The 1133387-nt window shown below is 29.9% G+C and overlaps 456 protein-coding genes, 16 non-coding genes and 1 pseudogene across 472 annotated transcripts in view, besides 1 other annotated feature; 233 read left to right on the forward strand and 240 right to left on the reverse strand.

Annotated features, from left to right (window-relative positions):
- Positions 1-585: 585 nt before the first annotated feature.
- Positions 586-4125, reverse strand: PWA37_000003 (uncharacterized protein; the record flags this gene model as incomplete). The annotated part of the gene is made up of 1 exon (XM_064856696.1): positions 586-4125. The coding sequence occupies one exon, from the start codon at positions 4123-4125 to the stop codon at positions 586-588; it is 3540 nt and encodes a 1179-aa protein (XP_064715829.1).
- Positions 4126-8284: 4159 nt separating this feature from the next.
- GEA2 (Arf family guanine nucleotide exchange factor GEA2) lies at positions 8285-12946 on the forward strand (the record flags this gene model as incomplete). Its single annotated transcript, XM_064856697.1, has 1 exon — positions 8285-12946. The coding sequence occupies one exon, from the start codon at positions 8285-8287 to the stop codon at positions 12944-12946; it is 4662 nt and encodes a 1553-aa protein (XP_064715830.1).
- A 716-nt stretch (positions 12947-13662) lies between these two features.
- Positions 13663-14463, forward strand: URA3 (orotidine-5'-phosphate decarboxylase; the record flags this gene model as incomplete). The annotated part of the gene is made up of 1 exon (XM_064856698.1): positions 13663-14463. The coding sequence occupies one exon, from the start codon at positions 13663-13665 to the stop codon at positions 14461-14463; it is 801 nt and encodes a 266-aa protein (XP_064715831.1).
- Positions 14464-15053: 590 nt separating this feature from the next.
- On the forward strand, positions 15054-15317 carry TIM9 (protein transporter TIM9; the record flags this gene model as incomplete). The annotated part of the gene is made up of 1 exon (XM_064856699.1): positions 15054-15317. One exon carries the CDS (start codon positions 15054-15056, stop codon positions 15315-15317), a length of 264 nt encoding a protein of 87 aa, XP_064715832.1.
- Positions 15318-16763: 1446 nt separating this feature from the next.
- On the reverse strand, positions 16764-18488 carry PXP1 (putative indolepyruvate decarboxylase family protein; the record flags this gene model as incomplete). Its single annotated transcript, XM_064856700.1, has 1 exon — positions 16764-18488. The coding sequence occupies one exon, from the start codon at positions 18486-18488 to the stop codon at positions 16764-16766; it is 1725 nt and encodes a 574-aa protein (XP_064715833.1).
- A 438-nt stretch (positions 18489-18926) lies between these two features.
- On the reverse strand, positions 18927-19772 carry MMS21 (SUMO ligase MMS21; the record flags this gene model as incomplete). Its single annotated transcript, XM_064856701.1, has 1 exon — positions 18927-19772. One exon carries the CDS (start codon positions 19770-19772, stop codon positions 18927-18929), a length of 846 nt encoding a protein of 281 aa, XP_064715834.1.
- A 506-nt stretch (positions 19773-20278) lies between these two features.
- EAF5 (Eaf5p) lies at positions 20279-21634 on the forward strand (the record flags this gene model as incomplete). The annotated part of the gene is made up of 1 exon (XM_064856702.1): positions 20279-21634. One exon carries the CDS (start codon positions 20279-20281, stop codon positions 21632-21634), a length of 1356 nt encoding a protein of 451 aa, XP_064715835.1.
- Positions 21635-22259: 625 nt separating this feature from the next.
- Positions 22260-23405, forward strand: GTT3 (Gtt3p; the record flags this gene model as incomplete). Its single annotated transcript, XM_064856703.1, has 1 exon — positions 22260-23405. One exon carries the CDS (start codon positions 22260-22262, stop codon positions 23403-23405), a length of 1146 nt encoding a protein of 381 aa, XP_064715836.1.
- Positions 23406-25512: 2107 nt separating this feature from the next.
- UBC8 (E2 ubiquitin-conjugating protein UBC8) lies at positions 25513-26157 on the forward strand (the record flags this gene model as incomplete). The annotated part of the gene is made up of 1 exon (XM_064856704.1): positions 25513-26157. The coding sequence occupies one exon, from the start codon at positions 25513-25515 to the stop codon at positions 26155-26157; it is 645 nt and encodes a 214-aa protein (XP_064715837.1).
- Positions 26158-27884: 1727 nt separating this feature from the next.
- GLC3 (1,4-alpha-glucan branching enzyme) lies at positions 27885-29999 on the forward strand (the record flags this gene model as incomplete). Its single annotated transcript, XM_064856705.1, has 1 exon — positions 27885-29999. One exon carries the CDS (start codon positions 27885-27887, stop codon positions 29997-29999), a length of 2115 nt encoding a protein of 704 aa, XP_064715838.1.
- Positions 30000-30367: 368 nt separating this feature from the next.
- On the reverse strand, positions 30368-31255 carry PWA37_000013 (acetate uptake transporter family protein; the record flags this gene model as incomplete). Its single annotated transcript, XM_064856706.1, has 1 exon — positions 30368-31255. One exon carries the CDS (start codon positions 31253-31255, stop codon positions 30368-30370), a length of 888 nt encoding a protein of 295 aa, XP_064715839.1.
- Positions 31256-33277: 2022 nt separating this feature from the next.
- KSH1 (Ksh1p) lies at positions 33278-33496 on the forward strand (the record flags this gene model as incomplete). Its single annotated transcript, XM_064856707.1, has 1 exon — positions 33278-33496. One exon carries the CDS (start codon positions 33278-33280, stop codon positions 33494-33496), a length of 219 nt encoding a protein of 72 aa, XP_064715840.1.
- A 1830-nt stretch (positions 33497-35326) lies between these two features.
- On the forward strand, positions 35327-36661 carry SSN8 (cyclin-dependent protein serine/threonine kinase regulator SSN8; the record flags this gene model as incomplete). The annotated part of the gene is made up of 1 exon (XM_064856708.1): positions 35327-36661. One exon carries the CDS (start codon positions 35327-35329, stop codon positions 36659-36661), a length of 1335 nt encoding a protein of 444 aa, XP_064715841.1.
- Positions 36662-36992: 331 nt separating this feature from the next.
- Positions 36993-38096, forward strand: CAB2 (phosphopantothenate--cysteine ligase CAB2; the record flags this gene model as incomplete). Its single annotated transcript, XM_064856709.1, has 1 exon — positions 36993-38096. The coding sequence occupies one exon, from the start codon at positions 36993-36995 to the stop codon at positions 38094-38096; it is 1104 nt and encodes a 367-aa protein (XP_064715842.1).
- Positions 38097-38283: 187 nt separating this feature from the next.
- SAM50 (SAM complex subunit SAM50) lies at positions 38284-39750 on the reverse strand (the record flags this gene model as incomplete). Its single annotated transcript, XM_064856710.1, has 1 exon — positions 38284-39750. The coding sequence occupies one exon, from the start codon at positions 39748-39750 to the stop codon at positions 38284-38286; it is 1467 nt and encodes a 488-aa protein (XP_064715843.1).
- A 668-nt stretch (positions 39751-40418) lies between these two features.
- CRZ1 (DNA-binding transcription factor CRZ1) lies at positions 40419-42614 on the reverse strand (the record flags this gene model as incomplete). The annotated part of the gene is made up of 1 exon (XM_064856711.1): positions 40419-42614. The coding sequence occupies one exon, from the start codon at positions 42612-42614 to the stop codon at positions 40419-40421; it is 2196 nt and encodes a 731-aa protein (XP_064715844.1).
- A 1581-nt stretch (positions 42615-44195) lies between these two features.
- On the reverse strand, positions 44196-45527 carry TRM12 (tRNA(Phe) (4-demethylwyosine(37)-C(7)) aminocarboxypropyltransferase; the record flags this gene model as incomplete). The annotated part of the gene is made up of 1 exon (XM_064856712.1): positions 44196-45527. One exon carries the CDS (start codon positions 45525-45527, stop codon positions 44196-44198), a length of 1332 nt encoding a protein of 443 aa, XP_064715845.1.
- Positions 45528-46155: 628 nt separating this feature from the next.
- KTR5 (putative mannosyltransferase) lies at positions 46156-47781 on the forward strand (the record flags this gene model as incomplete). Its single annotated transcript, XM_064856713.1, has 1 exon — positions 46156-47781. The coding sequence occupies one exon, from the start codon at positions 46156-46158 to the stop codon at positions 47779-47781; it is 1626 nt and encodes a 541-aa protein (XP_064715846.1).
- A 280-nt stretch (positions 47782-48061) lies between these two features.
- Positions 48062-48373, reverse strand: HHF2 (histone H4; the record flags this gene model as incomplete). The annotated part of the gene is made up of 1 exon (XM_064856714.1): positions 48062-48373. The coding sequence occupies one exon, from the start codon at positions 48371-48373 to the stop codon at positions 48062-48064; it is 312 nt and encodes a 103-aa protein (XP_064715847.1).
- Positions 48374-49550: 1177 nt separating this feature from the next.
- HHT2 (histone H3) lies at positions 49551-49961 on the forward strand (the record flags this gene model as incomplete). Its single annotated transcript, XM_064856715.1, has 1 exon — positions 49551-49961. The coding sequence occupies one exon, from the start codon at positions 49551-49553 to the stop codon at positions 49959-49961; it is 411 nt and encodes a 136-aa protein (XP_064715848.1).
- A 344-nt stretch (positions 49962-50305) lies between these two features.
- On the reverse strand, positions 50306-51034 carry SIW14 (putative tyrosine protein phosphatase SIW14; the record flags this gene model as incomplete). Its single annotated transcript, XM_064856716.1, has 1 exon — positions 50306-51034. The coding sequence occupies one exon, from the start codon at positions 51032-51034 to the stop codon at positions 50306-50308; it is 729 nt and encodes a 242-aa protein (XP_064715849.1).
- Positions 51035-53848: 2814 nt separating this feature from the next.
- Positions 53849-53921, forward strand: PWA37_000024. The gene has a single exon. It is a non-coding gene; the product is annotated as a tRNA-Ala (tRNA).
- A 906-nt stretch (positions 53922-54827) lies between these two features.
- PWA37_000025 lies at positions 54828-54903 on the reverse strand. Its single transcript has one exon. It is a non-coding gene; the product is annotated as a tRNA-Val (tRNA).
- Positions 54904-57377: 2474 nt separating this feature from the next.
- Positions 57378-58247, forward strand: UBS1 (Ubs1p; the record flags this gene model as incomplete). The annotated part of the gene is made up of 1 exon (XM_064856717.1): positions 57378-58247. The coding sequence occupies one exon, from the start codon at positions 57378-57380 to the stop codon at positions 58245-58247; it is 870 nt and encodes a 289-aa protein (XP_064715850.1).
- Positions 58248-58778: 531 nt separating this feature from the next.
- TYR1 (prephenate dehydrogenase (NADP(+))) lies at positions 58779-60137 on the reverse strand (the record flags this gene model as incomplete). Its single annotated transcript, XM_064856718.1, has 1 exon — positions 58779-60137. The coding sequence occupies one exon, from the start codon at positions 60135-60137 to the stop codon at positions 58779-58781; it is 1359 nt and encodes a 452-aa protein (XP_064715851.1).
- A 505-nt stretch (positions 60138-60642) lies between these two features.
- Positions 60643-61065, reverse strand: POP7 (ribonuclease P/MRP protein subunit POP7; the record flags this gene model as incomplete). The annotated part of the gene is made up of 1 exon (XM_064856719.1): positions 60643-61065. One exon carries the CDS (start codon positions 61063-61065, stop codon positions 60643-60645), a length of 423 nt encoding a protein of 140 aa, XP_064715852.1.
- Positions 61066-61601: 536 nt separating this feature from the next.
- On the forward strand, positions 61602-62867 carry PEX32 (Pex32p; the record flags this gene model as incomplete). Its single annotated transcript, XM_064856720.1, has 1 exon — positions 61602-62867. The coding sequence occupies one exon, from the start codon at positions 61602-61604 to the stop codon at positions 62865-62867; it is 1266 nt and encodes a 421-aa protein (XP_064715853.1).
- Positions 62868-63213: 346 nt separating this feature from the next.
- Positions 63214-65292, reverse strand: SSE2 (adenyl-nucleotide exchange factor SSE2; the record flags this gene model as incomplete). Its single annotated transcript, XM_064856721.1, has 1 exon — positions 63214-65292. The coding sequence occupies one exon, from the start codon at positions 65290-65292 to the stop codon at positions 63214-63216; it is 2079 nt and encodes a 692-aa protein (XP_064715854.1).
- A 647-nt stretch (positions 65293-65939) lies between these two features.
- NPL4 (nuclear protein localization protein 4) lies at positions 65940-67700 on the reverse strand (the record flags this gene model as incomplete). Its single annotated transcript, XM_064856722.1, has 1 exon — positions 65940-67700. The coding sequence occupies one exon, from the start codon at positions 67698-67700 to the stop codon at positions 65940-65942; it is 1761 nt and encodes a 586-aa protein (XP_064715855.1).
- A 620-nt stretch (positions 67701-68320) lies between these two features.
- SEC66 (Sec63 complex subunit SEC66) lies at positions 68321-69106 on the forward strand (the record flags this gene model as incomplete). The annotated part of the gene is made up of 1 exon (XM_064856723.1): positions 68321-69106. The coding sequence occupies one exon, from the start codon at positions 68321-68323 to the stop codon at positions 69104-69106; it is 786 nt and encodes a 261-aa protein (XP_064715856.1).
- A 380-nt stretch (positions 69107-69486) lies between these two features.
- SMY2 (Smy2p) lies at positions 69487-72405 on the reverse strand (the record flags this gene model as incomplete). Its single annotated transcript, XM_064856724.1, has 1 exon — positions 69487-72405. The coding sequence occupies one exon, from the start codon at positions 72403-72405 to the stop codon at positions 69487-69489; it is 2919 nt and encodes a 972-aa protein (XP_064715857.1).
- Positions 72406-74612: 2207 nt separating this feature from the next.
- On the reverse strand, positions 74613-75071 carry UMP1 (Ump1p; the record flags this gene model as incomplete). The annotated part of the gene is made up of 1 exon (XM_064856725.1): positions 74613-75071. One exon carries the CDS (start codon positions 75069-75071, stop codon positions 74613-74615), a length of 459 nt encoding a protein of 152 aa, XP_064715858.1.
- A 509-nt stretch (positions 75072-75580) lies between these two features.
- Positions 75581-76669, forward strand: SWD3 (Swd3p; the record flags this gene model as incomplete). The annotated part of the gene is made up of 1 exon (XM_064856726.1): positions 75581-76669. One exon carries the CDS (start codon positions 75581-75583, stop codon positions 76667-76669), a length of 1089 nt encoding a protein of 362 aa, XP_064715859.1.
- A 355-nt stretch (positions 76670-77024) lies between these two features.
- On the forward strand, positions 77025-78029 carry ECM31 (3-methyl-2-oxobutanoate hydroxymethyltransferase; the record flags this gene model as incomplete). The annotated part of the gene is made up of 1 exon (XM_064856727.1): positions 77025-78029. The coding sequence occupies one exon, from the start codon at positions 77025-77027 to the stop codon at positions 78027-78029; it is 1005 nt and encodes a 334-aa protein (XP_064715860.1).
- Positions 78030-79444: 1415 nt separating this feature from the next.
- On the reverse strand, positions 79445-81142 carry PWA37_000037 (amino acid permease; the record flags this gene model as incomplete). The annotated part of the gene is made up of 1 exon (XM_064856728.1): positions 79445-81142. One exon carries the CDS (start codon positions 81140-81142, stop codon positions 79445-79447), a length of 1698 nt encoding a protein of 565 aa, XP_064715861.1.
- Positions 81143-82287: 1145 nt separating this feature from the next.
- On the reverse strand, positions 82288-83637 carry PWA37_000038 (uncharacterized protein; the record flags this gene model as incomplete). The annotated part of the gene is made up of 1 exon (XM_064856729.1): positions 82288-83637. One exon carries the CDS (start codon positions 83635-83637, stop codon positions 82288-82290), a length of 1350 nt encoding a protein of 449 aa, XP_064715862.1.
- A 737-nt stretch (positions 83638-84374) lies between these two features.
- On the reverse strand, positions 84375-85460 carry SIC1 (cyclin-dependent protein serine/threonine kinase inhibiting protein SIC1; the record flags this gene model as incomplete). Its single annotated transcript, XM_064856730.1, has 1 exon — positions 84375-85460. One exon carries the CDS (start codon positions 85458-85460, stop codon positions 84375-84377), a length of 1086 nt encoding a protein of 361 aa, XP_064715863.1.
- A 1600-nt stretch (positions 85461-87060) lies between these two features.
- Positions 87061-87885, forward strand: BOS1 (Bos1p; the record flags this gene model as incomplete). Its single annotated transcript, XM_064856731.1, has 1 exon — positions 87061-87885. The coding sequence occupies one exon, from the start codon at positions 87061-87063 to the stop codon at positions 87883-87885; it is 825 nt and encodes a 274-aa protein (XP_064715864.1).
- A 19-nt stretch (positions 87886-87904) lies between these two features.
- Positions 87905-89560, reverse strand: FMP25 (Fmp25p; the record flags this gene model as incomplete). The annotated part of the gene is made up of 1 exon (XM_064856732.1): positions 87905-89560. One exon carries the CDS (start codon positions 89558-89560, stop codon positions 87905-87907), a length of 1656 nt encoding a protein of 551 aa, XP_064715865.1.
- A 370-nt stretch (positions 89561-89930) lies between these two features.
- Positions 89931-90596, reverse strand: RPL10 (60S ribosomal protein uL16 RPL10; the record flags this gene model as incomplete). The annotated part of the gene is made up of 1 exon (XM_064856733.1): positions 89931-90596. The coding sequence occupies one exon, from the start codon at positions 90594-90596 to the stop codon at positions 89931-89933; it is 666 nt and encodes a 221-aa protein (XP_064715866.1).
- Positions 90597-91398: 802 nt separating this feature from the next.
- Positions 91399-91878, forward strand: BUD20 (Bud20p; the record flags this gene model as incomplete). The annotated part of the gene is made up of 1 exon (XM_064856734.1): positions 91399-91878. One exon carries the CDS (start codon positions 91399-91401, stop codon positions 91876-91878), a length of 480 nt encoding a protein of 159 aa, XP_064715867.1.
- Positions 91879-92180: 302 nt separating this feature from the next.
- OTU1 (ubiquitin-specific protease OTU1) lies at positions 92181-93107 on the reverse strand (the record flags this gene model as incomplete). The annotated part of the gene is made up of 1 exon (XM_064856735.1): positions 92181-93107. One exon carries the CDS (start codon positions 93105-93107, stop codon positions 92181-92183), a length of 927 nt encoding a protein of 308 aa, XP_064715868.1.
- A 107-nt stretch (positions 93108-93214) lies between these two features.
- Positions 93215-95239, reverse strand: LAM6 (Lam6p; the record flags this gene model as incomplete). The annotated part of the gene is made up of 1 exon (XM_064856736.1): positions 93215-95239. One exon carries the CDS (start codon positions 95237-95239, stop codon positions 93215-93217), a length of 2025 nt encoding a protein of 674 aa, XP_064715869.1.
- A 995-nt stretch (positions 95240-96234) lies between these two features.
- RGR1 (Rgr1p) lies at positions 96235-99681 on the forward strand (the record flags this gene model as incomplete). Its single annotated transcript, XM_064856737.1, has 1 exon — positions 96235-99681. The coding sequence occupies one exon, from the start codon at positions 96235-96237 to the stop codon at positions 99679-99681; it is 3447 nt and encodes a 1148-aa protein (XP_064715870.1).
- Positions 99682-100278: 597 nt separating this feature from the next.
- On the forward strand, positions 100279-102582 carry MEF1 (Mef1p; the record flags this gene model as incomplete). Its single annotated transcript, XM_064856738.1, has 1 exon — positions 100279-102582. One exon carries the CDS (start codon positions 100279-100281, stop codon positions 102580-102582), a length of 2304 nt encoding a protein of 767 aa, XP_064715871.1.
- A 262-nt stretch (positions 102583-102844) lies between these two features.
- FYV7 (Fyv7p) lies at positions 102845-103372 on the reverse strand (the record flags this gene model as incomplete). Its single annotated transcript, XM_064856739.1, has 1 exon — positions 102845-103372. One exon carries the CDS (start codon positions 103370-103372, stop codon positions 102845-102847), a length of 528 nt encoding a protein of 175 aa, XP_064715872.1.
- A 672-nt stretch (positions 103373-104044) lies between these two features.
- On the forward strand, positions 104045-106984 carry PET309 (Pet309p; the record flags this gene model as incomplete). The annotated part of the gene is made up of 1 exon (XM_064856740.1): positions 104045-106984. One exon carries the CDS (start codon positions 104045-104047, stop codon positions 106982-106984), a length of 2940 nt encoding a protein of 979 aa, XP_064715873.1.
- A 577-nt stretch (positions 106985-107561) lies between these two features.
- On the reverse strand, positions 107562-109774 carry ACT1 (actin; the record flags this gene model as incomplete). The annotated part of the gene is made up of 2 exons (XM_064856741.1): positions 107562-108679; positions 109765-109774. 2 exons carry the CDS (start codon positions 109772-109774, stop codon positions 107562-107564), a joined length of 1128 nt encoding a protein of 375 aa, XP_064715874.1.
- Positions 109775-110041: 267 nt separating this feature from the next.
- Positions 110042-110494, reverse strand: PWA37_000051 (uncharacterized protein; the record flags this gene model as incomplete). Its single annotated transcript, XM_064856742.1, has 1 exon — positions 110042-110494. The coding sequence occupies one exon, from the start codon at positions 110492-110494 to the stop codon at positions 110042-110044; it is 453 nt and encodes a 150-aa protein (XP_064715875.1).
- Positions 110495-111190: 696 nt separating this feature from the next.
- Positions 111191-111775, forward strand: SND2 (Snd2p; the record flags this gene model as incomplete). Its single annotated transcript, XM_064856743.1, has 1 exon — positions 111191-111775. One exon carries the CDS (start codon positions 111191-111193, stop codon positions 111773-111775), a length of 585 nt encoding a protein of 194 aa, XP_064715876.1.
- Positions 111776-111918: 143 nt separating this feature from the next.
- Positions 111919-112788, reverse strand: PER33 (Per33p; the record flags this gene model as incomplete). Its single annotated transcript, XM_064856744.1, has 1 exon — positions 111919-112788. The coding sequence occupies one exon, from the start codon at positions 112786-112788 to the stop codon at positions 111919-111921; it is 870 nt and encodes a 289-aa protein (XP_064715877.1).
- A 767-nt stretch (positions 112789-113555) lies between these two features.
- Positions 113556-114533, reverse strand: BMT6 (25S rRNA (uracil2843-N3)-methyltransferase; the record flags this gene model as incomplete). Its single annotated transcript, XM_064856745.1, has 1 exon — positions 113556-114533. One exon carries the CDS (start codon positions 114531-114533, stop codon positions 113556-113558), a length of 978 nt encoding a protein of 325 aa, XP_064715878.1.
- A 554-nt stretch (positions 114534-115087) lies between these two features.
- On the reverse strand, positions 115088-115468 carry RPL22A (60S ribosomal protein eL22 RPL22A; the record flags this gene model as incomplete). Its single annotated transcript, XM_064856746.1, has 1 exon — positions 115088-115468. A coding segment is annotated over one exon (381 nt), but the record flags the coding sequence as incomplete, so codon positions are not given.
- Positions 115469-116393: 925 nt separating this feature from the next.
- REX2 (Rex2p) lies at positions 116394-117269 on the forward strand (the record flags this gene model as incomplete). The annotated part of the gene is made up of 1 exon (XM_064856747.1): positions 116394-117269. One exon carries the CDS (start codon positions 116394-116396, stop codon positions 117267-117269), a length of 876 nt encoding a protein of 291 aa, XP_064715880.1.
- Positions 117270-119565: 2296 nt separating this feature from the next.
- Positions 119566-122079, reverse strand: MNL2 (putative mannosidase MNL2; the record flags this gene model as incomplete). Its single annotated transcript, XM_064856748.1, has 1 exon — positions 119566-122079. The coding sequence occupies one exon, from the start codon at positions 122077-122079 to the stop codon at positions 119566-119568; it is 2514 nt and encodes an 837-aa protein (XP_064715881.1).
- Positions 122080-122493: 414 nt separating this feature from the next.
- On the forward strand, positions 122494-122781 carry PWA37_000058 (uncharacterized protein; the record flags this gene model as incomplete). The annotated part of the gene is made up of 1 exon (XM_064856749.1): positions 122494-122781. One exon carries the CDS (start codon positions 122494-122496, stop codon positions 122779-122781), a length of 288 nt encoding a protein of 95 aa, XP_064715882.1.
- A 282-nt stretch (positions 122782-123063) lies between these two features.
- Positions 123064-124170, reverse strand: ERG3 (C-5 sterol desaturase; the record flags this gene model as incomplete). The annotated part of the gene is made up of 1 exon (XM_064856750.1): positions 123064-124170. One exon carries the CDS (start codon positions 124168-124170, stop codon positions 123064-123066), a length of 1107 nt encoding a protein of 368 aa, XP_064715883.1.
- Positions 124171-125548: 1378 nt separating this feature from the next.
- On the reverse strand, positions 125549-127306 carry SPT8 (SAGA complex subunit SPT8; the record flags this gene model as incomplete). The annotated part of the gene is made up of 1 exon (XM_064856751.1): positions 125549-127306. One exon carries the CDS (start codon positions 127304-127306, stop codon positions 125549-125551), a length of 1758 nt encoding a protein of 585 aa, XP_064715884.1.
- A 1061-nt stretch (positions 127307-128367) lies between these two features.
- Positions 128368-129177, forward strand: OSW2 (Osw2p; the record flags this gene model as incomplete). Its single annotated transcript, XM_064856752.1, has 1 exon — positions 128368-129177. The coding sequence occupies one exon, from the start codon at positions 128368-128370 to the stop codon at positions 129175-129177; it is 810 nt and encodes a 269-aa protein (XP_064715885.1).
- A 924-nt stretch (positions 129178-130101) lies between these two features.
- On the forward strand, positions 130102-130773 carry FCF2 (Fcf2p; the record flags this gene model as incomplete). Its single annotated transcript, XM_064856753.1, has 1 exon — positions 130102-130773. One exon carries the CDS (start codon positions 130102-130104, stop codon positions 130771-130773), a length of 672 nt encoding a protein of 223 aa, XP_064715886.1.
- A 220-nt stretch (positions 130774-130993) lies between these two features.
- On the reverse strand, positions 130994-132472 carry LPD1 (dihydrolipoyl dehydrogenase; the record flags this gene model as incomplete). The annotated part of the gene is made up of 1 exon (XM_064856754.1): positions 130994-132472. One exon carries the CDS (start codon positions 132470-132472, stop codon positions 130994-130996), a length of 1479 nt encoding a protein of 492 aa, XP_064715887.1.
- Positions 132473-133298: 826 nt separating this feature from the next.
- On the reverse strand, positions 133299-133763 carry EMA19 (Ema19p; the record flags this gene model as incomplete). Its single annotated transcript, XM_064856755.1, has 1 exon — positions 133299-133763. One exon carries the CDS (start codon positions 133761-133763, stop codon positions 133299-133301), a length of 465 nt encoding a protein of 154 aa, XP_064715888.1.
- Positions 133764-134621: 858 nt separating this feature from the next.
- Positions 134622-135164, forward strand: WWM1 (Wwm1p; the record flags this gene model as incomplete). Its single annotated transcript, XM_064856756.1, has 1 exon — positions 134622-135164. One exon carries the CDS (start codon positions 134622-134624, stop codon positions 135162-135164), a length of 543 nt encoding a protein of 180 aa, XP_064715889.1.
- Positions 135165-135343: 179 nt separating this feature from the next.
- On the reverse strand, positions 135344-136615 carry CTF19 (Ctf19p; the record flags this gene model as incomplete). Its single annotated transcript, XM_064856757.1, has 1 exon — positions 135344-136615. One exon carries the CDS (start codon positions 136613-136615, stop codon positions 135344-135346), a length of 1272 nt encoding a protein of 423 aa, XP_064715890.1.
- Positions 136616-136885: 270 nt separating this feature from the next.
- ULA1 (Ula1p) lies at positions 136886-138286 on the forward strand (the record flags this gene model as incomplete). Its single annotated transcript, XM_064856758.1, has 1 exon — positions 136886-138286. One exon carries the CDS (start codon positions 136886-136888, stop codon positions 138284-138286), a length of 1401 nt encoding a protein of 466 aa, XP_064715891.1.
- Positions 138287-138416: 130 nt separating this feature from the next.
- On the reverse strand, positions 138417-140300 carry SPB4 (ATP-dependent RNA helicase SPB4; the record flags this gene model as incomplete). Its single annotated transcript, XM_064856759.1, has 1 exon — positions 138417-140300. One exon carries the CDS (start codon positions 140298-140300, stop codon positions 138417-138419), a length of 1884 nt encoding a protein of 627 aa, XP_064715892.1.
- A 1413-nt stretch (positions 140301-141713) lies between these two features.
- Positions 141714-142055, forward strand: SNC2 (SNAP receptor SNC2; the record flags this gene model as incomplete). Its single annotated transcript, XM_064856760.1, has 1 exon — positions 141714-142055. One exon carries the CDS (start codon positions 141714-141716, stop codon positions 142053-142055), a length of 342 nt encoding a protein of 113 aa, XP_064715893.1.
- A 448-nt stretch (positions 142056-142503) lies between these two features.
- On the reverse strand, positions 142504-147186 carry MYO2 (myosin 2; the record flags this gene model as incomplete). The annotated part of the gene is made up of 1 exon (XM_064856761.1): positions 142504-147186. One exon carries the CDS (start codon positions 147184-147186, stop codon positions 142504-142506), a length of 4683 nt encoding a protein of 1560 aa, XP_064715894.1.
- Positions 147187-149203: 2017 nt separating this feature from the next.
- On the forward strand, positions 149204-150574 carry PRO2 (glutamate-5-semialdehyde dehydrogenase; the record flags this gene model as incomplete). The annotated part of the gene is made up of 1 exon (XM_064856762.1): positions 149204-150574. One exon carries the CDS (start codon positions 149204-149206, stop codon positions 150572-150574), a length of 1371 nt encoding a protein of 456 aa, XP_064715895.1.
- Positions 150575-150996: 422 nt separating this feature from the next.
- On the reverse strand, positions 150997-151932 carry MAK16 (ribosome biosynthesis protein MAK16; the record flags this gene model as incomplete). Its single annotated transcript, XM_064856763.1, has 1 exon — positions 150997-151932. The coding sequence occupies one exon, from the start codon at positions 151930-151932 to the stop codon at positions 150997-150999; it is 936 nt and encodes a 311-aa protein (XP_064715896.1).
- A 735-nt stretch (positions 151933-152667) lies between these two features.
- On the forward strand, positions 152668-155190 carry LDB19 (Ldb19p; the record flags this gene model as incomplete). Its single annotated transcript, XM_064856764.1, has 1 exon — positions 152668-155190. One exon carries the CDS (start codon positions 152668-152670, stop codon positions 155188-155190), a length of 2523 nt encoding a protein of 840 aa, XP_064715897.1.
- Positions 155191-155491: 301 nt separating this feature from the next.
- PWA37_000074 (uncharacterized protein) lies at positions 155492-157765 on the reverse strand (the record flags this gene model as incomplete). The annotated part of the gene is made up of 1 exon (XM_064856765.1): positions 155492-157765. One exon carries the CDS (start codon positions 157763-157765, stop codon positions 155492-155494), a length of 2274 nt encoding a protein of 757 aa, XP_064715898.1.
- Positions 157766-159500: 1735 nt separating this feature from the next.
- Positions 159501-160991, forward strand: GSH2 (glutathione synthase; the record flags this gene model as incomplete). The annotated part of the gene is made up of 1 exon (XM_064856766.1): positions 159501-160991. The coding sequence occupies one exon, from the start codon at positions 159501-159503 to the stop codon at positions 160989-160991; it is 1491 nt and encodes a 496-aa protein (XP_064715899.1).
- Positions 160992-161247: 256 nt separating this feature from the next.
- On the reverse strand, positions 161248-161769 carry RRT8 (Rrt8p; the record flags this gene model as incomplete). Its single annotated transcript, XM_064856767.1, has 1 exon — positions 161248-161769. One exon carries the CDS (start codon positions 161767-161769, stop codon positions 161248-161250), a length of 522 nt encoding a protein of 173 aa, XP_064715900.1.
- A 2631-nt stretch (positions 161770-164400) lies between these two features.
- Positions 164401-165450, forward strand: PEX15 (Pex15p; the record flags this gene model as incomplete). The annotated part of the gene is made up of 1 exon (XM_064856768.1): positions 164401-165450. The coding sequence occupies one exon, from the start codon at positions 164401-164403 to the stop codon at positions 165448-165450; it is 1050 nt and encodes a 349-aa protein (XP_064715901.1).
- Positions 165451-166173: 723 nt separating this feature from the next.
- TPD3 (protein phosphatase 2A structural subunit TPD3) lies at positions 166174-168069 on the forward strand (the record flags this gene model as incomplete). The annotated part of the gene is made up of 1 exon (XM_064856769.1): positions 166174-168069. One exon carries the CDS (start codon positions 166174-166176, stop codon positions 168067-168069), a length of 1896 nt encoding a protein of 631 aa, XP_064715902.1.
- An 805-nt stretch (positions 168070-168874) lies between these two features.
- On the forward strand, positions 168875-169990 carry NGL1 (RNA exonuclease; the record flags this gene model as incomplete). Its single annotated transcript, XM_064856770.1, has 1 exon — positions 168875-169990. One exon carries the CDS (start codon positions 168875-168877, stop codon positions 169988-169990), a length of 1116 nt encoding a protein of 371 aa, XP_064715903.1.
- An 820-nt stretch (positions 169991-170810) lies between these two features.
- Positions 170811-172100, reverse strand: NOP12 (rRNA-processing protein NOP12; the record flags this gene model as incomplete). The annotated part of the gene is made up of 1 exon (XM_064856771.1): positions 170811-172100. The coding sequence occupies one exon, from the start codon at positions 172098-172100 to the stop codon at positions 170811-170813; it is 1290 nt and encodes a 429-aa protein (XP_064715904.1).
- A 909-nt stretch (positions 172101-173009) lies between these two features.
- On the reverse strand, positions 173010-173438 carry RPS15 (40S ribosomal protein uS19 RPS15; the record flags this gene model as incomplete). Its single annotated transcript, XM_064856772.1, has 1 exon — positions 173010-173438. One exon carries the CDS (start codon positions 173436-173438, stop codon positions 173010-173012), a length of 429 nt encoding a protein of 142 aa, XP_064715905.1.
- A 1636-nt stretch (positions 173439-175074) lies between these two features.
- Positions 175075-175395, forward strand: RPP2A (ribosomal protein P2 RPP2A; the record flags this gene model as incomplete). Its single annotated transcript, XM_064856773.1, has 1 exon — positions 175075-175395. The coding sequence occupies one exon, from the start codon at positions 175075-175077 to the stop codon at positions 175393-175395; it is 321 nt and encodes a 106-aa protein (XP_064715906.1).
- Positions 175396-176427: 1032 nt separating this feature from the next.
- Positions 176428-177303, forward strand: SIL1 (Sil1p; the record flags this gene model as incomplete). Its single annotated transcript, XM_064856774.1, has 1 exon — positions 176428-177303. The coding sequence occupies one exon, from the start codon at positions 176428-176430 to the stop codon at positions 177301-177303; it is 876 nt and encodes a 291-aa protein (XP_064715907.1).
- A 239-nt stretch (positions 177304-177542) lies between these two features.
- OPI10 (Opi10p) lies at positions 177543-178292 on the reverse strand (the record flags this gene model as incomplete). Its single annotated transcript, XM_064856775.1, has 1 exon — positions 177543-178292. The coding sequence occupies one exon, from the start codon at positions 178290-178292 to the stop codon at positions 177543-177545; it is 750 nt and encodes a 249-aa protein (XP_064715908.1).
- Positions 178293-178917: 625 nt separating this feature from the next.
- MSE1 (glutamate--tRNA ligase MSE1) lies at positions 178918-180498 on the reverse strand (the record flags this gene model as incomplete). Its single annotated transcript, XM_064856776.1, has 1 exon — positions 178918-180498. The coding sequence occupies one exon, from the start codon at positions 180496-180498 to the stop codon at positions 178918-178920; it is 1581 nt and encodes a 526-aa protein (XP_064715909.1).
- Positions 180499-180912: 414 nt separating this feature from the next.
- SMC5 (DNA repair ATPase SMC5) lies at positions 180913-184152 on the reverse strand (the record flags this gene model as incomplete). The annotated part of the gene is made up of 1 exon (XM_064856777.1): positions 180913-184152. The coding sequence occupies one exon, from the start codon at positions 184150-184152 to the stop codon at positions 180913-180915; it is 3240 nt and encodes a 1079-aa protein (XP_064715910.1).
- Positions 184153-185989: 1837 nt separating this feature from the next.
- Positions 185990-186940, forward strand: PWA37_000087 (uncharacterized protein; the record flags this gene model as incomplete). The annotated part of the gene is made up of 1 exon (XM_064856778.1): positions 185990-186940. One exon carries the CDS (start codon positions 185990-185992, stop codon positions 186938-186940), a length of 951 nt encoding a protein of 316 aa, XP_064715911.1.
- A 1095-nt stretch (positions 186941-188035) lies between these two features.
- RTS1 (protein phosphatase 2A regulatory subunit RTS1) lies at positions 188036-190513 on the forward strand (the record flags this gene model as incomplete). The annotated part of the gene is made up of 1 exon (XM_064856779.1): positions 188036-190513. The coding sequence occupies one exon, from the start codon at positions 188036-188038 to the stop codon at positions 190511-190513; it is 2478 nt and encodes an 825-aa protein (XP_064715912.1).
- Positions 190514-191150: 637 nt separating this feature from the next.
- PET127 (Pet127p) lies at positions 191151-193340 on the forward strand (the record flags this gene model as incomplete). Its single annotated transcript, XM_064856780.1, has 1 exon — positions 191151-193340. The coding sequence occupies one exon, from the start codon at positions 191151-191153 to the stop codon at positions 193338-193340; it is 2190 nt and encodes a 729-aa protein (XP_064715913.1).
- A 3434-nt stretch (positions 193341-196774) lies between these two features.
- On the forward strand, positions 196775-196847 carry PWA37_000090. Its single transcript has one exon. It is a non-coding gene; the product is annotated as a tRNA-Thr (tRNA).
- Positions 196848-197292: 445 nt separating this feature from the next.
- On the reverse strand, positions 197293-198108 carry YAP7 (Yap7p; the record flags this gene model as incomplete). Its single annotated transcript, XM_064856781.1, has 1 exon — positions 197293-198108. The coding sequence occupies one exon, from the start codon at positions 198106-198108 to the stop codon at positions 197293-197295; it is 816 nt and encodes a 271-aa protein (XP_064715914.1).
- A 1176-nt stretch (positions 198109-199284) lies between these two features.
- On the reverse strand, positions 199285-200703 carry MDM38 (ribosome-binding protein MDM38; the record flags this gene model as incomplete). Its single annotated transcript, XM_064856782.1, has 1 exon — positions 199285-200703. The coding sequence occupies one exon, from the start codon at positions 200701-200703 to the stop codon at positions 199285-199287; it is 1419 nt and encodes a 472-aa protein (XP_064715915.1).
- Positions 200704-201289: 586 nt separating this feature from the next.
- Positions 201290-201490, reverse strand: MIM1 (Mim1p; the record flags this gene model as incomplete). The annotated part of the gene is made up of 1 exon (XM_064856783.1): positions 201290-201490. One exon carries the CDS (start codon positions 201488-201490, stop codon positions 201290-201292), a length of 201 nt encoding a protein of 66 aa, XP_064715916.1.
- A 917-nt stretch (positions 201491-202407) lies between these two features.
- Positions 202408-203145, forward strand: PRE6 (proteasome core particle subunit alpha 4; the record flags this gene model as incomplete). Its single annotated transcript, XM_064856784.1, has 1 exon — positions 202408-203145. The coding sequence occupies one exon, from the start codon at positions 202408-202410 to the stop codon at positions 203143-203145; it is 738 nt and encodes a 245-aa protein (XP_064715917.1).
- Positions 203146-203731: 586 nt separating this feature from the next.
- Positions 203732-205699, forward strand: PWA37_000095 (uncharacterized protein; the record flags this gene model as incomplete). The annotated part of the gene is made up of 1 exon (XM_064856785.1): positions 203732-205699. The coding sequence occupies one exon, from the start codon at positions 203732-203734 to the stop codon at positions 205697-205699; it is 1968 nt and encodes a 655-aa protein (XP_064715918.1).
- Positions 205700-205833: 134 nt separating this feature from the next.
- FAA2 (medium-chain fatty acid-CoA ligase FAA2) lies at positions 205834-208095 on the reverse strand (the record flags this gene model as incomplete). The annotated part of the gene is made up of 1 exon (XM_064856786.1): positions 205834-208095. One exon carries the CDS (start codon positions 208093-208095, stop codon positions 205834-205836), a length of 2262 nt encoding a protein of 753 aa, XP_064715919.1.
- Positions 208096-210004: 1909 nt separating this feature from the next.
- On the forward strand, positions 210005-212422 carry PWA37_000097 (uncharacterized protein; the record flags this gene model as incomplete). Its single annotated transcript, XM_064856787.1, has 1 exon — positions 210005-212422. One exon carries the CDS (start codon positions 210005-210007, stop codon positions 212420-212422), a length of 2418 nt encoding a protein of 805 aa, XP_064715920.1.
- A 526-nt stretch (positions 212423-212948) lies between these two features.
- IST3 (U2 snRNP complex subunit IST3) lies at positions 212949-213497 on the reverse strand (the record flags this gene model as incomplete). The annotated part of the gene is made up of 1 exon (XM_064856788.1): positions 212949-213497. The coding sequence occupies one exon, from the start codon at positions 213495-213497 to the stop codon at positions 212949-212951; it is 549 nt and encodes a 182-aa protein (XP_064715921.1).
- Positions 213498-213799: 302 nt separating this feature from the next.
- AIM21 (Aim21p) lies at positions 213800-216361 on the reverse strand (the record flags this gene model as incomplete). Its single annotated transcript, XM_064856789.1, has 1 exon — positions 213800-216361. One exon carries the CDS (start codon positions 216359-216361, stop codon positions 213800-213802), a length of 2562 nt encoding a protein of 853 aa, XP_064715922.1.
- A 678-nt stretch (positions 216362-217039) lies between these two features.
- MPH1 (3'-5' DNA helicase) lies at positions 217040-220162 on the forward strand (the record flags this gene model as incomplete). The annotated part of the gene is made up of 1 exon (XM_064856790.1): positions 217040-220162. The coding sequence occupies one exon, from the start codon at positions 217040-217042 to the stop codon at positions 220160-220162; it is 3123 nt and encodes a 1040-aa protein (XP_064715923.1).
- A 4855-nt stretch (positions 220163-225017) lies between these two features.
- PWA37_000101 lies at positions 225018-225090 on the forward strand. The gene has a single exon. It is a non-coding gene; the product is annotated as a tRNA-Arg (tRNA).
- Positions 225091-225106: 16 nt separating this feature from the next.
- Positions 225107-225180, forward strand: PWA37_000102. The gene has a single exon. It is a non-coding gene; the product is annotated as a tRNA-Asp (tRNA).
- Positions 225181-227042: 1862 nt separating this feature from the next.
- EXO5 (Exo5p) lies at positions 227043-228722 on the reverse strand (the record flags this gene model as incomplete). Its single annotated transcript, XM_064856791.1, has 1 exon — positions 227043-228722. The coding sequence occupies one exon, from the start codon at positions 228720-228722 to the stop codon at positions 227043-227045; it is 1680 nt and encodes a 559-aa protein (XP_064715924.1).
- Positions 228723-229362: 640 nt separating this feature from the next.
- On the reverse strand, positions 229363-229563 carry YSY6 (Ysy6p; the record flags this gene model as incomplete). Its single annotated transcript, XM_064856792.1, has 1 exon — positions 229363-229563. The coding sequence occupies one exon, from the start codon at positions 229561-229563 to the stop codon at positions 229363-229365; it is 201 nt and encodes a 66-aa protein (XP_064715925.1).
- Positions 229564-231933: 2370 nt separating this feature from the next.
- On the forward strand, positions 231934-233271 carry TOS1 (Tos1p; the record flags this gene model as incomplete). Its single annotated transcript, XM_064856793.1, has 1 exon — positions 231934-233271. One exon carries the CDS (start codon positions 231934-231936, stop codon positions 233269-233271), a length of 1338 nt encoding a protein of 445 aa, XP_064715926.1.
- A 926-nt stretch (positions 233272-234197) lies between these two features.
- Positions 234198-234968, reverse strand: CSH1 (mannosylinositol phosphorylceramide synthase catalytic subunit CSH1; the record flags this gene model as incomplete). Its single annotated transcript, XM_064856794.1, has 1 exon — positions 234198-234968. One exon carries the CDS (start codon positions 234966-234968, stop codon positions 234198-234200), a length of 771 nt encoding a protein of 256 aa, XP_064715927.1.
- A 1646-nt stretch (positions 234969-236614) lies between these two features.
- On the reverse strand, positions 236615-237502 carry CDC28 (cyclin-dependent serine/threonine-protein kinase CDC28; the record flags this gene model as incomplete). The annotated part of the gene is made up of 1 exon (XM_064856795.1): positions 236615-237502. One exon carries the CDS (start codon positions 237500-237502, stop codon positions 236615-236617), a length of 888 nt encoding a protein of 295 aa, XP_064715928.1.
- A 453-nt stretch (positions 237503-237955) lies between these two features.
- On the reverse strand, positions 237956-238990 carry IFA38 (ketoreductase; the record flags this gene model as incomplete). The annotated part of the gene is made up of 1 exon (XM_064856796.1): positions 237956-238990. The coding sequence occupies one exon, from the start codon at positions 238988-238990 to the stop codon at positions 237956-237958; it is 1035 nt and encodes a 344-aa protein (XP_064715929.1).
- A 595-nt stretch (positions 238991-239585) lies between these two features.
- On the reverse strand, positions 239586-241325 carry AMN1 (Amn1p; the record flags this gene model as incomplete). The annotated part of the gene is made up of 1 exon (XM_064856797.1): positions 239586-241325. The coding sequence occupies one exon, from the start codon at positions 241323-241325 to the stop codon at positions 239586-239588; it is 1740 nt and encodes a 579-aa protein (XP_064715930.1).
- Positions 241326-243830: 2505 nt separating this feature from the next.
- Positions 243831-244847, forward strand: ICS2 (Ics2p; the record flags this gene model as incomplete). Its single annotated transcript, XM_064856798.1, has 1 exon — positions 243831-244847. The coding sequence occupies one exon, from the start codon at positions 243831-243833 to the stop codon at positions 244845-244847; it is 1017 nt and encodes a 338-aa protein (XP_064715931.1).
- Positions 244848-245336: 489 nt separating this feature from the next.
- Positions 245337-248243, forward strand: SLI15 (Sli15p; the record flags this gene model as incomplete). Its single annotated transcript, XM_064856799.1, has 1 exon — positions 245337-248243. One exon carries the CDS (start codon positions 245337-245339, stop codon positions 248241-248243), a length of 2907 nt encoding a protein of 968 aa, XP_064715932.1.
- Positions 248244-248741: 498 nt separating this feature from the next.
- CNS1 (HSP70/90 family co-chaperone CNS1) lies at positions 248742-249782 on the reverse strand (the record flags this gene model as incomplete). Its single annotated transcript, XM_064856800.1, has 1 exon — positions 248742-249782. The coding sequence occupies one exon, from the start codon at positions 249780-249782 to the stop codon at positions 248742-248744; it is 1041 nt and encodes a 346-aa protein (XP_064715933.1).
- Positions 249783-250404: 622 nt separating this feature from the next.
- KRE2 (alpha-1,2-mannosyltransferase KRE2) lies at positions 250405-251775 on the reverse strand (the record flags this gene model as incomplete). Its single annotated transcript, XM_064856801.1, has 1 exon — positions 250405-251775. The coding sequence occupies one exon, from the start codon at positions 251773-251775 to the stop codon at positions 250405-250407; it is 1371 nt and encodes a 456-aa protein (XP_064715934.1).
- Positions 251776-252676: 901 nt separating this feature from the next.
- On the forward strand, positions 252677-253159 carry CWC21 (U2-type spliceosomal complex subunit CWC21; the record flags this gene model as incomplete). The annotated part of the gene is made up of 1 exon (XM_064856802.1): positions 252677-253159. One exon carries the CDS (start codon positions 252677-252679, stop codon positions 253157-253159), a length of 483 nt encoding a protein of 160 aa, XP_064715935.1.
- Positions 253160-253897: 738 nt separating this feature from the next.
- On the forward strand, positions 253898-255640 carry PHO8 (alkaline phosphatase PHO8; the record flags this gene model as incomplete). The annotated part of the gene is made up of 1 exon (XM_064856803.1): positions 253898-255640. The coding sequence occupies one exon, from the start codon at positions 253898-253900 to the stop codon at positions 255638-255640; it is 1743 nt and encodes a 580-aa protein (XP_064715936.1).
- Positions 255641-256458: 818 nt separating this feature from the next.
- DIG2 (Dig2p) lies at positions 256459-257661 on the reverse strand (the record flags this gene model as incomplete). Its single annotated transcript, XM_064856804.1, has 1 exon — positions 256459-257661. The coding sequence occupies one exon, from the start codon at positions 257659-257661 to the stop codon at positions 256459-256461; it is 1203 nt and encodes a 400-aa protein (XP_064715937.1).
- A 1688-nt stretch (positions 257662-259349) lies between these two features.
- On the forward strand, positions 259350-260891 carry CTA1 (catalase A; the record flags this gene model as incomplete). Its single annotated transcript, XM_064856805.1, has 1 exon — positions 259350-260891. The coding sequence occupies one exon, from the start codon at positions 259350-259352 to the stop codon at positions 260889-260891; it is 1542 nt and encodes a 513-aa protein (XP_064715938.1).
- Positions 260892-261643: 752 nt separating this feature from the next.
- Positions 261644-262975, forward strand: RMD5 (ubiquitin-protein ligase RMD5; the record flags this gene model as incomplete). Its single annotated transcript, XM_064856806.1, has 1 exon — positions 261644-262975. The coding sequence occupies one exon, from the start codon at positions 261644-261646 to the stop codon at positions 262973-262975; it is 1332 nt and encodes a 443-aa protein (XP_064715939.1).
- A 182-nt stretch (positions 262976-263157) lies between these two features.
- Positions 263158-264303, reverse strand: CHL4 (Chl4p; the record flags this gene model as incomplete). Its single annotated transcript, XM_064856807.1, has 1 exon — positions 263158-264303. One exon carries the CDS (start codon positions 264301-264303, stop codon positions 263158-263160), a length of 1146 nt encoding a protein of 381 aa, XP_064715940.1.
- Positions 264304-266557: 2254 nt separating this feature from the next.
- On the reverse strand, positions 266558-267043 carry BTT1 (CCR4-NOT core subunit BTT1; the record flags this gene model as incomplete). The annotated part of the gene is made up of 1 exon (XM_064856808.1): positions 266558-267043. The coding sequence occupies one exon, from the start codon at positions 267041-267043 to the stop codon at positions 266558-266560; it is 486 nt and encodes a 161-aa protein (XP_064715941.1).
- Positions 267044-267838: 795 nt separating this feature from the next.
- On the reverse strand, positions 267839-270481 carry PAM1 (Pam1p; the record flags this gene model as incomplete). The annotated part of the gene is made up of 1 exon (XM_064856809.1): positions 267839-270481. The coding sequence occupies one exon, from the start codon at positions 270479-270481 to the stop codon at positions 267839-267841; it is 2643 nt and encodes an 880-aa protein (XP_064715942.1).
- Positions 270482-271160: 679 nt separating this feature from the next.
- On the forward strand, positions 271161-272918 carry PWA37_000122 (uncharacterized protein; the record flags this gene model as incomplete). The annotated part of the gene is made up of 1 exon (XM_064856810.1): positions 271161-272918. The coding sequence occupies one exon, from the start codon at positions 271161-271163 to the stop codon at positions 272916-272918; it is 1758 nt and encodes a 585-aa protein (XP_064715943.1).
- Positions 272919-273343: 425 nt separating this feature from the next.
- On the forward strand, positions 273344-273925 carry PWA37_000123 (gluconokinase; the record flags this gene model as incomplete). The annotated part of the gene is made up of 1 exon (XM_064856811.1): positions 273344-273925. One exon carries the CDS (start codon positions 273344-273346, stop codon positions 273923-273925), a length of 582 nt encoding a protein of 193 aa, XP_064715944.1.
- A 922-nt stretch (positions 273926-274847) lies between these two features.
- On the reverse strand, positions 274848-275414 carry VHS1 (putative serine/threonine protein kinase VHS1; the record flags this gene model as incomplete). Its single annotated transcript, XM_064856812.1, has 1 exon — positions 274848-275414. One exon carries the CDS (start codon positions 275412-275414, stop codon positions 274848-274850), a length of 567 nt encoding a protein of 188 aa, XP_064715945.1.
- Positions 275415-276702: 1288 nt separating this feature from the next.
- On the reverse strand, positions 276703-277395 carry TRS23 (TRAPP subunit TRS23; the record flags this gene model as incomplete). The annotated part of the gene is made up of 1 exon (XM_064856813.1): positions 276703-277395. The coding sequence occupies one exon, from the start codon at positions 277393-277395 to the stop codon at positions 276703-276705; it is 693 nt and encodes a 230-aa protein (XP_064715946.1).
- A 660-nt stretch (positions 277396-278055) lies between these two features.
- Positions 278056-279183, reverse strand: MNN10 (alpha-1,6-mannosyltransferase; the record flags this gene model as incomplete). Its single annotated transcript, XM_064856814.1, has 1 exon — positions 278056-279183. The coding sequence occupies one exon, from the start codon at positions 279181-279183 to the stop codon at positions 278056-278058; it is 1128 nt and encodes a 375-aa protein (XP_064715947.1).
- A 540-nt stretch (positions 279184-279723) lies between these two features.
- PEX5 (Pex5p) lies at positions 279724-281634 on the reverse strand (the record flags this gene model as incomplete). Its single annotated transcript, XM_064856815.1, has 1 exon — positions 279724-281634. The coding sequence occupies one exon, from the start codon at positions 281632-281634 to the stop codon at positions 279724-279726; it is 1911 nt and encodes a 636-aa protein (XP_064715948.1).
- Positions 281635-282538: 904 nt separating this feature from the next.
- On the forward strand, positions 282539-284440 carry PRP28 (mRNA splicing protein PRP28; the record flags this gene model as incomplete). The annotated part of the gene is made up of 1 exon (XM_064856816.1): positions 282539-284440. The coding sequence occupies one exon, from the start codon at positions 282539-282541 to the stop codon at positions 284438-284440; it is 1902 nt and encodes a 633-aa protein (XP_064715949.1).
- A 1307-nt stretch (positions 284441-285747) lies between these two features.
- Positions 285748-286989, forward strand: PWA37_000129 (glycosyltransferase family 15 protein; the record flags this gene model as incomplete). The annotated part of the gene is made up of 1 exon (XM_064856817.1): positions 285748-286989. The coding sequence occupies one exon, from the start codon at positions 285748-285750 to the stop codon at positions 286987-286989; it is 1242 nt and encodes a 413-aa protein (XP_064715950.1).
- An 806-nt stretch (positions 286990-287795) lies between these two features.
- On the reverse strand, positions 287796-287881 carry PWA37_000130. The gene has a single exon. It is a non-coding gene; the product is annotated as a tRNA-Tyr (tRNA).
- A 2965-nt stretch (positions 287882-290846) lies between these two features.
- On the forward strand, positions 290847-291299 carry NHP2 (snoRNA-binding protein NHP2; the record flags this gene model as incomplete). Its single annotated transcript, XM_064856818.1, has 1 exon — positions 290847-291299. One exon carries the CDS (start codon positions 290847-290849, stop codon positions 291297-291299), a length of 453 nt encoding a protein of 150 aa, XP_064715951.1.
- Positions 291300-291726: 427 nt separating this feature from the next.
- On the forward strand, positions 291727-293175 carry SNU56 (Snu56p; the record flags this gene model as incomplete). Its single annotated transcript, XM_064856819.1, has 1 exon — positions 291727-293175. One exon carries the CDS (start codon positions 291727-291729, stop codon positions 293173-293175), a length of 1449 nt encoding a protein of 482 aa, XP_064715952.1.
- A 587-nt stretch (positions 293176-293762) lies between these two features.
- Positions 293763-296204, forward strand: PWA37_000133 (uncharacterized protein; the record flags this gene model as incomplete). The annotated part of the gene is made up of 1 exon (XM_064856820.1): positions 293763-296204. One exon carries the CDS (start codon positions 293763-293765, stop codon positions 296202-296204), a length of 2442 nt encoding a protein of 813 aa, XP_064715953.1.
- A 608-nt stretch (positions 296205-296812) lies between these two features.
- On the forward strand, positions 296813-299746 carry SEC26 (coatomer subunit beta; the record flags this gene model as incomplete). The annotated part of the gene is made up of 1 exon (XM_064856821.1): positions 296813-299746. The coding sequence occupies one exon, from the start codon at positions 296813-296815 to the stop codon at positions 299744-299746; it is 2934 nt and encodes a 977-aa protein (XP_064715954.1).
- Positions 299747-300049: 303 nt separating this feature from the next.
- MRPL7 (mitochondrial 54S ribosomal protein uL5m MRPL7) lies at positions 300050-300961 on the reverse strand (the record flags this gene model as incomplete). The annotated part of the gene is made up of 1 exon (XM_064856822.1): positions 300050-300961. One exon carries the CDS (start codon positions 300959-300961, stop codon positions 300050-300052), a length of 912 nt encoding a protein of 303 aa, XP_064715955.1.
- Positions 300962-301719: 758 nt separating this feature from the next.
- On the forward strand, positions 301720-302289 carry FMN1 (riboflavin kinase; the record flags this gene model as incomplete). The annotated part of the gene is made up of 1 exon (XM_064856823.1): positions 301720-302289. One exon carries the CDS (start codon positions 301720-301722, stop codon positions 302287-302289), a length of 570 nt encoding a protein of 189 aa, XP_064715956.1.
- A 109-nt stretch (positions 302290-302398) lies between these two features.
- On the reverse strand, positions 302399-304135 carry PRP42 (mRNA splicing protein PRP42; the record flags this gene model as incomplete). The annotated part of the gene is made up of 1 exon (XM_064856824.1): positions 302399-304135. One exon carries the CDS (start codon positions 304133-304135, stop codon positions 302399-302401), a length of 1737 nt encoding a protein of 578 aa, XP_064715957.1.
- A 2114-nt stretch (positions 304136-306249) lies between these two features.
- LYS4 (homoaconitate hydratase LYS4) lies at positions 306250-306435 on the reverse strand (the record flags this gene model as incomplete). The annotated part of the gene is made up of 1 exon (XM_064856825.1): positions 306250-306435. One exon carries the CDS (start codon positions 306433-306435, stop codon positions 306250-306252), a length of 186 nt encoding a protein of 61 aa, XP_064715958.1.
- Positions 306436-308241: 1806 nt separating this feature from the next.
- RTN1 (Rtn1p) lies at positions 308242-309057 on the forward strand (the record flags this gene model as incomplete). Its single annotated transcript, XM_064856826.1, has 1 exon — positions 308242-309057. One exon carries the CDS (start codon positions 308242-308244, stop codon positions 309055-309057), a length of 816 nt encoding a protein of 271 aa, XP_064715959.1.
- Positions 309058-309769: 712 nt separating this feature from the next.
- Positions 309770-311359, reverse strand: HEM1 (5-aminolevulinate synthase; the record flags this gene model as incomplete). Its single annotated transcript, XM_064856827.1, has 1 exon — positions 309770-311359. The coding sequence occupies one exon, from the start codon at positions 311357-311359 to the stop codon at positions 309770-309772; it is 1590 nt and encodes a 529-aa protein (XP_064715960.1).
- A 1635-nt stretch (positions 311360-312994) lies between these two features.
- COX20 (Cox20p) lies at positions 312995-313699 on the forward strand (the record flags this gene model as incomplete). The annotated part of the gene is made up of 1 exon (XM_064856828.1): positions 312995-313699. One exon carries the CDS (start codon positions 312995-312997, stop codon positions 313697-313699), a length of 705 nt encoding a protein of 234 aa, XP_064715961.1.
- A 312-nt stretch (positions 313700-314011) lies between these two features.
- Positions 314012-315496, reverse strand: IVY1 (Ivy1p; the record flags this gene model as incomplete). The annotated part of the gene is made up of 1 exon (XM_064856829.1): positions 314012-315496. The coding sequence occupies one exon, from the start codon at positions 315494-315496 to the stop codon at positions 314012-314014; it is 1485 nt and encodes a 494-aa protein (XP_064715962.1).
- Positions 315497-315951: 455 nt separating this feature from the next.
- Positions 315952-316830, forward strand: TRM8 (tRNA (guanine46-N7)-methyltransferase; the record flags this gene model as incomplete). The annotated part of the gene is made up of 1 exon (XM_064856830.1): positions 315952-316830. The coding sequence occupies one exon, from the start codon at positions 315952-315954 to the stop codon at positions 316828-316830; it is 879 nt and encodes a 292-aa protein (XP_064715963.1).
- A 572-nt stretch (positions 316831-317402) lies between these two features.
- Positions 317403-319439, forward strand: PCF11 (Pcf11p; the record flags this gene model as incomplete). Its single annotated transcript, XM_064856831.1, has 1 exon — positions 317403-319439. One exon carries the CDS (start codon positions 317403-317405, stop codon positions 319437-319439), a length of 2037 nt encoding a protein of 678 aa, XP_064715964.1.
- A 389-nt stretch (positions 319440-319828) lies between these two features.
- SIR4 (chromatin-silencing protein SIR4) lies at positions 319829-324445 on the reverse strand (the record flags this gene model as incomplete). Its single annotated transcript, XM_064856832.1, has 1 exon — positions 319829-324445. The coding sequence occupies one exon, from the start codon at positions 324443-324445 to the stop codon at positions 319829-319831; it is 4617 nt and encodes a 1538-aa protein (XP_064715965.1).
- A 1030-nt stretch (positions 324446-325475) lies between these two features.
- On the reverse strand, positions 325476-326144 carry ADK1 (adenylate kinase ADK1; the record flags this gene model as incomplete). Its single annotated transcript, XM_064856833.1, has 1 exon — positions 325476-326144. One exon carries the CDS (start codon positions 326142-326144, stop codon positions 325476-325478), a length of 669 nt encoding a protein of 222 aa, XP_064715966.1.
- Positions 326145-327589: 1445 nt separating this feature from the next.
- HTA1 (histone H2A) lies at positions 327590-327988 on the reverse strand (the record flags this gene model as incomplete). Its single annotated transcript, XM_064856834.1, has 1 exon — positions 327590-327988. One exon carries the CDS (start codon positions 327986-327988, stop codon positions 327590-327592), a length of 399 nt encoding a protein of 132 aa, XP_064715967.1.
- Positions 327989-329058: 1070 nt separating this feature from the next.
- HTB1 (histone H2B) lies at positions 329059-329445 on the forward strand (the record flags this gene model as incomplete). The annotated part of the gene is made up of 1 exon (XM_064856835.1): positions 329059-329445. One exon carries the CDS (start codon positions 329059-329061, stop codon positions 329443-329445), a length of 387 nt encoding a protein of 128 aa, XP_064715968.1.
- A 2661-nt stretch (positions 329446-332106) lies between these two features.
- Positions 332107-333051, forward strand: CCC1 (Ccc1p; the record flags this gene model as incomplete). The annotated part of the gene is made up of 1 exon (XM_064856836.1): positions 332107-333051. The coding sequence occupies one exon, from the start codon at positions 332107-332109 to the stop codon at positions 333049-333051; it is 945 nt and encodes a 314-aa protein (XP_064715969.1).
- A 509-nt stretch (positions 333052-333560) lies between these two features.
- On the reverse strand, positions 333561-334844 carry PWA37_000150 (uncharacterized protein; the record flags this gene model as incomplete). Its single annotated transcript, XM_064856837.1, has 1 exon — positions 333561-334844. The coding sequence occupies one exon, from the start codon at positions 334842-334844 to the stop codon at positions 333561-333563; it is 1284 nt and encodes a 427-aa protein (XP_064715970.1).
- A 2202-nt stretch (positions 334845-337046) lies between these two features.
- Positions 337047-339131, reverse strand: GTB1 (Gtb1p; the record flags this gene model as incomplete). Its single annotated transcript, XM_064856838.1, has 1 exon — positions 337047-339131. The coding sequence occupies one exon, from the start codon at positions 339129-339131 to the stop codon at positions 337047-337049; it is 2085 nt and encodes a 694-aa protein (XP_064715971.1).
- Positions 339132-339723: 592 nt separating this feature from the next.
- On the reverse strand, positions 339724-340683 carry PWA37_000152 (uncharacterized protein; the record flags this gene model as incomplete). The annotated part of the gene is made up of 1 exon (XM_064856839.1): positions 339724-340683. The coding sequence occupies one exon, from the start codon at positions 340681-340683 to the stop codon at positions 339724-339726; it is 960 nt and encodes a 319-aa protein (XP_064715972.1).
- A 2576-nt stretch (positions 340684-343259) lies between these two features.
- On the forward strand, positions 343260-344459 carry SPR28 (septin SPR28; the record flags this gene model as incomplete). Its single annotated transcript, XM_064856840.1, has 1 exon — positions 343260-344459. The coding sequence occupies one exon, from the start codon at positions 343260-343262 to the stop codon at positions 344457-344459; it is 1200 nt and encodes a 399-aa protein (XP_064715973.1).
- Positions 344460-344903: 444 nt separating this feature from the next.
- RAD9 (chromatin-binding protein RAD9) lies at positions 344904-348467 on the forward strand (the record flags this gene model as incomplete). Its single annotated transcript, XM_064856841.1, has 1 exon — positions 344904-348467. One exon carries the CDS (start codon positions 344904-344906, stop codon positions 348465-348467), a length of 3564 nt encoding a protein of 1187 aa, XP_064715974.1.
- A 213-nt stretch (positions 348468-348680) lies between these two features.
- ADR1 (DNA-binding transcription factor ADR1) lies at positions 348681-352793 on the reverse strand (the record flags this gene model as incomplete). Its single annotated transcript, XM_064856842.1, has 1 exon — positions 348681-352793. The coding sequence occupies one exon, from the start codon at positions 352791-352793 to the stop codon at positions 348681-348683; it is 4113 nt and encodes a 1370-aa protein (XP_064715975.1).
- Positions 352794-354169: 1376 nt separating this feature from the next.
- Positions 354170-355252, reverse strand: AHA1 (Aha1p; the record flags this gene model as incomplete). The annotated part of the gene is made up of 1 exon (XM_064856843.1): positions 354170-355252. The coding sequence occupies one exon, from the start codon at positions 355250-355252 to the stop codon at positions 354170-354172; it is 1083 nt and encodes a 360-aa protein (XP_064715976.1).
- Positions 355253-355761: 509 nt separating this feature from the next.
- Positions 355762-359223, reverse strand: UPC2 (Upc2p; the record flags this gene model as incomplete). The annotated part of the gene is made up of 1 exon (XM_064856844.1): positions 355762-359223. One exon carries the CDS (start codon positions 359221-359223, stop codon positions 355762-355764), a length of 3462 nt encoding a protein of 1153 aa, XP_064715977.1.
- Positions 359224-360661: 1438 nt separating this feature from the next.
- Positions 360662-362341, reverse strand: TCP1 (chaperonin-containing T-complex alpha subunit TCP1; the record flags this gene model as incomplete). The annotated part of the gene is made up of 1 exon (XM_064856845.1): positions 360662-362341. One exon carries the CDS (start codon positions 362339-362341, stop codon positions 360662-360664), a length of 1680 nt encoding a protein of 559 aa, XP_064715978.1.
- An 838-nt stretch (positions 362342-363179) lies between these two features.
- Positions 363180-363755, reverse strand: CDC42 (Rho family GTPase CDC42; the record flags this gene model as incomplete). Its single annotated transcript, XM_064856846.1, has 1 exon — positions 363180-363755. The coding sequence occupies one exon, from the start codon at positions 363753-363755 to the stop codon at positions 363180-363182; it is 576 nt and encodes a 191-aa protein (XP_064715979.1).
- Positions 363756-365318: 1563 nt separating this feature from the next.
- GCD6 (translation initiation factor eIF2B catalytic subunit epsilon) lies at positions 365319-367511 on the reverse strand (the record flags this gene model as incomplete). Its single annotated transcript, XM_064856847.1, has 1 exon — positions 365319-367511. One exon carries the CDS (start codon positions 367509-367511, stop codon positions 365319-365321), a length of 2193 nt encoding a protein of 730 aa, XP_064715980.1.
- A 231-nt stretch (positions 367512-367742) lies between these two features.
- Positions 367743-367876, reverse strand: PWA37_000161. The gene has a single exon. It is a non-coding gene; the product is annotated as a tRNA-Ile (tRNA).
- A 5821-nt stretch (positions 367877-373697) lies between these two features.
- On the reverse strand, positions 373698-375833 carry MSS4 (1-phosphatidylinositol-4-phosphate 5-kinase; the record flags this gene model as incomplete). The annotated part of the gene is made up of 1 exon (XM_064856848.1): positions 373698-375833. The coding sequence occupies one exon, from the start codon at positions 375831-375833 to the stop codon at positions 373698-373700; it is 2136 nt and encodes a 711-aa protein (XP_064715981.1).
- A 1874-nt stretch (positions 375834-377707) lies between these two features.
- Positions 377708-380515, forward strand: UME6 (DNA-binding transcriptional regulator UME6; the record flags this gene model as incomplete). The annotated part of the gene is made up of 1 exon (XM_064856849.1): positions 377708-380515. The coding sequence occupies one exon, from the start codon at positions 377708-377710 to the stop codon at positions 380513-380515; it is 2808 nt and encodes a 935-aa protein (XP_064715982.1).
- A 447-nt stretch (positions 380516-380962) lies between these two features.
- Positions 380963-383761, reverse strand: EBS1 (Ebs1p; the record flags this gene model as incomplete). The annotated part of the gene is made up of 1 exon (XM_064856850.1): positions 380963-383761. The coding sequence occupies one exon, from the start codon at positions 383759-383761 to the stop codon at positions 380963-380965; it is 2799 nt and encodes a 932-aa protein (XP_064715983.1).
- Positions 383762-384717: 956 nt separating this feature from the next.
- Positions 384718-387096, reverse strand: MSC2 (metal cation transporter MSC2; the record flags this gene model as incomplete). Its single annotated transcript, XM_064856851.1, has 1 exon — positions 384718-387096. One exon carries the CDS (start codon positions 387094-387096, stop codon positions 384718-384720), a length of 2379 nt encoding a protein of 792 aa, XP_064715984.1.
- A 2439-nt stretch (positions 387097-389535) lies between these two features.
- PWA37_000166 (nucleobase cation symporter-1 family protein) lies at positions 389536-391356 on the forward strand (the record flags this gene model as incomplete). Its single annotated transcript, XM_064856852.1, has 1 exon — positions 389536-391356. One exon carries the CDS (start codon positions 389536-389538, stop codon positions 391354-391356), a length of 1821 nt encoding a protein of 606 aa, XP_064715985.1.
- Positions 391357-391754: 398 nt separating this feature from the next.
- On the reverse strand, positions 391755-392786 carry COQ4 (ubiquinone biosynthesis protein COQ4; the record flags this gene model as incomplete). The annotated part of the gene is made up of 1 exon (XM_064856853.1): positions 391755-392786. The coding sequence occupies one exon, from the start codon at positions 392784-392786 to the stop codon at positions 391755-391757; it is 1032 nt and encodes a 343-aa protein (XP_064715986.1).
- Positions 392787-393398: 612 nt separating this feature from the next.
- SPC19 (Spc19p) lies at positions 393399-393968 on the reverse strand (the record flags this gene model as incomplete). Its single annotated transcript, XM_064856854.1, has 1 exon — positions 393399-393968. One exon carries the CDS (start codon positions 393966-393968, stop codon positions 393399-393401), a length of 570 nt encoding a protein of 189 aa, XP_064715987.1.
- A 331-nt stretch (positions 393969-394299) lies between these two features.
- Positions 394300-396648, forward strand: VPS64 (Vps64p; the record flags this gene model as incomplete). The annotated part of the gene is made up of 1 exon (XM_064856855.1): positions 394300-396648. One exon carries the CDS (start codon positions 394300-394302, stop codon positions 396646-396648), a length of 2349 nt encoding a protein of 782 aa, XP_064715988.1.
- Positions 396649-397163: 515 nt separating this feature from the next.
- RKM2 (protein-lysine N-methyltransferase) lies at positions 397164-398630 on the forward strand (the record flags this gene model as incomplete). The annotated part of the gene is made up of 1 exon (XM_064856856.1): positions 397164-398630. One exon carries the CDS (start codon positions 397164-397166, stop codon positions 398628-398630), a length of 1467 nt encoding a protein of 488 aa, XP_064715989.1.
- A 170-nt stretch (positions 398631-398800) lies between these two features.
- Positions 398801-399985, reverse strand: CBS2 (Cbs2p; the record flags this gene model as incomplete). Its single annotated transcript, XM_064856857.1, has 1 exon — positions 398801-399985. The coding sequence occupies one exon, from the start codon at positions 399983-399985 to the stop codon at positions 398801-398803; it is 1185 nt and encodes a 394-aa protein (XP_064715990.1).
- A 508-nt stretch (positions 399986-400493) lies between these two features.
- On the forward strand, positions 400494-401213 carry CAB5 (putative dephospho-CoA kinase; the record flags this gene model as incomplete). Its single annotated transcript, XM_064856858.1, has 1 exon — positions 400494-401213. The coding sequence occupies one exon, from the start codon at positions 400494-400496 to the stop codon at positions 401211-401213; it is 720 nt and encodes a 239-aa protein (XP_064715991.1).
- A 161-nt stretch (positions 401214-401374) lies between these two features.
- On the reverse strand, positions 401375-403294 carry REF2 (RNA-processing protein REF2; the record flags this gene model as incomplete). The annotated part of the gene is made up of 1 exon (XM_064856859.1): positions 401375-403294. One exon carries the CDS (start codon positions 403292-403294, stop codon positions 401375-401377), a length of 1920 nt encoding a protein of 639 aa, XP_064715992.1.
- Positions 403295-404519: 1225 nt separating this feature from the next.
- Positions 404520-406658, forward strand: MSS116 (ATP-dependent RNA helicase; the record flags this gene model as incomplete). The annotated part of the gene is made up of 1 exon (XM_064856860.1): positions 404520-406658. The coding sequence occupies one exon, from the start codon at positions 404520-404522 to the stop codon at positions 406656-406658; it is 2139 nt and encodes a 712-aa protein (XP_064715993.1).
- Positions 406659-407300: 642 nt separating this feature from the next.
- CDC8 (bifunctional thymidylate/uridylate kinase) lies at positions 407301-407936 on the forward strand (the record flags this gene model as incomplete). The annotated part of the gene is made up of 1 exon (XM_064856861.1): positions 407301-407936. The coding sequence occupies one exon, from the start codon at positions 407301-407303 to the stop codon at positions 407934-407936; it is 636 nt and encodes a 211-aa protein (XP_064715994.1).
- A 356-nt stretch (positions 407937-408292) lies between these two features.
- Positions 408293-409801, forward strand: NUP42 (FG-nucleoporin NUP42; the record flags this gene model as incomplete). Its single annotated transcript, XM_064856862.1, has 1 exon — positions 408293-409801. The coding sequence occupies one exon, from the start codon at positions 408293-408295 to the stop codon at positions 409799-409801; it is 1509 nt and encodes a 502-aa protein (XP_064715995.1).
- A 74-nt stretch (positions 409802-409875) lies between these two features.
- On the reverse strand, positions 409876-411096 carry HST4 (NAD-dependent histone deacetylase HST4; the record flags this gene model as incomplete). Its single annotated transcript, XM_064856863.1, has 1 exon — positions 409876-411096. The coding sequence occupies one exon, from the start codon at positions 411094-411096 to the stop codon at positions 409876-409878; it is 1221 nt and encodes a 406-aa protein (XP_064715996.1).
- Positions 411097-412281: 1185 nt separating this feature from the next.
- SND1 (Snd1p) lies at positions 412282-415053 on the forward strand (the record flags this gene model as incomplete). The annotated part of the gene is made up of 1 exon (XM_064856864.1): positions 412282-415053. The coding sequence occupies one exon, from the start codon at positions 412282-412284 to the stop codon at positions 415051-415053; it is 2772 nt and encodes a 923-aa protein (XP_064715997.1).
- A 691-nt stretch (positions 415054-415744) lies between these two features.
- On the forward strand, positions 415745-417055 carry ATC1 (Atc1p; the record flags this gene model as incomplete). Its single annotated transcript, XM_064856865.1, has 1 exon — positions 415745-417055. The coding sequence occupies one exon, from the start codon at positions 415745-415747 to the stop codon at positions 417053-417055; it is 1311 nt and encodes a 436-aa protein (XP_064715998.1).
- A 298-nt stretch (positions 417056-417353) lies between these two features.
- PLP1 (Plp1p) lies at positions 417354-418052 on the reverse strand (the record flags this gene model as incomplete). Its single annotated transcript, XM_064856866.1, has 1 exon — positions 417354-418052. One exon carries the CDS (start codon positions 418050-418052, stop codon positions 417354-417356), a length of 699 nt encoding a protein of 232 aa, XP_064715999.1.
- A 386-nt stretch (positions 418053-418438) lies between these two features.
- CDC1 (putative lipid phosphatase CDC1) lies at positions 418439-419899 on the reverse strand (the record flags this gene model as incomplete). The annotated part of the gene is made up of 1 exon (XM_064856867.1): positions 418439-419899. One exon carries the CDS (start codon positions 419897-419899, stop codon positions 418439-418441), a length of 1461 nt encoding a protein of 486 aa, XP_064716000.1.
- Positions 419900-420526: 627 nt separating this feature from the next.
- SAS4 (Sas4p) lies at positions 420527-422398 on the forward strand (the record flags this gene model as incomplete). Its single annotated transcript, XM_064856868.1, has 1 exon — positions 420527-422398. One exon carries the CDS (start codon positions 420527-420529, stop codon positions 422396-422398), a length of 1872 nt encoding a protein of 623 aa, XP_064716001.1.
- Positions 422399-423804: 1406 nt separating this feature from the next.
- On the reverse strand, positions 423805-425922 carry APL1 (Apl1p; the record flags this gene model as incomplete). The annotated part of the gene is made up of 1 exon (XM_064856869.1): positions 423805-425922. The coding sequence occupies one exon, from the start codon at positions 425920-425922 to the stop codon at positions 423805-423807; it is 2118 nt and encodes a 705-aa protein (XP_064716002.1).
- Positions 425923-427655: 1733 nt separating this feature from the next.
- On the forward strand, positions 427656-430196 carry SAG1 (Sag1p; the record flags this gene model as incomplete). The annotated part of the gene is made up of 1 exon (XM_064856870.1): positions 427656-430196. The coding sequence occupies one exon, from the start codon at positions 427656-427658 to the stop codon at positions 430194-430196; it is 2541 nt and encodes an 846-aa protein (XP_064716003.1).
- A 457-nt stretch (positions 430197-430653) lies between these two features.
- PWA37_000185 (uncharacterized protein) lies at positions 430654-431736 on the reverse strand (the record flags this gene model as incomplete). Its single annotated transcript, XM_064856871.1, has 1 exon — positions 430654-431736. The coding sequence occupies one exon, from the start codon at positions 431734-431736 to the stop codon at positions 430654-430656; it is 1083 nt and encodes a 360-aa protein (XP_064716004.1).
- Positions 431737-432500: 764 nt separating this feature from the next.
- MPP10 (rRNA-processing protein MPP10) lies at positions 432501-434330 on the reverse strand (the record flags this gene model as incomplete). Its single annotated transcript, XM_064856872.1, has 1 exon — positions 432501-434330. The coding sequence occupies one exon, from the start codon at positions 434328-434330 to the stop codon at positions 432501-432503; it is 1830 nt and encodes a 609-aa protein (XP_064716005.1).
- Positions 434331-434807: 477 nt separating this feature from the next.
- On the forward strand, positions 434808-435617 carry MRP8 (Mrp8p; the record flags this gene model as incomplete). The annotated part of the gene is made up of 1 exon (XM_064856873.1): positions 434808-435617. The coding sequence occupies one exon, from the start codon at positions 434808-434810 to the stop codon at positions 435615-435617; it is 810 nt and encodes a 269-aa protein (XP_064716006.1).
- Positions 435618-436212: 595 nt separating this feature from the next.
- On the forward strand, positions 436213-438717 carry PWA37_000188 (uncharacterized protein; the record flags this gene model as incomplete). Its single annotated transcript, XM_064856874.1, has 1 exon — positions 436213-438717. The coding sequence occupies one exon, from the start codon at positions 436213-436215 to the stop codon at positions 438715-438717; it is 2505 nt and encodes an 834-aa protein (XP_064716007.1).
- A 770-nt stretch (positions 438718-439487) lies between these two features.
- DAP1 (Dap1p) lies at positions 439488-439934 on the forward strand (the record flags this gene model as incomplete). The annotated part of the gene is made up of 1 exon (XM_064856875.1): positions 439488-439934. The coding sequence occupies one exon, from the start codon at positions 439488-439490 to the stop codon at positions 439932-439934; it is 447 nt and encodes a 148-aa protein (XP_064716008.1).
- Positions 439935-440250: 316 nt separating this feature from the next.
- On the reverse strand, positions 440251-441096 carry OSW1 (Osw1p; the record flags this gene model as incomplete). The annotated part of the gene is made up of 1 exon (XM_064856876.1): positions 440251-441096. The coding sequence occupies one exon, from the start codon at positions 441094-441096 to the stop codon at positions 440251-440253; it is 846 nt and encodes a 281-aa protein (XP_064716009.1).
- A 966-nt stretch (positions 441097-442062) lies between these two features.
- Positions 442063-443817, reverse strand: MEX67 (Mex67p; the record flags this gene model as incomplete). The annotated part of the gene is made up of 1 exon (XM_064856877.1): positions 442063-443817. The coding sequence occupies one exon, from the start codon at positions 443815-443817 to the stop codon at positions 442063-442065; it is 1755 nt and encodes a 584-aa protein (XP_064716010.1).
- Positions 443818-444713: 896 nt separating this feature from the next.
- On the forward strand, positions 444714-446699 carry SEC63 (protein-transporting protein SEC63; the record flags this gene model as incomplete). The annotated part of the gene is made up of 1 exon (XM_064856878.1): positions 444714-446699. One exon carries the CDS (start codon positions 444714-444716, stop codon positions 446697-446699), a length of 1986 nt encoding a protein of 661 aa, XP_064716011.1.
- Positions 446700-446969: 270 nt separating this feature from the next.
- Positions 446970-447479, reverse strand: PWA37_000193 (GNAT family N-acetyltransferase; the record flags this gene model as incomplete). Its single annotated transcript, XM_064856879.1, has 1 exon — positions 446970-447479. One exon carries the CDS (start codon positions 447477-447479, stop codon positions 446970-446972), a length of 510 nt encoding a protein of 169 aa, XP_064716012.1.
- A 493-nt stretch (positions 447480-447972) lies between these two features.
- Positions 447973-449406, forward strand: MRX4 (Mrx4p; the record flags this gene model as incomplete). Its single annotated transcript, XM_064856880.1, has 1 exon — positions 447973-449406. The coding sequence occupies one exon, from the start codon at positions 447973-447975 to the stop codon at positions 449404-449406; it is 1434 nt and encodes a 477-aa protein (XP_064716013.1).
- Positions 449407-449556: 150 nt separating this feature from the next.
- REV3 (DNA-directed DNA polymerase) lies at positions 449557-454137 on the reverse strand (the record flags this gene model as incomplete). The annotated part of the gene is made up of 1 exon (XM_064856881.1): positions 449557-454137. The coding sequence occupies one exon, from the start codon at positions 454135-454137 to the stop codon at positions 449557-449559; it is 4581 nt and encodes a 1526-aa protein (XP_064716014.1).
- A 740-nt stretch (positions 454138-454877) lies between these two features.
- ATG29 (Atg29p) lies at positions 454878-455531 on the forward strand (the record flags this gene model as incomplete). Its single annotated transcript, XM_064856882.1, has 1 exon — positions 454878-455531. The coding sequence occupies one exon, from the start codon at positions 454878-454880 to the stop codon at positions 455529-455531; it is 654 nt and encodes a 217-aa protein (XP_064716015.1).
- A 155-nt stretch (positions 455532-455686) lies between these two features.
- Positions 455687-457945, reverse strand: MLH3 (mismatch repair protein MLH3; the record flags this gene model as incomplete). Its single annotated transcript, XM_064856883.1, has 1 exon — positions 455687-457945. The coding sequence occupies one exon, from the start codon at positions 457943-457945 to the stop codon at positions 455687-455689; it is 2259 nt and encodes a 752-aa protein (XP_064716016.1).
- Positions 457946-458361: 416 nt separating this feature from the next.
- Positions 458362-459045, reverse strand: SVS1 (Svs1p; the record flags this gene model as incomplete). Its single annotated transcript, XM_064856884.1, has 1 exon — positions 458362-459045. The coding sequence occupies one exon, from the start codon at positions 459043-459045 to the stop codon at positions 458362-458364; it is 684 nt and encodes a 227-aa protein (XP_064716017.1).
- Positions 459046-460076: 1031 nt separating this feature from the next.
- On the reverse strand, positions 460077-461081 carry PWA37_000199 (uncharacterized protein; the record flags this gene model as incomplete). The annotated part of the gene is made up of 1 exon (XM_064856885.1): positions 460077-461081. The coding sequence occupies one exon, from the start codon at positions 461079-461081 to the stop codon at positions 460077-460079; it is 1005 nt and encodes a 334-aa protein (XP_064716018.1).
- Positions 461082-461671: 590 nt separating this feature from the next.
- Positions 461672-462478, reverse strand: PET20 (Pet20p; the record flags this gene model as incomplete). Its single annotated transcript, XM_064856886.1, has 1 exon — positions 461672-462478. The coding sequence occupies one exon, from the start codon at positions 462476-462478 to the stop codon at positions 461672-461674; it is 807 nt and encodes a 268-aa protein (XP_064716019.1).
- An 820-nt stretch (positions 462479-463298) lies between these two features.
- AIM44 (Aim44p) lies at positions 463299-466037 on the reverse strand (the record flags this gene model as incomplete). The annotated part of the gene is made up of 1 exon (XM_064856887.1): positions 463299-466037. The coding sequence occupies one exon, from the start codon at positions 466035-466037 to the stop codon at positions 463299-463301; it is 2739 nt and encodes a 912-aa protein (XP_064716020.1).
- Positions 466038-467014: 977 nt separating this feature from the next.
- Positions 467015-467965, forward strand: TGS1 (RNA methyltransferase; the record flags this gene model as incomplete). The annotated part of the gene is made up of 1 exon (XM_064856888.1): positions 467015-467965. One exon carries the CDS (start codon positions 467015-467017, stop codon positions 467963-467965), a length of 951 nt encoding a protein of 316 aa, XP_064716021.1.
- Positions 467966-468110: 145 nt separating this feature from the next.
- On the reverse strand, positions 468111-468830 carry PRM4 (pheromone-regulated protein PRM4; the record flags this gene model as incomplete). Its single annotated transcript, XM_064856889.1, has 1 exon — positions 468111-468830. One exon carries the CDS (start codon positions 468828-468830, stop codon positions 468111-468113), a length of 720 nt encoding a protein of 239 aa, XP_064716022.1.
- A 515-nt stretch (positions 468831-469345) lies between these two features.
- On the reverse strand, positions 469346-471373 carry KIP2 (Kip2p; the record flags this gene model as incomplete). Its single annotated transcript, XM_064856890.1, has 1 exon — positions 469346-471373. The coding sequence occupies one exon, from the start codon at positions 471371-471373 to the stop codon at positions 469346-469348; it is 2028 nt and encodes a 675-aa protein (XP_064716023.1).
- Positions 471374-472056: 683 nt separating this feature from the next.
- ERG12 (mevalonate kinase) lies at positions 472057-473268 on the reverse strand (the record flags this gene model as incomplete). Its single annotated transcript, XM_064856891.1, has 1 exon — positions 472057-473268. The coding sequence occupies one exon, from the start codon at positions 473266-473268 to the stop codon at positions 472057-472059; it is 1212 nt and encodes a 403-aa protein (XP_064716024.1).
- A 1088-nt stretch (positions 473269-474356) lies between these two features.
- RPC40 (DNA-directed RNA polymerase core subunit RPC40) lies at positions 474357-475361 on the forward strand (the record flags this gene model as incomplete). Its single annotated transcript, XM_064856892.1, has 1 exon — positions 474357-475361. One exon carries the CDS (start codon positions 474357-474359, stop codon positions 475359-475361), a length of 1005 nt encoding a protein of 334 aa, XP_064716025.1.
- Positions 475362-475584: 223 nt separating this feature from the next.
- On the reverse strand, positions 475585-476454 carry GLD1 (Gld1p; the record flags this gene model as incomplete). Its single annotated transcript, XM_064856893.1, has 1 exon — positions 475585-476454. The coding sequence occupies one exon, from the start codon at positions 476452-476454 to the stop codon at positions 475585-475587; it is 870 nt and encodes a 289-aa protein (XP_064716026.1).
- Positions 476455-477663: 1209 nt separating this feature from the next.
- PWA37_000208 lies at positions 477664-477737 on the reverse strand. Its single transcript has one exon. It is a non-coding gene; the product is annotated as a tRNA-Thr (tRNA).
- A 2185-nt stretch (positions 477738-479922) lies between these two features.
- Positions 479923-481182, reverse strand: RPN7 (proteasome regulatory particle lid subunit RPN7; the record flags this gene model as incomplete). The annotated part of the gene is made up of 1 exon (XM_064856894.1): positions 479923-481182. The coding sequence occupies one exon, from the start codon at positions 481180-481182 to the stop codon at positions 479923-479925; it is 1260 nt and encodes a 419-aa protein (XP_064716027.1).
- Positions 481183-481686: 504 nt separating this feature from the next.
- Positions 481687-482328, forward strand: YTH1 (cleavage polyadenylation factor RNA-binding subunit YTH1; the record flags this gene model as incomplete). Its single annotated transcript, XM_064856895.1, has 1 exon — positions 481687-482328. One exon carries the CDS (start codon positions 481687-481689, stop codon positions 482326-482328), a length of 642 nt encoding a protein of 213 aa, XP_064716028.1.
- A 1024-nt stretch (positions 482329-483352) lies between these two features.
- Positions 483353-484396, forward strand: PWA37_000211 (Eisosome component PIL1/LSP1 family protein; the record flags this gene model as incomplete). Its single annotated transcript, XM_064856896.1, has 1 exon — positions 483353-484396. One exon carries the CDS (start codon positions 483353-483355, stop codon positions 484394-484396), a length of 1044 nt encoding a protein of 347 aa, XP_064716029.1.
- A 666-nt stretch (positions 484397-485062) lies between these two features.
- COG4 (Golgi transport complex subunit COG4) lies at positions 485063-487753 on the forward strand (the record flags this gene model as incomplete). The annotated part of the gene is made up of 1 exon (XM_064856897.1): positions 485063-487753. One exon carries the CDS (start codon positions 485063-485065, stop codon positions 487751-487753), a length of 2691 nt encoding a protein of 896 aa, XP_064716030.1.
- A 744-nt stretch (positions 487754-488497) lies between these two features.
- FHL1 (Fhl1p) lies at positions 488498-492610 on the forward strand (the record flags this gene model as incomplete). Its single annotated transcript, XM_064856898.1, has 1 exon — positions 488498-492610. One exon carries the CDS (start codon positions 488498-488500, stop codon positions 492608-492610), a length of 4113 nt encoding a protein of 1370 aa, XP_064716031.1.
- Positions 492611-493086: 476 nt separating this feature from the next.
- Positions 493087-493950, reverse strand: PRE2 (proteasome core particle subunit beta 5; the record flags this gene model as incomplete). The annotated part of the gene is made up of 1 exon (XM_064856899.1): positions 493087-493950. The coding sequence occupies one exon, from the start codon at positions 493948-493950 to the stop codon at positions 493087-493089; it is 864 nt and encodes a 287-aa protein (XP_064716032.1).
- A 2190-nt stretch (positions 493951-496140) lies between these two features.
- On the forward strand, positions 496141-496665 carry RPL11A (60S ribosomal protein uL5 RPL11A; the record flags this gene model as incomplete). Its single annotated transcript, XM_064856900.1, has 1 exon — positions 496141-496665. One exon carries the CDS (start codon positions 496141-496143, stop codon positions 496663-496665), a length of 525 nt encoding a protein of 174 aa, XP_064716033.1.
- A 243-nt stretch (positions 496666-496908) lies between these two features.
- On the reverse strand, positions 496909-497403 carry SNT309 (Snt309p; the record flags this gene model as incomplete). Its single annotated transcript, XM_064856901.1, has 1 exon — positions 496909-497403. The coding sequence occupies one exon, from the start codon at positions 497401-497403 to the stop codon at positions 496909-496911; it is 495 nt and encodes a 164-aa protein (XP_064716034.1).
- Positions 497404-497808: 405 nt separating this feature from the next.
- On the reverse strand, positions 497809-498237 carry MRPL51 (mitochondrial 54S ribosomal protein mL43 MRPL51; the record flags this gene model as incomplete). The annotated part of the gene is made up of 1 exon (XM_064856902.1): positions 497809-498237. One exon carries the CDS (start codon positions 498235-498237, stop codon positions 497809-497811), a length of 429 nt encoding a protein of 142 aa, XP_064716035.1.
- A 488-nt stretch (positions 498238-498725) lies between these two features.
- Positions 498726-499223, forward strand: TMH18 (Tmh18p; the record flags this gene model as incomplete). Its single annotated transcript, XM_064856903.1, has 1 exon — positions 498726-499223. One exon carries the CDS (start codon positions 498726-498728, stop codon positions 499221-499223), a length of 498 nt encoding a protein of 165 aa, XP_064716036.1.
- A 1169-nt stretch (positions 499224-500392) lies between these two features.
- PWA37_000219 (Tom20 family protein) lies at positions 500393-501112 on the reverse strand (the record flags this gene model as incomplete). The annotated part of the gene is made up of 1 exon (XM_064856904.1): positions 500393-501112. The coding sequence occupies one exon, from the start codon at positions 501110-501112 to the stop codon at positions 500393-500395; it is 720 nt and encodes a 239-aa protein (XP_064716037.1).
- Positions 501113-501451: 339 nt separating this feature from the next.
- Positions 501452-504772, reverse strand: LEC1 (Lec1p; the record flags this gene model as incomplete). Its single annotated transcript, XM_064856905.1, has 1 exon — positions 501452-504772. One exon carries the CDS (start codon positions 504770-504772, stop codon positions 501452-501454), a length of 3321 nt encoding a protein of 1106 aa, XP_064716038.1.
- A 470-nt stretch (positions 504773-505242) lies between these two features.
- SYT1 (Arf family guanine nucleotide exchange factor SYT1) lies at positions 505243-509169 on the forward strand (the record flags this gene model as incomplete). Its single annotated transcript, XM_064856906.1, has 1 exon — positions 505243-509169. The coding sequence occupies one exon, from the start codon at positions 505243-505245 to the stop codon at positions 509167-509169; it is 3927 nt and encodes a 1308-aa protein (XP_064716039.1).
- Positions 509170-509279: 110 nt separating this feature from the next.
- RDS3 (U2 snRNP complex subunit RDS3) lies at positions 509280-509672 on the reverse strand (the record flags this gene model as incomplete). Its single annotated transcript, XM_064856907.1, has 1 exon — positions 509280-509672. One exon carries the CDS (start codon positions 509670-509672, stop codon positions 509280-509282), a length of 393 nt encoding a protein of 130 aa, XP_064716040.1.
- Positions 509673-510095: 423 nt separating this feature from the next.
- Positions 510096-510452, forward strand: ASR1 (ubiquitin-protein ligase ASR1; the record flags this gene model as incomplete). Its single annotated transcript, XM_064856908.1, has 1 exon — positions 510096-510452. One exon carries the CDS (start codon positions 510096-510098, stop codon positions 510450-510452), a length of 357 nt encoding a protein of 118 aa, XP_064716041.1.
- Positions 510453-512528: 2076 nt separating this feature from the next.
- NVJ2 (Nvj2p) lies at positions 512529-514958 on the forward strand (the record flags this gene model as incomplete). The annotated part of the gene is made up of 1 exon (XM_064856909.1): positions 512529-514958. One exon carries the CDS (start codon positions 512529-512531, stop codon positions 514956-514958), a length of 2430 nt encoding a protein of 809 aa, XP_064716042.1.
- Positions 514959-515276: 318 nt separating this feature from the next.
- PWA37_000225 (uncharacterized protein) lies at positions 515277-517703 on the reverse strand (the record flags this gene model as incomplete). Its single annotated transcript, XM_064856910.1, has 1 exon — positions 515277-517703. The coding sequence occupies one exon, from the start codon at positions 517701-517703 to the stop codon at positions 515277-515279; it is 2427 nt and encodes an 808-aa protein (XP_064716043.1).
- Positions 517704-518293: 590 nt separating this feature from the next.
- On the forward strand, positions 518294-519463 carry PWA37_000226 (uncharacterized protein; the record flags this gene model as incomplete). The annotated part of the gene is made up of 1 exon (XM_064856911.1): positions 518294-519463. The coding sequence occupies one exon, from the start codon at positions 518294-518296 to the stop codon at positions 519461-519463; it is 1170 nt and encodes a 389-aa protein (XP_064716044.1).
- Positions 519464-519788: 325 nt separating this feature from the next.
- On the forward strand, positions 519789-521126 carry ASA1 (Asa1p; the record flags this gene model as incomplete). Its single annotated transcript, XM_064856912.1, has 1 exon — positions 519789-521126. One exon carries the CDS (start codon positions 519789-519791, stop codon positions 521124-521126), a length of 1338 nt encoding a protein of 445 aa, XP_064716045.1.
- A 552-nt stretch (positions 521127-521678) lies between these two features.
- On the reverse strand, positions 521679-523121 carry PWA37_000228 (uncharacterized protein; the record flags this gene model as incomplete). Its single annotated transcript, XM_064856913.1, has 1 exon — positions 521679-523121. The coding sequence occupies one exon, from the start codon at positions 523119-523121 to the stop codon at positions 521679-521681; it is 1443 nt and encodes a 480-aa protein (XP_064716046.1).
- A 691-nt stretch (positions 523122-523812) lies between these two features.
- MDM36 (Mdm36p) lies at positions 523813-525639 on the reverse strand (the record flags this gene model as incomplete). Its single annotated transcript, XM_064856914.1, has 1 exon — positions 523813-525639. One exon carries the CDS (start codon positions 525637-525639, stop codon positions 523813-523815), a length of 1827 nt encoding a protein of 608 aa, XP_064716047.1.
- Positions 525640-528513: 2874 nt separating this feature from the next.
- DIB1 (U4/U6-U5 snRNP complex subunit DIB1) lies at positions 528514-528945 on the forward strand (the record flags this gene model as incomplete). The annotated part of the gene is made up of 1 exon (XM_064856915.1): positions 528514-528945. The coding sequence occupies one exon, from the start codon at positions 528514-528516 to the stop codon at positions 528943-528945; it is 432 nt and encodes a 143-aa protein (XP_064716048.1).
- Positions 528946-529338: 393 nt separating this feature from the next.
- Positions 529339-530712, reverse strand: TEF1 (translation elongation factor EF-1 alpha; the record flags this gene model as incomplete). The annotated part of the gene is made up of 1 exon (XM_064856916.1): positions 529339-530712. One exon carries the CDS (start codon positions 530710-530712, stop codon positions 529339-529341), a length of 1374 nt encoding a protein of 457 aa, XP_064716049.1.
- An 876-nt stretch (positions 530713-531588) lies between these two features.
- MRL1 (Mrl1p) lies at positions 531589-532719 on the reverse strand (the record flags this gene model as incomplete). The annotated part of the gene is made up of 1 exon (XM_064856917.1): positions 531589-532719. The coding sequence occupies one exon, from the start codon at positions 532717-532719 to the stop codon at positions 531589-531591; it is 1131 nt and encodes a 376-aa protein (XP_064716050.1).
- Positions 532720-533232: 513 nt separating this feature from the next.
- PWA37_000233 (uncharacterized protein) lies at positions 533233-534354 on the forward strand (the record flags this gene model as incomplete). The annotated part of the gene is made up of 1 exon (XM_064856918.1): positions 533233-534354. The coding sequence occupies one exon, from the start codon at positions 533233-533235 to the stop codon at positions 534352-534354; it is 1122 nt and encodes a 373-aa protein (XP_064716051.1).
- A 627-nt stretch (positions 534355-534981) lies between these two features.
- Positions 534982-536547, forward strand: OPY2 (Opy2p; the record flags this gene model as incomplete). The annotated part of the gene is made up of 1 exon (XM_064856919.1): positions 534982-536547. One exon carries the CDS (start codon positions 534982-534984, stop codon positions 536545-536547), a length of 1566 nt encoding a protein of 521 aa, XP_064716052.1.
- A 1469-nt stretch (positions 536548-538016) lies between these two features.
- Positions 538017-540056, forward strand: TKL1 (transketolase TKL1; the record flags this gene model as incomplete). Its single annotated transcript, XM_064856920.1, has 1 exon — positions 538017-540056. The coding sequence occupies one exon, from the start codon at positions 538017-538019 to the stop codon at positions 540054-540056; it is 2040 nt and encodes a 679-aa protein (XP_064716053.1).
- A 484-nt stretch (positions 540057-540540) lies between these two features.
- LTP1 (tyrosine protein phosphatase LTP1) lies at positions 540541-541032 on the forward strand (the record flags this gene model as incomplete). The annotated part of the gene is made up of 1 exon (XM_064856921.1): positions 540541-541032. One exon carries the CDS (start codon positions 540541-540543, stop codon positions 541030-541032), a length of 492 nt encoding a protein of 163 aa, XP_064716054.1.
- A 322-nt stretch (positions 541033-541354) lies between these two features.
- On the reverse strand, positions 541355-543292 carry NOT5 (CCR4-NOT core subunit NOT5; the record flags this gene model as incomplete). The annotated part of the gene is made up of 1 exon (XM_064856922.1): positions 541355-543292. One exon carries the CDS (start codon positions 543290-543292, stop codon positions 541355-541357), a length of 1938 nt encoding a protein of 645 aa, XP_064716055.1.
- A 650-nt stretch (positions 543293-543942) lies between these two features.
- On the forward strand, positions 543943-544677 carry ASK1 (Ask1p; the record flags this gene model as incomplete). The annotated part of the gene is made up of 1 exon (XM_064856923.1): positions 543943-544677. The coding sequence occupies one exon, from the start codon at positions 543943-543945 to the stop codon at positions 544675-544677; it is 735 nt and encodes a 244-aa protein (XP_064716056.1).
- A 530-nt stretch (positions 544678-545207) lies between these two features.
- On the forward strand, positions 545208-545486 carry MDM35 (Mdm35p; the record flags this gene model as incomplete). The annotated part of the gene is made up of 1 exon (XM_064856924.1): positions 545208-545486. The coding sequence occupies one exon, from the start codon at positions 545208-545210 to the stop codon at positions 545484-545486; it is 279 nt and encodes a 92-aa protein (XP_064716057.1).
- A 214-nt stretch (positions 545487-545700) lies between these two features.
- On the forward strand, positions 545701-546603 carry OAR1 (3-oxoacyl-[acyl-carrier-protein] reductase (NADPH); the record flags this gene model as incomplete). Its single annotated transcript, XM_064856925.1, has 1 exon — positions 545701-546603. One exon carries the CDS (start codon positions 545701-545703, stop codon positions 546601-546603), a length of 903 nt encoding a protein of 300 aa, XP_064716058.1.
- A 1449-nt stretch (positions 546604-548052) lies between these two features.
- Positions 548053-548556, forward strand: TMA19 (Tma19p; the record flags this gene model as incomplete). The annotated part of the gene is made up of 1 exon (XM_064856926.1): positions 548053-548556. The coding sequence occupies one exon, from the start codon at positions 548053-548055 to the stop codon at positions 548554-548556; it is 504 nt and encodes a 167-aa protein (XP_064716059.1).
- A 279-nt stretch (positions 548557-548835) lies between these two features.
- Positions 548836-549357, reverse strand: TOA2 (transcription initiation factor IIA subunit gamma; the record flags this gene model as incomplete). The annotated part of the gene is made up of 1 exon (XM_064856927.1): positions 548836-549357. One exon carries the CDS (start codon positions 549355-549357, stop codon positions 548836-548838), a length of 522 nt encoding a protein of 173 aa, XP_064716060.1.
- A 478-nt stretch (positions 549358-549835) lies between these two features.
- Positions 549836-551560, forward strand: MPE1 (cleavage polyadenylation factor subunit MPE1; the record flags this gene model as incomplete). Its single annotated transcript, XM_064856928.1, has 1 exon — positions 549836-551560. One exon carries the CDS (start codon positions 549836-549838, stop codon positions 551558-551560), a length of 1725 nt encoding a protein of 574 aa, XP_064716061.1.
- Positions 551561-553539: 1979 nt separating this feature from the next.
- FBA1 (fructose-bisphosphate aldolase FBA1) lies at positions 553540-554622 on the forward strand (the record flags this gene model as incomplete). The annotated part of the gene is made up of 1 exon (XM_064856929.1): positions 553540-554622. One exon carries the CDS (start codon positions 553540-553542, stop codon positions 554620-554622), a length of 1083 nt encoding a protein of 360 aa, XP_064716062.1.
- Positions 554623-555103: 481 nt separating this feature from the next.
- TGL2 (triglyceride lipase) lies at positions 555104-556312 on the forward strand (the record flags this gene model as incomplete). Its single annotated transcript, XM_064856930.1, has 1 exon — positions 555104-556312. The coding sequence occupies one exon, from the start codon at positions 555104-555106 to the stop codon at positions 556310-556312; it is 1209 nt and encodes a 402-aa protein (XP_064716063.1).
- A 126-nt stretch (positions 556313-556438) lies between these two features.
- Positions 556439-556744, reverse strand: BLI1 (Bli1p; the record flags this gene model as incomplete). The annotated part of the gene is made up of 1 exon (XM_064856931.1): positions 556439-556744. One exon carries the CDS (start codon positions 556742-556744, stop codon positions 556439-556441), a length of 306 nt encoding a protein of 101 aa, XP_064716064.1.
- Positions 556745-557177: 433 nt separating this feature from the next.
- ANR2 (Anr2p) lies at positions 557178-558695 on the forward strand (the record flags this gene model as incomplete). Its single annotated transcript, XM_064856932.1, has 1 exon — positions 557178-558695. The coding sequence occupies one exon, from the start codon at positions 557178-557180 to the stop codon at positions 558693-558695; it is 1518 nt and encodes a 505-aa protein (XP_064716065.1).
- A 279-nt stretch (positions 558696-558974) lies between these two features.
- Positions 558975-560342, reverse strand: DCW1 (putative mannan endo-1,6-alpha-mannosidase; the record flags this gene model as incomplete). The annotated part of the gene is made up of 1 exon (XM_064856933.1): positions 558975-560342. The coding sequence occupies one exon, from the start codon at positions 560340-560342 to the stop codon at positions 558975-558977; it is 1368 nt and encodes a 455-aa protein (XP_064716066.1).
- A 928-nt stretch (positions 560343-561270) lies between these two features.
- PRI2 (DNA primase subunit PRI2) lies at positions 561271-562824 on the forward strand (the record flags this gene model as incomplete). The annotated part of the gene is made up of 1 exon (XM_064856934.1): positions 561271-562824. One exon carries the CDS (start codon positions 561271-561273, stop codon positions 562822-562824), a length of 1554 nt encoding a protein of 517 aa, XP_064716067.1.
- A 256-nt stretch (positions 562825-563080) lies between these two features.
- HSP60 (chaperone ATPase HSP60) lies at positions 563081-564796 on the reverse strand (the record flags this gene model as incomplete). The annotated part of the gene is made up of 1 exon (XM_064856935.1): positions 563081-564796. One exon carries the CDS (start codon positions 564794-564796, stop codon positions 563081-563083), a length of 1716 nt encoding a protein of 571 aa, XP_064716068.1.
- Positions 564797-567282: 2486 nt separating this feature from the next.
- SPC42 (Spc42p) lies at positions 567283-568419 on the forward strand (the record flags this gene model as incomplete). The annotated part of the gene is made up of 1 exon (XM_064856936.1): positions 567283-568419. One exon carries the CDS (start codon positions 567283-567285, stop codon positions 568417-568419), a length of 1137 nt encoding a protein of 378 aa, XP_064716069.1.
- A 1649-nt stretch (positions 568420-570068) lies between these two features.
- On the forward strand, positions 570069-570689 carry PWA37_000252 (retropepsin-like aspartic protease; the record flags this gene model as incomplete). The annotated part of the gene is made up of 1 exon (XM_064856937.1): positions 570069-570689. The coding sequence occupies one exon, from the start codon at positions 570069-570071 to the stop codon at positions 570687-570689; it is 621 nt and encodes a 206-aa protein (XP_064716070.1).
- A 1242-nt stretch (positions 570690-571931) lies between these two features.
- Positions 571932-572005, reverse strand: PWA37_000253. Its single transcript has one exon. It is a non-coding gene; the product is annotated as a tRNA-Glu (tRNA).
- Positions 572006-573831: 1826 nt separating this feature from the next.
- VPS24 (ESCRT-III subunit protein VPS24) lies at positions 573832-574536 on the forward strand (the record flags this gene model as incomplete). The annotated part of the gene is made up of 1 exon (XM_064856938.1): positions 573832-574536. The coding sequence occupies one exon, from the start codon at positions 573832-573834 to the stop codon at positions 574534-574536; it is 705 nt and encodes a 234-aa protein (XP_064716071.1).
- A 604-nt stretch (positions 574537-575140) lies between these two features.
- On the forward strand, positions 575141-576745 carry PTM1 (Ptm1p; the record flags this gene model as incomplete). Its single annotated transcript, XM_064856939.1, has 1 exon — positions 575141-576745. The coding sequence occupies one exon, from the start codon at positions 575141-575143 to the stop codon at positions 576743-576745; it is 1605 nt and encodes a 534-aa protein (XP_064716072.1).
- Positions 576746-577370: 625 nt separating this feature from the next.
- On the forward strand, positions 577371-581063 carry RGT1 (Rgt1p; the record flags this gene model as incomplete). The annotated part of the gene is made up of 1 exon (XM_064856940.1): positions 577371-581063. One exon carries the CDS (start codon positions 577371-577373, stop codon positions 581061-581063), a length of 3693 nt encoding a protein of 1230 aa, XP_064716073.1.
- Positions 581064-581526: 463 nt separating this feature from the next.
- PWA37_000257 (hypothetical protein) lies at positions 581527-583829 on the forward strand (annotated as a pseudogene).
- Positions 583830-584242: 413 nt separating this feature from the next.
- PWA37_000258 (haloacid dehalogenase superfamily protein) lies at positions 584243-584950 on the forward strand (the record flags this gene model as incomplete). The annotated part of the gene is made up of 1 exon (XM_064856941.1): positions 584243-584950. The coding sequence occupies one exon, from the start codon at positions 584243-584245 to the stop codon at positions 584948-584950; it is 708 nt and encodes a 235-aa protein (XP_064716074.1).
- A 500-nt stretch (positions 584951-585450) lies between these two features.
- PWA37_000259 (ribose-phosphate diphosphokinase) lies at positions 585451-586413 on the reverse strand (the record flags this gene model as incomplete). Its single annotated transcript, XM_064856942.1, has 1 exon — positions 585451-586413. One exon carries the CDS (start codon positions 586411-586413, stop codon positions 585451-585453), a length of 963 nt encoding a protein of 320 aa, XP_064716075.1.
- Positions 586414-587247: 834 nt separating this feature from the next.
- On the reverse strand, positions 587248-589239 carry MAE1 (malate dehydrogenase (oxaloacetate-decarboxylating); the record flags this gene model as incomplete). The annotated part of the gene is made up of 1 exon (XM_064856943.1): positions 587248-589239. The coding sequence occupies one exon, from the start codon at positions 589237-589239 to the stop codon at positions 587248-587250; it is 1992 nt and encodes a 663-aa protein (XP_064716076.1).
- A 1742-nt stretch (positions 589240-590981) lies between these two features.
- TFA1 (transcription factor TFIIE subunit TFA1) lies at positions 590982-592511 on the forward strand (the record flags this gene model as incomplete). Its single annotated transcript, XM_064856944.1, has 1 exon — positions 590982-592511. The coding sequence occupies one exon, from the start codon at positions 590982-590984 to the stop codon at positions 592509-592511; it is 1530 nt and encodes a 509-aa protein (XP_064716077.1).
- Positions 592512-592936: 425 nt separating this feature from the next.
- On the forward strand, positions 592937-594259 carry TCD2 (tRNA threonylcarbamoyladenosine dehydratase; the record flags this gene model as incomplete). The annotated part of the gene is made up of 1 exon (XM_064856945.1): positions 592937-594259. One exon carries the CDS (start codon positions 592937-592939, stop codon positions 594257-594259), a length of 1323 nt encoding a protein of 440 aa, XP_064716078.1.
- Positions 594260-595339: 1080 nt separating this feature from the next.
- Positions 595340-596239, forward strand: CTP1 (Ctp1p; the record flags this gene model as incomplete). The annotated part of the gene is made up of 1 exon (XM_064856946.1): positions 595340-596239. One exon carries the CDS (start codon positions 595340-595342, stop codon positions 596237-596239), a length of 900 nt encoding a protein of 299 aa, XP_064716079.1.
- Positions 596240-596753: 514 nt separating this feature from the next.
- On the reverse strand, positions 596754-597776 carry BSD2 (Bsd2p; the record flags this gene model as incomplete). The annotated part of the gene is made up of 1 exon (XM_064856947.1): positions 596754-597776. The coding sequence occupies one exon, from the start codon at positions 597774-597776 to the stop codon at positions 596754-596756; it is 1023 nt and encodes a 340-aa protein (XP_064716080.1).
- A 550-nt stretch (positions 597777-598326) lies between these two features.
- Positions 598327-601113, reverse strand: SNF5 (Snf5p; the record flags this gene model as incomplete). Its single annotated transcript, XM_064856948.1, has 1 exon — positions 598327-601113. One exon carries the CDS (start codon positions 601111-601113, stop codon positions 598327-598329), a length of 2787 nt encoding a protein of 928 aa, XP_064716081.1.
- A 565-nt stretch (positions 601114-601678) lies between these two features.
- APM3 (Apm3p) lies at positions 601679-603478 on the forward strand (the record flags this gene model as incomplete). Its single annotated transcript, XM_064856949.1, has 1 exon — positions 601679-603478. The coding sequence occupies one exon, from the start codon at positions 601679-601681 to the stop codon at positions 603476-603478; it is 1800 nt and encodes a 599-aa protein (XP_064716082.1).
- Positions 603479-604420: 942 nt separating this feature from the next.
- Positions 604421-607237, forward strand: FOX2 (bifunctional hydroxyacyl-CoA dehydrogenase/enoyl-CoA hydratase FOX2; the record flags this gene model as incomplete). Its single annotated transcript, XM_064856950.1, has 1 exon — positions 604421-607237. The coding sequence occupies one exon, from the start codon at positions 604421-604423 to the stop codon at positions 607235-607237; it is 2817 nt and encodes a 938-aa protein (XP_064716083.1).
- A 369-nt stretch (positions 607238-607606) lies between these two features.
- On the reverse strand, positions 607607-607741 carry QCR10 (ubiquinol--cytochrome-c reductase subunit 10; the record flags this gene model as incomplete). Its single annotated transcript, XM_064856951.1, has 1 exon — positions 607607-607741. One exon carries the CDS (start codon positions 607739-607741, stop codon positions 607607-607609), a length of 135 nt encoding a protein of 44 aa, XP_064716084.1.
- Positions 607742-608846: 1105 nt separating this feature from the next.
- On the reverse strand, positions 608847-609836 carry DRE2 (electron carrier DRE2; the record flags this gene model as incomplete). The annotated part of the gene is made up of 1 exon (XM_064856952.1): positions 608847-609836. The coding sequence occupies one exon, from the start codon at positions 609834-609836 to the stop codon at positions 608847-608849; it is 990 nt and encodes a 329-aa protein (XP_064716085.1).
- A 2840-nt stretch (positions 609837-612676) lies between these two features.
- Positions 612677-612745: a sequence feature (Short protein (PWA37_000270, KAK5962232.1) was converted to a misc_feature.).
- A 603-nt stretch (positions 612746-613348) lies between these two features.
- Positions 613349-613732, forward strand: PWA37_000271 (uncharacterized protein; the record flags this gene model as incomplete). The annotated part of the gene is made up of 1 exon (XM_064856953.1): positions 613349-613732. A coding segment is annotated over one exon (384 nt), but the record flags the coding sequence as incomplete, so codon positions are not given.
- A 57-nt stretch (positions 613733-613789) lies between these two features.
- Positions 613790-614176, forward strand: PWA37_000272 (uncharacterized protein; the record flags this gene model as incomplete). Its single annotated transcript, XM_064856954.1, has 1 exon — positions 613790-614176. One exon carries the CDS (start codon positions 613790-613792, stop codon positions 614174-614176), a length of 387 nt encoding a protein of 128 aa, XP_064716087.1.
- A 1000-nt stretch (positions 614177-615176) lies between these two features.
- On the forward strand, positions 615177-615299 carry PWA37_000273 (uncharacterized protein; the record flags this gene model as incomplete). The annotated part of the gene is made up of 1 exon (XM_064856955.1): positions 615177-615299. A coding segment is annotated over one exon (123 nt), but the record flags the coding sequence as incomplete, so codon positions are not given.
- Positions 615300-618074: 2775 nt separating this feature from the next.
- NOB1 (rRNA-binding endoribonuclease) lies at positions 618075-619580 on the reverse strand (the record flags this gene model as incomplete). The annotated part of the gene is made up of 1 exon (XM_064856956.1): positions 618075-619580. The coding sequence occupies one exon, from the start codon at positions 619578-619580 to the stop codon at positions 618075-618077; it is 1506 nt and encodes a 501-aa protein (XP_064716089.1).
- Positions 619581-620123: 543 nt separating this feature from the next.
- Positions 620124-621341, forward strand: SGT1 (co-chaperone SGT1; the record flags this gene model as incomplete). Its single annotated transcript, XM_064856957.1, has 1 exon — positions 620124-621341. The coding sequence occupies one exon, from the start codon at positions 620124-620126 to the stop codon at positions 621339-621341; it is 1218 nt and encodes a 405-aa protein (XP_064716090.1).
- A 4150-nt stretch (positions 621342-625491) lies between these two features.
- PWA37_000276 lies at positions 625492-625563 on the forward strand. Its single transcript has one exon. It is a non-coding gene; the product is annotated as a tRNA-Glu (tRNA).
- Positions 625564-629477: 3914 nt separating this feature from the next.
- Positions 629478-632282, reverse strand: CCC2 (Cu(2+)-transporting P-type ATPase CCC2; the record flags this gene model as incomplete). The annotated part of the gene is made up of 1 exon (XM_064856958.1): positions 629478-632282. The coding sequence occupies one exon, from the start codon at positions 632280-632282 to the stop codon at positions 629478-629480; it is 2805 nt and encodes a 934-aa protein (XP_064716091.1).
- A 1299-nt stretch (positions 632283-633581) lies between these two features.
- On the reverse strand, positions 633582-634664 carry MSW1 (tryptophan--tRNA ligase MSW1; the record flags this gene model as incomplete). Its single annotated transcript, XM_064856959.1, has 1 exon — positions 633582-634664. One exon carries the CDS (start codon positions 634662-634664, stop codon positions 633582-633584), a length of 1083 nt encoding a protein of 360 aa, XP_064716092.1.
- A 571-nt stretch (positions 634665-635235) lies between these two features.
- Positions 635236-636282, forward strand: CIA1 (iron-sulfur cluster assembly protein CIA1; the record flags this gene model as incomplete). The annotated part of the gene is made up of 1 exon (XM_064856960.1): positions 635236-636282. One exon carries the CDS (start codon positions 635236-635238, stop codon positions 636280-636282), a length of 1047 nt encoding a protein of 348 aa, XP_064716093.1.
- Positions 636283-636511: 229 nt separating this feature from the next.
- On the reverse strand, positions 636512-637474 carry PEX10 (ubiquitin-protein ligase peroxin 10; the record flags this gene model as incomplete). Its single annotated transcript, XM_064856961.1, has 1 exon — positions 636512-637474. The coding sequence occupies one exon, from the start codon at positions 637472-637474 to the stop codon at positions 636512-636514; it is 963 nt and encodes a 320-aa protein (XP_064716094.1).
- A 528-nt stretch (positions 637475-638002) lies between these two features.
- On the forward strand, positions 638003-640306 carry AKR1 (palmitoyltransferase AKR1; the record flags this gene model as incomplete). Its single annotated transcript, XM_064856962.1, has 1 exon — positions 638003-640306. The coding sequence occupies one exon, from the start codon at positions 638003-638005 to the stop codon at positions 640304-640306; it is 2304 nt and encodes a 767-aa protein (XP_064716095.1).
- Positions 640307-641706: 1400 nt separating this feature from the next.
- Positions 641707-642327, forward strand: SWM1 (Swm1p; the record flags this gene model as incomplete). The annotated part of the gene is made up of 1 exon (XM_064856963.1): positions 641707-642327. The coding sequence occupies one exon, from the start codon at positions 641707-641709 to the stop codon at positions 642325-642327; it is 621 nt and encodes a 206-aa protein (XP_064716096.1).
- Positions 642328-646290: 3963 nt separating this feature from the next.
- PWA37_000283 (bZIP transcription factor) lies at positions 646291-647907 on the forward strand (the record flags this gene model as incomplete). The annotated part of the gene is made up of 1 exon (XM_064856964.1): positions 646291-647907. One exon carries the CDS (start codon positions 646291-646293, stop codon positions 647905-647907), a length of 1617 nt encoding a protein of 538 aa, XP_064716097.1.
- An 874-nt stretch (positions 647908-648781) lies between these two features.
- On the forward strand, positions 648782-651079 carry HSP78 (chaperone ATPase HSP78; the record flags this gene model as incomplete). Its single annotated transcript, XM_064856965.1, has 1 exon — positions 648782-651079. The coding sequence occupies one exon, from the start codon at positions 648782-648784 to the stop codon at positions 651077-651079; it is 2298 nt and encodes a 765-aa protein (XP_064716098.1).
- A 566-nt stretch (positions 651080-651645) lies between these two features.
- RKM4 (ribosomal lysine N-methyltransferase) lies at positions 651646-653184 on the forward strand (the record flags this gene model as incomplete). Its single annotated transcript, XM_064856966.1, has 1 exon — positions 651646-653184. The coding sequence occupies one exon, from the start codon at positions 651646-651648 to the stop codon at positions 653182-653184; it is 1539 nt and encodes a 512-aa protein (XP_064716099.1).
- Positions 653185-653713: 529 nt separating this feature from the next.
- Positions 653714-655657, forward strand: PEX29 (Pex29p; the record flags this gene model as incomplete). Its single annotated transcript, XM_064856967.1, has 1 exon — positions 653714-655657. The coding sequence occupies one exon, from the start codon at positions 653714-653716 to the stop codon at positions 655655-655657; it is 1944 nt and encodes a 647-aa protein (XP_064716100.1).
- An 84-nt stretch (positions 655658-655741) lies between these two features.
- Positions 655742-656335, reverse strand: SNM1 (Snm1p; the record flags this gene model as incomplete). Its single annotated transcript, XM_064856968.1, has 1 exon — positions 655742-656335. One exon carries the CDS (start codon positions 656333-656335, stop codon positions 655742-655744), a length of 594 nt encoding a protein of 197 aa, XP_064716101.1.
- A 719-nt stretch (positions 656336-657054) lies between these two features.
- PWA37_000288 (uncharacterized protein) lies at positions 657055-657819 on the forward strand (the record flags this gene model as incomplete). Its single annotated transcript, XM_064856969.1, has 1 exon — positions 657055-657819. One exon carries the CDS (start codon positions 657055-657057, stop codon positions 657817-657819), a length of 765 nt encoding a protein of 254 aa, XP_064716102.1.
- Positions 657820-658477: 658 nt separating this feature from the next.
- PWA37_000289 (uncharacterized protein) lies at positions 658478-660838 on the forward strand (the record flags this gene model as incomplete). The annotated part of the gene is made up of 1 exon (XM_064856970.1): positions 658478-660838. One exon carries the CDS (start codon positions 658478-658480, stop codon positions 660836-660838), a length of 2361 nt encoding a protein of 786 aa, XP_064716103.1.
- Positions 660839-661308: 470 nt separating this feature from the next.
- Positions 661309-662574, forward strand: PRP3 (U4/U6-U5 snRNP complex subunit PRP3; the record flags this gene model as incomplete). The annotated part of the gene is made up of 1 exon (XM_064856971.1): positions 661309-662574. The coding sequence occupies one exon, from the start codon at positions 661309-661311 to the stop codon at positions 662572-662574; it is 1266 nt and encodes a 421-aa protein (XP_064716104.1).
- A 295-nt stretch (positions 662575-662869) lies between these two features.
- HSP10 (Hsp10p) lies at positions 662870-663193 on the reverse strand (the record flags this gene model as incomplete). Its single annotated transcript, XM_064856972.1, has 1 exon — positions 662870-663193. One exon carries the CDS (start codon positions 663191-663193, stop codon positions 662870-662872), a length of 324 nt encoding a protein of 107 aa, XP_064716105.1.
- Positions 663194-663818: 625 nt separating this feature from the next.
- Positions 663819-664466, reverse strand: SFM1 (protein-arginine N-methyltransferase SFM1; the record flags this gene model as incomplete). Its single annotated transcript, XM_064856973.1, has 1 exon — positions 663819-664466. One exon carries the CDS (start codon positions 664464-664466, stop codon positions 663819-663821), a length of 648 nt encoding a protein of 215 aa, XP_064716106.1.
- A 432-nt stretch (positions 664467-664898) lies between these two features.
- TRS31 (TRAPP subunit TRS31) lies at positions 664899-665756 on the reverse strand (the record flags this gene model as incomplete). Its single annotated transcript, XM_064856974.1, has 1 exon — positions 664899-665756. The coding sequence occupies one exon, from the start codon at positions 665754-665756 to the stop codon at positions 664899-664901; it is 858 nt and encodes a 285-aa protein (XP_064716107.1).
- Positions 665757-666180: 424 nt separating this feature from the next.
- Positions 666181-667605, forward strand: UGO1 (mitofusin complex protein UGO1; the record flags this gene model as incomplete). Its single annotated transcript, XM_064856975.1, has 1 exon — positions 666181-667605. One exon carries the CDS (start codon positions 666181-666183, stop codon positions 667603-667605), a length of 1425 nt encoding a protein of 474 aa, XP_064716108.1.
- A 174-nt stretch (positions 667606-667779) lies between these two features.
- On the reverse strand, positions 667780-668169 carry SDC1 (Sdc1p; the record flags this gene model as incomplete). The annotated part of the gene is made up of 1 exon (XM_064856976.1): positions 667780-668169. One exon carries the CDS (start codon positions 668167-668169, stop codon positions 667780-667782), a length of 390 nt encoding a protein of 129 aa, XP_064716109.1.
- Positions 668170-668588: 419 nt separating this feature from the next.
- TLG1 (Tlg1p) lies at positions 668589-669236 on the forward strand (the record flags this gene model as incomplete). Its single annotated transcript, XM_064856977.1, has 1 exon — positions 668589-669236. The coding sequence occupies one exon, from the start codon at positions 668589-668591 to the stop codon at positions 669234-669236; it is 648 nt and encodes a 215-aa protein (XP_064716110.1).
- A 54-nt stretch (positions 669237-669290) lies between these two features.
- Positions 669291-672242, reverse strand: PKH3 (protein kinase PKH3; the record flags this gene model as incomplete). Its single annotated transcript, XM_064856978.1, has 1 exon — positions 669291-672242. The coding sequence occupies one exon, from the start codon at positions 672240-672242 to the stop codon at positions 669291-669293; it is 2952 nt and encodes a 983-aa protein (XP_064716111.1).
- Positions 672243-674746: 2504 nt separating this feature from the next.
- CCH1 (calcium channel protein CCH1) lies at positions 674747-680977 on the reverse strand (the record flags this gene model as incomplete). Its single annotated transcript, XM_064856979.1, has 1 exon — positions 674747-680977. One exon carries the CDS (start codon positions 680975-680977, stop codon positions 674747-674749), a length of 6231 nt encoding a protein of 2076 aa, XP_064716112.1.
- Positions 680978-681542: 565 nt separating this feature from the next.
- On the forward strand, positions 681543-683363 carry GPI1 (phosphatidylinositol N-acetylglucosaminyltransferase; the record flags this gene model as incomplete). The annotated part of the gene is made up of 1 exon (XM_064856980.1): positions 681543-683363. One exon carries the CDS (start codon positions 681543-681545, stop codon positions 683361-683363), a length of 1821 nt encoding a protein of 606 aa, XP_064716113.1.
- A 240-nt stretch (positions 683364-683603) lies between these two features.
- RSM27 (mitochondrial 37S ribosomal protein mS33 RSM27) lies at positions 683604-683930 on the reverse strand (the record flags this gene model as incomplete). The annotated part of the gene is made up of 1 exon (XM_064856981.1): positions 683604-683930. One exon carries the CDS (start codon positions 683928-683930, stop codon positions 683604-683606), a length of 327 nt encoding a protein of 108 aa, XP_064716114.1.
- A 615-nt stretch (positions 683931-684545) lies between these two features.
- Positions 684546-685690, reverse strand: RPS0A (40S ribosomal protein uS2 RPS0A; the record flags this gene model as incomplete). The annotated part of the gene is made up of 2 exons (XM_064856982.1): positions 684546-685214; positions 685601-685690. The coding sequence occupies 2 exons, from the start codon at positions 685688-685690 to the stop codon at positions 684546-684548; spliced, it is 759 nt and encodes a 252-aa protein (XP_064716115.1).
- A 2874-nt stretch (positions 685691-688564) lies between these two features.
- Positions 688565-689524, forward strand: RTA1 (Rta1p; the record flags this gene model as incomplete). Its single annotated transcript, XM_064856983.1, has 1 exon — positions 688565-689524. One exon carries the CDS (start codon positions 688565-688567, stop codon positions 689522-689524), a length of 960 nt encoding a protein of 319 aa, XP_064716116.1.
- Positions 689525-689742: 218 nt separating this feature from the next.
- Positions 689743-691152, reverse strand: SLI1 (N-acetyltransferase; the record flags this gene model as incomplete). Its single annotated transcript, XM_064856984.1, has 1 exon — positions 689743-691152. One exon carries the CDS (start codon positions 691150-691152, stop codon positions 689743-689745), a length of 1410 nt encoding a protein of 469 aa, XP_064716117.1.
- Positions 691153-691697: 545 nt separating this feature from the next.
- Positions 691698-693209, reverse strand: ZPR1 (zinc finger-containing protein ZPR1; the record flags this gene model as incomplete). The annotated part of the gene is made up of 1 exon (XM_064856985.1): positions 691698-693209. The coding sequence occupies one exon, from the start codon at positions 693207-693209 to the stop codon at positions 691698-691700; it is 1512 nt and encodes a 503-aa protein (XP_064716118.1).
- A 907-nt stretch (positions 693210-694116) lies between these two features.
- PWA37_000305 (uncharacterized protein) lies at positions 694117-695358 on the forward strand (the record flags this gene model as incomplete). The annotated part of the gene is made up of 1 exon (XM_064856986.1): positions 694117-695358. The coding sequence occupies one exon, from the start codon at positions 694117-694119 to the stop codon at positions 695356-695358; it is 1242 nt and encodes a 413-aa protein (XP_064716119.1).
- An 843-nt stretch (positions 695359-696201) lies between these two features.
- TRX2 (thioredoxin TRX2) lies at positions 696202-696519 on the forward strand (the record flags this gene model as incomplete). The annotated part of the gene is made up of 1 exon (XM_064856987.1): positions 696202-696519. One exon carries the CDS (start codon positions 696202-696204, stop codon positions 696517-696519), a length of 318 nt encoding a protein of 105 aa, XP_064716120.1.
- Positions 696520-696873: 354 nt separating this feature from the next.
- On the reverse strand, positions 696874-697803 carry SER2 (phosphoserine phosphatase; the record flags this gene model as incomplete). Its single annotated transcript, XM_064856988.1, has 1 exon — positions 696874-697803. One exon carries the CDS (start codon positions 697801-697803, stop codon positions 696874-696876), a length of 930 nt encoding a protein of 309 aa, XP_064716121.1.
- Positions 697804-698499: 696 nt separating this feature from the next.
- On the forward strand, positions 698500-699276 carry CIR1 (Cir1p; the record flags this gene model as incomplete). Its single annotated transcript, XM_064856989.1, has 1 exon — positions 698500-699276. One exon carries the CDS (start codon positions 698500-698502, stop codon positions 699274-699276), a length of 777 nt encoding a protein of 258 aa, XP_064716122.1.
- A 186-nt stretch (positions 699277-699462) lies between these two features.
- On the reverse strand, positions 699463-699804 carry MVB12 (ubiquitin-binding ESCRT-I subunit protein MVB12; the record flags this gene model as incomplete). Its single annotated transcript, XM_064856990.1, has 1 exon — positions 699463-699804. One exon carries the CDS (start codon positions 699802-699804, stop codon positions 699463-699465), a length of 342 nt encoding a protein of 113 aa, XP_064716123.1.
- A 364-nt stretch (positions 699805-700168) lies between these two features.
- Positions 700169-701038, reverse strand: TDA10 (putative ATP-dependent kinase; the record flags this gene model as incomplete). The annotated part of the gene is made up of 1 exon (XM_064856991.1): positions 700169-701038. The coding sequence occupies one exon, from the start codon at positions 701036-701038 to the stop codon at positions 700169-700171; it is 870 nt and encodes a 289-aa protein (XP_064716124.1).
- A 446-nt stretch (positions 701039-701484) lies between these two features.
- Positions 701485-704361, reverse strand: ADE3 (trifunctional formate-tetrahydrofolate ligase/methenyltetrahydrofolate cyclohydrolase/methylenetetrahydrofolate dehydrogenase ADE3; the record flags this gene model as incomplete). Its single annotated transcript, XM_064856992.1, has 1 exon — positions 701485-704361. One exon carries the CDS (start codon positions 704359-704361, stop codon positions 701485-701487), a length of 2877 nt encoding a protein of 958 aa, XP_064716125.1.
- Positions 704362-705416: 1055 nt separating this feature from the next.
- On the reverse strand, positions 705417-705860 carry YCH1 (phosphatase YCH1; the record flags this gene model as incomplete). Its single annotated transcript, XM_064856993.1, has 1 exon — positions 705417-705860. The coding sequence occupies one exon, from the start codon at positions 705858-705860 to the stop codon at positions 705417-705419; it is 444 nt and encodes a 147-aa protein (XP_064716126.1).
- A 792-nt stretch (positions 705861-706652) lies between these two features.
- ILV3 (dihydroxy-acid dehydratase ILV3) lies at positions 706653-708419 on the forward strand (the record flags this gene model as incomplete). Its single annotated transcript, XM_064856994.1, has 1 exon — positions 706653-708419. The coding sequence occupies one exon, from the start codon at positions 706653-706655 to the stop codon at positions 708417-708419; it is 1767 nt and encodes a 588-aa protein (XP_064716127.1).
- Positions 708420-709412: 993 nt separating this feature from the next.
- PWA37_000314 lies at positions 709413-709483 on the reverse strand. Its single transcript has one exon. It is a non-coding gene; the product is annotated as a tRNA-Gly (tRNA).
- A 1889-nt stretch (positions 709484-711372) lies between these two features.
- On the forward strand, positions 711373-713754 carry ELP2 (Elongator subunit ELP2; the record flags this gene model as incomplete). Its single annotated transcript, XM_064856995.1, has 1 exon — positions 711373-713754. The coding sequence occupies one exon, from the start codon at positions 711373-711375 to the stop codon at positions 713752-713754; it is 2382 nt and encodes a 793-aa protein (XP_064716128.1).
- Positions 713755-713938: 184 nt separating this feature from the next.
- On the reverse strand, positions 713939-716239 carry PMT6 (dolichyl-phosphate-mannose-protein mannosyltransferase PMT6; the record flags this gene model as incomplete). The annotated part of the gene is made up of 1 exon (XM_064856996.1): positions 713939-716239. One exon carries the CDS (start codon positions 716237-716239, stop codon positions 713939-713941), a length of 2301 nt encoding a protein of 766 aa, XP_064716129.1.
- Positions 716240-716612: 373 nt separating this feature from the next.
- On the reverse strand, positions 716613-719177 carry YPP1 (Ypp1p; the record flags this gene model as incomplete). The annotated part of the gene is made up of 1 exon (XM_064856997.1): positions 716613-719177. The coding sequence occupies one exon, from the start codon at positions 719175-719177 to the stop codon at positions 716613-716615; it is 2565 nt and encodes an 854-aa protein (XP_064716130.1).
- Positions 719178-719692: 515 nt separating this feature from the next.
- Positions 719693-722200, forward strand: FYV8 (Fyv8p; the record flags this gene model as incomplete). The annotated part of the gene is made up of 1 exon (XM_064856998.1): positions 719693-722200. The coding sequence occupies one exon, from the start codon at positions 719693-719695 to the stop codon at positions 722198-722200; it is 2508 nt and encodes an 835-aa protein (XP_064716131.1).
- Positions 722201-723564: 1364 nt separating this feature from the next.
- XKS1 (xylulokinase) lies at positions 723565-725367 on the forward strand (the record flags this gene model as incomplete). The annotated part of the gene is made up of 1 exon (XM_064856999.1): positions 723565-725367. One exon carries the CDS (start codon positions 723565-723567, stop codon positions 725365-725367), a length of 1803 nt encoding a protein of 600 aa, XP_064716132.1.
- A 427-nt stretch (positions 725368-725794) lies between these two features.
- PDX1 (Pdx1p) lies at positions 725795-727024 on the forward strand (the record flags this gene model as incomplete). The annotated part of the gene is made up of 1 exon (XM_064857000.1): positions 725795-727024. The coding sequence occupies one exon, from the start codon at positions 725795-725797 to the stop codon at positions 727022-727024; it is 1230 nt and encodes a 409-aa protein (XP_064716133.1).
- Positions 727025-727254: 230 nt separating this feature from the next.
- Positions 727255-728769, reverse strand: MET3 (sulfate adenylyltransferase; the record flags this gene model as incomplete). The annotated part of the gene is made up of 1 exon (XM_064857001.1): positions 727255-728769. The coding sequence occupies one exon, from the start codon at positions 728767-728769 to the stop codon at positions 727255-727257; it is 1515 nt and encodes a 504-aa protein (XP_064716134.1).
- Positions 728770-729811: 1042 nt separating this feature from the next.
- Positions 729812-730723, reverse strand: SUI2 (translation initiation factor eIF2 subunit alpha; the record flags this gene model as incomplete). The annotated part of the gene is made up of 1 exon (XM_064857002.1): positions 729812-730723. The coding sequence occupies one exon, from the start codon at positions 730721-730723 to the stop codon at positions 729812-729814; it is 912 nt and encodes a 303-aa protein (XP_064716135.1).
- A 562-nt stretch (positions 730724-731285) lies between these two features.
- On the reverse strand, positions 731286-733220 carry HIP1 (histidine permease; the record flags this gene model as incomplete). The annotated part of the gene is made up of 1 exon (XM_064857003.1): positions 731286-733220. The coding sequence occupies one exon, from the start codon at positions 733218-733220 to the stop codon at positions 731286-731288; it is 1935 nt and encodes a 644-aa protein (XP_064716136.1).
- A 1554-nt stretch (positions 733221-734774) lies between these two features.
- Positions 734775-735671, forward strand: SMC1 (cohesin subunit SMC1; the record flags this gene model as incomplete). The annotated part of the gene is made up of 1 exon (XM_064857004.1): positions 734775-735671. The coding sequence occupies one exon, from the start codon at positions 734775-734777 to the stop codon at positions 735669-735671; it is 897 nt and encodes a 298-aa protein (XP_064716137.1).
- Positions 735672-739092: 3421 nt separating this feature from the next.
- Positions 739093-745452, forward strand: BLM10 (proteasome activator BLM10; the record flags this gene model as incomplete). The annotated part of the gene is made up of 1 exon (XM_064857005.1): positions 739093-745452. The coding sequence occupies one exon, from the start codon at positions 739093-739095 to the stop codon at positions 745450-745452; it is 6360 nt and encodes a 2119-aa protein (XP_064716138.1).
- A 474-nt stretch (positions 745453-745926) lies between these two features.
- SEC4 (Rab family GTPase SEC4) lies at positions 745927-746589 on the forward strand (the record flags this gene model as incomplete). Its single annotated transcript, XM_064857006.1, has 1 exon — positions 745927-746589. One exon carries the CDS (start codon positions 745927-745929, stop codon positions 746587-746589), a length of 663 nt encoding a protein of 220 aa, XP_064716139.1.
- Positions 746590-747434: 845 nt separating this feature from the next.
- VTC2 (vacuolar transporter chaperone) lies at positions 747435-749969 on the forward strand (the record flags this gene model as incomplete). The annotated part of the gene is made up of 1 exon (XM_064857007.1): positions 747435-749969. One exon carries the CDS (start codon positions 747435-747437, stop codon positions 749967-749969), a length of 2535 nt encoding a protein of 844 aa, XP_064716140.1.
- Positions 749970-750116: 147 nt separating this feature from the next.
- Positions 750117-752729, reverse strand: MSH4 (MutS family protein MSH4; the record flags this gene model as incomplete). The annotated part of the gene is made up of 1 exon (XM_064857008.1): positions 750117-752729. The coding sequence occupies one exon, from the start codon at positions 752727-752729 to the stop codon at positions 750117-750119; it is 2613 nt and encodes an 870-aa protein (XP_064716141.1).
- A 120-nt stretch (positions 752730-752849) lies between these two features.
- On the reverse strand, positions 752850-752924 carry PWA37_000329. Its single transcript has one exon. It is a non-coding gene; the product is annotated as a tRNA-Asn (tRNA).
- A 6307-nt stretch (positions 752925-759231) lies between these two features.
- Positions 759232-759381, reverse strand: PWA37_000330 (uncharacterized protein; the record flags this gene model as incomplete). The annotated part of the gene is made up of 1 exon (XM_064857009.1): positions 759232-759381. The coding sequence occupies one exon, from the start codon at positions 759379-759381 to the stop codon at positions 759232-759234; it is 150 nt and encodes a 49-aa protein (XP_064716142.1).
- Positions 759382-768897: 9516 nt separating this feature from the next.
- PWA37_000331 (uncharacterized protein) lies at positions 768898-769779 on the reverse strand (the record flags this gene model as incomplete). Its single annotated transcript, XM_064857010.1, has 1 exon — positions 768898-769779. One exon carries the CDS (start codon positions 769777-769779, stop codon positions 768898-768900), a length of 882 nt encoding a protein of 293 aa, XP_064716143.1.
- Positions 769780-772031: 2252 nt separating this feature from the next.
- Positions 772032-775004, forward strand: RQC2 (Rqc2p; the record flags this gene model as incomplete). The annotated part of the gene is made up of 1 exon (XM_064857011.1): positions 772032-775004. One exon carries the CDS (start codon positions 772032-772034, stop codon positions 775002-775004), a length of 2973 nt encoding a protein of 990 aa, XP_064716144.1.
- Positions 775005-776476: 1472 nt separating this feature from the next.
- On the reverse strand, positions 776477-777442 carry PWA37_000333 (uncharacterized protein; the record flags this gene model as incomplete). Its single annotated transcript, XM_064857012.1, has 1 exon — positions 776477-777442. One exon carries the CDS (start codon positions 777440-777442, stop codon positions 776477-776479), a length of 966 nt encoding a protein of 321 aa, XP_064716145.1.
- Positions 777443-778218: 776 nt separating this feature from the next.
- SGN1 (Sgn1p) lies at positions 778219-778644 on the reverse strand (the record flags this gene model as incomplete). Its single annotated transcript, XM_064857013.1, has 1 exon — positions 778219-778644. One exon carries the CDS (start codon positions 778642-778644, stop codon positions 778219-778221), a length of 426 nt encoding a protein of 141 aa, XP_064716146.1.
- A 761-nt stretch (positions 778645-779405) lies between these two features.
- NOP16 (Nop16p) lies at positions 779406-780116 on the forward strand (the record flags this gene model as incomplete). The annotated part of the gene is made up of 1 exon (XM_064857014.1): positions 779406-780116. One exon carries the CDS (start codon positions 779406-779408, stop codon positions 780114-780116), a length of 711 nt encoding a protein of 236 aa, XP_064716147.1.
- Positions 780117-780483: 367 nt separating this feature from the next.
- On the reverse strand, positions 780484-781770 carry PMI40 (mannose-6-phosphate isomerase PMI40; the record flags this gene model as incomplete). Its single annotated transcript, XM_064857015.1, has 1 exon — positions 780484-781770. One exon carries the CDS (start codon positions 781768-781770, stop codon positions 780484-780486), a length of 1287 nt encoding a protein of 428 aa, XP_064716148.1.
- A 2216-nt stretch (positions 781771-783986) lies between these two features.
- PWA37_000337 (amino acid permease) lies at positions 783987-785651 on the reverse strand (the record flags this gene model as incomplete). The annotated part of the gene is made up of 1 exon (XM_064857016.1): positions 783987-785651. The coding sequence occupies one exon, from the start codon at positions 785649-785651 to the stop codon at positions 783987-783989; it is 1665 nt and encodes a 554-aa protein (XP_064716149.1).
- Positions 785652-786159: 508 nt separating this feature from the next.
- Positions 786160-786810, reverse strand: DOT5 (thioredoxin peroxidase DOT5; the record flags this gene model as incomplete). Its single annotated transcript, XM_064857017.1, has 1 exon — positions 786160-786810. One exon carries the CDS (start codon positions 786808-786810, stop codon positions 786160-786162), a length of 651 nt encoding a protein of 216 aa, XP_064716150.1.
- A 589-nt stretch (positions 786811-787399) lies between these two features.
- TIR3 (Tir3p) lies at positions 787400-788080 on the reverse strand (the record flags this gene model as incomplete). Its single annotated transcript, XM_064857018.1, has 1 exon — positions 787400-788080. The coding sequence occupies one exon, from the start codon at positions 788078-788080 to the stop codon at positions 787400-787402; it is 681 nt and encodes a 226-aa protein (XP_064716151.1).
- Positions 788081-791331: 3251 nt separating this feature from the next.
- On the forward strand, positions 791332-795528 carry PDR11 (ATP-binding cassette multidrug transporter PDR11; the record flags this gene model as incomplete). The annotated part of the gene is made up of 1 exon (XM_064857019.1): positions 791332-795528. One exon carries the CDS (start codon positions 791332-791334, stop codon positions 795526-795528), a length of 4197 nt encoding a protein of 1398 aa, XP_064716152.1.
- A 428-nt stretch (positions 795529-795956) lies between these two features.
- On the reverse strand, positions 795957-797981 carry PWA37_000341 (alpha-mannosyltransferase; the record flags this gene model as incomplete). Its single annotated transcript, XM_064857020.1, has 1 exon — positions 795957-797981. The coding sequence occupies one exon, from the start codon at positions 797979-797981 to the stop codon at positions 795957-795959; it is 2025 nt and encodes a 674-aa protein (XP_064716153.1).
- A 699-nt stretch (positions 797982-798680) lies between these two features.
- On the reverse strand, positions 798681-800513 carry PWA37_000342 (alpha-mannosyltransferase; the record flags this gene model as incomplete). The annotated part of the gene is made up of 1 exon (XM_064857021.1): positions 798681-800513. One exon carries the CDS (start codon positions 800511-800513, stop codon positions 798681-798683), a length of 1833 nt encoding a protein of 610 aa, XP_064716154.1.
- Positions 800514-802760: 2247 nt separating this feature from the next.
- On the forward strand, positions 802761-804140 carry PWA37_000343 (uncharacterized protein; the record flags this gene model as incomplete). The annotated part of the gene is made up of 1 exon (XM_064857022.1): positions 802761-804140. The coding sequence occupies one exon, from the start codon at positions 802761-802763 to the stop codon at positions 804138-804140; it is 1380 nt and encodes a 459-aa protein (XP_064716155.1).
- A 1444-nt stretch (positions 804141-805584) lies between these two features.
- MDJ1 (Mdj1p) lies at positions 805585-807069 on the reverse strand (the record flags this gene model as incomplete). The annotated part of the gene is made up of 1 exon (XM_064857023.1): positions 805585-807069. One exon carries the CDS (start codon positions 807067-807069, stop codon positions 805585-805587), a length of 1485 nt encoding a protein of 494 aa, XP_064716156.1.
- Positions 807070-808352: 1283 nt separating this feature from the next.
- HSP12 (lipid-binding protein HSP12) lies at positions 808353-808688 on the forward strand (the record flags this gene model as incomplete). Its single annotated transcript, XM_064857024.1, has 1 exon — positions 808353-808688. The coding sequence occupies one exon, from the start codon at positions 808353-808355 to the stop codon at positions 808686-808688; it is 336 nt and encodes a 111-aa protein (XP_064716157.1).
- Positions 808689-808949: 261 nt separating this feature from the next.
- IES1 (Ies1p) lies at positions 808950-811478 on the reverse strand (the record flags this gene model as incomplete). The annotated part of the gene is made up of 1 exon (XM_064857025.1): positions 808950-811478. The coding sequence occupies one exon, from the start codon at positions 811476-811478 to the stop codon at positions 808950-808952; it is 2529 nt and encodes an 842-aa protein (XP_064716158.1).
- Positions 811479-812005: 527 nt separating this feature from the next.
- CDC4 (SCF ubiquitin ligase complex subunit CDC4) lies at positions 812006-814201 on the reverse strand (the record flags this gene model as incomplete). Its single annotated transcript, XM_064857026.1, has 1 exon — positions 812006-814201. The coding sequence occupies one exon, from the start codon at positions 814199-814201 to the stop codon at positions 812006-812008; it is 2196 nt and encodes a 731-aa protein (XP_064716159.1).
- A 3375-nt stretch (positions 814202-817576) lies between these two features.
- PWA37_000348 lies at positions 817577-817651 on the forward strand. The gene has a single exon. It is a non-coding gene; the product is annotated as a tRNA-Val (tRNA).
- A 2301-nt stretch (positions 817652-819952) lies between these two features.
- Positions 819953-821374, reverse strand: PWA37_000349 (C2H2-type zinc finger protein; the record flags this gene model as incomplete). Its single annotated transcript, XM_064857027.1, has 1 exon — positions 819953-821374. The coding sequence occupies one exon, from the start codon at positions 821372-821374 to the stop codon at positions 819953-819955; it is 1422 nt and encodes a 473-aa protein (XP_064716160.1).
- Positions 821375-826454: 5080 nt separating this feature from the next.
- RLF2 (Rlf2p) lies at positions 826455-828413 on the forward strand (the record flags this gene model as incomplete). The annotated part of the gene is made up of 1 exon (XM_064857028.1): positions 826455-828413. The coding sequence occupies one exon, from the start codon at positions 826455-826457 to the stop codon at positions 828411-828413; it is 1959 nt and encodes a 652-aa protein (XP_064716161.1).
- A 373-nt stretch (positions 828414-828786) lies between these two features.
- On the forward strand, positions 828787-831567 carry MCM4 (MCM DNA helicase complex subunit MCM4; the record flags this gene model as incomplete). The annotated part of the gene is made up of 1 exon (XM_064857029.1): positions 828787-831567. The coding sequence occupies one exon, from the start codon at positions 828787-828789 to the stop codon at positions 831565-831567; it is 2781 nt and encodes a 926-aa protein (XP_064716162.1).
- Positions 831568-832056: 489 nt separating this feature from the next.
- ATP20 (F1F0 ATP synthase subunit g) lies at positions 832057-832443 on the forward strand (the record flags this gene model as incomplete). Its single annotated transcript, XM_064857030.1, has 1 exon — positions 832057-832443. The coding sequence occupies one exon, from the start codon at positions 832057-832059 to the stop codon at positions 832441-832443; it is 387 nt and encodes a 128-aa protein (XP_064716163.1).
- Positions 832444-832851: 408 nt separating this feature from the next.
- On the reverse strand, positions 832852-834441 carry NUP49 (FG-nucleoporin NUP49; the record flags this gene model as incomplete). The annotated part of the gene is made up of 1 exon (XM_064857031.1): positions 832852-834441. One exon carries the CDS (start codon positions 834439-834441, stop codon positions 832852-832854), a length of 1590 nt encoding a protein of 529 aa, XP_064716164.1.
- A 1865-nt stretch (positions 834442-836306) lies between these two features.
- XRN1 (chromatin-binding exonuclease XRN1) lies at positions 836307-841016 on the forward strand (the record flags this gene model as incomplete). The annotated part of the gene is made up of 1 exon (XM_064857032.1): positions 836307-841016. One exon carries the CDS (start codon positions 836307-836309, stop codon positions 841014-841016), a length of 4710 nt encoding a protein of 1569 aa, XP_064716165.1.
- Positions 841017-841327: 311 nt separating this feature from the next.
- Positions 841328-842227, reverse strand: BUD13 (Bud13p; the record flags this gene model as incomplete). Its single annotated transcript, XM_064857033.1, has 1 exon — positions 841328-842227. The coding sequence occupies one exon, from the start codon at positions 842225-842227 to the stop codon at positions 841328-841330; it is 900 nt and encodes a 299-aa protein (XP_064716166.1).
- Positions 842228-842692: 465 nt separating this feature from the next.
- SAE2 (ssDNA endodeoxyribonuclease SAE2) lies at positions 842693-843814 on the forward strand (the record flags this gene model as incomplete). The annotated part of the gene is made up of 1 exon (XM_064857034.1): positions 842693-843814. The coding sequence occupies one exon, from the start codon at positions 842693-842695 to the stop codon at positions 843812-843814; it is 1122 nt and encodes a 373-aa protein (XP_064716167.1).
- A 461-nt stretch (positions 843815-844275) lies between these two features.
- On the forward strand, positions 844276-845895 carry PWA37_000357 (uncharacterized protein; the record flags this gene model as incomplete). Its single annotated transcript, XM_064857035.1, has 1 exon — positions 844276-845895. One exon carries the CDS (start codon positions 844276-844278, stop codon positions 845893-845895), a length of 1620 nt encoding a protein of 539 aa, XP_064716168.1.
- Positions 845896-846727: 832 nt separating this feature from the next.
- MPT5 (Mpt5p) lies at positions 846728-849247 on the reverse strand (the record flags this gene model as incomplete). The annotated part of the gene is made up of 1 exon (XM_064857036.1): positions 846728-849247. The coding sequence occupies one exon, from the start codon at positions 849245-849247 to the stop codon at positions 846728-846730; it is 2520 nt and encodes an 839-aa protein (XP_064716169.1).
- Positions 849248-852437: 3190 nt separating this feature from the next.
- On the forward strand, positions 852438-855443 carry TOS3 (serine/threonine protein kinase TOS3; the record flags this gene model as incomplete). Its single annotated transcript, XM_064857037.1, has 1 exon — positions 852438-855443. The coding sequence occupies one exon, from the start codon at positions 852438-852440 to the stop codon at positions 855441-855443; it is 3006 nt and encodes a 1001-aa protein (XP_064716170.1).
- Positions 855444-855819: 376 nt separating this feature from the next.
- ATG1 (serine/threonine protein kinase ATG1) lies at positions 855820-858387 on the reverse strand (the record flags this gene model as incomplete). The annotated part of the gene is made up of 1 exon (XM_064857038.1): positions 855820-858387. The coding sequence occupies one exon, from the start codon at positions 858385-858387 to the stop codon at positions 855820-855822; it is 2568 nt and encodes an 855-aa protein (XP_064716171.1).
- A 1048-nt stretch (positions 858388-859435) lies between these two features.
- On the forward strand, positions 859436-860092 carry MND1 (Mnd1p; the record flags this gene model as incomplete). The annotated part of the gene is made up of 1 exon (XM_064857039.1): positions 859436-860092. One exon carries the CDS (start codon positions 859436-859438, stop codon positions 860090-860092), a length of 657 nt encoding a protein of 218 aa, XP_064716172.1.
- A 426-nt stretch (positions 860093-860518) lies between these two features.
- On the forward strand, positions 860519-861670 carry PWA37_000362 (putative hydroxyacid dehydrogenase; the record flags this gene model as incomplete). Its single annotated transcript, XM_064857040.1, has 1 exon — positions 860519-861670. One exon carries the CDS (start codon positions 860519-860521, stop codon positions 861668-861670), a length of 1152 nt encoding a protein of 383 aa, XP_064716173.1.
- A 1163-nt stretch (positions 861671-862833) lies between these two features.
- Positions 862834-864624, forward strand: TPN1 (Tpn1p; the record flags this gene model as incomplete). Its single annotated transcript, XM_064857041.1, has 1 exon — positions 862834-864624. One exon carries the CDS (start codon positions 862834-862836, stop codon positions 864622-864624), a length of 1791 nt encoding a protein of 596 aa, XP_064716174.1.
- A 1081-nt stretch (positions 864625-865705) lies between these two features.
- Positions 865706-866248, forward strand: COX4 (cytochrome c oxidase subunit IV; the record flags this gene model as incomplete). Its single annotated transcript, XM_064857042.1, has 1 exon — positions 865706-866248. The coding sequence occupies one exon, from the start codon at positions 865706-865708 to the stop codon at positions 866246-866248; it is 543 nt and encodes a 180-aa protein (XP_064716175.1).
- Positions 866249-867175: 927 nt separating this feature from the next.
- CDC55 (protein phosphatase 2A regulatory subunit CDC55) lies at positions 867176-868828 on the forward strand (the record flags this gene model as incomplete). Its single annotated transcript, XM_064857043.1, has 1 exon — positions 867176-868828. The coding sequence occupies one exon, from the start codon at positions 867176-867178 to the stop codon at positions 868826-868828; it is 1653 nt and encodes a 550-aa protein (XP_064716176.1).
- A 416-nt stretch (positions 868829-869244) lies between these two features.
- On the reverse strand, positions 869245-869679 carry COX13 (cytochrome c oxidase subunit VIa; the record flags this gene model as incomplete). Its single annotated transcript, XM_064857044.1, has 1 exon — positions 869245-869679. The coding sequence occupies one exon, from the start codon at positions 869677-869679 to the stop codon at positions 869245-869247; it is 435 nt and encodes a 144-aa protein (XP_064716177.1).
- Positions 869680-871694: 2015 nt separating this feature from the next.
- IME4 (mRNA (N6-adenosine)-methyltransferase) lies at positions 871695-873356 on the reverse strand (the record flags this gene model as incomplete). Its single annotated transcript, XM_064857045.1, has 1 exon — positions 871695-873356. The coding sequence occupies one exon, from the start codon at positions 873354-873356 to the stop codon at positions 871695-871697; it is 1662 nt and encodes a 553-aa protein (XP_064716178.1).
- A 1605-nt stretch (positions 873357-874961) lies between these two features.
- Positions 874962-876347, forward strand: HOS2 (histone deacetylase HOS2; the record flags this gene model as incomplete). Its single annotated transcript, XM_064857046.1, has 1 exon — positions 874962-876347. The coding sequence occupies one exon, from the start codon at positions 874962-874964 to the stop codon at positions 876345-876347; it is 1386 nt and encodes a 461-aa protein (XP_064716179.1).
- Positions 876348-876843: 496 nt separating this feature from the next.
- On the forward strand, positions 876844-877089 carry PWA37_000369 (uncharacterized protein; the record flags this gene model as incomplete). Its single annotated transcript, XM_064857047.1, has 1 exon — positions 876844-877089. The coding sequence occupies one exon, from the start codon at positions 876844-876846 to the stop codon at positions 877087-877089; it is 246 nt and encodes an 81-aa protein (XP_064716180.1).
- Positions 877090-877402: 313 nt separating this feature from the next.
- GCN1 (Gcn1p) lies at positions 877403-885406 on the reverse strand (the record flags this gene model as incomplete). The annotated part of the gene is made up of 1 exon (XM_064857048.1): positions 877403-885406. The coding sequence occupies one exon, from the start codon at positions 885404-885406 to the stop codon at positions 877403-877405; it is 8004 nt and encodes a 2667-aa protein (XP_064716181.1).
- A 2876-nt stretch (positions 885407-888282) lies between these two features.
- PWA37_000371 (alkene reductase) lies at positions 888283-889485 on the forward strand (the record flags this gene model as incomplete). The annotated part of the gene is made up of 1 exon (XM_064857049.1): positions 888283-889485. The coding sequence occupies one exon, from the start codon at positions 888283-888285 to the stop codon at positions 889483-889485; it is 1203 nt and encodes a 400-aa protein (XP_064716182.1).
- Positions 889486-891425: 1940 nt separating this feature from the next.
- Positions 891426-893006, reverse strand: ACH1 (acetyl-CoA hydrolase; the record flags this gene model as incomplete). The annotated part of the gene is made up of 1 exon (XM_064857050.1): positions 891426-893006. One exon carries the CDS (start codon positions 893004-893006, stop codon positions 891426-891428), a length of 1581 nt encoding a protein of 526 aa, XP_064716183.1.
- Positions 893007-894428: 1422 nt separating this feature from the next.
- Positions 894429-895544, reverse strand: FUS3 (mitogen-activated serine/threonine-protein kinase FUS3; the record flags this gene model as incomplete). The annotated part of the gene is made up of 1 exon (XM_064857051.1): positions 894429-895544. One exon carries the CDS (start codon positions 895542-895544, stop codon positions 894429-894431), a length of 1116 nt encoding a protein of 371 aa, XP_064716184.1.
- Positions 895545-896615: 1071 nt separating this feature from the next.
- Positions 896616-901529, forward strand: PEP1 (type I sorting receptor; the record flags this gene model as incomplete). Its single annotated transcript, XM_064857052.1, has 1 exon — positions 896616-901529. The coding sequence occupies one exon, from the start codon at positions 896616-896618 to the stop codon at positions 901527-901529; it is 4914 nt and encodes a 1637-aa protein (XP_064716185.1).
- A 518-nt stretch (positions 901530-902047) lies between these two features.
- On the forward strand, positions 902048-902353 carry POP8 (ribonuclease P; the record flags this gene model as incomplete). The annotated part of the gene is made up of 1 exon (XM_064857053.1): positions 902048-902353. The coding sequence occupies one exon, from the start codon at positions 902048-902050 to the stop codon at positions 902351-902353; it is 306 nt and encodes a 101-aa protein (XP_064716186.1).
- A 129-nt stretch (positions 902354-902482) lies between these two features.
- On the reverse strand, positions 902483-904156 carry APN2 (DNA-(apurinic or apyrimidinic site) lyase APN2; the record flags this gene model as incomplete). The annotated part of the gene is made up of 1 exon (XM_064857054.1): positions 902483-904156. The coding sequence occupies one exon, from the start codon at positions 904154-904156 to the stop codon at positions 902483-902485; it is 1674 nt and encodes a 557-aa protein (XP_064716187.1).
- Positions 904157-904523: 367 nt separating this feature from the next.
- RFT1 (glycolipid translocation protein) lies at positions 904524-906299 on the reverse strand (the record flags this gene model as incomplete). Its single annotated transcript, XM_064857055.1, has 1 exon — positions 904524-906299. One exon carries the CDS (start codon positions 906297-906299, stop codon positions 904524-904526), a length of 1776 nt encoding a protein of 591 aa, XP_064716188.1.
- A 2298-nt stretch (positions 906300-908597) lies between these two features.
- PWA37_000378 lies at positions 908598-908671 on the forward strand. Its single transcript has one exon. It is a non-coding gene; the product is annotated as a tRNA-His (tRNA).
- A 1565-nt stretch (positions 908672-910236) lies between these two features.
- Positions 910237-913986, forward strand: UTP22 (rRNA-processing protein UTP22; the record flags this gene model as incomplete). The annotated part of the gene is made up of 1 exon (XM_064857056.1): positions 910237-913986. One exon carries the CDS (start codon positions 910237-910239, stop codon positions 913984-913986), a length of 3750 nt encoding a protein of 1249 aa, XP_064716189.1.
- A 451-nt stretch (positions 913987-914437) lies between these two features.
- On the forward strand, positions 914438-916018 carry PRP31 (U4/U6-U5 snRNP complex subunit PRP31; the record flags this gene model as incomplete). The annotated part of the gene is made up of 1 exon (XM_064857057.1): positions 914438-916018. The coding sequence occupies one exon, from the start codon at positions 914438-914440 to the stop codon at positions 916016-916018; it is 1581 nt and encodes a 526-aa protein (XP_064716190.1).
- A 769-nt stretch (positions 916019-916787) lies between these two features.
- DBF2 (serine/threonine-protein kinase DBF2) lies at positions 916788-918548 on the forward strand (the record flags this gene model as incomplete). The annotated part of the gene is made up of 1 exon (XM_064857058.1): positions 916788-918548. The coding sequence occupies one exon, from the start codon at positions 916788-916790 to the stop codon at positions 918546-918548; it is 1761 nt and encodes a 586-aa protein (XP_064716191.1).
- A 482-nt stretch (positions 918549-919030) lies between these two features.
- DRN1 (Drn1p) lies at positions 919031-920533 on the forward strand (the record flags this gene model as incomplete). The annotated part of the gene is made up of 1 exon (XM_064857059.1): positions 919031-920533. One exon carries the CDS (start codon positions 919031-919033, stop codon positions 920531-920533), a length of 1503 nt encoding a protein of 500 aa, XP_064716192.1.
- A 449-nt stretch (positions 920534-920982) lies between these two features.
- Positions 920983-924081, forward strand: VAS1 (valine--tRNA ligase; the record flags this gene model as incomplete). The annotated part of the gene is made up of 1 exon (XM_064857060.1): positions 920983-924081. One exon carries the CDS (start codon positions 920983-920985, stop codon positions 924079-924081), a length of 3099 nt encoding a protein of 1032 aa, XP_064716193.1.
- Positions 924082-924277: 196 nt separating this feature from the next.
- RRP46 (exosome non-catalytic core subunit RRP46) lies at positions 924278-925009 on the reverse strand (the record flags this gene model as incomplete). The annotated part of the gene is made up of 1 exon (XM_064857061.1): positions 924278-925009. The coding sequence occupies one exon, from the start codon at positions 925007-925009 to the stop codon at positions 924278-924280; it is 732 nt and encodes a 243-aa protein (XP_064716194.1).
- A 551-nt stretch (positions 925010-925560) lies between these two features.
- On the forward strand, positions 925561-926616 carry TPC1 (thiamine transporter TPC1; the record flags this gene model as incomplete). Its single annotated transcript, XM_064857062.1, has 1 exon — positions 925561-926616. One exon carries the CDS (start codon positions 925561-925563, stop codon positions 926614-926616), a length of 1056 nt encoding a protein of 351 aa, XP_064716195.1.
- A 1146-nt stretch (positions 926617-927762) lies between these two features.
- ASK10 (Ask10p) lies at positions 927763-931269 on the forward strand (the record flags this gene model as incomplete). Its single annotated transcript, XM_064857063.1, has 1 exon — positions 927763-931269. The coding sequence occupies one exon, from the start codon at positions 927763-927765 to the stop codon at positions 931267-931269; it is 3507 nt and encodes a 1168-aa protein (XP_064716196.1).
- Positions 931270-931684: 415 nt separating this feature from the next.
- PWA37_000387 (flavin reductase family protein) lies at positions 931685-932272 on the reverse strand (the record flags this gene model as incomplete). The annotated part of the gene is made up of 1 exon (XM_064857064.1): positions 931685-932272. One exon carries the CDS (start codon positions 932270-932272, stop codon positions 931685-931687), a length of 588 nt encoding a protein of 195 aa, XP_064716197.1.
- A 473-nt stretch (positions 932273-932745) lies between these two features.
- On the reverse strand, positions 932746-937653 carry ESP1 (separase; the record flags this gene model as incomplete). The annotated part of the gene is made up of 1 exon (XM_064857065.1): positions 932746-937653. One exon carries the CDS (start codon positions 937651-937653, stop codon positions 932746-932748), a length of 4908 nt encoding a protein of 1635 aa, XP_064716198.1.
- A 614-nt stretch (positions 937654-938267) lies between these two features.
- TEL2 (Tel2p) lies at positions 938268-940442 on the forward strand (the record flags this gene model as incomplete). Its single annotated transcript, XM_064857066.1, has 1 exon — positions 938268-940442. The coding sequence occupies one exon, from the start codon at positions 938268-938270 to the stop codon at positions 940440-940442; it is 2175 nt and encodes a 724-aa protein (XP_064716199.1).
- A 543-nt stretch (positions 940443-940985) lies between these two features.
- Positions 940986-943913, forward strand: MDR1 (GTPase-activating protein MDR1; the record flags this gene model as incomplete). The annotated part of the gene is made up of 1 exon (XM_064857067.1): positions 940986-943913. One exon carries the CDS (start codon positions 940986-940988, stop codon positions 943911-943913), a length of 2928 nt encoding a protein of 975 aa, XP_064716200.1.
- Positions 943914-944520: 607 nt separating this feature from the next.
- Positions 944521-945609, forward strand: PCP1 (rhomboid protease PCP1; the record flags this gene model as incomplete). Its single annotated transcript, XM_064857068.1, has 1 exon — positions 944521-945609. One exon carries the CDS (start codon positions 944521-944523, stop codon positions 945607-945609), a length of 1089 nt encoding a protein of 362 aa, XP_064716201.1.
- A 194-nt stretch (positions 945610-945803) lies between these two features.
- On the reverse strand, positions 945804-946379 carry GTF1 (glutamyl-tRNA(Gln) amidotransferase subunit F; the record flags this gene model as incomplete). Its single annotated transcript, XM_064857069.1, has 1 exon — positions 945804-946379. One exon carries the CDS (start codon positions 946377-946379, stop codon positions 945804-945806), a length of 576 nt encoding a protein of 191 aa, XP_064716202.1.
- Positions 946380-946884: 505 nt separating this feature from the next.
- On the forward strand, positions 946885-948732 carry NOP7 (mRNA-binding ribosome synthesis protein NOP7; the record flags this gene model as incomplete). The annotated part of the gene is made up of 1 exon (XM_064857070.1): positions 946885-948732. One exon carries the CDS (start codon positions 946885-946887, stop codon positions 948730-948732), a length of 1848 nt encoding a protein of 615 aa, XP_064716203.1.
- Positions 948733-948986: 254 nt separating this feature from the next.
- On the reverse strand, positions 948987-949793 carry SRB5 (Srb5p; the record flags this gene model as incomplete). The annotated part of the gene is made up of 1 exon (XM_064857071.1): positions 948987-949793. The coding sequence occupies one exon, from the start codon at positions 949791-949793 to the stop codon at positions 948987-948989; it is 807 nt and encodes a 268-aa protein (XP_064716204.1).
- A 502-nt stretch (positions 949794-950295) lies between these two features.
- VMA21 (Vma21p) lies at positions 950296-950523 on the forward strand (the record flags this gene model as incomplete). The annotated part of the gene is made up of 1 exon (XM_064857072.1): positions 950296-950523. The coding sequence occupies one exon, from the start codon at positions 950296-950298 to the stop codon at positions 950521-950523; it is 228 nt and encodes a 75-aa protein (XP_064716205.1).
- Positions 950524-950786: 263 nt separating this feature from the next.
- Positions 950787-951638, reverse strand: VOA1 (Voa1p; the record flags this gene model as incomplete). The annotated part of the gene is made up of 1 exon (XM_064857073.1): positions 950787-951638. One exon carries the CDS (start codon positions 951636-951638, stop codon positions 950787-950789), a length of 852 nt encoding a protein of 283 aa, XP_064716206.1.
- Positions 951639-952516: 878 nt separating this feature from the next.
- PWA37_000397 (uncharacterized protein) lies at positions 952517-953638 on the forward strand (the record flags this gene model as incomplete). Its single annotated transcript, XM_064857074.1, has 1 exon — positions 952517-953638. One exon carries the CDS (start codon positions 952517-952519, stop codon positions 953636-953638), a length of 1122 nt encoding a protein of 373 aa, XP_064716207.1.
- A 336-nt stretch (positions 953639-953974) lies between these two features.
- PWA37_000398 (uncharacterized protein) lies at positions 953975-955105 on the reverse strand (the record flags this gene model as incomplete). The annotated part of the gene is made up of 1 exon (XM_064857075.1): positions 953975-955105. The coding sequence occupies one exon, from the start codon at positions 955103-955105 to the stop codon at positions 953975-953977; it is 1131 nt and encodes a 376-aa protein (XP_064716208.1).
- Positions 955106-957910: 2805 nt separating this feature from the next.
- Positions 957911-959452, reverse strand: POL31 (DNA-directed DNA polymerase delta subunit POL31; the record flags this gene model as incomplete). Its single annotated transcript, XM_064857076.1, has 1 exon — positions 957911-959452. One exon carries the CDS (start codon positions 959450-959452, stop codon positions 957911-957913), a length of 1542 nt encoding a protein of 513 aa, XP_064716209.1.
- An 827-nt stretch (positions 959453-960279) lies between these two features.
- LSO1 (Lso1p) lies at positions 960280-960552 on the forward strand (the record flags this gene model as incomplete). The annotated part of the gene is made up of 1 exon (XM_064857077.1): positions 960280-960552. The coding sequence occupies one exon, from the start codon at positions 960280-960282 to the stop codon at positions 960550-960552; it is 273 nt and encodes a 90-aa protein (XP_064716210.1).
- Positions 960553-961049: 497 nt separating this feature from the next.
- Positions 961050-961847, reverse strand: PET130 (Pet130p; the record flags this gene model as incomplete). The annotated part of the gene is made up of 1 exon (XM_064857078.1): positions 961050-961847. One exon carries the CDS (start codon positions 961845-961847, stop codon positions 961050-961052), a length of 798 nt encoding a protein of 265 aa, XP_064716211.1.
- A 426-nt stretch (positions 961848-962273) lies between these two features.
- On the reverse strand, positions 962274-965048 carry BBC1 (Bbc1p; the record flags this gene model as incomplete). Its single annotated transcript, XM_064857079.1, has 1 exon — positions 962274-965048. The coding sequence occupies one exon, from the start codon at positions 965046-965048 to the stop codon at positions 962274-962276; it is 2775 nt and encodes a 924-aa protein (XP_064716212.1).
- A 1086-nt stretch (positions 965049-966134) lies between these two features.
- On the forward strand, positions 966135-968372 carry MPS3 (Mps3p; the record flags this gene model as incomplete). Its single annotated transcript, XM_064857080.1, has 1 exon — positions 966135-968372. The coding sequence occupies one exon, from the start codon at positions 966135-966137 to the stop codon at positions 968370-968372; it is 2238 nt and encodes a 745-aa protein (XP_064716213.1).
- Positions 968373-969635: 1263 nt separating this feature from the next.
- TPH3 (Tph3p) lies at positions 969636-971105 on the forward strand (the record flags this gene model as incomplete). Its single annotated transcript, XM_064857081.1, has 1 exon — positions 969636-971105. The coding sequence occupies one exon, from the start codon at positions 969636-969638 to the stop codon at positions 971103-971105; it is 1470 nt and encodes a 489-aa protein (XP_064716214.1).
- A 367-nt stretch (positions 971106-971472) lies between these two features.
- Positions 971473-972795, reverse strand: MAD3 (Mad3p; the record flags this gene model as incomplete). The annotated part of the gene is made up of 1 exon (XM_064857082.1): positions 971473-972795. The coding sequence occupies one exon, from the start codon at positions 972793-972795 to the stop codon at positions 971473-971475; it is 1323 nt and encodes a 440-aa protein (XP_064716215.1).
- Positions 972796-973666: 871 nt separating this feature from the next.
- On the forward strand, positions 973667-974014 carry PWA37_000406 (uncharacterized protein; the record flags this gene model as incomplete). The annotated part of the gene is made up of 1 exon (XM_064857083.1): positions 973667-974014. One exon carries the CDS (start codon positions 973667-973669, stop codon positions 974012-974014), a length of 348 nt encoding a protein of 115 aa, XP_064716216.1.
- Positions 974015-976018: 2004 nt separating this feature from the next.
- Positions 976019-977098, reverse strand: CIC1 (Cic1p; the record flags this gene model as incomplete). The annotated part of the gene is made up of 1 exon (XM_064857084.1): positions 976019-977098. One exon carries the CDS (start codon positions 977096-977098, stop codon positions 976019-976021), a length of 1080 nt encoding a protein of 359 aa, XP_064716217.1.
- Positions 977099-978008: 910 nt separating this feature from the next.
- On the forward strand, positions 978009-978479 carry ELF1 (Elf1p; the record flags this gene model as incomplete). The annotated part of the gene is made up of 1 exon (XM_064857085.1): positions 978009-978479. The coding sequence occupies one exon, from the start codon at positions 978009-978011 to the stop codon at positions 978477-978479; it is 471 nt and encodes a 156-aa protein (XP_064716218.1).
- A 552-nt stretch (positions 978480-979031) lies between these two features.
- Positions 979032-979532, reverse strand: COX6 (cytochrome c oxidase subunit VI; the record flags this gene model as incomplete). Its single annotated transcript, XM_064857086.1, has 1 exon — positions 979032-979532. One exon carries the CDS (start codon positions 979530-979532, stop codon positions 979032-979034), a length of 501 nt encoding a protein of 166 aa, XP_064716219.1.
- Positions 979533-980575: 1043 nt separating this feature from the next.
- SMF2 (divalent metal ion transporter SMF2) lies at positions 980576-982393 on the reverse strand (the record flags this gene model as incomplete). The annotated part of the gene is made up of 1 exon (XM_064857087.1): positions 980576-982393. The coding sequence occupies one exon, from the start codon at positions 982391-982393 to the stop codon at positions 980576-980578; it is 1818 nt and encodes a 605-aa protein (XP_064716220.1).
- Positions 982394-983079: 686 nt separating this feature from the next.
- FSH1 (putative serine hydrolase) lies at positions 983080-983805 on the reverse strand (the record flags this gene model as incomplete). Its single annotated transcript, XM_064857088.1, has 1 exon — positions 983080-983805. The coding sequence occupies one exon, from the start codon at positions 983803-983805 to the stop codon at positions 983080-983082; it is 726 nt and encodes a 241-aa protein (XP_064716221.1).
- A 1146-nt stretch (positions 983806-984951) lies between these two features.
- YHK8 (Yhk8p) lies at positions 984952-986562 on the reverse strand (the record flags this gene model as incomplete). Its single annotated transcript, XM_064857089.1, has 1 exon — positions 984952-986562. One exon carries the CDS (start codon positions 986560-986562, stop codon positions 984952-984954), a length of 1611 nt encoding a protein of 536 aa, XP_064716222.1.
- Positions 986563-989879: 3317 nt separating this feature from the next.
- Positions 989880-992501, forward strand: AAP1 (arginine/alanine aminopeptidase; the record flags this gene model as incomplete). Its single annotated transcript, XM_064857090.1, has 1 exon — positions 989880-992501. One exon carries the CDS (start codon positions 989880-989882, stop codon positions 992499-992501), a length of 2622 nt encoding a protein of 873 aa, XP_064716223.1.
- Positions 992502-993504: 1003 nt separating this feature from the next.
- On the forward strand, positions 993505-995253 carry PWA37_000414 (pepsin-like aspartic protease; the record flags this gene model as incomplete). Its single annotated transcript, XM_064857091.1, has 1 exon — positions 993505-995253. The coding sequence occupies one exon, from the start codon at positions 993505-993507 to the stop codon at positions 995251-995253; it is 1749 nt and encodes a 582-aa protein (XP_064716224.1).
- A 559-nt stretch (positions 995254-995812) lies between these two features.
- Positions 995813-998872, forward strand: CYM1 (pitrilysin family metalloprotease; the record flags this gene model as incomplete). Its single annotated transcript, XM_064857092.1, has 1 exon — positions 995813-998872. One exon carries the CDS (start codon positions 995813-995815, stop codon positions 998870-998872), a length of 3060 nt encoding a protein of 1019 aa, XP_064716225.1.
- A 1681-nt stretch (positions 998873-1000553) lies between these two features.
- On the reverse strand, positions 1000554-1001555 carry THI4 (thiamine thiazole synthase; the record flags this gene model as incomplete). The annotated part of the gene is made up of 1 exon (XM_064857093.1): positions 1000554-1001555. The coding sequence occupies one exon, from the start codon at positions 1001553-1001555 to the stop codon at positions 1000554-1000556; it is 1002 nt and encodes a 333-aa protein (XP_064716226.1).
- A 1440-nt stretch (positions 1001556-1002995) lies between these two features.
- INP51 (phosphoinositide 5-phosphatase INP51) lies at positions 1002996-1005968 on the forward strand (the record flags this gene model as incomplete). The annotated part of the gene is made up of 1 exon (XM_064857094.1): positions 1002996-1005968. The coding sequence occupies one exon, from the start codon at positions 1002996-1002998 to the stop codon at positions 1005966-1005968; it is 2973 nt and encodes a 990-aa protein (XP_064716227.1).
- Positions 1005969-1006148: 180 nt separating this feature from the next.
- CMI7 (Cmi7p) lies at positions 1006149-1006379 on the reverse strand (the record flags this gene model as incomplete). Its single annotated transcript, XM_064857095.1, has 1 exon — positions 1006149-1006379. The coding sequence occupies one exon, from the start codon at positions 1006377-1006379 to the stop codon at positions 1006149-1006151; it is 231 nt and encodes a 76-aa protein (XP_064716228.1).
- A 752-nt stretch (positions 1006380-1007131) lies between these two features.
- BET1 (Bet1p) lies at positions 1007132-1007377 on the forward strand (the record flags this gene model as incomplete). Its single annotated transcript, XM_064857096.1, has 1 exon — positions 1007132-1007377. One exon carries the CDS (start codon positions 1007132-1007134, stop codon positions 1007375-1007377), a length of 246 nt encoding a protein of 81 aa, XP_064716229.1.
- A 277-nt stretch (positions 1007378-1007654) lies between these two features.
- Positions 1007655-1009796, reverse strand: EPS1 (protein disulfide isomerase EPS1; the record flags this gene model as incomplete). The annotated part of the gene is made up of 1 exon (XM_064857097.1): positions 1007655-1009796. The coding sequence occupies one exon, from the start codon at positions 1009794-1009796 to the stop codon at positions 1007655-1007657; it is 2142 nt and encodes a 713-aa protein (XP_064716230.1).
- A 515-nt stretch (positions 1009797-1010311) lies between these two features.
- YIA6 (NAD+ transporter) lies at positions 1010312-1011700 on the reverse strand (the record flags this gene model as incomplete). The annotated part of the gene is made up of 1 exon (XM_064857098.1): positions 1010312-1011700. The coding sequence occupies one exon, from the start codon at positions 1011698-1011700 to the stop codon at positions 1010312-1010314; it is 1389 nt and encodes a 462-aa protein (XP_064716231.1).
- Positions 1011701-1012785: 1085 nt separating this feature from the next.
- NAS2 (Nas2p) lies at positions 1012786-1013511 on the forward strand (the record flags this gene model as incomplete). The annotated part of the gene is made up of 1 exon (XM_064857099.1): positions 1012786-1013511. One exon carries the CDS (start codon positions 1012786-1012788, stop codon positions 1013509-1013511), a length of 726 nt encoding a protein of 241 aa, XP_064716232.1.
- Positions 1013512-1016464: 2953 nt separating this feature from the next.
- On the reverse strand, positions 1016465-1016536 carry PWA37_000423. Its single transcript has one exon. It is a non-coding gene; the product is annotated as a tRNA-Thr (tRNA).
- A 943-nt stretch (positions 1016537-1017479) lies between these two features.
- Positions 1017480-1017574, forward strand: PWA37_000424. The gene has a single exon. It is a non-coding gene; the product is annotated as a tRNA-Phe (tRNA).
- Positions 1017575-1019195: 1621 nt separating this feature from the next.
- PPQ1 (protein-serine/threonine phosphatase) lies at positions 1019196-1020890 on the reverse strand (the record flags this gene model as incomplete). The annotated part of the gene is made up of 1 exon (XM_064857100.1): positions 1019196-1020890. The coding sequence occupies one exon, from the start codon at positions 1020888-1020890 to the stop codon at positions 1019196-1019198; it is 1695 nt and encodes a 564-aa protein (XP_064716233.1).
- Positions 1020891-1022246: 1356 nt separating this feature from the next.
- On the forward strand, positions 1022247-1024274 carry CTI6 (Cti6p; the record flags this gene model as incomplete). Its single annotated transcript, XM_064857101.1, has 1 exon — positions 1022247-1024274. One exon carries the CDS (start codon positions 1022247-1022249, stop codon positions 1024272-1024274), a length of 2028 nt encoding a protein of 675 aa, XP_064716234.1.
- Positions 1024275-1025283: 1009 nt separating this feature from the next.
- On the reverse strand, positions 1025284-1026204 carry VPS45 (Vps45p; the record flags this gene model as incomplete). Its single annotated transcript, XM_064857102.1, has 1 exon — positions 1025284-1026204. One exon carries the CDS (start codon positions 1026202-1026204, stop codon positions 1025284-1025286), a length of 921 nt encoding a protein of 306 aa, XP_064716235.1.
- Positions 1026205-1026728: 524 nt separating this feature from the next.
- TCO89 (Tco89p) lies at positions 1026729-1029455 on the forward strand (the record flags this gene model as incomplete). The annotated part of the gene is made up of 1 exon (XM_064857103.1): positions 1026729-1029455. One exon carries the CDS (start codon positions 1026729-1026731, stop codon positions 1029453-1029455), a length of 2727 nt encoding a protein of 908 aa, XP_064716236.1.
- A 742-nt stretch (positions 1029456-1030197) lies between these two features.
- On the forward strand, positions 1030198-1033224 carry RTT10 (tRNA (34-2'-O)-methyltransferase regulator RTT10; the record flags this gene model as incomplete). Its single annotated transcript, XM_064857104.1, has 1 exon — positions 1030198-1033224. One exon carries the CDS (start codon positions 1030198-1030200, stop codon positions 1033222-1033224), a length of 3027 nt encoding a protein of 1008 aa, XP_064716237.1.
- A 188-nt stretch (positions 1033225-1033412) lies between these two features.
- Positions 1033413-1033778, reverse strand: RTC6 (mitochondrial 54S ribosomal protein bL36m RTC6; the record flags this gene model as incomplete). The annotated part of the gene is made up of 1 exon (XM_064857105.1): positions 1033413-1033778. The coding sequence occupies one exon, from the start codon at positions 1033776-1033778 to the stop codon at positions 1033413-1033415; it is 366 nt and encodes a 121-aa protein (XP_064716238.1).
- A 500-nt stretch (positions 1033779-1034278) lies between these two features.
- On the forward strand, positions 1034279-1035763 carry MRN1 (Mrn1p; the record flags this gene model as incomplete). The annotated part of the gene is made up of 1 exon (XM_064857106.1): positions 1034279-1035763. One exon carries the CDS (start codon positions 1034279-1034281, stop codon positions 1035761-1035763), a length of 1485 nt encoding a protein of 494 aa, XP_064716239.1.
- A 671-nt stretch (positions 1035764-1036434) lies between these two features.
- On the forward strand, positions 1036435-1037646 carry UIP4 (Uip4p; the record flags this gene model as incomplete). The annotated part of the gene is made up of 1 exon (XM_064857107.1): positions 1036435-1037646. The coding sequence occupies one exon, from the start codon at positions 1036435-1036437 to the stop codon at positions 1037644-1037646; it is 1212 nt and encodes a 403-aa protein (XP_064716240.1).
- A 1134-nt stretch (positions 1037647-1038780) lies between these two features.
- POS5 (NADH kinase) lies at positions 1038781-1040109 on the reverse strand (the record flags this gene model as incomplete). The annotated part of the gene is made up of 1 exon (XM_064857108.1): positions 1038781-1040109. The coding sequence occupies one exon, from the start codon at positions 1040107-1040109 to the stop codon at positions 1038781-1038783; it is 1329 nt and encodes a 442-aa protein (XP_064716241.1).
- A 639-nt stretch (positions 1040110-1040748) lies between these two features.
- Positions 1040749-1042758, reverse strand: GUP2 (putative O-acyltransferase; the record flags this gene model as incomplete). The annotated part of the gene is made up of 1 exon (XM_064857109.1): positions 1040749-1042758. The coding sequence occupies one exon, from the start codon at positions 1042756-1042758 to the stop codon at positions 1040749-1040751; it is 2010 nt and encodes a 669-aa protein (XP_064716242.1).
- Positions 1042759-1044049: 1291 nt separating this feature from the next.
- On the forward strand, positions 1044050-1044247 carry COA2 (Coa2p; the record flags this gene model as incomplete). The annotated part of the gene is made up of 1 exon (XM_064857110.1): positions 1044050-1044247. One exon carries the CDS (start codon positions 1044050-1044052, stop codon positions 1044245-1044247), a length of 198 nt encoding a protein of 65 aa, XP_064716243.1.
- Positions 1044248-1044558: 311 nt separating this feature from the next.
- On the reverse strand, positions 1044559-1045911 carry ENT3 (Ent3p; the record flags this gene model as incomplete). The annotated part of the gene is made up of 1 exon (XM_064857111.1): positions 1044559-1045911. One exon carries the CDS (start codon positions 1045909-1045911, stop codon positions 1044559-1044561), a length of 1353 nt encoding a protein of 450 aa, XP_064716244.1.
- Positions 1045912-1047094: 1183 nt separating this feature from the next.
- Positions 1047095-1047646, reverse strand: CPR3 (peptidylprolyl isomerase CPR3; the record flags this gene model as incomplete). Its single annotated transcript, XM_064857112.1, has 1 exon — positions 1047095-1047646. The coding sequence occupies one exon, from the start codon at positions 1047644-1047646 to the stop codon at positions 1047095-1047097; it is 552 nt and encodes a 183-aa protein (XP_064716245.1).
- Positions 1047647-1048123: 477 nt separating this feature from the next.
- CFF1 (Cff1p) lies at positions 1048124-1048738 on the reverse strand (the record flags this gene model as incomplete). The annotated part of the gene is made up of 1 exon (XM_064857113.1): positions 1048124-1048738. The coding sequence occupies one exon, from the start codon at positions 1048736-1048738 to the stop codon at positions 1048124-1048126; it is 615 nt and encodes a 204-aa protein (XP_064716246.1).
- A 245-nt stretch (positions 1048739-1048983) lies between these two features.
- On the reverse strand, positions 1048984-1050231 carry DUS1 (tRNA dihydrouridine synthase; the record flags this gene model as incomplete). The annotated part of the gene is made up of 1 exon (XM_064857114.1): positions 1048984-1050231. One exon carries the CDS (start codon positions 1050229-1050231, stop codon positions 1048984-1048986), a length of 1248 nt encoding a protein of 415 aa, XP_064716247.1.
- A 456-nt stretch (positions 1050232-1050687) lies between these two features.
- TDA9 (Tda9p) lies at positions 1050688-1055019 on the reverse strand (the record flags this gene model as incomplete). The annotated part of the gene is made up of 1 exon (XM_064857115.1): positions 1050688-1055019. The coding sequence occupies one exon, from the start codon at positions 1055017-1055019 to the stop codon at positions 1050688-1050690; it is 4332 nt and encodes a 1443-aa protein (XP_064716248.1).
- Positions 1055020-1057362: 2343 nt separating this feature from the next.
- On the forward strand, positions 1057363-1057548 carry ATP18 (F1F0 ATP synthase subunit i; the record flags this gene model as incomplete). Its single annotated transcript, XM_064857116.1, has 1 exon — positions 1057363-1057548. The coding sequence occupies one exon, from the start codon at positions 1057363-1057365 to the stop codon at positions 1057546-1057548; it is 186 nt and encodes a 61-aa protein (XP_064716249.1).
- A 527-nt stretch (positions 1057549-1058075) lies between these two features.
- PWA37_000442 (putative cystathionine gamma-synthase) lies at positions 1058076-1060292 on the reverse strand (the record flags this gene model as incomplete). Its single annotated transcript, XM_064857117.1, has 1 exon — positions 1058076-1060292. One exon carries the CDS (start codon positions 1060290-1060292, stop codon positions 1058076-1058078), a length of 2217 nt encoding a protein of 738 aa, XP_064716250.1.
- A 565-nt stretch (positions 1060293-1060857) lies between these two features.
- On the reverse strand, positions 1060858-1061274 carry CTF8 (Ctf8p; the record flags this gene model as incomplete). The annotated part of the gene is made up of 1 exon (XM_064857118.1): positions 1060858-1061274. One exon carries the CDS (start codon positions 1061272-1061274, stop codon positions 1060858-1060860), a length of 417 nt encoding a protein of 138 aa, XP_064716251.1.
- Positions 1061275-1061701: 427 nt separating this feature from the next.
- Positions 1061702-1062523, forward strand: LNP1 (Lnp1p; the record flags this gene model as incomplete). The annotated part of the gene is made up of 1 exon (XM_064857119.1): positions 1061702-1062523. The coding sequence occupies one exon, from the start codon at positions 1061702-1061704 to the stop codon at positions 1062521-1062523; it is 822 nt and encodes a 273-aa protein (XP_064716252.1).
- A 200-nt stretch (positions 1062524-1062723) lies between these two features.
- On the reverse strand, positions 1062724-1063251 carry EGD2 (Egd2p; the record flags this gene model as incomplete). Its single annotated transcript, XM_064857120.1, has 1 exon — positions 1062724-1063251. One exon carries the CDS (start codon positions 1063249-1063251, stop codon positions 1062724-1062726), a length of 528 nt encoding a protein of 175 aa, XP_064716253.1.
- Positions 1063252-1064085: 834 nt separating this feature from the next.
- MDM31 (Mdm31p) lies at positions 1064086-1065714 on the forward strand (the record flags this gene model as incomplete). Its single annotated transcript, XM_064857121.1, has 1 exon — positions 1064086-1065714. One exon carries the CDS (start codon positions 1064086-1064088, stop codon positions 1065712-1065714), a length of 1629 nt encoding a protein of 542 aa, XP_064716254.1.
- Positions 1065715-1066207: 493 nt separating this feature from the next.
- Positions 1066208-1067149, forward strand: NVJ1 (Nvj1p; the record flags this gene model as incomplete). Its single annotated transcript, XM_064857122.1, has 1 exon — positions 1066208-1067149. One exon carries the CDS (start codon positions 1066208-1066210, stop codon positions 1067147-1067149), a length of 942 nt encoding a protein of 313 aa, XP_064716255.1.
- A 381-nt stretch (positions 1067150-1067530) lies between these two features.
- Positions 1067531-1069942, forward strand: RIX1 (Rix1p; the record flags this gene model as incomplete). The annotated part of the gene is made up of 1 exon (XM_064857123.1): positions 1067531-1069942. The coding sequence occupies one exon, from the start codon at positions 1067531-1067533 to the stop codon at positions 1069940-1069942; it is 2412 nt and encodes an 803-aa protein (XP_064716256.1).
- A 150-nt stretch (positions 1069943-1070092) lies between these two features.
- Positions 1070093-1071100, reverse strand: PWA37_000449 (chalcone isomerase domain-containing protein; the record flags this gene model as incomplete). The annotated part of the gene is made up of 1 exon (XM_064857124.1): positions 1070093-1071100. The coding sequence occupies one exon, from the start codon at positions 1071098-1071100 to the stop codon at positions 1070093-1070095; it is 1008 nt and encodes a 335-aa protein (XP_064716257.1).
- A 1877-nt stretch (positions 1071101-1072977) lies between these two features.
- PWA37_000450 (uncharacterized protein) lies at positions 1072978-1073286 on the reverse strand (the record flags this gene model as incomplete). The annotated part of the gene is made up of 1 exon (XM_064857125.1): positions 1072978-1073286. The coding sequence occupies one exon, from the start codon at positions 1073284-1073286 to the stop codon at positions 1072978-1072980; it is 309 nt and encodes a 102-aa protein (XP_064716258.1).
- A 405-nt stretch (positions 1073287-1073691) lies between these two features.
- Positions 1073692-1074606, forward strand: RPN10 (proteasome regulatory particle base subunit RPN10; the record flags this gene model as incomplete). The annotated part of the gene is made up of 1 exon (XM_064857126.1): positions 1073692-1074606. The coding sequence occupies one exon, from the start codon at positions 1073692-1073694 to the stop codon at positions 1074604-1074606; it is 915 nt and encodes a 304-aa protein (XP_064716259.1).
- A 201-nt stretch (positions 1074607-1074807) lies between these two features.
- HOM6 (homoserine dehydrogenase) lies at positions 1074808-1075887 on the reverse strand (the record flags this gene model as incomplete). The annotated part of the gene is made up of 1 exon (XM_064857127.1): positions 1074808-1075887. One exon carries the CDS (start codon positions 1075885-1075887, stop codon positions 1074808-1074810), a length of 1080 nt encoding a protein of 359 aa, XP_064716260.1.
- Positions 1075888-1076572: 685 nt separating this feature from the next.
- PPX1 (exopolyphosphatase) lies at positions 1076573-1077877 on the reverse strand (the record flags this gene model as incomplete). Its single annotated transcript, XM_064857128.1, has 1 exon — positions 1076573-1077877. The coding sequence occupies one exon, from the start codon at positions 1077875-1077877 to the stop codon at positions 1076573-1076575; it is 1305 nt and encodes a 434-aa protein (XP_064716261.1).
- A 1127-nt stretch (positions 1077878-1079004) lies between these two features.
- Positions 1079005-1079826, forward strand: MGM101 (Mgm101p; the record flags this gene model as incomplete). Its single annotated transcript, XM_064857129.1, has 1 exon — positions 1079005-1079826. The coding sequence occupies one exon, from the start codon at positions 1079005-1079007 to the stop codon at positions 1079824-1079826; it is 822 nt and encodes a 273-aa protein (XP_064716262.1).
- A 490-nt stretch (positions 1079827-1080316) lies between these two features.
- On the forward strand, positions 1080317-1082185 carry SMN1 (Smn1p; the record flags this gene model as incomplete). The annotated part of the gene is made up of 1 exon (XM_064857130.1): positions 1080317-1082185. One exon carries the CDS (start codon positions 1080317-1080319, stop codon positions 1082183-1082185), a length of 1869 nt encoding a protein of 622 aa, XP_064716263.1.
- A 333-nt stretch (positions 1082186-1082518) lies between these two features.
- Positions 1082519-1083722, reverse strand: RPS4B (40S ribosomal protein eS4 RPS4B; the record flags this gene model as incomplete). The annotated part of the gene is made up of 2 exons (XM_064857131.1): positions 1082519-1083290; positions 1083709-1083722. The coding sequence occupies 2 exons, from the start codon at positions 1083720-1083722 to the stop codon at positions 1082519-1082521; spliced, it is 786 nt and encodes a 261-aa protein (XP_064716264.1).
- Positions 1083723-1084907: 1185 nt separating this feature from the next.
- On the forward strand, positions 1084908-1087388 carry MNL1 (alpha-1,2-mannosidase MNL1; the record flags this gene model as incomplete). Its single annotated transcript, XM_064857132.1, has 1 exon — positions 1084908-1087388. The coding sequence occupies one exon, from the start codon at positions 1084908-1084910 to the stop codon at positions 1087386-1087388; it is 2481 nt and encodes an 826-aa protein (XP_064716265.1).
- Positions 1087389-1088573: 1185 nt separating this feature from the next.
- Positions 1088574-1090859, forward strand: SCH9 (serine/threonine protein kinase SCH9; the record flags this gene model as incomplete). Its single annotated transcript, XM_064857133.1, has 1 exon — positions 1088574-1090859. One exon carries the CDS (start codon positions 1088574-1088576, stop codon positions 1090857-1090859), a length of 2286 nt encoding a protein of 761 aa, XP_064716266.1.
- A 1502-nt stretch (positions 1090860-1092361) lies between these two features.
- Positions 1092362-1093747, reverse strand: PCL8 (Pcl8p; the record flags this gene model as incomplete). The annotated part of the gene is made up of 1 exon (XM_064857134.1): positions 1092362-1093747. The coding sequence occupies one exon, from the start codon at positions 1093745-1093747 to the stop codon at positions 1092362-1092364; it is 1386 nt and encodes a 461-aa protein (XP_064716267.1).
- Positions 1093748-1094697: 950 nt separating this feature from the next.
- RPL1A (60S ribosomal protein uL1 RPL1A) lies at positions 1094698-1095351 on the reverse strand (the record flags this gene model as incomplete). The annotated part of the gene is made up of 1 exon (XM_064857135.1): positions 1094698-1095351. One exon carries the CDS (start codon positions 1095349-1095351, stop codon positions 1094698-1094700), a length of 654 nt encoding a protein of 217 aa, XP_064716268.1.
- Positions 1095352-1096238: 887 nt separating this feature from the next.
- FLC1 (flavin adenine dinucleotide transporter) lies at positions 1096239-1098677 on the reverse strand (the record flags this gene model as incomplete). Its single annotated transcript, XM_064857136.1, has 1 exon — positions 1096239-1098677. The coding sequence occupies one exon, from the start codon at positions 1098675-1098677 to the stop codon at positions 1096239-1096241; it is 2439 nt and encodes an 812-aa protein (XP_064716269.1).
- Positions 1098678-1099627: 950 nt separating this feature from the next.
- Positions 1099628-1102828, reverse strand: PWA37_000462 (uncharacterized protein; the record flags this gene model as incomplete). The annotated part of the gene is made up of 1 exon (XM_064857137.1): positions 1099628-1102828. The coding sequence occupies one exon, from the start codon at positions 1102826-1102828 to the stop codon at positions 1099628-1099630; it is 3201 nt and encodes a 1066-aa protein (XP_064716270.1).
- Positions 1102829-1105118: 2290 nt separating this feature from the next.
- GRE1 (Gre1p) lies at positions 1105119-1105622 on the forward strand (the record flags this gene model as incomplete). The annotated part of the gene is made up of 1 exon (XM_064857138.1): positions 1105119-1105622. The coding sequence occupies one exon, from the start codon at positions 1105119-1105121 to the stop codon at positions 1105620-1105622; it is 504 nt and encodes a 167-aa protein (XP_064716271.1).
- Positions 1105623-1106476: 854 nt separating this feature from the next.
- On the forward strand, positions 1106477-1108114 carry MMT2 (Mmt2p; the record flags this gene model as incomplete). Its single annotated transcript, XM_064857139.1, has 1 exon — positions 1106477-1108114. The coding sequence occupies one exon, from the start codon at positions 1106477-1106479 to the stop codon at positions 1108112-1108114; it is 1638 nt and encodes a 545-aa protein (XP_064716272.1).
- Positions 1108115-1108741: 627 nt separating this feature from the next.
- On the forward strand, positions 1108742-1109737 carry ALG5 (dolichyl-phosphate beta-glucosyltransferase; the record flags this gene model as incomplete). The annotated part of the gene is made up of 1 exon (XM_064857140.1): positions 1108742-1109737. One exon carries the CDS (start codon positions 1108742-1108744, stop codon positions 1109735-1109737), a length of 996 nt encoding a protein of 331 aa, XP_064716273.1.
- Positions 1109738-1109973: 236 nt separating this feature from the next.
- CET1 (polynucleotide 5'-phosphatase) lies at positions 1109974-1111800 on the reverse strand (the record flags this gene model as incomplete). The annotated part of the gene is made up of 1 exon (XM_064857141.1): positions 1109974-1111800. One exon carries the CDS (start codon positions 1111798-1111800, stop codon positions 1109974-1109976), a length of 1827 nt encoding a protein of 608 aa, XP_064716274.1.
- A 1346-nt stretch (positions 1111801-1113146) lies between these two features.
- On the reverse strand, positions 1113147-1118807 carry FAS2 (trifunctional fatty acid synthase subunit FAS2; the record flags this gene model as incomplete). The annotated part of the gene is made up of 1 exon (XM_064857142.1): positions 1113147-1118807. One exon carries the CDS (start codon positions 1118805-1118807, stop codon positions 1113147-1113149), a length of 5661 nt encoding a protein of 1886 aa, XP_064716275.1.
- Positions 1118808-1120466: 1659 nt separating this feature from the next.
- On the reverse strand, positions 1120467-1121420 carry SSO1 (syntaxin; the record flags this gene model as incomplete). Its single annotated transcript, XM_064857143.1, has 1 exon — positions 1120467-1121420. The coding sequence occupies one exon, from the start codon at positions 1121418-1121420 to the stop codon at positions 1120467-1120469; it is 954 nt and encodes a 317-aa protein (XP_064716276.1).
- A 1083-nt stretch (positions 1121421-1122503) lies between these two features.
- NSL1 (MIND complex subunit NSL1) lies at positions 1122504-1123208 on the reverse strand (the record flags this gene model as incomplete). Its single annotated transcript, XM_064857144.1, has 1 exon — positions 1122504-1123208. The coding sequence occupies one exon, from the start codon at positions 1123206-1123208 to the stop codon at positions 1122504-1122506; it is 705 nt and encodes a 234-aa protein (XP_064716277.1).
- A 595-nt stretch (positions 1123209-1123803) lies between these two features.
- On the forward strand, positions 1123804-1124304 carry VMA11 (H(+)-transporting V0 sector ATPase subunit c'; the record flags this gene model as incomplete). Its single annotated transcript, XM_064857145.1, has 1 exon — positions 1123804-1124304. One exon carries the CDS (start codon positions 1123804-1123806, stop codon positions 1124302-1124304), a length of 501 nt encoding a protein of 166 aa, XP_064716278.1.
- Positions 1124305-1124564: 260 nt separating this feature from the next.
- Positions 1124565-1125995, reverse strand: RVB2 (RuvB family ATP-dependent DNA helicase reptin; the record flags this gene model as incomplete). Its single annotated transcript, XM_064857146.1, has 1 exon — positions 1124565-1125995. One exon carries the CDS (start codon positions 1125993-1125995, stop codon positions 1124565-1124567), a length of 1431 nt encoding a protein of 476 aa, XP_064716279.1.
- Positions 1125996-1127107: 1112 nt separating this feature from the next.
- On the forward strand, positions 1127108-1128217 carry ENV7 (putative serine/threonine protein kinase ENV7; the record flags this gene model as incomplete). Its single annotated transcript, XM_064857147.1, has 1 exon — positions 1127108-1128217. One exon carries the CDS (start codon positions 1127108-1127110, stop codon positions 1128215-1128217), a length of 1110 nt encoding a protein of 369 aa, XP_064716280.1.
- A 699-nt stretch (positions 1128218-1128916) lies between these two features.
- On the reverse strand, positions 1128917-1129771 carry SUI3 (translation initiation factor eIF2 subunit beta; the record flags this gene model as incomplete). Its single annotated transcript, XM_064857148.1, has 1 exon — positions 1128917-1129771. One exon carries the CDS (start codon positions 1129769-1129771, stop codon positions 1128917-1128919), a length of 855 nt encoding a protein of 284 aa, XP_064716281.1.
- Positions 1129772-1130635: 864 nt separating this feature from the next.
- Positions 1130636-1131214, reverse strand: YAR1 (Yar1p; the record flags this gene model as incomplete). The annotated part of the gene is made up of 1 exon (XM_064857149.1): positions 1130636-1131214. One exon carries the CDS (start codon positions 1131212-1131214, stop codon positions 1130636-1130638), a length of 579 nt encoding a protein of 192 aa, XP_064716282.1.
- Positions 1131215-1131642: 428 nt separating this feature from the next.
- On the forward strand, positions 1131643-1132494 carry CIN2 (GTPase-activating protein CIN2; the record flags this gene model as incomplete). Its single annotated transcript, XM_064857150.1, has 1 exon — positions 1131643-1132494. The coding sequence occupies one exon, from the start codon at positions 1131643-1131645 to the stop codon at positions 1132492-1132494; it is 852 nt and encodes a 283-aa protein (XP_064716283.1).
- A 509-nt stretch (positions 1132495-1133003) lies between these two features.
- Positions 1133004-1133387, forward strand: part of IQG1 (Iqg1p) — a gene marked incomplete at both ends in the record, with an annotated part of 4575 nt that continues 4191 nt past the window's right edge. The window contains one exon of the mRNA XM_064857151.1: positions 1133004-1133387. This exon is cut by the window's right edge and continues 4191 nt beyond it. Within this exon, the coding sequence (XP_064716284.1) occupies positions 1133004-1133387 (384 nt within the window).

Raw genomic sequence — 1133387 nt, forward strand, 5'->3', positions numbered from 1 at the left:
GTGTGGTGAAGTTCTTTGTGTATTCCAGGGAAGCGCAAATAATATTAATAGTAATTCAAATAATCGAGACAGTAATCAACTATAGTCGATAGTATAATTACTAAAACGGTCTTATATATTAAGCGGCTTATATCGAGCTAATGTACTTATTCGAAGTTACTTGACTTGTTACTTGCTTGTTCTATTTTGTTTATACATAATATATAAATTATTTACAAGAAACGATTATGGAAGATGATCTTTTATCTCCTGAAAACGTTGTCCTTTTATATGTTTTCTGGAGCTCGATCGATTATTCAGATTACTACATTAATGACTTGACTGATTCAAACCCTAAAATTTATTATATTAATTTAGGTGCACTACTGGATTAGAACTGCATCCCAATTCTCTAATCATGGTGATTAGTAATACACGTGGGACTTAATAAAACAATAGGTAAATTCTAGATTTGCCAAGATCTTATGTAATCCAATCTTTTTATTATGCAGCATCTAATGTTGTAGCACATGTATGGCTTATTAATACACTAATTGGTTCTAGATTCATTCAGGATCTTATGTAATCTTGATGGTTATAACTATTCTATTCCACAACATCTTCCTCTCTCTCTTGGGAACCTTGTTTCCATAATTGTACGAAATTGTCAATTAAAGATTGACCAATATTTGTTGGGAGTAAGTTAAATTCTTCTACTGGATATTCTACTGTAATAGTCGGATCAACATCTTCCATATGACAATAAAACACTTTGTTATCTTTATCGTAACCGACTACATTAATAATTTCATGTACTCTTAATTTCCTTTCGGCAGCAGTATTAGGCGGATCTTTTGGATAGCGGTCTTTTCTACGTTTTAACGGTTTTAATTTCTCAACATTAATAACTCTGTGAGTCTTTTTCGTCGAAGGTAAATCTAATTCGTAAGCATTGTCATTTATTTTCTTAACTACCTTAAATGGGCCAACGTATATGGGTTGTAGCTTTAGATATTGACCTCTCTTAAAATAAGCATCACGATGTAGCAGTACAAAATCACCAATTTCAAAGGTAACTTCCTTCCTCCCTTTGTTATGTGTAACTTCCATGTTGATCTGATTCTCAGTTAAGAAATCTTTTGTGCGTAAAGTAAGTGCTTTCAACTTTGTGGCTAGTTCTTGTGTTGAATCATGACGGGAAGAAACAGCATCTCCTGTAACTATGATTGGTTCATTAGGGATGTATCCAATATCTACTTCAAAAGGAGCTGTCTTGGTTACGCGATTGGGAGTAGAGTTATAGACGAATTCGATGTGAGGAAGTAAACGATCCCATTGTCTATGATTGTTACCAGTATAAGTCTTTAATAACCTATTAAGGATCTGTATTGTACGTTCAGTTTGACCATCTGTTTGTGGGTGATTTGCTGTGGACATTTTCAATTTTATATTCAACCTTTTTGCCATTTCTTGGTATTCTGTAGAGGTAAAACGAGGGTCTCTATCTGAAGTAATGGAATATGGAAATCCATGGTAAGCGAAAATATAACGGAATAAAGCATTAATAACGGAAGTAGTATCAAATGGGTAACTACCAGCAATTAAGTGAGTTCTTTTTGAAAACATGTCGACTACAACCATAATCATGTCGTTACCTTGTTCTGATTTAGGTAAACCAGATACAAAATCTATGCTAATATTTAACCATCGACCTTCGGGAACTTCAGAAGGCATCAATAAGCCCTGTCTATTAGGGCGATGAGATTTAATCAACTGGCATTGTATACAGGAAGAGACATATTCATTAACAGAGTGGTGTAATTTTGGCCAATAATAACGACTTGCAATTTTATTGTATGTAACGGTTGAACCGAAATGACCACCATAAAGGCCATGGTCGTGATATATTCGAAGGACTTCATTTCGTTTAGCGTCGGGAACAACATAGCGTTCTTTAAAGTAAATAATATTGTCATTAATTGTAAAACAATGGCGAAAGGTTCTTGATAAGTTCAATTTCTTCATATATTTCTTGAACAATGATGAGTTGCAAATGGGTAAGTCTTTTGTATCAAGTTTGGTAATATAAACAAAACAGGCAGCACATAATGGGTCAGCTAGGTATTCTTCGTACCAATTTTTCGGATCTAATGTGACGGCAGCATCTTCAATAGCAGCAATATTGTAATCTGCTCTGGAAATAGCATCAGCTACTACATTCTTTGGACCTGCTAAGTATTCTAGTTTAAAATCATATTCGGCTAATTCATTTAACCATTTAATTACTCTACGAGAGGGTTCTTTGTTCTTTTGTGCCGTTAGTAAACTAATATGGTCTGTTCTCAATATAAAATGCATGCCATGAAGCATATATTTAAAATGTGATAAGGCTTCGACAATGGCTAGGAGTTCAAGATCTCCAGCAGAGTAATTTTTTTGAGCGCCTTGTAAAGTTTTTGAAAAATAACCCACGACCCCGAGAATTTTTCCTTGCTCATTCACTTCTTCGAGTACAGCACCTAATCCATTCTTTGAAGCGTCGGTTGTTAATCTGTAATGACCATCGTGTTTAAAGGAGACTAATATTGGGTTTGAGATTAGGTGTGACTTTAATGTGTTAAAGCTCTCATCTTGATCCGTCGACCACTTACTTTTACCATGTATGTAATCCTGAATCGGTTGTTGGATGTGAGAGCAGCGGGGTATAAAGCGTCTATAATAGTTTATCATACCCAAAAATCTTTGAGCTTCTTTAATTGTTCTGGGAGTGGGAAATTGTTCTATAGCTGCACATTTCGAGATCAACGGTTGGATTTTATTAGCAGAGATAGTGTATCCCAAAAATTCAACAGATTTAGCGGCAAAGTTACATTTTTTCTTTTTTACAATTAATCCTTCTTGAGTTAACCTTTGCAATACGATGTCTATATGTTTCCAATGTTCATCAACGGAACGGGAGTGAATTAAAATATCGTCGAGGTAAACACAGACATATGGTAAGTCCCTAAATAAATCAGCCATATAACGAGCAAACGTGCTTGGAGCATTAACGAGACCAAACGGCATGACGGTATATTCATACTTTCCATTAGGAGTAACAAAAGCGGTTTTGAAACGATCGTCCATTTTCATAGGTATTTGGTGATACCCTGAGTGGAGGTCCAAAGTTGAAAAAATGGTTGAAGAGCCAATCTTGGCCAATAGGTTGTCGATTCTAGGTAATGGAAACGGGTCTTTGATTGTCACAGTATTTAGAGCTCTGTAGTCCACACATAAACGATATGTACCATCTTTCTTTTTAACTAGAACCACTGGTGAACTACAGGGTGACTTGGAGGGTACAATGAATTTCTTTTCGAGAAGGTCGGCAACGATCAGGTTTATCTCTTGTTCTATTTTTGGTGTCGTCTGATATGGCTGTCTTCTAGGCAGGCGTGCACCCGGCTTAATTTCGATCTCGTGTTCAACCTTTGGAGGTTCAGCGAATTTCTTAGGTGGTAAATCATCGCGGACCGTAGCAGAATATTTCTCTTTTAACCAGCGAGGTAGTTTATCAAATCGATCATCTGTATCTGTTTCAGAAATCTTTATAGCAAACACAGCAGCAGCATTTTCAACATCTAATTCTTCGGTATCATTCTCGGTAAGTACGGATACAATGTATTCAGGGACCGGTTTCTTGTTATTTAATATCTTGTGGAGCAGCGGGTGAGATGATATAATCGGGTGTCCTATTATGATTTCAAAAGTAATAGCATCAGTTATGTATACGGGTGTTTTAATTTTTATGTCATCGAGTTCAAGTAAAATTTCGGTGGATTCGTTAGTGTATGACGATTCGGATGATACAACACCTCTAAAACGGAATGGCGGAGCGGTAGAACGTGTTAACTTGAGGTTGTCAGCAATATCGGCTCTAATAAATGATGTGGGGGAACCAGTATCCACTAAAACATTGACAGGTTTTTCTTTAATAAACATTTTAATTTGGCAACTGTTGCCTACGAGTGGATGGGGAGCGGACACGATGGGAGCTAGTGTGACGGTGTTGTTGTGGAATTGTTTTTCATTTGGGACTGCTCGCCTTACGGTTAGGGCAGTCACTGTAGCGGTGTAATGGCTTGTAACAATAGAAACATAAACCATGATCAATACAATATTGACGAGAGGGACGCTTAATTGGTTGTTTGTTTGCTTGGGAAGATTTGTGATTTCCCTTTCTGCCCCCTCTTCCGTGTGAACGATAAACAGCAGCAACTTGAGGATGATGATCAGTAGTAGAGTCCATAGGGACTGGGTTAAGAGCAGCGGTCATATGGATGTCTCCATCCATATCATAGGTGGTGAAGGTAGGAAATGAACGGTTGGTGATGGAAACTGTTTCACTGGCAGCTTCCATAGCAGCATCAACAGTGGTAGGGCGAGCTAGAGCTACCATACGGGCAGTATCAGGAGTAAGACCGCGATAATAAAAAAGTAATTCTCCCTTGGGAGTCCAAATGTTTGGAGGCATCAAAGCTAATAGTTGTGAAAACTTTTGATTATAAGCGTCAATGCCAACGGTAGCTTCCTTCAAGCGTTGGAACGCATTGAGGATGGCATGAGGGTCGATCATACCAATAAACTTATTTTTAAAATCCACAAGGAATTGTTCATAGGAATGTTGGTCATGATTACGGATCCATTGGACATACCATTGAGCAGCGGGTCCAGTTAAGTTTCGGCCAAAAAAGCTATACGATCCACATCTGTTTGGAGGTTTCGAGCATAAAGTTGTGCTTCGACAGTAACAAGGAAATCTGGTAGTTTAAATAAATCATAGCGACCAGAGAAGCGCATTGGAGCAGTACTGTAGTATTTGGAATCGGATGGGACTGGAGCAGGAGCAGAAGTAGGGTCAGCGGTTAGGTTAGTAGTTGGAGCAGGAGTAGTGGTTGGTGCGGCGGTATGATGTTCTGTAGCCGTAGATGCATCAATAGCGTCTAAAAATTCGTTCATATTTAAATTATTCGAGGACATGATGAAATAAACGCTACCAGTTGTTGTAGTATGGTGTGGTGAAGTTCTTTGTGTATTCCAGGGAAGCGCAAATAATATTAATAGTAATTCAAATAATCGAGACAGTAATCAACTATAGTCGATAGTATAATTACTAAAACGGTCTTATATATTAAGCGGCTTATATCGAGCTAATGTACTTATTCGAAGTTACTTGACTTGTTACTTGCTTGTTCTATTTTGTTTATACATAATATATAAATTATTTACAAGAAACGATTATGGAAGATGATCTTTTATCTCCTGAAAACGTTGTCCTTTTATATGTTTTCTGGAGCTCGATCGATTATTCAGATTACTACATTAATGACTTGACTGATTCAAACCCTAAAATTTATTATATTAATTTAGGTGCACTACTGGATTAGAACTGCATCCCAATTCTCTAATCATGGTGATTAGTAATACACGTGGGACTTAATAAAACAATAGGTAAATTCTAGATTTGCCAAGATCTTATGTAATCCAATCTTTTTATTATGCAGCATCTAATGTTGTAGCACATGTATGGCTTATTAATACACTAATTGGTTCTAGATTCATTCAGGATCTTATGTAATCTTGATGGTTATAACTATTCTATTCCACAACATTGCCTGTTGTAGTATGGTATGGTGAAATTCTTTATGTATTCCAGGGAAGCGCAAATAATATTAATAGTCATTCAAGTAATCGAGACAGTAATCAATTATAGGCGATAATATAATTACTAAAACGGTCTTATATATTGAGCGGCTTATATCGAGCTAATATATTTATTCAAAGTTACTTAACTTGTTATTCTCTTTTTGTTCATATATAATATATATATTATTTACAAGAAACGGTTATGGAAGATGTTCTTTTATCTCCTGAAAACGTTGTCCTTTTATATGTTTTCTGGAGCTCGATCGATTATTCAGATTAGTACATTAATGACTTGACTGATTCACCCTAAAATTTATTACATTAATTTAGGTGCACTACTGGATTAGAACTGCACTCCAATTCTCTAATCATGGTGATTAGTAATACACGTGGGACTTATTAAAACAATAGGTAAATTCTAGATTTGCCAAAATCTTATGTAATCTAATCTCTTTATTATGCAGCATCTAATGTTGTAGCACGTGTATGACTTATTAAGACAATAAATAGTTCTAGATTCATTCAGGATCTTATGTAATCTTGATGGTTATAACTATTCTATTCCACAACATTGTTAAAATATGAGCATGTTATTGGTATTTTGTTAAAAAGTCTTACTACAGAGTTATTTCTGAATGTTAGTATTATGGTACAGTTGAAAAAAGAACGCTTTTAAGATGGATTATATTTTAAGAGAGTAGAATTAAGAAAGATCTAATTATTCCTATTTATAAGCATATATTGTAATTCCTTTAGATGAATAATATTAGTACATGTCTTTAGCGTCAGTGATCATATTATATGTTATTATTATGTATTATTATTATGTTAATATGTAGAGTAATTTTCCCTCGATCTCTTAATCGGGAATTAATAATTATATAAATATAAAAGAAACATATGATAAAATGTATATATATTATTCATCCAGATTGGAAAATTAATAAGTAAAGTCGTCTACTTATATATGTTTACCTTTTGGCAATTTTTCATAATATATTAATTTATTTTGATTCTGTTTGATCTTATCTCCGTAATATTGAATGTGTAAAACAAACATTTTTCCTCTTTGATATATTTACATGTTACCCAAACTGGTAATATATCATTCCAGCAGTAATTATATATGTTGGAATTTGGAGCCCTTAGCATCCATAGTAATGGTAGACATCATTAAGTTATAGATGCTTGTTTAGTTTTGTATTAAATACATGTATATACTTATTATATAGCGTATACATTATACATTCTTTTATTTTCTTCAAGTTTTCTTTTAAGTTTTTCATTCCTTTTCAAATCTCTGAAAAATACTGTTGATGAAAAATAAAATGTCTTCCTGATATTATGGTACATCCGTACACCACATAACATACAGAAAAACTAATTAAAAATAATTCTTATGGAAATCACAGTAATAAACTCTCATTTTCCAACAATTTAGTATAAAATACAACAAGCATCTATAACTTAATGATGTCAACCATTATCATGAACGCTAAGGGCTCCAAATTCCATCAATAATAATTTGTTAAATTGAAATAAATATAAATTTTATAGTTTCTTTTTATATTTTATATATATGATCTAATAATATTTAAAGGAATGCTTTTCTGTATCTTATTTATTTATTTTTTTATTTATGCTTTTTTGTTTTTAGTGTAAAATACTGTTACTGGCAAGAGATAAATTTACTACCAAAGGATAGTTCTACCATGATAAATATCGTGGAAATAAACTAATTTATTGAAATGGGCAAACCAGTAGTTATCTTATTGTTAATTGAAGGGACCCCTGGTATTAAGTTCACTCATTTAAACGTATTTAAAAATACATAAGCGATTCATCTTTTCATACTATTAAATTTTGTAAATAGTATTTTGGGTTGAGGGGTTTCAATTGTATAGTTTAGTTGAATTTTTTTATGTTTAACGTTATTTATTTATGATAAAAAGGAGTACATTGTTTTATAGTTGTTTTGTTTAACAATTTAAAAGACGTTATATTTAATCTAATGTATAGACTCCTTTGTGAATAAATTTTCCTGAAAAAATTATTGAAATATAAAATAATGGGTTTTGACATTAAAGAATAAGTTCCTTTATAATATCTTTGACTGTCAGGTGTTAATTAGGTATAAAACCATAAATGTTTGTGATAAAATCTCAGTTACAACCCTAGTTTTGACCTTAAAGTTAACCCTAATGTCTCGATACAAAAAATCTTGATGCAAATTTGAAAAATAAAAAATACGAAAAAAATTATGTGTGAGAAAAATAAATACAGTAAGTATTGAAGGTAGAAATAAACCATAATAGGTGGTGGTTAGGTGGGATAACGGTTGGAGTAAAGTAAGGTTGCAAGCATTGTTCTTGTTATTGGATTCTGTTTTCGGAGCAAAAATCTTGAAAATATCTCATAAATAAGTGCTATATTCATACAGCACGTCATAAACTAAAAGATCTCTTTTTTACAATAAAGAACAATAAAATAATATATTTACATTTAAGATAGAAATTAAGAGTCAATTATTTACCAAAACAGATACAGTAAGAATAAAATTTAATATAATTGTCGAATTCAGATAAATTTTTTGTAAGTTTTTACCTTTTTTTTTGGAAAAATGATAGGGCGACAAGTGGAAAGTAGTTCGGTTGATCCGGTAACTATTATTATTAGAGAATGTATCAACATGTCATCTGCTATGAGAAAATATAGTAAATTATCTTCTCAAACTGGAATAACTGCATTATTAGCTGGAGGTGGAGATATCATTCATAATCAGGACGAATTATCAACGAATAAATTTAATTCTCTCTCTACTCATAAAAATAATGATCCATTTCTCTTAGGTTTTATCCAATTAAGGTTAATGTTAAATAAATTAGACACTTTAAACGATGTTGATTCTTTGACAGTACTGCAACCTTTCCTCTTAGTGGTTAGTACAAACACCATATCTGGTTATATTACATCATTGGCTTTGGATTCTTTACAAAAATTTATAAATTTAAACATTATAGACCAACATTCTAAAAATTATGTTAATGCTTACAGGGGCCTTATTAATGCATTGACTCATTGTAGATTTCAATCATCAGATCAAATTTCTGATGATTCAGTCTTATTAAAAGTTGTAATGTTACTAAATTCAATAATAAACTTACCTTCTCAAATATGTGATTGTCTTTCTGATTCCATAATGTATGATGTTATTCAGACTACTCTTTCCTTAGCATGTAATAAGAGAAGGGCTGATGTTTTGAAAAAGGCTGCAGAATCTACAATGATATCAATTACTTTAAAAGTATTTGGAAAATTAAGGACAGCTGAACCGGCTAACTTATTGCAACAATATATTAATGATGAAAGCTATTCAAAGGATAATTTGAAGGATGATGTCATTGGTACAGGTATAGCCAATGAATTGCAGTCAATAGAGTCACTTACTCTTCAACAACAGGAAAGTATTAATAATTCCGTGGGCGATGCAGAGGACCCTATGTCAGATATTAAAGAAAATAATAACCAGTTTTCAGATTCTGAATCTCATGTAGTTAACATAGAAAATTTATCTAATACTGAAAGTGATCAGGTTGTCTTAGATAGGAGTACAAAACAGGACAATACAAATATAGAGGGAAATCATACTTTTGAATCAAATTATGGTGTAACAGTGGCAAGACAATACTTGACTTTATTGTTGTCACTTATTTTACCAGAAAACCAGACAAAACATACCAATTCGACAAAAATATTTAGCTTGCAACTTTTAACAACTATAATTGAATTTGCAGGTGATAAACTTCCTTTGTATCCCCGTTTATTTTCATTAGTAGCAGATCCAATATTTAAGAGTATTTTATTCATTATTCAAACGAACTCGAAACTATCCTTATTACAGGCGACTTTACAACTATTCACTACATTGGTGGCTGTTTTAGGGAATTATTTGCCAATGCAAATCGAATTGACCTTATCTCGCATTTTTGCAATTATGTTGGGGGGAAATCATGATATTACAGAAGATAACACCAGTGGAAGTAGCAGCAGCAACAAAAATAATAATAATGGTAGCGGTAATAGTAATAGTAATATCAAGACTACTAAGAGTATGAGTATCTTTACTAATCAAATACCAGATTCAAGTGAGGCAGCCAAGAAGGAATTATTAATTGAACAAATCTCTATTCTTTGGCTTAGATCATCATCATTTTTCATTTCAATGTTTGTCAGTTTTGATTGTGATCTGAACAGGGCAGACCTTGCTCTCGGATTCTTGAAAATGTTGACTAAATTATCTTTGCCAGAAGCTGCAATAACTTCCACTGAAATTGTACCACCTATATGTCTTGAAGGTGTGATGTCACTGATTGATGATATGTTTGCTAGAATTCGATCGGTTCCCGAATCAGTATCTACCAATGATCTTAAGCAAAATGAAGTTTTGAGACAGAGAGAAAGAAAAAATGAATTTATTAATTGTGCAAACGAATTTAATATAAAGCCAAAAAAAGGTATTCCACTTTTGATTGAAAAAAAATTTATTGAAAACAACACAGATAATGCTATAGCCAAGTTTTTATTTGAGAATAATGGTCGTTTGAATAAAAAAACAATTGGGTTATTATTATGTGATCCAAAGAAGACTTTATTGTTAAAAGAATTTATTAATTTGTTTAATTTTAGAGGGTTAAGAGTAGATGAAGCGATAAGGGTTTTACTAACAAAGTTTAGGCTTCCTGGTGAATCACAACAAATTGAGAGAATTATTGAAGCTTTTTCTATTGCATACGCAAAAAGCCAAGATAATAAAGGAGGAAATGAGATTATAGATAACAGAGCAGAGGAAACCAACTTAGATACTACTAATACCGAAGCAAACATTAAAGAAGAAAATAACGAAGAATATGATCCTGTTATACCTGACTCAGATTCTGTATTTGTATTAAGCTACTCCATTATTATGTTAAACACTGACCTTCATAATCCACAAGTTAAAGAGCATATGTCTTTTGATGAATATTCAAGTAATTTAAGGGGTTGCTATAATTCCAAAGATTTCCCTCATTGGTATTTAGATAAGATATATTGCTCCATTAGAGATAAAGAAATAGTGATGCCAGAAGAACATCATGGCAATGATAAATGGTTTGAAGATGCTTGGAACAATTTGATTGCATCTACAACTGTTATGACAAAAATTCAGAAGGATAATGTCGATGTCATTGATAAATTTTCACCAATTGATTTACTAGGATTTGATAGAACAATATTTAAACATGTGGGACCATCTATCGTTAATACACTCCTTAAGATTTTTGTTGTAGCATCAGATGATCATGTTGCTGGTAGGGTGTTAACTTGTTTAGACAAATGTGCATTTGTTGCAGAATTTTTCAAAAACAAAAAATTGTATAATAATATTTTAGATACAATTGCCAAATTCACTACAGTTCTTGGACCAAATTCATACATTAAAGAAGCACATGATAATTCCTACTTTAATTATGAAGATAATATCCCATTAGTTGAAATAACTGTAGATGAAAAAACAAAGATTCCAGTTAGTAATTTATCTGTAAGGTTAGGTAAATCTTTAAAAAGTCGATTATGTTGTTTGATGTTCTTTAGAATTTTGCAGAGAACACGTAATGGCAGTATAATAAGCTCTGAATTATGGGATAATATCATTAGCATCTTGAAACAATTATTTGAGAATTTACTATTAAGCCCAGACATTTTTACAGATTTACAAGAAAAATTAAAGTTAGGCCATTTACCAAAACCACAACCAGATATATCTATTAATAAAAGTATAGAGAATAGAGGTTTGTTATCTACCTTTGCATCGTATTTGAAAGGTGATGAGGAACCTACTGAAGAAGAAGTCGATTATTCAAAGAGGGCCTTAGAATATATAAATAAAAGTAATGTGGCTGCATCAATCGTTGGAAATGAAAATATTATTACGCCTGGGTTTATAAAATCTTTATTGGAATCCTTAAATGAAAAGAAGGATGAGAATAATTTGAAATATTTTGAAGCGGAGTTATTATTCATAACTGAATTAATAGTGGCTCTAACATTATTCTGTAAGGATGAAAAGGAATTAAGTAATATAATATTAGATAAGCTAAGGATAATGATTAAGATGAGTGGTGTAACAAAGCGAACTATTCGTCGTTTACTCATGTATGAAATTTTATTGATTTCAGTTATTAATGGTCAAGAAAATAGGATTTCAACATTAATTAAAGATCAGTTGTTAGGTATGCCTGAGATATTTAATGAAAAATATTTTAGCACAAAACAAGGTGAAGAATTAATAAGAAGAGTGTTATCTTTGACTGATATTGCAAATTACAGGCAACATATTCTTAAAGATGAATATTTTTGGAGATTTTTAAGATGGTTAGCTTCGATGCCAATACATACTAAAACAACTTATAATTATGTCAAGGATCTTTTTGAAGCTAACAAGAATTCTATTATCTCTCAAAATGATGTATTTATGTTTGTTTTAGGTTTACTTGACGAAATATCCTCGATAGGAGCAGTTGGAAGTAGATGGGAATTAGAATATAATAAATCAGTGGAGAGTGGACATAAAGTGAGTAGCAATAATCCATATCAGAACATAGTTGAAATATCTTTAAAATCTATTAATATGACTGCCACATTAATCGAGAATAGGAATTTATCTAAAAATGAGATGGTGGCAATTATTCAAGCATTAGTACATCAGTGTATGAATCCCTGCGAACAAATTAGATCGTATGCAGTATCTAGTTTGGAGAGTTCATTAACGGAAAGAATTCAATTGAGTAAGCCAAAATTAAATTCTGATTCAAATATAGGCGGGGAATTGATTAAATTTGAAGACATCATTAACATTGGTATTGTAAGTATTATTAATATGAAAACAAATGATCAAAAAAAGGAAACTGATGTAATTAATAATATTGGTGATGATGGAGCCCTTGAAGTGCCAATTACTACTCTATTATCTGTAATTAGTAAGGCATACTTATATCATTTGGAAAAGGGTACAGTTACGAACGAAACATTTGTATACATATTAAATGTATTTAACGGATATGTGGACAATCCAAAGATTGAAACTCAACTACAAGAATTAATCCTAAAAAAGAAAAGAATAGAAAAGAATGGTGCTACAACTATGAAACAATTAAATTCGATCTCGATGTTGAAAGAAGAGGATGATGAAAACGAAAAGGCAAAGGAACAAGCAGATGAGGCTAGAAATATGAACCAAGAATAAAGCTTTTTTTTTTCTTTTTAATTTTGTTAACCAATTATATTTATCTATATATATGTATATATATATATAATCAAGTCTTCATAGATAATCATCAATTAAAATATTAAGTAATAACTAATAAGTATGCTATAGCGTAAAGAGTAGGGTTAGGAGAAGAAGATGGAGCTGTCCCTTGGAGTATTCCTTTTTTTTAATTTTTTTCTGAACATTGAAACCTTTTATATTTACAATTAATATAGTTGTATTGAATAAAATAAAACTTTCGGAGAGTTCCGAATTTTTTTTTCTAATAATTATTTTTGTGTTTATGAAAACAATGAGAGAGACAATATAAATCGAAGAATTGGAAAAAAAAAAAATTGAAACTTTGAAATATTTTCTAGGAAGAAAGAGAAGATCATTCGAGCAAAGAGGGACAAAAGAGGACGAAAAAATCGAAAATATAAGAGTAGATGAAATTAGAAGGGAGCCAACCAAAAAGGGGGAATCCTTGAAATCTGTGTACTATTTGTTTTATTCATAATCTCTTGAAACGAATTATTACTATTAAAGAAGGCACTCGATAAAAAAAATCAAACTTGTTCTAGTTTGTTTTCTTTTGCTTGTTCGTTTACCTATTGAGATAGTACATATCGCCAATTATCGTGCAATAATATCATATTACGATAACATCAAATAAGACAATATAAAATAAAAAAAAGAGGGAGACAAAAAAGATGTCTAGTTTAACATATGAAGAGAGAGCAGCCAAACATCCAAGTCCAGTTGCCAAAAGGTTGTTAGAAATCATGGCTATAAAGAAGACCAATCTGTGTGCATCCTTAGATGTCCGTACCACTTCAGAACTATTATCTATTGTAGAACAAGTTGGTCCAGATATTTGTCTTTTGAAGACACATGTGGATATCTTAGATGATTTCAGTATGGAAGGCACAATTAAGCCATTGAAGCAATTAGCTGATAAGTATAATTTCTTGATTTTTGAAGATAGAAAGTTTGCTGATATTGGTAACACAGTGAAATTACAATATTCTTCAGGTGTCTACAAAATTGTTCAATGGGCCGATATTACCAATGCACACGGTGTCACAGGTGAAGGTATTGTTAAAGGTTTGAAGGAGGCGGCAAAGGAAAACACAGATGAACCTCGTGGTTTATTGATGCTTGCTGAACTATCTTCGAAGGGATCTTTAGCACATGGGGAATATACAAAAGGCACTGTGGAGATTGCCAAGAGTGAGAAAGAATTTGTTTTTGGATTTATTGCACAAAGAGATATGGGTGGTAGAGAGGAAGGTTTTGATTGGTTAATTATGACACCGGGTGTTGGTTTGGATGACACTGGCGATGCTTTAGGACAACAGTATAGAACAGTGGACGATGTTGTGTCCACTGGTTCGGATATTATTATTGTCGGTAGAGGTTTATTTGGTAAGGGTAGAAATCCAACAGTTGAAAGCCAACGTTATAGAAAGGCAGGATGGAAAGCATACTTGAAGAGATGTGATAAGAATTAGATTAGTAAAATATGAGTATATAGTAATGATTATTTTGAAGGTATAAGAAGGAAAGTCATAGTTATTTTTTTTATAATTGTTTCTCGTTGTATATGTGGATTTGTGTAGGATGTATATAATAGAGAGGATTGAAATGGGAGTAGAATAGTAATAAGTTGTAGGTGTTTTGAAGAGATGTTAAAGGGTATATTTAGTGATGGCTTGCGTACCAAATTTACATGAAAGGTAATAGATATTGGTAATTTGTGTGAATTGGATAAATATCATTTTAGAATGTTTTTTACATTTAGTAGAAAGTGATATTTTAGTGTTCTATTTTACTTAGAAAAGAAAAGAAAAGAAAAAAGAAGGATCGATATTTAGAAGACCAAGAGGGAAATTTAAAGAATAAAGAGAAGTTAAGAGAAATGGAGAGAAGGGTAGTGTGTACACTGTTGTTATTATTATCGATTACAACTAATAAAATTCCAATTTCATCAAGTTAAAGGTGGAAGGAATTGCATGTTGATACTGTTGTTGTATTAAACAGAAACAAAGAAGACTCAATTATAAATACAAGTATAAATATAAATATAAATATTATTATTATCATGGATGCCTTAAATGCAAAAGAACAACAAGAATTCCAAAAATTAGTAGAACAAAAACAAATGAAAGATTTCATGCGTCTTTATTCTAATTTGGTAGAAAGATGTTTTATGGATTGTGTCAATGACTTCACTTCATCTAAGTTGACTAATAAAGAGCAAACTTGTATTATGAGATGTTCTGAAAAGTTTTTGAAGCATAGCGAACGTGTGGGGCAAAGGTTTCAAGAACAGAATGCAGCATTAGGCCAAGGTTTGGGTCGTTAAGGTTGAGAGAGGGTGTGTTACAAATATATATCATTTGACATCATATTCTACATGTGCATACGTATATATATATATATGTATGTATATGTATGTATATGTATGTACATGTATATATTTATAAATATACATAAGTGTGCGTGTAAGAAAATGAATGGATCTGTATACCTCTATATATAGTTAGCAATAATACATGTAAATAATAACTTCCTAATTTTTTGGATAAAGAAAACAATGATAGAAACTTTCCAAGTACAGATGTATATATGTATATATGTGTATTGTTATGTATATACAAGGCCAGGGATAGTATTAATATAAAGAGAAGAAGGAAAAGGAGCAAGAGAAAAAAAGGCATGTATGTGAAGGACAGAGAAGAGAACCTCACATAAAAAGGAAGAGGAAACAACGGCAGTAATCGGTATCGGGTTCAAATTGAATCATTTGCTCTACGATTGCACTCAACAGACCTTCAACCATTGACGGATAGCAACAACCGTAGATGGCAAGTCAAATGGACCGACCGTTGTCATTCCCATCAGAATCCAGAACGTAGAGAGAAGGAAAAGAAGGACACCTGCGCGGTTTCCTGTCCTTCCCTCCCCCCCCCGATTCCAAACCCTGGAGCCCAACAAAAGGGTTGATTTCTTATAACAACGCTAGACTCGGTTCCCCGAGTCCCCCTCACAGGGTAACCTTGCCGTAGACGCAGGCGTAAACGCAAACATCGTCACGGCGGGGTGTTGCGTGAAACTCAGGGGGAGAAGAACGGAAGGGAGCAAAACTCGCGAACAAATTTCACACCCTATTTCCTCCTCCCACCCAGGTTCCAGGTCCTCTGCGTTTCACCGAATTTCCCACCTGCTGCGAGGAAAGAGAAGGGGACACGTGAGACTGGGTTTTTTCAGCCCCCCTGTTCCACTTCATCCTTTCATCTCGTTGAATCACATTCCGTTTCCCAAAAACCAGTCTGCATCTCTAGCACATACACACGCACATGTACAAGCAGTCGTAGCCCTACGAACAGCAATGCGCAGGCCCATGGAAGCTGCTGGTCTTCAGCAAGACCTGAAAGCGGAAAACGAGGATTCTAATTCTGCAAACAGGTCTCTAAATCGTAGACGCTGCCATTGTTTCCTGAAATAACAACGACTGCACGTTTTTCCTTTCTTGTCATCGCCTGCCGTTCGAACCCTTGACGCGTTCTCTCAGACATCCAATAACACCGTGCGTCATTATAAAGATACTCGCAGGGGTGATGTTTGTTTTGCTTAAATTTATAGAATAGAAAGGGAGAAGAAAATTGTTTTTTGGTTTACTGTATATTTCATATATATAAGATGTATAAATAGAATTTACATAATATTAGTATATAGTATGTCGCTTACTTTCTTTTTTTTTTTTTTCTTGACTTTCCTAACTTTTTTATTTTTTGTTACTTCTTCTTCATCACAATTTAGCATTAGGTTTGTTTTGCCATGCAAATCTAACAGTCTTATTATTACCATGGGAAATTATCACATTTAATAATGTAGTAACCCTTTTGGTTCGTGAGTCCACCAAAGCTTTTCTAAAACCAACCTTCAATTCATCTAGGGTGGTTATCAAATAACCCTTTGAACCTAATCCCTTTGCTACAAGATCATATCTACAATGTTCAGATAGTTTGGTAGCACTTTCAGAACCACAACCATGGTATATCCCTGAATTATTCATTATCACTATCACAATACCCAATTTTGATCTAGTTATAGTCTCTAATTCCATTCCGGAAAACCCAAATGCTGAATCACCTTGTATTAATACCACATCCTTCTCTTTGGAATACAGCTTGGCTGCAATCGAATATCCAAGTCCCACACCCATTGTGGCGTTGGTTCCTGCATCAAGTCGCGATTTGGGTTTTAGGCATGGGAATGAGATTCTAGCTTTATCCATTGTATTAGCTCCCTCGGTGACCAAAAAAGTGTTGGTCAAGTCCATTAACTCTCTAATTGTCCTATAAACTGAATGATAATTCATTTCCATTTTTCCCTCAGCATTATATAATGCTCTACACGCGCTGACCTCCAAATCTGTCAATCTTTGTTCATTTGACTTGATTTTGTCTTTAATCTCTTTTTTTATCCCATGGTACTTGAAATTTAATCTTGTAAGTTCAAAGATCAATTCTTTCAAAGTTAAATTAATATCACCGCACAATGAATACTGCAATCCTGCTATATTGTTATGGCCTAGAGTCTCCGGTGTATGATCACATTGGACAAAAATTGCATCAGAATTCCATCTAGGTGATTCTCCGTAGTGTAATATCCAATTCAATCTTGCTCCAAACACAAGCACTAATGTTGCTCTTTTCATCACTAACGACCTTGCACTAGATACATTTAACGGGTTCAGATCAGATACCACACCTTTCCCCATCGGTGTAGGTAAGAAGGGTAACTGGAATATATTAATGAATTGGTTCATTTCCTTAAACGCAGGTTGACTACCTTTCCCTACGACCACCAATATCTCTTTGTCTCTATGTTCTAATAATAATTTACATACATTCTTAACAATATGCGGATCAGGACAATATTTAATTCTCTTGGGAATAGGTGGTAAATTTGTCTGTAACCGTTGATTGCTTCTAAGATCATTGGATCCTATTGATAGATCTTCAATCAAGTTACCAGGAAAATCAAGGTATGTGACACCCAAAGTACCTTGGATAGACAAATTATAACACTGGAATAGAAGTTGTTGGATATTCTCTGGATTTAACCTTCCACAGAATTTAACATATTTATTTAATAACGAGATTTGGTCCAATTCTTGAAATGCACCCTTGTACTGATCATTGGAATTACCGTTGCTCCCTGATATTACGATCATGGGCCACCTATTATTAATTGAATTATATATACCAGACATTGCATGTATTAATCCTGGTCCACCCACTGTTAGTAATATCCCTGGTTTTCCAGTCAAATATCCATAAGCAGAGGCTGCATATGAAGCAGCTTGTTCGTTTCTAAAGGATACAAATTTGATACCATTTTTTATCATATCATTGGCTAACGTTACTATTGGGATCCCAACAATCCCAAATACAGTATCAATTTCTAGGTATTTTAATGTATTAATAAACTGAGTCACAATCTGATTGGTTTCTACTGGTGTATTCATTTTTTTAAAAATAAGTATAAGATTGAGGAAGGGGCACAGAGGGGCGGGACGTTAATTTAAAATCAAAAATGTAGCAGTAAAATCCTTTATTGAAGTTTGGATATTAATTGTATCATATGCAGTACTTGGTTGCTATGAGTGTTTTCACTGAGGAAAATATATTTCATTCAGTAGGAAAAACCCAATTTTTTGTTAAAACTGTATATTCTTATATACAAATTTCTCTTTTTTATATTTCTTTTCTTGTTCTTTTTTTTTTTTTCCCTAAATTTTTAATTAATATATATTCACAAGAGATTGTACGTATCTAAAGATGCTTCTACATTAAAAGATATATGGTCGTCCCTGTGTATATATGTATATATATGTGTGTGTGCGTGCGTGTGTGTCCGAACATATGTCTGTATCGATATATATATATGTATATATCTTATGAAATCAAATTATATCAATTGAATTAGAATCGGAATTAGTCTTTTGTTTTCTCTTTAATGACATAGCAATTTGACATCTTAATTTCATAACTTCATCTATTTCAAAATCACTAATTGAGACAGATTTACTACAACCAGTTTGCGGACAATCTTTACTTGCTCTACTATGTGGACCACCAAGATAAGTTATAATCCCCTGTTTATCAAAAGTATGTCCACATTTCTTAGATATCATCGGTATCTCAAAGGGTTTACAAGTGATTGGACATATTAATTCAATAGAACCACCTTCGATTTTTATATCGTCCTCTTCCTCATTAGTTGATTTATCATCTCTGATCACTGCAGTTGGATCTTTCCATACTTGTGGTAATATTTTAAGCAAAGTTGCGGTCTTATCCTTTTCATCCAACTTTGTTGTTGATAGTGTTGTGGATGACTGATTCTTATCTAAAGTTTCCTTATAATAATCCAGTAAACTTTTTGGACCCTTTAATGTGTTTTTGGGATTAACATAATTTTGCCAATCAGCTAACTCTGTTATTCTCTCGTATTTATCTGAATCATTTCTATATTGGTTTTTCGCTTCTTGTAACGTGTTTTGACTAATTTTCCATTGACAATATTGATCTTGTAAATTGTTGTTTGCATCCTCTAAACTTTGTAATAAAGCACTCGGTAAATCATCATCAAGGAATAAAGTTGTGTCGATAATCTGATTCAAAGTCGAATTTAATTCTGTTTGACATTGTTTAAGATACTTACTGTAGTCATTCAATGTTACATCATGTAAATATCTTGCTGCTTTAGGATGAATAGGTAAGTTTTTAGGTAATGTATCTAGACTCATTATAGATTGAATAACGTATCTTTTGTAATGCAGATCTGTATGTTTATGTAGTAGTAGTAATCTGGATAAATATTTATATGTTTATGTTTGTATGTAAAGCTTTATAAATCCCTTTGTTGTATCTTTTATTGGTTGGGAGAAGAGAGAAATAAACAGTGTTAACTTTAAAATTTATCTTCACAGTTATAATCAAAAAAAGAAAACTTAGTCAATGTTATTAGGTAGTGTTAATATTTTTAGTGTTAAGAATGAATTTGAGGAAGAATTCTTATTAACTGTAAGAATAGAAGCTCAGAAAGGTTAATATATTTCAACTTTTAGTATTTAGTAAAATAAAAAAAAATATTTGAATCTTTGAATATTAATATCTACATTGGTCAAGTTGAAAATAGAGATACAAAGAAAGATATATAAAGAGACAGAGTTTTATGAAATAGAGTGAAGAATTATCTAGTGGTGTGCAAGGTTACAATAATAGAACAAATGATAACAAATAGTTCAATGAAATGATGAATCCGATAGTGAAGGAACTAATTGTATTACAAGTAATTTACGCTTTGATTATACCACAAATTCAAGATATAGATATAAAAGATAGTAACAGTATTAGTACTAATGGTGATGGACCACATACTACCAAGGATAATACCATAAATGGTTATAACAATGATAATAGTAATAATGATAATAATTCCATAATTAATAATAATCAAAATAATAGTAAAATTAATAACGGTAATAATAGTAAAATTAATAACGGTAATAATAGTAAAATTAATAACGGTAATAATAGTACTGACAATAATCCCAGACGAAGTCCTACAAATCCTGATATGACAGATAATTTATATTTTTATAATAGTATGATTGAAAATAAGGTTATCAGCAGTAACATTAAATTATCTTTAGTAAAGATCACTAATGAAATTCAAAATAGTTTACTAGTTAATAAATTAATGGATATGAACAATGAAGCAAAGTTAACAATTAAGGATATATTGAGTATAATTAGAGATCTATTTCCATTACAGAGAACCATTTTGATCGACGGCCAATTAAGTTTTCATAATTTAAAGATTAAAGAACTAAAGAATTTAATAATAGTTAAATATAATACGTTTAAGGAGGACCAAATACGGTTGATTAATGAATATGAGAATCAGCTATTAGGTATGATTCCTTCTAATACACAAAATAGTAACGGTATTGATGACAATAATGGTAATGTAGTTATAACAGGAGGTGAAAATATGTTACAAGGTACTCAAACAACAAAAACCACAAAAACTACAACAGCAACACCATTATCATCAAAAATGACATCTGTTGTATCTAATAGAATCAATGCACCAAATGGGTCTACAAGTACAGTGGTTAATGAATCACCAGTAAAGTCTACACCATCATTTCTCACTCCAACACCAATGGTATCATCCACTACTAAGTCTAATATAAACGTAAGAAATACAACTCCTACACCACCATCTGCTACTACTACTACTACTGCCTCCACCACAACGAATGGCACGGTAACAAATAAGGATCCAAAGAGAGAAAAACTGTTACAATTATATAGAGACACCGTATTGAATAAATTACAATCAAAAACAAAGATTTTGGATAAATTGTACCAGAATTTAGATCCACAACTATCAAATAAGATAGTGTATAATTTGTTGGAATTGGAAAAGATTAAGAGTACAACACCAGCAAGTGTGCATCATTTACAATTGATACTACAAAAGAGCGTCTGTGATGGAATGATGAGTAGCCGTACAGGTAGTCTTACATGGCAGATGGCTCGTCAAGTTCAAACTGAACTGGAGGATACTGTTCAATTCATGAGACGAGCACTAGAATGAATTGTGTATGCATATGTGTGTGTATGTTTCAAAGATATATTATTGAAATTGGAGTCCCCCAATTTCCAGTCTTACTCTTAGGAGAGGCTTATTTCATACATAGTGTACGTATTATCTTAAGTATTTTAGAATATTAGAATACAGCTCCATAAAAATCCCAAAGATGCTCAGTACTGTTATTAAATGATAAATGGTTTATCTAATGAATAAATTACATTCTATTTCTTTTCAACCCTAAATCCAATTTTCCCTGATGTTTGTTATTTTTCATCACACGCCTGTTTTTTTTTTTTGTTGGTTTTCTTAGGCACACTCCTTTCTATCATGGAATACGACAAGCTGTTCTTTGAAATAATATGTTCCTTTCTTGGTGACATTTATATAAGAAAAAGATAAACAGTTAAAATGATCAAACCAAAAAGAGATTTACTTTATTTTATTTTCGGTCAGCAACGTCTCCAATGGTTGCTTATTTGTAGTTAAGTAGGTGGGTAATAAGCAGATTATCCTAATTTTACATAATATTATTGCATATATAGCTATTCATTTTATTAGGTTTAATATTTTTTATTGAGAATATTTAAAGAAAAATTTGAAAAAAATAAAAAAAAGAGGTGAGGGGGAAATGGCTGCATCTAAAAAGAAATATTCATTTGAACGTTGGAGAAAGATCGATTTATTAGATTTAGCAGATAAATTAAATATATATATTGCTACCAGTGCTAAAAAAGACGATGTTATAAAAATTTTAGAAACATATTTGGACTCTCTCGATTCTCCATTAGATACGTTAGAGTATCCAGAATTATCGCAATATTATAGTTCCTTTCGAGATGATGATTATGATTCAGATTCTGAAAGAAGTAGGTTACGACTAAGACCTAAAGTAGAAAATACAAGTGGTCAGGAGAGTGATGAATATGAAAATGAAAACCAAAATGAAAATGAAAATGAAAATGTTGAGTTTTTATCATCTTTAAAAAATATACATGATAATAAATCTTTTGAAAAGTCAGAATTGAAGGATATTTTGGATAATGAGAACAAGGAAATTAAACACGAACAAAATTTAAATAAACCTCCCTACGTTCAAAAAAATTATATTAACAATTTGTTCTTTGGTGATGAAAAATCAGATGAGACTGTAAGAAGTTTCAAATTTAATCTCCATGAATATTTTACAGATATTGTTCAAAAGACTTCAGAATATAATGAAAATATTCAATTATATTTGTCCAATCTAGAAACAGTATATAGAATCTTTGCTCTTGTGGAATTCATGTCTCTCCTTTATGGTATACAAAAGGTGGTTAAAAGAGATTGTCAAAATGGACATGAACTGAATGTAAAAGAACATTTGACAATGGATTTTACCCCACAATTGGAATATACGGAGATTTTGATTATTTGTTTAATGTGGTTAATTAGTTACGTTGGGATTCCAATTCTGATTGGTTATTATTTCAATTTTGCTCGTGAAGTCTTTGATTTATCTGTTGATCAAATGGTTTATAATTTAGCGAAATTATTAGTGATATATTTCATCCACTCAAGTTCATTTTTTACCAATAGTTGCAATGCTGACTATAATAATAGTGCCAATGATTTTGTGAATTTTGTCAACAATCTTATTGGTAGACAACAGACATACTTGAATAGATTTGGGTATTATGTGAAAATAATTACAGTGTCATTAGGTAATGCACCATTTGTTTTCACAACTATTTCATCTATACTAACAATTTATGTTTATATATTGTATGTGTTGTAATTTTAAACTTATTAGAGTTGAATACAAAGAATGTAAGGAGGTCATAGAAATTGAATTGATTAGAGATAGTTATTGTCTAATTAGTTGTTTTTTTTTGTAGTAACTTTTTGTGATTACGCTTTGTCTTCTTTTTTTCATTTTGTCTTACCTTATTTTACATTCTTTGAGTTGTATTATTTTTTTGTTTGTTATTAATATTTATATTGGCAAGTCTTTATATATATCAACTATATTTTGGTGGATTAAGAACTATGAAACTGGCAGCACTGTATGTATAGTAAATATAAGTGAAGTTAAGATATGATATACATTTTTAATGATCATTGTAGATGGTTATGTATGGTTCTCATTAGTTTTAGTAAAGAATTTTTGATTAAAAAGAAAAAGGGAAGGAAAAAGCTGATGCCATTCTCTTTTTCTCCACGGGTTCAATAATATACTATACTAGTAAATTACAAAGATATAAAGAGAAGACTGTTGGGTGTTTGTAAGCATATTCTGAGAGCTAAAGACTTTCTATTTTATGTAGTATAGGTATTATGTGAATAAATAAATAAAAAAGGCTGATGATCTAAGAAGTCATAATCGGAAAATTTCAACTATATGGTCTTTGACTAATGTTGAATGCTAAGGAACAGGACTTAAAATAGTTAAAAATCTGGGTCTAGATTATGAATATATTCAATTGGTTGTCAGATTAACGTTGTTAATAAATTATTAGAGGAATTTATTTAATAAATTTTTTATTATTGTCGAAGAGTGCCAAAAATAATTATTAGCATTAACACACCTATTAGTATTTCTCAAGTAAAATCTAATAATAATAATAATAATAATAATAATAATAATAATAATAATAATGTAGTTGATTTACTAGTTTAGGATTAATGAAATTTTATAGTTTTAATATATTGTTTAAAATAACTCTTTATAGAGTATAAAAAAAAGGATATTAAAATTGTTAAAAGTACTTATTTTTTAACAGATGGTAAATACCTTTATGAAAACTTGATATGTTTAAAAAATAAACAAAATAAAAAAACTACTCTCATAAGAATGAAGCCACTTTAAAAAAATTCAATATATAAGGAAATTAATCTTAATTAATGACAAGACACACAACAATTTAATAAATAAATAAATAAATAAATAAATATTTGAATAATCTATTATATTTTTTATACTTTTTATATGTGGGCATTAAAATTAGTATTGGTAACTGACACAGAAAGAAAAAAAAACATTAAAATATGAATAAAGAGATATTTGATACACTAAATTCATTGCTCTAGAAGACTAAAAAAATCACAAAAAATATATATATCAAAGAAGACCTCAAGTATAAAATGATTTGCACTGTATATTATAACTTCTATATATTATATAAGATAGAAAAAAAAAGTCAGGTGATGTTAATTAAAGTTATAATACCACTAAAATTACTTTATAAATAAACCAAACTCTTTTAATATAATCTTAATGCATTCATAAGTTTACTATCGCTTCATAGCGTTAATTTGATAATAAAATTTCATAACGTTAATGTTACTAAGGTCTCACGTCAACATGATAAAAATAAAAAAGATAGTTTTACCGAAGAAACACAAACAGTATTTAGTACGATAACAACAACAATACACATTCATCTAAAGGTGTAATGCATATAGATAGCTCTGGAGATTGGTCTTTGACGTTTGGGATTCGGATGCATAGAATGCAATATTCTGCTCACAGTGTTGCATTCTTTTTTTCTTTTTTTTTTTCTTTTTGTTCTCTCTGTTTTCCATTAATGAAGGTACGATAGAATGAAGCTGCAAAAAAAAAAAAAAGAAAAAAAGAAAAATAAGGGGGGGGAGAGGGAAAAAAAGAAAAGGACAGTGGGGACGGCAGAAAAAAAGAGAAAAAAGGCTTACTTTTTGCACCGAGAATATTGATTCATAAAAGGATAAAAAGAATTTCCAGTATTAGGCATTGAAGTAGTAATGAAGAAAAATAATTATACCTATTTACTTAAACTTAAACGTTGCTCTCTTGTATAATAATTATAAGGATTTTTCACACAAAATACACACCCACGTAAACAAAGAAAGTTAGTTATAAAAAAAAAATGAGTAATAATTCAAAAAGACGTATTGAAACTGATGTGATGAAATTATTAATGAGTGACCATGAAGTTGAATTGGTTAATGACAACATGCAAGAGTTTCACATAAAGTTCTGTGGACCAAAGGACACACCATATGAAAATGGTGTGTGGAGATTACATGTGGAGTTGCCTGACAATTATCCGTACAAATCACCAAGTATTGGGTTTGTGAATAAAATATTCCATCCAAATATAGACATTGCATCTGGGTCCATCTGCTTAGATGTTATAAATAGTACCTGGTCTCCATTGTATGATCTGATTAATATTGTTGAATGGATGATACCTGGTTTATTGAAAGAACCAAATAGTAGTGATCCATTAAATAATGAAGCTGCCACTTTACAACTAAGAGATAAAAAGTTATACGAAGAGAAAATAAAAGAGTATATATCCAAATATGCCACAGAAGAAAAATATGACGCACAATTTGGAGATAATAGCAGCAATGATAATGAAAATCAAGAAGATGAGTTACGAACTGGTAGTAATGGAGAATTGAGTGAAGAGTTGAGTGATATTGAAAGTCTTTCTGATGAAGAAGATGACGATGGATCATTAAGTGATTTAAGTGACTTATCATCAGATGAGGAAGAAACTATTTAATGGAAAATAATATGAAAATAAATATATTTTCAAACGAAAAAAAAAAGAAGAAGATAAGACACATAAGAATAAAAGAAGAAGGAAAAAAAACATGTGAACTTTAAAAATAAAATGAATACACTTTTCTTTTTCTTTTCTTTTCTTTTTTTCCTTTTTGTTTTACAGATTCAATTATCCCTCCCATATAGATATACATTTCTGTATTCCCCTTGTATACTTATATTCTTATGTGACTATAAGATTCGATTGAGCTGTCAATAATCCAACAATCATATACAAATATTATTCTAATAACCACCATATACAAAATGAAAAAAACTCCGACCTCACCCCTTTCACTCTCTTCCTTCATATATTACCCACGTAACCCACAAATATTAACATAAATATACATGTATGTATGCATTAACGTAGCGAAATATTTGTACATTCACGAATAAATTGAGGTTTAAATCTAAAATTGAGTAATATATATATATATATTTTGTATATATCATGTACGGAGTGATGCCCCTTTTTTTAGGTCACAGAGAGAAAAAAACAATTAGCCCTGTCCAACAAAAAATTATCACGAAAATAATGTCAATTAACCATCATTTTTCCAGTCAACAAAGTTTATTATAATAGCAACAATAACCATTCTCCTTCCAAAACTACAAAAATAAAAAAAAAAAGAAAAAAGAGAAAAAGAATGAAACAACAGAGTGTGTCAAAATTCAAAGATAGTTTTAATTACCAAATTCAAACACTCATAAACATTATAACGCAAAGATAACCGAGAACCGTATGTGTGTATTCCTGTAAACAAACAAACAAACAAAAGAAAAAAGGAGAGGTGGAGAATATAAGGAGAAAGGAAAAGAAGGGAGGGGAGGAGAGAGGAAAATAGGAAGGAGAAAAAAGAAGATGAAGTAATGTAGGGTTAGCAAGGAGTGACGTTTCTTTTCCACTTTCACATGCTGGAAGTCTCAACATATTTTTCAAGGGTTTAGTTGTTTGTGGTAACTTTGAGAAGAAAAAAAACCCAAACAAAAAAATGAAAACCTTTAAGATACACTTTAAAACTCGGTAGATATGTTAGGGTTATAAAACATTCTTATTACTGGTGCAAATTTTGAAATGTCTTTCTTATTCATTTTTTCTAGGGTTGGCAGAAGAATACCCGAGCCAAAGGCAGATAAACTCAATAAAAAAATCCCACAACAACAATAACAACAATAACAATTACAACGGCACAATCAAACAAAAAAAAAAACAAAAGAATAAAAAAATTAAGGGGGGCAGAAAAACACAAGAAAAAATAAGACAACATTATATTTATAACATTATATGTACTATTGTAATATCTCTTATTATATTATGTAGTATATTCCCCTCCTTCTATTTTCATTTTATCTTATTTTGTTTTAATCGAAAAACAATTGACGTTTATCGAAAACTTTTGTAGTCTCGAGGAATCCGAATTGTATAAATGCATAAATATATAAATATATATATATATATATATATATATTAACTTATTAATCGATATGTCAAACATATTTTTGTACATATATATATAAGTACTAATATATTGTTAGAATATCTCCCTATACATTGTTTGTTCACTAATCCATCATTTCTTCCAATCCTCCCTTAATAGCACCAACAATCTGAAAAGCTAACCGAATAATATCTTACCTGATCCTCAACTTTTTTTTTTCTCTAACTACAGCAAAACATTCAAAATGTATACGATTCCTGAAAATGTCAAAGAATGTGTCGAATTCGATCCATGGTTGAAACCATACGCTCAGGTATTGTCTGAGAGAAGATATCTTGCCGATAAATATTTATATGACATTAAACATGCCACTCCAAACGGCAAAGAACAGTCCTTATCTAAATTTGCCCGTGATTCATATAAATCATATGGTTTACATGCTAATCCAACCACAAAGGAAATTACTTACAAAGAATGGGCTCCCAACGCAGAGAAAGCATTCTTAGTAGGTGATTTCAATAACTGGAATCAGACTTCTCACGAATTGAAAGATAAAGATCAATTCGGTAACTTCTCTATCCTTTTACCTCCAAACGAAGATGGTTCTTTTGCTATCCCACATGATTCAAGAATTAAAGTTATGTTCCAACTAAAAGACGGTTCTAAGATTTTCAGATTGCCCGCTTGGATCACCAGAGCCACTCAACCCTCCAAAGAGGATTCAAAGAAATATGGCCCAGCATACGAAGCAAGGTTTTGGAACCCTGAAAACGCCTACCAATTCAAGAATGAAAGACCTGTTTTCAAAGAAAATAAAGACTCCCTGCGTATTTATGAAGCTCATATTGGTATCTCTTCTCCAGAACCTAAAATTGCTACATATAAAGAATTTACTCAAAATGTTTTACCAAGGATCAAATATTTGGGTTATGACGCCATTCAGTTAATGGCAATTATGGAACATGCCTATTATGCGTCCTTCGGTTATCAAGTTACCAATTTCTTCGCGGTCTCTTCCAGATATGGTACGCCAGAAGATTTAAAAGAATTAGTTGACACTGCTCATGGTATGGGCTTATTAGTATTATTAGACGTAGTCCATTCCCATGCCTCTAAAAACGTTGAGGATGGTTTAAATATGTTCGATGGTTCTGACCACCAATATTTCCATTCTCTATCCTCTGGTCGTGGTGAACATCCATTATGGGATTCACGTCTTTTCAACTACGGACATTTTGAAGTCCAACGCTTCTTACTTGCCAATTTAGCCTTCTATATCGACATATACCAATTTGATGGTTTCAGATTTGATGGTGTCACATCCATGCTTTATTTACACCATGGTGTTGGTGCTGGTGGTGCTTTCAGCGGTGATTATGATGAATATTTATCCAAGGAAAGATCTGCCGTAGATCACGAAGCATTGGCATATTTAATGTTAGCCAATGACTTAGTTCATGAGTTGCTACCTGAATCAGCTGTCACTATCGCAGAAGATGTTTCGGGATATCCAACTTTGTGTTTACCACGTCACATGGGTGGTGCCGGATTTGATTATAGATTAGCCATGGCATTACCAGATATGTGGATCAAATTGTTGAAAGAAAAATCAGATGATGAGTGGGATATGGGTAATATTGTATTCACTCTAACTAATAGAAGATATGGTGAAAAAGTAGTGGCGTATGCTGAATCTCATGATCAAGCGTTAGTCGGTGATAAAACATTAGCATTCTGGTTAATGGACGCAGCCATGTATACAGACATGACCGTTTTGAAACCAGCTTCCATTATCATTGATCGTGGTATCGCATTACATAAAATGATCAGATTAATCACACACGCTCTTGGTGGTGAAGCCTATTTGAATTTCGAAGGTAATGAATTTGGCCATCCTGAATGGTTGGATTTCCCAAATGTTAATAATGGTGAATCTTACCATTATGCTCGTAGACAATTTAATCTGGTTGATGATCATTTATTACGTTACAAATATTTGAATGAATTTGACAAGGAAATGCAATTGTGTGAAAAGAAACATCAATGGTTGAATACTCCACAAGCTTATGTATCATTGAAACATGAAGTTGATAAAATCATTGCATTTGAAAGAAATGGTTTATTATTTGTCTTTAACTTCCATCCAACTCAAAGTTTCACAAATTACAGAATCGGTGTTGATCAAGCTGGTATTTATCAAGTCGTTTTGAATTCTGATCGTGAAAACGTTGGTGGTCATAATAGAATCGATGAAACTACTGAATATTTCACTACTGATTTAGAATGGAATAATAGAAGAAACTTTATTGAAATTTATATTCCAAGTAGAGTAGCTCTTATCTTTGCCCTAAAGAAATAATTGTAACTGTTATAATAATATTTAAATAGTCAAAAGGGCTAGTTTCCCCATCTTTTGTTATTATCAGATAATATATATATATATGTGTGTGTATGTATGTGTGTATGTATTTGTGTAATTATTGTAACTATTATATTCCTAACCAATATTTTTCATTGATTAGTAAGTATAATATTTTTTATATGTTGTATTATTTTTTTCATTGTGTGGATATCTCGAGTCATCATCATCAACAACACTAACTCTTCTTCTTTTGTTTTTCCCTTATCCTTTTGTTTGAAAAAAAAAATAAGAAGAATCTAAAGATATACACATATAGAGAAATGAAAGAATATTTAAACTTTTTATATAACCAATTTTTATTTAAATTATTTTAAATCTAAAATAGTCTTTTGGTTTGTAGGTAATGGTATTGTATGCACGGTCAAATAGGAGTTATATTTTGTAGCCAAACCAGCATATGCCAAATACCATGCAATAAATGCAACAATTACCCCGACTATACCACCAGCCTTGTTAACATTAGCATTTTGTGTAAATTGTGCAATAGAAAGTAATAGGAAAGTCAACCCTAAGAAAAAATATAACGAAAAAAACATTAGAGTCGATTTCATAGTACACAAACAAAGACCATATGTGAAGATACACCAGCCTAAAAGATAAAATCCTAGAGCATTTGCTAATTCATCTGATTTACCCTCGTATGCATCAAGGATACCAAACCATGGAATATATATGGATCCAAACGATAACCAAAATCCACCAAAAGAGCATAATGCTGTACCACCAAATGTATTTTCTAAAGCTATCTCCCAGATACCAGCAATAAGTTGCACCAATCCGCCATAAAATATAGCCAGACCCACTACGACGTTGGGTATTTCTACACCTTGAGCATGTGCATTGAACATAGATAGAACAAAAGTTGTTAAACCAAATCCGGAAAGGCCTAATGGTGCAGGATTAGCAAAACTATGCGAAGAAGGAGCGGCTAAACCTGGATTCAATGTACCACCAAAGGCATCCAAAAGATCTGATCTTAAAAACTTTTGTCTACCAATATATAAATATTCATTATTTGTACCTGATGTATAAATTCTTTGTAATGATTTATTGGAATCTGTAGTTTCCAGTGGAATAGAATAATGTGTCTTATGTTCACTTGTATTATCCAAATCTATGTCATGAATCGTAGTTGGGACATCATATTCCATTAAAGAATCAATACTTTCTTCATCAGATTTTTTATGTGCCATTTTTTTTTTATTATTAATTATATTAGATATGTAGCGATTTAATAATAATATTCTTGTTATTTTTTTGTTAAATGGAGAACAAAGAAAAGTTAGATATTTTCTTCTATTTGACTCAGCTAAAACTTCAGCTTGTATTAAATGTTAATAGTATTCCCCTTTTTTATTTTTTTAAGCAGTTTCACTAACTATACTAAATGATAAAAAGTTTTAATAAAGATTTTTAATGAAACTAACCTCGAGACAACAAAAAATACTCCAAACCTCATCACATCCATAAATACATACACATTCACATACATATATATATAACATGTGTGACTCAAATATCAAGACATGATTAAGATGCACGGGTATAAAATACAGCCGGTAATAACTGTATGAAACAATAGAAAGGCTGAACGGATAATCAAAAAAAATAAGTATTCTGATAATTGGTTGAGCAGAAAATACTTTATACCCTTTTCTATTTTTATATACAGATATGTCTTTTTTGTTTTGACATCAAAAAATAAGATCACACGTTTCACTAATCAGCATAAGCAACAAGATCTTGTGCTGTTTAGTCTTACTAATATTGTTTGTAGTCAAAAAAAAAAGTAGAAATTTGGTCAAGCATCATCATCACCGTCATAATAACAATGATCATAAGAATAGAAGTAGTAGTAATAATAATAGTAATAGTAATAGTAACAATATCACTATCAGATTATTGTTTGACAGCTCGGTCAACGGGATAAAAAAAACCGCTTGTTCCGTCTTTTATTTTTTTTTTCCTTCCTCCCCTTTTTTACCCTTTTCTTCTTCTTTTTCTCGTTTCTTCCACAATAGAGAAAAGCATTAAAGTATGTATTTAAGTTTTCTCTGTAAATCTAGAAGAACATCTCACTTTTCTTCCAACCCTGCCGCAATTCCAGGTTAACCTTCAATCGAGGTGGAAAAAAGAGAAAGAAACAAAACAAATCGAAACAGAAATAGACTAAAATCTCCAATAGGGTTTTGCTGGATATGGCTATTCAAAACTATCTGTAATTAACGACACACAAAGCTTGTCCTGATATACATACATACCTTTTTAAATACATGATCTTCTTGTTGTTTTATTTTTTTGTGTTTTCTGTGTGTGTGTGTGTGTGTGTGTTTATTTAGTTAGACTAATTTTTTAGTGATACAGGGTTTGACCAAGTTATCAGCTGAATTAGGTATTTATAACACTAATTTAAGAGTCAGAGGAAAAATTTCATTTAAAACAAGAGATAAAATCAATACTTAAGAAAAAAAAAGGAAAAAGGTTCAATGATGATCTTCTATGTAATTTTTATATCATTCGAGGATTTTACTGCTAATTTTCAACATATTCTAGTATAGAACTAACTAAAAACTATATAGAAAAACCACAAAAAAAGGATCCATATGAGTTTTAATATTATAGAAATAATTTTATAGTTGTTATTTTCCTCAGTAATCTATATCTTCAAGATATAAAAAAATAAAAAAAAAATCATTTTATTTAAATAGTTTTCAGTTTCCTGATATACTTTTTAAATATATGAACATAAATAAAATCTTGCTAATCAGTTCCCCACCATAAACAAGATTATCACCATGAAGTTGGTAAGACGCACTAACTGTACACTAAGCTGTTAACATTTCAAACCTGGTTAATTAATATTACAACCTTGTAATTATGCAATTTTAATTATCAAAAACTATCTATATTTTTTTTTATCCAAACCACTTTCTCCTTTGTCAAAGTGTATTTTCTTTTTTTGCCTTTTTGCAAGATTGACAGGAACAAAAAAAAAAAAGAAAGAACAAAACTGAAAAAAAAAAAAGTTTAATGAAGGAAAAAAAGAGAAAGAAAGACGTCTACTCTACATATAAGAAACAGAAATAACTCACATTAGTATTAGGAGCTATTATTTTGAAGTATTCTGATCTAGTGACTATTTGCATCACAATCTTTTTTTTTTTTATTAAAGTTAGTGAAAAAAGCATTTATGCTAGAATAACAAACAACAAACAATGTCAGCCTTATTTAATTTCACTTCATTATTACAAGTTGTATTATTATTAATATGTTGTTGCACATATATCCATGGTCAATGGCCATCACTATTGGATCGTTATAAGGATCATGAAGCCCTTGGTGGATTTTGGAAATTGGCTCGTATTGGTGAAAGAGCTAGTCCATATGTTAGTTTAGCATGTATATTAATGGCTATTAATCAATTCAATAGTTAAGAAAAAAAACAAAAACAAAAACAAAAATTAAAATAAAAACAACTATACTTCACCATCTAATACAATACAATATAATACAACCCAACCTTTCAAGATAACATCAAATGACGTTGAACTGCACCATCACCCCTCTCTAAAATCCAATTGCACCTTACCACAAACATAAAATAACATAAAATACCAAGTAACCATAACCTCGCATATATATGCCTATATATTTATCTACGTAAGATAGCCCATAATAAGCTACTAAGAATAATATAACCAATATACAATTTTTTTTTTAACAAAACAAGAAACTCTAATCCCTGCATAGAGAAAAAAAAATGTTCCAGTACAATAAAGACAATTGTCCCAAATATACTATAACATATAATATAATATAATTAATACAAAAATTAAACATTTCCGCTTGAATCAATGGAGATTCAAAAGGAAAAGTAAGTAATTAATTAAGTCAGAAATATTAATAAGCAAGTCTCTTCCGTGTCACATTCTACTATTTGTGTAACTCAGAGCTTGACTCTATGTTGCATTGATGTTTCATCATTTCTTAACAAGGAAAAAAAAATCACAAAAATGTGCTTTTTTTTCTTTGAAAATTAATTACATTAACTAGGACAATTATACTTAATTGGTTCAGGAAATAATCTTAGTATTTTCAGTTTGGTATATTTGACTATACAAAAAAGCTCACTTCCAATAGTGACTTTCAAACTGTGTAAAAAATAAAATTGAAAAAAATAAAATGAAATCCGTGAGCCAAGAATAGTAAGCTCCATTGGGTTACTCAATAATTAGGATACCCATATAAACGTGTATCGCGTTGTTAAAGAGCAATCGTCATAACTATGGTTTAGAGTTCATACATACGTACAGAGTATAGAAACCCCAATACCGAAAAAACACCACCTATCCTATCCAAAAGGGAGGAGATGGGACAACAATCATTCACGAGAATGAATGATTAATGAGTCTATTTAAACAATTTAATAAATTTTTAAATCTCATTACGTTTTCCGCATACGATCAGGTCGGAGACTTTCCCCAAAGCTTAGCGTGAGTCATCAATTATTAGACTCCAATTGTGCAGACTTCGATCAGTGACGATTCTTTGGATCACGGATTGGTTATTTTCTCCTCCCAAAACACAAAAGAAGCATATTTAAAAAAAGAAATTAGCGAAACAAGCGAGGATGGCGAAAGAAGAGGCGATTTGTTAGATTTTTTCGTCTGTTTTATTTCTCTTTATATATCTCTTTGAAGAAGACTATTCCTTTTCTACAAAAAAAAAAAATTGAAAAAAAGAAACTCTGTATTGTTTCTAAATCACTTCTTACGGCAATAGAGTATTTTTAACTTGAAGCCCTTAATCTTTCTTTTTTCTCAAAAAAATAAAGTTAGGGTTTTGCTTCTTTTTGATTTTTTTTAAATTATCTTTTCTCTGTTGCAAATTTCCCCTTTGGGACCGTGACTGATTTGATCTACTTTTCAATATTTAGAGATGAGAGAACGTTTCCATTTTCTAGATTTTGCCAATATTTGTGAATATGGATATGATTCAAGAAGTATTAATACACCACTGTTGGGCGGTTAAGTTATTCGAATCTACACATGTTAATAACAGTGTCTTGAAACAAAATAACCACACGGTAAAATTTATAATATTTTTAGATGGCTAATTGCTATCTAAAGTAAAAAAAAGAACAACTTTGATATAGATTTCATCTCATTTCCCAACCCTTATTCACTATAAACTCATCTCTTTTACCAGACTATTAAATTTTAGCCCAAACAGGGGAAGAAAGAATAAAGAAAGTTACATATATAATGCCTGGCAGTTATTGGACCTCAACTCAACGACTGTGTTGGCAATATTCCAAAGCAGCCTTAGCAAGACAAAGACAAGAACTTTGGCTTCTTCAATGCCAATTGTTCCCGCAAGGTCTAAATATTGTCGTGAATACAAGACAAAATAAAGAACAAACAAGTAATAAAGATACTAATGGCACGCCTCAACAACTCCAATCTACTATTAGTGTGAAAAATATCCCAATAACACATAGAGATCTACATTATGATAAGGATTTTAATTTACGTATTTATTGTTATTTTTTAATAATGAAGCTAGGTAGAAGATTAAACATTAGACAATATGCTTTAGCCACAGCACATGTTTATCTTTCTCGTTTTCTCTTAAAAGCCTCTGTGAGGGAGGTGAACTTATATCTATTGGTTACTACATGTGTATATCTAGCATGCAAAGTTGAAGAATGTCCACAGTATATAAGAACTTTAGTCTCTGAAGCCAGATCTCTTTGGCCTGAATTTATCCCACCAGATCCAACCAAAGTGACCGAGTTTGAATTTTATCTATTGGAAGAGCTACAATGTTATTTGATTGTGCATCATCCATATGAAGCTATGGAACAAATTATTGAAGTACTCAAAACATCAGACTATAATTTGATTTTATCTAATGAGGATATCCAAAATTGTTGGTCTTTAATTAATGATTCTTATATCAACGATGTACACCTCATTTATCCACCACATATTATAGCTATGGCATGCATGTTTATCACGATATCACTACAAAATACCAGTGATGACAACAATAACAGTAATAGCAATAATAGTTTTATAAAAAACAGTACTAATTTAGCTAATATTCTATCGGCAGATAACTTAACTCCTGCACAAGAGAAATTTAATAAGTTTATGGCAGAGTCCCAAGTAGATCTACTAGAAGTCTCAGATACAATTCAACAACAGATTACACTATATGATCATTGGGACAAATATCATGAACCGTGGATCAAATTTTTATTGCATACACTATATTTAAGACCAGTAATAAATCAACCACCAAAAAGTAATAGTAGCAACATCAGTAATAATAGTGATCATTATATTCCAAATAGTTACAATAATCTTAATTCCAGTTCAATCTCCAATAATAATAACAATACTACTACTACTAATAATAATAACAGTAACAGCAACAATAACAAGAAAAATGGACAATTTACTAAAAACAATCAAAGAGCTGATGATGGCATCAGTACATCTTATACAAACAATACTACAAACAATCTACATACTACTACTAATAAGGGATCTGCCAGTAGTACTATCGATAGTGTTAACAATAATATATTATGAAATGATCTTACGTCTGACATATTTTTCCTACTCTCACACATTCTATTGTGACTCTTTTTTTTCTTTATTCTTCAAAGCCAAAAAGCGAATGAAAAAACAAAAAAATAAAAACGAGAAAGAAGAAACGAAATTTGTTCGAGGCTAGACAGAGCATTAAAGTTTTAGCATAAATATGCTTTCTCTTCTTTTCCTTTAGTATATTTATCCCAATACTATTAGATACCTTTTGAGAAAATATTATACTACTAACGGATAATTTGATATGCTTACAATTGCACCATAATCGTTGGTAACTTAGCCTAATACAACATTCCCAAAGAATTCATGTAATATGCCATTCAATATTACTACTAAGCAGATCCATACATCCACCACAGATATTGAACATGCCATTGATCGTTCTTTAAAAGACGAATATTTTCCCGTAGCTCAGAATTTGTCTGAAGAAGATAAATATTTTAAGGGTAATCCCAAACCGGCATATTTGGATGATTTGATCAAAGAAACAAAAGATTTTATCGATTACCAATATTCGTTGGGGAGAAATAGAATTGTGTTAGTAACATCCGGAGGTACTACAGTTCCATTAGAAAATAATACTGTTAGATTTATTGACAATTTTTCTGCGGGAACTCGTGGTGCTGCAAGTGCTGAAGAATTCTTACAAAATGGTTACAGTGTCATATTTTTGCACAGAGAATTTTCATTAACACCCTTTAATAGATCATTTCAAAAAAAATCAGGGCTAGAATTCTTGGATTATCTAGATGAATCAGGTAAGATCAACCCTGAATTCATGACCCAATTCATACAACAAAAATCTCTTTATGAAAAATATCTAAATAAAGAAAAATCGTTATTATTGTTACCATTCACAACTGTTAATCAATATTTATGGTCCTTAAAGGCTATTGGTAAATTATTAAACAATAAGGGTTGCCTATTTTATTTAGCAGCAGCTGTAAGTGATTTCTTTGTCCCTTATTCCAAATTACCGGTGCATAAAATTCAAAGTAGGGATTATGGCTTGGATAAGAATATCGAGAGTGTTGCTGACACTAAAAATAATACAGCTTCTACCACAGCCGATGGAAAATTAATTGTAAATTTAGATCCTGTTCCAAAGTTTCTAAGACGTCTTGTTAACTCGTGGGCAACACGAGCAATGATAGTTTCATTTAAATTAGAAACTGATCCATCTATTTTGATTGATAAAGCTCAATATGCATTAACAAGATATCAGCATCAGTTAGTAATTGGTAATTTATTACAAACGAGAAACAAAGAAGTTGTTTTTGTTACACCACAAAACATTAAAGGTGAGTGGTTAAAGTTACCAGAACAAGAAATATCATCTAATCATAAAATGACAATAGAACAACTTATTATACCTGCAATTATTCAATTACATGATAAACAGATACAGGAACAATAATACCTATAACCTTTTTTCATTTATAAAGAGTTACATAGATATATAAATATATACATTTTGTCTTTATTCTTATTTTTAAAGTTTGTATTAACAAAAATTCAAAGAATAAAGAGAATATATAAACAAGAAATCGTCTTATTATTGGATATCAAAATTATATACACATAAATACAAATTATTACAGTTCCTACAAGAATTCAAATCCAAGACCAAATTGGAAACCTCTTCTTTGTAAGTCATCCGAATGGCATGTAAATGGGACAGCAAAGTTCAATTCAAATCTAGCCATAGGATGTCTTAACGTGACACCAGTTCCAATTGATGTTGAATGTTCACTACTTAATTTACTAATAGTTGATATCCAATCATTGTTATTGTGGTTAACTAATTTACCACCATTAAAGAAAAAATGTAACCTGAAATTAGAGTCTAATAATTTTTTAATTGGCAATTTAGAAAAAACACTTACACCATACGCCATAAAGGTATCCCCACCCAAATTACATCCAAGGTGTCTTGGACCAATACCCATATTTTGAAATGATCTAATATCATTTGCACCACCATTTTGAAACTTGTCAGTATAATGAATATATTTATTTTGTAAGAAAGTTAAGTTTGTAATATACCCACATCTAAATGTGGTGCTCATAGTAATAAAATCATTTTGTAACCAACTCTGAACTTTATTACATTCAAACATATTTTTCCAAAACTTAGAACCACTTTCAACATGTGTTAATTCTGAATTAACCTTGAAGAAATGTCCTCGTGTTGGAGCGAATGAATTATCTCTACAATCCCAAATCAAATTCCCCTTCAAGGATTGTCTAATAGAAGTCCCATCTTGAATTAATAAGTATTCTGATATATTCTTTTTAGATGGGCTAATTGATAAACTTGGCACCGAAGAAGTATGAATTTTTAAAGATGAAAAATTTCTTTTAATTAATTCATAATTTATACCTAGATTCCACAGACGTGTGGAATTGTACCAACTTCTTATTCCCATGGTACAACCAACATCTTTTACACCAACATTTTTCCAAATATCAAATAAATCAAAAGTCCATGACCAAAAGGGAGTTCTTTTTAAGAAGGGTGAACTAATAGAAAACCTAGTACCTGAATTAGTGCCGGTATCACGTCTATAATCTAATGTTACAATATCGTCAGTAGGTAATCTTGATTGAAAGGATACATAACCATCACCTTGTCCAGAATTTGTTATATTTGTACCTGTTTTAGCAGCAAATTTAGATTTAGGTTGATAGTACAACGTGGCGACAATTGGTAAAGGATTAGAAAAATTGATATCATCGCTATTAGAATTAAAAGTTGACGAATTTATAGTGTGGAATATTGGATGTAATCCATTGATCAAATTTGCCTGCAATAATCTTGAATTCAAAATATCTAATTGAGTTGGTATATCTGACAATTTTTCACATTGAGACAAGGTTGAATTGATATAAACTTCCCATGTTTCAGAACTTAAAGTATTACCCTTTGCTTTTGTTATTGAAATAGGTTGAACATTGACAATCTTAATCGGGACATTAGCGTTGTTATCTAAGAGACTATCAATATACTGTTGAGGTATTGGTTTTAAAGAATTTGGAATAGATTTATTCAAAGGATCATCATAACCCATGACTAAAAGCTATCTAAAATAATACTTTTTCAAGGTTCAACTGTTCTATTTAAGTATTTAGACGGGAAATAAATAGTATTTAGCTCAGAATTCAATTCAGAATTTTCCCGATGCCTTCTTCTTTGCACAATCCTTTTTGCTATGTGTTACAATTGTTTTGAATACTAAGATGTTAATTAAACATGGGGATATAATAAAATAGCATCTTCATACAAATTCAAAACATTAAAATTTATTTCTAAAATGTTAGCTGTATGCCTATGACTATAATGTTGTGAAATTTTCTTAACTTCATTTTTAATTTTGATATTTTTTTTCCTTTAAAGTACCCCAAATTATATAGAATTAAAAAGTTTTAATCTTATAGTGCACATACTTAATCAAATGTGCACCTACTACACTAGACAAATCATGTCTTTCTATAAAACAGTTGTAAAGAATCCTACTTTAATATTAATAAGATGTGAGAGAAAAAAAGATATTCATAATAATTATGTGGATAATATATTGCTATTTTCTCCCTCTATGCATCCAAATAGATTTGCACCGATAAACACACACATATATACAAACATACATATACATATACATATATATATAGATTGAATTGTCTAATTTCGTTGTTATTATTATTGTCATCATTACTATTACTATTACTACTACTATTATTATTGTTGTTGTTGCTGTTGTTGTTGTTGTTGTTGTTGTTGTTGTAGGATAGTTATAGCTCTCTCAATAGCGGCTTCTTGATACAATGGAGCAATACATTGTTTACCTGATTCTGTTTTAAAATGTCTACCAAGAGCATCACTACGTGCAAATTTTTTACCACAACCCCAAGGTTGCCCATTCTTTAGTTTTCCACCACAAACATATCTTTTTTTACCAGAATGTAAATCTTCGTGTCTCTTTCTATCATGTTGTCTAGCAAAAGCTTTACCACACACTGTACAAACAAATGGCCTTTCATTGGTATGTGTTCGTAAATGTGATTTTAAGTTATATGGTCTTGTAAATGTTTTATCACATAATGAACAAGCATAAATTAATGAACTTTTTTTAGTTGTATTCTCTTCTTGTTTTTTAGATGAAGTTTGATTTGAGCTGGTTTTATTTTCATTCTTTGGTACAGATCCATTATCAGTAAGGTCTAAATTACTTGGGGATGGGCTTGTAACATGATCAAAATTCTTGTTTGGACCCTTATTATCTTTGTTCGAGTTAAGATTAATATTAATATCAGTTTCGTCCAGTTGTAAATCTGCTAATTTCAACAATTTTTCTCGATTAGCACTTAAAGATCTTGCCCTTTCATCTAAGGACATTGATGGTTTTCTACTTCTACTTCTACTACGTGGTCTCAGACTTTTTGAGTTGTTGTTCTTATTATTTGAGATACTTTTTCTTCTTATTTTTCCATCTGCAATTATTTCCTCATGTATTATATTGAGTTGTGTTACATCATCTGCCTCTTCTTTTTTCACTTCATTTTCTTTATCACCCTCATTACCAATCGACATGTCGTTATTATTGTTGCTATTAGTTGTGGATAAATAGGAATTTGGATTTAACATATTGCTTTTACTATTCAATGGAGTTTCCCAATTAATTTGATTATTTTGTTGTATAGTAGGAGATCCTAATTCAAAGAGATTATTATTATTACTATTATTGTTATTATTATTAGTTGGATTGAACTCTTCAATAGATATTATTGGTGCAGAATACTGATTATTATTTAAGTTCAAAGTGTCGTTAGTAGTCGTGGTCGTGGTAGTAGTGTTAGGAAGATGAATATCGATATCATAATACTCATCATTTAAAGGATATGGATCAATTTCAATATTTTCTAATAAGTAATCCAAATCTGTTAAATCATTTACATGTCGCAAACCATATGAATTGATAGGTAATAATACATTACTTGTTGAACTGTTGGTACTATAATATGAATTGTTTGAATAAACACTTAATAAATCATCATTATCTGTATCATTGGCAGAAAGATATGAAGATGGAGAGTGCAATGGTGATGTAGACAAAGAAGAACCATTTTGGAAAATATTTAAATTAGTATTGGAAAGAACGTTATCATTATTATTAATATTATTACTGTTACTATTATTAGTATTAGTATTGCTATTGTGAAGATTTAAATTCTGGCTTGCAATTAAATTATTATTAAAAGTACTAGTAAAAACATTAGTAGTTGGTGTTGTTGGGGACAAAAACCTAGGGGTACTTAAATTATTGCTGTTACTATTGTTATTTCTATCATGATAATTGACATTTGGTGATTGAATAATATCATTTGAATTTAATAAAATATGTTGTTCAAATGTATCAGAATTTTCTATTTTCAAAGTTGGAGTATGAATAATCTGTGGAGACAATGACGATCCTTTATCAAGATAAGAATTAACATCGTCGAAATTGTTTTGAATTATACTAGAGGTAGCAGCAGTGGTAGCTATTGATGTGTTAATAGCAGGTATGTTGGTGCTAGACAGAGCTGAACCTTTATTAATGTTATTGATAGAATTAGTTGGTGTAGGACTATTAACAAGATCATCATTATCAATATTTAATAAATTAAAAGGATCATAAGATCCTATTGATGCAGCATTAATATTGTCTGACAGTCCATTTCTATTATTATTATTATTATTATTATTATTATTATTATTATTATTATTATTATTATTATTATTATTATTATTATTATTATTATTATTATTATTATTATTATTAGCAACAGTAGGAGTAATATTAGTATTATTAATCTTGCTAGAGTGTAAAAACTGACTTATATTATTATCATTATTAATAAAATTATTGTTGTAAACAGTTTCTTTCTGATCCATCTGTACACGTATATATGTATATGTATATGTGTAGGTTATGTATCTATATGTAGTTAATCTCTTTTAAACAAATTATTGTTCTTCTACTATGTGCTCTTCAATTCTTCCTGAATCCTGCAAATCGACTATACGCAAAATAAGATCTATAGTGGTTATATTCTTACTGGAATATTTCTCGTTTTAATGACTTTCTACAATTGCGTCTCTTCTATCTGATATTATATATTTTATTTTGTTTATATTCCATTGATATTTTTCGCCTTTAAAAGAATAGAATGAGAAGATTGAGAAACAAAGAGATTTCTTTCTTTTTTATTTTTTTTATTTTCTTTTTTTTTTTTCCCTCGGCGAAATCTTCATTTCACTGCATCCACACACCCACAAAATCCTATTTTTTTGTGAAGTTCTCCTTTTAATTTTTTTCCCCAGAAAAATTAGAAGAAAACATTAGGGTTTTATTTACAGAAAAAAAATTTCTTGTTTTTCCTTTTTTTTTTGTGTTTATCTTAAACGTGCATGCTAGTCACATGTATTTTCCATTTTTTTCCCTTGTTGGTCTTCCAATAAAATTAGGGTAGAAAAGAAATAAATAGGTGATGATTTATCAGCCTAGTTATGACAAGTGAGGACTTAAAGGGCTGTATAGAGAAATTTTTCTTTTTCTTTTTCTTTGTTTTGATCTTTTTCTGAGACAATGGGTTACCGAAAGCGGAAACATTCGTATTTTATTCATAGCTATTTTGTCGCCCTTTATTTTTTATTCAACTGTTCTCTCTCTCTCTTTCTATATGTTACCAAAAAGGGATAACAACAAGTAGTCACGGTACAATAGCACCACAGCATTGTAGAAAAGATCCATAAAGCATAGAACATAAAAACCATAGACCATACTGTAAAATCATTGTTTACAAAAACAACACAGGTATTCAATGGACAATAACATGTAAAAAAAAACCATAGGATGTGAGATTACTATTCTTTTTTTTACATTTGATACTGTCCTGAATTTTGTTACTACTATTGTTATTACTATTATTAGTTGATGTTCTGTCTCAACCCCGCCCCCTGAAATCTTTCTTTTTTTCTTTAAGATGGAGGCTACAAGATCTTTAATTCTATCATTTGTATTTCTTTGGTGCCTTTCTTGTAATCTCATGGACACACTTAATAACGACGGCTAAGCCATAATGATGGCACAGTATATGATATATATCGAATCATTTTTTTTCCAAAAAAAATTAAAAATAACTAATCCAAAACAAACAAATATTCAACTATATGCCACCATTATTATTATCAACAATAATAATAATACTAATGAAGAACTATAATGAGGAGATATCGTTGATTCCTTTTTTTTCTTCTCTTCTATTAATAAGTGTCTTTTCATGTAAATAATTTATAATTCATATGACTAAGCCCTGTTTGTGAACAAAATTTCCCAAATAAGTAAATCATATAGAATCAACATATTTAATATTAAAAAAGACACAAAAATAAAATAAAAAGAAAAGAAAAAAGAAAAAAAATGGGCAAATATACATTTTCTTTGTACCATAATATATATATATATATATCACCTTATAGTTTAATTATATCAATGTCAAGACATACATGCCAGATATCAGGTGCATACGTTTTGATTTTCTCCAAATGTATTAATTCAAATTGATACTTCATATCAGGTATCTTTGTGTCACTGAAGAATTTCAATTCGTTCAATACCTTTTCTTGGATGTAACCTTGAGATATTTCTTTTGAATTGGCATTTTCATGGACATGTAACGTGATTTTTGGACATTCTTCCCAATTGTTATGATTTGCTATCAGCTTTAGGGCAACTGGATACCCTTGCCGACTAGACGGCAATAATCCCATATTAATATGTCTTATTCTTAGAACATTACTATTGTTTTGTTGGTGTTTCAATTTAAATTCTGTTAACCGTTGATCACTCATTTCATTAGTTTCATTATATATATGAATACCTTCTGGTCTCATGTCATTTTTCTTGTCTAATGATTTACCAAAATTTTTATTTTTTTTCAATCCTCTATTGAAACCTTCAACAGACCATGGATTCAATTCAAATCCAAATAGGTTTCTACAGTTTCTTGAAAGATAGGAAAAACTAAAATACCCTATACCACAATAAAGATCAATCACATCATTGTTCTCAATGTCAACAAATGTGTCTATTATTCTTTTCTTTTCCTTGATATTACCTCTCGAAAACATCGTATGAAATGGATTCCATGTCTGCCATATCCCATTTTGCTTGACCTCACACCACAATGTTTCCTTCGGTAGTAGACTTGGATCTGTTGGATGGTCCATAGAATAAAGTAGGTCTATATTATATGGTCTACGCAAAATATTGCAATGTTCTATTATAGGCCTATTAATTGCAATCACGCGAAGAGTCTCAGTAGTGGTAGTGTTAGCTTTCCCACTGTTCGAAGATAAAAATTTTAACAATTTATTGTAATAATCTTCTGTTAATAATCCAGACCACGTTTCATGATTAAAGGATCTTTTATTAGAATTATTTAATAACAAAACCGGTGAGTATATGGAATATTTTAATGGTACATGTTCTAAAATTTCATTTAATCTTTCAGCATGGATTCTATCTTGAAAATATATTTTGGTAAAACTCAATATATCACGAGCTGTGTCATTTTGTTTATTTGTCACAGCATTTTCATTTTTAATATCATCTTTATATTTTCTTATTATTTCATTAGGAAATAAATTTTGCATGAAATCAAGCTCACTGGAATTTAAGTTGGTTCTAATGATAGTATACCCTAATTCTTTATATATGGGTTTTACAAAATTGCCTGTTTCCTCCAATTGAGTCTTAAACTTTTTAATTTTGGTATTATCTTTAACTAGTATCTCTAAAGGCATATTTACACTCAGAAATATATATATGTGTGTGTGTATGTATATGTATATGTATAATGTTCTTCTTTGTGTAAGAAAACTTGAAAGCACCAAAATGGTCAGTTATTATTCTAAACCGGTCACTATTATCTATACTTATTTAGTATATTAATTCCTTGGGTACTTAATATTACATTATACTGCAAATTTATTTCCTTCAATATTACAGCAGATCATATTGTCCTATTTTCTCTATTGCAATGGATCTTGATACATCTGTAGAAACTGTCTATAAAATGAAAAAATAAAAAAAAAAAAAAATAAAAAAAACACTTTTTCACTTCTTTTTTTCCTTCTTAAATAATTCTGGAGTTTGAAAGCTCGAAACTTTTTTTCTCTTCCATAAGTCATCGGATCTCAAAAAGTCATCTAATGTAATCAAAAATCCTTGATGATTAGAATACAAAGAACACTGACAACGTAGAGATACTTGTTATAATGTAGATTAATGAATACAACATATTTGTGCCAATAAACAAATTGTACATACACAAAGGAATTTTCCATAGCGTTAATGGGTCTTTCTTCAGTTTGTGCTAACGACTAGATATAATCAATCTTAAAATAGTACCAAAGATAAACTAATCATCATATGTTAAGAAAATTCTTTCAATGGTCGCGAAATTTAAATTCCATATCAATTGTATTGATAATATCATTTTTTATATCTGTTCCGATACTAATATATAGTTCAAACCCGGACTTTATTATCCCTGGATTATTGAATTCATACCAAGATACAGATACGCATCGTGATTCTGTCTTTAATCGAGATTCTGGTTGTAACAATATTGATCAGTATTTGAAACAAGAAAATTATAAAAAACAGAATGCTACCATTTTGATTTTGACTAAAAATGATGAATTAAATCAAGTGATTGCATCTATAGACAGTATAGAAACTCATTTTAACCAGTGGTTTCATTATCCCTATGTTTTTTTAAACAATGTTCCATTTGATAATGATTTCAAAGAAATTATTCAAAGGCATACTGATTCGGTTGTGGAATTTGGGGTATTAAAGCCAGAGGAATGGGAATTTCCAGAATCTATGAGGCATAGTAATATTACTGATAATATTGATAGCAAATACTCGATCCTTGATGATACTATAAAATTGCAAGGAGACTATGGCATACTCTATGGTGATATTAAAACATATCATCAAATGTGTCGATTTTATTCAGGTAAATTTTATAAAAATAAACTAGTTGCAAAATACGATTGGTACTGGAGATTAGAGCCTGATGTTGAATTCTTCTGTGATATTACATACGATCCATTTTGGGAAATGGCAATTAGAAAGAAACTTTACGGCTTCACCATTATGATACCCGAGTTGTATAAGACTATTCCAAATTTGTTTAGAATAACGATGAGTTATATCCGTGAGAATAATATCCAATTAGGTACACTCTGGAATGTATTCACTACCGATTATCATATAGTCAACAATGATATAGATGATCTAAACGATAATCTGTATTACGAAGTAAATTCTGATACAGCTTATTTAGATAAATTTATCAATGAGGAATATAATGCCAAACGAATAGTCAAAGATAAATTATTAATTGATCGTTTTCTTAGAGAGGGCTATGGTGATACGAATGATGATTTTGGCGACAATCTTGAAGGTTTAGTGAAATTGATTAAAAGAGCACAAGTGAAAACACCTTTAATTATTGATAAATTTGATAATTTAGAATATAATCTTTGTCATTTTTGGTCTAACTTTGAAATCGCGCATATGTCAATATATAAAGATCCAATATATGATGAATACTTTAATTACCTTGAGAGTCATGATGGATTCTGGAAGGAAAGGTGGGGAGATGCACCTGTGCACTCGCTAGGGTTAAGTTTAATGTTGGACGTTGAACAGGTGCATTATTTCCGTGATATTGGCTATCGTCATGACACACTGTATCATTGTCCAAAAAATAACAAACATCATCTAAATGTACCTTATAGTTCAGAGAAATATATAAGAAAAAAACAAAAATACGACGATCCGTATGAATATGGAGTTGGATGTAGATGTAAATGTCCAGCTAATAAAAACAATGAAGTAGAGGACTACTATCCCTTTTGCATAAATAATTGGTTCGATATGACTCATAAGAACAATGTTAAGAGAGAGCCTATTTTCAATTTAACAAAGTTGAAGAAAGACATGCTAAGAGAGCTTGAACTTGATATACTAACAACAATATGACAGTTATAAAAAGAGCATTATGATATTACAAACAAAATTTTCATGAGTGTCCAGATTAAATAACTATTAAATAAGTAAATCAATATATATATATATACGTAAACTAAGACTTCAAAAAAAAAATTACATATATGAAAAATATGGATATGCAAAGGAATATCAAATGAAATGAAAAACCAACCGAATTATACGGCAATATGTATATATCTATTATTATAACCTTTTTTTCTTTCTTTCTTCTGTCATTTATTTTTTAATAATATGCTAAAAGTTAATAAGATTAACCACCGAAACCGTATAAGGTTCTACCTTGTCTCTTCAAGGCATAAACAACATCCAAAGAAGTAACAGTCTTTCTCTTAGCGTGTTCAGTGTAAGTAACAGCGTCTCTGATAACAGATTCTAAGAAAGATTTTAAGACAGCTCTAACTTCTTCATAAATTAAACCAGAAATACGCTTGACACCACCTCTTCTAGCTAATCTTCTAATAGCTGGTTTGGTAATACCTTGAATATTATCTCTAAGAATCTTTCTGTGTCTCTTAGCACCACCTTTACCTAAACCTTTACCACCTTTACCTCTACCAGACATGCTTATCTATTTTTGTTACGTGTATATACGTATATATTAGTATAATGATCTTTGTTTGTTTGATCTTGTTGATTTCTTGAGCCTTCAAGATACAAGAAAAGGCCAACGCTAAGAGGATAGGGTCCCATGTTTGTGTTTTAATTTCTTCTCCTTATATATTATAGATTAAGTAGCATAGGTCATGCGTAAATTCTCGTAGCACATAAACACAGAGAACGGTTACAAACTTGCTATTGCTTTGGATAATAGCTGTGTGTTTTTTGGTGAGGAATAAATAGCAAACTGGCACTGAATTTACAAATTTACAATTACAAAAACCAAAATACAATCCCATCGATTTAGGGAACGAAACTACAATAACAGACGCGAAACTATCGGACTAAACAAACCGCCATCTGACCATAGTTAATTGTCCCCAACAATTACGTCGATTAAACATTGGTGCATGCTCCAATTTCCCAATAATCTATTTCTTCAAGGGAAAGGCGGGAAAAGAATCAAAAACTGAAAACGAAATTGTCAGAACATTTAACCAGTGCGACATCCCTACACCACACACTTTTTTTCACCAATCTTTATTTTTTCTTTTCCATCGTGAACCTTTCGTGGGTGTCTATTATCCATTCCAAAAATTTCGCACCTTTGCGTTCACTGTTCATAATAAAGTTGTGCTGGACAGTTCGCCCCAAATACATTCGAAATTCAATTGAAGTTAGGAAGCCGATATTTATTACTAAGGGGATTGTTGTTAAAAAAGACCTGTACTAAGAGTTTCGTATCAAACATTGTTGAAATGACAAAAAAAAAAAGAAGAAAAAAAAAAACAAAACAAAATTAACTGGCGTTGCAGAATAACTGATAATAGTATTGTAAATGAATTGTTAGTAAAGCATGTTTTCCTGTCATTAACCCCTCTTCCCTTTGTCTTTGTACGCCTGAAAGATAACTATTTTTTTTTTATTCCTTATTGCTTTCCAGATGATTTAATCACATATATAAGTGATATACTTATCAGAATGATAACATTCTTTTTCCTTCTGGATTTTTACTCTTCCGGCTGGGTCAAATTATTTCCTCCTTTTTTCCTTGTCCCAGGAGGCCATTGATAAAAGATCATTCTCTCTTTTATACACATATACAAACATACAGACATATAAGTATTAGCATATAAATAAAAATGGCCAGAACTAAGCAAACAGCCAGAAAATCCACCGGTGGTAAGGCCCCAAGAAAGCAATTAGCCTCCAAAGCTGCCAGAAAGTCTGCCCCATCCACCGGTGGTGTCAAGAAGCCGCACAGATATAAGCCAGGTACTGTCGCTTTAAGAGAAATCAGAAGATTTCAAAAATCTACTGAATTATTGATCAGAAAGTTACCTTTCCAAAGATTGGTCAGAGAAATTGCTCAAGATTTCAAAACCGATTTGAGATTCCAATCTTCTGCTATCGGTGCTTTACAAGAATCTGTTGAAGCTTACTTAGTTTCCTTATTCGAAGACACAAACTTAGCTGCTATCCATGCCAAGAGAGTCACCATTCAAAAGAAGGATATTAAATTGGCTAGAAGGTTGAGAGGTGAAAGATCATGAATTACTGGGTAAGAAGAAACTTTTAAACGTTTTATTTTTGATCTTTTCATCTATTTTCGCGTCTATTGTTGCACTTTATTATACCTCGTAAAGTTAACTTAATATTTTTTGTATCATTAGATATATATATATAGGTATTTATTTGTTTCCCTGCCTATCATCGGTTTACACATACATATTCATTTTACATAGTTTAGAATTTTAAAGCATATTTTAGTTTATCTTCGTATACTTTTGATTTCCTTTGTTTGATTATATCTGATATGATTTTATATAATCTATAAGTCTGTCTGCATAAAAAAAATTATAATTTCATTTCTATTTGAAAGAGAGTAACAATAAACCTACCACTCAAGAGGTAACCATCCTTTTTCATAAGCTATAGTTTTGATTTCCTCATCTTCATACATCTCAATAAATTGTTGGTCAAGTGCTCTAGCTTTAGGGAAGGCAAATCTTCTGTACTCATCAAAGATCATGGTTAATGACCAGTTTTGCAATTTTCTAATACAACCGACAAGACATCCGGTTCTATGTTTTCCTCTATTACAATGAATCAAAATTGGTTGGTTCTTCGGATCCAAAACAATTTCTAAAGCTCTAGTCAATAAGTCACTAGGTAAATTGACGAATGGCTCTTTATTACCACTCATACCAATTTGAAATAATTGTATCCCCGAATTATTCAAGAACTCAACATTTTCTGGAGGATACTCTTCAGGAATCAACACTAATATAGATTTCAATTTTAATCTATCTCTCAAAAATTTAAAATTTTCTATCCTAGGGAAACTACTTCTATAGATTTCCCCAATTACTGGGCTAAAATTTTCTGGTGGGATTACTTCTGTTAAATCACTAAAGAAGGATGCTATATCTGTAATCGTATTATTATTATTAGTGGTGTTATTTTTATCAGATTCTTGCTGTGTTTTATCATTAGTTTCTAAATCACTATGTACTTTCAAAGTAGTTAGATTATGAGACTGTATGAAATGTGACAACTTGTCCTTATATTCATCTATGTTGAATTTGTCGTCTAAATCTTCTTCATCCATACGATCTTCCGCCATTTCCTCATCGTTATATTTCGCCTATCCAGGTATCAAATGTTTTTAACGTGTTAATATGTGTTGGTTTTTACAACTTTTGGATATTTGCAACTCATATTATTTATCTTAGGAATATATACATATATATATACATAGTTGTATTAGAAACATCTTTTATTACATTTCTTTATTCCCTCTCATCACCATCATCTTTACATTTTTATGCACTTGTAGATGTTTCCATAAAAAAAAGAAAATTTATGTTTCTCAGGAATTCTTTAGCGGCTTTAAAATCCCGACATTACCGCAATATATCCGTCGTTGCAATTATATTTTGCAGATAGACAGTTTTATTAGAAGACTACATTACGATATAATTCAAAAATGCTAAACCCAAATCTGAGAAAGGTGGAAATTCAAATGTTAGAATAATGAAATAAATACTTTCTAGATTTTACTGACATTAACAAAGATACTTTCCACTGCTTTTTTCAAGAACCTGAGCAAATCAATCAGCTCAGCAGATTTTACATGTTTTTTAAGGGTCAAGATAAGACTACTACTGGAAGGCATTAATTTATTTTTATTTATTAGAGTATAACTTATTTGTTCTCAATACCATTTGAAATGAATCAAAAAATACTAATATCTGACCTCTTTCCATTACTTTAATATTTATTAAAAAGTATGGATACAAAAATATTGTTTTCATATAATAAAATTATTTTTTTTTTTGTGTGTTAGCAGTGTCTCTGACAGGTTGTATATACAAAATGGTCTATTTAGAAGACATAGTCAACAATATTTTTCAACAGAATGTAACAAAGAGTCATTGTATTGAAAAATCTAATGTTATATATTTTCAAAATGTTACCAAATATATCCAATTATTTAAAAAACTGTTAAAAAACAAATATTAATTCAGAAAAAAAACTTTTTTGTTGTAAATATATTTTATAATGACATGTTATTGTGTATATTACCATTTCATATCAAATAATTAATTGAATAATTCTCTAGCAATCTGGAGAATTTTTTTTTCTAATTAAGTAGTTTTTTCACTTTATTCTTTAGCCACTATTGTTGTAGTGGAAACTTTAAAAAGTATGTTAGCTAAGGGATATACATGTAGTAATAAATGTAACGATGTTTTATTATGGTATAATTATTATTTGCATATTTCTTTTTCTTATGTATTATATATATAATAAATAAGAGAAAAATTGTGAAATATAAATAATCTTCTTAAATATGTTGTGCAGGAAGCCGTAATTAGAAATCTTGAAATATGTGGTCCACGGGTAATATCGAATATTGAAGCAAAATACTTGGAACAGTTGAAACTCTGGGTTCAAGGTTCTGAGTATATTCGAACGAGCGAATGCTTGTTAGATGAACATTGGTGGCAAATTGATGAGAAATTTATTTAAGAGACTTTTGATTATTGAGAGATGGTGCTAGAGGGAATTATCAACATTAACATTCATATCCCATTCAATAGGTTTCACCTAGAGGAAGAATAGCCTGCATAAGAAGTAGAATATCAGTAATAACCAAGATTAATCTTTTTATCAGTTACAATCAACCAATTATATAATTTATAAGTGTTTATATATATAATTAACGTTCATACTTTAGTATACTACTTGAGATAACCCTCACATGTTGTTGTTTTATATGTTTCTGAGATTCGATTAATTATTCAATTCATTAAGTTACCAAATTAAACTGCTAAAATTAACGATTGGGATGTGGATTACTAATCCAGTAAGATGATATGTCGGAAAATAAGAATTTATTACTGTTATTTCTGTTGAGAATGAGCGCCTGTAGTCATTGGATATATAGTAAACACTCTTAATATTATATTAAACAGATTTAGTATACAAAATTATAATAAAGTCCTTCACTTTCTTTCTCTATATACAACATAGAAATAATAATATACAAAGATTGTAAATAAGATAAACATAATGTATGATGAAATCCTTGGCTTTATATATGTTAACATTAAGCCATTTTCCTCTACGAACAGTAAGATATTTAATAAACAAACTCAACAACTTTTGGTGACCTCTCAACAATTATTACTCAACAATTTATCATTTAGTATCTGCTAAAATCTTATTGTTCTATCTATTTCATTATAGAACATTCTATTTCAACAATTTCCAACAGTCTTATTTTTGCACTAAATACATATATATACTTATTATATAGTGTATACAGTATAAATTCTTTTATTTACTTTGACTCTTCTTTCAAGTTTTTAATTCCTTTTCAAATCTCTGAAAAACATATTTGGTGAAAAATAAAATAGTTTTCGATATACTATGGTACATCTGTGTACCACATAATATACAGAAAAACTAATTAAAAATAATTTTTATGGAAATGACAGTAATAAACTCGCATTTTCCAACATATATTATTTACAAGAAACGGTTATGGAAGACGATCTTTTATCTCCAGAAAACGTTGTCCTTTTATATGTTTTCTGGAGCTCGATCGATTATTCAGATTAGTACATTAATGATCTGACTGATTCAAACCCTAAAATTTATAACATTAATTTAGATGCACTAGTGGATTAGAACTGCACCCCAATTCTCTAATCATGGTAATTAGTAATACACGTGAAATTTATTAAAACAATAGGTAAATTCTAGATTTGCCAAAATCTTATGTAATGTAATCTTTTTATTATGCAACATCTAATGTTGTAGCACGTGTATGGCTTATTAAAACAATAAACAGTTCTAGATTCATTCAGAATCTTACGTAATCTTGATGGTAATAACTATTCTATTCTTTAGCGAGTTTTGGATGTTCTCCGGGCGTGTGGCGTAGTTGGTAGCGCGCTCCCTTAGCATGGGAGAGGTCTTCGGTTCGATTCCGGACTCGTCCATTCTATTTTTGCAACATATGATATCATTATATGTAACAACCCTGAGGTGTCTGATAACGGTAATTCTTGTTGAAATCTCAATAATATTTCACTTGGATAGATATAAGATATAGACTCTTTCTATATCTCTAGATGTAATATTCCTATATATCTATATATCCTTAATCTAAGTTAACCTAATAGTATACACTTATATACTATATACCTAAACCTATGTAACCCTTGGTTCCTTGTTCGTCGTTCTTCTTAGTTGCTCTCTTTTACCTATATTGGTTACTTCTGCTTTTATGCATATTTGTAAGATTTTGCAAAAAGGAAAGTTGTGACAAATGAAAACCAGATGTCACTACAAACGATCTTGTGGACTCCTTAGTCGACCATGACGCTCTTGTCTTTCTTGTTTATATAACTATGTTTATCTGTATATCTGTATATATTAGTTTACTCTTTACGTAGAGTATAGTTTATATGTCATGTAAAGACCAAAAATCAAGCTATATCTATCTAGTTTAGCGTCTAGAAGAGTATATCTCTTGTAATCGGGTTTTCATCTATTACATCATTTTTCTAAACTTTCCTTTTTGCAAGATTTTACAAACATAGCTAAAAGCAGGAGTAACCAACATAAGTACAAGAGAGCAACCAAGAAGCAAGCAAGGAAGAAGGAACTAAGGATTACATAGGTTTAGATATATAGTATATAAGTGTATACTATTAGGTTAACTTAGATTAAGGATATATAGATATATAGGAATATTACATCTAGAGATATAGAAAGAGTCTATATCTTATATTTATCCGAGTGAAATATTATTGAGATTTCAACAAGATTAACTGTTATCAGAAACACATAACCTCAGGGTTATTACAAAAACAGTAATATCAAAGATATTACTGTAGCAAAAAATGATTTCGCCCAGGATCGAACTGGGGACGTTCTGCGTGTTAAGCAGATGCCATAACCAACTAGACCACGAAACCAACCAGAGCTGTCACCTGCTGTATAATAAAGAGATAACACCACCGAGATTATGTATGATTCTAGCTGAATCTAAAAGTTATCTATTGTGTTTTAAGTATAATGTGACCATTTGCCACCTAGGGTACAAGTATGACTTATTAAAACTGTTGGAAAATGCGAGTTTATTACTGTCATTTCCATAAAAATTATTTTTAATTAGTTTTTCTGTATATTATGTGGTACACAGATGTACCATAGTATATCGAAAACTATTTTATTTTTCACCAAATATGTTTTTCAGAGATTTGAAAAGGAATTAAAAACTTGAAAGAAGAGTCAAAGTAAATAAAAGAATTTATACTGTATACACTATATAATAAATATGTACAGGTATTTAGTGCAAAATAGAAGATGTATCTGCTGGAATGATATATTACCGGTTTGAGTAACATGTAAATATATCAAAGAGGAAAAATGTTTGTTTTGCACATTCAACATTATGGAGATAAAATCAAACAGAATCAAAATAAATTAATATATTATGAAAAATTGCCAAAAGGTAAATATATATAAATAGACGACTTTACTTATTAATTTTCCAATCTGGATGAATAAGTTATATACACTTTATCATATGTTTCTTTTGTATTTATATAATTATTAATTCCGAATCAAAAGATGGAGGGAAAATTACACTACATATCAACATAATAATAATACACAATAATAACAAATAGTATGATCACCGACGCTAAGAACATGTATACTAATATTATTCATCCAGAGGAGTATCTATAACTTAATGATATTTGCCATTTTTATTGACACTGACAGGTTTAAATTCCATCAAAAATACTTTCAACAAAATTTCTTGATTTTATTTTTATATATAATATTTAAAAAAATAAATAGAATGAAATATATATATTCCAAGTATAAAACGTAATTATTTACTATATTTAAAGAAAACTTGTAAAATTGCACTTTTCCCTTCTTTTCAAGGTTTTAATATATTATTTCGACATTAAAACAAGTAATTTATTTTGATATATTTATTAACCTCAATTTTATTTATTGGTCTTTAACGATATTGTGTTTGACAATATCTTATAGTTCCTTTCCAGTCATTATCTGGATTATACCTATAGATAGTCTCTAGATGTTACTCACAAAAAAATAAGAAGAAAAATTATATATTTCGTTTATTAATTGGATTCAGGGATTTTATAATTTGTGTGTGCTTATATATAATTATCGACATTTCAGTATGTTATTGTTTGATCAGAGCTTATAGAAGAGACAGCCCTATTAATCACGTTGAAAAAATAAACAATATTAACCAATATTATTAGAAAATACAATATATTATTAAAAGTGACACATTAATAGACTAGTACTCTTATAATATGAAAATTTACTAGAGAATTGCGAAAAATATTAAGAAAATCTATATCTGCTTATTGAGAATTACTACAAGCACTAATTCTCAACAATCTACATAATCTGAACTGTGCTTATTAATGAACCAATAAGCATTATCAATCATTATACTGCTAAAACTGGTAAAAGAGATTATGTCTGAGAAATATGTGAAAGTAAATAATTTGTCTCCAGGTTGAAATTGTACACAAGAGTCAAAATAAGGAACACAAAAAAATAAGTTCAGCCATTTCTTTCTAAACACTTTACATGATTGTATTATATATATATAAACTTTATAAACTGAAGCAATTCTAATTATAATAAGTCTATCAACGATTTTAAAAAATAATTATGACCACCGATTTCAGTAAGACCTTTGGTGCATCTTCTTATAAAGAACACTTTTCCATAAAACAATTATTGTACTCCTTTACAACTTATCTATTAGTGCTATATAACTGTTTTTTTATACGTTAATAGTATTTTACAGAAAAAATAAAATAATTAAATATTATTTCCCTTTGCCTATAACTATTTTTTCATTTATTCACAATATCTTCAAATTTTGGTAATATTTTAGATATATCTCAGCATGATTTAACATATCTATTTGAATTAATGACAAAGAGTATATTTTGTATTCTATACTACAATAGTAACACCTACAAATAAACTATTACTGATGACACAGATTTTACTCTAATATTTTCTTGCATTTACACTTGTTTCAAATGACTATTAAAAAAAAAAAAGTGAAAAAGCAAGAAAAGCTACTTCAGTGGGGAAAAAAGAAGAAATAAATAGAGTAAGAAAAATAATGAATAAAAAAATAGCTCGTACTTTTCACAGTAACATACATAATATTTAACAAGTAAACATATTATGTGAGATCAGAAAAGAGACAGGAGGTGTAAGTTTGGTTCAAGAACAAGCTACTCATGTTTATTTAATACAGACCGGGAAGTAGCTATTCTGATTAGTATAATAATAATAATTTAGTTATTTATACAGTAGATCGAAACAGAAGATAAAATAAAGGACTCTCACTGTTAATAATATATACGTGCATTCTAATGACATCCTCAATAACAAGAAGATTATTAAGAGATTGGAAATATATTAATCGTTCTTTATTATATAAAAATCCGGAAAATCAGGACAACTTATTTTATTTAAAGCCTCAGGATTCTAATCTTCATATATGGCATTTGATCTTACTAGAACCTTTAAGTTCAATAGAATTATATTTTATTCTTTACATTAATGAAAAATTTGACAGTGAAGTTCTTATTGTAAGATGTTTAACACCATATGATAATATACCATTTAACAGAAATATTAATTTATCATACTTATTCCCAATCTTCAAAGAACATGGATTGCATCAATTAATATTAAAAATATGGAATATTTGTTTTAACCAACAGAACAATTGTAAAAATTTGATATCTAACACAAAAAATGAAAATATTAATATTAGTAGTAGTACTCAATGTGTGGCCAGAATTTTACGAGCCTGGAATAGAATCATGTACAAAGATTTTAAAATATATTTCCCAGAACTAGTTGGATTTTTGCAAACTGGTGATTATGAATCTGTTAAAGCACTCTCCAACAGATTAAAAGAATATAAGTATTGTGGATCATTTCAAAACCAACTTAAATGTAATAAGAACAATTCTGCAGAATACTCTTTGGAAGAAAGAGATCCAAATATTACAGCAATTAACATACATAATTATCATAATAATCCAGATATTTTTAGTCCAAATAATCTATATACTTGTGATAATATTATCTCATTAAAAAGAAAAAAACTACAGCTAGAAGATATTGAGTATAGTTTTCATAATAGTATTGATAGAAGTAACGACGGTGACACTATGAATGATAACAATAATACTCTTAGGACTAGTTCCCAAAGTAAAAAAAGAAAATTATAATAACTATAACCACTATATAAAACAATACCCAAAAACAATTCATTAAATATTCAAAACAAAATCAAATACGAAAAAAGTTTCACTCAAAAATTTTTTCTTTGAAAAGCACAGAAAACCCAGTATATTGGTTGTGTTTCTTGATGCAGGCTCTTTTCCACTTTCTTTATTTTTTTTTAACATCCCATAGAGAAATTCAACCCTCTTAGCATTATTATTCTTCTATTTCCTTTTTACAAAGACTCTCTTAACATTTTAAATAATCACATCATTATATAAATCGTATATAGACATTCTTATATTTTTCATATTTTATATAAACTTATAATATAAAAGTCGATTTTCTATAGGTAATTAAAATAAAACATTGAAACACTGCTTCATGTATAATAAGTAATCATTCATATTCATTATATATATAGTGGAATGATAAATAAAAAACCGAGAATTTGGTTTGTATATATATTTATATCCATATTAAGAATCAAAAGAAGGAAATAACTTCGGTATTTTCCTATATAAGAATAATATAATTTAATTTTTCTTTGAATGATTTAAAATAGTTTTGATCATTTCATTTCCTATAACATTGGCTTCTTGGAATCTTAATTTAAAAAACTCTTGAACAGTCTCAAATTTTTTTTGATACAATGGGAAATTTTCAGCAGATATAATTGAACTCCATTCTCTAGCTGCTATGACAAATTCTAAATCATCTTTTCTAAAAAGATTATCTGTTAATGCTGCTTCAATAGTTTGTTCTAATAGATTAGGCGACAAGAAAAGAAATTCAGATACACCTAAAAATATACTAAATAATGGAGTAGAACATATCATATGATCATAAGGATCAATCCCTAACTGATACCATGAATCAACTATGGCTAATAACGATAAATGAGAATTTGGTGGTGGCAGGTGTACTTCAGAACTTCTATTATTATTTATATTAGTATTATTTGATAACGAATATTTCTCTAGATGCAAATCTTCTAACAATAACTTACCAGTATGATTGCCAAATACAAATTCTTTAGCCTTCATTATCCTTTCAGTGAATTCTTTTCTTTTATTGCTCAAACACAAGGAAAATAATTCTGTTGCACTTGTTGCATATTGTAAAACCTGTTGATGTGCATGTGGATTTGTAATTGCCAATCCAGCATAGACATGCCATTTATTGGAATAAATTCTTAAAGAAATATTGATTTTAACATTTTCTAACCCACCGACCCACTTGTTATCCACAACGTCCCATGGATAAACTTTGCATTTCTCCCAAGCACAACCCATAGATAAGAATGCAGCATGAGTGACAGCTTGAGTGTCTGCAGTGATTCTATCATGCTCTTCAAAAGTTAAATAGACAAATTTACTCTTTAAACAAGACATAACAGTTTCTACAAATTGTAAAGACGTAGGTTTGTAACTTCTATGATCAATGATAACTAAAGGTTGCCCCTCAGGGTTAACTTTTGGTCCATGTAAAGAGTGTATAGTGATGATTTCAATATCCTGTGGTAAATATTTTTCGAAGGCAGAAATTTCAGGGCTCTTGCAACTTGTCTGACCACCCACAATTGCACCAACTTTACTAGAAGGGCCATACATGGATACAATTCTATCGATATTTGCTGCCTCCACACTGTAAATAATATAATCTGAGATACGAGAAACATAGTGTCCATTTAATACGACTTCAAAATTACAATTGGCATACTTCTGTTTAATTATTTCATATTGATCTTCTTTATCACATCCAACTACTTTCCAACCCGCATTAGAGAATCTTTGGGCGTACAATAAACCCATATCACCTAACCCGATAATTCCAATAGTCTTAGTAGCTTTCCATTGTAAAATTTGTTGTTCTGATACTGATTCCATGGTCATATTCCATGTAATGATCTAAAGGCTTTTTGTCTCTTTATCCACTTATCCAATAACACTTTTATTTGTTTTGTCAAAAAGAAAATTTCTTCCTACCTCTACCCCAATTGATTATGTTGATATAAATAATTGTAACAGTTGTCATAGCATTTTGCCTAAAGTTTAAAGCCATAAAACCAAGAGTAAATTTGATTCTATTTTATAATCTTGATCAATGAAATGTATGACACACTGAATGGAAAAAAAAAGTGGAAAAAGTTACTAGGGTCATATAAATAAAGTACGATCTGCAACCCCAGCTATGAGATTAATAAGAAATAGAAAGTTTCAACTAAATATGTCCAACTATCAGTTGATTCGATAAAATTTGTGTTAATAGTAATAAATAAAATAAGATGATTTTTACACTGTTACATCATTATGTATACATACATACACACATATATAATTGGATATATATGTCGAAAGCGATCTTCAATAGATATTTTATTCCAATCTTTTGGTGCTACTAAAGAGGAAATATTCTTACTTCCACACCACTCAATGTTCTTCTTTTTAAAAATGTCTCTTCATCGTTTTCATCGGTTTCTTCTTCCTCGTTCACAGATTCTTGGGTTTCGGAAATGTCCTTTAATTCATCAATAACTTTTATTGTCCTTGTCATAACTTGCACTTTTTGACCCTTTTCTTGACTGAAATAAGAACCTAATGCAAGTGTTTTCTCCACAGCCTTACCCATACCAAGAAGTGTCACATATTTAGCACCGTGTTTTTGCAATTCAGATAAAAATTTCTTTATTCGTTTCAGTGCACTAATATATGGCGTGGTACTCTTAATATATATGGTGGTCTTAATTTTTTTATGTGATAATGTTTTAAGGGTGGGACGCTTTCGTATCAATTTTGTATCCATTAAATACTTCTTGCTCATCTTATAAATCTATAATCTTTCCTCTTTGTATATAAACATATATCTATTAGTTCCAATATAGTTTTCAAAGTGTTTCCAATTCTTTAATATATGAAGCTTTACCTCCCTTGTATATTAACTCTTTGATAAATAGGCGTCATAAGCAATGCTCTATATGTATGTACATATATGTATATGAATTCTGATTGCAAGTACCATGTTTGTTTTTATATACTTGAGTTACACTTTCTTTGATATTGACTTGTCTTTTTTTTTCAATATTGTTAACTCTGTGGTTTTTATAATAATACCTTAAAAGATGTAAACATACTTACATACATCTACATATAGAAATAAAAAGATACAAATAGCTAAAGAACAAGCAATTTATACTCTAATTATTACTTCAGAAAAAGTTTAGAATAACTTTAAATCTCCTTAGGTTATATTGAGACTAACCGTAACATATTATTGTTAGAGAACATAAGTGTACTATCAGCATTTCCATTATTTGGCAGATAGACACATAGTTAGATTAAACATACAAATACTTATATATGTTAGGAAATTCAGACAATGTTTATAGAGTAAAATTTGCCAATAATAAAACAAAAGTTCAGAAGGTGGCGTTGATTGTTAATACTCCATTCTCTGTTACTGCAGCATTATATAAATTATATCCTCTATTAATTATCTGGGATAATGTATTAAATCATTTACTATGGATTACAAATGATACTCCATTACATATCTTATATCTAATAATTTGTTGTTTATCAATCAATTATTTATTATCTGAAAAATTAGATTGTGTTAATTTTGAAGCTTTTCTGGCATCATTGATTGGGTTCATAACCACTTCTTTCAATTGGTATTCTTTCACATATTACATTAATTCTGTACTAATACAAATTAATGATAGTGAAGAAGCCCCTACTTTAGAAGATATATATTTTGTATTAAATAGGATTACTGATAAGAATCTGATAATAAAAAACAATTTACTAAAAATTATTGGAACTACAAATACAATAACAGATAATTCCATCAATTATAAATACTTTTGCATAAAGAAATTTATTATTTGTATTTTACTATTAACCCCTTTCCAGTTCTTTACTTTTTACTTTAGATTTATTGATAGTAAGAAATATATAGTCTGGCTATTCGTTGCTGTATATCTTTATAATTCTTCATGGCTGGAGGTTACAGGATATTTATTATGGAGAATAGTTTGGGTGAGAAAACTTTATTGTGGATTTTGGAATACAAATAGTAAATTACAGTGTATTACTATGAAAGATTTCATACTTTTGCTATCTGCGTATTTGAAAGATGTAATAAATATTGATTTAAATGAATTACAAAACAATTATAATCAAGAAGGTGCAATATTTGATTTGGCAAAAGAAATAAGAAGAAGCATTGATGAAAATAGTGTGGATAACCAATATAATATGACACAATATAAAATAATACTAAGTGAAAATTATTTGAATAATAAATATGAAATTATAGAAATTATCATTCAACAAAATGAAAGGAAATGGTATCCAGATAACTGGAACAATAATTTATTATCATATGAAAAACCTTCATTACTATATTATATATCTCAAAATATTTTAAAAGTTTCTGAATTAAAGAATTTGGAAGACATAGAAACATCTTTACCTCTTCATTGGGATTGGCTTGAAAATGATTGGAAATATGGCAGATGGATATATAGTGATACTAATTGGAATATTTTGGGTACTGAAGATTCATTGAACGCATATACAAGGACAAGAATAATTAAACGATTAGTATTTTGCCAGATCTAATAACATAACTGCTTCTCTATAAACATATACAATCCTACTTTCATTGGCGCATAACTTCAATATATAAATTATTTTCCTCCTCATTAATCTTAAAAAATATCATCATGCCACATATTAAAATATAGTCAGCATTCGAATTATAATTGTATAAAAAATAAAGTATATATTTTATATAAAATAACATCTTAAAATATAATAAAAAAAGCGTATAAGTAAGACTACGTCTAATATAATAAATATTTTAGAACTACACTTAATAGCCAAAAGGAACCTATCAATTTAATTTAATTTACAATTAGCCTCCTTTGTATTTGTTTTTTATGTTTCTTTTGTTTTGTGAAGATAATCAATCTAATTCAACATCACCGTCGGCATCTTTCTTTTCTTTAGAAGCAGCCTCAGCCTTTCTTTGTTCAGCCAATTTAGCAGCTAATTCAGCCATTTGGGAAGCTTCTTGTTTAGCTCTTAAAGCCTGCTTCTTTTCTTCTTCCTTAGCTAAATATCTACCTCTGATAATGTTGCCCAATGATGCTAGCTCTTCATATTTAGCAATATATTTAGCCTTGATAGAATCGAAACCTTCGTCATATAACCAATCTTCAGCCTTAGTTAACATATCCTTTAATTTAGTCTTTTCAGCATCAGAAGCAAAATCAGCGTATTCTTCATCTAACTTACCACGTAAGGTGTAAATGTATTCTTCCAAAGCGTTCTTACGATCTTCAGTTTCAGCAACCAACTTATCTTGAGCAGTCATTTCATTTTCGGTTTCAATTAATGTGTTTAAGGTTTTGTCATCAAGAGCAAAAGTATGAGCAACAATGCTTAAGTTATCCTTCTTAACAGTCTTAGTAACTTCTTTGTATTCTGGTTCAGCATCTTCTGGTGCATCTTCTGGTAATGGGACTTCTTCCTTAACAACAATGTCTTCTAAAGTGTAAGCTTCTTCAATAGTGTGTAAACCAGATGGATCACATCTTAATTTTAACTTGACTGGTACAGAGTCTTGACCTTCTGGAACATTCACCCCAGTGATATCCCAAGAAGCAATTTCTTCAGAAACACCTTCTGGTACTTCTTCCTTGTTTGTGTATTTAGCAGACATAGTAAAGTCACCAGTTCTGTGTAAAGTGATCATCTTGGTAGATGGGAAAGAAGAGTTTGCTGGGAAGACTTCTAAATGATCTTCATCTTCAACTTGTTTGTCCCAGGAATAAGAGACAGAGTATGGGTGGATATCTTCAAACTTAAATGGCCTAACTCTTAAAGTTGGGGAGTGAATAGCACAGATAAAAGCAGCACCTTTAGAAATAGCTTCATCTTGATTCAAAGTGGTAGATAATGGTTTACCAAAAGCTTCAGAGATAGACTTCTTTAAAGTTGGAATACGGGTGGTACCACCAATAATTTCAACGTAATCAACTTCTTCAGCAGTAATACCAGCTTGTTTCAAAGCCTTAGTGACTGGTTCAGTAACACGCTCTAATAATGGTTTAACCAATTCTTCTAATTCTTCACGAGATAATTGGGAAGAGACATCAACATCGTTCATAACGGATTCAACAGAGAATGGAGCAGCAGTGTTAGCAGATAAAACCTTCTTTAACTTTTCGGCTGCGGTTAAAATTCTGTTATAGGCTTTTGGATTTTCTCTGATATCAATCTTATATTTGGTCTTGAATTCATCAGCAAAATGTTCAGTGATAGCACGATCGAAGTCTCTACCACCAAAGTGTTTGTCATAGGCAGTACCTAAGACCTTTAACTCACCTTTCTTGAAAGCCATTATGGAACAAGTATAATTGGAATGACCAATATCAACAAAAGCAACAATTCTTGGCTTTTCTTCACCCTCTGGCAAATCAGTCTTGAACACACCATAAGAAACAGCAGCAGCAGTAACGTCGTTAACAATTCTGACTGGGTTTAAACCGGCAATTCTAGCAGCATCGGCTATGGCGTAACGTTGTTCTTCAGTGTACCAGACAGGAACAGCAATACAGACATCGGTAATGTTAGATTTAGTTTCGTCGATAACAGTTTGCTTAACTTTGTCGATAAACATGGCGGTTAATTGAGTAGCAGAAAAAGTCTTTTGCTCACCAGCCAATCTGACCTTAGCACCAATCTTGCCATCATCTAATTTGACTAAGTTAGCAGAGAAAAACTTAGATTCAACTTCGAAATCTTTGTGGTCATAATCTAAACCAATAATTCTTTTAAAGTTTTCAACAGTATTCTTAATATTAGATGTTTGCTTGTTCTTACCAGTTTCACCTAAGTATCTGTTTTTTGGACCAAAACCAACAACTGATGGGGTAGAACGGTTCGAAACTTCATTAACAATAATATCAATACCCCTGTTTCTAGCAACGGCCAAAACAGAGTTATTGTTACCTAGATCTAAACCAAATGGAGTACTCATGTTGTTATAGTTTTCCTGTGTAATATAGTTCCCTCCTCGATTGGGTTTTTAACAGATAGTAGAAAAGTCCAACAATAGAGATAAAATGTTAATAAAAAAAACCTCGAGAAAGGAAAAGCTTAAATAAAACAAAAGTATGCCTTCAAAGACAAGATTCAAATGTTAAACTAGCATATGCCTTTCAAAAGACCTTGAGATAACCCGTAGTAACCAACAGTGTATGTTAATTACAATAACTATTACTTACTACTACTAAAACCCACACTAACATCGCTGCAAGACTTTATCAAAAAAAAAAAAAATTTCATAAAAAATTTCACAAAAAAAACTACCTATCATTCTACACGATGACAACTCGAGAATTTTCTAGAAGAAAAAAAAAAAAAGAATTTTTCCGCATATAAGATTCAAAGTTTGGTAGTGCCATCATACTTACATTATAGTTATAATAATTATGTTAATAACAGTGATATATAAAAATATTTGTTAGGAAAATATCAACTACAAACGATTATTAGTGCAAGATGAGTTGATAAACCTATGAAAATATTCCATTATATAAATGAGTTGCAAATAAAAAGTAAATAAAAAAAAGAAACAGAAAAAAGAAAGAGGGTAAGGAAACAAATAGCAACTATTTTGTTATTTTATGCAGTTTCCTGTAGTATCATTACCATGGTTTGCCATCCAGGAGACTCTAATAATTGCAATAAAGATTCTATTCTTTCTTCATTGGAAACTCCTGTTATCACAAGTGCAGCTTTTAATAAATATGACCATTCATTAGATGACAAAATATCTAGTGTTTTGATATATAATAATGCATGGAAATTGGATAGTTTTTCTTGTAATACAATGAGATCACCTTCATTTATTGAAGTCCCCAACCATTTTTTCAATTCTTGATAATCTTGTGATTGACCCATTGATTGACGATTAGCCCATGAAAATCCCTTAATAGTTAAAAACCTAGATCTTTTTGTAGTCACATTTGCTTCATTCTTCGGGAACCCATGAGTCAGAGATACTAATAAATAATCTACTGGGAATGCAGGTTTAGCATTTTGTTTCACTGTTACCCCATATTCATTTTGTTTCATATAAAATAACTCTGGTACATATCTTTCATTAGTAGTTTCATTGATCCATGCCATTGATGGATGTGTAGAACCACTGATCATATTTGCATCTACAAGAGCCTCTGCTTCTCTAGATACTTGATAACTAGATATGTCGATTTCACCATCTTGATTTCCAGAAACAACACAGGTAACAAATTTAGACGAAAAGATGCCTTGCTTGCTATATTTACATACATTTGGATTAGCAATTTGATGTTGTGCAGCTAGAATGACTTCGAATGGAGTCAAGAAAAAAGAGTCCTTGTGTCTTTTACAAAACACACTACCGTCGCCGTTCCCTGCATCGGTTAAATCAGTAAATATCAAACCAACACGCATAAGTCCCATATCAGTAGCTACCGCATCTACCTGTCTCATCTCTTCAACAATACTAGGAATATCCACAGTTAACCCATCTTGTTCATCATGTTGCATAGGTTCATATATGGCTTCCACTACTGCCTTTATCCCCAATGGTGTAGAATCGTATCTAGCATAAGTACCATATAAATACCCAATTCTTTGTATCCCAGTACATCTCCATGATTCAATGAATTCATTGATTAACTGCGAATCTTGAAATTCAACATGATCAACCATTCTAAACTCTTGTTGTTGTAATGTTATTGCTGAAGGTTGGCATTTGGAGCATATACCCCGTGGCCATGGTTCGTGTCCATTACGGCAATGAAGATCGATTTTGTAGTCCAATTGACTTAGGGGACTCATATATGAAGATCCATTACTTTTATTTGTTTGAACATTTAGTTTTTGTAGATATGAATGAAATGAAATATGTTTAATCTTATTATTTTCATGATATTCCTTATCCCAAGGTGGTAACGGAGAACAATATTCACACATCCCTTTATCACCATGTTTACAAAAAGATGATTTCTTTCTTGGAATCAAACCCTGTTCTTTATTCAACTCTATATCTATTGGTAATTCGCTTACTTTTAAAGGGTTGGGCACCTTCAAAATCTTACTATTAATTGGAACAGATAAACTGTTCGAACTAGCACCTTCAACTTTATTACTAGCCAAGGAGTAAGTTACAAACATAATATCACCATGTTTTAATCCTAAATCAGAGATTGTATTCAGTGCAATAGTGGAAGCTAGTTTCGAACCAACGTTTCCAGGTTTGTCGTTAAGTACAAGAGTATTTAAATCTGCATTTGGATCCAATACTGGAATCAATTTTTCTAATACTGAACCCATAGTATCGTTTGGTTCACAGGAAACTCTATGCATCCCATCTTTAGATCTAAATCTTAAAAGCATCTTTGTTTATTTCTTTAAATTTTATAGCTTCTTAGTTTTTTTTTCTTACCTTTATTTATATATGTACTAATATAACACTATTAAGTAACAGTTATATTAAATATCAATATATATTAGTTGTAATGATAATAATTATCTTCCTCTATAAAATATATATCTAGAAAGAATAAATCTGTTTGGATCCAGATAGTAGTACAAATACTATTCTAAATAATTTTAGGATCTACAAATCTCACAATAAAAGTTAATAGTTTAATTTCTATCAGATACACCTTCTTGTTGGATTTCTTTTCCCTAGGTATACATATCTGAAGAAAGATATATTCAACGAAATCCCAAAGTCCTCCAACCTTAACACTTTAAAAGATTGAATCTTTTAATTAACCAACTATTTAAATTTTCTTTCCTTTTTTTTTTTACTAGGTGTTTCAAAAATTTCAGAAAGAAAAAAGTAAAAACGTCTAGAAATTCATTAATAATCTTATAAGAAACAGAAATTGTTTAGAGATTGTTTATTTACAAATATTGTCCTGCGTTACATTCAAAGTTACAAGAAAACTGTACTTCATCATTCTTTAACAGGTAGGCTTAAAGTATTGAACACATCAAAAAGTACAAGTATGAGTAACTTCACCAATAATAGTTTTGATGCAGGACAGCAACCAGAGTGGTTCGAATTTGAATCATCTAATAATACTAGTGGATTTTACCATGTAAATGACACACATGCAAACACAGAAAATTTTAACAACACATATTATTATAACAATGGTACCAATAACAATGAAAGTTATAGTGGGGCATTCACTGAAGATCAAACTGAAACAGTTAAGATTATTTCTACATCTTTCTATACACCATTTATATACGGTGCTATCTTATTAATTTCATTGTTTTACTTCTCTAAATATTATAAGCAGAATAAAATTAAGAAATTAACTCAATTGAAGTCAATTTTTGATGAACAAGATGCAAGAGATTTATATTTTGAGATTAAACAAATGAAGGAGGATGGCAAGGTTAAAGTCCATGATAAGGTACTTAAGGCTGCCTTACTTAACCGTGGTGCAGAAAACATTAGAAGATCTTTTAAATTAAAAGAGTTGACTCCTCAAGTGGAAATATTATATAAAAACGGTTCCATTGGTGAAGATTACTGGAAACGTTTTCAAACTGAAATTAAAATTATAGAAGCTGAATTGAAAGAATGTATTATGGAGGCCGAAAGCTTACAACCTGGTTGGTCACAACTATATATAGCACTTTGTCAAGAAATTTGCTTCAACCAAGCTTTACAAAGGCGTTACAATTCTATCCTTGAACGTAAAAATACATGTATTAAAGAATGGAATTTAGACATTGACAAAGATGGCCATCTAATCGGTAAGGCAGAACAAAAGAGTTAAAGTCTTCTATACCTTCTTTTATAAGCATATACATCGCTAAGTATATAATCTTTATCTTTTTTTGCCCCTCCTGTTGTTATATATTTATATAGATAGATAATGTTAAAAAGAATGTACAATGGAAAGTTAAATGGATTATTACTATACAAACTAGTATTTTATACATTATTATCAACTAAATACCATAATAACAATGAATATGGTTATTTGATTATTTATTATCTGTACAATTTAATAGAACATAAAAGATCTGTAAACAGATTATATTTACTATTGAATACGTTTAGCTCTTGGATCTTTTTTTTTTGCAAATCTTATTTCTAAAATAGGTGATTTAACTGCATTCTGTCCTTTAGCTAATAAATATAATATATTATAATTCAATGTCTTTTACCTTTCTTCTTTTTACTGACTACTTGGAATTCCCAGTCGTCATCATTACCTTCAGGTAAAGCTAAAGCCTCACTCCATGATAATGGATCGGTAACCTGTTTTTCACATTCAATACGTTTCTTATTAAATTCAACAGCGAATCTACGCCCGTCCATGACAGCACTATTAGAATATATAGTATCAGCGATAATTTCATTAGATTCGGCACCAGCTGGTAAACTTAAAAGGACCTCTAAAACGCTGTTACTTGAAATACCTGGATTTAATTTCAACTGAGACCTACACCACTTCAAAAATTCTTGTCTCTTAGATATGGATGAATTTCCTGGATACATTGGAGTAGCAGTTCTAGTAGTAACTGTAGCAGGAGAAATGGTACCGATATTGGAAACAAACTTGTTTTTTAATGCAGGAATACTTGTAGACGATCCAATTTGTTTAGTTGGCTTATTTACAGGTTGTGGTTTAACAGAGACATTAGATGCAGGTACGGTTGTCTTTTTAGTCTTAGAAGTAACCTTTGTCCATGCATTTGTATTAGAAACAGCAGTGGTAGGTGTTGTAATTGTTTGATTTATGGAAGAATTGTTTGCTTTTTGAGTCTTTGAAGCTTTTCGTAGTTGCTCCCAAATTCTCTGTTGTTCCTCAATAAATGCTGGATCATTAGGGATATTACCAAATGACTTTAATTGATTTTGCTGTAATGATTCTTTCTTGGCTTTTTTCTTTTGTTCTTGGTCCTTCAACAACTCTCCCTTAATATCTACTGTAGCGATAATATTGGTACTAGTATTAGTATTCGCCCATGTTAACATAGCCTTATTTCTCTCTTTTTCTTGTTCCTCTTTCAAGATCTGTGCACTTAATCTCATAGCTTCTAACTTCTTTTGTTCTTCGATCTTTTGTTGTTTAATTTCTTCGTTTCTTTGTAATTCAAAAAACGACGTTAAAGATATACCTTTATTCTTACTTCTTCCCTTATTAGCCCAAGGTGCTGGCTTAGAGATAGGTTGTTGAGAAGAACTTGCTTCATCCGGAATTAATTGATTAGCTTCTTCAGCTGTCTTATTGGATTCTTCCTTCTGGCCAACATGACTTGCAGATTCAGATCCATTTTTTTTAGTCTTTGATTTTTTCTCTTTTTGTTTCTTAGATTTTTTACTTGACTTTATTTCTTGTTGTTTGACTCTTGCTTCTTCTTCCTCAATTAATTGTTTTGCCATTAACTCAGCCTTAATTTTACGTTTTTCTTCTAAAGTCAGATCTTTCTTATCAACATTAATCTTTTGCTCGTCTTGTGAAACAGAAACACCCTTTTCATTTTTGTCACTTCTTTCACATTTTTTGGTTTTCTTAGTTTTATTTGTTACTTTATGATCTTCTTGAGATTCTATAGTATTTGAAATGGATAAGCCAGTAAACTTATCTTCTATTTCTCCTGAATGTGGAATGGTTGTTGTGATAACTTTTGTTTCTAATGTGGATGTTTCATCAACAACCGGCTCGTTCTTCAAATCTTTTTCCACTTTGTTGGAATCATTCAAAAGTTTGGGATATCCAACAACGATTTCTTTAATAGCCCAAATATCTGTGAATCTAGGATCATCACTTGGTTTAATGACGATTTGTGGGTCTATTTTTTTCTTTAGTTGACGCTGCATTGGGACTGGAACCAGCACTTGATGATAATATGCATTATCCGGTAATGGTAAATTCATTATTTCATCAAACGTATAGTCTCCACTATGAATATTGGCAACAATACCGTCTTCCTTCATAGTAGTTCCCGGATCAAAGTTATTAACGTGTGTATTTTTTTCATTTTTATTATCAACGTTACTCCAATCACCAACGTTAATTGGGTTATTGTTGTTCGGAACATGTCTATTTAGTACCTTGTCAGTTGAAAAAGCATTAATGTCGTCAACTGTTGTTGGATTTATATAGGAGGACGCAGTAAATAATTGATTGGAAGATGTATTAGAATTAGTAGGAGCTATTTTTGTAGCAGAGATTGAAGGTAATGATTGTTGTTGTAGTTGCTGCTGCTGTGGAGGAGGAAATAGAGAATTAATGTTGATACTATTTCCATTCACATTTCTTAATAAAGAATTTATGATGGAATCGTATGTAGCAAAGGGATCAATTGCATTACCTACTTTTAAAATCAACTCATTCAAGGTAATAAATTTATTGTGAATTTGTAATGGATCAATAGTTAAAGTTTTGGAAGTATCCTGATTATTTGTGTTAGAATTAGTGTTGTTGTTGTTATTATTTGGGTCAACAATCAACAATTGTAAATTCAACTGGAAATAGTTGTTATGGTACCATTGGGACATCATAGTAGAGGGAAATGGGCCTTGTTGTTCATCTTGATAATCTACATATTTCCATTGAGATACATAAAGATTAATAAGACCAGGTGGGGCCATTGGAACACCATTTGGCGTGAACGTTGAAACATTCGACGTAGCCATATTTTGGATAGTGGAAGATATAGGAGCTATAGTAGAAACAGCATTAGAAGTGCTTGGACTCAGAGGATTAAGAAAGTCATTTAAATCAGTATTGGTAGTAGTGGGTGTGATAGTACTTGTATCGTTAAATATAGAGGTGGTTCGTTGTAAAGGAGGGTTTAACGTTAGATCAGGTTGGAATGGAGAATCCATTCTTTGAATGCCCCCAACATTCATTAGTCTACTTGTTGTGGTAGCAGTTAATGGATCAGTTACAACTGTAAAGTTATTCATTGCTAAGTTTGTGCTACTGTTATTATTAGTTTTATTACCAATACCAATAACATCCATCAACGAAGAGTTATGTCTATTCAATGGGGCTCTGGGAATAAAATCATTATTCCTACTACCTGCGGAAGCCATATCTGATTGGGAGGCGAGGTTCATATTCAAAGGTTGTTGTTTTTATTTATTTTTTTTTTCTTTTTTTTTTTTTTGTTAATATATTGTTTATGATAGATGAAGAGGTCTTGCTAATGTCGCAACCCAGTGGCGTAGTAAGTTATAATTTAAGTTCACCGATATGAGTGAACAATTTTAAATAAAACTGACTTAAATGAAACTCTTCTCTGATTTTCTTTTTTTTTTTTTTTTTTTTCCTTCTCCCTCTCTTCCCTCCCGTAAATTTTTTTTATTCTTTTGCAAAGAAAGAAAGAAGTAAAAAAAAAAAATAAAAAAAGAAAAATAACCAAAAAAATTTTCAAAGGAGAATTTTCTGATCTGAAATTTTTTTCTTTCTGCGAAATGTGTGGTTTTCGTTTGAATCTTGCCATGGGATGCTGACATAACCATTACTCATAACAAATTAAGATGTTAATCACTTGAACACATCCTGCAATAATAATAATAATAATAATATATCCCCAATATCTTATTGAGAGGTACCTAATTTCGTATAAGTTTCCCTTATAGTCTAGAATAAACAAAAATTTACATTCCTCCAGCAACTACTATGTTAGTTGAATTCCACTTTAGATGGTGTTTTTTTAAAACATGGATAACTCAAACTATCAATATACATGAAACTTGATGACGTTTGTTTTTTTTTTAGCACATGGCAAATGAGAATTATGTTAAATTTTATGCGTTTAGATTTTACCGTTGAGTATTTCCTATTAACACTTTTAGAGGTCAGAATAGTAATAAACTCACTTGGACCATTATGGTGTTAAAAAATATGAAAACAGAAAAAAATAAAAAAAGATTCATAAATGAGTTAAAAGTAGATTCTTTAGAGGAGTAAGATGAAGTAGGTATTGATTTCGCTTTGTAGTTGTATTCTATTAAGAAACAAAAAATTTTGTCCGTATTTCCCCTGATGCAAGAATCTGGTCCAGTATCATCTTACTCCACTTGGTTCAAATAACTATCACTACTATATTACCTTATGATATACTGGGGGAAAAAACATCTATTCTACAAGCTATCAATAAAACAGTTGATTACGGGAATATTACTAGTATAAACACTCGATCATTCTAGAATGATGAATCTATTAATACTTTTAATATTGTTTGATGATACAAATCATGAAAAATGATCTTATAGATGGAAATGAATAGATGAATTTATTTCTTCAATGAAGATGATGTAAATAAGGTTTTTTTTCGGTTCTAAAGACGAAACAAACAATGGAGTTAGTGATGAAGAATTCGTAAACGAGAATGAAAATGAATATTAAGATTAAGAAGTTTATGGAGCTAATATGTATAAATATGCATCTTTTAGCATCCAATAAAGAAAATAGGTACGAAAGAGTATTTTAAAAGTCTAATACAGAAAAAAAAGAAAATATGAAGAGATTAAAATAACATTGAATAGGGATATACAAACAGCCAACCAACTTAATCAAAAACAAGATTTTTAGAGTTTTTAACAAGCTGATACTTCACAATTCTTGATTTAAGAAATAGCAGATCCCGGTGATTTGAAAGAACAAAAAAAAATACTTGGGGAAATGACCACATAGACATTGAATTTGTACCGAAATAAATAGAAATTCTACTTGCATCATTATTATTGTAGCTATTATTATTGACTGTCTTTTAGTCTTATATAGTTTATTAATATTTATTTTAATCTGTTTATTTCTTTAATTTAATTATTTTGGTTTTGATTTAATAAAAATGAATCTCCGAAAATTACCATTTTGGGAAAAACCTTAACAGTCCTGCACTTTTTAAAATCAAAAAAAAAAGAAAGAAAAAATCTGGAATGGGGTCCTGTCATTTTCCACGAAGCTGGGTAGGAAAATAAATTAGAGTCTTGGATTCATTATTTAATTAAAAATAAGATACTGGTAGTCTTAACCATGGTGGTATTATTAACAGTGGTAGATAAAGTGTACTGAAGGGTAAAAGAGTATCAGTTTTGTTCCCTTCGCCTAGTTTATAAAAAAAAAAACAAAGAAAAGAAAAAGAAAAAGAAAAAGAAAATACTATGATATTTTTACTATCAGTATACATGTAGATATAGGAAAGATATTGATATAAATATTATTATACGATGACCAATGACATACGCTCAGCACTCTGATAATGATACTATTAACATTATTCTTATTTTTAGTCATATTCTTGATTTTCGCCTTATTTTTAAAGTCCTAAGGATTTTTCAATAGCACCATGTGTCAAATCACCTAACATAATATTATTATGAATATTCTTGCCCATGGTATCTGGATATATATCTTCCCAGTCTATTGTACAATCCTTGTTTCTTAAAATATCACTATGCAAATGATTTTCATTGATTGGGTTGAAATCTGTCCTTTCCACAATACTTAATTCCATAGTACGTTTCATTGGTTCTGCAATACCAAAGATTTCTCTATACTGTTCCATGGTTCTGGCATGCTCATTATCTTGATAGTTCTCTAAATGTTGTTGCAAAGGATGTTGTTCATTTAATTGGGTAGAAATTGGTAAACAACCGCCATTTTGTTCTCTTAACGTATCTGGTAATGTATTTATAGAATTAGATTTATGTGTAGCGTTTTCAACAGAATTAATTTGTGATTTGAAATTAGATGGTGGAACAATATTAAGTGGCATATTTTTTTTGTATGTGCGTATGTGTTTATATGTTTATATGTTCTTCTGGTAATTGATAAATAAACTAATTGATAAAAGATTTACGTACAGGATACTGGCTCCGAAAATACTTAGCTATTAGTTTGATTACATATGTAAAATAAACGTCTGTGTATGTGTGTGTTAAAGATGGTTTTTCAAAAAATAAACGGTCCTTTTCCTATTTTTTTTTTGTTTCTTGCTTTTTTTCCGTAGTCTAACTTTTGATTTTGGCCAGATTCCATTTCGAAACAGAGAAGACTTCGAGGGAAGCAAATAGTTGAAGATTCACATATTGCTATCTATCTATGCATAATAGGAAGTTGTCGTTGCAAACATTCTTAGGTTGGATTTGGGTAGTTGTTTCAAGTTGGTGCAAACAGGATTGAATATCAAGGTAACTCAATTTATGTATTTATGCCAGCTAGTAAGTGATTTTAATGAGATAATAAAAATCATCTGAAATACACACATACACACGCATACAGGATATGTTTACCTTTGTTAAGGAATGGAAGTTGAATACTAAAAATCCTGTAGCTACATCCAATTTTTCGCCCGATGGTACCCGTTTAGCAATAGTACAAGATTTAAATATTTTGATCTATGCAATTACTACTAGAAAAAATGATACTGGAGATCAAATCGATATTATTCCGTTGACCCAGCTTACTACATCTCATACATGCCCAATTTCAGATCTGTTATGGTCCCCTGATAGCCAATGTATTGCCACTGCATCAGATGATTATACTATAGAGATTACTCACTATCATTATGGTCATTTGCATAGACTAATTGGTCACACAGCTCCAGTAACAAACTTAACGTATAACCCTTATGGTAATTTATTATATTCTTCATCAATGGATGAGAGTATTAAAGTCTGGGATGTTCTAAACGGGACCTTATTGAAAACAATATCTGCACATTCAGAACCTGTCGTTTCAATCAATATATCTGAAGGAGATCCAAGTATACTGTGTTCAGGCTCCTATGATGGTTTGATCCGTCTATTTGATTCTCAAACTGGTCACTGTTTAAAGACTTTAACTTACGATAAAGATTGGAAAAGAGAAAATGAAGGTGTTATACCTATAATTAAAGTGGAAGTTTCGTTTAACGGTAAGTATATCCTTGTTAAATCACTGGATGGTATCATCAAAATTTGGGATTGTGTTTGTGGTGACGTTATCCGTGTGTTTCATTCTAAAAATATTAATAGTAATGAAGATGGAAGCGCATCTGAAAGAGAAAATCAAGATGGAAATAGTACGTTTTTGAAGTATTCCACAGATTGTAGATTATTTTATCCAAAGAATCCAAACACAGATCCATTGGTAATTAGTGGAGATGAAACAGGGATGGTTTATTGTTGGAAATGTAATAAACCCAACGAAAATTTACAAATATTACAAGATCCTGAAAAATGGCATAAAGATAATCCTATATTGAGTATTGATACAAATCATAAATTGGATCTCATATGTGTATTATCTATGAATGGTGTTTGTTCAATTTGGAAATGGGACGATAAGGATAGTGATGATGACAATGATGAGACAGGGAAAGAAAAATAAGAGAATTGGAAGTTTTTATGAAATAATTGCATATTTATTTCCACATGCATACATACATACATACATATATATATATATATATTAAAAATTTTTTTCTAAATCTCAATTGATTATTTCCTTGAGTTTACTTTGAAATATCATCTTCCTTATATTAATTTCTTTAATAATACTAGATATTTCTAAAGAAATGAAAAATAAACTTAAAAAATTGAAATCTACAAATAAACAGAAATTCTAAATAGAATCTACATCTGACTCCCGAGAATTAGTATTCAAACAAAGTTCATTTCAAAGAAGACACTCATATTAAGGACAAAATAAATTTTCAAGTGTATATACATGTGTGATCTATAAAATGAGGGTCTTTGGATCTATCAAAAGGAGTTCTTCCATTCTAAAGAATATATCTCGTATAACTAACTCTATTATTACAACCACAACTAGACCATACTCATCATATGGTTCAAATAATTTACCATTGCAATACACAATCCATGATATTAGAAATAAGTATTTAAAAGGAATCCCGATTTCAATGGGTACTGCTTACGACTATATTACTGCTTCTTGGGTCAATAAAGCACAGTACGATATGTTATTAATTGGTGACTCCTTGGCAATGACCTCTCTAGGTTATGATTCAACAACAGAAGTCCCATTTGATGAGTTCAAATATCATATTAAATCTGTTTGCCGAAATAGAGAGGGTCCTGCTCTAGTTGTCAGTGATATGCCTTTTGGATCCTTTGAATCCAGCATAGAAAGTGGAATCTCAAATGCAATAGAATTATTAAAGTTAAGTCCTCGTCTTAATACATTGAAGGTAGAAGTAGGTTTACTTTCTACTGATAAATATACAGTAGAATTTGTCAAACAGTTATGTTCAAGAGGAATTCCAGTTATGGGTCATATTGGTTTGACGCCTCAGCGAGCAAATTCATTGGGTGGATTTAAAGTTCAAGGAAACAAAGATCCTATGGAAATTGTGGAGATATACAAAACAGCAAAGAAGTTACAAGAAATTGGTTGTTGGTCTATTTTATTGGAGGCTGTTCCATATAGAGTTGCAACTCTTATTACCAATTGTCTTTCAGTACCTACCATTGGGATCGGAGCGGGAAATGGTACATCGGGACAGGTTTTAGTCATTGCAGATATGTTAGGAATGCAACCTAATGCTCATACGCCCAAATTTGTTAATAAATATAATAACTTGTTTGAAACTGCATATGCATCTTTAACCCAATACAAAAAAGATGTTGAAACCCGTAAATTCCCTGAGACGGGTGTCCATACCTTCAAAATTAAAGATGAGATATATGACGAGTCTTTACGTATTATAGAGAAAAACGGTTTATAAACATATAAATATATAACAAAGTCTTTATAGAAGGTGAAGTTTGTTTATTTATAACAATAAAGATTTGTAGTGAACTTTATGACAAAAAATTCTATAGGTCAGTTATAAAATATGAAAACTGTTGGGATATTTCAAGGGGTATAATTATTATCAATTAGAAAATATTTAATAAACATATTTACAATACATATGGCAAGGAGTATCTATTATTTTTTTGTTTCGTTTTGAAAATTGTAACTTATATATGAAAAGGTCGTAGTTGAACTACTAAAGAAATACATCCATGAAGAATTTACCTTTTTCAATTATTAAATTCTGAAAGATACTCTATTTTTGAAACAGTTCACGGGATAACAATTATAAGTTACAGTAGGATTAGCGGAATTGCAAGGTGAAGAGTGATGAATATATTAGGTGATAATGATAATGACAATCTAATAGATTTTATTAAAAGTTGAGGGGCTTGAAAACTATTATAATTTTTTAAACAAATCTTAATTTATTCCTGTGCGTTATATTATTAAGAATTGGAAAATGTTTATTCAGATTTGATATATATATAATAATAATAATAATAATAATAATAATAATAATAATAATAATAATAATAATAATAATGTAAGAAACCGTAATTGGAAATCCTACGGTTAGCGCCGAATATTGAAGTAAAAGACTTGGAACAACAGAAAGTCTGAGTCTAAAGTTGTGAATGTATTTAAACAAACGATTGTTGGATTAAAATTAGTGGAAAATTGATGAGAAGCTTATTTAAGAGACCTTTGGTTGTTGAGAGATGGTGCTACGAGTAATTATCAGTATTAACATTCATATCCTATCTGATAGATTTTAACCTGGAAGAAGAACAATTTGAGTAAGAACTAGAATATCAATAATAACTGAGATTAATCTAATTATCAGTTGGAATCAACTAATTATACAATTTATAGGTGTTTATCATATACGATTAATATCCATATTTTAGTACAGTACTTGTAATAGCCCTTACAAGTTTCTTTATAAATAGATTAATATTTTTTACTATAATTGTGATGTTCTATATATATATGGACAAATTTAAAAAAAAATTTCAAAGAAAATAAATACTGACAGAATAATTTTTTGTATCTCGACAAATTTGAGAAGTGTATCTGATTTTACAAACAAAACAATTCACAATTAAGCACAGTATTAGTAAATATTCTATGAATATTAAATTATTACAAAGTTTTTAATATCAAATATGTATAGATAATAATATCTATACACTATGCAGGCTCACTATATACACATATTTTTATATATTATTTACTCTATAGATATAAATATAGAGTAAAAACAATGCAGACTATCATAGTAAAGGTCAAAAAATCAAAATTTGAAATAATATAAAGAAAGAAGAATGCAAGGAAAGTTAGTCAGACAAAATAATCACTAATGATTTGTCTTGTCTTTTTCCAACCTTTCAAATTATCCAGAGCTTCATTTAATTCAATGACCTCTTGTGTTTCAATATATTTATCTGTTTCAAAATCCATATCTTCATATTTAATAAACCAATCTCTTTTAAAAGCCCACCAGATTAAATAAATCGCAGGAAACACGAATAATTCTAAGTAGACAGAGAAGAAATTAGAAACGCTCCAAGGATCGAAGGCAGACCAACCCTGAATTAAGATAATGAATGTGACAAATACAACAAGGAAATATGGTCCGTACGGATAAGTCCAATTTTTGAATCTTAATTCATGGGTCTTTCCTTGCTTCTCGAGGCCTCTTCTAAACCTGATGGATGTAATGGCGATACACAACCAGGCAATTTGATTAGAGACACCAACAATATTCTGTAACCATGTCCACAATGTACCAGCACCTACAAAACTTGCACCGAAACATAACCCACCAATAGCCCAGGTTATCAACACAGCAACATATGGTGCTTTATATCTGTTTGTCCTAGAAACAATATTTTTAGGCAAATATCCATCCAGTCCCATATTATATAAAATACGACTACCAGCAAATAAAGCATGATTACAAGCACTAATGACACTAGTCATAATGACCGCATTCATGAAGGAACCTGCACCCTTAGCACCGGCCATTTGAAAAACTAGAGTAAATGGGGAAGTCATAACCGATTTGGTAGCTAAACCTGGATAATCGTAGGGAATGCACATGGCGATGAAAAAAGTGGACAAGACATAAAAAATAAGAATTCTCCAAAAGACTGTTTTAATAATTTTTGGTGTATTTCTTACTGGATTAAAAGCTTCGCCATTAGTCAAAGTAACAGATTCGGTACCACCATAAGCAAAACTTGCACTGACAAATAAAGTAGCGAACCCTTTAAACCCATCAACAAAAGGAGCATCACCATGGGTCCAGTATTTGAAACCAATATATTCATGCTGTGGATTATGGCCTACATTAACTACAATACCTAAAATAAAGAAAATTATAATGGCGATAACCTTTAGCAAAGCCAACCAATATTCGGCTTCACCGTAAAGTTTAACAGTAATAATATTCAATACCAAAACGAAAAACCAAAACAATAGAGATGCAGCCCAGTAAGGGAAATGGTTTTCTGAGGTATGCCAATAATTCATGACCAATTGTAAAGCAGTCAAGTCACTAGCCACACTGACTGCATCATTAAACCAATAATTCCACATTAAAGCACATGCAAAGGATTCTGATACAAATTTTTTTGCATAAGAACAAAAAGAACCACTAATTGGCATATATGTGGACATTTCACCTAAACACAACATAGTTAAATAGACAACACCACCTAATATAGTGTAGTTCATGAATAAAGAAGCAGGACCACCTTTATGTAAAGCACTTGAAGTTGACAGATATAGACCTGTACCTATGATACCTGCTATAGATATCATATTAATATGACGAGGCTGCAATGCCCTCGTTAAATCTTCACGGATATTAGCTTCTGGATCAAACTTACCATAAGTCTGCTGTGAATTAATGGTGTTAGACCCATCTGGATATAACTCTTCATTATAGAGTATATTATCTTTCTTCAAATGAGTAAGAGACGTACTCGACTGATCACTTGATATTGACTTTGAATCACTTTTAGATGTAGACATTATCAACTGGGTATATATATATATATATATTCAAATAATCGTATTATTTTATTTTATTATATTTTTATTTATTGATATATCCTAAATTCACTAAGAGTTGACAGTTTTACTAAGCCGTACGAATTAAGTATACATGAACGAAGTTCATGTAGCGGTGGGTTACAACAAGGAATGAACAGTAAATATTAAAAGTCATCGCAAACATATATATATATATATATATATTATGATTCTTCTTCTATGAGATGGAAATGATGCTTAAAGTACCCCAACTGAAAAAGAGAAAAGACATATTGAACAGGGCCGCCAATCCAAACAATTAATTTTGCTGCCGTAAGGTACACTTTAATTCTATTTGAAATCATTATATCATTTGTAAGCTTCACAGATTACCTAAAGTTAATCTGAAAAGAAATATTTTTTTTTTTGGCTTTCTTGCCAATAATAGTAGTAACAGTAGTATTGTATAATAGTAGCATTAATAGAGCAAACTGCAGCTGAATGTTCTCGCTTAGTAATATTTTACCCGTGTCTCAATTGTGACACTCCCCCTTTTTCTTCTTGAACCAACACACACATACACACTATTTCTCTCTCTTTCTCTCTTTTCCCCTGTTGTCAAGGCAATCTCCACATACACAGTTTTCCAAAGTGAAGTTAAAGGAATCTGTCACTAATACTGTAAAACACTGAAAAAGAGCATTGTCCGACTTTGAAAGACAATATAGACAACAATACACCGTTTATATTTCCGGAACGGCAACTTAGACCCTTTCCACAGTTTGTTTTTTTTCAAAAATCACTATTTTGCCTTGTTTTGAGTTTCCGACCGCTGCCATGTCTTTAACAAAAAAAGAAAAAAAACAAAGAAAAAAAAAAAATTAGATATTGCCGAGGATGAAAATAACTACTGTGGGAAAACACATAAGTCTTTCCTTACGTCAGCCTACTTACTAAGGGATTTCAATCTTATGTGATTGTGGACAATGTGTGTATGTCTCGATATGTATAATACATTCGTATACGTAAATTATTATATATATTGTATAGATAGATAGATAGATATACATATAGTTATTATCTCCATACATATGACTAAAAAAGAAATAAACAAATATTTTGGTCTTTCAAAATTATATTTTTGCTCATAGTAATTTAGTATTTGCAATATCCTGCTTAATCTTGAAAGTATAGTACCCCATAATTAACATGATAACAATTAATGGAATTAACCAAAGTTGCAATAGTCGTGTAACAATATAATCTGCATGATTAGAATTTATACCCATTGATGTGTGGTGTTTTAAAGTCAACTCTCTGATCTTTTGCTGCTCATCTAGCAACTGTTGTAATTTGTCATCCATTAATATTAAATTTTCAAAATTGTTATAATTATGTTCACCGAGAGTGGACATTTCATCACTGTAATTGAAATATTTCTTCATTAAATATAATAAGTATTCAATTATTGAATTCTGAATTCTAATAATATCATCCAATTTATCAATTAGATCCGAGATATCATTAGCAATTATTTTACCCTCGATATGATCTAATTTTTTAAATAATCTATAATTATTAACGTCTGAATACAATGATTTCATTGGATCCTTGACTGTAATTTCATTAGTTTTGATATTCTTTTGCAATATTTGAGGTTGAGGCATCTGCTTCACATTTGGTATAAAAGTTTCACTTGTAAGACCGTTGTATAACTTCATTTGTAAAATTTCAAAGGATTCGTTATTAAATCTTCCATCAACCCCATAATTATTAGCTGTAACACCAATTCGAAGTCTATTATTATTATTATTATTATTATTATAATCTTTATTATCATCCCATAATTTTATCTTTTGGGTTTGGAAACAAATCTTATTATTAATTTGTAATTTAAGCAACTTATTTTCATTATTATAACTTAATCTTAAAGTAGTTGGAACAGATACATCTTGATACCCAACAAGGCATTGAGCAAAAAAATGTTGATCTACAACAGCAAGATCGATCGACTTTGTCATATCGCTTAATAAAGCTCTTATGGATTCACCATAAGGACCAGTATTATCAATCAAAATTTGTAATCCATTAAATCTTTTAGGCCATGAATCTGTCTCCACACCCTTAACTTTCTCATTTCCAGGATTCATTAATATCCAAAAAGATATCCCACCATTTGTAGGACCTATATAATTTATACTTCTGAAAGTCCATTGTAAAGTAAATGATTCAACGTCATTAATGGGTACTGTTTTCAACCAAAGAGATCCATGGCTGTTTTCATTTGGTGTTAAAACGATTCTTCCATCTTTTAATTGTGTGTATCCATCAATAACCCAATTCCCCTCTGGAATTTCCTTCAAAGATAAAATATCTGCTAACGAGTATTGATCTAACAAATGAGAATTTTCTTTATCTAATGATTGAGTAGAATGTGCTGATATTTGATTCAAAGCTATGTACAAAATTACCAAAATTTCCCAAAATAATTTCATTATATAAAATTACAATTACATCTATTTTATTCTTAAAAAAAATACTTGTTATGTGCAGACCTTCTATTCTCTTCTTTAAACAAAGCATGTATGTGTAATACTATTAACATGAAACACATTTATCACCTCCCTTTTTTATTTTTATTGTTTTTTTTTTACTCTTTTCTTTATTATGTCTAAAAAGAAATCTCGAAGAAGTAATAGTATAATCATTTATACACACACACAATATATATATATATATTTGTTTTTACAGGAAATACTCAATAGAAAGAGACATTATATATAGTATGATGAAATACATACACCAACACATAAATACAATATATATATATATATACTCTATTGAAAACCAGAAGAAAGGGACAATATCATTGAATAAATAGTTAACTCCACAAAATAGATCGATACACCATTATTAGTAATAATAACGTATCTTATATCAAGTATTTATAATTGCTCCACTGTTCTCAGATCAACCTATGAATATGCTTTATATTTATATGTAGATATGTATGTATGTATATAAGTTATGTATCATTAAAGGTGTAGGAAAGGGATTAAAGTTTAGATAATTTTATTATAATGTAATGCTCTATTATGAATATGTGATTGTGAATAAAACGAGGAAATGCAGAGTAAGAAAAAACAAACAAACCAATGGTAACAATAAATAAGTAAACAATAACAATAACAATAACAATAATAATAAAAAGAAGAAATGCACGTAAAATATTTTATTCATTACCACTGTCTTCATCATCCTTAAATATCAATGCTCTTGGTTTAAATCTCTTTTTCTCCTTTGATGTCAATACCCTTCTTTTAGATATTTCACCACGCTTATTAACATAGGTGATAACATTTTCAATATCTGGATTCTCTTTAATCAATTGTCGATGTCTTTCTAATCTTTCTTTCTTACTTAATGACCTTGAGTTAACAGGAGACTGAGAAGAAGAAAAGGATGTTATAAATGGATTTTCTAACTTTGCCTCACATATAAAGTCACTATCATCATCATCATCACTATCATAACCATATTCACTATTTTTACCTCCTTCTTTCCCGTATGTTTTATTGTATAAAGGATATGATTCATTATTCCACTCTTTGGCTTGCTTCAAAGTTATTATTTGATGTGATGGCGTACCCGGACAATTCTTAGCCATTTTACTTGGTGGGGTAGAAGGTGCAAATAATTCATCATCGGTATCACCATCTCCATTATCACTACTATTATCGTCATCAGAACTCAAACTTATTGGAAATAACACTCTATTAACATTATTTTTATTAATTTTAACATCTTCATCTTCTGTAATACTGTCATTATTGCTTGTATCATTATCACTGGGTACTATTGATAATCTTCTCATTGGAGAGAATTCTGGTGACCTTAAACCATTAAATTTGGGTAAAGGGGGTGCCAATAACACATTATTATTATTACTACTACTACTACTACCACCGCTAATAATAGGATTATTATTCCTATTATTATAACTTATGCTACTTTTATCATATTTGGATAATAGTTTACTAGTACCATTAGTATTATTATATGAACGATGTAAAATAGTGGATGGGGTCATTGGAATATCTAGACCAGTATTCTTTTTGGGTGTTTCAGGAGGAGCCTGAGGTTTTCTTGGAAAATTGGATAGAAAGAAACCATCGTCATCATAAATATTGTCATTAAGGGCAGAATCAGAATGGATATTATTATTATTACTATTACTTTCATCTAACTTTTGTCTTGGTTGTAATTGATGACTGAAAAAGACAGTTGACCTAGATCTTGGTGGAGTAGATGGAGTCATTATTTATCTTGAAGAATAGGAAAGAAAAATATTATATATATATATATATCGTATTTTAATTGGATATAAACACAAAAACTAGCAAACAACAGATAATAGTAATAGTAACAACCACGACAATATATATATATATATGTATATGTATATGTATATGTATGTGAATGCGAATGTGAATGTATCTGTGCTTATTACTTTTCTATTGTCTAAGATATAAAGCAGCAGAAATAAAATGAAATAAATTAAAACAGGAGTAGAGTGATATACGAAAGAAAAAGGAGAGGGATGTGTATGTGCACTCCTAAAACAAAAAAAAAATTTTTGTAAGTAATAAAAAAGTCAAAATGATGTGAACTCAATAATGTATATATATATATATATACGCTTTTAACTTTCGAAACAAGTAAAGATACGGACATAATATTACAAAAAACCATGAATACACATTAGTCATGACAGCAGCTCCGCCATATACCCTTTATAACAAGTAGATAAGTATCTGTATATATATCTACATATATACATATGTGAAGAAACAAGATGGAATAAAATATGGTATAATCCAATTGCTTGTTTGATTGTAACAAGCTGCGACAATAAGAGACAAGAAACACAAAGAGACAAGCACAATCTTGTCAGTTATGTCAGCCACCCATCCATCCATCTGTCAACGCAGGTGTGCATGCACATACGTATGTAAATAAGTAAATAAGTGAACCAAGCAATTGCTGGGTTTACTCTCTTTGCTGTTTCCGGTTCTTTTCCTCCTGAACGAGTCGCGTTTTTATTTTCATTTTTATTTTTATTTTTGTCACTTTTTAATTCTTGCTTTGTTATTGACGTGTATGGGTGTATGGATGTATCCCTTTTTTTTATTTATTTTTCTTCCCTCTTCCACCTCATCGGCTGGGTCATTCAGACAAAGAAAAGCACGCTGGTGAAGTAAGTGAGTATGAGAAGAGAAAAGACGATGAAGAAGAAAAAGAAAAAGAAGAAAAAGAGAGATAGAGAAGGGGGGAACCCCATTTTACGGTCTACACAAGTTTAGAAATACCAACCACCTGGCGTTTCTCTTACATTTTCCATTTCTTCCAGTTCTTCCATTGATTTGTGAGGGCTAAGAAGTTAGGGCTGAAAGAAAAAGACCAAACCTTAAACACACGCACAACCCTAAAACATATCCAAATAAATAATAATGCCCTAATTTTCTTTCTCTCTCTTCAATTTTAGTTTTAAATTTATTTTGATTTTAATTTTTTTTTGACAGAACCGATGCATGCAACAAACAAAAGAAGAAAAAAAAATAAAATAAAATAAAATAAAATAAAAATTTATCACACACAATTGAATTTTTCATACATTGTTCTTTTTTTCTTGCTTTTCTTTGTCTCTTTCATAACGCCCAAAATATAGAAATTCCTCTAAATCATATTCCAAAGTAAGCTCAGCAATATACTAATAATCAGTACTCTTTGTCAATTTAAACAATTTCAAAAAAAAAAAACACCTAAATTGAGATTTAAACTTAAGATAAGAAATCCTTTATTATCAAAAAAAAAAAAGAAAGAAAGAGAAAGGAAAAGGACAATTAAGGTGTATAGAAATGAATGCTTTATATAATCATGCCGTTAAACAAAGAAATCAACTACTGAATGACTTAAACAAATTTGAATCTGATCTATTAAGCTCTTCTGTGTCTCTACAAGGTTCAATATCTGCTACTTTAGTATCCTTTGATAGAACTCTCAAACAATTAGATGATTATATATCTAAAAATAGTAATATTAATACTAATACTAATACTAATAATAATCATGATGATAAAATTTCAAAATTTAAAATTAAATTAGATGATTTAAAAATTGAAAATAAAAAATATCAAAATAAATTCAAAGAATTAAAAACACAATATAACAAATCTCAGTTATTTGGTTCAGTAAATAATAATAATAATAACAACAACAACAACAATAATAATACAAGTAGTACTAATACAAGCAGCAGTAGTAGTGAAAATCCATTTAATGATGATAATTATTTAAATAAAAGAAATGTTTTGAACAATAATAATAAAAATAGTAGTAATAACAATACTAGTAATAACATAGGAACTAACTATGATAAAAAAAACCTATTACCATCTTTTTATGAAAATATACAAAAAGAACATTCGATATTTTCTCGTGGTAATGCCCAACTAGATTTAATACTTGAAATGGGTAATAATTCTTTACAAGATTTAATGGATCAGAATGCTATCTTAAATAATATTCAAGATAAAATGAATAAAACTTTAAAAACCTTAAATGTAAGTCAATCGACTATAGATCAAATTAACAAAAGATTATTTAAAGATAAATTGATCTTTTGGATTGGCTTATTATTGCTATTTATTGGAATGTATTATGTATTAAAACTCTTTAAATAAATAAACAATATTAGTCTATTTACTTATTAATAATTAAACATGATCTATTCTTCGATGTTGTCAACATTATTTTGTCACAATTTACACTATTTGGTACGACATTACACTCATTCTTGTCAATTTGTATGGGCTTGTCTTGATTATAATGGTTTCCTATCAATAATTGTCCATTGCTATTGTTACCAAATGTCCAAATTTGATTTTGTTCATCAACAATAAATGCATGGTCACTATAACTATTAGTTATCACATTTTTTATACATCCGTCGAATTTCACTCTTGTTGGATCACACTGGAACGTTTTATAACTATTATTACCTAATTGACCTGACTGACCATCTCCAATAGATAACAGAATATTGGTCCTGTCACTATCCCCGTTATCCAAAAGTACAAACGATGTATTTGACATGGAAAATATATCAATCGGTTTGCCTTCTACCGAATATGGTTTGAATTTGATCGATGGTATTTCTTTTGGGAATGGAATAACAACATTATTATAATTCACTATAGAATGGCCTAATTGTCCATATTTATTATTACCAAATGTGAAAATTTTACCATCGTCTGTTAATGCCATCGAATGGTTCTTCCCACACACAACTTTATTTATCTTACGTGGTACAATCTTTTTTATTTCACGGTTTACCAATTCGTTGTTTAAAAGTATCAAATCAATAGATTTATTCTTTACTAAGTCTATATTGGAATCCAATCCATTTACGATTCCTAATTCTTTCAGCAGATCACCATTTTTCATTTTCCTTTCTTTCTCCTTATTCTTATTCTTCTTACTATCATCGTCATCACCATCAAGATCACATGTTGGAACAATATATGCCTTCTTCTTATCAGTTATATACAATAAATGATTTTCGCCTGTATCAAATTGAATAATCTTATCTCCTGAACGCAATTTTTCAATCTTATACGCATATCGATCACCCCAGAACGGTATCTTCGACTTAATCAAATTTTTATTAATCAATTCATCATCATTGAGTGGGAAGATGTATATGTTCCCATCTTTAGACAAAGAATAAATTTGATTGTTTGAATACTTGATTGTTTGAAGCTTGTAATTTGATAATATTTTAGTCTTATTATTATTAATCAAATCCCATCTAAAAAAATCACCCTTTTCATCAATATAATAACTGATCCTTCTACTGTTCGAATTTTCTTCTGGTAAGATACAAATATCCTTAATAGTAATATTAATATTGTTATTATTATCATCATCTTCATTGAACGACGCTACCTTTTCTAATAACCCAAAATATTTTGAATGTTTATCACTGTTAGATAGAAATATGGAACAAGGAGTGAATTGATTAATATAATTTGGATCATTAACTAGTTTTAAAATTCTTTTTGTGTTATTACTGCCACCATCATCATTATTATCATTATTATCATTATCTTGTTGTCTTCTACTAACACTCACTATATCTAGCCGAGTATTTGAATTAAAGACGCTTTTAAACACATTACTACCAGTATTCTGTGGTTTATAATAATAATAATAATACAAAAGTGAACATGAGGTTACTGATGTTATAGAAATCAAACTGAGTCTTTTTAGTTTATTCAATCTTTTCCATTGCTGTTGTCGTAATTGAACTTCAATTGAGTTACTTATAAACCTTTTGCCCAATTTCGAAAACATCATTTGCCTTTGATTCTCTATCTATATACATATTTCTTTCACAGTACTCATGGGTGATACTCTGAAATAAGTCGTCTGCTTAAACAATCTCCTACCTTTTCCCCTATTCACGTTATCTATACATTATTGAAAAAAAAAAAACGCTTTGAAGATAAAACCTTAAAATACAACAACCAATGAAAATCGAATTTTACCTCTACATATAATTATAGTACACAAGTAACTACCTACTAACAGAAAAAGAAAGAATACAAAAGTAAAATAAAAAAAAAGAAGAGAATTATAACTAAACAGAGTAACTTAAATAATGAAAACAAAAAAAAGAAAAAGTTATATATATTATATAAATACTTTTACTATTGTTGAATTATATTTAAGCTTGGTTAGCAAAGTAAGCTGGGAATTCTCTGAAGTTGTCTTCTAATGGACCCTTCTTAGATAAGAACTTAACAAAAGCACCATCATCTTTAACTTCACCAGCATCTCTTCTCTTGACGTATTCAGCACGATCTAAGTTAGTGAAACCCCACTTCTTGGATAAGATGATCTTTTGTTGACCTGGGAACTTGTATCTAGCTCTTCTTAAACCTTCAATAACAACGTCCTTGTTAGAGTCCTTAGTTCTAACAGAGAAGATAATTTGACCAATGGCAACTCTGGCAGCTAAGCCGTGTGGCTTACCCCAGGCACCTCTCATACCTTGTTGTAATCTATCCGCACCAGCACAAGACAACATCTTGTTGATTCTTAAGACGTGGAATGGGTGGACTCTGACTCTTAAGTGGAAAGAATCTCTACCAGAAACCTTAGTAATGTACTTGTTAGCACAGATACGAGCAGCTTCTAAAGCTTCGGAGGATAATTGTTCTAATTCATTAGAGACTAAGTGAACACATAATGGGAATTCATCAACGGTAGCCTTCTTCTTACCTAAATCGTAAATTCTGATCTTGGAGTCTGGAACAGCTCTGTTGTATCTAGACTTTGGGTAAGGCTTGTTCTTTTGGTATCTGTAACATCTAGCTGGTCTTCTAGCCATTTTGAATTAATTTATTGATTGGTGACTTCCAGGGACTATCTAATGAACCTAAAATAGAGAAACAGGTTTAGGAAAGGTCAGCAGAAAGACACCGCGAAGAAAGAGATCCTTTTTAAATACTGCACAACACCTGTTTACTAAGCTTAACACACAGATTGACTGAACACCTACAAGTTCTCTTTATATAGAAAGATAGAGAGGAAGAAGAAGAAGAGGAGGAGCGTGAATCGAAATGAAGTTCCACCAGTTCGTTCCAAAAATTTTTTTCTTCTCTGACTAAGCAAAAAAAAAAAGAAAGAAAACAAAAAAAATTACACGTGACCTTCTACATCTCATCAAATATGTCCATAATAGGAAATTTGGTAATTGCTAGCTAAACAAAAAACAATCAAAACTTTGGCTCATAACCAAATTTGCCTCTTCTTTCTTTTTTCTTATCCTTTTTTAGTTTTGTCTTTCTTTATCAAAACGTATTTTTGATAAAAAAATAAAACAGAAAAAAATCAAATAAATTTTTCTTTTTACTGAGTGTACTGATGTTACAATAATTGTGACAGTCTTTGATTAGTCATTGTTGCTTTTCGATTGCAATTTTATTGAATTTCTTTTCTTTTTTTTATTTATTTCTTTTTTTTTGCACCTAAAAGAAAAAACAAATTCATAAACCTCATCGCCCTATAACTTGCCATTCAATTGCTATATATGTGTATTGGCACTATTCTCTATTACAAAAGGTGCAACGAAATATAATAATAATCTAAGAACAACAACAACAGTATAATATATATATTTAAAATAGAACATGGGTCGTTATAGTGTTAAAAGATACAAAACTAAACGTAGAACCAAAGATTTAGACTTAATCTATGATGATTTATCGTCAAAGGAAAAAATCAGTGCATTATTAAATCAACCATTAGATGAAACTAAACCTGGGTTAGGCCAGCACTATTGTATACATTGTGCCAAATACTTTGAGACGGGATTCGCTTTAAAGACTCATTTGAGATCAAAAGTACACAAAAGAAGAATTAAAGATCTAAAAGAAATGCCATATACTCAAGAAGTGGCTGATGCCGCTGCAGGTTATAACTTAGATAAATTTATAAAAAGGGTTGAACAAATTAAAAATGTTATTGATCCAAATAAACAATCTAATGAAACAGAATTGAAAAATCATTTGGACTCAAAATTAGAAAATATTAGCACAACTGAACCAACTTTACCGCAAGATTTCTTAGATCAACAAGTTAATTCTGTACAGAACCCACAACAACAATAATAACACCACATTTTACCATGATTTCTACTGCTACAAACACCACTACTCATGTAACATTACTATATTATATCCTTAGTTAGTTAATTAAGTAAAATAAACAAACCAAATGTACCATATTTTTCTTTCACAGTAGTACAAAAGCAACTTTCTCCTTCTTCTTTTTTGATCTTCTTCGTAGATCATACATACATACATACATACATACGTACATGGGTATATATTTATTCCTATTTTGACTCTTTTTCTTTTTCTGTCTCTCTCTCTTTCTTTCTTTTTTTAATCTTGTTTCAACCCTTTTTCTCTTATAGTTGAGCAAAATCGTAATGCAAAGTTTTCATTGCATGTTCACTGACATTCTTTTCTCCAACTAGAATTACTCCACATTGTTTGCATTTAATCTCAACTCTTTTAGAATCAAATGTTCTATTTTTATATTTTTCCATAATTTCGTAACACTGCTTATTTAACCATTCATTATCATCAAATCTAAAATTATATTGTCCATCTACCGGCCCTACTATCAAATCATAATGTATTCCGTTATACAGTAATACAATAATTTGATTCTGATAAAATATTGATCCACTGTTAATATCATTTTCATATTTTTCTGTAGTAGTTGGCGTTGTTATCTTATCAATATAATTATTAATAATGTCACATATCCAAATTGTAACGTTTTCATATATTCTCGGAATTATTGATAGTTCGATATACCCACCCCATGAATTATAATCTTCAATCCATTGACAGTACTGTTCAATTGTCTTGCCATCTAATATAGCAGGATCATTATATTCTAGTGGGTGATTCTTTATATATTCACTTATCTGTCTTCGAATCTGAGTACTGTAGTTCATATTACCATATATTGAATATGATAAACAATGAAATAAACACGAATTATCGTCCGGAACCTTTTTAACACTAACTGTCTTTTCTTTAAAGCTTATTAACTCAGATATTGGATCTTGCTTAACTTTTTTATTTTCAGTATCCCTTAAGAATATCTTATCCCCATTTGTAATATTTAAAGTTGATAAAAGAGAGTTTATATTATCGTCCCCTACAACTATCGTCTTTAAGGGATACCCATAACTTAACTTGTATCCATAGGTTTCTACAGCATCCTTACCTACCTCATTTAACAAATCTTGGAGAGTACAATTATCATTATCTAATTTTATTATTCTATCTTTTTCATTGACCTCACTGATCTTCAACTTCATTTCTAATATACTTTAGGTTTCCGTGATTAAGTAGAATATAAAATTTAAACGTCGATTATAAATACATACACATATCTATATATATTGTATCTCCTTCTTTAAATTCCCTATACACTGTGCACCAACATTTCAACTAATTTGCTATTGTTACCACCGTATAATGTATTCTCGCTTTTGCCACTATTATTATTTTTGACAATTTTCAAAATTACTAACATCACTATTAAATTGACCGTAAGTAGCACTGTAAGGAAAATATCAAAAAACCTAATCTTACCCAATTGTACCAAGGCTTTTTTACCATTACTATTAGCTAAACTATTATACTCTACTTCTGACAATTCTATAGGTTTCGTTGCCGTCTCATTAGTGGCTATATCCTTTTCGATTTTCTGATTTAGTTTTGTTTGTTCAGAAGAATCATCTGAAAGTCTAATTGTAATAGTATCTAAAGTTAAATATTGTTCCATATATTCCTTCAAGAATTGATCAAATCTCTGAAAATTTTCAGTTATACCCTGCCTACAGGACTTTTCAATCACAGATTTGAGCCAACTTTTCCCACTCCATTCAATCCAATAACTTATCTTCAAGAGACAACCAACACTAACATCAATTTCTGGATCTGGTTTATTCCACCAAATTAAAAACCTAGTCTTAATTTGGAATATATTACCGTTCGGTACATTTAAAGTTTTTGTTGTAGATATCCATTCGATACACTCTTCGTCGTACCGCACAATAGTTTCTTCCACTTCACATTTTGTAGATTTTGGTCCAATAGAATAATTTAGTTTCTTGACATATGAATAATAACGATGCCCATCCACGTATGGACCGTATGGTGTCACATCAGTGGATTCATCTGCCTCTAAGAGTTTCTTTTGAAAAGCCAATTCATTTCCACTGAAAAGCAATTCAAATAACATCCCAGGACTCAGTTGCTTAAATTCTTGCTCTTTTAGTAAATATTCATTTTCCTTTAATGGTGGTGGTGCAAATTCTATATTAGGATTTTTCTTGAAATATGGACCATTAAATTTATAATTTAATGATATATCTTTCTTAAATTTATAAACAGGTACTGTTTCTTTTAGTCCTTTTACGTGCTCTTTCGCTTCCTCCTCCTCCTTCTCTTCTTCTTCACTGGTTCCATATTTCTCACTTGTTTCTTCTTCCTCTAAGATTAAATTATCTTCTTCAATATCGATTGAATTTATCAAATTTTCTATTCGTATATCATTAGCCATAATCTCTACATCATCATGAATCTTATTACTTTCTATAATTAAATTGTATAACGAAGGTATCATAACTACATTGCTATCATTATTTTGTTTCACATTTTTCCAAAGTGTAAAAATCAATTTAAATACATGATTGATAGAATCAAACCCATTTAATTGAATCTTACCTAAATGCGTTTCAATAATAATGAATTTTTCATCATTATCATCGTTATCATCTATATTTTCTATAATATTAGGATCACTTGTGTTAGTTTTATTATTACCACTAGTAATGCTAATATTGCTATTACTACTGCTATTGTTATTAGCTCCTACATTAGTTGAATAAAGAATAGATGATTCACATAATATAACATTGACTATCTGTTGAAAGGATATTTGTAATCTGGTACATAGCCACCCATGTTGGTGATTTTTTGTATTAAAACATAAATGATCCTTAGATATATATAACGTTCCAATATATAAACAAATAGTGTTTGGCATAATCCCATCACTATTGATTATTGACTTTTGATTTAAAGCTCCTGAAGAAATAACTTTAGTATCTTCGGTAGGAGTAAATTCATGATTTTGCTTACTACCAACAATATTCAAGGAGTCCCCACGGTGCAACACACAATCAAATTCAGCAATTAGTAATTCGTCCAAAGGAATCATATTGAAAAGTTGATGAAATTTTTTATTTTTAGCATTCGTATTTATATTGTTATAAAATATGGACATTAATACATTGGCATATGTCTTTCCACCACTTTGTCTTGAATTATTCCAGCAGTCCTTTCTATAAAACCCTGTTGCTTCAATTTTAACAGGAGAAATAACTGGCTGACTTTTTCGTGACAACAAAGGCCACAGCATCGAAGATGTATCTTTATTCATTAATTAGACTATATTTTTGTATATTTAATCTATCTATATTCAAGCTTATTTATCTTCTTCTGTACCTATGTATAACAATTTACTCAGATGACTAGTTGGATTCCTTTTTAACAAGAAAAAAATGTTTGTTTTATCAATGTGTAGTAGATATCTATTGGTAATGATATATTATTTTATGCATTACTTTAATCAAAATAGTCACCTCGTTTAATTCCTTTAAAGTCGTTTACCCTTTTGTAAATAAATTCCTCATCATTTTTATTATTTTTGTTTTTCATTTACATTAAGGTTACCGGGGTTACGTTATAATTTCTATGTTGTCTAGGTTACCCAAAACACCATGTAGGGTTATTTTATAACTACACATATTTTAGTTGTATTGGTTAAATATATATCAGGGTTGTTAGGGTTACGGTACTTTTTTAAAGAAATATTTTTTCTTAGTTCAGAAATTAAATCCTCATACAATTTCTAACCAGATATACACACACTTGGAAAATAGAAAAAAAGAGAAGGAAGACTGTGAAATATGATGCATAAAGAAGAAGAAAAAAATATATACAGGAAATATAACTATTCACTCGAAAAAAACAGAGGGTACTTTTGATTTCCGATTAAAAGCAACAACAACTGAACGTTAAGAGCAAAAGAGAAACTGTGTTAGAATTTGACGAGGTCTGTAGATTCTAAAGATATCGTCTTTCGAAGATCATTGTTGACAGGTAAATTAGAACTTACAGGATCATACTTTAGATCGTATTTGATATATAGATATATATACTGTTACTTTAGCCAAATTTCGCTATTGTTATAGAGATATTTCAACACTAAAAGAAATCCATCAATAAAGTTATAGGAAACAAAGTGATTTCTCCATTGTATTAATACTTAACGATATATTAATTAAGGCTATTGAAGAACACCATTCTTCCAATATATGTTTTTTTAGTTTTTCTTCTCTTTAGTTTCCTCCAATTTAATATATTCAATAAGTTATGACTACAAATATAACTGAGCCACATTTAATCAATGAAGTAAGTTCTTCAGCTATTAATCATACCAATAACATAACGAAAGAATATACTCATCAAACTACAGAACTCAACAATAAAGCTCAAAACAATGGTACGAGCGACTACAAGAACAGTCTTGATACCAATACTGTCACCAATGTAGTTGAACCTACTGTATCAGAAATAAAATTCGATGATAATGTACGCTCTTCAGCAAACTTAAATAAGAACAATACAGCAAATATGGCAACACCAACTAATTCTATTCCAACCTCTTCTTCTTCTCTCATCCCTCCACCCCCAATTCCGCATGTCGAAATCAACCAAGTTCCATTATCTCTTATTATAAGAAATATTACAGTTTATACAATTAAAGAAATATCTCAATTTTTAAAAACCAACTTACACCAATCATTTGAAAACAATCCTTCAATAAAGAAAGTGAATTTTGTCAAATTAATCATCTTTCTTAGAAATCAGTTTTTGAAACTGTATGTATTGATAAAATGGACAAAGACTATAAAAAACAATAACTTCCATGTATTGATCGATTTACTGAATTGGTTTAGAATCACTAATATGACAGTGAATAATTGTATTTGGACTTTCAAAAATAGTTTAATCTCAATGACTAATGCTAAGTTACCTGATGTAGATTTAGTAACAGCTCTAGAAGTTTTAAGCCTTGGTAGGCCAAACCTACCAACTTATAACTTAAAATTATCAGGTGATATAAATTCTAATTCAGAAGCTATCCCAACAGATTTAATATTGAAAAGATTAAAAGATTTAAATTTAGTAGTATCCATTAAAATTGCATTAATGGATATACCACCACAATTTAATAATTATTATATTAAGAACGGGAGAATATATATCACTGTAGAAAATGAATTTGAAATTCAATTATCTACTATTGATCGTCATTCCCCATTATTTTTTGTTGACTTAAATCTAATTTTTAATCATTCAAAAGATTCAAATGACTTTAACAATGATGTTGACAGTAACAGTGGTACTCTCAATAATAGTGAGGTTTCTAATTATAATAATCAAGTGACTAGCAGGGATCGCTCTCATAACATTATTTCCAATACAAATGTTATGAATGACTGTACAAATTGTGTTTCAAATAAAAGAATGGGCAATGCGATTGAATATGATTTGTCATTGAACAAGAGAAGATTAGAAAAAATTATTAATGAATTATTATTGAAGAGTAGCAAACCGCTATATTCACTATATCAATTTCTTCACAAATATGTATTGACATTACAACTTTACATGATACATGCTGAATTGACCAATTTGGAGACTTTTGGTAAATTTTCTGGTGGTGGTAATTTAGCACATTCCTATGACTCTAAAAAAGGTAAAATTATTGGGAGATATTGGTTAAACGGGAAATTGGGTAATAAAGGTAAATTTACTATAGGTGTTGACAGACAAAGTGAATCATTGGTGTTAAGATGGGATAATAAAATTGCTGTTAAGGAAGGTAAAGATAATAAGAGAATTCCTATCATATATACTAATATATTACAAAACATGGAAAATATTCTTGATGAAATTATGTTTAATCATGCCAATTTAATTAGATCGGATTTACTGTCTCGTGGTATATTCCAAGAAGATGAAGACGATCCAACTATTTTATTATTACATATTCCTGTAACTTGTGTCTCAGTAGCACCAGCCCAATTAAAGATAGACCCTATTACAGGCCAATTGTATTTTAAAAATCCAAGTCCCCTTTTAATTGCGTACACAAAAAAAATAAATAGAACAGAAACCTCTAATGAGTTAATAATAGTTTTACAGCAACTAAAATTAGATAAAATAACAACTATCCTTAAAAATATGTTTCAAAAGACAGGATGGATTTGCTCTAGAGCAGTAACTTTAGAAAAGCCAATTGACACTAAGTTAATTTCAAATAAATACGTGGATGAAAAAGAAAATCCCAGTCAAAATAATGATGAATTAGTCCTATTACAAAGAGATTTATTCATATGTTTACCTAATTGGCCAAGCAATTGGTACTTGATTTTGACAATTATTTCATCGAATTCTTCATGTATAGTAGAAAAGAGAATGGGTAAAATTGTATCACAGAAAGGTAAATGGAAGTTGACATACGTGGATCAGACAAGTGCAACTTCATCAAAGCTAGAAAATATTACTTATCAAAAAATCATGTCTCTGCAAAAAACAATACTACACAGAATTGTTAATCATATGCTTATTGATTCTTTGAATCATTTGAAAATAAAAAATAGAATATGCTCACCAACTATAATTCAAGATATTTTACCTTCATATTTGACAAGTATTCAAGCTCCTGATCCAAAAAATAAACTCACTGAGACTGATGATGTTAATGTAAATAGATTATCTACATCATTTAATGAAGATTATACACCTATTCTAAGGCTGGAATTAGACTCCTTTTTAGATTGTTATAATACATTAGGAGGGATTCTAGAAAACTCCATGTTTATGAGAATTGACTATGTCAAGTCAGATATTAGATTATATGCTAGATTTAAAAGAGGTATAATGTTGGAACAAGTCAAATGCGAAGAAATGTTAATTTATTTTGTCCGAGAAGATCCACTAACATTTTACATGACAGAAAAATTTTCGTCATTGTCTCATATTGTAACATATTTAAATCTATTTAAAGAAAAATTAATGCAATTAGTGATTATCACTGATGTTGTGGAACGTCTACATAAAAATTTTGAATCTGATCATTTCAAAATTATGGCTTTAAAACCAAACGAAATATCCTTTAAATATTTAAAATCAAATATTGATATGCCAGACTGCAGTATCAATATAATTACTGAAGAAAGTAAAATTAAAAATCTATCTGTGAAGTTATCGGAGACGAATCCGCAGAGCATAATTCAGCCATATCTTAATCAAGAGAATATGCCTTATCATTCTATATTTAATTATTTGCAATTCACATCATTATTTTTTACGACATTACAAAAAATATTAAAAGAACATGCACCACAGAAAGAAAATCAATTAACAACAGTACATTTAGGTATTCATAGCCTAACTGAATATCAATTAATATACTGTAACATAGAATCTGGTACAAAGATTACTGTTATGATCAATATAAAGTCTGTCTGTCATAATTCCAAGCGAAAAGTACAATATTATGTTCATTTTGCAGATGATGAACATATAACAACCAAATCTTTAGCATACCCACAGGTGCATCAAGTGAAAAATCAAATATTCATGTTTGATTCTAAGAAACAAGCATTCTCCTCAAGTTCGGATCCAGTAACGGAAAGGAAGTATCCTCGTGCTATCAGATTAATTGACGGTATATCATGTGATGCACAAGACATTGAACCTATATTGTTGGATGTTCATGATATATTAAAAGTTGACAGTAACTGTTAATCAAAACTTGTATTTATATCCAGTAAGTTAGATCCATATACCATATAAGTACCATAGTATATATATTTATGTGTAACTCTAAACAACCCCATATAATGAATAATTTAGTATGAGATAAACTGTTAGAAATCAACAAATTGTTATCGCTTATCTTTAAGTATGTATATAACCATTACAGATCCCACTGTCACATGGCTTCAAATTTATTCATTGTTATGTATCCATGAAAACTAGTCTCCTCATTGGTATATTATATTATAGTAACATATATGAAATTATATTATTTATAAAAAAGAAAGCGGATCTTTAAATTGATGTATGGATGCGCCTTCGAGAATCTGAAAAATGCGATAAATGAAAAAATTTGGTAAAGAGAGCGAAGGGGAGCAGGGAAGACTATTAAATAAACTAGGTAGCAAGATCTCTCGAGTACTTTGTATTGTTTAGTAAATAACTAAATAAGTGGATTTTACTTTGGTTTTGATTATCACATAATAAAGGTCTCAATCTGGTGTTAGCGTTCTATTCATTTATATAGTGTTGTCGATTATAGCTGAATAAAACTGGTGACAATATTAAGAACTAACTTTAGGTAAGATGGTGATGGCTGTACGATGTCCAACTTTGCTACTTGCTCAAGTAGGTGCTTCTTTTAATAAAATTTTAGTAAATTCTAGACCTATATTTTCTCATAGTTTAATTAGAGGATTTCACTGCCATAATCCATTGAAAATGGACTATGAAAAAGAAAAGCAAATATTAGATAATATTAGAGACACTAAATTAACTCCCACTGATAAAGAAGCCCTTCAAAAATTAAGGAATATTGGTATTTCTGCACATATTGATTCTGGCAAAACAACTTTCACTGAGCGTGTTCTTTATTATACAGGAAGAATTAAGGCTATTCATGAAGTGAGAGGACGCGACAAAGTTGGTGCTAAAATGGATTCCATGGAATTAGAAAGAGAAAAAGGTATTACTATTCAAAGTGCTGCTACTTATTGTTCTTGGGATAAAGGTGACAAAAGTTATCAATTTAATTTAATCGATACTCCAGGCCATATTGATTTCACTATCGAAGTGGAAAGGGCTTTAAGAGTGTTAGATGGTGCTGTCTTAGTCGTCTGTGCAGTTTCTGGTGTTCAGTCCCAGACTGTTACTGTAGATAATCAAATGAGAAGATACAATGTTCCAAGAGTCACTTTTATTAACAAAATGGATCGTATGGGTGCTAATCCGTTTAAAGCTATCGAACAATTAAACAGTAAATTGAGGATTCCAGCTGCTGCTGTACAAATTCCTATTGGTTTGGAATCTGATTTGAAAGGCGTTGTTGATATTATTAAAATGGAGGCAATTTACAATAAGGGCAACAATGGTGAAATTATTGAGAAGAGTCTTGTTCCAGAAGATCTTTTGGAATTGGCTGAAAAAAAAAGACAATTACTAATTGAAACATTAGCTGATTGTGATGACCAAATGGCAGAAATTTTCTTAGAAGAAAAAGAGCCAACTATTCAAGATATTCAAGATGCTATTCGTAGAGCGACTATTGCTAGAAAATTTAGTCCAGTTTTAATGGGGTCTGCTTTAGCTAACACTGGTATTCAGCCTGTTCTTGATGCAATTGTGGATTATCTTCCTAATCCATCCGAAGTCTTGAACACCGCATTAGATATTACAAAAGATGAAGCCAAAGTAGATTTGATTCCGTCAGTTCAAGAACCATTTGTTGGGTTAGCTTTCAAATTGGAAGAAGGTAAGTATGGTCAATTAACTTACATTAGAGTCTACCAAGGTCGTTTACGAAAGGGTTCCTTTATTACAAATGTCCAAACTGGTAAGAAAGTTAAGGTATCTAGATTAGTTAGAATGCATTCTGAAGAAATGGAAGATGTCGATGAAGTTGGCTCTGGTGAAATATGTGCTACTTTTGGTATTGACTGTGCTTCTGGTAACACATTTACTGATGGATCAGTTAAATATTCTATGTCATCAATGTTTGTCCCCGATGCGGTTGTTTCACTTTCTATCACTCCAAAGAGTAAAGATTCCACAACTAATTTTTCAAAAGCATTAAATCGTTTCCAAAAAGAAGATCCAACATTTAGAGTTAAATATGATTCTGAATCCAAACAAACTGTTATTTCCGGCATGGGTGAATTACATTTGGAAATTTACGTTGAACGTATGAAGCGTGAATATAATGTTGACTGTACCACTGGTAAACCGCAAGTTGCGTATCGTGAATCTATTACTATTCCATCCAACTTTGATTACACCCATAAAAAACAATCTGGTGGTGCTGGTCAATTTGGTAGAGTTGCCGGAACTTTAAGTCCCGTAGAAGGTAAGGAAACAAAAGAAAACAGTTTTAAAACAGCTATTATTGGTGGTGTGATCCCAGAAAAATTCTTAGCCGCATGTAATAAAGGTTTTGAAGAAGCATGTGAAAACGGTCCACTAATTGGTCATAAAGTTATTAACGTGCATATGTTGATCAACGATGGTGCCGTTCATGCTGTTGATTCTAATGAACTGGCTTTTAAAACTGCTACTATAGCAGCATTCCGTCAAGCTTTCAAAAATGCACGACCGGTTATCCTAGAACCAATTATGAATGTCACGGTGACATCACCAAATGAATTCCAAGGTAATGTCATAAGTCTTTTGAATAAATTGCAAGCAGTGATTCAAGACACTGAAGATAATGGAGATGATTTCATTCTAAAGGCAGAAACACCATTGAGTTCCATGTTTGGCTTTGTAACATCTTTAAGAGCTTCTACACAAGGTAAAGGTGAATTTACTTTAGAATTTAGCCATTATGCACCTGTATTACCAAATGTACAAAAGGAATTGATTCAAGAATATGAAAAGAAACATAATAAAAACTAATAGAGTCTCTTAACACTAATAATTAGTATTGGTTAACCATCACATATATTCAAATAATACTGTAATTAGAATAACCTGTAAGTAGAATAAATAGATAATATGGTAAAATATAAAAAATAAAAAAAAGGAAAGTATCTATATAAAAATCGCAAAAATAATATATGCACACTAAAGTGCTCCATTAGCTCTATTTTTTTAACCCAATAATACTTAAGAAACAAAAAAAACGCTATATTACAGGTGTATATAAAACAGAATTTTGCTACTTTGTATATACGTCATCCTTTTTGATTCTTTCCAATAAATCAGATATTTTTGGTCCCATCAAAGGTTGCCCAGTTCTGGTTTTTTGTGTCAATCTTTTACTTCTCTTTTCTCTTTGCAAATGTTTTTCTTTGGATAATTTTATTCTTTCTAATTCTTTCTGTCGACGCATCTCTCTTTCTTCTCTTTGTTTTTTGAGTCTTTCCTTCTTTAAACGTTTCTTTTCATCGATTTTGGCTTTACCAGCTAATCTTTTCTCTTCTTTTAAATCTTTTACACTTTTCTTTCTGATAGGAATAGATACTGTATCATTATTGGGATTCAAAATATCATCATTGTCATTGAGATCACTTTTTTTGCTGTTACTTAATTGCTCTTTGGATGGAATAGAATAACCTTCTTCTTTTAAAGCTTTTAAATATTGTTTTTTCAATCTAGTTCTCTTTGTAATATTTTTTTGGATTTGTTTTACCTTATACTCTTTGGTGAATTTCTTTCTGTTAAACTGTTGCTTAGATGTAGCCATACTATATTGTGTATTATATGATGTGTTATCTACAGTACAGTGCTACAAACAATAGGTATATTATCAAATATGCTAATAAAAACAAGTAACGCCTGTATTTATATTGCTTTCTTTTGCTTTTTGTTTCTCTTCTAACTTGCTCTAGTTGTCAAGAAGTCTAGAAGGATAGTCTTTAATCGCTTTTAAAGAAATAACAAGTCAGTTTTGGAGATGCGATGCTACATTTTTTTTTTCTTTTTGTTTCTTCTTTTTTTTTTTTGTGAGATCGAGATTTTGTCACTTATAACCTTTAATCCCCTTCTAATGATGGAAAGTCACAACAAAAAAATAGAGACAATCACTGATATTTGTATTAGTGAATCTTTTTGCAAGAAACAAACCTTAAGGGCAATTAGCGTTTCTTTAATTCGTCTGGAAGTAAGTTCAATAAATAAAGTCGTGTAAATAATACATTTATCTATACATATAAATAAATAAGGACTGTATTTAAATCATCCCTTTATTTTTATCCTCATTAAGAAAATAGTTTATTTGGTGGGGTACCTGCATGAAATTTCCTATATATGTGTATCTGTTTGTAAATAATAAAGCACACTCCTACTTTATTGGATATATCTATTCTTTTTCTGGTATTTATCATTTATCATCATTACCATTATTAATGTTATTATCATGGAAAAATATGGGTTTTCTTTGGTTCAAACCTGCAATAAGCGTTTAATTTCAATATTATTTAATAAGAGATGTTTAACTTCTCGACTGCATAGACAGTTTTTTGCCAATATTCAATCAAACAATAACAAAAATGGACAAACTGCTATTGAATCACCAATATTTATTCCTTCTTCCCCAACATCTCCCATTTCTACCACAGTCACGAAAAGTTCTCCAATATTGCGATATCAATTAATGAAAAATTTAATAAAGGATAAAAGATTTCATGAGATTGTAGCTAAAGGTGATAAATTACTATTTGAAATAGATACTATTAATGATAATATTAAAATACGATGGAAAAATGATGTCAGTTTAAAAGAATTTATATTATATTTTAATTCGCTAATTGTACTGAGAAGATGGGATCAAATTGATAAAATGATGAATAAATGTATTTCACAATTTTCGATATCGGATAAAAAGAAAATTATCAAATTGCTTGCTAATACCTTTAAACAAATGTTGCAGGTGTCAATCAATAAATCTGATAAAGACTTGTTACTGAAAACTTTTGTAATTTGGAGTGTGTGGATTAAAAGGTTAAATGGAACTTGTGAATTATTAGACTATATGAGAGATAAGAATTTATTATACCATATTTTACAGTTTGTTAGATCCGTGACTTTTATCCATAAACAAGGTCCAATCACAATTTTTTTGGAAGAAGTTTTATTAAAAGTTAAAGACAACATTGGAGCATCAGCTGCTTCACAGTTAGCATCTACTTTTATTAATCTTTTGAGTAAAGATGAAAATTTTGTAGGACTGACCCATATCTGGCAATTTAAAGTTAAATATGGGCTTCCAATAACAACTAATGATTTAACACAAATTATGAAAGCTCATGTTTATACACATAATTATAAGAAGTTGCTGAAACTTTATGATATGTATCCTAATGCACATGGCGATACCATACAATTTGACTATTTATTATTATCATATACAAGGTTAAAGAATTGGTCTGCCTTACAAAAACAGTTTGATGCACTTTTTAGTATTGGTAAATTACCAAATGTGAATCATTATGAAATTGTAATCTTTGCAATGGCATATGAACTGGAATTGGATAAAGTAGAAATGTTGTATGACCAATTTTTAAGACGCGGAATGACTCCGACTTATTCAATAATCCAATCTTTATTGTATGTCCATTATAAATGCAACAAATTTTTATCATGTTTTCAACAATTTCAATTATTTGAAAAATATAATATTCAACCAAGTAGGAATACTTATTTGATTATGTTTAAAGTATTTAAAGAATTGAATAATATGGAAGGTTCACTGAAATTATTAAAAGATATCACACAAAAGTCACCATCTATAGTAAATGAGAAGATTTGTTCTATAATGATACAACAATGTTCAAAAGTAACAAATTACACAATTGCACAAGAGATTTTTAATGTCATGATTGATTATTATAATATTCAACCTACTCCTTTGTCTGTCGCATCATTAATGATGGTTTACAATTCTTGTCAGAAATATAATTCAGCTTTACAACTTTTCAATAAATATACGAAGAAATTCAATTCAAAATATTATAATTTGGGTTGGTTATACGAGAAGGCGATGGAGTCATATATTGGACTAAGACAATATGAAAATTGTTCAAATCTTATCAGAGAATTGGAAAAGATACATATCCAAGATAAAAGATCCTATTATAATACACTTTTAACCTATGAAATTGAAGTTAAAAATGATATAGATAAAGCTATGGAGTTATTGAAAGAAATGATAGCAAATAATCGGGTGGAACCTTTACATATTGAAAAACTGATGATGAAGTTCAACAATCCAAGAGGTTATACTTCAATATTGAAATTATACAATATGATGATTAAAACTAGGATACCCTTGAATTCAAAGATATTGTATTACATTATTAAAGCAACTTTTCAATTACAAATGTCAATAAAAAATGATTTGAGTAGGACAATCCAATTGTTAGAAGATATAATGGATAGCGTTGCCAATGGTAAGATTAAACTCGTATCAGGGAGCCAATTACACCCCTCTGTTTTTGGTTGGCCAATTAGAACTATTGCAAGAGATTACAACCCAAAAATCGCCACAAACTTATTAAATAAGTATAATAAATTATTCTATGATAAAGATGACAAGAGTTTCAGATTAAATAATAAACTGATTAATTTGAGAACGATGATTATACTGTACGGTGAATTAAATCAATGGGATGAGGTTAATTATTATTTCCAGCAGCTACTATTGCAACTAAAGAATTTCTCTGAATCAAGTTCTGCAACAATGAAGAATATCAAATTAAATACAATCTTTAATGGGATCATTGAATATAAGTTGAAACAATTAGATAATAGTGGAAAAATAGCTGATGAATTGCCTAATCTTTTGGAAAAAATATTAAAACAAGGATATATACTGAACAACCATTCATGGAATGAGGTAGTATCTATCTTATTAAAAGATCCTAGAACGTTGGAAGTTGCCATGGAATACATTAATGAGAAGTTAATATATGGATTTAATACAATTCATAAGAACAGGTTACTGAGAAGTATTAAAAATAATCTTGTGAATAGGCATAAAGATAGTGAAAAATCGTGGTCATTAACAGTGAAAAAAATACCTTTAGAACAAAAAACACCTAGTTTATATTTGAAGAGTGACAGATACAGTCAATTGATTCATTATATGAGGATGAAGTTAAATGAATTAAGTTTTCATGATTATAATAAATTGATTATGGAAAGTTGGTGTGTCAAATACCCTCATGTTATGAAGGATTTTTTGTTATTAAATCATTCTTCTCTGATTCATGATTGGGATAAGTTTGAAAAGTCAAACGAGAATTTTTTAAAAAGGTTGAGAACTGTTAAAAGGGCCAGTGTGATAATTAATAGATGATAATGTGTATGTATACATATATTCGATTAGGATAGATCTTCAGCTGCTTATACGTTTATTAGCTTATATCTATGTCATTTGTATAAACAGTTAAATAATACATGTAAATAATGGAGCATTAATACAGCATCTAGTGAGTATATCCCTGAAGAATGTTATCTAGGAAAGATTATCTTTATATATATTTCAAGACTAATAAAATTTAAGAAATTCCTTAGACCCGAAATATATACCTATAAAAACTTTATTAATAATATTATATATATAATAAATAGACATATTCAAATTCACCATCAAAAAGAAAAGTACAATAGGAGAACTCATAATAAGACAGAACTAAAATAACAATTAATAAATACATTGTTATTATTATTTTAAAATTATTCTTATATAGTTCTTTTGTCATTATCATATAACCTGCAATTGGTTAAATCAAAGCAACAAAAAAGTAAGAGAAAAAAAAATGAAAAAAGGCAATGCCGACTATAAAGGGATAAAACAAATAAGTTTTTTTTTTATAATTTTATATATATATAAAAAGAAAGAAAGAAAAAAAAATTAAAAAAAAAAAAAAAACTTAGAAACATTTGTGGTGAACAATGGATGGACCACTTTCATCATATTCTTGCTTTGAGATCCACATTTGTTGGAAAGTGGTTAAGGAAGCTAAAATAGAACCACCGATCCAGACAGAGTATTTTCTTTCTGGTGGAGCAATGATCTTTACCTTCATAGAAGATGGGGCCAAAGCAGTAATTTCCTTTTGCATTCTTTCAGCAATACCTGGGAACATAGTAGTACCACCAGACATAACAATGTTACCGTATAATTCCTTTCTAACATCAACATCACACTTTTGAATGGAGTTGTAGGTAGTTTGGTCAATACCAGCAGCTTCAAGACCCAAGACAGATGGATGGAATAAAGCTTCTGGAGTTCTGAATCTTTCGTTACCGATAGTAATGACTTGACCATCTGGTAATTCATAAGACTTTTCGATAGAAGAAGATTGAGCAGCGGTTTGCATTTCTTGTTCGAAATCTAAAGCGACGTAACATAATTTTTCTTTAATGTCACGAACAATTTCTCTTTCAGCAGTAGTAGAGAAAGAGTAACCACGTTCACAAAGAATCTTCATCAAGTAGTCAGTTAAATCTCTACCGGCCAAATCAATTCTTAAGATAGCATGTGGTAAAGAGAAACCAGCGTAAATTGGGACGACGTGAGTAACACCATCACCGGAATCTAAAACAATACCAGTAGTTCTACCAGAAGAATATAAGGATAAAACGGCTTGAATGGAGACGTAGAAAGCTGGAACATTGAAAGTTTCGAACATAATTTGGGTCATCTTTTCTCTGTTAGATTTTGGGTTCATTGGGGCTTCAGTTAAAAGAACTGGGTGTTCTTCTGGAGCAACTCTTAATTCATTGTAGAAGGTGTGATGCCAGATCTTTTCCATATCATCCCAGTTGGTGACGATACCGTGTTCAATTGGATAACGTAAAGTTAAAATACCTCTCTTAGATTGAGCTTCGTCACCGACATAAGAGTCCTTTTGACCCATACCGACCATGATACCTTGGTGTCTTGGTCTACCAACGATAGATGGGAAAACGGCTCTTGGAGCATCATCACCGGCGAAACCGGCTTTACACATACCGGAACCGTTATCAATAACTAAAGCAGCAACTTCTGTTTAAAAGAAAGAAAGAAGGGGAAAAAAAAAAATAAAGTAAAAATCATACATATTTTCCATGATAAAATTATCAATCCAATTGAATAATTTAATAAATACATTTTTGTTAGTAAAAGTTGGTAGTCAAAGAGAAAGGGAAAAAAAAGCTAATGGATATAAAACTCTATATATCTGCAAATCTGCATGTGTTTCTTGTTCATCCATTCACTCATTAATTCAACCACTTTCATGCTTCATTTTTTTTCTTTTTTCTTTTCGATGTTGCAGTAATATTCGAAGATTGCTGAGTAAAAATTGTCTTGTTTCTTCTTGTAGACTTATGTGTCAATTATGCTGCTCAATGCATATTACATTGATCTATTCCATACTGCATATCATTGTGCACGAACAATATGACAAAACCTATTTTATCACTATATAATAAATATCATAGCTTCATATCCGACCAATTAACAAAAAAATTTTTCTTCCTTTTTCTTTTTGCTAAATTTCTGCTCTCCCCCCTCTTTTTCTCTCGAAATTTTTGGGGAAAAAAGAAAAACAAGCAAAAAAAAACAGACGAAAAAAAAGAAAAAACCAAAAGATCTTTTTTTTTCTTCTTCATCGAGAAGATAAAAAAGGAATGTGGTAAATAATAGTAATAATAATGATAATAGTAATATGGTTCTAACTGCAGGAATAGATATTAGTTCGAATAGTTGAAGTATAGCATAAAGGTCACTAATAACCAATATATGTAGCTCAGAAACGGATCAAGCTAAAAACAAAAAGAAAAAATATTTATTTACCTTGACAACTCCTTCAATTATGGTTTTTGTTTTGCAATTTATTTCTTTTTATTTAATCATCCTCTTGGTAAGCATGAAAATAAAATAAATACAATATTTGCTATTGAATCTTCATCCCACTATTTTTCTAATACAGTTTTTTTTTTCTCTTTCTCTCTCTTCTTGATTTGATTATTCATTTAATCATCCCGGAAAATGAAACTTTCTAATTTATAGTACTAGCTAAACATCGATAGAAGAAACATAGAAAACACACAGATCATTCAAAGATACAAAAAAGAAAACTAACATACCAGAATCCATTGTTGTTATGTTTGTCTTTTGGATTTATATATATATATAAGAATATCTATACAGATATGATTTGGTGAATTATCTAATAAAATAAGAAGGGGGACTAATAGGAAAGTTCAAGGGGCTTAAGATAGAAATATATATATGCTATATAATAAGTTGAATGTTAATAAAAAGAACAGATCAAGAGGTGTGAAAACGGCAAGCAGGTAATAGCCAAGAAAACAACATGAGGTTGAAACAAACAAACTAAGAGAGCAAACAAATGTATGTGTGTCAGAAAGAAGAAAGGAAAAATGAGAAAAGAGAATCACCTTTTATAAACAAATCTATATATATAATTGCTGTAATGGGTGGGTAAAGCGTACGCCACGGGATTAACTGCGGAAAATCAAACATTACTGTCCTATTTAACAACTTATCTATTTTGTAATAATGGGGGGCGGGAAGAGGAGGGGATAAAATAAAAAAAAAAAATAAAAAATAAAATACCACTCTTTTTGTCAAAACGACCAACAAATAATAATAATAATAATAATAATAATGATAATGGCATACACTTTTTCGTGGCAAATGACATACACGAAATGAAAGAATCAAAAAACTTATGATTGCTATTTTTCTTTTTACATATTTTTTCCCTCGCCTCTCTTCCAAAAAAAAAAAAAGAAAAAATGTAGAGGAGACTGCCGTGTCATATGACATAATCTTTCTTTTCCTCTTTCTCATTGTAGTTTTATAAAACTATCATCCTTCTCCTATCTGTTACAATATGTGGCACACTAGTGATACACAAATTGAAACAAATTTATATATACACCAAGAGTTGCCATGATTAAATTAATATACTGAATGCCAGTATCTTGTCAATAACTGCGATTGTGGTTGAATTTGGTTGCGAAGTTAAGATCGATGGTAAAACTCGTTCTTTATTAACTTCCAATTTTTTTTTTTTTGCTATTCGATATATGTAAATTGATCAATTTATTTCCCGCTGAGTAGTTTATTCTTCTTGTCTAATCCCTTTTTTTTTGGTGTCTCTTTTTCATTTCTTGTTATAGCTTTTTTGTCCACGCATCAATATAATAAAGATTAAAAAAAACAAAAACAAAAAAAAATAAATGAATAAATAAAAGGATTAGACAAGAAAAATATGTGGAGAACGCAGTAGTTTTGCTACAGTTATTCATGAGGTTTTAGAGCTTTTTTTTTTGGTTTTTTTTTTGTCGTATGTCGGCTTGTTAAATGATATTCAGTAACATGATAGTTGGTATCATATATATAACTTCAGCTTATTATCCTTGGGTAGCAGAAAGAAAAAAACATAAATATGTATGACATATTCCTTGTTGTTTATTTAATTAAAATAAGTTAAATCGAATAAGCTTGAAATTGAATAAAAAAAGACATACTCATATAGTCATCATGGCTGGGAAATCTGCTAAAAAACATGCTATTAACAACACAAGAATTTTAAATCAATCGATCTACATATCTAGTGGTTTGATTACTCTATCTTTATCAAGACTCTTTCTAAGTAATGATAAATCTGTAACTCTATCGTTTTTCTTCAATCTTAAATTGATTTTATCTCAATTACCACTTTTGGTATGTCTCTACATCCTAAATAAAACAGGTAGACCAATCTGGTCTAATGGTGAATTGAAAAATGAAGGCTCAATGATCAATTTATCAAACCCTCAGGGATTGGTCGAATATATGCTGGATATAATTTATTTATCATGGGTCGGTGACATTTTTTTGACCATTTTTAATTCATTTAAATTGATTTGGTTAATTTGGATCATCGTAATCCCAAGTTATATAATTTATAAGCTATTCCAATTGAGAAATCAGTTTGGTGGTTCAAAATCCTTCAATATTCCACAACAAAATAATAAAAATGCCAGAAGTAGAAGAAGTATAAATGCAAAAGAAACTGAAAAATCTAAAAGACAATTGAAAAGAGAAAATAGGTCTAATGAAAAGGTTAAATATAGGTATAAATAGATAGGTAAGTAGGTATATAGATAGATAGATAGATAAATAAATAAATAGATAAATAGATAAACGTAACAGATAGATATTGATCTAATAGATCTTATCCTTTCTTTTTTTTTTGGTTTTTTTTTCCATTTATTCTGTTTGTTTACTTATATATATGTAACTATCATTTCTTTAATGCGGCTCCAAAGAGGTAATATGAATACGAATTGATCATTTGCATAACGATTTAATAATAATTCTATTCTCTTAACCATTTCATTGAATATCGATGAGAATTGTTTGTTTGCAATGCATCTCCATTTAATGAATTTAACATAGACCAGAATCATTAACAATTGACCAAATAACAATCCACTGAATCTTTGAAACACTATTAAATTTGTCAAAATTTTTAAAAGTATTATAGGTACACTCATTACCACATAACGAAACATCAGTATTATTTCCCATGACTGTGCAAGTATTAAGCATTTTTCATTATAATTACTAATGAACATTGTAATTAACGAGCTTATCATTGATTTTTGTGGTATTATAGTTAAATATGGTAATAAGTTCTCCTTGAAATAATTCAATATATGGAAAAGTGAAAATATTGTTGGTGATATAATTCCACCATTCAAGATAATTTTTTGACCACTTAGGTTATTTAATAGATATAATGTCGAATATAATGTAAAATATTGTAAATTATCCAATTTATACAAATTAACAAAAAAATTTGACGCATTCAATTGTTTACTTCTGATAAACTGATATAAAACTATCCCGAACGATATAATAATGTATAATAATGACCTGTTATAATGGTATCTTTGATTATTTACACTAAACAAAGATAAATGCAGTTTTAAAAAATGATACAACGTCATAACGTGACCAAGAAACCAATAAAATTGTGGTTGTCTTATTCTTGACTTCATAATAGTCATAAAGGGCACCGGCTGTCTTTGTGAGCGTCCAGTATTGTGTCCACCAGATGGATGGCTATTTCTATAATTGGATTGTTGAGCCATCGATGTTGTAAATAAATTTACTTTATGGTTTCTCTTTCCGTTTCCGTTTCCCTATCCCGTCCTTTCACTTCACCTTTATTTTATCTATAAATTTATTTTATAGTTTTTTTATTTTTTTTTTTGTTGTATTAATATTATTTAATTTATATAAAAGAGGTTTTTTAACAGAAAGGACGAATAAATAACGTATATATATATATATGTATATACGTGTGTGTGTATAAGTTTCTCGTTCCAACAGAATTTGACACTTGGCAAATTTTATATATTACATAAGTGAAGTTGAATTAAAAAAGAAAAAAAATAAAAAAACTAATGATCTCATTTTTTGATATCGGTTTTTTTTCCTTCCTATCTTGTCGTTTTTTCTGTCCATTTATTCTTTGTTAGCCGGTTTGTAAATTTTTGATGTCGTTGTTTCTTTTCTTCCTGTTTTGTTATCGCTAAAAGATAAAAAAAAAAGTAAAAAAAAAAAAAACAGAAAAATAATGAATTAACCAAAACAAGGAGATTAGATTAGATGTCAAACATTACATTTTTATAAGAGAAAATATTATTTGGGGGAAGAACCTCTGGGAAAAAGAGGTGACTAATGGGGTCTGAACCAGGATTGCACTTCACAATTAAGAAAAAAACTTTTCTTTTTCACAAAGCAGAAGGATATAGTAGGTGATCGTATGAAAGATTATTATCAGAATAAAGAATGAGCCTTGTGCATACTCAGTTAGTCGTTTTGTATTCTAGTCTATTCCTCAAACATAAAGCTTTTATTTCTTTCTATATAATCTATAAAAGAATCTCATATTTTCTAATCGTATCGGATAATCTAAGGTGTTGTCACATCTATACCAAATACTATCATTTTGTGAAATTAGTTCCCAACATCCTTCTATACCTTTTCCCCGAGCCCCAATTAATATAGTATCTATTAAAAATTGTATCGGGAATTTCTTACTCCCAACAGTAATATGAGAATAACTGCCTGCACTCTCTAAAATAAGTAAATAACATCCTTGTTGACATTGTTGATTTAGTCTTTGTAAAAAACGTATGCTTCTCGCACGATCTTCTTTGAATAACTCGTTGGTAGTAAATAGCATTGTGATTAGATTTAATTTTTTCAAAGAAGTAGCATTTTTCACATCTTCATCGTCGATTGATCTTAAGATATCATGATTTAAAAAATTCACTTTATATGTTTTCCAAATATTATTATACAACCATTTTTCCTTCACTTGATCCATAATCCTTTTAATTACATGGTCCCAATTGGCAATATCTATCAATGTGACTTCTAATAATGTATTCTTGCTATCATTGTCAATATTTTTTTTCTTTTTTGTGTGAATGAATGGAGTAAAAATACTAGTAATTGCAATTAACTCTGCACCTGCACCTCCACCAACACATAAGATCTTAGATCCATTATTATTGTTGTTGTTATTACTTTCATTACTCTTGGTGATGATATCAACTATTTCTGGGAAATGACTCAATAGTGATGCATAACTAATAGCTCTAGATGGTGTCCATCTGCAACAATATGCAACTCTTTTCCAATCCTCATTAAATGCTTCGATATATTCCCTATTGTATAGCTCTGTTTTAACCTTTTGTATTTGTTCAAGTAATTGGTTAAAATCAGTTACATATAGTTCATTACTAAATGTTACTTTAAATAAATCAATAATTTCCTGCGGTGGTAAAGTTATCTTGTTATGTGATGGTAGTTGTTTCTCTGACATCTTTATTATTGTTGTGGCGAAGATCAAGTTAATTTGTGGTTATCTAATTGGCTCAGTATTCCAAGGAGAACTAAAAGTAACATAGTATACATAAGCATTATCTCTGATCACGTAACTTACTTGCATAATAAAACTTATTCATTAACACTTTTAAGACAGAAAAAACAGCTGTATATAATCGTTAGAAACTAATTTTAAACAGTGGCAACGCCTATTGATAAATATCAGAAGCAGAGTTGCTAACCTCCTCTAATGCATGTTTTCAATCTTTGAAAAGATAACAAGAGCAGGAGATAATATAACGTTACCAACTAACTCTCTTCATATGCAATTCTCTACAATTCAAGACTGGCTAGGCATACGAAAGAATATCTATTTCATATTATTAACGTTATACTATTGAGATGCAGGAATATAAATTACAAAATAAAAACAAATAGTGACAACAGTGCTAAAGTAGAAAGATTTGTTAAATTATATAACTAAATGAAGAAAATAAAAAATACGATAGTATAGGGACTAACCAGATAATGTACCTATAAAGCATTATTAACTTATTCTTCATCAGCTTCTTCTTCGTCATCTTCTGGAGTGACTTGGTAGAAGGATAATTTGTATTGGTTGGTCTTGTAAGAAACGAATCTAATCCAGTCTCTTAATTGGTTCTTCTTTAAGTACTTCTTGGTTAAATATTTTAAATACTTACCAGAGAACTTGGTGGTAGAAACAACAGTAACAACGGAACCATCTTCTTCGACAGTAATAGCGTTACCTAAATTACCAGTAGCGTTGTCAACCTTGATGTGGTCGATTAAGTACTTGGCATAAGCAGCTGGGTCGAAAACACCATTTTCAGTTGGGGCAGAGACATCAACAGTGAAGGTCTTAGCAATCTTTTGTTTTCTAGAAGTCTGCAACAAAAAAATAAAAACGTTTCAATTGAACAAGTACAACATATAATGACATACAACTCCTTGGTAGTTATAAGATCAATTATACTTGACAGTTTACATGTTAGTAATAAAGTTCAGGTTTTTGCCTACTGCTATTAACAATCACATGAAAAACAAAAAGAGAATTAACTAAAATCTCTGTGAATTTTTAAAATACAGCATAGCAAAAAGAAAAGGGAAAGGATACTTTAGATCACTGATTTTATTAATCTTAATAACCCCTCCGGCATGCCATAGTCGCTTATATCTTTGGAAACTGTCCATGTACCAGAATGGAAGGTGCGCAATAACTTGCACTTATTGAAATGCTTCCTTCTTTTTCAGTTATTTGTTAATAGATTACACATTCTTTTAGAGGCACTCACATACGTTTGGAGCCATTGTTATTTTATTCGTTGTACACCGCTCTTAGTTTGGACCTAATAGATGAAGGCCCGGTTGACGTTACGATAATCATACTCTAAACCTAACTTTAAATATGTTTTAAGTTGATAATTTAGAAAGCTGGTTGTCTCTAAGGTGATGTTTTGATTTTGTTTTTCAAAATGAAAAAAAAAAAATTTGCGTCGTTTTTTTAAAAGAAAAAATATATTAATAGGCAAAAACAAGATAAACACATATTTCTATTTTAGGTAATATTAAATAATTCTTTAGGATTTTTAAAAAATATAACAGAAATATCGATTTTTCTATTTTTTACCAATCGGGTAAAAACAGTCCTGATTTTTCTATAATACGTTGATTTTGCCAAATAGAACAAATAGGTAAATAAATCAAAATAGTTGATGAAAAATAATAATGACTATGATTAAAGAGCAGGACCATGTATAGTTAGTACTATTCGTAATTTTGTAAAGTCGGTCGTATTCAAATTTGGTTAAGAGATATAGCAGTAACAATCTTAGATATGTTTTTAAGAGGTTTGGTAAACTCAGGAAGAAATTCTCTAAGAAGATACTGGGGCAAACCTAGTTCTAGACAATTACAGAACTTTGATAAGTTAAACGATATTACAGAAGTTAAGTCGGTTAAGAATGATACTAATACTCAATGCTCATCCATATCAAGCTCTTCTTCGAGAGTAGATCGTATTTCAAAACCCATTGTTTGGATTGATTGTGAAATGACTGGGTTAGACCACACAAAGGACCAGATCATAGAAGTATGTTGTATAATTACTGATGGTAATTTGAATATTCTGGATAAAGATCCAGTTGGAAATAAATGTTACGAAAGTGTTATTCATTGTGATAAGGCTGTTATGGATATGATGGATGAATGGTGTATTGAACATCACGGTGCTAGTGGATTAACTAAAAAGGTCATCGATAGCACAAAGACAAAAGAACAAGTTGAAAAGGAATTATTAGATTATATTAAAAGGTTTATCCCAGAAAAGAATGTAGGTATATTAGCAGGTAATTCTATTCATATGGATAGATTGTTTATGTTAAAGGATTTTCCAAAAGTCATCGATCATCTTTTTTATAGATTAATTGACGTTAGCACAATTATGGAGGTCTCCAAAAGGCATAATCCTGAACTAGCAAGTGTTATTCCAAGAAAAGAGGCTGCACATACTGCAAAAAAAGATATTTTAGAAAGTATTAGACAGTTAAAATGGTACATGGATCATTATTTGAAAGCACCAATAGAAACATCACAATTTGTTGAAAAAAGGAGAAAAGAGTTAGATTTGGGTGAAGCTACTTTTAATAAGCGTAAATTGGATCAAACTGACAGCGTTAATGAAGAACCTGAATCAAAAAAGAGCAAGAATTAATGGAAATAATAGTTATTTATGAAATTACAGTACATTTTTGATACCAATTGCTAGTTTTGTAGAATTCTCTTGAGCTAACAGATCCATATGTTTTTTCATTTTTCATATTGTGACTTCTAGAGAATAGTATGTACCGTTATATATATTATGCATAGACTCTTTTTAATCCTGTAAAATTAGAAATCTTTCGAAATTATTATGTGCACAAAGCAGCTAAAAATATCAAAAGCTAGCACATGTTTGACATTTTGTTTAATTTGCTGTTTTAAACAATGTTTAATATTTCAAGCAATAAGATCATGAAATAATTAGGGAGGGGAAGAGATTATTTAGTATTTAATATAAGACATATTGTATAGAAAGTTTATGTATTTAAAGAAATAGTATATTATTATATTGAGTTCCTTAAAGAAAATAGAAGTTTAAGTTTTGTATCATTAAGGTTTGAATATTTGAAGCTCAAATATTTAGTGAGATTAATTATTAAATTGTTACAGGTATCCCTCATCAGGATAGTTTTTAGAATGAAATAAAAGTAGGGTGTTCGGTATTGGAAATAATAACTATGAAAATGAAAGGAATAATATTTTTTATAACTGTTATTTGCTGGAGAATGAGTTGGCATCTTTTTTCAGAAAATGCCCTTGTTTAACTTTGATTACTTACTTAAATTATGCATTATAAACTCCATTTTATTTATATTTTTGTCATATTTTTTCATAAACATCCCGTTCCTGACCTAAAAAAATGAAAAAGAAGACAGTAAATCAGTATATTCAAAAATGTACTAAGTAAAAATTAGCTGTACAATGCCCTTATTTGAAATCGCAATTCTCAAAAAGAGAGACTTGAAAGGAATGTGTTGAGAATGAGTGCCTTTATTCATTGGATATATAGTAAACATTCTCAAGATTATATTAAACAGATTTAGTATACAAAATTATAATAAAGTTCTTCGCTTTTTTTTTTCTCTATATACAACATAGAAGTAATAATACACAAAGATTGTAAATAAGATAAAAATAATGTATGATGAAATCCTTGGCTTTATATATGTTAACATTCAGCCATTTTCCTCTACGAACAGTAAGATATTTATTAAACAAACTCAACAACCTTTGGTGACCTCTCAACAATTATTACTCAACAATTTATCGTTTAGTGTCTGCTAAAATCTTCTTGTTCTATCTATTTCATTATAGAACATTTTATTTCAACAAAATGACACTTTGGATCCTGACTCTAAGTGAATAGATAATTGCTGGATTAATGTTGGAAACCAATTACTAAAAAATTTGTTTGGAAAAAATCTGTCTTTTGGAGGGGAATGCCAGCCGTAATTATCAATATAGACAATCATATTATATTTATTAAATTCTATTTAAAAAATACCAATCAACATAACATCAACTATAAAAAAGTAAAAATATTAAAGTTAATTTATTAATTAGAATAGACAATTATATAATTGGTAAATATATGCATAATTAATATCCATTTTTAGTATATTTCTTAAAATTACCCCTTTCATTTACATTATCTTCATAACAAATAGAGTTTTATTTATTTAAAAGAAGCAAGTAAAAATGCAAAAACCACAAAGCTTACAGCATATTCAAAAACAAACCTAATAATAATATAATAACAAAGCTTTTTGATCCTAATGTAAATAAATTAGAAACCAGGTCAACTCCTGCATCAATATAATGAGAAGCAACTAAGTTTTAAGTAACACGATTATATGCTGATATTTTTAACAGAGCTACTATTTAATTTATGACTACATAGGACAAAAAAATAAGTACTAACTTTTCTAAAAAATTCCAAAATTCATACAACTATATAAACAAAGACATTTACAACAATGAATATTATTTATTTCTAGGGCCCAATATTATTTAATATATAAAATACATAATACACAGATTACAAATGTATTCAAGTTAGATTAGAACAAAAGTTTTTGTCTTATTATAATCACATATCAATATAGCCTTTGTTTTATTGTATTAAAACACAATAAGGCCGAATATTATATTCATTAATATATGATTTTCATCTAACTTATCTTCAAACACTAATTTTCAAAAATAAATATTATTTGAAATATAATACCTTGATTTATTTGTTAAAATCGGAAGAATCTAGATGTTATGTAAATATTTTTTTTTACATGCCATATGTCTTCTTCTGAGGAGGTCACTCTAATCAGTAAAAAACACATATACCAATACTGTATATATGATTAAATCTTCTAACTAATCGAAATATATTCAAATCAACAATTCCACATGCACTATCTTAACGTTTCCTTTAGGGGGGATTTATTTTTCTTGAATCTTTTTTTGTTCCTAGCCATTATATGTCCACCATCAGTATAGACATAATCATCAAATGAAAACTTAGATGGATCTTCAAAAAGCAAATAGTAATATTTTAATGTCTGTGAAAACCAATAACTCGGAATATTTTCTTTAGATATTTCATTAACTTTCCATACTCCTTTCGGTCCCAAATTCAAGTCTCTAATCTTATTAACGGTTATTTCAAATAATTCTTTCCCTATTTGTCTCCATTTCTGATTACCTGTCATTCTATATAAATATAGCAAGGATTTAATCAAAAAAGGTGATAAAACACTTTCCTTGGAGTCATCAATATTATTGATCCATAATGGCATATCTGCATGTTTATGATAATTCTTATTCCAAACTTTCTTCTCTATATCAATATCCTGATTTGTCAACTTGATATTTAAGAATGCTTCATTTTTAATAAAACTATAACTTCGCTTCCATTCTTCACTATTCAAGTTGGATTGTTTCACTTTTGAAGCAAATACTTCATTATGAATATCAAAACCATTCTCAAAACCAATATGTCTACCTTTCAAAATATTCTCTATCTTGACATTTTCATCGTAATCAAAATTATTAGAACTCATAGTATCTATCTCCTCATCTTCCATAATCGATGCTAATCTATGCATAGTTGAATATTCAGATCCCCAATCTAAAGAAAGTGGCCTCATTACTCCATGATACTCCTTAAATAAAGTAAAACAGGAATCCACCAAGTCGGATGCTACTTGTAAATATAAATTATCCTTCTCATTATCAACTAAAAATAGTTTGTTTCCATAAAGCAAAGTGGAGGGAAATTGACATGCCTCAGGTTGAAACGTAAAATCTCTTCTTAATTGTACTTCTAAATCGTTGGTGGTAAGTGAATATAATGCATTGGTATACAGGTTTGTTAAAACTGTTAAATTTGTTGGTGCTGATGGTTTAAATAACATAAGATTAATAATATTTTCCATAGCCTCATGGAATATTATGTTTGAGTCTATGATCTTTTGCTTATTTTCAGATGATAATGATTCTTTTGTTAAGTCATTATCATTAGAACCTTTATGTTTATCTATTGTATTTAATGCTTGAGTACGTTCTGCGACCGACTTCATAGAATGTAGAATATCAACATTAAGTAATGAATATAATTTAGCTAATGAATCATATATGGAAAAATAATCTTTATCATCCACTGATATTGTCGATGAATAATTGTTGAAGTGCTTGAACTGATGACAAAAGACAAAATTCAAATTTTCATTAATACTTTTCATTATCTGATCCTTTTGGTGGGTACCCATAGATAATTCCTTACTTGACAATACTTTACAACCAGACGCATCCACAATATTAGGAAATAAAGATTTAATAGGTAGTTCCATCGAAGTTTCCCACACATATTGTAATATACTATAAACAGCATTGAAGTACTTGTTATCATATGATAGTTGTGAAAGTTTTGTTAATTCTAAAGTCAATTTCATCATAGAGCCTAACTTTGTTTCTTTATATGGAAACCTGTTATTATATGGTGATCTCCAAGGATACGAAATTACTGGTAATCTGTTTGGGGTGTCAAAAGATCTCAAAATAAAATCTCCCAGTTGCTTGGCTTTAACTAAAAGAATATCTTCTCCTGAGAGTTCATATAAAGAAAGTAAACCACCTAGACCTCGAGTTGTTAAATCTGGAATATCAATTAGCTCACTTACAGTGTAAGGTATTTTGAAATCGATTTTTGTTAACAGATTTAATGCTCTTTGAAAGTCTGTTGTATCTCCCATAATATAAAGTGTACTCAATGAATCAATAAGACATATAGGCCATGGATCACTCATCCATTGTGAAACTTGTTGTTCCCACGATTTAATAAATATGTCATGTATTTTTTTAAGCATAGTATTATCACGATCTGTCAAAATAGCAGGAAATGACAAAGTGTCTTTATCAGTCATATCTATTGGAAATGACTTTTCGTACATTACAGGATACTTTTCTTTAAAAGATGAAGGGTTGATTGGTTGCAATGGTGGTATTGTATCGCCTAATTGGTATTGCTCGTAATGTAAAGATGGATCATGGTCAGGAGACGAAACCAACAATGGAAAATACTTATTCTTTTCGTTTAGATTAACTTTTTGAGATGGTAGCTCATTTAATTTGTTTGGTGGCCCTTTATTTTGATCATTTCGGTCACTAGGAATATTATTTTGCCTAATAATGTTTGTATCTTCTACAATATTAGTAATAGACGGTAATTCATTACCAAATAATATATCACTTCCTTTTGCTTTCCCATGTGTATCGATGGTAGGTAAGGACTCGTTCTCTGCATATGAATTCAAAATGTCAATTTCATTTTGGAAAGTGTAATAAAACAGTAAAGAAACTGTAACACTAAGGACCAAAAATGATTTCAATTTCTTCAAAAGACGTAAAAAAATTAATTTAACTTTCATTTCGGAGTGACTAAAAAAAAAAAAAAGAATGCCTCCCCGCTTCTCACCTTAATATTTCTGAACTTCAACAAAATGTAATTGTTATTATAATTCTTACTTCCTTTATTAATATATATCTCCATTATATAAAGTAGAAAATGATTTCTCAAGCGTTAAATTTTTTTGTTTTATACTTTTTTTTTTAACAAACTTTTTACGTTAAAGATTTAAATTTTTCGCAGATTTGAAAAATAGAAATGAAATAAAGGATGATCTCAACTCGTGAGAAGTATTTGTAGAAAGTCCACAACCAGTTAGGTAAACTTAAGAATATTTTTGCTTTTAAAATCCCTGGCACCTTTCACATAGAGTGTCCTTCTTATTTTCAAAGAAGTTATTTTGAAGTAACAAGTCTATAATCAATTTGGATCAATTATGGACATAAATCTTATTAACAATACGGAAACAATAGAACCCCTAGCCAAAGAGTATAATGGATCAACATCGATACCACATCCAGAAGATACGAAGAATACTAACAATATTGTTACGAGTAACAATAAGAATGCTACCACCACCACTAATACTACCATAAATAATACTGGGGACGACCCAACGACATTGATAGATTGGCAACGAAAATGCATAATTCAAAATAAGGAAATTGAGAGGTTGAACAAACTTAACCAATTCCTTGAATTAGAAAGAAAATTAGGACAATAGAAACACACACACACTCTTCTTCGTAGTCAAATAACATAATTGAACAGATGTTTCAAAAAATTCCAATATAATAAATTGTATAAGCATAATATGTAATATATATCATTTATATAAAGTATAGATTCATTAACACGTATAATATAATAAAACTAGATGAATTATATGAATTGACATAATCGATCAAAGGGAAACAACATTAGAAATATAACATGAATAAAAAGGTCTATCAATTTAAGTATGCCAACCCATAACCGAAAAAAAGAAGTACACATATATATTAACTTAAATATTCTTCTTAGTGGCATAGACTCTTTCATCATTATCACCTTCAACTAACTTCATTTCAATTTCTAATTGCTTCAATTGTTCTTCTAAAACTTTCTTATCTTGATTAGCATTCTTGTCAAATAGAGAATCTTCAGGACGTCTATAAGAACCAGCCAATCTGTCCCATAAAGTGGTGAATTGCCCATAGTTGTATGAGAAGTATAGATGGTGGACAGTGTGACAAGCAGTACCATTAATGATCTTGCTATTGTACATATGGTTACCATCATGAATCATAATAGTCCAAAAGTTGACGAAAGTGAATAACCCTAAGTAAATATACTTTTGTAAAGGCATAATCATTGGGTAGATATGGTAAGAGATACTTTGACCATAACCATCAAGTGGATGGAAAGAATGAGAAGCGAATGGAGTACAGACTAACCATTTATGGTGTGGCTTATGTAAAGCACGGTAGACCTTTGGCCAGTGTAACCATCTGTGAGCCCAGTACACACCGCAGTCAGTAAAGAAAATAAATGCAGCAATTTCCTTTACAATAGTTAACCAATTCATGTTTGGTTTAGTGTAGTATAACTTAGAATGACCATTACATTCTAACATGAACCATGGAACAGTTAAAAGAGACATCAATGGGATAGCAGAAAGAGCCAATTTTATTTCTTGTCTCATTTGGTTTTGTAAGTAACGTGGATGATTGAAGATGGATCTATCAAAAACAAAAAGGTAGGAGAAAGTGGCCATTGACAAATATAGAAGCCAACCAAAAACCATTGTAATTATCCATAGAGAAAGCATTTCTCTGAATAAATTATAACGAGGTAACATGGATTGGAAAGTGGCTTCTGTAACATTCCATAAGAAAGGTCTGTGACCATAAACATCTGGACAAGTCCTATTGACTACAGAATTTTGTAATAATACAGTCTGTTTAACAGCATCTATTATAGCACTGGAATTACCACTTAGACTTGGTGGGGGTGATAAATCTAACCATTCAATCCATGGCTGTGGTACTGTAGAGGCAAGCTCAACAGGAAAAAGGTATGAATATACTTTATCGAAGAAAAAAGTATCACAAGTTTCCAACACAATATCCATTTCTTGCTTCTTTAATGACTTCTCAGTATTGTACGTTGTAATGCTTCCCTTTTATCAAGAGGGAGAGAAAGGTACACAACAATGATCCGACTCAAATAGAACTATTCTTCAGAAGCCAATAAATCAAAACAGTGTGGGAACAACTTAAGTTTGTTTCGGATTAAAGTAACCTTCATTCCGAATCAATGAACTGTTCTAGTTGTTATATATATTTATACAAAGATTCAATTGCCTTTAATGTCGTTCTTCTGCAAATTTAAACGGGTCTTTTCTCGCTCGAATCCTATCGTTTGGCTCTCCTTCGTATGTTGCCCAAACGGAGAAAATACTTGAACAAAACTTTGCAAAACAATAGGAAACAAAGAGAATCATTACAAAAAACACAAAAAAACAATAGATCGAATTATTTCCTTCTGTTATTTTTGCTCAAAACTGCTTTTTTGTTTCTTTCTTATTTGTTTTTTCTCTCTCTCCAGATAAATAAGGACAGACATATTTCGGTTTTATTTTTTTTTTTTTTCTTATTTGATATAGTTTCCTATTATTTTAAGATAAGGTAAGTGTTAAGTGACTTTCTTTCACCTAAAAATCAAATGAAGGAGTAAGTGAGATAGAAAATAAAGGTCTTGAAATACCATCGAATACTCACTGTATTTGCCAACAATTTAATTAACAGCAGTGATTAGCTCGGAATAATAGATACACTATCAAGACGTAACAAAGAAAATTGTAGTAATTTTAATTATACTTTGCATTTTTCGAATAATAAGCTTTCAACTCACACGCCAACTAAGGATCCTAAGAACATAGAGAAGTATACTCATATTCATAAACAATCTCTTATCCAAAATTTTCTCAAGACGAATAGTTACTATATCTAATGCATTGCTGCGTTGGAACTGTTGTTCATTCTACATAGTTCTGTAGTGTTTCATTTATTTACCCGTATAGGGTTTTGAACTCCGAAAAATCACATCACATATTCTCCAACATAATATTTTGGAATCTTAAAACTTGCTGTACTTCTGGGAAGTAACTTAGGGTTTAATAGAAAATGTGATATTTTCCTGAGTCTTTTTTATTTTTCTATTTTTCTATTTTTCTATTTTTCCTTTTATATTTAATTCTGTTTTTTTTTGTTTATATTTTTTTTTGCGGATTATTTCGTTTAACTCTCCAAGAGATATGTCTCGTTTAATTGAAGTATATTATAAGTAAATAATATTATTATTATTGTTATTGTTGTTAATCGTTTGATATGATTAGCCATCACATCTGCTCAACCAAACTTGATTAAGAAAGACATAGATACAAAAAAAAAAGTAATTAAAAAATAATTTTGTTAACTATCTACCTAGTCATCTAAATATTATTACGGTCATTGTAAATCCACATCATATATCAATACAACATCTGTAGATTGTCCCTGCCATCCGCGATCACCTGAAGTAGACACTACGTACCTACAAGTTGGATCCACATACAACTGCGATATCATCCCGCCGTGATGTCCTGGGACGATTAAGAATGGGCTATTACTTTTGCCACTATTTATATTACTACCACTTTGCACTGTAGTATCGAACAGACGTATATTATCTCTAGAAGCAGTAAGAATATGCTTTCCGTTGGGAAGAGACTTCACGCATGATACAGGTCCGGAAATTGATGGTAATTTCATAATATTTGAAGGTAGAGATGTTATCATCTTTAAATCGTATTCCTCAACACAGGCGTTACGTCTCCCTACATATATTTTATCTCCAGTATATGAATCCCATGTTGCTGACATACACCATGGCGGAGTACCAGGCCCTCTTTGTAAAGATGCTACAGGTTTTAATGTTGCTCTTGAATCCCATATATTTACAGTACCATTTAAATTGGCTGTCATTAAAACTGATTCATCATATACTATCTTTAAAGAAGTGGATGATATCTCTTCTATCAACTTCTTGTTGTTATTGTCACTATTTTTGTCTTGTTCTTTCTTTTTTTTGTCTTGTCTCTGTCCATCATCAAGATCAACTTCTTCTTCACGGTCTTCATCTTCATCTTCACCAAATAATGATCCCATTTCATCGTCCATATCGTCATTGGCAGGCTCAAAATTTTTAACAATATCATCTATTTTGACATTAGAAAAAAGCGGGCGATACTCTATCGATGAGACCTCACTGCTATTACCCTGAAATTCATTGCTAACCACACCTCCGGCATTTAAATCCCATTCTAAGATACGCTTATCCCATGAACCGCTCAAAAACTTATCTTGATTATTATTCAATTTTAATATATTAACCACCTGTGTATGCTCTTTAAAATAGTGTACTATTGACCCCTCCATGTAACGAACACCTTGCATTGTAATACCACCATTTTTTAACCCACTTAGCATATACATACATTCATCCTCCACGGCCAACGAATAAACAGGACTCACTAGTGGTTCATAGTCAGTCTTGTTTTTTATCTTTATATTCTTTTTGTATTGTGGGATTTCATTTTCCCAATATCCAGTCAAAATTCCCGCATTATTAATAGATTCTGCTAGTGAATGTTTTTGTATAATCGTTAAAGATAATTTCCCCTGTACTGTGTTCAGAAAATCATATTTCCTGATATATCCATCCGACCCACCAACAAACATGTATTTAAGACCTTTAGACATTGTTAGAGCGTTTACATGGCTTTGTATTGGAATAGCTGCCGTAGGATATATGTTGTAACCTGACGCAATTTTAGCAGATTGTAACATTGTCAAATAATAATGATGAAGTTTATCCATTGGTTTGGATGTTTTGTCTTCTTCTCCACCTGTTATTACTTTGTTCTCATTCAGAAGTGGTTCTATATCTTTATTTTCATCGGTAATGTTTTGATTATTATCATTATCCTTGTCTTTTACTTTGTTATCATTACCTTCATCATCATTATTATCATTATCATCATCTTTTTTAGCATCTTTTTCTTCCTCATTTTCTTCCTCATCTTCATTCATATTCTCATCATCATCACTTCCTTCTTGATTTTCCTTTTTCCCTTCATCTATGTCCATTTGATCCTCCTCTTCTTCTTCCTCATCATCATCTCCAATAATTGGATCTTGCTCCAAAATATCATTTTCTGGATCCATTCTGTTATATATTATGATTTTTGTTTAGTCAAAATAATAACAAATGAATTATTCATATACATACATGTATATATAGTTTCTGTTAGGTTATATTTCAATAATGTACACTCGCTCACCTTTATTATTACAGGCACCACAAAACATCCTCGAACAAGGTATTATTTACTAATATTTTTACCTTTTTATTTTATTATTTACCTATCTTTTTTTCTTTTTTTATTTTTCAATTGTAGATTGATAAAAACACGAAAAAAAGTCTCCATTTCTTCGAGGGTTGACTATATCAATTGACCTCTTTTTAGTCTTAATGATCAAGCTTTCTTACGGATAGGTTCCTAATGCAGTAATATAACTGTATGATGTTGAAAATCATATGAATACGTGGCACAGCTATGAAACTACTTTTTTTTATTTGATAACTTTTTTTTTTTAACCTTTTTCATCTAAACATTCTCCCTTTGATTTAATCCTCTTACCCTTCATATAATTTAGCAATACCGAAATCACAGTATCTTAAATTATTAGAACAAAACAAGAATGAGAAAATATTCAGAAAAAAAGAGTGATATAATGAGGTGTGTTGAGTGTCTTCTGTAGCTATTCTGATGGTTTCAATTCCAATCCGTTGACAACAATCTATATTTTCTATTGGTAGACGAAGAAAATATTTCCAGGACATTGAATATTATTCTTTCTTTTATCCCCTTATAGGTAATATATTTTTTATAGGACAGTTGAAGAAACCTTTCCTTGCTCCATTTCCTCAGTAGTTAGAATTATTATTTTCGTTTTATTACTTTATTTTCACTTTCTCTCCTTTGACTATTACTAAAAGCTAAATTTGATTTGTAAAAGGAAATTCTCATTCTATTTTTATAGATGCCATTATACAAACATCTTCTACTTATAATAACATTTAAATAAATATAAGACGTTTTACTTATTCAATTTTACTATTTCTTTAAAAGTTATTCCGCCCAACAAAAAGAGAAAATTTAAAAAGAAGGTTAAAACGAAAGAAGACAATTATTAATAAAATAATTATTTAACACAACACCAGAATGGAGGAAATTGAGTCCACGGTGGATTATAATTATATCAGGTCACCACGACTGGGCAGAATAATATCTAAGATAAACTCAATAGAGATGGAGGTTGATCTTGGTGGAACCACGACAAATACTACACCTGTATCCACTGTAACACCCTCCAGAGAGTCATCTCAACAAACAAAAAAAATGAAAGAGAAGAAAAAAAAGAGAAGAAAGAAGAAGAAAGAATCCAATGGAAGAATAACAACAGAGGGACAATCAACCAGAGAAAGCCATTTAGTATGGAAAAGTTATATTCCGCCAACAAGAAATCCCTTTGTAATAACTGAGGAGGAATATTATCCAAATGATGTTAATATCAAGAAAGACAGAAAACATGATATTAACGATTCAACATTATTAATTCCTTCCATGTCTAATTTAAGAAAAGCGTTAACAAAAGCCGATAATTTCGATCAAGGTAATGTATATACTTTAGAAGAGAGAGCTGGTGATATTTGGAGATTAAACAGACATTTTAATATTTCTCGAGGGACGATTCCTCGTGGAAATTCTATTAATAATAATAGCTATGTTAATGGCAGTAGCAATAGTAATGTTAGTATTAACAGTGCATTTAATCATAATGAGAGAATAGGTTCCTTTAATCATTGTGCTGATTGTACTCAGGACAGTCATACTCCTGAATTGACTCGTCACTTAGAGATATTACATCGTGGAAACATTGGTAATATTTTACAATTTACCTCAAAGAAATATGGAGAAATGGATACATTTCTTAATATTTCGAAACCAAACAATTCTGACAAACCTTGTTGATAAAAAACTATACAAATTAATGAGTCACTAAGAGCACCTTTTAAAAAAATATCAACAATACAACTTTATACAGGACATACAAAGATAAAAATAACAAAAAGGAAAATAATTACATATCAATCAATTATACGTCATTTTGCGCTAAATCTTTAATATATCTCCATTTAATTTTTCCTTTTTCTACCACTTATTGTTGATGCATCATTTAAAATAGATATTTAGATATTCTTCAATATAGGTATACTATATTAATATAACAAAAGTAGCTTTAATATTTAAGTATTTCATATTCTTTCCTGCCTCTTTTTTTTTGTTCTTTTCAAGTTTCTTTTTACTAAAGTTTACAAGAAGGCAAAGATATTAACGAGCTATAGATTAGAATTAGTGATAAAAAGTGGCAACAAATATTTACAGAACATTTCATTTTTTGTATATACCTTAATCCCATATATTTTGAATTACTCTCTACTAGCCGAGGACATCTTCCAAAATCAAGAAAGGATACACAATTAGCGATCATATAATTAACCATTACTATCACACTATTAAACTACTTAACCTTCAAAAAAATATGGATGTTATTAAAACCCCATTAGAACATAAGTATACCTACTTGTTCCCTGTATGGGTTTTAATAGAAAGTTATCATATGTATTAATCCATGCATCCATACACCCTATTTACCTTTAGTTGTTTATTTTTTCTATTTCCATTCTTGAAAAATTTTCTGCTAACTCTTTTTGAAAGTAACTGATAATACAAAGCGATGGCCATCGACCTTATATTTGATCAGTTGCATGAATGTTTTGGTTCAAAAGATTATTAGCACCTGTTGTAAATTTAAGGAGACATAATTTATGAACCCATACTTGTGAGTACACTCATATATTCATATATACATAAGCCGATCAAATTTAAAATATTATGAGCATAGAGGAAGAGCAAACTTTAGATGCTCTTTTTGCCAGTTTGAAAGAGGTATCGAACAAAAAATTAACACCAGCAAATGAACTAGAAAAAAATCATGATTCTGATGTTTTACGTTTAGATGATAGTAAAGATACTGAAAAGATATTTAGAAATATCGAACTAGATTTGAAAAAATTACCAAAATTAAACAATGATTTTGATCAATTGGGCTCCAAAAAAGCTAATTCCAATGATAAAAAACCTCTTCCGACACTGTCTACAACTTTATTAGATGAAACAAAAACGACACAAAAACAAAACTTTAAATCTGAGGCAAAAGACTGGTTCCTTCTACCTAAACCAAGTGATCATATGAAAAAACAGTTACAAAGAGACTTACTATTAATCAAACATCGTGCTGCACTAGATCCTAAGAGACATTATAAAAAAGACAAATGGCAAGTACCTGATAGATTCTCAATAGGTACAATTATGGAAGATAAGACTGAATTTTTCTCGAGTAGATTGACCAAGAAACAAAGAAAATCCACTATTTTGGAATCTCTTATGGCGGATAAAGACACAGATAAATATTTCAAAAGAAAATATTCTGAAATTCAAGTACAAAAGACTAGTGGGAAGAAGAGTCATTATAAAAAGACCAAAGATATGAGAAGAAAATTTTAAATAGGTATTATAATCATTTATTTAATGAATGCATATATAGTACAAATCAAAAAATACAATAATTTAATATATTTGAATATGTTAAAGAATATAATAATGTATATTTAACACGAGTTATGTAATAAGAATAATAAGATAAATGAAAAATGGTAAGATAAATATATAGAAAGAGAAATCAAAAAGAAAACTTACTTAAATGTTTTAAAAAACTATTCACATATTAGAAGTTAATTGGTTTAGAGTATGCGTCCATGTTGGCTTCTTTAAAGGCTTCTGATAATGTTGGGTGGGCATGACAAACTCTAGCAACATCCTCTGCAGATGCACCATATTCCAAAGCCAATCCAGCTTCAGCAATCATCTCACCGGCATTTGGACCAATGATATGGGCACCTAGAATACGTTCAGTCTCAACATCAATTAAAATTTTGACAAAACCATCCGTGTCCATATTAGTCTTAGCTCTCGAATTAGCAATGAATGGGAATTTACCAACTTTATAAGAGATACCATCCTGTTTTAATTGTTCTTCAGTCTTACCTACCCATGCAACTTCTGGATGAGTGTACATCACAGATGGGATGTTATTGTAGTTAACATGGCCATGACCGGTCTTAAAAATTTCCACAGCAGCAATACCTTCTTCTTCAGCTTTATGTGCTAACATTGGACCAAAAGTGACATCTCCAACAACTTTAATATGTGGATGTTTAGTGCTGAATTGTTCATCAATGACAAGACGACCTTTTTTGTCTACTTCTAGCCCAGCAGCTTCAGCATTTAAACCTTTAATGTAAGGTCTTCTACCAACGGCAACTAAGAGAATATCGGCCTGTAATGTAGATTTTTTACCAGTGATAGCGTCTTCCATTTCAATATCTACCACATCACCGTTTCTTGTAGCACCAAGAACTTTTGTGGAGACTTTAAAATTCATACCTTGTTTTTTTAACAATTTGGCAGTAACAGTGGCAACTTCTCCATCCATAGACGCACCAATAGCTGGTTGATATTCCAAAACGGTAACTTTAGAACCTAATCTGTTATAAACTGAACCCATCTCTAAACCAATAATACCACCACCAATAATAGCAAGACGCTTTGGAATCTCCTTCAAAGAAAGAACACCCGTGGAAGAGACAATTCTTTCCTCATCAATAGTTATACCTGGGAATGGAGTTACTTCAGAGCCTGTAGCGATCAAAATCTTCTCTGCATTTAATTCTATCTCTTCGAAGACGGAACCAGCAAGACCTTCCACGGGTTTTACAACAAGAGACTTCTCATCTTTGAATGAGCCTTCACCCTTGTAGTATGTAATTTTATTTTTCTTAAATAGCATTTCTACACCGCCAGTTAATTGATTAACGACTTTTTCCTTAGCTGCCATAAATTTATCGAAATTTAATTTAACAGCACTCTTATCGACGTCGATACCTCTTGTTTTTGTATCAGATAAAATTTGATGATATAGTAGGGAATTATTTAATAGAGCTTTGGACGGGATACAACCAACGTTTAAACAGGTACCACCAAGTTTACCACGTTTTTCGATACAGGCGGTATCAAAACCTAATTGGGCAGCCTTAATAGCAGCAACATAACCTGCTGGACCACCACCAATGACGACCAAATCATGGGCTTTCTTCGTAGCATAGGATCTTGTCCATGTATTTCTAAAGACGCCAGCTCTTAACATTTTTTTTTTTCTACCTTTAATTATTATTATTATTATTATTTTATTGTATTTATATAGATTTGAATATTGATATATAAGCAAAAAATAAAGGTAATGAATAAATTAGAATATATTATCGGATGTATGTGTGTGTATGTGTGTATAGAAGTAGCAGCTAATTTATTATTAAAGTGTGAAAACAATTGTAACTAAATAACAATTTATCTACTTATTAATTAAAAATTCAAAAATAAAAAAAGAAAGAAAGAAGAGAAAACCCTTTTATCCCGATGTTGGTATAAAGTGATAAAAAAATAATTTGATTTAACAACGGTAAGACTTATGAACTTTAATATAAATCTGTTACTTGTAACAACTTTTGTAATGTACATTTGACCAATACACGTTTCTTTACTCATTTCAACTCCAATTGCTTGTCCTTCCCCCCCTCCTTACTTCTGCCATCGCGCTTCTCGTTTTGTCTATTTCAATCTGCGTAATCGTTTTCTGTTCGAATGTTCGAGGGAAGGAATTGTTTTCCCCACAGCGGGGTTCTATGAAGAAAAAAGAATAATTTCCAAGAAAGAAGCACAAACACTTTTGATTGGTTTGCCGTAGTAAAAGAAAAAACAGAAGAATGGTTATTTAAGAAGAAAGAAAAAAAGAAAGAGGAGAGAAGAAGCCGATGGTAGCGGTGGTATGATATATATATGCATATGTATATATGTAATCTATACATGCCTATGCAAGGTAAACGCCAAAAAAAAAAAAAGCAATTGTATATGCCAGTTGTTTTAGCTTTCCGCCTATATATGTAAGAATCTACTGGGGCACTTTTTGTACTACTTTAAAAGAAGCATAATCTGCCTGGAATGATAACAGTTAGAAGATACACGAAAGTCAACTGTAGTTGATTTTCCAAAGTAATATTACCTCTTTGCCAAATGGCCCAAATACATACAGCGGTTGTTAAAGCAGCTTCTAACCCGTAGAAACGTAATAAAGTAAGCAATCTATAAGTTTTCTTTCCAACTGAAGGTGAATTTAAACACGACCAATTGAAGACAAAATAGAAAAAGAGCGGCAATTGAAATATCAATTCAATTAACACAAACCACCATAACCACACAGGTCTTTCTAATAACAAGAAATCGTTATTGTTCTGACAATGCCACATGACTAATGATGACCAAACAGGTGGTCTATCACCCAATACAACACTTGAATCTATAAATATAGTGATCGGGATGTGAACAACGAAATACCAGTAGTAAAAAGCACGTTCTTTGGAATTAGTCAATAATCTGTGCATTTTGTTATTGCTATTATTCTTGTTGATTTCTATAATTTACACTTGTTTGGTTTCTTCCTCTGTGTCTTTTGCACGATATTCAATAAACTCAGTCTTTATCCTATGCTATGTAGATCCACTAACATTAGTTACATGTATATAGACACGACTCAAGGCATGAGTTACACCCTTCTTTCATTCTTTTTTTTCTTTTCCCGCTTCTTCCCATCGTTCTCTGCTGTTTGAAAGCAATAGGCAAATTTTGTGTGATCTGTAAGACTTCTCCTCTTCCTCCTTCAACAGCAAACTGGTATTGCTCGTTTCTTTTTTCTTGGTTTCTCCCCTTTTTGTCATGCAGTGCAGACTTGAGTAAACAAAGAAACAAAAAAAAGACCTCGATTGGTCTTCGAGCAGCAGATATAGTTTTGTCGAGAGAAAAAGTGTAAAAGCAGGGGGGGAGTCACTCGAGAACACATACGGGTAAACATCACGTTAAGTTTGACAGATTTGATTTGATGTTGCTAGTTTTTAATAGACGTTACCACTCTACGACCTTACCACATGCACACATTATTTCTTTATCTTGAAGACTTATCCTCTTACTGCTTCCATTTTGAGTTTTTTTTCGTATTTTTTCTTTTTTTATTCATGATTTGTTCTTTTTTTTTTTAGTTTTTTGTTTTTTGATCTTACTTCTTCTTTTTTCCTTTACGATATAGTTTATACACACTGATTAGTCAGTATACAAATATGTTTGCAGGTTATTTGCCTTCTAAATACAAACAAGAATAAAGATAAAACGCGTCTGATACATACTATATATACAACATAATTTGATATTAAAAAAAAAGACAAGCAAAAGCGAATATAATTCTACAAATGTCACAATCAAGAGACAATGTTCCTAATGTTCCAGATGGATGGAAAGCTATTTTTGATGAAGAGTATAAGACTTGGTATTATGTAGATTTGAAAACTAAGCAATCTCAATGGGAACCACCAAAGGGGACTGGGTTCTCAAGACCTGCAGCTCCTCCACCATATGAACAGACTGCACCACATAGATACCAACCTCAACCCCCACAACAGCAACAACCTCAACAACAACCAAGATACCAAGGATACACACAACAGCCTACATATCCACAGCAACCAGTATATTATCAACAGCCTGCATACCCACAGCAACCAGTATATCATCAACAGCCACAACCAGTCTACTATCAACAACAACCTACAAAAAAGAGCAATAGTGGCATGATGAATGGTCTTATGGGAGCTGGTGTTGGTTTGTTAGGTGGTGCCATGCTAGCCAATGCATTAGACAGTCATGAACAACCTACGATCGTTGAAAATAATTATTACTATGGAGACGATGGTGACAACTTTGGTGGCGATGACTTTGGTGGAGGTGATTGGTAACCCATATAGATACTGTTATAAATGCATTTCCTCATATAATAATCAATATAATAGACTTTTTTTTTAAAAAAAAACAAATGAAAAAGAAAAAGAAAAAAGTTATATACGTATATAGATAGACACATATCCTTTATCCTTTCTCCTTGTTTCATATAATTCTACTCAATAAATTTAATCGCTCAAATAAACATTAAACTTGATATTAATTCTATTAATGCTATATTTATATCATAATCAGGCAACAGCTGTTCAAATATATTGTTAATATCTGGATCCTTAATCTCTTTTTCCTCATGCAGTAGTGTTAGTATGATTTTTAACTGGGGATATAATAACATTAAACTTCTTTTACCCTTAAAATCTGTCGCTAGTCTTTGAGTATGAATTTCCAACTTGATTATAAACTCTTTCTCACTTGGTTCTTTTAATTCCTTTAATTTAATTACTTTCAATTCAGGATCTCCTACATCTTGACTGTATCGGAGTCTGTTTTGAAATTTGTTTCTTATTTGTGTTATGAGCGAATCACACTGATATGTGAGTCTATCAAATTCCAAACAAAAAAATATTAGTGTTACTGGATTTTCTACTAAGAGTTGCCCATTTAGGTAAAGTATTCTTTCAAAAAATAGCCTAACTCTCTTTGAGATTTCTAAGATTTGGAACCTCTTTAATTGACCATTAGATCCATCTTTGGGATCATAGTTTATATGGAATTTTATTTGGAATGGTGATTTAGGATTTCTTTTGAATTTAATAGTCACCTCATAGTTATGTTCACCATTACCATTATCATCATTATATCTATTGTTATTGTTGCCATTATCTTCTTCTGTCAAATTATTTATGTGAATCTCTACATAAGGATACAAATATTTTTGTAGATATTTTAATCTTAATTCCATATTTAAAAGAGGTAAAGTATCATATTTAACGTTGATTTCATCTTGTAGAGTAGAAGTACCATCAATATGGATCGGTTTGGGTCTAGGTTCCACAGCTTGTTGTTTCTTGGATGATAACAACATTAAATCTAAAAATATTCGAGCAGCATTAGGATCAATGTTACTATTATTATTATTATTATTATCAGTTGTTGTAATATTAGTAGAAATGTTACTTGCAATCTTTATTCCATTTTTGTCTTTTAATTGTGCTGGTTTTGTTTCATTGTCACTATTCGATTCGAAATCTGAGGATTCAGAAGATGTAAACCCTTGCATAAATTTCTCTCTTTCTAATTTATCTAGTTCTCTTCTTAAATAGACTTCTTCATCCCATAGTGAATCTCTTTCTTTTAATAAACTTTCTTTCAATTCTTGTAATTCTAATCGTCTCTTCTCAGTTTCTGTTAATATTACACTACTTCCACTATTATTATCGTGACTCAAATCACTAGAATGAGACTGTCTTCTAATGGGCGAAGCTATCAGATCTGATGTGAAATCCATTAGAAGTGGCTGCTAAACTATGTTGTTTGTATTATGTTATTATCAAATGTAATCCTAGAGGTCTTTGTTCTTATGATACGCTTTTTTTTCTTTTCACTTTTTGATATCCACTCTAAAATAACTCCAAGAAATCTTTAATGTTTCTTTTAACTGTATGATAACTAGACAAAAAGTGTTATTTCAAAATACAGTGAGAAAATATTCAAGAAGGTATAAATCATTAAAGGGGAGTAATATTTACTATAGCTTATTTAGGTTTGAGAGCAACATATGCAAGGTATTAATCAATTGAGTCTATATGATAGACAACTAAGGATTTGGGGAACATGGGGACAAGTTTTATTGGAAAAAGCTCATATATGTCTTATTGGTCCTGAAACAGCTTTGTTACAGGAGACTGTAAAGCACCTAGTCCTACTTGGTATTTCCAATTTTACTTGGTTATATCTAAATAGGGATTACATAAAATCCAAATCGTCGTCCTCGGAGTTGCTTTTCAAAGATCTGGTGGATGAGATGTCGCAACTACGTTCAGAGGAAATTCGTATTCGTAGAGTATCATCTCGACAAGATATTAAAGATTACTCCAACTTTAGTGCTATAATAGTATTAAATAATAATGATAAAGTTGATACAATATTCCATCATAGTCAAACAAAGTTACCACCAATCCTTACCGTACAAACAGCAGGTTTTTACGGATTTTTGAAATTAACATTATCTGAACCTCACTTTGTCCTTGATCCGCATAATGAATATCAACAAGTAGATCTTAGATTAGATCAACCTTGGCGAGCTTTAAAAGACTATATGGATGATATCAAAATGAAGGGGATGGATATTGATGATGTTGCGAAGTATCCTTATCCAGTAATCTTAGCTAAAATGTTACAGGAACTAATAAGAAGGAATACATCCTCAATAAACACCACTGTGATCAAAGATTCGTTGGAAAAAATTTATTGTAGTGAATGGGTTCATAGGGGCTATGAAAGCATGAATTATTTAGAGGCACAAAGGTTTGCTTTTCGAACAATTACTAAACCTGAACATGATCAATTTATCAAAACTTTAAATGAACAGGTCTATCCCTATCTAATTACCCAGATGGGAGTTTTAAAAGATAAATGGTGTGACCCGATGAATAGGAAAATATGGTACCTTATTACTACATTAATTAAATTTATTGAAGAAACAGAGATGGGGCTGCCGTTACAAGGAGATTTGCCAGATATGGAATGTGATAACAGCGAATATCAAAAGTTTAAAGCAATTTATGATATTCAAAGATCGCATTATTTAGATTTGCTGGAACATAAACTACATCAGAATTCAACAAATGAATTAATTGATCGGCAGGTGCTAGAAATATTCAGTAAAAATATTCTAGATCTAACTATTATCAAACCGTTAGAAAATGGAGAGACTGCTGGGTCATCAGAATTATACAAAGTATTAACACAGAATCATGATTGTAGGTACGATATACAAGCACAAAAACACAAGTTTCATAAGATATCGGAACCATCATTATTTTGTGTTGATGTCTTCCTTGCAGGTTTGGTAGCACAAGAAACCATAAAATTGATTACACATCAATTTGTTCCGATCAATAATACATTTGTATATGATGGTTATGATGGGACATTCACAGAAATTATAAAGGTTTAAAAAGGCGATTTATTAGAACAAGCATCTATCTCCTTATTGCTTATCCCCATATACACTTTTCAATTCCTTTGGAAGTAATTATTTTATTCTATAAGCTCTAGTAAGTATATAACGTTTTATAAATTTCTGACTACAAATCATCAAAGCTCCCTTGTATATTACTATTATTCTGTTTCTGTTTCTTCTTCTTTGATGCAATAATTTCCTCTTTCCAATCTGCAACAGCCTCTTCGTCGTCATTAAAATCAGTATCATTAATATCATTTTTTGCTAATTCTGCTTCGATAGCCTTCCTTTTCAATGACATCTTCTCTCTTCTCTTTGCTCTTATTTCTTTACTATCAGTCTTATTAGACCATGCCATATTCTTCTTTTTTAATTCAAACTTTAAACATTTCTTTTCATTTATTTTACTGATATTTGCCAAATCTTCCAATCTCTTTTTCTCCTTCTTTTTATCTAAATATTTATAATTCTCCATATTGATACTGTTAGGATCAACAAGCCAACCTTCACCAAAGGTTACTTCATCTTTATCTTGCAAATACTTGGTAATCTCAGGCATTCTAGGTAATCTAAACAGTCCATACATCTTTGCTGTACCAATATAATCAAATGATTGTAATCTGAAAATTGAGCTGGCCGAATGATTCGAATAATATCTAATAAAAGCTACATATGATTTTATTGCATGGTCAAATCTAGATCTATCTTGAAGAATCCACTTCTTGAATAATTCATAAAACTTATCTTCTACTACATCCCTCTCACTACTTTCATGGTTAGTAAGCTCGTTATTCAACATGGATGAATCTTCTTCTAAGTAGATTTTCTTTACTTCCATAAAGGGTATGAAATCTTCTTCTCTACCTTTGTTAATGAAGGTTAAGGCTTTACCAATTCTATTTGCTCGACCAGTTCTACCACATCTATGTAAAAATAAATCAGTATCGTTTGGAGGGTCTAATTGTATAACAAGATCTACGTTAGGAATATCTATACCTCTAGCTGCTACATCAGTAGTGAATAAAACAGCATCACTTAATGCATCTGTAAAAGATTGCAATGTTTTCATTCTAGAAGTGGTTTGTAATTTCCCATGCAATGAAAATATCAGTAAATCTTCATTTATAATATTATTAACTTCAAATTTAGATTTTTGTAAATATTGAATAAATGAATAAAAATATGTCACTGAAATGCATGTTGGAAAATAAACAATGCATTTTTTAAATTTGAACTTATTCAAAATATGTAATAATTGTTGTAATTTATATTGAGGTTCTATTACACAATAGTTCAATTTCAAAGATGATGGTGCGGCTTGACTATTTGTAGAATTAACTTTAATTTTAACAGGATTTCTTAGCCCAGTCTTAAAGATATTAGAACCTGCACTATCGATAGTGGCAGAGAATAAACCTGTTCTTCTTTGTTTTGGCAGTAGATTTAATATTTTTTCAACATCTTTTACAAAACTTATATCTAATAATCTATCGGCTTCGTCCAATACAAGTGTACTACATGACTGTGTTTTAACATAGGGAGATTGAATAAATTCCAAAATTCTTCCAGGGGTACCCACCAATATCAAGGGTTTTTCTTCTAAAAACATGTTAACATCTTCTCTAATAGTATGTTCATTTGTACCTACTAGTACCTGAGCTTTAATTTTATTGGAATCATAGTGTTCAAGGAATGAATTTATCACAGATTGAATTTGCTTGGCCAATTCTCTTGTTGGCGCTATAATTAGAGAATGGAAATGACCTTTTTTACAATCTTGCAAAACATTTTCTTTAATAATTTTTTCTAAAATAGGAATTACAAATGCTAAGGTTTTTCCTGATCCAGTGACTGAGTCTACAACAACATCTTTATTTCCTGCAAACATAGGAATAGTGGATGCTTGGACAGGTGTCATATAGTCAAAGCCCATAATTTCTATAGCTGTTCTAATCCATGGTTGTAAATCATAATTTAATGAATCCCAGCTCAGTGATGATTTGGACATACTGTAATGTTTTAATTAATAAATAGTATTATCGCTATGTAAGGATCAACTGCGGTAGTATGAATTAATGTTCCTTATGAATTGCTTATAATTGCTAATTCTATATTATATAAAAATTTTATATCATTGCAAAAAAAAAAAAAAAAAGAATCTTACCAACATGTTTATCCATATACATGTATGAAAAAGAAAGGTGTTAAACTCATGTTTTTTTATATTTCCATTTTATGGCAAGTAGATTATTTTATCATATAAAAAACATTTTTGAAATTTTTTCTCTTTTTTGCAATATTCAATGCCCCGTTTTAAATGATAATTGTGGATATTTTGTGTATGCAAGGGACTCTTCTTCTTTTTTTTTTCATTCCGGTTTTTTTTTTCTTTATTTAGTTTTGATGATATCACTTCTAAAATAGCCAGAAGAACAGGCCACTAAATTCCTATAAGTAAGTTAAATGATGTAACACGAATAGAAATATTCAAAAGCAGGAATTTATTGGGTATTATTGAAAATTTCTCTGATATATATCCAATATTTACACTTCATCTACTATCTGTACAACCTGAACTATAATGTTAATTTATAATTTTTTTTTCGTCTTATGTCTTTTGCTATTTTCGATTACTTACTTATTTATTTCATCTAATAAGTTAAAAACTGTTAATAAAAGAAGGTAAGTCTAGTCTTTCAATACAACACTTCACTATTTTTCTACTTATCGACGTTCCCAGATACTTAATATATTTAGCTATAGACTAGGCGGTCAGGACAACTTACAGTAAAATTATTCAAGTCAATCATTGATGTATACGCAAATTATAAACATTTTGTTGTGTGTATTTGTATTGACTCATAATGTAATATATATGTTACAAATATACATCCATTAAAATTACAACTTGTCGTGTCCAGAGTCTCACTACATATATATATATATATGTTGAATGGAGGAAGCAACTCTCAATGTTTCTAGAAATAGCCGCCCAACTATATATAACCCAAATCCGCGGATCCCAAAAAGAAGGAAGAAGGAGGCTAAAAATTTCTTCTTCCTTTTTTTTTCCTTTTTTTTCTTTTCCAGTTTGCAATAATTAAATTAGAAAAACGATAAAAAAAAAACAAAAAAAAGAAAAATAGAAAATACGGGAGCAAAGAAAAGAAAGGCAGGACGAAGAGACAGGTTGACAAATATGTAACAAAGTCTAGTTACTCCCGTGAATTCCTCTTGGAACAATCGCTCTCATAACGTAGTTGTCTTGAGGTTATTGCAAAATAAAATAACAAGTTATTTATATAGTGAGATCAGTAATACCAACAACTAATTAAATAATATCAAAAGTAACGATTATTTTATTATTATAAGTGTAAACCACATAAAAGCACATATACATTGATACATACTGTTAAAAAAAATGTCTTCCTCAGTACCATATGATCCATACGTTCCAGCTGAAGAGACCTTTGGTCAAAATAATTCACAATCTAGAACAGCTGCTTTACAAGCAGAAATAGATGACACTGTGGGAATTATGAGAGATAATATTAATAAAGTGGCAGAACGTGGTGAAAGATTGACATCTATTGAAGATAAAGCAGATAATTTAGCTATCTCTGCTCAAGGTTTCAAAAGAGGTGCTAATAGAGTAAGAAAACAAATGTGGTGGAAAGATTTAAAGATGCGTATGTGTCTTGTTTTAGTGATCATTATTCTACTGGTAGTTATCATTGTTCCAATTGTGGTTCACTTTAGTTAGAAGACAGAAAAAATAATAAGAAAATACCATTAGAATAATAATAAAAAAATTATGTTATCTCATCATATTTTGTCATCAAACAATCAAATTGTAGTATGAATAACTACAGATAAGAAATTACCTCATCTATGTTACCACATCATTTTAGTTTCTTTACATCCTGTATAATAAATAATTCAGAAATTATATTATAATATTTTTGATAAAAATATACGTATGTTTAATATATCAAACTGTCTTTTCTATTCTTTTTCTTTATATTGTTTTTTTCTTTTTATTTTAAATTATGAATATCTAAGATAGATGTATAAGCATAGATCTACTTAAAGTGTTTATTTACTAGTTATGATTATGTGCATGTATATTTTTTTCTGATTGAAAATATCCTTTACTCTATATATATATTCATATATATATATTTATATTTATATTTATGCAATAACATTAATTATTCTACAACATTAACATTTTGTGCAATCAAATCCACTATTCTTTTTGTAGTAGGTAAGTTTAACCAAATGGGAATGTATGCCTCGACTTGATCGAATTTCTTTGTAGGAATATCCATAAACGGATCGTTAAATGGGCCTGTCTCAGCGTGTAGAAATATGTCGTTATTATTATGTTTACCATTTTCATTGGAGATAGCACTTTCTTGTTTGACAATATCTGCAACATATCGTAAGACTTCTTGCGGAATTGGTGATTCGTAATCTGCTACATGTGATTGTGTTATTAATTTTTGTAATTGAGTTGGTGTTAAGTCACTACAGATCGCTCTTAATATATTTATATCTTCAATTGTATATTTTTTCAATTGTAATAATTTAGCAGTCTGTATTAAATGTTGTAAACAATCGGCACCATCAAGTAAACCATGGGATTTGCACCATTCTTCCAATCTTGTGATATTGTAATTCAGTTGTAAACCACGTTTCCATGAAAGGAAATTGCGTCTCATAATCAAATCATTGAAACATATAGCATCAACATAATTTAATAAAGTTGTCACTACACGACGAAATACTTCATGCTCAATATGGAATGACTTCATGCACCAGTATATACTGTTAAAGAATGTTAAAATATCATCCATACTGTAAGAATCATTTGAATTAAATAATTTGTTTAGGAACCCATTATTTTCACTTGCACTAAAACCAGGTAAGGATTCAGACATAACAATAGCGGCTACAGCCTTCTTTTGTAATTCTTTTTGTAGCTTCTTCAACCAAATATTGTAAATGTTGTAACTTAATGATTCAAAATCCTCTTTCAACTCAGTCACAAGAGAGACATATTCATTATATTCGTTATCATTCATATCTTGTTTGAAAGTTTCCTCTGTCAAAATAGAATGGTGAGCAAACAGAACAAAAAGATATAATTCTCTAACATTAGCTAACCAAAATGCACCACTAGGAATCAAGTCATTTCCTTTTAGAGTTGTCACTACTTTTTGGATGGTCGTTAAAACTTGAGCTAAGAAACTTTCGCTTTGTTTAGTTAGGCCAAATCTCCACATTTCACTTAAAACAATAATCAAAATTCTTGCAGGATAAACAACATCTCTTTTACTTAATTGTGTAGCAACACCAGCATCTGGAACTTTGAAACCTTTTAATAAGCCTTCAGTAATTTCGACGTTCAGGGTATCGGTATTTTCCAGTAATCTGTATAATTCTTCATTAATCTCAGCTGCACTGATAGATGTAACTGGTTCTACAGCATTGGTAGATTCGTCATATCCACCTTCACCTTCAAAGGTATTATCTTCTATAAATTCCCTACTTAACACTCTGGTTGCTTTACTCATACCTGGAGTTTGTGGAATAACACTGGTTGTGACAGTGCCAAGAGCAATGGTGTTTTGTAAACGAACTAATTCCTCTTTTAATGACTTTACTTCATTCTGCAAATCAGCGTTTTGGGTTTGATAGTCAAGTAACTTCTGTTTCGTGGTTTCTAATTCTTCTAGAGTAGCTAAAGATTCTTCTTTTAACAACTCATGTCTCGAACTCATTTCAGCCAATTCAGCCCTACATTCTTCTAGAATCTTTTTATTCAATTCTAGTTCCTCGTCGAATTGTTTACGTTGATGAGCTAATTGTACACTTTGTTCTTCCACTAATCTCGCACGCTCTTGTTTTTGTGTTTCTATTGTAGTTCTTAACTCCTCGGTAGCTTCTAAAGTCTTTTGTAATTCTAGTAATCTAGATTGGATTTCTTTGTTTTCTTTAACTTTACTTGCAAGATTTTCTGTTAACTCAATGACCTTGTTTTCCAATTTATAACTAGCTTCTTGTAAACGAACAACACTTTTAGCTTCAGCTCTTAGAGCCTTTAATTTAGCTTGTGCAATATGTTTTCTAATGAAGGATTGAATAATCACGGCATGCTTTCTGCGATATATAAAGAATTGCCTTGGCTTGAAAGTCCTTATTCTACTTTGAATTGTGATAGCAGCTTCTAATTCATGTTTAGCTCTCATCTTTCTCAGGGTCAGTTGCTTTCTAATCTTGGATTGAATTGTTATAATACTATTGTATGCATGTTCAGTATTCTTACGTACCAAGATACCACGATATTTGGTTTGAACTAACAGAGCAGCATTATTCTTTATTTCAGAAGTTATCTTATCACGAATTATCTTACCTTTAGTAAAGACGTGTACTTTTCCGATAGATTTTTGAATTGCCAAATATTGTTTTCTTTGGTATTTGGACCTTATACGTTTTTGAATCAAAGTTATAGCATGATTCATTTTATTACTTCTTAATTTTTCCAAATAAGCTAGCATACCAGCTTTAAAGAAAATTTTTGTGTTACCAATTTGGTATAATTTCTTATCCTTCACAGTAACATCAAGAATTTTTTTGCACATGTTAATGATATCTGCTTCATTTGTATCTTTCTTTTGGAAAATCCGTGACCATTCATCTGTAGCTATCAAAATATAATATCTTAGAATAAATTCATTAAATGTCCATCTAGATGGGAAACCTGCACATGATATTCTAATAGTTTCTAAAACACCACAGGCTCTTAATTGAGACAAGACCATCAAATTGTCAAATTTCCATGGCTCTTTTTCATTATTGGGTTTAATACAACGAATGTAATGAACATTGGTGGAATTAATAGTGTTCATTAACTCAATCAACGATTGTTTAAACATGGACCCTAACGTTGGTTTTTTGGTTATTGTTCTCATTGGACCTGGTCTTTTTTTAATAGTTGGATCAAATTTTTCTTTTTCTTGACGTTTGGCTTCTTCTAGCCTTTCTGCAGCTTTATCCAAAGTGTCTAAGATATGTTTTAAAGTTTCATTAGTGGTTGCTTTTAACACTTCTAAATGCCCATCTGATACTGTATCTCTGTTCTTTTCGATGAACCCCTCGGTATCATAAGTAACATTGTGCGCATAATGACTGACAATGAATTTAGTTTGACCAAATCTTGGTTTGGAGAAAACTTTGTTGGTTGGGGGTTTATCTAAAGTTTGATATAATTTTTGAGTCCAAGATTCATCAGAGCCAGCAGGTAATCTACTTTCTTCATCCAATAGAGATAAGATACCTAACTTATTTTCAATTAGATCGATACAAGGTTGGTTATCATTAAATTCGATAAAAGACCATTCAATTTCTTCTTTCACATACTCCTCTTGCTCTAATTTAAAAACGTGTTGATTAAATTCCTGTTGTAGTTTTTCATTAGCATAATTGATGCAGAATTGTTCAAATGAGTTTTTTTCAAAGTGTTCAAAACCATAAATATCCAATACACCAATGAAAGAGTTAACTTGATCCACCACTTCAGGGTTACATAGTACAGTATTGATGTTTTCCACTAACCAATCGAATAAAGCAGAATAAATGAATTTAGCCACAGAATCTCTCGCTACCAGTGCTTGATTATAATTCAGATTTGATACAATTTTTTCAGCTCTAGTAGTGAGTTGTTTCTTTGTAATCCATTTTGCAAAATTGAAGGAATCAACACCTAATAATTCACAAGCAATTTTTAAACTTGGATCATCTGAAGATACAGATGCATCATTTCTTGTTTTTTTTACCTCAATGTTACCAATATGTAATAGTGCAGCTAAGATCTTGAAAATACCGTTACGCACCGAATCGTTAATACCGACCAATGTTAAAGCATCCACTGTAACTTGATATTCTTTGGCATCGTCTACCCCTTTAATTTGATGGTCACCACCTTGGTTCATGTAAAAGAAATCTGTAGGGTTGGTTAAATGTAATTCATTTTTGGTCTCCTCTGGTAAACCAGCCAATAACTGATAAAAAATATGATAGTTTCTTTCTGTTGCAGGTTGATACACTAATCTGGATCTTTCTAAAAGGTAAGTTCTAATCTTAGCACCGATGATGGAGGTGTTCTTATCGAATAAAATTTCTAAATATTTCCCGAATCTAGATGAATTATCATTTCTAGTAGTCTTGGCATTACCAAATGCTTCCATAATTGGGTTGGTAGCCAGTATTTTTTCTTCAGTTTCCGACATTTCCACTTGATGTTGTAAATTTCCCATATTAGAAGACATTTCTTCTTCTACTGAAGCAAAATAACGCATAATGTATTTAGCAGAGACGGTTTTACCAGCACCAGATTCACCACTGACAACAATAGTTTGGTTCTGTTTATCATTTTTCATCAAACTGTAAGCTTCTTCAGCAATAGCGAACAAATGCGGTTCCATTTCACCTCTTCTTTTGCCAGCATAAGCTTGAATCATATCTGGAGAATACAATTGATCTACTCTATCAAACGGATTGGTCGCAATCAAGACAATACCTGAATAAGTATATATATTTAATTGGGCATATCTTTGTTTAATTGCATGTAACACAGCTGGTTCGTTCAAATAAGATAAAGAAGTTAAATCTTCTGTGGTTTCCAGAACAGGTGGGTTTCGTAATAACGGTAATTCTTTATTCGATTCATCATCTAGTTTTTCTGCTTCAATAGATACGGTTTGATCATCTTCTAAGAGTAATTCCAGGTGATATTTACCATCTATTAGATCGTTTTTAGTCACTTCAGCGCCGATCCAGCCAAATTCTTTGCTGGGGTACCAACAACGAGTCCCTACTTCGAATGACATTTGTTATTTAAGGCTAAGGTATGGTGAAAAAGGTAAACCAAAGTAGAGAGAGTGGTAAAAAATCTTGTATGTGCAAATCCTTATTTGTTTCTGTTTTTTTAAAAGGGTATCTATTCAGTTGTAGCTGTGATTTTTGAAGTTGAAAAAAAAAAATAAAATAAAATAAAGATTAGATTGTAATACTAGCACTTTGTATGTTTGTGTATATTTTTCTTGGGCTTGGGGTATGTTTTTGTGTGTAGTTGTTTTTTTTGTTTTTTTATGATTGTTTATGCTTTTTTACTTTTTTTTTTCTGTTTTTACTTTCCCATTTATTTTTTTGTTAGATATGTTCCTCGTTAATTTTTCTTTTAGATTACGTTTTATTTACCTATTTCTTTTTTTTTCTTGTAGAACGCCGTGTCTCGAAAAACAAAATTTGGTCTTGAATTTTGATAGTGAAACAGTTTGTGTTTGAGTTTTGTATCTGCTTTGTGGAGAGAGTTAAAAAAACAGAGTGAAGAATAGTTGAAAAAACATGATATCCTTGCAATTGGGTGTGTGACTAGGGGAGGGTTGTTCTTCTTATACTATTTTATGTCATCATGGTTATTCACACTTATTCTGGAAATACAGAGGGGGTGTAAATTGAACCATTGGAGTAATACAGTAGCATGATGATAAAGATTAAGCTTGATATGTAGTTTCTATGATGCTTGTGTAAAGTCATATTGTCATGTTGTTTTGCAAGAAATTTACTAGTGTTATTTCTAACTCTTAATGGTCTAGAAGTTGGAATTAAAGATTGATTCTTTCTATCTACATTTAGTAATAATAAGAAATAAGATCATATTTTTTAGGTATAGCACATTCTTTAATAAAAATTTGCATTGGTTATTCCTAATTCTTGATGATTTTTTAACGTGTTTGAATATATAGGTTATTTTGATAGCAGTATATGCTGCAGGCATACATATATATATATAAGGTATACTTTCTTTTTCGATTTTTTGTTTATCTAGAGTTTTGTATTAAAAAGAATGGAAAATATTTTTCATATTCATATATTTGTACTGCTAGATAGAAGCTTGATTGGTGGTCGAAACAATTTGTATCACAAAGTTTAGCTATACTTTTTATGTTGTTTTTAAATTGTTAAATTTTTCTTTTTTTTTTTGACAATTTATAATAATAAAATATACCTCATGATGAGTCTTTTTACTAAGGATATGGAAAGATCTAGTAAAAGGAGTACAGTAAATCCCTCTCCAAATCCTATAACTCCGTAATTAAACTCGGTATCAAAGTGAAGGAGTACTAGAAGCTTAAATTCTTCCCTTCTCAATGGTAACAGGATCGTTACAAAAGAAACACTAGGTTTTGAAATGACAGAAATAAAGTACAAACAAAGAGGTTGGTAGACCAGTTTCTAAATTGTTCAAAAAAGTCAACATTCTCAAGTTCAACACCATTTCCAGTAGATATGTATTTAGTGAAATTGAATATTTTGAAGTGTTCTACTTGTTTAACAGATTATTCGAATATGGGTTTCCGAAATTTGTTGTATCAAGTTTTTAAATCAACTATTTGCCAAAATATATTCAATAATACACGAATCCGTAGAAGCAATTATATAAGTTTATATACATATTTTTAGATTATAATATTCTAGAAAGAGTTACAGAAACCCATATCGGTAAAACGTTTACAAATTGTCTTACTCTTTTCTTTCGTTTTTCCTTATTTTTCCCTTTGTATGTTTATCTGAAGATCATTAGTTTTCCATGACTAATTTTTATTTTAACCACTTGCCATTACAAAAAAAAAAAAAATTCCTGATTTGATGATTGAATTGCTCGAGAAAAGGGAAAAAAAAACTTAGAAACATATAAAAATTAAAGAAAGGGTGAAAAGAACGACTTTTCACTAATTTGTATAATGCAATAGTGTTTATGAAAAGAAAGATATCTGAATCGTTTTGTTTACATAATAATACGTTAGGATTTGGTTTTGTTCCATTCATAGTGAAAGAGTAATCATGTCTACAGCTGAAGAAATTGCAAAGAAGGCTAGGGTTGCTGGTAATGTTTTAAAGACTCTATCTAACGAGAGTCGTTCTTCAATATTATACAAAATTCATGATGCTTTAAAGGCAAATGCAGAAAAAATTGAGGCAGCTAATAAGATAGATTTGGATGTAGCTAATACCTCAGGTCTTTCTCCATCATTAATAAAGAGGTTGGACCTTTTCAAAGGTGATAAGTTTGATACTATGCTGCAAGGCATTAAGGATGTAGCAGATTTGGAAGATCCAGTAGGTAAAGTCAAACTGGCTAGAAAACTAGATGAAGATTTAGTTTTATATCAAGTTACTGCACCAATTGGAGTGCTTTTGGTTATTTTTGAATCACGTCCAGAAGTTATTGCTAACATTACAGCCTTATGTATTAAAAGTGGTAATGCAGGTATTTTAAAAGGTGGTAAAGAATCCGTCAATACTTTTAGGGAAATGGCACACATTATCAATGATACAATTGCAGCTAATGTCGACAACACAGGTGTCCCAGTAGGTGCTGTGCAGCTTATCGAAACCAGGCAGGATGTCAGTGATTTATTAAGTCAAGACGAATATATTGATCTGGTTGTCCCAAGAGGATCTAATGCATTAGTTAGAAATATTAAAAACAGTACAAAGATTCCTGTTTTGGGTCATGCTGATGGAATTTGTTCTGTTTATGTAGATGAGTATGCAGATATTGAAAAGGCTAAAAAAATTACACTTGATGCTAAGACTAATTATCCAGCAGGCTGTAATGCTATGGAAACACTTTTAATTCATCCAAAATGTAATCAGTGGTGGGAGGTTTTAGAAAATTTGTCATGTAATGGAAATGTTATGTTGCATGTCACTAAAGATGTTAAAGAAGCATATACTGCTAAATTAGAAGAATTGAATAGATTTGATGATGCTGTTAGTTCCAAACTAGTAGATGTAAATGAAAATGAGGATTTTGACAAGGAATTTCTAGCTTTAGAATGTGCTGTCAAATTTGTGAATTCAACACAAGAAGCTATTCAACATATTAATTTACATTCCTCTAGACACACAGATTCTATCGTTACAGAAAATAAAGATAATGCAGAAGCTTTCTTGAGAGGTGTTGATTCATCTGGTGTTTATTGGAATGCTTCCACTAGATTTGCAGATGGGTTCAGATATGGTTTTGGTACAGAAGTTGGTATTTCTACTTCAAAGATTCATGCTCGTGGGCCAGTTGGGCTGGACGGTCTGGTTATTTACCAGTATCAAATTAGAGGTAATGGTCAAGTTGCATCTGATTATTTAGGGGCAGGTGGTAACAAAGCCTTCATTCACAAGGATCTTGATATAAAAAACATTAGATTATAAAAACATCACAAATCATAGGAGTTGAAATGTATATATTTATATATATATGATATACAAAATGAATTGAGTGTTTTGGATATTTTTAGGTGTTATTATTAATAGATTGTTGGGTAAGATCATTCATGGCCCAAAATAATGTCGCTGCTCTTGTAACTTTATAACGAAAATATAGGTTGTAATATGATATTATCAGACTTTTTTGTTTATTAAAAATAGTTTACACATGCGTATGTAATAAAAAATAACTATTATTTTGAAACATGATTATTTAAGACTATCTATAGTATGAATGTAAAATAATATTTTAAGGTTTTCTATAGAAATTTGTAGGTATTTTTTTTTTCAGAATATGATGATATAATTTACAAAAAAAATGACAATATATATTATTTTGAGAAATTATTTTATTTTCCTTGAAAAATCTAATGAGCCAATCCTTCTTCTGCAGGTTGTAATTCTCTTTCTTCTTCAAATTCAATTTCAACCTTTGGACGTTTGTTCTTTTTTGTAGTAGATTTTTTACGTTTCTTAGATGAGGAATTGTCATTACCTTCCCCTTCATCTTCTTCACTGCTACTACTTTCATCTTCACTAGTACTTTCATCCTCATCAGAAGAGTATTCTCTATCAGAATCAGCTAACCATTTCTCTAATTCTTCAGGATCCACATATTCATTTTCTTCATCAGCTGCTACATATTCAACTTCACCGTCATCAGATTCTTCTTCCCAATCTTCTTCTTCCTCATCTTCCTCCATTTCATTCTCTTCATCCAATTTACCAAGAATTTTCTTCCATACTTTTTCATCTACATTCAATGGTTTATCACCATATGCTCCACTCTTCAATCTATCCAGCAATTCCTTTTCAATAGCCTTTTCGATCTTGGCTGCAGCAAGTGCTTTTCTTTCTCTATTAGCTTCTCTTCTCTTTATTTTTGGTGCAACACCAACATAATGTCTTTCTTCTTCTCTCATAACAAGACGTCTTTCTGTGATGGCCACTTGAGTCAATTTAGTGAATCTCTGTTTACATTTATGACGAAAGAATTTGTTCCAGTGTAAAAGATGTTCGTCTATTTGCTTCAATGCTTTAATATAGTTTTTGGAAAGTTTAATCTTCTCCCATAATTTAGCCGGCGTATGTGCTCTTTCTGGCGTTTTGATGTAAAGATAAATTCTTCCATTATGCGATCTAACAGTTGCATATTTGGAGTTTGCTAATGGACATGATTGTCTGGTGCATAAACCGGTCACATTATATGGATCTCTACAGAAGATTTGACCACTTGGAGTTTTGATTCTGTGAGAACAGAAACTTTGGTTGATTACTTCCCAAACTATATCATCAGTAGACATTTTTCTATTATTGAAATGTTACTTATTTAGATCACTTAAACTTAGATTGAAATAATTGTTAGATTCAATATATTAACGGTAAAAGGAAGCCAACAAAGAACTCTTTAACTTTGTAACTTCGTGTCCCTAAGTAATTCACCACGACTCGTATTTCCTACAATATATTCACAACTAATAACCAAGTATTAAAAACTACTTTATCATGTTACTAACAAACGAAAATTGTAAAAAAAAAATTGCATAAAGCTCATCGCAGAAAAGAAATGAAAATTTTAAAGAAATTTAATGTCACTTTGCACGTCTCATCGCTTTGATAAAGCCCTAAGTTTAATTTATCAACCCTAATCTGGAATTTTAACCCTAAATTTATTGTGGTAGGGTTTTCATTGGTTTTTCTGTTTTTTGGTTTTATTTTTTCGTTCTTCATTTCCTTTCACTGTTTTTGGTGGTTCCGTTTTTGCTTCAGTGCAAAGATTGTGAAATGTTATGTTGAATGTAAAGATGCAAAAGAGGTAAAGGCTTGATAATATCTAGTTGACCTATTAAAAGGACTTTTAAATAACTAATCTATATCATATTTAAAGACAGAGCAACTAAGAAACCCTCATAATCAGCAATATTATAAATTTATCCCTTAATAGTTCGAGAAAAAAGAATACTCTTTAACTTTGTATCTGTTGGCCCCTCCCTTTGTATTTTGTTTCGTGTTCTATTTCTCTTGAAGCACTACTAAAGATGGTTTTTTCTATGTTGCATTCTGTGTCTTCAAAGTCTGACCATGTATCAAATGAAGATGAAAGACCTGCAACACCTGGATCACATCCTATCGAACTATCAATTAATATCGAATCACCGCCGTGTGTCATGTATGGAAACGCTACAGAATCATCTGGTGCTCTATTGTCTGGGTTATTGAATTTAAAAGTTAAAGATCCTTATAAGAATAATGGTTCTATAGGAAGATCAAATTTAGGAAACAATAATATATTAAATGTCAATACGTCGGCTTCACTGAACTCAAGCTCTTCACAGTCTGGTTCTATTAATATTTCCAGCACAAAGAGGAAAAGTGGACTTTTTACAACCTTTTCAAGTTTGTCAGCATCTACTTCTAATAACCAGTCAATTAATACTATAAATTCAACAACATCAAATTTTTACAAATCTAATTCATCACAAATATCAAATCAAAAAATTTTAGAAGGTTATACTAAGGTCCCAATAGTTAATGTAACACTTAGTTTTGTACAAACTGTTTATTACAATAAACCATTTCTACCAGATTCACAACAGATTCAAACATGTAATAACTGTAGGAAAAAAATTACAAATATGAAGACATGGAATATCCAAACAGAGATAATAAATAAATCTGTTGGAACACATTCATATCCGTTTTCTTATTTAATTCCAGGCTCTGTATCTGCCACATGCAGGTTAGGTGAACATTCAGAGACACAAGTTAAGTATGAATTAATTGCATCTGCCTCATATGTAGATCCTAAAAATAAGAATTTCAATGTGAGTCGTCCAAATAAGAAAGATTTGAAATTATTGAAATTAATTATGCCTATCCCAATTACTAGAAGTATTCCCAGAGGACCGGATAAGAATTCATTAAGAGTTTTTCCACCTACTGAATTAACTGCTGCTGCAGTTTTACCAAATGTTATATACCCAAAATCTACATTTCCCTTAGAGTTAAAACTTGATGGCGTCTCTTCAGGAGATAGAAGATGGAGAATGAGGAAATTGGCGTGGAGAATTGAGGAAACTACAAAAGTACGAGGTTATTCATGTTCGAAACATAAACCAAATTTAACGCAACTTGAAGAAGATGTGAGAAAAAGAGAATTAGAGAGAAGCAAGAAACCAGTACAAGCTATTAAGAGATATGGTGATATCGGTCCACAGATTAAAGTTACTGTTGCTTCTCCAGACAATTTACCTATGAATATTAATAATATCCCATTGTCTAATAATGGTTATCCAATTAGGAACACTAGCAGTAATAATGTTAATGAAAATCGTGATTTGGCAGCTACTGAAACAACGACAACAATTTCCAGGTCTGATGTTACAAATAATCCAAGTTCATCTCGGCCATTCAGAAGGCGAAATGCTAGGGGTATGCAGGATACTGATGATGATGATGATGGAACTAATCAAGGTGAAAATCTCTTTATTCATCCTAGTGATGATGCATTAAGACAAGAGATATTGCAACAGCAAAGAAGGATAAGAGAGGAGCAATTAAAGAAGGAGTTAGCTAAAAATAACAGCATGTTGTTCACTGAGGAGGTTAGAGTAATTTCAAAGGGGGAAGTGAAAAATGGTTGGAAAACAGATTTTGATAATAATGGGAAAATTGAATTGGTAACTGATATAGACTGTATGTCATTAAATTCAGGGGTTGGTAATCCTATAATTTTTTCTTCGACCTCAAGGCCATACATTGATTCACATAAGAATATTATTAATGTTGCATGTGACGTTCAGGATCCCAATTTAGGAATGTATGTGTCACATATTCTTGCAGTAGAAATTGTGGTAGCAGAAGAAACTTTACAGTATGCTAACGGTCAACCAATAAATAAATCTAAAAATAGATCACAATCAACATCTAAGACATCTGCGCCTGAAAATGATGCTGATCAAAGATTAGCAGAATTGTCTCCTTTGTTTGCTAATATGAATGCCCCAAAGGCAAGACCTGTTACAGAAGAAAGTCATTCAACTTTAAGTTTAAAGAGAAGTATATCAGGTGATGGCTCAGGTTCAAAGCATCCAAATGGTCAAGTGATACCTAAGATTGTAAGTGTACCTACGGGAGCGGCTCGTGTTTTAAGAATGCAGTTCCGTTTAAATATAACAGAAAGATCAGGGCTTGGTATATCTTGGGATGAAGAGGTCCCACCTATTTATCAAGATGTAAAACAGGCAGCTCCGCCAACCTATGAAACTACTGTGGCAGTTCTACCATCGTATACTGTGGATGGAAACGAAGAAGCAAGAAACGTGAGTGAGCAACAAGTTAGTGGTTTGATTGCTATAACACCTCCACCGATGGCACATCACTCATCATCAAATCAAGGTAGTACCTTATCTGCAGTACAATCCCCACAATTAGAAAATATTATTAGTGTTCAGGGTCGCATTCCTTATAGAAACAGTATATTGACACCATCTACTACCACACAAGATTTAGGGGTAAGAAATATTTCTAGTATATTAAATACAGATAGAATTACTCAATAATAAACACAAAAGAGATTTATCAATTTTATATAACAAAAAAGAATGAAAGGATGGTGTTAAAATGTAGATAAGTAAATAAATGGTTAGTGAATTAATTAAATATATGTACGTGTATATGTATGTATGTAATATGTAGTATTAATCCATATATAATAGTGGTTGATTGTAATAGTAGGAAAAAGGATAGTAATCGACTTAAATTAAAAATAAAGTAAATTGTACCAGAAGTTGACGGTTTTATTTTATTTTTGGTTTAATTTGATTTACTTAACAGTTTTTTTTAAAAAATTTTCAGTCTTTCTTATGGTTTATCAGTGATGGTCCAAGAACCTAACCAGTTCAAGTATTGGAAATCACGGTTTGGACCCTCCATACCAAATGCTATTGGAGAAAAGTAATAGAATCCACTAAGTAGCATAATAAAATAAGTGACGAATATACCATATCTCAATCTTTTTGATAATTTCTGCAAGAATATAGTTGGAGCCTTCAAAAGAACATCGAAATAATAAGCTAAAATTATCAAAGCAAAGTATAACGCTGGTAAATAATGATGGACGTAAGTAACTCTTGACATGATAACAAATGGCATGAAATGTAAACCCCAACCCAGTAATGGGTAGAACCCACCCATTTCAAAGACATTAGCATCGTCTGATGTTTTGAAAACAGGTAGTTGTCTAATCCATCTTAGGAATAAAGCGACCACAGTGAACATCATAGCAAAAACAGATACAGTAGAAGGCCAAGTGGAGAATGGTAAACCTAAAAGATAATACTTTAGTACATCATCACTCCAACCGTTCAATCTTAGACCAATATGTAAAGTTGGCCATTCCCATGCGGAAGAAGCTAAATAATCGAGTTTCTCATGATCTGGAATTAATGCATTATTGGTTGCCATCATAGCTAAGTTCAAATGGATGAAATCTTTAATAAAACTAGTTTTTGGATATCTGAAGTTTTCGTCAGGTAATGGTAATTTGTCATTGGTATGAGTTTCAATGTTCCACCAAGTTCTCTTATTTCTCTTAAATGGATTTTTAACACAAGCAACTTCGAACTGTCTGTACCCCCATTCAGGTAGATGGTTACCAGTTTGAGCCAAATAGCAACCAAGTCGTTCACTTTTAATACGGAATGATGTAGTCAATGGATGTAATTGGGTTTTGTCTTCAGAACCTCTTTGATCGACAATCTCAATAATCCAATTATCGAATGGATCACCATTTTCAACAGAACCATAACCAGAGACCTCGAATTCGTTCTTACTTATTGGAGCAGCAATTGGGTGAGTATGTAGATTCTTCTCAGTTAGTCTGTGGAGTAATCTATAGGAGCCACCTCCATTAACATATTCAATTTCAGTTTCATTTTCTGACCAAACTGGTAAACTTCTTGCTCTTTGGAAAATCCAATCATTATTTGCATCGTTGTGTGCATACGTTGTAATCTGTTGTTGATTGGAACCATCAGGGTAAGTTTGGATATGAGAATGTAACAAGGCACCACCTAAAGCTTGATTTTTGATGGAGACTATAGAAGAACCAATGGCAACGTTACGTGGACCAATACCTACTTCAGATCCTACTAAATTAGCTTGAAATAAAGATGACATATTGGCATCACCCGTACCAGAATGAGATAAAAGAATGAAATGGATCTTAAAACATAGCAAAAAGACTAAGATTGGAAAAATAATTAATCCAACGATTCTAGCCATCCAATGGCTAACGTATTGTTTCCATGAAACAGATTTATCACCTAATAATTTCCAAAGATCGATGACGGTGTAGATACCAATTAAAGTGATAACAAAAAGACCAACCATCTTAACGGAGATAGCACAACCCATTGTAATACCTGTTAAACCTAACCATTTGTACCATTTTCTAGAGAAAGGCTTTGATCTTTGGTTATGGAACATGACAAAACAATAGAAGGCAGCGACAGTAAAGAAAAGTAACATAGAATCTAAAAGAATGAATCTACCCAAAGTACAATAAGTAGTTTCAAAACAAACTAAAGAGGTGAATAACCAAACTACAGGCAAAGAGAAACCAATGGCCTTTGCAGTGTAATAGGCTATGGGGACACAAAGGGATGAAAATGCGGCGTTAAATATTCTCATTTTAACGTAGTCAATATAGTCTGGATAAACTTCACCAGATGGGAAATCCCAAGACCCGTTATAACCTGCAATAAAACCAGATAAACCGACTAACATTTTACCTAAAGGTGGGTGAACATCATGATAAAATTCATGCCTTAAATAGTAAGAACCGAATTTACCAAAATGAGCCTCATCCCAAACAACATGGTTATTAGCTCCAATTTTATACATTCTGACAAAGATGCCGAAAAGAGTAAAAACAAATGGCATAATTATTGGTTCCCATTTGTTGGTAAAACAAAAAGAGCCTGACTTTGAAGTATCTTTAATAGTTTCGTCATTATCTGCGTTTTTTGTATAGGATTCTCTTCCATTATTGTGTTTATTCTCTAAAATATTCTTAGATCTTGAATGGAGCCCATCTTTTTCAGCATTGGGCTCGAAGGAGGTAGATGTAGCCATTATTCTACTTAAAAACAAAAAATCAATTTATTTAAAAGAAGGAGATAGATAACAAATATATATAGATGGATATATATCTGTATGCAGATAGGTATGTAGAAGGATAGATGGATAGGTGAGTGAGTGAGTAGATAGGTGGATAAGTAGACAGGTAAATGGATGTTTGTTTATAGAATATCAAAATTTTTAATTGACCTATGCAAAGTAGTAATTGATAAAAATAAGCCAAACCTAAAAAATAGCATAAGCAACCGCGAGTAAAATGAATAATAATTATAATAATAATAATAATAATAATAATAATAATAGGGAGAAGGAGAACAAGAAAGAGAGTGGTAGTTGGTTATGTTGGTATTTCTTTTCTCCATTAATTTTTCAATGTTTCAATATTTTTTTTTTATTTACTTATTTTTTTTCTCGAGAAAAGAAAAATTCGCAGAAAAGTCAAAAAAAAAAAAAAAACTGCCGTGTGAAACGAGAGAAACTGCGGCTCGAGAAAATTCCAATACTATCGTATGAAATGACACACAGAAGGAATGAAAGAAAGAAAAAAACGGAAGAAATTATTTTTTAGTGTTGTTTTTATTGGTTTCTTACTATTGCTGTTATTGGCTCTTCTGGGTTGTTCACCGTTATATAAACATAAATACACGTGTATTGAACAAGTGCCTGGTATCGTTTCCACCTTATTCCGCTGGTTAACTGGGGGGTTATCCTTGCGTGGATCCTGCAGTAACAATAAAGATGCGATCGTTTGAATAAACTCAAACTAGCAATGTCCAGATGGTTACATGTATCAGTATCAACGGGAAGGTTCCCCTTCATACTGTTATATGGCAATAGCAATGTTCTAATATATATATATATATATATATATATATGTTGCTCTGAATTACCCCCTTACTAGAGTCTGTCTATTTCTTTTTTTTTGTTCGTCAATTGGCACGGGATTCTAAGAAGCGGGAACACTATTGGTTTTCATATTAATAAAAATGAAACCTTCAACCAAGTGTTGTCGTGATACTACACACATTATATCTGTTTACATCTAAATGATTGTCATTATCATGAGATATGAATGGATTAATTTTCCCAAGAATAATAATCAAGAAGTTTATACATATTTCCCATACGAGATGGCAACAAAGTCTCCTCTTTCATTTTTATTATATTTTTTTCTAATAAAATCAAAATTGTGAATCCCTTTGTTGTTGTATGTGTTATGTACCTAACATTATGAATATGGGAAAGGTACTTTCTTAACATTCTATAACTTTTGATTTTTCTTTTTTCCTTTCTATCTTGTTGTATACATATTCTCAGATCGTTTCTGATAATTACTGTACAGTGACACACCTTGTTTCTTCGTTCATTATTTCGTTCATTGCGGTTTATGTTGAGAATTAATCCCATAACTTTGTCTTTTGCAAAAAATTTATTAGCAGGAAAAAAAAAGAAAAGAAAAGAAAAGAAAAAATTATTGTATTGTGTCATATTCTATTCTATTTTATTTTTTTTTTTATTCTTGTTTATTCCTTATGAAACTTCTTCGATGCTTATCTGTTGACTAAGCACATATGTGTCTGACACCACAGATATATACATGTATATATCCGCAGATATTGCAGATACCCTTGCACTTATCAAGTTTTATATATTTTTACTCTTACAATTTCAATCGTAGTATAGTGAAAAATAAAAAAATAAAAATAAAAAAAGATAATTGAGTATTAAAATGAATATTACTGGTGCTGCTACAAATAAAGTGCAACACGGTGAATTTCCTAGTGTTAGCAAGTCTTTTATCGAATCAGAGATCATTCCAGAATTACAGCAATGGTCTCTGTGTAATGGGTTAGTCTTAACCTCGAATGATGGCAACGGTAATGTCGCTAAAGTTGCTCCAACAACTGTCTTCCCAACTCCAATCCCACGTAAAGCTTTCGAACAAGCCAAGCTTTTACAAAAGTCATTTAATCAATTATATGCACAGATCTCGAATTCAGAATGGTTGGTTGAAGAATTAGAACAATTAGCTGCTGTGGATCCAGAGTTCACCGGCAAATTGTTTAAACTTTTTAAAGAATACACCTTAAAATCTAAACAAACAACTAAATTCGGTATCTTTAGATCAGATTACTTGGTTGACCGAAAATCTCAGTCTATCAAACAAGTCGAATTTAACACTGTATCTGTTTCATTCCCAGGTTTATCTAGTAAAGTTGGAGAATTGCATTCATTCTTAAATGCTATGGGTAAATACGATAACAAGGGGGATCCATTTTATCAAGCAGGAGAATTGCATGTCTCAGAATCAATCGTCTTTGTGGTTAGAGGTATTGCAAGTGCTATGAATCTTTATCAAGTGGATACTTCGAATAAAGTTAGAGAACAAGATGATAAAATTGTTTTGTTTGTTGTTGAAGAAAATGAATCTAATTTATATGATCAAAAATTGATTGAATATAATTTATTGAAAATTTATGGTATTAATTCTGTTAGATGTCCATTTAAAGATATCAAAACTCACTTTGAATATAGTACCGAGAATAAAAGGTTGATTCATAAAACAACTAACCGCGAAGTTGGTGTTGTTTACTACAGAACAGGATATGATCTCGCTGATTATATTGATACTTCGGCATGGGAAACTCGTGGTTTCTTGGAAGAATCATATGCTATTAAAGCACCAGATTTATCCATTCAATTAGCTGGGGCAAAGAAGATTCAACAATCTTTGACTAGGGAATCCATCATATCTAAATATGTCGATGATTCTATTGTCAAGAAGCAATTGATGGAGACATTTGTTAAGATTTACCCATTGGATGATTCTTCAGAAGGTTTGAAAGGTCAAAAATTGGTAATGGAAACTCCAGAAAACTATGTTTTGAAACCACAAAGAGAAGGTGGCGGTCATAATGTTTATAAAAAAGATATTCCTGAATTCTTAAACAAATTACCAAAGGAACAATGGAAGGCATACATTTTAATGGAAATTATTGATACTGCTTCTAGAAAGGAAAACTACATTGTTCGTGATGGTAAATTATCTAGTGAACCAATTATTAGTGAATTGGGTATCTATGGTACCATTGTCTTCGATAAAAATCATATTTCTAAGAATGATTATAGTGGTTCTTTATTAAGATCCAAATTAATGACTTCTAACGAAGGTGGTGTTGTTGCAGGTTATGGTTGTATTGACAGTATGTATTTGTTCTAATACAAAAACAAAAAAGTTGAGAAGGATATTAAGTAAACTGGATCTGGTATTTAACAATATTATGTGTAACTGATTAAAAGTCTAAAAAACAAGATAAGAGAAATGAACAAATTAATTTTGTAGATAATATTAATGTAGATAGATAAATATAATAGGCATATTTAAAAACTATAAGCTAATAGAATAAAACAAGTAGAGAAGCATAGGTTAGTTTATATATTATATATGTTCAACATTTATTATCATCTCTTGTTTTTTAATTTTCTTTTTTACTTTTTGTTTTATTTGCTATATTATCAGATTCTAGAATATTAGAAGCCCAAAGAGCTCCTGCTACAACATTGCTGATCATTGTAATAACAGAGAATAATGGAATGGAGTCAAGTATACTGATTATTATACCAAATATAATAAAATCACATTTATTCATTAGTTCAAATTGTTTAATTTGGTTCTTTGACCAATTTTGTTCTTTAAAGAAGGGCTGTAAATATTTTCTTGTTCTGTCATTAATCCCAAAGATATCGACAATAAAGGGACCTAGTAAAGGTATAAAAGAAAGAAACATCAGAACCATTTTAAATGAATATTTTCTAATCCATTTTAAGAACTGAATTATCCACCACCAATCATTGAATTGTTTATTTAAATTTGGATTTTCATAATTTTGGATCAAAATTTGATGTTGTGCGGACTTACACTCAGAGATGGTTAATTTATAAATTTGCCAATTTAAATTTGGGAGTAATAATTTCTTACAAAGGTGATTACTTATCATATTAGAGATTAAAATCCATTGTATATGTAATAAAAGGGCACCTAAGGGGCCTAAAAGAATAACACTTAGTCCTAGCCCCCATGGTATTATGGCGATATAAAGTAACGTTGCTACAAGAGCAAAAGTTATGCTATAAAATATTAAAAAAAACAGTAAAAATTTCCAATAAACACTTTTTGTTAAAGTTAACCATAGACCCTGGAGAATAATAAGTAGAAATACACAAATTTAATGAATTATGGAGATGTTAGTAAAAAGAAAAAAAGTTGGAGTAGAAAAGGCTATATCTTACTACTATCGGAATTTGAAAACTTATTTATCTTTGGGTATTTAAAACATACATGAATTGTATACCAAAGAATTTTTGAATGGGTTAAATCATTCAATAAATCATTCTTTATATAATAATATTTTATTTTTAATTTATACAAAATGGCATTTATAGACCAATAGGAGTTATGAATCTGTTTCATGTGGCAGCAGTGTAAACTTAGGGTTTTTCGATAACTTCCAACAAGAGTAACTTTAGAAAGAGAATAACAGGTGTATATTTATAAAAAAAAGTTAATAACTCAATAATATGAGTTTGAATTTTTTTAGCCTTTTATCTTCTTTTACAATGTGATTTTCCTTTCAGTAAATTTTTTTTAGATTATACATATTTATATATACATATATTTATATACGTGAAACATGAAAATGAAAAACTTTTGCACAGTTAAACAGATATATTTATGCGTATGTATTTAAAAAAGTATTTTTGAGAAACGTCTGGTATAAATAAGGGTATTAATTAATTTACATGTAAGTTAGTTGGTTTGATTTTGCTTTGTCTTGTTTTATCATTTGTGGATATCTAGTATTTATGTATGTGATTTCTTGGTAAATAGAGAGTTTGTTGTCTTTGTAAACCACTTTTTAGCACTTGTCTTTAACTTATGATTTTTCAATGATCCTACTTGTTCATTTTGTTCAAGTGACTTTTCTTGTTGTAGTAGAGATTCTCTTTCTTTTAAAAAGGTTTCCATAGACCATGTCAAATATTCTTCCTTCACGCCAACAGGCAATTTATCGTATTGATTAAAAGTCAATGTTTTAGCAAAATATGTAAATACTGCATCTTTATTACCTTTATGTATAAAAATCTTTCTTTTAACCATTTTTATTTTTAAAAATAATGACGTAGAGATGCTGTAAGTAAAACTATATCATAAGTACAAAAGAAAAATGACAGGGAAATATAATTGTAAAATTCTATATTTTTTCTTTCTTGATTATGGTTACCAGTGAGATATATGTTTTGATATAATATGTTATACAGAAGTTATAAGCTACTTGAACAAAATATATGACATATCTTTTTATTTTTCAATATCGATATAATATATATAGATGTAGTTTTCTGTGGTATACATAAGTTTTAAGTTAATTACTCAAACAAAGGATAGAAAGAGAGAAAGAAAGAAAAAAAAAAGAGTTTTAAAAATTTAAGGACCTTCAATATTAGCAAAGGTTAAATTAATAATATACAGTAGGATGTGCATTTGTGTTCCGGAATATGTTTGTTTGTTGATCTCTTCTTCTTCCTTTGTTCTTTTTAATGTATTGTTTAAATTTTGTTATTTTCAAATTACGTGATTGGCACCCTTGTACGGAATCAGGATCAGTATGTACCGGTAAATATCAGTTGTTTTCAATAAATATTCTCAAGAAACTCGAAACCAAACATAATAAAAAAAAGGTTTTTACTAAACTAACATTGCATATATCTAACATATCCAATATTATTTAGTAATGTTATAATTACAAAAGATGTTTTTGCCTTTTGCTTTTTTCTTTACTTTTATTTACTACATTGATTAAATAAATAACATACAAAAAAAGAGAAAATAACAATAAAACCTAAACATTAAAAAAGAAGTCAGGAATGTATTATTGTCGTACTATCAATATGAAAATTTGCTCGACTTGTCTTTTCCCTATACATTTATAGTTAATGATTGAAAATACTTCTATTCTTCTTCTGGAACTTTTTTTTTTGTTTCTCCACATCCTTTTTGAATAAGTATATCCCCAATGTAAAATTGGAATAGTTTTATAATAGGTTGTCTAATTGTTATAGTATATTATTTTTTTCTCATAATAATAGATCAAAAAAATTTAGTATTAAATATGAAAAACACATTATATGTTACAATTATTTTCCACACATCAAGGTTTTTCTACACTTTATGACTCTTTTATCCTTACTCATGGCTCATTTTCACTACATCCTTAATAATATTCTGTTACAGTGGCATATCACTTTGAAGTAAAAAACCCTTTAACTTATCTATGAAACATTTTACGTCTTTCTCTAAAGGAGTAAAACCGGGATTTAAAATAGAAAAAGAAAGGAAAAAAGAAATAATGAGAACAAGAAAAGGTAAAAAAAAAAATCAGCAACATCTTATGTAGACTTTACAAAAGTTGAAGTGCAATTTTGTCTTAGTGTACACTATTTACCGAAATATAGAAGTTTTATAAGTTTATTTTGAATTATTAATAAACAATACTGACTTTTTTTATGGCAGCTTCCACGAATTCTAAGCTTGAAGACATTTTTAAAAAAAATTATGATATGAAGAAGAAATGACCACTGTTTCCAAATTACTATCCAATGACATGTTTAATGAAATATATGATACATCTAAAGATCAATATGATGAATGTATGCAGTATTACATAAGGAGGCAATACAAACAATGTTTAGAAACACTATTAGAATATGATTTGATCAAAACAGAACGGGGAAACCGGTTATTTATTAATTGTTGCTATAAGATACCAAGCTTCGATATATTGGGCAGATCATTTAAGTCTATATTGGATACTTCCTTTGGTGTTCATAAATGGGAAGAATATATCATTCAATTGAATATGAATGAGTTAAAGGACATAGCTATAGTAAATCGGATTTTACTGTGTTCTTATAAATGGCTGCTATGGACACAAAGTGATAAGGATCCTACAATAGTAGAAACATACTTACAATTTGTAGAGACTGTGTTATCTAGATCTTTAAAAGATGGTAGTAAACAAGTGGATGCCCTTTATGAATTGATTTTATTTTATATTAATGAAGTTAAAATTAAATTATTAAATGGATCTAGATCTATCACTCTATATACAAATATATGTGAAAGATATCCATTGATATCTAATATTTTATCTGAGAAAAGTGTCTTAGGACCCACTTATGAAGAATGTATCAAGAGTAAATTAAAACCAAAAATATTATTATCAAAGACAAAGAGAACGGATATGAGTCATGATATTAACAATGAACAACACAGCAACATAAAGAGAGAAGAAAATATCGATATTAGAGAGCCAGAGCCTATTATTAATCACATCATAGAAGAGAGTCATAACAATGATACTGATAATTATAAAAATAAAGTATTTATCACTACTACTAGCACTAGTAGTACTAACCTAAAAGATATGATATATCAGTACAAAAAACTTACTTATCACTATCTACAAGTTCTGAAAAATTCACCGTACAAAAAATTTCTCATCATAGGACTACTATTTATACTTTTGACTATTTACAAGAGTAGAAAACATATCAAAAGGATAAGTAACCTGATAAGAAAATTAATTTCTGCATCTTTATCTGTTTTGGATCAATATTAATGATACCATTGTATAATATGTTATTGTATATATATAAATGAATTCTCAACATAATTTGCATGTACGATGCCCTTCTATCCAAAGTATATACATACATATATACATGCAAGTAGCACCCATCTACCAACGATGCATCACTCAATTACTGCTGTACCATCACCCCACACTAGGTCTTTGTAATAGAACTAGCTAAACTCTTCAACCTTATGGTGCCGTGCTCAGTGATTCTAGTTTTAATTAGGGTTTTATAGGGTTGAGGGGAAATTCGAGAATTTCCTTTTGGATTTTTTCAATTTTTTTCTTTTTCTTCCTTCCCCCTTCTCCTCCTCCCCTTTTGAATTATTCATGTTTTTTTATTTTCTATCTTTCTTGTGAAGCATTTTTCCATAATAAGCAACATGAATAAGTAATGGGAGTTAATCAATTTGTCGGTTGACAGAAACAAGTTATCCATGATTTTAACAGAATAAAAATAAGAAGGTTCTTGCACAGGTTTAATCATATGCTGTTAATTAATTACTAACATTTTTATCATTTTCATTTGTAAGCATCCATAAAAGTTAAATAATAGCAAGTAAGTAGAAGATAGAAGCTTTTGACAGGCTTTATACATTACAAAAATATTTATCTTCTTTACACAATAAAATAACTTGTATTCACTTAATATTTGAAGTCATTCTAATTTTTTTTTTATTCACAGATATAATATATTTGATTACAAAGATGAATGCAGAGACGGAACACGGTAATAATAGTAATAACAAAGATAACAACACAGTTGAACAAGGGAATGGCGTTTCTCGCCAGGAAGATTTATATCCCCTAGCATTATTAATGGATGAATTAAAACATGATGATGTTGCAAATAGAGTAGAAGCAATGAAGAAATTGGACATTATTGCTATTGCACTTGGTCCTGAAAGAACAAGAGACGAATTGATCCCATTTTTAACCGAGGTAGCACAAGACGATGAAGATGAAGTATTTGCTGTATTAGCTGATGAACTAGGAAAATTTGTTCCTTATGTTGGTGGTTCCAAATTTGCTACTATTTTGTTACCTGCTTTGGAGATCTTGGCTTCCACTGAAGAAACTTTAGTTAGAGATAAAGCTGTTGACTCATTAAATGTTGTAGCCCAAGATTTGTCAGATGACCAAATTTTGAATGAATTTATTCCTTTGGTAGAGCATTTAGCTACTGCTGATTGGTTCTCCTCAAAAGTCTCCTCTTGTGGACTTTTCAAAGCTGTTATTGTTAGAGTAAAAGATAACACTTTAAGAAATAATTTATTAGCTTTATATCTGCAATTAGTACAAGATGATACCCCAATGGTTAGAAGAGCTGCAGCTAAACACTTATCGGGATTAATAGATTTATTTACTGAAAACACAAATTTAGCTACTGTGGAAGATTGGGAATATATATCTACTATGTTTCAAAAGATAAGTACCGATAATCAAGATTCTGTGAAATTTTTAGCTATTGATTGCTTAATTTCTATCTTGAAATACTTCAACATTAAGAAAGATACTACGCATTTTAAGGATTTATTAGAATCTGCTATTAAATTAATCACTGATGAAGCTTGGAGAGTTCGTTATATGGCAGCTGATAAATATTCCGCATTAGCTACTCAGTTTGTGGTAGATCAATCGTATATTAATGAATTATTGCCACCATTTTTATCCCTATGTGAAGATAATGAATGTGATGTTAGAAAGGCAATTGCAGAACAGGTTCCAGCCTTTGCAACATTATTAAAGGATTCTCCAAATATTATATCAACAAAGATTATTCCTGCTGTACAGAATTTGAGTATAGACGAAAATGAAACAGTTAGAGCGTCATTAGCATTGAAAATTACTAACTTAGTCTCAATTATGACAAAGGAACAAGCCATTGAACACCTTTTACCAATTTTATTAAATATGTTAAAGGACGAATTCCCTGAAGTAAGATTAAATATAATTGCCAATTTGAAAGCAGTTAATGAAGTAATTGGTATAGAAATGCTATCCGATTCACTGTTGCCTGCAATCACTGAATTGGCTAACGACGTCAATTGGAGAGTAAGACTGGCTATCATTGAATATATTCCAGTATTGGCAGAACATCTTGGTGTACAATTTTTTAATCAACAATTAAGTGACTTCTGTCTTTCATGGTTATGGGACACAGTATTTTCAATTAGACAAGCTGCAGTCAACAACCTAACAAAATTGACCAAGATTTTTGGCCCAGAGTGGTGTCGTGATGAAATCATATCAAGATTATTAAAATTTGACTCCCAGTTATTGGAGAATTTTATTTATAGATTTACTTTATTATCTGCATTAACAGCCTTAGTTCCAGTTATATCATTAGATGCAGTGACTGATCAAGTACTTCCATTTGTTAAACACTTAGCTGATGATGCAGTTCCTAATATAAGATTTAATGCAGCCAAATCATATACTGTTATTGTGGAGGCGCTAGTGACAAAAGATAAACAAACGTATTTATCATTGATTCAAGATACAATCTTACCATCTCTTCAGAAGCTTATAAAAGATGATGATATTGATGTCAAATATTTTGCTCAACAAAGTTTAAACAAATGCAATGAACTTCTCAAGTAAGGATAATGGGAGGAATAATAGATATCAAATTTTTTTTTCCTCTTTTTCAATTTCATAAAGCTTCACCCCATTTTTAATCATTATTCTCATTACTTAATGAATTATTGAATTGGTACATACTACTACTATATATATTATTACTAACATAAAGTACCTTGAAAAAATAAATAAGAAATGAATTTCAACAAAAAAATGCGCATGCAGTACATTCTAGAGCCCAAAAATGAACTCAAAACAGCTAAGTTTTAGACTATTTTAAAAACAACTTAGCTATATACAAGTTCCAAATCTAATCTTTATATGTATCTTCCTCAGTGAAATACAAATAACATTCAAACATATCTTAATAGTTAAACTTTATTGCATAAACAAATATAATGATGAACATGAGCACTATGTCTGGCTCTTGTACTGTTCTATCATGATTATCTGTCGAGAATTGCTTTTTAGTTCAACAAAAAATAGGAAAGATTTTGATCACAGACAGTTACAAATACTGGAACAATTTTTAAAGGAATGGAATTTTCCAAAGATCAAAAATAATGAAAAAAATAAATTCCGAAAAAGCAAGGATCCGCCTAAAAAAATAAAGATGTTAGGAAATGAAACAAGCCATAATATATTATACAATCACCAGCTGTTCAAAGGCTCCTTTAAAACAAGATCCTCAACTTCCCATTGAGAACTATTTAACTGTATCTTAAACTACACCTGACTATACTCTCATGTAATATAAATACTATAAATACATTTATCTAAATATTTTTCCAAATAAAAATAAAAAAATAGAAAAAAAGCCAAAAAAATGTTTAAAAGACCATTTGTTCCTGTTAATACGAAAGGCGTAAACAATTTAGCTAAAAAGTTTACTCCAGTATCAAGAAACCTTAAATTTACTCTATTGACATATAATATTTTATCACCTTCATATATGTGGCCAAAAGTTTACACATATGTGCCAGAAAAATATAAAGATTGGAATTTCAGACATAAATTGCTGGAACATGAAATAATGCATTTATATAAAGCTGATATTATGTGTTTTCAAGAAATGACACATAAAGATTATAATGAGTTTTGGGCTCCTATGGCTTTACAGAAACTTCAGATGAAATCTAAGTTTATTTCTAAGACAGCCCCTAAATATTGGACATCCTCTGACGAACAGTTAGACGGATGCAGTATATTTTACAATCAAAATATGTTCGAATTCATCTCTTCCAAAGGAATCTATTTAAATCAATTATTAAGTGCTTTCAATGAACAGGAATTATTATATCTATCCACTAGAGAATTACAATTGACTGACGGTGGCGGCAATCCAATGGGTACGACTAGTCTTTTACAATTTTTAAGAGATAGAAATCAAGTCTGTCTCTTTGTTACTTTAAGACATAAACCTTCAGATCTGATTTTTGTTATTATAAATACTCATCTTTATTGGAAATATGATGATGTAAAGTTGTCACAATGTTTAGTCATAATGAGAGAATTAAATAGCATTGTAAATGGTCTACTAAAAGCAGCAAAAGAGGATTTGGATGTAACTAGTGATAAAGTTAGAATACTTTTTACTGGTGATTTGAATTCTACTAAAAAGGAAACGGTCATTAATTTCCTTAGAGGCCAAATTATTAATACAATGGACTTGAATCTTGTTAACCCAATGAGAACATATTTAAATCATTGTGTGTATGATGATATTCCAAGGGAATGTTTTGAATATACATGTTATTCTGGGAAATTGAAAGGTATATTCGACTATATTTGGTACCATGATACACATTTTGAATTATCAAAAATTCTTAATGGTAAAGAAGTATCTAAAGAATTGAAATTTAAGAATCAATTTGGTTTACCAAATGACGACCATCCAAGTGATCATATACCTTTATTAGCAGAGTTTAAAATTTTACTTTGAACTTGAATAATAATGATCATATTGCACAATTTCCCTCAATTATCCTTTTTACATGTATCATCTAAAAATCTTTCTTTCAGAGGAAAATAAAGAGTATGTTTAATTAAGTGGAATTCTTTTCACAAATGCTCTTAATTTATATTATGAAAGGTGATCTGTTTCAAATATTTATTCCTATATTTATATTCAAACTAATGTTATCAGTACAAATGGAGATATTATTCTATCTATAAAAAAAAAAATATAAAAAAAATAATAAACTAATGATTATATCATTTTATCCACATGTTATACGTGATAATATCAACAGAAATATATTATTTTCCCATCATATCCTTTTAATAACCTTTCTTTGCTTTAGTAAACATGATCATTTAACAAAATAATGCTTGTAATTATCGATAAGTATTCATAACCTTTCAACTAATCCTGAAACATATATAGATAACATCCTTAATATTATATAAAATGAAATAAACAATACTTAGCAATTCTAATATAATCTCTATCTTCAATTTCGTAAAATTTTGATTTCGAACCTAGAATAGCATTGTTTTTCTTTTTTCTTTTAATTTAAACAAATCTCCTCTTTGAAAACTACTATACATGGGATCTTTAGTACAAATATGTAGATATATATGCTTATGGATATTCCTAGTGGATTGGCTTATTTATATGCACATTTATATATATAGCGTGGCAACCAATATAACAGCGTCATGTACGATATTCACTAAAATAAAGACAAAACAGAAGTAACGTTAACGAATTGTTCTCTATTAATGATACCATTAATATGGATTAATTATCATTTTCATTATCATTTCTTATCATTAGCTTGTGCCTTTTTGTAAGCTATCGATCTTTTAGTGACCCTACCATCTTTAGATCTTGGTTTGCGTTTTCTCAATAAAGAACCAATCTTACCTTTACTATTCTTTTCGGCTCTCATACCTTCAATTGTCAACTCCTTTCCTAAAGTGGCCCTATCCGCTTTATTTAAGATTTTCTTAGCCCTACCTAGTTTAGTTTTTTGTTGCTCATTCAATATTTTATTACTATTGTCAATTCCGTTATTTTTATCATTATTAAATTTTGATTTAATATTCTTACATCTAGTTATTCTTAATTTCCTACTCTTACCAGAATGAATTGATTTCATTGGTTTATCATTTAATAAAAGTGCTTTGTTAACAGATTCTAATTCCTTAAATTGAACATAAGCAAAACCTTTACCTACATTAGTTTTAGAGTCACGGACAATACGCACATAATCAATTTCACCAATTGGACTAAAATGGCTCCAAAGAGATTCTTCATCTTCTTCAAAATCTAAATTACCAACAAAGATCGACTTCTGTTTGTAATGTGGAGCTGGATGTGCAACAGAATCTACTCTTAAATGACGTGAATCAAAAACATAACCGTTAAATTGCTCACAAAATTTGGAAAGTCCATCACTCTTAGAATAAACTATATATGCGTTGATTGAATGACGATCTTTATGGAAAGATTGTCTTGCAAACGCAATCTTTCTTGGTAATGGCTCATCAAAAGAAATTGATCTAAATCTAATACTCTGAATAGTAATATCTTTATTCTCTGGTGAAAACAGTTTTTTGAATCGTTTGTAAGTGTCTCTCGATGTAATTACTTCAGTTGGAACATTACCAACAAAGATTGTTCTTTGAGCTTTTTCAATTTCATCTTGCTTGAAATCAATTTGTTTGGCTGGTTTAGCAACTTCTTTATTCTCTGAGTCTGACGTAAGTTCACTTTGAGCCTCCTTCTTATCATCATTTTTATTTTCTTGATCGTCTTCTTTAATCAACTTTTCAAAATACTTACTTTCTAAATCATCATTTTCGTCCTTACTAGAATTCTTTTTTTTTTTTTTAATTTGTTTTTGATCATTTTCTTCAGTGATATTTTCAAAATTTGTTGTAGTTGAAATTTCATCTATTTCTGTGGTATCATAATTATCTTGTCCAATTTTATTTTGTCTTACAGGGATAATCTTTTCAATACTATTTGAGTTTTGAAATAGACTGGCAATTGAAGAATTCTTTGGTGCGTCCTTCCCGAATAATTGATCAATGGAAGATGACATGCTAGTTATAAATATTAAAATGGTTTTTCTCTTTCTATCTTTTCAGGTATATAAATATATTATCTTTTCTTTACAGGTATATATATTTGCTTCAAAAAAAAAAAACAACAACAATTACTAAAAGAGCCCCACTTATTTGAATTGTTGTAGGTCCTTTAATTGAAAATCAAAACAGTGTTTTAGCTAGTAATACTATATCAATAGTATCATATTTTGGGCCCATCAGTCCAACGAAGATAAAAAATGTATCCATTTTGCAAGCTCATCTCTTCGTCTACACAGAAATATACCAAAAAAAAATAAAAAAAGTTAGCAGCATTAAAGAAAATTTTTAGTAAAGCAAGAAATTTCTTTTCTTTCAAGGTTTTCCTATTTAAGATATGTTCAGATTTCTCTTACCAAAGAGGGAAATAATGTACTTTAATAGGATTATTTTTCATTTGATATAGGTAACAGTAATGACACCAAACACTAATGGAATCAATCTAGTGTTATAGCGACGTATTATATGTAGCTGAAATTTGTAAATTAGTTAATTCAGATACACGGATAGAGGAGTTGAAATAAATCCAAAGATCGAACCTAATGATTAGAGTCTATTTACATGCGCCATCTACATAATGACTATATCACTTTAGGTATTGATAGCTGCAAATCAAATGATCCTTATTTCTTTCTAACATTCAATAATTTACACACACACATATATATATATATCTTATTCCTTTTTTTTGTTAGTTGACATCTTCTTATTAGAGAAGAATCTTATATTCTTGTTTATATATAGTTAATTACTTATATATATATATATATTATAGATAGATAGTAGTTAAAGGATAAGAAATGTATGAGATATAAGATTAAAATAAAGTAAAAGAAATAAAGTAAAAAGAAACCCTATAAATTGCTTTATTTTAATGGAATAAAACGAGAAGTGGTGGCACCAGCTCTACCATGTCTAACTGGGGTGTAAGTGATGGAGAATTCACCCAAGTAGTGACCCAACATTTCTGGTCTGATTTCGACTTGGTTGAAAACCTTACCGTTGTAGATACCAACAATAGAACCAATCATTTCTGGAACAACAATCATATTTCTTAAATGGGTTCTAACAACAGCTGGCTTTTCGTTTTCTGGAGCAGCTAATTTAGCAGCTCTTAATTTCTTTAAGAAACCAGCTGGCTTAGTAGATAAACCTCTAGCAAATCTTCTTCTGACTCTAGCTGGGGTTAACTTAATGAAGTCTTCAGTAGACATTTCCATTAATTTATCTAATTCGACACCTCTGTAAGAATGGGTCTTGAAAGTTCTCTTCTTAGTAGCAGTGGTAGCAGACATCTTGGATCTTCGGTAAGTGTATGTGCTTCTGTCTTAGAGTCTTGGTGTGGGGTTCTTCTTTCCAGAAAGACAAGGTAACGTTAAAACAAGGGCAACTATTAATAACAGAGGGGCCTAATTAAAACAAGGTGAACTAAATAATATGGACAAAGCATCAAATATTACAAGGAAGACAAAGAAGAGCATTACCTTGAAATAATACATGATACAGACCGCAAAACAAAAGTTACTAATAGGAGAGAAAATGCCGTACACAACCCAGAATCAAGATAATCTTGAGTAAGAAGGACCACGAAAAAGTGGAATAATATTAATCTCAAAACGGAACTAAAGAGAATTTGGAAAATCGTCTATAACATTCAATTCAGGAAAGAGAAAACGTTTAATGTCTCTGAATAAGATTGACGAAAGTGTGAGACGGATGGACAATTAGGATGATGTAAATATTACATTCACAAAAGAGTTTAATGGTGTGTCCCCATGAAAGGAAGAAGTGTTTCTAGATAGAGAGAAAGGATTTTGTTACTACGCATTAGTCAGACGGACAGACAGACAAACAGACAGACAGAGGGAAAAGAAAGTTATTCGAGCCTACAGAAACGATTTCTTCTGGAAGCGGGAGGCAAAAGTCTATTACAAAAATTGAGACTTCACCAACCATAGTCACCCATCACAACGGATAGATGAGTGATTACGATTATTAAACATTAATATCTGAGAACAGAAGGACGCGCAAAAGAAAAAAAAAGAAAATTGCATAAGAATATGCAAGTAACAGATATACAGGACTGTTATAAATCCTTACATCACAGTATAAGCCTTGCTTTTTTTTAGCATTACATTATAGAGCATGGTGAGAAAAGCAATCAATTTTTTCCTTCTTTGTTCAGCATAGAGTCTTTTTTCTCCGCTTAATATACCTTTCCTAGATAAATAAATAAGAAAAAAATGAAAAAAAAACAAAACAAAACAAAACAACAGAGATTAAGGTAAAAACGGATTTGGAGAGGAGAAGGCATTCTTGCCTCCCTGTGTGAATTAATTGCTTCTACCATTACTAGCAGTGGCTTTCTTTCCCTTCTCCTCCCCAATTCCTCTGGTTTCCTCGTCATATTCCAATGTTTTGGCAGGAAAACTTAGAAACGGTTTCTGTTTAAACTTTGTCAAGAGGTAACAAGGAGTCCACAACACATCGACACAGAACAACGAAAGTACAGGACACCAGGTAACCCAACCCGCCTAGCCAAATTGTCTGGCTATGCCTGTGTTAATTATTATTTTCACATCCTAACAGAGACCCTGGAGACAGAAGGATGGAGAACATAATATTGCAATAATTCTGTTTACCACCACCATCTCTTGGAAACTTAATACTGAAAGCTTTAGTAGTGTATGATGATTATCATTTTGATTACTATTACTATCATCTACTGCTATTACGATTAGACGATACACTATTATTTCTAATATTTGGGCACTAAGCTGGTTCAACGCTATCAGTGATGTTTGCATATGTGCTTTTGCTGCCTAGGTGGGGTTTTCCTATTATGAGCTAATACATCTTTTATCCTGATCTTTTTTTCTTCATCTTGTCGATTCTTAAAAGAAGGAGTGCAATAAACCAAGGACCCTAAAGATGAAGTACTTAGCTGCCTACCTTTTATTAAACGCCGCCGGTAACACTCCAAACGCTGAAAACGTTAAATCTGTTCTTTCTGCTGTTGGTATTGAAATCGATGAAGAAAGAGTCTCTGCTTTAGTTTCTTCTTTAGAAGGTAAGTCCATTGAAGAATTAATCGAAGAAGGTAACACCAAATTATCTTCTGTTCCAGCTGCTGCCCCAGCTGCCGGTGCTGCCGGTACTGCTGGTGCTGCTTCTGGTGAAGCTGCTGAAGAAGCTGCTGCTGAAGAAGAAGAAGAATCCGATGAAGACATGGGTTTCGGTTTATTCGATTAGATTAAGAGAAAAGAAGAGATAACGTTTTTTATTTTTTTTTAAATTTTTAAAGGAAAAAATACACAAGAATAATAATAATAATAATGATGAATATTACGAATGTGTATTATTACTATTATTATTATCAATAAACATTATGTAAGAACAGCATAAAACATCCTGTTTTCTTTCTAATTGCATTTGTTTATTATTCTTTTATTTTTGTATATTACTATCTTTTTTTTTTCTACTTACTTATATCTATTCGTCTTATCAAATAACATTTAATAATTGTATGCAATATATATATACATTTCCCTTATACATATATATTCATATAACAAACTTCAAATAAAATATCTAAAAAATAATACTTATAAAATTCCTAATACACGTCTACTGCTGACTTTGCAAGAAATGTTTTTTTTATATTAGAATGAATATGTAAAGCCAGAATGCTGTTATAGATGTGTCTATGTTCGATACATTTTCATATTTATTCATGAAAATTAATGACACGTATATCAAATTGAAAAATTTATTTTCTACAGACACCGGCAAATACTTAAGCAAGTAAGAAGCCAGTTAAGAACAAAGTGATTTACTAGTAGTGATAACCATAATATGTAAACTTGCGTTCTTCTAACCGTTCTGAAAAAAAAAAAAAAGAACAAAAAGAACAAGATAATTTTCCATATAACTGTATTATACTGACCTTAGAAGCAAAAATTAGATATATACTAAATGCTATTATGAAATCTCTGTATATATTGCTATTTGGGATAATATGCTTTACTAAAGCTATTAATCAAATTACATTATCTCCTTCTAATAAAGATGAGCATAATCGTAATGAAATAGATAACCAACTTATTGTTCCATCAGTTACAACCCAAACTCTTCAAGGATCAAAATTGGATGGTCCTAGATTATTACAACCTACAACAGACTCTGAATTGAATAAAAAAAAATTTATTCAAACCTGAAAAGGAATGGAAGGTGATTGGAGAAAATGATATTTTACCAAGAGATGGTTTAGATATTAGAATCAATATGGAGACCGGGTTAAAAGAAGCTAAACTATCAGATAATAAAGTATCCGACATTACAACAGATAGTGTCTATTCATTCTCTACACAATTCAAAGAAGTTTATGAACTGATCTCTAATAATGATTATAATAATGCATTACTAAAATTGGATGATTTATTAGAGTTTGTACACGATTATAAATACGGACAAGAAATTATTACACACGAGTGGACTTCCTTATCCAAATTGATGATGGATGAACAATTACCTGCTAACTTAAATGAAATCATAACAAGAATAGTTATAAGTGCAATGAGAAATAATCCACCAGTTATTGATTATATTAGAAACCATTCAGCTGATAGCTTAGTGACTAAATTATTTAGTAAGGTTGAGTTGTGTGATGATTTTATTTTATTGAAAAGATATGTCACATTTTTAGAGCAATTCTTGGATCCAAAACAAGTTACGTCACAGAATTTAAATATCTTATATTCAATTTTTAACAGATCATCCGATAAACAATTGAAATGGAAAATATTACATATCGTTTCATATTTCTATACTCATGGACAATTCATGGATTTAGAACATGATTCATTGTGGTTTAAGCACTATTTGGCTATGATAGAAGATTCAGCTGCTGATGAATACCATATAAGATTGTTTTTTGATACATTATATGATATAAAATTACATTATGGCAATAATATTCAAGTTCCATCCAGCTTTCTTAATTGGTTAAATAATCAAATACAAATTAGAGAAAACATTAATGATTTAAGTGAAAGAGACCCTGAACAAATTGAATTTAATGATAGATTGAAAGAAAGTAGACATAATGTTTTTGGTAACCCTATGGCAGGTCGTATTAAACATTTTAATGATGAACTGTAAATGTAATCATTTCCCGAAACATAAAGCAAATGTGTAAAACAATGAATGCTATTAAGTTATTTATAAAATCGTTAAGAACTCTCCAAACTGATAAGATCGATCTTTATTCCTAAAAGTCGGTTAATTAACATAGGATAAAAAAAAATATGAATAAGATTAGGGAAAAAATGCATTATTTATGTGTTGTTGTACTCCAGATATATACCTTTCTCTCTCTATATATATATCTATGTATTTATTTATTCACTTGTGACTTCATCTAAAAATGTCCCATCATTAGCTAATCTCTTTTTAAACTTATCCCACCAAGTATCAAATCTTTTTATAGAAACATTTCCGTTCATATCAAGGAACCCTGAGAGATAATTATACGCGTGTTGCACAATCTTTGCCGCCAGATCTTGGGTTAATTTAGGATACATCTTAGCTAATTGCCCTGGTGTATTAATTCCTTTGTTATTTACTGTAACTAAAGCCATAGAATTGACATTTGTATTATTCATAGGATTATTCTGGGTTCCTGTTCGAAGTTGCTTCCATTGATTTACTTTTTCCATGCCTTCTGTCCTAGGTTCGATAGATATTCCAATTATTAATTGTGATAAATTAGATGTGTTCATATTATTAGATATATTCTCATTGATATTATCATCCTCCATATCAATTTCTCCTAAACCTTCATTTTGTTCACTTTCATCGATATTATTAGACATACCATTATTATTATTTAATTTTACTTTAAAAATGGCACTTGGTTTTTCTTGTGATAAATATCCAAATATTTTAAAATCTTCATTGGGTCCTAATTTGAAAAATACAATTGCAACAAAATCTGATGGGAAAGTTACATTAGGTAAAATAAATAAAGTGATATGAGAATAATTTCTAGGTTTTGTTGAAGAAAGAACTAAAGTATGTTGCAATCCGTTGGAATTGGGTACTTCTTCTGATAACTGTAATGGATTCCCTGATGCAATAGCAGCAAACATTATCGATAAATTCCAGTAATTAATAATGACCTATTTGTTTTATGTTACAAAGAATAGACAATCGGCTAAAATATCTATTCAAACCTTCTGCTCCTCTATATAATTTAATTAGATTATAGAGAAAAAACGAGTGTATATGACTCTATCCAAAAGAACTAAAAAAAAAAATCTGAGGATGAAATGAATAGTTATTAACTGCATCTATTTACAAGCAAATAAATATTGATATACACATAACCCCGTGCTACATGAAAGAGAGGTTGAATCTAATCTTTGTTATCTTCATATATAGTCAATTGTCTTATTTGTTTTATTACTAAATTTCTTTTTTTCTCATCTTTCAAAAAAGGAGGGAGAAAATGAAAAATTAAAAAAAAACAAAGTATTGGAATTTTCTCGAAAATTCTCACAGCTTAAAGTCAAAAAAAGCTAAAGCTAATGTGAGCTAACTATCCAAATTTGAATATGATAGATAACAGAGCCATCTGTCTATAACATCTATTATGTCACACTTAGTAAATGAATCATAAAGATTTTATGCTATGCCATTTACCTTCAAAAGCAAAAAAAAAACACAAAAACAAAATTATCTTATCTTCTATTTCTTTTTCCTGTTAAGAATCAATTATAATTTCAATTTATTTTGAAGATAATATTCAAAGTCCTGCAACCTCTGTTGTGTGCTTTTTAAACCTAAAATATCTACTATCACGGGCAGTTTTACCCCTGATCCTAATCCAGTTAATGCATACCTAATACTCTTGTAAACTGTTTGTTTATTTAGATCTTGCCGCTCATGCCGATCTGTAATCACATTTTCCAGAATTTGATGGATGTCCTTTTTTGAATTTAATTGTTCCCTTACATATGCAACTAATTTTATAATATTTTCCCTATTATTTGCATTGATAAATGATCCATATTCTTCGAGATATATTGGTCTTTGAAAGAAGTATTCAAAGGTACTTGTAAATTCAGTGATGCTATTCAAAGAACTGCCACATTTTATTAGAATTTCTCTGATCAACTTCTCTGATATTATTTTAGGGTCAAATTTTGTTTTACATTCAGGTATTAAAGTCTTTATTAAACTGTTAATTTCTTTTGAATGAATTTTTTTTTGCAAGAAATGTTTATTGAAAAATTTCAATTTCTTATTATCCACTTTCACATTCCCCTTTGTCAAATGGTTTAGATTAAATATTTCTACTAGTTGATCTAAAGTAAAACATTCATGAGTCTTCTGACTAAAATCTCTTGGCGGAGACCAACCTAATAAAGCCACGAAATTAACTAATGCTTCAGGTAGAATCCCTGCATTTTTTAGTCCTAACACAGATGAATCACCATGTCTCTTACTCAGCTTTTTGTCATTTGATAAATTGGTTAACAATGGAATATGTATATATTTCGGTGGAGTCCATCCAAATGCTTCATATAGTGCCAAATGCTTGGGTGTTGATGATAACCATTCTTCCCCTCTAACAACATGTGTTATACCCATTAAATGGTCATCAATCACATTAGCCAAATGGTATGTAGGGTATCCATCTGATTTTAGTAATACTGGATCATCAAATCCACGACGTTCTTTCCTTTCTACAATCAACACCTTTCCGTGTAATAAATCATTTACATAAATTGCCCCCTTATCCATTTTCAATCTTACAGTATATGGTCTTTTTTGTTCATGCTCTAATTTATTACATTCTTCTTCAGTCAATCTTTCACAATGTCTATCGTATCCTTCATGTCTCAGTGAAACAAGTCTTTCTTTCGAACAAAAGCATTTATATGCTACTCTTTTCTTTAATAAAGTATCTACATATTTTGCATATAAACCTTCTGTAGTTCTTAAACTTTGTTTAAACATAGGTCTGTCCCAATGAATTCCACACCATTCTAGTGTATCCACGATATTGGATTCTGCTTGTTCATGATATCTTTTCCTATCAGTGTCTTCTAACCGTAGGATAAATTTACCACCAGTGTTACGAGCTAGTAAATAATTGTATAAAGCTGTTCTAAGAGATCCCAAATGTAATAATCCTGTTGGCGAAGGAGCAAATCTGGTGATGGCTGGTTCCTTAGGATGAACATCTTTTTTTTTTTGTTTATAGATTGGGTTTCTTGAATGGAAATATTTCCTTCCTATACTCCATCTCGACAATGATCTGTGTGATAGAAGTAACAGATTGAATCTCATTTTCTTGTGTTGTCTGTTTACCCTTTCTTGCCTGAAAGGTTGACTGATTGGCAAAGTTATACAATGTAATCATCTATTCGTCAATTTTTTCCTTATGAATCGCTCTCTTTTCTTTTTTTTACTTTATATATTCTCGATCCTATTCATAATGAAAAAAAAAAAATAAAAAAATAAATATAAAAACTTTAATATCGACCTTAACAGATTATATAATAGAGATATCTTTATATTTGGTGCATAGGCATTATTATTAATTGATAATTTCATTGCAAAGGTCATGTTTTAGCCTATATATATATATTTCCTAGGTAAGTACTAAAGAGTAATAGCCTGCTATATATTTATATATATATGCATTAACTTTAAAATTGTCTATCATTAACTTATAAATTTAGCAACATACTAATATAAATCTCAGAAAACATAATTACTAGTCTCACCGAAATGAAGCATATCTGGATTTTCATTTGGGTTGGGTATCCAAGGACCTGCCATCACACAATGAATCCTCATTTTTGGATGGTAATGAAGATTTGTTAAAAGCTTGGGTGTAATCAAGAAATATTGTGATGTATTTTCAGCACATGCATTCTCTACCATTGCTTTATGCACAATCCTTTCATTTCTTTGATCCATACCTTGATTAATTTCATCAACAACCCTAAATGGTGCCATAGTAAATTCTTGTAATGCTATCATATACAATATCGTTGATACTGCACGCTCACCACCAGATTGGGTATGTGAATCTAATCTTTTTAATGGAGCAGTATCTCTAAATTTTACCAAAATTTCAACGTTCCATTCATTGTATAATGTAAGTTTTTCTAATCTTACCTCACCAGCACTACCAACATTAACAAATAACCTACCAAACTTTGCTGATATCTGGGAAATAATTGACTCTAATTGTGGAACTAATATTTCATGCTTTTTCTCAATTTCTGTTTTAGTCTCTTTCAAACCACTCACCAATTTTGGTAATTCACTTTCCAATTCCTCAATTTCTTTTTCTACATTTTGTAAAATAGTAATTGAAGAAGCGTCATGATTTATCATAGACACTTCAGATTCTAATTTATCAATCATATCCTTAATGAAAGAAACATTAAAGTTATCATTCTTTTCATATTCTTCAGCATATTTATTTAATGTGATCTTTAAAGTATTATCATACTGTTTAATTTGTTCCATCCAGCTTTTATAATCATCTGTATCCCTCATATCTTTGACAATTTCCTTTTTACTCTGGTATTCTTTCCTTAAGTCTTCTTCTCTTTCTAATAAATTGCTTAATACATCAGTTAATGTAATTTGAAAGTTCTGGTTTTCAAACAGTTTAATATCATTCTCAATTAGTTTATCTTGAAAACTTTTCATCTTATTTGTACAATCAATCATCTGTTTGACAAGATTAGTTTGTTTTTTTAAATTTTGAAATATTGCCTGTTTAACATTTTGAATGTTGTTACTTACATCTTTATTTGCTTCATGTTTTAAACTTTTGATTACTTCTTTTAGAGTTTCAATATCTTGAATTAAACTGCTGTGCTTATTGTGGAGGTTGTTCCATTTGTGCAACTTAATACTTAATTCATCTAGGTTTTTATTGATTTCAGAATTCTCTGCACTTAAGTGACCTTTTTCAGAAGACAAATTCTCAATTTCTTGTTTTCTTTCATCAATCTTTAATTGCCTCTCCTCAATCTCGCGATTGATTCTAGCTTTATCATCATCTGTCATAACATTTGTTTGATATAAATTGGTATTTTTAATTTCACTTTCACGAGTAAAAATATGCTTTGATCTGGATTTTTGAACTGTTATAAGTGAAGTACCATGAATAAATTTTTTGAAAATGATTTGACCATCTTTGGGGTTGCACAGTCTTTCTACCTGCGTGATGGATAACTCTTTGGTAGAAATGGGAATTAAATGTATATTACTTGTTTGACAGAGCATATCAATGACCTTTGAATTTCCTTTAACAAAATCAGATAAATATCCATCAAATCCAAAAGATTTTACTTCATCCGGAGACAATCTATGTTGATTAAAATTGAAAGCAGGATCTAATTCTCTTAAGTTGACCTTATATTGTAATAACTCCTTATTGAATTTTTCATATGTTGAGGAGTCTTTTAGTGTTATCGCTTTACTTGTATTAGAATCTACACATACATTTAAATATGCAGCCAATTTTGGACTTTCCATGGAAACTGTCATAGTTGGCGGCTCCCAGATACAATCTTTCATTTCATCATGTTTTTGTCTAATATAATGGATAGCTCTTTGTAAATCACTAGTGTTTGGTATCTTGTTTAATATTGATATCTTATCATCAGATGTTAATTGTCTTTTAATACTTGAAATTTGCTGGTTCAATTGATTAATGTCATTGTTATGCTGACGTGCTTTATTATTCAACTCCGAAATTTTAAATTCAATTAATTGCTGCTTATCGAGTAATTGACTTTTTTCTTTATCGATATTAGTCAAGTCATCATTGTTTGGTAAAACTTCAGTTAATTTGGTCAGTTCTCTCTCTTTGGATGTTAGTTCTGTCTGTTTTTCCCTAATATTAGTCCTCACTCTCTCTGTTCTATTTTCATAATATTCAATTTGGTTTTTTTTCTTGTTAATATCATCTTTTAATTGAGACATTGTGGATTGTATATCTTTGATTTTCAATTCGAAACCTCTTATGGAATTAGTTATCTCTATACGTTTTCTTTTGGATTTTTCTAAATTAGTGGTTATTTTTTCTTGAATTTGTATAAAGGGTCTTTTTTCATTCATTAAATCTTTCAGTTGATTTTTAGCAATTTTATAATCATTTTTATACGTCTTTAGTTTCAGCTTATGATCTTTAATATAGACATATGGTAGTAGATCCTTATGGTATTCGATTTCCTTCATCTTTTCCTCATATTCTTTTAACAAAGATACTTTTTCATTCAATACCTGTCTTTTTTGAAGCAGATTTTCTAAATTTGTCTTCTTTAAATCAATTTCTCTTTGTGTAGTTATTTCGTTGTCTTGTAAACTTTTCAATTCTTCAAATATTATTAATAATTTAGAATCAATTGATCTTATTGTTTCGATCAATAGTTTATCGGATTTTAATCTGGCGAATTCTTCTACTCTTTCCTGAGATAAAAATTGACACAAATTATCTAATTGTATATTAAATTTATTAATAATCAAGTTTCTCACTTGTTGTTCAGTACTATCCTGATCATTTATTTGATATGAAGATTTTTTTCTGTTTCTATAAATAAATCTTGTCACTTTAACTGTTCCGGTTTGTAAATTACTTGAATCTCTTAAATAAGTATCGATTCTTGCTAAATCTTCACCATTTTTGATGAAATCCTCCACCTTTTTCATTCTACCGATATACTCTGTTTTGCCAGATAAACCTAAACAAATGGCACAAACAAAAGTGGATTTACCTGACCCATTAGGACCAATGATCATATTTAAAGATGGTGATAGAGTGAATTCTGTCAATTTATAAGTGACAAAATTATGTAATATCAATTTAATTAATGATCCATCCTTATACTCATTTAGATCTATATGTTCATTAATTTTTAATCTTTTGTTGTTGTTATTATTGGAGGTAGTATAATTAGCTAAATCTATTCTCATTGGTATAAGGCATGAACTTAAAAAACTATAAATAAGAAATTTTAACTTGAATTTGTAGCTTTAGATGGGAAAAGAAATACATAGGTGAATCAATTATTGATTACAGGTTTAAGTGTCTTTGTTTTTTCTTAATTATGCATTATCTTTGTCTTTTTACCTTCTTGCTACTGATATTGATAATTATGGTGTACATGCAATCATGTTTTCATGAGATTTGCTAGGTCAAAAAAAAAAGTAAAAATAAAAAGTCAAAAAAAAATAGAAGAAAACGTATTTGTTATTAATAGAAAGAAAAAACAGAATGAGCTTGCTATAAAATTATATTAAAAAAGGATGGGCATCGATCGCTCTGATACACTATAGTGTAAACGGTGATCTTTGTTATTACCTATTTTAATAACTGACAAAAGCTAATTTATTTTTTTTTCTAATTCAAAACTAAATAGAATCTAAACAAGAGGAATTGGGTAAACCTATATTTTAAAGGAAAGGGATAAATAAGAAGTTCATTTGTTAAAAAAAAAAAAAAAGAAAACAAGAATGATAAGGATTATCATGGTTTTTACTATTGCTTACTCAATATTAACACCGAAAATGTTGAATGTATACAATATATAGTCAAAAATTCCCTTTAATCTTTCTACTTTATTAATACAAAGAAAGCAATGAATAAGTAAACAAGTAAAAATAAAAAAGAATATCAGTGTAGCGGTTCTGTTAGAGTATTTCTATTTCAATCATTTGGTATAAAACAATACACCAATCTTGAAATAATTGATAAAAGCTCCGTTTTCATCATATTTCTTTTTAATTTGGTCTTTCCTGACTGTCTTATTTAAGGATTTAAAAGGAAATAATAGTAACAATAATAATAGCACAAGCTATTGTCCTTGCTATTACTGTTCTTGATGTAAAGACGTAGTCTATACAAATTCGAAAAATAAACTTTTCTCAATTGTGCCCTGCTGCAATTCGAAACACAAAAGGCAGAGACAAGAGGACACCAGCAAATAAACAACAAATCTCTCGAACAGATCTATATCGAGGTGCTTAAATACTTCGAGGATGAAAAAGAAAAAGAAAAAAAATTCAAAAATATAATTTTTATTTTTCTCGAAGATAAAAAACAAAGAAGAAGAAGAAAAAAATACAGCAAGTGTCACAAAAATCATTCTATCACCGTGTTGTTTACGGTTAGTTAACTATTCTCTCTCTCTCTCTTCTCTTCGTTTCTATGAACTAAAGATATATACACAAACGGTATCTAATTATATATCAAAAAAAAAAAAAGTTTGACAATTTAGATGAGATATTACAATATTTTAAATGTAGAGACCAAGGAAATAATTTATTAATTACTTTTATTGCATTATACTAATTGAATTGCTGCTAACTTCCTATTTTGTTTAGTAAATTAATATATCACTATGCTTATTATTATAGTTATAAGCTGTAGCTCAGTCTTGATATTATCTATATTATATCATGTTGTATATATATGTGTGTGTTTGGGTGTGTGTGTATGTGTCTGCGTTTCTGTTTATTCTTATTATGACAGTATTTTCTTTTCAGTTTTGTTTTGTTTTTCTATTCACTTCGAGGAAAAAAAAAGCAAAAAAAAAGAAACGATGATGAGAAGGCATCAATCAAGGAAAAAAAATATAGCATAGAATTTATCATATATCAACCTGTTAGTACATATAAACACAAAATAAACAAGAAGTGATCAGAACATTTTCTTTTTTTTCCATATTATATACACCCATTCACTTGGTTGATCTTGTTCACTTTCCCTCTCCCATATAGTTTCTCTTTTTTTTTTTATTTTTAATTAATCATGGCGCGTAATAATAAAAACAAGAAGAACCAAAAAAATAATAATACTAATACTCTGACTAGCACCATGAATAATGCAACAACTAGTGGTAATGGATCTGTTGTGATTGACTCCAAGATGATAGCCAATCTGAATGCAATGGCATCTCAAGATCCAAAGTTGTATTCTTTGATGCAAAAAGTGGTTAAGGGAACTGCAACACCAGAAGAAGTTGAACAATTTAAAGCTTATATTTCCATGGCACAAGATATGGTCTCAGATGATACACCAAAGAATACATCCAATTTGACTAAGATATCTAACGTTACCTTAACATTTACTTATGATGTGGATAGAGTGTCTAGATGTATGTATAAGGCTTTTGAATCTGTACCAGCAAACGATTTTTTGATGAAGAAATTTTTCAATGTTTCAATTGATGAGTATTGTTCACAGTATAGAATTCATGCTTACATGCATTTGATTAATGCACATTTTTATGATAACGGTGCAGAATTCATTCAAGCCAATAATTTCCATGCTGTTGCCATATGGACCGCACCAGAAATTCTGGTTAAAGTACCACGTACAAATGATGAAACTTTTAATAAAGTGTTCTTTGATGATTTAGAAGAGGTTAAGCAAAAAGTCCTACCAAATGGAATGAAGTATTATTATTTATTTTGCATCGGTAGAGATCCCGATGACGTGACTACAAAGGGGTCGGTTAGATCAATATTTGAATATTATAAAGAAAGAGCAGACAGGGAAAATGTGGCTATATGTCTTGAAGCTATCAGTGATAAAGCACGTTCGGTTTATGAATATTTTGGCTTTAAAAATTATAAAACATTTAAATATGGTGTTGGAGAAGTCGATTCTAAAGGGCACGTGGATAAAAATGGAGAGGGTTTTACAGGTTATTTAATGATTTATCATAAGGATGCTGAAAAATTATTTAATAAATTATGAAATGATCAATCAAACTGTATGACTATATATCTATATTGCGGTACACCATATATGTATAAAAAGCTGGATAAGAAATGATTTACACTGGACATTCAGTCTGACCAAATCCGTATGCAGTGACATATAGTACCATAAAAATATATATTTTTGTAAAGTCACCCGAAACGGAGAGTATTATGGTGTCGTCGTAAAAGATACTACTGAAAGAGTGAGCACTTATTTCATTTTTGATTTAAAGTTGATTTAAATTATGGGATTTACCCTCTTTATTGAAATTGTTTCTTTTTTTTTTTATTTTTTTATTTTTTCAAGGCTTCTATTTATTGAAATCATGATTATAGTGATTATTTCCTGTCTGTTTTCAATCTTGTTTCATATTATTCGTCCTCCCTGTTTCTCTACTTTTACAGCATTCTCCATCTAAAAGACGTTACGTTAGTTGAGTAAGCTACCGTTCCAATATAATAGCAGATAACTATATGCATATAGGAGATATAAATAAAAAGTAATTGTGTTAAAAGGACAGAATAATAATTATTGTAGAAAAAAAAATTGAATAGTTATTGATATTTTTTCATTTATTTTATAGTTATTTGAATACTTTTTCGAAGTATTTAGCATAATTAAGTTCCTTTTTTTTCTATAATTGTTATTTGTTTTCAAAAGCATTTGTTTTTTAATCCTTCGCCTCCCCCCTATATACAATTGACAAAGTAAAAATAAGATAAAACAGTTAGATTTTCGATCGGTTATCTCTTTGATATATTTTGATAGATTTACATAAAAAACTACTTTGTCTCTCTTTTTCAGGTTAATTTTTTTGTTTATTTCACTTTTTTTTTGTTTTGATTTAATCCGACTTCAACTAAAATCATTTTCCTGAATACATTCTTTTATTAAGTGTAACTTTTTCTGGTTCAACAATATTATAATATTGCCTGTTTAATTATTGGTTAATACCTACATTCATACATATATAATAGAAAGGATTTTTATTAAACCGGATAATATTATTCTCCTAAATTACAGTTGCTCCTTAGTGTTCAAGACATTTAAACATATTCATATCCTTTTTCATTTTATAGTTGATTCAAGATGATGCGTGGTTTCAAACAAAAATTGATAAAAAAGACAACAGGTTCCTCCTCGTCGTCTTCTTCTTCATCTACTTCTTCATCTTCCAATAGTAATAGTAAGAAAAAGGATAAATCAAATCCTTTAACTTCTTCTATTACATCGCAGAAAAAAGCTAGCTCAACTATAAAATCTTCCAAGAGTTCCTCTTCTTCAAGTTCATCAATTTCATCTTCTTCAAGTTCTTCTAAACACCAATCTCGTCATCATAGTTCTGGTTCAAATGGCGTATCTACAAATTCTACATCGAAATCAACTTCAAAAACAAAACATTTATCTAATACCGCCACTGCATCTACATCTATATCTGTATCTGCTAATGTTACTGGACCTGCAAGAACAAACTCTCCTGCGAAGCAACAAAAAAAATCTGGTTCCGATCAAAATAAAGTGGGTACATCGACAGAAAGTTTGACTATGAATATATCCTCCACTCCAGTAGCACCAACTGTCACAATAACAAATGATACAATAGCTGATTCTACAAATGACACTATCGCAAACAATAATGCCACTGGTACTAATGATCTCATAAACACACCTTCAAATGTACAACTAAAATCAATGGCACAAACTACACCACATCCATCTCTATTAGGTGCTACTGCACAAGTGTCGCCAAATTCACCACAATCACCGAATTCTTCTTCTGGTTTCTTATCACCACAACAGCAACAACAACAACATTCTCCTAATTCTCCTGGAGTAGATATTCCAAGGGTACCACATCCATTCGAAAGATTTCCAACACCAACAAAGCTAAATGCAGATGTTGATATCGATGGAATATTAAGGACTCCACAACGCCATTCTTCATCTAGATTTGAACCTTCTAGGTACACTCAGATTACAAAATTACCAAGCTTTGATGAAGTTTCTCCTGAAGAAAAAATACCATTATTTATTGCAAAGGTAGATCAATGTAATATCATGTTTGATTTTAATGATCCAAGTTTTGATATCCAAGGAAAAGAAATTAAAAGATATACTTTACAAGAGTTAATTGAATTTATTGTTACAAATAGACTCACATACACAAGTGAAATGTATTTACATATGATTAATATGTTTAAGATTAATTTATTTAGACCCATTCCACCCCCAGTAAATCCTGTTGGAGATATTTATGATCCGGATGAAGATGAACCTGTTAATGAATTGGCATGGCCTCATATGCAACTGGTTTATGAAGTATTTTTAAGATTTGTAGAGTCCCCAGATTTCAATCATCAAATTGCTAAACAATATATTGATCAAAATTTTATTTTGAAATTATTGGAATTGTTTGATAGTGAAGATATTCGTGAAAGAGATTGCTTAAAGACTACATTACATAGAATCTATGGTAAGTTTTTAAGTTTGAGAAGTTTTATCCGTCGTTCAATTAATAACATTTTTTTACAATTCATATATGAAACCGAAAGATTTAATGGTGTTGCAGAATTATTAGAAATTCTAGGTTCTATTATTAATGGATTTGCCTTACCATTAAAAGAAGAACATAAAATTTTCCTTGTAAGGGTTCTTATCCCATTGCATAAGGTTAGATGTTTATCTCTTTATCATCCACAATTAGCATACTGTATAGTACAGTTTTTAGAAAAAGAACCATTGCTAACTGAGGAGGTAGTTATGGGTTTGTTGCGTTATTGGCCTAAAATAAATTCAACAAAAGAAATTATGTTTTTAAATGAAATTGAAGATATTTTTGAGGTGATTGAGCCTTTAGAATTTATAAAAGTAGAAGTCCCATTATTTGTTCAATTAGCCAAATGTATATCTTCATCACATTTTCAGGTTTCTGAAAAAGTTTTAAGTTATTGGAATAATGAATACTTCTTAAATCTCTGTATTGAAAATGCCGAAGTCATATTACCAATTATTTTCCCTCCATTGTATGAACTAACATCACAGTTGGAATTAGATTCATCAAACTCTTTCTTGAATAGTAATGGTGATCCAATTGTATTGTCAGATCCATATATGTTAGTTGAGCAAGCTATAAATTCCGGTTCATGGAATAAGGCCATCCATGCAATGGCATTTAAAGCTTTAAAAATATTTTTAGAGACTAATCCTGCCTTATATGAGAATTGTAATGCCTTATATTTATCTAGTAGGAAGGAGACGGAACAAAGAAGAATACAAAGGAATGAAAATTGGAAAAACTTAGAAAATTATGTGAAAGCTTTAAAAATAACTGAATCGACAAAGAATGATAAAATTGCTACAAACAATCTACAGTATAATAGTAATTGTGATGGTTTAGATGAAGTAGGTGTAAATAAAGACTCTGATAGAATGGACTATCCAATAAGCTCGAATAAGGAAGATTTAATGAATGGTAATGATCGTGAGCATCTACCGAATTCAGTTAATGATGATAATGATATAAACTCACATTCTGAGAAGGCTATCTCAATAGAAGAAACTAATTAGACGTATGAATTCAATTGTGGAAACACGAGGCTTTACGTATGTGTTTACAGATAATGGTAAAACATTTGATGACTGCATAGCCAATGTTTGCTTTTTTTTGTTAGTTTTCTTCATTTCATGTTGATTTTTAGTTTACTGCATATATGTTTATGATGATGATATAATAAACTCTATTCGTCTAGAAATATGAGATAAGTAGAAATGTTTATATCCAAGATTTTTATATTACAATTCTTTTTAACAATTATATTTATATACATTCAGTTACTTTTTTTTGCTTTATACTTAATTTGGGTTTTCTTTTACATCTTGTTTATTTAGAGTACCATAGATCGTGCTTATTTGTATGTAATCAGCGATAGAGAAATTACTATGTTTCATAAGTTTTTCTTATAGTATTCTTTTAAAAGGTATTAATATATTGGTATTCTATTAATAATTTTTTGTATGTATTTATTTTGGTTTTTTTTTTGATTCTTGAGTTTAGTAGTTAATGAAAAAGTGTTTAACGAGCTACTTTAAAAAAGAATGATTAAAAGGGAAATATTACTTTTTGCTAATGTGCTGCCTGTTCGATTTACTTACTATAAGCCAAGATTTTGGAAAATACCTAAGTGGTTTTGTCTAGTAACTCCTCATGATTAGAAAGTGTGAGTTTTATAAGTTGAATAAATTTTCATATATAAAACTGTTCAAATATGCAGTTGTTGTGACAGGACCTATTTTCAGAAGTTTAAGAACTTCACCAAAAGTAGCGTCTAAGAGGAAAATCCCTCTGTCAAGTATTAATGATAACAACAATAACAGGTATAAATCTATTACAAGAGGTGCGGATATATCTTTTGATTTATATAAGGTTATTAACCCCTCACCAGACTCTATTACAATCAATATTAACGTTAAAAATACAAAGCAGGAATTGTTAAATGTAGATAAATTAGGTATTACATGTTTTTCTAAACCTCCCGAATTAGCGTTTGGTTTGGATCGTGTTCTTTATTCTCCAGTCATATTACATCAACTATACGATAATCGATCAGGTGTATATAATTTTGATCCAAAAGTTGAAACAATCTCTCCTAACTTCTTAGAAAGAAAAGTTGAAAATATTATTGACTTTGGCAAAGAAAACAAAATAAGCGGAGGGATATCTTTTATTACACCACATAAAGATAAAAATTTGCTTAAAATAGCCAAATTCTATTCTAAAAAATATATATCTTCTACAAGTTCTATGACAGCTGTATTATCACATTTACATTTCTTATTATCTAATTTTAGGAAATTAAACATTAAAAACTCCAGTGTATCCAATACTTTCCCTCATAAATACTATAATTTCACCAGGGGTGCCCAACTTTCTGCTACAGTTCTACTTCGACGAAAAACTAACGTTATAACATCTATTGATTCAGATAGAAGTCTAGATAGGGAGATTATATTGTCAGTATTAGGACATTCGCTTGAAGATTTTTTGACTACTCGGGATTCAGATGATAAAGAAGAACACTATCATTATTCAAAAATAGATGATTTTATTATTAGATCCCAGTTAGATGCTTATGGGAATCGTTTACCTGGTTCGGGGATATTCGATTTGAAAACAAGAGCAGTGGTGAGTGTTCGGCATGACTTATCGTATGTACAAAAATATGGTAATTTCACTGGTTACGAAATTGATAAAGTTTATGGTGAATTTGAATCTTTGGAAAGAGAATTTTTTGAAGTAATAAGATCTGCTTTATTAAAATATTCTTTGCAAGCAAGGATGGGATTCATGGATGGGATATTTTTAGCATATCATAATATAGCTAAGATATTTGGCTTTCAATATTTACCCCTAGAAGAAATTGACTATATCATACATTCTGGATATAATACCGCTTTTAAAAAAATATTAGATCAACGACAATATATTTTTGAGAAAATATTTGGTCAAGAAGACTTTATAATAAACCATCAAAGAAATGAAAAAGAAATTGCCAATAAAGTAGCGGATTCAGAATTCAAAATGTCAATTGTGTTATTGAGGAATGTATTAAGATTTGTGGAGCTCAAATTAAAAGAGAGGGATTTAAATTGGAAAGTTGCGAAGGTAATTTTTAAGACCGAGAAATTAAAAGTGAAATTAAAAAATGGGTATACAATTTCATATCCAGTTTTAAATATCTTGGCTTTCCCATTAACTGATGAATATGAAGATATACCATTACCACCAATAAGTAATTTTGAAGATATTGATTCCTTAAAAACACAACTGGATATAATAAAAAACCAGTATGAAACATTAATTAAAAATGTTAAAAAGAATAAAAGTATAATTGGATTTAAAGTTCATGTGCTGCATAAACAAAGACATCATAAGAATTCAGTAAATCTACCTGATTATATTAATGAAAAGTTTTTATCAAAGGAAGAACGCAAATTTGTTATCAAAGAGATTAAAAAAAATTATTACCAAAAAGTCTTATTTGATACTCCTAATTTTTTTCACCCATTTGATGTAGATCAATGGCAGATTGAAGCAACTATTACCCCCATCCATGATACTTCAAAGATGGTATCAACTTACCGTAAATATTTAAATGAAAAAATAGAAGCATTAAAATTTCAAAGTTTTGTTAAGGAAACAGATCAATCTTTGAAAAGTTCTAGGATATCTAAAAATATTAAACAATTATTGGAAAACACGGTACCTCCTAAAAGAAAGAAGAATGTAGACTTTAATTCAGTTTTGGATACTGAACCTACTGAGTTTCAAAATGTTTTAAGAGCATACTCTCTTAGATGTTTAAAGAAGAAAAAACATAGAAATATAAAACTATAGTTAGATGTTAAATGACTTTTTAATTTTATATTCATAGATATTAATTGTAAATAAATGTTATTATAGATGTTAATTTTATAAATATAAAGTTATTTTCAGTCTTTGATATATATATATCAGTGTATTTCGTTTTATTAGTATTTTTATTTTTCTAGAACAATCTCAATAAAAATATTACTTCAAATGAGGTGGGATTTGAATTTTCTTTTCATTTCATTGATGCATTTCTCTAAATAAATATAATGTTTCAAAAACTTGAAAAATAAATTCTAAGAAAGCTTATTTATTATGTTTAAAATGAAATTTAATATATGCATAGTCCTTAATAATAATTGGCCATTTGTTTTATTAGTTAATATGAACAAATCACTCTTGAAATTTAACCCCTCCGTTTGTATCGAAAAGATATTCATTTTATTGTAGGTTTCACAGATAGATATTATATAAAGAATGGCTATTATTGTACCATGAAAGTTTTGATGTAATAATTTATCATAATTGATGATCATCTGCGTTTTTAACACTACTCTATCCTCAATGATTGCTCTAATGGTAGAGAATAGTTTATTTTTGTATTTTTTGATAATGTCTGTACACCAACTGAAAACGGAACAATAGATTTTTACAATATAAAGTAGGATAGTGGAAACAAAGGCTTTTAAAGTTGGATAAACTTTTAAAAAAAAGAACTTCCTGAAAAGTTGAATAATATTTATATCCCCAATATAAAGTTGTGGTGACTAAGACTGCTGAGTTTCTCTTACAATATTCTGATGTATATATATCAAAAATGTTATATAGACATTTAGTACTTAGTCTAAATATCAAAGTGATACATATATGTAAAATTGTCCCAGCTAAAGTATTAATAAAACGTTGGTAAAAATACTGTGGTAGTACTATTGTAATGAAAAAAAAAGACGTTAAAACTTTGAGAAATTTGCATATTAACTAGTAGTGTATCTATTTATCTGTTGTAGAAGTACAGTACTTTGAATAATATTTTTGGTGCTACTATAACTATCAATGTTCTTTTAAGGATAATTAATTTACAGTACCATAAAATGATTTAAGAGCCTCTTGTGTATGTTTATATACATATATACTACATATAAATTATTTGCCCGAATTAATCATAGCAATAGAGTTTTGTATTATTGATTATTTATTTTTTTATTGTTTGCAATAGTAAATTTTGTAAAAACAAATTTGGAAACAAAATATAAAAACAAAAAAAATATGTAAGGGTTATCTCAAGTAATATACTAAAATATGAATATTATATATATATATAAACACTTACAAATTATATAACTGGTTGATTCTAGCTATTAAATAAATTGGTCCTGGTCGTTCGTGTTATTCTTTCTTAGATTAAACCTATCTGATAGAATACGAATGTTAATACGGACAATTACCTCTGATACTATGTTTCAATAATTAAAGGTCTCTTAAATAAGCTTCTCAGTAATTTGTCACCAATATCCATCCGAAGCTCATTCGTTTGTTCGAATACACTCACAACCTGGACTCAAAGTTTCGGCTCTTCCAAGTCCTTCACTTCAACATTCAGTGATATTTGCAGACTACGTATTTCAAAATTTCCAATCAAGACTTCTTACATACTCATCATTTAAAGCAAATTTGGTTTTTCATAGATACTCTCTTTTACTTATTTGCGTTCTAACTGTCGAATGGATATCAAAAAAAAAAGAATACAAGAAAATATGTCTGTGACGCTATTAAAACTACAATTATTATTAACAATAATAAGCATATATAATATAGGCAAGTTTCTTTATTCTTTTTTATGCAATATTTACTAATAAAGGACTATAAATATCATATATTTACAATATATTTAAAAAGAATTCTCAAAATTACTTATTTGCCTTCTTTTCTTGTCCCATTATACAATTTCAACTTGGAGATAGATGATTTATTTGCATATATTTATTAATAGCTCTTTCTATAATCAATATTCAAGATATTATTGTAAGTAGTACTGGCTACTCATGAATTTTGAAATTTCAGCCAAAAGTTTCACATATATTGATCTTATACTTCCAATAAATAAATAATAAATGTAAATATATTGTTGGAAAACGAGAGTTTATTACAGTCATTTCCATAAGAATTATTTTTAATTAGTTTTTTTATATATTAAGTGGTGTACAGATCTACCTTGATATGTGGAAAATATTTAATGATTTATTAAATGGGTTTACTAAGATTTGCAGAAATAAAAAATTTTAAAAAAAGAATTGGAACAAATAAAAGAGTTTATACTATATAGACAATATAATAAATGTACACGAATAATCAAAACAATAGATAACAAGCATCTATACCTCAGTGACATCTACCATTACCATGAGCACTAAGTGCTCCAAATTCCAACAGAGCCATATAATATACTTGATTATATCATAATTGTTTACTGATTGCAATCAATACTATCTTTAAATTAAATATTCTAAATAAAATATCCATAAAATATTAATTATATCTCCCAATTAAATTAGTAGATAAAATATTACTTCACATTTTTGACAAATTGTTGTGGTATGAAGTGGTCTAGAGTTTAATAATTAGTCGAGAAACGCAGATGATATCGAACAGATACTATAATAATCGAAGATAATAATTAATACAATTGGTAAGACAGCTACTAATAAGGTCTTTTTATATTAGATGGCTATCGCGCTTATATATTAATTTTTATCGTTGTTGTTATTCTTGTTCTCCTTCTTAGTTTATGTATATAATATATAAGCTATGTATAAGAGAGTGTTGGAATTTGGAGCCTTCAGCGTCCATGGTAATGGTAGACATCATTAAGTTATAGATGCTTATTTTGTTTTGTACCAAATACATGCATATACTTATTATATAGTGTACACAGTATAAATTCTTTTATTTACTTTGACTTTTCTTTTAAGTGTTTGATTTCTCTTCAAATCTCTGAAAGACATATTTGGTGAAAAATAAAATGTCTTCCTGATATTATGATACATCTGTACACCACATAATAAACAGAAAAACTAATTAAAAATTATTCTTATGGAAATGACAGTAATAAACTCTCATTTTCCAATAGAGAGGAATGACAGAAGCTAGTTTTCATCTCCAGAAAATGTTGTCTTTTTATATATGTTCTGTAACTTGATCAACTATTCAACTTGATATATTAATAGATTAGTAATCCATATCTTTATTATTAGTTATAACAATGTAATTGAAGATCATAGAACATTTAGGACAATATGTTATGGTGGCGCAGTAATAGAGAAAAATGAACACGCTGTACAAAAAAGGTGACAAATGGACACGTTGTACTTAAAACAAAATAGATAACTTTGGATTCAGATAAAATCGTATGTAATCTCGATAGTGTTACTTTTTTATTATAGAGCTCATGCAGCAAGTTCACAGCTTCTATGGCCAAGTTGGTAAGGCGCCACACTAGTAATGTGGAGATCATCGGTTCGAATCCGATTGGGAGCATAAATTTTTTCAATGTGAAACCGAAAGATGTAATGTCCCTGGTAGAAAAGGATAAACTGGATTCTAAGATTCAAAATGTACAAATGATAATAACTAGAATGAATTACCTACTTTTATCTTTATTTTTAATTTTATTGCTAGTTTTTTCTTGTAAGGCAACATAATAATCTTTTATTCAATGAAAAGCTATTCTTGCAGTTTCTTTCCAAGATATCCAACAAATAAAAACAAGGGATAGACAAAGAATTAAGAAAATCATTTTTTACTCCCTTATAAATTTGACTAGAATCATTATTAAATATTTTGTGTCTTCAACTTCTGTAGAGAATAATAGTTTATCAATAGTTATTGATGCTAATTCTTCCATATTTTGTGATAAATAAATAAATATATATATATATAGATATATTCTACAAAGATATAGATTAGGCAATATGTAATAATATCATTGTAACGTGGCTGATGATAAAGGTGATTCAGGCTTATCTATTATCTCATTATTTTTGCCTTGGTTCAATGGAGGCAACACAGTAGTCCTTTTCGATATACTGTCCAACATGTACAGAAGACTATTGTAATTATTATTTCCTTTAATTGCGACAAAATTATTGGAATTGTTTTTGGTGTGTCCTCGTAAATGCAATGGTTTTGATACGCCAGGGGAAGGCAATACAGATCCTTGATATGATTCTCTATTTAAGCTCGGGGATGTGCTTACTGATGAAGACTTGTCTCCTATCATGTATTTTTTAATCCTTTCAAAAGTGTTAGCTGAATACGGTTCTTCTGTAGCCGTTAATGGCATCGCGGACGTAGCTGGTGGTGGGGGGATAGTTGTGATGAGACTAGTCAATGAATTGGTAGATCTATTCAAAAATTGTCCAGATCCCTTCTCCATATCTTTATTTGTGGAATCAGAAACAGCGGGGACTCTATCACCGATTTGTAGTCTCAACTTGAGGGTATTTAGTTCAACAGTTTGTTCATCATATTGCAATTTTAAATCATTATATTTTTTTTCCCATGACGTAACCATATCTTGTAAGATACCCATTGATCGCTCTAACACTTGTATTCTATTTGCTTTTCTTTCACGATAAGCTCTTTGTGCTTCTCTATTTTGTCTTCTTCTCTTTGCAATCACATCTAAATTTTTTATTGAAGAATTATCTTGATTTTCATTTTCATTTTCATTTTCATTTTCAGGTAGATGTTGATCCTTTTCTTTTAGTTCTTTCGCTGATCCCTCTATGGCACTCATGATTTTCAATCAAATAAGAATTTTTGTTTTTTTACTGTATTTTTAATTTAGTTTCTTATATTATTTTTTCTTTTCTAGATATAACTTTGCTTTAGCAGATCTATTTCAAGAAAATTCCCAGTAGTCTTGACAAAAATGAGCATATGGACTCGAACAGAACCAAACAGACTGCAAAAAATAAAAAAAAAAAAAATAAAAACTTGTTGGATTAGATTAACCTCAATAGAGCAATAATATAACTAGCATACAATACTTTTTCAAACGAAAGAAGACCAAATAAGAAGAAAAAGAGGAATAAATACATGAGTTCGACATACTAAAGCTTACAAAGAAACAGAAAAAAGAAGAAGATTATCTGTGTATCTAATGTATATATAAAATATTGTCCTATCACATAATCAATGAATTATGACCATGTCTATTAGTAATCGTTAAAATTTTTTAGACAAACATCAACCGATCATATTACTAATACATGACGGAGACCACAGTTCACATAAAGATATTTTTCTGAAATGTTCTCCAACATAGAGAGGAAAGGGGAGGGGAGACGCTGTGTCACGTAACAAATTATCCATTAACCATTTTCCGTTTTACGTACATCTCTGGACAGCCCAAAAACTATTCCGCTAACACTCATCGGAATTGGCTCGGAAAATTCTGTTTCGGTATAAATTCCTCTCCACCCTACGAATATATAGATATTTTTAATATCACAAAAATCAAGGATATACAAAAAAGCCGTGACTTCCGAAGTGTTTTTTTAGCGGACCCGTTCAGACTCATGTTCGTTCGTGATTAGTATTACCTCTCTCTTCTATAACGGCAATAAGATTAATAAAACAAAGCCAAGATTAAAATGAACAGGGAACAAGGGATTGATATGTTAAAACCCAGTACAAGGGTAAATAAATAAACAGACAACACAATAAGCAAATGGATAATATAGGTAATCTATCATATGGGACTAATATATGTTGTCTTCAATAAGTGTCAACGCACATTGAATGAATAAAATAAATATTGCAAATATTATCAAAGGAAAAAAAAATGAAATGAAAATTAATAAAAAATGAATAAATAAATAAATAAATAAATAAATAAATAAATAAATATATATATATATATATATGTATAATCAGAGCAATGCTTGCCAATTCTACAACAAATCTATCATCACTGTTTTCCAACAGAAGTACGTTGATTGTCATCATCATCTAAAGATGTTTCAGAATCAGCACGTTGATCTGTATGCAAACTGACATCTTTTCTTACTTGTGCATCTTGCTGTTCTTTTTTAATCAGCTCTTCTTGTTCCTTTAAAGCCTTTAATTTGAATTGGTCTTCTTGTGATCTTGTGGCTTTATCTCCCTTTGGTGTTATAATTTCATGAATATCTAATTTGGCCATATTATATACAGGATCAGGAATTGATGCCAACACTTGTAGAAGTGCGTTATAATAAAATAGTACTCTTGAATTCGATGCATTCTCAGACAATTGAACGGTCATATTATCGTACGGCCATGGTGTTTTACTGCCTGCATTAAAGGTGAATGTGGAGGACAGAATTAGTAATACACTAGGGATACGGTCTTTCAATCTTAATTGTAACCAAGCGTCTAAATCGCGGCGCAAAGAATCTTGTGTTACCTGTGTACCGAAAGTTTTGATACCACGAGATATACAAGCCGTGTGTAACTCTTCAGGCGTCAAAGAGGCCACTGTTTCATAATCCAATCTTTTATCATCATCAATTAAATTTTTCAACTTCAGTCTAATCTGCATACGCAACATGTTATCACTACCCCATGGTGTAATCGATATAAATTTAGCCATAGCGATTAATTGATCTCTCGATAGATTATCCAATATGGTATCATTCTTGAACCATAGTGCCACATTTTTCACTTCATGTGTGGTGAAAGATATATCCATTGAGGGAATTCTTTTCCCCATGTATAATTTATTGAAGAATGCATCAAACAAAGCCTTGTTTTGTGCAGTTACAGTATCAGGTAGGATAGATTTATTTTTCTCAACTTGGTTCAGTTTCCATGTATCCTTAATATATTTGGCACTCAACTGTTTCATTTCGACCAATTTCAATTGTTTTCTCTTTCTCTGTTGTGATGATTCGTATGTTGAAGGCAATAGATTAGGGAAAAACTTAAGTGCTATGGGTAGAAATAATTCAGCAAATGGGATAATAACGAAGGCGGAGAAAGGTATTAAACGAAACAGATCGGACATAGTACGTTTCAATTGATTAGATTCTCTACGGGTCAATTCGTATCCACTCATAAGTTTCCCTAGAAGAACAGTAGATACTTTAATCTCGTAACCTAGTAATTTGGTCCCATCAACATAGTGCTTTGCACCTTCCTTAATTTTAGACAAAAGGTTTTTTCTTTCTGGTGGCTGTTGTGAAGGCTGTTGATTTGCTGATGTGGTAGTACCGATAGATTTGTTAAATAATACATTTTGCGAACTATAAAATCTTCCATTTAAGATAGAAGTTCTAAACAATGAAATATCCAGGGATTTAACCACTATATGTCTTATGTTAGAATTTCCAACTCTATAATAATTCATGACGATGGTAAGACTTGATGATCACAGCAATTAACAGAAGTGGTGGAAAAAGAGCTGGACTACTAATATAAGCAAAACCTTAAATGCGCATATAATAATATCGACTAATAATCTACTACTACTACTACTAATAAAATAACACGCATAGAGACCAACGACAATGATATTAATACTAGAAATAGTTATATATTTTATATGTGTGTATAATATGCATATGGATATTGATAACAAATATTGTATCTGGGAGAAATAAAATAGTCATGTTATATTTTTCAACCATTAAAAAGATTCAATTTTGGAAAAGTTTAATATCTGCGCAGAAAGATCGGGTGAAGATGAAGGAGAGGAGAGGCGGAAAAAAATTAGGAAAAGAATCCGGGAAAACCAAAATTAAAAATATATATATATATATATACATATAATCTATAAGATAACCATAGTAATACATATATACACATGTATGCATGTATGTATGTATGAGGGGTTGCAAGAAAAAAAACCATAGATTAGAAGAATAAAATGAAAAAGAAGTTATAATGATAATATATAATAATAAGTGTCTGTTCGATTGTACATACCACAAACCCTATAGTACGGTGGATACCTTTCTTACTCTGGATTCTGGAAAGATTTTTGTAGTCACAGAATGTTTGAACCAGCTGAATCTAAATCCTAATTCATGTGCAGTCAACTCACCTAAACCCAACATGAAACCTTGTAAAAATGGGAGCAACAAATTAACCCAACTGCTCCCAATATATTGTACAGCATCTTGATAACTTGTCATATTATGAACTGGGGGAATCAACAGGATAAAGACGTAAAAAAGAAAACAAAAAAATAAGATAATGCGAAAAACAAAATAGAATATCGATTCTTTGATGGTGTCTGTTTATATGAAAATCTATTAACTATTATGAACCCAATGAATATATACACCACCCACTAAATAATTAAACCTAAAACATATGCCTTTTTTTCTTTTTTTTGCTTTTTGTATTATTCTCTATTTGAGGAGACCCACTTAATCTGAGTGAAATTAAGCAATTCGTTTGGAGAATTTCTTTTTTCTTTTCTTTTCCTTTTTTTTTTTATTCTATTCTAATCTGCAGTTCTTCGCCAAAATCAAACAAAGAAGGGGAGGTTCGAATTCTGGAGGTTGCATTATTTTTTATTTTTTATTTTTTATTTTTTATTTTTTATTTTTTATTTTTTATTTTTTATTTTTTATTTTTTATTTTTTATTTTTTATTTTTTATTTTTTATTTTTTATTTTTTATTTTTTATTTTTTATTTTTTATTTTTTATTTTTTATTTGTAATTTTCTTATGTTGTTTCTCTTCGATAATAAAACGCACACACAAAGGAAGGAAAAGAAAAAGAAAAAAAAAGAAAGAGAGAGAGAGAATGTGTGTGTGTGTGTTTTATTTTAGATATTAATTTCAGTATTACGATAATGCGTCACTGAGTGTTACAATTGTTTGTTTATAAAAAGTGGAATACTTTCGTAGACCTCGAAGAGATTCAAAATAAATATAAAAATAACCATTAGCCTATACATTATTTCTGGTTCTCCAAATTTGGACTTTCTTCTTTCCCGTTTTATTACACCAAACACCATAAGTTATTATACAGTTACAATTAAAAAATACAACAATCAAAAAAAAAAAACAGATAAAGAGCATTACCTATAAATAAAAAAAGATGAGTGGTTACGATAGAGCATTATCAATTTTTTCACCCGATGGACATATCTTTCAGGTGGAGTATGCAATGGAAGCAGTTAAGAGGGGTACATGCACTGTAGGTGTTAAAGGTTCAAATTGCGTGGTACTTGGCTGTGAACGTAGATCTACCCTTAAACTGCAAGACCCTAGAATCACACCATCAAAGATAGCTAAGATTGATGACCATGTTGTATTGTCCTTTGCCGGATTAAATGCAGATTCACGTATTTTGATTGAAAAGGCCCGTGTGGAGGCACAATCACACAGATTGACTTTAGAAGATCCAGTTTCTATTGAATATATGACCCGTTATATCGCAGGTATACAGCAAAAATATACACAATCTGGTGGTGTGAGGCCTTTCGGTGTATCCACCCTAATTGCTGGGTTTGATGGTCCAAAAGACCAGGTACCACGTCTATATATGACTGAACCAAGTGGGATTTACTCATCTTGGTCTGCTCAAACCATCGGTAGAAATTCAAAGACTGTTAGAGAATTCTTAGAAAAAAATTATGATCCAAAAAGCCCACCCTCTACTGTAGACGACACAATTAAATTAACAATAAAGGCCTTGCTAGAAGTAGTTCAAACAGGTGCCAAAAATATTGAAATAACTGTTGTGAAGCCTGGTAATCAAATAGAAAATTTGACCTCAGATCAAATCAATACAATTGTTCAAGATATTGAAGCGGAAAAGACAAATGCGAAATGAAAGAAACCAAAGAGAAAATAATTTTTTTTACTTCTTCGTTAGTGTTTTCTTTCCCCCCTATCTAACAAAACAAAAGTATATATTTTATACGTATATGTGTATATCTACCTATCCATTATATGTGATCTTCTTTTCCTTTTCTCATGAATAGGTAAATATCATATCTATATTTCCCCACTTATTTCTTTACTTATTTCTAATGTAATCAACATATCCACTTTTGCAACACCCAAAATTCTACCTCTTTATTTCTTTCCCTTTCTTATTCTTTAATTATTTTTTCTTTTTCTTTTTCTTTTTCTTTTTCTTTTTTTTTTTTACTAACATAGTATATAGAGAATCTCATCGCAAAGTATGTACTATATATCCTAATATGTATACAATATACTAAGAAGGGATAACTTTAAATTGTTTACAACCAAAGTATGCACATATAAGCAAATATTATAACCTCCCCACTAATTTTACTATAACATAATTTTGAATATTCAAATACATTAAGTAAAAATTATTTTATTTTATTTTATTTTATTTTATTTTATTTTTATATATCTATAACCCCCATTAACTACCAAATTGAATTATCATGGATAACGCCAACATTCTGTTACCTGATATTAAAGAGGAATCTTTAACAAATACAGTTAATATACCCAACGATATAGACTATGATATGATAGTAGATTCCGACCAATTATCTAATCCTTCAGATGCAAATAATCACGGAACTATAAATACTACGGCTCAGTTGACCAATCCACTCAATTCAACGCTTTTAACTTCATCCACTAGTGTGACCCCGGCTGCTACCATCATCCAAAATGATACTAATACCACCACAGATGTTATTATATCTGATAGTACCGCTATTTTACTTTCTTCTTCACCATCCTTATCTTCAAAAGTACCTGTATTGAATGATGATTTAGAGTTGTTACCACCTTTACCGAATAAAGATGATTTAAATGTGAATATGGATCATTCAACTCAACATTCACATCCAAACCATTTAAATTCTAATGTATTGGACAGTACATCAATATCACCGATTCCTATTGCACAACGATCATTAGTAATATCACCACAACAGTTACTTCAACAGACGGAGCCAGCGATGAAAAATGATCCAATTTCAAATGTTGATATCGTTGAAAGCATTAAAAATGAAGAATTAAATTTGAGCAGTGCATTGAATATGGATTTGAATGATACCACTCGTTTATCTCATTCTTCCTCATTGAAATCAGTTTTAAAAAACTCCACCTTAACAAGCCAAGACACTTTTATACAAAACGATGACCCACAACAACAACCATATAGACCAATAATAAATTCTATCACACCAATTCATTTAACTAATACCCATATTCAAATACCCAAATCTGTATCTAGATCAAATAGTTATAGACGTATTAGAGATTCGTCATTGTCTTCCACTTCCACTACTTCAGCTACTTCCTCACCTCTTTCACCAATACCTACATCTAATGCTTCCTCTGTAATTGCCGCTAAAACTAATTCTCCAAAATTTCCATTATTGAGAAAGGCTTCATCCACACTTTTGAGAAGAGTTTCTACCAAGACTTCAAATAATAATACAAGTACTATTAATATTGATAGTAATAATAGTAGTAATGTACTCTCGTCAAACAAACCAACTGGTCATAATACTGCTACAAATCCTTTGTTCCAATCTAATACCTTTGAACATGACAGTTCGAATACTAAGAATAATATTATTCTCCCTGTTTCTTCAACGCCCTCTCTTTCTTCATCCTCTTCTTCTCTACAATCTAATAATGATAAAGCAACTTCCAATCCTTCTATACAGAAAAACAGACCATCGTTTCGATCAAGGATTTCTTCAACTACACTTTCACTTACAACATCACATTCAAATACACTACAATCACAACAATCTCCACTGCAAAGAAATGGCTCTATATTATCAAGAAAATCTTCTTTGGGTTCTAAAATGAAATTAAATATCATTAGAATAATAAGTGATAGTAATAATAATAGTAATAACACGACTGCTCATCATAAAATTTCTTCAAAAAATCATTCTTCAGATATTACATTGCCTACTCATCATAAACAAACCAAAATTATAAATGGAAATACAATAATAACTTCAAGGAGGTCGTCATCTACAGATCCATCACCTTCTACAATTTCATCATTCCCATCCTCCTATAAGAAGAGTTCAAATAATTTGTCTAATACTGTATCGGTGGACTTACAGACTTTTGACAGCAACCAACCTATCATTATTACTCTAGACGATAATCTACCTGATATAACCACAATTTCAAAAGAATCAAACGTCTCAAAAGATATACTTTCTAAAAATGGTAAAGACCAGATATCTTTAAAGGATTATTATTCACTATTAAAGGATATGTCACAGCGAGAAGAATCACATCTCAAATTTGTTGAAGAAAAATTCAACCAATCTGGCTGGTTTTCAAATAATGAATTAAATCAATTGAAAAAAAAAAGGGTGATAATAAATAGGTTATGGAAAGAGAGATTACAGGAAAGTGTGATTTAAATTAGTTCTCTGTACAAAGAAGGCAACTAGAAAAGAAAAAGACTTAACTAAGGAGAAGTAGATAAATACAAAGTAATAGAGAATATATATATTGTTATAGATAGAATTATAAAGACTTTTTTTTATCATTTTAATTACAACTTACTGTTTTTGAAGAGAGATCCTTCATTATATAGTAAATCTAACTCATTTTTAAAAAATTTTGTTGTCTGTAACCTTTTAATTTTCAATGTTGGTGTCACACAATCATTACTAACAGTCATTAAATCAATACCAAGATAAATATTGTGTAATTTTTCAAAACCTTGCAAACTATCATGACAAAAATTGTTGATCTCCACTAATATACATTTTTTCAAATTAGTATTTTTATTAATATTAACAATTAAAGTATCAATATCCCAATGGATGAAATTTTTTTCTTTGGTACCATCATCATATCTGATATTGTTCAATAGCTTTAATATACCATCGACATCAATACTTGCAACACCAATCAAAAATGATTTCAAAGAATCCCCATATACAAATATCTGTGTAATAAATGGACATGAGGATAAATAAATATTTTCAATTCTTTCTGGAGCAATATATTCCCCATGAGATAACTTGAAAAAATTCTTAACACGATCAATTATGTATAAACGTCCCTTTTTGTCGATCATAGCAATATCACCAGTAGAAAACCACCCATCTTCATCGAATGCATCTTTTGTATCTTTTTCATTTTTAAAATACTGAGAAAATACCTGAGGGCCACGTAATTGTAATTCACCCTTTAACTCCCTCTGTGTAAAATAATTCATTTCGGGTACATCTCTTAATCTACATTCCGCTGTAATCCCAATAGCACCACAAGATCCTGGGTCCTTTTCATATGGCTCACTGAGACAAATTCCAGCAAAGGATTCAGTGGACCCATAGCCCTGTCTCATACCGATATCAAGACATGATCTTAAAAATAACAAAGTGCCCTTTGAGATTGGTGCCGATCCTGTGATTACGTAACTTGTGTTATTTAATCCTAAACCATCTCTGACTCTATCAATCAGGACTCTGTGGTAAACCAAAAAATTCATTATAGACTTATCAGTGCCGGATTCACTAGTGAATCTCTCACTTTTTGCATCAATTATTCCGGTAGCTAAACTCCTTTGAAGGGCAGTCCTTGATAAATTAGTCTTAATACCTGCCTCAAAACGAGTCAAGATACGCGGGACTAGTGCTAATGAATCAGGTTTTAAAATCCGTAAATCTTCTACTAGCACAGTTGGATCAGGTTTATGGATGAAACCTATTCCTGTGCCTCTTGTTAAGCCATATGCTAAGATTTGTCTTTCAAAAATATGTGCTAATGGTAAAAAACATAAATCATATAATTGTTTTGATTTCTTATGCGTAGGGATCTTGAAAGTGGATAAGGCAAAAGCGATTCCAGAGGCAATAATTTGTTGAGTTATCTTAACACCTTTAGGCAAACCAGTAGTCCCACTTGTGAAAGAGATTGTATATACAGATTTTGGAGTAGGTAAAATAAGGGGGACCTTTGTCATTGATCCGATAGTCTCTACATGCTTCATTGAGTGTAAAGTCACTTTTTCTCCCAGGGAGTTTTTAATACTATTATTCAATAATGTTTCATTGATAGAATTCAATTTATGTTCGTCCTGTTCATCCAAACATATTAAAGTGTTTATATATTTTAATTTAGGCAAAATAGTCAAAATTTTATAGAGATTAACAACACTGAAACAAAGAACTGGACTCTCTGTTAAATTCAGGATATATTCTGAGGTATCACTTCCCAGGGTCTCATACAATGAGGAGTTAGTCAAATCGTAACACTGGCATGCCAAATCTGTGATCACCCATTGTGGATTATTATGTGAGAGGATAGTCACGATGAAATTGTTATCCTTTAAATTCGATCTGTTTTTGACATTCACCAAGGATAAAATACCAGAGCCAAGGTTTTGAGCTCTGTCAAATATCTGTTGGTAAGTTTCCCAAACGTATTTATTTTGCCACTGTTTTGTACTTGGATCAAAGGGTCTGATACCAAGACAATGATTATTCGGCCACATTCTTACTGCGAATTGAAAATGGTCGAAATATGTTTTTAAATGATGATCAGTACAAGTAATTAAATGATTGTGTGAAAGAGTACTTCTGTATACCAGGCTTGTATTTGGTTGAGAAGTGCCATTTATTGGCGAGGCTTGGCATTGTAAGAAAAACTTATAGTCAGGCCAACTATTCAATGGCAATTCTTCCATAAGGGCTAACAGATATTCATCTGAACCCTTTCTAAACCCATCTAATCTATCTTTTAATGTTTTATATCTTGGATCTGAATGAATCAAATCTGTTATAGAAAATTTGGTTGTATACGCCATAATATCGAATTAATCTTTATGTATATATTATTTCTATTATTAAACACACACACACACACACAATCTCTCTCTCTCTTTCCCTTTTAAAATAGCTGAAATATAGATAATTTACTAAATGTTTGAATCTTTTCAAATAGTGTACAAGAAGAAATACTATTATATATATATATATGCTTGTGTAAAAGAGATAATAGGAAAAAACTATAACCTTAATAATATCGAGCTTTTACAAATATTTATTTCATTCTCCAACCCAAAACAATTGTTATGTAATGTAAATTTATCAAGTTTGTCTCTTGAATTTCCCCCAATAGATCGTAGTTTTAATAATAACTACATGACAGACCATCAGAATTAAAACACCTTTTTCCCTTTCATTTTCCCTCCAATATTTTCATAAACATTATAAAATGTTTTGGAGAACAGACGACCAATGGTACTGGATTGAGTAAAGGGGAGGGGGAACATAAAAAAGAAGTGTAGACCTATTAAAAAAGGATTTGATGATTCTTGAAAGAAACAACAAACTAACAAGCAAAAGGACATCAATCATTCAATCAAAACACTTATCTGTCTCATTTGTTCATCTGTCTATCCATATATTACATTATATACTTTATCTACATTTACCCATATATAGTGTGCCAAAGATTAAATTTTTTTTTGGAGGGAAAGGGGAGGAACTATTTTGTACTGATACTGATACTATTATATAATAACCATCCTACTTTCTTCTCTATTTGCTACTGTTATTATTATTTACAGAAATACACTGCATAACGGATGTTTTATGACAAAATGGAAAAAAGAAGAAAAAAAAACAAAATAAACTTTTAAAACATTATTGTTATTGTTATTGTTGTTGTTGTTGTTGATAAAAATAATAAACAAAATTATTAAGGAAATGATTGTATTTTATTATGTAGTTTGCAGAACAATGAACTCCCGTATATTTTGAGACAATAAGGACCCCTTTTCTCTACCTCCACACACACACACATCTTTTCTTTTTTATTCTCTTTTGTGTTTCCTAGAAATTCCTGTTAGTGCCATCGGTTTTCCCTTATTCCTTTGTTTCTCTCTTCTATTTTATTTTATTCTATTTTGTTCAATTTGGCCATTCCCTTATCTCTTCCCTCCCTCTTTTGTTTTCTTTTACTCTTTTTTTCCGTTTCCCCGTTTCCCCGTTTTCTTTTTCTTCGCTTGTCACTCTTTCTTTCAGGAAAAAAAAAAAATACAACACACAGAAGAAAGTAGCAAGAAAGAAAAGAGCCGGGAATTGGCGCAGAAAGACGGTTTGGAAGAAAACGTGTAATATTGGACTGGACTCCGTTATTAAGAAGAGATAGATACAACTGGGTAAAACAACAAGTAAAATGGGAATAGATACAGCAGAACTAACAAATACCAATAAATATGCAATAGTAAACCAAACATAACTGTTTGTTTATTGGTGCTACCAGTTGTAGGGTTCTAATTTTCGATTTTTACTGGTAAAAATATCTATGAGTTTACCTAAATGATTCATGCCTACAATAACTCAAATATAATATCTTTACAACATCTTATCAACGTATTTGATTTGTCTATTTGACATGATTAGGAATTTGGTCTTTTCGATTCCTTCTTTCTTTCTTTCTTTCTTTTTTTTTTGTTGTTATTTTTCAATTTTCTATAAATATATCTTGTGTAATACCCATCTGTATATCTATCAACCACTGTAGATACATATATACATACATACACAACATATGTATATACAAAAATCACCCTTTCTATCTTTTTGCTGTTGTAATTGTAATACGTCACAGTTAAAAGTCCGAAAAAAGTTTAAATTATCACAAAAACAGAAAAAAGAAAAGAATTAAACAGGAAAAGAAGACATAACAATATATACATAATCGATAGTATGCTTACACTTCCAGATGAAATTCTAGAATTAATCGTCCAACAAAATAGCAATAGTATACGAACATTGATCTCATGGTCTCTGATCTCTTCTCATATACGGGATTTGGTGTCTAAGAAAATTGGTATCATTACCATACAAGATGGTTTAATATCCCAATTCCAAAATATTTTAGGTTTCCAATGTTTAATATCTAAAAATTTTAATGATAATCATAATAATAATAATCATAATGTTAATGTTAATATTAATACCAATATCAATAGTGATAATTATTTTTCAAACCATATCCACATTATATCTGATGATATAAATGATGAATATATTGTAAATGAGGAAATATCACTTAGTCATTTTATATCTAATTTTAATAATCTTTTGATCGTGATTGAAACAATAAGACCATATAGTGAAAATTTGTCCAATACATTGACAAGGATAGTAAATTCATGCCATGAAGGTGTCAACATTTGTGTCTTTTATAAGACTCATACTAATTTCTTAAGTAAATTATATTTTAAACCATTTAGAAATATTTCACTTCGTAGTTCTTTGGCTGAACTATATATTTTTGGTGAGAAAAAATTCCAATATCCATCTCAAGAAAACTTGATCGATATTGAAACATTATTTACATCTACCTACGTCGAAGAGTTAACCGCTATATATTCTTTAGATATTATAGATAATACAATTCGGTTCTATGCTCCTAATTTGGTGACTATTAAAAGAATTAATTATAACGATTCATGCAATATGGAACATTTCTTAAGATATTGCACTAATATTCAAAATATCGAATACTTAAAGTTTCCTGTCCCAAATAAATTAAATGAGAAATCAACATTTGTATTACCTCCTTGTGCAAGAATCACTTTAAATGAATTTTCCAATAATGTGTCTTATCCAAGCATTAATGGTTCTAAAATCACTAAATGTTTGACAATAAAACCAACCTTACGATCATCGGATCCAATCTTTAAAAATCTAAGGTTCCCTCAAATTAATTCTTTACATTTATCAATATTGGATTTCAAAATTGTTGAACTCATCAATTGTGATTTCAATCAGGTTAGAAATTTGGATGTAGGGGGTTGTTTGATTCCATGGGATGATTTAAACTTAAATGATAATACAAGAGAAGATTCCATTAGATTGAATATTAAGATAAGATTAAATGACTTACAACAACTGTCCTGGTTAAATTCATGTCCCTATCGTATCCAAAATTTGGATATCATCAGCAATACTATCTATACTTTCCCAATAAATTTGTTTTCCAACAGTTTATTATGTGACCTTTTTATAAACCAAGATATGGACATAGCCAAAAATTCTAACAAAATCAAAAACATTAACTTTAATATAGATTCCTTAGAACAGTGTTATTTATTACAAGAATTGATGTCTGCCACAAAAACATCTAGATCAAATAACAATTTTTCAGGTCCGTCCTTTAAGATTACTATAGAAGCAAGTAAATTACAACGATCCATTATCATGAATAAAAATAATAAATTTATTCAACCATTCGATCTTCCTGTTTCCATGTTAAAACATTTAACTCTATTATTATTACAAAATGATAAAGTCTCAGAGACTGATCCATTCCAAAGAAATGAAGTTGCAACCAATTACAATATGTGTTATTTCAATTTTAACTCTTTTGATAATCATCGTGACTCATTGCCTATACCTGATGAAAAGCTCCATTCAAATATTTTTAATAATGAAAAGATAACACCTGTAGATACAATATCGCCATCCCAATTTAGAAAGAATAGTCTGATTGGACTTTCCAATAATGAGGCAAGAAAACAAAGTATTATAGCATTTGATTCCATTTCCTCGAGGATATCAGATGTCGCTTCAAATAGAAGAAGATCTTCTTTAGATAATTGTTCATTATTCTCCAATTGGCATTATTTATACAATAATGAATATGCACTTGATGATGCTAGTGATCATCACGAATTTATAAATTTTAATTTACAAGGATCCCAATACGTTAGTATAATTACTTTAGATATAGATATTTTAGAATCCTCAGTGTTACAATTCGATGATTTCCCCAAAGATAAAAAGGCTCCATTATTGCAAATATGGTTTACTTTAAATCTTCCAATATCCACATACAAGGAACTCATTATTAGTTTAACTAATAGAATCATTGATTTAATGCATTATCCATATAGTCAAATTACTCATTCATTACTATTCCAAAAGCTACAATTATTTATTGATTTCAGTGAATCTAAGGAAGACATGATGTCCCCATTAACTTTTAACGCATTAACTAGTGATCTAACCCAACTTTTGTCTATGAAGGGACATTCTGTAAAATTTGTTCAATATACCTCCTCTGTGGAAGACTTAGTGGTAAATTCTCCATCATTTTCTGTTTGTATTAAACTTTAACACTTTATTATTTTTTTCGTTGCAAGAATATGAATTATAAGTAATATTTTACAAAACTTTACTTTAATTTATATACATACATATCTTTATGCATATATTTAATATTTATTCACAATATTCCCCCAAGAACTAACTGTTTAAGTGGTAAACTCATGGAATGCAATAACTAATACAAAAAAAAAAATAAAATCTGATAGATAAAACTATTTCTGAAACATTATCTTTTATAAATTAGCATAAAATAAAAATATCAATAGCCCACGTAATATTATAAACCATAATGAAAGAAGAGTAGTATAAATCCTGATTTAGAACATTAACATAACCGTTATCATCTATCCTGAGATGTATTGTTTTTGTTTATAAATTAAAGTCTCATATGTGACTGAGTGTAGATTTCCAATTCAAAAGCATCTATTATAACATTTTAAAGCTCTCGAACGAAATATATTTCGAATTTTGAAGTAGCATCCATAAAATAAAAGACGCCTTGCAAGATAAATTCTGTAAATATTCAGTATTTTTTTTACAACTCTGCCATTGGATCATTAAGATCATCATTAACTCTAATTTCAGAATCTTTATTTTCATGCTTAAAAGCCTTGTCTTTCCAAGGATCCAAGGATCCCATCTTCGTTTTCTCACTTGTGTTAACAGAAGATTGTGTATTAACATAATCTTTGCGTAATTCTTTTTTGACTGCTTCACTATATTCTCTGTTATCCTCACGAGGTTCGTAAAAGACATGATCTACATGTATCTTTCTTCCAGCTATATTAACACCATTTAAATTGTCTATTGCAAGGATAGTAGATCTTTGATCTTCATATTTTAAATATGCAAAACCCTTTGACTCACCAGTATTTTTGTCTCGTACTAAAAGTATATCAACTGGAACACCATATTGGGAAAATACTGTTAATATATCACCCTCGGTTAGTTCTCTATTCAAACCCCCAATAAATATGTAAGCTTGATCCTTATAATCATTATGCCATGATAACTCAGGCTTCAGTATTCCAGCCTCTAATTCAGCATTATTAATTTTTTGAATATTCCTAGATTGAGCAGACATGTCATATATACTTATGTACCAATGATATTTTTTTGTTTAACTGTCTCTGTATCGGTTTGCTTTAAAATGAAATATTTCTATTTTGAGGTGGTATTCATATGCTTTTAAATATTTTTTTTGCGGTTTATTTGATTTTTCTTTATATTTTCACCAAACCCAATAAAATAATTTTAATTTCGTTATACACATAAGAAGAAAAACAAATAAAAGAATGTGATTCTACATATATATACACATAAATTGATATGAAGTAATTAGTTATTTATAAATTTATCAGAAAATTTAGTGATAAATTCTTAAATTCAATTTGAATTAATATTGCCTTCTTCAGTAATACTCGTGACAATTGGTTTCAGACTGCCTACTGTTGATGTCTTTGAGTCAGTCGCAAATGAATCATTAATACAATCGGCAATCGCACTGTCACTCTCTATGAAGTGTCCTTGCATTTGTTTTTCAGTAGTCGTCTCAAAGTCTTTTTCTTTTCTCAAGATGGCTTCATCATTATAATCGTTTCGAGATAGGATGCTATCAGTTAAAGATATTGTCGAGTTTGAAAGTTTTCTGGACTCTGCATGAATTGTTGAACCCATAACCAAATCATCTTCAGGTAAATGCTCTTTTGTAGCTTTTGAAGAATCTGCATCCATAACATCACTCTGTTGATCGTTCAACCTTCCATCTTCTGTCACAACTAAACTACCATTTTCTAGAGTCTGTGCAGTAAAATTATTTATTTTACATTTCAAGGACCACAGATGTCTAACTTTAACCACATAATTTTCATTCTTAACAACAATTTTAGTCATGTTGTTTACATTAGATGGAAGTTTTCTCCCCCTAGGCCCTTTACTTCTCCGCTGACGCAAATCATGAAGTTCTTTCTTAGTGGTTGATTTATCTGATTCAAATTTGCCATTTGTTGCAACAGTATCATTATCTTGCATCTTCTCATTATTACCAACCTTAGAAATAGAATTTGGGTTTGGTGGTACCATACCTGGGAGGGCAACTAACTTGTTTAAGTTATCGATAAAGTTTATATTTATTGGCGGTTGCTTACCAGTTTCTTCATTCTTTATTAGTTTTATATCTTGTGTTTCAAAGTCCTTCATTTGCTGCTTCTGTAGCATTTCATGGAATGCAGCAATTTTTGATGATGGCTTTTTAGGGACTGGTGGTGGTCCCCTCTTTTGTGGTCTTGAGAGAGGAACTTGTGGTATCACTTTTGACACAGATATATTAGTTGGCAACACCTCTGAAGAATTTTCTTTATTAGCATCGGAAAAGAAATTCATATTATCTTCATTTATTTTCAAATTACCGTCAGTAATTACGTTCTCTTCCTTCTCAAGTAGTGGTTCTGGATTATCTTTTGGAATAATACCACCTTCTAAGTTATTTTCCAAGTCTGATTCAACAACTATATTTTGTTCTGTACTCTTCGAATTACGGTCCTTGTTACTTTCCTTAGCAGTAGATATTGAAGATGATATTTTTTCTAAATTTGATGATGTAGGATTTATCAATGGTTCAACTCCAGATTTTTCATTCTCCTCATCTTCAAATGCTCTTTTTTCTTCTTCTACATTGGAAGATTCAATATCAGCATTGCCTGATGGTATATTTTGTGAAAGTAAGTCTCTATCTTCCACATCACTTAAAGGTTCTGTCCGATCATTAGTATTCTCAATGTTCCCAACAATTTCATTGTTTTGGATATTATTATTATTCTTCTCATAACAATCAGATTCATCCCCAGTTTCTTCTATTTCAACGGTTTCATTTTTAGCAACACAATTATCATTAATATCGATTGTTCTTTCTATCTCTTTATCGTCATAATTTTTGCTAATTTCTCGTTCTGTATTAAGGTTGGGCTCTGTTTTGATAACTAAACTATTGATTCCATCATTTGTCTGTTCATTCTTTTGGCAAAAAGATTGAATGTCCTGCTTGACGTTATCGGCATTATTTAATTCTTTTGTATTTGAAAAATTATTGAAATCCAAGCTGGTTTCAGTATCTGCTGATTCCATTATATTCTTTTCCTTTATCAAATCAGTATCTTCTTTATTAAATTGTATGGGTTTTGTTATTTCTGTTGGTCCTTCTTTTAGTTTCACAGGAATATTTACTGATTCTATTGCACAGTAATTCTTCTTACTGTCAAAAAAAGGATTTGTCATAGATGGTTCATTTGGTTCTAAAGAACTTTGCCTTTTAATAGGTCTTTTTAATGGAACTTGTGGCAATTTATAGTCTTCCTTATCGAAATCAAAATTATTTGATTCTTTATCTATTGCAGAAAATTCTAATTGCAATAGACTAGTGGTCTCTGTGCCTTTCATAGCCTTTGTTCTATCTACATCTGTAGATTGTGAATTGTTTTCTACATTAGATAACAATGACGATTTATTGGAATGTGGCCTTTGAGGAACCACTGGTGGTTCCGATTTTTTATTAAAATCATTTAGTAAATCAGAAGATGCTCTGGGAGAAAAAGAATTTGTACTAGTATCTTGTGTTTTAGATATGTCTGATGGACGTGCATGTGTATGTTTAGTGACTAATTTCTCCATTTGTTGCAGTTCTTCATTTGTGTCTCTTATCAAATTGTTGATTTCATCAGTAGTAGTTCTCCTGACAGGTCTATGCAATGGTACAGTTGGAATTTTAACACCATTATCAAATGCTTCTTCCAAAACATTTGTTGTTCTTTTTTGTGGCTTTGATGAAGTTATTTTAAGAGTAGCATCTACTGTGTATGCCTTCCTGATAGGCCTGTGTTTTGGAATAGACGGGATTGATAAACCCTCAGTGTTAGAATTTATATCTGTAGATTTGTTGTTTGAAAAATTCATAGTTTCAAATTGGATATTAATCTTGTGATTTTAATTCACGTTTATTCTATTCAAGGAATATAATATAACTGTTATTTTTATTCAAATCCTCCCTGTTCCTTCTTGAGTGTATTCTTTGTTCATTCAATAAAGTCAAAGGCTTTATTCTCTATAGGAATTGCTTCTTGTCCTCCAGTCTTATATATCTACAGAATAGTGTTTGTTCTTGAATCAAGATACGCACACCTCCCTATCTTTTCATGTATATTTAACAAGAAGTATTCTGACTTTATTGGCAAAAATTTGTACGGAAAATTACAGAAATAATCGCCAAGAAATAATCTATATTCTTTTAAAAAGAATCTTATATACAGTGAAAGGTTTTACAAAAAAAAAATGACTGAGAGTTATTTCTCCATAAAGTTATGCTTTGTGAAACACGATAACCATTAGTAGATTAGATTATTGCTACCAATATTTCCCTTATTAAACATTTGTATTTGAAAATAGTTATTTGTTTTGTAAAATATCAACGGGAAAGAGATTTATTAGTAGTATTTCACATATAACGATACGCAGTTAATTGATAGTTCTACATACTTACTAATATTTGTATCTGTGTGATACCTCATCATATTTTGTCCTTCGTTTTTTATATCTCTTTCTCAGTTTTAATGAATGTTGTGAAATGAGTAAATAATGGATGGGACGAGTATAAGTGATTTGGAAGATGATGCAGATTTTGATGCCCTTTATGAAAAAAATATAAATAAAGCTGTTAAAAAAACAATTTTCCAAAAACGATTACCTGTTCAAAGAGATCTATTTAATCATGTACTACCTGGACAAAAAGTTTATTATCAAGAAATTATTCACGACGTGTCATATGGCCCAACACATCACAAATTTAATCAACATGATGATGCCAAAGACTATGGTATTCTATTAGAAGATAATGATAGTAACACACCAGAAAATTTGACAGTTCTATCCTATTACATATATCCCACAAACTATCAAGTAAGAGAATATCAATATAATATTGTTAAAAGAGCATTATTAACTAATGTTTTATGTGCAATTCCAACTGGTATGGGTAAGACATTTATTGCTTCTACTGTAATGTTAAATTTCTTTAGATGGACTCAAGATGCAAAAGTGATATTCATGGCACCGACTAGACCTTTGGTAGCACAGCAGATTAAAGCGTGTTTGGGGATTACTGGAATTCCCAATGATAAAACGGCAATTCTATTAGACAAAACTAGAAAGAATAGAGAAACGATATGGAAAGAAAAAAGAGTATTTTTTACCACACCACAGGTAGTGGAAAATGACTTAAAAAGAGGTGTGTTGGATCCAAAAGATATCATATGTTTGGTTATCGATGAAGCTCATAGGGCAACAGGGTCATACGCATATTCAAATGTAGTTCAATTTATTGACAGATTTAATACATCATATAGAATTCTTGCTTTAACTGCAACACCAGGGACAACATTAGAAAATGTTCAGGAAGTGGTTAATAATCTGAATATATCTAAGATTGAATTGAGAACTGAAGAAAGTTTGGATATTATTCCATATATGAAACACAAGGAGATAACGAAAGTCTCAACTCAACTCACCTGTGAGATTGAGGACATCATTGAACAACTAGGTATTGCCATTACACCGACTTTGAAACAAGCTGTAGAATTAGGAATTTATGAAGAATGTCCACCTTCTAATATCAATGCATTCAAAGCCATGCAACAAAGTCAAAAGATTGTTGCTAATCCCAGTATACCTGAAGGTATTAAATGGAGGAATTTCTTTATTTTACAGTTATTAAATCATGTCGGACACATGCTGAAGAGAATTAAAATATATGGCATTAGAACATTTTACAATTATTTTAAAAATAAATATAAAGAATTTACAACCAAGTATAACCTGGGAAAATCAACTAATAAGATTGCTGCAGATTTTTATTTTAATCCTATCCTAAAATTATTAATGAAAAAATGTGACAACTTATTAGCAAATGAATCATTTTTGGGGCATGAGAAGTTACAATATATTCGAAATGAGTTAGAGAATTATTTTAAGGAAGACATCAACCTAGCCGAGTCTCGTGTGATCATTTTCACTGAATTGAGAGAGAGTGCTTTAGAAATTGTCAAATGTATTGATTCTATGAATGATCATCATATTCGTCCTCATATTTTCATTGGTCAAGCAAGAGGTAAAGAGGAATTTGATGATGTTGGTTTTACAATGAAAAACAAACCAAAAGGAAGAAAGAAAGTCGACAGACTGAAAAGGAAGGAAGAGGAGGAACAATTGCAATTGAAAAAACAAAAAGAAAAGGAACAGGAAAGTATAGAAAGAAGTGCTAGAAGAACAGCTAGCTCAGAAGAGGCTCAGATTAATGGTATGAATCAGAAACAACAAAAGGAAGTGATCAAGAAATTTAAAGATGGTGAATATAATGTCCTTGTTTGTACTTCTATTGGTGAGGAAGGGTTAGATATTGGGGAGGTTGATTTAATAATCTGTTATGACACTACAAGTAGCCCTATTAAAAACATTCAAAGAATGGGTAGAACAGGCAGAAAAAGAGATGGTCACGTCATACTATTATTTAGTAGTAATGAGGCCTATAAGTTTGAACAGGCCATGAACGATTACTCAAATTTACAAAAATTGATTAGTCAGGATTGTATTGAATATCAACATTCCGATAGAATAATCCCTAAGAGTTTCACTCCACGTTGTGAAGAAGTTTTCATAAATATAAATAAAGAAGATGAAGCACTTAATAGCATTGAGAATACAGATGAAGTTATTCGTTATGCTACACAGTGTATGTTGGGTAAGAACACCAAAAATAAGAATAAAAACGATAAATTGTCAAAGTCAAAAAATACAAAGTTAAAAGATATTAGTGGGAAAAAGGTAAAAGGCCCCACGATTATTGATCAATTAAAGAGCGTAAAAGGGAAAGATAAATCAAAAAGTTCAAAAAGATTTTTCATTCCAGATAATGTGGAAACTGGAATATTAAAAGCAAGTGATCTTGTTGATAAATATATAATTACATCAGATGGCGAAAAAAGGATTTTAGATGAGGATACAAAGTCTGGTAATAGTGTTAAAAAACCTAAGTTAACAATTCTGGATAAATATGAGGATAATTCATTGTCTTCAAGCAATGATTTTGAAGATCATTTAAGTGATGATGAACACTTTGAAGTAACGAAAGAAGATTCAAGTAATGAAATTCTATCAATGACTAAGAATATAGATTGTTTTCCAAATCAAGTAGATGAATTGACAGTGAATAGTACTGATTTGTCTAATGATCCACGAATAAAACAAGAAATTTCATATACCATTGATTTAAAAAATGATGATATAGAATATTTTAAAAAATATTATAATCCTAAAGCAATTCCAAAAATAGACGTAATACCAACAATGAATAAATTTACTTCTGTAGGCAAAATATCACATTCTAATAAGATTAAAATTCTATTGGACTTATTCCAAAATATGAAAGAAAAAGATAGAATGACAATTATAGAAATGAATAGGACTAAATGCATGGTAAAGAGATTGGAGAGAGATAATTATAATATGTTAAAAGTTCCTATCACAAATGATGTACAATTAAATGCAATTGAAAATTGCGATGAGAAGAATATAAATACGCACTTAAGCAATGGGAAGATATTAGATCAAAAACATAATCATAATAATTTTGATGAGGATGACCGTGACGACGAAGATAATGCCTTAGATGCACTTTTAAACTCTGACTCTGACTTAGAAATTTAATTTTGTTGTCTCTGTATATACATAAGCTAAGACAAATAGAAAGAATTGTTATAATTCCTCTCCTAATCAATACAAAATTATGGATTAGATAAATATACAATTTAAATCATCTATTCTATAGATATCTGTTTTTAATTTTTCAACAGTAGCGCCCATAACAAATCAAGAGACATTTTGTACAATATATATTTCAATATCGTAGTGTTGTAATATTACTATTATTTTTGTTATTTTTACTTTCATGTTTATCATAAATAAGAATGTCTTTTCTATAAGTTTTCGAAAAATAAAACGAGCGAAAAAGAGTAGTGTATATTTTCTACTGTGGGTGTATGGATTAAATTTTCCTTTATTATTATTATTATTATTATTTCTTGGAAATAAAAAATGAATATATCAAATACATTAGTAAGCAAATTCTATTCAAATAGTTAATTTTTATTCTTTAAAGACTAACTTTTTGTTTTGTTATGTGTTGTTGACATTATTCTCCTTCAAAAAAGTCTTCAAATTTGTACACCATTAGCCAAAGGACTCTAACCGTGTTTAATTTTGGTTTGTTCCGTTACGTGTTATTTTTTTTCAGAAATTTTTCTTTCCGCGGAAAAAATAATATCATGAAGAAAGAGACTTTTTTTTATTTTTTTTTTTTTTTTTTTCGTGAACAGAATTTTTTCTTTTTAGATTTTCCATAACCTATAAAAGGAATGAAAATGATGAAATAAGTGGCTCTCATGTTCAGGCCCACTTTAACGAACCAATTGTTTAACCTCCACTGTTCTATTTATTTTATTATGATATCCTAGTCTCTTTTACTTGTTCTTACGCTAAAAAAACCATCCTTATGCACGGGAAATACGCATATCAGTGAGGATTCGTCCGAGATTGTGTTTTTGCTGGTTGAAATATAATTAAACCAGACCGTCTCCTCATGATCACCTTTGATGATTCGCTTTTTAGAATCATTTTAGATTATGTAGGGAATTTTTGGAATTATCTTTTACTTTCGCCATATCTTTATTGAGATAGATTTTATTTTATTATTTTCCAATTCTAGATATGTTGTGAGGCCACAGTATCAAGTGATTGGTTTAATAATAAATTCACGTTCTAATTGTATTGTTAGTCATGACCTATGTGGAAAAGTAAATATGACAAATAAAAAATAATAATAATAGCAATTCACAAATTTTTACAAAAATTTTGTTTATTAGTATGGAATATGTTATACTCTTATTGTTTCCTTTGATGATAAAGGAAACTTTTTGTGATTTTTATGGAGAATTGAATATTTTTGTACAATATTACAGTTCATTAGTATATAGATAGTGTAATGATTTTGTGAATGATTATTCACTTTTTTTTTCTTTAAAGTATAGTGTTCTGGATATATACTGAGTAATAATTAATCCTGTAGATGAATCATAATTATAATATATTTAAGGAAAGTATGAATATATATATGTATATACCATCTGCACGAAGTTATATTGAGTAATATATAAAAAATTCATCTAGATCACTTTTAAAAAAGGTAGCAAAGGTGTGAGTTACCGGATCACATACCTTAAAAGTTGAAGGTTAGCTTACATTTTCAATATCTGATATATATGAGGAAACATGGTATGGGGTTATGGTAAAATCTAAAGAGATGTAAGGGCAGAATTTTTTTTTAATTGAGGTTATGTGCTATGACGATTTTACACAATCGTTAATGATGTTGAACATAGATCTTATTGTTTGAAGTTATCTTCTAACTGTATATACTCTAGTGTTATTTTACCCAATTTATTCTTCTAAGACCTCTTTATAAATCTTCTGGACAGCTTTTACATATAATACTCGATATAGAATTATTTTTGTTATATTGGATGTGTCTGTAAGAAAATCTAATTGGAAATCCTGAAATACGTAGTCTGCGGGTAACGCTTAATGTCAAGGCGAAAGGCTTGGAACAAACTTACTTAAGAGACCCTCAATTATTGAGAGACAGTGCAAGATGTAATTATTAACGTTAACATCTGTATTCTATCTGATAGGTCTAACCTAGAGGGATATCATGAGCAATAATAATAATCCTAATAAGAATATTGATAATAGTTAGGACTAATCTATTTAATAGTTAGGCTCAACCAATTATATAATTCGTAAATGTTCATACATAATAAAAATTCATATTTTAGTATGTTATTTGAGGTGATATGTTATAGTGTAACTGTTCTAACTTTTTTAAAATCAGTTTTAACAAGAAATGAGCAGTATTATATCTTGTGAAATAAAAAATTAAAAACATATAGAGAGCATTTTTTATCTGGCAAATATCCATTGTAGGCAATAAACAGATAATTATTGGAGTTAATGGATTTTTTGAGAAAAAAACTTTTGTGCCAAACATTTTATTAAAATTCCTTATAAAATTAATACAATGAAAAAATATAAACTTATAATGTAATATTGGTGGTATTATAAGCTCTCAGTTTATTTATGGTTGGATATCAATAGTACCATAATTCTAATTTATATTGTTTGATTTTTTTAATTTTTTATCACTAGCACACAATACATAAGAATACATCGTGCAATCCATTTTATTTTTGACTAGTCTTCAATAGAAACCTCTATAACGTTTTAGTTATTTAGTTTGTCAAATTTAGAATACCAAAAAGTCTTTAATTATATTTCAACAGATATACAAGGTATGTTGTGAATTATTCATTGAAAATGCAACATATGTATTAGAATATGAAGCGATACTCTCAGTATTTAGGATGTTGTGTGTCATTATTATACTGTAAATTTTTGGCATTATTGTTTGTAGAATTCACGGGTTTTAATGTTTGTGGAAATGATTGACATCACTAGGTTATTGAAGCTTTTTAATTCTTATATTAAATACAGTTGGAAAATGAGAGTTTATTACTGTCATTTCCATAAGAATAATTTTTAATTAGTTTTTCTGTTTATTATGTGGTGTACAGATGTATCATAATATCAGGAAGACATTTTATTTTTCACCAAGTATGTTTTTCGAAGATTTGAAGAGAAATGAAAAACTTAAAAGAAGAGTCAAAGTAAATAAAAGAATTTATACTGTGTACACTATATAATAAGTATATGCATGTATTTGGTACAAAACAAAATAAGCATCTATAACTTAATGATGTCTACCATTACCATGGACGCTGAAGGCTCCAAATTCCAACTAATTTATATATTATATATAAATATAAATAGAACAACAAGCAAGTAACAAGAAGTAACTTCGAATAAATATATTAGCTCAATAAAAAGCCGTTCAATATATAAGACCGTTTTAGTAATTATATTATCGACTATAGTTGATTACTGTCTCGATTACCTGAATAACTATTAGTATTATTTGCACTTTCCCGAAATATACAAAAGAATCTCATCATCTCATATTACAATCAACCATGTTGTAGGTCAACCTTGATATTATGATTTGTTGGAATTTGGAGCCTTCAGCGTCCATGGTAATGGTAGACATCATTAAGTTATAGATGCTTATTTTGTTTTGTACCAAATACATGCATATACTTATTATATAGTGTACACAGTATAAATTCTTTTATTTACTTTAAGTTTTCTTTTAAAGTTTTTCATTTCTTTTCAAATCTTCGAACGACATATTTGGTGACAATTAAAATGTTTTCCTGATATTATGTACATTCGTACACCACATAATATATAGAAAAACTAATTAAAAATAATTCTTATGAAAATGACAGTAATAAACTCTCATTTTCCAACATGATTATATAGAAAAAAACGATTAGGGTTGAAAAATATTGTTAGGGTTTTGTGATGGTGGTCAAGAAAAAGTTCTAGTTTGGATTTATAGGACTTAGGGTTTATTGATAAATCCCATATGATTGTTGAATACTATGTAACAAAATGAAACATTCATGAAACATTAAATAGCTAATTAAGGAGAAATGTATCTACGGTGACAGTCGTTACAGAACCTCAAATAAGAAACTATCAACCCATAGTTCATATATAAAGGACCAGTATCTTGGTATCTAAATTTATATGTTTGGTTGATTTATAATTATATGTAGCACATTGTATAATACAAAAAAAACAAGCAATAAACCCTTAACTCTCCTAGTTATATATAACGTTCTTATATATTTGTTATTACCCTTACTATTCGTTCAATAGTACTGTTAAAAAATTGGTCATAAGTCTGAACTATAACAGCGTTTGTTGTGGAATAGAATAGTTATAACCATCAAGATTACATAAGATCCTGAATGAATCTAGAACCAATTAGTGTATTAGTAAGCCATACATGTGCTACAACATTAGATGCTGCATAATAAAAAGATTGGATTACATAAGACCTTGGCAAATCTAGAATTTACCTATTGTTTTAGTAAGTCCCACGTGTATTACTAATCACCATGATTAGAGAATTGGGATGCAGTTCTAATCCAGTAGTGCACCTAAATTAATATAATAAATTTTAGGGTTGAATCAGTCAAGTCATTAATGTAGTAACCTGAATAATCGATCGAGCTCCAGAAAACATATAAAAGGACAACGTTTTCTGGAGATAAAAGATCATCTTCCATAACCGTTTCTTGTAAATAATTTATATATTATATATGAAAAAAAGAGAACAACAAGCAAGTAACAAGTCAAGTAACTTCGAATAAGTACATTAGCTCGATATAAGTCGCTTAATATATAAGACCGTTTAGTAATTATACTATCGACTATAGTTGATTACTGTCTCGATTATTTGAATTACTATTAATATTATTTGCGCTTCCCTGGAATACACAAAGAACTTCACCACACCATACTACAACAGCGTTCAGGAATTTGAGCTCGCGTGGCGTAATGGCAACGCGTCTGACTTCTAATCAGAAGATTCTGGGTTCGACCCCCAGCGTGAGTGCTTTCTTTCTTATGTTGTTCCGTGATAGTTTAATGGTCAGAATGGACGCTTGTCGCGTGTCAGATCGGGGTTCAATTCCCCGTCGCGGAGTTTTTTTGATATTTTTCTCATCTGTAGATCGTTTGTGACGAAAAAGTACATCTGTAAGGAAGTAGTATATTCCTGATACAATAAGGTGATTAATGCAATAGACAAGCAGATATTACGAAAGTTTTATACTTCTCGAACATTAAATTAGGTAAATGATTCTTGACTATTTTCTGTGTATAATACACAATTTGGAGAAAATTAACATACACAGATATATATACGTTTATAAGCTTCTCTTTAATACAGGGGCTTGTAAAGTATAATAGCATCTTAAGAGATACTATAAGAATTATTATATAAGGTTAGAGATAAGAAGCAAGAAGTAGTAGAATATGTAACTTTTTGTATGTTAACTAACTACTCTAGCTCCTATTATTTGTACATTGTAAGAAACTGTAAGAGTTGTTGTATGTAAAAGGATGAATCATATCAATTGGTATAAGTATAAACACTCTTACGTAAGCTCTCTATATCACTAATTAATAACCCTGATGTAGTAGTATTACTTCTTCTTCCTCTTGTTTTTCTTTTTCTTATATGATATTAAAAGTTACTTCTTAATATCATTACTAAGATGTATTTAAATAAGATGATTACCCCTAGCATATCTCTCAATAATCAAAGGCCTCTTGACAAGATCTGATATAATTATCGCTCCTTGGAAATCCTCCAATCAGATTCAATACCTTATACAAGCCACTGCACACATGGCTGTACCAATCCTCCACCCAGACACTCAGGTGTTACCCTCGGAATTGCGTACCTGCTGGATTTCCAGTTAGGTTCCTTACAGAAACATAACTAGATTTAAATTTTTTATTTTATAATATTCAGATTTACATCTGTATTTAAAATTAGTATTATTACGATCTATAATATTTCAATTATTAATATAATAAAGTTGTAATTTTTAATCTAGAAAAATAAAAGTTGTGAACTTTAATAGTGGTAATAGTTAAAAATCGTGAAGTATAAATATAAACATATAGAGCAAGAGTAAGCAGACCGAAATCAAACGTTCTAGAATAAATAGGTAGACCAGTTAGATTTTAGTAAGCATCACTTGAAAACAAAATGTGGAGAGTGTATTGTTTGCTTATCGGTAGATGTAAACAAACCCTATTAACAATTTTATGCCGTATGTGGACGAGATGTACCAGATATGAAAATATATAAAGCCAATACTTTTGTCATATCATACTTCTTCTCTTGCTCATCTTTTATAAATCACCCCTATAAATTATATATAAATATGTTGAAATATAATTATTAGAGTTATGTTTAATAATCTAAATTCATCGTACTAAGTGATTAAAAGTTATGAAAATTTATAGTAAAGAAGATTCAAAGATAAAATGAGTATAGTGTATAATATTGTATCTTGTATATTACTTATATAGAAAGGAAAGGACCAAGGAATAACTTATAATACCACCAATATCCTATTGTAAGTTACCTTATCTTATTATATTAGTCTTAAATGAACTCTACTAGAATGTTTGATTCCGAAGCCTTGCGTCAACAAAATAAAAAAAACCAAAGAACTTAATCATAACTTTGTATATTATATATATATATTAATATAACCTGGAGAATGTATACTATTTATTTCAATAACTAAAGGTGCTAATTCTTAACAGACCAATAGAAGTAAAAAGGAAATTATATTACTTATATTAGCGTAATTAAGAATTTTATATTTTGTTCGTGATTGTTTATAATTAATATTCATACTTCGTACCAAGAAGATATGTGACGAAATATGCAATAGTCATATAAAAATTCATCAAACAAAACAAGTGTGTTAAAACAATTATTATTATATGTAAATTATATATTCAACAATATAAAACACTCAATCGATTAAACATCACCATTTAAAGAGGAAAGCGTGTTACCTAGTTCCTTACACAATTCTTTTCCCCTTTTCTTCCAAGAACAAACATTATAATAATCACAGCTTTTACAAAAAGTAGAAAAATTATAGATATTAGGTTGAAATGTTTCAATATCACGTTTCCCAAACCAAAATCTTAGGGAGTTTATATGATGTATCATTAAGATTGCTTCATCATATTCAAAGAGAAGGTTTTCAAAATTAACGCCTCTGCAATAATATTCTATTAATAAGTTTTTTGAAATAATCTGACCTAAAAAATAATATAGCTGGGATAGTCTTACAGCTAAATACCGTATGGTTAATGGAAATTCCCAGACATCACATAACGAATCCAGTTCATTTAATAATGACCTGTCAAATTTATCTTTATACATGGACAAATCCATCTTAGTAGTATTATTTTGTTTTATATAATTATCGAACTGTGGAAATCCAATATTCTCACCTTGTTTTAATTTGTTCACATCAGAAATCAGAAATGGATTTTGCAATATCAAACTAAATATTTTTAATGGATGTATAGGTTCATCAATATTATAACCCCTTTCAAAAGCATTTAATAACAAACCTTGATAAGTAGTAGATGCATCCTTACTCATACTTAGCAGAAACTTCATGTAATACATTACCTGAATTTTTGATGAATTTATAACAGAGTTTTGTTTTGGCATACTGAATGTTTGTCTAGTTTTAACATCACATACTTCAATACTCAATTTTTTCATAGATATTATTTGTTTAATATCATTAAATAACAGTTGCACATCATAATGTGGATTTTGCAACACTGACAAAGCATGTAAAGATCGACCTTCTTTTTGATTATTTACAGTTGATTTTAATTTTAAATGATCAATTATACCGCTCAAAAGAATATATTGACTCTTTTTGTTTTTATTATAGTAGTCTTCAAAATCAATTGAATTGATTCTCTCAAAATATTCTTTGTATTTAGAAGATTGTGAATCACCAATAAATGAAAATTTATCATCTTTCGAATCAATATATGCAAAACAGGGAATTTCTCTAGCTTCTCCATAAATAAATAAAGATACCAATCTATATATGGTTTGAATCCACTGATCAATCAATTTCTCCTCAGGTACACTCCATTGACTCTCAAATTGCAATAGACTTTTATTAGGCGGATGTGTTATCAACTCTAAATGAGAATGTTGTTTTAAGCCCAGCGACAACTCTGGTGTGATAAATCTTGGGATTTGTGAATAGATATCGTAAGCAAATTTAATTTCACACCACGATTTGGTTAACAAAGATGTAACTGACAGTCTTTTGGCCCGTTGAGGTGATTTGATTGGAGGCAAACCATTATGGAATAAAGAAGAACCGTTTTGAGGTAAATTGTAAGACAAATAGTCCGGATATTTATTGTCATCTCCAAAAATTTCACGGACTTTAGCTATTTTGTTAGATATATAATTTTCTTTTTGTTGAGATTTCGACAGATTCTTAATCAATCTTGCTTTATTGCCATTAATGATTTGAGAACTATTAAGAATTGGTAATTTATCTCTTTCAATATTAGTATTTTTAAAGTCACTATTATTAAATTTTTTATTAGTTGAATAGAATGCCTTTACCCTAGATTTGGTTACTGTAAATAAAGAACATTTAGTAATCATAGGTATGCATTATTCAAATTTCTTCATGGAACCAAGATTGTATAAGAAAACTACATAACAGCTCGATGATTAAAATGCAACGCACGACCTGAGATAACTGTTATTTCTTTGAAAATTAATACCTTAAAACTTCTATATCAGTATAATTGAATTTTCAAGTCAAAGCAAAAAAAAATGGAAAAGAAACCCATAAACAATGAGTGCAAAAAATCATAATTGAGTACATATTAATTAATTCCTTCACCATATATATATTGAACAAACAGGCAAAAATCTCACTTGAAAGCTTCTTATCAGGTCATAGAAAGGACCCATAGAAGAGTAATGTACAAAAAAGATAATAAAGGGCAAAGAAGAAACGAAAGACATTTTTGAAACAAGGATAATACAATAATGTTAAATTTAAATTTACATACACATAAATACATACCTACATACATACATATATGCTATCCTTGTTTTGTTCATACGGTATGTAATATTATATATAATATTTTTATTCATGATGAATAATTAAATACAAGAAGCAACGCACTTATATATGTTAGATATATGTCACATCACTAATGGCTTAGAATAATTGTTTCAAGTGTTAGGTTCAAAAAGGATAAAAGAATTCACATTCAATGATTCTTTATTTTTAGAATATAAGACTAATTAACTCCAAAACACCACCACCTACTAATAAAAATAACAATGCAAAAACCCAATATTTAGAAATTGGTAATGCATTTTTTTGATTTTTTTTATCTGGCTTCTTTTTACCATATTTTCTTGTTTTTTCAATATTCTTATTAAATCTCTCATTTGCAATCCTTTGTTTTGGTGTTTGAACAGCCATGATGATGTTAGAATCTTTCTTCTTGTTTTGTAAATATTATGCTAATGGTAAATAAAGGATAGTTCACTGGAGTAACTCTAAAGAATTGTTGGAATTTATTGCAGAAAAAGTAACTATAATTGGAAGATGGTAGAAAAAATAATAACAAAAATTTTTGTTAGGAATCTGTGGAAAATATTTGTAACGGTAAAACGGATAGTAATATCAAAGTATAAGAACTTGCAATAAACATTGCTGTATTATCTATTCTAATTTTTTATACCAACACGCAGAGTTTTGAAATTTTTAAATAGAGAGTAGATACTTCTCATTGTGTACGAATCATTCTTGGCCAGATTTTTAAATTGTGGAACATAGGACTTTTAAAAGTAAAAATAAATACACAGAAAATCTAAAAATTTCTGATATAAAGAACTTTTCTGCGTAGTAAACATCTTCCAAGAAACCTGACGAAGAAGAATTTTTTAAATTATTTTGTTTAAAAGATAGTAAACATTATAATAATGCCAAAATTTATCTGATGATTAAAAGCTTTTACTTTCTTTTTTAACTACTTGCCTATCTATAAATTTTATTTTAGAGATTAGATACTTCATCGTACAACTCAAAAGAAAGAAGGACACAGTTTACGCATACAACGTTGCACAAACTATTTATAATAGAAAATATAAAAACAAATAGAATCCTTGTTTTTTTACTCTTATTGAAATAAAAATAAAAGAAAGATGGAATTGTATAGCACTCCAGATATTTCCATTTAAAGCCATTATCAAATCCCCAAGAAAAATAAAAAAAAATACCTTATCAAAAGTACCCCTAAAAACATCAGAAAGAAACATTACGTCGTCTAGAATGCTCAAATCTATATTAGTATGGTATATAAATAAATAAGCATAATACTAATAATACTGCAGAAGAGCAACCAGCATAAATGACAAGCAAGGAAACTCTTACTTCTCAAAATGATTAGATGTTAACGCATCAAGAAAAGAACAATAATAACACTGGAATAAGACTTCAGAGAGTACTTAAAATCCAAAGGGAGATATCTTTTAATTCAATTCAGATTCGTTCTTAATGTTTTCTTATCGTTTATTTATCTTGAGTCTCAGATAAAATGCCACAACCTTGGAAACTGTAGGATCGTTACATATATGCAAAAAAACTTTTCTAATAAGGTTTTGATTCCGAGGGCGAAAAAGATAGAATTGTACTTTATCAAGTAGATATTTATAAAAGAACACAATGATTACATACAGATGAAATTTATATCACATGTTATAGGGAACAAAAACTCCACGAAGTACCATCCGCCAAGATCAATTTTTATCTTAGAATTTATCTAAAAGTATACAAGTAAATGATCAGATTAGGTATCCCAACAATAAAAGGAACCTTCTTTTTTGAGAATATCTGCCTCTTCAATAGTTGTTTTATAAAAACATTATAGATATTTTAGGATTCAGCCGAAGTTTTTTGCGGTTTACTAGAACATAAAGTAATCAAACATATTAATACCTTATTTTCATAAAATTGACTAGAGTTTTGAAGAATTAATTAATTCCGTTAAAAACGGCCAATCTTTTGTCTGCACCACTAAATTTAAAAACAGTTTCTTTAATGTTATTATTTCAAAATTTCTAAGGTCAAAAAAAAAAATAATTTTTTTAAACTCCCATTCGTCAATAATGATTTCGTATAGTCATTTAATACGAAAGCCAAACCTTTTTTTTTTCTGCTGGGTCGAATTTCTAAATTTGTAAACATTCTTTTCTAATCAGGAAAAAATAATCTATATAAATTACCTAATTAGTCTTATTTTATTTTTCATCTGTTGTTGTTGGACGATTTTTCGCGTCGAGCCCCAATTTTGTTTCATGTCGTGAGCATTTATATTTAGGTTTATTTACTTTCTTGTTTTCTTCATCTCCCAGGAAGATAAACATTGAGTAGAGTTGAAAGTATTTAAAATGAACTAGTATTCTTCGACAGTACTTCTTCCATTTTCATCGAGTACACGTAGTCGTTTTGATATACACCTTCCACGTCTTGGCATTCTTCGTGGAGCTTCTTAGTGTAGTTTAGATTTCTTTTATTACTTCGTAGTTGTTGTTCTGATAGCCAGCAAACACTAAATGTATATCTAGTCTTTATTTCATATTTTTTTTGTTTGAATCCTCCAAAGTTTATTACCAAATCACCGTTATTCCAACTATTAGTCCTTCCTTTTTTTTTAAAATTTCCTTCAAATTAGCTAAAATAAATAAATAGCCTACATTTTTGTATTTTTAGCGAAACAAAAAAATAGAGACATTTATAGATTATATTCTATTTATATATTCCATATTTGATCAGTAGCTCATTATCAATATGAAATTTAATACTGTTAAGAGTTCAATCATCTTGACAACTTTGGCTAACCTAATTAATGCCAACTGTCAATTATCTAGTGATGGAAACTATTACTGTTCTCCTACTGATGCTATTATTTATTCCAATGTTGGTACATCCGGTTCCTATAACGATATTACATCTATGGATGAATCAACTTGTGTCTGTACCTCTGAACCTTTCAAATATTCTGGCAGCTTAGCTCCATTTAATGAAGAATTATCTGTCCATTTTAGAGGTCCATTGAATTTGAAACAATTTGGTGTTTATTATCCAACTACTGGGACTTCATTAAAGAAAAGAGATAATGTAGAGCTGGATAATGAAAACTGTATTGAAACTGTATCAAAAAATAAACATCGTCACAAGAGAGATGTAGCTGTTGAATATGTTGAAGTTACCTCCACTGTATACGTAAATGAAGATGGAGAAATCGTTACTAATCCTTCTTCTGCAACTGCTACTACTCCTCCAGCAATTGTCAGTGATGTTAACGTTGACGAAACTTCTTCTTCTTCTACTACCACCAATGCCAACACTAACAATGCTGCATCTTCTACTTCTAATCCAGAAACCACCCCTTCCGCAACATCTATCGTCACTTCTCCTGGGGGCTGGAATAGATTAGCTTACTACACTCCAGGTTCCACTACAAATTGTACTTTTATGAACCACATGGGTGGTACCGCTGGAAGTGGTGTTTGGTCTAGCTGCTTCGGTAACTCTATTTCTTTTGCTGCTGCTAACGGTGTGGACGGTGCTTCTTCTCCTTGTGCTTTAGATGATGTTACCGTGAAATCTGGTCAAGAATATATAATCTTCTCTGGTGTTGAGTGCAGTGGTGAAAATGGTGACTGTGGTTACTACCGTGAAGGTATCCCAGCTTACCATGGTTTTGGTGGTTCTTCTAGAATCTTTGTCTTTGAGTTTGAAATGCCATCTGATACTGTGGGTACTGCCTATAATCAGGATATGCCAGCTATTTGGTTATTGAATGCTAAGATTCCAAGAACTTTACAATATGGTAAGGCTGACTGTTCCTGTTGGGAAAGCGGTTGTGGTGAAATGGATTTATTTGAAATTTTAAGTCCTGGTTCTGATAAGTTAATTTCTCATATTCATGATACTCAAGGTGGTGGTACTCAAGATTACTTTGTCAGACCAGTAGGTAATACCATGAAAGCTGCTGTTATCTTCGACGCCGATGATAAAACTGTACATATTGTTGAGGTTGAAGACACCTTCGAAGCTACTTTATCTGAATCTACTGTTAACAGTTGGTTAAATAAGGCTGGCTCTGCTGCTATTTTACCATAGGATAAATTATCCAAAAATAACCTCCTACATTCTTTTTTAATACTATATCATGTCTTCTGTTTTTAGTTATTAGGAGACTAGACAAATTTCATAATGATACTCTTTTTTAAGATGTATTATTGATATAAAGTTGTATTTCTAACTGTTTTGTGTTTTTTTTGTTTTAGTTAGATTGCATAATGTTCTATTTATTTCTATATATAATTACATAGTTGTATCAATATTATTTTAGATCTTTATTATACTCCGAGTAATATAAATTGCGTTTAAAAAAATCACAATGTAACAAAGAAGAAAGTTTAGAGGAACAATAAAGGTAAACTTAGATTGTTAAGTATCAACGAAGTATTCAAAATCTTTATAAAGAAGAGTTGACTTGCTTAAATTTACCAAAAGAGCTTATTCAATTTTTTCATAAATGCATACAAAAGGATCAAATCTATCTATATTACAAAATAACTATATATTAATATTATTGAAAAGGGTTTAAGGAAAATTAAGTGCGATTGCATATTATTTTTTGTATTCTCTATCTCAGTATTGTTCTATATTCTAAAAAATTTAACCTAATTCTGTGTATATAGGACAATTTTCTTCTAGATCTATCATTAAAATACCACGGTTTGAATCCTTCCTTGACCTCTTCTGTTTATGCTGATTATATTCAAGCCCTTTATCAAAAAGGGCCATTGGATCCTGTGAGGCAAATGATGAAACACTGTTGAATCCACTACCATATTTTCTGTAAAATGATAGCAAGATGTTTGCAAATTTTAAAACAGATTTTTTAATTTTAGAAAGATTTGTCGAACAAAGCCAACAATAGAAACAATACTCTGAATATAGCAACCAAAACCCAAAGACAAACCCAACAACAACACACGACAAAACATGGTTCTCTAATGATTTCATAAAATGGGCATCCTCTAAATGCCATGATGACCCCTTTGCAATTGAAAAAAAAAGGAATGTGTAGATTTTTTATAATCATTTGGTTGTAATATTCGAATAATATTATATGGAGTCCTTTTAGTCCATCTTTTATATTGTTTCCATATTACACTGACAAATATTGGACCAGTGGACCCCATTATTGTCATATAGGGTACCCACCAATCCTTTTTATAATGCTTTAGTGACTTGATTAGTTTTAAGAAAAATGGATGACCAGGTATAGAACCCATCACATCATTTGAAATGCCGGTTGGTGATGTTTTTCTGGCAAACGCAGGGAATTTTAAAAGAGGGTCTAATCTTCTTTCACATCCATCATCTAAATCAATATAGACTCCACCATATGTATAAAGAATAAAATATCTGATTGCATCGGCTCTTTCAATTGGATATTCATAACTCTCAAAAGTAGATAAAAACCATGGATATTGTTGTTCAATAAATTTGTGTGCCATTTCATCTGTCCACAATATATATTCATAGTCTGGATGTAAATTAATACATTTTTGTTGGGATTCAATCCATTGCTCCGGAATATCTTCAGTTTTGTAAGTTTGGTGAATAATTTTTGGAATCATCATCACAGATTCATCTACAATTGGTGATTCATTTATATCACTATCAGATAAAGCATCCTTTGTTGTATCATCAATACATAAGGTAAGAAGATCGAATGTATAGTATAACAAAAAAAGAACTAATAATACATTAGCCAATATTAAAAACTTCAGCTCTCTCTTCATTTTAACATTATAGTATGATTTGTAATAATATGTCCAATATACTTAAATGTGTCAATAAGCTAGAGTTCAGGTATCGTTTTATGTAAAGCTAGTTGTGAAAACAAATAAAAGCAATAATATATCGCACAGTAAGAATTGTTATTTATTCTTGCAGAATATGATTACCGGTGAAATATATCTGGTAACAAAAGGCAAAATACTTAAAAGCTGGAAGAAGATATGATATATTGCTTAGTTTGGAGGAGCAGTGACAGTCTTTTGGTACAATAAATAGTAAATAAATAATGACACACGAAAAATCTCCAATGGTTATATACAAGGGGAACTAAAATGGAAAAATAGTGTCAAATTAAGCAAAATATAATAACTTTGATCTTTGCAAAACAAAGCTGGTTCCTGTATTTATTTATTTTTTTTTTCATTGTTTTAAGTTATTGCATACGATCAAAATAGACAGAAAGACAATACAACTAATATCCCTTACGGGAAAAAAAAGAGAGTTCCTCGAGAAAAAAAACAAACAAAAAAATGAAAATTGGGTTTTTCTACATAAACTTTATCTCCAGGTTATCTTTATCACTACAAAAATCCCAACCTGAGGGGTTTTTCACAGATCACATGATAAAGAAAAGGAAGATTTTAAAACTTTCTGAAGCTGTTTTTATTTTTATTTTTTTTGCAATAAGATTTCTTTGTTTCTCCACAATCTTCAAAGGCAAATCGAAAGAATAATTTTTAAAATATACTGTTGATGTGCAAAACTAAACGTTCCCAAATATGCTATTTGTTATGATCCTATTACTACATAAATTATCTAATTATTGAAGTTTAAATAACAAGAAAAAAGCCCTTTAAGAAAAGTTGAAGATATTTCGTCAGAATGATGTTTTCTAACCTTTTGGAGTCTAATTTTTCTAATCTTTTATAAATGTTTTATAAAAGCAAGGTGCATTGTCATATACATAAAAAGTGGCATCATCTTTAAGCATATTGTAGAGTTGATTAAATGACAATTTTTTTTATGTATATATCTCACATATTTTTAAATTTTCACTATTCAAGGATCAAAAATCCTTGGGTTAATGTTTATTAGAACTTTCACTTCGTTAAACGCATTTCTTTTAAACGTATTTCAATTTTTTACGTCATTTAATGTATGGGAAAATCCTTTCAAATTTGAAAAAAAAATCGTACTTAAGTACCGAATATTCCTTTAGGGATATGACAAAATAATATTATATAAGGTATATATACTAAATATATGGTTGTTTATAGGAAAATCTTGCAAGGCAATTTCTTGGATATTTACTAAAATAAGATTATTTTAATAATTGAAAAAAGAACACATACCATTCTTTTTCCCGAATTTTAATTTAAAAAAGAAATCTTGAGTAAATAGTAACTATATTTCAATATACTTAGTCTTACCTTCTTCCTTTTATTCCTAATCAAGTATGTTATTATTATTTTTTAACTAAATAATCACCAATTTATTAATATACTTGCTATATATATATATGAATATAATATACAAAATATATACACTATATATAGCTAATGTAATGAAGATTTCAAAATAAATAACAAAAATCAAATAATAATAATAATATTTATTGATATTTTTTTTCACTATTTTCTTTTTCATATTATTCTTGGAAATACGGATGCATTGTAGCACGTCTGGCGCTAATTCTATTAATTGGATCATATGCTAATAATTTGTCTAATAAATCAATACCTTGTGCATTCAAACTTGGTACAACTTGCGATAAATCCTTTCTTCTCCATTGGGGAAAAGTAGGTTTAAAATCAGGTAAATACACAATATCTGGCCAAACTGATTCGTTTGGTGTTCCCAAAATTCTAAAAATCTTGAAAATTTGATCAATTTCACTATCACCACTAAATATAGGTTTACGGTTACACATTTCAGCAAATATACAACCAATAGACCATGTGTCAACACCTGTACTATATTGTTTACCCCCTAGTAACACCTCCGGTGCTCTATACCACAATGTAACAATTTCGTGAGTATATGCTCTTAATGGAACACCAAATGCACGAGCTAGCCCAAAATCACCAAGTTTTAAATTTCCTTCTTTATTAATTAATAAATTCTGTGGTTTTAAATCTCGATGAAGAATTCTATGTGCATGACAATATGCAATACCTTTACAAAGCTGCATCATAAATTTCTTGATCACACTATCTCCTAATGATTGATCCTTTGGAATGCTTTCCATATATCTTTTTAAATCAAGATCTAAATATTCAAACACTAAATACAACTTGTGGGCATCAGAATGAACAATATCATATAATCTGACAATGTTATCATCCTTTAATTCTTTTAATAATGAAATCTCCCTAATGGCTGTACTTGGTACACCTTCATCTTCACTTTCTAATCGAATCTTCTTCAAAGCTACAATTCTTTGGCCTTGACGTAAATCTAAAGCCTTATAAACAACACCATATGTACCTTCACCAACTTTTTCTAATCTTTTATAGTTTGCCAGTTCACCACTCATATTTAGATTACAATATTAAACGATATATTCTTAATATGAATATTAATATTGTTATTGTTATTATTGTCTTCGATTTCTGTCTTAATTAGTTCTTTTTACTAAAACTTCCTAAAGTAAAACAATATATATGCCTTCTTACAAAATCAAAGAAACTGACTTCTTTTAGAACTACTTGATGTATTTTTATCACAGTTGCAACATTTTTTTTTCTTGTATACCCTTGAAGTCTTTTAAAAACCGTAATTTTTTTTTCTCTTATTTTCGCTTGAACATAAAAGCCAAGTATAAAGAGTTCAAAAGATCGATTTATTGTCAATCTAAGAGATATATAAACAAAACAAAACAATACATACATATATATAAGAATGTTTTGAAGATAAAAAACTTAATTAGCAGACTAATATAAACTTGTTCCTAAAATATTGGGTTAGCTGCCTCATTATAATATCTCTTTTATTGTTGTTTGGCCAATCTTGCAGCCTTCTTAAGAGCTCTAATTCTGATAGATTTGTGGAAAGAATAATTAATAGAATTAACAATCTTAGAGTAAACACCAAATATTTCTTCAATAATAAATTCATATATAGCATGGGACCAATATGGTGTAGTGGTGGCAAAACGTTCCTGCGCACCACAACGTCTCCCAACATTCTTTAATGTAGCTTTGACAAACTGTTTTGGATTTGGAATCAATACAGATGTCTTTCTAACCTTAGACATGGCAGTAGTGACTAAATATGATAACACTAATTCTACATCTACTTTGTCTGCTGCTAATTCACCAGCCAGAGAATTGGACCATTGTTGTAAAAAGGCTTTAGAACCACTATATGTTGCTAATAATGGGGTTGGGATTAAACCGCCAAATGAACCCATAGTTAAAATCAACCCACGCGATGAGTTCTTTTCTTTGACAGATTTCACAATAATTGGTGCAATTATTTGTGTGATTAATAGTGTAGCAGTGTTATTTATAGTAATAATATTTCTTAATTCAGCTTCCTCAGTTTCTAAGAATGGAACAGGAATAGAATGTGACTGACCAACATTATTGATTAACACAGTAATTGGCAAATCCTTACATAATTCCCTTATTTTTTCATAATTTGAAGATGCATCAGTAGCAATATCAATAGCCAAAATTTCAACTTTCACGTGATATTCAGTTTCAACTTCTGTTTTCAATGCCTCTAATTTACTTAAAGTTCTTGAAATTAAAACTAAATTAAATCCACGAGCAGCCATTTGTTTAACATATTCTTTACCAATACCATCACTTGCACCGGTTACAACACAATAAGCCCCCTTTTTGGCACCATATTTCTTGTAACTGACCGGAGGTAAAACAAACAAATCAAAGAATAAAGAACCTAGTCTAAGAAAGAAGGTAGTGGATTTCAACACTCCATAGGCGAAAATAACCCAACAAAACCAATTAAAAGTTTTACAATTAGTACTGATAGCTTGTAGCTCGTCAACAAAAGTCATAGTCCCTTATTTTCTACTTGAGATTGCTCTAGCAGAGAAAAGACAGAAATGTACAACAAGGATAGTTAAATATGAATGAAGCTGGGATTGAACATAATTCTCACAATTAGGTTAAAGTTCATGATATATACAAACTATACTTGATTTCCAATTTTGTCTTCTTAACTCTCTTCGTCTGTTTTATTTTTCTCACAAGTAGTGGAACCACACACCAAAAAAAATATGAAGATTTCTTTTTTTCTTTTTTTTGAAATACAGTGAAAGAAAGAGAAGGTTGAATATAAGAGACATTTTCACAAATTATTCGACTTTCTATATCTTACATCGATAGATCTCACTTTTAGGAAAACATAGTTGTCAATGGCTCAATATGCTTCTTCCTTCTTTTCGAATAAAAGGGATTTCTCAGTTACATTGAAGAATATATCCTTTCATGGAAAGAGTCGATATTATTACAATAAGGTACATAAGATTTTATAGATTTTTCATTAGTTATTACAGAAGTACTTAATATTTTGGGTTTATGAAATTATTATTAATGTAATTATCCTTATTTTTATTACTATTCAGTTGCTTTTTTAAAAAAACTTCTTGTTTAATTACAATTTATCCTGCTATAATCATTGTCTTCATCCTCCTCATTAACCCATGTTGTCATTTCGATTAATGATAGTTTTGCATTATATTTCATTAAGTGTTTTTCTTCTTTGTTAATCAACTCACTAATTCTTTCACAACTCTCAATCAGCAGGGGTAATTTCTTGAATTTTCTCCACAGCTTAAATTTTGCAATGAATCGAACATCTTTTAAATTGTCTAGAAATCTTATCTCTAAGACACATAAATCAGGAAAATAATTAAAGCCTAATAAATATGATATAGAATAGTCGGTCAAAGATTTACAATTGTTTAAAGACAAACGTTTAACATTGTCTCCATTCCATTTGGCAAATTCCCACAAGCCATTATCTGTAATGGAACAACCTGCTAAACCAATGGTTTCCACATTCGTGTATTTGCCCAGTGCTACTAAAGCCACGTCCGTTATCCTATTCCCATTATGATGTCTACCTAGATTTACTAATTTTAATTTTTGACAATTTAATGCGATTGCCACTACACCAATATCAGTAACATTTTCACATGCCCTTAAATCAAAAGATAATAATTTCTTTAAAAATGGTGAAATTTTAATAATGTATGTATCGTTAATAACCTTATTTCCTGTTATGGATAACGTTTGTAAATTATTGAAATTATGAAAACAATTTGATGGTAAAATAAATTCTGGAGATATATGAATTTTCAATTCTACTATCGAGTTTAAACATGCCATACTATTAATAATAGTTCCATGCATATATTTTGATTTTGAAACTCTATTTAATATTAGCCTCTGGATATTTAGTTGACTATTATCACCAAACAAATTAATGAATTTGTGAAATCTAGCAAAATCTTTAAAAATTAAATTTTTTAGTAGATAAGGGAAAGTTATTTCAAACCATAATTTATTTACCATCAAACAATTAAAAAGACTTCCATTTGACTGATATTTTTTAGAAGAATTCCATTGTTGGTCCATTTTTTTGGTACGTTCCCATATTTGCTTAGCTTTTTCAGTATCTTTATATATCAATAAAGCATGTTTGAAAGATTGAGGTGGTCTCTGCTTATAAGGTTTCTCTAATTCCAAACCATCTTCATTTATTGCTAGGAAGTTAATTATTTTGTCCAAAATTTCGGGTATACTAAAAAATCGATGACTTGTTAATGGTTGTCTTTTGATTTTCAGAGATTGGAAATCTGTAATTATGACATTATGGTGATAAGAAGAAGAAGAAGATGGGAAACAACTTTCATTATTAAAAAGAAAATGATTACATTTGAGTGCACTTGAGGGGGGCGTAATAAATGGATTATTATCTATTTCTTCTCTTTCACTTGTATCAATTACAAGATGTTTAGGTTTTTTAGTCGGTGTACAAAAATTATCAGCACATTGTTTCAAATCTGTATCTGAATCATTTTTTAAGATAGTTTTTAATTCATTAGAGAATTGAAAATAACTATTTTTTGACCTATTCCTAGCTGGAAACAAAATTTTTCTTTCATTTTGATAAGAAGATTTTTGTTGACAGTATTCTTTTTCCAAAATTAGATCATTATTATATTGAAAATCAGTGTTATTATCCTTATAACAATTATTCTTATTCTTATTGTCACTGGCAGCGGTTGAAATGTTATTATTTGTTTTTAAATCAAAATCAAAAGATCTTTTGATTTTATTATAATTATTGTTATAAAGGCCTGAAATAGTTTGTTTAAAAGACATTTAATTAAAACAAAAAGACACAAAAAAAAGAAAAATAAAAGAAGTTGAAGTGGAAATAAGTGAATGCAAATAAAATAATAATAGAAAAAAAAAATGAATAAATGAATAAATGAATAAATGAATAAATGAATAAATGAATAAATGAATGAAGAGAATTATAACCAAGTTAATTCAACATATATCTTTTTTACTAGAACAGCAAAAGGTATATTAAAAGAGAATAAGGAATGGATGATACTAATATTATTACTGTATCAAAAAAATAGCAAACTAATTAAAAATGAAATAAAAAAAACTGGGAACAGGACACCTTGAATTAGTGATGGTATATCTGGTATTATGGTTATTATAATTTACTTTTAAAAAGAAGAAGAAAATCAAAAAAAATTCTCCAAAAGATATTAATTAAACTCAAAAAAATAACAAACAAAATCTACTTCTACTTAGGTTGTATTAATAATGATCTCTTGTTTGATTATCAATCATCGGAACATTTATTACCAGACAGTTGCAAGGACATCTTCACCAAACAGATATATCTATATATATATATCTCAAAAGATGAAAAAAGAAAAAATACAAAAAAGATAATATTGAAGTTTTTGCCTATAACCTGTCAACTTGAAAAGAATAACAGTAATAGTAAGTAATAATAGAGATATTATCTGTTAATTTGTAATTTAAAACATTTATTTACATATTTACCAACTATTGATAATGCAACAGCAAATAACAACAAAGGACAATTCATCTCCCTTTTCTGTTTATTTTTTTAAGTAAATATAAACTTGCCCATTCTCCTTGAAAGAGTGATAATCCTTTTTAATGATAAACAAACCTACTCATAAAAAATCTATCGACGTAGATAATAAAGTAATGGGACTTCCATCTTGTTTGTTGTGCTTGAAGTTTTATTATTGCTGTATTTGTTTACATAAAAACAAAAAATAACTTAGCAACAAAATTATTGTAGTCTTTTTCTTTCTCTTCTTCTTCATATCAGCTTTTCCAGCTTAGATTATTTGCTTTTCTTTATTTTGTTTTTTACCCTTTGAAGAGAAAAAGTTCAGCGCAGAGGTTTTCTTTTTCTTTCTTTCTTTCTTTCTTTTTTTTTTTTTGGTCTTTTTGTTGTTCAAAGGACAGTTACTTACCTAAAAGGGAAAGCTAAGTGCATTTCTCACCCTCCCATTCAAAATAAACGTCAAACAGGTTAAAAAATACACAAAGAAAAAGAAAAAAAAATAGAAGATTTTTTATATAAACTACTCTTTTTTTTGTTTTTTAGGTTCTGGACTTTCTAACATTTAACCCATTGGCAGACCTATTATTTGTAAAACTGACTACTTTTAAATAGAGTAAGTAGGACAGATTGCCCTTTTCTTTTCTTTTTGTTTTTTTTTTTGTTTCTCTTCTTCTTATTTTCATAAGAAATGAAGAAATATATTGATTTATTATTTTTTAAATGTTCTTATCTCTTCTTATTATATAGTGACGGTGTTTTTATGATATCTCTTTTAATACAAATATAAGTGCAGCACAAAGAATTACATACAAAATTTTGAAATGAACGGTTTAGTTTAATTGTTAGTAATGCTAATCTTTTGCTAATAAGCCCCTACTCTTTTCATAATACAAAAATTAAGCTATTGTCGATATTGTAGTTGGCATCTACAACGGTATTGTAAGTACAGACTACGAAAATGGCATATCATGTAGAAACAATCCAGTATAAATATTATCATAGTTTTCTATTGACGTTACGATGATATGATATGTGATAACTATAATTATGAGAAATGTAATGATTGATATTCAAATGCAATTTAGCAAATTTCCAGACGTGAATAATCTTATTGAAAATCTTGTTTGAATAATGTTATAGAACTAGGTTCATAGATACTAAAACATTGCAAGTACACAACATAATATAGGATCATCCAAGAATTATTGTTCGGATTATTTTTTTCACTTTATGAAACAATAGTAACAGTTCTTACTCTCTAATATATATATGCATATACATATATATATATATAAACATAATATAGTATTTATTTCAGGGTGCTGTTCCTACAAAGAGCATTTGTTTTGCTTTTATTGTTTTTCTTGCCTTCTTTTCTATTATCTACCATAACCAAAGCCCTTTGCATTTTTGTCTGACAGAGTTTAACACGTGGAACGAACAATTGTTAATTTCTAACAAGAAAACAAAAGACGAAAAAAAAAAGAAAAGAAAGTCCGAAATCGGGTTCATCAATTCATTCATTCATTCAATCTGATTAACATCTACTGATACTTTCAAGTATATAACGCATACACACACATTTATATATATATATATATGTATCTATATACGTATATATATACTTACAGTAACCTGCTATCTTCTTAGTAATATATATTCCTCACAGTCATAAAAGTTAAAAAGAGTTCACCTATTTTGTTTGAACAAAAAAAAAAAGAAATTTCCATTATTTAAAATAGATAAAACATTCATTCCAAATAATGGACCATTTTGTTGATATAAAATTATTAAAGACTCAACAAAAAAATAACCAAGACAAAAGTACAAAGAGCTTGAAAAAGTTTTGTTTCCCTGACAATTTTAGTACTAGTTCAGGTCCTTCTGTACGTTCTTATCTACGAAATATATATGATGATAGTTTAACACCATCTTCATTTTCATCTTCATATTCTAATAATATTAATACTAATACTAATAATAATAAAGAAACAGAAATCACAACAAATAATTATAATATATCTTTAAGTACTATGGATCCAGAAGAAAGAAAAAATTTAGTAGATCATCTCAATAAATTCTCTTTTGAACCATTTCAAAATAATCCCAATAATAGTAACATTATTACTAGTCGTTGTAGTAGTAGCTATAAATTAGAACCAAAAGAAATCTATCATGCCGATAAAGTTAATGATCAATGGGAAAGCTCGTCTTCAAGATTATCTGATTCAGATTGGAAAGCAAACAAAAATCAATTTAATGAATATTCCTTTTTTCTCAATACTTATAGTATTAATCCTCCTTTAAGAAGAAATTCTGTCTTACCTTCATCAAAACCTATAAAATCAAATAGAAGATTTTCGCATAAAAAGACAGATGCTATTTCACTATCACAAGAATTCAACATAAATTCCTATCAAACAGAACCTTCAAATATTAATAATGTTGATATAAATCTCAAAGGAAACCAATCAAATAAAATTAAATCTCCAAGGGCTCAATTTGAAAGATTTAATGATATTTATATAGGTGACGATGATACATATACTAATGTTACTCTTCTTCCATCCACAACAGATCCCTCACTATATACACATCATTTGTCACCAATAAAAACAATAAATAATACTAGAGAACAAATAGAAAGAAATCAAAATGGAAATTTTGAGTCTTTAGATGATTTTGCAGATTTTAATAATATCGACCTTGAAGGTAGAGATTTTGTTAGTAGACCTTGCACACCAAAAATTAATTTAGAAGGAAACACTTTATCACAATAGCATTAAGAAAGATATCCTTAGTTTACTATTTAAATAATTTTATATACAATTTATACACGTTTTTAATATACTAACACATACATATATATATGTTTTTCCTTTTCTTATTAAACTAAAAGTAATTCAACTAGACCATCATAAAAATTGTTGATAATAATAAAGCTAAACTTTATATATGTATTACGAATCTGATATTTTTTTTTTTTCATTTTGCTCATCTTCTATCTTATATACATTGTGTATATATCCATAACTAATGAACCTATTTTATTTTTTTTTTTTTTTTCATAAAATATTTAATGTATATTTATAGAAACCTCAAAAGTTAAATGGCTCTATATAAAGAAAGAGCATAAACATCAATACGCTAACAATAACAAGACGATAACATAAACAAAATAGTCTCAGGACCACATTCAAAGTCGTTTCCTTCTCCCCCAAGAATAAACAGAGTTATATCCATTACTTATTTAAGTAGGAGTTTTAACAATGGGGGATCAATCAATTGAATCGATACAGAAACCAACAGCTAACAAAAGCATATCGCACACAATTCTGCAATCGTTACAGTTATTCAACAGAGTTGCAAAAGATGATACAAAATCAATTAATTCAAAGTTTTTAAGTATGAATCAATGGTTTAGAGACTTTAATAACACAATAACAAACACACAGAATAAAAATTACATGATATCTCCAGATAAATTAAAAGTAGTTATTGAAAACTTAAAAGAGGATAGTATTATAGAGGATGAAAATGAGCAACTATCATTATCATCACCCCATCGCTTTGAAACAACTTTGCCTGGTTCAAATCAAAATTCAGTCATACTTGATTCAGAAACTACTGGCAAACAAGAGCTATTTATCACAGCCAATCCATCCCCTGTTATCCAAAAAACCCCTAAGAATATTCAAAAAATTACTAATAATATACATAATAGTGGTCATGGTAGCATATCTAAAATTAAAGAGAATGAAATTGTCGTCAAATCTAATTTTGAAACGGCAATATCATCTTGGTCTCCAGTGAAAGTAGAACATACACTGAAAAATGTCCAAACATTGGATGAAGAAGAGCAAGAAAAAGAGATAATTCCTAATCACCAACAAGCTATACAACCAAATGATTCAAATGAAGAGGTACCAGATACTTCTAACAACACTATAATACCCAAGGTTAATAAAGATAAATCAAATGATTATCAACCCTCATTTACTAATAAAGGTGAGAATAACACAAAACAGGAAAATGGTTTCCCACAGGAAAACGTTATATCTGATAATACCATCAAGGAAAATACAAAAGTAGAAAATTCAGATATCAAAAATATTGAAATAGATAATCTATCAAAGAATAACGCAGATAGAAATTTTACATCACCAAATGTAAAGAAACCTGTTAATGATCAATCTTTTGTTCTACATAATCCAAAAAGTAAGGTTTCGATTAGGACTAATATGTTTGAACCATTACCCGAAAAGGACCCCTTAATTGTCAAAAACTCGACTCCTTCCCAAAAGATTACGTCCAAGTCTCATAATACTACTTTCCGATTCCAAAATTTAAATAAAAATGTTAATTTACCTACCGTAACAAATAGTCACACCTTATTTAAAACAAACTTGTCATTCTCGAAGAGAAGTTTATCACCTTCTATGAATAATAAATATAAGTCAATTATGACACCTAAAGAAAAAAGTAATTATATGAATACTTTTCACAGAAATAAGCATAACATTGGAAATAAAGTATCTCCTCAAACAGTTAATAAAGTAGTGGTTTCACCACTGAAAAAACATGCAGACGGTAATATTATTAAAAAAGAAAACAAAAAGGTAATTAGAAGCCCTATATCCAGATTAACAACAAAGACACCACAGCGTATACAATCAGTTAGTACTAAGCCAGGTGCTGTATTTGATAGGTTATCATCAATTCCAACAAAATCATTTGAGCAGAAAATACGGTCAAAAACTGGCCAAACTCCAATCGCAAGAAAATTCGCTCCTTCTTCTATAGATGTGACTGGGTCACCAATTAGAAGAGTATCTCCAAAGTTAAAGAAAACTAAAATGTCCGAAATTTTAGAACAGGAAGCTTTGAGTAGCATTTTCTTTAAAAACAAATCACAAAATAAAAATTCACCATCAAAACAAGAAAATTTAGTGTCGAATAATAAGAAAACTATATCCCCAGCAAGTAAAACTTTGGAATCCAAACTTATTAAGACCAATAAAGGGTTTGAATCTTTAATTCCTAAGTTAACACAGGATACAAGCTTGGAAAAAACTAAAGAACCTTTGAAGAATAACTTATTAGTTTCAAAATCATTACTCTCCAAAGATACCTCAAAAATTCTAGCTGATAATATAAAAAGTCCATCCAAGTCTAATAATTCCTATGAAACAAGGACATTAGTTAACGCACCACAAATTTCTACTTTAAAAATTACATCGACATTATCATCAGATATTCCAGCAATGTCACCTACTGCATCAGAATCAAATAAACTCAAAAATACACTAGTTAATTCTATATCCCTTTCTTCATTAAACCCAAATGAAAAGCTAAGTACTACAAAAAATAACAACTCAAGCAAAATTAATAGCAATAGAAAACTGGCTTTTGAAAATACAAAAGAAGATAAGGTATTAGGGAAATTAAATGTAAATTCTTCTAGTAACGAGACAAAACAGAAAGACCCAACTGAGAAAATCCAACTGATACCTTTAATAGACGAAAGCAAAGTGGATGTGAAAGTTAAATTGAATAAGAGATTATCAGAAGTCATACGAACACAACAAGAACAAGAAAAGAAACGTAGAGAAAATCAACAAAAGAGGAAAAAATCTCATTTAGAAGAGGAATCCGGAAGAAAGCATAGTAGGTATAGTACCTATCGGATATATTCTAAAAAGCATTCATTGGGTACAAGTACAGCCACTGATACTTTTGTTAAGACTATTATTAATAGTAAAAATTCGAAAGTTATTAAAAATGGAATTACAACCATAAAAAATGATAATGACAGTATTGTAGACACCAATAACATCTTAGGTGATATACATAAAGTTGATTATAGAAATATCATAGGTGATGGAAACTTTATAGCCACAGACAAAAGCACCCAGGCTCAAGAACTCAATTCTATTGAAGAGGATTCACTACCTGAAATTTTATCTGATGATGAACAAAACAGGCTCGCATTGACAGAATGGGCACATTCACCTGCATTAGAAAACCAATTGAAAATTCAAAAGCATTGGGATCCAAGAAGGATTTTTGGTCCAATTGCACCCTTACATATAGACGAAATATTTCCAACTTCATCTTCATCTCGTCTTAATAAAGTTAAATCAAAACTTACTAAAAAACCCTCTTGGAAGCATTAAAAAAGTCGATCAATCGCAATTATTAATACTGATATATAGTAGAATATAATTTAGCATATAACTTTAATAATATTCCCTCCACATCCTGTTATTTCTATTATTTTTTAAAACACTCTATGTCGTATTGTATGTATTTAGATATAATGAGGGATTATCTAAAGATCTTTCAAAATTTTAAGCCCTATATCAATATAATAACGATCGAACAATTTAGCTAAATAAATTGGAGCTATTTTAACAACCACTTATTATTTGAAAACCAAATTAATCACGCAGTAATTATATATTGTATTTAATAGGATACCAATATATTAGAAAATAACTGAAAATATATTCTTGTATTCTACATCAAATTATATAGAATAATATTGTATATTCAATTTAATAATATCTATAAAGAATCTATTGTCTTCCTTCAAAGTCTTCTTTCAAGAGCTGCATTTTTATCCCATTTAGAAATCCAACTTTCTGATTCAACTTTTGGGACCAAGAAAATCTTTAAAGCAGAATCAAATAATGGGATAGACGGTGTTTCTTTTTTAAAATATCATGAAAGGTAAGCTTTTTTCCAGCTTTAATTAACCCACCACTTTCTGTTTCCATAAAAGTAAGCAACGATTTGGCAGAAAAATTTTTGTGTTTTTCATCTCGAAACCATTCTTCTGGTCGTTGCATAACAAGATCTATTAACTCTTGCACAGTAGTTAATTCACTAACCTCACCGATAAAATCAAACTCATTTGTTGTTGGATACATAATAATTGCAGGGTAAATCATTTGAGATTCAAAATCCATGGGATCTTCTAGTTTAGCTTTAGCCTCTTTTAACAATTCAGCTGGTTCTCTTGTAGTGATAGATTTTACATTTCTCAAGGTCATTGCACTTTCTAACATTATTTTCTTATTTTCTTTTTCCTGCTGCTCCTTTAATTTAGTTTCTTCAATTGCTTTTAGATCAGCTATCCTTTTTGCAATATTTTTAGATAAATTTTGTAGTGATACATTACTATTATCAATTTTTAAACCGAAATCAACAGTTTCTTGTGCTTCATCCAATTTATCTAGTGCAAAAAAGGCCTTACCCATTCTATAGTAACATTTCAGATTCTTTGGATTTATGCTTAGAGCCATTTTACAGTCATTAATACAACGTCTATAATTCTTTAACTCCAACTCGCAAATGGCTTTGTTAGCATAAAGAGCTTCATTAATTTTGTCATCTTTACATTTCACATCAATACCCTTTATATACAATTCTCTTGCATCTTTAAATCTTTTAACTTTATATAAATCATTGCCTTGATTCTTGAAATTCTCAGCTACTTCATGTGGTTCACCCTCATATGCCAATGCTTTTAAAGCTTCCAATTCAGTGTTTTCATCACTTTCATCCAATTTAGTCATAAAGAAGGGCATTTTATTCAATTCAGCAAGAACTTCATCTGTGGATTTATCTTTAAATTCTGATAATTGAGGTGGTAGGATCGGATCATTAGGACCAGGAATGTATTTTTGGGGTTTTGATTCTTCTTTTGACATTATTAAAAGATGTTTACTATATGAGTCACAAAGTGGAGTTAAGTTTTGTTACTTTGTAATTACTTTTTTACAAATCTTTAAATATAAATATATAAATGCAACGTTATAATACCCTTGAAAATGTAGGATATATTATTTAACGAAATTTACTTAATTGAATGGTTATTTTTTTTTTACAAAAAAAACGTTATTGTCTTATTTTTTTATTTTTTTTTTCCAGCACGTTTCAATTTTCAATCTCATCTCGAACATTTGTAAGTTTTTCTTTTTTCGAGATACTTTAAAGCTAGTTGAAAGAGAGAAATCGTCAACTTAGAAAGATAAAAAAATATAAGTAGATTTTTCTCACTGAAAAAAGCTTTTTCTTATAATATATAACAAGTGAAGATGTTATCGTACAGCTTTATTTTTTTTCCTTCTTATTTTAACTTTTCAAGCTACAATATTTTAGTTGAATAAAAAAAAGTATTAAAGTAGCCGTATAGATACATATATACATATATAGATTAATAGATAGAAAAACGATAACATTTACATATAAAAAAAGAAAACTAATAATTGATTAAAAAAATAAAAAAACAAACAAACTTAATTTTCTCTTTTTATTTTTTTTGTTAAAAAACTAGTTTCTGTACTTTTCCCAACCTTCTGGTTTTTGCAAACCAGCAGCCTCAAAATATTCTTTACCACAAGAATAACCTTGGAAAGTGAAATCGTTGTTCTGGTCACATTCACAATTATTTTCTTTCCAAACAACTGGATCCAATGGACAGTTATCATATGGAATATGATAGTAACCAATATCTGAGAAATAATGTAATTTATCTTGTGGAATCATCAAAGCAGCAGCAATAGAATGCACAGGAGCATCCCCCCATCTTTCATAGAAGAAACCACCTGCATGGTCCAAATAATCGAAGTATTTCTTATAAGCTGGAGATCTCCAAAGATTCAAATTAGCAATTTCAAAATTGGACCAGAAATGACATAAGTTGTAAGTCTTACCACCGTCATCAGAGATAAATTTCATTAAATTGTTTTCAGCCATATAATATGGGTGTTCTTTGAAGAAGTTCATAGAAGTTTCCCATAAGGTTTTGATAGTATCAAGATATTCGTGAATAGTGATGGTGAAACCGTAAACTTTTTCATTATCTTGCATCCATTGGAAGACATCGTAGTTGATATCACAGTAAATCTTAATGTCTGGTTCAACTCTCCAATACCAGTCATAATCGTTCAACAATGGATGTCTCCAGAAGAAACCAGATTGATAACGACACATATGTCTATAGGATTCTGAACCACCATAGATGATATTTGCCATATCCTTTCTTGTCTGAGCAGCTTTTTCTTGATCAATGAAGTCTGGATAAGACCAGTGTTCCTTTGGAATCAAACCAAATTTGACAGTAGATGAGACTTCCCTAGCGATAGTGTTTTTAAATTCATCGGTAAAAGGTTCATCATTTAAGAAAATCCAATCGTATTTAAATTTAGCATTAAATTTTTTTTCAACCAATCTAATTGAATTAACGATACCATTTAATTCAGAATTTCTTACTAAAGTAACGAAACATGCCTTTGGTCTCTTACCTTTATTTTTAAATGATAAACTAATAAAACTCATGGTGTCTCCTGTGCTAAATCTTGATATACTAGCTTCAACTTGTTCCATTTTTTCCTCTTGACTCAATTGATGACTTTCTGGGATAACAACGTTATTATTATTATTAACATTGAATTCTTGTGAATCGGACTGTGGTTCATCTACTATTATTGGAGGATTATTATTGTTATTATTAGCAGACCCTGCAGCTTTCAAATTTTCAATGTTATTTACAGAACCAACATTATTATTATTATTACCTATAATAGCTTTATTAACAGTGTCATTCTGTGAACCTAGATTAAAAATAATAACAAGGAACACAACAATTAAGACGATAAATCTTACCAATCTTTTACTTAAAAAGATTGGAAATCTAGCCATTTTTTTTTGTTTTTTAATGTTTATAAAGATACAGAAATAGATATAGATAGAGAGATAGAAATATGTGTGATATATACCTCTTTTGACCTCTTTCCTTATTGAATCGAATGGATATAAAGACGATTAAAAAAATAAAAAGAAGAAAGGAAGGAAATAATAAAGAACTCAATAGCTTTTTAATGCTATGTATTAGATGGTAATGACTTTGCTGGTGAATCTCTCTTTATACCTCTATCCTTATATCTTAATGGTTTAGAAGCTAGCTTTAGTCACGAGGTGTTTATATGTATTCTAAGATATGTTTGAAGAGAAAAAGCAAAGAAAGAAAATAAACAAAAAGAAGCTGATGTATGCGACTCAGAAATAAGGAAAAAGGCAGCAAAAGCAAAGGTTGTATAAAGAGGATAAAAATGTAAATTAGAAAGTTCGTCTAATTACTTTTACTTATTCTGGTTTTTTGTTTCATATGCTTATTTTTACTACTCTATTTATCTTTTTATTTTTTTATTTTTATTTTTCTCGAAGAAAAGAAAAAATAGAAACAAACAAAAAAAAAAACCAAAAAAATGGAATGAGTAAACGGGTGTTTGGGTGTTAGGAAACATTTATTTTCCTTTTTTTTGTTTCTATTTTTTTTTTTTTTCAATTTCTTCTCTAAAAAAATATACGTACGTTCATCAATATACACATTTATACATATACATGTATTAATGTATTATATAGTATCAAAATATGATATTAACGAACATAAGCTTGAAAATAAAAGATAAAAACAAATAGCAAGATAATTAGATGAATAACTACTTATAAAGACGATCTATAATAACTTTTATTTTTCTTTTATTTTTTTTTTTGTTTTTTTGTTTTTTTGGTTAACTGCTATCCTATTTACACATTAGCTATGTCTTATAATGGTATTGGTTTGAAATCTGCCAAAGGTTCATCTACATCGGGACACATACAAAAATCATTAGCAAGTAATGATGAAAGGATATCTCTATTGAATTACAAAGCAAGAAAGTTGCAGAAACAGAGGAATACTGTTAAAGAAGACAATGACAATAATCGTATTAAAAAGATATCACAATTGAAAACAACAAAGAATGGAAATTTCATCAAGCAAATTCACAATTCTATGGCCAAGCATTTATCTAAAAGAGAAATTGAACTTAGAGTATCTGAATTAAGAGATTGTTTAGAAGATGGTAGAGAAAGCAATAGCAAGAAGACGAAACTAACCGATAGTGAAATAGATCAAAGATGCAATGCCTTAAGAGAGGAATTGGTTAAGGAAAAACAGGAAAGAGTTCAATTGTTGAATAGATATAGAAGTAGAAAAAATAGGCTCGATCAACAGATAGATAAAGATGGTGGATTTAGGTAATAATGAGACTAATTAGATGGTTTTCTCTCTCTCACTCTCTTCCTGTCACACACACACACACATGCACACATGTATTTTTATCTTTCAAAGCCTATTCTCTAATCTCCTCTTCTTCTCTTCATTCTAGAAGTTGGAAGGCCTGTGATTCTTGAAATTTCCCAAAAAAGAAAAAGGCTGCAAAGTAAAAAGTGAAAAAGAAATTTTTATTTTTTTCATTTTTTCATTCATCATTCCTAAAAAAAAAAAATAAAATAAAATAAAATAAAATAAATAAAAAAACAAGAGATTAAATTCATCGAGTGCAGAAAAATTTAAGATAAAACAAAAAAAAGTTGTTCGATAAAAATAAAATATTAGAGAGGAAATCTCTTCCTCTTATTTTTTTGCTTCATTCTCAAATGAAATAAAGAAGAAAGAAACAAGGTACTACAAAAGTTTAGTTTAAAAAGAGTATAAAATAAATCATTACTTATATTATTCCCTTCACTTAGGAAACTGGTCAAGTCAGACATCTCATCATTTCTTTTGGTTTGTTTGTTTGTTTTGTTTTGCTTTATTTTATTTTATTTTATTTTCCCCATTTCTATGTTGAGCTTTGTCTCTACATATACAAACAAACCTTATTACATAACATTTAGAGAACAACCTTTCTGCCTTTTCTTTCCTTTTTCATTTTTCATTTTCATTTTCGTTTTTTTATTTATTTGTTAAACAGAGATTTATTTTTGATCCATAAAGATGAGTACAAACGAAAATACAACTTTATTAAGGGGCAACAATAAGAGTACAAACAAGTATCAAAAATTTTGGAATTTTATATACTTTACATTAGTTCATAATAAAAAGAAAATTGTCATTATGACATGTTTTCTTGTTATACTCATAATGACTCTTTTCACTCAAATGTCCGATGGCTCTCCATTTTTCCATCATAATGATAGTGTATTACATTCAAATAGAAAGAGAAATGTTATATTTTTTGTAACAGATGGTATGGGTCCAGCATCCCTGTCTTTAACCAGATCCTTTAGACAATATATCGATGGTTTGCCTATCAACGATACTTTAGTCTTAGATAAACATCTAATAGGTAATTCACGTACAAGATCCTTTGATTCATTAGTCACCGATTCAGCAGCAGGTGCCACCGCCTTTTCATGCGGTCTAAAGACTTACAATAGTGCAATTGGCGTGGGCCCATTCAAGCAACCTTGTGGTACTATATTAGAAGCTGCTAAATTGAATGGCTATTTAATTGGTCTTGTAGTGACAACTAGAATCACAGATGCTACCCCAGCTTCTTTTAGTGCACATACTGACTACAGAATGCAGGAAGACTTGATCGCTTTGCATCAAATTGGTGAATATCCTTTGGGTCCAATGGTTGATTTAATGATTGGTGGTGGGAGAACGCATTTTTATCCAAGGGCAACAAATAACAGTGATGTCACAAAATATGGGTTAAATGGATCCCGTTTGGATGGAAGAAATCTGATAGAAGAAGTGGTCTCTAATGGCTGGCAATATGTAGGTGATCGAGAAGAGTTTGATCGTTTGCAAATGGGGTTTAATGTATCTTTGCCATTAATGGCTTTAATGTCTGATTTCGATATACCATTTGAAATCGATAGAAATAATTCGGTCTATCCTTCTTTAGAAGAACAAACTATTACAGCTTTAAATGCACTAAGTAAAGCAACTGAACAATCCGATCGCGGATTTTTCCTATTAATTGAAGGTTCAAGGATTGATCATGCAGGGCATCAGAATGATCCTGCTGCTCAAGTTAGAGAAGTGTTAGCATTTGATAAAGCATTCCAAGCTGCTATCGAATTTTCTGAAAACACAGATGTAGAAACTATTTTAATTTCAACTTCAGATCATGAAACTGGTGGTTTAACTTTGGCAAGACAAGTGACAAAGGAATACCCTGAATATATCTGGTTACCTGAAGTCTTGGCAAACGCTTCTCATTCTGGGGAGTATGCTAAAAAGAAAATCATTAATTTTTATAAATCATTAAATGATGAAGAAGATAATAATAATAATAACAGAAGAAAAAAAATTGATTTCATTACAAAAGAAATATTAGAGAAGGATTTGGGTATTTTTGATTACACTGATGATGATATTGAATATTTGATTAATGCAAAAACTGGAGATCTTGTTCAAGATAAGCTTAATGATATGGTTTCGTTTAGAGCGCAAATTGGTTGGACCACTCATGGGCATAGTGCTGTTGATGTTAATATTTATGCTTATGCCAATAAACGAAAGGCATGGTATGATATTTTGGATCATTTACAAGGTAATCATGAAAATATTGAAATTGGACAATATATGGCTAAATACTTGAATCTTGATCTACAAAAAGTTACATCTATGATTAATGGTACTAAACATTCACCTGATATTGCTGTTAAAGAATTAGAGAAGGGTATCATATATGATGAATATCACCATAGATTAATCAATAAGTAAATTGTTATAGGATTTATAATCTATTAATCATGTCCTTGGTATACTATTATTAGCATCATCCAAAGTTAAATAGGTTGTTACTACAACAATAATAATAATATTGTATGTCAGTATTAAGCATATTTAAGATGGATATTTATTTTTTTTTACTTCAGGTTTCAAATTTTTATTTAATTGCAAGTATAGTTATTGTTGTGTATAGCTTATTAATTAGCTTTTTAGTATAAGATGTTAAAATAAATCTGGTATAGTTTAGGTAAAATTAACAAAAATCTAATCTAATTTAATAAAATCGTTTGTTTCAATTAATCAATAGGAAAAGTAGAGAAAATATATATATTGTTGTAGTGTCTATGTAAGCTTTAACCATTATATATCTTTTTTTTTTATAATTTATTTTATATCTAAATATATTTGAACCGATGATTGATCTACTAGAATTTCCTGGTGTGGCATTAAATGAAAATTTTTGATGCTTATTTGATACATATATGTTTAATGAAGAACAAATAAAATTAACCACTTCACATCACCCCAAGACACAAAATGATTAATAGCAATAATATGTCCATTCACTTAGGTTAGTTGTTAGCATTATTCCTGTTACAAGCCATCCGATAAATTTACTAAGGTGATAGTGTTCTTATAGAATATAAAAAAAAATGCAAAAAAACCATTATATTCTAAACTTTGCTATTGTATAGTGACACAAAGTTACAATTCAATACAAAACATCTACAATTGCCATTGTAAACAAAATTTAACTGAACTAATGAAGATAATATGAGTTGTGCTAATGTTATAATTGATATTTGGTATTACTCATTCCTTTTTGTTTTATTTTTTTCTTTTTTGCTCAGGTCGAGGCTTTCATCCCATACTCTGCTACATATACTCAAGAATGTATCTTTAGATAATTTTTTATCGTTTAGAAATTCAAATGTGAAAATATCATTCATAATTCTAATATCACCACTAATAATCGCATTATTATCATTATTATTATTATCATTATGGTTAGTCATTTCTGATATTTCATTGTTGGCTTCTTTTTTAACTGGTTCTTCTTTATTTAAGTAACACATATTATATAAGCTCCTATTGGAATCTATGTATGGTATGATGTTATTTGGATAAGGAATAGGATTGTTGTAATATTCAAATGGATTGTATAACATTGAAGGTGTGATATTAGTTAAATAAGGGTAGGGCATATGAAACGGATATATGGCACTAAAATGAGGCTCAAAAGAAGGTGGATATGGCTGAAAAACATATCTAGGATTAAATCTTTCATAAGGTGAATTTACGTAATTCTCTGGATTGATTATGCTTGGCTGTAAATTGATATGTTTATATGGAAAATGTAAAATATTGGGTGGTGCACTTTTAATTCTATCATGTTCACTAGAATATACACCTTTATTGCTATCATTGGCATTGCTATCATCATTATTATTATTATTATTACTTGTAGTGGTGCTTATTAGGTATTTTAATCTTTTAGAATTTGCTGATTCGCTGATACCGGATGAATTGTTACGATAACCTTTTAAAGTGTTATCTGAAAGATCTAATGGTGGAGGAACTCTTTTCCTTTTTAATGATTTAGTATTTTTATTGAATTCAAATGTAGATGAAGTAGTTGAGGAGACATTGGATGAATTTTTCGATGACATAGATGGATTTGATGTTTCATTATTGTTCGTTTGAGAAGTATTTTCTAAGTTATTGTTAATTGAGATAGCAGGTAGAGACGATTTATTGTCAATTGATTTATTATCAGTATGGATTGTGGAGATTATCTTTCTTTGATCATCTTTGATAATATTCGATTTATCCAAATTAGATAACATTTCGTGACTTAAATTGTCCTTTGAAATTCCTGGAGATGCACAAAGCATACCTAGTTGGTATAGCCTTGAGTTATCATCATTAACACAAGAATGCGTAAATGCAATATCATTATCGGTTTGTATCGGTTCTTGTTGTGTCAAAATGTCATGTTTTGATGGGGACATGGTTCGTAAAAGTGGTTATGTATATCAAAGGCAATAATATTGATTAAGCTTAAACTTTCTCTGTTTGACAAATATCCAAAGTTTTAATTATTTATTTTAATTTAATTTAATTTATTTATCTTTTTTGTTTTGATACATAGATATATTTTGTTCTTTTTTTTACTAATATTTCGGAATGCAAATCTCTTATGACTCTTGTAATAATATTACAACTAGGTTATTTTGGTATTTCCCTTGTACTACGTTTATGAGACGGATTCTAGGTGAGAAAAAAAAGTTAGTAATCGTATATTTTCTATTTAAATCGGCATTCTAAAGAAAGAAAGAGAAATAAGAAAAGTTGCGATGAAAAGAAGTAATTATTCAGTTTTCATATTTTATCATAGATAAAAGTGTAAGGTGAGTAGAAGAAAAAAAATAAAATAAGTTGTAACCCTAAAATATTTATAGTGTATATTTTCCAAATTTTAAAGGCTTTTGCGTTCAAGCCCTAAATTTCTCAGTGTATGCTTATTTTATTTTTTTTCCTTTTTTTTTTTTTTTTTTTGTAAATTCCTTCGTAGCGTTGCACATTTACATATTATTATTTATAGATAGAGGAAAACATAAGACCTCTTGGAGTTTTTATAAACAAGAGAAAAGAAAACAAAAAAAAAAAAAATAAACATAGGATTTATTTGGCATACAACATTATTCTGTCAAAAACATAAGTAACTAAATTGTTACTCAGTGTTTTGATATAGATAATGAAACTCAACCTAATAAACCCTAAATGTGGTATATGCCTTAGATATTCATGTATGTATTATAACATGTATATTTTTATCTCACTTTTCTCACAGAATATGAAATTTATATATATATATATATGATCCAACCGTTATGTCCGATGAAAATATAGGGATTTGCGAAGCATGATTACGTAATTCAATTGTCTTTCAATATAACTTATGCTTTAATAATACGGTGCGGCGTTGACATCATGGAATCCGTGAAAAAGTTTATTTGACACGTAACATCGTATTGTTCTTCTCTCCCTGCTTTCTTTTCTTTTTTCGCGGCCAAAGAAAAGAAAAGAAAGAGAGATAAAAGCGCAGGACAAAGGGATATAATCATGTATTGGTGAAGCCTTTCTTTCTCTTTCTTTCTCTATTTCTAAGTGTGTGTGTGTGTGTGTTGTATGTGTTTATGGTTATTATTTATTCTAAAGGTATGTGACACCGTATTAGAAATCATTCTTGATGTAATTTGTTTTCTTAGTGGTTTTGCTACACGTATCAAAAGAGATTATTTTCAAGGGCTGGCCATTCTAAGGGGAAGCTGGAAAATAGTGGGGAGAAGGAGAGAGGCACAGAGAAATCGGCAATTGGAGGATGGATAGCGGGGAATAGATTGAAATATAAAGAGAAAATCAAGAAGTATAAACCCTCTAAAACTTCGTTTTTCTTCTCTGTTTATCTATGTTATAGTTTTATTTTACCTTGTTCTGTTGTGTTTTGTTTTTTTTTATTGGAGGCTGAAATAAGTTGGTATATAAAGTTCCATTGGAAAATAATGATTTATATTATTCTATATATTGTTTCTTATTTCTTCAAGTTAATAAATATATAGTTATATATAAAGTAAGACACTATATATATACTCCCACACACATATATATATATATACATATAGTTAATTATATTATAATGACAACAAATAGTAGAAACGATAACACGAATACTGCGGATATAAGAAATGACAGAATTGTCACAAATTCGCTAGGTAATCCAATTAATGAACCCTATGCAACCCAGAGGATTGGTTGTTTTGGACCGTTATTAATGCAAGATGCTAACTTATTGGATTTTTTGGCCCATTTCAATCGTGAAAGGATCCCTGAACGTAATCCACATGCACATGGTTCAGGTGCTTTTGGATTCTTTGAAGTCACAGACGACATAACTGATATCTGTGGTTCAGCAATGTTCGATACTATAGGTAAAAGGACACGTTGTTTAACAAGGTTTTCTACTGTCGGTGGAGAAAAGGGATCTGCTGACACCGCAAGAGATCCCCGTGGATTTGCCACAAAATTTTACACAGAAGAAGGTAATCTAGACTGGGTGTACAACAATACTCCGGTGTTTTTCATTAGAGATCCTTCTAAATTTCCTGCGTTTATTCATACCCAAAAGAGAAACCCACAAAGTAATCTAAAGGACCCCAATATGTTTTGGGATTTTTTGACTATACCGGAGAATCAAGTTGCTATTCATCAAGTATGCATTCTGTTTTCCGATCGTGGTACCCCTACTTCATATAGAAAGATGAACGGTTATTCTGGCCACACGTATAAATGGTCAAATAAAAAGGGTGAGTGGTACTATGTTCAAGTTCATTTAATAACCGATCAAGGAATCAAAAACTTCACAAATGAGGAAGCTATTGATATGTCAGGGAAAAATCCAGACTGTTGTACTCAGGATCTTTTTAATTCTATCGAACATAGTGATTACCCCTCTTGGACCGTCTATATACAGACAATGACAGAAGATGAAGCTAAAAGACTGTCTTTTTCAGTATTCGATTTAACCAAAGTTTGGCCACATAGCCAATTCCCAATGAGACGTGTGGGTAAATTAGTTCTAAATGAAAATCCAAAAAATTATTTTGCACAGATTGAACAAGCCGCTTTTGCTCCAAGTAATACTGTTCCATATCAAGAAGCTAGTGCAGACCCTGTTTTACAATCTAGACTTTTTGCTTATGCAGACGCTCATCGTTATAGAATTGGGCCAAACTATAACCAAGTCCCTGTTAATTGTCCCTTCGCTTCAAAATTCTTTAATCCTATGATTAGAGATGGACCAATGAATGTTAACGGTAATTTCGGTTCTGAACCTAATTATTATGGGTCGAATATCAACTATCAATTTATACAACAGGATAAGCCAATCCAACAACATCAGGAAGTTTGGCATGGACCCGCTGTACCTTTCCATTGGGCAACCGATGCAGGTGATATTGATTTTAAACAAGCTACTGATCTGTACCAAAAAGTTCTCTCTAAACAATCCGGGGCACAAGAAAGATTGGCACATAATGTCGCAGTACATGTAGCTAATGCATCTACTGATATACAAAAAAAAGTAGTAGCAATGTTTACAAGGGTGGATCCAAGATTAGGTCAAAGAATAAAAGAAATTTGTGACGAAAAATGTAATGAAAGTAAAGTATCAAAGTTCTGAGTGTAGTAATTTTATAATTTATGTTTTACCTTCTTTCTATTCTGTTTCTACTTCAAAATTTCAAAAATAAAAAAAAAAAAGAAAGAAAAAAGAAAACAAAAATTACTAATTCTGTAACTTTATGAATCTTTCATTCACTTATTTCTATAAATAGAGTTCAATCCTCTTTCTTTTTCCTTCTTGTTTTATTTTTTTCTTATGTATATTTACTTATTATTTATATATCTATTTATTTATTGTTGGTGATGAAAATATTGATTTATTAATTTTACATATTTTTTACTCATCTGTTTTTTTTGATTTTCTTTATTGTTCTTTCTTACTACCATGTATGTCATCACCTTTGCTACTATTATTAACACCGTGAATGAATATATAGTTATGCTTTGTTGTCAAGATGTTGTGGTTGATTAACTATGATAATAATATTGGGATGGCTCTTACCACAAGTGCAACAGCGTACTTAATTCTTGTAGTGAAAAAAAAAAAAAAAAAAAAAACACGTTTCGGAATTTACTCGTAACTAGAAACCGTTAGGCGGAATATATTTTGTTATCGTATAAAGGTGCCATCTAAAATAAGAAATAATAAGAGAAAAGGGGAGCAAGGAAAAAGAGCGTTTGCTTAATAGAAAGGAAGGATGTCATCAATTATTGAGTATAAAGAATATACTGAATATTTTTGAATATGGAAGAAGTGAAACGAGTAACTCTACAATATATATTAAGCTGAGAATCACTCCTCTTGTAATAATGTCTAAGTTATTAAACAATTTACAGAAAGAATACGATAAATTATATTATTCAAAGGATATACCAGATGCTTCCAATTTACAAAAATGTTTAAAGGAGACTCACGAATTCAAAAATCAACTGAAAAAATTACAAGCACACTTAAATAAAAATATTCAAGATCAAGAACAAGAACAATGTGGATTGTCTGATACAAGTTCAAGTCCAGCTTGTATTAAGGGTAATGCTATAGATCATGATAAAATTATTAAGAAAAGGACTTTGATTCAAGAGAAATTAAATAAAACTATCAAGACATGGAATCATTCCATCAGAAAACAGTCGAAATTAACACAACAACAATACAACAAATTCAATAAAAATGGTTTGAGTCAAATGACAAATTTTAATCTTGATGATATATATAAACATAAGATATCTAGAGATAATATTAGGTTTGTTGATGAAGCTATAGGATTTCATATAGCTAGATATAATATTGAAAATTTGCCAATACAATATGATGGCGATGAAAAAGGAGAAAATATTATTCATTACTTAAAGAATGTCTATGGAATTGAGACTAACATCACTTTAATATTTCTACAGATGGGTCAGATTGTTTATGATTTAAAACATAATAAATATGACAGTTGCATGAAATGGATCAATACAATTGAAATGTCAGAAGATACAACAAATAACATCGTAGATTATCATTTAAAATTTGAATTATATATCTTGATTGGCATAGATATGATCAAAAATGGTTTTCCATCTATTGATATTTGTAAATATTTTTTTGATAATATTCCAAAGGAAATTATAGTATCAGAAGGAATAATTAAATCATATTACTTTCAAACTATAACAGAAATTGTCTTTAGATTGATTATGCAAAAAGAATTGACTGGGATTGATAGCATTATTGAAGAAAGATTAAGATCATGTGTTGATATATTTATCAAGGAATATTGTTTACACAATAAACTCTCTTTCGATTCGCCATTATTTTTAGTAGTGTTAAGCGGTGTCATATCGTTTCAATATTTTATTAAATATAATCAAATCAAAATTCTGTCGCATGTCGGTTGGACTACAGAAGATGAACTGCCATTTGATGTAGAATTACCGGACTTCTTATCACATTTTCATCCAATTTTCATCTGTCCTGTTTTGAAAGAAGAAACCACAAAAGATAATTATCCTTATTCACTTGCCTGTCACCACGTTATATCTAAGAAAGCATTAGATAAGCTGTCTAAAAATGGTAGCTTATCTTTCAAATGTCCATATTGTCCAATTCATACAACAGTTATCAAAACCCAAAAAGTAAAATTTGTAAAGATTTGATATTTTGCTGTAATTAGTGCTCTTTCTTTTTTTTTTTTGATTATTCTTAGCGTTGCTGTCTGTTTATTTTCCTATATATGTGTGTGTTTGAAATTATTCAGTAAAAATATATTTATTAGCAATTTATTATGTAGTGTTGCTACATTATTTTTGTCAATAAACGACAGTTTATATTTAAAATTCTACGATTTCCTAGATTTTTTAATAAAATCACCATTTTCAATAATACCCGAATATGGTCCATTTTCACCAGTTAACCAACCTGGAATTTTATTAATATTCATCAAACCCTCATCACAGAGCTGATGCAAACCTCCAAAGATATCTGAACCAAGAAATTTAAACCCGACTGCGATATCATCATTTGGATCCCTGTATTGGAATGATACTTTTGATACAGGATCTTTGGAATTGTAACTATTGAGATATGTATTGGATCCCTTGAATAATGACATTGATTTCATATTTATATCATCAATTCTGATTTTTTTACCTATTGAAGCATTATGGTCTATTATATTATTTAAAGGTGACAATTCAAAGTTACCTTCACCATATTGAGACCACCTACCTACTGAGTTGTTATGTCTAGAAGTGCTACAAGACTTCAGTGCATTATCTAAAGATTTTATTGATTCTTTTATGGGTTCATTTCTCTTAAAATGGATATTATATGGTGAAGAATTTACGATAATTCCTTTAAATGTTTCTAGAATCAGCTGAGATGTTGGATCTTCACCAGAAGTATGAATAAAGATAGGTAATTCCTGATCATCTAATAAAACAAAATAGTATGGTGTTCGTGAAAGTAGTTTTGGCTTCAGACTATTGAGTGGTATTAATGATTTTTCAAAAAACTGTATTCTAATTAATTCTATATTTTTTTCAGAATCATGTCTTGAAGTTACATAGGTTAAATAATAGTTTGATAATTGAAGGTTCAATTCTTTGACAATCCAAGGAATGTTATAAAAGGGTCGAAATTTTTCTGTTTGAGATTTATACATTGTAACAGAATTCCATTTGTAACGAGATGGATGAGTTAATAAAATATTAAAATCAATGTCACTTAGTTGGTAAAGATTTAAACCATTAGGCCAATATCGCTTAGTTATGAGAGTGGACATATTATGTTTGTTACGTGATTCATATTTAAAATCTAATTGTAGATTTTTGTAAGATAAATATCGCAACTTCTTATTAGATAGTCCAAACTTTTCATACCAATCGATAACTAAATTACATAGAATTTTAGCAGATAATTTTTTTAACACTTTGGACTCAGTCTCTTTGGAGAATTCTGGAATATATTCATCATCTAAGGACATAAGGGTAGCAATATATTTGTTTTCTATGTTAAAAATCCTTTTGACAGAGATGTTTTAACTAAATGGAAAAAATCTTCCCTAATCTGCTTAGTCACTATAATTAGTTATGTACATAATTCCTCTCTCTAAAAAATTAACATTATAGTGAAACATATAGAGTAATGTCCAGTTGCTAAAACAGAACGATAAGTATGTATATATCAAAAGTCTGTATTTTGCTGTATTGATTAATACACATTCAGCCTTGTATTTGTGAATGAATTAGGTAAAAGTTCGTGTTAAGAAATGCTGTATTATCTTCATTGGTGTTTATTAAAATTATTCTTTTCAAACCACGTTACACAAAAAGAACTAGAAAAAATAAAAGGCGCTAACAATAGAGAGAATTGTTACTAAAAAGTGGTACATCAAATTTAGAATAAGTTTATGCGACACATTATTATTGACAATAACCATAGACATTATTTTTTAACATTTATATATGTTGATTAAAGAGTTAGTAGTTTGTCATCTTTCATACAATTATCTTGTTTCAAAAATATTTTTGATGGTTTGTCGAATAAAAATACAATTATTATGGCTTTAAGGAGAATTAATATTGTAGAATAAATTTTAGAACAGAAAAAAGAATTTGGCATATATTTAAATTAATATTGTATGGAATTAAACTATTTATATTCATATTTTGGATAACAGTATTATATTATTTAAAAAAATATTTAATTAGTAAAATCAGAGCATTTTTGTTAGAATATGTAGTTATTTATAATATATAGTTTAAGTATGTAGAGTTCAAAAAATCTTAACATATAATATATCATATAGATGTTTTTATTAAAGATAGAAATATAAGAACATACTTACAGATATTTTTAAAATTTAGAAAGTGTAAGGAGATATTTATTCAATGCAATTAGAAATTTTTAGGTAATTAACTATGGAATTAATATAAAGGTCTTGCAGTACAAGAATTTTTAATAAAAAATTTAAAAGAAATAAATGTTGTAATTCAATAAATGTATTATTTTATTAGATTCTCATTAATCAAAGTTAAAGATCAGTTTAGAAAAAAGAATTTTTATTTAATTGAAATCAGTTTCTCTACAAAATAAATTAAATAAAATTTTAGTTGAGTCTAACAACGTTCGTGCGGGAGAGATAAGTGAATATTACATGCATGACTATGTGAATAGAATAATATATATGAGTTCAGTTTAAAAAAGTGAAATGTTGGTTTAAAGATTGGAAAAGAGTTTGAACTTTTGTAATGTGATAAATTTTTATCAGAAGTTTTTTGATATATAAGAGTTAGTAAGAGATGAAAAGCTGCAGTCTTCCATTTAAGTAAAAAATACAAAGGTTTACCTTATGAAAGATGTATTATCAGAGAGTATTCAGTTTTACGACACCACAGTAAGATAAGTAGTTGAAGAAATAAAAGATTATAATGAAAATTTGAGAGCTAAAACAAAAATTTGTGCCAAACTTTTTATAAAAATAAAAGGCACTTGTAATGATTATCACAAGTGGTATCCAACAATATGGATATTAATTATATATATAAGCACTTACAAATTATATAATTGGTTAATTCTAACTATTAAATAGATTGGTTCTGATTATTCATGTTATTCTTTCTTAGACTAAATCTATTAGATAGAATACAAATGTTAATGCTAATAATTATCCTTGGCACTATCTCTTAGTAATCATATGTTTCTTAAATAAGCTTCTCAGTAATTTTCCATCAACATTAATTCAACAATTGTTTGTTCATTTGAATCCACTCACAACTTTGGGTCCAAAATTTTGGTTGTTTCAAATTCTTCACCTTAACCTTCGGTGTCACCAGTGAACTACATATTTCAGCATTTCTAATTAGGACTTCTTACAGAACTATTCTTTATCCAGAAGTTTTCTTGTAAATACATATAAATTGACTCTGTTTTTTATAATACATGTCAGCAACTTTTAATAAGTTTTATATTTATTTCTTACTGATTATTAAGTATCTTCTCTCCAATTTTTAACAGCAGATGATCTATAATTTATATATATATAATAACAGTAATGATGATATATTAAAAAATAAATGTAAAGGATGTCGTTAAAAGTAAAAAATGACATAAGTGAACAAAACAAAATAAATTAAATTAAATTAGTGTTTAGAAAATGTACGATAAATATGTATATATATCTATATAAATCAAATTAATCTGGGCTCATTACATTTAATATATGATCATATATTAATTTATTCGACGTCAGCATCGAAAGTTTGACCTTCGACTAATTCTGGAATAGCTTCATCTTTCTTTTCTTCGCCGGCAGCTTCAACATCAGCACCTTGTTGTTGAAGATTTTGCATTTGACTAGCCAATTGGGCTAAGGCTTGGATAGATTCAGCACCCATTTGAGAAATAATACCTGGGAATAACTCTTGTAAACCCTTTTCTTGTGGAATACCATAAAAGACAGAGGTGTTGTGTTGTGGGGCAGTTTGGACACCAACCTTGTTGAAATGCAAAACTTTGCCATCATCTCTGAAAAAGTTAGCTTCGGCAACATTGTCAATGGTAACAGCATGTAATTTAGCTAATTGGGCTTGTAATGCAGTGTCATCCTTTTGGGCATTAGCGCTAGAAGAAGTCTTCTTGTTCAATTTTCTTCTGGTACCACCAATTTTGTTCTTGGCAGATAATTTTTGTAATTTAGCTAATTTTTCTTGATCAATTGGCATTGTTTCTTATTTATTAAACCACTACTATTATTCGGTGAACTCGAACAACCTAGCGAGTAAATGAGAAAACGAAAGTGAAAAAAAATTACTCTTTGTCTATGCAATGATTTCTACTACTTCTAGCCCATCAATACTACATTGTTGCAGATATGTTTACAAAAATTCATTGGGGGTAAAAGGCTAAACGTTGATGATATTCAATGAAACAATTGAAATTGTTCGAAGATTTTGTCAAAAAACTTTAAAAGAAGCAAGAAAAAAAAAATAATGTAAAAAATTGCGTTTACTATTTCCCGTGTATAATGATATAGTTAAATCTCGTTCTAAAGACATGTCCTCTACTAGTATCTATGTTTGTTTCTGTATCTGCATTTTTACAGCTGTTTCTGTCTCTTATGCTTCTTTAGACATAATACACGCGTGATATATATATCATAAATTTACAGATTTGTAATTATTGATTAGACAATATATATTTAGAAATATATACTATATTTGCTTATTGATATTGAAATATGCTTTAAAGTGATAAACAGTTTACATGTTAGTACAATATATTTATAAAATAATAACAATTAATACATTATTGCTCTATAACTATTTGAGTTGCGTTGCGTTGCGTATGCTTTTCATAGCCAACGATCCTTGGTATCTGGTTTATTATCATTATATTATGGCACATTATTTTATCATTCAATAGATTTAAATTTAAAAAAAAACTGCAGTCAAATTTATTAATTTTGCTATAATACAAAGGGAGTACAAACAAACCTTTAGTCTTTTTTTACATATATGTTATTTCTTATTTCTATGGAAAAGACCGCCGAATTTCTTTTTCGTTTTATTTCCTTTTCCATTTGTATTAGTTTCATTTAAGGTTATTTCTTGAGTATTTGTTGTGATTGGGTTTGTTGATTCATTCTTTTCAAACTTGTGATTTACTAATACAGGTGTAGGTGTCGAACTTTGCCCAGGAGAAGAATTAAATAAATTAGCAGCTGGAGATATTAATGAGTTCTCATTACTACTAATATTACTATTATTATTAGTATTTTCAGTTAAATTTACCTTATTATCATCATTATTATTATTATTGTTATTGTTACTATTATTTAAAATGGAATTTTTATTTGAACCAAATTGAATAGGTTTAGTGGTTTGTTGTTTAGAAAAGTTTGTATTTAATGGTGTTAAACTTCTACTCCCAATCCTGTTATTATTACCAGCAGTTATATTGGTATTGGCTGTAGTGTTGTAAGTGTTACCATTAGGGCCAAGTGAAATATTTTGACCTTGTTGTGGAATATCAAGGATGCCCAATCCCTGTCTTGAAGCATTATTATTATCTGGAAAAGCACCATAAGTATGAAAATTTGTACTTTGCACAGGCAATGAACTTACTCTTCTACTAACTGGGCTTAATATGTTAGCTGATGTAGAGACATCGTTAAAACCTATACTTGACGCATTCCCAATAGTAGGTAAATTACTTTTCCTATTCTTTCTACTAGTTGGTTTAATTGGATGAGAACCAAATGAAGATTTGTGATGTAACTGTTGGAAATCATCAGCAATATCTAATGGTGAAGCAAAACTTGATGAAACAGGATCAACAAACTTGGACGCATTAATATTTGGTATAGTTGGTGTAGAGTGATTGGACCTGTTGATAGTACCATTGCTTGAATTGCTAAAATTGTATGGTAATTGTTGTGGTTTAAATATATTTGGAGGTGAATGTAAGCCAAGTGGAGTCATTGGTGATGAAGGATTATGTGTTATCGAGTTATTTACATTTAATGGTTGCTGTAATTGCCGCTGTCCTTGTCCTTGTCCTTGTCCTAGTTGCTGTTGTTGTATTGCTGTTAATTTCTTTTCAAGTTCTAGTTCTTTTTTCTTTAAATCAAGTTCTTTATCCAATAATTGTTGTTGTTTTTCATTTATAGACATGTTAATATCGAGCAATTCCTTGGACTCAGTTTGAGTAGGAGGGATCGAGGTTTGTCCATTTGATGCTTGTGTATCATTATTTGAATTAGATATAGATGAAGACAATAACGAGGAAGAAATTTTCAATTGCAAATCGTTGATAATTTTATCCTTTTCGCTCAATTTTATTTCATTTGATTGTTTTAGTTGAGTATTTTCCAACTCCAAAAATTTAATTCTTTTTTGAATATTTGTTAATTCAGTATTGTTCTTTTCAAAATTTTCACGTAACAAACGATAATTGTTTAAAAGTTTTTCTTTATCATTAGTTAAATCTTCAATAGATTGTTTCAGTTGTTCTACCATTTCCTTTCTTATGAACCATTCTGATTCCCCCTTATTAATATTTGAATATTGAAGCATTACAGTATAAAGAAACTCTAGATATGGAGTCTTAATACTTAAATCGTCAGCCAGAAGAATCGGATTTAACAACAATAGATTCAAATTCAAATGGTCTAAAAGTTGGTGTTTGAAATTAAAAACTAATGCTGGGACATCGCCTAAGTTTTGATAATGAGATTTCCAGGATTCTATTATATGGGTTTCATTATTCATGTGGCTTCCCAAGGGTATATTTGAATTTTTAGCAATAGTCAAGATTTCAGTGACCAATCCAGAGATCAAAGGTTTAGCTAAGATTTCATCTAGAAAAGTACCTATATTAGATTCTTGGAAAAGGATCATTACTGGATTCAGACAGATGTTTGGGATGGCCAATGACCATTGTTCTGATATGAATCTCTTGGGTTCCATATTACAAGTCATTATATCACTATGAATAAAAACCTTTTTGAAAAGAGATTCCAAATCTTTTAAATTGGATTGTATCTGTGAGTTGTACTTTGGTTTAATTTGTTTGTTGTTTGAAATAGGATAAGAACTTTTCCCCAATATGATCTTTGGAAGATTATTTTTTGAATTGGATTCTTTCTGATTTTTTGGTTGTTGTTTATATATATTAGAATTTATTTCACGGATATCATAGGAGGTTAGAATAGAAAATATATTTGATTGAGAAAAACTATTATTATTATTATTATTAAGTACAAATGATTCTAAAGATAGATAACCAGAACTTTCAATCAAAATTTTTGTCTTACTACTACTGCTATTATTATTAGTAGTAGTAGTAGCAGTAGTAGTGGTATCAATAACAGGTTTTAAGATATTGAATATATTAGTTAATTCATTTAAAGAGGAGACGCTTAAAATGATTAGATCGAATTTAAAATCCTTTGAAATGAGTTTCACTCCTTCGATTAAATTCTGTAAAGAAGTGAAATGGTTCTCCAAAGAGTATTTGACAGTTCCGTATTGTTCAGTCTGTAGTTCAAAAATATTAGATTTAATATTACTAACATGGAATAATTGAACATCTTTGATGGTTTGGAATCTGGATGTATAAAATTGGATGTTTGGATTGCTACCTGACAGTAAAACTTTCATATTGATTCTTCTTATTATCTTGCTTTGTGTAGGTGTGAGTATGTGGATATAGATATAGATATCGTGTTAATATTAATATTAATATTATTATTATTATTATAAGTATTCCATGTATATTTGTTAATAGATAGCGAGAAGATTTCTATGGAGGGATACAGAACCGACTATATAAAACAATAATTCCATCAATTGTCAGAGAGGCTCTTGCAAGTAATAATTACAATTCATGTTAATATCAAGATGTATGGAAGAAATGGTTAAAACCCAACAACTTAATTTTCTTTAAACGCAACAAATAGTCTTTTGGATTTCTTGCCTGTTTCTTGACAGCTGTTTGTTTATTTCTTTTCCAGAAAGCAAAAAAAAACAAAAAAAAAACTAAATAAATAAACAAAAATCGGATGCCTTAATTCCGCAGGCAAACCGAATGAACTAATTCCAGTTTCTTTTTGACAGAGAGAAGGAAGGAAAGAATGCAATTTATAGCATATGTCTTCAGGATGGCAGTGGTGTTGCTTCACATCTGTGAATTATTCAACGTTTTACTGGCTTGACACAAAAACAAAAAGAAACATATAGAAAATACATTCACATCTATAAAACAGGTGATCAGTACAGTACGTATGAGATAGTTAGCGGTGGTGGCTACTAGAGGAAGAAAGGGGGTTAAAAAAAAAGGATGGGTTTTGCTGTGATTGGGTATCCAACAAAGAGACATAGTAATCGTTCTATCCATGATCAGCTTCCCTATGAATTAAGAAGTGAAAATGATAACAAAGATGATATGTATAAGCAGAAATCATCAAGAGGAAGAAGAAAGAAGAATATAAGAAAATTCAAAAAACAAAAACTGATTGGTGGAAAGTCAAAAGAATTAAACAGACTTGATACTAATAATAATAATGATAATAATACTTTGTTAACGGATGATGATAAGTTCGATCAACAGTTGATTGAATCTACTTGGCTTCGTAGAAATATTGATACTCAATATGATATGGTTCAAACAAGATCAAATTGGTTGTCACAGATCAATACTGTTATGAGGAGTACAGGGTCAAATGTAACTGTTTTGAATCAAAGGAAAATTGGATTTTATTACACTGGAAGAGATATAAAATTTAGAAGATGGCAACCAACTAAGTCAAATGTTCGAAATAGCTTGATGTCAGGTACATTATATAGTAAAGATAATAGTCTATCATTGAAACCTGGAGGAAGAACCAAACATTCAGATCAAAAAGCTTTTAATTCAATGGAAAGTGAAGTGTGCAAAGCATCGAAGGGACATACAAAAAAAGAAGGACAGTCAAATGAAGTAGTCTATGATAATATATCTACATATGATGATAATTCAAATCAATCTAACGTAAATATTCAAGACGACTTAAAGAAGTCTGCAGATCTGAAAATTTCTGGAAAAGAAATCATGATTGAACAATCAAATATGACTAAACAGAAACAGAATGTTGTAGGAAACAATAAGATAACAGATAAATTATCACTTGATAAGTTACCACCAGAAGTTATACAAAAGATTTTCATTTTTTCTTTTGCAAATTATAACATGTTATTGACAAATAAATATTTGAATTATTGTCTTAAACTATCGGATCATCTACTAGAAATCAATTTTATAGAAAATTATATCCACATTATAGACTATAATAATACACAGGAGGATAGCGATAATATGTTACTCAGAGTTAAATGTCTCAACACTAAAATTTTTGATGATCCAATAATGACACAATTTTTTCTGAAACGGTTGAAATATTTAAGAAAAAAGTTTGATAAATTTATTACAGATGATATAATTTTTAAAGGATTGGCTAATTACAAAAGTCCCTCTTTACCACACAGATTATACGTGAACACTATTGATTATTATTTCAAAAATGTTCGTATTTTGAAGTATTTTTTTAAACATTTTGAAGTCATAGTTAGTTCATTAATTGATAATATTATTGAATGGTTTTTCCAATTTCAAATTCAATATAAAATTCAACATTTTTTACATGTAATGAAAATCATAAAAAAATATTGTAAGAAATATGATTACTTAAAGGATAAAACTAATTTTACTGCTCATCATCTAGTATCGATATTAGAATATCTATTTCTTAATAAAAGTGATAGACAATTAGTTACAATCAATTTTCTCAAAGGTTTAACATCATATGTCGAAGAAGGAGACGAAATAGAAGAAAATATTGATAATATACCGTTAGAGAAATTAAAAATAAAATTTGTTGGTGTTTACCTGTCTATGTTTTACAAACCATTGTTTGTAGATAATGAAAATAATGTCTCTGATATTAATATGGTACTTAACGATTCATCTCTCTGGAGTTGTTTAAGGGAAATATCAAATATAGAATTGATAGACGTTTTTGTTTCACATGGTGTACGTCCTTCATATGGCCATATTATATAATATTGGTTTCATATAGTTATTTATTTGACTTTCTTTTTTGAAGCATTCCACTTTATACAAGTATATACATATATACAAAGAGAGAGAGAGAGAGAAAATATAACATATTCTTTTGTTACATTATTGTAATGAATTGGCTATTACGTTACTATGTTAAACACTGGAGATAACACTACGTCAAGTCTTTTATAAGATTGAAAAAAAAAATAACTTTATTATAAGAAATTGAATTTTTTTAAGTTTAAAGTAAAAGAAAAGCACAAGCTTTCATTATGTATTTTTGGGTTAATTATAGAAGTATAAATTGACCGTCACTTTGGTAAATATCGAGGAAGTTACCTAGATGTATAGAAGTAATATTAATTAAATATATTAAATAAAAACAGTTAGAAATAATGATCAAATAAAATAAAGTAAAATAAACAATGACATTAAATGAATCGTTACCAAAGGTTATTATACTTGCTGGAACCACTGGAACAGGAAAATCCAATATTGGAGTCTATTTATCAAAGCATTATGAAAATAAATATTCAAACATTAAATTTGTAGAAGGTGATGATTTACATCCAGAGGAGAATATAATAAAGATGTCAACAGGACACCCGTTGAATGATGATGATCGTTGGGAATGGTTGAAAACCGTAGCACATAGGGGGGCTGAGTATGCTACGAAAGGACACGCTATAGGATATTCTCAAGGATTTTCTATTGTAGCTTGCTCAAGTTTAAAGTTGAAATATAGAGATTTGATTAGACAAGTAGAACCTAATGTAAACTTTTATTTTATATTTCTATATGCTTCAAAGGATACTATTTACAGTAGACTAAGACAAAGAAAAGGACATTTTATGAAGGCTAATATGCTTGATTCCCAATTTGCAGATTTAGAATTACCAGATGTTACTAAAGAGAAGAATTGTTTTATTGTTAACATGGATGGGTTAACTTTTGAAAAGATAGAAAAGAAGGTTTTATCACTTTGTGATACATATATTATATTATAGAGTATTTTTTTTCTTTTCGTATTTTACTATTACATGAAATTCCAATTGTACATATAATCTAGAGGTCATGAAGAATATATATTATAAATTTCGAGTATTATCTGCTAATTAGAGTAGCGGGTCAAATTTATGGACATTTAGTTGGGAAATTTGAGGATTATCAGTGATATATTCTAATTTTTCATTAAATATCGTGTTAATCTCTTTATACATTTCTTTAGAGGGCATCAGTGTTCTGTATGTTAGATAATTGCTGGTATGAATTTTATTATTCAACAAAACAGAATCATTAATATAATCGTAACTTGCTACACCTAATCTATTTACATGATAGGGGCTATATATGTAATTAATATCGAAGATGTCTTCATATATTTCATTGATAGCTATGAAATTATTATATTCATCTTCCGATAAAATAGGTACAATAGTTAACGCACTAGCAATATTTTCGATGATCGAATTCGGATGAAGAAAGCTGGTGCAATTTTTAATCATAGTCATTAACGTGGCGATATTACACCTTAAGCTTGGGTTTAATTGTAATACCTTAACTAATATGTGATACAATTCATTTGATACGGGTAAAATGCTTTTCAACACAGTGTTATCCATTACGAAATATCTAAAAGTGGTATCTTGTAACTGATGTGCTCTTGACCATGGATGTCTAATACAAATCAAATTGATAAGTAAAATACCTAAAGACCAAATATCTGTTTTATATGTACAAAATTTTGAAAAATTTTGATAATTGTTGCTATTATATGAATAGTTAAAATATAAGACCCTCTCTGGTGCCATATAAAATGAGGAACTAGTTGACACATGTGGTATTATCCATTTTGATTTAGTAGCAAGGCTAAAATTACTAAGATATATATTGTCATTCTTATCTAAAAATATATTCTCAGGTTTAATATCACAATGATATATCTTCTTTGAATGACAATATTGTAAAGCAGAGCAAATTTGTAAAAAAACTTTTTTTTATTAGCCAACCATTATTAATAAATCTTTTTGATATTACTATAGAATTAAACAGATCAGTTTGGTAATAGTCCATGAGGACAAAGATAGCTAATGGAATTTCCATTAGTTCATGTATTGTAGCTATATTTTTATGTGAATGAACTTTCAAATGAAGAGAGATTTCCTTATAGTTTTTAAAAGTTGATAGTTCTTCATCTGATAGGTTTTTGATTGAGTTGAGGTTAATTAACGGTAAAGAAACTTTATATTGATTCAACCTAAAATAATACAAAATTTCATCTTTTGTTCTATTTATTTGGGTTCTAGTGTAACAGTCTTGTCCTTTATTATTGTGAGTATCTGGATAATGATGTGATTGAAAAGAGGATTTTATAATTATTTTAATTGTAAAATCTTTTTTTGAGATGATATCTTTCACGTGGAATGCAAAACTGTACTGTTCTGAGCCTAGTTGTTTTATAAGTTTATAATTATTTATTTGGCAATTCTCTAACATGATAAATAGATGGAGATTGTTATATTAATAGTAATACTAATGAGTGTTAGTTGATAATCCAGAAATATAATATTTTTTTTTATTTATATATATTTTATGTTTCTATATAAATCAAAACATATTATAATGGCAGAGCCAACTTTATTAATGTATTATATTGAAAATAGAAAACATGAAAAGTTGGTGAAAACTAATTAAAACAATTGTAGAAAAATCAAGTAGAAAAGAATATTTTCTAATGAGAAAATAAAAAAAAAGAAAATAAAGCTGTATTAATATTTGTTTACTAATATTATTAAATATAGAAGTAGGTTGTTTCGATGTGAATTTTCGATAAACAAATCTTCTGTTGCTACTTCTATCATCTCATATTGCAAAGTGTTATACTTAGAAATGGGCTACAGGATTAGATATTTGTGACCAATAAGGCAAGAACAAATATCAAAACCTTGTAGAAGTATAGCAAAAATGACATGGTCGCAAAGAATATCATACAGTGCACGGAATAATGGTATGTTTATTTCTACGAGGGCGCTAGAAAAGGTTTTTCCTGTAATTTTGGTTTTTGGACATGACGTATTTCTCTTTATTGTTTTTATTTTTACAACAAAAGGAAACAAATAAAAAAAAGAAAAGAAAAACATAAATAACACATAAGATATGCAATAAGTGAATGTATTGTGTATAACTATTGTTATAATCCAGATATTTCCTTATACAGCATGGACACAATCTATTGTTTCTTCCAGAGGCTTCAAAGAAAGTGCAGATGACTTACTAAAAATATAATAGTACCACAGGCATTATAGCAAAATAACTACAATAACAAAATGAATGGTTGATGTTAGGAAAAGAATTAAAAAGAAAGGATATAAACATATTGAGACAGATAGATATAGATATTATATAGATCTAGATACTTATTTTAGTATCTGGTGCTATATAATTAGTCAAAAAAGAAAGAAAGAGAGAGAGAAAAAAATAGTAAATGTATAGTAAATAAAGGAGAAAAAATATATTTTGATTTTTATGTTAAATATATCCTCATCTTGCATAAGGAAGTGATAATTTGTGATTCCTATTATGGATTTTTTTCGTTTCATTCTATATGCTAAGAAAAATTAAATTAGGCTGTTCTTACTCATTATTGATAACAACATTGGTACATGTTTGGTAGTGCTCTTGGATATTTATGAATGTACTATGCAGTAACAAAAACAACATAAACTTGAAGTTATTCAATTGCTTGTGATATGTATGGATTCTTAAAAGTTCTTATATTTTCTTATCATAACAAATTATCGATTAAAGATTTAACTTTATCATCAAATAGATCAGATTTTATTGGCATTTCTAAGGAATAAAATGGATCCTTCATAACGTAATCACTATAAATGCAATACACTTTTCTTAAAAGGTTATCTGCAATCTGACTACCAAGATTATATTGTAATGCATTTATATTCTTACTACTATTATTGTTAATATTAATACCACTATTATTCATCATATTTGTTTCTGAATCGTTATGTGAAGGTAGCACAGTAGAACTAATAGCCACAAATTTTAATCCAGTCATAGTTTGATATATATACATGGTAAATTGATCAGTACTCAATTGTTTCAATCCGCTTTTATTCCAACTATGGAACGGTTCTTTGAAATAATCGTCTCCTTTGAAACTGCCGTATTTATTTGGAATAGAATTCCTGGGTGACTTTTCTGGATTTTTCACACCAACATAAGGATGATATGGAATAGTATAATTCAGGTTGGATTGAGATAATTGTAATGCCTTTGGTGTTATTTGGCTTGATATGACAAAAACACTATGTAATGTACTTGCTAAAATTAACAAATCATTACTGTTCAGTGAATGTTTGGAAGTGGTACCAGTAGGATTTGTCTTTGAAACATCAAATGATCTATGATAAATTAAACCACCTGATTTATTTATAATCAATATTGCTTCTATACCCATAATTAATTTTGTGATTCAATTAAACTTTTTTTTTTTGCTGGAAAACTTGTATGTTTTTTTTGTTTTGATGTACTATAGTTTTATAAATACAACTTTTTAGAAATTCTTATATATTGACTAAATTTCAAATAAGAAAGTAATGTGGATTTAATTTTTAAATATGCTTTTTTACTGATATGTTTTGATTGTAATTTACAATTGTCTTGTATACAAGTATACGTTGTGTATTCGTTGTTGTGGTTTTTTTGATTGTTTTTTTTATCTTAATTTTTAAACCTTGACATTGTTATATTTTTGTTATTTTCCACTTGTAAATAGTAAAAATACAAAATATATTCAGATACATAAAGTTATGTAAATAGTAGAAATAAACATGGTTTTAGGTTTAGTTATAGTAACCAGAAATTATGTTTATATTTATATGTACTTCTTACAGTAACACTGGTTCATTTATGTAAAATATCATATTATTAAACATATGAGATTAATAAAGCGATTGTTATCTAATAGTTGTAATAAGATATGAGTCTCAAAATTTTGTCTACTGCACGTAGGTACTTGTTAAGCTGCGTCTATAACTTACAATATCTAATAATTGTGAAAAATTTCCCCTATTTTAATTTAGTACAAATACATTGTTTGCAAAGTGAAGCTACTAAACTAAAAAAATAGTTTATCATACCATTTCTTATTCTTTTTAGCCATTAAAGTTGCATAATGACTCATTTCACCCCAACAATCTCTACCAAAATTGCAGCCTGCCATATTAACAACAAAATCTCTTGCATTTTCATCATAAAAATATCTTGGATCATCACTAAATTCAGAACATGCGCCAGGAGGAAATGAATTAATCATTCTTAATGGTAGAAACCCGATTTTTGAACGGATCCACGCTTCATTAGCATACAATGTTTCCAAAGCATCTTGTTCTCTATGTTCCCAAATCATGTGTTTTTGTTCATATCCTGCGGGATCCCACCAAATATCTAATAATAATTTGGACCATTCACTGTTTCTAATTAAGAAAGAACCAAGGTTAAATCCGCCACAATCTTGAGTAATTAATAAATCTAAGTCTTGAGTGTAATCTACATATGGTATATCAATTTCCAAACCTAATGGATTAAAAGATTTTAATGTACGATCTACTACTTTATCAACACGACTAAAAATATGGGATTCTAACGATCTGTCCGGTTCCATAATTAAAGTATCTAAATCTAACCACCAAAACCATTCAGCATCTGGGAATTCTCTTAATGTTTGTTTTAAAATATCAACTTTTTGCCAACCTTGTCTATACTCATGAGAATATCTTTTTGCAGTAGTTAAGTCCTTTATGGTTAACCCATATCCATGTCTCTTAGCATAGGCTTTCTTATTGGCAATAGAAATCTTCTCAATGGCCCATTCTTGTTCGTTCTTCCATCTTAAAACACCACCACCTTCGTTAGCGGCTACAATAATAACAATCTTTGGAGACTTCTTAAATGAAAACCAACGAGATTTTCCTTGTGTTATTAGGTCTTTTGGCAATCCGTTTGACGAGCTAGTTCGCGATAATGATGGAGATGATGTAGTTATCATACCTTCATTAAACCAGAAGATATAGAATAGAAATATGAAAATCAAAAGGGAACATGTCTTAAGATTAAAACTTTTGTAACCTAATCTATTTTGTAGACGTTTTAAAAATAGAATAAATGGCCTTAGATATGAATTAGAGGACTTTTTTTTTACTTCATCTGGATCTTCTCCATACAGATGATACGGGATAGTGGACATGGTTATATATTTGGTTTTTGTAGTTTGTCGATAAGAATCTTCCTATGGCACTCTTTTGTTTTCTAATTAACTGTTAATGAACTTCAATATGCCGTCTTATAATCAGATATATAGTAAGAACTGAATTAGTGGACCAATCCTTGCCATTAATCCAACGTTGGCGAAAAATGTATCTGCGTATTCTTTTTTTTCCCTGCCTGATAGATTTTTGATTTGTTTATTTTTTTTCTATGCCAATTATATCATTCTCGTCTGTGAACTCAGTGAGAGGAAGAAAAAAAAAAGGAAAATATTCACCCATAGATCAAATAGTGAGTAATATAATGTGCAAAGGTATAGAAGTATGTAAATGTTCAATACTTATATATTAATGGAGAATGAATAAAATGCAAAGAACATAAAAAGTTATAGAGTGATGTGTATAACTATATATATATATATATATATATATATGAAATGCAACCATAAAAAGAGTCGTGGAGATGGAGACAATATCTTAATGAAATATGATCTATATAAAATAGACTAAGGGGTTATTGGTTAAAAATCAAATTCATTACGGAATTGATCTAGATCCATACCAGGTGCCACTCTACCCAAAAGATCATTTCTTTTCATTGCAATAAAGGCTCTTCTCAAAGTCTCAATAATATTGTCATGGTTGTAATTTTCAGTATAAGATTTTTTATTCTTACCATCTTGTTTCATTCCCTCGACTTCATGCATCTTTAATGCAGTTAAAAGATGTTCTACGGCTTCTTTAAAACATCCAATGTTCATTGATGATACAGCCAAATTGTATCTTGCCCTAACAAAAGATGGCTTCAACTGAAGTGCCCTATGGTAAGCTTTAATAGATTCTTCAGATCTATTTGAATTAGCTAAAGCAGCCCCTAATCTGTTCCACATTAATTCATCATTAGGATTCACTTTTAATGCAGTTTTAAAACACTCGATTGTCTTGTCGTAATCATCATTTGCATAAAATAATAAACCAAGACACAATTGTACATCTGGATCTACTTGTGGTAATTGGTTAGCCAATTTTAAAAATCTTTTTGTTATCTTGGCATTAAGTGATAAAGGATCCTCAATTTCATTTTCGGATAAATGTCGTAATTTTGGAACACTTGTATCAATATTTGGATATTTTGTCTCAATCCACTGAGTTAAAATGGTGAATGAGCTTGAATCATAACCTTCGTTAATATAGCTAATCGCTAAATTTTTCATTGCCTCTAAATTCTTAGGATCTAATCTTAAACAACTCTCTAATGCACTGATACCATTGATCTCCTTTTCATTTTGAATTTGTACTAACCCTAACTTTAGCCATGCATCTACATGGTTTGGATTATCTTGAACTGCAGCCTCGAAAGCCATTGCCGCTTCACTTAATTTGGCACCATTTTCCATTAAAATGCAACCAATCTCATATGCATTAGGATTGTGTAAATATTCATTGTTCGTATTTTCAAAATCATATTTAATGCCGGCTAGCTCGCCTCTTTGACTAAAAACTTTGTCACCATTTAAATAGTTTGGCATTATATCTTCAGAATCTTGGTGGATAGAATCCCACACTTGCTGAAACTCTGCTTGGTAATCGTTATCGATTATAATATCATGGTCTTTTAAAGATTTATTAATTTGTTCAGGAGAATCTAATATTTCAATTTCTTCTTTAATCTCATTATCTTTAATGTTTAAGGATTTACTAACTGCTTTCTCGAGGGTATCAAATTGTTGATCCCAATCAGGCGTTGATTTCATCTTTTGATTATTGATACTATTGTAACTTGGTTCTCTATTTAGAGGTCTTGTGAAATTAGAAATACTATTGCCATGAATACTATAATTAGAAGATATTTTTCTTAATGGTTGATGATAATGAATTGGAGTTATTGTTCTTGTTGGGGGTTGTTGATGTGCATATTTAGGGTTCATAGCTATATTACTAGGTTTGGTATGATTAGCAAAGGCAGCATTTGATTGATGATTATTTTGAAATTCATGAGACCAATCGTTACCTAACGTGTTTAGACTAGAAGACGAAGATATGGAATTCATTCGATTAGAATCATGTAAATTTGGAGGCATTAGAAAATGATTACTAGAGAAAGAGTGTTGTGTATGTGATATGTGTTCCATTAAAGCTGGTCTGGTGTTTATATTTCCCATTTGTAAAGATGTGGTGGAAGATGGTGATGGTAAGGAATTAAGATTTGAGGAAGCCCCTTGCATGAATTGGTTCATATATGATTTACTATTCTCTGAAATGGCATTAGTATTAGTCTTAAAATGGTCTAATGAATGTAAAGAAGATGATGAAGGTGACTGTGCAACCTTATTAGATATACTACCTTGTTGTAGATATGAATTATTTTCATGCGTATATTTATTAAACTGAGCTAATGGATTGTTATTTATTGAACAGGATGCGGAGTTCATTATATATATATATGGATATAGATAGACAGATAGATATAAACAGATATGAATGGATATTTGGGATGTCTATTGAATTGTAATTAGTTTAGAGTAAGCTAATTTATTTAACAATTTCAAACGTTTGTGAAATCCTTTTTTGAAATGTATATTGATGTGTATACAGTTGTTTGTATATATATATATATGTAAACGTATGTGTGTAAGTATCGGTATGTACGTTATTCGCTCTTTCTGTTCTTCTCCAAAGTGTTAGAAGATACATTCTGTATAGATCATTCCTTTTTGAATCAAGCAACTTTCCCTTCTCCCCCTCCTCTACTTCCACCTCTATTCCACTGCAAAGGGCAATAGCGGCATGGCGGTAATCCCATAGGAAAATGGAAAAAAGAATGGAAGAAATTATTCTGCCACACATTTTTTTTTTCCTTTCCTGATTTTTGGCAAGGATGGCTATGTTTTCTGTTTTTTCCTCAGGGCTTGTTGTTATATATGAGGGTTTGTATATAATCTAACAATATTTTTACCAATTTTGCATAATTTGTTTAGGGTTTATCCTTTTGTAATACTATTTTTCTTTCCTTGTTGGTTCCCCTTCTTTTTTGCTATGCTTCCAAAAAAAAAAAAACCAAAAAAATAATAATAATAATAATTAGTAAACAAGACTCCAGTGATATACTATCTGTTATTTTAGGTGAAAGCATTAATATGGTGAAGATTTGAAGAAATCATCACTTATAAAAAGTGATAACCTAGATGACATGAACAAGGTAAAGGCTGAAGTACTGATTTTCACATTAATATTGATTTAATAATAGTTACTGTTGGTGGCAGAGTTTGGTGTTTTGCTCTAGTTTTAGTTTATTTTGCTTCTGGTTTTTGCCTTTTCTTCTCTTCTTCAATCAAGATGGCAAGGCCAGCGAAAATATCTGAAATATTGGGTAGTTTAAAGGGAAAACACAAATCTATTAACGGTAATTATCCAAATAAAATTCAAAAACCTAAATTACTATCCAAAAACGAGAGATTAAATATTGCAAAGAATCTACTTACTAATAAAGTTTCAGATTCTACTGATAATATAGATTATAAAGCTTTTTTGAATATTAAAAATAATAAACCATCCAATTTAAACCAATTAAAAAATGATATTACTCGAGATGTTGAAGAACAGCAGAGTACTATGGTCATGGAGAATTCTAGTTCTAGTTTGAAGTCTGGTTCTAAAACAGGTGATGAATTTAAATCTAAATCTAAGACCAAATCCAAATTTCAATTTACGTGGGATCTTAAAGATGATACATCGTTGAATCATATGCCCATCTTGCCATCGAGTTTTTTGAAAAAAATTCAAAAGAGTGATGATTATAATAACATGACTAGAGTTAAATATTTAGATTCTTTAGAAAATCTCTATATGGGTAAACATTGGAGTGAAAAGAGTTATGAAGAGATGACAAAGAGAGATTGGAGAGTATTCAATGAAGAGTTTCATATATCAATACAGAGTGAGACCTTTGAAAGTAGCTTAGAGAACAAAATAAGGCATCCGTTAAGAAAGTGGGACGAATTGAATTTGGTACCGAAAGAATTTGTTGATATTTTGACCAATGATTTGAAATTTGATACTCCCACTCCGATTCAAAGAATATCGATACCTAATCTAGCAGCAGATGACAAGGATTCTGGGAGTAGAGATTTGTTAGGTGTCTCTGCAACAGGTTCTGGTAAGACATTGGCTTTTGTTATTCCTATTTTGATTAAATTATATAAAGATAAAATTAGACCACAATCCATAAAAATTATGGAAGGCCCAAAAGCCTTAATACTAGTACCAACAAGAGAATTGGCACAGCAGATTCAGATGGAGACTCAGAAATTTATATCATTTTGGAGGAGTAGCGAATGTCAAGTTATTTCAATTGTTGGTGGACATTCAATTGAAGAAATTACACATATTGTGTCAAAAGGGTGTGATATTCTTGTTGCTACACCAGGTAGATTGATCGACTGTTTGCAAAGTCATGTCTTGTCTATAAATAATATTGATTTTTTGGTGTTAGATGAAGCCGATAAGATGATTGATTTGGGGTTTGAGGATCAACTTAAAACTATATTAAATCAAATATCTATTGAAAATGACAGAGTTATCAAAAAAGCATTATTTACTGCTACATTGTCATCTTCAATCCGATCAATTGCCGCTAGTTACTTGGAAAATCCAATATATGTATCTGTGCATCTAGGAGAGAATCAAACACCAAAGATTGAACAAATTGTTGATTACACAGCAAATGATGATATCAAATTCCAAAGACTTAAGGAAAATATTCTGACACGTTTTAGGCCACCGATCATTATATTTATTAATTTTAAAGCTACTGCAGATTGGCTTGCAAAGAAATTTCAAGCAGAAACCAATTTCAGATTCACAATATTGCATGGGTCTAAAAGTCAAGAACAAAGAGAACATTCATTATCGTTGTTTAGGTCGCAGAAGGTGGACATTATGATAGCAACTAATGTAGCAGCAAGAGGTTTGGATATTCCTAATGTGTCCCTTGTGATTAATTTTCAAATGTCAAAACATTTTGAGGATTATGTTCACAGAATCGGTAGAACCGGCCGTGCAGGAAATGTAGGTACTGCGATTACATTTTTAGACGGTACTGAAAGGCAAGATCTTATAAAAAAATTATATAATTACATGAAGGAAAATGATATGACAGGTAGAAACAAGTTTTCACCTCATATTAAAGAAACATTTAATTTTGAAAAACAGGATCAATTTTCTAATATAATATATTAGTTTCTTTATAGATGACAACATATGTATGCTTTTGATAGATTTTTTTTTTGTTTATTTAAATATAATTTATTAGGTAAAGTTTAATTTACTGGTGTTGGTAAACGTATGAGTAACTTTAGTAAATTTATGATCACCAGTCTCAGGGACATTTTAGGCGTATCTTCTCATGAATATTAATTTTTTTTAGGCCAATGTTTTATTAAATCCATTTCTACGGGGCCAGATGGCACTAAAATGAACAAAAATAAAAAAAAATTAATACTAGATATTTCTGGAGTGATGTTATATATATGCCCTAATCATTACAAAAGTCAACAAAAAAGTCTCATAAACTAAGAATTAGTTGTTTTAAAGACATTAAAACATATTTTCCAATTTATCAATATCCTAATAGTAAATATGCATAATAAAAATCATTACGAACTAAGTTCAGATTTTTAGATCCAAAAAAAGTTGGACTCTAAAACTTTATACACTTTAACAAGTTAAGATTAAAAAGTAAATTATTTTCTAAAATAATATTATATTATACTAAAGTATACTTTAAGATTCTAACAACCTTTTCCATGTCCAATACTCAATTTGTGAACTTTTATTTTATTCATGCTTTCTTATTTTTGTATATTATTAACTAACTGTATCTGAATTTATTTTAATTCAATATATTATTATCAGATTATATTACACTATTTAAAAATATAGTTTCTTTTCTCTATAAATATTCTCCACACTTCCAGAAAAAAGATTTCATCTCAGAAAAATTATGAAAAATCAAGCATATGATATAGAAATATATTAGTGTTAGTAAAAGTATGATAATTTAGCATTAATTTTCTTTTGTATAAATTGTTTTTATTTTCTTTGTTTAGATGAAATGAATAGTAAGAAAAATTTCCAGATAGCAATTGTGACCTGACAATCCCATAGTTCAAATTATATTATGGAAAATTATAATCACCCAGTAACACAACAATTTATAACTTGTTAAGATCCACTCTTTTCCTGTTTACAAATGGCTCGTGTTATATCACTTTATTTTTGTTTTCTCTGTTATATAAATGTCAGGACAAATTCTTTTGTCTTTCACTTATATCTGCTACAATGTTAATTAAAGTATTTGAGAACTGAAAAAGTTTTTGCAAAAAAAAATTACGGCTGATAGGCCTATGTAAATTAAAATAATATAGGAAGCAATGTTCAAATTTTTTTAAAACATCTGTACTATTATAAAGCTACCTATATATTCCCAGTCATTACAGTTAAATTCCCAGTTTAACTCTAATATCATCTTTCCATTCCTTTTCTCAATGAGAATCCCTTTTTTACAGACTAAAAGAAGACTACGTTTTGGGCTGATCGCTTTGATATTTATATTAGTCACTACTAATTTCATACTTTATTGGAGAAGCAGCTTCAGTAAGGTGTCTCAAATAATAAGCACAGTAGGGTTTCTCGACTGGAGTTTCAACAATACAAGTATTCGTGAATTTAATAACATAACAGATATAGCATACCATGAAAAGATCGATGATCATGATGCTTTATCATATATTCAATCATCTTTTCGAAAAAAAGGTATAAGACCAAAAGCTTGCTTTGTTACACTAGTTAAAAATTCGGAGTTGAGAGGGATGATAGGATCTATACGAATGGTTGAAAAAAAATTTAATGCTAAATTTAAATATGATTGGATTTTCTTAAACGATGAACCTTTTACTGATGAATTTAAAAACGCTATTACTCAAGAAGTCTCATCAACTGTTAAATTCGGTTTGATTCCAAAGGAACACTGGTCTTATCCAGACTTCATTGACCAAGAAAAAGCTGCTCAAACCAGAAAGGATATGGCAAATATCATCTATGGTGGTTCAGAATCCTATAGACATATGTGTCGTTATCAATCTGGTTTTTTTTGGAGACATCCATTATTGGACGATTACGACTGGTACTGGAGAGTTGAACCGAATATTAGGCTTTATTGTGACATTAAATATGATGTCTTTCAATGGATGCAAGACAATGAAAAGATATATGGGTTTACTTTAACAATGCGTGAAAATAAGAAAACTATCGAAACTCTATGGAATGTATCGAGAGACTTTTTTAACAAGCATCATGATTATATTCCAAATAACAATTTGATGGAATTTTTATCAGATGATAATGGTAAAACATATAATCTATGTCATTTTTGGTCTAATTTTGAAATAGCTAATTTGAATCTTTGGAGATCAAAACCTTACAGAGAATATTTTGATTATTTAGATCATAAAGGTGGATTCTTCTATGAAAGATGGGGGGATGCCCCCATTCATTCTATAGCTGCAGCTCTTTTATTGCCAAAAAACAAAGTTCACCATTTTGCAGAGATCGGATATCGTCATCATCCAAATGACAATTGTCCAATAGATCCCAAGGTATGGGAAGAAAATAATTGTGAATGCGACCCTAACAGAGATTTCACATTTCATAGATATTCTTGTGGAACTCAGTTTTACGATGCGGTAGGTTTGGCAAAACCAAAAGGATGGGAAAATCATAGAACCTGACTGATATCATCTACTCTTTTCTTCGCCCCTTTACAATTTATGCATATATATATATATATGAATCTGAATTCGTTGTTAATGTTAGAGAGAGGATTTAAAAGAAAATACTAACATCCTATGCATACTCATATTTTGTATGATAGAAGAATCCATTTGTAATATTTGTAATATCAAGTATGGACCTAATACATTTTTTTAATTCATTTTGTAATATTTTTTTATAACATGCTGTTGTTTAAGAAAAAGTATCTTTCTAACATAAAATCGTGCAAAAAATAATAGCATTTTAAGGGATCATTGCAAATGAGACTGGGCAAAGTTATAGACGGGATAGCAAGCAATAGGATATACATCTTTGATTATTCGTCTAAAATTAAAATCGTAACTATTATAATTATTACGATTTCTTCGTGATAATCTTATGATTATGTGTTTCTGATAACAGTTAATATTGTTGAGATAATAATAATACTTCCCTTGGATAGATGTAATATGACTCTTGTTATATTTCTAGATGTAATATTCTTATACATCTATATATCTATATCCCTAATCTATAAAAACTAAATAGTATATATTTATATACTATATATCTAAACTTATGTTATCTTTGGTTCCTTCGTTCTTCCTCTTCTTGATTGCTCTCTTGTACTTATGCTAGTTACTCTTGCTTTTATGTATGTTTGTAAAATTTTACAAAAAGGGAAGTTTAGAAAAACGTCGTCCACCCTCATTTTCCTAAATAAAACCCTAAACTAAACTGTAGTAACACGGTTATCACAGTTTTCAATTTTTTTTCAAAAATATCTCCCGGGGGTGAGTCGAACACCCGATCTCAAGATAACTTTTAATATTACAGTCTTGCGCCTTAAACCAACTTGGCTACCGAGAGGATAACAGTCACGAGATGTTGTGGAATAGAATAGTTATAACCATCAAGATTACATAAGATCCTGAATGAATCTAGAACTATTTATTGTATTAATAAGCCATACACGTGCTACAACATTAGATGCTGCATAATAAAAAAATTAGATTGCATAAGATTTTGGCAAATCTACAATTTACCTATTGTTTTAATAAGTCCCACTTGTATTACTAATCACCATGATTAGAGAGCTGGGGTGCAGTTCTAATTCATTAAATTAATGTAATAAAATTTAGGGTTTGAATTAGTCAGATCATTAATGTGCTAATTTGAATAATCGATCGAGCTCCAGAAAACATATAAAAGGACAACGTTTTCTGGAGATAAAAGATTATCTTCCATAAGCGGTTCTTGTAAATAACTTATATATTATGTATAACAAAAGAGAACGACAAAAGAGAACAACAAGCAAGTAACAAGTCAAGTAACTTCGAATAAATATATTAGCTCATTAAAAGCCGCTCAATATATAAGACCGTTTTAGTAATTATATTATCGACTATAGTTGATTACTGTCTCGATTATTTGAATAACTATTAATATTATTTGCGATTCCCTGGAGTACACAAAGAATCTCACCATCTCATATTACAACAGCAGATTATCCTTTAACAGAAGATTAACATCATTATTATTACGTAAGATTCTTTTTAAAATTATCTATTGTTATTATTGTACCAACCATGTGCTATTGCTACTAATATTTTACATGTGTTGTTTACTACCATAACATATTGTCCAAGATATTCTTTGAGCTATTTTTGAATTACATAAATAGTAATTCGCATCAGAATCAATAATTATATAATTTCATAAAACCTTAAATAATTCCAAGATCAGTATCACTGTAAAGGCTATCTCAGGTACTATGCTAAAATATGGGTATTAATTATATATATAAGCACTTACAAATTATATAATTGGTTGATTCTAATTATTAAATAGATTAGTCCCAGTTATTCGTCTTGTTTTTTCTTAAATTAAACTTATTAAATAGAATACGAATATTAATGCTGATAATTACCTCTGGTATTATCTCTCAATAACCAAGGATCTCTTAAATAAGTTTCTTAGTAATTTGCTACAAATATCCATCTGAGGGTTGTTTGTTCGTTCGAATACACTCACAACCTTGGGCCCAAAGTTTCGGTTGTTCCAGATCTTTCACTTTGACATTAGGTGTTGCCCGCAGATTGCGTATTTCAGAATTTCCATCTAACGCTCCTTACAATCATTTATAATACAAAACATTTTGTTTCGGTTTTTAATATGAAAAACTATGAAGAAATTTATACTATTAAACAGATAGAGTGAGTAAAACCAATTCTATTTAAAGATATTTTAAATAAAAAATTAAAATCATGATTGCTTAATCCTTTGATCTTCTAAAATAAAAATAAATATAATTCTAACTCAGCACAAATACAAATACAGGTATTAACATAATAGTTCTTTACATACAAAGTGTTGTATTATTAATTTTATGTAATATATTCTGTTATGATTGAAAATTATTCTTGAAATTTTCTTTTCTATTTATTCAAATATACATTTATGCATTTATTAATGAATGTCTATGATCTTATCTAGTTACCTTATTTGATTTTTACTTTATAATTAGCAAAAGTTTTCTTGCTATTTGATATACAAATAAAATGTGTATAGTTTATATTGAGAATTAATACCTGAATGCGTTAGAAAAAAAATAGATACATTCTCAACTATATTATATAATTATTATGTAGTATATAGTATAATAAATTAAATTAAACATCATCACTTTTCTTCTTGATAAAGAAAAAATAATATGCAGAAAAGGGTCAATAAAATAAATATATGAAAGGAAAAATGCTTTGATTTTTATATGTGGATATTAAATAATTTACCTCTAGTAAAAGCAAAAAATTAACCAAACAGTTCTATCTCTTGGTTCATAATGTCTAAAAGATAACTATCTGGTTTTTCATTGTTTTTATTTTTTAAATCTTACTGTTCTGTTTATTTCATTTCAGGATACCCTATTTCAGCAGTAACTTCTATTTTTTTTAATAAAAAAACTTAATGTTGACATTTGAATTATTGAAATTGTTTTTATGATTCCAACTTCAAAAGTTCATGTTCTTTTCGTAACAAGAAATTGAAGTTTTTTCCTTCCTATGAACAATACATAAATACTAACTTAGTTATATTTACGTAATTTACTATGAATGTGTCAGGTCAGTATGTATGTTCAAAAAATACTATCTATATCAGTTTACTATCATGATAATTACATATATACATATTGAAGACTTCTTTTTTAAAAATTTATACATATTATTCTCAAATCATAGTTGTAGATAAATCACAATTATATACACTAGTAATATAAATAATAGTTAAGAACATTTTTTTCAAAGATTTTGTTTTGCTCGTTAATATTATATATTTATAAATCCAAAACAAAATATTTTCATTATTTCAAAACGATATAATAAAATAATGCATTAGAGTTACCAGCTCTTTATATTATTTTCTATATATATATAGTACTCTCTTCTACCTCAACGCAGTGCACTGTAGTGTATTACATTTTCAGTCAATATATTAAAATATTCACTGTGTTACGTACGTAATGACATAAAATATCTATTCTCGTTTTTCTTTTTCTTTTTTTTTTTTTTAATTTACAAATTTTTTTTTTTTCATTATGAAAATTTCTTACTTGAAGTAATTAACAGCAAAAGTAATAGTGATGGCACAGCATAAAGGCTTCTCAAGATTAAAGCATTTTGTTCATCACAATAGATTTGGACAATTTAACATAGTAAGCACAATCCTGATTAGGACATCGATTTGAGGTATATCCTTATTTAGTCAATACTCACCAATCTGTAAAAATTAAAGGATAACAAAGTTATAAACATATATATATATAAATCGCAGAATAATGGGTAAAGAAGGCAAAAAATCTAAATCAGAAGACAATTATGAAGCTAGAATGTCAGCAGTCTTACCATTTGCTACTCCATTAGCTTCCAAAAAATTAAATAAGAAGATCTTAAAAACTGTCAAAAAAGCATCAAAAGCTAAAAATGTTAAAAGAGGGGTGAAAGAAGTCGTTAAAGCTTTAAGAAAGGGTGACAAGGGTCTAGTTGTTATTGCCGGTGATATCTATCCAGCTGATGTCATTTCTCATATTCCAGTTCTTTGTGAAGATCACTCTGTCCCATACATTTTTATACCATCTAAACAAGACTTGGGTTCCGCTGGTGCTACAAAGAGACCTACATCTGTGGTCTTTATTGTTCCAGGTAGTAACAAGAAGAAAGATGGTAAGGGTAAAGAAGACGAATATAAGGATGCGTTCAATGATGTTGTTAAGGAAATCAAGACTTTATGAATGATTTTTTGTATAATTATTTATTTTGTTAATGAAATTTTTTTTATTACAATATCAATAATAACCATATATAAATGTATATTATTCAATCAATATCAGATTAAGAAACAATTGTTGAAAATTTTACTTTTTATATATTTCAAGAGATGAAAAAACAGTCATTTTTTCACATTTATAACTGTTTGGTCTCTTTCTTCCTTTGTGTATGTAAAAAGAGAATTAAATATCTTGAATTTTTCAATAACATTAAAACAATAAAAATAGATAGCAGGGAAGTTGAATTTATTCAGCAGTGTATATAATATATCTAAACAGAAATATTCATCCACTTCAGCAGTCTACTTTCTTCATTTTTTTATCTGATAAAATACCACATTAACAATAAAACATTATAATTTTAGTTGTATACATAAATCTTTTTTTTATTATGTCTAGTAGAAAGAGACCATATTCTAGTGATAAATCAAGTAATTGGACCCCACATCCTGTGAAAAGATTTAAAAGATTTTATAGCCCTGTGCTTAATATTAACAGCAATACTTTATTTGATAAATTTGAGTCACAAGATATATGGAGGAATTTAGATAGAATCAAAAAAAATAGATCAAATTCGAATAAAATCATTAAAAATAGTGTGTTATTCATTGATCCACCTCAAACAAAGTTTACTCAGGATTCAATCAATTTTTTACTCCAATACATTCCTCCTTCAAAGTTACATTACTCAAAGATCAAAGAGCGGTACTATATTACCCTTGAAAAGTTTTCTTTACTGGACTGCTGTCTTGTTATACCTATACTGTCATCCAACAAGGATAAAACATGGATACAACCATATAATAAAGATTTTACACAAATATCAAAGGATCTTCATTTAAGTGGGTCAATATTTGTCCCACAAAATTGTTATTGGATGAAGGATCATATGGTCAAAGAATCTCTTCTAACTCCAACAAATTTCACTGTACAGGAATCCAAAATTGCTCAATTGGCAAGTTTTAGAAAATTTCACTTAAGGTTACATAATGGTGCTAGTTTAACATATTTTATAAATGGTATTATAGACTTTATTTCTTCTTTAAAGTTTGGTAAAAACCCTTCCAACGGTATCAGGAAACAATTTGGAATGGTTTTAAACAGTTATTATAATAATTTAAATCATCATATTATGGAAACATCACTAATTGGGAATGCACTTGTTGATGTTGTTAGAGTGAAAAATCAAAATATGCCTTTAATAAAAAGTACGAAAGAATCTATTAATGACTATATTAATCAACTTATTACTTTCAATAAGATAAATGTAGCTGATGATGATATAAATAGTCAAACTGTTATAAAAAATACCATAAATCATGCTAAGAACGTAAAATATGACAATCAAGAACAAACCAACTTGAAAAGAACCAATTCAAAAATAATTAATGGAGACATCAATAAAAACTATTCTATGCAGAACAAAGATATCTTTAAGCCATCGAGTCAAAAGGATATATCTCAAATGAAACCGAAATATATAAGTCAAGATGATATTAAACAATATTGTATTTGTACTATAAAGGCATCATTAGATGCAGTCAAGAAAATGGCCTCTGATATGATCTTTAAAGTGTATATTAAATGTCCAAAACAGAATTATGCGGAAAAAATAAATCAAAATCTTGATAATATTAGGTCAAAGACTAATTGTAATGTAGTGATACTGCATATCAATAATATTCCTGAATCAAGAGAATGGTTTAATGCTTTGGACATGAGCAAGTACACTTCTATTAACGATCCACCCCTAACGACAATCAAAGTAGTCAGTATTGGGGGCATTGGAGAATACGTAGATCAAGCTTTGGAAATGGTTATGAAAATATTACAAGCATAAAATGTCAAATATTGTATACATATACTCAAGACTTTCTTACCATCAATTTCCTGCATTTTCCATTATATCAAAGCAGTATATATATGTATAGACACTTATTTAATTATTTAATTAAGCAATAGGCTAATCAGTCAGTCAGTCAACGTTCAGTTCTCTATTTTTTCTATCGTATATATATTATTATACGGATCCATAGTATTATTATACTGCACTCTTAATTTAAAGGAACAATTTCCCTAATCGGTGCAAAATTTTAAAACACTAGAAAGAAAGAAAGAAAGAAAACAAACTGATGCCCAAAGAACAAGCAAAATAATAATAAAAAAGTAGACTACTACACTCATTAAATATTATGGATTTCTCAATCTTATTTTAAGTCTTTTACTATTTTAAATTAAATTTATTTGCAGTCCTAAAGTCTCTAGACAAAGAATCTATGTGAAATGAATCACGTTAGCTACAGACCATCCAAATATTTTATCTTTTATTAATATCGCTCAACGTGTTGATTTTTATTATTACTATTATTACTTCATACAAAGTCACCATTAAAAAATTTCAGATAGCTCTATCTAAATTGAAATTCAATGTTTGCTGGAACCTCCAATAATAAAACTAAGAGACGATCATTCTTTCTTTTTGGAAGTGAGACCAAAAACGGTACTCTCCCTAGCAAGGCAAAGGAAGCAAGTTTAAAGTCTTCGAACATATATAGTAATAACAAACGATCATCTAATAAGAGCCATGGCTCCTCTTTTCCACAATCATTATCTAAACCATACCTAAAAAATACAGAAACTGTGATCGGTTACACTCCACCAAGAAATGATGACACTCAATTCATGGATTCAAATCAATCTATCACCACTACTGCCAATAGTTCAAAAATTGGGTTACAAACAGTTCAAAGAAATAAAATCAGACGCCCTCCCCCACCTGTCTTTGATAGAGAGAAAATACTACAATCTTTTCCACAAAAATTAAGTACCTCAAATATTGTTAAATCTGACCTCTTAAATTATACCTCTAAAAATAATAACAACAACATGAACAATATTAATGACCTAACGGAAAATTATTCACTTTATTCAACCCCATTGAACATGTCTAAAGACCTATCCACTAATTCTAGTGTTGCTAAAAATGGTCCAGTAGATATCTATGAAAAAACTAAGTCCTTTGGTATAAGGTTAGAATCAGATGACATAACCTTTGAAGATAGATCGACTATGTCAAATATTGACTTAAAACAGCATAGAAGACAAAAATCTAAAGCAGAAGAACTTGTTGATGATATTGATACATATATTAAAGAATATCAAAAAGAAACCAGCAATATAGACAATTTCCAATGTAATGAAAATTTACATAATTATAATAAAGATTTACCAAATAAATTGGATATTGAACCAATAACGACTACTTTTGACCATTTAAATATATCTGAACCTTCTAACTTAGAAACATCTATATTAAGTGTTAGTTCATTGAATATTGCAAATGATCCGAATACTACAATTACATCCTTGAAAAATCCATTAATAATTAAAAATGCAAATACAAATGATCCAAATTCTTTTGAGGATACAGATAATTCTAATAGCGATTTTTCTTTCAGTAATTCTTTTTCAGAAAGGAAAGTTATACAAAATGATTTTGATTATCAAGAAAATAACAATATAAATTCTGTTCCACAGAAGGGTTCTTACAATCCATTCTTTAATGTAACTGATCCATCTGTCTCTACAATTCATAAATCACAAAACAGCATATCTAGTGATATTGAATTAGATCATGATATAGACGGTTCCTTGTCTTATATAAAGGCAGATTCTTCGGATAATCCTACTAATATTCGACAGCTACAAAATGATGATTATAATATAGTTTCTTCAAACAATATGGCTTTTCAAAGTGAAAAACCACACGGTAAACTGAGAGTAGCAAATGAAGATCACCCAACATTTTTCATTAAGGATGATACATCAATAACAGACGCTGATACAAATACAATGCAGTCGACAGATACAGAAAGTGAAGACGGTCAAAACTTTACAAGTGCAGATTTTGAGAATGATATGAACAATAGTGCTAATGAAAATAATGGCATAACAAAGCAGATAGATATTTCTAACACTTCATCAGTTGAACTAGGTTCATATCAATTTAACTCTAGTGATGTTGCTAATCCAACTTTGAACTATGAACCAAATACCAAATCTGAAATATCAACTATAAACAGCGGTGCTAAAAGTGTTAATGGTGTGCAATCGATTTCAGGACATTCATTGAGATCGACTGAGCGTACTTCTAAATTAATATCAAGTTATGTAGAAGAGTTAAGACTAAAATATTTTCAAACATCAAATTTCTTAGAAGCTCCTCCTAACCTTCCTTTAGCCTTAAAACAAAAGAATAATTTAATCCAGCCAAAGAATATTAAAGTTAAAATTAGAACTAATACAAAACAAGTTGGTATTAAACATGGTAAAGTTAAACAAAAATTGCTGTCCCTAGAAACAACAATGGATGAGAATAAGAATATTGGCAATAACAGACAAAGGACTAGTACGTTTGTAGATCACACAAAAGAGTTTCACAAATTCTTCAATAAAGAAAATGGACAATTAGAAAATCATGACAACAGAGACCAATTATTTGATTCAGATTCTGACTATCTAAATGACATTCCAGGTGATGAAGCTTACAATAGTGATGATATTTTGGCTCCATTAAGAGAGAAAAAGGATGTTGAAAATTCTGTGTCAAGAAGTGGTACTGTCATAAGTTATTATACTCGATCAAAGAACCGTATTTTGAAACATACAGGAGATATGCCTGATCTTCCAAGCAATATTTATACGAATACCAGTCAGTTAGAGGTTTCGAACTCAAAATCTTCATCGTTTAATCATGGAAGAGCAAGATCTGGATCTATCGCTAGTGTGAGTACGCAAGTTCTTGCGAATAAAATTTCGGGAACTATGGGATTGCATGTCACTAATCCAGATTCTGAGTCTGATAAGTGAATTTTAAATACATATGCTAGATTTATTCTATTAATTTTTTATTTTAAATGAAAATCTATAATGCTTAATTCTAGTCAGCTTAGAGAATTTTTTTAAAAACATAATTTATAAATTATATCCAAGCAGAACTACTTACATACTCATACATATATACATATATATTTACATACAATTTTATCAAGAGACACTGTAACAATATATTAATGTTCTATTACACACTTAAAATGCACGAATACTACATTGCTACTACTGGCTTCTTATGCAATAGTAAATGTGTATTAGTATTTATAAATTTCCATTCCCTAGTGTATATTATGATCAGAATTGTAAACAGAAAGGTTTGTGTATGTTAGTGTTTGTATAAAGTTACCCGTCCTTCATATCTTTTTTTTTATTTGCTTTCCTTTTTTGACTGAAAAGAGAAAGTTGAAAAATCAACCCTAAAGTAAACTTATCTTTTCCACTTTAAAAGACAACAGTACTCAGAGTTTTACGTATACAAAGGTATATTCTCTACACAAAGACTTTAGCTGTCAACCAAACAATTGGTTCCCTATTTGAATAGATTGTATAGTTTCTGAAACATTATAAAAAAAGCTGTTTCAATCATGTCAGGCAAGGAACCGGCTTACAGTTTAGTTTTTTATCCTTCACCAAACAAAGAAATAAATACCGTTGCCAGTTTTCAAAAAGCTCTTGAAAATGGCAACGATGAGGAAAAAATAGGAACCATGAAAGAAATTTTAGTTACTATACTAGAAGGTAATCCATTACCAGAGTTATTGATGCACATTATTAGATTTGTTATGCCTTCAAAGGATAAAAGATTAAAAAAATTATTATATTTTTATTGGGAAATTGTTCCAAAATTAGATGAAAGTGGTAAGTTAAGACACGAAATGATTTTAGTATGTAATGCGATCCAACATGATTTGCAACATCCAAATGAATATATTAGAGGTAGCACTTTGAGATTTTTAACAAAATTAAGAGAAGCAGAATTATTAGAGCAAATGGTTCCCTCTGTTTTACAATGTTTAGAGTATCGTCATGCTTATGTTCGAAAATACGCTATTCTAGCTGTCTTATCCATTCACAAAGTTAGTGAACATTTGTTACCTGATGCTAAAGAAATTATCCATACGTTCTTATCAGCTGAAACTGATCCAATTTGTAAAAGAAATGCATTTTTAGGTCTTTGTGAATTAGATCGTGAACTGGCTCTACAATATTTAGAAGAAAATGTAGCAAATATTGATTCCTTAGATCCTTTATTACAAGTAGCCTTTGTTGATTTTATTAGAAAAGATGCTACTGAAATTCCTTCTTTAGTTAACCAATACATCGATTTGTTATTAGACCTTTTGGTCTCTACTTCATATCCAGAAGTTATCTTTGAAACTGCTTTAACTTTAACAACTTTATCATCAAATCAAAGCATTTTAGTTAAGACATGTACTAAATTAATTGATCTTGCAGTTAAAGTTTCTGATAATAACGTCAAATTAGTTGTTTTGGATAGAGTCAGAGATATCAATGATAAGAACCCAGGTGCTTTAGAAGAATTAACTTTAGACATCTTACGTGTTTTGAATACTGAAGATACTGATGTTCGTGAAAAGGTGCTAAGTATTTGTATGGATCTTGCATCTTCAAAGAACGTTGAAGATGTCGTCCAATTATTGAAAAAAGAACTGCAAACTACTGTTAATGATGTCGATAAAGAACGTTCTGTTCAATATAGACAGTTATTGATTAAGACTATTCGTTCTATTGCAGTTACTTATATTGATATGGCTGCTAGTGTGGTTTCATTATTATTAGATTTTATTGGTGACCTCAATTCAGTTGCTGCTACTGGTGTAATATCTTTTATCAAGGAGGTAATTGAAAGATATCCACAATTAAAAACTGATATTTTGAATCATTTACTGAATGCCTTAGAAAATATCAAATCAGCTAAAGCATATCGTGCTGCATTATGGATTCTCGGTGAATTTTCAGAAACAAGTGAAGATATTCAAAGTTCTTGGAAGCATATACGTTTTAGTGTTGGTGAAGTCCCAATTTTACAAGCTGAGTTAAAGAAATTATCTAAAAATGCAGAAAATAGAGAAGATGATGAAGAAGGAATTGATGAATCCGCAAGAGAAACTAAAAAAGCCGCTGGTCCAATTATTTTACCAGATGGTACCTATGCAATGGAAAGCTCCTTCGATACAGTCAAAAAAAATGCTAGTTCTGATAAAATTAATGAGGAAAGTATTCCACCAATGCGTCGTTTCATCTTGAAGGGTGATTTTTATACATCTTCTGTCTTGGCTAGTACTATTTTAAAATTGGTATTGAAATTTGAAAAAGTTTCTAATGATATTAGCATTATTAATGCACTAAAAGCAGAAGCTTTATTGATATTAGTTAGTATCGTTAGATATGGTCAAAGTAATTTAGCTGAAAAGAAAATTGACGAGGATTCAGAAGAAAGACTTTTGACTGGTGTTTCTATTTTAATGGAGGAATCTAATGAGAAGGAAAGTGCCAAGGAAAATGAATTATTAAACATGGTATTTTTAGATGCAACCAGATCAACATTCAAACAACAAATTTCATTAGCTAAATCTAAAAACCAAAAGAAATTTATTCAAGATTTGAATAAAAATGCTACTGTTATTGAAAGCGCAATTTCATTTAGACAATTATCTGGTTCTAATGTTATTAATGAAAATAAAGACAGTATTAAGAAAGACTTGGAGGTGGCTCTTAAAGGTGAAAATAACACTTCTTCTCAATCTTCTTCTAAGTCTTCATTAAAGAAGATTGTTCAATTAACAGGTTTCTCAGATCCTGTATATGCAGAAGCCTATATTAAAAATAATCAATTTGATGTTGTATTAGATGTATTATTAGTTAATCAGACCAAAGAGACTTTGAAAAATTTGCATGTGCAATTCGCTACGTTAGGTGATTTAAAGATTATTGATAATCCACCAAAAACTAATGTTGTTCCACATGGTTTCCACAGATTAACTGTTACCGTCAAAGTTTCTTCTGCTGATACAGGTGTTATTTTTGGGAATATTATATATGATGGTGCACATGGTGAAGATGCTCGTTATGTGATTATGAACGATTTGCATGTTGATATTATGGATTACATTAAGCCAGCTATCACAGACGATGAAAATTTCCGTACAATGTGGAATGAATTTGAATGGGAAAATAAAATTTCTGTTAAATCTCACCTTTCTTCGTTACATGATTATTTGGATACTTTAACCAAAGGAACAAATATGGGCATTTTGACACCAAAGGAATCATTAGGTGAAAAAGATTGTAGATTTTTGAGTTGCAACCTATATGCTAAATCATCATTTGGTGAAGATGCTCTAGCCAATTTATGTATAGAAAGAGATCCAGTTACTGAAAACATTATTGGGTATGTGCGTATTCGTTCTAAGGGACAAGGTTTGGCTTTATCCTTAGGTGATAGGGTTGCTATGATATCAAAACAAACTAATAAAGTGAAAGTCACTCGTGTTTGAGAGTATATTAGTTTTCTTTTCATAAAATATCTTGAATTTATTTTCTATATTTCTTTTTTTAGTGGTGTTTTACTGAATGAATAGTAAGTATATTTATATAAATAGGCAACTAAATATATTTAGTGTATAATAAAAAGTCAAATGGTAATAACATAAGAAATATACATTTCATTAAAAAGATTCTTCTATCTAAATTTCGAATATATTAAGTATTATTTACAGACTTATCGAAACTAATATATATATATGTGTGTGTGTATGTGTGTATGAATGTATATAATGGTTTAGACGTTTATTTTTCCTTTAAGTCACCTTCTCAGAAGAATTAATATCAAATGGTAATTGGAATGCACTAATCAAAGTTCTAGCTCTTTCATCTGTTTCAGCATCAGTATTTATGGTTATATGGAACCCAAATGTTCTTGGCCAAAGATCTTGATTAGCATCTATTTCAGGGAAAAATTTGACATCGTTAGAAGTAAGACCCAACGATATATTACCCATAGAATCACCTGAAGTAATTTTAATACCTCTATATTTTCTAATTCTTGGGAGAACGATTTCTGATAATGTAGCTAAGAATTGGTGCATAGATAGGCCAGTCAATTTAACTTTTGCTCCCATTTGACGACCTGCTCTAATCTTCCAGTTTGGGACATTTGATTTAGAATAAATAATAGATGGCTTGCAACCTGTTATCTGCTGTAATTGTAAACTTGCACTAATTGCATGTAGTTCATTGTCTCTAGCATCTGAAACGTAACAATTCAAAACTACACTTTTAATTGACGGAATGTTGTTCCAAATGATAGGATGAATATCAGGACGTTGTCCCTCTGGTCCTTGTGGTTTTCTTAAAGGTCTATTGACATGGTATGGGGATGTAGTAACGTCCCAAGTACGTTTTTTTTGTCCCCTTTCAGTTTTTGCCTCATGTTGATAGTTGATTAGAAGTAAATCAGATTGCAATGTATTTAAATAATGTTCCTGTAATCTATCTTGATGAGTATTTTTAGGACGGTATGATGGTGACCTAATGTCATCTTTATCATATTTTAATTCAGGAAATCTCGGGGACAATTTAGATTTATCAATTTTAACCAAATGATGCACTGGTGGTACTAAGGAGCACCCAGGTTTTCCCTTAACAATTGCTGAAGAGGTGAATCCTTTTCTTAATGTATTATACTTGATATTAGAACAGGTCTTAAACATAGGAAATATTGAATTTAAATATTTAAAGACAGAGCTAACTGGATAAGGGAGTAAGGAACGCAAAGATCTTACAAGTTTTGTGGACGTTTCCAAGTGCTGTTCTACTGATAATAACTCTAGTCCACTTTTCCCTCGGTAGATACATTGATTTGTTGTTATTAAATAGGGGAACTCTTTATTTTGAGTTTCTTTAAGATCTCAGATGGGTCGAGAGAAAAAGGAAAAATGTTAATTTTTGAAGTCCATATCTGGCTAGTTACTTTTTTTTTTCTCTTTTCTTCCTTTTGTTGGTATAAATGTGCCGTATGCAGTGATATAAAAGCGTTTTAGCCCTTAGTAGATTATTTTTAGAGTTCGGTTGTCTATTGTGTTCGTGAAGAGAGACAAAAGTTTATACGCAAAATAATAGATCGTAAAATACAATTACTATTGAAAATTAGGGTTAGGGTTATACAATACCATTTTATTGCTTATTGAGCAGAGTTTATTACTAATGGATGACTTCAAGTATGAATAACAGGATGCGTGGAGGTATATGATTTCATGGTTTTGTTTTGAAGCCTCCTATTCATATGTTTATGTATCCTTTGCATAGTTTTAATATAAATTTGTGTCATATTTTGATATACAGTAATTAATAGATTAAGTGTCAATCATAAGTGTATGTTATTATTCATCAAGTTTTAACATCAGTTACGGTATTTTCTTTTTTCCACAATTGATAGCTAAATATTATTACTATTTAAACCTGTTTTGAAATGAGACCTTCTGATATTCCAATTCCAAAGAGTCCTCAAAATCCGTATCCTATTGTAACAGACAAATATTGTGATATAGTATGCGGGTTCGGTCGTGGATCCTCTGAATTAGGTATACCTACGGCAAATGTGGCGATTGAAGATTTATCTTGTGATATAAATAAACTTGAATATGGTGTATATTTTGGGTTCGCTCATTTAAGTCCAATAAAAAATAAAAAGGATGAGATTATTAAAAGAAATGATGGTAGGGACGTTATATATAACTATGGTAACAAGTTAAATCCAAATAATAATGATCTAGATATTTTACCTGTAGTACTATCTATTGGAAAAAATCCATTCTACGGTAATGAATTTAAAACCGTTGAAATACATATTTTACATAGGTTTTATAGTGATTTCTATGGTGCTACAATTAAATTTAATATCTTAGGTTATATAAGACCTGAATTAGACTACACTAGTGTAGAAGCACTTATAAATGATATTAACATAGATATCGAGATTGCTAAAAAAAGTTTACAAACACCAGAATATAGTATATACAAAAGACAACTAGAAGATTGACATACAATTATATTCATATCTCAATAATAACATTTTTTTATCTTCTTTTCTTTCTTAATTCTATCACATTCAAACGATATGTACAGATATATAAATATTCAGTATCTTTTCAAGGACGAAATTTCTCGTATAATATGTCCATGTCTTCGGGTAAATAAAACTCAAAAAATGTTTTCAATGAAAAATATATTGAACTCTGTATATTTTTATCTGATGGATTAACACAGCCCAATATGTCATTAATAATCTTGTTCCTTTTCTCTAAATATGATCTGGCAGGATCAAAAAAAATTAAATGGCAATAAAGGACCCAGAATTCTCCACTGTCTTGATAATATCTTTTGTTTGTTGGTTCCTTTATTAAATATTGGAATATATCTTCTTCAATTATATCCGTATTATCTTTTGTTTGTAACTTTAATATGGCTGCTAATATGTCAAAAGATCTTTCATCACCATCTGTCTCTCTAGTATCATTATTATTATTATTATTATTATTATTATTTTCTAGCCTTGTTCTTATCTTTTCAAGTATCTGTGGTGGTAAAATAGTTTTGGCTTTGGATTTAGTAGACTTTGAATTTTTATTGCTGTCTCCAGAATATCTGCTCTGAGGTAATGAATTTTGTAAAAAAATATTAAACTGTAAATAATCCCAAAAGATATCAAAATCTTCACTATTTTCTATTGAATTATTGAATGATTTGGATATCTGGTTAAGAATTTCATTTAACTCATGTAATTCATCCATTTTGATTAATAAAGAATAAAGAAATTTTAATATATTAGTTTTTTTCAAAGAGAATTTTAAACCTTCATATAATATTCCTTTAGCTGAAAGATAATCTTCTTTAGATTCGACCATCCATTTAGCATATTTGACCCATATAGTATCATAATTCCCTAAAGAGATCAATGCTCTTTGGAAATTTAAATGAATCAATGATTCTATATTTAAATTTATCGTGAAATTCAGGTATTTAATCCAAGTATCAATTTGTTGAACAGATACTAATTGATCACTAGAAGTAGAATAAAATGTCTGTAAATTAGATTCGAATAAAGAATATATTTCTAATGATTGAAATTGTACTACCATATATAACTCTTTAGTGAATTTTTTAAGAATCTTCTTAGATTCTAACAAATATGGACCTCGTCTACCTTTATAATCAACATCAATTTTTAATTTATTTTTTAAATCCTCTTTTGAGACAAATTTAGTTAATTCTTTCAAATCCTTCACTGTATCAATCTCTTGTAACCATAATGCAAAATATTTACTAAAATTATAGATCGGTAATTCAATAATTTTTCTTAGTAAAATAATATATTTCCTGTTATTATCATTACAACGAAGTTTAATCTGCTCTAAATATAGGTTCCAAAATTCACCACTAAAATAATGCAATCCAATAAATTTTTCTGCTCGTTCATAACGTTTAAATAAAACTTTGTTGTTCCAAAGAAGCTCATTACATATTCTTAAATATTCAATCCATATTAATAAAGATCTGTTATGGAATGTTAACAATGCTCTATTAAAAATTTGGAACATTTTTTTAAAATGACTTAGCTTATATTCAAATAGTGCATAATCGATATGATAGTTTTCTAAATATGGGAAATTTTGCAAAATGTTCTCATAAGTTGATACAATTAATTTATATAATTGAGGCTCGAGTAACTTATTTATAGGTGATGCTTTAGTGATTAGGAAATTAAGTAAATACTCCCAATGATATAACGTCTTTGGATATTTTGTGACATTTAAAGTTAAGGATGAAAATTTCTCATCAGTTATTATGCTTGTATATTTATCCATTTGTGATAATAACATATTCATACATAAGGAAATAGAATATGTATCATGGTAAATTTGTAGTCAAATTAATTTTGAAACCTTCTGCATCCTGAGAAGTAATATAAACATGCCTAATGGGCGAACAAAGAAGAGATCCAATTCAAACTTCTTCTATAATTTTTTTCTTTTTCGATTAACAAGGTTTCGGAATCTGTATTTTTTCTCTTCTTTTTTTCTTTTTCATTAATGTAATAAAGTTCTAGCGTAAGAAAAAATATATGATTCTGTTTAGTAAGAACGTAGCTTAGATCTACTGGAATCCAAATAACAGTATATATAATTATTAAATACAAATATACGTTGATCTATATATGTAAGCTTCTTTTCATAAAAAATAAAAGCAAAAATCATATTATTAGTCAATTGAATGAATAAATAAATAGAAAAATAAATAAATAAATAAATAAATAAATAAATAAATAAATAAGTGAAGTATATTACAACATACATGAGTATGTTAATTTAATAACCAAATGGCGGAAAGTAGCAAGTGAGAAAGAAAGAGAATGAATAATATTAATGAGTTTTTTCCACGTTGTTAGTTATACCCTCTTTTGCTTTTTCTTTACAATTGATATTTAACCCAACCTTCAAGACCGCCTTTAATGATAATTTCTTGAAGATTCGTACCTAATTCACCAACAGTCTGTTCGAAAATAACCGGGCCATCTAAAGATCCTTCCATAACAGTAACTTTAGAAGATGGAATATCCCATTTCAAGAACCAACCGGTTCTCTTAGTTAGTTCTTTCTTTGTTTCATCCTTATATCTAGCACGTAATTTTTGAATCAATACTGGAATTTCCAGAGTCAACAGAGCATTGTTTATAGAGTTTCTAGAAAAAATATTACTGAAGGAACCTCCAACAACTAATCTGATTCCTTTAGCTAATAGTGCAGTAGCTGCTTGCTCCCTGGAAGAACCAGTACCGAAGTTGAAGCCACTAATGATGATATCACCGGCGTTAACCTTTGAACCAAATTCAGGGTCATAGTTTTCCATGCAAACTTTGGCCATGGTTTCTTTGGAAACATCATCTTGGTAAGTGTACTTCCCTGGATAAATACCATCAGTATTAATGTTGTCAGCATCACAAAGCACTAGTTCACCAGAAATTTCTCTTGTAAAACCTTCTAATATTTCAACCTTTGAAGATGATTCATTGGCATTATTGGAAATTGTCTCTTGTTTATCCTTTTGAGGGATTTCTTCAATACTGAATTTGACACCATTGAATGGTAAAGGTCTAGATTTAAGGACTTCTTCTGGAGAACCAATTCTACCTAATGCGGCGGAAGCAGCCACCACGGCTGGAGATGCTAAGTATGCTAAAGCATCAGGGGACCCCATTCTACCCTTGAAGTTCCTATTGGTAGCGGAGATACCGACTTGGCCAGCCTCTAATAACCCCGCACCTAGACCAATACATGGACCACAACCAGAAGGTAGTGGAATACAACCTGCTTTGATAAGGATATCCCAAGCACCATTAGAACGTGCAGCATTTTCAACTTCAGAAGATGCAGCAGCAATGTAGAATTCCACACCAGGGGCAACCTTAGTAACTTTATTTAAATCGCCTGTTGGACACAGCACATCAGCAGCAGCTTTCAAATCAGTCAAACGGGCATTAGTACAAGATACTAGATAAGCTTTATCAATCTTGATATTTTGTTTGGCTAATTCAGAGACTGTATTAGAGACTTTAACAGAATTTGGACCAGAAACGTAATGGGTCAAGGACGATAAATCAATAGTCAATTTCTTGGCATATTGAGCATCTTCATCAGGTTTCATGATCTTTGCTTGACTCACTAATGAGGCAATAGTTTTTGAATTTATCCTTGGGTGGTTATCATGGCCAAATTGCTGTAATCTTTTGTGATACCATTATAATGTGACTTCATCTACAGGGAATAAACCAGAAAGAGCCCCCCACTCAGTGGTCATGTTGGCAATAGTTAATCTGTAGTCCAATGGCAAATGTTTAATTGCACTACCAGTGAATTCAATGGCATGATTTAATACTTGATCTCTATTAAAGACACCACATAAGGCAACGATGATATCTTTACCAGAGACACCTTGTGGTAATTTACCAGTTAATTCGACTTTGGCCACAGGGGGGGATCTGCCACCAGGTTTGGCCTGTAGCCCAAATAGCAGCAGCATCAGTTCTAACCACTGGAGTACCTAACGAACCTAACCCACCATAAGTGTTTGAATGGGAATCGGATGCAACAGTAAGGTTTAGTGGGAATGCATAGCCTTCTTCGACCATTATTTGGTGACCAATACCTCTACCAGCTGGATAAAAATCATAACCATGTTTCTTAGCAAAATTTTCGATATTTTTATATTTGGTCAAGTTTTTTTTCGGATTTGTTTTGAATATCGTGGTCTAAGGTGTTGACAACTTGTTTCGTATCTTTAACCTTGGTAGCACCAAGGCCCATGAATTTCAATGCGACAGGCCAGGAGTTGTCGTGTGACATACAATGTGCTGGTTTGATCGAGACATAGTCACCCGAATGAACAAGTTTACCCTTTGGTAAATTGACAGCATATCTTTGTACGATTTTTTCAGTCAAATTTTGACCTCTAAGTACACTTATGGATGTATGGAAACCACGTCTACAACGAAACATCTTGATATATATATATATGTGTATGTATATATGTATGTATGTCTATATATATATATATATGTGTGTGTGTATGGTTGTAGTATCACAATGCTATTATTCCTTTATATGATGTGATATAATATAATATGTTTTTTCTGTATGAGTATAATGATGAAGCCAAAACAAGAATCACAAAGATGTAAAAAAACAAAAAAAAGATTGTTAAATAAACAAGTCTTTGGTTTCGCAAGGAAGAAAAAATATAGTAAGATAAATCAAAATCTTACGTCTCATCACTTGCTAGTTTCTATATATATTAAGAACTGATAAAAAGATAGTAATAATAGAAATTGGCAAAATCATATTTAAACAAGTAGATCTTCTCTGTTAGTCATAATGTAATTGACATAGGAGTCAATAATGAAAAAAAAATCTTCGAAATCAAAATTCCGATGGGAAATTTAATTTGCAATAAAAATTTTTCCAAGGAAAATAAAACGATTCAAAAAAGAAAAAAATAGTAACGAAAATCTTAGTGGTGAAAATTTTCAGGCGTTCGACTCTTCATGGAGGAACAAATGGCTAAAAGAAAAGAGAGAATAAAATAAAATACGCTAAAAGTGAATGCGGCAAAGCATACAAAGGTGTGTACAACAAAAAGTGTAAACAAGATATTTACATAATCTAAAATCCTCTCACCTAATCTCTTCTTATAAAAAATTTTTTCGTTTATTTTCATTTTTCGCTTTCTTTAGGAACTAAGCGCGTTTAATTTTTAAAATCAAAACAAAATAAAACGGAAAACGTTACATTTATGAATGGTTCGTGAAAAACGATTCCACTCCCCTAAAATTTTTGCGGGTTTTATTTTATTTTATTTTTTTTTTATTTTTGCTTTTGTTTTTTGTTTTTATTCCTTCCTTTAAAACTTTTACCACTTTTTTTCGGGGGATAAGGAAAGAAAAACAGAAAAATAAAAGAAATGGATAAAATATTCTATTGTCTTGTTTATTACGTGTTTTGATTTTATTGAGCTTACCATTAACAAAAAAAAGGAATGAAAATTTTTCCTTTTTTCTTCTTTATTTTCTATCACTTGAACCAATTTGCGATTTTTGATTTCATTTCATTTTCCTGTGGTCTGTTCTTTTTATATATATAAAAAACATAATATATATGAGTGTTTGTCTGTTTGCCATCCGTTTGTTTTGGGCTGGTTGTTGAATTAGGACTGTTTTGGTTTCAATTGATTTTGGCTTGGACCTCGATTTATACTTGTCCTTTCTCCTTTTGTGCTCTTTTCCTATTTTATTACACCTTATGTTTACCTTTGGAGTGAATAAATCACTAAAAGTATATACACATAAATACATATATATATATATTATTTATATATATATAAATCTGTTATAGATCAACATCCAGAAAAATATAATAGGAAATTTATTATTTAATCAATCATGGGAGTGTGTGCTAATTGCAATTGCCGTTGTGAGTTGTTATTATGGAAAAATCCACTTGAAACCGGGAAATATTTCTTTGGTTCTTTATTAGTTTTGTTGACTTTGAAGAAAGTTAATTTAATCACTTTCTTTTTAAGAGTATTCTACACTATTTTCTTTATTACCGGTTCAGTTGAATTTTTAACAAAGGCTTTCTTGGGTCAAGGTTTAGTCACTAAATATGGTGTTAAACAATGTCCAAACACCGTTCTTTATATTAGACCATATATCGATGAATTCTTAAAGCAATTACCTGTGAAGCAAGCTAAATTTAGAAAGTTAGTCTTTGCTGAAATCCCAAAGAACACCTTCAAGGCTTCTTTGGTCACCTACTGTTTACACAAATTGTTCTCCTGGTTTTCTTTATGGACTTTGCTATTCGTTGCTGATTTATCTATCTTCATTTTACCATTAGTCTACACTAAATATCAAAAGGAAATTGAAGCTACTTTATGCAAATTAAACAAGTGCGGCAAAGAAAAATTGAGTCAAGGCTTTAACCAAGTCTGTGATCAATTAGAACCACACTTGAAGAAGATTGGTCCATTAAACTCCATCTTACAAAACTTAAAGCAAAAACAACCAGCCGCTGAAGAAAAGGCTACTGAAGTTGCTGCTGAAGCTACTTCTGCTACTTCTACTGGTGTTGAATTACCAAAGGTCCCAGAAACCAGACCAGCTACTCAAGAATTCGATGTTGATCAATTAGTTAAGGACACCGCTGCTGCCGCTGCTGCTTCTTCTCATGCCAAACAAACTGAAGAACAATTATAAGCAGCAACAGTAACAGTAATAACAATAATGTTAAGGGTTATACAATAGATGATAAACAATAACATACATAATATCGGAGAATTAATGGTAAGAACAATTGGGATAATTACGTAAAAAATAGGGGGGAGGAGGGAAGATAAGTGAAGTTAACAATGAATTTGATCAAACAATATAAAAGAAAAATAGATCGGTTAGATCTTTTTGTCGTTTCTGTTCATGTAATAATATAACGGATCCTTCCCTTATTTTATATCTTATTGTTTCTATGTATTATGTTCAAAGTTATTGTTTGTTATTGTTGTTTTTTCTTACATTTCTTTCTTTTTCTCTTTTAATCATTTCTTTTATTTGTGACTATTTGTTGTTATTACTCTTATGATATATTATTATTGATGTATTTATTAATTTATTTACGTATTATATGTATATATATAAATATACGCTATTAGTTTATTTTATATATTTGGAAGAAATAGTTGTAGTTATGGTCTTGATATTTACCGAGTATTCACGAGCCAGATCTAGGTATACATACATATATATGCTTGTGTATATGTATTTACATTTATCGGTATAGAACTATTATTGTTGTTGATGATTATAAATTGTAATTGGTATCGTAATTAATCATATCATATCTTATCATACATAAAAATATAAATATATATTTACATAACCTTCCTGAAGATTCCATTTGCTGTAGTTGTCATTCTTAGATATAGATACCACTAGAAACCTCGAGTTCATCTAAAACATCATTATGTACATTTGGGTTCAAATCATCGTTGGAATAAGATAATTGTTTTGGAGTCCATAAAGGTTCAATAGCAGGGCCAGATCCTTCTTCTCCAATACCCAATAGCCCACCTTGTTCTCTCCAATCCTTAATTCTAGGTAATTGTAGTTCATTAAATGTATCATCGATGGCATTCAATAAAACATCAGAATAATCATTGGTGTGTCCTGGAGTAGGTGTGATTCTTAATCTTTCTGTACCACGAGCCACAGTTGGGAAGTTGATTGCTTGGACATATATCTTATGTTTTTCCATTAAATAATCTGAAGCTCTCTTGGCTAAATTGGCGTTACCGATCAAAACAGGAACAATATGTGAAGGATTTGGGATTACTGGGATGTCCAAATCCTGCAACCCTTTTTTAACATACAATGTATGTCTTTGTTGATCTTGTCTTAGATTCAAACGAACACGCTGATATCTGATAGCTTCAGCAGCCCCTGCCATGACTGCTGGTGGCAATGTGGTTGTGAAAATGAAACCAGGTGCATATGATCTTACCCAATCAATCAGTTTTTTAGAACCAGCCACATAACCACCGACTGTACCGAAGGATTTACCTAATGTACCTGTTATCATATCGACACGATCCATTACATTGGAGATATTGGATGGTAATTTTTCAAGACCTGCTTTCAAATGGGCATCAAAATTCAAATGTTCCGCTACACCAGCACCGTGTGGACCGTATAGACCCACGGCATGGACTTCATCTAAGAAAGTCATTGCACCATATGTATCGGCTAAATCACAAATCCTCTCAATGTCTGCCACAGATCCGGCCATTGAGTAGACAGATTCAAAAGCAATCAATTTTGGTTGACTACGTGGGTATTGTGCCAACATATTTTCCAATTCTTCTAAGTTATTATGTTTGAAGATATGTTTTTTCACACCGGCATGTTTAATACCTATAATCATAGAGGCGTGGTTTAGTTCATCGGAGAAAATGACCAAATCTTTCATTTTTTGACCAAATAAAGATAAGACGGCATCGTTTGCGACAAAACATGAAGAGAATACTAAAGCACCGTCCTTTTTATGTAAGGCGGCCAATTCTGATTCTAATTTTAAGGTCAATTTATTATGGCCAGCAATATTTCTTGTACCACCTGCACCTGCACCATATTTATCAATAGCACGCTTCATAGCGTCCATAACTTCTGGTTGCTTTGAGAGAGCAAGATAGTCATTTGAACACCATACTGTAACCTTATCGGTTTCTAATTTACGATGAGCCAATGGGTATTCTTTGGCTAAACGGTTGATATTGTTAAAGTAACGATAGGATTTATCTTTACGTTTTTTGTCTAATTCAGAATCTAAAAATCCATCATAATCAAATACAGTAGATTGGTTGGCATGTTCTAATGGAATTTGAGAAGCGGATGTGGAAGTAGAGGTAGCGGTGGCAGCAGCCTGATTCTTTGTAGCCGTAGATATGGATCTAATTAAAGTTTTGTTTAGTAAAATTGAGGAATTCTTACAACTCTGTAGACGATACATCTTATATCAAAAAGAAGAAAAAAGAAAATAAAAAAAAAATCTTTAAAGAGAAAAAAAAAGTAGAAAACTAAATGTATATGTATAAGTTTCTTGTTGTTTGACTGATAATTCCCTATTTCTTGTTTAATCTTTATTATTTATAGATTATAAATTAGAAGGTATAATACTCAAAGAAAAAAATATCAAAAATAATATATATATACGGGCAGAAGAAGCTTCAGTTTTTCAGCTTTTTTCGAATTTTATATCGATTGAATGGACCCAATACCTTTTTGGAGAGAAGAATATATATTTTCTAAGGTTGTTACTGTTTCTGCACACAGTATAGTATGTATATTTCATATGCATTCAAGAGTATATATATATATAAATATTTCAACTTCAAGCTAATGACTTCTTTCTTGTAAAAAAAAAAAGAAAAGAAAAGAAAAAAAATAATCAAGATCAACAACACTCGTTTGAAGTTACGTTAAAAAGAGACAAAAACAAAAAAAAATGATGTTATTTGTCTTGCCCCAAAATATTTACTGCACTGTGCGGGAAAGTGTGCAGAGAGAAAAAGAGAGATATACTCTTTGATTCGGTGTGCATGACTTGTGTGTGTTAACAAAAAAAAATAATATTTTCTCGAGCAAAAATAATCATTGTATTGTTTATGGTGAGTGCTAATCATAATGTGGAAAAGATTAAATAGAAATACACACATATACACAATAATCAAACAAATAGCAGAAATATAAGAGATATAAGAAATATAAGGAATGAAAAAAAAATTACGGAAATAAATGAGAAGATAAAAAGAATAAAAAAAAAAGTTGATAGGCATCGATGTAAGAATGTGATATATAGGGTATAAGGCTTTTTCTAGTTTCTTCACAAAATTTGAAAATAAAAAAAAAGGGTTTAAATAATTGTATATTTCACGACCTAATAGTTTTTTCCTTTATATGAGTTTTCATTAGTAAGCAAGCGTTAATGTTTATAAATGAAAAAAAAAAGAAAAAGAAAAAGGGAAAGCTCGTAGAGTAATGTAGTCCAAGATGGAAGATTCCAGGTTATAACAGTAGCAGTCTACAGTCTTTTTTTATCAAATAACAAGACATAACAAGTACGGCATAATCATTTACCAGACTATTTATCTTGCTTCCTTTAAAACAACGAAAAACAAACAGCAGCAACAATAATAATAATAGTATATGGAATGTGATATACATATATAACTTATACTATAATGTATAATGGTGGGGAAAAGAAGATTTTGCAGCTTTTTTCCATAGAACCTATTTCTTTTTAGTTTTTCCTATTTTTTTTTATGTTTTTATATATTCTAAATGTTATAGGAGGCTAAAGAAGAAAAAACAAAAAAAAAAGGGGGAGGAAGTAAGAACGGAGGGGCATGAAAAGAAAAAAGAGAAAGAAAGAGATATATACAAAAAAGCATAAAGGTGATTTTAACTGAAAAGAAAAAAGACATGAGTATTCATATATGCACATATTCATACACATAATGTCCTAACACAGTCAGAAATAGGTGATAAAATAAAATAATACACCTATATATGTATATATATTGTTGACTAGATCACTTTTTTCATTATTTATTATTAACATTTTCCTATCAGGGTTATTTTGGATATGAAGTGGCCATGGTCTAATAACAATGAATCAGATTCCTTATCTTCTTCTTTTAACTCTGATTCAACTACAGAGGAGAAGACTTTAAAGCCAATCAAAAGTAATTATATTCCTGGTCAAAAAATTTTGTTAAGGGATACAGAACCAAGATTTAAAGATTACAACGAGAGGGGTGGCAGTAACAATACAAATAATGGTTTTGGTGATAGTAGTACATCAAGCATAGTATCTACAAATACATTCAAGCAGGTGTTAAATACTATATCAAAGGACCAATTTACATTTGAAAATCTAGTTAACATTCCATGTTTTAGGGATGCGGGTATATTAGGCTTTTCAGCAATGTTTGTAATGGGTGTATCAACAGCAATAATTAATAGAAGGAAACCCTTGTCAACCAGACTTTATTGGAATAAACTTATAAATTGGTCGGTTGGTGGTTTATTGTTGGGTTCAATTGTTGGATGGGAACAGTGCAGATCGCAGAGACGTAAGAGTTTTGAAATTGCACAATTGGCGATCGAAACTGTACAAAAGAAAGAAAAACCAATGTTGAAACATAAAGATAACTCAAAATCCCCACAAACTCAAGAACTTCTAAAAGAATGGAAGGAACATCCAAATGATGTTACGAGAGGTGATTTTAATTGCGATAACAATAATGATAACAATAGTAACGCTAACCCTTGGTATAAATTTTGGTAAGAATAATTAGTTTGGAACAAAACTAACTATGACTAAGGGTACATTCAAAATTAATGTATGGATCTGTTTTACCAATATTATATTTTTGTATTGTCCATTTGTCTTGTATATTTATATATACATGTACATACACAATAAACTCTAGAATAATAAAATAACTCCTTTGCAAGGGGATGGTACTATTGTTAGTCTTCCCTTACATTTATATACATATATGTATGCATGTATGCATGTGTACCCTTTGTTTTGTTCTTTCTTTCTTCTTTTTGTTTCTTTTTGTTAGTGTTTATACTTAATAGATTAGATATATTGTCATATGCTGGATTGATCAATTATTGTTGATGCTCCTAAATTTGGGTCTAATATGTTAGAAAGACTGTTCTGTTGAAGGTCTTCCGCCTTTGTTTCTATATTTTCATTTTTATTCTCTTCTTCTCTTTCTTCTTCTTCTTCTTCTTCACTATTGTTGATGTTATTGTAATCACTGGTTGGTGGTATTGTTAAGGGTAAAGAAAATGATTGGTCATGTTCATCCTCTCCTATATAATTATTTAGTATAGTATTATTTTTATCTTTATCATTATTGATGTGGTTGGTGCTACCATTATTATTATTATTTCCTTTGTTTGAAAATGATGATTGTTTATTATTCTCTAAACAAAGGGGTATGCTGCCATCACTACTATATTTTTTTAAACTTGTTGTTGATGCTACGTGATTGTCATTATTGTTATTGTTATTTATTATTCCTTTGCTTAGTTTGTCATCGTTAGAATTATCGTCGCTATTATTACTAGTGTTATTGTTATTGTTATTATGCAATTGCAAAATTTTATTTTGTTCTTCTTCCTCCCTTTCTTTTTTTACCTTATGAGTACTACTATCACTATTATTATTGTCATTAGTATTATAATTATTATTATTAAATAATATATCATCATCAGAATGGCTCAATAGTTCATTTAATCCACCATCCGGCCAATTTTTTCTTGCAATATTTTCGTTAATCTCTAGATGGATTTTGGATATTGTGGCTAATCTATTAATAATATTAGCAAATATACTATCATTGAATTCAATTAAATCATTATAATAATTAAATCTACTTAATTCCATTTCGTTCAATTGAATTTGTAAATCGTTTAAATTTTGTTTAATTTGTATTAAATTGTCTTCGAATCTATGGTTATCATGTCTATTTTTATGATAATGTGTTCTATTTGTATTATAGTAGTTTTCCTTTAATTGGTTTAATTTAATTAATTGTAATTGATCAAATTTATTAAATTCATCATATTTAGCATTATAATAATTCCTAATTTTATCGATAATTTCATTTAAACTCTTAACAAAATATGATTTGATTGAGTTTGATAATAACAAATGGTGATTGGTTATGATTTGGAAAAGTCCACTTGAATCCAACAAATTTTTAAGAATTTGATTATCATTGGGACAGGTTTTGATTCTTGTTAAATTGTTGATTATATTTGAAAATTCAACGGTGTCATTTGATAATTCTTCTAAAGTCTTTGAATATTTAATAGAGACAGTCTTTAATTGATTTAAATATGTTATTAATTGATCAATATCTTTGCTTGTTATAATCATTGCCAAATCTTGCAAGCAACTTATATTTGAATTTAAGCTTGACGTGACAGATTTATTGTATTTGTGAGTTGGAACATTCTTGCTATTGTTTGTCGCTGGTCTTACGTTATTTCTTGTCTCTTTATTATTAACTATTGAATAAAATTCGGAAAGATGAGGCGGATAGTCACTATTGGAATTCTCCATTGTGTATATACAAGTATGTATGCGTGCGTATAAAAATAGTGGTTTGATATAGTTTTTATCTGGATTGACTGATTATTCTCTAAATGCCTACGTAGTCATTTTATCAACTATTTAATAATATGTTTATTTTCTTTAAAGTATTATGTCCAATAATTCAGTTTTAACATCAGATATCATTCAACACGAGGAATATCTTAAATATTATTGAAAAAAATTAAAGAAAAATAAAAATTGATTAAAACAAAAAGACCTTTGAGATGATCTCGTATTCAATTAGAGATATTGGTGCCATATTTTATTAGTTGAATGCATTATAGATTAACAATGATAAGTTTTTTTTTTTTCATTTTTATATAAAGTCATTTAAATGAAGCAAACGATTAAACTTTGATTCTTTTCATTGTTGTTGTCATTTGATTATTCGATAGTGATTTTATTTTTTTGTCGATTTATTAATGAAAACAAAACCTTTAACTGTTGCTAATCCAACTTCAAAGAGATATGCATATCGTATATCAAAGGAGGAAAATAGAAATCAATTAAAACATGTTGCTTTTGCGAATAATGAGAATGTTAACGACGGAGATAGTAAAAAAAATGATAAACAAATAATAGATTTACCTAAGAAAAAATTTTATAGACAAAGAGCTCATTCAAACCCATTTTCAGATCATCAATTAGAATATCCCATAAGTCCAGATAAAATGGATTGGTCGAAATTGTATCCACGTTATTATGATTCTAATTTAAAACAAATGACAAAACAAGTTACAATTGCAGATATTGGTTGTGGTTTTGGGGGTCTTTTGGTAGACTTATCACCTGAATTTAGTGACGATTTGATCCTGGGGATGGAGATTCGTGTTCAAGTGACTAACTACGTTGAGGATAGAATAATTGCTTTAAGAAATAATCATAAAGCTGAGAATAAATATCAAAATATTAATGTTTTAAGAGGTAACGCAATGAAATTTTTACCAAATTTCTTCTATAAAGGACAGTTATCAAAAATGTTTTTCTGTTTCCCTGATCCACATTTTAAACAAAGAAAACATAAAGCGAGAATCATCACTAATACTCTATTGAGTGTTTATGCATATGTACTTAGAGAAGATGGTATTATCTATACTATTACTGACGTCGAAGACTTACATCAATGGATGGTGAAGCATTTAGACGAGCATCCATTATTTGAAAGGTTGTCTAAGGAATGGGAAGCAAATGATAAATGTGTTTCAATTATGAGAAATTCTACAGAAGAAGGTAAAAAAGTGGAAAGAAAAAAGGGTACTAAATATATTGCATGTTATAAAAGGCTGCCAAATCCAGTTTGATATATGCATGTGTATATTTCTTTACGTATCTCTTTTAATACCAGTATCATATTTTTATAGTGTATTCTATTTCTTTGTAATTTATAAAAAAATTTCGAAATTTGTTAGACAAAAAGTGGAGTCATTTAGGGTTTTAGAATATATTATTATATATTACATTATTGTTAAGTAAACTGCTTAGGGTTTGAAATTATTTTTTCTCACTTTTTGCTTAAAATATACAAAAATATTAAATATGTTTTAATTTTTTTCAGTAGAACTTCAAAAAAAAAAAATATGAAGAGACTTAACAGAGTTATCAAAAAGGAACCTGAAAGCTTATTCGCTTCTTTACATCTTCTCTCTTCCGTTTTAAAAAGAGATACTATATTAGTAAGAGGGCATATCATATAACAATATTGTATGATCAAAAAAAAATATTAATATTAATATTGACAACTTTAAAGTTCATCTATAAAATTGGTATTAGTAGTAGTTGAAAAACAAGAAAAAAAGCTCCATTATTCTGACTTATTTATTTTTTTGTATTTATATTTGCTATAATTATTGACTGAGTAGTTACTATCTGTATTATGGATGGGGAAACTGAAGCTGTGGTGAAACAATTTGATTTTGTTTTGAAGGAACTAACTTTCAATTCGAGACCAATTATAACCACATTAACTAAGATGGCAGAAGAAAATATATCATGTGCAAAATATTTTGTTGAGATTTTAGAGAATAGAATTGATAAATGTGTACCAAGCCAAAAATTATTTGCATTTTATGCTTTGGATTCAATATGTAAAAATGCTGGTTCTCCATATACAATTTTTTTCAGTAAGAATTTATTTAAACTTTATAAAAAAACATATTTAATTGTCAATAATCAAGTCAGAACAAAATTGATCAGTCTCTTTAAGTCATGGCTACAGCCAACAAAAGCAACTGGGGAGCCGGTTTTTGATAAGACAACCCTTAATGTAATTGAAAATTTCCTTGTTAAAGCAAGTGCATTACATCAAAAGAATCTCGAGTCAATGTTACCAACACCCACTATACCTTTGCTATTTAAAGAAATTGATAAATTAACTGCCTTAAGTAATGAAAGGATAAAAGATCTAAAAGACAACAATAATGTAAATTCAGAAGACTATAATAAACTTTTAGCAAAACTGGAAGTTTTAAAGCAACTAAGATTAGTGTTGGCAAAGGAAAAATTGTCTGGTAATGCCTTGAAACAAGTACAGTTACAATTAAAACAGGTTTTTGCACAAGATCAACAATATTTGCAAGAGAAACATAGAATACAACAACAGCAGCAATTGCACCAGCAACAACAAGGAGCAGAGAGAGAACAATCACAGTCATTTATTTCTAATGAAAATTATTCTTTTAATACAACTTCAAATATAGCCGGAGCATCCCATAGCGGTACCTCAATAATCCCTCTATTTAATAATAATAAGAATAGTGATCGTATTAGCAATCTTAATAAGGATTTGAATTTACAAAATTCAAGTGAGTCCTCCACAACATTTTCTACATTATTTGGTCCAAACTCTTTGTCAACAACTGCTTCTTCTTTAAATTATGGCATAAGCTCAGGTTTGAATTTCACTCAGCCAAATAGCAACAACACTAATAATGTGACAGATTTTTTGGAATTAGGGAAACAAAGTAAATTAAATAAGTTACAAAATCTGTATGATTCATTAAGTAAAGAAAACCTTCTATATATCCCTTCCAAAAATTCTATCGTTACTTTATTCGATAAATTGAATAGCATAAGGAATGTTGATGGTAGTGATAGTATAAATAGTGATATTGAGAAATTGAGTCAAAAGTTACCGTCAATCTCAACATTGTTAAATATTTTAAATGATTTTCACGCACTTATGATCGTAAATAATATTAATCTTGATAACGCACCAAAATTACAGCTAACGCAAGAAAATATCCTTAGTAATGAAACTTCAAAGATAGTAATGGACAATTTTATTCATTTAATTTATCGTGGTAAACCAAATAAATGTAGTACATGTGGTAAGAGATATGGAAATACACCTCATGAGAAGATGTTACAATGTTATCATTTGGATTGGCATTTTAGAATTAATCGGAGACTCAAGGGTACCTCATATAATGCAGATGATAATAATTCAACAACATTTGTTGCCACACAAAGAAATATACAGTCAAGGAATTGGTATATCCCAGATTTACAATGGGTGGGATTTAAGGATGATGAAATTGTATCCACAAGATTTAATAATGACTCTAAGAGCACGACTGATATTGGTGAAGAAAATAGGAAAAGAAATTTTGGTGAGGACACAGTTGGAGGTAAAAGAAAGAAACGCTCTGAAGAAAATATGAGTAGTCCTCAAAAAATTGGTGGAAATATTAACAGTGCAGAAGATACTATGGATTTATCAGCAGATTTACATGAACACTATGTTATTGTTCCAGAAACTATGGTTGATAATTCATATAAATGTTCAATATGTCAAGAAGAGGTTACTAGTATATATGATGATGATATTGGTGAGTGGATCTGGAAGAATACTATTCAAGTGGATGGTAAGTACTACCATGCCACTTGTTATAAAGAAACTAAAAATATATAGTAATATATAACTATGTATTAGTGAAACTCTTTATTTTTTATAGAAGCGCCTTAAAAAATTAGTACTATTATAATGTAGTAATAAAGGAAAAAGCATCAAATGGATTTGTCTATTTTATATTACGTTTTCTTATGTATTCTCAACATATAGAACCTGGAACTTGTTATTTCAATCTAAAAACAATCTTTAGTCATTCAATTTATTAAAAAAATAATTGTCTTTCTTAAACACTCATGTATTTCGAGTAATTGGATTGTAACACTTAAAATAACACCTGCGTTAGATCTAAGAACCCAGATTTAAAGTAATTTTAAGAAAAATTACACTTTAACTTCAACAATTAACATCTCAGCACTTGACTTTGAATTTAAAAATATAAAAGTTTTATATTAGCGTATTGAATTTTCTCTTTCCTTCCCTTTTGATAATTCAAGAGTCTGATTTTTGACAATAGCTTGCATCCATTTCACTGTAAGTTCTTTCCTTTTCTTTTCCTCTTCAGTCAAGTGCTTTTTTTGTGTTTCAACAACAGCATGAAGCGAAGCCAGTTCGTATTGTTGTTGAAGAATTTGAGAGCATAAGGCTTGAATTGTTTTGTTAGCAGTTTGGAGTTCCTGCGACTTCTTGTCAATAATATCGGCAGCTTTATCTAACGAATTTACCATAAGGTTAACAATATTAAATACTGAATGATTTATAAATGAAGATTGAAGATTGTCAAATTCTTTTTGTCCAGATTCTAATGTGGAAAGTAGATCGGTGTCTTGGGGTTGTAGCCATTCTAATTGTTTGTCAGATTCATTAAATAATTTAGATAGCATTTCTTCTTTTGTTGCTGGATTAAATAAAGTATCTTCTTTTTTATTTAGTAACTTTTGTTTTTCTTTCTCTTGCTCTGCATTAATTGTTTCAATGTTTTGGTTCGAACTGTATTGGATGTTTGTTTCAATTAAATCAAAAGGTGCATCAAAACTTTTATGGATAGTATCTGTTAAATTACCTTCGTTAAAACTAACAAAGTCTGAGGTATTAAGATTATTTTTAGAGAATTCTGCCTTGTTGTCAATGGTCTGCATGGTATTTTGTTGTTTCTGTGTAATATTTGTAGACTCATTTTGGGTAGTGTGCTTAATTGATTTATCATTATTTTCAAGAGATATATCAATATTGTTATTTATTTTTTTATAATTAGATTTTGTTGCATTTAATTCTAAGGGGACCGTTGAATCATTTGCTGCAATAGTTTTCATGTTAATGCCCATATCTTGAATAAACTTTATAGTTTTTTCATAAGTCCAAATTCTAATTTTTTTTCCAGGAGCAAGCTTATTCATGATAAACCTATATTTTTCTAATAAAACAGTGCTTTGATCAGAATCAGAAGAACTTTCTTTTTTTCCTAGAATTATGAGATCCACAGTTGAATTGAGTAGCACATTTGGGACACATTTGAATAGCTCTATGAAGACATATTTTACCTTTTCCGTCTTATTATCAAAAAAATTATCATTTCTGAAATATACACTACATCCCTCTAGATTAGTTAACCAAACTTTTCTCCATATATCCCTAGAGCTTTTTGTGTGGTTACTAATTGATGAAGATAGGTTTTGAATGTTTGTACGGTAATCTTCCGGCTTGCTATCAGCAATTATTTTTTCTTCATGTATACTTGTTTGCTTAATATTGGATAAGGGAACCACTATATCTTTATCTAATTCAGTTACACAAGAATTTTCCCTTTGAATGTTAACTTCTTTCAAACTTTTATCCCAAGTTTCATTTTCATCAAAATCTGTTTTATTATTTTCTGGAGATAAATTGTGTTCATTTTCAATAGTTTTTGTCTCACTTATTGCGGGTAATATTGCATATTTTCCTGTCAAACGTGATGTGTCTATATAGGAATCAATAGAGGTATAATGAATACGATCCCTTTTGTGCAGTTGTTGATAGAAAATGGTATGTGAAAATTGAAAGTTACTAGAAGAACATATATCATTTGATACACTGACAATATCACTCTTGTTCAATGGTGTATATTTAGTAATCCCATTGCAGATGAGGTCAGTTATTGTGTCCTTAGGTATTCTAGTTTTATCTTTTAATTTATTATATGCTAAGGTAGTAAAACCATACTCAAATTTCTTTCTCTCTATATGTGGATCTACATTATGTAAAAATGATGGAAAAACAGCCTCTTCTGATATCTGGGTTGAATTATGTTTGTTATCAAATATTTCAACATCAGAGCCATCATCTATTGATGTTTTATCTCCTACTTTGGGATTGTCCTTATCTTTGTTATCAGAATCAGGATCAGAAATGTATATAGCCTCCATTTTCATAGAGTTTGTAATTGGGGTTATACTTAATTCGTCAAAAGATTTCACTTTCATTTCAGGTGTAATGTTTACTACTGACGCTTTAAGGTTACTTGTGAGTCGTTTAACGCCTCTTCTATCGCCATAAAATAATCTCCTAGTCGAACTAATAGCACTATTAGAGGATATGTGCATATCACAAACATTAATAGGATCATCCAAATTTGTTAGAGTATTATATGCTTTTTTAGAGGTATGATGTATATCAGGAAGTGCGTTCAGTGACGGTGGTGGTGCCATTACAGAGGTTACAGATGGGTGGTTTGAAAATTGTTTCCACTTACTCTCAGATGTATCTTTACTAGAATTAATATTTTGAGAGTTTTCTCTTAAAGTAGTAGATTCGTTTTTTCCACTATTAGATAAATTATTCTGACTTTTCAGATCAGCAATACGTTTTAGTCTAGGAGATTTTTTTTGAAAATTAGTTGATGTAACTTTCATTATCTTGTTTTTTTTATCATCCGTTAATCCGTCGCTTAATGCACACTTTCTTTTCAAGGTCATTTTATTTTTTAGTATTTCCTCTTTCTCAATACCATCTGATTTATTTTGTAATAATAAACATATATCTTCGGTCGGAAAGAAATCACTATGAACATATAGTAAGTCATCAGAGAATGCTGTTTTTATCATTGATCCTTTGATTTCTTCATTTTCAGCTTTGTTCAAATTATTGTGCATGGTGCTATAGTGAGACCCAGATTTCGAGATACTTGGTAGGCTCTTATTGGATAATGGAGAAAAATTATTATCAAGATGGAAAATATTTGTATTTGCCTTACCATTTACTGCATCACGTTCTCCTAAATTTTGATTTTTTAAGTTAGATGATTGATTTTTATCATTCTTTGTTACCTCAGTTGATTTTAGTTGTGAATTTTGCATATCTATTTTCCCTTTATCTATATTTTTATTATGTATATGATTACCAAAAGGGGTATTTTGACCATCCATAACCAGTTGAGAACTGATTTTATCATTGATATCATTAATACTAGATACAGGAGTGTTTTTATTATGAGGCGTAGTAATCTTGGCATTTTTTGCTATATTTTGAGTCTCTGCAAATATATTAACACCTTTTTGGGGTGTTAATTTTACTGTACTTATTTTCTGTGATGTGGTGTGTAATGTATATTTGCTAGAATTGTCATTAGTGATAGTACTATTATCTATACCTTTTTGTTTTTCAGTTAAACTGATATTGTTATCATCTCTAGTATTATCTTTTATGCTTCTAACTGAAGGTGTTGCTTCCAATTCTTTTTCTAGTGGATGAGTTATATATACTTGAGACAATAAATCAGTATTATTGTTTTTATCTTCTGTAGATTCACTTTGTTTGAGTGTGGAATTTAATACATTGGCATTATTAGAAGGATATTGAAATGTTTCTTGTTTTGTACAATTTGTTTTCTTTTCATAAGTTTTTGTCGGTGTTGTTTTGAATATACGGGAATTAAGTATTTCATCATTTTGAGATCCATTAAAAGTGCCATTAAGTGGATTTCTCTCTGATAATTTAGATTGTTCCTTTGTGACGCTTTTATTGAGGGTATTGACTTTTACTGTAAGTTTATTTTTTGAATTTGATAATAAAAAATTTGGAGATAATGCAGTTGGTGTTTTTGTTAATCTATGTGGAGTGGCTTTGCCATTTTTGCTCAATATTGGAATTTTTATAGGAATAGGTAAAGTATTTAAATTTTTTGGACTTGTAGGAGTTTCCTTAGACAGATATGTAATAGATAATTCTTTGGATGATATATTTTTATTTGGCGTTCGTATATTATTTTCATCTTCTGTTCTATGATTATATTTAAAAGGTAGAATTAAATTTATGTCCAATGGTCGATCAATATAGCTGTTGCTATTGTCTCCGGTAGATGACATTTTATTTTCAGTAACTGTATTTTTGTTGTCGTCAGTTTGATTCTTTTCACTATTATGTTTCTGAGAATTATTATTATTAATAATGGTTGTAGTAGCAGTAGTGATTGTATTAGTACCTGGTGGCATTATCTTTTCCTCTATTTGGGTATTTCGATCATTTTTTGCTGGTGTTATTTTACAAAGTGAAGCATCATGGTACCCTTTAGAACGTTTTTTCAAAAAACTATTTGATTTAAGCATTGTCAATAATTCCTTATTTGATAGTTTCGGTTGTGGGTAAACAGGATCAGAAATAGTAATTGTATAGCTATCACTATGGTTGTTATTATTATTACTATTATCAGTTTTCCTTCTTTTTGAGGATTCGTTACTTCCATATGAATTATTATTAGATGGAGAAAATAAAAATGATGGTGATATTGCCGGTGATTGTACAGATAATAACGATGAAGATCTTTTTTGATTGGTTTCATAAGGCGAGGAGGCCGAAGATAATTTATTATTTATTTCAAAATTTTTACTCGGGGTATAGTTATAAGATGTCATACTTCGTCTTAGATGTGGATCAGTCATCTTCATTAATGGAATAATGGTAGGCGACCCATTCGTTGATGATCTAGATAACTTCATAGTGTTTAGAACTTTTTCAGGTGTCTTAAAGGATCCATTTCGTTTATTATCTAATATATTTGTTTTGGTGTTGGGTATCGAAAGAGGGTCACACATCTTTTATTTTTTAGTCATTGGTTTGTTATTATTAATTAGCGTTACAACTTGTATCTGACTTATCCAACCAGTCCTTAAATATTCTTTATGTTTTCTTTTTTAATTTCTGAACAGCTTAAACTTCAAGCAACTCTAAATATTATAGTTTTAAGATTTAATAACTATAAATTGATGCATAGACTAAAACATTTTGTAGAATATCCTTTCATTTATGGATTTATTTCATAGAATTTATTTGTCTGTAAAATGGGTGCGAAAACATTATCTGTCTCTCTTTCCTTTGATCTTTAAATTTTAAAGGCTATTACTTTTTTTTCTTTTTTTCTGGTTGTTTGCCGCTTTCAAAAATGATGGATGAATGTTCTGGCAAGAAAATGGTAACAGAAGAAACAAAACATAACAAAAAACAATATAAAGAAAAAAAAAAACAACCAGTATCTCTTTCGTCTAGAATGATATCATAATTTAAAAACTTTCGTATGGTATGATATTTTAAGGTATATTTATTAACTACTGTTATTGTCTAGCTAAGTCGACGTGAACCAAGACGTTGTATTGTAAAAGCTGTTGCAATATCTGTACTGATGGCAAGTCGATCTTCCCTCCATGATAAGTTGACCATATATTATTAGTTTTGTTTTGTTTTATTTGGCTTTCCTTCATCAATTAAAATTTATTTATTTTTTTGTACTTTATTTAACTAGGACAGCCTTTAATAGGTCGTAAAAGTGTATTTGTTTAACTATATTATATATATAGATATAGATATAGATATATTATCATATCTTTTTTCTTAGTAAAGTAGTAGTAACTTGTTCCAGGAGTATCTAATAAAAAAGAAAAGAGAAAGAGAAAAGTATGGAGATGAATAGATAAGTGGATAGTTGTTTAAATGAAATATTTTATTTTATTATATCTTATTTATCATTAGCTTCAACATTAATATTAAGTATTAACACATGGTTAAATTTAGATAATATATATAAATAAAAAAAAATTAATTTTATAAATTTTTTTTATCTCTGTCAACTCAGTCTCTATCTAAAGCACTTAAAATAGATTCCCAAACATTGGCTGGAGGTTGAGAGGCATCAATACCGGACCAAATGCCAGTTTTCTTATAGAATTCTACAATTGGTTCGGTTTGAGTATGGTAAGCATCTAATCTCTTCTTTAAAGATTCTTCGTTATCATCACCTCTTTGGACTAATGGTTCACCAGTAACATCATCGGTCATTTCGACCTTTGGTGGATTGAAGATTTTGTGGTAGGATCTACCAGAAGCTAAATGGATTAATCTACCAGTGATTCTAGCAACTAATAAGTCATCGTCAACTTTCAATTCGATAGCAGCTTGTAATGGAGTACCTCTTTCAGCTAACATTTGGTCTAATTTTTCAGCTTGTGGGATAGTTCTTGGGAAACCATCTAAGATGAAACCTTTCTTGCAAGCTGGATTGTTAGTTAATTCATCTTTGATCATGTTGACCATGATGTCATCAGACACAAGACCACCGGCCTCCATGATTTTCTTGGCTTCTAAACCTAATTGGGTACCTTTGGCGATTTGAGATCTTAACATATCCCCAGTAGCCAAATGGGCAGCACCGAACTTTTCAACTAAGTTTGGGGCTTGAGTACCTTTACCAGCACCTGGTGGACCAATTAAAACCATTCTTAAAGATTCGGAGGCAGACATGATTGCTATGAATAGATATGTGTATAAGTGATGTGGGTTGTTGAGTGGATGACTACTAGAATGTTAGATAGAAATATTAGGAATTTCTCTCCTGTGTCACTTTTCTACGCTTTCTGCAATCCGACTATAGTCAGAAGAATAGAGAAGTTTACAATAAACGTACACGATCACGACAAGGAAACCAAGAATGGAAGACAAAAACACAAGGAAAGAGCACGCAAAGCTAAAAGAGGATTAATTCGTGTATTCTGTATCTTTTCGTTAAATATAAATTGCATTTTTTTCTAACAAAAACTCCAATGCCCCACCACACAAACAGGAAAAAAGGAAAGACCTGACATCAACTACTTCTGGATTTTATTTATATATCTTTCCGTTTTCAAATTCCTCGCAAATTCTGTTTTCATTTTGGCTCTTTTCCTTTGTCGAGAAAAAAAAAAAATAAAAAAATAAAAGAACAGAAAAGAAAGAAAACAGAAAGGAAAAAGAAAACAAATTATGGCGGAAAAATTGTACAGGTTATATAAAAAAAAATGTAGTATGGAAATAAACTACTGAAAAGAAGAAGATTACAATAACAGCAAAAATAAAAAAGTGAAACAAAATAAAATAAGAATGAGTCTATATTTTACAATTGCTTTAAGTTCTACAATTTTTTTTATGTATGATATCGTTACTACATTTCCAGTTTTATATTAATGATGTACTGGTTAAAATACATGGAGATGATCTATGTCCTAATTCACACTTGATATATATCAGATACTGTAATGTAAGATTTAATCGATTTTTCTACATAGATGCTAAAGTCTTACAATAGAAAAATTAAAGAAATGTAAACAGATTAACACCACATAAAATTATTTAGTACAATAATGAAACGTTTTCTCTTGTACTGTAATCACCAAATCAAACACAATAATCATAATTGAATAAGTATGTACGTAGACGTTGAGATTTACGCACGTCTATTAACCTTTTTTCGACGTATCTTTTTTTTTTTTTAATTTATATTATTATACACGTATACTAAACAACTAAGTTATATAGTGCTACATACACAATCTATTTCAGATATGCACTTGATGATTTATCCGTACGAGACTAATTATAATCATGGTTGAATAATATTAATTTATTTTCTTTGATTCACATAAATCTAAGATTTTAAAAAATGCCATTATTGTTGTATTGAGTCGCTTTTTAATGGAAAAAACATACTTCATATTGAAATTTCCCTAACACTCAAACACCATCGATTTAATAATGTTATTATTGACGTAACTAATAGTAAATATTTCATCGATATCTCATGGAGTGTTTGGAGAAGAAAAGAGTTCGACTATGGAGAAACGTTAGATAATAAAACAAAAAACTATATTAGAGTAAAAAAAAAGTAGAATATGAAAAAGAAAAAAATCTGGAGAAGAAATACTCATTTTAGCTTATAATTCTTGAGAAGCCTTGGCTGGCTTAGCAGACTTCTTTGGTAATAAGTTTTGGTGAATGTTTGGTAAGACACCACCTTGAGCAATAGTGACATTACCTAATAATTTGTTTAATTCGTCATCGTTTCTGATAGCTAATTGTAAGTGTCTTGGGATAATTCTGGTCTTCTTGTTATCTCTAGCAGCGTTACCAGCCAATTCTAAGATTTCAGCAGCTAAATATTCTAGAACAGCAGTTAAGTAAACTGGAGCACCAGAACCAATTCTTTGAGCGTAGTTACCTCTTCTTAATAATCTGTGGACTCTACCGACTGGGAAAGTTAAACCAGCCTTGGCAGATCTGGATTGGGAAGCTTTAGCAGCAGAACCAGCTTTACCACCTTTACCACCGGACATTTTCGATATATTATTTATTTGTGTTTATTTATGGGTTGTTGTGTGTATTTTTTGCAAGTTATCAAACTCGTTATATTTGGCTTTCTCGTTACTGAGTAATAGAGGGTTACAATTGTAGAAGTTACGAACCACAAAGCAACAGCCCCAAAGTCGAAGTGAGATCTTTTACATGTTGTTAAGTACCGGTAATGTGATCTTTATATATTTCTTGAATATTTAAAAAGTGAAACAGAGGTAGTAAAATGAACACTTTATCTCAGACGAAATTACCAACACTAAAGTAGAAACTTTCAGCACAATATAATGATATCATATTAAACTTTTGTGAGTAGAAACAAAAACAGCGTTATTATTATTACTATCAACCCTTTTACTTACTTGTTTACAATATAATAGATGAAATTGGTATCATCAAGGCGGACCAAGAGTTTCGCGCTTAAGGGGCGAAACTCTTGGAATGTTAAATTAGAGGTAGAAATGGTGAAAAAAACACAGGATCTGAAATTTAAAGTGATTTGAATTTTATTATGGGCAGGCGTTCCGTATCCGAAAAGGGAAATTGTGATGGCGTTCGCGAAATTTTCGGTCTGGTACCAAAGGATAAAAAAAAAGACAGTAGCCCGTTCTCTGAGATTCGTGCTGCTGCTCATACATTGGTTTGTGTTATTATGGTAAAGAGGGGCGAACGTGTGAGAACGGCATAACGTTGTTTTGCTATTTTCACTCTTATTTTCTGTGAAGGTTTGTTGGTTTACTATGTGAAAACGATCAATTAGTATAACATCGCAATGTTATGTTGATGATGATAAAGGAAAAAATACCTTTGTAATAGTGGTCAATTTTAAGATGGTGAAAAAAAAAAAAATAAAATACATGTAAAAGTGATATATATAGTGGTTGAACGGTAGTCATCGCTAATCTGTTACCTTACATCTTTCAGCTATTTTTTTCTTCTTGCTTGCCCTTTTTTCTCCACTTGTTAAGTTTTGCAGGTTAGTCAGAAAGAAGTATAACAATAAAAACTAAGTCATCAAGCTCCACATACAAAAACAACAATCTTAAACAAAAAAATGTCTGAAAATAAGGTCGCCTCCAAAGCTCCAGCTGAAAAGAAGCCAGTTGCTAAGAAAACTTCTACTTCTACTGACATTAAGAAGAAGTCCAAGGTTAGAAAGGAAACTTACTCTTCTTATATTTACAAGGTTTTGAAACAAACTCACCCAGATACTGGTATCTCTCAAAAATCCATGTCTATCTTAAATTCTTTCGTCAATGATATTTTCGAAAGAATCGCCACTGAAGCTTCTAAGTTAGCTGCTTACAACAAGAAGTCTACTATCTCTGCTAGAGAAATTCAAACTGCAGTTAGATTAATCTTACCAGGTGAATTAGCTAAGCATGCTGTTTCCGAAGGTACTAGAGCTGTTACTAAGTACTCTTCTTCTACTCAAGCTTAAATGATTTAGGGTATTGTTTTTATTTTTTATTATAGAAAAGGTATTGTGTTTTGCTCCAATAGTAACAACAAACTACATCGAATTAGTTGATTTAATAATAGTCATAATCATAATAGATTATAAAATAAAAAAATTACATATAATATGTTATGATATTTTTTTTCTTATTCTTATTAAACAAAAAAATGAATTAAAGTTATAGTAATTATAACAATAGCATTAATGGTATCTTAAATATTTGAACGGATATATTATTTAAGTAAATTTAAATAAGTTGTATAATAGTAGCAATCTTTAAATATATTAATATTTCAATAAAATATTCTAGTGTTAACAATTGATTTTTTCTATTTTAGTTTTTTTTCTCTCTTCCTCGGGAAGAGTGAATGATAATATATGTGGATACTATAAAAATTTTTATAAAGAGTATTTAATTAAACAAAATGTTTTTATTAGATATGATAGTGTTTATACATATATGAATTTGGTGAAGATGGTTTTAATTATATTGATTTAATATTAATAGAAATTCGTAGCTTCTTGAGCAACATCAAATTATATGATATAAAAATCAGAGAATTATAGAACATTCCAGTCGAGAGATATGGTATCAAACCATATTAAAAAAGAAATAAAGTTATACATTCAATGTTGTAAAACATATACCGGTATATAATTTAAGAATAATTAAGATATTACATTATTTGTATTTGTACTTTGTATTAGTTTTGTTAATTCTTTACAGTTTTAGCTTTTTTTATTTTCATAATTTTATCTTTTTTCTTAAAAAACATTAAAATTTTTAAGTTTGATTTATATACGAAAAAGTAAAACAGAGATTAACAAAATAAACAAATTTTAAAAAAATATTAATTTAAGAATATAGATAATAAGTATAATTCTGATAACCGTCAAAGTAAAAAAAAAATTAGAATATTAAAAAAGTATATCTATTTTATTATATAATTCTACATCCTTTTTTAATAGATCGTTTTTTTACTTAAAAAACAATTGAAAAACATGCTAATATTAATAATAGTACTAATTAAGATAACTTGAACCTCATAATATCACCATGTGTAGTTCAGGGTAGATATATAATTAATAGTTGAATAATAACACAAAACAACTAATTAACTAAAAAATTTATACTTGCTGCCCCAAAAAAAAAGTTTTTTGAAACTTAAAATTCACTTTTTAATTTTAATTACAATAACAATATTTTTATTGTTTAAATAACAAATCTAGAAGATACAGCCCACAGAAATTCATTTTTTTTCAGTGACACTGTCAATCTTTTTTGATTTTTATGACTTTTATATACACATATGTAAATAAACGCACAAAAATGATTTAAGGAAACAAAGTAAGATCTTATAATTAGATAACTAGATTTCTAAGAAGAAACTAATAGTCAGTATTGCCACCATATAATATATTTATATCTACCTACATATATTATTCTCAAGAGAAACCCTAATGAATATCAACAGGTAATCCTGAAAATATTAATATTATCTGTCCTATTACATTATGGAAAATAATGTATTACTAACAAACTTTTCTCTTATTGGTTTAAAAGAAAAAGAGAAAAAAGAAAAGTGAGAAAATCCTACACACAACCCCTCAGTTTCCATTTTGTCGTTTTTACTTCTTGGCTCTGATTTCCTAAAAGAGTCAGAAGAATTTGAAAGTTTACAAATAAAAATAAAAAAAAAGACAAACATCAATCATATATGTGGTTTCACATATTTAATCAAAAAGAACAAGAAAGCAGATGAAATAATCACCTTCATTAGTAAGCATATATATCTTAGCACATAATAAACAAAAACACATATACACACGTATATATAATATCAGACAAGATATCATTAACTTTTGTATTTATCTAAACTCTTGAACTCTTAATTTCTGTTTTCCCGTTCTCTTTTCACCTTTTTTTACATAGATGGCTTTTTATTAACACTTTTATTATTAGTTTTCTAAGTTTTTCAGCATATATAAAACAAATTTATACACATACATCACCCCTCTGATTTCATATCCACCTCGCTCACAAGATTCTTTTGTCATTATCAGCAGTATTGTATCTCTTAAACATTGGCTTTACTGGAACATAACTTTAAAGAAACAGTCCTAAGAAATTAATTTATTTCTTCTTATTTTTTTCCATCTTCTATTTTACGGTCCGTATTTCATTTGAAATTAAGTAAGAAAAGCAAATTTTATAAGATAACGAGAATTAAAACAAAAATTTGAAAAAAAAAGAAAAAAAGAAATAAAAAAAATTTGAGAAAATTGAGAAAGATAAAAAAAGCTTAATCGTCAAAAGAAAATTTGCATATTGAATATTCTAATTTTCAAATACAAAACAGACCTATATATCTACATTTATTATCAGTTATTTTCACTTAATAAATTGCAACACTTAATCCCTTCTTTATTGAATACATATACTTTAAAGTATTTCGTCGTTTTAAGGATTGAAACTAAGGAGATAAAAAGCGAAATACACAGAAAAAAAATTAATAGATAAGAATTTTAACACACTATTACTTTTTTTTTGTTAATTTATAGAATTATAAAGTTATTAGTCCTTAATTATTATTGTATTACATTATATTATATCCTATCTTCTCCACATTTAATTATTTTGATATGTCCCTAGTTGCTCTTAAAAATATCTTAAAAGCTAAACTATTTACGTCAGATAATGATATAAGTCACTCCAATTCAGCTACTCTAATAAATAATACCGATAACAACAATAATAATGTAACACAAGGATATGGCACCTATCAAAATAATAATAATAATAACAACAGCAATAATATCGATGACATGGAACAAAATATAGACAATGTTTATACAGATAGTTTTCTTGATGAAAAAATTGAAAATAGTGGTTTTTTCAATTCTGTCGATCCAAGAATGATCAGCGATTTAATTATTGGTCTAAGTGACGGGTTAACTGTCCCTTTTGCATTAACGGCAGGTTTATCCTCTTTGGGTGATTCTAAAGTGGTTATTACAGGTGGTTTTGCTGAATTAATCTCTGGTGCTATATCAATGGGTCTTGGTGGTTATCTTGGTGCTAAGAGTGAAATCGATTTCTATAAAGCTGAAGTTAAAAATGAAAGAAGAAAATTTTATCAAGATACAACCTTAGTTAACCATGATGTTGAAGATATTTTATTAAGTATAAACCCAGATTTTTCAGAAGAAACTATAGTCTCATTTATAAAAGATCTTCAAAACGCCCCTGAGTTAATGTTAGATTTTATCATCAGATATGGTAGAGAATTAGAGGAACCTGCAGAAAACAGACAAGTTATAAGCGCAATGACCATTGGTGGTGGTTATCTATTAGGTGGCCTTATCCCATTATTGCCATATTTCTTTGTATCTGAAGTTGGTGTTGGTTTAATTTATTCTATTATTGTTATGACTATTACGCTATTTATATTCGGTTATTTTAAAGCACAAATGTCTATGGGTAATAATTGTGATACAAAAAAGAAAATAATGGAAGGTGTAGAAATGATTGTGGTTGGTGGTGCAGCTGCTGGTGCAGCCTGGTTCTTTGTTAAATTACTAGATTAATTTTGTATTATCTTGATATATCTTAGTCTAAAATTAAACCATATTATACTATATTTATTTATTTGTACTATTAATTAAACCTTATATTCCTTTGCATTATATTATAATAGAATTTAATATGTTGAAATTCATAATATGCATCTATTTATTAATTCTTTCTGTCTCCAGGAATTCCCTTCACTCACTAAATAGATTTGTAGAATCAATTATGAAATTTGTATAAATAATCCAATTTATTGAATTCTACACTAAACACACGTACATAGATCGAATAACTATGATCTACAAGTATCCCCCACCTTATTTTGGTGTACCTACTACAATTATTAATTATTTATTATTTATTATTTATTATTAATTATTAATTATTAAGTATTACTATATGTTGTATGTATCTATCAATTTATTATTCTATTATATATAATGCTTTCCTTTTTTTTTTTTAACTTTTTTTTTAAATTTGCAAAAAAAATAATTTTCTACTATACGTCAAATTTTTATGAATATTGTTATTGACTAATAAATGTGGATTCAATAATTGAGACACCTTCTTCATCCTTATATTTGGAAGGTTGACAAAACTGATACAGATATGGTTTAATATTAGCAATTTTTTTAGCTAATGTATTAATTATACTTGGCAATTCACCAAGAATATCATATCTATTAACCAAATTCATATTTTTAACAGTAAATGATGGAACCTTTTCATCACCATTCAAGAAGTTGAATGTCATTTCAGTTGGATATTCCCAATTGTTATGTGAATCCTTTTCAACTGAATTAAATTTAATCATTTCATCATTATTAATATCCGACCCAATATATTTAATTTCATTATTTTCACAGATTGTCCAAATTGTCACCTTGACGTTATCAAATTGCTGTACAGTTAAATATTCAATGGCCAAAATAGTATAACTTTTGGATTGAAAATACAAGAAATTCCATCTTTTAGCGATTTTATTTGGCAACATACCTTGAACCGCATCCAAGTATACCATTGGAGAATGTGTTAATTTTAACACTTGTTGCTCACCATTTTTCTTATTATTATATTTAATTATACCGAATATTTGTCCTAATGGTGCAAATTGATGCCTTAAATATTTATTTTTTAAAATTAATTGTGATATATCCTCTGGTTTGCTAGATTTGATCCTTTTAAATTCATCTTTAGATATTGATTTGTCGAGATAAATACTGCATCCATCAGGTAAAATCTTGAAACCTTTCCCCAAATTACATCTTAAATCTATAGATAATCCAATTGATGGAACCTTAACTTTAATCTTCAAATTAGTGACGGTTTCAAATTTTTTCTTAGATTTTTCTTCATCTCCATCTTTACTGGTCCCATCAATAATTTTTTTGGAAACTTTTATTGGATCTCTAAATTGAAACGTAACATTATCACCTTTAACAGTCAGATCAGAATCTTGAAATTTCATATTTCCGTCTAATTTAATACTTTCCCAAACATTAAACTTATCTTCCAAATCCTTATTTGGTGAAAAAATTTTAAAATTTATTTGAAAACCTTTATAGAATCCACCCAAGACATTTGAATATAGCAATTGAACAAACCCTGAATACTCAGAATTAGGGTCTACAAAATAGATAGTCTGTGTCTCTACTGCTGTTGATTTACCTCTTGATAAAAAACTTGGCAACCTATGATTTTTAGATCTTTTTGGAACGTACCATGCAAAATCGTCTATTTTATCTAACACTTCTACATGATCCCTTGAGGGTGGAGTGACTTTATCAATTGGAATGAAATGTTGAACCATGATCTTCTATGATGGTCCTATTATTCTATTATGTTTTTATATTTCGAGTATATACTTTTCCTGTGTTACTCCCATATAAAGAAGGCAAAACACAATTCGAAAGCGAAAAGACTAAAGAGGGAATACGAAAAGAAAAAAGGATGAGATTAACTAAAGAATAATAAGTACGTATTTTTCTCCATATGTATACATAGATAGATATATATATATATAGAGAAAATTACAGTAACTGAAGACGAATTATTACGAAATACAACAAGTATGAAACAGCCAATTGAGTTATATATATAAATATGCATTACATATTTCTACGTAATTTTTTTATTTATTTATTTGTTTACTTGTTAATAATAATATTTTTTTCTTTTCTTTTTTCTATTTTTTTTTTTTCACCTCATCTCGTTCTTCTTCTTTTTTTGTTTTTTGCAGATTTAACAACCACAAACATTCTTTGAAAAGATAAACCGAAAGAAAAGGCAAAGCAGGTAAAAAAAAAGAAACGAAAAAGAAAAAGAAAAAAAAAGGAAAAAAAAAAGGAAAACAAAAATTCGGCCTTTTTTATTGTTGTTGCTTCTTTTTTTGTTTCATTTAATTTTCTTTTTTTTTTTTCTTTCTTTCAATTTCGTTAAATGGCTCGGTGCTATTTTTCTCTATTATCTTCTTATTTATTCAATTCATCGCAATTTTTTCGTGTTTTTCTTCCAATTAGGTCTTTCAAGAAAAGGAAACAAATTTTTATGCTCCCATTTGATACAATTTATTGGTAGTATTTCTCTATTTTCCCCACCATTTTAGTTTTTTTTTTATTTTCGACTTTCCCCCCTTCTCTTCTTCCGGTTTATTTATCTGAACTAATCTTACGTAACACATCAACAACACAGTAAAAAGAAAAATCAACGGTGCATATTTTTCTCGTCCTTTCTTTTATGTGAATCAATTAGAGGGTTAATTTTTATTCACATTCTTTCATTCTTCTTTTTCGTCCATACACTTAGGGTTGGTAGGAATAGTTTCTAGTTTAGATTACCATTCTCCTCCCTATTTCGGACTTTAAACATCACGTTTGCAAAAAAAACGAAATGATGAAAAACGAAGTTGGCCTTATTCCAACTAATCTACGAACCATAAAAAAAGGTTTATTACACAAAAGAACATTTCAAATAAATCTACTTTTCTTAGTTAAACCCTATTTTATCATCATTGAAACTTGAAGAAAATCCTTTACCCTAAACCCTCCTTTGAAAAAAGTTTTTTTTTACAAACCTTCATCCTCCAGTTCTATAAAAAAAGGAAGTCCATATTCCTATTATAATTGTTGTCAACAGAAAAAATAGATTAAGGGAGAGTTCAAAAAGGAAGAAAAGGCTTTTAGCCAAATTATTTTCTGTAGTGTCAATATAATTGCCAAAGTTGACACGTTTTTTTTATAATTCTTCTCCCCTCCTATATTAAAGTATATTTCTCAAAAAATGCTATGGAATATCCTTTTTTGCGTGTTATGATGTCATAAATGAGCTCTGTATTAACAATAACAAAATTCTAACTAGAAACTACCTATCACCGCCTTTGAAAGAAAAGGTCCATCATTTTATTTAAAACAATCCTCATTCCAAGGAATTTATCATGATCATATGAGTTTCAAATAAAAAAAAGAAGACATCTATATGGCATCCATATCCTACATTAGAACACTTTGCCATAGAGAAAATCAATTTTTACTAATACTATTGTAATGTTTATATGTACATATCTTATTACATTCAATTACTGTTCCTGTTAACCCTTTAATGAAAAATAAAAGTATAAAATCACCATTGTTTAACCCTAACTTTTACTTTTCAGAAATTTTATTATAATATGAATGATATTTTTTTAAAAAATACGACACAAGACTCTCCCTCTCTCTATATATATAGATATTACAGTTTTCATCTTTATTTTTATCTTTATTTTTTGAAATACCTAATTGAAATTAACTAGATTCAACTTACATCACTAACTTATAAGAAATTATTAACTCTCAGCCCCATAGAAACACTTACTATAACTATAGTAATCTAGAAAGAAAATAATAACATATATATATATATATTTCATATTTACGGATCTTCTTATTTTCTTAATCATACTTAAAGTTTTGTAACAAATAAAAAATATTTAAAGTAATGCACTTATGTATGTACTGACATCTAGTTAATATAATTAAAAGTTACAACCCCAAGGACCCTCAACATCAAATTGGTAATTACATTTAGTCATTTCATTTACACTGTTGATTCTAAACTTATCTGAACATTTAATTAATACTGTAGCAGATCTTAGTGGTCCATTCCAACATTGGTCTCCATTGCCATACTTAACAATATATCCATTATTGACACTTTCTAAAGGTCCCAGATAATACTTCTTATCTCCAATAATCTTAGTGCTATTAGTTAAATGTTCCAATAAATCAATATCTTCGTCTAAATTATCAACTTTGATCTTGTCAATATAATTTTGTTTTATTAATGATTCATCTAAATATGTTTTTTCCAAAACACCAATCAAAACCTTATTCCCATTCGGCTTATTTTCAATCTGCAATATGTACCCTTGTTCTTCATCAGAATTTAAGCATATTTCATATTTATATCCATTAATTAAACTACTTGTACAAGTCTCTTCAACAGGTAATAATTTAATCAATTCCTCAATCCTCAACATTTTTTCATTCGATACCCTTCCTTCTTCACTAATCGTGTTTTTCATTTCCTCTAGTCTTTCATATTCTTTCTCTGCTTTTATTAAATCATTTCTTATTTTATCAATCAAATTCTTTCTTGTAACAATTTGTGTCTTTAAAGCTTGTAAAATTGTTCTTTTATTAGATACATCAACAATATCTCCATTGCTAACATCAGTTCCATTTATATTTAGTAAATTTGACATAAAACCAAATATACCTCTTCTTTCATTGATCCCTGTTTCTGTATCCTCATCTGTTTTGCAATCTTTTTCATCTAAAATTTTTGGAACAATATTTTCAATTACTTTCAATAATTTCTTTACTTCTCTAGCCAGAGGTTTTGGTAGAATAACTTTATGTTTCTTTAATAGATTTGCATATTTTTTCAAATAATCTTTATACATCTTTGTAGCTTCTTTCACACCTTTATCTTGAACATTAACATTATGATTATCCGTAATATCTTTCATTATTGAACTAAAATCATCAATATATTCAAATACTGTTTCAGTATATTCAACTTTAACTTGTAGTAACCACTCAACAAACCGCGCTTTTTTAATAACGTATTCAGACGGATCTTTACTTTTCCCCTTCCAAAACAATTCAGGTAGTTCTTTTGTGAAATAATCTATTAGTTGTTCTCTTAACTCATTATCTGTACCTGAATTAATACTGACCTTCTTCTCTGTATTTAATTCCATTAGTTTGTCTTGGAACATATACACATTATCATTAACTACTTTATCATTTAAAGATGGATTGAATGTCCCTGCTAAAGTCCCCAAAATACTTACTAAATCAGTGTACATTTTGCTGCTCAATGCAATATCATCAAATAAAGGATTTAAATAGTCAATAATCAGAGTTGTATTAATCGTTTCATATTGATATAGCGTTGGATCTTCTTGTTTTAATTTACTCATAAAATTATCTGTTTCTGATTTATATAATTGCTGATTTCTCTCAAAATCATCAGTCAATTGCTGAATAAATACTTTTAAATTAGCTTGCTGATTAGACTGTTTATTAAGATCATTTATATCGATATCGAAGTCTTCAAATAATGACAATAATTCCAATTTACCTAATTTAGATCCTCCCAATTCCTTATCAATTACACGATGATATATCGAATCCACTTTGGAACAAATATTTACTCCATTCCCATCTAAGGACTCATCAGAACAGTCACAGCAATCACATACACCATCACCAACAGAACTTTTATCTATATATCTCGGAATAAATCCATCATTTACACAATAAAATAAAGAATTTTCTTGATTTAATGATTCATTGATAATGTTGCATGCGGAAGTACCCGGCTCATCTGACCCGTCAGGACAGTCACATATACCGTCATTGATTTGTGTAATATTAATTTTAATATGAGTGTCACTTAGACATGTCCATTCTCCACCTTCTAATGTTAAATGAGAATTGTACAATTCTTGTTGAACTGGATCTAACCCTTTAAATTTCAACGTAGAATCACAACCAACTGAATTAAACAAAAAGATCGGGGTTATCAGTAATAATTTAGAGACTGGTTTCATAATTATAAATGGGAGAAAAATATTATAAAACAATATTTTATCTCACAATCCAGGCAAAGTCTTATATTTGAACAGGTCAACAAACAAGCCAACGAATATACCTTTATATGAATATAGATGTACCTATATACGTTAGTCTCAATAGTTATTTTTCTTAATAGTCTTCCAGAATTATTAAAATCCCGTCCAATCCTTATTTTTTTCAATTATTTTTTCAATCTAATATTTTTCATCACTCTCCATGGAGAAAATAAATAAAATCAAACACACTTATAATATAACTTTGTATATATATGTCAAAAAAAAAAGTTAGTAGAATGAACTAAAAAATTTTTTTTCTATGCCAATTACAATACTAAAAAATCGTTATGTAATTCATAATTCTATTTATATAGATATAGCACTATTTAATTATTTAAACAGAAATATCATCAAATAATAATATTAATTAAAGAGAAAACATATTAAAAAATAAAAAAAGTGATTTAACGTCTTTTTCAGGGCATATAACATGAAATAATTAAGAGAGAAGTTTATTTAGAATATTAAAAAACCCTGTATAAGCCCTTATTTAGAGCACCGGTTAGATTTTTCAGCACTTACAAGCTTGTCTCATTTGTTTACAGTGAGCACAATCACATTCTGTATCACATTGACAGACTCCAGCAGGACCACATTCGCACTCTTTAGCACAACAACTAGACTTTTGAGAGCAACATTTACCAGCTTGTCTCATTTGTTTACAGTGGGCACAATCACATTCTGTGTCACATTGACAGACTCCAGCAGGACCACATTTGCACTCTTTAGCACAACAACTAGACTTTTGAGAGCAACATTTACCAGCTTGTCTCATTTGTTTACAGTGGGCACAACCACACTCGGTGTCACATTGACAGACTCCAGCAGGACCACATTTGCACTCTTTAGCACAACAACTAGACTTTTGAGAGCAACATTTACCAGCTTGTCTCATTTGTTTACAGTGGGCACAACCACACTCGGTGTCACATTGGCAGACTCCAACAGGACCACACTTGCACTCTTTAGCACAACATTTACCAGCTTGTTTCATTTGTTTACAATGAGCACAATCACATTCTGTGTCACATTGACAGACTCCAGCAGGACCACATTTGCACTCTTTAGCACAACAACTAGACTTTTGAGAGCAACATTTACCAGCTTGTCTCATTTGTTTACAGTGGGCACAACCACACTCGGTGTCACATTGGCAGACTCCAGCAGGACCACATTTGCACTCTTTAGCACAACAACTAGACTTTTGAGAGCAACATTTACCAGCTTGTCTCATTTGTTTACAGTGGGCACAACCACACTCGGTGTCACATTGACAGACTCCAACAGGACCACACTTGCACTCTTTAGCACAACATTTACCAGCTTGTTTCATTTGTTTACAATGAGCACAATCACATTCTGTGTCACATTGGCAAACTCCAGCAGGAACACACTTACAAGCCGATCCTGAATTTGGAGATTGTACAACACACTGACATTGAGATTGCATTTCTTCTAATTGAGAGGACATTTTATTTTATTTTATTTTGATTTAAATTAATATGATTTAATATAATATGATATATTATGAATTATTTTATCTTGTTTTGAGTTTATATTTTTTTAAGTTGACTAATAGTTTTTTCAGTTTGGTTATCTGCTTTGATTGATTATGATATGCAGAAAATGATGATTTATAGAAAAAGACTAAAAGTAGAACAGAAAATTTTTTCTCCTTGGTATATTTGCTGTCCTTATATATATATACGAAATTAAAGAAAGTTCATTATAAAATATTTATAAGATAAGTATAGTTATAACTTATTTATTTAGCCAAGATCTGATAGTAAAACATTCTCATATGTTCCTTACAATAGAATAAAAACAAATGAACGTAAAAAAAGAAGCTTTCTCCCCCTTTCCTCCCCCCCTTGCTCCTTCGTTCCCTGAGACAAACTTTGGAGCTACATACTAACTTCTACCGCTCCCATCATTAAAGCTACCAAAAAAAGTCAAACCTCGTTGATTGTTCTACCAACATTCTAAATGTGGCGTCTGTATACATATAGAATTGACATACAGTTTTAAATTCTCTCTGGTTCTCCTTCTTCACTTTCCATGCTGACTCGTAACAATGCATGTCGAGTGCACTCTTTATGCTGTGAGCTAACTATCTCAACATTAAGAATGAAGTATTTACAGCCACTATACTATTGTCACAGATTCAGCAAGATCTGAAAGGGGGCAAAAAAATCAAATATCGAAACAAAGAGAAAGAAGATTTGTATTGTATTGTATTGTATTGTATTGTATTGTATTGTACTGTGTTGTATTGTATTATATCAGATCATATTTCTATTGTGTTCGAGAACTTAATGCTGTTTCTTTGGATTCGTTCAACAGCAAATTGCTCTCAAAAATTTCCATATTTTTCGAATTTTTTTTTCAATTTTTCTGTTTTTGTTTTCTGTTGCAGACCTAGTAAAAAAAAAGAAAAAAAAAGTTATTAAGCCATTTACATTAGGTTTTTACATTTTTCATCTAAAAAGGACTCTGAGGGTTTAGATTATATATTAGGGTACAGTGTGTAATTTCCCGTTAATTCTTTACAATGGAGGTTAGTTCAGTAATTCGACCATTTTAAGTAATTCATAACAAGAAAGGAACTTTTGAAAGATTTCCTTCTCCCATCCTTCTTTTTCTTTCTCTCTTTTTGTTTCTTGATGGTCGGCCATCGATTTATTGATTGCTAAAAGGAAGGAGTCCAAGTTTTTATTAATCACTTGCATCATGTATTTTACTTTAAATACACTCTTCTATCTGTCCTTCTTGTATGCTCTTTTTGTTCGGCGTACCTAGCTTACTTACTTATTCTATTTATCTTCTTTCGATAATAAACATCATACACATACATACATAAATAAATAAATACATATACAAGGTTATATCTGAATATGCAATAATATTTTAAAATTTTATTTCACATAATAAAAAATAAACTATCTACTGCATATAAATAATGACTTTTAATATAAATCACATACTGAATAATAGTATTAAGATTAATAATAAGATTCAAAGTACTATTTTCCAACCCATACAAATATTATTATTTCAAGGAAATGGATCAAATCTTCAACATATTCAATATTTTCATGACATAACCTTATTATCTTCGTCCTTTAATCTCTCTTTGTCTGATACCGGTCTTTATTCATCCACGTTATCCAGTAATTCTAGGAGAAATTCTCTATTCTCAAATGATTCTTCTATTCATACCCTACACCATGACTCCCTAGATGGTGTTAGTCTTAAGGATTCTGATATTTTATCATCATCACCATCTTATAAGTTTTCAATGAATCAATTAAGAAATTCCAATAAAGTCAAAGACAAAGCCTTATTATTCGAAAGATTGATTCAACAAGAATCAAATGATCATCACCACCATCATCATAGTAGTGGCTATCCTCTCTTTTCTTCCACTTCTTCGTCTTCTTCCTCGTCCTCTTCTTTTTATGATTCAATAGTATACAAAAATAAATCATATTCTACATCAGACGACATAATGAGTCCAAGCATTAAAAATATATCAAAACATTACTTAGAACAAATTGAAAAAGATAAATATTTACCAGTATCATCGTCCTTATTTCCGTCCTTGTACAACACAAATAATCCTAATAAACTTCCGAGTAGAAAAATTGTATCTTCCAAACTATCACAATATCAAGAGCATATTAATAAATTGAATGAAGAATATATACATGTATAGATAAAATTGGAACTTGTATCCTCTTTTTATTTTTTTTTTCACTTCACCTCAATAGCTATTACTATTTATTATTCTTAATACTATGTAATAAAATTAGATATTATTCTTTCTCTCTCTCTCTCTTTTTTTTTTTTTACATTTGTTTTTTTCTTTTATATTTGTTTTAGAATGTGTTTTAAGAATCAAATTATCAATTTTGTATATATTTTTAGTGTCACAATTTAAAATGACACAAATATCAAACTTCTTTTTATTCTGTTAGTATTAAAGAAAAGAAAATACAAGGAAGAGAACAACTTATATACTACAATATCATCCAGACCTATTCAAATATGACAATCCATTCATCTCATTTGAAATTAAAAAATTTATCAAAAGATTCAATTGATTTTAATTTATTATTATTAGGTCCAAGTGGGATAGGTAAAAAAACTTTTCTATCGAATTTGACAAATAAAACGTCCATTTTCAATAATAATATTCTTAACCAAGCTTTAGCTTCCAACTTAATCAAAAATAATAATGAACATACTTTCCAATATTATAATTTACAAATCGAAAATATGATAAACAATCATGACTGTAACCTTTTAATCAATTTGAATGCTTTTGTATTGGATACAAGCAATAAAATGAATAATTCCAAGACTGGTCAGATAATCAAACAGTTTATCGAATCGAAATTTGATGATATTTTGAATAATGAAATAAAGATTCAAAGGAAAACAACTTATAACGATATAAATGACAATAGAATCCATCTTTGCATATATTTCTTTGATAGTAAAAATTATGGAATCAGTGAAATTGATCTAAACATATTATCTTACATAATCAAATCCGTTAACATTCTCTATGTTATTGGTAAAGCTGATAAAATATTGAATAATAGTGACCACAACAAAGAACGACTATTATTACATTTACAACAAAAAATTAATTTCCAACTTCATTCTTTTAATTTATATTCATTTACATTTGATAAAATTACCATAAATGACATTTTCATCTCCACTAAAGAACAAAATAAGGAAGTAAACACATCCATGAAATGTGAAGAATATCCACCCAATATTTTGATTGATAATATTCAACCTTTCCCAATAATTTGTGGCAACATTAAAGAAATGATCCCTACTTCAAATAATAAATTTTTTTGGAAAAGAAGCTATTTATTCAAAAATAAAGAAGTTTATATAGAAGATTTTGAAACAAGTTCCTTCATTATTTTAAAAAGTATCATATTAGGATCACATTTACAGATCTTTAAAGATATTACCAACAATAGGATCTACGAATCCTATAGAAGTCAAATATTGTTACAAAGAGCAGAAATACAATTACGATTAAATAAAAATCATTCAAATCAAGACTTTGATACAATAATTAGTACTAATACTATCAACAGTAATTCTAATTACACTCCCAGTCTTTATAGTTTAAAGGAAAAAAATAAAATCATTAAAGCATACGAAGAAACATTTAATAATGTTAATAAAATTATTAAAGATAATATTTCTTTTAATGAATAAATAAATGAATGAATTACTATTGTGATATTATAATGATTTTTCTATTTATTTTCTTGTATCGTTTTACATATTACTTATATTGAATTTTTATTTATGTATTATTTCAAACACACAAACAAACATATATACGTATATACTTATAGCCGTCATCTCAAATTACTAATTTTCAATTTACCTTTTTTTCTTAAAGGTTACTGTGATCTATTCCATCTCTTTTTGTAACCTTTAGCATACGTATCATACAAATCTACAACAAATTATATAAAAGCCTTTGGAAGTTGTTAAAAGATATTTACAGGCTATACAAAAATTCTACAAAAATATATCAAAAAAAAAATCAAAAAAAAAAAACTAACGAAGGAACACAAAACAAAATATGACTGATCACATAATAAAATGAAAACAAAACATTAATACAACTAAGGAAAGTTTTTCCATGTTCAAATGTCCAATGATACCACATTTGATAATACCTTACCTTCAATAAACAAAGTAAAAACAAATCAAAATTTATCAGGGTCCCAAAATGAAATAGCATCTTCTGGAAAAAATATTTTTGACAATAGTTATGACCATACTAATAATGATGTGAATGATACAACTAGCTCATATCTTGACAAAAATATTTCAATAAGTAAAATTATGACTTCCCCTCTTCGACAACCTCTACATGAACCATCATATGCAATGGAAGACAAAATAATCTCTACTCCCAAAAAATTTGAATCAAACAAATCAACTAACATAACAACTCCAGTTATTAAAGAATTCAAAAATAGGGAAAAAAACAACGCTGAAGAAACTGAAAATTTGACTAACCATCCTTATCAAGGTAGACTCTATAATGTCAGAACACCTGACCTGAATAGAATTATCAAATTTAGGAAATCATATGCATCACCTAGGCAAAACCTTTTAGAGAAATTTAAAGCTCAACAAGAAGATAGTGATTTTGATGAAACTTTGTCTTCACAAGAAAATACCAGCTCGGAAACTCACTCTACAATAGTAGACAGTAATAAAAAAACTATTCCATATGTAAACAATACAACTGTGCCAGACATAAATGATAACATAGAAACCATACCAACAACAAATGATAAATCTATTAGTAGCATAAAGTCTTTTGATAAAAGCCAATTCAATATTGATGAACATGTTTCTAATAAACTTGAAGAAATTTCTTTCAAATCTTCATCAAAAACATGCTCTTCTGTAGAAACAAAAGATGATATTGCATCTACTTTACAGCACAAAAAAAAGCAACAAAATATAACTAAATATCACCAATTATTACTAGACACTAAAAATATCAAAAACACAGAAATTAATAAGCAAAGGCTCTCTTCTCCACCAAAAAACTCAATAATATATTCAGTTGAATCTAAACAAAGTCAGTCACAAACTAATGACTGTAAAACATCTTCTATAATACAAAACCAAAGTAATGGAACTATAGTATTTGACTCACAAACTAATGCTTTCCTTTCTTCAAATAGAATTCAAAATAGGAAAGATCTAGGAGATACTCAAATTATTGCGTCTACTTTGACCTTCTCTTTGGATAATAAATACAATAAACTCTTAAATTTCCAAAAAGATTTGAATTATATAAACGAGCAAGATGAATTAATCCATGATAAATCAACTGATCAAGAAGAAACCCAGTCTGTTTGCTCCAAAAACAATCATAATACCTCAATTGTAGAAACACAACCCATAATTTATTCCCACTCGAGTTCTACAAAACAAGATGAGTCCATTAAAGATAACAATCAATTAGAAATAAAATCCATTGTTATAAGTGAAAATGCAAATGACATTTCCACACAATCATTTCAAGATAGCCTTGATAAAATTGACATGAGTTATTCTCAAAATAAAGAAATTTCAAATATTGAAATTCCTCGAACAAGTTCCCCAGAGAAAAAGCACAGCCAATCAAAACTTATGAATGCTATTTTTCCCTCAGAAGAAGATGAAAACGATATTTTTATAAATAATCGCAATACTGTAAAACTTGAAGTCTCTAGGGTTCCAAATTATGGAATAATACGAAATGATTTGGATACAATTAATTCCAATCATGAAATAATTAAAAGTGACCTCGACGAAAGTGAAGATTTATCTGAAATAGATGATTACTCTGACTATATTCCTACAGATAATGAAAGTTCCATTCCATACCAAAATATTTTTACAAATGTTTTTAAACCTGATAGAAATACCAATAAATTAATTACAAATTTTCAACATGACAAAATGTCACAAAATGAATTGACTACTCAGAATACAGATATTGATGATTCGCAAAGAATTATTATTAAGAGAAGATCTACTAAAAGACATTTAGAAACGATAGAACTAAGTGATGGAGAAGAGAATGACAGTGCAGAGATATCATTCTACAAAAAATCAACATTAATGAATAATTCTAAAAAAAAATATATTTGTAATAAAGACAATAACAATAATACTGCAGAGTACCCCAATGATTATAGAACAGCTGATGCAGAATCTTTAACTAAAAAAGATATTCACTTTAAAAACGCTATCTGGTGTCAATATGACGTAGATCTTAAATATTATCCCGGGATTCTTTTAAATACAGATGAAACAAATGGGACTTGCTTGGTTCAGTTTGTCTCTGGAAAATATACAGGTAAATTAAAAGATATATCATATCTAGACATTCAAGTCGGTGATGAAGTACAGGATGAAAATAATATATCCTACAGAATATGTGGATTACAGTGTTTGAAACCAAATCCAAATACCATTAGATGTATACGAGGATATGACACAGTTGTACTCAGAAAAACTGGCCATCTTCATAATGGAGAACATTTGTTAAAAGCGTTAGGTGATATTCGTATTACTATAGAATCATGGGCTAAAAGAAGTAGTATTGAAGAACGTGTATACAACACTTTAGAATCGTACAATCCTCAGTATCAAACGCATATCACAAAGCGACATACAAGAGCACAAACTATTTCTCCAACAAAAAGTAACCGTTCAAAAAAACTAAACTATTCAGAACCTGAGAGTGATGAGGATAGTGATAATGATGACGATGCTGATGACATTAAATCGCAAGTGAAGTGTACAATCAGAAGACTTATAGAATTATCACAAAACATTTCCAAATCCAACAAGAAAATATTTGATCAATGTGTGTTTGTTCTAACCGGTATTTCAGCACTCCAAGATAGATTATCCCGTTGCATTAAAACAGGAGGTGGCACAATAATTAAGCAAGGGTTCAAACAGTTATTTGAATTTGATATATTGGAACAAAGGAATCACTTTTCTACAATCCATTCTCTCAAGTTAATACTCAAATCAAAAGTAGTTTCCAATAATTATAAATTTGCTTGTATTCTCAGTGATAGGCATTCACGTAGTTTGAAATATTTGGAAACATTGGCATTAGGTTGGCCCACTTTACATTGGAAATTTATTGAAGCATGCATAACACATAATGAAATTCATCCTACACTAATATATCAGTATCTTCTTCCTTCAGGTATCAGTTTCAGATTAGGATCTGCACTTGAAAATGGAAAACCACCTGTTTTGTCCAACAATATTTTTGAATTTTATTCTAATTTTATTCAAGATACCACAATACAAAAACAAATCGAAATAAGGCAAAATGTTTTAGAAAATTATACAATCATTCTTTGTGGAAAACTGGAATTGGATAGTATGCTAAAGTTCTGCTTTGCAGCATTAGGAGTTTCTCGTTTAATCCACACTTGTAATATCAATGATTTAATAAAAAAAGAACCAGCTTTCATTGACAAAATCATACATAAAGATGATCCAGATATAGATAAAGTAATTTTTTTCATCAATGAAAAGGAGAAAGGAATTACCAGTTCCTTAAAAAATATTAAAAGGATATTTCATGAGAAGTATGAAAAGCCTACTATTGAATATCATATTGAAACAAAAGAATGGTTAATCCAAACCCTAATCAATAGAACTAGTGGATTTAGTTAAGATTTATATATACATATATTCTTAAGAAAATAAATGTACGTCTTTTTAATAACAAAAAAACTTTAATACACTTAAAAAGTTTTTATCAATAATATCTTTACATAACATTTAATACAATAAAATACATTACATTATTAATGAATATATAATTAATTTGATTTTACCATCATTTTTTAACACATAACATTGGTACCACAAGAGGCTGCCTTTTCCCTATTTGCTACTCACGTGTAATTTAGAAAGTCTTATCCAATCATTTTCTTGTTTCAGAATTTTTTCTAGATTTTCGAAATCATTTATCATCTCTCTTAGAAATTTACAATAAGGATAATGTTCTGTAAGTGTTTTAAAAAAACATTCTGCAATAATCACAAACCTTAAGGATAACTGGTATTTTTCTGAAAAAGTTTGTTTATTCATCGAGCCATGATGGGTACTACTGTACATGTGTAATAAATTAACCGAAGAAGCACAAGTCTCTTGCCTTTCCTTCATTGATTTAAGAAAATCTCTATCCACAACCTCTTCATCTGTTGGGTTAAACAAAAATTCATTATTTTGACTCCAATCTGTCATATTAAGAAAAGAAGTATCATTAAAGGAAGAAAGAAGAATATTGTTGATTGTATTTTCAATGTGTTCTATATTTCTTGAAGGATATGTTGTATTCTTCGAAATATTATCCTTGGTAATATCAAATATCTGGAATTTTGAGTCAAAGAATGGAACAAAAAGAGGAATCAAAAAGTTATTAGCCATGTTCTTGAGATCAATAAAAATACAAAGCAATTTGAAGTTTGGCGTCAACTCGAAGTCCAAGATAAATTTTATAATTATCAAAAAGTTATAATAGAATCCTCCTAAATTAAATATTGTTAGTTTTTTTCTATCAAGTAAAATATCAGTTTCTGTACTCTCTTCTTGAACAAATAGCCCTGCAATATTCTGTATGGAATAATTTAATGCAACCAGAAAATCTGTTAATAAATGATAAGAATGGCTAGTTAACATATTAAAATTTCTAGAATCTAAAAATGAACTGAATAATAATCCCACATTTCCAGTCCATATTTTACTACTAATATCTTTATCTACCTCGTTAAGAAAAATCATAACCATTAAAAAATTTTTTAATGTTGAACTATTTTTCACCAAAAACGTTGCTGGTGATTCACGCAGATTATCTAAGAGATGCCCTGATGAGATATTCATTTCCAATTTTCTTGTATTAATTCTGGTTAAAAAAATATTGAATGAAAAAAATTTTCTTAGTTTGAACTCATAAAAAATCATAGTCTTGGCCAAGGATGCTGGAATTGGATAATACTCAGAATGAGTAAAACTAAAACTATTATAAAATTCCTTAAAAGATATACTGTGCAATTTTTTCACCAGATTTATAGTGGTGTATGAGCTATGATCCACTGGTGAATAACTTTCCCAAATACTTTCATCTTCTGGAATGCAAAGATCCTCAATATCCTTTTCATTCAAAAATGATTTACTACGAATGTTGTAACAAATATCCAAGTATTGACAATATTCATAAAGCATCAAAACAGATCTTATTTTAGCTTCAAACAGTAAGAATTGAAACGAATTCTGGAAAGTAATATCGTGAAAATGTGGCATAAATGGATCAATCAAGAAAGATTTTATAGAAACTAGTTCTAAATAATTTCTTCTTACAATTGAACATATAGCACTCACCTGTCTTTTCACAACATCTGATCTAATATTCTTGACTTCATCTACAAACAGAGCAAAAATAATGTTCAAAATAAATACTTGAATTAACCATGTACATTTAGAATTCTGACTAAAAACATTGATATTATTCTTCTCATAATGACTTTTTTCAAATTCCAAAAATACGTGTAATATGCGCTTACTAATCTCATACAATACTATAGTCTGTTGATGATCACCTTTTTGGAAAAGAGATCCTATTGTAGCCATTAATAATGGCAGGCATACTGTTTTAGCCATGTTAAAAATATCATTGTTCTGTTCAAATTGCAAATGCACTTCAGTCAATTCATTATCTTCATGCAAGTATCTTTGAAAGGACAAAAAGTCACAAGACAATAGACTTGGATGAATAAATGGGTAATATACCAGAAAATTATCTCTAAATAGTGTCAAAAATTTGTTTAATTCAAAACAGGTTGGCAATAACAAATTACCTGACTCAGGAACTGAATTCCCAAGATAATTTTGATAATTACCATAATTTTCTAGGTAATATTTGAGAACAAAACGACAATAACTGCACAGTTGATCATTAAACAATTTAGCAGTTACTAAATCTTTCATTATAGTATTATTACTATTTCCTTCATTATAACCATACAGTATTTGTTGAGTAGATATGCTTTCTCTTGGTGAGGGTTCTGAATTACTAGATAATGTCAAATAATCGATACCGTATAACGAGTATGTCTCTAATTTGTAATGATCATTATTCCTGCCACTGTTACTATGATAATTTCCAATAAGATTTTTATTTTCTTCATGTGTTGTAATATTTTCCGAAGGACGTAACTGATGATTATTATAAATATGATCAAATAATGATGGAATCTCAATTGTTGATTGAAAGAATGCTGAATTAAATGTAACTTTTTCCACTGCATTATTTACTGATGATCTGTCATTATTGTGGCTATCTAGAATCCCATCAGTAAAACCACTGTTTCCATATTCATGTAAAGGTGACATAGATAACGTATTAAATGATATTGTATTTGAGTATTGCAACCCAGATATATTTTTTTCTGTTTCTGAAACCCCCAACCCTTGCCCCCAACTCATTGGCGTTTCAGTTGTAGAAAGAGTATCAAAGTCTAATGTTTTAAATTGTTTTGATGAGTCAATATCAGAGTTGACATTTCCATGCTTATCAGTGTTAGTATTGTTGTTGGAATTAAAATTAAACCTATAGTTTTCTCCATATTTCGAGTTATCTGGTTTCTCCAACATACCACCCACATTGAACTGTTTTATATTCAATGGTTTTAAATCATCTAAAGTAAAATCTAATGAAACATTTTCCAATACCTGATTCAATTTAATTGAACATTGTTTACTGCAATTACTTCCTGACTCAAAACTGCCATTTTCTATAGACGAAGAACAGTTGTTGTTTTGGCATATATCTACTTCATCAAGTTTTATCTGATTAATATCCTCCAAATCAAAGAGATTATGAAAATCTAGTGGAACTAAGTCTGGCGTTGCAAATTGGATCTTATCTAATGATGATAATTCATTTGAATGACATAAAGATGAAACATAATTTTCTGCGGATTGTGCACTAAAAGAAGCACGTCTTTTTGAACCTGAATATAAAGATCTAAGGTTATTATTACCATGTGTATTTATTTGAAATTTTTTTGTAGAGCATCTATCTGATTGAGTTAAGTTTTTATTTTGGATATTATTTACTGACTGTTTTGGTTTTTTAAAATTCGTATCAGTTGAGATCTTATCGTTATCATTATCATTATCATTATCATTACTATTACTATTACTATTACTATTGTTATTCATGTCAGAGATAGTAGACAGTGGTGTTGGCACAAACGGACTAATATCACTAGTGAATATAGGTGAAATAGATGATTTTGACGAAAGTAAAGAAGGAATAATAATTGCATTATTTATTGTAAAAACTGAATTGGTTCCTTGCTTAGGTATGGGTTCATTCTTTTTATTACAATCAGTATTATTATTATTAGTGTTGCTATTACTAATGACTCTTTTAGAGACAACACCTGTACTATGCCTTCTATTCTTAATTATAGGAGCACTCTTATTATCTCTTGGTGTACTAATACTACTACTACCACCTCTATTATCAGTATTATTATTACTATTATTTGCAGAGTTACTTCCAACACTATTTTCCCTTGGTCTTATTGAGAGAGATTTTTTCCTTGACCTACGTCTAGTTTTTAAAATATTTTCACCCATGTTACCGTTGTGAACTTTTAAAGTATGTCGTAATAATAAATCACGTCTTGTGAAATTTCTATCACACATCCCACATTCGTAGGGTCTTTCATTTGTATGAGATCTTTCATGTCTTGTTAAATGTTCTTGCCTCGAGAAAGCTCTGATGCAAACATTACAAACGAATAATCTTCGTAATCCACTTGGTGTAGTGCCATTTAATTTTAAATTTTCTGGTACTACTTTGGACCTATTATTAATCTTTGAATTCATAAAATTTGAGTCTGTGACATATTTAATTTCTGTTGTACTTTGTTCTTGAATTGATTCATTTTTCAATAATCCGGGCATTGTTGAATTATTATTATACATGTAAATTCTTTTTTCTTTTCTTTTCTTTTCTTTTTTTTTTTGTAAGAAAAAACCTTTAATTGTGTTATTAAAATGAATTTTATATTAATTTTGTAAATTTATATGTGAAAATAAATACAACTTTACTATATATATATTATAGATATTTGAATATATATATATATATATATATATATTGCGTTCAATGTGAAAGAAAACAGCTAGAGGATAAGAGATAGAGTAAATTTACTAATTTCAATCCTTATAAAAGAAACAAAGAGAAAAAGAAAAAAAAATACAAAAGAGAAGAGGGAAGAGAATAAAACAACAACCGCAACCGCAACCGCACGCACACTCGCTTATTTCACGATAATTTCACCATACTTTCCCACTTTAATAGTGATGACGATTCTAAAAACGAGCTGAGTTGACGAACACCATTACAACTATCATCATCAACACTACATTGCTGCGGATATATATGAAATATCAAGCGAAACTCTGCTGAATCCTGTTGGTCTCAGTGGGACATTCTCAGGTTCTCAGGTTCACAGATTCGCAGATTCGCAGATTCGCAGATTCGCAAATTCTCAGACTCTCAATTACTTATTTCTCAGTTTCTCGCAATTTCTCTTTGTTGCAATTCGCAAAAATATATGAACCGTCAAATCCTATTGGTATATTCAACGAAACAAAACGAACAATTAATGTCTTGTTTTCCCAAAAACCACGGAAACAATCGGAGTTTTGCCAACTTTTATTCAAACTTTTGGACAACTCTCCCTTTTTTCTTCAGCAGCGCACACACCGTCCGGAGTTTCGGTTGAAAGGAGATTTTCCCTCAAACAAAACAAAACAAAACAAAATAACAGCCGCCCCCCGCCTTCTCTATAGCATCATAAACAATAAACGAAAAATAAAGTGATAAAAAATAAAAAAAAAGAAAAAAGAACCAACGCAAACAAACAAATATATTACTAACACAAAAAGACAAAAAGACAAAAAAGATTGGATGGGAGAAAAATACCCTACATCTCCTTGGGTTAGGGTTTTATAGAAACAATCCTAAGAATCATGTATTCACCTAAATTTCCTGTATTTTACGGTTAGGATTAAACAAATGAAATCATATATCAATCTTTAAAATCAACCTTAACTTGATATATTACACACCAAAGGAATAAACGTTATAAGGTTAAAATAATAATGATACTTCTAATTTTAGCTACTCATCTTCTTATTTCTTTTTTATTTTACCTTATTTTGCCTTAATATTTAAATAATGTTAGTACAATTGCATATATATATATATTGATAAAAAAGACATACATTCTATTTAATCATAAAATAGCAATTAAAGAAAAAAAAATTAAAAAAAAGAAACAAGTAAACCTTGCTCACAACACAACTCCAAAACCAAAAGTTAATTTTATTGGTTTCACATAATAATCTTCAAAATTTGCACGAACACGATCCTCTTCTCCTACAGGAATACCACTCCATGTCAATTGAATCTTTGTTTCATGATATTCTGAAGATTCATGAAATTCCATGTCCATTGTAGAGTACAAATTTTCTCTCCAATCCTTTAATCTCCATTTAAGGACTAATTTACTACCCAACTTACTCTCAACTACCTCACTCTCAATGTTACCATTAAATAATTCAAATCTATCACCAACCATAAAATATTGAGACCCAGTACTCTTATTCTCATCAAATTCTCTGATTGGTGAACGGGACCACATCATTATACGTTCTTTATCGATAAAAGTATTAAAGATTTCTACTGCTGGAACGTTAAAGGATGGCTCTAAATGAATTGTCACTGTATTGGCACCACCTGTGTTTACAATAGGGATGTCCTTGTTATCCAAAGTTTTCACAACAGCTTTAGAAGATGATATGTCTTTGACAGGAATTGACTTGTTAACTGTGGTTGCTGTCTTCTTGGAACCAGTGGTGGAAGAAACATCTGCAAAACTGTTTTGTTGATTGGCTTTAGTATATTGAGATTGCACCTGCTCTTCAGGGACTTGAATGTCATTCCCATGTTCAAATAACAAATCCTTCCCAAATTGATGGAAAATGCTTCTTAATTGAGATAACAAATACTCTCTAATTACGGGTTTCACTTCGTTCAATTTACTAGTCTCTTTATAAATAGAAATCTCAAATTGATAGTCATCTATATTACTGTCGAACGCAACTTCAGGCACCACTATACTTCCCTCAAATTCATCTTTATTAACATGACCTCCAATTAGCATTGCAATTTTTAAATCAAACAACGAGATCACTTTCCCCTTACGTTGATTCACCTCACAATCACCCTCAATAGACAATATAGACTTTATTTCCGCATATTTCCCATCATGTTCCCCAGTATTCAACTGAACCAATTTTGACTTGAAATATTCACGTGCCCAATCAATACAATTCTTATCAACCCAGTGCCAATTATTTGGATTAACAACCATTTTTCTTTGTCTTTTTTTATTATATATCTTTAAGTTTGGTTTTTGTCTTGTATTTTGTTTTATAAAGTTATCAGACTATCTTATGTATTTAACTGTAAAGAAAAGAAGAAGGACTTATAAAACATAATTAATGACAACTTAAACGCAAGTAAACTCTATGTTATGCATAGATACACAGACACATATATATGTATGTTTGAAACATTACATTGCTAATTACTATTCTTTTGTTTTTCTTTTCCTTTTTTTTTTTTTTTTATTTTATTTTTTTTTTGATGCATTTATTCCACGGAATTTTCTAGAATTTTAAAGTTATCCAGGATTCGAAAGGTTTTCGTTTCTATAATATACTTCCACCAGAAAGTTTATACAACCAGCATGCCCTTTCTCTTATGCTAAGAACATAACTTACACATAACTTATACTTTTTATTTATCTCGCTTATGTATAGAGAAATTAAACATCTATATCTATAATGGCATATATCATTGGTCATCAATATGTATATTTTACATGAAATCGGATAAATTGCTTAAAGTCATGGATGGTAAGCCGCCTCCCAAAAAATCAAGCATCATATGCATACCACCACCTCCACTATACTCATCGACATCTTCTGGCAAAACTTGTGATATTCCCTCTAAAAACCAAAATTCTTCCTTCACTCTTGTAGTAAAATTAGTTAGCAATTTATAATACACTCTCATTATCCTCATTGCACTTAAATCACCTGTCATTAATAATGCTAAAAAAGTTTTATCTAATAATGCAGGGAAAGTAAATATCCTGAAAATCAAATTTGAATCATTAATTTCATTATGTAATATGTTCAGATATGCTAATGTGATCAAATAGGGCGAATTAATATCCACAGGATATAAATCAGCAATATTGTCATCAAAACAAACCAATTCTGATACAGTACCATCTTCTTTGTTAATAAAATCACCAAGATTAGACAAATCAACAGATATTAAGTCATGAAATATAGAGGTTTCCTTTAATGGCCAAACAGTAGTCAATATTGTAGATGCACCCTTCACATGGAAAATCCATGCTGATGATGATTGAACGCTTAATCCTGAACCTGTACTAGTTGCATTGGCTAATGAATCCATTATTAATAATAACGCACTAGCAACAAGGGCATCCGTATTGTCCTGTGATATCTCTAATACGGCCTCTCTCAATAATTTTAAAGCATCAAGCCTATGCGATGAAACATATTGTTCTAAACCAGATAAAGTCCTTGATAAGTGTGTGGCACTAAAAGCCAATAAGGAATGCATTAAATATGGATATTGAAAAGCCAATTCAGGAACATTTTGGCTCCAAACTTTAGTTGCTGAATCCTGAGATGATCCTACTGTATAACATACAATAGTACAATAGTGATAGAATAATTTCATATCTACTAAATTCAAATTTGCTTTTGTAGAAAGCGACAACAGTTTTGAAATATCATCATTCTTCTCTTCTACATTATTTTCTTTGTCATTAGAAGGTTTGGCCTTAATATTACTCATGCTCGTTGTTGCCAATGGTAATATTGGTGATAATGTTGTATTAAAAGTGGTTGCTGTCATCTGTGATAACAATGAGGTAGCTGATGTAGGATTTTCTTGCAACATTGGCGAGGTATCTGTTCTTTCTAAACTATTTAAAGAATTATTTGAATTATCAGTTAAAATATTACTAGTATTACCACTTCTACTTTCATATTGGCCTTTAATGCTATTCTTAAGACTAGGAATATTAGGGTTTGAATTTTCTTGTCTCGATGTTCTTTCTGTTTCCTTTTGCATCGTGGCTAAAGCCTCTTGTGCATTCGAAATTTTCGATGCTCTTCTGTTACTGTTTAATTTTATACCTAGTAATTCTTGAAAATCGTACTCAATACCACCAATACCAGCAGTTTGAAATATACCATTTTTATTTCTTGAAAACTGAGTTTTGTTGGTTTCCATATTGTTAATAGTATCAATATCTTTTCTATCATTATTTGTCGTAGCACTACTACTATTATTATTTTGGTTACCAATATCAACTGGTTGCTGTAACTTTTGTAAGGAAAATTTGGTCAACTGACCAAATGTTTCATCATTAAAAGGTAAGGGACTCATAGATGATTGCATCTGAGACTGCTGTTGTTGCAACTGAGTGGATAATAAGACTGACTGATCTAGTGTTGATTGAGTTAGATCTTGTTCTAATAGTTGTTGCAAAAATTGTTGTTGCTGGTTTTGTAATTGTTGTTGTTGTTGGATATGATGCTGCTGATTCTGTTGTAATTGAATTTGTTGGTGTTGTTGTAGCTGCAATTGCTGATTTAGTTGGTATTGAAGTTGTTGCTTTGTACTGTTGTTAATCATATACGGATTAATACCAATATTATTATTATTATTGTTTAGAATATTATATGGAATATTTGATGTTTGATTCATCAAACTTTGCAAATTTGAACCATTCACATAGGTATGTAAATTGCTGTTACTATTATTACTGATACTGGCTGACTCACTAACAAAACTTATTCCATGAATATTATTGATCACATTATTTGAAGAATTATTCAAAGAGGCAGATACATTATTAGCTAAAGTATTAGTTGGTGTATTACTCTGGAAAACATTAGCATTTTGTTGCGTATTATTATTACTATGAGTATTATTGTTAGTGGTATTACTATTGTTACTATTATTATTGTTATTATTCATAACTTGATTTATATTTATCTCATTTTGTAACTGGTGAATAGCATTTGTGTTAGATAATAAATTTAATAATAGATTAATATTAACATTATTTAAAGATGCAACGTTGCTCTGTTGACTTGCTAGGCTCAATATAACATCCATTATAGCAGCTAAATTATTATTACAATTCTTAGATATACTAAGATTCTGATTACTATTATTATTATTATTATTATTATTGTTGTTGTTGTTGTTATTGTTGTTGTTGTTAAATTCATTTGGAATATTTTGGTTTAAGGAATTTTGTGTAGAATTCATCAATGTATTCGGATTCATAATCATATTGAGATTAATATGATTAATATGATTACTATTATTATTATTACTATTACCATTTTGATTATTACCACTATCATTTTGGGAATTACTATTAAAATTCTTTATTACGTTTTTATTATTTTCAAATTCTGTTTTAACTACATTATGAAAATCTGTTGGATTATTTAATATACCACTTTGTTCCATCTGATATTGTCCATTATTTCCTTGTTCTACTGCATTTTTATCATCCCTTTTTAATTCTTCAAATTTATCAGATATTTCAACTGTACCATCTTCTTTCCTTGTAATATATTTAATCACTGTTTTCACTTGACGTTTAGAAGTTTTTCTCTTTTTATTATCATTCTGCAATGAATGATTTGCACTATTCTTTATGTCACCATTAATACTATTGGTTACAATATTTGGATCATTCATTGATCCCAACCCTGATCGATTACGATCATTAGTAGATTGTGCATTAGCATAAGCACATTGTAATTTAGAATTTTGACATTTTATGCATACCGGCTTTGTCTCATCACATTTAATTCTTTTTCTTTTGCAGTTGATACATCCATTTCTTGATTTAGAATGAAATTTTTTCTTACCCTTTGAGGTTTTTGAAACTCTCTTCCCATCTAACTCTATCAACTCTACATATTTCTCCTTAATACGAACATTCTCATTGATACTTACTTGATTATCAACAGTCGAACTTTCTTCAGTTTTAATTATACTACTACTACTATTATTATTGTTACTATTATCACCATTACTACCGCTATTATTAATAATATCGTTACTCTTATCCAATTTATTATTAAAAGCCATTGAATTCATTATTTTAGAGTACACATCATGATCTACTGTTGTAGGCACAACCCCGCTACTATTGTCAGTTCCAGTGTTATTATTAATATTATTATTTGCGTTACTACTAATCTTATCCATACCCTTTCCCTATTACCAAATAAATCAAACAAAAAGAACAAAGAAAAAGGAAAAAAAAAAAATAAAAGAAGGTGAAGATATACTTATATTGAACACTGTCACAACCTTGTCTTTTTGTGACCTTTAAGAAAAATAAAGTAACAACAATAAAAAATAAATGAAAGAATAGTAACTATATTTTTGTTCTATAAGTTGCCACAAATCTTTGACACTAATACCTGGTTAACTGACAAAAGGATACATAAAAAGTAAATACAAGTGATAAAAATTTAGATCACTGTCAGATCTACATATGTCGGTAAACACATGCAGGCAAATAACGAATGAAGAAATGAGGGAAACAAATACACTTTGATCGAAAAAGAGATCTTATAGAAAGACGATGTGAATATGTTGACATGGTACAAGATACTTTTCACCCAAAAACCAGTCGAGTGTCAAAGCCATCTACCCTACTGCTTTTGTTTAAGCTAACTTAAGAACAAAGACAAAATCAGAAATAAAAATAAAGTGATATCTTTCGGTTCTCAAAAAACCAAAACAAAAACGGAAAGAAGGCTTTCTTTTGACAATAAAAAATACCGGAAATAAAAAAAGAAAACAAAAGAAGTCTCTTTGTGCTACCTAAATTGGAAATTTATCCCTTTCAATTGTTTAAAAAACTCTTTTTGTCTTTTATCTTTTGTCTTTTGTCTTTTTATTTTTTTATTTGTTTTCTTTTTGTTGAATACAAAAAAAATCCACAATTCCAGATTCCAGATTCCAGGTTTGATATTTAATATCTTGAGATGTGTTATTTTTGAAACCCTAACAAGTATTATCCCCCACTTAAATTATTCTGCACTATTCTTTGTTAAACCCTACCTACTGAAGGTTTGTTGAAAGGAAAAAGACATTTATCTTCCTTTTTTTTATATATCTTCTATATATGGTATTATAGATGCGCGAGATTATTAAAGATATAATGGATTTTGGGTTCATCATATAGGTTCTAAGATAAGAATTATTAGTAAGATATCTACTTTACTCCCATTATAAAAACTACATTGACCTCTGTAACATTGATAAATAGTATTATGAATACTTACTCCTTTTCATAACCTATTGAGGTTATCTGTAAATGTATTTTCCTTCTTCTTTTTTCTTCTTCTTCGTTTTTTCCTACCCTTTAGCTGAAAATAAAAAAAAAACATATTATAGCGATTATTTAGTTCCAACCTCTGGTTGTTCTATCGTTGATTCAATACCGACCCCCTAAACTTGAAAATTTTATCTTACAATTAATCTCATTGTAGTTTAAGTATTTTATAATGCTTATTTTACAGAAATATATATATAAATATATACAAACCCATGTACATATTCTATATATGATCGGCATCCATCATAATTTTTCCTTCTTGCCCTTTTCCTTTTTCTTTTCTTTACTTATTTCGGATTAGTGATCATGTGGATCTTCTTTTGGTGGTTCAGGATCAACAGTAATCATAGTATCAATTCTTAATATAGCAATACAGGCTTCTAAAGCTGATTTCAATGACTTGACTTTAGATACAGTAGGTTCTAAAACACCAGCATTTACTTCGTCCACAATCTTACCCTTAATTAAATCTAACCCATAATTCTTATAAGCTCTTCTCTTTGTGTCATCAAGTTTGGCTGATTGAGCAGCCGAATGGTATGATCTTAACTTAGCAATTAATTCACTAGAATCTTTTGCTGCATTGACCGCTAAAGTCTTTGGAATTACCAATAAAGCCGATGCAAACTCAGCAATAGCTAATTGTTCACGAGATCCAACTGTGGTAGCAAAATTATCCAAATATATATTTAATGCAGTTTCAACACAACCACCACCAGGGACAATATTCCCACTTTCTAATGTTCTTTTCACCACACATAAAGAATCATGCATAGATCTTTCCATTTCGTCCAATGAATAATCATTTGGACCACGTAAAATTATTGAAGAAGATGAATGCCTTGACGTACCCTTAATCAAAATACACTCATCATCAGAGAACTTACTTTGAACTACTTCTTGACAAGTACCTAGATAACTTGACTCAAAGGTTTCATCACCTTCCAAATTAGACATAGAACCAACTAAGGTGGCACCAGTGGCACGAGCAATTCTTCTTAAATCTTCTTTTTTACAACGTCTAACTGCCATGATTTTAGCTTCAACAAATTCCTTCAAACATAAATCATCGATACCCTTTGTTGTTAAAACAACTTGTGCACCAGAGTTAATAATCTTTCTGACTCTATCAAGAACAATTTCAGATTCTTTTTTGCGGATCTGTTCTAACTGTTCTGGATCATCGATATTAATTTGAACACCCATAGCCATACGTGCTTTTTGTAAATTTATATCTAAACAAGCAATCTTCACATCATCACCTTTAATTTGCTTTGGCATTGCTTGGGATGCAACTGTGCAATTCAAGGCATAACCTTGTACCAGAATAGATTCCCTAGCAGACTTCCCATGTGCCTTTAATATATTAACAGCTTTAACCGGATATTTTATTTCACCTTTGGAATTTGTAGTCTTAACTGCCAATAAAGAATCAACTACCATATTACTGAAAAAATCAGAATCTGTACCAATAATTTTGGAAGACATACTTGTTTTAGCAATATTAATCAAAGTTTCCTTACCCAATAATTCCACATCTAAAGATAAAACTTCATTAATAAAACGAATAGCTTCTCTTAATGCAACTCTATAACCAGTGATAATGGTTGTTGGATGAATTTTATTTTTCACTAATTCGTTAGCTCTTTTCAATAATTCAGAAGCAATAATAACTACACTAGTGGTACCATCCCCAATTTCACGATCTTGTTGTTGTGCTAGTTCCACTAGGATTTTACCGGCAGGATGCTGAACATCTAATAAAGATAAAATAGTGGCACCATCATTAGTCACAGTGAAGTCACCAATATCATCAACCAACATCTTATCCAATCCGACAGGACCTAAGGAGGACTTAACAACGTTAGCTACAGCCATGGCAGCTAAAACATTTTGATTACGAATATCATCGCCGCTAATTTTTTCACCACCTAAAAACAAAGTGTTAGAACCAGAATTCTTATAAACTTGAGCCATTGCACTATGTATTAGTTAAACTGTTTATAATAATAGACAAACCACCAGAATTGTCAGTTTATTAATATATATCCTTGTACAATATGTACTTGTTGGAGTTAACAGTAGAAATAACAAACTTCTTCTCTGAATAATGCCAAATTTTTCACCTCTTTAATAAATCAATATTTAAAAATTTGAATATTTTTTTTTCTTTGTTTCATTAATTTTTTTTTTCATTTTTCTTTTTCATATATTACATCCCAAATTTCTCTATTTCCACATAACAACGCTTCCACCTTAAAAATAATTTACATTGAACAATGAAGAAAAATACAGAGGAAAGTATGTGATATGTGGACTATCCCTATATGTAATGCAATGATTTGAGACGTTTACTTTGAAAAGTAATCATAAAATTTCCTAATACAACTCTTTACTATATATTTTATAATTTTATGGTGTTTATATAAAAAATAATTTTAAAAAAAGAATACATATATACATATTATATGATTAGCAGTACATTAAACTGTAAACAAAGATAATTTAAAATTTAATGTATCTATTTTCCAACCATCTCTTGAAACTGAAAAGGTGATTGAAGATATATTAGATTAAATACCAAGATCACAAACTCATTGTACATAAAGATGGAAAAGAAAAAACTAAAAAGAAATTCAGAAGACAGGAAATGCTGAAAGTACACATAATAAAGTTAATAATATTAATATCACTACAATTTTTTATTTTATTCTAATTTGATCTAATTTATTTCATTTTAAAAACTAAGAAAAAAAAAAAGATAGTCCCCAAATAACAGCATTACAGTAATCAAAAGGATTGTTCATTATATTCTTTATAAAATAGTACATTTTTTACTCTTTTTAATAACTGGTGGTTCTAAAGCAGCAACAATAGCCTCATCAAACACATTCTTCAAGCCACGTTGTGTTAATGCAGAACATTCAACATATTTAACAGCTCTTAGTTCTCTAGCTAGTCTATGACCTTGTTCCTGAGTAATCGGACGTAATCTTTGCCTTTGTAATTTCTCAATTATAACTTTATCATCTCTTAAATCTATTTGAGTACCAACAATTAAACAAGGAACACCAGGACAATGATGGTGTACTTCAGGGAACCATTTTTCTTTGACATTTTCAAAAGATGGTGGAGAAATAACACTGAAACAAACCAAGAACACATCTGTAGATGGATACGACAGTGGTCTTAACCTATCATAATCTTCTTGACCTGCAGTATCAAACAAGCCCAACGTATAAGGCTCATCACCAATCATAACTGTTACTGCATAGTTATCAAACACAGTGGGAACATAATCAGCAGGAAATTGATTTGTAGTGTATGAAATTAATAGACATGTTTTACCAACAGCACCATCACCCACGACAACACATTTTAAAGTCTGCATAATGAATATATTCTCTTTAATGTATATAGATCAGATATGAAGCTCCCCCTAAGATTATTATCGACTAGAAATATATAAGATTAACTGATTCTACCGTTTTATCAATATCTCACTTCTTTTTATATTCCTTTATTTTTTGTTCGAAGAAAAAAAATATTGTTAATGAAAATATAAAGTAGAGTATAACTGTATATGCATAAAGATATAACTTTTCTGTGGTTATATTATCTTATGTTGAATTGTTTTGTCTGCAGTCTCAAAATCTTTTTTTCAATATATCTGTTTTGTTCTCTCTCTCTATCTTTTTCTAACCTTTATTTTCTCTGTTTCATTTTTTTTTTTTTTTTTTTTTTGGTTCTCTTACACATAATAAGTTATTTTCCTTGAAGATTACTACAAACAGCCGTTTTGCTGTCTAAAAGAACCTGGGAGTATCATTTCAAAATAACTTTGGACGAAATTTCTTCTTTTCTTTTTTTTTTTCCACTTATCAACTGAAAAATAAACAAATACGATACATTCAAATATACAAGACACAAAATAAGTACTTTCATGAATCTCTTATGACTAGTTATACAAGTCGACAAACAAATCGTCATGAAAGGAGATATCAGTTTCTAAAATCATCGACAAATATGTTTTTAACCACTTTTCAATGTGATTAAAACATATGTGTAAAGTATTTAATTCTATTTAAGTTAATATAGGAAGATTCACACAATAACTTTGGATCTTCAAAAAGTTTTCTTTTTTAACAACACTTTTTATGATAATTTTAAACCTTGCATATCATTTTTTTATAATCTATTTTCGATAGATACCATTTTCTACTATTAATTGAAAAAAAATTTTAGTAAAAATACTTTTCTACAAAATTTTCTATAATTTTATCTTTTTCTACAATAGCTACAGTTTCAACTTCATCCCTTGCATCTTCCTTTACTTTTCAGGCACTTTTATTTGCTTCAGACTAGCTTTCATCTTTTTTACTCAAGTTAAAGGCCTCTATATATTGTTACTTTCTTTTAATGCAACTTTTTCTGATAAAAGATTTGTGTCTATAATTAGTAATCTTTTAAAAAATATATCATCTATAAATTCTCAATCAGTTAGTAAAACACGTTGTTGAGTGTTAAATCTTCTATAAAAAATTATTAAAAATAAAAAGAGACTTAGAAATACATATATTAATAGCAATATCTTATTCGGTTGTTCCTGCCGAATTTGTTAAAAATAAATATTGTTGAAAAAAATTCAATTTCATGTAAATTGTCTTAAGATACAAGTTTTAGACTTTATATTGACCTTTTTTTATACCACCTTAATAATTAACAAGGTATGTTAATTTTGACACATATTTTCTTTGAAAAAACATTAAAAGTCTTCTCTGCTGAAAAATCTTATTTTTAATTATTCCCTTATTATTTTTATGCTTATCGAACCACTGGAGTCTTGATGAAAATAAATTTATAAATACATACATACATACAAATACACTATTAGTACATGCTATTTAATCTACTAAAATACACACGCTTCTATCAAACATCTACTATTATTTTTTCAATCTTCTTCTTCTTCTTCTGAGGATGACTCTTCATCGGCAGTTCTTAACCATTCAACCCATTTTGATGTTAATTTCTTAACTTCATCATATTTTGGATCATCGGAAATCGTATCCCACCATTTATATATAACATCCTCTTCCAAAATATCATTGTCATATAATGTATTTAATGCACTGAATAATATTAAATCGTGTCTTTCAAAGTTTTGACCAACAATTGTGTCCATAATAATATTCATCAAATCAACATATTCTTCCTCATCAAAAGCTTGTCTTTTGAAGAGTGGTCCCCATAGAGTAAATACTTTGGTAGTAGCATCCTTCGCTCCAAGTGTTTGTGTTGCTATAAAATGATATACTCTGTTCACTAAGGCAGTGACAGTTACCAGTCTGACTTCATGGTATGATACATTCATACTCATTCTCAAAGTGTTTAATTCTAACATAGCTGTATCTAAGTCGTGGTTATTTTCTAATGCTCTTTGAACAGTAGCAAGACCTTCCACTGCAAAATCTTCTTCCTCATCTTCTGATGAACCAAAATCTTCTTTGTCTGTATACATACTACTAGTGGACATAGTTCTCTTCTTCTTAACTCTTTTCTTAGTAGACGATATTGACGCATCACTTAAATAAAGATCTTCAATATGATGTACCAATGAAGTAGATATCTTATATGAACCGTTCATAGTGTCGACCTCCTCATCAGAAGAGTCACTGTTATAAACATACCCAACACCATTGGTTCCAACAAGGTTGGTAGATAAAGAAAACTTATGTTCAGTGGTCGACGACCCTGTTTCATCTTCACTTTCACTATTATCTATGTTTTCACTAACTTGCAAACCAAAAGCATTATCCTCAGTAGTTCTAATATCTTTAGCAGACATTTTCGTACCTTTTGGAATTACAACATTACCTTCAATGACAACATCAAATCCAATAATACAACCATCTTCTAGTGTTACATTATCACCTAGCTTGGCATTAGAAGCTACAATAGAATGACTTATAACATTACCTTTACCTAATACTGCATTATCCCAAATATAACTGTCCTTGATGATAATATTTTCACCGATCTGACAATTCCTACCAATAATGGAATTTTCAATTATAGTACCTTCTCCAATTCTACTGTTAGAACCGATTGCAGTACATTTACCTATCTTACATGATTGGGCCAAGACAACATTACTTTCTTTATATATATGACCTGATTCATACGAATAGGTTTGATTATCACTCATGTTGGACTCCAAAACCATTGGATAACACCATCTACCCAAGTAATCTTGAGAAATAGTGTCATAAGTTTGCCAACTCTCTACACGAACTGCATATTCATCTGTAATATAAGCATAAATATGCTTACCCAGAATATCACTGGAAATAACACCTTTGACAAAATCAGTTCTTAGTGATTGATAATCAAAATTTTCTTGGAATATTGGAGGTACATGTGGTGTACAAATATCAATTCTACAATCAATCAAATCGTTTCTAATGACGAACTCGTCAACGCTATCCAACAATTCAGGGTCAATTTCTACAGGTGGTTTTTCTTTAGAATTAATAGGATGTAAATCTTGATAATATATACATCTATTATTCTTCTTCTCTAAAATAAATGCAGCAGGTTCATTAGTTCTTGTCTTATAATATTGATTGGCTTTACTTAAACACATAGTTGCAATGTGATCTTTATCTTGAGCATGCATTTTTCGATGAAAATCTAGCATCTTATTAAAATCAACATTAGTCACTACATCACCGCTGATCAAAATAAAATCACCAGTAATCATACCTCTATTATCCAAATCTCTCATCACATCACCAACAGACCTAGCTTCTGGAGACATAATAGTAACAACTTTAAATGGTGCCCATGGTAAATTCCATTTTGAATTTTCGATATATTCTGCTACTAAATTAGCATGAGAAGAACAAATTAAATAAACCTCACTGACACCTGCTTTAGCTAAAAATTCCAGGGTATATTCAATTAACGGAACATTTGCTAATGGTAACAAACATCTTGGTTTGACAGCAGTCAAAGGCATGAATCGAGTTTCGAAGGAATCTGTTAATACCACAGCTTGTAAACGATCTTCAACGTCAACATCTTGCTTTTTGGAAGAATTTCCTGAATTTTCGCCTCTATTTCCTTTGTTCTTTTTACCAGCCATTGTGTATACAAACTCAGTTAGCTATACGTCTTGTGTGATTAAGAATATACTATTTCTGCTTCTCCTGTGTTATATAATTATTGTGTTCCCAACCACATTATTAACAACTCATCACTCATATATTTTTGAAATAGTGTAACTAAATCTTCTCCATTAAAAAGCTCAATAAAATAAAAGCTATAAAAATTTCATCGCTTTTTACGAAACTTCAAAAAAAAAATAAAAAGAAAGTGCTCGAGGTGGGGTTTGAACCCACGACGGTCGCGTTGCTCACAGGTAGAACTTTCATCCACTTGAGTATAGAAATTCCGACGACACCGGCAATCACTATAAGCACGAAGCTCTAACCACTGAGCTACACGAGCATTTTCAATCTCCTTCTATGATAATGAATCAATATAAAGATTAAAATAGAGTATTTAAATAATAAATTTGTTAACATATGAGTTAATCTCTATAGATATTTTATATAGACTTTACTGGTTAATTTCTTTTTTCTTTCTACATGAACTCTTTATATGTTATAGAAAAGTAATATAAGTAAGACTTGATTATTGTAAACTCACTAATTAGTAAGTCTAATTGAATATGCTACTCACTTAATATTATTAATATACAATCCAGAACTGTGTTGTAAAACTTACCGTGAATGGGTATACCACAATGAAACGTCTCTTGATACACTAGAAAATTTGTTCATAAATTATAGGAATACAAAACACATTTTCATAGTGACAATAATACTCAATTCCAATCTTACAATTCTTACAGCTACGATAATGGCAATACCCAGAAATATTATTAAATTAAAGAGTTTACGCAATACAGAGAATATAATAAGTGTACACAAGTATTTAAAATCAAAAAAAAAAACAAAAGGCATCTATAGCTTAATGATGACTTTCACTACCAAGGATACTAAGTGCTTTACATTCCAACAATTACAATTTTATTGATTGATATACCAATAGACTCTTGGTATATTTTGATATATTTACCAATAATAAAATATTGTTCTAATTAGTTTCTTTCTCTTTTTTTTTATTTTCACATTTCTTGTTATATCCATTTTTATTTTTTTATTTTGTTATTCAATTATAATAGCCCTTATTCTTTGAATATCCCTTGTATGTAATTTTTATGTCTTTTTTTTATCTTTACTTGTTATTATATTTGCCACTTTCCTGGGATTTCTTTTCTTTAGACTAATACTAGATCTGAAGATTGTCTAAATTAATGTGTAAGGAGCCCCAACTGAAAATCCTTAAATACGTAGTTTGTGGGTAACACCTAATGTTGAGGCGAAGGACTTGGAACAACCGAAACTTTGAGCCCAAGGTTGCGAGTGTATTCGAACGAACATATGATCGTCGGATGGACATTGGTGGCAAACTATGAAGAAGCTTACTTAAGAGATCCTTGCTTATTGAGAGATAGTGCCAGAGGTAATTATCAGCATTAATATTCGTAATCTATCTAATAGGTGAACGAACAAGTCGAATATCCAAGACTAATCTATTTAATAGTTAGAATCAATCAATTATATAATTTGTAAGTGTTTATATATGCTGGAATAATATATTACGGGTTTGGGTAACATGTAAATATATCAAAGAGAAAAAATGTTTGTTTTGCACATTCAACATTATGGAGATAAGATCAAACAGGATCAAAATAAATTAATATATTATGAAAAATTGCTTAAAGGTAAACATATATAAGTAGACAACTTTACTTATTAATTTTCCAATTTGGATGAATAATTTTTATACACTTTATCATATGTTTCAGTTGAAATAGAATGTTCTATAATGAAATAGATAGAACAATAAGATTTTAGTAGACACTAAACGATAAATTGTTGAGTAATAATTGTTGAGAGATCACTAAAGGTTGTTGAGCTTGTTTATTAAATATCTTACTGTTCTCAGGGGAAAATGGCTTAATGTTAACATATATAAAGCCAAGGATTTCATCATACATTATTTTTATCTTATTTACAATCTTTGTATATTATTATTTCTATGTTGTATATAGAGAAAGAAAGTGAAGAACTTTATTATAATTTTGTATACTAAATCTGTTTAATATAATATTGAGAATGTTTACTATATATCCAATGAATAAAGGCGCTCATTCTCAACAGTTTCTTTCATATTTATATAATTATTAATTCACAATTAAGAGATCGAGGGAAAATTACTCTACATATTAACATAATAATAATACATAATAATAACATATAATATGATCTCCGACGCTAAAGACATGTATACTAATATTATTCATCCAGAGGAATATATATAATTAATATCCTTATTTTAGTATATCACTTGAAATAACTCTTACTGTAAGAGTTGTTGTATGTAAATGGATGAATTGTATCAATTAGTATAAGTATAAACACTCGTATGTAAGCTCTATATATCATTAATTAATAACCCTGATGTTGTATTATTTCTTCTTTTTATTCTTGTTGTATGATATTAAGAGTTGACTCTTCATATCATTACTAAGATGTATTTAAATAAAATGATTACCCCTGGCATATCTTTCAATAATCAAAGGCCTCTTGACAAGATCTGATATAAATCTCACTCCCTGGAAATCCTCCAATCAGATTCAATACTGGAAATCATTAAGTTATAGTGAACAGGAGGAAGTTATAAGAAAAACCAATTAAGGGGGCATGTTGGAAAATGAGAGTTTATTACTGTCATTTTCATAAGAATTATTTTTAATTAGTTTTTCTATATATCATGTGGTGTACGGATGTACATAATATCAGGAAAACATTTTAATTGTCACCAAATATGTCTTTCGAAGATTTGAAAAGAAATGAAAAACTTTAAAAGAAAACTTAAAGTAAATAAAAGAATGTATACTGAATACACTATATAATAAATATGTACAGGTATTTAATACAAAAACAAAAACAAGTATCTATAACTTAATGATGTCTATCCTTACCATGGACGCAGAAGGCTCCAAATTCCAACAAATACCTTATACGAGCCGCTGCGCACATGGCTGTACCAATCCTCCACCCAGACACTCAGGTGTTATCCTCGGAATTGCGTATCCACTGGATTTCCAGTTAGGTTCCTTACACTTACATACTGTTAATCCTTGAAAATTTCTAATTTTATTTTAAGTTTTTTTTAGTTTCTGAGTTTTTAGGAAAAAACCTTTTAGCAGAGAAAACAATAATATGAAAAAAAAAGTTTACTCTTTTTTTTTAAAAAAATAATTAAATGGTAACGATAAGTGGTATAAAAAAATATGGAGATTAATCATAAACATAAACACTTACAAATTACATAATTGCCATGTCAAAAATGAGTACTCGTAGTAACTGGATAAATAGCAAACATTCTCAATATTATAATTAAATAGATATAGTATATAAAATTATAGTTAAGTTCCTCCATTTCCTTTTCTATATATGATATATATTTAATGATATATAAAAGATACATAAGGGAAGAAATATGATATGAAAAAATTATTGGTCTTATATATTTTCATATCTGGCACATCTCGTCCACGCACAGCACCAAATTGTTGATATTGACTCGTTTACATCTACCGTTAAGCAAACAATGCATTCTCCACATTTTGTTATCAATTTATGTTTGCTAAAATCTAATCGGTTTATCTATCTATTCTAGAACGTTTGATTTCAGTAGGTTAATTCTAAATTAATGAATATATTAGTCCAAGTTATTCTCACTATTCTGATCCGTCTTTCTCTAGGTAAAACCTATTAGATAGAATATAATTATTAATGCTGATAATTACATCTGACATCATTTCTTAATAATCAATGGCTTTTGAAGTAAACTTCTCAGTAATTTGCTACCAATATTATTCTGACAATTGTTTTTTCAAATATACTTACCACCTAGGCCCAACGTTTCGACTGTTCCAAGTTCTTTGTCTCGACATTTAGCGTTGTCCACGGATTACCTATTTTAGGATTTCCAACTGGGGCTTCTTAGAGATATTAAACGTAGAAACTAAGAATTTTTTTAACCCCTTATTATGTGCAATTTTGTATAACTTTATTTTAAGATTAGAATCTCAAAAATTTTTTTAATATTCTATTCTTATTAAGTTCAAGTTATTATCATATATTGTGGCTAGTAACAAATATTAGTGGGTACTCTACACAATATATTTAACATTATTCAAAATATAAACCACTTGAACTGATTTGAAGAGCCAATAGAAGAATGATCAGAACATATAAGGTAAACTTTAAACTAATTTCTCATTTATCATATACCTTTTAATAGTTAATGTCTTGAACAATATACACTGCTATATTTTGTATAGAAGGTATACATATAATATATTTTTTATAAATCAAAAAGCCAATTGCTATCCAGCCTCTATAGTGTATAATTACATAATCATACATATGAATATTTATGTATATTGGAAAAATTGGATGATACTTTGCTATGAATCAATAGGCAACTGAAAATAAATTATTCATCTTAGAGTTGAAATTTTATGGGTAAAAAAGGTAATGAACCTAAAGAAACAAAGTTCATTATTTCTTTCTAAGTATTATGTGATTATATTTTATATTTATACACATTTGTTTTTATACATCATTTATAAAAGATTGAAAAAAAATTTAATTATAATAAATACACTAATACTTCTAACGATTATCCATGGTCACCAGTCGCAGCAATATCTTAGATGTATTTTTTTTACAAATGTGCTATCAAAAAAAACATAATACTTTTTTTCTTTATATGTAAGTAATATAAAAAATTGTGGAACAATCAGTAAGATATTTTTATTCGAAATGATATAATAGCGACAATTCTATTCAAGAAAGCATTTAACTAAACTGTAAAAACTTCAATTCTATTGTTATTACCTAAATGAACTTACATATCATATATGTTTTTTCTTCTAATAAATTGTGAGAAATCACAAATCATTATTTTGCACACTTATCCCTGTCCAGTAAATTCTCTAGTGCATGTCCGAACATAAAAAATTCTATGGAACGTTTTATTTAGAATTCTCAAAAAAAAAAAAAGCAAAATAAACAGAGAAATGTCTCATCCTAAAAAGTAACCATAGACAACTACTGGTAATAAACTGAGCTCATTCCCTCTTCAAACTACTTGATAACTTTCTCAAGAATTTGCTATACTATGGAACTAATATATATATGTATATATACATATTAAAAAAAAATCATTTTTATAGCATATTTTATTAGTATATTAACTAAAAGCCTAATTCATTGTACATAATATTGATACAAATATATATAAGTACAAAAAAAAAAATAAAACACAACTATATACACAAATCTATCCTTTTTAGACCAGTCATATAGCGTAATAATTTCCAACTCTAATATACAACAAAAAGTAAATGAATAAAACCTTCTATAATTGATTAATACCAGAATACCTTTGTATGATTAATCTCCACAACATAATTCAAGAAGACAACAACACAACATAACCTTACAAAAAGTACCACAACAGTCATCGTCTTCTTGTGGTGGAGCCTGTTGCACATATACAGGTTGTTGTTGGGGTTGGTAATAACCTTGTTGTGGTGGTGGAGGCCCTTGTTGATAATAACCTTGTTGAGGTGGTGGCGGAGCTTGTTGATAATAACCCTGTTGTGGTGGTTGATAATATTGTTGAGACATGATGACGTTCCTTATGATATTTCAAATACTTAAATCGTGTTTTGCGACCAATGTGCTTCCAATTGGCAAAGCCATACTATAAGTGGGCTCAACTAAAAACTTTCACAAGATCCTTAAGAAATCATTTATACTGAAAAATAATCCGTTTTTTTTTTAATAATTTTTAAAAAATTACAGCCTCACTTTTTCAATTATATAAGCCTCGAAATTAAAATGTTTTTAAAAAAAAATAATATCGAAACGAAAAAAAATTTTACATAAACATAGTAGCATGTACGAATAATTCTTTAAGTATTAAAATAAGACACTTATGTAACACTATAACAGAACGACAACTACTTCTGCAATAAACTATAAAAGAAATGATGTAAGAAATGTATGCTTTAAAAATGTAGATGATGTAAATGATAATTAAATAAAAAGATGTATAAGAATAAATAGCTTGAAATTTAAAAAAAAACAAACCAAATAAAAAGCAATAAACCTTGATAAATCTAGTCATGGTATTCTGAAAATTTTGAAATTTCTCCATCCTCTTTCTTCTTAGTAGGATTGTCTTTGTATTTTTCCTTCAATAAAGGATCAATTGAATCTTCTATAAATTCAAAAAATCTATTCGCATAATCCTTTGGCGGTATTGCACTAACAAGTTTTGTATCATGACTCAAACTCCTCCATAATGTTTCTAACTTTTTCAAAAACGAATAATTAGTTAGACAGTCTATTATTCCAATAAAGTAGATAATATCACCATCCTTATCAAATTCATCTGATGATCTAATCCCCCCTTCATATTGTTTAAAATAGTGCGGAAATATGCTATTATAATGGATCATATCTGATCTTTCACAAGTTTCGTCATTAGGTTCAAAGTTATCATCATAATTATCATTATCATACAATACACTATTTGTAGTATTTGTCATATGGTGTATACCCAACAACAATGAATAATCCATTATATTCAGTTTTGCTAATAAACACACATCTGCTTTCAATTGTTGTAAAAATCTTCTTTTCTTAATTGGGCCAAACCTGATCCTTTCATTACTATTCAACCAATTCAAATCTTTTAATACAGGCCGTAATCGTACCATATTAGTTTCATCACTATCTTTACTATTGGAATTAATATGAGTTTTTGCTTCCTTTGGTATAGGTGTGTATCTACCCCAAGTGGATCCTTTAATATCAAAGGTCTTTTGAATGTCTAAGTGTGGAGGAAATAAATTATTCATCACCAGAAAATATATTTTCCTATGTTTTATCTTATTTTCAAAAGATATTGGCATTTTAATTCTATGAAGTCCATAATATTGACATAGTAAAGTGTCAGGATTTGTCTTGACATGATTATAATATTCTCGTAAATGTTTCCGCAGATGAATATGTTCAGAATGATGAATGGTCTTAATAATATATTTATAGTCTCTTGAATAGTAGAAAAAGGATCCACTTTTCCCAGGTGAATTCAATTCGCTTAAAATATATTTAGATGTAAGGGACATTAAATAATCCGCTGGATCCAAACCAAACAATGCGCGTAGCTCTCTAAACACTTGTGGTGAATAATCCTTAAATTTAAATGCATATTGGGATGATGGGGTTGATTCATTACCATGATAATCAAAGGCCAATTTTTTGATAGCTTTAAAATCTTGAAGTATCAATGGCTTCATTATACCTGAACAATGTGAGACAGATACTCTAATCCCTGTTAACATATTATATGCAATAATAAAATTGACATGACCTTCGCTAACTTTATTTCCAATTAATACTCTATCATCATCAATTAAAAAAGTTTTCCTTTTTCTTTTCATTTCCTTTTTGTTTAATAAAGAAAGTCTCATTTTTTGAATTTCCTTTCTTGCAGAATCCGAAGTTTTTAAACCAATTTGTTGTTGTTGACCATTGTTATTAATAAGAAATGTAGATGGACATGATTTTATTGTTGCTGCTGATGTTGGATTAAATTGAGTTTTATTCATGGGTATTATATTTTCTTCTTGAATAGACAATCTTTTTAAATTAATTTCATCTAGAGGTAAAATAGTAGAATGTTTCTTAGCATCGAATGGAATATTATTAGTTAAAAGTGATTCACGTGTATTAGTTTTCTTTATATTATTATTATTATTTGAAATATTTGAAATACTAGATACATTTGATTTTTTTCTTGTAACATTATTATTCAATAAAATTTGATTTGTATCATCATGAATATAAAATTCAGTGTGATTTAAACAATCATAGCTATTCTGCAAATGACTTGAATCACTTTCATTACATGTATCTATATTTGTTGATGATATGGACACAGAAAGTGAAGAATTATGATGAATATGATTATGGCTATGACTATTATTATGAATATGAATATGGCCATTTTCGTTATTATTATCATTGTTACTATCACTATTACTATCATTATTATTAGTATTAGCATCACTAGTACAATTACTATTATCACTAATATTGGTATTAGTAGTAGTTGTATTAGTTGTAAAGTCGTTCAAATCCAAATCAAAATCCATTGATAATTTATTAATATTTAAAGATTTCATATTATTTGATATAGAACCAATATTAAAATTTTCATTTTGATTATAAAATTGTTCAGCAATCATAATATAGATATAGCACAAATATTAAAGCTATTATTATTATTGTTATTATTTCTTCTTCTTCTTTTCTTCTTTTTCTTAGTATATATGAAAAAAGGAATTGATCAAAATTAAAATATATCAAATTTTATCGAACTAATATTTTTTTAAGAAACCAAACAATCAATGTTTCTATCCCCTCTCCTTGCAAATAGAAACAACTGATTTAAATCTCAACCCAAAAGAAAAAAAAGAAAAAAAAACAATCTAGAATACAAAATTCCTAGAGTAAGTTATTTATGGTTGCAGTTGATTGATAATGTATATCTTTACTGGATTATGAAAATGTATATATATAAAACTATATATACATATGAAGGATATACTTTTTCCTAACTTTATTACTGATTCTTTTTTTGCGATATAAGGGTGAGTGTTAAAGACGACTATTAGTAAGGACAAAAAATAAAATATTTTATTTTGCTTAAATTAAATTGAAGGATAGCTTAATGTTTACATAATATATTTATTTATCTATTTATTTACTTATTTACCTTCATTAAAACTTAAAAATGCACCAAAACTAATGCGGAATTATTCTAGTCCAAAAAAACCCTTTTCTCGATATTTTCCGTCAAAAAAAATTTTTTTTCTATTGATTTCTTCAAAACAATTTTTTGATGGCAAGAAACCGAATGGCGGAAAGTTTTTTCCGGACGCAATTTTACCAAAATTTATATGTTGCTTTTTTTTTTCACTTCCATTTTCACATTCATTTTCTTTTTTTCGTTTACTTTTCTTCCATCAGAAAGGAGAAAAAAAATAAAAAACAAACAGTCAAGAAAAGAAATGAGAAAACAAGTGCTATTATTATTATTATTATTATTATTATTATTATTATGGTTAATTTGAATAATAATAAACCAGTAAGTGTAGCAGCTTTTATACCTATAAATAAATATATACTTATTTATATATACATTTGTAATAAAATAGTAATATCAATGATACGAAACGTAGAAGAAATAACTTAGTTAAATTCTAATTGTACACAACTATTAGTTTGTGTTATATACACTTGTGTACAGATTGTACACGTGATACAGGTCCATGTATACACCTATCATTTGAACAACAGCAACACGTAATATCAGAATTGCCCAACTGTTTCGATTTTCTGGCCGCTTTTCCTCCTCCCCTCTTCTTGTTCTTGTTCTTCTTATTTTTGTTTTTGTTCTTCTTCCCCCTTTACCTCTCTGCTTTCCCCTTTTCCAGTCCTGTCCCCTTTTCATATGCTTCTATTTATTGTGTGTGGTTTCTTTTTTGCGTTTTAGTGATTTTTATTTTTTTTTTTCCCCAAAGTTGGGCGGTTAATTTTTTTTTTTCTCTCTGTTTTTATTACATTTGCTTTATTACCTATAATTATATATGTATATATATAAGTAAAAATCAGAAAATATATGTATTTAAGAACAAATCACCCTCCACCTTTCTCAACTTTGTGTACGTAATAAATATATAAACTTGTAACTCTTTTTCTTTAATTATATCTATGCTATATTTCTTTCATTACTATTATTATTATTATTTTCTTTTTTTTTTTTTTTTTTTTTAGATAGAAAGTTATATCCACCTCTATACTGACCAGTGGAGAAAGATCATCAATAAGAATTAAAATTTTATACGTTGAACACTTTAAATATCTTTCTTACCATTTTTTTTCACCTCTGAATTTCCATTTTTACCATTATTATTTTTTTTCTTTTTCTTTTGTATATATAATTATATATATAATTTGCTATTACTTATATAAATTTATCTTTAAACTATCTTTTTTTTTTTTTTTTTTTTTAAACATACATATACATATACGTATACAAGTACAGATTATATTTAATATGGTTCATAAATTTCAATCTGACCCCAATGTGAATAATAGAGTGCAACAAAAAATCAACCAATCAAACCTATACGATAAGGAGCAAAGTTTTGATGATAGTTGTAGAAGGCGTCTTTCTCCACTAACAACAAAAGTTCCAAATAACACTCCTACTCCATCTATTCTACCAAAAAGTTCTTTATATAAAAATCATATTAATGTTATAACACAAAATAATATTATAGTAGAAAATAAACATCCACAAAAGAATAAATTTCTTTTACCACCTTTAAATATGGGAAACTTACAAAATAAAACTATATCAAATACATTTGTACCACCACCATCTGGAAACAATATTACTGAATCAGACTTTTACAATAGTGAAACAATTAACATGAATTCTTCAAAACATTCTCCAATTATTAGTAAAAATGAAAATAAAAAAGATAATTTACTATTACTCTTACTCTCCTCCTCCTCCTCATCTTCTTTACTTAAAAATCACTTAAGAGTGTCACCATTCTCTCTTTCCGTAGCTGATTTAACAACACAAGTTTCCTATACCCACATTTTGTCATCTTCCTGTTCTCCTTCCTCTTCTTCCTCTTCGTCCTCTTCCTGTTCTTCATTTTCCTCTACTTCATCAACCGCCGTTCTTCAACCTTCCTCTACTAAAAAAATGAATTTTCAAAAATATAGCGACAGCGGTAAATTTCCAAGTTATGATATTAATAGCAGTAACTTTAATAACTCCTGTTCTGAATCATGTAATCAAACATATAATTTCTCCTCTTCTTCTTCCTCTTCGTCGAAGGAATCTTTATCCTCACTATATACCAATAATAACAATAACAATAATAACAATAATAACAATAATAACAACAACATCAATAATAATAGCGATAGTTGTAATTGTAGTTGTAGCCATACTAATAGTAATAATAGTGCTGAAGATCATATACATACTATTTTATTAAATCCTAGACAATTACATTTGAGAAAAGATCAAGAGTCAATGACAGAGTCTAACTTATTTCAAGTTAATCAACCGGCAAAGAGTTTTGAAAATACTAATAATAATTATACAAACGATAACAACTATCACAATAATAATAACTATAACAACACCAGCAATAACATTTTAAGTACTTTAAGTACAGTTGCATCTAATATAAATAACACTAATAATTCTAATAATAATATATATTTCAAAGATAAGGAAATGATAGAAATTGACTATAATAATAGAAATGGCCATAACAATTCTACAAACAACAATTCAATAAGGCTAGAAGAATACGGACTCAACACTATATCTACAGCATCTTTAGCGACATCACCAATCCCTATATCAACACCATTTTTTGAGTTTTCTACAGATTCAAGAAATACCAATTCAGTTAATAAAAATAAAAAGGACCTTGATATAATACCGAAAATAACAACAACACAAACAACGACAAACAATAGATACTCTAAATTTAATGAAACAAAGACCTTCCCGCTGTTGGATACATTGCCATCTCAAAAAAATTATGAAAATGATACATTATTAGATACTGCTGCTGTTGTACTTTCCACTTTAAGATCATCACCATTTAAAATCTCTGATAGAGGCTCTTCATCCTATACTACACCCTTTAGATATACACTAAATCCTGCTCAAAATTCAAATCCAACTTCCTCTTCAAGTACTAATAATAATATTATTAATAATAATTCATTAAATTCAACAGTATACCCAAATAACAATTTACTAGTGAACGGTAGTGACAGTCGACCTCATTCTTCGTCATTTTCTTCATCTTTGAAAAATTATAGACCAATATTAAGGATTCACCATAAAGAAAATTCATATGTCAGAACTGATGATCAAAATAAAAATAATGAAAATGATCACGTCGATATAGATGATAACCAGAGCAACACTAAACTTAAAACGCCAATAATTAAAGTTACTGAAGAAAAGAAAAGCGAGAAAATAGATATTCAAAATGATCAAAAATCAATTAACTTACAAAATAAGTCAATTGCCACAATACCTCAAGAAGAAAGAAATGTTACATGGAATAAAAATGGGAAAAGAATTAAAAATGAGCACAATAACAACAACAACAACAATAATAACATACAATCCAAAGAGAATAATAATTCTCAAACAAGTAAAAAACCAACGGTTATCAAGAAAAGAAGAGGACGTATAAAAGAACTACAATATAAAAACACTACAATAACTGATGCTACTATACCAAAAGGAAAAGCTAAATTATCTAATGTGACAAATCATAAGGATAAGAGTATAAACAATAGTAAGGTTATTTCAAATACCAGTAAACTAAAATTAACAGAAAAGAAGAAACGTTCTTCTACACCTTTTTCTGCCACCAACGCTACCACTGATAAACACCCTACTACTGGTACAAGATCAAGAACAGGTTGTTGGATATGTAGATTAAGAAAAAAGAAATGTTCGGAAGAAAAGCCTAAATGTTTTAACTGTGAAAGATTAAACCTGGACTGTGTTTATAGTCTCGTGAGACCTGATTTTGTCACTGATGAAAACTTAAGAAGGGCTAAACTACAAGAAATTAAAATCTGTACTCGTGAAGCTAAAAGACAATCTATGAAAAGACGTAGTGGAAGTGGCAGTTATCCTGATAGTTCTCATATTAACACTACTGGAACGAAAAGAAAAACAAGAAGATTAGCCAACAATGAGCAAAATACAAGTAAAAAGTTATATACACGATTTAATGAAACAAATAATAATAATAATAATAATATAAAAGACGCTGCCATTTCCACAGAATCTAATGACATTTAAATACTAAAATCATAAATTAAGATTTAAATGTCTTTGTAATATAATATAAAATACCAAAAGAGAAGTTAATCGTCTTTAAATAAAATTAAACTCAAATCTTAAGGAGAAATACTAAAGTCTAAAATAAAAGCAATTAATGGCATAACTCATTTGATTATAATTTTCAAGGTAAGTAATATACTGCTGGACATATAAACAAACTCATTTTTTTAGAATTGAATAAACCTGAACTTTTTGTTCTTTTTTGAAACATATCTCTCCCCAACTAATGACATTATTCACAAAAAAACTATTAATATTATAGGGTAAAAAATTACAATCACTTATATATAAGATAGTGTGCTAGGGCATATTTTAATATATATTTATGAATTTACTCATTAAATTATTTCAAAAATAATTTTTTTATGTTTTTAAACACATATAACGTACCATAAACTATCAATTTTATGTATGGAAAGTAGGATACCCTTGTGACATGTGTTGGTTTGGATATGGTGATGGAGTAGAAGACATCTGTGAAATGATCCCTGGACTGTTATTAATATATGAGCCAACATTTCCAGTATAATCATTTTGATAAAAATAATTACCTGGCTGGACTCCTAGATTACTAGAATGTGATACTTGGGGTTGGAATGCATATCCTGAATAGGTTTGGATCATTGATGGTTGTGATATATATTGAATAGGATTTGATGTGTACCGTGAGGGACATGTCATATTTTTAACGAACATATCTTGAGAAACTCCTGGAGTAGGATTGAAGGAAGTATGCGCAAGTGGCGTATTCATATAAGAAGAAAACATGGTGTTTACAGGAGCAGGTGCAGGAGGAATAATTCCTGGTGGATAAGCCATAATATTTTGTGCGGCATTAAAATTATAGTTCGTACTACCAGATCTACTTTCGTTTTCTTTATCAAGACTTGTAATAGGAATGTTTGGTCCTTGAATGTTCATATTTTCAAAGGCTTTTTCTAGTGGTACTTGATTCATACTTGAATCTTTATGTAATAGAATATTATTGGAATCAGTATTTTCTTTATTATTCCTAGGCGACAATACTGGTGTTGATTCAGTTTTCTTAGTAACCAACTCATTAGAGTCATAAAGTCTAAAGCTAGGCTTAACAGTAATACTTGATGGTGCTACCGCAGAAGAGCCACTATAACCCCATTCAATAGAATGTTTTTGCTGATTATCTTTCTGTTTAGCTTCTATTTCTTCGAAAGAAAGAACACCTTTATCTTTGGTCTTAACGGTTATCAACTCCTTATTTGGCTTCTTCTTTAACTTAAGAATACCTCTATTTGGTTTAATCTTTTCAAGATTGATAATTTTCTTAGGAGCACTCTTAATAGTTACTGCCTTTGTCAGTTGAAGTGGTATATTATATTGCCCTGTTTCCTCATTCAATTTTATCCCACATCTATTAAATTTCATGTACTGTTTGCCCAAAATAACAATAGACTCCAATCTTATGTAATTGTCGCCCTTTACTGTCATTTCAGTCTTATTAGCATTATCATTATCATCAAGAATGTATCCATAAAACCTATCAACAGATGTGCCTTGTTTATATATATCTTCATCACTAATACCAACAAATTTAGGTACTGTTACACATGCAAAATCTCTTAACATAATTTCCTCTTCAAAAATATATTGTCTTTTCACTAAAATGTTCTCATCATTATATAATACGTTTTTGGTAATCCTTGATTGAATAATAGAATTCAACAACGATGCTAATTTTTGATTAAAAAAGGGGTCATCTCGAGAATAATCTAATGCAAATTTATTGGTTTGTAACCATAGAAAGATAATTCTAATTATCGCCAAGTATTCGAAATTATTAAGATCTTTATCCCAATGATCCAAGACAACTTTATCAATAATGGTATCCATATACTTGAAAATAAACTTCAATAATGATAAATCATAAATTTCTAATTCACATAATGGAGTATTCTTAATATTTGACGATTTTAACCATTGGATCACTTGTAAATGAAACGAACCAAAGAGCATTAATAAATTTTTCAAAATCAATTCCATATTTTTGATATATCTCGTAGAAACTTTTTCAAAGAACATCATTTCTAATTGTTTTAAACTAATTTTACTTCCATTAAGATTAAGCTTATTATTTGGATCCACCCATGTTTCAGGAGACAACTTACTTCCAATTAAAGCTAATATGAAGAATTCAATAATCTCTTTGTTTATCAATTTTTCAGAATTACCCATGGAATCCATATAAATTGAAGAAATCATTTTTTTCACCTTATTATTGAGAGGACTGTCAATATTGTGGATTATAGTTTGATATAAACTTAATGCTTGCCCATGAGGAAAGGACGTCAAACTAGCTCTTAGCAAATCATAGACGGTTAATCCAATATGATTACACTGTAGTTCTATCAAAGATCTTTGAAAATATGATTCACCTAAAGATGGTGATAAAACAATTGAACTTTCAATAAATTTCAAACTTACTTTAAAATCTGTCATAAAATTGTTAGGACTAGCTTTTGCCATAATGGCTTTGTATTTATTAACACATCCCAGGTATAATAGACATCTATGAAATATTAATATGACTCCTTGTATTAAAATTGGTTTATCTTTAACAATTTTTATTCTTTTATCATTACCCTTTCCAATATTTTCTTCCTTAACCTTAAAATCTATCTCTTTTAAAATTAATATATTTTTAATAAGTAAATGATACGGCATTATATCCTCAATATTCAAATTCGATAATATGCCATCAATAAGTTTTATTAACTGGCCATTGATCACCTTACTGAATTTGGATAGATTTGAATTCAATTTTCTAAATTCAGGATATTTAATCTTCTTTGGGTCGTTAATCGAAACAAGTGATTGATGCCATGATTGAAACCATCTATAAATTGGATTCCATAGTCTCTCCCATGATAATGTTAAAAGAGTCATAATGTTGTCAATACCAATTTGAATATCATTTTGATTTTTATTATCTATAACTGTATTGATAAACAGATCCAAATTAGAATCTAAAAAATTCATTAATTTAGACTGAGCGAAAGTTAGAAATCCATTTAATATAGTAAAATCATGATTCAAAACATCGCTCTTGAAAATATTCTGTAATTGTATTTCTACTTCAAAAATAGTTTTTGCAATTATGATTTTGCCATTATTGACATTTTCTTCCTTAGTTGTCTTAGCTATAGTATTATTCTCACAATTATCCATTATATATAATACTCTCTATATTATTATATTATTTATCTTCTATTTTAGTTATTATGTTTCTTTTTATGTTCAAAATAAGTATTTATCAGTGATACTATACTCGAAATCACACAGTAAAATCGCTAATATTATTGCTCTTCCTTATTTTATCTTTCTCTTTAAAACCGTGACAGCTTTTAATTTAAAATTTTTTAATTCTCTAAACCTTTCCACGTTTCAAACTGTATATAGTTATTATGATTATTCCTTATTTCATACACAAACAATGGCAATAACAACTGCAGAAGAAACAAGTTGTAGCCAAATAACGTAAGAAAAGAATAATTAATTAAAATTCAATAATAACTAATTATTATTATTATTGATATGATTATTATTCCAACATAAATATTCTATGTTGTGTGAATTTATCTATATGTATAGAAGGCGAGTATTGGATATATTCTGCTGAGTATGACACCTATAACCAATATATAATAATATAAAGCATCAATTTGGGTATTCTTCAACCTATGTACTCAGGCCGTTTCATAACTGGTTTTGTTTATCTATTAAAAAAGATCTTACACCCACTTGTTGAAATTAAAGGAATGTACTTTTTTTTCTTCGGTCACCGTTTTTTAAAATTTTCGTCCATCTAATTTCCACTCACTTTATTTGAATTGTCCCTCCACTATGCAAGAATATTGACTTATACATTTTTTGACTACATGTATAAAAAAAATGACCTTGCTATTAGCTTTGCAAAATGCTAGGCTGAAATTACTCCTATAATGTAACAATATATATATATATATATATATATATGTGCGTATTTCTATAAATGAAAGGTAAACTTAAAATATTATTTAAACTTATAACTGAAAATTATATATAAACTTGAGTATGCGTGCATATACATGCGTGTATGCAAGTTGAATGTCGATGTCGTTAATACTAATCACAAAACGATTCTATTATTTAATAATTGGTTGTGATATCGGTTGATTCGCCATGGATGCCTGTCTGCACCAACAAGTTCCACTTGCAGGTTCAGTTTGAATCCACGCTTTTATTCCAATGTTTTCGCAAATTTTCTCCACTCTTTTCTTAATAATTGTTGAGTTTTCTCCATCAACATATTGAATATGAATATAACCCATCAGTATGGGTATCTTTTTATTTTTATTTGAGTACATTTCATGTTTATGATTATATTTATGGGAATGAGAGTGTGTATGGGAATGTACATCTGTATCCCCCTTTTCGTCTGCAACACATGAATGCTCATGACTATGAGAATGTCCATGATTAATTTTATCAGGTGTGTATGGCCAAAACCTTGGTGTGGTATAACCTGTAATACCCGGTGTTTGAATGATTTGATTCAGAGCTTGTCTCACCATATTATGTTTTTTTGTATCTAACTTCAATAGTAGTGTATTAGTAGTTAATTTTAGTAATGGGATGGAACTGAAAAGAATCAATGTTGCAATCATAACTGATGCAATTGGATCAAATATATGCCATCCTGTTAATTTAATCAACAACGTAGATATGACAACACCAACTGAACCTAATGTATCTGCCAAGATATGTAAAAAAATACCTCTCATATTATTGTCACTAGATGTATCATTTATTTCAAAGTTCTCATCATAATTACTATGACTATAACCATCGTTGTTATTTAAAGGGGTGTGACTATGACTATGACCATGACCATGACCATTACCATGAGAATCATTATTAGTACTATGTCCCGTTTCAAATACAAATAGACCCACCAAATTGACCATCAAACCTAATATGGAAACAGCAATTAACTCATTTGTACCATGAAGATGGATTGGATTCATTAATCTTTCAAAAGCTTGTACAAATATCCCACATACTATACCAATCAATAAAATACCATTAGTAAACCCTGCTAAACTTTCTAAATAATTTAAATTGAATGGAAATTTATCTGGATTGTAATAAACCGATGTTGTAGAAAGAACACGTGCAACCAACCCAAGCAATAGAGAAGTACAATCCAATGCCATATGCAAAGAATCGGATAATAAACCCAATGATCTTGACCTGAAAGAATATAATAATTGAACCAACATGAAAGTTGCGTTCAATAAAAGAAATGAAAAGATTGATCTTGTATCTTTACTTGTCACGATTGTTAATAAAATTGATGGTTTCCCCTTATTACTATCATTATTACTGTTATTGCCAGTTAATACCCTTATATCTTTCTCATTAACCACATTATATGAATCTGCTTTTACATTTGAACTATTAGTCACTTGACCAGATTGAAACCTAGACAAATATTCGGAAAGAATCACAAATAAGATATTCAACATATTCAAATATAGGCTTTTATTTGTATTTTTTTGATTAGTACTATTATTTTTACTAAATGAAAAGTGTGAATGATGAGAATCAAATGACAGATATTGTAAAAAAATTGACATAATGCCAATAATTAATATAACATTCCTATTAATTTCCAATAACAACTTATAATTCATCCCATTTTTAGAAGTATCAATAATATCACTATCAGTATTCCCATCAATATTGTTTGATATGATATCATTAAATGATAGAGTCATTAACACAGTACAACCTAAAAATATTCCAATCATTAAATATTGTATATTAATATTTTTATCAAACATGTTTTGGACTAATAGTAATAAAAGAAAAGACAATACTGGAATAACATATAATATAAAAGTTTCAATGATTTGAATAAATTTTAATGAAAAATTTAATTTAGATCTAACCGCATGGATCACATTTTGATTATATCTAAGTCTAATAACTGAAATAATATTAATGGACGAGACAACTAACCTATACTTTGAATCATTTAAATCATCATCATAGTTATAATAATAATAATAATTAACAATGAATAGTATGATGATTAAAGGTAAAATGCATTTAATAAAATCTTTCAATAAAGTATTTTTTTTATAATTGTGACATTTTTCATTCTGTAATTGCCGTAAAGTGACTAATACAATACATCCAGTAAAAACTGGTTTTAACAACCAATTCGATTGAAATAATACAACAGTAAATATAAATACAGGAATGATAATTGAATGACTATCTGTAGAGTCTCCTGTCTTACGTAAAATATTAAACTGATGTAATATAACTGATATACATGAGCTCAAAAAAAAGGGTAATAAAAATATATTTATAAAAATTGAACTCCAATTGAACCATATATCAGGATCATTAGTCTTCTGTATAATATAATTACTTGATAATATAATTGTAGGAAAAGAGATTAGTAAAGGTGTCCTGGCAAAAATATCTTGTAATTTTCTTTGTAACTCTGTCATAGATAAAGATAAGAATAAATATAATTAAATATATATGCTTTGTTTCAAATGATCACTAAGATTTCTTACTCTTGCTCTTATTGTCCTTTTTTTTTTTTTATTTTTATCTCTTTTGTAACTTCTTTTTTCTTTCTCTGTTATTTAATTTCTAATTAAATTCAAATAAAATAATCAAACAGACCTAACGTTTATGTTATCCCATTATAATAACAATACAAAAAAAGTTTTGTATTAGCTATAAGGATGAAATAAGTGAACTGCGAAGTCCTTTGATTGCCTATTATAATTATAATTATTATTATTATCATCATTATTATTTTTATGATTTATTTTATGATTATTAGACTATAATACTCTAAATGGAAATATTTTTCGTCGATTCCAAGGTTCTTCAAATTTTCCATAAAATTAAAAACAACAAAAAACAAAAAATAAATAAACAATAGTTGAAAAAATACACAAAATTGCAAATTTTTTACTACATAACCCTATAAAGTAATTTGTGATATAATAAAAAAACTGTAATTTTGCAATATACAACCCTAATATCATTGAGGATAAATAACCAAAAAAAAAATAAAAAAGAACTAAAATCAAAAAGAAATTTAACTAAACGACTTTAGAAATGTATGGGTTTCCTTACAAATTTCTCGGCCGAGTAACACGTGACGGCTCCTGTTACCATTCGAATAACAATAAAAGATAATTCTTCATACTAAAGCAATCCTATATAGGTATCATATTATTATAATGCAAAAGATACTATTTGAATTGATTTCATTAATAGACTAATCAACTAACGCAAATTGAATCTTGTTTTGTGATATATATATATACTGTATGACACAAGTGACAGGAACAATCTAATACAACATGAAATTATAAATATAATATAAATAAAACACAACAAAATGTGCTAATGGAGGATTAAGTATTCAATGCTTACAAAATAAAAATATAAATAATTAATAAGTATAGATCTAGAGAATTATATTTAAATAAATATTAAATATTTTTCAAGCTAATCAACATTGCTTTTTTTTTTGTTATAGTCAATCATATGGCAGCATTTTGAAGTATGTAAACTATTATTAACTCCTTCATTTATTCCTATCCATTATAGGATGAATTGCTTTAAAATCATTTTGTACATACATGATGTCTAATTATAGCTATAAGAATCGAATAAACATGGTTTAATCTATTGATATTTCTCTCTTTTTCCTTTTCTTTCCCATGTATTTCATGTGACCTTATTACAAGAAGTTAACATACACATCCACTCACAGTCACTTACTCACACTTCTCTCCATCTTAGTCTCAATCGCCAGCAGCACTACTTTTTACTCTAACTTCTTTATACTTATTTCCCATTAATAGCATATTTTGTGAAGCCCAATAAATGCATATTTTCCTGTTCCCTTAACGTGAATAAAATTGACAGGAAAAAAAAAAGAAAATAAACACACAAAAAAAAGAGCGGAAAAAGAGAAAAAAAAATACATTTCTGCTATTATCACTAAATGATTTAACATATTGTTAATGAAATACTATTACAAAGGAGATTATATGGATTCAATAGAGTGTCACTTGAGAAATAGAGAAATCTTTGTAATATAATTAGGAATGCTGTACATTTATAGAACAATGATAATAAAAAAAAACAATATTCGTGAACTTCAAATAAAAGTTGATTACAAAATGCTACCTTTTTGCTATAATTTCTTCGAATTATTTCACACTGTTCGTGGTTAGTAGTTTGTTTCCTACTGCAAACTCCTATAGATCTGGTTGTCCCTTTCAATTTCACTTTTTTTTCTTCTTCTTCGAATAGAACTTCACAGAAATCTATTATTCTGATAACTTCTCCCTACTGGTTCTTACTACTGTCAATCTCGTTATTATTGCTGCTATTGTAAGAATTAAACTGAAATACTAAGAAGAAAAAGACAATATTAAATATCCATATTTAGTTGACACTTTGATTACTTTATCACATTTTATTAGGAGCTATAGCCGTTCATTTTATTGTTTTTTATTATCGCAATTAAAGCTAACTCAAAGAACCCAAGAGAATAAAACAAAAAAAAAGGAAAAGAATCGAAGGAAATTAAGAATATCTACAGAGTATTAATATATATATATATATTTTCATACTCTCTCGATTTTAAATCTTCATTTCAATACACTTTTCTTCAATTCTATACATATATATAAAAAACTAATCTTTATTGATTCTCCTTCAGTATCGTCCCGATCGATTGCTTTTTTATTTTTAATTTCCCTATTACTATTACCACTATTAATTTTGGATTGTAGTAGTTATTAAGAAAATATATCAAGAATAATCAGTTCACTCAATCAACCATTACTATTATACAAGACATATATTTCTAGAAAGAATATATATTTACCTACACATAAACAAACAAACGACTTATGTCTGAATCAGATAGTATGAAAAGTGGGTCTAGTACCCGTAACTTCTTTTCTAGGGTCCTAAGCAAACTAGAAATTCCTGTAGAAGAAAGACAAACTTTATCCTTTTTAAGAAACCCTGATCTTCTACCCATCCCAAAAGAGAGACAAACTTGGGGGTTTTGGTCTAATTTCGGTTATTGGGGGATTATATCTTTCTCTGTTGGTACTTGGATGTCTGCTGCATCTGCTTTATCTGTCGGTTTATCCTATCCTGAGACCATCGGTACTTTTATTGTTGGTGATGTAGTCACTATCATGTTCACATTAGCCAATTGTTATCCCGGTTGGGATTGGAAAGTCGGTTACACATTGTCTCAAAGATTTGTATTTGGTATCTATGGGTCTACTATTGGTATCTTGATTAGAGTCTTAATGAGTATTGTTAACTACGCTTCCAATGCTTATGTTGGTGGTCTTTGTATCAATATGATTATAAACTCATGGTCGCATCATTATCTTCATTTGCCAAATACTTTATCTTCCAATGTTAACGTTACTACTAAAGAAATTATTGGGTTTATATTGTTCCATGTGATTACTGCATTTTTTTATCTTTTAAAACCATATCAAATCAATTACATTTTAATTGTTGCATGTTGGGCTACTTGTTTCTCTATGATGGGTATAGTCATTTATCTAGCTCATTTAGCCGGAGGTGTTGGTGACCTTTTCATCTCCACCAAAAGTACTGCTACGGGGTCTGCTAAGGCTTGGGCTTGGGTTTATATGATCTCTTATTGGTTCGGTTCCGTCTCTCCAGGTTCTGTCAACCAAAGTGATTATTCAAGATTCGGTTCTTCTTTGACTGCTATTTATTTAGGTACCATCTTAGCTTTATTGATTCCAACCACTGTAGTCCCTGTATTTGGTGTTATTGGTGCTTCCACCACAGAAAAATTGTATGGGCAACAATTATGGCAACCGATGGACATCTATGAATATTGGTTGAAACAAGATTACACTGCAGGCGGTCGTGCAGGTTCATTCTTTTGTGGTCTTTCATTCACTTTAGCACAAATTGCTTACACAACTTCTAATGCTGGTTTTGCTTCAGGTATGGATTTAGCAGGTATCTTACCACAATATATTAATATTCCAAGAGGAGCACTTTTCACTGCTGCAATCTCTGTGGCGTTACAACCTTGGAATTTCTATAACGAGTCCTCAAATGTCTTCTTAACTGTTATGGGTTCCTTCGGTATTGTGATGACTCCAATTATCGCCGTCATGATCTGTGATAATTTAGTAATCAGAAAAAGATTGTATACTGTCTCTGATGCATTCAAGCTACATGGTGAATATTATTTCACTAAAGGCTTGAATTGGAGGGCCTTTATTGCATGGATCTGTGGGATGACTCCTGGTTTACCTGGTATGGCATGGCAGGTCAACCCAAACTACTTCCATAATAAGGGGATTGTCAATTTCTTCTATGGTGACTCCTTCTTTGCATTTGTCATATCGTTTTTCTTATATTGGATCTTGTGTTTGATCTTCCCATACAAGATCGAAGTGTTGACAGATGATAAAGATTACTATGGTGCCTTTGATGATGAGACAGCTAGAGCTAAGGGTCTTGTTCCATTCAGTGAATTAGAACCAGATGAAGTTGACCATTATAAATTTGAACATAAATATGAAATACACCATGCTAATCAAAACGATGTTGAATCTAGCGTTGATATCTCTGAGAGTATGAAGACTGAAGATAAATGTAACAAAGAAGAAGTTGTCATTTCTAGATCTACAAGTAACAATAGTGATGACAATAAAAAATAATCCGTTATACTGATAAAAGTTAATGAGGTATTTCATCTTCACTAAATATGATGTACGCAATATATTCATAACATGTCAATTTTTTTAATTTACCTATTTACTTTATATATTGTTCTATCGAACACTGATTTACCAGTTATGTACTTTCTTTATAGACTCATGATAATATAAATGTTACTGTATTAATAATAGATTCATAAGATTTCTAAATTGTGTCTAGTCAAAAATTATAAAATTTAAATGTACATGAATGTAAAGATATATATACATGCATATATATGTATGTGTCTGGACGTCTGAATATGCTATAATTTTAGAGAATGAGCAATACAATAAAAAGCAGCAAAAGAAGAAAGAAGAACCAAGTCAAGGTAAGTCAAAACAAAATACATTGACTCTTAATTATATTCTTCTTTCAAATTTTTATATTTTTCATTTAAGTCTTTTAGCTCTTTTCTTCTTTGATCTCTTATTGTCCTTAAATCTGGAGGTGGGAATAAACCTATCTGCTTTCTTACTTCGTTAACATCCTTATCTAAAAGATCTTCCCAATAAACATTAATCAAAGGTTTACATTTCAAACCTGAATTAACAGCCCAAGGCAAATAGATATCAAACAATCTTTCACGTTGAATTTTAGTCAATCTCCAGGGAGCAAAAAGTGTACCTAGAAGAGCCATTGGAATCCCTAAATTGACACCCTCAAGAGCTTTTATGGTTATTTCCCCTTCGATGATAATAGGAACATTATTTAAAGCATGATAAAAATCATGACACTGTCTATACCTTTTAAAGATGAAAGCATGGGTTGGATCATCTATATATTTAATAGGGGCTCTTGTATCTGGGGTTACATTCTCACGTTTACACCATGTATAGAATTGATAACCGAATGTGTTCTTTGGATAATTAGCTAGTGTTTCCATATGAAGTGTATTTTCTTTAACTTCAGGCTTATCTTTAAGTATCCTTCTACCTATTGGATCTGCTAACATAGTGTGATGTAGATGATCCAAAACTGGTTTAATAGCTGTAGATTCACCCAATTGTACAATATTGATGCCATTCTCAGGATGATAAAAAGATCTTATCCCAGACACAAGAAACAAAAAAAGCTTTTCAGAAGGCCATAGTGGGATATGGCCTTCATAATTAGGTTCCATAGGCCTACTATTCTTTAAATTTTTCAATCTTTGTAATTGCTTCTCCTTCTGTAATTGTTTGTAATCTTCATTTTTATTGTATAATTCCCCATTACCCATCTTGTCTGCTAACCTTGCCTCACCACCAAAGATATATTTACTAGCCATTGCCATCATTGCGGCTTCCAGTATTAAAGTTCTCTTCCCAACGACTTTACTTCCTAATATTCTACCCCCTGCGATTCTATTTAAGGGTTGTTTACTGATGCAATGAAATCCTGATATCATGTTATTGTATAAAATATCACTCCCACCTATACGATTCTACGTAATATATTGTGAAGAATGAGGATTAAGAATTGAAGATTGAATTGCTAATAATGATTAGTGAATAATGAATAATATATAACTCTGTATATCGATATTTTTTTTTTCACTAATATTTATTCAAAAACAAGTCGTTAAACGAACAAATAAACAATATATTTGCATACAGACATATATTATCTTATATTTAATAGTCAGATCTTTCTTTATATATATCTAGATAATAGGTTATATGCAATCATTATATTGAATCTTAAAACAAACTGCCCTTCCCTTGTCATCACCACAAACACAACGAATAATCTTTACTAAGAAAAAAAAGTATATCCATCCATCTAAATGACTTCCTTCTTCTCAATGGCAGTGAAATAGATAACTGCTAACATGATACAAAACATTTAAACATCACATATATCTAACAACTACAATTCTATATTGATGCATACATACATTCAAACATACATACCACATGGATATACATGTATATATAGAAAGAGGGTGTGCATGTGTGTAAATGTGAATGAGTAAGTGAAAAAGTATATCTATATTGTGTATTGTTCTAGCATTATAGAGTTATAAATTATTTAACTCTAATTTTTTTGATTGAATCTGTGCTGTTAACATTTTCAATTCATTGAATTGTTCATCTGATAATGGTCCCATCATCACATCTGGTGTATTCATTCTTTTATTCAAACCAACATTCTGACTGCTCTTTGCGTCTGCATTCTCTAAATCTAATAACTCTTGATTCTTACTATATTTCTCTTGTAATTGATTTATCTCTCTTTTCAGTCTGTCCAACTGTTTGCTTAAATGGTCTTGTAGCGAGTTCATAATAGGGTCAATCTCCTCATTCAAATCCTTTGTTGCTCTCTCCATATCAAATTCAGTGGCCAAATAATGGTTTCTATTACATTGTAACATTGTGTTAGATAAATATCGTGTCTTCACATTGTTTGTTTTCAGTGTATCAGAGATATCTTTTAATATCTTAATTGATTCTTCTAACGATTGAATACTTCTCTGTAAGGATTGATCTGCTGTGATACTCATGTTGTCACACAGTTGTACAGTGACAACTATAGATCTGTCACTTTGCCTTTTCCCAATCTCTCCATACACATACATATATATATGCATGTATAACTATACTATATCTGTATATGCATTTACGTGTAAAACTCAGGTTTCTATGTTTCTTGCACCCAGAACAATCTGTCTTTTTTTCCTCAGTTTCTTTCTCTGTCTAAGAACGTTCTGCCATGTTTTGTTCTGTTTTGCTTATACTGGAGCAATATGAGGGACTCAAGATCAATTTGGATGAGCTGTATAATCATATCACAAATCAACTTGTATCACATGTGTATTTATAAATATGTGAATACATGAGTATGTTTCAACAATAAATCATTACATTAACTAAAACAGCAATAACAATATACATATACATACACCCATATAGATATAAAGAATGACAACAGTTGATAAAAACGATAATGATCTTCACTCTTCTAATTTGGATCGAAATAGAAGTCCTTCTTCAAATATGAATCCTGTAATATCACCTAGGGTTACTGTTCCAATCTCTAGATCAAACCAAAAGGTTTCATTCGATCCAGTATCTTCGAAAAATTATTCTGAATCCGAGCTCAATACTCCTACAAATAATGGTGATTCATCATCATCTTCTTTGCTTTCTCCAAATATTAAACCAAGGATGGGAAGGGCGAGGTCTAATTCAAGAAGTGAAGGTTCACAGTATCAAAATGATTTCGACCAATTTAATACTACAAATGATGTGATACAACCATTGGATAACAACAACAACAACAACAACAACAACAACAACAACAACAACAACAACAATAATAATAATAATGAAATTGAATTACCAGAGAATACAATTGCTAACACTAATATGATTGACACAACCAACAATGTCAAAAAAAGAAATCATAAGCATAAAATTAAAGATACTATACAAGATAATAATAAATCGGATATCAGAGATAGCAACAACGACAACGATGACACCAGCAACAAAAATAATATCTCTCCATCAGTTTTAACATCTCGTAACAAATACACGTATATAATCATTTTAAAATCGTTAAATAAAACATTTGAGACTAAATTTTTAATGGTTCCATTCAAACCCGATATATTAAAATTAGGTAGACCTGTGGTCAACAACAATAATAGCAATCATAATAACGACAGCAACAGTAACAAAAACAATAACAACAACAATAACAACAACAATAATAATAACAATAATAATAATCGCATGAATACTCATAATATTATAAATGATGGAACTGATTTACCTAAACGAAATGCAAATAGTTTGGTTAGACCAGACAATGGTAATTTTGATTCAAGAGTACTATCAAGAAATCATGCATCTTTGACCTGTGATCCAGGGACAGGTAAAATTTACATTAAAGATTTAAAGTCAAGTAATGGTACATTCATTAATGGAAATAGAATAGATTCACATGAAGTTGAATTGAAGATTGGTGATGTTATTGATCTGGGAACTGATATAGATACTAAGTTTGAACATAGGAAGATTAGTGCATTAGTTGAAGAAATTACAATAATCCCATTATTAAATGGACTAACATCAAATGATCCTCATGATAACAATATTATTGATAAAATGAATGGTAGAATTGAACCTATTACAGTGAACCCATTGTCTGCACAGAGAGCCGCCTTTGAAACTGCTATGTTTGGAGATGTCAATAACTTAGATCTAGAAGATGCAATCTTAGGACCAGAGACAGAAATATTAAGTGGTATATTCATAAATAATGCCATAGGCACCAGTCCTAAATTGATAAATGTTATTAAGTTACTTTCCACGGAATTGGCCTTAGAAAGACAAGAATATGAGAAGTTGAAATCAATGGAAAATTTTATGATTAATTATACAACAAATCTAGAATATATTAATAAATTAATGATTGAAAGGAATGATAAACAACTAATTAAATTACAGGACACATTAAAGAAAACTTTTACTGAAAAACACGAAAGAATTTTAAAGGAAACAATGGATCAAATTACTACAATGAATAAAGAACAAGAGATTTTCAAAGAAAAACATATTGAAAAGATAAAGGCAAATAAAAAATTGATAAGTTCTTTAGAGATGCAAGTTGAAGATTTAAAAACAAGACTGCAAGTAGAAAAATACAAGAATTCTTGTTTAAATAAGAACAAACAAATATCCTCGTCATCTAAATCACTGGCGTCTCTTTCTTGCTCATCACAGCAGAATATTCTAAAGGATGAAGAGAATAAAACGATGGGTTCTTTATCTGAATTGACTTTATTTTCAACTAAGATAAGTTCTAACGAAAAACATTTGAAGATTACAGAAAATAGTTTGCCAGTATTTTGTAAAAAGAACAATGATACTAATTCAACACAAGATATAAGAGCTACCCAATCAAATGATAATGGCACAATAATAAATAAAGAGAATTTGTTAACCCAAAATAATAATAGAAATAGCGATACTCCAGTATTGAAGCAACCTTCAAATAATAATAATAATAATAATAATAATAATAATAATAATAATAATAATAATAATAATAATAATAATAATAATAATAATAATAATAATAATAATAATAATAATAATAATAATAATAATAATAATAATAATAATAATAATAATAATAATCACATAACAAATGAATCATCTAATGATAACAGCAGAAACAAGAAAACCATATCAACAATCATATTACTGACGACCGTTTCTGTTGGTATAATTGCAGTTTTTCTAAAACAAAAATTTAGTTAAGAGACGATTCACCCATATATATATTGTAAGGTCAGACAGAGAGAGTGGATACGAAGGAGATCATATATACGCATACTTATACAGATGTTCTACTTAATTTCTGATGATCTACTGTCATTTCAAAAAAAAAAGTGAGGCTTTTTAGATATATAGATCATAAAATAGAATGCCATAGCATATTAAACAATAATCTCCTCCCATATATTATTGATATTCTAATATATTCTAAATTTTACAAGACTTTTTTATTTTTCAAGTTACCTAGCAGTAGAAAAAAAAAACAGAGATAACGAATATTTTCCAATTTTTTATTTACTTGAGACCCGTTATTAAGTTTGCTTCTGCATAAAATTCTAATTATCAGTGCCTACATATTTTGGTAGGTCTTCTTGAACCTAAACATACTATTATGAGTAGTAGAGCAAAAATTTTATTTGAAGAATACACTTTTCAAATATATACCTCAATAACTTGTATATGATTTTAACTGCATTTTAGAAAAAGAAAGATTATTGATGAAAACCAAGATCTTAAATTTATTAAAATGGTTGAAGAATTCTGATCAGTTCCAATTTTCAGATGCACTAGATGTGATTGACACGGGAGAGTCTGGTCGTGGTGTTTATCTAATAAAATCTGAAAAATTAAAAAAGAATGATACATTAATGTCTATACCAAGTTCATACCAATTGAACTTCCATACCGTATTATATCATATATCCAAATTTAACAAATCTATTTCCATCCCAGGAATAACAGGAAATGAAGAAAATAATTTAACAACATCGGTGGATTTTTCACAGGATCAAGATCCTCGTTATAAGACATATTCAATGCTGTCTCAAGAATTCATTTTACAGTTATCTTCATTCCAGTTATTGGCACTTTATATATTAGCCGAATGGGTTTTGTTATCACACTGGGTTAATCATAATAATATTTCTACAGATAATAAACCAATCGTCTCATTTTGGCAACCGTTTTTTGATGTGTGGCCGACTTCATCTGAGTTGGGATCAATCCCCACTATTTGGAATTGTCAAAAAAATAATAAAAATTCTATGATATTTAATACCCTGATCAATTTTTTACCTTATGCATCTCAAAAGCACATGGAGAGAATTTCTAAATTGGTTTGTAACGATTGGAATACAATATTCCCAATAATCAAAAAATGGAATGAAGTTTATCCACTAATTCCCTTAACCAATGACGATCTATTCAATACCTTCTTGGAGATATATTTTATTATCAATTCAAGATGTTTATATTGTGAAATCCCAATAAAGAAAAATTCTGAAGATAAAATTCTGAGTAATTTTACCATGGTACCATTGGTCGATTTTTTGAACCATTCTGATAAGACTGACTTTTATTGTTACCCTTACGTAAATAGATTTAAAAAGGATAATATATCTGGTATAGGTCAATTTGAGATTCGTGTTGGTAACTATGAATACAATCAATTGGGAGAACAAGTTTTTTTAAATTACGGTGCCCATTCGAATGATTTTCTATTAAATGAATATGGATTTGTTCTTAAAGAAAACTATTGGAACTTTATTGACATTAGTGAGCAAATCATAAAACTGTTACATGACAAAGTTTCTAATTTAGATGAACAACGTAACTTAATCCAATTTTTAAAAGAAAATGAATATTGGAATGATTATACCTTGAATAAGGATGAAATAAGTTATCGTACTTTGATTGTATTAAGTTTGATTGTTACTAAAGATTTTGATAGAGTAGCAAAATTTATGAATGGCTATATAAGTGAGGATTTCTTTTTTCCAAAGATTAAAGAGGCTCTGCAAAATTTATTGAAAGAAGTCTTATCCGATTCCATAAAGAAAATCAACGATTTAGAGAAGTTATTTAGAAACACTAATGATGTTGGGATTTCTCTCTGTTGTAGAAATATTATAATGATACATAAGGATTATATCGGCATATTACAAACACATATAAATAAACTATAATAAATATATATATGATTAAATTTATCAAAACTTCAGATATTTAACGTGCATATATATGCATAGCTAATTTTAACCATCACCCTAATACGTGAGTATGAATAAATATATGATTACATTGTATACTATATGACAATACTTTATATATGCTTGTATATTTGTATATATTCTATTTACATGTGAAAGTTTGATTTTAAAGTTTGCTTTTTGATATCTAATTTACCTCTTAATAACCAAGACAACATTTTATTCCATTTACAATTAATTTTATTTTTATACCCTAAACGAACAAAATAACCATTTAAATCATCTATTATCTGTAAGTTCAATCTTTGCATATCTTTATACGCCCTTGATTTTGACTTAAAATCTTGCAATCTCATAATTATAAGTTCATATAATCTATCAACATTAAATATTGTATAAAAATCAGTAGAGTCCAAAAGATACGGGTAGGATTTTGTTATGATTTCAAGCTGCTCAGCTATTATAACTTTTAATAGTGTTTTATAATTTTTAATCATCAATAAATCATGAACATATTTGCAATCAAAAAGTACAGCTAAGGATTCAATACAACTATTCATTATGCATTTTTCTAACCTTAAACATTGGAAATCAGTAAACTCGATTATTGAAGTATTAAATTTATTCAATTGTGACATAATATGAATTAAATCATTTTGTTCTTTTAAATTATTATTCTTTATAGTTTGATTAAAACTTAAGCGGCTTTGCAAATCTGTAGTTAGTATTGGAATTTGTGTTATCATTAATCGTATCTTATCACCCCAAAGTAAAGGATTTAACTGTACAGAAAACTCTTTAGAATATTGTGATAACATAGCAGTATTCAATATCAAATTTGAATTATATATTGATTTATTAACTGTCAATAACTGTTCATCTTTATCTGTCAATCCAAGAAAAAACTTTGGTTTCTTTGAATCATCCCAAATCTTATTTTCAAGTATCTCGAGGATACCCATTGGTGGATTAATCAATAAAACGTTTGATTTATCATTTAATGAGCCCTTATATTTTTTAAAATCTGCCAATAGCTTCTTTGGATTTCTTTCCATAACGACCAAATTCTCCAAGATTATTTTATCATTTGTTACCAAAGTAGGAGGTGTACAAGCTGCCATATATTGAAAGATTGGGTCTGATGAAACACTACCGCCTTTTACAACTATTTTAGAATCATTATTTAGAAATCTTTTCAATTTTAATGGGTCACTAAGTAAAAGAATTAGATTTGGAATATTCTTAGAAGGGTCTGATAGTCTGGCAATTTCGTGAGATATCAGTAGGAATAAAGGAGAACTGCCCAAGGTATAAATCCGTGGCAGCTGCATTTCAGAGAGACTCTATAAGACAACCTATACGCCTAATAAAAGAGAAACGTAGCGGTAGTGTGTGACTTTATTGATATAAATAATAGTTGGTCATAATATATATTAGCATAACTTTATATGATGAGGTAACACTTCTCTTCACAATTTCAAATTCTTAGCTTGTATACAAAAAGGTAAAAGGGAAGAAAAATAAAAAGCGGTGAAAACTTGAAAGTCATTACAATAGTGAATATTTTTAAAAGTAGTCAACTTAAAATCACTAATCGATATGTCGTTATAACAAGGAGATGTAATGAGCAAGATTTACGTTCAGACAAGATTTCAGTACTTCAGTATTTAAGATAGAAGAAGATAGAAATTTTCTGCTTCCTCAGTAAGCCTCTTCTACAACTAAAGGAAAACAAAAGAAAATTAATTTAACTTTTCATACGGAAATCTCGTAAGCTCTGAATTGACTTCTAGTGCAGTACTGAACATCTTAATAATTGTTGCTAAATATTCGTGTACAATGTTGATTGTAGGGTTAACAGGTGGTATTGCAGCCGGTAAGAGTACTGTATCACGTCGACTTAAAGAAAAACATAGGTTACCTATAATAGATGCAGATCAAATTGCACGGGAGATAGTAGAACCTAGTCAGTATACTTATAAGAAGATAATATCTTATTTCAAAGATAAGATTCCTGATCTCTTGCTATCTAATGGAAGATTGAACAGATCTGCACTAGGTAAATGGGTCTTTTCGCATCCTGATGATTTACAAAAATTGAATGGGATCACTCATCCTACAATAAGATACACAATATTTCAGCAAGTTATTGGATATTATATAAAGGGTTACAGTCTATGTGTGTTAGATGTACCATTATTATTTGAGAGTGGATTGGATCAATTCTGTGGTGTTACGATTAGTGTGGTATGTGATGAAGAATTGCAATTAGAAAGATTACAGATAAGAAATCCCGAATTGTCCATTGATGACGCAAGGAATAGAATAAAATCTCAAATGTCTATGGATTTAAGGAAAGCGAAATCAGATTACATAATTTATAATGATGAAACTTTAGAAAGTTTGAATAGACAAGTCGATTTATTAGTGGAGAACATTAAACCTGGTGTCATTAGAACACTTTTGGAATACTTTCCACCATTTGGGTGCCTAAGCGCTAGCACAATATATGTGTCGAAAAAATTGTCATCACGCTGGAGGCAACTCAAACAAGATTAGATTAGATACTATATAAATTCAAAATAAATAAGATAGTTAAATCATTAATTGGGAAAATATATATATATATCTTTATTATTTTTATCAACCTTTATATATATATTTGTGTTACAACTATTCTATGATTAATTTGTAATTAGTTTAATATGTTACTCTGTAAATTATTTTTTGTAAGAAGAATACCTTATTGGATAATAATTTTTGGTTACTTCAGGAACTGGCTTATATGGCAACCCACCTCTATCATTTCTTAATAATAATTTGTTCTTACCAAATGGTCTAGCAATTATTGGTTTATTCAGTTCTGGATTATTTAACGCTTCAATATCCTCGTTAGTGATTATTGGTTCCTTTGGTATGAATTTCTTTAAATCTTTACTAAAGTTACAAAACTCGTTCCTATACAATAGGGGTACCATTGTATCACATTTAATTGGACCACCTCTAGTCTCCACTATATCATTATTCTCGATACCGGATTTAATGTTGTTTAAATTTAATGGAACCACCTGGATAGATTGACCCATGGAAGACAAAGACGTGTTAACAGTGTCAAGATACAATTTTTCACTTGGTTCACCTTCAATGAAGGGCCTTAAAATTTTCTTTAAATCATTTGGTGTAACTTTTAAACCTTCTTGTGGTAAATCATCACCATAGACTCTCACAAGATCTTTATCATCCATGAATCTAAGCTTACTGTTTTTATTTTTCAGCCTTCTTTCAGGAGTATCATTATTATCTGTTGATGAAGATTTCAAGATTGACGTCAATTTTATTGATGAGTTAGATTTTAAGGTGGGTGGTTTAGCTTCAATGGTATTAGATGAGGTAATGATATCATTAGATGGAATTGTAATTTTTCTTTTCTTAATGGTGAAATGGTCTTCTTGTATCACATTATTATCACCACTAATAGATCTTTTTAATGATGTATGTTGTTGTTCCTTATCATTTTCATCCTTTTGTAAATATTTGGAAAATGATATTTTCTTTTTATTTATACCAATATCAGTACCAGTGGTTATTTTCTCAGCGGTAGTAGAATCATAATCGTTAATTTCATTATCTCTAGTTATTTTATTAGAATCAGAAACTGTCTGATTATCATTAATATCATTATTATTACTATCACTATTATTATTAGTAATATTAACAACGGTATTCTTATTAGTTGAGTCAGCAATATATATATCTGGTTTAGAAATTTTCTTCTTTGTCTGCTTGGTTTTTACTGTTGCTGGAGTAGAGGAAGAAGAAGAAGAAGGAGCAGATGGATTTTTGATTGATTTAGTCACACTTGTCGACACTTGTGGCTGCTTTATCTTCTGTTTAAGTTTAGGTTTAGTCAACGCAGACGGTAGTCTTTCTCTTAATAGATCTTTTGAATAACCTAAAAGCTTCAAAAACTTCAAATATGTGATAATATTATCTTTATTATTGATATCTAGATTACATAGTTTGATTATTCCGGATAATAAAAGGTCCTCATTTGGATTAGAATCTTGGGTTGGTTTTAAAGACTCTCTTAATTCATTATCTTTAATCAATTTATCTATAAACTCCTTTCTGACCTTTGCTAGTTCAGTAGGTAAAACTTTATTAATATGGTCAATAATTCTTTCACTTGGTTTAACCTCTTGTTGCTGTTGCTGTTGCTGTTGCTGCTGTTGGACAGGTTCAATAGATTGTTGCTGTATATTATTTTGATAGTTAAAGGTAACTTTCAGTTGCTCCAATTCAATAATATAATCTTTATACATGTTTAATAAACCGTTATATAGGTTTCTATCAGCATCAGTAACCGATTTATAATTAGAATCTTGCGGATCATTAATTAAGAGATTATCTAAGATGAATTGTCTCTTTGCATAAATCAAGGAGTTTAAATGACTTAAAATTCTTTCATAATCATTTATTGTCAACAGGAGGGGGGTTGATTTGGAGTCAGAACTGGCAACTCTTTGATGATGTATTATTGTCTGCCATTTTGACAGATCTGATCTTATCTGTTGAATGGTGTTAGCAGATAATGTATTTGATATATTTATCATTTGTGGGATGGGAGAATTTACCGACATATTTTCAAAACTATAGTGATAATTATTAATAAGGATAAAAGTAAGGATAATAGTATAATAAGTTAGCTACGAGAATGATAATAAAAATAATAAATAAGTATATGAAACAGAGATAGACGGAATAATAAGTTTGCAAATAAAATAAAATAAGCTAAAATAAAATAAAAAAACAAACAAACAAACAAACAGTAAGGATAGTGACTAATGATAATAGTAACTTTATTTATATAGTGTATGTATATAAAACGCAATAAAGTGATAAAACTAGAATATAGATAAAGATTACTTCTATTTGTATGTGTTTTTTTCTTTTTCTTTAGTTGTCCTTCCTGTTATTTATTTGAAAATACTTAATACTTAATGAAATTAAACTATCTCTTCTTTACAGGTTTAAAAAGATAGAATCAGTAACTAAACAAACTTAATAAGCCAAAATTGATGGGGAGAATGATAAGGAAATAAAACGGTCACTTTATATATATATGTGCAGATGTAATAGTATAGTTTACTGTGTACGTCTGTTATCTTTATAAACACTTGGAAGAACAGAAAGAGGACTAGGCAATAACAAAATTGGTAATTTTATAATCACCTTTCTGTATCGTCCGCTGCTCTTCTAAAAAAAAAAGAATAAAATAAAAAAAAAAATAAAATAAAAGATCGCTTCTAACGAAGATAAATGAAAAAAATAAAAAAAAAATGGAGACAATTCTTTTAGTTTTTATTTTTATTTTTTTTTTGTTGTTGTTCTTTTTGTTAAGACCTAAAATCACACCAGACGAACGTCTGTCTAGCGCACGTCGCTACCATAAAGTTTTTTTCTATGGGCAAACAAATAAACCAGTAGATGAATAAAGATAATAATAGTAATAATAATAATAATCATGATAGTGATAATGGCTACAGCGATGTTTCAGAATAATGATTGATTGTTGCAACAAATGAGTGAGCAAGTATACCTATCTATTAGTTTACCCTGGTAAAGAGGTGGTATGTGATGTATTATTGTATATATAAAAAAAAACAGTTGACTGCAAGTGTGAAAACTGTCTTCTCTTGTGCTTGTTTCTCTATCCTTGTTGTTTGCATATACCTTTGAACGTTAGTGATAACATCAGCATATTATTGAACCTCCAATTTTCTTTTCCTTATTTTTTTTTTTAGTTCTCTTTCTACAACATTTGATTCAAAAAATAAGATAAAAATAGAAGGAAGATCTAGAAATATGGGATTAATAGTCATGTTACGATTCAACAGTGTGTCAATACCTAAATCTGGTTTAAGGATTTTGAGTCATATCAATATTAGGAGTATTTGCAGTCAAAACAACAATAATTTTATTATTGTACCAACACGCTTAAATAGTATCAGCTATTTTATAAGAAACTATAATACTCAAAGACACAGTATTAAAGATAGCCAATACTTCAAGAATAAACATAACAATTATTTCAAGGCTAAACACGATAATCAGTATAATAAACATCGAAATAGTCAGTTAAATAATAATAATAATAATAATAATAATAGTAGTAGTAGTAGTAGTAGTAGCATCAGTGTACAGGATTTCAATATAGTTGAATTTAAAAAAGAAACTTTAGCGAAATTAATCCATTTATCAAATGAGGGTTCAGTCACTTTACAACAACTGTATGATGAAGGGATCCTTGATAGGTCTTTATTTTTATCCATACAGAGAATGAATTTCCCCAGTTTAACACCGGTTCAACAGAAAACTATTAAACCTATTCTGATAAGTGATAGTAATGACAACGTCAAACAGCCTGATATAATAACCAGAGCAAAGACAGGCACAGGTAAGACTTTCTCCTTTTTAATACCTATCTTTCAACATTTAATCAACACACATCAACAACATCAGTACATGGTTAAAGCTGTCATCATTGCTCCAACTAGAGACTTGGCTTTACAGATTGAAACTGAAGTTAAAAAATTACACAAAAATTATCGTGTTTTGAGTAAATATCAATCTATTTCTCTAGTAGGTGGCACAAATTTACAGAAATCTTTAGATTTCATGTATAAGAGGAGACCAAATATCGTTATTGCCACACCTGGTAGATTTATTGATATCTTGGATAGGGTAGGAGACAAGTTTTTCAAATTTGTCGATTTTAAAGTCCTGGATGAGGCTGATCGGTTGTTGGAGATAGGTTTCAAACAAGATCTGGAACATATTTCAACCACTTTAAATGGTCTAAATGTCAATGGTGATAAACATATCAGGACTTTATTATTCTCTGCTACATTAGATGAAAAAGTACAGAATCTTGCAAATAATATTATGAATAAAGAAAAGTGTCTTTTCATTGACACAATAGATAAAAATGAACCTGAAGCACACGAAAAGATTGAACAATCATTAGTTGTGTCGAAAAGTTTTGCTGATAGTATTCACGCCACGATTGACCATCTTAAATTAAAAATAGTAGAGAACAACAAGACTAGTAAAACTACCAATATTGATTACAAAGCTATACTTTTCACCCCTACTGTGAAATTTACAAAGTTTATATATTCCATTTTAAATAAAGAATTCGGTAGCCAATCATTTCCAATATATGAATTTCATGGACAAGTGTCACAATCAAGAAGAACTAATTTAGTTAAACAGTTTAAAAATGATTCTAATGGATTATTGATTTGTACAGATGTTGCAGCACGTGGTATGGATTTCCCGAACGTTAAAGAAGTGTTACAAATCGGTGTTCCAACCGAGCTAGCAAATTATATTCATAGAATAGGTAGAACTGCTAGAAGTGGTAAAGATGGGAAAGCGATTATGTTTTTATGTGAGAAGGAGCTACCCTTTATTGATCAATTAAAAAGAACTAAAAATATCGATATCATCAACAAGACTCGATATGAATCAACTAATGAAGCAAAGGACCACTTAGCTGCAAATTTTCAATCTCAAACTATGGCTTTGGGAAGTTTGTCAGAATCTATTATTTCATTGATATCGTATTATAGATCGTGTATCAAAGAATATATGTTTACTGAAAAGGTGATTTTACCAGAAATAGCAAAGACATATGGGTCTTTATTGAATGAACCGTATAAAAAACTGCCTGTAACAAGAACTGTCATAGATAGATTAGGTCTAACACGGAATCCAATATCAAAAACTATGTTTCAAATAACGAGACGAAATTTAAATGAGGAAAAGAATGATCACTTGAATACACACAGTCATAAATATAGAGAAAAAAAACATAATTATCACAGTTATTCTCGTATGAAATTTCAATCTAGGAAAAACGATACTTCTTATGGTCATTCCAAAAAGTGCTACCAGTCAGAAGATTTTGAATCTGATAGATTCTATACAACTCCAAAATAAAGTGAACATATTCACTCTTACCTTCTGTATTTTAAACGTCCATGAACTAAAATAAAATAAAAAAAAAAAAAAGCAGGAATAGAAAACTGAATAAAATATTTTAACTCTTGTAAATAATAACCACAATATGAAATAATGTGATAATTTATGTTTCAATTATCGTCTGCTAAAATCCATTTTATTTATTTTAATCTACATATTTCTATGTATAAACCTAGCGATAATAATTTGTATATAATGTATAAATGGATATAATTAGATATATAGATATAGATAGATAGATTTGTTCATTCAATTGTTAGAATATGTCTGCCTCAATTAAATACTAAAAAATAATTGAGAGAATAAATATTTGAGTAGTAATTGAGGAAATAATGTGTGCATACATATGCATACCCTAATTAGGGTTTACTCAACGTATCAGCTGACAAAAAAAAACATGTGTTATATCATAGTCATCTCTTTTCATTCTCTACATACACATATACAACAATTATAATCAAAAAAATCTTATTTGGAGATGAACTCAATAGCTGACTCAAAAGTTAACCATCTTATAGTTTGTTTTTCTTCTCCGTTTCTTTCTATCCATTTCTAAAAAAATGTTGAGGGAAGCTAAAAGAGTAGAATAAGATCAACAGTATGACAAGAGGTCAATTGATTTTAATAGAGGGTTTAGATAGAACTGGAAAAACAACACAAACTGAAATCCTATGCAAAAAATTACAACCAAAAGTGGAATTAATCAAATACCCTAAAAGAGACACTCCAATTGGGAAAATAATCAATGAATATTTGACTAATCTAGATTATTCGCTACCTAATCAATCTATTCATCTATTATTCTCTGCTAATAGATGGGAACTAATGGATCATATTATCTCATTATTGAAAGAGGGAAAGAATGTGATCCTCGATCGATATGTGTATTCTGGAGTAGCCTATTCTGCAGCCAAGGAAACACCAAGGATGGATTGGCAATGGTGTCTTTCTCCTGACAAAGGGCTATTAAGACCAGATTTGACAATATTTTTAACTCAAGATGATTTAACAAGACAATCTGATAGAAATGGATTTGGTGATGAAAGATATGAGATTAGTAGCTTTCAACAAAAAGTTAAATCACAATTTGAATCATTATTTAGAAATATTAGTGATTCAAATGAAGTTAAATTACTTAATGTTAGTGGAAAGTCAATTGAAGAAGTAGAAACACTGGTATGGGAACAAGTTGAATTGTTATTAAAACAACCAAACCAAGAATTCAAATATTTTTAATACCAATATTTTTTTTTATAGATGTGTATATCTGTATGTGTATATTCCACCATCATTGTCTAACTAATTCTCTATTAATAGAAAAATGCCTCGATGATTTATTCTTTTTTTTTTAATTTTTAATTTTTCTATTTTCTCATTTATAAAATAGCATAAAGGTTTTAATTATATTTTTTCAGATCAAATAAAATATTGACACCACAAATATAGTATGAAAGACTATAATGAATAAGGTAACACAACTGCTTACCAGCCTTATTCAAATTTTTATTTTTTTATATTATCTCTAGTTTTTACCAAGTGCTAATCATTCGACAATCTATTATCACAGACAGATCAATATCATTGAATAAATTATGGCATTCGGTGATAAAAATATACCTTGTAAATTCTTTCAGCAAGGTAATTGTAAATTTGGTAATTCATGTAAATATGCACATGTATACGTTAACAACAATAACAATAATAGCATGAATAAAAACAATAATAATAATAACATGAATAATGGCTTTAATAATTCATTTAATTCATTTGGAAATTTGGCATTTGGTTCAACTGGATTTGGAAATAATAGTAATAGTAATAATACAAATTCAGCTTTTGGTACTCCAGGATTTGGAAGTTCTAATATGAATAATAACAGTAACAATCAATTTGGGAATAATGTATTTGGAAAACCAGTTTTTGGTTCAAGTGGATTCGGATCAAACAATACATTTAACAATAATGGCAATAACAATAGCTTCACTAACTCTAATAATACTAGTAGTGCTTTTGGTGCACCTTCTTTTAATACAAATACCTTTGGTAGTAATAGTAACTCAGCATTTATGTCTAATAGTGCAACTAATAATAATAATAGCAGTTCAACAAATAGTGTATTTGGTCAACCAGCTTTTAATAATAATTCTGTATTTGGATCATCAACATTCGGAAATAATAGTATGAATAATAATAATAATATATCAATGACTTCTCCATTTGCTAATATACAAAATAATAACAACAATAATATGAATCCTTTAGCGTTTGGTAGTTTTCAAAATAACAATAACAATAGTAATAATTCTACAACACAGTCAATATTCGGACAGACACAAACAACACCGATGTTTGGTTCAACAGGATTTGGTGCCAATGCAAATACTGTCAATCCTTTCACAACTAAACAAACCACAGTATCTAATTCCATCTTTGGTCAAAACGCCACTAATACTAATATTAAAAACTCTAGTATGAACTCCTCACCATTCAGTCAATTACAGAATAATAACAATACGACAGCAAATAAAATAGGTTCTGTGTTTGGCACAAATGGATCACAATCGCAAACAAATATAGGTTCATTTAGTAATATACCAAATAACAATAACAATAATGCTAATAATTTTACTAATATAGCAGCCACTAATAATAATGTAAAATCTGTTTTTGGGGCATCTACAGGACCATCAACTTTTGGTACTCTACAAAAAGCAACCAACCAAAATTTAACAACGGATAGTAAGAGCAGTATTAACAATAACAATAGTGGTGCTATGAATATTTTTAGTAATCAATCCAATAGTAACAATGTAAAATCAAAAACTTCAACAAACACTCCTAATTTATTTGGACAACAAAAAGATGAATCAAAATTTACAAACAATTCATTTGGCAAAACCCCTGATATGCAACCCAAGACTACAAAAACCATTGATAAAACAATCAATCAAGTAAATCTTGACAATATATCAAATCCTATGATATCGGATGCTGTTAAAGATTTAGACGAATCTATAATAAAAGCATTCCAAAGTCCTATATTTACTTTAGGTAATGTACCTGATTTTCCACCACCTCCAGAATTAATTGTAAACCTTTAAATATAGATGGTATCTATATAAATATTATATATATATATATAGAAAGAGTGAGAGAGACAAATGCATACAAAATTTCATACTAAATTAACTAGATCTTGACAATCACCATGAACAATCAAATCTATTCCATCATCTCCAAACAGTTTTAAAATATTATTATTTGGTAATTCATTGCTGATAAAGATAACGACAAATTTACCTAGTAATCTTTGTGGTCTCATATTTTTAATAATTCCCTTAATAAGGTCTCTTACACCTGGTATCTCTAAAGTGGTACCAACAATCATTAAACAATCAATTTTTTTAGATTTAATATCATAGTTTATTATACGAGCGATCTCATCACCATCTGGATGTAGCTCGTTATAAAGAACAATCTTTGGTCGCAGTATACCTACACCTTTAGATCTAATACCGGCAATCTTTCTAACCTCTTCAAATTCTTCGCATTGAGAACAGTGCGGTATCAAAATCTGATCTATTTTAGTTTCAGACGTGTCTAATTCTGTGATAAAATCATATGGATTCAGTGGTTTGATTTGATGGCATTTATTACATTGAGTGTAATTTATTGAACCATGCAATTGAATTAGTTTTGGGTAAGGTGATTTTGTTGGTAATTTAGTAAAGAATTGAATTGGATCCAAATCTTTAAAGGAATTTAATTGGGTTTCCATAGAGTCTATATTCTGTGTATAAATTCTTTTAATCTGCCCTCTAGAAATTAAATTATCTATAAGATAATGGAAGGGAGTTGGAGTATTAGATTGGGATAAATTGTGTAAATTTCTAATCAGTTTATTGAATTGTAATGTGTATTCATTCGATGAATATATTAAATTGATATCGAATAATGATTTGTTATCTTTAATCTTAGAGTCCGTTAGTCTTTGTTTAAATAGACCAATTTCATTGGATCTAAAATCTGGGATGCCTGCTTTTGTTGATATGCCTGCGCCTGTGATCATAACAATATTTGTACAGTTATTAAAAACACTCTTTAGAAAAGTTAATTTTTTAGAGTCATTTTTACTATTTTTATCAATATTAGTATTTAAATCCAAGATTGAATTCTTAGGTGGTTTATTCTTTTTAATTGTATAAAAAGGTTTTATGTATTTGTTTGATTTTTTATCTTCAAGTTCCTTTAATTTTGGTAATAAAAATGTTGGAACGATATTTTTACTTTGAGTTTCAATTTGAATATCAGTATCATTAGGATGGTATTGCCTATTTTTGAATGATTTCCTCTCAGTCTTTTCAATAGTTGGTGGTGGAGTTAATAAAATGGTCATTATTATTGTGTATTAGTGTCTTCTATTCTTACCTATTCTATTGATTGTGGCCGGTTTTTAATAAAATCAAAAAATTATCAATCAATAAATATGAATATCTCAAGACAAAAGAATACTAACTGTTAACTGAATTTAGACACTTAATTGTATTAGACTATTAATCATTCTCTTTTTTAAAACTTAGCAACTTTCATAATATCCCATATAGGCATTGGCAAAGAAAAAATAAATAAATAAATAAATAAATAGAGATGATAAAAAAAAAATTGTTGTGTTGGTCTATTTGATTTGATTCAATTACTTTTCCTAAAAGGGTATAAAATCGAAATAGAAATATAAAAGAATAATAGAAATTTATTAATCTTAAAAAAAAAAAGAAAAAGATGAAGATGAAGAAAATTGTTTTCAGGGTTTTTTTTATCGATGCTTTGATAGAAAAAAAAAAAGAGGGCTTCCCTAAGTCAAAGAAAGATATTTCCAAAAACCAAGTAGGGTTTTATAGTAAAAAATTTTTTTTTAAAAACATTTCGTATTTTATATGTACTCGTTTAAAGAAAAAAGGGGATATACTTTTTTATTTTGAAAAAGAAAAAGAAAAAACTAATAATAATCATAATAATAATATACGAATGTAATAAACAACCAATTCAACAGAAAAAAAAATTCATAGTTCTAAAACTGTTGGTATGGTAACGCATACTCAATAAATTTTCAATCCGAGAAAATTTAATATTTTTTTCTTTTCTAAGAAGTCTACTTCTATTGAAATTCCCGATCGATGATTTTGCGGAATGTTTGGGTGTTTGAATGGTTATGTTTTTTTTTTTTTTCTTTTTTTCGGCTTCGGTTTTATTTCTTTTTTTGGTTTTTCTTTTTTACTTTTTTTGATCTTCGATGATTTTGGACTTGTCGAACTTAAAAACAGAGAGAGACAGAGAGACAAAGAGAGAGAGAGAGAGAAATGGAGTTTGGTGATTTGTAAATGGTTAAAAAGGAAACTCACTAGATATTTTGCTTAATTATTTTTTTTGGTTCCTCTGTGTTTATATATAGCATATAATAAGTCCTTTCTACCATCCTCTAACGGCTTTCTTATAAACTTTGGATACCAAAACACCATTTTCATATTATTTATAGATACAAACTACTGAAACCAATAAAAACAAATAAGTAAAATAAAATACAATGGATATAACAGATTCTATGCCAACACAACAACAACAACGACAAATTTTTTTAACACCAAATCGATATAGAGATTATAGTAAAAACAAAAAAAATAATGATAATGATAATGATAATGGTCCAGACTACAAGTGGAAACCTAAAATTACTGTGAAATGCAAACATTTTTTATATCATTTAACATATTCTGAAATATTAAATATACATAATAATAATAACAGTACAAAAGAGCATGATAATTATAATGCAAGGTTATTAAAGATAACAACATTCAATATTATGGTGTACATAGATATCCCCACAATAGACTATTATCTAGATGAACTAAAGGATAATAAACTATCTAAATTTAATAGAAAATTTAAATTAAATAAATTGAAGTATTCCATATGGAAATCTTTTACAAACAATGATCCGGAATTTTGGGATAAATTTATTCTCTGTCATAGATTTAACGAAAATAATGAATCACCAACTATTAATTGTAATCTCTCCATTAAATCAAGTGGTTCTTTGCGATATGTGGAGACTATCAAATTTCTAATTGAAACTATATATGACACATTACTGCCGTACAATAATATAATAAAATTAAAGATCGATTTAAATGTATCCAAAATTTCTTTGAAATGGTTTAAAAATTTTTTGAAAAAACCAATTCTAAATTATATTAGATTCAAGGAGATTTTAAATTCAAATCTATCACCAGTGAATTCTTCTGATTTAAGCATCATTGATTTCCCATTTAAAGAATATTTTAATAAATTAAATGAGAAATTTTCTTTCAACGAAAATAAACCAAAAAATTCAGATGCAATAGATACTATCATTGTCATAACGAACAGCATGGGTATTAAAGCATTATTAACAATATTAGCTGATAAACCTTTGACGAATTTTATTGACCAACGATCTATCGATGAATTTTACAACGATTCTTTGTCTAAATCTAATACAAATTCATTAACTAGACAAATTAGTAATAATAGTTCCACAAGCCATAGTAGTACCAGTACCTCAACTACTGTTAGTACATGTAGTTATGCAAATGACCTCTCGACCACTTGCGATACTAATAGCGTTGCTTCTACTAACATCAATGATTTCAATAATATTAATAATAATGGGCCTGTTGGTGGTACATTAAGAAGGGAGTTATCTTCATTATTAAATTTTCAAAAAACGGTGTTAACATCTAATAAAGATAAATCTGTCAGAATAAGGTCATTATCGATCAATAGGAGGACTGGTAAACTTTTGGAACCTCATTTGAGTAAGATACCCTTTAAGACACAAGTCATTAGTAATCATAAAGAACCATTTGGGACAATCAGTAGAACAAAAGATATTTTACAATTGATTGATCAGGAAGATATACATCAGTTAGAGAAGGAAACAAACATCAATAAGAAGTTGAAAAATAAAAGAGTTGGAAACACTAGACCATTAGACTCAGATCAACCACTTTTGACTGACGATGAAGATATCTTTATTTGTGGTGACGAATTTTCTGGAGATGATGATGAGGAAGAAGAAGATTATGGTTATGATGATGAAAGTGAGGATGAGGAAAGTGATGATAATGATGAGGGGATCAGTTTCTATGTTCCAAGTTTATTATCTCGTTCGGGTTCTTCTTCAGATATTAATTCCTTAAACACAGTTCCTTACCCAAGGAAGGGAAGATTTAGATCGTTAAGTTTAATGGATCCAGCTCAGAGGCAACCATTTAACTATGATAAAACATTAATTAATTTAGAAAACAATCATGATAATAGTAATAGTAATAACCAAAACATCGAGAATGCTATTGAAAATGGTATAGCTAAACCTAAACCTAACAGTTTTACAAATATTTATATTCATGATGGCAATTTCAATGATACATATACCCCGAAGCATTATAAACGCAAATATAATAATAATTTTAATTCCAACATAGTAAACATTTACTCAAATACCATTACAACGCCGATTAATCCAAATCTCAATGGGTTGATTCCTCCTGAATTTTATACTAGATTCTCTACACCCTCTTTAAGTAATCATAATTCAACTAGTTCATTAAACAGCACATATCTTTCGCCCTATTATACCAACAACGAAAATACATCAACTCCAGGTCCAACAACATCAACATCACAGATAAATATATTTGAAAAAAATCTGATAAATAAATCATTTGAATTAAATAGAAACATTAATAATTCTGGAGAAAATATTTTTAATAAATTAATTAACAAAAAAAACGAGGAAAGAAATAAACATTTTACATTGATGAATTTTTCTGAGCGTGAATTTACAGATGACAATAATAATAGTGATAATGTCAAAGAAACTCATGATAATCGTTTATTAAGAGAATTAGAAGAAGAAGATCAAATGATGGGTACAGTTCAAAAGGATAATATTGCTAAAGGTATTTTACAGAAACCTCCATCTGGTATACCTTATAAAATTCATGGCTCTACTACTACTTCGGGAAGTAATTTAACTTTATTCAATTATAACAATTCCGATACAAATACTGTAAAGCCAATTAGTAAACAGTCCACTTTAACTCAATTGAATTTGAGTTTATATAGTGAAGATGAACATCCATTAGAAAATTCGAAAATGAAACAAAAGGACTTTGGCAATTATATAGTAGTTTCAGAAGAACCTGAAGTTTCTGCGTTTAGGAGAATCGCGTCATTAAACTTATACTGTTCAGATGATGAGCAGTCTGATGAATATTCCTCAAATATGTGGGTGTTGGGTGGAAATAGATGATTATTAATTTTCATTTTTGTGTTTTGCAATATTATTATTTTTATAGATTAATTTTTTATATATCCATTTTTAATGAATTAATAATAGATAAGTAAGCAAATGATTGTTCTAATAATCATTCATTTTAAAATTTATACAAATTATGAATAAAAGTATTCTTATATATTCTAAATTAATAAAATATTATCATACAATGCTTCCAGCATATGATAAGAACAGTGAAATATTTTTTTCTTATATTGACATGTATTATTAAGATCCTTCCATGAATGGAGATATGTGATTTATATCACAGTAGCAATTACTGTCATATTAATGTCTTTTTTTTTTCTTTCATGGTCGTTGTTCGTGATGATTCAAACAATATTTTTTTTTGTATCTTTTAAAAAATTTTGAATTTTCTTTCGATGCGATGAGCATCTTGAAATTTTTTGTTATAAGAGAGAGCTAATATCATCGATCTAATTTATATTACTATAGAAGAACAAAGCATAGACAAGAAATTAGTCACCAATTCGAACCAGAAGAAGCAACTATTTTAATTTCAGAAAGTAATACTAATTATTTTAATAAGATCTGGTATTAAACTAAATAATATATTCTGCATTTTTTTTATATTTTTTTTAACAATTGATAGATAAATAACATATATGTATATATGTTGTAAAAGGATATCTAACGTAAACTAACTATGAGAGATAATACATTGGGACAAGTTCCACAAAAAAAAGAAAAGGTATTCGAATCTGGTGGATCTTCTAATGATAATAATAATAATATTGATTCTGATAGTATGATCTATAAGAATGACGGTAGTAGGCAGATACATGGTTCAGCAATAGAAAAGACGTTAGATAACTTATTGAATGAGGCTAATGATCATTTTCCAAAAGCCGAATCCTTGATTCATAATACTCATCAACAGGTTGAATATCATAATAATAATGTAAGTGATACTGGCATCAATAATATAAAACAACCAGTTGATGCAGTATCAGATAACAAAAATATTCCAACAGATTTTGAAACTGTTATTGAGAATGCAATCATTTCAATGGATTCGAATCAAACATTAATTAATGATAAGAAAAAGTTGCATAATGATTTTACAAAAAATATTCATAACAATGAAGAAAAGCCATTTATTTTGGAAAGTATGCTAAGTGAAGATCATAATCCAACTATTTCATTTGAGTTAGATGATCTAGTTTTCCCAGATACAATTAACCATGATTTTTCGAACGATAATTGTATCTCTAATTCTAATATTACAACTACAGAAACTATTACTACTACTAAAAATAATAATAGTCATAATGGCAATGATCTCAAAAGGAAGATAGGAGATATTGATATAGATTTTAAAGAGTTCGAAAAACTTACTAAATCAGCTAAGATAAGCATCAATGATTCACATGAGCCACCGTTTTTATCCCCTGCATCTTTATCGCCAATGTCATCTCTTTCCACGGATAATAATGAATCCAAAACTACAGAACAAGATAATAGTAGTAACAAGGATATTTTAAATAAAACTAGTGAAGCTACTATTCTGCATAAGGTAATTGAAAATAATAACAATAGTAGCATACACAAGAAAAATGTGGATAATAATTTAATCAATAAAACATCAAATGATTTATCAAAAACTAATAGCAAAATACAAAATACTTCAAAAAGTTATAGTTATAGTAGCAACAGGAATATGTTGATTTCAAGAACAAATTCTACATATAATTCACAATCGTACATACCTGAAAAATTAACAAAAGAATATACAATGCACCAAATTTCAGAGATGAAAAAAAGAATAATTAACACACATAAATTACTATTAAATTTCAATTTCTTAAAGGATAGTTATGCAAAGACTTGTATCGAATTGAAGAAATCATTGAATGCTTTGAGGGACAGTGAAATACATAGAGCACATCTTTTATTAGAAAATGAGCAATTGAAGACAAAATTACATAAGCTAGAATCATCTAAGAGTAAACAATAATAATACCTTATTTTTTTATATGATAGAATGATGCTTTTTCTTAATTTTACAATTTGAGCAAAAAAGATTAATATACAGCTTTATACGGATGCATTTATTTTTAATATTATTCTTTCTTTATTATTAGAGTCAAAAGCTGTTTTTGCATTAAGTATCATTTTATCTGTCAGGTGTTTAGAAGGATATTGATAAATAAACTAGGTATGCAATTACACAGATGTGCACTCCATATAGTCTTTACCATTTTTTAATTAAATTTGATGCAAATCTCACTAAGAAGCAAATATATACAGAAACTTTATATATCTAAATCACTACCACTATCACCATCATAGCCATACTTATTGTTTTGAAAATTCCTATTAGATTTGTTATTTAGATGGATAATATTAGATCCCATCACCGGATCTAATAATCCAGCTGATCTTAATTGTAGCTCAAGATTTTCAATCGGAAATTCATCTGGATTGTTTCCTAACTTACTGAAACCTATTAATCTTATAACTTCTTTGCCTTTATAATAACCAATTAAAAATGGTAAAACTTTAATATTTAAACTTTTAACCAAAAAAGGACAATTTGTAGCATTAATTTTAACAAATTTTGTATATAAATGTCTTTGCGCTAGGATGGCTAGTGTATCATTCATATATTTACATTTTGGAAATGTATCTAACTGAAAATGGATCACAATTTTATCAATTTCACTGCTAATTTGAATTAAATGTGATTCCTTATCAATTGTATCCAATATACCATAATTACCAAACTTGATTTGTTTCTCTACCTTTTTAACATGTTCAGATATTTCTTGTAATCGTTTTTCTCTATATTTTACATAAATATCATTATCATCTAGTTCATCTTCTAGGCTATCCAGAAGTTCATCTACATCCTTATCATCTGGATCATACACGTTGTCATTGTTAGCTTGTTGTTGAACCAGATGGTTTTTCAAAATATTCTGTTCAAATTGATGGACTTTATTATAATTCATATGAGCTTTTTTGTGAGATAAACTACTCTTTTTTTACTTTCTTCAGGTTTGGTTTTTCCTAGTGTAACTAAGTATTATATGTAGGTCAAGAAGTTTAATATTAGTAGATCTGTATTATTTCTTTTTTCTTTTTTTTATTTTGTATGTTGTAGAAAAGTTCCTTTTGAGTGGATTCATAATTAAAACAGGCAATTGAAAAAACATATACATTTACATAAGATGCGAATATATTGCAAGATCAATGTTTTATTTAAGGTTTTTATTTGTTCATAAATACATTAATTAGGAACAGAAGCGATATTAACTTTATATTTACATATATATATCCTTGTTTGCGTATAAAATTTTAAAAATGAATTGTTTTAATGATATTTTGGGATTAACGACTACACTACAATATAGTAATAATAAAAAGTTAACCAGATGACAAATAATATTAATAAACAATGCTGTAAAATAGGTATTAAGGATTGTTTTATAATATGTTTTCTCTTATTTATAGTTTGATATTTCTTTTTTTGCTCATAATCCATACCCACTGGCATAGGTAAATAATTCTGACTTATTAGTTTGCTTTTAGCTACAAAAACGTAAATAATCAAAACCAAATTAGCAAATATAAAAAAAGCATAGACAAATAATGGTAAGAAGGCATTAGGTAAATAACATATTTCTGTTTGTATTGTATCTGTTGTTGTCCCATCATTTAACAAAGAAAGTAATTGAATAGCAGGTTTATTGATACCCATATTCATTGCACATGATTTTACAGTAATTTCATCTGTTGTATGGCTTTCACCATTATGTTGGTAAGTGTGTTTAATATGACAATAGTCGTGATCATCTCCAGAAAAGATATATTTGGGTGCTATAATGGAAAGGATCTTTTGGCTAATTGAACTATCAATAACTGTTTGGTATTGTTCACCACGCACAATAGGGAATGGTTTTTTAGATTCACGTCTAGGACCACACTGTTGTTCCTCTGGATCTCTCCAAAGTGGGACATGTGTTAATAAGATCCTTGGAAATGGATGTTCCTTCTGTGTACTGTATTGATTAAGAAATTCTTTAGGTACTGAAGAAATATTTTCATTGCTTGTATCAGACAAAGATATTGTATCTAGCAATACAAAAGTATGATTTCCAACGTCATGTGTGCTAGAAGTCTCACCAAAAAAGGTTGAGAATCTCTTAAAACTTGATTCAATAACGGTGTCACCAAATCCAATATCATGATTTCCAGGTAATGAGAAGACAGTCTTTCTATTTGACTTTTTAGGAAAAATCGAATGGAATCTCTCATATTCGTTGATCCAATATTGGTCATTCCATCTTCTACCACCATCAAATAAGTCACCAAGGAAAAAATTAGTATCAGGGTCGAGATAGTATTGTATATATTTCCAATTTCTTATGTGATAATGATCTACTATTGCCCTCGTAATGTAATTGATTATTCTTGGTCTATCTGGATAAGAATGAGCATCCATAATCTGTGGATCAGCATATAACGCTACTCGATGTGGTTGGCTGTTAGAACTCCATTTTTCCCATCTGTTCCACTGGCATTTGTTTAAAGTACTCCTAACGTATGATGTTTCATAATATGAGATTAATACAATCCAAAACAGAGAAGAATATAGGAATAATTTCCAATGAAGCGTGGATAATTGATTCTCGAACATATTTAATATTGAAGTTCCATTTATATTATCTTTAGATAATAATAAATCTTTTGAATCGTGAAAATAATAATTATCTTTATGTTTCTCATGATCAGAATATCCTATCCTAACACTTTCTGATGCAGGTAGTATAGATTTTCTACCATTCCTATTAAACATGGCATATAATATCTTTCGTAATTATCTTTCTTTTTTTTTTTATTTAATTTTCTACTTATGTTCGTTATTCTAGTACAATTGAAATAGAAGGAGAAAAATATTAATACACCTACAACTTTTCTAGCCTTACTTAAGCATTGTAGGTTAATTATCAACAATATTGCAAAAATATATAATTTGTTCTTTGTGTGGCTGCATTCGATGAGTAGAAAGATACTAACAGTAAACTTATTGATCGTTTTCTTTCATTTCTTTGTTTATTGCATTCAAAAAAAAAATATAAACAGGAAAAGAGAATAATTGACATTTGAAAAGGCGCTATCATCCATTTTACCTCAATTTCGAGGAATTACCTGATTAGGAAACACTATAAATGAAAAATTGGTAAAAACTGAAAATATAATTAAAAAAAAGATTATTTACTTCACAAAAATATAGATGGTATGATTGGAAAGTGAAGATTTAAAGAAAACGTTGGGTTTAATATTAATAAAGATTGGTCTAATAGTTTATCTATATTTTTTAAAGGTATTCGAAGAGTATCTCTATAATTTTTTTTTATTTTTGTTTTTTTAACCTGTATATATGTACAAATATATTTCCTTGGAATTTTTTTTTCTATGAATAATGGATTCAAAACAGAATTTAAAAGATTCACGATCATTGAGATCTAAAGGTACAGAAGATAGCTCGGACGATAGTAGATTTGATTTTGAGCAAGATGAATATTCAATTGATCCAAACAAGAAATTTTTAATCCTTCATTCAAGGGTTAGACAAAATGATCAAGAGGTGTCGATAGATAGAACACATCAGGTAACTGATGATGAGAATGATTATGTCAATAGTAATACTGATTCTAAAGTAGAATTGGATTTAAATTTAAAATCCGATAAGTTAGATGTTCAGAAATCTAAAGGATTGATTACAAGTATGATCTTAGATATAAAAACAAATAGAATCGATGGAGTTTACACTAATCGCAATGATGTCTCCATGGATGGGAATATCGTTAATAATAATGTCACCAAAACCTTAGTAGACCCATTAAGTGATGAAAGATATACATCTTTTCACAAGAAAATGTTAAAACAGGAGAATAGGATGCATCAATTTGATGTGAATCAGGGTATTAATGAGGCAGAAAGATTGGATCTCATTTACGATAAATTGGACCTTCCAAATTGGGTTTCTACCTTACAAAGAGTCACAATTATTAATGACCCCACTGATGAAAAGGAATTACTTGAGAAGAAAATAATGACTAAACAACATATTAAATCATTATTGAATAAATACAATAGAATGCAGAAAAGAAATCGCTTTCTTCAGAAATGCATTAAAAGGATTAGAACTATACCAATTCAAAGAACTGCAAAAATATATCAAAATCTAGACCGTAAATGTGACATTGATTATCATAGTTCCTCGGATGAGGAACAAGATGAATGTAGTATCGATAATGCTGAGATATGTAGAAGAAGATTACTAAGAAAGGAAACACAATGTGGTGGATCTATTATTATTGGTATATCATATACCGAGTTACATAAATCAAAATTTGTTATCATGGCAGAACCATTGAAAAAACCATATATTTTTATGACATCGAAGGAGGAAAGACAAAGTTGGAAAAATTTAACTGGGATTCCTAAAACATTACAGGGTAACGTACGTACAAACAATCAAATAGCAGAATATAAACAAAAAATACTCATACCACTAACATTGACCGCTGAAAGACTTAATAAAAGTATTGATGCAAGTGACACTGCAGTTGAGAATAAAAATAATATTAATAAAAATCATAATAATAATGATGGTGATGATAATTGTGAGGCTAAGAGTAAACATGAAAATAATCAAAATATTAATGATCTTCAGATCAATAAAATTACTGAGGTTACAAATAGCAATGATATGGGCAATAAAAATCTAACAGAAAATAAGATGAGTAATGATAATGAGGAGAATAACATTCGGAGGGATAATAGTAATCAGAATATACAATTAGAAAACTCATGTGTATCTTCATCAGATGGATCAACATCTTTACTTTTGTCTACTTCTACAATAAAAACAAACCCGAATAATTATGAAAATATTACAATGAATGAGAAACAAAATACATCAATAATAGCAAAAAGTGAATCATATGATGTAATAACGAGTCGACTTTACGCCTCAGAACCTTGTATTAGCTTTTTTGGGGAAGACACTGGTAATAATAATATTGAAAAAAGAATATATAGTGTAGGAGAAGATATTGATAATAGAAGATCAATACCTACGGTAGCTGAATATAGACACATGAATAATAGAAATATCATGTCAATATCCAGCATCACTAATGGCACATTGGATAATGAAAATTACCAGAATGGTAGTGATTTTTATAAAAGTGACAGTGATAAGTATAGTGTTAATATCCTTAAAGTTAGAAAGAAACCAAAATTAAATCCTATTGAAGGAACAACAGCAGATTTTAGCAGCACTTAATATATGTTATGTTATTATATATGATTATAATGGGTAGTATTCCTCGAATGCATAATGAGTTTTGTGTATTATAGTACTATATTGAAAATTTCTTGTAACCACATTTACTCATTACCATTGTTGAATTTAAAGCGATTTTTCCTGATAAAATCAGTTTGTTACTCCTAAAATGTTTTTTAACAAAAGTAACTAATTTATTACACTTGTTTGTTTTCCTTATTTGTGCTAAGGGAAATTGATACTACAATTTTTTTTGATGTTCAACATATTGATAGTAACTTAGTAAGTTATATAAAAGAAAAATCAAAAATTGTAAATTGGGTAATTTTTAATGACTTGGTTTTATTCTTTTCAGAATATGTGATGTTTGATTGCTGTAAATTGATTTGTGTTTAAAATGTTGGGATGTATTAAGTAAAGAAAACTAGTATGAAAATAGTATTTCAGATTTTCAATCGACATTTTTATTCATTATCATAGGCTCTACAAATATATTAGTAAAACATCGTATGTTCAAATACTTAATTATTAGACATAAATCACCTTAACCATTAAATTTCTCAATAATTTTGATTAAAATCGTGATAATTAAGAGTCAAAAAACCAATAGCGTGTTGTTTTAGTTCTTAACTTAGGCAAATTGAATCAAACATATATATATATATTCTTATCCTCTTTAAATTAACCGTGAAAATATGAAATTAAAAATTAGAAGTTATGGTTTATTTGTTATATTTTTTCTAGTCTTATTACATTTTTTTGTTCTTGCGTTAATAAAATATTGGTACAAAACTCTCTGAATTGCAGTTTTTTTATTGATGCTTCGAATTATTTATGAATCTACTAAAACAATAATGTATGTTCCATTAAAATAATTACAAATTTATACCTTAATATCTCTAATTATAAAATTTATAACTAAAAAAAGGCATTTACTAATTATAATAGCATGATACGGGTTTTTGGCTAGATGAAAATACCTAAATGTCTGGTATTTTATACTTGAATTATATCTTTTTATCAATAATAAAGCATTTTTAACTAATATAATAGCTATTATAAAGCACATATAATAGTCACCTTGTATTGTTAAGAAATATCACCGATTATATCTTATCATTCAATGGGAGAATTACTAATAAAATTTTCAACCTATTATTAACGAGTTGCTATTCAATAAAGCATGTTATCATATATGTAAAAAAATCTTTCACTGTTTATTATTTTGTTATTTGAAAATAAAAAATCAATCAAATTATGAAAGTTAATTATTGTCACAGATCTACATAAGAAGTCATTAATATCTTGTAAGAACAATAGCAAAAATATTGTAAAAAAATTCTATCAATTATTATTTTGATTGAACCATATAGCATAATACAACAAAGTATTCGCCAACGAATAAACTAATCATTTCTTTTAAGTGATAGCTTTCTAATCAACATTGATGGTTTTCTGCTGATATTTTTTATAGGACTATTTAAATTCACACTGGATTTCCTTCTACTTTTTAATTGATTAACTTTTTGAGCTGGTCTATCATAGTCTCCCATTGTGACATTGTGTGAAAGGTTTCTATTATTTGTTTCTGTTGAAGAAATTGTCATATTACCATTTACTTCCTTATGTGCATCATTTAACATACTGTTATTCTGAGTAATTTGCAAAGTATTCTTATCCAGATGTAATATTGGACTTTTAGGTAAAGTTTTTATTTTACTCTCTTTGAAAATTTGTACTGTTGGTTTTAAATAAATAGAGGTAACTGTACCTATATTTAACTCCAATTCTTCTAAGATTACAGGGTCAAGTTTTGAATTTATTTCTATAATTGGTATTTCTCCATTTAAAAGATCCTTTAATGTTTTTTGGTTAATGATGTCAGGCCTTTGTTTAGCCATGGAGAGCAATCTTGAATACATTAATGCTCTACTTCTCAAATCGGGATTATTAGTTTTTTCAATAAAAAAGTTGAATAATAGTTGACACAAATTCTCTATCCGTGATAATGATGTTTTTACATATAATTTTACTGAAGCATTTAAAATAGCAAATTGTACTTCTAATTGTTCGTCTTTAACATTAGAGACTATATTCTCAAATAATTCAATGTAGTTATCCAAGACATCTGAATAATTTGAAATAATCCATATAATAGCATTTTTAACTTCTGGTTCTTGAACATATTCTATATAATGCATAAGTGTGATAACTTCTTTTTCATATCTATGTGGATATTTTCTTAAAATGTTTCTGAATACAGCTATGATTTCTTGAACTACGTATTCTACACCAAATTCAATCAGATGAAATAATGTTATAATACAATTATCAGCTGCTTTTTCTCCTAATTTCACAGCTAAATTACCAATTGCTCTTACTGCTTTTCGTGACATTTGGATATCAATATCAGTAGAATATTGTTCTAATTCTTCCAAAATTTGGGGTAAATTGATTTCATTTGCTAATAAATAGAGACATTCCAACTTTGTATCTTTGATATAGATTGGATCGTTAAACTCAATAAAAAAATAAGAAACATCAACGTCAATAATTGGTTTTTCTCTGGACAATAAAAGTAAAATAATATTTCTAAGTATTAAAAACTGTAATTCCGATGGTTTTTCCAAAAGGGCGGTAACAGAATTAGATAATCTTATTGTTAGAGCTACATCCACTTCATCAACATAATTTATTAAATATAAGATAAATTTTAAAGCGTTTAAAGCGACTGAGGTATTTACATGTTGCAACTGTGGTAGTACAGTGTCAATTAAGGCATAGGCATCAGAATATGTATTTGGAACTACTGTTGTAACTAAGCACTCCAACACAAAAGCAATATCCCATTCATTTAATGATGGAATATTATCCAATAAGTTATATGCAACATCGATGGATAAACTTAATCTGTCCACATTCTTTTCATTGTCTAATAAAGAGTACAGTGTCTTTAATGCAGCTATCTGGACACTAGGTGATTCCAGATGTTGCTCTATAATGTCATATAGAATATGTGTTAAACTCATTACTCTTTCATGGTCAAAATCATTCAGTTGTAATAACGAATAAATAGCAGCTTCTAATAACCTTATAGAAACAGATCGACGATTAACAAGACTAATAATAAAATTAAACGCCTCATCTGTAAATTTAGTTAATGGAACACTGATCAATGTTTCTAACGCTAATAGTTGAATAGTTTCATCATGACCCTTCAAATCATCCATTATATAGGAAAGTGCTTCAACCATACTTCTTGGCTTGATAGAACCAAATGTTCTTACATATTCATGACAAATTTTTCTAACTTCAAAATCATCTTCGATTTTCCAAAACTTAAGTATTTCAGGAAACAATTGGATCATTTCTGTATAATTACCTAACATTAAATTAGCTATAATTTTTTTAAGGGCCAATTTTCTTCTCATGCCACTTACCTTAGCTCTTTTCAAATCTACATGTTGTAAATCAGATTTGATTTCACTTGCTTTGTATCTAGAGAATACGCGTTGGTCAGACATATTATCCTTTTTAAAAACTTTACTACAAACACTTTTTTTTACCTTTTTCTAGGTTCACTATGCATTAAATTTTGCAATTATTGATCTTCTTGATTAAGAATTAACTGTTTCTAGTGTTAATTTAATCACTTGTACTTTCCTATTACTTTGGTTATTAAGATTCTATTATTTATTTTCAACATTTAATTCTGATTTCCACAAAATGATTTGACATTGTTTACAAAAAAAAAAAAATAATAATAGTAATAATAAAAACAAGATTCGACATATATTTCTGAAAAAAGTTAAAGAGATTTTAACTTATTTGAAAGCTCCAAAGTTCAATAAAAGTTAATAACGTTTGAATATAGAAATAGAAATAAAGTCTTTTGGTCACATTTACATGTCTAGATATTTGAATATTTAATCCTATATAAGACGTTTAAAAATCTTACTTCAAAAGAAATGGAAGGATGAGCTTATCTTACTTTCTATTCCTAATGATATGATTATTTGACTACTTATTCTATTCATTAATGAGATACAAGTTAGATTTATTGATATATACTTTCATCATAATCAATTTTAATTTGAACTCTTGCAAAAGGAAAAGAGTGACAAGAATATCGTGATTTCATAATAATTAAATTTTTATTACCACAAAAGTGTGTTCAAACTACTGCTTATTAAAAGTTTATTAGCATGTTCAATATTTATGGGATATGTGATTCTCTCTTATTTTATATAAGTTGAATTCTAACCTGAGGCATCAAGATAACAATCATAAGTTGCTTTGTTCAATGAAAGATCATATAAAAAAGTTTAGAGAGATGGAAATTATAAAAATGGGTAATGTTACATTATTATTACCTATTAGTGAGATTTTTTATAGGTTTCATGGAATGATTGTTTTTTTTATTTTTTATTACAAATTTCAAATAACTATCGTTTACATTGAAAATATAGAAGTTTTTTTCCTTGAGGTAATAATTTATATGTGTGAGATGCAAAAAATCTGTTTTATTTAATCAAAATTATTATTTGATCGATTTGGAAAATTTTTTGAAGTATGCTATTATTACTTCTATGATTTTCTTTCGATGTTAGAAAATTATTTTCATTAGTAAACCAAATAGGAAACTCATTGCCTTACCTTTTTTATTAGCATTTAATAATAATATTAAGATCAACAAAATGGGGTTTATTGTTATTACTATTAAAGAATTATACTAGAGCATACAATGTCATTTGTGTAGACATCCATACGCAATCTTGTTTGACTAATTTACAATGAAGAAGAATATAAAACATTTTATTTATTATATTTTTTGTAGTAATGACCCCAATTAAAACTATATTTATCGTGATAATAGAAATAATGTAGTCTATTGATGTCTGTAATTGCCATTTCTAAAACAAGTCAGCTTCATAACTGTATTTATTTTTTTCTGTTTTGGATAGCTCATAATCCTAATAAGATCTATTGATAAACTTTATCAAAATTTTTGCTGTATTGAAAAGATTTGATATACCTTTAATAAAAGAAAAAATTTTCCATACTTTTATTAAATTATAACCATTTATTCATTTTGATTTACAATGAAACAAGACGATTTTGAATTTATATCAAAAGATTTATAATATAAATAGTAGACAATTAAGATTAAGAGAGAAAAGTTGATTAAATTTATTTGAATGACTAAATTTACTTGAATATATTAAAATATAACAAAGTAAAACAAAGACAACGCACGATGCTCACTAATATATTTATATATGTGTGCTTATTTTTATTAGCTCGAGCAGCTGAAATAACTAATATAACATTTTCTGATCTTTCGCTGGCTCCTTCTGGGCCTCGAAATCCTGCCTTGGCTTGGTTAACAACATTTAATTTTAATATTGATGATGCATCCACTATCAGAAAGGGCGATACTTTTTCAGTTGATTTGGCCAATGTTTATCGTGTTAAATTTAACAATGAAAGTGCAATTATGGATATAAAACTAGCAGATGGAACTATTGCTTTTTTATGTTATGTTTCACAACAAGGTTCTTATAAATATGACACCTCTATTTTTACATGTATCGCTCAAGAGGATTTAACTTCTTACAATTCTATTTCTGGGGAAATCTCTTTTTCATTAAGTTTTAATAATGGTGGCTCTACTAAGTATGAGCCCGAATTAATTGGTGCCAAACTTTTTAAAGCAGGAACTCAGAGTATTTCCCTAAATAGTCAACTATCTGCAATTGTTAGTTTTGCTACTACTATTAATTCGGATAGATTTTACTCTCTAGGTAGAACCACAACTTATAATAGTATGGAAAGTTACTACTTAAATATGAATTGCTCGTCCGGTTATATAATTAGTGGAAAGGAAACAATTAATTATGATTACCAAAATGGGGGTTATAAATTAGATTGTTCTTCTTTACAAGTTGCTACTTCTAACAACCTTAACGACTTTCTATTTCCCTTAAATGCATCCACCAGTAATATTGATTATTTCTGTTTTGATGATACAGTAACAATAAATGTTGGTGAATCTGCTTTTGATTCATTATTATTTATAAATGGTCTTCAATCTGCTCCCAATAATGTTAATTCTATTGTTCACCGTCTTGATGCAGCATACACATGTATGAATACTATAGCAAGTACAACTTATTCTACTTCATTTTCTGTTATTAACACATTTGTAGTGACACAAGGTCAAAATTATGCTGTTGTTACATTTGATCCTTTGCCTATAGTGTCTAGTACATTATATCTAACTACCAATACACCACAGATAATAGTAACTTCCACCACCACTACTGGTTGGACTGGCTCTTTCAGATCCACCTACTCTACAGAAACTACTGTCATCACAGATTCTCTAGGATCCACCACACCCGAAGTCATCATACACATAGAGACTCCAAGCACTTTTACCGTTCCTCTTACCACAATAACTTCCGCCACCACTACTGGTTGGACTGGCTCTTTCAGATCCACCTACTCTACAGAAACTACTGTCATCACAGATTCTCTAGGATCCACCACACCCGAAGTCATCATACACATAGAGACTCCAAGCACTTTTACCGTTCCTCTTACCACAATAACTTCCGCCACCACTACTGGTTGGACTGGCTCTTTCAGATCCACCTACTCTACAGAAACTACTGTCATCACAGATTCTCTAGGATTTACTACACCCGAAGTCATCATACACATAGAGACTCCAAGCACTTTTACCGTTCCTCTTACCACAATAACTTCCGCCACCACTACTGGTTGGACTGGCTCTTTCAGATCCACCTACTCTACAGAAACTACTGTCATCACAGATTCTCTAGGATCCACTACACCCGAAGTCATCATACACATAGAGACTCCAAGCACTTTTACCGTTCCTCTTACCACAATAACTTCCGCCACCACTACTGGTTGGACTGGCTCTTTCAGATCCACCTATTCTACAGAAACTACTGTCATCACAGATTCTCTAGGATTTACTACACCCGAAGTCATCATACACATAGAGACTCCATTATTATTTAATCGTACGCTGTCTTTAACCACCCCTATCAGCACACATGATAGAAATTCCGTAAGTTTTGACTCATTTATTTTCAGAACTTACACTAACCATATACTATCATTAAGTTCTTCTCCTTTGTTTGACACTACTGGCGATATTACTAGAATTTTAAGTACTTCAGATATCACATCAACATCTAGTAATTTAATTTCTATTGAATCTTCTGCTAGTTCTTGGGAGACATCAAGGGTTATTGTGCAGACTCAAAGCAGCACTACTTCTATAGATTTTAGTGCTTCAAAATATACATCTGTTATACCTTTGTTCTCGATCATCAAATCTAGTCGCTCCACTCCAAAAAATACATACATCTCTACAATAACATCATTTACTGATTTAACTACAATCCCTTCTTTTTCGGTTGTGTTTCCATCTACAACAATTAGTTTGTCTCAAAATAATGATACTAAATCAACATTAAATACTTCAAGTATTCATAAAGTACAATATTCATCGACACATTCTAGAAATGAAGAAACTATAGTAGTACCAAAAGTCATTCAGTTTAATTCTGGCACAACAAGGAAGCCACCAGTGAATGTTCCATCTAAGGCAACTGCGTTTACATCACATTTGGAGATGCTAACTACATCATCTACCACTAATAATATAATATCCATTTTTAGTGGTACAGGTAATTCCTTAAAAGTCACTAGTTTTGTTTCAGGTATATTAACGTTAATCTCCGTATTATTATTAGGATAACATAACCATATATATATATGTATATTTATTTTGAAAAAACTTCCTAATTTCTTTTTCAATGAATAAAATTGAAGCTAGTTTGTATTGCTAATTTTTATTGTATGTTATCTTATATGACAATTTTAGAACTTAATCCTTGTAAAAAAAATAATTCTTTTGGACTTTTTTGCTCTTTTGTTAGAAATAAATTTAGAGTGAATATAATCTATTTAAAATTTAACTATTATAATATATATTTATATACATATATTTTGAACATAGGTGCTTGAATATCTATATGTGTATTAATATTATATTTGTAATATATATGAGACGTTTCTTATTAAATGATTACAGAAGTGAAATTAAAAAAAATTTCAAAATGTCCTTTTCAATATGGTGTGAAGATTAAAAAAATATTATGATATCGGTTGTCTTAGCACAGAATAATTAAAATAGCCAACATAGGTTCATGAAATTATTTATCTTTTATATTAACTTTAAATGTATGTGTTGAATAACCTTCTAATATAGGTGGGTTCGAAGAAGCTTGACTAGATCTGCTACTAGGATTTATATTTGTCCTCTTTGATTGTTTAAGATCCCAATCTTTATGGTCTAAGGGGTTATCCATTTGATACATTTGAAATTTGTAATTTGGAATAGTTGGAACATCATTTAAAAAAGAAGGTTTTTCCGAAAATAGTACCCCAGTGAATAAATCTTCATTTTTAAATAACAGTTCTTCTTTATGAGTTTTATCAGATTGTTTCTCTATTATTAGCTTGTTATTTTCAAAAGTATACTTTGCCGATTGTCTAACGAAACTTGTGTTATTTAATATTACCCTTTCGTAATTCTGAATATGATGATCAACAGCATTACTGATATTGCCATTTGAGACAGGAACAGTTTTTACAAAAGTTAATTTTTTGATTTTATAATTAGTTGATGGAGAAGGAGACCACTTATCAGTTATATTTTTTTCATTGGAAGGCAAAGTCATATTGATAGTATTTATTCTGTTGTTTTTATTCTTATTCGACGATACTATGTCTTGATAACTTTGTATTGATCTTTTGGAAGCTAGCTGATTTGGGTATCTCTTAATTATTAATGCGTCTGTATCTGTATTTTTATGTACATCAGATATATCATATTGATTGTTCGTACTATTTAAAATCATAATTTTACCTAATAAAGACGATTTATGATCTATTAAAGTATCATCTAATGGATTTTTATCATATATGTTTGTCTTCTTAACCAAACTTGTTGAATGCTTATCAACTTTATGTTTTAGACTATGGTAATTAATTATTGGATCATCGTTGATATCTCTAAATTTATTTATTGGATTGGACCCGATCTTACATTCAATAATTCTTTTGAATGTGGTTTGGTTTTGTGTAGTTGATTTGCTGTTGGTGTTATTGCTAGTATTATTACCACTATATAATATTATTTTATCAGAAAGGTTTTTGTTCTTGAAACTGGACAGCTTATTATTCTTTAGTTGATCTGCTTTAGATTTACTGGGATCCACCATCACAACCTTCATTTTCCAGTTATATATATAATAAATACTGTAATTATAAGTAAAAAAAACTTTTTTTTTGTTTTTATTTTATAATGTTTTGCTTATATATTTCTTAAACTTGTTTTAATTTTGGCTTACTTAGATACAATATCCAAAAATAGCATTATGTTCTAGCAATACAAACTTCATTACTGGTGTTTAATACTTTACTTTTGTAATTAAAGTTTTAAAACAACATCGAAATCAAAATTTTAGAAAAAAAGGAAAAATAAAAGAAACCAAATATCAGAAAACAAAGATTCCATTCTCCTTGTACCTCAGAAAGTCCAATCGATTACTCTAGAAAGGCATACAGTACTGTTTTCTTTCTTCTTTTTCTTCTCTTTTTTATTTACCCATTCAACTAATCGCTCCTTATTCATTATTGGTACCTATATACTTTTCCATTAGTGAGTGGAATATAACATTACTAAAAGCTAAAAATAACAGCAGTATGGCTGCTACAATAAATTCATAAGGTGATACTAGATCCATTATTTCCATATTAGAACTGGTGTAACCAATTGACAAAAAATGTTCTTAGATTAAATTTGGCTGTGATTATTTCAATTTAGAAGTTCTATAGGTTTATTGGATTGGCCTCACTAGAAATTATTAATATTATTATGATATAATATCTGTGTGTGAGATATTGGGGTACATTGAAAAATATGCTGGTGAACGAAACATATAAATATTATTTTTATATATACACCATATATATATTAGTTTTATGTAAAACTTCTTTATAACTTTATATTTTCAATTTTGTTTGCATTACTATTTTGATTAGAAATAGTGTTACCCTTAATGTCTTTCTTTTCACCCTTTTTATTAATGATTGTAATGTTTTTAGCATTGGATAATGTCTCGATGATATTATCATTTTTACTTTTCTTGACACTACCACTTTGTTTTGCCAATTGTTTGGCTCTCTTTCTTTTGGCAGCCCTGCGTAACCTAGTCTTATCTTCTCTGGACAATTCATCTCTAGACATAGTGGTACCATCTTTTAATCTGATTTCATTCGAACTATCTGATTTAGTAACAGAATATATTTCTTGAGGTGCTAGAGTAGATGCCGAGGACATAGTTAATGGCTGTGCATCTTCCATAGCAATAGCTGCAGTGTCCACCCTAATTTCTAATGTCTTTTTAGATGGTCTTGGAATGAAGTGAGCTGATGATAATGCATCTAATTTATAGGTCAAATTGGCAAATAATTCAGATATTTCATCATGACTCTTTTGTAATTCTTCATTTATCTCCATATTTTCGTCAACACCTTTGTAGTCATCCTCATATAATTCAGCTAAGGATTTAGCAGATTTTGTATCACTTAGTTCAAAATCCGGTTTAACTTTTTTATTTTGTATATCAACAACGGTTCTTTTCAATAAATCGTCGAAATTATGATTTTTAATTCTATCTCTAATCATTTCTTCTAAGGATTCCGTCACAGAGCTTGTTATAACAGGAACAGGTTTTGAATTTCTATCAAACTCTAAATCTTCTATCAACAATGCATCTTCTGGACGATCTTTAGCTTTGACTTCACCCTTTAATGCCCATTTTTTTTCTTCGACAGCTTCTTTTTCCAGTTGTTCGATCTGTCTCTGTATTTCTAGTTGCTGTTTCTCAAAACTTGATAATTTGTCCATATCCTTATCATTTTCATATTCACTGTCATTATTTTCTTCAAACAAATCTAATTTAACAGAATCCATTGCAGTTTCATAATCACTTTCATTCAATTCATCAAAATCTGAATCATTTGTTTCGCGGCTCTTTCTGTTAGGTGCTGCTTTCTTTTCAATTGGTTTATCAAAGAAATCATCATAATATAATGCCTCTTCCTTATCTTCTTCTTCTGAAGGAATATCACCAAAATAATCGATATCGTCATCCTCATCACCTTGATCCTCATGAAGATCGTTTCCATTCTCTAAAGCCAGAGTTTGTTTATTGAATTCATCAATATCAAAGAATTTATCATTCAATTCATCCTTTTCTGAAATATCTTCTTCTTGTTCTTCTTTCTCACTACTATTATCGGATACAGAATCATTTTGATGAATAAATATATTTTCTTTTGCATCTTCATAGACATCAGAGGGAAGATCACTTTGTTCTTCTTCTATTACCTCTTCGTTTTCCTCCTTCTTTTTGTCGTCTTCTTCTTCTACCTCATCTTCTTGAGATTCTTCATCTTCTCCTTTTTCTTCTTGAGATTCTTCCTCCTCCTCTTCCTCGTCATCATCATCAGCATCATCATTCTCTTGTTGAGTATTGGAAGAGACAATACTTTGTAAATCCTGTATTCTATTGATTAAATCACCCTCAATACTATTCAGAACAGTCTTAGCCTGCCACCAGACTTGATTAGCGTCCAGCCCATCAACAATAATCTGATCCAGTCCAATTTTGAAGGATTCATCAGCAGCCAACTGTTTATAGGATCTGATGATAGAATCCATATGCTGTTTAACCAATCCTAGTGATTGGTTAGTTGACTTATTGGAACTAACAAGATCGCATGGGTTATCGTTTAACAATTTCAATATTTTGGAACTCATTATAAATAAACAGATAAAAAAATTTGTATATATATATATATATATATATATGGTTCAATGGCGTTTATAGTACTAATGTATAAAGGGATTATAAATATATATGAATACCTATTTAATTGTACAAACTGGAAGGAAGGGAAACGGAAAGGGAAAGACAAGCGACTAGTAGTTAAAGAGTATGTAGATAATCTTTTTAATATAACCTCATCTCAATTTTCAAACTCATCGCTTTTCATTTTTTTTTTTTGCATTATTTCTTCTTGAGAAAAGAAAAAAGAAAGTTTTACGCCCATACACCCTCTCTGTCATTTCTTACGACAATCTCACACCCCTTAAACTAAATATACAAAATATACAAAATATATTATATTACGTTACATTATGTTACGTTATGTTATATCATACATGGCTATACAAAATTAGGTAATACATTCTATAGCAGAATACATGACAACAACTTTGTTACTCTAGTACACCATGCCAGGTAATTTTAATGATGAAGTTACTGAATTGAAGAAAAGAATATATCAATTGGAACAATTGGTTCAGAAACAAAATAAGATTATCACACAAACAGGACAAAATGTTCTTGAGTTGCAGATGGATAAACAGAGACAAAGTGTCTCAGATTTGAATTTGTCAAGTAATAACGATCATAATAATAGTAATAAAAGTAATAATATAAATGGAAGTAGAAGTAGGAGTAGAAGTAAAAGTACTAGTAATAATAAAAATTTCAATAGGTTTGTTGATTTTGATACTACAGATTTTGTGACAAATGAGGATCTAGTTCAATTGGTCGGTGAGATACAAATAGAACTGAATAATATCGAGGAGAGATCAATCAGGAGAATGATCAATTGTAATAAAGCAGACCTAAAAGATGTTTTGGCTCCTTTGCCCAACCCTGACGGCGACACACCATGTATACAAACTGGCAACAACCATAAAGATGAATATCGATACGAATATGATTATGGGTTTTTCCCAAGGACAGTGAGCGATTTTGTTAATATTACTGATTTTAATTTAATCAAATTGGCCAAGTTTTATGAATGTTTGCCCGCAACTTTACAGGACAGGCTTGAGTTAAATAAATTCTTGGATGAAAAAATTGAAAATTTGTCCATTTCAACTGATAAACCTTTCTCAAACGAGGTTTTCATTACTGACGAACAAATCGAATTGGAATTGAAAAATTATTCAAGAGATCAATTGGATGATATTTTTAACGACGTAGCACGTTATTTAGGGTTACGTAATAGAAGAGGTACAGATATTTGGTAATATTTTGTTCTAATTTCTAACATATAAATAGATATATATATATATATGTGTGTGTGTGTGTATTTTCCTTCGTGCATTCAGGACAGTTGTATATTGTATATTCTCGCACTTACTAAGCACACTTACTAATTCAAAAGTTTTTTTTTTTTAATTATTTTTTCGTTTTTTTTCCTTTTTTCGCTTCTTATAAAAAAAAATAAAAAAAAAAAAAGAAACTTTTCGCAGCCCTTCGTTTCTTCGAAGAGAAAGAAACAAACAGAAACGAAAATTGCTTGACGTCTTAGTATGTGTGTGGAAAACACATTGCACATCACTAACACCTTGTCAAGCCGTTATAATATACGTATATATATATATATATATTTATATATCTATATGTATCTGTATATATTGAAATAAGTATATTTATATTCATGTTTGCACACATATTTATATCTAGACAAATATATGCTTGTGTTTATGCTTGTGTCTGCAGATTTATCTATACATGACATAGAAGGTTTGAGTCACCTTGGTAAGAGACAAGGTGGAGCAAGGTAATACACATATACATATACATATACATATACATATACATATATCAAAGGTTTTAATTATGCGTTTGCCTAGAATATTCAGCAATCGTTACTCTGGGTTACCTAGAGATGAAATAGCGGCAACTAGATTAGGAACACATGATAATGATAACAATAGAAGTGACAACACGAATATCACAACTCAGCTTGAGAATATAGACATAGAGAATCAAAATTCTAATGTATCTTCCATTGAAACTCTAGATTTGCCACCAAATCCCCCTAATTATGACGATTTACAAGATATTGATCCGATGGATATGGATATAGATACTGATAGACATACCAATACTCCTTCTTATCTTTATACAAACAGTTTTAGTACAGAGAACATCAGAGATAAATGGAACCGTTACATAAATAACATCAATGACAACGTTATTCTTCCTGTCAGATTCAATGTGATGGATCCCCTAACACAGTTATACTATCATATCCAGGAGAGAACAGACTTCTACTTGAATAAAATAGGTAATCCAATCATCCTTAGAAGGCTGTTTTACATCATCTTAATGTCCTTAATAGCCTTCTATGTGATGTCCAGTGGACTTATGCCAAATAATAGATCCTCTCATTTCGGTGGGATGTTTTCTGATCATGAAGTATTGATTCAATATGCTAGACAATCGATGGATTTGGCCAAATTGGAAAGAGATCTACAGTACATCAGTTCGATGCAACATAGTTCGGGAACAAAGGGTGATGTTGCTATAGCTAATTATATCGTTGAATCCATGGATGCAAATAACCTGAAAGTTATTAAAGACTTTAAATATATGGCTTATTCAGAATACTCAACTGGCAATTCAACTTTAACTCTGTTCCTTGGTTACAAGAAAGAACAATTGGATATTCCGTTAAACCAAAATAATTTTAATCCATTATCTCCATCAGGCCACTTGACAGATATAAATCTGGTATATGGGTACAAAGGTTCAAAAAATATTTTAGAAGAATTGAAAAATAACGGTTATTTGAATTCAGATTTTATACTTTTACTAAAATATGATATTTTCCCAAATGAACAGATATTATTGGCGGAACAGTATGGCGCAAAGGCTATTTTATTTATATCAGATGCTGCTGATGGTAGAAATGGGAACAACAATGATTTAGTACAGCAGATATCTGTGTCTTTACCCCAATTTGGTACAGGTGATATATTGACACCAGGCTACAATGGTCCCTTAATTGACGAGATTGATATATCAGACGCTAAGAATGTACCAAAGATTCCAATCTTACCACTTTCATATAACCAAGGTCAGGATATACTAAAACATCTTCAAAATTATGGGATCAAATTTCAAGATAATCAATATAGTGGCACTATTGGTCCAAACAAGGTCAAAGTTGATCTAAAAGTTGATATAGCTGTCAAGGAAAGACAACCTGTGTTTGATATCATTGGTAAGATCGAAGGTAGAGAACAAGATGATAAGGCTATTGTCATTGCTGCATCTAGAAATTCTGTCAATTACGGGGCAAGGTACCCTGGGTTTGGTACTTCGGTTCTATTATCCTTGATTCAGCTGTGTCAAGAAATGAAGTATAAATACGATTGGAAACCATTGAGAAACATATATTTTATATCGTTTGGTGGTAATGAATTTAATTATGCAGGCGCCACAGAATTGATTGAGGAACGCTTAACAGCACTAAGAGATGAAGCTTATTCATTTATCGATATAACTCAACTTGGGATATGGGATGACTCTGCTAGAGATATTAACATTCAAACACATCCTTTCTTAAACAATTTTTATAGAAATGTTATCCCTGCGCATGGTTTAAATATTAATATTGAGCATATACAACAATATGGTGATTGGATCCCATATTTAGCAAACGGGATCCCCATTACTGTGATTTCAAACCCCTCAGTTAAGGATAAGGTCTTGCCAATTAATACTAAAGGTGATACTTTTGATTCAGTAAAGGAGTTGTTACATGATGGTTCAAGGGAGGAGATAGCTGAAGAGTTGTTGTTATATGTATTTGAAGTGATTTTGAAATTATCAGATTACCCGTATATTCAATTTGATTTAATAAATTTTGGTAATATAATGTTAGATGTTTTAAACAACTTCCAAAATGAGATAAATCACAGATTAAACACAGAACTGGTTGAAGAAAGTTTGACTTTTTGGAGAAGAATTGGATTAGAATGGGAAGCATGGGTCAGATCTTGGAATCATATCGTTATGGTACAGGACGGTATTGAACCATCATTAGTTTCAGTCAGTCGTTGGACATGGAATAGGAAATTATCAAATATTGGTAGACGACAATTATCCTTAGAAGGGCTACCTGGTAGGATATTCTTCAAAAATGTGTTATTCTCACCTACTATGTGGTCGGGTAATTATGGAAATGGGCATTGGACTTTTCCCGGTGTCAGAGATGCTATTGATCAAGGAGATTGGGACATGGCACAAAAACAAATGGATCTTGTAGCAGAGGTTTTAAAAAAATCAGCAGAAATGTTTGTTGAAGAGAATGATGAAGACAACATTTATAAGTAAGAAAAGGGAGAGAAAGAGATAATGTTATAGGTATGCATTGGATATGAATAAATATAGATATAGATATATACATATACAGAAAACATAAAGAGGTATAAGTTGATTCAATAAATATATTCAAAAGAAATCTACTTTCTTATTGATGTTTTTTGTTGTTGTGTTAGAATGATTAATGTGAAAGTGAAAAGCAAATGAATAATGATAAGTTGGAAGAATATTTGGAAACAAGATTTAGTTGTTAATATGGATTTACGTATTACTAGTATAACGCAAAGATAGAGCCAAATAAATGCATTTGCCATACACTATTAATCGTTATTTATCAGAATTTGTATATATATATGTGTGTGTGTGTGTTGTCTATTTATTTGTTTATTTACTTTTTTACCTTTTTATCTCGATTGGATCCCATGGAATTTATCGAAAAAAAAAAAAAGAGTAGCTTCGTAATGAAAAGTTTAGGGAACGAAGGTTCAACTAAAGAGAAAAAGTAGATAAACAAATTAATAACTTTTTTGAGTTTGATACAGTAGATATTGACTAGAAGACCTTTGTATTTAAAAGTGATGCAATTTAAGGGCATGGTATTCTTAACCTTTAATTGTTATTCCATTACTAGTTGTTAAGCTTGGGAATTAGTGCTTTTTTTGTCCAGCTATTTTTTCATTCTGTACGTTGAAGTGTTATTCATTACGTTTGTTATCACTTAAAGGGTGCTAATTATCACCGTTTGATAAATTACTAAAATTAGAAATCTTAAAATTATAGATATGTCGTTCGTTAGAGATTTTTTTTTCGGTAGAGGTGAAGAAGATCCAACTGGATTAAGTAAAGAATGCCCATCACAGGATAATGCCCCAGATCCATTAGTAGAAGGTATATTTTATCCACGTACTTTATACAAATATAATGGGCACGATGATGAAAAGATATTTATTGCTATAAGAGGCAGAGTATACGATTGTACTACTGGCAGGTCTTTTTATGGTCCAAGTGGTCCTTATAACAATTTTGCTGGTAAAGATGCATCTAGAGGGTTGGCTATGAATTCCTTTGATGAATCAATGGTTAGAGACTGGGATGAACCAATTGATGATCTACAAGGATTAACTGAAAGTCAAGAAGCTGCTTTGAATCAATGGTTGGACTTCTTTGATAAGAAATATCCATGTATTGGTACTTTAGAACCAGAACCTGGTGTTAATGATACTAATTAGATCAATTAGGGGAAAAGAAAAAGAACAGACCAAAATAAAATGTATCTGTTTACTTTCATATACATTTATGGATATAGATTGATTAAGTCATCTCCAATATAAGTATAGGTAAGTTACGTCAAAATAAAAAAGAAAAGAAAACAAAAAAAGAGGGAAAGTGTCAGATATATGTGAAGATAAGTGAGAAACTTACTTATAATACTAATTATTTATTTGTTTATTTGTTTATTTATTTATTTGTTCTTTTATTTATTTATATATATTTATGTTTTAATATTTTAAATATTGTATTGTTTGCACCTATCCCCAATTTTATTTATAAACTGTCCTGGTATATAAATTTTGAATGATAAATTATCTTAATCAAGTTATGATTCTTATTATGTTTAAAGTAAGAACTTTTTTGTTTTTTACTGTCGAGGAGATTCAGGTTTTCAATCTTTGTGTCATTAAGGAAACAATTCTGTGTTTTTTGGTTAAATTTATGAATATCTAAGCATTCTTCTTTTATGATATTTGAATCTTCTACAGTTCTTATTGAAGGTAGTGAATTGATATTCACAATACCATTGTTAACAAATTTAATATATTTTTTCTGTGTCAAATTATTATTGTTATTAACATTATTTTCATTGTCTTCTAAACCCTCTAAAGAGAAGCATCTTATAATATTTTTATTATGGAATATTGGTCTAACATCTGCATCGTTCTCTACTAAATTTTTAATTGATCTAATTGTAGAAACACACCTGAATTGTTGATTTGCATTTTCAATATTATTTGAAAGATTGATTGGGTTGTAATTCAATATTTTTAATTTAAATTTCCTTTTTTTTAAATGTAATTGTGACATTTTGCTTCTCTCTAAAATATTTATTTGTGGAAAATTTGTACAATCTCTATTAAAAGTAGCAATCAGTAAGGGTTTATCAACAATATTCGAAGGTAGGTACTCTGTTCTCATTGAATAACTGTCTTCTGCTCTAATATCAAATTCAGGTATTTCTAAATTATTAGTTCTTTTTTTTCTATGGATTCTATGGAGTTTGTGGATCCTTTTTCTTTTCTTCCAACTATTACATTGAACTTTTCTTTTTAATTTAATCAAAAATAGTGGAATCTTTAATGATAATGACTTTCTACGAGGTGGTGGAGCTCTCATTTGCTGGTTTTTACTTTGTTTGCAGTTTTTTATTATAAAGTATTGATCTAGGTCTTTGTTTCTTTATATATATATGTAATAAAGTATATTTCAAATACAATTAGCAATAATATGTTAATAGTATATAGAGCAGGAAATAGAAAATAAATTGAACGACTTTTTGCTAAAAAAAAAATAAGATATTACAATTTTCCAGTTAAATTCAATGTTAAATGGTTAATATATAAACAAAAGATAAAAAAGAAAACTGTGCATAATACTATTTTAAAAAAACAACAACATTATGAAATTACTAAGTTGATATAAAATAACTAAACCTACTCCATCTATTTAATTTTACTATTGTTTGCCAACGAAAATACTAATCTAATCTTGAGTTAGTTGTTGTTCAATACCTTACATAATATATATGTATTTATCTATGCCTGAAGATAGAAAAATTTGTCAACAACTACAATGTTTCTGCAACTGGTCTGATTAATTTCACTAACTTAAAAATTACAGGCCTGAAATATATTGATCCTGTGTTCAAAGAGTAAAATGTTCTATTTTTAACTAAATAACTCAATGTACACCTGCCTTAGCCTTATCCTTTAATTTTATGAAGTTTTGAACGCAAGTTGACAAAAGGTTAATGTGATTCAATCATAAGGTAAGAATACAAGAGCGACTATTTCCGGGAATTCTTTTGATTACTTTATTGATGCCTTGCTCTAAACAACCAATTATGTTTTTTGCAAAAAAAGAAATTATTTAAGCTTATTTACTTCTTAATTCCAACATATTTTGACTAGCCAAGCTTAATACAATTTCCAAAGTATACTAAAATAACCTAATGATACTTAATACATAATTATATTATATACATTAACATATCATATATTAAAGATAATATTCCTTTCATTATATTTAATATCTTTATTAAAATCTTCTCTTTTTCAACTTCCATATCTTGTTTCAAAATTGTTATTGAGTAAACGCTTCTCTTGGTAGGTTATTGACACTCATTTGGAAATTTTTAATTGCTTCATCATAATTCCAGTTACTTTGCTCAGCTAACATGCAGGTGTATTGATAATTTAGTTTTGTTATATCATGTAATTTTTGCAGTAAATCAATTTGTAATGGCAATAGATTATGATTAGGTGGTATTTGTAATCTAATTCCAGATGAATCTCTAATCTGCGAGAATGATGGATTCAATGTTTTATTTGGTATCTCCTCTATTTTTATTACAGAATTAGAGTGTAATTGTGGCATGTTTTGAGATGACCATGTATTACTTGAAAATGCTCTAACAGTTACCATATCTGATACTATAACAAATGTATTATTTATCATCACTAATACCCATGTTCTATCAAAACATTTTTTAGATAATTTTGTATTCACTGATGTGTTAAAGTTATAATTACTATTATTATTATTATACAAACCAGTATACATCCTTGTTCTATATGATGTTCTCACCATCTCATTACTACTATTACCACTTGATATATTTTCAGGTTTTTCAACTTCATCAAAATATCCATGTAGTGTTATCAATATTCCATTAATTTGTGAGAATTTTACAACCTCCATTTTATATTCCTCTGGTTTATCTTGCAAGTGGTGCTTAGTCTTAGGTAACTTTTTAAATAATGCTAAGATTTCACTTGGACCTTTAGCTAAACGGGCCTGCCATTTCGTACTATTGGAAATTTTTGTTATATTTCTAGAATTAGGGATATAATACCCGAATGAAGGTGTCTGATCAGTTGTTTTTACGCTACTACTGGGAACAGAGCTATCTAAGGCCATTGAAAATTGAGAATCTATAGTATATAGAGGTAATATTTGATTTCTATCTGTATCCCAATAGTTCAAAAAATTTGTTATAAATCCACCAGTTGTGGAACTTAATTGATCGTTTTCAAAAAAAAACTGTTGAATTTTTATGGGGAACTTATATATTGAATTTAATTTATTTCGATCTCTCACAATAATATTATCCAAAATAACTAATTTGGGGAAAAATCTTAACATATCATTCTTATAACCATGATATTTAGTTACTGAATTATTCAACATTAACAATTCCCTTAAACTTAAAAATTTGTTTTCCCATATTTGAAAAACTGTAGTCCTTGTTATTTGGTTATTAGCCAAACACAAATTTTTCAAATTGGGAAAATATTTAGGTACAGTAGAAATCATGTTTATATCTCTTAATTTATTATTTGCTAGATTTATGCTTTCTACTATCATATTTGGTTCTTCTGATGCAATTTTAATTAATGCCGGAAAAGTTCTTGATCTTGTAGACACATTAGACATCATCCCCCTTCGAATCAAATCTTGATCGCCATCTAAATTTTCCAGATTGAGCATTTTTTTTTGTATATCATACCGTTTCAAGATAACATTTCTTAAAACTTCTATTGTATTTGACGTAGATGGCACACGTTCACTCATTATTTTTACCCTTAATCTATCTCCAAAAAATAGCATACCATCACATTTTATGATATGTTCAGCTTGAATTCTATTAGGCACATACCCAACAATTAATGGACCTTCAATTACAACATTTTGCAAATTGATACCAGTGTTTCTATAAAGAAAATTCAACAGCTCAGATGAATTGGAATTTTGCCAATTTCTGATCCCTATTTTCACCGTTGTCGATAGTTCATTGACATCATTTATGGAATGAAACATATTTCTGTTAGTTACCATATTATTTACATTAACATTATTTTTGATAGCTAATCCTGATAGAGTTCCTGTAGTAATATAATCAGGCGTAAAATTGTACAAAAACGTTTCCTCTTCTTCTTTGCTTTAACTTTATTTTATTTTATTTTTTTAACCCTTATTATTATAATAGGTTATAGGTAGTTTTGGTATGGGAAGAAAGAAAAAAACACTCAAAGACATACAGTGTATATTCACTGGCTGATAATTACACATATGCCTCACATGTATGCGGTTTATATCAAGTTACAGTTTCTTTTAGTGATATATTTGATAGTTATGCAATTTGCCTTCCTACCAAATGATATACCTTTGAAAAAACATTGTTCTAAACAATAATATTAAAAAAAAAACAGAGAAAAAACTGTACAATATTGCAAAACCCTATATGGTTTTGTTATTTTATATAATTAAAACATGAATTTTTATCAAAGCCCTAAGTAATTATTACAAACAATCTAAAATTTCTAATTTTTCTTTACAGTTAGCTGTATAATATTTCCGCTACCATGCTAAAATAACAAAACTGAAAAAAACAAAAAAAATAAAATTAAAAGAAAATTTTTCACTTTTTAGAATAACAAAACAACAAACTAATAAAACCTTCAATATAAAGTGTAAAAACGCTAGGTAGTTGAGTTACTTCCTAAAACCTTATTATTGTTTTTTTGCACTTAAACCTCTTATATATATGAATTATAAGGATTTATATTAGTTCTAGAGTATCCCCATAATCCAATTAAAATCTGATTGATTCTTTTCCTTATTACTATAATTATTGTTTTTAAAACTTTCATTATTTCTCTGTGCTTATATTTTTTTCTTATAATAAGGATAAGATAAATTGAGGTCAATTTATTGTGTAATTTAAAGTCAAAATGGCATTGAATTATGATTATGATGAATCAAGCGAAACTTGGCCATTTTTCTTGCTAGCTGTGATAGTTATTATATTAGTACCGTTAACTGTATGGCAATTGATATGGATAATTCGTGGTGGTGATAACAATAAAAATAATAATGTATCGAAAAATGATGATAAAGCAAATGATGAAGTTATGAAGCCACTTAATAATATTTATACATCTATTGCAATTAAGAACTTTCGTAAGAAATTTTTGAAAAATAGTGTCAATAGAATCTTTAACAAATGGAATCTATTTATTGCAATATTATGGGCTCTCGTGATTTTCTTGATCAAAAGAGTTAACAGTAATGATGCAATTAAGGAAGCTGCATTAGGGTTATTTGATCCATATGAACTGTTAGGTATATCAACAAGCGCCACTGATAAAGAAATTAAAAGTGCTTACAGAAAATTGTCTTTGAAGTATCATCCAGATAAATTACCAAAAGGTTTAACCGAAAAGGAGAGAACAGCTTTAGAAGAAGCATATGTTCAAATCACAAAGGCATATGAAGCTTTAACCGATGAATTGATCAGAAATAACTATTTGAAATATGGTCATCCAGATGGTCCACAAGCTGTGTCTCACGGTATTGCGCTACCAAGTTTTTTAGTAGCTGCTTCTACTTCCCCATTCTTAGTGGCTACCTATATCTTATGCTTTGTTTTGGTCTTGCCTTGGGCTGTTTCTAGATGGTGGGCAAAAACCCAATCCTATACTAAAAAGGGTTTACATACTTTAACTGCATCATATTTTGTCGATAGATTAGTCAATTATAAACCTAGTGAAATTATTACTATTGATTTAATTATTAAATGGTTATCCAATGCACAAGAATTTAAGGATTTTTACCCACATTTAACTCCGAAGGATTTTGAAAAATTGTTACAAGATCATATTCACCGCAGAGACAGTGGTGGGCAAAATGAGATTAAATATAGAATTGTAGCTAAGTGCCACTCACTTCTTTACGGTTTACTAGATGTTATTTGTGCATTCAGAAATACCGATGCCGCCATTATGACCTTAAACACGTTCAAAGCCATTGTCCAAGCAGTACCATCTGTTACCGATGCTGAAATCTATCAATTACCAAATGTGGATAAAGAAATTTTCCAAAATGGATCAGTCGATGAAATTCACACTTTAGGTAAATTATTTACCTATGATGATTCAAAGATTGGTAAAATTCTTGGTATTAAAGACGAAACACATCTAAAAGAAACTTTACAAGTTGCTTCAAATATCCCAATTTTAAAACTTTTAAAAGCAGATTTTGTAGTCCCTGGTGAAGAATATGTCACACCATCTTCCATTGCTCATATATCTATCAAGGTTTTGGTCAGATCTGCTAAACATAAACTAATTCCAGCTGATAAATTTCCACAAGAAAAATATGAAGAATCTAAATCTTTTGAGGACCTAAGAGATCCTTTTGCACAAATGGGGAAACAACCTATGTTGCCATATACCTTTGCACCATATTTCCCTACAAATAGACGTAATGCATGGTGCTGTATGGTTATTTTACAAAAGGACAATAAAATTATTCAAAATCCATTAGTAGTTGAAAAATTATCATTAAAAAATTTACAAAACAATTTTGGAAAATTGGATATTAAAGATTTTGATAAAGATTTTAACCTAGAGGACTGGGAAATCGGTACTATAAAGATTCCATTAGGCCAACAAGCTCCCCCAGAAAAGGGTAACTATTATTTCAGAATTGTTATTAAATCCACTGATTATTTTGGTTCAGATCTTGATTTTACAATGGCTATGAATGTTTGTGATCCTCCAAAGTTAGAAGTAGCTGAAATTGAAAAGGAAATGAATGAACTATATAGTGATGATGACGAGGAGGAAGATTTTGAGGAAGATGAAGAAGATTATAGTGATTATACAGATATTGATACAGACACAGAAGTAGAAGAAGATGCTGTCGTAGAAGAGTAATGCTGACTTTAAATGCATAATTTTAGAAACATTAATTTATAAACCTTCAATGCTATCTACACTTATATATAGTTTTTTATTTAGAGATTGTTGTATTCTATTCTTAATTTTAAAAATTATCAAGCATTATTTATGACATTTTGTAAATGTATCATATGACCCCTATAATTATTATAGTTTTAATAACTTTCATAAAAATCTACCATAAAAAATGTACACATTCATACATACAATTTTATTTGAAGAGCAAGTTATAATATATTAAAGCCTTTATATTGAACCAACATTAACTATACGTTTGGATAATAATAATCCAGTACTGGAACCTTGGAAATATTTTGCATTTTGATAGAAATGTTTATATATTGATATTAGTTTGAAATTATCCTTATAATAAAGTAGAAGAGCGGCTAGATTTCCAAGAGAGACATGCAATTCTATAGCAGCTACATTATTATCTTGCCCAGTTTGTTCCATTTCTTTTAGAATCTTCAAAGCACAATCTGCTCTTCTATATTTTTTACTAATAGCTAACAGTTCAATATAGAGGACAGGATTATTATTATCATCATCATTATAAGTGGCTTGAACTCTACCCAGGATTCCTCCAATAATTTGGTCTGTTTTATTATCAACTAGAATTTTACCTGAGAGAGGACTAGAATTGTTTTTACAAATATTAACATAAGTTTTCAAATATTTCTTAGGAAAATATTCTATAAGAACTTCTTCGATAAACCTTAAAAAGAGTCTTGCATTCACATCAATGCAATCAATCATTATAAGTACAGTACATTAGATATTGATCCACTCATATTCTTGTAAAACATAACTATTTAAAACTACTCAATAAAACATAATAAATTGTTCTATTTACAGTTCTATTATAATTTAGCCTTATTAATGATTGTTTCGATGATTTCTTTTAGTTCTGTAAGAGTGTAAAAGACAAGGCATAAATAACAAAATTACGTTTACTTATGGTATATGCTTAATATTTATTATTAATAGTTATAGTATTTTATTAATGTACATTTTCATATCCCCAAGCTTTTGGGAAAAGTTCTGAAGAAGATTCTTTAAACAAGGTCAACAGATGAAACTTCATCAAACAGAAAGATATCCATAGCTTGGAAAAATGATAAAGGGAAGCAGTTCAACAATCACATAATTATCACCGAAATTGGTTACATTGCATACAATAATTAGACTCCATACACAATTCATAAAGAAATTAAAAATAACGAATATACATTATTTTGATAATAAAAGGATGATAAAAGTTGTCAAACACCCAATAATGTTGAAATATTTGAGAAGACATTATGCTACTGTAGTAAATGGGTCCAAAAAACCATATATATCTACATTAGAGAAAAATAATATAGATGACTTGAATCAGTCCTTAAGAACTATTTTTAATCCAAAAATAGATAAATCTGTTGTAATAAAAGAGTTTAAACTTTTAGTAAATAAGTTAAATACTTCATCGAACATATTTTATGAAAAAAAACATTGTATTCAGGAGCTAGATATTATTAAAAATTTATTACTGGATGTTTTTGGTTCCAAATATCAAGTTGAACTAGATACAAAGGTCAGACTTCAGACTATTAGTGAAGAATTAAAAGCTATTATTGAAAGTAATAAGATAAATAATGAAGTAATCTTTCAAAGAATTGCACAGTTTAGAAATACACAACCTATTAATGTTAATGTATCACTAAATGCTACAAAGACAAAGTCATCCACAACCTTGGGGGAGAAAGTATTACAACCTTCGTTATCTTTGTCATTGGGAAACACCAACGGTCATAGCAAGAACACCACCAACAACGCAATAATTGTTGAAAAAGATCGTAATAATCATAATAATAATAGTACTTTCACAAATATAAATAAAGTAAATACTAATAATAAAAACAACGGTCAAAACGATATTTTAGAAATCTTGGATAAGTTGGAATCTCATTTATTAAACAAAAATACAAATACTAATGATCTTTATCAAATTTTTAGTAATATGTTAGAGGAAACGAAACCAGAAAATCAGTTGGGTAAACACTTACAATCATCCTCGGATAGTGATATAATAAATTTGGATTACTTAAAATCATATTTAAATAAGATTGAAACCCAGGAATACCAAAAAAAAGTTGTCTTAAAAGAACAACAACGTATTTACAACTGGAACACATCTGTAGCAGCCATGAACAAAACAAATAAACTAGTTTTAAATGATATTTTATCATTATTTAATCCACTAACCTGGATAATGTCTGATAAAAATCGTCGTATTAGATCATTATGGGGAGTCAAAAATTCAAATTATTTCACAGAATATAAGATATATGATTTGCAGACAGATAAGACAACAAATTATAATACCAAATCAGAAAGATTTCCTTTAAATATTGAACATAAAGATATGTTTGAAATTATTAATAATGCTCAACTATATCCTGAGTTTATTCTATCAAAACTGAAAAGTCAGCAGACAGATAATTGGAGACTAGTTGGATCACTTTTCAATGATCCAAATAAAATAATATTTAAAAGAATGATTTCAACCAGTAATATATCATATTTTTCTTATATTTTGAAAAGTGTGTGTATAGTAATCAGTTGTAATATATTGTATAAAACCTGTATATGTTTTTTTGACTGGAAGAAAGAAATAAAATCTGAGGAAGCATCCAAGCTCTGATCTCCAAAAATCATGCAATAAATAACCTTAAAGTTGCACTTTTCACTAGATCACACCAATTAGAAGAATATAAGTATATGTTATTGAGAAAGTATCTAGTTAATTTTATATATTCATATCTTCTGTATCGCTATATTGACATTTGTTATGTTACCATTCATCTAAAAACTTTAAGGAATGGTATTTTCTTGATGAATTTTCATCTGTTAAGTATCCTTTAATTTTTATTCTGGAATAATACACAGGACAATCATATGACTCACAATTTCTACTGATGTAATGACCTTCTAGATTTGCATTCTTGGTATACTTATAAGTACATGTTCGACAAACAGTTAGTATATTATTAAACTCTTGTTCTCTCGATATTTGGGTCCTTAATATATTGACCGATGTGTCCTTTTTCTTTTCAAGACACATCTGACATAGTAGTGAATCTTCTAAGATTATAAATCTATTACCACAATTAGAACAAAATTGGGAGTTACCAACTTTTTTGTTGTCTTTTATGGTACATAAACCTTGTTTAGAAATGGATCTTTTCAAATCAAATTTCCATTCTTCCACATTGATACCCATAATATTAAATAATCTTGAAAGTGGAGGAATCAATGTTTTGTCAATGTAGTAGTCAGCGTCCAACGATAAATCAGTCCCTGAGAAAAAATCCTTTGGAGAGACACTTCTATTTCTCAAAATTTCTCCTGATTTTCCTTTAACAATGAGATAAGGGATTCTTTCTTTATATTGTGGTTCAGTCCTGTGATCTTTCTCCATTTGTTTTTTGGCTACCAAAGCACCAGCAGGTGCAGTACTATCACTTTTATAGCTACCCAGCTTCACTTCTTTAGCAAAACAAAATTCTTGAATAGACACCTTGCCTTCATATAATTTAGAAAATTGTTGTTGTACATAATCTTTAACTAAAGTAAGGTCACTTGTATCAAATAAGATTTTTAATGATTTTTCTACAATTTTTTGCTGAGCTGGATGACTATCTCTTCTAACGGTTTCTATGCCTTTAGAATCAAAAACCGCTTTAGTTTGTGATATGTTTTCATAAGAATAACCAACATATCTTTTTTTGGAGAGTAAGATACTGGGAAAATAGACTTTCTCAAATTTTAAAAAGATTGGTTTGGGATTATTTTCAGAAACTTTAATTGAAATCTCATTACCTATTCGAAATGCATCCTTTTTGCTCTTACCAGGCAAATACACAAACAAACTATCCGTATCACCATATACAACTTTGGCTCCCCATTCAGGATTCTGTTCGATCATGTCAATTGCGTGTTCTAATGTTTCTCTACCTGTTTGCACTATAGCATCAGCTAAATCAGAGCATGGCATTCTACCAGAGAATGAGGCTGATGTGAAACCATAGACCACATTAGCTAATAACTTTAATGCTAGTTGCTTGTTATTAAGTTGCTTTTTCAACGTTTTTTTTGTTGGTGGTAATTCAGATATAGTTTTCTTAACCATAACTCTAAGATCTAGGATTTCTGTCAACATTTTGGCCAAAGTAGATTTTCTTACAGATTCTTTAACAAACACAATACCATTCGGTGAAATAGTAATATCATTCTTTAAAAGTTCTAGCAAATTTTCCCTTAATGGTATCTGTGTTGTTCCTATTTCATTACTTTTTAAATTTAAAGTGTCAACTCTTCCTATCATAGTCGAATAACAGTAATTATACGCAATCATAATAGATGGATATAGAGATTGGAAATCAAGAATTATTAATGGACTCTTATAAAATGCAGATTGAGGTTCCATAACTAACGGAACACATTCCAGTGGCTTCTGTCTTTTCACATCTTGTTTACTTGGTGAATTCATTAAAAAACTTTCTAATTTACATAATCTTAAAAGAATTGATTCGACTTTATATTGTGAACCTCTATAAAAAACAGAATTAAAATCAATACCTAATAATCTAGAAAACTCTGTAGTTCTTTCAATGAAATCATCTTTTTCTATCAACAAAATATTTAACTCTGTGCGTTTCATCCAATATGATATTACTGTTTTTAATTGTGTTATAGTTGAGTCTGATGACCAAAGAGAAGTTAAAAATGAATAGGAAAAATGTGGTAACCTCAACTTTAGTACATGTTGACTTATGTTTTCAATAGAATATTGTGTTAAATTAAAACTGGCTCTCATAATTCGCCATATATTTAACATATATCTTCCAGTTATCAAAAATCTTGAGGTATGAGTATATCCCCATGCGTCTTTTATTTTGTTCTGGTATTTATTATTGACTCTAGAAATCTCATTTACTATATTAAATTTGTGAATTTGAGTACATCGATCAATAATATATCCCCAAGATGACTTATGAATCTCATATCCTGAAAGAATATCAGGATCAAAGAGTAGTATCAAATCAGTCAAAGCGTCAAACATTTCAAATTCAGTTTCATAAAACGCAACAGTTATTGGGCTTGCTGCAGATTCAACTTTGTTAATAAATTTTTTATTATGTATATCTTTATTGACCACCATTATTCCTTGATGTTCCATATCTAAATCAAAGGGATATGTTTCATCATCAAGTATCCAAAATATCATAACTACTTCGTCTAATACTGGATCTGGATATTTGTCTGCTCTGGTATTCACATGAATTTCCAAAGATAGATGAGTTAAGTGATTTTGTAGTGTAGTAGATTTTTTATTAAATGAATCCTCACTAGCACTTTTGTCTGACATTGTCATATCAATTTGTGATGAGAATTTTTTTTTCTTTACTGGTTTAGTTGACATAGGTAGTGTATTGTAAAATGAGGCAATTTCTTTATATGTTGGTGGTTGAGTAACATATCTCCATGTAGAAAAGAGTTTTTGTTGTATTTTAGTCTCTAATATCACACTATTTTCTTGGAATTCAATGGGTATTCTATCACTTAAATGTAAAGAATTGATTTCAAATCGTTTACCTGCATAAACAAATAATTTATTTCTTCTATCAAGTGGATTGCTGAAGAACGGATCTTTAAAATTAATTCTAGGGTATCCAAGATTTTCTAAATCATCCAATATTGATTGGTAAGTAATTTTCGATTCTTTATAAATAAAGCAATTTCCTCCATTCAAAATCGGAAAGTTTCGAGGTTTTGGTATGTTTCTAAGCTTTTTAAAACATATATTCTCTGAAACTAATGAATTAGAAATCGGTGACCTAATATTGTTTAAAAATTGTAGGCACTTTTTTCTTTTTTTTGTCATAGTTTGTGTCAAGCTTATATCCAGTGAATATTTTGGAAATGCTCCAACTTCTTCAGGGTAAAGTGTAGACAAATCTAAAGAAGGTGACAAAATATTTTTCGTCTGTGTGACTGCTTTATAATCAAATATATCATTTCGCCCAATATTTGAACCTATTTCATAATTAGTTTCATTATTATTTATTGACGGATCAACAATATCATGCCCTTGCACAATAATATTGCTGTCATTGGGTGGTGTTTCCTTACCTATATTATATAGAGAAATCTTTGAAATATCAGGACGTACTGGCCATAAATTTGACACAGATTCTTCTATTTTCTGAATATTTTCAAAAATTTTACTCGACTGGATAAAATTATCAAATGTGGACCTCCTATTACCAAAATGAAAGGCCGTACTTTTTCTTGCTTTATTATACATACTTTGGTTTTCTTTAGTTCGTTGCCATTTTGGATAGGCATCTGATGAGTTTCTATTAACACCTGTAGGTTTTTTGTAGGTGTCCAATTCAAAGGTTTGTCTTTGCTCCATTAAATCTTTAACCATTTGTTTAGTTGAAGTTATATAATGAACAGAGTTAGATGTATCAATATTATTATTCAAATATTCTATAAAGCTATGATGCAGTTCTTTAAATTGGAGCTCTTTTCTATTTTGAATAAATTGTGGTAAAATATCAATCTCCAATAGGCTATTCCCTATTCTTTGAAAGCTCGATCTTGGCAAAATATTAGTATTACCATTATTTGTAGTATCAGATCTTTGACAAAACTTGGTTAAAAATTGTTTTAATTGAGAGTTTAACATTAAATTATCAATGTCTAGAATTTGGTTCAAAATAGGAGATCTGAAATAACACTCTGTTAACTTAATCCAATCACACCCAAAAAGATTAAAATCAGTAACAAATTGTAAAAGATATGGAATGTTACTTTCAAAAGTTTCTATTTCTTTATTTAATATAGTGCCATTTCTTAACATGTCAGATAATTTATTAACATAGGATGGGTTTAATAATGATATTTTATAAAATACAGACCAGCCAATGTGATAACCATAAAATGGGATTGCCTTAACTAATGAGACATCAGCAATATATTTAAGATTTCCATTAAATGTGTAATCAGACTGAATAGGGACATCATGCAATTTTGATTCTAACAAAAGGTGCAAATGTAAACATTTTTGGTTTCTGAGAGTAGATGAATCAGATTCGATTTTACCATCATAAGGTATATATATATAGGGGAAAATGCCATGAATATGGCATAAAACTCGATGACCTGAAGGTAAACATCCAAATACCCTGATTATGGGGATATGTTCAAATTTATTTAAAGGTAAACTTTTTGAGTAATTAGTATCTAATAGTGCAGATGGCTTTGTCAAATAATAATCATGATTGTTTAATTGCAAATGAATTAAATTTGGATCAAGGCTGCTCAGTGAAGAGTTATTACTAAAATTTTCTTCTGTTAATGGCATTTTTTTGGTTGATAAGCTTTTGACATATATTTATAATATATAGATATTCAACTCATTATTAGAGAATAATCAAACAAAGATACTAGGATATGGATAAAATAATCGATAATAATTAGTTATATGAGAATATGTTTTTGATTATGTGTCTAAGTATATTTAATAAAGTGAAATTGTATCTGAGGATATGTGATAATTAAGTTTCGACAATGAAGAGTAAAGAAGATTTGTAGTATGATACTTTACAATGTGATTTCATTTATCAACATATGTTTAAACTTCAAAATTATTAATAAGAAATATTTTGGATATTTTAAAGATTAACTAATACTTTTTAATATTAAGAATATATTATTTATTTATATTTAGAACAAATATGTAATACTGAGAGAGTTAAACAGGACTGTTGGATAACGATACACGCCTATTTCTCATATGTAATTCTATTAGTTTATAGTTTTGGTTGATATTTTGCATCTCTTCTTGGAATTGAATAAAATAAAAAAACACTTTCTACTAATTTTTAAATTAGTTTTATTTTTTTTTTATTTTTTTTTTGATTTATGGCAGTACAAAAGGAGGACGCTCTGACCCTTCATCCTTCATATGCCAGTATACCTTTAAAAGAGATCAATTTGATATATATATCAGGATGAACTTACGTTAGTAAGGCAACAAGATATATAAGAAGAAAGGATTGGTTTATTATCCTACTGTATTATTTCGCTTTTTGATATACTTCGATGGATAATAGAAATACAATTATATATGTGAGAGTTAAAGGTAAAAGACCAGTAGACTTTGTAGACCCAGAACCATTTGAATGGGATGAGGATAAAGACCAACAATTATGGAAATTTATTTCAAAATTGGATAATTCAATAGACCAAATTGATTGGACTAAATTGTCTATAATTTTAAATGTTCCTATATTTTTCTTAAGGAAAAGAAGTTACAAATTGTTTGAAAACCATATGTTATTAATGAAGAGAAAATTTAATATTAAGAAATTGAATTCTCTGGACTCAACAGGTAATGTAGAAGCTTTTAAAAATTCTTCAATAATTAAGAATTCTAAGATGAAAGTGCCAACAGCAACCAATCCCTTAATGGAATCATCAATAGATAAATCAGTGTCTACAGAGAGTACTGGTTCAGAAAAAGATGCTTACATAAAATCAGCTGAAAAATTAAATCAAGCAACATTATCTGAAAAATCAGCAACAGAAGTATTAAGTCAATTGCATGTTTCAAAGGTGTTAGCAAGAACATTAGACTCAATTAATAATAAAAAATTAGATAAGTTAAAGGAAGTATCTGATGATGACACGTCTTCAAGTTTAAGTGTGAGTAAATCAGCCTTAGAAGAAGCCTTGTTAGAAAGGTTACATTTCTAGAATTTGGAATAAAGCAAGCGTATATTATTTTAGGGTTATACTATTTGATTACTGAAGTATCTGTACTTTATAGTTTTGTTCTTTTTCTAGAATTAGATATTTGATATATATATCTATGTTATACAAAATTTATGCTAGCATATTATATGTTTTTATTAGATAATATAATCTATTGGTGTATCGATTGACAGATTTCCTCCGTTGTTCATATTACTATCAACAGCGAATGATTGTTCTCCATTTATTACTGTTAATGGAATAATAGAAGGTCGCCCATGTGCACAATGAAAAGGTAAAACACACTTGCTTAAATCATTAATCAATACTTGACATTCAGATTTTGTCAATTCATCACCAAACATTATAGCAGATCTGCAAGCCTTTGAATTGAAAAAATCCATTAAAAATGACGGTATGCTATTAGTATATTTGTACCAGGATTGATGTTTTATTCTATTATTAAATCTTTTCTGTATTGATATCTTGTTAGAACATTTTAGATCCTCCATGTGATGTATCATAACATTTTTAATAAAGTTTTGATTTCTGCCAAATCTTTCAAAGATAAATTCTGACAATGCAGTTATCTTTAGGGTATTCTTAACTTTCTCGGGGATATTAGCTTTATCTTCATTGCTTATTACTGCTTCTTCAAGTAAGCAATATTTAATACCCCATTTCATAAATTCTTCTTTATAATAGCTAAAAAGTTGAAATTCGTCATGATTTATTTTAATCAGTAAAGGTTTTGGTATATTTTTCAGTAACAAGGCATTATCAATAATATCATTAATATAGTTTTGTAAGTGAGATTCCAGTTTAATTCTTTCATCACAAGCATGTTGATCTAGGATCAATAATGTTGTTGTTGAAAGTTTGCTAAACTTAGCTAATATAAATTTTTTATCAAGTTGACCAATGATATCACAATTAGACAAATGATCTTTTTTAAGTTCGTATGTTAGTTTATTTAATATGTCTTCGTTTATCCTCTTAATGTTAATCCAGGTAGTATTACCTAATTTTATCTTTTTGGAAATTGGAGTAGTTGATAAGAGTTTATTCTTGCAATTTCTTTTTAACATTATATCAGCAATTTTTTTGGCAAGAGTACATCCGTCATTATAATTTATTTGAGTAGATTTATCTATTTGTAGATATTCGCCTTTGTTGGAATTATCCTTTGCACAATATGGCAAAGATTTTTCTTTGAATGAGCTTGTTACAGGTTGAGTAGCCATAGCAACAGGATAACCTTGTAAACTTAGGAAACCTGAAAATACTTTTAAAATCAATTTCTGTATAATATTTTCCATATGTGGTCGTATTATAGTTTTTTCAGGTTCTTGCAAAAAATCATTCACATCTAATGGTGATGTTATATCTAGAACATAAAAAGGAAACCACCGAACATTTTTCCCTGACGTGGCAGTAGACGAAGGGTAGTTACTGCAGTTCATGTTAATGTTTCCAGGCCAGCCTGAAGAAAAAAAATAGGAATTTATTAACTTAATGAAAGTTGGGTCATAATACTTTCTGCCGTTAATAAAAATAAGTTGCAAGTCTTTAGTCTTTAAAGGGTAAGTAGATATCATTCCTTTCAAATTAAACTGTTTGAAATTTAACGCTACATTTTTCATAACATTGTCTGGTGTAATTGGATTAAAAACATGCCGTATTAATCGAACATAATAATTAGAAGCATTTGATTGCAGATTTGCCATTGAGTAACGTATAATATTTTTTGGTTTTCCATTATGAAGGTAGTCAATAGTAATGGTAACATTTGGATTTTTTAGAACAACTTGAAATAAACTCATTTTTAATTGATGGAATATTTTAAACAAAGGTTCCTCAAGGACTATTTTCTTTCTTACTGGTATATTATAAAACATATCATGAATTAAAATAGTAGTTCCATGCTCATTTAAAGGGATATATTTTAGGGTGAATATTTCATTTAATTTATCGCTAGGTATCCATTCTTTTGTTTCATTAGATACCATTTTACAAGGTTCATTACTTTGTAATTTTTTAAGCCAAGTTGAGCCGTATCCAGGACATTTTGAGACAATATATAGTTCTCTTGATAGCTGTGTCATTGAATATAATGCAATCCCTTTAAAACCATAACTGCTCAATTTAGTTAAATCATTCAATTGATTGATCTTTGAAGTCAAATAATTCTGCTTTCCCAAACGATTTAAATCTTCATGTGGTATACCGTCACCATTATCCTTACACAATATATTACCTTGTGAGAAATCACAGACAATATATATTGTAGAAGCATGGGCATCTATACTGTTTTGTAACAATTCATTAACCGCCGAAGTGTAGGATAAAATATGTGGTTGTGCTTGTAACTTTATTGATATGGTCCCGTCTAACACTCTAAGTTTGGACATAACCATATAGGCTTACACACGTATTGGCTATAAAAAAACTAGTTCATGTATCGATTAATGCTGCGTTTTCTGTAAGTCGTAGAGCAATTTTGATGTAATAATGCTCATAACATCTGTTATTTTCTTATTCAAATGTTTTTGATATTTTTATTTTAAAAAGTGTGATCATCTTTTCTTTTCTTTTTTTTCTTTCAAAAAAATAATAACAATAAAGATTAAAGACAACATAGCATGTACACTTAATTATATATGCATGTATATATATATATATATATATTGATATAGTTTTTTGCGATATACTAAAACAATTGAAACAAACTAGTTGATCATATTATTAAATCTATCGAGTGTTCATCATGATTAAGGGAGTAAGTTAAAACAAAAAACAAAAAAAAAAAGCAAATGAAATAAAATGAGAATGATCAGCTAGCTCTTACAGTGGTGTTAAATAAACTGGTTTGGTCAATTGTGTTTGCACTGACTGTCACAGTAACATATTTAATTTCTGGAGTAACAGTGATAGTGACTGGATTAGCAGTCTCGGTAACTGTCACTGTATTTACAATATCTGTGCACTGTTGTGCAGAAGCGTTAGGTGATACAGTATCACCATCAGCAGTAGCAATGGCAGTAGTAGTAGTTATAGGGGTAGTGAAGTCCACCTTCAAGTCCTTAACATTTAGATTATTCTTAGTTGTTCTAGTTATGGTTTGATAAAAGATTAGGGTGGAGGTAATAGTAGAGGTGTAGGTGGTACTGACGTCTGAATAAGTGGAAGCAAGTTCAGTAACAGCGGTGGATGTAGCTGTACTAGTAATGGTAGTAAGACTTGATGATGGTTGGGAATATAGGGCATTGGTAGTAATAGCTGGAGTTGAAACTGGAGTGTAATATATCGTGGTGAAAACGGTTTGCGTCACATAAAAAGTAGTTGTAGGGTCAGCATATGTGATTGTGGTAGTAATTGGTTGGACAGTGTAGGTGGGGGATAATGTTATAACAGATCTATTTATTGTGTTAGCAGGACTGGTTGTATTATCATACCAGGCAGCCATAGAAGTGTAACATAATGTGAATAATAAAACTAATGATTGAGTCAATTTCATTTCTTATTTTCCTCTGTTCTGTTTATTTGATACTTATGTTTTAATTTCTTGTGATAATGTTAAACTGTTGGGAAGAGAAGATTTTATAAGTGATATTTGAATGCAAAGATATGTATGGAAAGGATAGCAGTTTGATGAGATATTAAGATACAGTTACTGTGATGGTGCTAAAAGATAAAAAGAACAGAAGGAGAGAGAGAGAGAGAGGCAGAAGAGGGAAGGATTCAGTTGCCATTATTATTCATTAGGTTCTTTTTATATATTATTTGTATATACATGAGGGTGTTCATGCATGTATGTATGGATGTAAAAACAAAATATTTATTTTAAGAGTTTTGATCAATAATAGAATGATGTCATTTCTACAGCATAGGTAGCATCTGTATCAGTATCACTAAAAATACACTCCAGAATGTTTCAAGGGAAAGGAAGGTAGGAAAATTCAGAACACAAAAGATGAAATCAGATAAGTAGCCAATTGGTGTGGCTATGTGTTTTTGCAAGAGGACATAGTTGAGTGTGCCTGAGGATCGAATATCTTTCTTTCTTATCTCAGAATCAAAACGCCATCAACAAGTTTTACGAAATACAGTTAGAAAGCAGCTCCATGATACGAAAATGTTGTTTATTTTCATCGTTGAATGCCATCAAATTGTTTTTTTTTCTGTTTTGTTTTTGTTTTTATTTTTATTTTTTTTTCGTGTTTTTGGTTCATTTGGAAACTTCACGAAATTTACAAAAAAATTTTCGTGTTTTCTTAGGGGAGTGAAAGTGAAAATAAAATAAAATAAAATTGGATCTGAATTCTTTACAGTTGCATTTTAGAAAGTGGAGACTCTGTTTTTTCACCAAAAAAAAAAAAGCATAAAGACTTGAAATGATTTTTTTTTATATAAGAGAATACGCCATTCAATACTTTTTTTTTCTTTTTTAAAGAATATCTAATAATATTCTTGTGAATTTCTTGTTCCCGATAAATTCCATGCAATAGGATCTACGTTTTAAATAACAAAAATAAGACTGGAAATAGATCAGCCTTTCAAAGATAATTCTTCTCGACTCCCACTTAACGTCGTCTTTATGCTTCCATAATTCACAATATTTAATTGTGATATGTTTTGGCTTTCAAAACTCTCTTGCTCCTCTTGTCTCTCTTGTTCTTCAATGCTTGCTTCAAAACTATCTAAGTTTGCTTGAGTCACATTATTGTTATGCAATTTAATGATATTATCGATGCAGCAGTACTGAAAACAGTTCAGCAGTACAGGACAAATAAACATCACGAGGAATACTTGAAAATTTGGCCATGGATCACACCAACCTATCACCAAATTAGCAATTAGGTAAGCTAGTGGTTCCATAAAAGTTAAAATCATATAGATGATAAATTTCATCATAATCAACCCAATCAAAAATAGTATGAATTGTTTTAAAAAGGCTTTAAATTTAGGGTTCCTCCTTCGTAAATAATGAGAAGGGGACGAGAGGGATCGGCTTTTATTTAATCCACATTCTAAATGCTGTTGATTTCGATGATTGTTTTCTTCTGCTTCCACTTCCTCTTCTTCTTCTTCTTCCTCGTTATTATCAAAATAGTCTCCACTTTTGATATTAGAAATATGACATAAAGAACCCAAGCGTTCCAAACCATGTAAAATACAATATAAGATAGGGATACCCAGTGTGGTGTCCATGAGTAAATTGACAAAATACCAATCGCATTCGTCATCGTAATTATTTTCGTTACTGACGTTAATACTAATATTACATAGTAGTATTTTTGGGTTATTGTAATTATTATTTTGTTTCCATATACTTAACATAATATTTAATAAATGTATTACAAAGGATCCACCAAGTTGCTTAATTATATCGTATAACCAGATAGATAGTCTTCTTTTAGGGATTTCGTATGTCCTTTTCAATAATAACACCAAAATAATTAAAATGCCCATTATACTTTGAACTATAATGGACACGGGACCTAACAGTTGGCATTTCCCAATATTTGGTGGGTTCACATGTGGATGGATCATTATTGCACTGAAATCAAGACAGGAATACAAAAGCCTTGAAATAAAGAAACTGTAGAAAGAAGATGGAAAGAGAAGTTGGATAAGATATTAGATATAAGTTTTGTCACCTGTATTATTAAACTGTTGTATTACTTTCTCTTTTGTTTTTTTCTTTCGTCTTTCGATTCTTATCTTATTTTGTAATAAAACATGATTCATGCTTCTTTTTGTTTTTTGTTTTTTTTTTTTTTATCATGGGGTTCCCTTTGACTTTTTCGTTTGCCAAGAAATACTAGCTTTATTCATTGTGTTGTGTTATTGAAAGAGATAGAAGAGATTACAGTTTTGTACGACATATGTGTTATTAAGATCATAGAGTTTATTATAAGATAAATAAATAAATAAATAAATAAATAAATAAATAAATAAATAAATATGTCTTGTAGTATGTGGGAAAAAGAGACGGAGAAGCATTCACTGGTATAATAATATTATTATTTCTTTTTTTTTCTATTTATGCTCCTATTTTATTTTCCTTGAGTAAGGGTTATCCCTACAATTGACACTCCAGTTTATTTATTAATGTTCTTGGCACCATGCTTATGTTATTCTTACTTTTTCTGCTGCTTATAAGTTTTATATATAGCATCACAAAGTTGTTGCAATAATCCATGTGGATCCATTTTATGAATATCTAAATTATCTTGGTTTTGTTTGTTTTGTAAGTCACATGGAGGTACATATGGTTTTAGTTTACTTATTATATCTAAAGGAATATTATTCCACTCATCATACCTCTCCATCCCAGTAGCAGAACTCATCCATATATTTCTGTCATTGTTATATGATATGCTAGACAACAGATTATTCAAATTTAATGAAATTTCAAGCATCGTGGTTTTATTTGTGGTAGGACAAATGTTACTAATACTACTATTATTATTATTCTTATTGTAATTATTACTGTTATCAGTAGTAGTACTGGTGGTACTAGTAGCACTGTTATTGTCATTATTTGCGCATTCAGTGAGATCGATGTCTTTCCTTGGTATAAACGGTAACGGTTTATAACCATTCAACAGTATTTGCATGTTTAATTCATGTGGGTTTATACATGTGACATTTTCAACACGTGGCATCGGTAGATAATTAAATATTTTTTGTCTTTTCTTATTTTGGAATTTCATTATATCTATATTTGGATTGTATTTATAACCTTGAAGTGTGCAAGTTGTTCTTTTTAGACCATTTATTCTTCTTCTTTCCTTATTTTTGTATCTGGTTGCTAAAGTCTTTGAAATAGTTAAAGTGTATTGATATCTTAAAAATGTGAAGCTAAACTGATTACGTACCACAAATTGAGATCCAATATGAAAAGGAGATCTTCTTAATAATGGAAAAATAACTGTCACCACCATATGTTCTTCTTCTTAGTATTGTTACTTTGTTGAGTCTTGACGTATTATTCTGTTAGATACTTTTTATGTGGATATGTTCACTAAAACATATATTCAATAGCTATCTATTTATTTATTTATATTGCAGAATGTACATGTGTACAGATATGTATCTTAAATATTGTGCCTTTTGTTTTAAAATCACCCTTATTCTATAAAAGATGTTTATTGACTTGTTCTGTTTTAAGTTATTGATCAAAGCACACCTTTGTTATTTGCTTTCTCTGGCAAAATTCTTGTAACTCTTCGTTTAATCGTTTTTAATGTAGTAGAAGGGTTTTGTGTGGAGTGGTCTTATTTTTCTGGTTTTTTTTCTATTTTTTGTTTTTTTTGTTTTTTAATTTTTTTTTTTCTTTTTTTTTCTGGTTTTTTTTTCTTTATTGAAAGAAATTAAAACTAAAAGGATGTGTGGATGTGTTTTACTTACAAATAGAGGAAGGAGGAGAGGGCCCCTAAGAGGAGGTCGAGGAAGAGATGAAGTGGGAGGAGTGACTGATGGAAAGTTATATAAGTTATATCTATTTCGTCTGCAACTAGATATACTTGTATCTATGCGTGCGTAGAGAGATAAGTGAGATAATACAAAAAAAAAAAAAAGAAGGCAATTATTTTGAGCAAAGTGTATTATTTTTGTGAGTAGCTCTATATATGATGGATAGAATATTAGTAGGTAAATATATTTATTTAGTTGTTTAATTATTTTTTTTATTTCAGTTGATGTAAATAAATACGGATATGTTTTGAATATCCTAAAATACAAATGCCAACGTTTTGATCACATTTATACTTTCATGCCAATGGGTAATGTCATAGATCTTTTGATTGTCGAAGCAGGGATGCTCAATACCTTTTCACGATTGGATCCCATCAACGTATTCACACCAAATAAGACATCCTTTGATGGATATTGCAGAGATATAGGACTGTTTTTTTTAATTCCATCAATATCGTCTTCGTGATCTTCATCTACATCTGTTGTTGTATTTAACTGATTGAACTTGTGTAAGCTATCATTATATTCTTCAGTGCTTGTAATTGAAGCTGAGGTGTCACTTTCATCATTGTTTTCACTAGTGTTCAGAACCATGAAATTTTCATGACATTCAGTCTCGTAATTACTGACCATATCATCGATCATCTGTTTGTATTCAGGTTCCATGACATTGGATTCTTGGAATTTGACCATTTGTAATCTCATCAAAATTCTTTTTTGAATTATTTGACTCAAATAGGTTTTCATTAACTGTCCCATCTCCTCCTTTTTGTGTACATAATCTATACCATTGTCGTAATCATGTTCCTTATCTTCACTTTTCTCCATTGAAACTTCTACTGATGATCCTTGTTCCTTTCTATCGATGTTGGCCTTTTCTTTTTTACCATCATCTTCTGTTATTTCTTCATTCTTTTTTTCTATTGAAGAATCTATATTATTACTATTGTTGTTGTTGTTAACTGATTCTGTTATATTCTCAATAGTTGTGCCTAATTCGGTGAAAATTGAGGAATCTGAATCACTGTTAATAAAATCAGATGATACTTTTCCCTTCTCATCTTCTTCATCTTCTTCTTTAATGGTATCGAACGTGTCAAGGACATTGTTCTCCATCAATGGACTACCATACCTCAAATCATCATCATTTGTCTCGTTCATTGAATATGGAATACTCATAGATAATGGGATCACTTTGTTTTTAACCACAATAGATGGTTGTCTTACTAAAGAACTTAAAGAAGTAGATGCAGTAGATTTAATTAATCTTGATTTTCTAACTGGTGACCCATTCTCTTGGCATGTAACTGCAGAATAATATGTAGAGGAAGATGGGGTAGAAGCAGTAAGGATTGATGCAGCCCTTCTGATACTGGAATTGGTTCTCCTTAATGTACTGTTGGTTCTGGTTGAATCTCTATTTCCAGTAAATGGAGAAATTATGTTATTGTTGTGGTTGTTATTATTTGTAGTGGTAGCAATGGTGGTAGTAGTAGTATTTTCTAGATTATTCATATCAGGACTATTTATAACACTGTCAATTGGAGATTTGACATCAGTTTTTTCACGATTCTTATTATAAACATTATCAGTCTCAGTAGTACTGATACTATCCTTATTTGTGTTGATGGTTAATACATGTTTTTCATTAATAATTGCTGGTTTAACTTTTTCAATCAAAGCAGGCTGTAAAGCTTGTAATGAGGATGAATTTGGAACATGATACTTATGTGGTTTTATATGGTTAATTTTTTCGCTGCTGCAGTTGTTTCTCAATTTCTTATTTTTTTTATTTTTAGTTAATAAACTTTGATGATCATTAATTGATGAGATGGAGGAAAAGGAACGTCTCACATTGAAATTCTTAGATTGGTAATTGTTAACTGTTCTTTTTTTAAATAATAACAATCTAATGTGTTTCACTAATTTTTTTATTTTAATACCAATCATTTCAAAATATCTCAATAGCCCACCCTTACACCTAATAGCCTTCGATCTCTTTAGAGTTGATTTTGGGTGTGCTCTCATCGAACTCATTCTTCTAACCGGTTTATTATTGTTGATTTTATTATTTTTGTTATTGTTATTATTGTCGTTATTCTTATTAAGATTTGGTTTAGATTTAAATTTAGATTTAATATTATCATAATAAAGATCAGTTTTGTTAGATCCATTCTTATTTGAATTTTTACCATTATCATTGTCACTAGAAATACCAGAAAATTCCATAGAATCAACTTTTCTCATTGTGGGTTTACGATATAAGCGCATTGGAGTTCTCTTAACAGTGGAAGAAGTACGGTGAAGAGATCCTTTAGAGGAAAAATTACTTGAACTGGAAGAGGATGGTAATCTTAATGACTCCATTTTGGAAGAATTCAAATAGGATAACGAGGAAGATGAGATGATATCATAAGAAAGATTATCTGCAGTAGGTATCTCAGTAGGCGTTGTATGTTCTGTTTTATCAGATTTAATTGACGGACTTTCCACTTTAGAAGGTAAAGTATAGTTCTGCTGTGGAGATACTGATGACGATGAAGGTAATGATGATAATGGAGTAATTAGACTTTCTACTAGTGAAAAATCCCTGACAGTTTTCTTGGGTGCCAAAGTTTGAGGATATTCAGATTTAGGATGTTTTGAGTTTCCATTGATATTTAGCATAGAGATAATATCACTGTTAGCATCTGAATCTCTCGTTTCATGAAAAAAACTTGGTGATGTTGTGTTATCTGATATATTAGCAAATGAGTAATAACCATTTGAAAGATTCACATTCAAATTTTTACGTTTTGAACCATGTGATTGAGGTGTATTATCGGATATCAAGGGAGTCACTAAATCCTTTTCTTTGGTTATTTGATGTTTTTCATTCCGTAAGGATTCATTAACAAGGAAGTGGTTATTAAGTTCAACTTCATCGTTAGTCTTAAATCTTGAGGAATTATTCGAAGGGAACTTAAAATCCATTTGTTCTCCCTTGAAAGACTTTGTCTTGGTTCTAGTTGGTGTTCTGATAATCATTTGAAACTGTTGTCAGAATAAAAAAGATATATATCTACAAATATATAAACTCAATAGGGAGATTAAGTTGGCGCAAAAGCAAATGTGTCTAGTTGCAAACGTATTAAACTATTATATTATTAGTATATAACGAAATAAAAAAGAATTGAGCATCCACCTTCTTCAAAGAAAAGGTATATCATTAGATAGTGCAGAGCCCACAAACAGACCAAAGTTCGTGATCATATGATTTATGTATATATATACCATAATATATCTAGACTTTCTGTAATGAGGTTAACTAATATAAGTGTAGAGAGGGGAAGAAAACCAGTATGTGGTTATGTCATGCTGTGATTTCTCTTCCAGATGTAGCTTCTTCTGGTATTGTTGGGCCTACATCATGTTTTTACCAAATACAAACACTCCTCATCGAGTGGTTTGATCAAGGCATTCATAATAGTATTCAAGCAAGATAATTGTTTTGTCTTTTTTTATCTTTCAATTTATTTGACCAGCATTTTTCCAATTTGGGTAATAAACCCAGCTGCCCTCGAAGAAAAAGTGACTTTGAAAAAAAATTCATTTCTAGTTTATCTGTTTTGAAGAGAAGTTAACAGAAAAGGCAAGTAGATTTTATACTTAGTCAGTCTTGAATGCGTATTAACAGGGCATTATTAGCCATTATTCAAGTAGTATTCAAACCCAGCAAACTCTTTTCTCTTTTTTTGTCTGTATTCTTTGAATTTTCTTATCTTCTTGTCTGTCTAACTATCATTTTCTCTATCAATTAAGTTATTCAATAGTAAAGGATTTTTTTTTGTTCCACTTATTCTTTTATCATAGAGAAAACTGAGTTGAATATAGAAGAAACTAGACAGATAGATCAAGCATCAGCTAGTATTCTACAGCTAATTTCAAGATAAAAAAATAACTTAGGAAATCATATTCTTCTCTTTTTTCTTTTTTTAGTGTTTTGTATATTTACTTAAACTTAAATGGGTAAGAAATTATTTCATGCTTCGCATTTTCTAAAAAGTTTGTCTAGAAGATCTCCTAAGAGATATTCTAAATTGAAGCCGGTCATTAAATCAGATACTTATAGAGTAAAGCCGGGGAAACCCCTAGAAGATCAAAGGTTAAAAAAATACTGGAAGAATAGAAAACATTTGTTTTCTAAAATAGATGGAAACCAAATTTATATGACTCCTGAACTGTGGTTTAGTGTTACTCCGGAAGATATTGCAAGATTTTTATCTCAATTTATCAAAGCATGTTTACCTCAAGCACGTTGTATAATGGATGTATTTTGCGGTGGTGGTGGAAATTCAATCCAGTTTGCTAAAGTATTTCCTCGTGTTATTGGGATAGATAACAATTTGGAACATCTTTATTGTACTGCAATGAACAGTCATGCTTATAATGTTGACGATCATTTATGGTTGAGATATGGATCTTGGTCTAGAACGTTTGCTAAGAGAAACAAATCATGGTTGAGTAAAGAGACTATCGATTGTATCTTTGCATCTCCACCTTGGGGAGGGCCACAATATCTTAAGTCTGGTTTATATGACCTAGAGACTATGCTAATACCAATGGGTATCACATCATTACTTGAAACGTTCAAGCAATTGAGTAGCAATATTATAATATTCTTGCCAAGAAATTCAAATCTAAGTCAATTATCACAAGCTACGAGTAGAGTATTTGGTCCAGATGTGAAATGTAAAGTACTATATGTAAAACAAAATGGTTTTATGAAGGGGATATTATGTATGTGGGGTGATTCCCTCATGTATTATCAAACTGAAGATGAAGAAACGCGGAGTATACAAGAAAACAGTAATGTCATTAACATTGATACTGATCTGTCAGATAGCTCTGAACCAAATTCAAAACAACCTCAATCTTCAATATCTAATATTGATTTGTATGATATAAATGGCTAGAGATAGATATTTTTGGGTGATATATCTCATAATTTTGCTATTTCATTAAACATTTGCATAAGTTTACATAATGATTGTAATTGTTTCAAATGATGCAGAGAATATTCCAGCAACAATTTTATTTTTGTTTTACTTTTCATCATTGTCAATTATTCGACGGTAGGTATATTTTATTAAATAATATAGAACCTTTACAGATTTTTTTAATCTTCTCAGCAAAAAAGTTTTTCGAATGCAGCTCTAGAAATTTGTCCTCTAATTCATGATAGATAATTGGGGTTCCCTTTAAAAATAAATATGTGGAATTACTGATACCTGTAGGATTTAAATGAACGCTTTCCTGAACATATGATTTAAGTTCATCTTTGTTAAAGTATTTGTCGAAATCAACTATTGTTATTTCAGGGTATACTTCATATTCATTTAGTATTATATTTTTAATTTTTAAGCTATTTTTGTTACTCGACTCAAAAAATAGAACTAAAGGTGATATATCTATTATCCTTTGAAACTCTAGATCAACTTTATGTCGTTTTAGGCTTTGTCTAGTATTTTCTAAAGTTTTTGATTCTACATTAATGTTATTTTTTGGAATGTTGTGTTGGTTGAACTGTACCTCCTTTTTAATACTTTCTATCTTATTAATGACATTCTTTTGCTCTTCTGTTGTGCTACTTTGAATATCTTTATAGTTACTATGTATAGGTAACCAACGTATATCACTGTTAGGTTGAATAAACCCATTGTCTGTATTATAGTATGACAATGTTTTATTAGAGACAGTAGTAAAAATAGTACATATTATTATCATTATTAATATTAGTGTCAACGTTCCAATTTTCCTGGTTTTAATACTTTGTTTCATTTTATTGTTGGTTGGTTTTTGACAGACGAATTACTATTTTCTTATTAGCAGCAGTTAGTGGGTTTAATTATTTCACGTTGAAATTAAGGGAAAAGAAACTAGATCTGAAAAAAATAGTCTTTAAATTCTAATCATTCAACATAAACTTCTTGTTAAAAGTTTTGTATAGTATTTTTTTTACCTTAAAAGCTTGTAAGTGATGACTCAAATAAAATCATCAATTTTGCTGTGTGCCTTTGTGTTCCCTTTTAATGACTAAATTATATAATCATTTCTTTTTTTTTTGTTTTGGCTGTTTTTTTATTGTATGTAGGTAATTAAATTGCAATTTCTAAAAGCGTGAAAAAGAATACCATTGGTATGGTAAAAGCAAAGATAACTGAAGATTAGAAGAAATAATCAGAAAAGAAATGGCAATATATATTTTTCTCTAAGGATTAATTATGAGATTTTTTTTCCTCTATCTATTGGTTTTTTATATTTTCTATGAATTATATATTGACAAGCTCTAGAGTTTATGCAGTTGGATCGCTATAATCATTAGCCATCGAGTTAAAAGTACGATCTCTAATCCTCTTGGAACTTTGCAAAGCTTCAATCATCATATCTTTCCGTTCTAACATTTTTTGTAAGTCATTTATTTTATCTTCTTTCAATTGTATTAAATCTTCGAACTCTTTATATCGATTATTATAATCCAAATCTGATGCAGGACTTACACTTTCGGTGTTAAGATTTTCTTTGCACTTGTGTTCTTGGTTCTTCTGTTGGAGTTGAAATAATTTATCTTCTAATTGTTTAGTATATAATTTATATTGTCTAATCTCTGATTCTAAACCTTGAACCTTTGTCTCCAATAGTCCTCCAACTTCTATAGGTAACATTTCTACAATCTCCACAATCTGAGTGTCTTGTAGTTCTAAAACATCCTTATCTAATAATTTTTCTAAGTGTTGTATTTTATCCTTTAATAACTTGTTTTCAAAAACTAGATTTTCATTGCTTAGATTAGTCTCTACAAACTTTGAATTTGAATTAGGGTTTTCATAACTTATCATCAAACCTCTATCAATAAATTGAGGAATCATTATATTCTGTTTTAATTCCTGGATAGTATTTTCATGTTCTTTTACTAAATTCGTTAATTCCCTGATTTTTCGATCTTTTTCTAAATCAGATGTATTGTTATTCATATTACCATTGTATGCCAAACCAGCATTGATAGATCTTTTAGATATACTTAAGGACACATTTTTAGCTCTAGAACCAAATCTTAATGTATTTATTGTTTCTGCATATGCATCCTTTTTAGGGTCAATTGTACATATTGTGGTTATTATACTATTGCCGCTTAGTGCAGGTTGTAATAATCTTGTCAATTTTGAATCTCTATAGGGAATATGGCTCAAACCATTATTAGTATTAGAACTACTACTTACATTTTCTTTTATGTTTGATTCAGCACTTAATTTAGAGATTACTGTACCAAGTGCTAATAAAGATTTGTTTATATATGCACCTTCTTTTCTTCTTTCTATTTGTCCACTGGCTCTTTCAGAACCAGCTAAATCGCATAAAGACAGTATATTACTTCTAATTGTGCTAGTATAAGTGTCGGTTGAAATTAATTTGATTTGAATAATGGCATGGGAGCGAGAACTTCTTATATTATAATCTGTTTTTCCAGTTTTACGGGATAATTCACCCATTTTGACCCATTTCATAAGTTCATTACAATCTTGGCAATTTCTTTCTGTCAATCCAGCAACATGAATTCCATTACCTTGTATTGTATGATCCCCTCTTAATTTTAAATTTTCGTTATTCTTGGTTGGATCTAATAAATCATGAATCTTTTCATTGTATATTTCTAAATACGATACAGTTATATTGAATCTATGATTAGGATCATTTTCTGTTTTATCGAATAAGTATGATCCACATAATTCTACAATCCCTTTTTCAGTATATCCCTCACCAAGCATAGTATAAGTTTTTCCAGAACCTGTCATACCGTAAGCAAAAAGCGTAGAATTAAATCCATCAAATAATTTATCAACTAATTCTGATCCAATTTGATTAAAAATTGTATGATTATCGCATTGAGGGCTAAAAACATGATCAAATGTGAAGTCTCCATGATCAGGATGTGAAATTTGGTTTGAATTTATTGCAGTCCACTGAGGAATTAACTCTGCTATTGGTTTAATTCGAATTGCTACAGTAATGGTTCCAGTATATCTCTGTGAAGAGGTTTTCTCTAGAGTGTATCCATTATTTGAAGATGATGAAAAAAATCGTTTCTTGATGGTAGAGGATGTGGTCGATACAGAAGTTAATGAGGATGTAGAATTACCGCTAGTCGTTGAACTGATAGATGTACGTCGAGGCCTTGAAGGTCTTCTAAGATTGGAATACGAAGATACAGTAGAAAGTGATGGCGATAGACATGATAATGTAGGATTAGTCTTCGGTGTATTAAATTGTGATCGTATTGATTGTCGTCTCATATCGGGACTTGGACTAGCTTTTGATGTAAGCATGGTAGAACAGGCACGATGCTACTTATTTGTCCTTATCTCTTTTGGTAAGTTTTTTAACATTGCTGAGTGTTTTGAGATGTAATTGCTTAGTGAATTAATACTTACTCTATATATTACTGTATATTCTGTTCTTGATAATAAAAAAGAAGTCTTTTCTAAAATTTTGATCTTAGATTTCCATTTTTGGAAAAGAACCAAATATTTCTCAGATATGTAAAATATTAATAAAACGAAAAAGCAAAATACTGAGAAACAAATAAAAAGGATATATAGGTGTAGGAAGAATGATATTGGCAATTACAATAAACACTATAAGACTTTTAGAAAGAGATAATTCAACTCAATTTTCTGTTGAAACTGGAAAAGAAGGTTTGGAAAGATGTGAACAAGTTGGTAAAACTAACTAGATATACAGAGATAAAACCTGCGTGCAAGATTTTAATAATAGAGCATCATAATAACGACTACAGTATGTTGCTAATATAAAGTGAGTGAAATATGTGCTTATACCCTACACTTTACTTACCTAAAAGACAGAAAATTACTAAGAAAATGCAAGTGTATTTTATATTAATATGAGTTATTTTTCAGTTTTTACCTTTTTATCTTCTACTTGTTTGAAGGTTTATATAAATATATACTGTGTAATAATGTGCGTGCATAAAGTAACATATGATTATTACTCATTTCCAAGGTAATTTTTGATTTGGACCTGGTAATAACAATGAATCTATGATATCTTTGTTAACTTTGTTGGACTCTGATTCTTCAAATAATTTATCAAGCTGTTTAATAACGTCACCGTTTAGATCATCATTTGGAACAAGAAGACAACCATCGCCACCTAATTGGGTCTCTATGGTATCAAATCCATATGTGTCTGTTAAGGTTTCTTTAAATTTTTGTACATTAGTTGAGTCCTGGATTAAGGTAAGAGTACATCCACCGCCCCCAGCTCCAGTTAGTTTAGTTGGGCCAATATGAAGCTGCTCGGACAACAGGCAAATTTTGGCAATAGTCTCATGAGACACGCCTAGTGATTGTAATAAACCTTGATTTATATCAACTAAAGATGCTATAGATTGGAAATCAGGTTCGTTTTGAGTTAAAATGTGACTAGCTTTACATGCAATTGAGTCCATGGAATCTAAGACTGGTGTGATAATATCTGGATATATTTCATATAATTGTCTGACATTACTAACTAAAGTTTTTGTGGAACGTGGTACTTTCGTATATGTTAATAGAATTTCCAATGGATTATTCGACAAATCTAGTAATTTAGCCTCAGTACCCTTTTTATAAAGAATTGCACCACCATGGGTTGAGACTAAATTGTCAACACCAGATGGATTACCATGAATACATTTTTCACCGACAAATGCCCATTTATTAATCAAATCTTTGTTGGTTTGTTGATTAGCCAATTGTAACATAGCGTACGAAAGTGCAACAGATACAGCAGCAGATGAGCCTAGACCAGCACCAATTGGGGATGTGGAAACCATTGTGAATTTGAGACTAGAGGTATTTGGAATTAGACATTTATAAAGATATAAGAAACAGAAAGCAGCATTGGCATGTAATGGATCAACGATATTGGATTCTTTGATTAAGTTTTGGATTTGTTCGGCTACCTGCTGATCGATTGTGTCATTGATTTCGATGGAAGCAGATGGAGATGGTATTTTGGATAAGGAATTGCTTTCCCATGTATAGTATAGCTTAATATCTGGAAAATTCAAAGTGATTGCGTTGTCAGCTGTGGGTGTTACATATAGATAGGTTCTTAAAGAATGAATACTGGCAGCAATGGCATGTTTCCCATATACGGCAGAATGTTCACCGAATAGAATAACTTTGGCCGGAGCGGATGTTAAGAATGGCGGTTGCATTATACGTCTATATTATCCTGTGGAGTGGTTTGTCTCCGTTAGAAAAATAGTTTCTTTCGAAGAGAAAAGGGAAAGAGTTGATGGTTCAAAAATGCTCTAAAAGATTTCCCGGTATTTTATTACATGTTCATACATGCATTTTAATAGTTATTTTATTTTTTTTATATACGTATTTTTTTTTTTTGTTTCGAGGCACAGGAACATTTAAAAGAACATGAGGGAAAAATAACGGAAAAGAAAAAAAAAACTAACCAGAATATATTTTACGAGTATAGTAGAAGAAATTGATAATATTTCATATATTTATTTATGAGATTGCAGTCGGTAAGCTAAGGAATTAGTGAATTGGGAAGTAATATATATAGTAACTTTATCTATAGTATACAGCTATTTTACTTATTGGAATTCTTTTTTATCACTAAATATTCGAATTATTAAAATATTATATGCATTTGAATAAATAGAAACATGGTATCTTTATAAACATGAATACACATAGACAAACATATCTGAGTATATATTTATTGCACATGTGACTTTGTCAGCTCTTGTATGTATGTATATATATATATGTTATGCTCATTTCCTTCTTTCTTCTGACAGATGACAAAATGAAAAGAGAGGGGAGATTACAAAGAATGAATCATCACGATTAGTAATCAGTAACTGGGAGAACCAAGTTTCCGAAAGAATATATCTTTTCCAAACGTTGCGGAACAATTCCGCAATGATTCCCGAAATGTTTTATTTTAGGTTGGAATAAGCATTTGCAAATTTCTTGTGTGCTGTGAAACGGCCCTCTGTCTTTTCTTTTCTTCTTTTGGTTTTGCCCGGTCTCGAGAAAAGATGAAAAATAAAAAAAAAATTGTGAAAAAAAAATTAAAGAACAGATAAAAAAAAATTTTTTTATAAGACATAGCGATGAGGTACATAGATATATGGTTACATAAATGGATTGAAAAGTGTTGTTTGGTAATAGTAATACATACATATTATTATTAGTAAACAAGAAAAAGCTCTATTAAAATTCCAGGAGTTTATTTGTTTTTCCCCCTCCATTCTCCATATATTAAATATTTGACTTGATAATGTCTAACATAGTTGGTATTGAATACAACCGTGTCACAAATACTACATCTACTGATTTCCCAGGGTTTTCTTCTAGTGGTGAAAATGCATGGGATGTTGAAAAATTTAGAGATACTTTTGATATCCAAATTTCAAGTTTAACTGAAAGGGAAGCAAATTTCGATTTAATTCACATTGACACTTCCATTGCAAATGCCTTTCGTCGTATTATGATCTCAGAAGTACCATCAGTTGCTGCCGAATATGTTTACTTCTTAAATAATACATCTGTCATTCAGGATGAAGTCTTAGCTCATAGAATAGGTCTGATCCCATTAAAAGTAGATCCAGATATGTTAACTTGGGTTGATCAATCTTTACCAGAAGATGAAAGATTCAATGATGAAAATACTATCGTTTTGACACTAAATGTTAAGTGTACAAGAAATCCAGATGCTCCAAAAGATTGCACTGACCCGAAGATACTATACAACAATTCTCATATTTATGCACGTGATCTTAAATTTGAACCTCAAGGTAAACAAGTCGAAACTTTTGCTAATTGTCCAGTAGTTCCATGTGATCCTGATATTTTATTAGCTAAACTAAGGCCTGGTCAAGAAATTTCCTTAAGGGCACATTGTATTCTTGGTGTTGGTGGAGATCATGCTAAATTTTCTCCAGTAGGTACCGCTTCTTATAGACTATTACCACATATTAATATTACTGAATCAATCAAGGGTGACTTGGCTGAAAAATTTCAAAAATGTTTCCCAAAGGGTGTCATTGGAATCAACAGCGATGGTGAAGCATTTGTTAAAGATGCTAGAAAGGATACAGTGTCAAGAGAGGTCCTAAGACATGAAGAGTTCGAAGGTAAAGTAAAATTGGGTAGAATTAGAGATCATTTCATCTTCAATGTGGAGAGTACTGGTGCTATGACACCTGAAGAAATCTTTTTTAAATCTGTTAGAATTTTAAAGAATAAAGCTGAATATTTAAAGAATTGTCCAATAAGTCAATAAATGAAGATCAACATATATGGAAAAAAAAAATAAACATGTACGAAAGATTAAAGAAAATGAATAATATACATATATATTGACTGAAAGAGATATTTTATGTGATTTATTATAAATTTAGTATGTATATCTATAAACGTAAATATGATCTTTTATAATTTAAGGAAAGGTTGCATTAAGTGAAAAGGATTGATCATGCCATATATGTATATGTATGTATGTATTTTTAGGATAAAAATTCATTCAATGCTTCTGAATAATTGATTTGGGTAGCAACCAAAAATCCATCATATCCATCACTTTTTGTATATCTGATTTCTTTTGGTTCTTTATAACCCAATTTAATAAAGTTAATACTTGTCAAAGTTAATAATGTATATTGACTTAAGAATATAAATAAATCAAGGAACCATATCTGCAAATTAGCTACATAATTATTGGTCGGTAATCTTTCACCAATAAGTTGAAATGTCAAGCCGCCTCTCAATTCACCTTGACTAACACCATTACCATTTAAAAATATCGAGGGAGTATTAGTTAAACCAGTATCTATCAATCCGTTTCCATCAGACATATCTATAAAATTGATTCGATTGAAAAGTCGATAAATAAGCACAGTAATATTAATTAAGATTATAGCATGAAATAAAGATGTTCGTAATCTTTTCTTAAAATTTATGACTTCCTCATCGATATTAAAAGATTCATTATTCTGTGATGTAGAAATACCTTCACTAAAAGCGCCTGGAATTGAAGCTGTCATATTATTTATTGCAAACGAATACCTATTGGTGTCTGTAGCATTATTAGGACTATTAGTAGCTGTATCAGTGGTGTTATTGTTATTGTTTCTTACTCTTTGAATTACTCTTACTAGTTGACTATCACCAGGAAACGGATTAGAAATTAACGTTTGAAGGATGAGTCGAAATACAAGGATCCATGAAGATGTGCTGAACTTAATATATTGATAAATTATTAATATGTAGCCTAATAGGATAGTATTTTTTGTCAAATGTTTCTGGGCATTCTTCTTCCTTAGTTTGAAGACCTTTCTAGATCTACAATGTGTTGACGTATCATCTATGGAATTCATTCTTATCCTAATCTTATTATCTGATTAACAAGTCATTATTGAGGTTTTCTCTCTTCTTTTCTATCCCTTTAGTTCGTATTCCGCATTTATGTGTATTCACTGTGTATTTCTGTAATTAGGGGGATAGGTTGAATACTTGAATACTTATGTGAAAAGTCAAGAAAAATCAATCACATTTTTCGAAATTTTATAAAACATCATACAATTAAATTCGTATATAATAGAGGATAGGATGAAAAAGGGAGATATTGGTAAATTTTTGAAAGTATGACGTTAGACTTTTGTATATATACATATACAGGTCAGCGTGTATGCTATAGTTGTCATTGATACTAAATTATATAAAATCACTATATAAATGAGTAATTTGAGCTACGATAGTGTTAGTCGATTCTTTAAGCGTTTAGTTAAACATTCTTTGTTGATATCTGATGGAATGTATCCAAACTTATGAGACTGCAGTAACGATTTTATATATTTATGTAAATACGTAGTATTTACTTGGCTGATTTAACACAATTATATGTTTTATTTAACCTCATATGTATGTAGTGTTTTTAAAAAAATGTAAAAAAAAAAGTTTAGTAGTTACGTGGTATATTAGATAATTAATATATATTTATTTATCCAATACTTCAAGCTACAGCTATAATTAATATAATATCATATATTCTCTTTAAAAGTTTCTTATGATATTATATTGTTATGGCAAAGGAATTGTCATACAGCCTGATATACACTATTTTTCGTAAAAATAATGGATTAACAGCACTTGACCTGTTACTAGCTCATACACATACTATAGGCTTGGTAATTCATTATCACAAAAATTAAAAATGGTAGAAACTTAATAATTATTACGAAAATATCTTAAACATATTTGATCTACCGGTTATCGGAAACTATACTAAGCAGGTATTGTGACATATGAAATCCAGATATCACTATAAACGATGTTGTAAACTCTTTAGTCAGTGACGACGTGCTTGTTTTTCTTTTTTATCTTGTTTATATGACTATGTTTATCTGTATATCTGTGTATATTAGTTTACTCCTTATGTAGAGTATAGTTTATATATTTTATATAGGCAACAAATCAAGCTATATTTAACTGTTTTAGAATCTAGAAGAGTATATCTCTCGTAATAGGGATTTCATCTATTACAGTAATCGTATAAAATGATATACAAAAATTTGAATAAAAATTAAATGCCACTTGCCAGAATTGAACTAGCGACCTTTGCATTACAAGTGCAACGCTCTACCACTAAGCTAAAGAGGCACTCTGGAGACGCTTTTGTCGTAGTTTGGTATGGTGAAGTTCTTTGTGTATTCCAGGGAAGCGCAAATAATATTAATAGTAATCCAAATAATCGAGACAGTAATCAACTATAGTCGATAGTATAATTACTAAAACGGTCTTATATATTAAGCGGCTTATATTGAGCTAATGTACTTATTCGAAGTTACTTGACTTGTTACTTGCTTGTTTTTTTATTTATGTTTATATATAATATATATATTATTCACAAGAAACGGTTATGGAAGATGGTCTTTTATCTCCAGAAAACGTTGTCCTTTTATATGTTTTCTGGAGCTCGATCGATTATTCGGATTAGCACATTAATGATCTGACTGATTCAAACCCTAAGATTTATTACATTAATCTAGGTGCACTAGTGGATTAGAACTGCACCTCAATTCTCTAATCATGGTAATTATTATTCTATTCTACAACGACTTTTTCCGTGATATGAGGTGGTTAAAGATTTCAGTTTTATTTGGGGAAGTGCTAGAAGTATCAAACGGATAATCTATTAATAATCGAGATAATATTTGATACAATCGATGATGCAATTATTAATACCATCTTTATATATTAACGGCTATATCGAGCTTTTATATTTAAGCTTATCGCTACCTTGCCTATTATTATTTAGCTTAGTATCTTGTTTGTTGTTTTTATATATACAGTATATAATTATGTATAAGAGGGAAGTGACGGAAGGTAGTTTTCATCTTCAGAAAATGTTGACCTTTTATATGTTTTCTGGAACTCGATCCACTATTCAACTTGGTATATTAATGAATTAGTAATCCATATCTTTATTATTAGTTAATTGAGCTTATATAATTGCTCGTTGTTCTTCTATGTTATATATATAGTGTTTGTGTTTACCATATTCATGACTTAAGTTGCTGGTAAATTGGACCTCTGGTTTATTAAAAAACATATACAAATAATATACATAATTATATATTATGTTTATACATGAATGTAAATTAATTCTTCGTCTTTTTAAGTCTCTTTTTAAATATCTGTTTTCTTGAAAGAATTTTATTCTTCTTTATTATAATTCTTAATGATATAGAAAAAAGTCCTTAATAAAGAAACTTAATGTGTATAATGTCTATTCCCTGGCAAATATATATTATCGTTACCTTAATTATTTAAAGGTAGATTGTAAACTTTATTTTATTAATTTTTATTTCTTTGTTTTAATATGTATTTTTAGTTTGGTGACTAATCAGTTATTCTCACTTATTTTTTGATTGCTATTCCTTTTACAAACTATAATAGTGTTATGATTAATAGTACTTATTAGTTTATCTTTATGTATCGTGTAAATTGTTAATATGAATTTGTTGGGTAAATATAAAAAGAATTATAGTTCTGTATTTTGAAATATTTTTTTTTGTAATAATTTTTTTTCAAAATTTACAGTTTGTTCTAAATATATGATTTTGGTTTTTTTTGCAGAATGAAGAAAAACCTTTTAACAATACAACAAAACATTTTTTTTTGTATATTACAAGCTAGATATTAAAAACTATACTTGTAAAAATATAGTGTCTACAATTCAACAATCACAGTAAAAAAAATGCGCGATCAAAGAATTAAAACAATTTTTTAAGTAATTCAATTTATGCAACTAATTTTATAGACATTAGATTTTCAATTTCGCCCTTTTAGATATTTGTTTCAGGTAAAAATATTTCCAAGTAAATAAAAAAAAATAATAATTAACAAGTAATATATTGTAAATTACCCAAAAAAATAAAATACGAAATGTACGTTATCGGACCACTGCTAATAGGGTGCTAAACACATGTATTGATATGAAGTACTTATTAATATATAACTATTATCTATACAAATATCTAGATGCTTGGATTTTATCTTATAATGCTCCACTCTTTATTTATTTTTATAAATTTCAGAAAAACAAAACAACAAATAATAGTAGTTGTTGAGGTTTGTTTCATCTTTCATTAGTTATTTTATCATCATTACTATTTTATTACTCTTTTCCTTTTGTCTCACTGCAATCAATCGAATGACAAAATAACCCTTTTATGCTTGATCATAAAAAAGCTAAAAACACAAAGAATAAAAAAAAGAAAAATTAAATGAATACACAAGAAATAAATTGACCACACATAATTATATATACATATATACATATATTATACTACACGATCTTCACCAGTTAATTTTACTGCAGCCGAATACTTCTGTAATTTGGTTAATAATGAATCACCATTCTTAATAAGCAATTGGTATTGAGAATTCTTATTATCTGGTCTATTTGTTTCTACTATACCATTAACTCTATCGATGATACAATTTAATTTTTTGTTCGGAATAAATTTAGATAGATCATCATCTAAAAAATCCACTGAGACCCCAAATGAATTAGCCATTGATTGCAAAGATAAAGTTTTATATGAATCTAACAGCTGTGCATAACATTTTCTTCTCATTTCCCTGATGAAATAATTTGCATGCTTGTTCAAATATTTGGAAGGAATTAAAACATTTTCATAGGTTTCCAATAAGTAAGGAAAGAAACTTGAATATTCTGAAGTGTAAAGAGATATAGTCAATGATGTGATTGATTGTAATGCAGGGGTAGAAGTCATAATGGATAGAAGTTCTGGTGAATCAATAATCTTAGTCTTTAAATCCGTTCTTTCTAAAGCGAAAAGACCAGCTACAGAAGCATACATAGCAATGTTTTCATATGATGTTAATTCAACTGAAGTGAACGTAGCTAAAGAATCGACTAATAACTCTGCAGCTTTATTAAATTCTCTGACTGATAACGAATAAATACCCATATAAGTTTTATATCTATTCCTTCTTTCCCAGTCACCACCTTTTTCAATTAGAGATTCGATTTCTTGTAATTTTTCTTTAATGAAGTTTTTATCATCATAGAAGAAACCAAGTCTAACGATCATAAGCAAAATATCAATCTTTGCACCGATAGATATTGCGGTCTCGAATGCCTTACCTAATAGGATATGCTTTGCGTTTTCGAAATCACCAATCTGCGTATAGTATGCACCTAATTTGTTCCAACTGATGGACAATTCCAATGCACCTTCGTCATTTTTCTCCAAAGTTTGAATATTCTCATTCAACTCTTTTAGTTTCTTTTCATTTAATTTTATTAAATCCTCATATTTATTTTGATCAAACGGAAATAACCCCAATTCAGTCGTGATATATTTATAGAATGGACCCATTTCATCTTTATCAATTAAATCAATAATCTCTTGAATCAAAGCCAACTTCTTAGTATTGTCCACATTATCATTTTTGTCATTCTGATAGAGGGATAAAAGAAATGTTTTATCGGATACCACAAAATTAGGAACCATCAACACTTCTGGTTCTTGAATAACATTTTCTTCTTCACTATCACTTTCCTGTCTGGTCATTTCAATTGATTTTTGTAGAGTTTATGAATAAGTAATGTATATTAGATAGAACAATAATTTATAACTGTGATGTCTCTTGTATATACTTTACAATTGTTAGATTCCTAAGTTGCTTGTAGGAGGACTTATTGGGCTTTGCAAGATATTAAAATAATTATAATTTGATTAGAACAAACACTGTACATTACTCTGTTGAACATACACAAGATTTAACACCTTATTATTTTTTTTTAAATAACCCCACGGATCCACCGTACAAAATGATTTTGAGAAATTACTATTTTGGCTATATCATGTGTGCAAGACAAAATAAAAAAAATGCAGAATTTTGAAAGAAGATGATAGCGGTAACAAACACTTATAACCTGCGCACACACACATGTATATACATACATGTACTCTAGTAGAATATTCTAGGGTTTCCTATATCAACTGCCTTATAATAATCTGTTATATACAACTTCAGATCGCACACACACACATATATATATATTCATATATGAAATGTCATTAATACACCCAAATACAGAAAAATATCCATTTCGTTTTGAACCATTTTTACAACAAGAATATAGTTTTAATGGAGATCCCGATCGTCCCATATGCGAGGATTATGATCCAAAGATAGGATCCACATCCTGTCCACTTGGAATACAGTGCCCAAAGAAACATGTGTTACTAAACTTCAAGAACAAGATTGTGTGTAAACATTGGCTACGAGGGTTGTGCAAGAAGGGTGATCAATGTGAATACTTACATGAATATAATCTCCGAAAGATGCCTGAATGTGTGTATTATGCAAAAAATGGGTATTGTACACAATCACCTGAATGTCAATATTTACATGTGGACCCACAATCGAAGATACCAAGATGTCCATACTATGATTTAGGGTTTTGCAAGGAGGGTCCACAATGCCCTAAGAGACACGTGAAAAAGGAGAATGTTTGTCAATTATATTTAAACGGATTTTGTCCCAAGGGTCCTCAATGCGACGAATCACACGCATTGTTCTATGATAACGTATTATTGGATTCGGTAATCCAACAGAGAGTCACCATACGTAAGGACTATGAGATCAATACAAGAAAGATGGATGAGGCCATTGAACGGAGATTAAATGCAATAGTGAATGGTGAAATATAACGACCGGACAAACAACAGCAAAAGGAGCAAATTACGACTATATTCATTCATCTGCGCACACACTTAGAAAAGAAAAAGTGAAAAAGTGAAAAAAGTGAAAAAAAGGTGTCTCAACACAAACCAAACAACTCATACAAAAAGCTAACAGACACAGGTAAACTTACCCTTTTTTCACAAAAATACCCCACAATACATGCAATTCTTGGAACCAAAACAAAAGAGAAAACAAAAACAAAAAAAAAAACAAACAAAAAAGGGGAGGGAGGAAGATGAAGAAACAGAACTCCCCTTTTGTTGCATCTTGTTTTCTTCCTTTTTTTTTTGTGAAGGGAAAGGAAAGAACAAAAAAGAATATGACAAAACAATGATTACAACAAGCAAATATTCTTTAAAACATTACTACTGGTGGTAAAAATTATCATTGACATTGTTACCTGCATGTTTGTGTATTCTATCAGTATACAATACGGTGAAATATATCACAGTAGACACATACAAAAAAAAAAAGATAAAAAAAAAGGAACAAACATCCAAAATTTTGACAACAAACAGGTAAATAGTATAATACAATGCAACACAATATAACATAATACATTACGACTGAGGAGCTTAAAGGATATAAAAGGAGAAAAAAAAGGTGACACAAACTATGGACTTATTGAAAATATTGAATATAAAAAAAAAGAAGACTAGAAACCGTATTTTTACCTTTATTTACTGTTAAAATATATAAATATGGCAATGTTTTATTAATGTCCAAAGTTATTGTGCATCTTTTTTTGTCAATTTTTGTGTGCTTTTATTGTTGTTCCTTGACACTTAAAATCAAGAAGGATAAACTAAGTAGATATCAAAATTAATAGTATAGAAATTAAAGAAGAAAGATATATATAAAGAACATTAAGTGACATTTATTAGCAAATAATCACATTTTATAGTACAGTTCAATCCAATCTAATTTATTCTATTTTCCTCTACTCTACTTTATTTATTTACTTTTTGCTCCTTTAGTAACTTATTAACTATGCATAAAACATATTCTTTACGGAATTCAAGGGCTCCAACTCAATCACAACTCCAAAACCCACCTCCACCAGTATCCACAACAAAGGGAAGGTTTTTCGGTTATCGTGGTGGTCTGGCTTTCACATTTAGAAAGAATTATGCAGGTGCATTGGGCCCTCAATTAGCTAGAAAATTGGCACAATTAGTTAAAATTGAGAAAAATGTTTTAAGAGCTATGGAAATTTCATCTATGGAAAGACGTCAAGCCGCCCAACAACTATCGTTATGGGGATTGGAAAATGATGATGACGTTTCAGATATAACTGATAAACTTGGTGTATTAATTTATGAGATCAGTGAATTGGATGATCAGTTTATTGACCGATATGATCAGTATAGATTGACTTTGAAATCCATTAGAGATATCGAAAATTCTATTCAAGGGTCTCGTGACAGAAAATTGAAAATTGATGATAAGATTGCTTATTTGAAATATAAAGACCCAAACAACCTAGCCAAGATAGAGGTCTTGGAACAAGAATTGGTCCGTGCTGAAGCCGAATCTTTAGTAGCAGAAGCACAATTATCAAATATTACAAGATCCAAATTGAAAATGGCCTTTCAGTATCAATTTGATTCGATTATTGAACACTCCGAAAAAATTGCATTGATTGCTGGTTATGGTAAAGTTTTATTAGAATTGTTAGATGATTCACCGGTAACTCCAGGCGAAACAAGACCTGCATATGACGGATATGAAGCATCCAAACAAATAATCATCGATGCAGAACATGCTTTAAACGAATGGACTTTAGATAATGCTCAAGTTAAACCAACCTTAAGCCTAATTAATGAACCAAACATTGAATATGAACTTGACTCATCTTCTGATGAAAATCCTGAAAGAGAACAAGAAAATGAATGGATTGCTGATAATGTAGATGAATATAATAATGATAATAATGATAATAATGATAATATAAACTATAAGAATGATATTATTGAAGAAAGCAATGATATTGATATACAAAATGTTACTGATCGTATACAGCAATCATTATAAGGCTTTTTCTTGCATCCACCTCCTAAGCCTTGTTTATGCTCTCTTCTAAAACATCTCTTTTTCCTTCCTGATCCTTCTTTCTCTCTTTATATGTTTGTGTACTCTTCCCAAAATAAAATTTTTAAACTGACTCTTTTGTTATTAATAGTTAATTTTCTTTTTTTTTTTCGATCATTTTTTATCTCTTCTTTTTTTTTTTATAAAACCTAATTATTTTACATATTCTAACAACCATCATCAATTATCTATATATATTATATCTATATATCTATATACACATACAACGTCATTGTTATGTAATTTCAAATGAACCCATAATAGCTATATAGTGTTCAATATTTCTACTTGATATGTTGCTTATGTCTAACATCCTTGCATCTTTCATATTTCTCAATAAATATACCTAGTTATTTACATACTTTTTATTTCGGATTTTTACGTCTCATTAAGACAAAAAAAAATTAAATCCAGTAAAACTTTACAGTAAAGAGTTTTCACCACTATCTACAAAAACTATACTATTTTCTTCATGAACACACGCGTATATACAACAACTCTGAGATCGAAAAATTAGAATACTTTTTTTTTTGTTAGTTTAGCAGCCCTTTAGTTGTGCTCGAAAATTCCACTCATAACCTGTCCACATCATCACTCTGGTATTGCATTATGGAAATTGATTCTATTTCTGATGATCAGTTATCTAAAAGTCTGGCCAAATATTCTTTACTTCTAACTAAATTATCTACATTATCTCAGGTTAATAAATTAACAAATATAATTAAACATGACCATATAAAGAAGACCCAAATATTGAACGACTTCATTCATGACACTCAAATTCAACAAAACAAACAAGTCAGAAAAATCGAATTAAAAAGAACTGATCTAACATCATCTTTAGCCCAGTTTCATAATATTTTGACTCCTTTGTCGGAATCTAATCAAGCTGCTAAAACAATTCATTCTGATATTTATAATAATGATATAGAACACAAATATTTGGAAGAAACCTTAGCCTTTCTTGAATCAACCAGAACTTTGAAAAATAACATCAAATTAATTGACTCTGCTCTCCAACAACACAATTATCTAGTAGCTGCAAAGGGGATTTATGAAGTCAACCAGTTACCCAAGAGTATTTTAGAATCTAAATTTGCACAGGCAATCATTCCAACACCAGATTTACCGTATTCTGTACCAGAATTACTCACAATGTGGACAGATCAATTACGCGATCTTTTTAAAGAAAATTTCTCAAAAGCAATGGTAAATAATGATATCCCAATTCTAACCAAATTTTTTCAATTGTTCCCCCTAATTAACGAACCAACATTAGGTTTAAATTTGTATTCTAAATATATAACTAGTATGATTGCTCAAGAAAATCAAAAGTTTACTATGGGATCTATGAAATTAGATTCAAGATTTGACTTGATTTTATTGCAATTATTCAAAATTGTATCTACTATTATTAACGAACATTCAAAGATTATATCTAAAACTTATGGGATTAAATATATGACATACGTGATGGAAAAAATAGAGATTGAAGTTGAATTGCAATGTTGTCTTGTATGGAATTATTTCCAAGAAAAAAAACTATCAAATTTATCGCAATCTAATAATAGCCAAAATGCTGATAATGACGATACAAACAATGATAATGAAAATGGTGTGATTAACAAAAAAGATATAAGCAATAATAATAATAATAATAATAATAATAATAATAATAATAATTTATTAAAGCTCAAATCATTAATCAATGAATTTTCATGTTTTTTACAAAACTGGTCAATGTACTGTAGATTCTTTTCTGTAAGATGGAAGGAATTTTTAAATTCTGATTTAGAACCCATTACAAATTCTTCTGTTGATATAAATATGACTTTTAAGGATCATAAAACTGAAAGCAGCGATAATAGCTCTATTGACACAGACAATTCCAAAAATAAAGATACTATCTTATCAGTGGCGCCTCCGATATCTGATGGTAGTTTCCTAAGAAGACTACAAAAAGATAAGAGTATTCAATTATTTCAAGAAATAAGTTATAACTATCTACTAACATCATTCAAGAGAAGTATTGAATTGGAAGAAACACCATCATTGAACGAATTAATTGTAGATGATCCAATAGTACATGAAGACTTGTCCTCTTGGCCAATAAGCTCTGTCTTAGAAGACTTAACACTATTATTAAGACAAACTTTGATTAATAGTGTCAACACAGGACAATTCAATATCCTTGAAAATTTATTAACACAATTACCTAAATTTATTCAAAATGAATTTCTTGTTAAGTTTCTTCAAAACAAATTTAAGTATTCACAAAATAAATTATCAACAGGCTCAATGATAAAGTTAAAAAAATATCAGACTAAATTATTTCCACAGGAACAAGATAAAGAAGGTATTAAATCACCAAGATCATCTGTTTCAAAACTTTATAATGGTCCAGATAGTATCGGTATATCAACTACTTCCAATGTTTTACATAACAACACTCCTATGGCGACATCAACTTCAACTACTGGAAAATTTAACCTCAGGGGTGCATTTGCTAATATCCAATCGAATTTACAATCAGTTGTGGCTGTTGAAGAAGACAATTCAGAATCAATATTGGCATTACATCACTATTTGATATACATAAATACATCCTATCTTGTTGTCTTAGCAATGAGAAAATTGTTAATTCAAGAAATTATAGAGGATAATCCAAAATTGTTAATTGATAATTTCCCCTTCTATGCGGAAGCTGATAAAATTAAAAAATTACTTTTTAATTGTGAAGATAAAGTAGCTATACAAGTGAAAAAATTGCAAAATTGGTCCATTAAATATTTATTCCAAACAGTATGTCTTCCTAAGATCAAACCTTTACTTGATTCTCTATTTGTTAATACATCACAAAACAAATATGTTTGTGGCATTGAAAATTTTGAAAATATGAGAGATATAAACACATTTATTAAGAAATGGAATCAAATGATGCAGCCATACCAAAATGTACTATATCAGCGAGCTTACACTGACTTATTAGAATTAATTGTGAATTTCCTAAAACATTTACTTGAAAAGAAATTATGGAATTTAAAAGTTAACGAATTGGGGGCAATAAAATTGGATAGAGAATTGAGCCTCTTTATAGAAGTGATTTGTGGTACTCATTATTCTATTAGAAACAGTTTTACTAAATTAACCCAAATAGTCCTAATATTAGGATTTGATGATGATGACTTCGATGTCTTTTCAGGTGATGTAAAGGAAGAATTAGTTACATCTATTAAATGGGTGTTAAGTCCTCAAGAACGTATCCAAGCAAGAAACTTAAAGGTGGACAGGAGAATATAAATAAGTCAGCAAATCTTTATTCTACATCACTATTGAGAATGGATAAATGCAAGTAACCAGGTGTATTTATATATACATACACATATACTTACATATTTCTCGATATTAACAGTTATATATTGCATCACTTGTAGTATGATCACTTTAATAATTGTTACTCTTATGTGTTTTAGATATTACTGCTGTTACTATAACTACATATTTTCATTTTTATAAGTATTATAAATATCACTGAAAACGAAGTTTGAAAATTTAAAGATAGAAGATTAATTAAGAAAAAAAAATAAATAATAAATAATAATATGAAAAATTTAACAATAACTCATCACTAAATATACGCCTCATAAACTTTGATTAACAAAATATCATTACAGAGTGCAATCATCCGACTTAGTATCAGATATACATTGATACTATTAGTTTCACAACTCTGGATCTGTATTTAGTTAGGCTCATTCCTGTATTTACCATTTATTCTCTTAAAATCATTTACTATTATAGATATTAAAGGAGAGCATAAATTCCTGCTACTTGAAATAATATTCAATAAATAACAGAGCTTAAGAACTTGAAGATCCAAAAAATATTGTCAAAATTGAAAATTTTGGCAGCTTATTGAACCCCTGCACTTTCGAAGTTGGACTTTTGATTGTAACATTACATAAACTTTCGTTTTTAAATTTGACATATAAACTTAAGTTTTTATTTTTTGTGGGTTACATATACATATAATTATTATTAACGATGGAAAGTCTGCAATCATTAAACACGGAAACAGAATTAACTAGTAGTAGCCATAACAGTCATATATTAGATCCACAAAATGTTGTATCAGAACCTGTTAATAAAGGAACCAATGTTAGTCTCAATACTGATCTACAGAAGGGTGCAGATAATTTCCCAGATATTGATATACTTGACCAATCACAGGAAAACAAATTAGGTGATAAATCAATACTCAGTAGTGGATTGTCAGAACAATTATCGATTGCCACAGAATCTCATGATATAGACATACTTGACGATATACCTCCTTTAGAAAATATTACAGAAGATGTTGAAGATATTGGTGTCATTGTTACAGATTTGGATCTAGGCATTACTGACGAATCAAAACAAAAAATTAATACTCCAGAAACTCAGCTGAAATCAGATGGACATAATGAAAATAGTACTGATATAACAAATTGCGAAACTATACCTGTGATAAAAAAACAAGAGTCCGATATAATTATTCAAAAGGAAACTTCAACGATTACTGAAGATGTTATCCCAGTTAAGAATAATAATATACATACTGAAAGTATTGAAGACACCAAAGACAACGACGTAGAGTGTAAAAAAACTGTTGAAAATAGTAATATAAACTCTATTACCTCAGGTATTTCTAGTTTACCGAATGTGAATACTACTTCTGATCTAAAAGTACCTGATGTGGGTACAGACGTTGAAGAATCAATAGACAAGATACCTAAAAAAAATTTACAGTCACCTTCTAATGAGAATGTTACTAAAGAAGAGATGCATGAGGATATTGATATGAGAATGAAACAGGAAGATGTGGATGCTATGAATCTTGAACTATCAACAAACTTAGGTGATGATGATTTTCCAAAACTATATGATTTCGACACTAAAGATAATAATGATATATTTTCTTCGCATGATATTTTAGAAGGGTCGATACAGACCAAAAAAGAATTTACTGAGAATAATACCCAAATATCAAAAGAAAATGATACCTCTGCATTGCCCGACCCCACCGACGATAAACTACAAGAAGAAAACAGAACAGATTTGAGTATATTTAAGCATGGATTAAATACATCACTATGTTTACCAAAGACAGAAGAGATCAATAATGAAATAAATATCGATGACTCACCTCTTTTAAGTGATGATCAAATAAGTAACGAATTAATCACGTCATCAAAATTTAACGCTGAGCATTCTTCTAACATAAATATGATGGCATCATCTTCATTAAATAATAATGAAAAATCTACAGATTTACAAAATCTTACGGAGGGAGAAAGCCTTTCATTAGATGCAATAAACAATAATACTCTTGATATCAAAATAAAACAAGAAGAAAACGAGAATAAAAATGTAAATAAATCTAACGGATCATCACAAATACATCAGAATACGTTTGATAAAAGTGAAAACAGAAATACACCCGCCTCTATTATCTCAGAGAGGAATAATTTATTGTATAGAAAAAGAAAAAATTCGCTTATACCTGGTGTGTTTTATCCAAGCAATTTATCAGGCTACACTTTCAGTTCAGTTCAATCTTCTAATTCTAATAACAACACAATACCTAGAGAAATACGAAATGGGCTACCTTTAGAGAGTGCCTTGGTTATCTCTAATGATTCCGCAAATGCTGTAAGTATACCGAAAAGTGAAGCGAGCGGTAACCTTAAAAATGAATTATCACCAGAAGTTCCTAAAGAACAACCCACAATATTTGCGTATGCTAGACTAGATTTTCAAAGTTTTACCTTTTACGTTCAAACTTTACATGCAGTTATAGGAAGACGCTCAGAAAATGATACAACACATAAAGTGGATGTCAATTTAGGCCCTTCTAAATCAATTTCAAGAAGACATGCTCAGATATTTTATAATTTTGGGACTGGTAGATTTGAATTATCTATTATTGGTAAGAATGGCGCTTTTGTAGATGATATATTTATAGAAAGAGGAAATACAGTTCCGCTTCATAATAAAACAAAAATTCAAATTGGCCAAATACCGTTTCAATTTGTATTACCTGAAAAGGATGAACAAATGCAACAAAAGAGCATAGCTGAGGATAAGAAAGAGATTAAAGGAACAATTAAGGAACGAAACACAACACAAGCTTCAGAATCTAAACCTAAATCAAAACCCCAAAATAAAACAGACTCAAAACCCAACGAACCGAAAAAGAAAACAACTAAGATTTCTAAGCCTACAAGAAAAGAACCAAAGGAAAAAGAGAAAAAAATCCCTAAACCTCCAAAGAAAGTTTATACTCTGGAGGAAATACCAGTAGAGTATAGAACCAAACCTCCATTTTCATATTCTGCTATGTTGACTACTTGTATTAGAAAATATTCTAGTGAACAAGGTATGTCATTGTCCGAAATATATGAGGGAATACGAGAATTATATCCATACTATAAATATTGTCCTGATGGTTGGCAAAGTTCTGTTAGACATAATCTTTCGCTGAATAAATCATTTAGGAAGGTTTGTAAGAAGGGTAAAGGCTGGCTTTGGGGTCTTGACGAGGCATATATTGCTGAACGAGAAAAGATAAAACAAAAACAAGCAGAAGCAGCGAAAGCCAAGGCGCAGGCGGCCCAGCTAAAATTGCAACAACAAAATGTTGCAAAGGGTAAGACTGTAGTAACACATGGTAAAAAACAAGTGAAAGCAAATATATCCCAAACTTTATCAGCAAATAGAAGCGGAAAGAATGGTGCTCTTACAATAAATAAACAATCTGCTCCTTCACAGACCACAAAAGGGAATGATACGCAAAGAACTATGAAATTTTTGCAAGAGCAATTAATAATCATGACTAGAGATAGAAAAGGTTTAGATAAACCAACAATTGCAATAATTTTAACACAGGCTTTAGCAATGACAATAAATCAAGTCACTCAAGCTGCTAAAAGTCAAGGTATAAAAGGTAATCCTTTAACGGCATTAATGGATAAAAATCCACAACATCTTAACTTAATCCTTTCTGCTGCAGTGAATGCTGCCACAGCCAAGGTTACCAAAGGTAATGTTAAACAGTTGGTTGACCCATCAGTTTTGCAAGAAATTAATGCAAAGACATCAGCCAGTGACAATTCTAATCTAAAGAAGAATAAAACAGCTATAAAAACAGATAAGGATGCTACCAATATAAAACAAACTAGTACTCCCGTAAAGTTATCAGTAAAATCTAATTCTTCAAATAATACAAACAAACCAAATACAGTGACTAGTTCTTCTTCGACGTCATCTCATACATCTTCTATCTCAACACCATCTGCACCATCGGGAGGATTTGATCCCACATCTTTGTCAAGGTTTTTCCAACCTAAAAATCAAAATAATCGAACAGCTACCTCTTCTATTTCTTCATCAGCTAATCATAATAGATCTATCACAATCTCTAAGGTTTCTTTAACACCAGCAAAAAGACCACATGGGAATATTAACACTAAAGAAAATAATAAAAGACTTAAACAAAGCAATGATTCTGGTAATTCTAATGACAGTAGTGATAGCGATACAAGCGATTCGAGTGATTCGAGTGACACAAGTGGTTCGAGCGATTCAAGCGATTCAAGCGATTCGAGTGATTCAAGCGATGGTTCAACTAATAATGTAAGTGACAGTGACAGCTCTAGTAATAATGATTCAGATTCAGATTCAAGTGATAATGATTCAACAAAAAATGACAACAATAGCAAGAATACAAGTAGCCAGGAACAAAAGGTGGCAACTGAACTAACTATTGGAAATGAAAATAATGAAATTAGAAAAGAAAAATCAAACAATGAAAATAATCATGGTAGCGAACAGAATACTATTAATACTGATAAAGTACCTGATAACAAAGAACAGGATCATACAACAGAAAATGTCGTTATTGAATCTAAAAATTCAGAGGAAGATGAAAATAACAAGAATGTTAGCAGTGACAATAAACAGGTGTCTATAAATGAAGTATCTAACAATATTTCAGAATCAACTAAAGACAAAGTGGCCAAGCCTGTAGAAGAGTCCATGAAACCCACTGAATTTAATTCAAACGAGAAATTATCTTCAGAAGAAAAAAAAGTAGAGGCTGATGAGCAAAATGAATAATATTCCTTCTTATGTTACAGTAGGATTTAATACTAAACTAAAAATAAAAAAAAAAAATAGAATTATTCTTAAAACATGATTTAGTACAATTATATACCCTAATAATATATACATACACAATATTTTGCATAAATACAAGAATGCGTTACATATCAAAGTAAGCAAAAAGAAAGATTTATAATTAATTTATATTATATAACCTGAATGTTTCCCCACTCCTCTTTTTCTCACTACATAAAACGTAATTTATAGATTTAAATTGTTATTTTTTTTTTGAAACGTTATAGAGAACACGCATATATCGAAAAACATATAATGAAAATACAAAGAAATATGATGAGTAATTGACATAAGACGGAATATACAGTCAATAATATATTTTATCTATATATTTAAATATGAATAACATTTGCTTGTTTGTTCCGTTTGTTTTATTTATTTATTTATTATTATTATTTTTTTTTTTACAAAAGCAATCATCCGACAACATTATTAAATGAACCTTCCTTTTCCTTTATTTCCCAGAAGGTTTCTCCAACATCATGGTTACCATGGTAAACCCAACCATTTTCAGTGACATGGTATAGATTTATAGACCCACCAGAGTAAGCATCTCTATGTGCGGCAGCCAAAATGGATCGTTTCCCTAAATATAAAGCTTCTTCTACAGTCAGATCCCATCTATAATTTGTGTCAAGTACACCGTAAGCAAATGTTTGACCAGAACCAACACAGAATAAATCACCTTTTAATCTTGTACCATCAGAATCCACATAATAAACAGTTGGGCCTTCCTTTTTAGTGTAACCACAGATCATAGTACCCATTGAAAGACCAGCTCCCTTATATTGATAGACTAAATTACTTAGAATCTTGGAGGCAGCCGCCACAGAGATTCTTTGTTTTTCTTTTAATTCATATAGTCTGCATTGAGAACCTAACCAAGTTTCCCAATATTGACAATCTGCTGCACCACCTGCCATAGTACCTAATAGAAAAGGGTTGATTTCAATGACTTTTTTGACAGTTTGGGATGCAACCCAATTACCTGCAGTGGCACGAGAATCCACAGCCACAACAATACCACCTTGGAATCTAAACGCTAAAGTAGTAGTACCATGGGCAATTTTAATTTTACAGTCTGGATTTTGTGAATCATCAGTGTGTGCCCTTAAGAATTGCTGTGGAGATGAAATTGGAGGCAATTCTAAAGATGGAGTCAACCTTTGGAATCTCTGTGAACCAGTTATAAGATCATTAGATAAGGACTCTTCGTTATCATATTGTAGTTCTCTAACAAGGGTATTACTTGGTGCAAAGGAATCAGCAATAGCTTGCATGTCGAATATGTATATATGTGTGTTTGTATAAAAATAAAAATAAAAAAGAATTCTTTAATTTGTTGTAATCTGTTTATAGTAGAATTGTTTAATATTTGAATAATATGTACTTAACCTAATCCAAGCTTCTGTACAGCTGCACATATATGGTACTGTCAATCTTTAAAATTAATTCATTATATTACACACTTTCAACCTTAGTTTTCTTTTTCCTCGCTTATTAACAAACTTAAAACCGCCACCGACTGTTTTCGATGTTTTCTTTTTTTTTTTTGCTTTTTTTTTGTTCAATTGCGGAAAATGAACATATTTCGGAATTATTACGGAAACGAGTTTACACGACTATTCCGCTAATGGACAAAGGTACCGCAGTTTTTTGCTGGCAGACCAGTAAAAGAAAAAAAAAAGAAAAGAAAAAAAAAAGGGGAGGAGGAAGAGGAGGAATTATTAAGTGCAATATTTTTTTTCGAATATTTTTTCTTTTTCCTTTTTTTATTTTAATTTTCAAGTTAAAACCTAGTTTTCCCAAATGTTGTAAGTAAAATTTGTAGATCCAATTTTAAAAGTGTAGAGAGCCTCTGTTTCTGTTTGGGCTAGATAGCTCTACTGCAATGATTTCTGAGAAAATAAATCGAATCAAAACAAAAGTATTCCTCCGTAGAGAACTCAGTATATCAGCTTATAATTATCAAAGATAATGTTTCGGCTTAAAAGAGCACATGTCCCTGTAGATCACCGTAGAACATTATTTTTTTGGAGGACTGTTTGTACATTCTATTTAAGTTTTTATATTTTACTCTTGTTTTAAAATATGTGTTAGTGACCAAAAGAAATCCTTAATAGAACCTGCTTGATGCTAACTACCCCTTACTTTGCTATTGACGTCTCGTAGATATATATAATACTCTATCTCAAACGTTTCATAAATGACTTTAGATCAACTTCTATATAGATATTTTCATTTTTATTTTTTTGTTCACCTCATAAATCCTATTGAAAAACTCATTTAAAATCTGAAAGAAGTCTTTGTCAGCCCAACGTTTACATTTACATTCACATTTACACAAGTCTTATGTCAATTTTAAAAATTGTTATTAATTTAATACTTCTATCCCTAAGGCTGTTTTGTATGTTTTACTCTGTTTCTCTCATCCCTTTCCCCTTTATTATCAAGCCTTATGAGTCTATATATAATCCACAAGTAACAACAATGTTGTTTATAGAACTATATATAGATAAACTAGTCAATGGATAGTGACTTAGACTAATTTGTCTATGGGTTGACTTACCACATTACATGTGAAGGAAGAAAGGGGTGTGTAAGAAATAAGAATGTAATGTCAATACAATGTTTGTTCTCTTTTCTGAGTGAAAATAGGTTCTACACACTTTAAATTCTGCCGCTATATAGAAGAGAAAAGTTGAAATATGATTAGAAATCTCGAAAAAAAAAAACAAAATAATAGGTCGTTAAATGTTGTAAGCAGTAAACATATGCCATTCTTCATTGGCATTCCCTTAATGGTCTTTCCAATATGTTCAATACTCCTTTTTATTTATTTTTTTTTATCTTCTTGTTTGTCAGATATACATACAATTATGTATCTCGAGACTGTTTTGTATCATCTGTACATCCAGTAGAAAACACATTTGTGTTTTTACTTATAATTCAGCTTTTGGATTTTGGATTTTTTTTCTTTCCATTTTTTGATTTCTCTGTTCTTTTCTTTTTTTTAATGGATAAATTACCACAAACGGAAATGACGCAGTTTTTTTTTCTTCTGATTCTCTACTCATAATTCATTCTTGAAGATATTACCTGAAATGGAAATTTCTTACACAAGAAAAACCAAAAAACCAAAAAAAAAAAATTCTGAAATTTCAAAAATTGAACAATCTTTCTGGTTTCTTTCTTTTATGACGAGTGGAACTTCTCTTTCAATACCCTTCAATCAAGAAATCATTGTTGATGATTGAAGATCGTTCACGTTTTTGATAGTTAATGTAGTATTTTTTTACAACTAATTGATTAAAATATTTGGTAATATTTGTCGTAGGTGTGCATCGTTACTTCTGTGTCGACAACTGCTAGTTTAACAACTGTTAACTGGGTTTATTCGCTTTTACACATAGTTGCTTATTAGGCCTATCCAAACCAAGTCAATTTCCATACATAACCGAACAGTCAAGATGTCTGCCAAAGCCCAAAATGTTATGAGAGAATTAAAGATCGAAAAATTGGTCTTAAATATTTCTGTTGGTGAATCTGGTGACAGATTAACCAGAGCCTCCAAGGTTTTAGAACAATTATCTGGTCAAACCCCAGTTCAATCTAAAGCTCGTTACACTGTTAGAACCTTCGGTATTAGAAGAAATGAAAAGATTGCTGTTCATGTTACTGTCAGAGGTCCAAAGGCTGAAGAAATCTTAGAAAGAGGTTTGAAGGTTAAGGAATACCAATTGAGATCCAAGAACTTCTCTGCTACTGGTAACTTCGGTTTTGGTATTGACGAACATATCGATTTAGGTATCAAATACGACCCATCCATTGGTATTTTCGGTATGGATTTCTACGTTGTTATGGGTAGACCAGGTGCTAGAGTCACCAGAAGAAAGAGATGCAGAAGTACCATTGGTACCTCTCACAAGACTTCCAAAGAAGACACCATCCAATGGTTCAAGCAAAAGTACGATGCTGATGTCTTAGAAAAATAAACATACTGCTAACTTTTTTTTGGTATATTGTTAAATAGATTTCTTCTTTCTTTATTTTTATAATATATTTATATGAAAGTTATAGTATAAAATAAATACATAAGCAATTAAGTCATATGACGTAATATATATATATATATATATATATGCACCTATGTATACGTTATAGACTTTGTCGGATATTCAGATCGCCGTCGTTATTTATAAGTCTATAGGTCATCTATTTGAGTGAGCTGTGTGATTTTAATCCATAGATAATAATTTATTTAATTGTTTCAAATGGGTTTCTTGAATATTAATGGCGTCCCGTATCACATAAACATTATTTTCCATAAATTCATTATTAATTGCCCATTGATTTATGATTGTCTTATTTAGGTTACCGTTTTCCTTTAATAAAATCATTTGATGATCAAGATATGAATTCATGGATTGCAAAAGTGACACATCCAGACTTTCAGTATCATATCTGTCCATATCAATTCCCTTTCGTATGCGTTTGTTAGAATCTAGCGATGTGTCGTGATCAACGGACCTTTTCTTATCATTATCATTTGTTGTGCCACTATTCCTATCATGGTTATTATTCTTGTTGCTGTATTTATTTAAACATTTAATAACTTCAGGATGTAAGCTAAAACGATTATCTTCCTTTGTTTTTAACTTTATAATTTCTAATTGAATCTGTTGTTCCAGTTGATCCCATAATTCATTATTAATACGTTCTTCTTTATTCATGATTAATAAAAGGCAAAGAAAAAAAACCAAAAAAAAGAAAAACAGAAATATAATTTACAATTGTATAGAATAATTTACAGTATATATAACATATGAAACTTATTTGTATCTGCAGGGACAAGTTTTATCATCTGTAAATTATGAATCATCAATGTCCAAAAGGATCGCCATTCAATTTATTTATATATAGATGGTGTCCATATTAAGAGCTTGACAGCCTTTTGTTCTTCACAAAGAGGAACAACGAAACTTTTAAATTCTTTAATGTGATATAACTATATACGAAAATAATATATACAAAAAAGGGCCAATGATTTATGTATATTATGTAAATTCTATGTATGTACAAGTGTTTAATGTATATATATATATATATATGTTTGTATATGTATATGCATGCATATATCAGACTTTTGGAGTATCGTGTGCATGAAATGGCGACCATATGCCTCTGACACTTTTATTCAAAGATCTAATATTATCATTCTTTGTCCATCTACGTAAAATGTCGCCACTTGAATCGATCAATAATTTTAATTTCTTATCAATTTCATTGGGTTCCAAATTTCTCACACAGATTGGTTTATTTCTACCGTTTGTATACCAACCAGTTATAACAGGGTGGCCAGACTTCTTAACAATTTCAAATTCTATATGTTTATATCTTTTAGCTAAATCATTTAGTCTTTCAGATACCAAAAAATTCCTTATACCCTGTGATGATCCACCCCAATTACAGTATTGAATGCTTATTTTCTTACATGGGAAAATAAATGAATCAGTAACACCATTTCTAGCAATTGAATAGCGACCTGTGATACCTTTAACGACCATTTCTATATATATATATATATATTTGTTTATATATCTTTTAAAGTTCCCAAACTTTTAATGTCAGAATATATGCGCATTTGTATTATCTAGTAGGAATGTACAAGTATACATATTCACAGTCCTAAGACGCGTAAAAGATGCATACAACGTGTAAATCAGCTCTTTTCTCAGTTCAATTGATATTTCTTCTTTATTTTTTTTTTTCTTTTTCTTTTTCTTTTTCTTTTTCTTTTTCTTTTTCTTTTTAGCCTGTTCTTCTCTGTTTTCCGACTGTTTTTTTGTTGCAATATTTAGTAACAATCGGTTAGGGAAAACACAGATAAAATGGTAAAGGGGATAAAAAAGATACAACGATTAGGTTTATAAATAAGTTGATATATTTGACAAGTCCCCATTTTGACTATACAACACCATTGAAATTCTCTATTAATTATTAGTTTTCAATACTCCATAGTGTACAACAGAAATATTCCTCCTTTCTACAGGTCATGCTACTAAGACCAATTTCTCATTTGATTTTATATTCCTTTACCTTTGGTGGGGCTGTATTTTATTCCTATGTAGCTAGTCCCATTGCATTTAAAACTTTGGCAAGAGACCAATTTTCAGTTTTACAAAGTAAAGTGTTTCCTTGGTTCTTCACCATGCAATCCTTGTCACCTGTTGCATTGGCTCTAACTTTGCCTATCCCATTGGCTACCCCGGCATACTATGCTCTTGGCAGCTCCTCCATTATGGGATTAATTAATTTGTATGGGTTGTTACCATGGAATAAGTCAATTAAGATTAAAAGACAAAAGTTACAGAAAAAATTTGATAGGGGTCAGTTGACTAAAGATCAATTCGATGCATTGGATACACCATTGAAAAAGGAGTTTGGAAAAGCCCATGGTCTGAGTCTTCTTTTTAATATGGGCCATATTTTGGCTATGTTGGCATATGGTTGTTATTTGACTTCTGGATTATTGCATTATATTCCAAAATAAATTAATATTATTAAGAAATGGTCATCGTTTCTCTAATATTGAGATATATATGCGAGTATATGTTTATCAGTTTATTTATTCTTAGTCCTACCTTTATGTACATATGTCAAATTGATTGGTATTATATGTTTCTATATATATTCTTTTTCACTAATATTATATTAATACGATAAAATAATATATAATATCTATGTTCACTTTTGCACATAGAATTATTTGTATTTTTTGAATTCTAAAGGAAGTACTAACATAAAGAAAGCACCAAAACAAAAAAAGGGAATGTAACTTTTTCATTTATCTTAAGTCCTTATTTGTTTAAATCATTTTTAGTTGATTGTTTAAGGATATATTTATATCATAGCTGACGAGAGAGTATTATTTTGAGCTGTGCTATTCACAAGTTTGATATGTTTTACTATTGCATCTTCATCTCGCAATTCTGTTTATCACGATAAAAACTTCAAGAAGGGTAACTTATCGTCGGTATATAATCATCATCTACTTGTAATCGTAGTGATAATAAAACACACATGCAAAGGAAAAACCCATATGACTAGTTCACACTTAAATTTTCAATCGTAACTGGCAAGGACATTGTCCTTCAAAGCTAATTTTTTTGCATATGATAACTGATCTGCAATAACTTTTTCATCTTTAATTTTTATTTTATATATTGTGTTTGGAAAAACAGAAGTCTTGTGATGTAAACTCCGTTTTCTTATTACCCAAAGGAGTAAAAGATGTCACATAGAACTTTATAGTAAAATACAAGGTGGTATTGCAGAATTATGTATTAATAAAACAAGTTCCTCAAGAATGTTATTCAGATTGGAATATACACAGTTTAAAGTATAATTTGTTTGTATTATGCAACTACTTTTTGTTTCAGGGATTTCATGGATTTCAAATATTTCAGATACCACCTTTGTTTTGCCGGTTAAAATGATATCGTGTGTTTCTTTTGTTTTGTTTTTTTTATATTATTTTTAGATGCAACTTATTATTGATTCTGTGTATCTACTGATTAATATAATAAAAATAAACATATACAAGAAAAAAAATTATAACATATAATTACATTGTAGTTGTAATAATAATTATCACTTCACAACTCTTCATACAGTAACTATTAACAAGTGTACTGATTTAATCTCCTAATAGTCAGCTGTTTATTGTTCAATACGTTCTTCAGTAGTTTGCTCAGTCATAGGCTTTTCTTTATTTTCTCCCTCTTTTTCTCCCTCCTCTTCTTTTTTTTCTTCTTTTGTTTCATGTTCATCGATAGTAGCAGATTCTTCAACAGCTTCAATATTTTTGACGTTTTCTTCCATACCTGGAGTTAATTCAGTTATTAATGGCTCTTCTTCATTCTTAGTTTTAGTAGAGTTAGAATTTTCTGCTGCACCTGTATTAATGAACGATGTGATATTAGCAGGTGGGATAACAGCAATCATAATAACAATATATTCATAGATATTCTCTGGTATAGTTCTTTGATATATACCCAATAAATCGGCTGGGTTAGGATAAACAGCTAACGCTTTATAAAATTTAACAGCCGCCTCCATTTCATTACCTGGGACCATTGATAATCTCTCACCATATTCGACATTTGTTGTAAAGACTTTTTCCATTTCGGTTGGATCAGTAGAGATAGGATCTTTTTCCAATTCTTCACTCAAAAATTGTAATACGGCAGAAACACGTGCCTTTTTGGCCTCCATAGCCTCTAACTCATCTTTCTTCTTTTGTTTTTTTGCCCTTTGTCTTAAATTCTTTCTAAATTCAGCGTTATTTCTTCTTTGATAGTCAAACCAAACTGCATAGCCTGCCACACTAATTGCTGCAGCAACACCAGAAATAGTAAGGATACGTTTAATGTTACTCATGTCTTGTTCTCTTTCCTTTTCTTTTTTATATTTTGCTTGTCGGTGGTTAACGTGGTATTATGTTATATTATTTTAATGGATGAGTAGTACTATATATTAAGTTATGTGAATAACTAGACAATCCAATATATTCAATGTAGTATATGGAAAGGGCATTTTATCTATAGAAATATACAAATCGATGTAGGTAAATGAGTATTAATATATTCTTTTTCATGTATCTTTCTTAATTGTTGTTTATCATTCTCTCTTTTTTCTTTCCTTCTTTCTCTTTCCCTGGTTAAACACAAATTTTCCCTATTTGGAAATTTGTTTTTCTTTGTTCTATTCTTTGTGTTGTCATAGTAACCATTGTTTCAGCACTGGTTCGAAAACCACATGAGTCATTTGTTCAATTAGCGATTCATCAACAGGTTTGTTTAAGATTTCTTTGTACTTTTGCTCTAACTCTGTGTCTTTGTTCTTTTGTAAGTACTCATAATCTTTTATGTCTAGATCCAAATCTACTAATTCTCCATCTTGTAATCCCAATGATATGCTGTGATCCGGTATTACGTTGGATGCCACTTGTCTCCAACGTTGATCCATGAACTGCTGTATATTAGTATTTTCTTTTAATTTCTTTGAATTTTTGCATTTGGTATTATTAGTACTATTCATATTCGATTCGTCAGACGGTTCTCCTGATTTGATCTTTGATTCAACTAATTTCCTGTACAATCTCCTTGATTCCATTTTCTTTTCAATTACTGAGTCTATTTGTTTTTTAAGAGTGTCAACATCCAAATGTATTTGTGATCCCTTCTCAGCGACCAGTTTGTTTAAATCTATTCTTTCCTTTCCATCCATACTACCATATTTACTGCACTGTAAGAATCTTATAATCTTTGTTATCCATTTGATAAAACCTTCAAATATCCCCTCTGTATCATTATTATAGACGTCATGTACAAATTCAAAGAATGAGTTTTGATGCTTTGTCACTAACTGAATAATATTTTCAATTATATTGAATTCTGTCGAATTCTCTAGTTGTCCATTAATAATCTCATCCATCAACTTAATTAGATCATTCATAAACATTTCAAAGTTTTTTAAAGCTATATCCATTCTTGCTATTTTAAACAATTTGACCATTGGTTCATAAATCATTGTCACAATGGCTTTTAAAAGTTTAGACAATTCAGGGTCTTGCCACAATTTCCTCATCAATCTTTTATCTCTTTCTTTAATGTATAATTGAAATAGTTCTTTAATATGTTGAAAATATAATCCACTATCTTCTTTTAACTTCCAACCATTATAAGATTCAATGACTTCTGTAACTGCTTCATTACTAATAGTCTTGGATTCAAAATATTTCATTAATATAATTAAACACATGGGCATATTCATGGTACGAGATTCCTCATGAATTCTTTCAATATTAAAGTATACTCTATCGGTAGTTTTATCCCCATTTGTGCCATACCCTGACTTCTCTTTGTCGTCCCGATAATGATTCAAATGATCCATTTCAATAAAAGTTTTTAGGACATTAATGATTTGTGATGCATGTTTAGATTCCTTTAGTATAATAGTTTCCAATTTTTTGATGATATTTGTCTGACTTTTCAGATCTTCCGTTAAAATAGTAGAAAACATCGTTTGTAATAGCGAATTGTTACCGAATGGTTGTGCCAAAAATAAATCCATCATTCCTTTCATTATTGACATAGGATTGGTGAATCGCATAATTTGTCCCATCATCGTATATGGCATTATACGATGTAATTTCTTTATTTGTGTATAAAACCCATAACTATTATCATTTCCTAGAAATAGCTGATATATTATTGACGATAAATATATTTTAAACCATTCAATGAATTGTTGTAAAAGTGGTGAAAGTTCTTCAATACGTTTTTTCTCTCTGATTTCATTCACCAAACATAAAAGATATTTTTCATCCCTCAATAACGAACTTTTAAAATCTTTCACTAGATCTTGAAGTTCTAGCGATTTTTGTAGAGCTAATTTCTGGAATTTCAATTGATTAGTCAAATTATTTATATCCACTAATTCACGATATCTAATATCTTCTTCAACTTCTTTATTAAATCTTGTACCATCAATAATATTTTGTTTGCTCAAAAAATTGACAAATATTATATTCTCTGAAGTCTCCCTATCGTTAGACAACCTTCTTAAATATTGTCTAAGAGAAGTTCTCATCTTTTCATGGACTAAAGTATTAGTCTTTGCATCACTTGCATCTTCAAATATGCCATCTATATTTTCTTCTTCTTCTAGCTCATCTTCCACTTCATCTTCTATAGTATCAATATCTTTTCCGTCATTAATTCCTTCATTTTCAATAATATTATTTACAATATTTTTTGCATCAATAAGGATCTCATTTTGTTTCAAACCTTTTATATTATCATCATCATTTATGGAATTTTGTGTAGAATTTAATGTAGAATTCAATGTTCTACATTCTATTTCCGTTGAAGAAACAATTGTTTCCTTTGGTTGATCTGGTACTCTACCATTAGGCAATAATTCATTACTTGTAGTCAAAGAAAGACTCTGTTTAGTCTTTTCAGGTAATTTAGGTAACTTTTTGCCTGGTAATTCCATTTTCAAATTGTGTGATAAAATCTTGAAATCCTTATATGTTTTTGCACTATATATAATTTCATTGGGTTTTTCTTTATTACGAACTTTTATGACGAACCAATATTTATGATTACTGGAATCTTTATCTAGTTTAGAAGAATGAGAATCATTCCTTAATTTAATAGCATCGCCATTTTTAGTTGTACCAGTAGAAGAAGGCATATCGTTTCCGCTTATGGATAACTTGGCAAATATTGAGGTTGGTGCGGTTGAAGCAAGTGTATTTTTCATCCATTTAGATGTGGAAGTTATTGATTTGATTGTTCCACTAGTTAATACTTGTGTAGATTTAGATAATGTAGAAGAATACGATTTATTTTTAACACTTTGTGATTTTTTCCAGTTTCTATTTTTGAAGATATTGCGTTCTTTAACACAGCCAACGATATTAATATCCCAATTATTGATGTATATAGGTTCATGAGTAATTAATTGTTTTAAGTTTTCCATAGTTGGAATAGCAAATTCTTCAACTTTTGATCTTTTACGGAATTCATCTTTATTTAATTGGAATTTATCAGTTGAATAATATTCCACTTCGTCGCTTACCCCTATACCAGAATTAAATAAAAGTAAAATAATTTTAGTTAATTTTAAACCAATCTTCTTCCTTTTTGTTGATTTTTCACGATCATAGCTTTCGCTAAACCCAAGAGACATAAAATGTTCGAAGAAAATCTGAACTTTTTCTTGCCAAAATGCTTGATCAACCTCGATATTTTTAGATACCAAGGGGAAAGTCATTATAAATTCTCTTAAAAGGTAGGAGCATAAGGGAAATTGTGTATTTACGATTGATTGTTGTTTATTATAAGAACTCAGATTTTTATTATCTGTAGATTTGAATGACTTCAATTTGGGATCCTTATCCGTGAAGGGAAAACCAAATCTTCTTAATGCATCTTTATTGTTTAGGTCATTTAATTCTTTAGCCAATTGAAATTTTAAGAACTCTCTTTTCAAGTAGTGTTCCTGTGTAGGTGTTAAAATTTTCGACATCCTTTTTTAAATGCCTTATCTCGTGATCTTGTTAATATCTTTTCTTAGGTTAAAATGTGGTCAACTAACTAGACGTTCAGTGGTTTTTAATAACATATGCCAACTCAAAAAAAAAAAACAAATTATCAACAGCAGATGGATCTAAATAGTTGGCAGTTTCTGTATCTGTACATTTTTTAAAGTTCCGTTCATCTTATATTATCGTTATTATGTATTCTTTTATGTATACGCAACTATTAAAAAAGGAAAAATAAAATAAAGATGTCCAAAATTTGAAGGTTTACATATGTAAAAATACACATATGCAGACAGTAAGATCAAAATCTAACTATAGCTCAATAAAGAAATATAACTGCTTATACATGATAAAATACTAAGTTTAAAGGTTTGTTACACTGTCAGTAATACTCTACAGGAGAAAAATAGGTAGAAAAAAAGTAACAGGAAGTAAAAACTTATATGATTACTACATGTCATCATCATTTATGAAATTAAAAGGACTAATTCGTCCTGATAAAAAAAACATAATAAATACACATAATAAAGACGTTCATGATGAGACAATAAATCGAAAGAATGTTGGATCTAAACCACATAAAAATATTTTTATTGGTGATGATAATGATCATATTATTAATTCTGATGATAGTAAAGCAATCCATTTTACTTCAGCTAATTCAAAACAAAAAGCCGAATCTCCAGTAGAGAAATTGATTAAAATTATGGAGGAAGCTGAAAAATATGATACAGATAGCCAATTTAGATCATCAATTCCAAGCAGTGATGATTTTAAATTGAAACAACAAAACGAAACAATAAATCCATTAACAAATAAATTTAATAAGCTAGATATAAATTGTGAGGATAATAAGCATATTCAAAATGATGTTCATACTAGTCAAATGCTAGACTCTTCTATAGAGAATGCTGAGTCATTGAAAAAAGAAGCTTTAGTGTATGAATTGAATGGTGATGCATTATCTAGGATTACTTCAGAGATTCTTTTATTAAATGATTATAATTATAATTTAGAAAAATTTCCATCCGTGCTGAGTACACATAAAACTAATTCTCCATGTAGTAGTAATAAATATAATAGAGATAGTAGTAATGGTGATACCGATGATAATTCATCTAATATTTCAATCTCGAATTCAAAAATATCTACAGATCCAGCTATAGCATTTAATCGTAATAGGACTATCCCTGATTCCCCACTTAAAAAAGAAAATATATTATCAACACATTCTTTAAAATTTAGTAAAACAACGACAACTTTCATGAAAGAGAAGGATAACGTTACTTCTAATAATAATAATAAAATATATACAATTGATAATTTATTAAAGAAAAGAGGTATAAATAGACAACGTAGTAAAACCTTAGATACCTCAGATTTGAAAAATGCAACTAGTAAAATGTTCCCATCAGTGCCAAAATTTAGTTCAAATAAACCTCCACCAGTGTCAGGGAAAACACGGTCTAAGAATATAGCAAGGAGATTGAGCCTTTCTTCTCACGATAAAAATAAGAATAAAAATAAGCATTCCCAAGGTGGTAGCAATAGTAATACAAATACAATAGCTAGTCATATTGTACGTAAGATAAGGTCTAATTCGAATTCTTCAAATTCAAATAAAAGTTCATATATTTCACCTAGAACATCAAGTGGTTCTTTTACAACAAGTGATATTCAACAACAGTATGATAATAGTAATAATAGCACAAATAGTAATAATATGGTGACAAATTCAGCGTATTCATTAAAACGAAGAAGTAGTTCTATTGTTAATGCCTTAAGTAGTTTTGTAAATTTACGTTCATCAAGTTCGTTGTCTGACAAAGGACCACAATTGTCTTCAAATTTTCAACAATATGCCCTTACATTAGATGATTTACCAGCTGTTCCTGAGCCAAATAAAGATGACGAGTCATTTGAGAAATATCTATTTAGAATATCAAATTATGGTAAATTTATTGGAATTATATTGACATTAAAGAACGATACATATAAATTGAATTGTCTAAACTACTTTCTTTCTAATTACTTTGATTTTATGGACGATCCGATAGACATTTCACTAAGAAAATTATTGATATTTTTAGAGTTACCAAAAGAAGCACAACAAATTGATCGATTGTTAACTGAATTTGGAAAAATATATTATAAACAACAGAGGACAAAATATATGGAGAAGTGTATTTGGGAAAATGAACACCAAGTATATTTTATCATTTTTTCATTATTAATGTTACATACAGATTATTTTAATCCAAATAATAAGATTAAGATGACGAAGACTGAATTTATTGATTTGGTACATAATGATACTTATTCCGATGGAAATAAATTACCAATAGAAATTTTAGCATATTACTATGATAACACAATAAGTAAGGAGTCACCGAAATTTGATTGTTTTCTGAGTAGAGATACAAATGCAATAATATCGTTTGATTCGATAGAAAACACTAAAATGTATTCACCAAAGGATTTAATTAAAGATGGTTGTTTACTTAATATGTCAAAACAATTGAAAATGAATAAAAGGGAAGAGGATGACGCACGTGGATATATTTTACCACCTACAATACCGTTACCATCTGCACTAATTGAATCTAATACAATAAATACGTCTACTTCATTTTTTAGTAATAGACCTACATCCAATTCAATATCATCATATTTTTCTTACGGTAATAACGGAGGGTCTGCAAATAATTCTGGAACTAATTATAACAGTAACAGTACAGGTGGGTACCTTCAAGATGATATTAATATTTATAAGAAAATTTTAATGGATGATTTAAGAGGTGTTTCTCTAGATAAATTTGTTAATAAAATTTATTCAAGAAACAATTTTGCATTAGATAGTGAGTATTTCCAGATTTTAAATAATACTAATGCCGGTAATATTGTAAATTCATCATACAGTAATAGTATCTACAATACTCTAATGGAGAGGAATTATGGAAACTTATATGATAAATATTTAAAACTTTTAAGAGTGTCTCGTGGTGGGTATTTAAGGATTAGGAAAACACAATTATATAAATTAAGACTACCAGCATATGAAAAATATCACCAAGGCGATGTAAAAAAAGGAAGTGACAAAGAAAATAGTGATAACAATGAGGTTGAAAATGATAAAGATAAAGATGATCAATGTTATTACTTAAAAATTATTCAAATGGGTGACATAAAAGAATATATAGAACCCGGTTCAAAACAGTCAGGATCCCTTAGAGGTAGAAGTAATTCTGAAGGAAACAAGTTATTTTCTTTAGGAAGTAATAGTCATAATAACGATAAATTCAATAAATGGAAGAATAAATTTGTAATTATTACGACTTGTGGGTTAATAATTTGCGATAAAAATAAATCATTTAATATACAAGAACCAGATATTGTTAAGAATCAGCTTAACGGGGAATGTAATTATATTATTGATTTTAAATATAATAAATGTGAATTATTAAGTGTTTACAATTTATTTGCAGAAAGTGTGAAAAATAATTTCGATTATGAGGAAGAGAATGAAACTTTAGCTAATAATACTGGAAATACCAATCAAAATAATAGAGGTCACGGGTATTCAATGGATGATGAATTATTTATTAAAGATTACAAAGACAATGTGATAAAGAATTTACACGGAAGAAATATTAATGAAAAAAATGATGATGATAATGATGATATTTGTAAATGTGATATCATGAATATGAGGGCTAATCAAAATGGAGAGGAAGATAACAATAATCAAGAAGAGGGAATTTACAATGATCAGGATGATGATTGTAACGATGATGATGATGATTACAATTATTTAAAGGAATTTGATGAAAATACATTCTATATCTGGAGTCAATATGGTAAACTTATTTGGAGATGTGAGAATAAATATGAAAGAGACAATTGGGTTGATTCACTAAATTTGATGGCATGTATCGATGGATGTCAGTATAAGATATCTTGTATAGATAATACATTACTAAGTCAAAGAAAGCAGAAGTTTGAGGATAGATATAAGGAGATCCAAGAGAATAGATTGGAAACTGTAAAATTATTTAAGGAAGAAGAAAAGTTATTGAATCTTTACAGACAATGTGTTCCAATATGTTTAAAGACAAGAAAGGAGTTGATACAAAATATTAAACAGCTGGCTGTTAAAATGGAATGGTATGATTTTGAAATTAAAAGAGATACTATTTATATGATGATATTGAAATGTTTAATACCAGATAAATCTTTCAAAGAGGAAAGTTGTGTTAATGGAAACAATGATGATATTAACGATGGATCAAATAGAAAAGATAATCAAGAAGAAAAGATTATTAACTGTTATGAAGATGCAAGTGATATTAGTGATTCGTTGTCATTTATAACATTTAATTAAAAAATAAATAAATATAAAAATATAAAAATACACAGATAGGACTATTATTAGCCTTATTATCCATTATTTATGCATACACGCACATATATATATAATATATATATATTATATTATTTTTTTGAAGTATCAAAATGTCTATCAATTTTATTTGAACCAATATTTAAAATTTTAGGGCAGCCATCCTTATTTTTTTCTAATTTAATGCATTCTAAACAATAATAGGCCTTGTGAGTAGCGATTGGGTTATTACATATTATACAAGATTGTTTAGATTTACCAAATGAACAATTATCACATATTCTAACGATTTTTAAAGGGCCTTGAAAGGATGTTAATTTGTTATTGTCAATACTATTATAAGAAAAAAAAGAAGAAGAATTATTCATTTTAATGTTATGAGAATCACAGATTGGGCATCTACCATCACACTTATCACAAAGATAACCTATATGTGTACCTGGTTGTCTTAAACACATAACTAAATCGAACTGATGACGTGACATGATTGATGATTATGATTGTTATAAAAAAAATAAGTGTATATATAGGTATAGAAATAGATAGATATAAAAAGTATATAAACTTGTTTGTCTATGCTTGTATCTGCATCCTACTTGATAGTTATGGTGGCGAGGATATTGAATGTGTGTATAATTATGTGTTTTTAAATGTGTGGACCGTTTGGAGGCTACCTCCCTGGAAATCATTTTTTTAAATCTAAAGTATTTTTATTGTATTTATTATACTTCAAAAAAAAATTGCAAAGAAGCTAGTAAGAAGATATAAAAAGGCACACCTTTATACGTCATATCTGGACATATAGTACGTATATTATACATATATATATATTTACATTAACAAATTTAGTTAGGAAGATAAATAAATAGATAGACAAAGCGTATTATTAATACTATTGTTAAGATTATATGATAATTATGGAATGTAGTATATGCTTTGATAGGTTTGAATCAAATAAGGATTCAGTAGTTCTATTAGCCAAGATCATACCATGTGATCACAAATTCCATTTACAATGCATTAGAGAATGGCAATTACAATTAATGAAAGATATGGAGACGATTACACGATCGTTAAGATGTCCAATATGTCGCGGAGAATACGTTAAAATGGCACTTGAATATGCCAGCAGCTGTAGTACATTATCAACTGCTACCACAACTAAGAAACAGATTGAAATAGATGTATTGAACGGTTTTCATGTAAATAGTATCACTGAATGGTATAAAACAGGTGAGCAGATGGTTCAAGACTTAAAAAAGTAGAGCAACCATGGAGTAATTTTTTATTCTCCTCTCCTGCTTTTCAACTGTGTTTCACGTAACGGATACATACACATTATGCAAACATACTCGTCTAATGGTATCAGTATCATTACTGTTATTATTATCATTATTATTATAGCCTTTGATGAATATTTTATTATGTATTTTCTGTATTTCTCTCAATAACCCTAACAAAAAAAATAAACAAAAAAAAGTTGAGAAAGTTTTTTCTAACAACAGATGGATGTATGGGTGTTACAGTTTATCTTTCTTCGAGGCAAATATCAAAAAAATTTTTCATTTTTTTCTGTTTTTTTTTGCCTTTAGATTTTTGATTGCTATAAAAAGAGAACAGAAATTTGAGATTACCAAAGGGAAGAGTCTTTCGTTCTGGTCATCTGGTGGTGACATCTTTGCAGGCTTATCAGGCTGCAACTCCTCCTATTTTTTTCTTTTGTTTCACACGTCATCAACATCCAGAACAATCATTATACGATCGATAATGAGGTAAGTAACTGTTGTCATAGTAATAATAATTATTATGCTGATGGCAAATATATGATAGTGGTAGTTTGGGTATAATTGTATGAATACATATATATATGTGTTTATTTGTTTATATGTGATTTGTATTATTATTTTCGTTGAACATCAGGACCTATTTACTGATTGATTCGTCAGTCAATTTTTACTTCCAAATGATTAGAATTTTTTTAAATACCAATTGTTCCGACTGAATAGTTGTATTAACTGTATGTCGACAAACCCAATTTTCGTTAAGTTTCAGCCTTGTATGATGGAAGTTATCATATGTTACCATACATCATTTATTATTAATTATTTGTTATTATGTCCTGTTATTTCCTGTTATTGATGTTGTTTTCTATTTTTTTTCTGTCTTCTCTTCTTCTACTAAATATATTTTCAAAATGATGATTTTATTTTGGTGACCGGGCGGACATAATTAGTAATCATGTTCTTAATGGGTAGTCACATATTCCAAAGGCTGTTCCATTTAAGTGTACAAATTTCTTTTATAAATGGGATGGTTGTGTGACATTAAAAAATATCTGTTGCATGATGAATTGATGAATGGTCTCAAGATAGCTGATTTTGTTTATTTATACTCTTTTTTTGGTTTTCCTTTAAGTGTAGTAAGAGAATAGACGACTAGAAGACAGAGAAAAAAGAGAAATATTGTGTATTTATATTTCCTTGTTTATTTTTCAATGTGTACCTTAAATGAAGTACGAGAATATGAGAGATGGGGGAGCTTTTAGGAATGGAATTATACAAGATAAATATAAATAAAAGAATATAAAATAAAATGATGATGATCATTTCATATTCACACTGTACTAGAACTTTTTGTTCGATGACTACCAAAAAAAAAATAACTGATTTAATGACTCTGAAGTTTTATTTTTTATTTTTTTTTATTTTTATATTTTCTTACCCCCTCTTGATTGCATATTCTTTTTTCTTGTTCTATCTTCTTATTTTGAATACTCTATAACTCTAAATGTTAATATGTGTTTAATTCGAATATTGTAGTCCACGTATTTGTCGAGGTCGTTCAGTCAGAAAGACGAAAAAAAAAAAGAAAAGGAGAAAGAAGAAGGGGAAGAGTATTAGGGCTGTGGCTTTGTCTAGTTTGTTTTTCTCTTTGAGCACTTCTTGTTTTCTTAGAGTTTTCCAGTTTTTCCTCTTGTGACTCAAGGTTGGGAAATGAATAAAGGTAGTTTTTTTTTATTTGGGAAAATCTGCAACGACATTAAAGGCGGCTTTAATATTATATGTCTTAGCAGTATAACTCATTAAAGTGTCTAACTATTCATTTATTTGTGTATATTGCTTTTCTCAATGATATTTACCTATGTCAAGGAAGTACCGTGTACAAAAAGTATGCTTTTTTTTTCATTACATGGTATAAAAAATTGTTGGAATATTTAAAGTAACCTACTTTACACACTTATTGGTTCTCACAATTTGTACAAATTTTATTAATTACTAGTTCAGTTACGAATTCAAATACACATATAAATACGAAAAACCCACAAGTATACAGTATATATAATGAGTGGCTGTATATTACGTTTGATATATGCCTACTTCATCGGTGGTATCACATTTATTCCAATTTGTTGTATATTGTTGTTCCTTTATTTTAATTCAAGAGTATCAAATAAGCAGAGAGTTGAAAGTGACGATGATAATGATTTTTCTTTACTCGTTAATATATGTTCAGGATTTAAGGCCGGTGAATTAGAGGAATTACAAAATGTTCAGGTGGAAATGGATGGGTATATGTATGTCACTAATCAATACTACTATCATTCTAGTGAATTAATTGAAAACCCAACTTTATCTCAATCTCAATCATCTTCATTTTCAGGTTCTACAAACAAGGATACTAATTCAAATGATTCTATATTTAATGGAGATAACAATGATAATCAAATGATTTTGGCCAGATCACAATTGAAATCAAAACAAAAATTTTATGTTACTTTAAAGCACGGCAACTTATTTCTGTATAAGGATATAAATGATGATAATACTAATAATAAAAATGACTTATTGCATGCTATATCCCTTGAAAATTGTTTTGTGACGATATGGCCAAGAAAGTATTATGATACGTTTGATAAAAAATATCACCTTTTAACGGATGGTCAATTATTTACAAAGAGAACCTGTATTGCTATATTTAAAAAGGACTCAGTTAAATTAGAGGATTCATCCGGCAAAAGTGTGAGGAATTATGATGATATTTTACAATTTAATGTCAATTTAAATAGGGATATAAATGGTGCAATGAACCCAAATGATATTTCTACCTTAAATGGAGAGAAAGTTTCTTCTGATCAACTATTTATTAACGGATCTAATCAATTTTTTCTTTATTTCGATAATAATATGGATAAAGAAGAATGGTATTTTAAATTAATTAATGCATGTAAAAATAATAAAAAACTAGATAATACTTCATTTCTGAATCCATCAATATCTGCAAGAACTGCGCATTTAAACACACATGATATTTTGATGCTAATACAAAATTTGAATTCTACTGAAGGTCAGTTACAGAGCAAATGGTTTAATGCATTACTAGGTAGAATTTTTTTATCTCTACAACAAACAGATACACTGAACAAGTTTATCTGGGATAAAATTTATAAAAAATTGTTGAAAATCAATAAACCAGGATTCTTAGATGATTTTATTATTGAAAAAGTTGATGTAGGTAACAGCATTCCTTTTATCACAAATCCAAAATTGATTGAATTGACACCTGAGGGATCTACTAAGATAGGTTTTGATTTGATCTATAATGGGAATTTGAAGATTATTATCTCTACTAAAGTTAATATTAATCTTGGTTCGAGGTTTAAATCAAGAGAAGTAACACTAAAAATATCAGTTGAGGTGAAAAAATTAATCGGTCCACTAATGATACTAATGAAACCACCACCATCAAACAGATTGTGGTATGCATTCCAAAAACAACCTATCATGGATCTTGATATTGAGCCAATTGTCAGTTCCAGTAAATTGTCATACACCGTCATCACCAATGCCATTAAATCTAAATTTGCAGATGCTATAAAGGAATCATTAGTAGTTCCTTATATGGATGATATTGTTATATATAACACGGAAAATGAGTTATATAGAGGTGGTATCTGGGATCATTCTTTATCTAATGATAATGAAATAACTAATAGCAAGAATAAGAAGGTCCCTACGTCAAAAGAATATATTAAATTAAAGCGTGAAAGCAAGCTTAAATCTTCCATGTTAAAAGAAGATCCTGCAAGAAGATTTTTATCTTATTCTCAAGTAGAAAGTAAAGCATCATCAGCCTCTAATGATGCACAGAAGTCGGATGATCATGTATCTTTATCCTCAGGAGAAAAATTTGATAATGGTGATAATAATGGTAACAATGACACCAGCAAATCTGTTGATTCAACTCTTATAGATAATCTATCTGCCTCCAAGGGGAAGAAATTGTTTAAGAATTCAATTAATAAGATTAATAAATGGTATAAAGAAAATGTGGGTAATTCCTCAGATATTGATGAAAATGAAGTTGATTATTCATCGAATAATAATGAATCACAATATAATGATTTTAGTTATGGTATTAATGGTAATACTAATAAAGCATCATCTGAGGTTACTGGATCAAAAATTAGTCCCACGATGATCATAAATAGAAGAACAACAATATCAAAATTATCAGATAATGAGGTACATAAGAGAACCACAGACATGTTAAATTCGGGAATATCATTTGATAATAACGATCCTACAGTGCAACTAAGAAGAAAACAAACTGCAAATATATCGGGATTAACATTAAAAACTCCTGAACTGCCTGCACAAGAGATGTTTATTAATAAAACTGTTATGTCACCATTAAAAACAGATCAAAGATTAAATAATGGTAAAAATAATGGTAACAACTCAAATTTAATTCAAAATCAATTTATTGAATAAGATAGACTAAATAGTATTCTATTTGTCAAAGATTATTTCTAAGTAATAATTCTAATTAGGTTACAAGTATATATATATATATATTTGTACATATTGAATAGTAACACGATGATTATTGCTATTATTTAGGGGGTCTATCATTAAACGAGTCTTGATATGTTTAAATTTCTTTGTCTGTGGTTTACCCTTTGATCGGATAGGAAAGTAGAAAGGGCGAAGAAGAATTCCAACCTATTTATATCTTTCGTTAAATATATATATATGGATGTTATTTTTCTATATAATAAGACCAGTAAGAAGAGGTGTCGTAGAGAATAATCACCATGGGTTTGTTTCAAAATCATAGTTATAACTATCAGTGGCAGCAGAATTCTTGTTTTCATTATTATTACCACTGTTATTAGTAATGTTGTTAAAAGCCCATGAAGGACCAGCTACGGATGTTGTTGGTGCAGTAAAATTGGAAAATATTGTATCACTGTTGGTATTTACTGCGTTAATGGAGGTAGAAAAGATTCCGTCAGTAGATTCATTTTCACTTTTATCATTTTTAATAGTGAATGGATTAGCATCCGTTATGCTGTTGTTATTCTCACTATGTTGCAGACTATTTGAATCGGATTCTTCTTTTTCTTCTTCTTTTTCCATATAATTCATACGGATCTTATAATTTGCATCATGGATTTCGTAAATAGCATCTTGTATGTCATCAGGTAAAAATGGTTGAATTTCTGCATCATTTGCAAATGAATCAGTTAATTCGGTAACAGTAGGAAGACATAGTAATGGTATTTGTTTTTCTTCCAAATAAATTTGTTGTATTGTTGACAGTTTAACCATTTTCAAAAGATGTTTTCTTAATTTAGAATTAAACTTATGTTCATTGACTTCATAATTATATTTATCGATAGCTTTCAATAATTGTGAAGGGGTCAAATGTGGTAATAGACTTATTGCATTTTCTAAAGATTCCTCTGAGTCAATGGATGTAGCTATTTGTAACCATTGTAATAATTCAAATACTGGACTTAAATGGGAAAATGCAATTTGATGAAATGTTTGATAATAAAATAAAGAATTGGTATCATCAGTGATTGTTTTCCCCGATTCTTCATCAACAGGTTTAAAAGTTGTTATACTATGCAATATCGGATTATTCAAATCAATATCTCCTAAGTCTTGTATTAAAGTAAAAGGGAATCTTTCCCAAATAAAATCGTCAATTAACTTAGGTTTTAATATAGTTATATCATTATTTCTAATCCATGACTCTAATGTTGATAAATTTAATCTGATCTGAACTGCACGAGCTCTTGATAATACCTTTTTTTTTTTATCTTTTAATATTTGGTTAAAAACCGTACTTGAAAACCAATTTATGGCCATTGATAAACATTGTTGTTGGAATAATGGATGCACTTGGTGTAAATTTAAAACATATGTTAAGGCACCAAAAATTTGAGCAATTTTTAAGGGGGATGGCTTCATTTGTTCCTCTAAAGAAGGTGGGTATAAATGTTTCAAGATTTCAGGATCAAATATGGGCCTATGAGTATATTTATTTGTATTATCATCTGATGAATTTTGATTAGTAATTCCATTTTCTGCTTCGTCATCACCTGTTTCTTCTTCAATTACATCAGAATTATTAGCGGCAGTGGCATTACTAGTATTACTTAAAGTGTTTTTTAATTCCAATTCATTTTTTCTTTGTAAATTTCTGGCTTGTTCTCTCTTCTTAGCTAACTTAGCCTGTCTAAGTTTTTTAAAGAAATTCCAGTCTCTTTTATATAAAGTCTCTTTAACTTCCTCAATGGTTGTATAATTGAGTAGTGTTTTCTGAATAACGGGTGTCAATCTTTCATGGATTGATGTAACCAATTCGTTCATAATAATACGTAATGTATTAATCAATTCCTGTAAGAGGCTTGGATGTCTTTTAAAAAAAGATTCGTCTTTACTTAGGAAATAATACAAATAAGTTAAGGAACTGATCCAATAAGATTGAGTGACAATATCGATTGTTTTTTTTGTTGTATTCTGATCTGCTTCGTTGTTGGGTAATATGTCCGATTTGTTTGAGGGTGTATTATGAAAACGATTATGACTTGAGTCTCTTGTTGTGGTTTCTGTTGCTGTATCGAGATTATTAGTAGTAGATATACATGAAGTGATCTTTGTGAATGCCAAAAAAAGTAAAGATTCCGTATCAGATTTAGATTTTCTCATATGATCAGAATATCTAGCACATTGGAATAATATTGCAGCAGGATAAGTGGTTGAATGAGGATGACTTGTCGGTAAATTAATTAAATAATTTAAAATTTGTGGTATATCGTAGTCGGAATATTCTAAATATTGGTATTTTTGCAGAGTATTAAAGTCAAATCTTTCAAAATCTCTAAAACTATAGGAATCATTATTATGACCATTTTCATTGTTATTATCAGGAGACAAGTTAATGTCCAAGGAACTCTCCTTATTCCCATGATAATAATCATTATACAAATGAATGCCTGCTAATTTTTTGTTAATGTTTTCATCAATATCATCTAAATAGGTTGATTGTCTTTGATTTTGGCTTTTATTTGAAAATACCAATTTGTCAAGATGTTGGTGTATAGCATTATTATTGGCATTTTCATTATTGATGTTTGTAATGGAAGTAAGTATTGAGTCTCCATTAGCATCAATACCAGAGTGCATTGCAGGTAAAAAGGAATCCCCCCAAACGTTTTCTTCCATGATCACTTACTATTAATGGGATTACTGATCTAATTGTAATACTTATCGTAAAATGAATCTAAGTTTTACTGGAAAGAAAAGTATGTGAATCTCTCTTATACATAAAATAACACAAATTTTTGCCTAATTCTTCTTTTTTTTCCCTTAGACCGCTCTACTGCTAGTATTTTATAAAGTGAGATGCAGATGGTAGTGGCAATGTTTATACCAGTTAGTTTGTATGTAATGTTATGCTAGCTACAAACAAAGCATATTTAATAGTACCGTTTTGTGTTCTTTTAATTCTTTTTTCAATCTCATTTTCATTTTCATTTCGTCATTTTCAAATTTTAAAGATACCTCGAGCAACTTTTATGGCGACATATTTTTTTGTTCTCTCAATAAATCCTATAATAATAGAGCGATTTTGGTAAAAGAAGGAGATTCTTATATTTTTTCTCATAGATTGGTTCAATCTTATGGTATTCATAAATGGTTTGATAGAGTATCTAATAATTAGACACTTTATATAATTATTTTTAGAGGTGATTGGGGAAAGGAAAACACAAGATAAATATAGAAAAGAATTAGCATAACTTTTATTTTTTATTATGATGTTGCAGTCAGCAGTCAGTTTAGATGGGAATAAAGAGCCAGCATCAAGTTCAACTCAAATTATTGAGTCATTGTATGATAAGGTAGATTCTTTGACAAATACTAATCTACAATTGACATTACAATCTCAAACAATGTTAGAGAATTTAGATATTGCACAAAAGAAAGAAGTCAAACTGATTGAAAATATTTCAATGTATAAGTATCAAAGAGACAATTTGGATTCAATGTTAAGTAGAAAAGTAAGAAAGATTAAAGAATTTGAAGAAGAATTGACAAGTCTACAAATGACTGTTAATTCCATTAAAAATCAAAACAAAGATTTAAACGAACAATTGCATGATTTACAACAATTGCAGATATTTAATAAAGAAAAAATGGATCAGTTAGATGTACAATATGATTCACTTTTAAAAGATCAACAGGTTTGTAAATTGCAATTTGAAGAAGATTTAAACAAGATAAATAGGGATTTGCAAACAATCAAATCAAAATATATCAACAAATTAAATGAAGAAATTAAGAAGTCGGATTCTTTTGAAATTAAATTAAATAAATTTAAAAGACTTATAGATAAGACTGAAAAACTTGGTGGATTCAAAGAAATTTCCAAAGATATAATTGATAATAAATGCGAACAAGTCTTAAAAAATTTAGATCTTGATTCTTGGATCACCTTATATAAATTATCTGACAAAGTTATTCAATTGTATGCAAAAGAGAATGAATTAGATTTAAGTTTATTAAAGGATTATGATTCAATAGTAAATGACCTAGAGATAGACAATATTAATAAGGAGTTAAAGAACATTCATTCTCATAATAGTCTTATCTCTCTTAATAATAATACAGAAAAATTAACCATTACAAAAAGAAGAACCAAATCTGCAAAAATTAGTTCCAGTCCATATCTTCCTTCTCCAATATTAGCTAACAGTACATCATCTTTCTCTTCTTCATTATCTTCACAAGACAATATTAGTAACAAAAATGATGAGAATTCATTTTCAAAATCATTCAATCGAACAGAAGTAAGAGTTCATTCTGGAGGCAGACCAACATTACCCGGTGTTAGAAGAGTGTCTAGGATTTTTTCCAATGGTGACAGTAATGTTATATCATCTCAATCTTCATCTAGCAGTAACAGAAATTCTAGGGTTTTCTAAGAGGCATAATAATGATACCTTACTTGTAAGTGAAATAATTGTATGTAAATATAGCATAGCCTCAATTGCTTTCAAATAGATAGATAGATAGATACAATTATATGTATGTATGTAGACAAAGAGATGACAGCAACATTAAATCATATACATATTTCTTTATTTCGTAATAATTGATTGAGAAGTATACAAAAGCAGAAATTTGTAGGATCATTTTAAATTTCATTGTTTATCAATTCTTAAATTCAAGGTACGTTAACTTCATGTCAAACTTTGCTAAAGGGTAAAAGAATATTTATGAATCTAGAAAATACATCTTATTAGGTTGATGATGGATAGAATCCAATTACCACATTATACTTTGAGAAAGCATACCACATCTATAACGAAATTGTTAGTGATAGATAAGGACATCATTGAACTAAATGAAGAACTACAAAGAAAATGTGAGAGTACACATATTACTAATATCATCCCCAAATTGATATCAACAGATGAAGCAGGAAATATTGTGCTATGGGATTTGATAACAAGACGTCCTATTGGAAATGCAGTATCACCTTCTGGGGTTGCTATAATTGATATTCAGTTAATAGCAAACAAATATTTGGTTTATTTATCCAAGGATTATACATTAAGAATATTAGATTGGTCTAAATTTCCATCAGATTTAGATTACATCTTTGAGATGAATGTGAATACTCTAAACTTTGCCAACTTTGCCGCTTCTTTGGATTCGAATATGGAGACAATAACATTATGTTGTTGCAATACTCAGGATTCTGAGACTATAGATGTTTACCATATTAGTATTAGTACTAAGAGATTGACAAGGGTATTCAATCATATTGATTTCTACCCAATGGTTAAAAATGTGTTACAAAATATGTTAAATAAAGTACCCGATCGGTTAGGTATGATTATGAAATTTAAACAAGACTTAAAGACAAAAACCACATTTATTGGATTTGAGAGCGGTATCATTGTTGGATATCAGATTGTTCTTGATAAGATTGTTATTACATACTTATCAGCAGCTCATTTCCCTGAGCCGGTCTTAGATCTTTATATTTTGTCTACCCAACAGAATTTCCAGAGTAACGTTCCTGTTGTCGCTACAAATAAAAACAATGATAATAGTGATATGGGAATCTTGTTGAGTTCATCTACCAACAATGTTGTTATAAAACATTATTACTCTGCTCATGTTAATCAAACTTCAAGAGGGGACAATAATCTGGAATTGATCACTAATTTACAAGTTTCTAATTCAGAGAGATTGGAAGTTAAAGACAATAAAATAGCACATGTTGCAGCATTTAATCAATTTTTGATATGGTCGACATGGAATGGCAAACTATTTATCAAAAATGTTGTAAAGAATACGGTGTCGAAATATAAAAGATCAAAGAGTAACATACGACCAAATGAATCATCAAAAGGTTCTCTCAGTGGCAATCCAACTCAGAATAATGAATCTAAATATATGAAAATTAGTGCTATGGAAGTTTACCAATCAAGACTTGGCAATAGTAATGAAATAGTACCACTGAACGTGATGGTCATGAATTCCTCAAGACAAAGAAGATTAAGACAATTTATTTCTCGTTCATGGTGTTTTATTGGTTACCATGATGGGACAATATCCATATATGAAATTGAATGATATTGTAAGTTGATGTTACTGTTCTTTACAACGATGCTTCCATATGGTAAGATATATTATGCGACTCTTTGGTGTATTCTTGTTTAGAACATACTCCCTATATATTTATTAGTCAAGAAAGATTCAAATTTTAGTAACCTACTTTCAACTTGTAAAAGTTTAGGCACACTTACTTATAGGTGGTACTGTACAGAATATTTAATTGGCTATTACTAAAGTGTAGTGATTCGTTTACATACCATCTAATCTGTATACTCCCATTGGAATATTAATAGTATATAAAAAGGAAATAGAATATAAAATTGAAAATATAAGGATATTAAATATATAAATATATTATTTATGGTCGAAGTTATAACATATAAATATTAATATATATAATGTGTATTTGCAAGCCTATGGATGTAGTGACATTGTTTCCTTTTCCTTTTTTATAATAATGAATTCTATGTAAGTCTATAATACAAGTGTCTCATTTTGAATATATATTCTCTAGGTATCTTTCCCCCACTGACATACTCAATAATAGTTGAATCTGATGTATCAAAGTAACTAAAGAAAATTTTTTAATACACTAGCTTTTGGTGAAGATTTAATATTTACCCCATTTTTGTCACGATGATGTTTATTGGATGAGTGGTATCCATCTTGACTATAATGATGATGTTTGCTTAATAAATATTTTTTTTCTGAAATATCTCTTATAATTAAGCTTAGGGCAACATCAATATTAAAGTCATCAATACTGTCAACACCAACAAAGCTTGAATTCCATTGTGCAGCTAACTGCTTCCCCTTTTGGATTAATAATGGGCTAGCTAAAGGAGCATTTATGTGAGTACAAATAATTACAAATGGTGGTGGGGAATCTGGTGATGCAGGATCTAAATTAATACTATCTAATTCAGTTTTAAATTTTCTTAATTTATTGATTTTAGCTATCTTAGATTGTTCCGATTCTTGTGATTTCCAGATATTTTTCAGACTGTGGATTAAAGAATAAACATCTTCTTCCTGACCATTCTTCCAACCAGTTTCATAATTCCTGAATTCTGTCCATGCATCCAGTATACATGATCGCAATACAGGTAATAGTGATAAACCTCCACCTGTAGGAATATCTTCTTGTGACAGATCGTTTTTACTATCAACAGAATTTGATTCACCATCGATTGGTACTGAAGTTGGTTCTTTGTACGTGGGTGGTTCTGGAACGATATGATGGTTCAATTCGGGAATAGCACTGTAAACTAATATATAGCCATCGATCTTTCCATTTAATTCTGATGCACCAGAAGCAACTAAGAGGGAAGTAGTAGACACTGGAACTCTAGGTTGATTTGCAAGACCTTTTAAAATAGATTTATCCAAATTTCTAAATAAAGAAACTTCTAGAAAAGGTACTACCATATCTGGCTTAAACCCAGCAGTATCAATTATATCTATTGATATTGGACAGTATTGTGGTGGAATATAATTTCTTGGTAAAACATTCGACATCCTAATGGTTTCGGGACGTTTACGATTAGGGGATACTCTGGTTTCAAATTCCGGTGATATATAACTGTCATTATTGCTACTATTATAATAATGATATAAAGTGGTGTTACGAGTCTTTTTCAATACATTACTATTAGGAACTTTATTTTTTTGTGTATTTTTCAAATGTGTATAGTTATCCCTAAAGAATTGGAAACTTAATGGAGACAATTGAACGTATGGTGTCACGGCAGGTGATTGAAAGATAGGAGTTAACTTTTCACTACTTGGAGTTCGACTTAATAATCTTTCATGAGGTTGTTCATCTAATATAGCTCTTGCCAGTTTAGAATGTGGTATGAATTCAAACAGCCAGTTGTTTTGATTCTTCGTCGGATAATGTGCTTCATGGACAATCCTCAAAGTCAATCTTGAGATAAAGGAAGTTTTTCCTGTGGACTCACCGCCCAGTACAGCTAATCTAATAGGTTTTTGTTCATTAGAACAGGTTTCCATTACGTTAACAAGCTAATGGATCTAGTGAAGGAAAATAGTAATTATCCAAAAACAGGCCAGTTTGGAATGAAAAAAAAAAATTTGCAATTTATTAAGGATAGTTTGGTGCAGCGTATCTGTAACAATTTTTTAATGCTTATTAATGCATATACAATGTTAATGGATTAGATATATAGTAAAAACTTGTCTAGTTACAAGTTTAAAGAATTTATTTGAGCTGGACTGTTTGATTTCAGCACAATAAATTTCCACAGTAGTTAAAACGAAGTCAAAGAAAAAAAAGAATGTAAAAAAAGAAGTGAAAGAGGAATGACAGAAAAGGTCTCTTGATGGTGTATGCCATGTAGTTAAGTGTAGTTGAGGATACTCCTCTATGCCTATGTATTAATATGTATAGTATGACTATATCATATTTGTGGATATGTTAAAAAAAATGTGTATGGAATATTAACACTGTATATAATGTATTTATGTATATATATAAAAAGTTAATAGATCAAGAATCTATGAAAGAAATAATACAGATAAATTGAGAAAAATTGTTGGAAGTTTAAAATATTTGGAATGATATAACTTTATAGGATTTGATACTTATGAATAAAATAATAGAAAAATGAAGTTGTCATTCCACTTTATTTTTAAGTTTGTTTATCTTTTTTTTGTGTTTCATAAGGTTAATTAATTCCTTTATTTATCTTGGTGGTCCTGATTTTTTGCGAAGACCATTTGAGGATTTTCTTCCATTGATTCCATATAGATTATTCAATAATGTACTATGAAAACCAAAAATATTTGAAGTTGTGTTGATTATTGTTGAATTGGTAAACTTATTTTTATCAAGCAATATCTTACCATTCATAGTTGAAGTTTTGTCCTCCATAGACATTAACATCTGAAAATCATTTTTCAAGATTTGGGATTTACTTAATATTGAGGATGAAGTAATTGGTGAATTTTTGATACCGATTGATAATGGATTTGATAGAAATTGGGCTGAAAAACATCCGACAGTACTTATAAGCTTAACATCAGAATCTATATCTATATTGGCATTCTCATTGTTGCTATTGTAGTTGCTGTTATATGCTTGCGTTTTGATAGAATTTTCATTAAATGTCGTTTTTGTTAGTGATGATGAAGGGTACCCTGTAGTAGAGTATAATGTGGAAGAGGTGGATAAAGAAGATGACATAGAGTGGGACCTTTCTTTTGTGTTTGGATTTAATTCTGTTTTGGTGAAAGTACTAGTTGTGGTATTCAATTTGTCTTTTTTATTTCTAAGTAATAAATTTTGAGATGTTTCTATATCATGCTCCAATTGCTTGACATTGTTAAAGGCATTTAATAAATGGGGTAATTGGTAAGATATACTTCCATAAGGAGATCCAGAGTAATTTGTAGGTGAATTTATTGGGGTTGAACGAGCATCTACTTCTTCTTGTTTTTGTGGTTGTTCTTTTATTGAGTGTAACATAGTTCTTCTCATGGGAGAATGTGATACACTTTCTATTTCTGTCTCTGTTTCTGTATCTGGGATCAAATCAATCATATTATTAACATATTGACTTATATGTCCTAATTTTTTGACATCCTTTAAACTAGAACTCAAATAAGGATTAAACGATATATCGTCAATAAAAAATGGATTGTTCTCGTCCCTTTGAATATCTTCAGGTATTAACCATTTAAAATTGATATGATTGTACATTATTTCGATGTCGAGAAACAATCTGAAGGATTCATTGTACAACACCTCATCTTTGTTTTCAATTGATTTGTCAATATTTTCTAGAATATCACATATGAACGTATTGAATGAGCTTATTGTACGTTTCAGTTTATCTGTGGCTTCAGATTTAAATTCGGTCTTATTGTTATATAGATCAGAATGCAATAAATAATCCAAAATTAACTGTAACTCAAAATTTATTAAAAGACATTTGGCCTTAATAAAACTAGAAATTATTTGTAGTTTAAACCATTTCAATTTTATTATCATATAGAACCAAATTTCAGTCAATAAAGTCATTGAATCTTTAAGTAAGTTGTCCATATTATTATCAATAAAGCTTCTAATCTCTATTAACCCTGTACTTAAAGATTCTAAGCCAAATAATAATTTATTAGATTTTTGTATAGATTTTAAAGCAATGTCCTTGTACTTCCATTGTTGATAAGAGACATCGTCAGATAAATTCTTTATTGAACTGATATGTGGAATATGGGTATCTGAAGTGTTTGTATGCAATTCATTTCCACGATTAAATATATTATTAATATCAGTATTTAATAATGCAAACTCACATGACTCATTATAGAATATTTGTAGTTTAATTAGATCGGATATCATGTTCAAAGCCTCGAAACAATAATTAAGGGATGTTTTGTATGCTTTCCAAGTGATATCCTGTTGATATATTCGATTTTCGATGACATCCTGAATATCATGAACAGTGATATCATTTTCATCATAGAATAGAGATGTTATATCATCTTTTGGTAGCAATGGATCTGACATGGATTAGTGAAAGAATATCAGGAAGAAAAAGGGTGACAAGGCGAGGGAATATATAAGTATCTAATTGTAAACAGTCCTTAAAATAATTCTATTGAGTGTGATAACACGTTAAAAGACAAATAGATTGATACAAGTTGCTGAACAAATATGAGTGTATGTATGTATGTATATATATGCATATATATGTATGTGTAAGTATGTTTGACTTCTAATCTATTTAATTTAAACTCCTCTTCTGCTTGATGCTGGTTATTAAAAAGAAACATATAGTAAAATTGGTTGTCTATTATGAGTATTGTAAAGAAACCATGTAAGTCATCTATAATTCTTCGCTAGAGAGACATTCATTAGTCATTGCATTCAATCAAATTCCACATACCTCGAGTAATTTTTTTTTTTTCGTTTTTTCTTCTTTTATTTATTGGAAAAAGGAAAAACGGGATCTCTGGATAAAGAAAATTGGATAATGCTCTGTCATGTAGTAAGAAAGACAAGAAATGGGCAGAGTGTATGTGTGTGGTAGACAATCGAAAGAGAGACTGGAATGGAAAGGATGGTTTATCTGAGTTTGAGAGAAATGTTTGCTAACAATAAACTTTACTTAGTTTAGATAACAATGGAGAGTTTCTAAAGAGGTTGTTTTTTTTTGTTCTCTTTACTTTGTTTTTAATTTCTCTCTTTCCAACAGTGTGTTCTTTATCTGGTAGGAAGTGGAATAAAAAAAGAAAAAAAATAGTGGAAACTTCTTCAACGTTTTAATTTAAGTTAGTATTAGGTTAGTTAAATCTTCTTTTAATAATCTTGAAATATTCAAGGATATTGAGGATGCTTTCAAAAATCAATAGAAAAGAAGTCTACCCAAAGTAAATACATGTCGTAAGAATTTTTTATTTAATATTCAATCATCTTTTGACTTTGAATAAAATAATGAAAGTATATATGCAATAAAAAGCAAAAGCAATTATAGTTAAGTTTATGATAGAGGCAATAAAGGGTCCTTAGTTTTTTTTAAAAAAATTCGTATTTTTGTTTTTGTAGTTTTTATTATGTACTCTTTAAAAATATTTTTTTAGTTTACCAAAAAAGTTTGTATTACATTAAATAAAACACTATCATGCAATTGCAGAATTCTATAGATATGATTGTCACTAATAGTTTTAATCAAAATATTAAAGAAAATATATATACATATATTATGGAATCTTGTTATTTACGGAGTTTTGAGCCTTTACTAAAACAGATATATTATTAGACTTTGTTCTTTGTTAAGTCTGAATGATTGCAACAATATTTTTTTTATATGCTAAAGTTCTATTAGATTTTAGATTTCGTTCTATAAAATAAACGAAAGATTATGTTTATTTATTGGTTAAAATATCAATATAGTAAAGAACTACACTTATTTGAAGTTCAAAAATATGCTTATTTGTTTGTTTTTTTAATAAATCTCATCTAATTTTCTTTACAATGTCAAGTAATATCTTTTATTTTTATATTGAAGGCATATAGCGAATACAATTAATTCAATTACTTCACTGTAAGTACTATTGATAATTAAACTATAGTAGAGTTATTTTTTCTTTATACCTTTATTTAAGTCTTTGGGTAAAGTGTATTTAAGGAGATAATAGTTAAAAAAATAATAGGTTATTTTGGTAACAAGAGTAACTTTCTGTCAGAAGTTCCAAATAAAAACCAGAAATTGATATATTATGAAATAAGGTTTAGTTGACTATTTCCCTTTCAATGTTTAATACTTAATTCTAATATATGGATTTTTGTTTTACTGATTAAAAGATTCTTAAAAACTAATTTCTTTAAACACCTTTTTAATATATCTAAAGATAATTTGTATAAGTTGTTTATTTTACACATATGTATTTTTCTCTGCATTATTTTTATCATTTGTATATTTTTTATTATTTTCACCTTTCCCCTCTAAAATAACCGTTTAATTAACAAGTTTTTTTAAAAAAAACCTTGAATCTTCACTGTTTCTCTTATAATAACTGTATCTATCTATTAAATAAAACATAACCCAATAAGTTTTCTTTTAAAATCAAAAATTTATATATAAAAAACATTTATTATTATACTATAATAACAAAAATAAACAAATAACTACCTGTAAATAATGAGTGAAAAATTAGTTTCCATAATAATGAAACTTTTTTTTTTGTAAAAGTACATATATATAAATACGTAAACAAAAAAAGAAATTAAAAAATATCAAAAAATAATTCTCTATATATTTTGTGATACATCACACGCTTTTCAAAGATTTGAAGTGATAAGTTTTAATTTTGAATCTTTTATTCATTGTGTAAGAAGAGAATATAATCTTATTCCTATTTCCTTTACAAACTGTTTTATTTTATTTTATTTTGTAAATCAATATTACTCCCCTTTTTCCATATAATTTAGGTTTTCTAAAAATACATTTTCAGAAATATATAAAAAAAAAAAATATGATTAAGCCTACATCATATATTCCCCTCCCTAAATCTAAGTGAAAAATAGAAAGATATACGCCTCGTTGTTTGTGATAAAAAGTCCTACCCAATCAGGAAAGTTCTGTACTTTGAAAATTTCCTAATTTGTTTGATAAACTTCTTTGTCCAAACCCTACATATGTCATTAGAGTACATTACTATAATCAACCTTACCTTTCTCAAAAAAATATATATGAAAAAAATGCAAAGATTGTTACATTCGAAAGAAAAACTAAAATAAATTTGATTAAAAAGACCAATTTTTAACTTCTCACCCCTATTTTCTTATTGTGAATGTTTATTCCAAACTTTATAGACAAATTATTCACTGCATCAGCCAAGCTACACTTCAAAAACACATTTAAAATTACACCTGAATGACATGACAAGTAAAATTTTGTATCATTTACATTCAGGATGGCATGTAGATCAAGCAATTGTAACTGAACATGAGAAACTGGTAGTCATCAGATTTGGCAATGACAACTCAAGAGAAGCTATGCTAATGGATGATTTATTATTATCTGTTAGTGAAAAAGTTTCCAATTTTGTCACTATTTACTTGGTAGACATTGAAGAAGTCCCTGATTTCAATGAAATGTATGAATTAACTGATCCAATGTGTTTGATGTTTTTCTATCAAAATAAACATATGATGTGTGATTTTGGGACTGGTAATAATAATAAACTAAACTTTTTAATTGATGATAAACAAGAACTTATAGATATATTTGAAGTGATATTTAGAGGCGCTAGGAAGAATAAAGGTTTAGTGGTCTCTCCTTATGATTACAGTGATCAGAGAGTAGATTGAATCAGAACCTTATGTATCAATTTTATTTTAGTATAAATTATTTAATAAAACTTTTTCATTATGTAGTTTATTAATTTAATATCACCTGATTCTTTACAAAATTTATCTACTAAAAATCATATATATTGATTACACTATAATCACAAAAATACTACAGATACATTAATAGTATCACATTTGATAGAAGAAAAAGCCAATCAAATGAGGAAAAAACAAACAAAAAAAAAGAAAAGTAAATAAAACAAAAATGGATTTGTTTACACGTTAATTAATTTATATATATACTATCTAAACCACTAAATTATACAATTAAATAAAACAAGCAAATAATAACACAAAATAAAATACAAATACAATATAAAAATATTTTAAATTATACTAAAATCAACTCGTTTATTTGGCAGCCTTAGCAGCAGACTTAGTGACCTTACCAGCCTTGTCGGACTTTTCAACAGACTTGATAACACCAACAGCGACGGTTTGTCTCATATCTCTGACAGCGAATCTACCTAATGGTGGGTAGTCAGTGAAAGCTTCAACACACATTGGCTTAGATGGAACGAACTTAACTAAAGCAGCGTCACCAGACTTTAAGAATTTTGGATTGTCTTCTAACTTCTTACCGGATCTTCTGTCGTTCTTTTCTAATAATTCATCGAATCTACAAGCAATGTGAGCAGTGTGACAGTCTAAGACTGGAGAGTAACCAGCAGAGATTTGACCTGGGTGGTTTAAGACAATAACGGTAGCGTTGAAGGATTCGGTGGCCTTTGGTGGATCGTTCTTGGAATCACCACAGACGTTACCTCTTCTAATTTCCTTAACGGAAACGTTCTTGACGTTGAAACCGACGTTGTCACCTGGTAAACCTTCAGCTAATTGTTCGTGGTGCATTTCGACGGATTTGACTTCAGTGGTAACACCAGCTGGGGCGAAGGTAACAACCATACCTGGCTTGATGATACCGGTTTCGACTCTACCGACTGGCACAGTACCAATACCACCGATCTTGTAGACATCTTGTAATGGTAATCTTAATGGCTTTTCGGTTGGTCTGGTTGGTGGTTCAATAGCGTCAATGGCTTCTAATAAAGTCTTACCCTTGACAACACCAGCCTTGGTTTCCTTTTCCCAACCCTTGTACCATGGAGCGTTGGTGGTGGCTTCAATCATATTGTCACCGTTCCAACCAGAAATTGGGACGAATGGAACAGTCTTTGGGTTGTAACCAACCTTCTTGATAAAGTTGGCGGTTTCCTTCTTGATTTCGTTGAATCTAGCTTCATCCCATTTGACAGAGTCCATCTTGTTAACAGCAACAATTAATTGCTTGACACCTAAGGTGTAAGCTAATAAAGCGTGTTCTCTGGTTTGACCATCCTTGGAGATACCAGCTTCGAATTCACCGACACCACCAGCAATAATCAAGATAGCACAGTCAGCTTGAGAGGTACCGGTAATCATATTCTTGATGAAATCTCTGTGACCTGGGGCATCAATAACGGTGACTTGGTACTTTGGAGTTTCGAATTTCCATAAGGCAATATCGATAGTGATACCTCTTTCTCTTTCAGCCTTTAATTTATCTAAGACCCAAGCGTACTTGAAGGAACCCTTACCTAATTCAGCAGCTTCCTTTTCGAACTTTTCAATGGTTCTCTTGTCAATACCACCACACTTGTAGATTAAGTGACCAGTGGTAGTGGACTTACCGGAATCGACGTGACCAATAACGACAACGTTAACGTGAGCCTTTTCTTTACCCATTTTTGTTTTATTTTATGTATGCTGGTTGTGTGTTTATCTTAGAAGGGAACAAGATACAGTTAAAGGAAAGGTGTGAGAGAAAAAAATATAAGAATTGAGAACAAAGCGGAAATATATAACAAATAAAAAAACATGGTGACAATTATCAAGAAAGGAAGGCAGAAGCAAAGTCTAAAGACAAGGAGTGATGAGAAATATGTTGAAAAAATGTCATGCTAAGTGAAGTAATATATACAAAATTTAGAAGCAAAAAAAAAATGGGGATAGCTTAATCCTTATTCTTGGACAGAGAGGATTACAGACACTATCGATGAGCTAAGAAAATAGACCAGGAGGGAGGAGGGAGGGGGGGCGGTGAAACGGTTATTGGACATTCTGCGTGACAGGAATTCATTTAGGCGGAGGTCTCCCTCTTGCCCCCACGTGGCTCTTCCTCCCTAGAAGGAAACATGATAGACAAACAAGGGAAAGACTGGGCTTGGCTATCAAAAATCTGGATAGTAAAACAACGATAAGACCCCACACTATCACCAATAGTGTAATGACATAATGAAAAAAACGCTTGAAAGAGCGAGAGTATTTACTACTTGCAATTCTGAGATAATAAAATTTGCTGGGATTGAATATCCTTTATTTTTTTTTCTTTTTTTTTTATCTGTAGATGTATCTCATTATACTATTTCCTAATACGGAATTAATATCTCCAGTCAGCTTAATCCAAAAAACACCAGAAAAAATAATTGAAAAAATTCTTGGATGTATGGATGTTTGAAACTACACAGTCTTTAAAATTAACTATTTTTTAATTTATCATACGTATTATAACTATTATGTTCTAGTTATATACTTATAACTACATCTTTTTTGTTTTTTTGCCTAGTTAGTAGATTGGTTTACTGATGAATCCGTATAGACACTAGACCTTACACTGCTACCTTGTGACTCATTTAAGTTATCCAATTGATCTAAAATACCATTTTGTGTCTCCATATCTCTAAAAAATGAACTTGTGTTGTTATTATTACCCAGTATATTTGAATGATCCAACCTAATTGATCCATTATAAGGTGATGATATCAAAAATGATGGGGAAGAATTGTTATTTCTTCGTATATTTATTGGCCACATGCCTTGTATTCTAGTAATCCATCTATTTATAACAGATTTGTCTTCTAAAAGTTCCCACTGTGGTTCTGCATAATTATTGTTATCGTTATCATTATTATTATTACTATAACTAGTACGGTAATCATAATAATTACCACTGTTTGTGTTATCGTATATATTATTCCCTCTTGATGACATTGTTGGTCCAGATATGGAGTTACGTTCAATTTTCTTCTTAATCCACCTTCTACACAGTTCCACAAGTGTGAAAACAAATATGATTGCAAGAAATATCCCTAATACATTTATATCATTGCTTTTAGTAGCAGTTGGACATGCGTATATGCTTTTAACTTCAAAAAAATAGGAACAATTATTCGAATTTCCAATATAATTAATTTGTGCTCTGGAAGTAATTTCTCTATCACAGACAAAACTCAGTAGTGTTGATCTTTTATCTATCCCATTAGGACATTTAGATCCTTGTTCGTATTGTAAAGTTAATTTTTTATTCCCAAATAGTTTAGGTTTCGTATTAAAATTACCAATTGATATCACCTCAATTTTATTTGTTTTAGTATTATTTACTGAATAGTAAGCACCAGTTAGGTCACTCAATTTTTTGGTCTCATCATTATCCGGAATGACGGGGCTTGAGCATATACTAATAGTAAAATTTTTGTCAATATCAGGTCCATAACCTTTTACTAACCATCTTGTCTTTGGTTCTGGTTTTGTCTTCGATTTCTTCTTTGTACCAGGCAGATTCGGTGTAGACGATAATTGTGATAAATCTATATATTGCCCTGTAGCAGGATTGGTTACTGCACAAAAAGTACCATCTTCGTGTTCATTTGGTGTCTTATCATTTGACTCTTTACTATCTTTATTGGGAATCATATTTTTTCTTTTCAGTTCATAGCTTTAAAAATAAAACAAAACAAAATATGCCTATGTTAGCAACTTAGATGCTCTAACAACAAAACAATGCCATTTAGTAGTATCTTTATATTACAATATCTGTTTAGATAGATTAAAAACACGTTTTTATAGTAGGAATATTTCTTCACTACATTGATATGTTTTAGGGTTTATTACAAAGAATAAAAAGAAAACTCGGTATAAGATTAACAAGAAATTATTAGGTTAAAATGTTTTTATTTTTTTTAATTACCTTCTAAGGAAAAAACATGACAGGAAAAAAAACAAAAAGAAACCTAAAAAAAGGACAAAATAACAAAGTGTCACAAAATAATATTATTGATTTTTTTTGTCTTCAAATAATAGAAATATCTATAAGAAAACAATGTTTTTTCATTATTGTACCATGTAAGAAGAATCCAGGAGATAGGTCTTATGCATAAAGAAACATAAAGAAGAAAAAAAAACTAAAATTCATTGGTTTATTTCATTATGTCAATTACACTTAAATCAGGATATGGAGATATTTTTCAGAATAATCAAGAATTTGATGAAGTCTTTCAAGATTCGCTAAGATTAGAAAATACAATTAATCAAAATGGTACAACAATTGAAAAAGAGTTAGAAAGAGTAGAAATATTAATTAATAATTATGATGATTCAAATGTTTTGAAAAGAAAAGAAAAATCATTTAAAAAAAGTTGTAAATGTCAACATGGGAAAAAATGCACGTGTGGCAAAAACTGTCAGTGTATATCATTGAAAAAAGATAATAATAAGAATAAGAAACAAAAGCAATCTAATTCCAAAGATGATGATGATTCTTTAAGCTTATCTAGGTCAAAAAAAAAAAACTGGTCTTTACTATGGAGTAAAAAAAAAAAAATTAAACAGAAAGATATACACTTTAGTAAATCTCAAAGTTTAAAAGGAAACAAGCGGACACACCTTAAAGGTGAACTGTCACCAAACTCTCCAAAGGATAAAGAAATGATTGAGATTTTTACAACTAATAATGACAAACACTCTATACAAAACCGATTAGTTTTCCCTGATCCACTATTAACAGAAAATTACAACAAAAGTAACAATGATATTAAATATAAGGAAAGGTCTTATGACGTGAATGATGGCAATAATAGTAATCATACTTATAATCAATATACTGGGAGATTTAGAAATAGAAAAAATAAAAATATATACAGTAGTCAAACGATGTTATGTCAACAGCAAAAGCGAGAAAGTTTTGCTAGTTCTGAAGATTACTCAATCTTCAAATCACAAAATTCTAATAAATCTAATAAATCAAAAAATCATAATAGAAATGAAGAAACAAAAAATATTCATAATGATAAATCGAATCTGAAACCCTCTGAAATTAAAGAAAAACGAAATATTTTAGATAAAGTCTGGAGTAGTTTTCGCTTTAAATCATCAAAAATTCCTCAAATAAAATCAGAAAAAGAAACATATCCTAATGTAGAAACGTTATATTTTGAATTAAACGATGAAATGGGTCAAAGTAATATAACTACCAATGTAAACAACTTTTTGTTAACAGAATCTCATTGTTTATTAAAAGACAAAGTAGGCAACATATCAAAAAAATATTAACCCAATTAATAATAACTAAATAAGGACACTATTTCAAAATTGAAGTGCAATAAATCAGCAAACTTCAGTTTTATTTAATAATTATTTACTAAAAGTTGCTATATAAATTTTATAATCAAAATAAGAAAAAGAAGAAAAAAAAATGTCGTTAGAAGAAACACCTTCTTAATATTGTAAAGAAAGAAAAAACTTTAATATACCTGTATGTAATAATCCAAATTTAAACTACTACTAATTATAAAACTGTGGTTCCTTTTGACAGCATTGTTTCTCTTCCAATTTACACGTAAAGTTTGTTTTCGCGTCTTTCTTTCTTTCTTTTCTTTTTTTTATTTTGATAATTTCCCGTTTTGTTACAATTTATCAAATCAGGAATAGTTTCAGAATTTAATAATAAACATTTTAGAGATGATAAATAAAAATATTAGGATCCTAAAACAACTAAAATACTTAATGTAATTCTTCGATGTATAACATTTATTATTTTGCTGAAAGAGGGCCCTTCAAATTAAAAAAATTAACCAGCAAAAAGGTTAAAATATTTTTTATAATTAAATAGAATACCATTATTGATCCATTTACCGTTACATCTTTATAGCACAAAAGTTCATACAAAAATAAGAACTTATGTCAATATTAGGTCAAGAAGCACCGGAAGGTATTAGTATTGTTACTACGGCGAATAGTGCTGCAACATCTATAATACATAAAGCCAGTTCCACAGTTATAAGTATACAAACTGATTCAAATGGATGTGTTATATGTGAAGGTACTGTGAATTGTCCTGATTGTGCAGATGATGAATATTGTGTAATGACTTCTTTGACATGTACCTCCTGTCCTTATACATATTGTGTTTCAAAAAATGACGGTGCAATAAGTGGTGTATTAACTAATTCCACTCTGGGGAATGGGACCACAGGAGGACTCAATTTTAGTGACCTTAATAAAAACTCTACATCCCATTATGGAACCATTCATAAGATTCAAGGTGCTGTGGTTGGTAGTGTTATTGGGTTTGTCTGTATTATGTTAATTATTTGGTACAGTTTTTATTGGAGAAAGAAAAAAAGATTGGCTAAAGCTAGAGAGCTTGCAGACAAGACATATAACACAAACGACGTTGATGTTTTAGAATTAGCTGATATTGATGAGGACGATATATATGATTCCGATGACGATATAGATGAATTTGAAGAAGATATGACAAATAATGTCAATACCAGCAACAATAATACGAATAATAATAATAACGCCTGGAATAGCAATAGAAACAGCAATCATAATGGTAGTATAATGACACCATCTCAACGATTACAATATATCAATGAGATCAGATCAATTAAACACCGTAATCTTAGGAATGAAACAAATAACCTATCCATAATAGATAATAGGGCTAGTAGCGCATCCAATATTTTACCTATTGGATATATTCCTGGTGTAACAAACACCAGCACTATGAGTAGTGGGATAATGAAAAATCATAATCCACTAAAAAATATTAATAGCAAGAGCCATTTGAGTGCCTATAATAATCATTTGAATATAGTGGGAGATATAAGATCCCATATTACTTTAGGATCATCCATTTTGGAAGACATTTCTGAAGATATAGAAGATAATACCAGTACTTATATCAATAATTTACAATCTCCTCCGAATACAACAGACACTATAAAAGGCTCTTCGGGCTTTTCTTTGACTACAGCTATTAAGGGAAGACCAAAATTGGTTCAGATTAATGAATCAAAGGAAATAGAAGGTTATGAGGATGCAGACCCTGACAACGAGAGTATAGGGGGAAAAAACCAAAATAACAAGAGTATCAATGACAATATTACTAGTGATAGATATAGTATGAGAAGTGATATCACTGGAACTGGATCATACATATTAGATTTTGAAATTAATCCACTGGACACAAAATTACAGCCACCAATACCTGCAGCCAATAAAAACAATATTACAAATAAACTCTCTACAATAAATGATTTAAAAAGATCTTCTAAAGTTACTATTCCTCTAAGGAACAACAGGAATAGCATAGATGATTCAGAAGATATATCTATTACCACTTCTGACATGGTCACAATCGATACCAAAGCTGTTGACAACCCAATGGAGGGTAACTCAATAAATCAACAAGAACAAGGTGATAACATTTTTAGTGATAAGTATGAAATTATATAGATATCCTTTAAGGGTACTCCAAATTTATACAGTTAGTAACCAATTCAAGACAATTTAATAATATTATATAATTACATTTATAATTCAGTGAGGGGTTTAACAAAATAATATGTCAAATCAATAACAAATATAAATATCCTAAATATAGTATTTTTATATTTGTTCTTCTTTGTTATTAGTGTTGATTACAGTTCATCATGTAGAGTGATATTCAAAATGGTTAAAATTAAAAATTAACAAACAAACAAACAATCTTGTACCTAAATGCACCGTAAAATACAATACATATGAACGTTAACACATAAAGACATGTATCCATCTATCTATGTATATAATAGTCTTTTAGATCGTATGGCGTTATCATTATATAACACCGATATTTTATAATTTTTTTATGGATTTGAAATAATGACGAACAACAGCAAGCAATAATAGATATACATAACTTATAATCCAATTGCCTCTTCATTATACAAATTCTGAACTATAGAATTTACTTGTTGTTTTAGAACATCTTTTTCACGGTCATCATCTTCTCTTTTTGATTATTATTGCAGAAAGCAGATAATGGGTTCATATTTCTTTTGACTAGCATGTAATATCGATCTTCAGTCATATAGAAAAACTTACACATATTTTTGCTCGTGGCTTTCTTATTAAAAGGCTGAATATTTTCTCTCTCTCGCAACTCTCGTTTCTTTTTATTTATTTATATATATACACACTGTTTTTCTTTTTGTTCTTATATTCCCGCTGATGTACGGATTTTCATCAAGGCGGATCTTTTCTTTTTCTTCTCTTTTCTTTTTTTTTCCCTGTCTGGTCGAGCGGTCAACGGTGCGTGCGATCTTTGGAAATTCTTCTCTTTCCTCGAGAAATTTCTCTTGATTTTGGATTTTCCAGACTTTTTCCTGAACATCGGTATTAGTAATTCCACAGTATTCCTATAATGATAGTGTGTAAAACTATAAAATGGAAATATTACTAAAAAGTATTGTCATTATTAATATGTTGTCCTGTCATTCTTGCTGATTTTGTGTTACCAAATACTTCTTTTCATTTAATTGACTCTTTTCGTCTCGATTTTTCGCTTGTCCCAGTTTTTTGAATGTGATTATTCTTCTCTCAACTTTTTTTCTTCCTTTTCCTTTACACTCTTAGTCCTATCTACACATATATACTTGTTCGTACATACACACACACATATATATATATGTGTGGGGAGAACCTTTAATCATTCTTTTCGTGCTTTAATGTTCTAACAGCTTCCTTTACTAAAGTTTACTTGATAAATATCAACACATTAAGCCCTGCAAGAACTTCGTAATTTCTCTGAGAGAAGTAGTAACCAATACCTGTATATACGTCCATTCAAACATATATACACAAATAAAAAGTGACAATAGTTTGTTCCTTCTTTTTATTCTCTCTTTCCAATCTAACATAACAAATACATTTATTTACGCATAATGACATTCACTGAAATTGATAAATTAGCTGTCTCCACCATCAGGGTCTTATCTGCTGATCAAGTATCTAAAGCTAACTCTGGTCACCCAGGTGCTCCATTAGGTTTGGCACCAGCTGCTCATGTCATCTGGTCTCAAATGAAAATGAATCCAAAGAATCCAGACTGGATTGCTAGAGACAGATTCGTTCTTTCTAATGGTCACTCTGTCGCCTTACTCTACTCCATGCTACATTTAACTGGGTTCCCATTATCTATTGAAGATCTAAAACAATTCAGACAATTGGGTTCTAAGACTCCAGGTCACCCAGAATTTGAATTACCAGGCGTTGAAGTTACTACTGGTCCACTAGGTCAAGGTATCTCCAATGCAGTCGGTTTAGCCATTGCCCAAAAGAACTTTGCTGCTACTTATAACAAACCAGGTTTCACATTATCTGACTCCTTTATCTACGCTATCTGTGGTGATGGTTGTTTACAAGAAGGTGTTTCTTCTGAAGCTTCTTCTTTAGCTGGTCACCTACAACTAGGTAACTTGATTGTTGTCTATGATGACAACAAGATCACTATTGATGGTGATACTTCTATCTCCTTCGATGAAGATGTTGCTAAGAGATACGAAGCCTATGGTTGGGAAGTCTTGTATGTTGAAAACGGTAATGAAGACTTAGAAGCTATTGCTAAAGCTATTGCTCAAGCCAAAAAATCTGTCAACAAGCCAACTCTTATCAAGATGACTACCACTATTGGTTACGGTTCCTTAAAAGCCGGTAGCCACTCCGTCCACGGGTCTCCATTGGCTGCTGATGACTTAAAACAATTGAAGAGTAAATTTGGTTTCAACTCGGAAAAATCTTTCCAAGTTCCACAAGAAGTCTATGACCACTACCAATCTACAATTTTAAAACCAGGTCAAGAAGCTAATGCTAAATGGGATGTCTTATTCAAAGAATACCAACAAAAATACCCAGAACTAGGTGCTGAATTGGCTAGAAGATTAAAAGGTGAATTACCAGAAGGTTGGGAATCTAAGTTACCAACTTATAAGCCAACTGATTCTGCTGTTGCCACTAGAAAATTATCTGAAATTGTCTTCCAAAATATCAACGAATTTATTCCTGAGATCATCGGTGGTTCTGCCGATTTGACGCCATCTAACTTAACTAGATGGAAAGAGGCTGTTGATTTCCAACCAGACAACACCAAATTAGGTTCCTACAGTGGTAGATACATTAGATACGGTATTAGAGAACATGCTATGGGTGCCATCTTGAATGGTATTTCTGCTTTTGGTGCCAACTATATCCCATACGGTGGTGCCTTCTTCAACTTCTTAAACTATGCTGCTGGTGCCATTCGTGTTTCTGCTTTATCCGGCCATCCAGTTATTTGGGTTGCTACTCATGATTCTATTGGTGTTGGTGAGGATGGTCCAACTCACCAACCTATTGAATCTTTAGCTCACTTCAGAGCTTTACCAAACATTCATGTCTGGAGACCAGCTGATGGTAACGAAGTTTCTGCTGCCTACAAGGCTGCTTTCACTTCTAAACACACACCAAGTATTATTGCTCTTTCCAGACAAAACTTACCACAATTAGAAGGCTCCTCTATCGATAATGCTATCAAAGGTGGTTACATTTTACAAGATGTTGAAAACCCAGATATTATCTTAGCTGCTACTGGTTCTGAAGTCTCTTTATCCGTTGAAGCTAGTAAATTATTAGCATCCAAGGGTATTAATGCTAGAGTTGTTTCTTTACCAGATTTTTTCAATTTTGACAAGCAATCCGAAGATTACAAGTTATCTGTCTTACCAGATGGCATCCCAATTTTATCCATTGAAGCTCTTTCTACCATTGGCTGGGGTAAATATGCCCACCAACACTTTGGTTTAGACAGGTTCGGTGCTTCTGGTAAAGCTCCAGAAGTCTTTAAATACTTCGGTTTTACTCCAGAGGGTGTCGCCACTAGAGCTGAAAAGACTGTCGCTTTCTACAAAGGTAAGGAATTGATCTCCCCAGTAAGAAGGGCTTTCTAAGAAGTTAAGAAAGTCTTTTTATGCTACTAAATATTTTTTGTATTATTCCTTTTCATTTTGACATTTTTTAATCATTTTTTTCCATGTATTTTGTTTTAAGATTCCTGTCCATTTACAACGTTTAAACAAGACATATAAGATAAATTTACATAACGTATATATATATATATGTGTATAGAATCTTATTTGTATAGGTACTAAATTTAGGGTTACGATTTACGATTATAAATTAGTAATTTTTCTCGAGCATTTAATCAATTTACACTGAAACTTCAAAGGCGGAGAGAAAGAAAAAAGAAAATAGAAATTGTCGAGCCAATAATCGTGACTTAATTATGTGGCGAAATACCTTATATATAAGCAGACAGTATGTTTTGTTAAATTATTAATAAGTCATTTAGTTTAATAAATATAATTCTTGTTCTTAGTTTTTTTTTTCTTGATCGCCCAAAGAAGTCATAAATAAATTCACTATCGAACAATAATGACAAAAGATCAAAAGGAAAAACAACTAGCAGTTGCATTTGTTTGTTTGGGTAACATTTGCCGTTCCCCAATGGCTGAAGCAGTTTTTGCAGAAACAGTGAAATTAAATGGTCTTGAGTCCCATTTCAGTAGAATTGACTCATTTGGAACAGCACGTTATCATATAGGTGAACCACCAGATGATCGTAGCTCTTCTACATGTAAAGCACATGGTGTTCCAGTTAACCACAGAGCTCAACAAATCAAAGATCATCATTTTAAAGAATTTGATTACATTATTTGTATGGATGAAAGCAATTACGATAATTTGAAAAGAATATGCAAAGATAAAACACTTTGGGATAAAATTTATTTATTTGGTCACTGGAATACTGATGGAAAGTATAATAAGATTGTTGATGACCCATATTATGGTGGTATTGAGGGATTTGAGTATAATTTTAACCAAGTAAAATATTTCAGTGAAGAATTTTTAAAAAGAGAATTGTAATGTTTTAGCTTTATTCATTATTAGATCTGTGACATTTAAAAACGCATTCATATGTCTTATTTAATAGAAATCATGCTACTAGTTTATTGGCAATTAGAAGGAATGATGTCTGAGTACAAATAGGTATGAAAATGCAAGTGATTTTAAATAGGTACTTATATATATAACCTTTGTACTTTGTATACCTTTTATATATATATATATATATTTGTTTAATGTTGATTTAATAGGACGTTAATATATTTATATATTATGTTAATGTTATTATATATATATAGATATAGATAAATAGATATAGATACACGCATTATTTTATATTGTATTATAAAACTTCAAAATCTTTTTCGTTATAGACAAAGTCCGAATTACAACGTCTGGCTAACCAACTTTTCTTATAATCGAAATATCTCCAAGATTCTTCTTCTAATTTATTAATATTAGTGTTAGAATTTGAAATGATACCAGGAGGTAATTTTTCAATTTCTTTATAATACCAGCAACGATCTTTTTTATTAAATTGCCAATTTCTATTCTTATTTAATTCCCTAGCAGCTAGAAACTGTTCATAAGAACCTTGATAATGGTAAAATATAAAGAATAATGTATCTAAATCGAATTTTGTAAAAATCTTAGCCAATGAAGTATTGGAGTAAATGTCATTATAATATCTTTTACCTTGAGTTGTTGAGCTTTTACCATTAATAATGTTAGTCCCATTATTGTTATAAATGTTAGTGACACTAGTTGTACCATTTGTGTTGGAAATGGTGGTACCATCAGTACTTATAGTATTACCCGCATTACCATGTCTTGTGGTACTTTGATTATGAAGATCTACTATACCATTTAGATTTTTACTTGAGGTTATACCATTAGCAGCGGAACTGGTATTTTCATTAATATCATATGGATAAACGAATCTAATTGGTTCATTAGGAAAAAATACTGAAGTTGGATGTGGTAGAGATAGTGGCTCTCTATAAAAGGAAGGCGAATCAGCATCAAGTGAATCAGGACAATTCAACAGAGAAGATTCCAATTTTGATACTAAGTCTTGTGGCATAGTATCTACCGGTTGTAATAATTTTTTTTTGGAGTTATGCCAATATTTCAGTTCATCTTTGAAAAGTTTATTCTCAAAAGCCTTGACATTTGTTTCAATATCCTTTTCCATAATTTCTTTAATCTCATCCGTACGATCTTTTGGGAAAGTCAAAACCGGTTCTTCGGTAGTCTTTTTATTATTAGTTATGGTATTATCTTTTTTTTTATTTAGATTAATATCATTTGATGCATTAGGGGTAACCGTTACATTATTGTTATTGTTGTTGTTGTTATTATTATGGTTGTTAGAAGTAGAAGAAACAGGTTGAGAAGAAGAAGTATTAGTGGTTGTTATTGATGAAGATGTAATAAGCTTTTTCTTTGGTGTGCCGACGATATTTTTTTTCTTGTCGTTGGAATTGGTTGGTGTGGCTAGATTATTAGTATTACTTGATGACGGAATAGTAGCTGAAGTTGTTGTAACTTCACAGCCCATGTCTTGATATAATGTATCATATTCAATAAAATCTGGATCATTATTATTTTCCACATAGTATAAGATATCATCTTTATATTCATTTAATTTAGACGACGACATTTCATCGTTTTGCAACAACTTCAAAATATTTTCTAAATTATTAATGTGATACAAATGTCTTTTAATAGACTCATTTTCATCTTGACTTATATCAGAATCACCACTATCAGAATCATTTGAGTTTGTTCTACTATTACTACTACTACCGTTATTATTATTATTATTATAGGTCTCTAATAACTCAAGTTGTTTTTGTAATTCATTAATACAGTCTACCACAAATTGGCAACTTTCATTTTTAATCTTATCGTTTGGATCAATAAAAAGTTGTGGATTAGACAATGCAATTTTAGAGAATTGTTTAATCTTCATCAATTTCTCAATAGACTTAAACAACTCCATCTTGGTTTCAATCAACTTTCTCGAGTTGACCAGATTGTTAAGTTGGTCCTTATCCTTTATATCCTCTTTACTGACCCATAACTTGATCTGTTCTCTGTGTTTCTGCAGTTTCTTAATCTCTCTTTTAAGATCCATTTCCAATTTCTCTTTGTAAGATTGATTTTCATTGGGATCAATAGACTCAAACTTATTGTAAATCAAATCAAATTCCTGCACACCATCCTTGACCTTTTTCAGAACCTTGTCGATATCTTGTTGTAACTTTCTTTGAGACATTAGGAATACTTTTTAATTTCTGAGGAGTCAACTATAGATAAACTGGAGAATGTTCCAAATTATATTATGTAATATATAAATATATTATTTTCTTTTTTGTCTTCTTTGTTCTCTTTTGTAGGTATATATGAGTAGGACAACCGTATCTAGCAAGACACTTTTGCCCAAAATGATCACAATTTAATGACGTTATGACCTGTTTATCATAGCACAAGCACAGTTTCCTTACCTTTTTTTTTTATCATCTCTGTAGAATTTGGTATTTTTGTTTTTGTTATGACAGAGAAAGAAATACAAAAGAAACTTTCGAAGGAAAAAAATGAAAAAAAAAATCCAAAAGTGTGGGTAGAGTGTACGGATGTACTAATTTTAGCGGCACTATCAAATAGCTAACATCCATACATTCCCAGCGTATAAAAAGCAATTGCTGTTTTTTTTATTTTATTTTATTTTTTCTTATGTGGTTATAGTCATAATGGGAGTTGAAACAGTATTTGAGTATGAGTATGAGTAGATTAGATATCATTTGTGATGTCTAACAACACACATAACACTATTGATTATTCGATCATTATTATCTTTCATTTAACAACAACAACAACGACAGTAACAATCAAAAAAAGTATAGATATAAATAAAATATTGATCAAATGAACTCTCAATTAGAACAGATCGATCAGGAAATAATACGTTATTTACAGAAGATAGATATCAATTTAAATGAATCCTTTAAGATAATCACACAGGATATTATACCCAATGTCAGAAAATATGGACAGACATGTGATGATATAATGGATAGTTGTCAATGGCTAATAACTATGTTCGAACAGACAAGTAATGTGCAATTATTTGGCAGTGATAATCCAATAGAGAAGAATGCAATCGATAATGAGAATGAAAGAAGCATATTTCCTACTATAGTAGATAAAGTTAGCAACACTGACAGAAATAATATTAATACTAATGACAACAACAACAGCAGCAATAATGATAACACAAATAACGATGATGATTTCCATACAGCAAATATTACTACAACAGGGCAAATATTACAATTACCTGAATTTAGTGATGATGAAAACGATGAACTTAAAAAATTAGTGAATGAGAAACAGACAAATAATAATAATAATAGTACATTACAACGTCAAAATCGTAAACGAAAAGTTTCATTATTATTACAACAACAATATGGATCTAATAGTAGTTCTATACCATCACCTGTAATACAGTCAAAGACAAGAAAAGTTAATGATAATGATAAGAATGACAAAGATACAGATACAGATATAAATACAAACACAGATGATGTTTATGATAGTTCACCATTAAAAAATGATATTCATAATAGTACTATACTACAATTTCCTACGGCAGAATAAAAGTATCATATATACAAAGTATACAAGTATATATAAATATATATATACATATGTATGCATGCATGTATGTATGTATGTATATGTGAATTTAGTATTAATATTCCTCTGTGCATATTTATATATTTATGCATGTATATATATTTGTATGGATAAACAATATGAAATCATCACATCTTAATGAACCAAATCTTTGTAATGGTAAGAAAAAACAAAAAAAAAAAAAGAAAAGAAAAGAAAAGAAAATAACAAAGGGAAAATACTTCAAAGAGGAAGGGAGTCAGAGGGAGGAGAGAAGGCATATATTTGCTTGTATAATTATCTATTATATGCTCTTAGAGTGGTAATAAGAAGAGTACAGTTAATCCATATATTCCTATATTATTATTGGCACAATCAATTATTCTACAATCCATATAAGATAATAAAAAACGGCATATCAAATAAATATATAAATAATTGTAATACATACAAACGCACAAATATACATATATAGATATATATATGTATACAACCGCATTTTCACAATCTTAATGGGCAATATAATGTCATCAAGTTTTGCACCGGAGTGTACAGAATTGAAACAAGTATACGACGAATGTTTCAACAAATGGTATAGTGAAGAATTTTTGAAAGGTAGGGGTGAAAATGAGAGAAATCCATGTTTAAAACAATGGCAATTATATTCACAATGTGTAGCATTACATATTACAAAGGATAAAGATTTAAAGGAATCATTAGACCAGGCAAGATTAGAGGCACCATTTGAGTCTGGTGGTGAATTAATAAATAATAAGGATAATAAGAAATAGATAAACATCTATTATATGACTGTTATCATGGGTAATGAAATGGGAAAAGAAAAATTCAGTGAAAAGATAGAGAAAAAAAGTATATATGTACATCAGATAAGTCAATATAAGTAAAAAAAAACAACTAATAAACAAACAATTCAAATGATAACTATATATATATATATACATATGTTTATAATACATGTAAATAATAAATATATATGTATAAAGTATGAATAAAAGAATATTACCTGTAGCTATAATCACAGGGTCCACCGGACATATTGGTAGAGCTGTTATAGAGAAGTTAACAAAACAAGGTATAAGTTGTATATGTTTAGGGTCTAAAAAATTATCTTTATCGTCATTTTCAATTTATTCATTACCCCTTCATAATGTTGTTAAGGGACAAAGACATCAATATATTTCAGTAGATTTTACTAAGCCTTTGAACATAGATGATTTAAAAGAGACTAAATATTCGGGGATTGAGTTCTCCATGGACAATCACAGTCATAAAATAAATATGAAAGAGAATAATAATTTAAAATTGCTTGGATATAAAAATTGGGAAGGAAATAGTCTGTGCTTTAAACCAATTTATAAATTACAACTGTTAATAAATCTAGTTGGTATAAGTCAAAACCAATTAAGTATAAAGATGTCAAGTGAGTCTATTAATAAAATGATAAATATTAATCTGTTAAATCCTATAATAATGACACAATTGGCAGCACGTGAAATGCTAAAAGATGCTAAATATCATATATGTGATGGTGATAGTTATGGTGATATAATACACCATCATCCATGCATAATTAATGTATCCTCAATACTAGGTGAGATTAATATAGATGATAATATCAATAATACAAGGTTTAATGGGATATCCATTTATGGATCCACAAAGGCAGGACTGATACAATACAGTAAACTGCTAAATAGTGAATTGAAAACGCCGCCATGGCCAAGAGTATTAAACATATCACCTGGACCTGTTATTGATAGTGCCATGATTCAAAATCTACCCTTTGAGAACCGCCAGTTACTTTTGAACCATAGTAAAGACGGTTCTAAAGCAACTACAACAAAAGAGATAGCGGAATTGATATGGAGGAAGTATACATGCCTATAGCTAAAGACTTGAAATAAAACAAAAGAACCTTAAAAGTGGTGGGAATATGTAGTGTACAGAAACCAAGAGAAATGTCTTCTTTATATTTATTTCTCTTTTTTTTTTTGTTTTTTTTGTTTTCTGTTTGCTTTTAGCCGTTTTTTCCAAAAATATTCTTATTATTAGCCTTTTGGGCAAATAAATGTAGTGTATTCCTTTTTTCTGTCAGGCTTTCTCATTTAGGAATTATCCCAAATAAAATTTCCAAGAATGGGAAAAGTATTAAAGATAATAAAATATCAATACGTCACTTTTAAAAACAAATATACACATACGTATATACATATACATATATACATACATACATATATATATATATTGGATTCAGAAACACGAATTCTAGATGAGGAATTTAATATTTTGAATACAGCAAGAAAAATATGTGTGTATAGACTATCTATTAGGGAGGAGGGGGAGGAGGTAAAGATACTTTTGAATATGAAGATAATGAGGATAAACTTTTATATGAATCAGAGTCAGAAAATCATGACAAGAGTAATGCTGTGTTAACAATTGAAAGATTTATTTTTTAACTTGGCAAAGGGTCAAAACAAGTAACTTCCTAGCTTTATAATGTTAGTAATAATCTGATAGATATAGTAATGAAAAATCCTAAAGAATGATTATTAAGCGCTATTATTAGGTTTCTCAGTGGACTAATGCACTTATGGATGAATAATATTTGGAAAAGAGGAGACATGGTACAAATACTTATGGAGAATTAGACGCTTTTCTTGATTCGAAAAAGGACTGGAATTACTACTATCTGCAGATAGTTGTACGACACTAGAGAGATGCATTAATAACTTCACTCCTTCATAATTAATCTTTAACGTTCTGTTCTGTTTTGTTTTTTTCTGTTTTCTTCTACTGTCTAATTGAGCTATCTAAGTCGTGAAATAAGCTAACAAAATTGTTTAGTTAGGATTGGATGGCTGATCTGCTGAACTTGTTGTTTGTCCGTAGTAATGCAGTCTTTCTTCAAAAATGCTAATACTATTTTTTTGTTTTTTATTGAATACTAAGAAGATGTCTGGGTGTTCAATCTGCCCAAAAATTTTTTTCTTTTTTTTTCTTTTTTTTCTTTTTTCTTTTTTTTGGAAGAAAACGGAAAAAAAAATTTTTTTTTTTTTCTTTTTTTCTTTCTTTAAGTTTCTGTTTGGTTTTTAGATGAAATTTTTCAGTAAGAGGGGATGGTTGGTTGGATAAATCACCTTTTTCTCTCCTTTTGAAGTATATTTTAATTTTAGTTTTATTCTAGATTGCTATATAATATTTCGTACTCTCATCTTCTGTTTGAAGATATATTTATTCGTTAGCTGTTTTTCATAGCAAGACCCTTTCTTCGATTCTTCCCTCTGAAAGTCTAGCAACAACATTTAACAACAACAACAATAATAATAAGCTAAAATGATTATTTACAAAGATATCTTTTCTAACGACGAATTATTATCTGATGCTTACGATTTAAAGGAAGTTGATGGTGTTATCTACGAAGCTGACTGTGCTATGGTTAAGGTCGGTGGTGATAACATTGATATTGGTGCTAACCCATCTGCCGAAGGTGGTGAAGAAGATATTGAAGATGGTGCCGAAATCGTCAACAATGTTGTTCATTCCTTCCGTTTACAACCAACTGGTTTCGACAAGAAATCTTTCTTAACTTACATTAAGGGTTACATGAAAGCTGTTAAGGCTAAGTTACAAGAATCCAACCCAGATGAAGTTGCCGCTTTTGAAAAGGGTGCTCAAACTTACGTTAAGAAGGTCATTGGTTCTTTTAAGGACTGGGAATTCTACACTGGTGAATCCATGGACCCAGATGCTATGGTTATCATGTTGAACTACCGTGAAGATGGTACTACTCCATATGTCGCTATCTGGAAGCATGGTGTTGTTGAAGAAAAGATTTAAGTAAATAAAATTATATATCTATTTAATTATTTATTTATTTATTTATATATATAAATTTCATTTTAGATAATAATAATATTATTAATAGTAATATTTATAACCTTTGTAGTAAAACTTGTCCGATTATTTTTTCTTCTTTGTTTTTTATTTTATTTTATTTTAGTTTCCTTTTTTTTTTACATCTGTGCTCTTCTTTCTTTCTCTTTTTTTTTTTGTATTAGTTTATTATACACATATATTTATATATGTGTATATATGTCAATCTGTTTATATATTTAATTATTCACTTCTTCTTGAATTACATGCTACTATCCTTAATTTATCCACTTTAATAACATCGTTATTCTTACTGTTGCTATTACTATTATTGCTACCGCTACCGCTATTACTGTTGTTGTTATTAGTATTGCTATTGCTGATATTATTATTGTTATTATTATTATTGTTGTTGTTGCTATTATTAGTGTTATTATTATCTATATTTTCGCCATTCTCTATGTTACTATTGATATTTAATAAATTATTAATGGAAACATTTTCTACATTAACCGAACAATTTTTGACAATAAATGTCCAAACATCATCACAGAACCCATAAGTATCCAAATCACCTTTAACAGTCAATTTTGACGATGTTTGCTCTTTTAAAATCTCTGATACACATCTGTCGAAAGTTTCCAAGACTCTCATTGCTAAAGACGCCTCGATTCTACCTTCACTGATTAATGTATCTAATGCGTCTACTAAACTGTTGCCAATTGTACTTCTACGATATAATTCATAATAACCCGGGATTGCCATCTCTCTGTCTATGTGTGTATACTCTTCTTCTTCTTTCTCTTCTTCTTGAATATATGTTCTTGCTTTTTCCAAAGATAATATTACACAAACTTATGTATATCTCTCCAACGACTAAATATTAATATGTTTACACAGATATACGTATATTACACATTATAACGTAAACGTGTCAACAGATACAGCCAACATTATCCGTTCTTGTTCTTTTGTTATTGTTGTTGTTTTCTTTTTCTCCTTTTTCTTTTTTTGTTTTTAAGTGTTTTTAGTTTTTCAGAGTTATCATTTATTTTCTCTTTTTTTTTTTTCATTTTCCCTCCAACCTATTTTTATTTTATTTTATTTTGTTTTTTAATCTAATAAGTGATATATAGAGATAATCATATATCTAATATTAAAGCAGAAAACATAACAGAGCATTACTGTTTTTTGGTTAGTAAAGAAAGATGGAGAGATATCCAGAGAGTTGAGAAGTAACACGATGAGTAGTACGATATTTTATAGGTTCAAATCACAAAAGGATACATCAAGGATATTGTTCGACGGTACAGGGTTGACAGTATTTGATTTAAAGAGGGAAATTATACTAAATAATAAGTTAGGTGATGGTGCAGATTTCCAGCTCCGTTTGTATAGTATTGACACAGGCGAAGAATACGAAGAGGACCAGGTGGTCATACCAAGATCTTCTACTGTTATCGTGAGAAGATCACCAGCCTATAGACCTGTAGGTATGGGATCTTTACTTAATGGTAATGCAAGAACTACAACTATAAACAGTAGCAGTAGTAACACTATAGTAAATGCTACGAGGTATGTTACTGGGAGACCACGTGTTACTAAAAAGAAACCAACAATGACAGCAATAACAACAGCAGCAGCAGCTACCGCAGCGATATCAAATGGATCAAATCCACTCGTCTCTAACAATTTCGCTTTATCGTCATCCCCTCTAATAATGGGTAACCATGTAAATAATAGGGTTGATACAGGTATAACAGAAGAAGAAAGAATAGCAAGAATGTTTGCTACACAGGCGAATGAGTGGGAAAAGACACAGGAAGAAATGTCATCCATAACACCGGTTATAGTTAGAAATAATAATAATAGTGGCCAAAGGGGACATGATGAAGGACCACCACCGGCAGGTTATATGTGTTATAGATGTGGATCACGTAATCATTGGATTAAAAACTGTCCAACAAACAATGATCCAAATTTTGAAGGCAAAAGAATTAAAAGGACGACAGGTATCCCTAAGAAATTTTTACAAAATGTGGAGATTGATGTCCAAAATATGACACCAGAAGAAATGTTGCAACGTAAGATTATGATCACGGATGATGGTAAATTTGTTGTGCAGGTTGAAGATAAGCAATCATGGGATGAATATCAAAGAAGACAGGAACAAAAACAGTTGAAATTTATTGGTAATAATGATAAAGATATTAGATGGAGACCCAATTATTACCCCTCTTTACCAAACGACTTAAAATGTCCAATAACTGGTGGGATCTTAAAGGATGCAGTGAAAACGAGTAATTGTTGTAATAAAATTTTCTCCAAGAATGCATTAGAAGATTTATTGTTAGATAATGATTTTGTATGTCCATCGTGTGGTCACGAGGAAATCTTGTTAGATTCATTAATACCAGAAGAAGCAATAAGAGAAAGAGTTAAACAATATATGGAAGAACATGATAATGATAAGAATATGAATAATACTAATAATAAGAGTGTTGACATGAATAAGAATATTAAAGTAGAGAACCAGGGAGAAAATAAAGGGGTTATTGATGTAGTAAAGAAGGGTGTTAAACAAGATAATAATAATAATAATAATAATAATAATAATAATAATAATAATAATAATAATAATAATAATAATAATGAGAATAAGGATCAGGATGATAATGAGGATCATAGTACAGTAAAATCAAAAAAGATTAAACTTTCAACAAATGAATCAAATAATAGTGACAATAGTAATAGTAATAGTAATAGTAATAGTAATAGTATATCCACTCTGCCTCCTCCTCCTCCTTCAGCACCATTACCATTTGTTCCAATGCCATTTGTTCCGATGTTCGCACCATTTATTCCAACACCACCTTTACCAACAACAAATACAAGTACTAATACCAGTACTAATGCAAATACAAATACAAATATAGCAAGTAATAATATTAATACAAGTAAGTCTTAATTAAAGACAAACGCATATGTATATACTTATATACATATTGTTAGTGGTTGTTTTAAGAAATATACGAAGATATGGACACTAATTATGCAGAAACGCTTTCAAATTATAGATTCATTTAACTTCATTAGTAAATCATGTATGTGATCCTTATATAGATTTTCTTGAATACATATATATGTGTGTGTGTGTAGGTGTTGATATTGTCTTTTTTATTTGTTTGTTTGTTTATTTTAAGATTATGTTCCAAAAATTCTTAACAATAATGTAAGAGTAACTTTTTTCAACCAAAACTTTAAATTGAAAAAAAATTATCAAAAAAATATTTTGATTAAACAGAGAGGAATGAAATATGGAACTATATTTACCACAAATAAACAAAAAAAGGTTTGTAATTGAGCCAATTGGAAGACAAATAAATGGATTTTTAAAAATCTACATTTATCATGTGAAATGACAGAAAAAGTCACAAAAGTTTGTATTAAAGAAGACTCGGATACAAAATGTGTTTAATTATATGTTTTACTTTGTCTATTAGTTATGTGGAATATATATATATATATATACATATATACAACAGAGGGTAACAGTTACAATACCACTTATATCTACTTATTATAAACAAGCTAAGTTATTATAAAACTACTAACATCCTGCTGTAAGTTGATTTCATTTCATTAAGCTAGTTTGATAATGGATTCTAATAGAATCGTTATTACTATGAGTTCTTAGATTAACTAAACAACACTCATGAATACAGATGGATCAAAAACACAACCGTTATGTCTGACTTTTTTCTTTGTATTATTTATACTTATATAGGTAAAATGAGATGGACAGACGTTCATTATTTATTTATTTATTCAAAAGGTGGATTCTAACCCTAATTTTTTAACAAACATCCGTACCTTATAAATCCAGACCCCACCAGCACCCACTATTCTTGTATATTTTTGGTATTCCTCAAAATGCAATTAACAGTATTTCTGTCCACGTGACTATTTCCACTTTAGGTGAAGGATTTACAATTCACACTAAAAACAAAAAAAAGAAAAAAGAAAAAAAAAAAACAAGAAGTCTTCAATTATGTTCTTTTTTTTTTTGTTGAAACCCTCTAGAAACGAAAATACGCATATTCATAATTTAAAAAGTCGAAACGTTATTATTATTATTGTTATTATTATTACTATTATTATTAGAGAAAGAGATTGTAGTGGAAGATGAGAGTGTTGGGAACAACAAAGATTGTTGCTGTTGTTGTTGTGTGATGATAACAAGAACAAAAAAGATAATACACTAGTATACTAGTAGCAGTAATAGTAGTGGGGTTTGGTGTCATGTGTGTTTGTTTTGTGTTCACGTTAAGATGTCTATTTTTTCTTTCTTTTCTCGTTACTTTTTAGCCATTCTTGTCTCCCCCTACTAGAAGACATCGTCACTCGTGGGGAGTTACTTTCACTCTGCTTCATGACGTCCTCTACTTCCTCTCTTTTTGTCAAATCAATCGAAGGATTCAGTTTACTTTTACTGCACTATTGCTTGTCGTTGGTGTGCCGTTATTATTGTCCATTTTCCCATCTTCTCACAAAACTTTCTTTCTTTCTTTCTTTTTTCATATTCTCTTCATTCTTTTCGATCAAATAATAGATTGCAAGAATAAGAATCATGGATAATGAATATCTTGTGTTTCCCATTCCGTATTCCTGTTATAAATATTAAAAGTAATAAATAATAATAATAATAATAATAATAATAGTAATAAAAGAAAAAAGAAATAAAATTTTTTTCTTTTCATTACTTTTTGTCTTTAGTTCTTTTATGTATATAAAAGTTGTGTCTTCACTTCTAACCATCTATGTGATTCTCTTTTTCAGTCAGCCCCCTTCTCTTTTTAACATCCTTACAACTTTATTCTGTCTTGTTTCTCAACTTTGAAAAGAACAACCAACCAACCAACTACATATCATATAAAATCAATCATAATGGGTGCTTTAGACGTTATTACCAGAAAGTCCGGTGTTATTGTCGGTGACGATGTTAGAAACTTGTTCCAATACGCCAAGGAACACAAGTTCGCTATCCCAGCTATTAACGTCACTTCCTCTTCTACCGTTGTTGCTGCTTTAGAAGCTGCTAGAGACAACAAGTGTCCAATCATCTTACAAACCTCCAACGGTGGTGCTGCTTACTTCGCTGGTAAGGGTGTCTCTAACGAAGGTCAAAACGCTTCTATCCAAGGTTCCATTGCTGCTGCTCATTACATCAGAGCTATTGCTCCAGCTTACGGTATCCCAGTCGTCTTACACTCTGACCACTGTGCTAAGAAATTATTACCATGGTTCGATGGTATGTTAGAAGCTGATGAAGCTTACTTCAAGGCCCACGGTGAACCATTATTCTCCTCTCACATGTTAGATTTATCTGAAGAAACTGACAACGAAAACATTTCTACCTGTGTCAAGTACTTCACCAGAATGGCTGCCATGCAACAATGGTTAGAAATGGAAATCGGTATCACCGGTGGTGAAGAAGATGGTGTCAACAACGAACACGTTGACAAGGCTGCTTTATACACTAAGCCAGAACAAGTTTACGCTGTCTACAAGGCTTTATCTCCAATCTCTCCAAACTTCTCTATTGCTGCTAGTTTCGGTAACGTCCACGGTGTCTACGCTGGTACCATGGCTTTGGCTCCAGAAATCTTAGCTGACCACCAAAAGTACACTGCTGAACAAATTGGTGCTCCAGCTGGTTCTAAGCCATTATTCTTAGTCTTCCACGGTGGTTCCGGTTCTACTGAACAACAATTCCATACTGGTATTGACAACGGTATTGTCAAGGTCAACTTAGACACTGACTGTCAATACGCTTACTTAAAGGGTATCAGAGACTACGTCTTAAACAAGAAGGACTACTTAATGTCCATGGTTGGTAACCCAACTGGTCCAGAAGCTCCAAACAAGAAGTTCTTCGACCCAAGAGTCTGGGTTAGAGAAGGTGAAAAGACCATGTCCGAGAGAATTGCCGAAGCTTTCGGTGTTTTCAGAACCAAGAACACTTTATAAGTGTAGATCAAACCAGTAATTATTTTTATGAGTACACATAGATAATTATTATCGTTTTTGTTTTTTTTGGTTTTTTTAATGATTATTACTAATAAATTATTTATATACTACTACTACGAATATATAGAATACGTATGTCTTTATATATAAGTTTTATTATGTTTTAAAAAGTTTTAATGATATAAAATAAAGTGAAGTGAGATAGGGGAGGGGCGGCGTGTAAGTAAGTAACTTGTTTAGCCATTCTATTCGAATAAGTGTTTCTCTTCAGATATTTTTCATAGCCTTTTTTTGTAAACTTAATTCAGAAAATGCCTACTTTCAAAGAAATATCCACCTAATCAACTTCATTACGCTATTGAAAGCTGCTATACAGTTTTGTTTCAATTACAGAAAGCATCAATATCTCCTAATTCAACAGAAACCACAACCAAAACAAAAAAACACCTCCAACAGTATAACGTTTACCATTTGTATTATTATGTTTTGGTTCAAAACTCAACAAAAAATATCTAGCTTACCATCTTTATGGAATCTATCCAACCAAAATGATCAAGTAGTAAAAGATTTCTATAACTGTTACACTGACTACACGATAAGAGAGAAGTATATATATTTTCTTAATCCAATTAGAAACTATACTCCGCCTAAATATCCAATAGTGTTTTGCCATGGGTTATCGGGATTTGATCAACTGATTCTTATCCCTTCTATGAAACAGTTACTTAATTTATTAAAAAATCATATTCAATTGTTGGCCACCGATCAGAATGATTTATCTCCCTTTGATACACATATGACTAATGGCATCAATAACAGCAAGGTCGTCACACCTTTACCATCTTCTTCATCTCCATCTATATCTTCTTCATTTTTAGCCATTGATTATTGGTTAGGCATTCAAAAATATTTACAGGCTATGGGCTGTCAAGTTTATATAGCTAAAGTACCGAGTTTTGGTAGTATTGAATCTCGTGCATTAACATTACATACATTATTAAATAAAATTGCTTTATCGAAAACAGACACTACCACATCTTCACAAAACGGTAACATGAAATTCAATTTAATAGCTCATTCTATGGGTGGATTAGATTGTAGGTATTTGATATCAAGGATTTCCAATGATGCCAAAAAGAAAAATTATCAAATTTTGTCATTGACAACTATATCCACACCACATAGAGGTTCTGAGATGGCCGATTTTGTAGTTGAACAATTTGAAAATTGGAGCCGTTTCTTAAAGTTAAAGCCACAAAATGAAAATGGGGAAAATGCTCCATTGTTACCATTATGTTTCTATCAATTAAGAACCACTTATATGACCCAATATTTCAACCATATCACTCCGAATAATCCGAAGGTGGCATATTTTAGTTATGGTGCCGTCTTTAAACCATATTGGTATAATGTATTTCGTCCAACATGGCAAATTATAAATGATCGTTCCAATGGTGAACCTAATGATGGTATGGTTACAGTTAAGAGTTCACGTTGGGGTAAATATATGGGCACATTATATGGATTAGATCATTTAGATGTAATCAACTGGCAAAACAACTTAATTTTAAAAACACCGTCAAAACCAACTTCAATATTCTCATCCTCATCTCCAGTGAATTTTGTAAAACTTGATATTTTACAATTTTATCTTTCTATTACTCATAATTTAGCTCTCAATGGATTCTGACAAAAGTAAATAAGTAAGTAAATCAATGAGTTGATTCAAGCTCTTCAAAGTATTTCATTATATTACCCAAGATACCCCTTCTCCTTCTCCCTACAATCTCCTAATATTCTCCTGCGATTTCTTTTTTTATTTCTGATTCAATTTTATATTTACTTCAATCTCATCGTGAATATCTTCTAATTCATCACACAGCTTTTCCATCTCCTCTATTCTTTGTTCAATATCATTCAACTGACCCATATATCGTTGTCTTAGAGTTTCCACTCTAGATAGAGTATCATTATTCATCACATGGAAAGTTTCATTAATTTGGTTCAATAATGTTTCATTATATCTGATTTTCTCACTAAATTCTGATATCCATTGAACGCTCTTTGTGTCTATATATTCTTGTAATGATTTTATACACTCTTCGATGTCTTTTGAATTCATATTCACCAACTATACCTCTTTAATAATATACGTATACATGTACATACATCTATAGTAAAATCAACTCTTCCAGTTCCAGGACCTTTTTATTCCAATATTATATGTCTCTTTTGTATTTAATGTGTTCGTCTCCTCAAATTGAATTTATTAAAAGGTGAGAGAGATATTTTACTCTTTATTTTTTCCTTTTCTCTGACAAAAAGTATCAATATCTAAGCCATATGATGTGATAACATATTGTCAAAAAAAATGTTAAATATTAAAAGAATATTGAAGAGAATAGAAGAAAATAAACTTAGCTTCAATTGAAAATAGTGTATTCATTCTATTATCATCGTATATGATGTATGTGGTTGATTGATTCTCGATTCAGTTATTAAGTCTATTGAAATTCTTTTGAAATTAAACACTACAGATCCTAATAAAAATAGAAATGTCACAATCCATGATAAAACCTGTAATAGGCTCATTTTTAGTTAAGTTTGATATGAAAAAGGGGAATACCCTAGTGTGGTCACGCAATTGTGAACTCTTTCAAAAAAAATCATCTTCTTCATTAGCGTTTAAAGCCATGCCATCAGGTATTCATGATGAAATTAATGATACAATTTGCTTTACCGCTACAAATTCAGATAACAAGTCTTTATATATGGGATTATCGATTTTCATGCAAAATTCTTTTGAATTAATTAACTCAGAGTTACAATCCAAAGTAGATCTACAAAATAAACATATGATTAATAGAAATAAAATTAAAATGTTCTCATTTGCAATCATTTTAGATATTAAAATTAATGAACCCAATGATAATTTATCAGATATTGTCAATTCAAATATTCAATTTTATTCAAACCATTTATATTCCACTTTAAAATTATGGTTATCACAAAATAATACTGACAATGCTCATAACAAAAGTATCCCAAATACAACCATTTTAGAAAATTTTCATAACAACTATCATCAGAACCCAACAATATTTACAACCAAATCCATTTCTCCAGCACATGACTCGATAAAACAATCTTTTATAGATGATGTAAAGTATTGGTTGGAAGAACTAGGCCCTCTATTATTTATCCTATGGAAATCAATCCTATTAAATGAAAGAATATTGATCTTAAATTTATCAAATGAAAAAGTTTTCAAAATAAATGCATTATGTAATTTCATTAAATTAATTCCAATTAATCAAACTTTATTATCATCTCTTTCTTCAAAATCATCTACCATACCCTCAAATTTCTTAAATTTATATACTATTGGTATATCTGATCTAGATGATATGAAAAATATTTTGTGCAACCCTAACCAAGGGTATATTGCGTGCACAAATGATAGTTTGTTAGAGTTTAAAACAGAAATTTTTGATAAATTAATCAAAATTGAATCGAATATGGAAATAGGCATGAGAATCTCTGTTACCGATAATGATAATAACGTCATAAGGGCCACGCCAAATGATTTGCGATTAAGTGATTATTTATTTAAGTTGTTAAATATTCAAGACGAAATCTCCAAAAATAACTTCAAAAAATACAACACCATGACTGAATCTATCTCTTGGGCTCAGTTCTTTTGGGATGAACTATATCTTTTGATGACAGCAGGATATTTGAAGCCATCTTATCAAAACATTAAAATAGATTTACCCAACGATAAACAAAGACTCCCTGATGGGTTGAATGATACAATAATTTCATTATTAATTGATATTTTTCAAGCAAAAAACCAAGGCTTACATAATTCATTGGAGACCATCATATTATCTAAAGAATTTGATGAATTGACAGATGATACCATATATTTACATCCAAGTGATCTAAAAGCTTTGAACCTAGATTGTTTCAGCAAACAAGACTTCGATTTCATCATAAAACTAAGCAAAAAGTGGTTTAATAAAAATATAGAAATTGCCGGTTTTTCTGATTACTTAAACATAGCCTGCTAGGGAAATGAGGTACTCACGCCAATGGAGTGAATGAGGCAGGGAAAAAAAAGAAAATAAACATAAATAACTCCATACACACAAACACACACACACATATATATATAATGTATTAAACTAACATATAGAATAATCCCAAAATAAAAGTAGTAAATAAATAATGTGGTATGAAAATACTACTTTTTTAAAAGTGCAATGATAAAAATATTTAGTTTATTATGACCTAGTTCAATGATCTTCTTTTCCTCTGGTCATTTTTATTACAGTAACTTTTTAAATCGTTTAAACTATTAGCCATAAGGCACATGCAATTATAGAAATACCGATAATAGCAGTGATAATACCAGCACCTGCTCTAGAGCCTGCAGTGATATGTAAGGCTGCTAAATTTGTTGGATTGGTTTCTGTACCAGCAGCTGGATTACCTTGAGAACTACCACCGGTAGTAGATGTATATGGAGCGGGTCTTTGTAATGCTTTAGTGTTGATCATAACTTCTAAAGCACTCATCTGTTCACCAAGACCATAATAACCGTCCCAACCATCAATAAACCAATTCAAACCACATGTGTGTCCATCAGTACCACCAGAACATGATCTTGCGGCTGCTTTAGCTGAAATGTTTAATAATCTCATAATATGGTCAGAAGTTTCCGGTACTAATTGTGCGGTTAAACCTAAAAAACGGGAGAAATAAGCTTTAAAGGAACGTTGATCTGTGTTACAAGATAAAGATGGTTGACATGCAGCTTCATACATAACACCTGTGGTACTATTGAAAAACACTTGTGAAGCATTCAATAATTTCTTAGTTCTTTCGTGCCAAATTTCAGATCCAGTGAAATTATACAAGTATGCACTACCAGATAATAATAACCCTTGATTATAAGTCCACTGATATTTTGTTAATTGAGTACAATTATCTGTTACAGATGCACCATCATAAACAAACATATATGTACCATTAGAGATTAAATGAATATCGTACATCCAGTCCCAAACTTTTTCTGCCCAGTCTGCATAACTTGTGTTACCAGTGTACCTGGCTAATCTAGCAGCCAAATGGAATAAAGCACCATTAGAGACAGTATTTTTATAGTCATAACCAGTATTCCAAACGAAAATTTGCCATCTTAGCCCACCACCACATGTGGTATCATCCCAACGTAAAGCCATAGTATTAAAGACAGCTTGAGCTAAGTATAACCATTGTGGGGACTCCTTCGGTGGGTTAGTAAAATTTCTTTCAGCAGCGGTCATTGCAGCAATCCCCCAGAAAGCTTGATCATCATTACCTTCTGTTGTGGATTGATTCAAAGGAATATAATTATTATTTTCACCAGTTTGATGTAACATAGCTTGCATAATTATGTCGTTATATGAGTCATTCTGCATAAACCACCAATAATCGATCATACTCCCCCATGCACCACCTGCTTCCCACCAATAGTATGGGGGTGAAAACATACCAACAGTCTTACCATACTGATCCCCTGTGTAATAATCCATTAACCCATAAGCAACCAGTGATGTAGCATTAATTAAAGACTGTGGGTCATCTAAATCTAATTCTAAAGCTTTAGAATGAGAGATAAAGGTGGTTAACGTCAGTAAGGACGATACTATGAAATTTTTCCTATTAAGTCTCATCTTGCAGTTATAAATATGAATCAAGTAAAACAACCTCTGAGTATTTTTATCAAATATATATTTAAATGAATAAATATAAATTCAAATCAATTTGTAATATCTTCTCACAAAACTAGAGGAAAAGCAAAAAATAATATATTGTTTCTGTTTTATATTTTTTGTTAGTCTTAATAAGGATATTAAATTCCGAAAAAGCAGAATAGTGTATAGTCTTATTGAAAGATCAAATATTAGAAAGCAACAACTATAATAGAATAGTAGTATTTATAAATAAATAAACAAAAATAAGAGGCAAAGGAATATTTAAACTATCCGAATCTATAAATGTAAACGGATTGTTATTAGTTGCACTAACAGCACAACAACGACAGAAACCAAAGCAGACAGAGATATGATACCCTAGTTTAACATGTCTGTTCCTACAACTTGTCCTTTATTTCTTTTTTTATTCCCTCTACAAAGTTGAAAATGATCCAAAAGGAGTTTGAAACTCCTTCGAGTGACATAATTTGGTCCAAAAGTTTGCTTTTTCTTGTCTCTTTTCTTTTTCAAAATACACAGAAGAGATGTATGGGTGTCTGTCACGTGTGCAACACGTTTTGTTTTCTTTATTTTCAATTTTTGTTTTAAAAAATAAAAATTCTAACTGCAAATTTTTTGGTGTCGCGACGCGTAAAAAATCGTAAATAGTTCACTTGAATGGATGGTAGTACAACCAGTTGAATAGATGATTAAGATCTTAAAGGAAACCATAACACAAGTTAACCAACTTAACATGGCTATTTGTTTTAATAACGTTGGTTTCTATTATATCATACCTACTATCTACGGATATTGCTGAGGATAAAAAAAAAAAACCAAATCCAAAAAAACAAGAAATAAATACAAATAAATTTGAACTAAAATCAATCAGCATATTAAATTCAAAATGTTTAGGCAAACAAAGAAAAGAATTGCTGCTAGAAGAAATTTCGATTCCTATAGTGAATCCATTTCAGATAGTTTCCAACCTGGTAAAGATAATTTCACAAGGATAAATTTAAAGGACGGAAATTTAGATAGCGAAAAGAAACTTTATGACATAATATATCCAAATAAATTATCGTTCTATGAATACCCACCAAGAGGAGAAATAACATTAGAACAGTTCGAAACATGGGCAATTGCTAGACTGAAAATCTTATTAGAGATTGAATCAGGTATATCAAGAAACAAAAATTTAAATGAAATTGAAACTTTAATTAAATCCCATTTTAATAAATTTTTGCCGTTAACTAATGACAATTATATAAACAAAAAAAAAGATTATTATTCTCATTATATTCTAAGACTTTGTTTTTGCCGCACTAAGGAATTAAGAGAAAAATTTGTTAGAGCAGAAACTTTCCTTTTCAAAATTAGATACCAAATGCTAAATTCCTCAGATCAAATCAAATTTGTGCAATCACTAAATTTACCTCTTCTACAATATATATCTGATCAAGAAAAGAATAAATATTCAAAAGAATTATACCAAACCATTTCATCTCAATTACAATTCCAATTAAATTTAACCGATGAGCAACAAAGATATAATTATTTCCAAAATGAAAAATTCATCAAATTACCATTTGAAAATGTTATCGAAATGGTTGGTAACCGTTCTGTATTTTTAAAAGAAGGCTATGCATACTTGCCTCAGTTCCAACAGTTGAATTTGATTGCCTCTGAATTCGCTAATAAATTACAAGACCAACTAATCAAAACATTCCAATATTTACCAAGATTAAATGAAGATGATAGGCTAGTACCCATTTTAAGCCATTTGTCTTCTGGTTATACAATCTCTGATTTTAATCAAAACTCAAACCAATACAACAATAATGAAGATGATGATATAACTGCCGAAAGTGTTTGGTCAGAGAGAATCAACAAACATTATCCCTTATGTATTAGAAACTTATTTAAAGGTTTAAAAGAACATCATCATTTAAGATATTATGGTAGACAACAACTTTCTTTATTTTTAAAGGGGATAGGCTTAAGTGCAGATGAATCTATGAAATTTTGGACAAAGGCATTCACGGATGGTGGTCACATGAGTTTAGAAAAATTTAATAAAGAATATAGATACAATTTTAGACATAATTATGGGCTAGAAGGTAATAGAATCAATTATAAACCATGGGATTGTAGAACAATTTTAAGTAAACCTAGACCAGGTAGAGGAGACTACCATGGTTGTCCCTTCCGTGATTGGAGTTCAGATAAATTGACAGTTGAATTAGCTAAATTGGGATTAACAAAATCTCAGATTAGTAGTGTACTAGATTCGTGTGAAAATGGTGAATATATTGTTGCAAACACTAAAGTGTTTGAATATACCCATAATTTAGCCGATAGTGAACTTGAAAAGGAGGGATTAACTTTAATGGATCATCCAAATCTATATTTTGAAAAATCAAGGCAACTCGAAAAGAAACAACAGAAGACAACAGGCTAAATATATGTGATCCAGTAAACTGTTATAGAAATCAAATAAGTAAAAAAATAATGTTTACAAAGATATATACATATATATATATATGTATATATGTATGTAGATATAGTTGTCTATTTACAGATTTAATGAACAAATGGAATTAAACAGTTATAAACATAAATATGTAGATAAACTATGTTTGTCTGTTTGTCTGTTTGTCTGTTTGTATGTGCTAGAAGTGATAGAATGTAAATTAAAGAAGCAAATATTTTCACTTTCACATCATACCTGGCATGCCACCTGGCATACCGCCTGGCATACCACCTTGAGAAGCTGGTGGTTCAGGAGCATCAACAATAGCAACTTCAGTAGTAGCTAATAGAGAAGCAACACCAGAAGCGTCCACTAAACCGGTTCTAACAACTTTGAATGGATCAATGATACCAGCAGAGATCATATCAGTATATTCACCCTTGGAAGCATCGTAACCTTTAGCAAAATCTTCACCAAATTCATCAATCAATTTACCAACAATCACAGAACCTTCTTCACCGGCATTTTCGATGATTTGCTTAGCTGGCTTAGTGATGGCCTTTCTGATGATATCAACACCTAACTTTTGGTCAAAATTTTCAACTTCAACATCATCTAAGATTCTAGATGCCTTAACTAAAGCAGTACCACCACCTGGTAAAATACCTTCTTCGACAGCAGCTCTGGTGGCATTCAAGGCGTCATCATAACGATCCTTCTTTTCACCGACTTCGACTTCAGAAGCGCCACCTACTCTAATAACGGCAACACCACCAGATAATTTAGCCAAACGTTCTTGCAATTTTTCCTTTTCATAAGAATTAGTGGTAGTAATATCGATAGAGTTCTTAATTTGCTCAATTCTTTCTTGAATAGCCTCCTTAGCACCATTACCATTTAAGATGACAGTGTCTTCTTTTGTAACAGTGATGGAATCACAAGAACCTAAATGTTGTAAAGTACATTGCTCTGGTTTCAAGTCTAATTCTTCAGTAAAAACAGTACCACCAGTCAAAATTGCAATGTCACCTAAAGAGTTCTTTCTGTTATCACCGAAACCTGGTGCCTTAACGGCACAAACCTTAACTTGACCTCTTAACTTGTTCAAGATACAAGCTGCTAATGCTTCACCATCAATATCTTCAGCAAGAATTAATAAAGGTCTTCTACTTTGGTTAGATAACTCTAAAGCAGGTAAAACATCTTGGATAGAAGAGATTTTCTTTTCACTTATTAAAATTAAAGGTTTTTCAAATTCGACCTTACCAGATTTAGCATCAGTGATGAAATATGGAGAGATATAACCACGATCAAATCTCATACCTTCAGTGACTTCTAGTTCATCTTCCAAAGTTCTACCTTCTCTAATGGTAATAACACCCTCTTTACCGACTTTTTCCATAGCAGAGGCCAATAACTTACCAACATGGGAATCACCATTAGCAGAGATAGTTGCTACTTGAGCAATTTCAGCAGAGGTAGTAACTTCTTTCTTATTTTCAGATAAAAATTTAATGACTTTTTCTACTGCAAGCTGAGAACCCCTTCTTAAGTCCATTGGATTGCAACCAGCAGCGACGTTTTTAACAGATTCAGTGAAGATGGCTCTACCAAGAACAGTAGCAGAGGTAGTACCATCACCAGCGGCTTCGTTGGTCTTAGCAGCGACTTCTTGTAATAATTTAGCACCCATATTTTCAAATTTATCTTGTAAGACAATTGCCTTTGCCACAGTGACACCATCTTTAGTAATCTTTGGAGCACCGAAAGGCTGTTCAATTAAAACATTTCTACCCTTTGGACCTAAAGTGGCTGAAACAGCATCAGCTAAAGTTTCAACACCTTTTAGTAGAGCCGCTCTACCTTCAACACCAAATTTGATATCTTTAAAAGCAGAGTAAGAACGTCTTAAAAGTGGTCTTAGAGCTGCTTGAGAACGAACAACAGATGATCTTAACATATTGATTTTTTGTATTATTAAGGTGAGGTGTGGGGAGGGGGAAAAGAGAAGGTTATTTATACGTTACTGAGGAAAATGTAAAAGAACAAAACGAAGACTATTATTGATAAACTATTATAACAAAGTGGATTCAAATCAAGATTCCAAATGCAAATTAAGGCAAAAAAAGAAAGAAAAACAAATGGTGAAGAAGGAAAAAAACATAGTAGATTAAAAGACACAAATATAGAAAAGTTGATTTTAAGTTAACCTAATTGAATTAGTCAAAATAGTCAAATAAATAAAACAAGAATATTAGAAGAGGGGTAATATAGGAGATGGAAAAAAAAAAAAAAAAGAAAAAAACAAGAAAAATAAAGACAAAGAAAAGCCCGTTAAAAGTGATCGATTTTCTTCTTTTATCCCCGCTTTTTTTTTTGCCTTCACCAAAAACCTTAATACTTTTCTGAATTTCCATTTATGGAAATTTTTCTAGCCAATTCAAAATGTGCATTACAATATGCAAAAGTTAGGGTGTTACTTTCAGATAACCATAAAAGCCAAGATGTGAGAGGCAAAAGACATCAGGGTTGAGAAAACTTTTAGTTCTATTTAGTATAGAAATTATCTAATGGACAAGTTCCAAAGAACACAAAATAAGTAAAGAGATAATGTATATATCTAAAACAAGCCAACCAATCGATATAAAACATGATAAACACATTTCATTAAAAAGAAAAAAAATAGGACTGAATCCATTATACATCAATTATTCTTTGAACTTCCAAATTTTTAAGTATAAAATAAAATTCATTGTTGTGCTAACACAACAAAAAATAAACAAATATCCACCTGTAAATGATGGACACAAGATTAAATTTTTTACAAAGATTTGGAATAATAGGTTTTAATTTTGAATCTTTTATTCATTGTGTAAGAAGAGAATATAATCTTATTCCTATTTCCTTTACAAACTGTTTTATTTTATTTTATCTTATAAGTCAATATTATTCCCGTTTTTCCAAATAATTTAGGTCTTCTAAAGATACATTTTCAGAAATATTTAAAAAAAAAAGGTGTGATTAGGTCTACATCATGAATTTTTCCCTCCCAAATCTAAATGAAAAATAAAAAGCTATACGTCTCATTGTTTATGATAAAAAGCCCTCCCCTATTAAGGTGATTTTCAAAGTATAATTTTTGGGAGTGTGTGGATTTATCATTGTTGTTAATTTATGCATGACTCGTTTTCTTTTCTCTCATAACTACCGCATCTTTTGTTCCCCTACCCAAGTCACAAATCTTTCTCCATCAAAAATAAAAAAAACAAGAAAAAAAGAGAAAAAAAAAAAGAAAACACCAAAAAGAACAAAAAGGAAACACCCATACATCTAGCAATCGATTTCTTTATTTTTTTTTAATATTATACACGTGCATGGAATGTATGGGTGTATATGATACAGGCGAAACAAAAAAAGGATATCAAGGGTTCTGTATATATTTTCCATACAGAACCTTTAAATACGAATGATAAGCCATCTAGACACTAGCCAGACTCTCTGTACGTTCCTTTGAGAACCAACAACTGTTAAATATCAGAAGATATAGACAAATAGCATGAATCTATCTATCTGTAAGAAAATATCGAACTGTTACTTTCTCTCTTTCTTCTCTTTCAAAAATTAGAGAGAAGAGATATTGCTTATTAATGAGACAATAATATTCAATCGACTTAAAGGACTAAAACAAACTAATAAAATGGATAATAAATAAGTTCACTACAGGGAAAAGAAAAGGATAAAGATAAAGATAAAGATGTCAAGAATTGATTTGAATTTAATTCGACTTGATTCAATATGAAATAATGGAGTTCATAGCTGTAACAAAATCAAAATCAACCTTATGGTTATAATCACAAAAAATGTCAATATAAACCGTTTATTCAACCATTTTAGAAAACAAAGAAAATATAGATTGTATCCAACAGTTAAACAACAATCCACATTCTTTAGAAAAAAAAAAGAAGAAACTTATATTAAAAGGTATCATTTAATAAAATATACTACTCCGTTGGTTACATATATATATATATATTATTTTATTATACTATACTATATTACATGCTTGTATGTACATGAACCTTTATAGATATAGCTTCGATCTGTTTTATGAATGTTTTGTCCATGTTATCAAAAACGCGTAACCTTTTCATTTCCGTTCCATTTTTCATTTTACACGTTAACGCGACTGTCCGCTTTCTTCTTTATTTTTTCTCTTTACTTTTTGTGTTTCAGAAATCAAATAATGAATAGATTAAATAAACAAATAAGAAGAATAGAGTCCTTTTGTAATTCTGTCATATTTAAATGCAATAAACAAACAAAAAAACATAATTTAAATCAACGAATTTCTGTGTTTTTTGTTTTTTATATATATTCAAACAACTTCAATCCATTTAATTAACAATACTAAGGTGAAAAAAATCGGAAAAAAACAACAACAAAGAAATGAATAACGGTTCACCAACGCCTAGACGTTATACATCCAGACCTGACTTCAAAAATTACGGATTTGATGGGCTTGAGAATAGGAATAGTGGCAATAGATACATGAATCCAAGAGAAAAATTGATTCCAAAACAATATTATGAAAATGCCAGGACTGTCGATGAATTATTAGCTGAAATCAAAATGTTGTCTAGACAATTACGAGAACAACAGGAAAGAGAGTTGAAACTGAGAAATTTGTGCGAGACTTTAAAGGGGAAATTAGGTAAATATTTTGAGTTTCGCGAACTTGCCTTGAGATATAAGCATGAAAGAGACGAACTTTCCTATAAACTTTACAAAAAAAATATCTATGAAGATGACGATGATAACATCAATAACAGTAATAATAATAATAATAATAATAATAATAATAATAATAATAATAATGTCAAAAATTTTGATTTTGTTGATGACTCTGATGTTAATAAAGATTTGGACGATGATCATATATATATTTCTAAGAGAAGAAATAATCATTACAGAAATAACGAACATAGATCTTCCATGTCTACAAATAAATCAAATCTAAATCAAAATGAAAATGATTTAGAGACAAAGGAGTTAATCAGTAAATTGTATGAAATGATCTCCAGTTTAAAACAAGACAGTATAACTTTATCTACACGATCTAACTCAAATAATTGCAATAATACTGATGATAATGACAGGAATAGTAGTGGAAATAATATGAACAATGATTCAAACAAAAATAATAATACTGATGATAAGTCGAAGTACTTATCAGAAAAAGATTTAGATGTTATTAAAACGGAAGAATTGAGAAAACTAGAAGATGCTGTTCAAGAGTATCGTCATAGACTAGAAGCAAGGAAAGCGTATGAAAGACGCAAGATTTCAGCTCAACAAGAAATATTACAGATCCAAGAAGAATTAAGAGGTTTAGATACAGGTTTTAGTTCCTTTGAAAATAACAACACTAGCAATACAAAAAATAGTGTAAAATTTGCAGAAAAAGAAACTAAAAATGAGGTAACTAGACCCAAATCAAAAAATAAATCGAAAATTAGAGAGAGATTTGATGACATTGGTAATGAATATGATGAAACGTCGTTTTTCCAAACCAGTTCGACATGACGATAGTACAAAATGAATTAACACTACCTAGTTCATTTAAGTTCCATAAATAACAACCACATATAATATTTTTATAAAATATGTAAAACTTTATAGTAACAATCGATATTCATTATTATATATTAGGTTCTTAATAGTCCGGTATAAACAATAACATGAATCGAGACAAAAGAAGAAAAAGAAAAATGGGAAGTAATACTTATTGATAATAATAAGCTATCAACATATGATCTATTTTAGCAATGTTTTTGAATTGCGTATATACCAGATATTTTCATAATGTCACTGCAGACGATCGTACAAATTTTCTAGTTGACAATATTTTTATTTTCATATCTTTTTCTTCACAACTTTTTTATATTTCAATGCTTAAGGTTTATTTGTAAATTCTTCCAAGAAAGAGAGTTTAAGCAAATATTGATAAGCATTGTCTTCCTTAACTAACAACTAAAACTCTAATACATCAACACCCAAAATATTATATTTGCCCCTCCTTATAAAATGTATCCCATGCTGTTTCTAAACTATGATTAGTTTCTTTCAGATTTTTCAACTAATCTTATTAATTCTCTTTCGGATAAAATTTTCCTTAAATCTTCTCTACTAATTTGAACAGAATCAATTTCTATACATCCTTCCAACATTACTAGTAGCACTCGTTGATTATGTTTATCCTTTAATGTACCATTATATGTTCTCAAATTGAACTCACCTATTTTGACTTTCACATTTTGAACTCCAATCCTTTGTTCTACTTCGAATGGTCTAAACCTTATATCATAAAATTCACGACCAGTAATATTTCTTATATTAATATTCTTATATATTCAGATAAGATAAATAATCAAACAAATCCTGTCTGAATGGTAATAAGAATATTACTGTGATAATCACAGCATACTGAAAGCAAGTGTGTTGCCGATAAGTCTGATCATGATGAAAAATCAATAAAAGAAATCCGTTGCTAAAGTCCAAGATTACTATGTTGATAAAAGTAACAACTTAAGACAGATTTTAAGGCTTGGAAAGATTCAGTTAATATCTTTTACCAGATTTATTTTAAGGTTTTTCCTGATAATAAGTTTATACTTCAATTGATTAAATTATGTTTGAAAGGGACGGCAAGAGCATGATTTGAAAGCGGAGAATCCACTTTTACGTCATTAAAACAAACTATTCATGGCATTGAAAATAGATTTGGCTTAAATCATCTTTTCAGGGAATTTGTTGATAAATGTTGAAATGATAATTTAGAAGGTAAGTCTATGAAGAAAATTGGTGATAATTTTCAAGAATTACTAGACGTTGCTGCTGAATTTATTTTAGAACAATTTTTGGCCGGTAAGTTCTATTGAATTAACTGGGTGTATTTTAAATAATAAAATCCCAGAAACTACTACATGGGCACAATTATTAGACATGACTTGTAATTATGAAAATACTTTCAAGCAAGCACAATCAAACAGGACCGAGTTGAATTTTAAAATTGCCAAATCTTATAAAGTGATAGAGAAGAAGAAGCCTGTCAAGTATTTCGAGTACAGCAAAGTGAGTCATTTGGCTCACCAATGTAAGAACTCAATTAATAATACGTCGAAAAACTAGTGAGGTCCTCAAAGGAAATTAGCCCGAGAACAGAGTTAGGAGCAATGGTTGCTAGAATTGAAAAGAACAAAGACCGTATTGTTCAAGAATCTTTAAAGAAAAATGTTAAGATTGGAAAAAAAGTAGTAAAAGCAAAATTGGATTTGGATGCTCAAATTTCCATTATTGCAAAAGATTTAGTAAAAACATTGGGATTGAAGGTCCGGAAGTTAGACCAGATATGGTCTTTAGGCAGAATAAATCCAAATAAAGAAAGGCTACAGACAAATATGTGCGTAGATGTATCCTTCGTTATCTTTAACACTGAGGTTGAAGCAACATGTTTTTTGGTCTTAAGCAAATCAGTACGAGAGTTGTTGTTATTAGGTCTAGGCTTTATTTTTGCGTGTATGAATGTAGCAATACGTAAGTTGCAAGAAGCAGAAACGGCAGGTAGGAGGTTGGACAATTGTACTTCTGCTACTGTGGAAAAGTTGGGTGAATTTTTGATCCATGGTACGAATGCCTGTAAGGTGGGAAGTATGACGTACAGTGGAAACACTGTAGTTAAGCCATACAAAAAGTATTCATGCGAGGTGAAACTTTTAAAAGAGTCGGATTCTAAGTTAGAAGCAAGGAATTACAATAATTGCGGTTCTCAAGAAAGTGAAAACGATGACTACTGAAGATACTTTATAGAGACTTACAAGAAGGAATTATGATGCTTTAAACTACCTACATAAACATATAAAAGTTAATACATTTATTCCTAGAAAAAATGTTACAAAAGGTAGCTGCCCAGGTTATAAAGTTGACTTTGAGAAGTCTAAGATTAAGAATAAGGAATTAAATGTTAACTGTTTCTTATCTATCAAGAGAATTAGTGCTGATCGTATATTTCCTTGTATCTGATTTAGGTTATTTGAAGTGACAAAAATGGTTGGAGATCTGAATGTCAACATTAAGAGAGGTATATCAAGCTCAAAAAGACATAATATAGTTGATATCAGCTCAATGAAACATTATGTAAGTACAGACAGTCAATTTCACCAAATTCCAAAATTTTCACTAGAAGAATTGAGAAAACAAAATCGACGTATTATTAGGATAATAGATATTAGAAGGAATGACTACAATCAGGAAGTGTTACTAGTAATGTTGGACGGTTGTGCTGAAATCGATCTAATTAAAATTAGTAAAAAAGATTTAAAGAGATGTTTGCCCAGGAGAGAATTAATAAGAGTAGTAAAGAAAATTTTTTTTATAAAAAAAAAAAACAAACAAACCATAGTTTGGAAACAACGTGGAATTTGTCTCATAAGGAGGAGCAAATGTAATATCCCTGGTATTACTATTTAGGGTATTGTTTGAAAAAAAGAGAGTTGACTATATTTTTCTGAACTTTCCTTTTGGCAAAATACTACACTACAAACACACATAAAAGCAGGATGTAACCGAAAAAGAAAAACAGCGACAAATGAACAAAGATTTAATACAAATAGATATTAAGTCTCTAATTATATATCCTTTAGTTCCAGTGTATTATAGACATATATAAATATATATTCATATTGCAACTAAAGATATAGAGTGAAGCTATATCTTATGTTTATTCAAATGAATTATTGTTACTATTGCGCATGGATTGTGACATATGAAATTCTGATATCACTATAAACGATCTTGTGAACTCCTTGGTCGACGACGACGTTCTTGTTTTTCTTATTTTTCTTGTTTATATAACTATGTGTATCCGTATTGCTGTGCATGTTTAGTTTACTCCTTGTGTAGAGTATAGTTTATATGTCATATACTGATAACTAATCAAGCTATATCTATCTGTTTTAGCATCTAAAAAAGTATATCTCTCGTAATAGGGTTTTCATCTATTACAATATATCAAAAAAAGTGGCAGCAATCTTAAAAACACTCCGATGCGGGGAGTCGAACCCCGGTCTCCACGGTGAAAGCGTGATGTGATAGCCGTTACACTACATCGGAATCTCAATTCATTACCATCAGGATTACACAAGATCCTGAATGAATCTAGAACTATTTATTATTTTAATAAGCCATACACGTGCTACAACATTAGATGCTGCATAATAAAGAGATTGGATTACATAAGATTCTGGCAAATCTAGAATTACCTATTGTTTTAATAAGTCCCACATATATTACTAATTACCATGATTAGAGAATTGGGGTGCAGTTCTAATGCACTAATGCACCTAAATTAATGTAATAAATTTTAGGGTTTGTATCAGTCAGATCATTGATGTACCAATCTGGATAATTGAGCGAGCTCCAGAAAACATAGAAAAGGACAACGTTTTCTGAAGATAAAAGATCATCTTCCATAACCGTTTCTTGTAAATAATTTATATATTATGTATAAACAAAATAGAACAACAAGCAAGTAACAAGTCAAGTAACTTCGAATAAATATATTAGCTCGATAAAAGCTACTCAAATTATAAGACCGTTTTAGTAATTATATTATGGCCTATAGTTGATTACCGTCTCGATTATGCGAATAACTATTAATATTATTTGCGCTTCCCTGGAATACACAAAGAATCTGACAATTTAATATTACAACAAAATCTTGAGGGAAACAATGTTAATAAAACTACCCAACCAGGGGAAATTATTTATATGTTATTTAATATACATGACAATAAACATCAAAAAAAAAAAACGTAGTGCTATTAATAAATTTGTCATTATTGTATTGTTTCACGTTGTTCTTATCTTATATGAATTCGAAAATGTATAAGACAAACGCAAAATTTAAACACAACCTTTCTTAATTTTGGTTCTTTACGTAAACTTTTATTGTTAAGTTTCAAGTCATTCATTACAACAATATTGTTATTTTTACATAGAAAATGAGCATAATAAGATGTTGTAACATAAAATACTAACATAAGAAAAAACATATGAACCTTATAATATCAATCCTAATCTCCCAATCCATCTTTAGTTCATTATACCATAACTCGTATTGTAAACAAATTGTAATATTTAGATTGAAAATAAAAGTCAATCAAGGTTCCAAAAATAATATTTGAGGTTAACTGATATTTATCAATAGGATCTTTTAATTTGAATTTTGAAATTTAGGGTTTATCAAAATTTACATGTTGTAATACATAAATGAATAAAATCATCAGCCTCCTGAGTAAATAGAATATCATAACATGTAAGTATGTAAACCATTGACATGCAAAAATATACAATTAAATTTAATTGAAGAAGTATATTGCAAAAACAATTGGAGGCCAAAAAATAGAATCTAATTCAGAAAATTATTAACTCATAATTTTATATAAACAGTAGCACTACCTTATCACCACAAACTATATAAGTACTTAACTTACAATTGTATATGATTTTACTTTGTGAAATAACTAAAAAAGTTATAAAACAATAATCGTTTTATTTTCCTATATATAATGTCTTTATATATAATTATTATTGCTTTATTTACCTGTTCAAGAACATAATCATTCAAGCTATTTTCTAAATGTAAACGTTAACAAAGGTTGCCAAGTATAGTAAAGCATAGATATTATCGACACATTCATTATGCTTATTATTTTTACCGGAAATTACAGGAAAAATCGTATTCCGCATTTTATTTTAAAAATTCACAGAAAGAAATTTAGGAAAAAAAAACTAAATTTTGTTATAGACTAAAATTAACATGAATATTTAAAATTATCGCTATAAAAAAGAGGTCTCACCAAAAAATCAGCAGTGAAAGAGCCAGAAAGGTTAAAGCTGGATAAAACGTATAACTGCTGTTAACACACATACATTGTTATGACTATGAATTTTATTAAGAATGCTATCTGGGGACCTGATCCAAAGGAACAACATCGCAAGATTAAGGCCTCTTTAAAAAGAAATGGAAGACAAATAGATAGAAATATTAATGAATTACAAGCATTACAAAGAAAGACGAAACAGTTGATCAAGAAATCTGCAAAAGAAAATAACCTAAATGCCGTAAGAATTTATGCTAAAGAATTATATCAAATAAATAAACAATATACTCGGATGTACACATCAAAGGCACAATTAGATTCTATAACGATGAAAGTTGAAGAAGCTTATAAAATGAAAAATTTAACGAACTCAATGTCTGTATCCACTGGTATTATGAAAGATATGAATACTTTGGTCAGATTACCTCAGCTACAATCAACAATGGTAGAATTAGAAAAAGAGTTGATGAAAGCCGGAATTATAACAGAAATGGTAGATGATACATTTGAAACTTTGTATATGGGTGAGAAAGATGAAATGGACGAAGAAGTAGAGGAGCAGGTGAATAAGATAATTGAAGAATACACAACAGAAAAGTTTGCAACAGTTAATAAGGTTCCAACTACACAATTACCAGTCGGGCAAACAATAGACAAGAATAATAAAGAAGAAGAAGAAATACCAGAAAACCAAGTTGATGAGGAGGCAGATAAAATGATAGCTGATATGAGAGAAAGACTAAAAGCTCTACAAGCCTAAGTCGGGTGATTTTCTTTAAAATTTCACTATATTTTCCTTCCATGATTAAAAATAACTATTATTCCCATGTTATATACATACACATATATATATCTACATACTTAGACTTTGCATTTAAAATATTCCCTAACATTATAGCTTAATTGATAGAAATGTGGTACATTAACATACCATTAAGTTTCCAGGGATACAAACTTTCAACTAATTTTACAACTAGTTAATTAGTAGCCTTAACTGAGATGTATTTATCTTTCTGCTTATCTTGTTCTTTTCTGTTCCTCACGCCTCCCCATCTTCTCCTTAACTTTATGTCAATCAGTCTTCCTCTTGTCTGTTGTTTTCTTTTTTTCCTCCTTTCCTATTCCTTTTTCTTTTTTTTTTTTTTTCCCATTGATGAAAAATAACTCTAAAAATATTGCAAGAGTAAACCAATAAATATTTAATTAATAATTGCTATTGAAGGAGAATAAAACTCTAAGGATAAAATTACTTATCTACAGCTCCTAGAATTCTACTAATTAATAATAATAATCAATCTAGCTACAGAAAATATATATTTGAGAATTATATCTGTTTCTACAGCAGCGACTAAATTACAAGCCCTATGAGATTTTTATTACGTGTTAAAAGGTCTTTTTTAACAACAAGCCTCCTTTTACTCTCGCAAATAGCAACCTTTTCCTTGGCAAATAAGGAAAAAATTAATGAAAAGAATTATGAAGTATGTGCTGGTATGTACTCTAAGGATGATTGGGGTGGAAAAATTGATCCATTTATTTCTTTCAATGTAAAGAAATTCCAAAAAGATATAGCGGACACAGATGGGCTATTATCCGTAGCCATATACGATTTCCAAGATTATCTCCATCTTGGTGCCAATTTAGCAGACGGTTCTAAACAATATGTTTGCGATGATTATGCAGTCAGTGCTGAATTATGTTCAGAAGATGATTTAGGTAACTTTATTATTGAAACAGAAGCTTACGATCCTTACACAAAGGAAAATAAAACATTGATCAATCCAATTATGACATTTTCCCAGGATTTTGTTGGTTTACATGATACTAAATATCCTGTAACAAAAACCGGGTTTTATTGTGTAACAGTTTTTACCAGTTCCTATGATGTTAAATTTGATGCTATAGTCAATTTTAGAAATGCATATGGCCATTTAGCTGGTTCTGAAGTGAACAAATTACCTCTTTATGGGCTATTGGCGATTGGTTATGTCATTGCAATGGCCTTATATTTTTTCGCCTTTTGGAAACATAAGCACGAATTGTTACCATTACAAAAATATTTGTTAGCATTCTATGTATTTTTAACTGCTGAAACTATTTTTGTGTGGGCTTACTATGATATCAAAAATGAAAAGGGTAACGTAGCAGGCACTAAAGTTTATATGGTATTTTTATCCTTGCTAACAGCTGGTAAATTAATTTTCTCATTCTTCATTTTATTGGTAATTTCCTTAGGTTATGGTATTGTATACCCTAAATTAAACAAAACTTTAATGAGACGTTGCCAATTCTATGCAATTTTTAGTTTCCTAATTTGTTCGGTCTTTTTAGTACAAAGTTATTTAGAAGATGCTGAAAACCCATCTCCATTCATTTTAATTACTTTCATTCCTCTCGCACTTTGCATGCTAGGTTTCTACTTAATGATTTTAAGGTCCATGACTCAAACTGTAAGATACTTAAAAGAACAAAGACAGGTAGTGAAGTTAAACATGTACAAGAAATTGTTGATTATTATTTACACCTCTTTGATTGTGTTGATGATTGGATTTATAATTACCATTATAATTTTTTCTAGTATGAACACAATAGCTATGATTGAAAAGAATTGGAGATCTAGATTCTTCTTTACTGATTTCTGGCCAACTTTAGTCTATTTTGTTGTCTTTGTCATAATTTCTTTCTTATGGAGACCAACAGATACATCATACATGTTAGCTGTCTCCCAACAATTACCTACTGATCCTGAGAATGTAGCTGATTTTGATTTAAGTGACCTTCAATCATTGGGTGATCAATTTAATGATAGTGACTTAGAACATCATGACGATCAAAGCATTATTACTAATGAAGAACACACATACAACAGCAATCCACACTCTGATAGTAATGCTGCAAATCCACAAGAAGAAGACTTGGACTTCTCTGATCATGCAAATGAACATGAAACTGTCAATCATACCAAATAAAATATATACTTAGTTGTAAATTGAAGATGAAGTTAGAAAATTTGCAAAAGTATACCTTGTAAACTGCTTAAATAGAAATATTTTCATCAATGACGTTTACACATTATTTTATGTATTTTATGTATAATGAAAAATTAAAAAAAATGCTTTTTATCTAATAGAAATATACTGTTATTACTCCATGACTTTGATTAAAATATTATGTTCAGAAAATTATTCTCATATGTATTTGTGTTTGTAAATATCTTTTAAATAGACTACTCAATCCATTTCCCATCTAGATGGCCTCGATTATTTTTCATCTTTTAGTACAATCTAAAAATTGAAAAAAAAAAAATAGAAAAGTGGAAAATATCATCGACAAAATTTCGACTTCGAGCATCGATGATTGATGACTTTAGCAATTATTCTAAATACAGACAGAATATAACATTAAGGAAGCTATTAACAAAGAAATTGAGTATTTTCTTTGTCATTCTCAGATAGATTGTATTCGATAGAGAAAATCAGATTGCACTGCTTCTATTTGCTTTTAACCTAACCGTGCAATCATTTTTATTTATTTTTACAAGAAAATAAAACTTAGAATAATTTTAATCAAATATAATAGCTGTGAGTCAGCGCTATGGAAGAATCTACAATAGATTCAAATCAAAAAAATATAATTAATAAAAATGACATACAATCAAATTTAGATTCTACTGCAGCTTCTTCACCAGAAAAGAGTGTTACCATGGTAAATGCATCGACATCACCATCAAATGCTAATAAACATGATAGAACCACACCATCCGAAACTCAAGTTAAGAAACGAACAAAAGCGTCTAGAGCTTGTGATCAATGCAGAAAAAAAAAGATTAAATGTGACTATAATGAACTGAAAAGCATATGTGGCTATTGCGAAAGAAATAACGAAACTTGCAGTTTTATAAGAGTTCCATTGAAAAGAGGGCCTTCCAAAGGTTATAATAAATTATACAAAGCCAGTTCAAGTAATCATATATCCCCTTTACAAGACAGTAACATTGTAGATAATAACAGTAAAAAAAATAATAACCTTTCAAACATGAATTTATACACTGCCTTAAATAAGAATACAATAACACCCAATGATCACACAGTTGCACATATATCCAATAATTATAAACATGATAGTAATCGTTTATCTACTAATAACGCAGTTATAACATCACAACAATCTAACCAAGTTTTGTTGCCACCTCTATCACAATATGTTCCTTCAACAAACCTTCAACAAGCCAATAGCAACACAAATGAAAATAGTACTAAGACTTCTTTAGTTAATGAAAATGATACATTACATAATACAAATAGAAATACAGTTCAAAATATTGTAAATCAAATAGGACAATTAACTCCAACTTTAAATTTTACTCAACAACAATTTTGGAAAGTACCATATCATGACTTTCCCCTTCAAAAAAGAACGTCAATTGATTCATTGGGTAGTGATTTATCCATGAGAAATATAAATTTACATGAAAATACCATGTATAATTCAGGCACTATCCCTATTCAAAATCATAGCAATAACACTACTACTGTGATGTCTTCAAACTTTATTCAAACAATATCTGCTCCATCTCCTATCACAGAAAATAACGTTAGTAATAGTAACACTCTCAATACCAGCCTATTGGATAATGGCATTCATCCAGTAGGTGGAGGTAGGTCTAATAGTATCACGGGGAATACTAACAATACGTACTGGCCATATATAAAAAACCTCAATCATACTTCAAATGAGGAAGAGCAAAACATACCCTTCAGAAGAACAAGTTCAATACCGTCTTTATTAAGACAGACATCATCTACAAATATTGCTGGACAAAATAATTTACATAATTCAAGCACAAACCAACTACCCCAACCATATTCATATTCTCAATTCTATCAACAAGCACATCAACAAACTATGGGACCAATAAATTCATTTGATAATTTTGCAACAAGTGGATTTCACACAAGACATGGTTCCATTGCAAGTGAAGCTATGTCTCCCGGAACTTCAGCGAATACAAATGAAAGAACTATAACTCCTTCTAAAACAAAGAAAAATAGTCTAGAAAGTACTTCAATAAAATCAATAATTACTCCTTCATTGGAAAAAGAAAAACCCTCAACAACAGTGTCAAATACAACAAAACCGCTCAATGGTATCACCAATGATTCTACTAGACATGATTATTTTAACAATTCCAGCAGAATAGAAGTATATGAAAATAAGTCAGACAAACATGTACCCTCTATAATCTCACTCAACTCCATTATGCATCCAATAGAGAACAATATAAATGAGCACAAAGAAATTAAATATAGTGGAATCAAAAGCGGGCACAATAGTAGTATCAATTCATCCTCAAATCCGACAGAACTACTAAATTCACCATCGTATACATTACAATTGCTTAAAGATAAACAGTCAATTACCAACTCACACAGGACATCTGCGAGTGTTATTAGTACACCAAATGGTAATAATTTCAACTGCCCCGCCGTTATATACGGACAAATCTCTTACAAAGAATTAATTGATATTTATTATGAATTTATTCATATTGGTTTCCCAATCATTCCCTTAAATAAAAAGATGTTACAAGATGAAATTCTTATGCATTATGATTCTCTAAATTCAGCAATTCAGGAATTAAATGATTATGTATTCTTATGGTTTAGGAATTCTTTAGAATTGTTGGTAAGATTGGCTATTAAAAGAGGTAGTGGTCATTCGTTATTTGATACACGCATATCATCACTTGTTAGATCCAACATCACTGGGACTTCAAACAATGACAATCCAGGAGGGAATGGATTGGACAATAAAGATGATCAAATATCTGGTAATGGCAGTGACTTAAAACGAAACGATTATTTTGAAATTCAAACAGTTTTTATATCAGCATTAAATGAATGTTTTCAAAAAATTGTCGATATTCATCCAAAATTTAGAGAAAACAAAGACTTAATTTCACCAAGAATTAAAGTAATTTATCTTTGCACATTCATAATATTAAACTACATACTTTCCTATGTTGGCTATGATAATTCATTCGTATTGGGGATGTCGGTAACAATTTTCAACGAATTTAAATTATACAAACAGTTACTTGTCGGAGAAATTCTAACAAGAATTGAAAAAACCAATGAGGATACTACATATGAAATAGGATATTCCCTTATTTTCAAACGATTATATATTCTTTTGATAATATTTGATTCGCTTCAAAGTTGTGTATTTGGAGGACCCAAATTATTAAATATTCCAATTAATTCGACTATTGATAAATTTTTTGATAGCTTCCCTGGATCAGAATTCTACAATAACTACGATCAAAAGTTTATTGAAAGATGGTGTGTAGAAAATGATACAACTAAATTAGCATATATCATCGAAAGTCTTCATTTAGGTGAGATGCTAACAGAGCTGTCAATAAAGAGAAAGTCCATTAATAGATTTCAAATTGAAAAAGGTAATATATCTCTTTTAAAATGGACCCCTATATGTACATTTCTGGAAAAACGTACATCTACTTCGCTTGCAGGACTATTTCATAGAATTTTATATGTACGACAAAAACTTACAAATAGTTTAATATCTCTACAAAGTGATCATCCATCAAATCCTAGCATCGAAACAATATCCGACCTTTCAGATATTTTAATAGAACTGATATCAAAAATTTTCCAATTACTATCTTTAATATTTCAATTAAACCCTACAAATAGTATTAGCATGGACCATAAATATTCAGACCTATCACCAACCCCTCATCACCAATTAATATCTCTACACCAATCTGCAAATAATACTTCTAAAGATATTAATAACTTTTACCAAAAATTGATAAATTTACACAAGAATAAATATAATAAGGAAAAAAATAACGACTTGATCAATAATTTAGAGGTTGGTACAATATCTCCATTTTCTATTCCAATGATTTATGAATTGCACAATATTATAAGTATAATAAACAAATTACCAACGCATTTAATACAAATTGTCATGCAAATTAACCTATCTGAGACTATGATACCTCATGATATAGTGGTCAAACTATCAAATTCCATGAATGAAGTTGTACAAATTACAAACCTTTTTAATATGGTTAAACCATTCAAGATATTTGATACTGATTTGAATGAACGTACACTTGGAGATTATAACGACCAAGACTTAATTATAAAAAAAGAATTTATGCCACAAAGTCAACTAAATGGTAAAAATGAGATTATGGAGCATTTTATTAAAAGTGGTTGGAAATTATTAGACGACATAGAATTTGGCTGGTTATAAACTATTACGGATATACACACGATAGTATGTATCAGTCACATACAAACCAAAAAAAATCAACATATTATATATTTCCATTGTAAGAACTTTTATAAATATTCATTTTGAACTGTATTTCAATAAGTATACTAATATATACTATATCTAATACACTGTAATATTCTCATTAATACTCAATAGTAAATTTTCACGTAACATTTGAATTATTCTCTATTACAATCAATATTTTCTTCTTACTTTTGACATTCTGTCGCTCCCTTCCTTCGTTATATATATATTATCTTTTTTCTTTGTTAAAGGTAGCAACTAAATTTATCTTATTCTACAACTTTTTTTTTAATTTAAGGAAACATAAAGAGATTATATAATAAAAGCCCTATCCCAAACAAACGATCATAAAAAAGCCCAGTGAAGCAATATTCATGAGAGTACTACCAACGTTATTATAACTACCAATTCAATTATGGAAATTGACACAAACACACTTATATTTGTTATTATCATTCTTTTTATCTTTTTCTCCTCACCAGGTGGTGATGGTGTATCATCAGAATATGAATTTAATCAGCTAGGATTGTTAAAAGAACACATGAAAATGGAATTTGATCTTTTTATGAATATGACCTATTTTGAAAACTTCAGAAATATTACTGGATTTAAATTAAGTTATCAAGATGTATTAGATAACCCTAGTTTAAATGCAACTTATCCAATTGATCAAAAAGATTATGATCACTGGGAGTCCACACAAGAGTACTTACTTTTGCCTAATAGTATTATAAATTCAATTCAAAAAGATGTATGGAATATGGAAAAAAAAAAATAACATATATCCTTGGAATATTTCTTCTACTTTGATAGGTAAAGTAGATGTAATATCAAATAACTATTTTGATAAAATACGTATGCCATTACCCAGATTTTACGAACCCCCCCTACAGTATTAATGACAATAAACCACAATCTGGAGATACGTATATAGAAGATTGGTCTAACTCAAACCAAGGACATAATGTTACATTCAAAAAAGGTGAACTAAGTATTAAAATATCTCATTTAGACACTGTTGCCAACCAAATTGATTCACGAAAAAGGTACAAGTTTAATTCACAAGATGATCAATTCAAGCTATTAACTCTTCAGATAGATTTCCAAGACAAACTAGAAAAAGAAAAACATTCATTAAATTCATTAGCTGTATATGATATTGAGAGAGGCAGGATACTGTCATTTTCTGATAGTGCAAAGTTTCATTCACTATTTGCATTCCCACATTATTTAACCATCTTGAACGAGAATAATTCAGATAGTTCAAAGAAACAGACTGAAGCTATTTACTCAAAAGTGAAAAATTTAATCAAAGAGTATTGGTATCATTCAAATTATGTTGATACACTTACAATGTCAGATATCCGCCAGCCATATGATAACGCAATTAACAAATGTGAATATGCAATTTTTTTGCAATTAGAACCATGGAATCAATACACAAGGGATGAAATGAATCTAATAGATAAGGAATTGCATTGGCCCCTAGGAAGACCAATAAATATTTCCCATATTCCTCCAGTTATGATTAAATCAGGTTTAATGTATTCCCCAGATTGTGGTTTAACTTTGGAATTTAATCAAGCTGAAGGCAGCCTTACGGCAATTAACATAAGAACCATGAGACTTCACATTCTCTTCGGTATCATACTGTTTATAGCTCAAATTTATTTACTTCTTCGACAAATGCAACATACAAATACTCCATCAAGTGTTAACAAAATTTCATATTATTGCTTCTCTATGATGAATTTGGTAGATGGACTTCTTGCATGTATATATTTTATTTCTGCTACCATCATTCCTGAGCTATATTTACCATTAATAGTCAGTGCATTTGTGTCATTTATTTTGGCATCGATTTTCGAAACTCGATATTTAATATCAGTATGTGCATCACAAATAAATGAACAGTCAGTGAGTATTAGAACTTTGCTGAGTGGTAATTTACAAGATGAAGGTAGAGAATCAGCAAGACCTATTATTATTCCTGATGAAGCTTCCATCAGCAGTTCTTTATATGGCAGAGTCTTTTTCACATTATTTTTGTCTGCATTCATTGTACTATCAGCTTTAACGTGGCCACTCCAAATTAGAAAAATCTTTGAATACTCGTCTTTGTCTATTCTCTATTCGTATTGGGTCCCACAAATTTTTAGAAATGCCATTAAAGGTATTCAACCAAGAAATGTTCGATTAAGAAATAATAATGTAGCTAATAGAAGACAAAATAAATTGCCACTTTTATGGTCATTTGTTATAGGTACCTCAATAATCAGAATTTTCCCTATTGTCTATGTATTCACTTATCCATCAAATGTATTCAGACACCATAGAGACGTAAAATTTGCAGTGTTACTTTCTCTATGGGTATGCTTCCAAATTGCAGTATTATACTCTCAAGATATTTTAGGTGCTCGTTGGTTTTTACCACAACATACTATACCTGAGGGATATTCTTATTTCAAATCCATTACGTTACAATACTTATCTGAACATGGTGATTCTAATTCTACAAGTACTTACGCAATAGATTGTGCTATTTGTATGTCAGAGGTGCTTGTTAATGTGGAAGAAGTCCCAGAAACACATAAAGTGGATATATACAGTTATATGATTACACCCTGCAACCATATATTTCATACAGAATGTCTAGAAAATTGGATGAGTTATAAATTACAATGTCCAATATGTAGAGCTCCTTTACATCCAATCTAAGAACATATATGGTAAGGTTTATATAAAAGCTATGGTAGTATAAAACTATACAAAAACATTAGGTCGATCTATGTTCACACTAGTTGGATTTTCTTACGATGTGAAGTTTTGCATTTATTATATCACTTTTTTTCCCAGATTTCCATGAATCTCAAAACTTATCATCTTTATTTTTTGCCATTCTCTTATTTTTATTTTTTCAATTTTTAAAAGTTATTATATCTATCTGTGGAACAAATCGAATTTCAATACAATATTCTCGAAAAAAACTAACCTACTTTCCCTCTTTGTTATTCTTATAAATTCAATACATTACTAGAAACTATTAAAGAATCACACACTACCATCCTTACATTCTCACCAATTCCATATAAGACAATAACGTATATTACATATAACAATAAAGAGAAAACATGACAGGTCCAAAACAAATTAAAGCATGCTTGTTTGACATGGATGGTTTGTTATTAAACACAGAAGATATATATACTATAACCTGTAACGAAATTTTAAGCAAATATAATAAGGGCCCACTTACATGGGATATTAAATTAAAAATACAAGGTTTGCCAGGTCCCGAAGCTGGTATGAAACTAATTAATCACTATGACCTACCTTTATCTTATGAAGAATATAATGAATTAAATATGAAAAATCAAGAAACTAAATGGTCCAACTCTGCATTCTTACCTGGTGCCAAAGAGTTGATACATTATTTACATGAACGTAATATTCCTATTGCGTTATGTACCTCATCGAATAAGGCAAAATTTCATGGAAAAACCGATCACCTAAAAGGTTTTGATTGTTTTGACGTTATTATAACTGGTGATGACCCAAGAATACCCAAGGGTAGAGGTAAACCATGTCCAGACATATATCAGTTGGGACTGAAAGAAATCAACAAGAAATTTGGCAGTGAAATTAAGCCAGAGGAATGCTTAGTTTTTGAAGATGGAATTCCAGGTGTCAATGCTGGTAAAGCTTTAGGTGCATACGTGATTTGGGTTCCACATCCTGAAGCCATCGAATTTCTTGGGGACATTGATACTGTATTAGAGGGTCAAGGTGAATTTTTATCATCTTTAGAGAATTTTGACAAAGAAAATTATGGATTATGAAATATTCAGTAATTAATTCAAGGGAAAAAATAATACCAAAACATGAAAATTAATCTTGATTGCATATTACCTATTTGCTTTGGGTTTCTTTGTTGATTTACTAAAGTTTCATGGTCATATACCTGATCTTGTGTATTTATACATTATTATGGTTATATATTATTTTATATCCACTATTATTATCATTGTAATTCTTTATTTATTTATTTATTTATTTATATTTAATATTATACAAACTAGCCCAATAAATACATAGGATTATCTTAAAAAAGTTTTGAGTGTTATATACCTTTGCATCAAGTTAGGTTGAGAAGACCAATAAAACAATTCACTTCTAAGAACAACAAAAAATGCTTTCTCAAGACAAATAAAAAATGTAGTACTTATAAAATGGATAAAAAAAGCTTCCTATAATTAATAGTATAATATGACTATAATAAAATAATTATCAGTTTAAATTTTATTAAATTTCTTCAATATTTCTAAGTAACTTTTGTTTTCTACAATGGAGAATGTTTAAAAAGGAAAGAAATACTTTCACCATTATGTAGACGACGAACACTTTCAGAAAGAACACTACTAATATCAATAACATCTAACTTTGGACATTCCTTCATCTTTTCTTCAAATGGAACGGTATTAGTACATACCACTTTATCCAGCTTGGAATTATTAATGTTTTTAATAGCATTACCAGAAAGAATACCATGAGTAACAATTGCAATAACAGATTTAGCACGGTTTTGCAATAAGATTTCAGCAGCCTTAGCTAATGTACCACATGTGTCAGCCATATCGTCTACAATGATACATATCTTGTCAGTAACATCACCAACAAGAACCATACGGGAAACTTCATTAGCTCTAGCTCTTTCCTTGTGAATCAAAGCAAAATTTAAATCTAAACGATCTGCAAGCCCGGCTGCACGCTTAGCACCACCAGCATCTGGAGAGATAATGATAGCTTCTTCATAGTTAACATTTTCCTTAATATATCTAACAACACTTGGTTCAGCATATAAGTTATCAACAGGAACATCAAAAAAACCTTGAATTTGAGAAGCATGTAAGTCCATAGTAATAATATGATCACAACCTGCAGTGGTTAACATATCAGCCATCAATTTAGCAGTAATTGGAGCACGAGACTTATCTTTTCTATCTTGTCTAGCGTATGGGAAATTTGGAATAATTGCTGTAATTCTTCTTGCTGAGGCAGTTTTAGAAGCATTAATCATGATCAGAAGTTCCAAAACACGGTCATTAACTTCCCCTGAACCAATTTGTGTAATAATGAAAATATCTTGATCTCTAACAGACTCACCAATTGAGAAAGACACTTCACCGGTTGGATCTCGTTGTAATTTACAATCAGTTAATGGAACTCCCAATCTTTTAGAGACTAATTCAGCTAAACCTCTATGAACATCAGGCGCTAATAGTTTAATTGAATTATTGGCCATTTTGAATTTCCTTTTCTCCTTCCGTATATGTTTCTTTTTTAGACGTTCTTAACAACCTCTCTTCTTATTTTATCTTGGTAAGAAAAGCTCAGTTATCCTAGTAGATCCAACTACAACAGAACAGTTTGAACGCAAAAAAAACAGTCTATTACATCTAGAGCAGCAAGTTTGTTGGCAAAGTAAAAGAAAAAAGGACTGATATTTGTAGAAATCTGTTCTTCCAATAGGTAAAAACTATTTCAATCTCATCGGATTCTTATTATAAATTTAATTAAACTGGAAAAATTTTTCAAACGGGAAAACACAAAAAAAAATTTATTGCTCTATTTTTTTTTGTTTGACATCAAGAAAAGAAAAAAAAAAGAAAAAAAAACAAAGAAAAAAAGGAAATCTAACAATATAATTCAAATAAAAAAGAAAGAAACGCAATCGATTAACAAACTGATTTGTGATAAAGATGAAGGACAAATAGTTAAGACTTATGTATGTGTGTGTTTGTGTGAATAATTTACAAGGAGTGTTTAGCAATATGATAGGCTATGTTTATCTTGTGAACTCACAAATAACAAAATAAACGGAACTGACCGCACTTATCTCCAAACAATGTTTTTTGTTTTTGCTCCAGTGATAAGATAAATTTGCTTTTAGATATATCAACTTAGTATGGTACATTACAACTATCTAAAATCTCAATATATAATATCATATTCTATCTATCATAATAAATAAAACGGAGGAACAATTACTACGAAGTAATCATTCCTCCTAAAAGAGTTTATTAATGTTTTTATTGTGTATTACAAGCTATTATACGATAATTACCCCAGTATTAAATTAGATCTGGTTAGTATGAACTTTTGGGTCATACTTAACTTTAACTAATGGCCTGTAGATTGGTTCCCACATCTGATTTTTAACCCATTCAACACAGGCTTCGAAATCACGTGGGACTTTTACATTTTGACCAGGGTTAGCTGGATCTAATTCATTTTCGATAGTGGCAACACCTTCATCGAGAGCTTCCAATATCACAGCAGCTGCAATTCTTGATGATGTATGAGTGATCACTTCAAGTCCGGGCAATAGACCTGGTGTAGAGTCGCCCTCTCTCAAGTTGGATAAAGATGCTAATTCATCTACAGCAGCTGAAATCATTCTATCACTTATATAAGAAGCACGAGATAAAACTGCACCCAATCCAATACCTGGGAAGGAATAACAATTATTATTTTGTGAAATACGATATCCATTTACTGGCTCAAATGGGGAACCTGTAGCCACCAAAGCATCGTTATTTGTCCATTTCATCAAATCTTCTGGAACAGCTTCATGTAACCTAGTTGGGTTGGATAATGGGAAAACGATAGGCCTTGGATTATGTTTGTACATTTCTTGGATGATCTCTTTGGTGAAAGCACCAGCCTTAGTGGAGCACCCCACTAGGCAAGTTGGTTTCACATTAGAGACAATTTCAAATAATGATTTAGTATCAACACCAACCCAGTCTTTATCCGGTTTAGCATAGACGTGTTGTTGTGCAGTAGAACCCTCTTTATATGATTGTAATATTAAACCACGTCTGTCCATTAAGTAAATCTTTGAACGAGCTTCCTCAATTGGCACACCACGAGTAACCATATGAGACACGATTTGATCAGCTATACCAAGACCAGCAGATCCTGCACCAAAAACAATAACTTTAGTGTCCTTCAATTCTCTATGAGTGTGTTTTAAAGCAGCAATTAAAGAAGCCATAACAACAGCACCTGTGCCTTGAATATCGTCATTAAAACATGGCACTTCATGACGATATTTGTCCAGGATTCTTCTTGCGTTCTTAACACCGAAATCTTCAAAATGTAACACTGCATGAGGATAAAGCTTCTTAACTGCTGTAATGAACTTTTCAACAAATTGATCATATTGTTGGCCGCGTATTCTAGAGAATCTATTACCTAAATATAATTCATCTCTTGCTAATTTCTTGTTGTTTGTACCTACATCCAGGACAACAGGCAATACACGACCTGGATGGATACCACCACAAAGAGTCATCAAAGCCATCTTAGAAATAGAAATACGAACACCACCAACACCTTGGTCACCAATCCCTAAGATACCTTCTGCATCAGATACAACGATATAATCGATATCTTTAGCTTCACCACCATAAGCAGCCAGTCTTTCCTCGATTGAATCTGGTTCAGTAATATCTAAGAAAACACCTTCAGTCTTACGGAATCTGTTGGAATAAGTAGCAATGGCATCACCTTCTGTTGGTGTATAAATGATTGGCACCAACTCCTTAATATGTTTTTTCACCAGGGCAAAATAAAGTGTTTTGTTGGTGACTCTCAAATTAGTCATAAAATCATTTTTAGCGATAGAAGTCTTCAAAGTACATAATTGTTTATAAGCTCTTTCCAATTGTTCATCAAGAGTATTAATTTGTGGGGGTAATAGCCCGTTTAATTTAAAGTCTGCTCTTTCTTGTTCAGTGAAAGCGGTACCTTTATTAAATAGAGGTGAATTCAATAGATATGTACCTGATAGAGGACATTCAATTGGACCATCAACAGTCAATTTGTTTCTTTGAGACTTGACACCTTGGAATAGATATGAAGTTGTAGTGTTATTAGTATTATCTATGATGTTGCTAGAGAGATTGAAATTATTTCTCTGCAAACTTGAGGTAAAAGACGTGTCTCTTGTAGTAGTAGCATTGTTGGGTTTAGTAGACTTAGAATACAGACGCAATTGTAAAATACTGGAATAACTTTGTTTAGATGCCTTTGAGACAATATAACTAGTCTTTGTATTTATCATGGGTGTAAGAAGTGAAAAACTGGAATGGTGAAAGCTACGCAAAAAGCAACTTACTATAATATATACCAATTCGTCAAAGAAAGTGCAGCAATATACTTACTAGTATAGACATATATAGGAAGATCCAAAAAACAACACACAAAGCAAGAACAAAAAAAAAAGTTTTCTCCATCCCATCTCATTCTGCAACAACCGCTTACTATAAAAATAGCCAATACAAAGCCGGGAAAAGAGCTCTTTATACAATCGCAACTATATATATATAACGAAATGTCCAAATAAACACCATTTACTCAGTAGCAGACAGGTATGACAAAATATTACTTGACTGAGTCAATAATCATCAGACAAAACTCAAAAAAAGAAATTACCGAACCGTGAAAAATTTTCATTAACGAAAAATAAACAAAATAAAAAAAAAAAGAAGAATCATCGGAATCTCCAATTCTCTTCTGCTTCTCCTATTGTTCTGGCTTCATTTCCTTTCTCATTTAAAAGAAAGTAAGAATATTTTTAAAAAAAGAAAAGGAGCAGCACTCTATTGGCTTGATCTTTAGCTTTTTTTTTTTTTACTTGACTTAATATATAACATGCTTAATTTTGTTATATTTTGATCTGATATAATCTATTTTGACCTCTGGTTTAATTTGCATCTCTCTTCGATAATGTGGTAGCGCCTATAGATAAATATAAAATATGTTTTTTTAAAAAAACGACAACGTCTTTGAAAAAAAAAAAAATCTAGGGAAAAAAAATAAGTTAAAACCAAAAAGGGAAGGCCATAAATACATTATCGATACCAACACGAAAAAGGTTCAAGCAAGATACAATATTCTGTATTTTCTCAATTGTAATTATTGTTTGACAAGACGGTTTATGTAATAAAATGTCTTGGAATCATCCATTTACACGGATTTTCATATATAGCTTAACTAATTTAAATAATATTTAAGGTGCTCAATAGTAACTTGTTTTCTTTGTGTACTGATAAATCTAACTGAATTTTTCACATTTTTCATAAAAGTGATGGTAAAAATATGCATATAATTGCAAAAAATCAATCAGTAATCCTTTTATCATTTCTCTATCTTTGTATGTTTGAATACTATTCATACAACAGCTATTTATTAATCGCAACTGTTTTTTTTTGTTTTTTGTTAAAACTAATATCATTTATAATCTAGCACAAAAATAAAGATAAAAAATCACAAAAAATACCAAATCATACGATTAATTCTTTTTCTGATGGAATCTAACTATTCAATTATTTCCTTCTAAAGAGTAACATTTAGAGATTTATATATTTTACATGGCTTTGTAATGAGGAGGTAAGAAATACTTATAAGATGCTCCTCTTCTATCTGTTCCTGCATAATAAAGTTAGGGTTTAATTTTAGAGAAAAAAAATATTTGGGAAGTTTTATAGGGCTTTCAGCTTTTTCTCTTTTATTATAGGAATATTTCTTTTTTTTTCTCCTTTCTTTATATACCAAAAAAAAATAGAAGCAAGAAACAAAAATAAAAAAAATTGTAGATAGATAGTGCAACTTCTTAAATTGTCTAAACCTTTTTAGAAGTGTCTCATTAGATGATATTACGTTTTTATTTAACTTGAAAGTTATTGTAAAATTTTGAACACATACACATATATATATGTATATATATTTGTCCATCATTATACAACTTTAAAATAGATTTGTATCAACTATAGGCTCCTCTTTAAATTTATTGATTATTTTAGAATGGATAGACCAATTGATGAAATCGTTAGAAATCTATTAAAATTCGTTGTAAGAGGGTTTTATGGAGGCTCTTATGTATTAGTATTGGATGCTATCATTTTCCATTCTGTTTTAGCAGAGGAAGATTTGAAACAACTATTATCTATAAATAAAACCGAATTAGGTCCACTTATTGCAAGATTAAGAGGTGATCGATTGATTACCACTCACAAACAAAGAGAATATCCTCCAAATTCTAAATCTGTAGAAAGAGTCTACTACTATATCAAATATCCACAAGCCATTGATGGTATTAAATGGAAAGTTCATCAAGTAGTACAAAGATTAAAGGATGATCTAGATAAAAATTCTGTGCCTAATGGTTATATGTGTCCTATATGTGAAACTAAATATACCCAATTAGAAGCAGTACAATTATTGAATTTTGATAGAACTGAATTTTTATGTTCGTTATGTGAAGAACCATTAATTGAAGATGATTCAGGAAAGAAAAATAAGGAGAAACAAGACAAACTAAATCGTTTAATGGATCAAATCCAACCTGTTATTGATTATTTGAAAAAAATTGATGATTCCAGGATCGAAGAGAATTCATTTGAATATGCATTGGCTAGGTTAATTCCTCCACAGAACCAATCACATGCTGCATACACTTTCAATCCAAAGAAAGGATCTACTATGTTTAGACCCGGTGAAACTAATAATGCACCACTAGGTAACGAGAATTCTAGACGTGCCGGTATAAATTCACAAGCTACTTTACATGTTAATATTACCACAGCCAGTGATGAAATGGCCCAAAGACAATTAAAGGAAAGACAAGCTGAGGAGAAAAGAAAACAAAATGCAGTACCTGAATGGCATAAACAGAGTACAATTGGTAAAACTGCACTAGGCAGATTAGATGAAGACGAAGAATTTAATCCAGAAACCACACAACAAGCTGCAATGTCGTTAGGACAAGCATCTTACAGTAGTTACAATAGCTACAACAATTATGGAAGAGGCAATGGTTTTTATGGAGGGAATAACAAATATTATAATAACCGTAAATTAACTGAATCAGAATTAGAAGAAAGAGAAAATGAGAGAACATTAGCAGATTATTACGCCAAGTTAGCTAAACAACAAGCAGAAAAACAGAAAAGACAGGCAGAGAAAAGTGAGGACGAAAATGACGAATTAGAATTATTGGACGAAGATAATATGGTAGACGAATTTGAAGATGTAGAATCTACTAATAAAGAGGCTAAACTTTCAGAAGATATAATCCCAGCATCACTTAGAAACAATATTGTTGAAGAAGTGGATGAAGATGAATTTGATGATCAATTTGATGACGAATTTGAGGATGTGGATCATATAGAGGCACTTGAAGAATCAATGCAAGAACAAAAGCCTACAAAACAGGACAATTCGACATCTCTTCAGGCAGAAACTAGTGAAGGTACAGATGATAAGAAGAATTCCAAGAACGATGCTAATAATGGTGAGGAAGAAGAAATAGAAGTTCCATTTGAAGATGTGTAAACAAAAACAGAAGAAAATCATTTATTAGGTTTAGTTTATGCAGCTCCTATCGCAAAATCCATTTCTTTATATTATTAGGAACTCTAAATTACTATTCACATATAAAAAAGACTTATTTAATGGATTTTGTATTACATAAATATATAACGCTATAGTTTATGATTATGTGTATCAGAAAACGAAAGAAATGGAAACTATAAAAGACATTAAAAAAAAGTAAACAGAAAAATAAAAAAAAAAAAAAAAAGAAGAAGAAAAAAAAAAAAAACATTTGTTTAAAACAAGCAGGTGAAATTTAACGAAACGATGAGCTTTTTTAAGTGCTAGCGTACAAAATAATGCTTGACAGCTCGAAGATTTTTCTATATAATAGCCTAAATTAAACACAGTTCACCCAACATTGCAAATTATTATCCAATTAAGACATGGCAGAAAAGACGACTTGGAAAGTTATTGCTACAACAGCACTATTGACTGTTGCTACTACAAAATGTATTGAGTGTGCATGGAACAATTACAAACAAAAACAACATAACACAACTAAAAATGCCGATAACAGAATCAAAGCTATTAATAGAGAATATGAAGACCATTTATTCCGTGAACAACTGGCTCGTAATTATGCTTTTTTGGGTGAAGAAGGTATGAAAAAATTGAAAAATCAATACATTGTTGTTGTTGGCGCAGGTGGTGTGGGTTCTTGGGTTGTTACCATGTTGGTTCGTTCTGGGTGTACGAAGATTAGAGTCATTGATTTTGATCAAGTTTCTTTAAGTTCTTTGAATAGACACAGTTGTGCTACTTTAGTAGATGTAGGAACACCAAAGGTTGAATGTTTAAAGAAACATATGAAAACCATTGCACCATGGTGTGAAGTTGATGCAATTAATGAATTATGGAATAAAGATAATGGCGAAAAGTTACTGTTTGATGGTGGTAAACCCGATTATGTAATTGATTGTATTGATAACATCGATACTAAAGTTGATCTTTTAGAATTTGTCTATAAAAACAAGTTAAACGTTATCTCATCTATGGGTGCTTCCACGAAGAGTGACCCAACCCGTATCAATATTGGTGATCTCACTACAACTGAAGAAGATCCATTAGCTCGTAGTGTAAGAAGAAGATTAAAACAAAGAGGTATAACCGAAGGTATCCCTGTGGTATTCAGTGCAGAAAAACCGGATCCACGTAAGGCTAAACTTTTGCCCTTACCGGATGAAGAATTTGAAAAGGGTAAAGTTGGGGAATTGAGTGCTTTAAAGGATTTCCGTGTAAGAATCTTACCCGTATTAGGTACTATGCCAGGTATATTTGGGTTAACAATTGCTACCTGGGTTATCACTAAAGTTGCTGGTTACCCAATGGATCCAATTGAGGGGAAAAATAGAATTAAGATATACGATGGTATTTTTATGTCACTAGCAGGACAAATGTCCCGTATTGGTATGCCAGATCAGCGCATACCAATATCTGTTGGTGATGTTGGCTATATGCTGGAAGAAGTATTTAGAGGAAAATCACCATTAAGTGGATATTCTACAAAATTAGTATTATCTAAATGGGATCCAAATCAACCTGTCAGTTTACAAAATGTCGTTATCATGACCAAAGAAGAACAAAAGAACCATGAAAAACGTGTCTTAAATGGCGGTGAAAAATTGGAAAATGTTTACACCAAAGAACAAATAGATTTAGTTAATAAAAGATTAGATGAGGAAAAATATTACTCTCAATTCAGATAATTAATCAATCTGCATGCGTATGAATACGAATTTGTGTAGATAAAAGTTGATACATTAGACCAATAATAAATAGATAAATGAACTAGATTTGCTATTCAATATATATATATATGGTTTATTATAAATAGAATTACTCATTTTTCAATTAATAGTGTGCCTCCGTATTTTAGAAATTTAGACAGAATAAGCAATACAGGCTAGTTTGCTATATTGCTTATTATTCTTTTCATTCGGAGTTTCTATCATTAGGATAGAATCCGTCAACAATTATGATTAAAAGGCCAAACAGGTTAATTTTAAATTACTATTAATGCTATTAGGATTTTTTTTTTCCTTATTGGGCATAAATAAAAACAGCCAGAGTGTAATATCAAATCTAAATACTTTTCTCCATTTCAGATTGTATGTATCTAATATGAAAATATTACCTAACTGGTACATTCAGTTACTCGAGACTTCTCCCGTTATTTTATTTTAAGCTTCGCATTTTTGTCAAAATTCCTCGAGATTTAAATTTTAGAACGAAAAAAATAAAAAATAAAAAATAAAAAAAAAAATACAAAGAAAACGAGAAATAATTCCGCCGGAAAATGTCGAAATCCCGGAATTTGAGCTAAAAAGAAAATATAACGCGTGGTGATTATTATTATAATAGCAAACATAATAATATTACCATAGAAAAAAAAATTGTTCATCGCCATGGTAAACAAAAAAGAAAAAAATGAGAAATTTTGACTAATTTGATATATTATTATGCACATTTACCTTTGAGTAATATGGATGAAGAGAAGAATTCCCTGTTACAGTAATGCAACTCGAAGTGCAATAACGATGATAATACTATATTTCTGATTCTCCTTTCTTCTACTTACGATATATATATATATATATACAACAATTGTTTTTCCAAGTTTCCATAAGATGCCTTGTTTATGTACTTTCCCCTATATCTTGGTTGCAGATTTCATCCGGTTTTCACAAAAGTAATTTTTTCTATTAAAGAGAGCATCAACTTTAGTAAGACGAACTAAATAAAAGTATAGTGAATATTCCAGTATATTAACAATAATAAGAGAAGAGATGTCTGACAAAGCAGTAAAAAAAGATATTGACCCAAGAAAATCATTTCTTGCAGGTGCTATAGCAGGTGCTGTTGAAGCATCCATCACTTATCCATTCGAATTTGCTAAGACTAGATTACAATTAATTGATAGGTCTTCAAAGGCCTCAAGAAACCCATTAACTTTAATTTATAGGATTGCAAAGACCCAAGGCATAAGTTCCATCTATGTAGGTTGTCCTGCCTTCATTGTGGGGAATACAGCAAAAGCAGGTGTTAGATTCTTAGGGTTTGATGCAATCAAAAATTTATTAAGAGATAAAGAGACTGGTGAGCTTAGTGGTAGTCGTGGTGTGATTGCTGGGCTAGGTGCTGGTCTTTTGGAATCTGTTGTAGCTGTAACTCCATTCGAAGCTATTAAGACAGCTCTAATTGACGATAAGCAGTCTGCTCAACCAAAATATCAAAACAATGGTCGTTCTGTAGTACGAAACTATGCAAGATTAATAAAGGATGAAGGCTTCCTTGGTTTATATAGAGGTGTGTTACCTGTTTCTATGAGACAAGCGGCTAATCAAGCCGTAAGATTAGGCTGTTATAATAAGATTAAAACCACTATTCAAGATTATACTAATTCTCCAAAGGATAAACCTTTATCATCTGGATTAACATTTCTTGTCGGTGCCTTCAGTGGAATTGTCACCGTTTATTCCACTATGCCAATAGATACGGTCAAGACTAGAATGCAAAGTTTGAATGCTTCTAAATATACATCGACATTAAATTGTTTTGCAACTATCTTTAAAGAAGAAGGCTTAAAGACATTCTGGAAGGGTGCCACACCAAGATTAGGTAGGCTAATATTAAGTGGTGGTATAGTCTTTACTATTTATGAAAAGACTTTGGTCATTTTAGGTTAGTTCTCCTTTTCTTTTTTTGCGTATCTTCTTACTCTTTAGTGTTATTATAGAATAAAGAGCATCTAGATATACTATAAAATAATAGTAATAATAATATATATTATTGTTAATTAATACTATATAATATTAAGTGTGTATATTATTGTAGTTACACAAGTCTTGATAGATAGTTTTATGTTAATGACAATATTGGTTTATTATAGTAATAGGAAGAACATAAGTTATTTTTTTGGGTCTTGTTTTTATACAAACAAACCCATAAGTCTCAAAAATGTAGCTAAGTAAAAATATAGTTATAATTATAAATATTTATAATATATACACCCATATTTATATTTATAAATCTAATTATATCCTATATTATATTTATCATTAGGGGTATTTTATCGAATATATCAAGTTGTATTTCTTTTCAGTCAGTCTATCTTTTTTTTTTTCTTTTAATCTGCAACAACATAACAGATGGATATATGTGAGCAGTATTATTCAAGAACTAGTAAATGCTACGATAACATTAAGGTAACGTAGTTTCAGTCTGTGCTAAATATCTACGTTCTTTCCTCTTAATCTTAATAAAATCAATAATACTTTTCAACAATATAAAAAATCCTAAGAGGCCAATAGCAACAGCTAAAAATGGTACACTTTGTTTTTCGTCTTCTATTCCATGACTTAATTGGGATTCAAATTCATCTTGTGGTAATTGGTTTTGGTTTAGACTTAAATCTTCATAATTATTTGGATCTGCAGGTTCAATCCTATGCAAACTCTTATGTTTCCCCACTTTAGATACAACATCATTTGGTATCATAGAATAACCATAGCTTAAAAACGTTAATCCTAACCCAAATCTAGATCCTTGTTTTGCAGCATGAGATGTGTGTAACATATATGTAATCAAAAATCCAATAAATTGAAAACACGTGCTAACAATAATATTCCATACCAAATTAGCCATATTCCCTACGGGCAAACCCTCAATACATAATTCATCATACATCTCAGAATTAGCCAGGTCAAGACCATAATATGATGGGACCAAATCAGCAGCCGCTTCATCATAAGTTGGAGGTCTATCATTCCGCGTCTCATCTCCCTGATTTGTCCTATTATTATCTGGCTTAGCAGTTAAGTTGCTAAAAACACCATCGAAGACTGTTCCAGCACCAACTAACCCATTACTATTACTTGTATCGTTATTTGTACGGAAGACTCTATCTAAAATATTAAATCTTCTTCCAATGTTATCCATCTGTCTTGTAGCAATATTTCGAAAATTTTCAGGTATTAAACGACTGGATAAGCTATTATTATTATTACTATTATTATTATTATTTGCATTAGTGTTTTCATTGTTAGGCATATTCGTCTCATTCTGTTCTTGGTTCTCATGATTCAACATATTATCACCGTTATTTATTGTAATAGCATTATCATTTGATGATTCTGCAGTCTGTTCATTGTGTATATTACTAAAATTTTGTAGCTCTGTTTCTTCTCTATTCATATTATTTAAACGATTGAAGCTAGATTCCATTTTCTTCTCTTAATAAACAGAAAATATCCTAATCCCTAAAATCTCTCTAAATATACGTAATCCTGTCAGTTTTGTTATCACTACTTTGTTTGTTTATAAGAAAGTTACGTATATATAGAAATGATGTATGTTTATTTGTCCTCTGATGTAATTGAAAAGCCTATTTTTTTTTCTTATTCTTTTCTTTTTCTTTTATTTGCAATTTAGCATTTTCAAAATGGAAATTGAAGACAAAAAAATTGAAATTAACTGAAATAATAGTAAGATAAAAAAAAATGTCACATTTACTACAAAGCTACTTATTACATAATATATCATACCACACATGATTCTTTGCAAAGATTAAAGTACGAAAGATCGATATATAGTTTCCATGTGAATTTGATATAAAATAATCAATATTCTAAAATCTATACATTATTATCAAATTTTAGCATATTTTTATAAATTTTTAATACCTTTTAGTACTGAAATAAATATAGCATTAGTTTCATAGGGCAGGTATAGGTGCAATTTTCGTGAGATTGACAGCTTCCACTTTCACAGGTTGTTAACTATCAGCAATTGGCTCTATTTTAACTACGTTTATACTAGTATTATTCCCTGATAGATTTTCATTAGTGCTATCTATGTTACTTTTATTAACATCATTGTTGTAATCTTGCTTTTCTGGATCAGCCTTCACTGTAGTTTTCTTTTTTATATTAATACATACACGCAACGATTGCCCTGGAATGTGACTCATTATGTAGCATAGACGTGGTTTAGAATTAGGTGCTAATGGTCTTGGCTTATACTCTATTATAGTATTCAAATCATATGAATTCACAGATGGTCCTAAGTCGATACCACCCGGTAATACTGTACTAGGTATTGGCGTTCTGAAGGTTCGTGGAATATCTGCAACATCTGGTAAATAATTATCATTTGTTAGTGAACTGCCAGATAAGGGTCCAACTAAACCATTATTACTTGATATGTTGTTTAAGACATTACCACTCGTAACATTACCACGTCTATTCAAACGTCCTTGTCTTCTTTTACGCCTAGTATCTCTTTCTTTATCCCTGTCTAATCTTTCTAATTCGGCAATGGAAATTTGAAGTAAATTTGGTGTATAATTTTTCGTATCAGATGGAACTCTAAAAACATCATCTAATGTAATCACAGGTAGTAATCGACTTCTAATATCGTTATCTTCAACTGGTGATCCATCAAATTTGTAACCTAATAATGCTAATGATTTATGATACATATGTACTTGTTCTCTGATAGAATGTGAAATTGCAGTCACAAATTCCCCTGGTAATTGTAACTCTTGACACATATTTTCCGCAAACTCTTCTGCACAATTATCTGTATTGGATATATCCCATTCGAATTGATCGATCAGCTGATTTTGTCCCACAACAATGTCTAATTTAATTTTGATTCTTAGGTCGTCACCGCCCAATCTTCTTCTTTTCAATTCATTATAAGGATTTGGTTGATATTCATAGATTTGTTCACGGATAGATTGAGCAATCATATCTCCAAATTGAGCTCGATATGATGTATTGAATCTAAAGTCTTTTACCATTTCATGTACAAAGTTTTCAATAGATACCACTGTTTCATTTCTATTCCACAAAAATGTATCTCTTAAGAAAAATTTATCTTTTTCCTGGTCAAATTCTAGACGAATTGGCACTAATTCCTCAGATGTCTCATTCATAGCTTGTTTATGTATAGCTAATTCGTCAAGCTGGGTTTCATCTTTATATCCAGATATTATTTTTGTGATAGTGTTACTTATACCATTCCCGTAACCACTATAACCACTGCCCCATATACTTGCAGCAGGGATATTCTTTGTTGTACTAGTTATTGATTTCATCCTAGTATTTTTCAATTCCTGATAATATTTTAAAGTATGAAATAATTTAGCCATATACTCCCTGTTACTAAACCCATATATGCTGAAAGGTTCATAGCCTCCTTTTTCTTTCTCTTTGCCCTCTACATCATGCTTATCTCTTCTAATAAATTGTTCATAAAGTAAAGAGTCGGTAGTTGGTCCCTTGCTTTCAGACCAATATTCTGTATAAGGTAATTTCGCTTCAGGTAGATCATATTTAATCGTTTTATATTCTGGTAATTCCAATTTAGGCATTGATAATGGAGGTACATTGGTCGGAATTTGCAAACCCGTAACAGTGGGCATAGTAGTAGTAGTAGTAGGAAGAGTAGGCTGTGAGATTGTAGATACTGGAGTAGTTGATGTATTAGATGCTTTTTTAGATGTCTTAGCTGTAGTGTGCTTACGATGCTGTCTGGTAGGATTGTCAGCACTTGCATTCTGGTTTTTTATACCTCTGCCTTTTGCTTGCGTTTTACGTCGAGTCGGTGTTGCTATAGGAGACATCTGTTCTGGTATACTATTATTAGTTGGTATAACTGTTGTTGGAATATTTGTATTTGGTGGTAATGGAGATTGTTGCAAACCAGTAAAATTGTTCATTTCATTAGGACTTTGGGTTGTCTGCATATTGATAAATTGATTGGAACCTCCTGAATTAACATTATTTTGTGTATTGGGTGCTATGTTATTATTAGGATCATTTATTTGTTGTTGTTGTTGTTGTTGGATCTGTTGTTGTAATCTCTCCTGGACTTGTCTTTGTGCCATCATAATTGTTGAAACTATGGCCATATTGCCCTTACTAATCGCTTGTGCCTTCAGAGAGTTCAGTATTTGTAATTGTTGAGGTAAGGGTAATGCAGCGATTTGTGGTGGTAGAGTAATAGGTGGTGTACTATTACTAATTCTTGATGCATTTCTTACTTGTTGTTGCTGTTGTTGCTTCTGAAGTTTTTGCCTTTGTTGTTGAAGTGCTTGAGCAGTAGCTTGTTTGGTTTGTTCAGACATTTGAGCTAGACGTTGTTGTACATTCATTTGCTGCATAATAGCAGCAGAACTTGAATGATCATTCTCCATATTACTAGATCTTTGCAATCGGTTATTTTGCATTTCTGGAGACTGCACAGGTACCTGAATGTTATTATTATTATTATTTTGTTGTTGTTGTTGTTGCTGCTGCTGCTGTTGGACACGATTAGCCAAAAGCTGTTGATGCTTCTGTTGTATGGTTCTTAGTTGAACAGGCGTAAGTGATTGTAAAATAGGTTGAGGTATTTGCGTGATGCTAAAACTTGGGGTTCCGATGTTACTCAGAAAATTTCTTGGATCCATTGGATTGTTATTGGAGTTTTGAGATGTTGTGTTCCTTTCATTATTAATGCCCTGATTATTATTATTATTATTACTATTATTATTAGTATTAGTATTGCTATTCATGATTTTTCAGATAAGCTGGAGAAAACGATAAGGTAATTTAAAAAAAAAAGACAGAGTGACTGCAATATAAAATATATGTTGATGTGCTGTTTTATATTTTTTTCCCGCTTTTTTTTACTTTATTCTTTCCAAAAATAAAATCCCAAACACTGTAGAATAGTTGTAGTTACTCTTATCTCTACGAATTAAATCAAATATATATTTAAGAGAGGATGAATAACGTGTAATATATTTGTTTAATAGATGACTTATTTTGCTTGTTTAATATTTTTTTTCTTATCTACATTAGTCTTTTAATTACTTCGCTGCATTTTTTATTTTTCATTTTGTTTTTTAAATCTATTTTTTTTTTTTGCTATGAAATTTGGAAAGTACAAGATTCATAAGACAAACAAATGTTTATGTAGACAATGTGCTAGTGGTGGTATTATTTAATATCGATAAAGGTCACTGAGAATAAAAGATTTACCTTGTGAATATAAAAGATAGTACTAGAAGGAGCAAGGAGGGAATAAAAAGTTATCAAGAAAAAAAAAAGTAAAAAAAAAAAAAAACAAAGAAAGAAATGTATATTTCATTTTATATTACCGACTCAAGAAATGGATTAATTTTCCAATACTTACCAAGTACAGATGCACCATCTTTTACTAACCTTTGGACAAGAATTAAGTCCACGTGTCCCCAGTTAACTAAAATACAATCCAATGACCCTTTATATCGCAATAGCAATAATAGTAGTAATAACGATGGTGACGACAACGATTACACTATATGCTCTCCCACGAACAAATCTGCAACACACGGTTTAGTTGGGAAAGATTTAGAGGTATTTAAATATTTCTCTAGAGTTAACAATATATACTATTGGAGTTTGAGATCGTTGAATTCAGATTCTGTTGCCTCACAGGAGCTCAATATAGAGCCGCATGTTATAATGGCAGAGATCGATCGGATGCTATTGGATTATTTCGATAAAGATAAAATGACAATCAAGAAGATAGTGAATAATTATGATCAGATAACGTTAATCTTTAATTGTTGTATTAATGGTGGGGAACCGATGACAGGTGGGATGTATATGAATAGAGTTAAAAATATTGTTCCAATGAAATCAGATTTTTCCAAAGTGATTAATTCGACTGCATACACTATACAGAATGTCGTTGCTAAACATCAATATCCAATTAATAGTTTTATGGAACACACTGAAGATAGGATGTTCCGTTCAAACAGCAAACAGTTAAATAGATTGAATACAGGTGTTGAGGTTGTTCCATGGAGAAGTAATAAGTCGTTGAACAATAGTAATCGTACCAGTTATAATAGTAATAGTGGCAGTAGCAATAGTAATATAGGAATGAGTAATTTCGCTAATAATGACAATAGAAATGAATTATATTTAGATATTAAAGAGACGATGTGTCTTGTGATGGAAAGGTCGATGAATAAGAAGAGAAGGAGTAGAGACAGCAGACAGTTTAAGACAGTTAACGGTAGAATTACAGGCATCGTTGATTGTAGAAGTTATTTAATTGGAGAGGCACCGTTGGTTACAATTGATCTAAATAACCATGGATATGACTTAGGTTTCCCCTCTTTACATCGATGTGTTGAACTTGACCAATTTGATAGTCAGAATACGAATATATCTTTTATACCACCAAATGGTAAGTTTCAATTAATGGAATACAATTTAGATATACAGAAAGAAAGATATGGTATTATTAGTTTAGATTATTCCAATAATCTTGGTATAGAAGAAGATGAGTTTGAAGTTACTATTAATATCGGTTCGTCAAGAAGGATATCAGAGATACATGATTTATGCATTGAATTACAATTCAAAGCAAATGACAATACAACAAATATGTATGAAGAAGCTTATCCTATAAAGATTAGAATATTACGTAGTACCCATGGAAGATTTAGTCAAATAGTTAGTCAAAATAGAGGGATCTGGGAATTTGATCCAAAGATCAGTACTGGAACAATAGCTATTTTAAGAGGTTGTATTGAGAATCAAAATGAAGAAGATACAGATAAAAATAGAAATAACAATAACAATAACAATAACAATAACAATAACAATAATAATAATGATGATGGTGATGGTGATGGTAATGATAGTAGTATCAGTAATTGTAAAAAAGTTAAGAAAATCAAATCAAAATACACATTAAATCGTGTTATATTGAGATACAGACATGAAGGTGAATCACTAAGTGGTATTACAGTGAATAGAATAAAAGTTGAAAATCAACTGTCCTCAAGTAATGGTGTTCATTCCAATAATAAAGTTCCAACACCATTCAAGGGTGTCAAATATCTAAGTTATGTTAAAAATATAGAGATGAGAACATGCTAGTCACATGATTTGTATTGAAAATCTCCTAATAAATATAAACTTTATTACTGGAAAATAGGAACTAATTCCGAAACAAAAGGAGAAAAAGAAAGGAAACAAAAGGAAAGAAACAGAGAAGACAATCACAAAAGTGAAGTTGGGCGGCTAATTCTACAAAGGCCGTAAAGAACAATATGTATCCCTTTTTTATTATTGTTTTGTTTTTTGCACCATCATTCCCTTTATTATTATTGAGGGGTATATTGGGGATATATTGTCTGTAAGATTATTATTCATTTAGCTGTTTATTATTAATTTGGCAGATGGGAGTTGGAGAGAGAAGAAAGACAGTTGCAAAACAAACGTTAATACCGCATGTAATTGTCTTCTAGCATTATGATACAATAATAGTAAAAAGGTATTGGAGAATGAAACAATAAACAACAATAAACAACAACAACAACAACAACAATATCATCGTCATCAACAATCGTTTGATTAATTAATTGACTGACTAATTGATTGATTGATGGATTTGAAATGTGATAATAGTAATAATACTAATACTAATACTACTAATTCTAATTCTAATAAAATAAATTCTATATTGGGTCCCAATTGCTTCATGTACTTCCCCTCTTATTTCTCTCTCTCTCTCTCTTTTTTTTTTTTTATTGGTTCATTCCTCTTTTATAGAATGTATCATTATCTAACCTTTTTTTATAATACACACACATACACACACACACATATATATATATATATATATATATATGTATAGTTAGTTACTTAGTTAGTTAGTTAGTTAAATAGATAGTTAGAAATAAGTCGGTATTGTCTATATGGTTTCAATGTTGTATCTTTTCATACTTTTATATCTTGGTATCTTATCTGCAGGTATCATTGTCTATATATATAAGATAAGGAATATCTAAAAAAAAAATAAATCAAGATATAATCATTATGAGTGGTGAAAGTTGTAATAAGAGCTTGACTTTTAAAGGAAGGGTCGTTGTTGTTACAGGCGCAGGAGGTGGACTTGGAAGAGTCTATGCATTAGAATTCGCTAAGAGAGGTGCCAATGTGGTTGTTAATGACTTAGACAATGTACGCGATAGTAATAGTTCTAATAATGGTATGAAAGCGGCTGACGTGATTGTTGAGGAAATTAAATCAAATAATTATAGTGGTGACGCTATACCTAATTACGATGCAGTTGGTGGTCCACACACTTCAAATATCGTTGATTCTGCGATTAAAAAATGGGGGAAGATCGATATTTTAATTAATAATGCGGGGATTTTGAGGGACTCTTCTTTTGTTAAGATGGATCTCAATCAATTCAATTCAGTTATTGAAGTCCATTTAACTGGAGCTTTCAAATTAATTAAAGAAGCTTGGCCATACATGAAAAACCAAAAATTTGGTAGAATCGTCAATACTGCATCACCTGCAGGTCTCTACGGTAATTTCGGCCAGTCAAATTATTCTGCTGCAAAATTGGGATTAGTTGGACTAGCTGAAACTTTGGCTAAAGAAGGTTTTAAATATAATATTATGGTCAATGCTATTGCACCGTTGGCAAGATCAAGAATGACAGAAAATGTTTTACCTTCATATATTTTAAAAGAACTAAATCCAGAGAAAATTTCCCCTTTAGTACTTTTTTTATCACATGAATCAACTAATGTGACTAATTCAATTTTTGAATTAGCTGCTGGCTTTTATAGTCAGATCAGATGGGAACGTTCTTCTGGACAAATTTTTACTCCAAATGAAAAATATTTAACTCCGGAAGCTCTCTTATCTAAATGGATTGATATTAATGATTTTAAATCTGATAAATCTTTTAAAAAAATCGAACATCCAATCCAATTAGCAGATTATAACGACCTTATAACGAAAGCCAAAAAATTACCTCTAGCAAATGAACAAGGTAGTATTCAAATCAAATCTTTAAAGGATAAGGTCGTTGTTATCACTGGAGCAGGTAGCGGATTAGGTAAATCACATGCCTATTGGTTTGCCAAATATGGAGCTAAAATTGTAGTTAATGACATTAATAATGCTGATAAAGTAGTTAAGGAATTGAATTCTAAATTTAATCAAAATATAGCAGTTGCAGATTCCCATGATATTATAAAACAATCCAAATTAGTAATTGACACAGCCCTGAATTATTTTGGAAGGGTAGATGTCTTGGTTAATAATGCTGGTATTTTAAGAGATAAATCTTTCTTAAAGATGAGCGAAAAGGATTGGGATGATGTATTACAAGTACATCTTTATGCCACCTATTCCATGTGTAAATCAGTTTGGCCAATTTTCTTGAAACAAAAGACTGGGTTTATTATTAATACAACTTCAACATCGGGCATATATGGTAATTTTGGTCAAGCAAATTATGCAGCAGCTAAAGCAGCTATCCTTGGATTTTCAAGAACTTTGGCTATTGAAGGTGCAAAAAAGGGAATTAAAGTCAATATTATAGCACCACATGCAGAGACTTCAATGACTAAGACAATCTTTGGAGAAAAAGAATTGCAGAACCATTTTGAACCTGCTTTTGTTTCTCCCTTAGTTGTCTTGTTAGCATCAGAAGAATTACAGAATTCTAACAAGAAGAAACCCGTAAATGGTATGTTATATGAAGTTGGAGGTGGTTGGTGTGGTCAAACTAGGTGGCAAAGATCACAAGGTTACATTTCAAGGTTGGCAAATATTTCACCAGAGATTATTAAAGAACATTGGGATGACATAACAAATTTTGTTAAGGGTAAACAAGTTCATCCAACATCAACTGAACAATCTTTAATGGCAATATTACAAGCTGTACAAAAAGCAGAAATGATAAGAAAAGATGAAGCAAATAGTAAAGTTAATACTACACTAGCTAAAACAAGTAAAGATAATGGTACGTTGAAAGGTATATATAGATACAATTTCAAAGATTGTATCCTTTACAATATTGGAGTTGGTGCCACCAGTAAAGAATTGAGATATATCTATGAAAATGATCCAGACTTCCAAGTTTTACCGACGTTTGCGGTTATCCCTTCTATGAATACAGTTCAATATTTAAATATGGATGATTTAGTAGATGATTTTAATTTCGCTATGCTATTACACGGGGAACAGTATTTTAAGATAAACTCTGAGGGCATTAAGCTTCCTACGCAGGCTACTTTAAGAACAGAAGTGACACCACTACAAGTTCAAAATAAAGGCAATAAAGCTGCTATTATTGTTGGAGGTTTTAGTACGTATGATGTTGATAGTGGTAAATTATTAATGTATAATGAAGGAACATTTTTCATTAGGGGTGCGTATGTTCCATCAAAGGATAAAGAAATTAATAAAAAAAGATCGACTTTTGCTATCGAGAATTTTTCTGTTCCTAAGAATATAGCCACACCAGATTTAGAAGTAGATATTCCTACGTCAGAGGATTTAGCAAGTGTGTATCGATTATCTGGAGATTATAATCCACTACATGTCGATCCAGTTGTCGCAAAAGCAGTTAAATTTCCTAAACCTATTCTGCATGGTCTATGTACTATGGGCATTACAGGAAAAGTTTTATATGAAAAGTTTGGTCCATTTGATGAATTAAAAGTGAGATTTACAAACGTTGTAATCCCAGGTGATAAATTAAAAATCAAAGCCTGGAAGAAAGACAACGGAATTGTTATCTTTCAAACTATCGATATTAATACAAATGTAATTGTGTTGGATAATGCTGCAATTAAATTAAAAAATTATGTAGTTTCAAAATTATAATTTAACAATGTACACTTTTGCACACATTCCTGCAACAACGAGATCAGTATAGAATCGATTCTAAGTACCTGATTCCTATTTTTTTTTTTTACTATTTATTAAATATATGATTTTAATAATGAAACTTTCCTATATTTTGACAGTTCTTCGCGTTGCAATTTATTCTGTCCCCTTATGATGAATAATATGTATTTTAAAAATTCAAATCTTATTATGTAAATATACATATCACGATAAATAACGATTTTTCTATTATATTATAGCAATTTTATAATGACATGCATTGTTTCAAATAAATAGGCGCTTAACTATTAAATGTGTGTAAAAATACAGAAAAATATAAAAGAATATATTAATAAGTGATAAATATTAGTTTTCTTCAGAATGCTTTTGTGCCCAGTGTTTACCAACAACAGGGATTCTTTGGAATAAAGTCTGTTGGAACAATGGCCAACCTTCAACAAAGACAAACAATCCAACTATAGATGCACCACCCCATAACATTAAGTTAGGAGAATAATTTAACAGATTTTTGAATGATAATTTACCCAAATGTGGTGATATTTTTGTATTTATTCTGGTATTATACTAAAAAAAAAAGAATTAAATAAATAGGAAAAAAAATTATAGGAAAGGTTCCGGAAAGGTTAGTAATGATGACTCAATTCAAGATCATTTCAGGACGTATAAAAACAAAAATTCCGATAAAGAATTAAAAAAAATTCAATCGAAAACATACTGTTGTAGCCATTTTTGTTGTTACGTTACTATTAGTGATATGCTTGGTTAAAGTCGTGTGCTTTATTTCGCTTGGTTTTTCCAACCATATTTTATTATGCACTGGCAAATTTTATTTGTTTCCTTTAAATACGGGTTTTTGATCTTTTACTATTTGAAAATTTCTGATAAATATTCCGATGCATTATTTCCATTTTATTGGCTAAAAGGGGGACAGAAGAAAGAGTTGTGGAAACACCGATATTTTATTTTTCTTGAAAAAAGGATGGTGCATTAGTTATGTTAAAAAAAAAAACAAGAGAGAGCTAAATAGTATCACATTTTTAATAATATCTTCGATAAAAGAGTAATAGTAAAAGAAGGTAGTTGGATGACACCATAATAATTTGAGCAAATTTTTTCCCTTATAGATGTTATCTATATTTTAGGATATAATGTTAGATTTTTTTATGCTTTTTAACGGTATATATACATACATATGGTAGAGAAAAATTGGACGTTTCTTTCACGTAACATTTTTTTATAAAAATGGTATATGTTAACAATGAATAAAGGTGAGAATGCTAACATAATATATTAGATTCTATCTCTAACTTTATTTAATAAATTAATCAATGTAATATAAATATATTTCAACTATTCATGGCAGTCTGTGTTCCATAAACATGGGAAGTTAAAGAAACAAAAGTCTGGTTTAGTTTGGTGTATATTAAAAAGTGTGTATCTCACTTCATTTAGGAGAGGATTAAATTCTACTTCAAGGCCTTGTTTTTTTGGTAGTGGCATAGAAACAATTATATAATGCAAAAACTTGATAAACTTCTGTATCTAGCATCATAATACAAACTATTGAGTACAATATGAAGATTTCTTATAAATCATCGGAAATGCTGTTTAAATTAATGACTTCTCCAGGTTTGAATGCAGGTAAACCTAAATATGGGCAGCCACTACATCTAAAAGCATCACCAAGAGAGCATGAACCACAGCCACCTACTTTCTTACCATCAATAGTAAAATCGATTTCAGTTAATTCATCTTCAGTGAATTTAATAACTTTTTCTTGTTGAGATCTAATCCTGTTTACTTCCTGTTCTTCTTCCTCTTTCATGCCACATGTACAATCTTTGCAAGCTTTCTTCTTTTTTGTTTTAGTTTTACCACAGATGATCATAGATACATTACCAATTTTCCCATCCACTAAATCATCCTCATCAATAGACTCGCCATCGGCATCATCGTCATCATTAATATCTAGGAAACGAGCCTTTGAAGAATTACTGAAAATATCATTTTCATTCTCATTGTCTAAATCGTCATCTAAGTCATCAGTTATCACTGCAGTTTTAACGATTTCAACGTCTGGTGTAGCCTTTTTAAATGTTGGCAGAGAAGCTTTTTTGAAACTTGGTAAACTTTTTTTATTTGATTCGTTGGAGAAATTTGTCTTAGTTTTTAATGATATTGCTTGAGGAGCTACATGATTCTCCTGTGTCTTGATCCAATGATACTCGTCATTATCGTTTTTACCGTTGTTAACAATTTCAAATCCATTAATAACAGCGTCAATCTTATATACATCACTTAATCCATACAATACCCCGTTTACTTTTAAAGAGTTCTTCAAAAGTTCAATAAGTTTTTTAGGAAATTTAATATCTTCAGGTTTTTCGGGGGTTAAATATCTAATTACATCATAATTATCATTTTTCAACTTTATTGAGCCATCATTAACTTTATTAATTAAGTACTGGTCAACAAACTTAAAACCTTTTTGTTCAGCGCTGGCTTTAGCATTGACAACCATCTCAGGAGTGGTTGAAATAGCGGGGTGGATAAGCAAAAGACCAATTTTAGACATTTTAAAGTAATAAAAAATTAGTTTTTTTGTTGCTTCTATAAGAGATGACTATTATTACAGTCTTTTTTTTATCTCCTTTCTTCTTCACAAGGGATTTAACTGAATAAGTTCTGAAACAAATAGTTGTAGACATGCGCAAAATATGACATCACAACATGTATTCATAACTCTTTTATTTGTCTTTATTTTTTTTGTTAAAATAAAAGAAGAATTATAACTCTTTCTATTATTCCACAATTATATATAGTCATGCTTATAATTTATTAGTAATCACAAAACACAAAAAAATGAGAATATTTATTTTTTTTTCTTTTTTCTTTTTTTTTTTCCTCTGACAAAAAACAATTTTTTTTTTTCAATCGGTTTTTCTTTTCATACGAATTATTTACTACTGGAAATAATATAAATCAAACTGCTTCTGTGATGTTGTTTCACTTCTGCATCAAGCATTTATCACTTGATCATAAAGAGGACCATTAGACGTTTTAAACAAGTTGTCCTCGTTAATACTAGTGAAAAATTACTGTCGTTGATTATCTAATAAGAAAAAAGCAATTGTTAACGTTTAGGAGTTAGCAGCTGTATGTATTGGGTAAATAGGATAAATTCTCATATGTATTCTAAAACTTTTATGTAGCTCATAGAGCTGAAATAGGGTGTTCTACAATAAGATAACTAAAAAAGTAAGAGTATGCTGGATAACAGACGGTAAAATGTTAAGTATCATCGTCTACATATTATGGAATGTCGATAAAATTATTTGTTAAATCTTTGGTATTTGTGGAAGGAAATCAATGAATTCTGATTTCTATAAAATCAGTAGCATCCTCATGCTATGTTTTTACTTTTTGTCCAATGTTTCTCTATATTATTATTTCTGTATTATACATACAAAAGAAAACTGAAGAATTTTACTTTAATTTTGTACATTATAAATATATAATAAGTGATAGTTGGGAATATAATAATTTATCATTGACTTATATGCATTTTGTCTTCTAATACCATCCTTCGGAATCACATCTTTTGATTTGTCATACTTAGGATTGTATAAACTACTAAATCTTTCTCTGTAATCCAATTATCATACAATAGCACAACAATCCATTGTCTGGTTCATATCTTTTAATAATTGTTCTCTATTCCATCGGATACTTTTCCTCCCCTTTCAAAATCTCAAGTACCCGGTTGAGGAATATATCATGTTTGTAGGATGTCCTATTTACCTAATAAGTACAGGTGCTAAATTTCAGCATGGATAGCCTTTTGTATAGACACACTAGCGCTTCTAGTGCCCTAAATCCTTCTACAAGCAATGACATTAAATTTTTTAACATTAATACCAGGCAAGACGCTTTAGCTGCATGGAATACTCCAGCTAACCCTCTGTTTTAATCTAATTTGAATGCTATAATGAATGTTGATCCATCTTTAAGAAAACATAAAACTACTGTTCAGGTGTGTAAGTTATTCTATTTTGAAGCTGGTACTCTAGGTCTGTTATATAGTCCTTATATCTCAACTAAGGATTGCTAATAACCTACTAGTTATGCTTATATATGACTTCCTTGTTACGGTTAAATACCAAGGTACTATTGTTCCAAGATTTATCTAACCATTCTTTTACGTATAGCAATCCTATATACCCAGGGCTTAATCTTTATATTCCAACCAACTTATTTGATTGCTCCAATCTTGGTTTATTTAATTATTGATTCACATATTTGTATAATCAGAGATTTAAGGCCTGAGTAATCACAAAGTTTACTACATTTGTTTTTCACTTTTGTTCTTTTAAGCAGTTATTTCGACTAGATTCAAGAATTTTTCCAAGAACAAATGCATTCATATTATGTTATTTATCAAGATATAGTCTATAACGTTGGACATAATAATGTTAATACAATAGTGGTTACTCGACTGGTCAATTCACAAATTATCCTCATTGATCAGTTGAACATTATGGATCTTCAAACCCGTGAGTCCTCCTTAAAACAAATTATTTGTGATACACTAATAGGTACCTACGAATCTACTTCAAAACACTTTTTAAGACTAATGATTCATATACTAACGACGATGTTTTCTCTTCTGCCAAGAGAGAATGTCAATACTGTTACAAGGTTTTGAAATTTTCAGATCCACATTCTTTTTCACTCCTCCTTTAATCTTCAAAGCTATTACCGTTTCTTTTTTAATGAAGCCTAAGACCAAGTCTGCTAAGGCTCACCCTGAAAATGTCAATGAAGTAAAGGCCCAGTTTGACAGTATCTCTGTTCATCGCTATGATGATTCCATAGACCCAAATTTGCTTAGACTTATTTCAACTTCATTAGTTCCAGTATATTATATGATGCTTAACACTGTCGCTACTGTTATCCTTTGTCAAATACCAAGAGATGTTGCATAATCTTTGTAATTCTCATTCTAACTCTACCGTAATTATATTATGTTCCAATTCAGATATTCCATATAATCAAGAAAGTGATTTGCTTATTAAAATCGTCAATGGTAAATAAGTTACAATTCATGCCTTTTATGCATTCATCGTTGATCACATCGTTTTATTTACTAGTGATCTCTCTCTTCGCCATTTTTCTATTTTATTGTATCATTCCATCTTTTTATACTTTGTTTAAGACCACAAATGCCTTTTTAGTGGGGTAACGTAACGTTATTTGTCCAAATGTGTAATGTATATTTTGTATCTGTTGGGATATAAAAAAAGCATAATTAATGTTAGAGGTTCTCAAAGGTGTATTTTGTTGTTAGCAAGGATTAATGATAATTTTAGTAAATCTATATTTAAAACAGATATGCCAATATCATTATAATGGTTTTCATATTGTAGATTCTCTCTGCAAACAATTCTGGCCTTGTATGTGCCATTCTCTCTTCACAATAAGCATGGTATAGGTTCCTATGATTATGCTTTCTGGTACATGAGCTTTCAGGATTCTGGTATTAAAGTTTACAATGTCTATATCAATTAAATTATGTTTTTCGTTTTGTTCTAAATTTGCATTCTTTGTTATGGTTTACTGATAATGTATAGCCTTAATTTTTGGAATGTGTTTTGCATAAATTTTGTTATCATGGTGTTTTTTATTCCCTTTCTCAATAAATTATATATTGTACAGTTGGAAGATCTATTGTAATATGTTATCCCATTAAATAAGGTATTATACAACATAGAACAAAGCTCAAAAAGATGGAGTGCTATCTTTAAACCACTTTATTGTTCTTTTTAATGTTGATTTATCTATAGTTAGTTGTTGGTTGGTTGTATTGATACTTATTAGGATTTATACTGGCTATGTAACCATCCTACTATTTTTTTATGAAACTTAATTGAAAGTACCTCAAAGCATTGAAAACTATATTTTTGTAGATCTTATTCATCGTATTCTAGATCATGTCAATGTTTAATACATGTATTCATCAACTAAAACAAGACTTTCGACATTATTTCTTCAAATGAAGTTGATTGGTTAAAGTTTTCTCAATTCTAATGTCAGGACGGTTTAAGAGGAGAAAGCAGGAAAAGTCCACACATTGTTAGCCCACATCTGCCATGTTTACACATTTTAAAACCATTCCAATATACTCACTCCGACTTGTTTCGACCAGTAACTGTGGTTACAAAACCTGAGTGGATCATATCGTTCACTGAAGAGGCATCAAAATTCAAATGGACCTATTTATTAAAAAGGAAAGATTATGCTATCATTCTTCATGTCTTCAAGCTGTTTAGTGCAACTATCGAGAGACAGTTCCATGCATCCATTTTGAAATTTCAATTTGACTGTGGAATAGGGTACACAAATTCTGCAGTAAAAACATTTCTATTTGAATATGGTATACAGATTGCATATACTGACGCGGATAATTCCTAAGCTTGTGGTGTTGTTGAAAGACTAAATATGATTCTAGTGAATTATTACTGAACTGCCATGAATAGTACTAAACTTCCACACCACTTATGGTATTACACAGTGCAATATGCTCATATTATCCCTAATTTCATATACAATAATGCTATGGAAGACTCACCTCGATCTAAAGTAGGTTTATTAGTCTTTAACTGGAAATTACTGCTTTCATTCGGTCAGCCGGTTATTATCAATCTTAATAGAATTGCTTCTAAACTTTGCATCAAAGGAGAAAAAGGTTTTGCTCTGGTTCTTGATGCGGAATCTTATGGTTACCTATTCCACTTTCCAGTCAAATGTAAAGTGGCATCCTCGTTCAATTTTATATCCATTAAAAATAACATTGATGTTGATGAAAACGAGGAGTATAGTGACTCTATTTTTGATAACTTCATCTTTTATGTCTAACTTCGACAATAATACATCCACACATGGCGAAATTGAAGGTGTAACTTTGGATAATATAGTTCCTTCAGTTTTACTTATACTACTAGTTTAACTATTTTATTATCTGCTTCGACTGAAAATTTAATTGTAAATGATACCTTTTTTACACAATATGGCACTAAAATTGATTTGAACATACAAACTAATTGTAATTCATATGTACACAAACTTTACTCAGAGGATATATTTATTCTAAGTGATCTAAATGATATTAATCAACTACCTCTAACACTTGTTGAGCGTTTACTCCTATAAACCGCAATTTTTACTAATATAGCAGTCTCATTCACTTCACAAATCACAAATTCTTCATGGATGTCATTGGTGCAGATTAGTTTCTAGAGGATAACAATATAAATTATCAACATATTGACAAGATGTAATGTCAAACAATGTTAATATATGATGATCTTATAGTTATGTGTTTTTGATAACACTCAATTTAGACTGAGTAATAATAATAAACCACTTGGATGGATACAAGATAATTCTATATATCTGAATATTATATTAATATGGATCTATTTAAATTACTATTGTTATTACTCAGTCTAGATCGACTGTTATCAGAAAATACATGATTATAAACTTATGATGTTTGGTAACTTCACTTATTTTCTTAATTTATTGGTAATTACCATTATTTGATCACATCCTTCATCTAGTGGCATACCTGATACAAAATCAATATTGATAGCCTTAATTCATTTAGAAGGAATTTTTAATGGTTGATAAACACCAATAGGTAACAAATATGAATTTTCAGCTTTCTGACGTGATTCACAACTTCTTACAAAGTTAGCAATCATGTTTTTCATCTTTTTCCAATAATATAATGTAGTAATATTAGTATATATTCACTTTATATAAGGATGCCTATAGTTTTTGAATTATGGTAAGTTATTCATTGATGTTGTAACTCTCAATAGTTTTACAGAATAGTTAAAATACAATTTGATAGGGTATATTATCAACATATCTATGTGCTCTATTAAAAGAAGGATTATGCATTCGTCTTTTATCTCACTTATTATTACGTAACGCATTAAATAGACTAACCAGATCACCTTGTAGGTTGAAATAATTTGGAGCTAATTGGTTCGAAAAGGTAATAGAATATAATATGAATAGTGTCACATAAGCTTTGTCCCTGGATGGCTATGTGTATTCTTTCAAAGAATAAATGACTCCATGGTAATTTTATGTCTGTTTGTTGATGGCATGATATTATTAAGTAATAATTGTCAATTGGCTAATGGTATTATCTCTCAATTTCAATAACAGTTTAAAGCTAAAATTGTTGAGAAAAGTATACAATAAATTAATGAATATGATGGTCTCGGTTTTGTGATAGAATTTGTTAAGGATTTATCCATGAAAATGAACATGACAAAGACTTTCGAAGAAAACCTCCAAGGCTTATATGTAGATTTTAACAAGAATAGGAAAGTTCCAGGAACATTGAAGGAGACAATAAGAAAAATAGAATTTTATGCTACTGAATAAGAGTACAAGAATTAGGTTAAATACTTATAAAGGATGATTGGTTTAACTTCATATATTGGTTGGAAGTGCAAATATAATATACTATATTATGTCAGCACGATGTAAAAGTACAGTTTAGCAGAATATATTTTCTCAATGAAAATTGAATTAGAGTTAGATCCTTTAAGTCAAGCATTATATATACTTCTTCTATTGAAGGTGGAATTTATTCTAAAAGCAAAGAAATTCTTAGATTAGGAAATATGACTATTCCAATTCAAATTGTATTAGACAAACATGCAAAATGTGTAATATTAACTGGCAGTTGAACTAATTTTTATGAGATCAAACTAAGAAATATATTTAAAATCAAGAATAAGTTTTATGTTATCAATATGTTTTGCATATCTGGAGAGATTGAAAATAGGAATATGTTGCTGAACTCTATTAATGTAGATAATAGCATTGCTAATATTTCCATAAAATCTTTGATTGTGAAAAATTTTACCAAGTTTACTAAGAATTGGATCTGTTAAAAATTAGTTAACCTATAGGTGGTATGTTAAAATTGAATATTCTTGAATAAATAGATGTACTAATTAGGCTTTAGCGGATATGAATCTATACTGTTGATGAAAGGCTTTAGTATCAAAAATTCTATTAGCATTCATTTTAGATTGATATGATAAAATAATATAAACTTACAATAGAGTATTGATGGTATTATAAGTTATCAGTTATTTATGGTAGGATATTAGTGGTATTATAAGTTTATATTGCATCGTTTGCTTTCTTTTGTTCTATGTACTTAATATGCATATATAATTAATATACATTATAACACATTCTATTTTAACTCTTTTTTTATATGTTTTTATAAAATTTTGTAATTTTTGGTACGATAAATTTGGATTGTCAAATATTATTCTAATCTCGGGCCAATAGATATCAAAACGCAGAGTAAGCATTGTTTACTTATCAATAAATGTAAACAAAACAAATTGATAAATTCTTGCCATTTGTAGAAGAGTAGTGACAAATTCTAAAATATACAAAGGCAATGATTTTTTCAAATCATTTTCTTACCCTTTGTAGATTATAAATATATAACAATAATAACTGAGAATGTGTACAATATATCTAATTACCATAGACGCTTATTCTCAACAACTTTTTATCTATATAGTTAAAAAAAATCGTTGAAACAAAAATATATTAAATCATTCTTTGATGCATATATTGAATAATGGTAAGTTAAGAATATGTGTTGTCAATAATTGGATGCTTAATTTTGAAAATCACTGTCAAATGTCGTTTAAGTGATAAAATTTTTGTTTTCTCAAAAACCTGAATCACATTTTTTTAAAACAAATAATTAATATTTAAAAAAATTTAGAAACCAATTTCAAACAAAAAAAAAAGTCCACAAGCAAAAATGTTGAAATAGAATGTTCTATAACGAAATAGATAGAACAATAAGATTTTAGCAGACACTAAACGATAAATTGTTGAGTAATAATCGTTGAGAGGTCACCAAAAGTTATTGAGTTTGTTTATTAAATATCTTACCGTTCGTAGAGGAAAATGGCTCAATATTAACATATATAAAGCCAAGGATTTCATCATACATTATTTTTATCTTATTTACAATCTTTGTATATTATTATTTCTATGCTGTATAGAGAAAAAGAAAATGAAGAACTTTATTATAATTTTGTATACTAAATCTGTTTAATGTAATATTGAGAATGTTTACTATATATCCAATGACTACAGGCGCTCATTCTCAATAGAAAAACCAGTCACAATTCCCATATTCCAATAATTTTTAATATTTAAATTTTTTTCTATATAACTTCAATAACATTATCTCATTTCTGAGTATTTTTCTACCAAAACTTTCCGATCTCACCTTATTTCCTCAAACAACAAATATCATATATTTATTAGTAACTATATTGTTTAAATTATAATCACTGGTTGTATATTTTTCTCTAACTAAACTAATAACCGCGACAAAATTCATATTGTACACATCGCATATATATACTTAGGGGAATAAATAATTTCACTAGTAAGAAAATTTTGTCACTTTGATTTAAATTACTTGCCACATTTTTTTAAAAAGATTGAACTAATAGAAGTAATAATTAAATTAAAATTATTCATGATTAAACTGTACAAGATGTAAAAGATCTATTAATCTTGAAAAGTTTTCAATCTATCTTAAAGATAGAAGTACTTTCAAAAGCATATCATCCTATCAAACATGATTTGGCTTCAAAAATATTGAACAAATATATATCATACTTATATAAATTTACACTATTATACAGTTTCCACAGTACATAGCTTGAATCTGTTAAAACAATTACTATTTCTTACGTCTAGAACTATTTGCATGTCTTCCTCTTCCTACACGAACACTATGGTGTTTTAAACCAGTAATTGCAAATGGTGATATATAGTTATCTGCAGATCCACCACCAATCCAATTGTTCAAAACCTTTTCATTATGTTTGCGGGTCCATTCCTCTTGTTTCATCACTTGTTCGTATTCTTTTTGATCTTCTCTCAGAAGTTCAACCCCTTGATTTTGCTTACTATGGTCAAAACCCTTTTTACCGTACCTCTTTTGAGAATTTTTAGATAAAGGACTAGCAATAGAGTAACGGTTACCACGATTGTTCCATTGGAAATTGGCTTTTAAATGTGGAGTAACTTTACCAGTACGGGCATCCACAGAAACTGCACATCTTAATAAAGTGCCTTGTCCACCACAAGATGGACAAAAGTGCTTTGGCTTACCATCTTTTGGTAATGGGAACATTTGAAAACATGCATGGCATCTTAACATATAATTGCGTAATCTTTTAATTCTTAGACCAGAGTGGAAATTCATCAAATTCAAATTCAATTGTAATGCTACATTTTGTATAGCAAAATCTCCTGTAGCCAAAGCTACTTGATTCTTTGGTAAATCCAACGCTTCTTTCCTTTGTTCTTCAGATACTTCTACACCTCGTAAACCAACTGTATCTTCACCACTGTCTTTAAGTAAGGCTTCTGTTAAAGTATCAGGAGTGATCCATTCACCGTCATCGTCATCTTCCAAATCGTCATCTTCCAATTCATTTATTAATTCATCTTCTTTTACAGTTAGGTCCTTTTCTGGTAAAACATCAATAATTTGATTTATTGCAACATCTTCTTTTATTTCAACCTGTTTTGATACTGATTCAACTTCATCAGATTTTACATTAATCGAACCATCCGTTTGAGTGCTATCTGAGGCTTCTGCAGCTAATCTAGCTTTCCTCTTTTCACGCTGTCTTTTACCTCCTCTTCTACGTTTCTTTTTTGGTTTATTGTCAGTTGCTTTCCGAGATTTTTCAAGTTTCTCATTTGGTGTATTTTTTTCTGCTAATGAACCATCTTTTTTAGAAGTTATTTGCTTAGTAATATTCCTAACACCCTTTTGAGGCGTTTTATTTACTTTGTCTGTTTGATACTTTTGTTCCTCCTCCAACTTATCACCAGGTCTTTTCCTCAATCTCCAATCGCCTTTGTTTAACTGAACTTCCAGTTGATAAGTCAAAGCCAAAATATGAATATCATTAGCACTCAGCACAGAATAATCACCTGTCAATTTAGCAAATTGAGATACTCTTTTAATAGACTCTTCTGAAGGATGAATTAGATGAAGATTGCCTAAACTTTGCCAAATTTCTAAGTTTTTTCTAGCTTGCGCATCTCTAATTTCTTGAATAATAGTAGGTGTTGTATAAAACTCTTGTGCAAAATTTTGATAATGGGTATAAGGTTGAGTAATTAAAGGAGTGGCATCTAAAATAAGTGCCCTAACGTGTGCAAAGGACATCTTTCTATAACAGGCTTATTATTTCCTAAATTTAATTTAGCGAATCGAAGAATAATAAAACCAAAAAAAAAAAAGAGAGAATATTGAACACAAATTGCAACCTATCCAATCGCTATACCTTTTGTGATGTAGATGCAATTATAAAGTATTCTTCTCACCTCATGTGTATGTATGAAAAGGTAAAATATAAAATTTCTATATTTCTTTAATCTTGCCTCATCTCATCTCATCACTTCTTGTTCGTTCACTACACTTGTCACTTTTTCAAATTATGCTCCTACATGAAAAATTTTTGATATCTTTTACCCTTTTTGGATATCAAGTAAAGTGTTGTGATAATGAATATTTTATTAATAATTTAATAACAGAGGAATTTAATATAAGCATTAAAAAGATATATACATGTTTATTTTAAGAAATATTATCACAATGTTTCGGTATATTGACAAAAATATTTCAAAGATTATATGTATATTTTCTATAATAACGTTATCAAGGTAAATTAAGTACAACAACAGATAAATTGAAATATAATAAGAAAAAATGCCAATTGCTACTGATTTAAAATCTGCCTACTCCACTTTATACGATAAGAAGGATCCAGAAACAGCTATATCTCAGTATGATTCTATTTTAAAACAATATCCTGAAAGTATTCCCGCCTTAGTATATAAATCTGCTTGCCTTGAAAAGCTTTATTTTAGTTCAACCAGTTGGCATAATGAATTAACATTGGAAAATGCAAATGATTCATTGTTCAAAGCATTGAAAATTGCTGATCATCGTGGAGATAGGTCAAAGATCGGATTTGTTTATTTTAGAATATTCATACACTACTTCAATAATCATGACATCACAGAGGCTTTAGATAACTTTAACAAAGCCATGGAGTATGGCTATGACAATCCAACTACACCTTTGTGGGAATCTAAATTAAATTCAAGCTTAAAGAAATGGAAGAAAAAAGGCCTTATATCAGAAGATGCTTGTGTTTTAAAGAAAAATACTACATTAACACCAACAAAAACCGTAAATGCTCCACCTTCAAAGACTACAGAACAAGAAACCCTTCCAGAACCACTACCCAATATCTCTAATTCAATAACATCTTCACTTGCTACAAATAGCATCAATGCAAAAACTGATCAGGTTAACACCTCTAGTAAAACTGCTTTGTCTTCAACACATGAGAAAACTAGAAAAGAATGGTACCAAACGTCCAATACTATTGTAATTTCGCTATTTACAGATCGATTACCAAAATCAGTGTCATCGATACACAGTGAATTAAATAGCGTAAATAATACACTAACTCTGTCATGGAATTTACCTAAAGAAAACTCAGAATTCCAATATTCTATTAATTTATCAAACCCTATAATCGACGATTCAATTAAATTCAAGATATTTACAAAAAAATTAGAAATAACTATAGACAAATTAGATAGTGGTAAAACTTGGAAAACTTTAGAGAATACCAATGAACAGAATACAAAAAACGACAACGTAAAAACTAAAAAACAAAAGGACTGGTCAAAGATCAACTTTGATGAATACGAAGACGATTTAGAAGAGAATAATGGAAGTGCAGATGCATTTTTTCAAAAGTTATATGCAAATGCAGACCCTGACACTAAAAGGGCAATGATGAAATCGTTCATTGAAAGTAATGGTACTACATTAAACACAAATTGGGATGATGTTAAGAATAAAAAAGTGGAAACTTCACCACCAGAAGGTATGGAATTAAAACATTGGTGATAAAGAAAGGATTTTACTCCTCACATTTTGGATAAGTATACAAATAGAATAGCAAAAATCAACTATGACATATAAAATAATCATATACCTAAAATTTTAATAAAAATTTATACAACTTGTACGAATAATGTTAGATAATCCAATCTTCTCCTCCAATCTGTTGTATATATGATGTCCCTGAAAATAGACTTCATTGATGTAATCATCATTATAACTGAAATTGATATTTTTTAGAAACTATTAAACGTATTATTGACTTGAATAATGAGGTAAATTTATGATACCAAACTGTACAAAGTTATTAAGTTTTTTATTCCATTTCTATTATGTACTTGGAGATAGTTAATACTTTAAGTGTATTGAATATTTGCATAAGTAGAATTTTCTGTGTGCTCAATAATACATCTTTTTAAAATAGATGTAGCCAACGACCTATATACAACAAGATATGAATACTTGATTATGGATAGTCTTATTAGTTGTCTTAAAGGGATGAGAATAAATATATTAGAACAGGAAAAAATCAGGGTTATAACTACAGTTAAATGTGGCTTTGAATATTGTTTATTTTCTTTATAAAGTTTTAACTTTCCAAAATTTTTTGTTACAAAATATTTACAACCTCGAAATTATTTAATTCGATTTTATTCAATTCAAAAACAAAGGTTTTACATTCGAAGTTTTCCTAAACATCTTGCTTTAAATTAAAGAAATACTGCTTGACTATCGTACTTCTTTTTAATCAAAAAATGCTGTCTTCTTTCAATTAATAATTTTTTACAATTAAATCTATGAAACATATATGATTCTTCTAATCAGTAACCTTGTAATTTTCTTATTCTCTGTTTGCTTTTAATTAACCGTCTTATTCCCTCCTTCACTAGTTTAATTTCAGAGACATTTTACTTCTTGCAAAATATAAATAAAACTCAATTTACATTTTAAATTTTCTCTAATATCTAAATGTTGTTTAATAAAAAGAATAAATAAACTCATTTTGGATGTTATTTTTTACCTTGTATATTTAGGACTATAATAACTGTCTTCAGATGAACTCGAGTTGTTCATAATTTAAGTAATATTAGACGCATTATTCAACATACTTACTGATTTTTGTCATGGGCTACACTATTTAAATAATAATCAAAGAATGCTAATAATTATAATATCAAAGTCTCCTGAGAGACATATTTCCAGCATAAGATTATATAAATTGTATATAACCTAGGTGTAAAAAATTCTAACCTCCAGCTTCTATAAATTTAAAATTTTTTCTTGAAAGTTCCCATATATTTATAACCCTATTTCTTTAGCTTATTATTTATCATTTACATTCATCTCAAAACAAATATTGGACTCTAACTTTTTGCTAAATGGAAACTACTTATTGTATATGCACTGATTTCTAAATCACTAAGATCTGAAGTTATTTTTAAAAACTTCAAGATAAACAAATTGTTTTCTTATAAAACAAAAAACCTCTTTTAAAAAAAAAGAAAGAACATAATGGACCAAACCAGAAAAAGAATTCCATTATAGTTCATTTATTCTTCTATTAAACGGATTTTACAAGACATATTAATGCCTTGTTGTAGTGATAACTTTGCTTCTAAAAAGTAAATTATGACAAAATAAATCTATTCTCAATTTAATTAGTCTTAGATGCATGCTATTAGATCTGTAAGTTGTTATTTTCATATTACTGTAAGTTACATACAAAAAGACAGACAAGACGCAAGAATTACTACCAGAAAATAAAAAAATAACAATAAGGCAGAAAGATAAGTATAGAAAATGATACTTCAAAGTATAAAAAAAGAAACTAACTAATATATTTTTAGGAATTATATTTCGCTTGCAATTTATTTACAATATATTTAAAATATCTATAGAAAATAAATAATGAATAAAATATAAAAAGCCCTAATTGGAAATCCTGAAATACGTAGTCTATAGGTAACGCCTAATGTCGAGGCGAAGGACTTGGGACAACTGAAACTCTGGGTCCAAGGTTATAAGTGTATTTGAACGAACAAACGATCATTGGATGAACATTGATGGCAAATTACTAAGAAGCCTACTTAAGAGACCTTTGATTATTGAAGGATAGTGCAGGAGGTAATTATGAACATTAATATTCGTATTCTATCTAATAGATTTAATTGAAGGAAAAATAACACGAATAACCAGGATTAATCTATTTAATAGTTAAAATCAACCAATTATATAATTTTTAAGTGTTTATGTATATAATTAATATCCATATTTTGGTTTATTACTTGTAATAACTCTTTACAAATCTTTACATAAAGTAGCAATAATCCTCTATATATTAAAAAAAACATTATACCATGTTCAAAACTATTTTTTAATATAGTTTTTTATTTCATATTCTATCTCAACTGCTTACCTTACATCAAGTAACAAATCATATGTGCATTTATTCTTATTTTTAAAAATCATTAACAAAATAATTATTCTGTACTATTATTGTATAATGGAAAAGTCATCATCACCAAGATTACATAAGATTCTAAATGAATCTAGAACTATTTATTGCTTAAATAAGCCATACATGTGCTACAACATTAGACGCTGCATAATAAAAAGATTAGTTCCAGTAAGATTACATAAGATTCTGACGAATCTAGAATTTACCTATTGTTTTAATAAGTCGCACATATATTACTAATGGCCATAATAATTGTGTCATTTATCAGTAGTGCACCTGGTTACCAATAACTAATAAATTGGGGTGCGCTTACTAATTCACTAGTGTGCCTGAATTAGTGTAATAAATTTTAGGGTTTGGATCACCAAGCTCATTAATGTATGAATCTGAATAATTGATCGAGCTCCTGAAAACATATAAAAGGACAACGTTTTCTGAAGATAAAAGATCATCGTCCATAACCTTTTCTTGTAAATAAATTATATATTATATATAAACATAAATAGAACAACAAGCAATTAACAAGGAGTAACCTCGAATAAATATATTAGCTCAATAAAAGCCGCTCAGTATATAAGACCGTTTTAGTAATTATATTATCGCCTATAGTTGATTACTGTCTCAATTATTTGAATAACTGTTAATATTATTTGCACTTCCGCTAAAAGTACAAAGAATCTCATTCTTTCATATTGCAACAGCTAATGTTATAGTTTGAACTTAGGACTAATTCTTTAACAGGACTATTGAACGAATAGTAAGGGCAATAACAAATATATAAGAACGTTATATATAACTAGGAGGGTTAAGGGTTTATTGCTTTTTTTTTCTATTTATGTTTATATACAACATATAGATTATTTACGAAAAAACTGTTATGGAAGATGATCTTTTATCTCCAGAAAACGTTGTCCTTTTACATGTTTTCTGGAGCTCGATCAATTATTCAGATTTGTATATTAACGAGCTTAGTGATCCCAACCCTAAATTTTATTACATTAATCTAGGTGCACTAGTGGATTAGAACTCTTTAATCATGGTAATTGTTATTATTCTATTCTACAACAGTTAACTGTTGTGGAATAGAATAGTTATAACCATCAAGATTACATAAGATCCTGAATGAATCTAGAACCAATTAGTGTATTAATAAGCCATACATGTGCTACAACATTAGATGCTGCATAATAAAAAGATTGGATTACATAAGATCTTGGCAAATCTAGAATTTACCTATTGTTTTATTAAGTCCCACGTGTATTACTAATCACCATGATTAGAGAATTGGGATGCAGTTCTAATCCAGTAGTGCACCTAAATTAATATAATAAATTTTAGGGTTTGAATCAGTCAAGTCATTAATGTAGTAATCTGAATAATCGATCGAGCTCCAGAAAACATATAAAAGGACAACGTTTTCAGGAGATAAAAGATCATCTTCCATAATCGTTTCTTGTAAATAATTTATATATTATGTATAAACAAAATAGAACAAGCAAGTAACAAATCAAGTAACTTCGAATAAGTACATTAGCTCGATATAAGCCGCTTAATATATAAGACCGTTTTAGTAATTATACTATCGACTATAGTTGATTACTGTCTCGATTATTTGAATTACTATTAATATTATTTGCGCTTCCCTGGAATACACAAAGAACTTCACCATACCATACTACAACATTAACATTGTTTTTGTCCGATGTAGTGTAGCGGCTATCACATCACGTTCTCACCGTGGGGATCCGGGTTCAACTCCCGGCTTCGGAGTTTTTTTGTCAAAAATTGCAATGTTGCATCACCGTGTTTTCAACAAGGAGGTATTATCCTAATATCAATGTGATATGTAAAAGATGAAAATCTTATCACGAGAGATATACTCTTCTATACACTAAAATAGATGAATTTAGCTTGATTGATTACCTATATATGATATGTAAACTATACTCTACACAAGGAGTAAACCAACATACACCTATATACAGATAAACATAGTTATATAAACAAGGCAGATGAGAACGTTGTCGTCAACTAAAGAGCTTACAAGATCCTTTATAGTAATATCCAGGTTTCATATATCACATGGTATATAACGGCCTGATGTCATTACAAATGATTTGACATATCCTTTAATCGACAATACTTCTATTGTCTTTTCTGCTTTCAATCTTCATATTAATCTGTATATCTTTTATTTAGACTACTCTTTCTAAAGATGATAGTTCATATATCACCTATAGACAACAACACGAATTATTTACGTTGTTATATATATTTGGAAAACATGTCTCCCATAGTACATTTTAGTCTGCCAAACAAGATGTATGAACTTGCCTTTATAAAATAAATATGAAAATCCTTTTTTTGAGGATATGCAAATACCACATTATATTATTTAAAGATATAGACACATACATCTAAAACAGAGCAAAGAAATACCAACAAGAAATTTAGGGATACGATATTTAATATTTAGTTAAAGTAATCAGATTAATTATGCTAGATTAGTTTAGTCAGTTTTATACAATACTATAGACAAGAACATGAGCTTTACTTTCACAAGGTAGAGTTTTTTTTTCTTACTTCCATCTAACAAAGTCTATCATTATAACTTTTTAGAAGATGACTTTGGACAATATTGACAGCTTTTGTTTTCCCAAGTAAACAGTTATGTCTCTAATTACCTAATTCAAGAACATTATAAGTAACTAAATGATCAATAATTCGACTTGGCTTTGATATCATTTTATAACATCTATTCAACTCCTTGGTTCCACAAGGTACTTGTTTTGCATACATATATAATCATATATCCACCTATATAGATTACGCTATATAAAGTATTTAACCTATTTACCATATATGGAAAAACAAACCAAATTATGTGTGTTCTGTTTAGATGGTCAAGAAAAGTATATTTAACCAGACGGATTTCAATCTACTAAAAAGTTAATAAAAAGCGGGCCTCTTTCATCAGGTTCTATGTAAATATAGTATTAATTAAAAAGGAAAAGTTTATTCTTTGCTCATAATGTCACATGCAAGTTTATTATAAAACAAGCTCTAATTGGCCACCCCCCTGATGAATTATTAACTTTACTTTATTCAGTAAAAGAGCAACAATTATTCACTATAAAAATTTTGCAAAGCTGACAATATATATTTACAGAAGAAAAGAGATATACATACTAACAGAGCTGGTTCTTATTAGTGTAATCCATTCTTCTTGTTCTTGTTGTTCTTTTGAAAACAAATATTAGAAATCGCCAACTCTTAACCGTTTTTCATATAATATTAATAATGTGATTTTGAATCGTATGTAACCATCACTACAGGATGCAAACACTGCAGCATCATAGTATCTATTTTAAACATTAAAATGTCAATAAGTGTTAGTATCTTTCAATTTACTACTGTTTGTACTCGACTAGGATAATAATAAATTCATATATCAATTATCAGGCTAATTACCCACATAATATATCACATAGTAATGTGTATGTATTGTTCTTGAACATTTTTGGATAATACTGCTTTCTCTTTTCATGTTTCCTCTTTAACTTGTTGCAACATACTTTATAAAACTCTTGCAAAAAATTGCCATATATAGAAATAAGAGATAGATAAAGGGATACAATAAACAATCAGTAGATAGTATCTCTTTAATTTCTATTGTGTTTTTGTTTGATAACATCCTTTAATCAAATTATGCTCTAATGACATAATAACTATAAGGGGAGTAGAGCCATAATATCTATATTTGTTTTACCATCACTACTCACACCCCAAATTTTAAAAGTTATACAGTTATTTCACACACACACACATATATATATATGTATATGTATGCACTAGACATATTATATTAACATTTTAAATATTTACTTTCTTTCTTGATCTTTTTTGATGGGTTAATGTTGAGTCTTAAATTCATACGAAACATACTCATATTAATAAACAAAATATTATGTCCACAGCTACAACTTTAATTAACACTATTATCGGTATGCGACCCCTCTATGATTAAAAGGAAAACTTATATTATAGTTTTTTACATAAATTTTGACCAAGACAATTTACTAACAATATTACTATGATATATGTACACCTATGTACCTTATAATTTCTTTCTATTTCACTTTGATTTTAATTAGCAATCTTTTTGCCTCCATTAGCAGTCTTTATAGCAGATGGTTTAAGTACTACTTTTTTCATTGATTTATTATTGACGTTCTTTGCATGGATTCCAGGTGTATTATTTGCACTTTATATTGTATTCTCCAGAAGACATAGTTCTGTTTAAATGTAAATCTATAAATTAAAAAACTAAAGATAAATATGACCAAAAGTATCAGTGTTAATTTTAAAAAATATATTTTAGTACAACAGCAAAGAACAAATTTCAATTTACTTAGTGTAATAATTATATAACTTTTATAAATATATGACGAAAATATACATAATTACCTAAATCTTTGTTATCTTCCTTAACAATGAATTTTATTAATCTCATATTTGCTCCTCCACTAAACTTTACATTCTTAGAATACCAAAAAAAGTTTTGCTAAGCTTTTTTTTTTTTGGTCTTTTATTTTCATTTTTAAATTAGATTTTATTTACATAATAATTCTTAAGAGAATATGATATTCTAGAAACAGTGAAGGTTTATTAATTTGGACATTAAACAAAAAATATTTTATTCGTCCTGAAAAAAAGACAAGACAAATTATTTTTAATGAAGTTTATAAGAATATTAATATCTTTTTGGTTTTTCTAAAACTGATAACTTCTTTCTTATACCAATATTTTTCTTTTAAACTAATAAAAAATCATCGAGGATATCTAAATTTATATTTTTAATAATATATCATTATTTTGGATTCAGTTACCATGGATACCTTAATTCTTATTTTAGATCTTTGACTTACACTGAGAAACCTATTATAAAATTATCAATAATTGGACCTGCTCTTCTCTTCTATTTCAAAATCTAATGCAATAGGGTGTACAACCTAATGTATGTATTTTTGAGAATTTTCCCTGTTATAAATGATTTCCTTTTCCAAATACATTTTTGATGTTGCTATCTTTAAGACAATGGATAACAAGAATACTTCTTATTAATATATATCCCAACCTTCTATGTAAAACCTTAATAAATTGTATGTTAGAATTTCAATAATATCTGATGCTGGAGTTACTGTTTTCACCAACATAATATCTACTTTTTTCAAATAGTTCAAACAACTCCATAACTAATTTATTAGTATTTTGCTGTATTTCAATATAGTTTCCACTATGTATCAAGGAATATTCCGATATGCACTTTCATATAATTGATTATATTATCACAACAGTTAAGAAAGTTTTAATTTCCGCTTATATCTATGTATATCTTGAATTCTATCCAAATCAGTGTTTGCTGAAATTTCATTGAAGTTGTCAATTAATTTTGTATCACTTTTTGTTTTTTCCTTTAATAGTAGAACAAATAACATAAGAAAAAATAGATCTTACATCCACTTGACATTTATTAAAAAAGCACATGTATTATTGATTATTCAGTACAAACGATAAATTATAGAATTAATACAACTATTCACGTTATGATTTATTGAGAATGCAAGAAAAGAAGAGTATTATTATAAAAATATATAAATGCTAAATGCTTATTAAAATATTATTTATACCTCTATCAGTTGAATGTCTTCGCTGCTTGTAATAGAAGAATATCGATTATTATATCTATCTCTAATGTTTTGAAACCAACTAAATATTGGTAAACTTCTATTTTTAATTGATTGTATTTCAACATAAGGTGCCTTCCAAAACTTTAGTTGTAGTGAACTTAATACTACACTAATTGAACTTAATGTCATAGCTAACCCTGCAACCATTGGATGCAAGTATATACCCCATGGCAACAAAACACCCATAGCCACTGGAATCATAAACATATTATAAAATAATGCCCAAAATAAATTTAGTTTCACTCTCTTAAAAGTTTTGTCACAAATATCAATTGCATAAATCAATTTTCTTAATAAATATCTGTCCGAGCCAACTTGAGAATCATTACTTAATATAACAATATCAGCAGCCTCAATAGCTACTTCTGTACCAGTAGATAGTGAAATTCCTAAGTCACTTTTAACCAAAGCTGGCGAATCATTGATACCATCACCAATAAACACGATCTTCTTAGTTCCATTTTCTTGCAATTGTTCCACAATATCACATTTTCCTGATGGTAGAATCGAACTAAACACATTTTTGCAATCAATATTTGTTTGTAATGCTACTGAGAGAGCACAACTATGATTATCACCAGTAATCATATAAACAGGATAATTATTCATCCTTAACCAATAAATCGTATCTGCTGCATCTTCTTTAATCATATCTAACAATTCAAAATGACAGATAATCCTATTATTAACACAAACAAAGGCAATTGTGTATCCATGCTCATTTTTCAATTCATAACTTTCTAAATTAGATACTTTTAGCTGCCTCATTAATCCAGTACCACCTATAGATAGTCCCATTTTAGTCCCATTGGAATTATCTTTAATTAAAGCAGATATACCCAGCCCTATCATGTTTTTATATTCAGTTATTTCATATCTCTTCAAATCCAATTCTTTAGAATCTATTTGTTTTTGACAATATTCAATAATGGGTCTAGTGATTGGATGTTCAGTGTTTAATTCTAAGTCTATAATTATACGAAGTAAATTATCTATATCAATTTCACTTTCACTATCTAATATAAAATTTTTAACAAATAATTTACCCATAGTTAACGTACCTGTCTTATCAAAGACAAACACTATATCTTCGTGCTTAGTATTATGTCCCAATAACTCAATGACTTCAGCACTTTTAATTAAAATCCCATTCTCTGCTCCAATGCCAGTACCTATCATAATTGCTGTTGGAGTAGCTAAACCGATTGCACAAGGGCAGGCCACAACAATCACAGATGTAGCCAATTTAATACATGAATAAATTCTATCATGAGAAAAGTAATCCCAATTTGTTAAATATTTTGATATTATGATCCAAAAGATAAAGGATAACAATGCCATAGTGAGTAAAATAGGTACAAAGATCGAAGCCACAAAATCTGCTACTGTTTCAATTGGTGCTTTGGTCATCTGTGCCCTTTTCATAATATTGATAATTTGAGACAACTTTGTATGTTCACCAATAGATGTAATACGAATAAAGATATGCCCTGGACCATTGATTGTACCACCAATGACCTCATCATCCATTGATTTCTTGATTAAAGAGGATTCTCCAGTCATCAATGATTCATCAATCTGAGTAATACCAGAAATAACCACCCCATCTGAAGGAATTTTCATACCTGCCTTAACCTCTACAATATCATTAATTTGCAAAAGATCTTTTGGTATCTGAGTTACAGATTGATCAGCTGTACCATAATGTTCCACCAACAAACATGAGGATGGATATAATTGAAGCAATTTAGTCAATGCAGTAGTAGTCCTTGATTTAGCTCTATTTTCTAACATTTTACCCAATGAAATAAAAGTGAATAACATTATCGATGTATCAAAAATAACATTAGGTAAATTCGTGGAATTTTCAATAATCATATTATGAATAATTGACACAAGTGACACAATGTAGGCGACCGATGTTGATAGACATATCAATGTGTCCATAGTACTATGGTTGTTTTTCAACGAGTTCCAAGTAGATATATAGAAATAACTTCCGATAACATACTGAACATATGTAGCTAAGACAAGTCCAATTAAATCTCTGTAGAAAAACCCTTTTACTATGGGGACTTCTTTATATGGAAATACTTTCGATTCGATAATAGACGGTATAAACATCGGAACACCCATATACAATGCCATTGACACCATTGCAGCGATGCAAGATTTACAACAATTTGTCTTCCAAAAAATAATTTCATCCTGTTTAGTCAATTGAGAGAAATTATTACCTAACTCTTCAGCTGTATTCACTACTGACTCGAGGTCCAATTCTTGATTTATCTTGAAAATAATATCACGCATACCAGTCTGATAAGGATCATATTTAAAGGATAGAGTGTACTCATTTTGAGAAATCATTTGAATGTTTTCAACTGAAATATTTAAAAAATCAAAAGATTTTTTAGATAGGGGTGTAGAGGGACATGATGATAGTAAGAATAATTTCAGTTTACCCGATACTAATTTTGTACCCTTTTGATCCATCATATGATATTCCGAATCTGAAATCAGTAGTACATCAAAACCACAATCTTCTATTGTTTCCTGCAATTCATTGACATTAGAAAGAATTGGGTTATATATAATATGAGACGTTGCTGTCATCAACGATACTTTAACATCATCCACACCATCTATGGAACCAACCTGTTTAATGATACCGTTTACACATGCACTACATGTCATACCTTTGACAGTAAATGCCACAATTCTTCTAGGAGCTGCATCCATATTAATATGTGTTTCTTCTTATATGTGAATATTATAGCTTATTTGGTTTTTTTATTTAAAAAAAAAAAAAAAAAAAAAAACAAAATTAAGAAAAGAAATATACACTGAAAAGTAATTTAAAAATACAGTTATCAAAAAATTTTCTGTACTGTAGATAGATAAAATTTTGCTAGTTTAGATGAAAGCACCGCTCTTAGTCTTTAATTAGCAAAACAAGCAATAAATGAATCTCATCAAAGAGATAAATATAAAAACAAAAAAACTACGAACAATAATGGTATAAAACAAAAAATGTAAAGGAACAGATTAGAAAGTTTAAAATAACAATTTTTATTCTTGCTTTAACTACTTTTTTATTCTCTGTAGTATTTATAATTAAAAAGAACATAGAAAGAAAAAGAAAGAAAGAAAAAAGACAAGCATCGATCTTATTCCAATTACACCCAAATGTCATACAAACAAATGATGAAGTGAGTGAGTAGAAATAGGATAACAAAAATTGAAAAAAGCAAAAGAAAACGACGAGTAAATCATCTATAAATCTTTCCACACAGAATAAAGGAACTAGAAAACAAAGAACAAGAAAAAGAAGTACAGCATGCTTCAACTCATCGCCTATTAATCCACAATTTGTGTGCGCATATAAAATGAATCAAAAGAGAAAAAAAAAAGCACAAGAAAACACATCTTCGCCATTATATAATACACCCAACTTTAATTTTAATTTTTTATTTTAATCTTTAACTATCAGAAAGATTACATACCATTGTTGTTTTATTTTACTATTGTTATTGTTTAAGGAAATAAGGGGTAGTATTAAAATGAATATCTATTGTGCTAGAATAATAGTCTCGCTACAATACAGCAATTCTTACATTCTTATTGTTGATCTTTCTTTTTGCACCCTGAAAAAGGGAAAAAAAAAAAAGGAAAAACGGGAAAGCCGGGAAAATTAAATCTCCGAGGTCATGTGGTCCGTTCAAGGTAAGGAACAAACTGCCTTACTTTTTCCATCTCTCTATATTGTATAGAGAGAAATACCAACACTTGTAAGGAGACTTCTTTTTTCGTCTGGATGATCATGAATGGAAGGGTGGTCAGAATTAATTTCTACCTTTTAAGCAATGAATTATCAAGTCATCCTTCTATTACATATATATATATATATATACATCAAAATATCTTTTCTCTTTTATTATTATTTTTTTTTCTTTCTCTATTCTATACTATCTACATGAATTCCTATTAGTGAATCTTTAACATATTATTTTTCTTCTCCTTCTTCCCCTTCTCCCCCCCTTAAAATCCCATTCTATCCATGACACTTTTCAGAGTCTTTTGTGCTAAAGGCCTAGCTTGATCTAAACTTCCTTTAGTTGCCACTTGCAATAAATATCCTGGATCTGTAATCAATTCGTTGTAACAAGTTCTCACTGGCGTCAAACTCTCAATAATTATATCTGCAACATATGTCTTAAATGTATTATAATCATGCATATTCTTAATATCTGACTCAACTTGCTCTATGGTTTTACTTTGCAATCCACTGACTATATTGATTAAATTGGAGACACCTGGTCTTTCTTGTGGGTCATAATAAAATCTATCACTTAACGAGTCTGTTAAGCATTTCTTAATCTTTTTCTGTATCAATTCTGGTGGGTCATTTAAATATATTAAGGACATTGAATCGCCATCGCTCTTTGACATTTTCTTTTCAGGCTTGGTTAAACTTAAAATTTTCTTGGTTGGTGCTAATATAGTCTGTGGTTCTACTAAATATGATCTATTGTACATCCTATTGAATTTCCTTGCAATATGTCTAGTCAATTCCAGATGTTGACTTTGATCTTCTCCCACTGGGACATGTGTGGACCCATACAACAATATATCAGCTGCTTGTAATACAGGATATGCAAACAACCCTAACTTGACTTGATCTTCGCTGGCCCCCTCACTTTTACTTTTCCACTGGGTCATTCTGTTCAAATACCCCATCGATGTAATAGTAGCCAACAACCAATTCAATTGTGAATGCTCGGGTATCATTGATTGGAAACTCACTATGCACTTCTCGGGTGATATCCCAAGTGACAATATACTGGCAACGGCCTGTATTCTAAAATCTCTGAACTGTTCACTATCCAATTTAGGTACTGTGATTGCATGTAAATCGGCTACACCAAATAAACATGTCTGTGTTGGTAATTTATTATCGTTCAATTGTTTCCACACCCGATTAGCACCTAAATAGTTGCCTAAATGGAAAGGTCCCGTAGGCTGAATCATACTGAATATTATTGCATCTTGAGGTAATTCAGGAACATCATTTTTTATCAACTTTATACTATTTTTTACTAATGTACTGTATCTCCTTTTCATGATTAATCATAACAAAATATTATAAGCAATTTTTAAACAAACGTGATATATATATATATATGTGTGTGTGCGTTGTTCACAAAGAGAATATTACGAAACAGATGTACCAACTTCGATCAAAACAACATTAGAACATTATTAATAAGTTCTTTTAATGATCTTTTAATTGCACTTTTCTGTTCTATCTCTCTCCTTCTCGAGCGTTTATTATTATTAATATTATTAGTAATCTGTCTTTGTCGTTCTCCCTTTCTCTAGAATTCAGCTAATTTATTTTTCCCTCTCTTCTCCTCTTTTCTCCACATACATTTTCTCTAAATCAATTTTTTTTTTGTTAAATATTTGTGTGTGTTCGAAGACTACCGACACCCATTTTATACCCAAAATAAATATATTTGTCATTGAAAGGGAAAATAATGCATAAAATATAACATTAATATCTACATACTTGTTCATACTCTTATGTCTCAGATAGAGTGAAATAGAAAGGACATTCTATGATAAAACAGTCATCAGCCGACACAACATAATATAATAAAATAAATAATAATAAAAAAAAATAAAACATAACATGTCTCTCTCACTACTCAAATCGTTAAAGTTACAAAATAGCAGAGTTTGGGCCATTGACTTTACTTCACGAGAGAAGATAATTGCTATAGCATCACAGGACCATAAAATTAAATTAGTGAAAATAATCGACCCAGATACAAAGCAATTTAAACTATTGAGCATTTTAGATGAAACAGTGCATAAGAAAGCTGTCCGATCTGTTGCATGGAGACCACTAGCTACTCCACCTTGTCTAGCAGCTGGGTCATTTGATGCCACTGTGTCTATTTGGAGCCACATATCGGATGAAAATGAATTTACCAATAATGAACAGTTTGATGAGACTCAAGAAAATATGGAATTATTGGCTATTATTGAAGGACATGAGAATGAAATTAAAGGCGTGAGTTGGTCATATGACGGGATGTTTCTTGCTACTTGTTCCAGAGACAAATCGGTATGGATTTGGGAAACTGATGAAGCTGGTGAAGATTTCGAATGTGTTTCTGTTTTACAAGAACATTCACAGGACGTCAAGCATGTCGTATGGCATCCACGCAAGTGTCTGTTGGCTTCCAGTTCCTACGATGATACTATTAGATTGTGGTCGGAATTTGATGATGATTGGGAATGTGTGGCTATATTAAATGGTCATGAAGGTACCGTTTGGTCATCTGATTTTGAAAAAAGTGGTAATGTTGATACAATTAGATTATGTAGTGGTAGCGATGATTCTACAGTACGTGTATGGAAATATCAAGGCGAAGATATGGATGGTCAACAGGAATGGATTTGCCAAAGCATCTTACCTAAAATACACGAAAGACAAATATATAGTGTTTCTTGGAATGAAAATGGGTTGATCGCCAGTACAGGTTCTGATGGAACCCTTGCTGTATATAAAGAAAATGGGTCAAATGAATGGGAAATCATTGCTAAAAAGGAGTTATGCCATCATGTTAGTGAAGTGAATCAAGTGAAATGGGTCTCCATTAATGGAAAAGATTATTTAATTACTTCTGGTGACGACGGCTGCGTGAATATTTGGTCATTTGATAATAATTAGTAACAACAACAATAACAATAATAATAATAATGGCTTTAATTTAACAACAATATAAATTAAGATGTAGTCATCTTAGCATAGTGAAAAAGAATATTTAATTTTAATTTATATAGTTGTTATAATTTCTGATTTTATTCCATTTTTCCCTATATAATCATCTTTTATAGACTATATTATTAATAATAATTATCGTTATTTCACTATCATTTTTTCCATAAAGTGATCACAATTAGATTAGAGGTTGTATCTGTTGAGGACGACATTTCTGTCTACATAATGGACATTCAGGTCTTTCATTAGTCCAATTTTGTAAACAGTCCCAACAGTACACATGTCCACAAGGAGCACAACTTGGGTCCACCATGAATGAAAGACATAGTGCACATTGACGGGATTCAGACGGTATAAAAGGTAAAACTGTAGGATCTTCTAATGAAACATGAGCAATTTGTGATTTCTCTGGTATTTTTGTAATAATTCTTATTGTATCTGACACTATATCATGATGTGATTCACATTTATTCCTATCTCTACATGTAAATAATAGTAATTTTGATTTGATTAAGGGAAAGGCTTGTGTTAGTGTTTGTAGTAGGAAAATATAACCTATCACCTTATACATTTTTGAATTATTTTTGCGAAATCTTCTTTCATCATTATTAATTCTATGAGTGATTACCTCTTTCATACCAAATATCCTTTTCCAAATATCGGAATATTCACCTTTAAAATAAAATAATATTAAATGCAAATTTATTCCCAAATCTATAGTCTCTTTCAAAGAAAATTGTTTATCATCTTCTGCCGGGTCGTCAGTATTTCTTGTATGAAATACTTTTAATATCTTGTTTATTATGTAAGGTCCAAAACAAATAGATATGATATATGCTAAACGTTGCCCTTTTTTAGTCAATGCTTTACCAAGTTTATTAACATACATCAACTGACCATATTCTTGACCTAAAGTTCTTTCATTTTGGAAAACTGTAAAGAAAAGGTAAATAAATTTAGCGATAGTGTTAATCTGATTTGGGTATAAATTGACAAAATATTGGCCTTTTAGATTTTGTAAAAATGTAGTAAATTTCTCTATAAGAATAGTTTCAATTTGCTTATCTTTTTGATACGACTGTATAATACTGGCAACATCTGCATATTCAAACCTTTTGTTTTCTTCCACGTCTTCAACCATCTTTCTTCTTTTCCTTTCACAAAATACAGGATAGATTATGATAAATAGATGTATTGACAATTATATCTAAATTCTTTTTAATAATACATTTATGTATGGGTATACAAATTGCATACTTGAATCTACTCTTAAAACGTATATTTTGATATAGTACATATATTTCACTATCTTTCCGTAATTTATTTTTTCAATAAATTGATTATCTTTGAATCCATAAAAATAAGAATAACTAAGGTAGTATAATATTAATATATTAAAAAACACCTCTAAAATACGTATTGAACATAAAAAAAATAGAAGAAAAGAACAATAGAGAGACATATTTAAATAATTAACCAGTTTGCTGTATTTACCAGCCTTTTAAATCATTAAATTAGTGATAATATATTTTGTTCTTGAATATTGGTGGATATATTGGAATAAACAAAATATTCTCCTAACAACTTTCTGATTAAAACAAAGTGTAGTTTCAAGTTTTCTTCTATTTGACTAAAAAGTAAAGGAAAATTACCTAAGATAATAACTAAAATGGTGACTATTGACACAGAACCTTTAATGGACAATCAGTCCCATAATAATATACAAACCGACATTAATGATATCAACTCAACTAATGAGATCGATAATGCAGATACATCGTCTTTGCAAGCAGTAATTTCAAATAACACATCATTAGAAGAAAATTTAGAGGCTGGAAAAGATACTACTAATAATTCACAGAATAGTGATCCTATATTGATAGAATATCATTCCGCCTGTCAAGCCGGTGATTTGGTTACAATAAAGAGGTTAGTTGAATCACACGCAATTACTATTGGTCAAGATTTTGATCCAATCGAAAAAGTAACTGGTTTACACTGGGCTGCAATTAATAATCGATTAAGTATTGTAGAATACTTGTTAAAACAAGGTGCTGATCCAAATTTTAAATCCAGTCAGTTGAATGCTACTCCTTTACATTGGGCTGCAAGGTATGGTTATGTATATATAGTAGATTATTTGTTAAAAAACTCAGATGCTGATGCTACCTTATGTGATGATCAAGGATTTAATGTTCTACATTTAGCTGTAACCAGCTCAAACATCATGCTGGTTTGCTATATATTATATTTCGTAGTGGACACTGGTCTAATTGATGTAGATTGTAGAGATTTACAAAATAGAACACCATTGATCTGGGCAGCATATCAAGGAGATCCCTTAACCGTATCAATGTTGTTAAAATTTGGTGCAAATGTTAAATTAGTAGATGATTCTGGTTTTACTGCCTTACATTGGGGTGTTGTAAAGGGGCAGGTACAAGTATTAAAACATTTGATTAAGGAAGGCCAAGCTGATTTTTTTGCTAAGACAATGGATGGTAAAAATTGTTTTGATATCGCCAATGAATTAAATAAACAGAGCTCTTTGCGCAATAGCTTATTATATAGTGGTTTTGATGAAAATGGATACAGAATCAAAAGCTATTTGAAGAATGATTTGCATGCAAAGACAATCATGTTTTTTGCGCCATTAATACTAATGATTCCAATTTTTGTTTCATTCCAGTTTTTGAACCCATTGTTTGTTCTATTATTTGGTGCTGTCATTAGTTTATTATTAAAATTTGGATTAAACAAGTTTGTATTGCCTACATTAATTATTAACAATAAATCACCTTATAAAGTGACTTTTTCAAAATCACCTTTAGTAGCCGGAATATTTTTTAACAGTCTAATTATCGTATCTGCACTATGGTTTTGGAAAATGATTTTTGTCATTTTTTCGAGACGTTCGATACTATCGTTACTATTATCTATCCTAATCATTATGTCATTCATATTATTTATGCAATTAATTCAATCAAATCCTGGTATTATTGAAACTGAAAAAAATCATGATGTTATTCGTTCCACAATAACAGATTTATTATCAATCGGTCATTTTGATACGAATAATTTCTGTATTGAAACTCAAGTAAGAAAACCAATTAGAAGTAAATACTCTTCTTTTCAACAACATGTTATTACAAGATTTGATCACTTTTGTCCATGGATATATAATGATGTTGGGTTTATGAATCATAAAAAATTTGTTTGGTTTGTTACTTGTGTTGAAATAGCAATTATAATTTTTATTAAATTATCTTTTAAATACTTTGACATCAAAGAGGATTATTATGAGGTGGTATTAGGAAAGGATGCAAAATGTTATCTTTTAGGAGATGATGAGTTATGTTTTGGATATCAATATGATCCAACAATTTTCTTAGCTAATGCATGGTCTGCATTGCAGTTAGCATGGGTAACAATGTTGTTTATCATTCAATGGGTACAAATCATTCAAGGTGTAACTAATTATGAGTTTATCTTATTGTCAAAAAGAAGGTCTACAAACAACCGCTTCAATGAATATTTCAATAGTGCTCCAGAAGAATTGTTACATAAATCAAATTCGAATATTTTAGATGGAGATGCCAATGGATTAGATGATTTTAATGATACGGTTAATGGTTTTGATAATGATGGTGGTCACAATAAAGTTATAAAAATGAATTTGTATTATAAAATAATTGGGATGGAATCATGGATAAGAATCATTAAAGATAGACATAAATATAATGATCCGTTAAATATTCTATACAATTCTGCAAGCAACTCTACAAAAATGAATAAGATTGACTATTGGACAAATATTAAAGACTTTTGGTTAGACGGTGATTATAAAGCACCACTGTGGCTCAGATTAATAGAATCACCAAAAGATAATAAGGGGTTACTAAATGGCCATGTAGTTGATTATAGCAAACTTTATGATTTATCAAATATGCAAAATCCAGAAGATTTGGTTTAAAATATTTTGCTACATTTGTTCCCAGGTACTTATTTAATTTTTTGTTATTTTTTTTACATTTTCTTTTATATTGTTTTCAATACGTAGAGCAAATCATTCAAATGACTTGGAAGTTTTACTGGAACAAGAGAAATGTCTTTTGCTTTTTGCTCTAGTTTATTTTCAATCCCCCTAACCGTTTCCAAAAATACTTTGGTTAATTATTACGATTAGAAAGGATTTATGACGATATTTATGGAAATAACAATGCATGAATGCACGAAGATCAATTCAGTTGTTTTTACTTTTTTGGTTTTGTTGGTGAGTTACTTTTTCTATTACTTTTGTGTATAATATAACATTTGCTCTTTGAGATTCAATCAAATTATATTTTCTCCATAGTTATTACTCTTGGAAAAAAGTTTTGTTAAGTTTTCTCTTTTAATAGTTCGTTTTTAATCGAAAGATGAACCTTACAAAAATTTATACTATAGATTTTTCTTGAAGTAATATATACTTCTTGTTAAACATTAAATTAAACCTTTAGTATTTATTATGTACAAGAATAATTCTAGTTACTGCTTTATATCTAGTGCATTGATACATATCAAGATAAAATTGGCATGAATCATTTTATGTTAGTGATACTTATTTTAATGCGGTATAAATTGTTGGGTAATTACCAGTTGAATGGTGTAAAAAAACATTTGCATATATGGATAGCTAAATTGCTATCTAGAAAGTATGGTAGTTTCAGTAGTTTCTTTAACTAATTTGGAGTTTCCAATTACTCATTTGGAATAGAACTCTGTTAAGTATTTTACTTCATAGAAATATGAAGCTGACATAAACATAATAAAGAAGCTTCATCACATTTTTTATATTCCTATAACAATATCCAAGGTTTTAAAAATAAATGTATTACCAGATATTAATATTCCAAAGATAAAATTTTTACAATTTTCTTTAAAAATTAGGTGATTTTCTGGATGGATATACAATATTTAATAAAAATTGCATAGTATAGATACTCCATTTTTCAAAAACTCAATTACATGTACGTGCCATTAATAGCTTTATGTCTATCCACTTAGTTGCTTATGTCAATACAACCACTTAAAGTACTAAGTTTACAATATTTTAGACTTTTTATGAGATACATATTTTATTACATATTATTCCTATGAACTTAGGTTTTCACAGTTTTTAGCTCCTAATATCTTTTTTCATACATTTGTTCACCTCTAGTACAAAATAAAAAAGAACAATGTACAAGTTTTACAAATGTTACATACAAAGAAATTTATAGAAATGATACATGATAAAAATATCAAAGTAAATTTGAATCAGAAACTGTTTGATTATAATCCAAAGAATTACAAACTTTAACTAGTACTCTGTGCGTTTCATCTAAAGAATCCATGTATCAATACAGAGATTCTTCTTATCAGTATCAACATTTTACGCATTCCTATTATGCTCTTTATAATGAATGGCGAGATGATGAAGACTTACCACCTCCGGATAATCCATTAAGTAGTCTTAATCATAATGATATTTCAGCAACTAGTCGAACAAATAGCGACACTGAGATATCCAATACCGTTACAAATGCCAACAACAATACTACTGAGATAAGGCCTGACCAAGCTGCCATGTTTACCTCTACGAATGGTGACTCTTTAGGTACACAGTATTGGGAGTTTTTTGATGATGAAGAAAATTGGGAAATATTTAATAAATACAATCTTCAGGTTGAAAGCAATGGCAGAATTATCTATAATCATATTATAGGTAAAGATATGCTTGATTTTAATGACAGCGGTACTTTAATTAATCCTAATAATAATAGCGATAACGCTATCCATCACGATAGTAGTAATCCAACTGATATTATAGAGACTAATCCAACTGAAATTGAGACAAGCAATCATAGAGAAGATGTAAACATAATATCTGGTTCCTTATTTGATCCTAGAATATTAAAAAAAATTCGTAATAAAGTTAATGGTTGGAATGATATGGGTTCTTGTATTCGTTAATAATAGGTTAAATCCCATCCAAACTGCTATATAATTGTGAATAGTAAAAATACTCAAAATATACGTCATGGAATCAAAGACGAACAGCACTTTTTAAGAATAATATCCACGTTTCCTCACTGAACTTTCACTCATATTCAATAAACAAACGCATTACATAATAAATGCACTTTGCTTTTCAAAATACCAATATAAATGTTGAGTTTCCCTAGTCAAGTCTATAGTAAAGAGTAAGCGAAGTTTGTGTTATGCATCGATATTCTTTTTAACAAGTATACTAATATCAAATAATCTGAAATACTTAAAAAAAACCGTCATTATCCTCAGTTATTGATTTCAAAACATTATCCATAGACTAAAAACTACTCATTACACAGTGTATATTTCTAGCACAGATGCCAAGTCCAGATCTTCTACATTTGGGCATCATACAAGCATAACTTACATATATATATAATAATAATTATTAAGTTCAGGATTTGCTTTTCAATATCTTACTACTATCAAATTGTTATACTTCCATTTTTAATTATTATGCATATTTTTACCATTAATGGAGTTTATATGGTTAGATCTTTGTAAATATAATAATAATGATAAATTATGACGTTATTGCAATTTTTGTATACTTATATTGTTATTACAGACAAGCTTTAAAATGTTTCATATAATGTATTCTATAAATAGTTACACGTAGACCATTTTAAAAATAAAAAAAAAATAGATAAAAGAGGAATTAACTACTGACTCCCCTCTTGTAACTATATACATAACCTTACTATTATTTAATCAATAACAAGAAAAAAATATAATGTCTTCACTCAGTTATTATCAAACTATAATTTTTTTTTCTTGAACTACTTGCTAAATGTTTAATATATCACTGAACTTCAAAAAAAAAAATACCAAATTCTAAATCTCAACAAGATACTTCAGGTGATACTTTCATAGTTTTACCAAAAAATTAACAAAAAAAAAGACTTAATGTATTATTAGATTAGCCTGATATAATTTATTCAATATAAACTGTATTTGAAACCCATAGGGATTGAATGATTTCAAAACGTCTTCCATAAACCTTAAATCCGAATACTCATGACTGTTAGGAAAACATAAACGATTTTTACCTGCAAGACTATTTTTGTGCCGGTGCTATATATGCGCCCTTTTTTTTTTATTTGTAATTTTTTGTTCGTAAATTTTTCCAGAGGACCGCCACTTTTCCATCCTTATTTCCTTTTTTATAAACGGTATTTTTTTTCTCATGTAGAATCTCTGTTGTAATATCCTCTTTTTTTATTTTTATTTTTTTGGTATTCTCTCCTGTCTGTTGAATAATACCTTTCTTACTTCCTTATATAATATGAGGACCATTTTTCTGTCATCATGATGAATACCTTGCTGCGCTTTAGGGTATTAGTTAGAAGAGTAATGTTTCCCTTTCTTTTGAGGTACATTATTTTGTCATTATGGTGCAGTACTACTGGCAATTCTCAATTTGTGGAGAACTTTACATAAGTACGTTATACTTGAGGAAGTAAAAAGAAAAGAAAAAGAAATGCGTATTCACATAAAACTTTAGTAATGTTAAAGGAGATAACTTAATTAGTTGCAGTCTAGAATTTTTTTTTGTTTATATCCGTTTTCTCTTTATATGCGTTTTTTTTTATTTGTCCTTATACCCGTTTCAAGAATAGGTAAGATGACATAATGGTCATTTCATTTCATTTTTATTTTTTTAATCCGCCCCCCCACATTAATGAAAAAGATAGTGGGAAATATCTAAATTTCGAAAAAACTGTAATAGGCTAAATGGTTACCGTCTTAACAAGCATAAAATAATCACGAACAACAGTTAATTAAAAACATCAAAAGATCCTCTTCAATTGTTAAGGGCTAGAGTTTTATTTGGATAAAAAATATTTTAATATTAAATAATTTACCTTTATGGAAACATGCTAACAGTCACTACCGACCAAACACACTGGTATATACACATATACATTTGACAACTCTTGTAAAATTTTGTTCGATATATTGAGTGTGGCAAACCATGTCTCAATTCTGATTAATAATTAGATAAATAACTATATAAGCTGGAAGAAGACATAATCTATTTCAAATCATCAATACAATATACTCTATTCTATTGGTTCTATTGGCTAAAAACTTAGTTTATGTTTAAAAAGCATGGTAGGTAGAAAAAAAACCTTATATGATTTATATTATTAAGAAAATTTCGTTCATTAAATATTCTTCAGCGAGCACTACCTTTACCAATTATTCATACTATCAGGTTGCAAATTGTCTTATTCAACCTGCCTAGTAGTTGCTATATATTTTGTTTCGGTATATTCATTATGTATCTTCATTATTGTCATTTAATAGTTTTTCCTGAAAAAAATAATCATTTTATTGTATTCTTTAATTTCTCATTGTTTCTTTCTCCTTTCCGGGACCCTCCGTTTTATAGGTTATCTATTGTATTTTCTTATCTTAAATATATATCGTATCTAGTTACTATCTTCTGTTTTAGGCAATATATGTATCGAAAAAAACAAAAAGCCATTACACATTGTTCTTTTGAGTTTTTATTTTGAAATTCTAGACGCCTTTTTTGTGCTTTTTATAATTTGATATTTTTCATTTTCTTCAAGTTCAAACCCTATTTCAATTCAAGCTATGTAAAAACAAATATAGTACACATCAATTGCATATTCTTGTATAAAAAATATAATGATATACCTACCCTACTCAGAAAATTTCTTGTACATCTTTTGATAAAAACAAACAAATAAATTAATGATATTTTTTAAAAAGAATAAGAATTTAAATTCCGTATACAACATACACCTCTCAAACAGAAAATATCTTCATATAAATCCTAAATTTCTGCATATAATCTAGACTTCCTCTGGTTTTATAGTTATATCCGACCTCTATTGTTCTTAAATAGGAAATCATTTTATTTGGCATTTTCTGTCTAAATTCTTTTGTTTTTCTTTCTTTTTTCCCATTTTTTTAGTCGTTTCTTTTTCGGTTGGATCAATTATGTAAACTTATGTTTCTATTAATCAATCAATTACAAAAGAAAGAGAATAGAATTATAAAAATATGAATTCATTCTGGTAACAATACATCACCGCATTCTCCGGTTTTTCGACTTTACTTGTTTACATAACATAATGACATAATTTTTTTTATTGTATATAAAGTTATTGTCATCTTATGTTTATAGCTCATTCTGTACACGTTTCAAATACCATCACAATTGGTAAATCGCGAATTTTTAAACCTAAGAACCATCTGATAATCATTCTTGTCTATAGATGCATATTTTCCTCCGTTTTTTTTTTTTATTTTTTTTTTTTCATTTATAAGCCTTTTTTTTTTTTTTTGAATAGTCTTGCACAGCATTTATCGAAAATATCAAAAATAAATGCCACATTAGTAGTTATATTTATAGAAACTTTTCTATAATTACCTCATAGATTTTTAGACTATCTTTCCCATATCTTTATTTTTTGGTTGTTTGTTTCTACATAGAAAATAGGTCCGCACAAATCAATCGAAAATTCAATAATATATTTTGCTTAGTTGTTTTCAACAGACTAAATCAGCTAACTTAGTACCAATAGCAATAACATCTCTTTTTTAATCTTTACTAAGTTTTTTAATACCAGGACTAGACATATATAGTAAACACAATTCAGTTATTACTTTCTTCTCTTCTAAACAAAAATCTGAATTTCCCTACTTCTCTGCATCTTTCAACTACTTTGCCAAACTTTATATATTAAAATAAATAACAAAATTTCTAATTAAAGTGTTAATTCTCATAAAAAAAAAAGAAGTTGTATTATTTTTAATCTATTTCACTTTCACCAAATCTTATTTATAAAATAAAAAATATACAAATCCAAATAACAGATTATTGAGTTAGACTTTATTTTTTACTAATTCATGAATTATAATGGATTTAACAATTATGCAAATATGGAAGACAAAAATAAATACATTCACCAAAAAGACTTAATAACAATCAGTAATCTATCAAATTCAACACCTAATGTCCGAGTTACTTCTACTGAATCTAAAATACATAACTCACCATCATTAAAAATAGAATCTGATCAAGTGACAAATAAAAATAAAAATACTAATGAAAGTATACTCTCACCAAACTTAAAAAATACTGTAAGTATTCCTCCTTATCAACAACCAATTATAGATCCTTCCATAGTTCCTATAACAAATTCTAACCACATAATCAAGACACCTTTTGGCTTACAGCCTGAATTATCAGTAACACCATCTGCAACAACACAGCTTCAATACTATGAAACTGTGAAAAGTGAAGCAAATTTAGATAGGACACCAATACAAAATTTTTCCAACAATAAAACAAGTAGTATATCAAATATTTCGATGATTCCAAATACTGGAATCAAAAATACAAACTTACCTTATGTGGGGTTTACTCCATTTCCCACTACAGCTAATGGCTGCACAGAAGCTTATCCTGATTCTACTACAACAAGAGTAGTGAATACAACACAACCAGGACAATTATCAACTCAACAACCCCTTTTGTTGTCTGCACCGACAATCCTGCAACTACAATCACCTATGCATTTGTTACAACCTGTCATTGCCTTTAGTCAAAGACAACCGCAAAATCAGTATTTAACGTCTATGTCATTACCAATTCAATCCACAACGACACACTCTTTGCAGCAGGATAATGTGTTTCCAAAACCATGGAAACCACAGAATTTAAATACTATTCCAAATGTAAATAATAATAACAATAAAGTTAGCCCTATTATCTCACAATTTAACACATTTAAAATTGTTGAAACTAATCCATTAGATCCTATAATTTCCAAAGAAGTAAAAAATGATTCAATACAAGCTGCAAAGAAAGAAAGTTCAACTAGTTTCGAGAATAACAATGCTCTTCAGTTACCTTTGGTACCTTCACATATTAGCAATACTACTGCAAGTACTGCTAGTGCTACTGACACTGATACTGGGCAATCTGATATTGTAGTTAGTGACAAGGAAAATGGCCCAATAATGAAAATGGCCACTGAAGCAACAGATAATAGTTTGAATCCTACAACAAAAGAGTGTGTTGAGGAGAAAGAATCAAATACAAATGAAAACAAGAGCCCAGTTAATGAAAGTTTTAATATAGAGGAAAACAATACATTAGGTTTGAACAAAAAAAAGTCTAAAAGATTAAGGGATTCTAGGAGAGCCATACAAAACAGAAATGCACAAAAGGCTTTTAGACAACGGAAAGAAAAGTATGTAAAATTATTAGAATTAAAAGTAAGAGGGTATGATGAAGTAATGCAAGAAAACATTATACTACGAAAGGAACTTTCCAATCTAAAAAATATTATATTCCATATGGAACAACAAATACAGATGTATAATGATCAATATATGAATGATATACAGCATCGTCAACAACAATTACAAAATATACAATCACAACAATTACCACGTATTCCTCAATTATCTCATCAATTCCAGTCTCCTCCTCCTCCTCCACCTGCTCCTTCACTCTAAATAGATTCTTCACTACAATCTTTAGGCATTAAAATATTGTTTATCAATACTGATAAAATCAGTATGTTTTCTGCATGCTTGATACAACCAAATTCGGAGAACCAAGTTTATAGAAATGCAACTAGATGATTGGTTCTGGTTAATTCAAGTCCCTAACTATACTATTTTATTTTTATGCTGACATTTTAACGCATCTATGGACAATAATATGCACTGACATATAATTATAAGAATAAATACACACTGTTTTTTTTAGGTAATATATATCACCACATAATAATATATAACGGTATTTGATTGTATATATGTTTTTGATAAAAATATCTATATTTTATATTATTCTGCTTCTAAAAATCGGATATACTTCCACTGTATTCATCAAGAAAAGCGGAAATAATTATAAACGAAAATTCAGAAATGAAATAGGAACAAAAGGTATTTTGCTCCTTCACCTAAACGGGCAATAAGATTTTAAAGTTTTTCCTATATGGTTTATAGGCGATCCTTAATACATAATCCATAGATTAGGGTTAATAAAAATATAATATGAAAATATTGTTCAACCTAATAAAAATTATTAGGTTTTTTGGTTGTTTTTTATTTTTTTTGGAATCTCCCCCTTTTCTTGAACATTCTAGAATATCCCGAAATTTGTGAGAATTTCATTATGTCAGATTTAAAGTGTACCCCTTGATCTCAAAACATTTAAGACCATCTTGACACATTTAGTATAATATACTTATATGTACGCGAACACAAATAAACATATATATAAGATATTATAAACCAATTTTACAAAAATTATCGTTTTTATATACGTTTTTTGTTTTAACTAGAAAAATAGTTACCATAAACGATCCAGACGACACTCAGTATGTTAAATGTGTCAAATCGTCTATTAATTTCTAAAACCGTCCCTTTGGCAAGGATTCCGTTTTCCATTGTCACAGGAAATGCCTTAAGGCATTATGTACAATTAAGAACTGATCCAAATAAAAAAACTTTTCTTTCACAGTATGCAACAGATCTAACTGCACTGGCAAAACAAGGGAAATTGGATCCAAATATAGGTAGAGATGAAGAAATATCTCGAGCCATACAGATTCTGTCCCGTAGAACAAAGAATAATCCCATCATTATTGGAAGAGCTGGTGTTGGGAAGTCGTCGTTGGTCGAAGGTTTAGCACAAAGAATGGTTCGTGGAGAAGTGCCTGAATCTTTAAAGGGTAAACATCTATATAATCTAGAATTAAGTTCTTTGATTGCAGGTGCTAAGTACAGAGGTGAATTTGAAGAAAGATTGAAAGGCGTATTAGATGAGGTTGATGATAAGACAATCATGTTTATTGATGAAGTGCATATGTTATTGGGTCTAGGCAGTGATGGGAAAGGTGCCATGGATGCTTCTAATATTTTGAAACCAAAATTGGCTAAGGGGTTACGTTGTATATCTGCAACTACCTTAGATGAATTTAAAATTATTGAAAAGGATCCTGCGTTGACTAGAAGATTTCAACCTATTATTTTAAACGAGCCTTCAGTCCAAGACACTATTTCTATTTTAAGAGGATTAAAAGAAAGATACGAAGTGCATCATGGGGTAAGAATTACTGATGCTGCTTTAGTATCAGCTGCCGTTTTATCTAATAGGTATATTAATGATAGATTTTTACCTGATAAAGCAATTGATTTGGTAGATGAAGCCTGTGCTGTGTTAAGATTACAGCATGAATCAAAACCAGATGAAATTCAAAAATTAGACAGACAAATAATGACCATTCAAATTGAATTGGAATCATTGAAAAAGGAGACTGATCCTGTGTCACAGGAAAGACGGGATAAGTTAAAAGAAGATTTAGAATTGAAGCAAAAAGAATTGGGCAGATTGAAAGAGATCTGGGATAAAGAAAAGTTGGCTATTGAAGAAGTTAAAAACTGTAAAGCTGATCTGGAAAAAGCAAGAATCGAATTAGAACAGGCTCAAAGAAATGGTGATTATACTAGAGCCTCTGAGTTAAGATACTCTAAAATTCCAACGTTGGAAAAGAAGATTGAAGCTACAAAAAAGAATAGTGTCGAAAATAGTGAAAATAATAATCTATTACATGATTCTGTCACTTCTGATGATATATCCAAAGTAGTTGCTAGAATGACAGGAATTCCAACTGAAACTGTAATGAAGGGTGATAAAGATAGATTATTATACATGGAAGAATCATTGAAGGAGAGAGTTGTAGGTCAAGATGAAGCCATACATGCTATTTCTGATGCAGTAAGATTACAAAGGGCTGGTTTAACTAGTGAGAAGAGGCCAATTGCTAGTTTTATGTTTTTAGGTCCAACTGGTACTGGTAAAACAGAATTAACTAAAGCTTTAGCTCAATTCTTATTTGATAATGAATCCAACGTCATTAGATTTGATATGTCAGAATTTCAGGAGAAACACACTGTATCAAGATTAATTGGTGCTCCACCAGGTTATGTATTAAGTGAATCAGGGGGTCAATTAACCGAGGCAGTTAGACGTAAGCCATACTCTGTTGTCTTATTTGATGAATTTGAAAAGGCACATCCAGATGTCTCTAAATTATTGTTACAAGTACTTGATGAGGGTAAATTAACGGATTCCCTAGGGCATCAAGTTGATTTCCGTAATACTATTATTGTGATGACATCTAATATTGGTCAAGATATTCTTTTAGCTGATGAGTCTGTTGGTGAAGGAAAGGAAGGTTCTGACACAGGGATTGTTGATCCCAAAGTGAAGGAACAGGTTATTGAAAAGATGAAAAAATCGTATCCACCTGAATTCATTAATCGTATTGATGATATTCTCGTATTTAATAGATTATCAAAGAAGGTGTTGAGATCTATTGTAGATATTAGAATTAAAGAAATCCAAGAGAGATTAGTTGATAAGAGAATGAAATTGGTTTTAACAGATGAAGCTAAAGAATGGTTAACAGACCATGGTTACGATCATTTTTATGGTGCAAGACCATTAAATAGATTAATTCATAAGGAATTACTAAATACCATGGCAACATATATCCTAAAGGGCCAACTAAGACCAGGTGAAACTGTCAATGTTACTGTTGATAAAGATGGTAATTTGATGGTCAAACCAAATCATGAAGAAGGAGAAACATTTGATACTGAAGAAGAAAACTAAACATAAATGAATTATATATAATCTAGCAATCATTCACTGAGTGTGTTTATGAGTTCTTAATTGCCTATTATTATTTTGAGGGTATTTGTCTATAAAATAATAAACTAATGGAGTTATAAAGTAACGGGATAAATGTAGATTCACAATATTTTAGAACCAGCGTCTTCTGTTTTTATTTTTATTTACTCACATACTATATAGCTGTTCTGTTTTTTTATAGTATATATTTTTCTTTACAATTTTTCCTATAACAATATAGTATTCTGTAATCAATATATTTGTTATTGGTATTTTTTACTTATTTATGTATTTATGTTATTTAAAGTATCTTGTCAGATACAACCATTGAAGATTTCAAGATTTTTTTTATGTTTGAGATCTTCACAAAAAGATGAAAGAGAGAAAATTTAAACCACAGATTTCATATGTTTAATAGGATAAGATATGAGATGGGGAGAAGTTTTAATTTAGGAATCCAGGAAGCAAAGAAACAACGTTTTATGTATTAAGTTTAAAAGAGAGCAAATTATTTTGGTATTTCTTTTTATCTTAACTAATAATTGAATATGGATACATTCAAGCAAAATACAGAGAACTTCTTAAATTGGTTGGTTAAGGATATTAATGTGAAGATATCACCTAAGATTAAGATTGTAGATTTTCGAGAAAAAAATCAAGGTCGCTGTGTTATAGCTGTTGATAACATTGCAGAAAATGAAGTGTTATTTGAGATATCTAGAGAATCAATTTTGAATATTGAGACATGTGAATTTTCTAAAAGATATCCACATGCCAAAAAAAAATTGTATGATAATGTAGGGCATTGGGAAGGACTTATTCTTGTGCTTCTATACGAGTTAAGAGTAGTTGGTAATCATAGTAAGTGGTGGCCTTATTTTGAGGTATTCCCAACTAAGGAGGACATGAATGGATTGATCTACTGGAATGATGAAGAATTAAAACATTTGAAACCTTCTTTGATTTTAAACAGAATTGGAAAAGAAAATGCAAAGAAAATGTTCTCTGACATTAAAGAATTGATTAAAGAATTTAAGATTGAAGATGAATCTATGAAATCTATTCAATGGGAGGATTTTGTCTATGTGGCCAGTGTGATTATGTCCTATTCTTTTGATGTGGAAGATTATGAGGAAGAAAAGGAAAGCGAATCAGAAAATAATGATGATCAAGAAGAAGAGATTATAGAAGTTATACATGAAGGAGAAATCACTTCGGTTCGTGATGATAAGAGATTAAAATCTATGATTCCATTAGCTGATACATTAAATGCAGACACCAAAAGATGCAATGCTAATTTAATATATGATGATTTATCTTTAAAGATGCATGCTACTAGGTCCATCAGTAAAGGGGAACAGGTATATAATCTTTATGGAGAGCATCCTAATAGTGAGATCCTCAGAAGATATGGATACGTAGAGGAAGGTGGATCAAAATATGATTTTGGTGAAGTACCCTTTTTTACTATTGAAAAAGTATTGCAAACACAGTTTGAAAATATAACTTCAATAGATGATTTACTAAAAGAAATATGTGTCATTATCAAAGAAAACGATATCGTACAAGAAAATCTTGAGTTTGAAGATATTGTAGTGGATTCGTGTGAATGTTACATTGATGGTGATGTACCTTCAGAATGTTCTTTGTTTTTACAAATCTTAGTCACATTATTACAAATACCAGATATCGATAAGATGGGATCAGAAGAATTGACAAGGTATGTCCAAAGAGTATCAAAAAAATGTTTTCAGCTATTAGCTAGTGGTAAAATAACTAAAGAATGTGATAACATATGGAAAATATGCATAGATGAAAGACTGACCGGGTACTCTTTGGTTGATCCAACCTTGGACACAGCAAAGTTACACACGGTCAGAGATAAATCTATATTGAGACATTTAATGGCTTCCGTAATATTAAAATGTGAATATGACTCATTAGTAGCATGTAAAGATGCATTTAATAAGAAATTTACGGTCATTGAAGATAAAAAGTTAATGAACAATATCCTAAAAAGAAAGATTGAAGTCGAATCCGACAAATCTAAAAAGAAAAGAAGAATTAGTAGAAGACAAAAGAAATGATGTTTGAAGACGCGAATTTCCTTATTACTTTTGGTTTGTACTTATTTGTGCTATTGTGAAGTTATTATTGATATGTAGTAAAAGTATTATATAAGTATATATTGTATATTATTATAGATAAATTGTTGTTCCTGTGCGAAATTACTATCATGGAATTACTGAGGCATTAGCTATATTTTTCCTATTTTTTTAAAGGGAAGGAACAGGATACATCATGCAAATAAATAGAAATATATAACCTAAATGCACTGAATGAGTACACATATGTATTCACAAAGAGTATTGAATAAAGTACATAATACAGAGTACTATATAAGTATTTGTCATAATTGGGTAACTATACTGTATAATTTAAAATACTTTACTAGTTGAATTTGACAATAAAAACACAAAGAGATAATATTTAAATAGGAGTTTGGGGAATATTATTTTATTTTATTTGATTCGATTATTGTGTTGCTATTGAAATTATTTCTTGTACTTCATAGTTTAACTTCTCTATTACTTTGGACCTATAATCTATTCGACAATGGATGTTGTCACAAATTTGTGGAAAGGTGACGATAGTAAAAAAATATCGGTTAAAGAAGAAGCTAATCAAGACTCTAGAAATGTTTTAAATGAAATGAATATGTATTCTGCAGCAAAAGTTGAACGCAAGAATAACAATAATATAAATTTAAATATTTCACATAAAGCAAGTAACATTAACAGTTCCTCAGACAGTCGATCAAATCGAAGCCATTTATCTTCCCAGGGTAAATCTAACAGCAACCATGTAGATAAAGTATCCTCTATACAACAAATGATGACAGATACCCTTGTAGAGAAAATTATTAAAATGGCATTGCCTCCTTCATCTATGGCTATGAAAGATCAAATCGCAACCAGAATGGTCTCAGCAAAAAATAGACCAAGTTTATCTGTTCAATTATTATCAAAAAATTTCATTGCAATGAATTCCAGGTTGGCACTCCCCTTTATGATTATTGATAGTGTAATAGATTTTATCAATTGGGAGAATATTCCAATGACGTTATCCATCATGTGTCTTTATACATTATGTATCTTGAACCCACTGATTTCCCTCACTTGCGGTCCATTATGTTATATTTTATTTCAAATAATGGTTCCACATTATATGAATGTCCATTTACCCAATCCAACAGATTCAGTTAATTGTTTACTAGAGGTTAATCGTAGTCCTGCACAGGGTCCACCTTTGAAGGATCCAATTTTGCCTGAACCAGTACCTGAATTCAGTCAAGAATTTGTGATGAATTTACAAGATTTACAGAATCATGTGTTGATATATGTGGTAGCATATGATTTTATATATTTTATAATGAAAAAGTTTGTATTTTTCATTAATGAACAAATGTCTACTGCATGGTTCATAATATTGTTAGGTGTGACAATATTCAATTATCTTTTTATTGATATGATATGGAGTTTGATTCCTATAAAGCTTCTTTTAATTTTGTTGGGTTGGTCACTAATCATCTTGCTTTATCCAAAGAATAGGGACAACTTCATGCAAAAATTGTTATCTGAAGAAACAAGAGTATCATGGTTACAAATCACGAACCAATATGAACATAAGATAAATGAACAACTGAGATTTGTAGAAGCTCGTGAAAATAGGGTGGTTAACATCTTTGAGATCCAAGTGTATAAAAACGAACATAAGGAATGGACTAGTATAGGATATTATAACGACCACTACACGTTATTTTCCCCGTTGAGATTGAAAGAGGAAAAGATTGAACCTTTATGTGTTAAAGACATTGATGAGATTGAACCACCTAGGGGTTGGAGCTGGATTAATGATGGTTCTTGGGAGTTAGATTTATCACCTGAAATATGGGTACGTGAAAATTTTATTAATAATGTCAGAATTGATTCAAGTACAAAATGGGTATATGATAAGGTTGAGGATTTTACAGAAGTTTCAAAATGGTATAGAAGAAGAATGTGGGTCCGTAATGTAATTCGTGAGATAACAACGACAGCTAGCAAGACTAATTCACAAGGTAATAATAAAGATGAGAAGGCCTATGATAATCCAACAGATTTTGATGAGATGACAGATACAGTAATTACGGAAACAAATACTGGAGATATTCACACCAATAGAGGCAAAAATAATATTAATAATAAAGAGTATGAGTATGATAATAATAACCATATAAACAAGGATGATTTTGATAGGGACACATCGCGAGAAGAAATAGAAGAAGTGAGAAATCCAGTAAGGGAAGATCGTAGTTCAAGTCATATATCAATCAGAGGAATAGCACGTGAATCATTAACTGGTGCAAAGGTTAGATCATTTATTACACCAACAACCTCTTCTTCTTCTACAAATTCCCGCTCTACAGAGATCAATACATCACCTCTTTCACTTTTTACTACTTCATCCGATGTTCAAAAAATAAAGAGTAATGATTCGTATCTAGATAAAGTAAAATAAAGAGGAATAAATAAGCATATTAACTGAAGGCTCTATATATATATGTATCTGTATATGTGTGTGTATGTACATATGTATGCATTATTATATTTTCATGAAACTTTCTAAGGATAATAATCCATTAGATTTTTGTTTATTTTTATTTTCTTTTTCTCTCTGTGATAGAAGATTAGATAAGGTATTCATTTTTCTTTTCTTTGCTCTAATCTTGGCTTTATTTTCGCTCTTATTGACCTTTTTATTATTTTGAATATCTGCCATAGATTTATTATCATTATTATTATTATTATTAGTTAAAGTCTGTGTACTACGTAATGATGGTAATTGTGTATCAATTACATCATATGCAGTCTCATTAGTACAAAGTAGACAACAATATATAAAAGAGGAAGAGGAAGAAAAGGAATGAGGGTTATTATTTTGATTTGGTTTGATTTTCATAGAAGTATTGATACTGGGTACTCTAACAACACCGCATCTAGGACAAAATTTGCCCATTGAATCAGTTAATGATGAAGGTAAATTCAACTGGTATTTTTTAGTTGAGTTATAAAATTTCTTTAAATATAGACCAGATAAACTATTTGTCGTTTTTATTATGGACGGTAATTGATGTAATAGATCATATTGATATTGTAAATGTCTATTTCTAAATTTGATTTTTTGATCTTTATTCATTTTTTTGTGTGCTGTAATGATATTTTCTTTACTTCCTCTCACTATTGATTAAAGTTAACATTTATACAGTATTTCAGATCCAAACAATTAATACCTGAAGGAAGCTGTTTTCCCTTTGCAATAAGATTAATAATTGATATATGATTAGATCAATTATAGCAGTACAATATATGAAGGAAGATCTGCGATGCCCTCGATGAATAAAATCTTCAGAGATTATGGTGTGTGGAGGGATAATATTTATTAATGTAGCAAAAAGTCTTCGTTTCGAATCTTGTCGGCTGCCATTTCCAGCTAATGTAAAACTTTACTGGTTCATATCATTCAATAGAAAGAGTAGAGGAGACAGAATGATGATGATGGTTAATACGGTATAATACTTGTATTCATTTCCTTAACATAGTTGAATTTCTATCTCATTTAAGGCAGTTTCTTATCTCTAATTTGTTTATATCGAAACATAATATATAAACGATAATTTATACTTTACAGTACGAGAAAATTTAAACGAAAATGTTAAAAGAAGAAAAGAAAAATATATACATAAGTATTTATATAAATATACAGCTATCTACAAGAATATATATAAATATATATCTGTTTGTATCTGTCTTGGTTTGTGTATGTAAAGGTTTGTAAGATAAGGACAGCAATCATTTATATATTATTAGACCAAAAATTATTCATCCTACTTATATATATGCATATATTGAAGCAAGATGAATAGAGAAGAAGTTTTAAAGAGTATTAACAATCAATGCCAATGTCAATTAGCTAATTTATCTCATATATTTGAACAGATAAAAGTTTCATATAAAACTGTAGATAATAATAGTTGTGTGGACAATGCAAAAGTTAATTTAGTAGACATTAATTTAGACGGTAAAATTGTATTAAAAGATGGGAATAAAATTTATACATATCATTTTGACAGTAATGATATGGAGTCTATAGTCAAAAACAAAGAAGATGACCCGAGCAAATTGTACGATGTGTTCCGTAGCATGTGTAAACTACTATCAGAAAGATACCAAATTGATCATCATCAAAAAGTGAATGAAGTCATCCCACCGAATACTATATTAGATTGGCTAGTGATTGGATTAGTGTGTTTACCAACTTTATGTTATTTAAATAGATCTGTATTGCATTATTTATTTGATTGGAGTGGCTATTTATCATCAGTTCTTATACCTATATTAGATAATGATACTGTATTACTCACAATAATTATATTAGAGTTTGTTACACATTCAATTGAAACATACATGTTTTTGATACCAAAATTAAGAACACATAAAGTACCAGATAAATTATGGTATAGATGGATAATTTGGGGTATTATTGAAGGTTATGGACCAGTAAGAAGAATTGACAATTATTCTTCTGCTTGTGATTGTTCTTGTTATTATAATCAAAACCAGAATCAGAAAAAATCAACTATCAAACCATTAGTGGTTGTTGATAAAGAGAAAGGATATTAAGACAGGATACATAAGGTTTGTGTATATGTATATATTTTGTATGTATATATGTGTGTGTGTATATGTGGTTGCTATTTGACTCTTGAATAAAAGAACATGCCTATTTTCTCTCTTTTTTTATCCATGTATGAGCTTTCTCCGTAGAATCCGAATGCAAATTTAGCAAACTAGAATAGCATTGCTAACTTAAATTCAAAATTGATGAGGTAAATGTTACTAGAATGATCTTGTAAAGAATTTTCATAATATTCTGTCATTATTTTGCTCCTGTAAATTATTATAATTTTTTCCTTTCGTTTCTTTCTTTATTCGTTTCTTTTTTTTTTTCTGTTTTTTGTCAAAATCGGAAAGCATCGCTCAAGAAAATCACAGAATTCGTTGTAGAGCGAAATTGATATAGTGAAATATTTTGATAAACAGATTGTAAGAAAGGGGGATAGGAGTTGCCAGAGAGAAAGATGGTACTTTAATACCAAAATCCTATGTATAGGCATAGACACGATCACATTGGAACCATACTACAGTGAGCACCGAGAAGTTACAAGATAAAGTTCTTCCCACTTTTTTTGTTTGTTTGTTGATTGTTTTTATTCTCTCTGTTTGTTTGTTTTTTTGTCAGAAGAATTGCTCACGGAGGAGCAAGAAGCATTAGAAGATAATGGCAGTTAATAAAGACCCTTCACTAGCCTATAAAGATATCAAATTATATACAGATTATAACTTAGATTATTATGAGAGTCTTTTAGGCAAAGACATTAGAGATGTTCCACACTCGACGAGTTCTAAAATTATGAAAGATTCTAATAATCTTTTAGAATCAGTATTAAAAAAAAATATTGCATCTAAGTCAGACTCTAATTCATTGGATAGTGTAGATGGTACAGTCAGTTTGAAGAATGTAAAAAAGAATTTTCCCTATTTGCAGTATAAGCCATGTGTGTCGTTCGATACTGTACCTATCTCGTCTCCAAGTAAAGATACTTTAATTGAAAAAGAATATCCAAGTTATGATTTTCCAGGAGTTCAAATCCCACCCGAGTTGTATACTATGGATGAATGGTATGATACAGAGAGTGGATATGCTGCCAATGACAACAGTGAATATTTTATTCATAACAACTATCTAACCTCTGATTCGTCATTCGATTTCCTTAACAGCGGTAACGATAATAATAACGATATTGATAATAATATTAGTAATAACAGTAACAACAACAGTAACCCTTCTTCCTCTGCATATAGAAAGAGGGCCTCTTCTCCGACAAGAATTAAGAGTCATAATACTCTAAGACAGATGCAAAATACCTTCAAACTATCTATTGGTGGGAAAATAGTAAGAGAGGATTATCCCAGTAGGCCAACAGTGGATAACGATGCAATGGTTATCAACAGAGCTTATGGTCGATGGAATGTATTGTGGAATAAACGTAGACTTCAAATTGATGATAGATTATTGAATAAAACAGTATTTTTCAAGTACTCAAATATTTTGTTTCCTGATTTAAACAAGGATAAGAAAAAATTGGATGATGACCAAGTAAATTTATCCAATGGAAGCGACAAAGAATGGGAACTTATGACTAGAAAAGAGAAAAAGCGATGGTTGATCATGAATGAAGTGGTTGGTTATCCAACTGGTCCAAAGACTATTTTATGTCATATTAGTGGTAGAAAGCATACTTGGGTTGGGTTGGATTACACTATAATGAAATTAGCTCAGGACACTGATCATGTTGTCATTGTAGCAAATTTGAATAAGTTAAGAAAATGTGCTCATTCAAATTATAGATATATTTCTTCAAATAGTTTTGACAGAAGACGGAATCACTGTCAGCATCGACATACTGCTACAACTACTGCCTCTACCACTAACCGTAGCCGCCATCATAAACGTCAAGCTTCTTATACTTTGGCATTGTCTGATTTGAGCATTAGAAGTAAATCTATTTCTAGGGATGAAAATATCACTACTGTTAGTAGTACTGCTAGTGACGGTGATGACAAGATCGGTATTAAATTGACTAAGACAAAATCCATGGATCCAGATTTAGTATCTTATAAAAGTTATATAAGTGATAATGATAGCAATTATGATGAAGATGAGGATGAGGACGACGGAGTAGATCCACAATGGGCTTATGGATATGACAGACAAAGTATTAGTGACAAATTAAAGGACATTCTTCTATATATTAGTGTCTTATTATCAAAACATCCAACATCAATTAAAGTTACAGTGGAAATTGTGATTGGTAAATCCGTCAACATCTTAAATGAAATGGTTAATGTTTATATGCCTGATTTATTTGTGATGGCAAAGAAAAAGGTTACGTCTGAAATTCGTTGGCATTCTGTTCATTTGACTGATAAGTTTTTGAAACATTCCCCTGTTCCCATATGTGTGGTATTTGTTAAACCAATGTGTCAGTTTGAAATAGATTTAGCTAATCAATTTTCAAATGATTCGAATACAATAACAGAAACAGAAACAATAGTAGATGTAGATGAAAGAAAAAAGGACAAACCAGTATCTATAAAAGCTAAACACTCTTTGGAACAATTAGATAAATGGATCATAAGTTCAATTGAAAGTGGTAGTAAGATGGCACGTCCACAAGCACAGCCGAAAATGATGAAATCAATGATTGAGATTGCTCTTGCCAACAATAAAGCTAAGAGTAGTCATAGAAAAACACGTAGCAACAGTAGCCATGATATGCTTACGAGAAACACAAAGTTAAGGACTCCAACTGAATCACCATTAAGGCGTGAACTAGTGCGTTCTGATAAGATTAATTCATCTAGTACCCTTGGTGTCCCACTAAGTAAGACAAGGACGATATCCACTGCAAAGCCTGTTAAGAATTGGAGTACTGATAAGAATAGTTTAAGAAAGATTAAATCCAGCACCCCAGACGATGTTCCAAGAAGTCAGCACTATAGTAATGGAAATAGTAGTAGTAGTGGGGGTAGTGGTGGTGGTGGTTTCTTTTCTTCGTTATTTAAAAGACGTTGGTAAATTTTCAGAGATGAGTAATATTACATGAATGAACAATGTATTATATATATCGTAAATACATACTTATTCTATATGAACTGTTATATATATATATATAAATTTTTTAATAAATAACGGACATGTTGAAATGATTATGAAAAGCTTTTAGAGGTTTTTCTTTTCTGTTTTTCTGTTTTTCCTGTTCTGCGGTTAATATAGAAGTAGGGTTTTCTATGTTAAAGCAAAAAAAAAACTGTAAAAATATTATTGAAAAAACAACAACAATAACAACGGCTGGGAACCAAACCCTAACAATCTGTTCGAAATAAGCTTATGTGCGGGTTTGAGTATAGTTAATGATGCTCTCTGTCAATAGTTTAAAGAGTATTGGAAGTAGATGGATACTACCATTAAGACATGAAGTTATATTTTGTAGTATAATCATGACAATGAACATATAAAACAGAATATATATATATATAAATTAAAAGATGTCCAAGAATTATAGGAAGGGTCTTAATATAGAATTACATCCAGGTTTAATTAATCCAAGATTATTGAAACGTGGTAGAAACAATAACCCATATTTAGATAATGCAGAAGGTAATAGTAGGAATAAGGATAAGGAAAAGAATGGTGTTGGCAGAAGACAGAGGATAGGTACATTTTACAAAAAAGGTGATATTAGTAAACCATTAGAGTTCGAAAGAAGACAGTGGAAAGAGACTGTTTTGAAGATTGAAAGAGGTGACTTACCTGACACGTTCCATGATGAAGACAAATATATTTTGAAGGTTGATGATATACCCACTGCTGAATGGTGGGATAGAAGATACTATTTACCTGAAAGATTATCGGATAATGAGGAGGATGAAGATGAAAGTGAGGATGAAGATAAGTTTTGTCCATCAATTAAATATGTTTTGCATCCAGTACCACCTGAATTACCAAATATAGAGAATAATAATAATAATAATAATAATAATAATAATAATAATAATGTACCTTTTCTTGGAATGAGGCTATACTTAACATCAAAAGAAAGAAAACAATTACGTAGAAATAAAAGACGGTTACAGCAAGAAGATATGGAGAAAAAGATCAAACTGGGATTACTATCTAGGCCGGCCAACAAGATAAGAATGTCTACTATAATGAATCAACAAGGGAGAGGTGTTGATCTACCGACGGGATGGGAAAGGGAAGTTAAGAACGCAATGATTGCCCGTAAAAGAGAGCATGATATAATGAACCAACGACGCCATGAAATGGCTGTTAAAAACCGACAAAGTAAGATGGATGTTCATGGACAAGGCGAAGGTGTTATATGGGTTAGAGTATACCATTTCAAACAGTTGATCAATCCATCGATTAGGTACAAATTGTCTATGAATTCAAAACAGTTGGGGATAAAAGGGTTATGTTTACGTAAGGGGGAGGATGGACCAGGTATAATAATAATAATGAATGAAAAAGAAAAGTCAATAAGATTTATGAATAGATTAATAATGGACCGATTACCATGGAGAGAGAATTTTATGATCAAAAGCTATGGTGAAAATGGAAATGGAAATGAAGGACAAAAAATGATCAATATGTCAAATAATGAGATCAAATTAGTTTGGACGGGACAAGTTAATTTGGAGGAATATAATATGTTTCCTAATCGATGGTTTATGAAGGTATGTCAAAATGAACAAGAAATTAAATCTATATTAGCTAAGTTTGAGGCAGAACATTATTATAAGTATATATGAAATAGAAAAGAAGCAACAACAGCAAAAAAAAAAATAAAAAAGAAAGAAAAAGAAAAGGAAGAGGAAGTAAGGGAATGGGGTGAATAGCATAATAATTTATTTATTTATTGGTTTATATCTCCGTATATAAATAAATAAATATAAGATATAAATATAAATATAAATATGTTTACATGATTAAACGATTAAAAAACAAAAAAAAAGCATAGAAAACAACTATATATATATATATATATATAGTTGTTTTATATGTTTTTTTTTTTTAATTTGTTTATTATTTATGTTTATATCATATTCATTCTTGGATCTTAGCTAAGATTTCAGAATCTCTGAATAAGATAACTTCATCGTTTTCTTGATCAGATAATTTGATGGTAGACCCACCAAATTGAGGGATCAAGACTTGGTCACCTGGTTTAATTTGTGGAACCACTTTATTACCATTAGCATCGGTGAAACCTGGACCAACAGCAAGAACGGTAGCTTGGTTCAATTTAGCGACATTCTTTTCAGGTAAGTAAAGACCAGAAGCAGTCTTTGCTTCAGCTTTGATTCTTTGAACTAAAACACGGTCCAACAATGGGACGATAGATTTGGCAGACTTTAATAAAGTGGACATCTTTTTTTTTATTCAATTCAAATAGTAAAAGGGAAAGGGCAATAAGAAAAAAAGGAAAAAAAAGAAAAAGCAGCAAATAAAGAAAATGGTAGGGAAGGTAGGTTTGTAGTTAGTGGTTGGTGTGGAATATAAATATGTAACTGATGGGAAAATGTGGCATTAGGAAGAAGGAGTTGTACACCGAAGACACTTATTTATTCGATGGTAAGACAAGCCCACAAGTTGCTTTTATTCCTTCCTCCTGCATCTCCATCTCTACCTCAATCTATGTTCGTGGTTCCTCATGTTGTTGGTGTAAGTAAAGTGGAATCTTTTCCAAATGAACGTGCCACACACAAACAAAAAAAAACAAGAAAAAAAGATGAAAAATTCAAATTTAGCCACTCGTTTCTGTCACGTGACCCCACACAACAAAACAAAACAAAAGAATTTGATTCGATTTCCGAACTTTTAGAACACAAATTATATACAGATGAACAGTATAAATACATATGTATAATGTACATATATATATGTAAGTGTATGTACATGAGTGATCATGTATGTACGTATTTCATATCTTAGTTGTTCTCAAGTTTTGTCCTGTTCTGTTCTGTTTTGTTTTGTTTTGTCCATTTATTTTTTTTTAGAAGAAATCGTCTAAGGTTCTTTGAGAATCTCTTTTAATCAAATCCAACATTCCCTCTGGTAATATTGGTTTATTTGTGCTTTTATCTAATACATATCTAAATGGCATCTCAGTGGCTTCATGTTTATTAAACCTAAACTCTGGATAATCGACAAATGGTATTTTATCCAACGGTACCGAATCCCTCATTATTATCTGACATACCCTGATCGCAGTATCTGTGGTCATCTGCTTGTCACCAAGTCTTTTACCCTCTAATAAACCAGGATGTAATTTCTGTAACTCACTAGTTCTATCTCTTGGCGGGTGGTCACCCAAGATCCCGCCAAACAACAAATACTTGAATTTGTCTTGGTCTGCCACAGAAAGATCCTCTTTGGCACGTGGATCCAACAAACACACATTGCCTGGTTTCAATGGTGGCAGTTTCAAGTCAGGGAACTCGTCAACCAGACTTTCAAGACCCTTGTGCGTCCATTGTAAACCCATGTCTATCAATATCTTGGGGATGTTTTCCAGTGTAATATCCCTTGGTACAGACACAAGGATCAAATTGTGGGCACCGATGTCTCTTATTATTTGTGCATACTCTAATGTCACCCATTCACTGAATCCATCTTCCATGTGTTCAATAATATAAATCATTTTCCCCCTATATATGTATATGTGTATGTATACTATATTATACTATATTATATTATATTATATTATATTATATTATATTATATTATATTATATTATATTATATTATATTATATTATATTATATTATATTATATTATATTATATTATATTTTCTAATCCTATCCGGTATAGAGATAGAGTTAAAGTTAGAGTCAGGGAGATGCAGGGAGGGAAAGAGATGTCTTTGAATCTCAGAGTCTCTCTGTAATTTTTTTTTGTTATTTTATTTGACCAAAAAAAAATAAAAATAAAATTGATACAGAAGTCTTCTTGCGTTTCTATGTATGTGGTGTATGGGTTCATCAGAGCATTCGACTCTCAAAAGAACAAACAACAAATATGTTACGTATATTAATATGTTATATGTATTAATATCGATGTTTTGTGTGGATTATTATCTGCCACTGTAACGTAATTGTTCTCTTGTCATCACCTCTTGTTGGAATTGAATAACAAAAACTATTCTTTGTGGGTATTGATCTATTGGTTGCCAATGTGCTGTTACATTGCATGGAAACCCACTTTCACAAAGATATCCTTGGATCAAACCACACAGCATGTAATTGCAGGACTCGTAATGCACTTGGTTCCGTTTGGATCCCGATATAAACTGGGTCCACTGCGGCTCATTGTCTATGATTCTATATTCTGTATCATTCTCTTGTGATTTCATTAGATCGTTGGACACATGCCCAAATAGATAGGACCATACTGTCCCGTGAATAAATTGTAAAATATCTATGATCTTCAGGTCTCTCCTCTTCATCTTGGGTATATCTTTTCCAACTGATACATATTCCTTGTCCTCTATATAACTCACAACACTCATGCGTTGTGTGGTATTAGTATCTATACTCATGTTGTTGTTACCACTGCTAGTAGCACTAATAGCATTTGCACTGGTAACACCACCACTCACACTTACGCTCCCACCACTTGTAATAGTAGCATTTTCACTAAACTTGTTGGTAGACGTAGATGTGGTTGGTAAAGAAGAAAATGAGGACTCTTTAAATTTGTTTAAAATCGGTTGTGGAACCGAGGATCTGTAGTTTATCAATTCTAATATGTTCACACCTAATCGGTACCCGGTTTTAATCAACTTGTATTGGAACTGTTCAATCGAATCGGATTGTTTGTATATATATTGAATCAGTTCTTGGTACAGCAATGTCATCAATGATAAGGAAACTCTTTGGTTCCTTTTGTTATATGATAATAAACTATGATCATATATCCTTGAACCTGCCATTGGTTGTAAACACTTGTTATTCTCTACTCTCTATTCTTGGTACGCTTATTCTATACTTTTACTCTTACTCCTACTCCTACTCTTTCTGTCTCATTCTTTCTTTTCTGTTCTTATAAGTTTAGAGTATTCTAACGTTTATATACTCACTTCCATAGTAATTTTTATATTTATTTTAAATTGATTGATCGATTGATTGATTTGTTCAGTAAGAAAATAAAAAAAAAAAAAAATAAAATTTATAGATCAATAGATGAATAGATAGATAGATTAATAAAGGATCATATTTATTTATATACACATATATTATATTCCATACTCACAAAGCTAGATAATATTAGAAATTGTATAAGAAAATATACGCACACACACAACCATACATACATATATATAGATACATATAAACATATATACGTATTGATATATTATGATAACCATAATGGATCAAAATGATAATAGACCTTATTATAATCCAGACACTTTCAATATTGGTTATTCAGCAATTTTTCGTCCTGGCATAGGGATCCTTGATCCATATAATGTAACTCTGGCCGATAAATTATCTATAATAAGTAAAGACAACCATGGATCCCTTGGTATAGCTAACAGTGGTATTGGATCATTGGGCAATATTAAAAATATTATCCAAGTGGATCCAGTGGAACAAAGTTCTATAAAAACACTTTGGAGTAAGTTTGATGTTAAAAAGTATCTCAATTCTCTATATTCAATGTTGATAAGGCAGATATGTCTACAGCCATTCCAAGTGGCCAAGTTATTGTTGCAGTTATTATCACCTAATGATATTGATTCAAATGTTTCCTCTTTAAACAAACTATCTGCGACATCCAATAATAATCCAGAACAACAACAACATGAGTATGATTATGACGATTATGAGGAAAGGGAGGAGATAGATTTTTTTCCACCGAAATTTAAGACTTCACAACAACATGATTCTAATGATGACGATATTCATAAACCCATACTTGAACCATTACCTTCACATTCACAATCCAATAATATGAATGATGTTGATGATAACAATAAATCAAGACTTATTTTCCCTAAATTGGATACATGGACCATTATAGCCACATTACAACAAAACTTAGGATGGAAATCTTTGTGGACATCTTTTCAAAATATGTTATTGTATGATACCTTGTATCCAATCTGCACATACACATTGAAAAGAGGGTTGTTGACGCCTTTATTATCTCTCTTTATGCAACCCATTAAAATTATATATTCATTGACCACACAGACATTACTTAATTGTACAGTGGAATTCATTACAGAATCTATATTATTATTGCCCATCGCATTAAACAGTGTAAAAGATGTGATGCTTATGGGTCTGCACCCAGAGTTTAAACAAAGAAGAGATATTTATTGGTTCCATGATTTGGAATGGAACCAAACGTTGATCTCTATTCAACTGTTTACACTACTGAAAGTCATTATTAATAACCTGTACCATCATCTATTTGAATCAATTGTAGTCTCTTACTGCGGTATCAATTTATCACATTTGTCATCTCATGAAAGATTATTAATTATAATAACCTTGAAGTTGATTATTGATTCAGTCCAATTAATATTTAAGTTGCCATTAGAATCTCTAGTCAATAGATTTAAATGGAAATATGTGATTAAAACAGATAAGAATGAACTAAGCAACGATTCTGTTTCTTTACCATTGATTTTTAAACCTATTAACGTTCATTCACAAGAGATCTGGACAGGTCTTTGGCGTGGTTGGAGATTACATTTAATTTCTCGTATATGTGGTACAATCTTTAAATACTTAAATGGATTAGGCACTGATTTAGAATGGGAGAAATTCTAAGAGAAAAAAAATAAATACTAGTAAAGCTTGTATATTTACATAATACATACTTTCATATCTCTTTCTTTCTATTTCTATCTCTTCCTCCCTTCCTCTCTCTCTTTATATATATATATATATATACGTGTGTGTATATGTGCATTTCAAAGTAAACAGTGAATCGTAAATAAATATTCATTTTTGTTTCTCACTCTCTGCAATTAGATACTCGCCCAACACTCTCAACGGATTATCTGGCTTCTCAACAGCAATTCGTCTCATTCCTTCAAGTAAAACTGGCGTTACTTTATCATTTAAATATCGTCTCGTGTATGAGCCACCGCCTATATCTCCTAAAGATTTGGATGAAGTAGTTTGAGGATATGCCTTTAAGGATGGTTCAGTTGCTTCTAGAGATAGCTCTTCATTTTTCAATGTCTCTGTAACTGGGGAAGGTGAATATGTTGACAGGGTCGGTAAATTATGTTCTTGCTTGTCATTATTAATATTATTATCATTGCTGTTGTTGTTGTTATTTGGATTTGTGGTAATAGGAGTATTATCAGACTTTATTTCATCGTCCATTTTATATAGTAGTTCACCAAATACTCGTAGCTCCTGATATAAGTGTAGATTGAATTTAAATGGTCATTTTGAGTCCGCCTTTAGGATATTTATTTGTTCTTGAATAAGTCACTCACTAGTCTTCACTCCAATTTGAAGATGACTTTTTAATATTCTGTATATTCCTATAAAGGATAGAAACATAACGAAGGAGACGAAGAAAAAAAAATAAGGACAGAAAAATAATATACAACTGCTAACAAATACTGTGTCTGTATATATTTGTAATTTAAATACACATAAAAAAGAAGATTGCTAAAGAATTTTCCACAAGGTTACCATTTGTTTGTTACAGAAGTTTCAATCACTAAAAATCACTTGACAGCTAGCTATTGTTAACATTATTTTTAAGAGATAAGTCGCGTGTTTTCCTAATAAAAATGTCAATCGAAGATCCATTTGACCAAGTCTTAGAAGACACAAAGGAGCAATTAACTAGGTTAATTAACTATCTACCATCACATAATATAGATAGTGAAGTTATTGATATTGTTAAAGATGTAACTGATACAATAAACGATTTGGATAGATCTCTTGTTGTTATGAAAAGGAATCAATTGGACACAAGTGAAAGAGAAACCAGCTTAAATGAAATTAAACAACAATTGAACGATTTCAGACAACAATACAATATTAATGGACATTTTCAAGCACATTCAGAGTCAAATAATGCTGCGGCAATAGACCATAATCTGGAAAATAATAATGATCAAGGTCCACCAATAAATAAAATAAATGGTTTACAAGACCAAATTTTACAAGAACAAGATATTCATTTGGATAATATCCATCAGACCATGAAAAATTTACATCTTCAAGCGCAGACTATGGGCGAAGAATTGGAGGATCAAGGCAGAATATTGGACGATCTGGATAATAATTTTGATTCTGTAACAAATAAACTAAGTAGATCAAGAAGACAATTAGAATGGGTTTATGAAAAGAATAAAGAAAAATTTAATGATTGTTGTATTCTGTTACTTATTATTGCATTAATTATTTTATTAGTCCTAGCATTTATAGCATGAGTTATATTTAATTGATATATACATGTATATCTAAGATTTTTCTTTTACTAACGATCACTGTGCACTATGGCCTGATTTTTTTCTTTGTAAACTCTTGAATGCAGCAGATGCACCTGAACTTGCAACTGATTGGTCCAATATATTCTGATTCGATAACGTATGAATGACTTCGTAACGACTACTAGTTATAACCATATTTTTAGGTGCATTATATTTCTTTGTATTGGATGTTGGGGAGTTTAAAATAGTATAGTGGGTATTGCTGTGGCTACTATTATTACTAGTATGTGCATTCGACGATGAGTTAGACAGAAATGATTTAGCCTTGAAGTGAGGAGACAGGACTTTTTTATGTTCATTGACTGTCATACGTGAAAATAAGGGTGATGATGACGGTAATATAGGTGATGATGGAGTTTTATGTATATTATTGGTATTGACGCGTAATGTTGTTGGTAGACTTATTGGATGGGGAATAGAAGAATATGTTGGTATATTGTTGTCAATACCGTAAGATTGGGTATCTGCTATTGATTTATTATTATTTGGATTATTACTGCTTGAAAAATTGGCTGACGTTTGTCTTTGTCTTGGTATATGTGCGGTTGGCGATGGAATGTTATTACATGTTGTGTTTATATGTATATTATTGGATTTTTTTTTATCATAATAATTTGGACTTCTAAATGTAGATGGACTTTTTGATTGTGAAGTGATTTTAGAAGCCATTTTCTTTGTGTTAAATTTTGGTGAGTGTGAAGGAGGTTGCACCGACACTTTGGTTGAAGTTGTTGGAGTTGTTGGAGCATCAGTGTATTTCATCTTAGAAGAGCCTGCCTTATCAATGACTGTAACATCATCTAATTTACTCGTAACATTATCTACATGATTTTCAATATCATTATTTGATTGATCTTCAATTAATTGTCTGACAGTGAAAAAGCAGTCTACCCAGGTCCTTTGTTCATTAATATTTTGGTCATTCTTCAATTCATCAGATTTGGGTAAGGATATAAACCATATATTTTTTCTGTATTTCTCCAAGATCAGAAATCCACTTTTGGCAATTTCATCAAATTCGAAATCATAAACAGATAAATCGGAATCGCCTATATTAACTATAAAGTGTTCAACAGAAGCCTTGTTTTCATTAGTTTTAGTAGGTTGAATATTACAAAAGTATAAAGAACCATTCTTCTTTAAAATTAATAAATTTAAAATATCATTAGGGCTTTTAAGATTGTTTTGATGAGAAGTGACAAACGTTGTGATTAAATCATTGTCAATTTGATTATAACTAGTCAATGACATTTCTGGTCCGTTTTGTTTATATGGAATTTCATACAAGTGTACATATCCTTGTTTAAAAATATTTAATTTTGTTAACTTTGCAGTGGAAGATGTTAAAACATCATTTTGATTTGGTAATTGAGATAATATTGTTGTCTTATCTATTTTAATTATTGGATCTTGCGATAGATCATGATTTTTATTATTAAGGCTGCATTTTTCGTTATTTATTTGATTTTGAGAATCCGTATTTAATGTAGTCACTTCTTCGTTTTTAATATTTGGCTCTAGAGTTGTAGTAATATTCATAATATTATGTAAATTGTTGGTATTTTTAACACCATGCTGTTGAGAAATAAAATCCTGTTTATCTGTTGTATTATTATTACTGCTACTAATTTTGACAGTTTTATTATTATTAGTAGTAGTAGTATTAGTATTAATCTTGGGCTTTGTGCTTAATCGAATAGGAGTTATCAAATCACTACCAATATTATCAATATCTGTTGTCATATCTACAATTTGTAATTTATTATTTATATGTGTGGTTGATATTCCTAATTTTTTTCTCCATTCAACTATACTACTTGTTGTATTTGATATTTTTGTGGGTTTTTTTTTCTTTTGTTTGGTGATTTCAATACTTTTAATTGGAGTATCAATGACATGTAATTGTCTATTTGGTATCATCCTATGATATGAATTTGCAGTAAAGTTAGTCCCTACATTATTGTTGTTATCATTGGATGAAACTCCTTTAGAATGTCTTGTTGACACCTCATTTTGTCCAATTTCCCATATACCTTTCCATATATTCTTCTTATTTTCCCAATTGATATCATTGAACCAAGGATTTGATTTTATGTTATTTAATGATAATCTCTCTTTAGTGTCAATCACCAATATCTTTTTAACTAATGAAATCACAATAGATGGTATGCCGCTTTTAATCCTCGAATCGATAATACTTTGGGATCCATTCCATAAGTATTCCAAGGAAACAATTTTTTCGAAAGTTTTTAATTCATTTTCACCCCTAAAAGGTGGATGACCCTCAAAAAACTGGAAAATCATACAGCCTAATGCCCATATATCTGATCCAAAACCACATTGGTTGTGTAGTAATAGTTCTGGGGAAACATATTCTGCAGTTCCAACAAAAGAAGAAGCACTTGTTATCTGTTCGTCATCGTTATTATTATGATTATTATTATTACCGTCACAATGAGTAAACAGTGCTGCACCAAAATCTGTAATCGTTAATGACCCAGTTTTATTTAGCAACACATTTTCAGGTTTCAAATCTCTATGAATAACCCCTTGTGAATGTATATAATCTAATGTATCTATTAATTGTGCAGTGAAGTGTTTGGACCATGATTCACTAAAAGTACCATATTTATGTAAAAGTGATAATAATTCACCACCAGAAGCAAAATCCAAAACAAAATAAAGATTTTGTTCGTCATGAAATGTATAATAAAGTTTGATGATCCCTGGGTGATTTCCTTTAGCTAGAAGATTCAAAGTATTTTTCTCTATTGTAACGTATTTTACTTTCCCTTCTTTTATAATATGTGCCTTAGAACAAACTTTAACAGCAAATATTCGTTTGATATTTCGTTTGTCATATGCTTTATACACTGTTGAATAAGAACCATGCCCAAGTTCTTCCTTAAAAATGAAGTCTCTTGCTGAACATTTTCTTGATGTCATTGGATCATTCAAAAACACCAAGTTTTTATATAAAGAGATAGATCAATACAGATTAACAACTGCAAACAAAAAATAGGAGAAATGGGAAAGAATATTCTTGGCTTTCACAAATGCTATTAAAGTGTTAGATCTATGTTCTATCTCCAACACAGTTAAATTTCTTTTGCTAGATTATCTAATGTCCCAGTTGTCGATTAAGTGACTGATCCCTTTTACATATTTTAAAGAAGTGAACTTATTGTTGCTACTATAATTGTAAAGTCCCATAATCTAAAAAAATTGTCATGATTATTTTTTTTTTGTTAAATGAAAAAATCGTGTTTAATGATAGAAGGTTGATATTGTTTTATTTTCATTTTCGATTGCATATTTTTGGTATTGTCTTTTTCTGCAAGTTTTTTTTTTATTTTTTATTGTTTGTTTCATTGTTAATTATAAAAAAAGAGTATTATTTTTCTGAATAAATGTGTCAATTTTGGTGTGAATCCAAAGACAGAGTATGCTAGAGCATACTTTTATAAAGCGACAGAAACTGATGGTAGTATATGTTCTGTATATTATTGGTAGTCTGTAAAAAGCTCTAATTGGAAACTCTGAAATACGTAGTTCTCGGATACCGTCGAATGTCGAGGTCGAAGGACTTGGAACAACTGAAATTCTGGGCCCAAGGGTTGTAAGTGTATTACAGCGAACGAACAAACAAACGATTGTTGGTTGGTTATTTTGGTGGAAAATTACAGAGAATCTTATTTGAGAGATCTTTGGTTATTGAGAGATGGTGCCAGAAGTAATTATCGGCATTAACATTTATATTTTATCTGATAGGTTTCGCCTAGAGGAAGAATAAGACAATATCAATAATAACTAGGATTAGTATATCTATTAGTTAAAATCAAACTAATTATATAATTTGTAAGTGTTTATATATATAATTAATATCAATATTTTGTTATATTACTTGAGATAATCCCTGACATTTTAATTGGAAATTCAAAAGTTCTTGAAGCTTAAAAATGGTAATTATAAGTTTTTAGTTTAATTCAATGTATTTGGACGTTTTCAGATCGACAAAAAAAGATAGATGATAAATTTTATGTACTATATTCTGTAATTTAGTTTATTTTATAGTATTTTTAATTCCAAGGTATCAAACTTATTCTAGCAATTTACTCTACTTTTTACATTTACAACATACTCATCTTTTAAATAAAGAAAAAAAAATGATTATATTCGAATTTTTCTTTTTAGAGACTTAGATACTGTATGCTTTATGATGTATTTATATACACGTGTATGTAATATATTAAAATATCAAAAAGAGATAATATTATACTAAAATAAACCTAGATGAAAAGTCAAATTGTTTTTGTTTATGAACAAAGAATAGACTTACAAGAAGGAAATAAATAATGAAGATTAACGTATAATATATTAGACAATATTTTGTATTATTTATTATATTCATATAAAAGACCATCAATTGAAGTGAAAAAAAAAAATAATATTCATGTAAAGAGACTCTTAGAAAAATTCTTGAAATTTACTTATTTAAGTGCTTTTTTTTCCTTTAACATATCAAGGAGCTCCATTAATCCTCACCTTTACTAATGAATCTTATAAGATCTCTCGAGATAAGAATGTTAAACATTTAAACAACACCTACCTAGAAAAAAAATTAAATCTTAGGAATTTGAAATTTAGTTTTTTCTCAAAACACTAGATTAATTACTTTAAGAATATACTGAAAGAAAATAGGTATAATCAAAATATTGCCACATGTGCATCAAAAAAGAACATTTGAACTTCATTACTACTAATTAAGGCAATAATACAGGAAGAGATTGAAAACTAGAAACCATGAACTGTAAATAGTTATCAAACCTTACAAAGTATATGCAGTAGATAATAATAGTATAAACATTATTTCAGGTTATTTAACAGTCCCACAGTCTACCTGGTTTGTTATCAACACCATTTCTAATATAAAATCATAAAAATTAACTTTTAATTTTATGCTTATTATATCTAAGTCACTAGAAAGACGGTATTAGTTCGTATGGTTATAATTTTTTTTTTTTAAAAAATAAGAATTTATTAATTATGTCTAAAAGGTTTCTATAATTTCTTTTGATTTTTAACAGCATTTCTCCTGTAAATCGAATCACTACAAAAATAGTACTACATTGATTTCAAATTAACCTGTTCTATAATATTTTTAGAAATTTTTTTTTTTTGTTAATTAACAATTATCATTTTAGAATGCATTGCTGTGAACTTTATTTTTATAATTTAACAAAAAAAAGCTTTTTTGTGATATATAGTTATGTATAAAAATATTAATGCAAGCGATATGTATATCCAATGTGTAATAAATTTTATATATACGTTAAAAGTGAAAATCTCAAATGAGGATGAATATATAAAATGTTTTTTTTTTATTTATTTAATCTTTTTTGTATATACACTGTTGGCATTTTTATTCGACAATATTAAAATAATAGATTCTATTTAATATTATTATCATCCATATTAGTAGTCCAATCAAAGCGTGGCGACGTATTAAAATTGTCCGAGCTTTGGCTTTGGTTGTTCATTCTAGGAGACCATCTGAATTTATTAATACCAAAATCCATTTTAGGAGTAGTCAACGGTAAATATTCTTTGTTAGTATTATCAATTGGATCATTAAAGGGATTTGAAACAACTATGCTTAAGTTATTTGGATCTTCTGGGACATTCATCTGTTGAACATATTTTTTATTACGCTTTCTTAAAAGATATTTCCATTTAACAACAATCATATCTAACACATCCACATTTTTTTCATTTTCAAGATACTTATCAACCTTATTTAACGTGTAAAGATATCTGACATAAAGATCAATACCTAGGCATTCTCTTGGATTGTACACTGTGTATAACGGGATACTTTCTAATAGACTATTAAACTTAATAACACCTTCATAACCATGGGTGTAATTCATTTCTTGAATAAACCGTCTGTATTGAAGTCTTTTATAAATCATCTTAGCTTTATTAATAGTATTCAATGTTCTATTTAAACCGTCAAGATCGACTTTAACGTCATATGGATCATTTGGGTTCACTTTCATATAATTATTAACCAAGTTTTTCACAGTCAATGGTCCTTCCCAGAGTTTGAAGGATAATGTTCCATCAAATGAATGCATTAGTTTAGGTAATTGGGAAAATTCTAACTCACCAGTCCCATCCGCATCAAATTTACACCATGCATCAATATATTTGTTGATTTCTGTCCTATCCACAGGCGATTTGGAACTCACTTTTCGATAAACATAGCTAAAATTACCAATAACCAACGAAATGAACATATTAAGAAAAATATACATGGATAGAATGTTCCATGACATTAATAATAGGTATGCATATTGAGCAGAACCACAATCACTAGTTTTTGTAACAGCGTCTTGATAACAATATGGTAAATCAACTGTGAAATCGTCCATAATATAATTCCAACCTTCACCAAAACTACAACGGAATAATACAATAAGAGTTTTTGTTATTGTTCTGAAATTTATATTATCTGTTGTATTAGGACCTAATCGGGTTAAACCAAAAATTTGATTCAATGCCATAGCATAAACAAGGAATAAGATCCCCCACGTATATGTTAATGACAGAATAGATGGTAAACTTGCCGCTGCTGTTTCTAGTAATTCAGAAAGCATATCACTTTGAGGTATAATGAATATAAAAATGATTAATTGGAAAATATCTTTGACATTATGAAATGCAGTGCTATTGTACGGAACATGGAAACCAATCACCGATAATAAAAATGCAACATAAACAATACAAAAACGGATGCAATTCCATATTTGACGAGTATAAAGCCGTAGCCCTTCGCCGTATATATGAAGTAATTCCTGAAGAAGGAAAACTGTCGTTGAGAATATGAAATAAATCTGGCTGAACTTTGTTATAGAATTATCTTTTTCATATGACAGGCATAAAAGGACAATAATATGCATATATAGAACAACTTGTAAAAATGTTGCATATAAGAAATTCTTCTTTTCCACAGCTGCAAAATATATAATTCTTCTGAGACCAGACATTTCAAATAGATTAGGAATTGCTTTAGGTTTGGCTTGTGACAGCATTTTTTTAGACTCCAACCAAGCCTTTTCTTCACTGGTATAATATGCAGCACCTGTATTTTCGGCATAATTCTTAATAATAAAAGAAACAAAAAGATTCAGCATAAAAACCATACTTAGGAAGTTGAAAAGAAGTAGAAATATGGCACTTGCTGGGTTACTCCATGGTTTCGGGATTGTACCAACCCCAGTAGAATTCATTAAATTCGTAAGAAGATCTACCCATCCTTCTAATGATATAATTTCATAAAGAGATTTAAATGCACTGGGGAATGAATCTAAATAAAGATATGGTTGAGAATATACTCTTGGCATGATTACGTCCCATTGGAAAACTGTATTAGTATATTCATTGTAACAGCCTGATAAGCCTACATTACTATCATTACAAGTTCCTAGACGATTTCTAAACAACCCAATTCCCCATACAGTAAATGGAAATAATAAACTAAGAGATACCAGAGCTGCTTGGAATAGTTTTCTCCCACCTTGAAAAATCACCATATGAAACGTTTGTCTGGCAGTATTACTAATCGTTAAACAACGCAGAGCTCTTAATGCAGATGAACCTCTAAAAAGCCTTGAAAGATTACCTTCATTTCTTAAGAATGTGATAAAATATATCCATATATATAAAAGAACCACAAAATCAATAGCATTCCATGGATTTCTTAAGTAAGCATTAGGGGAATAAATAAATCCGTCAGCAACTGTTTTTACTATGAACTCGATGGAAAACATTGATACAAAAGCACAGTCTATATATAGAGGCCATCCCCACACACTAATATTATGGATTTTTCTAAATAAAGGGGTAACTAAGCACGATGTAACCACTAAGAGAACAGTTAGGATGGCGTATAGTCCAATAAATAAATCTCTTTCCACTTTATGGAAAAATTTTTTTTGGGTGTATAAATCAGTTTCATCATCATAAAATCGGATTCCATCTGTTCTCTTTCCGACACTGGGGGGAACTAATCTTTGACAAAATCTTCTGAAATTATGTTTAGGAGAAAATAGAAAATAGCTGTAATTAAAAGTGGGATGCTTTTTTAGATATGCTAATTTTTCCTCTTCATACTCATTAAGTTGTAATATGTATGATCTTTCTTCGTTGTTTACTTTTTCAGTGAATATCACTTCAGTCTTTCTATAAAATGGGTTTTTGGAAAAAGGTTTCCAAATATTTTCATATGCTTTGAAATTTATTTTACTGCTGAGATATTTCATAAATATATTCTTTTTAGTAGGATTCGGTGTATTGTTTTGCTTTTGTCTCATTTCTTCTGCTAATTCATCCATATTATGAGCTATATTCATGATTGCGGTACCTCTCATTAGAAATTGTTTAAAATCTTTAGTATCAGATACATTACTTTTATCAAAAAATTTTTTACGTATACGTTGCATTAATGATGCATGTGTATACTCTTGAATCTTTCGTGGATAAACCTTTTGTAGATAATGTTTTATTTGTAATAATCGTTTTTGAGCTTCATCAGTTTCCAAACTTTCTGATATCAAAGCAATGAAGATATTCAAGACTACTGAATTAGATAAAATAAACCAAGTGATTAAAAAAACAGTAGAAAAAAATGCAGACGAAATATTTGGTGAATATTGTTGGACAATATACAAAATATTAGTCCAGTTTTCTGTAGAACCTATAATAAACAATGAAAGAAAAGAGTTTGGCAATGAATACATGGCAAAAGCATTATCATCAACTTGATCACTAGGAACAACACCTTCAAAATATACTGACATAATAATTGCCACTAAAAATAAAAAGAAAAAGTAAAAAGATGATAAATTCCAAATTAAAACACCATTTTTCAATACGATACTCCATAGATTCTTAACAACGCTTATGGTTGTAATAACACGATAAAATCTTGAAATCTGAAAAATTGATAACCAGTAATAAACATAACCTATACGTCCTGTAACAGCCATACTACTAATAATCAGTGTGATAATGGAAATTATGAAATCGTAGACATAATCCAATTTAACCAAAAATTTCCACATATTAGGAAAGTAGAGTATTATTCTCAAGATACTCTCTACAAATAAGGCAATAGATACACCCCAATCGATCCTTTTAACTTTGAAAAGGTAAGCCTCATCAGAATTTTCACTAATACATGCCTTAGCAATCAAATCAGTAAAAATAAGTAACACAAATATCCATTTGAATTGATTGTACCAATAGATAGATTTAATGGACCAATCTGGTAATGGAGTTGAAGATGCTTTTACCTTAAAATATTGCCAATAACCTCTTATAAATCCTAGGAGCCAATTATTGTAATTATGCTTTTCAAGTTTCTTTTTTCTATGTTTTTCATAGGCTAAGTCATAAGATGAAACTAAAACAGCGATCAATAAATTCATCATCCATATAGTCAAAACAAAGATGCAAACAATAAAAAATAACGCAGCAGCCATTTCGTCAGAATCCATTGTATAATACATCAAATCAGTAAAAGTATTTGCACTCATTATAACAAAAATTAGTTCCATAGAATTTATAATATTATCAAAGCTGACCCTACCATTATATGGATTTGCATTTGAGATACACTCTGAATTGACTGGGCATAAAAATCCTTTAGAGCGCCCTCCCGAGGATCCATCACTGTAAATATATGGTAATGGTTTCTTTGAAACAGGATCAAGATAACCACCACAGAATTGCATGTCATACTGGTAGGTTTCGGTTGGATTGTTTGGGTTGATCCATACGCACTGCCTTCTGAAAGAACCTTGAAATAACTGAACTCCAAGAATAGCAAAAAATACCCAAAAATAGACCAACATAGAACCAACATTAATTAACTGAGGGATACCATATTTCAATGTTCTTAATATGGATGAGACACCGGTATCTGTATTTAAAAGTCTTAAAATTCTTAATAAAGCAAGAGGTTTAAATATTCGAACACCTTTTTTATTATCAACATTCTTAATAGATATGAATAATCCAATCCAAAAACAAATCGTAGATACAAGATCTATTCTGTTCCATGATGATCTGGCAAATGCTCTTGGAGTTTCAAAATCGTCAATAGTCAAACCAGGTTCTTCTATATTTGAATAATGATTTCTTATTATTTCTTGTCTTTTTTTTCTTTCTTTAGATGTCTTGATTTTAAATGGTAATAATAAATCAATAAAGTCCCTTCCATATTTATTAACTAAAAATTCATATAATTGAATAACTCCACATCGTTCCAAAATAGATATGTACTCTTTTCCATGTGCAGCAAACATTTCAGAATCGTCCCAGAAACCAAAAGCTAAAATCTTAGTTACATCATGAGTTGTAAAAACAACATATATGATAAATATTAGATAATCAGCCCAGGAATGAAATCTATACAAAAAATTATGATTCAGTGGTTGATATGTTCTGTATGCTAAAAGACACGTAAATAATAGTAATAAAATGATATAGGCCCTTTTAGTAACATTTTTTTGATGTATATTAGCTAATTTTAATCGTATATGGCTTGTAGATTGCAAAAAATTTAGCGAATTACCATATAATCTTAATGGTTTCTTCATGCCTTTCAATGGCTTATCAAAATCAGGAACCATTCCAACTAATGATTCAGTAGTTTCATATACTATTTCATCTGCAATAATTTTTTCGTTATCTTTCTTTAGATCGCTTTTAGCTAGAATTAACGAACCTTCCCAATGGACAATGCTAGAACCATCCTTTGCTAATTCATTTCGAAGAGATGATTCCTGGACTGGGATATTTTCAGATACATCTTTTTGATTAGTATCCCTAAGTTCATTATAGTTATTAGAATTTTTTAAGTCTTCCTGTGCTTGAGTCTGCTGTTTCCATAAAAACCTATTTGGTTGTTGTATATCATCTTCATCAATATTATCTTCATCGCTGTAATTGTCTTCATTTGAGATCTGTGGTAACCAACCAAAACCTTTATCGTCAACTGCACTTCTAAAGCCTCTCTCAATATCTTCAAATTCATCCATATCATCTGCAGCTATGAAAGATAATACTTTAGCTGATCGTGGTGCAGCATCACTAATTTTAGTTTCTTTACTTGTTATTGATACTGACCTTGATATTGGCCGTGATCTAGAAGTAGATCCCGATTTGTTGCTATTTTCTCGCGGCCTTCGAAGCATATTAGATATATTTGTGATAGGTGTAAGAGGAGATGGGATGAAAGAACCACTTGATGGTGGGATTGGTGCCAGATTAAGTGATGTTTCATTTTCTTCGTTACTAGTTCGAACGTGTAGTCCAGTTTTTAAGGATAAATTAGGGAATTTTTTTGTTGACTTATTATTTGTTTGATTTCTAAACAAATTTGCCATTTGAAACATATTTTTATTATCTGTAGACGTGTTAGTTAGTTTATCTTGGGAGTCATTAACTGATGTTTGTGATATAGCATCTTGTTCTATTTTAGGAGGTGATATTTGCAGCGATGGTATATTTGGTTGATATAGATTGATATCAGTGATTATATTTTCACCAGTATTAGTTCTTGATAAAGATTTTGGTTCAAATGGACCAGTAAGTTCTCTTGTCTGTTCACTCATTTGTAAAAAAACAAGGTGATAATAGAAAGAAATAGAATTATAATTAGAAATTTAGTTTATGTTTTAATTAGTAAATAGATCTGTAATAACTTATTCACAAATTTTGTGAGATATATTTGAAACTTTTAGTCGATCAATATGATGAAATAGTAATTTGTCAATAATATAGATGAGTTTAATAACATGAATTTAAATTAATTAATTGACAATAAGAACTCCTAATTCACATTAAGTAACCATGAACGGGGAAATGTTTATTTCATTTATTCATTTTATTTGTCTAATTAGGTATTGTTAGATATGTATGATTATTATTAGCGGTGATTCAATTTTTTCAAAGGTTAATTCTTTCGCGTTTTCTATATTTGGAAACAAAGTGAAAAAAAAATTCAAATATACATTAAAACGATCAAAGGGAAGATTTGATCTATCTTTTGATATGAAGAAATACTAATATAGTAAAACGCATGTATGCAACGAACAAGTATCTATGCAGGTGTTGCTTCTGTGGTAGATGAAATAATTATAAATATAATTAAAGTCTGATTCTTTTGATGCTTATATAATGATTTATTACATATTCTGGCCTAATCATCTTTATCTGAAGGGTTTACTACATGATAACAAAGAACTATATGCAATCTCGGTAAGGTTAGAAAGTGGTAATTATTTGGTTTTAGATGTGATCTCAGGAGCTACCTTCAGGAAACCTGGGTTTACTGGGTCAATTTTACCTCCATATTATTGTGTCGCAAGGTGTTTTGGTAATGAATGGCTTTTGGTGGATGAGAAAACTTGGGTAATTAAATATGAAGCGCCTAATTTGAAACTTATGCAATTTTTATCTTTAGAACCAATATTGTTGACATTGCCAGAAAGGCAGGAAAACTGTAAGCCATCATCAGGGGGCATTCAAAAATTATTGGACTATAAAAAGTATCAAGTGGATAAGGCCAGGTTAAAAAGCGATATTGATCAAATCAATCTTTATTATAAATATTTATCAGATTTCAAAAGAAAATTTTGTCAATTGTCTTTTTGTCGAGATGAAAGTAAAACTATTGTGATTTCCAGATTTATAGATTTGTTGATGGAAACTCGTATATATGTTTACTGTTTTAAAATGTATCTCATCATGTCAATGTTTATTTGTTTTGTTGCAAGTCAAGTATCCAAATTACTAAATGGTTTTATGTCCTTTTTCTTGAAAATATCTGTAACCATAAGGCAAATAGACCTTCGGTGTCAGCAAATATGTTATTTTCCTGTGCAATTTTTAAGGATTAATCAAAAAAAAGTTCTAACTGAATCGTTGCCAAAAGTTGAAACTTTCAATAATGATAATGAACTACAACTACCATGTCAGTTTTATCCAGACTATATTCGTTTTTATAATACCATTTGGTTGATAATTAACGATATTTCCTTTGGATTAATATTAGGGGCTTTAATGTTTGAAAATCAAGATTATTTAGTTAATTGTCTTCATGGGAAAATACGATACTGTCTCTATGATTTTGTTAAAAAGGTGACTATTGGTCTTGCAGATAATCCATTTGGTATAAAATTAAATGCCGAGCTAACACATTTCTTAAGTGAATTGTTTCTTTGGATTATTGATTTCTCATACTTACATATAATAGAACCTTTGACTGAGGTAGAAACTTTAAGAAAGTTAATTAACTGGAACAGTAATGTTATGTCCTTTGTTGGTGCTACTTTTGGACTATCATTAGTTGTTGACTTTTTGTCGCTGTGCGGTTTTCATATATTTTTATTTTATCATATCATTAATAAATTATATGCATGGCAATTAAATGCAATGACTAACTTATATTATTTGTTTAGAGGGAAAAAGAAGAACAAATTACGTAATAGAATAGATTTTAATCATTTTGAATTAGATCAATTACTGATGGGGATGTTACTTTTCATTATCATGGTCTATTTAACCCCAACAATTCTTGCTTTTTATGTTAGTTATACTGGTTTGAGAATTTTACTGATATATGCAGAGATTAGTTTTGAAGCAGTAATAACTTTGATTAACCACTTTCCTCTTTTTGCTTTATTACTACGTATGAAGGACCCAAAGAGGTTACCTGGTGGTATATCCTTTGACCTAAAATTGACTACAAATGGGTCTTATTTATTTTTAAGGAATAATCCATTAAAAATGGGAATGTTATTTAAACCATTTACTATGGTTTTGAATCGAATCTTAGATAATTACTGTTCTATTCATACGTTGATTAATATAATTAAAGGCAGACCGATTATAATGGATAGGCACAAGTTATATCAGGTTTTGTATTCTTCTTTACCTAAAGAACCAGTAAATATTAATGAGACATTTAAACAAATATTTGATACAATACCAGTATGAAGCAATTTACATGAAAATAATAGTGATTATAATGATTGTTATTATATTTTCATTTTTTAGTTTATATATTTACAGAAGGCATGTATGAATATGGATAGTGAATCAATTAAATAATTATATATATGTGTGTATATGTGATAATATTAGGTGTGCATTAAAATGTATATATTAATTATTGGCAAGCAGAGGAGCGGATATAATATAATTAACATTTGTCCAGTTGAGTTTAAAAATATATATCTAATTCTTACCCTTACCTTTTTTAGGAGTAGCGTCGCTCTTCTTTGTCTTTTTTGGTGCACCTTTACCACGATGTTTCAAATCACTAACTTTGTTCAATCTATATTGTTCAACAGGATCAACAAAATCCACATCTGGAAACAAGGTAGACAAATTCTTAAACTTAATCCAGTCTGGGTTACCATAATAACCTGCGACTGCAGGACCTTTCAACCTTTTGGAAAGAATATATGAACCCGTCCTTACTCCTGTAGGATTAAAATTTTGCTCAAAGATTTTTGCCGATAGTCCATAAAGTTTTAATAATCTTTCCTTTGGAATAGCCATTTTTTTTATCAATAGACTTGAAATGCACACCTTAAGAAGTAGTGTTATTGGTGTTATTTTAGCTTAGACATTAATGTACATAAAATGAGTTGCGCTTTACATATTGGTCTATTGCCATCAAATCACGGCTTTTTGTATTATTTTGTTTTCAGTTTTTCCTTATTCATTTTCCCGTTTTTTTTTCTTTCGAAAGCTTAAATTCCCAGATTTCAAGAAAGCAAGCTAAGACTCAAAGATCAGAAATAAAAATACTGGCACAGACAAGACGCAAGGAAACAAAATATGATGCGTGTTACACAAGTATTTATGAATATAGCATAACCAAGTGAAGTAAACAAGAAATAAGGGCCTTTGTTGCACATATGTATGAACAAAGGAGCATAACCGCATATCAGAAATTATTAACACTAACGAGGATGTAACATGGTATTACGTTTTTCCCTTGTAACAACTTCACTATACCCTCCTGTGAAATATATAAGATATATACAGATATTTCAAAGATACCTGAATATTGTAAAGTGACGTTGTATATTTTTTATTTAATTTATATATTTAACAGTATTAGTGATAATAATAATAACTTAAGAAAATGACCCTGTCAAGTAACTACAATTACCATTCAGCAGCGGCTTCGGTGGTTTCTTCAGCCCATTCTTCAGCAGCAGCGTGTTCTTCAGCAACTTCTTCAGTAGCTTCTTCTTCAGCGGCTTGAGCAGCTTGTTCTTCAGCAGCTTGTTGCTCAATTTCTTCTGGGTTTCTGTAGAAGTATAAATCTGGCATGATAGACCATGGTTGAGTTCTGTCGACTAAAGCACCTCTTAATCTTAAGACTTCTCTAGCTAATAAGTACCAGATTAAACCGATGGAGTGCTTACCTCTGTTGTTACATGGAATAGCAACGTCAACGTATTCGGATGGAGAGTCTAAGTCAGTTAAGGCAATAACTGGGATGTTAACGTAGGAAGCTTCCTTGATAGCTTGAGCATCAGATCTTGGGTCAGTAACAATAACTAATCTTGGTTCCTTGAAAGAACGAGTGATGTAGTTAGTGAAAGAACCTGGAGTGAATCTACCAGCAATGGCAGTAGCACCAGTGTGAGCAGCGAACTTCAAGACAGCTCTTTGACCGTAGGTTCTAGAAGAAATGGCAACGACATCTTCAGCATTTGGAATAGCAGCAATGATTCTGGCAGCTAAGACAATCTTTTCCCAGGTCTTACCAATGTTAATGACGTGGACACCATCTGGTCTGGCTTCGTGAACGTATGGTTCTTGGTGAACCTGTAATTAGAAAAACAAATTATTCCATATCATCGATTATAAATTGTCAAAGACAAGCATAATTCAGATACAAAGTCAATGTTAGTAAATCTTCCTTACTTGAATATTATATACTCCAATAGATAATGAGATCATATTTTATATGTAGTAAATTCCTATTTCAATTGAACTCTTAAACTCAGTTCCTCTGTAAAATGGATATTTGCTGATTGTGACCATATTCTTTTTTTTTGCCTACTTATTTACGGTAAAAAATTGGTTAAAAACATTAATGACCACAGAATACTCTTGCATACGTATATGGTTAGCCTTGTTGATACTATTATGCGTATATTTCTCTTATCTCAATTTATCTTTGTTTTTTATCTAACTAAATCATAACATACTTGAACGTTTCTGGCACCTAAGTGAGCGTTAGCAGCCAATAATAATTGGGCATCTTCTGGAGTTAAGTCAAATGTAGCTGGTAAGGACATTTTTATCTTCTTCTCTACTCTATCGGTTTGCTTACTCTTTACGTTGAAAAGACGTTACTACATAGTAATAAGTACTGCTAAATATCAAGATCTCCTCCTCATATAACCTTCGTAGGCTATTGTACAAAATCGGTTCCAACTATCCTTTTTTTGTTATTTGATTCTGGAAGGGTCTGTATTGTTGGCTTACAGCAGTATTCAATATGGAGAGGGCTTATTCCAGTAACCATCGTGCACACAGTTTCTCTGTTCTTGCCAATCCGTTTCGACAAAACACAGGTTTGGTAAATCAAACGGTAGAATTCTCACCAGCCCTCCTTGTGACGTCCTGAGGAATAAACTTGCAACAATACTCTAGACAGAAGATGCTTAGTCTAATGTTCTTTGGTCTAGACAGAGAGAGCAATAAGTCCACGTATGTGTACTCATTGAGGCTACAGCTGGTAAAGGATTATCTTAGAAAGAAGTTTATTACTTCTTCCCCTCGCATCATAAAAGAAAGTTTTATTCCTACTGATTCTGGTTTATTCAATTTTGCTACGTTCGTCGTCCGTTAAGTCTTCAGGAAAATTGTTACAACTTCGAAATTGCAAGACAGTGTAGCCTCGGATCTAAAGAAAAAATAAAAATGTTTGTACTGAAAAAAATTACAAAAATTATAAAATGTACGGATGTTTAGTGAACGTCACTAATATGTATGGGTGTTTTTTTCAAGAATTTAATTTGTCTCATTTTTTCTCATAAATATGTAAGTTTTTTCGTGCAGTGTACTGTGCAAAATCTTCTAATGTGGTAGAGCTTAATGATTTAGACTTATTCATATTTCATATTCTTAGAGTTCAATAGTGACATTTATTGGTTAGTCAAGTAATAATATACATTTTTAGTTTACGCCTTTATACTACACTCTTCACAACTCTTCTACAATTTAATTCCCAACAGTTAGAAATAGAGTGTCCCTCAATTTGAACAATTTTTTCTTTATATTTCAGCTATTATGTGGCTATGCTAGAGCAGAATTCCAACGTTATATAGTGATATTTTCATTTTCACTCTAACTGGAGAAAGATTTATAAGTGCAAACTTTGTAAATTATATAAAATGACAAACAGTGAGTTTATATATATGAATATCCTACAGCTAGTTCAGCTGTGTTATTTAAGTAAGAAATATAAAATTACATATTAGCATATATTTAGAAACTACTGTAGTTAATTAGATCTTTAAACCAGATCCCTTATCGGGTTATTTTTATGATATTTGAGTAAGTCTTTTTTTCCGTACTACAAATGAAAGGCTAATAGGTTTGTCAGGAAAACAGATATTTTACTATTCTTATGTTCAATATATGTATGTGTGTACTTAAGGAAAAGCGCTTTAAAAAAAGCAATTGAATAAATGAATATAAAAAGGAAGGATTAACTTTCTCCCTTGTAATAAAATGGGAAGATTAAAAATAAACTTTTGTCATAGTACTATTTTAATTATTTTGTTAACATTTTTTATAATGTTTTTGTTTTGTCTTTTAATTATTTCACTAGTCAGATAAGGTTTTTTTTATATATATACAAGTTTATAGCATGTCTGTTTATTCATTTGTGTGTTATAATTATATATTTAGATATTAATAATGTGAAAAGATTTAATTAGTAAAGGGGAAAAAATATTGTCACATAAGGTTTGATTTTTGACAGGTAAATTGATATTAAGAAAATGGGAAAGAGCAAAAAAAAGGTTCAAAGAAAGGCATACTATCTTGAGTTCTTATTGTATAAGGGTGGATGTACGTGTGTCTATGTCCATGTTAGTGAGTTTTACAGTAAAAGGAATGTATTAAGATTATATTGCGATGTAGAAATCGTAATGAAAAAGAAAAGCAAGATAATAAATTAGGATTTAGTTAAAGTACATTGTACATTAGTTATATTATTTTTAAAAATTTCTCTTGATTCACTATTTCCGAAATGAACAGAGATGCAAGTGTTACAGATAGATATCGAAGATAACAAAAACAACAACAACAATATTAATAATAATAATAATAATAATAATAATAATAATAATACATATTTCTTTTAGTAGCAGGTGTAATAGACTATAGGTGTGGTAGTTATTACTGTAAACTGTCTCTCTGTTTAAAACTATTACAACAGAAAATACAACCATTGTGATAGTTAGTTGTTTTACTTAAGATATCTTTGCTGATATTATCTTCCCTCGATTCTTGGGCTATGTTTAAACTCCCAGTGTAAAAACAATACCTTCCATACGCGTCTGCTAAAAAAATTCACCTAAAAAGAACAAAAGAATACGCCATATAAAACGGGGATGATTCATATTGTTTTTTCAGTGGCTTATTAAAAAATGAAAAAATAACAAAAAATATTATACCAGCCCTCTTTCAATTTTTACTATGAAAAAAAGGTCTTTTTTTTTTCATTAGAGGCATCTCTATACTGGTCAAGGGCAAATTCTATTGTAATCAACATTTCTAACTTTGTGGACACTTTTCGATTATAGAAACTGTAGCATGTTATCTTTTATTCTAATATATTCTCATTTATTAGCCTTCTTTTATTTTGTTTTTTATGAATTAAGATCGCACACAGCCCTTTTCGAAATAAAAAAAAGTAATTTTATAGAGATGGAGATTGTTTTTAACAAAGGATAGCAGTAAACTAATTAAATATTATAGATGAAATTATTAATTAAGCATCAAAAGAAATAACTTATATATATGTAGATGTAGTAAAAAACTCAATCCGTTTTTCTTTGTTTTTTCTGTAAAATATTTCTTGTCATCATTTATGTATAGTCAAAAAAACCAGTGAACTGTTTCCTCTAGAGTGTTAATAATTAAAAATTGTTGATAATATGAATACAACAAATAATACTACATCTTCAAATCAATTTGAGTTTTATCAATATAATCCCAAGATTGGGGCTTCCATCTTCTTTACTATAATGTTCTGTATTACTTTTATTGTATTATTAATTTTAGTGATCAAATATACCTGTAAAAATAGATATAAGGTAAAAAGTTGGTCTCAATTAGAAAATGCTAGGTACTATGCTTTAGGGAAATTAACAGGTGCATATATTCCTTTGTTAGTTGGCTGTGCCACAGAGATTGCGGGTTATATTGGTAGAAGTGTTTCAGCAAAAAATAAGGAGTTAATGGGTCCCTATATAGAACAATCTATTTTATTATTAATTGCACCAACTTTATTTGCAGGTTCGATTTATATGATATTTGGTAGAATGGCATATCTATTGTATGAAGAAAAAATGATGATTATGCCTGCAAAATTTAGCACAATGATTTTTGTCATTGGTGATATTTTCAGTTTATTTTTACAAGGTGCTGGAGGTGGTGTTATGGCTCAAGAAAATGGTCATAACACAGGTTCTGCGTTAGTCACGATTGGTCTATTCGTTCAAATTGCATTCTTTGGATTGTTTATAATAAACGAAATAATATTTTACCACAGAATAGGTAAAACATCGAATAACATTCCAAAAAAGTCAAAATCGTGGAAATCCTTAAACCTCATATTATTAATAAACAGTATTTTAATTTTGATCAGGTCTATTGTGAGAGTTGTTGAATTTTTAGAGGGATTCTCAGGTTATATTTCTAGCCATGAATGGTTCTTATATGTTTTTGATGCATTGCCAATGTTTTGTTTAACATTAATATTTACTTCAACTTTTGGAATATCTAATTTGTACAAACTTCAGGAAGAATCTGTGGATATACAAGTTTATAATGTTATAGTAGATGTTGAAGCAGATAAAGAAAAAAACAATAAAAATGAAAAGTTTGAAATATGATCAAAATCTTTTATTCTTTCATGGTGAAGTTACTATTATTTGCATATAATAAGTCCTACTATCATTACTATATTAGTGAATAATTTTGCACATTATTAATAATTGCAAAATTGTAGCATAAACTCTCAATAAAAAAATTATTTGACAGTTATCTCCAAATACTAAATGAAATATATATTATACTTTTTGTATCTTATACTGTAGATAGTTCATTACTTTTAAAACATATCAAAATAGTTATTGACTTTCTCATAGAAATTACTTAATTGATAGTCAATTGTTTCAGGAATGCTGATACAAATGTTCATTCCACCTTTTTTAGTAGTGGCTATTGAACCTGTAAAAATATCAGATATTCCTTGAGGTTCGTCAAATATTAAATCTTCAACAATGAACCCATTATTATGATGTGCAAAATCCTGCAAACCAAGATTAGTTATTTCAAAAGTACCTCCTGGACCTTGATTATGTAATTTCTGTAACAGGAAATCTTTAATTTGGATAACATCCAATAACTTCACCTGTTGAATAGTATCATCGATATTAGTTTTGGTAAATGTTAAAATATTAGATTGGATAAATTGTGCTACACACCATACATTAGTCAGTTCTGCACGATTTATTTTAATTTCCAACCCTGCAATAAAATTTCCTATTTCAAGTACAGAAGGATCTATATTTAACATATTTTGACACACGCTTCTAGTATTCATTGGTATATCGATTTTAAATATTGATCCGTTATTTGTATTGGCATTTTCATTGTTGATATTAGAATTCAAAACGATAGCAAAAACAGCAGCAATATATGATGTTAATGAAACTTGATTTTTTTTACAATCGTCAAGTATTGATTTCAATTTCGAATATGGTATATTTAAAATGTGGTGTATATTAGAGTTTTTAATTTGATAATTGAAAGGTTTAGAAAGTTTCATATTTAACAAATTATCCGGGAATTGGTATTGGTTAAATTGTAAGAGCTGGGAATTCGATCCCGTGGCCAAGTTGGGAAAATATTTAATTAAGTATGGTATTATGAGTCTCTTCAGATTCCAAAGTTTAGAAATTGGCCATAGATCGTACGGATGTACGTATTCTTTAATGGGTTCGGTAAGGGAATCAGGGTGATACAAAACTGGATTGTTAATATTGTCCATTTGAGGACCTAGGTTTTCTATAAAATATTGCCAAAATTTAATGGTACCAATCCCATCCGAAAGAACATGGTCCACAGCTAAAATTAAAGTAGTTATTTTAGGTACAATTAATAACTTCCAAAGGGGACATTCTTTAAAATAAGGGAAATTGTATTCTTTAAAGATAGAGTTAATGTTATTTGTATTTAACTCATTCCAATCCTTGTACTCTACCACATCTTCAAATCGAATTGGTTCGAATTTAAATGAAGTCATATATAATGATTTGTCATTACAATCCTTATCTTCTTTTGCCTGTACATTACTATATAATTGTGAAAAATTCTGTATGGTCTTTTGTAAAGCATAACCGATTTGTGATTGTGTAGGTAACTTATTTAATTTAATGGCCGTGTAAAAACAAGAATGTAGGTTCCAAGTACTTCTGTAAAAAAAGTATTCTTCTAATGAACTTAATCTATGTGTCATTGTAAAGTGGTGTGTGGGTCGTTATAGCCAAATGAATGAATTAAATCAATTAGTATAAGTAAAACTTTGGTGTTTTATTATTAACTTTTTATTAATTTGTTGCTATTAATTGTTAATTTGGCATACTATTAATGTTTACTTTTTGATATCCGTATTAACAATTATTGAACTAAGATGATTATTTCTGACATATCTCCTAATAATAAAAAAGCCTTCTAAACAAGATCTGACATAATTATCACACTATGGAAATTATCAAATCATGTACAATACCTTATACTAACTATTGCACATATATTTTATTAAGTTCTCCGGTGATTACAGAGTGTTGGAATCAACATATGCAACATCATCAGATGGAAAATGTTAATTCTATCATAATCAGTCCTTTTTTTAAAAAAAAAAATGTGTCATAGGAAATTTACTTTATTTATAAAAAAAAACATTATTACTATACAAACAATAGGATATATGAAGTAATATGATATTATATCTATATAAGAATAGGTTTTATGTGCAAAAATGTGTGAATTTGTATTGTCTACTTAGTCTACTTTCATTTGAGTTAAACCTAAGTCTTCGTTTTGTTCTGGAGTTCTTTCATAATCTTCAATCTTCATATTAGGGTCTTCATCTGGTGCATAAACATTTTGTATATAAGAGCCAGCCAATGGATCTTCCATTATTACGGTAAATTTACGTTTGCCTGCTAAAGCCTCTTTCAAGTCATCAAAGAATTTGAGCCAGTTTGCTTTCGTTGCTTCATCCATAGAATCAGAAGTTTGAGTAAAAACACGAGACTCTAGTTCATCATAAACTTGTTTCAACAACCCTTCTAAAGTGGTGAATCTACCACCTAGAGTACCTTCTTGAATATCCAAATGCAATTCAGGGACTTTTAATAAACATGTTTCAGATTTCAAAATATCACGAGATAGATCACTTGGATCATCACAATATAATGTGATCCTTCTACCTTTCTCTGGGATGGCGCCACCAGTTTTTACTTCATTGGATTTATAGCCACAGTGATCACAGACGGTGGACATAATAATAACTTCTTTGAAATGTGGGATATCAACAGGTTTCATATGAGTATCACAAGAGCTACCACAAGATGGACAACTAGCTGTGAAAGTTTGAACTTCATTGTTAAAATTTTCAATATCAGTAGAATCTGATAAGAAACCATGAACAGTGGTTTCGACCTTTGCAGCTTCTGAAGTGTTTCTTCCACGGTTGGATAATGCTTTTAATTTTTCTTGACGACGTTGTTCCAGTTGATCTCTAGTTAAGATCCCAACAAGAACATTTTGTTCATCTGAACGTGCATACTCTCTATGCGACCATTTGTGTTGTGGTTCACCTGGTTTATATTCGATCCATGAATTACCAGCAGGATCATCAAGGATGAAAGTGAGTGGTAGTGTGTTTGGCTCACATTGAATGTAGCTTTTGACTTTGTTAATAACTGCCTCAATTTGATCGTGTAGATTCTTATCGACTTTTAACCTTTCTTCTTGATCAGCAGATAAATCATCAATCATTTCAGTTAATAAACCTTCTACGGTGGTCAAGACACCACGCTTAGGAGGAATTTCAATATCTAATTCAACAAACTTACAAGTTGCTGTCTCAGATTTGATGACTTGTCTATTGAAATCTTCTTTTTGTTCTACCTTCAATTGGTATTTGGATCCTAACTCTTGGATAGTGGAAGCTGGTTGAATCTCAGAGTTTTTAAATCCACAATGTGGGCATTCAAAGGACATGATGACCACTTCTCGGAAATATGGGATTGAAGTCAATAAAAGACGAGTAGTCCCATTTTCGTGGCAATTCATACAAAGAGATTCAATCTCCTGGACTGGATGACCCATAGCATCTTCTGCACCAGTTTTCTTTAAACCAATGTCGTTGTTAGTATCGACATTATTGGTATCTTTAGTAGTTGTTGTTGTGGTAGCATTATTGTTGTTGTTGTCTAACTTTTCATTTGAAAGTTCTTCAGCAGCTTCACCTACTGGTTTGAAAAATTCCTCTTGCTTTTGACTCATTATTGTTGAATTTATTATTATTCTTATAAGTCTTCTTTTTTTCTTTGTTGTTTAAGTACTCTTTTGTCAGTGAATAATAATAGGTTCTTTCTTCTCAGGAAAAAAAAAAAAACAGGAACGTAAAGTAGAGGTTTGGTATGTATATATCTGATATAAAAGAGTGCTTCTTCTGTGCCACCACATCCCTTGACATATTCTATTGCAGTTAGTCCATCTATCTTTTTTCAGATTCCCCTCATACAATGTATTCGAGATTTAAATTTTTCTTCCATTGTCGAACAAAAAAGAATAAAAAAAAAAAAGGAATATAAGGAAATTTTATCGTTTTTTCTTTTTTTTTTTTTCTTTTTCAATCGAGAAAATTCCCAATCTCATCGAAAAAAAAAAATAAAAGGCAATAGGTAAATTTTATCAAATAAAAAAACAAACAATAGATCATTTGGATATAAGTTATACAAGTAGAGTTTTTCTCTGCATTGAGTATAGATGTATAGACCTCCTGAAAGAGAAAGTGATAAATAAGAATGAGTATGTAGTGTTTATGAGTGGTTCAGTGTAAATGGTAAGTTTTGATATAGATGAGTATTGCAAACTTGTAAAGGGTTCCTAAAAGTGTTGGCTATTTTTCCGGGTAATTTTCTTAGATGTTTCAGAAGACTAAATTTTATTTTTTAGTTGGTGATGATCTAAAAAGAGATGTCCAGCATTTTTAGACCAGGTCTCCGTATGTGTGGACATTTACGTATTTATTTATATATGTATGTTTGTGTGTGCCTATGTGTCTTTGTGTTAACGTATTTATACTGGAATATATTGCTTGCTATTACTCTTGTTTTTTCTCCTTCTTGTCTAAGACTAAAGGTAAATAACACAATAGAATTCACTTTTTAAAAATAAGTTATTCAAAATGGCTAGAGATCCATTGATTGGGATTGTTGGGAAACCAAGTGCAGGAAAATCTACTTTATTAAATTCATTAACAGACGCCAATGCAGCGGTAGGTGCATTCCCCTTTTGTACTATTGATCCAAATAAGGCCACAGGTTACTTGCAGGTCACATGTGCCTGTTCAAGAATAGGTAAGGAATCCTTATGTAAACCAAATTATGGTTGGTGTGAGTCAGGTAAGCGTCATATTCCCATAGCTTTATTGGATGTTGCTGGTTTAGTACCCGGTGCCCATAGTGGTCGTGGGTTGGGTAATAAATTTTTAGATGATTTAAGACACGCAGATGCGCTGATTCATGTTGTTGATGTTAGTGGTACTACAGATGCAGAAGGCAAAAACACTCGAGGATATGACCCATTGTATGATATTGAATGGTTACAAGATGAAATTAGACTTTGGATTGAGGGAAATTTGAAACGTCGATGGGGTTCTATTGTCAGAAAACACACAGCTACCAAATCGTCTATTGTGGATACATTACAAGCACAATTTGGTGGGTATGGGTCGCTGCCAGTCATGGTGAAACGGGCTTTAGACAGAATTGAGGATTTACCACCCTTGGAAAATTGGGATGATGAATGGATCACGCGTGTAGTTAAAGAATTTATGAAGGAGAAATTTCCTATGGTATTAGCATTGAATAAGATAGACCATCCAGATGCAGATAAAAATGTTTCAAAGATTATGTTACGATATCAAAAAGAGCATAAAATGGTGATAACATCTGCTGTTACTGAGGTGTTTTTAAGAAGATTGAAAAAACAAAATTACATTCGTTACGAAGAAGGAACGGAGTTTGTTGACACATGTGAAGACGATCCAGACCAATTGAAACCATTGGACGAAAATGTTTTGCAAAAGATAGATAAGATTAGAGATTTAGTGTTGTATAGATTTGGATCCACTGGTGTCGTACAAGTTTTACAAGAGGCTACTGGGTTATTAGATTTGATTCCCGTATATACAGTTAAGAATATTCATACTTTCACAGGTAATGATGGTAATCATGTATTTAAAGATTGTATTTTAGTTAAAAGAGGGTCCACAGCAGGAGAAGTTGGACGTGCTATTTTAGGTAATAATGTTACCATTGCAGCCATCGAAACAGTCGGTGGGGTACGTGTCGGTGAAGATGCCAGGATCGAAGAAGGAGAAAACGATATCTTATCCTTTAAACTGGCTCCAAGAAGTAAAGAATGAAATGGTGTAATCTTTCCTACATCTCACCTTATAAACATATATTTATATAGGATTAAATGTAGTGTTGGTAATTAAACGAGGCATATATAAGCTTAGTTAATAAACTAACAATTGCAGTCGAGTTCGTTTCTAATTAATCAAACGACTACGATATTGTTTTCCTTTTTTTTTACACTTTATAAGACTTTCTAAAAAGGATTACATAATATATTATTTTTGGAAAAAAAATTACTAAGCTATGTGAGGACAATGAAAATTGAACAAAAATGGGTAAAGTCGTTTTTCGTTTCTAGGCTTTTTGTTTGTTTGTTTGCCCTTTGTATTTTTCACTAGAGACAAATTAAAAAACTACGAGGAAGATTCAAGGAAGAGAAACAAAAATGAGAAAATTTAGATTGCAGCACCTTTTTTTTCTTAGTAATTGATGTTGATCATTTGATACGGAGCGTCTTAGTCATCAATGGAATTTACCTTTTTTTTTTTCTTTGTAAGCACAATTTCTTACTAATTAATTCACCACAACTAACAAGTCTCTACGTTTTGATGTGTGGTTTGGTTTGGTTTGGTTAGTTTCCATGTGCTAGTTTTGTGTGTTAATGCCGCCTCTAGTTGGTTACTGCTACCTTCTTCCCTCCCCCCCTTTCACCTTATCTAATTCATATATAAAGGTCTCCCCTCCCAGGTTATTCTCTTTGAACGACTTCTTCTGATTCTCTCAACGTACTTTCGTGTTTCTACAGTAATATTTGCACGTAACTAGTCAATTAATCAATAGATTATAGACAAACAAACAAGCATATAAATACTTGCATACATTTTCATATACAAATATAAATATTAAAGATGGTTGCTCAAATTTCTTCTGTTTCTGAATTTGATTCTACTTTATCTGGTACTGACAAATTAGTTGTTGTTGATTTCTTTGCCACCTGGTGTGGTCCATGTAAGATGATCGCTCCAATGATTGAAAAGTTCGCTGAACAATATGCTGAACAAGCTACTTTCTTAAAGGTAGATGTTGACCAAGTCCCAGATTTAGCTCAAAAATACGGTGTCTCTGCTATGCCAACTTTAGTTTTCTTCAAGAACGGAAGTGAATTGACCAGAGTTGTTGGTGCTAACATGGCCGCTGTCAAGCAAAATATTGTTTCTAACATCTAATCTACTAATTGATTAACTTATGTGTTTACTTCTAATTTTTTTTATTGTTTTATGACTATATTTAGATATATTAATAATATTTCTTTTGCATAGATGTACATATATAAGCTTTTGTATTCACGTTTAATACATTTCTAACATTGAGTTAACTTTTCCTTTTTCTTCGTTTTTATTCTTTTTTTTTGATTATTTAAAGATTAAGCTATCTATTTATAAAGCGTATAAACACAGAAGTATAGCGGATGTATTTTATCTCATTAATGACATTTTTCATATATTCATTATATTCATTATATGTATATAGTTAGTACATTGCGTTTTTTTTTTTATTTTTATTTTTTTTTTGTCTGCTTACTATAGTTCTAGAGTAGTTCTAATTTCATCATCTGTATAACCAAGGATATATAGGACATCCAATAAAGTGTACGTATTCAATTGGCATGGTGCTTCAGATTGAACTTTTGGTTTAGCATTCCAGGCGATACCGAAACCAGCAACACCCATTGCAGGTAAATCATTACCACCATCACCTATCATCATAGTCTCTTCTAATGCAACCCCCCATTTTTCAGATAATAATAATAAAGTCTCGGCTTTAACTGTACCATCTACAATATCACCAAGTACATTACCAGTTAATTGACCTTGTTCATTAGTCTCTAAGACATTGGCCCTCATAAAGTCCATTTGTAATTGATTTAGAATATATTCAGCAAATGGTACAAATCCACCAGATAATACTGCTAATTTGGCTCCTTTTTTCTTCAAAAATTGAAATAGTTCTGGAACACCACGAGTAACATTTAATTTAGTCTTAACTTCTTCATAAATTCTTTCAATTGATAGCCCTTTCAACAAAGCAACACGTTCTCTTAAAGATTCTTGGAAGTCAATTTCATTGTTCATGGCACGATCAGTTATCGCCTTAACTTGTGGCTCAACATTAGCGTATGCTGCGATCAATTCAATAACTTCTTGATAGATTAATGTGGAATCCATATCAAAAGCAAAAACTTTTTTACCTTGACGATACTTATCATCTTGTTGTAAAATGATATCTACTGAATCAGTTAAACCCTTAAATACCATCTTATCTATAGGGAATGAAGAGGTCAAATATTGGTCAAATGCACGAGAACCTAATCTTTTAGTTTGAGTAAACTCCGTTTGGATTTCACTTGGAATATGAGCTACAACTTTCAATAATAATTCTTGTATTCTTAGATCGGACAAAGGTTCTTCAGATCTACTGATAAATGTTAAAACATATTTGTATAAGGACATGCTGTCTAAGTCTATGGGAACTATTTGTCAATTTATTATACTGTTTGTTTGTTTCTACCTTAATGAAGCTATCCAATATAGTTTGATCAGTTAATTAACTTAATAAAAAGATAGAATATCTTTTTATCTCTCGACAATTTTCAACCTATGTCAAATTCTAACTCTCTACATTTCTCTTTTATTTCTTATGACGCTTCGAGAAAACAGATCTTGCATAATACATGTCTTCACTATTTATAAGTAGTCCCTTTTTTTTGCCTACGACAAAAAAATGAGATCCTTTGAGGAAATTTTTTTCTTTTTGCTTCTTTTTTTTTCTTCTTTAAGGTCTTTCACTTCGTAAAGAAAGACATTCTCGAAGATTTTGATGAAAAGATTACTCACAAAAAATTGAAAGATTAATTCTGAAACAAAGCCCACTATTGACTATTTTCGTCTATGTTATTAGAAAATAATAATTATATGACTAAAAAAAAATAGATTTCCAGAAATGTAATTCTCATTTTTTTTTTGTATTATGTTTCTTAGATTGGATTATATATGTCGATTTCTTAATATTTCAGTATACTACTAGTAGTTTTTTTATTTTAGTTTCCTTATAGTTTATTCAATTTAAGGACCAGCGACTGTGTACACATTGTTTGTATACGTACGTATCTCTGATCTCACATTTTACTTTTTTACCCTGTGTCTGTGATGTCTAAATTACGTATTTTAGTTCCAGTAAAGAGAGTTCTAGATTATCAATTAAAACCTGTATTGAATGCAGCACGTACAGGTATAGAGACTCAAGGTTTTAAATTCAGCATTAACCCTTTTGACGATATTGCTTTGGAAGAAGCTTTAAAATTGGAATCTGCATTGCCAAAGGGTACAGTAACCACTCATGCAGTCTCTATTGGCTCGAATCTACAGTGTCGTGATATTTTAAGAAACTGTTTAGCTAAAGGTATTCATGATGTTACATGGATAAATAGTGGTAAGTATGATCTTCAACCTTTAGCCATTGCTAAGATCTTAAAACAATTTGTTACCCAAGGGGATTATAATCTTGTCCTTTTGGGGAAACAAGCTATTGATGATGATTCCGGCCAAACAGGACAAATGTTGGCAGGACTGTTAAATTGGTCACAACTAACTAATGCATCAAGTGTTACTGTTGAATCAGATAATATTACTGTTACAAGTGAAACTGATGGTATACAAGATCAAGTTTTACGAGCTTCATTGCCATGTGTCGTTACTGCAGACTTAAGACTTAATACTCCAAGATATGTACCTTTGCCCAAATTAATGAAGGTGAAGAGAAAACCAATTAAAGAGTTGTCTTTGGAAAAGGATTTCTCAAATGTGGATATCCAATCAAGACTAAATATTGTGTCCTTAAATGAACCTGTTGTAAAGAAATCTGGTATAGTGGTGGGCAGTGTGGATGAATTAATTGCTAAATTGAAAGAATCTAAAGTGATTTGAGTTATATTTCATTCCTTCTTTTTTATCAGATATATATATATATATATCGTTATTATTATTTGGTGTGGTTGCTATATCTTTCCATATTCCTTGTATTGTCTTGTTAATATGATTAAGAGTGAATATTTCTGGATCTATATAATATATATATACTTGTAATGATATCTATTTATATATTAAATGGTGTTATATGTTATTCGTAGGACTTATTTTATTGGGAGATAAGACCTTACGATCTAACAAACTTGGTGGTATTTGGCTCAAATATTTTTTAAAATAAAATTCTTCAAACTTTCTTGGTTCTTCTTTGTACTCCTTGCATTCATTTAATAATTTATCACATTGTTCGATCCAAGGATCAAATATTTCATTTAAGGGTGGTAATGGTTGTAATTTGTAATTTAATGGCACTATTTCATGTAATTCCAATTTTGGAGGTATCTGTTTTGGATAGTTTGTTCCGTAACTATTGTATAATGGTATTTTTCTCAATAAATCTTGATAATTTATACCATTTTCGCTACTCATCCTGATAAATGTTTATCTTACTATTGATGATGGTATATAGCACAGCCCTTTTTAGTTATAATATACGTGTCTATATCTAAGTCCTTCTTGTATTGGATTTGTTTGTTCATTTATTGTTGTTGAATGAAGGGAACAGTTTAATTCCTTCTGGGCCACTCGTTAATGATAAAATGGTTTTATTATTCTTCGAAAAACTAAAAGTAAAAATAAATTATAATAAAAACAAGTATTGATACAGAAAAAAAAAAGAATCTTATAAGTGAACAAAGACTACATCACTGTATATAGAGAGGAAGAAATAGGGCAAATATATGTATGTATATATGTTTTATTATAGAATTGTATAAATATTAGTGATTATCCATTATTCAATGCAACGGGTCTTTGTGTAATGTAAGTTACGATTAATATCAATTCCTAATGTCAAAGTTGCAACAGACCCTAGTCTCTCTCCATGAACGAAATTGTCATAATATAGTTTATAACAAGGCATGTAACGATCCACAAATTTTATTACTTGTTCATCAGTCATGCCATTTCCTTTCTCTTTTATAGTCGCATGTTCTTGTTGTTTTCTCCATTCATATACATTTGATATATCGTTTGTTGCAAAGACAATCCCTAAAGAATTGATCTCAGGATTATTCCATAATAAGTCACTATATGTAAATAGTTTGGCATTTATATCTATCATGTCACCGTTTAATAATAAGTCTTCGTCGTCTGTAGATAATAATGGAGTAAATCCGAGAAACCAACCTTCAATAATACAGATATCAACAGGGGTTTTACATTGTACAACAATATCACTCCTGTCTCCTTCACCATTATACTTAGATTTATCGTATCTAGGTATGGATATGTAGTCAGCATCGTTTTCATCATTTCTACTTTGTAAGATGTTTTGTAAAACTTGATTTAATAATGGTATATCATGAGTACCTGGTAACCCACGCCCTTGTAACAACTTATTATGAGAATATTGTTTGTTAATTTTTAATTGGTCATCATGTGTTAAGTAAAAATCATCTAATGACATATGTGCAATGGAATGTGAGTAACCATACTTTTTTAGCAAATGTTCATACAATTTTGTAGTGGTATACGTTTTACCTGATCCCTGGGGTCCTGAAATGTAAATTATCAGTGGTTCTTTGTTGTTTTTCTCAAACCATTGAGGAACAAATTTATCCACAAAGTTAAATACAGTATCCGTAACAGTGCTAGTTAACATGTTTTTATTATTTAATGAGTTGTCTGTATAATCTTTGTATCTTTTATCTTTTTTTTTCTTGGATTTTTATTTTATATATTGGAACCTCCAATATTGAGACTTTATTAATTTCTTAGTAGTTAATCTTACAGTATACTTTGGCCTTTGCCTTTGAAATAAAGACGTTTAAAGTTGTTCTTCTCCATTGTAAACTTTCCCCTTTTTCACAACCTAGTTTGTTTATATAAAAGGTGACTTCCGTAATGTGAATTCCTCTTTTCCCTTTATTCACTAAAATCCGAGAAAAAAATATGCATATTACATTACATATACTGAATTACAATATTATGGTCATTTCACTATAAAAAAAAACATATAATAATACACATAAAAACATTACTGAAAAACATTCATATTATATATATATTTATAGAATAGGTTAAATAGCATATTATACAGTCTATCTCTTAAAACATACCTTCGATTTCACCATCTTCGTTGACTTCAATATTCATAAACCCACAATGAGTTGGTAATCCAGGAATGGTTTGGATTTCAGCAGCTAATGCATAAAGATATTGTGCACCACTAGCAATCCTAACATCCCTGATTGGGAATGTGAATCCATTTGGAACACCCTTCAATGCTGGATCGTGAGATAAGGAATATTGAGTCTTGGCAATACATATTGGTAAGTTACCAAATCCTTGAGATGTATACAAATCGATCTTTTTTTGAGCGATTTCACTTAATTCAATGTCCTTTGCACCATACATGTCTTGGGCAATTTTTGTAAGCTTGTCTTCAATAGACAAACCAGTATCTAGCTCGTATAAGAACTTGAATTGATCATTTGAGCAATCCTGAGTGGCCTTGATTATACCATGTGCTAAATCCACAGCGCCAAGACCACCTTCTTCCCAGTGGTTTGATACGATGGCATCAACAGCGCCGGCCTTTAAGGATTGCTCTTTAATTATTTCATGTTCTCTATCAGTATCAGAAGACATTTTGTTGATAGCAACCACGACAGGTAGGTTGTACTGTCTTGCATTAGCAATATGCTTAGCCAAATTTGCACACCCAGCTTCTAATAATTCTAAGTTCTCATTCAAATATTCAGTCGGTAATGGGGAACCAGCTTTGACTTCTGGACCACCACCGTGAACTTTTAATGCTCTTACAGTAGCTACAATAACGACAACATCTGGAGTTAAACCGGAGGAACGGCATTTGATGTTGATAAATCTTTCACCACCCATAGTGAAATCAAAACCTGCTTCAGTGATGACATAACCAACTTTGTTGGCTTTCATTTCTGGAGTCCATTTTGGATTTACACCTGCTAATTTCAAAGCAATCTTATCGGCTAACACTGAGCTTGCGCCAATGGAGATATTGGCAAATGGACCTGCATGAACGAAGACAGGAGTACCTTCCAAAGTTTGCATAATGTTTGGTTTGATGGCATCCTTTAATAACGCAGTCATGGCACCAGCACAGCCGATATCTTCACAAGTAACAGGTTCACCAGTTTCTTTATTGGTACCAATAACAATTCTACCTAATCTTTCTCTTAAATCTTCTAAGGAGTTACAAAGAGCCAAAATTGCCATACACTCAGAAGCAACAGATATGTCAAATCCAGTCTTTCTTGTGAAACCACGTTCAGTAGGGGCTTCACCAACGGTAATACCACGTAAAAATCTGTCGTTACAGTCAACAACACGTCTCCAACTGATAGAATCTGGGTCAATATTCAAACGAGCAAATCTGTGAATCTCATCTTCTGTTAAATCATCTGGATTGGTCTTATTGATACCCAATTTAGATAATCTTCTTATCATGGATTTAGTGAATTTTCTTTGACCTTTCTTTGTTGGAACCAATCTTTTATATAGTGGACCATCCTTTTGTGTTGATTCATGGAACATTCTGGTGTCAATGGCAGCAGCCAGCAAGTTGTTTGCCATGGAGATAGCGTGGATATCACCAGTGACATGTAAATTGAATTCATCCATTGGAATAACTTGAGAATAACCACCACCTGCAGCACCACCTTTAATACCAAAGGTTGGACCCATGGAAGGTTGACGCACGTTAGCAAAGACTGTTTTATTTAGATGGGCCCCAAGAGCCTGAGCTAATCCAATGGTGGTAGTAGATTTACCTTCACCAAGTGGTGTTGGAGTGATACCTGTCACTAAGATATATTTACCGTTTTCTCTATCCTTTAAACGATCAAGAATCTTTAAATCAACTTTACCTTTTACAGAACCGTAAGGTTCGAATTCCGAGTCGTGAATACCTGATTCTTTGGCGATTTGAGTGATCTCTTTTGGTATTCTAGCTCTGGAGATTTCGAAATCTGATGGAACAGGTTTCAATAACTTCAATGGCTCATTTGCATATAAGGGTTTGTTACTGTTTGCACTATCAAGGCCTATATCATAAATGTCACTGTAGTATCTCTTTGCAGCGATCAAAGTATTTTGCATTAACATGGCCACGGTCATTGGACCCACACCACCTGGGACTGGAGTAATCAGTTTGACATATTGTTTAGCGACCTCGAATTCAACGTCACCAACGCACCTAAAACCAGATTTCTTAGTAGCATCCTCTACGTAGTTTGTACCTACATCAACTACGGTGCAGCCTCTTTTATTGTCTTTGAACCATTCACCTTTGATGAATTCAGGTTGACCTATTGCCACGACCACGATGTCAGCATCCTTGAAGTAGGTTTCAATGTTTGGAGTCTTTGAATGGACCAAGGTGACAGTGGAATTCAAGTGGGTTAATAAAGCGGCCACTGGAGACCCAACGATGTCTGATCTACCAACCACAACGGAACGAGTGCCTTCGATCTGGACTTTGTAACGGTTTAATAATTCTATGATCCCCTTTGGAGTGCAAGGCAAGAAAGTTGGATTGCCATGTCTCTTGGCCAATTCACCCACATTGAATGGGCCAAACCCGTCTACGTCCTTTTCAGGTAAAACTGCAGAGGTGACTTTGTCCTCGTTGATGTGTGGGGGCAAAGGCAACTGTATGATGATACCATGGATCGATTCAGCCTGGTTCAATTCAGAGACATGTTTTAACAGTTGGGATTCAGTGACATCCTTGTCCAAATGGATGAATTGGACGTTGATTTGGGCATCTTTAGCAGCATTTCTTTTCATACGAACATAGGTGGAAGAATCAGGACGCGTACCTACTTGAATAATGGCCAGAGATGGTTTGAAATCCGGCATAGATTGTTTTAAGGAATCTATTTCAGAAGCAATTTCATTACGGATGGAAAGAGCACATTCTTTCCCGTCTATAATTTGTGCCATGGCTGTAATGTAATACGTCGAAAGTGAGTACAGTGTTGTTTTGTTGTAAGGGGATATAAAGATAAGTTATATTACTACAAATCTTGTAAAGACAAGGCGAAGAAAAGAAAAATGTACGAAAACGAACAAAACCTCCCATTCCTTCCATTTCTCCTATAAAAAGAAAGAAAGAAAGTCAATTAAGTAAAGGACATTTTTGGTGTGTATGGCATATACGTGTAAAACATTAATCCTGCGTGTTTAATACTTCTATACTCAATGACAAAGAAAAGATTATGGGTTGGCATATATATATTTATAGAAAATAAGAGAGAGAGAGAGAAGGCCAAAAAATAAAAAGAATAGAAAAAGAGTGGAAGGATATATGTAAAAGGGATATGTGACATAATCAATATAAAATTAGACTTTTTTTTTAGTTTATGTGTGACTCTTTCTGTTTTTTATTTTTTTTTTCTTTTTCTCTCCCTCTTTTCATCCCACTTCTTTTCCCTTCCATATTCCTCGAGGATCCTGGAAGGGAATGTCACACGAATCACTTTTAGTCGACCAACCGAATGGATTCCACTACTAATCGACCGGCTCGAACAACTAAACAAAATTGAACAAAATTAAACAAAAATAAATAGATAGATAAACAGACAAACAAATAATATAATATAATATAATATAATATAATATAATATAATAGACTTTTCCCACAACATTTCAGAGATAAAGAAAAAATAATACAGGAAAACAAAAAACAAAAACAAAAACAAAACGAAGCGAAGTCAAAAAGAAAAAAAAAAAATGAAATAACTGAGAAATAGAGAAACGGAGGTCGAGAGAATATAAGTGATATCACTGCGAACGACTCTGTAAACGACGCTGCCATTCGAGACGAAACAATTCTTTGTAACAAGAAAAAAAAAAAGGCCCAGAGTTACGTTAGATTACCTAAATAGGGATATCCCGATGAGATGATTCTTTGTTAGATCTATGTATAATAGATACAATATTGTAGACATATACGTATATGTGTATGTGTATGTGTATGTGTATACAATTTTTGGATTTTACCAACTCCAAAGATCTGGTTGATAATCTTCTGTTACACTTGAGTTGTCACCATATTGATCTTGCCAATGATTAAAGCCTCCACGTAGAATCCAAACACGAATATGTTCACGGTCATTTTTGTTCATAATTCTTAACAACTTCAGTGCTGCTGAAGGACCTCTTTGCTGTGATTGAGCACAATGGAAGATCGCATTCACACATTTTTCGTTTGATGATGTCGCAAGATTTCGAAGATCTTCAAGTAATTGGTCTAATAATTCTGGATGATGTGACATCTGTTTATACGGTCTATGCCATCCGCCTACAATATGACCTCCAACATAGTCACTTCCACGAACATCAATGACTTGGAACGGTTCGTGCAACAAAGTGGTATGTCCCTTTTGGATCCATTGATATAGTTCTGAAGCATTTATATACCTTAAATCTGCAACACTCATCTATTTAGATATCCCTTACCTTATTTAGTGAATTTTTTTTGTTTTTTTTTGTTTCTTGGCTTTATGTTCGTTCTGTCTTGTGGGATATGCGTCTTCTGCTGTTTGACATATATACATCTGGATTATAGAAGCAAATAATGGAGAATATCTGTTTGCACTCAGTAAAGTCCCTTTCTTTTTTTTGTGTGTGTGTTTTCTCTTTTGTTTTCTTCTTCTTCTGTTTTTATTGATTTTTTATTGATTTCTTTTTTTCACTAGAACCCCGGCCGGCCCGTTACCGGAATCTTCCGAGGACACCGAAAGTGACAGAATTGAAAATATTCGGGCTTTTTCATTAATTTCTTTTTTTTTTTTGCGTCTTCCCCCCCCCCTTTCCAATTCCTCAATGGCGTTTCAAAATCGACAGGATGACTCTTTTTTTTTCTTGTTTTCATCGTTATTTTTTTTAACTATATAGAAAAAAAAAAGAAAAGATAAAAAAAAATCAGAAAAAAATTTAACTTAGAACCGATGCTATTTTATAAAGCACAGAAGAAGGTGAAAGATTAAGTAATTTTAGAAAACCTTATTAACTGAGTAACTGTTAATAGTAATCTATATATATATAGATTATCTTATATGAGTGTATCTACCTCTTGATTATGAGGTAAACATTTGTATACCAGTTATTGTTTTACTTTTTCTCACTTTAGTCCTGTCCTCTTCTCTATTTCCTTTTTTTTTGTGTCTGTGTTTTGTTCCAATTATCTTTAAAGCGATCTATAATAGTATCAATATAACTAAATACAAAACATGGGTCTACTATCCAGAACTGTATCGGCAAGGTCCTTTTCAACTACTAAAAATGTGGCTAAGAAATTGAATAAGTATTCTTATCAAATTACTGAACCAAAGGATCAAGGTGCCTCCCAAGCTATGCTTTATGCCACTGGTTTCAAGAAAGATGACTTTAATAAAGCTCAGGTTGGTGTCGGTTCTTGTTGGTGGTCAGGTAATCCATGTAACATGCATTTGTTAGATTTAAATCATAGATGTGCTGCATCCATCGAAAAAGCTAACTTGAAAGCCATGCAATTTAATACCATCGGTGTCTCTGATGGTATTTCTATGGGTACTAAAGGCATGAGATATTCTTTGCAAAGTAGAGAAGTTATTGCTGATTCCTTTGAAACTATCATTATGGCCCAGCATTACGATGCCAGTATCGCCATTCCATCCTGTGACAAAAATATGCCAGGTGTCTTAATGGCAATGGGTAGACACAATAGACCCTCTATCATGATCTACGGTGGTACTATCTTGCCTGGGTCTCCATCTTGTGCTTCTCAAAAGAACCCAAATGTTACTAAAGAAATTGACGTGGTCTCTGCTTTCCAATCCTATGGTCAATATATCTCCAATCAAATCACCGAAGAACAAAGAGAAGACATCGTGGAACATGCTTGTCCAGGTCCAGGTTCCTGTGGTGGTATGTATACAGCCAACACCATGGCTTCCGCTGCTGAAGTCCTTGGTATCACTCTACCAAACTCTTCCGCTTTCCCTGCCGTTTCAAAGGAAAAAATGAATGAATGTGATTCTATCGGTGAAGCAATTAAGAAAACTATGCAATTAAACATCTTACCACGTGATATTTTCACTAAAAAGGCTTTTGAAAATGCAATCACTTATGCTATCGCCACTGGTGGTTCTACTAATGCAGTATTACATTTGATTGCCGTGGCCCATTCTGCAGGTGTCAAGATCACACCAGACGATTTCCAGAGAATCAGTGATAAGACTCCATTATTAGGTGATTTCAAACCATCTGGTAAACATGTTATGGCCGATTTGATTAAGATTGGTGGTACTCAGGCTGTCATTAAATTCTTATACAATGAAGGTTTCTTACATGGTGATTGTTTAACCGTCACCGGTGAGACTTTGGCCGAGCGTGCAAAGAAGGCTCCAAGCCTATCTGAAGGACAAAACATCATTAGACCTGTCTCCAATCCAATCAAACCAACTGGTCACTTACAGATCTTATATGGTTCTTTGGCCCCAGGTGGTGCTGTAGGTAAGATCACTGGTAAGGAAGGTACTTACTTCAAGGGTAAAGCACGTGTCTTTGAAGAGGAAGATTCTTTCATTAAGGCTTTAGAGCGTGGTGAAATCAAAAAGGGTGAAAAGACTGTCTGTATTATTAGATATGAGGGTCCAAAGGGTGGTCCAGGTATGCCAGAAATGTTGAAGCCATCTTCAGCTTTGATGGGTTACGGTTTAGGTAAAGATGTTGCATTATTAACTGATGGTAGATTCTCCGGTGGTTCTCACGGTTTCTTGATTGGTCATGTTGTTCCAGAAGCCGCCGAGGGTGGTCCAATTGCTTTGGTTAAAGATGGTGATGAAATTGTTATCGATGCAGACAATAATGTTATCGATTTGAAGGTCTCTCCAGAAGAATTAGCTAAACGTAAGGAACAATGGACTCCACCACCTCCACGTTACACAAGAGGTACTTTATCCAAATATGCTAAATTAGTTTCCAATGCTTCCCTAGGTTGTGTTACTGATGCTTAAGAGCTATATTATCTAAATTATTCTTTTAACAAGACAAGCAATTACAAAAGGAAGAAAGAAAAGACAATTGATCATTTATAAAGATAAAGAACTTTTGAAATCTTCTGATTAATCATATGTTGTGAAAGTTTTTTTTTTCATATTATTTCACTATTCTTTTCGTCTTTGTTGTTTTCTTATATTTTCATACTAATGAAAATTATATAGGTATTTATTTATTCATTTATTTATTTGTATATTTATTTATAGTATTTATTTGTACGTGCATAAAAAGTTATAAAAGTCCATTGAATGGACCATGATTCAAAGGCGTATGAGAGCTTTGTTTTGACTAAATAGTATGTTTCCAATATTGGGGTGTTGCTGTAGTATGTTTACACTTTGGTGATAGATTTTTGGAAGCAAAATCTTGCAGCGTACCTAAATTTTGAAATACAAAATTATTTTGAAAACTCTAACTTTACTATAGATAAAGTTGATTGTAACCTTAGAAAACATAATATTATATAATACATATAAATACATATATGCTTATTATAGCGTTGTCAAGTTATTTTTGTAGTAGGTTTTCTAGCTACTCTCATATAATATAGATTCATATGCTACAAATAAGCTCTCTATGGGTAACAATATTTTGCAAGAAATGTCATAAGAAGTTAAAGAATTATCCAAAACATTTTGTGTTAGAGAATTCTTTCAGTTCTATAATAGTTGAGAATCTATTATAATTTATTATCCTAGCATATACTATAAAATATAATAAATTGTTCTTGCATGTGTTCTTCATACATTATATACAAAGTTAGCATCCTGTAAGAAGTAATATGTGGATAAATACATATATAAAATAACTGTATGGTTTATAAATACAAAAAAAAATTAAGTCAGAGTTCCTTGATAGCAATACTAGCCTATTACTATCAGACTCTTATAATATAACGATATGGTCACCAACAACAAAAAGACATGCTAATTCACTTGAGTCAAAAACGATGCGCAAGCCCGGAATCGAACCGGGGGCCCAACGATGGCAACGTTGGATTTTACCACTAAACCACTTGCGCTCTAATTGTCGTCTTTTGTTGTAGTATGGTATGGTGAAATTCTTTGTGTATTCCAGGGAAGCGCAAATAAGATTGATAGTTATTTAAATAATCGAGACAGTAATCAACTATAGTCGATAGTATAATTACTAAAACGGTCTTATATATTAAGCGGCTTATATCGAGCTAATGTACTTATTCGAAGTTACTTTTTGGTACTTGCTTGTTCTATTTTGTTTATACATAATATATAAATTATTTACAAGAAACGATTATGGAAGATGATCTTTTATCTCCTGAAAACGTTGTCCTTTTATATGTTTTCTGGAGCTCGATCGATTATTCAGATTACTACATTAATGACTTGACTGATTCAAACCCTAAAATTTATTATATTAATTTAGGTGCACTACTGGATTAGAACTGCATCCCAATTCTCTAATCATGGTGATTAGTAATACACGTGGGACTTAATAAAACAATAGGTAAATTCTAGATTTGCCAAGATCTTATGTAATCCAATCTTTTTATTATGCAGCATCTAATGTTGTAGCACATGTATGGCTTATTAATACACTAATTGGTTCTAGATTCATTCAGGATCTTATGTAATCTTGATGGTTATAACTATTCTATTCCACAACATCTTTCGAGCTTCTAAATGTTATATATGTATTATAAATAGGTTATGTGTCTTATAATTTAAAGTATTTTCTAATTAATAATTTCAATAGTTAATTGTTTTTTACTTCTTCTTAAAGTATTTTGCCTTTGAAACTGTGATTACCCTTTTTGGTTATTATTTCGCTTTAAATTTTATATAAGGTTGTTTATGTACATATTCAAGACTAAAAAGCATTATAATAAATACCAAGAATATAAAACTTATCTGAACAAAGACAGACTGCAAAAGTAATCAAAAATTATCTACTTCTGAATATTTTTTACTGTAATTTATTTATTGGTTTGTCAATTGCTTACAAATTTATTTTATTAAAAAAATTAAAAGCAAGAGGAAAGCCTTTTTATATAATTACTATTGAAAAAGAAAAAATGAAAAAGAAAAGGGAAGAATAAAGTTTATTATTCTCAACAAAAATTCCAGTTTGCATAAATTATCTTATCTTGTTTTTAAAATTTGAAGGATGTGATTTTTTTTTTGCAAGGAATAATGAAAAACGAAGAAACATATATCTCAGTATATTATTTTACTAACTGGTGTCGGTACATTTGATATATTTGTGTTTATTGATAATTTTGTTTTTATTTTGTTTGTAAATGTAATTAAAAAAGATGAATGTGAGATCAAAACAAATATTTTTTATTTTATTTTCGGCTTTTAAGATTAAGAGAGTAATGAATTTAGAACAAAAGAAAATAATGTTTAAAAGGGTTTATAATATGTGAGTTAGTAAGTTTATTTCTTAAACTGTAAAATAAAAGAATAATTTATTTATCTACCATTAGTCTTGTAGCTGTTTTTTTTGCTGTAAAAGTATCTGACAGATAAGTGAATACTTTAAATAGGCAGACTCTGTTTTTCTTAAATAATCAAAAAAGGACAGAGAATATACTGAGAGAGTAGTATGGATGTGTTTTTGTATTTTCTTATTGAGAAAGAACAACAGAACCTAGTTACACAATATATAAGTCTTTGTTAGGCATATTTTACCTGTTCTCAACTTTCGTCTTAGTATTAAGAAAGTCTAATACTACTTTAAAAAAAATCAATAATTTGAATTTTCAACATTTGAAAAATTTTATAACAAAAAAGATTTTGATTATTTTTTTTACCTGGACATCATATGCTTAAGTTTTATAACTTGCTAAACTAAGAGGTAGAACGTTGGTGTATAGTTGTTCAAAACAGTGACTGGTGACTATAAGTAAGCTGTTGAGATTTTTTGACCATGGTTGAGGTATCTACTGAAAGTATATTTATTGGTGCCAATCAACAAAATCAAGTAAGTGATTTTAGTAAAAAAAGAAAACTGGTTGCATATGGTGCAGGTAAGACTGTTGCATTATGGAACCCATTAGATCCAAATAATAGAGGTGTTCTCTCTACTTTAAAAGGGCATAAATCAGACGTGACTTGTGTTAAGTTTATGCATGGAACCGATCTGTTGGTTACTGCATCAGAGGATTTCTGTGTTAAGATTTGGCGATTTCAAGATAATAATGTTTCTAATGTAGATCTGGAATGTATTCAAACAATTGATCATTATAATCATACTATCGTTACTTTGACAGTTTTACCTAGTGTTATTGCAATAGGTTGTGCTAACGGTCTTGTTTCCATTTGGATTCAAGACTCAACAAATGGAGGAGTTTTTGTGTTGGGTAAGGAATTTCCTATTGAGAAGAATGTCTTACCATTATCATTATCACTTTCAAATGTGCTAGATAATAAATATATGTTAGCTGTTGGTGGCACTGCTGTCCATGTGTTTATTTTCACATTTATTGTTAATTCAGAGATGCACACTGTTGATAATCATAAATTAGCTGCAAGATTAGAAGGTCATGAGGATTGGGTAAAGTCACTTTCTTTTCGTTATCAAGAAACTCCAGGAGATTACCTTTTGTGTTCTGGAGCCCAAGATCGTTACATAAGATTATGGAGAATCAAGATTAATGATCTAATTGAATATGTGGAAGACAATATGAACAATTTAACCCTATTAAATAATAAACAATACATTTTTGATATTGATATAGATTTGAAAGTTTGTATTACTTTTGAAGCTTTGATTATGGGGCACGATGATTGGATATCTTCTTTACAATGGCATGAAACTCGTTTGCAATTGTTAACTTCAACAGCAGACACAGCATTGATGGTCTGGGAGCCAGATGAGGTATCTGGTATCTGGGTTTGTAATTTAAGGCTAGGTGAATTGTCGTCTAAGGGTGCCTCTACTGCTACTGGTTCTTCTGGTGGGTTTTGGTCATGTCTTTGGTTTACTGATAATGAACAAGATTATATATTGACTAATGGGAGAACTGGTTCTTGGAGATTATGGGCATCCAAAGACAATTTGATTACCGAACAAAAACTGGCTATTACAGGTACTACTAAGGAAGTAACTGACGTTTGTTGGTCACCAGATGGGAAATATTTGTTGTCCACCTCGTTAGATCAGACTACAAGGCTATATGCTCCATGGTCATTTAATGCAAATGGGTCTAAAAGAGCGGTGCGCACCTGGCATGAATTTTCCAGACCACAAATTCACGGATATGATATGATATGTGTTGAAGCGTTAGACAAATCTAGATTTGTTAGTGGTGGTGATGAAAAGATTTTGAGATCATTTGATGAACCAAAGGGTGTTGCTGAAATTTTGCAAAAATTTGTTGATCATTCTATTGAAGCTACTGAACAAATGCCAGAATCAGCTTCTGTTCCAGTTTTGGGGCTATCTAATAAAGCTACTGAAGATGTCAATGAGGAAAACGATGTCAATGAAATCGAAACAAACGATAATAAAAATATATCTTATGATTTGGTGCAATCATTAGAAAGTCCACCTATGGAAGATATATTACAGAGACATCTATTATGGCCAGAATCTGAAAAATTGTACGGTCATGGTTATGAGATAACATGTTTAGATATATCACCAGACGGACAATTAATTGCATCGGCTTGTAGGTCTAATACTCTACAACATTCAGTCATCAGAATATTTGAAACTAAGACATGGTTAGAAATGAAATCACCTTTGGCATTCCACAATTTAACTATTACGAGATTAAGGTTTTCAGATGATGGTAAATATTTATTGGCTGTGTGCAGAGATAGAAAATGGAGTATCTGGGAAAGAAATTTTGAAGATAACACATTTGTTTTATTACAAGGTGATGAGAAACCACATACCAAAATTATTTGGGATGGTGATTGGGCTCCTAAGGAATATGGTAATGTTTTTTTTACTGCCTCTAGAGACAGAAGTATTAAATCATGGGCATTTGATGGTAAGAAGAAGGAATATATTCAACAAGATGTAATTAAGCATACGAGGCCAGTAACTGCGTTATCTGTTCATGATGCTGTTATTGATGGTAAAATATTTGTTGCTGCAGGTTTAGAAAATGGTGAAATTTTGATTTACAAATATGGTTCCGGAGGATTCAAATTATTAGTGAACTTAGACGATAAAATAACGCCTGCTGATAAAATCACAAGATTAAGGTGGAAAACCAACAATACTGGAGGCGATAACCAACTTTTCTTAGCCTCGGCTAGTAGTGATAATTCTACTCGTATATACTCTGTTACATATTAAACAATGAATTAATTTTCTATTTGTAAGGGATACTTTTATGCACCATTAATTGTACATATTTTATGTGTATATACAATAAGTCTTTTATAGAAAAAGAGAAAATATGTTGAATACTAACGGTAAGATAGGAATTGCTATTTCATTGTGTTATTTTCACATGAGGAATCTATCTTGAATAAGGTAATTAAAGTTCCCATGAAGACAACCATTTTAAATAGTCGTACGTTAACATAGGACCTATCATACCTTGACATATTGGTGAAAATTTAATGTAAATATAGATACAACCTGTAAATAAAATCAAGTAAATTGCGGTTTTCAAATAGTAGTAAGACTTTTCTAGATAATAATTCATTGTAGACCCAAACAAAATGATTGCAAAATATAACGCTGGAGCATAGTGGTGTACATAAGTGACTCTACCCATAACTACAAATGGGAGATAGTTAGCTAACCATGAAATAAATGGGAAAATACCCTGGATTATGTAAGACATCCATTGTTCCTCAGTAAATAAAGTAGTTTGCCTTTTTTGTTTTATTAAAATTGTTAACACAGGTATTGGAAATAAGATAATAAACAACGTCGATATCCAAGTATTAAATGGTGACCCCATCATAAAATATCTGGCCTGATCCATCCCCCAATGATTCATTCTAAGACCTCTATGTAATGTAGGCCACTCCCATGCTTTGGAAGCTAGTCGATCGTATTTGTCAGGGTCTGGGATTAATGCATTATTAGAAGATGCCATGGCAAAATTTATTAAGATAAAGTCTGTCCAAAATTTAGATTTTGGTGGGACATAATCATCTTCTACTTCTAAATTATCATTCCAATGGTCTTCGATATTCCACCATGTAGATTTATCTCTAGAACTCCATGATTGTTTGCAAACGATTTCTGCCTGACTAAACCCCCAGTTGGGATAAGCGAGCCCAGTTGTAGCTAAGTAGCATCCAAGATCTGCATGTTTTAATCTAAAAAATGTAGAGATAGGATGTACTAGATCTGGATTTTCTTTATGGAAGTCTGGGTTAGCAGAATCCAATTGATCTACAATTTCAATAATCCAATCATCTTTACTATCTCCATTTATATCATCCCCATATCCTGAAACTTCATAATTTCCACGAGAAACATGTGATGGAATTTCGTGGGAATGTAGATTTGATCTAGTGTTATTATGAACTAATCTGATAAGACTACCATTGCCAACACCCAATAACTGACTATTAGAAGTTTTTTTATTGTCATCAAACTTCATTATTGATCGCCTAGAAAATTGAATCTCCCAGACATTATTAGAATCAGAATGTCCATAGCCGGTAATTTGTCTCTGACCGGATCCATCAGGATACAATTGAGGATGAGAATGTAGAAGATTTGGACTTAATCCATGTGACCTTATAGTGACCTGTGATCCAAACAAGACATTCCGTGGGCTATTTTCAATTTTAGTACCTTCTAGATTGACCTGAAACAGAGTATTGGTGGATGCATCACCTGTTCCAGACTTATAAAGTAAACTGAAATGGATCTTAAAACAAAACAAATAGATTAGGAAAGGAACTATAATCAAATCTATAATTCTAACCAGCCAATGTCTAACATACTTTATTCTCCCAACCCTTTTATCATAATATAATTTGAAAAGATCTAGCACAGTATATAAACCTACTACTGATGTAATAAATAGTCCAACCCATTTTACAGAGCATACACACCCTAACGAAATACCTGTTAGGAGCATCCAAAGTGACCATTCCCTGGTCATTTGTCTATCACGCAGGTCGTAAAGTTTACACATGCACGCGAAACTCAAAGCAATAAAAAATAATAACATAGAATCTAACAAAATAAATTTGGATAGTACAATAAAAGAATGTTCCAAAGTGACCATTAACGTAATTAAATAGACCGACCAGTAGTTTAATCCCATCCACTTAGAAGAAAAAAATGCTAATGGGGTACAAAGAGCACCAAACATCGCATTGAACTGCCTCATAAATTTAAAATTGACGTTGCCAGGATAGTCTGAATTTGACTCGAAATCGAAATGGCCATCAAAGCCAGCCAACCATTCACTTAATGCAATAAGCATCTTCCCTAAAGGTGGATGGACATCATGATAAAATTCGTGTTTAATGTAGTACGAACCAAACTTACCAAAATGGGCTTCATCCCATACAACTTGTCGATTTTTATCAATCTCTTGAAATCTCACCTTAAAGGACAAAAAAGTCAAAAAAATTGGTCCTAACAATTCTAGTATGCACCATTTGATATTTTCATTGTTCAAAATTTTTGTTCTTAGACCATTGCTATCTGTTTCTTTCTTATGATCTTTCTTATTTATGTGTTCTTTGATATCGTGGTTGTAATGGTCATTATCGTTGTTGTTATGTTTTGCTAACTCTTTAGATACCTTTGTTTCTGGTAATTTGGAAATGTCCTTGTGAATAGGTACATCAGAAATAGACATATCGTTGCAAGAATAAAAATTTTCGAACTTATATTACTTGACTGACTTGGCATCAACAACTGGAAGAAACAGCAATTGTAACTAAAACTTTCTTCCATCTAAAAGCGCCATCACTATAGATCTTCTTCAGTTATGAATCCTTCTGGGCGAGAAATAAATTGAAAATATGTAACAGCCTGATAAAAAAAAAAATAAAAATAAAGGCATTTTATCTGTATAAAAAACGTAACATTTGCAGAATTGCAGAACAACCATAAATAGTATAGTACAGAATTATATGTTGTATATAACGTGAAATACGTATAAGCAGAATGTGTGCATGTTTGATCTGTGTATTTATGTCTGTGTGTGTGCATGAGTCTGAAGTAATCTATTATTGTAAACATCTAAATGAGCGGATTGGGGTGGTCTCTTTGTTGCGAATGCAGGTAAGAAGAGCATTTTGAAATTCTCTCTCTTGATATTTCTCATATATTAACGATAAATACCACCATATATCACCAGAATAGAAGGCATCAATGGATTTTGTGATACTACGTTCTAGAAGTAATTTTACATATGCTAGGGCTGCCAATTGATTACTTTTGTTGATAAAAAGTTTGGATTTACTAGAATGTGTATTTTGATGAGCATCACGCAATTTTGCTTCTATTAATGGCAAATAGTTTTCTAGATTATGGATATTTTCACTAAATCTTTCATTCTGTTTTTGATTCTCTATATCTAAAAATATTAATTGAGAATAACCAACAAGTGCATCAACATTATTTTTGTCATAATCAAGGGCCTTTTCAAACTTGTTTGATGCAGTTATTAAATCTCCTTCCAATATGTAATAATAACCTTCCATGATACTACAATTCATATCCGTTGAATTTGTTGTTAATTTCTTGGCTTCCCTAATAGCTTCCTTAGCTTGTTTTAATAAATCTGAAAAATCTTCATTACGGTCAGCACTATTGTCGTCACCATTATTATTGTTTTCAGTTTCTTTTTCTTGTTCATATAATTTCATGTAGAGTTCAGCCGTTAATAACCATATTTTTTGTAACTGTAGTTTCTGTCTCTTATCTGGTTTGGAATCATTATTATAAACATTATGGAATGTTTCAAAAAGATCTGGTAGAGATTCCATTGATTCCCTTGTACCAAATATTTCATCAATTAAATATAGTTCGGTTATTTTAAAATTAATGATTTCCCAAGCTGTCTCATTATTTCTTTCTTGTGTGTCATTGTCTGTATCATTATCATTATTTTGTAAAGATTCCAGTGCTGAACATATAATCGTGTATGAATCTTGTTTGTCTTCCTTAATAGATTTGCAAAGTGATAAAAGATGCCAAGCTTTATAAAAAAATGGGTTTTCTTTTAATATAAAAGATTGTAAAAAATTGATCGACAAATCGATCTCTCGCAATGAAGCCAAAGTATAAGCATATTTATAATAAATTTCAAATTTAAATGATTTAGATTGATTTTTATATTCAGTAATTGCCTCATTATTTGAAAGTAATGCCATTGCATTACAAAGATGTGAAGTTAATTGGAAGGATTGTAAAGAATCTATTTTCTTGGAATTTAAATCGTAAAGTATATACCATGCTTTAATTAGCATATCAGAGATTGTTTTTGGTAAAATAATACTAGTATTGTTAGAGATAAAATTTAACGATTCCCTATTATTGTCGACATTATTATCTATGGCAAATATTTTGAGGTTAAGATTTTGATAAAGGGCAACCAAATGAGTAAATAATTCATCTGAATAAGTGTCCTTGCTCTTGTGGGAATCAAAATATTTATCATTAATAGACAAAAGAGAATTATATGAATCAATTAAAAACACATGAGTATGCAGAGTATCAGCTTTGTCAGTGTCATAGAATTTAATTATATTTTCGAAATTTAAGATAGATTCAAACCCTTCCTCAATAGAATAGAAAAATATCATGGCAGTTTTCGCTACGACATGACTTTGGAAGGTTAAGCCCATTGAAGATATGATAAAGGGTTTCCATGGATCAATAACTTTTTTAATGTTATTTTCATCTTCAGTTGAAAATAGTCCTATTGAATGCAATTTGGTTAAATGAAGTTGCAAAATTACGTGGAATTGTTCTAAATATTTATTATTCTTTTGCAAAGCAGTAGGGAATTTTGCATTTAACAGATTTTTATCTTTCTTAGAATACTCTAATAACACTTCATTAAATTTTAAAAGATCATTTAATTTTAGATCATTATTTAAAATAAATATGAAAAAGAATAGAAGTTTATCGGTATCGGAGACTGCATCTAATTGGTTTAAATGTAATTGGAGTGTCTGAGAGATTGATCTAAAATAATCAAAAATATAACCATTGCATATAATTTTTGTGAAAGGTATAACATCTTTAACAAAATATTTAGATAAAGTTTTTAATCTTGATATAACATCTACAGATTCATTAAGATTTAATGTGTTTAGTTCATTGTAATAGAATTTTTCTAGTTGTAATAACAAATTAAAATTATCATAAGGTGCTAGTTTAGATGGTGCAAAATGCTTCAATTTATTAAAATACTCTATTGATCTTTCTTTGTTACCTTTATAAAATAATATAATAGCTTGACAATTTTGTAAAATGTTCAAAACCAAATCTAAATATGGTTTATTGCTAGATAAAATAGTCAATTGGATGGATTGATCACATACAATTTGAAGTTTTTCACATTCTTTTAATAGAATATCTAACCTTTTAACAAAATTAGAATTACCAATGATTTGTTCATTATTATTTTTATTAGTAGATGTTTTATATTTCGAGATATTATAATATAACCTAAAATGTAAGTTCAAAATATCGTCTAATAATTTCACTCCAGAATCTGGTTGGGAAGCACCCAATATATGAGAATCTAACGTTGATAAAATAGGATCTGATATTTTATTCATGGTAGATGATATCTTCTTCGAAAGGAAGGAAGAAAAGAAAGGATACAACGATATTAGACGAAGAGGAAATGGATATTAAGAAACACACAATCGTATTTATAGATATACAGACCAGTAGTTTAAACACCCCACGTATATTTATCGGTTAATTTATTCAACAGTCTGCCAGTAGATATAATTTGATGCAGTCATACCAATATTATTTCTTCTCTTTTGTATACTTACATATTTGAATTCTGCGCTGTTTGCTACACTCAAGTTTTTTTTTATGAAGTTTTTTCAAACTCTTTAAATTTAAATTTTTCATGGTTTAATTTGCATAAAGAAAGCAGAAAAGACTTATATGACAGTTTTATTTAGCAATTTCTGATGCAGTCTCAAAACGTTATGACTTAATATTTGTTAATACTTCTACTACAATTGGTTCAGATATTACAAGAAGGATATAATAAACATAGTAAAGTTTACGCAGATAGATACACAAGGATATATAAACACGAATTTTCATGTAAAAAATGAGCGATCCTAACGTTGAAAGAAAGAAATCGTATAGATGGGTAAGTGCTTCAAAGGTAAGCTACGATGGTTTAGATTGGAATAGTTCAGATGATGATAGTGATGATAGTCGTGTCTATGATCAGAATAATAAACACGATGATGGAGTTGGGGGAGGTAAAATAGAAAACCAAATTGATAACTTACCATCATTGCCGAAATTGAATTACTTAGATAATGAGTCTATATATAGAAGTCTTCATGAAAATACAGAGGAACAGCAGTATACTAGTGAAATACAAGACATTAATTCTTTGAAAAGCTCAGTTACTCGCTTGAAAAATGATGACAATGCTCTAGAATCTAATTTTAATGTGCTCAGTTTAAATAAGAGTAGTAGTAGTTTCGATAATCATAAGAATACAGATATTAATAGTAGTGCTATTAAAACAATCAGAAGCAGTGGTAATAGTATAATAAGTACAAGTAATCATGCAAATATTTTACCCTTAAAAAAAAATCTTACATCGACACCTTCAAGAGATATTAATGAAGACCTTGATAATTTGATGGAACAGATATCCAAGGAAATTACACCGCAATTATCAAGAGATAATAATGGGGTTTTTCAACAGGATTATACAATTACAACTAATAATGACAGTAATTCTAATATGGAGTCATTTGTTTCCGCAAAGGAATCACAGAGCCCTTATATATCAAAGGATAGAGTAGTAGTAGATACAGAGAATAAAGTACCTCAATGTGGATATTTAAAGCAATATTTAGATTCAAATGCTGAAAATAACGATATTGACAATGAAACTGATAATAGTAGTAATACAAATGATGATATATTATCATTTACAGATTCTATTAAATATCAGGAGGACAACAATAATTTGAATGATAATTTGGAAAGGGAAGAAGAATTGGAACATGGAGATGATGATGATGTTATGCTGAGTGAAGATGATTTTAAATTTCATAATAAAAAGTTAAGGGAGTCTATTCTTGAATCAAGTGATGAAGAAGATAATAATAATGTCAGTAATGATAGTATTGGTGATGATTATGAACATGGGCATATATATAGGGAGGAAGAAGGCACAAGTAGTTGTACAGAGATGAAAAAGGGGGAGAGCAAAGATCCAGGGGATAATTTGGAAATTTCAAAATCAGAATATTTTGGTACAATTACACGGAATGATCAGCAAGATTCTGCTTCTAATGGTGGTAATACAGAAGAGGGAGGAGGAGGATGTGAAGACGTTTCTTATAAAAATGATTTTGTAGAAGGTACTGATGATGATAAGCAAAAGGATGAGGAAGAAGAGAGTTTATCCATACCTGAAACTGTTAATGACGAGTCCAGTATGAATACAGACAATACAAATGAAGGTGAGAAATATTTAGATAATATAGAGAATGATGAAAATGAAAAGTTGGTGTTTCCTAATAATGATGGTGATGATGATGAGGCAGATAAACGTAGTGTACTGAAAGCTGATGGCAGTGAAACAAAGAATGATAATGAGTCAGTCGTGTCTTTTAAACATGAAACATTTGTTACAATGAATAGAAAATCTGAACAGGAAAACGAGGAAAAGGATGATTTAACTGATGATAATGATGATGCTAAGACTACAGAAAGCTGGAAGCCAGATACAGAATCATTACGGTCAGGATTCGTTCAAGAGACAGCTAAAACTGTAGTTCCTCCACCAGGATTTGTGTTTGATGAAAATGGTAAATTGGTGGATTTAACACCATCTAGTATGAAACCAAGAGTGGTCTCCACATATTCTGAAATTGAAAGTGGTTGGAATGTGTTTCCAACAAATTATGGGGGTGATTCTGTAGAATTAGAGACTATTCATGATACTAAAACATTATATGATAATAGCACAATTTATAATGTTCCTGGTCTTTTAACTAATAATCAAAATTTACCTCCCTTACCAGATAATATAAATGCAGAGACTTCAGCAGGAATTATCAACAGAGATAAAAATACCATATTAAATCATCAATCAACACCTATGTCAAGCAATGTTTTAAATAACTCATTAACTGAGACAACTACACCTAGTGCTAGTAATATGAATATTAATAATGATAATAATATACAAGGTTTAAAGAATACCCCAAGAATAGATTTGCACAATGATATGCCAGAAACCAATATTAATCAAATAATACTATCAAAAACTTCGCACTCATCGAAACTTGAAAAATTAAACAACTATTATGATACACTGTTTAGATATGACACTGGACTGCAGTTATGGGTTCAGCATTCGCTAAACATGCCAAGAGAAGAGAAGGAAACAATTTTGGATTATAAACAAAGTAAAATTGTTAAAGAAGCCTATGCAAATGCCGAAGAATTAAGTAAGAAACATACGGTTAGTAATACTATGGCTAGTGTCAATCAAAATGTAAATCATTTGAAAAAGAAAGTGTTACAACATACAATGAATCCAAAGACACTTTTTTCTTCAATCGGTAAGGGGGTGAAATTGTAAGCTATTAATATACATTATATATAATTAAATTAGATTGATTTTTTTTTTGATCTATCTTATTTTATTTTTAAAAGGAAACAGTATTCAAGATGGAATTGAGTTTAAAGTAGAAACTCTCGTTATTGCTATTAGTTCGTTGATTTCAATAATATTTATTTGTTTATTTTGTAGTTCTTTGTATTAATTATTGTATTTGAAATGAAAATGAAAAAGTTAAAACAAAATGTAAAAACCAGAGAGAAAAAATGGGTTAATTATCAACAAAAAGTAAACGAAATTCTTTTATCTATACACTTCAAGTAACTCAGCTCTATCTAATATTCCTACCTCTTTCTAACAATTCAAAAAATACAATAAAACAAAAACAAAACCAGCTACCAATAAAATTGTTTCCAATTTGCGTTCGATAAAAACCAATTAAATGATATATAATCTTTTTGTTTGTTTTTAGACTATAAACAAACTTATACATCACTAATTTCTCTTTTCCTTTAATTTTAATTGTTACCATTATTTTTATTATTACTATTAAATCATTGTATGATTTTCAATCGATTAACATCCTAATAAACAAAACGGTCTACTCTTTTCAAATGTGATAAGAATTAACTTGTTTAATACAAAATAAAAGAAAGTAAGTAAATAAAAAATTAATCTTTTTATTTGTTTTCCTCTATTAATTAACAATAGTTGAAACAACAGCTAATTATATCTAACAAAAATTCTTTCGAACCTTTAACAATTGATACTTAAAAGAAAGACATCCATAACAAACGAATTTTATTAAACATTCAAAATACAGAAAAGAAAGAAATATAAATGTGTTACACTATAGTTTTTTCCTATTATTATTGTAAGAAAAGAGTGCTAATATGCACAGTACTAAGAACAGTTTCTAAATAATTGAGTTTCTGTATTAATGCATTCTCATCAAGAAAAGACAATTATGGAGACAAAGATAAAAAAAATTTCACAACAACACTAATTATACTAAAAAGCATCAGTCAATACATACACCACCCATATGATATAACCTTTTAGTACACACACACACACACATACATATATATTTATACGTATATGTATCTTTGTGTATATATTTATGTAAGACATGTCTTTGACACTCACCTTCTTTTCTTTTTGTTTTCCTTCTATTTCTACTTGGTAACGCCATTTTTTTTGTCCCCTTACTCCTTTTTATGTTTTAATCAATCTCAAGCTTGCATAATTTATCCTGGAACACTCCATCCTAATAAGTATATAAAACTGGTATGAAATGTGAGTAACCTACATAACTAGTGACACATTATAGTACATGTGGCATTTCTATTCATTGCTTACAATGAAAAAATCACACTAACACCATGACCTACATTGACAATAACAAAGACGATACTTTTTATTTAGGGTTCGATCTTTCCACCCAACAACTTAAATGCCTAGCAATTACTCAAAATCTTAAAATCGTCCATTCTGAAACAGTTGAATTTGACAAGGATTTGCCTCATTATGGTACACAAAAGGGAGTCTTTATCAATAATGAAAGAATAGAGTCTCCTGTGGCTATGTGGCTAGAAGCCTTAGATTTAGTACTAACCAAATATAAATCTGCAAACTTTCCATTAGATAGAGTGCAAGCCATCTCAGGATCCTGCCAACAACATGGTTCTGTATATTGGTCAAAACAAGCACCCAACTTATTAAAAAAAGGAATTAAAAACGGTGAGACAACTACTCTAATAGAACAACTATATCCAATGGCATTTACTAGATTGACCGCACCTAATTGGCAAGATCATAGCACAGGTAGTCAATGCCAACAATTAGAAACATTAACTGGTGGACCAAGTAAAATGGCTAATATTACTGGGTCTAGGGCCCACTTTCGGTTCACTGGTTCTCAAATATTGAAAATTGCACAGGAAGAACCCGAGACCTATGCAATTACAGATACTATCACTTTGGTGTCTAATTTCTTAAGTAGTATTTTATGCGGTAAATTAATACCATTAGAAGAAGCAGATTGTTGCGGAATGAATCTTTATGATATCCCTAAAAGAGATTTTAACCGTGACTTGACACAATATATAGATACTGAAGCTTCAAATAATAGCCACAATCCAAAGAACAATAAAACTCTAGTTGAAAAATTACTTGGACCACCTATTAAATGTGGATTCACCCCCCATAATTTAGGTCCCATTGGCACATATTTCATTAAAAAATTTGGTTTCAAAAAGGATTGTAATATTTTCCCCTTTACTGGTGACAATCTAGCTACCATCTGCTCACTACCTTTACAACAAAATGATATCTTAGTCTCTCTGGGGACAAGTACCACTGTTTTATTGGTCACAAATCAGTATCATCCTTCACCAAATTATCATTTCTTTATTCATCCGGCTATACAAAATACATATATGGGTATGATTTGTTATTGTAATGGTGCCTTAGCAAGAGAAAGAATAAGGGATGAATTAAATAAGAACCATAATCTCCCCACATCAAATAGTTGGGAATTGTTCAATAAAGCCATACTAGATAAGGATGTGGATACGTCTAATGAATTAGGTGTATACTTTCCATTAAGTGAAATTGTACCTAGTGTGTCTCCTGTAACAAAAAGAATCATTTTCGATAAGACTACTGGTGAAATTGATCATGAAGTGAAGCAATTTATTAATAAAAGCCATGATGCCAAAAATATTGTTGAATCACAGGCTTTGAGTTGCAGGGTGAGAATATCTCCATTATTAAATAATTCTGTAAAAGAAAATAAATCTACAAATAAGAAGGTTACCGTCTCATTTGATTATGATAAAGACATCCCACTGGCACAGTTTTTGCATAAAAGACCAAACAGAGCATTCTTTGTAGGTGGCGCTTCTAAGAATGATGCTATCGTAACCAAATTTGCCCAAATATTAGGTGCTACTGAAGGAAATTATCGTTTAGATACGCCCAATTCTTGTGCACTTGGTGGTTGTTACCTAGCATTATGGTCTGATTTATATAAAAAGGAAATCATATCTTCCAAATTTGATGTTTTCTTACAAGAAAAGTTCCCCTGGAATGAACTAGAACATATTTGTAACTCCAATACAGATATTTGGAATGAATATAACAACAAGATAGTGCCATTAAGTAGACTAGAGTCTTCTTTGTAAATATATATACATACTCTTGTACACACACACACACCTACACACACACACACGTAGATACATACATACATACATATAGTATATATATATATATTCATTTCCTTCGTACACACGCACTTTCCCATTTCTCTATAGTACATGTTAATATTTCATATCTCAATATATAATGACTTTTATTTCAACACTACCAAATTGTCCTCTGAAAAAAAGTCGACAAAATGAAAAATTACTTTGGCAATAAGACAAGAATAAGGACAAATTCCCAACTCCGAGAAGAATAAAATATATAGACCATATATATATCAAAAACGATCTCAGGCAAACGAGACTGAGCTCAAAGAGAAAAACAACAGGATCAATCCTAACACATACTCTAAAGATTATCATATTTTAACGAATGAAGGTTTTTGTCAACTCAAAACTTTGAAATATGTTGAAAAAAAGTGTACAAAGGTTACTTTATCCCAGGCAAGGAATTCTCCTTAAGAGAAAATCATTTTCTACAAATACAATATGCAGATCTATTCAACCATTTCTAATGCCTGCTATGTCTCCAACTATGGAGAAAGGTGGAATCGTCAATTGGAAATTTAAACCTGGTGAGAAATTTGAAGCAGGTGATGTCCTATTGGAAGTGGAAACCGATAAAGCACAGATCGATGTGGAGGCTCAAGATGATGGCCAAATGGCGAAAATTCTTGTTGATGATGGTGCTAAAGATGTCAGTGTTGGTACTCTAATTGCTTATTTAGCTGACTCAGATGATGATCTCTCTAAATTAGTAATCCCTACTAGTGACAGTCAAATATTGAATAACAAAACAAATCAATCATCCAAAGAGGTAGCAAGATCTAATATAACTAATTTAACTAAAAGGGAAACTACTACTAGTGAAAATATCACAGACAGCTCATCGACCGAATTATTACCATCTGCAGCTATTTTATGTTCTCAAAATAATATTTCTATTCAAGAAGCTAAGAACAAAATTGCAGGATCTGGACTACATGGCAAAATATTAAAAGGTGATGTTCTTGCATATTTAAACATGATTCCAAAAGAGTCCGTTGATAAGATTAGCCAATATGTGGAACTAAATAGTAAACTTGATTTATCAAATATTGAAATTCAAAAAGTTACAACTTCCAATGCTGAAAGTACTGAAAATGGTAAAAAAGAAGAAATTGATACTGTTGAAGAATCTACGACGAATACAGCCAAAATAACACCCATTTCTTTTACTGAAGATCTTATAATCTCAATCCCTAGCAACGTCACATTCAATGAGTTACGTCACTCAATGAAAAAGTTTATTCAAGAAGCTTACCACTATTCACACAAGCCATCCATATCTACATCACAATATTTTGATCCAATCTTTGAAGATTTACTAACTGTTAGCCCACGCCAATCAAGATTCCATTATGATTATAATTTATTATGTATGGATAAATCAACAAAGCAATCGGAAAGAGATATTTTTGATATTCTATCCTCAGATAGTTCCACAACTAAGTGTGGAAATGCTCAAAGTAATCAAACCAGTTCTAATGAATGTTTATTGACAATAAACGTGAATGTTGATAACAACTTTACTGATTCTTTAGAGAAGGCAAACAAATTTATCAATTATATAAAACAGCTGGAAAGCGTTGCTTGAAGGTTAAATAAATAGTATTCATTCCATCATATTCTTGTTTGTTCTCCCTTTTACCTTTCCTTTACCTCATCTTCCTATTACTTCCTCATTTTTCATTATTAATAATTCCTAACTTGTATCACAATTAAAAATACTTTATTTTCTAATTTATATAAATATATAAATATATATTTAGATATTTGGTATTTGTTATTTTTAATATCTCTATTTCTTTATCTATAACACAAAATTTAAAATACTAAATAGCCATTGTCTTCGAGGAATAAAACAACTTTTTGAACAATATGATTAATAGTTTCGTCTGAAGAGCCAAGTTTAATATCAGCATCATTAGTTGAACTCAATCTGTAAACATTAGTACCTTTAATACTTAGATTATTTTGAGGAATAATTAAGCCAGAACCAGCCTGGATGAAATCTGGAATCAAATTCAATAACTTAACATCGTTATCATGCTTATAGATCTTGTAATGTCTACCACCACCAAACTGTAATAAAGTAGACAATAGGGCAATGGATAACTGATTTTCAGTCACTTGTAACTCATCACCGAGAACAATAGCAAAACCTTGCTTTTGTCTTGGTGGATTAGATTCTCTTAAGATTTTAACCACTTCTGGATATGAGAACCATTCCGGAATATGACCGCCAACTCTTAGTCTTCTTCTTAATTCTGTACCCGAGATATTCAAAGTCTTAGTCTTACTTGTGTCAATTTCATCGATTGGAGCATAACAATCTTCATCAGGCAAATACGTGACCATTCTGAATGGAACCACTTGAATCTCTAGTTCATTCTTATAGGATTCCACTAGTTCTTGTGCATCATATGGTCCATAGAAAGCAGCACCTTTAGAGTTGGAACCAGGACCAGCATGATCTCTTCCAACAATAAAATGTGTAGCCCCATAATTTTTTCTAATAATTGCATGCCAAACAGCTTCTCTATCACCAGCCATTCTCATAGCCAAAGGTAATAAAGATAAGAAAGCTAACCCACTTGGGTAACGTCTGATAATCTCTTGATAGACACGAACTCTAGTATGGTGGTCGATATCACCTGGTTTAGTTAAGCCCACCACTGGGTGAATCAATATACGAGCATTAACCTCCCTGGCTGCCCTTACAGTTAACTCCCTATGGGCTCTATGCATAGGATTTCTTGTTTGAAATGCAACAACACGATCCCAACTACGAGATTGGAATTCGGATCTTAATTGATTTGGAGTCTTTCTCAAACCTGGATAATCATAATGTACAGGTAACTGGATAGCATCTAATTCACCACCAATATAGTACTCACCGACAGAGTTATTTAAAAATATAATAGCTGGGTGTTCTGGATCACCTCTAAAGACTTTTTTTGCTTCTAATTGTTTATCTGGTTTATAAATATCACTAACAGTTATAATAGCAATCGGAATTTCACCATCTTGTAACAAGGTCAACCTTTGGCCAAGTTGTAAAGATTGAGCAAATGTGGAATCAACATCCAAATTTATTGGCATAGTCCACAGAATACCATTAGCTAGTCTAGAATTATTGACAACGTTAAGATAATCCTTTTCATTTAAAAACCCAGTTAATGGGGAAAACCCACCATTTAAAATCAATTCAATATCACACAGTTGTCTAGAAGTTAAATTCCATGTTTTAAGAGTCTTAGATTCCTCTAAAAGGTCCTGATGTCTTTCATTATCTCTAAGTATCAAATCTTGTAAGATACCACCGTGTGGAGCTGGCATGATTAATGTTTTTTTTATTTTTTTTTAGTTAATAAACTCTTCTTTTATATAGCAAAAAAGAATAATATACAACTTATAATTCTGTTTGGTTATCTTTACGGTGAAGAAAAATATTTGTCTAGAGACAAAGAACAGGATTCTCAGCCAACAAGTCAAAAATTCTACGATTCCTTAATTTTTATATATTTCTTTAAATTGCTAATCCATTAAATAGCTTCTTGATAATATCGTCATTCCTGCACCGTAAAAAAGGTAAATAATAACTTACACTATTAAAATATTGTGACATTTTTATTCTTTTCTATTCTATTACACAATCAATGCCTATTGACAGATTGTGGAATCAATAATGGTGGATGGATTTGGAAAAGAAATAGAAACAAGAATATTCTGAATGATAAACCATGCTCAGGTATGGTCAGGGTCTTCCAAGAGATGCATCTATTTGATCGATCTTCACTCTCCTTGGATTGGAAATAATCGAAAATCACAGTCTTTTAGCAAGTACATACGCCACATACTTTTCCACAAAACTAGCTATCTAACTGTGAATTGTTTGGAACCTCTTCATAACTCTTCTCACTAAAGAAAAACGCTCAAAATTTCTCTCCCCATTATCTAAGATACCCTATCACCAATTATATCCCACACGTTTTGCCCTTGAATTAACCAAACTGAGCGTTTGTACCACAAAAATTGTGACACACACAATTTTTTTTCTTCCTCACTCTCTATCTTTATTTCTTCTTATGTGGTTGAACTATCAATGATAAAATATACACAACACACAACAACAAACTGTGGAATTACAAGATCACGTGCCAAAAATAAGCATGTGATCGAGCACTTGTTCATTTATTTATTTATTTTATGTATTTCATACAGGCACACATATATCTACATATATATATATATATATAAATTATATTATTAATACATAATGTAATGGACTTATAAGCTACAGAAGATATCAGAAAAAGAACACCGCATTTTTATTTTTTCGTTTTATTTTGGAGAAAAAACAACCACACTACACCTATATTTACTCTTCATTGTAATAATCCTCTTCATCAGAGTCAGATCTATTATCTAATTCTTTAGATTCTAACAAAGCTTGTAATTCAGCATCTTCAGTAGCAGTGACAGCCTTTGGTGCCATAGTAATATTACAAACACCACCATACTTACCGATAACTTCACTAATCTTTTCAATAGCTTTTTCTAATAATTCAACACCAATATTTTTATCTAATGCTTGAGTTGTAATAACATATAATGGTGCTGCAACCAGTTTAACCTTAATTTGCATTTGTTCAGTAGATAAATCTTCTGCTGCTTTTAAAGCTTCCTTAATAGCATCAATACCTTCATAACTGAAACAGGAGACTTCAACATCAGCTCTAATCTTAACAGCTTGTGGAGTCAATCTTTTAGAAATGTAAGTCTTTAATTCTTCTAAAATTTCCTTTGATGGTGGTTCAATACCTTCCCACACGGAATCGTCAATAATAGACAACTTAAATGCTTCATAAGCATGGCCAAACTTTCGACTCAAAGGCCATGCAATACTCTTGTACAAGTCCTCTAATGGGATTTGGAATTTTTCAGCACAGAATCTTAAAATAGAATGAACTGTTTTTGATTTTTGATATTTTTCTTCACATTTAATAATATCTTCAGAAGATACACGACGCTTAGATAGATCAATGTACCCCTTTTCCTTATCAACTCTTAAAACAACAACAACATCATTCTTACCAACACGGATCAACTTTTGAATAGAACGAATACGTCTACGAGACAATTCACTCAGAAGAATCATACCTTCAATGTTATCATATTCTAATAACTTAACGTATGCACCCATTTCCGCAATTTGTTGGACGTTGACCATGACTACATCGTCAACTTCTGGGAACTTGTTTTCATAGAATCTGCAATGACTAGTTGACATCTTAAACAATATTAGTAATATTAATCAAATAAACAATTGTATGCTTGCCACAACCTATTGTTTCTTGTCCACCAGGAATAAATATGTATATTGATGTGGTTCCAGAGATAAATTAGTCCATTACACCTTATTTAATGGTTGTAAATGAAAGTTTATTATAAGTTTAATGGTCTTTTAAAAGAAGAAAAAATTTTTCTTTTTTTTTTGTCATTTTGCTCTCTTAGCCTTTTTTTCAAGCATACAAGAAAAACTAAAAAGAAAAAAAAACTTATATCGTGTAAAGTGATAATACATCCACTCACATATATATAATATATAAATAACATATGTATATATACATATGTATTATATTATAAGCACGAAAGAAGAAGAAGAAAACATAATTTATAAACTGTTCAAGATATACGCAATCGGTCTATTATAATTTGGAATATAATATAACGATAATTAAAAACGACAAAACTATTTGACTATAATACAAACATAAACATATAATTGTAATCATAATTAATTAATGAATAAGTATATATATATATATATGAAATGTCTCATTACAATTATCTTAACACCAAACATGTAAGAAACGAGCCAAGAAAGTCTTACGATTTTCTGCTTCAATTCTTAATTCTTCTCTGAGCACAGCTAAGTCGACTTGTTTTCTATCTGAATGCAAATCCATTTCATCCAAGGAGACCAGGATTTGTTTCCTCTTAAAATACAACTTGTGACCAACATAACATACAATAAGAATTGGCAAAGATAAGTACCCTTCAAAGAATGATTCTGCATCTGCACCGTTCCCACCTAATGGAAACAAAGAGGTCCAAAAGGATGCAATAAGAACCAAAAACAACACTGCAAGACCATAATACGAGCCAATGACACCTGTCTGCGAAATATATGGCAATTCTTTCAACGAAATATTTTGATGTTCCATAGCTTGACGGAATCTGATGTGTGAAATGTTAATAGCCATCCAACAAAAAATTGTAGATAAACCAGATAATGCACTTAACCAAGTAAAAACCTCTTCTTGTTTATCAGAGGCAGCAATGAATGATAATAAACCAAAGAATAGAGTGGCTAGAGTAGCATTGATTGGTCTACCTCTTTTATCAATCTTAGACAAAATTTTTGGTAGGTTACCAATATGTGCCATAGATACCATACATCTAGAGCATGCATAAACAGCACTATTAGCAACAGAGATAATTGCAATTAAAATAATAGCATTCATCAAAGAAGGTAAACCTTTAATACCACCATTTTCGATTGCAATAACTAAAGGAGATGCTGCTGCATCCACAGAACTAGTACCATTTAATAATCTTGGATCATTATATGGTACTAAACAACCAATTAATGTCAAAATAGTTACATATGATGCAGTAATCAACCAGAAAGTCCTCTTTGCTGCTTTTGGAATAGTCTTTCTTGGATTCAAGGATTCTGCAGCAGAGACCGCGGTCATTTCAATACCAGAATATGAAAACGCAGCAGTAACAAACACTGAACAAAGACCTTTGAATTGGGTACCAGCAGTATCACCCACAAAGGCACCTGGGTTATGCCAATATTTACCACCAATATAACCACCACGAGGGCCCCCACCACAAGATAATACAATGCCCAGAATAGTAAATCCAATAATTGCTAGAATTTTAATCATTGAAAGAATAAATTCTGCTTCACCAAATGACTTAACATCCAACATATTAACAAACGCAATTGCAGAATAGAAAATCGCAACCCATGCATCCGAATTAATTCTGTCGTTCCAATATCTAATGGTAATGGATGCAGCCACTAATTCCAATGGTAATAAAACCAACCATTGAGCCAAATAATTTAAATTGATAGAAAACCCGAAAGATGGATCTACAAATCTGGTAATGTAAACATTAAACCCACCAACAACTGGGAAAGCTGCAGCCAATTCACCTAGGGAGTTAATAACTGTGAAAAGACAAGTAGATATGATGACCCAAGCGATAACCAATGAAGCCGGACCACCAGAATTCAAAGCCCCACCAGAATTAACGAAAAGACCAGTACCGATCGAACCACCAACAGCTAAAGTTAAAAGATGTCTAATATCCAAATCTTTATTCATTTTAACTTTTGAGATGTGCTCTTGTTCAACGGACCCATCACGTAATTGTTTTTCATTCGAGAAATTATTAGTATTATAGTCATAATCATCATCAACATCGCGTCCATCATTACTACTACTGTTATAACTGCTATTATTATTGAGATTTATCTCTTTTTTCTCACGAGTGAACATATTAGACTCAGATTTTTCATATTCACTTTTATTTTCACTGTTATTAATGTAAACATGTGTGTGATGATCCTTTAGAGATATAGTAGATTCATTTTCTACCGTATTCGAACCTGTTGAAGTACCATTAACAACACCCACAGGGGTGTCTGCCGCATGGAAGCCATCAATAACATCTTCCCAATAGGCTTTTTTGAATGGATTACCTACCATATTATTTTATGCGATTTATCAAAAATAAATAAAAAATTTTTTGGTATTACCTATTACTACTTTAGCGATCTTCAGGGAGATGAAATAATATATTTAAATATTTGAATTATATATTGTATAATATCTTATCTACGCCAAACCAAGATCACTAATATACACACATATATATATAAGTTAAAACATACTGAACAAGAAGAAAGTCTACATGATCAATATACAAGCATGTCTTCTTTCTTTGTATTTTTTTTCCTTTCTTTTTTTTTCTTTTTCTCTTTAGCTATTCGCTTCCACAGATCGAAAACTGATTTAAGGCAACTTCCCGAGCAAACAAAATAAATAAATATATATATACAAAAATTCATCGAATTAAATTTTCATGTAAAATTCTGACTAACCTAAGAAAAAAGAAAAAACAAAAAAAAGACATGACTAAATAAAAAGTAATAAAATAATAGAACTGAAGAGCAGATGGAAAAACAAAAACAAGAATGAGAAAACAAATTATTATATTAAAATTTCCATCTTGTATTAGAATATCATAAAACACGACTTTTAATTCTTGTTCTTATTTTTATTTTTATTTTTCATTTTGTGTTTGTGTGTATATTGGTTAGTTGGGTTATGGCAAAATATTTGCTATGAAACCTTTTTTTTTTTTTTTTTCTTTTTTTTTTGATAACTAATCACGGGAAACACTATCAATAAAACAAACATGCCAGTGGTGTCAAGATATATATAGAGTATATGCTAATACTGTCTCGATATTGGGATGTAAGTTTATATATGCAAACACATATAAGATTCGAGATCTCATAGATCTTTTTGTGTTAGTTAGGTTATATTTTATTCTTGTATCTCCCTCATCCAAGCCATATATGTAATTCCACATTAACTATCTTATATAATGTAGCATTTTTGTTTTTAGTATAACATTTCTTTGGATAGAATGTTCTTGGTAGATTATTATCCATTATTTGACAAAACTAAAACGAAAGAAAAACCAAGAGATTTTATGCAAAACCTATTGCTTTCTTTCTTTTATAGCACAACAAGTTTAATACAAACATAAATGAGCATCCAAGTAAAAAGTATCCAGACATGGCGGCTAACAACTGCAACCTTTTTTTAAACACCCATACATTCTGGTTACGCGTCAAGATTTTTCTTTAATTTTTACCATTTTTTTTGTTTTTGTTTTTGTTTTTTTTTTCTTACATATCTTTTACTTTTTAATTAGTACGCGTCAATAAACATTTAAAAAAAAGAGAAGAAGAAAGAGTAAGGAAGATAAAAAGAAAAAAAGATAAAAACAAAGAGAAGGGAAGAACGTGCAACTGGATCAAAGTTTAGCAGTATTGATTTATAAGACAAATTCTTTGTCTTTTACTATTAATCATATGCTAATTATTATCTCATTTGCTCTAATATCCTAAAATTATTCCCATTATTTTTCTTCAAAAATAATTTACTCATCGATTCAAGTAAACTGACTAATTTTTCGAGATATATTCACCAACAAACATATATACATAAACCAATACAATTTATAACATTATGGGTCGTTTGCTAGGTTTGGAATTATACAATTTCAAATCTTATAAAGGTGTTGTTAAAGTGGGATTTGGAAATTCTAGCTTTATAAGTATTATAGGTCCAAATGGGTCTGGTAAATCTAATATGATGGACGCAATTTCCTTTGTTTTGGGTGTACGTAGTTCTCAATTAAGGTCTAATATTTCAAAGGATTTAATATATAGAGGTATTAAAGATACCATCGACGGAGTTGATGATTCCAATACAGAGAATAATACCAGTGATAACACAGCAGATGAAACAGAAGATACCACAGATGCATATGTAAAAGCATTTTATCAACCAAATGATAATGATAGTGATGATTCTGATATAATTGAATTTATGAGGCAAATTTTACCTAATGGTGAGACAAATTATTTCATTAATCAAAAACAAGTAACTTTCAAGAAATATTCTGAAACTTTAGCACATGAAAACATTTTAATTAAGGCCAAAAATTTCCTTGTCTTTCAAGGTGATGTCGAACAAATTGCGTCTCAATCACCAATTCAATTAACTAATATGCTGGAAACAGTATCAGGATCTATTCAGTATAAAAAAGATTATGAAATACTAAAGGAAAAATTAGAACTTTTAAACCAATCTACTGCTGAATCAATAAGAACACGTAGAAGAATACATATGGAACTGAAAACTTATAAAGATGGGATTGCAAGGGATAAAGAATATAAAGCTACAATGAAAAGAAAAAAATATAATGAAATGATCCTTGCTTTATGGAAATTATATCATTTAAAATTAGACAAAGATGAGTTGTTGAGTAAATTAACAAAATATGACGATAGATTATTAGACTTGAATGTAAAAGTTACAAAACAAGATGAAATAATAAAAGATGAAAAAAAAATTGTTTAATCAAAACAACAGTTTACTTTTAAAACAGCAAAATAAATTAGAATATATATTAAAAGAAAAACAATCTTTACAACATAATTTCAAATCAATCAAATTACCGCAAAGATCTTTGATCCAAAAAATTAATCAACTAGAGAAAAGAATTGAAATGTTAACTAATGAAATAAGTAGACAGGAAAATAATGTCAAAAGATTTACTAACAATTTAAATACTGTAGAAGATGCTAAATCTAAATTCGAAGCCAAATTGTCTTCACTTAACGCAAATTGTAACAAATACAAACTGAAAGATGATGATTTGTCCTTTTATAAGGAATTAAATGAGAAATATCTCCTCAATGGTGGTTCTCAAATAGAGGAAAAAATAGCAATTATAAATAATGATAAGAATGAACTAAATCATGAAATTGATTTATTACAAAGAAAGATTGATATCTCTAAAGAAAGAATCGATGAAGAAATAGTGGTTGATATGAATAAGTTGGAATTACAAAAAAATGATTTGACATTACAATTAAATGATAAAAATTCTATTAATTCACAACATTTAAAAGATTTAAAATTCTATCAATCTGAAATTGAATCTAAAAATAACCAAGAATATGATTTGAATTACAAATTAAGAGATACACTATTGAAAATTGATGAACTAAACGCATCAAAGAGAGAATCTTTAAGAGAAAGACAATTAAGAGAGAATGTAGCAACTTTGAAGAGATTGTTCCCTGGTGTTAAAGGTATTGTTCATGATTTATGTCGTCCAAAGAAGGATAAATATGCTGTTGCAGTCTCCACCATTTTAGGGCGTAATTTTGATTCTATCATTGTTGATACACAAACAGTTGCCCAGGAATGTATTTCTTATTTAAAGAAACAACGTGCAGGTGCTGCCTCTTTTATCCCATTGGATACAGTTGAATCTGAATCAGCAGTATTACCTACAATAAATGGTGTTCTTAATGGAGAATATTTACTAACAAGAAACGCTATTGATTATGAACCAGAATATGAAAGAGCCATGCAATATGTATGTTCTGATTCTATTATATGTTCCAATTTAGCAATTGCTAAAGAGTTAAAATGGAAATACAATATAAGAAGTAAATTAGTAACTCTTAACGGTGAAGTAATCCATAGGGCTGGGCTAATGACCGGTGGTACCTCTAAAGAGGGAAATAATAGATGGGATAAAGAAGAATACCAAAGTTTAATGACATTAAAGGATACTTTATTAGAAAAGATTGAAATTGTTTCTGACGAAATTAGGCAAGCATCCATGAAAATTAGAGATTTAGAAGAGAATATTTCCGTATTTAATACCGAAATATCATCAATCAGAGATCAACTCACCCAAATTGATAGAGGTATTCATGAATTGGATATTGAATTAAAATACCAAACAGAGTTGATTGCAAAAGATTATAACCCCAGATTGAAGGAATTAAATGAGAGAATATCTGAACTTGAAACCAAATTAAAAGAATTACTCTCAGAGAAAAAAGAACTCCAATCCAGCATATTTGAAGGCTTTAAAACTAGGTTTGGCTTCTCAGTTCAAGAATATGAAAAATATTCTGGAACAGTTATGAGAGAACAAAATAAAGAGCTTCAACTCCTAAAGAAAGAGATTATTATTATCGAAAATAAGTTACAATTTGAGAATGAGAGATTAACCACTACCAAAAAAAGATTTGAAAAATCTAAAATAGATTTAGATAATACAACAAAAGAACTAAAAAATCTTGAATTAAAGGAAAAGGAACAAATTGAGAGGGTTAATACCATCGAAAGAGAAATTAAAGAACAAGAAGAACTTGTTAAGACAACCCAACATGAAGTAGATACCAGACAACTGAAGATTAATAACTTAGAAGAAGTTTATAATGATCTATCATTAACATATCAAAATTTGGAACACGAAAAGAATGAAATCAATGATGATATTGAAAAATTAGACCTTGTACGCCTAGGAACTTTGAAAAACTGTAAGATATCTAATATAGATATCCCAATTTTATCGGATACATCTCTATCAGATATTCCAATAACTTCAAATGAAACAGAAGCTTTAACTGCTTCCACTATGTTAGAGATTGATTATGATAAATTGCCAAACAAATATAAAGATAATCATTCTAATAAAGTAAAGGCTGAAATCGAAAATAACATCAAAGAAATAGAAGAGTTATTGAAAATTTTACAACCAAATGCTAGAGCAGTAGAAAGATTTGAAGAAGCACAATCTAGATTTAATGAAGCAGATAAAGAAACAGAGAAGTTAAAGGCTGAAGAAAGAAAAGTTCACGCAGAATTTAACCGAATAAAGAAATTGAGAAAGGAATTATTTGAAAAAACTTTTGATCATATAAATGAACACTTAGATGGAATATATAGAGAACTGACAAGAAATACAAATTCCGCGGCCGAATTATCAGGAGGTAGTGCATCGTTAACATTAGAGGAGGAAGATGAACCATTTAATGCTGGTATTAAATATCATGCCACACCCCCCTCTAAAAGATTTAAAGATATGGAATATTTATCTGGTGGTGAAAAGACGATTGCAGCATTAGCTCTATTATTTGCCATTAATTCATACTGTCCCAGTCCATTTTTTGTACTAGATGAGGTTGATGCTGCATTAGATGTCAAAAATGTAGAAAGAATAGCTTCTTATATCAAAAAACACGGTAACAAAAATTTTCAATTCATTGTTATTTCATTAAAGAATAGCATGTTTGAGAAATCGGATGCTTTAGTTGGTGTATATAGAAAACAAAAAGAAAATACATCAAGAGTAGTCACTCTAGATTTATCTAAATATGCGGACTAGCATAATTATTTAGTTTTGACCAACTTTTATGGAATATGTCTATGACAGTGGCTAAGTTCATACATCTAACTACATATTTTCATTGTTACCATCGCAGGTATATACGCCATTATTAATTGTGTGTCCAACAGTGTAGATTTGACTTTGTGTACGTATTTTTTAGTTATTTTTGATATATTAATTGATTTGCATATATTACGTTGTGTTCTATTGTGTTTATACCTATTCTTTTGTGTCTGAAGTATCCTTTTCTTTTTTTTTTTTTTTGTATGGACAAGTTTGTAAAGGATTACTTACAAATTTCTTTAAGGTAAATTTAAGGGAACATATTATCTACACTTAAAAATAGTGGATATATAAATGAATAATGAAGACACAAAGGTTGTTATTAAAGAGTAACTAATCTACAGGCTTGAAAGATTTTCTATCTCAACTGATTTAGTTTGTCTTGTTATTCATATTCCTGTTTTGAATCAAATTTAGTTGCTTTTTTTTTTTTTTTTACCTGAAGCAATATTATAGAATATAATTAAAAAGAATAAAGGATAGTATTACCTAATCATTTCATTTTATCTATATACACATTTAATGAATAAGCAAGAAATAAAAGCACCTATTCCAGTAAGACATAAGGTTTTATCAGCATTGAAGAGTGAGAAAGGTGTATATAAAATCACAAACTCAAAATCACCACCTTTGAATATCTACCAAGATCTAAGAACCAGATCTGCGACCCCAAATACGCCAACATATGGTTCAGTATATCAAAACGAAGCCGAATATAATTTAGAAACAAGAACGAAGTATTATAATTTGGATTTTCCAGATGATAAAGGAGAGTATGAAAGGGTCATTTACGATCCGAAGTCTAGGTGGTTCAGTAGAAAAGTCAAACCAAAATTTGAACCTCGTCTTTATATTCCATATATGATTGAAACTCATAAAGACCAAGCTAAATATATTACACAAATACTTACTAATCTTTATATTGCTATAAGCTCGACGGATATTGAAGGTTTGATTCCTATCACTAGTAAAGATTTAGCAGATTTGAAAAGTGAAGTTGATGATCTCGCGTTGAAAACTGATTTATTTACATTGTCCAGTCGGTATACACCTTTAGAAATAAATGGAAAAATAAGACAGTTTAATGAAGATGAATTGTATGATGAAAATTATTCTTCTACTTCACAGAGTGCAAATGTTGATATTTTTAGTAAAATTACTGCTAAATCTCCAGCTATAGTAAATGTAAATCATTGGACAAATGAATTACGAAATTGTCTAGATTTTAACTTCCCTGTGTTATTAAGAAAAAGTTTGACAACAGTGTTTTATTATCTTGCTCTTACACAAGGACAAGACATTTCTCGAGATTTATTTGTTGATGTTTTTGAAATACTGGTGGATGAAAATGATGACGGAACAAACTATGTAAAATTGTTAAAGGAGCATGGTTTAGTTTTAGACCATACAATTCTTTTTAATTTTATTTGTGACTTCTTTCCATATCCAGATTCAGATTATGCTAAATATGATTTATCTTCAAAAAGTGATTTAAAACTATTTAGAATACTATTAAGATTAGCACATTATTCCAAGCCATTTTTTAATGAAAAAGATGTAAATTTATTAAAAAATGCGATGGATTTATTGTTGAGTAGTTTTTCACCATCAACCATGTCCATAATTTTACCAATTATTACATCATATGTTCCATTCCACTTCAATAAAATATGTAGAATAACAGATTACCTTCCTTTTTGTTTCAGTCTTTGGACTTCCGTAAGTGCTACAATAGCTATAGATACTCATCTATTCGAATTTACAGGGGATATAGCGAAAGATGTCTATGAGAGATCATTAGAAAATGGAATTCAATATCTAACCGATTACAACATTTGTTTTGATAAGTTTGGTATATTTACCAAAGAGCAAATAACATTTCTGTTCAATAGACTCCAAGGACATTTAAGATTTAATACACAAATTGATTCATATACAAAATTAGTTCAATCATTTATCTATAGCATAAATGGTTCAAAATATCAAGGTATGTTAAATCAATTTTCAAAATTACTTAAAACAATCGAAACATTTGTACATCCTTCAAATACAGGGATATGGACGAAACCTATAGCTAAATTTGTTCATTGTTTCATTAAGATGTATCACAGAAGAATACAATATGAAAAAGAAGAGGTCAATAACCGTAGACTTAAGGGTCAAGAATTATGCTTAACCAAGGAATGCAACGATAAAATTATTGATTTATTTTTAAACATCGTAAATACTGGTGCTCAAAATAGGGGTCAAGATATTTCGAATTTTTATATATCTTGCATTTCATATCTATTAGATCTGGATTCAAGTAAAAGACATCTAATATTCGATCATGTTTTAGAGAATATTTATGATTTTTTAGCTGGTGAATATATTAATTCTAAACATCGGGTTATTTCCTCTCTTAAACAATTGACAAAAGCATCCAGATTCTTAGTGGCTGATCCCTTCTATAGGATCCATATCACAAATATATTGTCTTTGTTAGTAACAAAATTAGATTCGAACGATCTTCCACTTACCAGTCAAATCATTAATGCTATTGTTTCTACTATTTCTTTTGTTCCAATTTCTAATTTAGTATCCAACAATGACTTTTTGACATTTGAATCATATACACTTCCACTGATTCGGCAACATTATCAATACATAAAAGAACATGATGGAGGTATTTTCCCTTACAATAAAGATCTTTTAACTAATGCTTTTGAGGCTTCTACCACTGAATTTGAAAATATTCTAAGGGTGTATGTTGATAAAATATTTTCTTTGGTTGATGTAGAAGTAGATGAAGGATTAATTATTAAAATAAATCAAACCACAATGATAATGATGGAATCTATGGATAATGATATGTTGAACTATTTCTCAAACCTGTATAAAAGAAAATTCTGGGATAATGATGCATTTAATGTCAAAGATCCAAATTATGAATTAGTCACTATACCCTTAGCAACTTTGGTAAGAAATAATGAAAAGATGATATTAGAAATTGTTAATTCACTAATACACCATATCCGATTACAGATTGAAAAAGGTGCTGGTTCTATTAGGAGTTACTCTGAAATTCATCAAAGGGATATAAAACTTGTGCTATATTTGACGACTTTAAATGATATTTTAAGACAATCACATAGTGCTATTTTAAAGATGGATTCAGATCTAGTCGAATTCATAATTTACGTTTATGATAATATATCTAATCCTCCATTAGATGTTTTGACATCCATTCTAGTTCATAGTACATTATCAAGCCTTACTAATACAGAAATAGTTAAGTATTCATTGTTTTCAAAAAATGCTATGCTATCTTCAGAGGAGAAATGGGGTGGTTTGCAAAACGACATAAGATTGTATGACCCTGAAAATCTTGATTTCCAGTGGCATATTCCTACTGAAGAGGAAATCTCTTATGCAGTCACCCTTTTTGAACATATCACTAATTACTGCATTGAAAAAATATCTCTTTTAATGTCTAAACCTACAAATGATAAAACATATACAGATATGATTCAGAAATATATTCTAGTGTTGTCACACTGTCTTTCAGGTTGTAGTTTATTATTTGATCCAGATTTTAACAAGAATAAGTCAGTTATTTCGAACATTTCCTCTTATCGAGAAAAACTTTATTTATTAAAACAAATCAGGGATAAGAATTGTGATAATGATGAATTGAATATAGATGTTGAACAAATCCATTCTGAAAAAGACGAAAGTTTATATATGGTTACTGATGAATCATCATATGACCAATATGAAGATGATATAGTTGTAATTGATGATTCTAGGAATGAAAACTTTATGGTAGAAGACAGTATATCAGAAGTTCCTTCTACTGTGGGAACTCCAGTACCAAGTAACCAAACTGATGCATCTTTGATGAATGCTAGTCTAGCACAAAGAGATATGAATATATTTATGTGTAATTATTTTTTTGGGGTGACTACTGACGAGAAATTAAAACATCCTGACTATATTCGGGTTCATGATATTAGAAGCAAAATTGGTTTATTGATACATAAGCTCTTTTTGTTTCTTTCCGAACAGTGTGAAAATAATACAAAATTATTTATAATATTATTACATGGTTTGAAGGTTTGGTTCACTGATGTAGGAAAAGAATCTTTATTTTCAGATGATCCAGGTGCATTTCTAGACATTGAATTCATTGAAAATATTCAATTATTATCTCATAGACCAGATGCGATTACTAGAACATATTTAGCCGTGAAGCTTAATGATTTCCACCAGAGCAGAGTTTTGATGCGTTCAACAAATAGATATCCGTCTAGGCTGGAAATACAATTGTTGAATGATATTATTCTAATGGCCACGTCAATTTTCCCAGATATTCATAAAGTTGGACAGGCAACTTTGGTTCATTCAATGAAGCAAATAATCGGATCATATTCTATTTTAATTAACCAGGTCATTCAATTGATGGAGAATATTTTTAAGTCTAAAGACTATAAACGTTTAGATGGAATTTTAAAAGTTTTATCTCTTAAAAAGGTTCGCAGGAAAATATTACGTGATTATAAAAATATGGAAACATTGTTATTGCTTTTAATTCGGTGTTGCAAAATCAAGGAAGATGAAGTGGGTTATCATGCTAGTAACATTATTGCCAACTTTGTGTCTCATATTAAAATACCTTCTCATATCTGTTTGTTTGATAAGCGAGCATTAAATATGTTGGCGCCGGAAGGTTTATCATTAAATTTAAAAGTGAATGCTGTTAAAATGACTAAAGAAAAGAAAAGGCGTTTATGTATGGAAAAATTGCATAGTCTTCGAAATAAAATGTTGGGTTTGTTGCAAGATGATATTGATATGACTTGGAAAAATACTATATCAATTATTAGCTTGGCAGTGAAACTTGAATCAAATTTACAAATGCCTACTGATAAAAATACCCTTAAAGTTATAGTATCTTATATGAATACAAATCATCCTAGTGTTATAAATATTGTATTAAGGTCTATATTGTTAATTTTTAATAAATTTTTATCACTGGCGGATTACCAATATGACATTGAAAGAGCTTTTTCCTCTAAATTTGATCCTTTTTTTATTAGATATATTGACACATTATCACCTGATTATAAAAAGAGTTTTAAGAAAGAAATGTGTAATTTCGACAATCCTACATACTTCCTTGATTCGCAGGCGTTTATGGGATGGTTGTGTTGGGGTGTTTCATTTAAAGCCTTGATGATAGAAGAATATAAATTGGATTTTAGATTTGATGAATTGGAAGCAATGAAAATGTTGGGTCAGTTATTAACAGAAGAATTATTTATTCATATAACTTCGACTCTGATAAAAGACAACGAAAACCGTAGTACATTTAGTGGTGGTGAAGTTTCATTTTTTGTATTAATCATTTTGTTATCTGAGAAATACAATGGAGCAATCAGATTGGAACATCTTATTGAATTATGTCAGAAATATTATGATAGGACAGATAAGGCATCGATGATAATGACAGTTGAGATTATAGCTGCATTAATATGTAGCTTTAAGTACTTATCATCAAAGACGATTTCTAAGATAGAAAACTTTTTAGCAATATTCCTTCCTCAATGTTTAAATCATGAATTAAATCAGGACGGGTTTGAAGTTTGGTGTACTTTATTCTGGTGGCTACCAACTGTAGTTGATATACGGAGATCTAAGTCTCTTTGTAAGTACGTTTACAATATTAAAGGGATACTAAACACCCAAACCGATGATGCTGCTCACCAATCATACCGACTGATACATTTGAAAAATGTCATGTTGTCGTTAGAATATAAATCATTTGATGGAGCTTCGATTATAAAAGAATTAGTTTTTGATCATCCATACGAGCAAGTGCGAGAAAATGTGGCAAAGTTATTTGTCACAATAATTCAAAATGAAAGTTATCCTGGTTTTGAAAATTCAGATAAAGCCCTTGAACATTTTAAAACTCGTTCAGGTCTAGGTTTACCGTTAAAGATAGTCCCTGAGTCAATTGATAAATTTATTAAACAATTATTTTTAACTGCTACCTTAGAATATAAGAATGTGTTAAATTTAAGTCCGCAAGAAGTTTTAAAGACCAAATATTATTATAGAGCATCTACTTTATTTTATTGGATTAAAGAAATGTCAAGAGGTCCAACAAAAATTCTGTTAGTTCCATATATTGATTCACATGTAATTCCATTTTTAATCACTTTATTAAATCAAAAAGATGTCTGCAAGATTTCTGGATTAGATCCTACAAAATTATTTTTAAATATGACAGACATGCCATTGAGAAGTCCATATATTGGGTCTATAGTTGATCGATTATGCCAAGTGACCCCAATTGATTCATCATATCAAATCAGAGTTCAACTAACGTGTATCGAATACATTTTATCTTCGCAATTATTGCAATTATCGGATATTGAATTGAATAAAATCCGTGAATATGTATTGTACCAACTTTATAATGAAAATTTTGTGGAAGTTAGAATCCGTGCATCCTCATTATTATCCGAGATTATTCATTGCACTGGTGTTGACATTAATTTATTAAAAAAATTCAATAAAGATTTACCAAACTGTTCATGGGAACAAAAACAGAAATTGTCAAAGATGGACACAAAGATTCATTCGACTATTTTAGGTATTGGTGCAATAATATCTGCATTCCCATATATATTTCCTTTACCCAAATGGATTCCAAAAGAATTAAGTTTAATTTCATCTTGGGCAAGAACTACGGGTATTGTGGGGACAACTACAAAAAATATTATAAGTCAATTTAAGAAAGTTAGAGTGGATACATGGATATATGATAGAACTGTTTTTACGAGTGAAGAATTAGAAGATTTAGAAGGTGTTTTATGGAGAAGTTATTACGCCTAGATGTTTCTTTTTTTTTGTTTGTTTTTTATCTTCTTTTTCTAGAATAGATAGACTAATTATTCAATTATATGTATGAGTATAATATACATACAGAAAATATAATTATATATTGGATATAGCACATTTATTTATTTTACTTTCTTTTTATGTATCTTTAAAATAAAATAAAATAAAATAAAAATAAAAAAAAAAAAGCGGAAAAAGAAAAAGTTCAAAGGTCTGGTAAAAAGGAAAAAAAAAAAAAAAAGAATGGCACTTAGAAATGGTAAACCAATATTACAATCATTTATATTATTACAGTTATTATTTGCAAAGACTTTTTTATTGGGTAATACTTCCAGATAAGTTATTTATAATAGAAAGATTATAGTGGTAAAAGAAAAAAAACCAAGAATATGGTATAAAGATAAACAAAAATAAACACATACATATACATATACCTATATATATATATAGAAGGAAGGAGGGAAAAAAATGTCAGGCTTAAGGACAATATCGACTGGTTCACCAAAGAATTATGATTCCATAATGAAGATTTTATTAGTTGGAGATTCAGGTGTTGGAAAATCGTGTCTTTTAGTGAGATTTGTAGAAGATCGATTCAATCCGTCCTTTATTACCACAATCGGGATAGATTTCAAGATTAAGACGGTGGATATAAATGGCAAAAAAATCAAGTTACAATTATGGGATACTGCTGGACAGGAACGATTTAGAACAATTACTACTGCATATTACCGTGGTGCCATGGGGATTATTATAGTATATGATGTGACGGACGAAAGAACATTTGCAAATATTAAACAATGGTATAAGACTGTGACAGAACATTCTAATAGTGAAGCACAAATCATGTTAGTTGGAAACAAGAGTGATATGGACAACAGAGTAGTCACGTATGAACAAGGTGAAGGGCTAGCAAAGGAGTTACAAGTACAATACATTGAGTCAAGTGCAAAAGATGATACAAATGTTAATGAAATTTTCTTAAGTTTGGCGAGATCAATACAAGAGAAATTAGATTTAAATGCAGCACAGTTTGGTGTTGGTAACAACAGTAATAATGGTACTAGTGGTGGTAATAATGGCATTAATATAAAACTTAACAACGGGACTAACAAATCAGGATGTTGTTGAACACAAGATTGTAGGTGTATTGGTACATATTGATGAAAGAAACTGAGATAAATGAGGATATATATGATTTTTTTTATATGTATTTTTTTTTTCAATAAAATGGACACAGAATATAGAAGAAATTATTCAATCGAACCACCAGGTAATTCCGCGGAGAAACTGGGCTATTCAAAATGCCTGAAGGCTTTTCTTTGTTTCCGTGCGTGGTTTCCACAATTCCGCTTTAATGTGTATATGCACGTGACTTTCTCTTTGCTTTCCTCTGTCTTTCCCCCCTCCCCCCTTTTTTTTTTTTTAAGTTTTTTTGGTCTGCCGTGTTTTGTCTTTTTGTTTTTTTTTTTTTTTCCACACACCACGTGGACGTTTTTGGTTTTCTACCACCAAAGCAATGCAGACAGAGAAAATTAAAATGAGAAGAGCAGACGGAAAAGAAAAACCGAGGAGAGGAAGGCGGAGGGGGAAGGGGGAAGGGGGGAAGAGCAAAGATTGTTACTGTCACCTAGTCGCTCAACCACTGTCTGGCGAAAATATCTTTAAATCGTTAGAAGGAGAGGTAAGTATCAATAGTAGAGGACTAAAAAAAAAAAAAAGAATAAAAAAAGAATACATGAATGAACGTGTAAGTAGATTAAACAGGTAGAATCCTGGAACTATCATGTATATATGTTTCAATGTATTCTGGTCTAGGTGAAAAAGAGATATAAAAAGTGAAATATATTGACTTGGCCCTTATTTTTATATCTTTTATACCTGCATTATAGGATACGATACAATTGAAAAATAAAATATAGAGAAAATAGTATAAAGAAAATACTAATTACTGGAATAAAGAAGGAGTAGCAAAAATGTTATTTGGAGTCAAGTTGGCTACTGATATGTATCCTCCTTGGAAGGAGTCCTATATTAATTACGATGGTTTAAAAGAGTTATTAAAGGAAAATAGTGATAATCTTCCTCCCACTAGGTCCCATATCTCACGAGAAAATATTTGGACTGATGATGATGAAAATAAATTTGTTGATGTTTTGGATAAGGAACTCGAGAAAGTTTATAGTTTCCAATTAAATAAATATAATACACTAATGAATAAATTGGATCAATTGGAGAAACAAACAGACTCTGAAGAAAAGATTAAAACTTTGAACTCTGACACCTTCAAACAACTTCTAGAATCTTATCTTAATGAAGCACAGGAACTCGATAAATTTACAAGACTTAATTACACTGGGTTTGTTAAGATCGTCAAGAAACATGATAAATTACATCCTAAATATCCCTCTGTCAAATCTCTATTACAAGTTAGATTAAAAGAATTGCCATTTCATTCGGAAGAATACTCTCCATTATTATATAAAATATCATTTCTCTATAACATTTTAAGAGGCAATTTCGGTACTGTATCCAAATCATTAGCAAATAACTCTAAGTTGTCAAATGTTGGGTCTATTGATGATATTCAAATGGAATTTCAAACTTTTAAATTTTGGATCCATCAAGACAATTTAATGGAAGTTAAAACAAGGATCTTGAGACATCTGCCTGTGTTACTTTATTCACCTGCTCCAAATGAAAATGGTGATTTGGTTGATAAGTTTGAAAATGATATCTTTAATTCCTATAAGTACAATGACAAGGAGATTGATAACGAAAGTGAAGGTCAAAATAGTTTGACATCTAAACCAAAATCCTTTGATCCAACCATAACTGTTGTTTATTTCGATAATGAATATTTTGAATTGTATAATAATAAGCTGTTGAAAAATAGCTCTGCTCCTACTTTAAGACTGAGATGGATCGGCAAATTGATTGATAAACCAGACATTTTTTTGGAAAAAAGAGTCTCTATTGAAAATGAGGATGGTAAAAAAGATTTTGATGTTACAAAATTGAAAATGAAACAAAAATATTTAAATGGTTTCATTTTTAATAATGATATTAAATACAAAGAAAAAATTTTGAAAAGATTGAAAGATAATGGTACTGTGGATAATCAACTGAATAAAGTTTCAAATGAATTTGATGAAGTACAAAGATTCATTATTCAAGAAGAATTACAACCTATATTAAGAACAGTTTATCATAGAACCGCATTTCAAATCCCAGGTGACGATAGAGTAAGAATTACAATAGATTCTGATATCTCATTTATCAGAGAGGATTCATTTGATAAACAAAGGCCTATAAGGGACCCAAAGAATTGGCACAGGACAGATATCGATTCAGACGTTACTAATCCAATGAAATTATTAAGAAAAGGCGAATATGCAAAATTTCCATTCTCTGTCATGGAAGTCAAAATTAAAAATCCATACAATCATGTATCAAACATCTCTGATTCTAATGATCCTAATATTAATGGATCTAATTTCGCTAATATTAAATTGCCAACAAAACATGTTCAATGGATTAACGAATTAACAAATTCGCATCTAGTCAAAGAGGTTCCAAATTTTTCTTTATTTATTCAAGGTGTGGCATCTTTGTTTAGTGATTATGAAAGACTTGATATTCTTCCATTTTGGTTGCCGGATATTGAAAATGACATTAGAAGAAACCCATCTCAAGCTTATGAGGAAGAAAAGAAAAAATTGGAAAGACAGAAGGAAATTCAGGCCAAATTAGATGGTATGCGAAGATTATCGAAGATCCAAAAAATTTCACCATCGGTAAATAGATTTGAAGATGAAGCCGATAGATTACGGTTATATGAAGCTGAGAATGCAGATTTAGAAGATCATGAGTCATCTGAGGAAGATGAAGCAGAAGAAATTCTAAGTCTATCGAAGAGGAAGAGACAAAGACAAGAACCAACTTTTTTTAAAATCTTGACAGGAAGAGATGCAAAATTAATTGGAGTGGATTCTGAAGATGAGGAAATTGAATTACCAAAAGGAGTCAAAAAGCCAACCAGCTATGTTAAAAATGCAGGACCCGTTAAAGTTGAAGCAAAGGTCTGGTTAGCAAATGAAAGAACATTTAATCGTTGGTTAAGTGTCACATCATTGTTGAGTGTTTTAACCTTTTCGATTTACAATTCAGTCAGGAAGGCTTCTTTCCCACAATTAGCAACCTTTTTAGCATATATTTATTTTAGTCTTACTATATTCTGTATCTTATGGTCATACAGAACCTATTTAAAAAGACTTCACGTCATTCGAGAAAGAAGCGGACAACATTTGGATGCCCCACTGGGCCCGATTGTCATAGCAATTGTCCTTTCATTGACATTAATTATTAATTTTATTGTTGCATTTAAATCAGCTGCAGAAGAGAGAATGAAATTATTTGAACTGAATTTTAATTTGTCTGATCATGTAGTACCAGCAAGATTAAAAATGATCGAACAAGGTTTATTCAGGTTGGTGAAATATATTTCTTAATTGGCTGACTGTATTTGGTCGTTATTTTTCCTGTTGTTTTATGCTATATATGTTTATATAATCGATGAATAAATAAGCAAATTCCTAAAGGGTAAATGTTGTGAATGATTAGTGTATATTTCATAATATTTCTAGTGATGGTGCTGTTTACATGTTTTCTATAATCTTAGTTTGTATGTCTTTTATATCATCGGAAGAAATTGTCTCGTTGGCCGACAAGAAGGAAAATATCACTGAAATCGTATTGTTGATTTTTTTCATTTCTTTAATTAGAGTTCCTTTGTCAGATGCAGCACAATCTGTTAATAAATGTGAAGAATTCTGCGAGCTAGATAGAAGATTTGTTATTTTGTAAGCTTTTTCAATAATAGAAGCATTTAATACACTACAAACTGAAAGAATTCCATAATTCTTTATTTCAGAAATAACACTACAGAGACTATAACATTTTTTTAATTTTTTGTTTTGGTCAATTACTGTTTTCATATTAAGATGTATAGTGGAAATCCGGGTTTTAAAAAAGTTTGGTAGTTCCATAAAATGGGTTGATAAAAATACTGTACTGTTAATATTCAGCATATATTCAACTATGGATAATGCTAATGCTAATCCCTGGTTTATATCTGATCCTCGGCATAACTCGTCTATAATAAGTAAGGAATCACACGATATGTTTTCTAGGTAATATATAATTTCTTTCATTTCAAAAGCAAAATTGGATTTATTGATTTCCATTGAATCATTACAAATTCTAGCATGAAGCTTTTTAAAAATAGGAAGGGTTCCTGAAGTTGCAGGTATCAGGCATCCTATTTGAGCCATGATCGAGAGTAACGCAATCTGTTTAAGATAAACGGATTTTCCACTAGCATTGCAACCTGTGATAATATGAAAATTGGAACTTCCCTTAATACTCAGTATATCATTAGAAATAAATGGAGAAATATGATTTTCTAAAATGGGATGTCTGCTCTTTTTTACATATAAAAAGTCAGCAAATACAGGTTTACAATATTTATATTTAATCGTATTACTAGCAAAACAACAAAGCATATCTAACATAGCAATAGCTTCTGCTAGCATGAATAAGGAAGATATGTTTTTATTTTTTATTTTGTCAAAAAGGTCATCAATGATTTGTTCACTAATAAGTAACACTTCGTTAAAAGCTTCATGTAATCTAGCATTAGCTTTTAATAAATTTATTGTTGAACATTCTATATAAGATTTTTTATTGCTTTTGTTAATAAAGATTGAAGGTAAATCGATAATTTTTGAATTAACCGGTTTTTTTATCTTTAGAAAAAAGCCTCTTTTAGTTTCATATCCATGAGCAATATTATGATGATATTTAGTACTTAACATTTTTATATCTTCCAAAATTTCATTCAAAATGTTTCTGTAAACTTCCCTTGACACCTTTAATAAACCATTAGATCCACTTTTTACTGCATAACATTTTTGTTTCTGTAATTCATAGCTATTATTAGCCCAAATACAATCTTCGTTGATATATGTGTTTACTAAATCTGTTATTCCCAATAGGGTTTCACTGGATAATATATTTCTGATTTCTTTTAGAAGATTAGACTGGGTGTTGTCAGCTTCAAATAATAAATATATTTTTTTTGAAGAAAGAATCGTTTTTTTGAGTGCTAAAATATAATTTATTTTTTGATCTACGACTCCACTAACACTATTTGAAAATAGTAATTTAGAAAAAAGCTTATCCAAGTCTTCAAATGTTTTTAACTCTTTGGTCGTATCTGTTAATATATCTCTTTTTTTCGCAAGTTCAAAAGCAGACTCTAACCTCAACATAATATTTTTTTGATGTGTAAGGGGCTGTAAAATATTGTTTCTTAATAATCGTTTTCCCATTGGTGTACAAGTGCTATTTAGAAAACTGAAAAGTGAAAGACCTGTTTTTTCGTTCTTATTCTCAACTAATTCAAGGGTGCGAATGGTTTGAGAATCAATTAGCATTGTATCTTCCGGATTTTCAAAACGAATTCTAAAATACCGAAAAGCAAAAGTAGAATTGCTTATTTTTTGATCAAAATTATTCATAATGAACCACATGGCTCCAGATACAGCAGCAAGAGCATATTTTTTTTCATGAATTTCTTCGTATAATGAATCAAATTTTTCCTTTTCAATAGTATGTTCTTTTATCAACTCGAAGCCTTTTTCACTAGAAAATGTTTTATTTGGTATATGTTTCATTTTAGTACACTCTGGAATATTATTTTTTAAAATGGTAATTAGTTTTGAATAGTAAGGGGAGGATGAAGAACTAGGCGTAACTATAAAGGTTGGTTCATAAACCTGAATTTTATGCAATATTCTGATAAAAATTGAAGTATCAATCATTTCAGAGAAAATTAATTCCCCAGTATTAAAATTAACAATACAACTACCAATTTTATTTGATAAAGTATTCGGGGTTTCAAAAATTGCAAAAATAATTGTGTCTATAGTATTAGACCATTTACTAGTTGTAATATTTCTTGATATTTGAGGAGTATTTGACTTTTTATGAATAAACAGAGCATTCTTCTGAATGAATAGACTTTTATTAATGGCTGGAGTCTTTTTTGAGCTTGATGTATCCTGGAGAAACTTCTCTTTGATGCTATCTAAATATAATTTTGTTTTACGTTTTACGTTATCATACTGAGTTTTTTCTACATTTTCTTTTAAAACATCAGTTTCAAAGAACTTTGTATTGAGAAAACTAGAGAGGTTAGATGGTTCCATTACTGTTTGTTCTTATTTGAATGGATTGTTATAGAGATATGTGTATTCAAAGAGATTGAGGCTAGTGTGCAACCTAAATACTTAGCGGCTAAAAAAATAACAACCTTTAGAAAAAGATAAGCGACCCCAGTGAGGATTGAACTCACGATCTTGCGATTAACAGTCGCACGCCTTAACCAGCTTGGCCATGGAGTCTAACGCTTGTTGGACTTCTGTTGTAGTATGGTATGGTGAAATTTGTGTATTCCAGGGAAGCGCAAATAATATTAATAGTCATTCAAGTAATCGAGACAGTAATCAATTATAGGCGATAATATAATTACTAAAACGGTCTTATATATTGAGCGGCTTATATACGAGCTAATATATTTATTCAAAGTTACTTAACTTGTTACTTGCTTGTTGTTCTCTTTTTGTTCATCTATAATATATAAATTATTTACAAGAAAAGTTATGGAAGATGATCTTTTATCTCCAGAAAACGTTGTCCTTTTATATGTTTTCTGGAGCTCGATCAATTATCCAGATTTGTATATTAACGAGCTTAGTGATCCAAACCCTAAATTTTATTACATTAATCTAGGTGCACTAGTGGATTAGAACTGCACCCCAATTCTTTAATCATGGTAATTGTTATTATTCTATTCTACAACAGACTTAATTATAAATGAGGTAGTATATTTATTATTAATTTAATTGGTGTCGAACATAGTTATATTTTGTGGTAATGAAAATTATTTTAATGATAGTAATTATGGCATATAGTAAAGTATCCATGTTGGAAAACGAACTTTTATTACTGTTTGTTCCATGGGAATCATTTTTAATTTAGTTTTTCTGTATGTTACGTGGTGTACAAATGTACCACAATGTGCGGAAAATATTCTATTCTTCACCAACAGTGTTTTCCTGATATTTGAAGAAAAACAAAAAATCTTAAAAGGTTGAAATAAGTTAAAAAGTTTATACTGTACAGAGAAGCATTTTACTTTAAGCTATTAATCAAATAAAACACATGAATGAACCCCTTCCATTTTGGGAATTATGTAAACAAAGGGAACAAAATAAAAAGTGGTTACAATAAAGGAAAAGTTACTATTTCTGTTCATTTTTGTTCACTTTAAAAAGATATTACTCGGCGGCTAATTTTACTAGTTACAAGATGCAAGATAAATCTGCTTCCAGTTTTGATAATCCCTAAATCATATTATTGTTTGTGTTTAGTTTTAGTCTTACCTATACCTATATATATTTATATATATAATCCAACTAAGAGTAAACAAACATCGGCTTTCCAAATAAGACCTCACATCTTGAAAAGTATTTTATTTTCTTTAATCTTGACCTTTATTTTCTTTAATCTTGACCTTAATTTTCTTTTTCCTTTCATTGTAATATCGGTATATTTACATACATCTTACTCTTACATATTATTATAATACTCAAGGTTTTATTTCTAACTATATTCGAACTGACTGACAATTTATCACACCAAGTCCACATTAATTATTTTATAGAATAATAAATCCGACTGTCATCAAAAGTTTCTGTTTAAATGTGAAGATACGTCTGACTCTAGTCAAAATAAGCTTGTTCAAATAGCATACCAAATACTTTAGACATAATGATATGGCGAAATTTTTATGAGAACATAGTAATGTACGACATATATGTGAGTAACCCTAATGAGGGTTTGGGATTTAAAAATCTTACAGAAAAATTGTTTATTTTTATTTTATTTTACTTTTTCCCCATTTGAAAGAGAAGAGATATTTTAGTATGAAAGTAAGCAAAGTAGGTAAGGTTGAGTTATTTATACACCAGTGCACAATTGTGATTTAGTATGGAACATATATGTAAATAGTGAGGTTTAGATGAAGAGAGATATATAATAGAAACGATATTTTATTAGCAAATTGGCAATTGGGGATTTCGGAGGGCAACATTTCCCCCCTCCCCCTTTCACCGGATCATTCAGCTACTAGGCAGTTAGGAAGCAGTGATAACTAAGATACCACAGTCCTATGACTTTTGTCCATCCTAGCAACAGACATGTTGTTCCTTTAGATAATATACACATAAACTATATAGAAGGATAGCTATAAAGAATATTACAGCACCCAGAAAGAAAAAACCTGGATATCGGGTACTAAAGGTACAGATGATAATTGCAATTAATCATGATGAAATCAAGATGCACGCCCGGAGTTGAGTGAGTCGAATAGTACCCGCAACAAGCAATCAAAAAATAAATATGACCAACGTTTATAGAACGCAAAGATGGAACAAACTAAATAAAAGAAAGTACAAAAAACATAAAACATTACAGGGAAGTCACAGGAATTCCATGGATATCGAGAACGTCGTAACCCAGTATGATTTGTTGATAATTTACACAATTTTGATGACAATGCATAAAAGAAGAGCAGAGTTGTGTGAAAACAGCCCCAATACGAAAAAAGATTTACGTTCCTACGACTGTTTGCCTAAGATGATCATTACCCTCACCACCATTGGTAGAATCAGGAGCCTTGAACAGAGCCCTGTAGAGAACAAGTCCACTTCCCAGAAGTATCGAGTCCTTAAACAGTTGAGATGGATCAACATGAGATACTCGGGCCAGCCATCAAAACACTACATCTATTTACAAAAAAAATAAGTTAGAAAAGAACGGTATTAAGATAGAGCATTCCTTTGATTTAGGAGCTCTTGTATATACAATGGGTATCACACAAAGTAAAAAGATCATGAGGCGAGGAGGAAACATACATTAGGTAAACGAACTGGACAAAAGTTGGAGGGTAGGAAAAAAAAAGAGCGCTCTTTATTTTTTTTCTTTGTATGTTTCTTAGTTAAGATGAGAAAAAGACACTAAAGCAATCACACGATAGCGAATTAAGGTTCTAGGTTAATATACAATGGACAATGGACAACACATTAGAAAATGGATGTATTGTTAGTGGGATTAGGAAAGAGGAATAAGAGACATAAAAAAGTAGCGAAAAGAAAATTGCTAGATGATAATAATACAGAAAAAGTGAGGTTAATAATGAGATTGAAAAAGTAAAATAGCGTTAATAATGTGGAGTAGCCATAATGGATGGAAGTAGAAAATTTGGATTGAATTACTGAGGTGTGAGAGATACTTTTTTTAGCGGGCTATATTTTTTTTTCTTTTTTTATTTTCATTTTTGTTATAACTGTTTTTTATTATAACATTTTTTTTTTTTTATTTTATTTTAGCAGTGCACTATTTAGATAAACTGGGACTAGAGAATTAATAATATGAGAGATATAGAAGAAAAAAAATAGAGATGAAAAAAAAATCAAAATAAAAAGTAGAGATGGAGGAGGGGATGGTAAATGAAAAGAGAGAGAATTGGAAACGATTTAGGATGTTGTTCATTGACTAACCAACCAATCATTCAGATATACATTATAGCATAAGTATGCCTCTTAGATCATGAAGCATAAAAAAAAAATACTACGAGATATAATTGACTTTTGTTATGCCACCCAGAGGAACAGAACCACCAGTTCCATTAAGATGTGCAAATTATAAGCCCTAGGAGTATCTTCAACTTGTTCAATATTTTATTACGAATAATAAAATAAATTTTGATCAGGTAGGAATAGAACCACCAGTTCCATCTGACAAAGAGAGCCGCGAGTCAAACAAGAATCCAATATTCCTATGTCAATTATTATCTCTGAAAAATTGTCCATTAAAAATCTCAAACACCATTTTCCTATTTCTTGGCTTGTAAATTCAACTACAACTGTAAAATCTGAAATCATGTAAAAAAAAAGCGCCTCTGTAAAACTATCACCTTATGAGTAATAGTGGAATCAAGAACTAAATTCAACTAATAAAAAATATCTTCCTCAAATCCTAAATTTGGGTTAACAATAGTCTTGAACTTGCATAATGGCAATCCACAGATCCTATTGTATTCACTCTCTTGGAATAGTAATGGAATTGAATAAAATTAAACAATAAAAGGGTAAAAAAATCTCCGAAAATTCTCTAGTAATAAAATATATAAAAAGTCTGCACTTGCTAGTATCATTCTCACTTGTTGGTTGCATATATGTCACAGCATATATATATATATATATATGACCTATATTGTCAGTATTCATTATATCAGGATAATAAGGGCTTGTATCCACCCATCTACAAAACATTTTTGCCATGACTGCTATTGAGTATTAGTATTAATATTATTATCGTATGTCTGTTAGTATTGTAAAGTAATGTGTCCTAATCCCTTGGGAGATATTCACTCATCTTAACGGATCTTTTTACCACATGTGGTAACACCACTGGATATACAAGAACTACTATGCCATTAGAATACGCTATCCTAACACAGTCCCTCCAACTTAGTTTTTCTGTAAATAGACGGGTCCCTTTGGTTGAATTCCTAGCACTCACATGAACCACCCACTCTCGTTGATTCTTTCATGTAAGAAATGGAATCCTCTATAAGGTCACTGTCAAAGTTTCTAATTCTCCTAGACTGGATTTTTGGGTATGTCTCTTAGCTACAGGTCGTAGCCCACCACTTTTTTAGTATAAAGGAGAACAATTGTTCTTTTAACATTTCCACTATCAGCTTCACAGATCAAGCTATGTATTATTATCTCCATTATTTCATTATTTTAGAATCAAACTGAGAAATTCTTTTTTTTCAATCTTTTTCTTTGTGATCATTCTGACATGTTATATATTTTCAAAATTAATTTACTTTTTCCCTTCCACTTTTGTTTTCTAATAGATGTTGGACATGTTCACTTATTGGTTGGGTGTGACAGGAGCTATTGGACTGGTTTCTTTGTACCTTTTGGAAGAAAATGTGTATAGAGTAAACACCTATTCCTTTAAATATTATTTTGTGTCTCTTTCTTTTTTTTAAAAATAAAAAAAATTAATGTCAGTGTTTTCCCGTAATATTGAAGAAGTGACACAAAATGGAGTGCTCAACGACAAAATAATGATTTTTGCTTTTATTGCATTTTAAAAAGAAAAGACACAGAATCAGGGAGGGTAAAAAAGAAGAATGGGAAATGTGGTTTGTAACCGTATTACTTTTAAAAAACACATATTGTTTTTTATTATGCCAGAGAAAACAGTAATGATAGCAGCAATTTTGCGACAAAGATAAGAGAAATTTGGGATTGAAGAGTTTGTTTTTGTCTACAGCTATAAGAGTTTACACCATTAAGAAAAGCTTGCTATAAAGTTACTTTATTCTTCTTTTTTTTTTTCTTTTTTCTTTTAAGAATCTTAACAAGCTATTTTGGATAGAACAAAAGTTATTACGTTTGTTATTCCATCCTGTATGATTAGTTGACTTTTAAATGTTTAATTAGTTATATGTAGAGTCTACTGTAATTGTACCCTTAAGTTGTTATGTGGTTCTCAGTAATTTGAACAAATGATTTTTTTAAGGCTTCTAGCCAGTATTTTTAGATTTGTTTTTGAATGTTGATTTTGAATAGGGCAAAATTTTGTGTCTAAAATTAGAAAACAGACATTGCACTTTAAACTATTATTCAAAGAAAATATCTAAATTTGGTGAAATTGAATGTTCTAAAATAAATGAATAGACGAATTAGAGTTTATCAAATATAAATCAATATCAAACTGCAGAATATGTTCTTTTTGCCCATCAATAAATGTAAGCAAAACAAATTGATAAATTTTGGCAACTTATTAAAGAAAAATGTTCAATATGAACATGTATAAAACCCGTACTTTTTTCATAGTATATAACTATCCTTGTAAATTTTTTATATTCCATCATGGCTGTAATATACATATAAAAGAGAATCAAAGAATAATAATATAATTTTTGAACCATATAAATATATAATAATAATAAAGAATGTATACTAAATATCAAATGGATACCGGCACATATTCTCAGCCAACTCTTTGAATGTTGATTAAGATTGTAGAATTATTTTTAATTTATCTAAACCTCTTGTACACGCAGGCATTGTCAACGGTTCTAGTAGATTTTCTTTTCCATTGGCTGTTCTTTGACTCAATTCTGAGCGGAACAATCTTTCTTTTAATTATTTAATTCTTGATCCAAAAAACTTTAACTCTTGTTTTGAAATAATCTTAATTTAACCAATTTAATGTCACTTTAGAGTCAGCTGCAATTATTCCAGACAAATTTATAGCAGCTAATTCAGTCTCTGCTAATAATATTCATGAGATTAAGAACTTTTTAGTAAAACCATGGAAAATTTTGTTTCCTAACCACATCGTGACATAAGATCAAATTCTGTCATCTTAGTAGTATTTAAAGTCATCATTATATTGTATAAGTTGTGATTGTCTTCCACTCTAAAAATTACTTTCGTATTTCTTGTTACGTAAACATATTTTAAACTCTTTTTTATTATCTTGATCACTTTTTTATAAATATATAAAACTAACTGTGATATTTTGCTTATTACAAAGTATAGATCAATTATTACTTAAAAACTAATATAATTTAGTTTGAATAGTTCCATTTTCTTTTATATTCATCTTGTATCCATCAATGTTAAAAACTAACTTCTGCTTCAAAGTGTCATTCAATAATATTGAATATTCATCCATCAACCTGTTAATGTAACTTTCCATGTTTGACATTTGTCTCTCCTTTTTTATGGTATCAACTATTTTGGGTGAAAATTTTTTTCTAATTTCTTAACAAATTCTTCTATTTCTTGATCTATTCTAGCAGAAGTTATAAAACCATCAGCATACGCTGCAATTATTACATTATCATTTTCTGAAACGAATAATCCAGTTAAGTAAATATTACCCTGGAGGCATATTCTATTCATTGATTCTTTTAAGATTTTATATCATCTTTTTGGGTTCTCTCTTAGTCCATATAATACTCTTCTTAATGTAGTAATCCTCCTTGCATTTTTATAATAATAAATATATAACATTTCATTTAAAGTTGCATGATGGACACCTAATATCTTTATTGCCAGATTATTATCATTAGCAATAATTAAAGGAATTTGCAATAAATTAAAACTTAAAATAAATGTTTCCATATCAGTATAACTATTACTTTTCTGCAAATCTTCTCTATAGATAATTCTGACTTTATATATCTTAGCTTTATTAATTATGAAAATTAAAGTCGTTCTTAATATTTTTCTGCTCCATTATTATTATGATAATGGTTATCTTCTGTTCCATAAATGTTCATTTTAATTTCACCATATTCCTCTTGTTTTATGATTATGATATTCTGTAAAGTAATTGGATTCTCTCCTAATATTTCTTGTGGCGCTAGTTCTTCGCTAATTTGTTCTTTTTCAATTATAGCGTCTTCAGACAATTAATTTAAGTTGATATTCTTCATGCTTCTAAATTTGATAATCGATATTACAATATCAACGTCTTCTTAAATATTATTTGATAAATATTCTTTAATTCTTTTTTTATTCTTGTGTAATTCATCTACCAAGTTATCATGTTCATTTTACAACAGCTAGTTGCAACAATGTTACAATTTCATTCTTGTCATAACTAATATCTTGTATATCTTCAATTTTGATCTTGATTTTATTTAAATTTATATTAATAATATCAGACTCGTTCTTCTCATCCAATCCCCGAGTGACTATGTAATCAGATAACAAATAATCAATAGTACAAATCATTTTTCTTTATGTTGGTATATAACAATAGTATTCAAAATCTTTTGGATCCTTGAAAAGTGTTATAACTCTTTTTCCTAATACTTTTTTTTTTGCTTCTGTGATTTCAAATAACAGGTGGCGTATCAAGAGGTATAAGGGATCTTAATTTAATTTTTAATGTATGGTTTGATATTTTCCATAATGATGATTCACCAATTTTCTTGTTAAATATACAATTTCTCACATTTACTGAAGCTAGAATTGCGTATGTATAGAACCTAAATGGAAGTCTTAATTGTTGTAATAATGCTCTTGTGTCTTCAATAATTGTTCTTACACTCCTTTTAGTCTTTCCATTAGACTGATGATCTTCAATAGAAGTATAGATGGTGTTGATACAATTTCGATGAATTAATTGTTCGATTATTTCATTATCAAGCTTTTTTCATATCTCTACTATAAATTCCTTCATCTTTACATCATATTGTTTTTCAATCCAATATATATTATAACCAATTTGTTCTCCTATCTTATTCTTATATGTCTTGATATGAATTGTTGCAATAACAAATCCTAATACACTATCCATCATTACCAGTAGATATCTTTCTTTGATATGTACAATCAGAATAAATATATGCAAACTTCATAAAACACCTGATTCTTTTTGCGAAGTGTAGTGAAATATAGAATCCATGTAATGAAAGTGTCCACATAGTTTACCTGAAGCACATCTCCCGCACCAAATATTCTTAGCATTTCTTTCTTCATTTACCATTTTTACATCATCGAAATCAGTCATTTCTATAGATTTAATGATTCCACTAGCTAGAAGATGATCCAAACACAAGTGGGCTTCTAAAAGTATGATGTTAGATTTTTTTGGTGACTCGTACTCTTTGTCTAAGGTAAAACCTGTTGCTTGATATAATTTGTCTGCAGAAAAAATTATTACATCTTGTTTTAGAGAATAATATGGTGTAACACTAACCACTTTATTTCTACTTTCTTCAATTGATAGTATTCCTTCTTCAAGTATTTTTGTTTAGTTTCTATCATCTCCTGCACTCCAATATTTAAGTCCTTTTATTAATGCTGAAAAGTTTGATAATTAGTCTTCATTACGGACAAGATGTATACGAGTAGCCGTATCCATAACTGCTTTATCATAAATTTTAACTTTCGAATCTATTTTTCTTATCTTCTTAATATATTGGTTGTGCATTTTTTACTGTTCTCAAAATTATTGTTTATTTTTTTACAATGTTCCTGATAGTGTAAAAATGAATTATAGTTGATACATTCTCTTTTGTCAATACGTGTTAGGCTTTGTGATTCATTGCATTCCATATTCTTTAATCTAGTTGAATCTTAAATTACCTTGATATATCGTTCAATAATTATTTATCTTAAGTCGTCACTTAATTTACCAGTCATAAAAGTGTTAATAATTTTTCGATTATCATTTTTTTTAAAGGTAATATTTGATGTTATAACCATTCTGCCTTTTAAAAAGTATAATACATATCATGTTTTTTTTTCGCAATACTTTATGTCTCATACATTAACTGTTAGCCGTTATAAATGCTATTCCTGTTTAGTTTTATTTAATATTATTATGTTGTTAAAGGATCGTATCGTGTGATAAATAACTATTTCTTTATAAAAATATAATTAAACATATTTCAAATTATTAAATAATTTTTAACGAAAACTTTTTAATTTAAATAATATTATACGACTATTTAAAGTAAAATAGTTTGTACGGAAAATAATAATTATTTATTTATTAAAAATATTAAAAGTGAATATTAAAATAATAAATATAATCATGTGATTATTTAATAATTTATATAATATGATGTAGGTTTGGTTTTTGTAATATAAGATAATTTATAATAGTTATTATAAAGAAGACAAGATAAATACCTGTCATGAAGCAAATGCAAATCGTACTTACTGATATTTAATTTCTTTTATGAAAATTTTGTAAAAGAATAAATTTGTATTTTATAAGATAAACTTATGTCGTGAAACTGTAATCTTGTTTTAAAACTTTATTGTTTTTCTATTTACTGATATTATTGGTTAAAACTTTTTTTTTTTTCCAATTCTTGAAATTTTGTTTAAAAACAGAAAATTCAATATAAACTAACAAAGATGAACGACTAATTGAACGAAGAATTTCCTATATGCTTGTAACTTTGAATAATTAGTACAAGATTTGTATATGTTGAAATATACTTAGAGATATTGTTGATAATTTAAATTCATCGTACCAAATGACAGTAAAAATGTAAATATATGTATAAAAGAATACTTAAAAATAAAATGTGTTACATGCTATTTTAGTTATTTGCATATAGATTAGGTGAATCAAAACATAAGTAATCAATACAATATAGATTTACAGCACCACTAATATCATACTATAAATGGCTGAGAACTTATAATACCATCAATACCTTATTGTAAGTTTATATGTTTTTGTCATAGTAATTTTATGATGAATTTTTATAGTTTTCTTGATACAGAAGCCACTAAAATTATTATTATAGCCATTGTATATCAAAGAAATTTTTTATTTTTTAAAGACTTTACTATGACAACAATGTTATATATGGTGTCTGGATGTATAAAAGAAAAGAAAAATTTTCAAAAGAAAACAACAAGATATAAGAAGGTACTTTATTTACTTTCATACAACAAATATATATATATATAAATAGTATGTAAAAACAGAAGAAAACAGCAAGAAAGACATATAAACAAAAACATTTAATGTGTATATCGGTTGAGGCCACAGGCATCCAATAAAAGTTTTATGTAAACAATAAATACTCCTTTTTTTCAAATAAACATTTCTTATTACACAAAATCAAAATATTAAACAAATTACAAACGAAACGTGTGTAATTATGTAGATTCTACTTTAGATTTGGTAATATTTTCCACAATGGTGGAGAGTTTGTATATGTTAGTAATATGCAAATTCTTTTAATATTCAGTTCTTTTATTATCAACTATACAGAATAATAATGATATTCAATATTATATGATGCAAATGAGACTAACGAACTTTTTTGTTATAAACTGTTTTTTTTTGTTTATTTGAATTTTCATTTTTCATTTTACATCAATAAATGGAAGAATATAGGTAACATCATATATCATGACAGGTTGTGTATTCTAAATCATCCTTAGTATGCGCTAATGCATCACACTTGTTCATGCTTTTAATTAATCTTGTAATTTGTTCGTAACAACTTGATAACTTTATTTTCTTTTTCTGAAATCTAGCAACTTTCCTAAACTATTTGGAATTTAACAAGATTTCTTCAAGAATGTTGGTGTGTTTTTCTTCCTTTGAATTCCAGAAAGTATTAAAATTAGAGTTTATTAGGTTGGAAAAACATATTAATTCTAATAATTGCTTTTCTTAATAACAATTTTTGAGGCACCTAGTTTTTTCTTTGTATTTTCTACTTATTAAAGGTGGTTGTTTAAATGAGTCGTATCCTTTATTTATTTGGCTTACATCAGGGAACTGTCACCTTTTAGTTTCTTTATCATCACTTATTAACATTTCTTTTTGTTTCTCCTTGAGTTTTAGTTATACCAGAAAATTTACCATCATTGGCTACTATACTGAGAAATGTATTCGATTGTAATTTATCATCGTATTCTATACTCACTTTATTAATTGAATGTATCTTATTATAATATAGATGCATATTAATAAATAATGGAGTACTTATCCAAACTTCAGAAATATACGATAATGATAATTTTTTATCTATCTCCAACTGATAAATAGCAACTTTAACTAGATATCTGTATGAACTAAATGCTGGAATGATTTACCACCTTTTTAAGAAGTTGCACATTTTCTTAAAGAAGAGAACTGTGTGTTATATACAATCTAGTATTTTGGAGATATATTCACTAAATTCCAAAATTAAAAAGTAAAATTATGAAAAACTCTTGCAAAAGTAAAGAATATATAAATGGATAACTTTACTTATTAAATTTCTAATTTGGAGGAAGAATATATATAAATGGTGTTTTTATATTTTCTTTATAATTGTATAATTGTTTATCCCCTGAAAAGAAACGAGAGAACATACTTTATAAAATCATTTAATAATAATATAAAATATTATTTACAAAATACAGACACCAATATTAAAGAAATACATACTAATATTTTATCTCCAGAGGAATAAAAGATTATTCTTTTACACTTTCTTCTGTTGTCTACTAAAATATAATCTAATGTGTTGATTAATTAATTTACTTTTGTACATGTTTTTTTACCAATAGGAGTAAATTGCTACTCTTTGGATTATCCCCTTGAAATTATTAGTTTGTTCATTTATTTTAGGATTAAATTTACAATCAATAGTTTGTTTAAAAACAAAAAGAACTGTATTTAATCTAAACGTTTTAGTAGTTGATAAAAAAGATATTTGAGAATCTCAAAGGAAGATTTGGTTTTCATATTTGACATTTTAGTAGGTAGAATTTATAAATACAACTCCATAAATTAAATATACTAGGATCTTGGTAATACTAACATAGGTACAGAAAATACGTAAGTTTTTTATTTTAATTAAAACCTACTGATATATATTTGTAAGGATCTCTTCATGTATGTCCTGTTCAGTTTTGAGATAGGTTAGAAGTGAATGCTGTTCTATTTTTTCAAAAATATAGGTATGAAAATATAAAGAACCATTTGTGGAAAAATTAGTAATTATTGTTGTTTGTTTTTATGACATTTCCAATAATGGGTTTATTCCATCCTGCTTTAGTGTTTAACTGTTTAAAAAAGTTAAACCATTAAAATATATAATGGTTTAATAATATTTTTTGGTTTTCAAGAACTTTGGTTATAGAGAATCTTAAATGTGGAGTATCTAAAAAGTAGATTAAAAAGATCAGTCACTCTAAAGTAATCAGAGTATTCAATAAAATCTATTAAAGTTAATGGACACAACAGGGTTTTACAAATAACATAGTAATTACTTTATTGCATTTCAATAATAATATACTCAATTTTTGGCTTGGATTTACAATCAAATTATATTAAGTTAAATATCCCTGTTTACAAACGAATTGTTTCTAAGAAATTTTACTTTTGTTATTAAATTTTTATTATCTAGGGATAAATTTTGATCTAATAAGCAATTCAATTATTGAAACTATTTTAGCGTGTAGACTAATAATTTTTTACTCAGTAGGACTTCTATTGAATCTTAGATTAGAATAAGGAATAGTGGCTATTAAATTAAAGTAAATATTATTTTGTTAACCTATTCCTTTCAATTAATTATTTGATTTTTGTCTTGAATGTAATTGATCTTTTTTATAATTAAAACATGTTTTTTTTTCTATAAAAAGATAAATGTTTGAAAGAGTTCAAAACATGGTTATTTTTAAAATATTTATAATTACGTAGTTTTTAGATGTTATTGGTGTTATAAATTGGAAAAGCATTACTAATCATCAATATTGTTTAGTGATGGATTATTAATGTTTTAGATGTGTGTACTAGGGTGGTTTGCAAATTATGATTAGATAATATTAATATTAATATATTTATATACACAGATATAAAGAAGTTGTTTTTGAGAAAAACTCTTTGAAAAAAGACAATAAAGACAAAATCTTATTTTTTCTCCTATATGTTTCCATCAAAGATTTTATTTAGTCTATCAATAGTCATTTATTCTTAGCAGTTTTGTAACTGAAATATATGTAACGACCAAGGAAAAAAAGTACGAAAATAATTTTACATATCATATATAAGAAATTGATAGATCTTTTCTACCATAAACACATCAAAAGTCATATAAATTTACTATAACTATTATCTTTGGAAGCAGCTTATATATACTTTCCTGTAATAAAATAAGTACAGAATAAGCATTGCAATAGATAGCTAAAAATATATATATATAATAAATTCCAAGTGTAATTTATCTAAACAGGCATTTTCAGTCATAGATAATACCCTAGGGATTACTTACACAAGCGACTGAACAGAATCAATATAATAATTGCTTTACCAAAAATAATAGAGAAACTTTTGTTGATATAATAACAATAAATGAAAAATTGCATTGTGGTGAATTTCTAACTATAAAAAAACCAATTATTGAAAAATAAAATATAGATAAATTAAATAGAATATAATAAAGACCTCACTTAATAATGATTTATAATTTTTTACTTACTAATAGTAATAATTGTTACTTCTTTAGTTTTATTGATAATTATTTTGCTCCATTTATTTTTTTTACTATTATCGTTACTAATATATATAAAACCTTAATGTTCTTTTTCCTGGGTTTTTTAATCAAGTATTATTATATTTAAGTATAAACAAAAAGTAAAGGGTTATTTCAAGTAGTACACTAAACTATGGATATTACCTATATACATAAACACTTACAAATTATATAATTGGTTGATTCTAACTATTAAATGGGTTAGTCTTAGTTATTCGTGTTGTTCTTCTTTAGAGTGAACCTATTAGATAGAATACGAACATTAATGCTGATAATTACCTCTGGCACTATCTTTCAACAATCAAGAGTCTCTTAAGTAAGCCTTTTAGTAATTTACCACCACTGTCCATTCGACGATCATATGTTCGTTCGAATACACTCACAACCTTGGGCCCCGAGTTTCGGTTGTTCTAAGCCCTCCGCCTCGACATCAAGCGTTACCTGCAGACTACACATTTCAGGATTTCCAATTAGGGCTCCTTACAATTTAAAGATGAATTAAATATTCCTATTAAAGTCTCTAAAATGGTTAACAAACATGATGTAAGAGTTGTTATATGTAAATGGATGAATCGTATCAATCAGTATAAGTATAAACACTCTTACGTAAGCTCTATATATCACTAATTAATAACCCTGGTGTAGTATTATTACTTCTCGTTGTTGTTCTTCTTGTAGGATATTAAGAGGCAACTCTTAATATCATTACTAAGATGTATTTAAATAAAATGATTACCCCTGGCATATCTCTCAATAATCAAAGGCCTCTTGACAAGATCTGATATAATTATCACTCCCTGGAAATCCTCCAATCAGATTCAATACCTTATACAAGCCACTGCGCGAATGGCTGTATCAATCCTCCACCCAGACGCTCAGGTGTTACTCTCAGAATTGCGTATCTACTGGATTTCCAGTTAGGTTCCTTATACATGAATAAATTTTACTGTTCAGTTCAATATTTACAAAAAAAAAAAATTTAAACAGTTAATATTCAATATTGTATTAATTTTTTCATATTTATATAACATTGAATGTTCCTATTTTCAATTTATTTAAAAACATATTGATTTCTGACTTATATAATTATTGATATCTTTTAAAATTATTAATCGATTTTTGAATGAATTCTTTTGAATTAGCCAATTGATTAATGTGTTCACTAGGATCATTTATATTGATATTAAAATCTTCAACTAACAATAATAATTCCAATTCACCTAATTTAGATCTTTTCAATTCTAAATCATTTTCACAATGATATACTGATCAACTTTGGAACAAATATTAATTCAATTACTATCTAAAAATTCATTAGAATAATTACATAGTCTATCACTGGTAAAACTTTTATCTTTATATCTTGAAATAAAACTGTTATTTAAAAAAAAGCAGATTTTTTCCTTTAATTTAATGATTCATTGATGATGTCCTATAGAAAAGTATCTAATTTATCCGACTCTTTGAAACAACTACATATACCATATTTAATTTATGTGATATTATTTTTATTTAAAGTATTCTATAAATATGTTTATTATCTACCTTCTAATGTAAACTAATGGTTCTAAAATTTAATTTAGAATCTTCATTAATAGTGTGGAAATTCATTTCTTAATTGTAAACGAGAAAAAAATATTACAAAACCATATTTTATAATACAAACCGGTTAAAGTCTTACAGGTGATCAGATCAATAAATAAGCCTTTATGCAAATAAATATATCTATATACACCACTCTCGATAACTTTTTTTTGATGATCTGTTAAACTTATCAAAGTTCTATTCAATTCTTAATTTTTTTAGTTGTTCTTTCCATTCAACAGGTCTTTTATTATCCTTTGTAGAAAAAATCAATAAACTCAAACAAACTTTTAACCGAATTCTATTTTATATACACATGTCTATACAGAGATAAAAAAAAAGATATAAGAAAAAAATAAATTTTTGTCAAATAAAATAAAAAAAATTTTGTTTATTTATGACTTTATTTAAATAGATATAAAACTAATCAATTACTTAAAAAAAGCAACTAATCAACTCGTGATAATAACTAAAAAGTAAACAAATTAAAAAATAAAAAAAATGTTTTAACACCTTGCTTACTCTTCTAACATAAAATAAATAAGAAAGAAGTTCACCTAAACTATTGGAAACACTAAAGAAATTCTTTTTTACAACGACAACTAGATTTTTCAGCACTTACCAACTTACTTCATGCACTTGCAGTGGGCACATTCACATTCCTTGTCACACTGACAGGATCCACCAGTGCACTTGCATTGTTCAGCACAGCACTTGCAATTATCTCCACAGCACTTAGATCCTTGAGAGCAGCATCCACTAGTTTGTCTCACCTGCTTGCAGTGGGCACATTCACATTCCTTGTCACACTGACAGGATCCACCAGTGCACTTGCATTGTTCAGCACAGCACTTGCAATTATCTCCACAGCACTTAGATCCTTGAGAGCAGCATCCACTAGTTTGTCTCACCTGCTTGCAGTGGGCACATTCACATTCCTTGTCACACTGACAGGATCCACCAGTGCACTTGCATTGTTCAGCACAGCACTTGCAATTATCTCCACAGCACTTAGATCCTTGAGAGCAGCATCCACTAGTTTGTCTCACCTGCTTGCAGTGGGCACATTCACATTCCTTGTCACACTGACAGGATCCACCAGTGCACTTGCATTGTTCAGCACAGCACTTGCAATTATCTCCACAGCACTTAGATCCTTGAGAGCAGCATCCACTAGTTTGTCTCACCTGCTTGCAGTGGGCACATTCACATTCCTTGTCACACTGACAGGATCCACCAGTGCACTTGCATTGTTCAGCACAGCACTTGCAATTATCTCCACAGCACTTAGATCCTTGAGAGCAGCATCCACTAGTTTGTCTCACCTGCTTGCAGTGAGTACATTCACATTCCTTGTCACATTGACAGACTTCGGTAGAAGAACATTTGCATTTACTTTCACAATGGGAACACTTACAGTTAAATGCACACTTACAAAGCAATCCTGATTTTGAAGATTGTAGAGCACATCTACATTGTGATTCCATTCTTTTCAATTGGGAAAACATTTTAATTTAATTTAATTTATTTTATTGTGATATTGTTTAAGTTAATTGATTACTGTATTTTTTCAGTTTGGTTATCTGTTTTAGTTGACTATGAAAATGAGATGGAAATGAGACAAAAAAAATTCTCCATTCTGAACTATTTGTTGTCCTTATATATATGTAAAATTAGAGGAAGTTTATCATAAAAGAATTATGAAATAGACATAGTAATAATTCACCAATAGTCAAGATGTGTCAGTAAAATCTTCTCATATTTTCCATACAAAAGAATAAAACAAATGAATCATAAAAATAACCCATCTTTTCCCTCTCTCCTTTTCTTCACTTTCCGCCCTCACCTATAACGATACAAGTCTAGTGCACTCTTTATGCTGTGCGTTGCTATTGCTGCATTAAAATAAAATGTCTATAACCATCACACTATTGTCGCAGATCCAGAAAAATCTGAGAAGGCACAGAAAAAATCAGATATTGAAACAAAAAGAGAGAAGATTTGTATTGTATTGTACTGTATTGCATTTGTATTGTGTTTTCATTTTAGTTGAGAACTTAATGCTGTCTCTTTAATTTTGTTCAGCAGCAAATTGTTCTCAAAAAATTCCCATATTGCAACTTATCAAATTTTTTTTGTTTCTATTTTTCTGTCCCAGACCTAGTAAAAAAAAAAGAATCAAAAAAAGAAGAAGAAAAAAAAGAAGTTGTTAAGCTGTTTACGTTAGGTTTTTATATTTTGCACCTAAAAAAAAAACAAATACTATGAGGGTTTGACTAAAAAAATATATATATATAAGTCTGTTTAAAAAAGACTTTTGATAGGACACCGAAGAATTTGTAAAAAAATCTTTGTATAACTAAAATAAAAATATACTACACGTTTGTTATTTTGTTTGCCTTAGACCGGGCAATGTTCATCAGAACATAAAATATTGTACTATTTGAGAGCCACCATAATGACCAACATTTTTATAAGCTTGTTCTTTATGATACATTATCCTTTTGTTAATTTACATTATGAAAAGACAAAAATATAATATACGTATTTGTTCTCTTTTAAAAAAATCATCTCACACAACAAATTATATCTACAAATAATAGTAATAGAAGATGCTGATTATTTGACAACAAGAGAAAATTAGAATTCCGTTTCCTAGTATATAAAAACACACTATTTCCATGATGTACATAAGATAGGATTGATCTGTTTCTATTTTTTTTTTATCTTTTTTTTTATCTTTTTTTTTTTTTTGTCATTATCTTATAATAATATTTGTGATATAATAAATAACATACAATTGTAGTTTTTGGTTCACTAACCGAAAGTATGTTACTACAGTATGATTCCTGTGTAAACATTTGTATGCAGTTAGTTTTTACTGTATAATAGTTTTAACTTTTATTTATTCTTAATATTTTACAATCATCATTAAATAAAAAATATCTGTTTCTCCTAATTATCAATAATTCAGGACAAAAATATATCTTTTAAAGACGATTTTATTATTTTTTTACTAAGACCATATTTTTATTTTCTATTTAACACTATAAAAATTAAGGTACGTCTACTTAAGAACTTAGTACTATACGAAATCATCTATCTGACTTGATAACCTATTTGTAAAATCAAATTGATGCATACTTTTAAATAGTTTAAATTATGTAAACTCTTGAAGATATTCTTCGAAGATTCCAAATGGAAGTACGATAAAATAACACCGTGTACTAGATAGAAAACAGTGAAATAGAGTAACAAATCAGATTATAATGAGTATTAATTGTTGTTTCATAGTTTTGCTTCCATCTAAACATAAAATACTCTTGAAAAATTTTTTAATTGTTATATAGAACCTGAATTTCAAGGATTTCGGTAGCCAAAAATTCAAACCATTCTGATTGAATAACTATTACTTCTCTCATTACATCTGGCTTGCACATATTATTTTAATAATTAATTTAAAAGTTCAAATATAATATCGTCACCTTATTCTTTCTTTTGAAAATTGCTAATCATAAACATATCTTGATACCCCCGTAGTAATACTTTTTTCTTTTTATTTTTTTTCTATTAAACTTATTGTACAATGAGAAAAAAAGGAAAAAAAGAAACGAAATTTCCTGTGAATCCAAGTACAAAATGAATAGGAACTATATGTTATAACATCATCAAGAGAAATCTTCTGGAAACAAATGCAAATGCTACCAAAACACATAGTTTTCAATTATCATAGTATACTCTAGGTGAGAAGAAATTAGCTATGAAACAAAAAGTAAGTGCACTAGATTTGCAGCTTTTAGTTGCTGAATTGCGCAATTCTATTGAATCATACAGATTAAACAACATATATAACATTGCTGATTCAAGCAAACAATACCTACTAAAATTTAACAAACCAGACTCTAAAGTTAATGTTATAGTTGATTGTGGCTCTAGAATTCACATTACCGAATATGCAAGGCAAACACCAACAATGCCCTCGAATTTTGTTGTGAAATTAAGAAAACACTTGAAATCAAGAAGACTAACGAATGTTAGACAAGTTTCTAATGATCGAATTGTTGTATTTCAATTTGCTGATGGTCAGTACTATTTGGTTTTTGAATTTTTCAGTGCTGGTAATATACTTTTGTTAGATGAAAATTTAAAGATTTTATCTTTACAAAGAATCGTTAAAGAATATGAAAATACAGTTGGAAAAAAGTATGAAATGTTTGACCATTCTCTTTTTTCCAATCACACTTCCATACCAACTATTACAGACACTGAATTTAACACTGCATTGATTAACTCATGGTTTCAAGAAGAAAAGACACACCTAGAAACCTCCCCAGTCCCTGAAAAGAAAAAAACTATCCATAGATTATTATTGAATAAAGTACCCTATTTATCATCCGATCTATTAACAAAAAATCTGAAAATGAATGGTATCACACCCTCTGAACAATCTTCTGCATTTTTTAGTCAAGAAGATGTTATCTGTAATGTGTTAAAGCAGACCCAGAAAGAATATAGTGAACTACTTCAAAAGGAAGTAGTGATGGGGTATATAGTAACACGAAAAAACTCAAATTATATAAAAGAAAGAGACTCTGTCGATCTAGAATATGTTTTTGATAGTTTTCACCCATTCAAACCATATATAAATGCGACAGAAGATAAAAAGATCGTTGAAGTGGAAGGGTCTTATAATAAAACACTAGATACATTTTTCTCCACTATTGAATCATCCAAATATGCACTTAAGATCCAAGCTCAGGAAAATATGGCACAGAAGAAATTGGATGATGCACGTTTTGAAAACGCCAAGAGAATTCAGACATTACAAGATATGCAACTTATCAATGAAAAGAAGGGACATTTAATTATAGAACATGCTAATGAGATTGAAGAAGCCAAGTGCGCTGTCCAAGGACTCATTGACCAACAACTAGATTGGAATACTATTGAAAAGTTGATAAAGGCAGAAAAAAAAAAGAAGAATAAAATAGCTGAAATGATCATGTTACCACTAAATCTTAACCAAAATAAAATTGATATTAAATTACCTAATGTTTATAGAGATCATTGTAGTAGTAGTGATGAAGAAAATACATCCTCCGATTCCTCAGAAAACAGTGATTCAGATGATGAAATACAAGTAGATGTAAATAAATCTATTTGTCATGCTCATGCAAGGTCTAAAATAAGTAATAATAAAAATTATGTTGTTGTCACGATTGATCTTACCTTGTCTGCATATGCAAATGCTAGCGAATATTTTAACCTGAAGAAAACAACAGCTGAAAAACAAAAAAAAGTAGAACAAAATATTGAAAAAGCTATGAAGAACATAGAAAAAAATGTTAATCAACAACTAAAAAGAAAACTAGAAAAAAGTCATAATATTTTGAAAAAGGTTAAGAATCTTTACTTCTTTGAAAAGTATTACTGGTTTATCTCCAGTGAAGGTTTTTTAGTATTAATGGGTAAAAGTGCAGTTGAATCTGATCAAATATATGGCAAGTATATTGAAGAAGATGATATATTTGTTTCAAATAGTTATGATAATGTTGTATGGATCAAAAATCCAGAAAAGTCAGAGATTCCACCAAATACATTGATGCAGGCTGGTATATTATGTATGGCATCTAGTGAGGCATGGTCGAAAAAGTTAGCTGCTTCTGCTTGGTGGTGTAGAGCTAAAAATATTAGTAAGTTTAATACATATGACAATAAAGTACTTCCAGCTGGTGTTTTTACGATAAAGGATGAAAACGAAAAAAATATCTTAGCACCCTCTCAGTTAGTTATGGGTCTAGGTTTGATGTGGAAAGTGAAAACTTTGAATGACACAACCTATACTGAAGATGGTACCTTTCCTTCTACAAATCATGAATCTGTTGAAACTAAATGTGTTTTTGAAAATGAAATCTCTGAAGAATATCCTTCTAGTTTCCCGGAAACTAATAGTAACTTACCTCTTTTAGAATCTGTTACTAAAAAAAGTGTAGACACATTGTTTACCAGAAATGAAAGTAAGATGATGGAAAAGGAAGAAAAAGAAACAACAGAAGAAAATAGCACATCGATCACTGCTGCTAATGTACTTCTTAACATGAAGAAAAATGTTCGTGGTAAGAAGGGCAAACTAAAAAAAATGCAAAAAAAATACAAAGATCAAGACGAAAGCGAAAGAATTATGCGCCTGGAAGTCTTAGGTACCTTGAAAGGTATTGAAATGGAAGAAAAAAGAAAACAAGAAGAATCCACCAAAAAAGATCAACAAGAATATAGAAAAGAAAGACGAGAGAAACAAAAAATGGCTCAGCTTTTACATTTTACTACTATGGAAAAAGTAAAAATTAATTTTGTACAACTCAAGGAACAATTAAGGCCATGTATTTCCAAAGAAGATGAGGTTTTAGATATCATCCCTGTTTTTGCACCCTGGCTTGCTTTGCTGAAATATAAATACAAAGTTAAAATACAGCCCGGTAATGCAAAAAAAGCAAAAACTATGAATGAAATTCTAAGTTTCTTTTTGAATAGACAAGTTGATACAACTAAAAACAACAATACACTTGATTGGCCTATGGAACATGATATGATCAAAGCTCTTACTGCACAAGATTTAGTTAGAATTGTTTCAGTAGATAAAGTTTCTGCTTCTCTGAATGGCTCAAAAAATGGCAAAACTAAAAGCCATAATAAAGGAAAAGGAACCAAAGTTAAAGGTAAAAATACAAAATAAGAAGATAGAAAATTCACAATTTAATATAATAATATCAGGCAATGAATTTACATATGTATTATAAGTATTTCACATTGATAGGAAATATATATTACAGTTAAGATGATATAATATCCAACTATTATTTCTGTCTTTAACAGTTATGAAATTTGTAGGGGTATTTGTCATTATGTCAGGGTGTGTTACATAGCACCATATGTTATTATATGCTTACTAGTCTGATTTTCCACAATACAAAAGAAAATCTAAGTCCCTAATAAAATGATTTTAACTAAAAATACCTTTTTAAGATCCATATCTTTCAAAAAGCTCAATTGAAAATTACTTGAGCATACGTTAAATGCTTATTAATCAATCATTTAACTCCTAACATTAATTATAGCCAAGATTTTTTTGAAAATTATTGCATAACATTTAAAGACATATTTTTAACTAATGTGACAGTCTTTAACACCTTACACCTAAAATACAATAAAATTTTCAACAAATTAACAATAAATATTGTAGAGCAAAAAGATGTGAATAATTTTGCTAATTATTACGCAGTTACTATAACATAGCAGCCTGAAAAAAGATACCTAATATATAAACTATCATTGTTGTCATCTATCATTACTAAAATTTTTAAAATAAAAGATTTTGCTACTCTCTACTTATTCTATGCAAAACTATATATATGGTAATACCTACTTTATATTTTCAATAACAACATAATTTTTATCACTTTACATAAACATGCACATTTATTCACATGTTATTAAATACAACTCCAGCAATATTATATCCCAGTTTTGGACTACTATTAATATAAAAAGATGGAATACTATTAAGTGTTACGCATAAAGTCCCAAGTCATCCAAAATATTATTAATTAAGGTGATATCATTCATGTACTCTGAATACTCACTTTCTGCAGTCATACTACCATTATGAGCCTCTTCTTCAACAAACTGATGATCTTCAGGCTCCAAATTGTACTTTTTCAATAAGAAATACCGAATGTCATCAACAAATTCAATCGTATCTGTTTTTTGACGTTCAACAATTCGTTCAGAACTTTTAACAATGGCCTGTTCAAATTCTTTTTTTTGACAGAAATTCTTCAAATTATCAGCTACAATTTTAGCAACATATTGCTCCAGCTGTTCTAATCTATTTGACCAAGCAAAATATAATATATCAAAGATAGGGTATTGCTCAAGGATTTCTTGACTTTGTATAATAACTGTAGTGGCAATGGATTTCAATCGATCTATTAACAAAAAATCACTTAGTGATATGACCCCTAGAGCACAATCCCAAGGTAAGTTTGACTCATCATAATAAAGATACCGGAGTACCATTTCGAATATAGCAGGGTCGTATGCAGGAATATCTAAAATCTGCACATTTAAATCAGGATATATGTTATTGTTTTTCGAAATAAAGTAACTTGTAAATTCCTCAAAAGGGTCAATAAACATACCTCTGAACTAATCAGACCGAATTAGTATGGAAAGATAACAGGGGTATATTTTTTGAATTCCATTATTATCTTTAATACGAATCAATATATCAGGCAATGCTGAACAGGATATTAGGCGCCGATGCAATTCTGGAGTAAGTTCATTTGGTATTAGAATTGCATTATGAATTATGTGGCACTTAACAAAATTCGAAAGCTGTTTTTTGGCAGATGAAGTAAATATGTATTGATACTCCAACATTAATGCGGATTTTTCAGATGGATCTGTAACATATTTGACTTTATTTAAAAAATCCAAAAGATCTTCTAATTCCAAAATACTTGCAATTTCAATCAAGACGTGGTAATAAGTATGTTTGATGGTATATAAAACAGGTATCAAATATATAAATTTTAATAAAAACTTTAACGCATATATAGGTATATCATCCCTTATTTTCATGACACTATCATTTAATTGTTGTTTGCAAATAAAATCAAAGAATCTAGGACATCTTGCTTGAATCATATATCTATGGGCCTTTATACCGAAGAGATTATCACCAACATTTTCGTTACCTTTATGCTTTGATATCAAGCTGCCTGACACTCTATCTGTAAATTTTTGTAAAATAACGTCAAAAGTTCCAAAATTTGAGTTTTTATTCAAAAGAGAAGATATATGAGTAGCAAATGGTTGATTCATATCAATGACTTTGAAAATATCATAAGTAAGCAGTAAATCCCTTATTGAATCAGTTAATGCTCCATATATACAACGTGCTCCCTCATATCTATCTCTCTCACAGATAGCACCACTTTTTAACAATAACCTAACAACTTCTTCGTGTCCACAAAGACTTGCTAGAAATAAGGGGGAATTATCAAATTTATCAACAGCATTGAGGTTTACGCCAGCAGCTATAAGTCTATCAACATTTGGAAGATCCCCAATGTGGCATGCAAAACAAAGTTCTTCAAACTGTTTATCCATTCATATGATATTTGACGTATAATTTTCAATATAAAAAGTATTGAGAATACAAGAAAGAGACAAGTTAAACAATAACTCACAAATCAGTTTTTAATATATTAGATTAGATAATGAAGGTAACAGGGGTAAGTAAACTCACGTTACCTAAGAGAAGAATAACATAATGGAACAATTATAATACTTCATGGGGAAATATTTTAATTTTACATGAAATACATAGGAGGTTTAATATTTTATGTTTTACCTATGTATATATCATTTTTCCATTTTTTACATATTCATATTATTTTTTTTCCATCGTTTTCAACTTAAAAGTGCACTTCATAACTCATAATTTTTGTACTCTATTTTTGTCTAAATCATATGGATAAAAAAAATGAGATGTACTATAAATGTTATGACCTTTTATGTAAACTCTTCTTTATCCTTTGCTCAATAGCATCTACTTTTATAACCGATACTTTTTTTACGTTATATTTAAGTGATACTCGAAATGTATTTGGCTTACTCTATAAAAACTCAAAGAGAGATCTCATAAAAAATTGTTTGTAGTTCATTTATATAATCATTCAGAAATTTCGTACTAATAATCAATGTGAAAAGCAAATAAGTCAATCCCATTGAGTTACTATATTTTATTCTATACAAATGAGGACCTTATTGAACGTAAACAAAAAATATAAATAGTTTGTTCATAGAAATTATAGAGTACCGACGTAGTAGTATAATTTTTTTCGTATGTACTTATATGATTGCTTGATTTTATATTCAAAATATTACATTTTTGGTGTCAGTTGTGACGGATTTGAAATTGGACATCCTTTACTTTTCTTTTTGTGATATGAACGAATATTTGTTCTTTTTCTTCGAATTTTGACCCTACTACCCTTTAAGATAGATCCGTTAAGTAGAAGAGCCTTCTCTACACATGCTTCTCTATCAAATTCTACATATGCAAATCCTTGTTTATGATTTCTATGGATATATTTATTATTATTGAATAACGTAATCCTAACAACCTCTCCACAATCCTGGAAAAAATCTTCAATTTCATTTGGTGTGATTTCGAAGTCAATATTACTTAAAAAGACAGATTTCAAATCTGACTCATTTTGTTGATTTAGCATTGTTAAGTCAATCCTATCATGGGTTTTAGTACTAACGTCACTTGCATTTTGCTTATAAATACCTTCAGCAGCCATGTTTTCTGATAACGATTGTAAAAAGATACAAAATAAGAAAAACAAACACCAGTAGAAAGTTGAGAAAATTAGCAAATATCTATTATTTTATAAGACTCTCTATCTGCTTAATTTCTTTTGCTTTGTTTTCTATCAAAAGTTATATATCTATTTTAGAATTGATATAGAAAGTTGACACACGCATATCCTAGAGAATACAATGAGACCTATAAGTGTTAATCTTTTCAATAAACATATGTAAATTTCTACACTAGTCTATTGAACCGTGTACAACGACTTAAAAGTTATGTTCACATTAATGTGACACAAACTAGTAAAACGTTAAAATTCCAAGATTGTATTCTTCTTGTTTTTATCTTTGGTATAGAATAGCTTTCCTTATTATAGAAACAACAAAATAAACCAATGTTTTTTTTATTTTTTTTTCCTGCTTTTTGCTGTTTAAAAAAAAGCTTCTTCAATAAAGAAAAATTTTTTTATTGAAAAATTAAAATTATTTTGATTCTGATAAACTAACTCATCGCTTCAATATCCAGGTTAATTTAAGTTTTAAGCTGGTACTTGGTAGTTAAATGCAATGCATAGCTTACCAATTAATAGGATTTAATTTAACTATTGAAAAATTTAGTCTATTCTTCCCTCACTTTGAGAGCAGAAATTGAAGATTCTAGAGAAAGAAAGATAAGAGAAATATCAAAAAAGAAGAGTAGCACACAAACATCAACATTACATCTAAACTAAAGAAAAAAAATCTGTCCAAAATGGTTTCTGTAAGGAAGAAAAAGATGAATCGTTCATCTGTTGGTAAGGCCACTAGAAGAACTAAAGATAGAAGAAGAAAAATAAATATAAAGTCTAATCCAATTATTGCAGCTAACTGGGATTATTCTTTAACACTAGCGCAAAACTATAAAAAATTGGGTTTAAGAGCGAAACTCCAGAAACCAGCTGGAGGTCAAGAAACAGATTTATCCAAAGTAATGAAAAAGGAATCTGCTACAGTAAATAGTAAATTTAATGATAATAGTGATAGCGATAGCGATTCTGATGAGGACCAATCTCAAAAAGGACATGTTGATACACAAGAAGATGAAGAATTTGATGAGAATAACATTCCTGAAGGTGAAGCTAGACTACAACGTGATGCTCATGGGAATATCATTAAAATTGTCTATGGAAAACAAAAGGCTTATGATATTGATGAAGATATTAATGAGTTCAAAAAAAGAATTCAAGAGACTGAAGAAATGACAGAAGTAGTTAAGGAATTGGAACGTTTTGCTAATCGTCCAATAATTAAAAAAGAAAGACATCAAAGTGAGAGAGAAGCTGAATGGTTGGGAAGACTATATAAAAAATATGGAGATAATTATAGGAAGATGTTCTTTGATAAACTCAATATCTATCAACAATCACCTGGTGACTTAAAGAAAAGAATAGAAAAATGGAAAAAAACACATAATATTGAGTAACATTGTAAAATAAAAGGAAATTATTATTACAACTACGATGTTGTAGGAATAGCATGATATAAAATGCATAGATATACTAAAGAATGAAAACGTAATATATTTTATTTACTGATCTACTTTTATTTATCTTCTTTTTTACTTAATTATTCTACCAAAACTAATAATTATTTTTAATGAATAATTTTCGTAGAAAAGTATTGAAGCTTAAAGATAGATATATGGGATGTGTGGGTCATATATATATGTGAGAAAAGTAATTAGAGACAAACCTTCATAAACCTATATATGGATATAATATGATAAAAAAAGATGAGAAAAATTTTCACACTAAAAGGTATTTATTTTTTGATTTGCCTTTGCATTTCAATCAAGCCTCAACAAATGCTCTATAAGTAGTAAAATCTTGGTCCATAGACTCTAAGTCAACTTGTGTGTTTGGAGCGATAAAGAAGACAAAACCAGGTTCAGCTTTTAATTTGACACCTTCAGTACTAATAAAACCATTTCCCTTTGTGGTAATTAAAATACTTGGACCTTCAAAAGGTTTAAAATGTCTTACACCAGTAGATTGCTTAAAAGTAGTTTCTAAAACAGCAAACTCCTCAATTGGTGGATTATATAGGACTGATTCACCATTACCAGATGATCTTTCAAACGATTCTTGTTGCATCTTTTGATCTTCCACACTGCCATATTTATATGTTAACATTTCTACCAAATTTTTAACATCCTTAAATTTAGGGGTAAAACCAGCTCTTACAACATTATCAGATGCAGCCATACATTCAATGATATCACCACTAATGTAAGCGTGTGGATCTTTAGCTCTTAAGAAGATAGCTTCACCAGGTTTCAATCTACAATGATTCAACAATAAGCAACCACAGAATAAACCAACATCTTGGGGGAATTGTTTATTTAAACGAATTATCAATTCTGGTAAATCAGACTTGTTGAAATCTTTTGGACTTTGTTGAGCTCTGTCAACCAATTTCTCACTTTCTTTAGCAATAAATTCATCAGAAGCAGTCATAACCTTATTGAAGACTTTTTGTAATAGTTTTTTGTTGGATTTATCGTCTTCAGATCCTTCAATGGCGTCTGGTTTGATACCATTGATAAATTCTTGAGCAACATCTTCACCAACAATAGCTTTAAATTCAGGCAAACGTTTTAATTCATCTGCTATTTCATTCAAAGGTTTAAATCCACAGAACCCTTCGAAGTCTGTAACAGCAACAGCCATTTCTGGTTTATGGTTATTATCTGGGTAATTTTTAGGATCTTGCTCATGTAACATTTTCCCTAAAGCCTTATCTGGGTGTGCTTGGATGGATAAAACCTTTTCAATAGATAACACTTTAAAAAGAAATGGCAATTCTTCTTTATTTTGGAATTTTTCAACAATCTTTTCACCAAGCATATTAACAGGATCCTTTTTAATCATATCTTTTAACAATTCCCCAGTTTCAGCTTGTCTGGAAGGACCGTTAGAATGGGTTCCCATCCATAGTTCAGCATATGGCTTGGATTCATCAATTTTTACAGATTCATTAGAATGGGCAGCATATTGGGCAACAGCAGATTTGGAACCAATCTTACCCCAAGCATAATTTTGATAAGTGGCCTCCAATCTAAATAATTTAGAACTCATTTGGTGTAAATATATTGTATTTAGTTGATCGCTGGTGTTTTGAATTACTCAGGGATAAAAATAAGAAAGAAATATACTTGTATAAACCAAAAGGAACAAAAGCAAAAATTTATAATAATTTTTGTTGTTATTCTTGAGGTGAAAATAATACACAAACTAATTCAGTAAAAAAAAAAAAAACGGAGAAAAAGACCAGTTTGAGGAAGAACAAAAGTGGAATAAATGCTAAAATTAGCCTTATATATGTGTATGTTGTATATATTTGGAACAACTACAAGAGTAGAGAATAAGAAAGAAAATGAGAAGTAAGAAGTGAATCACAATCAGAAGGTTTGATGCGTTGGAGTGGGTAAATCAACAAAATAATATTCCAGTATCAAGCACAGGTTAACCTTATCTATTGGTCTTTATCTCTTGAACGTAGTTAAGCATACTTTAAATTTTGTTAATACCTTTATTATCCTGGGAAAATATACAGATTTTCAAGAACCTAAAATTGCTATAGTAGTTATATTTTAAATTTATATAGGGTCAGTAATATCTATTAAGTATAAACATTGGAGTTGTGCTTTTCTATGTATGTATATTTATGGTACTTCATACACATTTGTGATTTTTCAAAGCATAGTTACATTTACATTAAAATAGCTAGTTTTAAAATAATACAAATTGTGGTGATAGATGTCAATAAAAAATATACAATTTGAGAGGAATGTCTAGCTACATTAGGAAAGTAAGATACATACAATCCTTAGTAGTTAATTTATTAGTAATATTATTTATGGTGCATTATGATTTGCCATCCTAAAGTTTTTAGTATTAAAGACTCCATGAAATAATGAGAAGACTGGAATTTTTGAAATAGACAATAACGTATACTCTTGATTATAATTATGATGTTCTGTTTGTATTTAATATGAGAAGATTTAGATACAGGTATAATACTCAAAAAGTTTTCCCTTCAGTACTTTTTTTTATTACCTATGAACCCACATATTCTTATCCATACACCAGAATATTCTGCATATACATGTAAAATATTTTTCCGATCTTTATTGAATATTATACAAAAGAAGAATTTGTAAGAGTTGTTGTATGTAAATGGATGAATCGTATCAATCAGTATAAGTATAAACACTCTTACGTAAGCTCTATATATTACTAATTAGTAACCCTGATGTTGTATTACTTCTTGTTGTTATTCTTCTTCTATGATATTAAGAGGCGACTCTTAATATCATTACTAAGATGTATTTAAATAAGATGATTACCCCTGGCATATCTCTCAATAATCAAAGGTCTCTTGACAAGATCTGATATAATTATCACTCCCTGGAAATCCTCCAATCAAATTCAATACCTTGCACAAGCCACTGCACGAATGGCTGTATCAATTCTCCACCCAGATACTCAGGTGTTACCCTCGGAATTGCGTACTTACGGGATTTCCAGTTAAGTTCCATACAAAATTTCGAAAAAATATATATATTAATCTGGAAAATCTCTATTTTATGTATATGTCTTATTTGTAGTTTTTTAAGGAATGTATTACTTTTGACAAAATAATTCATACGAAAGAATTGATTAACACTACAAATAATGACACAATAAGAAGAACACATTTAGAAAATAACAAATATATATAACAAATCTCGTATCTTTTAAAATGAATTTTCATTACTTAAAATTGAAATTGTAAATATACAACTGGTAATGTACCCACTATTAGAACTCTCAGTAACATTATTATTTTCTTATTACCTAAATAGAGTCTAGTAAACCTTTTTCAATAATATTTCTGAACACTTATCTTATTTAACTACATACAATAATCAACTAAATATCCTCCAAACAATCATAGCATCAAATTTCAAAAGAGTAATGAAGTTGGATCATACTACAATGCTTAAAAATTTCAACAAAAAATAAATCAACTTCTCAATAAATGAATAATGTATATTAGAACTAATATTAAAAAAGTAAAATACGATATTCAAAGTTTTTTGATTATTTAAAGTAAATAAAAATTTTAATTTTTCCATCTACAGTGCTACAACTGAAAAAAATACAAAGTTTTTTAACGTTTTAATTATAATATTAGAATATCTAATTATTTTCATCATGGACACTGCAAACTATAGACAACATATATATGAATACATATAACCAATTACCATCTTCTTTGCACAAAACATCAAGTACATCAATTCGTTACACTAAAAAATGGAAGACCAAAATTTTTTCAGAATATGTTGCTGTTCTTCTTCTTCTTCCCATTGCATTGCATCAATCAGCTCGCGATCAGTATCTATGTCAATGTCATATAGTTTATAAATAATTCTACACCTTTTCCAAATTTGAAATGCCAACCAAATAAATATAAATAAAAATAAGGAAATATATGATGCAACGAAATCAACTGTATTAAATTGCGGTGTAAATGATGTAAATCCCTGAGTTATGATAATTATTACAATAAAAAATATCGCATAATACGCCAACCATGGCATTAACTTAGCTTTGTATGGCAAATCATCTCTTGAGATACCTCGATACTTGAGTACTTGCATAAACCGAATATGCGCTACTGAAATTAAGAGCCATACAAAGAACCCCGCAATACTAACAATATTTAACAACCATTCGAATGCAGTACCACCACTGATAGATAATTCTAAATATGCTAAAGAACCAAACATTGAAGTAGTTAACACTGCAATATATGGAACTCCTGTTTTTGTCGTATTTTTAAAAAATTTAGGTGCAGAACCATTTTTAGCCAACCCATACAAAATACGTGATCCGACATAAACATTGGAGTTCCCAGCAGAGACTATAGTAATTAATATTGCACCATTAAATATGCTATCAAGGAAAGGAATACCAGAATTTTGAATAGCAATAATAAATGGAGACTTTGACACATATGTTGTCACACTTGTCAGCTTGGGGTCATTATAAGGAACCAAAAGACCAACCAAAAATAGACATAATATATAGAAAATCAATATTCGAAATATCACTTTTTTAATTGCATTTGGAACTGTTTTTCTAGGATTAGATGCTTCTCCTGCTGTGACTCCAACTAATTCTGTTCCTTGGTATGTGAATGCTGCATTAATTAAAGATGATACCCAACCAAGAAAACGCGCTTCATTTTTATTTGAAGATATAATACCTGGGCCCCACGAACCAGGGTTCTTCCAATACCTAAAACCAAATGGTCCATATGGTCCTGCACCACACACCATACATATACAAAAAATTATAAACCCCGTTATAGACAGAACTTTTATAAATGCAATCCAAAATTCAATTTCTCCATAATAACGAACAGGAAACATATTAAAAATAGTTAACAAAACCCAAAATATGGATATCCATGCTACTATTGGAACCTTTTCTGTCCAGAAAAATATTACTTGACCTACAACACTTAATTCTACAGCAAAAGTCACTGCCCATGAAAACCAATACATATAACCATTTGCAGCTCCAAATGCGGGTGATAAAAATCGTGAAGAAAACACAGTAAATGAAGAAGTCACAGGAATAAAAGTTACCATTTCCCCCAACGACTGAGTTACAGAAAATATAACAGTTCCCATAAAAAGATAAGCAATAAGACTTCCTACAGGACCCGCGTTCATTAATGGTTGTGCTATACCAATAAAAAGTCCTGTACCAATAGTCCCTCCCAGAGCAATCATAGCTATATGTCTCTGTTTTAATTCTCTTTTGACACCTTGTATCGTCGGTTCATCATCTATCTTTGGTATATTAGTGAATAAAACATCTTCTATTAGAGAATTTTGACTTAATTGTTCACAATTCGTCTGGTATATTTTTACGTTCTTAGGTTTCTTTTTATCCCCCTTCATTTTCTTATTCTTTTTATTATTAAATGTTAATATAAAATTTACTTTACAATCATTCTTTAATTTTTAAAATAACAAAATCGATATTTTGTTAATCATGTTCTTAATACTCTATGTGTTATTTGAAACAGATGTATATATATACATATATCTGTCCCATATAGATAGATTTTTTTTATATTCATTTATTTTAGCAATGGATACAATAAACCGTCTGCCACAATATCAAAAAAACTTTAAAAATAAAAATAAACAATCATATACAAAGAGGATACTTGAAATCAAAAATGGGATAAAATAAATACTAAATTAACAAAAAAATGTTTGTGTTATTTGATGTAGACTAAAAATGCAAAATAAAAAAACTAAGCAAATAAATTATCAACACAGAGAAATATAACATATAAATAAACTAGAATGACTAACCATTCAAACCCCCCTCTAAGAAATAGCAAAAGCTATTAAGAATCACAACCATATTTACACGTAAATAATTCTCCTTTAAAGATTCTTACTCATCCTTAATAGTCTTTGTTAATTCAATAATATGTTCCTTTGCCTCAGAAACACTAACTTCAGGTGACACCTTAATTTTTTTAAATTTTAATTTACCATCAGCAAAAATCCAATATGATCTAATGATACCAGATGTTGGAGTCTTTTTAGCACCAAGAAGACCAATTAATTCTCTTTTCGGATCACTCAAAAGATCATATGGTAACTGTTGTTTGTTGTGAAATTTTTCTTGTGCATTAACACTGTCTGCACTTATACCTAATACTGCAGCATGTTTCTTTAAATCATCGAAATTATCACGAAATCCACAGACCTGACGAGTACAACCTGGTGTTGACGCCCTTGGATATGCAAAGAGAATAATAATTTTGTTCTTTTCAGCGATGTCTTTTAAAGAAATTTCTTTATTATCTTGATTTAAAAGCGTTAAATCTGGGATTTCATCACCAATTTCCAGAACTTTAGGCAATTCAACCACAGAGACATTACCTTTTCCATCCAAACCCTTTTCTTCATCAATCTTTTTAGTAGACTTTACCTTTGAATTAGTTTTGGCAGTATTCCTCTTTGTTACTTTTTTGTCTATACTTTCTACCTGTTGATCAGAAATTTGCTTCTTTAATCTTGATGAGCGTCTTAATTGCATTGTATATTATTTTATAAATGAATAAATAGAATTTGGTCGACCTTATCCTCTAATAAAGTGAATAGTATTACTGATCTAAATTGAGATGTCTTACTCTTTTTTGTGTTCTCTGCTTCACTCTCTACAATGTTTTTATCTCTCTTGTTCCTCCTTCTTTTCAATTTCCAAGAAAAAATTCTCTTCTTCTCCCTTTTAATTTTATATTTTTCCATTTAGGACAAGCAAAAATACATACACACACACATACAAAAATCCAAGAAATGAAAAATAGTATCTAATCCTTATAGGATACTCAATCAACCTTTAAGTTTATATTTCTTATTATTCAGGCAACAGCATTTATATGCTCTAAAAGCATATAAAATCATAGGTTGAATATGTCTTAACTATTAAACATACGATATAAGACAAAATCGACTTATACTTTGTAATATTTCATCAGAAGCCAAGACGCTACATTGCTTAGTCAATAAAATTAACACGAACATTATTAATATTATTTAATATATATATACATTCACTTATTCATTTACCCATATGTATACATAAATGTATAAAAACCATATATTATCTTGGCTCGTTCTTAGTTTCATAATAATAAAGCGGCAGCACCCATAGCGGCAGCACCCATACCAGCAGTTAATAGGTTAGCGCCGTTGGCAGATTTGGATTTTGTGGAAGTTGCAGATGCACTAGAAGAGGATTTAGAAGAGCTAGAATCCTTAGAAGAGGAAGAAGCAGTGGCAGAACTAGAAGACTTAGAAGTAGAAGACTTAGAAGCGGAGGAGGAAGAGGCAGAAGATTTAGAAGATTTAGAAGAAGAAGAAGCAGAAGCAGAAGAAGTAGTAGTAGCAACAGACTCAGAAGAAGAAGAAGCAGAGGCGGTAGCACTAGAACCAGAAGCACCAGAAGCACCTAAATCAGCTGTTTCTGTAATAGAGTGAGCCTTGAAGTATGAGGACATAAGTGGGACAATTCTAGAAGAATACCATGGTAATAATTCCATAGCAGTTGTGACTTGAGCAAAGTTAATCATGGTAAACAAAGTTGTATAACTGTCATCTGTGTAAGTAGTAATGTGAGTATAACATTCTAAGACACCTTCTGGAATGGTGAAACTAGGATTGTTTTCAGCTAATGAAATGTATTCTGTTAAATGAGCGTTAACATCAAGTAACAAAGCATCAAATTCGGCAACTTCGTAAGCGTCAAGGGCAGAAGTTAAGGTAGCAGCACCGGCCATTAAAGCTAAAAACTTTTTGACAGACATTTTATATGATATTTTTTTTATTAAGTAAATTTGACGATACACGTGTGTGCTTATTGCTGTTGTACTTAGAAACAAGAGATACTAAGGTATAAGCATTGCGCACCCCCTATATCTTGAGCGTTACCATCATAACATTAAAATTATACCTTTTCTATATATATATACTTCTAGACTCCTTAACAACAATTTTTCACTCCACTTCATACTCTCTGTAAAAAAAAAAAAAACACAAGAAAAATTATTAACGAGATTTCTAATTCAATAGTGCTTTTCCATTTCACAATATATTTTACGAAGTAATAATCAAGATGGTCTTACATTATTTCCATTATGGTTTCTTTTGTGTCGTGAAAACAATATTTTTAATTAAATCTACAAGATGTATTGCAGATAACCTCTTTTTGTTTTATTTTTATTCTTATTTTTAGAAGAAAAAGAAAAGAAAACAAAGAAGAAAACGAAAAGGAGCTGGCCGTTTTCTTAAACGAGATGATACAGTCGTTGAGGTAACACGAGCAAACAGTAATAAAAAAAATTAACCCCAAACACTACAAGAACATATACTACAACACCAAAAATGATGGGTAATTTTATTAATAATTTCTAATAAAATAACTAATATCTTCTGAACACTACTGTCTCTCATAATGCAAGGCTTAGTCAGTTCTAACAACACCAAATTAAATATATTTCATGGCTATACATACATACATACATATATATATATATATATGTACAAACGTAGACACACCTAAACAATATAAAAATATCATTGTATACTTTTGATACTCGAATATAGTAAGCCTTTGTTCGTAATATAGATATCTCTACTAGTCGTCTATAAAGCTCCTCACCCCCCTAGGAGATATTTAACACCTTGCAATAGAAGGAGTATTCTATCAGAATTCTACAAGTATTAATCTTCCCACTAATTTTTTTTTAAAGATCTACCTGGTTTTTCCAGAAAACTGGGATCAAAAAAGCAACTACTAGTAATACATGTATTACACTTATCTCTATAAAATCTATTACCTTACTCCTCATATACATTACCACAAATCGTAAACAACATTTTTATTCTCTACTTTTTCCTTATTCTTTTTAGCTTCAACAGAAACACAAACATCACTATTGAAAGCATCAATCTTACAAGAAAAAAATTATTCTAAATGAATTCATTTTCCCTCCATGTTATTAGTGTAGATTTTTCCAGTATTACTGCACACTGAATCTGCCTAATTTTAATGATACACACAAACCATATATATATATATATATACATGTTAATAGTTAGATTTCTAATAAGACCCATAATAATTCAAACAACAATTATATAATTGTTGATTTACTATAACTCTAGCCCTTCTTGATGACTTTGAAGTATGAATTTGTTCACTTGACACTGTATTAAATTCTCAGGGCTGATAAAAAAAGACAAAAAGAGTGATTGTGAGTTTAGCAACAACTAACATTTCATTATTTTTTTTATGTTTAATCGTTCAATAGTTTATCTGTTTAGGTATTTTATTGTTTGTTGCTATAGAGACGCCGTTTCAGGTTATATAATTCATATTTTATTTATATCACTAATGAACAATAGAAATGCTACAAAATCATGGTAAGACAAGAGAGAGAAAGAATTAAAAAATAGAAAAAATTTCATAATTAAAAAGGACCTTTTAACCAAAAAGAAGATATGTTTATTAAAAAGTTCATTGCTTTTTATCTGTATTTGGAATATTAGTATTGTATATTTCTTGTTGTAAAACAATGATATAGTCTATATATTAAACGAAGAAATTTTCTAACATTTGATCCTGAACAAAAGAATTATAATATTTTGTTAACTAACTACGATTACTAATTAATAGTAGCAAAAATAAAGACAAAGATTCATAATAGCTAGAGACCATCTTAGGATTTAATAAAAGAATGAATGGTCGTTTACTTTGACCAAACGTCTTTTTTTTTCTTTTTATTTTTTGGAAGGCATGAATTTTTTAATCACAAAAATTTTCCACCCAAAAAAAGAAAAAAAAAAGTGTAGAAAAGCAAGAACCAAAGATTTAATATTCTTTTTTTTTTTGTTTCTCGTATAATCCCCCATTTGTAAACGAAGATCTATATTATTTAATCTTTTTCTTTTCTTTTTTTTCTTTTTTTCTCTTGAAAAAAATCTTCTCCTCATCACAAAAGTTCTGTTGTTAATCTTCAAAAGGACCATTTTTTTTGTTTAATTCCTTATATTTCAACAGATATTCTTAATTAAGATACTCTTTTTACTTCAAAAAAGACAACTTGTTTTATTTTATTTTACGAAGTTCATATGAATTTGTTATTACTATTATTATTATTACTATTATTATTATTATTACTATTATTATTATTATTTTCTTTTTCTTTATATGTTCTTTCCTTCCTTTGTAATATAACATTTTTTCAGTTATCCTACACACTATTAACACTAGTAAATTGCAATAAAATGCCATTGTCGTAATGCTTTATTGATTGCAGACAGAAATCCAGATACTAAGTGTTCGTCTCTATTGTTGCAAGGTAATCACAAATTATATTGTTATTTTAAGAAAATGTTCCCAAATCCTATTAGTTCCTATTCTTACGGCAATGAAATTTTATTGATTATACTCCTCTCAACTGTTCAAATATTCGTATTTTTGTGGTAGAAACATGTGCAACTTCTCTCACATGTATGTCCAACTATACATTGTTTTCTTTTTCTTTTTTACTGTCTAATTTGTCCCTTCTTCCTTTGTCAATCACCTCTATAAATATATATTAATATAAATAAACCTCTTTCTATATTATGGATATTGGCACAGAGTATATAATCTGCTCCAAACCTGATCCTAATCCAGGTTGAATCTTTATACTTCTACAGTAGTTAGTAATTTCCTCTTCTTTCTCTTTTGCTTCTCTCATCTCTGTACAAGTGAAGTTGTTCACTGATTCGATTTTATTTTCATTTCATATTACTCATTAACATTTCACTTCTAGCTGTGTATTTGAATATCATCACTCAAAAAAACAATTGAACAAAATCGTTTATATTCCTAATTAATACCCTTTAATTACTTTATCAATTCATTATCTTCAATTTTGATAATTACTTTTTCTATTATTTTTTGTAACAATATCCGTTAGTCCATACATATAGATAAGTTAAAAATAGGCAATACAAATATCTGTTCTTTTTTTCTTTTTTCGGTTTAATTTAACTTAAATATTAGAAGATGTCAGCCATCTCTAAATACTTTACGCCCATTCCTGATGCATCCATAACATTTAATGGAGCTAATATTTGTGTGAAAAATTCTATTGATTCAAATAATCTATCCAATGAGGATAATGAAATAGGTGGACCTCTTTCTTCTAATAATACACCCAATGCTGAGTTAGGTTATATTCATGATTTGACCTTCAGAGCTGAACAAGGTGAGGTTATATTAGTCTTAGGAGATCCAACATCCGATTTATTTAAAACTTTATTTCACAGTCACAGGAATCTAAATTATTATCCAAAACAAAGTATCTTATTTAAAGATAATGAATTCAAATCATTTTCATCAAAATGCCCACAACAAATCATCTATAATAATGAAAAAGATATCCATTTCCCATTCTTGACTGTACAACAAACTATTGATTTTGCCTTAGCTTGTAAATTTAATATACCAAAGCAAGAAAGAGACAATTTAAGAGATGAGTTGTTGAAAAGTTTTGGTTTGTCTCATGTGTTAAAAACTATTGTTGGTAATGATTTTGTTCGTGGTGTTTCTGGTGGTGAAAGAAAACGTATTTCAATTATCGAAACATTTATAGCAAATGGATCCATCTATCTATGGGATAATTCCACCAAGGGGTTAGACTCTTCAACCGCTTTAGATTTCTTATCTATCTTACAAACCATGGCAAGGGCCACTCGTTCCATCAACTTCGTCAAAATCTCTCAAGCTTCTGATAAAATTGTTGGTAAATTCGATAAAATACTAATGTTAACAAATTCATATCAAGTGTTTTATGGTACTGTTGATGAGTGTTTAACTTACTTCCACGATGAATTAGGGATTGAGAAAGATCCAAACGATTGTATCATTGAGTATTTGACTTCTATTCTCAATTTCCAATTTGATTCTAGTAAGATGGATTCTCAAAATATCCCGACTTGTGAATCTGATTTATATTCGCTATGGACAGATTCAACATATTATAAAACATGTAAACAGGATACTGCTATCACCACAGCTATTAGATCTGATGTTAATCCAGATGACGTTACACCAAAATTCACTGTCCCATTAACTACACAATTCCATTATTGTCTTCGTAGAGCTTTCCAAAGAATCATTGGTGATAGAAGTTATCTGATCTCTCAATTTGTTTCTGTGATTGTTCAATCTTTGGTTATCGGTTCTCTGTTCTATGACTTGCCTGTCACAACTATAGGTTCTTTCTCAAGAGGTTCCCTATGTTTCTTTTCACTTTTATTCTTCACTTTCTTAGCCTTAACTGATATGCCCGCTGCTTTTCAAAGACAAGAAATTGTTACCAAACATGTTCAACTACATTTCTACTATGGTTCCTTTGAGACTTTATCTGCTACCTGTTTTGACTACACATTTAAATTTATATTGGTTGTGGTCTTCACTATCATTCTTTATTTCTTAGCTCATTTACAATATAATGCAGGTAGATTCTTTATTTTCTTACTGTTTTTGTCCATTTACAATTTTAGTATGATTTCATTGTTTTCTTTGACAGCATTAATTAGTCCTACTTTAGGTATTGCTAATATGTTAGCAGGTATTTTATTGTTAGGTATTGCTATGTATGCATCATATGTTATCCATTTAGAAGACATGCATCCATGGTTTGTTTGGATTGCTTACATCAATCCAGCCATGTTTTCTATGGAAGCCATCTTATCCAATGAAATTTTCAATTTAAAGTTAGACTGTACAGAATCAATTGTTCCCAGAGGTCCTTATTACGATAATGTTTCATTCACTCACAAAGCTTGTGCTTGGCCAGGTGCAACCTTAGGTAACAACTATGTTAGAGGTCAGGATTATTTAAGAAGTGGGTTGAAGTACACATATCATCATGTTTGGAGAAATTTTGGTATATTGATTGGTTTCTTATGTTTCTATTTGTTCTGTTCATTATTTGTTTCTGAATTTATTACTCCATTATACACAAGAGAAAACTTGCAAAAATGGCAGGAATACATGCATAAACATAATCCATTTGGTAACAAGAAGAGTCGGAATTCCCCAGTAGCTAATGAAACAAACCCATTTGATGAGGAATTACAACCAATCTCCTCATGCTCTGTTTCCACTTCTGTTGAGTCTTCATCTGCTAAACTAGGTAGCGTTCGTGAAAAAGATAATTCCTCAACTTTCCACAAGAAAGTTAAAGGCCACAACATTGTTGAAACACAAAAACATGTTATCTCTTGGAAAAATATTAACTATGTTGTTGAAGGCAACAAACAATTAATTAATGATGCCACTGGTTTTATTAGTTCTGGTTTGACGGCATTGATGGGTGAATCTGGTGCAGGTAAAACTACTTTATTAAATGTTTTATCTCAACGTGTAGAAACTGGTGTGGTTACTGGTGAAATATTAATTGATGGTCAACCATTGACAAATATTGGTGCTTTCAGAAGAAGTACTGGTTTTGTTCAACAACAAGATGTTCATTTGGATTTACTCACAGTGAAAGAATCACTTGAAATTTCATGCACTTTAAGAGGTGATGGTGATATGGAATATCTGGCTACTATTGCAAAGTTATTGAAATTACCTGCTGAAAAGTTAGTTGTTGATTTAAGTCCAACAGAAAGAAAGTTATTATCCATTGGTGTTGAGTTAGTTACTAAACCATCTTTATTGTTATTCTTAGATGAGCCTACTTCTGGTTTAGATGCTGAAGCTGCTTTGACTATAGTTAAATTTTTAAAGAAATTGTCTGAACAAGGTCAAGCTATTTTATGTACCATCCATCAACCAAGTAAGAGTGTTATTAGCTACTTTGATAATATTTACTTATTGAAAAGGGGTGGTGAATGTGTCTATTTTGGTGATATTAACGATGCTTGTGATTACTTTGCATCACATGATGAGTCATTGTACTACGACAGGGAACTTGATAATCCAGCTGATTTTGTCATTGAAGTTGTTGGTGGGAATCGTGCAGAAAAGTACTCTGACTCTTCTAGTGATGTTGATAAGGTTTTCGAAAAAGCAAGTATTGATTGGACTGCTATGTGGAATAATTCTCCTCATAGAAAACAAGTTTTGGTTCAGCAGGAAGAATTAGAAAGGGAAGCTATTGCATCTGGTATCGACTTTACTACATCTGCATGGAGTTTACCTTCGTATATGACCCAATTGATTACAATTATTAAAAGACAATACCGTTGCACAAAGAGAGATAAAGCATATGTTGGTGCTAAATTTGCATTGAATGCTGGTGCTGGTTTGTTCATTGGTTTTTCTTTTTGGAGGACAAAAGAAAACATTAGTGGTTTACAAAATGCGATCTTCTTATCCTTTATGAATTTATGTTTATCTTCACCGTTGATTAACCAAGTTCAAGACAAGGCCTTACAGTCTAAGGATGTTTATGTTGCTAGAGAAGCTAGATCTAACACTTACCATTGGTCTGTTTTATTACTTGCCCAAACTATTGTAGAGTTACCGTTAGCAATTTCTAGTTCGACATTATTCTTCTTGTGCTGCTACTTCTGTTGTGGCTATAGTGATGCTGCTCATGTTGCTGGTGTCTTTTACTTAAATTACATTCTTTTTAGTGTGTACTATCTGACCTTTGGTTTATGGTTATTATATTCTGCTCCTGATTTACAAACAGCTGCTGTTTTTGTTGCTTTCTTTTATAGTTTCACAGCTTCCTTCTGTGGTGTTATGCAACCATATTCTCTTTTCCCTGGATTCTGGAAGTTCATGTATCGTGTATCACCGTATACATACTTTATTGATACTTTCGTAAGTTTGTTACTTCACGACAGACCAGTACATTGTGGGGTAGGAGACACTGTTCCAGGTCAACCATTACCAGGCCAAACATGTTTAGAGTTCATGACCCCATACATGAACGAATATGGTGGTATCTTGAAGATTAATAATAGTCGTTCTGTTTGTGCTTATTGTACTTATACTGTTGGTGATGATTTCTTAGCGGTGGAAAAAATGAGTTATCATCATAGGTGGAGAAATTTTGGTATATGTATCGCCTTCTGCGTCTTTAATTTCTTTGCTATGTTTGCAGGTTTCTACTTAACATATGTAAAGAATATTTGGCCAATTGTTTGGGCTTATCTCATGAAGATAATTCCGCTTGACAGATTTTTCAAAAAGAATGTCGTCACCAAAAAGAGTGAGAAGATGATAGAAACAAAATAATAGAATGAATATTCATTATCCTTTTTTCTTATTTATATACTCATCAATATATATAGAATTGTACTTTTAATATTTGTATTTTATTTTTGCTTACCTAATAATATGTATAGAAAATTTTAGTATTCGGTTAAAAGTCAGAAACCTAGATATACCCAATTATAGTGAGCGTTCCTTGTTTTCCTTTTTTGCATTTTATTGTTTTAATAAATTCTGTAATCTGCTAACTACCTCTGAGAGCTGGTATAACTGCATAATGATTTATTCTTAGATCAATATAATATAGGTTAACTAGAGAATCCAATTCGAATTTATCTTTGTTTATAAGTGCTAAACTGATTCTACCAAAAGATCATTAGTTAAATCAATGCCAATTTTATGTTACAATATATTATATATATATATATATGAGTCTTTAATAGTATTCGAACCTATATAATATCATTCCATAATTCAGATAGAGTTTTGTACTTTAATTTTTTTTCATTCTCGAATTCAATTAACTTTCCAGAATTCTTGTTAGTATCAAACTTTCCACGTGTAGCAAAAGCACAGTACATGTAATTAGCGCACTCTCTGATTTGTAACCAAGGATTGCTCTTTGGATCTGGTATAATAATACCATCGATAACAAGTGGTGAATCATATATTCTTTGTAAGGTTTCAGGCGTCTTATATCTTGATGTAAAATATTCTTTGTCTGCTTTAAATTCACTGGCCGCTGTATCATAGAATTTACACATCCTCAAGCCACCATTGGACCACAATAATCTTTGGTTTTTATCTATATGACCAATCTGAGAACCACATATGCTATATTTATTTACATCTTCATTTTCTTCATTACTAACTGGCCCTAATATACCACCCTCCATTGGATTAATTGAATACGTTTCTCCAGCTATTAATTCGCCTAACCAAGTTGCTTCTTTATCTCCATAGATACATGTTCTCAAACGAAAATCTAAATTAGAGAAAAACGACATTAATATTCCATTTAGCTTTAATGCTTTATTGAAAACAATTAATCCACTATCAACATGATGCAACTGCAACTTTTCAAAGAAGTTACGATATATAAGAGCTTCAACGGATGGTAACTTATTATCTTCTACATGTTGATTTCGTTTACTCCAATTGATATCAAACATCAACTTTCTGTTAGTCATTATAACTTCTTCTAAAGAAGGTTCAACTTTATGAATAAGATCAGTACATCTTCTGAAAGTATGCTCCTCAATTAAGCTTCTATCTCTATACATCAAAATACCACTTTTTTGGTAAGAATCAATATTGAAAAAGTCCTGTGACGGAATATATGGAACAGCATCAATATCAATAAATAGAGCTTCTTCAAAAGTATTAAAAAGTTGAGCCACCCATTTATTATAAAAATTATGGATGTAAGATGAAACAAATTGTTTATCTAAAATATTAGAGACATCAACTAAATATATTTTTTGGTCTAGCTGTTTACTGTAATGAGACAGATCTTTAATGAATTGTTCAGAGAGTTCACCTCCTGTTGTAATGACTTGTATGGGAAGTGAATTTCCCAGGGCTTTAAATACTTTTAATTGTCTATAAAACATTATTCTGTCACTATCTTTCATTGTTACAACTATTCCTTTGCCATTAGAATAGTTGGCCCAGCTTTGCCAAAAATTTGCATTAAAGGTATCAATATCTTTGATTTGTGGAGGCTGAACAAGTGTATTAGTAATAATATCACCCTTAGAAAGATCATAAACGGTAGGCCATATTAATTCAGACTCAGAATTTTGAAAATTCATAAATGGAAACATTCTTCTATTAAAGTCTTGAGGGGTGATATCCTCAAAATCTTCTTTACTTATAAGATCTTTTAAATTTTCATTGCCATGTATAAAACAATAATCATAAACCCTCAATCTTTCTACCATTAATGTAAAGACTAAAGAACCAACACTATCATTTTCATACTCCTTAAGAATATCTTCATTTGACCAATGTGGAATCTTATAAAACCCCTTAATCAAATATTTACACTGCTCTGTGCTATTTAATCTATTCCAGTAATTTAATACATTCTTAGTCTCTGTTTTATGAAATAATTGAAAGAAAGATGGCCTTTTAGATTGCATCTTAATTGTATTTTCTATTTCCTTAAAAGCAACACGGAATGGTGATACCTCAGATGCATAATGATGTTCATTTGTTAATGACTCTATGATATTATTATTGCTTTTTCTATAATTCTGCGTAGCACTTTTATTCTCCGAACCAAATGATAATGAATCGTCTAATAGATTTGTGTGAACAAAATGATTCGAATTCACATTATGGGAATACCTTTGAGTGTACCAGGTAACAAGTGTAATTAACACTATTAATACTATTATTAAATGTCTTTTCAATCTTTGTCTTCTTAACTTACGAGATATAGTACTCGAACCTAATACTTTCAGAACAGCCATAGCTATCGTTCAAAAAAAAAGCATACATATGAGTAAAACAGTAATTTAAAAAATTAGAGTTGATGAAATGAAGTAGGATAAATATCTCTCTGCCTATATAACATTTTTCGCCACTACATTATTAACAAGATACACTTAAATTAACATATATAATTAGAAAATCTACATTCCAATCATTTGGAGTTTTATATCAATTAAATTCAAAATTTTGCAACCGATTGTCATTATCACTAGTTGCAAAATTATCATTATCTTCGGTTGCAAGATTTTGAGTTTTTCACGTTCCTTTCTATAATAAAAAAAAAAATAAAAAGAAAAAAAAATGATTTTACAACACAAAATCTAATTGCCAGTTAAATGGAAAGTCATTTGAACAAAAGCAGACATAGGAGCACACAAAACACTTGTTGCGCAAGATGATCGATCTTAGTAGTCTAGTTTATTTGCTTATTAGTTTTAGTAAATTGAAGGAGTGTTTGCTACGGTTATATCCAATAAAATTTTTCCCTGAATATTGACTATTCAAAACCTCCGAATCTAACATAGATAATTATTTTTTATTTCAGTAATAAATCAAAAAGAAGTTTAACTTGGTTAATTATATTATATATACTAGAAAAAGGGTCCTATATATACATAGATTCATATTCAAGCACTGTAAAAAAAAAAAACTCTGTTATTGCTTAACTATCCAAACAACTAGTTTTCACTCCATAGCCTTGCTAAATTATTATAAAAATTCATTTTTTCCTGGCTGAACCTTATTATACTTCCATGAGAAGATGAAGTGGTAGTCGATTCAGATTTTTCTTTAAAATATGCACAAAACCGAAATTGTTTACATTCTCTAGTTTGCATCCACGGTATATCTCCAACATCAGGTATGATGGCCCCTTCAATCATCAGCGGAGAATTATAAATCTTTTGCAATGATTCTGGGTCACTATAATGTGACTTGAAAAATTCCTTATGTATTTTAAAATCCTTAATAGCAGCATTTCTAAATTTACAAACATTTAATCCGCCATTAGACCACATTAAATCGTTATTTTCATTAACGTGTGCGATCTGAGCAGCACAAATACCATCGATATTATTCTCATTTTTATAAAACATCCCCATCGTCCCTGCATAACCTGGATCAATTGAATAGTCATTGCCAGCCAATAATGGACCTAACCAAAAAAATTCTTTGTCTCCATGCACACAGTCATCAAAATATTTAGACAAATGTAATGCGAATCCCATCAATAAACTAGATAATTGCTTTTGTCTATTAACAATTATCAGACCACTATCAACCTGATGGAAATTTCCATTTTGGAAAAAATTTTGAAAGACAATCTCTTGCATTGTCAATTGGCTCTGTGTCTTTGTACTAACCTCTTGTTTCTTAATTTGTAAAGCCTCAGTGAATGAAAATTTAATATTATCAATTGTAAGCAGATGTTCTTCCTCAAAAGTAGATGTGACTAACGCAAATTTATTCAAACAAGCTTCTCTACCGTTAGCCACTAAAATTTCTCTATCACGATACATATACATCCCAGTCTGTTTATATGAATCTATATCAAAAAACTTTTCTAGTGGGATGTATGGTACAGAATCAAGATCAATCAATATAGCTTCTTCAAACGTACTGAATAAAATAGCTATCCATTTGTTTAAAAATCCGGTAATATGTTTCATGGTAAACTGCTTGCTAATTATATTAGAACAGTCTATAACATATATATCCTGATTATACTTACTGGCCAAATAGGAAAATGACAATAAAGTTTCCTCATCAAAATCGTTTCCAGTAGTAACAATCTGTAATGGTAACGAATTATGTAACACTTCCAATATAGCTAATAATTTTTTAAACGTATTGATATCCTCATTAGACATTGTGACGATAATACCTTTTCCCTTGAACTGATTAGACCATGAAAACCAGAAATTTTGATTAAATTCTACAATATTATTAGTATTGATATATAATTGTACCATTTCTTTGCCCTTTTCAATCATATGGTACAATGCTGGAACCATAGGATTAGTGTTATTTTCATGAAAATTTAAATATGGAAACACTTTTTGATAATATTCATAGATAGATATACGTGTCCCATTTATTTGATTTAAAACAGTACTAACATTTAATCCACCTGACATGAAACAATAGTCATAAATTCTTAATTGTTCAATGGTTTTGAAAAGGGTTTTATGATTTTCCATAGTTGCGAAATCAGATTCTTGTGAGATTTCAGTGATGTAGTGAACACAGTGGTCAATTAGAGATGTATATTCTGAATTGATTTCTGTTTCAGATCCTATATTGTTGATGGAATTCGATTTATTTTCTTCATGACTTTTACTTTCTATAATATGTGACTTCCCACTTTCATTTTGAAATAAATTTAAATATATTTTAGAATATTGATCAAAATAAGAAAGACTGGCTGTTATTATAATTAGAATGCATGCAAAGAGAAGATTTCTTTTCAACTTGTTTACTCTCCAATAGAAACCGTTATGAAGCCTTGCCATGGTAAAATTATAATACCACCACGTATAACTTAGAACATGGATCCTTGAAGATAAACTATAACAACAATATTAGACATTTCTAATCCATCTTTCATTTGATCATATTAAAATATAATAAGCCTACAGACATGTATTCATTAACCGCTTACAGCCAAATCTTATATACACACACACATATATATATATATATATATATTTTTCTTATTTTCTAAATACAGATCAAAACACTCAACTTGTTGTTTATAGTTGTAATTAAATTTATGGACGGCATCATAAGCCTCCAACGGAAACTATAAACCCGCAAACTTTTAAGTATTCGTAAAATAGGAGGAATTTTACTGTAGGCAGCTAATCCCGCATGGACTATGTCTTTAAGGATTTAATCTATTACGGCGGAATTTACGGGATTGTTGTTGCAACATTTTAAAGCCAAATTGTTGTAAAAAAAATAAAAAATAAAAAAAATACTATGACAATTTCTTTGTAGTTTGCATCTTCAAGTTAAAATAAGATATAATGAAATCATGAAACAATTTCTTCCTGAACTATGTAATATGATTGTTAAAAATATGAACAGATATGTGCATATATATATACTGTATACTTTCATTTGAACTCAGCGTCATCATTAATAAAAATTCTTGTGATAAGTTATTCTATTCAGAATATATCTTATTTATTTTCCTGCATTATATATATATTGTAGTTTTTGTTTACTCTTTCTGCTCTGCTTTTTTATGAATATTTTCAGTAAAATTTATACAAAAATGTTATAATTGGAAATCTTAAGATAAGTAGTCCCAAATAACGGTTAATGTCAAGACAAAGAGCTTAGAATAACTGAAACTCCAAAACTAGATTGTAAATACATCTGAGTAATTGTCAGATTAATATTGGTGGCAAGTTTTTAAAAAAATTATTTAAAAAAAAACCTCCCGTTTTATGAAATCATGTGATTGAAGTAATTATCGACATTAACTTTTCTATTATCCCTTGATAGATGTTAGCCTAACAAGAACAATAAGAATTCTGTTAATTCATTTATCAGCCAGCATCAACAACTTAATAAAATATGAATGTCTGTATATTATTAATACTCTTATTTTTGTATATTAATTTAAATAACTCTTACTGTATATCATGCAAAAAAAATAAATACAAAATATCTGTATTTTATTTAATAAAATAATAAAAATTATTTCAGTGATCATAAATTTTACTTTAAAGTATATTATTTATACCCTTAAGATATAAATACCATAAAAAATTTGTTCTAAATTTTTTACATAGAAATATTGATAATATTTTTTATTTTAATTAAAAAAATAGTTATTATTCAACTTTGGAAGGAATGAAAAGATTACTCTTCCTCCCCCCACTTACTAAATATTAATTATATATGGATACAATAAATAATTTTATACTAAATTTTGGCTGTCATATATATATGTCCAAACTATAGAATACATAGAAAAACATTTTCTTTTTCAATATTTTAGCACAATCCTCTGTTAGGTTAATTTATACTAACAGAAAATTGATTCAATTTTTAAAAATATACTGTAAAATTAAACTCAATATACAAAAAAAAGACTATATAGTTTTTATAAATAATAGTTAGCTTCTTTTGTACTTTCCATAAAGTGTATACTTTACTTTTTGTATTAAACTTTTAACACTGACACTCTTGCCAAAAAAGGAAAGTTTAAGAAAGGTGTCTGTAAATCATCATGTATGTTGTGACATTGTATATGAAAGACATACTTAATTTACCATACATATACAGATAATAAACCTAGGAGAATAGAAAGTATAAATATACTAGTATCTGTAGTTTCAAGTCTATTTACTGTTTTCCTCTTTGAGTATACTTATCTATTTAATAAATTAATCTATATTTTATTGCTAATTTTTTTGTATATTATTTGTAACATATTTTTTGCTTTTATTATTAATTAATTAGATTGATTATACACAAAAATCTCCTTCACCATAAAGATATAAAAGTAGAACAGATATTCATTTCTAATTCCTTTCATTTATACTTCTCTTTTACACTTTCTTCTTAAGACTCTTCTTGTTTCTTTTTTTTTTTTGACTTGTTCTTCTATGTTGACATCTCCATAGGCTTTTTTCACATAAGGAACATCAATATATTCATTATATTAAAGTTACTTATACAACAAAAAAGTTTTTTTCAGAAAGTATTTTTTAGCTTTTCAAGTATTGATTATTTTAGCGACAAGTATGGTTAACGGATCAAACAGAAGACAATTCAAGCAAACTTTGGATAAGTTTTCTACCTTATTTCAAAAGAATGAAAGTAACGTTTCAACCCATGTCTTGAAGGAATCTTCAACCAAAGTGTCCATTTCTAAAATCAAGTCCTTTTTTAAAAATAGTACTAAGGAAAACACTACTAGAAGTGATCCAACTCCGGTTAAACATGTGCGTTTTGTATTCTTTCCTGAAACAGCCGCTGCCTCTTCAAATGTTGAGACTTTCCAAAGTACTCAGCCAAAAGAAAAAATTGTCAGTAAGAGACCTTTGAAGTCCTGTTTCAAAACTACAAAGACAGATTCTCACTTCTCTGTTGCTGAACAGCAACAGCCTGGGAGGAAAAGAAAAATTGTTTTGAATAAAATCCAAACTTTTTTCAATGAAAAGATTGTTCCAGTGTTCAAGCCTTCTGAGAAGAAGGAAAATGTTGTTACTGAATTAGAACAGAGATTATACCAAAAGTCCTCTAAAACTTTTGAGGTAGAAAATCAATTAGAACATATTGAAAGACTATCAAATGAGATAAAATCAGTGGAACAACAACAAATTCAAAGAAAACAACAATTTGAACTAGAATTTAATGTCTGGCAACCTAAAAATATGGAGAAAAAGAGGCAAGAATATGAGCTAAATGAAATAGATTTACACTTCAAAAAAATTGAAAGAGATGGACAGCTACAAATATTACGAGATTTAATATCGCAATTAAGATTCTTCGAAGAAGAAGTATATAAACTACAGAGCCAAGAATCAGCAATGTTAGCTCAAAAGAAAAAGGAAGCTATGCAGAAATGCAAACAAAAAAGATTACAAGAGCATCAAAAATTAGAACAAATAAAACAGACAGAATTATATGCTTGGCAATTAAATCAAGTTAGAAAGAAGATAAATCGCCAAAGAGAGAACTGCAATCTTAATAACTGTCTATTTCCAGTAAACCCTTGGAAAGTGAGAGAAGAATTAAAGCGTGAACATGAAGATCAATACAGATCATGGCACATTAGGTATATAGACTTACAAGAGAGAAGGTCTAGAATACCACGAAGCATTAATCAAAATAGAAGGGAGGATATGTCAAATATACCTCCACATAAAGTAAATCAGACAAGCAGTTATAAAAAAGAACAATGTTTGTTATTAAGAGAGCTTGAAGAAATGAAATATAGACAAAAACAAGAAGAAATAGAATTACAAAAAGAAACTATTGATTACATCAGAGCATATTGGGACACTAAGAGAAAACAGCTAGGGATGGCAATTCAGGAAAGTGAAATTACTAGACAATTGAGCATATTTAGTAGAAGGCTTGGAACAAATACGATCAACCTTTACCATAAATTAATCTAGAATCCCTGACCACGATTCTAGCTGATATTGTGTATATCTGGTTTCTTTTAGAGAAGCTATATAATATGTAGTGAAGTTAACTTGTTGGATAATATTCTGGCCAAATATCGTTCATTCAGTTTTCTCCAGTCAGCTCCTCTAGAACCCTCATTGAACTAGTTTTACTGTCAATTGTTAAAGTGTGCATATAGCCATTACTATTATGCTATTCACTTTTGATCTTCTTTCCTCACAGATCCAAGTCCAATTTGTTTGCATTTCTCTTAATAAAAAATAGCATTTTTAGCTTAAAAATTATGCTTATGTTTTGATTCTTCGATTAAGTGATGGTATTATTATCTTTATTTTTACCATTATAGCAGTTTCTATATTTCGTTTTTGTCCTATCTATATTAAGAAAAACAAAAGTGTCCTAAAATAAATATTCATCAATAAAACTTCAGATACAACTTATAGAACCACATAACCCATTTTCAAACGCCACAATCAATAAGCGCTTATTTGGGTTTTTAAATTGTGATTTGTTGTTTATATTAAAATTCTTATTTAGAATATTTTTAAGAAATACATGCTCATTTCAAAGAACTATATCTCTCAATTTCTGTTGTTAAATTACAGTCATCCTGTTTATATGCATTTACAATAATAAAAGATTGTGCCATATTCTCTGATCGTGTCATTTCATTTTCTCCTATCACTTTCTTCTGTCCTATTTTTTATTTTTTCTTCTATTTATATTATTATTTTTTTCTATATACACATTATTTTCTCTAATTTATTAATTTTCTAACGTTTTCTGTTTCATGCTATCCATGTGTATTATAAAGATAATATACATGTCAATAGTTATATTTGTGTGTAAATACTTATTTATTTTGTCCCTCTGTTTTGTCGCAAATCTTTGACAGATTCATTTTTAGGATTCGACAAAAAAAAATAAAAGCAACTCCGAACCTTTCTTATCTGTGAGCAACTATACACCATATATGTACATGTATACACACAAAGGAAGTACATCTTGAATAATACTATTCAATAACCCACTAAATACCTTAATACATAATTATTTTCGAAAATTATATGTGAAAAACTTTTTTTCTCAATAGAATAACTAAAATATATTGTTATGGAATAAGTACTCTCATCAAAGAGAAAAATGTATACTGTTGATCTTTGTAAAAGCAGAAATAATAAGAAAAGAGAAAGAAAAGAAGAAAGAAAAACAAATAAAATGAATCTATAAATTAGAGTACTTGATCCTATTTACGTAACTCCTTTGATTTATTTACATGAAATCTATACAGCCCTTATATGTAGGGAAAAAAATTGTACTATACCAAACAAAAAAAGAGATAATCAGTATAAAGGAACCAAGAAAAAACCATTAAAAACCAAATAAGAATAGTAAATCCAACAATAGGTTTTCAACTAATTAATCAGTTATTTATTTATTGTCATCACCTTTAATCTTTTTAAAAGCAGTAGTGATAAAATTTTCTAATTTGCGTAAAGTATTTGTATCATCTGGCGACGAAGAGTTGAAATTAGTTGTATTACTATTATTATTACTATTAGTAGTATCAGTATTTTGCTTAGTAGTGTCCTTCATTGTTCTTTTAGCTGTAATATCATTGGTTGCATCAGCTAAGGCTTCCCAAAGACATTTTTCCACTTGTGAGGTTGGCTTTTTAATGTGGATCTTATACTGAATCTTCATATTACCACGGATTGATTTATTATTATTACGTGGGACACCCATATTAGGTATTGTTATAACATCACCATCTTGTGTCCCTGGAGCTACTTTCAATCTAATATTGCTGCCATCTACAGTAGGAACGGTGATAGTGCCACCTAATGCAGCAGTAGTGATTGGAATATCCATTTGATACCAGATATCGTATTTATTTTTGACAGTGAACTTTGGATCACGATTCACTTTGATATTGATCAAGATATCACCTCTTAACATATCTACATTTGGATTCAATGCTTTGTCTAAAGCAATCTCTGGATAGGACCCCTTCCCAGGGATTCTAATGACGTCACCATCCTGCAAACCAGATGGGAAATCCACTTTGATTGTTTTATTTCTATTGTATGTGACACCATCTCCATGGCAGTGCGAGCAGTAATCCTTTGGATCTACTTTAGTACCTTCACCATGACAGTCTGTGCAAGTAGACATCATTTGGAACCCAGCCCTTGAATGGATCTGTGTCCCAGTACCGTTACAGGAATGGCATTTATGTCTTTGAGTGTTTGGTTTCAAACCGGACCCGTTACATGAACTGCATGGGTCGATGGCATTAAATTTGACATTAACGTTAGCTACACCAAAGACGGCATCTTTGAAATTCAACCTGTGTACAATCTGAATTGTATCTCCCTTATACTGTCTATACATCTGACTTTGGCTCTGTTGGTACTGTTGCTGTTGATGCTGGAATGGATTGCCACGTGCAGAATTGAATGCAGCACCGAAGAGATCTTCAAAATTGATTCCACCAAAATTACCGAATGGACTGCCACCACCAAAATTGTTGGTGAACCCAGCGTTTGGGGAGCCTGAAGAAGGAAAACCACCATCGAATGCGGCAGAACCGAATTGATCGTACTGTCTTCTTTTATCTTCATCGGATAGTATCTCATATGCATTTTGTAAATCATGGAATTTTTTCTCTGCTGTTGGTTCTTTATTTATATCAGGATGGTATTTTTTAGCTAGTTTGTAATATGCCTTTTTAATCTCTGATTGTGTTGCATTTGAAGACACACCTAGTGTTTCGTATGGATTTTTAATAGCTTGGTTTAATTTATTATTATTTATATGGAAATTACGACGAATATTTAATCCAATTGAATATGAGAGACGAGAAGAAGTGGGTATTTTAGTGAAAATGATTCTTGACTTTACTAGAAACGTCATTCTTTATTTTTAAAACAAAAAAAAAGTGGTAATATATAATTATATGTTCCTTTATTAAAGTTTCAATCTTTTCTGTATAGTTGAAGTGTGTGTATGATGTGTAAAATGGGGGTCCAAAATTGAAATTAAAAAAAGAAAATAAAAAAGAAGAACAAATATGGATAATGTATGTAGCTTACGTATAGAGTAAATAGGTATTCTCAGTTGTTAAGAGATGTCTTTTTAAGAAATGTAGTTTTACCTTTTTTTCAAACGTTTATATAAAATTTGATTTACATATAACTGAAAAAGATCGTTAGATATATCAAAAGCTCTCTTTTTTTTTTTTTTTTTTTGATTGCTATGGTCTTGTTGTTTTCTTCTCATCCGCGGGGCAGCTGACCAAAAGCACTTCCGTTGAAATCCTAACACCCTCCCTTTATTCTGTCTCCAATTCCTTCTTCCGTCCTTTTTTTTTGTTTCTTTTTGTTTTTCTTTTGTTTTTTCCGCATTCTGAGACTCAATAACGCTGTCACATCGCGTAATTCCAGCCCCAGTCGTATCCACAGATAGTAATCAGTAGAAAACAACAAATCCTATGTACATATATATATTATTTATGTGTGTAGATGTAGATAGATGAGATGATATGCGTATGTGTACATCATTACATAGTACATGTTAATTTAACTTGTGTAATTATGATGGTTGTAGTAATAACAAACTTCTATTATTTCCAGTTGTAAATGACGTTTGCAGCAGACGTATTATTATTAACAAGAACGCAACCCATTTCACCTCCCCCCCTCTCCCCTTCTCTGTGTTATAGAGGACATCCTCTTGTTGCAGCTAATAACAGTACTGTATATTGTGGCTGTGTATCATCTGTCAAATAGAGCGATGTTGCTGGCTGGCTCTATAACAATGAAGATCTTGCAATGACGCAATTTCCGGCACAACGACAACAACAACAACGATAAGAATGACAAAAGCAACGTTTGTATTAACTGTTGTGATTGGCAGATGCCATTGTCAGTAAAAGTATCCCTAACAACTAACAATAAAACAAAAAAGAAAACAACAACGTCTCCTTCACTCTGTTGACTCTCCCTTTTTTCTTGTTTCTTTGTTGTATTTGAACTTCCTATATGTTCCAGAAATTTAATATATATATATATATATATACGTATGGTTGTGTATGTGTTTACATATTTCTTATAAATTATAATTAAAATAAATAAATAAATAAAAAAGGAACAGAACCAAACAAATATAACAAAAAAATATCATAATTTAATTACAAAATGTCTGACACTGGTAGAAAAGACTTCTCTGATAAAGCCAAGGAAGCGTTAAAGCCTGAATCTGAAAAAGGTTACGTTGAAAAGGGTAAAGAATATGTAACTGATGCTGCAGATAAAGTAGCTGGCACTGTTCAACCCGAAAGCAACAAAGGTGTCTTACAAGGTGTTTCTGATGCAGCTAAGTCAGGTAAAGACGAGGCTGAATCTCAAAAGGCTGGCACTGAGTCTTATAGTGAACAAGCTAAAGATTATTTGGATTCGGCTAAATCTAAATTAAATGAGGCCGTTGAATACGTTTCCAACACTTTACATGGTGGTACTGATCCAAAAAAATAAACAAATATATAAATAAACAAATAATAACAACGCATGTACTTTCTCTCTTTCTCACTCCCCTTTCTATTGTTTATCTCATTAATATATATATATATATATATTCATATGTATAACTTCTATCTAATCTTTTTTTTTTTAAAAAAAAACAAACAAACAAACAAACATTATATCTCTCCCCTTTACTTTTTGCTTCACCCTGTTTTTATTCACATAAAACATATCTATCTATGTTGGACTTATTAATATGCTATTTTTTTTAATCTAATATATTCTAAATATACTTGTTTCTTTTCCATCTTCCTCTTTCTGCTCGCCATCAGTATCATTATTATTCACTTTAAATTGCACACTTTTATCAATATCTTGCGATAATAGAATATGTTTACATTTAGCAAACAATTTCAAATAATCTGTCTCAAATCCCATATATCCATCATCGTATCTCTTCCGTTTTTTACCACGTACACCTAGAGATGGTGCAATTGGATTATCTTCAAAATCATGGAATAATTTAATCATACCAATCTCTTGACGTCTTTTTTTCAATAATTCATGTATAGGTTTCAGTTCCCTCGTTATATCTTCCTGTGTCTTATCTCCTACTATCTTCCTCTTCTTATCTTCTTCAATCAAATTGACCACTTCCAACATATGTTGTTCATCTGCTGCATTAGTCCTTGTTTCATCGCCGGAATTCATATTACCATCGTTCACTTTCACCCGATTCTTCTCGTTCTTTTTATTACCTTGTTCATTCTCTCCCATTTTCACCCTGGTTGGACTATCCGCATTACCATTTTTTGCTAATGGCGTCGGCTTTGTCTTTGTCCTCGCCTTCGGTTTTGTTCTTGTTTTTGGTGTCTTAACCTTTTTCACTTCTTCAGGTGATATGATTTGAGAATCCCTTTTCTCTTCAGACTCGTTACTGTTACTTAATCCATCCTTATCCTGATTCTTACCTTCATTTAATGTATCTGAAATATCACCACTTTCATCTATCTTTTCATGCTTATTATCACCTGTTTCAGAGGTAGGGTTATTAGCTTTCATTTTATTTGAAGCTGAATCTGAATCTTTGCTTTCTGTCTTTATATCAACACTGATCAACGAAGTATTTTCCTTTGAATCATAATTGTTTTTATCCTCGTTCTCATTCGTCTTATCAGTCTCATCATTATTTCCACTGTTAGCAGAAGCAGAAGCAGAAGTAGTGACAGTACTAGTACCAGTCTCAGTGACAGTAGAGGTTGCATTAGCAGTGCAAGAGACATTTTCACTTATTTTTCTCTTGTTTAAAAAGACTGCACGTCTTTCCCTTAATAATTCGCCAACCTTAATTTCTTCTTCCGAATCCTTATCCTCATCATCTGGATCCTTTCCATTCGCATTTAATTCCAATTTAATCCTATAAGCCCCATCTTCACATAGTGTACCGAATAGTTTTAACGATTCAATTATACTTATCTGATCCAATTTGGTCTCCAATAAAACATAAAGAACCCATAATATCACTGTAATACGACTCTTTATAGTATATTTGGTTGTATCCAAAAATGTAAAAATGGATATATCATTCTTAAGTAGTAAATGTTTGATGTCAATATCTTCGTTATTACTTTTACTATCATTATCGTTATCATTACCGTTACCATTATTACTATTACTATTATTATTATTATTATTATTGTTGTTGTTGTTGTTGTTGCTGTTGGTAGTAGTAGTAGTGGTAGTGGTAATAGTATTATTATTATTCTTAAGGTCTGATATATCTCCACAAAAGTATTCGATTTTGAATAATAATTCCTTTATAAATGTCGGATTCTCGCAGATTGTGAAAATCATATTAGCCACATTATATGATGGTAACCCATCGTTTGAGGATTTATCATCTATCTTCTCCTTATACAATTTCTCTAAATCTATTGGATCATTACCTATTGGTAAATTCTTAAGTATACACTTAAGCCTTGGTGTATCTTGTAATGATTTTTCATCAGGTGAAAGGTACTGTAAACTTGGAATAGAATGGAAAATCCTTACTTGCGATGTCATCTCTGGATGAAAATTGATTGTTGTGTTCAATCTACCAACATTAACAATCAATGATAACATGCACATCGAAAATGCAACGTTGTGATCAGATAACAATTTTTCTCTTAATACTTTAGATGATTTGTTAGATGTAGCTAAACATAGAATATATAATTGTGAGAATGTCAATTTTTTATGTGTAAAGAATCTTCTTGCATCAAACTCTTTATCTGTGACATTCATCACTTGGACCTGTCCCTTTTCATCATATAAATCTCGAAATGGTACTAATGTATTAATATATGCCTTAGTAAAAAGATTAGAGAATACTTCTCTTTTATCTGAAAGCAACCCTCTGAAAAATGAATATTGCACATCTTTTCTTGTCAAATAATCACCATCTCTTTTCTTAACACTTCTATTAAACCTCGCAGTGACCCTTCTCTGTTTTTTATTAATATTATTATTGTTGGTGTTGCTATTGTTAATGTCTGTTTCTTGTTCATTTTCATATTCAGTCTTATTAGCCTTGTTAGATCTCTTCCCATTAATTTTTTTTGTTTTACTTGTTTCTGAAGTAACAGAGTTTGATGAGTTTATGGACTTCGTATCTGATATATTACTAGAAGTAACCTCTTCATTATCCAAAACTAAACTATCAGCTTCGATTTCATTACTAACGCTTGATTCTGTTCGAAGAGGTTTTGAATCTTGAAAGACGTCATGTATCGGGTCATATACTCTCCCTCCCATTGTCATATATGTTAGTTTCTTTTGCAATTTGTAATTACTATATAAAAATTAATGCTGGTTAATATCTATTGCAGTGTTCCCTCTTGTCTCAGGGAAAAAAAAAATATTTTCTAAGTTTATTCTCTTAAAACACTTTCAATGATGATTTCTCTTCAACTAGCTGTCTCTTACTACAACATTTAATTTTTTTTTTACATTTTTTTTTTCTTACTAAATGGTGCTATGTCTCTCTATTTCGATCAGTGACAGATTTTGCAGATCGAGAAGGAGGATTGCTTCTCGAATCTACATCCAGACACCACATATAACTGATCGATGAATATGACAACATAGATAGATGATATGAATATATTAAAAGAACTATACTATCAAATACAAGAAACAATAAAAATAATTAGCAATCAGTATACTATTGATACATACATTTATGGATACTATTTTATAAACTAAAATATGATTACTCCCTTCCCTGTCTTGCTTTTTTTTCCTCTCCTTTCCTCTCCTTTCCCTTCACTTTCTGAACATGGATGCTATTAAAGTCTGGTCATATAAATTGGTTCACGTGTACTGAAGTCAAGAATCTCAATAAAGCTTTGAGTATTCTTTTCCACTGCAACCACCAGGATATTATTTTTAAAACTGACAGACCAAATTTGATCGGCATCCCCCAAAAGTCTCCAATGAGCCAATTCACCATTCCTTAAATTGTATATATTAAATTGCCCTTCAGATCCACTAACCAATATATTATCATCAACACAAAATGTGGTAATAGCACTTAAGTTATCATGATGGTATGCAAATTGGCGAGAATAATCATTGGAATCCCAGCCTTTCAAAGAACCATCTGCTGCTGCACTGACTAAATATTTATCTGATAATCGTAGAAGTCCTACTAATGCAGAATGCCCGGTTAATGTTTTCCATGAACGACTATGTCTTGTACATGTAGATCCAGATGCTGTGACTATTTGGTATGGACCATTTCGGTTTAAATCATTCATATCCCATATTTTTATTGTAGCATCCATACTGGCAGATATACATCTATTCCTCTTGTGATCAAATATGGTAGAGTATATACGGTCTGTGTGACCAGCAAAAATATGAAGACATTTCATCTTACTAATGTCCCAAACAATCAGAGTATTATCATATGATCCACTAATAACAATATTACCATGGCCAGACACTGTACGTACTGAAGCTAAATGTCCTTTCAACACACCAACAAAAAATGGATTTCTACTTGTTGAATCAAAAATCAAAGGCCATTTTTTTTGTCTTCTTTCTTCCTCAATGTTATCACGGTTGTATATAGTCTGGTCTAATTTCCAAACATGCAATGTATTATCCCTAGATCCGGTGACAATATACTTGACACCATTATATTCCACAATATCAAGACACCGCACTGTTGACGTGTGACCTTTGAAAACATGAGTACAACAACCACGCTTAATATCCCATATACGAACACTACGATCTGTTGATCCACTTACAATAATACTATCACAGTCATATTTTAATGCCCAAACTCCACCATCGTGACCACTTAGTTCTTTCAAAAATGTTTTATTTTTGGAATCATATACACGAATCATCTTATCGTCTGCACCAGTAATAATATAATCGTTTTCAAATTGTAAGCATGTTACTACACTGGTTCTGTGTCCTTTTAGTGTAACTCTTTGTGGAACAAAGTTTGGATTATACCAATTTTTCAAAATGTGACATCTATTGACAAAATCTAGTTTATAAACATCCTCAATGTTATCAACTAATGGATATTGTTTTTTCAATTGTATTTTATATTGCTTGAACTCTTCTTTGCTAATAAATCTTTCAGACAACAGTAAATGCTTCCAAAGAAATGGTGTGTTATAAATTATTTTGTTCCATGTGGTACAAACTGATAGTGCATGTACAATATCTATAAAAGATAATTTTGTCAAGATCTTAATGGCTATCTCAATAGGTAATGAAGATATGAAATCTCTTTTTAAATTATCCCTAATTAACACATTTAAATCCGTCAATTGGCTTCTATTCAGATTACAAATTATATTATATGCTATTCTTTGTAAATCTACTGGATCCATATTTTGTAAATCATGATTATTAAATATTATACCCATATTACTATTATTATCGTTGTTGATATTCTTGATCTTTGGTTTTCCCAGATCATTAAGCTCATTTAGATCTTTTTCATCTGGAGTACTTATTCCTGAAGATGCAATAGGAGACAATGGTAATGGATCATCCAAAACAGTTGTCGTTGTAATAGTTGTGTTAGCATTGACGATAGTAGAATTATCTTGAGAATATTCTTCTGTTACTAGATGATCTTTTGTGGTACTAGTATTAGTATTCTCCATTAATTTGATTTTTTTAATAAGTGGTCTTCTGTGTCCATCATTTTCAGCTTTATCTTCCCTTGCCCTTTTTTCATTCTCGTTTACTAGTAACGTCTGTGACGCTATCATTTTCGGTAGAACGCCACTCGAAACTAGGTTATTCACATTTTTATCTTGTCCATTCAAAGATATATTTATGTCATTAGTAGATAAATCATTCTTATTAATTGATGTAGAAGAATTTATAAAATTGGATCTTGTATAATTTTGTGATTTTGATAATAAGTCTATTATTCCACAATTAGAAGATGAGTATCTATAAGGGACTGGAATATCACGTAAAGGATAGGTGGATGTATTTGAAGGCATAGTAAAAGTAATGTGGACTACTTTTATATGCACAGTACTAACAGACACTTAACGAATAAAACAAACCAACTAGAATAAAAAAGAAAATAAAATAAAAATATTAGGATAGGATCAAAACAAAGGTATTACGGTCAAATATAGATATATGTATTATTTTCTTAATTTATTATATGAATGAACCACCAGAAATTTCGCTCTGAGATAAAAATAAAATTAGACTTTGAGTAGAAAACAAGTAAAATAAAATGCAAACGGACAAAAATCCAAAACAGAAAAATAAGTACGTTTTTTCTTATAGGTTAACTCAGTTATTCTGTTATATTATTGTACTAGCTAATTATTAGGATTTATATACATATATGGGTATGTGTATATTAGTGAGCCTTTATCCACGTAGTATGATCCTGTAGGTTTGTATCATGCAATATTCCATTTTTCATTCTTATAAAATCATCTCTTAGGTCTTTTATCCTAGCTTTTTTTTTTTTTTTTTTTTTTTTCAATTTTCTTTTTATGTTGACTTTCTAATAAATTAAACATCTACAATAAGTAAGAGAATGAAGAAAGCATGAAACAAGCAACCTAGATGGATAAAAATTGGTAGCCTAGGCCTCTGTAATTTTTGTAATATACAAGAATAGAACAGAAAAGTATTAGATTAGAATATATACGGTAAGTCAGAGTTATGCTAATTTTAGTTCTAAAATTTAGTTATCATAATTTATAAGAGACTTTGCCTCTCATGCATTTCTACTGATTCTATTATTTTTAGTTTTATAAAGATTAATGGTAAGGGGACCTCGCATAAATTTACAATTCTGACATTAGTTAGATGATTAGTAATATATGATAATGATTTTACTGTGTTAACATTCTTCTATTACTGTTTTAATTATACTTTTCATTTATAATCACTTGACTCACTCCCAGAGTAATGAACATTAAGAGAAAAATCCATCCATCTATTTATTTACTTAGGAAAATACTATTGTAAGTCTTTAATATTTTCCTTTCTAAACACTTTGGAGCTTGGTTATCGCAGAAAATATGTTTAATTTAATTAGTTCTTTTTTTTTAGGGTCTAATTTTTTTTAAGGTCTTATTAGAGGATTTAATAATATCTTGAATTTTTATGTATACTTATAGATAAATTTTTTCAGATAAAAAAAGCGAAGTTTTATTGAAATCAAAACCAATCTTGGCAGTACCAAGCTAATCATTCAACAAATACCAATAAATATATTTTTAAAGTCATTCTCCTGTGTGTTTTTTCTTTGATATTCCCTTCACTAATTTTAACTATACCTTTTAATAGACGTAACATAAACCAAAATACACTAGTTTATGTACTTTTATTTAATAGTACATATGTATTTTTTTTACAGATAATGGTTAGAAAAGTTTTAATGATCAAGAATAATTATTTTATGTAAACTAAGATTCTACAAAAAGTTTGAATATTTAAAATATATGAATTTTTTATGCTTAACAAATTTATAGTTTGCTGTTTGGAAATATAACCTTGTAAAAAAATTAAAGTTTTTGAGTATGCTTCTTTTGCGTAAATCAATCTTTTTACTGTAATGTTACAAAAAATTGATAAAAGTTAGAACTTGTAGTGGTTTTGAAAATAGTAATGATTACCACATTTTAGATACTTTTTATTTATTATATTAATATAGTACTAGCGTAATGTGTTGCTCTATGTTTTTCTCATTTTCTCTCTATTTTTCTTTTCAGTTTTTTTAAAAATCTTAAAAAAAAAAGTTCGAGGAAAACCTAAGTATTTTTCTCTTATAATGGTACACAATCTGTACCGTATACAAAAAATTAAATAACTAAATTTAAAAAATAACAATTACAAAATAGAATATAGAAGCTTATTATTTTCTAACATTTGTTAATTATTCCTAGATAAATTTTTGGATGCTAAGATAATGATTCTAGTTAGAAAATAGACAACATAATTACAGGTTTTTCTTTAAACGAGAGATTTGATTTACTTAATATTTGAATAAGAATAGATATGGATAGAAAATCTACAACTTTCTAAAAAAATAAAGTAGAAAAGACACAGAAAATAAATTGTCACATCAAGCATGCTGTCAGCTTATGTGATTTTGAAACACTTTTAACTCCCCATTTAAAGGTAACAGTAAATTATACTAATTAATTTACCATAATTATTTTGGTTGTATACTTCTATAAAAACCTTATGTAATATTTTGAGCAGTAGATAATGTCAGTCAAGTGTCAATATATTACCCTAAGGGGCTCTGTAACATTAGATGGCATTAACATTAAGATTATATGTTTATCGAGATAAAAGTCCTTTCAAGGCAACATAAATGTTTTATGGTAAGTGGTCTATAGTTTTATTAATAAATTGGGAAGCGCAAAAAATATCAATCGAATATTCAATAATCGAGACAGTAATTGTTATAAACAGTAAATTAATTACCGGACGGTTTTTCGTATATATTAGCAGTTATATCGAGCTTATACAGTTGTTTGTTGTTCATCTATTTATATATAATTTTTCTATATAAAAAAGGAGCTGGGGAAAATAGTTTCATCTTCAAAAAGCGTCGTCCTTTTATATGTTTTCCGGAACTTGATCAACTACTCAACTTGATATATTAATAGATAAGTAATCCATATCTTTATTATTAGTTATAACAACATAATCGAAGATCATAGAACACTTAGGACAATAGATTCTGGTGGCGCAGTAGAAAGTATAATGCATACAGTGTACATACAGATAGTATTTTGTGGTGACAAATGGACACGTAATACCTAAAACACAATAGATAGCTCTGGATCCAAGTAGAATCTTGCCTAATATCAATGATGTTATTTCTTTAGTGTCCGACGTTTAGTGTTATAGTTTGAACCTAGGACCAATTTTTTTAACAGTACTATTGAACGAATAGTAAGGGCAATAACAAATATATAAGAACGTTATATATATCTAGGAAAATTAAACGATTATTGCTTGTTTTTTTTTTTGTATTATACAATGTGCTACATATAATTATAAATCAACCAAACATATAAATTTAGATACCAAGATACTGGTCCTTTATATATGAACTATGGGTTGATAGTTTCTTATTTGAGGTTCTGTAACGACTGCCACCGTAGATACATTTCTCCTTAATTAGCTATTTAATGTTTCATGAATGTTTCATTTTGTTACATATTATTCAACAATCACATGGGATTTATCAACAAACCCTAAGTCCTATAAATCCAAACTGGAACTTTTCTTGACAACCATCACAAAACCCTAACAATTTTTTTCAACCCTAATCGTTTTTTCTATATAAACATAATACTAAGGTTAATTTATAACGTTTAGCGTGATTAATTGGTTTCGTGGTCTAGTTGGTTATGGCATCTGCTTAACACGCAGAACGTCCCCAGTTCGATCCTGGGCGAAATCACTTTTTGCTTTAAGTTTTGCAGTTTCCTGATATTCTTGCTTAGGGTTTCGTGTAGAAGATTGAGGGTTGTTAATATTCTTCTAAATTTTCCTTTTTGCAAAATTTACCTGTAATAGATGGAAAATCGATTACAAGAGATATGCCCTTCTGGAACATTAAAATAGACAAATGTTTCCTGGTTTGTTGTTTATATATGAGATATAGACTGTATTCTATACAAGGAGCAACTAACATACACAGATATACAGATATTTATACTTATACAAACAAGAAAAGCAAGAACAACTTCGTCGACTAAAGAGTTTATAAGATTGTTTATAGTGACATCAGGATTTCATATATCACGTTTACAAACATACACGAAAATAGGAGTAACAAACAAATAAGAACAAACAAGAATTAATTAAGAATAGAAATCTAGTATATAAGTATATACTATTTAGTTCTGATAGAGTAGAGATATATAGAGATATACAGAGTTTATATTTTCTTTATATTCAAGTGAATTGTTATTCCTATTATAATAAGATCAACTTGTTACCAGAAACTTATAATCACGGGGTTATCACATTAAACGTTTAATATCTAGCAATATAAAGGATGGAACTGTTGTGCCTAACCAGGTCCCCTAGTAGATTTTTTTTACAACCTGTTATTGTAATAGACAAGACCTTTTTTTGTAGCGCATGAATCGGGAGGATAGAATGGAGTCTGGAAAGGTTACTAGTAGAAGGATCAGAAAATATTATAGATGGAGGCAAGAAATATGACTTTCAAACTTTGTGTGTTATGTATTTACCCTAGTTTCCGTTTATCTATGTTTTCAATTTTATAACTAGATTTATCTATTTTAGCATAGAATCTGTCTACCGACCTAGTAAAATAAAGTTCATTTACTTGCCAAAATTGGTCCCTACACTTATACAGTTCTCTTAATAACTGATCTAGAAACGGTTCTTGATAATTACTAATTTAGATAAATACGGTATACTAACAATACAGAGTCAATATATTATCATGTTTCTTTCCAAAGAGACAATAATAATAATAGTAAAGGTTATCGTACATAGCCGAAAATAATAGCATTAAGGGGTATAACAAATCGGGTAGGGAATTAGTAGAGATGTCTCCTCAAAACGAGCTTTCAACAGCTGATTCCATAGATCGTCTGGAAACTTTTTTTAAAAAAGATACCAAATCTCAGTATCACATGGTTCTATTTTATTAAAAAAGTAAAATAAATTTCACGGGAAAGTTTATTTTTTTATTTAGAAAAAATTACTATATTAGTTTTTATGCAAGAAAATAATAGCAATGTGGATTGAGTTATTAAGTGCACAAATCATATGAGGGATTTTGTAAAAAGCTTTAATTGGAAATCTAAAAATATGTAGTTCGTGTGTAGTGCCCATTGTCACAACAAAGGACTTGGAATAGTAGAATCTCAGAACCTAGACTGTGAGCGCATCCAAAAGATTGTTGATTTAATATTGATAATAGAATACAAAGAGACTTACTTAAGAGTATTCTGATTATTAATAGAATGTCAAAAGCATTTGTCAGCATCATTGTAGATGTTAAATCTATTAGACATCTTTAAAAGATATCAAGAATAACAGGAATAACAGTATAAATTATATATTTTATTTATTAGTCAAAATTAAAAGTTTTATAATCTACAATTATTTATATTATTATCAACTTTCATAGGTTAGTACATTATCTAGAATGACCTCTTGCACATGCTAGACCTCTTTATAACTATATTGGTATACGATTACCATTCAAATTGCCGAATTTAATCAAAATACACTCTTTATAATGGTCATTTCACTACTTTTTTCATATACATGTTGTTGTGACAAATGAATTTCTTATTTATTGAAAAAAAATGTTACCTTAAATAAAAATATAAATATTCATAATACTTCGTCTATACATATGCAGATATAAATATTGGATTTTTTAAACGTTGTTACTTATGCATTTCAGATGTTTAAATACAACCTGGTACCAATACAAAATATATATAGGATGCAATAAGGATAGTTCATCTGTTTTGAATATACCCTCCTATTATGGTGATGAATATATTGATGTTTTCGATATTTGAAGAACATCCTTTTAATTATTGAATATTTTGTTATCATCTACTTATTGTAAAGGAGAAAAATAGTTCACCCAATTAATAGGGAGTAGGTTCATAAACTTGGTGTTAAAATGTCTTTGTAAAATTTTCTGTAATATTTGAAATTATGGAGGAATGATTTTCATTATTAGAATTTGTGATAACTGCCACGCTCTAATTTCTTGTTGCTCCTTTTTGTGCTTTTTTCTGATGAGATTTTAAATGCCTCATCATATTGGATTTAACATTGAAGGCTTTCGTGCAACCTTCCCAGGTACATTTAAAAGGAGTATCACCACTATGAATTAAATAGTGGGTTTTCAAAGTAGACGGTCTAGAGCAAATCTTACCACATACTGGACATTGCTTTCTCAATCTTTTGGCAATATTTAAGTTTGTTTGAATAGTATCCAAGCTAGGGACACCATTAAGTGGATCGTTATTTATCTTAACATCTCCGTTGAAGACGCAGTTGTCTCGAAATTTTATTCCTGCCTTTTTTTTATTCTTTACAATTTTGTTATCAAGATCATTTTTTTCCATATTATCCTTATTAGTGTTGTCATTATTTTTGGGGGCATCAACCGTTATAGAATTTGAGTAAATATTGGGATTTACTACCGAATAATTTTCCATTGGGAGCACAGTAACAGGTACTTCACTTGTAATATATTGTTGTTGTAACGACGATGGAATGCCACTTGGTGGATTCAATATACAGCCATTATTAACTGCAACTGTAGGTTGTTGTTGTATTTGGTACTTTGTTGGCATCATTGGTATATAAATATGATATGGCTGATATATTTGGGATTGATGATTTTGTTCAAGCGGTATGAATGGTTGCAGTTGCTGTGGCTGCTGCAACTGTCTTTGTTGTTCTTGTTGCTGTAAGATTGGTTGAGATGAGGGAACAGGTAAATTTGGTGTTTGTAATTGTGGCATTGGAGTAAGAGAATTTGTTATGTTGTTTGGAACAGAGTATGGTATTATATTTGGTTGTATAGGTATAAATTTGTTCATATTGGGATTGTGGCTATCTATATGTGTTGTTGAGTTAGATAATGTATGGGGGAATTGTTTAATAGGTGATCCTAATTTAACATGCTGAATCTGTGGAGATATTTCTGCAGGTATATTTTTAGCTACATTATTATTTGTACTTATTATGGCTTGTTTAGGATATGTATCATTAACTGGTACAGCAGTGTTATTAATTTGTTTCATCTGTCCTTCAATAATACCTAGAGTTGCTTCTTCTCTTATATTGCAATTATTCTTTCTTATTATTGTGTTAATTGGAGGTAAAACAATTTTATCGACAGGTTGGTTGTAAAATTTATTAGTATCAATGCTGTTTGGAGTATTATAGAGATTAGGTACAACTTTTATACCAGTATCAGATTTAATATTCGGATTTACATTATCAAGATTTACAGAAGGGTATAAAATAGTATTGTACTGAGTATCTGTTACTGGAATTGGATGTTGTATTGAATAAACTTGTGGAACAGGTAATTGATCTATAATTGAGTTATTATGGCCAACTGAAATTGGTTGATATTGGTTGAAGGAGGAATGCATGATAATACTCATTGTACTGTTAAAATATTATCAGCAAAATAAGTCCAAAATGTTAGCAGGTTTGTCTTATTATCTTTTTTTATTTTAAAATATCGTAAATACAAAACCTTTTTTTTTAATAATAATAATAATGGTAAGTAGATATTCCTTAATAGATAAAATAATAATTCTTGTTCTTTAAATCTATGTTTTTTTCTTTTCTACTGGACAATAGCTTTAATCGAGAGAAATGATTTCTTGTAAATAATACAGGCAAAAAAAAAGTTATTACTACTACACAAAGATTCGAAAACAGTTAAAAATGGTTGAAGAATTGAGTATTAAGGTTGTGTGACAGATTTTGTTTTCAGCAGCTTATCGAAGCTGTAAATTCAAGTTAGAAGAAAGAAAAAACAAAAAAAAGATAAAAAAAAAGGTTTCTTATATGGAATAAATATTTATATAGGATTGTATTCTATCATTATGTATTAAAACCAACAAGCAAACAAATACATTCCGAAAAAGCATCTTTAGTAAAACTTAAGATTATTCAAACTTCAAAGAAAGGACATATTTTGAGACGAACAACAAAAAACAAAAGGGAAAGATTATTTTCCACAATAGGTAAAAGTGCTCGCTTCTGATTGAAAATCTTAGATCAAAACCGAAACTGTTCAAAAATAACAAAAAAAAAAATTGAATTAAAGAAACTGCAATCCAAAACGAGCGCTATTATTTCGGTCAAAAAATATCTCTTTCTTCACATTAAAAAGATTTTCCATTTTCAAAATTACATTCTTCGCTGATTTTTCGTCTTTGAAGAGAAAGAAGAAAAATATCTGCACAGGACAAAGCACAAATGAAAAACAACGTATTAAAATTCTAAAAAAAAAAAAAAAAGAAAAAAAAATCTATTATGAAAAGGCTCTTTATCCCACGTTAATATTTAGACAATAGAGACATAAAAATTTTCGTAGGCAATCTTTGTTACCTGTATAGTCCATTATGTTGCGGTTTGCTAATCTTCCATACCACAAGTTAGTTACATCCTCTGACATGCTATCATCAGTTAAACAACGTTAATTGTTTATTTTTTTTTGAGGAAGAATACAATACATAGGAGATTTTATAGTCTATTATGTTTTGATACAATCATCAGTTAAAATAAAAAAGGAAAATGTATCAGAAGTAAAGGTTTTCTAATATTTTTAACGCTTTCGTATATTATGACATGAAAATATTTGCAAAGAGATCTGTTACTACTTTATTATTTTTGTTCTTAGTGATCTAATTAAAATAAGCTCGTAAACTTATTTCTCATCATATGTATTATATTGTACACATATAAATTCAGTCTGATTCAGGGTTATTGTTATTGTTTTTTTAATAAATAAACCCTCCTATACAACTGTAAAGGAAGTAGGAGCATCAAGGTATAAATTCATTAATATCTTTAGGATGTAAACCTACTTTTTCTCGACGAATCTAGCAAAAGAAAAAGTAGTTTGGAAAGAGTGATATCTAATTTTATTGATCGAAAAACAAACGAGAAAAATAAAAAGGAAAATAAAAAAATGATATAATAAATTTTTACTCGGGCCACCTTGCTTAATAAAAGTACAGCTCTCTAAATCATTCTAAATAAACACCCAAACCTCCATAGATTATTTGTGTATACATCTATTATTAAATCAACAATAGAAAAAATATGTTAAATTTTTAAACATCACCTGTTAGCCAAAACAAACAATACGTTTTTAAGGAGAAAAATTAATTTCCGGTTTTTAACATAAAAATGTAAACAAAACGTGTTAATAACGCAAGTAATTAAAAATTTATTATCTTTTGTTTGACAATTTTAGGTGTTTATTGGTTTACACCGAAAAAAATTTTTTTTGTTTGAAAATATTAAAATATTCTATTTATTAATAGAAATCATAAATTAGTAGTGTTTCTATGTTTCATAAAATCAGAAGATCGTTATGTAACAAATAATACGTTGATAATAATATAAGCTATTTACCAAAAAGTTTCTTTTTTTGTTTAATGACTTAACCTATGGTTGAAAGATTGATAAACTGCAATAATACTGTAGAAATTGAGTTCTTAAAAAATTTAAATAATTATAAAAAAACTGTAAATATACACTACCAAATTTAGCAATTAAACTTTTTTATTATATCTTTGAAACAATAGTAGTTTACAAAAATAACAGGGAATTATCCAAAAAAAAATTTTTTTGTCTAAAGAGTGTGATCTCGGTTTTTTTCTCTATTGACAATGATAAATTTTTGTGGACGTGGGATACTATTGTTATATTTCTTTTGTTTTTCTGTAATGACGATGTAAGGAACAAATAAAAAAATCAAAAATTGTCAACGTTTTTTTATTCAGTTCAATTTTAAAAAAGTTTTTTTTTTCTAATCAAGGAAATGTCTTTGTATCTATTGTTCTAACTCAAATGTTTTGTTTTGTTTTTCCTTTGTTTTAGAGATATTTGCGATAAAAAATCAGACACGTAAGCTGTTTTTATTTTGTTTTTTTTTTAAAAAAAAAAATTGACAAAATTTATTCATATGTTTTGCTATTTTTTTATTCAAGGACCATTTTGTCCAGACAAAGTTACACATGGACCAATAAAGATCTGGCAAAACTATCGAAAATAAGAGGAGTAGTCATTTAATAAGTTAAAACAATATAAAGTAATCTTTATCTATTGGATTATAGGTAATCTTCAACAGTATGGCAACTGAAACTCTCTGAAAATCAAATGCAACGACTTCGCATAAAGAAAATCACAGGGTTGTATTGTAAAAAAATGGCTGGTTTCCTTTTTGCTTGCTTTTTGCTACTTTATCCAGGGAAACCTTTTCTGGATTTTTCGTAGAAGTAATAATATCAGTAAAACAATCTTGATAGGTGAATATAACTAAGAAATAATTGAATGAACTCTTAGAAAGATATGTTACAACGAGAAGAATGAGCAGACATCGGCTTGCTATTCGAATAATGAAATGCTGGACTTCCATGACTGAAAGTGAGATTTTTCCTTTGTTTCCTGTTTAATTTTTAAGAAAGAAATATACTACTGTTTGTTTGTTCGCTTTCTTGCTTGCCTTTCAAAGCAAATTACTTTATCTATTGACTTGAATGGGAATCCTTTCCCAAATGTTAATGTTTAAATCACCAAGTTAATTTTAAATATAAGGATGAGATGAGTTATTTGATGAACACATTTTGAAAGAAAAAAAAAATTTTTTGAGAAGTTTTTGTTCTATTCTTTTAGAACTCTAGAAGAACTTAGCAATAGATATGGTCTATCGATAAGGTGTGTATTATTCCTTGTATATTGAAATTAACAAAAGATAAATAAGTAGAAATTGAATCGTTCTTTAATATATTTTGAGAATTGAATGTGATTAATTCCCACTTTTTGACATACTATTACTTTTGGAGCAGAGTACATAAAAAAAGAAGGGATTAATTTTATTCCAAAGAAAGGCCTTGTCACTATACTTGTTTATGTTTTTCCTTAGTTTTACTGTTATGGGGATAAACAAGTACAGAAAGAAAAGAGCAATCCACAATTCTCTACTCAATAATTTCTGGTTTTATCTACTGAAAAATTTTAGTTCGACACTAATACTTTGGGATATTGAATATTAGTGGTGTCTCTCCATTTTGAGATCAAACCTTTAATACAAAACGAAGTGAAAAATTTTGTTTAAGATGTAGTTCTTTCTTCTTTTTGTTTTTATTCTCACTGGCATCCATAAGAAGATGGTCTAACGAATACATAATGTCAAAATAGAAAAGGGTCAAGGTTCTAAAGTTAGAAGTTGGTTCCAGTAATGGCAATTTACTATTCTTATTTTTTTTTAATTGTTCATTCGAGGTTTAAGATAATAAATATATTATTTGATGATGCAGAATTGAACGAAGTTCGGTTACTTATGTTTTTGCACCTCATTGAATATTAATGTCTTGTAGGAAACATAAATAATTAATTTCAGAGTGTTTGATATTTCCATTACCAGGGAAACTTCAGGAAATCGAGAAATTTATTACAGAGTTAAGAGATGTATGATTGAGTATTTTTCTTTAACTGTCTGAAAAATGCCTTCAAAGAAACTTTCTTAACATTGTAATGATAGCCAAAATGCTCTGTGAGGTTTTAATCTACAGGATTATCTATAGATTCTTATTTTCTAAATATCCAAGTTTCGACATAGTTTTAATATTAATATGTAAATTAAATTTGATAATAAAAATAAACTATTAAAGCTCTTAGAATTTTCACCCAGATAAAAAAACATTATAGTTTGAAGTACTAGAATATAGCGTATTCCAACATTGTTTTATACAAGTAGGAAAAAAGACTTTGGATAAGTATAGGTATTGAAACATTTTTTTTCATATTTTTTACCCTATATATAGTAGTCTCTTCTGTAAACAATAAGAAAATCAACATAAATTTGTTTTCCTAGCAATAATATGTAGGTATACTATTGATAAATATTAATTATTTGGCCATAAGTATGATATCAAAAAGTATATCTTTTTGTTTAGTGTGTTTGTTTTTTTGTTCCAATTAAGTATTTATCTTAATTACGTGATGTGGCTTCTATAAAGTAAATTTAAAATATTATATAAAAATATATACTGCAGGTGATAGGTAAGACATACTGACAAAATAAAGTTGTATCTACAGAATAAAAATTACTTCAGTTGAATAGGTCTAACTGAAATTGTTTATACCTTCCTTCTCATGTTAATTGTTTCTCCTACTTAAATATATGTATTTTTGTGTGTATATGTGTATTTATCATATTTGTAATTAGTTTCTTGCAAATACGCGACATCTCGTTCAAAATCTATGAAATTTTGTAGGAGAAAGATAGAAAGAAAAGAAAATATTAAATCTAAAAATTTAGACTAAAAAGAAAAAAAATTTAGAATGAAGAAATGCTATTGCTTTATAGATGAGATTTTACGCTATCAGATATCATGGATGACAAGTTGGCCCTTAGTCTAATCTCTATTTAGAATACAAAACTAAGAGGAGAGAGGAGTGTATATATTTGTAAGCCAAGAAAGCTAAATTCTTCAAAGCATGACTGGTGTTAACCAGAGGGGTATATTATCTTTCTTTCAAAATGTATCTTCTCAGAAGACTAAGTTCAAAGAGAATACTGCTTCAGATGCAAACAAACACTGCAAGGATGAAAAGACGGATTATAGGAAAAAAGAGTTAGAAAATAAGGATAATGGTGATGTCATTTTAATTATGGATGAGCAGGTGGAGAGTGAAGATAATCATTTAATTAATGCTGATTTGAATCCACAAAACCACGAATCTAATCAAAATAAGAATATAAAAGATTCAGAAGAGAAAAGTAAGGTAGCATTGGGTACAACAGTTGAAAATATTGATTCTAGACAGGGGGAAACTGCATTAAATAGTTCTACTAAGATTTCATTTGAACCGTCTTTTTCTGAAAATCAAATTGATGAGAATCTGGATGAGAAAGGCAATGAAAAAGAGAAAGATACATCAAAATCATCCGAAATCATGTCTAAGAACTTGATTAAAAAAGAGCAATTAATAAAAGATAAAGAATTGAAAAAATTGGAACGTGAGCAAGAACAGTTAATGAAGAGAAAGAAAAAAGAAGAGGAAAGACGTAAACGTGAGGAAGAAAAGCAGAGAAGAGAACAGTTGAAGGAAGAAGAAAGACGTAAACGTGAAGAAGAGAAACAGAGAAGGGAACGAATAAAAGAGGAGGAAAGGCGTAGGCGTGAAGAAGCGAAACGAGCCAAAGAGGCAGAGAAACGTAAGAGAGAAGAGGAAAGATTAAAAAAAGAAAATGAAAAGAGAGCTAAGCAAGAGGCTAAAGAGAGAGCACAACTAAGAATTGGTAATTTTTTTAAAAAGAGTTTAAATGAAACCATAAAGCCTGTAGTGACAAAATCAGATTATGAACGAGTCTTTAGACCATTTTATACTAGAGATAATATTATCATATCAAACATTTCAGCCTTATCGCAAAATAAACTGGAAACAAACAAACAATACATAGATAATCAATTATTGCATAAAAGTGACAATAGTGAGAGTATATTTGACTGGGTCAAATCTAAAAGGGTAGAAAGAGGGTATAAAATTAAATTGAAAGCAGTGGCATTATTGCAACAAATGACTACAAAGGAGAAGACAGATGAAGAACTTCAGCATATGCTGTCTATGATTCCACAAAAATATATTAAATTTTATGAAAACGTGAGACCCCCATTTATTGGAACATATTCTAAGGACTTTAGACTGCCAGTGTCTAGGCCATTCTGCACGGATGTAGCAGATTATAACTACGATTATGACTCAGATCTAGAATGGGTTAATGGAGAGGATGAGGAGGGTGATGGAGCTGGTGTTGATAACTTAGAAAGTGGAGATGATGAAGATGATGATGATGATGAAGATGATGGGAGTGAAGGTGAATTTGATGGATTCTTAGATACAGATGATCCAAATAACACAAACCAATCTAAGAAAAAAATTATTGGGCCATTGATACCTGTTGTTTTTTTAAGACATCAGTTAGATGAGTTAGAAGCTGATGATAAAGATTATTTTAAAAATACTAGTGTACAACCACTGATTGAAAACTTGCCACTTCCAATAGATCCAAGTAAAGCAATCACAGTACCAAAGCTTGCAGATCAATTAAATAATGTATCATCGAAAAAACAGTCTTTCAGTTGTGAAAAGCGTACTATCAGTGAAGTTGGAATCACTGGCAATGATGGCTCACCTGGTGCTAAAAAACCAAAACTTTTGATCACTGATTCTACTGATTTATTAAGACTATTTAATGAAATACATGGCAGTACATTTTCATTAGGTACTGTCACAGAAATTGCTCAAAAGGGACTGCCGCAATATAACAAATTGACCATTAAGAATACTGTACGAGAATATGCTACCAGAGTGAGCTCCAAAGGCGATAGTTCTCGTAAATGGGAAATTAATGATATGGAATTTTGGGAAAAACTAAAAACAGAAGCTGTATAGCTAAATTATGTTTTTTTCTATATTAAATGTAACTACATAAATTCATTCATTCATTCAAACTTTCAAGAATTATTATATACAATGGTTTATCCTTACATTACTATCTCTCAGTATTTTACTGCGTTTATTTCTTTTTGACATTTTATTTTAGTTTTGCCTGATTAGGAAATATAATTGTGAAAATTTGATTTGAATTTTTTTTTTTGGCAGAATAAAAAGAATTGATAAGGATTTTTGATAAACTTTACAAGAGAGCTGTGAGAATGTAATATTTAAGAAAGTGGGTATCTTTAAATCAAGACCACATTGAAGATTTTTCATCTGACTTTAGAGCATAAGAGTATACATACGCTGCTGAACTGTATTGAATAAAATGTCTGAATCTCCAAATTCGCCAGTGAATGATAATACACCTGCCAGCTCATCACCAGCACATATTCCAGATTCTATTCCACCTCAACCTTCTTCCCCAGCATTATTTTACAACTCATCATCATCGCAGGGTGATACGTATGGTCGTGACAGTGCAAACAGATATATTAGAGGTTCAGATAGTTCCTCTTATAATAATGTTGTATCATCTCCGTTCAATTATCCATCTTCTCAGCCACACCATGCAAATTCTAGTATTAGACAGGGTGTTACTGATAGATTATCTTCTCAAACTAGTGCTACTCCAAGAATCAATGGATCTTCTGATATCCGAAGTGATTCTTCTCTATTAGATTCTAACTTGTCCCAGAGGAGAAGAATGAAAAGAAATGATATCCAAGCATCAGATCTTTCTTCTCCAAGAAGATTTTATTCTGGGTTGGGAAATTCGTCTCTCCATTCGTCAACATCTTCTTCAGATGCAATGTCTGACACCGGTGAACCGGTGAGAATTATTTGGGGTACAAATGTTAGTATCCAAGAGTGTGCTACAAAATTTCGCAACTTTCTTATGTCTTTCAAATATAAATATCGTAAAATATTAGACGAGAGAGAAAGTTTTATCAATACAACGACAGATGAGGCTTTATATTATGTAAATATGTTAAATGAAATGAGAGAATTAGGTACGTGTAATTTAAATTTAGATACTAGAAATTTATTGGCTTTTAAACAGACAGAAGAACTTTATTACCAATTATTGAATTACCCACAAGAAGTTATCTCTATTATGGATCAAACAATTAAAGATTGTATGGTTTCCTTGGTAGTAGATAATCAATTAGATTATAATTTGGATGAGATTGAAACTAAATTCTACAAAGTTAGACCATATAATGTAGACACCAAGAAGGGTATGCGTGAACTGAACCCAAATGATATTGATAAGTTGATAAGTGTAAAGGGTCTTGTATTGAGAACAACGCCAATTATTCCTGACATGAAAGTTGCGTTTTTTAAATGTAATGTATGTGAACATACTATGGCAGTAGAAATTGATAGAGGTGTAATCCAGGAACCTGCAAGATGTGAACGTCTTGATTGTAATGAGCCAAACTCTATGTCTCTTATCCATAACAGATGTTCCTTTGCAGATAAGCAAGTGATTAAATTGCAAGAGACTCCCGATGTAGTACCAGACGGACAAACGCCTCATTCTATATCTTTATGTGTTTATGATGAACTGGTTGATTCATGTCGTGCAGGTGACAGAATTGAAGTGACTGGTACATTTAGATCTATTCCAATAAGAGCCAATGCAAGGCAAAGAGTGTTGAAGTCATTATACAAAACATATATTGATGTAGTGCATGTTAAAAAAGTTTCAGATAGAAGGTTGGACGTTGATACATCTACAGTTGAACAAGAAATTTTACAAAATAAAATGAATAAGAATGAAGTAGAAGAGACAAGAAAAGTTTCTGAGCAAGATATTACCAAAATCAAAAGTGTAGCAGAGAGGCCTGATCTTTATGAGGTTTTATCACGTTCTATTGCGCCAAGTATTTTTGAGTCAGAAGATGTCAAAAAGGGCATACTTCTACAATTATTTGGTGGTGCTAATAAAACATTTGAAAAGGGTGGAAGATATAGAGGGGATATTAATATTTTGTTATGTGGTGATCCATCCACAGCAAAATCACAAATTTTACAATATGTTCATAAAATAGCTCCTCGTGGTGTCTATACGTCAGGTAAAGGGTCATCCGCAGTTGGTTTAACTGCTTATGTGACCAGAGATGTAGATTCCAAACAGTTGGTGTTAGAAAGTGGTGCTTTAGTATTGTCAGATGGTGGTGTTTGTTGTATAGATGAATTTGATAAGATGAGTGATGCAACAAGATCCGTTCTTCATGAAGTTATGGAACAACAGACAATTTCAATTGCAAAAGCAGGTATTATTACTACTTTAAACGCAAGAACTTCTATTTTGGCAAGTGCTAATCCAATTGGCTCACGTTATAATCCTAACTTACCTGTTACAGAAAATATTGATTTGCCACCACCGTTGTTATCTAGGTTTGATTTAGTGTACCTTGTATTAGATAAAGTGGACGAGTCTACTGATAAGGAATTGGCCAAGCACTTAACTAGTTTGTATTTGGAAGACAGACCAGAACATGTGGCCAAAGATGATATTCTTTCTGTGGAATTTTTGACCATGTATATTAATTATGCAAAACAACATATACATCCAGTTATCACAGAAGAAGCTAAGAGAGAATTGGTAAGAGTATATGTCAACATGAGGAAGATGGGTGATGATTCAAGATCTGATGAGAAGAGAATCACTGCTACCACCAGACAATTGGAAAGTATGATTCGTCTTTCTGAGGCACATGCAAAGATGCGATTATCTAAAGATGTGGAGTTGCAAGATGTTCAAGAAGCGGTCAGATTAATCAAGGCAGCTATTAAAGATTATGCTACTGATCCAAAAACAGGTAAGATTGATATGAATTTGGTACAAACAGGTAAATCGGTCATCCAACGTAAAATGCAAGAAGATCTTGCTAGAGAAATTATTAAGATCCTTACAAATTACAGTTCAGATTCTATGAGTTTTAACGAGTTAATTAAACAGATTAATGATCAATCGCAAGACAAAGTTGATTCTGGGGATATTTCTGAGGCTCTGGCAAGCTTACAACAAGAGGATAAAGTGATCGTTCTTGGAGAGGGTGTACGGAGATCAGTACGTTTGAACAATCGTGTAGTATGATATAATGTAGACCTATGTATCAATATAATCCATATATGTATGTGTGTGTGTGTACTCGTTTGTATATTTATTAGTACAAGTCATTGTAATTGTACATGGTTGAAAAGTAGTATCTTACATTATTTTTTCTATATCGTTCTGGTTGATACAAAATAGTTAAAAATATTAAATTTTGTTTAAACCAATCATGTTCGGGTATGACAAAATGGTTAAATTTTGTTCAAAAAGCTGGAAAGGGAAAAGAAAAGAAAGAAAAAATAAAACAGCGAATTGTCCGTTTCATCCTTCCTTCTCCAGAAATTAAATGAGTCTTGACATGGTTTGACTACATTTAAGCACTTCAATTAGGAATCGTAGGGAACCCTGCTTGTCGGTTTGTTTGGTAACGTATACATGGTTGTGACTCTCATATAAAGTGGCGAACTACTTATAAGTACAAATCAGCATATAGCGAACAAAAAGAAAAATAGAAATATTGTAGTAGGAGAGATGTTAAGTAGATTACAAAATCGTAGTATTCAAATTTTCACCAAGGCACAGTCTGTAACCATCAAATCCGCATGTAAGTTGTTGTATTATGGTAAAGTTGGTAAAGAATTGACGTTGCAAGTCTATACTAAAGAAAAGTGGATGCCTCCAAATTTACAAACATTTCAAAAAGCTTATTATGATCTTTATAGCAATATCTTACATTTTATAAACAAGCCATGTGATTTGGTTGCTACATACAACAAGTTGAATCCAAATGACATGATCAAATATGGTGCAATTGGTATACAATTAGTTGGCTTTTATACAGTAGGCGAAATTATTGGTAGAAGAAAATTGGTTGGTTATAGAGAATATTATCATCCAGCTGAGCCAGTCACACACTAGAAATAAGTAGAAATAGACAAAATATAAAATAAAACAAAAAGAAGTTTTGATTAATCTTTTTTTATCGTGGTTTAGCAGCAGAACTATTACAGCACGTAACATATTATGATATATGTATATTTAATTTATATACATATGTAAATTTTTACTCGTGTATTTATGTAAAATATTTATATTCTTTTTCTTTATTCTTCTTTATAACGTGCACTAATAATAATAATAAAAATAATAAGTTTGACTAATAAGACTATATCTTTTTTGTTTATTTGTTGTACCTACTAAAAAACAAAGGAGAAAGGTAAGATCGAAAAGAAGAACGAAAAAAAAAAGATAAGAGTAATGCAAATTTGATTATTATTTAGTTTTTATATCGTATCTTTACATATTTTAGTATCGCACGCTTCCTTTTTATTGTATACTGGAAACTTCTTTCACTTTTTGATGTAATTCTGCAATTCGTTGCGCTATATCCATAAATAAAGAAAATTCTTCTATCACAGCTGTAACAATTGTATTTAGACCTGCTTTTAGGGCATATAAATTAGAGCTTAATGAATCCGATTGAGATATATTAAAGAATGATTCTTCCTGACTACCATTCCCGAACAAATCATTGTTAATGCCATTGATAGCACTTTCAATATCATTTAAGACCCTAGTGAATTCGTCTAATTTATTTTGATAAGAATTGATCTTATTTTGGAAAAATTTATCTAATTCTATTGAAGATACTTTAGATCCACTAGTTAGTAATTGAGTTAAAAGGATGGTAAAAGTTTCTGAATCCATTAAATGTTGATCAGTTAATAGCTTTAAATTCATTATTTTTTTCAAATCACTTGACAATGACTGATTAATAATAGACTGGTTTTTGAAAAGGTATGAAATGTCTGTTTGAATTGATTCAATTAAGCATGTGTGTTCCTCAGTACCAACTTTTAAATGATTCGATATAGTCACTTGTCTTTGAATATACTGATCTAACTCTTGGATTGCCTGGTTCAGTTGCGGTGGTAAATCACTAATTCTAGTCATGGGTGTTATAGCTAATTGAGAGATTTGATACAATGGAGATGTCTGTTGTATAGTTTGCTGTTGAAGTTGAGACCCAAAGAGGCCACCACCAGTAGTTGTACCTCCAAATGTTGTTGTGGGTTTAGCACCAAAAAGACCACCACTAGAATTAAGACCAGTATTTGTAGTGGTATTGCCACCAAATAATCCACTACCTGTTGTGGTAGCAGGTTTTGTTCCAAAGAGACCGCCAGTTGATCCTAGGCTAGTATTTGCATTAGTGTTATTGCCAAATAATCCTCCAGTGGTCGTTGTGGCAGGTTTGGCACCAAATAATCCACCTCCAGTGGTTGTTGAGGTGTTATTACCAAATAACCCACCACTTACAGTAGTAGCAGCGGGTTTGGCACCAAATAACCCACCACTTGTAGTAGGGGCGGATGCTTGAGATCCAAATAACCCCCCAGTAGTGCTTGTTGTTTTAGGGGCTCCAAACAGCCCACCCCCAGTAGCAGCTGATGTTGTTGTATTTGTGGTATTATTGTTACCAAATAAGCTTCCGGTTGTGGTAGTGGAGGTGGAAGTTATGCCTGGCTTATTTCCAAACAAACCGCCATTCGTAGTATTTGATCCAGTCGTAGAAGTAGTGGTATTATTGCCAAAAAGACTTGTTCCGCTAGTATTTGCTCCAGTATTACCAAAAAGGCCAGTTCCGGTGTTTGTATTGCCGAAAAGACTGGCTCTACCAGTGCTTGTGGTGTTGTTAGCCGGATTACTTATATTGTTGGTATTATTGTTACCAAATAAACTGTTTGTAGTAGTGGAATTACCTAACTTGTTTCCGAACAAACCTCCTCCAGTAGTATTTATATTGTTATTGTTATTGCTATTACCAAAAAGACCTCCTCCGGTAGTAGTCGTATTATTAGTATTATTACCGCCAAATGCACCTGTTTGGCTGTTAGATTGCCCAAAATTAAACATAGTGCTTGGCGTGAAGTTTAAATGAATAAAAAATTGACTTTTGGTTAATTTCTATAAAAATGATAAAAACAAAACACAGAAACCAGTTCTTTTTTGTTTTACTCAATTATTCAAATATCTTGTTCTTTAGCGTTTTTATTATTTTTGTATACGTTATAAATATATCCACATGCGACGATAATAATACTGATGATGCTGGTACAAATATTGACTATTAGATCTTGAAATTTTATTTTGTTTCTTCTCCAATATTTTTTTTTCTTTTTATTTCTTGAAATATTGGGCCTTTTTCATATTTTATAAGTTTTTTTTTGTTGTGTTTTTTTTTCTTAGTTTTTTTTTTTTAATTTATTTCCTTTAAAAAAAGGCGAATTCAAAGCCTTTCTATTCCGTATAACAGATATTTTGGAGTTTGATATAGTTTCCGTTTCGGTTTTCAGGTTGTGCAACAAAATATTTTTTCCGACTTACAGACTTTAAAATAGCTAATAGGGATTTGATAAAACAGTTAAAAGCCGAAATCAAACGGGTTTACAAAAAAAAATATTACCCTGTAGGCTCAATTGTAAATGAAAACATAACTATTGAAGCTTTAAATCGAAGTTGGTAATGCTAATTTCTTTGCTTTGGATTCTACTGTTATATGTTGATTAATGTTTGAAGAACTGGAAATAGTTCATACATTAAATATTGTGTATCTATAAGGAAAAAAGTACAAAAATAAATTTTTATTTATTTCTAAGTTTTAGTTTATTCAGCAATTTAAATTATTGTTTGCTTATTTCTTTCGTTTTCTTTTTTCCTTTTTCTTTTCTTGGTAATGTTTATTTCTATGTTAGTTAAGAATAAATACTAATTTTATTGGAAATGGAATGCTAAACAGTCATGTACATTGAATTTTCCTGTAATGCGAAATAAATTTGTCTAGGTTTGGTATATGTTTTTAGAGTGTACCTACTAGCTGTTTTTTTAGTTTTTTTTTTCTCAAAATCATTTTAGCTGTTTATTGAAAAGCTTGTAATACCAAGGCCAAAATAAATAAATTGGTCAATTTTGTTGATTTTAAATCTTTGTTTTTCTTCCTTTTTTCAAAATATATATATATATATATACTAAAAATAAAACTCAACTTTAAACACTATACTGAATATAAGGAACAAGAATCAAATAAATATAATACACCCCACTTTTAACAAAAAACAAGACTACACAATGTAACTAATCTAATACCTTATTTTTACCATCCAATCCTTTTCATTCCAACTAGTCCACCCATTGACATATCAATAGGAATCCTTCGATGTAGCTAACAATCAATACAAGCAGAAACAAGCACACAAATACATACCAAATACCCTTTCTAGAGACAGCACTACAACTTCTCCTCGAGATGTTTATGATATAAACTTGTATATCCATTTCTCTTTCAACTATATTTAAAACACTCACAGGACATCAAAACCGCCCAGTGTATGGAATTTAAAAAAATGGCAAATTAGCCGCCTTCGTCCATCGTGATATGTTCTTTTAAGTTACCCTCAAATTTCCTAAATTTTTATTTGAATTTTTAAAGATTCGAAAGGGACATAAAATATACTAAAACAAACAAACAAACAAGCAAACAAGAAAAAATATATAGAACGGTGTTTAGTTTCCTTTCTAAACACCATAGAAGTTATTATTTGCTTTTGCACCAGTCACTTCCTTCTCAACATACGTGATTTGTAGTTTGTTAGATATATTTAACAAGTTCCTCTATTGACTCTCATTCAGTTGTTCAAATATCAATCCTTCGTTGTTTATAAAAATAGTTAAACGAAAAAAAAACCCAAGACGAGAGTAGTTCAAAAGATTATATAAGGAGAATGGGTATTCCTAAATTCTTTAGATACATCTCTGAGAGATGGCCAATGATCTCCCAATTAATTGAAGGTTCGCCAATACCTGAATTTGATAATTTGTATTTGGATATGAATTCAATTTTGCACACTTGTACTCATGGTGATGATATAGATTTAGTAACGTCGTCACGCCTCTCTGAGGAAGAAATATTTGCACGTATTTTTACTTATATTGACCATCTTTTTTTAACTATTAAACCCAAAAAAGTATTTTATATGGCTATTGATGGTGTAGCTCCAAGAGCTAAAATGAATCAACAAAGAGCAAGAAGATTTAGATCTGCAATGGATGCAGAGAAGGCTTTAGCTAAATCTGAAACTCCTATAAATAAAGGTGATATCTTCGATTCTAATGCAATCACACCTGGTACCGAATTTATGGCTAAGTTGACTAAAAACTTAAAATATTTCATTAACAATAAAGTATCCCACGATTCGAATTGGAGTGGAATTAAGATTATTTTGTCTGGTCATGAAGTTCCTGGTGAAGGTGAACATAAAATTATGAATTTTATTAGAAACATTAAATCTTCAAATGTAGAAGATAGTTCAAATATAAGACATTGTATCTATGGGTTAGATGCTGATTTAATTATGTTAGGTCTTTCGACACATGCTCCTCATTTTGCATTATTGAGAGAGGAAGTGGTTTTTGGTAAGCAAAGATCCTCTCAATATAAAACTTTAGAACAACAAAATTTTTATTTATTACATCTTTCACTATTGAGAGAATATATGGAATTAGAATTTAGAGAAATTGCAGATATATTGCCATTTCAATATGACTTCGAAAGAATTCTTGATGATTTTATATTAATCATGTTTGTTATTGGTAACGATTTCTTACCTAATTTACCTGATTTGCATTTAAATAAAGGCGCATTCCCTGTAATTTTACAAACTTTTAAAGAAGCATTACTACATTTAGATGGTTATATTAATGAACATGGAAAAATTAATTTAAAAAGATTAAATATTTGGTTGAAATATTTGTCACAATTCGAACTAATGAATTTTGAAAAAGATGATATTGATATTGATTGGTTTAACCAACAACTGGAAAATATTTCTTTAGAAGGTGAAAGGAAGAGAGCCAAGCATGGCCAAAAATTGTTAATAAGACAACAGAAGAAACTTGTTGGATTTGTAAAACCTTGGATCACTAAATTAACCACTGAAATTGATCCTAAGACAGTGGATGATTCTGATCCAAAGTTATGTTTGCTTTTGCCAAAGGATACCGATGATAAAGATGGAGGTTATAATATAAAGAATAATCTACCATTTGTAAAAAAATTGACACACGATTTAGGCCTATTTATTATACATTCTAAATCAAAAGATACATACACTCTAAAATTTGATGTCGATGGTGTAAACCCACATGAAACTGTTGAAGAACGCCATGAACGTATAGCACAAATTAGAAAAACAATCAAAAATTATCAAAGTTCTTTAGTAGTGGAAGATGAAGAAGAACTGGAGAAAGAGAAAAATATTTATGATTCAAGATTTGAAGATTGGAAATTAAACTATTATAAAGATAAATTCCATTTCAAGGATAAAGAATCTATCATTAATGTAGCTAAAAATTATGTTGAAGGGTTGCAATGGGTTTTGTACTATTATTACAGAGGTTGTCCTGCATGGGGTTGGTATTACCATTACCATTATGCACCAAGAATATCAGACTTAGCACTTGGTTTAGACCAAACTATTCAGTTTGATTTAGGTTCACCATTTAAACCTTTTGAACAATTAATGTCTGTTTTGCCAGAGAGATCTAAAAATCTGATTCCAACTGCCTTAAGGCCGTTAATGTACGATTCCAAGTCACCCATTTTGGACTTCTATCCTGATGCTGTGGAATTAGATATGAATGGAAAAACTGCTGATTGGGAAGCTGTTGTTTTACTTCCCTTCGTAGATGAAAATAGATTAAGAGATGCTATGAAACCATATATGGACAAATTAACTCTAGAAGAAAAACAAAGAAATGAATTAGGTACCGATCTTCAATTTATTTTTAACCCACAGGTAGACACAGTCTATAAGACACCATTGAAGGGGGTCTTTACAGACATTGAACACAACCACTGTGTTGAAAAACCATTCCACTTGGAAAAACTGGACCCAGATCAAATCAAGTACGGATTACTTCCAAATGATAAGATGGGTGTAAATATATTAGCCGGGTTTCCAACTTTACAAACTATCCCATTTACTGCATCTCTTCAGTACAATGAAACCTTAGTGTTCCAACAACCATCTAGACAACAATCTATGGTCTTGGAGATTGAGGATATCTATGACGAAAATAACTTGACTTTAGATGAATTGGCTAAACGTTATATAGGAAAGATTGTTTATACCAAGTGGCCATACTTAAGAGAATCTAAATTGATCTCTATCTTTGATGAAAACAGTGTTTTTGAAGGCAAGCATACTGTTGATAATCAAGGCAAAAAACATTTCAAAGTTATTCATAGATCTGCGGATATTCATGAACAAAAAGAATTTAAGCAGTTAAATGGATCCATGATGAAGAATTATAAAAAACAAATGGCAGTTCTGTTGAAGAATATTAGAGCTTTTGTTAAAGTTGTACCTGTCACCGGTTTGATTAGAAACAGTGAGGGTGCGTATATCAAAACATATGCTAAGACATCCGAAGTCTATCCCTTGCAATTAATGGTTGAATCAATTTCTAATGTAGATGAACGTTACATTGAAAAACCACCTGTTCCAATTGAACAAGAATTCCCATTGAATTCTCGTGTAATTTTCCTTGGTGATTATGCATATGGCAGTGAAACCACAATCAATGGTTACAGTAGTACTAGAAGATTAAAGATTACTGTTAACAAAAAGTCCCGTGGGAGCGAACCAACAATCGGGAAAGAGATGGTTGCACGTGATGCTAGTTTAATTCATTATTTCCCATCTTTTGTCATAGCCAAGGAATTAAATCTAAATAGACTGTTTTTAGCCAGAATCACTTCAAAGTTTTTAATTGCTGATAATGAAGGGAAGCAAGTCAATGTAGGTATCCCTGTAAAATTTGAGGCAAAACATCAAAAGGTTTTGGGTTATGCCAGAAAGAATCAAAAAGGGTGGGAATACTCAAATTTAACTGTTAACTTATTAAAGGAATATAGTACTAGATTCCCTCATTTTTTCTATAATTTGTCAAAAATACCTACCAGTGACATTCCAATGTTACAGGACTTGTTACCTAATCTTTCAAGTAGCGACTCAACAAAGGAATTGAATGAAATCAAAAATTGGCTTAAATATGTTACTGAGTTGTTTGTAACAGTCTCTTTTGAAAGTGATTCATTGAGTAAAGGCTCAATCAGAAGTGTAGAAGACTATATAATTGCCCATTCATTTAAATTGGAACAATGTGAATCCAAAAATTTGGCAAAGGTCCCACGTGAAGCTATTTTGGATCCAAGAGAGTCCATTAGTTTATTAAGAACACAACGTTTCAACTTGGGTGATCGTGTAATGTACATCCAAGATTCAGGAAAAGTTCCATTGTATTCTAAGGGTACTGTTGTTGGTTACACCACATTAGGCTTGAATGTTTCTGTTCAAGTATTATTCGATCACGAAATTGTTGCTGGTAATACGTTTGGTGGTAGATTAAGAACTAAGAGAGGTTTAGGCCTGGATTCATCTTTCTTACTAAACTTAACTGATAGGCAATTAGTCTATCATTCTAAAGCATCTATGGAAAATAAAACACGTACCAAAGGTTTGCCAAATGAATCAAATAATGCTGTGAATGAAAAAAGATTAAGACAGAAGAAGGAGCGAAAGGCTCGACAAGAAGCTGATAAGATAAGAAAGGAGGTAGGCCATAATCTATTAAGTTTGATACAAAAGAATCAAGATACTAAAGCTGGATTAAAAGAGAAAGAAGTAGAACAACCAGATGATATTGTTGAAAAAGAGGTACAAAGTGCAGAGAATGAACAGGATAGTTCTAAACCACTGGAAAGCTTATTAAATCGTAATGATGAAGCTAAAAAAGAAGCCAAACTTCCTGAATCTTTGCCGCCAAATAAGGCTGTTGCTACCTCAGTGTTTAACGCAGTCCTTAACCAAATAGAATCGACAGATGATCAAAGTAATCACCCACCTACTGAGTCAAATAATTATCAGCCTACTCCATATCATACCCTTGACCCAGCAAGTTTACCATACCATATGCCACCAGTCGTAAATAGTATGTACGTTATGGGAAATAATGCTCAACCTATTATTGGAACAATACCACCTACACACCCACATCCTCATGGACATGCATATCCTTACTCAACTGGTCCTAGCTTACCAAATAGTCATCCTTATCCGAACGACATGCCACCATCAGGACAACATCTACGTGGACCTGTGCAATATCCTCCAATGGTCCCACCAGGATTTGTTCCACATCAAGGTATATTGAGTGGCAACGCACCTGCTCATGCCAAGGTTAACCAAGAACTTCCCGTAGATAAAAAAGGCACTAAGAAATTACAACATATTTCTAAAAATGCTAAGGGGAAGAACTCTACTTCTAAAAAGAAGATAGAGGCATCAACAAATCAATCAAATGAAAAAAAAATGTCCGAAAAAGTAGAAAAGGATAACAAGAAAGAATCTATAAAAAAAGAAGAAGAATAATTGCTATAATATGCAAATTAAATTTAACTGTTGTTACTTATCAACCTTATCTTCTTAGTTTTACAATCTATTATTTTCGAGTACTTTTCTCCTTTAGTATTTTTGAACCTGGTTATCCTTTATTTTATAACGTAGATTTTTATTTATAATAGTGTCATTTGGGAGCAACAATTTCTTCTACTCTCAGGGTATCTTTATTGTATTATATAATGTGCTTCAAACGAAAGCACAACAACCTATAAACATATATTATTATGTATACGTTATTAACTGTCTAAAGTTGTATTCAAATTGATGAACTCCCGCAATATTCAATAGTCTTCCTCATGATTTGAAATCAGACTGGATATCTTCTTTTCATATTGTTCATTTCTCTTCTCAAACCATCTTTTTTCAAATCCATTAGACCTATCAACTCCATCCCATCTATATCCTGGTTTAATATCAAATCTATTTTCAGCATAAATACCTTGAAAGAGTTTTCTTCCTAACAAAGAAACTGCTGTATTATTACTATTGCAATTACTATTATTATTATTAGTAATAGATGAGGTGGAGACATCAGTTTTATTAGCTGTTGTATCAAAGCGTGAAGCAGGGTCTTCAATATTATATAAATCTTGCTTGTTTGACTTTACTTTTAATGAGGTATGTGACTCATTTTGTTGAAGGAATAATTGAACTTCACCAGCATTCAATTGTTTTAAAGTTTTCTGTCGAATTACTTCTCTTAAATCCTTTTCTTGTGTTCTTCTTTGTATATCTTGATTACTCAAAACATGTCCTCTTTCATCTCTATGAACTGTATCAGTATTTGAATACTTATGATCTTCAAACGTACCTGATACTTGATTAGAAACCGTATCTGTAGAAGAAAACTCCTGTTGTATGGTGTTTTTAGACTTTACATTAATAGCAGAAGACCCACTTAGATTATTTATTTCATTTGTCGTAACTATTTTATTTGTACTCAGATCTTTCCATAATATTTCTTTTTGATTATCTTTTGTTCCTGATCGCAGTAAGGTACTATTAGGATAGATTCTGCTAATTTGTTGTTTAGAGTGATCTATAATAGTAACGTTGCTGCTCTTTTCTTTGCCTTTCTTCTCTTCTTTGATCTTACTCTTACTTTTATTTTTGGTTACCTTATGACTTGTTTGGTTCTTAATGGAACCATACATAGAAGATAAATAACTATGCAATGACATATTTTTAATAGTAATTTTGTAATATTTCAGTATTAATAATAATATTCTCACAAATATATGTCCAATGCAACGTCGTAATATTACCAATAAAAAATTCTGTGACAAGTAAACAATAGAATAGAATACAAACGATTTATCTAACTCACGCACACTTTATTTGGCTGTTCTTCCTTTAATACCTATAATGCTTAGTTATGAACATCTAGGCTCTTAACTTTCTTAACGTGTTAATTAAATAATTTTTCCTCTATTGATAGAAATCTGCATTTTGAGTTTGTTTAATTTATTTAATAAACTTAAAAGATTATTTGACACAAAAGAGAAATATAAAATACATACAAGTACAAAAATACGCAACCCACAAAAAGTAAGTTACTACAACATAGTTAATCGTTATAATGTGGAATATTACCATACACTAATACACATACATAGCTACATACATACCTTTGCATATATACATCTATGTGCAAGATAGAAAGGGAAGAGAAAGATACAATACAGTTAATTAATGCATTGTTATCAAGTTTAAATTTAAAAGAACTAATATCTTTACAGTATAAAATTATCAAAAGAATAGAGTTAATGATAGATAACCCAATTGCTAAAAAATGTGAAGAGATCAGAAATGTTAATATACCTAATAAAGAATTGTTATCAACTGACCTTTTCTCAAATTCCATAGATTACCGCCATCAAAATTCAAGACAAAATGACATTAAAAGGGAAATTAATGGATTATTGGATATTGTAGATGATAGTCAAGACTTAGTGTTAACTCAATATAATACTAACACTAACACTAACATGCCATATGGTGGTTCACAATTGAATACACAGGTCGAGGAACATGCTTTTATCAAAGAGAATGGCAGTTCTCCTTTAAAAGAATCACAAGACATCAAGTTAACAAACCTAATACGAGCTAGAAGACAAAATAGTAAAAACTCATATCACATGAATAATAATAACAATAATAACAGGACAAAACCTAATACTACAACAACTGGTGAAACGAAGGGTTCTCAAGACTTAGATAGTAAAATCCCTAGTGAACCAATTCCTCTTTTAATGACAAAACATTCCTCAGCCAAAAAAGTGAACTTTAATATTAACCCAATCACAAAGAAACCGTGGATTTTAGAAGATTTTAAACCAAATTGTCAAGTCACAGACATTAAAAGAGGGAGACAAAAATTGGAACAATTTTATGCAAAAGTTGGTAAACCGAATCAAGTTTATCCCAGTAAACAGGACCATTGTCATTCAAATATAAATGATCTGTATGGATTAAATAAGAGCAATAGCGAATACTTGTTTGATAATTTGAGGCACCGTTCCAGATCGCCACCAGGTTATGGTAGAATGGATTTTCCTTCCACACAGGAACGTACTGAGGATAAAATAAAGTCACAGAGGATTATCTATGAAAAGACATTATATAGATTTCATGCTGCAACAAATTCAATGACACCGTCATTTGAAAGAGAATTTCTGTTCAAGAAAGATCTCTTAAATACAATAGTAGATGACAACAATTTCACCTGGAATGAAAAAAATCTTAAAATATTTTTACGTTCCAAATAATAACACAAAGAATGAAATAACATTAGCCAGTATCTACAATAAGTACACACCTACTAGCAATACATAAAACAATAAAACTGTCCACTGGGTCCCCTCTATCGGCTGATCTTCCCTTTGTCAGTCTCTTACAATATCAAATTCGATATATTTCTATATACTTTGTTATATTATTTTTTTTCATTTTTCGTTTTCCATTTTTACTTTTTTACCTGATGTGTTTAAAAATCATTCTCTAGTTATTGATTTACTATCATTTCCTAGAAAACTGTCAATATGAAACAGGAAAGATAGAAATTATAAAGACATAGACATCTGTTCTATGCAGAATGTAGTCATCAATATAAAAATAATCTTAGTCAGATATCCCTATAAAAAGGAAGCTTGGTTAGTCCCTTAAGATTGTTTAACCCTGCCTATGTCTTTTATTATTAAAATATCTTATTTATAAATATTAATCAAACATGGTGTTATCTAAATATTATTCTGGTAAGCTGAGGGACAACTCAGATAACTCCTCTAAGAGGTTAAATTTACAGAAAATAACCAGACAAAGTAAACTCAAAAAGAATGAAAAAATTAAAGATCAAAAATATCTCAAAAAAATACTGCCCTTTTCTGATCTACTAAAGAGGGCATTGCATTTCCAAGAATTGAATAAATTGACTCAAAATGACTTGAATTTTTATCGTTGTTGGAATATGAGTAAAATACTTAAGAATAAAAAAGTATTGTATAACCAATTAGCTAAAATTAGAACATTCTTACCCGAAAGACTTGGCAACTTAACCGATAAAACTGTAATTACCATAACCAAACACACTAATAGAGAATTAGAATACTATTCCCTTAATGAGGCAAAGGACTGTTATTATCATTTAGAAAAAATAGTAGGCGACCATGTAAAATCAATGGAAGATGATCCCAATAATGTTGGAGTTTATAAATATAAGAACCATGACATCATCAATCAAACCTCACTTGGGGATGATGCCACTATACTATGTTTGGATGGTTACACTTTTTTATACTTTGGGTTTAGACGAGATCATATAATACATGGGAAACCAAATATCTACAGATTTATTCAAATGTCACACAACACTTCTTCAAACTCAAGGTATGCATTTGAAGTAAAAGCACCAAGAGCCACAGAATTTCGTGATGTGGCTACTTCATTAAACTATGTGGCCATAGCATTTGGCAATATTCTTTTCATCCATAATTGGCTGTCAGATTCTGTTACTTCTTACTCTCAATATTACAATGTTAATAAAATAACCCGAAAAAGAGGGAGTTCGCAGGGGTCATCTGACATAATGGCTTTATGTTTCGTCAAAACCAACACAGAAGAATTAAACCATTTAAATGCTATTCTGTATGCAGGTTTTAGGAATGGCACTCTTATTGCCATACCATTTCATAACAATAAAATTGACTTCGATAACAGAGTCATGGTACCCTTACCTATAGAACTTAGGAGTATCATTAGCCTTCATGAATGCTTTGATGGAGGATTAATTATATCAGGCCTTTCAAATAGTATTTATAACCTCCAAGAATTACTATATATACCGATATTTGATTTACAGAACCTAAAAACACTTAAGGTGATTAAATTAAACACACAATATTATAACATCGTTAGAAATCAAGAAATTTGTTGTGTAACTAAAAATAAAAGGTTCTTCTGTTATGGAAAAAGAGGATCCAAAAAAGATTCTCTAAGTATATCTCAAGGTGGTTTTGATGTTTATTCATTAGATTCATTAAATATCAAAGAAAATACTGGTAACCCAAAAAAAATATTCGAAATTTTTCCAATAAATAATATGTCTGATTATATTACTGATGATTTATCCTTCACTGATAGTACGTTATATTCAGTATCTAGTATTGATTGTTTTGAACCACCAGCTATTTCCTCAAAAGAAGAGAGTCATTATAGAGGAATACAATACGAAACAGAAAAAGTTGAATCAGATTTAGGCTCCGGATCTCGAATAGCAATGTTATTTAGTAATACTACATCTTCCAATTTATTATCCAAAACATCTGTACTTGTCTCTGTTGAGCTGGTTTAAAAAGCATAAGATTAATTTAATAATGCACATGTTAATAAATTTGTAGTTTGTGTAAATAAGAACTATTCCAGATTTCATTTTTATAAGGGTGTTGCCTTATATTTATGATGATATCATGATATTTGGTGCCATCCAAAAGAAAACATTCACTGACTCACCTATCCATCCCTCCACGTATCTATATTTAAGATACAACGAAACGATAACATTAATGAGAAATGAAATTTAAAAAAAAGTTCGAACCTACTCCATTACATCATCACATATACAGTGAATACTATAGAGTATAGATAAGGCTAATACCATTTTAACTGGCATCATTGTTACCGCTACTATCTACTATTCACATCCTTAAATCAATGACCCATAAAATAGAATTTACATAACAAAATATTAGAACAATAACTATAACGTTTGTTTATAAACACTAAAAACAGAATTAGTAAGTTAATGGAATATAATATTGGTGAATGTTTATATATATATGTATATATAGGCAAAACAATCAAATTAGAGATATTATGAAAAGGATAATAAAAAAAGAGTCTGGCTAAGAAAACTTATTCTAACAATGTAAGAAAATATAAAAAAACAATATGGATAGAACAATATTTATAAGGACGAATGGTTCTTAATTAATAATTAAACCATTTAAAATAATAGGACAGTAAAAGAATAATTTTTTTTTGTATTTTTTTTCTATATAGTTCAGCTTTATAAATTTCATAAATTTCATAATCTTTTAACTTAATAAATTTTGTTAAGCTTCTGATAACAATATAGTGTACATGAAATGAAATAATGCAAATAGAAATACAAATGGAGAGTAGACTTAATATCGTGTATTAACATTAAAATTTTTAAATTCATCATCTCCTAAAAACATCAAAGAAGTATCATTCATAGATATTTTATTATCTGAGTTAAAAGTATTATGAAAGTTTTGTTGTGGGTATGGATTACTGACAACTCTTTGTGGTTGTGGTGTTAAAAATGATAAATCTGATGATGTTGAATTTGTAAATAGATTAGGTGAAGTAAATACACTATTTGGATATCTTAAGTGTGTATTTGGTGTGCTCATGACGTCATTAACGGAAAAATTATTGATTGTTGAGTTCAGATTAGTATTATTATTACTATTATTGTTGTTGCTATTATTAGTATTTACAATATAACCATTAGAGGCAAAAGTGTTTTGTTGACACAAATTTGCAGTGCTATTAACAGCACTAGTATTAGTTGTGTCATTAACATCATTTAGCAAGATCGAAGATGGTTGGTGTAATTGTGGCGTAACAAATCTCTGGCCGATGTTATTATTTACAGTATTAGTACTGTTATTAGCATTATTTATGTTATTAATGGACAGAGAAGAAAAAGGCACAGACAATGTATTGTTAAATTGTTTTTGATAATTTAATGGAGAAGTTGCCTGGGGATTAAACAGATTCAGCATATTATTATGGAGAGTTTGAGTAGACGAAATATTAGAGTTAACATTTAATCTATTGTCATTAATATAAACCGATGAATTTGACGATGCTACAGAACTGTTTCTTCTATGATAGGCATTAGCTGGTAAAGATACATGACGCTGATGTTGTTTAGTCTTATAGGAAGTATCATTACTTTGTAACTTTGTCCGATTAAAACCATTATTATTCTTCATAGTTGCGCTTATAACAGAAGATGGGCTAGTAACAGTGGCAGGCAATACGGGATTAATAATAGATGGTAAATTAGGAGTAATATTACCGTTATTACCATATACTGAATTATTTTTAGGATCATTTGATGCAATCCCTGTTAATTCGACAAATGCTCTGACTTTCAATTTAATTTTCTTTGCATAGGATGTAGTCTTGATACTTGGTAGAAGATCCTTCGTCAAAAGGATCAAATTTGAAATTTTATTAGTGAAATCATTTGAGAATGATAGATATTTTTTATTATTTTCCATTATTAATAGATTATCTGGATAATTCAACATAATGTCATAATTTTTAACATCTAATAGAGTCTGTAATGCATAATTTCCATAATTGTCTCTAATTAAAATGTTTAAATTTAAGGTGAAAGAATCAATTATGGTTAAAAGGATATTCATTGTTTCATTAATTACATTATCATTAACATTAGGTAAAAATCCACCCTTTATTGATGATTTGATGATATGAAATAATTTTTTGATAAATTTTTCAATCACGTTAGATGAAAATTTTAGACATGATAACTGAATCAATTCATTATGTAACTTATTAAACATTTCATTTAATAAATAATAATCTAATTCTTTAATAGCTAATAAAAATTGTATAATATAGTTACCAAATTGGTCATTGATTAATCCAGACAGATATTGAATAATTTTCCAAGAGATAGTACAAATTTGTTGTAATGTGCAAACATTTAGCAGTTTCTGTAACACACAACAACCATGTTTATGTGTTGAGATTGTAATAATATTATCTTTTTCAATGATTGTATCGATGATAAAACCAAATTTTGTTGATGGGAATTTGAAAATACATTTTTGTATGACATGATTCCCATTTAAGTCATTTATCAAAGTTACCACCTGTTCAATACTGGTAAACTCTTGTGAAAACCCTCTAATTATCAAGTCTATTTGTTGTTCATTATCTACTGTATCAATAATCTTTTGTAGTGATCTTGTACCATATTGATTAATGGAAATTTTGAAAACATACGGATAAATTGATTCAATAAGAAAAGTTTTTTGAGCTGTAGTCAAAAATTCACATAATTTTTGAATTAGATAGTTACCAAATGGATCCAAGATCAAATTCAAAAAAGAACCTTTAATTTGCTCGAACATTAAATCTCTGACTAAATCAGATTCCACATCAGAATTTGATTCCAATTTTTTTTGAAGAAAACGGCAACCAAATTGATCAGTAGCTAATTTTAAATAATTCAATTTTTCTAAGGGAGTATTAATGATTTCATTTGGAGAGATTAAATCTGAATTGTTATTATTATTATTACTATAATGATGGTGTATATTATAGGATTGACTACTGTTACTGTTATTATTATGATTCAACTTACCTAGCATAATAGGTGACTGAGTAGTTGTAATATATTGACCTAAACCAGTTAAATCTAAGGATCTAGCCTTTTGATGATCATTTCTCTTTATATTCATCTGACTGATTGGTGGTGGAGTAATGGGTTCTACAATTGAAGAAATTGAATTAACAGACAATTGTGGTTGATGATGATGATAATGATGTTGAATTTGATTGTTGCTATTAGATGCAACAGTAGCAGCAGTCGCAGAAGAAGATGAAATAGTAGGGGCAATACTAGTATTATTAAAAGACATGATAGAGCTATTTAAACTTGAGGTAGTAGAAGTTGATCCACTACGATCTAATATGGAACAGTTGTTGTCGTTAATAATACTAGTGATATTATTAATTATATTATAGTTCTGTAAAGATTAATAGAAAAAAAGAACAAAATGAAATAAAATAAAAGTCAATTATTATTGTTAGTATATGTATGCTTATTATTATTATTGTTATTCCTGATTGTTAGTTATAATTATATGTGTTTTCAATATCAATATATTAACAACTAATTCTACCCCAACCAGATAAGTATGCACAAGGGAGACAGATACACACTACCCTTTCTTCTTTTCTATTCAATACCTAACAGTTAAAACTTAGTAGTTATGAAATAAAAAAATAATAGAAAAATAAAGAAATAGAAATGAAGGGAAGAAAAGAAAGTAGATCTAGTATCTTTTGATAAAGTTTTGTATTCCTTACTTTACTCTACGGGATAAGTTTTTAATTTCATTATTCTATACGGATTGATCTCACACACATAGCTTTTTATTATATTAATTAATGTGACAGGACTCTTTTTTTTTTTTCTTTTTTCTTTTGTTAGCTTCTCGAAAGCAGCCAAATCAAAAAAAAAAGGAAGCTAAAAAGAAAAAAAAGGACAGAAAAGGAAAGTGAAGAAGCCACAAAATACGAAAAACAAAGAATGGAAAAAATAGAACAAATATTAGGGTAAAGAATAAAAAAATTAATAAATCCACAAAATCCAGAAAGAGCAGAGTAGGGTTAAAAACATAGACAAAAAATAACACGGATCAAAATGGATGAACAAAAAAAAAAAGAACTAGTGAATAATAACATGATCTGCCTATATAGTATGAATATGATAATCAGTACGATTCTTATTGCTATCACTATATTAGACTGTTCTTCATATAGAGTCTAATTTTTGAGACTAATTGACAAACCAACTAACAATTAGGAATCAATAGGAAGTGATACATACCATAAAAGTTTAATTATTATTTCAATAAAGTCAACTAGGTTTGTAACCTGAATTAATTGAAATTTTCTATTAATTATACCAAATACAACTTGAACGTACTTATTATTTGTAGAATCAATATCAGTAATTAAGTGATCTGACTATAATATAGTTATCTGTTCAGTTCTTGTGCACTGTGTATAATATATATAAGTAAAGAGAAAGATGGATGGATAATGATAAATGACTTTTGTAAAAGAAATTGAAGAGGATCAAAAGTTAACAAATTTAAAAGACAAGGAGAGGAAGAAAGAATGTAAAAAAAAAGGCTTGTTGTTATTACATAAAAATCTTTGAATAAACTCAAACATATTGAAAACACACACACAGGGGAAAAAGAAAAAGAAGAAAAAAGAAAAAAGAAAAAAGAAAAAATAAGAAAGAAAGAAGGAAAGAAAGAGAAGCACAGGTAATGCAGAAATGGATGAAAAAAGAAAAGAGAAAAAGAAAGCCTCTTTACATTCAGAAATGTTTATATTAATACAGTCAAATACAAATTTTCATGTATATTTGAATATTTTGCTTATAGAAAAAAAAAATTGAGAAATACATAGAATTTATCTCCCTTTACAACATAAGATGAAGAAAGATGAGTAACACAAAAGCACACAATAGTAACAAGAAAAATAAAAAACGACTAGAATGAAAATTAAGAAACTCTCAGGATCAAAACAGAAACATTTGAAATGTTAGAGTTAAAACATGGTGAAAAGAAAAACCATTCAACGACGTGCTACCCTTCTCATTTATTTATTTATTAAAGTATTTTCAATATGAAAATCAACCTTGGAATCCCTATGTTCTTTTTCACTCTTTTAATAAAATAACATCAACACTTTATCTTTAATCATACTGATTACTTTATATGCATAACAGTTTTTAAATACACCAACATTCATAAATAATCAATATCCTGAAGACAGTTCTAACTACTTTTAATGTATCTAAATACATATATATAAATATACATACATAGATACATTTATCGATAATATAAAGTCTGCACTATTGATTGGATCATCTCTCCCCATTCTAGAAGCTATCCTTCCAAAAGTGGCAAACACACAAAAAGGGAAAGTCTCGACACGAAATGTTTCATAAGAAATGATTCAGCTTCTTTACCCTTTTGCCCTTTTTTTTTTCTTTCTTCCTTTTATATACCCATCCTATATTAAAATCAACTAAAAACAGTAAAAAGATAAAAAGGTGAAAAAAAAGGAAAGAAACAAAAAAATAAGACAATAACAAAGAGGAAATTGTTTATGGGATTGTACCACATTTAATTTATTTATGCTCTATTATTTGAGGAAAAAAAAAAGCCAAAATTTTCTTTTAAATATTAAGGTGATTTGGCGCTTTCTTTTTTAATAATTCTACACCAACCCTAATATCGTAATACGCACACAGCTATGTTAACATGATTTTATTTCCTTTCAAACCCTTAATGTTTTTTTTCCATTTTCTAAATTTTTCCAAAACGGTATCAAAATCAATTTTTACAAAAAAAAAAAAAACCGAAAACAAATCTTCAAAAAATTAAAAAAAAAAAAGATGACGTGTTGTTTTTATTTTTTTTATTTTTAGTTACCATGGAAACTACAGCCGAAAATTTGCCATTGGTTACCATGGCAATGAATATTTTTTGTAAACTATGGGAGTTTTCGCTTTTCAATTTTTTTCATTTTTTTTTTTTTTTCATTTTCTTTCATGTTGTTATCTTTATTTCATTCGGTAAATGTACAGTAAGGCAATTCAATAAAAAAATAGAAAATAACTAAATAAATAAATAAACAAAAAATAAATAATATTCAAATCTATCTGTTTATATAGTATGTACGCTTCACTTTCAAAGTGTTTAACCTCTTATGTGTATTATGTAGTCATAAATTTTTACGTAATAGTCTTTGTAATTGAACAAACATTGTTTTTATCCATTAGCATTGACTTTATATTATATATATAAATATATATAATACCTATGCAAAACAGGGATAAGAACATAGTGTGTATGAAAATATTAGTTTTTGCCTCATTTTATTGAATTTATTATAACACTACTATTCTTTTTAGCTAGTCTTTCTTTCTTTTGTTTTTGCTTTTTGTTTTTTTTTCTTATTTTTTTTTAACTATTGCTTATCTATTGAATGTAATATACCCAATTGTTAGTCAATGCCAATATGAAATCTTTATCAAGATCACATCTTCTAGAAAGCACTGATAACCATTCTAATAATCATATTATTTCTAACTCTAGTATTTCTAATAGATTCTCCTCTTCTTTCTCCTCATCAAATTCTGTCAAAGAAACAAATAAAATTACATTATCATATGATCCTAAAAACAAACTACAAATTTTGAATCAATTTGAAATTATTCGTGAAATTGGTATTGGAACACATAGTAAAGTTAAGTTGGGGTATGATTTGTCGTTGCATAAACCAGTAGCCATCAAGATTATGAATAGGAAAGAACGGAAAAGAAGCCAATTCAAATTTGAACAAAACCTTAAAATTAAACAAGAAATCAATTGCCTGAAATTAATCAGTAAACACAGAAACATTATCCAATTATTTGAAATTTTAGACGATTTTCAGTCCAGAAAGATTTATTTGATTATGGAATATTGTCCTGGCGGTGAAATTAAATGGTGTCCTGAAACTGTTAATGAACTGGATGCATCTGGTCCACCACAATGGTCATTTCAACGGGTTAGAGAAATGGTTAGAGATGTCATATTGGGGCTAGAATATTTACATCATAAAGGTATTATTCATAGAGATATTAAACCAGCAAACTTATTAATTTCAAATAATAATATCGTCAAAATATCAGATTTTAGTATATCTGTTATAATAAACGAATCTCATCAAAATAACTCAAAATACAATATTATATCTTCTCCTTCTACTACTACCACAGCCACTTCCTCTATTCCATCCTCTTCTGCATCGTCATGCCTTTCTGGAACTACCACAACAAATACAGAGGTTGGTTCAAATATAGATTATTTACAACTAATAAAAACAGAGGGAACACCTGCTTTTTTTGCCCCAGAACTCTGTTTAGGGTATGATGCGTGGAATAAGTTTAAGTTGCCAAGCAATGATACCACATCCAATCGTAGTAGCAATACTAATTCTAGTACTAATTCTACCACTAATACGGATAATTATTTTCTATCCACAAAAATTGATGTTTGGGCATTAGGTATTACAACATTCTGTCTTCTCTTTGGCATGCTGCCATTTAAATCTAAATTTGAATTAGAACTCTTCAATAAAATCATTAATGATCCAGTAAAATACCCAGAATATGTAGATCTAATGACAAATAATATATCAGAAATAACATCAATACAAGAATACGAATTAGCAAAAGATTTTATTGAACAATTATTAATCAAAAATCCGTTTAATCGAATATCAGTAACTGAATGTAAAAAACATCCCTTCATTTGTTTTGATTTTAATAATAAAATAATTAATGATTCAAGGACGAAAGATTCCAAACTATTACAAAAATTGAATTTTTTAACAAAACAAGATGAAGAAAACATTGTAACATTAGATAATAATAAGGATGATAATGAAAATAATATTGCACAATTTTGTACCGATACAGATGCTTTTAATAAAGGTCACAAAATTGATTCATTTTTAAATCCAACCAATTCTTTAACAATGACAGAAAACCCTTCTTTAGTTAATATTCATAAACATAAATTACCCACCATTAATCCTATCCCTCCAATAAAGAAATCCATAAAATCCTTAAATAAAAAAACTAGAAATAAAAGAAACAAGTCCAAAGAAACGTTGGATAATAATGAGAATAGTGATAGTACTAATTGTAATAACAATGACAATAACAACAGTAATGAAAATTGTAACAATGATAACTATGATAGTAATAGTAGTAATACAATGGTTAATTTACCGATTAATTCTTCCTTTGCATCGTTAGATAGTTTCTATATCGAAAATTTTGCAATGACAAAACTAATCCAAGAAGACTCCGAAGCTCTTAATTCAAAATTTAAGTCTGCATCTCAACCCATAGTAACTGAACCTATTCCTAATACGAAATCATCTCAGAACGATCTGACAATGCCAAGGAGAAGACGTAAGAGACATTCTAAAAATAAAAAAAATATCGGAAACATCTACAATGATAACAACTCAATTAAAACAAATTCATCAATTAGATTAAATATTCATGATCTTAATTCTCAACCATCTTCAAGAATACCAAGTAATCATAAACTATTACAATCTCCAACTTTTGGTCAAAATTTCTCAAGTTTTTCAAGTAATTTAACATCGTCAAGCAATGGAAGTATTAATAAAGATTTATACAAAGGTAGGGTATCTCCAAACAGCCCATTAAATAGTGATTTATTGCCTAGATCAAAATTTATTGATAGCCAATTGGAATCTCCTATTTCTTCTTTTAACCCCATTTCATTTGACAATAAAAATAAAGAGATAGGTAAACACTCATTCAATAAGGATAATCAGTATAATGAGAAAGATATATTTAATGCTGTTTATAAATCTTCAATCAATAAAAATATCAATTCTCCAATGGGAAATAGTAGATCACCAATAGAATCAGACGTATCATTATCACCTTCTCAACCATCGTATCATATCACATCTACAGATGCAAGCGTTGTATCTTTTAGAAACATGCCTCAATTCTCTGATTTAATACCTTCTGGACCGATCACTCCATTGGAATCATCAAGTTCTGCCATGTCATCGACTTGTTCTTCTTCCACTTTATCTTCATCAATTTCAACATCATCTTCTTATTCAAGTTCTAGTTCAAACCATGATTCGGATTCGGGTGAAGAGTTAATATTAAATATTGGACACTCCGGTCATACAAGGAGACAATTATCTCAACAAGCTCAAAACTTAAATTCTGTAAAAACTAATGACAAAGACCTCGTACGAAAAAATTCTACAATTTCCACACCATCAAGAAAAATTTATTCTAGGAAAGAGTCACCACAATCAACTTCAAATAAAGTATCAGATACAAACAGCATTGATACAGAAAATATCATTAGTGGCAAGTTTATTGGTGGTGATATGGATTCAAGAAAACTTTTAAAGGATGTATTGAATCATAACTCATTTACCAATAACAATAAAGAAAATATGGATAATAAGATATAAAAACCTAATAGCATGCAGCAAATTATAGTTGCTAACTTGTTGAAATATGTGAATACCTTTGGAAAAACCAAAAAGAAGAAGGTGACAAAATCAAAACAAGACATTTTTATAATTAAAAATAAATGAATGGTGCTTGTTGTAAGAATATTAATACTAATCTTGATTACATATATTTATATATTCGTTTAAGTACATATATATTTAAGAATATTAAATTGCATAAAACACAATGAACAGTCCATGTATATAGACTAATCATTAGAAGTCAAATCGACAACAATACAAAAATGATTGTAAGCCAAAAAAAAGTTCTTCTATTCAGATATGCATGGAGATGTAAAAAATATTTGATAACCTAAATGATCGAAAAAAATATTTAACTTTGACTATTTGTCTTGGATCTTAATAATCTTAATCTATTCGTTATACTATCAATATACTTTTGGATGATCATCTTATTCTGATCGTCTAAAATATCATCATTTATACTATCTTCTAAGATTGTTTGCAACATCCAAAGTGATGTCGCATAAGATAATTGACAACAATTCAAAATTTTCCCATTTAATTCCATGGTTGTGGCATTCTTTGAAATTTCTAGTGCTCTATCATATAATAATTTTTCAACATAAACATCTTCAATATCATCGATTGTTAAGTTTTCCTTGCTTAAAGATTCACATAATTTTGTTCTTAATAATTCCGCCTTCTCTAAACATTCATTAAATTTATCTCTAATCCACTGAACTAACAGATTTAATTTTAGTGAACAAAAACTTTCATTGGATTCATACCACCACTTTGAGGTGATTTCCATTGATTTACTTAGTAGTTCCAGTACTTTTACGTATAATGTTATTGCTTCTTTACAAAGAATTCTTGATTCTGAAGTAAGGATTATATTATCCATTAAATGAGAATAATTTCTTTCATATGCATGATTATTATTATTATTGCTATATTCATTTTGATATTCTTGATGTAACTCATTATCCTCACTATTCATTAGTATATTTCCTGTATTAAATCTCTTTGAGGAACTATTCAAATATAAGGGTATTAATTGTTCAAATTTGACTTCTGCATAAGTGTAAACAACGAATGCTTTTGCTGACAATTTTTCCAATTTATTAACAATTACATTATGACTATAATTTTCGATCTCATTATGACCATTATTATTACCATTATTATTATTTTCATCTTTTACATTTAAAAGTATATTATCCTCAATATTTTTAAATAATTCTTCATTGAATATTGAAACATCAACATTTGGGGGATTCAATGGTGGACGTTTATGAAAACATTGTTTGTTGCCAAAAATTCTAGTGGATGCAATACCTAATGCCTTTGATAGAGCGTTTGATGGATTCAAAATATTGATTGAACCTAATCTTTCATTAAATGAAGATCTTCTTGACCTTACTTTATTATTATTATTATTATTATTATTATTATTATTATCTTTAATATCTCTGGGAGTTATTCTATTGTGATCACCATTCTTTATATCCAACTCTGCTAATTCATCAGCCAATTTATTAACTTCAATGGTATTTTTTTCTACAACAACATAATCCTTCTCAAACATTAAATCATTATCGACTTCAATATTATTTTTATTACTGGGAGCCTTTCTTGTAATATTGTTTTGAGACTTTACAATTGAAGAATCATTTGATAGATTCGATTTGATTTTTGAAAATTGGTTAAATGACTTCCTTTGGATAGAATCCTTAATCAAAGTATTTTCGTATGAATTCAAATTAAAATCAGCTGTTTCATAACATGACAGATCCATACTAAGTAACCTGTTATTAAAGAATTCATCAAACGTTATTCTTTCCCTTGGATTGAATGTTAATAACCTGCAGATCAAATTTTTCAAATCATTATTCAGTTGTATGTCAGAGATGTAGTTCGAACTAAAATAATCAGGGAATTGAACCATTTTATTTTTATCTGCGTTCCCATGATTATTATTATTGTTATTATTATTATCTAATGCTAATTTTTTAATCTTTTTATACAATTCCAAATGATTTGACGCTTTAAAAGGTGGATGGCCGGAACCCATCTCAAATAGCACGATACCGAGCGACCATAAGTCTGCCTTTGCATTATATTTCTCATAATTTAAGATTTCTGGTGCCATATAGAGTGGTGATCCACATAAGGTTTCAGCCAATGAATGATTTGGTAAAAACCTAGCGAAACCAAAATCTGCAATTTTCAATATTGGCAAATTGTAGATTCCTATATACCCCATTCTATGAAACTCTTGTGAACCTTTATAATTTATGAAAGGTTTAGTTAATAATAGATTTTGTGGTTTAATATCTCTATGAACCAAATTTTTTGATCTTAAAAATTTCAAAGCAGATGACAATTGTTGCAGATAATTTAAAATCAATGCAATATTCAATCCATTATATTTTGGATTTGGTGATGGATAATATTGAAAAATTTTGGATAAAAAGATATCTCTATCTTTAGTAATACTATATTTACCATAGTCACTCTTATTACTATTATTATTACTATTATTATTATTTCTTTTAATCAAGATAGTTAAATCACCTATGGAACAATATTCCATAATCAAATAAAAATTATTAGAAGTTCTTTGACAATCGATTAAAGATACTATGTGATTATGTTTTATTTTTTTCAAAATAGATATTTCAATTTCTAAATTCTCTAATAATTTCTGATTATTATTTAATTTTGATTTTGGTACAATTTTAATTGCAACTGTATTATTATTGTTGTTATCAACAGCATTATTATCACTGTTTTTATTCTTAGTAAGGTTTTTACTAGTTGTATCATCTGCTATCAGCAAATGCCCTTTATAAACTACAGCAAAAGAACCTTTGCCTATCTCTTCTTCTATAACAAACTGTTCATTAATAACACCTGAACTCTCTTCATATGACATTAGATTGGTTGAGAAGTGAAAAAAAAAAGAAGAGGATATCCGTATATCTGTGTATTTTGTATATTTTATATACTTGTGTATCTTTGTATCTGTGTACCTGTATATATAATATATATATATTTATAATAATCTAATATATTCTGTTTATTTTGGTTTAAACATGATATAATATTAATTATAACAGGATATCAGTTCGAATACCACAAAATACCTGTATCATCAGTGTGTCAACTGCCAAAGATTAAAGAATCTATAAATAACTTGTTTGACTCAAAAAATAAATAATAAAAAAAAAAATAAGTCAAACTCCCTTCTGCTTAGTAATAGTAATTCGTAATCAACGATTCACCTATCTGACAAATTTTTTTGATTGCTTTCTATATTTATTTATTTTTTTTTTTATTTTTTTGTTTTTTGCCTCCGCGGAACAGCCACCCACTGTTTAAAATCTCTTTCGCTTTCCTGTTTCCCCTTTAAAAAGAAAACAAAATCATATGGAACAAAATCGCTGCATCAAAAACCAGCAACAGCAACAGAAACAGAAACAGACGTCATCTCCAAACAAAACTGAAAATGAAACCCCTTTTTTTATCTGCCCATCTGGCCCAACCATCTTTGTACAAATTTAAATGATCTCACACCGAGAGACAACTAACAAAAACAAAAACAAAAAAAAAAAATAAAAACAAAGAAAGTAAAAGAGAGAAAGAGAGAATAAAAAAAAGGAGGTTGAATAAACTGTGAGATAAATTCATTTAAATTACAATAGAAACATACAACTTTAAATATTTCTTATTTCTTGTCTTTTTCTTTCTTTCTAAGCAGTTGGAAACTCCTCTTTTTGAGATATAGCTTTATAAGCAAAAAAGAAAAAGATATGGAAATAGAAAAAAAAATAGCCGCCGATCTTAAAATTAATTTTTTAACTCAAACATAAATACACACACACACACACACACAAGTATATATATACACTCTTATAGAAATTATAACCAGTAATATCCTCCCCTTCACTTCTTATAACAACAAACAAATAATTATCTTGATTATGCTGAGTAATAAAATAATAAACCAATGTTTGGAATGGTTATACAACCAAGAATCACCAGTAATTTTTACATCAAAAGATTTTGAAAAGAAGTATAAAAAAGTGAAATCTTTAAATTCTGCTCAATCTAAAGAAATATTAGATTATTTAATACAAGAGGACCATTTAAATCTGATTAAATGTGGCACAATAAATGTATATTATATCTATATTAATGATAAATACGAATTTAACACAAAGCAATGGTATACCTTATTGGAAAAGAATACAAGTCAAAAGCATCTTCTAATTGAAAAAAGAAAAGAATATGAAAAACTATTAAGGGATAAACAAGAACAAGAACAAGAACAAGAACAAGAACAAGAACAAAAAAATATAATATCAAGAGATGATTTATTGAAAAAATACAAAATATTAACAAATGAATTAAGTCTAAAAGAAAGAGGGTTGAAGAAATTGAATCAACTCTCTAAGAGATGGAATTCTAATTTTATTCAAAATTCTTTAAATAATATAGAAACAATGAAAGAAGATCTGATAAATTTAAAAGAAAACATCGATATTTTAATTGAATATCTATCGAAAACATATAATGTGAATGAAGATGAAATTAAAAAAGAATTTGGCATACCTGAAGAATTTACCGTATTCATATAATAATAAAGATTTATTATTATAGTCAACAGCAGTCTCTATTTTTTATTTTATACATAAAAGTGGAAATGCACTAAAATTACCTTTATTTTATTTTTTTGTGTTTACAAGAAGCAAATAAATCTAGAAAGAAAAAAAAACAAAAGAAAAAAGTATTTTTTTTGTTTTCGCAAAAAACATCTCTAAGAGAAAAAAAAAGCAAAAACAAAATGAAATCAAATGAAAAAAGTTTTCTTGTAGGAACGGAGGACTAAGTATGGTTAAACCTCTCGATTCGATAAATCCATTTTATTTTTACTTATATCAATTACTGGTACTAACTATATTTCAGAGATACAGAAATCGATATACACATTATAAAAACTTTATATATAGCTAAGACAGATCGTTTCCTTCTTTATTTTCTATTGTTTTTATTTTTTTGAAATAATGACTGCAAGTTATAATATCTTATTCATTCAAGAACCTTCGTATAGTTCGTCTGAATGGACTAATTTAGCTAATGATCCAAATTTTAATATAATTAAACATATTTTAATTCCAAATGTTTCAACAACAGAAAGTTTTGTCAATTTTTTACAAAAATGTGAAAATAATAATAAACCTATTCATGCAATCTTTGGTGGATTCCCTGCATTTTACCCAATCAGTGGTTTAACAGAAAATATCATTGATTTACCCGTATTTTACAACAATGTTAAATGTATTGCTTTATGTTCGAGAGGAGTTAATTTTATTGATGTTGCTTGTTTAAATAAACACAACATTAAACTATTCCATTATGATGAATCATCTACTCCTGCTTCCTTACAAAAATTTCAATTAAATCAAGTTAGCAATGATGTTGCAGATTGTGCCATGTGGCATGTCCTTGAAGGTTATAGAAAATTTTCTTCATTTATGAAGGAATTAATAGCAACAAATCACACAATAAAGGCTCGTCAAAATCTCATCCTTAAAAATGATAACGATTGCCAATTGGATAAATTTGTCTTTGGTCATGAACTGTCAATTAAGAAGGGCAAATATATAACTTCTCCAAGAGATCAAAAAGTTTTAATTATGGGGATGGGATCGATTGGTATTAAGATTGCTGAGAAGTTACATTACGGTCTTGGAATGGAGGTTCATTACACAAGAAGAACACCCTTTAAAAAAACAGATGATTCAATAAATGATCAATGGATATACCATCCGATGTCTGCATTATATGATGATTTATATCAATTCGATACTATTGTTGTTTCATTACCAGGTACTCCAGAAACTAATCACCTAATTAATTCAGAATTTTTGAAATGCTGTAAAAAGGAAGATCTAATATTAGTGAATACTGGTAGAGCAACAGTCTTTGATATGGCTGCTATTGAAGAATCGATACAAACAGGACAAATTAGACATATTGGTATGGATGTTTTTACCAAAGAGCCCACAGTTGACGACATTTTATTGAACGAAGATTATCTACATTTAGTGACAGTAACACCACATATTGGAAGCGGTACAGAACAAGTCTTTGATCAAAGCACAAATTTGGCTATTTTTCAACTAAAAAATTATCTAATCAATTTTAACCAATAGTGAACAACGTTTCAACAACTTCCAAGAAAAGAAAGATCAAAGGAACACTGTCATGACCAGAAATAGGAATAGAACCAATGGCTCAATACATATGTATTATATATGTGCTGATCTTATCTTTATAAATAAATAATGGAAATATCGAAATCTTATATGGCTCCACATTCCAACTGTTGACTCTGTCTTTTTTTCTTCGTGATTGTCTGATATCTGACTCTGTCTCAGATTGCAGTAACGTTTCTTATTTCTAGTACCATTTGAAACCCTATATTGTAAGAAATTCATAAACATAAAAATAAAGAATAATAAAAATATACCCTCATAGAAAAAAATAAATCAGTGGAAGATGGATTTACACAAAATTAACCTAAAGAAACAACTTCACAAATCAACCTAAATAGTCAATAATATTGAATATATCCTAATATGCATTAATTAAACATTTACGACCACATAAACAAATTATAATGAGATATGAACCACAAAATACAAAAAAAAATTCTTGGTATTTTTTTAGTGATAGAACATATGTTGTACAATAAATATATTTTATTAATGATATCCAAAATTTACAAGATAAGCAAATCAAAGCTTAAAAGACCAAACATTTCAAAAAAATTATGAACCCTAGTTTAATCAAAAATATATGAGAGTATTGAAAAACAGATAGATGCAAAACCTAAGTCTTTTATTTTATCAAAGAAATTAGGTGTTGTACATAAAAGGATGTTAGATCACGTGAAAGTAGTGAACGATATTGCCGTTCCTAGACTCCATCGCTTAAGATTTCCTATGAAAAAATACTCTTTTTAGTTTGAAATTCTGATATGTCTAAAAAAAAAAAAGAAAATGCCTTCGAAAAAAATGAGGGGAGTAAGAAAAAATAATGATAAGAAAAGAATGTATTAGTCATCAAAGGAGATGATTAATAGATTAAAGAAGAAAGATCGAAACAGGAAAGCATTTAACTAACTACGGTAATCTATATAGATACATGTATTTATAAATCTTGTTTTATTGTGGCATATATTTAAAAGGAAGAGAACAGGAAATAATTGTATGATCTTTTTATCTTCTTCACACCATATTTATTATTCGTATGATTATCTAATAAACTTACATAAGCCAGGAGGATATATACCTTTTTTAAAAACGGTAAAGAAATGGAAAAAAATAAAGTGATTATTGGTAATGGTAATATAGAGGATATTATTACTTTTGAATCTACTACCTCTACTACTAACCCACAAAACAATAATAACAGTAGATCTAGATTTCCTACTAGTAAATGGTTACAATTCCTGAAAACAATTTCCAAGAAAATTGATGAATTGGGTGTGGAGACTACAGGTATTAATAGAGTGCCACCATATCAGAGGGGTACCCTTGCTAACCAATGTAGACAAGTGGCAGGCTATTGGGTCGCCGCCACAGGAGGTCTTTCATCAATGTCCTCGTACCTTTTAGGTCCCCTAGTCTTTGATTTAACTTTTAAACAAACGATGACATCTGGTTTAGTTTCAATGATTATTGGTTGTCTTGTTGCTGCTTATTGCTCTACTATGGGTCCACAATCAGGCTGTAGACAAATGGTTACTGCTAGATATTTATTTGGTTGGTGGCTGGTTAAATTGGTCGCATTAGCATCGATTTTGGGTGTTCTCGGTTGGTCTGTTGTTAACTCTGTTGTTGGTGGTGAGATGTTAGCAGCCATATCAAACGATAAGATTCCAATTTCTGTTGGTATTATCATTGTTTCTATACTTTCATTCATTGTTGCTGTTTTTGGTATTAAACAAGTTTTAAGGGTGGAAACCTTAATATCTATACCTGTTATTTTAACGTTTATGTTATTGTACATCTCATCAAGTGATAAATACCATTACATTTATGATTTTGATAATAGTAGTATACTGAATCATCAAACTTTAAAAGGTAACTGGCTATCATTTTTTTCACTTTGCTACTCGATCACTTCTACATGGGGTTCGATTGCTAGTGACTACTCTATTTTATTTCCAGAGGATACTCCAAAGACACTAGTATTCTGTCTTACATTTTTTGGTACAGCCATCCCAACACTATTTGTGGGTATCCTTGGTATAATATTATCATCTATTGCTATGTCATATAAACCATGGTTGGATGAATATGATACACATGGTATGGGTGGTTTACTTTGGATGGGGTTTGAGCGTTGGAAGGGATTCGGTAAATTTTGTGTTGTTATTTTAATTCTTTCTTTGGTATCAAATAACATCATTAATACTTATAGTGGTGCCTTTTCAATTCAGTTATCATCTTTATGGGCTGCAAGAATACCCCGTTGGTTCTGGTGTATTGTAAATACAGGCATTTGCTTAGTTTGTGCCCTTGTTGGTAGAAACCATTTTTCCACTATTCTAGGTAATTTCCTACCGATGATCGGGTATTGGATTAGTATGTATTTCATTTTATTATTAGAAGAAAATGAAATCTTTAGAAGATACTTTTTACATCTATATACAAAGGAATTTCCACCAGTTACAGATAAAGAACAGGAAGATAATGATACTGGATCTATTGAGAGATATAAGGACGCCTATACAAATGCTTCTAAATATTATAATATAACTACTTCTGCCACCACCAATACTACTAGTATTACAAGAAATAGAAAGTTTTTTAATAATATCCATTTGTTAAAAAGTAGACAACAACGTAGAAAGATTAGATACAATTGGGATAAATGGGAAGATTACAATGTATTAACACATGGATATGCGGCTACATTTGCATTTGTATGTGGCATTTCTGGTGTTGTTATTGGTATGGCACAAGTATATTGGATTGGTCCAGTAGCAAGAAAATTAGGTGATCATGGTGGTGATGTTGCTATGTGGCTTTCAATGGGTATATCTGGGTTAGTTTTCCCAATTTGCCGTTATTTAGAATTGCGTTACTTTGGTAGATAAGTTAAAAAGGTAAATTAAAACTTTGGTCGAACCAGATTAATAGATATTTAGTGTATTATGACACCATTGATAAATAAACTACATGATGTGTAAGTTGTTTTATATATTCTATGTTTTAATATCCTTTCCGCTTTGTTCCCACTTTTATAATGCAAGATACTTTTCCAGAATGATAAAACAAGAGCAGAAGTAGCCCTTAATATGTTCTAAGCTAGACCTAAAAAAAATAATATATAACTGCACAAAACCCTATAAACTATTTAGGGTTTCATATTTTTTTAACAAAATGGTTCTTTTTTCGAAGGATTTGATTTTCTTTGAAGTCTAAAGAAAATTAGGAAAAATGCAAAGAAAATCAAACCAATCAAAAGTCGTTAGAAAATTTCACAAATCATTAATAACTTAATTTTTTTTCTTTTTTTTGTTTTCGTTTTCGTTTTATTTTTCTTCCCTGGAGTAGAAAACAAAATATTTCCAGTAATTTCCGTTAAGTGCAGAGTATCCTTGTTCTGTTCTTCTTTGTTATAATGTATGTATCTTTGAAAAACATCTCCCTTTCTCTATTCACAGCGTATTATACATATATAAATATTTGTATAGGAAAACGTTATGTATATTTACAATCTTATGAGAGGTTAAAACTGCTGGAGATTTGTTTGTCCTACTCGAACCTTTCTCGAGCGTATTTTCAGGGACTAAGCTTAAGTGTGTTTCATTCTATTATCAAGTTGCTTTTATCATTTAGCATGTTTTTAAAGTCACATCTTATACTTTTTAGTTTTTTTTCATTTCCATATTTTCTTGTAACACATAGGTGTTTGTAATCATATCCCCTCTTTGATTTTATGGTAGCTTACATCAAGTTATAAACAGCGTTTAAGTACATACATTCTTCTCACTTCCGTTAACTTTTAAGATTTATCCAAAGATCAGCTTCTTGACTCGCGAAGAAAAAGGGGGAGGAAAACTGTAATATAAAAAAAGAGTGACGTAAAATATTCTATCAGTTTTACATATCTATCAATTATTTAAGGAAAAAAGGAATATAAAATAAGGATAAACGAAAAAATTAATATTCATCATGATACAATCTAGATTATCTCTGGCATTATTCAGAACTTCTTTACGTTCTATATTGGTACCAAGACAACAATCTGCAAGATTATTATCCTATTCCAGGATATCATTCAACAGCGCCAGTAAGTCTACTACTCCAGACAAAGTACCTACGGCAACAAAATTATCGGAAGTTAATGGTCCAGAAACTTTAATTGGTCCAGGTGCCAAGGAAGGTACCATTCCTTCTGATCTAGAACAGGCTACAGGTTTGGAAAGATTAGAGTTATTGGGTAACTTAGAGGGTATTGAAGTCTTTGATACAAAGCCATTAGATTCTTCAAGACGTGGTACAATGGACGACCCAATCATTGTTGATTCTTACGATGATTACAGATACGTTGGATGTACTGGTTCTCCAGCTGGTTCCCATACTGTTATGTGGTTAAAGCCAACTGTTGATCAAGTAGCTCGTTGTTGGGAGTGCGGTTCTGTTTACAAAATTAATCCAGTTGGTGTTCAAAAACCACATGGTCATGAACATGAAGATAAGATAAGTGTTCCTTAAGGTAGAGAAAAAGAACACAATTTTGAATTCTATTTTTATATTTTTTCAGTCATCATAAAGTTAAACCATTAATATTACTATTATTATTTATTATTATTATCATAATTTAATTATTCTTTATCATTTTGTTTAATTGGATCTTACTTTATTTTTTTTTTTTTTTTGAATGCTCTATTTTTTATTTTATTTCATACTTTAAATTATTTATTCTTATTTGTCTGTATGCATATATATAATATATATGTTTATGTATGTCAAAATATATGCCATAATATATTTTTGCCTGTTTATCTGAATCATTCCAAGTATCTCTTCCTCCACTGAACTCAATACAGAAGGATCCAAGATGAGCCAATTACATATGAAATATCAGTAAGAAACAAACCAGGAAAAAAAATAAGAAGAAAAACAGTACAATATATTGCACCCTAAATAAAAGAGAATCATTTTTTGAAAACGGTAACTATTCTTTAGCACAACCCTATATTTAAATTGGAAAAACCCGGAAAACTATTTAAATCTTTCAAACATCCATACCCCTCAATACATGAAAGCCTTTTTTTTCCCTACTCGCCCCTTTTTTTACCCCTCTCCCTTAATGCAATATATTATAACTCGTATCAAATGAGGTAGAGAAGGGATAAAAACAAACAAAAAAAAAAAAACACGAAAGAGTCAAATAAAGTGAATTGAAGTCAATTGGATTAAATAGCTGAATTATTAAATATATTTTATTGTAGTATGCTCAGAGGCAAAATACTTTCCACATATCCAATATTTTTATCTTTTCATCCTTACTAAACAACTTATAGAATAAAGTTCAGATCTATAATAGATAATAGGTAATATATATTTATATATTTATCTATACACGAAGAATAAATCCTTTTTTTTTTAAAGTAAAATCCTGCCTTTAATACTAGTGGAATGAGAACAAGTAAGAAGAAAACCTCTTTAAATAATAATATTAATAAAAGAATGAAAAGTAATTATAATAGAAATAATGGTGATGATATAGATATAGACATGGATATAGACAATGAAAGTGACAACAACAATAATAATAGTAATAGTAACAGAAGTGAGGATATTATGATAGACAATGAAAGTTATGATTTTAAGTTTAGCCAATGTTTTGGTGATAAAACAGATATTGTAGTAACTGAAGCAGATATTATCACAGCTGTTGAATTTAATCATACAGGTGATTACTTAGCTACTGGTGATAAAGGTGGTAGAGTTGTCTTATTTCAAAGAAACCATAATGTAAATACTTCTTCATCATCCAATTATACTTCTACTGTGACTGCTGTTTCGAAACATGCAGACCATAATAGTAGCAACAATTGTGAATATAAATTTTTGACAGAATTTCAATCACATGACGCCGAGTTTGATTATCTAAAGTCTTTAGAGATTGAAGAAAAAATTAATCAAATTAAATGGTTAAAACCTATACAAAAATCCCATTTTTTACTATCTACTAATGACAAAACAATTAAATTATGGAAGATCTACGAAAAGAATATCAAATTAGTTTCACAAAATAACAACATTAGTAATAATAATAATCTTTTATCAATAGATCATGGTACCAAACATGCACAATCTGTAATATTATCTTTAGAAAATTTAAAATTACCCAAATTATCAAAACATGATACCATAATTGCTGCTACACCGAAAAAAATATACAGTAATGCACATACTTATCACATCAATTCAATTTCTACAAATAGTGATCAAGAAACATTTTTATCGGCTGATGACTTAAGAATTAATCTGTGGAATCTAAGTATACCAAACCAATCGTTCAATATTGTAGATATTAAACCAACTAATATGGAAGAATTGACTGAAGTTATTACTTGTGCAGAGTTCCATCCAATTAATTGTAATTATTTCATGTATTCTTCTTCTAAAGGTACAGTGAAATTATGTGATATGAGAATCAATTCTCTGTGTGACAATTTTTCCTCAACTTCCTCAAACTCAAACACAAAAATCTTCGAAGAATATATCGATCCAATTAATCATAATTTTTTCACAGAGATCACGTCGTCTATATCTGATATAAAATTTAGTCCCAATGGTAGATACATAGTATCGAGAGATTATTTAACAGTAAAAATCTGGGATATTAATATGAATAACAAACCATTGAAAACTATAAACGTTCATGACCAACTAAAAGAAAGATTGAGTGACACATATGAGAACGATGCAATTTTTGATAAATTCGAAGCCAATTTCAACGGTAAGAGTAATTCGATAATTACTGGTACCTATAATAGTCAATTTATGATATATCCAAACGTTTTAGATCCATCATCACATGAGAAGCATAATAATACTAATAATAATGGTAATGGTACATCCAACGAAATCGTACTACAAGCAGATAAAACAGCATTTAGAAACAAATCATACTATAATAAGTCATCTTATAACAATGTAGTTAAAGAATGGGGTGATGATATAGATTTTAAGAAATCTATATTACATTTCTCGTGGCATCCAAGAGAAAATTCGATTGCTGTTGCAGCAACCAATAACCTTTTTATATTTTCTGCATTGTGAGAGTATATATATATATATACTAGTAATATCTAATCCTTTAATATATTTATTGATTTTATGTTATTATCTTCTTGTTCATAGTAAAATATACTTGGTCTATCTTGTGTTATTAAATACAAGACTATAAATGGATAAAAGAGATGAGAAAAAAATTGAATTATTAAATGTAGTATCGTACATATTCATATATATGATTATAGAAAATAATAAAAAGAAGCAGGGAAAAAAGAATATACATAACATCAGTATTATCAAAAAATTGCAGAATTACAAAAATCGAATAAAGATAAAAGAGAAAAGGATAGAGAGGTATAATAATAAGATAATAAGACAAAAAAAATGTTATCTCCGATTATAGTAACTTTATTTTTTTTATTTTATTCTATTTATTTTTTTGTTTAAACATTTCAAGGAATCTAATCATCACGGGTAATATGTCTGTTAACCACTGGATTCCAGAACAAACTCTTGTCACCATCACCCCAAAAGAATGGTTTTTGCCTCATGTTCATAAATTCGTAATCTCTTGGCCAATCTTCATCGGGAACATGTTTTAAATGTTCTCTGTGTTTAGCATGCTCAACTTCCACGTTATAGACATGGTATGCGGTCAAGAGAATAGTAGGCAAAGCGACAAACATGGAAATTTTAAACCATAAATTTGTGGTGGAGCTAGCATGAGATTCAGTAGCTTGTAAAGATTCTCTAAATTTCTTAGCAGCAGCTAAATCTGGTTCACCAAAGGCTGATTTCATTAAATTTGGATTAACTTTTGTACTGTTAAATCTTAGAGATCTGAATAATAGCCCTTGTGTTGGGGTTGTTAATCTAATTAATCTGGAAGTATTCATTTTTTTTTTATGTTAGAATTATTGTTGTATGATTTGAGGATATGCTTGTGTATGTATTTGGTTGTACTTTGTCTGCTTGTATCTAGAAATAAAAATAGAATCGCTAAATGACTTTCTATTTACCGAGTCTGTGTATATATAAATATAGGTATATCGTAAAATTGCAAGAGCAATATAAAGAACCTATCCTTCAATACAATTAACATATCACACAGCAAGACAAAGAGAAAATAAAAGAATAAAACAAAAACTTGGATATGATGACAAAGTAATGGCAAGGAACTGGAAAATCTAAAAATTCGGTAGTTTTACAAGAAACAGATAAGAAACGTAACCTGGGAAAACAAGAAATGCAAGGAAAAAACAAAAAAGAAAAAGCCAAAGCTTCGAGCATATCAAGTCGACAACTGGAATGGTTAATAACTACCCGCAGACACACTACAGCACAGAATTTATAACCTCATCTCTGGCTCTAGTAGATACACAATGTAATATTTATATCTTGTTTGAAAATCGGATGCCTATATTCTGGTCAGTATAAAATTCTTGACAATCCCTCTCTCTCTGTTCCACACTTGCAATAATAAAATGCAATGTCTCTCCATAATAGTAATAATAGTAGTAATAGAAATTTGTTGATTGTCCGAATCCTCCCTGCCCCCATCTTTTTATTTTTATTTTGATTTTTTGTTTAATTTCTCTCTCTCCCCCCTTCGACAAGTGCCACTACAACTGAGGAAATATGTATATATGAATATAAATATAATACATCTATGAGTGATGAGGAAAAAGGGAGTTGATGGACTTAACGGAGCAAATCGAAATTGTTCTTTCCTATTGGCTCATTGCACTAAAAATGTAAAAAAAAAAAACTAAAAAAAAATAAAAAGAAAAAAGCAATATGACAAGCAAACAGAACAGGTAGTCGTATTATGTGATATTACGTGTGCCTGTTAATTCGAAACAGTTTTAGTATGTTCAAGGACAATCAGCTTCAAGATAATTACTCCAACTATTTTCTGCTTTACCATTCCAAGAGCAAACAGAGTTTTTAGGGTTACACTAATCTATTTGTAAAACTTTCTTTTGCTTATTTAAGTTTATAAAGGGTTGTCCACAGAATTTCTGGAGTCCATCTCTTCACCTTTTTCCGTTGTTGTGCTTACTTCACGATGTGCTGTTGGGTTTGTTAGTAATAATTTCCAGTTTGATATTTATTAATTCATTGCAAGTTAGAAATATTAGTAATGAAAGTAAAATCATTATACAGCAGCAAAGCGCCATTCTAATTCATTTATTGTATAGTTTCTATTTTCATTAATATTATGAGAAAGAAATTCTAAATTATATCCATATAATTATATATAAGTTTATATATGTATTGCTTGGTGTGTGGTAATTATTAGGACACCTAACGTAAAAAAAGTATGTTGTTGAACATAATGGAGATTAACGGGGACAATATTGGAGCCAAAATATCAATCTCAGTAATTCAAATGATATTATATCCTCTTATTCTTAAACGAGGTTACTATGCGACGTAGAGGATAGTAAAAAAAAAAAAAGAGAGAGAAATAAAAGGAAAGGAGCAATAATAAATATATCTTCTAATATAAAACAAAAAAATAATTCTAGCATGAACCTCAAAAATGAACTTTCTTGTTAGATAATACAATAAAACAAACAAACAAATAAATAAATAAATATAAGCAATAGTAAAAGTTTTAATAATAGCAATAGGAAGATCTTGATGTACAAAATAAATATCATCGTTTTTCTTTTTTTTTTTTTCTGTATGTAAGTACGTAATTCTTTTTTTATTTTGTTATGAGACTAATTGATAATATAGAGAATCATCCATTATTTAGAATTACATCCTGATTCCCAAATATTATTCTTATTTCTACCTCTCTCTCTTCTCTCTTTCTTTATACATAATTATTTCTTTAGCAATTGCACCTATTAAGGAAGAAACAGCAAGTATAGAGGGGTTTATCATAAAATAACAAATAATGTTATGATATTGTTGCTGCTGCTGTTGTTGATTTAATCCATTTTTCATACTTTTTTCTGACATCCATTTCGTGTATACATGTTCCAGTTAATTGATTGCCCACAGTAAACCAACCAGGTCTGATATTGTGATCTCTACCAAATATCTCTAACTTACGTGCATGTTGCCCAACCAATCTTTCAATTATCCCATACAACTCATCTGGTTTCCTACTTGTCTCTCTTGTAGTGGATACGATTATATCTATATCAATATGCTTGTTTAACCATTGTGGATTGCCTTTGACCCCAACCAACAGATGTTCCTTTGAATGGTTTAACCAATGGCCCGTTCTACCAGTAACTATAGTCCTGCCTAATTGATTTGTCTTAATCCATGATACTTCATTGATCACTTCATATCCCCATTTACTTAAGGATTCTTTGCCTAACTCAATAGCACGTCCAGTGACCCAAAGAAATAAGATCCCTTCAATCTGCAGTTCACCCAATGGCAATTCCAATAATTCGATATCGTTACAGGTACCATATGGTAAATTCATATGGATATTCCATGCTGGGTCTGCTATCACTGCAGAAAATTTCCCTAAGATGGTAAAATCGAAGTTTCTAACGTCACAACGAATCCACTGCGGAGGAAGAAGTAATTTATTTGAATATGCACAACACAAACCATGCGTATAGAACATTAAATTGTTAATTTCTCTAGAATTATAGATTTTTGATTGTTTTTCAACGGACTCGTTTAGTGTTTCTGGGATATATTGTAAATAATGTAGGTATCGACAAGAATTCAATTTATGACATGTATCCAAATATGAGCAATCACCCAAGGACAGATCGGTCTGTGGTTTCAGATTCGGAATATAGTGAATATGCGTTTGGATACATTGAAGGAATATATGATGCTTATTTTGTTGGCTGACTTTATTGAATTTATTCAACTTAGACCATTGGATAGAGACAATTTTATTGTTGGAAATATAGACGCATTGGGAGAGTAAATGAGAATGTTCTCTATTGTGGCAGATTGGGAAATATTTAAATTTCTCGACAGAATGTCTGGCACGTTCTTTATTTAACAGATATGAAATAGGTTCTTCTTTTAAAATTCTTTCTAATCTAGAGTATAAATTTTTCTTCAAAGGGACTTCAAATAACAACATGTCATGAGCCTCATCACAATGAGTCTCAGGATCCATGCAATTTTCATTACCATTTAGAAGTTTTAATAAATTATCTGTTAAAGATATAGAGGTGGGCCCATAATCAGTCGCCTTTTCTTTATGCTTTTCTTTATGCTTTTGTTTCTGTTTCTGTTTCTCTCTGTTAGTGTTAGTTAACATATCATATAAAATCTTTAAAGAAAATGTATCAATATGACTTACTACACTTTTATTCTTATCATATTGAACTAATAAAGGGTCTGTCAACGTGATTGCGTTATTTGTCAATCTATTAATTTCATGTATTATCCCAACAAACGTTTCAAAAGTTAAGTGATCGTAGCTGCAGTTACCATCACTCGCTAATGTATAATTTGAATTCAATTCTTTTTCAAATATCAAAAAAATATCTTTTAATTGACCAGATAACGGAGGTCTAATTAATTGAACGTTATAATCTAACAAAAACTTAAGGATGGTAATATCAATTTTTTGCATCTTGATTATATTTTATCTGTGATAAATCATCTATGGATACTTCTATGAAATGTTCACTAAATTGATCGAGAAATGCTGGTGTTGCTATACAAATATAGATTAATTTATTCAAAGGTCAACTACGGTGTACATCCAGTTACCCATTTGTTCGTTTATCAATCTGTTTATCTGTAGAATCCTTTAGTGTAAAATTGTTGAAGACATTGTATGTGTGTATCTTTACGTTGATACAGAGTTAAGGTTTTCCAAACAAAATATCGAAACAAAGAAGGAAAGAAAGAATGAGAGAAAGAGAAGAAGAAAGATCGATGTAAAGAGTGGATGGTGGCAAGTAAAAGCAGCAAAAGTAAATATATACTTGGCAGTAGAAAATTGGATCTACCGTAGATGGCTACTCTGTACATGTGGATGGGATGTATCCTAAAATAATTTACTGTTTATAGAGGGTGAAAGATATAAAGTTACCGATAAAGTCATCATTATATATTTCCAGCCCAAAAATCTACAGTGAATAGACTATAAATACGGTTAGTAATTTGTTTATCAGCAAGATCTGATAGTTGTTGCACATATTACAAAAGTAAAAAGTACCACAATGACTATTTTTAATACGGCTATTGCTACTGCTGCTATTACTAGTACCTGGAATGTTTCATAATTGCATCATATAATATTGTGCAAATACATATATATATATATATAATTATATATATATGTATTTATTTTTTATTTGAAAGGTAGAAAAGAAAACATTGAAACAAAACAACGCTTGCAGTTTACTAAGGTTCATACATATATGTTCACTACTTCTCGTAGCTGTGATGTATGCAATATAAAGACAAAAAAGACGACACAGATCTGAAACAAATCTCACTGCGAGGCATGCGGTTATAGACAGTCTAACAGAGGACAATTAAGGTTATGCTATCTGATAAAACAGGGAACGCTGATGCCACATCACACCAACAACCCATCCTGATAAACCAGGTCAGTTGTTTTTACAGGAGAAACAGAGTTGAGGAGTTACTGATAGATTTCAACACTACCGATTGATTGAATTGAACGAAATTGAATTAAGTTGAATTGATCTTTGTTTTCTTTTCTTTTTTCTTTTTTTTTTTTTTCTGTCTACTGCCGAATTTCTGGGTGTTTGGGTGTTAATGCTACAAAAGGGAAAAAAAATTTAAAATAAAAAAAGGAAAACGTTCTAGTGAATGCTCGAAACTTACGGACAAGACTTCATTTATACCTACTGATGATACCACGATCGAAATAGTTTTACACAGGTAGTATGTTCTAAGAAGTCCTCATGAAGTAGCCTCCTCTTTGCATTTATTACTATCATATGACGAGAAATTAAAAGTACTTTTACCATATTTTTCTTTTTCCTTTATTTTTTTTCTATTTTATTTCTGAAAGAGAATAAGAATAAGTGATTTTAAAAAGAATATGTGCGATTCGTTATAGTGCGTTTCATTCAATATATAACAAAAGAAACAGAAACAGAAGCAGAAGAAGAAGAAGAAGAAGAAGAAGAAGAAGAAGAAGAAGCAGAAGCAAATATATATATATATATACATATATTTAATTGATAAATTACAAATTATGACAGAATCTTATACCTTCTCCTATGATGAAAAGACAAAACTATCACAACCCATCTTTGAGTGGGAGCTCGGTAGTTCATATACACCTAGAGTTTCATTCCATTTTAATCCAAAAGTGTCAAACTACCACTACGGTGTAAAGCACCCAATGAAACCATTTCGACTCATGTTGACTGATCATTTAATTTCTGGTTATGGTCTTCATAAAATAATGGATCTATATGAGACAAGAGAAGCAACAAGAGATGAATTACTACAGTTTCATTCAGAAGATTATATCAATTTTTTGTCGAAAGTGACTCCAAATAACATTAACAAGATGCCAAGGGGAACTTTGGAAAAATTTAATATCGGTGATGATTGTCCTATTTTCCAAAACTTATTCGAATATAGTTCTCTATATACTGGTGCCTCCCTGGATGCTACTAGAAAACTTATCAATAATCAATCGGATATCGCTATCAATTGGTCTGGTGGCTTGCATCATGCAAAGAAGAATAATCCATCTGGGTTCTGTTACACAAATGACATCGTTTTGTCTATCTTGAATCTTTTAAGATACCATCCAAGAGTCCTTTATATCGATATCGACCTGCATCATGGAGATGGTGTGCAAGAAGCATTTTATACTACAGATAGAGTCTTTACAATCTCTTTCCACAAATATAATGGTGAGTTTTTCCCTGGGACAGGTGATATCGATGAGATCGGGTACAGTAATGGTAAGCATTTTGCGTTAAACGTCCCATTGGAAGACGGAATAGATGATGATTCCTATATCAACCTGTTCAAGTCCATCATTGACCCGTTAATCACATCTTATAAGCCTACCGTAATCATCCAACAATGTGGGGCAGATTCCCTGGGTCATGATCGTCTTGGTTGTTTCAATTTAAATATTAAAGCCCATGGTGAATGTGTCAAATTTGTTAAGTCGTTCGGCATCCCCATGTTGGTTGTAGGTGGAGGTGGTTACACACCGAGAAATGTGTCTCGTCTTTGGACTTATGAGACGGGGATTTTAAATGATGTGTTGTTACCAAAGGAATTGCCAGATTCCATTCCGTTTAGAGATTTTTTTGGCCCAGACTATTCCTTATATCCAGTATTGGATGATCTATACGAAAATAAAAACAGTAAGAAATATTTAGAAGATGTCAGAATACGATGTTTGGAGAATATTCGATATTTACAAGGTGCACCTAGTGTTAGATGTGATGCAGATTTAATCCCGACAGAGAATATCAACGCTCTAACAGAAGAAGAAGAAGAGATTATTAGGGAATTGAATGAAGAACAAGATGATACAGAGGATAGTTCTGGTCCTTCTTGGAGGTTGCAACAAATTGAAAAGGAAAATAATAGGATCGCTGAATTCTTATAAGCATCTATTAATTCATCAGACATATATTGTATATGTATCCCACTCTACATTTTTTATAGATATAAAATATATTGAGACAAATTACATATAATAAAATACTAAATATTCATAATCTCATAGTTTGTTGTGCTAAACAAGAAACTTATTGTCATAATTATAGTTAATAGAATTATATACATTGATATGAATACAGATTAGCATATTTCACTGATGATTTCGCTTGTTCTTTTTTTACTTATTTTTTTGTTTCTACCATGCACTTTATCTTCTTTTTTTTATAATTTTCCTCCAACTGATTAGAAGCGGAAGTAACCATAAATATGTGGGATATTTAAAAAAATGGGTTATATAAACATATATATAGTTTAAGCAAGACTCAAGGTAGCCCAACAAGCAAAGCAAAAGCACATCTCTTCATAACTTTATCTATTCATCCATTCCTTTTTTTTTTTTTTTGCCTTCTTCAAATAATCACATTACATTAAGAAGTAACAATATGTCTAGTTCTAATACTAATATTTTGCAGTATATCTTAAAATGGCAACTAATAATCTTATTCTTTAGTATAGCATTGAAATTATTAAATAAATATTATTTAGAAAATGTTGTGTTTTATATACTAGATTACCCAGGTGATGAAGTAAAAGAATTGTTATGGTGGCAAAGGTGGACTACTATGGAAAGACTTGGTTGGTCAATTATAGATTACATTGAGAAAAGACAATTACAGTCAAATATATAGAAGAAAATTTGGTATTTTTCAATTGCAGAAGAAAGAGAAGAACAAAAATAACAATTTTTTACATACATGCATTCATAAATACTTTTCTGCTTACATACCATCTTCATGATGCAGATCAATATTGATATAAAGGATCTTTGTATGGTATCTTAAAAGATTCAAGATAGAAAGAACAATGTAATTTGTATAACAGAGTCCAGATGGATTGTTCTTCTTTGTGTTTCATGACCATTTATTTACTTTTAATATACTACTATATACTTGTTGTGTTTAATATACATATATAGTTTTCATATATATTTTGCTTTCAAACCTAAAGATCAGATTTTATTTCTACATTGCCAACTGCCCAGATTTCATTTTCATCTTCGAATCTGTCACTGTACATAGCCTCTGCATCACCACCGGCAGCAATCCTCTCTCTTTCAACATTGGCTAATCTTTTACCAACTCTTTTTGTGTAATCACCTATAGATCTGACTTGAACTATAGTCCCTACGATGTTATCAAGACTTGTTTTGCCATCGGATATCTTGTTGAACCATTCTGTAAATTCTTTCATATCAATATCTTCAATCAATTGGAAAATAGCTAAGTATGCTTTTTCAGCTGCCAACTTGATTGGAATTATAGGATCACGTAAACATGAAAACACAGATAAACCTAATGTATCAAGGTATGGCTTTATACATTCATTCAATTTATACCTTGCTGTTGTTCTAATCACAACCAAAGAGAGTCTTCTCACATCATTAGAGTTACTAACAGGTTTCAATGTAGCAACAGATAAGGTGTCAATGATCTTTTTGATTTGTTCTTCATTTAACCCAAATTTACTTTCATTTTTAACCTTCGAATATGGTGATTTAGATTCACCAATTAATAACAGTAACTTACCTGCAGCAATTACACCATGTTCACTTAATTCAATATCAGGTGAATTGATAGCACTTAATATATAATTGACAAATTGTTGGAGTAAATCTTCTTGGAAAATATGATTTGGTGCATCTTTTAAGAATGAATTCAAAACTAAAATTGCAAATTTACCAGATTTACCATCTAATGGGACAGATAATACCTTCTCTTGTAGGATCTTGCGAGCCTCATCAGAAGATAGAATTTCAGATAACGAACCAATTAGTTTAGCATATGCAATGGCTAATTTATCATTACTTGATAACATTTGTTCTTCAACAAGGTTAATAATATTAGTTTTGGAAGCTTCAGTTAATTTAGAGCCAGCTTTTGTAACTACTTCCAATAAGGCCTTTAACATAGCAGTCTTAACACCCTCATCTTCTGTCTGTTTGGCACCATTGACTAATTCATTAACCAATGGATCGACACGAGGTTGATACTCAATTAAAGTACCAAGCGCCTTAGCAGCACGTAATCTTAATGTTTCATTAGAAGCATCACTTAAAGATTTGACAAAAGTTCTTTGTAACTGTGGAATAAAGGGTCTTAAAAATTGTGGGATCTTGACAAATAAAATATTTAAGGCATATAAGATAGCTGCTTTGATGTCACTATTGAATCTTTCACCAACAACACGAATCAATGGACCAGTAATGACACTAACGTATGGTTTCAAGTTTGCTGCTGGAGTCTTAGAGACAATATCAGCAATGGCTAAGGCGGAAGCTTCACGCTCATCACTGGAACCATACATCAAACCATGCAAAAAGATTGGTAAAACACAGTTTGGACCCTTTGGAAGACTGAATGCTGCTAAGTCTTGACCTTGAGTACCAACAAGTTGAAGACTCTGTTTGGCTGGAATAATTAACTTCTCCAACATTGGTTTATCCACCTTTTGGATCAAAACAGATAAAGCAGCAAAGGTGGATTTCATAATTCTAGGGTTATCATCATCCAAACATAATATAGAATGGGAAACAAAATCTGGAATATACATGTCAATATCCAAAACTGTACTTTGAAAGAAATTTGGAAGACGTTCCAAGATAACAACACGTTTTTCCACGTCATCATTTTTAACTAAGGACATTATTTGTTGTAATAAAGGATGTAAACCGTCCTCATCAGTAACAGACAGTAATATTTTATCCAATGCAGTCTTTAAGGAGTCAGATTCTTGGGAGGATTCGGTAGAAACTAAACTTTCAACAAGCGCATTGATAATGGTCGATAAACGCTTATACAGGGCGGTACCAGCTACTTCTGCCAAAGAGCCAAGTGCAGAGGCTCTGAATGAATCAATAGGTGGTGCTAATAGTGTTGGAATTAAAATTGGGAAAATCACTTCTGATTTTGTGGACATAATTTCCTGTAAACCTAATAGAGCAAATTCACCATTGTCAGAAGATTCCAACAAATGTAATAAATAAGGAATAATTTCATCAATAGCTATCTTACCAGTAACACTTTGATAGACATCAAAAGCAGAAGCAGCAGCCTGTCTTACAGATTCATCATTGTCTGTTAAAGTTTGACGAATAATACTAACAATTAATGATTGGAATTCCACTAAAGATTCTACATGAGCTGATTCAATTAATTCGTGCAAAGCAATACAGACACCTTGTCTAGAATCTGGATTAATAGATTCTTGAAGTGATGCTTCTAAAGTTGGTAATAATTGAGATAATGCATTTCCACCAACACGACGAACCATATCACCTAAGGCTTGAGCAGCAATATTACGTAAGACTTCAGATGAAGAAGCCAAATTCGTAACGATAATACCCGTTAATGTTGGAAGAACCTCCTTAACAGTACGTGGAGTATTTGGAACTAGTGCCTTCCAAATATCAACAGTTGAGGCACGCACAATACCTGATGTATCGTTTCTACAAACAAATAATGCAGCTAAGACTCTGTCACGACGTTCTTTACCTAAAATGTCCACAATCTTGTTTGAAATTTCACCATGATATTCACTTTCTTCCTCGTTGAATGAGTTTTTAGAGGATATACCAGTAACTTGGAATAATAATTCCCCAGTTAGTTGGACAGAAGATAAACGGATACGTTCATTTTCGTCGAACATACCTCTTTCTAATTCAGGTAATAGTAAATCGATAGCCTTTGTTGCATAATTTTTTACAATTAATTTACCAGCCTTCAAAGCATTTTGTTGAATGTCTTCATTTACATCAGCCAAACCAGCCAAGATAGGTTGAATAATTTGATTTATGTATGGAGCAAATTGAGCACCAAAACAAATAGGAATAAACAATAACAATGGCATAAAACCCTCCTTGATATAAGTACGGCTACTTGACACACCATCCAAAATAGTTGGAAGTAACTCTTCTAATTTATCAATACCTAATCCACTGATAACTTCAGCAAGTGCTTGAGCAGAACCCAAACAATCACCTGATTTACTTTCGTCTTTTAAGGTGTCTAATAAACGTGGAATTAAATCTGGGAATTGCTCTTCACCCAGTCTTTCCACCAATGCACCTAAGGCACGTGCTGCAGTTGCTCTGGTATTTGGAACTGGGTCAACCATTGCTATTTCAACTTCTTCAATTAATTGTTGCAAATATGGAATTAAGTCTTTTGTATCAACTAAAATGGCCATATTCCCAACGATTTTACAAGCTTTTCTCTTAGTATTGGCAGATCTGTCATGCATACCACGATGGATAACATGAATAATTAAAGCAAGAGATGGACCATCAATATAGTGGACGAATTGTGTTTGAATTAAAGCATCTAAGGCATCTTCTGTGTATTTTGTTGGATCACCAATAGCCTTAATTAAAACAGGAACTAGTTGCTGGATTTCAGGGTTTCTGATAACTTCACCGAAACGATTTAATGACTCATCAGCGGCTTTACGAACTTCCTTGTGAGAATCGTTTAAAACACCGACGATCTGTGGGACAATAGTTGACAAAGAAGCAGATAATTGAGCAGGATCCAAGTATGCCATATTTCCTAAAAGTTCAACAGATCCCCTCTTAGTTCTCCATGATATCTCATCCAAATTGGAGATAGCTACAGGTATCAATTTACTGACACCAAAACTAGTTGTATTTGACATAATAGCTTTAGTAGCCTCAGCAGTGGCATTACGGACTTCAGGAACGGAATCACCTAGATTTTTTAAGATATTTGGAAGTATCTCAATAACATATGGTTCAAAGAACCTCTTTAATGAGATGGAAAAGTACTCATATAAGAATGCGACAGATTCACGGCGTTTTGCCTCCCTCTTATCTTCTGAAGCTTCGATTGTGTTTCTAATGATATCAAACTCTGATAATGCAGAAATACCATAACCTTTGACTAAGCCAGCTATACCCCATGCCGCACCTTTACGAAGAGCTGTTGGAACAGCAGGGTCTAATAATTTACCCATTAAATTATTGATGTAGTCTTGGACCTTATCTTTAAATTGAAATACCAACGGAGCAATACATTCTCCAATAGCTTGTTGAACATCAGAAGAAGGTGTATCTAAAGTGGCCAATAAACGCTCTACTATGATAGAAATTCTTGGATTGTTGTTTTTTAAGTATCTAGCTAATGTACCATAAAGAATACTGACGTTTTCTTTAATAGTAATTGATGTGCCAGATTTTAAAGATTCTTCAAAGATTGGAATTAATTTCTCGGAATTCTTAGATCCATATTTAGCAATAATTTCAATACCAGCTTCCTTTATTTCTTGACAAACTAATGAGTTGATGTCACCTAGAGCACCATCTTCAACAAGGAATTTAATCACACTCACAACATCATCAGAATCATCAGTGAATCCAGCAGCTAGTTCTTTTAATGCAATTGCAGAGGTACTACGTTCTTGCCATGGGTCCTTACGTTCTGCAGCAGTAACTACCACTAAACCAAATTCATCAATGATGTCTTCTAATGGCTTAGCTTTTTCTTGGTAAAAAGCTAATAATTTCTTGGTAAATGTGTGTAATGAGCCTGGTTGCTCTTTTTCTAAAGCAAATGCACCAGCAGCATAAGCTCTAGCAGTGAATAGACGAAGCCCACTATCTTCTTGATTGAAGTGTGATAGAAGTGAATCCATTAAATCCTTGTTTATGACAAATTTATTAAATTCCCAAAGGAAATCTGCTAATTCACGGTTAGCTTCATCAGATTCAAATCTACAAATAAACACTTCAGTAGACCATTTCATGAAAGGTTCCAGTTCGAACTCATTATCTAATGCTTCCAAAATAGTTGAACGGACGAAAGAATTCGGTGATAACAACTTTGAAAGGATAATATTAAGATCAAAATTGGTTGGAGCTACGGAAATACTTTGACAAAGTGCATTGAAACATTCTTTAGCCATTTTAGCCTTAGAAGCCAATGTTAATAATGACAATAACACATCAATGATAGATACCCTTGGAATCGAAGGATCTTCAAAAACAGATGAATGAGCAGATATAATATCCATGGCAAGAAGCAGGTGTTCTTCTTCTTTGTCTTCTTCAACAAACTCAGTTTTTAGAACGGGTTTGTTGGCATTCTTCAAGGCAACATTTCTTCCTTCTTCTAGCACATTGATTAATAATGGTAATAAATAGGTCAGTGTGATAGGATCTAATGGTTGTTGATTTGAAACAAACTTAATTTTGAATAATACTCTTGATAGAAGTTCTTCAAGTGGTTCTTCAACATAGTTTTCGGGAATATTATTGATGTTGTTTACACGAAGAATTGATAAACCAATAAATAATTTGAATGTGCCTAATCTTTCAGAGGCATTTTCAGACAATTTTAAGAAGGTGGTAATAACCATATCATCAATAATTTTTGAAGTGTTAGAAATCTTAGCAAGTTGTAGTAATTTTGATACAGCTATAGGATACCACTTATGGACACCATTATCCACTAAGGTAGCATCGGCACTTAATTTCTGAATAAGTTCCATACTACGAATAAGATGAGAAACTATAGACCAAATATTGGACCTTATTTGAGATTCCTTTTCTAATTGTTGATTGACAAGTAACTGTTCTTCTTTTGTGTATTTGACTGTATTTTTCTTGGCTTGCATTTTTCTCACATCTTGTTCCCATTTTAGTGTTTCATAATCCTTACTATTTTTATGGGATATCTTCTTGGCCATTCCCTTTTCAAGAACATCAACCACCATAGTACCTTCTTCACCTTTCCATATCATTATATCTTCATCAGAGATCTTAGTTAACGGTTCGAGATCTAAATCAGTTTCTAGTAATTTGATTAAACATGGTGTGATGACAAAAGGATTAATAAATGCTAAATAGGCGGCCGCATTTAGTGCACATCTATAATATTCCTTATTTACTAAATTAGCAGACTTCGTGATATCATCTATGTTTTCCATAAATGTCTCACGGTTTTCAGAAACTATTAATGAAGGATCAAGTTTAGCATTTAACACTAAGCCAGCCCATCCATTCTTTAGTTGGAATGGGTATTGGCAAACAACGACTGATTCAACTAATACTTTTATTGAGGATTCTTTATCTTCGATTGGTTGAGAAATGGCTTTGAAAATAGGTGTGATATATCTAAAGGATATTTTTTCATCTTCATGTGTAGAAACCGTTTGGATTTTCTTTTCTAAACTTTTAATGACAGACAAACCAAATGTTAATGGATTCTTTTTGAATAAATGATTCAAAAGATCAGCAGCACGTAAACGATCACTCACTGTTAGGGATGTAGAAATCGTAGTATTTACCAAAAGATCACCTAAAAAAGCCTTATTTGGGATATCGTTGACAACTAAATTAAATTTGTCTGGAATTCTTGTGTATTCTTTATTTAAATATTCCATTGATGCTAATAAACTTTTGTGCTCGTGTTTGTTTTCATTATTTAAAACTTCAGTGAAAAACTCAAAACATTGATTTTCAAAGTTTTCTAATAATTCTGAGCATGCATGTTCAATGTTTTTTAAATAACCAATTAACCATAATTTTCTTATAATAAGCTTCTTTTCTTTAAAACCACTTTCAATAGTTTTGTTGATTTCAGGTGAACTTTTCTGTAAAGAAAAGTAGTGTGCATAAAATGCATCTAGCATTAACATTAGCGCATTTTCATTAGACTCCTTTAAGATATAATTGGATAAATTTAAAGCAATTTTTTCAGATGCGTCAGTAGAAAATTTGGGTATTTGAAATAAAATTTTAGATGCAAGAGCTTTATAATCAGCATTCAAATTTGATTTGATATTTTTAAAGACTTCACCAACAAACTTTGATAGGTCTTCTACTTTTGTGGTTTCACTACAAATGGTGGATAATAAAGTATATAAGGATTCAAGTGTAATTTTCCTTACTGTTTCTTTTGAGCTTTTTAAGGAGGAAAAAGTTTGGGCAATTAATTTAGAAGTAACAAAAATATTCAGTAAATCTACCTTTCGAGAATCAATAGCTGAGTAGAATTCATTTGTGATTGCAAACCCTAATTCAGGAGATCTTAAATTAGCCTTTTCAATATTGGGTAAGATTTCACTCTTAAAAGTATCTTCAGTAAGGAACTCATTAATAAATGGGGACAAAAACAACTTCTGACAGAATGTGGATGGTGGTGTTTTACTTAAAATAACTTCTTTAGCGATAAATTTACAATATTTTTCACAATAATTCTCCTTTAATAAATTGTATAAGGCAGGGTGGGATTGTGACAACTGCAAAATAGCAGAAGTTAACGCACCCATTACTATTACAATACCAGTAATTGGTAGTTTATTTTTAACATATTCATCCAAAACGGATCTTGCAATGTCATTAACATAGCTTACAGAATATTCTGTCGATGTAAGGCATTGAACAAAGGTTTTTTTGGTAGATTGAAGAAGATATTTGTATAATCTAACAGAATGTTGATTTTTTTCAGTAATATTTTTTTTGTCAGGTTCATTTGCAGCCAAAAAAGATTCAATACATGTGCCAACATAACAAAGTGCTTCTAAAAGCTTTGGAGCATATTTTTCAAATTGTTCTTTATCATGGGAAATGAATTCTATAAAAAGGTTCACCCATTCTAATAAATTTGTATAATCCACTATTGCTCTAGATCCAACGTTTTTATTAGTTTGGAGTAAGATAAATTGAACATATTTTTCTAATAATTGAGGTTCTAACGATAAAATATCCTTGAATATTTCTTTAACAATTTTCTTGGATTCAGTGTCACAATAAACAGTAAATGTTTTTAATAAAATAGCGGAGATAAAGCCTAGTTGTGAGATTTCTAGTGTTTCACTTTTAATTAATGAGTGTAAAGATTCCAGGAATGGAATACGCTGTGCGACTAAGGAGTCGTGACAACGAGATTCCATTACTGGGTAAATATCATTCCAAACAGGCAAAGATGACATAATTATCGAAATTAAAAGTAGCAATAAAAATAATTAGCTATCAGCTTGTACCTAGTTTTAAAATGTTAGATAGATTTGAGAAAGAGTAATGGAGATAGTTAGCCAATTGTCAGTCTCACTAGAGCTTAATGTCCAGCTTGTTCTTTTGTACTGCTAAAACACATGAATATCCTATTAAAATAAGTTACTCTGCACTTCAAAATGTTGGTATGTGCAAGTATATATTGTATTTTTTTGTTTGAAGTTTTGTCCACTCTGAGATCTTTAATAAACTTTTCGAACAAAAATCAAAAAAAAAAAATTTCGTCTTCGATGATGAACTGAAATTGTCATAATAAAATCAAATGTTTTGACGACGTACACATCATCTCTCTCTACTTATTCCACAGTGTTACAAAGATACGATGAGTGGAATGTATAGGAGTAGCATTTATTCTATAACTATGCTATATGATATTTTTCTACTATCTAGAAATATATATCGATACACCAGGTATATTTCTAAGTTTTAATAAATTGGCATAGAGAGAAGAGGAATGATGGTAGAAATACTAATTTTGTTAAGATCTATATTACTCTATTTTATTATTCTTGCTCCTATCCTATAAATGAGTCATCAAAACAGTTAAATTGATTATAAATGACATAGATTATAACATCACTTTCAATATCTTATGAAGTATTTTTTTACTTAATGTTCTTCGTCAACCTTGTGAACCCAACTGAGTATCTAATATCTCCTTGTTGATCTTTTGTGCTAATGTGTCTGGTTTCAATAATTTGTTCTTTTTGGTAAATAAATTGGGATAATGTTTCTTGTTCTATTAGGGATTTGATAAAATCATTTACAAATTAAAGAAATTTTAAAAACTTTCTGTAATAGCTTGTTAGACATTATATTTTTACCCTTCTTTTACATTTTCTTGTGCTTTATTATTATTATTATATATCTGATTCTATTGGTAGGTGTTGGTATTTGTGTGTTTTTGCAGTTTGATATCAATGAGGCTTTAAAAAGATTTTTTCATTATAGAAACTATGGGTTACCGACCATTTCATTACAATACTATCTTTGTAGCATAATTAGTGGTCTTGTTAATTTGTTTTTTTTGTATTTTTGTTAAAATTGCAAGTACAAACATATAGATCAGTATTTATCCATTCGATGTTATTAAGTCGGTGATACAGACTGATATATAACATAACTTTTTATTTAAGAATTCTACGATTAAAGCTGCTAAGAATCTATATGCTAAAGAAGATCTTAGTGTATTCTTTAAAGGGTTCGTGTCAACTTTGTTAAGAGTTTCGTTAGTGAATGTAGTCAGTTTTGTCATATTTGAAGTTGCTTCGAGACTGATGGGGTTAAACACTTTGAAAGAATTCATTTTTTTATTTTTTCTATCTAATAGTATATTTATATTATTCTTCTTTCCCTACATATGGATGCCTTTTTATTCTTCTTGATAAAATTTTGATAGAGATATTTTTACTAATACATGTAGATAGATAGAAAGAGATGTTCCAACAAAGCATTTTATCCATGTTTATATATAAAAAGTTTGATTTACATCCTTTTGCTAATGGATAGTTTTTGATATCTTTTTTTCTTTGTTTTTTTACCCTATAATACTTATTATGAACGGTAAGGTTGAAGGTGATAGTTAAAGTTAGTTGCTAAAGTTATAATCAGTGTTTGGTATCACGTTTTACTTGAAAAAAAAGAAAAAAGAGAAAGAGACTATACATAGTACCAATTAAGAAGTCTCTTGTTTTTAATTAAATATAAAAAAAGATATATGCTTTAGAGGATGATAACATTTTCTATAATTAATAATAGTAATTCCCATAATGGTTCCCAAATTTTATCTTTTCAATTGTAGGCAGATGTCAGCAGGTATACTGTGTTTTATTTTTACGGATATGTCCTCTAAACAGCAACATGAACATGACATTCATTGACTGTTAAGATAGTACTTATACTTTATAATTAAATGGTTAGTTATTTTTCAGTGATAGTATAATAATAATAAAGGGTTAGCAGACCTGGATATTATTAGCAAATAATCATGGTAATAATAATTGCTTAGTAACAACTATGTATATATATATATATATGTATATATTGCGTTTCATAGTTTCGTCCATAATATTGTATCATAGCACTGCTAGAAAAACGAATACAATCATTTAGATACAGAGTTTCGTACATTCGGACATACCAATTAGATACGCTTACTAATCCAACGCCTAATTATAGAAAAAAAAGAAATATGGGGAGAGAGAAAATGTTATATTGAAGTTTTTTGAAAGTGTGGTGCCATTTTGTTAATTTCTTTTTTGATGTTTTCTTTTTTTTTTTTCTTTTTTTTTTTTCATTTTTGCTTCGAGAAATCAGAAATTTTAGACAAGAAGTTATTTGCTCAGAAGCAAATTGGTATTTACTCTGCCATAAAAGAAAACAATACAAATTCTTCATCAAATTTTTGAGGAATAAGAATATTTGTCCGATTCTTCGTGGTTAAAGTGTTTATTGTATTGAAAAATGATTAACGATTTAAAATTTCAATCTTACAAATCAAAGATGACATTAATTATGTAATATAAAAATATATCTATTGGCTTATTACACATTGTAAACTACTAAATATTAATAAATAAATTATAAGGATATTGTGAAAATCCACATGGATCAAAATGATATAAATACTCTATGTTGATTGAAACATTCAAAAGTTCAAATTGCTTCTGTGTTTATAGTTGTACTCCACATAAGGAAAAAAATCAAGATCAAAAAAACCAATACTACAAAGAATATTATTCATTTTTATACTGTAAACTAGATTAGAACAACCCAAAAATAAACATCTTAAGAAATGCCATTTGTTAAAGATTTTACTCCAGTTGCTCTAAAGGACACTAACTTATTTAAGCCAATCCAAATTGGTGATATCGAATTAAAACATCGTGCGGTTATGCCTCCATTAACTAGAATGAGAGCTCATCATCCAGGTAACATTCCAAACAGAAATTGGACTGCTGAATATTACGATCAAAGATCTAAATATTCAGGTACTTTAATTATCACTGAAGGTGCATTCATTTCCCCACAGGCAGGTGGTTACGATAACGCTCCAGGTATCTGGTCTCAGGAACAAGTTGACGAATGGACTAAAATCTTTAAGAGAATTCATGATAATAAATCTTTTGTCTTTGTTCAATTATGGAATTTGGGTAGACAAGCCTTCCCTGATACTATGGCTAGAGATGGTTTACGTTACGATTCTGCTTCTGATAATGTTTATATGAGCGAGGAACAAAAGGAAAGAGCCTTGAAAGCTAACAACCCACAACATGGTATCACCAAGGAAGAAATCAAACAATACATTAAGGAATACGTTGAAGCTGCTAAGAACTCTATTGCTGCTGGTGCTGATGGTGTTGAAATCCATTCTGCTAATAGTTACTTATTAAACCAATTCTTAGACCCAATTTCTAACAAAAGAACTGATGAATACGGTGGTTCAATCGAAAACAGATCTCGTTTTGTATTAGAAGTTGTCGATGCTATTGTTGAAGCTATTGGTCACAAGAAAGTTGGTATCAGATTTTCTCCATATGGTCTTTATGGTACCATGTCCGGTGGTGCTGAACCATTAATTGTTGCTCAATATGCTCATGTTATTGGTGAATTAGAAAGAAGGGCTAGACAGGGCAAGAGATTGGCTTATATCCATGTAGTCGAACCACGTGTCACAGACCCATTCTTAGTTGAAGGTGAAGGTGAATATGAACAAGGTACCAACGACTTCGTTTACTCTATTTGGAAGGGTCCAATTATTAGAGCTGGTAACTTGGCATTACATCCAGAAATCGTTAAGGAACTAGTTAAAGATGACAGAACTTTGGTTGCTTATGGTAGATTCTGGATTGCTAACCCAGATATCGTTGAAAGATTAGAAAAGGGTTTATCATTAAACAAGTACAACAGAGATACTTTCTATGCTATGACTGATAAGGGTTACTTAGATTACCCAACCTATGATGAAGCTATAAAGCTGGGTTGGGACAAACAATAAGTTATGTTTGTTTTTTGGTTGGCTGGTTGGTTGGTTTTTTTTGATTTATTTACAGTTCATTGTAACAAAGAATTTCATATATAGACCACTAATATACATTCATATATATTTATAAAAATAAATTTATACTATCATTATTTTTAAAGCAAAGATTTTACAAGTTTACTCTATTTGTGTTACATCATGTAATTTAAGTATGTTTTACTTTTCGTAATTCTGAATAATGATGAAACTCCATATGTCATAACTAAATAGTAATATGAATATATTTATGCATTAGATTGAGTTTGATGAGAGATATATCCTTAACTGATAATGAATTCAGGCTGTTCCCAATATATAAATTGTAAACTTTTATAATGACACTGCAACATATGTTTTTATAATTTTATATGTATTTCTATACCTATATGTGAATAAATGAATTTACATATTTCATGCCTAAACAAATTCATGAGATGAATTACTTGGTATTTTTGCGTAAGGTACTAATTCCAGTTGTTGGAATCTTTCGGCATCTTTGTGATAGTAGAAATCTTGAATGTTTCCCGTGCACCTTCGATAGAAACCATGTAAGAATCTTTACTTAGAAGTTTTTCTTTCTGTTTCACAAAGATATATTTTTGATTTAGATAATCTTTAACATGGTTTGATATTGTATTAATATTGATTGTTTTTTTATTAAATTGGTCAATGATAAACATTTCTTTAAATGCTGGGAAATTCAACTAATGTTCACAATTGTTGAAATCAAAGGAGGCTAATTCAAGATGATGATCCCATGAAGTTGAGAAAACCCCAAAATTGTTATTAGTTGGACTGGAAAACCAACTATTTTTAAAGTCACTATGGCCTGATAGCTCTTATATTCTGATATTTGATATCCAGTATAGAGAAAAAATTGGTACAGAAATTCTCATAGAAAAAGCAACAAAGAAAAGAATAAATATGACGAAATTAGATACGTATGGGTAAAAAATATCCAAAAGGATTTGAAATCCTTTGTTGGTTTTAATAAAGATGATAGTTGCTAACAAATTCTGGTGATTAGTAACTATTATACAAAAAATTTAAATAATTGCATTATTTTCACACTTTTTTAAACAAAAATTTGACTAAAACAAATATTGCTGTTATTTTCTAAGTGGTTTATTTTGATTTGGTTGAATTGATAATTAAATAAGTATATATCTCGGTTTTAATGTTTTTTTCTTCTAGTTATTGTTGTTTTTTCTTGTAGATCAAAGTATAATTTTTTATGTTTTGAATTTGAAGTTTAAATTTTATGTCATAAAAGACTTTTGAGCAATCAGCCTGTTTCAAAAATAGAGAAACGCTCTTTTCCAATTTAATAAATAATAAAATTCACATTTCAGTAATCTTATTTTGCATCGACAAGTCATTTCAAAACTTAATTCGCTTCGAGTAAGTTGAACTTATATCTATAAAAAGTACAAAACTTAAGTATCCAAATTCACCAAACATTATTTTAAAATACTCTTTCTTGAAAGAACAAATTGATAGTTAATGTTACCACCATCTTTGTAACAGTTCATAAGAAGAAAAAAAAAAAGATATTAGAATATATTTTTCCTCACAATACCCCACTCTGTTTATTCTTTATTAATAATATTTCATCATGTACGTGTTCTCTTTTAATTTTCTTTGTACTCAAGATATCTTCTACTCAAAATTTGACAGCTTTAACAAAATAATTGAAAAATATAAAAAAAATAAGAGAAAATAAGATGATTTAATGTTGTTGGTTTTTGCTTTAATTTTAAAAATTTAATAATATCAAAAAAAAAAATACACATCTAAAGAATATATAATAACGAAATATAAACAAAGAAAAAAGAATAACATTAATCAAAAATTTATTTAAAAAAATTCACCTTTTCTTTTTTGCATTTTTGTTTACCTTACATTTATCCAATCCTTTAATCAACTGGATTCCATTCAGTCACCTTCATAGTCCCCTTCTCTTGTAAATTGGTATGGAATTTGAATGCATTCTGTAGCATATGTGGCTCATGTAGGCAATTATGTTGAGCACTATAATGTTCAGCCTTGTGCAAGTATTCAGTTAATAAATCTTTGTAATCTGGATGAGCACATTGTTTAATGATTTCGCGGGCTCTTTCACGTGGGGCTAAACCTCTTAGGTCTGCCAAACCTTGTTCAGTAACAACAACATCCAAATCGTGTTCAGTTTGGTCAACATGAGAAGCCATTGGAACAATGGAAGAGATACCAGTTGGATCGGTCTTGGATGGTCTAGCTGATGGACAATGCATGATAGACAATTTAGCGTTTCTTAAGAAATCCGCCGAACCACCTAAACCATTTAACATACGAGAACCATTGACGTTAGTAGAGTTGGCGTGACCATAAATATCAACCTCCACAGGTGTGTTCATGGCAATGACACCTAATCTACGAATAATTTCTGGAGAATTGGAGACAACTTGGGATCTCAAGCAAATTCTGTCCTTGAATTTATCCCAGTTAGAGAAAACTCTCTCAAAACCTGTTTCTGTTAATCTAATTGAGGTAGCAGTAGCAAAATCTAAGGATCCATTGTCAAACAAATTTAAAAATGAATCTTGTAAGACCTCAGTCCACACATTCAAATGCTTGAAATTAGCATCAGTTAAACCTTCAATGACAGCATTAGCAATGTTACCAATACCACTTTGTAAAGGTAATAAATTCTCTGGTAATCTACCATGGTTAACTTCATTTCTGAAGAATTCAACTAAATGGGATGCGATCGCTTGAGACTTTGCATCGGATGGAGTATTTGGTGGGACTTTATCTCTTACAGTAGATTCAACAATAGCGATAACTCTATCTGGATCGACTGGAATTGAATTCTTACCGCATCTATCATCGACTTTAACGTATGGGTAAGGTGTTCTGTAAGGTGGTAAAACAGGCATGTCAATATCATGAAGTCCTTCAAAGGACGGGGTTGCAGTGTTGACTTCAATAATAACTTTATCACTAACACTAACAAATTCTGGAGAACCACCGACAGATGGACCAGGAACAATAGACCCATCTTCTTTAATAGCAGTAGCCTCAATGATCATATAATCTAATATTTTACCGTCTGTACGGTCTCTTGTATAGAAACCATATGTTAAATCTTGTGGAAACATTGAAAGATGCTTATCGAAGAATTTAATTTGCCCAGTATTAATAGCTTTTGCAATAGGTTTACCGACTTGATGTGGTGCTCTCTTTATAATCATGTCATGTGTAGCCCATGATTCCTCTTCCGGACCTGCGGAAGCACCAACGAATAAGTTAAATTTCAATTTACCTTGCAAATTATTTTGAACTACATGGTCTACTAATGCTTCTGGGAGACATTTTGGAGTACCGACACCAGTGAATCCAGACCAACCCAAGTATTGTCCATTCTTAAATAACGGAATTAATTCATGTGCTTTTTTTACTCTATCTAAGTAAGGGGCATATCTAACTCTTTGTTTTAACAATTGTGAAACGGTCATCTTAATACGTATTTTGTTTTTTCTTAAACTGGAAAAAGACAAAATATGTATTGTGTAAATATATCTGTAGTCGTATTCTTATTATCACTAGATATGATATATTTTAGTAGTCTATAGACTTATTTATCTTCACTTATTTTTTTTTTTTAGCCTGTTTATTTTCTCGAAGTTAAGGGTCCAAACGTAAATTAAAAATTAAATAAAAAAAAAGAAGAAAAACGGAGGAAGGGGATGAGATAAAAGGAGTTCTAAGATACTGTTTTTCTGTTATCAAATTGGTAAGATGAACCAGAAATTAAGACTGTAAATAGAGTATAATTCCTGAATATAGTTCAAAGTGTGTGTAGACACGGAGAGGAATACATGGTCTATGAGAAAAATCATATACAACATTCTATACATGCACACACGCACCTGTATATTATATATTATCTATATTTTCAAGTTATATAAATTTTGTCTCCGCTCAACAAGAAATCTGCGATAGCACTATTTTCTGGAGATATCGATCAATGATGAACGAGAAAGGAAAATAAACAAGCCAACAGACAAATAGAATGAATTAAAGCGACTATGGCACTGAAAACAACAAAATAATTATCACAAGCGTATTGTATCAACGATTCTACAATGATACTATAATGATGCTTATAAGACATACAAATGTTTGATAATTTAGGTTGATCGAACAACTATTACCTAAAAAATATTCCGGCTCAAGAAATCCTACTTTCATGCTTTCTTGTTTTCGTTCTTGGTATTGTTTTGATAGGCTTGCTCGACAAATGAAATGCCAGTATTAATTTGCAAATATATATATATATATATATTTTTTTTGGTTCGTGACAGAGAGGGGGGGAGGGGGAGAGGGAAAGGAAAAAAAAACACAAACGGAGATACAGCGAGAAAATTTTAGGGGAGGAACAACAGGAAAATAAAATCAATTCCGTTCTTCCATACCGTTTTTTTTTCTTTTTTTTTTTTTTTTTTTTGGATTCATTTATTATCAAAAAAAAAAGGAAAATATCAAGTGGATTTGTTTTTTCTCCTGAAACATTATTGATGAAAAGTACTGTGATCTATAGTTTATATGTCATCTCTACATAAGTCACAAGATTATGAAAGATGCCATATTTAACTATATATAGCATACCAAATAATCATTTATTTTGATGTTTTGTATGTAAAAAAGTTAAACCGTTTTATCTGATACAGACATCTACCATAGGAACTTTATTGGAATACCCTACTTTAGCTACGCAAAAAATTTGCAATTGAATTGTTCTTGCTTTCGCTCTCTCTCTCTTTTTTTATTTTTTATTTTTATTTTTATTTTTTTTTTTTTCAATCAAAAAGTTATTTTGGCACCGACGAGGAATCAAAGGTTGTTTTTCGATTAGATTGGTGTAAATTAACGATTATTTAATGAAAAATTTCGTTCCATAACAGTTTTTTAAGATCTTTTGTAGTCAATACATCTTTATAATAATCAAATTCAAAGAAACTAGGCCCAATTGCTTCACCTTCAGGCTCATCATTTGGGTCATGGTATGTAACCAAATATGGATGTTTCAATGCCTCTGAAGCAGTTATACGTTTGCGTGGATCAAATATTAACATTCTACGTAATAAATCTATACCTAATGGATTTGCAGTGGGGAAAAATTGGGCCCAATCTTCTGCTGCTTGATATCGGGGCAGTGTGCCAATATAATCACGGGCACGTTTAGATTCGATGCATTCTAACTCTTCACTATCTGTCTTCGGTGTTCCAATTATACTGAATATCAATAATAATTGATGTCTATAGTCTCTTCCAGGGAATAATGGTTTTTTATTAAACAATTCTGCTAATATACATCCACATGACCATATATCCATCGCCTTTGAATATTTCGCTGCTGTTAACATAACTTCTGGTGCACGATACCATCTAGTCGCAACATATTCTGTCATGCCACTATTATACCTGGTGGAATCTGGATCTTTACCGTTGCCGCTTACATTACCATTGCCATTACCATTACCATTACTATTATCCTTTGTCTCATTTAATATCCTTGCTAATCCAAAATCACATATCTTTAAATCACAATTTGAATTGATCAGTAAATTCGATGGTTTCAAATCTCTGTGGATTATATTTGATCCGTGAATCATTTTAACACCACGTAAAGTTTGATATATAAAGTATTGTATATGGTCATCTGTCAGATTCTGTGTCTGGATGACTTTGTGTAGATCCGTCTGCATCAATTCTTGAATGATATAAACCTCGTTGAAATTTTCAAAGGAATCAGGTCTCTGTATATCAAATATTGATATGATATTTTCATGTTGAAAGTGTTTCAAAATTTTGATCTCACGTAATGTTCTTAGAGCAAATAAAGGTTTTTCAAATGGTTCGATTTTTTTAATTGCCACTATTTCACCTGTTGGCTTATGTATAGCTGAACAGACAACACCATATGCACCTTCTCCTAAAACAGATTTCAGTTGGAAATCGCTTGATATATTGTAAACAATTTTTTTACCCATATTTGAACTTAGGCCTAGAGATATTGCCTCTTTCTATATTTCTCACTCCCTATTCACTTATCTATATATTTCACCATGTTAACTATTCTCGATCTAAAGAGAGGTTCTAATATAAAGAAATGACACTGAACTATAATATATAGGTACTAATATAAACTACTTTCCTATATATATATATATACATATACATATATATGTTTGTGTGTGTTGCGTGGTTCTATTGGCTAATCATAGAGAAAAGCGCAAATCGTGTTAAAAGTTACATCAATTTTTTTTTCTTTTTCTTTCTTCCATGTTTCAAGATGGAACAATATCAATTTACTTGATTGAGATATTTTTAACCTCAAGATATATCAAATGAGTTCACTCTCATTTACATCAGAAAGTTTATTCTTTTGACACATTGAAACTGATATGGTGTGATATCCATCTATCTATCTATATATAATGCAATACAATGTGATGTCACATTAGAGACAGGCTCATAGTGTGTCATAGATTAAATAAAAAAGAACGTAAGTAAAAATAAAAAAAAAAAAGAGAGAAAGATAAAGAATTCCAATTACATTTCCAACTATTCTTGTGTATTACAACGAATTCTTTATTAAATGCTGATTATTACTACAAAATATCGGACAATTATCATTAAATATGGTGCTTTCAACTACATCTGCTATTCGATTCGATCTCTTTAATCACACCTGCGTTACGTAAATCAACTCTTCCTTATTTTTGTTTCACTTTTTTTTTTAGCCCTAAAGTACCTTTTTTAGGTTTAAAACCCCCCCTGTGTCACTTTTTTCTTTTATTTTCCTTTTTCTTTTATCAGCACTGTAGACAATTACAAGTTGTATACATTTTTCCTAAATTAGTAGAATTGAAATATATCATAAAAATATGACCAGTTATTTCTGTCACTAGTTACCCTTGCTGTAATTGTAATATACACTCCGATACATACATGCATATACATATACATATATACTGTTGTTTTCTACTTATTAATTTCCTAACATTAAATAAATAAAAAAAAAAAAGAATAAAACATATACATAGACTTTTCTTTCTAGAATGAAATTGGTTGAATGGGTAATACCCTTTTTGGTTGGGTATATTACTATTCTACCAAAATTCCTAGCTAATGGACAAAATAATGATTTCAAACCAAAAGTTAATAAAATTAAAACTCAATCTTCCTTTAAAATAACTGCATTTGACGATTCAACTACTTTACTTAGAATAGATAATGGTAAGTTAGTTCTTAGTAAAGATAATGGTATTAAATGGAATTCTATCGAAGATATCAATAAGAACGGCGATGAAATATCTTGGGTCGATATTGATCCCTTTAATAATAGAAATAGAGCATACGCCTTGGTTAAAGATAAAATAGAATATTATTTGACTGATGATATGGGTGCTACTTGGAGACATTTAAAGATTGACACTCCACCGAAAAAACAACCTTTATCATGTGACTTGAAGACACATCCTTTCAAAGCAGAATATCTATCTATATCATGTATTTTGTGCCCAACTTCAGATCATGATGCTGCAGACGACTGGCACCACTACATGGATATTTCAAAATGTGAATCATTTGTCTCCGTTTCAAAGGATGCAGGGAGAACATTTAATCAAATCATATTACCTGAAAATGATAACCAAATAGCACATGATGATGATAAAATAGTTTCCCAATTTATAAGTACTACTTGCGAGTTTGCTAAGATTAATGAAGATTCCACACTATTGTTGTCTGATTCTGCAATTATATGCAATAAAATGGAACAGTTCATGCGCATAGATCCAGATGACTACCAAGATAGTAATAGTGGGGATACTGTTGGTGATATTTTTGAAAATATGATGAATCCAATAGTGACAAATTTTGTATCAAAATTATATTACACTGATGATTTTGGTAAGAATGTTAAACAAATTGAAAAATTTAAAGATATGACTGTAAATTCTTTTAATATCCTAAAATCATATCTTGTAGTCATTACACAAGACGATATACATGATCAATTCTCCCCAAAGAGGGTATGGATCTCTAAGGATGGTACAAACTTTAATCAAGCATATATTCCTTCACAGATTAGACACCATTTAGCAGATTTCATTTACGAGGATGATTTAAGTAGAATCATACTTCCAGTTTCAAGGTCTAATAATAATCATAAACAGAATACTAAGGATGGGAAACAGAAACATAAGGTAGAAAAATCTGTGTCTGAAGTCTTTATATCGGATTCTACCGGTATAAAATTTACTCTTTTAGAGGGTATCTCAGGTAAAGGTCATGGCACTACAGACTACCAAACTATAGATTTCTTAAAGGGAACAAGCTTTATTACAAAAATATTTTCATATATGGAGAAAAAAGAGGGAAATGGTAAGAATTATAAATTTCACTCGAAAGGAATCACTAAAATAACAACAGATAATGGTAAAACTTGGAATTTTTTAAAGATTGTGGACCCAGGTAATGAAGATAAATACCCGTGTAATATTGCAGATGTTGAAAAATGCCATTTGACCCCATTTTTGTTTAGTGACTTTGAATTGGATCCAACTCCTGGTATTCTAATAATGATTGGATCTATGTCAAGTGGTTCAAGTTCCAATTTTGTTAAACAATCGACATTTTTGTCTCGTGATGGTGGTATATCATGGAGGCAAATCTTTGATTTCCCCACGGCAACTGCAACAGGTGATTATGGCAACATTATTATTGCAGTTCCATTTGATCCAAATCAAGATAACGATCCAGTTAGTGAATTCTATTATTCTCTTGATCAAGGGTTTTCATGGCAGGAATATGAGTTGGAAGAAACTATGACTCCTATGGAGGTCCTTACAGTGACTAGAGATGGGTCAGGCTATAATTTCATTATTTCTGGTGTGGGTTTAGGTAGGAACGATAAACCACATACTCCATTTGAATCAAATTTGGTGTATGCAGTTGATTTTTCTGATGCGTTCAATGGTAAGGATTGCAAAGAATCTGATATGGAAGAATGGTTTGTCAACAAGGGGCAATGTGTGAGCGGGTCTAAATTTTCATATAAAAGAAGAAAACAAGGTTCTGAATGTTTAGTTAGGAAAGTTTATGAGGATTTAACTTGGAAGGAACAAATTTGTGATAAATGTACTGAAGCAGATTATGAATGCTCATTTGAGTTTACTAGAGATCCTAATGGTAAATGTATTCCCGATTTAAATCTAATAAAACTGTCTGGTAAATGTAAAAAAAATAAACAAAATTTGAGTCTCAAGCCAATGACTTTAATCCAAGGTGATAAATGTAAGACTCCAATGAAAATAAATGATGTGGCATTTAAATGTTCTGAAGACAGTTCTCCTCAGGGGAGTAGAAATTCGATAACAGTAACTGAAAATAAATTCAATAATAAAATTGTTTTCTATCAATATTTCGATTCCTTCGATGGTGAGACAATCATATTCGCTGATAATACTGGTATTGCTTATATTTCACATGATAATGGACAAAATGTCCAACAGATTGAAACTAATGGTGAAATCGTTCAGGAAATCGTTTTTAATCCATATTTTAATAACTCTGCATTTCTGTTTGGTCGTAGAGGGTCTCTCTTTATCACACATGATAGAGGTCTTACTTTTACTTCTACAAAACTACCTGAGGCTAGGCAATTGGGATTTCCCTTAGACTTTGATCCAAAGGATAAGCATTCTTTTATTTTCTACGGTGGTCAAAATTGTGAAAATCCATCATCTCAAGAATGTCATGCAGTGGCATATATTACGAGAAATGGAGGTCGCAGTTTCAAAGAACTGATCAACAATAGTATTCATTGTGAATTTGCAGGATCTCAATATAAACATCCATACAGTCGCGATTTGATCATTTGCCAAGTTAGAGATAAAAATTCTCTTAGACGTTCCTTGATATCAACTACAGACGAGTTCCAAAATGATAAACATGTATTATTTGAAAATATCATTGGCTATATGTCCGGAGATGGCTACAGTGTAGTAGCTGTAAATCATGGTGCTCGTGAATTAAGAGCATTTGTCACACAAAATGGGGAAGAATTTGCTGAAGCCAAACTACCACAAGACTTAGCCAATTTGAAACAGCAAACGTTTACTGTATTAGGTTCAGAGATGGGATCAATATTTATGCATATGAATACTAATAATAATGTAGATCACTTTTTTGGTGATCTTTTGAAGTCAAATTCCAATGGTACATCTTTTGTTATTTTACAAAAGGATGTTAATAGAAACAATCAAGGTTTAGTAGATTTCGAAGTTGTTCAAAACTTAGATGGGATAATTTTAATCAATATTGTGTCAAATGCAGAAAATGTAAAGAACAATCAGGAAGCTAAAAAGTTAAAAACAAAGATTACTTTTAACGATGGTTCTGATTGGGAATACATAAGGGCACCAGCAAGAGATTCACATGGTAAAAAATATGATTGTAGCATTAATGATATGGAACATTGTTCCTTGAATCTTCATGGTTCTTCAGAATATTTTGATAGTAGAGATACATATTCATCTGGTTCTGCAGTTGGTATGATGTTCGCAGTGGGCAATGTTGGTGAATATTTATTGCCAAAGAACCAGTGTTCGATTTTTTTTACCAAAGATGGTGGTGTGACATGGAAGGAAATAAAGAAGGGTGCACATCATTGGGAATTTGGTGATCATGGTAGTGTTATAGTTGTGGTTTCAAGTGATAAAGCAACAAACTACATCACATATTCCTTAGATGCTGGTGGTACTTGGAAAGATTATGTATTTACACAAGATAACATTCTTATTTCTGATATCGTTACTGTGCCACACGACTCAGCGTTAAGATTCCTATTAATAACAGAAACAAGTGATGTGAATGGTCCATACACCAAGACATTCACAATTGATTTCTATAACAGTTTTGAGAGACAATGTATTTTTGATTTGGCAAATCCAAATAACAATGACTTTGAGTATTCTAGGATAATCAAATCAAAGGATGAATGTTTATTTGGTCGCAAAACTGAATATTTAAAAAAGATTCATGATGAGTGTTTTATTGGAAATATCCCAATGAGTGACTTTTTTAGAATTACTGAAGTCTGTGAATGTACAAGGAAAGACTTTGAATGTGATTACAATTATTACAAAGCTAAAGATGGGACATGTAAGTTAGTTGAAGGCCTGTCACCCCAAGCACCAGAAAATATTTGTAAACTTGATCAAAATTTAATTGAATATTCGGAACCAACAGGTTACAGAAAAATTCCATTATCCATTTGTCAAGGTGGTTTAACATTAGATGTAACGATGGATAGATATCCATGTCCAGGTAAAGAAGAAGAATTTAAGGAGAAGTACGGTGTAAGTGGTACTTATTTCTTCCAAATATTCTTTTTGTTCTTCATTGGTTTTACTATATTTGGTTATATTGTCTATGATCGTGGCATTAGAAGAAACGGTGGTTTTGCAAGATTTGGGGAAATCAGGTTGGGTGACGAAGAACCGCTTGTTGAGAATAATCTTGTAGATAAAATGATTAATGCTGTTGTTAGAGGTGGACTTACTGCTATTTCAGGGATATATGCTGGAGCACAATTGGTTAAAAGGTTCTTCACCTATTTGGGATCTTCCGTAAATAATAGATTTACTTCTAGAAGAGGTCCAAGTTATTCAAGTCTTATTCATGATCAACTGTTAGATGAAGCCGATGATTTGCTAGCGGGACGCGATGAGGATGCCGACGATTTGGCTAGCTTCATCGAGCATGATAGCAATTTTGATATTGACATTAGTGACAATGATGATAATGCAGGTAGGGATGCTACTGATACTACAATCTCTGATCAGAGATATACCGATCACCTTGAAGAATCAAGGGAAGTTCCATTATCAACTGACACCAACAATCAAGAGGGTGCTACGCTCTCGTCTAATAACAAGGATGATACCAACGGTTCTGGTATAAATTAGATAGATTTTGAATAGTGTAGATTATTTAAGTTTATATAGCAATTCAAATGATAGTTATGGTAGTAATAGTATAAACAGGATCAATAATGTATAGTTTATGTTAATATTATTTTTCTAATATCTAAATATAGTTTAATAATGTAATAAATTCAAAGCTTTTGCGTTCGTAAGAAAACGAAAAAAAAATTGAAATGAAAATTAAATAAATAAAAATAGAATTAATCAGTTTGTAGACATGAGGTGAGATGATATAAACTAAGATTAAGCAGAAAGCTCAGTGGTATTCTTTTCAGATTAATAGATATTTCTCCTCTCCAGTCTGTTTTGTAATTACAATGGTGAGGCCCAAAATATGTAATAGAAAATTTAGAGAATGGCAATACTACAAACTTTTCATGTACGTAAAGTGATACAATTTACCTTTTTTTCTATATTTTTATCAGCAATTTCGTACTAACATATTATAATATAGAACATCACAAGATGAGAAAATTGATGAGGAAATACGAATTGATGAAATGACCTGGAGACGATGGCTCAATTATGCATTCAAAAGAGCGCATGGATTGTTTGGAGAAGGTCTCGAATATTATTTTATTCATCAAGATGATAAAGTTGCGTATGTCAAAGTCAATTATCAAGACAAAGATTTATTTTCATCCGCTATTGCTACATATGTATCATCTGATGAGTTAGTTGGTTATCCACTTATAGCGTCAATAGTCCAAGAAACTTCTAATCTAAGCAATCTTGCTGTTTCAGAACATGATAAATTATGGCTACAAAAAGAAATTGAAGAACAACAAAATGACAATATTCATTAAGCCACTGCCAAAGATACATTTTTAATAACTCTACATTTACAGTGAATATGAATAGTGTATTTATATGTAATTTTATGTAATAATATACCATAAATAATAAATTACAAAACAAAAATATATTAATCTTCATTATACCCACTGAAAAAATCCACAAGATGATTCATTGTCATTTACACTCCCTCTAGGACGATTACAAGTCCAGAATCGTCTCCCAGGATTATTTGATGATTTGGAAGTCTTCAATACAGTTTCTTCACCATGCTTACATTTTGGTGGTTCACCAAAAATATCTTTAAACGTCAATTTTTGTTTTTGAATATTACCTTTAGAAGTTGGTTCTGATATTATTAAATCACTAGTTGCTCTTGATTGGTTTGGGTATATAGTTTTCGTAGTTTTTTTCGTCTTGCTTCCCACTGATTTCTCAGTTGTAAAGAATGAATCTATTGTATTGACCCTAGAGTTACTCTTTATTCTTTTCGATAAATTGTTTGCTGAGGAGTGCAAAACTGAATTGCTATTGTTAGTAATATCTGTAATTGAAGAAGAAGTAGAAGAAGAGGAAGAACAACTGATACTTCTTTTTTTGTTTGATGTCGCAGAAAACATAGTAAGAATATTGTGGTTTAATAAATTATATTTGAAACTTGCTTCAAATTTTGGAATTTTTACATCACTCTTTGGAGCACAATTAATTTCTTGTATTGCAAAGGACATATCAGTGAAAACAGGGCAATGATCAGATCCCATAACCTCTGGTAAGATATTACTGTTTCGTATCTTATCTTTCCACTTATCACTTATCAAGATAAAATCTATTCTTGAGCCAAAATTAGACGGTCTAGTGTTTTTTAAAGTATTCCAGACCGTGTACATTTTTAATCTATGTCTACCTTGAATAAATCTTGTAGAATCTATCAAAATACCATCTTTAGAACATTCAGGGATTAAAGAATCCGTTAATAATTGATTCAAAATACGTCTATGGGGTGTTTCAGGATTCAAAATAAAGTTTTTATATATAGGATAATAGATCTTACTCATATCATTTATTCCGTTCTCTATTTTGATATTTGCTTGATCTAATAATTCTGCTGAATCTATCAAATCCCGACACACATTTAGATCACCCATCAAGATCACCCTTTTACCCATTCTTTCTAAATTTCGTATCCTGCCAAATAAAACTTTTAAAAACCTCATTCTGAAGATTTCACCTTCTTCGGTTTTAGTCGAATTAGCTGGACAGTATGTGGAAAATATGATTAAATTACACGACAGTTCCACAATAACACATCTACCCTGGGAATCAATTGTTAAGGCATCATCTTCACTCAAAATATCATAATACCCACCTATATTTATATTTGGATCATCTCTATAACGTGTTGTTCGTTGTTTATCCAATTTTATTTTGAGGTAACCAGTGATTCCTTCTTCAGCCTTAACTACTTTCATAAAATGGTGCAATGGATGGCCAACAGGATATTTTCTGATCCAACAACCAACGCCTGAATAGCCTTTCTTGGAAATAGGTAAAGATATAAAAGAATAGAAACCATCTACTTGGCCCCATTTTTGGATCACTGATCTTTCAATTTTCAATTCCTGAAAAGTAATAACATCTGTATCAAAATAATTAAATACTTGCTTTAATGATTCATTCATGCGAGAGAATGGTTGATATTGAAATAATGTCCTGACACCATTCACATTAAATGTTACAAACCTGATTAGTTTTGAGTCATTTTGCTCTTGTCCATTATCCCCAATTAACGGTTTTTTTAGAATACCACCTGTCATGTTCGTTGGTTACAACTATCTATGAAATAAATTTATATGTATAGATATATAGATATGTGTATATTGCCCGGGTTTAGAAGGAAGAGAGTTATATTTTTATTTCCTTTTATCATCAGTAAACTTTCTTGTTCTATTTATTTTGTTACTTTTTTTATGAATATTTAATGCATTTTAAGTTCATTAACACAATGCGCAATACAACAGACATATAGATCAATAAGCTTTTATACTATATAAGTCACAACTTCTACTATTTCACTACACAAATGTTTACAAATAGATGTATATGTGCTGGTATTTATATATACACTTTAGAAAGCAGAAAACAAGGTTAAAATTACATTATATATATATAATCAGATTTTAATCAGGTGTTTTTACCAGTTGTAATTTTTTCTCTACCCATAAATCGCTTGATAGCTATCTTCTCTTGATACAATATTAAAGTTAATAGAATTATAGCCAAAATGACATTAATCGAAAATTGTCTAAAATTCCTAACGTATCCAATCAATAACCAATCTACACCACATATAAATAGACAAACTAAGGTGATCATCTGTAAATTCTGGAAATTGAATAAAAAGGAAGACTGGTTATTATGGATTTTTCTATAAAATTGAATAATAAAAGTTCCACAGTATATAATACGAAGAGTCATATTGAAAATATTACTAATAATCAACCCATTGATTGATAATTTCAAAAAATCTATCAAAATCCAGGAAGTTAATAAGAAGATACCAGAGAAGACCATCATGAAATATGAATGTTTCAAAATTTGATCACCAGTGGCCACACTTTGGAAAAATGCTTCAAAGATACCATTTAATGATAAAAATGGGAGATAGAAGCAATACACTCTAATTGTATCTAGAACTGATGTAGTTGACCACTTAGACCCAATCAGAAACTGTAAAAGAAAAGAAGAATTTGTGGGTCCAAAGACCATAATCATTAATGATAGGTAAAGGTAGAATCTTGTTAAGTTAATAAGAACATCCATTGATAATTTTAAATTTTTTGACCTTTGATTTGTTAGAAGTCTTGCTAAAAATAACCTTAAAGACTCTTCGATAGGCGCAAATAATAATCTGGTCACCAAAGAACCATAATTTGACAATAAGGAATAAATCCCTTGTTCCTCAACAGTACAAAGAGAATTAATAATCAATTTGTCACCCTCAGTTAATAAATGTTTAAAGCATAATTGGAAATATACTTTTTTGAAGTGCTCAAAGATTGTTGAATCAAAATAATGATACTCTTTAGATGATTTAGAATTTTTGGAAGTATTGTTATAGATTTTAGTTAACGATAGGTTGAAGGACCGTCTTGGAGCAAAATTTTTCAAATAATCATAGAAATAGAATAATAATAATGATATAGAATGGAAGAACTTCCCTAAAGCAAATGCTAAAATAGCGATACCTTCCTTTGATATATCCTGTTCTCTATCTATGGTAATATTAAGCCATTTTTGATCAAAGGCGTAAACTACCACAAAGTTCACGATACATCCAACTGTGACTGCCATAGTTTCGAATCTTGATCTTGTTGAATAATTCAGCATTAACTGATTAATAATGAAAAAAGGTTCGCATAATAATTCAATAATAATACTACACCAAATAAACAATATTGACCAAGTGAAAAATGGCAATGATATAAAATATTCGTTGATATTTCTATATTGCCATGTAGTTAATACGAGGGATAATGGGATACCAATATACAATGGAACATGCGAAAAATTCACAGCTATCTGCAACACATTATTATTATTATTGCCGCTGTTGTTATTTTTATTATTATAGTCATATTTTTCGTCGGAATTATTTCTGCAGTTATTATCCTCCATCATATCATCTTCATTATGTGTTATTCTTAAAGTTGATAATCTTATAGCTTCTCGACTGAAAAACAAAACTGTGGATGAAATAAATTCTAAAAAGGATGTAATTCCAAATATTCTTGGTGATAAAAATCTTATCAATAAATTATTTAATATGAAAGTAATAATTTTAGTAGAAAATTGGCCTAACATAAGGATTGTGGCACCCTTTGTAGACTTTTCTAATATTTGTTCACTAGATGAAGGTAGCTTACGGTGATCATCATATCTAGCCTTTTTTTCGTCCATATTCTTTCTGTCTAAATATGCAAAAAATTAAATGAAGGTTAACGAACGAAGAATAAGAGTAGAGTGAACAATTGTTTGACGTTATATACAGTCCATAATGTTTGGAATACTAAAAATGTAGCAACTAGGTCACTCTAGAACAGCTTTCACACTAAGAAGGGTGATGCGAATATTTTTGATTATCTTTTATTTCAATTTCCATAAGAAAAGAAAAAAGGAAAAAATTGAAAAATAATTAAAAATGATTTGCAGGATTAAAAGAAGCCTTTATATAAGAATATGAGGATACATATGCAAACACTTATAGAGAGGAAGAATCACAGATACCAGAAGAAGAAAATAGGATAGGATAATTTCTTGCAAGAGCAATTGTACTTATATGAATGATGTAATTATTAGCAGTATAAAAATTTTTACTTTTACTATGTACAGTATTTTACATGATAATCTTGGTATTTTATTATAAGCTTGTGATAATATGCGTAATTGTTTATATATGATATTATAAATTATCACATAATAATGTATATTTAAATAAGAGGAATATCTTTGCTATATCTCTCCAGACTTAGGTCTTTCCTAAGTAAGTATGAAGTAATGATTATCCATTGTTTTCATTCAATTTAAATATATAGTTCAGTGTTCTTGGTAGCTATGATAAGTCAGAAAGAGCATGTAAAGTCATTAAAAAATAAAAAAAAGTTTAGAAACTCTCTCTGCCTGATAAAAAAAGAAGAATGATTTGAGAAAGCATTAATGGTTAATATATTTGAATCAAAAATTAAATAGATACTACGAAGAAAGAAGGAAAAAAGAAGATAAAAACAGTTATATTGATGATCTTATTAGCCAATGTAGTCGTATATTGTATTTTTTTTTAGGGAGGGGGGAGTAAAAACTCCTCAACTTCATAATGAGTAATATAACTTACGTTTAACTTTAAAAAAAGAAAACAAGAGTGGAGATAGTATTGTAGTAAGACATATTGTTATGACTGTTATTTAATAATAAGAAGAAATATTAAACATAGATTACATATTAAATTATGAACGTGGGTCTAATTCTTTGAGTTTTTAGTGGTCTTAGGATAATAAAATTTATTTATATTTAGTACCGGACAGATTTTCTACAAATAATTTTTATTTATTAAAAAAAAAAATTACCGATGAATGATTTCATCCACCAAATAATCAACAATGGATTGAATACAATTTTTTCAAAAAAGTGATACCGTTGACATAAAGTTTTGATATCAAAAATTCTATTAGCGTTCATTTTAAATTAATGTAATAAGATAAGATAACTTACAATGGGATATTGGTGGTAATTATAAGTTCTCAGCTGTTTCATAGTGGGATATTAATGGTACTATATACTATAAATTGTAATTGTATTGCTTACCTTATTTTGTTTTACATACTTAATATTCATAGGTAACTAGTGTACATTATAACGAATTTTATTTTAACTTTTCTTTTATAGGCTGTTATAAAATTCTTTGTCATTTGGTATGCAAAATTTGGATTATTAAATATTTCTCTAATCTCATTTCAACAAAGTGTACCACTTTATGTGACACAGTAACAATAAATGACTGTAGTCCTAGACAGAATCTTAAGTAATTTAGACTAATTATAAAAATCTAAATTACCTCATACCACAGGCGCCTCTGTTGTAATATGAAGTGGTGAAATTCTTTGTATATTTCGGGGAAGCGCAAATAATATTAACAGTTATTCAAATAATCGAGACAATAATCAACTATAGTTGATAATATAATTACTAAAACAGTCTTATATATTGAGCGGCTTATATCGAGCTAATATACTTGTTCGAAGTTACTTATTTTGTTACTTTCTTGTTGTTCTATTTATGTTTATATATAATATATAAATTATTTACAAGAAAAGTTATGGAAGATGATCTTTTATCTTCAGAAAACGTTGTCCTTTTATATGTTTTCTGGAGCTCGATCGATTATTCAGATTAGCACATTAATGATCTGACTGATTCACACCCTAAAATTTATTACATTAATTTAGATGCACTAGTGGATTAGAACTGCACCACAATTCTCTAATCATGGTGATTAGTAATCACGTGGGACTTATTAAAACAATAGGTAAATTCTAGATTTGTCAAAATTTTATGTAATCCAATCTTTTTATTATGCAGCATCTAATGTTGTAGCACGTGTATGGCTTATTAATACAATAATTAATTCTAGATTCATTCAGAATCTTATGTAATCTTGATGGTTATAACTATGCTATTCCACAGCAATGACAAGCAGGTGTCTGCCATCTTAGTATAGTGGTTAGTACACATCGTTGTGGCCGATGAAACCCTGGTTCGATTCCAGGAGATGGCATTTCTTTTTGACCAAATTTTTACGGCATTTATTATCTTTGTATCACTATAAACGGCCTTGTGAATTTATTAAACAATGAGGATGTTCTATACACGTACACACATACACACACATATATATGTATATGTCTACAAATTTTTATATTGTAGTTTACTACTTGTATACAGTACAATTTATGTGTCATATGTAAAGAGCAACCAAGAATCAGCTTATTGTATTTCATATTCTAGAAGCGTAGCGTATATCACTGGCAATATGCCTCCATCTATTACAGTGATAACAACAAGTTGATATCAAGAGTTAGTATGTCATACGATGTGTAAATATATACATGTTTAGAGGTACACCATGAATTTTAACTAATTCCAAACAAGTTAGATGAAAATGGATTGATTTCAAAAAGGAACAAAAAAGAAGAAAAGTTTGTTAAGTGTTATACATTAAATCTTGTTAATTATTATCAGATTCCATTTTCAACGACGACCACAGTAATGTACAGTAATGATGACAGTAAGAACGAATCTGTGATGATTACAATGCATTAACGTTTTTTTTTCTTTATTCTTCCTTTTCTGATGACAACAACTAATCATAATAGTATAACTGCATGGTTTATTTTTACTCATGCTTTATAACATGGCTAAGAGCCTTAGTGATTATGAAAAAAAGGAAAGATGAAGACAAAAATGATGTATATGATCAACCCCCCCATAGTATGTTACTTTTGTGAGAAAAAGAGAAAACAAAGAAAAAAACGAAGAAAAACCAAGGAAAAAAAAAACCAACGATAAACAAGCAAATAATAGACTCGAAAAATACACTATGACTTGAAGAGACAAGAAGGGGAAAAATTAAGAAGAGAAAGGAATCTTTCTATCTTTCTATAATATTTTTTTTATGTTTCTGTTTTTCCCGTTTCTTCTATTTTTTCTTCTCTTCCTTCTCCGGCCACTCTTACCGCTGTCTGCCGCTGTCTACCGCCTTCTGGCCTTCTGGCCTTCTGGCTTTGTAGCCTTCTAGCCTCGCACTCTCTATTTTTGCCGTCTAACAACAAAATGTTTTTCTGTCTAAAAATACCGTTTCGTCCTTGTAAAAAATAAAAAGTTGTTACCTGTCTCTTGTAAATTTGCTTTTATTTTTTTTTCTTTTTTCTTTTTTTGACAGTTTAACAAATTTTTCTGTGGTTCCCAGTATCTTTTCTTGCTTTTTTAGTTGAATACTGGTAGTATATATTCTTTTTTTGTCTGTATCGTTAGATCATCGAATTAGTTCTTACAATTTCTTAATCCAATACATGTTCGAACTCAAAGTAACCAAAACAAATAAATAAAACAAAAATAAATAGAAAACCACAAAATATAACAAGTGTGTATTGGTGATAGAAGAATACTATTAGATACTCTTATCTTTATTTTTTATTTTTATTATTTTGGTGGTTTTTCTTTTGTGTGTGTTAATTAATCTTTCAACTCTTCCTTCCATTCCCTTTTCTTTAAATCATTATAATATAACTAACTAAACAAACAAACAAACAAACAAACAATCATAACTATAACCATAACCATAATGAATGGTGTAAAAAGAAGAGCTTCTATTTCCCTGTCTAATAATAACACTACTTTAAAGCAATTTAAAAAGGATGGTACAACTCAGGATCATATAGACAATACTACCACTAAAGATAATAATAGTGATCATAAAAGTGATTCTAATACCAATACTAATACCAATACTAATACTGACTCTGATACTGATAGCGATAGTGATAGTGAAAATGATAACGAATCCTCTCAAACAAAAAATCATGTTACTACATCTGCACAAGACATCCATATAGCGAGAGAAACCGCAGAGTTATTCAAATCTAATATCTTTAAGCTACAGATTGATGAATTATTGGAACAAGTCAAATTAAATAACAAACATATCTTAAAAGTAGAAAAATTTTTACATAAACTGTATGATTTGATACAACAAGTCCCTGAACCTTCTGAAAAATCCTTGATAGAAATACAATCCTTTTTCAAAGATAAAATCGTCTCAATACCCTTTGTGGACCCAAAACCCAATGTTAATAACACTAACTATAAATTCACATATTCAAAACCTGACGTCTCTTTAATAGGCTCCTTTGCTCTGAAACTTGGTATCTACCAACCAACAGGTTCTTCGATAGATATATTATTGACTATGCCATCCGAATTGTTCTCTAAAAAAGATTTTTTGAATTTTAGATGTCTACATAAAAGAAGTGTCTATTTGGCTTGGCTCACACATCATCTATCTGTTTTATTCCAAAAGGAGAAAATGGATTCCTTTTTAAATTTGAAATATGAATACTTTAATAACGATACTCTACTACCAATCCTAAAAATATATTGTGAAAATAATAAACGAGATTCTCAGGATAATAATAATAATAATAATACAACCAACGATTATAATTTCTATAAAACAAAATTCTCAATAAATTTAATAATCGGTTTTCCAGAAAAAATCTTTGAACCAAAAAAATTATTACCGAACAGAAATTGTATTAGAATAGCACAAGATAATAATTCTAAATCAGACACCTCGAGTCTGCCTTCTACTCCATTATACAATTTCTCTATTTTATCTTCCACCACATACGAACCATATTTAAAATACCTTTACCATACCAAAAAATCCACCGAATCTTTTAAAGAAGCCTCCATATTGGGTAGACTATGGTTGCAGCAACGTGGTTTCACTTCTAAATTAGCACAATCTGGTTCACTTGGCGGATTTGGCACTTTTGAATTTACCATATTGATGGCTGCATTATTGAACGGTGGTGGCGTTAACGGTAATAAAATCCTTCTACATGGTTTCTCGTCTTATCAACTGTTTAGAGGTGTTATTAAATTTTTGGCAACTATGGATCTCTGTGACTTTGGTCACTTACAATTCCATTCCGACATACACTATGCTGATGGAGTCTCTAAATACATAAAACAAGGTTTTCAAACACCAACTTTATTTGATAAAACCAATAAAGTCAACATTTTAACCAAAATGACCGTTTCTTCGTATCATGCATTGAAAGAATATGCTAAAATGACTCTGCATATGTTGAATAATGTTGTACAAGACCAATTCTCTAACATATTCCTAACCAATATCAACAAGTTTGATAATATCAAATATGATCTTTGTTTTGACTTGAAATTTCCATTAAATGAAAATGACAATAATGCTGATAATTCATTGATATCTAAATTTACACCAAACGAAAAGATTAAGTTTATAACTTTTGAAAACTTTCTGGTTAATAAAATAACATCTGTCTTAAACTTCGCCCTAGGTGATAGGATCAATACTGTAGAAGTTGAATTAGTTGGTTTACAATCGCAGTTTCCTATAAGGAAGAGAAAGGTATATTCCAATAATTCCACTCATTCATTTAATTTTGAATATATTAAAATTAAACTACTTGTCAATCCAAATGAAAGTGAAAAATTGGTTACAAGAGGCCCACCACATTCTGAAAATGTCACCCCTGAAGCTGCCACTTTTAAATCCTTTTGGGGCCCAAAGACATCTCTCCGTAGATTCAAAGATGGTTCCATCATCCATTGTTGTGTATGGACTCCTTCTGCCAATGAACCAATAATATCTTCTATTGTTAATTATGTACTAAAAAGGCACATCCTGGCTAATGTTCAAATTAATAATAGTGTTACCAAACAATTTCAAGAATTGATACCATTACCAAATCTACCTGCAAGTAAGACCACCTCAGTCTTAAATATAACAAGTTATTATAATTTAAAAAAATCATTTGACGATTTGTATAAGGTAATTTTCAAGATGACCTTGCCATTGTCTGTCAAATCTATCTTACCTATTGGTTCAGCGTTTAGATACACATCTCTATGTCAACCAGTTCCTTTTGCATACTCTAATCCAGACTTCCTACAAGATGTAATACTAGAATTTGAAACTTCACCAAAATGGCCCGACGAAATTTCATCTTTAGAAAAAGCCAAGACTGCCTTCTTATTGAAAATTCAAGAGCAATTAACAAAAGACCATGGGTCTAAATATAAATCCTATTTCACAAGAGATGAATCTATCCCATTTAATCTAGATGTCACTACCCTAAATATTCTTACTCCGGAAGGATTTGGTTTCAAATTTAAAGTATTAACCGAACGTGACGAAGTACTATACTTAAGAGCAATTTCCAATGCAAGAAATGATATTAAACCATTATTAGAAGAAACATTTTTGAAATTTACCGCCAAATATCTAACTTCTGTCAAACATACAAGAACTTTAGAAAATATTTCACATTCTTATCCATTTTTCTCACCAGTGGTAAGATTGTTTAAAAAATGGTTAGATACTCATCTTTTATTGGGTCATCTAACAGATGAGTTAGTTGAATTGATCGCTATTAAACCATTTGTCGAAGCTGCTCCATACCATATACCTGGATCAGTGGAAAATGGGTTTTTGAAAATTTTAAAGTTTTTAGGTCAATGGAATTGGAAAGAAGAACCATTAATTCTTGATTTAGTTAAACCAGATGAAGATTTGGAAAATGGATTTGAAACAAGTATTGGTGGATCTGATATTGATACTAACACAATAAAAAAACTGTCTGAAAACTTAACATTAGCCCAATATAAGGGTATTCAAACCAATTTTGGTAACTTAAGAAAAACTGACCCAAACGGTTTACATCTTCAATTTTTTGTTGCATCTAAGAACGATCCAAGTGGTATATTATATTCTAGTAACATCCCATTACCTATTGCTACTAGACTGACCGCATTATCTAAAATTGCAATGAATTTGATCCAAACTCATGGTCTAAATAAACAGACTATTGATTTATTGTTTACGCCTGGTTTAAACGATTATGATTTTGTTATCAAATTGAAAACGCCAGTTGATTTAAAGCACTCATCCGGTGTCATAGATAACACTGAGTATAGAAATATTACTAACATCAATGCACCACTTTCATTTCCAGAGGATGTATCTCAATTAAGTGAAAGAATGGATCCAACTTATCAATTAGTCAAATATTTAAACATGAAGTATAAAAATAGCTTGATCTTTTCTAGCCATAGATATATTGGTGTCACAGGTGGTGCAAAAGGAAATAAAAATGTCATTACTGGTTTAATAAAACCACATTTCAAGAAATCGCAAAAATTCAAAGTAAATATAGATGCTAATGTCAAACCAATTGACAAAGAAACTGTGGAACTCAATAAAAATGCGTTATTCCATGAAATTGTTGCATTTTCTAGTGATCTAGTTGTCAGTTTTCAAAGCAAATAAATTCATAAAAGTCTTTTTATTTTCTTATAAAAAATATAAAATATTCTGTTACTTTATGTATTCTAAGGTTTTACCCATACTTCTCTATTTTCTTGTTAGGAAAACATACTTCTTTCCTATATTCTGAGATACATTTATATACCAATGTATAGATATTGTATAATATAATTATAAACATATCTAAGGTTTTTCTATTATACTGTTGGCATCAGGTTTTCTTTTGTATTTTTGTCGATTTTCTCACCTAGAATTTTCTTTGTAATAAATTTCTTCAATTCATGAGGTAAAACAAAAAAAAGTAAAATAAAACACACATTGTTTTTTAATAGTAACGACTCTCTCGACAAAACTTCCACATTTCATACTGCTGCGAAGAATTTTTTAACAATCAAAATCTCATTTGAGAACAAGAAATATTAAATAGCTTGTTAGTTGTTCTTTATAAATTTTTATGTCTGTTATAGAAGAATATCATTTAAGTGAGGAAAATTTTTCTGATGATTTAGATAACGATTTTGATAATTTATCAAGTTCTGAAGATGTTCCGAATTCTCTTAATGGCTCACCAATAAACCACAACCCAGAAATTCAGCGCCCTGCGGATGCAAATAATTTATTAGATAAAACCAATAATCAGTTATCAACATTATATGAAGAGAATGATGTAGATGCATATTTTAAAGAATTTCAAAACATGTGCAAAATCATTGAGAAAAATATCAACATATTAGAATATCCTAGTAATTTAAGGAATGTCAGTGAAGAACAAAACCATATTAGTATGTTACTTGAGAATTCACAAACAAATGATTTTGTATCTTTAATATCTATTTTAAATGATATTTTATCATTCATTAGAATCGGTATCGAATCATTACATGCTTTTATAATAGAGAAATATAATAGGAAATTTCCTGAATTAGAAGCATTAATTCCAAATTTGATAGAATTTGCGAATTGTATAAAAGTACTAGAAACAACTGAAAATTTCACGGATTCAAATATATCATTATTATTATCTAGTGATGCCCATTTAACTAAAGAACAAATAATGATATTGACAATGACAATGAAGACTGGATTTAATAAATCCTATAAATATGATATACAAGAGAAGGAACAAATATTGGAAGCCTGTGATCACACTAGTAAATTAAACGAGATCATTGATGTTATTAATAATTACTTAAGTGTCAATGTGCATTTAATTGCCCCCAATTTAACGGCATTGATTGGATCAAAAGTAGCATCTCTATTAATTGCTCATGCTGGAGGCATACTTGAATTAAGCGAGGTTCCTAGTTGTAATCTAGCATCTATTGGCAAAAAAAAATATCAAACACATACACACCACGCACATTTCAATGGAGTTAGACAAGAAGGTTATATTTACCATTCTGACTTAATCCAGAAACAAGATATAGGTACCCATAAACAGATGCTGCGAATGGTTTGTGCAAAGATTGCTTTAGCAGCTCGTGTAGATGCCAGTCAAATGAATAATATAAACAAAAACATGGAAAGGAATTCAAGTTTGGGTATTAAATGGAGAGATGAGATTATTAAAAAGATTCGAAAGTTACATGAAACGCCTATCATTGCGAGTTGTAAAGCCTTACCTATACCTGAAGATAAACCTAAAAAAAGAAGAGCTGGTAGAAAATATAGAAGATATAAAGAGCAATATAAGATGTCTCATTTACGTCAATTACAAAACCGGATTGAATTTGGTAAGCAAGAAGATACCATATTGGATGCGTTTGGTGAAGAAGTTGGTTTAGGTATGAGTAAAAGTTCATTACAAGGAATTACTAAAACTTCGAAATATAGTGTTATAAGTAAAGTTAATAACAATGCTAAATTGACAAAGGCGATGAAATCACGTATAAAGGAAGCTAATGAACAGTCTAATGAATACTTTTTAATGCTAACTAATTCGAGTCAATTGGACTCTACAGATGAACAACAAATGTCTAATGATACCAAATTACAGAGTGCCAAATCTAACAATTGGTACTCGCATCATCTATAATTATATTAATGTTGCATCTGTTTAGCACTATCTGCATGGCTTTTATCTCATACCCTACAATGTTAAACGCTAACAAAAAAGACATATAGATTTTAACATATAAAAAGAGAGATACTTCATCATATCCAAGTCCTGACATAGTATTCTTAAATTTATACGTTTAGAAGTACATTTTATGTATATTTAATCAAACAGTTGGAATGGGTCTAACAAATCTTAATGGACCATCACTGCTATTGTCTATCTCCCTTTAAAGGAATATTTTGATCTGTTTTCCCAAACAGGAAATAATGACACCAGTTGAATCTTTCAAAGAATTTTTTTCCATTTTCTGTATTTTTTTTAATCATAATGTAGCAATCTCCTAAAACAGTAAATAAGGAAAGAAAACAGTCCCGAGAAAATTCAGAAAAAGCCACAAAGCAGGTAAAAAGCAAACATTATTGAGGTGTGGAGATGAACGGAGAGATGAACGGAGAGATGTAAGGATAAGTGTATGGAGGTGCATGTCTTTGATTTGTGGCTAAAGGTTATGGCTAGGTGAAGTTGAACAAAGTTAAAGGGCACAACCCTGTAATCATCTTTTGGATCGTAACACTTTTACATGTATCGCTTCTTAGTAGTTCTTCTAGGTCCTGCTCAACCACAGTTTCCTTCATATGTATACGTAAACACCATTATATATAAAGATATTCAATCACCAACAGGTTTATTAGATTATTCACGTATATTCAAATAAACCATTAATTTTTTAACATATAAAATCATAATGTTCTCAAGAACAGATAAACATGTGGACACTTTGGCTAGTGATATCAGTCAATTAAGCTTTGATTCACCATCTAATAAATTAGATTATAATTCAAACGCTCATTCTGGTGTGACCCCACTAAGACAAAGGGATGGAAACGTTAGTAGATTTGGTTTTGGACCAGGTGTTAAAATGAGTACCCCAACTCCATCTCCAACTAAATCTACAATATATGATATAGGAAATGACAGTTCGGCAATGATGGTCGATGATGAAATTAATACTAATAAGACAGATGTGTCTAATTCCCCTAAGAAGCTACCAAGGGATTTTTATAAAAAAGCATCCTCAAATAAAACTCAACGGTTGGTAAGTGTTTGTAAGATGTATTTCCTCGATTATTATTGTGATATGTTTGATTATATTATAAGTAGAAGACAAAGAACTAAAAGAGTAATGGAGTATATAGAACAACAGAAAATGTTAAATAATGTACCAGTAGATACTTTAAATAACGAATGGTTTGGCTATCTACAAAAGGAGCATGAAGTGCTTAGAAAGAGAAGGCTTAAACCAAAACATAAAGATTTTGAAATGATCACTCAAGTTGGTCAAGGTGGATATGGACAAGTCTATTTAGCAAGGAAAAAAGATACTAAAGAAGTATGCGCACTAAAAATCTTAAATAAAAAGCTTTTATTTAAGCTGAATGAAACTAATCATGTTTTGACTGAGAGAGATATATTAACCACAACGCGCTCTGAATGGTTAGTTAAGCTTTTATATGCATTCCAAGACCCTGAAAGTTTATTTTTAGCCATGGAGTTTGTTCCTGGTGGTGATTTCAGAACTTTATTAATTAATACAAAGTATTTGAAGAGTGCCCATGCAAGATTTTATATAAGTGAAATGTTCTGTGCTGTTAATGCTTTACACGAATTAGGTTATACACATAGAGACTTAAAGCCAGAAAATTTCTTGATTGATGCTAAAGGTCATATTAAATTAACAGATTTTGGGCTAGCAGCTGGGACAGTATCAAATGAAAGAATAGAGAGTATGAGAATTAGATTAGCTGAAGTTAAAAACTTGGAGTTCCCTGAATTTAAAGAAAAATCAATCGAGGATAGAAGGAAAATATATCAACAAATGAGACAAAATAATATCAATTATGCAAATTCCATGGTAGGTTCTCCTGATTATATGGCATTAGAGGTTCTAGAGGGCCACAAATACGATTTCACTGTCGATTATTGGTCATTGGGCTGTATGCTATTTGAAAGTTTAGTCAGTTACACACCATTTAGTGGATCAACCACAAATGAGACATACGAGAATTTAAAACACTGGAAACAGACGTTAAGAAGGCCACGCTTAGACAACGGAAGACCTGCATTTTCTGATAGAACTTGGGATTTAATAACTAGATTAATCGCTGATCCAATAAGTAGGTTAAGATCGTTTGAACATGTTAAAAGAATGCCATATTTCTCAGAGATCGACTTTGAAAATTTAAGAAATATGTCTCCACCATTCATCCCACAATTAGACAGTGAAACAGATGCAGGCTATTTTGATGATTTCACAAATGAAGCTGACATGGCAAAATATGCTGATGTTTTTAAGAGACAAAATAAGCTATCTGCTATGGTAGATAACACTGCTGTCGGTTCAAAGTTACTAGGATTTACTTTTAGACATAGAAGTGGTAAACAAGGTAGTAGTGGTGTATTATATAATGGATTAGAACATTCTGATCCATTTGCCACCTTCTATTAAAAAGAAAGAAAGAGGAACAAAAATAGTCAAAAACATAGGATAATAACAAGAAGAATATCAAACAAAGTGTATTATCTTCACGGACATTTATGTTACTTTGAATAATTGAGTAACTTCACTGTTTCATATTTATCTACCACTTTTATATTAAGATACCTTTTTCTTTAAGTATATAATTAGCATTGTCCTTCAAGGATTATGCATAATACAATCAAACTCACTTTTGGAAATGGGATTGTTTTAAAACTATATATGTGTATACTTATCTATTTATATTGGATTGGTAAATATTTGGAATTGTTTCATATTTTGGTACAAATTTTGCAAGTAGTAGAAAACTTCAAAACATAAAAAAAAATAATATGAAGTAAAACTTTTCATATATTATTTACAGTATAATAATTATATCAATAAAAAAACAATGGAGTTTGATATTAACAATTCGAAACAATTATCGAAGAGAAAAGACTCGCCATAGCGAAATGAACAAGGTATTAATATTACATACCTCAGCAGAAGATCTTGAAGTCACTGTGAACAAAGTGAAGAAAGTAAATTCCAAAAATGGACCATTTGATTATTGCATAATTTTTAGTGACAAGAACATTTATCAATCTATAAGAGATTTTATAAGTGATGATTTACCCGTATTTATACTGTTTAATTCTGAGACGAACCTTACATCTTGTGAATCTGAATATGACCATCCTTTAGACAAGATAATTAATTTCCATGGCTATGGAGTATACAAACTTGAAAATGGACTTACACTAGCATATTTTACATACAATGCAGATAATATGTCATCACATATATCAAATATAAAAGAAAAATTAAAAACTGTGGCAATATGTAATATAGATATTCTAATAACTTATGAATGGGGTAGGAACATGTCGGAGGTAACAGAAAGATTTAAAGGTTTATCTATTGTCGACACTGTTGCTGAAAAATTTCAGCCAAAATATCATTTTAGCTTTAGTGACACTAGTGAATTTGTTGAATATGGTCCATTCATTTGGAGAAGTTCAGGAACTCTTTCAAGATTTTTAAACGTTCCTCAATATGGAAAAGGCAGGAAATGGGCATATGCTTTTCAAATTGATCCGTCAAAGCCACATATTGGAGTATTTCCAGGAAATATTTTAGACAATCCATATGAAATAACTTGTAAGAAGAGACAGTCCAATGAACTATTGTCTAAAACCAGACCTAAAAAGGATACAAAAAAGAGAAAAATTCTACCAGAGATGTGCCATTTCTGCTTCTATAATAAGGATTTACAAGACCATATGATTATATCAATTAATGACAAATCATATGTTACTATAGCAAAAGGGCCACTCAGTCTACCGTCTGGTGATATGCCATTTTCCGGTCATTGTTTGGTGATACCAATCGAACATATTCCTAAATTAAACAACAATTATAGTCCGGATGCCAGACTATTTGAATCTCAATTATATAAAGAGATGATAGGATACGAAAAAAGTATTATTACAATGAATTATCGGAAATTTGGTATGTGCAGTATTGTATTTGAGATCAATTCTGAAAGGTCAATCCACTATCATAAACAAATAGTCCCAATACCAAAACATTTAATACTGAAATTTCAGAATTCATTAGATAGGCAGTGCCATTATAATAACGAAAGGGTTCGCGGTAATGCCAAATTAAATTTTAAAGAGTATAACATAGAAGATTTGGAATTTAAAAATATTTTGGATAATTCTAAATCTAATTATATCCAGTTCTCTGTATATGAGACATCTGAGGTTGAACCAAGGATATTTTTAGCTCAATTTCAACTACATGAACGGTTAGATTTACAATTTGGTAGAAGGGTCTTAGCATATCTTTTGAATCTCCCGAAAAGAGTTAAATGGGACTCACCCGAATGTTTACAGACACCAGAAGAAGAAACTAGTGAAGTAGAAAAATTTCAACAAGCATATAGAGATTACGATATAGCCTCTAACTAAATTATAATTCAATAAATGCTAATCGACTTATTTACTGCAAGACACTCATTTGTAGGCATAACATAACACCATATAAGTATATATGTATCATTATTTCTCTTAATTGAGTTTGTAACACTCCCTTATCTCTTATTATATCCTTTAAATTTCTTCCTCAAAAGAGATTCTTATTTTATTTTATTTTTTTAATCTCTGTGTAGGAACTAAACAAAAACAAAGAAAATAAAGGAATGTTTAAGATCCTTCGACCAACGAATGCTGGGAAACCCCGCATAAAAGTGTAAAATAGAGGCAATCGTTGGTGATGTTGTTTTGTAGATCTATGAAAACTTTCTTACAAGGAAATTAGCATGAGATATTAATGGATAGATTCTTAACTCATTATTTTCAATAACGTCTCCTTAAAAGCCCTCTTCAAGTTTATTTGGTTTATTGTAATGTGTTATTAAATGAATTGGTTAATTTCCAGAGACACTTATATACTCAAAAAATTTCATTTACGAGTCTTAAACAATTTAGTTATTCAGCACACAAATCCAATTTGGTCTACAGCAAGATTTTTATCTAGTAATACTAAGAAGAAAAGATTAATTAAACAAAATATTTTTGAATTATCTAAAGTCTATGATCCATCCCTAGTGGAAAAAGATTGGTATCAATATTGGGAAGAACAAGAGTTATTCACACCACAGTTTGAGAAAGATGGTAAAATTAAAAAAGAAGGATTATTCTGTATACCTGCCCCTCCCCCCAATGTTACAGGTGCATTACACATTGGTCATGCCTTAACCGTCTCTTTGGAAGATTCTATGGCTCGTTTTTATAGGATGAAAGGTAAAACTGTCCTTTTTGTCCCTGGATTTGATCATGCTGGTATTGCTACACAATCTGTAGTAGAGAAGGCAATATGGAAGAAAGAGGGAAAATTAAAATTAGATTATACAAGAGAACAGTTTATTGAAAAATTATGGGACTGGAAAGAATTGTATCATTCAAGGATAAAATCTCAATTCAAAAGGTTAGGTGGTTCCTATGATTGGTCTAGGGAAGCTTTTACCCTTGATGATATAAGATCTAAAGCTGTAAATGAAGCATTCATTAGATTATTTGATGAAGGCATTATTTATAGAGACATGAGATTTGTTAATTGGTCTTCAAAACTTAAAACTTCAATCTCTAATCTAGAGGTAGATACCATCGATGTTAAGGGAAAGACGTTATTAAAAGTTCCAAACTATGAAAAACCCATCAAGTTTGGTATGTTGTATTATATTGCATATGAGGTAATTGACTCTCCTACAAATGAAAAAATAGTCGTGGCCACATCAAGACCAGAAACGATATTTGGTGATGTTGCTATTGCTATACACCCTGACGATGAAAGATATAAACATCTACATGGTTGTTTTGTGAAACACCCATTTTTAGATAAGAAGTTACCAATTATATTAGACAAATTATGTGTTAATATAGAGTTTGGTACAGGTGCTGTAAAGATAACACCTGCCCATGATGAAAATGATTATCTTGTAGGGAGACGTAATAACTTACCAATTGTTAATATTCTGTCTGATGATGGGTGCCTAAATGAAAATACTGGTCCAGATTGGGAAGGTATGCCGAGATTTAAGGCTAGATCAACGATTATCGAGAAATTAAAAGAAAGACAACTCTTTGTAAAAGAGGAAGAATATTCAACAAGTATCCCTGTTTGTTCAAGGTCTGGTGATATCATTGAACCTTTATTAAAGTCTCAATGGTGGGTATCTCAAACTGCAATGGCTAAAGATGCCATAAAAAGGGTTCGAAACAAGGAAATTAAGATCCAACCAACCACTGCAGGATCAGATTATTTCAAATGGTTAGAGAATATCAAAGATTGGTGTATATCGAGACAACTTTGGTGGGGACATAGGTGCCCAGTGTATTTTATTGATCTTGAAAATGGTAAAAGTGATAAAAATCAAAGTAAATATTGGGTTGCCGCTGCAAATATAGAAGATGCGAAAATTAAAGCAAAGAAGAAATTCCCAAGTAAGAGATTCGATTTAAAACAGGATGAAGATGTACTGGATACTTGGTTTTCTTCTGCCTTATGGCCTTTATCTACTTTAGCTTGGCCTTCTCCAAATAAATCTCTTTCTCAGTTTTATCCATATTCTATCTTAGAAAGTGGATGGGATATATTATTTTTTTGGATCACAAGAATGATTCTTTTAACCACAAAATTGACAGGTATTATTCCATTTAAGGAAGTATTTTGTCATCCTTTGGTTAGAGATGCACAAGGTAGGAAAATGTCCAAATCCTTAGGAAATGTTATAGATCCAATTGATATTATTAATGGAACAACGTTATCGGAACTTCAAAATAAATTGAAAAAAGGGAATCTTCCTAACAAAGAAATAGAGTTAATGACGAAACTTCAAAAAAAAAGTTTCCCTAATGGTATCCCTAGGTTAGGTGCAGATGCCTTGCGTTTTACTTTATGTTCCTTTACTAGTAACAATAATTCATGTGATATAAATTTAGATCTTAAAAAGATAGAAGAAAATAAAAGGTTTATAAATAAAATATATCAAGCAGTCAGATTTTTACTATTACATTCAAGAGAGACAGTGTATAATGATAGTGATAAAAAATTGCAACTGATAGACAAATGGGTACGGTGTCAATTAATCCACACATCTAATAGAATAAATGATTATTTTGAACAAAGAAATTTCATGGGTGTAACAAATGAATTGTATCAATTTTGGTATCTGATATGTGACAATTATATTGAATATGTAAAATTTGTTTTGTCAAAGGGGACTTTAGAAGAATGCAGAATTGCAATAAACAATTTACAATACATTATAGATAATGCTCTTTGTTTATTGCATCCAATGATGCCATTTGTAACAGAAGAGTTGTGGCAACTTTTGCCTAATAGAACCGAAAGAGATATATCAATATCTGTAGCTCCGTATCCAAGTTTCAAAGAGATTAATAATAATAATAATAATAATAATAACATCACAAAGAATCCTGATAATATTATTGGAGATGAAATTTGGTCAGTGATTCAAAATATTAGATCTTTATGTGAGTTATATGGTATTAGAGAAAAAGGAATTGTTAAGATAAGTACCAAGGACAAAGATTTGTTGCAACAGTTAAATAATGGTACTCGTGATAAAACCACCATTATTGAAATGATAAAACATTTGACATATCCGAAAATAGATACTATTGTTGTTGAAGAAACGATTAATGAAATGAAGTCCACTGATTGGGTAAATAAATATATCGATTCTCGAGTATCAATTTCTATATCTTTAAAAAACCAAGTTCAGGATGTCAGGAATACAGTAAAGAAATATTGTAAAAAAATTGAGAAATTGAAACAAAAATTGACAACGTTAGAAAGGACCATCATGACAGAGAGTTATAAAAACAATGTTAGTGAGAAAATCAGAAAAATAAATAATCAAAGAATCAATGACTTAAAAGCAGAAATTGATACTTATCAGGAGACAGTGAATAAATTAGAGAACATCTTGTAAATAATATATACATACATACATACATACACACACACACACACACATATATATATATATTTATATATTTCAAGAAGAAGAATATGTATATATTGAAACAAAATACAATTTCATTTCATTATTAATTGGAAATATTTATTTAATTAATATACAAAAAAATATAACACAAATTATATATATAGAAATGCTAGTTGTGATATTATTCAGTTAAAGTTTGTTTAACTTTACTCTCTATAATCTTCCTAAAATGTTTAGACAACTTTAAAATATTTTCTTCACCAACCTCCAACACTTTAAATAATGCAGCATCATTAAAGTCACCATTACTATCCAATAACAAGACATTTTTAACTACATTTGAACCTTCTATTAATTCTAATACTAGCCCATGTACCGACCTAGAATTCTGCATAATTTCATTACTTGGGTCTACAATGTAACTGTCATCATATGTTACAGCAATAACTACCCCAACAGCCATCGATTGTAAAGCGATAGCGGAATCAATCAAGGCTAAAGTGGCAGCATTGACACATGCAATGAGTTCTTTAATATGGAAGTATTCCATCTTTTCACCGGATTCCATGATTTGGAAAGTGATTTGACATAATTGGCGGGGATACAAATAACCTACAATGATTTGATTTAGAACGGAATTTAATTTATCTTGGATCAGAATTTCTCTTGTTGTTGGGACACCTACGGAAGGACGAACGATCAACTCCAGTGCCAATTTGGTGGGCAGTTCTTGACGTGATTTAGGTTCGATTGGACCGGTCACACTACATAGTACTGTTGTGGTGGAAGTCTTGTAATGTGTTGAACCATCTACTTGAGATAGATATCCTGTTGAAACATTCAAACCTTCCATATCCATACTGATATATATATATATGGTAAATTTATAGGAGTCACGAAGGAACAAATGCATGCATAAACAAGCACAAGTACATACAAAAAAAAAGACAAATGGAAATATAAGAGAATAAGAAGTCAATATTCCTTCAATGCTTGCAAATAACTAATATGATACATAATCCAAATACCGTTCAATAATATTCTGTAGCTCTTTAAAAAGAAGTAATAATAGTAATACTACTAATAATAATATTTTTTTTTTCTTTCTCTTTTTTTCTTTTTTTTTCCTTCTTCCTTTTCAAAAGACATCTTAACAAAAAAAAAGAACACCCAAAAGAATTCGAACCAGGAAAGAAAAATTAGGAAATTAAGAAAAAAAAAATAAATCTTTGTACAATTTTTATAGACATAAAAATACATGTATACATCCAGATATAGACATAGACATAGACATTCACACGCACATACACACACACACACACACACACACACACACACACACACACATATATATATATATATATATATATGTCAAGAAGAAGAATATGATGTGAAGTATGATATATATGAAGATAAGTTAAAATCGGTTACTTGTAAATAAGAGAGAAAGAGAGAGAGAGAGAAATGCAATCAGATCATTTAAGAAAGGGACAAGATGTAAATGTGATACAAAGTTTAGTAGCAGGATCAGTATCTGGACTAATGTCTAGGATAGTTACAGCTCCATTAGACACTATTAAAATAAGGTTGCAGACCACTCCGACACGTTATATTAAACAGACCCCATCATTTACTACCCTTTCTTCAAACAGTAATTTGAGGTTAATTATTAGAGAAATGTTAGTTAAAGAAGGTATGAGATCGTTTTGGAAAGGGAACACGCCTGGATCGTTAATGTATGTGGTGTATGGGGCCACGCAGTTCAGTACATACTCCGTATTCAATAGTTTGTTAGCACCGAGGCTGAATCTGCCGAATGAATTGCATAGTTTGATTGCAGGGATGGTGAGTGGAATAACATGTTCATTTGTTTCATATCCATTCGACACATTAAGGACGAGGTTTGTTGCTAACAAGGACAAGAAACTTTTCAATTTGAAAGATTCATGCAAGGATATATGGGTCCATGAAGGTGTGAGGGGATTTTACAACGGATGCTTGACATCAATGGTTACTTTCACGTTGGCTAGTGGCATAATGTTTAGTACATACGAAAGTATAAAAGTGTATAGTGAAAATAGGTTGAGTAATAATAATAATAGGAATAGTAATAGTAATAGTGGTGGTGATGGTAGTGACGATGATGACAGGACGAGGTTGAATCGAGTATTGAGTTCCAGTGCCAGTACGATCAGTGCAGTAGCATCTAAGATTATGACTTTCCCCATTGATACGGTTAGACGTAGAATTCAGTTACAAGATTCTATTCATTTGAACAAATTTTTCAAAACGGACCAAGATTTGAAGATATATAGAGAGTATCGGTGTTTGAAGAAAAGCAACACAAGGGGATCGAATTTCATCAAAATATCGGTATTGATGGTCAAAAACGAAGGCATTCGATCTCTATACAAAGGACTGATGATTGGGTTGTGCAAATCTGTACCAGCCACTGTTGTTAGTCTCTGGACATACGAAAGAGTGATGAATCTCGAAGAATTGATAAGTAAACAGATGTAAAAAAAAAAAAATTATTCAAAAATGAGAAAAAAAAAAAGAGAACATGGCACGTGTCCATCCGTACACCCTGACAGGTTCTAGAAATTGCATTTTTTGTTTTTTGTTTTTTTTTGGTCTCTGTGTGTGGGTGCATGGGTGTGTGGATGCATCTTCTCCTCTTTTGGGTCTTCCCTTACCCCTCTTTATTTTTTTTTTTTGTTTTTGGTTCTATTTTTACTTTTTTGTTTTGTTTTCTTGTGCCTGCTTTTAAATTTCTGGGCAGTGAGAAAAACAAAAACAGCCAGAAAAAAAGAAAGAAAATAAAATCAACAAAGTAAAAGACAAAAAAGAGAAAAAAATTTTTTCTCTTTTTTGTTTTCAATGGATGACTACATTTTTGCTTTTTTGTTTTTGTTTTTTTGTCCATTTATTTATTTCGAAATCTTGTGACTTTCGGGATTTGGTGACTTTTGCCCTTGCTTTGGTTTTCTTGAATGGAGGAGAAGATTAGAAAAGGGTGAGATTTTTTTACTCATCTCAATTATCTACGTGTCTATGATAGATATAGATATATATATATATATATCTATATCTATCTATTTGGGTGTGTGTGTCTGTTGTATATTACTTTTTACATTTTATACTTTGCATGCGGTACATCTGTTACCCTCTATATATATCACTCGTCCCTTTTTTACAACAATATCTATCACATCTTGTTTTCTTTCTAGTACATAATATATATATGTGGATCTGATATCCCGCTACTCTTTATCTAATTTCTTACATAGTAAATAACTCTACTATTTCTAACAAACTCAAATATATCTATATCTATATATACATACACATATGCGTATGTGTATATTTGTTGTATAGTGTGCAAGAACATTCCTTCCTGTCTCATATAATCTCAAAAAACAAAAATATAAAAATAGACAGAAAAAAAAAGAAAAATAGAAGAAGATAACTTATAGACATTCAACGTATTTTTTTTTTTAAACGTCCTCCCTTTCCCCTTCTCCTCTCCTCTCCCCTCCCGCTATTCTTATTTTCATCCTTTTATTTATAATAAATCAAAAAAAAAAAGCGATCATTAAATTAATAGGATAGGGAGAAAGAATAGATAAATAACATAAAATAACATAAAATAAAATACTCTTGAAGATGTCTGATTATTTTAGTGTTAAACCCATCCCAAATAACCCACTCGACTTAAATACCCCCGATAGTGAGTCTGCCACTGTCTCAAATAATTTAACTGCTATTCCTAATACCACCACTACTACCACAACTCCTTCAACTATCCCTTCCACTACACTTGCCATTCCTAAATACCAAGATGATACCGATGCAAAGTCTATTCAATCCTCCCAATACTTAATGGAAATGTTACCAGATAACCTCACCATGACAAGAGAACCCTCCGTTATCACCTCCAATACCACTATCCCCAACATCAGCATCAGCCATGCTAATACCTATAGCTACTCTTCAAAGGATTTGATCCTGCCAAAAACAGATTTTAGATCCCCATATTACATTTCCGTGCCCATCCCTAATCCAAACGCAAAACCACAGAAGTCTTTGTCTAATATGGACAACAACGACAACAACGATAACGAAGAGTATTTCGTCAGAGAATACCCAACAGATATCCTGATAGATAGGTTCCATAAATGGAAAAAGATCCTCAAAGGCTTGATCGGCTATCTAAGAGAAATAGCTTATTCACAAGAACAGTTCGCTAGAATCAACACTCAACTGAAAAGTTCTGTTAAATTTCATTTCTTGACTGATATCGAAGAAGGTTCCAACAGATTGATCGACCCTTTGACTACTATTAAACCTGTCAGGAAACAACAACCTAAGACTATCGCACAACAAAAAAAAATGACTGATTCCTCAAAACAACAACAACAACAAGAAAATGAAACTTTTGATAATACGTATAACAATAATGCTAATAATATTACTAATAATATGGATACGTATCATAATAATAATAATAATAATAATAATAACACTAACGAATACCCCTTTGAATATGACATATTAGCCACTTCTGGGTTTATGAAATTTGGTTCCGGATCGATCCAAGATATCCAAGTCGTATTGAAAAAACATCATTTGGCTCTAGCAAACCATCAATTGAAGATTTCAAAAGAAATCTCAACTGTCATTATCCCTAAACTGGAATCCCTTAGAAAGGATCTGGGCTTCAAAATTAAAGAAATTAAAGAATTGCATAGTGATTTCAAGACTAACATGAATCATCATCTTGATTTAACACATAAATTGCTACATAAATATATTGCATCTGTCAAATACATGAACTCCATAACAAAGAAGAAACAACAAACACAACAAACACAACAAACTGATTTGACTGCTTTACAACCAAAACATGACCCATACTTACTCAAATTACAACTGGACTTACAATTAAAAAGACAAATTGCAGAAGAAAATTATTTGCAAGAAGCTTACATCAATTTGCAATCCTCTGGTATGAAATTGGAAAAAATCATTTACTCAAAGATTCAAAATGCTTTACAACGTTATTCTGCCTTAATTGATTCTGAAGCAAGACTTACCATCAAAAACCTATGTCATGAACTACAACAAGGTATGCTATCCAAACCACCAGCCATTGAATGGGATCATTTTGTAAACCACCACCCAACATGTTTAATCAACTGGAAATCTAATGATCCCTTACCTACCCCAAGAAAATTTTCTGATATCATTTATCCAAATATGAAAACATCTTTTGCTAAATGTATTAGAGCAGGATATTTTTATAAAAAATCAAATTTTTCAAAAGAATATAGGAAAGGCTATTTCGTGTTAACTCCAAATTACCTCCACGAATTTAAAAGTAGCAATTTTTACAAAAACAACAATACTACTGCTGCTCATGCTAATACTGGTGCTGCTACAGCTGCTGTTGCTAATCAATCATCTGGTAATATTACAGGTTCCAGTTCCAACCACAAATCTTCTTCTACTCACTCTTCTTCAACTTCACTAGCACAACAAGATATAGCAACAAATAATACCTTATCGTATACTGGACAACAAACACAACAACAAAACCAGCAACCTTCTTTGACACCAATTATGAGTATTCCATTAAATGATTGTTCTTTGGTCAAAGTCTCTGACCATCATTTTACATTAAAGGGCAAAGCTATCTTTATTGATTCCATAAATAAAACCAAAAATCCATCTTTAGCTAATGCATATAACAATTCTTTTGTTAGTTTATCAACTAGTATGAGTAGCAATTCATTGTCAAACAGCAGTTCCAGTTTAGGTGCTACTACTCCAAATAAATCTTCAATGCTAAGTAAAAAATCCAGATTTTCTAAACTATTAAATCCTGGTAAGTCCAGACAGCTAAAACAGGAAAAACAACAAAGATTATCGGAACTACAACAGGAAACATCAATCAAAGAACAAGAATCAAAGAATATTGTTACGTGGGTATTCAAAACATGTAATGATGAACCAGAGGATTCAAATGAAAAACACTTTAAAAAGTGGGTTCAAGATTTAAAACACTTATGTTCATATAATACAACAAATGAAAGAATGCAATATATTGAAGAAAAACTATGGAAGAGTCATTTACATAGATCTTCGAAATTAATGCATATGACGAGTGGCATGAGTTCTCCTAATATTAACGAATATAATGGTTCAACTGGTAACTTTGAAACCTCTTACTCCACTGTACAATTAATGGAAAATGCAATGAAGAATTCTAATGCTAACAACAACAATAATAATAGTCTAACTAAACCCCAATACATTTCTATCAATAATACACCAATGTTAAATGCTGAATCGTCTTTTAGATCTAAAATTAATACACCTGCCATTGATGATAATGGTAATTTAGTTACTATGGCTGAAAGGAAGAGTTACTCATTCTCACCAAATCATTCTTCTACATCAGATCTTTCAACAACAGCCAACAATGATCAACCGTACCTATCTACACAACAACAATGGCAAGCCCATCCAAATTTACCAACTGTGATTACACCAACAGGTAGTTCAACGAGCACGAGGTATGGTCATCATCAAAGAAATGTTTCCTTACCAGTTTCTCTTGGACAAATGAATATAGTTAATTCACCGGCAAGTGTTACATCAGAGGTTAGCGGCTATTTTGCCATACCCGTGAACAGAAGTTCTAATGAACAATTACCAAATGCAATGACACCGCCATTATCTAGAACTACTTCACGTGGTGCAAGTTCAGTTAACATCAATAGATTACCAAAAGTTAGGCTTAATAATCAGGATATGAAAGATAATTCAAACAGACCAACCATCAAAGAAAATGCTAGTACTGGAAGTTTACCTTCTTTAAATAAACAAAATACCAATGAATTGTATCAGAGAACTAATTCCAGTGCTACTAATTTACAAACACTTCAAACAAGTAGAGTACATCCAATACGTAAACATAAGAAAAATGTGTCTTTCACTTCATTAAACAGTTTAATGTTTGCAAAAAAAAGTGGGTCAAATCATGCATTTACAGGAAATCAATTTATTGGAGGTGGAATCCGCGAAGATGATGATGACAATGATTCTGATAAACCAAATCAACCAGCTCTAAATGATAAAATTAAGTTGAATCAATCAATATACTCATGATTAATAAATATATTTGATAGACATTTTTACTTTTTTTGTATTTATAGACAAACTTTATTATTTTTTTATATTTAAGAATATGAATTAAATATATTATTATGATCATCTTTACACACACTTTTTTCAATATATGACAATCGACTAGTATTTATGTAGGACAAACTGACAGTTGGAAAGAAAAAAGGAAAGTAATATAGTATATATATATATATATATATATACATAAACATGATTATCACTTTATTTCCCATATTTCAAGTAGGTTATCCTTAAAAATGCGATTATCAATGAATAATACCTAATTTTACTGTATTTGTTTCACTTGAACCATTACATAATATAATATTTACATAATGACGTTCTTGTATAGGGTAGTTTCAAAGAGTATCACAGTATCTCTTTTCTTTCTTGGCTTCTAAATCGAATCACCTATTTTAAAAAAATGACCCATACAATGTAATAAACCACCATCACTACTAATTGTATTGCTATTGCTATTATACTCATTATGATTTTGAGAAGGCAGTATTTCTAAGACTTCACCTACCCAAATCTCATGATCTTCAACTTTAAAGACGTCTTTGGATAGACATATTAAAATTTTCCCCGTATTTTTTAAAATGGGTAGCATTATATTAGGTTGTGAACTGAAAGATACACTATCATAACATATATAATCCTTATTCTCGATCAGACAAGAAAAAGGTCTTGTCATTTTATCTTTTATTCCTCGACTAAACTGTTTGGCCAAATTAATATTAGTTTCCTTAGGTTCCAAGAAATGGATGGCAAAAATTTTATTCTTTTTAATGTTTGCTGATGTGCCCGAAGGTGTTTTAATGTTAAATTGAATCAATGGTTTGGGGTTGATTGAAAGCGATGTCATAGATGATATTGTGAGACCATGAAAATCTAAGGGTTTTGTACCTTTCGGAATAGCCGACGTTACAATCATAGTTGGATATGACAAAGTCCTCATAACTTGACGAAAGGCTTGTGACATCTTCTGTTACGGTATCACTGGTGACCAAGTATTTACTTATCAAACAGATATACTTGAATGAAAATATTTTTTTCTATATATTAGTTGTAAATCTTGACAGGTAGGGATTGAACTAAAAATATAGCTGGAACTGTAAGATGTTGCCACAACTCTATCAAATATAATTATATTTCTTCTTCCTATTCTTTCTTCTCCTCATTTTTTTGGTGTTGTCTTTATCCTTTAACACATCTCGAAGAACTGATCTTTTCTTTACTTTCTTCAATTTAAATTGAAATTTTATTGCGGTCAAAAGTGAAGATTCAGAATATTTTTAATGCAAAATACTGATATAACTGCCTTGGACAATTTAGAGGAAATGAGAATTAGATCTAAAAAGGGATGAAAACGGCCTATGAGATTGAAGTAAATATGTAAAACATTTGTATGAACAATAAATATATGGATATATAAAGGAGCCTGTATAAATATTTTTAACAGAATTGTACTGGTAAACCATATACAACTGGCGCAGCACCATTTAAATATTTGAGATTGCAAACTTCTCTTGAATTAGCAACCGCGTAGGGGACATTCTGATACCCAGACACTTCTCCTTGCAAATTCTTATCGATACCAGTTTTCTCAAATAAACTTAAACTGAATTTGTCAATATCTTTATCTGTTACATCCCATAAATTTCCTAGAATTAACGGACTTCCAGCAATCAAGTAAGAATAAATGGGCCCTGTAGATTCCAATTTGCCGTAATATTTCATAGATGCAGAAGAACATCCTAATAAAAAAGTAGCAGCAATTGAATCACAACTTTTAATTTGTTTTAGTTTTAAATATTGTTCTCCACTTCCATGTCCGACATAGATAAAAATAACTGACTTTGTAATAATATCTAATAGATCAAGTTCGGTTGGTTTCTGATTTATTAATAATCTTGAATTTACTGTTGATTCAAATATTCTTGTAAACAAATCCTTGAAAGTTGTTTCTGTCCTAAGTAAATCATTGTTTGGATTTAATATCATCCCTATATTTTTTGTCAAAGAAAGTCTTAATGTTAATTCCATCTTATTTCTAATCAGTAACTGATCTAACATATTCAATGATGGTATTCTGGTAATAGACATATTTTTGAAAATGGGTAAACTTTCCCAAGGAAATGAATGGCAGGTACTACTAATCAATAGAAATATATGACTTTTCTCGTTTTTAGATCTTTGATTGATGCAGGCTTGAAATTTCAAGTTGCCTCTATATCTTCTTATAGCATCCGTTATTTGGATATGCATTTGTCCTATATCAATCTCATCATAGGCATTTTCTTCTCCCTGATATAGTAATATATCAAAGACAAAATATAAGAGATCTTCTAATTGAGAAATGTACAAAGAATCATTAGGGTTTAACTTTAAAAATAATTCTAAAATCCACTCTTCAATCTGCACATAACCGGTGTTATTACTAGTATGTTTTCTACTTGGTAAGAATTCATGCAAGATTTGATTAAACTGTTCCACAAATTCTATAAATAATTTTTTATCAATAACATCTGGGTTACAAAATCCTTTAAAGCCTCCAAACCAATTATTTGTAATCTTTTGTAACAAAATATCAAGTCTTTTGTCTAATTCGTATCTTTTATTCCACCACTTCCTCCGCTGTTCTACGGTTTTTATTGAACTTGTAACTTTACTTGATGTAGTCATATTATTCTGCTCAATTATATCCTGCATTTCTTTAAATCCACCCTGAAAAGAGAAATATTCTGAATCTAAATCTCTAGAATTGCTACCCTTTAACGGTATTCTTAACATTGTCCATTTATTTGATGCTGAAGAATATTTTGAAAGAATTATACTATCTGTAATTTTACAAATATCGAAAAATATCGCATTAAAATTTAAGGATGAATCTTCAAAATTGTAACGGGTATTCCATTTTGTATATTGAGCTATTTTTAAATTTTCAGTTAGTGGACACAAACCCACTTCATCGTAAATATTTTTATCCAAAGAACATAATTGTTTATCATAAAATAATGGTATATTTCTTGATAACTCAGTCAAATAAAACCAGTATCTTAAATCGTTTTGTAACAATTCCTGATCACTAACAATATTAAAATATATGGACAATACTATCGAATACAGTGAAGAAAGTTTTCTTAATTCAATATTAGAAACCTTGTCGATGCTAACATCTTTTATATTATCGATAATGTCCTTTAATCTTCTTGTAACAATAAATCTATCGAAACCTTGTCTTATATTTTTGGATTTGGGGATCATATTAGATGATTTGGGTGATTCTTTATCAGAAGTTACATGACCTATAATATATTCATTTTTTAATAAAGGCTGATATTTTGATTTACTAATTGCAGTTTTCGATGAGGGTAATGCAAGTGTGGATTCAAATAGTGTTCGAAGAAATGGATCAGCTTCTATATTTTTTAATAAATTATTATATTTTGTCTGAATTTTATTCAAAAAATTCGTAACTGTGTGCTGAGGTCTACATATGGAATCATCAATAAACTCACCAATTTTCAGCCTCCAATAATTTTCTAAAAATCCATAATCTTCTTGTGCACTAGGAATGTTCATAAAGTATGACTTCAATGATTCAATTATTCGAGAATATTCATTGTTTAAATAAAGATATTGACATAATGTGTGGATATCATAATTACTTTGTATGTGTTGAAATACATTATTAATTTTTTTTAATGTAGATATTCTTAAAGTTTCCTGTTCAGTAATAGTGTAGAATTGATACAAGCAATCGAAACCCTGGAATATCAAAGTAGGTTCATGGAGTGTAGGTAGTACTCTGGATAATTCATTTGTATAATAACTAGCTTCTTTAGCAAGACCAAGTGAGCAAAATATATTAATTAGGTTCTGAAAAGAAAATATGATGCAACGAAGAATGGACAGTCTAAAAATTTGCGAGAGTTTATCTACTTTTTTGATTAAAGATACAGAAAGTCTTAAAGCTTTTTTAGCCTCTATTACTGATTCTATAAAACGGTTCTTGTTAAAATAAAATTTGGAAGTTGCAGCATGTAAATGAATATTAAACAACAATATTTTGATATAATGTGATACTGCCATTTTTCCCTGATTATGAATATCGTATAATTCTTGATATTCCTGTGGAATAATAATGCAAAAAAGTTCTTTAAATGAGTTAAAATCATTTTTCCAAGTATAGAGCTCAATATATGTCTCCAAATAAGTAAGCCGTTCATTAAAAGATAATAACTTTAGCAAATTTTCATCAAGTGGATAATAAGCATCACAAATTTTGTCTAATTTGGATGTATACTGTAAAGACACTAGAGACCGAACCATCCACATTTCTGAATAACTTATCAATAAATGATAGTAGTCTTTGTGAGCTTGTATTAATTCATATAGCTCCAAAATAGGTCCATAAAATCCACAAATGTAAAGATATTGTAGCAAAGTTTTAATAAAAATATTTTCTAAAGATGATATTGTCTTATCATGTTTTATGCCTTGATTTGACCATTTCTGAATATAATTTTTTGTAATGTTATACAAATTAACTGTCTGATGTTTATCCATTTCAAGATTTAAATAATATATCAATTGTAGTAATACCTGATATTTGTATAAAAAATGATATTTCATACATGCAAAGTTTGATGTGTAATCGTGAATAATTTTTGAATTCCCTAATAGACTACTGAAAAAAAGAATATTAATAGATGACCAGCTTTGCAAAATATTTTCTCTAGTGATATTTTGGCTACTACAAAAGATAGAAAGCTGAATTTCAGAAGCATATTGAAGTGAGACTAAAATGTTTGTGGTTTTCAATTTTCTCAAACGCATACAAATAGATTGACAAATTTTAATAAGTTGTGTTAGTGATTCAATATTACTTAGAAAATAAAAACTGTAAACTCTTTTAAACTTTTCTGTTTGCGTATTGGGATCTGGAATAAGACATAAAAATTTTATTAATTTTAGGAATGTATCATCTATGTTTTCAATTTCAGGAAAAGTCAAATATTTAATGATTTCATAATCAACAGCATTAATAATAAACTGTGCATTTTTAGAAAACACAAAACTGTTATAACTGAGGTTTATTATATTCGTTAATCTTTTAACATCTAAGGAAAGAATGCATATATCTTTTAAATACGAAAGTACACTAAGAATATGATCTGTTATGTGTTTGGAATACTTTAGGTTAGAATTCAAAAATATCAATGTTTGATCAATCAGTGTTGATTTTTTCTGATCACAAAGATAGTTACTTTGAAGTATAGCTTTCCAACAGATTTCTAAATGATGCACTTTTTCAGACAATGATATTTTTTTATTTGAAAGAAAGTTTTTATAAATGTTATAGATTGAGTCATGTGTTTTTTGAGAACTTAGTGCCTGTAGTATAAAATTTTGATCTCTATTTAAAAACTTGGTCAAATGATCTTCAGTTAAACCTATTTCTGTTTCTTTTCTTTGGAAAACACAATCTTGTAAATCAGAATTCGTACTCGTGATATCAAAATTAATATAAAATGAGTTGAAATATTTTTTTATGCAAGATAAGTCATTTGTTCTTCGAGCATAAATTGGTAGTTGTTTTCTAAAGGTTTCTGAGTTCATATTTTTGATATAATCTTCAAATTTTAAATTAAATTTATCAATATATTCCAAAAATTTCATCCCAAATAAAATTTTTGCATTTGGTAATATAGTAAACAGATTCAAAAGTATTTTAATTGCTGCATTTTGTTTTAATTGAGAGCATCTTAAAAGATATCTTTTATCAAATGCAAATAATGTTAGAATTTCTTCTTGATATTTTTGTGTTTGTCTTGTTTTAAGAAAGAATTGTAAAATAATTATTTTCAATGTGGAAAGATAATAATTGTTATTGAATGTGAAATCTTGTAATAATATTTCTTTCATACTGCTAACTTTGAATAAATTAGTTTCATTGAATAACAATAATGTATGCTTTTCTACTTTAGACAATATTTCAATTTTCTTACTTATTAATAATTTCCCAATAACTGTCAAATGTTGTCTCACGATCTGCTTTATCAACAGAAAAGAATGAATATTCCTTGCAAAGGAATAATTTTTTTGAAATATTTCATATAAAGATGGTAGAATGTCTAGATTAATATCATCTTTATTTTCTGTGAATGAATTTAATGGCTCATTAAGACTTATATATTGTGCATCATCATAATAATTGATGCCTGATGTATAAAGGTTCTCCTTATTTGAAGCACAAATAGATGGAATTTTAGATAATGCAGGGATTATAGTTGGAGATTTAGATTTAAAATCAGTATTATGTTCAATTTCATTCAAAGCACTTGCATTTTTTGACATCCTTTGCAATGAATAAAAACTTAAAAACAAAATAGTGTGTACTAAATCTTTGGAAGGCAATTGAATCTCGAAAGTCTTTAACAAAAATACAAACTTAAGTGCAGTAAATAATACCAACTATTGTACTGTTTTTTGTCTTTCTATCCAAATCAAAACAAACCACAAGAACAAGTCATGAACTTAATCTCCTTATATATTTAGTTATCTTTTTTTTTTATCTTTGTTTCTTTTAATGAAATTCGATGTTTTTCCATTTTGGGACAATCATCATTTCCAAAAAATTGATTTCTTCGACAATTGCCATTTAAAAGAATGGTGAGTATAAAAGAAAAGATAGAAAATATTAATGTTATTCATACCATTACAAAAATTGTTCTTTTAGCTTTACAGAAAATGAAAATAAAACCATTCAAGACCGTGAATAGTTTTATTGTTTGGAAGGAAAAAAAAATAAAGTAGTCTGACATTTTCAAATTAATTAATACGCATGCTTGTAAGTTCGCAAATAGCTACATACTAACACATCCTAAGAAAAATAGATAAAATAATAATAATAATAATAATAATAATAATAATAATAATAATAATAACAATAATAATAATAATAATAATAAATGTCTTTATTTGGAGTATTGAAAGGAGGTCCTAGTGGTGATATTATTGATAATACGTTAAAAGATTATTTTGCGAATGATATTACTCAGGCATTAATACTAGAGGATAAATTGATAATTATCAAATATTTAGTACCATTGACACCAACTTTTCAGGTCAGTACATTAAATTACATTTTTAGATTATTTAATAATGATTCATTATTGTTATCGCAATTGGTACGATTTACTTCTGAGTTAGAACCTTGTAGGAAAGAAAGATTATTATATGAAGAATTCCTTATAAAATATATTTCAAAGAATCCATCTATACTATACAATTATATCGCATCATTACCATTAAAACATAACATGTTGCAAAAAAATATTATTAAAGCAATGTTTTTTGGAAGTCAAATTTATAATGTTTTATATAAAGCAGAGAGTGATTTTACGATTTTTCAATATATAGAAATATTAGTTGATCACTGGGAACATATTTTTGAGAAATTAAATGATGATAAAGATTTTAAATTTTGGAATATTCTTGCAGATTTTTTAAGTCGATGTTTTTCATTTCATCCCAAATATGTACCTTCTTCTATGGTTGATCACATTTTTTTTAAGCATTCTTCAAATTTTCAAGTATTATTAAAAATTTTGAGTGAAGGATCTCTACTAGAAAGATCTAAGATTATTGGGACTTATATTTTACCTCATTTGGAATTGAAATGTTCATCACAAAACTATAACACAATCTATAAAATTATCAAAAGAATTTTTGACCTCGACAACCAACATTTACCCATTAACTTAGAAGTCCTTTTATCCTTTAAATCATTATACTTTCAAGAGATATTAATTAGATCAATGGCTAATAACAAAAATAAAAAACTAGAAGTACTTGGAGATTTACTTGAGCGTTTTGAAGATATTTCAAATAATTCAGATTCATTTGACGAAGAAGTTATTAATGATAAAGATGACCGAATTTCAAAAATACTTTTCATAGCTTTGAAATATAACTTCTCTAAAGAAGAAAGATTTGAATTATCACAAAATGAAAAATTTTTGAATTGCGTCACTTCTAGACTTCAGAATAGAAATACTGCTATAAGAGAGAGAACAATGTTTTTGGCTAAATATTTAACAGCTAACGAATTAAAATATGAGAGTGACTATAGGATAGATATTCCTGATTTAGTATTACTAAACGACATTGCAGAGATCAATTTTTCAGTATTGTTTAATTCCAATACTGAAAATAAGAGAAAACTTCAAACTAATGAAGTGACAAAAATTTCAACTGAGATGGACATTTTATCATTAGAAGATAGTGATGATGAAGATAGCGATGATGAAGATGAGGATGAAAATAATAATAGAGGTAAGCACAGAAAATATATCGTATTTTTAAAAGATTTATTAAAGGAGTACATTGAACTCAACCAAAATCAAAGAAATGATTTAGTATCATTATTAAAAAGAACTGTTAAATTGGTTAGACAAAAACGTTTATTACCGCTGGAGGTGAGTTATTATGCTGAAGAATTAATGCAAAATATTGTCATTTTGAATAACAATTTTGAAGAAAAAAATTTTGAACAATGGAGAATAATGGCATTGATAAGTTTAATAGTTGTCGTCCCAGATAAGATCGATGGGCTTTTCAAGATTTTATTCAACGCAGAACTTTCTTTACAGCAGAGAATGTCGATATTAAGTAGCATAGGGTTAGCAAGTAGGGAACTTCGTGGAATAGATGATAAAGAAGTATTAAAAGCTGAATACGACTTTCCATCTAAAAGATTACCATGGGACAATAGAGACGTCATAAATACGTCTGAAAAAATTGACGATATAACTAATATGGAAAATGATCAAAATAATTTGATTTCTTCTAGCACAGTGACATGGAGATCTAAGAAGCTTGATATAATTTCTGGAAAGCAGATGTTAAAGAAAAAGAATGAATTTCGTATATACGCCAGTAAATTTTTCTATCCCTTAGCCAATGGTTGGCTAAATGGGATAAATTTAGGGTCATATGATAAAATCTTCAAAGCACATTATATGGCAACATTAAGAATTGTTTACTCGTGTGCAGATCCAATACACAACTATGAATTAATGACACAAATGATGGAGATAATTATAAATCAAGCAATTGAACAAAAGGTACCTATAGATGTGTAGTCTAGATATATATTTATATATATGTTATTGTAAGGCTATTCCCAATTCCATCCAAATTCTCATAATCCTAAGCAAGAGTGCTTTTGATTACTTTCTATTACCGTGGTGAAAGATATGTAAGTTCCTTTTAAACCGAGAAAAAGAAAACGGAAAAAACGTTTGAAAACTTTTGAATCCAAGATTGGAATAGTTTAACATTGTGCACCTTAGAAGATATGGTAATTGGGGTTATTGAGCAAGGGAGAATAAGTAGACTTATTTCAAGTGAATGTCTTGGTTTAAGTCTAAAAAGCAGGGATTGTTTGGTGTAGCTTTTCACATTTCGAATTTTTAATAATTCAATCCAAAGCATAAAAAGGGTCGAAACACATTTATAGACCGTTAAATTATCAAAAAAATAAGGAAGGGAGGGAAAAATAATATAAGGAGAAAATTTGTTTATAAACAATCTTCATTTCTTCATCACCTTATATTTATTTTGTTTCATCTAACCTATATTCTCTTTGTGTGTTCTGACTTTATATAATATAGCATTGAATAAGAATGTCTTTTTTCAATACATTAAGACAGAAGGCTTCTTTCATTGATAAAATAACAGAAAGTTTCGGTAGTACAATTAGCAGGGATGAAAAATTCAAATTAGCTTATAAGCTACCGCCAAATGAAAATATTCAAGATGATATTAATGCAGATGTCTCCTTTGTTAGCATTTATGATACGAATGAAAGTAATAAGCATTCTGTAATAGATTTAAAACACAATCCCCGAGAAAAGGTAGCATATGTATTCTCTGGTAGAATCTATTTAACCCCACATTATCTTGTCTTTAAGGATACAATAGATGGGAAATCTTGCGAGATGATTCTTAATATCTCCACAGTCAAGAAAATGGAAAGATCACCATCGCCTACTTATGCTTTTGCATTAGTGATCACTTTATATTCAGGAAGTCAAGTTATTATCCAATTTATCGGACTTCAGTATAGATCGGAACAATTCTGCGAGCAATTGAAGAAGAATTTAAAGGATAATATTCCAAAGGCAAGACTATTATCTGAATTCTTAGATACATGTTACTCAGAATTCATTATAAATAAGAACGTATTGAGAACTCCAAATGTACATCCACCTAAAGCTGGTCTGGGGCAAACATTTAAATATCCAGGCACAGTCGATTTAATAAAAGAAAAAAGAAAATTGAAAATGTGGTTTGATTATTTTAAATTAAATGGTCAAAATATAGCTATAGTGAAGAATCCAAATTTTCAAAAATTAGTCAGAATTGGATTACCAAATAGAATGAGAGGTGAAATATGGGATCTTTGTTCTGGAGCTATGTATTTATGTTATGCTAATGATGGTATTTATAATAAAATATTAAAGGATAATCAGGGTAAAACTTCTCAAGCTATTGAGGAGATTGAAAAGGACTTAAAAAGGTCTCTTCCAGAATATTTGGGTTATCAAACAGAAGAAGGTATTCGGAGGTTAAGAAATGTCTTAACTGCCTATTCTTGGAAGAATCCAGATGTTGGTTATTGTCAAGCTATGAATATAGTCTGTGCTGCACTATTAATTTACCTCACAGAAGAACAGGCGTTTTGGTGTCTTTGCAATATATGTGATATTTATGTACCTGGTTATTATTCAAAGACTATGTATGGTACACTGCTGGATCAAAGAGTTTTTGAATCATTTGTTGAGGAAAAACTACCAGTCCTCTGGGAATATATTGTTGCTCATAACATCCAATTATCTATAGTGTCTTTACCTTGGTTTTTATCTTTATTTTATACGTCAATGCCATTAGAATATGCCATAAGAATCATGGATATGTTTTTCATGGAAGGTGCAAAAACTATTTTTCAAGTTGCATTGGCTGTTTTGAAGATTAATGCAGAGGATATTTTACAAGCAGATGATGATAGCATGTTCATTGTCATCATTAAGAACTATTTCAGAACATTAGGTGAAAGTATTCATCCAAATTCGCCAAATATTAGATATAGACAAATTACAAAATTCCAGCAATTATTAGTAACATCATTTAAGGAATTTAGTGTTATCACGGACGAAATGATTGCACAAGAAAGGAATAGATATAAAAAGGAGATCTTCCAAAACATTGAAACGTATGTGAAGAAAACACAATTGCGTCATTTACCAAGAGTATTCCATCTAACAGATGAGAATTTATCTAATGTTTACGATATTTATTATCAAAGTATTGAGACACATAAGATCAGTATGGGTATAGGCTCATCAAACATGACTTTTGATGTCTTTGTTCAGTTTATGGCTAAGCTCTGTGAATGGGCAAAGCCAATAAATGTAGAGACTAACCCTGCATTCAATAAACAAAGAACGACTTTCTTAAAAATTTTATTTCAAAAATGGGGTACATCTAATTTAAACGAATTGACTTTAAATGATGTGGTAGTCGGTTTGGATAGATTAATGACTAGAGATCTTTTAGAATCTATTAATTATTTTTTTTCTTTATACGATAAAGACAATGATGGAGAATTACAAAGAGAGGAGGTTCTTCAATTGTCTGAAGGGCTACTACTTTTAACAGAACCGTGGAAAAGTGGGAGATTAGTTGATATGTTAACAAAGAGAGCTATAGAAGATAATATTGCTGAAAGAATTGCTCAAGAGAAACTTAAAGACATTCAAGATGATAAGCAAATAGAATTACCAACAACATATGAAGTTGATGAACTAAAATATAAAACAGAACAGTCAGAGCGTTATTTGCAGGCTGCTAGTAGTTTCTTACAAAGATCTTTTGAATATGCAAAGACAGTGGACCTGTCCAATAAGATTGATCTGATAGATTTATCAGATAATGATGAAGATTCTGATAAAAAATCTAAAGATAAAGGGAAAATATATGAAAGTTTAAAGGCGAATGTAGCGCTTGATCCAACGCATCCGAAAGTTTTAGATTTAGCAAGCTTTAGAATGATAATATTAGCAGATGAAACATATGAATTGTTCTTTGCTAAGACATTACGATCATCTATTTACGTTAATAAAGATTATAGTGCTGATGTTAGTAACAACAGTAGAGGAAATGCTCTGCGGTGTATGCTTGATGGAATAGTTGCTGATGGTAGGAGAGTTGCTCAACAGGTACGTCTTCGTGTAGATTCTGTGACATCAAGAGGTGGGTCAGCAGCAGCATCAAGTGTGGATCATTCCATGCAAAGTTCGACAGAGGTAGCAAATTCATCCTATGATGATATAGATGATTTTACTAATGATGGAAATGAGGCTACTCATACACACATAATGGATGTAATGAGTGACGATGAAGAAAAGGGTGCTCTTCTAAAGAATTCTTGGTTGGATGAAGAAATAAGCAATGAAACACCGAACTCTGAGTTGACAGATGGACCAAAGAAAAGACCGGTGAGTGTGATTGTTCCAGATGGGCAAGTACATTTGATTGACTTTGAAGAGTAATATTTGAGATTAAAGATATAGTTTCAAATGACTAACTAAGGTTTCGATCCACAGTAATATTGTAAATCAAATATATACATAGAAAAATAAATTCCTGTAGTTTTACTAATTGAAATCATAAACTATATAACACATACTATTTTCTGTATGTAATATTCCTTTTTAGTTTGAAGGTAATGATTGTTAAAGGAGAGCTATACACCTCAAAGTCATCTTACTGTTTGATCCATCTATAGTTCTCAAAGTAAGTAATACTTGTCAGTTCAATTTAAAGATATCGTTAGTTTCCCTTTACACGTCAAATGATTCCAAACATTATTTCCTGGAGAATATTTCTCTCAAAACAATCAAAAAGAAAAATATCATAGCGAACGAAACGACCTGTAAAACTTCATTGTACGAAGATTCTAACACACAAATGCACACACAAGTAAAGGTACACACATAGGTAGGTAACCTACATTGAGACATAACTTTATATCAATATATTGTGAATACACATGGGATACTATAAAATTTGATCTTTTCAGTTGCACTCAGAAATATACAGTTAGATTTAATTTGTTATTATAATATATTGTAACTTTATTTTTCCTGCACAGAAATAATGTTGCCAATCAATTATGTACTATATTCGGATACAAAACGAAAGTTATTATTGAAGCCGATTAAAACATTGGCATGTAATCCTATGTTAAATAAAATTAAACCCTTCAGTATACTGCATCTTCCACCCAATCGTCTCATAAAACAACAACAAAATAAGATAACGTGTAATAGTCATAGCTTATTATACCTTCAGGTACAAAACCCTTTAAGAAACTTTAGTACGTCTATAATAAGAAAAGCTAGCTGGCAAGATGATGTGGCTGATAGATATACTCGTTTGAATAGGTTTCAACAATATCAACAATGTGATTATTATAACAATAATCATAGATCCAGCGATTCATTAGGTAAACTTACAATTATTGGTCTTGCTGCTATGACAGGGATATTTATGACATCAAACTTACTATTCGAGTATGTTCCTCCTTTCACGTATTTTCGGAATAAACCTAAGGATTTAGTTTACACTATTTTAGGGATTAATATAGCTATATTTGGTTTATGGCAATCTCCAAGATTAGTGCCTTTCCTTCAAAAGTATATGTTATTACAAAAGGGTCAATTGATGAATAAATGGTCTCTTATTACTAGTGCTTTCTCACATCAAGAATTCTGGCATTTAGGTATGAATATGTTAGCATTATGGTCCTTTGGCACAACTTTGGCTACTATGTTAGGATCAGCGAACTTTTTGTCACTCTATATGAATAGTGCTATTGCAGGATCGTTATTCTCTCTGTGGTATCCAGTTTTGGCCAGAATATTTACAGTCAGTCCAAGTCTAGGAGCTAGTAGCGCATTGTTTGGTGTTTTTGGTTGTTTTTCTTATTTGATACCAAATGCAAAAATATTATTATTTATTTTCCCTGTTCCAGGTGGTGCCTGGGTGGCATTTTTGGCTTCGATTGTATGGAATGCAACTGGATGTGTTTTAAGGTGGGGATCTTTTGATTATGCAGCACACCTTGGAGGATCTGCCATAGGTGTTTTGTATGGCTGGTTGATTCAAAAAAAGATTGAGGAAAAAAGAAATAGATTAAACAAAAGATGGAGTGAATCATTATCAACATCGTCAAGATGGTTTTGAAAATATCAAATTAACTATTATACAAATATTTCTAGATTCAGATAAATACCCGTTATTGTTTTTTATCCACTATTTCTTATTGATTGCCTAGAGGATATTAGTATGTAAATAGTGGTAGGGTATAAATTATCCTTTGGGAATATAATTACATATTTACATAGATATGCTGTACATATTGTAGAACTAAAAATATATTATTTTCTATTTTTTATCTGTCCATGTTCTAAAACATAATAACCATTCATTGATTTTGAAGCTAAGGATGTTGGTTTCCATGAACCACTTATTTCACTTGGCCGTACGCTACCCTTTTGTTTTTCAATCAATTCCAATAAATTATCATATTTTAAAGATGTATTTTCACGTGGTAATAATCGTGCGTTATTTGTATCATAGAAAGTCTCTTTTTCGGTTAATTCAATATTTTGCAAGATATTAATGAATTGAATCTGCTTTTTAAGTGTGTTTCTAATCTCTTCTATATCAACATCCTTTTGGGATAATCCAGACAATTTCAATAATTTAAAAATCAGTTCATTGGATGGGTTAATAGCTTTTGATGATTTAGTTCCATTTGGAGTAGATTGATTGTCCAGTAATACTTTTTCACTATTCCAAAAGTTTGTTTCAAAAAATTTATTTATATCCTCCTGAGATTTAAACATAATACCTATTGTATTACTTTGAAACTTTGTTGAATACAACTGTCTCCTCCTCAGTATTTTTAAAAGTCGAATGGCAGAAAATTTCCTTAAGTTATTTGATGACATTGATTTGTAAGTATTCTCAATATTTCTTAATATTCACTAATAACTATCTTAGATCAAAATAGTTCAAATTTTCTCTAGTTACTTCATTTGAGTGGGTATGTTAACATAAGTAATTTCAAGTTTGAATAAAAAGTTTTTAAGTTTATAATTTCCTTATGCTTTTATTATTAAATCCAATTTTATAAATACTTAGAAGGTTTTGGCGCTATCAGAACTTAAAATCACGTGAAAACTTTTTTCTTATAACTTAGTACGAAAGGAATAAAAAAATTTTTTTTTGCAAGACAATTGTTAGAACCAAAAAGAAAGTTGCGATGAGATGAGCTTTGATAGTATAACCACATAAAATAAATTTTATTTGCATGGCATTTTTCATAGAGTGTTATTTGGTGAGTTGTGATTACATGTATATTTCAAGTTTGATAAATTTCCTATTTATTAGCTTACTTTCTTCTAAGGAAGGGAGACGAACAAACATTATATTTCAAGCTGTAGCCTTATAAAGATGAGAATTAAGAAGAAGAATACAAGAGGTAACGCTAAGAATTTCATTACTAGAACCCAAGCTGTTAAGAAATTACAAGTTTCTTTAGCAGATTTTAGAAGATTATGTATTTTCAAAGGTATATATCCAAGAGAACCAAGAAATAAGAAGAAAGCTAATAAAGGTTCTACAGCTCCCACTACTTTCTATTATGCCAAAGATATTCAATATTTGATGCATGAACCTGTTTTGGCTAAATTTAGAGAGCATAAAACATTTGCTAAGAAATTAACCAGAGCTTTGGGTAGAGGTGAAGTATCTGCTGCTAAAAAGTTGGAAGAAAACAGAAGCACATATAAATTAGATCATATTATTAAGGAACGTTATCCAAGTTTTCCAGATGCTTTAAGAGATATCGACGATGCTTTAAACATGCTTTTCTTATTTGCCAATCTACCTGCTACTAATCAAGTTTCATCAAAAATTATTCAAGATGCCCAAAGATTATGTAACCAATGGTTAGCATTTGTTGCAAAAGAAAGGCTAATTAGAAAAGTCTTTGTTTCTATAAAAGGTGTTTATTATCAAGCTTCTGTTAGAGGAGAAGATATTAGATGGATTGTTCCTTATAAATTTCCAGAAAATATTCCATCAGATATTGATTTTAGAATTATGGTTACATTCTTGGAATTTTATTCCACTTTATTGCATTTTGTTCTTTATAAGTTATACACTGATGCTGACCTAGTCTATCCACCAAAGATTGATTATGAAAAGGATAAGATAATAAGTGGTATAACTTCTTATATCTTGGAATCACAAAATGAAAAGAACAGTTTATTGAATCTTGATAATGATAATCAACCATCTTCTGCTCCTAAGAATGGTGACAAGGTAACTGTTAAGACATTAGATGATGTGACTTTAAAAGCTGCGATGACAGCAGATAAAGATTTTGTAAATGAACTAGATAGTAAAGGAGAAGAAAGGGAAGAGGAAAGTGTTGAAAATGTTGAATTAGACACATTTGAAGACAAAAGTAAAAATCCTGGCGATATATTAGCTCAACCATCTCAATATGACTCTCCAATAGCAACATTATTCTCAGACTTTGTATTCTATGTTGGTAGAGAAGTACCATTAGATATAGTTGAATTTTTAATCTTATCTGCAGGTGGTAATATTGTCAGTGAAATATCATTGGATCAATTGGAAAATAAAGATGATATTGATTTAACTAAAATAACACATCAAATTGTGGATAGACCAGTTTTAAAAAATAAAGTTGCTGGTAGAACTTATATTCAACCTCAATGGATTTTTGATTGTATCAACAAGGGTGAATTAGTGCCAGCGAACTTATATTTACCTGGTGAACCATTACCACCACATCTTTCACCATGGGGGGATGCTAGTGGCTATGATCCAAATGCAGAAGATGAGGAAAACGACAACGGAGAAAGCAGTGAAAGTGAAAGTGAAGTATCTGAAGAAGGAGATAATGATGAAGAAGCCAACAGTATTACTCTTAATAACGATGAAGATGAAGATGATGTGGAAGATCTTGCTGCACAAAAGGAATTGGAATTAGAAGCAAAAGGTATATCTTACAGTGAAGCCCACATGGCAGATGACACTAAAAATAAACAGGAAAAAACAAATAATAGAAAGAAGAGTAAAAAGTTGACTGAGGAAGAAGAAGAAAAAGAAATGAAGATGATAATGATGAGTAATAAACAGCGTAAACTTTACAAGAAAATGCAATATTCAAACGCAAAGAAGGTTGAAAAGATTGAGAATTTGAAGAAGAAAAAGAAGCAAATTGAAAAGACTAAGAAGAAGTTAGAGAAGCTTAATAAGGAAGATTAAAAATAAAAAAATAGAATTAAGAGGAAGTGATCATCTCTTTATCAAAGTTATATGTATACAATTTTTCAAATCAATTAATATGCATTAATACCTGTATAATAAATAAACAAGAATTATATTACCTACAATAAAACGTAGAAAATAAAAAGGAAAAAGAAAAAAAATAAAAAATGCACTCTTAGTCTCTCTTGTAAAATATGTATACATGTACATGCGTATATTGATGGTAGTAGATATTAGAGACCTTGATTTATTTATTGCATTCTACTATCCATAGATTTGCGATCTGGTATTTTTAGATCGACATAGCCTTGTAAATCTCTTTGTAAGTTGAGTAACTGTTGTTCACCACGATTGATTTGATCCAAATCTGTAGATTTATTTACATTTGTGTATGCTTTAATTAAATATCCATTCTTTGTGATTTGTTTCCTAGATTTAACATCCCATATTTTATATAATTCTAGAATGATATTGTGTTTTAAATGAAATTTAACACCTATAGTAATATATTGATAATCTAATATATAGTATAATTCGTTCATAAATTTTCGCAAACATGAATCCTTTCCTGATGTATTTAGTATGATTGATTCAGTAATTGTTTGCATTGAGACTTTCCGAGTACTCCCTGCTGCTGGGATATCAGAGATAGAAAATGCCCAATTATTAGATGTTGTGTTGAAGGATTTATGTTCTACAAGGTTATTGTTATTTATCGGTGTGTCTAGTTGATTATCTATAATTTTATCAATAAAAGTGTGATCTACTGGTAAATTATCTGTGTTTAATTGAGGTATTAAATTATAGTCAATAATTTTATCATCAATATTTGGTATCACTTCCAAAGGTAACTCTTTACTCACTTTGATCCTTGTTTGTTCAACCAGTTGGTTTTTAACATTAACAGTAGATATCTCATAATTTGGATCAGGTTTCCATATGGTAGATAAATTAGAATATATAATTGGAGCTGTACCAAATGAGGTGGTCATTGTGGCTAGAAAAAGATTATACGAACCATCGTCAATCGCACTGAAAAGACTTAACTGTTGAACCATATTTCTAGGATGGGTGTAGATATGTATCAGACTTAGCTGTCAATATGTAACTATTTCAATTGTTTTCATAAATCGGCTTGTGTAGAGTGTGTACAAAATACGTATATACCTTCTTAAATATGTTTCTTTGATTTCGAAGACCAAAAGTTTGTGAAGTTTTTACATTGCAGAAAAAAAAGAGAAGTTGGTCAAGGAAGGGAAAAGAAATTGAATGGAAGGTGAGAACTGTATTGGATGGAACCACAGTAAGGTCATTTCTACTAGCTGTTATCTTTAATAATCAGACAGTAGAATTAGCCATATCATTAATGAAATGTGGTAACTAAGTCGTTTATTGTTTATACGTGTATGTGTAATCATATATTTATAAAAGTTGGGTAAGGGGGGATAGGTTACAAGTATATATATAGTGGTGCTTGTATAGTGAGTAAATTTGTAGAAGAGGGAAGAGACAAACTCGTTTTTTTTTTTATATTGAGACCAGAATTACATTATTTGAATCATGGCAGTTGATGTTCCCCGTTCTGTGATAAAGAAATTGGTTATTGCAACTTTTTGTATGATAGCTTTGCCATTAGTAACTTTCTTTATTTCAAATAGTTATATATCCAACTCTATAATATCTGGTGGTTTGGCAGCTTTAGTAGCCAATGTTGTATTAATTGCATTTATTATAGTTGCATTTACCGAAGATATTAAGGTTGAGTCCAATGAAAAAAAACAAGCTTAACATTATTCATTTATATTATGTCTGTATATACGTATACGTGTGTATTTGTGTATATTTCAACAAATGAATAAATGAAGGGCATATCAAAGATGAAGGAAATACTGGTTTTATTATTAACACAGTACATAGTTTAACAAAAAATATAAAAATAGCTCGATAGTATGTATATATATATATATATATATATATATTTGTATAAGTTGATGTTTAGTGGATATATTTTTATAATAATAGCTTATATAATCTATCCTAACATTAATCTCTTATTGTGTCTTTTTTATTGGATTAGTTGGCTTTTCTAAAGCTGTATAACTGATTTCAATACTCATAATCCAGGATAAGGCAACTATTAGGATACCTAATAGAAGGAACGAAACAATTAAACACATGATTAACCCTTCAGTCCATATTTTACTTAAACCATCATCATTCTGTGTGTTATCTTGGTTTTCCTCTTTTTGTTTTGTCTTATCATTCATGTTATTATCACTATCACTATCCTCATAATAATTGTTTTCTTTGTTTTTGGTAATAGCTGTATCTAACTCTTCTAAGGATACGATATCCTTTGTATTAATCAAAATATCAATATTAATGTTTAAATATTCCTCTAAGAAAATGTATGCACTTTCAATGAAATCATTGATTTTAGAAATCTCATAATTTTTCTTTTGAAATTTAAACCAAAAGATACTATAATCCTCAACAGGATAATCATATAAAATACTAGATCCACTTTGTGCGATATCTTTAATATCAAACAACGCCAACTGAGCATCAAAAGATGGTCTCTCTAAATTTGATTCATTATTTAAAATGTTAGTTATATGATTTTCAAAGAATTGATCTAAAAATTGCACATTTGTTTCATCCTGGTTATTGTTATTGATCAGAGAATCAATAATTTTAAATTTTTCAAACTCAAAGACTATTACTGGTTGATCTAAAGTAGCATGATTTAACAAATCTAAAGTTGATGATAATCTATAATTTATCTTATCTTTAGTTCTAATGGATATATATGACGTTGAATTGGTGTTTGCATTTTTGGCTAAAATAATAGATACAAGTTGTGTAAATAAAACAAACAAAGTAGGTAATATATTTCCTAACATGACCTCCTATATCTAGAAAGGGACAACTAACTCAAAGCAAACAAAAAATTAAGATGGGAATGAATTAGATAAAGGTTTGGTGGTGTTATTATTAAGTTTGCCAGGAATATTTATTTAATATCTAGTTACAGCACTTTATAGTAGATATATTGGGTAGTCTAGAATTATACTGTCTCTATTTGGTTAGTTAGTATTTCACTTTATCATGCTTATCTCGATTTACAAATCTAGGATGCTCTTGTTTGTTAAATCCTTTTTGGTTTGGCATATTTTTTTCCTTCTTTTTTGATAGTTCTTTTGTTTGAGTTTTTGACGGAATGTGTGCACGGAAAACAGAATCCGCAGTGTATTCCGCTTCTTTGCGTCTTCAAATCGTTAGTGTTGTGAGATATATTGATTGTGGTACACAAGAACCAGTATGTAAGCATGTTAAATCGAATAAAACAATTAGTTGTGTTTTTTTTTTTTCAGCTATATCAGTATTATAATCAATGTAGCATGTGTTATAGCAAGAACAAGAGGGTAGAGTGGTTTCAATTTGGTTGTTTATGTAAAATGTTAATGTGCATAGTGTTTTGATTTTAAGGTAAAAAATTTTCCTTTTTAGGACTGGATGACATAAAAAATTGTATTTTACATGTATATATGTGTATATTTTATATGTATAGGTATCTGTGTTTTGATTTTGTGACGCACTAAGAAAAAGATATTTGAATATAAAAAAAATAAATGGTCACAAATTTTTTTATTGCGATCAATAAAGGACAGATGTTTTAATTGAAACCAGAGGTAGGACTATTACCATATTGGCAGCATACATCTAGTCTTTTTTATTCATTTTTTTTTTTTGGATTGTAGTAGTAACCAATTAAAGAAGTATGCGGTTAATTCAAAATAGGGAAGCGTTCAGTGACATTACACGTTCAACAAATAATCAAGAACATGTACAAAGTTGCAAGAAAAATTCGAGTAACTCTAAACATTACATTATATTGAACGCTAATGATTTGATAAATAGACAAAACAAAATATTTAATCATAGCGCAGCTGTTGTTACACATTCTACTAATCTACAATATGAAAATATTCTTGGTAATATAGATAGTACAGAGTATGAGAAGGAGGAAAAATTTATGTTGGATGTTACGGATGTAACTGAGTATACAGAGGATATCTTCAAGTATTTATACAAATTAGATAAAGAGATTGTCGCTCAATTTTTAAATAAAAAATACACGATAAATGAAGTAATCAACAAAGAGACACTTTTTAACTGGATCATTAAAATCCACATGATTTTTGGTTTCTTAGAAGAAACTTTATATTTGACTCTCTATATTATCGAAAAATACCAGTTTTTAGCTCAACAAAGTTCATCTCATAGTGAAGAATTACAACTGTTGGCTATAACAAGTCTTTTTATTGCAGCAAAATATGAAGAAATTGTACTACCAAGAACAGTATATTACTCTCTTCAAACTGATGGTAACTATTCGATTAATGATATTATAAATTTTGAAAGGATAATACTAAGAACAATTAATTATGATTTAAGCTTCGCTAACCCATTAAATTTTTTGAGAAGATTGACTTTAATAGATAATTTTGACCTTCCAAGAAGAACTATAGCAAAATATCTTTTGGAGATCACCTCAATTGATTCAAAGACATTTATACATTTTCCTAGAGCCCAATGTGCGGCCGCATCGTTGTTTCTATCAAGAAGGATGTTCGGTAAACACGAATGGGATTCAAAGTTTGTTGATTATTCTGGTGGTTATAAAAAGAAAGATATTGTGTTTATATGTAAGTTGATAATTAAATTTCTTTTATCTCCAATCGTTCATTCAAATTTGCAACATAAATATGAATCAACAAGGTATTTGAAAGCTTCCATAATCTGTAAAGAGTGGGTATTAGCAATATTGAAACAACAAAGAAAGAGAAGATCCAAAAAGAATAAAAAATATTCAAAATTAAATGAAGATATTAATTATTGAAAAGTGGAAGTTCGAAAGAAAAATTTTTTATAAATAAGAAATATATAGATATATATTTATTCATTTATTGATTTAAAATATGCAATGCTTATTAATTATAGATGAAATGTAGATTTTATTAGTGACAAGTAAATGAACAAATTGATTCCTACTAATCCCTACGTTGGTATTATTATTTGTATAGCTAATAAATATGTTCACTTACTTTAAATAGTGTATAAGGAAATGATAATGCAAAAAAAAAAAAGATGAAATAACATTGCATAATATTATGCAATATTAGAATGCAGTCAGCAATAGAAATGATGCAATAATGTTTTAGTATTTTTGTTTTGTTTAATTTTTTAATGCTTTACAATTTTTAATGAAATCATTGTAAGTATTTTGATCCTTAAACTTTTGAATCAAACATTCAATTTTCATAGATGGATTAATTATTTCATCAAGCAATAATGAGGAATATTTCTTTATGATTCTAGAAGAATCCTTTAAATCATGATAATCTTCATTATTTAAAAATGGGGTAAGCCATTTAATTAAATTTTCTTCTGTTTCTTGTTTATCCTTTTCTACAGATTGCATGGTCATCTTTTTGGCAATATACATGGATAAAACACTAAGTAAAGAAGGTTTCAAATGAATGAATAAAGTTGAACAATATGCAAATTCAATGATCATCTTAGCATATTTTCTTGTTCTTTCGTCATAGTTATCAGATTTGGATATTCTTCTAATGAAATCCATTGGGTTTGGCCATGCAATCTCAAAATTCAATGCTTTCAAGATTTGATATTCTGCAAGTTTAATATCACGGATAGAAGCAGCGCCATCTGTGACGTATGCATAATTGGAGATTTTAGGTAAGTTAATCTCATAGAATTTAGAGGCAATAAATAGAGAAGTTATAGCGACCAATTGTAATTTTGAAGTAGAAACTTTAGATGTAGATAAGAATCTATCCATTATATTAATAGACAATAATAACGTTTCAGAAACGCATTGAAATTTTTCATGAACTTGGACTATCCAATCCACCAATATAGTTCTTAATTTGGGTCTTAGATAACACATTGAATGTTTGTCCTTTGTATAATTGAAAGCGGGGGATAATATAGGTTCCCTTTGGTAGAAATACTTAAAGATGTCGGAGTTGTATTCTTTGACCATTTTGATATCATTAGTGCTATTACTATCAATGTCATTGTCAGACTCTTGGAAATTTTTCCATATTTTCAGTTTCTTTTGGGACAATTTATCTTGAACATCTATATAATCAATTGACCTTTTTTTAGTTAGAGATACCATTGGGGATGCAATGAAACTGTTTGTTAGGCTTTGTTGCCTTCTCCATTTAAATATTTTATTTGGATCTGCATGTAGATTTGTGAAAGTGATCGCAGATGGTAATAATGGTTGGTTAATAGATACGTCTGCTAAAGCTTGCCTTTCCTGGGACTTGGAATACATGATATATGATGATAGTTATAGTAGGTTGGTAGATGTAGGCTACAAGGTTTGACAAAATGGACGAGCAGTAGCTTGGCTGGATATGTTGCGCAAGTCAGTTACAAAAAGACATATGGTTATCACTCCCCTACTTTACAATATATATATATATATATTCTCTTATATAAACCATTATTAAAATCATGTTGTGAGATAGTATAGAAGAACTAAATACGAAATGATGAAGATAGTATAAAAGAACAAACTAGTAATAATAACTTTACCAAGTAATTATTCCTAAATTGGGTAAGTTCACGAATTTAATTTCAATATACCATACAATAAGGCAATAAAAAAAAGAAAATAAGGTAAAGCAAACAAAATTATATTGAGGTATACGCGTTCCCTATTAATAAAAAAAAATCAAAAAAAAAAAAAAATAAATTAAGCACAATCTGATTATCAGTAATAAGTATCGTATCCCCCTTCGATGTGCAGAAGGTGTATTATATTTCACGTTCTCTTTTTGTTTTTAATCTGGCAAGATGCCATTTCTCATGCTGCAAGATCTGGCAAAGAACTGAAATAATGTTTATTTTTTTATTATTTTTCTCTTTACGCGTTTCGCGTTTCTCTTTTTTTTTTTTACGTGTTTACAAATTTATTTAAAAAATTCTGCCGTGTTTCGTGTTTGTTTTTTTTTTCTGGTTTTTTTTTTTATTATCCTTTTCATTTTCTGTTAGGTTTGAAATATGCGTGTATAATAAAATAATAGCGTGTGTGAAACTAAAATAGAATGAAAAATGGTTTTTGAGAATGGAAGATGAGAAATTATATTTGTTGCTCTTGAGTCTATCTTTAGCAGAAAATTAAATATGAAATTTGTAAGACTTAGAACCTTCTTCTCTTCAGATAGGTAGGCGTTTGAACCCCTAGTCTTTTCTTCTTGAGAATTCTTGTAGGGTAAAGAATGTGAAGAGATATAGAAAAATAATTCTGAGACTCAACCAAATAAATATTTTTTTTCTGTTCAACAGAAGACTCTCCAAGTAAATATAATTAATCATGTACAATAATATCCAAAATCTTGTAGAAGCTTTCTTTGTTTAGGGAAAGCAAAAATAGTGTCAGGCAAGGTTGATGGTAGGGTAGCAGTATTATATAAGTTTTGGAACAATTATTATGACATATTTGTCTAACCGTCTAATAATTCAAAGCATTATGTATAGAGAAGGAAGAGAAACATTCTTTGTTAAGATATAATTTTATTTTATATTGGTATATTATATATATATTTATATATAATATAAAATACAGAATATTTATGGTTGTGACATGAAAATATGTTGTAGGATTCAAAATTAGCTAAAGTAATTTCCTAACTTTTGATTTTGGAGTGGAAAAAAAACTTTAACAATGTCATATAGAATATAAAATGAGAGGATATTAGAAAGTTAAATGTTTTAATATTTATAATTTAATATTCCTTGATTACCTGAAAGCAGTATATTCATTCTTAATTATAAAATAATCAATTGTATAAAAATATAATAAAATCTTAAAATGACCTCTTTGAGAAATGAAATTTCTTTGAATTCCTAAATGAAAGCTATACCATACCGTCAAGTTTACTACTGATCTCTTCTCTTTGTGATGGTATAATTATCTGCAAATTTGGATAGAAATTGAAACAGTTATCCAAAAAATGTTCTTTTCAAAAATTATTAACAACATAAAAATAAAAAAACCTTATAGAAAATCACCATACCCACTTTCTATCATTAAATAAGTCCTTACAAAATGAGCGAAAAATCGTTATCAATTTATTGCATAATCTGAATGCGATTTACTATAAATATACATATGCACATCCATATTTTTACAATACGGTATTATTTTTAGCCACTCTCTTTGCTATGGTTTATTATATTCTTATCTAAATGGGCCATACATTCAATCTCAATATGCCGATGCACAAGAACCCAGTTATAAAAAGTGATGAAGCAACTTCTCGATCATGCATATATTTAAGAGAAATTCGCACTACTTACTTTAAAGATATTTCAAAGTTCTATAATTTTCAGTTTTTATACATACTTTACATTTATCCTTAAAAACTACATTATCAATGTATTATCAATTATATATTCCTATCTACTGATCACATATATCTTCTGTTCAAATTAAGCATTCCATCAATTAAATGACATACAAACATACAAAACTTTTTTATTTTTTTATGGTTTGGAAAACAATAATAATATAGGAAACTAACTAATAAATCAAGAACATTCTATCCTTCAATTAAATGCAAATACAATAAATCATATTCCATCAACAACAAAATGTCTTTATCATTTTTAATAAAAAAAAAAAAGGAAGAGAGAATACTCAAATTTAAATATGCTCTTCTTAAATAACAACCATTATATTCCAATAAGTTTCCTACGAATATTCACTATTGTCAGGTCATAGATAACAATAATAAATTAATAATTAAATGAATAGTTAATTATATTTGTTGTTATGATCTTTGTACAATATGATCCTCTTTCTTTTCCTAAAACATGTAAATTATACGACAAAGATCACGTGTGACTGAAACTTATTACCATTCTTGGTTGATGTAGTTAAATGGTATAAATAACAGCACAATAAATATATTAGGATTAAGAAAAAACAATTCTTTTCTAATTAAAAGCAACATATAGCATTGCCTTTAAAAAAATCTTTCTATTTTCAAATGTTCATTTATCCTACTTAACTATTCTACAAGAAAATAACATAGATATCATCATCGTCATCACTTTTTTAAGTATCTCATGTTTATAAATCAATCTGAACAATCTCTGTTTGTAATGTTACTAAATCTAAAATCACAACTTTACCAGTTTTAGAAAATTCTGGTATTGCGAGCATACTAATCTGGTTTCCATTAGATGTTTTTATATTTCTTCTTGCAAAATCTGGCTGGTTACCAACGACATATAAATGTGGCCATTCATTCAAGATAAAGGGATCTTTATTTTTATATGGATAACACCACAAAGTGTCTGGACATGTAGGCACAATATTCTGCCATTTCATGGTACATTCCATTAAATCTAATCGATGTTCCATTGTATCCCCTTCACCAGCGTCTATGTCCATATTATCATTACTTTCACTAACATTTTCAGTGTTGTCACTTCCATCACCATCATTAGTATTATCATCCATTTTAGAATATGGGATAATATATTTCATAATATCATCAATATTCTGTCCTGATATTGTTAAAATGTCCCAACCATTAATTTTAAACTTATATGGGTTAGTCACCAAATTGAGTATTGGCCTATTCTCTTTATTAAAGTATGATTTTAACTTATCATTAAATAATGCCTTATGTAATGGTTGTTGTGGTAATGATTTGTCAGAAGGATCATTCTTACCGGGTAAAACATCCACTGAAATAGTTTGTAAGATATTCCCTAAAAATTGACTAAATTGATCAAGGCAATATACTATATTACCTTGATCTGCATCAAAACCATTATTATATTCTATCGAGTTACCACAGATAATTAATCTAGATATTTTAGACATTGCCTCAATGTTTCCTTGAAGACTTCCATTCAAATATTCTTGTAATAATCTCACTTTCAATAGATTAGATGGTGAAGTCGAACTTATATTTAGTCCTGAAATTATTGCAACTTTTTCATTAGTATTGTTTAGTATAATTTCTTCAGTACCAATATTGTTGTATTTATTATTAATATTATCCTTTATAATAGGGAATGGCATAGGTGATTGATTTAAACCTTTTGGGTAACATATATCTAATACTTGAAATGTTCCAGGATCAGCTTCCATACCTAGCAATCCTACCACTGCCCCGGTAATAAATGGTGTAGATTTAATAAAATCACCAACAAGCAATAATCTCCCACTCTCATCTTCCAACATAATTTGATCACTACCATCTGGATCCACGTAACTTTTTACCAGATCTGGCGCACCATAAGTATCATTAATAACTTCTTCTAAAACATTTGGCTTATATCTCATTTCACAATAGATGGTACCGATACACCAACAAGGTTCACCAGCTTGAACATCCAAAACATTATCTTTCTTAACAACAGACTTTCCATTTAATTGGAAACCATTATTCCACTTTCTTTCACATTCTGATTCAACTCTACCGCGTAATACAGTTAATCTATGTTTGTAGATATTAAAAAACTGACTGTCATAATCTCTTTCATTCCATTTCAACTCGAATGGATTCTTTTCTTCAAAATCAACATCAATTTGAACTCTGGATGTGACTTCTGGATCTTTCTTTCTGTTCTCATTAAATTTTTGTAATAATGAATCCATTGTAAATAAAACAGATCAAATTGATTATCCGAGGAATTCCATATAATTTAAACTGTGACCTGTTCTCTGTTATGTTATTGTTAAATAGTAAATATTGAAAATCGACGAACAAAGAAAAAACAACTTAAAATATCAAGTTTAAAGGACCATATCAATTACAAACCCTTCTTATTAGTCTGGTCATCAATTTCTGAAACGACTGGTGGATTCAAAAATATCTTTACATATCTTTTAAAATGTGTTGTCTGACATTCATACAAAAAAAATATTATCAAGGAAAGCTTGAGAAAAAAAAAAGCCACCACGAAACGATGAAATAATGCAAATTACTAAAGCAAAATAAATTGGATCGAATCAATCTGACTTCTTTTTCCAGTAGCAATACGAATACTAAAATATTTGATGAAATTCCTCAAGACAAATTCCTTTAAAAAGAAGTAACGTGTGCTATTCGCCTTTAATTGCATCGTTTAAGAAGATTTTAACATTACGTTCACCCATGCTTATTAATAAGACAGCACCTTCGTTATTATTAATATAACATAGAAGAGAAAAAAGTGGGTGTGACACCCCAAAAAATCTTTATTTTAAAATTTATATTGGTAGGCAATAAAAAGAAGTATATATGTACAGAGACATAGTTCCTAAAAGTATATAAACATCTATGGAAGGTATGCTTGTAGATATTAAATAATTATGGGCTTAACTTTTTAGATGCTAATTTATCTCACTTATTTCAATATCAGTAAACCAAACAACAAAGACATCTTGAACATATATTACATATTATAAACAGATCAGCTAAAAAAAAGAGAATTCAATAAAATATGGTATCAGGTAAAAGATATTCTGAAACGGCCCACAAAGTTGCTCAAGGTAGAGCCAGAAAGAAAAGACAAGAATGGGAAAAGAGAAATGAAGAAAGAGAAAGATTAGAAGCTGAAGAAGCTAAAAAATGGGAGCAAGGTGCTCGTAAACCAAATCAAAAAAAACTTCTTGAGGAACAAAGAAAATTGGCTAAAAAGGCAGCCAAGCAAGAACGCAGAGAATTATTACGTGCTGAGGAAGAAGAATTAAGTATGGGTGGTAAGGGCTATTAAAAATTGCAATGAAAACGACAAAATGAACAATAATGACGTGTTCAAGATTGAAATGGTCTGTTCCATTTCCACACAAGGACTCAAAGACAGTGATCAACCATTCCAACGTAATGAAATCTTTAACATTATCAAACACAAACGATGGAAAAGAGACTAACTGCAGCTTTTAGGAAACAGGCTCAGTTTTTATCAAATTTTGATATTTATTTTTTTTAAAATAAGATCGCTACCAATTTGCCCAGTAAAGTAAACAATAAAATAACACTATTTCCCATATGCTTTATGAAGTTGTAAATTGTTCAGCTTTACAATACATCCATTTGGAGGTTAAATATTATTTTGCATAAGCATTAATAGATACATTATCTATATATATATAAAACAAAATCAAAGAATATTATTTTTAATATCATATCTAGACAGTCTATTTAAATTTTAATTACAAAGAATAAATAAACCATATATTAATGCGATCTACATTTATTCAATTTTATTTTCTATTTTACTTTGATTACTCTATAAGGACATTCATTAGCCACTAGTAATTTATTAAGAAAGGTAATGTTAACTTTACTATTCGCCCTTTCAACCCAATTCTTATTAGATTTTTTATTTTCTAGTTGAGATTCACGATCTGCAACTTGTCTAATAGCATTCCTAATATGCTCTTGAAATAACTTCATTTCTTCTACTGATGGGTATTTATAAATAAAAAACATATAATATCCATCCTTAGCTCTATTGGTAATTTTTCTCCCTTCATATTGTTTGCTTAACTCTTTAAGCATAATACTTTTATTATTCATTTTAACATTGTTACTAATACTATTAATATTATCAATAATATCCTTATTACCTTCCATCATGTACCATTCTTTAATAAATATCTGCTTAACCTTTACTGTAATCTTTCTTCTCCACACAGCAAAATCTCCAGGTACCACTGATTTCTCATTAAGATAGACTTTTCTAAGATAGTCAACGACCTTCTTAGATTGGCAATCATCAAGGAAACTTTTCATTTGCATTGCTTGAACAGTGATACTTGGCTTGGTTTTTCTGAAAAGACTTAAGAAATGATTTGTTGGATAAAATCTCATTTTGAAATACGAACAGGAATACGCTAACGATTCTTGTGAGTATAAATTATTAGAATTAGCAAATCTAAGTATGGGTCCATGTAACCCCTTTGGAAGTTGCTGTTCATTTGCAGGTGGGGTATCTCTCGATACTGGTAATTTAACTTGTGGATAGTATTTCAAATCTTTTAAGAACTTTAATTGTAGTTTCATCATTAGGGCTAACGTACACCTTATAAATCTGAATTTATTTAATATTTATGCTAATGAAAATTTTTTTATTTATTCTATTGCCACATTCTAAATCAACTAATTTTTTTCAAATCTCACAATGATAAAAATGTCCATCTCTCTCTTTCTATATAGATATATATATGTCGTGTGTTTGTATGTTTATCACCTTAAGTTACAAGTTCTTGTCGTATTTATACTTTTATTACAATTTTTCTTCATTGTAAAGACAACGGCAGCATGCATTACAAAAAGTGAGAAAAAAAATAGAAAGAGAAAAAGCTCTAATACACTTCATTAGGATATCCAATAATAATGCAATGCCGATATAAGTCTAGGATAAGGCGCAACAGTATACAAACAAACTGTAATTTTAAGTAAAAAATATCTAAATATATAGTATATATAAAATTACCAGTTAATATATTGTCTTAGCACAACTCTAAAAATCTTTAATTTTCCACTTTGCATTGTGTTCAACTTATAACTTGTAGCAACAATGTTACCATCACGATTTTCTATAACTCTTATTTTAGTTTTTTCAGGTTCATATGCCGTAACTATAGCCGAATAACTATCTTCGTTACCCACTTCTATTAGCCTTCCATGCCTTTCTAACTTACCCTTTCTTATCACAATGACGTCACCTGGAACAACGCTAGTCATTTCTTGGTCATCTAAACTACTACCTGCTTTGAAATTTACCACTGTAATACCAAATGTACGATTAGCTATTGGCAATACAACTTCTTCGTTTAATGAAGTTAGAAGATCATTAACAAAATTCTTAGTATTAACTTCTTTATCTAACAGGGATTCACCAAGCCTTAAAATCTTTTGGTTCAAAGAAATTGGTAATGGTCCTGTAATCTCAAATGGAATGAATTTTTCTTCAACTAACACTGCAGTATCAATTGGTGATTTTGTAGCATAGACGACAGAAATGTTTGCTTGTGTATAGTTCTCAAAAAGAATATAAAAAGTACGAAATATCCATTCTTCACCAGTACGCTTGGTAATTACTGAATCACCTCTTTCAACATTGTATTTTAATTTAGTAGCTTCAATTTCTTTTGGTACTGCCATTGGGTCAGGAGAGATCCACCATGGATTTTTTGAATTCAATGTAATCTTGACAGATGTTAATGATAAAAGCAAATCCCTATGTGTTGTTGTTCTTCTTATTAAACCAATTGGTTTATTATCTGCTGGAATAGATGGTACAGGTGGAGCAGAAGTAGGATGCGTGGTAGGAATTGGTGGTGGAGATGGAGGTGGCGATATATTGGATTTTGTGATCTCTGTGACAGGCATTGATGCTGGAATCGGAGGTGGAGAGGATGGAATTAATGGTTGTGTAACTTTAGGTGGCCTAGATGGTGGAACAGATGGAGCAGATGAAATTGGAGAATTAGGTAAAGGTGGAACAATGGGTGGTGGAGGTGGAGCAGATTTTGCAAATTGCATACTAATATTAATGGAAGGTTGTGAAGCAGGAACATTACTAGAGATGGGTTGTGAAGAAGACGAAGAAGATGAAGAAAAAGAAAAAGGTAGAGGAGGTGGGGGCATGTGATGAATCTGGTTACTTTGTGAAGCTGATCCTTGCGATTTGGAAGATAAAGATTGATCAAATTGAGGTATTGGTGGCTGAGGCCTTTGTGATATATCCATCTCATTAGCAACAATTTCTGCCTTATTAAGTGACTCTTGTACAGATTGGTCAATACTAGAGACTTCAGATTCCGATTCAGATAGATGTTCTTTCAAAATCTCTGTTGTGGTGGGAGGAACCCTTGAAGAATCGGTGATATCCTGAACATCTCTTTCATTCAATAAAGTAGTATCGATAGATGTATTTTGCATCAATTCCTTTTGATTATTTTCTTTGGTTTCAGTATTATTTGTTTTGTTAAGTAGTTCATTGAATACATGAGATGAATTGGAGATATTTTCATGTAATTCGGCTTTATCTTCTTTTATTTCTTCTTCTTCTTCCTCCTCTTGTTCATTCTCTTCTGTTTCTGTATGTTTCTTATTTAAAAAGGATAAGGCATTAGGATCAGCAAATGGCATAATTGGTATAGCTTGTGGCAACATATCTTGTTCTTTTTGTTCTTCTGATTTTTCCTGTTCATGCTTTGATTTTTTAATTGTAGTATCATTAGAAGAAGAAGAAGACATCATGGATGAAATTGGCATACCAAATGGATTAAATCCTACGGAACCACCACCAAATCTACTAGCACCTGCTAATTTTGCCATTCTTTCTCTTAAAGCAGTTCTTCTAGCTTCTTCAGAGTCTTCCTCAGAATCTTCTTCCTCTCCAGAAGATTCTTGATGAGCACGATCATTAGAATCATTTTCATTTTTTACTTTATCGCATAATTGACCATCATTCATATATTTTTCTTCTTCTTCTTCTTCTTTTTCTTCATGAAATCCCTTTTTCTCTTGATCAATTTGATTCAAGCTTATAATTGGATTTTTACTATCATTATCATTATTATTGTTGTTATTATTGTCGATATTGATATTTGAGAATTGAATATTTTCACTTTGGCCAGATATAATAGAGTCAATATCATTAGTTTGTTTATTAGAGTGGGAAGTATTAATAGATTGAGTAGAATGAATAGAATTTAAACTTTTTCTTCTTTCCATCTTCTCTCTTTGTTCTAATTCTTCTTGTTGCTGAATTCTTTGTTTTTCTTGTAAAATAGCAATCCGATCTTTCAAACTCATTTTGGGTAAATCATCAATATCCTTATTATTATTATTATTGTTGTTGTTGTTGTCATTATCATTATTGTCATTATCATCATTATATGAATTAATTACATCAATACTTTCAGTTGGAATATTAATGTATTTATTATTCTTAGTTGTATTATCCGTTGAACCATGTTGTGTTTCGTCTTTATCTTTACTTTCTGAGTCAGTAGCATGAGGTTTGTCATCTAAATAATATTTGACAAAATTTTTAGGAAAGATACCTTCTCTTTTTGAGTTATTATTATTATTATTGTTGTTGTTGTCATCGTGGAACTCACCAAAATACCATTCGTCATCCTCGATAGAAGTGACAGTAATAATTTGGTCTTTTTCAAAATTCAAATCATCTTCATAATCCGAATGGTACGGGAATAAAGCGATAACTTTGAATGGAACACTAGGTTCAGACATATTATCCCAAAAAACGACAAAAAATAGAAAGGAATAGTCCAGAGTAAAAATAAATAGGAAGGCTTAGTGTGTTGTGTGAAAAATTACCTGTTATTAAACTGAACAGATAAGTAAAATAACAACGTACTGCCAAAATACTGAAATATATATATACATATATATATATATATATGTGTATATATGTATATATGTATATGTATATGTATATACACGTATATATGTATATATGTATATGTATATGTATATACACGTATATATGTATGTATGTCTGCAATGGCTTAGAGTTTTATCAGCGGTTACAGGTAACAAGAAGAGCCACCTTGTTAACGTTTAACAAGAATCTGTTCTTTCTCTCCTTCTTTCCTTTTTTTTTGTTTTCATTTTTTTTATTTTTACCTCCTTTCTGCCATCCCCTGCTCTTCTTTTTTTTTATTTTTTTAAACAAAAAGAAACAAAACAAAGCCAAAACCTAGTGGGTGTATGGGTGTGCGCATATCTTGTTTAGTAATGATGCTGAGTAAGCGAGCACCTTCTTTCGCAGAAGAAAGAGAGAAAAAGAGAAAGAAATACAAAGAATAGTTTATTTGTCTCTTCACAAGGAGACACACACAAAATATATATACATACACATATACATATACATTTATACACATACACATACACATATACGTACACTTATATGTTTGTTTGTACATGTCTTCTCTCTGTTTCTGTTTGTTCTGTTTTTAAGAATCTTCAAAACCTCAAAAATGAAAAAAAAAAAAAAAGAAAAACAAACTAACAAATATTGTTTTTGTAATTATTTGTTTTTTTTCTTATTTAATTTAATTTGATTTGATTTGATTTGATTGACATAGAACGAAACCTTCCAAATAATGAGGGAATAGCAAATAGAAGAGCGATGAGTTTGTATACAAAAGTGATAAGTATACACAATAACAGTTGAATTCACGCTAAATTGACATATAACTATACTTCTTTCAACAACTATTTTTTTCTCTTTATTTTTGACAACTGTTTATTTACTCTTAACAAAAATAGATACAACATAGATTATTACAACATACACCAATTACATATTTAATCATGTCAAATAATGAAGTACCACTGTTCAATAGTGCTAGAAATTCTATCTCAAATGGCCATATGATCAGTAATAATATTTCTAATAATAACAGTAATAATAGCAACAATAATAGTGATAAGAGTAAGAGCCGAGATATGATCAAAGAAAAATATAAGGATCTATTAATGGAAAGAATGCGTATGAATCCATCTATTTCAACTAAGGATAACGATAATAAGGATTATCAAATTGATGAGAACGATTTGAAATATAATGATTTGGATTATTTAGATGACACTGATGATGATTCAGACTATGATTATTCATATACCAATAATTATAAGAGAAATAAAAGTGATGTAAATGTAAGTGATACAAGTGATAATGATATAACATTGGATGAAGATAACGATGAATATGTCTCTGGTGATTATGATTTGGATGAATCGTATGACTATGACTATGAATATGATCAAAGAAATCCACAACATAAATATAAATATAATAATAATGATGATGATAATGATGATGATGATGATGATGATAATAATAATAATAATACGCTAATATCTAATAAATCTTTTTTTCATTTGAAATTTATTTTCATATCCTTTCTACTCTTCTCTGGTATCGTTTATTTTATCAGAATAGGTGGATCCTATAACAATGATCTATATTCATCTCCGGTAAAGACAACTGGATCTATCACAAATATTCAAAAACAGATCAATCATTTATATAATGAACTGAACGTAAGAGACAAAAAATGGAATAACGAATTTGATGATAAATTGAGAATAGTCATATCGCAATTCGAAAAAAATATTAGAAAACTGTTACCAAACAACAATTTCATAAACAATTTTCAAAATGAACTGAATTTAATCAATTCAAAGATAAATTCTTTACAGGATTCATTCTATAATAACAATAGTAATCATAACAGAGACTCAAATTTTAAAATTTTACAAAACTTTACATACTTACAAAACGAAATCCTAAATGAATTGAACCATTCTCTACCCTTGGAGATCCCAGTTATGATCAACAATTCTTCATCTATTATGATAATACCTGAGTTACATACATATATCACGAAATTGTTGTCAAATTTAATCCAAAATTCTAATCTTACCAATGTACCTTCACCAAATTTAAATGATTTAAAATTGAAATATGATTTGAATAATTATATCAAAGAAATCTTGACAAATGAATTTCAATATATTGATAAAGATTTCTTGTTGAGTGAACTGAACCATAATTTAAAGATCAATAAATTAGAAATCTTAAATGAATTAAAAGATAATATTAAAATGGAATGGAATAAATATGCTTATAATCAAAACAATAATAATAATAATAATAGAAACAATTTTCCTGAACGATACTCTACTGTACTTTTAAAAAGATTAATAAACCAAATATACGACACTAATCAGCATCAATGGGGTAATGATCTAGATTTCATGACATTTGCACAAGGTACAAGATTATTGAAAAGTTTGACTTCGAACAATTCACCAGTTGGAAATGGAATCACCTCAATGCAACTATTATCTGATACAAAATTAGATTCGATGTCAACGTACTGGCAAAGTGAACCAGATTCGAACGGACAAGTCACTATTGGGATCAGATTTAAACAGCCAATATATTTAACCAAAATATCGTATTTACACGGAAGGTTTACAAATAATTTGCATATGATGAATTCTGCACCAAGGAAAATATCAATATATGTCAAATTAATGCAAAATATTGATACAATAAATTTACAAAAAATTGCAAGTCGAAATAATGAAGGTGATTTATTTGCCAGAGACAAATCATTTATTAAGATTCAAACATACGAGTATGATATTTTCAATAAAAAAATCAAACAAAATTTCTTATTGCCAAGCTGGTTTATAAAATTTAAACCATTGGTTAAATCAATGATATTTGAAATCAATTCAAATTATGGTAATAAAAAGTATGTATCGTTGAAAAAATTTATTATCAATGGTGTTACGGAGACAGATCTGAATATATTAAAGTCAAAGTCTTTCCCTACACAAAACCACAAAGATGATGAAAGTTCATCACCTGAATACCATTTTGATTCTAGTTTTGAACGTATCCAGCAACAACAACAACAATTGAAAGAATCTAATATTCAAAAAGAATCAGCAGAACGTAGTTACAAAAGTAAAAATAACCAAAGAGATACAAATATGAAAAAAGTACCATCCTTTGGAGAAGATGAACTTGTTTAAATTGCCATGTAAAAGCTACAATGTTTGCCTACCTTTTCTTTTTTTTTCTCTTTTTCTTTTTTCCCTTTTGCATTCTTACATTAATTCATTATAAAGGATAATATATCTATAGTTATATTCATCCATTTTTGAAATTTCTAATATAGCTACATTGCATTACTATATTCAATATATATTTCTATACCAACACCTATACGAATATTAATATTCGGTTGCATTTATCAAGAAAGTATATATATACATATATAGATCTAAAAATACAGACATAAATAAAGATATAAACATATCTATTCATATTACGTAACGACATGTTTAGATATAGTAAATCATGCTTTCAAAAAAAGGTAAAAACAAAACAAACAAACAAGCAAACAAACAAACAAACAAACAAACAAACAAAAAAATGAGGAAGGAGAGAAAGACGGAAAATTTGCGCTTTTTTTCTGTCTCTCCCTATTTTCTTCTTTTTTATTTTTTATTTTTTATTTTTTTGGTTCGAGGAGGCTCTTTGTGGAAATTTTTTTGTTATAGTAACAAATTTAGTATATGATATCATATTGTGAGAAAAATGGGTGGAAAAAAAGAAAAACAGATAAAATGAAATGACATGTTAGTAGAAAACAAAGTGTATGCATATATACATATGTTTGTCTATACGTCTGTGTAGTGGTGAGAATCCCGTAATATTATCACATTAAATCAGACATCGTAGTTGGGAGATGTTAGCACCAAATTGGCATTGTCGTTCTTCTTCGTTTTTCCCTTCTTTCCTCCTCTTTGTATTGCAATTACCGCTTTGGGACATATATCAAATCTTTTCAATTTTATGTCTGAATTAGGCAATATTGTTAGCTTTCTTTACCTAATCAAATAAAAACAATAAAACATCAAAAAGACATAAAACTGAATAGAAATAACATAAAGGAAAAGAAACCAGTTCAAATTCTCCATTACACACACACACACACAGATATATTGTAGGATATATTTATACGTATATATTTATTTAGATTTCATAAACTGTTTGACAACAATATTCGAGGATTGAAAATAACTGTTCCTACATTATTTAAATATCTCCCCTCCCCCTATTTTAGACAGATCATATCAAAACAATCTCTTGAGTGTCTTTTACTTTGCTTTGATCTTCTACCCTCTTCTATTTGGTTTTTGTTCTTTATCTGTAACTCCTTTTTGAGTATTCAAGGAAAATACAAACGTTCTGCTAAAGTGTCAAAATTAATATTATCTACTTAGTTAAAGATGAAGTTCTTCCCTAGTGGATTAAAAAGCCCTGTTGTTATCGGAAGAAAAGAGTCGTTGTCAAATTTGAAAAATTTTACTAACGCATCCCATTCTGATTCCAATTCTTCAAGTTCTAGTTCTCAACAAGTTCCATCAACTCCGTCCTCAATACCACCAACACCTACAACACATATATATTCTTCTTCCTCTTCTTCAAATTTATTCCAAGAACTACCTCCCGAATTGTTTCGAAATATTAGACCCTTATTAATCATTCTTAAAGCACAAAAACAAAAAGTTTATTATAATTGGACTTTAGAAAAGAACCCAGATAAATCTTTGCAATGGGAGATCCGTTATGCAAATGACACCGTTGAAAAACTGACCTCCTTATCCCTAATTGGTCCTCAGATGCAGCTTGTAACAAGCAACACTAAGATAGAATATGTTTTACCGTTGATCAATCGCAATTCCTCTTTTTCAAATTTCCAAATATCTAATGATAATCTAAAATTCGATGAACCCAACATCGTTCTATCCTGTAATAATACCAAACAACTAGATTTGTTAACTAGTCTTTGTTCTTTATCTATCTTTGAAAATATATCAGTATATAAAGCGTTGACTGGTACCGTGATATCTACTATGGGGTTCCATTTACCTGATATTAATATGATACTAAATTCTCAATATAATTTTAAAGATTGGTGTGAGATTTATATTCAGGGGAAAGGTTGGATCAAAGCATGGTGTCATATAAACAGAAAATCAAATATTAATAAAAGTCATAGCAATAATAATAATAATGAGAGTGGCAGTAGTAGTGGGGGAAATAAGAAAAATTATAAACCAAAGGGGAAGTACCAGATTAAAATATATAAAGATATTAAATCAAATAATCCCACATCAACAGCAAATTTGATTTGTTATATACAAGATTGTGACTTTGTTCAAGATGTGTTTTTTTATAATCAATACCCAAATTTTGATGATTGTGAACAATTTATACAAAATTTTAACTCAATTAGAATTTTAGGTGATGTCAGATATAATAATTTAGACACTATACTGGATGATAAAAAGAAGAAAATGTTTTCTCCAAAGAGAAACGTCTCAACAAGCTCAATAAAGTCCGATTCAAGTGTTAATTTCGATTTAAAACATAATGGTATCATCATTAGACCAATAGCACATAAAGGGTTACCACACCTGGATTCAATGATTAAATTCATTATACCTATCTTTGATGTTACAAGAAAATACGGTCGTCCAAATCATTTCATTGTCTCTAGAACTGATAAAGACTCTTTGATGTTTGGACTACCAAAATTGCCAAACACAAATTACTTCAAAATCAATGACAATGCACACTTATTGTCTGAAAGGAATATGATTGAATCGGATTATGACTTTAATGATCCATTAACCTATTCAATGTCTTGGGTAACGGAATACCTGAATAAAATTTATAAATCCAAAACTTCCTAAAATTATACTAATATTATTATTTGTGCACCTTTATAATATTATTTGATTGCTCTATAATATTTCTATTATTCTCTAATAAATAATTTCTTTTAATTTAATTCTTACCTAGATTAAACCAGAGAGATTACATATTAATATACAGTTATCTTTCTTATATATATATAGCTTGGTGGATTTTTTTTTCTTTTTGATATTTTGTAAAGAAACAAAAATATTTATAGAATATAGGTAGTTAACTTAATTTTTATATATATCTATATACTGGTTCTTTTTTTAAATAATATGTTTAAGAAAAAAAATATTCAGTTTTGTTTTATACATTATCTTGTTCAATGCCTATACTGCTTCATTTTTTTTTGAGTTTTCATTACATCTTCATTCTCTTATTTGGACCATTTTCGTTTGTGAAGTTATCATTATTATTATTACTCCTTTTGTTATTAGTAGTAGTATTAATAATCTTCCTATATCTAATTAATGCTAAAATTTCTTCTATTGAATGTTCTGTTCCATTTTCAGTATATATAAGGTTGAAATTACAATCGATCTTTTCCGGTTTCATCCCACTTATATGAAGTATCTTATAGATTGGTCCATTTCTGTGCATTGTGTCATTAAATATAGATAACTTATTATTACTTTTTGGCTGATTGAATGGCATTGATGCAACTTGCTTTAAAGGTTCGATCTTAGAATTGGGTTCAATTCTACCCGAAATTAAGTGCTTATTTTCTTTGAATTTTTCATTTCTTGATTCAAATTTTAAAGTAGATGCAATAGCTGTAGCCGAAGGTACTATTGACTTATCATCAAAAATATTGCGTACACTTGATTTAAAAACATTAAAAGTATCACTAGCTTCATCATTTTCATCTCTATAGATACTAGAAGAGCTTGAATTCAAATTATTTAGATTTAGATTTTTTGTCTTAGCTTGGCTATTATTTCTTATAATCCTGTTTTGATAATTTCGTATTAAATCATTTCTCTCTTGATTCAATATTAAATTGGGCTCATGATAATTTATTTGGAATACAGGATTGTTATTTTGATTAGAATTTTGAAAGCCATCATGATCTGTAGTTCTATTTACTTGTGAAACTTTAAAATTTTCATTTTCTTTCAACAAATTTAATTCATCTAATAGTTGCTTTTCAGGTTTAGCATTAGCCTGGATTCCTAGATTAAGAACTTGGTAAGCTTCAAAATATCTTTCCAACAGCACAAAAATATCTGTAAAATAACTATAAAAATCACTCAATTCAACACAGATATCAGATCTATACATGTAATAAAAAATATCGATTTGGTCTTCAGTGGAGTAAAAATTTGAACAATAATCTAGCCATACATTTAAATATTTCGGATCATTTTTATATCTATCAAATCGTTGGCAATATAACAAACATAATTCAACAATCTCTAAAAGACTACTTCTCTTTAAAGTCCAATCACTCATTATTTTATGTGATTCGATCTCTATATACTCAACAAATAAGGATAATGGATCATCTACTAGAGAAATTTGATTTAAGATTTGTTTCCAATGCTCATTTTTACTTGATTCATTTGAAGTTTTGGACGTTGTTTGCAATTGAGATATTAAAGATACTGACCTTCCTTTTCGTTGATATGAATAATTCTCTTTATCATCTTCTAACTCGTCAAACAAAATTAACTTCTTGGGCATTGGAAGAAAGATTTAGTGAAAGAACAGAAAAAAGAGGTTATTATTGAAGACTATGAATCAGAAAAAGAAAAAGAAAAAAAATTTTATGTTAGTAGCTACTTCAGCAACTATTTTTATTAATTGTGTGTTCATATATTAATGCTGTCTTTGACTATTTTTATTCTTTCCACTTTTGTGTCAGTTAATGTTGCTGCTTCATGTTTGTTTTAAAATTAGAGGGCATTCAAAAACATCGAAAAAAGGAGAAAAAAAAGAAACAAAACCCTCATAGAAGTATAAAGACAAATACAATAAATAAGTGTAGAATAATTCTAACCCTCATTATTTTTAGTTTTATTTTTTTTCATTTCCGTTGTATTAAAACAAAAAACACCAGAGAAATAATATGAAAGGGAAAAATGAAAAAAAAAAATAAAATTAAAAAAAAAGTTATCCGCTACCGGATAAAAAGGAACTGTAATAGAAAAAAAAAATGATATAGAATTTTAAAACTAAGATTGAAAAATTAAACGGTGAAAAATAAAAAGAAAAAATAAATAAGATAAGTTTCTTCACAAAACAATATATACGCAACATTAAAGGATTAACTGAGATCGAAATAATTCATTACAAGTGCTCGTACATGCATATATATACTTATGAGTAGAAACTTTTCTGAATTGCTAGTTTTTATACTCTCAAAAAATTGAGCAGTAAGAAGCTAACACAGTCATATAAGTAAGTGTGCTATAATTGATAATTTTCTTTTTTCTTTTTTCTTTTTTTTTTTTTTTTTCAGGATTATCACCTTTTCATAACCCCTTATATCGAGAATAAAAGTTAATTGATATATTCTCTATTTTATTAATTTATCGAGTTATTTATAACTGGAATGTCCAAACAGTTCAATTATACTACATCTGAAAGAAGATCATCTGTTGTATATTCTACTAGTGTTGGAAAAGGTGGATTGTATACTCCTGCTGACTATATCCCAGAAAGAGAGGAGGAAACAGTCTTTCGTGAATTACAGGAGGAGGAAGAAGATGTACAAGGTGAAAGGGATTTAGAAGCAAACCCATCATTTAACACCTCCACTCTAGATGAATTATCTCAACTGCGAAATAATGCTCCTAACGACAATAATAAGAAAAATAACTATGGAAGTGTAAAACCCAGCGCTACAATAAAAAAAATTTATATCATAAAGGTCTTCTTGATGAACAACGTGATTTGTTAATTGACAATAAATTATTAGATCAAAGTCGTAGACAATCAAGAAGTCAAGTCCTTTTAGATGAAATCTATAATAGTATAGAACAAAATGTATCCACTTCAGAGCAAGAAATCGCTGAAGTGTGGGAAGATGCAATTGATAATGGGAAACCAATTAAATCCTCATATCGAAGAGAAGCACAAGTATTGACTTTTAATGCGTTACCCTTGATTTTCACTTTTATTTTACAAAATTCTCTGTCATTAGCATCAATCTTCTCAGTATCGCATTTAGGCACCAACGAATTAGGCGGTGTCACTTTAGGCTCTATGACAGCTAATATAACCGGATTAGCAGCTATCCAAGGTCTATGTACATGTCTAGACACTTTATGTTCACAAGCATACGGTGCTAAAAATTATCATTTGGTAGGTGTTTTGATTCAAAGATGTGCAATTACCACTATTATTGCATTTTTGCCTATTATGTATATGTGGTGGTTTTGGTCTGAATCAATTTTAGCATTAATGATTCCGGAACGAGAGTTATGTTTCCTTGCAGCACGTTATTTAAGAGTAACATCCTTAGGTGTCCCAGGTTTCATCTTGTTTGAATGTGGTAAAAGATTTTTGCAGTGTCAAGGAATATTCCATGCTTCTACGATCATACTTTTTGTCTGTGCTCCTCTAAATGCCTTAATGAATTATCTTTTTGTTTGGGATAAAACGTTAGGTATAGGTTATCTTGGTGCACCTTTATCTGTAGCAATAAACTATTGGTTAATGGCCTTAGGCTTATTGTTATATACAGTTTTCACAAAACATGAGAGAAATCCTTTAAAATGCTGGAATGGTATCATTAAAAAATATCAAGTATTCAAGAATTGGCAAAAAATGTTTAATTTAGCTTTACCTGGTATTATTATGGTGGAAGCAGAATTTTTAGGTTTTGAAATATTAACAATCTTTGCATCTCATCTTGGTACTGCTGCGTTGGGCGCCCAATCTATTATAGCAACAATAGCATCGTTGGCATACCAAGTCCCCTTTTCAATATCTGTATCTACGAGTACAAGAGTGGCAAACCTTATCGGTGCTTCTTTGGTAGATAGTTGTATTTTAAGTTGTAAAGTTTCATTGTTTCTATCCTTTGTCTGCTCCTCTTTTAACATGTTTGTCATTTTCACTTTTAGGCATCAAATTGCTTCTTTGTTTAGTGGAGAGGCTGATGTTGTGAAATTAGTGGTATCAACGTTACCATTATTGGCACTTATGCAAATCTTTGATGCATTTAATGCATCTACTGCAGGCTGTTTGCGTGGTCAAGGTAGACAAAAGATTGGTGGATATATTAACCTTTTTGCCTTTTATTGTATTGGTATCCCAATGGCTAATTATTTAACATTTCATCGTGGATTAGGTATCAGCGGTTTATGGATAGGTATATCATTTGCATTAATCTCAATGAGTATATGTCAAAGTTATGCCGTGTTCCATGGTGATTGGGACCATATAGTTCATTCCGCAAAAGTGAGAAATGCTGAAGGAAGAACTTAACTATTATAAAATGAATAATCGGAAATTTTTATTTTATTTTCACTCCTTTTTCATCCTTCTTCTTCTTTGTCTTTTATGATTATATGGTATATTTATTTATTTATCGTATCTTTTTGTTTTCTTTCACTTATTTCGTCTAACTGACTCTCAATTTCGACTGCATATATTTTATACTTTATATAAAACATTTAACAGCATCTTTTTTTTTGTTATTTGTATTAATATATTGTATTAACATTTTCTCTGATATACTTTATACAAGGCTATGTATTTATTAATGTAATAATAGATTTTATGAAAATATTTATAATATTTATTTTATTACACAATTATCATATAAAATATAAATGCACATATATAGATACATATTTATGCTTATATATATATATAATTTATATATTTGTAGAAATGGATAGAAAGTAAATTATACACAAAAAAGATTTATTAAATTGCTTTTATTTTGTCATTTTTATTAGTTTTTTAATTTCTTAGATTCTGGTTCATTTGAAGTATTATCACTTTGCTTGGATTCTTCCTCCTCGCTAACTCTAGACCTTTTAGCTTCTTTAATATTTTTAGAGAAGATTATAGATAATTTCTTTGGATTAGCAATTTCCAGTAAAGATTTTTCGAAATTAGATAATTCAACTTCAATACCATCGATAGTGACTTTTTCTTTAGAAGTTTCATGCTCATCAACTTTCTTTTCGCCTGTAACTAAGTCGTCAATAACGTCATTATTATAATATAACGGTAAGACAGGTGATTTGTTTGTCTTAATGAAAATCAATCTAATTTTATAATTATCAAGCAAATATTTTGTAACAGATTCCACATTTTGTACCAAATCTGATTCATTAAACCAATTCAATTGACCTAGATGAACGTTCAAAGTTGTACCACGGGGTAATTTAACTGGCAATTTATGTAAATAAACTTTTTTAATAGAATTAATTAAAGTTTCTTTAGAAAACTTTTTTTGGGATGAAGAGTAGGTTTTGATTGATATTGGAGTAGTCTCTAGTTTGTTGAATGCTTTCCCACCTAATAGTTTAGGTAATGTTGTAATTACAGAATCATCTGCTAAAATCAAAGAAAATTGTTGTATAAAAGCTCTTCTTGATTCGAAAGCCTTATAAGTCGTTTTCAAAGTATTAACAGAGATAAGTTCATCGATTATGATATTATCTTCGTTTAAAGAATCAAATAAATCATCCTGACTAATTTTATCGACGTCTGTATCCTTTAAAATCAAAAGGCATTTGAAGTCTTTTAATGCGGTGATACTGTTTTGTTTCCATGGTTTGTATAGGGAATGTTGGATGTCAATTAATTTCAGTTTAAATTGTTTGACAGATCCGGAGAAAGAAGTGGCATTAACAGCAATTAAATGGACATTTTGGTCAATATCTTCTATGTCAGCACCAAGCAAATCATTGCCATTTTTTTCTTCTTCTTCCAGTTTTCTTTTAACAAAAAGATTTAATTGCTTTACAGCTTTAGTAATTCTTTCTTTTGGTATTTCTTCTACTGATTTAGAGACTTCTGTCATTTTGACCGTCGAATTATATCTTCTCTTATATTTGAGTGTAAATGTAAATGTAAATCTAAAGCTAAATCTAAATTTTTATATAAAAATAAATATTTAGAATTTACAGGCAAAAGTTATATGTGAAAGTCAGAATAAGGTCAGAATTATTCAAGTATATTCTATACACTGTAACAATAGTTATATATCAAGAGTATTACAGAGCACAAAAGTTAGTATTATTTATTGTCTACTTGAACAATTCTTGCGATGAGCTTTAAAAGTTCAATTTTACCAAATTCTACGAAAAAAGAAAAACAAAAAGATTCAAAAAAAATTTTTTTTTTTGAAGGACTTCTCAAACGAAATAAAACAGTAATAAAGAAGATTCCGGGCGGAATTTAAGAAGTCGCAAATCATGTGATCATTATTTCTGTCCCATACTAGTACGAGAAAGACCATAGTTATTTCAAATTCAGACTAATGGTAATATAAACTTACACATGAGTATACAAACATATATATATATATATATATATATATCAAACATGATTGTTGTTGTCTCTAAAACCTTTGTATCTATGAATCTGGCAATAAGGAAACAACAGACCATATTACAAAAAGGGTAAGACTGGAATTGAGAATTTGGAGAGAATTTACAGAAAATTCCCCTACGGAATTTACAACAACTGGGAAGTTTTGCAAAAGTTTGAAAGAGAACAAAAAAAATTAAAAAAGAAACAGTGATTAAACTGAAAAGTTATCTCAGAGGGTGGAAACACAATAAATGTGTGTGCTCTATTATCTGTCTGCAATGTACACTACACAAGTAATAAGATTATACGGACATTTGGCGCAAGCTATAACATTATTTATATACACAATTGTATCAGTGGTTTTTCCCTAAACCATATAGGTATATAAGGAATCAGAAATGGGTAAAAGAAAGAAGTCATCAAGAACTCCAGTTAAGAGAGTGGTTCAAAAATTGGATACAAAATTCAATTGTTTATTCTGTAATCATGATAAGTCTGTTTCTTGTACATTAGATAAGAAAAATAGTATTGGGACTTTAAGTTGTAAGATATGTGGACAATCATTTCAAACTAGAATCAATTCGTTGTCACAGCCTGTGGATATTTATAGTGATTGGTTTGATGCTGTAGAGGAAGTTAATCAAGGGCACGGTAGTGATGTAAATAGTGATTCTGAGGGGTCAAGTAGTGATTATGAAACAGATTCTGATGAGGAAAGAAACTCATCTACAAGGATTAAATCTGGGTCTTCTAGAGTAGTAGTGGATTCAGATGAAGAAGAAGAAGATGATGATGAGGGTCATAGAAATATAAAAGAAAGTAATAGGGGTAGAAATGTACTTGACAGCGATGAAGAAGATGAAGATTAAGAACTGTTTGTCAATAAATCTATAGAAATTAGACAGACAACTGCATAAATAAATATTGATAAATGAAAAAGTGCTATTTTTTTTATATCCCCAAATTCTAAGTAAATTAATAGGAAAAAAGAAACCAATACAAAAGGTATAATAAGATATTTTTACTACATATGTATATTCAATGATATTATATAACTAGCATTAACTAAAGTTGAAAATTTTATATATTAAAGAAGAACATAATCCCAAATGATATGAGATATAAAAAGGATAAAATAGTCCAAAAAATACAAAACAACATTATAAATGGTGTGAACACTTAATAGGAAAGGCAGTGTTTTAACCTAATATTAGTAACATTAAATATATAGTAATATAACATACTAATAATATTAAGATGCAAAAAAAAAAAAGCAAAAAACAAAAAAGAATAAGCTAAAGTAAAGTAAAATCGAATCAATATAATATATAATTTAATTATCAGAATAGAATAAATAAAGAATAATGGAATAGAATAGAATAAATAAGTTAAAAAGGTCGGATCAAATTAGGATAGATGATTCAGAATAAGGTTGGAGTCTTTCCATCTGGGAATAATTCCTCCTTTAATGGAACACCAAGTTCTTCTCTAACATCTTTTAATTCTTCCAAGTAGGCTTTATATTGGTCTTCATTTTCAACCTTGTATTTCAAAGCTTCAAATACTCTTATAGCAGTTGGTAAATCGTTGACTCTACGAGCAGCTCTTAAAGCCTTTTCTAATACAGCGGGAGCAGGAACTAAATCGTATGAGAAACAATTATTTAACACTCTTTGTACTTCGAATAAATCATAAGCTTCTTCAAATTCCTTTTCAAATCTAGCGGTGAATTCCTCAAAAGTTTCTTCATCATGCTGACTAGAATAATTCCTCACACCAAAAAATGAAGTGTTCTTAACAGTAGTTGGGATAGTGGTGTGCATCACAGATCTAAGAGAACCATTAATGCTAGTATAGGTACGAGGGACTATTCTTAAAGTGCCTGGTATAGAAAGACTACGCATAACGGTTCTAGATAACATCTTTTCTTTTTATTATTAGATATTTAACTTTGTTCTTGATTAAGGTGTCGTAATAGTTGAGAGGGAGAGAAGGGAGAAAGTATCAAATTAAATTGAAGGTATATGTTTAAAGATTAATTATTGCGTGTTCTATTGTAACGCCTGGTTATGAATATGAATGTATGCAATTGCATGCGAATGAAAGAGAATAATATAAGTCGCTAAGAAATAAAAACTTTCTTTCTTACTCCTTAAGCAGAACGTACAAAGAGTTAAAGATGACTAGAGAAGACGTGGGAAAAATGATATTAATAAAGGACACATATTGACGAGAAGGTAAATAACAGCAAGACAACAAAGAAGATATTCAGAACTAGGTACAGGAAGAAAGAAAAACAACTGTTACGGTAAATTGCAAGTTATAAATATAAATACGTAAGCATATTAATGCAAGAGTACCACCTAGGAGGGGGGAAACGATTAAGACAAATTGAAGTGGATTGGAACAGAGATTGGTATTATCCGCAAAAAGGGACTTCATCTCATAATGTCCGTTATCTTCTGATAGCGAAATCGACAGTCTTTTGACAAACAATCGAACAACTCATCACTGCTAGAAGTTGACTATCAAGGTAATTAAACCTGCTTTCCACATTTCGATTAGATCTGGTCCATTTTATTTCGACTTATTCTGAAATATTTATAATTCGAGAAAATCCCTTCCCCCCCTCCTTTCATCTTCATCTTCAGCGAATCGACGGACAAACAAAAATGAAAGAAAAAAAAAAAAGAACAAAAGAATTTGAAAACAACAAATCTCTAAGCTCTGATTTGTTAATTTTCCTAGAATTAATATAGAAGAGTATACTGATAATTAGAGCAATTTATATAAGGTCTTATAACACAATGTTATATACAAATATTTTAAAATTTCGAAAAATCATTCCATACTTACTAAGATTACGCAGTACCTTAAGTCTCATGTATAACTGTATCTTTTGTGTCCGTAAACTGCACTTTTATTGAGCCTATTTGGTACCGTTTAGGGTCTGTAACTACTTCACTTAGAAGTGGATGTCTCGTCCAGATGAAAAACTTATTAACATGTAGAAATTCAATGTAGAGATAATGATCCAAACCAATATCGATAATATAGTTGTAATAAGGCTGTTGCTCATGTCTTTGTAGTGTATTGCGGCATTGTCTGTATTACTAGATTCACTATGGTTTGACGTATTCATATCATGCATTTCTAGATACTCTTCACTGCCAATATCTTGTTTAAGTGGTTCATAAGAAACATCATATCCTAGTAAACTATTGCCAAGCGAAGTAATTCGATTTTGTGTATGTTTATTATTATTATTTCCACTATTATTATTATGAGTATTATTTGGATTGATTTGAACACGCATTATTTTTTTGTTACAAGTAAAATAGATTAATGGAGCTGAGACAAATGGTAATAACAAAGATAACAACACCTGAGATGCATTCAAAGCTCCAGATAGTCCACTTCTCCCAGCAACAAGGACTAAAATCAAACACGGTGTAATAGCTACAGCTCTTGTAATCGATCTTCTAATTGTTGGAGAAACCGACCAATTAAGGAACCCCTCACTTACCATTTGACCACTTAATGTACACACAATTCCTGCACTTTGACCAGAAAATAATAGAGCCAGCACAAAGATTAAGCCTGCGCCTTTCGATAAAGTCGTAGATAAAAGGTTGTAAATTGAAAATAGGTCAGCTTCTTGAGCATCTTGCGTGGTACCATATAGTGTGGCACCTGCTACAATCAAAATAGCACAATTGACAAATAATGCCACTGTGAAAAGAGATATCAACAATTCTGCCACCGTGTAGTGTAAGGTTTCATTTATTGCCTCAAAGGACGGTTTATAATTATCATGATTATTTTCAATATCATTAAGATCTGGCATATAGTAACCTTTTTTGATATCATAATCTCTTAGCCTTGGTTGTACAACACCTGATCCTAAGAATAAAGAATGTGGCATCACTGTTGCCCCTAATATAGCAAGAGATAAATAAAGGCCATCTCCCTCGAACACAGCTTTACTTGGTAAAAATCCATTAAATACTTTTTTAGTAGACCCCAAATCTGCATAAAATAATTCTATAGCAAAACATATAACAGTTAAAACAACTAGGAGTGATACAAAAGCTTCAAAGAGACGCACTATTTTTAATGAACCATTAGGTTTATACGCGAGTAACACAATTAACACATCTACCACAGTTAGTATCACACCTATAGCCAAAGGAATGCCAAATATAATATTTAGTGAGATTGCAGTACCAACCACTTCTGCCAGATCTGTTGCTATAATAGCAATCTCCGCTAATATATATAAAGTGATATTTACTCCATGCGGGAAGTGTTTACGACAATTTTGAGCTAAATCTAAGCCTGTTACTGCACCTAATTTTGCACATAATGCTTGCCAAAAAGCTGCCATAAAATTGGATACTAAAATAGAAAATAATAGTTTATATTTATGTGCTGCACCGGCGGCAACTGCTGTTGAATAATTCCCCGGATCCATATAAGAAACAGAGACCATCAAGCCTGGTCCAATAAATTTGGAATACTTCTTTAGAATTTGGAGAATAGATTCAAGTGGACTTAGGTGAGTTGTGGTATCAGGTGAAGAAATTCCATGAATAAAGTGGTTTATTTCATTTCGTACAGTTTCAATTGTCTCTACACCTCTTGAAGAATGCGATAAGTCTGTTGATTCCTTTTGTAAAATGTCACTACTTGACGGTATTGGTCGTTCCTCTCCTTTATTATTTATATTTGTGTTATTTTCGTTACTATTCATAATTATAGAATCAGCATATTCTAGAGACATTAAAAAGTATTGAAAATACTAGGATAATTTAAAACAGGTTTGCAAATAAGAATATAGAGATAGATAGGTAAATATATTCGTGTCTATATTTGTAATTTAAAGAGTTGTTTGTCCTATCTAATATGTATTGCTAAATACCAGATAAACAGTTTCAGGATATATCGATGTCTATACCTCAACATACTGTAACAGCAACACATGGAGTCAGTGTGCTGTTTTTTTCTATGTTTGCTTTTTCAATTTTTTTTTTTTTTAAAAAATGGTTATTGTTAGGTTGATAATTTATGACAAATACATAGAAAAAAAACTGCTACGATTATTGCATATAGTTGTTATCTTCCAATATATCAATTCTTTCTATGATAAGCAGAAATTTCCTTTTTATAGGCAGTAGATATAATAATTTCATTTGGTAAATCATTTCGCCTTGATACTGTAAAAGATATTATATAGGAGGTTTATTAACCATATATACTGAGACTATTCTATAACTTTTTTTGAATATACAGGTATATACCGATATATGTAGACTCAAACACAGGTATGTGTACTAGTATCAACAATTCTACTATTTTGGAGTATAACATAAATAAAATGGCTATAGTCGACAAATGATAAATTGCAAACTGGTCTATTTGTTTGAAAACAAATATATCTATATATTTACAATCATTCTATGAATATGTTTAATTTTGTAAAGACTTTTCAATTTCTTCGACTATTGGTCTAATAATATCTTTTTTGTTTGGAACCATATGTCCACCTGGATGTTCATATGTTTTTACTTGATCAGTATCATCTAAAACATTTTTAAAGATTGATGCTAAATATTTAGATCTAACACATGGCACGGCTTGATCCGATTCACCATAAATTAAAATGATTTTAGTCTTCATTCCTGGGGCAGGAGCAAAACTCTGTTGATATTTCTCAGTGATTCTTAAATCACCTTCTGGTTTAGATGGGTCCTGTTCAGTGAAAGAATAACCTGAGATAATTACACTAACTTTAAATTCTGGATGATCTGGAACCAACTCAGTAATCTTATTAGTAATTATTGTGGACAATGCAGCCCCTTGTGAGAACCCTACAATACCATCGTATGGGCCATTCTCCTTAATATGGTTGACTACGGTTTCAATACCTTTAGTCACATCTAATTCACTAGAGATTTCGCTATGATAGAACCAAGCACGATTCAATTGAGCATCCACAGTAGCTTTCCACTTTTCATCATCCATTTCGAAAGGTAAATCTTTCTTTTCTAATAACACTGGGCCATCAATGTAATCACACTGAACGTTAGCCTTTTTTAATAGTTTTCTAATACCACTTGATTTTTCAGAGAAGACTTTCCCATTCTGTAAGAAACCATGAAGAAACAATAATTTAGGCATGTTGCTAACAGTCATCTTTATTTTTTGAAAGTTACTTGTTTTTATGTGGAAAAAGCTAATGTTCTTTAGTATTCAAATGTTACTTCTCAAGGACAAGCAAGCATCAATAAAAAATAGTAGAAACTAAATTTTGTCGCAAAATAAAGCAAATAACAAAAAGGAGGAGAAAATTAGCTCGAGAAAGACGATCATACAGTTTACATTTGATATACATATATATATATACGTAATAATTTATACATCTATCATTGTCTATAGCATCTGTCAAATAAATCCATCTATTTTTTTTTTCTTTTTTTTTTTTGTTTATTTTTTTTTGTGCCTTTTTTCTTCAAATTGCCGTAGAGAATATTTTAACGGTGAAATAAGTTTCACAAAAATTTGATGTCTATGTTAGACATTGAATATCTGCAATACAGAAAAGTTTTTTACATTGGTTTCCTATAAATTTAACATGCAAGCCATAAATATACTAAACCATAATGTTGTAAGAAAAAAAAAGACTTTAAATGTATAAATAAATCTTAGACACAGATGTCAATCATTATCAGTATTTGTAAAGATATAATCAGTTGAGTCGTCTTTTACTCACTATGTAAATTTGTCATTAGTAAATAATATCGATTTTTAATATGTAAACCTCTTTTATGTGATTATTTTTTTTTGGTTCCAAAAATTATTTCAGAATGATTAATGAATGAGAAAATAGTTTATATTTAGACTGCGATCATGTTAAATTGTTATTTTTTGGTAATTAGTTATTCTAACTGTTTGTTGTTTTGATAAGTATAGTAAATATGTCATATGGTACTATATATTATAATGACGTAATATAAATGTAATTTTTGTAAATAGGAATCACAGTATTCTTGTTCTATCATTTGGGAGAAAACAACATAGTAAACAAATTAATGTAGAGTTAGGTAGTCAAGGCTAAATCTAACGTTCAAAACAGAAGTTACAGGAAATTGACCCTCTAGATCACAGTATAGGGAATAGTTTTACTTTTAAATACGACTAAACCAAATTAATATATTTGTTTGTATACAACAATTAATTATATGATATTAAATAGGGAGTCTATAAATCTTATTACTAGAAGAACAATAAAATAACGGCAATAAAGTATAAAAAGCTAGTGGAATAATAATGTAGGATTCTTTAGTCATCCCATGCATATGGTGACTTGGATCTTAGATATGCACCGTATCTACTGAAAAGAAATGGAACTGGTATCATCACTAAAGTCACCATAGCAAGTAAGAAGCTTCCCCAATTTACACCCATTCCTTCATACATTTGTAATCCGAATAATGGAAAAACACCGCCCATCATACATCTCACAAAACTATTAGATGCTAATGCAGATGCTGCATATCTTCTATATGCATCCACAGTGTAATTAAAAATACCAATAAAAACATATAAAACACCAATGCCAAATATAGAACTGCCAATAATGGGTCCAATCCAATGAACATGAGAATAGCATGTCCAAGCAAAAATCATTAAACCGATGGGACTAAGAAACGCACCATAGAATAATGGTTCAAACCTCATCTCTGGTATAGATACACCATTGTTTTGTTTTATTCTATTTTCATACCTCTTTTGAAAAATTATTGATGTTGGGGTGGCTAGAATCATTCCCACGGTTAAACCTAAATAAGAACATGCAGATTCCATTTCATTGAAATGATACAATTTAGGGAAAATATATGGGAATGCAACAAAGAACAAGTATATGATAGCTAATTCTAATCCTGTATAGAAACAAAGTACTGCTGCCATAGGGTCAAAAATTAATAAGCCAAATGGTCTTCTACATGATAATACCATAGCACTTAATAAGGAAGTCTCTTTTCTAGTTATTTCTAGTGGTGCATAATAGTTATTATTGCCAGTTTCTTTTCTCAATCTTTTCGCTTTTTTAACCAATAAAATTGGCCTGTACGTTTCTGGTACTGTAACGATAATAATGATTAAACTAACACCTGATGCTATAATAAAGGTGATAAATACCCATCTATAATCAACCGTAAAAAATGCACCAGAGACAATTGGTCCTAAAGAAGGACCTAACATTGCTGCAGTGGTATAAATAGCCATAGGTACTGTAATACTACTCTTATCGAAAATATCACTAATAGAACCACCTGCTACACTTAAAAAACTTGATCCAAAAAAACCACTAAGGAATCTACCAAACATAATACCGACAATCGATTTTGACCAAGTTGTTAAACATTGCCAGATTATACTTAATGATAAAGAAAAAATAAAAGTAATTTTACGTCCATATAATTCACTAATGGGGGATAAAAATAGTGGGCCAATGGCTAGACCAAAAACGTAGAAAGTAATACCTAAGACACTCACTTCATGAGAGACATGGAAATGTGATATTATATGAGGAGAAACAAATGTCCAACAGGAAGATATCATTGTGATAACCATTGATGCAAATGTAATGATTATCGAAATATAATATTTTCGAATAATAGTTAAGTGTCGGGAAATATCTTCTGGATCTGCTGGCTCATCTAGTCCCGAAAATGACACTTCATAGATAATTGGTGGCTTTTTTGAATCCAATGTTTTGGTTTCTGCTTGCAATTTAGAACTTAAGTCTCCCTCATTTGACTGTGATGATAACTGATCACTTAGGTTAGTAAGCTCAGAAAAAGACTTGTCAGAGGAATGTATAATGAAGGTGGAGAGGTGATTTTCTATATCATTGTTTGGTGGAGGTTGATTGTCGATGCCTGACATTTTTTATTAACATATATTTGTGATAATTCTTGAACAAAAATCAATTTTTAAATAGGGGCTATGAAATATTTTAATGACTGGTTATACTTCAGCGTATAAAAATATTAATATTGCTCTACTCAGTTATAATAAAAAATATAAGAACAATGTTTTTATTAATTAAAATGCACCATTATATCTGCGTTCGAAAATAAATGGATGATTATTGAGATACATTAATCACCTATATATGTATATATATAATACACATTATTATTTTCTGGTATTCTATATGAATTTTAGGATTATCTATATTTATCTTTCCGATTATTAAGTTAATATGAATAGCAGATGCCCTCGAGAAGCATAATAGAAACTCTACAAAATACACTTTAAAAAAATAAAAAAAATTATTTTTCAATGTACGAAAATTGAAACATTTCTTTTTATTGTGTTTTAAAAATTTTTCTTCTACATCTAAAAACCTATATTTAATTTACTACAGTTACAATAATTTTGTTATTCAGATTTGTTTACCCTGCTTTTACAAAATATCACACCAATAAGAAAAATGTATGTGTATACTGTTTTTTTCTTAGGAAAAGAAGAATATCCATAAAAAACTTTAACATGGTAAATAAAAAAAATAAAATACCTTATTTGAATATTGAAAAACGTCCGAAACCTATACTTAAAATATAATAAATAAAAAACAGAAAATTTTTTGTAAATGTAACCCTCCTTTGTACTTCTGTAAAAAATGCTTGAATCTGTTTACACGGTAGATCAAAATTCTATTGTTTTCAAAAAAGAAAAAAAATTCTTAGATAAAGTTGATATTGTCTGAATTCGACGCACTTAACCGGGAAAGTTTCCTATGTAAAAACAATACAAGAAAAAGGAAATAAGTATAGCAAGCGAGAAGATTCGGAAATAATACACGGAAATAATATATGAAAATAAGAAATTACTAACAGCAATTATTAATCTCCATATCTTAGTTGAAAACATAAAATACAGCAATACTTTTAAAAGTACAATTGTTGTTTTAGAATATATGATTAGGTTTCTCCAGTTCGGTGTTTCTTTATTGACAATATATAATGATAAGTAAAATGTAACGTAGCAATAGTATTACCGTTTAAACATTAATGTTTTTTTTTATTATTTGTGTTAATAGTACAAGATTAACTCGATAAGATGTTGTAAGGAACTTAACTGGAAATCCAGTAGATACGCAATTCCGAGGGTAACACCTGAGTGTCTAGGTGGAGGATTGGTACAGCCATGTGCGCAGTGGCTTGTATAAGGTATTGAATTTGATTAGAGGATTTCCAGGGAGCGATAATTATATCAGATCTTGTTAAGAGACCTTTGATTATTGAGAGATAGGCTAGGGGTAATCATCTTATTTAAATACATCTTAGTAATGATATTAAGAAGTAATTCTTAATACCATAGAAGAAAATGACTAACAACAAGAAGAAGTAATAATACAACACCAGGGTTATTAATTAGTAATATATAGAGCTTACGTAAGAGTGTTTATAGTTGTACTAATTGATATGATTCATCCATCTATATACAACAACTCTTACAGATGTATACATGATCTTATATATTTTGTGGTTCATTATATTTTAATGAAAATAACTCGTTAATCAAAGGTGGCAAATATAATTATCAATTGAAATAATCTTTGGAGTTTCACAAGAAGTAGAAAAATTTTTTAAAAATTGGTGTGGAAAATATTTCTATATCTGAATATTGTTCTGCTAAAATCATATGTTCTAAAAGTTAAATGTTTAAGTTTGAACCAAATTTTCTTTGTAATTTCTCAGTACATTCACATATTTAATTATTTTTTTTTTAGTTTTTCTGTTTACATGTTGTTGAATTTACATAAACAATCTATGTTTAATGCCAGGGATAATTTTTAAAAAAAATATATATTCACAATTTTAAATAATTTATTGTAATTAAGTATTTACTAGAATAAAAATTTTTCACCTTTTTATCACTTATGCATATAAGTAAATGAGAATATGCTGAAGGCAAGTGCTCCTCTTGACGTTTTTTAATGAAATGAAAAATCATATGGTAGAAAAGAAGACAAAATGAATAAATCATGTTAATAATGCAATTAAAAACAACATTTTTTCTGTTGAATATAATTTAACCATCTCTTTATATAAGTAATTAAAGATATTTCGAACAAAAATGAATAAAATTAGATACATTCATTAATGAATCATATTAGTTGTAAATGTACCATTGTTTTGATTGGTTTTCTTTGTTTTCATCTATATATGTTTCTGTTCTTAAAATGGACATAGAGGTTGCTTTTTTTTTTAGAATTACATCATTTAAATAAAATTTCATAAACAATTATACATTTCCCTTTTTAAAAAATAAAGAGAAAATTCTATACAGAAAAACAATATTTTTCTTTTTACATGGTTTTTTAATAGTTTATAGTCTAGAGATGATTTAATTCTAATCATGCTGCTGTTACGTAGAAATAAACTCCAACAGTTGGTGAATAAAAAACAAACTAATATGATTGTTTTAACAAAAACCTTTACCCTGGTAGTTAATCAATATTGATAAAGTTACTAACATATGCAGAATTAGAAGAAACTGATCAGATTTCATTTAAAAGAATTTGCTTCATTTGAAAATAATGTATTTTGCATTGCTTTTGTAAACTACATTCAATTTGTTTCTTCCTATTTTTTTAAAAGATTTGAAAAAGGTAGTTTTTTTTATATCACAATCTTTTTTAAGTTTACAATAAAGTCAATTGGTTCTGTCTTCTTTTAGGTTTTTTTCAAGGACGTTTTATGGCTATGAAAAACTACATAATAACTACTGGTTATTTCATGAAAGAGCTTATATACCTTTAAAAACAAGCAAATCAAAAAAAAAAAAGGATAATAGATTATTTGATATTTCATATTAAGAACCTTTTAATGGAATACATACTATGCTTAATGATTACCTATCTGATGCTCCAGTACCAGATATTGTTTAGTATGAATAGTACAAATCATAAATAAATGCAGAGTGGTTAGAGAATTGGTTTTTCTTAGGGTTTTGCTTTTTTTTTCAAAAATTTTGTATTGTGCGGGTAAATTTGTGCAACATCTTAGGGTTCATATTTATCAGAATTTTTGAAACTTTTTGTGTCAAATTTCTTTTAGAAGAAATTAAATGCATTCTATTTTATTGATAATGACTTCGACGCATTTATGTATATTGGTGTTTCTTTTCACCTTTCACCTCTCTTGTTCTTTGTTTAAATAGAATCAACCTAACACCAACCAACTGTAGCAACAATGTCTTACGAACGTGAAGTGTTACCTACTAATGTAACACCAGTACACTACAATTTACAATTTGAACCTAATTTTCAAGATTTCACTTTCATTGGTTCCACCTCCATTCAATTGAGAGTTAATGATTCTTCCATTGACTCTATTTCCGTTAACACTTTAGAACTTGAATATGAGTCAGTTAAACTGAACGATCAAATTGATAACACTGGATTAGAAATTGATACTGATAAGCAAGTTGCTAAATTTTCTTTCCCTAAAGGTACTATTGGTTCGCTAGCTACTAGTGAGGATGCTATGATTACTTTAGATATCAAGTTCAAGGGTATCTTAAATGACCAAATGGCTGGTTTCTATAGAGCTAAGTATATGGATCCTAAATCTGGTGAAACTAAATATATGGCAACTACACAATTTGAAGCTACTGACGCCAGACGTGCATTCCCATGTTTTGATGAGCCAAATTTAAAGGCTACATTTTCTGTTACATTAGTCTCTGAAACTAATTACACACACTTATCTAATATGGATGTTAAAGAGGAATCAGTCAATGAAACTGGTAAGAAAGTTACTGTCTTTAATATCACTCCAAAAATGTCTACTTATTTGGTTGCTTTTATTGTTGCTGAATTAGCATATGTGGAAAATACTGAGTTTAGAATCCCGGTTAGAGTTTATGCTACACCAGGTACAGAATGTAAAGGGCAATACTCAGCTGATTTAGCTGCTCAAACACTTAAATTTTTTGAATACACCTTTAATATTGATTACCCATTACCAAAAATGGATATGGTAGCAGTTCATGAATTCTCTGCAGGTGCCATGGAGAATTGGGGGCTTGTCACTTATCGTGTAGCTGATGTATTAATTGAGCCTAGTGAAGCTTCTTTAGATCGTCTCCAAAGAGTTGCTGAAGTTGTGCAACATGAATTAGCCCATCAATGGTTTGGTAATTTAGTCACTATGGATTGGTGGGAAAGCTTGTGGTTAAATGAAGGTTTTGCCACATGGATGTCTTGGTATTCTTGTAACAACACCAACCCTGATTGGAAAGTTTGGGAACAATATGTTGCAGATAGTTTGCAACGTGCTTTGAGTTTGGACTCTTTAAGATCATCTCATCCAATTGAAGTTCCAGTTAAAAATGCTGCTGAGATTAATCAAATTTTTGATGCTATTTCCTATTCCAAGGGTTCTTCTGTGTTAAGAATGGTCTCTAAATGGATTGGTGAACATTATTTCATTAAGGGTGTTTCTGAGTATTTATGTAAATATCAATATGATAATGCTAAAACAGAGGATTTATGGAGATATTTATCTCTTGTTACAGGTAAGGATGTCACAAGTGTAATGAATGTTTGGACCAAAAAAGTTGGTTTCCCGGTTGTTAGAGTAGATGAAACTGAAGATGGTAAAATTACCTTGACTCAAAATCGATTTTTATCTACTGGTGATGTCAAACCAGAAGATGATGAAATTATTTTCCCAGTACTTTTATCTTTAAAAACTAGTGAATGTGTTGATGAATCTTTGATATTTAATAAGAGAACTGAAACATTCGAAATTAATAAAGGTGATAATGATTTCTTCAAAATTAATGGTGATCAAATTGGTACTTACATTACATTATATTCTGATGCAAGATGGAAAAAATTGGGAGAACAAAGAGAATTGTTATCAGTTGAAGATCGTACAGGTCTTGTTGCTGATGTTAAATCATTAGCTGCGTCTGGTTACACTTCCACTGTTAATTTCTTAGATTTAATTTCTCATTGGAGAGAAGATGAATCTTTTGTTGTTTGGAATCAAATTATAAATAGTATTACTGCCTTACAAAATACTTGGATTTTTGAACCATCTGAAATCAATGATGCTTTATTAAGATTTGTTCTTGATTTAGTCTCCAAAAAAGTTCACGAATTGAAATGGGATTTCTCTGATGCTGGTAATAATTCCAACAACAATAATGATTACACATTACAAAAATTGAAGGTTACTTTATTTGGTGCTGCATGTGCAGCTAAGGATTCAGAAGTTCTTGCTGCCGCAAAAGAGATGTTCAATAACCAAGTTTCTGGTAAAATGTCTATTCCATCTGTCATTAAGCCAATTGTTTTTACTGCTATTGCTAAGAATGGTAGTGTACAAGAATATGAGATTTTGTTAAACATTTATAAGAACTCATCTAATACAGATGAAAAGCTAGCAGCTTTGAGATCTCTTGGTGCATTCAAGGATCCTGCCTTGATTGAAAGAACTTTAAGTTATCTATTAGATGGTACTGTTTTGAAGCAAGATATTTACACTCCATTAGTTGGTTTAAGAACTCATCCTGAAGGTATTAAGGCTATGTGGAAATGGGCACAAGAGAACTGGGATGAGATAGTCTCTAGATTACAACCAGGTTCGCCAGTATTAGGGCATGTATTAACCTTAACTACGAGTGGATATACTTCTACCGAAGCCGCTGATGAAATTGCTTCCTTCTTCGCATCCAAGGATACACGCGGTTATGATCAAAGTCTTGCCCAAGCATTAGATGCCATCAAGGCTAAAGCTCAATGGGTTAAGAGGGATCGTGAAGTTGTTTCTAGCTACCTAAAACAGAATGAGTATTTGAAATAAATTTGATATATATTATATGTAGTGATATTATTACTGTTTTTTTATATCCCAACTTTTGTGTAACCACGCATATAATCTCCTTTGATATATTATTTCTAGAAATAACATTAATTTGATGACGTCATGCTATTAATATATATGTGATAGTTAAATTTGGAAAATAACCCTTTTGTTTAATTACACAAAAGGGTGGAATTTTGAGAAAAAGAAAAAAACAAAAAAAAAGAAAAGAAAAGCAAATACTTCTGTAACGTTTGTTTACCGCACCTAAAAAACTTTAAAAGTTACAAGAAAGGGCTTTTCCAAAAATAAAAAAGAAAAAGAAGGATATTGTAATGGAAAACCTATATTGCATTATTATTTCATCTTAATGATTTCTTTTTGATTACATGACATATCTACTTCATAATAAAGTTGGCTAATTTTTTGTCTACACGTGTTATTTCATGTATGTTGAAATTATCAGGGACATGTTTTTTTTTTGATATTTCTTAAAATCTAAGAAGTATCTTATCTTTTACTTGCTAAGTTAAAATGACAAGCTTATTTTTTAACGAAAGCCCTAACTTTGAGAATCGTGTGTTTGAGAAAATTCTTTTTCCAGTAATATACGACCTTCTTTTTCTTTTTCGTGTCACATGACCCACTTTCATACTACGCTGAACGTTAGTAAGACAAAAAACAGAGATATCAAAAAAGAAAAAACAAAAAAGAAAAAAAAAGTAATCGAGTGATGACGCCAAGCCCACCTGATCTGTGAGAGAAAAAAAAAACTATTAGGGAAAATAATTAAAAGTTCTCGAGAAAAGAACTGGTGAATGTGAAACAAAGTTGTAAAAAATATGAGGTAATATATAAATTGATAAACGAAGCAAGAAATCTGTTTCATTATCATAACTTACTGTTTTTTTTAAATTTTACGATAACCTTCCTTTATTTATATTTCTTTCCTTTATAAACTGAATTCGAGACGAGTAATCCACAATATATATAATTTTTAAGCATGAAACTAACTTCTGCCTGGACTTTGGCTGCTTTGGCTGGTTTGGCGTCTGCTGAAAAGTTTGTTAAATTATCCTTTGATAAGTCAGTTGGATCTTCATATAGTGAATCGTCCAAGAATCCATTACAAAAAAGAGATTTCGCTTCAGATCACGGCTATGCAGAATTTGACTTAACTAATCAACAAACATTTTATTCTGTGAATTTAAGAATTGGTACACCATCACAAGAAGTTACTGTTTTGGTCGATACAGGTTCTTCAGATTTATGGGTGATGGGTTCTAATAATTATTTTTGTAGTTCAAATATGAATAATTTCAGAGAACTAGTTAAAAAGGAGAAAAGAGACGAGGTTACCACTGTTAGAATTACATTATCTCCAGAAAACGTTAATGGTGGTGGTGACGATAACCCATTTCAATGGCTTTCTGAAATTTTACCACAAATTGGTGGATTTGGTACTGCTACTCAAACTGTCGGCGTGGGTGGTGGTGCTTTTGCTACTGGTACCTCTTCTGGTGCTATTGATTGTTCCCAATATGGTACATTTAATGAGTCAGAATCTTCTACGTTTAAATCTAATCATACAGGATTTGAAATCTCATATGGTGATAACAGTTATGCGTCAGGTGTTTGGGGTACTGATACTTTACATATTGGATCGGTAAATGTTAGTCATGTCTCCATTGCTGTAGCTAACTACACAAATTCAACCATCGGTGTGTTGGGTATTGGTCTTCAAGGCTTAGAGACAACTTATTCTGGTGGTGGTTTCTCTAATTCTTATGAATACGCTAATTTCCCAATCGTCTTAAAAGATAATGGTATTATTGAACGTGTTGCATATTCATTATATTTGGATGAACCAGATGCATCAACTGGAAGTATTTTGTTTGGTGGTATAGACCATTCTAAGTATAAAAATGGCCTTTACACTGTACCTTTAGTTAATATTTATTCACAACAGGGTATTAGGAAACCTATTGAATTTGATGTTACTTTTTACGGTATTGGAATTCAAACAGAGTCAAAAAATATCACCATTGCTCAAACTTCCATTCCAGCGTTATTAGACTCTGGTACTACAATTTCATACTTCCCACCATCTTTACTAAAATTGATTACTGCACAATTAGATGCCACATACAGTTCATCCTTAGGTTATTATACCATGGACTGTGTTTCTGAAGATGACCCCACTCTATTAGTTTTTGATTTTGGTGGATTTCACATTACCTCACCTTTAGCAGACTTCCAATCTCAAGTTAGTAGGTCTAAATGTTTGTTGATGATGGCCGCTCAAGCTGATAGAATAATATTGGGTGATGTTTTTTTACAACATGCTTATGTTGTTTATGATTTGGAAAATTTGGAGATTTCAATGGGTCAAGCCAATTTCAAAAATTCTTCAAGTACTGACAGCATAGAGAGTATTGGTACTACAGTCCCAAGTGCTGTAAAAGCGCCTTTGTATTCTTCCACTTGGGTCAGTACTAATATGATTAGCGCTGGTGGTAATATTTTCACCAATGTAGTGAATGTTGGTACAAATAATGGTAATTCTACAATTTCTTCTGTTGCTAAGGGTTCTACTAGTAAAGGTAAGACTTTTACTGCTACTACTACTCGTTCTCAATCTACCTCTACAACCTCATCAGATGAAAAAAAAAAGAATATTGCGCCTGTACCATACTCCATTAACTCTATTGCTATCTATTCATTCGTTCTTTTCATAGCATATTTGATCTGATTTATCACGTCACCATAGGAAAATACCAATTTTTTTTTTGTATTTTTCCTTTTCATTTATTTTTATTTCCTCAAAATACATTGATGACCAGTTTTTATGATCCATTGTAAGATGTTAAGTTAATTAATATACATATAAGCATATATCGTTACATACATATTATACAAAAATAGACAAAACTGTTAGTTTTCCTTTAAGTAAATTTAATTATAATCCCCAAATGACACACGTAGGTATGTCCTTGATACGTATATATATATTGGTATGTACCACTTATTATTACACAACTGTATAGGATATTATTTAAGATTCGTTTGCTTACTAATAAGTAGTCTGTGTTTGATAAGGGTTTTAAGAATCCAGAGGAATTACAACAAAAAATAAAAATATTAAAGGGAAAAATATTAAAGTTTTATAAGAGACATGTACGATATTTCTTGTATTTACGAAGATAAATGCATGTGTTTAAAATTGTATATACTCTAATATATCTATGTTGTCTGCTAATTATATTTTTCCTAATAACTAGTAAGAAATATTTATTTTAAAGAAGATATCAATGTTGAACTTTAAAAGATTATATTCACAAAGAACTTTGTCACAATTAGTACAAAAATATCCCGTAGGTAGTAAGATAAATGGTTATACCATACAAAGAGTCTTACCTCTACCCGAGTTCAAATTAGCATGTGTCGATTTATCTCATGAACAAACAGGTTCAAAACATTTACATATTGACAGTTCAATAAGGCAAGATGATGATAATAATGTGTTTTCAGTGTCATTCCGTACCCAACCACCTAATAATACTGGTGTACCACATATTTTAGAGCATACTACTTTATGTGGTTCTGTAAAGTATCCTATACATGATCCATTTTTCAAGATGTTAAATAGGTCTATGGCTAATTTTATGAACGCAATGACCGGACCAGATTATACTTTTTATCCGTTTGCTACAACAAATAAAAAGGATTATTACAATCTAATGAAAATTTATCTGGATGCAACTTTCAATCCCCTATTAACTAGTGACGATTTTATTCAGGAAGGATGGAGAATAGAAAATGAAGATGTTAATGATATTAAAAGTCCTTTGATCTTTAAGGGTGTTGTTTACAATGAAATGAAAGGGCAAGTATCCAATAGTGATTATTATTTTTACAATAAATTTCAAAGTACAGTATATCCATCTTTAAATAATTCAGGTGGTGATCCTAAATGTATTACAGATTTAACTCATGATGACTTAATGTCATTTCATGACAAAAATTATCATCCTTCCAATTGTAAAACATTCTCATATGGTACCTTTCCATTAATTAATACGTTACAAACATTAAATAATGAATTTATTAAATATGGAAGAAGACATAACAGTTTAAAGAAATTACTTCCTATAGATTTCAATAAACTTGACAAAAAACATGTTAAAGTTGCAGGTTATTATGATCCAATGTTTCCCAAAGAGAAACAATTTAAATCTTCATTGACATGGAACTGTGGTTCTACAAGAGACATTTACAATAGTCTACTATTAAAGATACTTTCATCACTTCTTTTAGATGGACAGGCTTCCATATTCTATAAGCACTTTATAGAATCTGGAGTAGGCACTGATTTTACTATAAACACAGGTTTTGAAAGTCAAACTGAGGCTAATTTATTTTCAGTAGGATTGCAAGGCATGACTTCAGAATATGTTGACAAGTTGCCAGAACTAATTAACAATGTCTTTAAAGAATTTGTCACAGCACCTATTAATTCAAAAAAGATTGATGCTATCTTACACCAAATTGAATTAAGCAAAAAAGACCATAAATCCAATTTTGGCATGCAATTGTTATATTCTATTCAACCAGGATGGTCAATAGAAATAGATCCGTTCAAGATTTTGAATTTTGATGAGACTCTTGACAGGTTTAAAAATGACTATAAAGCATATGGTGATGATTTATTTTACAGGTTGGTCCATAAATATTTCTTAAACAATGAGTGTTTAGAAACTTGTGGTAATGTAAACTCTAGTGGTGATTATTTACAGTTTACAATGATTGGTGATGAAAATCTATCCCAAGCATTAGAAACGGAAGAAAGAGAGAGATTAGCCAAGAAGATTAATTTGCTAAGTGAAAACGATAAAAAGATAATTTTTGAGCGAGGGTTGGAACTTAAGAAAAAACAAGAAAGAATTGAAGATATCTCTGTTTTGCCTGGATTAGATGTAGCTGAGGATATATCACTAAAGAGTAAGCTATATCCAATCATAATGGATCAAAATATAATGGTTAGAATCACCGATAGTAATGGTCTTTCATATCTTAAAGGGAAATTTTTGATTAATGATATTATTCCAAAGGAACTCTACAAATTTCTACCTCTATTTGCTGACTCATTAACTCAATTAGGTACGAAGAGTCAAAACTATAGCGAAATTGAGGATGAAATTAAATTATTTACAGGTGGAATCAGCACTCAAGTAAATGGGTATAATAATGTGATATTAAACAATAAAGTTGATTTAAATTTCGAAGTTGCTGGATGGTCATTAAATTCAAAAGCCGATAAAATTATTGAGCTGTGGAGAAAATTAATAACCGAAACAGACTTCTCTGGTAAAAGAGAACAATTGAAAATTTTAATTAAAATGTTAGCATCATCATCACTTTCCTCAGTATCTGAAGGTGGTCATTTATTTGCTATGAGACATGCAAATGCGCATTTTAGTAGATTAAAGTCGATCAAGGAAACTATGAATGGTGTAGAACAGTTAAGTTTTGTGATGCAGTTAAGTAAGATTGTTGAGTCTGGAGATGAAGTGAAATTTGAAGAACAAATATTGAAACCTTTATTAAAAATACAAGAACTTATCTTGAATCTTCCACAACAAAATTTGAAGTTTTCAATAATAACAGATTCTATTGAACAATCAAAATCTATAAAGAAGCACATAAGAGATTTTCAAAATTTATGGTCAACAAAGTCAACTACCAAAGGTGAGACGAACTTGTTAAGAACAAATGAGTTTCCATTATTAAAATCTACACAAAGTAATAGAACTATTTTGAAGTTTCCATTTCAAACTTTTTATACTGCCAGGAGTCAATCATCAAATATAATGGATTATCTTAACAAAGACAATTCTTCGTTATTATTACTAAGTCAAATCTTATCATTTAAGTTTTTACATCATGAGGTTAGAGAAAGGTTTGGTGCTTATGGTGTCGGTATGACATACGATTCTTTTGATGGTAGTATTGTTTATTACAGTTATCGTGATCCGCAACCAAAAAACTCCTTGAATATATTTAACGAAATGAATAATAATGTTAAGATAAATGAAATTACTCAGCAAGATATCAATGACGGAAAATTGAGGATTTTTCAAAACATTGATTCACCAATGAATAAACAAAATGAGGCTATGTGGAATTTCAACTATATGATCACAGACGAAATGAGACAGGAAAGAAGAATTCAATTGTTAAATCTAACAGTTGATGATGTAGCTAATGTTTGGGAAAAATACTTATCATCCAAAGATCAATATCAGGAGGTTATTGTGGGAGATATTCCTGCAGAGACCGGCGATTATGTTATTGATATAATGAATTCATGAGAATTTGTTTTCTAAAGACTTGTAAATATGATTAGAGAATAGTATAGCTATATATACATATGTAAGAATAATGTGTTATATCAATTAAATGTTTCAAATTTGGATTTATTTATATTTTGTAATCTCATCATTAATATAATATTGCGGAGAAGTATTTCATTTCACTTGATAGAAGCTATGTGTATTATTAAAAACTAACCAGTGGATAGAATTTATAAAAACCATATTTAAACGAGTCAAGTAATTTAATGATTTATGTAGTTCCTCAAAAAAAAAATTACCTATCCTAAAGTTCCTATATCTCAAGTAAAATAGTTCATATAGATTACATGAAAATAAGATTTTACAATTCTTTCATTGAGATTGAAAATAAAAAAATAAAATTTTTTGCTAATACAATGGGGACCTAAGAAGCATGCATTACAAAATGTTGAATAATCAGAACAACTATACAAAAAAAATATGAAATGGTTAATAAATGAAGTAAGAGAAGTTAATTATTCTTAAAAACTGACTGGGAAATAGGGACTATTACAAAATAATAAAGATATATTTAAAACTTTGAAAATTTCGAGTATAATTTTTATAACAAAGATTAGAAGATTAAAGATATCACTTTACATCAATGACTTCTAAAATGATATTAGTGCAACTATCTAAGATGATAATTTGTGACAAGACTCATTTAAAATACATAAAAAAAGTATAATTCAAATGTTTCACCACTGTAATTGCAACATATTGTTCTTACAAAGAATAAAAAGAGTTAAGACCCAACAGGAAAGTAAGTTGGCACTAGTTATAGATTACATAAGATAATATAGTAGATAAAACTATTGAGGAATTTTATACCTTTTTGATCAATTACCAGTTTTCATATTACTATCACTGTAATTTCTATACCTTTCATATATATACTTAGTAAAGGCATAAACTTAATATAAAATAAAAATACCATTAGGTTATAAATTTTAGATTTGCTGGAAGTTTCTTAAGGGCAATTTTGTTATCCTTTAACTAAGAGTTTATTATTTTGTGACATTATACAATAGTAAAGTTAGAAACATGCTTAAAATATTTTTAAAGAAAAAATACATTTGAAAAAGAATAAGAAGAAGGATTAATTCTTATTTATCGCTAAACATGGTATAAAAATATATATATTACTTATGATTGTTCTTAATAAAATAGATATATGTTTTCCTAATACGGTTTAGTATTTAATAATAGCATATTATCATCTTCTTTATAGTCTGAGAAAAGCTGTCTTTACTTTGAACTCTCATATTGTCCCACTATTTTACTTCACCATGTCGTTTTATACCTTTGGCCCTTCCGCAACAATAATGTACACAACCTATATCACATTCTTATATATAATGATTCATAAAATTGAAGAAATTATCTTACTAACTGAGTGTTATGTATTATACAAAGTCCTTATAAAAACAGAAACTCAATTTTCTATAATCATCTCATTTCACATTACTAAAATTAAATAAACAGAATGTACTATTATATGTTTATTCTTTTATTTTTTATATAAAAAGTCAGATATCGGCTATTTAAATTATTATAATAATGTTATTGGTGTTATATATAATTTTATATATATTTACGTAAAAAAACATATTAAAGTGTTCAAAAATAAAAATAAAACCATTCTAAAGTTTAGTCTCACTTATTCAGCGAAGTGCTTTAAAATTTCTTCAGCTGCTTTAATACCAGAGATAGCCATAGCACCAAAGGTTGGGCCCATTCTATTTAAACCATATAAAGTGGCAGATTCCATCCCAGCAAAGTAAACGTTACTAACACTTTGATATTTACCTGATTTTTTAACAACTGCTGCCTTGGCATGATTTATATCTAAACCTTTCATACCTCTAAGCTTCTGGTTTTTGTCAATACTCACAATCTTCTTTGCTGTAAAAGCACCAAATGGACCATCGTGTCCAGTTGTAGAGAGAATGACACCATGTTTCTTGGATGGATCACGAGTGCCATCTTCCTTGTAACCAGACAATTCAATGACATTTGGGTCCATACATGATTGTAAATCATGAGCCATTGATACTAAGGTCCAATTTGTAACCACACCAGCGGCAGCAACTGTACTATTGTCATCAACTGGTTTAGTCACTAAATTTTCTACAGCTGTAGCATTGAATAATTTAACATTTGGAAATTGAAGGACCTTAGAAAGAACAGTAGAAGTAAACAATGCTGCATGTTTAACAACGACATAATTACCTTCATCTTCGTATGGAATAGCCAAATCATCCAAAAATAAGTGGGCTGGTTTTCTCATGATCATAGCGGAGAATAATTGACCATTTAACCACGCCCTACCACCAGGTGCCACATTGCTTTCAATAATGGCAATATTTAAGTCAGGTCTGTTCTTAGCAATTACATATGCAGCGGGCAAACCAGAAGAGCCAGCTCCAATAATAACAACATCTGAAACAGCAAATTTATCTAAGTCTTTAAAATAGCGAGAAGTCATAGCACGAGAAACAGTAGATTCTCTAATTGGACTAAACTTGAAATCTGACCAGTCATTGGTCTTAACAACATTAGATAATGAGTGGTGGATGAGACTAGCATTCAATTGTAATTGAACAGCAGAAGAGATAGAGGCGGGTGTAATTGTATTAGTGATAGTAACAGTTTGAGCCATTTTGAACTTTCTATGTGGTTATTTTATTTTTATGTTTGTTTTATTAAATGTGAAAGTTATCAATCTAGAAATAAAATAGTACAAGTTGTATTATTTGTCTTTCCTGTTGGATTATATTAGAATACATACAGAAGAAGAAGTAATGAAAAAAGGGTATCTGTAATTAATTTTGTGTTACTTTATATATGAATTGCACAACAAATTTAGATCAATTTTAACAAATTATTTATTAGTATTATTTAATTATTTCATCTCCGATCAAGAAAAAAATGAACAAAGTTAATGATGGATTTTCAATCATTATTCAATCAGAGGATTGTCAAGTGTATGCAGTTAAAAGATTTAAAAATAAAAAAATAAATATTACCTTATTGTTATAATGGAATTTATGACACGCCGTCTTTCATTTTTATGCATTTTTTCATCTGTCATCTGTCGTCTTCGTTTTTTTTTTTTTTTTTTTTTTGAAGAATAGAAAAAGCAAGAAAGAAAGAACATGTGTGTTGTCTGTCGGCTGAGAGAGGAATAGAAATAGAAAAAAATACATAATTATACAAGTATTTGAAGATCAGATGATACACTAATATTATAATACTTGATCTCATATATTTTATCCACAGAATCTATTAGAGAAGGTTATTTATGAAGTCCTTTATTAACATAAAAAAACGTTTATGAAGTTTAGATACTTTAAACATTATGCAGATATTAGTGATCAGAATTTATTCAGTGTATTTTTGTTTGAACTTGGTATTTTTCTTTATATTTCTTTTTAAATTATTTGTTTGAGTTGGTTCCATATTATAATATGGAGCGGGTTAGAGAGGATAAGAAAAAAAAGGCATATATCACATAAGGGAAAAGAAAAATTTTTCAGTTGTTTAAATAAATATATTCTATTATTTACTTGATTGTGTCAATACAATGTTTTTTATTTTTCAAAAGACAAGAAAAGTTGATAATTATTTATCGACTGCTTCTTAATTCACTTAAGCAATTATTGAACTAGGTTCTTCATCATAGTATTCATCAAAACCTCTCTTGATTTCATACTTATAGTCTCTCTTATTTAGTTTCAGCAAGTTTTGATTAATTAACGTCACTTGCACTTTTCTTTTTTTCTTATTATATCTTTTTTTGATTGTGCTTTTTTTTTTGGCTTTAAAATTCTAAGCTTTCCGTATTCGGCAACTTCTTATGAAATAAACTTTGATGGATATCTTTATATGGGTAGTAGCCTGTTTGAGTATACAAACATATTTTATTATCGTTGTAATAGATATTATTGCATAAACCATATGTATCGTTTCTCCTGCTGTAAGATTCAAGTAATACTAATACAATAAAAGTGAACATTAATCAAGCACATAGTCAACCGTACAAAACGAAATTATACCCCAATATAATTTGATTTACTTATGAAAATAATTCCTGTAAAATATGCCCGTGGGTAACATCAAGATATTTATTGGAAGAAATCCTCGATGTATAGTCCTTTCATCAAATGGGTATCATTTGCTGTTTCAAAGGTACTATAATAAGAATACGTCTTTAAAGAGTTCAAATACAAGATACAATGAATCCATTCAAGTATTAAATGAGAAAACTCCCACTGTAATATTAAAGCAGATTTCTAATGAAGAATTAAGTAATCAAGTTCAATATGTAGAATTAAACAACCAGAAATATGATGGTGTTCTTGGTTTAATCACTATTCATGGTTCTATATATCTAATCCTGATATCGCATTCTCAAAAAATTGGATTCCCCAGGTGGACGGAAACAAAAGATGGCAAAGTTGTACCGAATGAAAATATTTATAGAATATTAGATGTGGATTTTTTCAGTTTAGAAACTACTGTATTTGATTCATATTTTTTCGCTATTAATGACACTAACGAGGAAAAACTTCTTTATGAACATCCATGCGGTAGTTTGAAAAAATTGTTTCGTAGTGGCACATTTTATTACTCTAAGGAATTCGATATCTCAACATCGGTCAGAAATCATGGATTACTTCATAATTTAGAATGTATAATTAATAATTGTGATAATAACTTCATTTGGAATGCAAACCTAATAAGTGAAATCATCACCTGGAGAAACAGACTGCGTTATGTAGAAAAAAAGGCTTTTGATGATTCTAACATTTTAACTTTTATAATTAGAGGTTTTTGTAAGACGCTTTTATTGGAAAATGATTCTACTACCTACCTCAAGAGTAATTTCACCAAACATACTAGTAATAATGTCGAAGGTACTATAACAGCTAATAATGCCAGTACGAACAGTTTTAATAATTATAATAGCAACAAAATATCCTTAACAATAATATCAAGGATTTCTACTGAAAATAAAGAAAATTGTCTTTCTAATGATTGTCTAACTGAAGATGGGAAAGTTTCTAATTTTATAGAGACTGAAATCGTAGCTACTACCAGGGAATTTATATTTTCATACACATTAGTATCTGGTAATGTACCATTGTTTTGGGAAATGGCAGATGGTCAGTTATTATACAATAAAAAGAAAGTCAAACTAATTAAAGATCCTGAAAACACACAACCAGCATTTAACACCCATTTTGATTCACTTGAATCTAAATATGGTGTTGTTAGTATTATTAACTTAATTAAACCTAAAAACGATTCACAAGAAGTGTTAGCCGATGTTTTCCAAAAATGTGCAGAAATAAAATCTTTGAAAATAACTAATTTAGAAAGCCATTGCTCTTCTCTCTTGAAAAATCCAAATAAATTATTACATCTATTAAATGAAGACATTTATGAATTTGGATCTTTCGCATATGATAGGGAAAAAGGTATATATTTTGGTAAACAAACGGGTGTTTTAAGAATCAGTGCCTTCGATTCAATAGAAAAACCAATTAAAATTGCTATGATTATAAGCAGAGAGATTATTGAGTTGACAACAAGGGAAATTGATAGCTTAGATATTACATCAGTGTTTCTTGAATACCATGATCGACTATGGGAGGAAAACTGTTCAAATTTAGAGAGACTATATTTAAAAAGTTCAAACAAGTACAAAAGATTATATTCAAAGTTGTTTAATTCTTCCATTAAATTGTATGATCCACTACACTTTTACATATCTCATTACTTAAGACAATTGAAAACAAAGTTTACTTATGAAAAGGACTCAAGCATGTTCTGTGGTACATTTAATGTTAGTGGGAAACTACCTTCAGATATAGACTTAAAACAATGGCTAACACCAAATGGATGCACGATGGCAAATATTTATATAATTGGTTTAGAAGAAGTTATTGAATTGACACCTGGTCATATGTTATTGATTGATCCCTTTGTCAAATCATATTGGGAGAAAAAAATACTAAAAGAATTAAATGATAATGATGTTGGCTGTAGATATACTAAAAGATGGAGCAATCAATTGGGTGGTGTACTTTTAATGTTTTTTGTCGAAGAAAAAGAGTATCCTGAAATTAAAAATATCGAGGGTGATGTGAAAAAAACAGGATTTGGAGGAATGACATCAAATAAAGGCGCTGTCGCTCTAAGTTTTAAATATTCTGCTACCACATTTTGTATAGTGGTGTCTCACTTAGCAGCTGGTTTGGACAATGTCAGTCAACGTCACAATGATTATAAAACCATTTTTAAAAACATTAGATTCACAAAAGGAGCTAGAATAAAAGATCATGATGCAATTGTCTGGATGGGTGATTTCAATTATCGAATACTAATGTCTAATGAAGAAGTGAGGCAGTTGATATTAGAGAAGGAATTTTCTAAGTTATTTCAAAATGATCAGTTAAATCAACAAATGATCGTGGGTGAATCTTTCCCATATTTCCATGAAATGCCTATAAATTTTGCTCCAACCTATAAATTTGATCCTGGAACAAAGATATATGATACCAGTGAAAAAATGAGAATTCCTGCTTGGACTGACAGAATTCTTTCAAGAGGAGAAGTTCTCCGACAGACAAACTACGGTTCTGCAGAAGATATTCTTTTTTCTGATCACAGACCTGTATATGCTATATTTCAGGCTCACATTACAATCATAGATGAACAAAAGAAAGCTGATCTATCAAACAAAATATATGAAAGACTGAAACAAAAATTGGCTATATTAGATGATGAGGAAAAAGTGAAGTTTTTAAGTGACAAAGCCGTAAGTATATTAGAATTTAGACTTCACTCTGGAAAAACCAATAAGAAAATGTTAACAGCACCTGTCAAAGACAAGAAAAACAATAAACTACCACCTCCAAGTTCCGAACTAAACAAATGGTGGGTCAATAATGGACAATCTGTAAAAATTACGCTAGATATTGACCCCAAAAAGGTTATGATCAACCGTAAAAAAAGCTCAAATCCATTTGCACCGGACGATGGAGAACCCTTCTTTGTACCACGATAATATAGATTACATATACTTATTTTCATAATTATGTATTTACATATACATACAAATTTGTCCATATTGCATTAGAAGAATCAAATTTTTATCCTAGATAAGTACCTAAATCTTTTAAAAATACAGAATAACCAAAATATAAAAACCACGTTATTATTTTCTTATCGTTTTTAGCAAAATTTCTTATTCCTTGATCATAGAATTTGTATTTGACGAATTCACTATTTGATCCTGATTTATACGTTTATTCTCCCTAAACTGTGTCAATAAATAATCGAGGTGCTTCTCTACAGCCTTTAATTTTTTCTCCATGTCACTAGCAGTCTTTTCACCATCTTGCAGCATCCTAAAAACTTCAGCAAAATCTTCAGAAGCTCTCAAATTATCAAAATTTCTTTCTATAGTCATGATCATACCATTCAGATATTTCCCCGTTTATTTATTTAGTGCATTTTAACTATGCTTCTATCACAACTGTGAGAAGATTTTACCATTGCAATATATTATTGTTTTAAATGTGAACTTTCCAAATTCCGATTTTAAATTGTCTCATTTTTGAAATTTTTACCAGTAATTCTGTATATAACTTACTAATGTTGAAAAAAATAAGAGAATTCTGATTTTCAAATGCAAAATCATTCCTCTATCTAAAAAAACTTTTTCCTTCGTAGGATTACATAGTGAAAACAAGTAAATAGTGAAATGCCAATTTTAGTTAGAAGAGATGGTCTTTATCAACCGGTAGATCTACTAGCAACAAACAACAACAATATTTAATATTGCTACATCTTAGTAGACTTTTATTACAACAGGTAATAGATTTTCCAGAAACTTCATAATGAGTGCTAGGTATGCTTCTTTCCTATCTTCTAGCTTTAGGGCTTCTTTGTCGAGTAGTACATACTAACTAAAATATTCTTTAGATTGATACCTACTAAAGATAACAAATTTAAGATGATTAATGATAATGTATTTAGTGTAGATATACCTCAGACACACTAAGTCAACGTGACCGAAGTAGGACTCAACTTTTTGGATCTTTTGAAGAATATACAGGAGATGAAAATAATCCAGTGTCTGCTTATGGAAATAATGCTAGAAATAAATCTAGATTTGATTATTCTCAAGCCAATTTAGCCCAACTGGAGTCGCAAAGCACGGAGCAAATGACTATAATGGGACAGAAATTAAAAGCTTTGAAGCAACTTTCTTTGAAGATGGGTGATGAGATTAGAGGAGGTAGTGATACTGTAAATAACTTGAATGATACGTTTCAAAATACTACTATCAAATTAAAGTCAACATTTAACAACATGATGGAAATGGCCAGCAAATCCGGTGTTAGTATAAAGACATGGGTGTTGATATTTTTTATAGTTGGAATTCTTTTCTTCTGGGTATGGATTACCTAATAGCTGGCTTTTTTATCTACTGTACTCAATGAGAGTTTTCAGTAGAATTTTATTAAAATCAAACATACTTTTACAAGGATGAACACCTATTTGACATCAAAGTATTTTTTTAAGTTATATTGTTTATTCTCCAATCTCACACATAGATTTTTATTAAATATCAATAATATTGCATAATAAGATTGACATTTCGAATATTTATGTACCCTTCATAATTATACTGATAGACAGACACACATATATATATACGAATATAAATTTATATATAGTAATAATTTCATTTGTATTTGTCATGGATTGACTGTTTTTCGAAATTACCCAGCAAACCAATAGTGTCTCTTTTGGCGTCATAGTTTCTGTTTCTTTTAATTTGCTTAATGATATTTACTATTCTAGGAATAATGAAATAAATGACAACGATAAGACCAATTACAATTATAAAACTCTTTCCAAAATTTTTATATTGTTTTTTACCACCGATTCTTATTGATAAAGAATTATCAAATGACCTAAACTGTGATTTTTCAGGAATATTTATTGACAACAAATTTTCTTTTAAAACATATGGTGAATTTGAATCTCTTATATCACCACTTATCTTTGTAAAATGAAGTTGTCTGTTAGTCTTGTCAATCAGCAGAACATCACCTTCCTTCAAATTCCCCTCAAATGGCTGACCGGTTAATTTTTCTATCAAAGTACTAACATCATGTAAATCTACATATCCTAATATGTTTTGCAGATTATCTTCATGTAAAATTTCATATCGCATAGCAGCCACTACTTTCTTTGTACTAGATTGCTTTTCTCTTAATGCCTTTACTATCGCATCCTTCTTCTGTCTTCTTTTTAGAATTTTTTCGAACATATAATTCATTCTAACATTATCATAATCATAATGAGAGATCAAAAAATTTTGTATTATATATTTTTTATGATTCATATTTTTCTTTTCCTTTTCACTTGGATCATCTTTAGTTTGAACACATACTAAGGATAAACTGTTATACAATTCTGGTTGAAAATCGATTAACCTTTCGATATTAGAGGAATCTACTTTGGAGAAAAGTGGTAAAGAATTTTCCTCAATCCATTTCATGATTAAATTTGGGTTTCTCATTTCTGTAGTAGAATAACCATGAAAAACTTTTGGAATCAAATCCCCATCTTTAAATAAAAGCAATGTTGGTAACTGAGTTAATGTTGCCATAGTGAGGTATTCTTCGTTAGGTGATTTAGTTCCTTCTGTAAAATTATAATTAATTATTTTATTAAACTCATAATATCCTACTGTAGGTAACTTCATAATATCATCATTTGACTGGTATAAACGAATGTTTGGGAATTTAGATAATGGTTCTAAAAGATACTCAAATACGTCATAATCTTCAGGAACTACTGTTTTCGGGTCATATACAAAGACAACACTTATAGTCTGCTCATCAATTGGAATAATGCTATCTTTTTTAAAATCAAATTTATATCTCATTTTTGATAATAATTCTGCTTTACTAATTTCAGATAATAAATTATTCTCAAAAAGACTTTCCGCAAAATCTTGATAATCAGATGGATTTAAACTGTAACCATGATTATATTTGAAAAGATTGTTTGTAGTTTTGTTTGGCAATATCATTGCTACTGCTGGTCTTCTATCATCGTCAAAGGTATATTTTTTCGATAATTTGGAATAACCTAAATGTTTACAAAGGATAGGATATTTAACACAGTTCAAGTGTCCAGTTTTGATCCCGGAAAATGACAATTTGTTTGTTACCTGTTTCCACGTTCTTATAAATGCATTACATTCCTCACAATCAAAAAATTCCACGTTTTTGGAATCTAATTTAGTCATATCTTCAGTTGGCCAAAAAGAAACTAAATAAGGTTCATTAGATTTTCCAGATATCATATCAACAAACTCAACATCGCTCAAAGGAATACTTTTGGAATTTAATCCAACTTCATCAAAATTATCTGGATTTTTAGCCTCATTTCTTGCAAATTTTAAAAACCCTGCCACTGACCTTTCACCATTTGATGGATATGTCTTAATTACTCCATCTTTATTGTATAACCTAATTGTGGGGAAGGCTTCAATATTTTCTTCATGGCATAAATCACCACTTTCTACGCAATTAACTTGGTTAAAATAAATATTTAATTTATGACTTTCTTTTTGGAATTGTTTCCAAGTTTCTTTCCAAATAGGTTCTAAGTGCTTACAATGTGAACAATAAGGACTGTAAAACTCAACTATGTGTAACCCTTTAGATAGACTTTCATTAAAGTTAGTTTTGGTTAAAGGTTCAGGGAAATCCGGATATTCCTCACCAGTATTGGTAGTAGAAGCTACAATAATATAAAATACTTGTAGCAACAATAGTTTTGTTAGTAAACTATTTAATGAAAAAGACATATTGTTCCACAATATTAAATTTTCAAAAAACCAGATCAAATTTATCTGGTTGCACAGTCGTTTCAGATCTTTTTAATATTATTTTTTGATTATTTTATAAATTTCACCTTAGTTGTATATTCTTATTTGTAAAGAGTTAAAATACTTAATAAGCAAAATTGGTGTTCTCGGTTATTAGTTAGTTAGATTATTTGTTTGTTTCCAAAAGAAAAGAAAATGCATTTTGATCATTTTTAAACCTTTTTTTTTTTTTTAATTTCTAGACTTTCTTCAAGTTTGCAACAAAGGTGAAAATATAGGCACACAGAAGATTGAAAAGAAGAATCAATTTGTAGAGATGACTGGAAATATTATTGTAATATAGGAAATATGATGATTCCAAGATAGAGGAGTGTTTTTGTATATCTTAAATGACTTATTAGAAAAAGAAATAAAAAGAAACTTGACTGATAATTATTGGCTCTCTATTTATTCTTATCTAAATATTTATATATGTGCGTGTGCATATGTAATGCTTAAAAATAAAATGCAGATAGCTTATTTCTAACATATTCGAATGATACTAGGGTAATTGCAGATGCAGGAACTGTTCTTAAAAGATTAGCAGTAAATCCGGAATAAAACCCTCTTATCCCCTCATTTCTATAAGTTGTTTTAATAAGTGGAATAAGTTTCTTTTCTACTTCTATGGCATAGTTTCCTCTCTTCTTACCAAAGTTATTTGATGACTTTAACTGCATTCGTGTTCTCAGAATTTCGTGAGGGTAAGTTAAACCGGAAGCTATCATTTTTGATACAGAAGACGCTGCTATCAAGTTAGGTAAATGTATTTCGGAGTGACCTCGGTTAACATTGTTATCTTTCAAAGAGTAACATTTAAATTTAAGTTTTAACTTCTCATACACTGGGAAATGAATCGCCACATGGAATAGTCCTAATAAAGACGGTACTAGCCCTCTATAGAATGCTCTTATTCCTTCCTGATTCCATATACAACGGAATGCGTCTATCGTCCCGTAATATTGAGTAGAATATGGGCCCAGATTTGACTGTAGCATCAATCTCGTTTTTATTACCCATATAGGATTAGTTAAAGTGGTTGATACAGCACCAGCAGTGATAGCTGAGCATGAATGTGAAACGAAATCTGAACCAGGAAATAATCTTGGATAAAAATCTTTTGAGAATTCATAGACAGAGAAATAAATGGTCCAAGTTGGGAAGTAGCCTAACAGGATTGGAATTAGCCCTTTATAGAGGCCTTTAATGCCCTCATCCTTAACAATAGTATTCATAGTACCAACTACACCTTTATAATAAGGATTTTCCGCCCCATCTAAACCTTGAACTTGTAATCTTGTCTTAGTGACATCTAGCGGACAAACCATTATGCCAGAGAGGAACCCCGCCAGTGCACCAGATATTGCTGTTATGGTAGTATCATCCAATCTTCGCACATTTTCTGGTTTTGTATAGGACTCTCCCTTGTTACCATAAACTGTGATTTGACGATTCAAATCAATAGATTCATTAAAATTGCTATCATTAGATAATAATTTATTTTTTGATGAGGAAGACTTGGTATTTACTAACAAAGTATGTTCTGTTTCGATTTCAATTTCAGAAACTATATCATAATCTGTGTTATTAGTACTTTCCTTATCACTGCTATTATTATCATGTTGATTATTTATATTGGTAGACTTATTAGTAAAATTCTCTTTAGTACTTTCAATAATATCGTCTGATGACAAAGATGCTATACCATTTGGTAAGAAAACTTCAGGTTGGCTGCTTATATTATTATGTTGATTTTCTTGTTCTATGCGATTATTTACAGGTATATGTTGTCGACTTGGTTGGTTAGAATACTTTATTTGGTTTATTGAATCATCATGGGGCATATTTGCTTTTCTAATGGAAAGTTGTTCTCCCCTTTTTGTTGCCTTGTTATTATTATTCCTAAGTGCAAATACCTTTTCAAAATAATAGGAATAAAAGAAAATGAAAGAAAGGGAAAGAAAAGTAAAGAAAAGAATAGGTTTATCAAAACAAATGAATCTGGTATACTTTAATTAGCCAAAACAAAACAAACTAAAAATATGAATATATAATAGTGAACTATCAAAACAAACAAAAAAATTAGAATATATTAAATCAAAGAAATAAATGAAGTAAATATACCAATATGTTCTAATGGTAATAACTTTATATTGCCAATTAATTTCTTATACTGTTTTATATCCCTCTGTATATACCTTTTTTATCAATTTTAATCTTTATTACTAATAAGCTATTTATTGAATCAACGTGCTATATCCTCACAAGATATATTCATATATTTATATATATACATACATATATATGAATCTATATATATGTGTGTGTATGTATGCCCAGTGTAGCCCCACATGATTTCTTATTTGTGAATAATAATTTTTACAACCATTAGCACGGATCTCTTACTGTAAGATCTGTATTTCTGGCATTAATCTGTTCCTCCTTCTCAACTTTGAGCAAACGGCTTACACCACAAGATTCCTGTTTCTTTTTTGTTTTTTTCTTTTCTTTTTCGATTTCCTCGAGGAATTTTCAGAAAATCTGTATTTTTCTTTTTTTTTTTTTACCTTTTTCTTTTCTTTTTTTTTTTTTACCTTTTTCTTTTCTTTTTTTTTTCTATTCGGATTTCCCACTCAGTTGAAAAAAAGGAAAAGACAATTACGTAAACAAAAGAAAAGAAAAAACAAAAAAATAGAGCGATGGCTAAAAATGGTAGAATTAAAGTAGGAGACAAGATATGGAGAGGTGTGGATCAGATTAGAAGTGTCATGTGATATACTTTGAATAGATATTTAGACACAATTTCTGTTGCCTCAGAAAGGCAATATATATTCATACATATTGTAGGTCTTTGTTTTTGTTTTATTTCTTTCCTTTTCTTTTTTTATATTTATTTTACAAGCAACTGTGGAATATACTCAGTATAATAATGACCGTTAAGGCATACAGCAGTAATCTAGATAATAGCCATAGCACGGGTGTAGACACTAATGAGATTGGTGAAATTAATGAGCTTTTAACTAACTTGGAGATTAATCCTACTATCACATATCAAGTTGCAAGATTGAAAAGCTTAAATTTAAATGAAATTACGGAACTAAAGCAATTAGTAGAGTCTGAATTACTGAAATTTTCAGAGATTTTACAATCACAGAATATTGACATGGATACACAATTGGTCACAGAGGATGGATATCCACGTGGTGATATTGATGTTTTGCAGATACGAATAATAAGAAGAAATATTAACATGTTGAAAAATGATCTAAGTAATATCATAGAACAATCCTTCCACTTATTAAATACTCATTTTAAAGATCTTAATAAACCACAGGATTCTTTAATATCTGGGGTAAATCCAAACAGCACGATTGAATATAAAATCCCATTTGCTATAATCAAGGAAATCAATGTGAATGGTCCAATTTCATCTGCTGGTATACAAAATGACGATAAACTAATCAGTTTAGGTAACATTCATGCAGGAAATCACATGAAACTAAAATCTTTGATTAATGAAGTTATTCAAAACGAGGATAAAGAATTAGATGTTAGAGTTCTTAGAAGAGATCAGGAAATTGTAGATTTAGTTTTAATTCCAACAAGAAAGTGGAACGGTACGGGTTTATTAGGTTGCAAATTACAAGAACTGTAGAAAATATACATATACAAATATATATGTATATATATAATAATAATAAAAGTAAAAATAAAAACTATCCTAGATGTAGTTTTTCAAGATATAATCATTAAATTTTACATATATTCGATATTCATGTTGTAGTTGTAATTCTTCAATTTTCACAAATTTAAAAGATAATAACATATATGTATAAATATTTTAAGAATAAAATAATTATTATATATTCTATGTAACGTATAAAGAGGCAATAATAAAGATATATAGTGATGTTATAAAAATATTAGCTACTCTCGTTGTTGTTTGGGTCATTAATTATTATTTTTATTTATTTTACTATTTCAATTATATCTTTATGATGATTTTTTAGTTGTCCAATATGAACTATTGGGAATTAGCAAGAATAAAATAAGCTATGAGAAAAGAAATAATATTTTAGAAAATTTTGATGTGTTTAAATTCTCTTTTTTATTGTAATCCATGCTCTTTTGTTGGAAGATAAATAGAATATAAGGATATATGTATAATATTAAAAAAATTCTTCAGTTAGATTGGACATATATGTGTGACGTTATATATTCTCTATTCTCACTGAATATTTTGCAATAATTTATCAAAAAAACCCTTGACTTCTTATATATGGATATCAAACTATTATCTTCCATGAATGACAAAAAATACCTAAATAGTCATATGGATGTTTAGTCATATTGAAACAATAAATATTTAGCTTTTTATCATTTGGTTTCTGTTAAAATCTTATTCTTTTAATTAATTTGACCCAGAACACCTTATTTTAGTAGCTATCACACAAAAAATTAAATTTAATCATAATCATAAACTCTTCTTATTATATTTTTGTTAAAATAGAATGTTCTATGATAAAATAGATAGAACAATAAGATTTTAGCAGACACTAAACGATAAATTGTTGAGTAATAATTGTTGAGAGGTCACCAAAAGTTGTTGAGTTTATTTATTAAATATCTTACTGTTCGTAGAGGAAAATGGCTGAATGTTAACATATATAAAGCCAAGGATTTCATCATACATTATTTTTATCTTATTTACAATCTTTGTATATTATTATTTCTATGTTGTATATAGAGAAAGAAAGTGAAGAACTTTATTATAATTTTGTATACTAAATCTGTTTAATATAATATTGAGAATGTTTACTATATATCCAATGAATAAAGGCGCTCATTCCCAACAATTTTATTTAGTGTTATGTTGTAATTTTTGAAATAGAGAATGATAAAAGGTTGTACATATTCCATGACTTATTTTTCTTTACTTAAAAATTTAAATTATAGTTTAGGGAGCAAAAAAGCTTTTAAACAATGAAAAATTCTATAATTTTTAAGATATTACAAAAAACTACATGTAAGGAACCTAACTGGAATTCCAATAAAAACGCAATCCTGAGGGTAGCACTTGAGTGTCTGGGTGGAGGATTGGTACAGCCATGTGAGCAGTGGCTCGTATAAGGTATTGAATTTGATTAGAGGATTTCCAGGGAGCGATAATTGTATCAGATCTTATCAAGAGGCCTTTGATTATTGAGAGATATGCCAGGGGTAATCATCTTATTTAAATACATCTTAGTAATGATATTAAGAAGTAACTCTTGATATCATATAAGACTAAGAAGAACAACAACGAGAAGTAATAATACTACATCAGGGTTATTAATTAGTGATATATAGAGCTTACGTAAGAGTGTTTATACGTATACTAATTGATATGCTTCATCCATTTACATACAACAACTCTTACACTACAATCCTGTATAGTCTTTTTTTATTAAAATAACCTTCATAAATGATAATTTTTGAAATCAAGAAATGAATATTTAACAAATTGTAACTAATAAAACACAAGTTTTCTTTTAAGAACTAAATATTGAATATTAGACAAAAAGAAAAAAAAACAATTAATATATTTTCCAGTATATCACAAATGTATTATTATAAAAACTCATAAATAACATATAAACAAATCAATTTTTAAAATTAATTTAATAATGGGGTCTATTTCAAATTCTAACACGGCATTTTTATTTCAATAAGTTACTCTGTATAATTGTCGTATCACAAAATCTCATTTAACAAGAAGTTCCTATACTCTTATCACTTCTTGGACTTTACTATGACTTTTGCTAAAATTGTGATTCTGTGTCAAATATTCAAGATTATTCTAGAATAGAATACAGAATATTAAAAGACTTGTACTGAAATATAGTTACACTACATTATATAATGAATGATCCCTCTGATTAGTTATATGTTTACTATACAACTCATTACAACCTAAATATTTTACACAATTACGCGATTAGATAAGATAAGATAATGATATAACAGATAATTTTAAAACATTCATTGAAAATGAAGAAGTTATAACATATTTTTACATCTTGCCTTTCCCTTAGAAGAAAAATTAAAGAAGAAAACGTTTTAATTAGTGTGTATTGAAATATAAAATTTATAATAAATATTACTAAAAAAATCTTATATAGTTCATGGCATTATGACCTAAAATGTGAAAATTCCCATGTATACAAATAAATCCCTATACTGGAGTGATTATTATGAGTTGCCTTCCTTTTCTCTTCTGTTCTACATGTCCACAAAATTTTCTAAAACAAACAATTTCAAAAAAGAGAGCAAATCTTTACAATTTTCGAAACAAATAATAAGAACCTAATAATAGCAAAACCTAAGATATCACACTTTATAATAGATGAAGATCCATTACGAGAGATATACTCTTCTAAAACACTAAAATAGATGAATATTTCTTGATTGATCGTTTATATATGATATATAAGTTAGACTCCACACAAAGAGTAAACTAACGCACACAGGTATACAGATAAACACGAAAAGATAAGGGCATCGCAGACTACAGGGCTAACAAGATCATTTATAGCGATATCAGGATTCAATATGTTACAAAAAAATATTGCCACTTGCCAGAATTGAACTAGCGACCTTTGCATTACAAGTGCAACGCTCTACCACTAAGCTAAAGAGGCTCCATAAAACGCACTGTGTTGTATTATGAGGTGGTGAAATTCTTTATGTATTCCAGGGAAATGGTTATTCAAGTAATCGAGACAGTAATCAACTATAATCAATAATATAATTACTAAAACAGTCTTATATATTGAGCGGCTTTAACGTGCTAATATATTTATTCGAAGTTACTTGGCTTGTTACTTGCTTGTTGTTCTCTTTTGTTATACATAATTGTTGGAAAATGAGAGTTTATTACTGTCATTTTCATAAGAATTATTTTTAATTAGTTTTTCTATATATTATGTGGTGTACGGATGTACATAATATCAGGAAAACATTTTAATTGTCACCAAATATGTCTTTCGAAGATTTGAAAAGAAATGAAAAACTTTAAAAGAAAACTTAAAGTAAATAAAAGAATGTATACTGAATACACTATATAATAAATATGTACAGGTATTTAATACAAAAACATAACAAGTATCTATAACTTAATGATGTCTATCATTACCATCTACGCAGAAGGCTCCAAATTCCAACAATAATATATAGATTATTTACAAAAAATGGTTATGGAAGATGATCTTTTATATCCAGAAAACGTTGTACTTTTATATGTTTTCTGGAGCTCGATCGATTATTCAGATTAGCACATTAATGATCTGACTGATTCACACCCTAAAATTTATTACATTAATTTAGGTGCACTAGTGGATTAGAACTGCACCCCAATTCTCTAATCATGGTGATTAGTAATACACGTGGGACTTATTAAAACAATAGGTAAATTCTAGATTTGCCAAAATCTTATGTAATCCAATCTCTTTATTATGCAGCATCTAATGTTGTAGCACATGTATGGCTCATTAAGACAATAAATAGTTCTAGATTCATTCAGGATCTTATGTAATCTTGATGGTTATAACCATCCTATTCCACAACAAGAGTATAACAGGTGAAGCGGATTTAGCTCAGTCGGGAGAGCGCCAGACTGAAGTTCAAGACTTTGGTCACTGTTATCTGGAGGTCCTGTGTTCGATCCACAGAATTCGCACTTGTTTTTATATGTTGCAATATTGTAATATCTCTGATATTACTATTTAGGGTTTGTTTAGAAAAATGAGGGCTGACGAGATTTTTCTGTACTTTCCTTTTTGCAAATTTTACAAACATAGATAAAAGCAGGGGTAACCAACATAGGTAAAAGAAAGTAACGAAGGAAGCAAGAAACAAGGAACAAAGGATTATATAAGTTTAGATATATAATATATAAGTGTATACAATTAGGTTAGCTTAGACTAGGGATATAGATGTATAGATATATAGGAAGATCACATCTAGAGATATAGAAAGACTCTATATCTTATATCTATCCAAGTAAAGTATTATTGTGTTTGCAACAAGATTAACGGTTATCTGAAACACATAACCTAAGGGTAATTACATGTGGAATCCTAGTGTCACTATAAATGAGCTTGTTAGCTCTGTAAGCTGCAACGCCCTTATCTTTTCGTGTTTATCTGTATACCTGTGTGCGTTAGTTTACTCTTTGTGTGGAGTCTAACTTATATATCATATATAAACGATCAATCAAGAAATATTCATCTATTTTAGTGTTTTCGAAGAGTATATCTCTCGTAATGGATAAAGATCTATTACAATTATGGATTTCTGAACAACAGTTGATTTTATTGTAATAATGGTAATAATCCACTTGAATAAATATAAGATATTAAGACACTCTATATTCCTAGACATGATATTAATATATATATGTATATCTCTCTAATCTAACGAGACCAAAGGAGACATATTTATATACTTAATATAAATTCAATTCCCATTTAAAACTAATTTCACTAATCAATAAAGTCAAACTCGGCTCTTTACATCAAAAATCATTAACTTAAGTACATTATCTTTTTACATTCTAGATTTGTTTGTTAGCTCTGTATTGAAAATGCTTTAAAAGACCAGTTTCTTATCAGAGGTACCAAGTATAATTCCAATTAAATTCATTTTCTTAAATAGAAAAATCATAAATACTTTGGAATATATATAAGTATATACTAATTTTCATAGATTAATGTTTGAATAGTGTTTTGTACAAGTTATATATATATTATTAGTTATTAGCTACTTAAGAAATTAGAATAGTTATTTATTTGAACACACTTACATTAGTTACTAACATATTATACACAAAATTGAGCTCTAAATAGGTAAAAAAATTCACCGAAATAAAACAGGAGAAAATAGCATACCTCTTCAGGTGTTTTCTTTGTTAAGAACCATTCTTTGACTATATTGCCTCTTGAACTGAAAATGTGTAAAATATTTTATTCGAAAATCTCAATAAACAGACTTATATATGATATTTATCGTAAGTTTAATCAATATTAGAAAAAAAAATATTATGCAAACACATAAATATAATTATCATAAACTCATATATAAAAATCTACACATCGATATACATATAGAAGAAAAGTCAATTCATTAAAATAAAAAAAAAAATCATTTATTCATTAAAATGAACAAGGAAAAAACCAACAAAGATATCTTTATAAAACAACTTATTAAAATAAAAGATGAATCAACAAACAAACAAAACAAAAAAAGAAAAAAATTTAAAATAAATCAAAAATAAGAAAAAACAGGATATAAACCAAACCCTTATCTTTTTATTGAATGTGGTTTCAACAATTCGAAACTACATATCAATCCAGTACTAATACTCAACACAGCTCCCCAATTACCGAATTGGCCACAATAATTAGGTGCACTAAAAATAGTAACGAATTTTTTCTTTGCGAAAAATTCATAACCATCTTCTACTACCATATGTCCCCTGATAATCAAATCAAACTTGAATCTTGAACAAAAATCCAACACATTTTTTCTCGAGAATGTGTAAGAAACACCACGATCATTTGGTGACCAGGTGGTTACATTTGAGTCTGGATCACTCCATAGTAAATCTGTAATCAAACCTTCATCTGGAATATCCGTTGGTCGTAAAACATTAGAGATTTGTTTCATGGAGGTCAAATCTGGTGAGATCCCACCGTGAATACAAAATATCTTATCTTGAATCATTGCAGCTATTGGCAAACAATTAAACACATCGATGAAACATTTCCATATTTTCGTAGATTTTCTTCTTTTGCATTCATCATAGAACCCATACATCTTAGTAACATTAGCAGACTCATGATTTCCTCTTAACATAAAAAAATTGTCTCTATATTTAATCTTGTAACAGAAAAGTAACATGATAGTCTCCAATGACTGATGACCTCTATCAATATAATCACCTAGGAATAAATAATTAGTCTCTGATGGATCCCCACTTAATTTAAAAATTCTCAACAAATCATTATATTGGCCATGTATATCACCGACGATCTTTATAGGCGATTGTAATTTCAATAAAGTGGGTTGCATAAGAAAAATTTCACGTACATGAGAACAAATCAATTGAATTTCCCATGAATGAATTGGGAAACTTGATGAAGACGAAGATGAGTGTTTCTTACGTTTACTGGATCCATTAGTGTTATTGAATTTCAATAATTTTGCAATCATATCATCCAAATTAATACCATCCTTTGACGAACTGTCATTTGGATATCTTTTCAAAAAAATTGAATGATTATATTTTGTCTTATATGCCACATCTGTAATATATTGCTTAGTAATAGAATTATTTCCATTATTATTATAACTAAATTTTTTAAAAGAAAATGTTGAAGAAGGTGTAAAGGATGAATTAGAATAGAATGAATTAGTTGATGTGGATGAGAAAACAGATGAAAATGGAGTGGAAAATGATTCTAGTGAATTGAAAAAACCAGTGGAGTCAATAGTATTAATAGTATTAGTGTTATTACCAATAGCACTTAATCTAATATTGTTGTCAATACTAGGCTGTAAAGAAGTGACGATATTGGTTGCAGTAGTAGAAGTCAAAGGTATTGCATTAGGTATATTAAAGGGTTGAACATCCTTCGTTGATATTAAAGGTGGTTTGATAGGTGGAGCCGGAGATGCTGATCTCTTATGTGACTTTTTAGATGAATCCTGTGTCTTAGTAAAAGTTGATAGACACTGTTTCGCTTCGTTGCTAACTTTATTAATATCAATATCAGTATTAATGTCAGTATTATTATATTTTGTAGTAGGTAGCAACCTACTATCATCTGGTTCGGTTGGTTCATTAGAGTTTATATCGTCATTATTTGATGCATTATTCAAGTTTTGAGAACTGTTAGTATTATTAGAATGTTTATTAAATGCAGAATTCAGAATATTATTATTGTTACTGTAATTATTATCTGAATGGGACGGGCTTCTTCTTCTTCTCCTCATATATATGCGATGTAATTACAAATCTTTTAAATATATGTATATAGATATAAATACAGATAAAACGTAGGTGACAAAGATAGCAGATATTTATAATCAAACAGGTAAGTAAGTAAGTATAATGATCCACCAACGATAACTAAAATAAAAGTCAAAGAAAGAAAAAACAAAATAAAAAAAATTAAACACGACCGTTCAATGAATTTGAGGCTAGTATACCCTATACTTATAGTATTCCAATTACAAACAAATAATTAATGGACAGATGAAGTCTAGCAGCAGGTTAAATAAAATTAGAAGTTTAATATAAATGGTTTAATTAACTGATAAATAAAAGCACCCAAGGAAAAAAAATCAATAATAAAATACAATTAGGCAGAATTTTGATATCAATTAGCAAGGTAAACGAGTAAATTAGTAACTAAGAAAGGAATATTGGTTTACTAATCATATCAGAATATCTGTGTGTATTTGTGTTTTCTCAGCCAGAATAAACACAGATTTGACGATCTTCCTTGTTCACAACAATAATCTGAATATTAAAAGAGGTACTTTTCTTTGCTCTTACCCTCCCCCCTGAAGAGAAAACACAGAATAAAACGAAAAAACCGAAAGAAAAAAAAAAGACAAAAAAAAAAAAGAAAAAAGGAAAAAGAAAAAAAATACTACCTTTTATTGAATTACCTAACCATACACCCATTTACAAGGTAATCGAAATTGGGAAATCATTACCCGGATTGCCGACTTTTTGAAATATAAGAGAATTCCATGCATCCTTACCCGATCTCGGGTAAGGATGCATGGAAAAGTAGGGTTGGACAGAAGTTTTATTTTACTCATTTTTGTAACTCAAAATTTTAATAAGGGTTTAGTAGGTAATACCTGATTGAACCCTATTCCTTTTTTTTTCCCTTTCTCTCAATAATGAAATTATTTTAATATCAAAGTTTGTTTTATACTTGAAATGGAAGGAAAAAGCATACATACAACAGCAGCAAAAAAAATTAGAAGAAGAAAACAATGTGACGTATAAATCAAAACTAATAAAAAAGAAATAAGGACCCACTGCTTATAAACCATAACATAGTACTAGCTTTGACCCTAATATTAGCTGGATTAACCTCCTTTATCTGTGTTCTTTAATCCTCTGTTTTTTCAAGACAACGAGAAAATTACAATCTCACAACTTTATTATTCCTACAATAAAATTCAAAGGTTACCTTTAAGCTGTGAATTATTAATAAAGATATTTATATTCCTATACTTACTTAAAATTAGATTATAAAAAACTTATTATTTCCATTATATTTGTTTCTTGCTATTTTTTTTCTCCTTTTTATTTTTTTATATTACGATAGGATGAGTGAATCATTAGAGAGACTAATGAAGAGAGAAGAAGAATCCAAAAATATTACTAATGATAGTCCCAATGACAACAACGACAACAATAATAATGTATTAAATGAAGAGATGTTAAAAATAGATAATGAAGAAGAGGATGAAGTAGATGAGGAAAGTGTAGATTATCCCAAAGGAAATAATCCTAATGATATAAAGAACAATTTGACTGGGGATAAAAACACGGATCTGGTGAAGGAAACCATCAAACCTGCTCCTTTATCACCACCATCAAAACCATCTTCAGAACCAGATATTTCAAATTTGGAGGAAGACAATAAAGGGGTTTCTCTTAGAACTGAAAAATCCATAAAAGATATTAAATTAAAAAAAAATGTTAACAAAGCTGATATCAACGATAACAGCAACAACAATGATAATAATGACAATGACAAAGTTATAAACCAATCCGACCTTAAAAGTAAAGAGTATTCCAGAGAACAAGAACCAAAAATAGATAAGGAAACACAACAAGAAGAAGCACCAGAAGAAGAAGAAGAGGGAGAAACAAGATGTATATGTAACGAATTAGATCCACCAGATGATTCAGGTCTTTTTATCCAATGTGAACAATGTGGTGTATGGCAGCATGGATATTGTGTGGGTATTATTAAAGAAGATACACCAGACAAATATTGGTGTGAACAGTGTAGACCTGATTTACATCGTCTGTATATCACGGATTTGGGAGAAAATAGATCTCTATATAAACCAGTTCAGGGACTAAGAAGACAAAAGAAACGACTCACCAGACAATCCCAAGCAAGTAAAAAAAATAAAACCAATAGATCAAAGGATTTAGCAGAAACTTCTTCAACTACTACAGATACATCGCTATCTATCGATTCCTCTTCTCCATCTACTATAACTTCAAGTGTTAGTAAAACATCTCGAAAAACTGATAATTCTATTTCATCCACCATATCACGTTCCACCAGATCTTCCAACAAGAATAAAGATAAGAGTGTTACTACTGAAGACAGCAAAAGTGATGTACGTTCTAATATATCTACTCGTTCTGATAATAATTCATCTATTAATGAAACAGATGATGATATTAACGATAATGGCAATGATTATGACGATAATGAAAACACAGATAGCATTAACCAATCATCAACTTCATACAATGAAAATAATAGAAGACTGCAAGATAGAAAACGTGCCACTTTTCAAGCTAGGGAAGAAAAACAATATCAAAGAATGCTGGAAAAAGCTATCAAAGAGAGTAAACAAGAATCTAATAATACTGATAACCCATCAAAAAGAATTGAAGAAAACATCTATGATGATAAAAATAGCTTAGCCATAAACAAATCTCTTGATGATGAAAAAATATCTAAACCAATAGGTGAGAATAAATCTAATAAAACAAATTTGGCAAAAAAATTAACCATACGAGATAAAGATTCAGATTCTATATCAGATCAAGATTCTATAAAGAATGAAAATAAAGAACAAACATCTGATACGAATGGTAATGTTTTGAAAAGACCACTTGCAACGGTTAAAAAATCTCAAAGAGGTACTAAACGGGCTAGACGAGCCGCTACATCTACTGAAAAGACCACAAAAGGTGGGCGTAGAGGCAAAGGTTCTCGTTCTCAAACAAACCAAAGTACCTTAGAAGAAAGTGGTGGAAATACTCATACATTCAAAGGTCACTCTGAAGTTAACTTAAGTAAACCAGTAAAACCAAGGTTACCTCCAACAAGAACAACGCTAAATGAGATGAAAAGAAGAGTATCTGCCATTTTAGAATTTATTTCGAGGACCCAATGGGAATTAAGCCAGGATCAACAAACCAAGGAAGAACTGATTAAGTTTGTCGAAAACGAAGAATTTGTTAAAAAAGTTACTAACGTTTATGATAGATATAATGACACCTTAACTATGATGGATGATTTGACTAGACAACTATTACTTTGGGAACAGAAATATTGTTTTAACACAATTAAAGTTAATAAGGAAGAAGAAGAAGAAGATTAGTATATACTTGATTCTATTTACATTTCTGTAGAGGTATCTTATTATATCTTTAGAAATAGAAATTAGTGCAAACATACATATACATATCAATTTGCCAAAAGACCTTCCTTTTTGAATTCATCTTAAAGACTCAAGAAAATCTCTTGTAGATAGAATTGATGTTCCACCTAAAATAATCCGCATTCTGTTGTTTACCATTGCTATGTTAAATTGTTCAACTAATCTAGATTCTTCATACGTTACACCACCAACAATAAAAATAATCACATCTTGAGTTTGCGGTAATTGATTTGAAGTTGTATCAACAGCTGAGTTAATCAAACACTTATACCTTGATTCTGCTAAAGTATTCTTAGATAAATCACTTAATAACTGGGACAACTTAGGAACATGTTGCATATATATATTATCAGATGCAGGATTATGCTGGTTCCTGTTTCTATGCAGATCAATTCTTGTATTAAATTTTTTTGCCAATTCTGTTAATAAATCATCCTTTCTATTTGTCTCCAAGTTTTCTTTTTTTTTACCACTTTTTATTTTTTCAAGAAACATATTTCTAAATTTATGCAAATAATTTATGTCTTCTATTGTCAAAAATTCTTTTAAGATATCTACTATTTGACTTATTTTTTCAATATTCTTATTGTCATTGTCATAATAAATCTCATCATATCGTATCATATAAATACAAGCCAATTTTAATTTATAAAAGGGGGCCAACTTTGGGTTCTTTAAATACCGTAAAACTGTATTATAATCCTCTAAATTATCTTTGTGAACGGATAAGTTCTGTTCTATTTCACTCAATCCCCAAATATCCTTATTGTTTAATTGTCTATCCAACTCACCTACAAGAGCCATATGTTTTGACACATTACCAGATAATTTTTTAATCTCTGGATATTTTTCAATAAATTCTTTGATATCTTCAATTGAATTAACAGCACTATTTATCTTAGCTTTATCCTTATAATTACTGACATATTGTTTAACCTTGTCGCCCAGTTCACCAAAATTTAAATACATGGTTTCTCGGAAAAAAAGAGTCTTGTTTTGATGATAGTGTCACTTTTTCTAGGTCTTTATCTATATTTGGTAGGTGAGAAAGATCCACCATATTGTGTTTGATACCAATATATTCATGTATCATAGATTGATATGTCCAAGGTTGTAATAATGGTGTTACAGGGTCATCATATCTGTCTAGTATGATAAGCGAAGAAGGTGTAGAGGGATCATAGGGAAAATCAAATAATTGCTGGGTATCTTTTTTAATCTCGTTTTCAATGGATTTAGCTAACACTAAAGTCGTTTTACTCGAACTATCATATCTAATTATGTTTGGTCGAATCTTTAGGGATAATAATAAAGAAATTAGATTATTTGTGCATTCTTTCAGATAAAATTCATCCCAAATCAAACCGTTTTCAAGTAAAATTCTATTAGGATTAAGATCCAAAGTGAACAGATGTTGATTAACAATTTGATAATCTTGAAAAATTTCTTCCACCTTTACCACTGATTCCATGTCATCTGCTTCTGCTAATCTTTCTAAATAATCCTTAGCAATTTTATTACTAAAAAAAAGATGATATTCTCCATATTTGGGATTGGACAGTTCTCTTATCAAACACTCAATAGATTCCTCGGTAGGTTTCACATATACGAGACATTTTAGATGTCTCATTACATCTCTTTCCATATTTTCTATCGTGTCAACAATATATATTTCGTGTTCTAATAATTCAGTTTGTGTTGCGCACATTGATATAGTAGAAGTGGTATTTTTATCTAAAAGCAACAACTTAATCCGGTCTTGATTCCATTGAGTGATTTTCCCGAGAATATTTTTATTTAATCCACTGTTCTTGCTCTGTGAATTAACAATTCTGTCTACATAGTAATCACCTATTTTAAATAGATCCATTGTTCACTTGTGTTAAGATTGTATATTTTTTTTTTCTAACTTATAAGAAATAATTGTTAATATTATGTGAAAATTTTAGTTTAGGGGCTTCATAAACTAACAGATGAAAACAATTTATGATCAGCATAAAATACTTCAAACGTCTAATAAAACTCCTACTATTCTTTGCCTTCTCCTTTAAGTTAGAACACTTAACATTAAATTAAGGTTTCCGTACAATTATCATTTTTATATTTGCACCTGTTTCAGAAAAAAATAAAAAAAAAATAAGAGAGCAAGGAAATTACAGAAGTGTCAGATAATAGTGACATATCCTGATGATCCTGTTTAAAAATAACACTCGGTAAATTTAGGTCTCCAATAATCACGTATATACATACACATAGTAATAAAAGGTATATTGTCAAAGTTAACGTATTTATAAATACGAAGAAAGAGAAGTTACTAATATAAATCAAAAAAATAAAAAAGATCAGACAGACTATTATCTTATCAACATTTTTCTTTTTTTTTTACCTTCAATCATGGTACATCGAACCAAGTCACAAGAATCTAAAATAAGTTTAGATACTACAAATCAGAATATAAATTCAGATTATTTATCTCATCATCATCATCCAATCAATAATGCAAAACATCCGAGGCAATTTTCAACAAGGTCTCGGGCTAAGAGTACGGCAAGCTTTAAAGGATTGAGGCGAACATTAGGTCATGATATTTCAAAATCTATGGATAAACCGCATCATCATCAACTTCACCACGGTTCTAACAATCCTATAGCTAGAATTAAATCAACTGATTTGCTATACAGAAGAAGAACTTTAAGTGCTTTAAATATGACCTCATTGGGGATTTCAGGTTTCCATAATAAACCTATTATCCAGTCAACATATTCTAGTGGATCTCATTCACATAGTTGTAGTAATTCGTTTAGTCATCCAAGTATTGGTATACGACCTGCAATGACAAAGAGCACGCATTCTGTTCTACAATACAATAACGAAAAACCTAAAAATTCTCTTGACAATATTAATGACTCACCTAGTGAAGAAGAGGTAGATTATTTCACTGATGAGGAATTAAATCTTAATGAAGAAAATGATTCCAAGAAGATAACTCTTTCTGAAAATTTAAATGAAGATATAAACACAAATGATACAGGTATAATTGACAAAATTTCTACTACAACAAATATTACTATTATTTCTAAACCTCCTTCTAAAAAACCACAATTTACTCTAGGTAATGATTATGTCAAACTGGATAATTCTACTCAAAGCAGCGATAGTGATGAAGAAGAATCGTCTTCCAAGAAAGAATTTCACAACATCAAAAGTAATGAAAATCATCTGAATGATATTAAAATAGTAAAAGAAAACAATTTTGCTAAAGCTAAAAAGAAACAAGAATATCAAAACTCATCAGATGAAATATCAGTAGATGAAGAAAAAAAATCTGAACATAAAAATAATACAAATGTAGACAATATTACTATTACTTCTAATCATAGTATATCACATCAAAACCAGATTGTAAGACAACATAGTGAAGATCATATTGATACTGCAGAATCAATCAATACTATAACCTCCAATGAACTAACAAGACAGACACGAAATCAAAAACGCTCTTTATCTCATTCCAAAGATACAGATCATATTGAATACGATTCGCAGACAGAAAAATTGACTCCAACACAAAAGGATTTACTTGTGAATAACGAACGCACAAATTGCGAAAGTTATAAAAGTAAATTTAATCAGCTTAATTCTTCAAGCAAAGATAACTTTGAAGAATCCAAGATAAATGGGAACCATCAGAATCAATCCATAAATAATAGTCCTACAGGCCAGTATATCCCTACTATGATTTTATCACAATCTACCGGAATAGAGAGAACTTTTGAACATCCAGCTTCAATTCAGAATTCATTATCAAATGAACTCCACATTACTGCAACTTCTAGCAAGGGTGATTCAGATAATGACAAAATTATTCCTACTAGTATACCACTTGTATACAATGAGAAACAAAATATAAACACAAACTTTAGTGACCAGGTGATACCAAACAAAGTTAAACAATCCAATGTCGTTTTGCAAGAAAATAATAGAATTATAGAATACCCACCCACGATGGCAAATGATAATCAAAAGCAATCAAGCAAACCGAAATTCCAAAAACAAATCGAAATTAAGAATAAAAGAAGTGGCTTTTCCAATTCATATTCTAGTTTATCAAATAATCTACAAAGAGCTAATGCAGCTGCTTCCTTAGCCATGGTTGCAAATGTAGAAAATAATTCTTCTAAATTGAAACTTAAGAAAAGTACCGCCTCTATTATTCAAGAAAATTCATCAAAACATTCATCATACATTAGTACAATTTTTAATAGGAGACCAAATTCAAGACAGCAGCAATATTTAAAACAAGAAAGGAGAAGCTCAATAGAAAAAAATGCACCATCACTATTATCTCAATTATCAAATAACAATAGGAAGACTTCTGTTACTGGGAATAAGATTAATGTGGATGATAATTTTTCAAATTTCTCTCAATTTCTAAAGAGTGATAATACAAATGATGGTGACTTAAGAACTCAAAGAAAGCTATGGTTGCAGAGGGAGAATTCTATTATGGACCTTAATTTACAGAAAGATGGGAACGCAGATTCTATTTTTATGGCCACTAATGTTGATGTTAAGAGAGAATTTGAACGTATTTCGCATGAATATACAAGCCTAAGAAGATTTTATAATACTATTGATGCAGCTTTAACAAGATTCGAGTCGAATAAGGACCATATTCAATCAACAGTAGGCAAGGCATCAACAAATGCAAATATTAAATCTCAAAGCAGGAAGCCCCCAAATAATAACGAAATAGCCCAATCATTGACATCTCAAAGAGACAATGTGTTAAAAGCATTTATCAGTGATCGTTCAGTGCCAAGTAAAATAAATGATAGTAACTTAAAAGCAGATGATTTCTTCGGAAATACCCAAAATTCTAGATTGCAGAGAATATTAACTACCATCTGGAACCAGGAAAGTGCCAATTTTAACAATGAAATTAATCCCTTAAATGCTAAAAATAGTAGTAGAACAACTATTGACGAGAGTAATACTAATATTAATCCTGATTTGCGTCAAGCATATCATCATAATGGTGCACACCATTCGTCAATGCATGCTGCTCGACATTCTTTAAGAAATGCAACTGAATCAAGTACTAATTTTTACCGACAATAATTACCCTTTAACCTTAAATAAAATAAAATGTTTTATCTGTATAAAGGAAGGAAAAGTCATCTTTGAGATCCTCTTTTTCCTTTCAATGGTACATATTGATGCTAATAATAAAGTACGATTATATTTGGTAAATATTGATATCATTACTGCAATACTCCCTAGTTTAATTCTTCGGTCCCTTATATAGTTACTGATATCGGTCTTATATTATCCTAATTTTTTATTATTTTATTTTTTGTGAAACTGTGTGTTTTAGTTATTTAAAATTTGTAGACAATCTTAGCTCGTGCAATGTCCTTAAATGTATAGTCTTTTACATTATTATTTAATTATGTATTTGAATATATTCTTATAAAAGAATGATGAATAGAAAAGAATTTTCCCTTTATGTGTATACCCTTAAATAGTTTTACTATCCGTAAAATATCTATTCGGCAAGTTAATCAAACAAAAGTATAATACTCATTTTTTCATTAAGTGAAGATTTAACTTCTGTTTTTACAGAACCTTCTTTCTTGTTAGAATTTTTTTTGTCGTTATTTTTCGCAAAACTAAAAAATTATCAAACACTTAAATTTTAAAAAAGCATTGACTTATATTAAACTTTTCTAGTTGTAAAAATCGAGGCTACTCCAAGTTAAATCAATTGAACTAATCAACAATCCATTCTAGTTAGGTTTAGAGATACTCCCTTCCTATTATTTTAACCCCTGTTGGATTTCATTTTTCGTTATTTTTGAATATGGGAGAACTCAAAGACATTTCACATTATGGACCATCTCTGTGTGTAAAATTTTTCGAAGAAACAACATTATATTCTGCTTGTGGCCCATTTCTTCAAATTTTTGATTATAAAACTAACATATTAAAACACCATGTAAGAATATTTAAAAAGAACAAGATTCATGGATTTTCATTTAGTAATAATGGTAACAGCATAGTTTTATATGGAGGTAAATCTGTTCTTATAATTGAAACCAAAAGTTTATTGGCTAGTGACAATGTAAGTGACAGAGAATTTCTTGCTTCTGAATGGATTATTACTGGCGAGTTTAGTTACAATAATAATCAAATCTATTTGTTAACCTGTTACAACTTGGTTCTAGTATTAGATATTAATGCTACTATTCTTTATAGAAAAACTTTAAAGAATGAAAGGTCAATTTTGTATTCTGGGTCAATTAGAGTGTTAAGCGATACAGTATATGTATGTTCAGGGACCGTGATGGGAGGTGTTTTGATATGGGACTTACATAGTGAGTCTATGATACATAATTTAGTTGGCCACGACGGTTCCATTTTTTATGTCACTGTTAGTAACAATGCTAAATTGATTGCTAGTTGTTCTGATGATCGTTCAATTAGACTATGGGATATGACAACTGGTGAACAATTGGCTGTTGGTTGGGGTCATACTGCAAGAATTTGGAATTTGAGATTTTTTCACGATGATACTAAATTAATTAGTGTTTCTGAAGATTGTACTTGCAGAACCTGGAACATTAATCTAGATCCTGGACGTAACAAAGTGGAATTACTTATTAATCATGTATTCGAAGTACATCTAATTAAGAATGTCTGGAGTGTAGATGTGAAAGAGGATGAAATGATTGCAGTTACTAGTGGGAATGATGGTAGATTAAAACTCATTGATTTACAACAATCTAATAGATATGGCGATGAACACGAAACTTTTGATTTAAAGGATATTGGTAAAACATTCAACGTTACCATTAACAAAGATGAAATTATAAAAGGCTTCACATGGTTACCCTTTGGATTGGTTAGTATTACATCTTATGGAAAAATATTCTTGTATTATTATTTAACTAAACAATGGAAACTATTAGAGATTGATGAAAGATTTATGTCATACTCTATTACAAATAGTATAGGAGATCAAAAAGATAACAATATAGTCGTTTTTTCAAATAACAAATGTGATTTACTTCTTTTGAATCTTTCTAAAGATGGAAATTATGTTACTTGTAAAGAAAGTTTACATATAGATGGATTATCTAAAACAACAAATTGTATGATCATACCCTCAAGTCAGGAGACTTTTTTATTAACCTTAGAATCTCCTAATCCTCGTGACAGTTTCAAAATACTTAAATTCAATATGAACTCTCTACAAATACAAGAGGAATACAATTTTAAAAAACCAGAGAATTTTACCTCTTCCTGTCTTGAAATATTTAATCATTACTTATTAGTTGGTTCAAGATTTAGTACTATTGCTATATTTGATTTAAATAAAGCAAACGATACAAATTATATTTGTACATTAATTAAGAGAATTAACCCTGGTGATACTACAACTTCCATTAAACTTATTGAAAGCAAAAATAATAAACAATTATTTTCGGTTACAAATCGAGATGGATATTATAATTTTATTACACTAACTTTAACCGGCACTCAAAAAATTAGGCATGAAATTATACATTCAAATAAGATTTTAAAAGGGTTTTTAGAAGGTGCTTATTACAACAACTCAAATGACTATATAATATACGGATTTAAATCTAGTCTTTTTTATATGTACAATGAACAAAAAGGCTATGAGATAGTTAGTGAAGTTTGTGGTGGTGCACACAGGCAATGGAAGTTATCGTCGTTATTTGATAATACATCCAGTAACAATTCCTTCATGTTGATGTATATCAAATCCTCAAAGTTATATTTAAGAAAAATCTATAAACCAGTAGTAGCAGAAACTTTAATTGATGGTTTACATGGTAGAGAGATTCGTGATTTAAGTATATGCCTCGCACCTAGAAAGAATAGTGACCATTTATTTGTGACCGGCTCGGAAGACACTACAATTAGATTAAATTCTGTTAATCTCACTACAGGAAATATTAAAACTTATTGGGCGGAAAGAAGACATGTTTCTGGTCTACAAAAGCTAAGATTTATTAATTCCCAACTTATAATTTCATGCAGTGCTAGGGAAGAATTATTTTTATGGGAAATTAATGATGAGTTTGATTCTAATCCATATATTTACGTAAAACAAACGTTGCCTGTATCAAGTAATAATCCAGATTTAAGAATAATGGATTTTGATGTTAAGTTTATTAATGAGGAAGATTTTATGTTACACACTGTTTACTCAGATTCTGCAGTCAAGATTTGGTACTACCAAAAAAAGTCGAATACGTTCAAATTAATAACATGTATGAAATATAAGACATGTTGTATTTTTAATACTTTATTTGTTGATTATAATGATTTTTCTTACTTAGTTCTTGCACCTACTGATGGTTACCTAGTAATCTACAGTGTCACAGAAATCGTTAAATGTATCCAGGAAGGTTTTACAACTATAAAAGATGTCAATCTTATTCCTGAACTTTCTATTAAAGTCCACAAATCTGGTATCAAATGTATCGATAAATATGTAAATAAGGATAATCAATTAGAAATCTACACAGGTGGTGATGATAATGGTGTCGGTATTACAAAATTTGAAATTGAGAAAACTACAGGCAAGTTAGCTTGTGTTTCTATGAGTGTTGTTCCTGACATAGCATCGTCGACCGTCACTTCGTGCAAGGTGTTCAATGATGGTCTGAAATTATTGACTACTTCTGTTGATCAAATCATCCGAGTCTGGGATACATCAAACAAAAATACATTGAGGTTGTATGATTGTAAATACACAACTATTGCAGACACGGGATGTTGTGACATCTTAACTATGAATGGTGGGTTGAATGTTGCATTAATTGCCGGAGTAGGTTTATCAGTGTGGAGCTTATAAGAATGAAAATATAATAATTGTATACTAGCTTATAGAATCTATATATATGGATGCACGCTATACATAGTTACGTATTAAAAAAACCGAGTTACTTAATGTTTAATATTTACATGGATACATGAATATTTTGTGATTATCATACATAAAAATACCATTATTATTATCATTGTTGTTCATTAATAGTAATTCTACCCTTGGCGTTGTTTATGCTTTCCATTTGACTTAGAATAGACATAAACTCTTCCCTTTCTTCTTACTATGTAACAATCCTTACAAAATTTTTTAATTGCGCTTTTAGATTTGAACCCTCTGAAAAAAACCATAAAATTAACGTAGGAGGGTAATGATGGCAATGTCCTATTCAATATATTTAAACGAGATGTCAAAAGTGAGGATTGATACTGTGATCTTATTAAGATTTTAAATGAATTTCTAAGTAGATTCAATCTACTTGAAGTAGTCCCTAAAGTTCTGATATGATTCATTTTATGAGTTACTTTAATATTTACCCCTTTGGTATTAGTTATATTTCTTGACATGCGAATAACATGCATTTAAAGACATCTGTACAGATGTATATATATATATTGATTTGTTTATATGTATATCTTTTCCTTTAGAGACTATATACATAAAATTAAGAAATCTTTGTTTATAAATATCTTGCAAAATTAGATTTCGTATGAAGTTACTAATATTTTCTACAAATGTACAAAAATATTTTTAGCTGGCGGTTAAAATTTTGGGCTTAGGCCTGTGAGTATTAAAATAGATACATCTACTGATATATTTACAGAAAGTAGATATATTCTTGAGTATTTTGTAGTGCGTCGATATAATATCAATTTTAAGTTAAAAAGGTGTTAATTCACAACTACAAATCTCGAGTATTGAGCTATTTAATTTTATTTTGTGCTTAAAAGGTTCATTCAGTTTTTTAAATATCCTTATCGTTTTTTCCAGCATCTGTCTGTATATATCGCATTATACTTATTATTGTATTAATAAAACATTAAGCTCTATTTGGTTTATTTAGAAATATTCACATATCAGTATGAATGAATCAGAATTAGAAAGAGTCATTTCTCCAGTAGATCAGTATTCACAAATATTCCAAGTCCCAATGAATCTATCTCCACAACACAAAAATTATCATCAAAGAAATTTCCATTATAGTGGTAGGCATAGTACTGCTATATCTTATGACAGCAATGTATACATGGATCCTTCACTACCAATAATAACAACTCCAAATCCATTAAATTTGGTTAATGCACCAAGCAGAACTGTGTATTTAGGAAATATTCCAAAGGATTTATCGATCGAGAAATTATTAGATTATGTATCCACTGGAATGGTCGAAGATTGTAAAATACTACCTGATAATAATTGTGCATTTATTACATTTGTTGATGAAAAGTCTGCATTATTATTTCACGTGGATTCTATTTTGAGAAGATTGAATATTAATGGTAATGATATTAAAATTGGTTGGGGAAAAACTAATATGTTAGACTCAACGGTAGCTAAAAGAATTAGGTTTGATGGAGCTACAAGAACAGTATATATTGGCAATTTGAATTGTACTGACGGTCATATAGACAATGAAAATATCGAGGAAATATGGGATGATAATAAACTAAGAAAAGATTTTGAAAGATTTGGTACAATTGAATCTTTAAAGTATTTACCAGAAAAGGGGATTGCATTTGTATATTTTACTTCTATCGCATCTGCTATTCATGCCGTAGATACAATTAGTAACCAAAACTCTTTGTACCATAATAAAAAAGTATATTTTGGAAAAGATCGTTGTTCATACATTACTAAAATACAACAGTACAATGCTGCACAATTTTTAGGTTTAGATATAGACGATACCAACACTATAAAACAGCTAAATGACAGAAATTTTATCACAAATACGCTAATACAACAATCTACAGCTGCGGCTGCTATTGCCACATCTGCAGGTGGTATAAATAATCTTGGAAATAGAACAATATATTTGGGCAATTTATCAAAAATGACTAAAGTTGAGGACATTTGTAATATTGTGCGTGGTGGCCTGTTGCAACATATCAAATTGATACCGAACAAGAACATTTGTTTTATAACTTTTGTAGATCCTACAGCAGCTGCACAATTTTATGCAATGGTTTCATTACATGGTCTTACTATTCACAAAAGACGATGTAAAATAGGATGGGGTAAGCATTCTGGTCCCTTATTAAATTCTATAAGTATTGCAGTTAGTCAAGGGGCATCAAGAAATATCTACATCGGAAATATTGATTGGCACAAACCATATGCTGAAACTTTTTTTACTGAAGATAATTTAAGAACTGTTTTCAGCAAATATGGTGAAGTAGAACAAATAAACTTTTTACCTAACAAGAGCTGTTGCTTTATCAACTTCACTAATATCTCTAATGCTATCAGTGCTTTCAAGGAGGCACAGAAGATACCAGAATTCAAAAACTTAAAAATAAACTTCGGTAAGGATAGATGTGGTAATATTCCACAACAAATCTCTTAAAAAAGACTTCGCTGCATATAATTACTTTATAATTAAAAGGCAACACACCAAATCACTATGAAAATAAAATATTAGAAGAAAAATTACCGCTATATTGTAATTTGTGCTGTATGTTTAATATATCATATCATTGCATTGATAACAATAAATCTAGTGAATTTCACTATTTCACTGGTCAAGAGTTCCATGTTTCAACATTATAATAAATTGAAAAATTATGATAAGTCCAACTAAGTCTGTGGAGTATCTGGATAAAGGCGTTATTTTAACTTACTCTTGTGTTTTATGTGCCTCTCCACTATCCCAATTATATATATATGTGTGTGTGCTAGGGGAACTTCTTTTTTATTGTTGCTTTGCAAATTTCCCTTTCAAGTTTTTTTCTTTCCAGTTGAAGACATCCCTTATACTTTCTGTTCATGTTTTAAAAAATATTCTAATGTTCCACGTCTCCGATTATTTCAAAGTATTTTTTCTAAAAAAATAAAAAAAAGTAAGGACTATTTCGGAAGGTTAAGCAAATATGCAATAAGAGATATCTAATCCCCTATATATATTAGGGATAGCAATGATATATAAAAGAAAAATCTAACTAAGTTAAAACAGAAAACAATTAATTGACACTATTACTAGATCTTTTTCGAGATTGTTAATACCACAAAGAAAAAAACATGATTAATATTATATATCCAATGTACCATGAGGACAACACTGATATTAAAAGGAGAAGTGATGCATTGAATTTTAAATCTTTAAAGATTGCAGGTGATTTTAACGACTGGCAAATCGAACCTATGGAGCTGAAAGATGTTGGTAGACAAACTTTTTGGATTTATTCTATTGAGGACTCTAAGTTAAGAAATTGTAAAAAGTTAAATAATAACGGTGAGCTTTTAGTTCATTTCAAGTTTATTGATGACTACAATAATTGGTTCACTACATCAGATTACGCAACCGAACCTGATGAACATAACAATATTAATAATGTTGAAGTTGTAAGGTATAGGGAAAAAGAAGTAGAAAAGGATGGAGATGTTGCCTCAGTTAAAGAAAAAATGCAAGGAGAAAATATTCAGAAAGCTGCAACTGATTCTGAATCTGAAATTCTAGATGAAGGTCCCGGATCACCTGCACCTTCCCTAAAGGACAGAAAAGCACAGTTACAAAACAGTTTTATAAAAGATTTTGATGTTATTTCCGATGCATTACAACATTCAGAAACTACCAAAACAGCTGTAAGTAGTTATGCGTCTACCATTAATAATAAAGAAAATAAGCAAGAAAATAAAGACATGCCTAATATTTTAGACGAGTCTATTATAGAGTCTGAATCAAGTAGTAGAAAGAATGAAAAGTCGGAAAACAATGATATAGTTGAGGAATATTCTGATAATAACTCTAAATTAAACTCATCTGAACAATTTCAGGGAGAGAAACAAGAAGATTTAATAATTTTTACTAATAAATACTCTCTAAACACTTGTTCAAATTTAGGAGCACATATATTGCCTGTAGAAGCAAATATGCAAATTGTGTCCGAAAATGAACAAGTTCTTCAAATGCCCTCTTCATTTCAAGAGGTAATGACTGAAAATATATCTGATGCCCAATCAAAGCATGAAGATGAACATGTTTACCACTCTAAAAACAATAAAGAGCTGGACTCTGAAATTATGCTGGAAAATCCTATTGCAAAAACTACATCAGAAGAATCTATTCACTCTGACAATAGTGATTTAGAAAAATACGTAGATGTAGAAAACCATGATTTAACGGTGCCTAACAGTGCCACTGAAGGATATCAAAATATTTTGCGTAGATTGTTGAGGGAATTCTGTTCATGGTTTTCATGGCTATTTAACGTTTTTAATCCTTCTCAGTAATTGTTTCTTAGTTATTGATCAACAGTGTTTTAGACCTGTTAATAGATTTTTATTTTTTTTTATTTTGCTTTGATTATTCTTTGTTTCTATTTCTTGTTTTTTTTTTTTTTTTTTTGTGACTTTTTCTCTTTTTGTATCCCCTATAATATTTAAGATTAAACTAAATATTTTCTATACATTATATTTAACCGTTATTGCAGTTACATTTATAAAATAATATTAACAGTAATAACAATATAATGGTATAAGAGAATATGTAAAGTATTTAGAATTTTGGTCTTTTCATTATTTTTTTTATAATTCAATGGATATATATATTTCTTTATATTGGTTATTACATTCTAATTTTGTTATCGCATTAGGCAACTTTGTGTATTTCATTTATTCACAGGAGTCATCTCTTTTAAAAGAGGCCAACTTATATAATAAACCCTTCCTAAATTTTGTTATTCCTTCGGGTAAGTTTTTTCATAAAAAAAATCTACAGTTTGCATTTTCTTTTTTTTTTTTTCATTTTGTTTTTTCTTTGCAAGACAGTTTTTTATTTTCATAATATATAAAAAGGCAAACAACGAGTACTCTGATTCTTCTTTTCATTTACGTCCTGTCGTGACTAAACCTTCCTTTCGCCTTCTGATCGTTCTTTTATACCATTCCTCTTTTAGCTGTAAAAAAGGCAACGCATTTTTCACTGCCATTTGTAGTGCATAACAGTGTCTTTATTGAGGTTGGACCCCTCCGGGGCGTCCTTGGCCCATGACCATGGAGATAAAGTGCTACCAAATTTGAAGTTGATTTAAATTCACTTTTAAGTAAATTTCAGTTTGCATAATGCGACTTGGACAGGAGACTAAAACCCAATTATCGATCTTGGGTGCAATGGTTCATCTGTTGTCTCCATCTATTGGAGATCTAAGGATCAGCCTTCGTGCCTCCGAATGGGAATCATTGCAAGGATCGTTAATACAGTTTTCTTTTTAAACGTGTAGATTATTTGTTTTTATTTTTTTTCTTGTTTTCTTTTTAATTAATTTAGAGTGGATACATTACATACGAGATATTGCAGCAAGCAAGTATATATAGTGGTACGTTACTTTTTGTTTATATACTTTTTGTCATTTCTTTTTCATAAGTTCAATTATCTTGAAGGCGACGGGTGAACCTAAAGCTGGAATTGAAACCTAACAATTCATTGATGCCCTTTGTCCAGTCGTTTTCAGTCTTAGCTATACAATATATACCTGAATTTAGTCTATGATTCAACTGTGAATCTTTTACGCTCTCTGTATTATTATTGTTACTTTTAATGTTGTCCAATCCACTTTGTTTATCCTTATAATACGGTGGAATTTGTGTTCCTTCTATGTAAATAGTCCCAACTTCATTAATAATATGAATTTCATCACCTAGATGTAGATTCTCTTGACGGAATCCATCAACTGACATATTTATTACAATATCATTATTAAGTTGATTCATCTTAGATCCAACAACAATCTTTATATGAGAAGAATGTGGTAGCAATAAGGGTCTGAATGATAACGATCTTGGACAAATGGGGGTTAAAAGGATTCCAGGGACTAAAGGAGATACAATAGACCCTCCTGCAGATAACGAATACGCTGTGGAACCTGTGGGAGTAGATACTATAACACCATCAGCCATAGTCCTTGTCAAAAAGGCTCCATCAATATAAATATCTAAGTTTGCCAAATGTGGTGCATTGCCTCTATGAATAAAAATATCATTCATAGCCCTGCGAATTATGTTACCAGATTGAAAATTATTCTTATCTGTCTTAGTGTCGTCATTGTTATCATCAATATTCTTATTCTTATTACGTTTCACAATATAACATTCTAATCTTGTCCTGTGTAAGCATTTAGCTCTAGAACTTATAACCTTGTTAAATATACTTTTATATTCCTCAAAATCAAATGGTAACAAGAAACCTAAAGTCCCTAAGGAAAAGGCTAATACAGGTGGTACTTGATGATTTTCGAACTTTGAAACACTATGTAAGATGGTCCCATCACCACCCAATGTCACTAATAGATCAGTCTTTTGAATGATTTCCTGTTGTGTACCCGTATATAAAACATGTGGTCTATTAGGATCATTATTAATAGTCTGTAAGAAATCCTCGGAAATTTCTTCTGCCACTTCTGGATTTACAATAACATTAACTTGAGGATAAGAGTCATGTAAGTGAGTAATGAATTTCACCATTGCTTCACGTGTTCCTAAAGTGAAAGGTTTTTTTGTAATTAAAACATTTTGTAAAGGGTTTTGCCAGATCATGGATTGTAATTTAGAGTTTGGAGAACTAACAAAGGAAGCCTTTATACGAGGTCTTAACTGGGTCACAGACTTAATCTCTACATTTCTGGATATAGAATAATAACGTGTATTATATATAAAACATTGCCATCTAGTTATTATTCTTAACTGATGGTTGAGCATTATGTCAATATGTACAATGGATTGAGATGACACAAAATGATTTGCAACACAGTTAATTGGCTAGCTAATTTAATATATTATCTAAATAAGCACTTGCTTGTTGTTTTTTTTATCTGAAGTATAACTTTGTTTTTTACTTCTGAGCTTATATACAAATGCGTGTGTGTGGATTGTGCATAAATATGCGTCTATTTTTATCCAATATTTTCCCTTCAAGCAAGTATACTTTAGACCGTGACTCATGTGGATAAGTTTTTTTTTTTTTTATTTTTTGGTTCTTACTCATCGCAGTATTTTCGGTTGTACAAAAGAAAAAGAAAATTTAGATTGCGGGGCTTATCATTTTCTTCTCTTGTTGGTGCAATTTGTTTTTCATGAAGTCGTCGATCTCTACAGAATAATAATATATACTCCAGCATTAGTGTATGGAATGTCTTATTATTGATCTATGGATTCGGGCAATTAACTAAAGAGATTCGCTAAGAAGTTTAGATAGTGTATTGAAGTGTAGATCTTATCTCAAAGATTGAATAAAAAAGAAGACGTTTAATTATGTTTAAAAATATATAATCATAGAAACTAGAACGTTCTGAACTAATAAAACAAATAGCGATGTAATATATGCATATATATATTTATCTAACATTTTAAAAAGATTCCATTTCTTTTCTCTTCTTCACGTATTTCAAACATTATCTGTACAGCAATAAATATGCATCCACTGGCAATCACAAAGAAAGATAAACCATTACTAGTAGAGAACATATCCCATAATAGAGCTTTTGTCCCATCTGGGCCTAAACAAAAGCCGAAGAGATTAGCTATCATCATCATCCAAATATTTACCACAGCACCCGATGCACACATGTGTCTATACCACCATTCTTGTCTGTAAGGTTGAAATACCTCGGTAGCTACAATCTCAGGAATTAAAAACAAAACTATTAACCAGCCCCAAAATAATAATTTTAATTCGATGTCATGCCATATAGCAACAAAGGAAAATACAGCTAATGAAGTCAGTATACGGTTTTTAGATCCGCCCAATGGGATATATATGTAACGAACTACCCACTTGTTATAGGAGCGATGCCATGCTCTCCAAAATGCTAATGCACTGTAGTTGTTATCCACTAGTCGGATCATATTCTCTGGTGTATCAATACCATCTAATAACCCCCATAGTCTGAACAATCTCCAAGGAATTAACAATTTCAAATAAATTATATTCAAATTGAATAGACCAATCATCGATATTTGGAAGGGTGAATCGCCTTCCCATGCCTTTGTCTTGGATACGGCTACCACATAAGTGAAATGTAAGATGAATTCCATGACCAAGATTGTAAGGATGAGTCTAATCAAGTATTTACCTATCCTAATTCTATTAATTGATGGTAGAGTATTTTTAGACTGATAGACGTAATCGTTAAAGGTAATAATAGGACCTGCAATGTATAACGGAGTATATAGCACATATGCAATAAAGTTATTTATTGAGTATTCTTGAATATGATGAGGAGCCACCAATCTTGCCCTTTCATTAGTTAACAATTCGATATCATAGTAATTATCATAAGCAGAACCATTAGTGGTAATACTTTTAGCATTATTGATTTTCTCATTCATTTCGTTGTTTTCACCGTGAATACTGTGGTTTCTATTAGTATTTTCGGTATGAGTAGTGCTATCCATATGATCTTGAAGTTTGTTACCATCTTCTAAGATAGTGGGCAAGGAGATATCAGCAGAATTCAAACGACTAGACTTTTGTAAAGATAGATCTTCTTGGATTAAACTATCGTTATCATTACCTATACCGATATCAGTTTTTTTCAAAGTTTTAAATTGGTTATCCCACCGTTCCAAATAATCCAAATTATAACTAATCAGTCTTAATAGAGTGAAATTAAAGAAAACATCCCAACGTTCAATGATTCCATTAAATTTTAGTTGGTCAATTGGTTTCAGAAAGGGTAAAAGAGAACCAAATGGTAGATTCCTGTATTTGTCATTAATAAATAGAGTTGAGATACCATAGACCCAAGTTAGACAAGTGGTCCAATGTCTTTTTCTTTTCAATAGATGGACAATAGAATACATTACCATCATATGGGCTAAGATTCTTAATGAATTGAATCCGTGGGCGACGAAAAGGAAAAACAGGCCAAAAAACATGTCGAACTTTAACTTTGAGATGCCTATTATCATTAAAACGAATCTTTTGAATAAAACATGGGATAAGATTAATGTGATAAGCAAAGGGAAGTTATCTCTAAAGAATCTATACTGGGCATCACTATTATCTACTTTGCGTCCAAACAACCAACCGTTAGATAACAATCTTTCAAATTTATAATAGTTAGCAATGTTCTTCTCTGTACTTGCATTCATGGCAGTTACAAACATCATAGGTATTACAATAATGAAAGCTAGATAATAAAACTTGAACTCGTATGTATTCCATCTTACATTATGAATTGTAGTAGAAGTAGTTGCAGTACTAGTAGCAGTACTAGTAGTATTATTATTACTACTACTACCAGATATTAATTTATTTTTTCTTTGTTGTGGCTTAATTCGAGCATCCAAGGACTCTACTGAGAAAAACACTCTTAATAAATCAATAGGGATATTCCTATAACGCATAATTTATTTAAATATTTCTGTATTGATAGTAGAAAGTCTTTTTTTTTCTGCTAGAGATCCCACGTTTACTTTATTTGCTAACAAATTCTATTTATTTATTTTTTTGTTTATATATATATTTCTTTTTCTTCTTCTTCTTTTTTATCCTACATCTTCAGTATTTTAACTATATAATAGCAATTGGCTTTTTTAAAATAACAGCTTATAGTGTCATTTAGCCTTTGATTGCTTTAGATTTTTGTGAGTTTTTTAAAAAAAGCTAAATAAAAAAAGAAAAAAACAAGTCGTCTCGAACCAGATCGCGCAAGGGTGTTTGGGTGTGTAAGCTTTGTTCTTTTGTTTTTGTTCTTTTGTTTTTGCAACAAAATTACCAACATTTTCTCCCTCTCCCCTTTTTTTATTAATTGTTTTTATTATGCAGACGGAAGAAAAACAAAGACAAGAAGAAAGACCAGGGTATTGTTGCAGGAACAATAGAAACAAATATGGTTTTGTATTTTTTTGTATTTTTTTGTATTGTGTTCCCTGAAACGGGCGATAATGGAAATAAGAAGCTGTCGAAAATAAAAAGACAAAAAAGTAAAGAGCAAAGATTTTTTGTCTTTTTATTTTCGCTTACTGTTTTTTTTTGGCAGTGGAAGGGGGACGGGAGGGAGGATTTGCTTGAGGGAAGGAAAGATCGCTTTGTCTTTTTATAGATGTTGTGTGTAGGTTTTTGAAGAAGAAATAGCTTTTTGTTAATGATGGTATAGGCTGTGTTTGTGTGTGTGTGTGTGTATTAGTGTATGTGTGTTTTCTTTATTTTCTTTTGCGCAGATAACAAGTGATTCTCATCTAGTTTACAATGTGTCTTCTTCTTGACATGATTAAGTATTACCTTAACCAGTTATTACTATTTATTCTGGAATTTTGGATAAAGATTATTTTGCACAGAGTTATTCTTATTCCTCCTACTCCTATCTTTGTTATTTATTTATTTTTCTAACGGTTCATGTGTCTGGCAGTCTGAGTCTGGCTCTTATAATATTCTTAGTGTTCTCTTTTTCTTCTCTGCCACCTCTGTCTCCGTTGCCTCTGTCACTTAACTGTCATTATTATTTATATTCCTTTGATCATATTTCGCACACTTTTTGATTTGCTGTTTTAGATCCCAGCCATTTTATTTTATTCCATTCATCTATTTTTATTCATATACTTCTGTGGTTACCTGCACATATCATAGTAATAATAATAATTTCATTTAATTTCATTTAATTTCATTTAATTTTATTTAATTTAATTTCATTACATAATGCGAGCTGTTACAAGAAATAGGCTGATGAATAATCTATACCTAGGTACTTTTCTAGTAGCTTTTTCAAGTGTAGCACTTGGTTCTATACTTCCGTGTCCTGCTCATACCGTGAATTCAGAGTCTGATCACAAATGTGATAAAATAGATACTACTGAAAAGAAAAATATTCATGATCCAACATATCGAATAGAATAGAATAGAATAGAATATAGTAACATTAAATTTATTCAAATATCTTTTTTTTACTTTTTATTTATTTATTATCTGTACATATTTGTATATATATATATATATATATGCGCACTAACTTATCTATTCATAATTTACTTGCTTCCTTTTCTTTTGATTGTTGACAGTTTGTTTGTTTTTTCTTTCTTTCTATATATTCATGACATATCTTATTAAAATGCTAATATTATATATATATATATATACATATACATGCATATATGTATAATGAAAAAATGCAGTAGTTTTTTCTACTGTTGAATTTTAATCAGATATATTTAAAAGCTTAATAAATCAATCTCTTCAGATACTGTGTTTTGTTGATTATTATTTGAAGAAATTGTGGTTTTCTGGACAGAAGGTTGGGCTGTCTCTAAATCACCAAATAAATCATCATTATCGTTATCATTGTAACTATCATTATTGTTGCCGTTGTTAGTTAACAAGTTATCATTAGTAGTAGTAGTACTCGTAGTAGTAGTAGAGGTAGTATTCACTAATTTAGAGATATCATTTGCATTACTGGTAGAGTTAGGGGTAATTATATCATTTTTGGTCTCTTTAGCTGCATTGAATAATGAACTAAATGGGTCATTTGCTTTATTTTGTTGTTGTGAAATCTGTTGAATAGCTGGTACAACACCACTATTCAGCGAGTTTACCATAGAGTTATAATTTGTTGCATTTGTTGTCATCGGAGCATTAAAGTTCAAAGATTCCAATGTATTGTTATTGTTGTTGTTATTATTATTATTAGCAGTAGTATTAATTACTGGTTCAGCAGTTTGAAATTCTGTAAAATCATCGTCGTCATCATCATCATCATCATCACTTTCCTCATTGCTATTATTGCCTCCAATATCCATTTTATTGCTAACTCCATTATTATCATTTACAGAATTAGATTGATTATTATTTGCTGGTTGTGATTGTAATGGCTCTTCATCTTTGAAAGTAAACTTCTCATATTTATCCACGTTATCTAATTTAGGTAAACATTTAGGTGGTTGGTCACCGTCATCATCATCACTGTCAAAATCTGCACTAACACTAATACCACGTGATGTAGATTTCGAAAAACCTGCTCTAGGATTCATAGCGTTAGCACCACCACCGCCAACTACTCCTTTATATTTGTTAGCTGTCTCTCTTGCCTTCTTCCTCTCCACTCTCAATTGGTTGTCGTCTTGTAATAATAATACCATAGCCTTGGCTCTGTTTCTTACGTTAATTCCTTGGTCTCTACCTTGCGAATCTATATAATGAAAATCTTCTAACATCTTCACAATCCTGAGACTGCTTCTGACATCGTCGATAAATTTCTCTGAACCATGTTTAACCAAATACTCCAATAATTGTAAGGCTTTGTAAATCTGTCTCCATTCACTGCCTGTCTTTTCAGTAAACCTTTTAAAGATCATCCCGATGATTTCTTCTCTTTCACGGAAATTAAATGTCCCTTGTGCAATCTGTTCCATTAATGTGGATGAAGCACCCCATGGCTCATTATTTGTAGCCTCTCTAACCTTGCCTTCCATTTCTGTCAAGTTAAAAACAGCATTTTGTGCTTTACGAAAATATTTCTTGGCATCATAGATCGATAAGTTGGCTAAAGTATCTTCTAAACTCATTCTTGATTTATTTCCTAATTTGTTTATTTTTTTTTTCACCTTATTGACGTTAGTTAAAGATCTTTGTTGCTAGCTTAAAAAGTATTATATATTGTGTATGTTTGAAACCTTTGTTTTAACTTCAATATTTCTTTGAACTGTTTCTTTCTTCAAGTTTTTTTTTTTTAGTTTATCTTGTTTTAACTCCATGTTATTTCCACCTCCTATAATTTTTTTTCATTCAAATTTTTTATCTTTTAGTGAATAAATCAAAAAAAAAAAAAAGAAAAATAAAAATAACAATAAAAATAAAAAAAGAAAAAGAAAAGGAAAAAAAAGCAGGGAAAACAGAACTGTATGAGATTATTGTTATTACTATTATTATCATCTTCTCAATCTTAGATCTCTCGAAGGTAAAGGATACAGAAAATCTTCGAGCCTGGGGAATATTATTTGAGGAAACTATGGTTGGGATTACTAGTTTTTTTTATGAAAACTATTTACATACTAAGGTTAGTCTTACCTTTCTATGCATTGTTTTGTGAAAATTAAAGGGGAACCATAACACAAATTAGAAATTTTACAAAATTTATAGATATATTTAGGCCTGATCGTGACTATGCTTAGTTGAATGTGTTTTAGAATTTAATGACCATGGATTTTTTTTTTACATACTATATAAGAACCTAATAATAAGATCTTTATTTTAATTGAATATTCTAAGCATACCGTTGACTTAAAAAGTATTATTGGATCTTGGAATAGATTGATATGAAGTTTTTGATTATTTTTATTTTTTTTGCTTTTTATTCTCTTATTATAGTATTTTTCAGAAAGACAAAGTAAAAGTGTCCTGGCATTCACTTGTGTTCTGTAAAATTGAATATGCAAGGTCGCAGTAACTAAATAAGAATCTATAGTTATTAAAAACTACACATAACTTTTCATATTTTAGTAAATATTTGTAATCCAACATTAAAAGCATGTATTTCAATTATTATTATAATTATTATTTATGATCGATACTATTTACATTAAATTAAAAATTTGTTATGTTGTGGCATAGAGAATATATTTTTTTGTATATATACAATATAAAAGAATATATAAAGAAAAGAAGTTAGATTATCAGTAAAAAAACCATTTTATCTTAATACTCTTCCTTTCTTCCTTTCTTTTATTTTTTCCACTTATCTTTACTTACTTAATCTGTAATTTCACCACAGGATTCAATAACAATATCAGCTTTTGGTTGACCAGATGAAGATCCGTGTGATTCAATTTGTTTAACAATATCCATACCTTTACTAACTTCACCGAAAACAACATGTTTGCCGTCTAACCATGGGCATGGGACAGTAGTGATAAAGAATTGAGAACCATTAGTATTTGGACCAGCATTAGCCATGGACAATAGACCTGGTCTAGTATGTTTCTTGACAAAATTTTCATCTGGAAATTTAGCACCATAGATAGACTTACCACCGAAACCTCTCATATGATCAGTGTCACCACCTTGAATCATAAATTGTGGGATAACACGGTGGAAAGCGGTACCTTTATAACCATGACCCTTTTCACCAGTACATAAGGCCCTGAAATTTTCGGCCGTCTTTGGAACAATTTCATCATATAGAGTAAATTCAATTCTACCGATCTTGGTTCCATTAACAGCTGGTTCAAAATACACTTTTTTGGCCATACTAACGACATTAGTAGAGAAAAGACGACGATTCATAGAAATAGATTTGAACATTGTTTTTATTATTTCTCCTTTTTTGTTTTCTTTTCAGCAATCAATAGGGAAATTGCTAATGTGATATTGAGTTTATATATTTAAACCCCTAGCAGATAGCAATGTATATACAGGTATGTATCCAACGTATAAGTGAACTTATATAAATACATATTAGTAAATATTTTAATGGAGAATGAAGGAACAGAATTCTTATTCCTTCTTCTTTTTATTTCTATTTTTATTACTTTAATTCTTGTTTTTGTGTTATTTTATTTGCTTTTTTTTTCTTTTCAAATTTGCTTCTTCTTTTGAGTTGCCTGTATTTTGCTGATAAATTGAACCGATTTATTTATTGTTGAGGGTATATTATAAATATATATATATAAAGAGGAAGAGAGAGAGAAAAAGGTGATGGTGCATTTTCAACGATAGAGTTGTCACTTCAATGGGTTGTTGTTTTTCACCGTAACATCTAGTTTGAATTTTTTCTTTTATTCATAGTAAGAAACTTAATTTTTCAGCCATCTCTTTATCATCGTTACAAAGAGCAGTCAATTTACTTAATCCACCTTTTAAAAAATGATGATCTTGGAAGTCAAATCCTGGAACCACCACCTCACTAATCAATAATCCATCATCCAATTCATCATTCTCTAGTACAAAGCTTGCTTTGTAAACACCGCCGGGTACAACCCATTGGCTTAATTCACCATCAGCTACATTATAACCAACTTTAAAAGAGTACACACGTCCATCTGGATAAATTAATACATATTGTCCACGTCCCTTATGTAATGTATGAATAATACGATTTTCATTATAATGAAATCTACCCCGAGGTGAATCTGGTGTCAATAAATAATAAATCAAGGTGGAGTAGTTTCTTGTATTTCCATCTTTATTTAAGGTGGTGTATGGAGACCTATCCGTTTCTCTATAATAACCACCTTCTGGATGTTTTATTAACTTCAATGAATCGATAAGTTCTTGTAATTTCTTTGTTGGTTTTTCCATTGGTTTAGTAATATATTTACATGGTTCAAGTGTGTTAATTACATTAGAAGACTGGTCTATAGTGGCAGACTCAAAATTTGGTTCAGATCTATTCATTTGGAAATATCTTTAGTATTTAAGGTTTATATATTATTACAGTCTTTTATTTGTTCTTTGTCTTGTTTCTGCAGCTCGCAAGCACAGAATATATACTGATATTAATTTCTATTTTGTTTGCCTTCTACTAATTTTCTTTAGTATTTTTTTTTCTTTAATTATTTTATGGTATTATAGATACATCCGTATACACAGGTATAATACACACATAGATGCGTATATATATACATACATAGATTTGAACTTCACGAAGAGAGTTCCATTACTTTTCTTTTTTTAACTGATGCACTTTCATTCCTATCTTCTTTCTCATGTTCCTGTTGTTGTTGTCTTTTATCGCCCGTAACACCGTTAACAGCACGGAAATATGGTTGACACCTCCAATATGACACTGTCTTATATGAACCACCCCAAGATTGTAAAGGTCCGGTCTCTATTATATCTTTATCTTTCTCTTTAGTACATAACTCGGACACTATATTTTCTACAGGTTTAATAACCTTAGTTTCCCAGTCATCTAATGTAGATTTTCCATCCATTGAAGCAACTACACTTCTAATATCAGTATGATGTGCCAAAAATGGTCTTAATATTTTAAATACGTGTGATTTAAACGCTCTTCTAGAAGCTGGTGACTCACTAGCAACTTTTTTCACTATTTCAAAGTATTCTCTTAAGATCTTATCAACTCTTGGAAAAGCCTTTTCTTTATCTTCACAATTGTCTACATTAAAGATAGCAGGGTTATACAAATTCCCTTCAGCACTCATTACACCATCAGATAGTGTTGCTTTTAAACAACGTGATATATCTTCAGGATATAGGATATTACCGTTAGCAAATATAACAGTATCTTTCGGTAAATTGTCCCTTAAATATCTTATAATTGACCAATCTGCAAGACCTGTTTTTTGACCCTTTTGTTCTCTTAACCTACCATGAACAGTTAAAATTTGAGCCCCTGCATTAAGTACCATCCTAGCATAATCTAAAGTTTTTTCAGGTTCTGGAAATATTCTAATTTTAGCAGTTACCGGTATACTCAAATTTTCATGTAAAGTTTTAATAATTTTATGAATCAAATCCCATTCATCCATCAAAAACGCACCATAATGCCCTTTTTTGGCTATACCTTGAGGACAACCTAAGTTCAAATCTATAGCATCACATTTATCTTGAATCAAAAGTGCAGTTTTTAACACATATTCTGGATCGTTTCCACAGATCTGAACCACCAACGGTCTGTCCACTTTACTGTCACCATCCAGAGATCCCCACATATCTTTCCTATATTTTTCACTTGTAGCAAACAAGCGTGCATGCAACATAGGTGTGTATGTCAATGTAGCACCATATTTACGAGATAAAATACGCCATGCTAATTCTGAATGATCCACCATTGGAGCTAAAATTTTTTTTGGTTGTCCTATTTTATGGAAAAGCTCTCTCCCTGTAAGTTTACTAGTTGTAACCATATTTGCCTTGATACTCATTGCTTTTGCTTTCTTTTCGATGATTATAAGCGTATTGGAGCTTATTTAGCTACAAAGAAGTATTTGGTCAAAATAAATATTTTTTTGTAATATAGTTTAATTATTCATGTAGTAGAGAGTTTTGCTTTATAATAAGCTCATCGCTAAAATTTTGTTTTCAATCTCGGTATTATAACAATAAAACAATATGAAAAAAAACACATATATAATAAAACAAGATACAATAATGATATTAAGAAAAGTTATACACACATTATGTTTTACATGATTGAATAAGACTCTGCGATTTGATCGGCATATTAATACTTCAACATATGTACTAGGATTCGATCTATAATTTTATTACATATATGTAGAGACATCCGAAAATATATATATATAGAAAATGTTAAAATATTAACAACAAGTAAGTTTCCTTAGTTTAAAGCAGAATAACTATGTGATTTACGAACATGGTCAAGATATTCTTTTTTTTAAAAGGAAGGAACGAATTTGTAATGCTTGCGCAAATAAAACACCTACAGACCATACCGGACAAGTGCCCAACATATCAATACCAATCTGTAATATAGTCTGTGATAGACTTGCAGTACCTATCATTTTTCTTATTTCTGCCATTGGAACATTTTCAATATCCACATTTCTTAAATTCAAGTGACTAAATAGCTGAACACCTTTATGTTTTAAATGATCATCAATACGTTCCATTAAATGATATAATTTGATCCATAAAAGTTTATCTGTAACATCTAAGGTACCAGATATAATACCATCTTTATTAACTTGAGATTTTGATTCCATCACCCATAAATATTCTGATAAAATTAATACAGAGGACACCATGCAACTGATAGAAAACACTGGAGTAGAGATAGTAACTTGTTTTGGGTCAAATTCCAAAATGGAAACTATATCTATCCAGAATTCTATAATGTAAAATGCATGCTCACAAGCATCACGCAACATGCCCCATTCTAAACATAACTCAGACATTCGTGCATTCATACCATCCCAATCCTGTCTCCATATTTGCTTCATTATTGGTCCAATATAAATATTTTGGCGCATTTTTGCGAAATGATAGAGTGGAACAATTAATCTTAATGAAGGAAATGCATTGATTGTTTCAATATTATCACGACTAGGCTTGAATATACCACCAGCTTTCATGTATAAATTTTCCCAACGAGCTAGCATGGATGAAATGATTGGATTAGAATTATTTTTCCACCTGAATAGTGAATCATGTTCAGTTGAATGTTGATTACCTTTGATAATTTCTCGATAAACAGTTCTCTCAATAGATATCTTTTCATGAATAGAAATAAGTAATGAAAGTAGCGTTTTGAAAGATATCTTGGAATTCATCGAATAAAATTCAGCTCCACTACACAGATACATTAGACAGCTCTCATAAGTCCCATTACCATTAGATAACTCAATTAATGAAAATTTAGAATCTAATTCAATATGAAATTTATCCAAATTTTGTGTCCAGACTCGATAATTTGGAGAATGAAATAATATTTCTTTATAGCACGGTAACCCACACTTCAGATCAATAGAATGAAAAATTCCTTCCAATCCTGTCAATGAAGTAAAAAAGTTTGAAAGGATTAGAGCAACATGGCATGTTCTAATTCTTGTTTGGGCTTCGATAAAATATTGAAATGATTTTTCCAGCTGATCTTTTGAATGATAGTGATCCCTTAATTCTTGTAGTGCTTTTGGATTACCTAAGCATGGTAAGGAGCGGTCGCTGTCAATTGGAGGTTTTACCAAATATTCTAATGGTTTGTTCAACCTTGTTGCTTTAATCAGCTCCGCTATAGTAGCTAACTGAATTTTCATACTTCTAGTCACATTAATATCATTACTAAAAATGCCAACGAAGGTTAATAAAATAATTGCTTGAATGCTCCATAATGGAGTTGCTGCATAATTGTGTTGTTGTTTTTCTAATAAATTTCTAATTTGAAACCATGCAAGATTTGATAATAAAACTGAATGAATAGAATGAAATGAATACAAGGCGCCTATCATTGCAATACATAATAGTAGTGGATAGTTTTCTTTGGTTGGAATAATACTGTGTAGATGAATGAAAGGAGAAAATTTATGAAATTCATCTTGATATAAATTAACATATGAATTCAATTCTTCTGTTGTTGGAAATTGATTTGGCTTTAAATTATTCAAACGTATAATCTCGTCACGATATTTGTCTGAAAATAGAACTACACGGTATGTTTTGTCATCAAAATTAGTATTATTGATAAATTTTTCATAATTAATGGTTTCATTTGGAAAAGAATCCTTCAAGTTATTTAATGAAAATACGCTGGCAAAATTGGAAAAACTGTGATGATTATTATAAAGATCAACTTGTCTTGATTGAAATAAGTTCACAAAGTCCAGTTGATGATCTAAGTTCGTTTCTGTATATTGAGACTGTGAATTTGCAGGAGTATTAAACACTCGTAACGATGAGTCAGGGGACTGATTCTGAGAAATAGATTGAGAGTTGGGTTTAGGAGGCGTTTGACTATTAGATTGAACAGGTGTAAAATTTTGGTAGTGCTTTGGAATATAAGATGGTGAAAAATCAATTGTAAGCCGATTGTCATCAGATTCGCTTACAATAGAATTTGGATTAGATTTATTAGTATAGTTGTTAGATTGGTTAGTGATATTTTGTTTAGAATCTAAATAAGAAACTGGTTGTTGAATAATTGGATCTTGCTTAAAATTATCTTTTACTATTGGTTTGAGTATGTTGTTGTTATTTCTTTCATTCATTGAATCAAGAGATGTTACCGCTTGATCATGAGGTACTGATAACCCTTTATCAAATGCTTGGTTTATTGATGTACTATTCTCTATAAAATTGGGTATGTTAGTGTTATCATATTGTTCTGAAGGTAATCTAGAAAAAAGTGAATTACTCAAATCTGGTGAAGCTTTATATCCAGAAGGTGTGTTACTCTTTGTATTACTATTATTATTGAAATGGAACAGCGATTCTGTAGATAATGATGTGGGGACGTTTGAAATGTCTTTTGGCATATGTTCAATATCTTCACGGATTTTCATTGGATACACATGATCATGTATATTAGCGAATCCAATATCGTTAAAATGTTGAGAATCTATATGATCTAAAAAGTCGGATTCAACTGGTACATGTGTTATAAATTTAGACAAAACTTTCTCTGCTGTAGTCGATAGTGTACTCAAGTCTTGCGTATTGTTTCTATTGTTTGGGTATTGGTATTCATTAATTAAATTAGGAGCTTGTGTAGTTTGATTACATTGGCATAAGTCAAAATTATCTTTATTATTACTAGTCTTATTGTTTTGATGAATAGATGGTGTGGTAGAATTTGATATAATCTGACTGTCTATAGAAATTTGTGATTCATCTCTTGACGAAGTATTGCTTGTAGACGATGTTTCTGTGTCAGTGGTATAATAACTTAAATGCTTATCATCGTATTGGAAGTACTCTAAATTATTGACTGTATTTGTTTCAAAATTTAAACTATTAAATTGGTTATCCAGATTGATTGATAAATTATTCTTGTTATTTTGGTCCATATTGTTGTTAAGGTTAGTAACATTATTGTTTCTTTTGATTTGATTATTTAAAAACCCACCAACACCACCAGCAGAAGAAGATATAGTTAGGAAATCAGCTAAAAATGGTACATTATCAAATGCTGCTAAATTTTCATCACGAGAATGTTTTATTTGATTTTTGGAGTATGAGTTTTTTGTTGTATCGTCGTATGTTCCAATTTCACTAGACTGTTTGTTCGAGATACTATTTTGAAAAAATATATCTTTAAAATTTACTGTATTTTTATTATCGTCATTGTTCAGTGTAAAAAATGGAATGTTCTCGATACCATTTTCATGAGCTTTATCAACCAAATCACTGGCAGTCATTTGTGGGGTTGAGAATCCAACTTGATGAGGTATTCCACTCATAAGTGCAAGGTCATCTTGCAATTGTTTCCCCGTAGGAAGTTCATTTTGTGCCTTGTAGCAAAATGCACTAGTTGCAGAAAACGATGCATGTCTTTGTCTCACTTGTGATTGTGATTTTTTGTAATTGTTATTTGGCATCGAAACAGTAAAGTCATTGTCAAGATTCTCACTGCTGGGTGATATGTCACTATTTGGTGACTGATCTGTATATTGGTTATTTGGAACATCCAAATGTAGATTTGAGTTGGAAGTTGATTCAAAAACTTTATGTGATAAATTTCTTTTTCTGCCCCTTTTACTGTTTAATTTAGCTTGTTTCTTCTGTAGTTTATCCATTTTTTTTGCTTCCTTCTCTGCTAATTTAGCTGCTTTTCTTAATTGTGATTGTGACTTAGCCATAGGATTTGCAGGCGTAGGTAAAATTGGTTGTTTATTACCTTCAATCTTAATGACATGTCTTGTCGGTTCGATTTTATCCATAATATTTTCATCATTATGGTATTTGCTTAATAAATAATGATGTTCAGAAGTTCCTATTAGAGTGGCGTGTAATTTCTGTTGGTGTCTAAGGACAAGGTCTCTTCTTGCAAAACATCTACCACAAAAGATACAAAGAAACGGTTTTTCATTGGTATGAGACCTCATATGTCTCTTTAAATGTTCTTGGCGAATAAAGGCCCTTGTACAAACATGGCATATAAATGGTCTAGACTTATTCATTGCATCACTATTTTTATCTGTAGATTCTATTAAAAAATTATTAGCATCACCCTGTACTATCTGAGAAAGATTTTCCATGGTGATTTTGATTTGTTGATAGTTGTAAGTATAAATGTTAGTGTGGGTATCGTTATTGCTATCTTTGCTATCTTTGCTATCTTTGCTATCTTTGCATTTATAATATTAAAATGTTTATGATAAAAGTGTCAAAAACCAATCTATCCTTGAAAAAAATCGTTTTCTATTTTTGATTTTCTTTTCTATTCTTTTTCTCATTTTACTATGAGAATTTATTATTTCTTTTTTTTTTTTTTCTTTTAACACAGGAAAGATTTTTTCAAATCTGCAAATAAACGAAAATTTTCACATTAAAAAGCACTCATTTAATTTTAACAATGGACAAAGACAGATGAATTTCATACAGAAAAGTGATGCCAAATAGGTGAAATACTGTTTTATACGTGTACATACATGCATAGTTAGAGAGAGAGTTGTAGCGTGATTTAACTAGTTGGTAGATATCAAAAACAGTTTATCAAGAATGTAAAAACAATTTCTACAGTCTTTAGATGTTTAAGATTGTAAAAAGCTATCAGCCCCTGATAAATAGGGCTTTTTCAAAGCAGTAAGTTAAATAAATTGTATTGTACAGAATTCCTGTACAAAAGATACATCTTATTGTTCTATATTTATATGCTAGTGATAAACCAATCAGGAACCACTTCTAAAAAAAAGCATTATTACTCTTTTTTCATTTGACGTAGTTATAATAAGTAATCCTTTGATTTTCCCTCACAATCAAACCTGGGATAATGTAGTCTTATAATGACAACAATGAAAGTTACTACTGTAATCTTAAGCTCCTGAGAAACTTGAAAATAATAATTTACTCATATCTTTTAAAGTCTTTTATAATTCAAGTTCATGCGCAGGGATTTGAAAAAGCCGTTTAAGTAGACGGTTATTTATAAATCTATTGACAAAGAGGCCTATAAAGATATGTAATCCATGCTTATCTATATAAGAAAAAAAAATCGAGTCTTTTCTTTGTTTTTATTTTTTCTTTTTTTGTTTGTTTTAGAAAGATTATAAAGATTCGGCACACCGAGTTACATATATTTTCGTTTTATTTCATTTTTTTTTCCAACATATATTGATAACAAGATATATAAAGCAAATGTACATGTGTCGTTTATGTTAAGGCTTTTGACCTTAATTTGTAATGATTTCATTCTCTTTTTTTTATAGTTAGTCTGTTGTATATATTGAGCACACACAACGACTTCCAATTTTTCATTCTTATTTCTTTTTGTTATATATACTTTTTTTTTGTTTTTGGAAATAAGGCACAGAGGTTATTTAATTTAAACTCCGTCTTATTTTGCCTAAAACAGTAAAAGATATTATATAGAACTACATGTAAGTATACAAAGTGGTGTCGTAAAATCGTGTTTCAAGGCCATATAATAAAACAAGTATCTTGAGGAATGTTACTGATATTAAGTTGGGATTAGATTTCATGTCTTTTTGGGCTGACTTTTTTTTCTATTTTGACATCATATTTTATTCGGTGTAAATTAGAAGTGTTCAACTTAAATGCGATACTTAAATTCACAAAGTGAGCAAGTATACTAGTTAAATGAACAATTATTTACATAAGATAATTTAAATCACACCAGCATACACATAATCTAAAATGTTAATTCTTGATATTTTGTGTATTAGTTCGGTTCTATGCTATTCAAAAGGCAAAAAAAAAAAAAAAAAAAGAAACAAACAAAATAGTGTTAAATAAATTATTTCCAATGTGTTAATGTAATGCACAATGCAAAATTACTTGGAAGGTCACATTATGCAGGACCAATTTTGCTTTAAAAACTGATATCATGGCAATTTTTTTTAGGATATCGACTTTTTCTTTTGGAATTTTGAGTAGTTGAGTCTCTTAATTCATCTAACCAATAGAAAAGTGCGCAATATCGAAATTCCACTTTTTGTTGTTTTCTTCTTTTTCTTTTTTTTGTTTTTCTTTTTTTTTGCACTTTTTGGATTGTACCATGGTTTGTTTGTTTTTTTTTTCTTGTTAGGTAACAAATGAAAGTTGCGAAAAGGGGAAAATGGAAATAGCTAAAAGCAGCTTTGGAAGAATTTGTAAAGTAAAGGAGCTGGAATAGAAAAAAACATACAACGATGATTGAAAAAGGGAGTGGATTACTGAATAACAAAATACGATAGTTCCTTCAGCGATAACATCTTGTAGTCGATTTATTTTATCTGATAGGTAGAGTACACAAAGAAATAACTTCTAGAGGATCAGGAAATACTGCGTTTTCTTTCATTCTGAAAAAAAAATATAAAAAAGGATTGATATACTCAGTTTGTTCAAAATATCGTTTCAAAAAGTAACCAAATATAATTAAAATGCTTAAAAGATACCCAACCCCAATTTTAAAGCCATACTGGCCATTTTTTGTTGGCGGTCTATTAGTATATTGGGGGGCATCTAAACTTACTAATACCATGTTACATATTGATGAATATGTTAATGATCCAAGAAATCCTAGATTTAGTAGAGGTGAAAAGTTGGTTGAATTAAATAAGGAATGATCTTTTCCAACAGAAAGAAGATTGAGAAGAATTTGAAAGCACCAAAATAAAATAGAGTAAAGCAGGACTAGAGTATATATGTTTAGTTAATTTGTCTGTGTTTTTTTATTGGTCTTTTTTTCTCTTTGTGGGTTGTACTTATCTTCTTATTTTATTTTAAACTTATATTATATTCTATTTTCCCTTCATTTAATCTTTATATTCTTTTTTATCATTATTTATTTGTGTTAGACAGAATAGATGTATATATATTATATGTATTTAATCCTGTTTATTAGGTTATAAAACTTTTGTGCCTGTGATTTAAGTGCCATTAATTTTATTCCTTTTTCAATTGTTTTCCTTTTTCTAATTATATATGCGCTATATCTCTATTATATTTTTTAATTATACTGTATTTGCAGTCTACAATAATATTATTGCTGTTTATTATAAAATATCTATTATACGTATATATATATGTGTGTGTGTGTTTGGACTATTCGTTTTTATGCTTTTGATACTTAAATTAATTACTAAAAACATCCTTAATTTTTCATTTCTTTAATTACATCTCTGAAGATTTCAATTAACTTTTTTGGATCTTCCAATCCCACGGATATTCTCAACATTGTCTTATCAAATTCACAACTATATTCTACTTCATATCTTTTTGTATCCATGCCTAAATAATATGGCCATATAAGTGTTAAATTAGCGGTAAGACCGACACCTTTGTATAATTTGATCTTTTCATAAAAATTTTTAGCTTCATCTATCTGATTAAATGTTAACAATATGATTCCTCCATAACCTCCATGTTTTTTATACTTTACTAAATCATATATTTCTTTGTCTGTCTCTAATAGACTTGGATGATAAATTTTTTTAAATAAATTTTTATTTGGAATCAATACTTCATCTAATAAAGTCAATGTGGTCTTATTGATTCGATTATTCTTGTTAATAACATCCCTTGAGTTTTGTTCCAAATGAATAGCATCTTCACACCAAAGTAAGTCTTCATATTCGTTCTTGATAAAACTTTGTATTTCATTGTACATTTTCCCCCGTGGATTGACAATCAAAGACCCCGCCATCACTTCATGGTCTTCTTCGTTGTTTGTAATGTCAAAATTACTAAATAATTTACCAAGGGAACTGACTATCATATCACAATATTTCAAACCATCCATATTAATAAATGCGCCATTACTTTGGTCAATGATAATGGTAAAGCCAAATAATTCAGATAACCTTTTCAAATCTATCAGATTGGTCATTTCAAAATTATTCATAAGATTAGGCATTTCAACAAACACAGTCAAAATCTGTTCACCTGAGTGCAAGATATTTTTTAAGATGTCTAATCCTTTAGAACCATTGGATTGAATGAAATGGAAGTCATTAAACTTTGTCAATAAATTAAATGTGTCAGGGATACATGTTCCAAGGATGACAGTTTTTTTTCTTAATGGTATTTGTTGTGATGATGGCATGGATAAATGTAAACTCGATGGTATCCTTAATCTTTGATTTCTTTCATTATCAAGATACAGTAATATTCTATGTGCAAAGTGAATTGAAGCCATTCCACTTGGAAACAAATAAACATCTTTATTAAAATTAATTAAATTTCCATTGTTGTTATTGTTGTTGTTTGAACTATTTTGAAAGTGTGAAGATGTTAAACTTAATTCTGAATTATTTGAGGATAGTAAGTTTTCTTCATCCTGTGTTAAAGTTTCTGCGGGAACTAGAGATTGTATAATGTTATTACTACTATTATTATTTTGTGTATTTAGTGAATTGAAACTATTGTCAATAATTAAATTAGTAATGCTATGAGTATTGGTATTAGTATTATTATTTATGTTATTTGTAGAGTAAGTGGTGGCATTTATTAGATTAGTTTCATTATATTCATTCTCAAAATCACTAATATCAGAATCAGTGTCATTAAAATTATGCAAATTCATTAAATCCATATTCAAAATATCATCAGAGTAGTCATCATCATATTCATTATTATCATTATATGAAAAATCTTCTGCAGGATCATTTCCACGGTTTCTACGGTGCAAGGATCTATTATTTGAATCGACCATTTTAGTTGCTATTCTTTTTTTGATTAATTTTTTAGCTTTATCCGCTAACATGAAATTCAGACTCCGACCGAATCTTGTTTCAATGTATTCAATAGTGTTATTATTGCTAGTATTATTATCATTATCAGTATTATTTATTTCACTAGACAAATTATCACTTAAATCATTAATATTTTTCGTTTTAGTCTTTGTTGATTTTTCAATGATAAACAATTCATGTAAAACATATTCTGCAACACGGCTAGATATGATTTCGCCAGTAAGTTTCCAATACTCAAATAAAAAAGAGTAATATTTTTCATTGATGAAAACTACAGCAACTTTACAGACTTGTTTCCAGGTTCTCTCTTCATCGTTAATAGGATCAGATGTTGATAATTGTAAAATTCTGATCTTCAATCGTGGATTTTGGAACTTGATATATTCTCTGACTCGTTTAGCCACACTATACGAAGAAAATACCAGACATTTTTCATTATCTTTGGCATATTTATCTCTTAGAACATCATTCAATCGTTGAACAATAGGGTGTAGTTGATACCTTGGATACCCTAATGTTTCATCCTTAACAGCATTCGAAACATTATCCCAAAGTGGTAAATTCCATGATAGAAAGTGGGTAATGTCTGGAGGGATGGTAGTGTGTAATTTATTCATAGTAATTTACTTTCTAATATATTTATATGTGCGTATTTGTGTGTCTTCAACTTCTGATAATGTAATTTTTCTTTTGTTTTGGATGAGTTCACTCTATTCAATCACATATAAAAAAAGAAAATTATTTGTTTTGAACAATTGGAATCGATGATGACATATACTTACTATGATATTGTATATAAGAATTTGTCTGTAAATAATGTTTTATATAAACACCAGTGATAGATCTACTCTATTTGACTCATTTCAGTACTTTCAATATTACTTTTTTTTCTTTTTTCTTTTCTTTAAACACAGTTGTATTTGGGACACCCGCACACCCTCCAACTCATTTAAACACTTCAAGACTGTATTGTTTAATTATGGTTCTATTATAAGAGCATGGATCTTTACCTGTTACATACAATGTGTTGTAGCAATAGTCTGTCAGAGGGTAATTGGAATTTGAGGATAATGTACAAATAAATATGTTATTATTATTGTTATTATTATTATTAGTAGTAGTAGTGGTGGTGGTAGTAGTAGTAGCGCTATACATTTGGTCCATATTATTACTAAATATCCATTACATGATTGGTAATGGTCTATCTTGAAACAATATTTTGTATTGTATGACATCTTCTAAAATGACGTTATTATTTATCTTATCAAATTTCAACAAGCCTAGAGGTGTCTCTAAAGATACAATTTTGCCTAAAATACGTTGTTTTTGACCCACATATAGAGTAACTCTAGATAATACTGGATCTTTTATATTCTCTTCTATATCTAATAAACCAAATCTTATCTCTTGATCTTGTAAAACTTCCATATTTGTCGATATCTCTAAATCCCCTTGGATTTCTACAATTGTTCTTCCTAAAGGAGTCATTATAGTCAATGGGCTAGTGTTTATATTTTCATTATTTTCATTATTTTCATTGGGTGCATCATTGTTGTTTATGGTTGATAATAATTCAGATATCGATATTTGAACATGCATTGAAATGGGATAATGAGGAGCAATAAGTATTGTGTATGGAACGGTATGTAGCTGTGTCTTTGTTTATTTCTTTTGTGCCAATGTTATCACATTTACTCGACATGGCAACCTTTTGTTATTCTAGATACTCATAAATATGGTAGCGTAGCTTATTGTTTCTTTATTTTTTTTTAGGCTTATTAGTGATATTCTGGTAAAACAAAAAAAGAAAAAAAAGAAATAAAATAAAGAGCAGCCAGATTAATGAACATTGATCGTTCTATGAGCATGAGTGTCTGTATATATTATGGTTAAGTTCATGCAAAGGCAAACGTATCTCCAATATTTTTTTTTCTTCTTTTTTATATTTATCATTCATCTTTGATTTAGCGTTTATGATACAAAGCATAGTAGTTGCTACTGCACATATAAATATTACAGACATAAAATGAGTTGGTTATGGCCATTAAGTTTAATTTGGAGTAGCAACAGAAGAAAAAAAGGGAAAGACAATATAATTTTGTCTTATACAGAAGATTTAAATAAATTGAGTATTGAAATCAATTCAATAGAGAAGAAATTGAATGAGAAAAGCCCATATATTCGATATTTTCACTTCTATGTGTTACCTCTTTTATTAAGTATAATATATTATTATGTTCATAGATATAATTGTAGATTAACGCAATTTTCAAGGAAAAATTTAAATTTGGATCTCAGTGGATGGATAATTTATTTTGTTCTTACGCTTGTAACATACACTATTATAATTTATATACTGTTGAAATTGACGTCATGGGAAAGAAAATATCGGACTAATAAATTATCCAAGTTGCGTAGTCAATATGATAATACATTGAATCAATTTAAAGAAGATACAAAATTTAATGAGTCTATCTCGATGTTACAAAGATTTAATGGTGGTATGGATCAGATTGAATTAGTTAATGAAGAATTGAAGGGAAAATATGAAGAATTGAATAAATTAAGGTTAGAGATAGACAAATTGAAAAATAAGGGTGGAGATTATTATGATAATAGTAATAGCAATAATAAAGTATGGTTAGATAAGATTGTTGGATTAATGAGTGGAGGGAATGATATACTAGTTAAGGTATTGTGTCCAAAATGTAAAAAATTTAATGGGCTTTATCGATATGTCAATGAACCAATTGGATATAAATGTGTGGATTGTGATATGGAAGTTCATGAAATAGAAAAAGGTAATGAAGAAACTAGTGAAAAGAAAGAAGAAGGAAAAGATAAATGAACAGGTAAGTTATTAACTAAAAAAAAAGTCTTTACAGATAGAGATATTTTCTAGGAAGCAATTAAAGCAGGTGAACGAAAGAAAAATAAATAAATATATAAAAATGACGTGACATTAAGTTAATCTAGATTCACATATATATATATATATATATATATAATTAAAAAAATATATACTATTCATATATTTTTATATTTATCTTATTTGGATAAGGACATGATAGCATTGACGATATCAGCGTCATGTTGTTTTAATGCTTTAATGGCCTTACCTCTGGAAACATTAGCTTGTTGCATAACCAATTCGATATCTTCGTTGCTTAAATCACCAGCTTCTTCAGCTTCTTCAGCTTCATCATTCTCCTTCTTTTCATCTTTTTTACTTTCATTAGCTTCAGCAGCAGCTTTCATATCAGCTTGAATAGCTTCTGGAGATCTGTCGACAGTGTCATTATCAGAAAGAGTAGTTTGTTGTAATTGTTGTTGAGCAGCAGCTAATCTTTGAGTGAAATCATCCTTCTTTGGTTCACCGAAGACAACATAGTTACCACCAACAGTCTTGTAAACTTCTGGTCTTTCAATGGCAATGATTTCGTTGTTTTTCTTTCTGAAAGCAACTCTGACAATACCATTGACCTTCTTTAAACCTAATTTGGAGATGATTTCACGGGCCTTCTTTTCGTTCTTGGATAAAACGGTGACGTTAGCGTTGGTTGGGATAGCAGACATGTTGAATCTTGTGGTTTTGGTAGTTGTTGTTTTCCGTTGTAGCAAGTCACTGTATTTTAGTTAAAAAGGACTTAGAACTGTTCTTTTTCTAGTAAAATCTGAACTGTGTAGAAAAGAGTACAGAAAAGATTATAAAACGTGCATTGGGGGGGAAGGGAAATATGCAATGGTTAGTAGTTATTACAATAAAGGATGTGACCAAGAACTAATTATTCTGTGTTTCAGTATTCTTCTTGCATCTTGACAAAGTGGACGACATAGATGAAAATTTTTTCTTAGTTTTTTTTTCAATAAAAATACGTATGATTTAAACGCTTTTTTAGAAGTTAGGGTTAATTCTATTTTTTGCTTTTTTTTCTTTTTCTGTTTCTTGTTTTTCTTATGGTTGAAGTTAGTTATTTTTTTTCTTTGTTTTTTCTTTTTAGTTTGAAAGGGGAATGTAGACAAATGGGTAAGGAGACTGTTATGAGTGTGGGGTTAATGCAAGTGTGTTGTAGGGTTGGACTATTTTCAAATAGGTTAATGAAAAAAAATAGGGTTAAAAAAAAGAAAAGAAATAAAGACAAATCACATTGAAAAGTAATTTTATACGATGCAGTGAAATCTATGGAATTCTTTTTTTTTCTTTTCTTTTGTTTTTTGATTTTTTTAGAAAGTATGTTTCAGTTTTATTTAGTAACAAATATGGGATTTTGTATGGCAAGTATTTGACGTAATGGGGTGAACAGAAAGGAAGGGAGAACGGCCTGCACACACATAATTACAGGTATTCACCAATATCCATCTAGAATTACTCTACAATAAGAATATCTTTTGGAGGGAAATGATTATGGCATGTGGCCTCGAGTGACAAGGTTCAATGTTGTGGTTAACAAGAGTATCCAGTTTATAAAATTTCAAAGATGGCTAAATAAGACATTTGACAGAAAAATGTCATGCCACTCTCTCTATTATAGAGCTTCTATTAAAAATAGTATCAATAGAATTAATAATATTAATAGTAACATTGACATTCGAAAATTATATTTAAACAAGTATTCATTCACAAGAAATTATTCTTCATTAAAAACCAGGCAATGGTATTCCAAAATTAACCCAGATAATGTTAGTGCAGTAATATCTTGGGTTTTGATGTCCCATGCCCTTTGGATTGCATTGTCAACAACAACATTTGTGTCAGGCTTATTGTATTTAATAAGTTCCACTCCGTCAGGTCAGAATTGGATCTCTTTGAAATTGTCTAATTATTTAACACAATCAACTGGGATTGCTATTCTATTTGAACAGGCTAAATTGAAACATAACTGGACACATGGTACTATTCAATGTCATAATTTATATCTTTCAAGAAGACCTTTGCTATCTACTGCTACCAGTTCCACACCAGTTTTACAAGATTATGATAAAGTTAGGAATGATATTATACAAAGGGTTAAGTGGGCTTTAAATGATAACATATTAGTTCAATTAGATCATTTTGATGAGGGGGACTATACACAGTTTGATCTAGTTATTGATTCTTGTGAAGTATCATTGAGTTTTTGGAAATGGTTAAATGGCAAAGGTATCATTGAAGATATATCTTTCTCTGGTGTTAGAGGTATTATTGATAGAACACACTTTAAACCAGTTCTAGACCAGGTTCCCTCAATTGGTGTGCCTTTGCCTAAATATAAATGTAAACCTGGTGATTTTGAGATTGATAAATTTAAAATCAGTGATCTTTTGGTCATTGTATACCAACCTAATGGGTTCAGACCATTTCCTCTGAGTGTATTTCATTGTCAGCTACCTAAATTGAGGAAGCAGTGGTTATTGTATGACTTGGTTAATGGAGACTCGATTAGTGGCACTTTTGATGATTCTTTGTTTGTTTTACAAAGACAATTGACTACTTCGCATTTTAGAATAGATAAATTAAATGTTGATCATCTGAATGCAGGAACTGTTGGGCCATTTGGTTGGATTACACATGGGTTTGTTGATATTGAAACAAGCATAAAATTTCCAAGAATGGAGATAAGTACACATAACAACAACAGCACTGATAATAATAATAACAATGATAATAATAAACAAGGTGAAAAATACGGGACAAATATAAATTTTGATGTTAAGTTACAATTGAAGGATTTAAAAGCAGAGATTCCATTTTTTAAAAATCAGTTTATGACATATAAAAATAAGGCGTTAGTTAAACCTATCGTGGGTTATATAAATTCACATAAAACATATATTCCTATCCAATGTTCTTTACAAAAGTCAATAGAAGATTTTAATGGATCATGGACAATCTATGATTCAAATTTAGTGCAAGATTTATCCTTGAAGTGTTGGGATGCATTTGCTACTTATGTCAATGATGAAGAACAGAGAACACTCAGAATTAAAAAAGTCACTATTTGGTCAGCTCAATTATTTATTCAGGTTATCTTAATGGCATTAGGCTCCATATCTTTATGATTCTGATCAATATAGGCAGGTTTTTTTGTATGTGTTGCTATTAAAGGAGAACAAGGTTATTTTATTGATTACTGAGTTAACTCACATTCGTTTCTTGTAGATGCGTATTTGTATATACCTTTAGATATATAAAAATTTTAATTGTAATTAATAATATTCTGTGTTTAGTTTAGTTCTCAGTGAAAATAGGTTATATATGATGTTACATTATAGGCTGTGTATCCTTGTTTGGTTTTTCATGGTAATGATTGCAGAAATAGTGAGATATGTGTGTATTCTTTGATAGTGGTTACAAAGAAACAGAAAAAGAAATAAGAAAAAAGGAAGAAATAAAGAAATGAAGAGGCAAAGAGAAAAGAAGTAGAAGAAAGAAGAAAGGAGAGATAGATAATTATCAAAGGGCACATATGAGCTATATGACTAACTTAAAAGTAAGCATTTATCATATAGATTGTAGAATATACATAAAAAATTGCATACACATATAAATAATATGAGAAGAGGTCCTGTTGTTGGTAATCTATTTTCAATCACTTCATCTTACCTACTGATGAAGAGCCTTACAAAGTTTTTGAATAAACAGCTACCAAATAATAATAAATTTCCATGGTGGAGGAAAGAAGTAACAACGACAGAGATAACTGTATCATCATCATTACAAAATAGTTTATTAGCTTCGGATGTTACCGCTGTATCATCCTTGTTGATAAATAAAGATGTTGAAAATATGGTATTACATCGAAATATCAACGTAGATAATAAATCACCTAGGTTTGATGATATAGAATCTCAACATTTTATATCGATTTGTGAAACATGGAATAAGTGGATGGATAAAAGATTTAATACATTCTTACTGTATTTTGTTATTGTATTTTGTTTATTATATTTGCCATTACATGATTTATATGAGTATAGAACGATGAAGAGAAAAAGAACCGAATTGTGTGATAAAAACAGAAACGGTGATTTTAAAACAACTGATCTATTGAACGATAATCTCATAAGTTCAAAGACTCAAAATGCTTCCATTTCAAAGGAGATTGAAAGTTCGGATTCTAGTATTATCACGAATAGTATAAAGGATGTTGCAATGGAATTTGAAAATAAATTAGCTACTATAGAGGGAGAAATAGAACACAAAAACCCAGCAAACTTTCAGCATGACAAAGAGGATGTAACTTTAACAAAGAACTTATCGAATTACACAGTAACTTCTTCACTTGTATCCAACTCTGAATTATTATGTTCACCTAAACATGATCACGCATCTTTAAATTCACCCTATAAGTCAGATCAATCCAATCAAACATCACAATCATCTACTGTATTTTCAGCATCTTCTTTTATACAATTTTCACCATCTAGATCTGCTCACTTAAATGCACAAGTAGACACAAGGAATGCTTATTCACAACCGTTTAAATTTAAGTAGCTCTACAAAGACATTGTTATTCCATGCATAACATTAACTACCAAAAAATATATATTTAAACAGGTCAGTAAGCTTCTACTATATTCTCTTTGGATATCTTTCCATTTTGGTGTTGAATAGTTTTTTGAAATTGTTGTATTTCTCTTTCGTCGCTATCAAGTACATCGATCTTTAATTTTTTCTGGTGTTATTGAATTGCAAAGAAAAACAGAAAGAAGAAAAAAAATTTCTTTCTTTTTGTGATAGTTATAAAAAGTGATGAGGTGATGAAATTAGTATAGGCATACATATATCTGTATATGAGAGTATTGAGTCAATACTGTTTATAAGTTATTTAAATAATTGAATGGATTTGATAATACAATAAGAGATTTGTGTACAATGCCCCATCTGTCAATGGCCCAATGGGCTAGAAGGTTAGAACTGGTTTCAGGTTCAGATTTTCAACATCTTTTAGAGCAAATTAAATTACCAGTTTATGTTGATGAATCTATCTTAAAGAGTGAGTTAAGTCTTTTAGTGACAAAGATTGTGAAATTACTGAAATCCAGCAACTCTCCTAATCAATATTACTCGATCTGGAAAGGTTGTCATACAGCTGTCATTATTTGTTCCTTCAATCCATTAGTCTTAATGGCACACGGTGGTCAATTATTAACTGGCATCTTTGATAAATTAGAACATTTCACAAATTATTTTGAGAGTTATATGGCTACATTAGAATTTGAAACTTTGTTATCAACATTAGTTTCATCATTAACTCTTTTAATAGATTTGATGAGAAAGAATCCAACTTTATCTCGTGAACATTTAATTCCTAAATTAAAAGCCGTTATTCCAACATTAATTAAATTAAGTGAGTATAGACCGTTATTAACTCTTCCGGTATTATCTAAAATATTGTACAAGCATTCTACTACTTTTAGGCCATTTACAAACAAATATCGTACTATTTTACAATCGATTTTATTATCTGAAGATAAGCTGAATCAGATGGACGATCATTTGAAAAAGTTGGTGTGTAGAAATTATGCATACTTATATCTAGTTAAGATTAATAATGTAGCTAGTAATAATGTCAATTCCAATAATTATTCTACATCGTCATTTCCTGATGAAAATTGGAGACTCGGTCTATTTAGTGTATTAAGACAATATCATCCAATTTTTAAATTATTTGATGAAATCTTGGATATCGATCAAGATGAACAGCTGAAGAAAGTAATTGATACCTTGCCAACAGTTAAATTAGATGACACTAGTATTGATACGACTCAATTTTTCTACGGTGAGGCGCTAAAACTAGATTTAAATAAACCATTATCTTTATTGAAAATTGTTGATCGTATTCATTTACTAAACGAATTATTATTTTCATTTATTACGTCACCAACCCCATTTGCAGTTAGAATTCCATTAAAGGTAATTAATAATATTGCAGAAATTTTGATAAATTTGAATACCAAGTATCTTTCTATTAAACGTGAATTGCGCCATGATCAGGATTTGTGTACAGTAATTGAGGATATTTTAATAAAATTGCAATCTGAAGGCATTAGAATTTGCTTGACATTAATGAAAACATATGGCAAACAATGTTTAATCTATATTCCAAATGTTGTTAATTCATTGAATCTGTTTATCCCGTTATTACCAAAGAGTGATGGTATCATTAATTATTCACTTTGTGATCAGTTATCAGGAGTTTTCAATGATATGTTTGAATTAATCAATCTATGTTTGCCACATTTAGGTCATCAATTAACAACCGAATTAGATACTTTGAGTAAATTAATTGATGTTGCAATGCATCTTGTTGATGAGAAATCTTTATTGGAACCATTCTTTGAGACACAGAGGAGACAAAGAATTGAAAAAATTGGAAGCAAACCTGTTCAAAAGAATAAGAAAAAAAACAAGAATGACACCAGTGGTACTTTATCGGATTTATATACCCATTCAAGTAATTTTGATGTTAAAATGAGTCTAGAACAGTATGACACAATCAACAAATTTTTGTATAATATTATTAATAATTGGAAACTGTCATCACAGCTACAAGTTAGGATTACAAAATATGTTATAAACAAATCGGTCTATTTTAAACAGATATTTAAGATGATCCCTAGATCCTTTGTTAAATTGCTAAGAGTTATTGTGATAAATCCAGGGTTTGAGAGAGTGTCTATTTTACCAATAGCTGTAAGTTTATTGAGTGAACAATCTGATGATGTCTTTGATGTCTTGTGTCACCCAAGATTACCTTTGGGTAGCATATATAATATGAATTTTTTCAACAACAAACATGATTTAATTGAGGGAAAAAATAATGTATCGATAGATGAATTTGAAATAGTCGAGGAAACAAAAGAACACCAAAATTTGGAAGAAGGGCAAACTTTAGAAAATGTGAAAGATACTTTTATTGAAAATATTTCCAAGACTTCAAAGGAAGTCGTTTCAAACGACTCTATTGATGAAAGTATGATATTGAAAAGGAATAGGAATGGTGGAGATGAGTCTTCTGCAGATATGAGCAGTAAACGTGTCAAGATTGATGATATAGTGAAATCAGTTGAATTTAATAAGAATCAACCAATTACTTCTCTTTTGTTAGAGAATGAGAAGCAAGCCGGAAAACAAGATGAAAATAAAAGAGACGAAACAACTACAAAAAATTCTGGTAAGGATATAGATGATAAGGAAAATTCTGGTGATGAGGATGAAGATGAAGATGAAGATGAATTTGTTATCCCTGAGATAGAATTGAGTGATGATGAGGAGGAAGAGTAGGAGGTTAGATAAAACTAAAAGTAAAAGTAAAAGTAAAAACAAGGACCGTTGATTTTTTAAAAAAGAAAAAAAAAAGAAATATGTATGTATGTATGTGTATATTTAATACGAGCAGAGACGAAGAAAGAGAATATTATATGATTGGATAGATTAAATTAACTCAGTGATTTCATTAACAAAATTTTGCCTAGCATCTTCACATAAAGGTTTATTCGCACTTAGATAGCTTCTAAATAGAATTTTTCCAATCAGTGGTTCATTAACTTGACCCATGACGAAAAATTTATTCTTTTTAACGTTGTAATAATAGAATTGTAAAACATTATCCTTCTTTAATTCCATAATCAAATCGTCATTTACTACCAAAGATCCCTTTTGTGTAAATGCTTTTCTAACTTCATCTACACCAGCATTGATTAAATCACGAGCACCTGGGTATTTGCTTGGGTTAGTATACTCTGGAGAAGATTTTAAGCACTTCACGATCCCACCTTCTCTAACAAAAGTCAAATTAGATCTAATGATAGGGGTCATTTCAATTAAGAATCTCACCCCAGCGTCCAACAAAGAATTAATAATGATTTCGGATTTAACTGGATCGTTTAACGCTAACTTAATCTTTTGTTTGTGGGATAAGTTTTTAAATTCAGGATCATCGATAAAAGTTGTTGACAAATAGGTTGTGTCAAGGACTTTTGAGACTAAAGGCAAGTCATCGTCTGCTATATAGATACCCATGCCATAGACTTTATAGGAGGAGATCGAAAGGGTTCTTACACCAGAGCCCAATAGTGTATAGTTATGTTGGAAGGGGATATCCTTTGTATTTAAGTGGGTTGCGTATGGTTTTAAATCCTCATGAACAGAGATGAAATCACAATCACGAGGACATTTACCTGTATACCATCTATAACATATACCTAAAGCAGCTAAAGATGCTAAACCGATGAAAAACTTTTTTTTACGGTTTGATGAAGAACCTGAAGATGGAGATGAAGAAGGAGAAGGAGAAGGAGAAGAAGTATTATGCAATACAGGTTTTGTCGAGAAATTTAATCTGGTAATGACTTTAAAGGTATTATTATTAGTACTGTTAAGGCTTTTTCTCAATAAAGTAGTATTGAATTGACGTAAAACAGATAGTCTAGTAGCTATCATAACGTTATCGGATGGTGTTTTTAAGGTGGGTTAGCTAAATGTATGGTTATATGATACTATTAACGCGATAGATAATAACATGTTTTCAATTGAATGTACAGTAAGGAACCCCCTTGAATACTAGAATATATATATATGTACGTGTGTGTGTGTATATATATATTATTCCATAATCCCTATAAATTTTGATAAAAAATGGAGTTTTAAAAAAAAAATGATAATAATGATAATAATGGAAACCAGATGAGATCATCAAAGAATTAATAAGCAGATTTTGTGAGGGAAAAAGAAAAAAAGAAAAAAAATCTCGTTTAGAAAACTGTGTAGAAATGGAAATATACGGAAATATACGGAAATATACGGAAATATACGGATACAGGGAAACAGGCACGGGCATGGGTAAAATGAGCAATATTTCCGTGGCTCCGTGAGAAATAGGGACTCTGAGAAAGGAAATAAGACGGAGAAACAAAAGCGGTTGTCATATCAACACTTGGCCCACGTGATTATTACTTTTTGACTACTTCCAAACACACACAAAGTTGATTACTCGAAAAATAGTAGTTATAACAATAAACCAGAAAAGAATCTATGTTCTTTTGTTTCTAATTTAATGATAGTAATCTTATTCTAAATGTTCAAATAGGTTTTATAATGTAATTGAGACGTATGAAGGAAAAAAAAGGGGGTGGGTATGTATATATTCAGTTATATTCTATTGTGGAGGTATATACATCTGGCTTATATAGCCTTTGTCCATTTACAAGGTAATCATTTCTTGAATATCGGTTTTCATTAGTTATATTGTTATTATTTGCAATGAATTTAGATCAAATGTCAATTTAGTATTTTTTTTTTATAGCAAATATAAAATATATATTATTGACAACTCTTGAATCAGATTTTATTATCGTAAGAAAAACAACAAACTTTGTTTCAATCGATTGTAGAATTGTATTGTGCAATATATGAATGTTAAACTGGGACATTCATGAAAATATTTGAAACTCAGAAATATGTAATCTATAAGTAATATTTACTATAAATATATTTTAATAATGTATCAGATTGATCTTACTGGCAAATTATTGAAAGAGGGTGCTAATTGTAGTTATTAGTATTAATATTGTTACCATATATATTGGGTTCTATATATGAAATTAACCAATGGAAAAAAAAACATATCATGGACAAGAATAATCCTGTGTATATATTATTCATTTCTTGGTTAGAATTAACGAGTTTATAATTTATAACTAATTATTTATAATTAATATTATTTTTGTATAATGTTTGGAATAATTTCTTGCGATACCATTAAAATTCCGAACAAAACATTTATTTTGCAGAAAATTTTGATTTTTTTTTTTTTTTTGGCATACCTGACTATGCAAAAACAAATAAATAAATAAGTAAAGAAACAAGTAAATATAGAAATTCTAAGACACCTTCCAGTACTATTTATATACCATTAAAGTATTTCTATTTTTATACAAATTATTTCACATTATATATATTTATGTAGTTTTTCCTAAATTAAAACTTTCCAACTACAAGAAAAAGATGCCTTATTTCTTTAGACTTTTTGCATAACGTTAATAATAAACAATATCCCAAAGAATAGAACAATTACCTAAGAGAAGGTAAAAAAAATCAAAACTAGAACTAAAACCAAAGAAGTAGGTCTTTAATCTTTCTCAAAAAACTCCAAGCATAAATATCAAGAAAACAAAACAAATTTTGTATATATATTGACATGGCCTGATTGCTTTTTTCATAGTCACAATATGATCTCCTTTAAAATAAATCATTTTCTAATAATTCCCTCAATTACCAAACTTTAACACCCACGCTGTTGTTATCTTTATTATCATGGATTATACATCATCACCTTTTTCTCTTTTTAAGAGAATTCCCAATGATTCATCATTTAAATCACCATCTTGTTTACTCTGCTCATATTCCAATAGCATACCTCTTTTAACGGTCTCCAACCTAGCTATATGTTCATTCATCATGGTCTTAACTTGTTCGTGTAATTGTTTATGTCGAAGATCCAAGAGTTCTTTAACATGTCTTTTTAATTCTTCTCCATCTACATTTGTCATATGATGAGTTGGATCTTGATCCGGGTTGTTTTGCTGTTTGTCTTTATTTATATTGGATACAATCTTATTTGCATCCATAAATACTTTCTACACACTGTTAATTTCTTCTAGATATAGCACTCAACTGTTTAACAATCACTCTCCCTCTTTATCATCCTACAACACCATTATCAACTGGTTATATATATATATTATTCTTTGAAGTGGAAGAAAATAAAAATAATAATAACAGTAAATTCAAAAAAAAAATTAAGAAAAAAAAAAACAAAGCAGAGAAAAAACGTAGGTGGTGGTTATTTTAACACTATTGCCAAATCAAATATAAATAGATGGAGACTCTGTACCAATAGCATAATTAAACTACAATAGATTAAACTGCCAATACGCAAAACAGGTAGGGAATAACATAGACATACACACATATAAACAAATATATATTTATATCTATATATATATATACATTTATTTTATATTTAAAAAATAATGTTGGAAGCTACAGTACTTTGCGTTGATAACTCACAGTATTCACGTAATGGTGATTTCCCACGTACAAGATTTGAAGCACAAATTGATGCCATTGAATATATCTTTCAAGCTAAAAGAAACAGTAACTTAGAAAATACATTAGCATTAATTTCTTCTGCTGGCACCTCAACCCCACAAGTGCTATCTACATTCACATCACAATTTGGTAAATTATTATCAGGTTTAAATGAGACCATGATTAGTGGGGAACATATACATTTCGTCAATACCATAGAGATGGCAGTTTTGACCTTAAAACATAGACAAAACAAGCTACAGCATCAGCGTATTATCATGTTCGTGTGTTCACCCTTGCAATTATCAGCTGAAAAGGATTCCTTGAGCAATGTGGCAAATCTATTAAAGGAAAAGAAAATAGCTTTGGATATTATTAATTTTGGTGAGATCGATGACAATACAACCATCTTAACGGAATTTATCGATAATTTAAATAGAAACAACACCGCTGGCGATGATTCCAAGAGTCATTTATTGACTGTTAGACCTGGTCCAAGATTATTATACGAACATATCGCTACTTCTCCAATTATATTGGAAGAAAATGGTTCTATGATGGATGGTTCAGTTGATGCAATGATAGATGGTGGTGTTGGTGTTAGTAATGGTGGTTTTATGGACTTTGGTGTTGACCCTGAGTTAGATCCTGAATTAGCAATGGCTTTAAGATTATCTATGGAAGAAGAACAGCAGAGGCAAGAAAGATTAAGGCAACAGGAGCAACAACAACAGCAGGAGCAAGAACAATCTAATAATAATAATAATAATAATAATAATAACAATAATAATGATAATAGCAACAATAGTAACGAACATGATGAAAATTCTGCAAATACTGAATCAAACTCACAATAAAGTGTTCATATATTAAAACGAACCAACAAACACACCAACCTTTACGCTCACAATATGTAATGGAGACAAATCTACAGTTAATAAATAAGTTTATATATTTGTAGATATACATATATAAATATATATTTAATATATTTATTTATACTGTGATCTTTTTTTTTTTTTACTTATTTACTACTGTTCAATAACCACGCAATTTGCTTATAATCTTTGTGCAGCCTTGATAACATCACCTAAGACACCAGCAGCAGTAACGGCTGCACCAGCACCAGCACCTTGAATAACGACTGGATTGGTGTAACGTTTAGTCTTAATAGAAATGACATTATCAGAACCGCTTAAAGAGGCGAAAGGATGAGAGTAATCATATTTAGCGATACCGACAGAAGCTTCTTTAGTCTTTAGATCAACCTTACCGATGAATCTAAGAACTTTACTTTCCTTAGCGGCTTCTTCCTTCAATTGGGACAATTCATTATCGTATTCTGGTAATTTAGTCAAAAACTCATCCACACTTTCGACAGATTCCAATGGTTTTGGAATTAAAGATTGAACAGGGAAAGCTTGTGGGTTTTCCACAGGAAGACCGGAGATACGAGCCACAATAGTGACTTTTCTTGCCACATCCAAACCATTCAAATCATCTCTTGGATCTGGTTCAGTGTAACCCAATTGTTTAGCTGTTTTAACAACTTCTGAGAATTTGATGTCGTTTGGTTTTGCTGTGGAGAACTCGTTAAAGATATAGGATAGTGTTCCGGAGAAAATACCTTCAATCTTTTCAATTTCATCACCAGTTTGAATAATTTCTCTTAGAAAAGAAATGATTGGCAAACCTGCACCGACGGTGGCTTCATGGTAAACCAAACCGTCTGTTGGATTACCTGCGAATAGTTGATTCCAAATGGCGATATCAGAAGAGAAAGCTTTTTTATTTGGAGTAGCAATAGAGATACCGGATTGAATAATCTCTGGATAGAAACCAGCAATATAAGCGCTCGAGGTGTTATCAACTAAAATAGGTGGATATGGAGAACCCTTTAAGAAGTCGATGATTTCGGGGATAGACAATTGTTTTTCGTTTGGTTCGGCCAATTGTTTCCTCCAGTCATTGAATTGGATACCAGTGTAGTCACGAGAGATTAAACAACCAGCAGCTTCAGCGATAAGGACTACATTATACTGAATCTCGCTCTTCATAGCAATAATTTGATCCAAAAAAGCACCACCCACAACACCAGCACCGATAACAGCCACACTGACAGTCTTTTGAGCACACATTGTTATTAAAATTTAGTATTTTTTTTTTTATATTTTTTTGTGTATCTTTTTTAATTCACCCTTTATACCACTAAAACAGTATACTCGTTAGCTACTTAAAGAATGAAAACAAGTTTTAACTAGGAGAGATGAAGGTATGATATTAAATACAATCATCTAAAGCTAAAACCAATACAATACAAAAAAAGACTATAAAAGGACTTATAAGGCATGTTACCAAAGAATAAAGAAGAATTTAACCACATAAAGGAGAACCACTAGATGAAGAGAGAGGGAGAGTAACAGCCACAGAGATAATTGCCATAAAATTATATAAAATCACCAAAATACAAAAATAAAAAAGTAAAATAAAAGAGAGAGGGGGACGTTTGAATTTTTGAATATTTGCTCTTCTACTTTTATTCTTTTGATCCCACTGCAAATTGAAAATTGAAAATTCAAAGTGAATCACTTTGCACGTGATCTATGAATCCACTGGTTTTTTCTTCTTTTCTTTTCTTTTCTTCCTTTTTCTTTTTCTTTCTTTACAGAGAAAAAAATAAAAGAAGAGATGAGACGAAATCACATGACTATGAATGCTAATTCAATATGTGTACAATAAACACAAATATACAAACACATAAACATACATATATAAATGTATATGTATGATGAAGTATATTGAGGATCAACACACTACGATTATCTATAAATGTCCAAGAATTTGTTTCATAATTGGCACTGCTTGCTTTCTACTGGCTTCAACATTCAATTGTCTAAATTCCCAAAAACATGATTGGGAAAGTGAGCCTTCCGTTCTATCCAAAGATTGACTATCATCATTATCATCATTATTATCATTATTACTATTCTTTTGCCATGGTTCTAATTTTAATAATGGTATCATCCCTTTTATCATTGATGAGACAATCTCTTTCTTCTCACTTGAGCAAACTAATCCCATCTCTCTTGTGAACATATCTTGAGTTTTGTCATTATATGACGACATAATTACAAGTAAATCTAATTGGTTGCCTTCTCTAAATAAATCACATTCTTTACGAAACTGGTTTATCCCATCATATTGTTTATATAACCATTTTAATGATTTCACCATCGAACCAATCCCAACAATCATTCTATCGCCATTTGTTCCACTTAAATCGAATACAAACTGTTTATAATCCTTCCTAATAACATCTCTGACTGATAAACCTTTGATATCCTTCTTAGCCTTCTTTAATGTCTTAAAAAAACCGTCATCCCCAGTTGACTTAAAATCAATCCTATTAAACATTGTTGTACTAGTTTCAAAACCACCTGAGATCTCGTAATAATGGTTTAATGCACTGCGATCTGGAGCTTCTACTTTATGCCTGAAATTTGCAGTGTCTAATAACAATGCACCATACATAAATTTTATCATATCAACCATAGATGATTTATCTTCAATTAAATTATACCAATAATTCATCACCAATGATGTACAACTACCTGTGACCTTAATAATACGTGGATCAGCCTTCATATACAGCGTTGCATCCACATGATGATCCACAACACCAGTAACATTATCAACTAGTTCAAGTGACTTGTTGACAAGCTCATTATGGTCAACTAAAACAGCATTGATGGTTAACTGTTTATCTGACTTCCAAGTAATCAAATCATCTTGGAAATACAATAAATCTTCAGATATGCAATATTCTTTGTTTAACATCAAAACAATATCTTTTCTTAATTTCAAATCTTCGCGAGGGATATTAATGACAGGCAATAATGGGTTACACTTTTTATTTTTTGTGCTTGTCCCCTCATATAATTGTTCTTGCTGCTGCTGTTTGTATAAGTAATCGAAATATGCATATGATAAAGCACTAGATACAGAATCAAAATCTGCTGACTCATTCCCACACACTATATTCAATTGCTTTAAGTGAGGTTCAACATACGATTGGATTGGACGAGACTTCAATGATTCCAAAAACCCACGTAATGTTAGAACAGACATACTGAATTTCAATTATATCACTATCCTTCTACCTTTGCCACTTAATCAATTATTTTTTAATTAACTAATTTATTATTGGTGAAATATGGATACACTATGTTTTATTTATCTATTGAAGGATAAGAAAAAAAGTAACATTTTAACTTTTTTTTTCTTAACTCTATTTTGCTTATATTATTATAAACATCGATTAGTCAACATAAATAGGCAGGACAAATTACTCTCAAAAGTATAGTATACTATAGATACTCTAAAAGAACTTGTGTTAAGTATTCCTCTGGTTTGTCAAATCTGTGCCAAATAACACTCTGTATTTTCCTTCTCCTTTTCTTCCTTTATTAATTATAATCGCGTTGAAAATATTTAAAAACTAAACATTACAATAACTTATCTTGTAGCAGGCTCACTTCCCTTCTCTTATTAAACCATGATTATATATTTGAAACTACATATACTAAAATCTATATAACTTCATACAGTTAATCAATTTATTTCCATCAATATAGTACATACAATGGTGTAAACTCTTTCTACTCCCCCAATGAAAAGAACGATAAAGTTGAGGAAAACCAGATCAAATAAACCTTAAATATGTACAACACCAGATATATGCAATGCATATGATTACATAAAACGATATTCAAACCCAATAATATTTACATATCTTAATTATACCTTATGCCTATATAGCAGAATAAATTCTTCTTCTAATCACTAAGAATGTTTACCACCATATAAAACCTTCCTAAGCTTAATTTTATTTTTTGCTTCTAAAAATTCCTTCATAGTAGTTGTGCCATTTTTCATTAAATTTCATAAAACAGAGAGATGACAATATTTTGATTCGCTAGCAAAAGGATAAGAAGTATTTGTTTATTTGTGTATTCATAGAGACACAAATCTACACTTACACGCAATTGTATAACCACATCATTAAATATACACTAAAGGTAAACTATATCGACAGAAGAACAGGTGAGTAGTAGAATTGATTTCATATAGACTGTCTAACAGTGGAAACAAGAAAGACTCCTCTTTTAATATTATCTTTATTCAATTAATAAACACTTCCATCCTACCTATTTGCATTCATTCATTCATTCATACATATATATACTATAAGGAAAATGAACAGAACAAAGTACATATGGTCTACTGTAAGATATTATAAACCCACGAAACCTGTTATGGAAATGACTACTAAAAAACCATTAGTTTCATCTACTACAGGATCGTCAAATAAGGCTACAACTATTAAATCTGGGCCTCTTAATAATACTTTCAAAGGTTATTCTACCACTTTATCACAAAAACTGAACTCTGTTCCAAAAACAAATAATAAAATATTGGAGACTACAACTCAAACTGGACCCAATGAAAACGCTATTACCGATGTAAAAGACGCTGTAAATCATGGTAAGTTTTTGAATGAAATAAATTGGTATACATCTTGGTATGGATTGGGGTCACATCCCTTTGATAAAAAAATACAAGATATTCTTGCACAAGTGATTGAACCTAAAGATATTGAAATTAAACCGGATGGATTGATATATCTTCCTGAGATTAAGTATCGTAGAATCCTAAACAGGGCATTTGGTGCTGGTGGATGGGGTCTTGTACCAAGATCTGAAACTATAGTGACGCCAAATTTGGTAACTAGGGAATATGGACTGATTTGTCATGGACAGTTAGTCAGTGTGGCTAGAGGTGAACAAGATTATTTCAATGAAACTGCGATTCCCACTGCCACGGAAGGTTGTAAAAGTAATGCACTTATGAGATGTTGTAAAGATTTAGGGATTGGTTCTGAGTTATGGGATCCAGTTTTCATTAAATCATTTAAAGAACAATATTGTGTAGAAAAATTTGTTGAACATATAACGACAAAAAAGAAAAAGAAAATTTGGTTAAGAAAAGATAGAAAAGTAGAATACCCTTACAAATAAGTATCAACCTTTGATTATAATTTTTCAACTCATTATCAATCTTTTCCTCCTTCTCTTTTCCTTTCTGTTTTTGTTTCATGCCTTCTTCTTTATTTTTTATTTTTATATATGGTCCACTTTCCATAAGATTCCTACTTTTTCAACCTTTCTACATAAACATGGATACTAGATATACATAAGCGTATATAATATGTACATACAAACTTCTTTTCTTTGCCAATCGTAATATTACAAATTCAAAACCTACTTACTTCCCTTTCTGTAATTTCTTTCTCTTTTTTTTTATCTATTCTCATGTTTTTCTTTTTTAATGTCACAAAAGGTTTTGCTACTTGAATGGAATTGTCCCTGCATTTTGTGTCATTTTAGATAACAATTATTTATTACTAAACCCACATTACCATTATAAATATATATGTATATGTTCCACTCAAATGAGTTTGTCCTTGTTTAAACTGTAAAAAAGGCTAAGCAAGAAATTATTCAAAATATGATATTATCCAAAATTGGATTCATTGTTGTATTTACTTTTTTTTTAACTATTTTTGGCAGTCCTATTGATAAAAAAGAAATCCAAACAAATTTTGACCTTTCAGATGATACGCATGATGATACTGATTTCAACTTAAAAGATGGACTTGAAGATTTACGGAGTTTAAGATTAGGACAAATCAATTTTTTACATACTACGGATACTCATGGATGGTTGGGTTCACATCCAAATCAAATAAATTATAATGCTAATTGGGGTCATTTTATCTCTTTTATCGAATTGTTCAAAAGATATCGTATTGATAAAGAGAAACAGGATATATTAATTATTGATACTGGCGATAAACATGATGGTAGTGGGCTTAGTGATGCAACTGCACCTAATGGAATAGCGAGCACTAAAATTTTTAATGAAATGGACTATGACTTATTGACTTTAGGAAATCATGAATTATATAATAAAGAAAGAGTTGTCTTAGAATACTATACTACTGCTTTATCTTCTAAATTCAAGGATAAATATGTAGCCAGTAATGTTGATTTTATTTTGAAAAATGAAACACTAGTACCCTTTGGAAATAAATACGTTTATATGGAGACCCCTGTAAATCATTTAAGAATTATAGCTCTGTCTTTTATCTTTAATTTTCAGAATAATAATCCAAGGGCCAAAGTAACTCCAGTATTGCAATCTTTACAATCTGGGTGGTTTCAAAATATTCTTACCCAATATCCAGAGTGTAAATTAGACATGATTGTTATATTTGGCCATATTCCTGCTAGAGATAAGGAAAATCATGAACTTAAAGATTTACATGACTTCCTTAGACAGTACTATCCAAATATTGTAATTCAATATTTTAGTGGCCATACTCATATTCGTGATTTTGTTGAATTCGATTCCAAAAGCACGTGCTTGCAAAGTGGAAGATTTTCAGAAACTGTAGGCTTCTTATCTATAGATAATGTGACTGATAATCAACCAAATTTTTCCAGAAGTTACATTGATTTTAACAAACAATCTTTCAAATTCCACAGTAATAGTTCTCATTTATATACAAAGAGAGGTTCCAATGTCATTCAAGAGATAAATCTATTGAAAAAAAGCTTACAATTAGACGAACAATTTGGTATGGTTCCTCAAAATTACTATATGATGACACGACCTATTGAATCTGAAGAAAATATTTATCATCTAATAAAACATAAAGTGTTACCAAAATTGAAATCCACCTCAGTTCCTGCTGATGAATTATCGTTTAATAGAATAGTTATGTTAAACACTGGTGCTATAAGATTTGACCTTTATAAAGGTCCCTTTACAAGAGATACAGAATTCAGTATTTTACCCTTTGACAATAATTGGAATTATTTGAAGTTGGAGAAATGGGTAGCTATCCAAATTGAAGATTTCTTAAATCACCGACCTGTTATTTCCATGCTAAATTCTCCGGAACAACACTTTTTACATGATATAGTATCTGATACGGAAGCTTATATCCAAAGTGACAGATACAACCCAAATAAACTTCAACATTGTCCTTTCATCAATAATCCTAAACTAAGTGAAGGTTACACAACTAATGATGATTATGGTTGTGATGGGGATGACACACCTCACAGTTCTCAAAGGATATATCCTATGCCAAATGTGATTCAATCAAATACTTTCTCACCAGAAAAAGGAGAGAATAATAGAAATGAAATTATTGATTTTATATTTTTCAGCTATTTGAAGAAAGATATTTTGCATGCACTACGCTATATTGATCCATCAAAGAGTTACGATGAAAGTGAAGTCAGGGATTATGGAGGTAAACCTCTTAAACAATTACTCCGTGATTACATTGTTGAAACTAACACCTGAGACACCTTTAAGAAGAATGGAAGGAATTCCTTTTCTGATATGTGATTATATTCTTTTTAAGTATTCAAATTTATGACTTACCTGATAAAATTAGACATGTATGTAACATAGCTTTTTTTTTTATAGAAAATTGCTTTTGCCAATACACTCAACCTCGAAAAAACAAGATCTCACTTTAATATATAGATGTAAATATATACACAATCAAATCCGTAATGCTAAAGTATTCTACTTAAATTTTATATGATTGTTGTTATAATTAAAATGTGAAGTCTGCCATAATATATTCAAATTTTTTTTAACAAAGATTATTAATATATAATATTAATTAATTTACAAACCTTGTTGAGCTCTTCTTCTGTCACGTTCTTCAGCAATGGTCAACTTGATACCCTTACCCTTTGGTAAAGAGATGTATGGCTTACCTTGTTCACCAATGATGAAAACGTTGTTCAATCTGGTAACGAAGGTGTTGTCTAAGGAGTCCTTGATGTGGACCAAATCGAAACCACCATCGTGTCTTTCCTTGTGGACAATTGTACCAACACGACCCAAGTTACGACCACCAGTAACGTAAACTAATTTACCGGTGTCGAACTTGATGAAATCAGTGATCTTACCAGTAGCTAAGTCAATTTTAACAGTGTCGTTAACCTTGATGTTTGGATCCGGGTATCTGATGGTTCTACCGTCATGAGTAACAACGTATGGAATACCCTTCTTACCCAATTGGACTCTCTTGACCTTACCTAACTTGTAAGTAGCTTCTTCGTCAGTGATTCTGTGGACAGCGAATCTACCCTTAACGTCGTAAACTAATCTGAAGTTTTCGTTAGTGGCTTCTAAAGTGATGACATCCATAAAACCGGCTGGGAAAGTGGTGTCAGTTCTGACCTTACCATCGACCTTAACGTGACGTTGCATTAAAATAGCTTTAACTTCACGACCGTTTAAGGCATACTTTAATCTGTTTCTTAAGAAAACAATTAATGGTAAAGATTCACGCAATTTGTGTGGACCAGCAGATGGTCTTGGAGCGTAACAACCGGATAATTTGTCTAATAACCAGTGATGTGGAGCTGCTAATCTCTTAAGATGCTTCTTTCTGTAACAAAAATATAAAAATAAAAGGGCATGCCAACATAAAAAAGATCATGGTCAGCAAATATCAATTTGTTAGTAAAAATTTCTGTTATTATTTAACTTTAAAAAATACTATTTTGTTTTCTGAGAAAGGGATTGGAAGAAATTTAGTTTATCGGGCTAAATGTTACCATTACCAATTATCCTGACTTACTAATCATTCATTTTTTAACCACTATTAACCTTGGCAATGATTCTCATTCCTTAACAACGTATAACTTCTACTATACAAATTTACTTGATTATAAAACTTATTAAATTACCTTTTCTCACATTATTAATCACATTCTTTATTCAAATATCCCACATATTGCACAAAAGAAGTCCAAAGATATTCCATGTCTCATTGATTCTATCCTAAAAATCCAAATTCAACATACGGTCCTCTAGCCATCTTTTCTTAATCGGTTTGATATCAACGGTATGTTTATAAGGGGGCTGACGAAAGTAGGGAGTTACTGTAACAGCCATATATATAATTTCAGGTATCATTGCCTTTCAAATATCACCTATCTTTTACGTATATGCAAGGTATTACTGATAAGATGAGAGATACCTATTCCAGAGGTTTGTTCTGACTTAGAGAGTACAACAGTAACAACTGGTAGGAGGAATCTCTGTTCACACAGGATGTTTACTGTTTACACATTTGGGAGCATCTTCTTCCTAACAGTTGGTGATCTGACCAAATTTTCATGAACTAAAGGATAGACTAAGTAATTTTGCATCTGGAGACTAATTTTCCTTCGGAAGAGGACTGCTTCTATGTTAATGAAGACATGCCAATCGAAAACAGGAACTTTTTCTTAATACTTGGTTTCCTTTTTTTCCTAAAAGCAAACTCTTTTGAAAAAATCCAAAAAAAAAAAAATTTTTAAAAAAATTTCTTATCTTTAGATATATGTAATGTACGGATGTAATAAAAACAGTCATATAACTATATTAAAGCTATTTATACCTGTCAGATGGAAAACACAGGATGTTTTAGCAAAAAAACCTTTATAAAAATAACCGCCAATACTTTTCTCAGTTACAGAATTTGACTAGGAAGGATAAGAATATTCCACCATGAAAGGGGCTGACAATTTTAAAAAAGTTTAGCATCTCTGTAATAACAAAATGGTAGGTTTGGTAACGAATTTTTAGATTATAACCAGTTTGTATCAAGCTATTTTTAATAACACAGCCAAGTTCTGATTTATCCTACATTGAATAACCGTTTTCCTTATATTAATAAATCGTATGCCATTCATTTCTGTCACTTGGTAATAATTAACATATCGGTAAAATAAAAAAAAACAAATAAAACATCCTATATTAATAATATTTAAAATCTTTCCTTCACATCGTTTATATTTGCCATATATATGGATTTCAAGACTATCTCAATATTTACTTGTTTTCTCTCCTGAAAAAAAAAAAACAATTTTTCATTGAACAGAAATTAATAAAAAATCATCAGTGTGTCTTAACGAATGAAAACAAAAACGTATTACACTCAACCCATAACACAAATCAGCATATTTATCAACAGATCCTAAATCATATATTCTGTTTATGAATCCTAGTCTCACCCCGAATGGCATTTAAAGAATATTTAATTTTTCCCATTATCTTTCTACTTCTGTCTTATTTTAAGTTAGGATTATCCTTTGAACAGAATATATCACATCATGAAAATCCAAAATTGACAGATTTTTCTTACTCCTTTACTAATTCTGAAATACTAAAGAAACGTAATGAAGTAAAAGATTTGATCACTTTCGCATTGGATAGTTACTTGGATTACGGTTGGCCATTTGATGAAGTTAAACCCATCTCATGCATTCCAAATCAGAGAAATTGGGATGATTCTACAGATATCAATAAAAACGATGTTTTAGGGAATTTTACCATAACATTATTTGACTCCCTAACCACTCTGGCAGTTATTGGTGATGTAGATAGATTTAAATCAATGGTTCAATTAATTAATTCTATATACAGACCCCATGACTACTCTTTTGATAGTGATGTGACAATTCAGATTTTTGAAACTACAATACGGATAATTGGGTCTTTAATTTCTGCTCATCTGTATGCCAGTGATCCAAGAAAAAAAGTATATTTAGGAAGTGAATACTTGAATAATCCTTTCCTTTTAACTTTAGCAAGGAATATGGCAGATAAGCTATTACCAGCTTACTTAACAGAAACTGGACTACCGTATCCAAGAATCAATTTAAAAAATGGAATTAAAGGAATACCTGAGGAATATCTAGACGAAAATAATATTGCAGGAATGGCATCGCCAATGTTTGAATTTACTTTATTATCGTATCTTACCTATGATTCAAAATATGAATTAGTCACACGGTATGCATACACAAAACTTTGGGCCACGAGAACCAATTTAGATTTATTGATTTCCTCGATAAATCCTCAAGATGGACTTATTCGCAGTATGATAACAGGAATTGGTGCGTCAATTGATTCATTTTATGAATATGCTTTAAAGGGAAGCATCCTTTTTGACGATCCTGAATTATATCAAATATGGCAACAATCTTATAACGCACTAAAACTCTACTCACGCAATGATTGGTTCTATTCAAATATCATGGTTGATACAGGATTTCTAGCTAATGGTTGGATTGATTCCTTAAGTGCATTTTGGCCTGGTTTACTGGTATTAGATGGTGATATAGAAGATTCAGTACGAAAACATTTGTTATTTAATAAACTTTGGAATGTGTTTGGTGCTATCCCAGAAAGATGGGCTTTCAATCCTACTCCCGATCAAGTTATTAAACATGAAAAAAAGATACCATATAAGAGCTATGAAGAGTATGTATATGGATGGAAATCAATTATACCTTTAGAATGGTATCCGTTAAGACCAGAATTTGTTGAATCCACCTATTTTTTATATAAAGCTACAAAAGATCCATTTTACTTAAATATTGGTTATCAAATATTAGATGACCTACAAAATAAATTTAAAGCAAATTGTGGCTTTGCTGGTATTCAAAATATTGAAACTGGTGAGAAACAAGATAGAATGGAAACTTTTGTAATTAGTGAAACATTAAAATATTTGTATCTTTTATTTGATGAATCCAATGAAATTCATAGCAGTAGAGATAATGTCATTTTTAGCACCGAAGCACACCCTGTATGGTTGACAAAAAAAATGAAACAATTATATAATAAGAACAAATATTTTAATGACACTCTGTATATTAATCATTTGAGACACTGCCATGAATATGATAGACAAGTGAAAAATATTGACACTGGAAAATTTGAATTTCTGTATCTAAGATTTAAATCAGAAAAGTATATGAAATCAGATACTTTTTATATTCAAGGAACCTGTAAAAATATTGAAAAATACTGGCAGAACACTAAGAGATCGTTACCATATTCTTTTATCCTTAGTAGGACACCTGACCTTTTTGAAGTAGAAACTAGGTACAAGATTTCCTTCCCAAATTCATGGAATTATTCAAAATCAATCGAATTGAATCCATCATTTTATTATCAATGGTCTGATCCAATTTATAGCAAGTCAAGAAGAACCCCGACTACAGAAAGTTTTGAGATATTATTATCATTTGATAATAACTATACTCCACCCATAATTAACAAGAATCATTATAACAAAATTTTCAACTTTAGTTTTACCTCTGGTATAAAAAAGTTTAGACTGGAAAAAATAGTGCCTGGACAAATTGACACATATAATAATGTGTTAGATACAGATTTTATAACTAAGACAGACCATTTTAACGTACCTGATGAAAAATTCTGCGGCAAAAGAAGAAGTGGAGATAATGGGAAGAAATCTTTAAGTATGGTATACAGAGCTAGTGTTGTAGATGGACTAAGATTAGAAGAAAATGATATAATAATATTGAATGGTACTAAGATTAAATCACAGATTGATCAGCAGCGTTCCTCTTTCTCCTCCTTTTTTCAGAGAAGAAAATCTGAAATAGATCAATTTCAACTGGGCTATAATCGTGATAACCAATTGATTCTGGGTTGTGTTCCTGTAGTCAATGTTTATTTAATATAACACACAGAAAATTTATATGTCAAATGCCTTAAGGCTTGTAATTATAATTATCAAAATACTTCTATTGCATTAGTAAACATATTTATAGTTTAAATCCGAACAGATTTTAATCTATTCATTTATTTATTTATTATATCTGTTTTTTTGCTCATGATGTTTCTGTCTTGTTCGGTCCAAAGACAATAGATTACAGAAAAAAAAGAAAAGAAAAGTACTAAAAAAAAAAAAAGAAATTCCAAAGATAAAATGTTTATTTTTTCTTTTTGTCAATTTACACTGTGGAAAGGAAAAAAGAGAGACAGAGGGGAGGAAAGATATATAGAGTCAAAAGGATATTGCAATATACCAAAAGTTCTTAGGTGAACTCAAAGCATTCTCTGTGAACTCCAGTAATTCCCCACAAATTGTTTTCGAACGCTTTTTATTTTCGATAGACGGGGGAAAGAGAGTTATAGGCTTAATATTAAACTATATTTTTATATTCTATCAATCACAGAGTATTAGAATAATACTATCATATTTTTTCCAATTTAGTATAATTTCTGCTTAGTCATTCCAAACCTAAGCAGCCAGTCTCAATATTATATGGGAAAATAACATAAGCCAACAATAAAATAGAAAATTTAATCATCATTCTTGTGCGTTGGAATTAACATATCAGCTAGTTTGATATAGTTGATATTCAAAACTATTGATATATCATCCTGCTTCTTTTTTTTTACTAGCTTATTTGCTTTATCATCATTCAACCTCGTCTCGGTCTCTATAAATATATTTATCCATTATTTATTTAATAACTATCCATATTGTGTATCATTAATAAATATTCAAAAATTCAAGACAGTTAACAACATATACTGCATTGTGTGTTTTGAAGCTGCAATTTTTATTTTGATTTATCATTTCTTCTCAAATAAATAACATTTTTTTATTACTTATCTGCACTAAATAGTGAAAGTGCATACGATATTTATCATTAAATTACTCAACCTTTATTATTGATTGTCATTACCTTACAAAAAAAAAAAACAAAACAGCGAAAGATTTTATTCATATTTTATCAATTTATTGATCTGCTTATTTATTAATTTCACTTTAACTTCTCAATATTATAGACTTATTGATATTACCTTATATTCCTGCATCATTTAATATTTCACAGCCTTTATCTAATCCAATATCAATATGAACTTTTTTGGTGCTAGTAATAAACCACAACAACATGGAAACCCTACTTCATCTACTTCGAGTAGTAGTAGCGGATTTTATCCCAAATTTACCTCTCAACGTGCCATACCAACTATTGCCCTGAGTTCAAATTCTTATGCTATAGGTACAACCGGTATTAACACTGAACCTGTTATGTCACAAATGAATATACAAGAGACCATTCAGAATAATAATCACAATTCACAATTTATTCATGGTGACAGCACTTATGAGACAAATACTCAATCTAATTCAGGTAGCAATCACTTTAATCCAACAGATTCACCGAATGGAAGATACTCTGCCAAGCAATCTCTTGCTAACGCCACATACGGCTATCAACAAAATGATATGCCTACCACAACTCAAGAATCTCAATCTCATTTAAGTGTAACAAAACCTAACCCAATGACCACTGCTACTACTACTACAGGAGGTCCTTCTAGTGGTATCCCAAGAGGGAAGTTAGAAGTTACTATTGTTGAAGCCAAGAATTTATCTACAAGAAAATCTTACTCACAACCATACGTTGTTTGCACTTTCGAAAGTTCGGAATTTATATCAAATGGCCCCGAATCCATGGATAATAAACCATCGTTCAACTATCATCATCAATCTGGCAACCGCACTGGTCTACCAGTAATAAAAGAAAATTTAATTAAAAAACAACTTTACACACATAGCTCGTCTTCTCAATTGAATAAGTTAATGGATAATTCTGATATGATTACAACTCTTGGATCTGATGACAGTTCTGAGAATTGTTCTAATCCGATATGGCATCATACAACCACTTTTGACGTTCTTGGAGCTCATTCAGAACTAGATATATCTGTTTACGATGCTGCTCAGGATGATAAGTTCTTAGGTCAAGTCAGATTATATCCAAATATTCATTCTTCGCAAAACATTAAACATGAACAGTGGTATTCTTTACAAAGTCGTGTCCTTGATGAGGCTGTCAGTGGTGAAATTCTAGTTAAATGGCATTATAAAGCTACTAAAAAAAGGCATTATGGTCCACAAGATTTTGAAGTATTAAGACTATTAGGTAAGGGTACATTTGGTCAAGTTTATCAAGTCAGAAAGAAGGATACTAAAAGAGTTTATGCAATGAAAGTTTTATCTAAGAAACTTATTGTTAAGAAAAATGAAGTCGCCCACACAATAGGGGAGAGAAATATTCTTGTTAGTACTGCTACAAATTCATGTCCGTTTATTGTGTCGTTAAAATTTTCATTCCAAACACCAACTGATTTATATCTGGTCACTGATTTTATGAGTGGGGGTGAATTATTTTGGCATTTGCAAAAAGAGGGTAGATTTAGTGAAGATCGTGCAAAGTTCTATATTGCTGAATTGGTATTGGCATTAGAATATTTACATGATAATGATATTGTTTACAGAGATTTAAAACCAGAAAATATCATGTTGGATGCAAATGGTAATATTGCATTATGCGATTTTGGTCTTTCTAAAGCTGATTTAAAGGGTCGTACAAATACATTTTGTGGTACTACTGAATATTTAGCTCCAGAATTGTTATTGGATGAAACAGGATATACAAAAATGGTCGATTTTTGGTCGCTTGGTGTGTTAATTTTTGAAATGTGTTGTGGATGGTCCCCATTTTTTGCTGAAGATAACCAGAAAATGTATCAAAAGATTGCTTTTGGGAAGGTGAAATTTCCTAGAGATGTACTATCTCCGGAAGGTCGTTCATTTGTTAAAGGTCTTTTGAATAGAAATCCCAAACATAGATTGGGTGCTATTGATGATGGTAGAGAATTAAGGGCACATCCATTCTTTGCCGATATCGACTGGGAAGCATTACGACAAAAAAAGGTGCCCCCACCATTTAAGCCTCACTTGACTTCAGAAACAGATACATCAAATTTCGACCCAGAATTTACTCAAACATCAACATCTTTTATGAATAAACCACAAATAGCCGCCACCCCACTATCTCCAGGAGTACAGGCAAAATTTGCAGGTTTTACGTTTGTAGACGAATCAGCTATGGATGAACATTATAATAACACTTATAATAACAGAAAATTTTTGCAAAACTCATATTACATGGAACCTGGTTCATTTATTCCAGGTAATCCAAACCTTCCACCTGATGAAGATGTCATTGAGGATCAAGACGATGATATATACATGGGTTCATCAAAAGGTGTTCATAATGTTTCACATATGGATTTCGATGGTGATCAACATATGGATGATGAATTTGTGAGTGGAAGATTTGAAATCTAATTTACAGGTCGTTCTGTTACTTTAATTGTTTTAGGTAATAAGAAGCTTATTATTGAACTTATTATAGACATGTTGAGATGATAAATGAGATATCTATTGATGGTCTATATCCATCTTACTTTTCCATTTTCTTCTTTTTCTGATTCATTTTTCTCATTGTTAATGTTTCATAGATACATCTGTTACATCTATTATTTTTTAGTTTTGTAACATATAAATATACGTATATATTTGTACACACAATTTTACCATACAGTAATATGTGAATTAATATGACCCATAAATCGCATATATTTTATCTGGTAACATTCTATTCTCCTCTGAGTAAAAATTATTTGATGTGATAAATGAAGAGGATTGAATCATTTAAGAAGTATACTTCACTCTTTAGTATGTTTGCTCTCATTTTGCCGGGAACTACTATAGTTTGTTTTTAATAGGACACTGTAAACCAAGCAAAACTAGCATTTGATAATAGCATATGTTTTCTTCAAAAGAATGAAAAAAAAGTAACTAAGTATCGACACACATAGATATTGATATTTCTCAATCATGACATAAAAAAATTAATATGATGAATCAAAATTTTCCCACAGAATAGGTTCTCCTTTGTACGTAATACTGTGATTTCCTTTTTTTCTATATTCTCTACACTCGTGATAATTACCTTAATCAATTCACAATAAATCCAAAATGAAGTCATTAACATTTAACCAAGCATAAAAAATGTCACACATATATAAATATTTTTAAAAGATGCCAATTTTTACTTTTTTTTCTCTAAATTTATTTCCACTTATTCATTAAAGAAAGTTAACATATTAGTGAAGAAAAGAAATAATAGTGAGAAACTTTCAAAAGCACATTAAGTATAAAGATACTTAAAATATGAAAGTAAAATCATTGTGCATATATTGGTAGAAACTATAATATTCTTATTCAAGGAATAAATTATTAATTGATCTAAAGATCCTTTCCTGAGTTTAATAGTCAAACAGTCTATCTTAACAATATTATTTCCAGTAAAATAGTATTAGAGGTAAAATAATCGTATCTCTATATTGTATTATTTAATAGAACGATTAACTGTGTATTTTATAGGAATATCTAAATCATTTTAGCATAAGACATATTTTTTAACAAACGATAAAGAATATTATTTGAAAGGCAAGAATATTACCCATTATATGCTAGAATAATGAATTAAATTTACACATGCTATTTTTAAGATTACAAAGTATCAGAGTGAATCAAATCTCTTGTATTAGTGGATACATAAAAAGTACTAACATAATATGAACATTTTGTTGTCTATAAATGCAATCAGTGATACAATATAATGCCATGTGTGGTATATAAAAATGTCACAACAAAAGCCTCATTTTTTCTTCTTATCATAAATACTACAGATATATCTTCTCTATTACCAATCTAATGCTCACATTATGTAGCTTACAACTATATCACTAAGAAAAAAAGAAATAAAAATATGACCATTATTTTCACATATATCCACGTAATTCTTCTAAAATATTTACAGATGCAGCTAGTCTTTCACATGTTATCATCAATCTATTTTGTTTCAAACAAATTAAAAGAGAAACTTCCAATTTACTCAGTAATTTTTTCGATATTCCACAAACTTTGCAAAAATACTGATGTGAATGAACGAAGTCTTCTGTCAACTTTGCACCTACTCTAATTGTTGCAATTATCATTCTATGTATTTCGTCATGGTGTAATATGTGCGTACATCTTAGATTTTCCTCCGGTTGACTTCTTCTTAATAAAAGAATTTGAAACAAATATGTTGCAGTTTGATAGATAATCGATCCAAACACACATTTTGATTGGATTCTTTGTAACAAAGCATGATAGCTTATTGATGGCATATTTTTCATACAAAATATATGAAATTTATTTGTATCAATCATTTGATTGCCCAACATATTATTTCTATGTGACAACTCACTAATCAGGTGTATTGTTTCTTCAAAGTTGGCTATTGCTTGCTCTACTGAAATAGTCACATTTTCACCATTGATATTTTTTGGATCATAAAGTAATTTAATTGGAAAATTGTCATTATGTTCATTCATATTTTGTATATAATTTTCTTTTTTATTGAATATATAATTTTGAATAGAATTTCTACAACTCATCTCTGAAAGATCAAAAGAAGGAGTGGAAACGGATGATTGATTGCTTGATGTAGAATTCTCAGTATCCAAATACGTGTGCTCCATATTACTAATCTTATTGTCAATAGTAGCACTATATTCTTCAGATTGGCATGATTCTCCGTCATGTAATACATTATCTAATGTGGCATTTATGTTTTCGAAACTATGACTTCGAATTGTGTCTAATTCATCTTCACTTAAATCGAAATTTGATAAAGATTCAGTTCTATTTGTGCCAGCATCACTTAACATTTTATAAAGACTATTTCTTATACTTGGATTACTGTCTGAATTGAAGGTATTTAATCTATCTAAATTATCTCCAATAAAATCATTTACCTCAGATGCATTTTGTAAAAGATCCTCAATACCACGTTTACTTTTATACATATTATTATTATTTTTATCTGACTCAGTATCAAATCTGACTCTTTTATCATTATTTACAGAATCATTAATAGCCTTAATTTCGCTATTTGTGTTATTACTTTTACTATTAATATCATCGTTACTACTATTCTCTTGAAGAGTAGTGTTGGTTTCTGTTAATAATAAATCGGGAAAATTTGTATCATGATTAACCAAACTGACCTTGATAGGTAATTCAAAATCATTAATTTCACTTGTATCTTCATCTTCATCTAATTCAGATAAACTCCCAGTAAGGATAGTTTTGTATAACAAATTCTTTGATTGTTCGATCATTTTTTTCAAAAGTTTTTACAAAATTTATAAATTGAAGAGATAATGCAAATCTTTAAAGTCAAAAGGAAACTTTGATATGAGTGATATTTGATATTTGAATATTTACCCACAATATCCTAATAATTAAAATGAAAGATGTTATATTATAATGAAAGATACCTTCAAAATAAAAAAAAAAAACTAGAACTGTTTCAATATATTAACCTTATTATTTTACTGTATAAATACTTCTTTAAACAAAATTAAGCAAAATACCTTTATCCTTATCTTTTTAATATTTTTTATATTCTCGTCAACTCGGAATTTTTCTGTTGAAGCTATAAAGATTCAATTAAAATCAGAAAGCTATCTGTTTTCCTCGAGATGAGGTTTCTATAACCAATGTTTTATTATTATAACTTTCCAAAATATTTATTCTTGATACTTTAGCTGAATAATCCTAAATTTGCAATTGTATTAGCTAGTTTTTTTTTTTTGTTTAAAGCATTCTTTCTGAATTGTTCCTTCAATATTTTTTTTTGCATACTGGAGATTAAAGAATGAAAAAAATAATTGTTTAAAGTTAATCAAAAAGACTTAATATTAGGTAAGGAGTAGAGATAATTATTTTTTTAGAAAAAACATCAATATAACACAGGCCTAACTATTCATTTAATATACCTACAACATGTAAAAAGATCGTATAAGGGAACTTACAAGGAATAGATAAAAAGAGTTACAAACAAAGTGACCCAAAGTTTGCTAAATGCAATGTTTGTTAATGTCACCTAAAATCTGTTTGTTGTTTGACATCCAGTCAGCAGTATACAGCATAGAACGCTTCCACTTTGAATTAGACAATTCAAACGTATATTGATCAATTCAGACAAAATATACATATATGGCAATACCTAGATTAAAAATATTATAGAAAAACTAATTATAAATATATCTACATATTTCCAATACACTTAGTATAATCTGAAAGCTGGACCCATAGTAGACTTAATAACTAAGGAACCAACGTTTTGCCAGTGCTTCTTTAATAAAGAGACTAAGAAGTTAACAGCCATTAAAATTTGGTTAACTAAAACGGATTCTTCCATTTCAACGTTACCAACAGCGACAGCTAAACATAGGACCTTCTTCAATTGGAACTTGATGGTAGATCTGACATCAGTGACCTTACCAAGTAAATCATCATTGTGGGAAACTGGGGTTGGGAACTTACCGGCCTTAGATAATTGTGGACCTAAAAGTCTTGGAACTTGCTTAATTAAAACTTCAGAAGCAATGAAAGCACTGTACTTCTTGGATAATTTCTTAATTAACTTCTTATTCTTGTTCAACTTTTTCAAGTCATCAACAGACATGGCATCAACACCAATGGACTTAGCTCTGTCGACATCGAAAGCATCACCAAAGATACAGATAGACATGTTTGGTCTTGGACAGTTTGGTAACTTCAAAGAACCAGAGAAACGCTTGTCTCTTTGTGGGTCATAGTTCTTTAGACCAACTTGTAATTCGACAGTTTCCAAGAAGTTTCTCTTCTTAGTTTCAGTGGAATATTTCAATAATTCTCTGACGTGTTCTCTAACTTGAGAGGAAGAAATCTTAGACATCTTTATCTATGTATAATTTGGTTTGTTAGTCTTCCAAAAGATTTGGTATTCCTAGAGGCTTTCGACTTGAACGGTTCTTTTGAACTTGAAGAAAAGCCAAGATTGAAGTACGACAAAAAGAATGAGAGAACAAGAAGCTTCTACAAGAAGACTAAAGATTAGTCTTAATCTATCAAGCGAGTGAATGTAAAAATAATAGTTGTAAGCGTTGTTATCAGTGGATGAGTTTGCTAATATTAGTTTGAATTTTCTTTTTAGAAAAACGATTGCTGCGAAATTTCCACAATAATCAAGACTTTTAGAATTTCGTATTTTTTTTAGTTTTTCGATATTTTTATTTATTTTTTTGCTCTTGCTATTTCCACTTTTTCTAAGAACACGTGCTTTTGAAAAAGAAAAAATAAATATTTTCCTATTTAAGTATTACACAATACAATACTCAAGTATATATAGAATAAGTTAATGTTTGGTGTCCAGATGTTTTTGAACCGTCTCAAAGTTTGACTTTTAGAGCAACTTTTATAGGAGCTAAATCTATAAATTTTGTATTGTAAAGATACTTTCTTGCATTATTTATAATATTGAATGAATAATCTTGTATAGTAAGACTATTAGATATGATGTAATATATATATGTATGTATATGTATATGTTGTTCATTTAGAAAGTATAAATTGTGCAATGTATAATCTTTGTATTATAAAAGTTATTTTAAAAATCCCTATATGAAGTGAAATATCACCAGCGACTAAAATTTGCAATGTTTACAAAAAACGAAAGATATAGAGTGATAAGAAATTATTTCCTATAATATAGTAAAGATACAACTCTTTTGGTATTTGTTTTATAACGTTTATATTTTTATGTTTTATCGGCTAAATTGTCTATTATAAATAATTTTCATGTAATATATCTCTTGACCGCATAGCTTGAGGGTTATGATTAACACTATCTAAGCTGAAATCACGAGGTAGTTCATTGTTTGAACTTACCGAGAATTTATCTGTGGAATTAAATGGATTTGAAAGGGGTGCATGCAACATATTCTGTTCATCATCATCAAACGAATCTATTAATCCATTATTAGACATTGAATGCATCCTTGTGTGATTATTGGCTCCAGGGTAAACCTTATTTTCGCTGGACGGAGAAGAAGAAGTTGATGTCATTGAAGCTGAGGGTGTTTGTGATGATGAACCAGTTGGTTCATTTGTCACATTAGGGGAAACATCTACGACATCAGTGTGACTTATTATACTGCCTCCTTCATTATTTGAAGGGAAAAATTTACCAAAGATTCTTTCCTTTAAAGTTGGTTTTCTACTTAAATGATTTACAGCAGAATCAACATTAACCAAATATCCTTTTTTCTCATCTTCCTCATCAGATCCTAAAAAGATATTCTCTGGTGAAGATTCTCGTAGTTGAGCTTCCCAATCTGCTTCATGATCTTTAGCAACATTACCTAATGCTAATAATTCATTAGCAATAGAATCTGGAACATCATTGCCATTTTTAGCAGTAATTAATGAACATCTCTGGAATGAAGTTCTGTCGTCCTTGGCAGGTTTAAATCTTAAATCTGGATTCTTAGAGAATATAGCAATAGCCGTGAATGTTAAAATCATCATTAACAATATAAAGGAGAATGCAGCATTCATAATGAAGAAAATCCATGCCATAACAGCAGAAACACTATATGGTTGACCAAACAGATCCGAAAAAAATAAAAATAAAAACGAGTTAATGGTGATTACTACGTTAATACAAATGTTCAGAATATTTGTTAAACGATCTAAATATGGCTGATAATGGATGATAGCACCTAAATACCCCATATCAAGTATCCATGTAGCTAAAGCTTGGGTCTTACCAGAAGCTTGAGCAAACCCTATAAATGCAGCCTTTATTAAAATATAGGATAATAAAACAAAATTCCACCAATAGAAATCAGCTTTAAACATAGTGTAGAAAAAACCGTATTTATGAAGCACTTTTTCGTCACCGTAAAGTAGAGCAGCAGGGTTATTATAAATTTTGATAGACCTTTGGGCAAAATACCAAGATCTATAGGCAGCCCAAATCATTAATCCAATAGATAATATCAAAAACAAGCATGCAATCACAATGACTGCAGCAGAATCTCTTTCAGTAAATTCCCAGAAACTTAATATAGTCAACTGAGTAAAACCTATATAAATATATCTTAGTAATGCACCTTTTAGAATGATTCTCCAATTGTTTCTAAATTCTAAAAATTTATTTGGTTGAACCCATCCAGCTCTTATGCACACTTCAACACTGTATTTGCATACCATGATAACACCAGCTAATACATACCCACATAATACAAAGAATGTAAAGCCTGTACAGACAACCGAAGTATTTTCAATCCCCATATCATATGCAACTCTCTTAATACCTCTAAAAATCAACGTGTTTTGATTCCCATATAGGATGTTTGCTGCTCGTTTATATAATTCCGTATTTTCAAGATAGTCTAATGATCTCTGTGTTAGCACACTCATCGTTGTAGCTGTTAAATATAGAGATGCAGTACCACCTGTAGAATCAACATACCAACGGAAAATCTTTTGCATGAAATGAATTTTGATCAACCCCATTGACCAAACTAGATTTTCAGACCAAGATGAAGCAATAGGGGGCACTGAATGAACATGTTCCATGGAGATAACTGCGACAGATTGGAAATAAAGAAAAAGGGACATAGTGTTGGCGGAAATGTGCGAGGCGGCAATGGAATTACCAAACGTAGATAAGACAGCGGATACTAACAGACCTATCCCTGCAACCACCGCGGTTGCCCATTTGACACCTGTTTGGGCGACAGATTTACCATTGGAGAAGAATATCTGCAAACATGCCACAGGTTGACTAACATTGTTGAAGACGTTTATTCTAGCATAAGCATCAATATCTGGAACTTGATATGCAATTCCTGGAATCATATCTACATATTCTTTTGACACATATTCCACAGAATCAATTTGGATAGTACCTGGATGTAAGGGACAAAACTGTTTCCAATTTAGCGAACATACATCAAAGCTCTTAGTGATAACTTTAAACCCATATGCATAGACGTCAATATCAACAAAGACAAAGGTATCAACAGTAGTAAGAACATCTAAGGAGTAATGTAAAGATCTATCATCTGGGTTGAACACGATATCAATAGTGTTTGCAGAAATTTGTGAATTTTCCATACATGTGACCAATGAAGTAGCAATTAAATTTCTCTTTGCCCAGACTATTGATTGAACAAAAAGACTAGAATATATCCACCAGTTAATAAGAACATTCATACTGATGACTATAAGTTATTTTATGGAGGAAAAGAAGCTTAATATAGTGAAAAAATAAAATTAAAAAGTAGCAAAAAAGGAGTTCAGTATAGTTTCAAATGGGAAAAGAATATTGGTACTAATGTGGTTAGGATGCTATCTAAAATTATATGTATATATATTTAAATATCAACAAAATATCAAATATTCACTAACGCAAATATTATTGTAAAAGATGGAAAGGGTTGCGCACCTTTAATTCATTTAAAGGATTTCTAATATGTAAAGAAAAGATTTTTGATAAATATTTTCCACTTTTGTTCTTTTGTAATAAAAGTCAAAATATGTCTATAATATAACCTGTCTCGATACACAAAAAATGATTGTAAAAAGCAGCAAATGCTAGTGTGTTTACTTTTAGCCTGTGTCGCAGACAAGAACTTCATCATCAATAAAAAGAAAACAAAATAAAATAAGTAGTGAAAGTTTTCTTTTTGATCTGCACAGATCCTGGAAATTTTCTTTTTCTTTTTTTTTTTTCTGGTTACTTATTTTAACACAACTTCTAAAATTGATTCTTTCTCGACTGCAACGGATTGTGGGGGAAATCCCGCATAACAAACGTGGAATTCAATGTGGTGTCTGAATTTATTTTGATTCTTTTGTTATGGGAGTGCAGCATTGTTTTTCTTTTGTTATATATTTTTCGCGTCATTTTCTTTCTTTTTTCTTTTGTGCCACATTCATTCTATTCTACACGTTTTTCTTTTCTTTTTTAAACTTCTAATTTTAGCTTTTATCTAATGAATATTATTATGATGAGTACAAAAACACTTCACAATATATAAGTATATTTACGACAAATAATAAGATCGAATCTGTATAGCAAGTTGGCGTTTGTCTCAGTGCCATAAACTATTGTTAGGTTTTCCGAGGTGCATCGCTATTTTGCACACCTAACTTGTCTCGTTCTATAATTTACAACAACTAGCAACAACCATTGGCTCAGCCTGTTTGGAGTCTAGCATATTTTTTGGATGCATATTTTTTAATTTAGAATTGGAAGATTCTGTGGTGGTCTGTAAACTCCTTTGGTGGTTCTCAATAAAATTTTCTCTTTTACTATATTTCTTGAATTGGATGTCGGGCCACACCAATGTGAGAGCATCATATATGTCATTGATATACATTAGCTCTAGTCCAAATTTCTCTTTAATGAGCGTCAGCTCATCGATTTTTTTTAAGTCATCTGTTTGACTGCTTGGTAACAACTCTTCATCAAAATTTGTAACACATTCAATAACATCGTTACGATTTCCTTGTGGAATCAGTACTCTTTTCATACCATACAATTTAGCACCTAACAATTTTTCTTTTACACCACCAATGGGTAAGATCTTACCACGTAATGTGATTTCTCCAGTCATACATAGAAGAGGATCTATAGTTCTTCTTAATGCAACAGACGTCAACCCCACAGTGATTGCAACACCTGCACTAGGGCCATCTTTTGATACACCTCCCATAGGGACATGCAAATGAAACTTTTTACGTACAAACTGGTTATATACATCCATGTTTATAACTGAGGTTATTGAGGTACGTTTTAAAATAGATTTTACCACACTAAGTCCAATATCTATTGATTCTTGTAAAGTGGTGCCGAGATTACCTGTTGATTTCATTTTTGGTCCATCCATTGATTTATCTTCACCAATTTGAATGATTTCAAAGACTAATACGCCTCCACTACCATCTGAATTATATGATAAACCATTAACTGTCCCATAATTTGGAAAATATGGCATACTAGATAATAACTCTTTTGTAATTGGATGTAATGGGAAACCTAAATATTTAACTATTTGATTTGATTTGATTCCATTATCAACAGGAAATTTATTTCCATTTTCCACAAATTCCACTACTTTCCCTCTAACGATTTTTGATATTTTTCTCTCTAATTCACGAACACCAGCTTCTCTTGTATACTCGTTAATGATTGATTCCCATGTTCGATAGTCGACTTTGAATGTACCATTTTCACATTTGTCTAACCCATTTAATTTAATCTGTTTTGGTAATAAAAACTTGTCTGCAATTTGAATTTTTTCTTCTAACGTATATCCAGATACAGTGATAACTTCCATACGGTCTAATAGAGGTCTTGGAAGCGACGAAATATCGTTGGCTGTACAGATAAATAATACTTGGGAAAGGTCAATAGGAAATCCAATATAGTGGTCTGTAAACAAAGAATTTTGTTCTGGGTCCAAAATTTCTAATAAGGCGGCAGCAGGATCGCCGTGACCACCACCACGAGTACTAGTTCCTCCGTTGTTGTTCATGGTACTTGCTATTTTATCAATTTCATCCAAAAGAATTAAAGGATTCATTGTCCTACTTTTTCTTAATGAATTAACGATATTACCACACATAGATCCAACATAAGTTCTTCTATGTCCTCGTAAATCGGATTCATCACACACACCCCCTAGTGAAATTTTTTGATAATTCTTATTCAATACGGTAGCCACTGATTTTGCTATTGATGTTTTTCCTACTCCAGGTGGTCCTACTAACAAAATAATAGGTGGTCTTCCCTTATCACCTAATTGTGCATTTAGTTTTAATACACATAAATATTCTAATAGTCTCTTCTTTACCGAATATAAACCAAAATGATTCTTGTCTAATTGTCCCTTTGAATCTAAAATATCTATCTTTACCTGCTTTGAATATGTATTGAAAGGGATATCTAAAATAATATCGAAGTAATTTCGAATCACTTGATATTCAGCACTTGTGTGTGACATATTAGAAAGTCTTTTGAAATCTTTCTTTAGCATTTTCTGACCATCTTTATGTACACCTAAACGTTTCATCGAATAAATAAATTTTTTGATTTGTGAGGTCTCGTTGGTATCTTCATATTTTTCTTCACTTTCCTCAATATTTTCATCTTCTTGGCTGTCATGTGTAGAATCCTCACTGGACTTTTCATTGGTATTATGATCAATATTTCTTCTTTCCTTGAAGTGTGCATTTTTCATAGCATCATTTGAAGCCGGTGTAATTGGTTTGTATGTATTAATTTTCTTTCTATTTGAATTTTTAACGTCTTGGATAAATACTTTCAATGATCTTAATTGATTTGCAATAAGATGAGCCTTTTCCAAAGTAGATGCATTATTATAATATCTATTAATATACTGCAGAGAAAAAAATAATTGATCAAACATTTGATTAAAATCGCATATTATTTTAAAAAATAATTCAACACGACTATTTAAATCCAGTGCAGATAGAAATTTTAATTTCTGTAAAGGTGTAGTTGGAAGGATAGTGACTATAAAATCTAATAATTTTAGAAACTTAAACGAGACTTCTATTGGCACATCCTTTGAACATGCATTTTTCAATGTTTGATATTCATTAAAGATTAATCCCCATGAAAACTTAAATTGTTCTTTATTTAACTGGAAATACAAGGTATTTGATAATGGAGTCAACAAAAGCATATGCTCTGTGGAGGTAGATTTAAGCGCTTTTTTGTATCTGTTGTTAAAATCTGAAATATATGATTGTACCTTTTCAACACATTCCATAATTTTTATTGTTCCTAACCTTATTTGTTCTCTTTGTAGCATATTTAATTTATCCCAATCGCTGGGTATGATAAGTTTAGATTCCCATATTTTCCTTTCAGAATTATAGTTTGGTGTTGCTACACTGCCTCTAGTCAAGGCTTTAAAGGATATTATGTAGGAATCAGGATGTTCAGTAATTACACTATAGATTTTACAGATACAACCAATAGTGTAATCAGTGCTTTCTTCAGGTATTAAACAAATGTATTTACTTAAAAGTAAATAATTTGGATATGTCGTAACAGTAGGTTTATGAACAACTTCATTAAATTTTGTAGACACCAGTGTTGAAGCAGGTGTAGCATTGTTGGGATTCAGGTTGGATTCGATTTCTTTAAAAGCATTTAGATTCTGTTTGGAGTTCTTCTTAAAATACTCAATGATATTATCACTATCTGTTTTATTAAATGTTATATCATATCTTACACCTGGTAGAATGACCAGAGATGGAGTATCATATAATATTAAACAGGGTAAAGTTAGTTTAGACATCTTTTCTTGGTTCTTTTTGCGATAAAACATTTTGTTTAAAAAAAAAAAAACAAGAAAAATAAAAATGGGTATGTTTATGTTTCAGATTGTAATTATACATTACTGTACTAAACAGAAGTTCCAAATCAAAACAGTGAATTCTTTGATATACATGAATATAAATATATGAACAGTGCCTACGAGTAAAGCAAACCAAACCAAGCCAAACCAAAAATTAAAAAAAAAAAAAAAAAAAAAAAAAAAAAAAAAAAAGAGAATGAGTTAAGGAGAAAAAAAGTGTCTTTTTTCTGCTTTTTATGTTACGTGGTATTTAGGCCCTCTCTCCTTCTTCTTTACCTCTTTTATTTTCTGTATGCTATTTTCTAAACTGAATCTATGATATGTTGTGGCATGAGTAAAAATCATCGGACGGGTAAAGTGAGACATCCCTGTTTTTTTAATTTTTTTTTCTGCGGGGGGAGGGAGGAAGGAAAAGGAATGACGTAATTGAAAAATTAGGGTTTATTATTTAAGTTATTTTTCTTTTTTTAAGGCTAAAACGTTATTTTATACTTAATTTCGTTGTTGAATTTGTTCTCCAGTGAAGTAAAGGTTTAGATATACAGTATTGCGGCTTGGGATAATGAATAATTGGGGAAATCGCGTTTATATATTGAGACTTTGGAATCTGTACTAATAAACGGTTAATATCTCAAGTTTGAGCTTTTTTGCTGTTGTAACCTAGTTATTTCTTCTTTTGCAGAAAATAACTTTAAATATATATTATTAGATAATAAATAAAAAAAGCTGTAAGGGATTCGACATCAATCATTGTTTTATCTTTATAATATTTAAAAATCAACAGAATATTTGTTATCATCGATCTTCCTTCTTTGTAAATAATATTAATCAAACCCTAATTACTAAATTTAAAAAAAGAAAAAAAATATAAAATCAAAAATCCTTATTTACTTCTTTTAAACAACATTTAAGCACATAATGAGCTCTTTCAATGATCTGATTAAAATAAATTCTATCACGTTAGTTCTAAAAAAATTTTTTCTTTTTTTTGTTTTTTTTCATAGCAATTATAAAATCAAAATTAAAACCAAAATCAAAAAATAAAAAAAAAAAAAAAGAAATGAATGAAACTAAATGAATATTCCTAATAAGATTTGAAGAGTTCTTGCTCATTGAACTTAAGCTTTTAATATTCTTCTATATCAAAACGCAAGAAGAAAGTTATCACTTATTGGTATTTTCTATTTCTCTTCGTCTTTCCTCTCCCTCTTTTTTAAAATTAATGCTTAGACAATAGCGGTAAAAGAAGGGAAACAGAAGAAGTTGATAATGGTAAAAAGAAAAAAAGGACCACATTAGACAATGAAAAATCATTAATTGTCTGGCACAATAAGGGAGGAAAAAAACCAAAAAATAAAGGTAGCAGAAAGGTATATACAATACTAATTAACGACAAATTTTTATTGTTTAACACTGATGTGTGGACATATTACATCGCTATTGACAATCCCTTTTCAACCTTTTTCTTTTTTTCTTTTTTTGTGTCATAACCAACCAGATCTACAAAACTTAAAGTAGATTGAATACAGCAAATATTAAAAATATTGAAACAATGCAATAATAAAATTTTAAAAAAAAAAGATTGCTAAAGATACTACTGACTCTTTTTCTCCCTCTTTTTTGTCGTCCTCTTTTCATCAGTATTGTTATTAATTGTTTGTATCTACACGTTTATAAGAATCTAAGGGATAACAAGGATTGTATCTTATTATCTAACGTCCACTGTTTAGTTAACAGTTCTTTGTAGTAACTAACATATCATAACTTTGTTTTCTTTTTAATAATCAGACAAATACTAAAGTTGGGAATTTATAATCTCCCCTCAATGTAACCATTCATTATCTCTATCCAAGCAATCCTTTAAATTATATCTTTTTGTTCCTATTATAATTATAATCATCATCTTAATTTTTGATTCTAAATGCCAATTAATATGAAGATATATGCACATGTGTGTATTAATATATTTTCATGCAGACTAAAAATTAACATTTATATATAAGTAACTGAAAAAAAAAAAAGAATATCATTAATATGTATCCCTTTAAAATAGATTCTCTTAGTTCATTTACACATGTTTTTAATACTAATATTTTTAAATATATATATATATATATATAGAAAGAAAGAGAGATATTTAAAAAAAAAGTAGACAGAAGAAGTACCTACATAGAAAAAATTTCACTAGTCAATTTTGCTTTGTTATTTTTTTTACTAATCCCTCACATTACAAGAACAATAAAATAAAAAATAAAAGAAGATGTCTAATCTATTTAATAAATTCGCTGAAAAGTTGCACGGTGATAACGACGACGACCAATCAAGAATGTCTCATCAACGGAGAGAGCAACAACAACAAAAGAACAACTCTATGCAGTCTGAATCATGGCGTGGTGGGAATCAAAGTGGTCAAGGTTACAATGATTACAATGATGATGATGATAATGACGACAATTTTAATACCGAAACTTTTGGTACCGCTGCTTCAACCACCACCGGCCAAGGTTATAATTCAGGTAATTTGTCTCAACAACAGAGTGGTGGTTATACAAGAAATGCAATGGGTCAAAACATGGGCGGTGACCGTGATGATGACGATTTTAATGACTCAGGTTTAAATGACGAAGAAGAGCAAATCGAAGCAGACAAAAATCAGTCTTTCGGTAGAAATATGTCTAGTGGGGATAGAAGATCAAGAAGAAACCAAAGTGATGGGAACAGGTCTCAAGGATATCAAGAAATGTATGGTGACCAACCTTGGTAGATAATTATTATCCGTTTTTTATTTTATTTTATTTTTTTTCATACTTTCTCTTATCACGTTTCGGTTTCTTGATTAGTTCAACATGATTATATATCAATCATAAGCTAATACTCTATGTGTTTTTTTTTTTAATTCATTCATCTGTTTGTTTGTTTATGTCTCAGTTATATATAATTCGATACACATTTTAATTAGTTTAATTATATTACTCTTATTATTATTATTATAATTATATATTCCTTCTAAAATATAAGATTGCTTTTCTTTTCTTTTTTTTTTTCTCTCTCTCTTTCTGACCTCACCAAACTAATAAAATACAAAAAAAAAAATGAATAAAACTCTGGGGGGAAGCAGATTCTTGAGGGTGTCATTTTTTTATTTTTTTATTTTATTTTATTGTGGGTTTTCGTCGTTTGTGTGCCATATTTATCTCGTTTCTTTTTCTGGCTTTTTCCTTTTTCTTTTTTCTTCTCTTTATTTTTCCTTTGTTCGTTCCCCTCGAGAACCAGGATTTGCTTAATAATCGTATACATATGTAGATAAATGTATAAGTATAAATATAAATATAAATATAAATATAAACACACACACATATGCACATATACACACACACATACATATAAATATATATACATGCATATTTATCTATATATACATATTTGTACACCTATATACCTACCTCTTCTCTATTAGTGGTTATGTCTCCATAATAGAGAATCCAAGGAATTGTCTATTAACAAGGTAAAATAAAAAAAAAAAAGTAACTCTTTTTTATTTGTTTATGAAATGTCAATCTAGTCACTATCTTTTAAACCGATCACATATATAGATATATACAATCATAAAAATTTACAATGTTAAGAACTTCAATTCTATTTATACCGACAAATATGTTTAGGTCGGTTGCCACGAAATCAAACATTTCTAGATATGGTTTCATATCTAATTTTATGATGACTCAAAGATTCCTGCTATCCACCACAAATGTTTCATTTGATCATAATCAAAATCAAATTAATGAAATGTCCCAAGGTTTAAAAGGTTTAAAAAAAGATATAGAACTGGAAAAACAAAGAAGAAAATTATTTGACAAGGACCCTTGTTTGCAGAAATTGGCCGAAGACTTCTCGCCTAATGAGCATATTCATTTAAAAGAATCAGAGACAGAATTTAATGACTCTTTTACACTCGACGCGAAACAACATGCAAAGAATATAGCATATATGTCTTCTTTGAAACAAAATAAAACAACACTAGATGATCATAACCATAATCATATATCATGTCATTCCCATTCCCATTCTCATTCTCATTCTCAACCGAACCCTTTGCTTGTACTAAGTTCAAATGAAATCAAAAGGAATCCTGCTGTTAGAATTACATGGATTGGTCTAGCAATGAATATAGGGATAGCATTAGGCAAATTTGTTGGTGGTGTAGTCTTCCATTCTCAAGCTCTTCTAGCAGATTCAGTCCATGCAGCAAGTGATCTTATTTCAGATGTCTTAACTTTGTTCTCTGTCAATTGGGCAGAACAGAGACCAACAGAAAACTTCCCATATGGTTATGGGAAGGTAGAAACTCTAGGATCCCTGGCTGTGTCCACAATTCTAACTATGGCTGGTGTGTCTATAGGTTGGAGTTCAATCTGTGCTATTGTAGGTCCTATTATTCCACACACCATTTTGGAAACAGTCACTGCATTCATGGGCCATTCACACGCACATGTAGGACATTCTCATGGCGTTACCACAGAAGGTGTTACCAATATTAACGCCGCGTGGATAGCTGCCGGGTCTATTGTCATGAAAGAATGGATCTTTCAAGCCACTAAAAAAATTGCTCTCGATACTAAATCAAATGTTTTATTAGCCAATGCATGGCATCATAGGGTAGATTCCTTGACTTCTTTCGTCGCATTAGTAGCTATTACATCAAGCTATTTCTTTGGTATTCAATCATTAGATTCAATTGGTGGATTATTGGTCTCTGGTTTAGTCATTAAAGCAGGCACTTCAGGTATTGTTGACTCGGTGAATGAACTGATAGATAAATCTTTACCTCACACAGATGAAAGGTATATCGAAATCGAGACTATCATAAAAGAAAGCTTATCTAAATTGATCTCTAACAATAATTCGGATAAACCCTATAAGATCAAAGACTTGACTGTATTGCTATCAGGTAGAAATATCAGAATAAGTACAGTTTTAGAAGCACCTTTGCAGAGATGGAATAACGTCTTAGATATTAAAGAATTAGAAAATGTGACTATATATTTAAGAACTATGATAAAACATAATATACCACATGTAACAAAAATTAATATCGATTTCATAGAAGAAATAGATCCATCGAAAGAAAATGAAGAAAACGGGCATGAATCCACTTTCGATAATCATTCTAGCCATGATGATAGTATTCATAATTCACATAACCATATACATACCCATACAACTTTGAATAACAGTACTCATACACATAAACATTAATTGTGGTTGATTGCATAAATTGAGTAAATAAATACTCGCGTATATATACAGATATATATAACATCAAATGTCAATATATACGTCCTGATAATATTTATTTTTTAAAGCTTTTACATTTGTATTTTCAATCATTAATGTCTGCATTCAAAATATAACTAGATTACAAGGTCACCTTGTTATGCTTACCCTATGTGATGAACTATTCCCCATTATGCCACATTAGTATCACACTATATTTAAGATAACTAATCTATTTTTTATTTATCTATCTTTTTTTATCTTGTATATAAATGGAAATTTTCATTTTGTGACGTCGGAAGGTTAAAGAATCTCAAGAATACAAAAAAAATAAATAAACAAAAAATGAAAAAAAAAACACTTTCAGAAAAGCCAAACAATCCTTGCAAGATGTATCATGTTGTTTTAAGTTTAAACCTCTAAATTTAAAAATACAAAGGGAAATACATACAATTGACTCAATCAATCGTATTTCTCAAATTACAATCTTCCAGTATTCTTCTTCTTTTTTTTCTTCCGCATTTTAATCCTATCTTTAGCTAGATTCTGTGTTATTAAGCATTAGTGAGTAAGAACTATAAATAACAACGACTTTTTGCGCGTTTCAACATGTCATTACTATCTGTCCTAAAACATCCACATTTTCATATATTCATTTTTACAGCTCTAATTGCTAAAGTTGTTGGTATTTACCTGTTGATATTTTTATTATCACATACACCACGGGATCCCTTTCCAGAAGAATTAGAATATATTACTATTGATGAAAAAGATGGTATAAAGAGGCATAAATTACCGACTTCAAGAGATGAAGCTATCGACTTGTCTGTGGTAGTTCCAAGTTATAATGAAACTTCTCGAATCCTAGTTATGTTAAAGGAGGCCATTGAATATCTACAAACAAATCTAAGGGACAGATGGGAAATAATAATTGTAGATGACGGGTCTTCAGATGGAACTACAGGATATTGCTTAAAACTATCCCGAGAACAGTTTCATTTGAAACCTGGTCAACTTCGGGTTATTAAATTTACTCAAAATAGAGGTAAAGGTGGTGCAGTAAGACAAGGTATGCTTCACATTCGTGGTAAGTACGGTCTTTTTGCAGATGCTGATGGCGCAAGTAAATTTAGTGATATCTCAAAATTACTCTCAAACATAAAAGCTATCGAGACTAATAAGGCCAAAACTAATGCAAATCCCGCTGCTGTTGTTCTAGGTTCCAGGGCACATATGGTCAATACTGAAGCTGTTATAAAAAGATCGTTAGTTAGGAATATATTGATGTATGGATTTCACGGATTAGTTTATGTATTTGGTATCAGATCAATTAAAGATACTCAATGTGGGTTTAAATTGTTCAATAGAGAGGCAATTGAAATGATTTTCCCATTTTTGCACACTGAAGGTTGGATCTTTGACGTAGAAATTTTGATTTTGGCTATTAAGAAGAAAATATCTATCAAAGAAATCCCAATTTCATGGCATGAAGTTGGTGGATCTAAAATGGATTTAAAGGTTGACAGTTTAATGATGGCTAAAGATTTAGTGATTATTCGTCTTGCATATATGCTGGGAATCTATAAGCCTACACATAAAATTTAGCCATTAGTTAATGTTTGTAGATCAACAAACTAGAAATGCGGTCTACGAACAGAAAATAAGCAAAAATGTAAATAGATCTGTACACGAATGGTATTCAAATAGATGCATATATTATCTCTTATACATAAGATAGAATTCTATTTTAATATTTAAACCTACAACTACAAAAAAACTGAAATTTTCATCAATACCACTAATTTATATGTAATCTAAATACACGTTTTTATTCGATTATGTTATTTCTTAGTACCTTCGAAAATCTCTGCTGATAAAGATGTCAACTTTCTCCTTATGATAGTTCCATTATTTAAAAATGTTCTAATTAGTTCTGCATATTGCCTACTATCATTAGTAATATTATCAAAGGCTGTTATTAGTGCAGGCGTGTTAATTTCTAATTCCACCTCATGTGAGATTTCATTACTATTTCTTGATGGATTTTGACTATGAGTTACGACTCTAGTAACGTCAATCCTAGTACATGAATCATTATGTATATAACTCACCCTTTCTTTAGTTCTGATACTAGTAGGAGTTTGTGATTGATATTTTTCTGGTGGATCATTATCTGGTACTGGCAATTCCAAGTTCAATGATATTTTCACATCATAACTGTCTTTTGGTGAGTACAAAAGTAATTGAGCAATATGCCTTTTCTCTATAAATTGTCCAATACGACCTGTTCTAGTATCTGTACTCATTCTTAAAAATCGAGGTCTTTGAGTAGCAATTCCTACTCTATAGACTGAATCCTTGGTAGTCGATTCAATTACACTAAATTTACCACTATTTTCAGTCATTTCTCCTATACCACGAATATACTTATTTAATTCCTTAAATAATACTTCATCGATGTTTGGTGTCATATGAGCATCTAACTCTGTATAGATAGCTTGAGAAGAAATTGGTGGATTAATACGGTCAGGCAAACCACCTTCCCTAATAATACCAAATTTCATTTCTAATTCTATAAATTGTCTCACTTCAGGGTCGATTGAAAATATTGTTGCATAAACCCAATCCTGTACAGATTTGGTTAAATCATCATCTGGTATAATATTCAAAAAGGATGGATCTAATTTAAAGTTACCACTATTAATTTGTTGTAAAGCATTCAGTGTCGGTTTCCATTTTTGCGCCCAAATTGGAACATTTTTATATTTATTTGGTTTGGAGGCTGAGGCAATTTCTTGAAGCATTTGTAAATCCTTCTTTATTGTATTTTTCTTTAAAGTGGAGGATGATTTTTCTTCAAATATATTATTTACCTTAACAGGCTGAATGGAATTTTCAAGTCCTTTTTTCCTTGTGTTTTCAGATATTTTATCATTGGGTGATTCACCATTATCCTGTTTTAGGTTATTCTTTTCTTTTTTCTCCTTATCTATTGGCTTGATTTCTTGGAGTTTATCATTCATAGTTTCAGTTTTGATATGGGGTGTTTCAACTTCATTACTTAAAGTTTCTTTATTATCAGTTATGCTATCTTTTTTTAGTTCTGCTTGGAATGTAATTGATGTCTGCTCCTTTGGTGAAATTGGTATCTCTTTTACCTTCTCATCTTGCTTTGTAGAAATAGATTTACTTGAGGTAATTTTATTAGCAGATATCGGAGATGATGACTTTTTTTTAGGAGAATCTCTATCTTGCTTGTCATAGTTAAATGTCATCCCTGCATCAAAATTTACCTCTCCATTACCAACGAATTCGTCATCTGTATCAGTTTCATCACTATCTATGTCAAAATCATTAGAGGACACAGATCCTGATATTATATCAGAACCATTTTTGAACTTATCATAATCATCATTGGCATTATCATTTGATATCTCTGAAACATTAGAAATATTTTTAGATTGTTCTTGTTGTGAAGGTTGTTCAAAATTTTCTAGTGACTGCTTCAATAATTCCTTTTCTGTTGAATTATCTATTCTGGATTGTAACGACAGTTGAGCATTACTACCCTTCTGTTCTTCTACCTCTTCACTTAGCTTTTGTAATTTATTCTTGTCATTCTCATCGTGATTAACTAAATCATCGAGAGATAGTGCACGCTTACTCATTGGTTAAGTCTAATTGTTAATTATATTTATTTGAATAGATTACTAATATTATTCTTTTGGTGATAATACCCAACTCACTGCTTAATGTTATTTTTAACTACATTTTTTTAATCCATGAATACCCGTTTTTAATGCAGTCTGAACTTATCCGTCTTTACCTTTAGATTTCTAAAAATATTCGTTTTGTCTATTAAATTCAAATAAGTAGAAAATAAAAGAAAAGTTGCATTTTGTGCGGGTAATCATATCTTTAAATCAGATGCTCTTTTATAAGAATATTATGTACATGTATTAGCAAGGAAGTTACGAATATTTAGTTAAAAACAAAGTAGTCGACTGAGAAGCTATATACGAATATAAAAAAGTGCATAATGTACAATTAACTTGAAAAAAAAGGACAATTTTGATACTAACATATTGAAAAAGAACTGTAAAAATGACGTGCTCCCAAAATATAATTGTATTATTTCCTACAAACATATTTTGTGGTAAAAATGGCATAAATACTATAGCCTGATTAAATTAAATTAAGATAATATTCGAGCATTGATATAATGTTTGCATATTTTTTTGTATCACATCTAATATCTATCAACTAACCAAATGTTCAACACTTATTCTTGAGTTATGTTCAGTATTCTCTGATATCGATATCCCATTATCATTTGGTATTTGCTTTTTAAATAAAGCATGGTTAGTGTTTGAGTTTCTGCTTGATCCCACCTCTTTTTTAATGTAATAAGTTAGATTCATTAATTACAATATGGATTGTCCCTATTGATTGATGATTATTGAAATGTCTTTCCTTAAATACTACTCAATTCAAAATACCTATTTTCTTTCTTTTTGAAGGAACCCCTGTATTAAATTGTTAATGGTGAAGGGGTAGTTAGTGTGGTATTGACGGTTATATTACGTATCCTGGTGTTGAGCGGAAATTTATGGTTATCTGTAGTGTTAAAGACAGTAACACCTGTCAATTGACTCTTTTTGTCTGAATGTATTAAGTCTCACATGTGATGTATTTTAGCTTTTTTTGAGGGTATCATATTAAGATGGATCATTATTATCTTGGTTTGCTTAACACTACCTTCATAATTGGTAGTATTACCATCAGGAACCATGTTAATTGTTGTATTGTTTTTCTTCGATGACATACTTTTAGTATTAATATTTTTAGTATTATTGGAATCCATTTTTTCTTAGAATACAGAATCTTTACGCTGTTTCAAATTAGTAATTGCACCAGAAATTTTTAACAAGTATCGTATTGGAATGGTTTCTCGATGATAACAAAAAAAAATTAAACTATATAGCTCTGTGTACGTATACTATATACTGTTACACTAGTTCTTAGAAGAAATGGCAACTGCAACAGATTGGAAATCATCATGAGAAATAGAAACCTTAACAGATTTGACACCAGCTTCAGTAGCAATTTGTTTGGCATTTCCATGTAATACAACTTCTGGAGCAGTACCATTTACCCTAACAATTTCAATGTCTTTTAAAGAAGCCCCAGCGCCTTGAGACTTAACACCTAATGATTTGAATACAGCTTCTTTAGCAGACCAGGTACCAGCAAACGAACTTTGGACTGAAGGTTGTTTTTGACAATAAGCAATTTCTGCTGGTGTGAAATTACGTTCAATAAAAGTTTCATTTTCAATGTTAATACTTTGAATCAATTCAACATCAACACCAACACCATTATCAGAGTCAGTAACATCTTTGGTTAAAGTTTTAATCATGGCAGCAGTTGCAGCATTCCTTTCATAACTGGTATCATTTTGAATAGACTTCTTATTGAAAACTAACTCACTACCAGATTTTGGATCGGTTGAGACACGAGCCAATGGGTCTAAGTAGACAGATTGTTCTAGATCTTCAGTGTATGGGGCATGTTCCTTACTGATGAAGATCTTGTTTTGTGTCATACCAGTGTGGAAGAATTGATAAGCAGCTTTTTCCCTGATAGAAACTTTCTTGACATATTCTTCGTATGTTAACTCATCGATAGCACCATATAAGTAATCTGGATGAATAACAATGATTTGACCACCCTTTTGACCAAAACCAAATGAAGTAACAGAAACAGCCTTAATACCATCTGTCTTGATTGTCTTAGATGGATATAAGACATATTCATATTGTTCAAGAACTTTATCAATATTGTCTGCATTACGATTACCTGGAACAATACCGGTGTTTAAGATTTGCAAAGCACCATTTAACATCCATGCACCTGCAGCACCCTTTGGATGACCAGTTAAAAACTTCTGGAAGACACCAAAGACTGGGTTACCTTCAGATCTACCCAAGTGTTTCATCATTTCGTTGATAGTAGCAGATTCATTCTTATCATTGGCCTTAGTAGAAGTACCATGGAAAGAAGCAACACCTAAATCATCTATAGTTAAGCCATAAGTAGCTAATGCACCTCTTAATGGCGCAATACGTGGATATCTCTTATAGAATTCATTACCCCATTGGGCTTGAGCAGCCTTTAATTGCTTTTCCCCTTCGAGTTTAATCTCCTTAGTACGTTCTTCAATAAATTCAGATTTATCGTTTTCTGGGATTTCTTCCATTTCAGCCTGTAATAATTCTAATTCATCTTCTACCCATTGTTTAATTTGACTTTTGCGGTTAGATAATTGACGTTTTCTGTATTTAATATCTAATAATGGAGAAGCATATTTCAAAGAACCATGGTGTTCTCTAGCAGTGGTTAAAATACCCTTACCTGGGGCTGGAACAGATCTACCAATTTTGTCAGTAGCTGTAGCAGTTAAAGCAACAATACCATATATTGGAACACCCATTTTCAAAGCTAATTCAGCAGTCATAATAACTTGGATACCAGAACCTTGAGCTTCCATGAAACCAGAACGAGTGGTGGTGGCAGGTCTTGACATTTCTCCAGGGGTACGGCCATGTTCAAATTCTTCAAGTGAGTTGGAAGTCGCTTTCATATTAGCGAATTCGTAAGAACCTTCTTCTTGGAAATCATCGTAACCACCAACAATACAAATCTTAGCCTTACCAGATAAAATTGTTTCAGCACCAATATCAACAGATTCAACAGCAGTTGCACAGGCACCAACAGGTGTTTTGATTGGACCGGAAGAAGAAATTAATAACATATTAACCCAGGCAGACATGGTATTAATGAAGGACTCTTGTAAGATATCGTTTTGAACTGGCATATCTTTATAACGGTCTTTAAACATACCACGTAAAGCAGAGACACCACCCATACCAGAACCAGAACAGTTACCAACTTCAGAAACATGAACATATTTGTACATCTCGTATGGATCAGTAATCCCAGAAGCAATAAAGGCTTCAGCGACAGATACTAGGACAAATAAAGTAATTGGATCAACTTGAGAAATAATATCTTCAGAAACACCATAAGTTTTGGCATCCCATCCAGTTGGAATTTGACCAGCAACTAAACGGTCGAATCTTAAAGCTTTTGGAATCAACAAAGTAGCACCCTTTAATAATCTAACAGAATACTCACCAGTCTCTGGAATTTGGAAGATATCAACCTTGTCGCCATGTTCAAGTTTGAATTGTTCGGCAGTTTCTTTAGAAGTTTCAAATGGTTCCATATCTTCTTCGACAATAACTTCTTGAATCAATTGCTTTTTATTTGGGTCATAACCGTTAAATAATTCAGGCTCGATTAATCTGATACCAGCATGTTCTAAGATCTGCTTTTCGTACTTAGTCTTGATATCCTTATCCTCAATAGGTTCCTCGGTCTTGGCATCTACCCAACCAGTGTATGGACGACCCTTCAAATTACCATTATGATACTTAATTAAATTCATAATCCAGGCCATTTCAACACAACCTTCAAGAGAGAATTCACCAAAGGCTTCCATCTGCCATCTAGTTCTAGAAGAACCCCATGGACCAACTTCAGAGAAACCAGTAATGACAACGATCTTCTCCAAATCTAACATACCTTCTAATTCTGGGGCAGCAATTTTCTTAATATCTTTGTAAGATCTCAATTCTGGGAAGCCTAATTGGATGTTAGCTCTTGGTTGAATTTCAACTTCTGTATAGGCAGCATCAGCTTTATCACCATTAACAGCTTTGTGTTCTAGTGCAGTCTCAATAGAAACAGCTTTTCTAATTTCAGAAGTTTCAATTAAGTCCCTACGTAACTTAGCAGTAAAGTCCTTTAAGTCCTTCAAATATTGTAAACCACCATTTAAATCAGCCATGACAGGAGCCTTCTGACATAATTGGGTAACTTCTGGGGTCAATAAACCAAGTAAGTTGAATGCCATTTCTTTCTGGGAGAAAGTACGAACACCCATCTTTTCAATACCTTCAGCAATGATGTTGTTAGCACTCATCAAACCAGTACCTCTGGTCCAACCAATGATAGCACCACAGACAGTTAATTGATTAGCCCAGGATTCGGAATGCCATCTATTAAATAATGTTTCTAAAGATAACTTAGATTCAGAGTATAAACCGTCGGCACCAAAAGTACCGTGATTTGGAGACATTGGTAAGATAACTTGAGCTGGTCTGGTTTCAATATCCTTGGCTGATTTATGTTTTGTAACATAACCCATGATTCTATAGATGTTGGTTAACATGATTCTATGAGCAAATTCAGATTTGGAATCAATATTTTGCAATTCAATACCATTTTCTGGAATAGCGGCGAATGGAATAATAGCATCTAAATCCCAACCTAAACCACCATTCTTTTCATCATCATAAATGTAGTCAATAAGAGCTTCACAATCTTTCTTGGAACCTTGGTTAAATGGAACAACAATTAAAGTAGATCCTTTAGCACCATATTTGGCGTATAATCTTTGGAAATAGTCTAAAGTTGTCTTATTAAAGGAGAAGGTAGTAACAACAACTTTGGCACCACCTTGTAATAAACCTTGCAAGATTTCACCAGCAATGGAACCTTTACCAGCACCAGTAACCAAGATATATTTATCCTTGAAAGTGGTACCGTTGATGGCAGCGTTTTCCAAACCGTCAATAAATATTTTAGACGATGTTCTATCGTATTTCCAGGAGCCGTCAGCTAACTTCTTCTTAATATGTAGGAATGGAACAGTAGCTCTTGGAATGGTAGAAGATATAGCACCAGTGGCCTTTGGTTTATTTGATAGAGATGCAACTTCCTTGGTAGAGTCCTTATCCAAATCATCATCATCGTTAATACCGGCAGTAGTTTGGGTTGCATCAATTTCCTTGGAATTGGATAAGAATTTGATTAATTCTCCATATAACTTTTCAAACTCCAATTTAGTTGAATCAGAAATATTGTGTTCTGAAGCTTGGGCATTAATAGCCTTGTAGACACGAGTTAAATCTTGTTCAATAGTTGGTTGATCTTCTTTGGATAATGGACCACCAAGGGCCATTTCTTGAACATATTGGGAGAATTTTCTGACTTTTTCCCTTGGAGCCTCTTCATATTTGATGTTACCATTCTTGTCAATAGTGGTTTTGGGACCAGTTGGCTTAGAAATATCTCTGTAAACAGGATCAACATCCAAGACCTGTTTACAATTTTCGATTAATTGTTCACCTAAAGACTTAGCTAATTCATAATTTTCACCCTTAGAGACATCTGTATGAGTAATATGATATTCCATAAATCTGATCAAAGCCTCATTAGATCTGTTCATAATGTTAATAGCTTCAGAGACTACTTCTCTGTCTACGTTCTTTAGAACACCATGAATGATTTCAAAGTATAATTGTAATAAGGATTGTTTAGCCCAGTTCCAGGAGGAATCAAAGACTCTAGCCTTCTTCCTAGAAAAGTTGGTGGTCAAGGAACTGATATAGAATTCTCCCATTTCTTCAGTCAAGAAATCTAGTTGCTCTTGTAAAGAAGTAACGGTATCCTTTTCCTTTAAGTATTTTCTTTCCCCATTATTTAGATCCATTTTCAAGTAACGGGCTAGTACTTCTAATTGTTGGCGTGCTAAAACCTTGTTGTCCTTAGTCAATTCATCTAGAGCGGCAGCATCGATCGTAGCACCACCAGCACCAGCACCATTAGCAGCTGTAGAAGAGGAAGCAACAACAGCTAAATTGATACCGACCATACTTGCATACTTTTGGGCTTGTTCATCCAAGAAAGCCTTTGCATCAGCTTCAGAGCCAAGACGAGAAGCGGGTTCGTTAGTCAAGGCTACCAAAAGAACAGAATCCTGTCTACCACTGGATAAACCCCAACGAGTTTGTAAGTATTTTCTGGCTACGGTGATTGTGAAACCACCAGGCATCTTTGAGGATATTAATCTGGAGATTAAAGATGAAGACTGTTTACCTAAAGAACCAGAGAAAGAATCTTGGAAAGTTTCAGCTAACTCATCTAATGGAGTCTCTTCTGGTTTTTCTGGAGTAGTGCCGAATTCTTTACCTAGATCACCAAGAATTTCATTTTGGACAGTAGATTTACCACCAACTAAATCTTTGATGGTTTTGGACATTGGAACTGCGTCCAAAGATTTTTTTAGTTTTTGAGCCACTAGAGTATGTAATACTAAAGCAGCAGTAGCTGGTTCATCTGGTATTTCAACAGCAACAGTTGGAGCAGGGGCAGCAGCAATTGGTGCTGGTGCTAGTGCCGGTACCGGAGCTAGAGTTGGAGCAGAAATCTCTTGTTGTTGTTCTGGTTGTTTTTCCTTAGAGTCTGCAGCTAATTCAGAAAGATCTGGAGTGTAATAAATTTCTTTAGCATCTTTAGCGTAACAAAGAACTTGTCTTTGCAAGGATAAAGCAGCATCATAAGATTCATAATTATTTTTTAAAGTTCTCTGGGCCATCCCAGCCAAAGTTGGAGAAGGACCGATTTCAACTACTCTTTCGGTGTTTAAATCCTTTAAAAAGACATCCTGGGTTTCAATCCATCTAACTGGAGATGCGAATTGGTAAGCTAACAATTCAGTCAATAAGACATGAGCTAATTCTTGCTCAACTTCAGGTTTCATAACCATCTTTTTCTGTATTTTTGTTTCTTTATTTTATTTTCTTTCCACCACTGCTGTCTGATGAAGCGGTTTCGAAGTGGATTGAGTTTATGAGCTAAACAAGTTATTAAGGTCGACAAAAAAAAAGCAATTGGGTAAAATTGGCAGGAACAAAGAGGAGACGAGTGCGACCGAGAAGGACCTGTTCTCGACTCAAAAATGCAAGTACACAAATATATATAGCTATAGATAGATCGATGGATATGTTAGTTGTTTAAATATACCATTTCCAATTCTACATAATTTTAGGACATTATACCACAGTCAAAAACTTTTGTGGGAAAAAAAATAAAAAAATAAAATAGTGCTGTCAATTATTTTGTCTTTTTTTGCATGTGCAAATATTCACTCAACAACTATGCATGTGAAAATACTAAATTCCCTTTCCTCTGCAAAAAAATTAAAAAAAAAAAAAAAAAAAAAAAACAAAAATAACAAAAAAAAAAAAAATAAAGAGAAAACTTTTCGTGAGTGCACCGTTTCTCTTCTTTTTTGCTGTTTGGTCTTGTGTTATTATAACTCGATTACTATAAAAAGAGACATTTCTTTTTTTTTTCTTCTGCCACTTCGTTGGTTTGTGTCTTCCTTACATTTAACGGTATTTGCTTGGTCAATTACTGTAAGAGTTTTTGTTTGGCTTGGTTCTGTACGGAACAGTATTCAGAATATTGTACCCAGAAGAATAATAACAAGCAAGTGTTGTTTATTTCCTATTGAATTTCCCAAAAACGTATAGAAAAAAAGCCTTTCAGGTAACTGTATAAATTAGCTATAGCTGGTTAACTCAATTCTAACTACCTATAGTTTTTTTTTCTTTAGGATCATTTACCGTAGTTGCGACTACACCAAATGTATTCACAACCCCACAGTTATGTAGTCATCATGAACAAATAAGAATGATAAATTATTTTGTTTATTTATTCATTTATTTGTTTGTTTTTGCTATATTTCCTGGAAACTAGTTTTTGGTAGATCGATGTGATTATTTCCTTCTTCCACCCTGACTTGTATATATATATATATATATATATATATATATATATATTAATTTGGTTACAGTGTTGGGACTAAAATATTAGGAATATATTTGTATGTAAATGTTCTCTTGATGTTTATTTTGCAATCTAGTAAAGTTTTTTATCGCATCGACTCTTGTACATTTTGTAGTTGAGAAGAATGAAGATAATTGGAAACTTGGACATATTCACACAAATTATTATATTTAATGATGTTACATATTACTATTGTTATTGTTATTAATATTATTATTTATAATATACAATAAAAGAAAGAAATGAACGCTTTATTTTTGGTTTTTTTTTTTGTTTTTTTTTATCTGTTCAATAAAAGAAATAAAACAAAACAAAATACAATCAGTTTACAGAAGTATTCATTAAACGAAACTAAATTATGGATTATAAATTACATTATACTGAGTTTATAATTCAGAATGTGATGGACAAAAGAAAAAGAAGAAAAAAGTGGATGAATGAATGGATGGGTGAATACATATTAGTATCAGTAATAATGATGACAATGGAAAAAGGGTTAATAAAAATAGTCGTAATAATACTGGTAATAATGAAACAAAAAGTTAATCAATATGTAATATAGACAAATGAAATATCAACGAGTCTTAACAACAGATGGAACAACAACAACGACAACAACCACTGCAAAAATCAAGAAACAAATAATGTAACATCTCATCTTGTTTCTTCTTGCCCTTTTGGCACTCTTAACAGCTTTATTAGTATGGCCTACACCTTGTTCTACATCTTGTTGTGCGTCCTCCACATTCTTATCTATAACTTCGATATTTTCTTGTTGTTCAATGACTAATTCTTCCATATCATTGAACAATTGGTTTAATTCAGCCATGGTCTTCTCCAACTTTAATAGTTCTTGATGTCTGGCTTGCACTTCTGCTAATGCAGTCTTAGCCTCACCACGTCTATTTGCGTTCAATAGAGCCTGAGAAAAGATTTGTTGTCCGCCAACATCGTTGATTGCAGCCTCGACTTCCTCGTCAGTAGCATCGGGTTGAATAATCTTATACTGTCTCTTTGCTTGTTCTTTATTTTCGTCTTTATAGTTGGAATCGATAATTCTATAGTCCTGAATCAATTTTAAAAATTTTTGTCTAGAATTCTCTGCCTGGGCATGCTTATTGGGATCATTCAAAGCCAACCTTTGCGCATTTTTAATATCGGTTTTTAGAGTGTACTGTAAATCTGAGGCTTGCGATATGAAATTGTCAAGAGAATGTCTTAAGTTCATTTCGTTCTCCTCACTGATTTCAGTCAGCAACTGTTTATGTAGATTATCGATTTGGTTGATGATTGATTCATAATTACTCAAGTTGTTATTGATGTTATTAATTTTATTCATAAACGAGACAAAATCAGTACCATCCTGCTGTTGGGAAGTGGACGTATCTTGGTTAGTTGCAACGGTAACTGGAGCTCTATTGAGATCTTCGTTCATTTCATATTGGTCTTCTTCATATGGATTTGTATTTCCATATGGATTCGTGGTGTTTGTGTTATTATTATTATTATTATTATTATTGTAACTCATTCTATCTGTGTTTTGCAACAAATTGCACGTGATTCTATAGTCCTTATATCAGTTATTTATCAATTAATCAAAACAAACAAACAAACAAAATGAATAAAAATAAAATTAAATTAAATTAAATTAAATTGAAAAGAGGATTATGGTTTTGGTTTGGTTAATTGAATGATATCTATCTTTTTTATCTTTGTGTTTTGTTTTATTATAATAGTACCTGCAAGTATGTAACTTTTTAAAGCAAGACGTATGTATATATTTAAAGAAAGAGGGCTGTGTGTAAGAAGCCATTTGAACGTAAAAAGTATATAGGAAAATATATAGCTGGAGAAAAATAAAATATACACAAAAATGGTAAAACAAAATAAAAGAGAGAGAAAAAAAAAAAAAAAAAAAAAAAAAAAGAAAAGAAAAGGAAAAAAAAAAGTTGAAAAGTCGAAGAATCGTTAGACCACAAATTGTTATTAAGAAAGAAGACAGAAAGGTACACACAACTCTACATGGCAAGTTATAGGGATAATAATGACGATAATTGTAACGATAATGATAATAACTAATTAATTGGTTGATAAGCTAATTGCAAAAACAATCAATCAGCCAGATAAACTGGACGAATTTCAAGACTTCAAAGTTCCTCAAAACGAAGAATAAAATGAAATAAAATGAAATAAAATGAAATCTGAAAAAGAATATATAACACGATAACAGCAGCGAAGATTGTGGGGCCCGCAAAACGGCGAAAGTGAAATACTCCAAACACCCATACACCATTCACGGTTATAAAGGACTCTTTCCCCCCCTTTTGCTTTTTCAAGTGTAATTTGTGTTGGTAGACAAAAGCGAAAAAACAAAAATAAAATAAAATAAAAAATTAAATAAAGAAAACGCAGGAAGCAAAGACAACAGATTTCCACAAACGGAATATTGAAAACAACAACAACAACAAAAAAAATGAAAAAGGAATAAAGACCTAAACAGAGCGGGAGAAATGGAGCTTAAAAAAAAAAAAAAAAATAAAAATAAAAATAAAAGATTTAGTGATATTTATCATAAATTGTTGAAGTTATCATAATGCAGGAATTGTTTTGCTCATTTGTGACGAGTATAATATTTGGCCCACTTATTTAATGTTGTCACATCTTCTCTTAGCTGTGGTAGTTTGTCTATACTCTCGTGCAACTGTTTAATTGACTCCTCTAGTGACTCACATAGTTCTGTTTCATTCAAAGCGTCAAAGTTTGTATCTACTATATTTTCGTCAATGGCACGAACGCTAGTGTCACTATTAGTTATCTTATTGATTCTTTTATCTAATTGATTCAAGTATTCCGTCTCTCCTTTACGATATATCTCATTCATTAAATCAGGCGCTCGTTGGCGGATCTGAGATACTTGTACACTATAATCTTCCCATTCTTGGTATTTTTGTCTAACCTCTTCATTTAACTTTACATCAAACGGTTCTAAATATTTGGCTTGTGATTCTCCAATCACATCCCCCAGTTTTCTTCCTGATATATCCATGTTACTTATTACTAATGAATATGCTGCCTGATCAACAACTAATTTCAAATATTCTTGTAAATTTAATGATATTTCTCTACGAATGGGATCATCTTGTAACGATATCTCATTGTCATTATCACTCCCTTTGTTTTTATTTTTATTTTTATTTTTATTTGCTGGCAATATCGTTTGAATTTTAAATTCTAATTGCTCCAACAATTGGTCACTGATATACCTAACTTGTTCAATAGGTACATACACTTTGTCGGCTCTATGTGATGAACTCATGTTTTATTTCTTGAATATATATATATATATATATATATATATATATTTCTTGTCTACTTTTATTATATTTTGCTTTCCCTTTCTTTTTATTCTTTTTTTAAAAATATTTAATGTCTTAATATTTACTCTATTAGTTTGATTCTTTTTTTATCTTCTCCATTTTTTTGCATTAGAACTTACTGTTCTAATAATTATCTGTATATGTTTCTATTTCTTCCATGTTACATCAAAACAAAACAAAAAGGTCAAAGAAAAATAAAAAAAATAAAAAAAAATACATAGAATAGATACTTTTTTTTTTCTTTTTTTATTTCAAAGGCATAAAAAGACAAATGTTAAAAAGAATCATATTGGAAAGTCTTGTTACTATGATTATTACAATGATCTGATATGGTGGGCAACCTTACATATAATTAAATAATCATACATTTTTCAAAAATATTTAAACTAGCACTAATACTCTTTTTAAAAGTATAGAAAAAAAAGCAGTTTTTTCTGTCCTGTTTTGATCCCTTTCCTCTAAGCTAAGAATAATACACAACATATATATCCCCGAAGATATACAAATACATTTCTACATAGGCTAAGATTAATAATGTCATCTGAAGTCATGACTAATCCGTATGCACCACTTTATGCCCCATTTTTTGGGTTCGCTGGTTGTGCAATTGCCATGATCCTATCAAATTTGGGTGCGGCTATAGGTACCGCTAAATCTGGTATAGGTATCTCTGGTATAGGTACTTTTAAACCAGAATTGATTATGAAATCTTTAATACCCGTAGTCATGAGTGGGATCTTAGCTATCTATGGTCTAGTGGTTGCTGTTTTGATAGCAGGCAATATTAACCCTCAGAATGAATATACTCTTTTCAATGGATTCATGCATTTAAGTTGTGGTTTGTGTGTTGGGTTTGCTTGTTTGAGTAGTGGGTACGCCATAGGTATTGTTGGTGATATTGGGGTTAGGAAATATATGCATCAGCCAAGATTATTCGTTGGGATCGTTTTGATTCTTATCTTTTCTGAAGTCCTTGGTTTGTATGGTATGATTGTCGCATTGATCTTAAATACTAGAGGTTCTGCTCCTCAGTAAGTAAACACGTAGGAGTATCAGATATACATATATATATATATAAGTGTACATATAAATATAAACAGATGTGAATACATTATCTTTCGCTTACTATCTCTTTTTAAAAATTATAAAGTAATATTAAAAAGATGATGATGACGATAGTTTCCAAGATAATAGGACACTCACTAATTTTGTAATATACAAATGACATAAATAGAGATGAATTTACCCCTTTTTTTCTTTCTTTTTTTATTTTTTTTTTTCATCTAAGCTTATATTTATTCAGTTGTGTCCATAGCACTGTCGTCAGTAATTGGTGCAGTTGCAGTGCTTGTTGATATGGTTACTTTCCCCTTATCGTCAATATATTGTGATTCATTTTCTTGGACATATTTCACTGATCTGGCACTATCTAAGAATAACAAATAGGATCTCTTAACATCTTCCACTTCTACAATATTGCTCTTCCTCTTTAATGAAATTTGTTGAGCAACCGAAATCAAATTACTACTATAGCGTAAACTTGTCTCTACCCCTGTCTTAGTTAATAAATCTAATGCATCTGGGGATAATTCAACTTCTTCCTCCTGCGCTCTGATTGATAAAATAGCTTTAATTTCCTGTTCATTGTAATTCGATGTGGTAATGATAATGGATCTGTCAAGTAAATCTAATGGTAACCCGTGTGGAGATTTGTAATTGGTTCCTCTGGTTGTTGAGATACCTCTATTCGTAGCCATAATAATAATTGGAGCAAATTCGTCTTCTAAAGCTCTATTGATGAACGAAAAACATTCAATGTCTAGCATGTGAACTTCATCAATAAACAACACACCAGGAACTATCTCTGCTTTCCCTTCTTCTTTCCATTCTGCTACTTTAGAATTGATTTGGTCTCTTACTTCAGATCTTATTTCACCAGTGTCACCAGTGAATAAAGCAAGGAATCCTTGAGTCCTAGAATTGATAACATCAATTTCATGTAATGATACTGTATGAACTACAGATTTTCTTTTTTGCAACTCACCCTCTGGACATTGAACAAATCTCGTGTCAGCTCCCATTGCATCGTAATCTCTTGACCTAGCAAAGGATCTACCTAATTTAGTAATTTTCCCACTAGCTTTATCAATAGAAATAACATCACCAGCTAAGACTTTTTCTTTCGTTAGTCCATCAATCATTTTATTCCCTAGCTCATAAATAGTCTCCATATCAGTGGTCTTGATGGTCAATTTTCCTTGTTTATGGCCACCAGTAATCGATCTGTCGATTTGAATCTCAACAACCTCACCTTCAATTAATTCAGTTTCTTCCTTGATTTTGATACCAATAGATTTTCTAAAAGCTTGAGTTAATGCTTCAGTCTTACTCAATTCCAAAGAGAATACTTCAGAGCCAGCAATGGTGGTAAATGGAACATCTTTGCCTAAAGATTGGGCAAGACCCATGGCCAAAGCAGTCTTACCAGTGGAAGGTGGACCAGCTACTAAAACAGCTCTACCAGCAATTGTACCATTTTGAACCATCTTCAATATTATACCGGCAGCACGTCTAGCTTGTAGTTGGCCAACCATACCTTCGGCAGACTCTCTTGGTTGTAGGTTGTCATCTAAACCCAACCCAGTAATATGGGAATGAGATGCAATCAAAGAAAGTGATTTTAAGGAGTCTGAGTTTTCTGAGTTATCACTAGTTTGAATGGACATTTAGTGAATTATTAATTAGTATTATGTAGTGTTCGATTATCTAAAGGCTAACAGAAATGTTCGTCCTTGTTATTATCATAAAAAACACTTCGGATAAAAATACAGAAGATAAAGGGAAGTAAGATGAGGTCTGAGTTAGTTCTGTGTAGAAACCCAAGCGTGTATATTAACATCAAGTTGAATAAACACATTACATTCTTACTTTTATTTCTAATGGATTGTAAATTTTTATTTAATATTTTTTTTTTTATTTTAGAATTCAATTTATTTTTCGAGTTTCCACATTGAGGGATGGATGGGCCCTTAAATTTTATGGAAGATTTCACATTAGGATTAATGAATTATTAAAATACCCTAAGCATTTTATGGTTAAAACAAAAAATTAAATTACTTTGTCCTTCAAAGCCCTAGTTCAATAACATAAAAAAATGTAAAGACAAAGAATTTGCTATTTTAAATGATTTTTTGAACCGTATAAGTAAGCAATCTGTCATAAATAACACAAACAAAGAAGCACAACTGATGAGTAATTATGTATCGTTTTTATGTACTAAGATGATTACATGGTCCATTGTGTGCATGTATATATAGATAAATTAATATATATATATAATATATTAATTTATCAAAAAAGCTTGCTTTTGTGCGATTTTAAAGTGTCAATAAGAAAATTTTCCATTATGTCTTACTTTCTTGGTTAAGGTTGTAAAATGGATTATCCTAAAACTTTATATAAAGAATTTGCTTCAAATAAGACTTGAAATAGCACAAATATATCCATCTATAGAAATCAGTAGTATGGAACAATTCTGGTAATTATTCAAGACATCTTCTTGTATCAGTATCTTGAAGGAAAAAGTTCATTCTTTTGAACGTGTTAAAGGAAAAAGTTACTCCGAAAAAATCACTTGTGTCTAAAGTTTATCAAAAATAAATAGGTTCCGATAAAAGAAGGAAGAAATTGATGTCTGTGATATGCTAGAACTAGCAAGCATATTTTGTTTTAGAATGAACTGTTGGTTATATTTATCATTTAAAAATGGGAGAAGGGTTGAAATGTCTATTTGTCCTTTTTTTAATTTGAAATTTAAATTTATATCAGCATTTATAGTATGCTGGAGTCAATTATTGATACAATATGCAGTTGTTGCTACCCAATTTGGGATCATTCAAATTCATATATAACAGTTAATGGGAGGAAATACAGATTAAACGGATTGTTAAGTGAAAATACTCTATCTTTCACATATATGGTTTCTATTCAAAATGCATCAAGTAGTGTACTGATAGATCAGGATTTCGACACTAATAGATTGGTATTAAAACAGATCATTTGTCCATTTGGAAATATTGAGAATATATCAGATGCCTTGACAGAGATTAAGAATTATAAGACTTATAATTCTAAATATATTATAAAATACATTGATTCTGAAGTTCTGCAAAGTTATGATGGTTCTAAAACCGTTGTAATTCTTTTACCTTATTATCCCAGAGGGCCTCTCAAAGACTTACTTAGTCTTAATATTTTAAATGGAGTAAGTAGTATGTCAGAGAAAGAAATAGTAAGGTTGATGATTGGTATATGTAAAGGATTACTCATATTACATGATCCAACTACAAATGAGGAGTTTCAAGATGAGGAAGATGAAACAAGTTCAGTTTTTATGGAAATCGATCGAGATGCAGCTTCATATTTAATTGATACTCCTTTGGAGATGGGTTTGTTATCATCTCCAAGGAGTAGCTTTGGTTCTTTGATACATTTGGATATCGAGCCTTCTTCTATTTTACTCTCAAATGAAGGTACTCCTATTATATCACAGTTAGTATCTATATTTTCTAATGATATGGAGTTTAAATCTGATGTTGATGTTGCTAGATTCAAAGAATGGGTATCGTGTCATTGTAATATATATTATACTGCACCTGAAGTGATTAATATAAAGAAGAATTCGATGATTGATTGTTCAGTGGACATTTGGTCTCTTGGTTGTGTTTTGTACACACTGATGTTTGGAATCTCGCCATTTGATAGAGAAGAACAGATAAATGGTCTGTCTTTGCAGCATAATATCTCTAATGGGCTGTATAGTATCCCTCAAGATGCCCCATATTCACAGGCTTTAGTAGACATTATAAAATCTTGTTTGAAAATTGATGCAATTTTAAGACCAACAACTAATGAGTTACTGACTCAATTACAAACTATATCAATTTGAATTTATTGGATAGAAAAGTACTAGAATGAAATACATACTTATGATATAATACCTTTTGTGATGGGAAATTTATGTCGTCGAAGAATATGGACTTTTTTTTGATACATTTATCATTAAAATGATTTGTTGTTAATCTTTAAAACCAAAATATCGGTGGAAGACTGGTTAGGGAAAAGCATAAACTAACTTAAACCTTTTATTTAATGTTTCAATTATAGCAAGAATTTTCAAGATAAGATTTATGGTAGGTTATTTCATTTAATTTAAAAAAAAAAAGTAATATCCTTACAAAAAATCATTATGTATATAACTATGATTTGCCTTCTAACTGAGATAGAGTTTTAAGAAAATAACACAAAAAAATTATACTCTTATAAGAAGCGTTAACCTTTCCAGTTTTGTTTTGTTTTGTTCTATTTTATTTTATTTTATTGATATGTATTTGATATATACATCTATATAGGTTCGGTTTAATCGTAATTTGATTATTATACTACAATTTGGTTTTTATAAATTAATTTTATGACAGATGGAAATAATTATATACGAATAATAAAGTTTGTCATTTTCTATTTTTTTTTTCTTCTTTTAATACTATATAATATTCATTAAAAGTATTCTCATTAGTAGTAGTAGTAGTAGTTATTAGTATGATTGTTTTTTTTATTACTATTATGTAAAAATATTTCTATTAGTTGTTTACATTTTTTTTCTCTTACCGACAGTGGCTTGGAAACCTGTTTTAATAGAAGAAACAGATCTTGTGGAACCACAACTCTTACAAACCATGAAAAATAATCTATTTGATTGTTCTTTCTTTAATTCAGTGTTGATACTCTTACATGTTTTACAAGTGACATATTCTAAAATGTATCTTCTTAAAACATTTTCCATTTGTTTAGATTGGAATTTACCTTTAATAACTAGCCTCTTCTGCCCGTCCACGGAGCCGGATGTACCCAATTCAGCGAATAGATATTGGATTAAATGGTCTGGAGATCTTTGTAGTTTTTCAGAGATATCTTGGATATTAGAGAAAATAGTCTTTTTACCATCACGCAAACAAACTGGAGGTGGGATTCTGAACTTGGGACCAGAACGATCACCAGCCAACTCTGGGTTATTAGTTCTTAAGATATTAAAAAAACGAGACAATAATTCGTTGTATGGTAAGCCAACCTGTTCGTTAGCGGCAGGTTCATTATTTGGAGTTTTAGTTTCTTCAGTGACACCAGCCTTGGCCAATTCTTTTTCGAAATCGTCAAGACTTGCTTCCTTGGACTTCTTCTTTTTCTTCTTCAAAGTTAATTCACCAAGGGCTTCAGAGACCTCATCTAAATCGGTGGAGGAAGTGGAATCCTTGGAAGAACTGTTCTTAGACTTCTTCTTTTTCTTTTTTAAGCCAGCAAAGATATCTTCTTCATCACCGCCATTGGTGGAAGTGGAATCATCTTTTTTGATTTCGGCATCAAAATCTTCTGGGGTGACTTTCTTGGACTTTTTCTTTTTCTTTAAAGCAGGGTCAAATCCTAATTCTGCAGCTAAATCAGACATGTTTTATTTCTATCTATTTGTTATTTTTTAGTTAATGATATATTTATAAATATAATACAATATATCTATTTATTTATTTATCTCTTCCAAATATGTGTAATATAGGTACACGTCAATACAAGTAGTTGCTCCCCACTATCAAAAGAGATGTCAATGACTAATAAGATTATTGTACAGATAGCTACTTTTATTAATAGTTTGTATAAGTTTTAAATCCATTATAGCTTATCTACAATATTCTACTGCCAGAATGAAAAAAAAAAATAGAAGGTTTCCAATTGAAATTTCTTGAAAAATTTTTCAGTTGAGAGTATTTCCTTTCTTTTCTTCTTTCTTTCTTTTTTTGTTTTTATGTTTTTTTTTGTCCTTTCCATCGTGAAAAAGAAAGAAAAGAGAAAACACAGAAAAAAGGACAGAGAAGATTGTTGACCAGACAATGGTTGTGTGCGGTGTGTGGGTGTTTCTGCCTTGTGAACAGTTGAATATTTTACTTTACCTCTAGTATTTTTATGTGAGCATATATATAAAACACAATTACGTGTGCATATTATATGTACATGCATGTATATGTATATGTATATATAACGTTGGTCAATATGAAGAAAAAAGACAGGGGCAGGGGTAGAACATGCAATGTCTCTGAATGTTTTCTATTAATTAGGCTTTCTCTTTTGCATATAAATGTATAGTATATAGGTATTGATATAGGTGTGGGTACAGGTATAGTGTGTATCTTCTGGTTCTATCTTCTTCTTATCTCGGGGCTTTTGAATTTTATCGCAAATTTAATGTACAAGGAGAAAAGATTTTTTTTAGATTCTTAATATTTTTTTCCTTCTATAAATGTTATTATTACTATTATTATTATTCAATATTTAAGTTTTTAGTGGCTTCACTTAATACTTCAGTAGCTTCTTTAGTGACATCTTCGATTTCTGTACCTTTTGATACTTGTACATCTCCTGCATTATTATCATCCTCTTCCTCGCTTGCTGGCTCCACATCGTACTTCTTTAAGAAATAAGTTTCAACTTCTTCTTTATTATTATTTTCTGCTTCAAAAATAGCATCATGGCCAAAACAGTTTTTGATAAACGGATCGGCTTCAAATTCATCACATAAAAGTTCAACAATTGGCTGATGTCCATTTAATGCAGCCCAATGCAATGCGGTATTACCTGTTTCATTTTGTAAATTGACATATTCTTTCAGTTGGTCCTTTGGTATTAGAGATAGTATATATTTAGTAGTCTCTAAGTGTCCATTACCACATGCCATGTGTAATGCAGTAGATTTGGAAATGGAGTCTCTACACGTTTGCAGCATACATGGATCAATCAACGTAGTGAATATTTCTTTTAAAGAATCTAAATCTCCAGCTCTGGCATCTAAAATAATGGCATCTTGATCTTCTTGGTCCAGTGGTTCTTTATGTAAACACATCTTTTATGTCCTGTAGTATCAGTTTTATAAGTATAGTTTCACAGTCAAACAAATATATATCACCTCTATGGTTGGATTTGTTTAATTGAAAATGAATATGTATAAATGTTAGTCACCTCTATATTGGTGATTGAGTGTATATGTCTTCAAATATGTTAGTAATTTATTTTATTTTAAATTTTTTTTTTTTGGTTTGGTTTGGTTTTTCGATATGTGAAATAAAAATCTTTGTCTTTGAAAAAAATGAGAAAAAATGAAAAAAGAAACGTTTTTTTTTTGACAGAGAGAGAAAGGGAGGGCTCAAAGGAGGATAGAAATTTGAGATGAGATCAAAAGTGACATTGCATATATCTGTAGGCGTATTTGTATCTAGTCTCGAAGAAAGAGGGCAGGACTTAATGGTGTATTTTTGTGTTAGATAATTGGTCATGAATGGAAATAGAATTAGACTAGAGATAAAAAGGTTACAAAATGAAGTAGAATTTATAGGTGGTTCGGAAAATGACAAGACTGATCACGAAGCTTTTATACGACTTCGAGATGAAATTATTCGGTTGAAACAAAAGATCAATCAAATGTCAAATAAATTATCTAAGTATGACTTAGAACATTATTCAGAAGATATAAGATCACTACTGAAAATTGTACAAAAACAAATGTTGACTTTTAATGATCAACCAAATAATAGTAATAAGAAGATATTGCATTTAAAAAGAAAACCAAAGTTTTGTGATACTATAAATAATAGGAAATTGTCAAGTATGACCCCACTTAATTCAATAACTACTAAAACTGTGAATGAAAAAATTGTAGTATCAGATAATGTCTCAATTTTACAGAATTTGAAGCATTGTCAAATCTCCTCAAGTTCGATAAGATGTAACGACTTAAGGGATATATCCGGTTCCCTTACCCTTTCACAAATAAGTGAAACTCGTATTATACTGCTTGATCTTCCGTTCACAAAAGGTAATATTTTCATTACAGATTGTATCGATTGTATAATGATTATACAGGTTCCTTCTAAAGACACAGTTCAGTTAAGATTACATAATTTACTAAATTGCAAAATTAAGATTTCTTTGAAAGAACCAATAACTTCAAAACCCGATAAACAGACTGTTGTTATTGAAAATATTAAAGACTGTTTATTTGATATAACATCCAAATCTATTATTACTATCGAAAACTTCAGTAATATTGATCAACGCAACAAAGAAGATAAAGATTATTTCTTTGGAGAATTTAATTTTAGCGCAGGATTAGATCCGTTGTCGTAGCACGATGTACATGTGTGTGTACAAAAAAGAGAGATTGGGGATCAGTTATGTATGATATTATCTTTTAAAATATAGGAAATAGATGGATAACTTATGTATCACAATTACTATGGTTCTTCTTCTTTTTTTTTCTACCTTTGTTTGGTCTCGTTTCTTGCCAAAAATAAATAAAATAGAATAAAATACAAGTAGTCTGATGCAATTATGTTTTCCAATTTGGGAAAAATGTAAATAAAGTAATAAATGAGGTTTGAGAAAAATAAAAACTTAATAGAAATATGCAATAAAGTAAAGAAATTGGAATATTGTTGGAGCAATTAAGAATAATGATGAAGTAAATCCTGTTGAACTCATAGTCTTCTAAGAGAATCTCTCTTATTTATTAATTAGCCTAGTACTCCTTGAAACTGAAGATTAACAAAAAACAAAAGCTAAAATCACAGTAACTTCATAATTCAAATAGATACTCCAGTTGTAATAATATCTTCATATATACCAGGTATATTAAAATGATTGAGTTGCGAGCTTCCCCTAATTCTAAGAATAAAAATAATCCCTTCATTGATCGGTATATTGGTAATTTAAACACCTCATCTGAAGCAATTACGCCATTGAAAAGTGTATCCCCCAATAAGTTGAATTTTCAGAAGGATATTTCAACTCCAATAAAGCCTATTAAATCATCTAATTATTTGTCTAGTACCAAAAATCTTTCTAGTAATAAAGAAAATCCATTAATTTACAATTCTAGAAGTTCTATCAAAACACCCTCTAATATTTCTTTTTCTAAATATAAACTAAATTCCACTGGTGAATCAGTAGATTTGTCAAAATATTCTAAGGAAGATCTCAGATATTATGAGTTTCTGTGTCGTGTAGCAGAAGTGAAAAGA

This window comes from Arxiozyma heterogenica, assembly GCF_036370985.1.
Source record: "Arxiozyma heterogenica strain weizmannii chromosome Unknown scaffold_11, whole genome shotgun sequence".
NCBI classification, from domain to species: domain Eukaryota; kingdom Fungi; phylum Ascomycota; class Saccharomycetes; order Saccharomycetales; family Saccharomycetaceae; genus Arxiozyma; species Arxiozyma heterogenica.